Below are 836,763 nucleotides of genomic sequence, written 5' to 3'. Positions count from 1 at the left end.
GCTTCAAAGTTCTCGTGTCGGTCTGGGAAAAAAAATTTAGAACTCTCGAAACGTTTATACATTTTAATGATACTGGCAAAAGTTGTTGCCATCTTTGGCACCAAACGTGCAGTGATAATAGAAGGCCTGAATCTTTCGCACGTTCAAAGGCAGCAAGTTCGATACAGCACTCGATGATACGTGAATATTACGATCGTCAAAATGTATACACTCCTTCCAAGAAAAAACACATCGATCGAGGATCTCTATCTCTATATTGGCAGTAACGTTAGTCGTATATATTGCAACGGAAGTTAATTTCCTTCTTTCTGTTCGCGCCTCTCCTCGATTTTTGAAATGGCCATTCTATTTACTGAATAGGTTTCGAGAATTATATATTTGCGATATATAGTTCCAACATTTTTCAAATTTATTAAAAAAAAAATTATTTATTAAGAAATAAATGTCATTTATTAATTCAATTAATTCACTTTATTATAAAAATTAATATGTCTAATGAGAAAAAAAGAGAAATATATAAATAAAAAGAGTAAAAGCATTTTTTAGTGGATATTTAAAAATTTAATATTTATATTTAAAAAGATATTTAAAAATTTTAATTTATAACATTTATAACAAAATGTGCATCGAGTCTCGAGAAGCGCAAATACATTTCTACATTTTTTTGGTCATCTTTAATTACGATTATGAGCAAGAAGTGCAATAGAATAAAGACAATTATAGTTCAACAATTACTTTTTTTTTTTTATCAAGTTTCTCCGCTCTCATTCGCGAGGTTTCCCGTTATACTGGTGCATTTTGATATGTCAACGATGGGACAAACGCGGGAAGGGTAAAAAACTTTCCAAAAGACAAAAATTGGCGTATCGAAAACGGGGAAGGAAGAGGAGGCGGGGAATGGGTAGACGGGAGAGGATATGTATGCAAAGATTGCGAGCGATTAATATTCGCGTTGCTCACGGATATGGTTCTCTCTGAGACTGCGATCGCAATCGATCGATATGTCGTAGAAATATCGCGTTTCGCAATTTTAATTAAGTCGTGAAATATCGTGACGCGTAAAATGGACAAGATTTTCAGCATCTTTACGATAATATGTCCTATTATACGATATAACCTTGCGTTGTTTTGTTTTGAAGATTTCTTTAATACATCTTATATCAATGCATTTTACACCAATTATCGGTTTTTCACGAAGTAGCTAGAACCACTACGACATATGCACATAAAGCATGTTCGAATACAAGTCAAAAAAATTCGACGATGTTCGCCGCAATTTCAGGTAAGCGTATTTTCCAAGCCGCGCATTGACATTTCACACTTGGCGTCGAATGTGGCTATTTTATTTCGAATTGTATTTTTCTATCATAAAGACAATCTTTGGAGAGATGAAAATCAAATGGATCCATTTAGCGCAAAATGCAGGATGTCAATACGGACGAGATTAATGAGGCTTGATTCACACTATCAGGGACGGATTAGTTTGGATTGACATATTGAAAAGTTTCAGAAAAGCTACTTGTCTGTTAACACACTCATAAGAAAATAATTTTATCCTCTAACTTATAATGTTATTATTAATTATATATTATTAATTAATTCTATTATTATATATTATTTATATTTAATTATATAATTAATTCTATAATACTTTTAAATCAAGCAACGAATTAGCTAATTATTTTAGAATACTCGATATATGAAAGAATTTATAATTTTACAACATAATTTTAATTTTATTGTTTTATGTCTGCCTCTAAAATTCAATATAAATATAAGTTTAATTAAATAATTATTTTAAGGAATAGAAAGAAATCTTAGAAAAGAATTCTACGTAAATCTTATGTTATAAAGCACAGAAATCTCGTTACGTATATTACATATATATACAATTTAAAATTATCTATATAAACTTATAATAATATATGAGTAAAATATTTTTATATCTAAATCATATTTGTTAATTTAAAAAACAAAATTTTTTTTTTTTTTTTTAAATTAATTAGGTTTGCGAGATTGAAATGGGATATATTATGACACATTATGAAGCTTTTTTGAAACATAGAGCCCATAGTTTGAATCAAGCCTTTTATACATTGTTTCCGGAGATGTTTATAACGAACAATCTATGGTGACGATCGACACGTTGCGATAATGGACGTTGCGTAACTTTATCGATCGTTTTATGCTCCCTTTTCCAGAAGCGCAAAATCGTTGTTTCCTTGGGTGTAACTATTATAGCATTCGCCAAATGTTTGACTATATTCTGATCACTATGGTGCTAGCGTTTCTTAGACCAAGTTACATTAAGTTTGATTGCCAACAGCGTGATTTTGTCCCGAAGACTTTCTGGTTTAGCAATCATCTCGTATATATATATATATTTACTTTTGGCTTTATTAAATCATCTTTTCAACGTTTTGAAGTATCGCAATATTATACGATAATAATATTCGACGTATTGATCTCATCAATATAATCTCGTGTCTGACTATATGCTGCATTTTCTTAAGTTTCCACGCTTAATACCTCATTCTTTTTAACGCATTCTCGCTTCTTTACCAATCAATTTTATTTTTCTTCAGGATTCGGCGCAATGTTGGTAATCGTAACAATATAACGCTTGTCGAGCGGTTGCAACCGCAGACAGCGACTAAAATGGATTATAGTCTCACAGGTGGTAGAAAACAACGAAATATTTGACACGGTGTCTCTCAACGTTACGCGTTACCGAGGATTTTTGTAGAAACGCGCGTCGTCGAACACACGTGCCTGATGTACACATCTCGGTATTTGTCGAAGGGCCCCTCGCGCGCCGATCTTATTTCCGACATTTACGTGACCGGAAGGAAGCGCTTCTCGCGCTCACATTGCGCCGACATTGGTAATCACGTAAACATCCGTAAACCGCCGAACGTTCCCAGACCTGTACTGTCTCGCTATTTCGAATTATTATCCGCCTGCTCGCGTGTTGCTGCTTGCGAGAATTACGTTATCGAGAGTAGAAGATTTTCTCGTGTCGTATATTTTTACGAATTTTTCAAGAGACATGAAAAGAAAGATTAATACTGCAAGATATATTCCGTATTGATTTTTTAGAAATTTTTTTGTCCGTCGTATTTTTATGATTTCATTTGCGAAACGGATTTTGTGTACATTCTTTACATTTTGTTCGCGGAAATAGACAAGGATGGAAACTTTTGACGGTTTTTAAATTATTACCAACAACGGGGTTGCGTATGATAATAAATTTACAATTAACTTAGGCATTTAACTGTAATCCGTCCAGAGGGAAGAACACGGTCGCATCATTAGTTCGACGTGCGTGTGTGTGTCCACTTTGTATGCATGTGTGTATACACACACACACACACACACACACACACACACACACACACACACATACATACATACATATATATATATATATATATATATGCGTGCATATGTAACATATTTCTCGAGATCACGCGAAAAATAAATGATGCACATTGCGAGCATCGTTCGAAGGCTAATCCGTGAATTAATTATGATAATTAGGTCGTGTTACAATGATTTTTAGGTCCGGTTATAAGTATATGGTACACTCTCTAGAACGAATATGTAATTCGTTATTTAGCAGTACGTGGAAATTATTTACAGGCCACTCACGCAGAACCGTCTCGCGCATCTGCTTTTCTCCTTCGTCGCTCATGCACGTCCTGGATTATGCGGACTCAAGCTAACTAAATTGCGATCGGTTACACCGATCGCGAGCTTCCGCTGCTACGCGAAAAACTTTGCTTGTTGCCTTTTGTCATAATGCAAGCGTGCATAGGAGTAAATTTCGGAGAAAGTCCATTTGCGTTCAAATCCGACATCTGATGATAAGATGAATTTATTCCTTTTAAAATAATTTATTTCCTTCTATAAAATGCTGATCTTCGTTAGAATTAAGCTTGGGGGAATTACTCGATTTATTAGCTTGATTGGTCGAATTATGATATTCAAATAATTATAATAATGTAATTAAAATTCAAAATACATAAATTATAATATTAATATAAATTTTTGGTAATGTATTAAAATGTATTATAAAATACGCAAATAATATAAATAATATATTTATATATATAAATAATATATTTGTTCAATACGCTTATGTAAATGTAAATGTCAAATTTTTAATTAAAACCTAAATCAAAATGTATTCAATCCTTGAAGAATTAAGCGAAAAAAAGATATCTATCCTTTGTAAATTTAAATAATTTACAATTTTATAATAATTATTTTAATTTGAATTAATTTAATTTGATTTTATTACTTATTTATATTAAGTTTAAATAATTATTGCTCTCCTTTTTACAGAATGAGTTAAATAAGCTTATTGCGCGAATATGATTACTTTTAGTTATATAATATAATTCGTGGGATGTGAACGTCCACGGACTGCGCTGCCGGTCATTAACGTCTACCTAAAAATTTTAACCCCGGTTTCCGTTCATCAAATGGAATGTAGACTTCTTTTATATGTATATAAGTTTGTATATATATATATATATATATATATATATATATATATATATATATATATATATTTATATTATATATATATATATATATATATATATATATATATATATATAATATATTTTTTATTCTCCTGCGCATTTTGTAAAAAGCCTCCTCTACCTAAAAACAACGTATCGTGTGAATTCGTCTCTACTACTGGCAATAAATCAACAAGTCCATTAAAATACATCTTTCTTCTATTCTGGAAAATTCACGGTCATTTAAATCTCTCTACCGAACATTCAAACATAACACCGATTTAGCATTTTTCTTCTTTCTCTTCTTCTCGTCGTTTCTCTTTGTTTTTGTTTTTGTTTTTTTTTTGTTTTTTTTTTATTTCGTCGTCCGTTCGCGTCTGCTTTAATCAGTCTTGGCATGGTTGTAAAACGTTTAGATGTGCTTCGGTACAACTTATAAGTATAGATTCTATAACACGACGGCCACTTCAGAAGCGACCTCGCTTCTCTCCTCTCTAAATTCGCTAAATGTGCGCGCACACACACGTCCGCCACATACGCGTATACAGAGATAGATTTGTACATATATATATATATATATATATATATATATATATATATATATATGTAAATATATATATACGTATTCATATGTATATTAATCTCATTACCTTAAAAATATATTATTGTCTTTCGATGAGAATGTAGCACTTAGTTCACCGTTTGTTCCTTTTTTCTTCTTCATTCTCGTGCGACTGCGATTGCGATGATTAATCTTCGATATCCGGATGATAACGTGAAATAATCGCGAGTCGATCGATCTTGCAGCTTTCCTCTACACTTAAGCCTCGATACTTGTGGTCGGCTCGAAGAATAGCGAGTGATTGAATACTGCATCACTAGATTGAGAGTACTTCTTCTAATTCCTTATTTCTTATTTATTGGATGGCCCTATGAGAGAAGGTAGTACTCGACAAGTTCCTAAGATACGCCGGTAAAAATTCTAATAGTCTCCGCATATTTCACACGACAGGGTCACTGAAACTCTTCGGTAGCGTAGTATCTTCTTAAGCAGACACGCAGTATCTTAAAATGGAAGGTTTTTGGTTCTCATTCCGGTTTCTGGTTTCAGACTTTTAAACGAATAATGCCATTACTGGTCAGAATTCTAGACTCTCGATCCTTGTTATATCAACGAGACATAACACTATATTAAAGACTGGAGATTCTCCGGTCTTAATCCGGTTTCTTTTTCGCATTCGAGCTCTTGTTTTTCTAAAAATATCTCGAAAATCATTCTTGAGAGATGCAGTCAGATTTTTAGTTCGAATCTCTGTAACTCTGATTCTATTGTCATAATCATCGCACAGAAAATGCATATCAGACTTCTGAGCAAAGTTTTCTGATTTCCATTCTTGTGTGAGAATTTTCATTCCTCCAAAGATATAATGTCAGGAATGAGGCTTTAATTTTTTTTTTAAGACGCACTATATCGAGGACCATTCGCACGGACGTGGTCCAAATCTTCGTACTCTGGCAGGAATCAACACGTCACAATCGGATTGGATTGAACATGATTCTTTTACACTTTGCGTCGGTCATCGCTTCTCCTTATAGTTTACATTCAGTTTATTAATTCGCTACGGGAAAAGCAGGGACGCTCACTGAGTCTTCAATGGGGGTTGATTATCGTCGAAATTCGTTATCATGTTTATCGTTGTCGGCGTTTAGGCGATTGTCGATCTTAGCCCGACGCGATGCGTTATTACTTTTACGAAGATTCGCGTTCAAATCGCGCGATTAATTCGCTCGTCGTCGTCAGGTCGACGGGGTTCTTTAATGTCGACGTCGCGTTGACGATCGTCGAACTCGGGGTTCGTTATCATACATCGTTATCGTGGCAGAAATCGATCTTTCGTCTGGCCAATGGCAATCGCCGTTTATCGACAATGAAATCCGTCACGCAGCCCTTGATGCCGGGATGACCGGGTTTGCCGCCGACGAAGAGCTTGCCGTTGGTTGTCAAAAATGTCGTTTCCATCGAGATCTTGACGGGCGCGTGCTCGTCGATTTGGAGCGTACAAGCTTTCCGTCGACGAGATGCCCGGATGTGGTGAAAAACTCCGTCGTCCACTCTTTCCTGCAATTATATTCATGCCGAAATTCGTGTAAAAATTTGTGAGAAAAGCAAGCGCACACACACACATACACACCATATATATATATTTATAAAATAAAATAAATTTATTTCTAAAACAGTTAACTTTATTATATCCTAGAAAAAAAAATGTGTCACTAATCATAAAAATATCAAGTTTTATTTGTTTACGCAGAACATTTTCTATCTGCATTTTAATAGAAACAACTTATATCGGATAAATATTTTATTATTATTTTATTAATATTATTTTATTAATTTTATTAATATTATTATTTTACATACATTATTTATTGATATATTTGAAATATAATTGTAAGTATAAAACATGAATTTCTTCTAAAAAGATGTATGATATAATTATTTATGAATTTAAGAATTATTAAAAGGGAAAAAAAAATTTAATTAAAATACTGTCAAAGAGATGCTTGAGATAGTAATGTTACCTGTAATCTGTAATCTTACCTTGCTCTTTACGGATACATTTTCAATCTTGCTCTTGTAAGTGAGCATTACGTGACCGCCATGCAAAGACAAAAAGAAATGTTCCAATTTTCCTCTTCCTACCCACGCGATGAGACCCTCGGGATGTACCGTTCTCAACCGCAATTCGAACTTGTTCGATTGCTGTCCCCTGCGTCTGAACAAACATGCCCATAATAATAGCTATTCATTAAAAACACACAGACACACTCATGCTAATATATATATATATATATATATATATATATATATATATATATATATATAATTCACATTACGAATCTATACAATTTTCTACGATCAAGATACAATTAGATGAGATTATTCAAAATAATAGAAATAAAAATCTTAATTTTAATTTATTATTTATTATTTTTATATTTCTATTTATTTTAATAAATCTTTTATCCTAACCAGATAAATTTTTTAAAGTTCTAATTATTTAATTTTGTCGATTCTTTTCATTTTTTAACTTTACTCGATACAAAAACGAAATAGAATTTAAATATTATTAAAATAATGTTTTTCATCGATTATTGTAAGCAATAATTATAATTTATTTTGATAATTATTAATTATTATAAAAAAAATAGTATGAGTAACAAATTCCTGCGCGTCTAATTGTATCTTTAATTGCGATGCTACGTAATCTACGTCAGTTACGTTCGCTGTTACACAATCAAACAATCTGTTCTATCTAAGATGGTTGCTAGGGATGTAATTGGGGATTGCGCCACGATTACTACGATGCGCGAGCAGGAGAATAATAATCTATCCCTCAAACGAGTACACCATAGTCATTTTTCCATTAGAAAACTTACTCCGTGTAATCGTAACTGTCGTACTCGTAGTCGATATCCTCCTCCAAGTCGTAGTCGGAGTAGGACTCCTCAAAGTACTCGCCGAGGGTAGTGTTAGTCGAGTTAGTACTAGTTAGTGGTTACATAATCAGAAGGTTAGTGACATTAATCGTTAATAAGGAGAGCTAATTAATCTAGTCTCACTAGTTGTCTCAATCGTTGCTAATTTCAAGTGCACCTAATCACAGAGGATGTGCGTCGTTGCAATCTAGAGTTCCGGTTATTGATTCCGCGGAATTCTAACTTCAAAAAATAAGGGTCACTCACCTTCTTCCGTAGCGATGCTTGAATTGCAGGAAATTATCACCTTCGAAACGCACAGGTCGCTCCGATATCTCGGTGCCAGACACATCGTAACCCATAACTGAAAGAAATATTTTTATCAGTTGCTTAATCATTTTTTATATAATTATAACATAATTGTAGTTAATTATTAGCAAGGTAAAATGTATTCTCGCTTTTATAAAAACTAAAAAAAATATCCAAATATATGTATATATGGCTGATATAAATTTTACGATTGTTATCATATATAAATAAATTATTAAATAAATTATAAAAAAGAATCTCTAAAATAGAAAAGTAAAAAGATATGTAGGTCCTGAAAAAGATAAGAGTGTGCCTAATGAAATTGGGGGAAAAACTTACAGTATTCGCAATGCAGACCGTTATAACCATTGGCGCACTTGCAGAGGTAACTGTTGAGAAGTGGAAGGCAGACTCCGCCGTTGTGGCAAGGATTCTCATTGCTGGGACACGGTAGACCGTCGTAAATCTCCGTGTTGTGTTGAGTAATATTCACCGCGAGATTCTGATATGTTTTGCCGTTTACCATTAGTCTCTGCACGGCGCCTACCAATCCGGTCCAGGCTCCGGACAGGCGATGAACTTCCCGCCAGTGTCTAAAATACCAAGCAATTCCGAATATCTCAGCTTTGGGATTATTTTTTTAACAATCAAGAGACGATATAAATTATATGTGTGTGCGTTATAAAATATAATTTAAAGCTGATGGAGATATAAAAAATTCTCGAAAAAGTAGAAACTATCAATCGGAAAAAAATAAAATAATATAATTAAAGTAATAGAAATAAATATATCATTCAAAAATATAAAACACTCACTTGACTCCACCGACGTAAAGCGGCATTTCCAGATTCAATTCCGTGAGAGGACTTCCAGATAATCCTCTAGCGACGATTCCATCGTCGAGCTGAAGTACTCCCTCTCTACCGAGTCTGCTGATTCTCACGCAATGCCAGATATCGCGACTGACCGGATCAGGCGACGTAATATTCGCGATACCGCTTCCGAGATTGAATCTGAACTCGAGCCTGCCATGGACCAGGTTCAGACTTATGAAATCGCCCCTGCCGTTGTTTAATTGGCCGTTGTAAAGCAGAAGACCGTCGTTCGCGCGACTGAGAAACCATAGTTCGATGGAGAACGCTTTCGCGATGCCTTCCAGGCAAGGCAGCTCCAGATATCCGTTACCGTTCATCTCGGGAATCAGTAATTCCGTCAATTCAGCGTCCACTAAAATAGATATAAAATTTAAAGTAATTTAAAACATTGTATAAAAAATGGCATATCATGGTTTTTAAAATAAAATTATATATATATATATATATATATATATATATATATTAAAAAAATCAATATTTTCATATCTGAATAAAAAGATAAATGTGTGCTTTTTGGCAAGCGAAGGATTTAGCTATTCTTGATTTAATGTCCTAAGATTTTCCGAACAACGCAACACTTACGGATCTCGCAATGTACGCCAGTTCTACCAGGAGGACACTTGCACACGTATCCTCCCTGCGGCAGGATGTCGCAGGTGGCACCGTGCTGGCAAGGCTCGCCGATGCAGGGGTCGAGCGATTCCTCGCAGTTTCGGCCGGTGAATTGCGGCGGACAAATGCATCTGTAGTCCGGCGGATCGTACTTCTCCACCGCGTAATTGCCATGGTCGTAATCGTTCTCGTACTTCGGCTCGTAATCGTAATCGCACTTGCCGGAGACGCAGCGCTTCCTCGCGTTCTTCTTGGTCCTCGTCTTCTCGATCGACGTGCAATGAGAACCACGGCATCTGACTATGTTCACCCCGCCCTTCCCGCCCCGATTGTTCCTGCTTCTGCCTCTTTTTTGGATCCTCCTGCACTCCCGACCATTACACAGATCCTCCTCGAAGATCGGCTGGCACGTCGCGCCGTTTTGACAGGGCAAATTGGCGCAGGCATTGTCACCGCACTCCTTCACGCGGTAACTCTCGAGGACGTCCTTGTCGCGACCCACGTGGAGATCCACGTTGATCCGATTAATCTTCAGCTTGCGGATGCAGCCGAGAAATCCGTGACTGGTACCGATGTTATCGTACACTCTGTTCGAAAGAATTTAAATCTTGCATCTTACCTTATCTTTAAAAATCTCTAATCAAAAGCGTTAATTAATTTCCTTCTCAATTTAATGATACAACAATATTACGCGAATATTACTTGGTGTAATTAGTCGGCATGTTTCCGATGAAAGTGTCTTGATTCAGATCCAGTGACTTCAGCATTCCTTGACTTTGCCCGGCTACATCCTCGCCGTCGTTAAAGATCAGCACTCCGTCCTTATGGTATCTCTTAGCCGCCGCTCTATGGAAGGTCTTCATGGTCACTCTTTCCGATGACGTAAGAACTACAGGTCCGTTTCCCAAATTATATCTGAATTGCACATATCTGGGGCACATTGAGAGTCACACAGGTCAGATACATGAAATTTAATCAATAATTTTTCTAGAGTTTCTGTTTAATATATTTCATGTTAATAGCGCAAGAGTAATTAAATAATATTCCTCATATTTTTATACAGCAAAAACCGCTTTAATTTAAAAAAAGTGTATCGTATAATTAATCAAACTTACAAAAGGAGGATTTTTAAAGAAAATTATGCAAGAGATGAAAGAGATTAGTTCGTGTTGCGCACTACATTTGTTAATCAATCTTCAAAGAGCATATTTTCGGGAATGAGAATTACCGCGACAAAAGATACCGACCCGTCGACAATAGCCAGCGAAACAAAGTCGCCGGTGCCGTCGCTCTTCTGCTGATTGTACAGTATGATTCCGTTGTCCGCGTATGTTTTGAACTCGACCTCGATGCTGAATTTGTGATACGCTTTCAGCCGACTCATCCTGACGTAGCTTTTACCGTCAAAGGACGGTATCTCGTAATCCCGCTTGTTGATCTCCTCGTCGCACAGCAGTCCGGTATAATTTGGCCGGCAGATACAGACGAAAGTTGCGCTGGGTAAGTCGATGCACGTCGAGGTCATGTGACAGGGATACGAGAGGCAGGCGCGAAATTCCTCGGTCGGCGTCACCGGCACGTAATTGGCTGACGACGGAGATTAAGCGTAAGTTAATTTTCTTCCAATTTACAGCAACGTCAATAATTTATCGCGTGGGAGACTCGATCAAACATTGGCATAAGTTCGGGTGGAAATTATTATGATTTAAGACTCCGCGAACTTTCTCAATTAACTCTTTCTCTCTCTCTTTCTTCCTTAATATTAATACCTTAATTGTGATTATTACGATTAATTAATACTCGTTCAAATAATTTGAAATGAATATTGCTTTAATGAGAAACAGTGATATAAGATTTGGGATTGATTATTTTATACAGTGAAGATTCACGAGGGAATAATGAACCGACGTGCATAATCGAGGCTTTGACTCACCAAAGCATTCCTGCCGATCACTAGTTTCCGCATAGCCCTCGGAACAGATGCAGCCGCCGTTTGAGCATTCGCTATTAGGTATTGTGCAATCCTTGTCATCGTTACAAATATCACCCAGAAGAGCGGTGATCACTCGAATCGTCGCTGGGGTCGGTCGATACGCCGCGGCTACTCCTATAAGATTTTATCTCATTATTCACACACACCACTAAAATAAGTTTAAATCAAACGCGCGTGTTTCATAGTTCTTAAACGAAAAAAATAAAAAATTTGGAATTATATATCAACAAATTCCTGATGGAGATAAAATTATTTTTGAAATCATCGCGAAATAATAGACATCGTAATTTTATCGAATCGATATCGAGTAGATGAGATAGGATTATTTAATATTGAAATTTAGAATAAAATAAATTTTTATAGAATTTTTATTTTTCGTCAAGTATTATCGTGCCACGTTTCAAGCGTTATAAGCAATTTTAAAATATTAATATTTTGATCGTGTTAATTCACAGTTAACAGTAAATTAATAAAGTATATCTTTATACATTATATAAATATGTACTTAATTATTAATCGTTTCAAAATTCACTAATTTAGTATCTAATCTATTTGAAATCTGCTTAAAATCTTCAATGGAGGAGAATTATAAGCTTAGGAAATTAGAGCGATATTTTTCTAAAAACGGATTAAAATTTCTGATCGATCATTTTCGTCTCTTTTCATTTCTTTGAATAAAAAAAAATACATTGCCGAATTTAATTTAAGAATATTTAAGAATAAAAAAACTGACTTGGAAAAGAACGTTTTTTACCATGTTTTAAATTATCTCTGTCGATGGTCTCTTGAACTCGATGAGTGTAATAATATCGTGGATCCGGCTCCGGTACCAAGAGATGCCGCGTGGACTTGGACAACGGAGAAATAGCGGCCGCAGGTTGGGTATATTGTACAGCTGTGTATCTCTTAACAGGGAAGTCCGTGTTAACCATAGGGTCGTCTGAAAATATTCGTGAATTCCGGTTTTGCCATTATCTTTCTTTAATCCTGCCTTGCATTCTCCGACGACTTTTATTTATATCAGGACTTATAATCGAGAAAATTTATTGCAAAAACGATTATTTATTAATAAATGATTTCTTTATTATCAACTGTGGAATTGATGAAAGATTGATAAAATCATCATTCAACGATTCGCATTTAGAGATACATGCTATTGTATTTATTTATATTTATTATTGCTTTAAAATTAAATTGAGCAGTCTTTGATTTCTGCAAATGTAAAATATTACATTTATGATCAAATAAAAAAAAATATACACTTAGTTAAAAAATCGATTACTAGCTCTGATTTCAATTACGTCTAATCAGTAACGTTTGTACAGAAAAATAGATTTTCATCACATATAAAGCAATACGTATGGCAACATTGTCAGTCGACCGAATTCATTCAAAACATTTTGTCGCTACACGTGTATGTGTGTGTGTGTGTGTGTACAAAATTCCATTATAAAATTATTAATTTTCACTCATTAAAAGTTGCAACGACGAGGTTTTTGTGAGAGAGATATATATGATCGTAAAATCGCAACGGACAAACGTTTCTCTCTGTGAGTTTCTGTTAATTAATTTTGAAATAAAATTCTCGTTCAGAGGGAGATTCTACAAAAATAATTTACTCATTTATTTTTCATTTTTAAAGATGAATCAAAGAGTACATGGATATTTTGGGACTATAGAATGAAAAAAACTACATTTTATGTACAAAATAATTTTTAAATATACGATTGATGGAAGATGAATCTCGCGTGTCAAATTAAATATTCTTGTTCATCCAAATAAGAGTTTCGAGAATTCATTTGTTCATGTCTATGAAAAAATCTCAGAGAAAATATCATAGAAATCGCCCATTCAGCTTCTTGTAGTGATTTAAGCGATCCTGAAGCTACATCCGGAGGATTTAAGAAAAACTTGACAATCTTCCTAGGAGCTTTTTCTTAATCTCCACTCCCACTATTTCTTATCTTCAATCCTTCTTATTTCTCCTCTTCTTATATCTCTGAATAAATAATTTATCTCAAAAAATATAATTCTTCATAGTATGATGAGTATTATTGTACGATGGAATTTTTCGCAAGAGCTTCATTCTAAAAAGATCTTTACTTTTTTTTTAGGTAAAAAAAAATCTTTGACTAAATTTTGTGAAAATTATAAATTAAAATAATTGACGCCAGAAATCGATGAAGAAGAATGTCTCATTTTAATTAATGCAAGAGTTACTAAAATACAGACAATAATACTGTTTACATCTTAATAAACAAATACCTTCATTTTACTTTATTTCAGATCGATTTTATCATTCGATTAAAGAGGCTCCAAAATGCTTCAGATTAAAATTACATTATATAACCATAATAGAACTTCAGTACTACATCAATGTCCACAGGGCATACAATCTTTATTCTAAATTATCTTTGTCTCTCTTTCTCTTATTTCGTTTCCATTATTTCATTTCCATTTGTGCGTGGAAAAGATTTGCGTCCTCTCGAGCAGTGCTCGAAGAAAGACGCGACGCGACACGATAGGGAGTCGGAGTTGCTCTAAATGAAAATCGAAAAGCTAATTCTATCGGCTCGGAGTAACGCGAAACTGTTAACAGGATTCGCAGCGGCCTCTTGATGGGATTTTAATTACTTTCCAATTGCCGGATTGCTTCCTATTATTGCCTGTCGAGGATTTCCGCTATTTTTTTCTCGACAATCGGTCCTCTTCTTCCGCCCTCCCCTATCTCTTTTGCTCTTTCTCTTTAGATCCTGAACCCTTTTCCGTCCTTTCGAGTCCATCCTCTCGCGTTCGACAACCCCGCTTATTTGTCTCCGTATAATCGATTCATTTATTTATTTCCGCATTGCGAAAACGAGCTTTCCCCGTTGTCGCCGCTGCGAATATCCCCGGCCTCTTCTCTCATCGGAATGACTTCGGTTCATTTAAGGGATGAAGATTCCGAGAGAAACTATGCGAGAAACCAGTGCTTCGCGAAAATACGATCCGACATTTTACAATTGACAAATTTATTTTGTTCTCTTCCTGTGTCGCCCGTCGATTGGCAGGATTTTTATCAAACTTAGGATGCATTTACGCAGCTTGTGTGATACGTAATTTATGGATATGTTTCGTTGTTTAAAAAGATGCGCTTTGCCAGATACAATGACGTAATAAAAGAATTACACGTGCTGAAAGTTTCAAACTTCATCAATTTTCTTTCCTTTATTATTTATCTTGAACACGTGCTACAGCGAATTAATGTCTTTCAATTTGCAATTTTTTCGTGAATGATTGAGATTTTTTGGATTTAAAAGTAAGACTTTTTTAAAATAAGCGTGATTTAATCGTGAAGCTTTTAATTAAACTCATTTAATAATTAAATTGAAGGATACACTCGATATCGCAAGGACTGTTTGGCAAATTTTATCAGACCTTTGACATTTCGAGTTGCCATGAGATATATTATATGAGATATATCGATGCTAACTCGACGTTGTATATTGATTCATCGCTTTCCTCTCTCGCTGATGATTTATTTCAGAATATTCTATTGGCGAGTATTTTCACATGAAAAAGTAAACATCGATCGCTCGTGTCTCTGCGATCAGCTGTCTGTCATCTCGTTCCCGTTTATTTACGCACGGTACGTGACCTCGATGTTCCCGTTTTACATGATCCTAATCCAGTCATTATGTATATAACTCGCGTTCGCGTCGAGGACGACGCACTCACAGCACATATGGTGACCGATCGTTTGGCCGAATTCTCTGTTTTACAGGATCTCTCAAGGAGATATTTCCGAGAACTTCTTTCCCACAGGAAGCCGAGGAGCTTGACCGTCGCGAGAAATTACGGCATGCATTATTTACAGGATCCAAAGTGCCGGCGCCCATATCGTCCTAACGTCTCTCCCTTTTCTTCGTCTCATCGCCGTTATCGTCCTCTACTTCGATCTCGTGCGTCGACATGAGTGAAAGGGATAAAAAAAGAGACACCAGAAGAGAGAAGGAGAAAGAGAGAGAAGGACTCCCGCGATCTTCCGGCTAAGTCTCTCAGCGAATACTCTCGATGCTAAAGCGAAAGAGGTGGAGGAGTAACGGCGACAGGGAGGGCGAAGAAAGTAGGAGTCCGCGAGGACGGCGTAATCTGATTTATGTTTGACTCCGGAGGACGAGCTCCGAGGAACTTTTTAAGAGATTGACTTCCAACGCGAGAGCCAGATCGGGAAGTAGAAAGAGAGGAGGGGGGGGGGAGGAAGGGAGCAGACAGAGAGGAGGCTGAGCAATCGAAAATAAGGGGTCGGGGTTCACGGGAGAGTGAGGCGGGAGACTTTAATAGATTCCGACGTTTCGCTCGAACTTCGTCAGGGGCTCGGAATATCTTGAGGAGTGTGAGGAAGGGGGAAGGGAAAAAGAGGACGGAGAAGAGGACTCTGGGAAGGATCTTTCTCTCTCTCTCTCTCTCTCTCTCTCTTTCTACTTCTTGCAACGCGCGGTTTATCATACTCGCGCAGAAGCTAGATTCGCCGATCCGATTGAGACTCGGGGATGGAATTTAACGCCGGCATAATCAACGGTTCGCGAAATTAGATCGCGATCGCGCGACCATCCCGGAGTTGTTTGTAATTAGTTGAGAAACTCTCGCTAATGACGCGTGCGCAGTTATTATATCCATCGTCGGATTCTCTCGGGAGGAGACGAACGATCGATTAAGTGAAGAGCTGAAACAACCGATATCTCATCCTACGATCCTTAATAAATAAAAATCTTAATAAGTAAAAATAAATGCACATTTTTTTGTTACACATTTTATTGCAATGTCAGGATGAATCTTCAGTCGCCATTGATTCTTTTAATATGATCAAAAAAAAAACTTTTCTATGAGAGAAGACGCGTCTCATATCGAGACTTTTCTAAAAACAAAATAAATAAATAATCGCGAAATTTGATCTACACCGGTAAAACTGTCGCGACCGATAATATTCGCGAGGTAACTTTGCCGCTCTCGCATCTCCTCGCGGGATAACAGAGTTATGCGCGAGTCACGCGGGTTTAATGCTTACGGCTGGACCGCCAGTTACCGTTTCTCTGGATGTCGGCTCTTCTCTGGACACGTCCCACGGGCGCCACTTAAGACGAGATCATGCTGGAAGTCCGCGGTGATTTAGTTAAAACCACCTTCGGCGCTCGCTCAGTTTCGCGAGTTAACGTTTGCCAACTTTCTTCACGCGCGAACGCGATGGCTGCTTCACCTCCGGGGATACTTTAATGCGCCCCCGACTAAGAGAATTTATAGAGTAGAGATATACTATTCTCACTAAACCTACGTATTTTTTTTTTCACGAAAATAATTGCGTGACAAATCATCGAGAAGGCTACAAGAGTGGCATAAATCCTATATAAGTACGTACAAAAAAATGTGATAATTTAAAAATTAAACAAAAATAATTGAATATAACTTACTCACATTTATATGCTATTGAATTAAACATTTACTTTGTTTAATTTATTGATTTTAGATTTTTATCCGTAATTTTTAATTGCGATGGTTATAATTATGTGATGTTTTCAGTAATAATGCTTTTATTATCTCGTGAATTCCTGTGGAAGAATTTACCTTGCAATTTCGTATCGATTTTTCAATGCAAATTCGTTTACTCACTTTGCTTCCTTTCTTCCTTATTTTTTATTCGTAAGTGGATTAAACTTTTTGCGATTCGTATTAATCACAGGTATTATTTACAAGAACAAAACGAAAACGGAATGCGATAAATTATAAGAAAGCAAGCAAAGTAGTAGCTCCGGGTTGCGGGGGTTACACACAAACATATATATACATGTCAGTAGAAACTTGATGAGTTTATTATAACGTTTGGATATACAAAGTGGGTTACTGGTTAGTTTGTTTAGGGCAAAAGCTGGGCATTTCTATTTTTTTATAATAAGACCTCTCCGTAAAATTTATCGAAGCTTTTATCTCATCTTGGTTCCAGTATTCCTGCTCTATAATTAACAATGTCCTATTCAAACAAATCTAAATTATTATAAACCGATGTCACAGAGTGCGTCTGCTATATTAGTATTATTAGGCCGCGATCCTTTCGAGTCGTTTAAAGAATTACCATCAATTACCGTATTTAATAGCATTTTCAAATACTCTTTTCCCTATCGTACAAATTTTACATTTTCCGTTGATATTTCTCGAGCGTTAATTGCATCAACGTTCGTTATATTAACTTGGTTATATAAATTCTCTCGATTAATTTCGATGAAACAATGAATGTAAGTCGCAGCTACAATTTACTCGAGCTCTTGAAGCAACTCAGCTTATATAACGTACTGCAATTTCGTGTCTTCGAGAAGACTAGTTATATAATTTATACATAGGCATATTATATCCTTCTCTTCTTACGTGTGCGTTTGTCGTTTCAGGCCCTGATTTTATTCTTAGATCCTACCACCGACGCGCGTCTCTTCTCTGTTAACATCGCTACACTAGATATATTTCTCGATTATCTAACGCGCGCCTCGCGTTTTTCGTTTCTACGGGGGTGTGTGTATAATTTGTTCGAGCTACTCGTTTACAAGCGCCGCGATCTCTCTCTCCCGATAGCGTTTTTCTCTCAGTAGAGCAGAACGTAAAGCGACCTGTTCGGCGGTGTACGTTCAGTGAACCCACCTCTGCAGTGGCCGAAGGCCTGCGTGACCACGTCGGCCTGGTGGCGGCACGCGTACAGCCTTAGCTCGCACTCGTTGTCGTAAGTTTGACCGTCGCTGCCGCAAACCGGCAAGGACGGCATGTCCGCCGGGCACGAGGACGGACAGTCGCAGTGCGCGCCGCCGAGCTCGGTGCAGTGGCCGCCCGAGTAGCATTCCAGCTCGTTGCAGGACGTAGGTATGGGCGGTATCGTGTCCGCTGCGGATGCAAAACGGATTAGGGGACGCGATAATTAATAGAATTACGCCGCGCATCACCGAGACGGATCTACGATCCGGTCGGAATCTACGACACGCGCGTCGCGGTGGATCGGGATGTCGTCCGTCCGAGAGCGTTAAAATTCGTTATCTCGGCGATGTAACATCGTTACGTCGAGAAACAAACGGCGCTTGACGCTGAGTAAGTTAAGGTGATGGTAATTTTCGGGGGAATTTAATTTTAGAATAGTCAGGTGTTAGAGGTTTAAATATCGAAAGAAATTAAACGAATGGATGTTTCCTAATCTTTTTTTTTTACACTTATAAAGAGAAGATAAAAAAATTGTAATTAAATTTTAGATAATTGGGATTTAGACATCTTAGTAACACATTCAGACGCGTGATACCTGAGTAACATCCGGTGGGGGTGAGTATCTTATTGTGGTCGTTGCAGATTGTGCATTTTTGACCCTGGATGTCAGGCTTGCAGACGCAACGTCCTGTCATCTGCTCGCAATCCTCTCTAACGGAACCGAATAGCGAGCAGCCGCACGCTACATTCAGAGAAAGAAAAATAATTCGCATTAATTTTAGTACAAATAATAAAGATTGTTCACGCTGTCAAACATAATTATAAATATCTTCCCGATATATGTTTAAAATAAATAAACGATTTATTCGATACGGCGATTGATCATATAAGTAATCGAAATCGATCGATTAAAGCGAGAAAAATATGATAGGCTCTGTACATCGTTCCCTATATCTGTATCTGTTTGAAATAATTATATTAGACAAATATATCAGAATCACATAGGAGAGAGAGAGAGCGCAGATTCGAAAGTCTTACGTATGCATCCCTGATGGCCCTCGCTTATTTTCGGCAGTCCCCAGTAACCCGGCATGCATCTGTCACACTTGAGGCCGCCCACGCCTGGCCTGCATTCGCATTGACCAGTTTCCGGGTTGCAGGTATCTGACACACTGCCGAGCCTGTTGCAATTGCATAAGCTCGGGCAACCGGCGCCGTCCGGCCCGAGAGCGGCGGTCTTCCCGTCCGGGCAACAGCCGTGCCACGAGTCCGCGCATTTTTGCACCTGGTGGCCTAGGACTGGAAAAGCACGTCACCTAATTGTCACCTGACTCAAACTTGCGATACAAGTAAAATTGTGCGTTGATTTTTTAACGCAACTTCCTTGAGATCGAACGAATAGCTGTGCGTGAAACGTTTGAGATTTTTATTCTTTGAGAAATTTTAATCCACATATATATCAAATTTGACATATTTATAAAAATTAATATTTTAAGAAAATCATATATATATATATTTTTTTATATGTGATCGATGTATAAAACATTAATGTCACGTAAACATATTGATCAATTTTTAAAATTACTAAAATAAATTTTCGCAGTCTCTCTTGCAGCAACAAGCAAAAAAAATTTTCAAATTTTTATTCTCTTAGAGATTTCAATCCAACACATATATTTAATCTAATATATTCAAAAATTAATATTTTTTAAGAAAATTATATATGTATATATTATTTTTGATATATGATTGATATATAAAATATTGTTAAATAAGTATATTAATTAATTTTTAAAATCACTAAACAAGTTTTCTCGTTAACCTTTCTTGCAGCAACGAGCGAATCGTGTCGTCTGATGACAGTAACTATTGCTAGGGCAGTCTTTGCGTTCTGGTCCACTACCGCAGTCGTATTCTTTCCCCTCGGAGTCTACCAATGGAGGATCGCCGTTGCAAGGCTTGACTTCCATGCCTGCACAAGTATCGCAACAAAAAGTTTTATTTATCGCATCAATTTTTTTAAAGCAACAGATGAAAGCGAGAATTTGCTCCGCTCGATTTAATTTATTGTTTGTTAGCAAAGAGGAAAATGCAAAGAGGGGATGAATCGTTTTAAGATATCGCGAAAGCAAGAGAGAGAAGCAAAATCCATCCTCGTCAATCGATATTCTCGATATTCGCTTCCCAACCTTCGCAGAGATCGAGGGGCCTCAGTCGGAGCTCCTGCTGCCTCTGACAAGCCTCCATCTTCATGGCGCAGAGGGAGGAGTAGATCCTGAGGTCACTACCGCAAACGGGCCGCATATTCTCCGGCGAGATGGAGGCGCAGTCGAATCTGCAGCTGCATCTGGGGAACCTGTCCGGGCCGAGCTCGCAGGTCGCCTCGAAGTCGCAGTGAATGTCCTTGCAGGCCTCGCGCTCCTGCGTGCTCGTCATGTCGGCGATGGTGGTGGCCACGCGTGTCACCGCGAGTGTCGACTTGGTCGCTGTTAGAAGCAATTAGAGAGAGAGAGAAACAGAGAGAGAGAGAGAGAGAGAGCGACGGTTAGAGCGGCTTATTGTGCGCTTATTGTTAGAACGTTAAAGGCAGCCTCAAAATCGTTAATGACATGCGGTTAACGCACTTCGGGATATAAGCGTTAAAGGTAATCCCGGCGTTGTAATAAGCGTTCTCGTTGCTGCGACCGATTTTATAAAAACTATTTTCAATTACGCGCCCTGTTACACGGCAGCAGTAACTTTGCCAAGATTACAGAGAGAAGGCACGTGTGAAACGTGTGAACGTCTTTGAAACTTCACGAGTGCGTCCCGCGCCTCGAGCGTTAATTCCTCAAAGGGGTTGTGAATCGCGTCGAACGCCCGAACTCTCAAGTCGACAAGCCGCAATGGCTTTCCATTATATTGTCTGAGATACTCGGCGCGTTAAACATTTTCAAACGTGTCAAACGCTCTACAATTCAGCTCAATCTTTTCTGAAAACTTTCGGATGACAAAGTTAAAATTAAATTGCAAAAGATTTATATACTCGATTTCTCTTTCTCTGTTCTTCTACATGTATATCGCGAATCTCTTGAGACCGTGTTCGCTATCAAAAATGTATACTTTAATCATCGTAACTAGTCGCGAATTAACCGCAAGGAGATTTTCGCGATAAGAGAGACGGGGGCGACACTATATAATTTCTAGACTATATATAATTTCAGCAACATACTCAACGCCGCCACGGCCAATCTGTCGCCGCAGTCCCCGTAAAACGTGACGTGCAACGCCGGCAACTTGGGGTCCCTGTCGCAGGCTGCTCGCTGCAGCTCGCACTCAGACTGATAAGTTTTCACGTCGCTACCGCAAACAAGCTCGCCGTTGCTCTCCGGGCAGACCTTCGGGCACACGCACACACCCGCCACGCAATGCGCCCCGTGATCGCACTTCACCCTCGTACACATTTCTGGAAAACATTTGGTTCTCTCTCCTTAGCCACTTTTTATAGCATATAGAGCATCGGTATAAGTTTTTAAATTATCCGAAATCATGCGTTAAAAAAAAAAAAAATTTACAAAAATTCAAATTCTTTCTGGTAAAAACATTGATGGAAATAATATTTAAGTGTGTGCGAGTTAATAAAAAAAACTACCTCTTCTTTTTCATCAGAATATAAAAATTGTGCTTTTGTAGAATGGGAGGAAATAGAAAGGACTTGTTGTTATCTGGTCGCAGTATCAGAGCATCTCTGAGTTCATCGCATTAGCTCGCATTTATAAATGCACATGAAATAAATGGCTGCTTACCACAGTCACCCACGTAGCTAATGGTGATGAGGGTCTGGCTCGTGCACGACGCTCTTTTCAAGGCGCATTCATTATCGTAGGTCACTCCATTGGATCCGCAAACCTTCCCCGCGCCCGCCGGCTCTGCCACCTGTACATACACAATAACGAATATAATCAGTTATGAATATAATTACAAAAATGAGAAAAGTGCGCGAAATATGATGAAAAAAAGTTTTTATCTCGAGATAAAATCTCTGCCTTATATCAGTATCCGCGTATAAAAGAGGATTTTTGTTCTGAAACGATGAAATGAAACATGTACACAGCTGCAGCAAAGGGGAATATGAAAAGATGAATTTAAAAGAGCAAAAAAAGATTTAGAAGTAAAAGTTAAAAGTAGAAAAGAGAGAGAAAGAAGGAAAGAGTAAGAGACGAGGTCTCTCTCTGCGTGTCTCACTTGTTGCGCAGAGAATACATGGTGCATTTGATGGACAGCAAGGCGAGGCCGGGGAATAGACGGAGGGGATGCGGGGAGGATGAGGAGGTCGCGCGATGCAATATAACACGGGAAAGAGCAAAACTTAATTAGCTCGGCTGTCATATTCGCGACTCCTCCTGTTTGCTTATTGCACTCTCTCGTGTTCCGTGCATCCTTTGTCACAGTCATATCGGCCAGCTGTGCGTGTGTTTCGGTAAAAGCCGATTGAACGAACGAGAATTTATTCTTCGACGAATTTGAGAATAATTTTTTTTTTATCGAGAGTGTCTAACTTTGATTGACGCTTAATCAATTTTAATTAATTCCGATTAATTTAAAATAAAACAAATATAATTATTGTTTATTAATTGACAATGAATTGTATTGAAAACATAATTAATGATCAATTAATTGGCGATGAATTATTCGGTGGAAACGACCACAAATGTAATTGATAATTTATGTAAGTAATTTGCATCTCTCTCTCTCTTTCTCTCCCTTCCCATCTCTGAAACATTCATTGTAATATAATTATGCAAATGGACATATGCGCGTAGGAAAAGCCCTCATTTGATCTAATTGGAATTCGAGATGGAAGGTATCTGCATGGATGGCTTTGGCCGTTTTGAGAGAAAGACGGTAGTTATTATTACTCCCGTTCAAAATAGATCCGCACATCCGGTATGCGGGCCATGGTAAAGTGCGAGAGGGAAGAAGAGGGAGGAGCGAGTCCGTACGATTTAGTTGGTTCCCTGTTAAGTTTAATTGACGTCAGTCAGCTCATTTTCTGAGGTTAATCCGCATACATGCGCGGACCCATGGTTCGTGTTTCATTAAGAGGATTATTGTACGCAAATGCGTCCATCGCGTTATGTTCTTCCCGGTACAATATTCTGCCTTTTGAATAAAATCATCTGCTTAAATCGACGTTGCAAATAATAAGATCATCAAATTAATTTCGAATGCAATTTAGGCATTATTTTTGCGATTTTTGCTACGCAGATTAATCTGCGCGAGAAATATGAAAAATCAATTATCAGGGGGTTTAATTACATCGTATCTACAATTTTTCGATACAGCGAAAATACTGGGCTCTGAATAATTTTTAACAATTTCCAATCTGCAACGTAACTGATCCCGCATTATCCCATCCGGAATTCCCATTGCGAGCTAGAGAGTGTCGCTGATACTTCCGGATAAGCATCCGTGACCGACTGACGAAAGCGAACTTTTCTCTCGTCGTCGTCGTCCTGGAAGAAAGCAGCGAGAGAGTCGTTCGCAAAAGACCTCGGTCCACGGCTTGGAAAAACCCCTGCCAATCTAATCCCTTTCTCAACTCTTTTTCCTCGACGTTGAATCCATCCCTTATTCCTGTCCGCGTCTCCTCTCACGGACGACCACGAAAAGACCACGTTGAAGGAATTCGGAATTGTTCGCCGTCTCGTCAGCAGGACGTTTCACGAATCCGTGAAATCCGTACCACCTCGTCTATCTACCTGAATCGAAGAGATCGGCTGAATTTTCCGCGGGATCGCTATCTTGATGAACCGACATGCCTCCCATTCTGAATGTGTGCGATCGCCGCGACATGTCGGGAAAAAGTAAGAGAAAGAGAGAGAGAGAGAGAGAGAGAGAAGAAGAGAGATTGCAATATCCGCGTGCAACCGGATACGAAAAATTATTTATCGGAAATCGATCCGAGAGATAGGCGAATAAATCCACAGAAATTGAAGCCTCCGTGCATGCAAATCGGATTTCATGTATCGGCGCGCATCAAATTGTTACTATTAAACAGTTATTAAAGAAAATAATGTGAGAATGAGTATTAATTTGAAAATTGCGAGTTTATAAATCCCGATTTATTGAAAGCTTATGTAATCTTGGAAATCTTTTTATTATCGCATCTTGTGGTTTCAGTTGCGAGGAGTGTCTTTTTATATCAATTGTATCAAGCTTTGTAAGAACAGGACTTTGTTCTGCACACATTGTGCATGGACAAATGACCGTGACTTGTCACAATCTACGTGGGATTTTACTGCTGACGACGTAGCATGCATCGAGAGATAAAACGCATCAGGCCACACCCGGCAAAGTCACAAACATGAGAACGAAATGTTAATTAAAAAACCAATTCTTTTATTTCTCTAACTGAGAAAGTGAATCATCGCATCCCGTTTTCGCCGTGAAAATTTTGACATTTCGAAGAATCATCGACTATTGTCGACTATCTGAAACTAGAGTGAAACACGAAAACAGCATTCATTCTTCGCGGAAGAGGGATAGAATAAACCGACTTTCTCCGCACAAATGCATGCGAAACGTAACGTGGAAAGTCCTGAAAATGATGCATGCAAATGTGTCAATCCCCCTTCCCCCTGCTCTCTCAGCGCAGTCTGCCTCATCCCTCATGGCGTGTTTTTAACGAAGCGCAACTTCCGCGGCGCGTAGCATCGAATGGTCTTGGGAAAAACGCAAAACACCGCTGCTGGCCGAGAAATGCATATACGCGGATGCATAGACGCGCATCGAGCGGAGCATTCATCATCGTATGAATATTTCACATCGGTTACGCTAACGAGCGAGCCCTAGCTCGACGAATCGCCGCGAGCATCTCGGAACGACGAAGAGATTGCGACGTGCGATAGTGATCGATCTATTTCTTTTCGACAAAAAAATCGACATGATCTCTCGGCCAATTGTACCTATATTTACACAAAATTGATTTAAATATATTAAAATATTGTTTAAGTAAAAAATGGTCCCAATATTATTTGTATAATATTGGCCTAGCGCGTATCTCTGCTTGATGCATTTATAAATGTACATAATATAATCATGTATATTATTTTTTTATTAATAAATATTAGGATATTTGTTAATAAAATGGAGTGTAAAATATTCGTAAGAATCTTGAGAATCGTATTTATTAATTTTGATATAAAGTATAAGAACATTTACGTCTACGAAGCAATTTTTTCACTTACAATGAGAATTAATCTGACATTTATTTGAAAGAATTATTACGTGACAAAGACACGTGTGATATATACACTTATAGCGATTTATTGAATTTGGAATTCCCGCACGCTACTGCGCGGCTGTCAGCCTTGGATTGAAAACCATTTTTCTCGCGCACATTGACATTGTATTTTTGTAGAAATACAAACAAGACCGGACGCGACATTTATAAAATTTCGACGATTGAAACGGCGCGAATGCAAATGACAATTTTGAATAATCCAACAACCTGAAGAGTCGATATAATATTCTATAATGCACGCTCCTTTGGTATATTTATAATCGCATTATTCATTGGAATATTTATAACAATTACGTTATTAATATGTAACATATAAAAATGTTAGAAAAATAGAAACACATATATTTTTTTTCGTCTTTAACGTGTGTCAAATAATTCCAAAAAATATCTAGAACATTTAAAGAAATTAAAATTCATCATTGTCATTAAAAATTCAGATTTTCTTTCAATTATCATTTAAGATTATTTATGAAGATTACTTACCGCACTCTCACATTTCGAAGGACAGACGCATTTGGCTTCTCCGGCGCTGTCACTTTCGCATTCACCGTAAAATTCGCACTTCTTGTTCTCGCAGCCATCTGTGAACAGATTGATGACAATTAAGAATCTATATGGCATCAGCACAGCTGAATCTAAGATTCAGCACAGATTCGACCAACAAATTCCTTCGGTTTCGTGACATCACTCGGGCTATTAATCACCATCCCTTGACCGTGCGGCGAACCGCCCTCTGACCGCCTCAGGATAACATTAATAAAGATTCTCGCGGGTATTTGCATAACGGCGTCCGTTTCGAGTGGAATTTTCACTGCCGCGGGCGAAAAGGGGCGACCGGGAGGAGTTGAGAGAGGAGGCGGACGAGACAGAGGGTGGTACCTGAAATGCGAGTAACAGAAATCAAGGGAGAATGAAAGAGTAGAAAGAACGATGGCGATGGCTTGACAGTCTCTGGAAAGTTATCTTTAGAATTCATTGAAATCCACGACGGATGTGAGGGTGAGACAGGGAGGGAAGACAGGAGAAGGAGAGAGAAAGAGAGAGAATGGATACGGAAAAGATTCATCTCCCAACGTGTCGATGATGCTTGCGGGGAAAGGGGAAGGGAGAGTGACTCTCCCCGGGTTTTTTCCGACGAAGTTTGAAAACGAGAATCATCACGCGCGAAGAGCGTGACTACGAACAAGGGTGGGACGGTATACGGGGTGGCCGAGAAGGGTAGCAAGGAAGCGCATGCATATGCAGCGTGCATGTCGCGGAGTAACAACTCATATGATTTCAACCGACGTGGAGCGACCGACCGTCGCACGAAACCGAATTCTACGACACGTTCCGCTCGATTTCTGACGCGAGAATACGAGAGCGATAATGAAAATCGTCCTCCTCCCCCTCCCCTCCCCCGCTTGAAATCGCGTGCTCCTCGAAATGCTTTCGCTGTGACTGGAATAAAACGCAAATTCCCAACGCAAATCTATTATTATCGCGAACTCTCAAAGTATTATTGAATATTATATAAAAAATGATTTTTTTTTCAACTTAATATATGTAAAATACTAAAAAAAAAAAAAAAAATTGAAAAAATGTAGAATATGATTATAAGATGCCAAGAGTTCAGTAGCGATATTCGCCAAAGTCTCTGCGAAGAAAGCCCGAGTTCTAGAATTTCGGATTCGTGGGTCGCCGCGCTCGCCCGATATTAAAAGCAATCCAATCTTTTCGGGGCGCGTTCGCCGGGTATGTGTGTTATGAGGAAAGTTCGGTAAACCTCGGCATCGGTACCATCGCGTCGTCATAGGTAGCTACTCGGGCGCGGATCACCCTCCTCTCATCGTCCCAGGCATCCCATTTCATCAGATTTTTGTGATGGAAATTACTGTTTGTGTTTAGACTAACTTTCTCGAGTACGTGATTTTATATTCTCGGGGCCTTACAACGTCAGTCGAGGGAAGTCTGACGCAACTGGAAGAGGAGGAGGAGGAGGATGGCTGGTTTGATGGGATCGCTGTTTGAACGCATCCTCGCCGGCGGGCTTTTTGATAAATCTGCGCGTCTGAATGCGGACCCGCTTGTCCGCACTATGTTGACAAATGGAACTTTAATAAAGATGCAAATAGGGAATGTTGCGATTTATTTCCGTACAAGCACTCGAGCGAGCGCGTCTAAAAAGTTGACAGATTCATCTCCTCAAGTGCGCTGACTCGCGTATATAAATATGTTTGATAATTATTTACGTTATCTCGTTTAATTTTTTTATTGCATTTATATACGTGTATTTATTATAATTGTGTATGTATATATAATTAAATTATGTTAAAATCAATGAGTTAAAATAATATTGTATTACTGAATTTTATAGTTTTTATTCAATATTCGTTCTTTGCACACACACATCTGTTTTTAAAATACACACTGTGGTGATTTAGGACACTTTCTACATAGTTCGTTCGTTGCGTACGACTAACAAGGAATGTTTGCGAGTGAATTTGTGTTGGAAATGAACAGTGCCAGGTGTCATCGTGCAATCGTTTCTCGAGGCCAACGTCACGAGTTGTGCGTTTGTCTGGCGTTGAAAAGCGCCTCATTCGCGAGTGATTTCCATAAAAACGAGCGGAAGGATGAGATCGGGGAGAGAGGCGGTAGAAGGATTTCCAAGCCCTTGTTTAATTGCTGTGATACCCTCGTTTTTACAAGGGAGCCATTATCATAAGCTCGAGGACAAAGAAACTCCGTCTCATAATATTTAACGATATAATATTTTACATTCAACTGATGCGCACCGATTATAATTAGATTACTTTCCTCTGTTTACTGTAGAAAAGTAGAAGTAATATTTTATACGTCTCAAGTGTTTGTCTCGCACAAATAATGTCGAATTTTACTTAAAAAACTGTATGTACTTAAAATTTTACTTCTTGTTTGTAGAAAAATAATGTATTTAATTTATATCCAACATAAGCTAAAAGGCCAACTCATCTTATGATTCGTCGGAATCGTATGTCCTATTAGAAAATTTACCGAATTAAGACGTGGAACGAAAGGCGATTGGAGCGTGATATTCATCGAGTGCTAAGAAAAGACGCACAGGACGGAAAATCGCCCAGGAATTCACGTCCTTTTGAAACCACCGCTCCTGATAGCGGCTCATTCTAGATTATCGTGGGCGGGATGGAAGGGAAGAAGGGAGGAGGAGGTGGATTAATAAGAATGAAATTGCAGGGTAGGGGCCAACGTCGTAAAGTACACGGTCGATGAAATCTCTCTCCCTTTTCTCCCACCGCCCTTCCTAGGATCGGACATAGGGCGCGCGGCGTCGTTATTAAAGGCATCGTAGAAAATAATAAAATGAAGATTAATAGCGCGAGTTCGCGTGCAGCCACGGTGATGCATCGTCGAGTGCAGTATGCATGAAGTTGTTTACGATATCGCCCGGAATTCCTATCGCGAGCGAAGCAACCGAGTGATATCGCTGAAAGTATAATCTGACGTGATCGAAGCATAACTTTATCAAGCACGGCATTTGTGTCGCGTATGTATAAAAAAATTTATTATTTATAACAGTAAATCGTTTCAATATGTTTGCGAAATAATCGAGGAACTTTGAATTGAATAACGAGAGAAAAGGGTGGATTTTTATTTAAAAGGGTGGATTATGAAAGCTTTGTATCAAGATGATACTCTTTGATAAAGAGCTTGAAAATTATACATTTCTTTCTTTCGTACAATGCAAATGATTTTTACGATCGCGGCGCTTTATCGCGTGTTATCGAACGCGAGGAAGCGCGGGCGTATACGGTCGATCGATGCCTAATTCTAGGGAAACACGCGAGGTCATCGACGTTAATCAAGTTTCATGCCGCCGTGCTACTTAAGATCGTTCAGAAATCCGTTATAAATTCAATTTACCCGGGCCGGATATTCAAATTAGTCGTAGCAAGTTTTAAGTTACCGCCGCTGCCGGCGACCGTATATTAACCCCCGTTGTCCGACCACTCCGGCATATTAAAATTACAGATTTGTTCTCTTAACGTCCCCGCGTCGCGAGTTGCAAATTATTTTCCGTGCTCAATATTAGTCCCGATAAGAGAGAGCGCTTCATTCGCGGAGACAATCCGTCGAATTGGGAATCCAGAATTTCATGTGATTAATTGAAGTGCTTTGCGGGGAACCTATTTAAGAGATTAACTCAGCCGACAATATTTTCTCTTCGCGACGATGGAACGGAGCGATTGAACGGCGTATAAAATTATGCTAAGCGAAGCACAAAAAAAAAGCAATTAGAAAATGAAAATTGCAATTTAAATACATTCAAATTTCGAAACGCCCGAGGAATTTGATTGCTCGAAAGTTAATATTACTAATTGCATTAGACTTCTCCAACGAGCTACGGTTGGAATCTAATTCTTTTATGCGCTTTCTTTTTCTGCTAAAAGATACGTTAAGGAAACTTTAAAGAAATAAAACAAATTTTATTTTGATAAAAATAATTCATTTACATTCTCTCATCCGAGTATAGAGTTTAAAATATATATCTGTATTTTTTTATATGCATTTTTATTATTATTAAAATCTCTTTTCACGCAAATACTACACATATATTTGAAATCCGAGATTATAAATAGCGTGCAGCTAAGTACACTCTTAGTTTTAAAAACGCAGGGACAGAGAGAACGCGCGCTCTCGTGTAAAATCCATTTTCGGTACTCACTGCACAATCCTTGATACAAAACGCGTATCTCCCGTCGATGCTGACATGCCTCCAAGCGAAGCTTACACTCGTTGCTGTAGCTGATGCCATCATCGCCGCACACAGGCTGAAATTCTGCCGGACAAGTCGGACATTCGCACATAGCATTGCCGCCGTTCTCCGCGCAAATTGCGCCCCACTGGCACACCTGCGAACCGAATAATCGAACATACGCGTTTATGCGACATATCGTTGCATTACACAATGCGAGAAATTATCACCATTCCACGTCTCAGATTTTTTTTTTTTTTTTTAATGAAGCGTTATATTTTTTTATTAAACATTTATATTATAATTATATACACATATGTAATATATAATTTATTATCTGTATAATATTTAAATATTTTTTTAATTAAACAAAGGCAAAATATAAGGGAATTAATTAATTAATGGAAAGTTTCTCGATTCTGTATCGAGAATATATCGAGGTTCATAAAGCCATTCGTGAGAAATACGCGGGACGAGGAACTCCAATGCTCGAGTGTTTTTCGGCAAATTCATCGAGCTCGATTACTCCCCCGTTCCTTTTCGTGTCGGTATCTGTTAGTTTTCCCACGGAGATACCCGGCACGGTGTCATCCAATTAGCGACAATTGCTTTTTGGCGAAGGAGCTCGTCGAAATGGTAAAGATCTCACCTCGGGCTTTCGAATTTTGCGGGGAAATTGAGAAAGTATCGAGACGGAGAAATAGCGAATGGTAGAAAATTCCCTCCGCACTCCATCGGACTCTTGATCCCTTCCAATTTCCGCGGTGAATACATCTAGCAATTTCCATTTCATGAGCTTACTCGACGTCGATTACAAACCTTGTTTTGTAGACCGAATAGTGTTCGTAGCTCGAATCGAACTAAATTGGGCCGTTTCAAGATGTATCTATCATATTTCTTACAAGAATAAAAATAATTCGTAACTTTAAAACTCTAATATACAGATAAATTATATTGATCTAAATTGTTTATTGCAAAAATATTTTCATTTTATTGCAAACTGTCATCGAACAAAATCAACAAAATCAAAAAATATTTCCCCTACATCCTGTGTTTGTTTAGTCGATTTATCGAATTTAGTGAACGACAAGAGCAATAATCCTCGATTTTTGAGAAACTCTATTGATACTTGGATATCAACGAGCGCGGAAACGGATGTCGCGACTGCGTGCGAACGTGACCTCCCGACGTGTCGCGCATGCAAATAACTGAGACTGACCTTCTCAGAACAGGGTCCTCTGGAGCCGCACGTGCCGACGTAAGCGACCTCGATGTTGCTCCTTGTCAGGCACGCCTGCCTCTTCAGCTCGCACATGGACGTGTAGGTGGTGCCGCCACGGGCGCACACGGGTCTCATCACCGGCTCACATTCGGGGCCGCATTCGCAGTTGGCGATCCCTTGACGATTGATCGCGCATTGTTCGTAGAAGCTGCACTTTGCCGCTTCGCAAGGATTTTGTCCTGTGAAATGTCCAAACAATCGTACGGTATTCATATACTGTAATTTCCTCAACAAATTATTTTTGGCCAATTAAAGATATAAACAGTGAAAAACATGAATCGAAAACATTAATTAATTTCTTGATTAATTAATTCAATTCCATCATATTGTTTATTGATAAGGTCAGTACTTCATAATTATTAATTTTACCGAATAAATGAATTCTTATTAATTTTATCAGTATTTTATCAGTGTAAAATGTATATTTAATTTCAGCACAATTATATTTATTGTTGTTTAACAATCGTATAATCGTAAAATGTCTTGCATGACATATTGTAATATACGATTTTCCCAATATTCCAACGTCAATTTACATCGGTTTCTCGTTTTCGATCAAATGCGGATCTCGTATTACCGGAGCTGCAGGCGCCGTTGTAGATTTTCTTGAGCGGTAATCTCGATCGACAGGCTTCTTGCCGAAGGCCGCACTCGTTCGAATACGTTTTCCCATCACTTCCGCATACCGGTGAAAATTCGAGGCCGCATTGTTCCCCGCAGCGACAGGCCGGTTGCCTCGAACCGTCCAGCTGACAGATTTCCGGTTCTACGCACTCGACGCTTCCGCAGGGATCTGTAAATTAAGTCGCATTCAATAATATAATTAATAGCTTCGAGAGAGACATTGTTGATGTAATTTGTAATAATAATTTATGACGAATAATGTATTCTTTTTACTTTCTGCGATGTGTATGTAAGGAGTTTATTTAAAAGTAATCATTTTCTTTTGAAATTATTAACCACGTTTATTTATTATAAAAAAATCTCATAATCCTTTTATCATTATTATTATGTTTTAGTTATAAAAGTCTCTTTATAAATACGATTATAAGAATTTTTATAGCAAAATGATTGACGTGCTAAAAATTTTATTTGCGTACCATTGGTTCTTACGTCGCGCATTAACGAAATCACTGCTAATCCTGCAAAGTTGATTAAATTTAAATGATTTTCTTACGACTCCTTTTTATGGATTATATCATTTGCATATGGGAGCTGCGAGGGAATCTGCGCGACGCGACGCGGATAAGAGAACAGAGATGGAAGGGATGTCGAGTGGAGGAGATATGGCTGCAGGTGGAGGAGATACGTCTGCATCGAGATTAATCTTCGCCCTCGACCAAAGGAAGGAAGTTGAATTCCGTTTCCTGTCTACGGGCTAGGTTTCGACCTTATACCGGGCGGCTGACGAGGCAACTTCTCCACCGACAGCGGCGGTGATGGTGTTTCTCGGGGTTAGCTCAAGTTACAGTCCAGTGGAGCGACTAAACTCGACCCTTCCGCAACCCAATCCCTCCCCTTCCCCTCACCCCTGTTCGTCGGTGCTTGTGCACCAGCTAGTTTGAACTTAACACTAATCGATCTCGGTAAAGAATCGTTGCACACTGCCGTTTCGAGATGAAAAACCTGGTCATTTCATAATCGCATCGTCATCATTCCGTAATCGCCTCTTTCCAGGAATGATTTTCTCGCGATTAAGATAGATTTTTCTTTCCTTCTCTTCGCTCGTATCATATATATATATTATTTTATTTTTTTTTATTTAAAAGTTTCACGAGACGATTAACGATTAATCGATGACAGAAATATTTTTTTTCCACTGTAATTTTATGATCAAGACTAATACTTGTCGCTTTCATCACTTGCATTGAATGAGAGAGAAAGGGAACGATGTCATCGTGCCTTTCGAGGTCTCCGCCTTAATGGGATTTTTTATCACGTTTCTTCTTTTCTGTTATCCGTTTCGGATCGTCCGCAGCCTTCATCGAAATACCGACCACGCGATCCGAACACTATGAGGGTGAGAGCGCGGCAAGGGGCGGTTACCCGGTCGCGTTAACTTCACGCGACATTACCCTGATGTGGATTTCTTTGTATTATCGGGTCGTAGCACGACGTGAAAGCCGCTGGGAGACCTTTTCAGTATGGACGACGGACCTGGTGTTCGACGGTGAGAATCTCCCGTGGAACGTGTGCAAAGACGGGCGATGCAGTCGCGATGTATCGCGACGCGAGTGACTGATGAGGTCCTCGTACATTCCTTGTATTATACGCGAATTATCGTCTAATTTAACGGAGAAGAAGTGACAGCCGTGGAATATCAATTTGTTTGCCGATAATAATTTTAGTAAAATATATTAATTGAGAAATGACGTTTAATATCGCGAATTAATTGGAAACAAAAATTATACTCAGGGGAGGTTTTAAAAAGATCCTCGATTTATCGACGAGTCGAGTATCAACTTGAGATGATTTTCACCGATATGAAAGACGCTCGTGTACCAACTTGTGTACACTCGCGGCGAGAGTGTCTGCATTCTAGTCACTTCCGCTAAAGCAACTGCAAATATCGATCTTTTTTAGTCGCCTTTCTTCCTTTCATATGCAGATACCGGTGCGCGCATACCTCTCCTGCATTCCACGAGCACTGTAAACGGGAATATCTCAAAATTGCTCGGTAAAAGCCTTGAAAATTGTCTGTCACTTTCATCCAAGAACAGAGCGAATCGACATCATCTCCATCTTCTTTGCAACTTTACGAATTTACCGGTTTAGATTTGTATCTTTTCCGTGATAGACGTATCGTGATAAGAAATAAATTCTTTTTCTCTCTTTTTTTCTTTCTTTGATGTTGCAGAATTCTTGCATATTGTTAGTTACACATATTTTATCGCATATTTCCATAAAAAAGACTATTAAAAAAAGGACACATGTATTAAATTGTTATAATACAATAATAAAAAAATTCAATTATAAATAAAAGGCGCGCGTCGAGTAAGCTAGAAGATATAATATCAAGCAATAACATTTAATAAAGCCATGGGAGACTAAAATCTCATCAAGATTTTCTTCTTTTTCCGCTCGCGCGTATCCTTTAATCGCGTCGCAAGAAATATATCTTGATGTTTTTCCTTTCGCCCGTGACTCTAACAAACTGAGAAAAACACGACAAAGGAGGCACGCGGTGAGACACGGTTCGATATTGCGCGCGAGTATAACAGTGTTATCATGTCTAGGGAGCAATGACTGCGGGGTTTATGTTAACAGCACCTCTGCGGTACTTCCGGTTTGATGTATGCTTCGTCTTCGCTCCCGTTCGATCTACCTACATCCATGTCATGCTTTTCCTCATGAATCTCTTTCTATCTTTCTCCTCTCGTGTCACTTAGGCCCGGAACGCATAAATATGAATGCGTAAGAGCCGTATGTCAGTCTGAAAGGTCTCATTTTAGGGAATAGCAAATGACATGAAATTTCGGCTGAGTTTGAGTCACGATGCAAGCAGAACAAATTGTCATCTGCTTCTGTAAAGATAAGTTTCTCACAAATCACCGCAAGAAAACGGTGGCTGTCTTGACACTTGTTCTACGAGATATCGTTGCGGTTGACAACTGACGTTGTCAAAATATGATAACGTCTTGGAATGTAAAAATGGAAGGTTTTTATTATAAGTTGATTTTTCCATCTTCTCACGTTAAAATTTTTTATTACTATTATTTTGTTTCAAACTAGGATTATCTCGATCTTCGTTCTTTTCGTCTTTTTTAATTTGCAACTTTGCTATTGACACGTGATCGTCAATAATTTATTCTTGCATTAAAAATTAAAATTTTATCCTCCTGACAATTTTCATCCCCTGCATTTGCGCCATCGCTATTTTCAGCCACTTTCAGGCGACTTCGTCAGATCAATAATAATGTGATATAATAACATGATTAATATATCTACTTTACAGTGATATATTTCAGGTAGCCATCGAGCATGATAACAGGAACTCGTTAATGTGTTCAGATAATGAGCAATACACTCAGTTTTCTTCTTCTCATTCTTATAATCGAATCCGCGAGCACCGAACAAGTATCAGCGTTTGTCACCGCCAGTTTTTAACGATGACAACGTTCGTTCTTGTCATCACTAATCGGCGCGGCGCAATCCTCGCCGCTATCGACACTTACACGATCATCGATAACCGATTGCAGCCGTTACTTACATTCGCTCGTTTCTTGCCAACTAACGTACCTTCGCGCGCGAGATTGTTTCCGGCGAGACAGAGACACGTTCTTCTTTTTTCTCTCGTCGTCTACGCACACATATATATACATACACACATACATACACAACTCTCAACTATCGACGCGTCCCGTGGCTTCCTCATCTGGTACGTGGAAATCGTTTCCTCAAACTGACACCGCGCCGAGATTTCCGGCTCGTTGAGTTCCGTTTGCAAAAGGGATCGTGGATAAACGCTAAATTTGGTTTGTCTCGGGGTCTGCACTCTCCGCCGAGTTTCTTCGTCTCCCCCCCCTCCCTTCCCCCTCCCCCATTCTCGTCGTCTTCGTGGGGCCAACGTTCTTCTCGGCGCCGTTCAGCTTGGCTCGACGAGTGTGAGAATTTAGTTGAATCCATTTCTCCGAGACGCCACGCCCCGAGAATCCAACGTTCCTTCATGGCCGGGCACTACCTTTTCCCGATCCAACCCTTATTTCGGCACGTTCGAGCGTGAAGAAAATAGGCGCGCGCGCGCGCGCTTTCCTTTTCCTCGTGGCTCTGGATGTGCGTGTGACTTGCGGGTGGCGTTTCACGAAAGCAGAGAGGAAAAACGCATCAAGCTTGATAGAGATACGCCTCTTTTTCTTTACGGAATGTTGAAAAAAATTCGTCCCGAAAGGAACGTAAGAGCGAAATGTTGGAAAAGAAAATATCTTTCGGAGAAAGAAAATCGAATTGTCATTATCAAGTGTCGTAACGTGATATATATATCATATTGATAAATTTAAATCAGAATAAAAAATGAGTTATTAAAATGAACTCTGAACAAGAAAATTAATTTAAATTTTTCGTTGAAATAAAAATGAAAGATAATCCTTAACTTTTTCTCAATCGTTCATCCGATATGATTTTCTCTTTTACAAAATATTAGCATTTTTTTTATTTCTTTTAAATTACTTTAAAAATATTTTTCATTATCTATTCTTTTGTCCTTATATTTACAATTTACTAAAAGTAGTATAAATCAAAAATTGATAATTATGACAAGTTCAACGATCGAGAAACAGGTTTCCTGCACAGATTTCAAACCGTGCAGACGTTTGACCCCGTCTGTTCTTTTTCTTCACTCCGTTTCCGTCCAATCACGACCGCGAAATAGTAGCTGCGCCGAGAGGGAGGGTTCAAAAAGTCTCGAAACTTTTGAGAGTTAATTTGATTTATCGTCGTACCGTCACTTCTCTTAAATTCATGCCTCGCGAGCCACCACCTCTCATCCCCTTCCCTACTCATTTTATCGTGAGAAATTCGCGAATGGGAGATTCTGCTAGGTAAGGAGAGAGGGAACATTACGAGAGAATTTATTATTGATTCCGGCGTGTTTAAAAGGATCGCAACTGGCGCCGATTGATAAAAGGGCAACTCCCATTGTTGTACTAGGCTTTCCGCCCGACGAGAACTGACTGAAGGAACTCCGACTCCTCTCGTCTCCTCCTCCCTTCCTCCCCCTCTCGCTCTCCATCGCTTTCCTTTCGAAGACCATCCCCGGTCGGATATTGCGTTTCATTGTTCCTGATATAATACGAAGGCAGAAACAGTGAAACGAAAAGGAAGGGAAGACGTTCGTCTTTGTAAACTTCCGGCGCCCGTTCTCCGCCTGCCTCCTTTCGACTTCTCTCCTGCCGCTCTTTGCCCTCCTACATCTCTATTACACTTCCTTTTCCCGTTGTACATCGTTGGCCGTTATTAAGCCCCACGAAGATAGATCGTATCGGCGATGAACGCCGCGGATTTATATCATACTAGGCTAAAAGGATTATTATTTTCAAATATCGCTTTTACACGCTCGCAGGATTTATCGTGCGCGATCCCTCGTGAGATATCTGCAATTCAGCTTCAACGTTCTCACCATGAAACCTCATACTTTTTGCTCACAAAAAATGTTCTCTTAAATTTCTCCATATTCGTGTAATTTTTACGCGTTAAAGTCGCCGTGCGATTTACAGTGCGACTATAAACCGACCCGTTATTTCGGAATCGTTAGTCATCTGGATCTATTTATCAGATTGTTAACGTGAAAATTGAATCATTTCTACCAATTGCACACAAACACTTATGTAGCGCGAGAGTGAAAAAAAATGTCATGTTAAAATAAATAACATTTAAGATAAAACAAATAATATTTATATAAGTGATATTTCTTTTAAATATATGAATTATATATGTTTACTTAGGTCACTTTCCTTCTACATTTCCTTGTTGGCACATCAAATCGCTTAAAATTCGCCATTTGCACATCCTATGGGCACCGTTTGCGTGCACATGTCCCTAATGGTTATTGGAATTGTTTGACGACATATTTAACTAGCTCGTTAACCGCCGGCTGCGATTACCGTAACCGTTACCGTCTACCTACCGTATCAACGTTACGAAGAAGCTCCGGTGAGTAACCGGGTGAAGGAACGAAAAGGGATGGGAAGGACAGAGGGAGGGATGCAGGACGGACTTATACCTAATCCTAAGCAAACACGGCCTACTCCCCCGGTACCTGTCTGATCAAACATTTGTCTTTACTACTCGGTTGATTAAACGCCTGCCAAGTTTATACTGTTTCCGTGGTAGGGGAGCAAGGGGTAAGGGGATCTCTCTCGTTCGTGAATGTGCCTACGACTACCTGTGGACACGAACGATGACAGCTGTACGGAATATGGCGTATTAAGCGGCAGATATATAGGATGTCTAAGACTACACGTAGCTGCTCCGAGGGGAAATAGCGGTCGTTTCACCGACGATGCATTTCGTCAATATTTAAGGAGCCAGTTAACATTTCGTAATAGAAAATAAATTTCAAAAGACTTAAATTAATAGTAAAATCTTTCTTTTTAATGTCTAGGATACTTTAGTTTAATCAAAGTTAAGTTTAATTAAGTTTAATTAAGATATAAGCACATTAAATATTAAAACGATAAATGATCTTTTCTTCAATTTTAAATAAAGCTGAATTTTGAAAAGTAAGTTTGAAAAGAAGTAAAAAAATTGTGTGTGTGAGCCATTCTGATTCTGCGCAAAGAGAAAATAACATAAACATAAATAGAAATTATTAGTTAAATCTATCTTTATCATATGATAGATGATTGCTTTAGCCGAAATACAAATTGTAACAAAACATGAAAGAAAGTAATAACCAAAAAACAGTTAAGTAGAATTGTTCACAATTAAGTAATTTAGACACATATTAGATAATGACATTTGGAACGGAGAGTAAAAAGTAATGAAATGAAATAAAAGTGGCATAATTTCTAGTGACAAAAAAATATTTCAGATTATTTAATATGTGTCGAAAAGTAAATCACGAGTTTTCAAGTTTTAATTATTAGAATTTAATTATTAGAATATTATACGCGTGTATGTGTGTATTATATAAAATATTATACAATTTAGTTTTTATAAATAATAATAAACAAAAATAATAAAAAAATCGCGATATCTTTTGCAATATTAATTTGAGCATAAAAATGTTAAAAGTTTCTTTTATATCGTGGTGTGTTACCCAGATCATTAAACGCGATCGCGACAAGGAAAATAATTTGATATAATTAATAATTAATTCTCTTTCTCTCTCTTTTTATTTATCTATCTATCTATCTATCTCCTCTCCCCTTCTCTCTTTCCCTCTTTCTCTGTCTCCTTTTCTTTAAATAACAGTTATTTCTTTAAAAATATATAAAATTAAATACATTTTGTCCAATGCGTTATCGTTCGACTTTTCGATGATTTAAACATAATTCGAATTGAGAACACGCAATAAAATAGTCGAAACGCAGATCCGAATAATTAATTATATGCTTCCTGATATATTAATCGTTAATTTAATAATTGATTTGATCTTGATTTGATAATTTAAAATTCTTCTATAATTTAATATTTCGTTTGTATATATGTCATAGTACGGAAAATATTTCGACAAATTATCAAAACATAACATGGTATACGGCCTTGACGATGTAAACATTAGCGCGCTCTTGTTAACGTGTTATGGCTTACGGCTTTATTATTCTCACGGCGACACTCGAACAGTAAGGAAGTAGAACGTGAGACATTCCATCAAATTTCTCTTAACGCGATCGCGACAAGTATCGGGAAATAATTTAATATGATAAATAATTAATTATCTTTCACACTTTAAATTTTGAATAATACGTAATTATATCATAACGAATAAATTTCGAAGCGCGTGTTTTGCGTGACGTTTTAATCAAGAATCGAAATGATTAGAATCAAAATTGTAAATTATTGTTTTATCGCGATCTCTCTCTCTCTCTCTCTCTATCTCTCTTTATAAACAATAATTATTTCTTTAAAAATACTTAATGTTTAATTATATTTCATCCGATATTTTATCGTTTGATTTTTCGATAATTTAAATATGATTTGGCTTGAGAACACGTAATAAAATAATCAAGTCGCAGGTTCGAATAATGATTAACATAATAATAAGTTCCGTGATATATTAATCCTTTAGTAAATAATTAATCTATAATTTAAAATTCTTGTATTATTTAATATTCCACTTGTATTATTTAATATTCCACACCGTATATACGTCATAATACGCAAAATATTTTCGGCTGCAAATTATCAATAACATTGTATTCGGCCTTGGCGATGTAAACATTAGCGCGCTGTTGTTAACGACTTATAGCCTTTGTTATCATTCATACAGTAACGCTCGAGCAATAAAGTAGTGGTGCGACGTTCGGTCGAATTCTTTTTCTAACGCTCTTGCTCTTAGATTGAAATCGTCGTTCTCTTCTCTTGTACCAACAATGTTGTATTACATTGAGAACAGTTGGTTGTGCTTTATTAGGTTTGATCTTTGCTCGTTAATCTCTCATTTTCCAAGTGAGCTAAATTGTGAGCACCTAGGACATGGGTATCTTATCTTTATTCTCTCAGCTTTATGATAAGTCGGTTTCAGTTTATATGAACGTCGATCCCATCAATCGATTTCGTCTTCTTCCGTTTCCGCTTAACTCTCGCTCGCAGTAATCGGTAAATTCCCGACTTGTCAACTCGAAGTGTGATTCTCACGTAAAATGCGATTCGATCGTATCGAAATTCAAAAATGCGGGAGTGCCGTTTAAAGTATCGCGCGTGTGAATCAATCCGAGAGGAGGAGGAGGCCTAGGAAAGGCATCCTGCATCAGCGGAGCAACCCAAGGGTGAGTATTATTATTTTTATATTAATTATTAAAAATCCCGTACATGCATTAATTTGATTCAATCATTATTTGAATAGTTTAAACAAGAGAGACTCATACTATAAAAATTATTTAAAAAAAATAGATTTTTTTTTAGAATTTATAAAATTATTCCATATTTATATACCTTCTCATTATTATATGCATCGGATATAAAATTCGATGCGTACAATAATAATTTTTTGAAATATTAATTATTTTAAGCGTTGCTATAATTTGGATTTTATAATTGTGTGTTGCAGACAACGGAGCCTCAAGATCAAATCTCCGCTGTTGCGCATCAGTGCCGGTGAGTGATAAATTTTATTTTATTTGGAGGTGTCGGATCCGATAGATATTGTAGATGCAAATGTAGATTGTAGATTGTAAATAGATCCGTTGCCTCAAAATGGATGGGTTGGAATAGATTAAATCAAACAACTTTCAATAGACTTTTTAAATATACATTAAAAGATATTAGAAATATAATTTAAAATATAAATTAAAAATTGAAAAAAATATAAAATATTTTACTCAATTAAAATTTTATTTAATTTATTTAATGAAGAAAATGCCAATAATTTTATTTCTTGAAATATTGATAATTATTTTTATGTTGCGTCAATTTTGTCATAATTTTTCATAGCCCATCCATCTCTAATTAATCTAATGCCAAGTTATCAATCAAATTTAATAATTAATAATATTTAATCTCAATAAAATGAAATTAAATATATATTTGACGGTAATAATATTCGCTTATCTTTTATTATTATTATTATAAATATTACCGTCAAATTATTTATATATGACACATAAATGTTTTATTAATTTTATTTTATATAATTTTATAATTTTATTTTATTAAGAATAAATATTACTTTAATGAATTATTATTTGATTTTGTCAACTATCCATATATTATATTATATGACACATAAATATTTTATTAATTCTATTTTAATATAAATTACATATTATTATAAATATTATATATTATTATAAGATTAAAAATTATTACTTTAATCAGTTATTAAATTTGATTGATAACTTGGCATTAGATTGATTAAAATAAAGTTGTATTAAAACGATGCATGACACGATGCAAAACATGCCATTAACGAGCATAAAATTACGCTCATGTATCGGCGACAATAATTAGACGACAACGGAAGGAATTTTTTTCCTTCATCGACCTCTGACAGGGGTCGAAGCTACATCTCTGGCTACATGTAGCCAGAATGAATATGGCCAGGATCAACGAAAGGTAAGTCCAACTGGCCCAACGGAAGCAATCTACGGTGCATTTTATTAGGGTAGTAAGACATCGCGAGTAGGGCACGCGAGTAGGGCACGCGGTTAGGGCACGCACCTATTATAAAATACATATAACTATTATAAAATTAGTTATAAGCTCAAGAATTTTGTTTGCGATACGGTACAAAGAAACACTTACCGCATTTACCGCGAAATGCCACGGTGATGTTAGCACCTTTCGTACAGGCGACTCGATTTAGATCGCACAACGTCGGATAGTCGATCCCATCCGTGCCGCACACAGGTCCCGAGCCCTCGTGATCCCCTAAATTTGGGCAAGATTCCAAGCATTCGCAAGTCGCCTCCTTGCCGTCCCTGCTTCGCACACATTGCGAGCCCTGCGAGCAATTCAGCTTCGTGCAGGGATCCTTGATCTCTGCAAAAAAAAAAAAAAAAATTTATAAAAATCTGATATTAATTAGCGCCACAATATAATTGAATTAATATCTAACAATGTAATATAAAGGTATTTAATTTTCTTCTTTGAACGATTTAATTAATAATTCGACAAAAAAACATTAAAATATGATATTATTAAGTATACAGATTTACATACACAATTGATGTATTTTTGCATAAATGACTCCATCGCACATTATGTGCAACGGTATAAAATATTAACTTTTAACAAATTAATTGTTATATAAAGTAATTTATGAAAAAACATCGCTTTTTCTTTCAATTTCCGACAAATAAATCCGTGCCTTAAATTAATTTAATTATAGTCGATGACTATCACAATTTTATCAAAGTAAAAATACGCCAAACTTGCACTGGGCAAGACGCACGTCTCCCCTATTTCGTGCGGTAATGCGCGTTCACCGGAAACGGATTGGTAATGGCGCGATAATCCGTTGACGAGAGCGGCATGATGTTACGGTGAATCCCGTTGATGGAAGCCGCCGACAGCTTCGATTTCGAAGTAACGAGACGAAAGCCAATGACGAATAGGATGGGTAGCGCCTCGCCGCGAGTACAATCACGGACGATACGTGCAATTTAATGCTCTCGTATTCGCGGAATTGGAATCGTCGAACCCAGTTTACGACGGAAATGTCAAGCGTAAATGTAGTAGAGACCTCTGTCCCGAGGAGCGCAGTACGCAAAGTGTGTCCACCCGTCAATTTTATGTATATATTTCTCTTCGGGATTTAATCTCAAAATAAGTCGCACAATTTTTTCAATATTTCTATACGTCTCGAAATGTTCATCTATATCTGCAATCTCTAAAAATCTAATAACTCATTATTTTTATTATTTTATACAAGTTTATTTTTATAAAATAACAAAGGTACGCGATATTATATCTTGTTTCGCAGATTATTTTATATCGTTTATTCAACCAATTTTCATGCTTCCCTTATAATAATTGAGTATCGCGATGTGATATCGGCTCTCTCGTCTGAACGACAAAAATGCGAAAGTCTGTTTTTTAGCGGCGGCGTGTACATTGGAAAAATACGGCGCGCTTAATCAACGATATTTTTTTCTGTAACGCGAATCCACACTGCTGAAATGTAATTGCGAACACGATGCGCGACGTAACCTACCTACCTAACGCTGTAACGCGCCGTGAAATTAAATCGGTGCGATTCGCGATGAATAAACTATCGTCCCCCGGGATTCATTCGCGACGAAATTCACACGCGGCGTCGCATTTTTTTTGCGACGCAACGAAAAAAGAGAGAGAACGGATCACTCGATGGCGCGGTCTCGGTTCAGCGTCCCGAATCATTAACCCTGTCGGATCCCTAAGGACCGACCCAAAAGAGTTCGCATGCGGTTTCGTGCTCTGTTAAAATTTTATCGCGCGTGCATGAGCAAAATTTGCGATCCCCGACTGAACTATTTTTCGTCGGGAGTGACGTCGTAACCAACAAGATATATCTCTCGACGAAGGTGGACATGATGGTTTTTATACGCTCGGTTACTGCATAAATTATTTATCTGCGACACGCGCGCGAGGGGTTGCCGTGTGGAGCTTTCCGGATATCTTTTTTATCCTTTTATTTAAAAAAGATAGAATTACATGTACTTGAGAAAATTAATTATTCTTTCGAAGCATGGTGAAAATGATAATTGATTCTTCTCTGATTTTGTTCATCGTTTTACTTGTAATTTATGTGAAGCTGATTTTAAACGATTTATGATTCAAAATAGAAATATATTTATAATTTTATTTGCATATATTCTCATATATATTTTATATATATTTTATTTATTAAAAAAAATTTTCTGTCTCGAGTCTGTTTTGCCGCAAATTATGCAGCATGACTATAAAATATTTAAATAACGTAAAATATATAAATCTTGCAGAGATACATTAGATACATGCTCGCATGACCTCACGCAAAGTTTGTCGATCGATGGTTCTAGGCCGCGCTATATACACGCTCTTCCACTTAGTGCTGCAATCGCAGGAGGAAAATTAGGAAGAGCGCTAACACTCGTCGGAAATATTCGCGCGCGGACTCGCAACTTGCATTTCAGTTTCGAAACATGCTAAAATGATTCACAACAGTTTCGCCTCCCACTCGTTAATTCGCCAGGCGCGTAAACGCTCTCGCGTACCAAAGTTGCACGGAAGTTTCGATACTTTTGCGCGGAGTAGTCTGGCGCTTGGTTGCGCCATCCCATCGCCGGTCGTCGCCACCGACGTCGTCATCGTCGACGACGACGACGACGACGACGATGACGACAATGAGAATGGAAAATGAAGAGGTTTGTTATACGCCTGCTATGCGGAATACCTTTCGGGAAGACGTAGCAGCAGTGGGATATCGTTAACGTGGCGCATACTATCAGCAGCAGCAGCAGGGCGTGCGTTATCATTGTACGCGAGTGTCGTCGGCTGCCGCCGCCCTTTCCTCTGCAAATCAAATCCGCCATCCGACAGCCCGCCGTCGCCGTTCGCGACGCGCAATTATTCATTCCGCTCCTTCGAGAGTGTCTCTCCTGCTCTCTCTCTCTCTCGCTCTCTCTTTCTCTCTGTCTGTTCCCTCGTCTCGTCGGAAAAGCGAAACGACCACCGCGCGATATCTGCGCGAGTTTGAATGGCACGGGAATTATTCCGCAGTCTCGTGGCACACGCACATGCATATGGCGAAGCAGAGATATGGAAATAGAAAGTGGATCTACGCTGTATGTGTATGCGTGTATGTGGGGATAGTAGCAGTGTCAATTAGGAACGGTAATTGGAAATTCAAATCGCGCAAGGATGTAAATTGTAAACGCTCGATAAAAGCGCCATTCGGATTATTAACGAGAAACTAATGATTCCTATGCTTATACAATATACATTTTATTATCACCATCATTATCGTTGATGAACGGCGCTTACCGTCTGATCCAAATAGATTGAATCGATATTGTTGAAATTTCAATGGTTTCGATATAATTAATATTTTACAGAAGGTGTCAAGATGGATAATTCGCAGCTTGAATGTGTGCTGCATTACATTGTGACTGATCGCCGATCAATTTTGTACGCGCCGCGATGTTAAAAACGGATCTCTCTCTCTCGGATCTCTAAATGATATAAATTGAACAGTAGTTAAGTTTCGCCGTCTATTTAATCCTCCTCGCTTTTACCGGCAAGAACGCGTTTTGTTTTCTCGCCTAATCAGTGATAACGATGCAAAGCGCCGGAACGGCGTCATTACGAGCGTCGAAAGCCAGTAGCTGAGTCGGATGATTGATCGCGGCCTCGTTTGCATTCAATAACTCCCCGCCGGTGTATTTTCGATTTGGCATTCACCACAACCTGATTATCGTCGTTAATGCATTTAATTCGCCGATCAGTCGTCGCGCCGCTTCGAGCGATGCATTATTAATTGTCGGTATGACAAATGCAATTAGGGACCGCGTGTTCGTTTCGCGCATGTTCGTACAGCGTCTGTTCGAATCGCGAGTCGATTTGTTTTCTGATATTCCGTTTTTATAATAAATTTTCTCGCGTGTATACGTCGCGAACCGAGTAAAACACGAGAGGAGAGGCGAAATTTTATGTTACATCAGATGTAAAATAATGGAGTTGTATTATAAGTAGAAGCATTCATTTATAAGGCAAGTCTTCTAAGAACATGCAGAGTATAAAATATGAGGAGAGCAAACAGTTATAAAGAGCCTATGCAAACTCTAAGCACAGCATTTTTAAATCGTTACGTAACAAACATTAAAAATAGAATCAGAAAGTATCTAGCGTAAATTTGACACTATCCTTCCGAGACTACGACGCAAAATGGTTGAGGTGATTGACAAGAAAAGTATAAAATCAATATTTCATCATGACAATATCTAAAATACGATTTTATTTTTGCAAACTTTTTATTTAAATGGAATTCAGAATAGAAATCTCGTAAAATATACCGAGAGAACTTCCGATATTCTAACAGAAGAAGAGGATTTAAAGGAGACTTTTCCAACGACATATCCATTCCACGCGCAAAAAATTAAATATAAATAAAAAATATAAAAATGATAAAAACAGAAACTTTAAAATATTTTAATAATCCTTTTTAAACGGATATTGGGAGTCCTTTTTTTTTAAACGGATATCGGGAGGGGAGAGGGGGGGGAGAGAGCAAGATTAGATCCGAATTTAAATTGCAAGATGAAGTTAATGAGGTGACTCAACTGAGAAATGGACGTTGAAGTTACTAGAGTTTGAAAACTGGGAAAAGGTTCGTGGAAGTTTGCTTGAAAGTTGAAGTTTTTACAAACCATAGAGAGAAGTTCCGAATGAGATTCTTAACAACGGTATGTACGGTATGATGTAAATATTCATCAAATCCGTCGGACGTTAATAAATGAAATGTATTTTCATCGAGAGACGTATATCGATCTTTGCTTAGTTAATAGCGGCAATCATATGATTAAATTCGGATTTTTTTTTTTTCTGTACATGTAACTATCGTGTTTCGCTTTCGGATAATTGATAACGTCATATTCCCGGCAATATCGAAATAACTTGGATGATAATTGTTACGAGAGAATCGCTCTCGATTAAAATATACCAGTTATTGAACGTACAAACGCATGTACGTTGGATTAATTGAACGTGAAGCATTTTATTCTGAGTCTGTACCGATTGTATTTTTTTAATTTTTTTTTTTTTTTTGTTTAAAGTGTTGATCTCGTAAAAAGAGCAGCTCGCGGACATTGTTTAAATGAAGCGCCTAGACAAAATCGTTTCGATTTTTAACGTTACAGCTTCTCGGACATCGCTTAAATGAAATGTTTAAATGGAATTTGTTTTAATTTATAATGTTAATCTATCGTGATATTTTGCGTATACCTTTTATCATAAACCTCCGTACCTTATGCAAGGGAATTTCTACAAACGACGCGTTAATTGTTCATTCTCGTTATTTGACTGTCTGATTATTGAGAAGATAATAATATTTTACATTGGCGTTATAAATTCATCGACGATTTTTGCTTAAAAGATATACGGCTTTCTCCCAATTTGATAAAATCGTTATAAAAGTATTATTATTAATTTTGGCTTTTCATGTAATCTGAATAATTATATTCGCCGCAAACTATTCTATAATTGTAAATGTAGTTTAGCAGAATTCGGGGATTCTGCAATTGCTGCCGATTAACGACGAAAATTAATATACCCGACAGGAATGTGCTATTAATGATCTCTTTTTCGTTCCCGGTGATAAAATAATTATTCGATTGTGTCCGTGTGCGAAACCGTCCGAAAATCAGAGCTCAATCGAAACCTGCTGATCTTGCGCCGATCGACCATTGTTTCGCGCACGTTGCACAACGAGATTGAATGGTCCGTTCGACGAGGGAAAAGTACATTTCGTCGTGACCAACAATTGCCTAATTCAAGCGAGAATCTCATTGTTGGCGTACGCATATCGTGGAGAAGAACTCCGGTCCCCCTCACCTAGTTTCCCGCCCCCGAGCTCTTGGGTCCCTTCGGGCGGCTCGTCGACGTAATATCGTAATTAATAATCCATTCTGGTTGGTTTTTGCCGGTGCACCTGACCGTCGCAGTTCTCGCCGTTACCGGATAATTTATTATCGCAGACCACCTGCGTGGCACTAGTCCTGCACGAAGCTTGGCTTTTCTCGTTGATAATAACTTCAATTCTCAGGCCACAATTCTTATTCAATAGATTGTAATAATTTAATCTCTTTCAACTGATTTTATTTGTGATAAAAATCTATTTACCACAAGACAAATAATCAAGAGCAGATGACAATGATTTAGATTGCCTCGCGAACCTTTAAAGATGAAAAAAGATGCATATATGCATTTTTTCTGATGTCTCTCATTAAACAAGTATGAAAATACAAGGAAAAATATTACGCCAGTCGCAAATAATCTCTCCTTTAAGCATGAAATATAAAACGTCAAAAAACATTATATATTTAAGTATATATTTTTTCAAGATTAGCGTTTCAAAGTTGCATTTTCAAAGCACCGGGAGAAACCCTTTACAATTTCGAATAGTACACGGTACGATAAATGTCACGTTCAGCTATCACGGTCATTCGATGCCACGACTCGTTTCACGCAAGAGCGCTCATGCCGTCTAAAAAGGGGAGCACGAGCGTGTAACGGGGCACAGGATAGGATTCTGCCGCTCGTGTCTAGGGTGCAATTCGACGCAATTGCCAATTAGTGGCTCATTACGTACGGGGGAAACGTACGGGGACCGTACAACGGCAACGGCAGGATAGAATGGATCAGGCAGAGGAATTGTAAGCGGCGGTTTCGAGGAGGAGGAGAAGGAGGAGGAGGAGGAGGAGGAGGGCAGGGAGGGACCAGGTCCAGGGCCTGATAATGGGATCGGTGCTTCGACGCTGCGTGTACCGGGCATGGCTCTCGGCCGTGTCGAATGAGCCTCATTAGGCAAACTTTGAAGATCTACCGGCTATTGACGGGCCGGCAAATGGAGAAATGGACGTCGAGATTGGCGTGAATGACGAGAACACATAAGGATCGGTTTGGAACAGGATTATTGATCGAACTATCGGGATGAAACCGGGATCTATTAATCTCTACTGGTGCGCACACTCGTGGATGCCGTTTGTATCTCGCTCAGAATGCAGGGTATCACGTAATACACAAGACTTTTAAATATCCGAGCTGTGATTTTAATGGAAAAAGTCTGCGGCGGATTCGACATTGACAGAAGACGTGTTTTTAATGCTTGGAAAACTTATACCCTCGTCGCTCGATAGCGATCGCATTCAATTGGAAAGCTTCTTACACGCGCGCGCGACTTATAGATAGATCCCAACTGGTTAATTCCGACTTTCGTCATTAGCGAAGTTTCAGTAAAATCTAGGAATTGTCGCGGCAGTATGCGTACTTAATGTAATTCCACTGATGCACCGGGTGAGTTCTATTCAAGGAAAGGAATCAGATTGAAATCCAGGATTATGCCTGCCGGGCCTGCGTGCAAGATCAAAGAGATGTCATACAACGAAATCTTTGATAAGATACACAGCGGCTAAAATTATGTGGGCGCGTCGCTATTATTGCTTATATACTGAATCTTGCGATGCATCTTCGTAGGAACGCGCGCGCTCGTAAGAGGAGAGAGAGAGAGAGAGAGAGAGAGAAATTCCTTCCTTGTGATAACGGGAGTGATTATTTTCGCTTCAGTTTTTCATGATGCTTGAAATAACATTCGATGTTTGCGGAAATCGAAACGAGACACGATGCTGGAATGCTATCTTGTGAAACAAGATACATTTTTAAAAAAAGAAAAAAATATATAAAGTTATAAATTGTAAATAAAACGAAATATCTCTCCTCTCTCTCTCTCTCTCTTCATTTTCAAAAGCTTAAAATATATCAATATTTGTAGAAATAAACCTATAAACAACGAATTATTTCACATATAAAATTGATCTCGCTATTATGTTTTAACATGTTTTAATTATTTTGATATACATATATATATATATATATATATATATATATATACGTTTACGAACTTTATATTTTGTTCGCAAATAATTGTTCTCTTAATTGTTTCATTTTATTTTATTATATTTATTTTTTTATATAAAATATAGCAATCATTTATCATATATATATATATATATATATATATATATATATATATATATGTATATTTACTTGTCTCAATTAGCAAAAACAATGGACTTTATTCAGCTAAAGAGACCTTCTTTTGGTGTTCGATCTCAACTTTTTAGGTCAGTCAAATATCAAAAAAAAAACGAAGGGCAGGAACTTTGTGTGCGGATTCGAGAGACCTTAAAAGCGCAATTATCACGAACTTAATTACGAGACGCTTGTTACATCAGCTGCTTTTCCCTGAACTTGCCTTTGCTATTCATTCTTTTGACGCAAAATTCTCTTTCACGAACTACCTGGCGCGCTATAATCTCCTCTTCGGCTAAGTCAATTTATCTATAAAATAAAATCTAAAAGGATTCATTTTACAACTCGCACACGGAGATTAAAAACGTTTTCTTTCAATCATCTTAAATCGAAATCAGCGTCGTATACCGTGACTGCGCCGCCAGCCAGATTAATTTCTCTGAGAGATTTAGCTCCCGCTTTGCATAAGTAAATAATGGTTTAGTAAATTAATTATAATAGTAAAAATATAAAGTAAATTAATACAATATATTTCAAAAAATTAAGATTAAATGATACCTTATAATAATACTTTTCGAATGTAAAAAAAAATTAAAGAAAGATATGTTTTGAGTTTGAAAAGTAAATCAGAGATGTTGATTAAATTTATGAAAGCTCAATTGTGCGTAATAAAAGTACGAGCAGTTAGATCGATACAGTAAGAGACTAAATCGTCACACGTTCCCCTGATATAAATCGATTTTTGAGCGCGTTTGTTTAACATTTGTATCCGCCGCTGTTAATCCACCACCAGCTCTCGAGCCGCTTATCCGCCGCGGTCTGACCACACGTGACTGTTTCCACTTATCTCATTCTGCCCATCGCTCCTATTCTACGAGACAGAGGCGTACCTCCTCTCGTCCGTTATCTATGTACATCTAATCAACGTAAAGACGACCTTCCCGAGAACGGGACACGCATGTTATCCTGACCAGGATAAGCGCCGAGTGGGGTTAAATAGGGTAAACTCGAAAGCGGGCCGGGTGTCTGCTCGCACTGACGTACATTTCCGGATAAACCGCGATTAATGCGTTATCTGATTCTCGCACGAGCGTTACACTCGGCGTCTTTGTGATTTTTAGATTGCGATCGCTTCAACGAACCGTGCCGCCGTCCATTTTATTCTACTCCGTGCAAGCCTTCTTCGAAAAACTGATCTCGCACAGTCGTAAGATAATTTTAACCTTGGGGAAAGTTTCGGAAGCTAAGGAATTAAATTTCTTTTCCGATATCAATTTGAATTGTCATTTATTGCCGTTGTCATGAATTTACGTAAATATTTTCTGCTGTTTTAATGATTCGTAAAAGTAACTTTTAATTTTACTATTACTCTATTAATTTGTATTTAATATTTTTATTTTATATTTATACGCGCAACGATAAGGTAATAATTCGTAAAATTAATATTTGTAGAATATAGCGCGATATGTTTACATATTGCAAATGTATATTATAAATTATAGGACAGCTTACTCTTTTAATACGTTTTGATTAATATCCCCGAGCGATTTTATTTACTTGTGCAAAATTCATGGCACGTTTATTTACACGATGTTTAATTGCAGAAAACTCGACGCACAGAGAATCAGCCATTGACCTGGACGCGCGATATCGCACGATTTTTTAAATTAAAGAATATTCGTAACAACGCGCGTTATATTTATCCGCGATATTTTACGTCATGTAGCTGTTTTGAATGTACAAGCTTGCAGCATTTTACACGAGATATCGATTCCAGCTGCTCTTTCTCTCGAACAGAGACGGAACTCTTCTATACAGAAATTAAAGTCACGTACACGTCTTAAACGGAATGAAAGTGCAACGGTATAAACGTTAGAGAACATTTTACAGAAGTAAAGTCTTACGACTACGTCGTGCGAATAGCTAGAGAAAGAGTACTAAAATTCATAATAAAGTACTCTACAATCTTTTGCAATTTTAAGTATCAGTTCAAACCCTGAAAATCCGCGTTAAAGTATGATAAAAAAAAAAAAAATACATATCCTATTTCGAGGTGCTTTGCAGCGTCGAGTTGGAATCGAAGAGGATCGATTTCCTAGAGGTTCCTAGCGCGAGTGCAATTTCGTGTCTGCGACGCTGGTTTCCATTCGACTGCCAGCTCTGATTGAATTACGGTTCGCCGCGAGTCGGAAGTCGAAGTGTTTTGCTTATGCTGCCGTTAGGTCAGAGTATCGGATACCGGGATATAAGGGTACTCTCTCTCTCTCTCTCTCTCTCTCTCTCTCTCTCTCTCTCTCTCTCTCTCTCTCGTTGCTCGTACAACGAGCGAGAGAGACAAGAGATAGATACGCTGGTAAACGTATCCGTATATACCCCCTCGCGGGGGTATTCGATTGTTAATGGAACACGCACCGCGCAAACATCGTTTTGTTGCTCTCACCGTGGATCTCCGTTTCTCTTCCCGCGGAAGAGGAATTTCGCCCTCTGACGAAACGAGCGCATTCTTCCGGAAGTGTATTTCGTGGTCGTTAACTCCCTCGACTTGCGCGACTCCTTGGAAAAGCGGTGCATCGTAACGCGCTCGTAACGCGTCTCGTTGTTAAAAGGAAACTCGTTCGTCCCATTACCGTCGCGATCGTTTTAAATCGTATCACTTAAGACCCGCCGGGTTAACTTCCGACCAAGCTTTATCGCTACTTCCTCGATTTATCGCGCGTACGCTCGTCTTTCCCTCTCATCTCTCCTCCATCTTCCTCGCTTAATGCGTCCAAAGAGTTGCTCGTGTTACTGTCGTGGTCCAGTTTTACGCTCGGCTACATTACCCGTCCGGAGCGTGCTTCCAATTACGTAATTAACTCTTTCGCCCCTGGCTTGGTAATGTAGCCGTATGGTTACGCGCTAACAATAGCCGGACTTTGTAGTTGCGAAACTCGTCAGACGCAAAAATTTAAATGAATATATTAGGGACGGTTACATACCCTCGAATTAATATCTTCGAATATAACTATAAAAATCTTGAAAGAAAAAAATTGAAAAAAGTTAAAAGCATTTTCGTAATCCGTTTAATTTATAATCAAATTTATAAACAGTTTTATATTATAAAAATCGTATTTCTCTTTTCAATTTTTCTAAAATATCTTTTAAATAGACAAATTTATTTTCCACATTTATTTTCACATTAACGATTTTGAATGATCATTTTGCCTTCGTACTCCATCCATGATAAAACGAAGGATCGCCGCCGGGGAAAGGAAGGGATGGAGGATGAAAGGACGGGTAAGATAGAAGATAGGGAAAAAAACGCGGCTAACGGGTCCTCCGACACCTCCGGGGAAATACGGGAGCTCTCGTAAAAATAATGCTCGGCTCGTTTGTTGCGTCGGACAGTGATTCGTCTGGGCGAGGCCGGCGACCCGAGAAAATGGCGCGCGGGCCGCCAGGGGAGCGAAACATTTTTCACCCGCGTACTTAGTATTCGTTACACCGGAGGAGGTCCCGTCGAGGTCTCGTGACGCGAGTTTGCGCAGCGAGAAACGAAAGCGGGTGGATAAAAGGAAGGATGTCTCGCAAGGCGATGTCTGACCATATACCGGACGTATTTACCCGAGAGATCCGCGTCACGTTCCTCAATCTCTTTCATATTTACGTTTATTAAATTTATATTTATTTCGCGAAATTGCGCGAGAAAATTATACTTATAAGCTCCCTTCAATCTCACGTGTTATTTAAATTTTATCTTTTATCTACACACGCATAAGTTCTCCCGATTTTATAATATCACTATGGTTTTATAAGTTGGTGAAGATACATAGATAGCATTCTGCGTTTCGTGCATATATTTCGAGCGGTAGTAAACAAAATCATCGTAGTTATCCCGTAGAACAAAACGCATTAAGAGTTATACGAGTTCCGGGTAACAACAAAGAGAGAGAGAGAGAGAGAGAGAGAGCACATCTTTGCTGTTATTTTACGAGTCGTCCTTTGAACGTGGAGAAATATTAGAAGTTAAGGGGCGCGGTGTATTTACGTACGGTGATTAAAATGCAGAGAGAGAAAAACGTGGCGAGAGGGAAATTCGACGGCTAATTAAAGCGGTATTAAACGCAGCGGGTAATAAGGAGAGAGCGATGCGCAGGGATTACAAAGGAGTCCCAACAAATTTTCAATTTCTATTTAGCCTTTGCGAGTAAAGTAAATGAATGTAAAGGCAAGTTTGCGAAGGCGCGCCGAAGGCACTTACCTATCCCGCGCGATAATGAGTTTCAAGGAAGCGGGAGTCCGGGATCGCGTCGGCGAATGCAGTAGTTTTACAATGCACCTTCATAGGACTTTATTAAGGAATAGAGAAAACGTCTCACCGCAGATGAAAATTGTTGCGAACAATATCCATAAATCGACGAATTGCGATACCCAACGCACAAGACGATCCATCCGATTTCGTTTCGCGTCACGTGTGGTTTCCGCGGTTTGAGTAAATGAACGAAAACTTTATCCGACACTGACAGGACAGTTTCTATTTGGATAGACATGGGTAGACTTATTCTGACGCAGATCGAATTGGCAACCTTAACTACACTTAAGAACGCGTTCGAACAGTGAATTGAAGGAGAGAGAGAGAGAGAGTCGTAAGAAAGTTTTTTAACAGATTGGAGCGCGAGTAGAAACTTTGGAAACAAAGTAGACTGATTGCACACGAGATGTAACTACTCTCTTTGATTGCTAGGTAAGCTTTCGAACATGATGGAAAGAAGAGGAAAACCCAGATGATAAGAGAGAGAAAAAGGAAAGAAGGAGAAAAGCGTTAAAGTAGAGTGTTAGATATAGCGAGAAAAGAATAAAATAAATAAGTTTTTTTTTTATGTTAGCTATAAGAATACTAAACATAAAAAAAAAACGTACAGGAATTTTCAATTATTACTCATTCGCATTTTATTTATAATGTTCTTTAATAATAATTAATTTTTAATTAATGTTCTTTCAATAATAATTAATTTTTATTCCATACATTTTTATAATTATAAAAATTATAAAATCCAAAGTCTACTTTTTTTTTGTATCTACAAATTTTTTTAACAGTATAGTTAAAATAATAATAATAAATAACAATAAATTAATTTAACGCAAGCTGTTTTCTTTTAATAAAGGAAATTATATGCGGTAAAAAAAGTATGACATTTTTATGATTAAAGAAATTAAATTATTGTAAAAAGAGGTTATACAAGAGAACCGAGGTATAAATTCGAAGAGAAAGATAGAAGAGAGAAGTCGTCTGCGTACATTGCATTCTTTTATATAAACGGCAAATGCAACGTAAGCAACATTTATATGGTAACGTTTATCATAGAAATTGGCTTTTGCAGGTCCTTTTGATAGTCGAATATTTTCGATGAATGCAAAACTGAGCGAAGAGAGGAAATGATTATGCAAGGGCTTGGGCGGATCGAAGGGTACGGTAGAGGGTCTAATCAGATGAATGCAGTCTTTTCGATTGTGAGCGTAGGTCATAACTATTTCGATTTCAAAGACACTCGTAAGGAAATTGATGAAAGAAAGAGAAAATGAAAGAAGAGAAAATGAAAAACGCTTTGCCAGAAATTTTAAATGCATTGTCTCTCAGCGAACGAATGGAAGATGTCTTATATATAGTGTTTGATCAAATGTATCTTCTTTCAACATTAAAAATCATACAAGATCTGTCGTCTTCATGTAATCGTACAAATAAATAGCTCGATAATCGTTTGTCGCTTAACAATAAAATTTTAATACGCGTGTTAACCCTTTATCATAAAATCGATATGTCACACGAAGAGAGCACGCGGAAACACACTCGGATCGGCTTGCGCCGGTATGTAATGGTGGAAATTACGCAAAATTGTTAAACCAGGCGGCAAATGTGTATAATTTATGAAAGCACGCGCGGACGCCGGCTGGCGTGTCGTTAAAAAGTCGAGTCGATACGTTTCCAGGAAGAAGAAAAAAAAAAACACAAGCCGCGCGGCTTGTAGAGGGTCAGGATAGAAAGCGTGATTATATAGATGCGGGGCTGTGTACCCTCGGGCTGGAAAAGCTGAGACGTTAGACGCCATGAATATTCAAAAGACTCTTTTCTTTTTTAAATACAAGCAATGAACTAAATGCATCCTCCATATGCTCGAAGATATTCGAGAATTTTAATGAAAACACGACAATAGAATCGCACTTTCAGTATTGTATTGATAATAACTGTCTCTCTCTCTCTCTCTCTTTTTTTCTTTCTCTCTCTCTCTCTCTCTTGAAAAGCAAAAATGAATGGCCATGCAACATGACTTTCTCACGAAGTGGATAAGCGGAGAAACTTTTAAATTTATCGCGAGCAATTTATAATTTTATAAACGAGCCGCGCGCAAACCGTTGGAAAAACGGGCGAAGACCCTTTAATGCGGCGATATTCGTGGGGCGCGGTTATAAATTCAACGAAATCCAGCCGCATATTTTTTTTCCAGCCGCTATCGCGGTGACGTACGTACGCATGCACCGATCGCATCAAAATTTATCTCCTGCGTGTCGTGATTAATAACGCAGCGTCCCGGTCGCGATATATCACGCGTAATGATGTAATAATCGATAGACTTTTGCGAGAGCTACTCCTTATTTTATCAGATCTACGGAATCACAGATCTAATAAATAATAAAAGAATAGACGACCAATCCGGTTGACGAATGAAAATCCCGGACGGTGCATCGACCCTGCAATCGTATTAAATAAACGTCGCTATTACGGGACACGATTTTAAAAATTAACGCCCCGATTAGCTCGCGTATCGCAAATTCTTGCTGCTTTTCCCTCTCTCCGCGAGAGATTTGCATGCTCGATGAAGATGATTGATGCAACAAGCTTATCGATGACGCCGGAACGTGAGGTTCTCGAGAGAGAAAAAAAGGATGAATAGTTTTATTAATCATCCGAAGATGCTAATGGTCATCGATCGAGCGTGAAGTTATTTAATTGACGATTAATTCAACATACCAATTTAAATTTGCCTCGTTCGAGTTTTTCTTCGTAGCATATTCTAGACTAATTGCATGGCGAAAAAGATCTATTGCCGTTTTTACGGAGTGACGTAGAAAAACTTTTAAAAAAGCTCTTCAATTCCGATTAAAAAATAGAAATAAAAATGAGAAACAAAAACGCAGATCAAGAGAGAATAAACAATGATTTACAATGTAAATATTTAAAATGCTATTAAAAAAGATTGCTCATCGCGATATTTTCGAAAGCAGACGCTATCAACGAATCAATTGCAGCGATGTACTCGACATTCGCGAAAAAAATCCAACTGCGCGTCAATAAATAAAAACTGGCATATAGAAATAGAATAGAAATATTTAGAGACGGTTGTGAAATTAAACGCGGAGATTTCATCGATGACAACGCCGTGCGATGTTGCGGAGTCGGTCCGGAAAAAGGGATTGAAAACACTGCATGTTCGCGGTAGATAAAAATTGAAGTTGGTGCGGAGGATATATACGAGGGCGCGTAACAAATACATCCGACGATTAAGCATACAAATCCTTTCGCCGACCGCTGCTCCGATTCATTTTGTTCCGTTTAAGCGCGCCGTTTGACAAGTTTCTAATTAAATTTGCATTTAACGGCGAAACGAACATCGCGCCCAACAAAGGAGGAATTTCTCGCTCGACGGTCGCTCGAGCGGAATAGTATCATCTGAATAAAAATGCTGATTCTGTTATAGAGAGGATCTCTCGCAATGGCTTCTTTCTCTTCTCGCAACGGAGATATTGATACTACGCGATAAAGAGTATGTACCTTGCAAACAAGCGCGTTTTATTACTATTCGAGCGTTAAATCCTCTTTCATATTAAATACCAACGTTGTACTTGATACGATCTTTCAATATGCCTTTAATACTAGTTTTTCTTCTTGAATGACGATGTATATTTTTGTGTCAAACGATAACTGAATAATAATTTAAGTTCGTTATCGAAATGAGATCATCGATGAATTTAATTATCTTTAAGTTAAAAAAAAATAAATATAAATTAAGTCTATTTAATATTGAAAAATTTATATTATATACATATTTTTAGATAAATCTAAATTTAATATTAAATATACACACACATTTAATATTGAAAAATGTAATTTCAATATAGAGTCTCTTAGAATAAAAGTTTCCACAAATTTTTAAAATTTATTAAATCATTTATATATTTATTATATTCATTTTGTGTCTTATTTGTATGTTTAATAGACTGTTTCAATTAATATAAAAATTGGTAATACAAAATAATAAATTTTGATTCTTCCTCTCTTTCTCTCTTTGTCACCCTTTCACTTTTCTTGTACCATCGTTCGGCCATATTAAATAAAAGAATGTAATCGATTTTTTCTCGGTCAACACATAATCTGTGCTCACCGAGCACAAACGACAAACTTGCACGTACATTGTGTTTACATCACGTTTTCGGTTTTCGTGTATATATGCACACACATATACACATTCCCAATATTGTATTAGCTCTTTTCATCTCAAACAATCAAACAATGTTTGCTCGCCATTTCGATAATTCGTTACATACTTTCAGAAAAGAATTTATTTCATTCGAAAGTGCGACATTACTCAATATGTCATGTTCTATGTTTTTCTCTCTTTGCTTGAATGGAAGCTCTCCTCACGTCAGATGTGTGTTACTCTCTTTTCATCAGTAATAGTATTATAATGATGTATCGCACATATGCGTATATAGGAAGATAAATGAAAAACCTATGTATATAGGGCGAAACATTTTAAACGCGCCGTTGATGCGCGTTAAAGGAGTCTCAGAAAGTCTCTCCGCGAGCACTTTGCACTTTTCAGCGGCGCGTTTCTGTGGCACTAGATGTAAAAATATACAGAAAGAGAAACGAGAGCTCGAATACAGTTGATGCAGCTACAAATTCCATGTGGCATCGTTCAAAATACGAACCGCACAAAAAACAACCACTCCAACACTTTGAAAACTGTCCTCGAACATTTGCAAACTTTTCTAGCACTTTCTAGTAGTCCCGTGAGTCATGTAAAAAATCTTCGAACAAAATTACTTAATTACGTTAAAGCAAGAAATTTTTTGCAAAATAAAAATTCTAAAATATTATATACATATATTCTTCGATATATCTCTGGACAGAAAATTCAATGTAAAAATATTAAAAATCATAATAAAAAAAAAATTGTTAAAAAAATAATTTTTTATCGAAGAGAAAAAGAAAGAGATAGCTTACATTTAATTCAAATTAAAGATAACATTCAACAACTGTTCGAATTCATTTAATGTTAAGTGAGTTATTCATTGTTTTATGTAATAATGTGAATGAATCATTATGTACAATATTTATCAGTAACTCGATTTATTCTTTTGTTACGTCAATCATTAGCTTGTCTTATCAGTGATATCATTGATACATTAATCAGCCACTGAACTGACAACAAAATATCTTTTATTTATTTCAACCAAAATTATATATCATCAGAAATTTGTTCGCAAAAATAATCCCGAGAAATATTAAATCTGCGTGACATAATTATATTACTTTCTCACGGATGGATATTATCACGGCATATTAAACCGTCTTGTGTGTGTCATACGACGCTTCTATGCAGCACTCTCATCGTCTCCATGCAACATAAACATTAGCATTGTGTATACTTATTATTATGCCCGAGATTATGCCACGTATTTATGAAAGGGCGAGTAATTAATAATGCATCGTCAGCTGTTATTGTGACTCCATGATTCGGAATTATTTATATATATATATATATATATATATATATATATATATATATATATGCGTCTCTATATCTTATAATAATCATAACGGGCGATATAAAAGCTCGCTCGATCGTTATTACATCTTGGCGAGATACGAGAGACGGCGCGTCAACTTCGCGCCCCGGATTGATATTGGTATTAATTGCTCTCCGCGCGTTGCCGACCATTATATACCGAGCGATCGACGTGACACGGTACCACGCTTTGCCCTCTTACGTGCGTTTAAACGCGGCTCGATTGCGATTTGTCGCTCGATTCTCGTGGTTCGCACGCGATTTCCACCGCCATGAGGCGGTATCGGGGTTGGTGCGGGGGTGAAACGGGACGGATTTAATTCAATAATATGTACCTGTGAAACTCGAGCACCCCACAATAGTCGTCTCACTCGCGTGCGTTGCTTTAATTTTTACCGCTATTTGTTGCGCGTGTCTCGTTGATAATCATTATAGGATCAAGAGGTTTAATTTTAAAAAAAGATCACAGTTTTGTTATTCTTCGTTTAGAGTATGGATTCAAATTTATTCGAGAGATAGAGAATAATATAATCTTAAATTCTAAATCTAAATCGACCGTCGCGAAGATGTTTTCTCGCAATGAAAACAATATCACGCAGAGACTTAATCGACAAAATGTAAACGCAACACACGGAACATTAGACCGGCTAATATGATCCTTCCTACACTATTGATTGATTTACTTCTATCGTTAATTTAATATATTAAAGAGTTTATAAAGCTTAACTGCAGCATCTATCATATTCGCTTTATAATACTAGAGCAAACGAGAATTTTTTTTTTCGATATATCTGAATAATAATTGAATAAAAATATATGCAAAATTTTCGATTAAATAAATTTATTAAATCAATATCAAGGAAACATCTATTCTTTAACTATCATCAAACAGACGGTATTTTTAATGCAGAGTATTTAAAATTATTAAAATATATTAAAGTTCGGACGTTTAATCAAATTTTTAATTAGCGCACTCTTTAAAATTCATGATTAAGGATGCATATATGAAAGAAATATTTTTAGAACACATATACGCTAAGAATCATTTTAATCATTTTATGTCTTATAATAAAAATGTAACACAATCTTAAAAGCGCATAAATTCACAAATTAAAGATACTAGATAATTAATAATCAAATGCACAGAAATATAAGTGAGCGCGTTCTAATTTCCAGATAAGACAATTATTTGCTAGCCGAGAAATAATTAAATGCAAAACTAAAAAGCAAGCGAAATACACGCGATATCGATTTCGTGGCCCAATTTGGCCAGCAATTAAGAATAGCGCACGCGATTGATCGCAATTTCACCCCTTTCCTCTCTCCCTCCCTCCCTCCCTCCCTCTCTCCCTCTCTTTCTCTCGCGACGCTGTGCTCTGGTAGAGTTCAATTTAATTCGATAATATTACCTCGAAGGTGCCCTAATATTGTGCCCTACGCGCGATCGCGTGAGTTTCTTTAATTTTAACTCGTCGCATAGCAAGATCGAAGGGATACCCGGGCGATAATTTCTTTCGCGTTTTTTCTTAACCGCACTGGCGTATTCTCTCATTTTTTCTACTTTTCTATTTTTTTACCTTCTCCTTCGATTCGTACCCTCATTTCTTCTCACAGTTCTTAGGATCGATAAAATCACCTTGTGTTTAGTCTCTGGTAGAGCCAGAAAAGAACAAAATAAAATGAATTTTAATTACATTAAATATTGAATTAGAAGTTCAATTTAAGTTATTTCAATTTAAGTTATATATGTATATAGCGTGAAAAATAAGGAAAAGCACATTTCCTATTTATTTTGTAATTATGTCATTGAATCAAAAGTATGTTACAAATTCACAATTCCAATTAGTTGGAAAACAATGCTTTCGTCTCTATTTACTCGCAAATTGTCTACATTGGAACAATCTCTAATTTAGTCTCCAATATCCCTGTAACTGAAGCCGCGGTGCACAGTGTACGATCGTGTTTACAATTCATAAATATCTAAGCTTCACTAAATAATTTATACAATACTATTTAGCGGACCATGTAATGTGCAAAATGAATATTACTCCGATGTTAATATATTGGGATGCGGATAATATATGTATAAATGTGGCAGAAGGTATTAATAATTTATATATACATATATGTATCTCCGAGCGCGCGTGCATAGGTTTCCCCGAAATCAGTCAAACGAAGAAAACAATAGCGCGAGAGCACAAAGCCTTTATCGAAGGTCGAGCGAATTAAATCCTAAATTATTCGCGGGTAAGGCGAATACCGGGATTCCGCCGTAAAGCACCGTTTGTTTCCGTGCGGTGGAATTCGTTTCGCGTTTGCGCTCGTTCGCGTGAAATGTCGGCAAAGAAAAGCAGCTTCCGAATCTCGATTATATGCGATGTAAATGTTGCGTACTTCTACCAGCGACTTTGTAATTTTCGTATTCGTCGCATCGCAATATATCATCTTCTCTCTCTCTCGAATTACATAAATTATTACACATCTCTTTCTTCTTTATAATTTTGTAAGGAACATATTCGTCTCATTTATACTTTAATTTCTCATTATATTTATATAAATATTTATGTAATAATATATAATATTTAAATAATATTTATATAATATTAAAATGATATTGAAATAATATTAAAATTATTTTATATGGAGCATATTCGTCATCTTAATATTTCTCGTCATATTTAGATAAGTTTGTATATAATATATTAAATATATTCAAAATATTTTTAGTACACATCAAGTTTCAATAAAAAAAAGAGAGAGAGAGAAAGTTGTATAAATAATATTTTATAATTAGATTGAAAATTAAGACTGTCAAAGATATGTTATTGGAAAGAAATATCTCGATGCTGTTTGAAATACTCGACATCAATGTTTGTCGGCATAATCATAAAATGAAACGAGAGAAAACTGTAGCTACGACGAAGCCGTCGAGTGCTGTTTCGAAAATACGAAGTAAAATGAAGAATTGCGAAGTGGGACGTTTTACTTTCACATGTTGCGTTTATTGAAAATTCGTGCAACGTGCATCCCATAAAATTTTTATGGAATCTATTCCGTCTTCTTTCTTCTTTTCTTTCGCTTTTTATTTTTTTTTGTAGTTTATATTGCCGGATTTGAGATGCTATTGCGAGACACCGCGAAATCGTTTTAAGTTGAAATCTTTTTTATGATATGAAAGAGCGCGTGTAAATGTTCCGTTCGCGTTTGTTAATTCTTTTTGATTCAGTTCAATTATTTATTCGTTGTAGCCTTTCTAAGAAGTCAAACTTTATGTTAAAAATGCTATCGTCCGATTTATTATGATATACGAGTGAAATCGGAACTGTTTCTGTAACGAGTGGCCACAATAATTGCATTATTAATGCAGCTTTATATGAGCAATAATATAATGCGATCCACGTTAACGTATTGTTCCGCGAAACTGCGTTTAATTAACGATACATACCTAATTACTGCGTAATTTTATCTAATTCACTCTGACATTGCTTAAATGTTCAATATTATTGAATATTCATGATATAATTGTCCGCTTGATTTTCAAAAATATTATCTCAAATATAAAAAACAGCTTGGTATATAATTTATTTCTATATAAAATATTTTTTTATTATTTATTTTATTATTTTATTTTATTATTTATATCGTTTCTGTTACAGTTTCTTTCTTAATCTCTACTATCTCGCGATATTCATTACACTTTTTAATTATTTTTAAAAGTATTATCCCAGAACACCTTACCCTCCTCTCTCTCCCTCTCTCTCATCTTCTTCTACAACTGCTCTTTATCTGCTTTTCCATCTCGAGCCGCAATGGCACGAGATATAATACCGGGAGAAATCGGCGAGGAGGAGGTGCAGCTCGTACTCTTAGATCTCGGCTCGTGCAACTTTAAAGTAGTTTGTGTCTACCGAGCCACGGTGCATAAAGGTTCCATACGCGCTGTGTATGCGGGCGCCATAAATGTTCCCATTTATATCGGTCGTGTGTGTTCGTTTATTTACGTTTTATGTATATATTATATATATATATATATATATATATATATATATCGGAAGAAGAGAGAAAAAAAGGGGAAGAAAAGAGGTTGCGCGAGTCCCAGTTTCTTGCTTTTCAACTGCACTGCAATACGAAGACCCATGAGCGAATTGCGCGAACTTCCCGATCAGAAAAAAAAAGAGGACTACATGCGATGCATATCACTATCGATCGATGCTTTTTTCGTCTATTTTGACGATGACACAGATTCAGTTGAATCTCTATGTGATAACGCGCGACATGCTTTTGTAGACAAGTTTTATCATTTTATCTATTTTTAATTAATAATGTGACTTAAAAGGATAAATGTTTCTGATGTTAATTTTGCCCAAATTAAATTGCATTAGAATATTCATAAATAATTAGTATTTGTTGAAATAATATAGTAATGCTAATGCACACTATCAGTGAGCAAAATGTTATTTCAACAACTGAGGACTATTTTATGATAACAAAATAACAGTTCAATGTATATAAACCGATTAATAGTTTCATTATATTAAATTATAATTAAGTTTATATCCAAGATACATTTATCATATTCTAAATACTTGGAAACTTTTTGTTAATATATATAAAATAAAATACTCGGCCTCTTTCATGTCAATTTTTGAGTTCAGTACGCTAAAACAATTTGGTTTTGAAAAAAATTTACGAATAAATCGTCTCTTAATATCGCGCAACTCGTGTCTGGATTTTCGCGCGATTATGTCAGACGTGAAAACGCGAAAATTATTTCGCAAACGATAAAGGTCGCTTCTTTCTCAGCTTTCCCGGCTTTCAACTCGCGCTTGGTCGGCTCATTAGGAACACCGCGTATTTAGATAAGAGCATTCCCGCGCTTTCAAACAGACCTCAAAGCTTTGACCACTCGCACGTATTAGCGAGAGTCGACTGCCTGCTCATCGAGGACCAAACGACGGAAGTTGGTTTTGCGATTGGAATCTGTTCGCACGCTGGTTTGAAAGCGTGTAATCGCTAACGAAATTTTTCTCGATCGAGGATCGGCACATCGATTTTACATCGCGGATGTTAATCTAGGCAAATGAGTGTCCTCTAAGGTGAAACACCTTTGAAAATATAAACGTTGCTTTTGAGCAAAGTACTTCAATTAATGCGCCATGCAATATTAAAAATTAAATTATAATATAATACATTTTTTCTTATATAAAGTTGATAAAATAGCAATTACAGGAGAAAAATATGGAGAGAGTGGGTACGCAAATTTACACGTTATTTTATTTTCTTTTGCGGTTTTTTTTAAAAAACCTTGATTTTATATAAGTTCTTTTATATTCGCGCGCGTTTCTTATTTTCACGTAATATAGAATATACTACATAATTGAATTATTCTGCGCAAATTTAATGAACCTATAATCTAATATAAAAAATTGTGCAATTATTTAATTAAGGATAACGCGCGCCTCGATGTTCGACGGTTCGATTAAAAGCAATTTTCTTTCGCACCAACCGAACGGCCTAGTTTTATTTCGTCGATATTTCATTATCATCAGGTAATTAATATTTGCTTTGTTTCACCCATCGATACGAAATTTTTATTTGTCTTAGCCGTTCGCGATCGGAAAATGCGCATTTTCATTTATTTCGAATATTTCGTTCACTTGCAAAATGACGTGGATTAAATTCTGTAGAGATCCATTAATGAAATTTATGTCAAATTACTTATTAATACTCAAGAAATGTGTGTATACCTGCAGATGACAAATTAATATATAACAAAATTTTAAATTTAGCAGCTATTACAACAATTAATTATAATTTTTATTTAATAGTAATACTTAGCATTTATATAAAAAACCAATAAGATAATTTACCGTAGTATATGAATATAGTCTCGCTTGTATTTTTAATATGCTATTAATTCCTATTTTTTTCCCCAGTCAACAAATAAAAATAGTGGCTAAAACATTTTGTGTTAATCGTGAATTAAATTATAATAGCGAAAAGTCTAGAGTTATCAATTTTCTCTTTGGAAACTGATATATGTATCAGTTTGCGAAGAGAAAATATATATATATATATAATGTGGATTATATTTAAAAATAGTATTAAGTATTTAAACGAAAAGAGATAGTGCGCAATACTATGGATTGCGACGGGATAACTGATATTCTATTTATGAGCGAGTAAAATCGGTCAAAGAGATAAAACTCTGAAAATGCTTGAAATTTCTATCTAATTATTCATGAAACATCGGTTATTAAAAATGTGGCCCGTTTTTATATTCTGACAAATTTCAAAAATATCATTTTTATGAGAAAAAACTCTCCATTACGACGTATATTATCACATATTAGCCAAGACATTAATGAGATAAAATAAGTGATTTATTTTGTGATACTTGATCAAGGTCTGGTTCGCGCAAAAACTATCTCTAATAAATTTGTAGAATTTATTGGCATTTATTGACAATGTTAATTGTATGTATTATTTATTTGTTAAAAAAATGATATTAATCATAACAATAAATCGATAATGTACGAGTCAGAAATAGCGTAAAAAAATAATTCATTATAATACTTTTAAAATTGTTATATAAAAATATATAAATATGATGGTTGAGACATTTTGTATAAACGATAAATATACGAATACATAATAAACGATTTATAAACACGACTTGCAACTTCCTTCAATGCGTGCATTATTTATCGCGATGCTAATTGTCATAATTATTTCTCCAATTAAACAATGCTGAATAAATCAAAATTGGATATCTGTATCGTTAATAATTCATATCGTTCTGCTTTCATATTTTATGAAACGTCAGCGCGCGATTATTGCCACCGCTAAAATATTGTATTTAGCTCCACTTTCGTTCATAAATTTTCAAAGAACAATTAAAAAATATACGAGATACGTAGTAACAAATATATATTTCAAGTTGTAGTAATATGTTTCGTTAAATTTATCAGAAATAAATGGTGACCATTTTGTAGTTTCCTCGACAATGTGCGAAATGGATTTCGGTTAATGCATTTCCGAGAGAGCATTCGACGTGGGATAAAGACGACGTCTTTTGTCTCGCGAAACGCGCATGAAAGAGACCGCATGGGAGAGTAATTTGAATTCAAGTACGTATACACAGAGACGCGCGGATATAAGCAAAGAAACCTAGGTAGTCGGAGCCCCAAAGAGGAAACTCTGTATCTAATCATGTGTGCTGTGATGTGGGATACACGAAAATTTCTCGAGCAGGTCACGTGTTGCTTAAAGTCAACAGAAACATAATTTAAAGTTAATATTTCCTGTATGGTACGCGAGCCGTGATGGAGAAAGAGTCACGAACGTCTAATGTGGATCGTGTTGTCTCGTCATGCAAAAACGAGCTTCGCAGCGGGCACGTGATGTGAATTATATTTTGTAGCCACGGTGTATTAGCTAGCACGTGATACGACAGATACAACGTACAATGAGCGGAATCTCTATAAGCCAAATATCAAAAGCGTGGACGCGCAAATATCGGTACTTGCGCTCGATTGTCAGCATGTCTGACCGCATGATTGATTTTTTCACTGCGAGCGACAGTCTTCACGAAGAGCATGAGGAGCAACTGACATTTTTCATATTCTTCGATTCGCAAGCACGGATATTTGCGCTGCCGAACATTGCGATTGTTCATACACATTCATCTAACTATAGGGTGTCTCTAAATTTTCTACCGGATGCAAGAGTAGGGAAAAGGGAGCAGCGAAAATTTGAAAGTGCGAGTCGAAAGTGGCGCGCGTCTGGATTTACGATCGTGGCGCCTCAGCTTCCCTCAATATGGCGAGCAGGCGCAGGGCGAGATACAGGGTGCATACACATACATACATACATACACACGTGCACACACTTAAAACGTGCCCCCAAATTCTCGCACGAGGTTGTCAAGGAGGTTAGCTCCCCTTCTCAACTCTACCGACTTTCACCCGTAATAGTCGCGGCACCCACGACCGATCCACGATCGGTCCTCCAGTAGTAGGTCACTTGCGCGAGGCCGGGATCCTTTCGCGAAAGGCGACGGAAAAGGCACGCTGTTCGTTCGGCGAAACGCGCAATTTTACGGGGGTCGCTCTGCAGCCAGTCGGCGGGGATTTTCCGGACACTGAGATTTGTCTCCGGTGAGAGCCACCTCACCCCCGAGAGGCGCTGCCGACCTCCGATATTGATTTTCCGGAGGAAAACAGAATAGAGGTGTATCTATGATATCCTACCGACCGAGAGGCGACTCTATCCCCTTCCCCCCTCCGCCCTCCTCCTCTATCCCGTCTCCCTCTGCCGCCCTTGTACGCTCATTATTTTATTTTCTCCGCGTTACGCGGAGAAAAGATTCAATTTTATCTTTTAAAATAAAAAAAAAAGAAATTACATATAAATTTGTTGAATTTTGTATTCAATTTTGTATTCCGTTTAAAAGTGTGCATTATATGCGTTACACATATTGCGGATTATATTATAACGTTTTATGTTTCTGTTAATTCTCGCGAGCTACTGAATTACGTCAAGCAATTGTCACAAAAATGGCATACATAACGAACGATATATGGTACGGTCAGTTATAGAACGATAAAAAATTTATTCTCGCGTACCGCCCCGGGGGACCTTTTTCATACATTTGTTGCGAATACGTCGCCAAATTATTACCAGACATTTGTCCGTTAATATTACGAAAATAGAATATTCAACGAAATATCTGCGTCACTGTTTTTCTCATAAATATTCATCCCGGCATAATTATACCGGCCAACAATGAAGCGTTTTTTTTCATTCAAGCTTGATTACGCGATTTAATGTAATGCATTTTTGTCATCCATATATTTCACGAAAAATGAGGATAAAATCAATGCGCTTGAAAACTGTTGTTCGGATTAAGCGTTAGCGATGATCGCAATTCATTCGTCCCCGAGATTAAAAGAATAGAGACGATTAAAAACTCGTGTTTTGCAAAGCGCGTAGAAAATGTTGGGAAAAACGAAAAAAAAAAAAAATAGTCTAGAAGAATTTTTCGTCTACAATCGCTCTTGCATTGGAATAACAAAGAGAGAGAGAGAGAGAGAGAGAGAGAGAGAGAGAGAGAGAGAGAGAGAGGAATAGTCACGCGTCGAACCACATTCTCTCTTCACATTCGCGCGAAGTTGGAGAACCCTTCCGGATTTATGGGCTGCCAAACTTTTCTGCCACAGATCTTCACTGTGAACGATACTTAAGCCGTTCCTGTCTCTCTCGGAAATGGTTTCCGCGCGGCGTCTTCCACGCCGGATGGAAATTTTTCAAAAGCGTCGACCGGGAAGAGTAACGGGATGCATCCGTGCAACATTCCCCATCCAGATCTCCTCTCCTCTCCACGCCTCTCTCGGCTCTGTTTTCCATCTTTTCTCTCGGCGAGCTCGAAAACGCTCTTTCTCTCGACGCATCAGAGTAGAGTATTCGCGCGTTACTGTGACCCGGTTTCCTTTCATTCGTCTCGATTCACGAGGCGAGGACGACGAAGGACCTCGTCGCATATATACTCACGTCCGCGTGACGAATCGCAGGGCCGGCTCGCTGACACGTGGAATATCACATTGTCGTCCCCTTGGTGTGAGCATGCACGAGGGCAACGTATCAATCTCTAGCTGCCAAAGTGGAACCCGACGTGCTCGTATTAAAACATGTTTGATCATATGATAGATTTCTTTCACTGTAATCTTCACAAATGCGTCATGAGGACTATCTATAGACTACAAGTTTTTTTTTTATCTCGATCTGTGCAAGCACGGATTTATGCTTCTGAATGTCGATTTTGTCACGGATTACAGATAAAAATAGTAAATCATCTCGAAATACAAGTAGGTCAGGTCGACGGATAGAATTTTACGACTTGGACAAAAAAAAAGCGAGGATCGATAATATTTTTCGATGGACTCCGATATCGGGAGACCTCTTTTCTTAATAAAAATAATTTCTTAATAAAGAAACTTACTTGAAGATTTATTTAACATTAAATAAAAAGGTGTCTATTCTATAATGTACTATTTTATATTAATTATGTAGCATATTTTTATTATATTGTTACAATTTTTTCCATTTTAGATTTTCAAAGACTTTGAGTCCTATTATCAATACATTAAATGTGGAATATCTAGTTTACGATCCTTGAATAAGAAATAAATTTTAAAATCCTTCTGTATCGAAGATTGTATATACTTGGTTTCAGTTGTATCTTCATTAAAACTGCCTGTCGTAGCGAGGGACGCGACTACTTGACCTTTCGTTGCTCCAGGCAAGAAGTAATTCTATTAGGTTCTTCTTAACGAGCCATACGTTCTCTTATTTATGAGAGTCTTGCACGAGCTTGACTGCGAGTGACCGAAATAAAAGTGCTTGTTTGAAATAATGATGGCTATAGAAACCGAATGCTACGCTCCTCTTGTCTCTTTCTCGTATTTATAACAATTCACATGACATTTTTATCTCGTTAAGATCTTTTATATTTTTAAGTAATGTTAGGTAAAATTACAATACACAATGTAAAATCAAGTTACAAAATTATTAAAGATCTAAGACGCGTAAATATATTCTATTTGATTATTTCTTACGACAAAGGTATCACAAAGTGTCATTTAGACTTTCTCGGTGAATACAATAGCCACGGGAAAAAGGAGAGATAAGAAGCGAGAGAGGAAGGCAGGAACGATTTAAGGAGCGTAGAGTGGACTCACGCTGGAACTCCGCGAGGGAAAGTTCCCAGCGTGTCTAAATCACAGTCCTCGAGGGGGATTACAAGTTTGGCGGGTTGTTGCCGGGTGTACGGACCATCCTTGAATTCGCGCCGTGACAAATTAACGCGGGGGGAGGGAGGGGGGGGCGGAGGAGAGGGGAGGAAGGCGGCTACCCTCCCGACTACCCTCGTGAAACTTCCGCCTTCGCGCGGGCGAGACTCTAACCCGCTTGCGAAAGAATTTAAATGGTAATCCCGGAATAGTGCGGTACTTGAGACGCGGTAGCAATTTTAGCATCCCCGCCACGTCACTCCCGCGCTCCTGAAGAAGTTATAACTCGCGTCGCTTTAAGCACACTTTACACGCGCGGTTACATCGCGCCTGATAGAATTACCAGAACCACGAGTAAACACGAGGAGGAAGGGCAAGCTAAAACGGATTCGCTGTTTAAATGTTCGTATCCGCGTTAAATTGATGCGGTTTACGCAGTTGTGTGATTTATGTATAAAACGCGATTTCGCGGAAACGCGCGGAAATCCGTTTCCGGCGCATATCGCACATATCAGTCAGCAAAGTGCGGGCGTATCGATCAGCGCGAGTTTGACGCCGCGCTCGTAGAAATGCAATAAGTAACGCGGGTGAATTGAAACAAATTTAATAAGAGCGGTCCGCAGTGGTTAAGGGAGGGGGAGGGGGGAGGAAGAGGAGAAAGGAGTGGTGAGCAGGGGAGGGAGGGAAACGGGGCCGCGGATAGTTCGAAACTCTCGATATTAGCTCGCCGCGTTCCAACTTTTGAACGTGCCGAACCGCACCTATTTGAATTATACATTACAATTCTGCGTGAGCAAGAAGTCCGAAACGAAATTCGCAGCTCGTGTACGCTTTAATGGGGATCAATATTTCAGCCACTTTGGGGAATATAAAAATGTTACGTATTGATTTAGAAAGAATTGAGTTAGAAAGTAATAAGACGCATTATTTTTTTTTTTTTTTTAATATAAAAATTTATAAAAATAATAAATATATTACTAATAAATAATATAAACATGAGGAAGCTTCTGATCGGCTATTAGCTATTAATGTATTCAAAATATTTATGATGTGCACAATGTATTTTATAATAATATTGCAATATTCAATATTCATTGAATTTAATATTTTCATAATAATTTCAAATCCATGGGCAAAATGAATATTTAAATGAAAAATAATATTCCAACATTTGTTGGTAAGCCAGACGACATGCGCTGACAACAATTGTACAGAAAAAGGCCGAGTAGTTTTTTCCGACTTTTGCTATCTCAAATTAGAACTTACGAACCAAAAAAATCCGCCAGGAAGCTTACAGTATCTGGAAATGTGTTTCCGCCATAAATAAAATCCGCGTAAACAATCTCGCGGATTAATCTCACTAAAGTTTGCACATGTGGCTTGCAGGACCAACACTTGAGAGCTAATTACGCCCCGCTACATTCCCCGGCGCCATTATTGTTGATTACGTTTTACACGCAGCACTCGTCCCGTAAATAAGGGTGACTGGACGATCATTATTAACGGCTGAATTTTGAGCGTAATGCCAATGTGTAACGTGTCAATCTACATAACATTGACGATCCGATGCCACGATATTGTCAAAACAAAAAGGGATCGATTCGCGTCTCGATTTATAATTGTTTATTCTCATACATGGCAACGTGTCAATAAATTTGTTATCGAATTATTAAACAAAAAAAAAAAAAACATCGTGATTTTCTACGCGTTCCAGAAATGAATCCTACATACTTTTTTTAATTGTTTCAAAATATAAAAGCGCACGCATTAGGGTATTAATTGAATTAATTATCAACAAAAGTATATATTTATATAAAGGATACAATAATCGTAACATAACTGACGAAACGTAACGCGCCCACAATTGTTTTTAACGCGATACATAACGCGCACACAAGCTGCGGGAAAACGTGCAGCATGCGTGATCACGTACGCGGATGAATAACGCATTAGCAATAACAGGGTTTCGCAGATAAAAGTGCGTGGGTGGTCCAGGACAAAAAGAGGCGGACGGTCCGATTCTCTTTCCGGAACAGACGTCCATCCTCATTTTCATGTCACTCTTAGTCATCCCGAGCTGAACAAGGGACCAAGGGTCCCTTTTGCGTCGGGTCGCTCCCTCTCCCCCCGTATCCCTCTTCCCCATTACTTTCTCATACATACAATTAGCGTGGGACTGTCCGCGAATTAGCGGCGTGACATTTTACGACCCGAAGAGACGACAGTCGTCGCGCAAATGGCTGGCCGTCCGGAAGACGTTTCGTCTCACAATCGGTTTGCGTGTCGTCTTCAATTATATGTACGTGTCTCTCCTTCCACGCAAAAAAGTCAGCCGGGCGTGTCACCTTCGAAACGAGCGAATTTCGCATCGATACTCTCATTCACACGCAGATTCTTATTATACGGAGATAAATTTAATCATCTTATTATTACATCATTTATGCCATCTATTAATTTTAATAAACTCTCGTCTCGTGAAATTTGAATCTTATAAAACTAATTGTCATTCCTATTTTTTTATTTCTAACATATATTGCAATGATATTTCTCGCGCTTTCGAGAATATTTACAACAAAATTTTTAATAAACGGTTACATTGTGGTCACGCGTGAAAATGATTTCCAATTATAGCTTCATGGTACGCGTGCATCGGCGCGATCGCTCTCCCATTAGTGTTTATAGCATTCGGTTGTGCGATGAATTAGTGTTATTAGACATCGCCTAATATAGCTATTTGAAGCTTTGTCATCCCGCAACAGGTGGTTATATCGAAACGCCGCTATCACGCATACGAGACGCAATTTACGCCGAAGAAGATGGTTACAGTTTTGCCCGGTTCGAATCAAATTTTTTTTCTTTATTAGCCCCGCATTTATTTTCATAGTCGTTAATAAAGTTGTTACAACTAGTAGAACTCGGCATTTGACAGCGAAATTATGAAAAATTCAATTAAAAAGAGACCGCCTTTTCTTTAGATCGTCCTCCCGCGATCCTAAACACAATACTTGATTCGCGAATTGCATATTGAAATGTTACCATTTCCATTGTTCCGCGATCGAGATGTTCCCATACGTATATCATCATGATTGGTCCGTTTTACACTATAAGCCCATAATCATCGATCATTGATACCTGCCAATTATTACATTAATGGTCCCCGTAATCACTGGGGATGTACTCAGCGATATTGTTCGCTCGGCCATCTAATATATCACATATAGTCGAAGGACCGAGATTATCTCCTAAATTAAAGGAGATTCAGCTAAGGGGTCACGCTCTCACACCCACATATAGATAATCATCAATCAATATAAATTACGGTCGTTTATTTGATATCGTTATATTTATTTCATTTGAAAAAATAGCTCTCCGAGCATTAAAAGAGCATTTTGAGATATCTCTTCCTTTTATAACGAGTTTACGACTTACTTCATAAAGTGAAATTACAATTTGGTCTCGCCACGGTCGTAATTTTCTTCTCTCTTACCTTTGTCGACAAACGAAGCGTCTTCACGGTTGCTATCAAAGCGATCGAGAAGCAGAACGTCCTGAAATGGCATCTAATTATGTCGCAGAGTTTGCGAGTGAAAGCCGATATTACGTAAGCGGTAATCCGATAGGCGTAGTTAAACTTGCTAAGATCTGTATCATCAACGTATTCTCCTGGTTGCTACTTTAACTGTAACATTGTCTCTCTCTCTCTCTCTCTCTCTCTCTCTCTCTCTCTCTGTCCCTTTCTCTTGTAATCGGATGAATGGCATATCGAGTGAATCGCGGTTGTGGTTTCGCATCTATTTTGTTTACCGGAAACGTTCGCTATCAATTTCACATATTGTCCTTTGGGGCTGCAATTTATCCTTTCCCAGATCCCCCTCAAATGCAGTTAATGTGTGTCGGAAGTTTCCAAACAAATATTTATTATTAGTTTATTACTAATTTAATTATATATGTGTATTGTATAGTATAAATTGCATAGAAGCCATCATAAAAATTCATGTACCTCGTATTATATTTAAAGAGAAAGAGGGGAAGATAACAAATGTATATTCCTAAAATAATGTTTTCCAGAATCAATTTCCGATTAAATAATAATCATTTAATTTTCAGTCCATCTTGACGGCGCGGTTTAAAGGATTGCATCGCAAAGGCTTTGATTCTCATTGTACAATTTCTCTAGTAGATTCGCGCATTCATTTCTGCGTTAACGGCAATTTTACATAAAACGCGTACCGATCATCGTAGCCGCTTATCGATTCGCGTCCGTGATACTCGATGCGTTAACACGCGAGTAACTTCTCTTCTCACGCGCGCATCGCATAATACGTATTTATGCTAACGGTCGCCGCCGTTGGCGATATCAGTTCCGTTGCCCATGTAACGGGTTGTATGTAAATGCGACACATCGTGCACCGGAGCGGTGGATGCGCTCGATCATTCGTATGCGTCGGGCGATTCGCCGTTTCGCCATATCATGCGAGGACGCAACTCTGTGTTTAAGCCGTTTATGCATGTGTAACGATTCGATTTTCCCCGCAAATCGTCAGATGGTGTGCTTTTTTTCAATGTGTCCCTTTTGTTTTTATTTACAACAACAAACGTCGCGAAAACGATCGCGAATACCGAAAATTGTGGCGGATCATTTATCCGCGAAAAACGCGATAGGTACAATAATGCGTGTGTTGAAAATATTTACGCAGTGTGACGTTCAACCAAATTACACGCCACACGAATACATGTCACGCGAATGGACGACGATCTCTATTTACAGTTAAAGAACGATTCGCTTTCAAAAATTCGATAAAGCATCGATACAGAAAGTGTATCGCAAAGCTCGCTTTTTTTTTCTTTATGATATTTTGGTTGAAAAACACATGGCAGTTTTTAAACAAGTTGTGCGCAAATAGTCAGTTGAGTTTTGACACAAGTTCAATTTATGGAATTGTAAAACGCGAAAACAATTTTCAAGTAAAATATAACGCATGTACAAGTAAGATCGTTTTGTCGAACTTATGGTGCTTTTTTCATCGAAATATATCAAAATAAAACGTAAAAAATTGTCGTTTTCCCGTGCGTCGTTTCGTGCTTTGACAGACATATATATATACATATACCGAGTGACTCACACTCGATGCGAGTATGCGTGTGCACATTTTCGCTGCATCTGTGTGCGAGTATAGACTCTAGAACGACAGGTACCACGCAAATCGTGTACAGGCAAATTGAATGGGAAAATTTGGCGGCCTCGGTTTTGCGAATCTCGGGTGTCTCTATCGAACAGGATGCTGCCCTCCCCCTCCCTTTCCCTCTCCCCGCCCCGTTTCCGACCGTCCTTTCGATCGTGGAAAACCGAAACCCCGTTTCCGTACCACTCGAAAATCGCGCAAAATGCCGCTCGCTGCCGAGTGCCAATCAAGTGGGGAACTCGAACTGTCTGCGAACTTTGTGCAAAATCAATCTGAGTGTCGAAACGTGCAGCCGTTACCTTTTCGTGTGACGTGTCGCTTCAACGACCATCGGCGACTCTTGTCACTCTTTCCGGCAACATGCCGACTCGTCACGTTCTCCTCTCTGTGATACCGTCGATTTTTTTCCCTTCTTTTCACTGTCGACCGATCATGGATTATTCTTTCATATCGTGTCGTTTTATCCATTGATGTTTATTCATCTGGTTGTCATTCGTTGCAACCACGCGGTTAGAGAACGAGTATAGGAGAACATGTTAAGTTAGATATACGATAGATTAATGTTGTGTAGCTTTTTGCGTACAAAATTGAATTATTAATTAATGCAAAACTCTTCGCCCCCAAATAAGAGAAATAAAAATTTTAAATGCATTATAGCACGAATATACTTTTCGAAATCCCATCAGTGTCTCGATATATTCTCGGTGGTCACGAGGACACACACGCATGAATATGTATAATTGTCTTCATTTAAATCCCTCCTCTGGGACGGCGTGCTTTTATTATGTGAGATATAATAGGGATGGACAAAACGCGCGACGTCCACGTAATTGCAGTTAACGCGCGGCGCCGGGACGCGAGATGAAACCAGCGCGCGCTCTAATCAACTCAGGCAAGTTAATCAGCTTGTAACGGCTTCGTGATATACGGTTTACTTTAAATAAGGTCCGCGCGGTCCAAACTAAACGCGTTTAGCTGACGGATAGCTTACGCCGCGACCTCTTTGCAATTGCTGTCCGTATATATGGTGCGCTTCGCCACTCCGCGGAAATTTTCGCGAGACAAAGTGAATGCTGGAGGGAAACGAGTTAATTGCGAATAGTTAATAATGCACAAACTGCCCGGCCGAGCGTTCATAATGGAACGTTCACGCAATGGTCACCGTTGCGTACCTTTCGGTCAATTGTCGTTCGGCCGTGTAATTAGTAACAATGTTATTGTAGCCTTTGCTTGTATCCTATCATAATATAGCGCATCGAGCACAAAGAGAAAGAAGGAGAGAAAGGGAGAGAGGAAAAAGGGGATTTATTTATATGTGATTATGATTTTTTAAACCAAGACTGTACCTTCGAATTTCTTTCGATATTTAAAAGACTAACGACAAATTATATAAGCGTCATGATAAAAAATATTTTAAAAAATAAAAAAAAAATGATTAACTTGTTATTGTTATTAATTGATTAACTATATATTATTATATAACTATTGTAAAAAATTATTTTACGTTATAACAAATTTTATTTCAGTTTTGTTGATGATTATTTGAGTAAAGCAACTTTTGTCGTGCAAAGACAAAAGACGAGACGGGACGTCGTCGACGCTTCGTAGATAATCAACAATCGTAAAAGAATCGGCGAACGTCGAGTTTGTTAAAAAGATCTGGCGAGGTATCTTTTGCAAGCTTCGCAGCGTTTTAAACGCCGCGAGGCAAACGAACGAGGGTGAAATATAAAGCGCGTACGCTGGAGTAACAAAGTTTGCTGTAACGTCGTTTCGCCGGTCGATCAAATGTCATCGAATAGTTGATCGATATCTGACTGGAAGAGAGCTGATCTTGAGCGGGATTAACCGGAAGCGCGATGCCCGGAAGAGAAGTACGGACTCGAGAGAAGTGACGGGGGAAGGGAAGGGAGTGGGTAAAAGGGTTTGCGAGCGCCCACGCGGTCGCTCTAAACCCTGTATAACCGTTACCTTGCGTCCACCTCATCACAAAATCCCCTCCTAATCTGCCCCGTGAACGTTTACACCGGTGGTTAAAGCCTCGAACTTATAAAATCTCGGGAGAGGACAAGCGGAATGTGCCCCGTTGTAGACGGCAAATCCCAGAGTGTTGCCTTATATCTCGTTTTATAAATGGTGGAAGGTGAGCGCGGACATAATGCAAATGTAGAAAATATCTCATGTGTCAGTGGTCTCTCATAAAATTCTTTTAATGTACGTGGCTAAAATCGTTATCGTTAATGCAGTACGCGAGCACTTTTCTGATCGAAGAAGATAAAATTTAGAGGGAGAGGATAAAAAAAATACATCAGTGATTCAGTAAAGTCAGATTCATAAGACTAATATAGAAGAGATTATTTTTTTATTCATTTTTATATACATGTACATTTATCACCTTATATCTAAAAAATATTATTGACCTATACGTATACTAAAAATAATTCTTTCCAATCTAGACTAGAATAAATTACATCATCTTTTTTTTATACTTTCCATTTATACGATCGATATAAAATGGTTTTACCGGCTCAAGAAAGTCGACAAATTTTCGTAGGAATTATTCTCCTCTTGGTACGGAGGTATCGCCACAATAAGGCTTGTCTGATTAATCGAAATAGATTGAGAAATTTGCAATAGCACGCCGCCAGAAGCAAAACGGAAGTACCCAATCCAGATATCCTGCGTGACCGGGCCTTCGCAGATTTATTCGCGTATATTTCGTCGCATGCTCGATTCGATACGACCGATTGCTCGCGCACATGTCCGAGAACTTATTGCATTCGACGAATGTACGGACACAATGGCGAAATGAAATTTGCTTCTTTGCGAGATATGTCAGGAAATTTCTACGATATAACATAACGTACGATATTGTATTTTCTGGTATTTTTGAACTTGCACAACAAAGATAAATAAGGATTGAATAAAGTAGAATAAAATATTAAAAAATATTAAAATTATTTTAGTCATTTCTGATTTTTAATCATTTTAAGCGTTAAAAAAGCCCATCCCATCTCGAGTCAAAAATACAAGCCGACTTATCCAGCATAATTGGGATCATTTGCGCGATGCACAAATAATCTTAACCGCAGATGTGTATACATACGTCGGATGCGGAGATCACGGAGAAAAGCAGAGACGGAGAATTGCAAGAGAGAGATTGGAGGGAGGCTTCCGGAGTATATCGAGACAACATTTGATCACGAGTTCCGTTCCTGCGTAGCGAGCGCGCGGCTTGCCTGCTTGCATTGCAGGTCGGAGATCGGGGATCGGTTTGCTGGCGGAATCAGTGCCGCCGGAAGTGCATCCTGGAATCGCATCCTGCCCCGCTGCGTTCGCTTTTCCGCGAATGTTACGAGGGGAGGTAGGTAGACCGTTTCAGGTCCTTGCTCAGCGAATGGACAGGGGGCTGGAAGGTAGTACGATCGTGATGTGAAAACATTTCAACGAGTTCTACCCGCGCGGATTAGCGAATGGGTGAGTGAAAAAAATCCTGCGGGCAAAAGCGATGTGATCGTTGTGAAAATAAAACAGTTGATTATGCTGGCGGAAGTAAATTTTTCTGGCTTCAATTTTCGTAGCGACAACTGTTCGGAAGAGCTTTTAAAAATTTTTTTTCTTTTGGCAGTTCGATAAAAAAAATGATCGTTTTTTTTTATATGACAAAAATACTTGGATCTTTATCAGATTTTTATTGATTGATTTATTTAGAAATAATAGTTATAAATATTCTGTATGGAGAATATTTTTTATGCGTATACCAGAGAGATATATATTCTATCTATCGCCTTCAATGTGACGCAGGACACTACTCTCAAGTTGTAGTTGATTACTCTAACGCAATTAACAGCATGATACACATGCTCCTTCACTTCTGCACTCACCCTGTTATATCACTTAATGTCACTTCACGTGATAGCTCTAAGCTTGATATTAATGCAGTAGAGTCAGCTATTTATCATCGTAATAAATTGTGCGTTAATCAAATAGAAGCTTCAATTCAGTTTCGTGCTGTTGCATTATATTATTTAGCGACATGAAAAATTTTGCCATCAATTTGTACTACAAATACAGAATTTTTATACACAGTAAAAATTAACAAATCAGTTAATTACAATAAATAAAAGATATATATTCATACATAATTCATGGTGTGCCTTCTCATCTTGAGCAAATTTCGAAAATTCCGTGGAAAAGCCAACGCGAAAATTAAACTAAAATTTCTCGGATAGAGAAGAAAGATACAAACGCGAGTTTAACGGGATAATAATGCATCTCGGATCCGTAAGCGGAGGACGGAAACAGCGAAACAATACGGGGGAGAACCGGTCGCCGGGGAAAGAAATGTCCGGTCGGAGCGCGCGGACGGGAGATAACTGGCGAGATAACAACGGGACGCGTTATCGCGCGACTGAATGGCACCATTACCGGTTTAATATGGCCTCTCATCGCCGCCACTGCATTACGCAGCGATGCGCTTTGCGCGCGCGTGCACGCCAAGGTACGTATGTATATCGAGACAGATAGCCTTTCGGGACATTGAACGCGTCCTGTTCGATTGAACATCCTGCTGCAGCAGCGTGCACAAGTTCTATTTGCCGGACATATGCGGCCCGTATCTATTCAACGCTATCTGCTGCTATTCGTAAGAGAACCTCTCCCCCTCCCTCCCCTCCACCCTCTCCACAACCCCTTCTCTACCGAATGGATTTAATTACCCGCTCTACGCGCTCGTCCCATCAATATGTCCGCGAATTAAGTACTCGGCGTCTGCTGTTCATCGAAGTTTAATCGCTATCCTCTATACAGGAGGAATATAAAAAAGATATATATGTTTTATTTTAATCAGTACCGGACGCAGAGATTGGCGCAATATTTTAATCTATTATTTATGCAAATTATTCATCAGCTGATTAAGTTTTGAAATGCGCGTCTTCTAGTGAGCAGTTGATTAAAAAATTCGCCTTTATTACTATATATGCATATGTGTCTTTTAAATTTTTACAAGACATATTGATATTTAAATTTTCTCTGAAATTTTTATTATGATAAATTTTAATCAAAATTTAATTTTATCAATGTGTAGATGATATATGTAATTTAAGTTATCTAGATATAGTGTAAAAACAGAGCATGCAAATATTGTATGCAAATGTTTCTACTCGTACACATTTGTTACACGAAATATCGCAAGAAACGTCATTTGATTATTAATTATTTGAAATAATGTAGAAAATTTGTGACTTTTTTGATAATGAGATTCGTAATTAAAATGCATCCTTGAGTGTCTCCTCCCTCTCTCAATCGCGATCTTTTGCCGCGGTTGACAATACAAAAATGCACACGAGTCGACGCGAACGCTAATGGCTCGTGTTGGAGCCGTTTTTCTTTTCTCTTTCCTGATTTGAGTGACCGGTTACACGGAGTCGACATCGGCCGCGCGATCTAACACAGGGTTTAATATCGTATTTATTCAAATTGACCATTAAACCCCCGTACACAGCCGCGGGTACGACGAAATAAATGGATTCCTCATGTAAATCAAATTTTCCTTCTCGGACGTATCAATATTTACGATGTCACAAAATTGCGCGTCGCTACACCAGATATCTGATAAGCGAGGGATATTCGTTCGTCAATCGATATATTTGCGTATAAATCGTCTATCTATCTCTACTTAAGTAATACTCGATATTTCAGAGTTTCCAAAGCAACTATTGTCAGCACAGACATCTTTTTGAACAAAAGAAAATTTCCCTTTCTATCTTTGCCTTATCTTTAAGGAAAAATAGATTGATTCGCGTATTATTGTAAAAAAAAATTGAGGAAAAAAATTTTTTTTTACCAACTCGAATCGATTCAACATTATTGAGAATATGCAAAATATATTATTTGCGCGCAAATAGACGAGGTGCGCTTTGAAAAGCGCAAAATATGATCGAAAATATATTTATGGGGATTTATGAGAGTTCAAGCAGAACGTTACCGAACACGAAATTATTTGTGATATTTGATATTTAACGATGCATATTATGAAAACGTGTATGTTGGCTATGACTTTTTTTTCCCATATTCATTAAAAGTTATTTCCCACTGAAATGTGATACATATATGTATATATATATATATATATATATATATATATAATTTTTTTTTCAAACTTTGACGATCGAACGAATAATAGTCTGGCGTGGTGCAATACACGTGATTTGATATCGAAGTTTCGTCTCATGCGGATGTATGTGCGCGTGTGTGTGTGTGTATCTATTAAAATCGGCGCGATTGTCATTCGTAATATTCACCGACGTTTTGCGCCAGACGAAATTTATATCCGTTTACTCGATTGTTGCTATACACTAATTTTGTCACGTTCAACGGGCAATGTGCGTTGTAAATAGGGTTTGACACGTGCAAATGCGTTGGGACGATTTCTGGCGAAATGTTTGGACGTTTGCCAGTCGATTCGTATATCCATGCCGACGTACAGACGTACGGCAATCGATTTTTCCAGCTTTTTCATTGGTTTCACATTTCGCTTGTATTTGATAAAAACCGTGGTCTTTATTATTGTGTCTGTGCGCTCTCCCTTGGCTAGAAATATAAATATATTATTTCCAGAATAAATATATACGTTTTTCAAGCCCACTATCCTATTGGAAATTTTATTATTATTAAATTTAATTAAAAACTTTAACGGATTCTTTCTAATGGAAATTTTTCAATTAAATATACATATATAAGAAGAGATATTTATAAAAGCTGACAAGCGAACCAAAAATGATATCAATGTTATAATATGATGTCGATGTAATATTTTAATTGTAAATATTGTTATTGAAGAATTGACCAGAAGCGACCAGCGACAATGCCCTTGTCGTACGATTATAAATTCGTGAATATATAACGCAGCAAGGATACGCGGGGTTTCCCTTATGTACATTCATACCATGACATACATATTCATGCGGGTAACGTGATACGGTAGTTCGTTTCGCGCAGCGTCCTTTAAATTCCAAAACCGGACTCGTAAAAGTCCCCGACGTACAGAGGACGAGAAAGAGGAAAAGAGAGAGAGAGAGAGAGAGAGAGAGAGACTGGCTCTCCGATCGGTACGTAAATCGAGTATCGCGTGAGCACAATAATAGTGCCTTAACGTCACGATGACGATAATGATGATGATAACGCCGGCGATGCTGTAACGTTAGCATATCGGATCGGACGAAGCACGTGACATATTTTGTTCGAAAAGAAAAAGAGAAAGAAACTGGTCATTTTAGATATTTATACGTAACTTTTCTTCTCACAACTAACATATCGATGCGATTCTATTGCGTTACACGCAATTCGGATAATAATGCCACGTGTTGCTGAAACGCCTAATGTCGATAATGATCTCGATAATAGGAACGAGAGACACTGCTGATCGACGTGTCTAACGTTGATACTCGCGAGAAAAGTCTCAAGATATCTTTTTTTCACATCGTAAATTAATGTTTTCCAGAAGAAACGCGTTCATTTGTTAAGTTTCCTTGGATTACAAATTAAAAATCGAGAATAATTAAAAAATCATGAATTTATCCAGTGATTTTTGTTTTTGTTTTCTCTTTTTTTTTATATTGATACCTTCTCACGAGTCAGATATTGATGCTTAATCTTGTTAGTTGTCTGGTAATACTAAGTGAATGAACTCGATGTAATTAAATCGCACGTCGCGTGTCTAGTCTGAAAATCAAGTGCGATGAGAATCATTTTTAATATCTGACAACGTCAGCTGCAATGTCGGTTCAAACTTTGGCCTTTTGTTCCCTTCGAGATCTTCCTTACGTTCGGTGAATTGCAAATTCTCCGCAACGAGTTTGTTTCCGCGATCTCTTCTCGTTCCATCCCTTTCCCCGTGATTCCCGGCAAGTTACGATTCAGGGATACCTTATTCGATATTAAACTCCCGTAACAGACGGTTACGAAAGTACGATGTATTCATCCGCTTTGCATAATATCCGCGGTTCGTGATATTATTATGATGCTTAAGCCCGTCGTTGATCAACAATTATGTCTCATTTTTCGATATTACGATGAAAATCTTTGAGAAAGAATTTTATCGTAATTTATCCTTTCGAGCGTTCTAAAATAAATTGTTGCAAATATGCGCTTTCGTAAATAATACAAAATCGTAAAAACAATGTTACACCTGCGAGAGCGCGGATTGAGTAGTTAAGAAAGAGAAAAAGGGAGACAGAGATTTACAGTGCGGCCGCAAATACGGCGGTTGTCCTTCGATTTTCCGACGAACAACGACCGACAATTGCCCTCCAGAGAGGCACGGATGCTTCGTAAAACCGGAAGTAAAGAGCCACGGCTCGAAATGTCACGGGGCTCATTGTTCATGAACACGGGGACGGCCAATGGCCCACGGCGTGCCATCGAACCAGAAACTGGTGATCCCGACCAACTTTGGCCGTGAAACTTTTGGATTAACGTCCATCCCGCTCGACGGTAATGTTGAAAATTCGCTGGACGAGAGTGGTTCGGTTTTAGGACTCGCGCACTAAATACGGATCCGTAAAAGCTAAATGGGAGGCAGCATGTAAAAACCTCTGAAAATGGTATAATTTGCAAAATGTGCATTAATTATTTTCCGTAGAAAATTAAAAAAAAATGATTAAATTAAATTAATTTACTTGATTTTATCCGTCGCATGACTCTCGACAATAATCTCTCTTAAAATGAGAAATAAAAATGGGATTTGGTCGACACACGACATCATGCGATTTAAGTTTTTAGGAGTTTAATTAGCTGCATTGAGGAAACATTCGGGTTGTAGCAGGGTTAAATGGCATAGAATGCTAAATACGGTGCAGGAGTGCAGCGCGATTTACGGGAATGTCCATTCTCAGGCCTGCAATATGTTTATAGTCGACAAGAATATAAATTTATGATTTATGAGGACACAAAGAAACATACGCGAGCGTTCGCGAATTTACGGAGCGACGCATGTTTATGATTCGTGAAACACCTGCTCATAGTCTATTGTATAAGGAGAACGTGCTTATAGAGTCTAGTCGTGTCGGTATAAATCTGCTGTTGTAAGTGGCCCTACGCGAAGGTTAAATTAAGGTAAAGAGTAATCGAGTCGAACTTCTCCACTTGAATAATAAATTTAGACTTCATTAAGACGTATATGTATAATTAAGATCTGATTAAATAATATAAAATAATATAAAATAATATAAATAACATAAATATAAATCAAAGCATCCAGAATATCTTGATAATAAAAGTAATAACAAAAAAACAATTTCTAATTGTGTCACGTTAATTAAAATATACTGACCCGAATGTGAAAGGATATATGTATCAGAAACATTCAAAAAATAAGTTTAAATTGCTTTTTCTCGGAAATTAAATTCGTACACCTGTACGTAATTTTCAAAGTTGAGATTCTACAAATTTACTAATTTAATCAATTAAAAGTTGCTTTGGAATAAATAATAACACTCTCATATCCTTTCGCATATAGACTCTTTAAATTAAATTCTCATCCAAAATATATCATTATTTGTTTCTAATAAAGAAAAAATTATCTATTTAATTATATGTAGCTAATAAATATGATTACACGATAATTTCCACTCAATCTGTAATTTCTCAGATGCCAAAGCTCTCGGTATTTTGCGGAGGCAGCGCAGTGTGCTGCTTCGCGAATATGTATAAGTGTGTTTGCAATGTACACGCGATGTATTTGTCGCTGTCTATCGAAATAGCTTCACAGACGAGTCGCGGTGAGTTTATGATTTAGGGTAGACTAACGTATAGGTTTACGGCTCGCGAAGAAATATGTGTGTAATTTCTGTCTATGATCCTGCGGTATGCTGAAAGACTTACGACATAATGCCGAAGCGCTCGTGCATGTGACGTAGTGATGCACCTCGATGCTGTTTTTATCGTAGATAAATGTCCGCCGTGACGCAGCGGCGCAACAAATTTCGTATTTATTTCGCATTTATGTTGGCGATACAAATAACTGGCGAGGCAGCAAAAGCCGCGTATATCTCGTTTAACAGCAGCCCATCGATTTATCGCATGTTATCTTTCTCAAAATCGTATTAAGCGAAATTTATTGTTTGTGATGTTTTACAAAAATGTTGGAATTTATGTGAGCACGATAGCACGACATGTGTCCATTTTCTATGAATAATAGACAGAATGAGAGAATTTTCCACGAGTTCCTTATATATATGCTTTTTCATTTCCCAAGTGATTCATTTACACGCGCGGTACATAAATTTTACATTTATTCGCCGAATGTACTTACACGCAGACGTAGATTACGGTTATTTACGCAGGCACGTCCAACACCGATCTAAATTCAGGGACCATTACGGACGGTAATCGCAAGAATTGCCCCGAGCGGTTTCAATATTCCGCGTCACCCGTCGTTTCCAGGACCTTTCTCGGTCTCTGCCCTTCTTTTCCGAGACTCCGCTGTTTCGTGCTCGTAAATTACGCCTTCTACACCGGCGCGGCGGGACGACTAATCACGTTCGCCGAACATTCGCCAAGTCTCCGCGCGCGGCGCGAAAATTTCGCGAAGGATGTCCGCGGCGGAGTTGCCGGCGAGTAAATTCCCTTCACGCCCCCAACAACTTTCCGCAAACGGTAGCCGCGGCGCGGCTCGCCGCGCTGTTTTGACGTTTATAAATAATTTTCCCTCGGCACGATCGTCGCTGGTTGCTGGAGTAGCCGGCCACCTTGTTCTCGTGGATAGATTTTCGCGAAAGGGAGAAAGAAGTGGGATTGGCTCGAGGAGGGGCGAGAAGGGTTACCTCGAAAACTTCGCGCCCGCGGGATCGGATTTGCGGTGGGAAAAGTGCGGCAAGGTGGGTGCGAGAGGCATCACCAACTTGTTGGAACTTTTCTCGGCTGGCGCGAGATCGACACGGGAGGGTGTGGGAGGATGGTCGCTCGAAGGGGAAAGAAGGGAAGCTGAGTACCCGGAGGATGCGGACCATGCAATTTTCTTGTTTCGCGAAGTTACACGCCCGACACGTGGACGGACTCCGGCGTCCGAAATGAAATGTAAAATGGAAAATCGTTCATGCGAGAACGATCCCTCCCGAGTGCTCGGAGATATTGCGTTTGGAGATCGTTCCAAATGGTCTCGATATTTCTGTATGCTTTCCCTGGAAGGAATGTACGATTAACGGAAGGATCCGATAAGATTTGTACGCTGAATGAATTATTAGCAACTATTTCTACTTCGATTGAAATTAAACGCGCTATAATGTAAAAGACTTGGCGATGACAGATTCGCAAGAGGAAGGCAGGTTTCAATTCCAACTTGAATTAAGGCAAACTACCTTTCTCTCGTTGCATTTCTGCATTCTTGCGATCAATTTCCAAATGAAGTTGTCCGTCTTGCGGACGATAACGTAGAACGCGCTCTGCTGCTCAATTCCCGAGAGAACATTCGGCTTGTTTGATGAACGCTACATTCAAATCATCCGATCGATTGCACCGCAAATAGAAACGTTCCATTCAAGTTAGATAGACACAGTTAGGAAATTCTGTTGACTCTCAGCGGAGAATCGATAAGTTGTAATTTAATTACTGGCGCCTACCGATACTAAGGCTATCCTTGTTTAATAATTTGTATGACGCTTGCATACTTGTTAAATTATCAATTGGGCAAACTTCGTTAACTTTGCGCGAAACTGTATAGATTTATTTACACTGCACGATTTCTATGACAATATCTCGGTATTAATGTCATTACAATATTGATTTTATCGTCTCTTCATTCATGCTAAAATGCCAATTGAAACGTAAGGAATCGACGATGGCTGCGCGTAATAAATCCAATAATTTTGCATTTATCGAATTTTGCATTCAAACTTGACGTACATTGATAAATCTAATCTACTGGTTTCAATCGAGTTACACAAATACAGTGTTATAAAATTCATCCTATTATATTTCCTCTTTTTTTTTCCGAGAATTAAATAGATTTCTGTTTAATTTTTTCAAACGTAAGAAAAAAAAAGCACTCCAATAGCACAAATGTATTATTTGAAAATCGCGTGGTTTAAACACGCTTTAATACTTTGCGTAAGTGGTTTATCATCAAATCGAAAACGCCAAAGTATAGGGAGACAACGTAAATAGCGACAACGCGAAGCGTCGTAATTAATGGCCCGACAGATTGGCTCAGGCAATTGAGAATTATTTTGCCTCTCGATTAGGCGAGAGGACCGCCAATTTCTAGACATCGCTAAACGAAATCGAGAACGCTTTCATTGCCGATACCCATGCGAAATGTTTACATTACGTTTCTCTCTAATTTAGGAAAATCGATACCCATTGCTTTGCGCAATTGACCGTACGCATTTGCGTGCGTAACGTTTTCATTGTAGCGATGACCGATACTCTTCGGCTTTAGACTCCTCGATTAAATTAACCGTCCACACGTGTGGTCCCTTTGACGCAAACGCGCGCACGCAAGTTAACTGAAAATCCACAGGTTGCTTTTTAATTAGAACGTGTAATTAATCGGCAAATGCTGGAGCATTAATCGTCTGTAAAATCGTTTACTAATTTCGCAATTTGTCTTACTTTTCTTTCTGTTCAATAAAATCAACTTTTTTCTAAAGCAAATATATAATATTAATATTTATATTTAATTGCTATACTTGATAATATTCCCCCTCTCTTATTATTTTATAATTTGATTTACGTGTAAAAAGAGAGAAATTGTACTCTGATTTATTTAGATGTTTTCATAAAATATTTTACCATACAAAACACATGACAAATAAATGTTTGACGTAAAATAAGCTTTTTCACGAGACACAATTTTCTTCAATTTTAGGAAGAATCTAAAAAAATTAAACATCTCACACTCAGCTGTAAGATTAATTGCTATTTTCGCGCCTTTTTACCTTCCCCTTTCTGCCCGTCTATCAATCTGTTCCTTTCGCACATTTCACTTCCGAACTTTCTACCATTCCCAGAGCGCAATCACCGGATCCTCGGGGGATTCCGGGAAAGGCGGTGACGGGTTAATAGCGATTCCTAGTCGGTCGGTTCGCTTTTTTCACTCTCTCTTTCTCTCTCTCTCTCTCTCTCTCTCTTATCGTCCCGCCATTATAATCCGTCGGCTTATAACTTTTCTGCGAGACCAAAGCGACGGTTACGGCGGCGGGCTTTTTTCCCGAACGTCGTCGTCCACGAGAGAGCGGCGGTGCCTTCTCGAGAATGAGGAATGAATCTTTAGACGAATGCAAGATCCGAATCCTTACGGAGGGATTTTAACGGGGAATCCAGCCGGAGGGATTTTAACGAGTTTGCGATAACGCCCGTCGACGAGAATTTCGGGATGCCGGATTCGCATCCCGGCCCCTCCGTCCCCCTTTTACTGGGGGATAAAAAGCGCGCACTTCCCTCATTCTGACTCCGAGGATTATCCCAAGAATTTTCGTGGTCGTCCTTTTCGGATAACCCGCATGAGCTTTGCACGTTACATACATTCGGGATAACGATCGATAAATTCGCGTGACCTGTATAAGCGCTCCTAAGTAACGTCTAAATTCATTTCGAGAGCTCTTCGACAGGTTTCCAATTTTAATCTATATCAAGAATTATGTTTTTCTTCATGTCAATCGGTCTATAAATATTACATTTGTTATCAGCTATTAAATTAATTATTATTAGAGGTTAAAAACACAATTTTTTTTATTTATTTTTCAAAATTATATATATCAAGCAAGTTATCTTGTAATATTGTATATAAGGTTATACTCGTGTATGAAACAAAATTTAATGTAGATTTTATAACAGAAATATAAAGTTACTGATTGTTATTTTATTGCGTGGCAGAAAAAGCACAATGTAAACATGTGGCTACGCGTAAAGAATGTACGATAAATTATTCGACTTCCTATTGTAAAGTTTTATTGCAGCAGTTTTCATTGCAAAAGTTTCGTTAATGGAGATCTCAACGCTGTGCTCAAGTGTCGTCTGGCGAGAGCAATGATTTGAAATTAAATTATATTCCGCGAGTCTCGGTATCGCGAGCCATTTATAGCTAGAATCGAGAGAAAAAGGTCTGTGCCCGATTTTGCGAGATGACAAAATAAAATTAAAATAGGATAGAACGTTTTTGCGGTGCCGTGTTCGCGTTTTCTCATTCATGAATCCGCGAATGAAAGGAAGGATGAGACGGGGCGAATCGACGGCCCTCTATTTCACTCTTTCTACGAGTAAGCCTCTTCTTACTTCTGTCTTTATGGTGAATAAACGGCTCGTAACTCCAATAGTGTAATGATCGCTCGGGGAAAACGGTTCTCCGAGTTGAAAAAGCGAACGAACGAACGAACGTAGGGTGGGTCGGAGAAACGTTGTAAAAGAGAAATGGAGTTTTATGTGTTTCTTGTATCTGTAAAGCTTTATTAATCAGATACAGAACTGTGTAAACAGGATGGATAGAGAAAAGAGATACATTAGATTTGTTCGGACGGTGAGTTATTTTCGTGAATGTAAAAAAAATGTAAAGTACTTACATTTGAAAGGATGACTTTTTTCGCATAAAAGCTCACGAATTAAGATATATTTAATAATAAAAATTTTAAACATTAAAAAAAATGTGAAACATATATAAGAAAATTATTAGATTTTGATCTTATAAGAAAAATTAATTAAATTATAATAGTAAGAATAAAACTTTAAAATATTAGGTGTATATACATTTGATGATAATATGAGAATATTAAATTAACAGATTACTCATTACACGCAAGCACGCGGACGTTATATCGAGCGTTATATCATAAAGCAAAATAGAATTTTTTTATAGATTTGTAATACTTTCGCATCAACGGAAATAGTTCTAAAATTGGACCAGACACCTAGTTTCCTCGATTATAAATCCAGATATAAGCATAACTTCCCCTTCCTTTTAGCATTGCGATGTATAATCTCAGAGAGATAATCGAATCACGTGTTATAATTTAATGAAATTTAATGCATTAAAAAAAATAATAATTTACGAAAAACTGACGCTGAATATAGTTGTTGTACAGTATTTTTTTACTTTATTATTTATTATTTAATAAAATCAATTTAACGTTATAAAATTCAAAATTATTATTATACTATTCAAAAATAAATATTAATCGCATCTAGTGCATGCAAATTGTTTGTCTTACACAACTATCGTATCTCGAAACATAAAAATTACGAAAACATGAAGACAAGCGGCGTTGACGATAACAGATCGATTCCAGCGCGATTACAAAGGAGTTTTGACTTCGCGATAGCGGGAGAGAAATCGTTTTCGAGTCAGGAATTGAAAATGGGAGGGCTAAAGCGAGACGTCCCCCTTTTCCGGAGGGTCGCGGCGTGCCGAGTCGGCGAGTGCTCACAGTTTATTTCAATTATTTAAATCCGCACAACCTTCCCCGCCCCCATCCCAAGCGAGATTGGTTTAATTCAGTTCGACGCGTGGTAAGGGAAGCGCCACGGAATTCCGTCTACGTGATCGGCCTTCCGTTTCACCGATCACCCACACCCATTCTATCGTCGTCGTTCCCCCTTCTCCCTCCGCCTTTCCACCCTCTCTTTGCGCGGACCGATTTTCCGCGCAGGATAGTGCGGATATTCCGTGGGTACGATCGACATACACCGAGCACCCACCAACTCACTTCCACTCGCTCCCTTTTCACCCATCTTGTCCGATCGCCCATACATGGTTAACGTGGGAGAGGAAGAGAAGGGGATACCTTCTACCTCTTCCTCTTCCTCTCGCTTATGTCTCCCATAATCTCTTTTCCCCTTACATGCCCTGTGTCATTCTTCGAATTCATGTCCCACTGCACTGCATTTTCTTCTCTCTCTCTCTCTCTCTCTCTCTCTCCTTTTCTTTCTCTTCCTTTCTCTCCCTCAATTTTCGTGCTAGCCTTGCTGCTGCAACGACGACGGGGGCTTTTCCGGTGCTACGTTCACGAATTCGCACGCTCAGCCGCGGCTCACCGCCGCGAAATCGAAATTCTTGTCCTTTCGAGGATGCAGTCGATTATCTCTGTGTGTGCGTGATCAAGCGGGAATTAGATAAACCGAGCTCCGAAACGTTGAGATTGACCGACCGAACCGGACATTATCCGCAATGCGCGATGCCGGGTGCGGATTTTCGCCACCGACGACGTGAAGGTTTTCCCAATCGGAATTGCGGTACGCGATTTCCGTAATTCCTCGTAATCGATTCGCGTCACCTTTGAATATGAAATTAACTTGTAATGTCGCTTCGAACAGCGAAATGATCAGAGATATCGCTTAGTCTAAAAACAACTTTTGAATATTTTAATAAAAACATTTTACAGGAAACACAAAAATATCATTTTATTAGCTGAAAAATAGAGGCAACAATACTTTTATTTGAAGTGATAAAAAATTGCAAAAAGAAGAATAGTCAAATTCTATCAAATATGGAAGCACAAAAGCTCAGAAAATCCTAAAATCAATATCTTGAAAGAAGATGCATCGGACAAATTGGAAATTTAACTCAAACATCCCATCAAAATCGATCTTGTTTAATTAAATCCGAGCTGAATTTAAAGTATTATATCCATGCGCCTTCTATCTTTTATCTCTGGCTCAATTTGCGGCGATACGAAACAAGCCTGCAATTTTAAATGATCAACAATTTTACGCCCGGACGTTACATTTTAAAAGATATCATATAGAATCGAGAGTGCGGTGAATGCTAAATTTCCGCCTTAAAAGGGTTTTTCGTTGTCGCCCTACGCTATCGCGTGATTAAAAGGGGGTAGCTTTTCGCACTCTCGGCGAACACTCTCTCGGATCGATGTAACCACGGCGTGTTCGAAGCGGCACCAATTATTGTGCTTCTCTCGCTCCCGCGCCTCCGATAGACGACCCGCGTTGTGCATTCGGAGCGTACGTGAGCAACATACCTATTAAACTGGTCCAAGAAGTCGTTGGCGGACCGAAGTCACGCGATTTACGGCGGGAACAACGTTGAATTAGTTCGCGAATATCGTAGCATGCCGCTCACGCCGTTTACGGATCCCTTGATCGACCGCGAGGTAACATGTGCGATGATGTGTGTGTGTGTGTGTGTATATATATGTTTGTTGCGCGATTGGCTGCCCAACGTGCGGATTTTGAATGGTTCAAGAACACGATCAAAGCGTGTTCTATTACACACAAACTATCTCTCGGGATTTTTTTCCAAAAGAGAAAAAAAGAAACAGAAAGTTATAAATAATTAATTAATTAATTTTATTATTCGTATCATTTATATTAATCTTTAGTGTAATAAAATATTATTTTTCATTTTTTACATGATATCCTCTAAGGTTATTTAATTATAAATCATCGAATCGAACAACGTCAAATTAATTTATTCTCAGAATAATTAAGACAAAGGAGGAAAAGAAAATACGATAAATGTAATAAGTTTAGTAAATTTGTTTCGAGAGCTAACACATCGCTATCTTTTTCCCCGGAAAGTGTGAACGCGGGGTTAATAAGATAAGGAACGTGATACCGAGCGCAGAGATGAGAGTACAAGGGGTTAATTCACCACTAACTAAGGCTGCGGAAAGTATGCGCCGTCTGCGGTGACTGCCAAGCTGTCGCTGAAACGCGAACGTGTCCGTCGCATATCCCGATCACGTGTACACCATTCTCGACTTCCCAGCCAGCATCTCGACAAGTTCTGAACTCGGCTTTAACAGCGAGAGTCTTATACCCCGAAACGTAAAACGTATTACGGGGGAGGGGGTGGGGAGGGGTTGTCTCTTCCGAACTTGCATTCGTAGTACAAAGTTCCGGTCTTGTTAGCTCTTGTCCTCGTCGTCTTTAAGCTGAAAGTAGCGTAAGCCTTTTTAATGACGGCGAACCAGCAGGATATTCATGCAAGAGACGTGGCGCGTTTTCGCAAGAGAGGGTCTTCTTCATTATTTCGCGAGCCGGCGCGCCTGTATGGAAATACTACGGCTTGTGAAACTACGATCGTGCTTCAACGCTTTCCGAAAACGTGATCGGCAGATGGCGAAATTGCACCCAAGAAGCACTATTAACAATGTTACACGCGGATGTTCTTCAGATTTATCGTCCAACTTTCTTAGCAACTATACTCATATATATTGTATATATATATATATATATATATATATATATATATATATATATATATATACTTTGACATGTCTAAAAAAATATATTGATTTTTTCCATACGTTTATATAGATAATATCCAGATTGAATGCTTTTTCAACTGTTCTTTTCATTAAAAATTTTTTTTTTATAGAGCTCCGATCCGTGCTCTTTTTACCATAACAATAAACCGTTAAATCCGATTTAATGAAATCCCGTGTCGAGTCAAGAATGAAAAGCATGCGATTTTCGATGTGTAGCATGCGGATCTTCAGCTCGATGAATAAACGTGCCAAATATTCTCGTACGAATTGATGCTCACGACGGCGGATCGATAAATAATCAATCGGCGACTATCATGCCGGGCGAATCGGCCAAATCGTCGCGTCAAAAACACCGGGACAAAAATAACCGGAATGGTTGGCCGATGGCGACAGCTGCCAACAACGCGTGCAATTTTACGTATCGCGGACGTATCGGGGCGCGCCGCCTATGTATTGCAATGTTTTTCGTCGTATAAAAAAAATATATATATATACACACACACACAGACATCGTCCGGCGCGATACGGCAATCTGCGAGAGCGTCAAATCCATCATCGGCCGTCTAGCGGATATTACGTGTGACGTACTAACGAATATCAAAGGAATGGTTTCATGACATTGTGCCTTCGACAAATGTTATCAGACGCGTGCGTGACGTTGATTAATGCGAGGAAAGTCCGCAGGGATATCGAAATCTCTTCGTCTATGTGCGTGTAAACGGTATTTAACAAAAATACGTCTATGAATATAATTTTTTTGTTCAAACATGTGATCGATACTCTTCAAATCTACGAATCGAGATCGTTTCTCCGTAAATTTTTTACAACAAATATGATTAGTATTTTATGAGAATAATTATATATATATAATATAAATAAGAATACATATAATTATAATATAAATATAAATTATAATATAATTATATATAATATTTTATTTAATTATATATTATATTATAAATTATAATATAAATATAAATTATTAATATAATAAAATTAATATAATTAATAATATAAATTTATGATCGCGAAAAAATGAAAAGATTTACTCTTATCTCAACTTATAACTTTATCATGTTCTATAATGTTGAGGAGAACAGTATTTAAGATTAACAAGTCGAAACTTAGACTTTTCTCTTTCGTTTGCGAGTCACCTGAAAAGTGCGAGGATCAACCGAAAGAAGGGGAGAGTGTCCTCGTGTGCCGCCGTAAAATTCAAATCCCAAGAGTCATCGAGAGTGAAGAGGGTGAGGTAAGGTCGAAGCGACGTCGTCTACTTCGCAAGGCCGACCTTTCCCAGCTTCCGCCACTGCGGAGGTGATTGTACGTCGCGGCACGTCCGACTGCAGGAAGTCCGCTGCCACTACCCACCCGACCCGGCTTGTATTCCCGGAACGTGCGTCGATTTCTTCCTCCGGTTTAATTCTAGATTTATAGTCGACGCTACGATCCATTTTCCGTGTATTATTTTCTAATCTTTTTATCAATCTTTCAGTTGTGTCTTTCCCAATTTTACGACCATGTTTTGGTTTCCAATTCGCATATACAAACGATTATGTTGTTTTCACCTTCAGTCTCTTCGAAATATTCCAGCAAGGATGTCATCCTCTCGTTTTTTTCTCTCTTCTTAGAAACCATCGCCGAGAACGACTGGCTTTGGGCTACGTGTTGTTTTAAAACGAGACACTCAGCTAGTTAACTAGTAAATACGTGAACGCAATATGATTTTAAGAATTTTCTATGTCATTCGTTCTTTATGAAAATGACGATCATACACGGACACATAATAGAACGACCAGCAGTAACGGAAACGCGTTTCATTGTGGAGTTTTGTGCACCAAGTTTTATTGTAAAACTTGTTAACGAAGTATAAGAGAACAGGATTCTTGAACAAACTAAGAGAGCATGGAATATAAGTTTTATAATGATGTTGAAAATAGATCGTGTAAATAAAGCGTTCTAACTCTTATGACTGCATGAAGAAATAAGAAAAATACATTTAAAACAGAATATTTAAAGTGGTCGCATGATTATTACACTATTTTTTATACACAATTTTTTTCTCTCTCTCCCTTTCTCTCTGTCTTTTGAATGCATCGATATTTTCATGAATGTTGATAGAGGATTATGACGGAGTTGACTGAGAGAAAATTTTTTTTAGTTTATTTTTAGAAATTTTTTATTTTTATTTTTAAATAAGAGGAAAAATGTAATTTTCCTCTTTTTTTCTTATCTTTCAACGTGAGTCATTAAATGTTAAGTCATTGCACTTATGGACGAGCACGTACAATAACTAAAAAAATTTTTTTTTGTTTCAAAAAATAGATATAAATATAAATAAATAAATATGGACAAACATATTAATGATTATATGCTTACTTTGAAATAAGAAAAACAAAACAAATATATAAGAAGCGTTAAAATATGCTTCAAAATGCGTTTATTGTTTCCTGTCACAATACGTTTGTCTTGCAGATACGTGTCTTGCCATTTGTTAAAATTCTGTACTTGTCCATTAGAAGCAATAAGCGTAAAAGTAATATATTATTTCTAATAGCTCTTATTTTCCACTCACGTAAGTGGCATCGATAAGTGTGGATATATAAAAGATCTCGCTCATAACATAAATTATTTGTAAAATCTACTTCTAAGGTGTACAATATTTTAAAAACATTTTAGTGTTTATGTGTATTTAGCGAAAATTTAGTGCGTTTAGCGAGAGCTTCAGATTCGGTTTCAAGCAAAGTGCAGTAAGTCAATTCTTTTCTTTATATTTTACCTGCTAATAATTTACATATTTGTTGTACAAAATACAATCTAAGCTAATTAATAAACTTTAAAATATATTCAATATACAATAAACTCATATTATACACACACATTCATTTTTATTTTTGACATCAGAGTTTATTAAAAAATTCGATAACTATATTTATATAACCACGTTATTTAATAAAAATACATAACATGTTTACACAAACAGTTGTTTATATGTTTTATTCAATTTTATAAAAATATATAACATGTAAACATGTCAAATTAAATAATTAATTATTTAAAATCTTTTAGAAAGAACATCGTGTATTCAATATTTCATTGAAGTATTACATTATTTTGTATATATTTCAACATGGCAACTACTTTTAATGAAATAAAAATCTTTGCCGATACGATGGATGATATGGATATTATAAGGACTATGACTAGTACTACGATAGATCACGGAAAAGCCTTCTATATTGTGGATATCGGTAACGTCATTCAAAAGCATCAAGAATGGATTACCAAGATGCCTAGAGTCATTCCACACTTTGGTAACATATTTTTTATTTTTACATTTTTAGTAATATGTTTACACACAATGTTAAGACTTTCAATCTATTCCAAATTTTAGCAATTAAATGCAATCCGGATCCAATGATAATAAAAGTTCTCGCGGCTTTGAATGCCGGTTTTGATTGTGCATCCAAGGTAAGAATTCTTGAGTCATTCTTCAATTATCTAATATAGTTTAGATTATCTCGAAATAAAAATAATATTATATTTACGGCAGCAAGAAATAGAGCAAGTGATGCGACACGGAGTGCACGGTGATCGAATTATTTTTGCGCATCCTGCCAAATATCCGTCTCACATAAAGTACGCCAAAAAGATGGGAGTCGAGCAGATGACAGTCGACAGTGAAAGCGAGTTGTTTAAAATTAAGGATTTCTTTCCCGAAGCTAAGTGAGTCACCGGATATATCTTTAATTGATTTTTTTATGATGTGTATTTTCTATCTGTTTCGATCGAGGCTTTCTCTTTCTGCAATAGGATCGTTATACGTATACGCTGCGATGCGAAGAATACGCCGGTAGTATTGGGATTGAAATTTGGCTCCGAATCCGAGGAAACTATGAGTTTGATACAGCTCGCGAAACATCTCGATTTGAATCTATACGGCTTCAGTTTCCATGTCGGTAGCCCGTGCGGAGAGATGGAGGCTTACGCAAGAGGGATCGAATTGTGCAAACAATTAATTAACACCTCCAAAGCAATTGGACACGAGAATGTGCAGATGATCGACATCGGCGGTGGATTTCCCGGAGAGAGTGGAACAAATGTCGATATGGTATATTTGGATTTTCTCAGATTTTCTTTCAAAATCTTCCTTATCTTTCCTTTACATTAGAGAACTTTATTAAATTAGAACATTGATGGTTAAATTAAAAAAAAAAATATTAAGTAAAACAGGATCTAAATTAATATTAAAAAACAAATAATAAAAAATAAATCCTAAAAAAAGATTGTACATAATTTCCAAATTTTTAATGTAAAACATCGACTGTAGAAGATTTTCATTGTTGTCGATGACATTTTTCGTAAATCTTTTAGTTCGCCACTATTATCAACGATGCGATACAGGATCTTGATCCTAGTATAAGAGTCATCGCGGAACCAGGAAGTTACTACGTAACTTCCAGCTTCACTTTGACTGCATTTGTGCATTCCAAGAGAATTATTCCAAAGAACGGCGAAACGATGAGAATGTATTACATAAATTGCGGTGTGTTCAGTTCTTTTATAGATGAACTGTTAGGTATACAAGCTAGAGTCCCGCTATTGCTTTCCGAGGTAATTCTAAATTTGATTTTACAAAATCATTCTTTAATAGAAAATAATTGTCGATTCATCCACCGTAGCCAGTAAACCACGAAAAATTCCTTTCAAGTATATGGGGACCGACTGCCGACTCGTACGATTTAATTGTTAAGGAAGTGATGTTGCCCGAGCTTCAAATAGGCGATTGGTTGATTTGGAAGGATATGGGTGCTTACTCTATAGCAGTTGCTACTACATTCAATGGATTCCCAATCCCCATTGTGATACCAATTATTAGGAAGAGTCAATGGTTAGTCTCGAAAAAACGAGAAATATATAGTTGAATAATAATATTATTCGTTCGTGCGATAATGCCCACATAGCTTTCAATTAAATTATTGTATAATTTATGTTTACAGGGAAAATTTTAAAGCGCAAATTGATTCTATGTAAGAATTCCTTTCTGCAAAAATCCATCGAGCAATACAATTTAATGAGAATAATAGAATAAATTCTTATAATGAAAGATAAAGCTTCGTTAAAAATAAAATTAATTGTATTATGAATTTAGTTTTTTATAGTCCATAAAAAATATTAAATTAGACTTTGCGACGTGTGTACTTGATATCTAATGAATTTAACCAGGTGATAGCAAAACTAATTATGCATTAATTAAAACATATTATCAAACACTACTTTTCTAATTTAATATGATATATTGATTTACATCAAAAGTATAAGTAATATATACATAGTATCATGATATTTTAAAAGAAAAAATGATAGAGATAAGAAGAGAGGTGGTACAAAGCAAAAAAATGTATGCCAACACTGTGTTCAACACATATACAACATACACATGTATAACATACGCTATAGTCAAAAAATTTAGGAAGTCATCAAATTGCTTCGCGTTAAACAAGGCTAATGATGTTTTGGATTTTAGACAATTTAATTATTTATTATTAAAAATTACGTAATAATAATGTAGTTAACTATGTAATAATTTAGCTAACTACGTAAATTACACAAATGATGTTCTCTGCTTTATCTCTCTCGAGTCTATATTTCAAAATAGATTTTAATAATTTAATAGAGTTTAATAATTAAAATAAAAATTTTTTAAAATATTATTTTAGCACTATATTCTTCTACATATGAGAGATTTGATCTAATTATATTTAAAAATATATAATTGTATCATGTATTTATATATATTGCCATTTATATATGATTAAATTAGGTAAAAAAAATTAATATATAATTATATCTGCAAAATTACATATAATTAGATTTAAATTTTTTTTCCCGGGTTAATCGAATGAAATAACTTAGTTTCCGTAATAAATAATTAAATAAGTTATGAGATTTCGATAGCGATAGAAATAAACTCGAAATTGGTTGATAAGATATTCGTTGTGTTATAATATTTAATCAGATAACAGCGCAACTAATTATGGATTAATTGAGAAATATTCTTATCTATTCAAACAATGTTGAACTTTTCTAATTTAATATGATACATTGATTTACATTGATTTACACAAAAAAGATAGAGATAAGAAGAAAGACGGTGATACGAAGCAAAAGAATGTATGCCGACACTGTAATCAACACATATTCAGTCGCCTCAAACATGACATATACAATAAAATGACAGATGATTAATGTCATTAAATTCATGTCTTAATAAATAAAAAATAGCGTTTTTGAAAACCAGAATCTTTTGAAACGACCAATCCATACAAATCATAATTATTTTTTTACAAAAAATTTCAATAAAATAAAGAACATTAGCCTACTTTTTAAAAATGTGTGGATAATAAATATAATCTTATCACAGTATTTGGAAAAATGAAGATAAGACGGAGAGAAAGAGGAAGATAGAGAACAGAAGAATGTATATATATAATGCCGATACTGTGGCTAATTATTTGAGTGTGCCATGTAGTGAATTGACAGACAGTGAATTTACACATTTTAAAAAAGTTAATGCTTTTATAAATTAAAATCTATCAAAAAGACCAGAAAAGTTCAAACAAATGTAATTATTCCTCATAAGAAACTTTGATTAAATTGACTCTCTTTTTTAAATCTTCTCTTCTCTAATCCGCGAATATCAATATTTATTGTAACATATGTATGACGACAACTGGAAATTAACATATTGAAATCTGTAAGTATTATCCAAATTATTTTCTTTTAAATCAGTTTAAAGAAATATATATTACACAGAATAAAATAATTGTCATAATTGATATTTATTCATTAAGCTGAATTTACGTAATATAATTATGTTATATATAACAATTAATACGATATTAACTAAAATTTAAAATATTTATTTATTTTTCCCACAGAAAAGAGTTTGGTGGATAATTTTTCTGCATGTTTATATAGTTTTATCATGTCACATTTTAATTTTAAAGAAATAAAAGTCATCGACGATGGTGTAGATGACATGGATATCATTAGAGATATAATAAAGATTGAAAAGCCAGAAGATGCCTTTTATATAGCAGATATCGGTGATGTTATTAAACGACATCACGAATGGATAACTAAAATGCCTAAAGTTATTCCACACTATGGTATGTTTATGAAATTTATTACATTCTTTGTTCTTTTTCTTTTGAAATATTTTTATGAAAAGAGCAATATCGCATTCACACACGCATTTTCAAATTTTAGCGATCAAATGCAATTCAAACCCGACGGTAATTAAAGTCCTGGCGGCTTTAAACGGTTGTTTCGATTGTGCGTCTAAGGTAAACAAATTTTATTTCCGTTACAAAAATTTTAACTTGATATAAAACGTCTAAATCTTTGATGTTTACACAAGTTTTATAAAACTAAGCCTTATTTATACAAGTTTTATTCTATTTCATCAACATATTCTATTAATTTAAACTAAGAAAGATGAAAAAATTGAATATTAAAATATTTTAGACACATAATATTTCTCTTTATATCTCGTATTCATATCATATAAGGTCTGCGTAAATTAACAAACTGTCTAATAATTTGCAAAGTTAATTAAGAATAATGACGTTTTAACAGCAAGAGATAGCGCACGTAATGCAGTACGGCGTGCAAGGCGAACGGATCATTTTTGCGCATCCAACAAAATTGCCGTCTCATCTAAAATATTCAAGAAAAGTAGGTGTCCAACAAATGACGATCGATAGTGAACTTGAGTTGGTAAAAATTAAAGATTATTTCCCCGAAGCTAAGTAAGTTTAAGAGCAAAATCTATTCATGATTATTATTCATTCTATTTATGATTATATATAATTATTTGAATGGTTTTCTGTGTCGTTTTATTTTTCATTAATATATGTATATTTGATTGATATGACTTGAATAGAATCGTGATACGCATACGCTGTGACGCAAAAAATACGCTGATATCATTAGGAACAAAATTCGGTTGCGATCCCCGAGAGGAAGCTAGGTGCTTGATAAAATATACGAAGAATCTCGGCTTGAATTTACACGGCTTCAGTTTTCACGTCGGTACCCCGTGCTTAGAACTAGATGCCTATCGTAGAGGGATTAAAATATGTAAAAAATTAATCGCTTACGCCAAATCGATCGGCTGCGAAGATACACAGCTGATCGATATCGGCGGTGGATTCATGAGCGTGTGCGGCGAAGATCTCGATGTGGTATGTACAATAAATATTTCTATATTTAACAAAAATGTTTATACTGTTTTTGACACTTGCGTTTCGTTTATTTTTTTTTTTTTTCTTTAGTTGGCCAATATTATTAACAGCGCGATCAAGGATCTCGATCCCACTATAAGAGTCATCAGTGAGCCTGGACGCTATTACGTAGGTTCGAATTTTACTTTAGCCTCTTACTTACATTCGAAAAAGCTTACTGTTTCCGAAAATGGCGAATTGATGAGAATGTATTACATGAATTGCGGCGTGTACAATTCGTTTTTAGACGAATTGTTGGGTCTGCAGGCCAGAATCCCAGAATTACCTTTCAATGTAACTATATAATTTACTATTTAATTTATTATATAAGCAACTATTTAATATGACGAAGAATGATAATTGCGGAAAGTACATAATTATCGAATTAATATAATATTGCAGCTGATGAGCGATGAAAAATTCCTTTCGAATTTATGGGGACCGACCGCCGATTCGCATGATCTCATTTTTAAAAATGTGTTATTGCCGGAACTTTATATAGGTGACTGGTTAGTATGGAGAGAGATGGGTGCTTACACGTTAGCTCTTTCCAATACATTCAATGGATTCCCGATCCCAGATGTAAAACCATTTATTAGAAAGACTCAATGGTCAGTATTCGTAAAAAGATATCTACTTGAAAATGATATTTTGCATGCTTGAAAGAGTACATTATATATTTATTTATTTAAATTATAAAACAAATATATATATATATATATATATTTGCATTTCTTCTCTCTATAATAATATATTAATATTTTCAGGGAAAGTTTTTTGAAGGAAATTAATCAAAAGTAAAGTGCATTTTATTTTGAGAAACAACATATTAAATAATTTTATGTAGTAATAATATAGTACAATATACTACTATTGTCAAAGAAATTCGACATCTATTTTACGGTAAAGTTTACCGAAAAACGTTATGATTATGATTTCTGGTTGAAGCAGGAAAAAGAGAGAATAAAAAAACAGAGCAGAGAACAAACGTGGAGGGAGAAACAGAAGAAAGAAAAATAGGCATATTTACTGGAGGTTTCGCAAAGTTTTTTGTGCGTAGGCAGACGTATGTACACTATATCGACTGTACAATTTTATCAGCAATTGCGGTGACATTTTTGTACGAGTCTGGAATACGCGTTTATTATGATAATTTATCAATGTGTGTCTTTTTTATCTTTATCTTGTTATGACGTCTGTAAGCACGCGCTAAATAAAGCAAGTTTATATAAACAAGTTTTATATAATTAATGTTTTTTTATAATACACGTGAAATAAGAATGCTGTAATAATTAAATACATGAGTACAGCACAATAAGCTTTCAGCGAATGTGCACAAAAGTGCAGGTGATTTATGTGAATGACATAAATAATCTCGTATTTACATACACATGACTGGGTTACATTACATTATAACAGTATCCCGCTAAACTTTATTTCCAACAATAAACCGAGCAGCAATAAAAATAAGAAGTGACAAGAGTGGATAAATCATAAAAAGTTCAACTTCATCCCGAGTTGCATTTCTTTTAATGAGACCCAAAACACGACCGAAAAATCGTTCCATAATTCATCGAGATCTACGAAAGACCCACTCGATTCATTGACATTGATTAGCGTTTCTTTTTCTTTCACTTTTATCATAAATTCGTGTAAAAATCGCTCGAGAATTAAATAGCACAAAGAATTGTTTATTATTTACAAAAATCGTTCCTTGAGGTTATTGTATTTGATTTTACGTAAAGTAAACAACTGTAATCTCTTTTAATTTTACAGCAACTTTCAAATATACAGAGATAATTCCTTTAATATTTTCTAAATTATTTAATTCTTTTAATCAATTATTTAACTTTTAATTAATTGTTTAATCTTTAAATCGATTTTTCGTTTCAGGATACCGTTATTAGGGTATCGATTTCGCGAGGCACATTTTTCCCTTCTCCCTCGCTTTTGACCCGAGGAAACTGGCTCGCTGTCGACATGAACGGGGCACTAAGTATGCATAGACGGGTTTCCGGGTTCGGGTACGCGTTCGGACTTCACCTTTACGACCCGTTGGGTCGGTCCGGTAACTAGTTGGCACGCCGCCATGCATAGAAGCGCGCCGCTAATAAGTATATACCCGCTTTGGTAGCTACACCCGCTAATACTCGAGTGGCTGACAAATGCTCCAATATCCGCCGCCATCGTCAGTACCCCGCTCGCATCCAGCCGATACCAAGATGAGTTTCCTTTAGTGTTCGACAAACTTTTTACTCATTCGGGCATGCTCTACTTCGCGTCGGGTCACACGACGCAGAGCGCCGTATATGTCTAGTCGAGAAATCGCTACATTGACATACTTAAAGTTGAGAATAAATTTGTTTCAATCTTTTATCGTGGAAGAGTGGAAAGATCTGATGAAAATTCCAAAGTATTGCATAAAATTGTATGATTTTATATAGAAATTTTTTGCTGTTCTACAAAGACTTCACGTATATCTCATTCATCCTGTTATTAATATCGATTCTATATCCGGAGCGACCTTCCGCTATATAAATGCACGTAGTGCAAAAATCGCTTACTGGATTACGTGGCAGAACTTCAGCGGGAAAATATGGTCACCGGCGATATGAGGGGAATATGAGAGATAAGGGTGGATTACAGTCGGCGGAGATCTATCGCAAGCTGAGTTCTCCGGATTAACCCTTTGCATTCGTGGATCCAACAGAGTTAACCGCAGTTCGCGTTCTATTTTCCCTCTCTGTCTCTCTCATTCTCTCTTTTCGGCATGCGGCTTGATTGGCTTCACCGCAGTTTTCACGGAGAAATGGCGAATTGGCTGTCAACCCACTGCAAATACACGTGGGTGGCGACGGATTAAGAATCGGGGTTACGAAGGCTCGCGCCGATTCCATCGACCGCCCCTTTCACGTTTTTTTCGACCAGAGTTGTATTTTCGGAGGACCAATTTCATGCGCGTCACACTGTGAATGACGCTGCTTTATAACCCTGAATTGTGGTCACGTTGAATCAATAGTCGGCCGCCGTGCGCGGACACACTCTCCGCTCCGAGATTTGTATTTGTTCCATTCCGATAGCCCGTTGTGTAATACATGCACGCTTCCCCGCGAGATTCACAAGGATTCGAGCACAGAATTCACATAAAAAAAATGATTGTTAAATAAGATTCATTGAATTTATTCTACGCATTTCACATTAAAACTGCATAAGCAAAATATCCACGTCATCAACAAACATTCATAGTTTTACGTTGCTCAAGTTTTATTAAAAGAAAAAATAAACGAATGAAAAAACACTTATAAATTATAATATTAAAAATAAATGCAAAATTGAATCTAATACAATATAAAGTATTTATTAATTTATTTACTAAGTAAGGCATGTGTCATCGATAATGTTTTTCTTGAAAGAAAATACTGCAATTGCTAATAATGTATAAAACATATAATTTATTTTTACATGATAGAATTATTCCAAATCGCATAATGTCACAGTCACTAGGCCTGCCAATTAGATAGTCTTTGTAATTGATCTTTCGGCAAAAAAATTATACAACATATTTATTTTAACATTAAGCATATTTCTATATTTTTTATTTTACGATTTTCATATCGTTTGGCATTATGCTATAATGTTGCAAGCTTTGTTAATACTGATTTTCCATTACTTTCATTTCTACATAATTATTTCTGCTTGTTTCATATTTCAGCAAGTATTATTTATATAATTAATTGTTAAATATTCTAACTTCTCTCTGTGAATATTTTTACCTATAAAACGCGGACGACTTTATGATATTGTAGAGTATACTGTTCGCCCGTATTACAAAGTTTGACAAATAAAACAATGGCTCTGGCTATTTATTTGTAATTTCAACTGACAGGCCGAGACCTGGTATATTATGTGGGTAACTTGGTGTGCGAGTCGTTTGAAATATTATTATAATACTTCAATACAAGAAATACATATTATTATATATCAAAAAATATTGTAACACAATTTCATTTAATTAATTCACGACAAACGCGGGGCTTTAATAAAATGCGCAGCATTTCAGCTTGTTATTTATGCTTAAAAATATCGTTGTGGATTTTGTGAATCAACGGGCACGCGCGTCAACATCTTTTATGAAAATGCAATCAGCTTAATTTAGCCATATTACATATGATTACGTGTGTTATTAACGCGGTTCTTATTTTAGATGTAAAACGTAGAACATAAAATTCAATTGCAATTATTAATATTTATAATAATTCATTGATAACTTATTGCATAATTTTTTAAACATTATATATATATACTACAAATAATCTAACAATAAAAAATGCGCATTGCTGGAAATCATATGACTGACGTTAAATTAAGCGAGCTGTTTTTGATGATAAATCAATAAATCTCAAGCGCCAACTGTTCGCAGTCTGCGTATTGAATCAAAAGCGTCGAAATCAGTGTTTTCCCTCTATCACGCGACGCCAGTGAATTTCGAGAAAGATCCTCGCGATAGAAAAACCACGTACATTCGCGCTTTTCATCCCGAGAGTCTCTAGAGAGGGATTGACGCTGCGCAGAATGGCGGATCAAAGGAATCGACGTACCTAATTGCTATTTACCCCGAGCAACGCTTCCGTGGCTGACGCGTCATCCCTTCCGATCGCTTCGTCCCTGCTCGTCGGCTGGCGCGTTTCCACGGTTCTCAAGAGAATTGTCGGCCGACCGTTGTTCATAAGGCGAGCTCGCCTCGGAGACTCGTTACAAGGGACTACGACTCTCTCTTTCCCCCCCCGCCGGAATTTTCATATCCAAATAGTGCTCGACATCGAGCGATGTTTCAACCAAACGCAAGAGAAAGGAGGAGGAGGAGGAGGAGGAGGGCCACTTTGGCGCGAGCAAACGTTTGAGGAAAATAAAGTAACGTCTCGGAATCGAACATCTTATTCGCCGCCAGAAGGTAAACGGCCCCTTCGCTGTAAAAATTTTCGCTATTTTTCTAACATGAATTTGAGCTCTCCATAGCTCTCTATCTCCTTTCTTCTCGGTCTTACTTACACCATCTCGCGTGCCAAAGTATACATTCTGTGAGTAGAACACTTGCATTAGCTGTCTAAGCGGCTTGAACGTGTCTTCTCGCTTGCCGATAATATATCTGGATGTAAATATAAAGAGACCGACTGAAAAATAGCGAGTGCTACACGAGGGAATATGTATACGAATTGATCTCGTGTAACAATTCTAACAAGATTTTCCAAGATGTTATACGAGATCATATCGTCTGTCTTATCATCTTTTATTGTCTTATTTTTCTTGAGGCAAATGGTTAATGTCGGGATGATTTTGTATCTTTGTTATTAATCTTTAGATATCAAGCGATTAAAAGTCTCTCAATGCAAAATATTTTATATATTTTGTTCGGTAAATGTTGTTTAGAAGATAAAGAAACATCGTGTACACAAGATGCCACTAAAATCCGATAGATATGTGAAAACGGAATGTTATCTGTGGAAACAATTTTACACATTTTTTTTTCCGTGTCAAATGCTTTCGAAACATCTGTCTAAACGGAAGTAATTTACTTATCTGAACTGTATCTTATCCAAGCAAAATTAATCACAGAATAAATTATTGCGAAATTAATTTGACAAAACTGCCGTAAACTTGCCGTCAAATTACAACTCAAAAACATATTCAATATTTATAACTCGAAAAAAATTATACTAACTTTTGTATAATATATAATGTGTGTATGTGTATATGTGCGAAATTAAATCGCTAAGCTTTTTTATAAATTCGTACAAGAGCTACGATTATTGCTAACGAATATATCTTGCACATAAACTCGGTTGAGTCCTTGGATCACGTGAAAAATGCTTTTTTCAGAATTAAGAAGGGTCAAAGGAGCAGGTACAGGAGAGAAGAATGAATGTACGAGCAAAGTGAAAAACAGAAAGACGACGAAGAACGTTTATAAAAGAAAGAAATGCTTACAATGGAAAGGAAAACGTAAAGAGGACAAGTCTTTATGGGAGCAAATAATTCAGGCTCTCTTATGGAAACTTACACCCGAAAATGGATTAAGACGGCTGGTATAAAATTTGTCGAAATTTCCGGGACGCGTAATTTATTCTTGCTTCGACCGTACCTTTCCATTTTAGAAAATCACATCACCTGGATATTCTCTGTGGAATATCCCACTTTATGCCGCGTCCCCGAGGAGTCGGCCTCCGTATAGGAATGTCGACGACGAATGTTGTCTACATTATATTTAATGCGTTGTCATATGTAAAAATGTACGTATAGTGCAAATTTATAAAATATAATCAAGATTACCATCATGCGAAAGCGCGTAAATATACTTTAATATTTATAAATCATTCACAAATATTTTTGGCAGGTGAACGCATTTGACGTTGATTCTTAAAGTACAAGGTTACTGCATATCTTTATTGAATATGAGAAAGAAAAAGGAAGAAACATTGTGCGATATTCTTGAACTGCAACTTATCGATTGGCAGTAAACTTGTCTACTAAAGATATTTCTTTAGTACATATACGTAGAGGATATATGTATACGTAGAATATACGGCTCACACATACACACATAGGTGAGTACACATTTTCTTCTTTTTACTTCAAATTATTAATAAAGTTTTTATGTCAGATGACGTATAAAGAGATAAATGCATCAGCAAGAAAATAAAGAATAAAAAGAGTTTAATTAGGCAATTCATGAGAGTATATGTGTGTTAAATTATTTCATGAATACTTTTATAAAATAAGTAAAAGAATTTTAACATCATAAGAAATATTTGGTAAAAATCGCTTTAATTATTAATATCTGTCTGCATTATATATTCATTACACATGCTTTATAAATATCTGCTCCTATTCATAGAATATTTATATTCTTTTTTATTTTATTCTCATTATATTATATTTGACTTAGTTTGGTAACGAGATATCAGCGAAAGACTACAAATCGATCAGTAAATGCATGTCAGTTTTACTGAACGATTAATAATTTGTACACACTAAGCATCAATCATAAATAGAAACTTCTTGATGATTGATAGATTAATAAGATTGACAATACGTATTCTTGTGACAATGACAATTATCCTTAAACATTGATATCATTTAACTGAATTATTAATATCTTTTAATTAAATCTTTGAATTGAATCAAAGAACATAATTTCCATTGAAAATCGATTATGCTTATATCTTCAGATATCAATCTATCTTTCATTTTTGTGTACTTTTTTTATAAAACCAGAGTAAAGGATAAGTCTGTTGGTGAAGGATAAAACTGGTAGAGGATAAAACTAGGGCAAACAAGAGCAGGATAAGAATAAGGGTACGAGATCCGCAGCATTTTGGGCAGATATGAAATTGGGTGACACTATCACGACGTGAATGAAATACTCGTGACACTCATACTCCGCGGCTTTGACAGGCAGCCTCGAAGATCATAAACGAATCTTTTTTAAAAAGCAACTTTCTGCTTGCTCAATCGTCTCAATGTTTACATATGCGCAAATCATGTACCGTGTTCGTAAATAACCAAATTTTGCTTATTTTCATAGATCTATTTATTTGTGATATATCAAGAGACGAAACCGTAAACAGAAATTATGGATTTAAAATTTAGAGAATATACGATGAGCTAATATTGATTTTTCGGGAATGAAATATAAATATCATTTCTTTTTATTTATTTTTTTTTTACTGCAATTTTTAGTGATTATGGCAAAAAATTCGCGTATATATTTCTAAAATATATACGCGAATTTTTGGCCGTAATCATGCGGAAATATTTCAAAAAGATTTTCTATCAAAGTATATCGCGCGCATCCTACTACGTTTCATATTCATAATTAAGTAATCAGACTAGTTACTTAGTCCTAGATCATCCATTCATTCATATGCAGTTTCTCGCTCGCTCGTTCACAGAACACGTTCATATATAATTGGTCTAATCTAATCTCAGTTTTCCCCGTACTGTAGCAAACAAACTGCAATAATACCGCGTCTAGCCATTCGGAAGTATCCCGTCGTAATTGCCGTGGAAGGTAATATTATAGAGGTGCCCCGTGGATCACAGGCGATATATCACGGTGATATTACACGCGCTGTGTATAGCCGCAACAATACCGAAACTTACTATGCACGAATACGCGACTACTGTACTGGTTCAGTGTCGTTATAAATCGTGGAGAAGCTAAGGGGGCCCGGAACCAGAGTGCCGGAATTAAATTTCGCACAAACGCGTTTCCGCTACGAACAGGCATAGAAGGATAAAGGAAAATGAGCGAATGAGAACGGAATACGAAAAAACGGTAAAACTCGAAGACACGAATAGCGAAGAGAAAACGATGTTCTCGTTTTCTTCTGTATAAATATCTCAAATACATTGTAAATTAATGATACGGTGCAACATGATTACGTAGACAGAAAGAAAAAGCGAAATGGATCTAAGACGAAATCTGTCTCGCCTCTTTACGATTTTAGGTATTACATATTAAAGATAAGATACATAAATATTAGCTCATATAAATTAAAAAATTATCAAACTCAATATTTGATAAAGAATAATGCATATATTTTCATATAAATTATGTTTTTTTTTCCTTTGCCCAAACGAAATCTTTAATTATAAATAGTAATACATAAAACATTCTGAAATGTAGATTAACATCAATAAATAATAAATACATTAATTGAAGAAAATCGTGATAAATAGAGTAACAGCTTATCTGGGCGAATAAATACGAGAAATAGAACTAGATGCGTTTCGTTCATCGTAGATATTAAAAGCATAAAAAAGCTCTCGTATAAACATCCTCCTAACGTTCGAATTAAATTTCGCAAAGAACAGCGCGATTCCGTCCACGACAAAACCAGGTAAAAGGAGAAGGGAAAAATGTTAACAGGCACGTAAGAAAATATAAAGCTATCTTTTCAACGTACGCACGCATTCTTGTAGAATCACAAGGAGAACTGCTGGTCATGGCGGAATTGCATTGCTCGCCAAACAGTCGGATGATCATTGCTACAATGCGCATCGTATAAATAACCCCTTAACGAGGTAAAAAAAAAAAAAAAAATAAAAGTAAGATTCTTTTCTCGAATAGAGAGAGAAACAGAAAATTTTTGAAACCGAGATCCGTAGATTTATTTTGTTCATCTAATCTGATTAATTATGATTAAGAAATTATAATTCTTGATAACGAAATATAAGTGTTAAAATTTCGATTGTTAGTTTCTAAAGATTCGGAAATCTTATCATAGATATGAGAATTATTTTTTTAAGTCTCTTTCTTATTCAAAAGACACGCTGTATTGTAAGGTTTCTCTCGGGAGTAGCAATAATACCGGAGAATGCAGTAGTTCCCTCGTTTATCACGCGTATAATTGCGCTCACTTTACGCCCGCTATACGAATACCGGAATATACGCGTCGGCTCAATGTCGTTATAAATCGTACCGCGCGTGGCATCGTCGGGGGTTGGGATCGCGGTGCCCGGAATTAAATTTCGCAAGGAGCAACGTTCCGGCCGCGACGGGCTGGAGCGAAGAAGACGAAAATGCTGTCGCGCCCGAGAACGGAAAACAACGTTCCTGGCACGCGTAACGGAAACGGTATCCTATAAGATAAATTTTCGAGCATGGCGGAATAATTGCAAGCGTGGGGATGGAAAACGAGAGAGCGAAAGTCAGAGAAAGATATAATTCGTTCATTTTAAAATTAGCCTAATTGTAAGAGTAATATTACAGAATGGAGATCAATCATAAAGAAGGACTGATGCTTTGCGAAACACACCGGTATGTATTAGAAAAATATCGCGCAAAATAAGATTGCAAATTTATAATATGATATAAATGTATTTTTCTCTCCTTAAAAAATAAATATATTCTATATCCATCTATCGCTAATATTATAGTTTTATATAGATATTTCCTTATTATAGACAAACGAAAACCGAGATATACCGAGATACCGCTGATATAATTATCGGCGGACGCGTTAAAATGACGAATCGTTAATTTCGTGAATATTTTTGAATATTTTCATTCCAAGATTTTCGTCGCATTTCTCGCGCGCGGTTGTAAATCGCGATAGCATGTAGGAAAAGGAATGGCAGCGGTATTAAATTTCGTTGCCATTGCGCCTGAACAGAGAGACAGAGCAAAGAAGAGAACGGGAAGGACGAGGGTGGCGATGGTGACGGTGGTACGAGGGAACGGGGAAAACAATGTTGCTGCGGCATGTCGGTGTGCAGCAACCCCTCGCAAACGTCTCTGCGACGGCTCGTGTGCAAGCCGCCTGTCCCATCATTTATCGTCAAAACACTCTGAAAATGCCTCGAGCTTCGCGGGCTGTAATAATTGAAGAGACTCGCGCGCGTACGCGTGAGAGAGAGAGAGAGAGAGAGAGAGAGAGAGAGAGAGAGAGAGAGAGAGAGAGAGAGAGAGAGGGAGAGAGGGAGAGGGAGAGAGGAGAGAGAGAGAGAGAGACAAGGCGAAATTGCGGCGAGGTAAATTGAGAGCCGTCTTTGGATTAAGGGAGGAGGATGAAGACGCTTGCTGCCACATGCGTCCGCGGCGATACAGCTATGCTCTTAGTAAATTATTGCGAACGGATACGTGCAACATTGCCGCATTGCATTACATCGCTTGGCTCCACGCAATTCCATGAGGAATATATACGTTGCGATAGTTTACGTATTTCCTTTAGCTCTTAGATCTTATGTTATAACGATCTATAATTTGTCACAGAATTTTATTCATGTATCGTATACAAAATAATAAATAATAAAATACAAAAAACACACGTGAATAAATATACAAAACATGAGTAGATTAGGATTATAAACAAAAGTTTATTTTGTTACAAATTAAGATGATAGAATTTTTTGAAAAGTACAATAATTTTAATTTTTAAATAAAATTGAGAATTGAATATAAAAATGGATATAAAATTTAGAATTTTATATTATTTTTAAAATCCTTCTATTAAGTTAATATATATAATACCAAATATATTTATCAACAAGACATATTTAATATCAAATATTTATTGACAAGATAAAGTAAGTGTCTCATACATGTCGATAAAGCCCCATTAAATTTTGATGTATCAAATTTCATTAATTATCACGATTAGGCGCATCTGTTTACGTCAATGCTTGAGATACACCTTTCGAGAACGAAGCCGCTAATGAAGCGTAAAACAAATTAATTATCGCACGGTATCATTATTACAGTGACGAATCTTTCCGGTATTAATTATAGTCTTAATTGCGCAATCTGTTAGCCGATTATAAACGAGATGATCTAACAATCGGGTCAAATAAACAAAAACATTTATGGTAATTATTGATAGTAATGATTAATATTGACAATAATAACATAATAACTGTTATAAAATAGTATTAATAGATTTAATTATTACTATTATATATATATATATATATATATAATTACCAATAAATCTATTTTAAAAATGAGATTGGGGTTAATAATATATTCCAGTAATTGATCTATAATATAATATGTAATTACAATAAAATATATATTCTATTATACTATCAAATTTAATTATCTCTCAAAATAATATTATCCCTTGCATATATATTAAATAAAAAAAAAAAAAAAATGATTAACGGCACTTTATCCCAGTCAATAATACCGTGCATTTGCGACACGGAAGACAAATTGAAATGTGTTAGCCATACAGTATCCTATTAAAGTAATAATCATTAGAATTAATCATCATAATCGGCGAACGACGTTGGTCATGTTTAACGGCTAGCGGTAATTATTATACGGTTAGTCGAGTTAGATGGCGTCGTCGAAGTAACAAATTATTGCCGATGTAATTTCATTATCTTAAGTGCTCACGCCGACGAATGTATCGAGCTATTTTTCCGGCATTAACGCCGACTATAATTTTTCTGCATGCGGGCCGCGATGCGTGGGCGTTTCTCCGAGCGAATGAATCAATTGAACAGCGCCGTTATATCGGAATAGCAATTATACTTTATTACAAGCGATCGGTACTGTCTCTATGCACGATATTCGCGTTTGTGAATTTCGTGCATTAAATTCCGCCTTGTAAATGGCCCGCTATTTTCCACGCAGCCCGAAATATTTATAACCGCACATCGCATGCATATCGAATCGAGCACAATTGCTCGATATTAACGCTCTTCTTATATTTGCGCGAGATTTTACAACCGTTTATCAAACTTACATATTATAACCGGAAACAATTGGTTTTATTTTTTTTTTCTCATTGTTTCTCATAGATAGAAAATGCGATGAGTTTTTAGCCCGTAAAAAAGATCACGGTATATCGTAATTTTTTTCGTTTGTTATTAAAAATACTTTTAGTCATCAAAAATTATAACTAAAATTTACTTTTAAAAATCTTAAAAATAAATAAGAAACAAAGCTAATTTATTTATGTTTTCGCGATTGAAAATTTGATTGAAAATTCGAGTCCTTTAATATTTAATATGTATATTACTAAAATGTTACTTATATTAATATTTAATATTGCTAAATTAAATACTAAAATATTTAAACTTCATTTGGCTGTGTGTGGTAAGTTAGATTCTGGTATAAGCAGATTTAAAAATTATAACTAGTTCTCTTGAAAGGATTCTGCGAACGGTAGTTTGTCGAATCGTACGCGTCTCGGGAGAGTCGAGGAATAGCGAGACTGTATCAACAGTAGATTCGCCGGTGGGACGGGGATGGAAAGGAGCCATTTCATGGAATGAAGATGTATGCGAAGAATCAAGAAGTCGCTGCTTGCTTTCCTGCAGCAGGGGAAGCTGAAGCACTTTCGTCTCCGGGACGGGCAACGTAAGAGAACATTAGACACGTCGGAGGAACCGAAGCTGCGTCAACGGCGACGACGGAATTGCACGTGAATTTATTTATTTCGTACGCTGTGTTTCTCGCTCTTTTTTTTTCTACTAGGAAATCGCGGGAAAATCGCGCCGGCTGCGAGCTGGAATGCACTAAAGGAAAATGAAAAATACACCAACGGCTCTCTTTGTATGTATATTTAAAAAAAAACAACCGCTAACAAGAACAGAAATAAAAAATGTACCCTTTCAAAATATTCTAATGATATTTATAATGTTTTAATTGCGTTAAAAGAGGAGAAAAAGACTTGGAAAAAAAATTTCAATCATAAATTTTAGAAAAAGTTTCGATTATATTCCATCGTGACATAATTCTTTCTTTAATTTAATCTGATGATGAATTTAATCCATTATCCCCGTGGTATTATAAATTATTTGTGTTTTTGATCGATAAATTCACGTTAAGATATTCTCGAGCACATCTATACTAAAGGATTAAAAGCGCGATTTATTCGACGATAATGATCGATCTGACGGCAGAATTGATTTTCTCGTTTCGATTTTGACGTGGTTATCGCAAAACGTTCACCATGTGGATTTCGCGAGAATCGTTTAACACCGACGCGGCCGGGGCTTCGGCAAAAACTGCATTTCGGTGACCCAAATGCGCGTCCAGCGCAGCGGACAGAGCTTCATTTTAAAGGTCGTAAAAAGCGCTCTTTTTGCAGGATCACTCGATCCTGCTGTGTCCGCGACGCGACGGAAAAACGCGCGGTATTGCCGCGCATTCGACTTTGATCGCTTGACACCATCGGCGGATCGACCCGGACGAGTACATCGATCATTCATCATCGGCTAAAGTTTGATAAAACTTTGTCGTTGAAGTTGAGCAACTTGGAGAGTCGAGGAACGTAATGAAGTGTGCCGCGATGAGACATAATGATTAATTTAATTACTCTCTCTCTTTCTCTCTCTCTCTCTCTCTCTATCTTTCTCTTTTGAATACGGATTTCGATTTTCCGTTGTCCTCGATAGTGAAATTATCGTAAAAATTTGCCGATTTACATCGTCGATGACCTCTTCAGCATCCCTCGGATTACTTTCTTTCATCGATATCAAGTGCCAGTGGAGAGTTAGGCGGCGGTGAGATTAAGATCTAATTTAAATAACTGCGCTTGAGGTAACTTTTATGAGAGAGAGTTCCGAGATAGAAAGTAATTACGCGTATATTGGAATGAGAGCGCGTATTAATTAAAGAAGTTCTATTCCCACATAAGCGAATTAGCTTACAATTTTGCAATGGCAGTAATAGGAAATGTAAGACTTAAAACCCAGCAAGAAAAAAATTTGCTCCTTTTAAATTTTCTACTTTTTAAGTTTGATAGATATACATATATATATATTGAGAAATAAAGTATACATAAATTATGGAGAATTAAATCTTTGAGAATAAAATCTAGATGATCTTGAAAAAATCTCTGCAAGCAAAAAAATGTGTAATATTTAAACATTCTTTACATAATTTCATTTCTTCTTTTATATGATTATCGTCGTATAAATGTGTATCAAAAATTTTATCGAAGAGGAATATCTCAACTATGTCGAACAACTCATTTTGGTATCTCTTAAATAAACCTCGGAAAAAAGACAAGCAACTGGAGCGAAAAATAGCGGAAATATTTCCGATGGTATGATGCAAGTCGGAAGAGCAGAGATGGGTGGCATTAAAGGGTGGCATTCGGATAGGAAAAGGCCTATGCCGATAAAATTAATTTAATTTCTTGCCATTTTCACTGGACTGTTCATACACTGTCGAGGAAAGAAAAGGCAAGTTTACGATAATTAGTCCTCATAGTTTTTTGCGCTCTCTTCTAATATACCTTTTATCACCTCTGTCAAGTAGCGTGAAGCATTCACGTTTTATGCCCCTAAAGACAAAAGGTACAATCGTGCTAAATTGATAAAATTGTGATAAAGTTCAAAATTTTTAAAAATTACTTTCATAATTGTGGTTATGTTTAAACAATAGCGTATATATTTTTTATTTAGTTAATTCAATTTTATATCTTTTAACTTATTATATTTTTGCTTGTCTTGGTTTTCTTGTAATATATTACAAAATAGTGAACATGTTTTGAACTATCCAATTAATTGCGATGTAGTGAAATTCGTTGATAGGCTTTTTAAAAAAAATTCTGTTAATTTTACGAATACGAAAATCCTAGGAAATCTTCAAAATTCGTTTACTCTTATCTCTTTTTTTTAAAACGCTTTTCAAAACTACGGTTTCATAAAGCCGTGCCTCGTACTTTTTATCCCTAACACTAAGCGATGAGTATCGAGCCTCTGTAATTCTCTGTACTTTCGATCTCAAAACGTCGCGTATCTCGCGTACGTCGTGTTTGATTGAATTATAGTGGACAGCTTTCCGATCTCTTCGTTTCCTCGCAGCATGAGCAGCTTCCCAGCGATTGAATTACAGCCACTGTCTTTTACACCGACTAGATAAAACCTTGGACTTCATAAATACCACGATTTTTATTCTTCAATATAAAACGTCAAACGAAAAATTTTATAATAAGTTTTTGACACCTATTGAACATGGATGTGATCGCTGAATAATAGAATGAGACAATTTTTTAAAATATATATGACGTATCAACTCTCGCGGATACATAAAAAAGCACTTTTAAAATGCGATAGCCATAACATCCCCAACATCGAGGATGCATAATTTATTTGTAGATTTTATAGCGAGCTCGCGCTATCTCTGTTTCCGTGCGGATTGAATTATATAAGGCATCGTCTTGATCCTTTTGGAGGTCGGATCTTGCACCAACTAAATTATAGACTTTGCCATCGTGAATATAGACTAAGCAATGAGAGGCACGTCGTACAGCGTCTGAAGTAAACAGATAAAGCTCTTTGCACGCGTGCGTACAAGAGACAGAGAGAGAGAGAGAGAGAGAGAGAGAGAGAGAGAGAGAGAGAGAGAGAGAGAGAGAGAGAGAGAGAGAGAGAGAGAGAGAGAGAGAGAGAGAGAGAGAGAAGAGAGAGCTTTCTGTTTCTTCAGTCGGCAAAAGTACGAGGGAACGGAAGCTCGCTTAAGACGACGCTTATCATTCATTCTGCCTTTGCGCTCCTTCATCTATACGATTCATCTACCTTTGTCGTTCGCTTTCTTGAAGAGTCTGTGATAGGATAAGTTGATTAATGGCGGGTATATAGTACTGGAGTTTTACAGTTTCAGAGTGAGAACGATGAAATATTAACGAAAATGTAAGCAAAATAGAAGAAAAAAAGTCTGATGTATGATTTTCAAATCACGGTGCTAGCATTTTTCATTTTTCAACGATAACACGATATCGGCAGACTTTGATATAATGTATTGATAGTTTGGATAAATTTTAGAAAAGAGCTAACAATTAACTCAAATTAATTAATTTAATTATTTTCCGAAAAAAGAAAAAGAGAAAGAACAAAACTTTAATTTTCCTCATTATAATAACTATATGTTAATAATTTTATATATAATTATATATAATTATATATAATTTATATATAATATTATGTAATTTTATTTTTTAATTAGTTATTTTTATAAATTTAAACTGCAATTGTGCTCTGCAAAGCTAACAAATGATTCTATCTAGATTTAAGGGTAATAAATATTTTGTGATGTCATCAAAGGATTGATTCGGGTTTGCGGTATATATATATATATATATATATATATATATATATATATATATAATTTTAGAGAATTTAGGAATATCCACAAAGAATTCTAAACGAACGAAGAAGGGAAGAAGACGGTGGTCGTTCGGGAGAGATGCCGAGCTGCGAAAATCGCTTGGGATTCATATTGTTTTATGAGACGTTGGAACGCTCGTTTCGCATTGTTTCTTCGCATAATAATTTACGTACCGAGTTGCTTGTAGAACGACTGCCGGCTTCAAGGCTGGATAGGCGAATAAGAAATGTTTCTATATATGTCGCATATGTGCGTGTATGTGAAATAGGAGCGGAGGAGATCGGACGTGGGGAGGAGAGAAAGACGGGAGGAAAATGCAGAGAGCGAAATAATACGAGGAGAGGAAAGGCAAGAGAGCAGAAGAGAGAACGTGCGTTCGCGTGGATATCTATACGAGCGACATCAAGTTCTGCCTCGCGATTTTATTTTCGTCTCATTTCTGAGCGATATCTCTGTCCTTTTGTGCGGCTGCTTCCTTTATCATTACGTCCACTCCTCTTCTCCCTCATTTGTCTCTAGATTGCCTACGCCTATTGTATTGTGTATGCGGCATGATTATGAGTGTATCCTGCAGAACGACAGTCGACTGATGCGAGACTCGCCCATTTATAAAAGCGAAAATCCGTACTCGCATGCTATATTAAGCGCTGAACACGATTTTTATTTCACGTGAATAAAAACCAGAATATTGTATAGGAATTAAAAGGTCAATCGAGATTCAAAATATCGTTAATAAATATTAAAAGAGCTTGATCTGTATATAATTCGATACTGTGTCGTTATTAAGCTAAATTTTTAAACGTTTCATAATGGACTATTTTAGATATCGATAAATTGTGGCCATTTTAAGACCACGACGAAAATGTTTCAAAGTGAAAATATACAAATATCGTAATGGAAAAATTCAATGCAACAGCAATTTAACCTGTTTTCCTCTTTTATTTTAATTAAAAAAAAAAATTAAATTTATTTCATAATTAATATAAATTTAATTTTCTCAAAAATTATTTGTAAAAATGGCTAAATTATTGTGGCATTAAATTTTCCGATTTCACGATGCGTACACAACTGCATATTTCAGAGAAACTTGGAAGTAATAATAACAAAGTAGAATCTCGAGACACTCGAAATGTACGATAAGGAGCGCTCAGCATTGTGCGTCAGTCGGACGGAAGGTTTCACGACCTTGCAGTTTCTCGCACGTCCTTTAAATGCTAAGATGGGTACTTGAGCTTTCATGACCTTGCGCATCCGCATTGTCCGGTCTTTCAAGGCGCACCGTCTTTGGAGCGGCGATTAATTGGAAAACGGGCCGTGTGGGTGAGAGAGCGTTAAGTAGAGCTCACGAAACGGCTGAATCACCTCCCGCGAGAAACTTCAAGCGTCGTCCGACACGACCGACAAGACAATGACGCGGAAAATGGGCGCCTTTGTGTGACGTTTTTCAAAAGGGGATTCACGTCGCCAGCTTCGTCGGAAAGCGACGTGAGACATTAATCAAAAGAGATCATAAAGTCTGAGAAATTGTAACTATCAAGAAATTCGCAGCTCACATCGGGATCATCTCTCTCCACGTTATTCTCCGTTCTTTCAGGCTCGCCTTCGCGACACGAATTTTACTCCGGAATCGATATGGTAATCGAAGGGGGGAGGGGGAGGGAGGGGTTAACACTTATCGCGAACGGTGACCGACCAGTTCCACTGAAATTCGCAGATCAAAGCGAGATTCAATCCGCGTAATACACGTTTCTCGCCCTTCAAATCGCATCCGTGCGAATCCCACATTTGCGAGGCGTCAGGAAGAATTTGCGTCGGCCGGGACTCTATCTCTCGCGCGTGTTATCGCCATAATTTCCATGAATGGAACACGCCGGATACAGCAGGAAAAGGGAGGATAGTGGTAACGCATTCCATTTGCGTAATACTCCGCGCGATTCGCCCAAGTATTTCTCTCCATCGTTGATGTTCCAAAGGAACACTTCCTACTGTGTGTATATACCGGGACGAACAACAAGCGCGCGCGCGTGCGCTCGCGTGTAGTCTCGTCTTGAATAAAAGATCGTTTTAAGAATCAGCGCGCAGCGGGATCGAGACGAGACCGGGAGTAAAAATCGCGTATCAGATGCTGGTTAATTCATGGCAGACCGGGAATCCCGCGGGATAGAAAGGATAGCGGGTAAAAAGAGAGCGGAGAGTGATAAAGTACGTTTCATAGTATACGAAGTCCTGTTTCCCTGCGGCTTCCGCATACATGTTTCCCTTCCTCTCTTTCTTCCTCTTTTCTGTGTATCCAGTCGATTTTTTGCCGCGCGTTTAGTTCTCAGATATTCTGCTGAATCCTGGAGAAAGATCTCGAGGATCGGAAAGCACTTGGGCGAGCATGTTGGACGAATTAAAGTTTAAAAGACTGCCAACACACCGCGACCTACGACAGATCCGAGACTCGGGCTTGAAAGTTTTAGCTTGGCTTTGTCGCCGCTTAACCCTGGATGAGTAATGCGAGGCATAATGGGTCTCGCGATAAGTAACTCATCTTAAAACCCTCCACCCTGACGTTAAATCGACAACATTAATCTTCCATCAGTATTCTTCTACTTTACTTTGTAAAAGATTTCTCACTGCTTAGTATATTAAGAAAATTCGTCGATAATATTAAGTTCATTATTTAACTAGATTTATGTCTGAACGAAAAACTTGGTGCCTTTCAGAAAAGCAGTGATTTTACATATGTTTAAAATAATATATGAATAATATAGTTCCTTTCTTAAAAGGATAATTAATCGACAAAATTGAATTTTTATATCGACATATGTTAAATTTTAAATAATTTTATTTATATTTTTGGGAATTTTTATTTCGATTGACTATGCCTATTTGATTAACAACCACGCGTTTGAGAGCAGCTTATGTTCTCATGGCGAGTAATATCCAAACAAATAATGTCATTTAAAAAAACTCAGAAAAACATTATCATTATAGTAATATCGTAAATAATTTTGCAATCTATATTTTTATTACGAGTAGCAATATCGATAAAATAATAAAATATATTTATATTCATAACGACGTAATTGAATCGAACAGATATTATGAGATTAAAGCTGATCATGTCTTCAATTATTATTATAATTCTTGCTTAAATATATTCAAGCTAAAATTAAATTATATTATCTATTTATATTTTTAAGTTTCCGACTCGATATCATTGTTATAAAAAATTTTAATCAGAATTGAAGAGAGGAATTAGAAAAATGTTTATAGCTAATGTAAATGGTATATTCTTTATATTCTTAAAAAAATCTTAGTTTTATTATTTCTTTTCTGAACGATATCATTTTTCTGGGCGAACGTGTATTGTAAAAAACAACAGTTGAGTACTCACCGCATGCGCCCTGATATTTCACCCTAGTTTTTTTCCTCTTGTGGCAGCTCGCCTGTTGTAAGTGACAGTAGTTCGTGTAGGTCACGTCGTCGGAGCCGCAGACAGGATCGGAAGTCAAAGGACAATTCTCGGGACATTGACACTGAGGCTTGCCGTTTTCGGACACGACGCACGTCGCGCCCCAAGCACAGTAAGTCTTCTCGCAAGGTTCTGAAACGAGAAAGAAGCAAACCTTCTTTATTTTTAATCGCCGGACGCATTCAATGTCTTCAAGAGGTTCAACCCTCTCATAAATTCTAGTGTGCTTGAGAGATTGACGGAAATTTAGTTTGAAATTTAGTTGTTAAAACATTCAAATTGAAAATTAATGTGTGATAATAAATGATTAGTGCCAGATGTTTGTTAAAGAAATATCATTTGCATTGCCATTCTTTTTACATTTTCTGACGAATATTTTCAATACATCGTTATGTTGTTATAAGTATTATTTTCAAGGTGCATAATGTGTGTCAGAATCTCTAAAATAAATTTTTGTTTTTACAAATTACAATGCTACGTGTTAGAAAAAAGCTAGCTTTGTATTTTTAATTCTTCAAATTCCTGAAATAACTCATTCTATCGACTTCGACGCGTTTCACAGAAAGAAAGTTGACAATAGAAAAACTTTTTAATCTTTCAATTAAATCCTAAAGAGTGATTATAATATAACTGGAAAGCGTTACGTCCCGCATCACTAATTATTAATTCTAATTAAGTACCAACTCTTCTTTGTACCCATTCAAAACGCGAAGGCAGAAAGTCAGCATTAAGATCGGTTCGTAAAAGATCGTTGCGAGCGAAAGAATAAAATTCACGCCAATGCAGAGAATTTTATGGTCAGACGGTTTCTACTTGGGCGAATAAAGATCGATTTGCACGCACACAGAATCGCGTGCTGACTATTCCTACGCAACGAGTTTCGAAAGCGCTTTGTGTCGATAACACGCAACATCGTACAAAAGTTTGCATTTTTTTTTTCTCCCAGCAGAGCCGTCACGAACCAAGTGCGTCCAATGGAAGAATGCCAATTACAGCGAAAATAATTAATAACCGCAAACCGCGCGGGAATGAATTAATTCCTCGGTGAGTCTCGCTTTGTCGTTTGAATCTCTCAGGGATTCCTCTTATTTTCCCTTCTGCATTTTTTTTTTTACTTCGCCCTCTGTCGACAAAATATAATGTATCGATTTATAATGATATTTTTAATCGTTTTGTTGAAAAGAGGAAAAATCGCGTTTAAATTCAGTTTAATTCATCATTCAATGCGGACTCCTATCTTCCTTCTTCAGTCTTTTTCCGGCGGACCCTCGCACTCCTCGCGTAAGCGCAATCAATTTTACGAAAAGGTTCGTTCCGCGTGAAAGACGAACTCGCACAGAGAGAGAGAGAGAGAGAAATCCCAACGGATAATTCCGTGCTGCGCAGTCATTAATACAACGGACGAGTTAATCCCCGGCGAAAAAATTGCCGAACTCGCGCGCCAACCATTCGGTATAATGATTCCCTTCGCGATAGCCGCTCGAAGTGGAAAGAGAAGACGCTTTCGCGCATTTCTTCGACGTACTTCTCCATTTTTCGGTCATCCCATCGTGAACCGGTCGCCGAACGACGTCGTCTGTCGACCGGTAGCGACGTCGAAAGAAAGCGATAAAGAGCCGGTTTTTTGCGGTTAGCCTCGATCCTTCTTATCTGCGTTTTAGAAGGGGCGCGGCTCTGCAAACCACATTTCCGGTTCTGCGAACCACCGATGAATTTCTTCGTCCAGAATCGCCTCTCATTAAGGAACCTTTTTCTGTTTACAAGTTTCAGGCTTGAGCTTCCTTTCGAAACGTTCTTCGGAAGAGCTAACATTTGAGCAGCAACGTATCTTTCCTGTTTCCATTTCAACCGAAGAAATTTTCAAACTTTTTCCAAATACTCTACTTGCCTTAATAAGGATTTGAAATTTGTTGTATGAAAAAAAAAAGTCACAATTAATATTCTTATTAAAGCAAAATTATTAATGCTGAAAATTAACAAGATCAACAAAACAAAATTTTAAATAACATCGTTAAAAATATATAAGAAATGTTGCAAGAGAGACGTTGAATACGTAATGTTAATAAATAAAAATGTTAACAAATTACAAAATGTAGAAAATATAATCCAATAAAACTCTCAAGAGTTCGAAAAAAAAAAATCTAGTTTCAGGAAAATATGTATAGAATATTTTACCATCACACATATATTTTGCATATTTCCATAAATATAATTTAAATCCTATGTCATAGCGAATTGCAGTAACAGCGAATCTCTGCTTCTTTTTTCTCTCCCGTTTCACTGGTATAACGAACAGTCGTTTTTCATAGACGCCGCAGGGAGTACGTTTATTATTACAAAATTTTTGATTTTTTACAGATGTCGATTTTACAATTCCTTGTTTCGGACAGACTGATGCGCGATGTAACGCGCCTGGTACTCGATGCCTGGTTTCGAACCAAATTATATCCGGCTCGATGATGTCGCTGTCGACTATTGTTTATAGCGATTCACGCCGCTCGCCGCAGAGTGTCGGTGTAATTTTTGACGGACTGGAGCGACAATGCCATTTGTACGATCTCTTCCCTTCCCCCATTCGAGAGGATTTACACTGTATGTACATAAAAGCGGAAGGGACGCGGAATCCGGATGTGACGGGGGACACGATTATTTTCCCGCAATGTGGAAAATGCAACGAGGCACTATTACGAGGACTTGATCGGTACAGCACGTGCAAATAATATTCAATAAAAATATATTCTATTCTGTTTGTCGCAAGTTTCGAATTTTGCGAAATTTTTGACGCAGTATAAACTGAATTAGTTTATTTATAATATATTATGAAAATCTTTTTTTATTATCTACCGATAAGAAAAAAAAAATTCATTCAGAACAATACAATCTAAAGGACCTATTTCTACAGACTCTCTAAATATTAAAATTTATTTATGATTATTATTCGGATTATTTAAATCATTATTTGATTAAGATAATAATAATTAATATACATATAATGCAGAAGAGCACTTGTGACTTATATTTCTCGGTTCTTAATATTTTATTTAAGTACACAGTATGCTAGTAATTTGTTAAATGTAAATGTTAAAATTCAATGACAAATGTAAAAATTCAAGTATCTTCAAGTATGACCGACATCGATATTTCTTAAAAGCGGAATATTATTCAAACTCGAGTATTCATGAGCAACATTCATAAATTAAGTTTATTCACGTGTTACACGTTTTGACATATAAAACCGTCATATATATCTTCATTTTTTCTTTCTTTACAAAATATAATAAAATATAATAATAAAGTATAATAAAATATAATAAAAGTTTATCGTACCGATCATCAGGCAGCTGTATTTATCTATCATCGATAAAAGGCACAAATGCATTTGCAATCAGCTGTCAATACTTGCTTCACTACAATTCGACTAATTACAGTTTTCAGAGGACGACATTTTTATGGCATTTTTAAAATAAATATAAACATAAAACTAAATATAATTAAGCTCTAGAAATTTAAACTCAATTTCTGTTATCTTTTAAAGCAATAATTTAATTTAATGTTAAGTATAAAATATTGAAATATTATAGTTCGTTAAAATTCTCTTGCACATACAGGAATACAGAAATACAGGAATACAAAAATACAAAAAAAAAAATAATATTTTTTTAAAAAGCAAAAAAGATTTAAAAAAATATATATTATTTTTATTAAAGAAAAAAATGAATCACATCTGTTTTTGCAAAATCGTTTCGTTTAACCAGCATCGCCAGGTGTTGCGTAAATCTGAATGTATGATTTATCGAGAGAAAATTTGTCGTTAGTTGTAGCGTAAAAAAAGTTACACGTGTCCGTCATGATTAATTTAATCATATCGTTCCGTTGGAAATTCAATCATTTAAAAGATAAAAAACGATATATATAAATCCCGCAAATAAAAACCACAGCCCCGCTTATAAGCCTTGAAATCTATAACATGCATCAGTTTCAGTCAAACATGTTTCTAAACGTGAATTTTACACCTACATTGCTTCGAGAAGAATTCTGACATAAAATGATTAAAAATTTATGCATCTCAATTTGAAACGTGATATGACGTTTCCAGCTGTCAGTATAAAACTGACAAATAAAATCGTAATTTTTAAAATAGTTTCTATTTTTGAGACAATTTTTATTATTTCGAGATGCACATTTGTAAAGATATATTTGTTATATAAAAGCATTTATAATTGCGGAAATTATATGCATACTGAAAAAAGACAGAGGATAAAACAGACGCTTTTTAGTATGTGTATTCTTAATTTAATAATTTCTACAAATTATTCAAACTTTATTTAACAATAAGTTAGAGAAACGAGCAAATTTGAATGATTAATTTTCTAATCTTACTGCCACATTAATAATATCCTTAATCCTAAATTATTCCGCAAATAATTCCGAGCATGTTATTCGTCCCGCATGACAACGCAAACGAGATATATTTAAATAATGCGAGATAGAAGGTGGGGAAAAGGCCGTGAGAAGAAAGTCGATGCGCGCGCATCGCGCGTCCCGTCGCTTCCGGAATGAAATGCCGGTTGCCGATAATTAATCCCGGTTGCCAGTTCCGCGGGACGACGAAGACGGATCGCGGGCTTAATTGCGGCGGGAATGGAACTCTTTTCTGCAAGCGAGCGGCGAGAAAGCCGGCATATCTCGCGATATGAACACGTTGCAAACGTCGCGACGTCCGGCCGCGACCCGTGATTAATGCCTCGCCTCGTTTACCGTGCGATCGGATCGTTGGTATAATTAATTAACCGCTCTCCTGTTCTCATCGCGTCCTCAACGCCAGGACAATATGAACTGCGTATAAGGAAGAGGTCCTTATCATCGGGAGCCAAGCGATATTAGGTTGTCTTATCGGAGCCGTGAATACATCGTATTATCGGCGCCACGATTAATTTCATCGACCGAGAGTATCTGCGAATCTGATTGTTCGGCACGATTAATTAATCGCGCTCGCTAGCGTCGCTGGTGAATTTGCTCGTCACGCTGAGATGCGAGATCTTAAATACACGCACGCAAGAATAAACTCTATATGTAAGAGGCATAATAGTGAATGCGTTTATGGAAATAACACAATCGAGAGCGGTAGAACATCCGCCACGCCGTTTGCATCGCGGTAAAAATATTGTATATCAAATTTTTCGACATCTTTTCAGTTTATTTCTTATTATATGACGCATGAGGTCATAATAGGAAAAAAGTTAAAAAAGAAACTTACATGACAATCTTCTTTCACTATTCAAGTTTTAATTATCTAATCTAATTTGTGATAATTAAATGTTATGTGATTAAATCAAAAATAAAAATTCTATTAATATAAAATTTATTTTTTATATAAAATAAGAAACACAACACAAGTGATGTGTACATATAAAATATCCGTTCTCTCTTTCCTTTCCTGCATATTAAATTTTATTAAAATTTTCCTCTCTCATAATCTCTCCGGAATTTTTTCCCGATATCCTTTTTGCGTAGCGCTTTTTCACGCGTCGCGCATATTTTTCGCGTACCGACGCAACCCCTCGGTTTGTTCGCCGCCGGCTTTCGCAAGCTCTGAGCCGCGTGCGTTTATCGCCGCCGCAAAATCTGACTTCTTCTGACCATAGATATCCCAGATATAGACGTTAGTCCCTTTCTTGCCTTTCTTACCTACCCGCAAGTTGCTGATGCAATCGCGAGTGCGTCGTATTTCACGTAGTTTATAACGGTGCGCGAAATAACGCTTTGCGGCGTTACAGTAAACAGGTCTACGTGCGTTAAGTAGTAACCCGTCGTATGTAGCCAGCCGCGCGCGTTGCTTCCGTCAGTTAATAGCGGTTCGCACACAGTAGGGTCAACAGCCCGTGCCGTTCGATACTCGCACGCTCAACACTTTGTGTTGCCTTTCTCGCGTCGAGATTCCGCGTCGCGTCGAATGCCTCGTTTCTCCCTAATCGACGGGAGAAATCGCGGCATTTATTGTTACGTGTTATTTACTAACCGTCCGGCCAAACGTCATAGACTTTTCTTAGCGAAAGGCAAAAGAGATTCGCATCTCGCTTCTTCTCTGCACGAATGATTTATTTTGGCCAGCTATACATCATAATAAATATCATTATCGTATTCTCCATCACACATACGGATTTGGAATCTATTTATATGTTGTAATATTTCAAGAACCATGTGTAATTATTATACGTTTTAATCTATTGTGTGCATAGTAATATATATTTTTTTTTTTCACTTTACATCAACGAACAATCGCTTGAGTAGTTTATGACTATGCTATATGTAATTGTGATATTTATTACGATATATTATTTACGGCGATGTTATTGGATCGAATGTAACGTTATGTTGCCCATGTCCACGGCAAGCGGTATCAAAATCGAATTTCGCTAGCGATAGTGATGCATTCGTTCGGAATTCGTCGTTAAATTGCCAGTTTCATCATAAGCGCGAGAACGCTGTTGAAACGCGGATAAAAGCGTAGCGAGTATTAAAGGGCCAATAATTATTTGCTCATTATTCGACGCTTCTGTATGTGAGCTAATATGAGGATGCGTGGCGCACGATGGTTTATGCAAGTCAAAGAGAAAGTTATGTCACATGCTCGTGTGTCGAAAATTTGGCATTGAAACAAAATATTCGTGTAATATTCAATCTTTGACGCAAAATAATATTCCTATATTCTAAACATAATCAATGCATACAATTTGATAATATCCTTTTTTTTTGAATAACTCAGTATATGTAATATGAAAAAAAATATATTATTATCTAGTGATAATATTATTATCTATTATTATCTATTAATATCTAGTGATAATATATTATTATAATTATTGAGATGATTAAAGAGATATGTTACAGTTTTAATTAAATGTGATATTTGCTATAAAAGCAGAAACATTTTGATGTTCAAGTATTTAAATGCTTTGTCGTAGAAAGAATTGTCTATATTTTTTTTTTTTTTGCAAAAAAAGAAAATTATCCAAGAATAAAAAAAAGAGAAGAGACTTTATATAAACTTTATTGATGTTGAAAAGTTTTGTTTCATAAAATATATTTATGCAATAATATATGTGTTATATTTCTTTTAATTAATGCTGAAATGACGTATAAAATTACGTTCGACAATCAACGCCATTATCTATATGATAAAATTACTTTATCTGCAGCTGAGTTACAATCGTTTTAACAGCATACTCATACTTATAATCGTAAGCTGCCCGGAAGCAGATGATGGCAACGCGATAAAAGAAATAGAAATATAATATGCGATCGAGAAATACTTCCAAAATATCTTTAAAATAGAAATTTCGAGGCTCGTTTGCACCTTAATCAACCCGTAACATGAGTTTATATTTTGCAGTATATTGGCTGTTGCTAAATATTACGAGTCAATAATTGAATTATTGATTATTATCGTCAATTTTTTTTCTATTCTTATTTCCTAATAACTCAGAAAGCAAGAATCAATACTTTGACATCAAACAGGAAGCTGTCATTCTATCCTTTTCAGATATTTGTGCCTGAATAGGAAACGCGCAAGACTTTCGAGACGTTCTGTACCAGACGACGCATTTAATATATCCACAAATACCCGGCGTCGTCGATGCGCAATGAAATATCCGCCGTCGCAAAATATTGAAAGGTGTGCCGCATGTAAAGCGGGACAAGGGAATATATCGAATAAGGTGAATTTTTCCCTCGGAACGGTTTCATTTTAAGCGATGACTCGCCGCCACCCGTCCGGATTCCGAATCTCAGATTTCAGAACCGACACCGACGGGAAAGCGACGAGGAGGCCGAAGCGGGGGCGAAAAGTGGCGCGGACGATCGTCGACGGTGTGGCGTCGTAGGTCGACGTTTTCGAGGAAGAAAAGCGGACTTCCTTCTCTTCGCGACTTTCGTATGCGAAACGTATTCGGGACGGAATGCAGAGGGTGGGGTCGAGGGAGGGTCGGCGAACACGTTATTAATACTTTTCGCATGTAATCCGTCAACAAGTCACCCACGGTGTCGGGTAACAAAAAGCTCGTGGGAGGGGGTTTTTGTGAAAACCCCCGGCGGTCAGTCATGCTGGCGCGGGTTATCGAGGGGGATATAAATGCGCGAGTCTATCGATTTCGTGTCCGACTTCTCACCGCCACGTTGCTACGGGCGCACGTTGTCAAACGCGCGGCCGAGTGAACGTAAAACGCGAGGAAGATCGGGTTTGGGCTTCTCCGCACGGCCTGTAAAAGGCTACTGCAAATTACATTTTGACATCGTGACACGGGTACATCGAGATGCGTCAGATGAACCGGATGGCGTCTGTGTTGCGAAATTGGAAGCTACTGGAGAGACCTGGTACTTTACTCTAACAAAGAGAAAGCAACGTGCTTCATTTAATTACTCCTTTAATTGGAGGCTACTTTCTCCCGTGATGTAACCTGAGTATTTTATCTAAGCTTTTTAAATGAACAAAATGTTATTTATTTATTTGTGACATATATTTAACAGATTAATCTTAAATAAATTTTAATATTATTATTTTTAAATGAAAATCAAAAGATTAATCAAACGCGAATACACACAAGTGTCATTTGAACCTCAATAGATAATAACTTTTTTATTTTCTGTTCATTTACTGATTATTTGAGCTAGTCAAAAAAAGCTAACTCGATCAAAGCATGAATTCCATAGACCGGCTGAAATTTAATCATAAATTCTTTTGCCAAAACTGCGTTTTCAGCTTATATTGCGATAATCATGATAAAATTTATTTTTTAACGTTTTCAAAATTCTCTTTCATTTTTTCAAAGATCACAAGAATAGAACAAAAGAAAATTATTTTGATATTAATGAAAGATTATATTATTAAAGTCTCGTGAGCGGTGTAAAATAATGGCTTTATTTCATTTTTAATTTTTTTGCCAAGAATTTATCTAAAACTGCTTAATCGATAAAAAGTAAAATAATAAAATAAACAAGTATACAAGTTAATAAATGCCCTAGGTAATGTTTAATTACTACAAAATTAGTCATCTGCTATAGTTAATAATTAATTAATTGTCATCATTATATGCAAACAATTAATTGATAATTGCCAGAATAATTCATATACATGTCACTAATTAGTCCACTCTGCTATTTATTTCAAATGTCGATAACGCAACAATTGTTATTATTATAAAATAATGTCAAAGATAAGTCAATTATATATTTGCCTTACTTATCTTGTTTAATTTAACACAAAATTTTTGCAAAATTAATTTTTTCTTTCACTTTTCTCCACTTAAAATAGAAGCAAATAATAATCTACAAATTTTTAATTTTTCACAACATAAATTATTACATTTTTAATCTGTTTATCTACCTTGGCTATTTTTTCCGTGATTCAAAATAAAAAAATATGTAGCTACTGTCAGTCAAAACAAATTGACCATGAGCTGGCAGTGGATAGGTGCTACTAATACCGTTGAAAGAGAAAGAACGAGCGATGAAAGAAGAGTAATCTAATTAACGGCAGTCGAACGTTCAAGTTGGCTGAATACATAGTCGCGAAGAGTCCGCAGAGAAGCACAGTGTAAATAAGCGATCGCAAACTGCACGAGGTTGGGCACGTGCCCTTTTATTTCCTTCGCAGAGAGTCCGCAGAAGAAGCTTACCAACTAATTATCCCTTCCGATTTCTCGTCCCTTGCTAGCAGCATTTATAGTCTCTCGACAGATCCTAATTTTAACCTCTCTTCTCGACTTTTGCTATCCTTTTTTCTACTTCAAAAGTTTGATTTCATTGATCAAATAATGCTCAATGAAAAAATTCGCGCCTTGTAGAGAAAATTTTAAATTTTTATATTGACGTATTCGTAGTGTTTTATTTTCTAATTTAAGTATGGTTATTTTTGTTTTAAAAATAACAATAAATTCAGTAATAAAATTAAAAGAGCAGATTCAAAATTTTAAAAATTCATGATTCAACTTGTGGCTTATAATTCAGAGACTTATAAACTGACTGTCAATTATTTCTCTTGCCAAATAACAAAAAAAATGACAATGTTAAAACAAAAGCAACGGTTAATGGCGCCATATATTTACTTAGCTCATTAAAAACATATAAAAAAATAGATGTATAAATTGGATACTTTGTAAGGACATAATTTTATGTATACTACGTATATTACTCTTGTCCACGCTATCATAAAGTTATATCAGCGCACTACCGAGTGGAGCTTAATGCGAGTATTATGAGTAGCAATACAAATCTTCTGTTTTATGGTCGACATGGCTGACGGGAATAAACGAGGATTTCAAACGTAGATTTAACAATAGCGTAGCAGAGTTATATTAAGAAATTTCAACGTCAGCGTTTTTTTTTCAATATTTACAATGTGTGCTAAAGCTTATGAACAAATTATTAAATGAATTGTAAAAAAATATGAATATGTTATCCATACATATTTTAATTAGTAAACATAAAACTTCTCTTGTAATTCTACAAATTTTTTGACAAATGTAAAATCAATTTGATATACAAAGTGCAAGTAGACGGAAAAGAATTTAATATCTAGTAATTTCTACCATTTGATCCACTTTTTCTTCTTCAAGTATATGTAAGCCTCTTAGCTAACATATACGACAGCGGAGTGATGTTGCTAATCTACGTGCACCGAGTTGTCTGGTTCGACCTGGCTGTCATTACTCATATGATACATCGTGATGCGACGATGTCTCCGTTTAATCCGGTATTACTCGTTATGGAAGGATCGTTAGAGGGACTTGGCAACGCGACTAATTACCAATTCGATCGATTCTGAGATCGGGTTGTATTATTAAGAGAAACCTTACGCGCGGTTAGGTGTTGCTGCTGCCACCAATGAGATCATGTTATAGAACAATGTTATAAGCAACATATGTAGATCAAACGATGCATCAATTAAATGCACGTTTTCATTCACTATCTTGATTTGGCGTGTCACGATATAATACATACATTACCAAATCCCAGTCGTAATATTACCATATTATCATATTAAAATCTGCCTAATGTTGTTACACAAGAGCATATAAAAATTACTATATATATTAAATTTATATATATAATATAATATAATATAATAGTTTATTTTAGAATAATAAAATTAATTACAATAAAAATTAAAATTACATGTCCGGCATTTTAAAATTAATATTAGATTGAACGAGTTAAATATCATGGCCATAATAATATAATAATATAATATACTCGCTGATAAGAGAGAAGAGCGAGTTTAAAGCGTTAACGGGCTTTCAAAGAAAATAGAAAAGCTAAACATGGCCTCGGGTTTTAAACGAACGAAACATGCAAAAATCATGAGCCCGCGAGAATTGACATATGGGAGCTCTCAAGCATTGATGATCCGTTCGGTCATCGAGCTTCTCTCCCTCGACGAGGCGGTGGTTAGGTCAAGCCTCTATGGGTTAGGATAGGGTAGGTCAACTCAGGTCGATCGGTTGTCGCGTACGTCAGCCTGCGTTTTACGATGGCAGCGCAACATAGTGGCAACCTCGGTGGCGCGAGAGGGTGCGAGCGATTTAACCGCAACCTCACCCCCTGCAATTACAATGCTAATTCCACGTACGCGGCTTTGCAGTTAATCGTCGCTCGGCTTTCTTCGTCCTCAAATCGCTCAGTCATTTTGCTGTTCTGAGCCGCATGTCACGAGTTCCGCGCAATAATTACTTTTGTACCTTATAAATGGTCTTTTCGTAGTTATAAAAGAAAAACAAAACTAACTTACTTATAAGCGTTTATGAAGGAAAAATATTTATTAAAATTTTTACGATATTTTCTTAAACTTTATACATTATTATATCGTAGCATTAATAAATAAAAAATTATAAATTAAGAATTATAAATATGTGTGAAAATATACATAATTCATGAGAATACGATAGCCTAAAGCAGAAGACGATATATTGCTTAAGTGGATATTATTAAAAAATTTAAATTTCATAAAAGAAGTTTCTAAAAAAAGATAGAGACTATCTCTTAGAAAATAATATGTTCCTTCTCATCTTGATAGTTGTATTCGAAATGTACGCGAAGGTATAATAAGAGTAAATAAAAAATAGGTAAGAAAACGAAACCGATGAAAGCTTTCCAATCACGGCTAAGAAGCCCGGGGAAACAAGAAACGTCACAACACCATGAACTTTCGGCTCGTTTTATTTCCGACGAGAAAAATGTTTCCGCAGGGCGATGCACGCTCCTCAGGAAGAAAAGGAGCAATTTATTTCGATATTTCAAGCTTCTCTTGCTTTGATCTATCCTAAGGAAATGGAATCCCTACGAAAGTAAAATTGCACTTAAAAAGCACTTAATTTAACTGCGCTGTTTGCGAATGAAAGCGTGGTTCTTCCGAAATATGAATGCCATTATTTTGTGTCATTCATATTTTGCTACCATTAGAATGATTGTAATGTTCTCATCCTTTTTTTTTTTTTTCTTTAATGTTTCGTACAAAAATTTTGTGGCGTTTTTTTTTTTTTTTAATTTTAACATTTTATTAATATAAATTTTATCTAAGTATAGATATTTTTTGTTTATCCAAAATTAAATTTAGAAAAATTTCAATTGAAAAAAAAGATAATTTCAAGACAGTTTATCTATTGAACATTGACAGTTTGTCATTACATCTTCGGTATTAACGAATAGTACATGTTTGACCGTCACGTGGCAAGAAAAGTAGTCAATGTCAACGCGTGGTCGGGCCAGCCGCCCGCTGAGAATTATAATTCGAACGCGGAACGCCTAATTAATTAGCCTGTCTAGGGTGCCCATCCGCGGATTACATAACGGCTGACAGCCGACAGGATACTGTAATTATATCCACTCTGGAATATTCAATTGGATATCCTAACTCGCTAATAATCGACACGATAGCATTAACGGAGCATGGAATATTGATGATGTATTAATCTCGAATGACGACGTCGATCTGTGAAGATTTTCTAGCTGCTGTATTGCAAATTAAAACAATCGTACAATTATTTGTTGATTATATGAGATTATATAAAATTATAATTTAAGATTGAAAAGATGTATACATATGCACGACAATATTTCTTTTTGTCTGAGATATTATATATATATCGAGAGAACACGAGTTATTAGATATAGAACGCGATCTTTAATCGCAATGACTGTTAATAGGCGCGTGGTAATTATCGCGAAACATCAAGCGATCAAACAAAACGCATGAGTGCGCATACGCGCGTTCGCATAGAAGATTCGAGCCGAAATCGAGTCGAGGCACCGAGCCGGAATTCATATCGCGATATATGTACATGAGAGAAGTGCATCAGCCACGAAATTGCACGGCCATAGTTGCACCTCACCCTCTATTACTCTCTCTCTCTCTCTCTCTCTCTCTCTCTCTCTTGATCCACTTACCCCTCTCTCGCAGCCATCGAGTTTATAAAGGGTCGTGCATATAGAAGGATGGGAAACGCGGCCACTTGCGCGAATCTAGAAATACCGTCAGCAGCCAGACAGGTACCACTAATCAGGCTGTTTCCACTTAATTTGCCGAGGTAATTAAGCGTCTCATTCACCTTCGCTCACCCTAAAACCACGCTCGAACTGAAACCCAAGTGCTTTATTATGCACAAACCCTATTGTGTCCCAGGATACTATCAAGAAGCCCACTGCATGTGCGCTGTACGATTTCTGCCTTTCCATTGTTTTCCTTCTTTCTCTTCATTCCTTTTTCTCCGTTTCTTTTAATCGCACTTTCATATTTTTTTTGCTTACAATTAATTTTTCTTGAACGAATACTTATAAATTGATATTAAAATGTTTTATCTTTGTTTTTTCAGTAAAAATTTAGATTTAGTTTTGATGTTACAAAGTTATATAACAATACTAACATTTTTGTTTGCTTCATTAATATTTATGAATTTAATATTTATAAATATATTACGCAATACTAATCACTGTAATAACTATTATATTTAAATATTATATAGTTATTATATTTTACTTTGCTATAATATTATATGTTATTATTATATTATATCATTTAATTTTTTTTCTCTCTCTTCAATAATATAATTTTTGTACTATTTTATTTTTTTTTTTACATTTCATAAATTCTATACAAGTCCTGCATTTAAAATAATAAATTGATATTTAAAATTCTAAGATCTAAATATAAGCATTATCATTTATTTTTCAAGACGCTAGTATATAAAATTGTTAATAAATGTAAATTAGAAAAACATTTACATGAGGCTTCTAAACAAAAGCAAAAAAGACATTTCTCTTCAATTTGAAAATTCCATTAGAGGGACAGTTCGATCGAAGCTGCAGAGACTTGGGCGTGAATCGAGAGCGCGGGTACGTGCCCTCGAGAGGAAGAGGACTTTCGCGAGAAGCGACGATGGTCCGTGACCTGTTTTGAATCCCATCTATTTTTCAAGGGAGACTTGTGTGTACGCGCGCCTGTTTTCCCTTCCCCGCTTATCGTCCCCCCTCGTTCCGGTTGTATTATAGGCAGGGGCCGCCACCGAGAGTCTGCCACTGACATACCGTGAAATTTTAACGAAGTCTAACTTGTAATTCGTATATCCTGCCAGCGGTATTCCACGAGAATGGATAGGATAACTGCCGACGAGCGCGCGCGCGCGCGCGCGTGCTCGCTCGCGAGATGGAGATTTCTATTTTAATCCCGCACGACATATGCGCCTCATTCAGACAATGATATATTTATTCGTTCGCCATCGCGTGACCGTCACATTTCTAATTGCGTCCGATTTCCTTTCCCCATCCCCTTCCCCCTCTCCCCCTTCCACGCAACCTTATACCGGTAGATATTTTGAACGTATATTGAACGTCATGCAAAGTGACATTTTGAAATTGTAACATCGCGCTCAAGATAGTTACGATATAATCAGAGATTATTTAAAGATTATTCGTGTCGATGATGTGTACGGGTCAAAGTTAATATTTAACACATTCAAACTGTTTCCATTTGTTCATCTGCATGTTTTATATTAGTATATTATATAAAAGCTTTGAGTTATAAATACGTTATACATGCTATCTAAAGATATATTTTTTATTTTCTTTATAAGAGCAGATTTTGATCATTTAATTCTTTAAATAATGCCACAATCTAAAAAATAAAGTAAATAAATAGTATATATTTAGAGCATAAAATAAATATAATGGAACTGTATAAAAATACATATGTATATGAGCAATAAAAAATTCAAGATATGTCAAATATATTTTCAAAAATATTTTCTCTCAAAAATAGCTTGATCTCGATCAGTATTTTATTTCTCACCGATTAAAATAAGCGAAAGTAATTGAGAAGAAAAGTTTTATAAAGGTAAGTTCTATAAAAAGCTGTAAAGTCATTTTTATTCATGCTCATGTATTCTACGATAGATAAAAAAGGCAACGTACACTAGATTATCTCATTAAAATCGACATAACAAATACATATATACATATGACCACACGTAATTGCTAATTAAAATGTTTGTTTGACAAAAGCTAGAGAACAAACTCAACTTTCCATGCTACACATTTATAATCTTGTTGATCAAAGAAGATGAAATTTACCGTATCACGTGTGATTATTTTAATGCAAGGTAACACAGGAGTATTTACCATGCACGCGTGAATGAAAAATGTTTGATCCCCTCTTCTGTAATTACTCTCATCGTCACGACGTCACGAAGTCGATCCTCGACTCTCGTTGCAATAGAATCGGGAGAAAGGGTGCGACGGTGGATAATTGCAAGTACCTCCTAGCATCCGGATACGGTTGGCAAGCTCGAAACAAGCCAAGAAGGGGGCTCGGCTGGATGCGTAATAGGATGCTTAAGTATCCATTATCCATTCTGTTAGGTCGCGACCACGAACAAAAAGTTCACGTCTCGGCTAATGGTCGGCTTGACTCCCGCATTGCTCTCTACGGTCGAATAAAAGCGACGACTATGTATACATAAAAATGACGTCAAGATAGGCACGTTCTTTTTCTCTCCCCGATGTTAATGAAATATTCCTATGATGCCATGATAGTGCGACGCGCACATTCGTTGACGGGCGTCGATATTATTCCAAAGGCTCGGCAGCATTCGAGAATATCTAACGAGAAAATTCGCGCGGCTCTCCAATAATGTTAAAAGCTCACATTCAGTCGGTCGGCTGGGAGCCAACGAGACACCCGTGCTGTTTTATTGAATATCTTTACATGAAGTCCTGGGGAAATTACATGAGTTCTGGGGAATGCGACTGTCGCGGTATACTTTTGTAAAAAGTTTAATCGATGTGACCTCTCTCGCAATGCGCCTGCCATTTTGTAATGCAAAAATAAACAGGAATTTTTTTCGTTTGTCTTATGTATATGTTACAGCTGCTATTTAACGAAAAATTTCTGTAAAATTAATATACGAAACTATTTCTAAAATTACATTTACAATGCTATTTATTGCATTACATTTAATTTCTGAGGACAAAGGAAAGAAGAAAAAATGTATCATTATTTATCTTGAAATTTTTTTTACATAAAACATTGTGATATAACAAGAAATCCTTTATTTAATTTATCGATTATTCTAATTTATAAACTTTCCTTCTTTATTTCTGTTCTTGTTTTATGACAATTCTACATTTTTTCCTACTCTTTCTTTTTTTTTAATGTTCTTTTTCTTCCTGTTTTGCAAATTAATCATTACTCTTTCAAAATATATGTCTCCGTCTACTTCTATTATATTATAATTTTCTTTTATCTCATTTTTTTCGTTAAAGTCGCAGCAAAACATCGTGATGCACGTAAGACATAACCAGAGATCTTTCTTATACTTATTATTAGTACCGCAATAAGCTTTTTTATCCGAATCCGATTTGCGACTCAACAGGATTATTCAATGATAGAGTCGTCGAGACGCGAATCAATTTTATGTTTCATAAAGATTAATTGTGCTCTACTTTATAGCTCACGATAAATTAATTAAAATTACTGAAATCTTTTTCGATTTAGATATATCTTCACTTATATTTGCGTAAAGATAAATGAGAATATTTATCTTATTGTTAGCTCAAATGTGTGTCTGGAATGTCATTTGAAATTTAAAATTCGCTAACTTGCAGAAATAGTTTCATATATATTTAAATAAAAATATAATGTGCGTGTGTGTGCACAAATAGTTATATATATATATATATATATATATATATATATATATATATATATATAATCGAAAAGTAACATACTTTTCCAATATTGTAATGTTAAATTTGTTTAATGCCTTTTATTCAAAAATAAATTTTTTAATAATAAAATCAAATTAAAAAATTGCAAATACAAATTTGAAAATTTAAATACATTCAAATTCAATCTCTAAAATATTTTTTACATATTTTATATTACTGAATGATGCATCGTTACCGCGGAAATAAACGAGGAAGCAATTCATTTTACATAAATAATAAATAATAAACTGAATAAATTATATAAATTACTCACGGTATTACTCCATCGAAGATCGATACTTTGTTAAGCCTTTTTTCCCCTTGTCTGTCCTTTATTGCGCCTTCGTGATACTTATATGATAATCATTCGCCAAAACATGATTAATCACAATCGAGTCCGCACTAATCAGCACTAATACGACAATCCTAACGCACGCAATGCGTATCATGTTTTATTACCCCGAAAAAATGATGAAAAAAAATTATATAATGCTATATAGTTACAAAAGTTCTCGATACTCGAAAATTGCGCTGCCAAGTTTTAAGTTATACCAAATTATAGTTAATGTGAGTATAAATATATTTATTATTAAAGATATTTCGATAATCGCGTAGCAAAATTTCGACATTCTCTTTCTACGGCGGACGTCGCTATTATTTATATTTATACAATATACTGACCTACAGTTTCACCTTCTAATCATTCGCGCCACAATTCTCGACCGAGCAGGCAGTGGCTTGAGTCGATCCGATTTATCTCGTCATATTATTCTTCGTAACATTCGTGACAGATACTAGAACTTCCTCAATATAATTAATCGTGTAATAAAAGTTCGGCACTCTTTTACGATGTATAAAACGCGTTGTTCTTTTCATATCACGTGACGTCACTACCATTCGCACGGCGACACTCGAATGAAGACAGCAGCGTGTCTCACTTCGTGTATATCTCGTTGTACTAGACGTTGTACTAACCTAACAAGAATTAGAAAGGTTTATCCATAGACTTCTATATTATACCTAGATATGATACAGGCAGTGATTGGTCAGAATATTAGGCTTATATTTAATATACTTTTATATTTAATATTGCAGTTTTTCCTTCAAAAATAATTGACTATTAATTCAATATATCAATATACAATATATATAGAAGTCTGTGAGTTTATTTCGTCTATATTAAATCGTAATATCGGAACAAAGTTATTATTTTAAAACTTATTCTCGATCGTCGTCGATTAAACCTAGCGTGTATGGAATAGAACGTTACGAGTCGAGCAGCGCGATTATTAATATATACTTTCATCGCGGGTCAACTTTAATCGCGCATTTTAACAACTTTCAATCGCATATTTACAAAAACTTGGCGCTCTTTTTTTCCCTCATACGCTGCTATTATTACTAGTACTAGTAACCTACGTAGCGCGCGTCGATATTATACTACCCTACACCTTCACCTTGTCAACATTCGCGCGGCAACATCCGACTGAGCAGGTAGTGGCGTGAATCGCTCCGTATATTTCGTCGTATTATCCTTCCTAACACTATTGCGACAAGCATTATTATAAAATGTGTCTTTTTAAAATTAAATCTCAATAGAACTGTCTATCGCGTAATAATAATTCGGCATTCTTTTACGGCAACGCGCTAGTTTTTTACATCCCGTGACGTCATTGCTTCTGGCGCAGCAACACTCGAATGAAGGCAGCTGCGCGAAATCACTTCGTGTTATATTTCATACTATCCATTGTAACATAATCACGCCAAATATTAGAAAAGTATATCTCATTTTTCTATAATTAAATCGTAATATTTAAATATCGAAATAAATTGTTTTGAAACTTCTTGATCAACATCAATTAAACGTAACGTGTATGGAATAAAAAGATTATAAGTCGAGCGGTGTGATTATTAATTGCTATGTATGGTCAGATTTAATCGCGTGTCTTAATAACTTTCAATCGCGTATAACAAAAATTTGGTGCTTTTTTCTCGCGGCGTTCGCAGCGCGCGCGCGCTATTGTTTACATTCCAGGCATTCCGGACATTGTTGTTATTCGTGCGTCGACACTCGGGTGAAGGTTGCGGCGCAAGTCGCTCCGTATTATCTTTCGTGACGCGTCGCGACAAGTACTAGTGCGGCATATCGCATTGTTAAATCGTAGTATTGCGCGTTATCAGAGCGAAGATGTCGTCTTCCAACTTCTCGATTGTTCATCGATTACGAGTCGGACGGCTCTACAACGCGGTTACCAAATACAGTCGTATTTAATAGTATATGATTTATAATACGATTTATAATAATTTTATATAATTATTATTTATATCAATTTACATATTCCTTCTATTACTTTGATATTGTTTGCGCGACGACACTTAAGTACGCAGATAAGTCACTTTTATTCGTAATATTTCTCGATATCGCGACAAGTATTCGAACGATATCTCTTAGCTATTAATTATTGATCATATTAATTAATAATATTGCACGTTATTAGAGCAAAGTTGATGTAGCATCGTGTAATATAGAATTTTCCGGTCATTAAAACATACTGAACGAAACAAATATAGTCGTATTTAACGCGCATTTTGATAACTGTCAATCGCGAAGTAAATTTTCGACATTAATGATTTCTTAAATTGTATATATATAATTTCTTAAATTGAAATTTATTGCACAACTCATTGACAAAGTCACATTTTTCGAATATTGCACATTTGACAGATATTTGTATTTACATACTCATATTTGCGCGTTATAATATTATCGCACATTAATTATTAATAACAGAGAAATAATATTGTTTTAAATTATTCTGAATTGTCGAGTGTCTAGCATTTGTAACTGTATGCGACTATAATTTCGCGTTGTTTCCCCGTCGCGATATAAAAAGTTCAATCACGCGCGTCACGTGTGATTAGAAGTCAGAATTGCCGCGCGATCGTATTTAACTGATTAGTACGTGCGTGATCGTAATTAATCGTGTTTTGCGAGTGAATGTGAGTGCCATCAAAAAGAAGAGAACAAGCAAGAGAGGAGGAGGTGGCCCGGGGAGGCATCGGGCAACGGCGGAGCAACCGTGGGGTGAGTAATTTATAACTTATTTAATTTCTTATTTATAAAATATTTTGATTATTTCTCTTTTCATCGCAATAGAATCCATTTTTTCTACATTATTGCGCGAATAATTAATACAATTAATTATTGTTAATTATTTTTTCCACTTTGGAATTTATAACTTAATTTATATATAACTTGCTCGGAATCTTCGGCAAAAATTGCTCATATATATAATCATGTATAAAATATTGTGTAATCTATAATAATTGCAAATTTTTCTTTTTTTCAAAATAATGTGGAAATAATGTTTATTCTTATTATTTTTTTACGATTTATATGAACGATAATAACGCGTACGTATTATTTACTTTCATAATTGTGAGAGTAAATTTCATATATAATAATATTTATATATTTATATATAGTTATATATTAACAATTTTTTTTGTGGATAAGTATTTTAAAGTATTTTAAATATTTTATATTATTATATAATGTTTTATATAGTTTGGATATATTTGTGTTTTACAGATTTCAACATGTGTACTACAACTCCGCTGTTGCGCATTGTACCGGTGAGTTGTATTTTAATTTCAAGGTAATGAAATTGTACTAACTATAAATATATGTAAAAACAAGAAATGTAAAAAAAAGAAAGAAAGAATTAAAAAAAGTATAATTTGGATAAATTATCAATTAATATTTAATATATAAATGTAATATAATATTTAATGTTAAAATATAAAGGAAAATGGAAATATATTATATAAGATAATTGACATACTAAGATATCTTGATCCTCAAGTAAAGGATTTGCATAAGTACAAATTCATTACCATATTTTAATATCAAAAATTTTATATTTAATATGAACGAAAAATATACGATCTTCCAATATTAGCAAATTTTAAATTTTTGCTATAAAATACAAAATAATTATTTTCAATAATTATATTGCACTGCAAATTTTGGGGCTTACTGCTATCTGCGCAAAGATTTCAATTAATTCGCTTATTAGTAAATTTATTAGTAAATCTGATAATTATATTTAAACATCCTACATATCTTATATCGTCGAGAGCATTATGTGAAACTACGAGAACATTCAATGTCGTGGAGTAAAAATTGAAAAACATTGCGAGCGGAGTACAAAGATCGAGGGGTGCGAAGACAATACCTTGTGGAAAAACGGATAAGAAGGAACACAGCAGGGAGAAGGAATGATAGAACGGGTAAGGGACGCGAATGCGCATCCCAGCCGCGGAGTCACGTACTTTATAAAATGCAGTCGTTACACCGATGTCGGAGGCATCGTCGAAATGGGGAGAACGTGTACGTGTGTACGTTGGCGCAAAGAAGGGGGGCAGACTGGCCGGAACATATGCTTCCCTTCGCAATATAGGGTAGAAGAACGTCTCTAGCCGATAAACTCCCGCGGAAATGAGCTTTTTTCGCCCATTTCTCTCACCGGTATGCTCGCGCGACCGCTTCCTCGCAATTTTCGATCTGTTTCTCTTCTCCCTCCATCCTTTGTCTCTTACTCGCAAAAGTCGATTTTTCTATTCTAGTCTGTGATTCAGTGGCAAACGATCTTTCCATAGATAGACAGAATAAAATCATGAAATACGCGAGGAGTGAGAGATAGAGTCTGTTCTATTTATTTGCAAAATTATATTTTTCGTTCATATTTCATATATTTTTTGCGTGTCACCATAAATGGAGACAACTAAACATTTCACTTGCAATGCGTGCATATGATCGTCCCTTTTCATCTAACGATGCACGACAAATATTCCTTCAAATATTGTATTTTATTTAATCTTGCATATACTTTAACGTTCAACAATGCTATGGTAAACCCAGACATGTCTGTCTGTCTGCATATGTTCCGTTGCGGTTTTCTGCAACTTTCTTTTGTGCTCGCCGTTTCTACCTTGTTTTCCTGTCACGATGCAGTTTAGTCATTTACTCCTTACATTAGATTCTTCGATACTCACAAAACGTTTAATTCTTGAATTTCATAATTGTTTGGGCTATTACTAAATTTATATAGAATGCATCACAAAATTATTTGCATTTAATCGTAGACTCTTGCATAAGTACCAAGTCAATTTTATCTTGGTTATTAAATTAAATGAGATTTACACTTGTCATAATTTTTTACTTTTAAACATTAAAAAAAAAACAACTATTTTAAATGTAAAGTGTAAGCTAGAAATGTTTTTGTTATAGCTAATTGCAAAACAGATTTTGTCGTCTATTTAGAATCTGAAATTTATAATTTGTTCAATCTCTAATTTTCACTGTTGTAATATTAACTATTTAAAGTGCCAAACATATTTTTCTCGAATTTTACCGCGCCTATTTTTTATTTTAAACATAATTTCTCTTGCAAACATAAAAAATGTTGACGAAAGATTTAATCTAACGAGATTGGCCGTAAATTTTTAAATAGCGATCTAATTGCCTCGATTATTTGGAGACCGATTCGAATCGTCTTCGATTGGCGTTACGCATTAAACGGTCTCAGCATCACGGTCTCCGAACGGAGACCGTCCGTAAGTTGAACCGTAAGACTCGAAACGCTGCGGATTTCATTCCGCTTCGAATCGGTCTCTCGCGCGACATGGAGTCGGCGCGATCCGTAGAATACCTTGTGTGTAGACACGGCGTGCGCTGGCGGTTATACTTTAACGAGAATGTCACGTTCTTGACTGAAACACGAGAAGACGCGCGCGTTCCGGCCAGAATTTCTCCTCTATCCGCTTTTCTCTCGGCTGCCAGTCACGCGAAATCTTCGTTCTCCGCGTGTATCTTCCGGCGAGAATATCACTGCCGCTTTTATATTCAACGTTACTTGTACGTCGGCTTTCTTCGAAAATAGAGAGAAGCTTTCTCTCTCTCTCTCTCTCTGTTTTTCTCTCATGTTCCTCTGACAACGTTTCGATCGATCTCTTAAATCAGAAATCTCTTAACGCTCGACAACCATCGTGTAAACGAAGGGATGCCTGATGCAGTCGAGTCTCGATAGTTTTCGCCTCATTTTTCTGTATATACACATATTGACTGAACTCGTTTAGAACGCTTGTCTTTTTTTTTAGAAATATTTATAGCATTAAAGTAAAATTAAATAAAAAAAGAATTGAGAATATTGTAGTAATATGGTCTTATCGAAAGAAAGATGATAACGAAATGAAAAGTTGATAGCAGAATTTATTATATGGTGCAGTTGTGAATCATTTTATTTCATTTAGCGAAACATGTCTTTCTATTTCTTTACTCGTGCAGGCAAAAGCTACAACTTTTATATGCGGTGTTATTTTTCTGTTATATGAGCGTACACGAAGAGTGACACGCTGCGATGTTTACGAGCCCCCGTTTGGAAGTACAAAATATACATAGAATCCTCAAAATTTGCGAGTGACGTTCTTATACAAACTCAGGAATAGTATTCGGTTAGCGAGAACGCGAAGATGTGTGTTTGTGTGTGACAAATCCTAAATAGAAGATTTATCACGCTCTTAAAAATCTTACGACAAGAGAGAATTTACACGTAATGGAAATGTAAAATAGTTGACAAGCACAGAATTACATGGACGCAGAGACAAGATTAGTTTTTATTGCTCGGAAAAATAATTTACATTTTTTCCAAATTATCTCATTAAATCCGGAAAATGGATCAAAATTTTGTTTCGATGTTATGTCTATTCAAATTGACTCGAATTATTTCAACTTGAATAATTCCGGAGGCTACAATTTTCTACGTGTCTGTTTGAAATAATCATTCGATTAGCATGCGGGATCTCCCAAGTTTAATCATGACGATCGTTCGCGCGTTCGCGAATATATAATTCATGAAATCGACCCTCTTGCGGAACAGAATGTCGGAGAGGATACAGAAATATGCCACGTTCCTTCTCATCTCTTCCGACCCTCGGGCTCTTTGTTATGTGAAACCGCGACAGATGTATCGAACGGAATATTGTCGTCCCATCACGAGGGTGTTTGTTCGAGCATCGCTTTCCGTTATAGTAATTTTCTTTCGTGATGCGAAGATGCACACGGACGACGTTTTGCGGCTGAACGATGAAAATAAAGAGGAATATTGCGTCGAGCACACAATTCGCGAAGTGAAACGGTAATCGGGAATGACGGGCCGTGAACTAACTTTTTCGATATTTTTCTGTCATATTCTATATATCTGCGTTTCATAATCTTTCATGATATAATTTTATGAGAAAAATATTAGTTTTATTTTTTCCAAACAATATAAAAAAAATATTAATTATATTTAAAAAAAAATATTTCTTGTATATAAAAGATCGGTGAAACAATGCTTTTAAGAATTAGAGCGTTAAAAGCCGCAAAATACAATTATTTAATTATTGATTATTTAATCAGTATGCACGGATTAGCAGAAACTTTGTAAATTTCATTTGCAATTCATAATGAGAGATACATATACAATGCTAATATTAAATAACATTATTAAATTTGGAAACTCCCATATCATTCTTTGAAATACACAATGAACAGAATATATTTTGCAATTATAATTTTAAATAGTTATATAAAGTGCATATAACAAAGATTTAGTTAGTATATAGTAATTAAAATAATTAATGAGTTTACTTTTATAAAATTTCAATGTTTAAATTTATTATTAAAAATTATTTGCTTTATGTGCAGAATTAATTTTTACTATTATCATTTTTCATGCTCCGCATATATATATATATATATATATATATATATATATATATATATATATATAAAGATTATTAAAAAATATTTTTTGTACACACTTTTTAATTTGAAATATCTGCATGCGAATATTCGTGGATTAAAATACGGACTCTAAAAAGAGATACAAATTTTTTGTATAATATTTACGCATAACGTAAAATTTTCTCTCTTTACGTTTCGGTGAAAAAAAGTTTTAAATAACATTTAATTTTTCCCTATTAAACAACAGAATATAATTCTAAATATCCTTCTCTTGATATATCTGTATATTGCATCATAGTTCTACAAAAAAATGCAGCACATTGTAGAAGGCAATCGACGGATATACAATACATTTTATCTGTGCCTGTATTTATTGAACCTAATAAAACAAAAATGAAAGAAAAGAGAGAAAAAGAGGAAGACATCGCGCTCGCTGTAGATGGTACGAAGCGACTCGTGCCGCATCTCGATCAGGCCACCAATTATTTTCAAGAGGAAAAACGAGATAAAAGGCGCGAGACGAGACCGCCGTCGTGGAAGAAACGTGCGGCGGGTCTGCCGTTGGCCAATTATTCTTTGCGATGGATCAGACGATATTTTAAAACGGTCCAAATATGATAATTAACAACTCGCGGTAGATAGGCAAAAGAGGAAAACACTCTTTTAAATTCATAATCTATAATTTTATTTTATTTTTTTTCGGAAAACCCCGTTTTTAATTTATAATTTAATTCTATGCTTTTTTCTATTTTCAGTTTTCTATATTATGTCGCTTTTTTTTACGTACAAAAATTTATCATTTAGTATCACTTTCTCTTAAATTAAGGAGCTGAACGCGTTATCTTTGCGTATACGTTCATTAATTAAATAAAGCTCAATTAACGTCTGACGTTAATCTCTTATCTTACCAGGTCATATTCTCTCTCTGATATATTCTTCCCTCATGTGAGATAATTTGAAATATATTGCAGAACTACTCGTAATAAGAGAGATGTTTGTTACATACATATGCATGAATGAGATGTCATATGTGTTAATAAAACTTGATATACATCCCATTTGCACTGAATATTCTATAAAATATGAAATATAGGAGTCAAGGAATATAATATGAATATAAAAGAGATCTTTACGATATTATATAAATATTGATAAATATTATCAAGATATTCAAAAACAAATGTCTTATTTCTAATTACATAAAGATATATCTAATTACATAAAGATTAACATTTTTACTTGGAATATTTTTTATCACAGTAAACAACTTATAAAAATTGCAGTTTGCATATTTGAAAAAAGAAAGATCTTTTTTTCTTTCTCTCTGGAAAGAATAGTCTCTCTCTCTCTCTCTCTCTCTCTCTCTATCTCTCTTTCTCGCTTTCTCTCTTGCTCTTTCTCTCTCGTCTGCTCTTTCTCTTTTTTCATCGTGTAGCAAAATACATATTTACGAGATATGATTGATCCGCGTAGTGTGAGTGTTGATGATAGGGCGAGGATATCAGGGCGAATGAATTTCATTATAGCTGGCGGACGCGTTTAATGCAGAGCAGCTCCGCCAGTCTAAAGGTTGGATGGGCCAACTCAGCACTCTGATATTTCTTTGAATAGAGATCTGTGTCGTACGATAGGCTCGTATAAAAGACGGGAGAGGAGACGGAAGGAATTCCATCTCTATCTTACCCTTTTACTCGCCCTCTCGTCAGCGTAGCTAACATCACTTAGCATATTACCGCTCTCTATTCCTTTAGATTCGAATTTTCACGCTCTGCATCTTGTAGATAAGTCCTCGTAGTCCTAAACTCTCGTTGGCAGCCCAAACTAATCCTCGTTACAAATTACGCCGAGTGTGAAATGGATTATTAGCGAAATGAATTATGAATATTTAAGATGAGATATTGAAGCGGATTTCATTAGACATTATCTGATTTAATAATTTGATAAGAAAATCGAATTATTAAATCCGTTAAGACAATTACACCGTTTTATTTATATATTTATCATAATTTATTATAATTAATTGACACTTATCTTGCCAATGTTATTATAATATTATATAAGTTATTATTTTATCTTCTCAAGTATTTTATTATTCGCTTCTATTATCTCCGTATATATTCATCTCCATTATTGTTTAGTTAATCTGTTATTCCTACGGTTTGCTCAAAAGGGATTAATCTCTTGAGGCGTAATAAACGTTTTATGTTCATGTTTACGTTTGATTGGGTGCGAGCGCATCAAAACCGCGGAGTAGCCTCAAATACTCGACACGAGTAACCCGGGAATAATCCGTCACCCTGTAAAAAGGACAGGTCCGTTTACAGGTCCCAAATGGCGGAAAGGGGACGGGGATATTAAATCCCAACAATACGAGCGTTAATCCGAACGGACAACGGGGAAAGTGAGGTGCGCGAAGGTATACCGAATTAGGTAACGAAAAGAAAACCCACGACAAACTCAATTTCCCGCGTTAACTTGATCGACAAAAAGTTTGTAACGAAAATCTGGTTTTCGATCGCTTAATATTTATGGAGATGTGGCAACGAGTTTTAATGTTTTTCTCCGATACTGCGTCGGGGCCGATCAAGCGAGCAATTTCTATTTGGAAATGATTTGCCGTGGATTAAACCGAATCGTAAGACTCGCGAGAATTTGCATCCCTGTAATCACTGAGTAATCACTCTTTAAACCGTGCTGAAACTAGCAAGGTTGCAATAATGTAAGATACTCGGAGAACCGTTAAGCAAAGAAAAGTTTTCTCGATATTTACTTTTTGCTACTTTTTACAATTTTTCTTGTGAAAATATATAGTCACCACCGATTAAAAATGAACAATTATAGCAAGAAAAAAAATTCTTTATTTTATTTGTCATCGTTAAATGCAAGAAATATAGATGTAATAATAATTTTTATAATAATTCCATTGAATAATATTGCTAGATAATACGAGATGATGAAATTAGCACACATTTCGTCGGTAATAATCAATACTGTCCAAACTGTCTCAGCTGTCCAAATAGCATTTGTGTTATAATTACTAACTGAAAGTTAATCTAATTATATTTAATCGATTACATACTTGAAATTTGAAAATAATATATAACAAAATTGTTTAGAGTGTTTTATGAATACGATTTAATTATACAGATTTAATCTCTTTTCTTCTTAAATATTTTTTAATCGCTTATTTATCAGTACTCGATATAATATAGATGTTATGATGTTTTTTTCATTCAAAAATAATTTTCATATATTTTTATAAATTTTTAAATATATATGACGTCGCGCGCGCCCGCGGCGCGTTTTATCGTACTGTAATACTACTGGAAAAAAAATCCTGTGTACAGGGTTCTGTAGCGCGACGTTAGTATGCGCAATACGTGACACGAATCGCCGCTTCGAGGAAGGCAATTATTACGAGTCGTATAATTAAGATGTGTGCTGGCTCGTGCGCCAGTATAATAAGCGCACTACGTTCGAGCCACTAAAATCAGGTATTCATAAGTGCTTTTTTTAAGTCGGGTTGGCTCCAGGAAACGCTGGTTCGCGCGAGTTTTATGCGCGGGAATGTTAAGCGACGGGAATGTAAAGCGGATATTTTTATGGCATTTCCCGGGTGTAAAACGGGAACGCGAGTTTGACCGCGCATCACAGACGCCACGATCTTTTGTGCGCTTTGAAAAGTGTCGACGAATCGACATTCTCACGCGACGAGAGGCGACACTGTTATTAAACGTAAGATAAAGACCAAGGGGAGCGGGACGATAATAGTCAGACAATGATGAGCGCGAATATTATCGTGTGTGCATTTTTATTTCGACGAGTGATTTCTAAAAATAATTGAATATTTTTAATTAGACTGTCGTAAGTTACAATTTTTCAATATTTATAAGCACGCTCAATTTAGGGAAAAAAACTTTATTTTGTTATTTTGTAATGTAGATCCAATCAATTATTTTACATTTTTATTATTAAAAACTTAAAAAATTGATTTTATCTTAATAAAAATTAAATTAAATTATTATTTAATATTGAGTTATTTATTATTAATATTGATTATAATATTTATTATTAATATAGAGAGTTTATTATTTTAATATTGTTAAATTATTATACGAAATATTAAATATAGAAAAAAATAATGTCAATAACATTGATAGTTATTTCTAATATTAAAACTTTGTAATTGATTTAATTAGAGCAGAGTAAAATATTTGTAGATGCTAACTTTCACATTTATTTTGTTGACTATAATTCAAGTTTCACTTTTACCAATTTTCATTGTCTTAGTCGTTTGAATTCTATATGAAACAATATCTTGAATGAAATATAAATAAAGTTTGATATATTAATTACCATATTACATTACAAAATAACATTTATACATGCAAAAATTTATGCTATGCTCGCGATATAACGTCAGACTCGAACGATTTGTTTCCTGGTTACCTACGGGGTCAACGAGAGTCATAAATCAAAGAGCGAACGAGTATGGAGGCTTCCAATCAATTAGGCGCATTCGCGAGAAAAATGGCTTTGTCGATCGAATTGTTCTCGTTATTCTCCGCATAACGAATGAAATGGTCTTTTGAAATCTCGATGCAATTCACGCATGCCTTGCGACACTACTACTGGAAAAATGTCGTGTAAAAGCGCGCCGTCGTAATTTCGTATCCGTATTTTCTTCGTGCAAAAGGAGCACAAAAGGAGAGTTGACGTGAAATATCCACAGTGCAAATGCAAATTTTGTGTACTACTGTTTTAAAACGGAGAAAAGTTTACGATAAGAGAGAATAGCATATCTCAATATCTTATAAAAGAAATTGAGATTTTTCCGTCTCGTATAATCTTGTCATCTATCTGATTGTTATCTTGAAGGTGTCAGAATGCATTATATGCTAATGAAAAGTCCATCGCAAAAAAGGGATTTTCAGAGAAACTTTATATAAACTCAATCTACAAAGTTATGTTTCTTAAATGTCTCGGAGATGTTTAATCGATATCCATTTTTCTCATAAGAAATAACTTACTTTCTAAAGTATGTCGCTGAAATTAAATAGATCATGTTATTAAAAAGAAAAGAATTAAGTAAAAAAAAGGATACATAAATTTTTCTATCGTTGGAAGATATCGGGATAAAATCGTAGAGGTTGCTTCGTAACCGCAGCAGAAATAAAATTGCGAAGAAGATTTATCGGCTGTTTTATTCTATACAAATTGATGGTTGGTATTCTTAACGCATTTATATGATGCAGTTAGGAAAATAGCAGGCATGCTAGAAGGATTGCATAATGTGCATAAATAAATCACTATTACCTCGAATAGAAATAACGAATAATAAATATATATAACCATCGTAATATATATAATGCGTAATACGTAATATATATAACCGTAACATCGTATAACATCGTAATATATAATTAAACAAAAGTGCATATTTAATTTGATAAAATTCTAATTGTCATTTTAAACTAAATGTGTCTTTATCTATTCTTTTATTTCTACAGGGGTTATAATTTTAATATAAATCTTGTTAATGTATTACTGTTTGTAAATATATTTCAAAGATGTCGAAAATGTTTATAAATTTAAAATATCTGATTTTATATTTTATTCTAAATTATTTATTCTAAATTATTATTCTAAATAATGATTATCTTAAAGATAATCATTATTTAGAATAAAATATAAAATTCTATAATGATATTTTATGGAATGTAAGCAAAATAATATAATAATATAATAATAATTATTGAAATATAATAATATTTCAATAATTTTATGTCATATAAAAATATAATTCTAAAATTGAGACATGCAATCGTTAGCTCTTGATTACTTTATAGCGTTATGCCTTTATCGGGTCAAGCCATTATTGATCCTTAATACACAGTTTGACGTAATCGAACCGTCTCGTGATTAGCGAGACTCCTAAAGTTGGTGCAAGCCGTTAGATACGTCATTCGATTAGCGTTCATCGGGTGAAAGCATAGTTTCTGGAAAGCCTAACGGGCCAATAACGAGCGATCAACAGCGTCATGAAAATTGGGACGCCCTCAGATCAATTGGCAATTAACCGTTGCGTCCTGAGCGGACTTTATGAAATTTCGATTCGATTACATCGAAGTGTGTACTTTGGCTGGTTTGCAGAGATTGGGCGTCATCGTTGCCAATGGCGGAAAATTGGAAATTTACCTAAGCAATTTGCTAGGCACGCTCCACCGCGAACGCCGTCGTTTTCCTCGCAATTCCCCATTATTTTTAAGTAGGTCACTCGTGCGACCTGGTAAAATTGTCAGCATTGCGACATAATTCTTATTATAATATTTTAGTATGTTTTAAAATTTGATTTTGTGTCAATGAATTCTCTATAGATATCTCAAATGTATATTTAAGCTTTAGTTATATACATATATATTATTAATATTAGGAGAACAACTTAAAAAGTCGCATGTTTTTTTTTTTTTGATATAATGTCATAAAAAATAAATCATGCTACGCATTTTTGAAAATTATCATAAACACATGACACGTGATTTAATACAATAGCAAAATAAAAATTTTATTTCGTTTTATTTTAATTATTGTTAATAAATTAAAGTATTAATAATGAAGTAAATTAATAATGATGAATGAGAGAATAGATCGTGATGAATATTTGAGCATTTAAATATTATATATTGGTCTAATAATAAGTCTATATATTCATCTCTTTAAACAATCTAACGGATAAAATGCTTCATTTCTCATAATCCTACATTGAAACAGTATGGGAGGTTTTGAAAGAACCATGCGCCTTTATATCCTTATACAAGGAAACTTTTTTCATTTTCACCACTATTACTCGTTTGTACAGCTCAATCCGCCTCTTGCCCACGAAGCACACAGAGCACACGAAAGTATACACGAAGGACGATATTAATAAAGTAGGAAGAAAGTAGTTGGCGAAAGATGTAGAGAGTTTCCGGTATCCGCGAGAGAAAAGGAGGATGAAAGAGAGCTGTAAAGTCCGAGAGCGAGATAAAAATTGAAAAAGATGGAAGTTTTGCGAGAGAAAAACGAGAACACGTGCAGAAGAAAGCACAGAAAGGGGAAGAGGGGAAAAGAGAGGACGCGCTGCAAAATGGTCGGCCATCCGTCAAGCATTGAAAGGCGAGCGAGATAGAGACGTATTGAGAAAACCGGGACAAAAACCTATTGTTAGGCATGCTGCAGGAATAGTACCTGCTACTTGTCACCTGCCGACCCCTTTTTAGTCTCGTTCGAAGTATGTAAGTGCCAATCGTCAATGCGAATACGAGAGAGAGAATATCATTGACGCAAAATTGCACGCGACGTTTGAAATCGCTGACAATTATTGTCAGCTGTTTGATCCAGCTTCAAATTAATTTTTTCATTTTTCGATGATTTATAATTTTCAAGAAATGTACAGAAAAATTTTTAATGGTATCCTAAAAAAATAAAATATAAAAGATATTTATTTCGCGAAATAAATCATATGCCAAAGACTTCAATGATTAATAAAAGTGTTGTAACGCTTTTCTTTCAATACAAACAATTATTCTCTCTCCGAAAAAAACAAATAAGAAATAATAAAAAAAAAAGAATAGAAAAATAGAAAAATAATACGTTTTCATATATTTTTTTATCATTGTTGCCAATAATTGAATAAGAAAGTTTTAAAATTTTTTGTCTATTATATTATCACTTAAAAGCAAGCCACTTTCTGTCCGGATTTGAAAAGATTGTACAGATAAGGTTAAAGCACGCAATATTTTGTAGAGGCATATGCCCTGTAAACTTATTTAGACCGCTAATTATGAAACTTCACAGGTAAGACCGATGAGCGTCATTATGTATAGTTCATAACAAATTTAAACTCGGGATCTAATTAAAAATTCTTACCGTCGCGTCGTAGGTATACAACTTTAACAAACGTGTAGCTTTATCAATTTTGAAGCCTCGTATAACTTTATTGCTTCACATTTAATCGATAACATGAGAGAAAGAGAGAGAGAGAGAGAGAGAGAGCGACATATACTAATAGAAATTAGAATGTATATATTGGAATATTTTTACACGCGTAGAATATTACCGGTGCAAAACTAGTGTATTATCTCGTTACTTAGTTTTCAGGAAGCGTAGAAGTAATTACACAAGTGGAGGAAAAGTAACAAATCGTTTTGCCAGACAGCGGCAATAAACGGCGGCAAGTGTTTTAAGTAGTCTAGTCATTTTACTGTCGGACACACGCTAGTCCTTCAGTGAGAGCTATTTTCTCGCGAAAGCGTAACAGCCGCTGCATTTCATCTAGAATGATGTTTATGCCATTATAATAGGGTAATGGTTCAAAAATACTTAGACATCATGTCAGAATAATATTATTACAAATTGATAAAATTAATTTGCTACTTATTTTTCTCTCACAAATTTTGAATATTTTTAATTCTTATATGATTATTTTAGGGTATAAAAACACGCGTACAGATGTTTTTTATAATTTTTAAAATAATTTTAATTAATATAATAAAATGCACTTTTAAATTAATTTAAATAAGAATTATATGCGCATGATAAAGAAATCGTTATACTGTTAGATTGAAATTATGCAATTTTATCTAAAAGACATAACAATTATTTTATAAAGATAGTTTCTACAAGGCAATTTATTATGGATTAATTGGCGTTTTTATCAGCCTCTTTCCCGTCTTCCGATCCATAAAAAAAAAGAAGAGAAATATGAAATTTAATTCTTTACTTCGCGAGGATGTACGGAAACGTTAATTCGACACGACGGCTCAGCTCGTTCGCACTGTCAATAACGCATTTTTCCTCGTATCGATAAAGTCTCTTGTATCGAGAGAACTGTATAGCTGCGAGCACCGCAGGTACACGTGTTATTTCCGGGAAGCTTGGTTATTAACATGGCGCCGATCGCTCAAAAGCCCTCAAAAAGCCCCATCCACCGAGTGGCTACCTGCGAACGAAGTGCCGGACAGGTGTCAATCGTCAATCGATACCGAAAAACAGAGAAGGGGAGAGAGAGAGAGAGAGAGAGAGAGTGAGAGAGAGAGAGAGAGAAGGGTCCTCCTGAATATCCGCTGGGGTTAATTGCGAGATATCACGGCGATGCGTGTGTCGCCGACAGTGGAAAACGCGCTCTGATGGACACTCTCGATTAACTCGAGAGAACCAAGCGACAACAATGGGGCGGCTGGGTGTTCACCCGATCCGCTTGTTTTCTCTTCGGGTACTTTTTCAGCTTTTGACAACGATCGATGGTGCTGATGGGGCTAATGCGATGGTCGCGACGTTTACTGATGACACTTATAATAGTGAATACGGTCCAGGCGTGGATGCTTTGACCAAAGCTCCTCGATCAGCTTTCCCGATAACTAGAGTGTGTGTATATGACATAGATATCTCAATTGTTTAATTAATACCTTAATTTTAATTAAATATCGTATGCACGATTGTATTTATTAATGATGGTTCTAACAGATAAAATAATATTAAATAAATTTACAGATGATAGTTGTAATCGCGAGTACTTTGAAAGTTGTATTAATTCCATAAACAGATATCTTTTATTGATATAAATATTAATTATATATTTGATAAACTAAATATTTGTCAATATTATCTCTATAAATATCGTCAATATCAAATTGATACATGTATGTATTTAAAACGCTTTATTAATGCAAATAATTCAAGTTATTAAATATTTTACGAGAGGAAAAGTGAAACACGTAAATCACAATTCGATAATATCAATGTATAATACTCGAAAAACACGACTGTGTATATTCTTGTGCACAAAATTCTTCTCGTTGTTTAAATAAAATTATTTGTTCAAACTATATCAAACAAATAAATATTCATTAAGCTCTACCACAGATCGATATCAAAAATATACTTTTTAGTGAACAATATGTAGCGGTTATAAAATTGATCAATATATAAACAATATATATAAAATAATGCATAAATATTGAATAGCCTATTAAAAAATTTAACGGAAAGCTGTTAAATATTTTTTTACTTTAATAAATTATATATTTTTTTGCCTTTGATAGAGAAAAGAAATTACTATAATGTAAGAGTTGTAAGTGAAAATGCTAATAGAAACGTTTATTTTTATTGGCATCGCTTTTTTACATTGAAGATAAGTGCAATTTCAGAAATTAGTCTCAAGAGAATCCTTTCGCGAATTAAATTAACGGACAATTAACGGAGAAAGAAAGCTTTATTCATCAACACGATGTCAATCTAGTCGATAGGATCAATTAGTCGGAGACGACGGAGTGCATGTCGTGAGTATCCGGAACAATCGATTTTCCGTGTCTCTGTTCTTCTCTCTCTCTCTCTCCTCTTAGAAGAGAAAAGCATCGATGTTAAAACAATTGGGCGTATGCGTGCAACCGCCTCTGCAACGCGTTACGGATCTGCGAGGACGCATATTCGTCCCTCCCTCACTCTCGATGTCATTCGGACGATGACGCGTCTTGACAGCCGGAATCGTGGGGAAAGCGATTCCTGGGCGTGACATCCGGTCACGTGGCTCGCATGTGAGAGCTCTGCGATGCGAACTCGATCGCCTCTCACATCGGCGAGAATGGAATTCGACAGGCCGCACTCCACACAGTCCGTCCGTCCTCTCTGTCACCCTCACTCTCTAATGTTGGACGCATACTCCACTTACTTGCGATCCGGAGACACACACACACACACACATACACACACATACACACACACACACACACATAAAATCCTTGTCTCCTTTAGACTCTTGATCTTCTTTCTTTTTTATTTCCTTGCCTGCTATTTTTTTTACATTTTTATAATTATATTTAATTTGTTAATTTCGCGTTGTTATAAAATTTACCAAGGGTTTAGATTGGATAGTCTTTTTTTAAATTAGATATAATTAAAATAAACATTTACATAAATTTTTCATAAATTTCTTCTAATTCAATATGAAAAAAATGTTGATATAAAGACAAGTTTAATTTCAAGTCTATTTTAGATGCCCTATATAATTAGCAATTTATGAAAATTTAAAATAAAAATCTAATTATAATTTTAAATGCATATCCTAAAATATATTTATCGTGATATTTTATTTTATATAAGTGTGTATGTTACTTGCTCAAATGTTTTCTGGTAAACGACATATAATTACAATTTATATATTAAATAATTATACAAATGACATAAATTGCTTATTATTCTGCAATTTCACATTTGTTTCTATTTAAAAAAAATCTATTTTTTTTCTATACTTTTATAATAGTATTTATTGGTAATTATCTTTAGATAAGATTTATTTTAAAATGATAAATAAGTTTTTTTTTTACTCTTTCTCTACCCCTATCCTCTTCCTTTTTTTTTCCCCTCCTATAGCCTCTTACACAAACTTCACCCTTTGCCACTTACTCTTTTCGTCTTTCTTTTGCACATTTCTCACACATACGATCTCTTTCTCTCTCTTCCACTCATAATGTCTCCCTTTTACCTCAAGCGGCCATTAAATGTCAGCGGCAGGTCGCCGATGACGGAGTGCTGGCGCCGTCGCACAATGCTCGAGTGCAATTGCATCGAGACGAATACGCGAGCTGGAAGATTGACGGAACGTGTGATATAGGCTTATTACTTTTGTGCATCTACACCATTGACGAGATTGATAATAGTCGCGTGCGCGAAGAAGGTCAAGAGAAATAATTCAAATACAATTTCGAGCTGTTTATATAGAAAAAGAGACCGATGAATAAACTTAAATTTTTCTTGAAAGCAACGATACATAAGATCGTTAGTATTGAAAGTAATCTCTTCGATAATCTTCTCGATATTAAGAAGATTGATATCGCTATTACGATCGTTTGGCAATGATTTGCTAATCCCGATATATCACTGACGAATGCCTCGACGGCTATTACGCCCCATTGTAATACAACAATAGCGCGTTCGCTATTCCTGATGCACTTTACCGGAGTGCACTCGGTGGTTTACGTCGCCGACTGACAGATACGCAGTTCCTGCTTTATTATTTCGCGACGTGCGCGTCCGTGACGTCCATTCGACGAGCGTCATAGTCGATTGAGCGGCCATCTAATTAGCGTCAAGCCGCACGCGATCCTGTCCGGGCATTAGGCGTCAAGAGATTCGGACACGCGCGTCCTTCCTCCCTTCCGCGACCTCTCTCCTTTCCATTCTGTTTAAGCAGAATCCTCCTACTCTATTCTGTCGGTTAATATCAGTACTGTCAGTTGTATGTAGTGCGTTGCCTTGTATATTTCGTGCTAACAAGTTTCGACCCCAATTGCGAAGCTTATTTGCATTCGTGAAATTAAACTAGGCAAACTTACAAAGTTAAATTTTAATTGTTGCTAATTCAGTAATTATTAGATACTGCAGTAGATAGACGCACTAATAATATAATTAATCTTATTTATTATTCTCAATTATTATTTTCAATATTTTAAGAACGTAGAACTAATTATCAGAATCGTTAAAATACGATTATTAACTTATATGAATCGTACAAATATTTGTCAGATTTCAGTTAAAATTTGGAAAGATTTTAGAATTTCTTAATATATAATTTCGACAAATTCGCTATTAGATCAATAATAATTCAATATTCGATAACAAGATCTTGTGTTTGAGATTTGTGTCAATAATTACTCACTAATTAAATAAATTACATAATTCAATTATATAGTTGAAACAAGATTTCATCGATATGTCGATGGCGGCTGAAAATACCGCGCGTTATGCTTGCAGTATTTGGCAATCTGGCCGCTTCATTTTGAGATTCCATTCGAATGACTCACGTCGATCGGTCGCACTCGACGAGAGGATAAAGCTAGAAATTAAATTTCATCGGATCCGACTCCGAATACCAAGCGCCTTGTACGGGAGCCAAACTAACTCGTCCGCCGTCTCCGTTCTCCCCAATTTTAGCCTTGTAGTTTTCGGCAGTTTCAACATCTTCGTTGCGCGGAAAAGAAGGCGACGATTGAGATAAAAGCAGCAGAGCCTTAAAAAAATATATCTCCCCTTCCCTGCATCTATCGGAAGGCACTACCGGACGTTCTGTCACGACGAGATATAAGGGGTTGCTTCTTTTTTCTCCCCGGAGACTTGGCACCTTCTCTCCTTGAAAGACATTCGTTTCCATCTCTCCTCTCCTCCCGTACTTTCTATCTATCGGTCTATTCCAGGGAAACACTTTTGTTTTTCCTTTGGCGAGGAATCGTCGTTGAAGATCGCGAGGCTACGCGATGGGGCGCGGGGGAGGAGAAGGAATAGAGAGAGAAGGACAGTAGAAACCTGATTTTCCTCCGGGAACCTTGGTCCTTTACTCTCGAGTGGATGATACGTGCCATTTCGTTTCGTACGGGATCGCCAGTATCCCGACGGATTATACGTGGATCCCGAACTCGTTCCTCGAAGCTGGACCAAACGTAGAGATTGGTCGAATTGGTGGTCGGTTATTGAGGTCGACCGTGGTATTGTTCGCCAAGTGTCGAGGTTGCTCGATGGTGACAGCTTTTATTTCGCGTTTGCTCTTACCTATATCTTGACGTGGATTAAATTATTGCGATGAGTATCAGGCGCCGAAAGGATAGAGAAAGATTCGATCATTGTCTCTCAGATATATTTCTTTATCTCGCACACAACGAGCTATCATTGATCAGATTACAATATTGGCTTTCTAAAATTAAAAAAAAATTTTGTTATTAAATAATAATAAAATACGTTTTTTTATGCAGTTTGTTAAAGATATATATATATATAATAAATTTCGCGATTAGATCAGCATCTTTTTTAACGATGTAATAATTTTAAAGGATGAAGCAAGTTTTGCTTCAAACACTGGTAGTTTTAAAATATTTTTAAACATTATTCAACCGTTTCAAATAAAGTTTTTACGAGAAATATGAGTTAATCTCATATCGTGAATATCAGTTGGTGCAGTCTTTAAAACCGTTTGACGTGGCCTTTTTCCACTTTGACACGCTCGAATGGATGAGCCCTGTAATTTCGCGGTGAAATGCAAGTGACTAACGTTAACGCGCGATTAACAGCCCGACAGGGGCTGAAACAAACGCTATGCCAGAACGGGTCTAGAGTGTACGAACGTACGTATATATACTCGACACACCGGTAATTCGCTTAACTGATAATAGCTCTCGCCTTTGTAAATGCAGCGAGCGCTTTGTAGAGTCGATTTGCGTTATATATATCGATTCGCGGGGCGAAAAGCTACGCTCCGCGTTCGCCGCGGCGCTCATTAGATTTGGTCTTTGCTTTTACCTGCTCGACTGTCCCTCCCGAAGGCCAGTTAGCTGTCTCTGACTTGCGAACGCGAGATTGCTCCAATTAAGACCACAGAGCACGTCAACACAAAGTGACCAAGCCACACAAGCGACATATTATACGAATAATCTATCAAATTATCTCCGCAGTGGGAATTGTTCGTAAAAAGAGAGTCACAGTTCAAAGAGGAAAGAGTTAACGAATAAGTGGAGAATATTAGTGAGAAAAATAGAAAAAAAATATATAACGTTTATAAGCGAATAGATTAAATTTAACATGCCTTAGAAAATATGTTTCGGAATCTATACTAATGTAAATGATACTGACCAAGTTTGTGGATGAAAATTCCTCTTTCTCTGATGCAATATTTAAGCAGGCGCTTTGGATTATGACCGATAATAGCTCCTCAGCTTGTGCATTATTGACGAACGATATTAGACAGCGAATCTTATTAAGTCTTGATGGCAGTCATTAAGTTACACCTAGTTCCTACGCTGCTAATAACCCGGCACAAAGCCGTGAGAGCGCCCATTGACACGGTAACAAAATTACAACGAAAACGCTGATGGCATTTAGCCGGGCAGAGGCGAGGCTTTCAGAGGCGCCGTTCGCAGTAATTAATGGCGTGCGAGGTATCAAATTGCTGACTAGCGTACGAATATCATAAACGATATTTAATGATATTTCAACGAGGTTAGCTGTTGATGCAATATATATACATATATATATCGGCAGCTAATCTCGTTGAAATATCATTGAATATTCTCTAATATATATGTACCTTAGTCAGCAATATACATATATCTAAATTTTCGTAAATATCGCTTTGCAGTCAAACTTAACTCAGATAAAATAATCTTTCCTTTGCCGCTTCGTTATTTATTACTATTTATACCTGGTTAAATCTTCAAGAGCTGCCACGTGGACTTGCTTATTCAGCCAAATCATTATCTTCCTGCCTATCTCTTCCGTAATGTTCTGTTCGTCTTTCAATAACCCTCTCCGTTTTTCGTTTCAAATGCGCGTAATCGAAACTATAAAGTAAGTAGCACGGCAATCAGCTATGTGAAATATGGAGGATGACATAAAGTGGAGTCCGTTCCGAGAAACGTTCCTGGGATAAGTTATGACCTAGAATCTTTGATGCTCTAATTGACATTGAAGTGGAAATGTAATTAGAGGCTCCTTTCTCAAGCGATTCCCCGATAGGTCAAATAATTCGCGCGCCTCCTTTCATAATCTCTCAATCGATTAAAAGTAAACGACGAGGCTATTTCCATTTGAGTGGCGTGTTAATTGAAAGGTAATAACGATTCAACGAAATACAAATTAGCGATTACCGATTGCGGAATCTCTAGTCTGAGAAAGATTATACAGAAGGACCAAAAATAATCAACTTGAAAATCTTGTTTTAATGATAAACATTAACAATGCCAAGTGTGAGAAAATACAAAACGCTTGTAATAAATAATACTGTTCTAATTTAATTTCGTATATTTCAATCGAACGTTTTAACTGATCTGATAAAATATATCGTGTTGAGAATAATTGAGAAAGATTACTTTGTATTCGATAATCAATTCTTCAAGAGGACAGAATTTATTATTCACTAGCAATCTATTATTTTAGGGACATTATTTTCATGCTCCTCGACATGTAGTTATTGAAACGAATCGATAACGAATGTGATTTATAAACGTCTCTACAACGAAATGTCACCCATAATACATTTTTACTACCTGCCATTTTGAAGTATTATTGGACGCAGATCAATTTTTCAATATTAAACTTCGTCAAAGGACGTACGCGAACACTCTATATGTAGCTCCTTAGTACAGAAATAATTAAGTTGAAATGATGAGGACGGCTAATGAAGACGCCAGGCACTATATTTGGCAATTAGTATCGCGACAGGAAAGATGCACTCCGTATGCATCAGGACAAAGACAAAGAGGTTCCATTTGAGAGAGCGCTTCTCGCTTCGTGCATAGATCGGACCGTAATGGATGGCAATTACTGCTGAGTGCAGACCGTAACACTTCTCAATAATCGCGCCGCCATTTTCATCGAACGGCAGAAACAAGCAAAAAATAGTAGATCAGTAGACGCGATTCACTAATCTAGATTTTAGAGAATTCTATTAAAAGTTTATGGAAGAATCATTTAATTGCGAGATTATCACGCTCGCGATCGTCGAGTTTGTATTAAAAAAACCACGCTAAATATACGCGCGCAATTTATTTTCACAATTTCTTATACATACACTCATAAATTGAAAAGTAATTTTGCCGCGATAATAATCGCCAATTTCTGGCCGTAGATAAATGGAAGTGTGGCGACATATTTAAATCAAAATCATTTTACGCAGATTTATTTGCAGCGAGTTGCTTATTTGTAGCGACGCGCCGTTCGTAGATTAATATCGTTATTGACTGGGTTACTCGTGAGAAATGTCGACAGATTAAATTTTGAAAGTATAATAAATTACTTTGCGGCAGTCACGTGGGTCACCGATTCAATGTCGACGGTTATTTACGTCATAAAATATTGCGCGTAGTCAAGCAGATATTAATTTATCTCCGAAAGTAGTTTCCATTAATTTAAAGCAGCAGGCGCGGTCGTGTTGGCATTAACTGTACACTTGTATACGCGATTCCTCTCGATTTTCTATCCCTCTTCTTTTATTTCGCGCATAAATTATAACATATATTTTACGAATTCTTAAGAAAAAAAATATAAAAATTCAATATCGCATACTTTGTAGAGAAAATGCAAAAGTCTGAATCATATTTTAATTAAAAATTTATTTTGTATTGAATTTCAAAATTTGATGAATTTAGTTGTAACATTTAAATAGAAATATTATTTTGTAATAGCAATGAGAATAGGTCAAGAAACTAAAGCAGAATGCAGAATGAATTTCTACTTTATTACAACTTTGTTAATTGGGCAACTAATTACTATTAACTTCGTAGCACAACTTGAGTATAAATACTTATTGTGTTTTGTTTGTTTTATAAAATTGCTCTCTCCTCTAACGTCAATTAAAATATTTAGTTTATTTTGCCGGAAAATTTTTACGTTTTTGCACCATAATAAAACGTTTTGCGTAAACAATAAAGAATAAATGAAATATCCGTATTAATTTATTGGTTAAATAATGCAGAATTTTTTTCCCTATCTATGATATTAATCAACGGCATCTTCGACGCAAAAAGTTTCGAGTAGTAATTAAATATAGAATGTAAAAATTTATATCGCACAAATATGAAATATGTTTGTAAAGAGTTTCATGAACTGTCAGTTTTACAATTAGTCTTTTTCATCAGAATTCTTTTAAAGATAAAATAGGCACGTAAATTTTTTTGTTTTTGCAAAAATTAAAAAACATGTATATATATTTATATAATCTTGTTATACCTCGATTAAATATATATATTTCGTTTAAATATATATATATATATATATATATATATATATATATATAATTTTTTTTTCTTCTTTTGCCACTCGCCAAACATCCGCTTAATTCGCGTGGATCCTTAACCGAGAACAAAGATAGGTCACGCGCCCACGTCATAAGTCGCGAATTTCTCTCCTCTCCGCTTGGTTCGTCCATCATCCAAATTGAGTAATAAACCCTGACCTGTCGGAGCTTGTTCTTTAAGACACTTTAAAAGTTAATCTTGCTGGGCGTAACGCGGGGTCCAAGGATGCACGGGTCCTTGCTCAATCTCTCTTCCCCTAGTTGCTCGCTTCCCTTACCGAGCTTCCATCCTCGCCCTTTTCCGGGACGGCGCATATCTTCGCCCAAGCAGTTTTCGCATGGTGTGGGAAAACTACCGCCAGTCTTCCACCAAATATATCAATTCTCCCTAACCAGTAAACGAGTTACGATATTTTCGCGGAATTACATCATCGCGTCGTATTGTCGGACTAAATGAAGACGGCAGGTTTTAATTAAAAAGCATCAATCACCGTTGGAATATCTCGATAATTTGTCGCATAAATTTTGACGTCTATATCGAGAAATTAATTCTTATCACATGTCAAATTTCTCCCTTAATCTGAAATATTATTGTGCATGGTCTTGAAGTAACCACGGAGACGGTGCTCTGTGCATGATGCACATCAAGCTACCACTTTGACGCGTGCCCCACGGTTCAAAGCCTAGCTATATTGTGTTATAACTACCTGTCGTCCTTGACGTGTAATTATCGAGGTACTCCAAAGACTTGCAATCTTTTAGACCAGACGATTATCGATCGACTTTACGGTTGAAAATCTTTTAAAATATTTAAATTTAAAGATGATAATCGAAGCGCAAATTTAAATAATTTGAATCTTATCAAAAATTATTAATCTTTGGCAAATTATTGATTTATCAAATGTTTATATCAGATAAATAAGATAAATTAAAGATAGTAAAAGAATTGTTGGTAGAAATAGACACATTTTGTAAATTCGAAAGCGTAAAAATAAAAAAAAAATTTAACAAACAATCTTTCCGAAATTTTAGAAATGAATCTAAATATAGCCAGTATTCTTCTCATTAACATTCGCGCCAGTGTTTCAATCTAACGCGCCTAACGCGCGCTGATAAAGTCGCACGTCGGTTCTGGCCACCGCCAAATTAATCATCGAGGCGAATTGGGAAACCGCAAATCTAAATTTCACAGTCGGTTCGCAACGCAAGCAAGAGGTGGTCCAGGAGCGATTACGCGTCCGGAGGATACGTTCCCAAGCGGAAAGACACGACATAACGATCCGCCTAACTGCTGTCGCCGACAGACGACGTATCCTTTCCTGATTCTGAAAGCATAGGAACTTCACCCTCGTATCTGGGTCGGTTAGGATTAAGTCGCGGCATCTGCTAAGCAGTCGCGCGACGATCTCAGCCCACGGAAGCAGAAAGATGATGAGTTGGAATAGTCTCATAGAATTGGGGAGGACGGAGAGCGGGCGAGATAGGACGGGGGTGAATGAGTGTAATTCCTAATGGATGGAGCGTTAGGCGACGTTCCGCGCGACGATGAATGTTAATATCTCAGCCCGAGGACGGAGTGGCAAAGTTTTCAATTAACGTGAGAGAACCGGGGATTAGCGGGATGGAACGGATACAGAGACAGAGAGAGAGAGAGAGAGAGAGCGAGAGGGAATCGGTCCGGACGAATCGTCCTTTGTGGAATTACAAACTGTGGATCGGCGAGCGCCTGGCGTATTATTCGGTGATAATACTTTCGAATTCGTGCTCGCTCCATGTCCAGATGGTCCCCATTCATCTTCCGGTGCGATAAGAAATTGGATCGCGCCATCGCCGTTGCTACAGCGAATCATCTTGTCCATCGCGTATTCCGTGCGTTTACAGATTTAATCATTGAATGAATGAGTGACAAGAAAAATTATTAATATAAATTTAATATATTTAAATATTTTTAACATTAAGTATGATTAAACGCGACTAATTAATTGTCAGTTTCCGAAAATGTAATATGTTCAATGTTCAATAATCTTTCAGGTAGATTAAAGTTTTGAAATTGCAATTAAATAAAGATATTTGATCCCGAATGAATTACATGGGAACGCGAGAGGTGCGGTTTTTGCATCTCGCTTCACGGTATATCATTTAATTAATGTATTTATTCCTAAAAGGGCACGATTTAAACGTCAACTACGATCACGAAGGGTTCGACAATTTTGGAAACAATGCCGGGACCGCGGAGTGTGCGATGCGAACGCGGTGCGCGAGTTACGTTCCAGAACGCTGGAATCCGAGAGTCCAATAGTGAGTTACCTTCGAGTGGCCGAGTATCACGAGAACCTTGCGGAGGAACATACCACGACGTAGCAGTGGCGCTCAATCGTGTATTATATAGAAACGGGATGCGCGCGAAACGTTTTCCTAACAATTTTCGAAACTTGAACTAAGCTATCCTCGGTATCTGATATTACTGAAATGCCGGGGAACGAGTTGTCGGGGAAAAATAATTTTGCGGGCGAGCGAGCGACGAAATTTTCGCAACAATATTCGCGACGAACAACTCTTCGACAAGTCAGACTTCGGTCGATTTCGCATAAGCGCAGTAAGGATGTAATAAACTTCGGGATTACTTGGGAACTTCTCGCTTGGGTGCACGATACTCGCTACAAAATTTGCAGCTTGGGCATTAATTTGCGTTGATCGGGATATAATTACGAAAGCTACGTGGAGCGTCGCAAACGTCGTTGAACGAAGTATCTTATATTTCCGTAACGGTTGTCGTTGCTAAAGTCGTTGCTCGACATATATTTTCATACAGTAAACTTCGAGATCCATCAATTTGAAATATTATCCATCGAAGAAGGGACTGACGTTAACTCACTTGTTGATGCATTATTTTAGTTAATTATTGAAGATTTATAGACGCAGTCGAAAAAGATATGCAATATAATTCGCCATGTTTGTAGAATATTATCCAGAAATGCGTCAGAGAAATTCCGCGCCGCGCATATTTCGGAGATTAATGTACTAGGAACTAGTGAGGACTCTTGAAAGATGAAACGTCGGGTATTGTGGGCCGCTTCAGAACTCCGACAAGAGTTCCTGGCGTGCATGTAGCAATCGGATTGGATTACGCGTCCGGACGCGCTTCGGATATACATCCGGGAATGGTACGAGGATACTGTGACGGAGTTTGAAGGACTTCGAGGGCGATGGATGATATTTAGTACAGGACTCGATGTGAACGGGGATGCACGCTGGTTCGCATATATCCTGACGGAATGCACGTAATGATATTACGTCAAGGCGAACCTCGTGGAGGCCGTAGCACCGGCATTTAGAGTACTAATTAGAACAGTGGCGAGCGTTTGCGAGAAACTGTAAACTAGACAACAAAAATGTCTAATTGCTTTTTAAACAAACACATTACCGCACAATTGTAATCAGTTTCTAATTATATATAAAAATTTCCGCGATATTCTTGTTTGACCTTCTAAGAAATTTAAAATTAATTTTTACATATACATATATATTTTTCACTAAAAATCTTATGCTCTTTATTAAACATTTGCCAATGAAATATTATGTATTTTCTTATCCGGTTTTTCATATTTATTATTAATATCAGCTTATCGGCAGGGCGTATTTGTCCGCGTATTTCTGCATCTATAAACGTTTAAAGATAAGAGTTGGTAAAGAGAAACGTTGACGTTTATTAAGACGAAGAATTTTGTCCGCCGCTGCACGCGAGGATTTGTTCCTCAGCCGGGAAAATAACGCCACTCCAGGCACCACCTTCCTCATTCTCGTCGACCCGAACAGATTAACGGCGCGAAGATATTCCACGCCCGGAATGTTCATATCGCCATTTCGAGTTCGCGGTGTCCTATCTTCTCGATGGGAGAGAAAATTCTGAATATCAACTGACAGGGAATAAACTGCGGAGGGCGCAAAAGAGAGCTGAAAGGCGGATGGAAGGCGGCTGCCTTGAAGTTTATTAAGATTAAGGACTTCATTCGTAGTAATTCCGGCGCAGCGCACTGCGTCGTATCCTCCCGGTACTTTCGTATCCGGTAATAAGAAGGTCCGCCGAGGCAAAGGTCGTTGGAGAATGAGGGAGAGGAAAAGATTATACATTTCTCTCCCGTGGTTTTATAATTATTGCACGAAAACCGAGATTATATATTAAAACGAAAATGGGTCGATCTATGGCAGCAAAAGCATGATGTGCTATCAAGCAAGAAATCTCTTATTCGAATAAATAAGTATTTATAAAAAAATAAAAATTAGTATGCATTAATGCGGTGAATTTAACGCTTGCATAATTCGTTGTCATCTTTCATATAACGAGATGATTTCCGCAGTTTTTCTTTTCTTTAACGAACATGGCGAACATGATATTAATGATGGGAACGATCTGCTTTTCTTTTCGAAGTAATAAGTTTCAAAATCGAAGACGTTTCGCTTCCGAGTTTTGCGACGATTAATAACACTTGGAAGTTTCGCGAAGGAGCTCTATGCTTTCCGTTATAAAGCCGTTGATATTTATTAGAATTTAGTGGGTGGTCGATGTTGCTACCACTTCCTGGCCCGACTAGTGCAGTTAACTGCAAGGAGAGTTCCTACGGTCTTGCTCCTGGCCATTTTCGGATAATTGTAATCTACGACGATCGTGGTTCTTGCGAGAGTCGCAGAAAAAGCAAGATAGAGATATGTTTAAGCGCGAAAGCTTGAAGGATAACGAAATGTTTTTTTTTTTCAAGCTGCTCCAAATAATTAATAATTGCAATATTGCGCGATCGATATATTTTTAAAATTTTATTTTCATAATTGTTTGTAAGTATTGTAACAATTGTCCAATTCTTATTTAAATTTCTTACAAAGAAAAAATTTGATGAAGCGAAAAGGTGGATCTCATATTAAACCGTTTGCGATAAAAGCTTAAATGATTTGCATTAAAAATGATGTACGTTATTTTAAAAGCGAGACTATATTTCACAGACCAGACTACATTTCATATGCTAACGGGACAGAAAAATGAGATTCTTTTTTTATCGTATTGTAAGTAAGATATTCGATTGAATATCAGAACGTTGGCGGACTCGATTGTTAAATGAATAAGAGACTATTAATCGGTAGAGTTTCAACGTCATCGAAGGAACCGCTGTATATATGAGTGGATTATATAACGGATTATATAGGACGTATATTTAAAGCGCTTTATCGAGATATTAATCGTTTTACGGGCGGAATTTTTAATTGGTTGAGTACTCAAGTCAGCGTACTTTTTCATAAAATGTAACATCAAACTTGAAAAATCAAAAACGATTTGTACATCATACACACACACACACACACATGTACACATATTTCTATTATTTATAAATCAAATTTCTATTGGCATTAGTGTAATGTTATATTATATAAAAATTTTATTTAAGGCAAATTCTTATTAGATGAAATTACTTGATCAAAATTGACAAATGCTTCAATTTTCTTCCCTAAACTTTAGATGAGTTTTCCTTCCAAAAAGAGTTCGAGTAACTTCTCTTATAAAACAACCACGACTTTGTCCACGAGCCTTTTGGTCCCTTTTCTTGCATAAAAAAAAATTATTTAATGTTGCACGTTGCATTTGCACTTTTTTATTAAAAATTAGATTAAGATTAAAAAAAAATTATATTAAGATTCATAAAATCATTATTTTTAATCGTAGATAAAATTAAGTTTAAATTACATAATTCATGTTATTCACCTCATCCCTCAGAATGAGTACAAGAACTAATCGATTAAGATTGAGCAATTGATATTTAAGCATTGACAATGGCAGAGTCCATGCTAAAGACTAGTAAAAGTACATTTATGATATTATGACGTTATTAAGTGTCCCAGGTTCAAAGCTGGGGCGATAATGCTCGGCGAGCCATCGTCGTGGATGCGCATCCCGGGCTAAGACCAAAGTTCGAACGGTCTTTAATTAACTCACTCCCCCAGCCTTACCTCCTCGCAGCCGCTAACCTAACCGGTAATCCACTTTCCCGAGTCTCGGGTCTCGCGCGACGGGACGCTCTAATGCGTTTTTTATTGCTCGACGGCGCGAAATTTCGTGGCGAAATTATAAATTAAATTCTCGGGGTTCTCTCGGGCCCCTCGGAACTTGCCACTTAGACTCTTCCGGGACGGCGTCATGCACATGCACCCGCAGTGGTCGTTTGAATTAGGCGCTATAATCATCCTCGCAGTTCTCTTAACAGAGATACGTGCGTATATATATATAAATACATATGTACATGTACTAATAACGTGTCATGGTTGTGCACCACGCAAAATACCTACACCGTCTGCAATTATCGCTAATTGCTTAATGTATATTTAGCTTTTGTTAAAGTAACTTTATATCACTCTGTGTCTCCCGTTATAATAGATATCAAAAGATTGCAAACGCGGAAAAACAATATCACTGATAATCAAAGAACAGATCGCATTAATATGTCCATTCATCGTGCATGATATAGCGAATGTGTTAATTCCAAGTAGAATTTATTTTAATAGATAATTGGATTTAAACGTTGTTAAAAAACTCTTACAAAAAATATATATACTATATATAAAATATTAAGTATAATTAAGTATAATTAATCATAATTGCATGTATATAAAATATTAAATATAATTAAATGTTATATATAAAATATAAATTATATATTTTAGGTATCTTTATATGTTATATAGATAAATATTATATAGATAGCATCATTTTAAAATAATTGAGTAGCCCTTTGTCTGAAAGTGTCGTAAATTCCGTCAGATGTAATAATACATATTACATCTTCCACAACACTTTTCAGTATTTCCTCGACGACTTGAGAGATATCTTTTTGAAGTTGGAGAAAATACTTTCGTGCGCGGAGCGAATTTCCTGTAAACCCGCGAACTACCCACGACTGGAAAAGTTAGCGCTCTAGATCCAAACTTGTATCTGTGACATAAAACGTCAAAGAACCGACTTGCTTCTCGGTTACAATTTAAAATTGTAAATTAAGAATTACGTTTCTCTCATTCAGACATATTTGTTCAAATCTATTAAAGGCCGTACAAAGGCCTTATTATTTTATTTTCTTCATATTGCGTATAATAACTTCAAAGTACAAACCATTCCCATCGCAAAGAGCCTTGTTTCTATTAATATTATTCCACATTATTCTCGCATCTAATGGAATGATTTAAAATGTTACGTCTATTTTATATGCGATTAATTTCCCTCCTTTTGTTCTATCTTAGACTGATTTCTTAATATTCTCTATGTTTTTTAAGAAATATATTTTATGTGACAGAAGAGAGAGAAAGTACATAAAAAAGTAAATAAACATGCCCATCTCTCTATTGGATAGACATCGGCGGCATCCTTCCTTATCGTTAGACGTCTAAGTGCTCGCCATTCTCGAGAGCTGCAAGTGTTTCGTTTCCTCTCGAAACTTCCTTCGCGCAAACCCGGCCGAAGTTCGAGATCCGAAGATGAAAGTTCAGGCGCGGCGAAATTGGGTCGCTGACGTAATGAAGGGAGCACGCGGAGTCCCGTAGGCGGCTCGCGCGCTACTGTAGAGTGGTTTGGCGAAGTAGCGACTAAAGTTTGACCCTTTTCGAATACATTAAAGTTGCCATTTCCGGCGACGACACGGACCGCCCTGGAGCGTTACAACGCCCGCGCTCTCACGGAGTAACCGAGCAGATTAAGAGGTGAGATAACAGCCCCCGCACTCGGGGCGAAGATTGTTGCGGAAGGTGAATTCTGCTATGTACTTTCGCACAGGCGATACTTCCGCGTTTGTGGAAATGGCAGATCTTAACGCACGGTCGAAACTTACATGATGACACGACCTTCGCAAATTTATGCGAGCATTACGCTTTACGCTCGATTCCTATGTAGAGCTTGATTAAATCTGTTTGCGGTCCAGCTGGGCTACCTTTAATAAGGAAACGCGAAGGGAAGCCATACAGAAATTAATCGACGTGGATAACATCATGCCTTATCTATCGGTGTAATGAGAAAAGTTTGTACATAGATCCAAAAATTAAGGCCGAGCGTCGTTAAAGTATACGCGGTTAACGTATATATATAATTTTCTATAAAATTTCTTACGACAGTTAATTAATTACATTTGTGGGACACATTAATCGAACTCATATTTATCTCAAATAAAAGTTAAGAATTTAATTTCTTGATTACTCGAGGATATTAGTCTTGTCAACGCGAAGAATAAACAATTCGAGCGTTTTCCCTCTTTCACGTCGCAGTCAGTCGCCGTCGATCGTTAAACGGCTGTTCCACTTCAAAGATCCGCCAAGTTTCACGCCATAACGCCCGGATGTATAATAATGCGGTAAGAAAAGGGTCACCCACGTCGCCGAGATACCGCGACGCGCATGAGCCTATTTTTACGGCGCATCCGAGCGAATCTTTGCTTCAGCGCAAACCGTTCGCCGTTCTACATCGATATCGTCTTTCCTTCGCGCGCGAGCTTTTCGTCTCTCAGCAAAGCACGCGTGGATTTGCCGACAGATTGGATACGCTGGTTTATACGTTATTTTCCTTGTGTCGCCGCAAAGGCTGTCAGAGTCTGTACGCGAGAAACGAGCAAGAATATAGGCGATAACAACGTTCCCTTCCAAGTGATGGATTTCTCCTCTTTCTCCTTTCTCTGTCCATCATCCCCCGTTGTTCGATCTCTCTCTCTCTCTCTCTCTCTCTCTCTCTCTCTCTCTCTCCATCCGATTTTCTCCTCGTTACGCGGCTCCTCTATCTTCTTTATCCTCTATTGTGCGCTCGCAGGACCTTCTATTTATTTCTTGACACACGCCTTGGTCCCTTCGATGTCTCGCACAAAGGGTAATGTCACGGCGAATTCGAGAAGCATCGAGAGATGGCTTTACACGAGTAGGTGGGTTGTCCTCGTGTGCGCGACACGTTGGCGTATAGGGACGGATCAGGTGGATGCTGGTGAGATCGCCCTCAGTGGATCGACGATGTAAATTCCTTCCCGCAGCGTCGAGTGCATTTGCCGGGAACGCTGAAAGGTCTCCGAGAAGCTTGATCCTTGAAATACGTTTCATTGTGATGAAATTGTAGCGATACACACAGTCCCTCTAATATCGTAAAACTCCATTTATATTTACTCTACAAAGACGAGAATACTTTTCTTCTTGCTTAAATCTTCTGAGTTTCTTCTAGAAAGTAATAGACCGTTTGAAAATAATGGAAGGGCATATAGTTAATTGTAATCGAGAATGCAATGATCTAACAAAAAAATAAGAATCAAGTAAAAATCTTTAACAATGTACAATTTTCAGAAATCTAGAAAAATGTAATCAATAATTTTATTTAAAAATGAAGGTTAATCATCTGTTAATCTTTAACGATATTCGTCATTTATGCAACGTTTTGTGTAAACAAAAGCATCGGGGATAGTTCGCGACGTAATATCCGTGACGACAAGGGACACAAACTTTTATCTTTCAAAGTAGGACAAATCTCCTTCATGTTGTAATATTCTGAATTTAATATCACGAAGATGTTGCGGGAGCAATAAAAGTTTAAAATCTCTGCAAAAAGGGTTGAGCGTTTGAAGCAATTTATTTCATAAATACGCGCCGTGAGGGTAGGAGGGAAGTAACGGAAATATTGCGTTACATAAAGTCTCTAAATACCGTCGTCCGGTATGTGAAAATGATAATTTTTCACACGAGACCAGCATAGCCGTGTGTTACATTTCTGAAACGTAATTTAGACTGTGAATTTTCCTCTTCGGAGTCGCGTTGTCGCTAGTGAAGAGAGAGTACCGGCGAAAATAAAAAGGCAGAAAAAAACAAGCTGTCGACAAGACTGGGAAAAGGGTCCAACCGGCTAGGAGGCAAGGGGAAGGGCGGCAGTCAATATTTGCATGCCGCGGGGCGGCCGGAAGTGCACTTGAGCGACGAAGAGACAAGAAGCTTGTCGGCCCGACCGACCGCACTCTCTTCGCCTCGGACACCCCCGCGCCGCGCCATTGCGAGAGTGCAGAGTCGAGAGTCCGGGCCTTTGAGGACCCTTCTCGCCGAAGCCGCAGAGTTGCATCTCGCAAGATTCCGCGCGAGCCGACAACCCATCCACTTTCCCGCACCGCGTCTTCCTGAGAATGATTTTCTGATGACGGCGTACCATGCGGATCATTAGTCCCGCTCGAGATTTTAAAAGAGCCAACTATCCGTATAATTAATCCGTGGCCATTTTTCTCGTCGCTTTTATCTCAGAATTCTCCCGCTTCGAGATAACGCGTGTTATTGAAAACATCGTAACATTCTTGCATTTAATTATTGATCGCGTTTTAAACGACGCGATTTAATAAAAAATAATATTAAATATCAATATTATTAAATATAAATTAATATAAATTAAATAATATTATTAAATATCAATTATGTATTATGTATTAAGATTAAAAATAAGCGATTCGCGTGTGCAGTTTGAACTAAATTTTTGGCAAAAATTTGTCCATTATGGTATTTTGTTTTGTCGCGTTCTTGGTGTTCTTGATTGTGTGATATAGTTGAACAGAAGCCTAGATGAGAAGTAAAAGTTTTCCCGATATCTCGTGAACGCATGCTGCACTTTTTATCAGCATTTCGAGACGAGGATAATCACTCGCTCGCACGAAATTTTTAAGGCTCTTTATCAGGAATCGTTTCCTCACGAATCGAAAGTACAAACTCGTCGTCGCCAGGCTAATGGAAATGGAGGGAAGGCGTGCGCTTCTTACTCCTTGTTACCACGCAAATTCGTAAATTTGTTGCGGCTGTAAAATTATGCGCGTTTCTTTCGGGAAGGATATTTTTTCGCACCCGCGCTCTCTCGTTGACTCGAGCTCGGTGTATACGGGTGAAATAATGAATTTTTAACGCCGCCCTTTTGCACGAGACGTGACGGGACCGTGTGTACCGAATGGGGATAAAATTGGTTCTAAACTTTCGGCTAAGAACTCGCGCCCTCCCCGAAGATAAGCATTTATCATTCATACCGCGCGCGTTATCGATCCGATAAAAATATGCTCTTTGTATCTTTATTCAAGGGATCGTTTTTCTTTGCAAATGAGCGCTGTGTCATTCTCAAATTAGCATTTGAGAAAAAAAAAATGACAAGTGGAAAGAGATGATAAAAGTTTTTCTTATTTTATTCTTTTGTAAACTATTTTATAATTATTTTATAATTCATCATTTCGAATGTAGATGCACGATATAATATTTAAAACTATTATATAAAAATAAAAAAAAAATAGATTGCACTCTTTCGTCAAATTGTGCGCCTTAAATATACTTTTACAAGATATGTATAAGTCACCGATGAGAAATTATTGCATCAAGAATAAGACGGATCCTTAATTAGAGAATACGAGAGAGATTCGTCGTCGTTTGGACCGTAATTTCGTGCGGAACCGGAAAGTTTCTCGTTGACGAGTCTGAGCGTGTTCGTCATCCGCGAGCTACACATGTTGTTTGGCGCATAATCACGGTATTTCTCTAACGGCTACGACGGGACAATTCTAAAAGTACAATCGCGGCAATTGCCTGCGTATGTATGTACGCGTATGCATCGCCGATAGCGAACTTTCCGCAATCCCGCCGCCGCGCCGGTCCCAGCGGAGAAACGCGAAACGCTCGCGAGACGAACGAGAGAAACGGAAACGTACCGGCGGAGTCGTCGGGAATTGTAACTACTTGTTCCATGCAAATTCGAGTTGCAAGTTCGATTCGCGAGAGCGGAGACCGCTTGGCGACGACCGGCTTGGAGACGACCGTACCTTCGGAACGAGTTTATGCGAATAATATCGCGGAGAGTTATACACAATACAAATGGACATACACACACACACACACACACACACAGATATATATACACAATGATCGGTCGACGGTGTATTGTCACAATCAACGCCAAGTAGACCGGAACTGTGATTAAGAGAAATCATTTCTGCATTATCCGTACCTCCGTGAAATCTCGTTTCCAACTGAATAGTCATCTCAACTGAAATTCAGTACGCGTCGTCTCGCCGGTGCGGACATCGCTCTCCGTCCTATTTATACAATTAATTATTGAAAGATTGAATTACGTTTTGAAAATACGATAAACGTGCTCACGTTTCTAATGTCACAATAATAACTGCATTAAAATCGAAATTTTACCATCGTTCCAATAACGTTACATTAATTTGTTTTTCCAATTGCTTTTTCAAATCTTCACATATAAAATTCTATCATTAGCATAATATATCTAGAAATGTCAAATGACAGCAGAAATATCACATATTTTATATATATTATATATTAGATTTAATTCTTTAAAGAACTCAGAGACACAAAATTCTAATAATCAAAAAAGCTTGATATTTCTAAGATTCTAATAGATCTGTATTTTGTACGTACAGTATAAACATCTTCACAATGGTGGAGCAGGAAGGCGGAGAAAGAGAGGGCGATATCAGTTATTTGTTCTATGCAAATGCGTTTCGCAGGTTCGATTTAATCGAATGTCGGATCCAGACGGATGCACCTTTTCGATACACATGGATAATGTCCCCGGGGTACAGATTATCATGCAAGGGAATAGCAATTTCAGCGATTCAATTCGTTCTCGAATCAATGACGAGCTCTTACATAACTAATCATCTGGGAAATCGAAAAATTAATGAAATAGAAAAAATGTAAAAATAAAGTAAATGTAAAAATTAGTGTACGTGTAAAATAACATAGGAAGAAAAATATGCTTTTCATTGCGATTTACATGCGTGATACATACTTGGAATTTTTAAATTCCGCTATATTCGAGATAGATCCTTGATCATGTCGTTACCAGGCAACCGCGCAAGCGTAAGAATCGCACGCAGACTCCCGGTCGTTGCGGATGAGTCGTTTGAAATTCACCGTGCGAGTCGGCGAGCTCGCGTGATCCGCGGATAAAAATGGAAAAAACCCGATTTGGCGCCGGGGCTTAGATTTCGCGGGTACGTAAAGACGCGGGCTAAATCATTCAGACGAGAGTCCCGGGACGTCGCTGAATCTTACCCCGACGCGCGGGATCGTGCGCGTGTTTCAGAAAGAGCCGTGTTTGCGCCGCTCCGACTGTGCAGCGGGCAAAACGGAAACGTCTGCCAGCCATTGTAGTAAATTCTATGGCGGTGTCGTGAGGTCACGTTTCCTCGACGGAGATGCATTCCTCGAAGGTCCCCGAGATTTTCGCGACTTTGGAATTCTTCCGGGAATTTCGTGGTGTTAACCTCCCCTCACCCTCCCCTCGTCCTCGTCGCCTATCCCTGATTCTCGTCGACAGTCGACGACGAGGCTGCGCAGATGGGGATCAACCTATGAAAAGATTACTATCCGCTTTTCGTTGTTGATAGAGAAATACGCGACATGCATGTTTTCCTATTGATCAAACGACCAAAATCCTTGGCGTAAATATTTTTTTTTAATATAAAAATCAGGATGAGAATATAAATCTGATATAGCTTGTTAAGTGATTGCATGATATACGTATATAATAAATTGACACATGCGACAACGTGAATACGTAGTTGTCTCGTGCGTCTCACGTCTAAGGATCTTACGTTGGCTCGCACGTTTACGAGAGTTGTGCGCTTATCGCAAATGTAGCCGCGACAAATTTCGAACAAACTGCATCCAAGCACGCTGAACCCGTTCGTGCCTCTCTCTTAACTCTCTTTCCTTCCTCGCTTATTCTCATCATCCCAGTCGGCGCTCGCTCGAGCTGTTTTATACGCGCTTACGCGGAGTGCGCGAACGGAGAGCATCGCGACGACGGCTCTATAGACGCAGAGGTCGAGAGGAGAGGCGTCTCGTCGTAAATCCCGGCATCTAAAGTCGACGCGTCATTTCCATATAGATTCCGTCGTCGTGTGCGCGGGTCGTCGACCAGATCGCGACGACGAGATTCCCGGGCAGACGAAGTCGCTCTGGGTTTCTTCCCCGCCATCGATCCCGCGATCGTTTGATCGCGAGAGTGCATCCCGCAGCTGCGCGTAAAAGCGCGATGAATATTCTTTTCCTCGCGATCGCCCCGCTGAAATCCTTTCTGTCGCGACGCGACAGGTCAGAAAAAAATGTACACGTCGCTATTGCGTTCAGTCGAGTGGGAAGCGATGTTTGTCGAAGACCCGCAAAACAAATATTGAGACGAGATCTTTTTCAATCCCTTACATAAAACTATTCTTCCCGAAAACAAGACGCTTGTTTTATTTTTATCCAGATTGTTTGAATCATCAATTCTTTTATTGCATAATCAATTACGAAGGAACGATGACGCGATAACGTAAGAATGTGTTCGGTAAGATGCGGGGACAAAAATACACTTGAACGAGTAAACTTGGCTATCGAGTTTGCATCGCAGTCTGTCGGTCAGTGTGCCTGTAATTCAAAGAACATCCGCGACATTGTGCGACTATTGAAGCAAACTGTCCGCGCGTTTACACGACGGACTCGCGATAGCATTGAACGTAAACGATCGGTCAACGATCTGTACCGGAGCGTGGCAATTCACCGCAGGAGGAAGAATATCGGGTCGCGCCAGGGAAAACAAAAAGTCGCCGTCCGATATCTCGGCGACAAGAACGTAATAAACGACGGCCGTCCCGCCGGAGGAGATATTACGAATTATGACGGTGGGGCGGTGTTCTTCGACTGGATTCGGGCCGCGGTCGAATTTTCGCGACGCAAACCGCAAATTCGGGGAGCGCGAATACACGCGGAATAACGGCGCTTTTCCGCGCGGCTGTAAATCCGCGGGAATTTATCGCGCCGCCGCGCAACGACACGATAAATGGGCGGCCGTTCATCCGGGCGAGGTTTTTGACGAGCGGCTTGAACGTCCCCTTCTCCTCCTCCTCCTCCTCCTCAACCCCCGTTGATGCCCACTTTGCTTTTTGTGTCGGTTCGAGAGCGACACACAGATAGAGACAGGATAAATGTCTCCGAGTGAGTACGATGGGGATTGTAACGGGACGCGGTCGAGTGGCTCGACGACAGTGTTCTATAGGCGCGGTATAAATCCCCGGATATGTTCCAGGTAACGATTTAATGGCGTCTCGGGGATATAAAGAGATATTGAGCGGGGGACAGGATCGAATGCGCGGGTGGAGGAGCGATGATGCTCATCAACGTTATTCCCGGCTGTTACCGAAGCGACATTCACGTTTTACGTCCATTAATTCTTCATTAATTCGCATTCTACTTTCGCAAAGTCTTTTGAAGTTTCCATTAATTTACGCTCCGTTTCCGATAATCTTCTTCACATTCCAGCTTTCTATTGAATATAATTTTACTTTAACGATGATGAGTGAAGTAATAGTGAAATTCTTTTTCATCGTTGACGTTATTGATTGCCTGATTGTGTCAAATTACAATCGTTATAAAGTAGATTTTTTACACGATGTGCGATATATTACTTTGACGATATAATATTCAATTCTTTGAATTCGAAATCATTTATCAGCCGACTACTTGCGATCCCTTAGAAAGATGCACGTTACAGCATATAGATTCATTCCTGCATATAGATTATCCCTCTCACGTTTCTGCACGAAATATGTGCATTTATTACAAAATATCTGAGCGTTGCAGCGCGCGTGCATTCGTATCCACATTAGAAAGCATAAAACCTTCGCTGCGCGTCTGCACGAAATATGTACATTTATTTCCTTATCCACTAGCAATGGTAATAGCAATATTTCGGATAAGAGAGTAGTAGAAAAATCCGACAATCAATTTCTCCTTGTCACTTATCGCCGATTTATATGATTATATACTTAAAAAATTATTACTAGTTATTACATGATATAAATCATGCATAGATTATGTATTATCGATGAAAATATCGCAGAATGCTCGCTTATTTCGCGAATAGCACAAAAATATCTCTTGCGTCGTCGAAATACCAGTCCAATTTTGCGCTGAAATTCGGTCACGAGATCGTCGAGAAGGAAGAATAATATCAATCAGCTGTGCATAACGGGCAATGGCGAATGCCGAGATCAATCCGTTCATCGAGTAAATTCAGAGTCGAGTATCATCGTCAACGATGTGTCTGTCACGGATAGAGCGCTTTGTGTAGGTAGTGGGCCTCCCTAATTAAGGCGCGCTCACATAATTGCCTATCCACGCATACACATACACCGACATAACCGACCGTGCCGGTCGGTTGTGCACTTGTCAGTTGAAAGCGTCGCCTAAGCGCACTCGAACAATACGCAATCATATGCCACGAGCGTGCGAGGCCCCGTCCGGAATATGTTGCGATTACGGCGGAGACTAGCGTGATAGCACGCCTTAGTGATAGCGCGTTCCTGGGACGTTACTTGTCCTTCGGCGCCAAAGTGGAATCGCGTTGAAAGGTTTTAATCAGAGGAGTGATAATTTCACGCGAATACTATTTTTTAGTCATTCTTTTATACGATTTTTTTACACCTATTTAAATTATTTTTTCGTTAAATCCTTATTCTCGATTTAGCTAGAGTAATACAACGGTACAATTTGATAAAAAAAAAATTAGATTGAGGAATTATCATGCAGCTTCGTGACAGCATTATTGATTATTCGTAGCTCGTTGTCTTTTTTTTTTATTCGGCATACATCTACATATCGTCGCGGACAAATAACGCCTTAATTAAAAAAGGCACTGTTTCAAATTGTTAATACGGCCAAGTGGACTCACGAGAACGCAACGGGTATTCACAACAGGGGATACACAAGCACGTGAGGGCGAGGGAGCGCGATAATGTAAAAACTGTATAATCATAAATCACAGCCACCGTAGCCGCGGCGTATTGAAAGAGCGATATTTTGCCCGCTCAAGTAAATGGCTCGGCGATAACATAAGCTCGTCCGTCTTAATTAAGGCCCGCGGTCTGTGTTTTGCCCGCGATAGATACGGAAAACAAATCGACATCCAAAGCCCTGCATGGCAGACCTGCTATGTGATCGTTTAGATTAACGTTGAGCTACCTACTATTCGCCGCTACGTACACGGTGTGCTCAAAAAATAGCACATTTTTAGTGAATATATTATAGAATGACGGATGTTTCAATATATTTTTATTTTACGAAAAGATTCAATAAATTAAGACGCATTAAGAAAATTAATCTGCAAATTTTATTATTTTACATTCGAGAGAAGGCTTTATATGGGTAAAACACGCGTTATATATCTAACCTTGATGGATACGAGATATCATCGTTTTTATTTATTCAACTTTTTCAATCTTGAAACGACATTGCAACATTTTATTCTTAACGACGATTCAATTCGGAGAAGCTTGAAATTTTTTTTATATATTTTGAAACGTGCTTTATAGTTTTTCCATTAAATACATGGTAACTGAATTTCATTATAACCGCGAATACCTTAATTAAGCCCGGTCCGCAATTGGCTATCCGCGAGTGTACGATATATATCGACGGTCCCGGCGTTCCTGTGGTTGCATCCGAACAATACATCCATGGATGTGCAGGCCATTCCTCCAGGGTCAGTAGGTGCAACCAGCAGCTCGAAAACCCTATTCAATTACTCCGCTTGAGTACACCGGGTGTTCCGACAGCGGTGGGTGACGATACCCACTTGAACGCGCAGCACGAGATTTGTGGAGACTTAATTATATGCATCGTATGTCGCGTGTAGTAGTCGCAGTACATAGTAATTGACTCGAATAGCAGCTGACTAGCAGGAAAACGATATCGAGTTTCTAATAACAGAGCTAATTTAATGATTAATCGCAAATATGATTCTATATAACGCTCGCAAACAGGAAATTCTTTATTGATACAATGTTATTAATTTTACCGTTCTCTTATTATTGGTCATTTTAACAATTTGACAATCATTGCAAAATATGTGCCAAAGAAAATATAGTTAGATCCGTAATAATAGTAAAAATATATTCGATTGCGTTCACATGTCTGACTATAACGAGGACTATCTACTTAATCACAGAGAATACGATTTTTCTTTTTACTCGTTCATTATGATAATATAAAATCGAGTTACACTACGCCTAATTATTAAATTAAGAATATTTCTTTTCTCACATTGCTTCCTATCTCTTTTTATTACTATAGATATAATGTAGATGGAGAGCAAAAAGATTGAAACTGGGATAATGCCTGCGAATGAAAATTTTTTTGGCACCTAGAAAGTGTATACATGTAGTTGCTTTTTACGACTGCGCGTTCAAGATGCTTTTCACGTGCGTTTAAATAAAGCATGAATGCGACACCAACCTCACGGGGTCGAGGTTAATCGTTTTAGTGCCTCTCGTCGAGGTTTCCTATAATTATTTCCCTTTGTAGAATCACAAGTCTAATTATGAGCGTCTGGCGAGCAGAAACGTACAGAATCCGGGTTCTTTCGAGTATTCGAGGCACTGCGAGCTCACGGCAATGCCATCACGACGTCTGCTTAATGTCTGACGAATAAAGCGAGTGTGCAAGCGTGTGGTTTTAGGGCCGACTAAGTTGGAGCACGTCGAGGTTCGCGCAGCCTCCGAGATGTGTCTCCGGCTTAGCGAAACTAAGCAAACTATCGCTACCGCTTACCGTTCCTGACATACCGCCTAAATGCGCCGCATAGAGACAAAACAACGATGAGACAACTGGGGAGGGAAGGATTAAGGGTGTCGAGCACTTTCCCGCGAGATTCGCACCCGCGCGAAAGCGATTATCGGGCCACGCGAAGCGACAGGAATTTCGATCATATCTGTATCATTCCATTAATCGTGCTAAGATATCTTCCATAATTTTGAAATATATATCTATATCTATATTATAGTACAGAATTAGATAAATATCTATGAAGAAAATAAAACAGATCAGATAATATTTAAGGAAGAGATTAAGAAACAAGAAATATTTTCGAAATAATTTACTTTGATAAGCTTTATTCTAGACATTGCACGACGTATAAATAATTATTATTTAAATATAACTTTATTCGTTATAATACTCGTAAAGTATGCTATCTGTGTATTGTGTCATATAATTGAAATTATCTGTAATCACGAAACGTGATACTGAGTTTCTGGCATCCTCGCGTAGTTATTACGTTTCCGCATATATGTAATCTAAAGTATGCGAGTTATTATGCGTCCCCTTGTTATACTCGGTAATATATATAATTGAATTTCACCTTCAATAGCCAGAGGCTGTCTGATTATAGAGCATATGTACGTAGATACAAGAATATAAATATATAACGATCCGATATTTTCGTAATAACTTGAGGCTGATTCTAATTGGACTCAATGTACGAGTACGTCCACTTGTAGACGAACTGACATATCGCCGCATCTTATTGTACATAATTCAAAAATAGATATCCAAATCACAAACGCGTGAGAAATAAAGATGAAATTAAATTCATCTACATTTACATATGACTAAACTTAAAATTTGGTGTCATTATACGGATGAGAGACTATTTATCACATGTGTGATACAAAGATTTCGCGCACATTATCAATCATTTATAGAATTTAAAAAATTATTGATTGATAATTTTTAATTATGCGTTATGAATTATGGCTGATTGTGAGATATCAAACAATTGCTAAAAATACGCCACCGACGGCAATAAAGTTCCTTCAACGAACACTAACTAGCTTGGGCTCTTATTATATCAAGCCTGGTTCCGTGTTCGATAACTCGTAAAAAAGTTGAAGAACTCCCACAGAATACGCGCGTTCTGAAATGACGGCAACTTTTCATAATCGTGGACTTTTGCCCTCTCCCTTCGAGTCCCTCTGCCATTCCGTTCTCTGGTCGCTCTCATCCAGCTCGTTTTGCCGGCCATTCTCATCTAGCTCCTTCACTTGAAATTCAACGATAAAATTCCCCGGGGCGAGCTTATGTCACAGATAATCGCGTGACCGCTGTCCTTGGAAAAAGTATCATTGCATTTCTAGGAAAAAGTTCAAATTAGATGCAAATTAAGGCTATTATTATGGAATAAAATCTATTCGAAATTGATTGAATTATAATATGAATATAAAGATTGTAGAATAAAATCTATTTGAAATTGATTGAATTATACAAATAAAAAGCTAATCCAGCGATAAACAGTATAAAAATTTATTGCACAAAATTGTAAATATTGTTGAAAAAAAAAAAGAAACAAAAAGAGCATCCTTGCTGAAACAAAGAATATGATAACATTGCGTACAATGGCTAATCTCACGAATCGCGATGATCGTTTTCCTGGATGATTGCGGATAATCCAACGTAAGCCCCCGCATGCAACGTTCGGAAAATGATTCGCCGTATATGGGAACCGATTTTACCGGTTAAGTTTTAACGACGATTTTATGACATCACTACCAGTGTGCTCGTGCAAGTAATATAAGTCGCAGTTTCGATCAGCGAGATTTATGCATCACCAAGAAAATCCGATGTTCCGATAATGGCGAGAGACACGCGCTCATAATCGAACTCCGACACTCGTTGAGAGACGTGAAATAAGAAAAGAAAATGGAAGAAAAGTTTTTATTATAATAGTTAATTGTTATAATGTATGTAGATATTTCGATTAATAATATATTGATAAAGAAGTTTAATACAGTAATTTCTTATTTTTTATATTGTCACCGAGGAATAATTGCTTGTACAAAAATAAAAATGATAGAGTATATTGTGGCAGTTCCCGTTTAAATCTAGAGAAAGACGTAACTTTATCTATATACAGAGTGACACGTAAACATCATCCCCTAAAAACAGCGTTATTCTTGATAAAAAACTCATTTTTTAAGGAATAACGCTGTATATTTAGTGGACGGTTTTTATGTGTATATAATTAAAAAGGATAAAATAATAATTATACGTGTGATTAATAAGATGCAGCTAAAAATTCCAATCGGAGAATGGTAGATTTCTATCTCACACTGGCTAATGTATTCAACTTTTAAAGCAACAACTCATTAAAAAAGTGTCGTCTACGTTTAAGCTGTCGCGCAGATAATTTCCGGGCGAAACTTTCCGGAGCGCCGATCTTTCTTCTGTTCCACTTAAAGCGCGGTATCATCAATCATTGAACAATAGCGGCCGGAGGCGAGACGGCAAAAAGTGAAGCTTCTCGGCTGATTGTCGGGTAGGCGTGCATGTACGGGGCGCGACACAATGGAAACTTTCGCGCTATTGTGGCAGATGGCTTGTCGGACAAGGTTCGTTGAAAATAAAAGCTATATTCCACACGCCCGATCCCACACCACCAACCCTCCCCGCGCGTTAAGGAAAAGTCGAGAGCAAGTAGAGAAAGGGTTAACGCGGCCCAGATAACCCCGCTAACTCGCCGCGGTAGCCAACTTTTTCTTTGTTCCCGAGATGGGATACTCTCTGTAGGGGCCCCCTTTCTTTCTCCCTTTCTCGAGTCTTCGGGGCTCTCAACAGACGGTGCCGCGAGACAACGTCGCAGCCGCGAGTTGAAAGCTCTCTTTTCGACCGAGAGAACAATAACGATCAGACGAGCCGTTTGTTTTCAAAGTGGCTCGAGTCAAAATTTGCAAACTTGCCGAGAATACGATCGGATATACGAGCGCGTGTTATTTTATCTCTTATATAAACTAGCTTTACATCGATACACGTTCAAGATCTGTTGTTTGCAATGTTTCTCACAAGATATATCTTTGTTTTTCTTGCACCAGACCAGATCGTATCGTGAAGACTTTGCAACTCGCACGATATAAAACTATGAAGATGGCGGTTCATAAATCCACAATTTACAGTTGTAATCTGGGATATATCTAAATTATTTCGGCAGTTAAACACATTCCGGCTTACACCCGTCAAGGATTAATATTCTTATCAGCGCTCAAACACAGCTGGATGCTGTGTCGCGAAATTAACGAGGATACGTATGTGATTTAGCGAAATACGAGTTCATCATTTCAAGAGATAATTCCTCTCGGTACGCATCAGCGTGTGGTGCAGCATATATTTGATGGTTGCGCAAGAGCCTTACTCAAGTGTCGACTCGGAAGATCGAAATGTGTTCACCTAGCGGTGCACTAGAATCTCGAGAGGCAAGCACGAAGATGGAGTGTACACATAAATCGCGCGACTTAAGCCCGAATAATAGACTATCGATTTTGTTCTCGGGTCGCTCTACCTCTGTGTGCGTTTACTTAGCGGAAAATTAACCCTTGCGACCGAGTCGCGAGGACTGGATTAGAAAACGGCGTTTTCGCGGAAACGTGAAAACGTCTATACAAGACCTTACTCCTGATTTACTCTCGCGATAAATAAATCGCCGACGTAGGCGAAGATTCGCGTATGTCGCCGAAGAAGAATTATCGGACGAAGAAAATTCTTTGGAAGCAATCTTCTTTTTTTACCAAATAACTTTTATTCAGATATGCAAATTTATTTAATAATCGCGGATAAATAATAAAAAAAAAATGGATTTCTTAAATAAATTTTCTTAAATAATTTCTTAAATAATTTTTTAAATAATTTTTTTTCTCAAGTCGGACTGTACATGATCTGTCTCGGTTACGTCAAAACCGGCAATTACACGTATACGTGTATACCATTTGTTTGAACGTTCGTACCTTCGTACGTTCGTACGAGCGTAATAAGGAAAGTGGGACTGAAATTTCAAGCTCCTTTCACAAGTGAATATGCGGCCTCCGGCAACCCCGGATCTTAGGCTCTTGCTGAACAAACGCGCGGCAAAGCGCGGCCTTAGTTACGACTAAAGTTTGTAATATACGATCAGGTGTATCGCACCGTCGGTCGGCGCAATAAGACCGCAGGTCTGACGAGGAAACTTGTATATACAAGTTTGAAAGCAAGCTCCCCGCGTTACTCCTTAAAGTATATAATGTGTTTTGGAAATATTACGGTAATAAGTAACTCTGTAAATATTCGATGGAGAGAGTAGATTGCCTCGGATGTGCCATTGTGTTAATGCGTGACGATTCAATTTTCTCGTACGATTTGGCGATGAAAATTTTTTAGACTTTTTAGAGGAAAGATCTTTATTAATATAATCTTGATTGCACAAAAAATATATTTTATTTGTCATATTTTACATTAATTGATATTTTTCAGAACATCATTAAATTACAGAACATAAAGTTGCCCCGCGTTGTTATAATTTAAATTATACTTCGCTCTCTACATCGTTTGCACGATTTTAAGCTTTATTATAATTTACGTAAGGACCTATTATAGAATAAATACGCGTAATTACAAATTGTTTCGTGATTGCGGTTTCTGAATGAATATGCCAGGGAACTGTATGAAATAAAGCGGCATGATAGACACGCGCTTAAATTCCGCGAGAGTTACGTAATCGCGTCGTTATATGTGCGTATTACAAGGAATGAGATGTTACTCACTCTCTCGCGCGAGCGGTGGTAGTTTAATTCAAACCGTGCGTTACAAGGTACGGTACACATGTAGCTACCACATCGAGCATCGTCGATCTTGCCTGAGGCAAGCAGATAAAGCGGGGGCGACACGTCATAGGTGCGCGTGTTCCGGCAGCTCGTTAAAGCGTGGTCGATATTCGGTTATCAAGCTCAGGCTAATGTTACAAACCCTTATTTAGATCGCCCGATGAGGAACAAATGACAGCGAGGGTGCAATAAAGAAAGGCCCGACAAGCGCAATTAATTGGCTTTGGTATAATTGACCTTTCATGATATCGTAAAGGGAAGTAGGGCTAGCCTTCGGGGAAGGGGAAAGATTGAAAGTTTTAAAATGCTTTTTTCCTTCACTTAAGCACAACCTCTCGCTGCGCTATCGATGCCCCAGTTCAGAAGCACAACAATCTCAAATTTCATTTATCGCGGAAAGTTCAATCTTAAATCGTTGCAATTCAAGTGAAATTTTTCTTTTATCTTACTTGATTTTTCTTATATCGAACGGAAACGATTTTGATGTTATCTCGATAATTAATTGGAGAATTTACATTGTTATTTTGCGTTGAAATAAACATCCATAATCATACCGAATAGAAACATCACAAAAATATATTATGAAATATTTTTATAAATTAAAAGAATTTTAATAATTTTTTTCAATATTAGCAATAATTAAATTGAACGCTCTTAAGAATAGCTTTCTGCTATTTTAATGCGTTTAATAGTTACTCAAATCGAATATACACGCGTGGAATTTTTAAAAATTTGTCGATGATCGTCTAAATCCGACATTGTCAGTGGCAAAGCCGATTGAAATTGTTACACAGTTTCAATACACGAAATAATATCGACTACGCTCGATATTCTATTTATTTAATGCTATAGCAGAACATCGTTCGATTGTATCATCGAATTGTAAATTCAAAAAGTGTATGAATACTTTACGCAAACTGTCACAATGCGAATTCGTTATAAGTATAAATAAATAAATTGTGTACGAAAAATCATTTATTTGCAATCTTCTTGCGTTTAATTTTTAATAAGAAAGAAATAAAAGTTGAATCTAATTTTATCGAGAAAAAAATAGATTAGTTAATAGATCAGTCAATTTTCAAATATACTAAACAGAGAAATAAGATCTAAAAAAAAAAAAGGGATCGTTATATATTTCTCTCCATTTTATGGAATGTTATCGATAATTTTTTTAATGTTCTCGAATATCATCTAATTTCTTCGCTATAAGAATTAAATTACATATTTCGTCTTCGACGAAATTCGCGTAGAATTGTCTCAGATCGTAGATTAAGCTCAGCGGTGGATATAAGGAACCGGAACTAGCCGGACACCCAGCTTCCGGGATACACACATAGAGATCTCTCCGTCTTATGGAGTTCTAAATCTAGTCGATATCCCGATAACTTTCCGCGGCTCATCGAACACGGGCATACGGTTTCTTTCTTGCCCGTTTGAAGAATTGCCGCGCTAAAAACGCTCCGGTTCCCCGGGTAATCTTCGCCTTAAATAAAAACGCGCAAAACCATCGGACCGGATTTCCGACCGTCAGCGAAAATCGTCACTAACGATCCGTTTCATCGCCCGTTCCAATAGCCGCTCCGATGGCCATCGAAAGAAACGAAGACGTCTCTCTTACGACGTGTACTTCATATTAAAGTGAGTTTTCACAGATTTCAGTCATTCAAGCCACTGTCTTTCCGCAATGCAATTTTTTTTTTCCACGATGAATTGGAACTTTTTACAGCTTGTATCTTTTTTTTTCACGCCTACATTTGCACAAAAATACTTTATTAATTCTTGTTGTTTATTATTTCAATAACAACGTTCATGCAACGTTTATATGATCCATCACAACTGCGAGAGCATTAAATGATAAAAGCTCATGATGTAACACTCGGCGTATCAATTTTTCAAAATAATTATAAGCCGGGACAAAAAACATTTGTCATCAGCTTGCAAATAAAAGATGCGACTGCGATTTTTATTCCATTACACTCATATATACGCGAATATTATGATTTATCGTATCCCGCGCATACACGTACTTTGACAGTGATGATTTGTAGCGTTCGCACACACACACACACACACACACACACGCACAAAAACAACGAACTTTTATAAATAGCGCAAGACTGAAAAATATATCAAGCGCGAGCCTTCGACTCTCATCGGCACAACTGGCATTCATCTGGATGAAAAATAGCATGGCAACAGTTTGCCACAAGGATGTTTTTCTATATAAATGTTGCACTATCAAGGGACTCTGAGTGGAATGGAGGTATATATATGTGGGGGAGGGGACAGGAGGAGGAGAAGAAGGGGGAGAGATTTTTTTTACCCGGGATGGAGGAATAGTTATCGGTCGGTTGCATGCACGGACATATAAATCTATGATTGTCGATAACCCGCTTTTCAGAATAAATATCGTTGCGTTTTTCAGTTCTACCAGCGAGGCGGGTCGCGCGGCCCGCTTTAAATAAACATATTGCAACGCGTAATCCTTTAATACTCGCCGTTTGTCGAGAAAAATGAAACTGTCAGCGACCATATTCTCGTCAATGTCGATCCGCAGTATTTTTCCTAGGAACAAGAACGATTAATTCCACGGTATGATATTGGAGAGGGAAGATCGTTGTACAGATCTGATAGTTATTATATCAGTTTCTTGCAAATTGTTGTTTAAACTGTCGTTGATTTTCTTTACAAGATGTGAAATCGCGCGCGATAAATTTTAAATAAATATATTTACCAACGGGACAATCTCTCGATCACGCTACATCGATGAGAAAATTGATATCGAAATGAATGTCGAGGGTGAAGCCAACGATCCCGTATAAACGGCCTGGCATTACACGCTCGCGTGAAGGCTTATTGAAAGCGGCACGCGTTACTCACGAGTGGCGATGCGACCGATTTGGTTGTGCCACCGGAATACGCTGGTCGTTTCATGACAGCGCGAGCAGTGACACGATCGTCACGGTCACGCCGCGTCAAAGGTTTCATTTAAGGTTTTCATCGCGTGCAGAGAGCGACCGCAGAGATGCGTGACCGGGTTTGGAGGACCGTCAACGGGGCAGTGATCAATCACGCCACCGATCGATTAATTGATGTCAATGTCAAAAGTATTGAATGCTTCCGCGAATCCACCGATTTCACAGCTTTAAAAAGGATAAAGGAAAAAAACACTTTGTAAAAAAAAAAAAGTATCTAAACTGTCGAGCCGATTTTGAAAATAGAACAGATTTTTATCGAAAGCATGCATTATTCATTTATGATGATTTATGACGATTAGATTCTTTATGAATATCGATATTAAAAACAAAAACATGGTATACAGCGCAGGCCATACAATGAAATAGAACAGTTGCGAAAACAATTGTGAGATTCTCTTACCTTATAATTTGGCAAGGAACGTGTTAAATCTGTAAGGTATTTGCTGGGAAAGTCTTAGACTCGCTGTGACGGTAATTCCGGACACGGTTTAACCGCACTACCACTATCGCTACCCTTAACAGCCGCAAGGTCTGTTCTTCTCCTGATCTTCCTTCTCGTCCGAAACTCAAAGTTACGTGAACAGGAAAAGTAGAGAATGGGATGAAGTGATGCGAAGGAGAGTAGAAACGGAGAGTGAGAAATAGGACAAAGACACGGAGGAGAGGAAGACTAGAATAGAAATAGATAGAGAGGAGAGAGAAAGAGAGAGAATGGCTAAGATAGTCGGAGGAAGGAACGCGGAAACTTCCGGTATAGAACACTCAAGCTTGATTGCCGGCGACGAATTGAATTAAACGCTAGTAGTAGGAAGAGCTTGTGGAGGAAAGGGGTGGAAGGACGAGGAGGAAACCAAAATTAATTCGAGCTCGAGCGATTAGCGCGAATTAAGTTCCGTCCCAACGAGCCGTCTCGATTAATCGTGCGAGCGCGCATTATAAATTGTCGAAGCATTCGATTAACCACGATTGACAAACACGCACGTGCCCATATATATACACGATACGTCAGTTATATTGCTAACAATGTCGAAAATTAAATATAATTCAGCTAATAAGAAACAAAAGTTTTAATTTAACATCAAACAGCTTTAATTATTAATTAATGTTAATACTTAAAAATATTTTTTTGTCGGATTTTACAATATGTTACACACAACGTTTCCAATGACGTCTCAAAAGATATGAAAAAATTGGTCACGGAAAAGAATGCAGTGGCAGTTGCATCACATATATTATCGGCGTTATTATCCATTATCAATATCTATTCATGTACATAGGATGCGCCAATTTCCCATGTGGTTATTTTCTTTGGTGGGGTTTACGCAGGAATATCCACATGCGTAATATATTACTGGTAATGCTCATACATAAGCGATTTTTGACGCTATTGGACGCCACCGTATATCCTATAATACGTGTGATCCACTAGTGCAGTTTCGGGATAAAAGGGATCGGAAATTAATTTAAGTGATCCGATCGTTGGAAGCGAATGATGTTATCTAGCGATGAAATTCGTTCACCATATTGATCCGCATATTGTTTTCATATTTCTGTTTGGAGCATATGTCATATATATGTACTATTTTGGAACGAAACAGTCTCGTTGTAATTTAACATTGAATTTTTAATATAGTTTGTTCATTTTGAAAAAAAAAATATTGTTTGTGGTTCATCAAAATTTTTTGTTTTATTATTTTTTAAGCTTATTGCAATAAATTTATCACAAGCTTTCTAAAATCCTTATGATACTTATAAAAATATGTTTATTTATAGTAGACAGAGATTATTATATATTTTACGTCATTTTTTCTTTGTATGAAGTAATTATCGGTTATTAAGAGAGCTCAAAATTAGATGAACGATCAATCGAGCTCTTGATATATCGTCGCTCGAAATTTTCGAAGCATCGCGTGTCCCCTGCTGCGTTCGAGTTTCAAGCTCCCCACTTTGGGGAGCTTGAGGTAAAAACGGACATATTCTGGGGCATTATACTGGCATTTGTAACCGAGTGTGTAGCGCAGCGACCGCGCATGTAATGTATACATTACCCAAAGCCGATTCCGCCGTTGGCGGATGTACGTGTACCATGTCGCGATGTTCGCGATGTTCACATATGCGGCACACCTGCATAAGGGGATGCACGGGGATGTGTGTACGTATAGCTCCTCGTAATGCACACATACATATATGAGCACATACACGCGTGTAAGGCAGGCGCGCGTTATGTTGCGCCCGGGGGCACGATAATTTAGCAGAAAAACCGCGAAACATTTGTCTGGCCGCCATTAATTCCGAAACTGCCCGGACGTTTCTGGCGAATCTGCATAAAACCGTAACGTACCACTCGATAATTCGACCGATACGGCCGCGCGCGAGACCCTTGTGGTCCCCTCGACATCCCCTCGCGTTCGCCATCCTTCCCTCCCACACAATTCTTTTCTCAGTTCTCTCTCATTTTCTCTCCCCGCACCGCCAGGTGCTTCGGATCGTGTTTTATCTGGCGTTTTTTTTTTTCCGCGCTTTGCACTTTCCGCAATTCCCTGCAAATCCGCTCGATGTCACCGACATGTGCGAGGGAGGAAGCGCACCCTTTGCGATCGCGTTACGGCGCAGCCAATAGCATTCTCGTCCGCTTCCGGCCAAACTATAATACACTCTATCTGCACACGCTCAACTTTCATTTCTCTCTTTCCCTGTATTTTCATTTCCGCAAGTGCCGTAAAACATTCCTTCGTTTCAAACGTTTCAGTACAATTTATCGTAACTCTGTTCATTTGCATATATGCAGATGTGCAATATGTAGATACTAATACATCAGAAGGTGCACATATCGCGACAATCCTCGTTCGATTAATATCTTCCAAAAAAAAGTTGACAATTGGTTCAAGTGGTCAAGTACAGTCTAGATGTTATCAAAGTCTAGAAACGCCGGATGCAGCGACTCTCGCGTCGAGTGCAGCGAATATTTCACAGCGGCTGACTTATATAGCGACCGCCATTACTTAAGCTATTAACACAGCTAAAATCGTCAAGTCAGTCCGTTGTAAAAGTAAATAAAATTTAGATTCAAGTACCGTAAATTTAAATAGGAATCACAGAGATTGAAAATATTTCGCCGATCACGCATATATTTGTAATTAATTTTTCAAGGACATTACAATAAAATCGCGAATGCGCCGGGACAATGTTTGCGCGACAGGCAAAAGGAAAAGACCGCACAATGGCCGCGTATTCGTTTGCTTTAACGCCCGTTGCCTTCTAATTAAACCGACCACCGAAAACGAGAAATTGCAAGCCAGCGGTTTTTTTTATGGGGTCAATGCGCACGGCCGCTCGGCTGCCACGAGTTAACAGGAGAAAAAAATAGGAGATTGAGCCGCGACTAATTGACTCCGATTGCATTAATTGAAGAGTCATGCAGCGATCGTTTGGTTCAATTTTAGCGATTTTTCAACAAATTAAATGAAATTTTCAAAAAAATAATACCACTTTAAATTTTATAAAATAAATTTATAAAGATCTCTATTAAGCGCATTTTCTGAATATTTTTTATTTTGAATTCTGTGAATCGGAAATTAAATATGTATATTATAAAATCGAAAATTTATTGGAAAATATTATTCATTATATATATCTAAGTAAATGTATGATCAAAAATTACTAATATAAGTATTTTTCTCTATTGTTATGTAACATATTTAATCTTTTTCAATGCAGAATTATTGAAAAAAAAAAAAACTGAAAATATATTTTTTTGTTATATATGTTAATCATTAAACCAATATACTAATTATAAAAATTTTTTAAGGGCATGCTTTCATCAATAATTGACACAATCTACTTTTTATAGAATACAAGATATAAGAGAAACCATTGTACCATTGATTTTGCAAGTAATAATTATAGTAGAAACACAAAAGCTTTTCTTAAGAGTTTTGCAACGTACCTTTTACGATCTGTCATCCCCTTAAATCCCTTAATCAACCTCGATAATCCCACATTGAACATGGCGGATGTGGTATATATCCGCTTTCTTTTTTTCCAAATTCTATTATTATCTTTGCGGCCGCACGTAAAATTATATTACAAATATAAAAATATGTAATATGAATGTTAAAAGCATTTATATTATATTGTTTTATAGAATCTAATATATTTTACAATTATCTTAATTAATCTTATTTTAATTAATTAAGAAGACGTTTAATCAGTAAGAAAAAAAGATGAAATATAGATATGTTCGTTTTAAAAATGCAATTTATTGATAATCAATTAAAATTTAATTACTAAAAATATTCAATTAGAAATTTGTGTGTATATATCACTTAGTCATGATAGCATGACAGTCATGACAACCTAAATGATATAAATAATAGTAAAATATATTAAAATTAATTTAAATATATATATATAGAATTGTAAAATATATATATATATATATATATATATATATATATATATATATATATATATAAACGATCGAATAATTAATGTAACGATAAGCTTCGCAACCATTAATCATTTAATAAATAATTGATTCATGATTTTAAATCTTTATATAATTCAATATTTTACATATATGTATATTTTGTAGAATGTAAAATATTTCGGTAGCAAATTAGCCTAACATGGTATTCGGCCTTGACGATGTAAACATTGGCGCGCTATCGTTTATGTATTATGGCTTTGTTGTGATTCATACGGTGATATTGAAAAGAATTGTAGTGGGGTAAGACGCTCAAATTCCTTTCCTACGTGTTATCATTCGCGCGACACACTCAAACAGTAAAGTAGCAGTGCGAGACGCTCCGTTAAATTCATTTCCCAAACGCGATCGCGACAAGTATCGTGACGTAATTTGACATAAGATTAATAATTAATTATCTTTTGCTTATCTTAAATAATAATTATAATTTAATATTATAACTAAACGTAATTATATCGCTATGATAGATCTTGAAACGCATATTTCGAGTAAATATATACACATTTAATCAAGAATCAAAGTGACACGAATCAAAATTATGAATTATATTATTTTGTTGCGATTCTTATAAGTAATAATTATTTCTTCAAAAAATATTGAAAGTTAAATATATTTCGCCCGATGCTTTTATCCTTCGATTTTCGATGGCATGGTTCGGGTTAAGATTATCGCGCAATTAAACAATCGAATCGTAAAATTGAGTAATTAACATAACAAAAGGTGATACATCAATCGTTCAATAATTAATAATTAATAATTACTCAATTAATAATTAATCATAATTTTAAATATAGTTTATATATTTTAATTTTTCGCGTATACATATAATATGATAGTACGTAAAATATTTCGGCAACAACTTTTCAATAACATAATGTTGGGCCTTGGCGACCTTATTGTTTACGTTTACATGTATGTCTTATCATTCGTACGGCAACACTCGATTAGTAACCTAGTGGTACGAAACGCTGCGCATATTTTTAAATACTTCCTAAACGATCGCAATCGCGACTAGTATTAGAATAAAGATCATTATGATTATTAAAATTAACGATTAATTTACTTTTAATAAAAGACACGAAACTGTATTGCGGATATAAGTATTAAAGATAATTGCAAGTATAAATCTTTTTCAAATTCTAAATCGCGATCATCCATTATTGTGAATAAAAATCGAATTAACAAGGATAACAATTGTAAATTTCGTTACGATCTTTTGATCATCGATCCTTACGGATAATAATTCTTTATTTAATTAAATCTTATAATCAAATATATTTCGTCCGATAATTTTTTCTAAAATGCGAGCATAAAATAATTATTAATTAAAAGATTACTAAATCATTTTTGTAACGATGTAAATGATTTTGGTCTTGTGTAAATGTCGAGCGCAAGTCGTACCTTCCGTATTACTCTCTTGTGATAATAAAATGTATATCTCGTGTAATTGTTCTTCGATCGGAAGTGCAGTGAAGTGAAAGTATTCTGCGATCGTTGTATATATAATTAATCATAAATAATTGTGTTTTCGCGAGTGATTGTGAGTGTTGTGATTAAATAGCAAGGGCTGAACAAGAGAAGAAAAAAAGGCCAAGAAAAGTATCGATGTACGTAAGTGATGTACAGAGTAACAGTGAGTAATTTATTGTATATTTTTTTTATTTACTTTATTTATATTATTTTTAAAATGTACATATTGTTCGTTCTTTTTTTATTTCTTCGATAATGTGTGTTTTCCAATCTAAATTATCGCTGACGATAACAAATTGGTTAGTACACGATCTTAATGTTTGATTAGGCTGATTGAGACGCTCTGTGTGATCTCTTGCAATCATTCATTGATTTCCGATAGAGATCGAAGCTACATCTCTGGCTAAATGTAGCCAAAATGAATATATGGCCAGGAGCAACAAAGGTAGGTCCAACTGGCCCAACGAAAGCGGCATACAGTGCATTCTACTTAGGGCACATGAGTAGGGCATGCGATTAAGATACACTCCTCGAAATTTCTGGGATCCCTGATTCCCGCTGGTTTAATCAGCAAAAGTAAGATTGTTAGGACTATTAAAACTATCTGAACTTAAGATAATAATTTTTAATTCCTCTTTAGATCGATTTTAGACCGATTTTAGATCATAAAAAAATTATTTTTATACATATATATATATATATATCTTAAGATAAAATTTTAATTAAATTTTAAATTTATTATATTTTTGAACTTTTGTTAAAAGAGATACTATTTGCATATAAAGTATAAAGGATAAAGAAAAAATATGTTCAAAATAGAAATATATGATATTTATTTCATTAATTTTATGCATAAAATATTAATTTTGATTATATATTTATAAGCTTTATAAGACTATTTTGGAGATATGGATCTTTAATAATAGCTAGAGCTATTAAGACATTAAAAAGGCTCAAAATAAAATGAAATTTAGTTTTAGAATTAAATTGATTTTGTCAAACAAAAAATTATATATAAAAATATAAATTAATTAAATATAAATTATATGTAAAAAATTAAAATTAATTTTGAAAAAGATTATAGAAAAAATTATAAACTATATATAAATTGTTTATAATATTTATATAATCACGATCAATTATAATCACAGAGCATCTTTTTGAATAAAAGTTGAAAAACTAGAAATATATCTTGCAGTGCATTTACTTATCAAACAATTATCTTACTCTATATTCTATATTCTTGATATATATATATATATATATATATATATTTTTTTTTCTGCCATTGCTCTTTCATTCACGACCGTTGATGTAGATTGAAAAAGCAGTCCCATTATAAATAATTTAAATGCATTGCTTAAGAGTAAAAAGCGCGGATGGCAAACTCGGCGCCAGCAAAATTAATACGACGCATTTTTCACTTTTCTTGCGACAGGAATGTCAGTCGCTGTGATCAATACATTTTCGGTTATACATGTGTGAGTGTGTATATAGGTGTATGCAATTGCGGATTTTGTATATTTATTTATTTATTTATTTGCCGGTTTGCGCGCATCTTTTCTCATTTCGTTTCTTCGCTTCACTATGTAAATTCATCTCAGTGACAAAAGCTCCCACGAATTTCGATTTCTCTTATAGAAATAAATCAAAAAAGATTACCGTGAATCAATATGAAAACTGATAAAGATATGTATATGTTTTGCGTTCCTTTTTTCTCTTTTTAAGTATGTTTGCATGGAAGCGAACGGCCAGTGAACGGAATATGACAAGGGTCCGCTATAAGTTTTGTAGCAATCGGACAAATCGTGTCGTGATTTCGTAGCATATTTCATAGGAGATGTCGCAAAAAGTTTACGATTCTATCGAAGGGACACGCAACATGGAAACGAATAAAAGGATGAAAAACGAGACGAAACAGGAGAAACGGGGTTTGGGTGGCGGGGAAGGAGGGGAGGGGAGGGGGGATGGAGAGCGTGGAGAAAAACGACAAGAAGAAGCGGAGAAGATACGACGAGAGTAACATGCGAGTACACATATCGTCGATCTGGTGTATGAAAGGAAACCTCCTTTCCTCTCAATTCTACCGAGCTTTTCCCGAAGAATCCTAATCTCCCCGGCATGGCACCGATATAACGGACGTCGCTTTTCCCGCTCGACAGTCTTGGTCCCCTTTTCTTCGCCTGGTACACGATGAAGGCAGTCGGATAAACGATTCCGCGGCATCGTCGGGGATGTACGGGATTACTATCCCCGAGCCTAATCAGCCAGATTGCCTGCAACCTCGCGTCCTTATCTCGGTACGCTTTCTCGATCTCTCTTCTTCTTCTTCTTTCGAACGATGGACCCCCATGAAAGACCAGCCCCTTTAACATCACCGACAGTGGGAATCGCTTCGCGAAAGAATACTTTTTCCTTTAGCGGATACGATCTGTACGCGCGCGTACGGGAATTACATGGAATTGGCTCTCTTTGCTCTCAGAGACGCAGTCAAAAGAAAATGAGTTGCTTTTTTATGCAGTGTAGGAAATTGCGTCAACATGAAATTAAAAGTTAGGATATAGATATAATTTCTCAGGCAGACAAATCAATAATTTTATTCTATATAACAGTACTGTTAGAAATATATATTGTTTGAAATATTATTATAATAACTGCAACAGAAAGTATAGATAAATAGATTACGTACATAGAAATTATCTTGAAAAAATAATCAATTAAATTAGCACCACAGCATATTTTCTTAAATTATTATTAATTATAAATTATTAATAGAAATTTGTAATATAATATATATAATTTTAGTCGAATTTGCGTAACAATCAATTATAAATTTTTTAATCGTGCATCGAAAATTGTTAATAACGTAATAATTTAAAAAAACAAAACAAAAGAAAGCATCAATATCTGTTATGATGTATGAGGTTGCGTGAAAACTCTATTGCATTTTCTTTTCAGCATGATCATGACAATCAGATGAAAATTGAAAAGTGGCACATGCAATAATAATAGTATAGATATGGATTGTTAGATGATAACACTCACCCGCGTTACTACTGGCGAAATTTAGATCCTTACCTAAAACAAAAAAAAAACCAACATTATTAGCATGCAATGACAGATAATTGGATATCAAAATCGGAATATGTCAAGCTGTGAGATACAATTTCCTGATTAAATTAAAATGATGAATCGAAATATCGATATAAATTTAGATCAATTTTCGATTAATAGTATCAAGACTAATTTTATAAAATTACCTTATAATTTTTGTAAGAAATAACCAATCAGCTGATAATATTAACTATTCTAATTTTAAGATTAATAAGACTCTAATTTTAAGGCTCTATCCGAGATAATTTATTTCAGTGGAATTAGATTATACGTATAACGTATAAATATCTGAAGATGTTGGCAATCGATATTTTGTTTTATGTTTACATTATTATCGAGATTGATTTTATTAATCTGATAAAACATCCAACTGTGTATTCCGCGAATAGGTTCATTTATTTTCTGTCAACGCGAATAATCCAATTTAACGTCTCTTTCCGTTATACTTATCGGGTTAAGTCGCAGTTTCAGCGACTTCAGCTGCATTCCCAAATGTTCGAATTTAGTTAGACACGCGATCCTTCTTGTGTTGGGCATATATTATTTCACGTAAACTAACGTATAATCCGCGCGCAAATAATCTACTCAGGCGCATGCATGCAAATACAGGAAGTATTCGCAGTTTGCGTACAGTTGCATATGATCCTCTAGAAACATAGGCTCAAAGACAGTATAAATAAGATATTCTATAAGGAAATCAGCAATAAGAATGAGAAATCTTTCGCGCGCCTGTCTTTCTCTCTCTTAAAATGTAAAATACATGCGATTAATTTTGTTAAAATTGATATAAAATGTCAAAGTAGATAGAAATGAAACGCTGTACTTTTATAGCGGAAAAGATTTAATTAATATTTTGATATTTTTGTATTAAAGAAAGATCTCGCAAGTTCGGATGAATATAAAATACAATTTTATATATATCATTGTCGTGGAGATATTATTGTAAAAATGCGACAGCGTAATGTCACGAATTAAAATACGATTGGCATAATGCATGTGACTGGCCATAAAATTCCGAGAGAGAGGCAACTCGATGCAATATTTACATGGTAATGGATGTTGGGAATACACGACGTTTTTCCCTCTTGCGATAAGGAATGCACCGTCGTCTGCAGCAACCCGTACGGTTTGAGATTCGTAGATTTTCGCAGTGAATCTCAACTTGCTCCTTTTCAGTTTTCTCGACTCGGTCGGAACGCACCGGAAGTCGTTTCTTGAGCATTCTAAGCTTCGTAGCATCCGACCACAAAATATATATATATATATATATATATATATATATATATATATCCGGTTGTTTTATTCATGCGAGAAGGAGGGATTTCCGCGGTAGTCGCATTTTTGAGAGCGACCCTCTTTATGGACATTAGCAAAAGAGACACGTTGAGGGATGTTTGGAAAATTCGCTAAACGAAAAGTATCTCAACACTAAATGTGAAAAAAGCTATAGTAAATTCCTACGATACTGTTATCCTATCTCAATTACGCGTAAAAACAGATTGTGACAAACATATGTTTTAACACAGAGAAACACTGAATCGTGACATATAAATATAATAATAATAAAATTAACAATCTTACGTGTAAGAATCTTTCGATTAATTTGACAAAGAAATTTCTATTCTTTCTCTCCTCTTATTTTTAATTTAATTAAAATCTAAATTACTTAGTTTACAATCGTTTAATGCACTTCCCGTTCGCTCCTTTTGGCGATTTTACGACCGTCCTCAAAATAGATCAGTCCCGATCCGCGTATCGATCGACTTTCATCAAGAATAGACGAGTAATGCGGGGCGACCACTTCAGCGTGATCGATAGCACCGGCGAGAAAAATAAAGGAGAACCCGCAATGCTTCTGTCTTCGGTCGGAACGATCCTTCGAGGACATCGACAAAGAGCGCTTTGGCCATCACGAAGATTACCGCGATGAGGCTGATTTATTTGTTGTCTAACGTTCCCGACGAGTCCCTCTACATTATTTACCTCCCCGTAGCAGGCGGAGCGTGCAGGATACAAAAGGTGGATTTCACATTCGATCGTGGGATCAATGGATCTCGTTTGTCGATGAAAGATTTACTGCCGTCCTTTCGCCGCCATGAGAAGGGGGTCACCGTGAAGACATCTTTATCCACGCGACAATCCACCCATCAGCCTTCTCTTTGTCATCCAGATCAAGCACCCCGTGTACGAAACAGACAGAAAAAAATGCAAATTGAGGGAAAGATACAGTCGTATCTTGCGGTCCGAAGAGGAAAAATCGCCTCCAATATTTTTTACACTATTGGATCCGGTGAGAGAATGAAGTAGAAGATATCTTTTAATATTTAAAAAACCACAGGCTGAAGAAAAGAGACAAGAACTGTGTTAATCGTTATCAAAGGTATTTGATGAAATAATATTATATATATTTTTATCGAAGCATCTTATAAGTCTGCTTAAAAATAAATAATTGTATAAAAATGAAACGTGCGAAAGAGCACCTGTTCGATCGCAAAAATTCTCATATCGCTCAAATAATAAGATATTTCGTAACGCTTAATTATGCGTCAGAAGAAAAACGATTCGAAGATGCAAGGAAAAATATATAATATAAGAAACGACGCGAAAATAACACGAACAAGAGGCGCGGAATTAGGTAAAAGGACAGTGGTTGAAAGCGGAAGGATGGGAGAATGACATAAACAGCACTTTGTATCGACGCGTACTTTTCTTTTCACCTCTAGCTGTGTAACCCTCTCGACGGGCTTAAGTCCACTCTCCGACTTTCCTCTCTGCTGGCAACTTCTTTTTTTTTCTTCATCTCGACTGCTTTCGATCAGCCTGAATCTGCCACTTAGCGCGATCGTCCCTCTGACGGGAGGAAAGCGCCAACCCTTCGGGGACGAATGGATGGATTTTCCGTTGAACTAACAAGTAAAAGCAACCCGGGTTTTTAACGGCAAAAGAGAAAACCGAGGGATAGGAAAAAGGGACGGTCCCAGCGGAGTAAGCTCGACTAGCGGCGACAATATGAAAAAAGAGTCAATTTCAAAAGTGGTTGCCACTGAAGGTAGCGGAGAGAAGCCTAACGAGAATTACAATCGCGCGTGGTGTTGTTACCTTGCATTTGCGATAAAATAACGAACTAAATGAGAAAGTGACTTTATAAAAAAAAAATTGAAATTAAAATATACAATTATCTCAAGAATTAATGAAGCTAATATAATTAATCTGTATCCTAGATTTGCTTTTATAATGCAACGTAAAATTAAATTTAATGATGAAAAACGACATAAATAGACATATTTTAATAAAAATTGCAAAACCACGCTGCTATGAGTCTCTTATTTTATTTCTAAAAAGTAGCTGTATTAATAAAAATAATATTAACACATTATTACAATGTTTTTCTGTGTTTCTAATATTTTTTTACTTTTCTCACGTTCTAATCACGCGAATTTCAATATTATATAAGTTTCCTTCCGTCTCGTCTCGTCCCACATGGCGCAGTAAAATGCCAAGTCGAAATAAAGGGAAATAGCAACTATATCATTCCTTAGCTCTGGAGATATATTTATCAGGTTCGTGCTTTCCGCGGATGTTTGCACAACACCTGGTGTCCCTCGATCGTCCGTGACCGAATCTATACATTTTTACGATGCGCGTGAATGTACTATATGCATAAAGGAATCCGTGTAATACTGATAGGAGTGTCATGAAAAATTAAATATCTTTCGACGTCCATTGTTCTCGGGTTCGATTGGGTAAACTCTGGATTCTACTTCTCAGCCAATTGAATTTTAATCTCCTCGCAGAAACAGAGAAGGCACGTAATCCGCAAAGACGGAATACAAAATTTCATCCAAAATATTTCTCGTCGAATTTTCAATGTTTAATGCATTTCCGTTGACAATTTAAGCTCGATCTGACAAACAACCTCGCAGAATCATTCGTCATATCGCGATATACGTACAAAATAAACTTGTGAATGAGATAATATTTTAAAAGAAAAGAAATTAATATTTTTGTGTATATTGAATCTCATTTTTTTTTTTTTTTTACGAAGCTCGCGTTCCATTGTGCGTTATCGTAGCAATTTCTCACGCGACTCGCGTCTCCATACATTAAATAAATCAACGTCTGCAATTCACCATTTTAATGGATGTTGGCGACTACAGCCGTCTTCGAGGGTAAGATAGTAATATCTAAATTGCAATTTTCCCCCACCGTTAAAACTCATTTAACCCTCGATGAAGGTTTATGGCCGTGCAATTCGCGGGGAGGAGTCGGCACGTATATTCAACAGATCTTTATCGGTCGGTGGGATCATATTTGACTATCGAGATAAATCACAGCTTGTAGTCAGCCGGTCTCTTAGATGCACGCGATTGGTCGGCGTTGCCAAAGTGGAATAAATAGCATCGCCGCACCGTGTGCGAGTAAGATGAATATTAAGTCACGAGCGTTTGTCTTCCATCTCTGAATAATATTAAAGTTTGTAAACTTGACGACGGAATATTCTCAGATATGGATTTTAAAATTTGAATCGCTCAATCGTGCTGACGTTTTATGTATCGTAAGTTTCGTATGAATCTTAAAAATGTTTGCTCATGTGATTTACTTAAAAGGAGAATTAATAATATATACTGTAATATATAAGAGAATTACAAAATTATAATCTGAAAAAAAAAACAATTAATACGAAATATGTAGACAAACATAATATTATTAAATTAATGGAAAAAATTTCGTATTTATGTCATGACTAAAAGAACTCACGTGAATGATACGAATAGAAAAAACATTTAGCAGCCCATTCCGATCGAACACAACAAGATCAAGCACCTTCAAAAGATGAAACGTTCTTCGAAAGTTTGACACTCCGAAGTTACAGTAGAATTCTCAGCGTCCCTTTAGATCCTTGATGCAAACACTTTGATTCTTCGATCTTCTTTCTCGTTTTTGCTACTCCAGCGACGCGGAAAAGCGATACACGACTTCTTCATGCGCATGCCATTGTCGCTCTCGAATGTCGTCAAGGGAACGACAGCGTTTTTTTTAAAAAAACGGTGACGAAAAAAAAGAAGAGTAAAAGAAAGAAAAGGAGCTTCATCCTTCTTCGGGGCGACCGTCGTTCGTGGGATATGGGCCGTAGAACAGATGGGTGTCTCGATGTGGGAGGATAGGAAAAATGTATTTTCTCAAAAATTATTCTCCGGCTCACACTCTCTTCTCTATCCCATTCATCCTTTCCCTTCGACTCTGCGCAACGCCGGGACCATCCCTTCCGCCTCACTCAGGCGATCCCGCGCCTAAAGGACGTCCACGCGCGAATCTTCCTTTTATCCGCTCCGATAAATCCTCCGACCGCCGACGCCGGAAAGAAAATTTTCGCAGCCATCGGATCAGCGGGGCAGGGCGCTGTGTACGTTGGATGGAATGATATTTCATCTCAATCCCACGTGAGGTTCACTTCGCGAGGAAAATCCCGGAAGTTTCGTAATATAACTGATGATCCATATTAACCGGAATATCCGAATCTTCGAGGCGATAAAATATAACGCGGCGGCTTTTTTAAGGAGATTCAGACAAATGTGACAGACAGATGTACGATTGGTGGAAATTCGTCGAAATAAATTAAAATTTTTTGCAACAAAGCGATTTGTTATGTAAGCTCGGCAATCTAAATCATAAATATTGTTATTTGTATTTTTTTTTATGTGGATAAAATGAGGATTAATATTCTTGTCTACATCTGTATATCATAATATGTAAAATGTCGATGTAATTAACAAATTTTGAATATTTTTGATAAAAATCACATTAGAAATTATTTTTATTTTTAACTTTATTAGACATTAATTTAACTAATTAGTAAACTCAATTTTTAACTAATTAATTAGACAAAGTATATTAGAGATTATCGTACTTGAGTGCGAGAGAGAGTTTTCCATTAGTGCGGAAAATAGAGTTTTGCGAAAATATCTATTATCTTGCACTCATATATAAGAATGGCGTGGTATTAAAAATTCACTTCTATTTCGAGCTAGACGTTTCCATAATTCTCCGCAGTGGAAATGACTGATCATTGTTCGGATAGCGCGCTTCCATCATATCCCGCACATTATTTTTCATATATATAATTTTTCAATGATTATATAAATTAGACATACATATATTTAATTATATTTTATATTTAAAAAATTTTACGCGCGATATTGTGTGTTGATAAAAGCAGATACTGCTTGCATAGTAATTACGATTTTGGAAGGAGCGCGGGTTTGTTTAATTCTACCCGTACGTGTGCGCGTTAGGCGACTTGATTATTGTCTCTCTTGTGTGCGGTGTCTTCCTCTTCCTACGGGCTTACCAACACAGTGCAGTCCGACATTTCCGTTGATTTAAAGCCCCTAATCTCGGGGTAGAAACAACCCCTGCAGCCGGTCGCGGACACCCGTAGAGGCACGCGGTACAACATCGTACGGTGAAACGGATCTGTACAGGCGCAAGAGGGTAGAGAGAGTTGGGGGAACTCGACGGGGGTGGTAACGGAGGGTTCGAGCCAAATGGCTGACCGTCGTCTGAGCGTTTCGAATCAATTCTCGCCAGCGGTGAGAATTCCCGGTTAAATAAATACCGTCAAATTTTGTCTGATTTGTAGTAAAGTAATTTATAAATTTATAAAAAATAATATTTATAAATTGCATATATATATATAGATATATAATCTTTTACCTTCATAGTATTTCTTACCTATTATAGATTTCACTACACATCGATATGAATTAAAGTAAATGATATATAATTTTTGTTATAAAAATTATATATTTTGGCACCGTTATTTAATTAATTAATTTCTATAAAAATAAGAGCTGGCTAAATAAAATGCATCTTAATTTTTACTAAATTCTCTGAATAAAATTTTTGAAAAAGAGTTGTTTTCGGCGCTCATATATTCTTAAGAGAAATTTCAACTATTGACTATAGTTCGCGATAATTTGACTCTTTCGATCGACTTTAATCTTATCAGTTTTGAACGATGACCTGGTACCACGTGGTGGTGCATGAAACCACAAAGAGATAGGGGAAAAGAAAAGAACAGCCTCTTTCTTTCTCACCAATTTGAAAATGGCCGTTAGGTAGAGGAAAACTGAAAATTATTGAAGTGATATTGGAAACCGATAAGGACGCGGATGAGAATTGCCCGAAATGGACGTTATTAGATATGTGTTACGTGGCCGTACGTGGTAAAGATGAGTGGGACGAGACGCAGTTAGCGAGCGAGATTTTCGTTAGCGCGATTTCGCGCGAGATCCAATAAAACTGTCTGCGATTTAGAACCGGCTTCATAAAGGAATATTTACGGGAGGAGATATAGCATATGTGCTATTATCGATTTTTAATATCAAAGTTAGCCGTGGCTATTACAGTGATTTCGATGAAATTATTTTGGATTTATTTTTGCAGAAAATCGTAAAAACATTAATATGTCAATATTGCATCGATTAAATGCGTCAAACTTGATTAACGTTGCTTCAAGCTACTTTCTTTGCATACGTATTATGATCCAGAAATAAACTTTAAACTCTAACTCTAACTCTCGGGAAAATGCGATGAGATAACATGATATCGTGAGATGATAAGCACACAGATTAACCGCGAAATCTGCTACGTCAAACAAAAGCGCAATAAAGACCGGTTTGCAAGAACATCACTGAGAGTAGAGTATGACCGTCGTTAGGTGGATTTAGTAGCCTCGGCAAATCGTGGAATTGCTTGCGCTCAATAAATGTAATTAACCCCAGTTGCTCATTCGCAGCGCCGTCGGCCATGCATCTGGTCGTGATGGGGAATATTCATAAAGGCTGGGCGTATAACGTCGAGAATCCGAATTAAGATTACGGGTGAGCCGTATTTGCGTTGGCCAAATATAATAAGGCACGCGGTTCTCATTCTTCTCGGGTGGCCGGCTCGCATCGTTTCGCGATGATCATAAAGCAGATTGGCGGCTGTTGACAGATGGAGTCGAGCGCGTTTGAAATCGGCAAGAATGGATGCGCAGTAAGTAGTTTGCTCGTTCGCAGTCGCGACTACATCGCAATCTTGGCGAACACGAAAGGCACTTTATTAAATCGCTTGACTTTATGCGCACGGTAAGATATTAAATTGGCGGGATATTAAAACGTGTCTCGCGCGTGATAACTCGTTGTCGCGGAGTGTATCGTCTTGTCTCTGCTCTCTGCACGCGCATGAGCATTTATTATTGCGAACGCAAGGAAATCTTTGACATAATTATTTCACATGACTAAATCGGTATACTTATCGAAATGCATTCCCGATGTGATAAATACACGGCAGTAACAATTATTAGCAATCGTATATAAAAATTAAAATTAACGTACCGTGCAGTAATAGTTAATAACTTGATTTCGTGACACTTTCTAAAAGCGATTCAATAAATACGATCTAAATAAGATAACTCGTCTCGCATCAAATTAACATCAGAAACTCACAGACGTGAGATCATCCAAAATGGACAAATCCAAAATATCCTATCTAAAATCTGGGAGGTTTTTTTAGCCAAGCCGTTCAAATCTATTAAAAATATCAATGAAAATATATAAAAATAAATTTAGACTTTTGCGAATAAACGTTATTTTTTACTGGGGTGACGTTCGAACGGCAACATTTTATTTCCTTTCCAAATCGCTTCATCATAATTAATTGTTTCTAAATATATATATACGATATATTTGACGGAAGGATTCTGGAAGCTTTGTTGCGAAGCGACGCATGAAGAATGCTGCACATCACGGTTTTCCCGTCGTACTCCTCAATTAGTCTTAAAGTCTAATTAGCTACTGATAGATCCGTCGTTTTCCAAGCGAAATCGACGAGAACACCAGAACATTTCCACCGGTGAGATCAGACGTATCCCGAGTTTCACGGAATGCTTTGTTCTCGTTGCTACTAAGCTTCACAGTTAACGCGGCAAAAAGTCGAGAAAAAATATACAAGAGAAGAGAAATTAAAAAAAAAAAAACCAAAGAGAGAGACAGAAGAGAGGAAGAAGAAGGCGCTAAATTCACGAAAGAATCCGCGGCAAAATTTTCAAGTAGTAACGCTCAGATTATGGTCAGACGCAGCTGCAAACGCGGGCGAGGAGGAAGGAAAGCAGGCGAAAAACCGCATTGTTCGTCGAGAAACAAAAGAATCGGCCATGGTCCGACGATTATTCGCCCTTTACTAGACCGACCGGCATAAAGGGGCGGTAAGGGACATTTGAAACGAAGCGTGAGAGGGAGAGAAAGAGAGAGAGAGAGAAAGAGAAAAAGCAGATATCCGGGAAAATAAAGCAAACATGGCCTGGCCGATTGCCAGGACAAAAGAGCGTTAAACGGAAAAGCGGCAAAGGGTATAGGTAAAGTGAGAAGCGGGGGGGGGGGAACGAGAAAAAAGAGAGTTGATGTAACGGAGAGAGAAGAAAGGATCGAGTGAAAAGCAGGTGCGAGATGGGAAAGCTAATTAATTGATGAAAAGTTTGACGGAGAATGGTAGGAAAAGAACTGAGGCAAAGAGAACATAAATGACGGGAATATAACGGATACAAAATGAAGCTACTTAGTCAAGTTCTACCAGAGTTATAATACCTTTTAATTCCATACTCTAATGCAATGTGGTGACCTAAGATCGCATAAACTAATTTGCAGTTCTTATTAAAGTTATCTTTTTAAAATAAAAAGGAACTGACAGTTGCTACTCGAAATTTATATCACATCTACAAACATATTTATACAAGAAATTATACAAGAAACGAACTAAATATAAAAAAAAAATATTTTGTTTCTCTATAAAATACGTTATTGCTGTAGAATTAATGCAAATAATAGGCTCGCAAGAAAAATTAAATCTCGTTTGATTTTAGATTTAGATTTATTATTATTTTTTTTAGAAAAATATAATTGTAAGCAAAATTATGCATTAAGTAAGGACACTTGACAGATCTTGTCCGTTGACAGGAACGTTATACGTTTGCATCATAAAATACGCGAATGGCGAGAGGAGCGCTTTCATAACTTGCTGCAGGGCGTATGCGTCAATAGATAACAACAAGAATGAAGTTTTTCCGTGAAAAAGATGGAGCGCCAATGTATAGCTTGGCACAACGCCATTGTGTCCTCTTCAAGTATCTTTATACGGCGGAAAGGTTGGCGGAATAATGCGCTTCCTTCGGGTGAACGTCCGGTTTCGCTTTACTACGTGTTGAAAAAGTCGCAGGAAGCGAACCGTGTCGTACTTGCGGAATTACTCCACGAAAGTTTCGCGGAGAAGCATAGACGAAAGAAGAAACTTGTATTGTGGATTCAAGTACCCATATCGTAAATCCTCAGCCTGCGTTCTCTAGTTGCGTATGTAAAAATATATTATAAAACAAAATTTGTGCAAAGAAGCATGTATACTAATATTGTGATGAAAAAATAAATTTTGAAAATTTACGATACTGTTAAAAATAAATATTATTTAAAAACGTCTTATAATTTAAAATACAAGTGCTTAGCATGGTTTAAATGTAAATTTATATACATGTATATATATATATATATATATATATATATATATATATATATATTTTTTTTTTTTTTTTTTGAAGGAATAACTATTTTATACGTTATATATCTTCCCATAATATATATGAATATAATTAATTAATTTCTTGCAAGATAATACTATTTACGTGATTATCGAAATCACTCAGAAAGATGTGAGATGATTAAGCCAGGAAATAATTGCCTAACGATTGCATCTGTGAAAATCAAGACAAAGTGAAAGAAACTTTATCTTCGGAGAGTGTCAATGTGCAGTTACGTAAAATAAAAGTACGGTAACGCGAGTCACTTTCGGTCCCAACGATACAAGGTCAACAGACCACCTCGTGCTAGTCGGGCCTGAGAAACCTCTGGCTTTATTATATTTAGCGTGCGCAAACAGCCGTTCCTGCAATCTACGAAGCTGGCGCGAGCAGCTAATGCTACTTCCAAAGTGACTCCATTATTGCAGTCGAATATATTATACAAACATGGCCGCAGTCCTGGTTAAGACCCATACCCAGACACCTTCACCCGCCCTCGTTTTCTGCCACCCCGGACTCAAACTCACCCCCCGACGCCTTTATGCATTAGTGATGAAGTGCTTCCTCACCTGAAATTGTCTTTCTCGAGACAGGCGCCGGCACGCCCGACTATCCACGGAACAACCTTTGTTCCCAACTGCGAGCACGGATGTCGCCTTCATTCCTCGCTATTTTCAGTCACTTGGGACAGACGGAGAGAAATAATTCAGCACGATGTATCAGCGGTAGGTATATATGTGCCTTCGACCGTATATTCTTTTCTTTATTTAATCTTGCATCTCTTTCTTCAGTTGAATCAAAGAAATGCGATAAATGATGTATGAGCTTTTAGAATTATTGCCAAGAATATAAATAAGTTTTAAAAAATAAATAAAACTAGAGATTAATAAATTCAATAATTGCAACAATTTTTAACGCATCGAACCGATGTCAAGCAAAATAATTAATAGAAAGCGTGTATTAATTATCAGTTCGATTATTCAAACAATTAAAATTTAGAAAGAGTAACATCTTATAATCTTTCGTCGTAAGAAAATATTTTCTATTATCAAAATTATCTTGCAAGAGAGAATAGGGAAAAAAAGAAAAATCATTCCTCCAATTGCACTTTAAAAGTGAATATCGTGACTCACGCCGACCTAGTTCTCGATCGAGCTCAACTAAGCGAATGTTCGCGAGAAGAATCGAGTCGAGGTAGACTTCATCAGAAAGGCAGGGATAAGATTATTTTTTTAATATCCGAGATATCTGGACGAACAGATACGCGGTGGGAGAGAAACGACATTATGGAGAACGGCGGCCGACATAGGGAGGCGAGGAAGCGAGATTAATTTTAAATAAAGGAAAACAGACGATATTGGTTCATTTGAATATTGCGCGAACTCGCGCTCGCCCCTAAGAGAAAGGGAGAAAGAGACCGGTTTTATTATGCCTGCTGCCGCGGAATATCGATAATATTCTTCCGGACGAATAATTTTATTTCTGTCTAGCCGCGCGTACATGTGTACATGGAATGTATTAGTTCTTTTGGATCTCCGCGGTTCGGCAACTTATATCCTCCGTCGCGTTTGAACTTTGCATACGTGCCGTCCGACCGCACACACGCCCTTTCTCCTTCTTTCGGTATCCATGTACTGTATACGCGCCTTTTGCGCTCTCTTATCGTAAAGGAACTTTTACGAGCCACTCGCTGTAAGAATTTTTTTGCTAACTTTTATACGAACATATGTGAAATTTTACGTATGGATTGTAGCATACGTTCTCTCTTTCTCTCTCTCTCTGTCTCTCTTTTTTTGCCTATACATCTTCTAGAATCATGCTCATGTACGCGAGCCGTCATATATTATCCGAATGCGATTTATAAGAGAAAGCTTGACGTATTATTATGATAGCATCTCTACCGCGTAGCATAATGTGTCTATTTCGCGAATTGCTCCGTAATGTAACAGGGGAAAAACATGTTTTCCCACATACCAACGTTATCACGATGAAAAATAAATGTGTAGAAATGCGCGTTGACAAATATTGAAAGCTCTACGAGATCTTCCGCATGTATACACAACTGTATTGCAACACTTTTTATTGTGTAAATATTTTAACAAAACATTTGTTGTTTTGTTTAATGTTTAAAATGACCATCGAACGGTATGCGCTCCTAAAAAATGTCACCATTTTGTTATAGATAGTCTCAGACTGTTTACTCAGACGGTACTATAATCTGATATAATTATAAAATAAATACGCAACTGTTAAAATGTAAAAATATATTTAATTCAAAATGTATAGAAATATAATTATTATTCTCACTAGTGGAGAATAATAGCTGTCTCTTATCTTTTAGATTTAGATAAAAGAAGTGCACACTAAGAGAGTTCGAAAGTAATTAACTTTGTAGGATTCTTCCCGATTTTATCTACACGATGTCCGAAATCCCGATTTACGTCCTCATTATCCAGAACGATACTCGTGTTATCAGTGGCACAATCAGAGAAAATTTTAGAGAACACGCTCTAAAAGGGAAACAATTATCTGCATCGAATCACTGAATGGAATATCGCGACATTTTCGTGTACACAATCGTAACATACAAAAATAACGATTTAATAAATAAATGGAAATATAGTGTTTTTTCTTATAAATCTTTATAATTAGATATATAATTAGATATATTTTATTCCATTTTAGGCGCTTAATATATTATCTCAGTTCCTATATACATACATCATTTCTAAATTAATCAGAAATAATTTCAAATTTTTAAATCTTTTTATATAATTCCGCTTTCATTGCTTTTATTATTTATTAATTGCATTTACTTTATTTCCATACTTGTATCGAATAAATGCTTATTCATTAAAAAAAAAAAAAATGAAAATAATGGGGTTTAATACTTGATTCTTGCGCTCGATTTTTCTTTCCGGTTGAGTTCATATACTTGTGTTAACTTTAAATTTCTTTTGCGCGCCGTACCAGGTACGGTAAAAATCGCGTATAGTCAAAGGCGAAAACCTGTACATACGTATACGAAAGCGCGTATGCGTCAATGTGGAAAGTAAACGTACAACTTTAATACCGTCCGACAATTTAATGGTCCTCTTTCTTTACTTTTGTCCGTCGTGGGAGGATATTACTGGCGCGGCAAGCAGGAGCTGCTACGAAAAAGCAATTCGAAATGAAAGGAAACGGCGGCGGCGGCGGCGGCGTCGGCGAAACTACGAGAAGAAACGGCTTTATCCGCCGCCGCCACAAAGAATAATTATTGCGAATGTTGAAAAGCGGTTCGCAACGCGGCGAATACACAAAAGCCGGGTGGGCTAGCAAGTCGAGTAGCAAGTCACTCGCTTATCTTTCCCGTTGAAAAATGTAGCCGCTTGACTTGCCTCGAAAGTACCGGGTTTCGTGTAAAACCTGGGGCGTAAGCCCCCTTCCCCCCCCTCCCCTCCCTGTTATATCGCTCCGCCGACCTTCCGCTCGACCGGTATCGACGTATAAAATGCATACGCGACGAAAATGGGAAAATACTGAATGTGCCGCTCGTAAGTCGTCTCATACAGAAAACATTACGAATATATCGCCAGTAAAATAGAAACCTGTATATCATTCACGAGCTTTTCCCGCCCATTCTCTTTATGTCTCTTTATGTTCTCTTTATGCGATATGCACGAGGGAGACAAAGAGAGACGGTTTTCCCAAAAATATGTATCTTAATTATAAACATTTATTTTGTTCACGCAATGCCGGTGAATTTCCGAAAAATGTTTAAAAAAAAATTCGTACAGATAAAAAAAAACTCGTATGCGCGCGGATATATTAAGAATACTGGAACAATATATATTTGGTACATTTAGCACGGAAAAAAAAAGGGAAAATAGTATGAGGGAAGATGGATATACGTTTGTCGGATGATATAAAATCATCATTTTCCTGATACCTTACCGGACCTTTTCCTGCAGGAAAACGCAAAATTTCCCTTTCAAATAACCGCGCGCTACCGGTATTATTCGGCCGCATGAAAGGATGGAAATTGCCAAAAATAGCCGGAAACGGATGTGCGGAGGCGGCGATGCCGGGCGAGGTTGAATTTGGCGTGCGGGGAAAGGAGGTATCGGACAGTGCCATTACGGCAGTCGCAAGAACCGACTACGGTTGCCTTTATTATTGTACCGATGTGTGTACGATCAATGAATGCGAGCGTGATGGACGGATGTATGGAACAGTGATTCTTCGTAATGTTCCATCAGCGCAATACGCAGTTGACATATCTCATTACAGTGATTATTAATAATCACGCATATTTCATATTGTATCGAATCCGTGTAGCCGTGAATGTTTTGACAAAAAGTAAAAAAATAATGTTGACAGACTTTACTCGTGTAACGTTAAGTAATATTCTTGTTACTCGATACTTTATAATTAAATTATAATGTAGATAATTTGTTTATCTAATTCGTGCCTTTTACGTATTTATATCTATAAACAATATTCAATGTCAATATTCGATATAAAATCTAGAAATATAAGAGATGTTAATTTGTCTCCAAATCTCTCCGAACACAATGATTCTCTATGTTCAAATTCGCGAGAGAGGAAGAGAGAGAGAGAGAGAGAGAGAGAGAGAGAGATTCAAAGCTAGCTTTGTACATTATGTAACGAAATTCTGCAACGCGCGCCGTAACCACAATTATCTAAAATTCCGGCCGGGCGACACGGAGCATTAAATAATAATCGCGCCCATCTTGCATAGCTCCCGGCGGAGAGGAGGGAGGAAATGCGCGTACGACATGAAAACCGGCGCGTCGGACTATTCCCGGGGCACAGAGGGTCGCATTACAAACGCGGAAGTTGCGAAATAATTCGTCACGCTCGGTTGTGTATGTACAATGATACCTGATCCCGGGTGCGGTGGAAGAAGTCCCGCGGTGGGGTCGGGTCGGGCTAAAAAGTTTTTAAATAATTACAGAGAGAGCCGCGAGGGGGGTTGGGGAGGATGCGACGCGACGCGACACGACGCGGTGGTGATAGTAGTAGCGGTAATGATAGTCGTAATAGTGTGAAGTAGGGCAACGAGAAACGTCGGGGCAGAAAGGGGGTAAGGTGGGATGGGGGAGGGGGGCGAGGGGAGAGAGGCATGGAGCAACGGTGAAGGGTTGCAATTGAGTCGGATAGCGGTCGGTCGTCCCTTTTCCCCAACCCTTTTCCCCTTTCTCGCACCGCGTACTCCAACCCTCTATCTTCTCCCCCTTCCCCACCCTTGCCGCTCTCTGCTCGCGTCTCCGCGCATTCGCCCCCCTCTCGTTCCTCCCTGCGGGCATTAATGGGAAAAGTTTGCTTTTATCTTTTAAACGCCCGGCAACACTACTAATTTCTAACTTCGGGCGTTACTTGTACCTACTCCAAGGGCCTCGAGCGTTACCGGCACGACCGGTAACGCAGTCACTACTTTTCTGACCGATAGAAAATCACCGCCATTCGTTCTATCCGCGCGCGGGATCTAATGGGACAGCTCGGTTTGCAAAAAAAAAAAAAAAGAAACGGAGAATGAAAGAGAGAGAGAAAGGAAAGAGAAGGAAGGGAAAAAAGCTATCGACGCATTTCTCGATGCACTCCCCTTCAATCGGTCGCCACCACCGCCTCGTTTCAGATCGGCGAATCGAGACGTATTTTATTTAGGAGTTGGAGAGCGAAGTGCCGTAAGAAGTTTGCCAATTTAACATTATCGAATGTTTCTCTCATTTTTTTTTTTTTTAATCAGAATCTACCACATCATCCACATTTGAATAAAAATGCACTATCCTATTCTTGAACAATAAAATATAAATTTAATTCAGCTTTGGCAGAATATCTATCTCATTTTCGTTTAACGTGGAATTGAAAAAACTTTTACTCTTTTTTACAAAAATAATATGTCTTTTACATTATTTTCTTTTTTCTAAATATACATTTTTTTAAATATGAAAACTCGTAAAATGTATTACGAGGCAAGTTTCGAGGTCCGTTTAATTCATTATCTCTTTCGGATTAATACATAATGCCAGCGGCATTAAAAAAGTTTGCAGTGCATAAAATATTTTTAATGAATAATGTGGTGCTTTTTAAAGTCGCTCTAGAATCGACAGTACTATTAAAATCAACGAATGTTGTTTGTAATCGCTTTAAACGTGTATAGAAATAGTCTCTTTCTCTCTTCGTGATTTAATTAGACGATCTTTGGAGACTGTTGTAACGTCGAGGACAATAGCGGGGAGAAACGCGAAGTCGCTATTAAGATGCTAAATCTCGTTTAGCTGGATCAAAACCGTCACGCTCGAATGTCGGAAAGGGCTCCCGGGAAAATGAAAGAAACTATATACCGGCCACACCCCTACTTCCACGGCGATAAAACGGATTTTATGTCGCGTTTAAAATAAGTTGTAGGTCCAGTCGCGAAGGAGCAACGCCACTTGAGATAATTATACCACCGGTGTCTCTCAGACGTAGGATGTAATTTAAATAGATTGAATAAGAAAGATAGTAGAGAAAGAACTCCTCAGTTAATTAAAAAATACATTATCCATATAGTTATATATAGTTATACGTATATATTTTTGCCACTGCTATGCAATTCGCGATCTGCGAAATTGCACCCTACAATACCAACGCGTTTTAATTTCGAGTTGATTTTACTTTGCGCTCCGCATTTAGTTCTTTGCGGCGTCGTGTAATTTTCTCGATGAAGATATTACCTCGTCCTTTTCCTTTTCTTCACGAGACATATTTATAAAACATAATTATGTGGCGAAATGAGACATAAGGCTAAGTCCCGTTTTGGATTTCTATTTCGACTTTGTACCTTGACTGCACGTAATTCCTTTGCGATGCTAACAATATTACTCTCTCTCTCTCTCTCTCTCTCTCTCTCTCTTTATGCGTTAATTACGAAATATAATTCCAAAATACCTCATAGTGAACAAATTGTATAGTACACAAAATAACTTAAAATCCATTAATTTTGCGACCATTTTAATTTTTTTTTTTTTTCTTTTTTCGAGACATAAATATGTTATCGATTTCTTTCCACGATTTATTTATCGGAGATCCAAGAATTACTAAAAAATACCAAGAAACATCATCAATCGAGAGAATTCCCATTCGAAGGGATTCAACGTCCAATGGAAGGATAAGAGAAGCTCGCGCCGTTTTAATTTCTTACAAAACAATTAAATGGATTTCATGTCGCACTTAAAATAAACCATCAGGTCGACCACGAAAAAGCGCAACGTCTCTCGTGTGGCAATTACAACGCATATTACCGCCGTCCCCATTTAATTAATCCTTCCTCATTCTCTCATGGGACCTTCTTACAAGATATAGAGAGCACAAAGAGAATTGGGAGATATACGAGATGATCCTTCTCCGACGAGCTCGGATTCCACGCGATTATTGGTCTTTTCAGTCATGATGATTAATTAATTCGATGATATGTCTACCTTACCTTATCGACCTCGCTTTTCCAATATGTGTACACATATATTATATAACATACATAATATACTGTATACATACTTAATTTCTGAGATATCGTGACGCGGAGAATTTTCAGATCGAGAGCACCTGATATGAAAATTAATCGTTCAATATGCATTAATAAGTAGTATTTAGTGTAATATTTTTAAATACGTAAAATTGTACAACGGAAAAACTCTACCGTGCTGCTTGTATAATAAATTCATGTCTGCCGTATCACATTACGGCGAGCGTAATTGGGGTTAACCACTGCCGGCTAAGGCTGGCTTATTAAAAGGAGTTAATGAGCAATAATTAACTTAAGATTCTCCGAGCGGAGAAAAACGCGGTCAATTGAACACAGATTTTGTCGAAATATTTCACGCTTAATAACTTTTCCATACGCGCGAGATATGTAAGTGAAGTTAATATATTACTTGTAAAATATATTAATAATTAACATAACGCTTCGAGAGATTATTTTGTAAAAAAAAAAAAAACAACAAATTTATATTGTCCATAACAGATTATGCGGAGTGTAATTAGGGTTAACCCCGCCCGTCCCGTCGTACAACATTGTTAATCCTAGTGGAAGGAATCGCGATTGGCCGGCCGTTTCGTGTCGCGGCGAGCCGGCAGATAAAGCTGTCCGGAAGTAGTTTAAGCCAGCCACGGACGTAACTACATCTGGACCCATTAGGACCGGAGATACAGCTCGTTACAAGACAACGAGCTTTTCCCCGATCCTTCCGGCTCCAGATGCTAATAGTAATCAGGGACCGACGAAGGGTGAGTCTGGAATCAGGATACGAAGTTTGATCCCGTCTATAAGATAAGATACGGTTTCCTTTTACGATAATGCGAATAAACGGGGTTACTTAATGTACAAAATTATTTCCACACGATCATATACATAAAAGTATATAAGGCTTATATACAAGGCTATAAAAATTTACTAACGCGAGAACAAGCGGTGGAGAAAATCGATAACGATGAATTCTGATAATATTCCGTCGCGCAGGACTGTTTCTAAGCGTCTCTCGCAAAGGAGATTAAGGGAGCCAATTACATTGATAGAATAGCGTATGCACTCGCATCGCGTGTCTATGCACCTCGCTACAGCACTTCGCGTTGATTAATTCAACTTCTATACTCCAGAGCGCTGTGTGTTGCGTGAACCGGCAATATCCTCGACAAATGCAACACGTATAATGTAATGCGGTGTAAACTGACACGTTTAATCGTTTGCTTAATATTTGTCGAAAGTATATACTCTGTGTCTGTGAAGAACATGGATCGAGCGCGATATGTATTATATATGGTTCTAGGGATCCCGTGCGTTCAGCGGGACGCTTGTATCAGACGAGAAACGCTACACGAAGGAACGTTCGTTGGTCTATGCAAATTACTGCCGGTGAATGCAGCCGACTTGCGGTTATACCGTATCAGGCTTAACGTGCATTAACATACGTAAGACCCCACCAGGCATTATAAAGTCTAATATATGTAAGAGGCGGCCCGGCCTGGCGCGTGCCGCGAGCCGCGAGCAACTTTGTGCCGACTTGCTTAACTTTGGAATTGGTATAGTTCGGCCAAATGACACAGCCGCGTATATACCGCGATATATTCTGCCGCTAAATAATAATTAATTATGCAAACGTAAAAGAGCCGTAGAGAGTGTAAATCTTTTCCGGCACAAAAATGTACAAATAAAGATACTCTCTCCATTTTTCATTATTCAGATATACATGTGATAAAAATTTATATATTCTTATTGATAACATTAGAAACAATTCCTTAAGATCTGATCGTATCTTTTCTTTTTATAAGTCTCTAGGGCTTATTAAAAATTCTAAAACGAATTTATATAAGTAACGATGTTTCTCTTTCTCTCTTTTTGCTCTCTTTTTGCTTGAAGCGCCTGAGTTTGCATCAGGTACAAGTACAGAGTCATGGTTCCAGGTTGCCGAGAACGAGCTAATCGTATTCACACGCGCTATCTGATTACGCTACACTATGTCGCCGTCATAAGCGAAGCGACGTCTACTTTAAAATCTAGTATGCATAATGCATCGTATGCACGGAGCAAATAAGAAGGGTCGGGGATAAACGCGAACAAAAACACGTTATTCTCTTGCCGGACTCGCGCGCGTGCGTCCAGTTAATCATCGGGCAGCGAAGAAACCTCGTTTGGAAATGTCTCTCTATGGCCTACGCTCAAAAGAGATCCCACACGTGAAAATAAAAGGAAAAGCTCGAGCGTGACATCGGCTACTCCACAGGCGCGCATTCCACGATACTTTTTTAATATCACCTCTCTGCTATTCCCCTACCTTTTGACAGATTCCTCTGAATTCTGCAGCTGCACATTTTTATCTCATAAAGCTGACAGTTCTTCGGCGATATTTAGATCTCGGTGTACATTAAAATTATCTATCTGCGCTCTCTCTAATGATGAACAGATGATTGCTACTTTAAAAGAATCCGCCTCTTTGAAAATTTTCACTCTCTAAATATTTTTTTTTTTTTTAATAAAAAATAATGGTATAAGATGATTATTTTATTGTTAGTTATATAAAATTATTTATAAAGTTTAGTAAAATAAAAGTTTTATCGAGAATATATCGCGATGATTCTTAGTGTAATAAATAAAATTTAAATGCGGATGTGCAAAATATTGATTTTCTTATCTCAATAAAAGATGATGACGTAAAATATCCATTTCAAAGTAAAATGCTATTTTAGAGCAATACGAATTGTGCATGACGCGAATAGTAATACAAAATTTTTTGATTTTCAAAGAGTACAGAGAAACAAAGAAAATGCGCACAAAATTTTGGGGACAGACGTTGAGATTTTTCTTTCAACTCAACTTTTCTAGAATACAAATAATGCAGGCATATGACGGATGTTAAAATGATGAAGAAGTTACAAGAATTCTTAAAAAAGTCATTAAAACATGGATTATACAGTGATATTAATATTCAACTATCATTTGCAATATAATATTTCTCATTCTTAAGACACAATTTACGTCAGCAAATAGTCTTAACAATAAGATTTTTGAATTAACCAATTTTCCGTTCACATAATGCAACAAAATATAGACATAGAAAACACAAAACGTAATGTTTGATTTTTCTTTTCTCACGCGATAAATACTTCTCTGATATCTTTCTGTAAAATCTTTCTTTAAACATGAATCGCGATTTATAAATCTCCACTTTAACCACTCACACGAAAGTAATGCGTTAAAAGGAAACAATGTTTTACAATGGCGCAAACCTAACGCCCGACTTGATATAAATCCAACGTTGTTCGCTTCCACGAATAGCCTTCATGGTAGGGCAGTAAGAGACAGAGCTACGGTCGGGGGCGAGAGGATGGGAATGGAAGTAGCGCTAAATTCTGCAAAAAAACGAAGATTAACCTTTTGTCTTCAGGTCTGGCCACGGTGTTCCTTTGTCCGAGTTGAGCACTCTGTCGCGACACTCTGTTTTTGTTCAATGGCGCGCGCGATCCACTCCCTTTCAAACTTTAGCCCGTACCTCTGCTCCCCCTCCATCTTCCCCCACAGACTGGCCACCGGTGGTCCGATCCTTTCGTTTCAACCCCCATTCCGAATGCCTCGGCAGCAACCCTTTTACACGACCAAGCTTGCGTCCAGACATTCAACTCGCCCCCTGGCCACATCTACCTCTCTTTCCCTCACGGCAAAGTTAAATCCTATGGCTCTGTAAAAGCCATCCTCTCCCTGCTCGCTGCTCCATGTTACCCCGGCCATCGTGTTTCTCCGGCTTTTCCCGGCGGCAGGCGCATGCAAAGGCTTGAAATATTTTAACCAATCCTCGTGAAACATGGCCGTAAGTACGGTCTAGTCACTGATCCCTATCGCATTCCCTCTCCGTCCTTGACTCTCCGCCATCCGCAAACTCTCGCCTTTTTGCGGTGCGAGGATCGCTCTAGAAATGAGCTAACTGACGTAATACCTACCGTTTATTTTCCATCAGAAGTCGGAAAGCACTTTCCGAATCGGTAAAAAATTGGCGGAATAAAATGATGAATGTATAGTATAAAAGACATAAAATAGCGACTACTTTTTTAAATTACTAGATAATTAATTATTCATTTTGAAGAAGAAATTTTATTAATTTTATGTGTTCAACTAAATATATAATGTACAGATAATTTTATGATAGCAACTTAAAGAAAAACACAGATAACTTAGAGCATTATTCAAACAGTCGTTTATGTTTTCGAATATATATATTATGTTGAAATATTTTTTAATAATTCCACTGAAAATAGTAAATTTTATTGTATCGTTACATAAGATTTATCATTATATAAAATTTAAGAATAAATAATTTAAGAATAAATTTTTTTTAAATGATGGAAAGTTAACAACTGTCATTTATTATGTGCTAATTCATTCTTGTGTCACTCTTGGCATGGTAAAGTAGAGTGCACTGAAGAACAATTTACGCTAAGTAAGTTATAGCTCAAAGTAAGAGACCGTGGAAAGAGAATAGGTCGGTCACTATGCGGTTGGACTGACCCCACCGCGAGGCATTCCACTACTACTTAACGCTCAATACGTTCCACTTAAGGCTGACCAGCTTTCTACTCTCACTACTAATGTCGCCCCGAGCGTCGACGTTTCTGCATTACTTAATTTTACATGCTGCATAATTAAACAATAAATAATTAAGATTTATATTGAATCTAAAAATAAAATAAATGCTTAATAATAATATAATATTAATTATATAATAATATAATAATAAATATATTAGATATCTAAAAAAAATCTTAGATAATTCAATATTAATTCTTGATATTATTTTATTACGTCAATCATGAATAAAGCGAAAAATTGATAGAAAAAGAGACAGAGAGAGAGAGAGAGAGAAAAGAAAAAGAGAGAAACATTTATATCCTTTTACTACAAATCAAAACTATTTTTTGTAGTTTTAATAGCGTTATCCCCTCTCTTTTTTCTCGCAGGAAATAACACAATGGGGAGAAACAATAGACCGTTAGGTATTTTCACACGAATTGAAATTCGGGGTGACTTGCTGAGCCGACGTTTTTCGCTAATCATTCGCCGATGTACGATGCGGAACGCTTCGGCGAAGCGACACTATCAGGACAATAGAAAATTTGCAGTCCGCTATCCACTTTATCCAATCGCATTTGCTTTTTAGTGATTTTTTCCGAATGAGAAAGCGGCTATCGCGCACTGTGCAAATCCACCCCCGCTTGAATTATGCGATTATCAGACATAACGGCCGGTGTACGTGCGGCCGCACCGCGCATTGTTACAATCGTGCCGCGATGCATCGATCGGCAAAATGTCGTTACGGGCTGCGCGATCAAAAAATAGGGAAACAAAGGAAGAATGGACGGAGAGGAGAAGGAGAATGAGAGCGAAATGGATTGGTTTTGGAACACGTTTCTAGAGAGACATAGAAAAAAGCTACGACGATAATGCGAGAAATAATGCCGAAAAATGCAGCAGCAAACGAAAAAGATAGACAGCGCAAAACAGTTACTTTATTTTCTCGCTAATTGAATTCCTATCTACATTTATAATTATTTTTGATAAAAAATTCTTTTTTGTTGCATGCAAAATTGCAAAACGTCGGAAAATAAAATGTAAAATTATATAAGAATGTCAAAAAATCGCAATCGAAATTTAATTAAATTATGCGAATGTCAAACGGAACAGCTGATGCGACAGAGATGCGATATAATTATTACAATGCATCGATCGTGATTTTTCAGGGTGGTTATATCGGCGTTGGATCGCAAAGAGAAGGAGAGAGAAAAAAAGATTGAAGGTTCCACGCGTTAAAAAAAAAGAAAGATCCGGCATCGGTGAAATAGTGCCCAGAAAACCAAACGGTCTTCATAAATCCAACGCGTAAATCAGTCTTTATGGAGTTTCTCTCTGGAGGGAGGCTATTTGGAACACTGCGTGTATACACAGGGTGTCCTGGAGAGATTGAGATCTGCCGTGAAAATGAGCTTTTTAACGAAGAAGCGCTCGATCTTTTTTCCACGCGAAAATTTGTTCGAACGTCTATTTGTTACATTGCTGCTCGTTTATCATATATTCGCTATCAAAACTCTTAATTCGAGAAACCAATTATTAAATCGATCGTTTGCGCACGCAAATTGATGAAACATATAAACTGTAGATAACTATGCGTATATCATAAAGCGTCAGGGATTAAATTGATGAGATATGCAATTGTGATGCGATGAAAAACATTCGGTTCTTAAAAAGATCGCGCGCGATGTCGATGCGGGAACTGTCGGCTATATGATTATCGGTATTATGAGATCGAAAATTAATAACAAAACGCGCACCATTGACGCGAATGTGCAGGAATAGAATAAATCATTTCGCGAGCGATAAATATTTCCACCGACGTTGACCTCGAAAGACAGGGGCGCGGCTATCGGTCACGGATATCGGCCAGTGATTTATCATTGATTAAACGGACGTAATGCACCATTGTTGCTGGAATGCGCAGTCAGATAGGCAGGTATATGAGGTCGTATCAGGATTTCGCTCATCCTGGTATTGGGTCGCAATCGGCCGTGTATCTGGGACTCGACGAGCGTGCAGGATTTAGCGAAAGGGAATGCACCAGAACGAGCCACAATGCGCGCATTATTGCCGCAATCGGTTATCCGAGACTCATCTTCTAAGGATGTTTCTAGAACTGTATACAATACGAATACATCCCGCCGAGGAATACTTTCGCAACGATATTACCATGCGATTCGAAGAACACGCTATTGAAAACTAGACCATCTTCCCCGTCCGATTTTCGATAAAATTCCAAGCATTACAACTTGTCGCGGAATATCGCGCAATAGATAAGATAGAAGAATAAAGAAAAGTTTTAATATTTTGATTATTTCAATTATTTGAACCTCATTATTTTTGGGTAGAAAATTATTTATTCATTATTTTTCACATTATTTTTTCTCGGTAAACATTTAAGGGAAATTCATTATGTCTCACTGTATCTTCTTTTTTTTTTTGATGAAATGAAGTATCCTGATAATCGAGATGCATATTGCATTTGTATTAATATATCGCTTCCTCTCTTTTTCAGCGAGCATTTTTAAATGATTAAATTGCCAAATTTTGAATGTTTGCTTTATGCGTATTTTATAATAATTTTGTGAGACCCTTCATATAGAATAGCGACAGAATAGAATATTATGTGGGAATTCTGTAAACAACTCTCATAAACAACTTACAACTCTCTCTCTCTCTCTCTCTCTCTCGCTTTCGACCTCCGAAAGCCACGGAAATGTCTAGACGAATACTTGTTGTCATAGTATTACCCTTTGCTCTCGCAAGCACGTTGTGTTTAAACTCGATATCACGCGGACACAAAGAGGCTTGTCGATGCGAACTATAGTACCGGTATTATGAGCACGATAGAGGGGTTCAATGTGACAATCCAAGGGATATATTCAGCGCGCGTATCAGCCTTAACATCATCTTGGCACCTTTATATTTTTGCATGAATTGAAACGGTAACATGAATTCTTAATAGATTATCATGTGTTTAAGAGCTTTGACATAACGAAAATTTGTAGAAAATTATCTTTGGATAAATTAGATTGTATAAATGTAAATTATCAGTTTTTTGATTGATTCTATCGAAATATGAAGTATAGCAACATTACAAAAAATTATCAATATTTATTGTTTCAATAGCACGATCTTTAATTAAAATTCTATTTGTCGATCAGAAAATATTAAAGCTATATTTATATGCTCCATTGATGGTAGATTCAATCTCTAATTTGCAATCTCTAATATTTCAAATATACTCTTTATTAAAAAAAATATCATGCAGTTTGAAAAAGTCAAAGCGTTAAAGAATCATACAGAGTGCATATATAGCGTTTTGCAGCGCGACGGCCGGTTTTACTTCAATCGCCGTTTCTCCTTCGGGCGGAAAAGCGTTTCTAAACGGCGGGTTTAAAGGTCGCTAAGCTTCCTCTCTCGTTTTCAAAGGAACGACTCGTCGTACAAAGCGTCCGGAAGGAGAGAGCACAGCGCCGCATGAGTGTACCAAGCGCACACGTGTATAAATCGACGGTAGCGATATAGAGGGGGAGGGTTTGGGGGGATTCGTAAATCTCGACCAGCGATCCCGGGGGAACCATGTCTCAGTCACAGCACGGTTGCTGCAGAAGTTACGGGGTCCTCGGCAGGAGCAGCACATACACATGTACCTCGCGATACACGGCACAAACCAACACCGCACAGGTATAAGTACACACGCACACCGAGAAGCCGGTGAAACCGCGTCAATCTCGCATTTAGTTAATGCGACTTTAATCCGTTAATTTAAGGTCGCACCGTTACTCTCAGATTTATCGACGGATTCGACCCGCGACGATTTTAACGAACGACCGCGGTAAAAGCCACCGTCGATGGTGCCTTGTACGCGATTACCGTTGTGATAAAACGTTGTGTTTCAAAGTCTTGGGTAAATCTTTGCGAGTTTAATGTTCGCAGTGTAAGTTATATCTGTATAATAATACATAGAAAAATAATGTAGAATTTAAATTACAAATTTTCTATTATAAATTTTATTTAGATAGATATCTCAATATATCTTTTTAATAAATATATTTATTTAATACATAGTTTAATAAATAAGAAATATATGTAAGATGTAAAAGAACTAATTACATACAGAGTCAAAAAACCAAATTACTTGTTTCTCAAATATGGATAAAAAATATAAAAATAGAAATTAATTTTTGATAAGAACATAAAAAAAATGTGCATGGAATAATTAATTGGTAGTATCAGTTTAAAATTACACGATTAGAAAATAAAATAAATTAAAGATACATCTTTCATACATAGTAAACTTTAACGAAGAGATAAAAAACGTACAGAATAAATTACTTTGCAATTTATATTTTCACAATAGTGTGAGCCTTCTACATCTACAAAATCTATTTTTTTCGAAAAGCTAAAAAAGAACGAGGAGAAACGTCGATAAACGTGGCTGTCGGTTCGCAGGGTTCGTCCAGTTGATTAATTTATGCCCTCGATTTTCGGTGGCGCGCGAATGCCAGGCGCGGATATGGGCATGTTTCTGTCTCCCTCTTTTTTTAGTTACCGTGCCGATGCCGTAACATTTTCGCGCCGACTGATATCCGATGCAACGGGCCGGGAACATCGGGTCGTCGATTATCGCGCTTTCAGAGAATCTCGACAGCCGCCGTTGCCCTTCATTGTGGATTTAGACCCCAAAACACTCGACGACACGTCACTTGCGACGATTCCATCGAAAATCGTAATTAAACTCTCTATTTTCTTACTTTTCTTGCATTTATTTCATTAATATTATCAGAAAATTGACATGAGTTATCTTCGCGCGCATTAAAAATCAAACTGACCAGAAGAATAAAATTTATTTTCATGTCGAAATCAATAATTTTTGAATTACAATAATCAAAATTTTTGGAGACTTTTATAAATTAAAGTTTGGATGTAAAATAGATAAAAATAAATATTTTTCGTTTAATTTGAAGATATTTTGTAAACTAAATAATGTATATATGTTACGTAATACACGAAATATAGATATAAATTAATAAAATAAAAAATTAATAAAATTATTATAAATCTTGACAAAGGAGTCTTAAGTTTCATCATCAACTCGTTAGCATTTTAATTTGTGGAGATTATAAGACTTCCTCCGTTCCGGTAATGCTGCTAAAACCGACGACAAAACGTTGCTTTCCCTTGATGCTTTTTAGTTTTATATTTGGGTTGCGCAACCAAAGCGTTTCTACGCTTGCAAGAGTGATGAACCGAAAGACCGATATCGGAAAAAACGGGAACTATTTTCAGGTTATCCGTCTCGTAAAATATTATCATTCGATGTATGTATTAATATTCAGCTCTACATAAATACATATTATATATAATATATATAGAATATATAAGATAATATAGAATATATAAATATATTCTCTCATTATGAATTTAAATTATAGGATTATTATATTTAATGGATGTCAATTAATGACTATTTTTAAATTTGCCATAAAAATGAATATATATACAACTATGATAATATAATAATATCACCACTGAACTTTTACAATTTAAATTAAATTTAATCTATCATTAAATCTTTGTCCACTATTTTGTATCTAAAGCGGTAATAAAAAAATTGTACTTATATATTAATTGTCGATGCATATAAATATATATGATAAAATTAATTTCTTTTTATACCTGATCAATTCCTTTAAAATTGTTATAGACGATCTTTGTTATTGTATGTACGAGGGGGGCAACTCGGACCGGGATCCTTTAAATAAATATCGATCAATTAACAAAATCTCTTCGAATCCCGCGAATGTTCCCGTTGCAGCTCTCGGTATTGGGAAACTATTGCGGGAAACTGTTATCGGCGAAAGTCAATTAGCTCCGTGCTCGCTCGCCTGAGCACACAGTAGCACAATAATGTAATAAAATGTTTATGTTACTGCGCACCTGCCGCTTATCGCAGAATAAACCGTAGAGAAGAAGATTGATCAGCGCGTAGAACTCACTATCGGTGAAGCAGAACTCGATTCAAGCAAATGTATTAGTTGTATTAATTAAGTTTTGATTAACCGCTTTCAATCACACTTGAATGTAATACAATAATAATAGGAAAAGGTTATTCATTATTGTAAAAATTGTTAAATATTTTTTCTTTTTCTATAATATTGTATCCATACAATTATAAGAAAATATATTAAAGCTTAATAAATATCATAATTTATTGAGAGTCGTGTAATTAATTGAATACCGTATAATAATCGAGAAAGAGAATGTAGTTAAAAGATTAACGCTAATTAATATTAATATTAATATTAATTTAATTCTTTAATATATGTTGAATTTTACATAAACTTTTATTAAATTTATAAATTTAATTAATAAGCAATCAATGAATTATTTTATAAATTATTATGTCATATTGAAGCAAATGTTTCAACATATTTTACAAAGTATAAAGTAAATGTTCATAAATAAAGATATTATCGACTTTCAGAAACTTTCTCGCTCCGTATATAGCTATAATTCGTTGCACAACCCGTCAAAGTTCTTGACATCAAATCTTGACATTAAGTATTAACTTGGCATATAAAATATTAACTTGACATCGAAGAATCAACGAAGCGTAATATTTTTTTCATCTCACATTTTATCTTACTTGATTTGCATGCATAAATAGCATGTAAATCTCGTCTGACGTCTCGTTAAAATAATGCTAATTTTAATCTTGCAACAACTCGCCTCCTCTCCATTAATTCACAAATAGAACGAAGTGTTATTACGGGCAATAATTACGCACGTTACGTTACGTAATTACATTACGCATTGCGGGGCTGTTGCGCATATCAAACCCGATATCGAGTACATAGAAATGGCACTCCTGCAAACTGAGATGCTTTAACGAGTTTATTCATTGCACACGGATTAATTCTGATCAAGGCTATGCTGTTGAAAAATGTTGAAAGTTTATTGGAAATTTCAACGCGACGTATATTTTCGCACTTGTACGAGTCTATTTCACAGTCTCTTTCTATCCGTCGATGATTGCCAATAGTGATCATCATTTATATAAATTTTATTTTTTCTTCTGCTTGCCTAACATATAAAATTTGAAAAGACAAACTAAAATCTAGAAAGACGTGAGAGTGACGCAATAATCCCGGTAAAAGAGTGCGTATCGCGCCGTACTTTTCTCGTGACAAGATAACGACTGTATAAGATCCTTTCTCACTCGACTTCGCGTAAACCTTCGACTCTTTTCTTTTCTCTCTGATCGACGTCTCGCGAAGTAACACCGGGCGGGCTTGAAGTGCAACAAGAAGAAGAAATCGTCAAGTAGTAGTTCCGGGACGAAGTAAGACCGAGTTGGATTTAGTAGACGGAAGGAAGGAAGGAAGGAAGGATAAGGCGGAGAAAGGGAGAGAAAGGGAGAAAGTTTGCCCTGCGGTCCTGCCATCCTCTCTCCGCGCGAGAGCCAATTTCTTAGCGTAACCTTATCACACCGCTCTCGTAAGATGGTGCGACGCCTCTGCGTAGATTGATAGAGATCCTCGGCTGCTGCACGAGCACACAGCACGTACCGAGAGCGTACACGCCGGCATGGAGAAAAGATGCGCCAACTGCGTTTCAAGTTTCCGCGGAAAACAACGTGATGCTAAGAGCGGTAACGGCAATAAAAGCAGCATCGGAAAAACTCTCGTTGCCATTGACCTTCAACCAACTTTCGTCTACGTTCTGTCGCATTCTCCGCGACCCCCTTTTGCATACTTCTCTATGCAACCCTCAATCCTTAGATTATAATCTTACATTGCAATCGTCTAGTATATACACGAGAGTTATTAGAGATATAATGAAATAATCGATAATCTGACAAAAAAATATTTTAAAACATTGTATCCTAAATAATTTGTATGTTTGTAATATCGTATAATTATTAGCTAAATTGCTAAATGGACAAATCATTCCTCTTTACGAAAAAAGTATATACAGCTAAAAAGTAAGACGATGAAATCGATGAGACGAATTAATGAGATTGCGAGTGCAAGCTAGATACATACGATAAACAACTCCATCAATAACCGATACGCGACCGATTAAAAGACCTATACTTTTTCAACAATATATACATGCATGTAGCGCTCGTTTTTTTCGCCCCGGAAAGGCCGTTATGTAATCGATTGGCGGTGTACTCTTCGACGGGCCGTACAACGTCGAGATCCGTCATCACTTGAGTTTACAGAGAGGCGTCATTCCGTTACTACGGCAAATCGCAGAGTGGCCAACCACGCAGTTGTCGCGTATCGTTTCACCGGTTTATATTCTCGAGAGATAGCACAATGGCGTTTTGGTGGCCTTTTAGCGAATGAAAGCTAACACGGTCCTCACCTCCATCCCTCTAGACCGCGAAGGTTTCAGTTTCGAATCGCATCGACCCACCGCGATAGGCCGGGTTTACAGGACAGTGGTTCTCAAACGCGCGCGATATATCTGAGAATATATTATAAAGGTGAACGTATTTTTCTGCCGCGGCACATGTAAAATGTTTCAAAAATAATTTTTTTTTTTTTAATTTATACGTATTTTATTGTGTATTCTATCATATATTATTAATTTTGATTAATCTACCAAAAAGCTAAATTCTAGAGAATGATATTTATTTTAATATCTAGTTAATAATAATTCTTTCGAAAAATCACGCAATAATTTTGTAAATAATTTTGCAAATAATTTTTTAGACGATGCAATGAAGAGTCATAAAAAACAGACCAGCTATTCCTACGTTATCATATATACATATGTATGTGTGTATATATACATATACAAATAACTGTGTAGCTTGTACGTAATACACGTAACTACTAATGCGGCTGCCTGTTTGCGCAGAACTTTGCATTACATGTAATATGTAATGTATTTCCCCTGCAGACGTGCAGTCTGTTGCACGTACGTGTATGCGTTTTCGATATACTAACGAATATATAGAGTCCGCGATATAGCTATTAAATACATTTGAGCAAATTAATCGCTCTAACGATCATTATCGAGTAAGTATGATGAAAATTTGGTATTAATTTAGTATTAATTCTTGAGCTAATATGCAGCGCGTTTCGCATAAGGACGTGTTTCAAAAAAGAAAATTATTTTAAAATGATTCTCTTTTTGAGAATATAATTAAATACAAATATATTAGCACGTAGACAAATCAGGATACTTGATAAATAGAAAAATAGATTTTTTAATGAATTGTTTTTTAGTTTCTATAAAATTTTTTTACAAACTTTCAATGGATTTTATTTTGATTAAATTTTTATTATTAATTGTAAATGCAATAATAAACATGATTATTGAACAGGAGCTGCAACAGGATGCAATTTCGATATTAATATTGACTGAGTATACAAACATGTATATAGTAAACATGTAGCACATTATAAATTGTACAATCAATCATCATGTAGTAGGCAGCCAATTTCGAGTTTTATATCGCTACATGGAGCTATCTTGCAGACATCAGCAAAGGTTTGTGCATGTACGACTTTATGCGAGTATGGGAGAAACGTGAATAATACACATACAAGAGCTAATATAGAGTACACATATATCAATCCAATTTTATCGAGGTCGAGTTTCGGATATAATATTATAGAATTATACTGATATACAAGTTTCCATCAGACACAGAAAAATATTGTTCTTATTTTATTAACACATTTTTTCTATCGTTTTTCTATAAATTTCTCTTTCAAGATATTAATAAATATTTTATATATCAAAAACGTTGAAAAATAACCGTCTAATGAATGAAGCTGCAAGAATGTAATTAGAGATCGGAAATTGACCTTTCGTAACGACAAGCTTTGCTTTATATAATTGCTGCTTTTACAATTGAAATTTAATTTGAGAATTAATTATATGGAGAAGAGTCAGAAAATTAAGAAGCCCACTAAAAGAGAAATCAATTAAAATCAATATAATTTGAGCGATCAATTAGATACTTTTTTATTGTGTCTGCACATACATTCCATGTTGTAACAAAAATTTCTAATTATACGCAATATACGAACATTCAAAAACTATGAATTGATCAAAGAGTATGAGATAGCGAAAAAGATGACGTATTGTGTAAGCGGCGCAACCGGATCTCGCTAATGAGAGTAGCTAACGATAACGAGAGCAGAAACGGTAACGAGAATAGGCGCACGGTAACAAGAGTAACTGCGATAATGAGTCTGAATCGAGAACAAGCCCCGGAGAGTAAGTTAAAGAGGGAGAGACGAATAGATGTATTGGAATGTAAATAATCGCGAAGCGTGCGATCGGATATCTCCGAGTTTGATAGGCGATTTGGCGTTTGGAGAACGATGCTTAGAAGAGATTGCGATGTTCGAAATTATTTCGCCAATAACTAAAAATAAGACGAGGTGCTTGAAAATGTCAGATAGACAGTGTCAATATGTGCGTACATCACTTCGGGAAATTTTCCAGTGTGTTATGAATTTATTTTAAGGATTGTTTGTGTATCGTCTAAATAATACACGTGTACGCTTATGGAAAGGTAAAAAGATAGAAGGAGAAACGAATTGAGAGTCATTTTTTTGATATTTTGTTGCCCGAACTTTGTGATATTATCCTCATTTGGCGAATGATATTCATAATGCTCCGCATGCGAATAAAACACGGTGAAAATTTCAAACGAATTACCTTTTAAAAATCTGAATATACATAATCGCGAGAGATTTTAATTAACGTTACAAATCTCATCACAAAATATTTTACAACTTTATTTTTTCGATACATTGTACAGCCTAGAATATTATACGGCACGAAATAAAACTAATATCCAAAAATTTTCATTGTATTCAGTTACTGAAATGTCGTTGTCTTCATATTTCGAGATTTACGACCGGTCTCTCACAATCGAATCTCGCGAACAATGACGAGATTACAATTATTCGCGCCGCGAATAACGAGATGACTTAAACGTCGTTAAGAGGCGCAAAAAAAATATATCTTTGAAAACCGTTTACGTGACGCGACGCAACGCGAAACACGCGTGTTATCGCGATCGTTTTGGCGGCGATAACGCGATTTCACGGTATGCGAGGCCACCGTGCGCGTTTCATGTTGAAATTGAGCCGTGCCGCCGGTCGTTTTAAAAGGCACCACTCCACACCACCCGCATTCCCGTCGGGTTATTCTTCGGAATAACACGTCTCTAAACGTCGCGTGTCGAGCTATCTAAAATCTACGATTTCACCAGGAAATCCATCTCTTCATACAAAGAGAATGTGAGAATACATTAGCGAGATTTGTACGAAATGCGCGCCATTTTTTTTTCTTTTTACCGATTAAATAAAAGAGTGTGTTTATCTCTTACATACTTTTGATGCAAATCGAATTTCAAATTACATTTTATTAGGTATATATAAAATGTAATAATATATTAGTTTTGAAAAAAAAAAAAAAAAAAACAAATAATTTATAGCGACGAATTCGCGCAGATATTTCGCGATTCAAAATGTGACATATCATAATTGTGTTTAATACTGGTATTAAACAAAAAGCGCTATGAATTTTGTCAGAAATACCATGAGAAATTGACGTGGATCTTGCTGTCTATTTGGAAAATCAATATTACCGTAGTAGCGCACGTTTGTACAATGAGCCATATGCCGCTGTGTTCCAAACGAATGAGAGGCTTTCCCCGATTTAAATTGGCGTACCATTAACGCTACATACGCTGTATATTATGTCAGAAAATACTTACCCTCGATAATGGGCGGACGCGGGTTGTAGGACAAGTCTGAAAAGAAAGAAAAGGGGGTTAATATTAGTAAGATTAGTTACAATAAATATGTACACGCAGTTAATTACTTATAAAGCTTTCTTTTTGTACCATCACCGTAATTATGAAAATTTCATGTTGCGATTTTAGTATTGTAACATTTAGACCGCATCCCGCATTAATTACCGCATTATTTTTAAATCAATTTTATAATTCTAATCTCTACAAAATCTACTTGTAAATTAATCTAAAATAAAGGCAAGGTTTCGTTACCTTCTTGATCGATCAAAATTCTTAATTGCATTTGTTATATCTTTAGTTAAACGCCCTACTTTTTGCACAATTGTAACTTTGGTAACTTATTATTAAAAAAATAATGCGATAGTCGTAAGGCACATTCTGAAGTAATTCAAAGGTAAAAACGATATATACATATATACATACATGTATATTGTTGGTAGAATAATTTTATAATATTCGCGCAACGCTATTCTCATCACAAAGCTGGCATAAAGCTTCTACCTTGGCCATTTAAAATGCAAACTAATTACAATGACACAATTAGCATTACGCACAAGCTGCGAAAGAGACTGCCATCCTACGTGGAATTAAGTAATTTATATTAGCGCTTACGTCGTGATAAGATTTATTGTGTTTAACTGATGCAACTTAATTAAGAATTTTAATTTAATTAAAGTTCACCTTAATTAGTGCCCATTCTTACTGGTCATCCGGAATGTGGCTCTTGTCGCATAACGAGTCTCGCGAGACGAAATATAAATGTACAAAATATCTGCACAGCTTAAAGAAAGCACAAACGATACCAATTTATTAAAAAATATAAGCGTTTGAAAGTAAAATATTCCCATTATTGTTGTTTGTATATTCTATGCATGTGTCTTATTGACAAATAGATAAATAGAGTTTGGGCGCTGTCTAAATTGCATTTTTTCTATTTTATTTCGTTTTTTAAATACAATTAAATTACTTTTCATTTTTCACATTTTATTTTATCAAATCAAATAATCTTTTTTTACACAATCTTTTTTATACAATAAATAAAAAGAGAACGGCATAATTAAAACGAATGACAGAGAATTTCAGATACCCTATTGCCTTTCATCCGCTCCAAAGCTCCTCGTGAAACTTTTAATTATCTTTTTCAAAGAATCCTTAAAAAAATTCCCTTTTAAAGAAGTTCTATGCGATTCTGATATAACGTCGAAAATAATTACAAATTTTTATATGACTTTTGATGAAATGCGTGGAAAATAGAGACTGTCAAACGATGAACTATCTATCATTGCGAGATCAGTGAGGTATTGCGTACGTGTCGTCGGGAAATGAAAGAAAGTAACTGACAATGAGAAAAATTTCTTGAAGCGAAATATGAATATTCTCTATTTTTATCACTGTCCTTCTAAACAAAATTCTCCACGATAACATGGAGGCAATATTAGATAAATTAAAATAAAATTTAAATCAATAATTAATAAATTTTAATAGAATAAATCGGTAAAAAAGTAACCGAGACACATCGAACCGTCTATAAAGAATGTTGTAAACAGTAAAAAAAAATATTCTCTTTCAAACCAATTAATACATGCAATATATTAAAATGCGCGACGCGAATAGTGTGTTAAGGGCACGAATAGGGGCGTTTCATAAATTTCCAAATTAAACTTTCGGGAGAAAGTGAATGCATCGTCCATCGCATCGTCCAGGATGTCGCTCAAGAGATTGCATACGTTCCTACATATATGTATATGTGTGTGGTGTTGGAGCCACGCTGGAATTGGTGCTGCCAAACCATCGATATGTATGCAGGTCGAGTCTATGAGAATTTGTGTACGTCGATATCTCGCCGATATTCTCCCGTTCCGAGATCCGACGCCGCAGAGTTTGACGCACAGGGAAACACATGTCGCCGTTCGCATAGGATAACGTACAAGGCGATTGAGACCCTTGAGATGCAAATATCCGTATGTGAGTGCGTGCGCGCATACATATGTAAGAACTGTCACGTGCAATTTGCATAAGAGCTTGGCGCATAAGAGCCTTGACTCTCCGATAGAACATCTAAGATATCTATTTCGCAAACTGAGATTTTCATTCTACTAAATAATTGATGGTATTTTTACCTTTATTATGTCGTAAAATATAATACATTGCTGTTTCAATATTAATTATATAAACACCGGGCTTATTCGAGATAAATAATAGAATTACAACATTTACATGTTTTGTCTCGAATAAGATTTACTTAACTATGAGCCACAAAATAATTACGTATATTATCGTTATAATTACAATTACATTCATATTATATATATTTTTCGAATTTATATATCGCACATGCATTTTTTGCATTTTAATGGCTTTAGTACGTCCAGTCGCGTGACATTCGAGAGTTTCTCCATGCAAGATAGATATATCAATGGGACACCGAAGTCCTGCCGGATATCGACTCGGTGGCGGATAACCATCGAGACAAGAGGAAACAAATATGGTTGAATAAACCTGTTAAATGGCCAAGTTACGCGGATTTGCGCGCTCAGGAACTTTGTACAAACGGAAGGCACATCGTGTCCGGAAGATTGCATAGGTCGATTTTATGCGCGCTCTCGTCGGAATGCGCATTGTTCTCGGGAAAACGGTGCAAAATCGGATAATGATGAGAGAGCTAAAGAGAGAATATAGTAGAACGCAGTAGAATCTATTATGAAAAAAAAAAAAAATATCACATAATACGCACATGATGCACGAGCGAATTAATAAAGAATCGTGCTTTTATCAAATATATGCATTTAAAAGGCATACTTTCTTTTAATCGTGCATTTAAATTTGCAGCGATAACTTGGCTTTAGAGTACAGCGGCTATTATAGAATAGAAGGCGAAACACAGAAAAGGAAATATTTACAACGCAAAAACGACGAAAACGGTGTACTTAACGTGCGCGATAAATTCACGATAAATAGCGGCGTTGTACGCGGTTAAATTTAAACGTGCATAAATACTCGATGTGCACGTATAACTTCATGAATTTTAGAACGATCGAACGGGTTTTTGCAAGGTGCTGCCTTTGCCCGTAATTCGTGCGCTTACATTCGCGCACTTTATCGCCATTCATAAGCATAATACGTCTCGTATTACGTCGGGGCTATTTTACGCGCACGTAGACGTTAGTCTTCATTCGCCCTTTTTGACAGCGGGGCGCGCGCGCGCGAAAGAGGAGAGGGTGGTGAGTTCTCACCGGAAATGGCGGTGAAGTACCCTCGACCTTCTGTTTCCTCATCCGGCAACGAAACGCGCGCACATGGAACACTGTATATCCAAGTGGATGAAGTCTCGCTACTGTAGCGCGTACCAGAGAGAATATTACATGGAATAAGAACTCTAATAAACTAGAAACGAAGCGTGAAATTGTATCCACTTGTTTTACCATTTTTTCAAGGCACCTTTTTGTGAGAAAAAGACGAAAATATATAATAATTTTGATAATGGCGGCATGCAGTTAGATGAGTAAATTAAATCCACAAAATACAATTGTATCATCGAGATTAATTAAGCGTTATTAATCGAGGAACTACTTGCACTTATTAAAACATTTAAGCCATATATATTGCAATATATATTATACGATGGTTGTTATCTTTCTCATAAGGCATTTGCATGTGTGTGTATATTGCTATATCCCGGGAAAATCGATAAGCGTCTGCTACGAAAAGATGTATCAGACACACACATCCGTCTTATCTACGATATACGACGATAAACAATATACGGGGATGTTTACCTCTCTACCTTTTTATCTCTCTCTCTCTCTCTCTCTCTCTCTCTCTCTCTTTCTTTCTTTTTTTTCTCTTTAGGAACACTTTTGTGATAAGGACACATCGTATTTTTTGTAAGTGCACTTTATTTTGCGTAAACAAGAGTATCTCTTTATATCGCGCGTACCAGTAAAATGCATGCCGCTCCATAAAAATTGTAGAGCGTCGCGCGACGTAAATGTAAATTGCATTCCACGTATACGGGCAAAAATATTTTCGTTTATTCACATGACATTTACGCGTATCGCGATGTGGATTTTCGTATTTAAATTTGCTTTGGTGTGTTTGGTTTATTAATATTTTTTTTTTTTTCTTTTTACCAACATTTATCAAATTTTTGTACCCTTTTTGACAGGATTGCCAAACGTGTGTGCTGTAGGACTGTAGGTATTTAATCGCAAATATTTGTAGAACCAGTTCCCAGAAATTTGAGCAAGAGAAAGCAAATTTGTGTCCGGGCCGGGAGAGATCATTTATGTCTATGCGGAATCGATTCGATCAATAGACGCGTGTCAGTAACGTTTCTGCATTTCAGTTACGAGGATGATAGATAGATCGACATCCGCTATGCATCCCCAATCGATTGGATCACAGTTGGTTGATCAATCTGGTAAGCATGTTGCCGCTTTGATCAGCTCGATCAGAATCGTCATCGAGGATATTTGATACTGTCGATATAACCAATGTGCATTTACAGAGTGTCGAGGGGAAAGCGAGTTTATATTATTATACAATTTCGAGATCTTAAATTGTGACAGGTTACTAGAAATGTCGTGTAACATACATGTAATTCGAAATCAATATCTTAGAAAAGATCTCTCCGCGAGTCAACAGATATTCTATATATGAGATCGATGAAGAGATAAGTCTCGGTTGATCGACTTTGATAGCATCTACTGCCAAGGATCTATCGCGTGTATTTGTATATTCTACGAATCTATCGAACTGTTTGCACTCAATATTGCGCGGATGAGGGGATTGCGAGTCTGCTTCGTAAAACGGATAAAATGCCATTCCAATATAAAAAAAAAAACAGATACTTTTAATTAGATATAGTATAATATTGGATCTCATAGTGTTAAGAAAAATTTCTTATATATCAGATTAATTGTAAAAACGTTTATTATACACGATACATTTTTTTACTTGTACGTAAAAATAGCGTATTTCAAAATAAAAATGAAAAATGTCTCCAACCGCAATCTTATTTGATTCGATTGTTGGATTATTAAAGGTGAATTAAATTATATTTAATATATATATATATATATATATATATATATATATATATATAACGCGAGAAAAAGAGGCAAAAAGAATTAAAACGAGAAACGTCTCGCCCGACAAGATCAAAAGCCATTTCCCGCGTTGCTGCAACGAGTTGACGCGACTCGACTAAACTGACCCATTACCTCGTTGCCGGGGTGTCGGTAAAAGTGCGGAAAATAGCACTGCGATCGCGGCCACTCGCGCTGGCGATTGATTTCCGCGATATTTCAGAGAGAAAAACTTCTGCCGGGGTGTCCCCGGGCGAGATCGAGCCCGGGCGAAAAATGAAGAAAGTTTCCCCTCGGCGCTCACACGTCTCTCGTAACTGCGCCCACGTGCGCGATATACTTACCCCGTTACGTGTCGATTCTTTGTCTTCGGCGAGAACATTTACACGCGCGAAACGTTACGTGGAGCCGGAGGGGGAGGGGGAGGGAAGGTGGGGGACGCGTGCGTTAAGTGATATAAAGCGCAACAAACTGGGCCAAAGTGCGGAAACGATGCCCGACAATGGTCGACACGTGATAGTGCTGCCGACACGGGGCCGGATTACACGCCGGATTACGCGATACCTTTTGATGAATGGTGGGGAAGAGTCGTGACTAAACTACCTTTAGAAATAAGAGTAATGAGGATATATATATATATATATATATATATATATATATATATATATTGTATATATACCTACAGCGAATCAATCATGATAATGAGACAAATGAAATAACCTACCGTGAAATGAATAGCTGTATTTTCTTATCATTTTTTTTGCACCTTATTTCCATTGTCAAGCAGCTTCTCTGTTTGACGAGATTAAAACTTTCCTTTATTCGTCTAAAATTTCAAGAAAATTAACTCCATTATCAGACAATCTTGTATATAAAGCGGCTAATGAACCTTTACGTGACCCTTCAATGTTAGATGCGATTATTCTTTTTTCCTTGGTTCAACATTCTAATATCAATATTTTAATCAAAAATTTCTTTTTTTTTTCAAGTCATGTAAAAATGACTTTTCGTTGCTTCGGATAATCTCGTAACAAATTAGCGAAATAATGATGTAGCAATAATGCAAGACTCGCCGTAAAAGGGGGGGGCAAAGGACGCGAATTTGGTCCCGTGATTGCGGTCTACTCGGAAATTCCATTAAGCCGTCAACAGTTGGTCTTGTCGGATATGATGATAATTGACGATGACGTTATTAGCCGCATGTTAGCCCTTAATAATTGAAACGCTAGTTGACTGAGAGTCAATCTTACAATCAGAGGAAAGAGCACCGATGTACAAATTATTCGTCAAAATTATTGAATATTTGTAACACAGTAAAATAGATTTAAATGTATAAATAACATATGTTTTACAAGTTGTTATTATTATTGGTAAGCCATTAATTCTTTTGAATTAATCGTCAATTTGCAATCATATCACCAAATGAATTGAATATTGAATATTAAATATTATTCAAGTGAGATCGAAAAAATTTAAGGTTATTAATAAATAAGTAAAGTTCGATATTTTGACAACCAATTATAATAAAATAAAAACTGTCGCGACAATTTCCTAACTCGATAATTTTCTGTTCGATAAATCTCTTCATTGACGAATTATCATGCCTTCGTTTTACAAAACTTAATGCGCGAGATAAAATTGAATGAATCTCTCAACGCATTTGCAATAATTTTTTGTTAGAAAAAATTTTACATTAAAAACGATGACTTAAATTCTCTTTTATTGGACGAAAAATACGACGAGCATTGTTCTTAGATTGGTGACGACAAAGTGGGATTTAAGTCACCGTGAAATAGGTTAACGGATAATTACACAACGAGAAAAATCGAGCGATAAAACGAGCGACGATATATCAAGCTGTAAGAATCCGGCGTTAAGTAGAAAACATTTTTGCACCACTTGCAGGCAGAATATTAATGTAAGAATGTAATTTACGGTGCGAGAGAAAAAATGTAGACCGGCTTATACAACATTAATTTCTTTCGACGTTATTCGATAGCACCGTGTCTTCATTCGCGAGCGTTCGTGAATTTCTGTTGTAATAATGAATTAATGTCACGCGACCAAGTGATCAATCTACTTTTATCGGGGACAGGCGGCAGGTATCTGAAACTTAATGGTCGCATAATCGTACGTCAGTATTAAGAATAAATTCTTTGGGCCACGCCTGATTTTCGTTGCAAAATTATAATCATTAGAAACTAGGCGGAGATCAGGGACAGCTAGCTGAAATGTATTCAGCACAAACAATATTAACAATAATTAATGGCAGACTTAACTGTGTAGTGTGATTTAACTTATAACGATTATTAACACGACTTTAGACGACTTTAGACTTTAGACATGACGGTAGACGAGAAAATAAACTTATTCAATACGTGTATACAAAAATATGAGTTTAATTCTATTATCTAAATAATATAGTATCTTATATATTTTTGACAATGCATTTGAAAAATTAATAAAAAAAAGTTTATGAAATAATTGAATATGGATCTAATATATATAATTAATGTTACATATACATTTTACAGAAAGAAAAGGGAAGAAAAAAAGAGATTATTATTTGTTTGCTTTAATATACTATCTTAAAATTCACGACTTAGAAATGATTTTTATGGATAATAAGAATAATCACAATCCATGTCAGCTGTCTAAAATTAACACGCGCTTAAAAAAAATTTCCCAATTTAACCAAGACGTTTTAATAGGAGTAATTCAGTAGAAATTATAAGCAATTAATTGACATTCGATACGTCTACATAGTACACTGAGAATGAACCGACAGATAGCATCATTTCAAAGCAAAGATCGAGCAGTCCTTCATATCGATCAACGACAACCGAAGAGACGTGAAAAACGCGCGAGAGAGCGAACGTCAATCAGCGTGCTGGAAATTACAAAGTTCCGGCGAACTCTCGACCGTAAGTTTGACGTTATTAACAAGGTGCACCCCGGCCGGGTGGTGCGCGCAGTTTTTCCGAAGGAATTTTACACGGGGCAGCGCCCCGGGATGTCGACGACCGGTTCGTTCCCGGGAAATGGCGCGGAAACTGCCCTTCCCCATCTCCCTCTGTGAAATCTCGCGCGAGAAAGAGAGAGAAAAGCAAAGAAAGGCCGCGACGGTTTTATTAAATTAAACGTCAGCTCTCTCGACAAGGCTTTCCCAAGGAGCGGCCGCGTTCTTAGCGACCGGTTTCCGCGCTCTTTCCGCCCGTCGGAATCGTAAAAGCTGACCGTGCCGGATCGCGTTATTCCGCACGCGGCTTCCGTCCGCGGCCGGACTCTCGCGACAAAATTAAATTTCCTATTTTCTTGTCGCGCATTTGATTTATAAGACTTGCCCTGTTTTATGTAAAAGTATTCATGTACGAAATACAGATTCGTTTTCAAGGAATGTACGTCACCCGAGTGTGCTTTCTTCGTGATAAGAAAAAAATTTATAAATTTCTCTCGAGTCTCTTTCAATAGAATAGAGATTTCTCATCTCAAGTTTAATAAATTCATTTATTTATGAATTTCTGTTGAAAAAGATAAGAAATAAATCTATAAATTTTTTTTAATAGTAGATCTTTATAATATTACATAATTTTTTTTGAGTAAATGTTCTGAATTGCAAAATCAGATTGCAAAAGTGAAATAATTCGTATTAGCTATTTTGTGATATCCCTTCAGTCCTTTTGACGCGAATAAAACACAACACAGCGGGTAAATGCCGACGCGAGAAGACCATAATAGGAAAACTATTTGACGTAAGTAATCGCGACAAAAAGCGCGCGGATTCCTGCAGAGAACGATTCTGGAAAGGACGCTCGGAACGACGGGGGCTTCTTGCTGAGGGCCGCTGATACGTGGAGCTTTTTCTCACCACGAAAGTTTTCGAGTTTCAGGAAGCTTGAGGAAGGTTCAGGGCGGCGTGAAAGCGTGGGGAGAGGAAATGTCCGTAATGGAGTGCCGGGGTAGCAAGGACCAGGGATGAAAGGAGGAAAAGATAGATAGAAAGAGAGAAAGAGAGACACACATACAAAAGGAACCGTTGTGGAAAGAGAGGCAGGGAAAAAGAGAGAAAGAGAAACGATGGCGCTGGTGGGATTTATAGGTGCCGGACTTATTAACTCGACGGCAAAGTTAACATTAATCTTGACTCCGGCTCTCGGTAACTCGCGAACAATCCCAATCGCGAGCGATTGGCACGACCTTCCCGTCTTCGACATCGGTCGACGCGCGTTGAACTGTTCATCTTCGTCCTCGGAAATCTCGGAAAATCGCCGCGAGCGAAAGAGGAGAACGAATAGGGAAGGAGACTTTCCCTACCCGCGTGGAAATGAACCGCCGGAAATGCGGAAGCGCGCCATTGTGCCGGTGCCCGGATTTCCGGGAGTGACTCGCAAAGTTGCTCGTTCGACAATCTCTCGTTGGAGAGTTAATTCGAGGCGAACTCAAAAGGATTGGACGAATTTACGGCGGAAGGTAGGAGAGAGAGAGAGAGAAAGAGAAGAGAGATCGAACTTGCCATGAAGCCGAGCTCTTCGGGACTCGGAGTGCCCCGTGCTTAAATCAACTTGATACTTCGATTAGTTTCTTTGCTGTGAAAGTTTTCGGGTTCAGATTTGAATGCGCATCACCGGTGGAAGCCAAAGATTCACCAGGGACCTCCGAGTACTCGATACAACGTCAACCGTTATCGCGATAACCGTTTGGGAAATCGTTTGTTTATAATTTAACGATCATCTTGCTTTATGTAGTAAAACTAGATTGAGATGGAGAGCATTTTTCTTATTACGATCTTAAGTTAATTTTGCTGATATATTAAATTATCTACGAAAGAAAAAGAAAAAAAATTATAAAATAAATAAATTATTATTTATTAATAATAAATAAAATTATTTATTATATCTATTATATATCCTTAGCAGAATCCATAAATAACTCATACGAAATTTATGCCTTAGAAGTTCCTTTAATATAGTGGACTACACGAAGCAATATGTTTCATCGTGACGAACACAATGCTTATAGTACTTTCTATTTCCCTACGTTTTCTCGTGGACGACATTTCCTCGTCTCTCTCTCTCTCTCTCTCTCTCTCTCTCTCTCTCTCTCATTCTCGTAATAATGTAATTTGAAATCGCATGAAACAAACGCACTGTCTCTTTACAGAATGGTAAATGCTCCGGCATACGAACTCCCGTTGTGCAGCGCTTTTACAGCCTGAGAATTTATCTCGCCGGTGAATTTGGTTTGTATCAGTTAAAAGGGTGCAAGTTTCGCCTCGTAATTTCCAACGGTTATCACGCGCAAGCTAACAAATTTTACAGCCGCAACGCGCAATTTCGCCAATTTTACAAGCGCATTTCAAAAGGCGCGGTGCAAAACATGCATCGCGACGCAAAGAATACAATTTTTTTTTTCGATAATCCGTTATGTATTATCGCGATACATTAATTATTAATATCGTCCAGTATCGCTCTCTCTCGGATTTTTAAATTTAATATTTTCTGTTTATATCATTTTAATTGCTAGAATTTTCGTTAAAATGCTGATATTTGCGAATTTATTATTAAACTTCGTAAATAAATATATCCGATACTTTCTTTTCCAATATCAAGCGTACCGCGTGCGGCAGCCGCAATATTCTTTCTTTTTTTTTTATATTTGCATGCCAAATATTCATATAGAATATCGAGAATCTTAGTCGAATTCCTGTTGGAAAAAAGCGGCTTGTTCGGGATGCTACAAAGTAACTCCGCTCGCCATTTAATTATTACCCGTATATCCAATTGTCTCTCTTCCAATTCTCTTCGCCATCTCGTCGCAAACGCAATGGCAATCGATATCATTTTACCTCTCGCGAGATTCGATTATGTCGAGAACGAAAATTGATGGGGATGCGCAAGAGCGTTTAAGCATTTGATGGATCATCGTCCTCTGCGAGTGAGAAGGTACAGGTCGACAGATTCGCGATCTGACTATCTTTCGCGTAGCAATCAAACAGCTACGGAACCCCCCCTGCACCGCAAGGGTAGAATCTCGAAACTTTACATTCGTGCGCAGTTGCATGCAGAATGTGTCATGTAATGCGATTATCTCGAATAGAGAAACGTGGTAGAGAGGGAGGGGGTGGTTTATACGGCGCGGCCGAGACGTAGAAGTAGTATGTATCGAGTTTAACAATGTTGAGCAGTGAGTTGCAAGTACTACAATATTATCTGATTCCCGCGCCCTGAAGCGCACGCGATAAGAAACGAGAGCGCGCCGCTTAACTCCGAGTTAAACATTTCCCTCGTAAGGATACCGGATTTAATCCCGCCGCGTCGAATTATGCAGTTGCTTGTCCGAGATATTAGCGTTTGCGAATGTTACAACTCTCACGACTCCGTTTCGTGCAATTTAAATTTGCGGATGCGACTTGTTACTTGGTGGGAGAAATGGCCGCAATCGGGACAAGAAGACGATAAAAAAGGCAAAGGAGAATCCCTTCGCACACGATCTAGAGATTTGATTCGAGATCGACTCAGGATCATGAGCGACACTACGAATTCGGGAAATATCTTAACGGAATATCCTGCTTTATCCTATTCCGAGGAGAATCTCAAACAGGTTGACGACCCTGCGATATTTACATCAACGTAGACGCGCGCCGGTATATCCAGAAGCCGACAGTGCCTGTAATTTATGTGGAACAAACTCCGGGCTGGGTTTATATGGGAATCGTACGACGGCGGATAAGGAGCGGGCGAGATATCTCCGGCCTTAATATGATCGGCGACGCCCTTAATCCTGAAATCCCGAGCACAGCCCGTCTTCCGCAACCGCGTGCGGCAAGCTTGCTGCAGAATGAGGACGAAATGGCAGAATCGCGGAAAGCTCTCATAAAGGCAGATGCGGACACGTGCCTTACATACTGAAGCCTGATTCTGCGCCAAAGCCGTCGCATTGCATGCTCACTGTATAGGGTGTCCCATCACAAAACCATCATATGCAGACTCCTCGGCGTAAGTTCGATAAAAAATTAACGGCACTCGTCCTCTATTCGCGAAGTTACTTAATTCCATCTAGCCCTTTCGCCACAATTTGCCTCACGGTTCGCCGCTCATTGTCGGCACAATGGAAGCACAATGAAACCGGAGCCGTTACGGACGGAGCATTACAAACGGCGAACAGCTGCGCGGGCATCCAAATCGAATTTCCGAAAATTCCGGCGAAAACATGACGGTCGACAAACCGGGCGCGGGAGGACGATAGCATCCGGGATTCCTACGCGAGTCGGGATTCCGTCGCGGTGAATGTATTGTCCGCGGGACAATGCGGCGGCTGATTGCGAAACGGCCGGGTGAAAACTTGACCCGAAAATAAACCGAATCGCTCGAACGCCTCGGTCCACCACTGCCAAACGCAGTCGTTCGGAATATATCGAGAAAAGAAACTGACGTGAGATCCTATATAGGATGTTTCGGCTCGCTACCGGGTTTTCGATTCGCGAATAAAATTGATATGTATGTAATAATAGTATCTAGATTTTTTTAATTACTTTTTCGATGAATTTTTAAGCGACAAAAATTAAATTCAAGGTTGCACAAGACTCAATACAAGATAACAGTTGCATAAAGTGATGTCAGAATGCAGATACAGTGCATATCAATCAGAGAACCGCGTACATATGCTGTATGCAAAGTTATGTGTAGCTAAATAATTGTGGAAAATTTTATATTGATTATCTTTATTGTATTAATTATTTTTAAATTTGTTAATATAAATGTTTTTATTTATTAAAAAAAAATTTAGTTCATTTAATATAGTAATTTTTTTTTCTCATTTAATTTACATACACAAATATATGTATTTTAACTTTATTAAAAACCATATAATTTTGACTATATTAATCTTGATATTATCTTGATAATTAATTAAAAATCTTGTCTTGATATCTCGTGGCCTAATTAAATTTGACGACATTTAATCGCAGAAAGAATATTTATTAACTTCAAATATAAAGTTTCAAAATTATTCTGCGACTCAAATGTAAACGTTTTCAAGTTTAATTGTCTTTAGATTTCGTTTCAATGCTCGATGCGAGAATGTTGCGACATGTCGTGTATCGTCTGTTGAATTTTTCATCAAATAACGGAAAGCGCGACTTCAAACCGTCCAAAGAATTTGATGGCAGGAATTTTCGGTAGCGGTATTCGGGCGATGGACGGACATCCTCTATGCAACCGTGCATCCCGACGATTCTTCGATCCGAGCACCGACCGAGGCTATTGTCGTGCCATCGCAGGTGAAACGTCGATTCTAAACTGTCGCTGTCGCTCAGCAAAGCAGACATTGGCAGGAAAAAGTGGCTTGCGCGGTGGTGAGTCACGATGATTTGCAAAAGAGAATTCATTCATACTCACATCGCTTGAGCCGGCTTTATCACGCTCGTCAACTCCTCATCGAATTTAAGCGTTCCATATATTTAATAAATTTTTTATTGTCTCATCTCATATATACCATTTCATTATCTAAAATATTATAAATAATAATAAGATACAATGCCATATAAAATATAAATAATAATAAAATGATGTTGCGCGCGCGAGAAGCTGTCCATCAAAGAGATGTTCCAAAAATTGGCTAATGGATCCTTGGAAAAGCGTGGAGAACGAAAAGGCGCCACGAGCGTAAAACTCTACTCACGCAAAATACAAGAGCGGCAATATTCCATAAACCGAGCAAAAATGGAATATATATATATATATATCGAATATCATGCCCGGAACGGAGCGCGGCGAGAGACGGCAGTTTAGTTTTACTTTCTCGGTAATAATGCACGGACTGCTTTTCCGCCCGATTGTAAATATGGTCAGGCCGCGCTCTCCGGCACGATTGTAAATACGATCGGAGCGTGCACGAAAACCCGTTTTTCCCAGACAACTGAATCCGCTCGATCGCAATGAGACGGTTTATATTCTTCGCAGGCGCACTGGAAGCTTCTAAACACGTTACGGTGTGTCATAAACGCCACGAGAAAGCAGCGGCGAATATAGAAAAATGTTTAAAGAGGTGGATGCGAAGAGATTATCAGTGTAATTCATGGGGAAAACTTGTAAATGTGGAATCTATACGAATATTACGTAAGTTCCTGAAGAATAAGACTTGAATTTTTAAAATCTGTACATTTTATATGAAAAAAGAAATTATATATATTATTATTCATATAAAGAAAATATTGTCCTCCTTAATTTGATCTATGATATAATTTAAAGAAAATTGTATTATTAAATTATTTAATTAAATATATAAAAAAAAATATAAGAATTAATCAAATTAGGGGAAAAAATTATTATTATTCGTTTTGTTGGATTCGCTATTGGAAATAAATTTCAGTAAGTAAACTCTTTACCCTCGCTTTCATTTTGCTATATAATTGTTTTTTCTATGTTTCTCTTTTTGTTTTTAATAAACATATATGTATACGCATGAGAAAAAAAATATTTTAATTGCGAACGGAAAAGTAAAATATGCTTCTTTAGAAGCATCGTTGAAGTGGATCTTGTCTCATATATCTAACTCGTGATCCTAGATTGTATAGAAAGCGTGCAAATAAACGGTGAACTTATTTTTCGAAGCTTATTAACAAGAAATAAGGATAGCATGCAATTCTCTCACGTTCAATACAGAAACTTTTTTTACAATAGACTTATATATTTAAAAAAGATATGACCAATTAACGTGCATCAAGTTTACGTAAAGATACTTTTGCAATATTTTTTTCATCAAATACCAACCAATGACTTTTATATCATAGGAAAAAAAAATTTTTTTTACTTTTACTAGCATTTTCCTCATATAAATCAAACGCAATATATAAATGCATAATTATTTAATCATTGATAATCTTATTTTTTCGTGTTTTACATCGCCAAAGGTAGATATAAATATATTGTTCTCTCTCTCTTTTTTTTCTATAAAATTTTAACTTATCAAATTTTTACTTTATGACTCATTGAAGTTTATAACTCACGAGAATAATTGGAAATAAACCATCTATGCATACTACGAGACAGTCGACTGCCATAGCAGAGATTTCATACGTTATTCTGTAACAAACTTATCTGTGAGGAAAGGTTTTGATATAGGGCTTAACCATGTTTATAACCGCGTAAGCAGAAAAGTACTTCTGCACACGTTTTCACGGCGGTATTTATCGCAATATTTCATACAGCGCGGAATATCCTATTTTTGTTTCGCTTCGCGGACGTTTTCACCTAAAAATGTCTGTTGTTCAATGTTACGCTAACATCCGCGCGCTCGCTGCGTTCTATGCATTTTCCTTTGAAAATTATTTAACAAGAACAATCCATTAGCGACTTTTGAAAATAATCTTCCGCGCGCAAATCAACAAAGTTATTCAATTAGTCTCACGTTTTATATGAGAAACAAAATAGAATATATTTTTGATTTTGTTTCTTTTTTATCTACGCAATAATGCATTATTACTTAATTATTGGAATCTTCCTGGCGATATAAATAGATTAATATCTAATAAAATTCGTTATGCAAAGATTTTTAAAGTCACCAACATTCACCGGTTGAATAGTTATTATTATAAACATCACAGAACTTATAGGATGAATCTGCGAGACTCTATTCTTTCTTTATATTAGATCAGAGACAAGATTGCTAGCCTTCTCGGTAAGATGATTTTGCATTGCTTTCTGTTGCCATTCGTCCTCAACAAACACGATCGTGCATGAAGCGAAAACAGATTGGCCCGTCCGGCGTAGGGTCCGTCATTCTTTTCCACCTATTTTCCTTAAACCCACTGGCCCGCCTTCCATCCACCGGTCGCATTGTAATTCCGACTGAACAGTTTCGCTAGTGGCAAGTTCCTACGTGCTCGGCATGTCAAATTCGACACATAAAACTGCCGCAGAGACAGTAACCGCTCCGGCTTAACGTATCGTCGGCACGTGTCACCGTCCTCGTCCTCGTCGTCGTCGTCGTCGGCGGTGTCGTTGTGTAGTCGTCGTCTATCCTTGCATTACTATGCCATTACTATGGCAAACGCGCGGACGCCCGTAAATAATTGGTATCGGATGCTCATTAACTAAAACGCCCGCCGTTATCGGCGAGTCGGCTCACGAGCGCCGTAATGCGACAATAAAATGCGCAGAGTGCAATATAGGATGTCCCGAAAGAGATAAATCAATCTTTCGCGAGAGTGGATGGGGTAGTACTTTTAGTTGCGTACTCTCTTTCAATAATTAATTGAAAGCCCAAAAAAATTAAATGAAGAGAATATTAAAATATTTATACAATGTAAAAAAGAAAAAGTTTTGAAAAAATAAGATTCGAGAAAATGACACACGTCACAATTTTTTAATTGTGAGTAAACTTTAATAAAAACTTAGGATATTTATAGAAATGGTGATACACACACACACACATATATATATATTGTTTTCAATTAATTCTTGAAGAAGAAAAATCGTTTACGTGTTTGTCCAATTATAATTGGGAAGAAACGCATGGTATTTAGGGCGTTCTACATAAGAACGAATAGCACATCTTATTAACAAGCGGTGAACAAAGAAAGAAATAATGCAAGACGTTTATTAGCAGTGACTCTGCGTCTTAGATGTTCAACATTCGTATCTCATCACGGTTCGTTATCGAGCGCCGTTGCCTTTAATTAATTCTCGTTAAAGAATTAACTTTGATTAAATTGATGAACACGACTATATCCGTTCGACACTATAGATTGGACAAGAAAATTTACTGCTATTAATATTTATTTAAAATAATTTTTAAAATAAATATTTACATTGAAATTAATACACAAGAGACACAAATTCTGTAAATTGCCTATAATATAAAATTACATCCTTAAACAAAACAATTATTTTTGATCTTACTTTAGCACAGAAATCTCGATAAATTTTTTGCATGCAACATTCAGAATACAAAAACAAACTTATAAAAAATTACTGTTATGAAAAAAATCTATAGAAAATTTTTACGCTAGAGTACATTTCCGTGAAAAATGTTTATAAATTATTTTTCAGAACAAAAAACTAAAAAAAAATTTAGTTTTGCGAAAATCAAGCGTGAAAAATAAAACCTAAAACTTTTCAAAAACACAGAAATTCGTTATAAAGTAACGATAAAAACTTACAATTGAAATACAATAATATTCCAGCGACGAAGACAAAGATGACGACCAGCAGCACCAGCAGGAGCAGTAGTATAGTCGGCCTGCACCAAGGACTTCTGATTACCTCAGTTTGTCTACTATCCTTGGACCGTTTCTGGTCGACTACGGCGGACTCACCGCTAACATTTACCACGACGCCTTTATAAGTGTACTGAGGCGCCTTCTTGTCCGCCAAGAAACCGTGATCGTCTTCAGGATCCGAATAGACTCCATAGGCTTCGAAATTACTCTTCCTGTATCCATTCATCTTTTCCGCGCTAGTCTCTTCCTGATCCTGATGCTTCCTGGCATACGCACCGGACGAGGACGAGCCCAGCTCGCCAATCTTCAGGGTCTGATCGTAAGACTTGTCCTGGTACCTGGATGACGTCGTGCCTTCGTACTTGGATCTTTCATAGCTCTTGGAGCTCGTTAACCCGTACTTAGGCTCGTAACTACCCTTGCTACCGCCCTCGTACGTCTGCTCGTCGTACTTGGGCTCGTAGGTAGGCCTGGGCTCATATGTCGGCTCGTAGGACTTGCTGCTCTCGTACCTGGGCAAAGTGCCGTACATCTTGCTAACCGAGTGATACTTGCTCTCATATTGTCTGGCTGGTGGTTCTTGCTGTCCGGAGCAGGCAAGATCGTAAGCAGAATCATGAGTCTTCACGCCTGACTCGTAACCCTTGGAGGCGGCTGACTCGTAGATCTTGCCCGGATGATGATGGAGATGATCCTTCTTTGGCTCCAGCTTCAATGTCTCCTCGGCATAACGCGACGCGTACTCGTAGTCGGTCAAATCCCGCGAGTATCGTCTGCTCGAGTCCGGTAGCTCCGGATAAGCCCTGCTAAGCTTCTGCGCGTCGTTACGATCGTAAGGCGCATCCAGGTCTGATTCCTGGTAAGTTCGCTGATCCGCGCGACGATCGGCGTATCTCAGTCCGTCTTCCGGATAGATCCTATTATCGAACCTTTCGAGGTTCTCTCGATCGAAGCCGACGCCCGCCTTTCGATCGTAATTCCGGTATCCCCTCGACTGATCGTGGTAGGCACCCTCGTGATAGGCCGGCGCCGCTGAGGCGGACGATTGAGGATCTTGATAGGACTTGATCTCTTGGTACTCCAGGTAACGGGAGGACCTACGCTCGCTACCATAGTCCATCGAGCCTTCAACCACGTTAGGCAATTTGCTGCTCAAATTCTCACCAGTTCCGGCGGACAGTGCCTGGCAAGTCTCCGCATGCTCGACCAGATTTGGCAGCCGCGACAACGAGCTACCTGGCGTGTTCTCCGTCAGGTCGAGCTTGAGGCCATTGCTGCTGGTCCTGCGCATTTTCGAGGATTTGCATGATCGTTCCGGAACGATCGCGCTACGATCGGTGAATGATGACGTTGGCGATGACCAGTCAACGGCTAAAGTTTTTGTAGCGCGATTTAATTAAAGATGCATTTTTGTGTTAGTAACGGATTCTTCGCGGGATTAGCGGGTGAGCTAAGTCTGAAAGCAAAGAGAGAAAAGAAGGAGATTGTTAGTGCGGTTAGTAAATAGATAGTTTTAACAGTCTTAATATTACAAACTTATTTAGTTAGTAAGAGATAGATTAATAAGAGGAGCTTCCTTTATCGTTATATTTTTTTCCAGAATTTTAATAAGCGGTTTAAGACAAGATTATCTCATCTTAATGCGATAATTACTAATTTAATATATTAATAAAACGCTCAATTTTAATTAATTTATAACTTTCCTAGCATAGAAAATAATACTAAAATTATAAAGACGAAAGGAAAAATTTTAATTAGTATTTGATGGTTCAATTCACTTCTTGATCTTTTACAATAGCGAATCAGAATTACGAAGGCGTATCTATGGTTCGTTATCGATATGTATCTCTCTCTCTCTCTTGATACGGCATTCAGGGTAGCAATATTCTGTAAGCGCTTCTCCAGACTGCGATTACCCTCCGCATGCTCGGTAGCTCACGAATGGCCGCTACAGCCAATGATGACGATAATACTCGATCGTGCGTGACCAAAATGCGGCTGCATCGCAGTCAATGATAATGCGCCCGTCGAATGCATCGGTCGCGGAGTTCCCGGAAAATTGAAGTTGCTTGAACACAATGAATAGACGATGGCAGCGTTGCAAGGCAAACAATTTCTTTATCGTATAAAGATTCGATTAAGCGCGATCTACTTTTCCATTGCGATTTCATCTTTCCCTCCCTCGTTTCGAGAAACTCCCGTTTCTCGTAATAAATTCTATGTTCACATCACTCCTATGTCTCCAATGTTTTCTCGAGGATATTTAATATTAATGCCAAAATAATAACATGCCAATCGCGTACACGCGGTCGCATAGGGGAGTCACGCAACTTTTATTACATTATTATGCGTGTTTCAGATGACTTCGTTCAAGTAAATTGCATCTATGCTAATGCTTCCATTATAATCCCATAAATCTCTCTGCTTTATTTTTCAAATAACACACTCTATTCCACTTTTCATAATTTCAGACAAAAAAAAACAAAAAGAAAAATACATATATACATATAAATTTATATAAATTTTTGATATACATTTTTTATATAAATTTATGTCATTCTTTAGAACAATTGACATAAATTCAGTCGCTATTGTTATATTTCAAAAATCAACTACATTCCTCAGGATGATATCTTAGATCTAAGATCATCGAGTTTAACAAAGCCTATGGTTAATAGAATTCCAATTTTAATTTATTGAATAGATTAGTATACAGCGCTGTCAAATCGACGCTGGATCGATAAATCACATTATTGAGCCACGTCTCTTTCGATTACAATCAGTATATAGTCCGGTTCGATTCCCTTCTCATTGTCAGTCGACGATACGGGGCGTATTCACGATTGAACGCCCACGGCGGATCGATCGATAATTAATTAAACGCGATTGCGGAGGAACGACAAACGTCGCGCTTCCGGAAGTTTCCACCGGATATATACCGACAAGAATACCACGTCACCTGTCTCCCATAGTTGCGGACTTCTTCGAGGGGTGTTTCGCAAACCTATCTCGTTTCGCGAGACGACGTTTGCCTTACATTATGTCATATCATATCCGGGACGGTTGATTTTCTTAATCCTTAATGAATAAGACGACATAACTTTAATCAAGTAAAGTTTTAATCGTCCGCGGACGCTGATTTACGGAGAACTCTCTCTATGAAATTTACAAGAATGATGAGATTATATAATAGTTGATATAAGATCCGACAAGTTCCGAGACACAATTTATACTTCTATAGTGACGTTCACAAATTGTCATTTATTCAATCTTCTTTGAGATATTACAATACATTTTGGCAAAATCTTTTACCCTAGTTTGCATTAAACCAAATAAAAACAATATATGTTATAATCAGCTGATAGAACGTCTCCTTCCGGCGTTCAAACGTTGATGATTCTCGCGCCACAAGCCAATGCTGTTGGTCATAAAATTTTTTCTAGCGACTAAACTGAAGTAATAAGTATGACAAGGGCTCAAAGGAGATTGCTGTTCCGCATGCAAATATGATTAGTTCCGGCGCGTAACTTCATTTGCGTATATTAAAAGCGCGGATAGCTCACTTTATGCAAACGACGACGGGATGGGCGTCGAGAATGAAGGGAGCGGGCAGCGAACTGTTGAGGGGACGAAAAGAGTGGAAAAAAAATGTTTCGCGAAGAGTTATAAAGAGCGACGAGCGAGAGGAGAAGCCCGTTGGAAAAATAGGCGACTGGTGGTGCAGAACGGAGAAGCGATGATGGCATCCTTCTCTAGGAATCCTGATTGCCGATCCTTAAATATCTCCGGTCGCACGGTGGCGTCTCGCACTTAAAAGTAACGTAACTTTCTAAAAGAATGGTAATTGCGTGCCGCGTGCCTAGCTCTACAAAAATGCATCGGGCCATAAGCTTCTTCACTCGAAGAAGAAAAAAAAACAGATATTAAATCGAGAAACGTATCTCTAATAGATTATCTCTGTTATATCGGATGTTTATTTATCAAGTATTCGTGGCCTGCCAACGCCGGGCGTGACAGAAATAAAATATGCTAGACACTGGATATGCTTAAAAAAAAAAATCGATGCTACAAATCTTTCCAGCATCCTATTTATGCCCATCTTTCTTCAGTAATTCGAAATCCGACAGAATGTGTCACTTGGTTCGTGTTATTTGTCACAATTAAGGCAATTAAGGCTTTAATTAAGAAAAAATATGATATAATTGAGACAACATATCTATTGTATAATACTTTCAATACTTGTAGTTTTTCTTATTTCGTTACGCATACAATAATCTCTTAGAATTTCTTTTTTAACAGGAATGTTTAAAATCTGTGAAAACTGCGTTTCTTTCCATCCTATTCTCCCTCTGTCTCTCTCTTTCGCGTCACTTGGATGAAACTCGATTTTCGTAACCGCGAATAGTCGCGTTCGCATTTGACTCGCCGATAGCGACAACGTAATATCCAGGGGAGAGAGCGGAATTAATCCGCCTCTCGCTTTTTGCCCTCTGCAGTTGCTGTCGTGCGAGGAACGTTTCCTCTGGCGTTTCGCATCGAATGGCGGCGATTATTGTCGCGGGCAAAAGCCTAGCTACGGCCGGAAACAATTCGAGGCTGCGAGCTGCCGGATTAGTAAACGCAAGTCCGTGTTCTCAGTCTCTCTCTTTCTCTCTTCGATCTCACCATTTCGTTCTATATATCGCTCCGTATTCAAACTACCCGAAATACCGACGCACGCCCGATCGCCGTATGAAACTATTTTGCTTAATGAAGCGCCGTTAAAACTTTCCCCGATAATACCCGGGACTCGACTTGCCTTCCCGTGATTCCGTCGACTTCGTCGTACGACCATTCGGACGCCGCCGGAAGATATTCCGAAATTGCACACGGCATATCCCGCCGACTAATAATTCCATCTCGGTATGCACGGCCATTCGATGGCAGGGAGCCCATGACTATAGAGTAACCCTCTATATAAGACTAATATGGGATATCATTCTCGATTGGTTGGAATCGTTAAATGTAACGATTGTTTGACCAAGATTTCAAGCCAGGGACTAACGTTAAGTAGAATATAATATAATAAATATCTGTGCCACGAACATTTCTCGGATATGGTAGATCCATAGAAAACGATGGCTCTGTAGATCAAAATTAAGAAGCTCATGAGACTCGTTATACCTGACAACCATCTGTCATAAAATTGCAAATAAAGAATATCGGCAATTGAAGAAATGGAGAAAATGTCGTCGCGCAAAATATACATATATACGTCGAACTCGTTATTTTTCAAAAACTCACTATCTCCTGTTACCGAATGTCACTATAGATAGACATCAAATGGAGATAGCGAGTTTTACAACGAAAAATCACACGTTATGCTCAAAACGATATTGTCGCGCGAGGACTTTACGCTCGGGAAATTTTCGATCTACAATAAACATTTCGATCGCGTTCTCCCGCCGATTCACGCGCGAGAAAAGATCTCACGATTTTCATGCCGCCATCCTCCGCGAAGAAATTATGCTCTTCGATCAACCTCGCGCGTAAATCTTCACATAATTAAATAGCTTTGACTTGACCGGTTATTACGAGAAAGTATGTAACAAGATTAATCTCAAGACGCGGTTAACGAGTTTTCTGCTTGAGAGATACTTCGACGCTTTTGCGAAGAACGAAGAGAAGAAGAAGGAGGAGAGAAAGAGACGGAGAAAGTATCGAGAAATATTTGAAAGAAACAAATTAAATTATCTAGGACTGCTTAACTTTACTGCCTTGTATATAGAGATATACACACACACACACACACACACACACACACACACACACACACACACACACACACACACACACACACACACACACACACACACACACACGCACACGCACACGCACACGCACACGCACACGCGCACGCACACACACACGCACACGCACACGCACACGCACACACACACACACACACACACACATATATATATATATATATATATATATATATATATATATATATATAGAGAGAGAGAGATAGAGTAGAGAGAGAGAGAGAGAGAGAGAGAGAGAGATTGCAGAATTTTAGAGTCACAGGCGATAAATGATTTCGCATGCAAAGTTTTGCAACTTTCAAACTTTCAACTTTAAGCGTCTTGATAATCAATATACGCATTAAGTTTATTATGTTATAGTAAATTTTCTTTGAAATTCCCGCAGATATAATAAATTAGTCTTACTATCTCTATAACATATTAATATAACAATAATATTACACTATATAAATAATAATTGTTTTTAATAATATAGAAGAGAGAGAAAATAATTTTTTTTTTCAAACCGTAACAATTGCAATCAGGAGAACATATGCAACTTTAAAGATTTTCTACCGTATTTTTCCGAAAATTTCCATTAAAAATTATTCTTTTCGCGATAAATTTTAAAAATTATTCTCTGATGTTTAATAGAGTACATTCAGTGGTGACAATCTAGTCTGTCTGCAAGCATAGATAATCGAGAACGAAATTGCGTTTTGTAGCCTCTCGATGAAAAAATAAATAAATAAAGTGTGTCCTGTGAAAATATTTGTATAGTCGCGGGGCAGCGAATATTTGATTCCCTCTCAACCGAATAATCCGCCTCGAATAATTCCGATGACTCCGGCGGCAGTTTTTACGTGCGTGCTGAGACCGAAACTGGATTCGTACGTACGTAACGATTTGCTCGCGAAAAGGCTAATTTGCACGGCTAAGAGTTCATCCATAAGCTATCCGGTGGGATCGATATTCCTGGCAACGACATTGCGAATAGTCGTGCTCGTCGTCGAATGATAGTTTCGATTTTCTTCAGGCAAATGACGATGAAGGAGAATAAGTATATCGCTACGATCGCGTACAATTCTGTCAGTAAGTTCATCGATTGAAATTTCGTGCGATTTTTTAACGCTTTTCACGAATTTAAATCCAGAAATGATATTTGCGCGCGAGAATATTAATTATTTGACAGAAAGGGATAAACTGCATAGAGGCCATCGATAAAAACTAAAAAGAGAAATTAATTGTGCAATCAGACGATCAAACGAGCGTTATTTTTTCGTTAGGACATATACAAGCATCGTGACAATTATATCATAGCACAAACATCGAAATGTCAACACAAGATTTGATGTGAAAATCACAACGCAGCTGCGTGGACACACATCTATCGGAAGTTGAATTATTCCACAAACAATTTTTAGCGATATTTCGCCGTCACAAAAATCTGTCCTACATCGAAAAACGTTATCGGCTTTACGAAGTTTCAACGGCGGGACGCGGCATCATTTTTCGGCCGTTTATTCGGCCGTTTGACGCATCATGACTGATCCACTGACGGCATCCTATCGTTTCGAATCATCCGCTGTTGTCGCAAATTTCGCACCTCTTTCTCTTCGCGCATCCCTGACGACCATCCCTCTCGACAATCCCGTAAAAACTGTTGAATTATTTATGTTTTTTTTTTCCCGGAATCCGCAGTTGCAGCGCAGGATGCAAATGCATCTTCTTTTTGCCGTCCTTTTGAATGTTTAATGCCGGACCCGCAGAACTCGCCTCTCTTTTCCATTCACCCTGTGAATCCTATCCTTCTCACCTATCCTGGTTGACCAGCGAGCCGTGGAGAAACAAGACCGGACGTGCAAGAGTAAACGAGGTGAAGAGTCGTCGTGCAAGAATACGAAAAAGCTAGAGACTATAATGACAGAAGGGAATTTATGTGTAACAAAGAAATTAACGCGACCGAAATACATGAGGAATTGAGAGAAATTTTTAAACCAAGAGATATTAACGAGCAAAATATAATCATTATAAATGGTATAAAATAGCCATAAAAAATTAATGAGTGAATATAAATATTACATTTTTACAATGAATTAAAAAATCTAGAAAAAAAATTAAAATTATTAATAATTCTTGGAGTTTTAGCGTTTAAAAGAGGAAAACAACTTTTCATCTGTTTTTCTGAGCAATATTTATGTGATGTTACATTTATATCACGTAAAAATTTACATGGGATATTTCATTAAAGTTATTAGATAAGATTAGAATACACATTGCATATAGAAATAAATATCTGCAAATTTTTTTTTTTTTTCCTTGCGTTACGAAAAATATGATGAACGTGGGAGGCAGGGCGGGTAAAAGAGACAGATAGGGAAGAGGGTGAGACAAAAGAACGTCGAGAAGAGAACAAACACAGGTGAAATCGATTTTAGCCGACTAGTGCGGCGTCGACCTATCGCACGGGTCTCGAAAGGTACATATTAGGTGCTTCAGTCGTAATGGGCGCAATCAAACGTTAGGATTACGAGTCGAGGAAGGAAGGATTGGGAAGAGGAGGATAGCAAGGAGGAAGGTTAAAAAGGAAGGTTGCCTTGCAGTTTCAGATGCATAAACAAGTTGCGCAAGAACGTGTATGTACGCCTGGAATGGCACAAACACACGTTGAAGCGTATGAGAATCATAAGACGACGTTTAAACTAGTAAAAGGAAAGCTATGATTGAGCTTAAATTCAACGCAATCGTCGTCTTATCGTCTCTTGCACGCTCCTCTTTCTAGCTTTCGCTTAACTGATATCTTCGGGAAATTGACGCTAGCTATCGTCGCTATGCATTTTTCAAAGCTTTTTTATTATCACTAGTTTAGCCAGTTTGCGATGATAACTAAATTTCAATATTTTATTATAAAGTAAAATTCTTTTAGTTTGTTCAATAAATTGATCACAAAGAGAAAAGAAATAAATTTTTGTATTTTTCCATTCATTCATGCGTTGATAAAAGCGATACGTGGGTATTCCTGTCAAAACAACAAATTCGCTCCGAATTTTTCAAAACATTTTATCAAAAAAATTATATAATTTTATGATGTGTCGTGTAAATATAAAAGAAATACATCTCGTACAATTAAAATTTTTTCTTTCGTGTTTGACGGACCGTACGGCCACGTGATAAAGCACGTGCACAAAATTACGAGTGTCTTTGTTCTCATTTCTAATTTTATTATTAATTCGGCTGTATCCACATGAATACACGCTAGGATTTTCGCTGAATTATATAATATCAGAAAATATTTTGCCCGCAATCTCTTTTCCCTTCTTTCGCTATGGAAAACAATAACAAAATATTATGCATATGTGCTCCGCCACGTTACCCTCGGATCTAATTTTAAGGAAAAACGCCCGATAGCCCGCTATAGCTCGCCACATCTTATTGTTTCGGCGCAAAGTATACAAAGGCTTCGATCAATATCGATATTTTTGCGTGTCCGCGAAAGAGAAAAGTCGCTGCAAAATGTTTATTTTTTATAAGTTGTACATTTTATTATTTATTATAAGTTATACAGAGACGTTGTAAATGTGTCGTTTCAATATAACATCTCTATCTAGTAACAATGCTCCTCTAGGAATAATCGCCTTGGAATTGCTTGGATTGCGTCGTTGCTATTCATAAATGTTAACGCGAGTGCGCCGAGGAACACGGACAATCACCATCTTATTCTTATCAGGGTAATGCGCTTTAGAAGCGTTCCGCGTTCAGCGACGTTCCGCTTTCAGCTACTCGAAGTAGAGAAACCCTTCGATAGTCAGCCGTGAACACGTGCGCACCTCTATTGCGGATGAAACATACAATGTGTCCTCTCACCTAACAGACAACATTTTTACTATACAGATTCTTGCCAAGAATTGATTTCTTTCTCGCAAAGATTTCACCATCGTTGTTTATTTTCTTCTTCGAGACATCAAACATCGGAGCGTTTAAGTGTCAAATTAAAGTCACGCTTTTAAAATCGATTAAACTTGATCGAGAAGAAAAATGCTTCGTCGCTCATTTGCATAGCGACTTTATAGCGATAACATAACATTGAAACGACCGTCGTTTCTCTTCTCAGCTTCGCTTGAGATACCTGCGTTCGCGGTAATTCCGCAACACCTTGTACATGTAACATAAGGCAGTTCGCGCATCTCGAACGAGGCTGGTTGCGCGTATTGTGTATATGGCTGTTAGACCAACCCCAGTATGGCCCTTTTGTGTCCGGCAGGAGTCAGCAGTACGCCCCTGAGGGCACTTCGGTGCTCGTGCAACGTCTCGACCGGAAGGACTTTCGTGTCGGGCGACAACGCCACCCACTTTCATCCCGTTCCTTCACGACCTCTTCTTATTTTTCCCTTCGCGTTCTTCTTGTCTTTTCTCTCTTTCTCTCTCTCTCTCTCTTTTGTTTCCTTTCTCTCTCGGTGCCGTTAAATAAATACTTAAATAAAAAGAGCAAGAGAGATAACGCCCGACTCTGTTCTTCCTCGGAAGACCATTTCGCTGGAAAGCATATCATTACCCCTCAGCCCGATCCCCGTCACTCACTTTGCATGTACCACCTGACTTATGAGAGACTCTCCTTCTGCCACTAAGTGGTTTACCTCATTTGGCATTACTGAAGATACAATGAAAATTAGATATAAATCCTATGATAGAAACAAATCTTATTATAATTTTATTGAAAAATATTTTTATTTACAGAAATATAACGGTATATTATCTTGATATAGATGAAAATGATTTCAAAAAAACGATATATAACTATATGCAATCAGTTTCCGTTTAAGTATCACATACTGTAGATTAATTTGATTTACTCAAAAGTATGATAATAATTATAATATAATAATAATAAAATAATAGTAATATTAATATAAAATATAATAATATTATAAGATATATTTGTATTTATTGATTAGAAAATATATCAACAAATAAATTATATTTATCAAAAATATCAATTATTTAAATACGTAGAAAAATATAAATACAAAAACTTGACGTATATAACATATATATGACATCTAAACATTTATATCTACAATATGGACACTTAATAATGGATTCTTAATAATGCTGATCTCGTGCTAGAAGAGAAATCTCCTTCGTGCTACAATTAAGTGCAATTTGGCCAACTAAAAGCCGTTCGAGAGGCGTCGATTTTTCTTCTCGCACCTCTTTTTACGTTCTACTAGGTGAAGCGAATGTTGTTTCTCCATCAACTTCCTTTTGCGCTTCGTAATTCGATTTTGCGCGGTCCGGTTAATAAAGATCGAACGTCAACAGTACAGAACAAACACAATTACTCCCTCGGACCTTCAAAAGCGATCACAAGATTTTCCGAGTCACGTGTACGCCTTCGCGAGAAACTCTGACTATACACATCATTAACTCCCTTATTAAACGAAATCGGGAAATGTCAAAATAAAAACGCCTGCTTTTTTTACGAAGAAATAATATTATAATCCCAATGTTATCAAAAATTTTAAAAATTATATTAAAAAAGACGTCTAATTATTAAAATATTTAAAATTATGTCAGTTTTCACAAAATGAATATATTGCTGAATGCTAAATAGAGATAAAAATATTTAGAGGGAGATATAACGTTATAAAATTTTTAAAATACTTTCAAGATTACAGGATTAATGGTATTACTTTTTGATGCAATTTTCTCTGGAATGACGCTATGCGGAATTAACTTGACGGCATCATTAATCGAGAATCCATCAAGTCGCACCGCCAGTATAAACATTCAGTTAATCGCGCATAACATTATCGTGGGAAAAAATACAGTCCGAGGAAAGTGCGCTTTAGTCGGAGAAGTTTTATCGAGAGCCCGCGAGAAGGGAGTCTCGCGCATAATGCCAATTTATCGATCATCGCGGCCTTTCAGCGCGAAAGTTCGTTTCCCGCGAAAGGATAGAAAAAAAAAGGGGGGAACTGAATTACGAAATTTCAGAGCAGAAAGGGAGAAGGATCGCGTAAGCGAGGCGACGAGAGAAAAACGGAATTGGTTACGCCGAAGCCCGCTCGACGAAAAGACTGCGGAGGTAGTAGATAGAGAGATAAAAAAAAAAAAAAAAGAAAGAGAGGCAAAGAGAGAAAGAAAAGAGCGACTGTTCAGAACCACGTAGGGCATTCAGACATCTCTATCCCCGGGATTTTTTCTCTATGCGCACTTGTGTGCAACGTCGATTCCTCTCATCGCGATTTATCCGCGTCTCTGCGAAAACGCCAAATTACAAAAATATTGGAGACGGCTTGAGTCGCTCAAACGCCACTTTTCACTTTAGAAAAAAAGTCACATTTACATTACGATAAATAAAACTATTGGGAATGATAGGATATTATCTACTAGATATAATGAATATATAGCTTAAGGGGAAAAATATTGATTTATCGATAATAAAATTGTATTTTGATTCGAGAAGAAACTTGAAAAAAATCTTTTAAATTTCAAAGTACGTAAACGTAAAGTACGTAAGCTAACAATGCCTATAATCATCGTAAGCATATCGATCGGGGCGGGGTAATTCGTTTCGTACCGAGGAGAAGAGACAATCGAACAATTTTCGAACGTATCTGGAGGGAGGATGCGAATAAAACAGATCGAGAGGAGAGAAAATAGAGCACTACCGGTTTTCAACGAAGAGATGCTAGAAGGGGCTTAAAAAACAAACAGGATAAAAACGCTAGCGATCTAAAAAAGCTCGCTTGCTCTCGCTCTCTCTCTCTCGCTCTCTCTCTCTCTCTTTCTCTCTTTTCGCGGGCGCGCTCGATCCATCCTCGCATAATTAATCAGTTTCGTGAGGCAGTAATTACGGTGCGTTTCCGCGCGATCGCTCGAATGGTTTCTGTCGGAAAAGAAAGAACGAGGGAGAGAGAAAAGTCGGAAAGGGAGGGAGGGGAGGGAAAAAATAGATACAACAACCCGCGACTCATCTCCACCGCGCGACAAAGCAGTTAGTTACGCCGCGCGGAGAGACAGGAGGATGGAGAATGGAGTGGCTGGTAAAAATGCAAGGAGATGCAGTTTTTTCAATTCGCCGCAAACAACGTGCCGTCGATGAAATCTGCATTATTCCGCGCGGTATCAGCTCACCGGCTGCGCGGAGAAATTACCGCGTCGCCTCGCCGCGCCCCGGTTCGTTATGTAGAACCGGCATTGTTCCCGAGATTATGCTCCCGGAGGATGGTAGATTTATGGACTTATTTAGAAGTGATTATAATGAACCGGATGAGACGTCTAGTCTAATCCTTTATCCGCTAATAAACACAGCCGCTATTAACATAATACCGGGAATTCTCCCAACTTTTCTTGATTGCGCGCGCTGCAGATTTTAAAGCGGAGTTTAAAATTTAAAATTTATAATTTGTGAACGTGATTAAATTAAACTTTACTCAGCGAAAATGGTACGATGGAAGATTATGAAATATATAATGAAAGTATCTGTAAAAGGTATATAAATTTATGACTTTGTTTATCGATTCATTTATATTCACACGATCTCTCACACGTCAATCGTGACGTAAAATATAATTGCAGATTTATAAGTATAATAAATTTGTAAAATTGGAGAATTGATTTTTAAATTTATTTCTTATTTTACATTTTATGCGAATTGCATTATTAGTTAAGATTGCGATTAAATCGCAATCGTTGATATAGTTAAAGCATTACCTCTTAATTCTGTTGCTAGTAATGCCTTTGTTAAGAGTTTAACCCCAGATCTCGTTTATGTATAATTGTAGATTAACGTTGCACCTGTGAGTACACTAGGTGTCTTGAAAATAATTCTTCGAAAACTGGATATATAAAATGTTAATAGCGTTGTTATGTAAAATTACAGATAATAATTATAAATCAAATAATACAATAGCAACATTATTGCTGCGTCAGCTTAATATATAGATAATTAATATTATTAATATATGTTACAAAGTTCCTTTTTAAGAAACTGATATTGATCGAGTGAGTGAAAAAATCGCAGATAGAAGAGCGATAGCATTATTCCCGCGACACCGGCACATACGAGATAAATCGCGGGCACGTAATTAATCGGATTGTCGATAAACGCGTCCGCGAGCACGAATAACATTTTTTTCTAGATTCCCGGCATCGACTTTCGACAAAATTGCACGTTGGCTCGTTCAATTTGCAGATTCCTCCCCCGCGGTGCGTATACACGTCTCGAAGTTTTATTGGAAACGACACGGCCGGTCGGTGGATCGACATGGCCTGGCGGCCGTGCTGTAAAATTTTTCCCTCTCGCATTAAAACCGTAAAACCGAAACGCGTCGAGATTGCGGCGCGAATCGCCGTAAAGCGTCACTGACGTCCCCGAATTACGAGCGATTTCGCCCTTTTACGCCGATCCCAGTCGATTCCCTTTTCCAGGATTCTGACCCAGCGATTTCTGCCACTTCGAATTCGCCTTCGAATTCCTCGTAAATGGCGACGCAAGATATCTCTTTCGGAGACATCGACGCTCTCCTTCTCTGTCGGAATAAAAATTTTTTATTGCCATGTGTGCGAAATTAGTGATTTCTCACGGAAGGTTTTTATCGCGTTAACGTTTCATTAAAGGAATTAGGGATAACTTATATATATATGGCAACTTGGCTCTTTAACTACGGCCGATAGACTTTAGAAGTTAAATATATGTAATTTACATTATATTTCAAAGCCATAAAGACACGTAACTGGCGCCGTATCTACTTGCAAATTAATTCCGTTTCGTTGAATCCTCTCCTCGCGCGTGTTCAATCTCAATATTGTACCAGTCGGATTACACGCGCATATACATCCAATTTCCGAATATATATCTCGTTCCCCTTTTTGCAATGTAAACGCGGTAGGGTAGGATTCGCCTAGTCCACCGCGTAGATACACGAGAAGGCTGCGGCGCGACCCGGTATATTAGCTTATACGTGTGTAATATGAAGCATTTAGCTCCAATAATACCGGCGGAACAATACGGTTTTACCTACACCGCGTTTTAACGTTATATGCGTTAACCTTGCATTGTTCGCACACGCGCATTGCCCGCGCACACGCGAATATTCGCGTTAGAGGGTGAGGAGGAGACGATATCGCCCATAAAATTACGAGAGCGACCGCCCAGAATCCGTTTAAATATTAATTCCCTCAATTTTCGCCAGTAATTCCGCGTCACGGTAAATGTGCCACCGGGCTGTAATAAGGCACGAGCTTCTCGGTTTGCTACGATGCAGATCACGATATACACTTGATGATTTATGAATTCGACGGCAATTTTAATGTATTGATTGTAAATATAATCCGATCGATTGATATAATCCGATCGAAATTAATATGATCAAGCATGCTACTGCTCTTAATATATTTCCAATAAATCGAAGAATTATAGTCATTTTAAGTTTGAAAAAAATAGACCGTGTAAAAGAGTTTCGAATAAAGATATTGAGAGCACAAACCAAATTCTGTATACTTGAAAATAATCCGCATAATCTGATAAGATTAATTTATCTTTAGAGAACCGATATTCTGTACGTACGTGTTGATACTTAAAGAGCGAAGTAGATGTACTGAAAGAGTGTGCTGCTGTATATATATATGTAGAACAACATGGCTAAAGTTAAACACGCGTTTCTTTCCCTTCTCTTTAAATCATCAACGAGTTTTGAAGTGCAAAGAACAAAATTTCCGCAAAGGAAACTCTCTTCTACGCGCGTGTACAGTAAAGAGTTGCGAAGTCTGACGAGATGGAAAGAGAAATACGAGCGCGTTTGCGAAAAGCCGACAAAAAAAGCGACAGGCTAATCTAGACTTTCCTCGAAGAAGGTGGAAAAGTGTAAGGGCCGAAAAGTCGAAACAGATTCGCTCTTGGAATCGTCGGACGTAAGGATGAAGGACATTAGTCGCGCCCAAAAAGCTACGCGAAAGTTATTCCTTAGTGGAACATAATGAGAAATCACGTACCATGAAGTGAAGTTGAATGAGTCATTGAAAGAAAGAGCGCACGTAAAACATGAACTCTGAGAAAATGAGAGAATCAAATAAAAAAAAATTTTTTTTTAAATTTAAATATAATTTATTATTATTTGAATCTTTTATTTTACATACATTAGTATATAAAAATAAAATAATTATTATTAATATTAAAAAAATATAATCAAGATGTTTTCTTTCTTGATAATTACATGTATTCTCGGTAATACAATACATTCTTTAAAGAAAAATCTGATATTTCTGACTAAATTCTTTTCCATTTTTGCTTCTACCTTATCAGCGGACACGATCGTCGTATATTTAAAAGAAAAGAATACAGGTGTACCGTTGAATAGCCTCGCGTCAGGGAATGGGAGAATCGTTACGAGGTAGAAAGGATGCTAAGGATCCGCGTTTCATCTCCGTTCGGCCGGAAAATTACGGGGTACTTTCTACCGGCATGCTTCTCTCAAGTCGTTCCCTAATTATCGATGGTTAAGAAGCCGAGAGCGGAGACGCGCGCCATCGATTATCGAAGGGACAATAGTCTGAGACCTCGTCCGACGACTTAACAGCGTGATCTCCGGACCCGCAAAAGTCGATCAATTAAAATAAGTGGAGAAGAAAATGACTCGTGCTTCTCTCCCCGCGTTGCTAAGAAATTGTTGTACTAGCGACTCATTTAACATCAGCTTTAAAAACGCCATTTTAAAAGCGTCGAGGATGCGTATATATTAGGAATGAATTTAATTTATATACAATATGCATATTATAAACGTATAACAAATTTTTTTTTACAAAGTTTAGATATATTTATTCAAGTTATAGGAACGCGATCAACCGAATTGGCCTTGAAAAACTCCACAATCCTTGCCTCCTTAACTTTTACGAGCGTTCGGCCGGTTTACTTTTTACGGCGGCAAAAGTTCGTTTGTGGCGAAGTAGTGCAACGCTGGCAAAACGATTTCGCTGCTCCTCTACAATTGTAGTTCCTAATAGGATCGTGCAGAGAACAAAGAGGGCAAAAAACTCCTAATCTACTATTGCCGATTCGGCCGCAAAATAATGTCGGCTAAAGAACGGAAAATAAATATAAGAAAGGGAACAGAAAAGCATTATATTCTCAATACACCCTTCGCTGTTAATCTCTATTCATTAAAGCAGAACGGAGAGAATGGCATTGTCTCTTCAAAATTTTTATGATTTCCGATAAACGATAAGAAAGCCATCAAATATTTAAATTGAAAAGAGTAATGTAGGGGATGTATCCCCCCCCCCCTCCCCCCTATAGATCATATTTTTATTTAACGTTCATTTTTATTACCTGTATATAATTTATTCAAATATATTTATAACATCCTTAAGAGAGAGAGAGAGAGAGAGAGAGAGAGAGAGAGAGAGAGAGAGAGAGAGAGAATACAACAAATAGACACGAACTCAGATAAAGAAATAAATTAAAGCATTGCATACGATGTTTCTCGATCTACAATCTCTTTGTAGGAACTATGTTCATTTAATGCAAACAAAAATTCTTTTTTTACGCCTTTCATTCCGGAATAATCTTCTTATAATGGCTAACTTTGTTTTGCGATAATAAAAAATTCTCCTCGCATTTTTTGTTTGGGAATTAAAAACCTTCTGCAATTTATAAAAATTAATTTTCTCTTTTAAATCTTGCATTTATTTCATCTCGCATATTGAGCGCTCTATTTATTATTCTACCTTATATGTACAAGGAATGAAAAAAATATTACGTTGAAGAAAACTTCCTCGACATCATCATCAATTAGAAAATTAAATATCCTTAAATATTTTGTATGTGTGTCTTGATTCATATTGCCTTTAATTAAAGCTCTTGATTCATGAATAAATATTACTTTCCATCTTTCTTTACACAAATACATACTCATTGAAGGAACATATTTGAAACGATTCGCAATCAGTAACGAGCTGCCAACGAGCAGCAGCGGAATGAGAGAACGTAAAAAGAAAATGGCGAAAGGAACGCGACCGGTATAAGAGTTTCATCTTGTCGAAGAAAAGGACCATTACGATAAATTATGCTCGAGGTTACAATGTCAGATATAAAAAAAGCTGAGTTGTAAGTCGGCGAGACGTTTAAAAAGAATTCTACGGTGAACGTTTCGCGAGATAACCGTAATATATTCGCAGGATAATGCATACTCTCTCTGCCCTCCTCGCAAGAGTGCTTATCTGTACATAAATTTGAGCGCGCGGTTGACAAACACGTATCCGAAAGATTTTCTCACTGTATGTGAGCTATTTGCGAACAGTGGGCCGACAGACGGATAAGCAAACAGCTGATATATTCAGCTCTCTCGATATAGAAATCGGAATGTGACGCAAATCTGGACGTGTTCGGAAACGCGATGTCGAAATCTTCAGTCTTCTCTACATCAACGATGCAACACGTGGTCACGAGAATAAGAAATATTCATTGTTTTCTTCTCATCAAATGTATTTCTTTTAATTGCACATATTTAAAATGAAATACTATGTATATATAATTATATGTATATACATTTCGATACAATTACCTCGTTTATCAAACAATACGTTTTACATTTGTATCTTGGAATAAGAAAGATGTGCAAAGGAGATTGCACATTCGAATTTACGTATCAACATAAAACTGTCCTTATCTATTCTGAACGCGCGTGACGATACAGGAGCGTTACTGGAAATCTGCACGAGTGGATCGCACCTCCGAGAGTTCTCTGGCATAAATTTCGACATTTCTCCTCGGTGTAAATCACTGAATGACGTAGTCGTTCCTCCCTCCGAAAGGGGTTCTTCTCTACGTCAAATGAATCAATCCTTGACGCTGGCATTTTCTTTTCCGAGAGGCGGAAAATAAGGTCATTAATAAATCAGTCTCTCTGAATCTCCTCGCTGTCAAATGCAAACAGACACGTTCAAAGATAGCAAGTAAATATCAAAATTAAAATCTGTCATTATAATGTTCAAATGTTAAAAGCTGTCAGTGTAATATTCAAGTTGCAGAGCGCATTGTTAAAATTATTTTGCATATTAATTTCCAATGACATGCTATTTCAAAATTGACACGTCAAAAGTGATTATAATGAAATTATCTTTAGTGCTTCACCGAATTACATTTGACATTTAGATTTCTAGTAATTTATAATGAAAATAAAAGATATTTCACAATATATAATGTATTCATTGAAATAACCGAGAATTTAGTATTTTCAGTTATTTCAAAAAATTTTAATGAGGAGAATTATATTTTTTTACCGCGAATAACGTCAAAGTTAAATCATATGACATGATCAAGTCATGAAGATTACAGCTGATATATTACGCTATTAATTACATCATGATATATCATATGTATAATATAATATTGTGTTTTTCTCTTCAATATTCTTGGAAGAAAAAATGATAATAATAACAGCCAAGAGGTAATAAAAAGTTTTCTTCGCGGAAATGAAATTCTCATCTCATGGCGAATAGAAGGGTTTCCTCTAGTTTTTCGATATTCCACTTGTCGCTAATCGGAAAAACGCAAAGCGCTCTCAGGTCGTTTTATTCCGCCAGAGATATGGCTCATAATGTGACAGAGCGTATTTCGTTCGCCGGATGCTGGCGCGGATTGTCGGGAACGCTCGACCGATTTACATCATCTCGCAAAACGATTTTAATTTCTACACATCCCTCCCTTCGCACAACAATGCGTTCCCGCTCGCGCAACAGGCGATTCAGGCTCATTCGATTTGTATTTCCACGCCTCGATATCCCTTAATCCTCTTGCCGCATTTAAACCACTATACATTTAGCTAGGTGTATGCTCGGCGTGCATCTTCCTTCCGTCCATCGTACAGATGCGCCGCGTTCGTTTCGTCGCATTTGCATTCGCGAATTGTCAAACAGTCGTTCCGCTCGAATTCGATTACATTAAATTAATTCGCTCGCGTCAAAAGACGCTCGCGGCGCTCTCCGCGGGCTCGAATCTTTACCGGAGATAAATCCGCGCGTTATCGGCCAATTCCGGCTGCTGCAAATACATTTTTCCAATAAACGTATTCAGTAAACGGCAAACGGCGCGTTCTTCTGCGTGTCGATTTTTTTTTTATAATCGCATCGGAAGATACTGTCGATATCCGAATCATTTATTTTGAAACTGGTAAATTTTGAATTGTGTGTGCAATAAATTTGAATACTAGATCGATCAACAATTCTATTTTGTTCAGGCAATAATTTTAAAAAGCGAAAATTGTTTCTCAAATATTTCCGTAATTAGGTTCATCTAAGAACTATCACTCCGGAAAGAATAGACTTCAAACATCTCGAAGAATTTTTATCTATATATAAAATATATATTGATTAAAATGTATATATATAATAAAATATATATTAAAATATAAAATATATATTATTATATTATATAAAATAAATTACTATTCATCGAACATATATGTATATTTCTTTAAAATGTTCTAAACAGGCAAATGTAAACACAAGTTATATGTAAACATTTAGCTATGCTTGGTTTATAGAACTATATAAATAAATGCAATGTATTTGTAAATTTGTGTGTAAATGAAAGAATCTTAGGAGAAAGGTTTTAGTACACGGGAAGATTTTCTTCACACACGGCCCAGAATAATATCGAGGCCACTTTGCGGCCGCGCTTCTGGGATTCCGTTCCAGGCAGTAAAAAAAAAAAACTCGGTCTCTCGTCGAACGCCGACTTTATAGATTGTAAAAGGCCTTATACGAGGTGCTTCTTACGCGCTACGCGACTTGCTTCGAGCTGATATCTTTACGCGAATCTCGGATCTCTCAGGTGCTCCTCTATGCTTTTTCTCCTCAGCTTCGGAGATTTAAATCGCGCCAAACTTTCTGACGACCCAATAAGAATCCCTCCCATGAGAGCAGTTTCTCTCGAGAGCAGGCCTCTCGATTTGCTCTACCGTTCTCCCCGATCCAACTCGTACATTTACGCATCCCCGTGGATCGTAATGCAAGACGCAGATTTACCATCATTTTTATATCTGCTTTAAAGTCTAAAAAGTACAATTTTTTAAATTAAAAAAGTAAAAAAATGCATTTATCTTATTCTCATACACTTTATTCTTAATTAATTCTTATTTAACACTTTTTACTTGAAAAATTAAGAGAAAAAGATTGATAACTACATATTTTATTTTATTTTATTTTATTTTTTTTTTTCATACATGTATATAGATATAGTAAAAGTATATTGTCCAAAATTTCAAATATGCCAACAGTAAAAACGTAGCAATAATATTGAATAGTCCAATATTAGAATTTTATAACAAGAGATTAATCACGGTACGGTGTAAGATTAAACATATAAAATATATATTTATAAAGATACATGACGAAAATAGAGAAGGCTGATATTAGAAGAGAAATTCTCTCGCAGAAAAAGAGTTTGTATATTAAGGATTAACAGAATTACAACAGAGCTTTTAGTAGACTTTTAGTAGATTTTGTAAGTAAATTTCATATTCTAAAAACTTGAAATAAAAATATGACTAAATTTTACGAATAACATATTGAAAAGAGAAATAGAAAGAAATTAAAATATTTTTAAAATTAATTAATGATAAATATTAAATGCGAGAAGTATCTTACGCATGTTTCTTAATATTTTTTTTATCACACACAAGCCTTTACTCTTATTTTTAATATTTTCTTTCTATTAAAAAACTATAACTTCGACACTTTCCAAACAAATTTAATTAATTTTGTCTCAAAATGCGGAGTATGTGTTCAAAAAAATTACAATCAGTAAGGTTGTAATGTACGTCAAGCATGCGTATTACGCGAACGAAAAGGGATGGATTTTAGCGAATGTGGAGAAACTTTGTACGCTCATTCTTGCTGTAAATTAAATAACGCGCGGATACACGTAGATCGAACGAGCCGTGGTTCCGAGATCAAAATTACGATGGAAAGTTTCTAACCAAATGATTCTAGCTAATGTTTTTTTATCTTGTATATTTTTCCATTTATAGAGAGTAGACGCCGCTTTTTTTTCTTAACAAAATTTATAATTCGATGCCAAAAACAATAGAAATAAACAAAAATAAAAATTCTGTGCAATGTAAAGAATTAATTATGACAAATCGATTGACGTTATATTAATTTATTAAATAAATTAATTTTTTAATCAACTTAATTTCATATATAGATATAATTACGATACAATCAGTCAAAGGATGAATGATTAGAATTGATCTTATTAATGAGATTACACAAATTAAATAAAATTTTGATAGCATTAAATGAGAAAGAAATGTCTGCAAGATTTTTGATTTGAGGCATTTTTCATTTTCGGAAATCTCGATATTCCGCGTTACGCATTCATGATACAAAATAATCGGGAATACCGTGTGACGGTGAATCACATTTGTAATTGACTGACGGCTGATGAAAACAATCGCGCATTGGCTTCATCGTCCCTATTAATCGAGAATCGGCAGCGACAATTTGTTGCAAACAACGTTATGTCGCTTCCAAGCGATATCCAGCCGGTAGTATAATATCGACAAGCTAATGGCTGCAGGAGACTTTCAGTTTCCTCCCTCACCTCTCCCCGATCCATCTCGTCGACCCTCCGGCTTCCTCGCCTCGTTCGCAGAAAGTCTTCGATATTCCCGGTCGTCTTGCACGGTATAGATCCTCTGATATTCACTATTGTTACCGGAAAGCCATTTGCCCCGTGAAATATGCACGTGACGCAAATGTTGCGCGTGCTCTGTTGGACGGACCAGAAATCTCGCAGAAATAAAAATATCGAGGAATGCCGGAAGGCTTCCGGGTAATATCAACCATTCGTTTCACGATTTCCGTCCGGAAGTTCTTTATTTATTGTTCCGCGAATCATTTCCGCGACGACGGTTTGTCAGGAATACGAAAGGAAAGCAAAAATTTCGCGATGACTCCGCGAATTCAATAAAATTGTGTTGAGAAATTTTGAGAATTCTATGTGGATGCATTTGCGCAAGAATAATATAAGTGCCTCGAGAAAGTCAACAGTAAAAATAAAGTCTTTAGATTAAAAAAATGCACACAATAAAATATCTATTCTTTAAGATTAATTGTGATCATATCTCTCAATCCATCATCTTAATATTAATAATATTAAAAGACTCTAAATTGAGATGTCAAAACTCTTGTTTCACATCAAAAAGCTAAAAAAATTATATGTACGCTTCTATGTTAAATAACCCGCAAACTCGGATAAAAAGAAAGTCACTGTTTTATGCTGCCGGCGAGGGAAGATAGGACACAAACGAATCTCCCGGTATCGGGAAACGATGAGAGCGAGCATTTCTCGATAATGTTGCAGACGAAAAGTCCGTGTCGTTGTTGCTCGATCAATCGACATCGACGTTCTTGTCTCTCGATATTTCTCGCGCGAGTGCCGAAATGAAAAATGATGCATAGGAGTGCAAAATCTTGTTGAGCGCTTTTTCGAAGAGCCTCTCGGCTGGCTTTGACCCTTTGACGAGTCGCGTCACGGAGTTAATTGGGAATCGCTCGACCGGCGTACCAAAAAAAAAAATCGGAAAAGGCCGATGGATGAAGCATCCACAGAAAAGAATGATAAGTGGTTGCACATGAAACAAAATCTTTCACATACTGAATAGAAAGTTTCGAACAATCGCGCTTGACGATGCAACTTCTCAAAAAGAGTTAAAGGTACAATGGATGGTTTAAATATCCAATATTTTACAATTTCAATTGACTATTTTAAATAAAGCATAGAAGTCATATATCATAAGTTATTAGAATATTATAAAAAAAAAACTCCATTAATTTGCTTTTTTTTTTTAATTCTGAATTCTTCATCAATATAATAATTCATAAAACCAATATGTCGGTATTATTTCTCGAATAAATATATTTATTATCGATGAATTTTTTTAAATAATATTTTAATAACTTATGATACATGGACTTTTATCCTTTATTTAAAATATTTAATTAAAATTGTGAAATATTGAATCCATTTAAACCATCCATTGTGTGCCATTAGCTCTTTATATATATATATATATATATACCGGTAATCATAAATATATCTCTATATATAACACATCCAATTTATATTTTCAGCACTATAATTACCGTTTTTCTAACCGAAAAAACGTCATAATTCCGGAGAATCTAAAAAGACACGAAGATCGAGCGGGATGAACGCGCCAAAGTTTTACGAAGCGAGTTGGGACAGTGGTGGAAAAACGCATTTCTCGGAGCAATATATCAAAGAGATACGCGCATGTCCTTCCCCTTTCCTTCGCCACCCTTCCTTGCCAGACAGATCGCGAGCCCGACAGTGCACCCGGCGTCGTTCATCCCCTCCGTCACCCACGAACAGCATAAACTACCGTCGCTACTCCCTGTCCCGTTGGTAAGCCCCGAAGAGATAACCTAATGCTTGGCCCTATTAACGCGGAAGTTGACCCTCCGCGACCCCCTCGTACCTCGAGCTACCCACGCGCGTGCATCCGACGTCGCACGTGTAACAGGCCCACCGTTGATTCGCCGTGTGGCGGCCCTTACCCCGATTATCTCCGGCCGCTTTTAATTGCCAGCTTAATGTACTTGGCCGCCGCACTTTGCTCGCCATCTCGCCACGATCTTGGCCGTCGTAGCCGTGCGAAAACGAGAATTTCATAGGCATTGTCTCCATTTCGCAGAAAGTTACACCGACAGGCGAGATTAATCGCGATGCGACCGAGAGATGGCAAAGTAATCTGGTAGTAGCAAAAGTATTTCCGCCGCGGAAAGATATTATCAGAATTCGTCAAAGGATATACGTTGCTAATTAAGTTAAGCAATCAAAGTATTTTATCATCTAAGATAATCGATCTATGTGTTTTATCTTTATTATTTTATATAAATTTATATATATATATACTCTCTTTTAAGGTTTGATATAAAACACAATCAATCTAGAAATAGATATAATATTTTGTATAGAATTTTTAAACTCTTGTTCGCGTAAGATAAATAGTGATCATTGTTAATCACTTGTTCCATTCTTTAACGTGACACATATACATAAGTATATAATGTTTGATTCGTACGAAATCATTTTGATAAGAGCGGGTTGAAAGTCACGAGGAATGATAAATGACAATTATGAACGCATAGTCAAAGAGAAAGTATAAAACCCACGTAAAGTTTCATGGATGCCGCGCCCAAGGATGCAAAATTCGCCTGACAGCACGAAGTAAATCATTCCAAGTTTGATCAATGAAATGGATTCCCTTTGAAACATTACCTCAATACACTATGAAATCATCGGCGTTATAATCACGTGCATCTCACTTATATCGCTCCTAATCAAATTAGATACCTTATAAATCACACTTACAGTCGGAGCTAAATGAATGAATGGTCGAAAAGGTGGAGACGAGTTGATAGATGATATGTTGAAAGCATCTCTATTAATTTGTATAGAGCTTTCATTTTACCTCGACTAAAAAGTAAATTTTGCTTAAAATCGATTTGTGCATAAATTCTCTTATAAAACAACTGATTAAAAAAAATAAACTATTATTATTATATAAACAAACTATTATTATTAATTTGCAAATTTAAATTTTAAATGTGTCTCTCTTAAAATCGCGTAGTTAAAAATTAATTGCAATATGATAAACAATTATCATGTGACCAGAAGTAATTCGTAAAAGTACGATGAACTCTTTCGACGAACAATCCTTCTGCGATTATATCGGCGACTGCACCACGAAAGCCTCGTCGTCGGCTAAATTTAGGAAAGTGCTCTTCATCCCTCGCGCATTGGTTGGTAATCGATTATGCACGGTGAGACTACCTATCCGAACCTAATCTACCATTTACATGCTCCTCTGATTGCGTGTTCAAGCACGAGGAGGGACGAAACGGGCGCTGTTCCTCGTGGGATAACGGTTGACAACCACTGCTTCCTTCCTTCGTAACTTCGGATTAGCGTCACTATCGAGGGTACTAAATGTCCGATCGCTATCGTACGGCCGAAGCAGATAAGGGTATAGGGGAGGCACGCACGCCTAACACGCCCGATTCTCGTGCTAATCACTGTTTTAATCCAATCCGCGATAACGCCCGAGGGTTACTCGTGACGATAAATTGCGCGATAAAGCCTGCGTCTCTGTATATTTTTTCTCCTCTCTCTCTCTCTCTCTCTCTCTCCTCTCTTTCTCTTTCCTTCGCCCCTTCCTTTTTCGTTAACCCGACGAGACACTTTCAACGGGGAACCGACCGCGTAAGCGACGCGGTCTCGTGTAATCTGTAGTTCCACATTACACGAGCACCGATGATTATCCTAATCTCTCTTTACGAGAGTTGAAAATCACGTTTACACAAAAAATTCCGCTCGCAACTCCGTTGCGATACGCTATTAGGTTAATGAAACGTAGTAAGCGTATGAGAAAATCTCCCCACTGCTGTTAATCTGTCAACTATACTGGAACTCTGATATATCTTGAAAATATTATATTTACATAAATGCATAATATTTTTTTAGAGAAATAAGTATTTCAAATAAATTCTTATGCAAAATTTTGCGAGAAAATATCTTTATTGAACCGAACTGACTGAATCTCTATAGTACATATCGTGATTCGTCTCGATTGAAACAGTCCCGGGAAAAGACCGTGTGTTCTAGATATGTGAAACGGGCCAGCTTACAAATCAGAGCTCCAGCGGTCTGCCCGACCTCATCAAGACCCTCACCACCACTTGCAGCCACAAACGACGGCGCAACCCCTATTCCTTTAAATTGTTACTACCCATAGCGATCTCTACATTCACTGTCCGTATACTCATAACATCGCCATCCCCGCGCATCCACGTTTTGCGTCCGACCTGATTTCAACAAATATTAGACAATCTTACGCCAAATCAGTTAGGTAAACTCAAAGATAAAATCTTTTACTCCGCTATAAAAATAAAAATAAAAAGAATTGATATACTTGACCTCTTATAAATTTCAATTTTATACCAACGCGAAATAGATTTTTACGTTGAATCCTTTTCTCGATATATTTCTTTAATTCCACACTGAGAAAAGGTAGAGAAAGTACGACAATAATCATGTATAATCGATAATCGATCGCCTAACATTGTAAAAAAAAATCCTCCCAACAGGACAGAATTCTTAAATTGATGTCCTTTATGTCATTTTTTGTACGATTCATTCTTGATTTTGCTCAACACGTTATTCTATACATCGGCAATTTTAATGTCGAATAAAATCGCAATAACACATGTGTAATTATATGTAACATCAATAAAAAAATATTAAAATTATTAAGTTAGAATATTAATAAAAATTTAGAAGCTTCATTATCAATATTTACGAAATTTCTCTCTTGTCTGTTGTAAATGTTGTATAAAAATACATCAATCTTTTATTCTTTTGGGAGAAATTATGTTTATGCAATTTCAGTGTATTTCGCGCAATTTGTTTCTCGCGTCCAGCGAGACCTCGAAATACGGCTGACCCAATGAAACATTTTCCACTCGGATCGAAGTCATCCAACCGTCGTTTATTATAATTTATCATAATTTATCGGTCAACCACGCATTTCCATATTGCAAGCATCACCGTACTGTGTTTGCGTCGGACAAATCAGTCATCATTATGCGCGTTGGCAGGAATGTAATTATAATTAACAGTTCATCCCCTTTCCCGTTCTCGCGCTACGTGCGCCAAAAAGGATATATCCGCGATCGGATTTTATGACAACGATACCGCGCGCCGGAAAACAAATATTTGCTGTAATGAGCCCATCGATCCTTCATCTCGTTGACAGTGACGCGAAATCGTATTGTATTCGTAATTTAGGATATAAATTTATACAGACTTTCATCGCGTATCTTTTTTTCGGTATTAAAGCCTAAAAAGATATAAGCTAAATTATGGAAAATATATATAAATTTATATCTCTCTCGATGTGTTCGGGACTTATTCTTTTCCTTCAACAATTCTCTCACAATGTTATTCCAATTTTGTAGATCGTGAAAAATATTCTAAAAGAATTTTTCAGATATATAAAATCGCGCACAAAAGTGGCTCGTATATCGCGTCATGTAAAGTGCGTCGCTTGAACATCGACACGCAGCAGAAAGTTAGGAAGCACTGTCGGGATGCAGGAATAAAAAAATACGCGATACCAGGCACCGCGCACGCGGAGGATAATATTTTATTGTCACGGATTGTTGGAAAGAGAAAATGTTGCGTAGACAAAAATGTGCTGAACGTTGCGCGACGCTAATAAAAATCAGCCTTGTTCTCTCGCGAGAAACACACACACACACACACACACACACACACACACACACACACACACACACACACACACACACACACACACACACACACACACACACACACACACACACAATGTGAGATAACGAATGCGTGCGCGTCGAAATTTCGAGGAGAGGGCGACGACCTATAGTTCTCCAACATCCTGTCATCCTGCTCGTTTTTGCGCAACCGCGCTGTACCTGGTTCTAATACCCGAATTCCCCTTCGTTTGGGACAAGGAAATACCGGATCGTAAACTACTGAATCGCGAGGATATATTCTGACACGAATCGTGTATACAACGCATTGTTGTTATCGGCCATTCCCCTCCTCTCCTCTCCCTGTTTGCGGCTTCCACCGCGACTCCGTAATAATCCTACACACGGCGTCGGATCCTGATAACATATAGGCTTCCGATTTGACACAGTCCGACGTAAGCTTCTTATTAGATCCGTGACTGACCAATGTTGGTTCTCGTATTCCTAGATAATATCTAGAGTTAAATAAAGCTTCATCGACTTTTTGCCGCCAGCAATCGATTAATTCGCATATTTGAAGGTAAGACCGTAATTAACTTCAAATAAGCTTTTCTGAAAGTAGCTATCTGGCACTCGTTTCACGTTTAATTTGTACGAATTTCGCACAGCCAGCGAACGAGTATTATATCAAGTGATAAAGGCGCAAGGGTCGTTTAGAGAGATTGAACGTTTATCGACGAGAGGCTGGACGAGAAATTAGATAAAATTGCATATATTGCACAATGCGGAAAGTTATTTCCTTCGGTGAAACGCCATTTCAAGCTCGAGCGCGCTTTGTCGCGCGATACGAAGCGTAATTTTCCCTTTTATCGAGTGCGCGGACTGAAATTACTAACCCCATATCGAATCAGATTTTGGGGTTAAGCGTCCCTCTCGTACAACGCTGGGATATAAATTTCAATGGTTTGGCAGCGGTCACTTAATTTTCAACAGCGTTGGGTCAAAGCACTTTCTATTACCTTGCATTACCGTTAACAATGCGCCTGCAGAGATCGGCTTCACAATGAACTCTATTCCGGTTTAATATGGCAATGACGGGCTGAAACTATCGTGGCAAAATTGCATTTTCGATATTAATTCAACTTTTATGGGATCAAACGCGATTTTACAGCACGAGATCTGCGAGCGCGATGAGCGCATTGCTATTCATTCGCGATAGACGAATATAATGCCATTCGCCTACTAAACTGATTTTGTTAAAAATGAATAATTAATATGTAATAAATTATGCGATAAATATAAAAATTTATAATCGAAATAAACTTGACATTTGAAATTTTTGGAGTAATTTAAAGTATATAAATCATAAAACTATATTTAATTGAAAAAAAAAAGAAAAAAGACTAATTTTTAAAAATTAGTAGTATAGTCAATCATTTTCAATAATGTCTATTTTTTTTCTCACACAAAAACATATAATAATAAGACATATATAATAATCTATATATTTTTAATCTTGCCAGAAAATAAGATCTAATATCTTCTTGCACTCTTCAAACTGAAACGCAATTAGCATGACGTAATATTTTTTAATCAAAATTTTGTCTCGTTTCACAAAAAAAAAAAAAAAACAAGCGGAAAATATAAAAATAATAAAACAAAAAATCTTGCTATTTTAAAGCAATTTATCCATTTTTTCGTCTCCTAAAAGTATTTATTTTTCGAAATTACTGATCAAAATGGTTGGTACAATTTACTATTTCGATGTTATGGGTTATTACTCGCACTATAGATAACCTGGGGCAACTTTTCGAAAGCGTATTTTTTCGCGACAAAGCATTTGTGATGATGCTGATAGTGTCCACAGAGCAAGGACCGACGATGTCTCTCTGATATAATTGTGTGCTTACGCGGCAAGTTTTGCATACAAATTGACGTTGAAGTTGAAATAAGACTTGTTTACGGTGACGAATGCACGTCCAATTCTCGCGGAAAAGATGTCGGGCTTTTCCGTGGCAGAAACCACTGCAAAAACGCGGCGCGAGAGAAGTTTAAAGAATTTTAATTAAAATTACTTAATTAACGCCGTGGCTCCACGGCAAGACGCGTACATACACGTGTTGTATACAAATGTAAACACACCAGCGGTTGTTGACATAATCGCGTTGCAAAGCTGACGGAACGACGTTACACGCGTGGAATATTTTTTTCGGTCTGTTTCACGCTAAACTCTTTTATCGTTAAATTCTCGTTATATTTCAGTATTTCTTAATTTGTATTGCATTATTTTTATCTTGCCGCTTTGTTTCAATATTAGAAAAAAATTTCACATGTCGACACACTTATCATTTTACATATATTGCTCACATATAAATACGATACTTTTAGAATTTGAAATACGAAAGAGAGCCGCGTGACTTTTCGCTCCAACGATCTCATTTCTTATCTGAATTTTCATCGTCTGACTCGGATACCGAATGGAAACGAACACGCGATATGAAACGACGCGAATTAAACGAGCGAGGAGCGATGCGACGTGGCGGACATTATTGGAGAACTTTCGTCGGCCTTGAAACTCATCCGGAACTCGGCGCTCGTCCCGGACAGGATTACGGAAGGGACGCTAAGTTTCCGGTCTTCTCCCGAACAATTGACACGTCGTGGTAATACGTGTTCCCGCCGGTACACCGAGTAGCGTGTAGCCAGCCAGCCAGCGAACGAGCCAACTCCCACGTGTGTGGGGTAAGAAAGGGGAGGAGAAGCATCCGCTCTCCGAAGAGACGACACATCCCGGGCACGAGCTTCGAAACTGTCGTGCCAAGTCCTGACTTTGTCGCGAGGCGCACTATCTGGAACCCGGCGTAGTCTGTCTACATTGCTCTCGGCAGCTTCGAGCTGTTGCACCCAACAACGTCGGACTAGTTCGCCACCGAGAATGAAGTGAACTTGTGTGACAACCCTCGCACACCTTCCGCGGCACATTGGTGTCCCATTTTCCAGCCGATTGCATACGAAAAACGAATCGCTTCCTACCTCGTGATCGGATTATACATCGAGCGTTACAAAAATCTCGTAATATTTTAGGAAAGAAATGCAGATATTGAAAACTGTATTAAGAAATTTCAACGTGCATATCAATGTCGAGATTTAAACGATAATACAATTGAAAATGTCGGAATTCCCTTGCGAGATAAGCTTTAGAAGTAAAAAAAATAGATCGAAAGATTATAATCCTTACTTAACACGTCAAATGAAATATCTTTTAATAAAAAAAATTAATTCTTTAATTAATAAGTTATTAAAAAATATTTTCAAAATTAATATAATTATAATATATATTGCAATATTCTCATACTTGTCAGAATAATAAATCTAGTTAGAAATGTCTTCCGAAGGATTTATAAGAACATACTTTTCCGCTTCATGCATCTAAGCTGCTGAAAGAAACTTGACATATTTCCGATGTTGCGTTTCGAAGAAACTCGCGTCGCCTGCCGATAACAAGGATAACAAGAGACATGTTTCCCTCCCACTTGCTAGATCACGGCGTATTTGTACCTTTCTATCCGCCCACAATTCAATGACTGGCTTAATTGCATGGGGTATATCTATACGTACGATTCTATACAATGGCTATAAGTCGTACGATTTCCGATTGTTATGTAGTAATCGTGTGATTGATTGTAGTTTCGAATAGAGCGTGATGTTAACTTCCGGTGGGCGCGATTCTTAAAAGCAGCCGATAATCTAATGTGTCATGAAATAAAGCGTTGGTTGAGAGAAGCGAGATGAATCATATATCTATTACGCTATATCCGATATATTAATCAATAGATCGGATTGTTCTGCAAGTTGCCCTCGCCTTTTAATCGCGTTTTCCGCGAGAAATCATGCAATTCACTTTACATTGTTGTTATACGAACGGCTAATCCCCTATCTAATCCTCTCCGACATTAAAATTTCAAGTACACATTTACACATGTGAATAGTTTGAAGCTATTCATATGCATATCGCGTTATTGAAACATAACGCAGTTTCAGCTACCACTTACAGAATTCTAATGGCAGTCGGGAGGGTGCGCCCACCACATGTGGCCAAATGCTACCGTCCAAAGCGAACCCACACAAATGAGCGGCACTTTTACTTTCGACCGAACTATGCCCGACTCCAGGAAAACTCTTAGGCTTGCGTGGCTCAGCCGACCTTAGCCCTTCGGCGTGAGCGATTCATCAATGTGATGGATAGCGCCTAGAGAGGTCCAGGATAAATGTGCCCTTAGACTATATTCGCGGACTAGGGCTGAATACCATTATTTATCTCGAAAAACTCGCCGGCTTAACTCTGGAAGCTATTGGGTGACTATCCAGCGAAAAGTTACGTGCAACTCGGATTCGGTCAGTAGGTTACGAGTCCTGGATACAGCATATTTTTTGTCTTTTTTTCTTTAGATAGAAAGCACAATATTATATATATATATATATATATATATATATATATATATATATATATATATATATAATTTTTATTAAGATAAGTGTGTGTCTTATCTAACATTTTTCTCTTCCAAATTATATCATATATATATATATATATATGATATAATTTGGAAGAGAAAAATGTTAAGACACACACTTATCTTAATAAAAATTTTTCAAATATGTTGACACAATTCTTGCATACAAACATTTGTATGTAAATTATTAATTTCGCCCTTGGCAATAAACGATAGTGTGTTAACTGTGCATATCACGATTCGTGACTGGTTGGTCGAATTGTTAGTCTGACCTTCGTCCGAATGCACTTTCAACGAACGCCACTCGACCGTTCCATACGATCTGTCGATAAGAATAAACCATCGTGAACGTAACGACGCGCACTCGCCAAATATCGATCTTTATATTTATTTTAGGTGTAAACCGACTGCCACGGTTGATTCTACGAAGTAAGTTTGTCAAAGATTCGGCTCTAGTACTCTAAATTTAGAATGATAATGTAATAATATTATTATACATGTAACACATGGCGGAAAGCTATAATGTCAACAACAAAAATTGCATTAAGAATATTAATTAATATTTAAAATAAAAATAATATTTATAATAAAAACAAAAGAAAAATAAGATATTAAAGAATAAAATATTAATATCTTAAATTTTGTTAGTATTATATACACATATATATACAAATACATATATGTATATATAATACTAAAATATATAACATACGCAATAACATATAGAAGTTATAAATTGACTGAGTATTGGCTGAGAAAACATACTTCCTTGGAATTCCAATGCTGTAGCTTTGAAATGTCCAAGCTTGAACCAGCTCCAGACATACATTTATTCATGAAATACTCAACTAATACATGTTCGTCGCTATTTGTATGACAAATTGTACTATCATTAAAGTAGGTTCAAACACATTCTACACAAGTCAAAATATATAAAACATCAGACAAAATAATAATATATGATAATGAATTTTATAATAAAAATATATTGTATATATATTATATATATATATATATATATCGCGTTTTCGTTTTAAAATTTGACACCACATTATTATCAATTTACCATTAGTATAATACCCGCTCAAATATTTTTCTCATCCATTATGAAAATATATTATTAATATCAGCTCAAAGGATAAATATCCGGCAACTTTTCCATCAACGAAATCTTTCAAGTGATTTGTGTATTTCAGCGAGCGCGAAACCACCATTGATGAGAACAATTTGTATAATCGCTTTAACCGCTATCGAAGTAAATAATGATCGTGAATTAATGACGCATAATAATTTCGTTTAGTGTTTATACCGTTGTATCATTGACAAAAGAAAAAAACAAAAAATGCAAAAAGGAAAAGAGAGAGAGAGAGAGAGAGAGAAAGAGAGATGGGGGAGAATTATGACTGTTCATCCGCGTGCGTAAGAATGGCGGCGACAGCGTGTTTGTGAGCCGTACGATTTGAATAATTAATCGAATTATGGCTCGGGCCCGGTTCGACGCTGCTCGCAGACCGCCGCGCTTGAAAACTTGATAATTTAATTTCGCGCGGCAAAAGAAGTTAATCCCACCCCTCGACGACGGGGATGACGAAAGGGAGTTCGCCACGAGCGAAAGGGAACGGAAGAGTTGAGTCCACCACTTCCGGCGCGACCGACCAGTCCGAGAGGTAAATTCTGTTTGTTTGCCGCCGCAGTTGATAGGAATTATGTCTAACTCGCCTTACACGAATATCAGTCCTGATGAGCAGCAGCAGAGGGAGGAGGAGAAAGAGGAAGCGATGGATAAACATCGAGTATGTGAAACCTAAAAGAGGGATATTATACTTGCGAATAACATATCTATTTTTGCCTCGAGAATTTTTAGAAGCCATTTGGAGTTAATAATTAATTGCTTACTCGATCACATCGTGGTAATTAGCATAATTACGTAGATATAAAAATGACAAACTTATAATAAAACCCGTTCCATCGTGACATACATGCGAGTATAGTTGGCTCAGTTATCGATTGGCGAGATTGGTATTCAACGTATAGTCAAATGCCAGCACGTCTACGAGGAAGATGGAAAGCAAAATGTGAAAGGAGTGGGACGTGATGCAGAGAACGGAAGAGGAAGCCGGAAAGAATAGCCAGCTGTCCTCCGTCTGTGTATTACTCCTGTAAACGATGATGAAGATGATACTTGCAAAGCGGAGATGGAAACGTAGCCGTGAATCGGGATTAGGTATTAAGATCATTACAGTCCAATTCCAATCCCCATCGTTTCTGCAATCCTTGAAAGTTTGCGACGCACAAGTGAAGGAAGGCTTAAGCCGGAAATTTTGAATCAATGAATGCAAAGGTGAACATAATGCATAATAAATCCAGCGTAATAACCGTAATAAATCCATTTAACCCTTTCGCTACTACGGGTGACTATAGTCACCCGCCACGAAACGACACGCATACCCGACGGGTGACTTTAGTCACCCGCTCGAAAAATGGAACCAAATGTTAACACATCTTGCGCGGGTACTTTGCCACCGAACTCTCATCGGGTAGCGGGCGATTTTTACAATTCGTACGCAAAATGACTTCACAAAATAGTTGTAGTTTTTGAAACTTTAGGTTTTTCGCAATAGACATTGTGGCAGCTTTATGCACCCGTTACTATGCTCCCGATCTATGTATTTCGTCTACATTTGGACAGTGTATGTCCGGGATCCATCGAAGCATGCACAAAAGCCATAAATTATCCCGAGAAGACGTCGCTTATCTTAATCTCTTCCCTCCTTACCCCAATCTTCCCGCTAGCACCTGCGAGCTTGCTCGACGCAATGTACGTTGACCTAATACTCATATGTATCCGATCTTATTGTAAAAACACTACAAAAGCCCATCAATACCAAGAATCCACCAATAAAACGTGCAAAACGACTTTAGTCGCTTCCCCGCAAGATGTCAAATCCGCGCAGAACGACTTTAGTCGCTTTTGCAAGCGCTATTGCAACGTTCGACCCGTGGGCCTCAAATGTATAATTATACTTAGTTAGTCGTAAGTCGAATGTATCAGAGGATAGAAACCAGACGTATCTGTGACAAAATTGCAGTAAATTTATATAAATATAGTGAATTGTGATACAATTATATTAAAATTATAAAAATAATATATCAGACGTACAGCAAGACAAAGGTATAACTGATTATTTTTCTAACTTCTATATTTTTCTGCAACTGCAATAAATTTTAAATATTTGACCCGTTCCAGAAAATGATTAGAAACAATAAAAATCAAAATAATAAAAGAAAGCGGCATAATGAATCGCAATCGGAAGATGAGAGTGTTATTTCGCACAAAAGAACTCGAAAGAGTATATTGAGCACTTCAGAATCCGAAGATCAAAATTCGAAAAAATCGGGAAAAAATATATTGGATATTACATGGACTACCGAACCGGCGCGACCCAAACTTCATCATTTTTCGAAACGAAATTCCGGAATAAGAGTACCAATTAGCCACTCCGCATCAATTCTTGACTACTTCCAGCTATTTTTCTCCGAGAGCTTTGTGGAATTTATTGTCAAAACAACAAACGATTATGAGGAATGCATAAATAATAATAACGCTCCGAGTCCTTCACGAGGGACTTCTCTTGATGAAATGTATCGTTTCCTCTGTATAAAGATGTTGATGTCGCGGAATAAAAAACTATCTCACTCTGAGTATTGGGCAAACGATGAGCTTTTGAGAAGCAAAATTTTTGGTGAAATAATGTCAAGGGACCGATTTTTACATTTACTAAAAATTTTACATTTTAATACCAATGATATGCAAGCAAATGTTGATAGATTATATAAAATTCGGGAAATTTGTGATATGCTTAGAGAAAGCTTCAAGAATGCGTTGTATCCCTTCCAAGATTTATGCATTGACGAAAGTTTGTTGTTATATAAGGGCAGATTGTCCTTCAAACAATATATTCCATCAAAGAGGAACAGATTTGGTATTAAGTCCTTTGTGTTATGTGATAAGGAATCTGGATTTGTTCAAGACTTTATAATTTACGACGGATCCCTCTCCAATATTACCAACACAGATGCAAATCTTGGAAAATCTGGGAACATTGTTGTCCAGTTACTCAAACCATATTTAGAAAAAGGGCATACTCTATTTGTTGATAACTGGTACACAAGTCCAGCACTGTTTATTTTTTGCACAAGAATGGTACTAACGTCTGTGGCACCGTGAAAAAGACGCAAAGGTATGCCAAGAATGGATAAAAAATTGAAAAAAGGCGAGGCGAGTTTCTGGTCGTCAGAATGTTTGCTAGCCATGAAATGGCATGACAAAAGGGAGGTGTACATGTTATCGACCTTTCACACCGAAGAATTTGTCGATACAAAAATCCATTATCGTACAAAGGAAATGATCATAAAACCAAAATGTGTCGTTGATTATAATCGTTCTATGGGAGCCGTGGATAAAACTGACATGATAATAAGTACAATTCATTCCCAAAGAAAAAATTTAAAGTGGTATAAGAAGTATTTTTTCCACTTATTGGATATATGCATATGGAACGCCTATTGTCTATATAAGTTGAAAAGTGGGAAATATATATCGATGGCTAAATTCCATCTTGAATTAATTCGACAAATTTTAAGGCGCTACCATTCATCAAAAGCCACGAAGGATGTTAATAAATCTGGTCATATCAACACAACGCGTCTTACTGCAAGACATTTTCCATCACTTTATGAGAATAACAAGACGAAGAGAAAAAGTCCACTAAGAAAATGTGTAGTATGCAAAAGAACGATAAAACCAGTCAAACACGATATCAATGTAAGAACTGTGATGTTGGTTTATGCGTCTACCCGTGTTTTGAAAAATTTCATACAGAATATTATTATTAAAAATTACTGTTTAATATTATATTATAATTATAGTTCCTATATTGTTGTATAATATAAAAATATTAATTATATTGTTGAATTAAAAATACCTCCATGGAAAAATTATGAACACGAATCATTTTGTTTCTAAAAGTAATGTCACAAAGTCGTTTTTGAGAAAAAAGTCTTGGCCCCGAATGCTAAAGACTGCGCGCGCTTAATGTTCCCACTTTCGGCACGGCGCTCCGTTCTAGACGAGGCACTCCGCGGCAAGGCCCGCCGTAGCGAAAGGGTTAATAAATTAAAGGGGATAAGTAGATTAGTAGATGTGCGAAATGTGCACGTTTATTTATTCTCTTAATTACAGCAAAAAGCTCAGAAAAAACCTTAGAAATATCCTACGGTAGAAAGATGGTTTTGAAGACGTCTCGCACAGAGAAGGTAAGCTGCAAAATGCAGCAAAAATCCTAAAGTCAAAACTTATCATTCACTTTGAATAGCGCACTTTTTATCTTAGAACTTTCTTTTCGTTCTAACACAAAGTTAATTTTGCAATCGTTCCAATTATTTGATCTCTCAATATACTGAATTCACTCAAAACTCGATTTTATCTAAAAATAAGACATTATTAGTCAAAAAATTTTTTAATCATACCTTTGTCTATTTCTTAGACAGAGATTAAATTATCAGTCGAAATGGTAAGATTCTTACCACGCGGAATTAATCATCGGGTCTTGCTCGAGTCTGATCGATAGTTTTAATTGCGGATCCGTCGTCAACTTAATAGCGGCAGATAATCCCAGCGCGGTGATGTCGCGTCAAAATCATTACACCGATGATCCAGGCATGTTTTCCTCGTGGAGACGACAGGGAAAGAGCCCGGGGCCTCGAGCATCGATGATCATCGATAATGCAATGAGGAAGGAAGCAGGCAGCTGTCACTCGCATGCGTCCCTCGTGCAACATTGAGCTAGCGGTCTCAGCCTTCATTGAGGCGCACGGAAAGTAATTAACCCCCATGTTCATCGGATATTCCTCTGCCTCATTCGCCTTCCTCGCCGAACATAGAAATTCCTCCTCGCTCTCGTAAGCCGCCTAATCGACATGCATCCGCATTCGTCGAAACAAAGATACGCGATGCTTTGCGCGCATACGTCATCGAGCGGATCGTTCGATCATGCAATATGCTTTGATTTTGACCCGCCATAAGTAGCGCGTATTACCGTATCGTCACTTTGATATTAGCGATTCCCCTTTCAAAACGACGCGCCGTCGTATGTGGAGCCGGATTTGTGTAATCGTCCCGTTAGACGATTGGATTAGTCGTTTCACAGGATTACCATGCGCAACCGAATGCGCCGTTACAGTTCCATGAATAATCGAAAACGACGCGACGAGACAGTTAGACTTCTGTATATGCAGATATTCCAAGATTATCGTGTTCAGGATCCCAGTTATAGGAATTGAAACATTCGGGGAGAAGATTCATCGCACAAGACAGATTTGTTCGTTTACAAGCGCTTTCCAAAACAAATGTTTTGATTGAACAGCTGATGATACAATTCATTTTGATATGGCAAAAAATATTAATTATTAAAGAATTTTTAATTTTTTGTTTACCGCTATCTCACTAAACATATTCGCTTTTATTATTTGAAGATAGACAAAATCAAATATTGACAAATAACTCGGAAAATATCGATCTTTAAATATATATCAAGGTCAAATGTCCGAGGGAATAGATAATTGAACTCACGCTAAAAGTAAAAAAAAAAATCTAAAACTATCTCTTGATAAAGATCAGCGAAGAACGAGATCGAAGAACAAGAGAGAGAGAGAGAGAGAGAGAAGCACGATACAAAATAATAGTAATCAAACCCGGCCGAGAGACCGGTGTCGTCCAGAATTTCGTTCCGCGCAACGCTCGTTAAGAGAAACAAGAGAAATAAAAAAAAGCAAAAAAAAATTCGCAACCGAGCAAACATGACCGACAAAATAGGGCACGTGGATCCGATAACCGCCCGATACGGACTTGCAAATCCGAAATGGACGTGCAGACGCTCACGCTCGCGAGCGTTGTACGTCCTCCTGGGTTAAACCTCGTTTCCGATTGTTCCCGGCGTTTCTGGTCTAGCGAAACGGTGCACAAAAGTCACGTTTCCCCGATCCGCGTCGGACCGCATTTTCATTTGCATTTATACAGGACGACGGGACGGACGGCGGAATTGAATCCACCGCGAAAGCCGTGGACCGTTTCACAGCAGTAGTCCGGGAGTATGTATCAAGCGCCAAATAGTGAAACGCGAGCATATTGTTGAGCCGCGCGCGCGCGCGCTCCAGTTTGCCGATGGAAATTAGGGACTTGGCACTACCGTTTACGAGTTACACGAGAAACCCTCGTGGAATGCTTTAATGTCTCAGGATTGAATCTAAAGTGTCCCCGGACCGCAATATACACGTTGATTACTACATAACGAGTGAAAATGCTTCTGTATCGCATAAATATTGCAGCGAGATATAAAGTACTACAAGTCATGAAAATATGAAAAAAATAACGGCAAATTAATTAAAGGAGAAAAACATGGAAAGCCATAATTGTTTTTTAAACAAGAAACATGATTTAAAATTCATTTCTAGCGAGATCTACCGTCATTTCTTTTATACTGCAAGAAGAAATCAACGATGTTTTGAATAACTTTATACCGGCTGAACGTATAACTCGGCTCTTGTTATTCTTCCGCGGGTCTCAGCGGCAAACGTAACGCCCCGAGAAAAGTGAATGTCACATTTTGTTAAGCCCATTCTCTTCTCGTTTCGCGCCCCGCTTCATCGTTCCGTCTCATCACGGCTTTTCTTCCAGTTTCCCCCGATTCAATTTGAGCACTCTCGAAATTCTATCCTTTCAAGCTCTGACTTCGATCGTCTTTCCCCTCCTCCGCCCCTCGTTTGTAGTACTGTTGCCTTTCGCGTTAAGCGCATACCTATCTACCCTTTTCTTCTCCCTTATCTTCCATCTACGCCGTCTCTTGCCCAATTTTGTCTCGCCAAATACACGGGAACCAAACTCTATCGAGGAAACAATGTTCGAATCTAACCAAATTCTATCGGTGTTCCAAATCCCAGATTCATCGGCATGTATTCTCTTAGCACACGTTAAATGTGCCCGTCCGATTCTCATCTCGCGCGTTTCCCTCGAACATGCTCTCCATGTTACACATACAAAGAATCAAATGTAAAACTAAACTATAATTTCTTCATCTGTGAATTTGTAATTAAAAAATCTGAATGAAACAAACGAGAATAGAACAGCGAGCAGACCATTATTGCTAATGTTTATGTCGGCATTTAAACCTGAAGAATTTCAAGAGAGAGAGAGAGAGAGAGAGAGAATTGTTTCAATCCTCCGCGATTATTCCCTAAAGATCGCACCGGGCGGAAGGAGGAGGAGGCGAAACATTACAATGAATCGTCGCTTCTTTCAATTTTCTTGGAAATAAAAGTTTATGACACGCTCTTCCGAAGGCTACCTAAAAGTTTTTCCCCTCCGCCTTTTTCCCCAGCGCGATCCTCTCGAGGAAGCTCTCCTGCGGGACATCGGCAAGGCCCCGCCATCCTTCTTCGCTCCGACTCCGTAGGATACCCTTTCGTTTGTGTTCATTTCGAGAAAGTGCGTCTCTCAATCCTACGTCTCTATTCCCGCGATTCGTTCGTCGAACTCGAACGTGCCGTTCGGACCAACACCCTTCGTTCCCGTTCAAAACCCCTGAGGAGAGCAACCCTTCGGAAGGGCGGCGGCAAATGTACGAGGGGCTCGGTTACATATATATATAGCTAACTGTGTGTAAAGGAGTAATGAAGTCGGCGAATCAAGAGAGAAATTGAATCCGTTCGATTTTACGCCTCGATTGCCCGTACCGGCCCCCCGAGATAGACGTTCGCGTGTGTTCTCGTCGAGAAATAAAGTTTCTCCGCGCGTCAAAAAATAAAATCTCGCCAACATACCCCACGTTCCTTATATATACATTAGTAATAACAAGATGTTTGAATATATAGTTCATAAAATGTGTGAAATTTTAATTTAAAAAATAATTTAAGTATCTCAAGCACTCTCTTTTCATATAATTACTAAAAATTTTTATTATTATTATTTTATTTAATTAATATTAAAAATACTTCTACTTTCTCTTACATTTTCTCATCTTTTCTTCTAGAATTAATTTATACAATTTAATTTATTATATTAGCAAAATTAGAATTTTTGTTCTCTACTACAAGATAAATCAAATCTCTCTTTCTCTCTCTATTCCCTTCGCTTTATCTTTCAAGTCAAAGCGAGAAAGAAATTCGTTGATTACCCGGGACACGAATACAGCTTGTCCAAACTACTTCTTATTCCCTTTCTCGACGACGAGTATAATTTCCCTCCCTATTGCCGTTGCAACGGCACGAGCTGGCACTCTTGTAGACACAGTACTCGAGACCGCGCGGATCTCTTCTCGCCTCGCGAAAAACAAACATGGGGGAGCCGCGGATTGTTCTTACTTCAAATGCGAATAAACAACAGGCCAGCATGCGACCAACAAAACCAACACGACGGCGGTAGGATTGCCGAATCTTGGCACGATTTCTGGTTGTAGTTTGGCTCCGGCTTAGATTGCCCTTACCTCGTCTAAGTGTACCGTAAAGAAAGGCGTACGCGACACAAAAGCGGAATACTCTATCCTCTGTAAAAAGACGCGACAGCGTCGTACAGGAAACGCCGTGGAAAGAATATCGAGCTCAGACGACGAAGAAGGAATGGGCAATAACTATATTCACACCTTTTCTCGCAAAGAATAGCTATAGAAATTTATTTTTATATTATCTATAAATATAGAGAAAGAAAAGAGATGTGTACATATATATATATAAACATAATTTAAATAAATTAGTATTTGATATAAAAATAAAATCATGTAAGTTTCTTTTACTAGAATATTTGAATATCGTTTAGATACATTTCAAGATTAAATAAATGTACAATTTCAAATAACAGTATTGCAATGAGAAAAGTCTTTAATATTTTTGGCCTTATTTAAAAGCTTAAATTTCAAATTTTTGTCTTACACATTCTTAAAATTCTTTTATTAAGGATTATTGGACAATTTATTCCCAACTTCTTATTGCGCTAAAGTGCACAATATATTGAGTTTTTAACATCGATTATATGTCGCTTTTGAATGAAAAACAACATGGGCGAATATGCGAAACAGGATAATATAGCAGCTAAGCTAACGCGCGGCGGGGATTATTAGTTGGAATAGTCCGAGCGTGGCTTAAGTGCTTCCTGAAGAAGTGAGTGTAAAGTTTCGCCGTGGTAACGAGTGGATGATCGATCCTGCCTCATGGGACGTCGACCTAAAGCTCTCGCCAGATATTTTGCGACGTTCGTGTAAACTCGATCGCGAATGTAATACGTCATGTTTGTTTTCGCTGTCCGAGATATTATCGCATCCCCGCGGATTTTCCACTCCACAAATCATTTTTGAAAGGTTGATAATCTAACATTTCTAATCCTTCCTTCGCTAGATAATTTTCTTAAGGTGAGAAAATTATTTCTCTCAATTCGCGAGTCGAATCTCAAATTAATACCAGAATTAATTATTTATTTGATGATAGATTAAGTTTCCTGACATACATACAGACACACACATATATATATATATATATATATATATATATATATATATATATATATATATATTATATGCTATACTCGGCAAACTATTGCTTGATTTTAACTGTCGCAAATGGTTCAAAAAGACCATAGATTTCTCTATTTTAAGAAAATGAGTTCATTTCGCGTGCTTACTATCTACTATAATAAAACATGCACGCCTCGCAGAAAGATTACTGCGATATGACATATTGATCGCATTAAGACATCTGACATTTCGTATAACATTTTTAAAGAAAAACGTACTTATAAAATGGGGACATTAAACAACTACCAAGAAATTCTCTTTGCTTAAAATGTCAGCGCCATTAAAAAATTTTATAAACATTTACAAACAATATTAAAAAACTTCTGAAATATAAAATGAATTAAATAAAACATAAATGTCAGAAAGGGGAGGAAGCATACTTCATAGAAATAGATCACCTGGGCAACAGTCCATTTCCGTAACCATGTCGATAAATCGATAAAAGAAAAAAGAGCGGGACGGCGGTTTTATCAATACCTACGGTTTCCGATTTCCATTCGTCGCGAGACGCCCCCCTTAATCCACGTTCTTCCATCAGCCGAACCATCGACCATGACCTCGAACCCATTTCAATTCTCGATGCGAGCAAGCAAATAAATTATTTCGATCTCTCCTCTTTCATCCTAACTTCGGTGGCGTACCTAACCGAGAAAAAGAAAGAAAGACGTAATCCTCGCCGATTGCTAATCAAAGAGAAACTCTTGTGATAAGTAAATATATCAGGCAATTTTAGCCAAGCAATCCAGCCATGTATCATCCCACTCAAAGGAAAGACGTCAAACGTTATTTTTATCAATACTCGAAGATATTTCTCATAAAATATAATGACGATGATTTCTCTCAATTCATTTCTTTCGATTTTTCCCCTTTTATAAAAAATGTTTATTTATTAAATTATATTATTAAATATATAATTATATTATACTATATATTTATAGACACTTACATTTATATGTCTAAAAATAAAACCGTTTTAAAAAGCAATATATCAAAGAATATATAAAGCCTTTTTTGCTCACTCATGCAAGTAACATTCTGATATAACGTTTCTTTGTATTAACGGAGCAACGACTCTTCCAAGGCAGTCAGACAGGGAAATCTTGGTCAAACATCTCCACGCGCTGGAGAAATAATTTCAAAGCACACACACCTATAGTCTCGCGTACATAAGAGGCTTATGCTAAGCCGAGGCTTACGCGCCGCCCCACCGAGAGCGACGGATTTAATTAGCCAGGCAACGTTACTTGAAAAATTGCAAGATCGATGGATCATCAGAGAGTACGTCCCTGTCGGAGAGATCGCCGACAAAACACACTCTGCAGAGACTGCCGGAAACTTGCCAAGACACCAAGAGCGCATCGCTCTTTGGAAAGGCTTTTGCCCTGCAGGTGGCTTTAATGAGGCGGGCGAGAATGACCTCGTATGTAGCAATCGAGATCTAAACTTGCCTAAAGGAGAGAGTGCAGAGTGTCTGTCGGGCAGATCCGAGGGTGGAGTGCGCGACTGCTGTTTACAGTAGGGATAGATGTCCCTGATATGCCCGGGCATCACATCGCGGCGATGTTGTGCGGCAGCTATCATCCACCTCCATCAAAGCGACGACACCTCGTTCATGCCGGCAGACAGGGATAAATTTAGCAAGCGAATAACAATACATCTGACGGATAAACGATGGAAAAACCAATGTTAGAAAGAAGATGATAGAGGTTTCTCTCTTGAAAGAATCGTCATTCTTTTTGAATAAAAGCGCGATGATAAGAAAAATTATCAAGCGATGATAAAATGCTAAATTTTTGAAATAATAACATTAATGTATATAAAAAGCATATATATTGATATCTCTCTGATAAATATCTATATAAATAAAATTATTTTGTTTTAACAAAAAGATATCTTCTCTTAAAAATTAAAAAAAAAATTATATATTGCAATTATAAATTTTTATATTAAAAATATGAGCTGAAATAATTAGTTTGAATTTTTTTTAAGTTAATCTGTTATAATCATCCTTATTAATTTAATTCATAAAGAGACCAATTAATTTTTTTCATCTTTATATATGTTTAATAAATGAAGTTGACTCAAGACTCACAATCACAGGTATGATGGATATAATGATACTTGAATACTGAATACTTTAAATAATACGTCATTATATATCGCAATGATAAATATCGAGGCGCATATTTCGCGCGTGATGTATGTAATCAAGGTGACAGAAATCAAAATTCTAAATTATTAATTTATCGCGATCTTCTTCTTTATAAACAATTATAATTTCTTTTAAATACTTAAAGTTTAATTATATTTTGTCTGATGTTTTTTCATTTTAAATATGATTCAGATTGAGAACGCATAATAAAATAGTCGAATCGCAGATCAGAGTAATTAACATAAATTTCGTGATGTATTAATCATTTATTAAATAATTGATTTATAATTTAAAATATTTTTATAATTTATTATTCCGCTTGTATATACGTCATAGTATCTTTTCGTCAATAACATGGTGTCTGGCGGCCTTGGCAATGTAAACAATTGCGCGCTGTTGTTAAGATGTTACGACTTATAGTCTTGTTGTCATTCTTACAGCGACGCTCGAGCAATAAAGTCGTGGTGCTTCGAATTCCTTTTCTAAACGCGATCGCGACAGATATTAAAATATAATTTGCTATGACTATTATAACTAACACTTAATTAACTTTTAAAAATAAGAAACAAAATAATAAATAATAGAGATAGCATACTCTTACGAATGACGCATAATTTTGGCATCGCATAAATATCAAAAATCTTTTTCGTCTTCTCTTTTACGATATAATAAAGGATATAGTTCGTATAATTGTTCCGCGATTGCGAGTGCCAGTGTAAAGTATGCGATTGTCGCATATTCGACTAATTGTAATTAACTGTGTTTTTGCGAGTGAATGTGAAAACAACAAGAATTGAGCCATCAATCGATTTCGTCTTCTTTCTTTGCTCGCTTAACCTTTGCTCGGAGTAATCGGTGAATTCCTGATTTGTCGACTCGCAGTATGATTCTTATGTGAAACGGGATTCGATCGTATCGAAATTCGAAAGTGCGGGAGTGTCGTTGAAAGTATCGCGCGTATAAGTGTGGAAGTAATATTTTTTAATAAAAGTGCGGGAGTGTTATTTAAAGTATCGCGCGTGTGAATCAACCTGAGAGGAGGAGGAGGAGGCCTAGGAGAGGCATCCTGCATCGGCGGAGCAACCCAAGGGTGAGTATTATTTTTATATTAATTATTATAAATCCCGTACATGCATTAATTTGATTCGATCATTATTTGAAGTTAGTTTAAACAAGAAAGGCTCATACTATAAAAGTTTTTATTTAAAAAAAAAATAGTTTTCTTTTTTTAGAATTTATAAAATTATTCCATGTTTATATACCTTCTTATTATTATACGCATCGGATATAAAATTCGATGCGTACAATAATAATTATTTGAAATATTAATTATTTTAAGCGTTGCTATAATTTGGATTTTATTGTTTGTGTGTTGCAGACGACGTAGCCTCAAGACCAAATCTCCGCTGTTGCGCAACAGTGCCGGTGAGTGAGAAATTTTATTTTATTTTGAGGTGACAGATTCATAAATATTGTAGATGCAAATGTAGATTGTAAATGGATCCGTTGCCTCAAAATGGATGGACTAGAATAGATTAAATCAAATAACATTCAATAGACTTTTTAAATATACATTAAAACATATTAGAAATATAATTTAAAATATAAATTAAAACAAAAAATTGAAAAAAATATAAAATATTTTTCATAGTCCATCCATCTTAATTATCATATTAATGAAAGTTCGTCATGCATCGTTTTACTATCATAATATTTATAATAATATTGAAACTTAATAAAATAAAATTAAATAAAATTATAAAATTATATAAAATAAAATAATACGCTACGCGTATCCTATATTATTATTATGTAAATATTATTATTATAAATATTATTGTCCAATTATCCATATGACACATAAATGTTTTATTAATTTTGTTTTATATAATTTTAGAATTTTATATTATTTTATTTTATTGAGATTAAATATTATTACTTCAATCAATTATTAAATTTGATTCATAACTTTAATCAATTACATTGATATATATTAAAACGATGCATGACAACTGTCATGTCATAAACAATAATTAATCGGCAACGGAAGGAATTTTTTTCCTTCATCGATTTCTGGGATCGAAACTACATCTCTGGCTAGATGTAGCCAGAATAAATATGGCCAGGATCAACGAAAGGTAAGTTCAACTGGCCCAACGGAAGCAGCCGGTGCATTCCATTAAGGCACTTGATTAGGGCACGCGATTAAAGCTATCAACGTTCGAAATTTAGAAATTGCGAATAAATTAATTTATCGTTAGAAAAAAATCAAGTTATTTATCTATCTAAGCTATTTATTTAAAAAGAGTAACTAGCAATAGTTTTTGAGTAACCCTGTATATGAGAATCTCCGCAGCTTGGTTTTAATGAGGCAGACGATGACGTTGCATGTAACAGCTAAGCCCTAAGTGCCCTGGAGAAGATGATGTTTGCATCTCTCTGTGGGCCATATACCTTCAAGTCGGAGTGGCGTACAGAAACGTGGCTACATATACAATATGTAACAGATATATTAGATACGCATAATAGTTATAGAATCCTACGTGCTTGACAGGAGTGACTATCATCTAACTAAAGTAGCTTTCATCGATTTGATAAGCAATCCATCTCCTAATAACATACGCTGAGTAATTTTAACTACTAATTAATCACTAATATATATTTTATAACTGTTCAGAAAATCAAATTATATTATAAAAAATAATGTACAACGAAACAATTAATATATTGCTAAAAGATTACAATATCCGAAAGGTCATTTAATATATAAAATGATGCTATTTTATTGATGTTATTTTTTTTTTTTTTTTATTAATACAAATCGCACTAATTTAAGAAATTTATAATGAATGTCATTATTATTTGCTTCAAAATGTCAATTATCTTTAATTAAAGCGAATAAATATTAATTTGTGTAGCTGCTCGAGAAAAAATACTTTAAAATAATTCGTTGCAAAAATTGTTTATTTGCTCGTATTTCGTTTTCGTTTATGTCTGAAATGTCACGACAAAGAGATTTCCCCGAAAGATCTCAATGTCTTCGACCGTCATACTTCGAAGTTGAGGAAGAAAACGGAGCTCGCAGATGCTAGTCTGCTATTTCTGATATGCACGAGACGTACAGCCGGCTTAATGAGGCGGTCACAGCTCGTTGGGGGAAGAGCCTTAAGGGGGTGCGCTAGTGTCTAAGTGCTACGGGAGGGTTGACCGAGAAGGTGAGATACGGAGATAAACAGGGCTGCTTGTTTCGACGAGGACGAAACACCGGGGAGGTCGAAGGGGAAGGTCGTGCTTAAGGGAATCCGAGCTCCAACATCGTTCCCATTTCGAGTTTGCGCAAAGCTCACAAATGAGCTGCTATTAATATTACGCGAAGATTCATAACTCCGCGTTGACATACGAATGGTACGCGAGCGCGTTTATTTCTTTCTTTAATCTTTTATTTAAAATGTAATACGCGCACATCGTATACAGCGTCGAAATGAGATTCTTTTTAATTACGAGCGATTAAATATAGAAAGCTCTTTACAGGTAAAATGAATTTGTACGTGACGCAATATTAAATAAAATAATTTTAATTAAAAGCGTAGTTATTAAAATGTTTAAGATATGTATATGTAATAATAGTTTAATATATTAATAAAGATAATCAAGTTACGTGAAAAAAGCAATCCCATAAAATCTCTGCTAAAGTGAAAATCAATTTCACATTGGGGTAATATAATTCGCCTTGCTTCCATGCTAATTCCATTGCGACAAACGTCGAACGATCTGCGTAAAAAAAGTATTTAAACCGCGATGAAAATGGAGCAATTTGCAATTCCGATGTAACACTACAAACTAAATGAAACTAGATTCAATCGATATTGTACCGACTCTCGTAGCCTCGTTTTAATACATGCATTCCGATGCAAAAATATTTCCCTACGAAGTGGAAGAAAGGCACACGTGTATATACCTGATAGAAAATAAATAGCCATGTCTCTCTTTCTCTCTCTCTATCTCTCTCCACTCCACTATCTCTCTTTCTTTGATGGAACGCGTCTCCGGATCGATGTACAAGGTGCATCGACACCGCATCGATATAGCCTAGTAATCAGTCAGTGGGCTGTTACCGGTCTTTGCTACTCGTCGATTAATCGATAGGCCAGACTAGGCGGAAGCGAGTATAACAATCGCTCGAAAATAACAGTTTGCTCGCGGATTACATTGATATACACATACACTCAGATACGCGTGTATGGGAGGGAAGTAGATATAACTCGGGGTAAGTCGACGAAGAACTTTGCGCGCCTCGACGATACACCGCGTGCATATTTCAAGAAGAGCCACTCGTATAGATGCCGCCGATTATTTTTATCGGCTCGTTTCTCCACCACGATAGTGTTGATAGTGACAGCCGGCTGGAGAACACACGTTGGCTCCTCGAAGGTGACACTTTCGGTAAAGAAAAATACGCGACTGACATTCTATCGATGTGTCTCGAATTGAAGATTGATGTGATTTGAAAATAATTATGGATCATTTAACTGATCGGTCTCTTATTTATTTCCAGATATATTTATGGAAATAAAGGCAAAAGAGATAATAATGTCTGTTAGACTTTGTTCCGTAAAGGACAACAAGTGGTCAATTATTATACGTCTCCATTTTTTCGCTCTTCTTTCTACTTTGTAATACAAATGAGTTATTAATGTCTTATATTTCATTTTATAGTTTGTTATTAGGCGCCCTCTTTTATTTTTAATATAAAAAAAATTTGCACATGGCCTATTTTTTCCACTTTATCAGTTTTACTCTAAAAGTATATACGATACAATTAAATAAAAGTTAAAAAATATATCTAAATTAATTTAGGACTTTAAAGTCCTTTAGTTCAATTTCAATTGCAGTGCCCGACTTTGCTCGCGACATTACAATTTTGGGACGTTACTCACGCAGAATTAAGCCTTCTCCCTTTCGCATCTCGGTCTTTTCATCGATCTTTCCGATCTCGAGATAACATGTACGATCCTCAAGTACTTTAATCGAAGTACCAGTAAAGGCTATCAGTCGGAGCAGCATCGAAGGTCGACAAGATGAGAAAGCGGATCTTGGAGCCTTACTGTTTTCGACACCTGGGGACTTTCCCGCGGGAGGACATTTCCGGTACATCAGCGCATTGGTTGTAGTTTGTCGTCATCATCCGCGCGAGAATTGTCGTCGAGATGAAACGCGGAAAATCAAGGTGTGACGAGGAACGCGATCGCGTGAGCGGAATACATTCGGGAACAGATAAGAATCGTCGCAGGTGTCTTTTTGTTCGCAGCATAAGTCGGAGATGGGAAGAATAGGCAGCGGATAAAACGGTACATACTCGGGAAAGATGAGAATGGGGATGGGGGCGCGAGAGAAGGAGTTATAGGGAAGAGAAATATCCCTTATATTTTGAGACAGATTTCGATGGAATATAAACATATAAAACATATAACCATAACAAAAAACGTGATTGAAAATATTAGAATTCAGTCTATCATGCTCAGAAATTATGAATATTAAAATACTGAAGTATATATCGTTAGAATAGAATATTGAAGGAAAGATATATATTAAACGGAAAACATGACTACATTTAAAAAAAAAAAAAAAAGATAAAAAAGAGAACGAGAGGAAAAATCGGTTTATTCTACAAAGTTCCACGTAGAGCTGAATCTTCTGATAGATTTCCCTTTTAACAACTTTTGTCTCTTAGTCTTGGAAGCGGACGCAGCTTTCGAGTTGCTATCGTTCTGACGGCGCGGCTCTACATACAAGACATCTCCATTTAGATACCGTCTCTCTCGCCAACCCCTCTCATCGCGGGGCCCTCGTTCTCCCTCGCACTCGGCATCCTTCGTGGAACGTGCAGCCGGCAAACGTTTTTCTCCTTTTTATTCCATCCCGTCCCCCTACCCCCCCGCTTCGTCATCCGACTCTCCCTCATTTTCTTTTTCCCTTTTTCAAAGAGACGCCGTCACGACGAATGTCACATCTGCCGTTTCATATCGTCTATAGCTGAGGTATTCAGCTTGTAGTAGTAGAGATGTATCCGTGCGAGAATACACCGTGCTTTTCAACGGATGCGCGAACATTATTTGGATAGATAAAAAGCGTATCACGCTGTCTTAAAGTATTCGCGGAAGGAAATTTCCAACTTCTACACAATGGACAAGAAGAGTATAACGCTTGACACTTAATTCTAGCGAAAAGTTTTTAATCACGCATAATGAAAAACTATTTTTACGTCTCGAAATGACAGCCGCTTTTCCTACCTCGGTTTCTCGCCATAACGAGAACTTTCCATTAAAAAAGGAAATGACAAACGTAATACGCGCTATGTATATAGTCATTGTAAGAATTATTAACGCGCTTTAAACGCAAACAATTTTGTGCAATATAGAATTTTACGAGAGACGAAGATGTAGCAATTACGAAGTGACGTTGCTCTATGCAATTTCGAATCTTTTTTCAATAAAAATGGGAGACGGCATCGCGCGTTTTGCGGTTGCAAATGGAAAAACGAGATCGCGACGACGACGACGACGACGACGACGTGTGAAACGTCATAGATTACCCGGCCGACGCTTCTCCGATAATGACGGAGTTATCTCGTATCTGTGCGCGCACGATTTTCGGAATAATATCGGTCCGCGATACCGTAACATGACATCGGCTCGACGGAATCCCGAAGTTTGCGCGTCGAATGCAGCGCGGCATGCCGAATATTCGACTCTCTGCGAGGAACAGTGATATATATCAGCGAAGAACACCGGGTGTCGAATGCTACGTGATGCTAAGTTCGAGCTCTTCTTCGTGCGAAACGATAATATATCGAAGTCCGCTAAAAATCAGATAACTGCACGCAAGAGGAGAGTACGAATTAGATGCGATATCCTGTTATTCGTTAATACATTATCAGTAATATTTAACAACAAATAAAGGATAATATAATAAAGACAATAATGATGTGAATTGTATAACAAACTGTTATTTCATATAAAATTACGATAATTATACGAAGAGCTTTATTAATGTCAGCGTCCCTCAATTTTATTAATGACGCGAATACCGAATCCTAATTAAGTCGTTTAATAAAAGCATTGTATATGTATAATTCATATTTCATACAATTTACGTTATTCACAATCAACGTATATACGAACAGAGAATGCATGTACTTTATACGTAAATACTGCCGGAAATGAGGGAGGAAGGCTCTACTGATTATTTTCCGCCGAAATCTGATAAAATTGTCCCGCAACAAAACTGTGACAATGTGACTATACACTCGCAAAAGAGTTCGATATCCTCGGGCGTAGCGTTATCGATTTCCATAAGATGGGTCATGGCACGCGACGGTATCGTCTGATAGAGACAGCGAGTGAAAGAAAAATGTACGATGATCCAACGTGGTTCGTGAGATCTAAGCTGGAGAAAAAAAAAAGAAGAACCATCAGAGAAGAAGAGAGAGAGAGAGAGAGAGAGAGAGAGAGAGAGAGAGAGAGAATCGTGGATAGTCAATCTTAAGTACAGGAATATACTTATGCGAGAATGTATACAATAAATATATAGAGCAAAATAAAGACACGATTGAAATACTATACACGGTGATGTAAGTTGGTTAGGTATGAGAAAAGTTGGATAGCGTAAAAAAACAATGCGACTTTATAGAGATACGAATAAAAACTGCCCAACGAGTTATATGTCAATACATGCATGTTGCTAATTAATGTACATCGATAATTGGCTACTCTATATTTTTAAAATATATTTACAACAATATAAATAAATAATAAATTTTTTAATTGTTATACATTTAATTAATAAATAATTTATATTAGATAATTATTACTATAATCGGGGTGTAAAAGAATTTATGTTGTTAATAATAGACGGATATTTATGCGACCTGATATTATTAAGCAATACCGGCGGGTTCTACCGTTATTAGGATTAGCTGCTGCTTTGATTTCAGCAATATAGAACAAGATAAGCAACGTGGCAATATAGAGGCGAGATGAACGACAAGGCAACATCCTACTAACACATGCGGTTAAGTTAGGTTGATCAACATTCAGGTATCAAGCGCCTCACGCATAGTCAAACCTTAATTTAACAATATCATTTATTCAATAATGCATAAAATTGCATTTAATTCTTCGCGTATATATATTTACAAAAAAAAATCTTTATTTATTTAAATTTATGTATTATTATTTAAATTTTTTAATTAGTTTAGTCTAATAATAAAATAAAAGTTCATTAAAATAAATATCCAAAATCTTAATAAACTGCATGTTTGTATAAGATTTTCATGCTAGTAGTTATCGCTCACTATGGTCAGACATTGCACAATTAAATACGGCACTGGATATGGATCTCCCGTCTCTTTGACGAAATTTTTCGTCTAGATATTATTTTATCGATCGAAAGTGGCAAGTCATAAAGAACTTTGGTTTAGCTCGTTCAGCTAATGTGCGCCTGAAGAAAACTTCGCTTACCTAAGGGCTCGCGTGCAGGTTATCGGAGAAGTCTAGGGAGAGACTAGGCCAAAAATAATAAATTATACAAATAAAAAACTACTTTGAATCTCTTGCGCTGTGTAGGGCGAATGAGCTGGCATCGAGAACACAATGCTCATTTTTTGAAATAAAGAAAGCTGATTAATCAGATGCACTGTATCATCCATAGTACACTTTAGGTAACTTGGCTTGTTCTTCTAAATACTTATACTGCAACTTTCTGGACGATATGGCCAAAAAACGATAATTTGTAAATTTTCTTTAATTTTAATTTAATTTTGCAATTCTGCAAAAAATTAACATAATATACTTCTTAATTTTAATGAATTTTGTCCAATTTGTTCTTTGAAATCTATTCGACCTCAAATTTCCTCCAGGAAAGTTGCACATTTTAGATCGAGCTTTAAGCACTTTTGCCGCAGACTATTCGTTCTGTGGACGTCCAAAAGCTCCAAACAGCGAGGCGAAAGCTAGATCGAAATAAATGGCAGGGCATACAATAAAACCAAGTAAAATCGTCGGTGCATACCGGTGCCTTTTACACTGAAAGATACGCGAGCTCGTTCGTAAATTTTTACTTCTCGCAATTTCCGATTAAAATTGATTTTTCCAAGAAAGTGATAAAAAAAGAACGGTATATTGGGCATGCATACTATTTTTAGAATATTATACTGTTAATAGAATAACCTATATTTTTTTCAAAAAGTTTATAATAAATAAAATTTTGTGTCGAACATATACAATTATTTAAATAATACATATTAAGATACTTACTTATTATATATATATATATATATATATATATATATATATATATATATATATATATATTATTATATATATATATATATATATATATATATATATATATTTCTACATATTTATATAACGAATGCCCACAAATAGGTCTTACAATTATATATGTATTTAAATAATAATAATAATAATACTGTCTCTCATGTTTTATATAATATGAGAATGCTCTCCACAATTTTATGTCATTTGCACATAGAATAAAATGTAGCGAATAAAAAACGGATCTCAAAAACACAATTATTTCAAATTCTACGTGAGGTATTTCGTTTCTGCAAAGCGGAAAAAAAATAGCTAGAACTAAAATGAAATATATCGTGTTTTAAATTATTACTTCTCTTACCACATGGAAAATACTGTGTCATTACTGACCCTTCATTAATTAATTATTTATCTAACATCACGATGTTTTCCCATCTTAAGCGTTTTATCTTAACGCGCATTATTCCATTAATTTGCATTGCTCATAATAAAAAGATTAACTATTTTTGAAGAAAGTTTATGTTCCACAATACAAAATATTTCGAGATTTTTTGAATCATTGATTTTCTCCAATCGGGCCGCCGACTGTCATTGTGTGAATATAACAATATCTTATTTAGGATGGTTAAAGAGCAATACTTCATTCATAGAATGTACTCTTCACATAATGCATTTTTCAGACAACTACCGTGAACAAAATATTCGATTCTGCTCCCAAGCGGTCTTTTCCCAAGCGGTCCGCAATACTACCAGTAGAGATATAAAAAAAAACCATGTTTTTATTTTTAATAGAAAATAAACGTTGAACAAATGTTCTTTTTATTAAAAAAATAAAACAAATCTAATTTTTCTTTATTATTCTTTTTAATATAATATTATTTTTCTTCGTATTTTTTTGTTAATATATAAAAAAAAAAAAAGAAACTAAAATTTTTATATTTTTAATTTATTTTTTTTTTAAAGTAATTAAGAATATATTATTGTACAGTCACCTTTTTGCTTTTTCAATTATGTCATATAGATCGCAAATTATGGTCGTTTTTCTTATATATAAAAAAAGCATTGAAATTTTATTAAAACAATTCAGTAACTGAAGTCAATTATCGCTATTTCGTACATAGTGCTTGCTGGCAACGTTTAATCAGAAAAAAACTCGATAACACATGACTACTTTATGATTGTGTCACAGCGAAAAAAAAATAAACAAGCGTGCAATAAAGTTCGTTGTACGTGTTTCCAAGAGGAATGTGGAAAATCACGTTTGAGAGTTTCAGGCACGAATTGTGAAATATTTCTATGGAATAACACACAAATAGCGACATAAACGCTGTGCAAATGACACGAATCGATTAGAAAGTGATCTCTAATTAACCATTTGTCAAACAGCATTCGCAATATGATAAGTTATATATAGACATTAATTTATTACTATTAGTTTATAACGTAATTTGTCCTTTTTACATATAAATTGAGTGACCAATAGCAAACACACATTCCATATTTCAACGATAAATTGATAAATGCTCCAATATCTCTAGAACCAATTTTAAATAGAAATAATCATAATTTCAATACATTAATTAAAATTAATCCAAACAGATTATCGTAAAAATATCACAAAATTTATCTAGCTTCTTACATTATACGCATATTATAAAAAATAAAAATTAATCTTTAAACGAAATAATAATTGTTGTGGGAGGCCGTGCATCATTTTCCGGAGTTGAATATAATGCGGATCGAAAAGAATTAAAGCGTGACGCCTTGATTTCTCATTACCAAATCCCATAACCGTCGACGTGTTAGTCGAAGGACGATTCACGGGAACTCAATTTTGTTCTGATGGACAGACACGCATCCCGTAAAGTTGAAGACTTAATAAAGGCTTCTCCTCGGTGATAGCCGCCTCGAGGAACAGGGGAATATCACGAACAATAATAAAATAAACAGGATAAAAATATATGCGTATCGTCGCGTTTAATGATCATCTCTCCGCTAAAAATTATCGATTCAAAAAGCGAAACTCTGATGGAAATTTGGACAAGAAAAGACAATCAAGACAAAATTTGCAAGTCTGATATGATAATATTAATTTATTACCTTTGATTGTTGCAAACTATTAAAAAATTGTTTAAAAAATTAAAAGAGAAAGACAGAAAGAGAAAAGAAAAATGGTATTATTCCGTTATCAATTAATTGAATGCACTTTTGGATTTGCCATCTTATCAATTGTATCACGAATAAATAGCTAAATATCTATATTTTTTTGAATATTAAAAAAGTTTTATATAACAACAAAAAATATACATGAAAAACATTTGAAAAATAATTAACGTTTTGTATAAAATTGTTGGGGGTTTGTTGCAACATATACATTTTTTAACAATAACATATGTTTACAATGAAAATTTATACCTGTTTAAAAACTCCGTATACTCGGGTTTAATATAAAAATAAATGTAACGATGATACGGAGATTAAAAATAAAGAATTTCACGGTCGAAAACTGCGAAAAGTTCGCGTATCCATCCAAACGCTCCGCAGGGACAACCTTCATGAATTTTGATGCGGAAAAGATTTACGGAAATTCGTCGAGCGAACCAAATCTCGGCTAAAATCGAGCGCGAATTTACATGAACGAACGATTTGCGCAAGCGACATATATATATATTTATATATATATATATATATATATATATATATATATATATATATATATATATATATACATACACACACACACACACACATACAGACAAGGATCAATGTAAGAGACGTCGAATCTTCGCGCCCGCAATGCGAAATTTTTGTGGCTGCTTGCGATATGCTCGTCATCGCCAATCAACGTGTACATGCCGCAATAATTTCTATAATTACACCACTTTCCCTCGCCCCCTTCTTCGCACCAACAGTTTAAAAGTCGATTCGCGAAGCAGCAACAGACGTGATAGACGGGCATGTGTTTCACGAGACTGAAGACTTAATAAAGGCTTTCCTACAATAGCGATCAAAAGACTGAAAGCGAGGCTCAAAGTATTATGGAAGAGAAAAAAATAAGATCTATATAATCCTTCGTACCGTAAAGTAGTTTCGATTAATTAAATATATCTTCAATATAAAATAATAAATAACAAAATATATCAAAGATATTAAATATTTTTTTCTATTCTTGTTTTAATATTTTTACAGCCTTAAACTTAATATAATAATGTTTGTCACTATCGTGTATATCATCTTATGAAAATTTGATAAAGGCCATTTATACACGAATTACAATTGTTTGCTTCAGAGAAAAATAATTCTCGCAAATCACTCGGGGGTTTACCTTGTAAGAACCAGGTCTAATTTATGTGATTTTTTTTTTTTATATAATTACAGAATACGGCAGAAATATATCGACCCACGTCGCAAAGTTGCGCTTTACGATTGCGTGAACGTACAAAAGGTAGTATGAAGGCGGATGATAAAAGGGCACGTTATATTCTCGCACGGAGGAAGGCGCGAGGCGATACGCGTCGCGTGTGTAACTGATCGAATTAGCGAAGGTGAGTGTTCCTTAGCTTGTGCCGCGTTGTAGGCGGATACTTAATGCCACGCGCGTTAAACCCGCACACGAGGAGAGACTCGCCTCGCGTGGAATCGTTGGCGAAACAAGTTTGAAAGTCTTTACGAGCTTTCGGTGCATCAGCGTCGAGCAGCACTAGACATAAGATCGTGTAACGAGTCGTAATCGAAAGATCTCGATCGTATTCAGGATAGCGCTGAGAATCAATTCTCTACATTTGGAAGCAACATTTTTCTCCCGGAGCAATTAATATTTTGGCGAAACGATATCTACCATAATATACGTGTACGGTAATATACGTTTTCTAAAGAATATCCAATATCTATGTAATTTCCATGACAGATAGAAAATAAAAAAAAATAATAACAATCTATCTGAGAAAAATATGTATTTTTAAATAATTTAGGAAAAATGCGGTTTGAATTTTTTTTTTTTTTTTTATTTGATGAAATTAGACTTGAGAATTTTAATACATGAAAAAGTCAGCGCGTTTTGAGAAAGCATAATATTCGAAATTTTGACATTATCGCGATTAGATCTTGTTCGAAGATTTAGATAGGCCCGACGAGACAGTGTGTGCGTTTATGGACTCCGACCGGAAGGTTACAACTTCTAGTTTTCTCTCTTGATCATAGATGAAAATGAATGTATTCATGGTTCGCGTACCCTGCTACTAATTAAACTCTAAACATCGTGAGAGAGCTAGTTAATGCAGACCATGATTGCATCGCACCTCGGCAAGGAGAGTATCGTATAACGCACTGTAAAATAGTCCTCAGGTAGTTTGTGCTACGAAACACAGTCAGTTAAACGAAGTGATTAAAGCCGGCTATAATTTGTCTGACAACTACATTCCGAATCTCTTTCGAGAGTAATTGCATGAGAGTGGAAAACTCCGGTCTACACTAATATAGAGACTTTCTTGAACATTGCGGACGTAAACACCACGTGATCTTGCAAATTGTAGTTTCAGAAATTTCCCAAAACGCACGTTTCAACAGTAAACGTCATTTGCATAATACGTCATTTTCGAAACGTTCGGTTGCAGCGCGAATGGAAAAATTAATATTAGTTAAAACGTCAATTGTGACGAGATGTGACAGCGGCGGCAACGCGTCAATTATATTCGCATCGCCCACGATATTGTCCACGACAAACAATATGCATTTACGTATCGCGCGATTTTATAATTAATATCGCGCACTGCGATCTACTCAAGCATGCATTCGATATAATGTAAATTTCGTACAATTTCCATACCGTGATAATTCATATTCGCGCGCGACGAACGTTTTTAACTAGCTTGCCGTTCGCTCTCTATCTCGCGCTCAGATAATATTCGATGAAATACCAGTGGAAAAGGCACGACAGAAAGGGTATTACCACGCCTCGACCGCGTCTCTCGTTGCGATTTATCGTTACACCGCGCTGCTTCTGATTGCACTTTATATTATTGCATTCCGCAACGCATTTCGCAGCCGGCGTTTCCAACGAGAAATGACGATAAAGGCTGACTTTTGCGTTGGCGGTTACCTTTAACAAAGAACGACCGTATAAAGTAATAATATCGCATTGGAATTATATGTGAGGTATATCCTAGAATTCTTATTATGACATATTTTCAGCAGTAAATTATTCGATACATTTTCAATTAAAACTAATTTAAAAATTTTTTTTTTAATTTTAAAAGAATTTTTTAATCAATTCTGAATTTTAATTTAATTATATTTTTTTTTTAATAAAAAAGTTAATAAATCAAATTTTATTAAACGTTTAATTTTTGCGTTTCTATTATTTTTGGTATAATAATTTTAATAATTCTTTTACAAAAATTACGATATGTATTATTTCATATCTTTTACACTAAATATAGGAAAATAAATATTAAAAAATCAAAGAGAACATGTTGGCAAATTACTTTTTAAAAAGAAGTTTACAAATACAAAAAATAGCAATTTTCTTAAAAATGTACAAGATGTGGATCGTAATTTTAACCAATATTCTATAAATTAATATAGCAATATTATATAATTCTTGTGATACAATAAAATGATCGAGTTGTGTTTGCTTTTCTTTTTCTTTTCTTTTTCTTTATTTTTTTCTGAGATAAGAAAAGAAAAGGGATTTGACTAAACCATTAAGAGAAATCCATTCGGTAGCAAAATGCAAAAACGTGCATGGACGCAAAGCGAGGATTTCGCTGTGGCCGCTCGCGGGAAATAGATCCTGTATCCTACTCGGATCTCTGTCTGGCTTCGTCTCTCACCATTACTCTCTCGTCCGCTATTCGCGCACGGTGACGTGGAAGCGCGCCTCACGAAGAGTACGGGGCTACGAAATTGCTTTACCGCCCTCGCGCGGGGTCTTTAATTTGGTTTACTATCGGCCTCGTTTCTCTCTCTGTCTCTCCCTCCTTCTCTCTCTCTCCCCTTCTCACGCGCGCGTGCACGTGGGACAAACTATTATCATAACTATTTATCGTCACTTTTTTGCCAGAGGTCCGTCGTCGGGGCACGTGAAGTTCTCGTCTACGCCGCAGACGAGTCATTATTCTCATTTGATGCGAATTATTTGAAGAAACGAGGAAAATATTTCGCAGATTTGCGAAAATGAAGAAGAACGTTTAGATTATGATAAAGTCTACATAATTCTCTCTGTAATCTTTATTGCAATATTTCCGAACTTTGAGAGATCATGGAGCAATTTAAATTCCTTTAAAGAAATTTTTAAAATAACAAATGTCATTTTTATTAAAGTATAAATAATAAATTGTAATCGTAACTCTATCCTTTTTATTTTGTTAATAAAAATAGTTTGATAATTACTAATATTATGAGTTGTATTTTAATAAACTGCAAACTTGCTCACGATCAATATCTTTGATGTCCACATTAGTATCTACGTAGGAATGTTCTACACATAGTCGAAAAATCAAAGAATCGCTCTTCCAGTTCTTCTGCGCGGCTCGAATCGGATAAGCCGCGTGTCCTATTAGGGGACGGACGTGTTGCCCTTCCACGGTCGAAAATCCACCATCGAAGGCTTCTTTGTTCGACGGGAGCGTGTACAGCGGAGAGTTTCGTCGCACGGAATTATTGACGATGAAAAGAAAAGGAAGGAACTCTTGTCGACTTGTTCACGGATATTTCGCGAATGACGAAAAGTTGCCGCCACAATTTTATATGAAGTAATATCTCCTTCCTTCCAAAGCCTCTTCCATCCTCCTTTTCCTTCCTCTGTCTTTCGCTACCTCCTCCATTACTCCGTTACTCAGAGAAAGGATGAAGATTGGCGCTACTGTGAGTCAGAAGACCGCAACAGCCTCGATCAGCCCCTGCTCTTCCGGTTCGATAGTTGGCTATTCAATGGGGATATAAAAAGGCTCCTCGAGTGACCAGCTTGGTCGTTTCGCCGACAATACTGTTCCGACCGACAGCCACTCTCTTCGGGTTTGACGATGGCCTATGAAGCCGACGGTAAAGTCAGGAATCTCGTAAAATATTCACACGTGCGTAGTACGGGAGGCATGAAATTTTTCTGATAGCCGTCGTATTCGTGAGAAGGGACGTACAAAGTCCCCGGCCGAAAGATTACAATCCCGACATTAAAAGTGTCACGAGTGCACTGAAAATCCTTTGTCCGAAATGTCACTGGCTGGGAAAATCGCGCTCTCGCGAAACATCGGAGGCTGACGCGCAGGATGAATGCGCAAAAGTCAGAAAAATCGCGATACCTGACGTTGACAAAAGTGCGTCAGCGAGTGTCCCGAAAATTCATTAGCCCAAAAATCTGCCTTCATTTCGCACGATATCATCTGGATTTCACATCATTTCCCGGATTTTAGCGTTATCTTCAAATTTTTTGCGCACACCCCTCGAGATATTTACGAGAAATAATTTTTTCCACGCAATTTTGCATGCGCTTTCCCGATTTCGCCCAATCACTCCTTTCACGGCACTTCAACGCGCCGTAAAAAATTCGCGCATCGCCGTTCATCGATGCGGCAGTTTTGAAATCACGCTCCAGTCGTAATAAACTGCCGGGGGTACGCGGCTCGTTTCGTCCGCTGAAAAATTGCCGTCCGGCCGCCCTACGAAGTTAGTGCACTCGCGGGAACGCTCAACGCGGAAAAAAATCCGAAATTGCGTCCGGCAAAAAAAAAATAGTAATTTATTTCATACCACTGCGATGCAGCGAGGACTTATGCACGAAAATTGCGATTCGATTATAATTGGTGATATTTTATTGTGGACACGAGACCAAAAAACGACGCTTCGTCTTTATCCTTTAATTTAAGGTGTGCCAATAACGTGTAATTAACAATTGTAAAATTATTTCGCTTAAATTATTTTTTATTCAAAATCATATTAATCATCTTTATTGGCGAGAAGCCAATTTTTATCCAGGATATCATGTTATCGAATAAATATATATATATACTTCGTGTTAAAATAATATTATTACAGTTTCTAAAACTAAAATGGAAAATTACACGAGAATTGATATCAGCACGAATTAAGTCTTAATAAATTAGGTTTGTGAAGAACTAAATTTACCCGGCTGCGTTACCGAAATTATATTTTCCAATTTTAATGAAGTTGAAATAATCCTCAAGTGTACACGGCGTTGCAAAGCGGGACACGCCTGTCTGCTTGCCTGCCTTGCCCGCGGCATGGAGATGGGCAGATTAGCGAAACAAGAAAAGCGTCGATGTTATTACCCTTTAATGCCGGGTTGGATACGTCAACGACAGAGAGCTGAACCTGAGCCTGGCTCCATTCCGTGGTTGGCCGAGATAATGAATGCAAATGCAGTTCTGCTCGCGTAACCGCGAGATAATAAAGCGATCGCAACGCTACGGCAAGTATACTTCGTAAATTACGTGGTACGCTGTAGTAAATCAAGACGAATTTTGCCACGGCAAAAATATGAAGTAAAAAGAATTCACCAGCGCATAAGATGGGAGATATTTTTACACAACCGTTCAGAGGAGAATGCTTTTATCGAATTCTTTCGTCCCTTTTCCCTCCTCTTTATTCAAAATCAGGCTAAAGTAAAAGGAAAGAAAGAATAGAAACGCGCGATATTGTTTTAAACAATAAAAAATTGCTTTCGTAGATATATTTTTAGAATGCAATTGAGAGAGGGAAAGAAAGAGAGAGAGAGAGAGAGAGAGAGAGAGAGAAATTCCAATTAACTTTTTCTTGCAATTTTTTAGATTTTATCAACTAAATTTGTACAACGAATTTTTTAATAGTTTAAAAATGATACTTTTAGTCGTAGGTTTGCGAGACGACGGGTGCATTGTTCTCTAAAATATTTGCGTAACCGAGAGACGAAAAGGGAAATGCAGTCCACAAATATTCGATTTTACCATATGCACCCGCAAAATATCGATGCGAGCCGGGCCGGGATGTCGGGTCAAAATGCCGGAGTCTTGACCCCGAAAGGTTAATGGCGCGACGACACGAGAGACACGTGCATGTGCCCATACAAATCTCGTGTGCATTGGGATTTTCACGAGCCATAATTGCGCCTTAATAAAGGGCAGACGCTAAAATTAAAGATGAGCCAAATAGATGCAAAATAATCGCAAAGATCAAATTTAACAACGTTCCAATATAAAATAGTTATTTTTACGCTTAAGTGTTTATTATAATTATAATTATAATTATATAGGTTTTAAGATAAAAAAAATAAGATAAACTAAACCCAAACAAATTCTTATAACGTTTTTCAATTTGAAGATAAATAGACAAAATAGAATACGGTATGCATTAAATCTTGGAACGTAGGGAAAAATGAAATATTGCGTATTTTTTTAATAGCCGCGCATGATCAACGCTCATATAAACGTTCTTCCAACTTAACATTTGAATAAATTTATATTAAAGTCACTGCAGGAAGGATTAGAATCATTAAGGAAATTTTTACGAGCCAAGAGCAACAGACTGGTTTATGATAATAGCGGAGGAAACAAAACACAGATACTAAGTCGAAGATGAACGAGCTGGGCTCTAAGAAAGTCGCGTCGATTCTTTCCTTGTCGGTTTCTCCTTAAATCATCTACGACGCGTTCTGTGTAGGTATTTGAATAGATAGATAGGTTGCATTCACACACATGAGGCTGAGTAGGGACTATAAATGGGACGCGCTATTCGCGCCAGACACGCGCGTCTATTTGATCAGACAGAACAAACACAACATTTTCCCACGTACGGATACATATTCCTGAAATTCCTCTGAATCCTACTATATTTATGGATGCGCATCATAATTAATTTGATTAACACGCATAGACGTATTTTACATCGCATGTTCATATTCAGTACGTGTTTCGATGATACGTATCCTGAATATTACATTAATTCAGGAAAGCAAAATCTCTCAAATATTAACGTTCCGATTTTGTCGCATTCGCCCAAGTATCAATTTTTTAATATACGATTAAAAAAATAAATAATTGCGATAAGATAATGTGAAAATTATTTTTTTATACGAAATTTGTCCCTTTTTTTAAAATACACATGAGGCAAAAACTGTCCTTATAGTTATACATAATTTCCCGAAAAAATTCTTGCTATTATCCTTTTATCTATGACCGTTTACAAGGTTAACTTGTGAAAAATCATCGGCTTGCGGCGTAAAAATTGCTGCTCTAGAGGCATTACCTTGCCGGGCTCATAATCGCAACCAGAGCGCTCCTAAATCGGCTGCATGTTCATGCTCACGTACAGACCTACACCGCCGTGTATCTAGGAAGCCGGACATTAATCAGTACGATCAGAGCGGCGTCGCCTTATCTAAGACAATTTGTATTTCTTACGAGTCGTAATCCGTGCATTTTCTCATAAAAAGTACGGACCATCGCGACTGAAATCCATCCTCTTTTCCCTTAATACCCCATCCCTCCTCGAGATGCTCGTTGCATCCTCGTCAACCGCATTTTCTGTGCAAAAATGACGACGAGTTGTAAGTGTTGCGTTTTGTTTTACTGAGTAAAACAAAATCAAATCCCTCGGATTTTCCCACGGAGAAAAGAAGAAAAGGATAAATTTGCCGAGAATCGAAGAAACTTATTCCGAAAAAAAAAAAATCGAAAAAATGTAATAAATTACTATCGACAATGTTTAGCGTTTATTAATAGCTCACAAAAGTGAGCAAGTATTCGTTACTTCGCTCGCGATTAATAAACTTTTACGCTGGAGCTCTCCTCCCCGTGAACTGCCCGACTCCCGCTCTTTATCTCGCCAGATACTTGAAAAAGAATGGTCGACGGAATTCTTGAATAAAATTACTCGCCGGCGCTTACAAGGTAGTTACAAGACGGGCAAAGAGAAAGTAGTCCTAATTAAATTCTGCAAGGATTACTTGGGTTTATGATTGAGCGTGATTGCTGAGGATACTCGCTGTGACTCCAGGAGCTAAATTAAACACACCTCTCTCTCTCTCTCTCTCTCTCTCTCTCTCTCTCTCTCTCTCTCTCCCCGTCTCTCTCTCTCTCTCTCTCTCTCTCTCTCTTTTCGAGGGAGAAATCGCGCTCGTTCTGCCGGACAGTTGCTAAATTAATAGCGAGCCAGTGACAACGGAACGTTATACGATAACAAAACGAATCGCGAAGATGTGCAAACTTCGTCGACAGTGACGAGCGTAAAGAGATAAAGCGGCAGAGCGAACAAGGAATAATGAACTGAGAGCTACGTTTATCGAAAACTCCGAATCCTTTCGGAGGAGCAATTTATTTAAACGACTGTTAATTATAAATTGAATCTGGATATGACGCGCCAATGTTTTTTAACAGCCGTAAAACGCTTTCGCGCACACATAAAGTTGCTTTAGGCGATGAAGGAAGATGATATTGGCAAAAAAGAAAAAATTCCCCTATGTTCGCGTTGCATGCGTTCCGTATGCTTTGTAGATATATCTATTTAACTTTTATATATATATATATATATATATATATATATATATATATTGAAAAAATGTATTATTAAATGACATTGCAGATATTTATCTCAATATATTTATACCTATTACATAAAATCATTAAATTTGAAGAAAACGAAATTTGCAATAATTTAATTGTCAGATTGATATTCATTGAACTTTTAATTTTAATAATAAAATCAAATGACGTGTAAAAATGTATTAAATATATTTTAATACATCGTTATATGTCATGTTTGATATTCTCCAGGTGTCGCAAACCCACTAAAACTACGTTATGAGTAGGAAAACAAAATGTCTGAATGTATTCATTTATCGTAGGAATACTAATCAAGCAGAGATTGATAGTCAAATTTTCTCGCAAATTGTCGGCAATTTGATATTTACATCATCTCGCTTTCGAGATACGTGGCAATCACATTTGCGCCCCGACGATCGTAATAGAGTACCACTCAATAGACAAACCTTGATTAATGGAGATGACAATTTTCATTTACAACTGGTTATACTCGATTCGAAAGGCCGATTTCGAAACGGACTAATTAACGGATGTTAACAAATCCAACACATCAATCTGTCACTCGCATCAAAATGCGTCATGACAGTGCACGAATTCAAGCATCAAATTCTAACATCTTGTCGACATTTCTCTGAAATTTTCATTATAATATTTTTTATTAAAGAAGCAATAAAGTATAAAATAAATTTATTAATAAATCGATGATAGCGTCATAGAAATTTTATATTTTAAAATGAGAAATTTTTATATACATATATAAAACATTAAACTTTTTTTCTTCTAACATATTAAAATCAATAAATAAACTTTTATTTTAATCATATTCTTTCAAAAATTCCTCTCAAAAACGCAAAAATTAAATTAAAAATGTATTATTAAACAGCTTTGTGAGGAAGACTAATTATAAATGCAGCTGACATGAACCAGTAGAAAGGTCAAAAACAATCTAGCCCAGAGCTATTTCTTACTTATGCAAGAGTTGCGCGGTCCGAGTATCACGGACCAATTATACCACTGAATAATTGTCCGAAGTTACGAGTTGCCGTTAACAAGTAACGTTGGAGTACTAACACGGTTCCGGTTTCTTGGCCCGAATAATTCTACCGGACTATGCCGGGAACTTTATAGTCGTAAACAGAACTCGAAGAACATTAGCTTTTGTCGCGTTTCCAAAGCTTAACAAGCAGTGAAAAAATAGACGTACCATAAAATGAGATAAGATCGCCGCAATTCTCTTCATAGAATAATTTATCTAACAAAAACAGAACGGAATAGTCAATTTATATATATGATTATACGTTATATCATGAAAATCACATCATTAAACATAAAAAGTTTTTAGATGTTATCCCTTTTAAAATTAATTTTATGAGAGAAAAAAAAAGAAAAAGTGTTTCTTGGATAGATCTATTATTCAAAATATTTATAATAATTAGAGATTAAAAATAAATCGGAAAATAACAGCATACAAACGAGAAGAAAAGAAAAAGTAAAGAGCATCGCTAATAAAATATTAAATATTTAATTGAAAGAATCTTTTGATCAATCGAAGGTTTAATTATTCACGGAACAAATTAAGAGAGTTCTTCCAAGACTAATGAAAACAAATAAAAAAAGAAATAATTACGTGAGCGTTTAATAGTAACATTTAATATTGACGAGATTAATAAAACCCATCCTTATATACCCATCCTTATATAATACATCATAATATCACATTATTTTGATATATTGCTTCAACCAAAAAAATGTAGCTACAAGTATCGTTGTATATTTCAAAAGATAAACGGCAAAAGTGGACATTTTCTATTATAATTTAAGCATTAAATATCTTTTATCATCAGTGTTTCACAATATCGATTTCACAGTCATAGCGCATGCCAAATATGTTTTTCCCGATTCTTAAATTATGCAAAAATTATACAAAATTTTATTGCATGCTCTTCTACTATTGAAACTTAATTTTCAAAAATTCCCAGATTTTCACAATTGTTTATGAGTCAATGTTTATTATAATTATTATAATTTATTAAACTTATTATAATTTATAAATTTATAATTTATTAATAAATTTAATATAATTTATTAATACTTTTCATAGAAAATTAATATTTATATATGTTAACTCGCGAGATGTAATCTTTCACAAAGACAAATCTCCACTCTACTTAAAAAATCCATCTCTGATTGATTAAATTAATCTATGCAGTGCTTTTATACTTAGGATATAAGCGCTTTCTGTCAGAATGAAAACACAAAGCGCTTTATTATCTCTTATTAGTCTTAATGGCATACAATGTCGGAATCATAGAAAGAGATCTCCGATCGCAACATCGTAACAAATGATGACTCGGGCAGGGGGAGGTCAAAGGACCGATCGTGCGATTGAGATAATGATTTGCCGAGTAATTCCCGACGCGATCCTCATTACAGTTTGCCTTAGAGTTACCGTGGGCCAATCGGGACTTTATCTCGCAGGCGTCATCGTTACAACAACGTAGCGTGCCAATCGATCCGGCCGATATCGCGCGAACTTAAGCTGCAACGTGGAAGCTTCCGGGTAAACTTTCCTGCGATTAAGACCGGTAATGTACGAAATTGCGGCAAGATAGCTGCTGCTCGTCCCCCTCCCTTTTCCCCGCCGTACCTTTCGTCGAGATTTCGTCGCGGTGCTCTCGCGTTTATCATCGATCGCGTTACTTCCACGTCAACGCTAACCAAGTGACGTCGCGTCGAATTAACACCGGCGTTTCGCCTTTTGCTAAATTACGCGTTAAATTTTCAATTATCGATATCTCATTAAAACGCACAGTTTTGTTTAGCCGAAGCGGGAAGCTGAAGCTGACATCGTGCGTAACACGAATAACGGATAATAAATGCAACTCAAAATAGTAAATATGAAGCGAAGGACATAATTACAGTTTTGCGCTAAATTGTTTGCCAAGTCTGATGAGAAATATAATGTGCATCTTATTTTACTATAATGTTAAAATGGCCGATATATCGATTACGCGCAGCGAAATATGCTACAGAAGTTAATTGCACTCTACCACTCGTTTTTTATTATTCAACGGTATCAAAACCCGCGCGAGTTACATGTATTCGGGAAATAAAATTTTGAAATGAAAAATTGGAAGCAAATCATGCTTTGCGATAAATCATATACCGCGTACTGAAATTTCGCTATTCCAGCACATTTAGTAATTAATGGCGACGCATGGTGGAAAAAAAAAAATTCCGAGAGGCACCAACTCTCCGCATAAATTCTCATGTATTGATCGATATTCTCCGAGTGTTGTGGCGAACTGATACATGCAACATCCAGTATCTATCATTAATAGAATCGTTTTAACAAATAGGTTGTATTAATAACTCGATATTAAAAAATTCCCAGGATGAAACTCTCAGTGATAAAATGAAACTTTAGATCCTACGCTCGACCCTGACCCCTGAGTGCTTTATAGACCATCGCATGGTGCGGCACGGAAAGAAAGACTCACTGGTTATCACTACTGGCCGTAAAATCCTGATCACGTTTATTATCGTTCGTGATCCGCAATCGAATGTCGCTCTGTCAGTCAATTGTATCAATATAAAAAAAAAAAGTGAGAAAAGTGAAAACGAACGATATCACTAGGAGCGTATCAACAAAGCATCGAATCGAATTCGCCGATTTCCGGCTAATAAAATCGACCGAACTGTCAATTTCATACGCTCTTTAACGAACAAGCAACACAAAAACATTTCGTGCGAGCTTATAAATTCAACACAGTAGCCGGGCCCCCCCCCCAAAATCGCAGCGATTTGTATTCCATTTTTCCAATGGTAGCGACGGTATTATTTGTGTCAGTATTATTGGCGGGGGTCACGTTTTCGAGAGAAAGCGCAATCAACGAAATGCTATTTATTGCACATTCGCGAAAAATACAAGGCAAATACAAAGCAAGTATCACAATTACTTTACCAGGCAAGTATTGTTTTTTGCGGAAATTTTTCGCATCGCGTTTGGCGGAAATCGTACAATAAGTTAATTAATTGGAAATCATAATGCGATAACCGCCCATGAAATCGTATTATAATAAAAGTTACAATAAAAGTACTTATTTGTTTCGTTTGAATAATAAATGAAAATTATCATACATGTGCAAAAGAAATTGGGAAAGGCTTACAAGAAAAATAGCCTATTTTTTCGAAAAAAAAATAAGATTACTAAATCGAAGATATGTTTGACAAAGAAAACCCTATTGCCTATTTTTGCCACGGAATACGATTCTTTCGCGCTACATTTCGCGAACTTGGTGGAAAGCATAATTGGAAGCAGGACGATCCTGAGCACGTGTCCTTGTCCTACGTCGAGATGTTGGAGGACTATTACAGCAGGTCGATAATCCAATTTCGCGTGAAGCGAAACGATCGCGGAAGCCATAAACGTACGTCGCCGGAAATTCGTACGCGGAAGCGAACGAAAGGGGATTTCCCATTCCCCCCATCCCACCCACGATTCTCTTTTCGCCCTTACGAACAGTCTTGCCTAGAGTATCTTCCGCGTAAAATTCCACGAAAGAACTTTTTTTTTTACGCGTCCGCATGCATGACAAAGACGCACGGATATGACACACGGTAAACGAGAGCGACTCTGCTTTTCACCGCAAGAAATGAAACCTCCCACCCCCTTGGACTAAAACGGTTCTTAGCAAAAATTTCCGCTTTCTACTATCGTAACGAAGATGGAGAAAAAAGATATAGCGTAAAATTGCGCTACTGCACCACGCGGCTTCGGGAAATATTTACCTGGTAGCTCGTTTCCTCGTCTCGGTCAGCCTTTAATTAACGTGCTTCGATATCTTCGCAATCTCGTTCTCGAGTGTTTCTTCCACTCCAGAACAAAGATTGGATTCCGATCGATAGCACCTTCATACAGGAACACTCACACCGTGTATCGTTATCGAAGATCTTGTTCGAGCCTCGCCGCGTCTCATCGCGTCGCACGTCCAGACGGGCGGACTAATGTCCGCTACTACTACTTGTCGTCGCGCGAATTGCGTCGCGCCGCCGCGAGCCGGCTGGCAAATGCATTTTTCCAGCCGGTGAAACAATGCAGGTCGCTGGAAAACGATGGCTATCACGGGCAACTATCGATCCTCCCCCGCTCGTAAAAAACTCGCGAGAGACTCGTACGTGGCGTTATTATTATTATATTTCTCACGATGACGGAGATGATATGCTGCTCGCTTGTAAAGAGAGCGATTGGCGGATATGTTACGGATATGTGTTGCCGAAGAATTCGTTTCACGCGCAAATGTCCTCGGGCGAAGGAAATTTCGCGAACGTATCCTCTTGGATTCCTCCTGGATTCTCCCAGCGTTCCTCAAGTCATTGATATGTTTCTAAATGATTCATCGCACACGGAGATTGCCGAGGATTTTGCCAATGTGATACGTGACGAGTGATCTCGATGGATCGTGAGATGCACCGTTTCATTAATATCTCTTCGGTCAGTTTGATAGATTTTCACGAACGATTCATCACGTACGACGTTCGGAGCTTGCTGACCAGAGATATTGCTAATCTTGTACGTGATGAAGTTTAGTGGATCGTGATGAGCAATTTTTTCTCTTCCCGCATCATCGATATCTTTTCAAACAGTATCTTCGCAAGGATTTTACCGATCTGATAAATTGCGACAATCAATCTTCTATAATACTTTTTCTATACCATCGATATTTTATTTTTCAACAATCAGATGCACAGGAAGTATCGTGCAAAAAAATCGAGAAAGATCTTATTAATACGATACCTGGCGAGTTTCGACGACGTGCCTGGTGCATGATCCTGATACTTTTCATATGTAGAGAATAATTTAACGGAGCCTCGCAAAAAAAGATTTACGTTCGATATCGATACTCAATCGATTATGTCCATAGGTCGGGTTCTTGAAAGTGCTTTCGAGTATCATTCGACAAGCCGAACATCACGCACTGCACAATCACTTCCTCAAAAATCCCACTTTGAACACTATTCATCCAACGAGTCTCCAAGTCGTGTCATTCCGGTCGTGAGAATCCTCGTCGAACATTCGCATCGCGCGAGGAACATTCTTATCTCTCGAAAACTCGCTCTCTATTCACGATCCACCTCAGGACGGACCATCTCGGGGTTTCATCCCTCAAAATTCCTGATTCGCGATCGCGACAGAACGAAGAAACGGGGCGACGTCCCCGCGACGATGGGACGTTATACGCGTATTCGTGTCGCGTATATGAACCGGATGCACCAAGGGCGGACGAGAAAGAGAGAAAGAGAGAGGAACGTTAGCGGACGCGAAGGCTCGGCACGCGAGTTCGCCGGCCGACTGAAGCACGGTTCGGCTGTCAGTCGACCCCACACCCGAAACTCGACTCGTCTTCGTCGAACGAGTCCGCCGTCTCCGTCGGCTCCCCCTCGGGGATCGGGGGTGGTTTGGGGGCGCAGAAGGTGGGACGGCGAGTGCGGCGCGCTTGCGCCAGGTGAATCGGCACGACGGGGGCATTCGTTGCACTCGCTACTCTCTCTCTCTCTCTCTCTCGTTCTGCAGGCTATGAGAAGAAATTAATAGAGAGACATCGATGAATAAACCTATGAGTGGATAATATCCTTTAAATCGAAGAATTTTATCACGATCGATGATATATTTGTTTCTTGTTCGAGTTGCAACAATGCTTAAACGAAATGCAATACAAATTGAAAAGATTTATATTGAAGAAAACGGTGTCGATAAATTTAATTAATTAATTATAAATAAATAACATACAAAAGATTATAGAGAGATATATTCTTATATTTTCTCTTTTTAATTGAAAAAATACAGCTTCTATAGATATTTATTGCTCTCTCTTAATCAATATTTTTTCAAACCCCTTCTCATTTATTTATGCATTTCTTTTATTTAATTGCATTTAATTATATATTGGACTAATAGATGGATAACTATCTTCTTTAATTTAGGACTTTAAAAGTTTTAAATTTCTTTCTCTGTTAGTGCATATTTGTGCTGTTTCTGGCATGCTAATCCCACAGAAAGTATCAAATATTAAATAATCGTATTAAATAATCAAATTAAGGAGCTTAATAGAATAAGTAATTTCCAATAAAATAAAAATGTCTAATTAATACTAATGATACCGTTTATTGATGTCTAATAATATCGGCTGTAGATTTAGAAAGAGAGAGAGAGAGAAAGAAAAAGAGAGTAACTAGATTGAGCAGAATTATAGCTATACATTTAGGCGATAAAACTATTATTATATATATAATTGAATATATTTTAATCTGCATTTTTTTTCACGTCACTTTAATGATAATCTATGGAATAGTAAAATCTTATCCATTATATTCACGAAATATTTATATGCACTTAATAAATTAAATAATGACTTTTTATATCTTACAATAATTAAAGTAAAAAACTAGCATTTTTTTAAATACGAGTATCACATTAGATCGATGACTATTTAAAAAAAAGTATTGAAAAAAATATTGATACTCAAATTGTTGAGTCATTATCGCAACTGTACATATATAACAATTATAAATTCCATTACAACTAATATATGGATAATGAAATAAAACTTTTCATTTTCTCCATGTACAATCATATGGAAACAATGGGACTTAACATATGCAACTCGATTTCTATGCACAAATCAATTTCAGAACAATAGCTTTATGCTTTTGAATAGCGGACAGACTTCATTCTAATGAAATTTTATTGTGCATAGAGAAATATGTGTAACTTATATTTCTCAAATACACATACTCCATGAGATAACTGCAGATTACGCACACTATTGTATATGTATATTGATTGATAGTTCAAATACACTCCACTTTTTCCACTTCCGAGAATAAAGTAAAAAATTGTATAATAAAAATTATCACCATCCGTCTTAGATTTAACGATTAGTCATCATCGAATAACGAACCGTCAGCCGCGCTTAATCAATCGGATCGATGTTCTCGAACATACTGAACGATTTTCCGCGAGCAACCCGCAGAATCTCGGGTCCCAAACCGCCTCCCCTTAAATCCTCCAGCTATCCCGCTCGGCGATGCGCGTCGACGATTCGATGTGGGAAATCAATCACCCCCGAAACCACTTCCGGCGAACTTTGGAAGCACGTCTCGCCGCGCGTCGGAGTCGAGATTCCTCGAGATGATCGCGCGCTTCGTGGTTCGTTCCCCTCCGTGATGGACAGATGTTCGACGAAGACGATGTCGAGGATATTTCGGAATGCGAGATTCCATCCTTTCCCATATAAAAACAGATTTTTCTACCCTCATCCGCTGAGCGATCAATTTCGTTAATTTTTCCAATTGACTCTATCGAATTGACAGTTCATATTTGTATTACGTAGATTTTACATTTAAGAGTCGAATCAAATCAAATCCGCGCGATCCATTTCTCGAGTTTTATGGTTTTTTTTTTTTAATCGTTTAAATATCAGTGCACGATTTTTAATTAATCTATATATATTGCTCATTTTATATCTATTTTTTTCAGTTTTTTTTTTACGATTGCTTTATTGTATTGTAATTTAATCTTCTTCGAGTCTATGGAAAGAGAAAATTGCGACATGTAACCACAACCGTAATAATTTATTTGCATATCTAATGCTTTCGGTAAATTATCGACTAAATATATCGGGCAACACGATTATCGCCATACCAATTCAATTCCCAGCCAAAGCAACTCTCATTATTGCTGATTCAGCAATTTCATTAGTTTTCGTAGTTCGCTCATCATGCTTCGAGTAAATAAAATCGATTTAGATTATCGAGTTTTACGATGCTCGGCTAACGTACGCAAATAAAAAAAAAAAATCAATACCAAAGTGCAAGATACGTATGTTTAAAAATATCATGACCCATGTCGTTCGCTAAACGTACACCGCGAGCTTGTCGATTTGAATCAAATACAATTTTCGCAAAATATTACAAAAAACTTTTTCCGCCTATTCATACAGACAATAAAACGCTCGCGATAAGAGGCTTATTTACGGCCAAAGGGATCTCTTCCATCCCCCTCCCCCCTCCCTCCTCCCCGTCTAACGATCACGAACAATAATAATAATCGAGATAACGCACGCAGCGGCACTCCGCGAGATCCGTTTAGTCCCCAGCCAAATTGCCAATATTATCAGTTATCGGATTATTATGGCAAATTGTTCGCGTTTGCCTTTACCAACTAGCCTACATACTGTAACCCCTGCGGCGACCCGATGTCCTCGATCTCTCTGTCTCCCTCCCATCCGTGCTCTATCAGAATCCACTCTATCCGTCTCCTTCCTTCGTATCGATGGAATCGACGTGCTGGATGCCGCGACCAGGTGCGCCAGGTGTCGTTCGCGTAAGCATCATGAATAGTTTCATCGCTAAATAATCGGGACAAAACATCATGGACGTAACGGTGGGTGTAATAAAGTAAAATATATATTTTGCTATTTCCTATTGGTGTTTGTATAATGCTATACTTTATCTACTACTATCATTCCTACTGTTTCAACATAATATCATTATAAATGTGTATAATTACTCCAAATCGCGCTAATAAAGCTAATGATTTCCATAGAGATTTGCGATAAATGATAACCATATAAAGCTTTTCAATTTTGTTCAATAATTTTCATAATTCCTGAAGACTATATGCTCTTCTCGACAAAAGAAATCATTACTTTATTTTCCTTTGTTGTCAATAACTTATCACAACACAGTCTGTACGCCTAAATATGTGCGCGTAACGGGAGTAAACAGCTGCAAACATATCTATGTATCGGTAACACGATGTATGCGTCGTACACTGTACTGTAGGATCATAATACGTTAAGTCTGATATATAGCAGTAGCTCAGGTTCCGTAAGGTCCCTCCACGGAAATATTATATGTCACCTGCTCCTTACGTGTTCGATAAACAATCCCTTTCTTCAAATACTCTTCGCATCATCAATTTTACCTATTAATTGTTTGCAATCTTGTCTCTACGCCGAGTACCAACCAGATCATGTGAAACTTCCGCAAAAATCTGTTTGATAAAAAATTATAAATAAATGAGCATATAAGACATAATAAAGGAAAACAGACGAGAAAATTTTATAAGAAAATAATATGAATTAATATTTTAAAATTGATTCCGACATCGCTTATTTCGATTAAATTTTAATTTAAAAGAACAAGCTGATAATTATTATAATGTTATTCGTTATTATTATTTATTATATAATTCATATTATTTATTTATTATTTATTATAATTTATTAATTATTATAATATTATTCGTAACGTGTTATGGTTTTATATTATGCCATTATCCATTTTAACGACAAATAATGTTCGGATTCAGAAACGTTGCTAAATTTCGTTGGAAATCTGCTTTTGGTATCTTTTAATAATGAAACATGCCAAATTGCCATTAAATTTAAGCATTTATCGCAACGTGTATAATTATGCGCTATCTGCGTCAAACGGAATTAAAACTGAGTAGAATGAGATATTAAAACGGAACGACACGATATGCTATCGCCATCGTCGCTCAACAATATACATATCACACCAAGTTCACTAGCCGACAAACTTTTCGACTACATAATTATGTTGCTTTGTGAAAATGTCGTGAATCAAATATTGAAACGACAATTTTCAGCGAATATAACAAACTGAGAGAAACGAGGTACTTTAATAGACTTTTCGAAATATTATTAAATGAAGCAATTTTCATAATGATATTAAAATTCAAATTTTTGTTATTTTATTAAACACTAAAAATTGTATTAAATATATTTTAATATTAAATATATTATCATAATTCATTAATCTCTCAATTTTATTATTATATTTATATTATATACATAATAATTTATATTATTATAATAGATTTTTCTTGAAATTATTCATTGTAAGACTTTAAATTTATTTTTTCTAAAAGAATATTCCGTGCAAATAAAGAAAATTATTTTGCCAACTTTTCCATTACAAATAATTTCTGCAATACACCTGATATATGCAGCACTTAATACCATTACGTTACCATTATTTTTAATGCGACGTCGCGCATATCCGCGAAATGAAACAGTGACATTAAAACGAACGAACTGTATTGTCTACCATTACGTAGTGTTCGTAATAAATCACATAGCCCCTCGCCTAGCCGGAGGCGCGGAATTTCCTGACGAATCTCCGTTGCAATTCGTCAGAAAACGCGGCACCGGCAATAACGCGACGACGACGACGTCGACGATTTTGTTTTAATCATACCAACACTGTCGCTTTTCCGTCAACATAAAAGGAAGAAAGTTAAAGAGAAACGAGTCCGCGATTCTTCCGCGAGAAAAGCATAGACGCATAATGTTAAATTATTTTAACTAATTAAATTTAATTTTTAATTAAGACATGATTGCAATGTTCTGTTTTTCTTCAACAACCTTAATTTACACAACATATATAATTGCGTCGCTTTTAAAGTAAAAAAAAAAAAAATAATTAAGGTGATAAAATATTAATATAAATAAAACTCACAAGCATAAATAATATTGAGAGAAAAAGAGAGAAGAGAAAGAATTGTTAATTAAATTATTAAAAATAATAAAAATTGTTAATTAAATAATTTTAAAATACCTATTATACTGTATCACTCAAATAAATCTCAAGTAATTTATAATATAACATTATACATATATATAATATATATGTAGCATACATATATATAACATATATATATAGTATGTTAAAGATAAAAATAAACCATAAATATAAAATGTGCATAATTTTTTTATTAATGTAATTTTAAAGCTATTGTCTATTGCTATTTTAAATGCTATTACCTCAAATCTTTTAAGTAAAATAAGACTAATGCAAAATATATATATATATATATATATATATATATATATATATATATATATATATATATACTAAAAGATTATCCGAAAATAATTATCTCATTAGAAGCAATTAAATATTTCTTAAAGCGATTGTATTATAAACATGTATTGTTGGAATAAAAAAATGTACCAAAGTAATAGAGAGCTGCCAAAACACGTCTTATCGCAGATATTATCGTGAATCTAGAGTAAAAGGCGGCAATGGCGAGGCGACGATTTCGCTTTAATCATGCCGTCTCCGTCTGCGATTCTTCGCAGGATGAGAGGGAGGACAGTAACATACATCGAAACAGATGGAATAGGTGAATACGCCAAGTGGTTTGAGGAGCGCCGTCTGTCTCCGACTCGAGGGTTGAATTCGCCCTTGTTACGGAGACATCGCGCCCTAGAAGTCTCGTTTAAATCGTCCTAGGGGCTGCGAGTGGAGACGGTGGTCTCAGTCACCGAAGCCTTCACTAATCTCGACTGGGTTAATAGTCGAACGTGTCTGGAGAGACTACCCCCTTTCCATCCCCGGCTTTTCTCTCTTTCTCTGTCTCTACCTTTGTCTATTTCTGCTATCCAGCCAATCCTGCGTTTCGAACTCTTCTCACCATCTAGCTTCATTGTTCATTTCAGCAAGCCTGAGATCTCATCATTCCGTTCCCTTTCTTCTCTCTACGCGAAATTTCGAGAACCATACAATCTCCATGCGCAGTCTCTCTCTCTCTCTCTCTCCCTCCCTCCCACCTTAACCTTCTTCCCCCTTTCTCACCCTCTCTCTGTCTCTCGAGCCTGTAACATTGTCTGTCTTACGCCGATAATATGTTAATCAGCTACTCGCGATGTTAATTAATTGCCAGCAGCTCCGGCGAAGTGTCGAATCCCGCATGAACTTCAAACCGTCTGCGCTCGTTGCTGATAAATAGACAGTTATTCCATTACAATGGAAACTCCGCTCGTGCATCAAACTCCTTAGCATTCTGGCGCCACATACAATTTCAATTTTATTCGTGATTATATACGGGACGCTCGCTTATATTGACGCGCTTGTGTATATGTGGCTCATAGAATGATTAAAATATAAAAATAATTTTTATGAAAATTAAGTTTTGTTTATCATATGGGAATATGAAAATTAACAGTTTTAGCCAAGTAATAATCTCATTCGAATAAACACATTGGATTTTTTTTTAAATCAAAAGTATTTTTGCCTAGTTCTTACTTCTCATTTAAATTTATTAATTAATACTTTAATAATAAAATAGAATTTTATATATTCGGCAAAAAAACAAAGATTGTACAGAAGTGTATTGAAAGATTATAAAACAAGAGCAGAGAAATTCAAAAGAATCCAAATGTACAATGACATTTGTGAAGTAAGCGCGTCTCTTTCATGATTAATAAGGTAACCCAAGATTAATTATTCGACTTCAATTAATCAAGCTGTCGAGACTCTTACGCGGAAGAATATTTAAGCCCGCTAACAACCCAATTCAAATCAGCGCGGTGTATTTGCATGAGCGGAACTGTCATCGAGATGGTTACAATGCAAAATTTCAGACAGCGCTTAGAATTGTTGCGCGTGTAACAACGCACGTTCGTTCGCTATTAAAAAGTCACGTGTGCGTGCAGAGTAAAAATTATAATATAAAAAAAGTACTAAAGAGATTCATAATTGGAGAGCGCAACCAGCAGATCGGGATCGGGTTGCTGCTGATTGCACATTGGAAATGTGTCTCCTTTCATTCGCCTTCCAGTGATCATTATCATTACTTCTAAACCACCCGTAGAGATATCGCCGCGCTTCCTCGACCTAAAACTTGTCGACAGTAAGACAATTCCGCTCGTTATCATACCGATAATGAATGCAACGGACGGGCTTCATCATCTCTCTTGGATATTCGTGGAAATTCTTGATACATCCAACTAAAGCAGAAAGTGTGTATCACTTGTTAAAATATCGTAAAGCTATCGGCTACTGAAATCTTTTCAATTTTAAAAGAGATTACACAAAAAAATATCGAAAAAGTAGCAAGAAGAAGAGAGAGAGAAAAGTCATTGATTTAAATATATATTTCTACATTTTCAATTGTTCTTTCAAATATAATAATTATATTTATGAATGTACAATTGTATTTATTATTGGTAGAATGTATGTCTCGGGGTGTTTCATATACAAACGCACACTCGGGCGCACATTTTCATTGCATTTCAATTGTTTCGCTTAATAGATTCATAATTTTCCGACATGCAAATTTACGGGTGACGCGCGACGCGATTAAAAGTTTATTAATTTAAATTCAGCGTACGTCTGTTCGACGAAGATACAATGCGAACCAAGGTACAATTAGAACTTGCAAAGTTCGCGATTTCGAGGCATCGGCTCGTCGCAGCGCGATCCGCAGTTAAAAGCTGCAAAAGTAGCGTCGCGACGTCTATGTCGCCGTCGAGAACAACAATCCCAGGAAGAGAAACCGAGAGAATAAGAGAGAGACTTCGCGGGTCGTCAGATTTCATCAGCATCTCAATGGGAAACAGTGAGAAAAGTAACTCGTGGCTCAAACAAAATGCGTCTTCGCGCGCGCATCCTCGTCTTGTCATCGACTTTGCGGTCTTCAAAAAAGCGAGAAGGAGAAAGAGAAAGAGATAGAAATAGATAGATAGAGGGTTCGACTCGGGAAAGTCGAATGTCAGGCCTGCGCCGAAACCACCCCCGGGATGTGAAGGCGCAAGATAAACAGGCAAGTGCACGAGTCAGCATGTACGAAATATGCTCCCTTCGGCAAAACCGATGCGTTTCAAAGCAACGCGCCAAAGAGAATGTATATACGCGTATATGGCTGTGTCTATACTGGCTTGTGTACGTATATATATACTACGCTTTTACCCTTCGCTCCGATCTTTCGTTCATCTATTTTGCGGTTCGCAGCGCGGCACAAAATGGGGGGATAGATTCGAGGTACAACACGAGAGTAAACAGAAAATGTTTTTTTGCGCTCTCGTAAGAGTAGAAATGTCGATGTCGCAGTATATATACATTGCTATTCAGTGGAACGAGAATACCGTAAAAAGATCTAAATTGAAGTTTCACATATGAAAGGTAAGGCGCATGCGGGAGATAAAAGCAAAATATTATATAGCCGTCACAGAAATTAAGATTTATTTCGCATTATAATGCGTTCCTTCTATTATTCGCGTGCAATTTTTGGGGCTCTTAGAGATCTGTTTTCTTTAGCGAAACATCAATCTCCGAAACCGCTTTGATATATACATCTCTATTTTATTTTTTATATATAAATCTGATTATTTTCTATTATAAAAAATAATTGAAAGTAGATATAAATTATTTTTGCTAGTAAATTGCAGATTAAATATTTGCAAAAGAAGAAAAACAATTTTAGCTACTATAATAAATATTGTGCATGATATTATTTTACATGCACATAATTATAAAGTTTTTGTCATATATTAAAAAATTGCGACAATATTCATGATGCAAAATGGTTACCGTAATTCAATTCGGATTTATGCGGCACCGTATATTTTATGATGTTTATTAATATTATTTACGCGTGGTTGCAATAGGATAATGTGTAAAATGAGACGCGAACATTTAATGGTTCATTCAATGCTTCGCAGCTCTTCAATATCACATCCAATAAATCACGATGTCTATGCGCTAATCGCTATTCATATAAACCGTGTAGCAGTTTTAATCTGAGCAGTCAATTTTATAAAATAAATGATATATGAAATTCGATTAAAGACACAATCCATAGTATAAACAGACCCTCTCTCCAAAGTATTTAAAAAACTATTATAAAAATTATTGGATTTTACAAGAGACCAGGAATTTGTAAAATAAAGAACTCTCGTTATAATTTTTTTTTTTTATTTTCTCTTTCTATCATTAACTTAAATATATTATCAATAATGAGAAATATATAAGGCAGAATTATAGTTGCAAAATGTTTTTAAAACAAGTTAAAATATACTATATATAAAGAAAAAACAAAAATAAAATGTTAAGTAAAAAACTTACTTATTACATTATTTTTATCTTAAAAAAGTTATTATTATACAAAATGTGTAAAATAAAAATTCTTAAAAAATATAAAAATATTAATCTTGTATATTTAATGTAAGATAGATCTTTTACTCTTCTGTATAGAGACGTGTGTTTATATCTATACCCTTTCAAGTTGATTTGCATAGAAGGGTTCCTCAAAATAATTCTCATGCTTCGGGCCTGCGTCACCATAAATACAGCGTTGCGCATAAACCAAATTGTATGCCGGGGACGCGACACAACCCTATTCACCTGGGGAAACGTAAAGCTCGCGCTTGGTAGTTTTATTCCGCGAGGCATAAAAGTGCAAATTTTTAAGCACCAACGCGAAAGACAATTTCTTTATTCCTTCTCGCCTGTTACATCCGCAAAATTGCGTTGTCACCTCGCTGCTGTCGCTTCTTTCGAGAGTCGCGCTCTCCGACGGAGGGATTGGACGCACAATCGCGTGAGGAAAAAAGGGGATCCAAGGGAGAAAAAGGGGGCGCGGACGGGAACCTCTGGAAGAAGAACTTGACGAAGCTTAACCGCGTCGCGACGCCCGAAAGTGCCGGTTTCAGCCAGACGGCGTTTATCTTTTTGCGCAGCTACGAGAGACAGCGGGATCGTAATTTTATGCGGATAATATTATTTCTGAATGGCAGAGGAGTCCGCGATATTTTCTGCACACGTTTATTTTCAAATAACTGTTTTTCATCTCATGTTATCAGGGGTAATCATTAACTGTTTTCTGTGTAAATAAAACTTGTTGTTTGTCTGCACATCGTCAGCGAAGCAAAGCAAAAAATTTGCTTACTTATTTATTTAAAGCGTTTTTACCCGAAATTGTGGAAGTGCACAATTTTATAATATAATTCTTAATTAATATAAAATATTGTGACATCTTTTTTAATTAAACACAAAAGTAAATAAATTTTTCTAAAAATTAAACTTTAATTGCATTTTTCAAATGCTTGGCCAATCTCTTAACAAAAACTGTATAAATATATCATAAATACCAAAAATAAATATCTTAATCTCTGTTTCTTTGTATCATAAAGTATAGTAGAAAGGAATTTATTCCAACCGACGTTGATGAATTATTTTGTTTGTTTTATGGCAATTTCTCTCGCGAACGGATTACGAAGCTGAATTATTACCGCTGAGTACCGGAGCGCTAAGATAGACCAGAAGAAATGGTAGCGAAGGAAAATTAAAGATAACAACCAAGGCACGTACCGAGGTGTTTGCAATAATTATCGCGAAAGCGGCAAAAAAAGAATGAAGAGTGGCAAAAAGAAATCGCCCGCGTAACGTAAGCTTCGTAATATTCATTTCTCATAGATATAGCGCGATAAAAGTTAAATTGAAGGAAACGAATTTACATCAGTCACAATTTAAATTTTAGTTACGATCTGATATTTCTCGTGGAACGACATTTCTTGAAACCGATATATATCAAAGTTTTACGTTGGGAATTTTTTTTTTTTTTTTTTTCGCTCAAATAATCTTGCGGGCATTCTGCGGAAAAACTATGATTTATAGCATTTATTTTCTCAAAGTTTTTTACAATATAATAATTTAGAAAACTGTATAAAAAAAGCAATTAATCTTGTAATAAAAACAAAATAATAATAAATTATATTAATTTATTAATTAATATTATTAATTATTTCATAAATGAAAAATTACTTGAATGTGGGACAATATAATTATCATTATACATATAGATAAATGTTATAACTGATTATCCGTTTTTCTATACTTGGCTCCTTTTAAGAAATTATCAAATACAAAAAGCTTCATCAAATGCAATATACTCCCCGGCAATTTACATGTCTACTTCTCAAACTGTCTCCTCTTCGAGGACACCTCGTGAACGTCTCGGCGCGATCTTACGCATGCGGGGTCACTTAATCCATACGGAATTCCAGTGGCGCACTTATACTCGCCTTGCATGCCAAGTGACTCGTTTACATTACGCCTTTTCGTAAGTTCCGTCAGCGCGGACAGTCTGAAAGACGGCGAGTGCGGCGAGGATTGCAAGAAAAGTCAGACGGTTTCGGCAAAATGACCGTCCGGTACGAAAGTTTAACAATGGGGAGGAAATTATACGGCCGGAGATTCGCGGAGACGTTGTCGCATCGCTCGCGCGCGCGAGAGGACCGGTCGACGTGTGCCCCAAGAAATTTACAGCCCGCGCTCGCCGCCGCTGCCGCTGCAATGAGGAGGCGAAATCGAAAATCAATATTCGAAAGGTATAGAATGCTCGACGGGACTGACAAATGGCCCTCGCGCGCGTCGAATGGCTAAAATACTGTTGTTATATACAGGGGAATAATTGGCGACTTAAAATTTGGCAAAAATTTTGTCTCTCATTATTATAGTTGGCATATTTCTATATTATTAATGTATTGACATTCTTCACATCCTTTTATTCTTTTTAAATATATATAAGATGACTTTTAATAAAATAAGAAATATGCTGTATAAAAATTTACAAAGATCAATATATCCCCCAAAAAAAATTATTGCCACAGCTAATCTTCTAATCCATTAATTATTTTGTCGCGCTACTTTTTGTTTAAATTTACTTAAAAAATATATTATTTTTAAATCGTTAAATAACCTGCTAAATTTGTTCGTTAAATTTCTCATATGTTTTAAATGAGCAAAAATATAAACGCGACATTTCACGCTCATTCGTACTGAGTCATGTCGATTCACAATTCAGCTCGTCATGTTAACGGGATATTGCTACACTATGAAATCATGGAATTCAAAGATGGCCGATGCGGACACGCGAGCAAGCCGGGAGTAAGAGGAATTCAATTTCGAGGAGGGTGCCTCTTGTGCGCGATAGCTTATGTAGGTATTTATATATTGGTGCTTTCCTGCATGTCGATATTTCTATTTGGCTTTAGAACGAAGAAGAGATCGCGATGCCATACAAAACCTAGATGCTGCTAAAGCGTATAAACATGATATATAACGTGTTAATTGATTTAATTATACAGACAATACGAAATTGTGATTGCGTATATAAAATTTGCGCTTTATTGTACAAAATAAAATAAAAGCTGCCGTGATTAATTTTACAACTAATTGTTTCTCGACACAACATTGTTTATCCTTAGTGATAATTGATCAAAATTTATCATGAGCAGTTATATTATTTCATGAAATTTATAGCTTACTGATCACAATATAATTTTTTCTTCTGCAAATATAGATATAAGAGAGAGAAGGAAAGAGAATTATTAATATTTAGTGCATAAAAATTATAACAAGAGAAATATGAAGAAACGTTTACGCGATATTTATTGTACAAATATTATTTATTGTACAAATTGAATTTTACAACTGCGGAAGCTGCTTAGCCGAGAACGACATCAAAGCCACTGTGTGGCAAAAAAAAAGTGGAGATCTTTTAATCAATATTTAAATGATTAAAATTGCTGGTTAGCTCGCCGCATTGGAAAGAACGCTCTTAGCACGTCCAAACAGGTGGAGGAGAGGCACCGGGAAGGAAGGAGCCGTAGTTGAACGAGTTTGCGTTTGCCGTGACCGTGCTCCATAAGAGCCGCGTGGCCTTGATAAGGATCGTTTCAATTATCCATTCAATTACCGGAGGGCAATCCGTAATCGTCGCGAAACTCGAAAGCCCGGCGGAGATTTCCTCAAAGCGTTTCCTCAACGTCCGGAGAGATAAATAGTTGCGGTAATCAGGGAGCGGAAAAATTTACACTAAGTACCACCCTAAACCAAGGCAAGGACGATTGCGAACAAGAATTCTCATTTATAAATGTATAACTCTGCTCCTCATTGTTTTGCGAAGTAATACCTCTACGATTAGAGATGTAACAACAGAATAACATTTTTCGATATACATATAAATGCTACTAAAGTAATTTTTATTCAAATGATTTTTTTTTTTTATGAATGTTAAAATAAAATCTTATAAATATTCTTTCATAGATGAGTAAATTAGAGTAAGCTAAATGTTAAGATAATACATCACATTACGATAAAAAATTTCAAAAATTTAAAGAGAAAGTATGCATTATATCAATTATATTTTACCTAAATTTTAAAATATTCTCCTGATAATATTTATTACTATATCTTTAATAATATATACAACTGTAAACTATTTTAAAAAAATTGAAACATTTATTTTACATTTCGACTTATAACTCATATGCCTTGTTTTTAATTAAATCGAATTTTCTCGAAGCTTTATACGCGAAGATAGAACGCGATAAACAGCCGCAATCAAAATCTCGTTGATAAAATTTCTCATTTACATTTCTCATTTAGATCATCTCCGCTTACTCTGTCAATTAGATTAAATTTTGTTGCGAAATGCACTTTGTCTTGTCTTCTGCAATCTTAGTCAGCAATTGTACAGAGGACGAGGCTTCGGTTCATCGGTGATCGCTAATTGAGAGAGAGAGAGCGATTATCCAGGGAACATGCATACGCAGCAGAGGGTAACCAGACTGATGGGAGATTAAGGGTTGTCGCGATTAAAGTCGCGCTAAAGAAAATCGCACAAATACCGAACGTCGAAGGTATTGTGTACGTTGAGGTCCGCCAATCTCGGAGGTTTACTCATTGTCAGTAGAGGATCGTTGAGTTGATACTCATAGGTATAGCATACGAGAAGACCCCATGAAGGCTAACCAGAGGCCGATGGACGGCGGTGAACCATCACCGCCCCACCGACCTCAACGACGCACCCTCGCAATCCGATGTCGTCGTCCCGGTCGTTTCGCGGGAGGGTAAGCCGACGGAGCGAGGCGAGAACCGGAAAGAGCGAGGGCGGAGACGGCGGGTGGCTGTGTGTGTTCCGACGTAATATGGGCTTGTTCCCGTTTGCGACGTGGTTCGCCCGCGCGTCGCAATTAGCCTTTGTCGCGAGTCCACCGCCCAACACACAAATTCAATCCCTCGTTCCCTTGCGAGAGGACCTCGCCCTTGGCTCAGCGCGTGCATATCCGCCTTTTTCTTCCGGTGTTCGTACCGTCATTAGGACGGTTTTCACGCGTATGTATATCGCGCGTAATACATGGCGCAAATAATTAGCGAAAACGCACCGCAAAAATTTTACGTCGTGTCCTTCTCCGATCAAATAACTTTTCTCGTTAAATTTTTCTGTATGACGTTTTATGTGAAATAATAATTATAATTTTGCTTTTGGCGTTCATGATCGGGACAGAAGCGCCAATGATTCATGGAAAGATAATCTTTCACTAATGACGTATTATGAACAAAGAGATTAATATTACAATTCTCGACGATTAATAATTGCCAAATCCGGGGTAAATTATAATTATAGAGATCGCTGGTGTAATAATGATGTTTATAATAAGTACTTATCAATTAATATATCGGCAATGGTCCCATGGAGATATTTCGATTTGAAGGATGTAATTGCGGATGTCAAATTATGCTGATTTCTGGAATTAATTGAAATACCCGTGATCCTCTAAACTACACGCGGTAGATTATGAAGGGGACAATGAAAATGAGTCATTGATCATATTAATAATGCTCGTTTCTCCCATCAAAAAAGAATGTATTCTTTCAAACATTTCGTCTGTAAAAAAACGGAAAATTGCAATTTTTGATCGAAAAAATATATTCGATATCTATGTTAAAATTTATGAAATTCGAATATTCTCTCTTTATATAACCGCGTTTCCTCCCGTTATATCCCGTCGCGTTAAACTTTACAACGCGATATTCAAATGTTGCCCCGCATCAAAATTATACGCAGTATATTTTATAGTTGAATGCCAACTTTCTCTCTCTCTCTCTCTCTCTCTCTCTCTCTTTTTCAACTAACTTGTAGAGCAGCTTTGCTCTGAGCTAAGAAAAAAAAGGAAAAGCTCATCGTTACAAGCTCAACTTTCAAATAGAGAATTATACAGAAAGTCAATATAAATTATCAACGATATAAGTGGCAGGTCAAAGTAAAAATACGCTCTTTCATTAGTATGTCAGATAGCGCGTGCACGAGAGACTTTAACACGATACGGGACATGATAGCATTCGAACGAATGCAGATCGTTGATATTCTACCAGAAATTCGCGCGCTGTTAGCGAAAGCATTAGTTGCTCTTCAGTATATCGTATTGTTCCAAAAGTTAGCTCATAATGGCCGTCTACAACCGCCGCGAAGCGATCGACCGACTGCCGTCCGTAGTAAAATGCAAGAATGCGCCTGTAGATGCCCATTGAATGCCATGGAGAGAGAGAGAAAAAAAAAAGAGAGGCGGTATGTGTGCGTTATCGAATGTAGAACTATGCAACGTCGAGTCTTTGCACGTGGCGGGCGGCCTCTGATCGATTCCGCGGAACTGCAGTTTCGAGTAGGCAGGTGCACTGACCTGCGCGCGCGCGCGCGCGCACGCTCGCTCGCTCTCGTTTGCCATTCCTTATGTACGAGCGGCGTCGGTGTCTTTGTAGAAAGTTACCACGGGTTACCCGGGCGCGCACAAAGTGCATTATCAATTATTACGGCCGGTCTGATAGTGTTATTGGTCGACGCTTGATAACAGCGCGGCCGCATACTGGCAGTGCGCCTATTACTATTGATCGCGACGCGATCGTTGGGGCGAGATGAGGAGGTGAGACGACCCGCTTTAATTTTGTGCTCCTCCTTCCAACGGATGATGAATCCCCGTCGACAATAATACGAGAATACTTTCTATGTACATGCGCGACACGTCGACCGATTCGCTATTCTTCCCCGATGGCTCTCGAATTCTTGTGAAAATAGAAACCTCTCCAGAATCTTATCTGTATCCTATCGTGCGTGGGGAGAATAAATTTTTTGCTATTCTTTATATAAATGGATTTCTTTTTAAAAACTCAGAATGCTTTTTATACGACTTGCTGATACCTAAAATCGATTTTGTTTCCCGACAAATCGTTCAGCTTATACGAACAAGTCTGGTTCTTTTAAATATTCGATGCTCGTTCTATTCATCAATTCACTACCGTTATTTCCATCGAGACCCGACGAGCTCTACCCTTATCATTACGAAACGCGAGAAAATATGCTAAAAGCGGACTAAGTAAGACGATTATTGTATAAATTTAAAGCATGGATACCCCTCTCCCTTTCGGAAATCGCGTTTTCCTATCCTATAGTATCGCGCCCACCCAACTTTTCCCGACGTGGTACTCGACCGCGGGTTGAACCAGAAAGTTGAATTCAAATTGTTATTTTAATATTTATCACCCGTCTCGCAAATCCCTCGGAAGCCCGTCAGTCCGCCAGTAGTCTGAAATCCACCTGGGCGGCATAGTCCTCCCGGAAAAATGCTAAACGCCCGGCTTAACGCCTCAATATTTCAGCAGGGTTTCAACCGCTGCATAACCGACGAAGGCTCGTCGGTCGTTCATCACCCAGAGCGCGAAAAAAAAAGGGAAATATCAAGAAACAGTTCACCAACTAGACACTCGACTTTCAATCCTTGTTATATGACGCTGTCGTATCGCTCTCTAAATTCTTATAAAAAAAAAATTCCTAAAATTATTAAATTAGGCGAGCAGACATTGCGTGTGGAAATAATTAAAGAAATAAATTGCAAGATATTGTTTTTAAAATAAAATATATTTTAAAAAATACTATGATATCGATAATTAAAGAACATTACATTAAATTTCGATTCGAGAGTGTTAGAACGAGGTAGTTGATTTAAGTAAAACTTATTTAAGAGCGTCAAATAAATCTGTTGCGATAATAATCGATATTTGGATACGATCGACGCAATAAAAACGAAAATGTATAATTTTCACGAGACACGTATATACACATACATATACCGGAAAGAATATAATTGGATGATTGGTCAAGGACAATTGAACTCGATAATTGCCGTAGTGACGATAAACCCCGCTAAACAAACAAAATCGCCGGCGATTTTATGCAAGCGCCTTTTCAACTCGCGTAATCGCGCGCCTCGATAACCACAATGGATCGATGGCATTTCATTACGTCATAAATTGCACGTCGCGCATTCTGATGCGTGTAAACAAATATATCAATACATTTTAAAAGAAAATCTCCTTTAAAATTGTATTCAGTTAAATTTATCTCCAACCTCACAGATAAATAGCCTAATTAATGCAATCGTAAAAATAACCAGACGAATGTTTGCCGTTAAATTCTAAATAAATTAATTGTGTAATTATAATAATAATAATTAGTAAATCGAACAATGTACAGAGTGATCAATTAAGAAAATTTACGTATTTTTTAAAAAAATAATTTGAAAAGATAATTAAGAATATTACAGAAATTAATATATTACTTTGCTTCGAGAGTGTTATTAAGATGTGAAAAACATACATCTACTTTCAAGACTTTCCGAGAAAATTTATAAAGGAATGAAAATCGCATCGCATCGTCTTTCTCATTATCGGCGCTTAATCAACATCTAGGCGCGGAGCTCGTGGTCGAACCGCAAGTCGTTGGCCTTGGAAAAGTGAGTCTAGCCCTCTCCTTGATTGGACAATCTAACAAGACCGTTAAACAGGCCGAGGGGTTGATTTTAATCGAAGGTTATACCGCCGGCAATAATCGGCAGTTAGCCGTGCACCAGTCCGCGATGAGGCTGGGATTCGCTGATAACAGACTTAGAAGGGGTGAGGATCCGCAAGTGAAGAGAGGGGAAAGGGCAATAAAGGGGGGGAATACACCACCTTCGATCTCACGCGACCGTGTACCGTTACGGGTTAGCGGCGGATTATAGAGGATGTCGGTGGGGTTAGCGTGCATCGATACCAAGCTGTATAATCGATCGGTATCGCTTTCTTAATTAGCGGTCGGAGCATTTAGAGTGGCCATTCAATTACACAGTCGCGTAATCTACTTACGGCCCCTACCGCCTTTCCGTCAATCCTCCCCTCCAAGAGTGCGATGAGTAAACTATCCCTCTAATCTAGACTAAGGACTTCGAGGGGACTCGTAATAAATGTTAATGAGTATTCTTTGATATAGCTATGATAATTACGTTACAAATCCATTGCTATTAATTAAAATTTGTGCGATATATATACTTAGTATAGTATTTGAGTGATACGGTAAAACTTTTGTTTTTCTCTTTGTGTTTTCTGAAAAATTTTAATTTCTAATTCTCTTCACAATAATTTAATTCTGTTATCCGAGAACGCAATTGTCGAGTACTGATATAGCATGACGAGTATACAGCTTTGTACCGATAAGTTGAAAATCCACGATGACGTACTAACTCGCGCAATATTCCGTCGCAAAAGCGTAGCGGAACGAGAAACATCGCGAATTAATTTCCGCGAGTCATCCCAGCCTCCTCGCTCTCTCTTCATCTTGACGGAGCTTTCTTTTTGTTCTCGTGGACGGCACGGGCCGCCCGTACATCCCAGACACGGACATGAGAGGTTCCACTCATCCCAGAGTGCCAGTCTCTTTCTGCTTTAGCGAGCTTTTTACTCAGTTTCCCGGTCCTCGGTTCTGCAAACTCCTCCTCTCCCCCTTCCCCCCCCCGCGAAATATGTTTCGGCTTATGAGAGGTTCGTCCACGGTTTCGTATTTCTTTCACGGAAGTAAATGTTTTTAATTTCGCTCCGAGGAAAAGCGGTGAGCGACGAGAGAAGAGAGAAAGAGAGAGGTAGAAAGGAAAACGACGAAAACGCGACGAGATGAGAACGACGACAACGACCACTATGACGACGACGCCGACGACGACCTGACTCGTCTGCTGTCTGGACCGAGCCATGCCTGCCTCGTCGTTTAGCGCTTTTTACTATCACAAAACTCCACCGCCTCCTGAGACACGAGAGCATAACCCCGCGCGAAGGATGAGAAGGCAATATAAAAAGGTAGCATAGATCGGGCGAGCTTCAAAAACCGCGTCATCGGTGTCGAAAGCGTACGAAACGTATGACCTTTGTGTGAAAACGCTATAATTAATCTCTATAATATCGAGTATTGCTGAAAAACAATTATCCATGATGCAAACAAATATGGAATGTGTTTTTCTTTTAAGAAATAAATGAAAACTTATCAAAACAGAGTTGGTTGTAGCATAAGCATCTTGACAATTAAATCTATAAAATAATTAAATTTATAAAATATCCTTTATGTTTTTCAACATAATATATCATATATATGTGTGTGTGTGTGTGTGTGTGTGTCTGTCTATATGTACTTATTGTAAAATTCATAAATTTTAAAGTTTTAAAATAATATTTTCAACGACGAGGCGACGCGCGATTCTTGCAAGCTCGCCTGATCCGCGTTGCTTTTTTCCACATCCTCTGCGCAATGTCATGCTCTCGTGTTCCAGAAGTCGTCTCTTTAACATTCTCTGTTTTTGCACTTTGTTTAATCTTTTTACAGTTTTATAATGAAAATCAAAATTGCTCTTCTTTTCTCCATCCGTTCGGCTATTCGAAACACTCGATTCGAGTCTGGTCGTAGGGCGTCATACATCACTTGCATTCGCTGTAAATCGTCCCTTTCATATTCGCGTGCGAATCAAGACGGTGTATTGGATGTACCGATTCTGAGTCACCTTTCCCTTTATATACCTCGTCCTTTTCTCTTCTCTCCTCTCCTCTTCCCTTCCACTTCGTCATTCCCTGTTTCGCTCTTCCAGCCAACGAACTCGATGCGTCTGACCAGATGGAATTTTTCCACTTTATTTTCCCGACCCTGTGCACGGATATCAAATTCCATCGTTCTCGCTTTTGCCCCTGCGCGCTGTATTTTACGTGCACACTCGTACCTTCTCGTCTTTCCTCGAACTGTCCGTTAAGCCGAATTTACACGGTTTACTCTAAATCATCATTCCGAGTGAGTTATCCAAAGTGAGAGAAAATCATGTAAATTATTTTGCCATAAAAAATAATTTGTTACAATTTATCATTTGCGATAAATCAATCAAAATTAAATTAAAATTAAGATTGATTGAAATATTTAAATAAATTCTAGCTATTTCAGCTATTATTTCAAATTTTTTTAAACAACATCATATGCTGACGGAAATCACATCAAATTGCGTTTGGGATCAGCACACTTCCGTTGATGGCATATTTAAGTAAATTCTCGTTCATATCAATACATTCGTTTGGTACGATTTATATTCCTCCTCGTCAGGAGAGAACCGTATAAATTCGGCTTTAACGGAGATATTCAGTTCCTTCCTTTTCGCCTGAAATGCTCCCTTTCGCAAGCGGAGGCCGGGCGAGAGACAAGACAAATAAGAAGAACGGCAGGCACGCGACGTGGCGGCTTCCGAAGTAACGCGATTATATCGAGACCGAAGTCTGCCTGCCGCCGCCACCCTCGGGAATCGATATTTATCAGGAAACAGGCATAAAGTGAGAATAAATTTGTCGGAAGTTGGAGGGAACGACGAGTCGGCCGGCGCGTTAGCGTTCGAGACGAAGATGGCGGATACGTGCGTCGATTAAAAAATAGCGGAATAATGATGAGATTGAGGGACCAACGTGACGTATCGAGTATACGTGATCCGTGATCCAATACGTATATGTATATTCTAATATCTTTTCTCCGAATTCAAATTAAACACTGTAACATGTTAAATATTTATATGCGTGTATTATCTGTAAATACAGATCTTGCAAATTCAGATCTCCTAAGAGTCGGGTAGCCTAATACGACATATAATGCGATATAAGATAAAACCTAGCTAACCTGATACATATTCAATGCTCCTCTGATTTATTCTGGAAATTTCAAAAACCTATTCTTCGTGCAAGTTTCTTTATCGTCTCACATATACATGACATTCACATGCGCATGATCTGTCAAAAGTTCAAGTGTGTGTAAAATGAGAATTGTGAAAATTTACCGACGAATATGCGAAAAAATGTGATCGTGACGTACACAATTTTACGCACAATAATTTCCATGACATCATTCAACGATAATACTACGGATACTTGTTATCTTTACGCCATTTCAATTAACGAAATCACTGATAAAAAACACAGTATCGCAAAGAGGATTTGTTCGAATCCATCGTCGAAACTCATTGTCTAATGAGGATGTTTCATTTTATTTTATCAGTTTATCCGCGAAAAAGTCTTCGCGTGAACAAAATGCGACAAGGCGAGCGAGAGAACAATAGAGTATCAAACCCAATTTAACAGACGAGACTAGAAACCGATATACACGTTCGGAGAGTGACAGTGAAATAGGAATAAATTTGTCAGGATTTCCTTCTATTCGATGTGAATCAGACACATAGAGATGAATGATGCCTTCTTCACTTCCTAATCAACGATTGCTTTATCAGGCATCCTCGACCTGCATGATTACGTTGAATGAACGGAGATAACGTCGTTATTTCTTGAGCGTGATATCGGATCACTGCTTTAATAAAGTTGTTATAGAGCTTCATACGCGGCATCAATTTTACAACTGAAATGTGACGTAAAAAGTATCGGTCGCAGATATCACAAAATTGGAGATTTTATTTTTCTTTTTTCTGAATGGAATCAGTTGCAATAGTTATTATGGCTAGAAATAACGAGATCGAATTTTTTTTTAACAAAAAATCTTTTTCTGGGAAAAATTAATTTTATTAATAAAAAGAAAATTAATATCAACAAACTTTTCATCTTATGTGCCTGTATATAACATGCCCTCTTACTTTATTTTAAAAATATGGCAATATATGTGTTAAGTTAAATTTTGATCATTTGATTATTGTGAAATTGCAGAAACTCTAATATAAAAATATAAACTATACACTAACAATAAGATCGTCTATATAACCGCTTGCATATTTTTTTTTTCAATTAATTTCCAATTTAAATCAAACATATTATTATTGTGAAACAATTAAATAAAAAAATTATGTGCTTGATAAATTTTGTAATACTATAAAACGCAATTAAATTCGTAAATAAACAACCAATCGCTCAATTAAAATGAAGAAACCGAAATCATGAATATGTAACAGATAGTAAATCCATAATGTAGAATATAATATAATAAAAAGAATAATATACAATCAAGAGAAATATTAGAACATAATAAAATATTATACAAAATAATATTGTTGAATAAATTAAAGTGTCTTCTGATTAAACACGTTATTACGTATACATACATCACTAAATATTGAAGTCGAATGATTTTCGGGAAAAAAAAAATATAATCTCGTAATTTAAACCGCAGACATGCTTCCACTCGGAGTTAAATATACGAAGCATTTTGCACGTCTTACCAGAAACCTCCTTCAAGTTCGCGTATGTTCGATTGGGATTCCGGACCACCCGTTAGTGCTAAACACGCCCGAGAAGTCCGTAGACACATCGCTCCACGCAGCGGAAGTTTAAGTTTGGGGAATCCTCTGCGATTATTAGTTGGACAAGTAGTTCGCAACGTCTCTCGGGAACGACGGTGGTCCTGGCGGGGTTAAAGCGAGGCTTGATTAGGCGCGGCAACTTGTTTCCGTCGCCAAGGCCCCCCTTTGCGCGAACTTAAACCACATTAAATTGCGCTTAAGTCAAGCACGTGCTGAAAATACCGTCGTGAAGGCGAGGGGAGACGCGGGGAGACGCGGAGAAAGAGAGAGAGAAAGGGGGGAGACAAGGAGATTGTTAGGTGCGGGGGGTTGGAAAATGTCGGAGGCGGAAACGCACCGGCAAGTATGTACGACTGGAATAATGGCGTCTGGTGGGAATATCTTCTGCAAATTTCTAAGCGCCTCTTTGCTTTAACGCGTAACACACGCCCCGCGACAATCAAAATCTGATTATAATTAGGCATTCGTAGATTATTTCAATTTTGGAAACTTGACCTCGCGCCACACAAATAATTCTATACATTCAGACAATTGTATTTTATTCCCGAAACGCGTGTGCGCGCACAAATTCTAGATTTATCTGTAATTTATAATTACCGAGAGCATGTACAGGCAGCTCTAATATAGATTAATTGCATTGTGATAAGAGCTCGTGACCTGGAGAACGAGCTAATAAATTTACATTTCTCGCGCAATTCTTCAAGCGAAAAGGTAAAAAAAATACTCTTTTCTACCTCTTCTAAAACCTTTATTTTCTGAATTATGAGTTTTTTTAAATTAAAATAATGATTCTTCCCCTTCTCATTCTTCTGAGTTTCGATAAAAGATAAAGCACAGTCTAGGAAAGTCGGCAAAGAATGATTATGGCATTCTTATCAAACGTCATTCCTTCGTTCATATAATACCGAAAATGCATGAAGTTTTATGGAGATAAAAAAAAACCTGAAAAACTTTAATAAGCTTGTGTAGAGATACATGAAGAGATGCTGCGTAAATTTTGGAGGTCGAGCAAGCGAGAGCGAGTGGAAAGTTACTGCGAGCTACAGTAACTTTCTTCGAGGGGAAAGTTATCTTCTGCGAAACGCATAATGTTTCTCTCTTTCTCTCTCTCTCTCTCTCTCTCAGCCAAGATGCAACTATGCTGTTAATTATTAATCGTTGGAAAACCAGACCACTATGATTCTGCGCACTACGTTATGTGTGATTAAACAGAATGCAAGATTACCTTGTAGCTTTAATTTTGATATTTTATGGCATATAATAGTTGATAATATTTAATTATATCATAAAATAATTTAGGAGATTTCATAGCAATAATGTATCTGTCACAGAGATAACATTATTATTTACATTAATAGAATGTAAAAAAAAATCACGTTTTTCTTTTGTCTATTGCTACGATTGCTTTTTATATTGCTTACAATATAATATAATAATCATTTATAATTTATTGAAATCACGAATTGTTACGCTATTGTTTTGAACTGCAAATATGAGCAATGAACAACGGTCCAATTTAGATCGGATATGTTGCCCGATGCTGCAGGCAGATGTTTGAGGGTGATCGGAGGGAGCGGTAGCGATGTGTTTGACTGTATTAGCTGGGGGAAGGGGGGGGGGTGTTTACCTAAAGCAAACGGACGAAACCGGTAATTATATTTGGCGTCGATTCCTTAAGTACACATCAGTAGCTCACGGCGGGATGCGCTACAGATACTGCGCCCATCAAAGGGGCGTTATGTATGTATCTACCGAAGGGCGAGACGGACCTCGGAAATCGGTAAATACTAACACGTGCATGATTAGAAGTTAATGACGCCAAGAATTAGAATCAGGTACACTCGTCATGTATCATTGAATCCCGAACACGAAGGATTAGTACTCCAACTTCTGTCAATCAATCGACTACGTTTTTATAAAACGATAAATCTGTGATATAGGCAGAGAAAGAAAATGAATCTTTTATATCTGCATATGTATTTCTTTTTTGCTTATCTTTTTTTAAATGTCAATACAAATGGAAAATGTATTTATATTATAACAGAAAAAGCGTCGTGATCCAAATGTCACTAAATAAGTGTAAAAGTAAAAACCAAGTCCTTTCGACATATTTGTTGAAAAATTACGCATGACAGTTTGAAGCGTATACACATTGTTTCGAGAGGGATCGACCAGTTTTACGAACAGCTATTTGTAGACACGTCTTGTATAGGACGCGAGTACCAGAGCTACATGATTATAGATAGCATTTAGTAGCGAGCTAGTAGAGGTGGGCTGGTGAACAAGTATACGGACCGTTGAACTAATCTAAGGGATAAGTTAGGCTGGGTTAAACTACACGAAACCACGCTGCTATTAACTGAACCAGGTTAGAGTCCTACAGTTTCGCCAAAAGTTTCCCGGAGTCTGCTAGATACGCTTTGCATCCTTCTCGTTCTTGTCGACCTCTAACTAATAGCTACTAGCGATCGTTTTATTACTAGTAAACTGCATCACTAGCGAATGTGTTTATTTAGAATAACGTGACAAATAAAAAAATATTATTATCAGTAACATCGCGTTTAAAAAAAAAAAAAAATTGATAGTCACATTTCACTTGCAAAAGAATCACAATGATATTTCTCACAAAACATTTTTTTTGCAGCAAAAATTTTTTCAGCAAGCATTTTTTACTGCAAAAAGCCTGCTTAGCGAAACAGTAATAATCTTAAACAATCTTGATATAATTCCTTATTAATCTCTGTTTGCAAAACTTCCTTGCCGATGAAACAAAACTTGTCTGAGGGACACGCACTTCTTTCCGCAGTCGCGGGAAGTCTAAGATAAAAAGAGCAGGAAATTTTTGCGATTTAATTTCGAGATGAAAAGATAACTTTTCTTTATCCGTTCTCATTACCGGCGTCCGCGCGCTCATCCTTCAAAGCATTTTAATTTAATTCCGTTATAATTACGTTCGAGGTTCGAGGTTAATTGCAATTAAGAGGCAAAGATCAATTAGACGGTAAGAAGGTACGCGACGAGTAATCCCTTTCCATTTCTCTTTGGGAATATGTGCTTTCGAATAAGTGGAATGTAGACACAAATATCTATTCTTAAGAGAGAATTCATGGAAAATGAGATATATCTGGCTGCTTTCGAAAGGAGAGCGTTCTTATTAAAAAAAAAAAAAATATGTTACTTTACTATATGTTACTTTATCATAATCATCATCATATACAGGGAAATGCGTTAAAATAGAGTTAACGTTTAATCATAATCGCTAATTTTCTTAACCTGTAATAAAATGTAAATCGCATTTAAGTAAACATAAAAGAATACGTTACAAATAGAGATATAACTTTTACCATCATGTGATATACGTACACAGGTGGAGGTGAAATCGTGGAGGTAATTTTGATTTCCGTCCGAATATCGATCAAAGAAATTCAGAAATTCTCGAAGACGTCGAAGCCGCACTTAAAAATCGCCCGTAATGCCAGTATAAATCATGCCTTTGGGGCGCAATTCGTAACGTTGAAAACTTGGGCTCTTTGTCAATTTAATCCGAAGTTTTCGCGAAAACATATTTTTCAGATAATAACTCAGTCCCGACACCTTTACCGAATCTCCACCTGCACATTCATATCCCGGGCTCGTAAATCAAGGAGCGGTCTTACCGCAAAGGTTTCCATTAGTACCGGATAAAAATTCGCGGATGACAAATACGATTGTTTCAGCGACTCACCTGCAACACACAAAAAAAAAGGAACAGATTTAGCGTAATGTTCTCTCACATTATATATAGCATATATACTATATACGTATGTACTACGCTTGTATAATTATATCGCATGCAATTCAGATAACTCTCATTATGCCGTACATTAATTACGCCATGATTTAATCGCACATATACTGGCATTTATTTTCAAATTTGGTACAAAATTTTCTTGCATCATTTATTTTCATGTTATTTTATGCAAATATTGTACATTCGTGAAAATATAACTCGCGTATCATTTCATATTAATTGCAAGTTTATTTAAAGGATAGATGTAATATAATATCTTCGTATATCGCATTATATCATGTGTTCTTTATAATTATTAATGTTGTCTATAATATCCTCCAGTATTAAATATTTTCTTATTTGTATAATCATCTTCGTTTATATATAGCAATCAATATATCGTTTGTCTTTTTCTACATTAATATTAGCCGCAAATTTACATATTTTTGCATTTTTTGATTTTATTTTATATAATTCACTGTCAACTACAAGAGAAAGAGAGAGAGAGAGAGAGAGAGAGAGAGAGAGAGAGAGAGAGAGAAAGAAAGAGACTTCGGATAACAATTTAAACAATATAAAACTTCCAGCGTTTTGCAAAGTAAACAGATACTCGGCGGAGTTTTTTTGCGTTCTTCAATCTCTGTCTAAAACATTTTTAACGAGAAGCAAATAAAAGTAATATCGCCTCGTTTGCGTCGTGATTAAAACGTAATTTCTGACTGAGAAAGATACTCGAAAGTTACAATCCAAGGAGACATAAAAGATTCGAGCTTATCACGCAATCGTTACAATCTGTTGCAAAACATTTGTTTTTGAAGTTAAAATTTCGTTCAATATTCATGGTTTCTCTCATACATACCATCTTTCTTCTTCTTTATTAATATTTACTTTTTGACTTATATATCTTTTAAACAGCTGATAATTTAGCTGATCAATAGGTCTTCCCGACGATTATATATAACTTTGTGATAAATATAAAGAATGCTCAACAATCTTTCGAAAGAACCAGGAATGAACAAACACATAACGTGCGTAACGTCAGTAAATCCGCTGAAGTCTGTACATATCAATCATATATAAAGCGGCGACGGCATCGATAAATCTTGGCGGACCAATAAAATCGTATCAATCAATTGGGGCGAGTGTAGATGGTACTTTTTCGGCTGACGTTTCCCCAAAGTTCCTCCGCAGATGTGCTTGTCCCCGGCTTGACAACGGGGAAGATGAAGGGGGCGAGACGTCGAGAGATCTCGAGAAATCGGCGCGAGGAAAAAAGGTCGACGAAACTTCGCCTCGGATCCTCGAGATCCGACAAGGAAAATGACGAAGGAGGGGACGGAGCCAGGGGACGCGAGGGGATGAAAGTTGCACTGAAGAAAGAGCGAAGAGACGCGAAAAGTTTCGTTGCTCGGCCTGCAGCCATTCTCCCTGCCTGCAGAATCCTGTGTCGTCCGCGCCATCCCGGTGTGAGATACGTGCCGACTAACTTGCTGTATCGTTTGGGAAACGCTAAAGTATATTCGGGGAAAGAAACAGAAGGAGCACGACGCGCGAATCTGAGAGGTGATCACGTCGATTTCTCTCTCAAATGCGAAAGATTTCACAACATGTCGCGCGAGCGCCGTTTCGATTCTTAAAAAAAAAGGTTGCAACTGATCTATCTAATAATTATCTTGAGATTGCGTGAATATATATGAAACATAGATCGTTATAATTTATTTTAAAATTTCGTTATATATTTCTGCTTTTATTTCGATAAACTATTCTTACACAAAGAAAACGTTGATCGAATTTCCAAAGATATTCTGACTCTATCTCAATATCTGTCGGGAATCTCAAATATATTTAAACAGATTCTTAATAATTTGAAGATTAGTTACTAAAATCAATTTTAAATTATTCAAAGAATCCACGTCACATTATATAACGTGATAGATATGGAACATCCTCTATACACGAGGGAATAATGTATTTCGAGGAAGATAGCGCGGTGGATGTAATCGATGCGGCGAATCTGACAAGCTGCGGAGTCTCGAATATAGCAAGGATGTTATGAACTCGCGTGGAAACACTCGTTAGACTTCTCGGCCCATCCCCGTAACTACATGGGACGTGCGTAGGGTTTACCAACCCTCGGCGTCACCACCGTCTTTTGGTGGTGTCTCACCGCCCGTAACTCAGACCGCGCGGCAGTAACTTTTAATTCGCGTGCCCGACGTCGACCAATCTGTGTCGTGCGCACTCCTATTACTCCTGATAAGACCGGGATAATTTATTTACCGAGCACGAAAGATGCCAGCACGCGACCCCTTCTCGGCGTCCTTCCTTCGCGCCGGCAGAGAGGAGATGCGTAAGGAAAAAAAAAAAAACACGGGATGTTCCTTCACTAATGGATATCTTTTCGATTCTATAGCCTCTTTGACGAATTAAAAATCTTTGTTTAATAAAAATTTATTTAAGATGAAAGATCGCACAATCTTTTTAGCAATTTTATTTGTATGAAAATTATATAAGCACAGACAAGTTATAATCTTACAATTCAATACAAATTTCTATTCCTGCTAAGATATGCTTATATTAATACGTGACAGCTTTAAAAAGAAACCTTCTCTTTTCGCTTTGATGAAATCAGACGGGACGGATTAAAATTGGAAGAAAGCATGGTTCAGCTGTTAAGGGAATCCAAATGACTCGTCACTGTCTAACCATCCATTTCAATGTGCCTTTCTGTGGCCGCCGCGAGACCCGAGAAATTGTCTGACAATGAGCGAGAGAGTGGTAGATGAAACCAGAAGGGGTTCTCTGTAGTTCCCTTTGTGACGTGATCGATGATCCTGCGCAGGACATCGTATCCTTCCTTCCTTCCTTCCTACTTGCTATGAACTTCATGCCCACCTCGTTCCCTCACTGTCGTAGAATTTAATTATTTCTCGCGAGGATTTCTATTTTCTCAGATAAACTTAATATAATTATAAATTTATGACAAGTACGCCGGGTTAAAGATAAGAAGACGCGAAGAATATAAAATAGGCAAATTTAAAAATAACTAATTGCACAAAATTTTTCAATGTTTGATTTTCCGACAAGTATCTGTCCCTCATGAAAAAATTATAAAAATAACAGCTCTTACAAAATACAATCTCTTTCTACGATTTAATACTCGATTTTTTACAAATAGAATTATACTAGAGAAAGAATGCTAAAAGAATTATAAAGAAAATGTATAAAGTGATGTCAAAATTAAGACAAAAAGTCATAATTAAAATTTGCAAGAATTCTTTTCAAATCTTTTAACAGGAAAATGCTGTTTGTCGGAATATAAGTACGAGACTAGCGAAAAAAGATTGCGGACGTATGCAGAGGAAGTTGTGGGTAAGGGGATAGAAGGAAGGTGTTACAGCGAGGAAGAAAAATTGTATGAAGCGTAATCGCTGCCTGAGCGTAAGCGGCTGTACCTCAAGGCTGCCGGAATCGTTTTCATCTTCTAACGCAGTTAGGATTTCATTACGCAATATTACGATTGCTGCCGCTATCGTCACGGGCCATAAAATCGTGCTGCGCTTGACGTTCTCTCATCATTTATATGGATGGTTGAATCGGGTTAGTGGAAAATGAACGTTTATATCGCATAAGTGTGATTTGATAACTCTCCGGATATTCGTGAGTGCAATAGTTGATAAGCACTTTGTAGAACATTTTATTAAAATCGGAAATCGAATAATGCATTAGAATATTAAATATATATATATATATATATATATATATATATGTATATGTGTGTGTGTGTGTGTGTGTGTGTGTGTGTGTAAATTAATGTGCATCATAAAATATTGATTATAGTTTATCTAGAGGCGATTAATAATCGATAAAGTGAAATTTATTATTGTTTATATTTGCTTTGTGTTATCTTCTTCACCGTTTTATTATTTCTTCTCATTATTTCTCCTCAAATAAAAATCACAATTTAATAAAATATATAATAAATGAGAAGTATGAAAAATAAATTGATTATTTATTAAATGTAAAAACAAATTTCAAATATATATATATATATATATATATGTAAATATTATTATTATTATTATCAGCGATCAGTAATTTAATTAAAACTTTTTTCTGAGAAACATAAATACACAGATATAAAGAATACAATCTGTGTGTTCAAATGTTTCCATAAAATTTTACACAAATGTTTTGCAGTATATTTTTTATACATTTTATTTCATCGGTAACGTTGTTATTGTCGATGAATTTATTTATATTCTAAATAAACAAATTCTACGATATGTTTATAAATATTTCTTTTAAGTTCCCTGATACACAACTGGAGGCAAAGCGGCCAGCTGCATTACCGCCTGCAGAAGACTGCATTGCGAACAGTGGGTAGAACTGACGTTTACTGGCAGCCCGATGTTAATCGAGTTCAACGCGCCCTCATACCACGATAACCTGTTTTTCTGCATCTGCATGCGTATATGCATTTATTGCCGCATTGCTGAAAGAAATAATCCTCGATCGATAAACATATCTAATAGAAAATATATTAACAACACAATAAACAATATTAAAAAAATAAGATAGAAGACTTGTCGCTCTATAATTCTAAATTCAATGTTGTAGCAATTATATTATATCATTATAGTTATATTAAATCAATTTAACAAAAATGTTTTTATAGTTTTATCACAAATTTAATTGTAATAAAATTATTTACGTAGATGCATTGTAAATATATACGAAACATAATTTACTTTATAACATTTTATTTAGAATCTGCAAGATTTTAATTTGATTCGCACGATATGAAACATCGCGCATAAAAAGTCCAGCAAAAAAAGACAAAGAGAAACGAAATTTTATTGCCGTGTCGTTGATACGTAATTTATTTCTTCGACCAAATATCCGAACCTTAGAATTAAACAATCGTGTTTCGCGCATTGAATCTTTATCGGCAATAAAATTGAATGTTCCCGCGCCTCCCGTGCATTATTTTGTATTATTTTTTTATGACGAGGGTGAATACTCTTGCAATCGAAGCGGCGTTACATCAATTCAAGATTTTTGGCTAAACTGGTTCTTCTTTATTAATATGTATTACCTGTTTTTTTCAAAATTAATTAAATCAAAATTATACACATATACTTAATATTTGAATTGTCAAAAACGCAGCCATGACTAGCTTTTATTGACAGTACTTGCGAGTATCGATTTAACATGTCTTTTTTAAGAGTGGATCACAATCATCCAATCGAGCTGCACGAACGAATCCGCTACACAGAATAACCGCGATAAAATCGCGCTGATGCGCTTATTTACGGCGAATAGAATAATAAATTATCGAATCAGTGGCTGTTCGAATTGACGATTACCTCCGACCGCCTTTCCGCGGCAAAACGTTTATTAGGCGCGAAATGACGGTGCGACTCGGAAATTAATGGCGTATCCGACGGCCACAGACCCCTCGGATATAAAATATTTCGGATCGAGAGGGGCCTTGTCGTTGCCTAGAACTGGCCTATCTCGTTAGCGAGTCGATCGTTAAGATCTCCGGGACGTCGTCGCGCGATCCCGCTCGGCTTTTATCCAATTGGATAATCAATATTTCTCTATCTTATATTCCCGCGTGAGTTTTCGATATTGATCTCTCGGTTCGACCGAGGTCGAGGGATCGATAGTAATCACCAATCTAATTCTCAGAGTTTTAAATAGAAGGATTGCGAAATCGAACGATGCAAATTTTCAGTCGCAATTTTCTTTCAATATTTTGCTAAAGAAAAACTACAATTTTTTTTTTTTACGATCAACACGTTTTTAAAATAATGCTGTTTCGTTACATCTTAAAAAAACAACGCTTTAAAAATCCGTGAAAATTACTTTTTCTCGCGTTAGAAGTTAAGAAAGTATTTAACTTACATAATTAATTAACCAGCGTGACACAAATGTTCTATTACGTAAACGCGTTACGAAAGATTTGAAAGTTCGTAAACTGAAACTTTGAAAATATACCTCTCATTGGTGGGACTATGAATTTTCACAGCGTAGAGAAAAACATGATGACGGAAAAGAATTTTAAGTTATTGACGTAAGAAAAAACTTAAACAACGAATTCAAAATTTAAAAAACAATTTTCTCACTTTACTGTGTTAACGAGCTGGTGAGCAGGGGCTATTATAAAGAATATTATAAAGAAGCAAACCGTCTTATAGTTTTATCACACAATTGGCTCATTAAAGCAGCTTTCTAAACTCATCTCGCGACACAAGAGCATTCGCATCGGTGAAACGTCGGCGGGCTTCTCTCTTCAAGATCCAACGCACAATTTCCATGCAACGTAATGCTCGCTATTCGAGCTCGCTATAATCCCGGGATTGACGCGAGATCGCGGCGCCGCTCGGATCGTCGTCGATATATCGCGCCTGTTCGGCAACTACATTGCAGAATGCAGGTCGGCTTATTTATAGGGCAGTAAAAATTTAAATAAATTTCTCCCGCCGCGGGCGAGGAGAAGCTCGCCTGTCCTATCCAAAGGGTTGATTATTTATTCACTTAATACACGCGCTACGCTGCGCTGCGGCTCTATCCCACTCGCGTGTCCATCCGGCTGTCATTATTCGATTTTCGGCGGAATTTTACCGCCTTGCCCGATACACCGCGAGGACCATCGAGACGACGATCGACCCACGTCGGGGGACGCAAGCAGTAAATTTTCACCCTTCCCACCCGAGCTGTAAATTCACCTACGTTCCTTCAATAGGGCCAACGGAAGGAGCGCTCGCCAAGTCACGAGCGTTCTTCATCCTGTTCCCCCTCTCCCCGCCTCTCGCAGAATCCTTTTTCTCTCGTTGCATTCGTTGTGAACCGTTCTTTCCACTCGTTTTATTAGTTTTCGCCGCGATGGCGATCAACGCGATGGTGGCGATGACGATCGCTCCCGGTTAATAGTGGTGGTGGTGATGGTCGGCTCTCGGATGAAGGTGATACGAGGATCTCAGTGACACGGTTGTTGGTAGTGGTGGTTGGTTGATGGTAGAGGTGGACGAGTCTTCTCGCTTGAGAAAAGAGGACCACGCGATGGTAGGAGACGCGTTCTCCTGGGCAAGGCTGCGGGATCATGGGTTTGGGCGTGGACAATATTTATGTTGAATTCTTTCGGCTGTCTCCTTCTCCCTCTACCTTTCGAACAATATTCTTTCTGCACTCCGATGCACGCAGTTGCCCGCAGTCTGATTTCACTCGCATCTCTCTTTGCTCTCTTATTTATAGCCAGTCAGCAAGTAGACACATTTATGCTTTTTTTATCTAATCTCGTCCGGCTTATTCTACTGTAGAAAGTCGACATTGCCGTTCAAAACGATCATTAGCAATTGACGAAGATGGAATATATCTTTCTGTTATTAATTCTTGTAGTTGTTATATTATTGCATATTTTAAAGAATGCTATAACGTATTTTATATTTTTCTTAAATATAATCTCAAAATTTATATGTATTTTACAATAATTCACACAACTTTCACTGAAATCATTTAGGAATGATTCATTGTCAGTTATATGTCCGCGGTCACAGAATAACTTCGCAGAAAGATAACATAACGAGATCAGCGACGATGGCGAGGGATAGAATCTTTTTATGAAAAAAAGGAGAAAGAAAGAGTGAAAGAGTCGTGTCCGCGGGCAAGGCTGCAAACTCGAGATCTGGGCGTGGACAATATTTATGTCACAAATTCTTGAGATATCCCTAGGTTTTCTTTTTTAAAAAAACTTCTGCCGGTTTCTTTTTGCAGAGAGAATAGGAAAGAATTATCTAAAATCAGAGTTGTCAACAGTTTGATTCCTGCGCTGACTTTCTAATTAGGTGTTGGGACGACATCTAATTATTAAAACCTCTCAATATATTTGTAAACTTTTACGATTTATAAAATGTAAAAAATTATAAACTTTAATATTTAACTAATTTATACCTCTCGCTGTCTCAATTATTTATTGATAAATTTTATAATTTTATATTTATTATTACAATATTCATCAAAAGCAATAATTATAATGATATTTGATTTGTTCCTAACTATGTTAATTGTATTAAAATTTGTTTTATTCATTAGTACTAATGATTATACATATATTTCTATATATAGTAGAATCAGCACAATAAATAGTTAGATCCAATAATTATAGTAATTAATAATGCCGAAACCTCGGAAAATAAATATACATGATCTTTAATCAAATATTCAAAGCGCAAACAATTTATATGAATCGACAAATTATTCCTACTTCTCAGCCTGACAATAAAAAACTTAAAATTAAATCATTATTAATATTAACCTATCAAAAATTGTATTAAAAATTTCATATCTTACCGGAAAATGTAAAAACGATTTTATTTAAATTATCAATTTTTTCTTATAACATAAAAAAAAATGTTAATGATCTTTAAAAGGTGTGTAAGTGAAAATATTACTGACAATTTTTTTTTATAACTTTCAACTTATATGATCACAATTTGGCATCATTATCATCAAAATAATGGATGGATCCTATGTGAAATAACCGCAATCAAATCTTTCTCTACGCGTATCGGCGGGCAATCGTGCCATAAATTTTTCCGTTCCTATCTCGATAGCGGGCGGCGAGACGGGGAATTACCCTTTTCTAGGAAACTAGGGACGAACCTTTTCCTGCGGTTCCGCGAGAGTGCCGGGGGAGGGGAGGGACAAGGCGATAAATTTGTAAAACCAATTTAAGGCCCGCGCTGTACATGAACCGCGCCCCGCCGCCGTGTCCCGGCTCCTTTTATCTGTAACTCGCCGGCGACATATCAACTTTTTATCTCGGACGAGACAATTCGACAACGGCCACGCCGTTCTCATAAGCCGGTCCCGAGATCGCACCGAGGGAGAACGGCTCATGTATTCGAAGTCGAGAGGAACGCTACGCCGGAAGAGCATGCCATGGGACTCTTATCCCCACGTTCAGAACTCTCTATCTTTCTCCGCGTCGTTCCTCGGACTTGCGATAGTAAGCAGACGTATAAAATCAATTCGTAATATTCTGATAAACAGTATCGAGCAACGAAACTTAGGGCGGTTCTGATAAAAAGTAATTTATAATATAAAAAGAACAATTTGTTGTTAACACGAGTAAAAGTCGTATTTAATGCGAAACGCAAATGAAATAAGCCGGCTGATATCGAAAGTCACGCTATCCAAGATAATTCAATACATTAAAGCGAGAATAACTAAAGTTGTGTCTCCTCACGCAGGTAGGAGAAGGGGAGACGTGCGATATGTTGAGATATACAGAAGATTTATCCTTTCACCTTCGAGCGACAGGACGATATTGGTTATTCCAAAGTGTCGATATGGTACGTGTCGCGCGTCTGTAATTTATTGCAACGGACGAGATAGTTTATTGTTAATACGTGTAACTCGTGAAAGAAAAGCTATCAAGATATATATGTTCGGCTAAAAATAATCCAGTACTTTCAAAGCAGAAAAACAAAAATGACAAGTATAATATCTTTGTGCCTTCCAAATGACATATCGCTCATGATTTCAGCAAACTCGGATATCGGCGTGCAATGTTAAAAAAAATCAAAATTATATGAATCTATTAAATAACAGAAGAATAATTACATTAGTCACATTTTTCACTGAACTGCACAAACTGATTAAATATGTACATAAAATAAAAGTAGAAATAAAATATTTGACACTGATTTACATACTATGTAATTTTCTGTCGCCTCTGTCAGTACATATCACTTTAAACCGTAATCGATAAATTAATCACGGAGTTCTGATATATCTGGAAATAAAATAAAATTTTGCACGAACGATTTTATGGCGAGAGATCGACGCGTCTAGATTCGAGTACAAAATTATTCGATATTTTTGGATCCCTTCCTTTCCCCGATAATCATTGCGGTAGATGAACGAACCACCGAGAGACTTCCCTTTTAGTGCTGCATGAAATATCTCACCGCAGGCCGCAAACGAAAAGCAATTACAAAACATTAAAAGCGGCAAGGCGGGCGGCCGCGCGTACGAGCCGCAACGAAGGATGAGGCCGCGCGGGAGGCCCCATAAGGCTTCTTAAAAAATGTCCAAAAATCCTCCCGCCCTCCTCCTCTCAACTGACTATTCCTCGCAAAATTAGTCACTTATCGTCGCTCCAGCTCGAGTATCGTCTCATGAAAATGAAAATACGAACAACGGCACTCCTATTGTAATTTGCATGAATAAGTGGCTGATCTTTGCCAATTCCCTCACATTCCCTCTTTTCCCAAGAATTGTATTTTAATTATAAAATTAAAGAGGCTCTTGTTCTCTTACAATAATTCCTATAATTTACATTTATTTCTAAAATCTTGCTGATTGCTTAATTAAACAAATGTTTGACTATTTAAATCTTGTTTCTACTATTTTCTTTAATTTAGTTTACACATTCGTTAATACGTTAAATGAAGATCGCGCCGTGACCGGACGAGAATGACCACGCTACATTCTATTTGACGAGTATTAAGGAAAACGGATGACTTTACGACCGGTTAATAATAACGCTCGTACACAGTGGTCTTAAATAACTCGACGGTAAATCGTTATGTTGGCCGAGCGTTTAATAAACAATTAAACGCTCGCCTTTTCGAGTTACAAATAATTAGCGCTCGCGTATCCGTGCCAACCATCTCCGACGATCGTGTTACACACGTGTAAAGAGAGCAGGCCTTCAGCCGTCGTAAAATATGCGCCGATACGGGACGCAACATACGTCGCATGCATACATTACGTTGCCGAAGCCGCGTCTTAACTAATCGGAGTTATGGTAGCCGGGCGGGCCGCCTCTCATTCCAATGCATACAACACTGTGATTTGCGAGGGCGCGCCATGTAATCGGCAAATTTTCTGTCTCCCCCAGCAATTCCCCCTCCCCATGACGATCCCTTTGCAACAACATCGCATCGATCCTGCGTTTATTCTCTTTCTAACTTCGAGACGAGATCTTTGACTCGCGAATGGTAAAAATTGTACGGATAAATCTGTCGAGGAATTATAATTATCTTCGCGATTCAATTATGCCAATTTCAACCGTAAAAGCAATAAAATTGACAAAAGTAATATTTGCCAATAATTGCTTCATTTAAGTTTAGTTTTAATCTACCTTGTACACAGGCGTCATAAAATTAATTAACAGTGCACTAATAATGGTTATAGAGTTTCTATCTATCCAACTAGACACTTAGACGTTTACCATTAAATCCTACGCAGTTAATTTGAGATTAGATAATGTCTCACACGTGTACCATCGTAAACAGCTTATCAGATCTTAATGTCACTTTTTAACGAAGTCGAGAGATATGGTGGGAGTTTTCCGAGGCGAGAAAAAATCGATGCCGATCATTATCGGTGAAAAAAGTCTCGCCAAATGCAATAAACGCGGCTGGTGAATCATCTACGGGCACAAGCAGAACGCGGGGCCAATAAAGCACCGCGGTTCTAAAGATTCCACCGATTATTACTTGGCGCGTTTTATGGGTCGCCGTATATAGCCACTTATGGCCTGAAACACACGGCCTGAAACCGCGTGCACGCGCGAGGGTGTCCCGATGTGTAGCTACTGTGATAAAGTGCGCCTCCCGGCGCCTGCAGCGAGCTAAAAACGGACAGTGATCGAATTTCTTGAATCTAAAATAAATACTTTTTAGCATTCTTGGGGGCAAAAGGTGTTAACGAGAATAATTTTTGTTTGCCCCTTTGTATATTCTAGACACATACTTGTATATTTATTATATACTATCATGTACTATTTCAATAATTAATTTAATACTGACAATATTATTCTCTTATCAATCATTCGAAATTATCAAAATAAAAATAAAAAAATATTTGATAAAAATTAATTAAAGACTAAAAATAGAATTTTTTTTTTTTGACATTCTAAAATGACGCAAGTAATATTTCCAGTAAATGAGAACGAAACTTCTTGTCTGTTGGAAAGAGTAAGTTTTATCAGTTTCCATTTAGATTAGACTCTGCGACCGAGAACGAGTAACGACTCTGAAAAAGCTAGAGAGAAACTCGAACAAGAAGCAACTGAAAAAGAGAAGAGGCTAGCTGAGTTAGTCCGGAAGTGACGAGCGTGAAAAGTTAAGGCACTCGGCATGACTTCGGGGTTTCTTATAACGCACCCTTTCATCGACGTCATCCGTCAGATTGATCTATCGCCGAAGTTTCGCGAATATTTAAACAGTGTGCACTGAGAAAATGTCATATAGCCGTCAAGCTGAGATTCTTTTTTCTTTTCGTGAAAGTTCCGACATAATCAATGAACTCCCCGTGACGTTAATAAAGAAAATAATATCCTCGAGACGCGATACAATCGTGTCAACTTTATTATGAACTCCTCGACAGATTCAAATAAATTTTACATATGTATTCGTAATAAATAAAATATTAAGTTTTATATAAAAAATAACCTTTTTTTTAAATTAATGTACCTTAATTTGAGAAAAAAAATTGTAATTTAAAAAATAAATTTCTCTTTGTTATAAAAGTTTAAATATCTTGTTTTTAGGAGCATATTTCGATTTATATCGAGAGGACCAAAGTATGATGTCAGAACGAGGTTTATATTTCTTTGTCGATCGTAGTTCACGAGAACAACCATCGATGCTTCCATGTATCTGATCGCGCTCTGTGTGGCTTTCCGAGCGCCTTCTGTAATTGATTCTTATACTGTTTCGCAGATTTACGTTAATCGACGGTAGTACCGCGCGCAACTTGTACGGGGAACGTAATTATACGTTTCTCATTATGCTAAATCACCGCGACGCGCGCTTCTAATTACCTACCGCGACGATCGCAAGATCTCAAAGCGGCGACGAGGGAAGTTCACGGAAAGAAACACGTTTCCTTTACATTGAGCGGCGTGTGGGCGAAATTTACACGCGTGTACGCGCACGCGATACACGCACAATGTTTGTGATAAAATTTGCAAAGAAAGCCTCGAGTATCGCGAGAACAAGTAATCTCTCGTTAATACATCGTTTTCAAAGTTTACGATAATTACATATTATTATTGTTCAGCTGTTATAAATAATATGCAATAAAATAAAAAAATAATCTCATTATAATTATCTATATATATATATATATATATATATATATATATATATATATATATTTTTTAGCTATAAAGATATCTTTCTCTGGAATAATTTAATAATGTAAAATTTAATTACTGGTTAAAATTTGATGATTATTTTAATCGGTAATCAATTTCAAATGAGAATTATATCATCTATTGTTGATGAAGTGTTTAATATTTGATACATATCTATATATCGGATATAAAATTTTAATGCCTAATGTCAAGTCAAGATTTTAAATTTATAAAATCATTAAAATTTATTTTTGTGAAAAAGCTTCTTGTACATAAACTAATTTTAAATTTAAAAAAATATATAAGTTATTAATTAATGGCAGGGTTTAACGATTATTTGCTTGGCAGGGTTTAACGATTATTTGCTTAGAAGATAACTTGCCCGTTTTATTCTTCGGAGACATGTAATAGAAATATGACTCACCGGTGACGGAAAAGTGAGAATGTTAAAGCAATGGGACAATTGCGAAAGAATATGACCATATTGTACAGCGTCGTGACAATGCCAATACGCGCTAATAGTGCGAAGGAAGAAAGAAAGAAAAAGATATTTATTTTTACAGAGTCACACGTGGGAGAACACAACGTAGCTTCATATCATATATCGTTTTGTTTTACGAAAAGGATAATCCTGCTAATGACCAGACGAGAATCTGACCGCCAAATCTCGATGATCCGGCTCTTGTTAGCCCCAATAAATACGGATCTCTATTAAGGAAACGTTTCTCGTTGTAAGAAGGAAATACTGACTTTGACGGGGGCGCACCACCCGCAACGCACGGATAAGGACAAATTATTACGACGGTGCGTTAGCGCCAAGTGTCATGGCTTAATTAAAATCTCGTCTCGCCGGATCGTGAAAGGGGATAATCCCGTTTGAGTAACCCGCTCGCGTATACGCAGCTCGTGAAATATATTCGCAGATTACGGGCCCCGTTCGTGCCCGCGCGCACGATCGAGTCGTCGAAAGGGATTTAAATCGGCGGCGGCGGCGGCGCGCACTCGAAAAGCATGCGAGATACGAGATAATATGAACGCGGGGCCGTTAAATTGCTCCCTCGACGAGCTGCTCGCAGATAGCGACCGCACGAAATAATTAAGGAAAGACGAGGTTTAATTCGATCGAAACTGACATGACTGCCGATATCAAGGCCGCGGAGTTTTAACCGCAGATACATATCGTTAACGCGAACTCGTATGATCGTCGATCAGGTCCGGCGGCTCCAGATCAAACCGTGCGTATCCTCAGCATCGCGACGAAAGAGTATTAATTCTGTTCGACGTATCTTTCCATTCTTACGTTAGCCTTTTGAGATCATTTTTTATATTTTATCATTTTTAATTAAATTGAAACAAACCACATCAAAATAAAATAAATATTCTAATTGAAAATTATATTATTTTTGTTTTATTTTTGATAATATGGCTTGCTCTCTTTCTTTCTTTTCTACATTTTTGTAATCCGGCAAATATAGAAAAAAAAAATATAAAAAGCGAGAATTCTTCTATATGGCAGGAAATCTAGAGCCAGGCCTGGATATCATAAACTCTATGAGCCTGTATGATACACAAGACCCGCCGATCCTACGAATAAGGATATTTTGCATATATTAACGACTAATGGAGGCAATAATAATGTATGAGCGCACCACGCTATTCCCGCTTTTGTCGGCTGAATAATATTGTCGGGAAACGCGTCATCATATCGCCGATGGAGCGACGCACCTGCACGAATGCCGGTGCAAATTTCATAGGCGGAGGAAATCTAAAGAGATGCAGGAAGCGATCCTTTAACGTACTTGACAAGCGTGACGGGATATGTTCGCGCAAACTGTGAGGTAATATCAGTTATAGCAAAGTTATGCGATTTTTTAGATATATAAAGGCAAGAAGAATATATAAGCGGAACTATGAGAGAAACAGCGGTATTTCAGATACACGTAATCGCGCGTATATACTACCTTCGTATTATATTCTCTGAGATTTTCTAGCTCTTTATCTCAAATATTAAAATCAAAATTAATAAATATGAATTAGAATTAATTGCAGAACAGAAACTCTATCTCCTTTCTTTAAATACACTAGGAGATTCTCGCTTTTCATTCTGTGTAACTCTAAAAAATTTAAAATCAAATCAAATCATTTTTCTCAACTACTTTCGAAAGCGCATCGCTCTTCTAAGAAATTCTACATACAAGAGAAGTGAAAGGATCGCTGTATTAAAAATGTTTCGACGACTAACAGATCGTAAAGAGCCGTCCAGCAAAATCACGGAATCGCGGTTGGTGAAGAAAACGGTTGCTTTTATCGCCAAGCTCTCTTAAATTCAACGCACTTAACGCACGATTACGCCTACCGGATCGCTAATGTGTGCCGAAAAATCGTGCGGCGCCTCCGCCTAAGCCACTTCGCGCCGACTCTCGAGATTATTGAGAAGCACTTTCGAAGGTAGGCGAGACCTGATGCTACGCGTGATGATGAGTCAACTTGGCACACATGTGACCGACTGTTTCTGGAATTCTCATTTAATGAAGGTATCGGAGGCAGTGACGGATTAAGATTTGGTGCACTTTAATATCATCTCATGAATAAACACATAATCTCTGCAATATATTTTTTAATAAATTATTTCAAAAAAGAAATATAATTTCAACTAAAATAATTGATTAATAAAAATTTATAACAAAGAATTTCAACATAAGAAACTTGGGGAATATTTAAAAAAATTTTGAAAACAATATCTAGACGGCTATCCCGACAAAATTTGCAATTGCAAAATTAATAAAAAATAAATATATTCAGAAAACGAACATTTTATTAAAGAATCTCGTTTATTAAAAGCGCTTAGGGCATCGATATAAGGAAATCCGCCACTGATCGGAGACTGCTAATGAATGCGTGGATTTCGTGCTCACCGACCGTTACGCAGAAACGCCCGTTGAAAGTCGATATTATCGCTACTTAGACAAAATCTCACGTTCAGTTGCCCTTCCGATTTCTCTCACACCTTTTTAGTAGACTTATTCTCGGAGAGTGCTGTCTTGTTTTAATGTTTTGTTTCATAATATCGTCCGCGCCGCCGCTTGCGGATGAGATTGTGGGTAGAAACCCGACAAGGTTTTCGGCTTTAGGCGTTAATATTTTAAATCAAACATCTACAGTACTTTCGACCGCAATGCCACAAAGCACTTAATCTTCTCGCTGCGCGATTCAATTTAAAATGCAATTCACAGAATCCTATTACCGTTATATTTAAAAAAGGAAATCTAGAAAATATTTGTTGTAATAATTGGCAAAATTATAAATTAATCTTTGATCAATTTTCTATCCTTAAACTAAGATCATTTTGATTTTATGCTCCAAAGCGCACCGCGACGTTGATTAAACGCGGTTTACCTTGGTAATGGTTTCGAATGCATTTCCTGCTGCAATTGGCCGCCATCCAGACTGCCGGGACAATATAGTTAATAGCATTTGGCGGACTAACGTCAAGGGTGAACGATTAAGAGATGAAGTTACCAAAGACGACAGGTGAATTTGGGATTAGCCGCAGATTCCTCGGCACGCCCGAAAAGCCTTAATCACGATCATTACGTCGATCATTATACGTAATAATGCGATCTTTTTTTTCCCCTTTCGATTCCTAATTTTATACGTATACCGCGGTAAAAGCAACCATCCAACGCCGCAGGACACGACTTCGCACGAGTTGTCGTGTTACGTTACGCCGCATAAAGATGTCGAAAGTAAAAATCGTCCCCGCTCGTCGTCGGTGGGGCCTTTCAATTAAGGACTATTAGGGCACGTAAGGACTTTTAATCCCCGTCAGCTACACGATTTTTTACTCCGGCTTTCCGCCGTAAAAGGATGAAAGTGACCCGCGCACCGCCATTAGTCACGACTTGGCCCTATGCGAGGGTCGATTCTGCACCCCGGGTATATTTTTTATGACACACGTGTGGAAACCTGTTTCATTGGTCGTGCGCGACGGTGTTATATTTTTCTCACCGTAAATCAATCCTCTTCAAATTTTTAGAGCATTCGTGTAAAAGCAATCTAAAATATATTACATCGATAAATATAATGTTATGCACTAATATTAATAATAACACTATATTTTCATCTATTTGACGGGATGTATTGATTCTGCCGAAATTGTAATCACGCATCTACTTCCTTTTTTTTTAGAAATAAAGATGTAATCATCGTGTGGAATTTTTTTAAATAATAAGCAGATAAAAATAAAAATTTTAGTTTTATTTTTAGAAGTACATAAATAATAATATAAATAATAATTACGCGTCTGATTTAAGGAGGAGCGGGATAAACACAATAGCAAAATTAGGAGATTTGCAAACATGATTATGACAAATCGTAGAGTCACCAAAACAGCAAGTTTGCAAAATGGATGTTAATGGAAGCTTGTGACATGCGTACTCCGACGCTCTCTTTCTTATTGTTGATCTTGAAGCTCTTTTTGCTCCTGACCACTACCGAGAATCTCGTTCATGGCGGGAGTGCTCTCCTCGACCGGGAAGTCGTAAGTTGCAAAGTCACTGTCGCAGGTTGAAGATTGAAACGCCAAGTCCTTCGCCTAATCCCGCCGCGCGATAATTGCGACGCACCGCATTCAATTATACAAGAATCAGAGTTATCATTGTAAATAATTTCCAGCTGGTCTAGTGCATACGCAAAACTATCGCTCCCACGCGCGATTATGCATGCAAAAGATTATGACGAGAAGGTTCTAACAATTCTAATTATACTTCATCTTCTATACTGGACACGAATCTTTATTCTAATAATACGGCGAATTATATTTCTAAGGATTAGAATGCGATTGTGCCTTGAAAAAAAAATGGTGCGATAAAATCCAAGCTTGTGGCTTTTTCATTCGGTTGCCTATTCTTGCTTGCGATACTAATGATCGTATCGATTATCGGTGACATAATTCAAAGCCTATCCGCATTATTCGTGAGCGCTTGTCAACATTTGCGATGAGCTGTCAATCGCGAATGTTATTTCGAGTTGGAACGATCGGTCAGCTGTGGTTTGTGTGTTGTTCGAGGGAAACCACGTGGCCGATGACGCGTAGTACGTAGGAAGAAATTTATGGAAGTGGAATTCCACTCTGTTTCTCCAACATCGCGACGCGTTGCGAGCGAACCGAGCGCGCGTTAGCATTGTGAGGCATCGGACACGGCGCGTCTTGTCGTCTCCATCTGACAATACAGCCTGCATTAATGCCCGGCCGTTGCTCGAGTGTTTAACCACGCGGACGTGCCTCTCGAGTAACTGAGTAAACAAGCACTCGGTCACGAAATGATAGTCTACTTCAGGAAAGTCCGAGGCGTAGGAATAGGATAGGATCTCCTTCGGGTTTTCCTCTCTCGATGCCTCTCCCTAACATGTATTTAAGAAGGAATTCCATAAACTCCGTTAGTCTTATATTATGCATCTATCGTCAATATGGAAAAAGGTTAAAATCCGCAATGTATGAAACCGGCTAATGTAATTCTTAGCAGTACAGGGTTATTCAAACACATTGTATCAGCAATGAGCTTAAACTGGGTTAAACGTATTCCAATGTAGAGCGAGAGAAGCGGATGCGGATCATTCGCGCCGTGCTAGAAACGCTCGTAGCGCGTGTTCAAACTATTAGATGCGGAGAACTCGTTGGAATTCCGGATATGTCGTTCGACGAAACGTCGTGGGTCGATTAGAATGGCTCGTGGCCGAAGCGGGAATGCTTCGCGCGCGCATTCAGGTATTCGTTCATAAATATCTGATACAGAGATGGAAATCGGGAGAGCGGCGTTATAAGTGAACTGCGCTAAAAAATGATAATCGCTACCGTATGATAGGCCACCGAGCAACGCGATGAGGAAAGGCCAGGTGGTAGGAGATATATATGCGGAAGAATCGAACGAAATCGCGATGCCTATCCGAAGGATAGGGCTGACGATGGATATCCGCGGCAGAGATTAAAGGTGGAGGTGAACGTTACATTGCAGAAGTCTAAGATTGCATTCATTTAATGATAATGAAGGTTTCGATTGCTATTCAAGGGATAGGCTCGATTAATGCAGGCTGTTTATAAAGTTCAGATTCAGATCGCGGATTTAATATCGAAGGTTTATGATCTGTCATATTGATATGATAAATATGATGTTTATATGACGGGGGCAAATAAGTCATTAAATTGAAATTAAGTCAATATATATTATAGATATATTATATTATTGATGATTTGAGTTTTTATGTGAAGAAAGATTTTATTTGAAATTTTTTTTAATTATATTGAAATGTTAAAGAAGATAATATAATAGAACATATATATAGATAATTATAATATAATAAAAATAATGTAATAAAATAATATAAGCTTATTTTTTATTTTGAGAGTGCAGTTTTATCATCTTTAAATCGTTGACGTAACAAGTTAAAGTTAAGACTACAGCTTCAGATAAATGACATTCCCGTGTCGTCGTGTCATTTATCCGAATTTGTATATATAATGACTTCAACCAAAGAGATAAGGACTTCGTAAATATCCTGCATAACGTCAAGCCGCGTTTGTCTACATAACGGGCGAGACAACATGCAATGACACGACATGACTTGACATAGAGCAATCTGCATTGCGTATACGTGAAACGAGGAGACAGCAGCTCGTATTCATTAAGAACGACCAAGAGAAAAGAAAAGAGCGTTTAAATTATAATTTTATACAACTGATATCATATATTTATTTCTTGTGTAAAAATAGAAGAAACAATTTTCAAAAATAGATCAAACAACTAACCTTTTTTTTTTTTTTTTAACGAGCGATGAAATTACGAATTTAATTTGCACTTCGTAAATAGTATTGTTGAAAAACTATAACTGACTGAAATTTATAGAAAACAAAATTGAACCATGTATTAATTTGTATAATATTAAGATTTATAATAAAAATAAAAATAATATTTACACAAGTAATAAATACCCGAAGAAAATATCTCGAGTATCGAGGATTCAAAAAATGTAAACTTCCGTGAAATCTTAGAGTGCGAGTGTAAGAGTAACGCGTCCCTCTCGCGACGCCCGCGTTCAAGAATGATTAAACAACGTCGTACAACGTAATGGCGGTTAAAGAGCGTGGTGCATCGCGGACGCAGCCGAGAGAGGCACGCGTGGAACGTGAAAGGATGGCGCGTAGTTGCGTGCCAGCCCATGCGTGGAGCGGAGGGTCGGGCAAGAAAGAGCCGCGGGTCTCTGACAAGTCAGATCTTAATTACACGCGACCATCCGCGCATTCTCGTCCATGTAACTCGGCCGTGCGCTCGCAGGATAGATACACGCGTGAGAACAAGCATCGTTTACACCCGGATTTACACTATGAAAATCGCATTACGACGAGAACTCTATGTATCTCAGAAAATTGGAAGGAGTGAAAGAAGGGACCGATACAAGAATTTTTTTTATTTTTAGAATATTTTTTATTTTCCAAATAATGCCATAGTAGAATCTGTTCAAAATTCATTGTAAGAAAAAAAAGAATTTTTTATATAGCATCTACCACAAAATAATACGATAGCTTATCGAGATAATATCTCACAATTGTTTTATGTAGCTAAGTTTTAACCGTCCATTTCGAAAATCGTCAAGCTATTTTACCGACAAGTTTAATTTCTGGTAACCCCTGGCGCACCCCCTTTCCTTTAGTGAAACACAGAATATTTATGTTTATTTGCATATGCTAATTTTAACGGAATTTAGCAGATACTTTTAACGAATTTAACTTTTAACGAATTCAGAAAGTCCTCGTTTGTCGCGTCTTTTTCTTGCTTGCGCCGCGCATTTCTTACCACAAGTAACGAGGAGTAGAGTGGCATTAATGCAAAAATGAAACGCCACCCTGTAGGCCTTCGAAGCGCATTAACCGCGCGCATCGTTCGACGACAGGCCGAAAAATCTGGAGCGCTCTTCGTTCATCGACGGGGAACGTTCTCCGGAGCAGGAACCGGCCCCCCCCCCCTTTCCCGGCATCTTTCTCTCGCCCGTCACCTCGGTTAATTACAATTTCTCATTTACATAGAGGCCATCGCAGTATTACCATCCAGCCTATCGCAACACTTGCACCGCTTAAGATTACTATGGACAAGCTTCGCGGAATTCATTGATATTGACTTGAACTAACGAACAAAGTTGCGCATGTGATCGCCTCAAATATAATGCTCTTAAATTTTGTATTCTTTTATTTTCATTTTGCAAATTCTCGCAATACATATTTCAAATTCCTCTACATTTTTAAAATTATAAAATGCATTCTAAGAGATACAAATTTAAATATATATATATTATGTGCCTCATAAGAAAATTTTATAATTTTGTGTATAATTTCTTCAATGCATTATCGCGTCAAGAGTATTTTTTCTCAAAGAAAAAAAATCGAATATTTCTCATCATTATAATTATTATACATATTTCGTAGTGTCTTACTGTGAATCGAGCTAAAATGCTGGAACGTACGTTTAATAATTACAAAATGATTGCGTTCACAGCCGAATTTCATGCTTATCTGAGCGATTACAACGTCGCCGATCTGACTTGCGGAATGCGGATCGATCGCGCGCGATAAGAGCGCCGTAATCACCGATGGGAATTTTTAAGAGCGATTCTCAGCAGGCCCCGGACTGATTGCCGTTGACGATTCAACGAATTAAGAAATACCTGGGCGTTATCCTGTTCGCGATTTGCTCTCCCTTTTTTTACACGCGATTCGTTTTATCGCCCGCTATATCGCACCACGTTACGCAGAATTTTCCTGTAAATCAGCGATTAAGTCGTTATGGCATCTCGCGAGAACTTTATTAACCCACCTGAATAGCACGGTATCTCCGCGAACTTTATAGGGGTATAACAAGCTAGCTTTTAATTGCCTCAATTATTCGCAGATAGCCTATGAATATTCCTGCAATATGCGGTATTCATTATATGTCTTACTATGATTTATATGACATAAGAATGTTAGTAGAAAATGTTTGTCATTCTCAGTTTTTCAATCTATTATTTTTTTGTATTAATGATCTTTCGTTACATGAAATGTTAGAAATTTTAATATGAAGGATAAAATAACATGTTTGTCTTAACAAATTATTAAAATTTTACTGACAAAATATTTTTGCAATTGCATATAAATCTTATTTAACAATTTCACAAATGTAAACATTTTACATTCCTATATTTTATTTGACAAATTAACGTAACAAATTTTTTTATAAAAATATTAATGGCGCTACCAAAAACTATTAAAAACAAAAAACTAAAGCAAACTGAAAACCCTTTTAATAACCCAAATTTATAAAAAAAAAAATAGATATAATAAATAAATTTTGCAATTGAAAATTTAAATTATAAAAAAAATTTATACAGCCGAACGTTCATAGAAATAATTTCCACTACCTATATCAATCGCTTGATCGCGGCGTGGCTGTCTCAAAAAAAATGACCGCGTCTACGTTTTTAACTATGTTTCGTTCAGGTAGATAGGTAGGTGATAGAAGCGACAGACCTGTGGGACGAAGATAAGCCGGTAATTAATTAGCTAGATGACCGTATCGACGGACTTTTCCCGCGGCGGCCACGGCGACCATCTCAGAGGTAAATGCATCCGCGACGCTAATTGTGAACCGGTGCGAAGCAATGGAGGAGTAACGAGCTGTCCAATATCGAAATGAACTAATCCCAAGAGCCGTTTCGCGCAATTCACTCGGGAGCAATTCGCGCCGACAACTGACAACTCTTTATACCGGCCAGGCTATCGCGAGTAAGCGTTTGTCGAGGCCATTGTTTTTTTTTTTAATATGTTTCACGCTGTTTTTTATAATTTGTCGATGCTGGACAATCAATAATAAAATTCAATAAACTCAGACAAGTAATCTAATATATAATACTCTCAAAAAAAAAAAAAATTGTTAAAAATAGAGTTAATTGAAAAAAAAGCTATTTTTCAAATTAATATCTTTTGTGACAAATTATATTCTTATTTTCCAGTTGTCACTTTATCCTCGAGCAGGGTTGTAATTCACATGACACTGAATACATTGATCGCGCTTAATGAGTAGAATTATCGCGTGCGCGTACGTCACTTCATTCTCCATCTAATTCTTCCCGATAAAGGTCTGAAAATAAGACGCGAAACACGGCGTAGGAATCCCCACCAATCGCGATTATTGCACTTGGTCGTACAAGGCTCACTATCGCCGGAAGCCGTCGTCCGTTCCAGGAGAGACCTTCGCGGATAAAGAGCAACCGGTAATTAGCAAACAGTCGTGTTAGCGCACTTTTTCGACGAGTATCTCCCTCTGCTTCGCCTAATTGCCGGCATTACACGCTGACAATCATCGCAAGGATGGGATCTCGCGAGTCGATATACGCGGTTTATGCGCGCGCGCGATGTGGCTTTCATCCTCACAAGAAGTGTTTATGAGATATGCAACCAGTACTAGATATCTTTTGCAAATTAACGTTCGTCTCTGTTAGCAATGGCGAAGCGGATTGGTTTAATTGACGACTCGCGCAACTTTAATCAAGAGAGATTTTATTTTTACTCTGGATATTCATCCTATTTCAAGTCGATTTACGGATAATAATATCACGATCTTGTTATATAAATTTATAAGATAAAGAATATATCGATAAATGTGACGAAAATTTTAATTAAAAAAAAAAGTTAAATTAAATATATATATTAAAATCACGAGAGCGGAAAAAATCTTGAATTTCTTGACATTTTAGACAAGGATGAATGTTCCGGAGTAATCAAACGCATGCTGTGAACGTCACTCGTAAATTTTCGCAGAAATTGGTAGCAATTAAACGAATCTCACGGTAGTTTAACGCAAGCAATATAATTGTACTTTCTTGCGGGCATTTCACACAGAGATTTCACGGTGATTACACACGATGTAAAGTACCACCCTTTATCTCGCGTATAAATAATACTTTTTAATTCACCAACTGAATCAAAGAACTTAAATCTCGTAAAAATAATATAAATTATGTAACTCGCGAATTTATTTATTATCTTTTTTACAATATTTTCGTTTCATATTATTAAACTGAAAAATATTAAAGAGATATAAGAGAACTAATATATAATTTACGAAACTAAAATTCTCTTCAATAAAGCCAATTTATAATCCCAACAGAATATATTATACAAGGTATTAAAAAAATCGAGATAACATCGTTCGTTTTAACGCAATATCGCTTTCCATTTTTTCGGCTACTTAGGCAAACGCAACGCATATTTAAAGGCGCAGTTACGCGCGCTGCTCGCGCGCTTTTATGCGAACCTGAAAGCGTGTAATAACGCACCGCGGGCGAATATGTAATCAAGGGGCTCCGCGTAAAAGTCTCCATGCTCGGCAACACGTTGCGCCACACGCGGCACACACGATGATGGTTGTAACAACCTGTAACGGCCGCCTGGCGCCATCGGTTTTTCATCCAACGGGCCTTCGCCGGAGGCATTTTATGGCCTCGGCGCGATATCGCGCGGCGATAGGATTCGAGCGGGACGAATTTATCGTGACGTTCGCGAACTAAGGGCGAGGTTTACACGGATAAGACACTACACGAAGTGTGTGATGTACCGAGATACGCGCTTTCCTTTATCTAGAGATTCCTTGATTAATTCGAAATCGATTTTTCTCTTGCAAGCGTTTCATCTTTTCCCACAGCTTTCCAAGATTTGAATCTTTGTTTTATAATCGATCTCTTTGAATATATTTACGATTTAATTACATAAAGCGAAATTTAGCCTCAAGCTGGAAATTGTCAATTATGCATAAACTACCTGCATCGAGCTTAGCATCGATTGCATGCGATTCGATTTCCGCGGGAGACCAGTCAACGACGATGAGGTCAAGCCACTTAACCAACGTCGTAACGTAAACGTCATTCGGCGAGCGACGGTTCGTATTTGTGCTGTAATTTAACTAGAAGTCAATCCTCTCAATCCTGCATTTAGGATTCTTGTAACTGTAAAATAAATAATGAAATTTCACGTGAATACTTTCGCGAATATTTCGAATTCACACATATTCATAAATTTTAACACAATGGATATCTTTTAATGTTATAAAGGATAACATGATTATAAATATGAAGAGCAAAAAAAAATGTTATACGCACAAAGCAATAATTGAGATTCATCGAATCTCAATTGTTGCTTTGCGATGCAACGATATGTACCGATACATGCTCACTCGCTCCACGCGGAATCTTTAATTTCCGATGCATTTGCATTCTCGCGGGGCGCAAGGGGACTGATCAACCGCGGAGACGTATTTTTCGGTCAGCTCGAGCGGTGGATGGGGAGGCGATGGGGACGCGGTTATGTAGATGAGATAAGTTAACTACAGGTCCGCGGCGGTGAGGCACGACATGAGTAATATGGCCATCGACCCATAATTGTGTTGCGCTTTCTGGTCGGGCAGGATCGTTCGAGTTCTGGTACCCCCGACGTGCCAGATTCCGTCATAATCGTGTCGAAATAAGAAGAAAAAAAAACGGCTGTCTGTCGCCGTAGCTATTCTGCGCGTAGATAAAACGTGCTGGATTGTGCCTATAATAAATGTGATATTATCCGATTAGTGCTGCTTTACTGCGCCAATTAATCTCTCATAGTTTGTACACACATTTCGTAAGATGCTTTTTTCTTTCCTTGCTCCAATTGCTCCTTACAGGAGATTAAGAAGTCCTGTTAGAAATAATTAAACTTATGATTATGCAAGAAGACAGCACATAGTAACTGAGACATTCTATTAATTTTATTTCATTCTTTTAGTTATGAATATAATTTTTAGCGTATTTTATTCAGTACCATAATTTTCTAAATGAATAATGATTTTTAATTAAATAATTCCATATAATTATTCTTGCTTAAAATTATTTTTAGTTGTTTAAAAAATATATATATATAGGTGTATATTCGGTTTACACCCTCCAGTAGATAATAATCGCGAAATCTCGACGTTTTTTTTTGGAGGCTAAATGTAATCAGAAATCTTATAAATCCTGCGATAACGCGTCCATGCCGGCAGCGAGAAGCAACAGCGGCTTCTTTATAACGGGGCGGCTTCTACCATACGACGGACAAACGCGATGTCGAGGAGAATCCCGGTTTCTTACCTCCGCACATAAATCAAGTCGCATACCCCCGTATAGAGCATTGTTTCGCGGCTTACGAAGTATTATTGATGGCGATTCTACGCGCGGCTGTTAATCTGCGCGATGGAGAAGAGAGGAGGGAGAGAGAGAGAATCGCGGCTGATTTACGGCTAATTAAGGTTAACAAGCCATTTAAGTCTATTATTAAGCTGGCGTTTAAAGGCCGAAATCCACGGGTGCATAAATTACCTCCTCGCCGGCAAAGATCGCAGGGGGAGTCGAGGGTGGAAGGGGGAGGCGTTGAATGGCGCACAGCCACCCCCCTCTGGGCGCCATAATCGGTCGACATATTTCCAAATTAAAGCTCGGGCCCTGGGTCAACGGGTCGTTCACGCTGTGATTTTAAATGGCGAATCTGCCATAGCGTCTGTTTGTTTCGAGATTTGTTACGGCCTACCACGAGATACTTCATCCTCGTCGAGCCTTGTCTCGCACAAGAGACTCACCGGAGAGATCTCGTCTCCTGCCAAGCGCGTTGATGTCGAACGTTCCGATCCTTTCGACGCCTGCTAAAGATCCGAACTTAATGATAGGCCTAACAAATGATCGGCAATGCCATCAACGAGAAGCATTAAACATAAAAAAAACTATACTTTGTTAGTATAAAGATATTTTTTTAGCTAGATGTTTAATGTAGAATCTCTAAATTGTTTTTCCTTCTCTCTATTTTTTCAGTTGAATAATAAAAGTATTAATTTTCCCTAAAAAAAAAATGACAATTTTTGTAATGGATCATAATAAAAAATAGCTGATATCATAATCATATGTGAAACGGCAAGGCAGCTGGCAATTTCGTCTCCCTCTGACAGATCGCAAAACATTACTTTCTATATTTTTATAAAAAAAAAAATAAATTGCTAAATCCATGAAGTTTTCTTTTTTAAATTCATAGACTAATAAGATAAATATATAAGAGCAATTGTGTATGTATTAAAATATTTCGCAGAGCTATAGTCCTGACAAATCCGTTAAGTTCAATTGTCGATTGCAATGCGACAGCGGATTGATAGTCATGTCCACTCGTTAGGATCTCGCCGATTCACGTCGAGGATATTTATTCCGACGCTTAATCCGCCCGGCTTTTCCACGTCTCAATTATCATCGTATACGCAGGGATTTATGACGCGAGTGCAAAGTAGCGCGAAACGCGCGCCATATCCGCCGGACATTGCGATAGTCCGATATCATTCATCGATAATAATCGAGACGGGTGCCACGATACGAAGAGCACGCATGCATCGTAGTATCGGCGGAATACCATTAGCATGATCTACGCTCCTGCTTCCGCGGCTACCGATCCCCTCGAGATGCTATCTCGCTCGCAGAGGAACCCCTCTCGTCCTACTCTTCCCACCCCTCTCGGGTCCCGACACCTTTTCCTCCGGGCAGAAAGACCGACCGGCCTCGCGCGAGAGGGATACGTGTCCGTCCGAGAGGCCTTACTTACATATAGATTGCCTCCCATTTCTTATACCCGAAATATTGCTGATCATAACGGACGCGCGCGAGAGCGAAATTGCATTTGTATACGGGGCGAATTGTCCCGTTCCGCCGTGTAAAGGACCTCGCTCGTCCTTGACAGTGTCCCACTCCACGGTCTCTAAAGGGCCTCGAAAAGCGGTTCGTTATCACGCGAGGAGCCGTAGCGAGAAATTCTTGATCGCGTCTCATCACATCGGATAAGGTTGCATCGCGCATCGGTGGCAGTGTTGGAGTTAATTAAATCTCTGTCCACTTTGCGATTACGTTTCCGTCCGCGATATATAGATTTTACAACCTAGTTGTCGGCCGCGCGATCAAATTAATTTGGGGATTATCGACTCGCCAGCATTTAGATTTAAGCTCCCACTAATTAGAGTAGGAGAGATTGCGCTAATCGGTATTGACGTTAACCAATGTTGGTCCGAAGCGATTCTGGAATCTCGGATTTTCCGCAAACCACGATCGAACGATCCAGCAAACATATCCCTAAATAAGCCTGTATAAAGTAATGAAGCGTAAATATCTCTCTCTTCAATTTTATGAACGTGATAATGTTAAATAATGTTTATGTTAATGTCCATACGCTACACACATATATGGAACGGATATCTAGATTCATCCATCAAGCACCTCTCGGAGTGCGTATTACACGTTTCCAGTTACGCGATTGCGTCTCGTCGCATGATAATTATTCAAACTTTCGTGTTCAGCACGAACCTCGTTTCCCGTCCGTTTATCTGGCTTATCTCTTAAGTTTCGGGCGTTGAAGCGGTAAACGCTCATCTCTCGCGTCCTATTAGGACTGTCGGAACGATAAGGCTAAAAGCGATCGTGTTTTCCCCTCGAGCATCTCCCCTCCAATCTCGGAACATATCTTTGCGATTTTTATGCCAGTCGTTTATCGATGATTTTTCTTCCCCCTTACGACACGAATTACTTCTCTCTCCCTTTTCTGATATAATAAAGCCAATAAAACACGAATATGTCCACGATAATTCATTATATGTATACCAGAGATGAGATGAGATAAGATTAGAATAGTAAACATGACTTTAGGCTAAAAACATATTTTTCAAATAAAATAACTAATAATTAATAAATTAATTCAATTAAAAATTTAAATAAAATTAATGCAAATTAAATTTTGTTTACATTTTTTTTAATATAAAATAATATTAATTTTATATCTATTCTATAATATAATCGTATATAATGTTCTTTTAAAGACATGTATTTAATCATCTATTAAAATTAATACTTAAAAACCCGAGAATGCAAACCGATTTAACTTGTTCATCCAAAAAGATAAAATTTAATCACAGTCAAAATAAATAATAAAATAAATCAAAATTGAATGTGATAACATCATTGATTTGTATTGACAATTCTTATGTCATTCTCAAATTAATCGCGATTTAATGTAGCGATGGCAGCTACTGAGTTGCCATTATAAATAAATCATTCACTGTCAAACCCGAATCGGCTAAAAGAGATTAAAAAGCATCAGTGGGAAAAGTGAACCGCTCATAATTCGCTTCGACCAACTGGTTCCGTTTGATCTCTTTATAAAAGAGAAGAGAACTCTCTCCCCCTCTCCTCTGCTCATCTCCATTGATGGTCCTCAATGATACCGGCCATCGTGGACGTCAGATCAGTTCGATAATTTCGTACGAGACTATATTTGTAGTCTCTCTGTATATTCACCTGTCGATCCGTCAATTTGTCGGCCAATTGAGATACCGGACGTTCCACTTCTCGCCAGCTCTGCCAACACTCTATCTAAACTCACGATAGGGAACGACCGCGATATATGCATTCCGGCTGCAACGATAGCCCGATTGATTCTGCGTTATCATTATCGGATATTCTCCAAAGCGCATGCTTTCTCATCGCGTAATTTCTCGTCGGAAAATTCCACGGCGACGCAAAATTCTATACTCTATCGATCCGGCTTATAAATAAATCCAATTAATTATTTGCGCGTTTTGACCAGCCAATTGCACATTTCACAATTGATAAGATAAAATATATTTACATTTTTCTCTCTAAAATATTTGTTACAAAATTTCTTAAAACGTCCAACAATAGAAATATTTCTTCAGTAGTTACAAGATTTTATATTTTTCTCTACATCACAGTACTCGAAAGCAGTTTAGACAAGTGATCTCAAAATAAATCAACTCCGCTCCAAAACGAAGGGTTCCATGCAGTATCATATTACACCAGAGAAAAGAGGAATATCCATCGAATAATCAAAGCGGAACGCACAAAGTTTTTTCACGGTGGCCATCGATAAAATCGGTCGATTTATGTCGCGGAGCGAGATAAAGAGACCACCACCGTGTGGTCGAGGTTCTAACGTTCGATTATATCGCGACCCATGTGATGTCGAAGGGAAAAAAGGCCTTAATACAAAATTTACGGTAAATTCACGTAATAGTCCATGACATCCTGAGGTCTGAGAGAAGAGAAAGGGAGACCCTCCCACGCAGACCTGAAGAAACCTCCATCTCCGTGTCGATGAGTACACAGACCGGGTAGACCGCCATTAGACGTAACGATAGAGACGCGATTGAATTTGATTATGGTCGCGGACCATGTAATTTTGTCTGTCAAAATAGTGGCCTCTGGCTCGCGCGTCATTTAAGACAGGATCCATTGTGGACATGTTTATTCGGAGGGTTCACGCAGCCACAAAAGGGGCGGGCTAAAATGATATGGCTCAAGTGAGCGCAGTAATATGGTTACATCAAATAAACGCGCAAGGTAAACATGGTACAATGCGGGCGTTATAAAAAATTATGTCGATCTGTCTTAATAACGTGCTTACAAAAAAAAAAAATAAAACGCATTTTGTACGATCTCTGAGAGCAGAAACTTATTTTACGAAAAGCTTAAAAGGAAAACGAGTGAAGAATATATACATATGCATATGTGATCTCATCATTCCTAGATGCGCGGATGATATCATCGGTGAAATCATGCGAAAGAGCAGGAAAACATTGTGCGACACTTCTTTCGGACGGAAAAAAAAATTATTACCTTACGTTAATAATGTAAAGCGTAATTAAACTTAAACAGAGATATATATTTTCCGCGCGCGTTTAAATTCCTTTTTGCCATTAGATTTTATCGATTAAAATTAGATTCCTCAGCGTATATATCTCGAATATTTTTTTAGAATTGCAAAATCATGGTGCAAAATGAGCCGAATATTTGTTCTCGCCTAATTCCGAGTAGGACTGTTAGTCCGCGCATTCGTTTTACATTGCTATTTGTTTTCCCTCGACCTTCCTGCACGTCCTCCTCGCCCACTTTGACTCCCGCGTCATCTCTCCCCTCCTGTCGGTCATAATAATTAATGACCATTCGTACGAAGAAGGCATCGCCACCCAGAGTCGGTCCTTGCCAACCGCAAAAAATGATTATGAATTTGAAATCGTCAGTATTAATACTAAAATTAGATAGCGACCGATTTTAGATTTTTATTATCAAAACTTACACGTTTGTAGATGATAAAACTCATAAATCTAAGTGTGTTCAATCAAATTGTCATCAAAATATTTTATCATTAAATTTTATTTTCAAGTAGTAACAATATAAGAAAAAAAATTATTAAGAATGCAATTCCAAATTTTTACACACACATATATATATATATATATCCTCGACAATTGCTTTTAATAAGTAGTTTTTCATAGATATATATTTAATTTTATAAAGATAAAAAATAAAATGAATCGATCATCTAGTATGTGTAAAAAATTTTAAAAAGTCAGCAATTAATCGTAAAATTATTTAAATGGAAAATTTTTGCATCTAAAATATAGATGAAATAACAGATGAATATGCGATTAGGACTACGCAGCAACGAATGAACACTTGGATGAGCCTGACGCCCGCGAGATTCGAAAGTCGATTCAAACTGACCAAACAAATGAGTCAGTTATCCTCTTCGTCGCCCTCTTTCCGACATCATTCGTCTCCTGGCCTTCCTCATGGTCGCTTTGGCTCGCTCTACCGTTTTAATGGCTCTTCTGGCATACAAACCCGCAAAGGAACACCAAGACGAAAGACAGACAGACAAACGGAGACGGAGAGACAAAGGACTCGGAGCGAAAGAAACCGTGGCAAAAAGAAAAAAAAAACGGGACGGAGGCGCATTATTTTACCGACACGAACGCGGGGAATTACGAGGAGCAAAGGGAAAAGGGATGGAGGGTGAAAAGGACCGAAGGCACCACGCGAGGGGGCGTGGTGGGGTGTGGTCAAATTTGTTGCGAGGGTTGGTTTCTTCTGGATTTATATTTCATAAATTATTTACGGAGCCGCGCTCACACACCCAGGACAAGGTTCCAAGCGCGAGTCACTCTTTCGTGTCCATCGGTCCTCACCCCATCGAAGCCAGGTGATTTTTAACGACCTACCGCAGATCGTAAGTTATAATTGCGTGTCTTACTGTTAGTATACAATGGATCTATTGTGATCAAACATTAATGATATACGCGGAACACCCAGATTCAATTGTGCTGAAATTTGTTGATCGAATTATGTTTCATTGAATATTAAAGTATTCTCTTATTTGACATTAAAAAGAATGAAAATCATGTATCTTTTAATCACCGATACCGATTTAATTGTGAACTAAAAATTCCAATGCAAATAAATATATTGTAAGTCTTAAATTATATATCATTTTGATGAACATGTAATAATTTTTTATTTAACAATCAAATTTAGATAAAATTAATATAATCAAATTATTTTAATTTAATAATTTTTATTACATAAAATTTTTATAATAACTAAATTAATAATTAATCTTGTATTTTTAATAATTTTTAAGAATTTAATAATAATTAGAAATTTATCATATATTAAAATATTTATTTTTTACATGCAATATTTAGCCTAAAAGGCACTCAATCATATATAATAATCCGTCAACAATGTTTGTACAATAAACATGTACAGTAGTGTACTACAAACGTCTTTACATTGATTCTTATTGATTGATTGAATGATTATACATTTCCAACATTATCAAGATCTTCTTTCGTCTTAAACCCGCGTGTGTATGTATGCACCAAACGTGCACGCAACACACTTACTCGTCGTGAAGAAGCCTCTTCTGCGAGAAAAAAGTGAGAGGGTAAGAACGTTTGAGGACTAACGGCTCTGTGGCGCAAATGTTACATGTAAGAACGTTGTCCCGTCGGCCTGTATGCTCGGCATACATTTTTGAATAATGTCTGACACAATAAGAATTGAAAGGCACATGTTAACGAGCACGGCTAGTTTAACTTGAAAAAACAATGACGTTATGTAAAATGTTTCAAATTGCAAATAAAGAAATATTATAATTAGCATATGTTATATATGCATACGTATGGATTTCTTCTCTTCAAAAACATATTCTTTTCATTTAAAGGAGATAAAAAAATTTATCTTATCATTTTTTTTTTTAATAAAACATTTAAATATATTAAACATTTTATATTGAAAATGTATTGAATAAACTTTTTGAATAAACTTTAATTTTAAAGATATTTAAAAAATTTTTTTTCGAGTAGTCCTGTTTTTATATAGACCTAATAAAGGAAATAAACAAATTTAATCTATCTTCTTATTTATGATTTTTTGGAAATCTATCTCTGAAGAAATAAAGGAGCTTTTACCGTGCACGATATCGCTCGTCGTTTCTGACGGTTAAAGCGCCTCCGTAAAGAAATCGTCGATTAGCTTATCAGGCCATATAGCTAAAACCAATTCGTGACAGAATCCCTTATCAACTGGCTATTTAATCGACCAGCCATTTAATCGCCGATTGATCGCACTCATTTGCGAATACGATTAGACACACATTTTATATCACATTTTGAATGCAAGGAAAACAAATGATATATCGATCGAGCTCGTGTTACTTTTGAGAAACACGCTTTTAGTTTAGAATCCGTAACACTCACGACACAATTTATAACTTAATGGTGGATGACGATTATTTTAAGGAAAAAATAACATTATGTCAACCACTACAAATAATAATAAATAAAAAAGATGCGCATGTTTTTTTTTATAAAAATGTGTATAACTATAAGTTATATGGTAATTCAATTTTTATGAGTGCAAGAGAGAGTTAAAGTTTCTCATTAAATATTTAACTAATTTATTAATAAAAACAATATCAAGAAATAAATAATTTCACAATTATAAACAATTAAACTAGACGAGATTGTAGCAATTTAATAAAATTTTATTTCTTTATTATATTATATTTTTTTATTATATTTATATTATTATCATTATTTGCTTTTTATAAGAAAAATTGATAAAATCTTAATCAGAATTTATAAAATTAGAGATCATAAGAAGATTACGTTATTGCCTTTTTCATATGACAAATCTCAAGCAACAAAAGAGGAAAAAAAAGAGAATATATGATATTATATATTGATTATACAAGATGAAAACTGCTGCTTTTAAATACGTCAATGCGGAAAGAGAAGATAAGGAGAAAAAAAGAGACAGGAATTTTAATTTTCTCCGAAAAACAAAAACTGGTTCTACTGGCGGCGCGGTGTTAGATGCCGAAAAGAAGAGAGTTGGATGCATTCGAGACATTCCACCCACTCGATGCGCGTTCTCTCTCAGTCTCTACAGGAAGAACAGGCACGCATGTAACGACATTCCACCCACTATTCCGTTCTCTGCGTAGAAGAGAAGAGCGACACGTGTCGAGGACAAATGTGGGAATAGAACGAATCGGTGCGCGTTTTTGTCGAAGAACTTTTTACGGCTCGATTGATCGATCACACGTTGACGATGAATCGTTGATCGCCCAAAAAATCATTTACATAACTACATGCATGATTTAGATTTTTTTCTCTTTACGGATTCGAAATAGCAATCACGTTGAATGGAGAGATAATCGAATTTTATTGATCTTTCAAAGATGTCTCGATGTAAAGTTAAAAAAAGAAAATAAAAATTAAACGGACTGTGGATCACTCAGTTTATATATTCTTGTTTTTCTATATTCTTTCTTCTTCTATACCGCGGAATTTGAAACCACGCCCATTGTCACCGGGAGAGCCGGATAATTGAGAAATTGCCAGATAATTTTTACGGAAGCACGTACGTTATAATTTCATATGCGCGTAATCGCATATCCCATCCTCAAATAACGAACGGAGGCGCAATTATGGCATAATTATGACGTTCCGAAAGAGAAGACGAATCAGGTTTCGCGTTGCACACACATCGCGCAAAAACACACGCGGTCTCCCCTCTCTTTCCTCCTTGTCCTCTTTTCTTTTTTACATCCTTCTCTCGTTTCGTCCTCATCGAACGTTTCTTCATCATCGAAGTGCTCCAAAGATTCCCGGCAAATTTGTGTCGTGTCTCGGCCAAGTGGTTAACACGGTGAGCAATTCTGAAGCTTGTCCACGGCTTGACAAATCACCAATTACCATGTCATTATGGAATGACACAATCATATGGGGTGTTTCATAAAATTTATATTGATACTCGATAAAATTTTGTCGGAGACAAAATGAGAGAATGTGAAAAACACTCATATATACCCTCCTCCCCTTCTTTCCAGTTTTTAAAATAAATCATAAATCTAACTCGTAAAAAAAATCAAACGTGTGTAAATAGTCTCATATGCATTTCATTATAATTTCAATTTAAATATAATACTAATTATAAAATTGTTACATTTAAATTAAAAAGTGTAATATTTATTTTTTTAAATTTTATATATCTTTGTTCATAAAAAGAAATAATATATTTTTATTTTAACAAAATCTGTATCTATATTAAGAATATATATTTTAGTAAATCTGTTTTAAAATATTTTATTTCCAAAATTTCGGACGGTGCTAAAGTTGTTTAAGTCCAAATTCAACTTAGAGCATCCGGATTATTGATTTCCATCTATTCAGAATTTAATTGAATTTACAATTAGTCAAATTTAAATTTGGTCGCGTATTATTATTGATTATTTGCTAAATTTAAATGGCAGTCAATAAAATCGTCTGAGAAATCCAATTTAAAAAAAAAAAATTATACGAGATCAAGTTTCATGCAAAGCTTTACGAAACACCTACATTGAACACCTTCGCGATTTGACATAACGGTTATCCACGCGACTCGTCACTCACGTTCCTTTATCACCCACTTCCGACGTTTTTACGGCAATTCTCCGTGACGCCAATCACGCATGAACCTAATAAACGACGTCGAGCATTCGTGCAAAAATCTCTGATTGCGACTCGGAGCATGAAATGCCACCGTGACGCAACAATGGTCTTTCCGAGCCGCAAGAGATCGGAATGGCGACATTATGACCGTTACCTGTCAGAGACACAAAGCGAAATTATATTTGATCGGCGGTACAAAATTTTCTTATCGCAATGTAAAATAAATCTGTTTTTGGATGTGGGAGAATATTTCGACATCTTGGAAGAAAAATAGTTCATTAATGCTTGAAATGCAGAATGTAAAATATATTCTCATTTTTACAACTAGATCACATTTTCTTCAAAAATTATTAATTTACTTTTATGTCAGCTAAATAGTCAGCTTTTGTTAGTAATAAAAGAATGTCCTATCTTCTAATCAATATCTTAATATTTTGCATCTTGCACATGTCAAAGATATTTTTTTTCTTTCACAGTTAATGACGTACAATTCTATCTTAAATCTCAGACAACACTTCAACATCCCTCACATCAACCCGAATGCATTCGGGCGCATTTTCAGTCCTTTATAACAAGGTCCAAATAATACACGAGAAACAATTTCAAGGGCGACCACGAGGGAATTCCACGATTAGTGTTCGTTTTTTTCCCCCTTAACGGTGGCGGGCGAGACTACGTTCATGTGCGCGCATACGGGGACCCATAATTGAAAGCTGTTACGCTCGGTATTTTATGGCTTTGTCCCGCGGCCATGCAAAACTCGATTCTTAACGTCTCCGGACGCGGACGCGAAGCCACCTTGAGTAACGGGCCACGAAAACATGCGCGCGAGCGTGCGCGCCTCCTAATTAAATCCGACTAAATTCATCAAAAATCATCTTTAAAGCCATCCCGATCTCCGTCCAACCTCCGGCGACGGCGGCATCCTTAACGATGCGCGCGGCGAAAACGAAATTCCGATCTGTCTAATTGCCGCGGTGTCCATAAGCCGCAAGCCGGAAATTCCGATCGGCAGATAGGAAGGTCAGTCTACTCGTTCAATATGGAGATGATTTAATCGGTTCGACCAGCGAGGATTAAGGGCCCTTGAGGAAGCTCGTACGATTATTAATGCGATTAACGATTCTTCTTCATCCTCTTCCTCTTTTGAAAGAATATTGATTCTTGCAGATAAATAAAAAATATAGTACGCACTCTTAAAAATAAAAAATAAAAATACGTTTTGTATGATCAGTTTTCTGATTTGTATTTTTCTCTTTCTCGGATGCGGATGCCTTCGGATAATTCTCAATTTCTCTCTTTTACTATGTTAATTTAATTCTCTGTTTGAATCAATCAAATTAATCATAGTCTGCGAGATTCTAAATCGCTCCTACCGGATTGAAGAATAAGTTAGCATTATCTGAAATAACGGATGCTCCAATTTACGATGGACATACTAATCTCGAGACATATTATTCCAACGTGTATCGCGCGCTCGATCACGATATTCAAACCTACCGAGAAATAAATTGGATCTCATGGCTAGCTACACTTAAAAGGGATCACATGAAACTAGATAGACACACGATAATATTATACAAGGTATCTCAAAAGTTATATATGTACTTGCTTCGAAATATTTTTATAGTCAAATCAGAAACATAGTTAATTAAATAACAAAACAAGTAGAAATAGAGATCAAATTTAGAATAAACGTAGAATTTAAAAAATAGAGATAAATATTAAGACATTTTCTGATCTCAAGACTGTGTCATTTCAAAAATAAATACAAAATTTAAAATTATCAGAATATGAAAGATTTAAAGTTAGCGAAAATAACAATAACTATTCAAATTAAAATTTCCTGTAATAGCAACAAAAAAATTCATAACGTAAGAAACAAGTATACCATTTCTGATATACCCAGTATACATTGAGATGTACAGATCGGAAATGCCACCGATCGCTCTCTAGCACGACTTTTCGTGCGGCACGCGTTCGAAGCGAGACAATAACAGCGATAACGACGGCAGTAATAGTAATAATAGCAATAACGTCTTTATGAGCATCCCGAGAGAATGGACGAGATTGTGGCTCCTTGACCTCGCAAGAACGCGAGAAGGAGAAAGGGTCGAAGGTACGTGCAGACCTGGCCCTATTACCGGCGTCAGGATCGGTAGCTCGAAGTCCTAGAAGCGACTGAAAAAATCACGAAGAGAGAAGAAGAAAGAGAAAGAGAGAGAGAGAGAGGTCTTTCGTGTCATGGTGAGCCAGCAGGCCAGATAAAAGCGCTCGCTCGAAATAAAACGCACGCCGCTCGAAATGAAAGCGGATGCTGGGCAAGGTGGGAATAGTGACGGCTGTCAAAGCATGTAACACCTACACTACACCTTCACTTATCTGTGACGGAATCTTTACCGAAATCTTTTTTATCTAAATATCACATAAAATTTTATTTATTTATTTATAAATATCTTAAGGAGAAAATAGATGGATCAGCTACGTTGAAAATTAATAAAAATCTAATTAGTTTGATATTCATGAATTTGATATTGAGAAAGCATTTTTAGCCTTTTAAAATACAGAAGTAATAATTAATTTGTGAGCTAAAATAAATATTTTCCTTAAAAAGTAGAAATTAAATTTTTACTTTCATGAATTTATGTATTGTGCAATTCAAATTGTGTCAAAAATACAATCACAAAAAAGTTAAAAAGTTAAAGTTAGTTTATATAAAAAAGTTAATTTGATATAAGATAATATTTACGACTTTGAGATTTAATTATATTCTACAGAGAAAATCTTTACTTTAGCTCATAAATTAATTATTAATTTATTTCAAAAGGCTAAAAGTACTTTGCGCAATGTCAAATTCATCTCAAATTAAATTTAAATTTCAACACAGCTGATTAAATTTCTTCTAAAGATAAAATTAATGAAAATTAATCTCTGATTCTGAGAAATGATCCACTCATTCAAATCAAATGCATAGACATATAGATATTAATAGTAACTACTTAGATATCATAAAATTATTAAGAAATTAATATAACTAAATATTTATATTACTATTTACATAATTTAAAAAATTGCGATATTAATTGCGAATTTTACATTAACCGATTTATTCCTAAAATATTCAATAGTTCCTCCATAATTTTATTTTTAAAATCGCTTCCTGTTATTCGATAGTTCAGACATAAAAGCGTCGAAGCTGTCGCTAGAACAAGCAGTGACCGTCGTTGAGCGAAGAAAACGGAAAAAAGAAAAAGGAAGAGGAAGATCCCGTGCTCTCGCGCGAGTTGAGCCACGTTGAAAGACTAATTGACGAGGAGGAGGTCGGTAAAGGATGAGGACGAGAGAGGCCTGACGAGGCGGCGCGCACCCCCGTAAATATCGTGACACGCGCTCAAATTAATGGCCCGGACTTACACACATCGGAGAAAGCGAACGAACTGGTATCCTCTCGATGCCACGCCACGTCGAGATCGAATCAAAACATAGTCGGCCGAATCGCCCTTCTATTTCAAGCGATACACGAGCAATCGAAACCTGCGAGTCGGTATCGTTTGCCTTCTCTTAAGAAAAAACTTGAAAAAAGCTCTTTAAATTACTGGAGATTCAAAAACTTTTGAATATCGTCTAAAAATCATCATAATACCTTAACACAAAAATACTACTACACATGCAGTATATAATTACATAAATTTACATGAGATAATTATTTCTTGTATAAATAGCTGTATAATATATTAATTTTTTTATACTCTTCTTTTATATAGCGCTAGATTCTCACACTCACTTGTGCTCAAAAATAAATCTTGTCGCGAGCTGACACGATCAAGGACGATACTAAAGGTTCGTTTTTCGGATAGAGTTGCCCCGAAGAGCGGGGGAGCACACGTCCGTGGGAAAATCCTATAGAGCGAAATCTTTTAATTAAAGTCGATTTGAGGGCGGAGGCATCGCCACGTGTGTTTCAGTCGCCCGAAGAAATTAACTCTGGTCCGCGTTCTCCACAGGCCCAAACAAATTGAAGAAGATTGGGTCTGTGGTCCCTCGGGCTATTCGGTAAATTTTGAATAACATTTTCCGCATATAATGTAAGACGTAGTTATGATTTAATAATAAAGCTGTCCGTTTATGTGGAAGTATTATATACTTCTCAAATATACGTCGCAAAAGCTGTCACAATCTCCAACATTTATTATGGAAGTCAAATGTGTTTCTAAGACATTCTAAGCATAATTTATTCCAGTATTATATATGATCGGATTATTGTATTCATCGAACAAACGCCTATAATATATATATCAACGTTTTTTATTGTAGATATTTAAAAAGAAGATATCTAAATGCTGTGTCCAGTTTTTCACATAATTTGATATTTTCTAGTAACTGTATCTAAATTGTAATTCAATTTTTTACAAATGTACAAGATATCTGTGTATCATAAGATTTATTCGAAAAGATCAGAATTTAAAAAATATATAAATCACGAAAAAAAGATTTTCCGCTGTCTCTCGCATATTATTAATCTTTTAGCTAAATACAATAAAAAATTATATATATATATATTGAAAAAAATTCAACGCAATTTAAATTAGATTTTCTTGAGAGAAGATATTTTTCACGGTTATTTTTCTTTCAAACTAGATATTTTTCTACATAAGTAACTGCAGCCAGATATTCAACATTGCACTTATAACAACTATCTAGAACAATATTGACGTAAACGCGGAATTTTCAGAGACATTTTTCCTATTCCGTCTCCGAGCCTCGAATTATGGCCAGGGCGTTAAAAGCTTTTATTTACTGAGAAGATGGAACGATCGTGATTTCAACATGCGGAAGCGCGTCTTCTTTCATTTTTTTTTTTTTATTCCAACAAGTCAAAAACAGAAAACGAGAATATCGTGGAGCAAAGTATTTGTGAAAATAACCAAACGTGAGGTGGATCGGAAATAGAGTGACCGAATTACGCAAGAGCGACGCGATATGATAGCGGATTAAAATCTAAGACGAGAATTAATTTTTAGATAATTATAAACTGGCTCATTCTCTCTCGTTAGTTTTCGCAGAAGAAACAAGGAACGATTTACGATCCGTATGACGATTAAATAATATTTCTCTCGCTAACAACGAAGTTATAGTACTCGTAAATTCCACACTGACTTTACATCTATTCATACCATTCGCTAATGAGGAAAAGACTACACACGAGTTGTAATAAAGTACTGCACGCAATTTTTTCGTAACCGACAAATCGATTTTTATTCGGCTAGAAATTACATTTGGCTAGTCCTCTAACTTCCACCTTCCTCATTATTATAAATTAATATAAAAATCTTTATATATACAATTTTAATCCTATAATGTAGCTCTAAATTAAAATTAATTAAAATATATTTTTTTTAATATTTAAATTTCTAACAAAATTTCTAATCCTCTAACATCCGCCTTTTTCATTATTATAAATTAACATAAAAATCTTCATATACAATTTTAATCCTATAATGTAGCAGTAAATTAAAATTAATTAAATTATATTTTTTTTTAATATTTAAATTTCTAACGAAATTTCTTTCTATCTATTAAACTCTATGAACTTTCCAATATTTTCGTTCAAGAAAAATCAATTATAAACTGTCCAAATAATAGATTGGTAAAAGCAAATGTGGACATTGTACGTGTGTCGGCTTTAGGCTGTTTTGTTCCTTCTGTATTGAGTTACCCGGCGCACTTTGCGCGCGACTAATTTTTCAGCGGCTCGGTTTACAAAGCGTGCATAATACAGGCTGCTCTCATGGCCGCGCAATCAGCCGCCTACCACCAACCAAGCAAGAGCAACACGAGAGCCGGGGAAGCCGCTGATGGTAGAGCTTCGCTGCAACAAGCGTGAGCGCAACAAGCCAGCTAATCCCCTCGGAATCGGCCTCAGCGGCATATAAACCGCCCGATCTCCACTCACCCGCCTTGTACCCCGGTGACAGATGACGCGAATGCACGTATAAAATATATACATTGTAAATCCTAATCGGCGACCTCCGAGACGGAACGCGATTCGGAATTAAGAGTCGACCGACAAATTTATATCGCCGAGATAAAGGAAGGAATTTAATCCCACCCACGCGGAGAGATATTATAGGTGTATTATATACGTGATGCTCGATGCTTGGATTCATATGCACTTGAAGAAAGCATTAGATGTAGGGATTATCGTCGATGAGTAATAATTCGCGATGCGATTCGCGCTGCGCTATAGGTAAAGGTGAACTACTAGATTACTAGTAGAAAGATTATGATCAGACAAGCGGATTAACCGAGGAGATTAAAGTTAAGTATTGCCATTTAATGTATTTACCTGAAATGGTGCAACTAATTTCAAGCCGAGTTACAAAACAAAAGAAGTTGATGAAAAATTTAGAAGTTTAAAACAATTTTAAATCTTAATTATTTTAAGATTTAATATCGTATGCTTTGACGAATATGTTTTTTTAAGAAATAAAAAATATATTCGCATTTATATAATCATCGTGTGTGTAACGATATTTTCGAGATCGCGTTCACTAATCGTTGCCGATGTCGCACACTTCGACTCGTGAATCCGGATCACAATATTTATGCTTTCCGATTCGCCGAGGTGCGCACGAACGAAATATACGTTTTGCTTTCACCGTGAGGATATTACTCGATTATTAGATTAGCAACGCGCCTTTGATGTCGCGCGAAACTCACGCATCGCCGTACCGGATTCGCAAATCGAGAGGCGACAAATGACGCATACACCAAGGGCTGCCGTTATAAATCGCAATTATCGATAAATGCGGATACCGTGACAGTGGCAAGACCGGTCCTAGATACTTTGCCCTGTCGCAAATGACATATGTTTCACGCAACCACCACAAGTATATGAAAGAAAAGACAGAAAACGAGTTATATTAAAAACGAGATGGTAAATCAGAAAATTTTTCCAAATTTTATACATGTTACTTGAATCTATCGTGTATCGTTGAGCTCACATTTATTGATTTAAAATTGATTTTTTTTTACTTTCGCAAAATTTTAAAAGAATTACAAATTTGATGGATTTTGACAAATACAATAGAAAAATAGCCCGTATATAATATACTACTTTTGTCTATCAAAAAAGCGTACAAAATTGCATGGTTTCCATAACAGTTTATCGTCAGATTTTCTTACGGTGGTCAGTCTATATAAAGTATACAGACTAAATCTGTTAAAGTAATTCAGAAAAGCTCGCAAGGATAAATGACACGTATGGCACGCGTAGTATATTCTCGTGTCACGATCAAATCGGAGATAGTAACGCCTTATGTTCTAGAACGTCTGCGATTTGTGTGTGAAGAAAACCGCGCGAAATGAAACGTAGAAACTGATAGTTATACGTAGGCGAACATGAATGCATGATATTCAACGGCCTGATTGGATAACGCACTTGTATCAATCGTAAAGATTACACAAGCAAGTAAAAATCACAATTTCAGACATTCTCTCCACGGAATTTACTATACATGTGTTTAGTATTTTTCTAGATAAAAATTACCGTTATACCAGTCTTATTCAAAGAAATGTTATTACATGTGTAAGAGTTCGATAGAAATAATCAATAAATATCTTACGAATAAATCAAAGGCAATTCATTTATATAATCACCAGTGGCTGTTCACGTTTTATAGCGCACACAAATCACTATCTCATTATTTGCGTTAGATTAGAATGTCAATCCACACGCTGATTTTCATTCGTCTCGATTCCGTTTAGAAGAGAATCATCTCGTTTTTACCCAATTCCATCATGCGTGCTGAGCTGTAAACGTTGAGCTTCTCGCGTTATTGGCTATCGAATGGCGTCGCCGAATGAATTATTAATGACTGAAATTATAGAGAGTCGATACCGGGCTTTGACACGCGACTAATTATAACCGTTGGTATTGTTGACTCGACGATAAATTAGCTCACGAAACTCCGGAGTCTGTCTGCGCAGGCCACTGTCTAATAATTCGCGCTAAATTAGAACGTCGCCATATATCGATTTTTTTTTTTCGTAGCGGCGCTAATGAAAACGTCGGCCGGTTTTCCACTTAATCTGATCTACGCGCTCCGCTACTCTTTTTTTAATTTCAACCGTAATCGGAGTACGCTGATGAATTATTAATGGCTAAAACGTGCTAAAATTATGATCGGTAACTGCTTCGTACCTGTCGCGATACGTGTTTCAGTTATAATCTTAAAAACGCGCTCGCCATTGACTACAAATTATAACGCGAGGAAAATTAATGAAGCGTGACTTATCGATCTCTTTCATGTCCCTTTCTGCTTTTCATTTACTGTTTCCCCAGAGACACCGATATTCTCCGCGGAGGACACGATAAACACGATATGCTCGCTACATGCATTGTACATTAAAAAATTTATTAATAAATAAGTTCTTTCTTTCTCTCTTTCACATGATAATGATGATGATTATTATTATTAATTTCGCTGGGAAACGGATAACGAGAATTCGAGATCCGTGAAATAGTAAGGAAACTATAATCGTGCGGATGATATACAGCGCTATCCTACCGCGAGGCATCTTAAGAACGCGTGATCGACCATGAATTATGCGGAGACGCTAATTAATGAAGCGTAAGTATCGTTAATTTCACGCTGCACCTACCGATGTATTAGCGATTCGAGAGAGCGCACGACCCTGACCAACGATATTCGCAGCCACCGTACTTTATGTTATACTTCCGACCGTCTCTCCTCCTCGATCTATTACGAGTCACCACGGACCGAGATATCATTGATCGCGAGGATCGTGACGATCGTGATCGCGAGGCACGCGGCTCATTTCATACTCTCGTCGGCGCGTGGGCGCGGATAATTACTGTTTTGAAATCGGTGCCGACCCGCGCCGCATCGGATCGTAACAATGATCGCGCAATAAGCTCAATCGGAGATCCATTATCGACTTTTTTCGGACACGTGGTATGTACAATGAAAAATTAATGGGGTTTCTCCGCCATCTCCCCCGTCCCCCCATCACCCCTCTTCAAGCCCATAAGATTATATGCATTTCGTTAACACATTTTCTCGTGTTTTAATACTATTCATTTACCGCATCATCTATTTGGTGCATTGATGATATTCTTTAGAGCTCGATATAGAATTTTACATATGTAAACTCTATGTAAAAAAATTTATATGTAATTTCTCACAATGCAGTATGATTACGGTGATTAATACCGAGTGTCAACGCGTCTCGACTGGAAAACTTTTAATTAGCATTCATGTCAATGAAACGAATAATGAGAAATTCAAAAGACCAATCGTTTTGCAAGGCAACATCTCGTCAATAGCTTTTAATTCGTCTATCTTTGGCAGGATGAAGGAGGGAGAGAGAGAGAGAGAGAGAGAGAGAGAGAGAAGTCCTCGAAATCGGGCACACCTGGGCAGTTATGTGACTGGGCGTGCCTGTGTTGGCTGCGCAGACTGGCAGGACGCGTGGGCCGGCACCGTATTATGCTTATCCCCCTGAGAGAGGCGACTTGCGCCTGAATCGGGTCTCAGGACTCGCGGCGCGGAGAAAACGCCGCGTCCTGGCAGCCGCGACGGGAACGAGCGTCAAGTGAGACGCGAGACGGTATATAACGCGAACGTGGGCGACCAGGTGCAGCTTCGCCAGTCGTGCTATAATTACGGCATTTGGTATCGCGGTGGTGTGGATGCGCGCGACGTCTGCTTTTCATAGATTTCTGCTTTATATTAAAAATACTTTTGTGCGAAAAGTTAAAAAGTTGACAAATATATATATATATATATATATATATATATATATATATATGATTTTATTTTCTCACTCAAGGTTCAGAAAAAAAAAAAGGTTTTTTACATTCAAAATTAATAATATATTTGATATCAATATCTACAACTACTTGTATATCTATGAAAATTTATAGTTTATAGTATATCTACAGAATACGAGTTTCGCCATTCGCGATGTTGCAATCTGTAAGTGGCAAAGCGCAATGACAGCAGCAACTTCGAGCTATCGCCAGAAGTACGCTATCTCGCTGATAAAAGGAGGACTGCAACCTAATCGAGAACAACGTTATCTCCCTCGGTACGTAACCCGCGGAACTTCTGCGAAAATTACGTACCGGGAAAAGATTGATAGCGTCGTTGAAGAAGCGTGCACGTGTGCTCGAGGGTATCATAATTCCTCCCACAGATGAAATTTGCGTGCGAATTGCACGGCGCATAAATCCTCATCGCCATTCCCGCGTCGCGGTAAAACGATTCGGGCAGGTAACGGCGAGTCGTCAATCTCCGAAAATCGACGTCCAATGAACGAACGGCGTTGTGATTAACGCGGCACCGCGTAGTCGCGATCGAATCGAGCGAACGATAAGATTGACGGAGAAAGAAGGGAAGTGTGGGCAGCAATCTCCCGCAAGATTCGAGTCAACAGTACAACCATCTTTTTATAACGACTTTTATACACGAGATTTTCTTGCGATGAAATCCCAATTTTTTTTTTTTTATTAAAGTATTTAATAAAAATTGCCAAGAAAAATCGGTTCAATTTCAGAGAAAAATCTCGTTTTCTCGTTCTACACATTTCCTGTAAAAATATCTCGAATAGTTTTTGTTGCATCATATCGCGGAAAGCGTAATCAATCTTGCATCTTGCGCGAACGAGAGTGGCGATTTTCTCAGCGGCTTCCGACTCTTTCATTACGTATTGCAAAACACGGGCGCTTCCGTGTCCTCTGATTGACGCTTGGCGCTCGAGATAGCGAGCTAAACTCCTCGTTAACTCGAGTCGTGCCTCGCGGGTATCGCCGGAAAAACTTCTAATTATATACGACGGCTTCCGTCAAAGATCGACGACACTTTACGGTGCCGATCAACTTGCAAATGACCGGGGAAAAGGAGCAGGGATGTCTCGAGGAAAGCGACGCGATAGCCTTGTCGGCTCAGGCGGCATTGTGAGTTATTGAGATTAAACGATTAGCCGCGGGGGCCCCGGCACGGGACTTTTATTCATCAGCGTCGTCATATCGCTCGTCGTTGACATCGTCGTGCGACGTTCGACCGTAAACCAATCTCGGGACAAAAAGACGAGGGGATCCGAGCAACAGGAGATAAAAAGAAAGAAAGAAGAAGGATCGCACTTAATCTCCTCTTATTAAATAAATCACGAGCTCCCTGTTACTTTGGGCAACGCGATATTGCCTCGAGAGAAGTCAGCCTCTTATAATTCCTACATTAATTTCTTTAATAGTCCACGAAACAATCCCGGCGACCGACGGAGTACATCATGCCGGAACGGTATCATTGGCCCCGGAGGAGGAATTAAACGCTCTCCTGGATTGTAAAGGAATTAAATTATAGTCGTAATTTATTTATAATGCGCATCGCTTTATTTAGCGCGATTAACATGATGAAAAGGGGCATGGCCTGCGTGCGCGGCTGCGAAACGACGGTGATTTAATTATTCTCGGAGCGTAATGGATCAAATTTTCTCGCGAGCCGCGCTTTTTCATCGAGGTCTTAACCTTCGATATGTAAAATCGCGCGATTCATGAAACTTCAAAGCAATTTTTTAACTAATTTTTTAAATAATTTCTAAATTAAAGAAATATTTTAGAGAAATATACAAAGACATAATTTTTTATTTGTGATATTATTATGAGATATATTATTATTTATTATGAATTTAAGTGATGTGGATCAAACAAATATCGCACGTTAATTTTAACTTATTTTATAGGCCTCTGGACATTAATTCGCACTTATAAAAGGATATTTCGACTGTTTCTAGATGTCTCGCGCTTTTGTCGAGGCGATTGTCCAGTAGACCTTGAATGCTAACCGTCTGACGTGTTTTATCCACCCACGTGTCGACAATGCGTTGCGTGTCAACACGCTCACGCATGATTCTTGTAAGAGAATACTGCATAATATGCAAAAAGGAGATGAGAATCATCGTGGATATAAATTCCCCTTCTTTACTCCTAAATTATACAAAGAATAAAAAAATCGAAATTTTCTCAATTTTTCTATAAATTCATATATGCTCGAAACAAAGCAAGAAATTCTCAAGATATAGTCCTGCGAATTTAATATTTTACGAAACCGTGCAAAGATGAGATCGTTCAAGAATAAATTCTTCTAAATTATACAAGATTAGAATTATACATATATTTATCTTACGATATATTTGTCCTATGAAAAACTTTCGCATGCACGCACCTCTAACGGCGGCGTTCAGCCTGTCGAGATTGGCGAGGGTGAGCGGAACTGGACCAAAGTGCATGACGATTTTGCCGATGTGTCGCGCGTCGCCGGCGCCGCGACGCGCCATGAAGATGCCGGTGTAGCCGCGTCTGACGTAGTTGCCGCAGGTATCGTTCACGACGAGATCGACGGTGGCGTTTAACGCGCCCTTGATCGCCCGCTTGACGCGCGCATGAATTAGCTGTCCCTCGTGCCGCAGCTCCTTGATCTTCCCCGTGAAGATGTAGTCCGACTGGCGCACCTTGCCCAGGAACATCGAGTCGTTCTTGATCGTCGCCGTCAAGTTCGCCCGACACTCCAGCAGCTCCCTCGTCGAGAGGCTCGCCAACGACAAGCTGGTCCAGAGGACCATAAAACTAATTACCGAGTAACTAGGCATCTTGAGATATTTACTTCACGTCGTCGTCACATCGGTCTTGATCTTCGATATGAATCGCGCGTCTTGCGGATTTTGCTCGTCTTTTTGTAGGCGTCCACTCGGTGATGAAATTTTTCGCGGAAAGTTACGCTACATATTATTTCAACGCGATCGTTTTTCTCCTTTGTATAGGTTCGACATTAATCAAAGATTCAAATGCGAGCTTGTTTTTTTTCATTAACCCCAAGTCTCGAGAATTTATTTCGAGAATTTTTCGCCGATCCTATAATCTTAATAAGAGTTCTTATTTGACAAGAGTCTGTAATCACGAGTTGATTAATTCTTAGTTTCGAGACGAGGACATATCTTGAAGAGCTGCTATCGTCAACAAGCTCTTCGAGAAGAACGCGCCTTTAATCAGAAGTAGCCGGGATCAATCGCTGGCTCCCCGAGCGCCTTCGATAAAGACACGCTTCTCGGGCGTTAATCAGAAGTCGGGCACTCGAATGTCCGCCGGTTCGGTTGATTAATCCCTGGCTCTCCGAATCGAGGACGGGTCCCCCAGGCTGGACACCCGGAGTCCTCTAAATGGAAACGAGTCCGATCTCGAGCAACAGGTTGGCGCCGTGTGTCGACCCACGCTCGCCGATTTCCAATCCGCGTGCCAGCGTTGGTCTCTCGTGAAAAACAAGCGCGACGTTTCCCGGTCGATCGACGAATCGATAAACAACTGTCGTCCTTCTCTCGCAACGTTTTATCGTCGCCTTGATGAGACCAGATGCCAAATACGATCGTCAACGAAACCGCGCGCTCTAGCCACTCTTCGATCATCAACGGCTCCGATCGAACCTCTGAACGATCGAACGTGAATTCTCTCTACTCAGCCTATTTGTTTTGATAAAATCAGAAGTCTGATCGCTCGTTCGTGCCTCTGTACGCCATCGAGAACATACGACTTAAATTTCTAAATAAGCAAACGTATTTTTACTGAAATTTATTTTATGTAAAATATTTTTACGCGCTAAACATGTGTTACATTTTCGAAATAAATATCCATTCATTGGAAAATCGTGAGATTATCATGAAACTTGATCGAATCACTTTGACGTAACGCGCATGAATTTTGCGAACACCAACTCAATCACCCATTTTAACGATGGCTCGTCTAATTAATGAATTAAATTTTGCCGGCATTCATTAGCTCTTATGCAATCACGATACATTTACACTCGAAAAAGTAAAAAAATTTTAAAGAGACAGCCGTTGTGAATATTATTATTAAATTATTCCGCACTATCAGAGAACATTAATAGCGTTCGTGTCCTTTTTAAGTAAAATTTAATCATGCAAAATTGATATACTGTCACTCCGATATCAGACACATATTTATTTTAATTCTCGTTTGGCAAAGAAAAACAAGAAGTTGAAGAATGCTCAGCTGTCAACAAATTTAAATCACCTAATCCAATATATGCCGTCACCGATGTACATTTTGCATATGAATGTTATAAAAAAAAGTATCGAGGCTTTCTTATTCAGTTTCACTAATCCAATTATACTGTAGAAAGCATCGATATTATTCGTCATAAAAGCCATTCAACACATTTCATTTAATTTTCTCTACACGCAAGGCACGTACGCACAAAACACTGGAGTGGAGCATTTAATTATTCACACGATCTAACAGATGCTGCCAAAAGCACTGTCAGCGCAAACTTGTCAGACGTGTTGAGGTTTGCCACCGCGCGAGAGTGAGAGAGCAGTGGTCGAGCAGTGGTGGTTGGTCGCGTGGAGGCACGCGCTGGACTGAGGAGGGCTAAGTGTGGATGCTGCAACTACAACGTGTAGGCGTAAGTCGCCTTAGAGAACGCGGTGGACCGAGAGGGAGAGAGAGATGAGGAGGGCGTGAGGACGTGTGAGTGGCCGCGTGTCCGTGACGACGGTACACGCGCCCGTGCACGCGTGTGAGAGCGGGAGACGGAGGGGAGAGAAATCTTAAACTGCCGGGAATGGCAGTGAGTGAGCGAAAAGGTGCACGCGCGCAGGCACGCAGGTACGCGCGCACGCACCTTGAGAATACCCGCGACACGTTCGCGTCGTTGCTGAATCTGCTTGCACGCGCCACACGCACGCGGAATTATCGCGCGAAAAGAAAAAGGTGAGAAGGAAATTGGCACGGCTGATTGGCACTTGCAAAAAATCCCGTGAAACAATTGTATTGTAATACTTTCAATTTTTAATTTTACGAATAATATTGATAAGATTTTTTAAATATAATACATATTAATTAAGGATAACAATTTTTCCAAAATACATACACCCAAAAATTATATAAAATTTTGTGAATATATAGAGTTTTGATAAATAATTTGCTATTTTTGTTTCTTATACTCGAAATCATTCTAAAAAATAAATTTTAAACAATTGATAACTATATACAAAAAACACTATAAGTCTCGATAAAAGAAAATAATTCTTTTTACATTCTTTACATTTTTTGATATCAATTTTTTTTAATCACTTGGATTTACAAGTCGAATATATAAATTAATAATTTTCGCGGAATTTGTTTTAATTCGTGGCTTAACTACCAAAAGGTGCTGCAAAAAAAAACTAATGTCCAATTTATCGTCTGCGATATTTTTAACACTATCAATTTAAGAACTTGAAGATCGACATCGTCGCGCGAGAAAGCGGTGAGGGTTAAACGATCTAATCGACACTGGCTTAACGATCTCAGGCGATCTTGGATGGTTTGTAATTGATGGCGATCGATAATGCCGGGCGTTACAACGACTGCTCTCCTCGAAGTATCACCCACGAAACGGTGAGAATCCGGGCCTAACGAGCCCGTGAAAAAAGTTAATGGCTCGACTTCGACAACGGCTTCGTAGGTGGAAGACAACGCGCGCTTTCGCCCTCTCTTATTTTACGATGATAGTTTCGACGCGACGCGGCATGACTATTGGCCGGAGCGTGATGTATGGTGTCGTCAGTTATGGTACATCATAATTTTCGCGTATATTCGCGTTGTTATGCACCTTCGCGAACTGGGTGTGGATTTAGCAAGATTCTTGTCTTTTGCAACACATCAACACAGACGCGGTTTCGAGTTTCGAACGTTCGCAGAAAGAGATCCTCGTCATAGAAATCCTAGAGATTTGCCTACGCCTTTCAAGATAAAGAGAAACAGAAATACAGTCTGTCTCAAAAAAGAATTTGCTAGACGTTTAAATGTGTTATTTAAAATTGAAACTCAGAGGGTTATATTTCGAATAATATATTCTCTCTAAGTACGATTCCTATTAGCTTATCGTGTATGCAAATCTAAAATTGCTCGTCCAACGATTAACTTTCTTGCTCAAATAACAGAGAAAACTATCAGCTGTAATGCTGAGAAGCTCAGCAGAATTTTATGCTCGCTCGAATAACGTTACGTCATTCTGTCATTTTTCTTCAAGTCAGAATTAGTATTGGAAAGATTTGTTGCATATTGAAGTCTACGAGGATTGCTTCTTTCGAATAATATGCATATATATTAATATCTTGTACTGTATAATATACTGTATAACATGTAGCGTTAAATGGGATTGTGCGATTCTCAGTCTACGATAACATTGAACGTGATCTTCATAAAAGCCAGAATCGCAACACCCACGCTTAGCGCTAAATGCGAGATATGAATACAGAGTAATATCTCAATCCATAGAGTAATATATCACAATCTTGTAAAGTTTCAAGATACTAGCCTGCAATATTCATTATGTCGTCAAATAATTATACCGTTGGCATCCCACACGAGCTTTCATAAAATTGTACTCGCCTCGATCTAATGGACCCGGTAATAAGAAATTACGCGGTTAAGTCAACAATTTATGCCGCAGTCGGGGGGTTAATTAGTATTGTATGATAACGAAACAAGAAAATCTCATTGCTCGTTAATCACGATACAAATCGGCGCCCAATATCTAAGTGTAAATGCAAACAGATTTAAACATTTATAATCAAATTTCATATAAAATATAAAATTTTGCGATATCCCTTTTTTTTATTAATGCTAATTAAAAAGTGAAAGAAACATTAAATGTGAAAGAAACTTTCTCTATTTACATTAAATATAAAAGAAACTTTCTCTATTCACATAATATATATATATATATATATATATATATATATATATATATATATATATTTCTCAAAAAACATATTGAAAAAATTATAATTTATATATAAATTTTTTTTTTTAATTTCTTGATATATTTAAGATAGTATATGTCCCCTAAACTATCATATCGAATTTATCTCGCTTCAAGATCGCACAAGATTAATATCTCTGTGCATCTTTTATGAGAGCGCACAATATTAGCCAAGACATCGTCGTAGGCAAAATTAGCACACCACGTGTCGCCGAGGTGCGACACGTTTAGCAAGGGGAATTCCTCCAGCCATACGTTTCGCCGCGGCGTATTGTCAGCGATGGCGCGTACATAATACACCCGGCCAACGATAATGAATGCGCCGTGGCTGAGACTCGTGCCGAGACACGACTAAACGAGATCTCATTCTCTCTCTTCTCCGACTGGATGCTCCGAATCCATCTACTGGCACGCGATCGTTTTCGCCGACATGGCGGACGCTTCCATGGGGACATTAAGTCCCCGTAGCATGCCGAACGACGAGCGAAGCGAATCGGTCGTCCCGAGATGCCCACGCTTTCGCTCGATATATATATATATATATCGCCGGGAATTGCGTGTCCTTGCATCGTCCTCACCGCGTTCGCAGATCGTATCCCGAACGGGAGAAGGCGCGATGTCCGAGTTTATACGATCCCTCGTATCTTACATACGCACCGATTCTCGATACGCGTAAGACTCTGCGAAATATCGCGTGTAACACCGAAACGAGGCGCGTACATTCTAGTTTTATCGCAGTTTTATCGCAAGATCGCATTGTGCTTGGAGAATACATGTCTAGAAATTTTATGTACCTTCTAAAAATAATGAATAAATATCTCTAAAAAATTCTACGAACAGTATAGATACATTTTTATAATTTAATACGATAAAAAGTTGGCGAAATTAATATAAAATTGCAAACAAAGAGACCTGTTCAATCTCGCAATATCACGCGTTTATTAATCGAAGAAGAAGAAAGAGAAGAGAGAGAAAGAGTTGACCATTTTCATCATACGGTTATTACCAAATTATCAATTAATATTCTGCATCTTATTGTTTACAAATTCGTGAAAATATAATATAATTCTTCTGATTATTTCTACCAGCAAAATTCTTGTTATTTTTATTTCAGTGTCCTTACCCTGGAAACTTCTGAGTAAATACAATATATGACATATGACAATATTTTCTCGACGTTCGCGAAAATGATCGATGCTGTCCGAATGTCGCAATTAAGTATTGCCAAGAAGATTGCGCAGTCATTCACGATGATACGACACCGCTGACTAGAGTGTCATTAAACAAATCGTCTTCACCCGGCGCGCGATGTTTGTATACGCAACTAGACAAATCGCGCCGGTCGAAGGGAACGGAAACATGGCGACGGAAAGACGAGACGAGAGCTACCGACTGATATCCCTAACTAACGAATGGATCGATTTGCATGGCTCGTTAACAATACACGCATAAGGAACGCTAATGCGCTATTTTGTTTCGGACGGCCTCGTCGCGGCAAACTTGTATCCGAATAAAAAGAAACACGTCCTACCACGAGAGACCTGCTCCTTCTTTCGTGCACATCTATAGTCGAACACGTAACGACAAGGACGATCGTTCTGATTGCGAGTCAAACGGCTCGCAAGATTAAATGATTAAACTGGTCCAGAGAGAGAGTAATGTCATCGCTTCTTTTAATTAATTAATCCTTAACATTAATCCTAGTCAACCATTTTTGCAATGCTATTATTAGATGTTTTCTTTAAAGTACAATTTTAAAAGTTTATTATATTTTAGTCTCGGTAATGATATCTGTTTTTTTTATGTTTTGTTTTTTTTTTGACAAAAATTTGGTAAAATTTTTTTTTTTTTAATAGACACGTTTCTGTCTACGATATTTTCAAAATCGCTTGAGTGATAAGTTATGAGCACGAAAAGTCACCCAAGATCCTGCAGAATACACACGGATCGTAAGGGAAACCGACCTGTTGACGGCTCGATGAAGATGAGTTATGGTGACCGTCGCCTCTGGGTCTCGCGGGGCCCCTACCCGAAGACCTCTCCTCCCCCGTCATTCCACGAGATCTTACAAATGCTCGCGTGCACATACGCCGTAATGCCGGCGTCGTTAACTCTTTATACGTCTGTCAGGTCCGTTTGAGTAATGTCATTGTCGACCGATACCAGGCAGCCGCCGCCGCCGTCATTTCCCTCCGAAATGGACCATGTTGATCGAATTGGTCATACGTTTTTGAAGAAATAAAAAAAATTGCAAATCGTGCAAAATATATAGCATCTTGTGTTAATGATCGCATGCAGTATCGCAACTTTTCTCGAGACCAATTTTTTTTTTTTTTTCTTTGCTCGAATGCCATTTCTCATCATATTCTTTTTTTTTTGGGCAGAAACATCGCAAACAATTTTTAATCAAATAATAAAAAAAGAATATGAAAACTTATCAAAATATATATATGACGAGGTGAAATTCTCTCGACAGCTTCTCCTCGCTGCTGACGATGAATGATGAAAATAATCTCGTCATTTTAACTTCTAAAACACATAATCTGACAGCGCGGTTCGCCGTTAATCGGCGCGTACGATGTACGATAAATCTATGCGTGGCGAGAAGAAAGACGGCCAAACATTCCTAACCGATGCGGCGACATCGGCAACGTGTCGTCGCGGATGCCCCCAGGTACTACCGGGGGCCCGTCGCAGGCCCATATAAAGAATGCGCGCGCGCGTGCAGGCAGGTAGAAGACGGGAGCCGGCGTTCACGAAGATGAAGAAACGGAGAGACGGAGGACCGGACGGACGCGAACATAAAATGCACGCCACGACGAGACATGTGTGTGTGTGTGTGTGTATGCGTGTACTTAGCATAAGTCTCGCACCCGAGGCACTCTCTCATCGTATTTCATGCCGGCTATGCTTATACGCTCGCGTCGCTCGCCGCGTATAACCGCCTCTTTCCTCTTCTTCTTTCTCTTCGTCGTCGTCGTCGTCGTCATCGTCGTCATCTTCGTCCACTTCGAGCTTCGTGTCTCGGGTGCGAGGATAGAAATCGCCTCCGGTAACTGAACGCGATCCTGCAAGAACACCTAACGATGTTACTCTTACTCGCGGAGGATCAAATTCTGTTCGCCGAACTGACGGTATTGCAAGTCACAAAGCTTTGTCGTCTACAGTAATGCGTACTGTTTCTGAGTAAAAAATAATCCGAGAAAACGTAATATCCTCAAAGTAGGACGGTGCAATTATGAGAAGAGAGGCAAATAAATGTTAGATAATATGATGATAAGATGTTAGATAAGATACATAATCGAAAATTAAATTCAAAATGTAGGTATATTTGACGCGTAATAATTTCTTCTTTGAAACTGCAATATGCATCAAATCTAGAGCTTTGTTGAATCTTCAGCTCTCTATTTAACCGTTCTCGACAGATACGAGAACACGTAGATAGGGGCTTATCAGCGACATAAAGTAAAAACGTTACGAGCGTTATAATGATACCTGCATTGGCGATTTAACGAGCCGCTTACGGTTGTACCGGACGTTCGCGAATTATCAGATGTCGCAAAAACGATATCCTCTCGCTTATCCTGCGCCAACAGAATCCGTACGAAGCGTAACGCGCGATTACATTTGCAACACCGATCTCCGCGATTGTCGGAATTTATCCAAATGCTCGATAGACGTCAACCGAAACGATCGTCCGTCTTACGTTATGAACTTAGCGATACCGAAATAGCGTGATATGCCGAGTGCTCGACGTAAAATCACGACAACCCGATACTTTCTATCACGAAATGCATGTCTACGAATATTTCATACGGCTATTTGGGCGAGATAAATCTATTCACGTGCGTGGATCAAGATTTAACTTGGTTCCGTGGAATCTCCAATGTAGCAAAGACGTTTATAAAGATTATTTCAAGATTACATAGACAAATAAGAACACAACTTGGCGAAACTCCGCGTGGTATTTCGAACATATATAGAAAGCAATTGTACACTCAAGCTTGGATTAAAACCTCGTGTAAAAAAGTTATTATTTACAGCGAGAGACCGGAGAGTGGCCCGGCTTAACGAGCCCTTTAAAAAATTTATGCGCACCTTAAAACTTTCTTAACCAGGATTAATGCGGAAGAAGCGAGAGAGAGAGAGAGAGAGAGAGGAAGAGAGAGAGAAAGGAGGCCGCGCGCGAATACTTACGCCAGGCCTATCGTCGGAAATGACTTATAGCGCCCGATTCGAGGTTTCGTACGTCGTAATAACCTAAATTAAGTCTGCGAACTCTCTATAGCGTTGCTTTCCCCCCATTCTTACGAGTGTTCACCGTTATCGAGAGGATAATAATGCTTCTCCCGCGGCGCGAGATGAGAGAGAGAGACAGAGACAGAACATGAAAAGAACTCCAAGCACACACGTGTGGATCCTCTCGATGTCTTCTTCGAACAAGCACAACGTGTGTGCGGTCCTTGAGACTTTACGCACGGCCGTTTCACGAAGGATGTGACGCAAACGCGACATGTGAGGTAAAACCGCATGGTCTGCGAAGATTTCGGGAGATGTGCATTGACTTTGATGCGTACGCGGGCGCCAAAGCGCGAGGCTAACGCTATCGTTGATAAGCGTTATCTTACGCGCAGCATGTATTCTGTTTATTACAAAGTGATTCCGAAACTTTTTTTCTAACAAGAAAAAAATAATATAGAATAGATTATCGGTCACATTGATCCTTATACATTTATATATTTTTGAATTTACAGATTCATCAATCTTATGTTTATAGATCTATGAATTCATAGATCTACGGATTGATGAGTCGTAAAGTAAATCCATAAATTTATACGTTCATGGATCCCCGGCAGCGCAGAGATTGCGAGATCCATCAAAGAAAAGAAGTTTACGTATCCATAAATTCATAGATTCGTAGATCCATCGATTGCTTCATCTACTCAGAGCTTATATGTAGAACTCTGGTTTTATAGATCCATGAATTTTACTTTGGCAAGCCTACAGTTTTCTATAGTATGTTCACATATCGATAGATCGTTAATTTTTTTACACACAATTTTTTTACATCCGCGATTATCAGAAATGACGTTATTAAGAGATTTCACTATTTTGAATCAAGATATTCTTATTCTACTTATTGCAATATGTAATAAAACATTTAATTGTATCGATATGATATCATTGTGATACCTACAAAATAGAGATTCGTACGAATCGTGTATCAGGAAACAAGATCGATAGAAAAGCATTCGCTACGCCATTCGCCGTTGTCCATTCTTCGGGGCATGAATCATTTATCAGTCTCGATCTCCGATCCAAAACAAAATTGTCCGCTTGACGATTCAATCTACATCCATTTAGCCGCTGAAGGTCTATGGCATCCTTATCGGGCGGCGCGGAACGGGATTGTCGTACGGCGTGTCTTATCGCAGCTGGATCCCCGTTTTATGAGTCGCGACAATCGTAAATACGACGAAGAAACACGCGCTCAATCGGCAGAGAGACATGCGACGCTTATTGTGAGAACCGTTCAATCAGCGCGTGCACCTTTAATTCGCGAAAACGAGGCGCGATAAAAGCCGTCACAAAAAAAAGACGATTTAATCTCGACTCAGATATACTTGATGTTTACGCAGCACGGATTATTAATACGGCGAGTTTGAATTGCCGTGAAAGATAGGCTTGAATGATAATAATTGCAAGTAAATGCAAAACTGTCTTTATATTATAACGTCTAAATATTAGGCTATCAAGATAATAATTCTACTACACGCGTGCTTTTATAAATTCAACCGACCAATTTCAAGTATTATAAGACAATTTTGTAAAATTCTCATAATTTGATAATTAATTTCGCAAAAAATGAATGTGTATATAATTTTTTTAAATATAAATTGTTAAATCAAATTTCCTATCAAAATATTCTGTTGTTTTCTTTACTATATGATTATAGATATAAATGTCTGCAACAATTGGATAGGAATAACAACTGAATTCCTGGATCGAGAGGAAATCAGATCCCTGATTAATTAAAGAAATTTGATTAATTAATTTGTATAAAACACGACTGTTACAGCTGTCAATCCTACAATCGCGATATTTTGTACGTCGATTGCCTCTCGAGTGTAAATCGCGATAAGCGACGACGAAAGACGGCGATCTCTTTCGCTCGCGATCAGAGCGTCAGCGCCGATTACAGATCTCGACGTTCGCGTCGGCTTCGTATGAGGCTCGTTTCTTTGCCGCATGAGAGGTGCGGTAATCTTAAACCCGAGAAAACGAGCGTCCTCGGGCACGAACGCCGCCGCTGCTGCTGCCGGACGACGGAAATGAAATACGGGTGAGAGACGAAGGCACGAACTTAATTTAGGTTGTTACGGGCGCGGGGTCCCACCGTTCTTACTCACGCTCGCCAAAAATGCGCTGGCTGGTCCCGGACGATAAGTCATTCCGACGATAAGCCGTCCGCGGGACGCAAAACGGCCAAGGTCCGCGGACGCAAGTCCGAATTAAGGTTTCACGAAGAAAAATGCGCGACCGTTATCGCCGGAAGAAAAAAAGATCTTCCCGGCGAAGAGCATGGAATTTCATTTTTATAATGTAGACCGCCGTGTTATAAAGTACTTTGTCTCGGAGATATCATTGCCGCAAAGTGGTTGAGAAATTGCAGGCAATTACGTTCGGACGTTTTTAAGCGACGCGCACGATATATTAATTTGAAGAAACAATCCGTGGGATCGTGTAAAATATTCTTCGCGATGCACTTAAATTATCTCAATCTTACAATAAAGCTTAATTCTTTATCTATGAAAGAATTTAAAAAATGGTCTAAACTCAATTTTACCACGAAAAGATAGAAACTAATCTATATGTTCATATATTATATTTATATATATAAAAATATATATAAATATATAAAAATATTTTATGTATATTTTTGTACAAAATAAAAATTAGCTTTTTTAAGTAGATAAAGTGATTCTTCGCTATACCAGGCTATAAATATCGTCGCGAAAGCAGTTTGACGTTCAGCGTATCTCCCCCTTGCGTACTTCAATCTTAGCGAAAATAATGAAACTTCGGCGAGATACTTTATATGGAACCAAGGGGCCGGTCAGAAGGTGTGGTCCCTGACAGACAGCCCAGACGTTGGTCTTAAATCCAAGCCAGGCGGCGAACAGAGACCAGATCCTTCACATCCACCGCGAACCACTTAGTCAACGAAAGAACGTGCTGCCGCGGGAAGATTCTTATCTGGTGTTTGCCGGGACGCGTCGCTCGTTAAACCTCCGATGCACTTTGGGGGTCAATATGTACATAACGTACCTATAATTTTCTTATCGCTCGTGTCAATTTGAGGGAATATTGACATACCGAGGTCTTTATTTTATCCTTTGTTACGCGCACGTTGCGGATGAGCGACGTGAAAATTTAGTTATCGATCTACACTTCATTACTTTATAGGATGTTTGGATAAACTAAAGAGTAATCAATTTGTTGAAGGATTAAAGAGACAGAGAGGCGTGCACTATAATAAGGAACATAGATTACTCCGAAAATTTCGCCGATTATTTCTATTCAAATTTAATCAATAATCGAAAATGATGATCAATTATTTCTTCTGTTGTCATCATATTTATATTAATAATTAATAATTAAAATTAATTCTGTTGTAATCATATTTATATTAATTTCAACGATTATATCATCATTAATTTTTTTACAAATAATCGCGATATAGCTATTTCAAAAAAAAAAAAAATCTTATATATCAAATTTGCTCTTGCATCTCTTTAACAACACAGCAGAATTTTTAACTGGATAAACCTCTAATTAACTCATACGATACGAAATTGCGCTCATATCATTTGTGTAAGAAACCTTCAATTAATGCCCGAAGCCTGCTCTTTCTTCTTCACTCAAATGCGCATTTAGATATTATAATAGTTAAGAATATTCCGTAAGCAACGCGTTGAAACTACAACAACAAAGTGATTGATCAGACGAGTGCGGCATTTATGCCTCGCGGTTTCCGCCGACAATTATGGGTTTCAAGGATGCCTCGTGCCGATAGGTAGGCAAAGAATTCGTCCTTCCTCGAAGGAAGATACGAGAGGATGACGAGAGAAACGGCAGTGTGCCGGGCTATTGTCCAGTGAGAGAATCGAAGAAGCGTCGGTGGAGTGAAAGGAAGAAAGACGGAGGGCCGAAGGAGGAATCACCCCCGGGGGCACGGCATAAATCGCTATGGACAGACAGCATGTTCGACTAATTACAGATCCCTGATTACCGACGGGCGCGACCGCGGCCGCCTAATAAAGAGAAAATAAATTAATAAACCTCTAATATCGTGACCGGCCCATCTCGCCTTGTGGCCCGGGATAAAAAAGAAGTGTTTATTAATTTATTGTGATCGAGCCGCGATAAAAAAGCCACGCCGGATCAAAGGATTCGAAAATGTTCCTCGGATTGCAACGACTGGAACCGGATCCGCCTTCGATCTTCTGTCTATGTTAATGTGACTTCATCGCACAGTCACTAAAAATTTATTCCTCCTTCTTATCGTTAAATTAATGTCAAAAATCGTATCCCTGTATGAATTATTATAATTTATATATAAACTACATCTCTCTTCAGCATTATTTTCTTTACTTATTTAGCAATATTTTTTCTAAAATGTGGAATAATATAGTTTATTCATTTTCTATTAATTTCTTATTAACACGCTAGAAAAAATTAAAATAAATATTTTTATCCTTCAAGAATATATTCTAAAATATAATGAAATCAAAACGTACAAAGATGAATTTTATTTTACATTCTATAAAGACAGTATATATATCTGATAGAGTATATAAATTATCTTATTTGACCGAAAGATCAATTAAGCATAAAAGATTTATCTCCAATTTTCTCTACTAGCACGTCTCAATTTACCTAGATTTTTTTCGAATCGACAAATAAGCTAATCTTTCTCTATGATTCCACGCCGAAGATTGAAGCATCAAAGAAACCGTCGGCGAGAATCGATCTATTGCCTGTATCGAATGGGCGGCGATAATGCGATGGAAAGGAGACGAGATCGAAGGAGGAGAAGGGCAGATAGCGGAACACGTTGAACTTCCGCGTGGGCCTTTCTTGGGCCTACAAGATGACAGCGGCAAAGGCGTTTGTCCGCTGCTGTGCCGAGACCTCGAAAGGATTTATTTTCACGGCAGCGAAGATGCAACTGGAGTTGTCCGACGAGGGGCAACCGGGAACTGTAATGAACTGTAGCGAAACCTGGTCCCGGGTGTGTTCGCGGGGGCGTTTTCACGAGCAATTAATGTGGCCTTAAAGGGACCGTGCGAAACGCCTCTGTGAGAAAGGGATCCGACTCAGAAAGTAACGCCGTCTCGATTTAAGCGAATCCATCATTTCTACATATTCAATTGTTGCAAATTTATCTCATCTATACAGTCATCTATTTTTTAAAAAGATGATGACAAATCCAAACTCTTAATTTTTACTCGTAATTCTTACTCTTAATTTTTACGCTCTAGCTAATATCGCGATATCGCGATTTTTCGTATATTTTACGAAAATCTGACAATATATGCATTACGTGAAAGAATTAATTATTGCTGCTAATGATTAAAATTCAGTAAAAAATAAAAGATTACAAAAACTATAGAACAAAACTTAGAAAAATTATAATAGAATAGATTTTCATTTCTCAGAAATCAATTTTTCATATATCGTATCACGTATCAAGATATTCCTAAGTTCCAAAAAACATATGAAAATATTTTAGAGTAAACGTGTAACACACATATGTGTATTACATCTTATTTTGTACATAATGAATAACATGCAATTTTTGATTTACAAAAAAAAAAGTGTATATAGCATATGTTATTTTATGTTATTTTAAAAAAGAATTTTCATGGAATTGAAAATGATGATGTTATATTCGGATCTAGTTACAGGTTTCGAAAAAGATCGAACGTAATTCATTATGCGTACCATAATGATATTATTAGGACAAGATCGTTAACGCTTAATTACATTATAAGAAAAATATTATTAGACGGTCGTTCGAGCGGGATGTGACTCGGTTTCTTAATAAGCAAATATAATTTGCGTGTTGGTGGCATGGCATCTTTCAAAGGCACCGATGTCGGATCGTTAGCGGATTGGAAAACGCGCTTGCTCTTAATGATTGAACGAATATCAAAGTCGTCGCGGAGATGAAAAAAGCGCGGCACTCTTTCTCTCTCTTCGCATCCTCCTTCTCGCGCGAGAGATCGAGAGCATGTCATCCCTTAAAGAAACGCAGCGGCGATTTTCTATTAAAGCGATAGCCGACCGCCGTGACGGGGCAACAAATTTCTTATGGTCGATGTAAATCGATCCATAAGTCGGTATACTTACACTATTTAGCCAATTAGCGGAATGCAACCGGTTTTATGTACGAAGAAAGACGCCGATCTTCTTCCATTATAGCCGAGTATCCTGATATTGAATTGTGGTTTTACAGCCGGTTGTATCAGCAAGTTAAGCGTAATGAACGGATTACATAGATAGTTTACAGTCGGTTAGATTAAAAAATCATTGCGCGTTTAGCCTTATTAAATAAATTTGCATTTGCCATAGTAATATAATAATAAAAATTTTAGTGAAACTATATATTTGATAGATTGAATTTAAAATTAAATTGTGTTAAACTTTCAAAAAAATAAATAATATACATATAATATATAAAAATCCTTTCTAAAAATAGGGAAAAACATACGCTAAGTACATCATATAAAAAAATATCCATATTTCTATTCAACTCAAGTAGAAGTTAAAAAAAAATAAAAAGATGTATATTAAAATATATTATTTATATTTATTTGGCATTTTTATCATATAATAAAAATTTGTCACTCACCAATTGATGACAACATCCAGCAATGTCTCAATAAAATCTTATTCCATCGGTCCGATCGTCGATGATAATGCAAAAGAGGATATCAATAAAAATTTAATGTTAATATGATGTCTTTGCACGGCATTCCCGAAATAAAGATGAATCATTTACGGCACAATAAAAATGATCGCCCCACACTATCACTCTCCATGTAATTAATACGCGAAGGCGCGAATATCGAACGGAAACGTTAAAAATTTGGGTACTTTCCCTTCAGGTTAAATCTTCCCTCTCAACATCAAGGTGTATCCAATGGGAGGGTTTTATCGCAGGTGAAAATTTCGATACAATCAATATGCTCCAAAAAAGACTGTCGCCAATACACTTTGTCACTACATAATACTTTCTTGATTAAAATAAATTATAAAAATATATAAGTTATATTATTATAAAGTTGGAATTAATTAATCGCATAAGCTGATAATTATTTGTAAAAAATGTCGCATTTAAAAAAAAAAAAATAGAACGGATCGTATCACTATACCTCAAGCAAGCTTCTAACCAATGCAAATAGAGACGTTTAAAACACACAATAGGTAGCTGGAAAAATTACGAGCTTCGCGCGATCCAGTCGAAGACCAGAGGAGGGCTATTTTCGTTCAATATTATTATTATCCCAAGAAAGAGAGACAGAATGCATCTCGAAAGGTGTGTTTGCCGGAAAATGCTCCCAGTAATAGCGCCAACCTTGCCAATCCCGAGTTTACAGTTTTAGCCTACGACGATTAAATAAAGATGTCATAACGTGAAGCGATGCCGGAGACGCTGACGTTTCGTCCCGGGCGAATTTATCGAGGCCATTTCCTGTAGAGCTGCCTCGTTCGCTCGCAAATTATGACAGTCGTGCGCGGAACCAGCGAGAGTGTCGCGAAAAATCCGGCCGCTCTTGCTGCTGTCGCGGGAAAATGGAATTCAGAGATACACGGATGTAAGTCTGCTACCATAGGACGAAATCGCGTATCAGGTCGATACCAGACAGAAGCACGAGATCGTAAAGTCCATTGGAGATTTCTCACATGAATTCTTTATTACACGTAAGTGGGACGCAAGGAGAATTTTAACAAGCTTGTTGAAATATTTTATATTAATACTCTGCGCATTTGCATCTTTCCTAAATTCATATGCAACATTTACAAGGAATAATACAGAATGTCCGTCTCAAGTTTTCTTCTTCGTTACTAAAAGGGGAATCAAACCTTTCTGCAAAATTTATATTTTTCTTTATATAAGAACGAGCCTATAAAATATATATATTAAAAATGTTCGATAAGAATCGCTTTGGCAGAACTTTTCAATCGCAAATAAGACTCTCGACTCTACATGAAGTCTTATGATATACATAAAGGAACATACTAAGGGAACAAAAACGGTGAGCCGAGTGCATCACGAGATTAAATAAGGCTGCGGACTTGCGCTCGCGTGATCTGCCATTCATATGCTAAAACGACATTCGGGATCGGTATGCTCAGACGATGACGAATCCGGGCGTGTCCGCGGATCCGATCGAGGACCGTGACCGCGACCGATCCATCGATCATGACTCTATTTTCCAATGCGCTCTGCTGATCGGCGCACTCGTCAGCAACAATGAGCCGCCTTCATAAGAAGCTAAATTCCTGAAGTGGAGACACGCGGACACTCTCGGGACCACTTCTGAACGATTCGGGCGACACAACGTCGCCGACGTTAACAGACGCGTCGGTTATCAACGTGAATGCACTGTAGCCGGCACCGGTAGTTGCAGTTGCCAAGCTCCATTATAATTGAAGTATCGAAATTTTATTTCTCGTTTAATCTCAAGTGGAGCTTACGGTCGAAGAATTTTAATTTCCGATCATATTTAATACCGAAAATTTTGTAAACGTTTTTTTTCTACTCTCTTCAATATTAACATAATAATATAATATCTGATTAAATCTTTTTTTAATTAAATTCAACATGAACTTAGTAGAAATATTCTACTTATATTTCTCTGAATTAATCAAAACTCTTCAATTTTTTATCAATTTTAATTGTAAAAGATTGTCATTTGCTTTACTTTCAACATCATAGCATTTTTTTTAGCATAGTCTCGAAATGTGGCCATTTCTGTGTTATGGAAATCAATCGACTCACGCGAGAATCATCGTAAATCGACTCCGATTGATGATCGACGTAGCCAAACATCGTAGAATATGTTTGCTGACAGTCGACTGGTCGCGCATAAAAATGTCAGCCGCGAGGGCAGTCGTATAACAATCGGAACTCGGAAACAAATCTTATCCCACACATTCTGTGACCAAAGAAGGAGAGAGAGAGAGAGAGAGAGAGAGAAAAACAAAGAGAGGGAGAGAGAAAGTATACAAGAGAAGCAATCTACCGAGAACGACTTGCGTACGCCTCTTACATTAACCCACGACTAGTGCGGTTAAATTTGGGTAACATTTATTGCTTCAGATCTTATCGTTCGGATTGAAAGCAAACGCCATTCAAAGAAAAATATTGCGCAATATACTATACATATATATTATATTGGATACATATATGTATATATATAATACATCAAAATATTTTATAATAGAATATATACAGTATACAAATATTTTTATTTCAGTATATCACGCAAATTAAAGAAAATTCAAAGTTTCTTATTCCCATGTAGAGTGAAAAGCATGCAAATCGTCGAGATAAAGTTCTTTCCTCTCATTAGGTGCACCGGAGACAAGGCGATTTGGCGCAGCGTTTAAGAGAGAGTAGCGGTGAGTAATGAAGGAGAATGAAGGAGAATAAAGGCGCTAGCGTATTTGCCACACAGCACGCGACGCTTCCGTAACAATGGGACCCTTGGCGCGCGATGCACGCGTGGGTGCATCACCCGTGCGTTTATTTCCCGGAGACAGCGCAAAATCCCATGTTTACAGCAATGTGACGTGGGACAAGTGTGCCTCGCATCGCGATTCTCGGCTTTTGTCTCCGGCGATTACTTTCTTATCCGTATATCGTCGAAGCTCGAATAAAGCGCGATATCGAGAAGTGTAAAGAAAGAATGTTTCAAAGAATATGATTTTCAACATTAAATATACGGATGCATGAGTGCTAAATCAAAATAAAAGAACAGAATTGATAATCTACATACATGGAAAGAGATTATTCGACAAATTATGATCCGTAGAGATTAAAAGTAATTACTACTTTATAATTTACTTCGAGGAGGAAGAAGTTTGAACATAAAATTTATCAGCAAATTTATATCCCAAAATACCGGTAAAGTTATTGTCAATTCTCATAATCTCGATAATACAGGGTGGATATATATCGCCAATAATAACAATATATAATAAGGTTTAATGCTTCCACGGAATGTTTTGGAAGTACGCATCTGCCGCAGATGTCTGTGAACGCATATGAGCAGTTATAGAACAATGGTAATTTTATGTCCCTTCTGCTTGTCACTGGCTGACAGTTTGTCTTTCGAAATCATGAATGGAGACGTAAGAACAATATCGACATTAAAACTGAGCGTCATTCTCAGCGGGTTCACGGTAAGCGGGATCATCATAATTTTCCTCCACGATAATGTCGATCCAAACCGGAAACGTCGTAATCTCGTGTGAATGTGAGCACGCGAGCATTCATGAATACTTGAAAAAGACACTCACGTCTCACGAGATGCTCAATAATTTAGAAAGTTTGACGTTTAATAATAGTAATCAACATCCAAAGATTCATAGCTACGATAATGCTGGATAATATAATGTTTCTAAAAGTCAGTGAATGCCTCTCGAGATCTTTCTCTTATAACCCGATTATTTCAAATTTTATTTGGTAAAAATCGCTCAAATGCCGTGTAACATCAGCCATATACGCGCCATTTTCTACCGTGAATAATAATGCGATTATTTCTGTATCAGAAAAAAATGATATCTTGGAAAAGTGTGGATGTAATTGGACTAAGTAACTTTAAATAATTTTCTTGTCTTATAATAAAAATAAAGAGAAGAGTCCTTTTTATATAAAAACAATATCCAAGATATCTGGAAAATATTCAAGAACGCTCTCAAATGATATTTGTTATTATTTTATTACAAGACACGAGAAATGAAAATAATAATTATGCTCAAGTAATAAAAATTATAAAATATAATCGGTGGAAAGTTCGGTAGCCTGCTCCTGAAATTTATCCTACGACCGTACCTTTTCGATTCACCTACCGCAGATAAGACACCGAGGCGGCGAAAGTCGACGGTCCGAAAACCGAAAACCACCCTTCCGCTCTCGGCACTCGCGTAAATCACTCGGGGCGACTTCGGCTTAGCGCGAAATTTACTGCCGCGTCGTACACGTTCGAAATGCAAACGTTTACGTACGGCGGGCGTAGCCTGCAGCGGCAGCTCGCCGACGAACATTTGCGTGACTCCCATGTGACATTCCACGGCCGATCTTAAATTGCCGTTCATCGTGCGGATTCAGGGTCTCATCTCGGTCGAAACACGGTTTATAATCTCGCATAATGGTAGATCCTCTCGTAGATCGTGAAAATCGAGATCAAGTTCACATAATTTTTTTTAAATTTTTTAAACTATCACGATGTCTAATTCTTGTCAAAAGATAACTAATTATGCTAGAATATTATTTCAACATTGATTTTAATCTCGATAAACAACTTCCATCGTTTCCTATTATTTTCGCGTATTAATAAACAAGATATTTAAATATCAATAAATGAGAAAGCAATAAAAAATTATCTCTATTACAAAACTGTTCACGGGACACTATAAATTTCTATTTACGAGAAATAACGAGGCATTAGTTGCTTTAGCTTTATAATAATATCGATATTATCGCGAGTATTCGTTTTATAATATTGATATTAATAATAGACACTATTTCTTTGAGAGAATAATGCAGGAATTTATTATATAAGGCAAGTAACATCGGCATACACAATCGGCGAAGTACCGCCCGGCACTTTAACCGCTCGGAATAAAATATGTGATTTCTATGCAACGCGAATTTGCATTTATCGCGGACGTAAATGTTAAACAAGAGAGTTTCTATATGAGCAATAACACGCCGTACGGTGTGGGGCAGATTTGACAGGCGTACAACTGAGAGAAAGACTATAAATCATTAATGAGGTTTAATATATTCTTTTCTCTTTACAACTAATTTCTTAATACATCTCCAACCTAAAACTCTATCAATCTTTCCCCTACGTCGAAAATAACTATTAATCTCGAATAGAGAAAAAACACTATTATATGCTCTTACTATTATCCTTGGCAACAATTAAGATACATACAAGCTTGTTAACTTTGTTTCCGATGATTAAAGTATTTTAAGAAAGATTTTATCTTCTAGTTATATAAGGTAGAACGAACTCTCCTCGTGTAATAAAGAGATAAAGCTTTTTCCATTTAATTCCTTCTGGCATAAAGTCGTTCAATAAGTCCCATGAGAAAGATCGTCTCGTACAAGCTTAATAATCCGATATCTGAAAAGACACGATACGTCGATTTCCCCTTCGACTCTCGACGGCGTATCATTGCGGCGGATATTTATAGCGAATAGAGAGAATTACGAGAGCATTAATTTGACAGGGTACGATCGACGACAGAGAGTGGTCGGATATAAAGTAAGTTATTATTATCGGTGTATCTCCGCCCCGAACACAGAGATTAAAACCGAAAAATCCAAATAAATCCCGTCCTCGATGCTGACGGGACCGCGATGAAATCGATTCGGATCTGCCCCGTTTGCTCGTAGGCAGGCTTAACGCGGCTTAATATGTTTATCGAAGCCCGTGATCGCCGCCATCCATTCGTCACGTCCGGTGCGATGAGCACGTGTGTACTCACCAGGAATCCGTAGAACTAATACCGCCGAGAATACTGCAGAATATATTTGAATAAAAATATATTTCAAGTAAATTGAAAGAAAAGACGCAAGATGTAAAATCGTTAAGAACGTATATCATTTTTATGAATTTCTCCTCAGCGGAAAGTAACATTATCCAAAAATAATAAGGAAAAGAATTACATGAAATGTAAAAAAAAATGTTAAATTTTTATTACTTAATAATTTTTAATAATTTTAACGCGCATATACACATTTTAATGTAATTTTCAGATAAATTAAACGATAACTTGAAATTGACGTCGAAGTAAGAATCGACTCCGAATTTGTGTCCAAGGACACTCGCGTTCAAAGATCCTCCCTTTATCCGAGATTCTCACACACATATTATTCTCCTTCACTCTGTATACACGACCTGTTCGCATACGTGCATTCCTGACGCTTAGTCTCTGACGCGGTGCAAGAAGCGCGGAGGAGAGAGAGACCGGGACTGAAAAAGACGAATGGTAGACAAATATGGGCAGGACGGTTTCTATGTGCACTTCCCATTACCGGGCACCCACGCACGGCGCGGGGTAACGCCGGGACCCGCAGGGGAAAGGGGAGGAAAGGGGAGGAAATGGGGGGAGAGGAGGGGGGAGGGGGAGGGAAAGGTGCGTTGCACCTAATGGATTCCCGAGATTGAATTTATCCCGAACGCTACACGCTCAGAATATGTCTGGGACGCACGCCTAATCCCGCGTTAACGAGTACGAATATATCGGGCCTTGGTATCGTCGATATATTAATAACGTACGATTCGATCGAAGGAGCGATCGTTGCAATAATGGAGTTGGCGACGACGGCGGTTCGTTAGATGTAATGAAGATCGATCGCGTTGCCGATGATAACACGGCACGCGGCCGAGCGTCTCAGCGGTTAATTGAACATAAAGCGGGATACGCGCGACATGCGTATTCATATTCGCGATTGTCGGAGCGCTTTTTCAGTAGGTGCCGCATGACTAGTCACTCTTAAAATACACTCTGGTAATAATCAAGTTGCTTTTATGTATGCAATTTACATTTGTATGATAAAAAGAATCCTAATTGATTTATTGATTGTTGAAACATCTAAAACATCTAAAGTATCATATTCATTGTTGCATGGATATATTCTTTATAAAAAATTTATAGATTTATAATAAAAATATGCAATTATCGATATCTGCCCAAAGCATCTGTGCTACCAATTTAATTATCTCGAATGAATATAAAACATTCTTTAAAAGTCTAGATATAAATGGATGGAAAACAGAAGCAAATTTATTGACAGTTGGAGTTGATAGAAAATAAAATGGAAAATTTATCAAAGATAATAAAATAATAGCAAGAATCTTATATCATACATGGACCACAATCAAATTTTGAGAACGCGACAAAATTCAAGAGAAAAAGATACATTGCCTACTATACTTATCTATTGAGATAACGTTTTTCTCTTAATACGCAAATACTTTTCTCGATAAAACATTCATTGTGAATCTATTGCGGCCCATAGCTTTTGAAAGCAGATTCGACTATTCGCACAGACCCATCTTGGCGGACGACGATCGAACCGGTAATATCCTGTCTCATCATAACCGGCGTGTGAATTACGATAATGCGAATGTACACAAGTCGTTCTTTTTACCGCCTCGTATATCCGCCGCGTGGAGAAAGCCGGGACACACAATAGCGCGTGCGAATCGAGCGTATCTCAACCCGACGTCCCACGTGTCGAACGTTACGCAGAATCTCCTTTGCCGAGAATCAAGAATCAGTCGCGAATATAGGAAAAACAAGACCCCCCACACGGAATCTCTAAAAATTATTTTAAAAATTCTGGTGATTAGATTCAAAACACTCTCCTCATACAGAATATATAATTGACATTTCACCTATATAATATTAAAACGAACGATATAAATATATAATACGATATATTTATCGCAGTAACGATATAAGTAATAAAGATGTAGAGACTAAATAAAAAAATAGAAATGTGAAATTTACGTATATAGGAAGTAAATAAAATATTTTATTTACGTGTGCGTGATATGATTGTCTTTTATAATATTTATATCCGATCTTTTCACGTCAACCAGAGAATCATTTAAAGTATCGGAATTCCATCGAAAAATCCATTGGCGTCAGCTGCGCGTCAAACGATCGCTGCTTTTCCAAATACAACCTAATCCAGTCGTCGTACAGTAATTTATAGCACGTTTCTTTCAATGACCACTCTTTTCAATATGCAAATCTCGGTACTTATAATCTGTCGTTGCGCGCGATCGCGACATCAAATACGTGGAAAAAGGACGTGTCTACTCCGGCGATCTCGTGAGAGACTTTCGCTTTCTTACATTAGGAACGGAAACATATGTACATGTCGCATGTCATTACAATCGCCAAGATCGTACGCTGAGTGAAAGGACTTTTAATGCCTGTGTATGTTTACGTGCGCGATACGTATTTACAAATTTTCCTTCACCCAACAGTCGATAAAAAAACAATTCTCAACTGATGACTATAGTACAACGCTCTATATCAGATGTCCTAAAAATATTGCACACTTTCATCGGCCGGACATTTCTGAATTACCTTTTACCTTGAAGCATTTTTTCTTATCAAAGGTCTAATGAAAAACTTATTTAAGGAGACGTTTAAGTCTTTATAACTTTTTTTTTTTTTCATTTGTATTTCGAAAACTAATCATTTATGGATAAAAATAAATATTATCTGTGATATATTTTATCGTAGAATATATGATGGATAAAATATTGCCACTGAATATTAAAACATATGAAAATATCAAATTATGTAAAATGTTGAATCATTAATGATACTCAAGGCCGGGAATAAATATGAAAAATATCAATATATCTGGATTTAAATTTCATATACACATTAGTATTCAAATAGTCTTGATGTCGAGACGCAGTTCATTTGCGAAAGCTGCATGAAACGGCATTGATCGTCTTAAAGATAGCGCGCGACTTAAGGGACTAAGTGCGAATCACCGACTGAGTTACAGATCTCATTTCATATCGATATTCTAATTTTACTGCACGATCGTCGCTCGTAAATGGCGAGGATTAAGAAGTGGCGAGGTACTACGTTCTTCGTTGCTCGATACGCCGTGCGCGATTATGTAGCCGTAGGTGTCGGAAAAATCGAGAACGGCGCTAATTGATCGTCACCTTGACAGTGCGATGATCGAGTCGAAACTAGCTCTGATTAAAACATGGTACGCACTCGCAAAACATCGTCGATAAACTGTTCTCGGAATATGTTGATATCTTTGTTTTTGTAGCTTATACGACAATGTTTACACGCCGCGCGACGCTCTTTAGCTTCGCAGAATAAAAACTTCAACATAAAAACAAAATATGTATAAGGAGCCTCTTTAATAAAGAATTCAATGTTACAAAAATAAGTATATATATATAAGTGTGTGTGTGTGTATTAATTATAATATATTACATATTATATATCGTATTTTTTAGGTATAGTATTTCTGATCTAAAATCACGAATGCTCAAACTTGCAATTAAGTTGTAGCTTAATCAAAATCTATAAGACTTGCTGTTGGGTATAGCGGCACTTTTCCTATTTTCGCTCGACACTCGTTTGTTGACATGGAGATTCTAAAGTTATTTATACCCAATAATTCTACGTCTCGTTATACCGTGTAACAAATTTTGCACGACATCGATCGAGGATCGCGCGTTCTCGGTTTACGAGCATCGAAGGAACATCGGCAAGATTGCGACGGAAGAAAAACGTTAATGCGAAAGCGCTGTCTAATCGCGAGATAAATTATCTTAAGGAGATATAATAGAAAACGCGCGAGAAATGATTATATCGGCGCTCGCCGATTGCAAAACACAAGTCGCCGGTATATACCGGAAGACGTTAAGTGACTCGACACACGGCTTCCATCATCTTAACGTGGCGATTGATCCAATCGTATTACGCGAGCTTCGCTTCTCTCTAAAAATATCCGCTTAAATGTTACGTACGTGAGTCGATCGCGCTGATCGCGGATGCAAATTTTTCCGTCCGCCGAGTAACGAGCTAATTCTTTGGAAAACTGCGCAGACACGCGTGGAACTCGGATTCCAAAAAGAGAAAAGAAAAGAATGAACAGAAGAGTGAAGGATAGAGAGAAACATGATTCGTTCGTTCTGTTATAAGAACGTAATTTCCTTGGCGAAATGGCGATTGAAAAATGTAATAAAAATAAAATATGTACTGTAAGAGAAAATTATCACAGATTATTACAGATGAAGAGAGACTTATTTATTATTCCGGAGAACAAGTCTCGATAGAGTATAGAATAAATGCACGTAGCTGCATAGGAAGATGAAAATATACGTACATAAGAAAAAGAGGAAACTATACATATAATAAATACGTAAAATATAATAAGTATGATATAATAAATATACAGGAAATGATCTATGTAAATCTATATACATATATATATATAAATCTTTTCTTAGATTACAATTTCTTTTCGACGGAATAGCGAGTCGTTTCTTAACAAAGATTTCAAAGTACATTAAAAATTTTTACACGAGCAATATCGTAAAACGTAAAATTAATTGTCGAAAAGGAAGATACTGCAATTACGAAAAAAAAATACAAAAAAGAAATGAGAAGAGAATTCCTGAGGAGAGAGACAAGGCGGGCGAAGGAGACCAGCCTTCAGAGCGTCCGAGCCCGTAACGTAACTCAGTGCCGGAGCGTTTCTTCCCGGACGTTGTAGCCACGTATCAAATATGCAAATACGAGTGCATAATTTGTCGTTTGCGCGCGCCGAGACCGCGAGTGGAAAGACAAGTACAATGCGGCGAGCGAATCTTAGGAGGGGCTGCATCGAACCTGCCGAGCTGGGACAAGCGGAATCGGCATGATAAGTATTTATAACGGATAATTGAGGGGAAGGAGAAGTGAAGAGGAGAAGACCGCAAACCTCATCAGATAATGTATCCGCTCTCAGAGTATATGGCTCTATTACCTCGGGACTATCTTCGGCGGGTACCGATGTGGCCTGATTTTTCGCGCGCCCCGATGAAATTTTTTCTTCCCCTCCCCCTCCCCTTCTCGTCCCGGTTCCTTCCTCGTTCTGTTTCTGTTCACCTTGGTCTCTCACTCCGCGCTACATCGTACGATAACGTAATTGGTCCGCGAAATTATCTGATTTGCGGCTGACGGCGCCGGGAAAACGGAGAGGCTCGTTCCTCGGAGAGAGATCCGGGCTGCGAGAGATTGTACGAGGCCGCTTGTGCAGTTGTACGAGTAATTTGTAATCGCGAAATGTATTAAGGAAATGCTGATATCGATACGTATGCGGTTAACTTCTCATTCAATTCGGGATAAAGTGCACATGCGATAAAGATATTAAAAAGTACATTTTGATGAGATAAGAGAGATTAGAAGCAATTGGAAGCTACGTCGTTTCCTCTGGCAGTTATTGAGGATTGGATCGAAAATGTTACGGGAATAATTTCAGAGCGAATAATCTTAAAATCCACAAAATCTGCGTATAACTTTCTTATCGCGCTGTTTCTTGTAGCATCCCATGTACAAAATCTTTTTTTCCCCGATTATTTTTCACTGTTTTGCACTTTCACATATGAAAGTATATAAAAAACTTTCATGCGTATATACTTTCATTCGCGCGTCACTTTTACAAGTTGTATCTTGGTACGCTTAACACAGAGCGGTTGCGTTGAGGAAGAATTATCTTAAGGCAAATTAATATTAAATGTTTGACCGAGAATCTCTCTTGTGTTTTTTTCTTTTAATTCACGGTCTCTGCCGCGCAACTTTCAGAACGCAACGTGTATTTACGCGATGCACATATGCAAATGCCTCCCCTGCGTATGATACAAGTGTTCATGGCATCATAAATACAAGGTGTGGGAGAATGGTATTGTGGGCATTGCCATTGTACGGGAGAATTTAAATCAAGACCCGAAACGCGCGCGCTCGAAACGGACGCTTCTTACCCGTTTCAAACCAGTATCGAAGCAATATTCGACAACCACCTACGCGTACCCCCGTGGAGAAAGTCGCCCTTCTGCGTCGGAATTTATTGCAATCGCAAAAGTATCCAAGAGGGAGCCCTTAATTCCTCCCGCTCTCTACGAGAGCATAAAATTAAACGCTCGAGAACGTAAACAGCTTCTCGCAACTTAGAGAGCTTGTTCCCACGCTCGGACATAAAGAGACGCTGTCTTTATTGAGAATAAATTTTCTTTATACTTTTAAGGATGAAAATAATGAACGATTAATTATATATAAGATTACATTCGCTTGAATTCTACTTACACTTGAGATCAATTACTTAATAATCAAATTTTTAATATGTAACTTTAATAATATGTATCATTAATATATCAAAATATTGAACTTTGTTGAAATCTTGAATTATAATGTGTTTTAATTACATATATATTTAAGTTACACATTATCAATGTAATAATATTAAATAAATCCGTAAAACTTTGTTTTAGATTTCAAGCAAATGTCAAAGTAAACACGTAACAGGAATAATAGCACCATCGAAGATCAAGTGCAGCGAATCAGTGAATCAGCTTCCCATGCGATGAAGACATTCAAGCTCGAGCGCGCTCCTGATCGCCGTAAATTTTGGCAAGAAATGGCAGATACGATCGCGTCCGCGAATAATTTCTGGATCGGTCATGAATCCTCGGAATTCAGTCTATTCTAATGAAATTTATGAAGATGAATCGTACGCGATGGAAACGCATGATAGTAGACGAGAAGAAAAGAGGGATTACTTTATGTCGACTTAATAAATTAATTAACTCTTCTTTCTTTAAGAAACGAGATATATTCTTGTGATTAAAATTTTCTGTAAGCATTAAAAATGTGCTTTAATAGTTTTATCGATCCATAAAGCAACAGGTTATTAATTCGATCAATGTATCTATAAATTCATAAATCTATAGACTCATAGAGACTGCCTGATCTACGGATACATAAATCTGTAAATTGCTAACTCTATGAATGATTTACAAGTTCATAGATTGCTATGCCAATACACACAGATACATAGGTTGTTAAATCTATAAATCTATAAATCCATAAATTCAGATTCTTACAGGATACATTTAAGCACGAAAACTTGACGTTTGAGGAATGACACGCACTTTATCATTCCTTTTCCCCGTTTCCACGCTACGCCTTCTGTTCTGTTAGTGATTTAGATTAATAGATTAACGTGATAAATAACTTTGTTAGATTGAGCTTTAAGAAAATACAAATGGAAAATATAAATGCTTATTTCTCAACAAATGCTAAGTAACTGGATTTTAATAAAATGCTAATTTTGATTTTTACCTCTTATCGAAATATTATAATTAATAGGCAATTATACAAAAATAAAATCTCGTTAATAAAAAGTATGTTTGAAAAATATAAGTAAATTAGTGAAATAATCCGTGTATGAAAGTAAACACCTTGTATATATGACAGAATATTCTGTCCCCAGAGATACCTTGTCGTATTTCATACAAAAACTAATCTTTTTTTTGTCCATAATATCATAGTATCATAAGTATTCTTGATCTTCTCGGTGGATCTGAATGGAACCACGACGATCGAAAAATTTCGTGTGTAAAACGATGTTTATGCCTACTCGACCAGCCGCTGTATGAAACGGGCGGACACGTGTCTTTCACTTGGCTCGTAAATCGCTCGTGGGTGGAGAGGTTTTCAAAGAGAAAATAAAAAAGCATGCCGCACGATGAGCACAAGATAGAAGGGAGAAAGAATGCGCGAAGAAAAAGCAGAAAAGAAAATTTCTCAATGAGAGAACCTCGCTGCTGGATGTACGCACATAGATAAACGCCGTAATTCCCGCAATCTTTTACGACACGGATCGAGATAGCGTAGACTGCGTAGAGTAAGAGTTTTCCTTTCTTCGCGAAGTATCTGAGGAACCGTTGCCATTCGGATACTTTGCTTCCGGAAATCATAATTGAATGTGCACGCGCTTGACGAAAGCGCGTCTCATCTCAGATAATAACGTAAAATCAACGCTCTCGGGTGACGCATCAATCTTATCTTAAGAGCATGGCAATTTTCAATAAAATCTTGTGTACAAAAGCAGCATCAAATTTCTTCCATTAAAATGGAAATATATTATAGATACGAAAGAAAACATATTTATTATCATATACCGTAATTTATTTCCTGCAATAATAGTATTTCTAAAAATGCCTTGAAAAAGGGTCGGATGCCCCATCGACCACGATAGGATCTAAGGGTTGAAGATTCCCTTGATTCGGTTCGGACGGCTGTGGGAAAATCGGTGCTTTTAAGTGACATGTTCGAGAGATTGGGTTCCGGTAGGTAAGCTTTGAAGGCGTCATTACGTGCAAACGACATCCCGCTTAAGTGCCCCATTTATATCCCGTGGTACATAGTGACGGGCACGCAGGAATTTATAAGCTATAATATCGCTACCACGGTAGTAAAGCATACTGGTATATATCAGCACCGCGAAGATGATCGTCCCGGTAAACCGTATGCCATGCATATCGTCCGGTTTTATTGCCGTTCCGATGATCGCAGCCTGTCGCTTTCCTATATAGAGCGCGCTTTCCTATAAAGATCCCCAAGTTATCGGATAACAAACCTACCATTGCCATTGTTATGCATCTTTGCTCGCATACTCCGAAAAATTTACCCGCAAAACTCGAAATGTATTCGGAGAAATATATCATTTTTTAAATCTATACTAGCACTTAAATAATACTATAATACTAATTATTTGTAAATTAATTGTTAAATAATTAATTATTATTCTTTGTATATATAATTTTAATATTCACTGTACTTATAATATATGCTTTTGTAAAATTACTTTTACAATATCTCGCGATATCTAGTTTGCATTTTTGTATTACTATATACTCGTCATTCCTACATCCTCATCTAATCGAACTGCATTGAAGAATTAAATGAAGATGTCCACGCAAAGCGCGTAGAATCGCGAGAGATTGTCGCCCACATATCGTCACGCCTCGATTACGAATAAGCGTTTGTGAAACGCAGGCGTCAATCAATATGTTAAATGAACCGAATCTCATAATAATAAGGAAAGAATAAATAAGGTCGATCACCGAGGCGAGATAAAGTGATGTTACAACAAGTACACGAGGAATAAACGATCGGTGCAACGTCTCTCAATAAATCTCTTTTATAGCACGTGCATGTTTGTTACATAAAAGAATTCTAGAATTCTTTTCTCATTTTTATGAATCGTATTTTTCCAAGAATCTATAACAGTTTCAGAAATATTTAGATTATTTGGATAGAGAAGAAAAGAAAGAGAAAGAGAAAGATTTAATTTTTTAAGAGAAAGTTACTTGAAAAAAAAAAAAAAAATCTTTTTTAGCGTATGTCTTAGATTCTTTCGAGAAATATAATAGATCAGCTAGAGCCACAAGAAGAATGCTAGAACTATTCATGAGAGAGAAGCGATATAAGGCGACGTACACGCGCAATGCGTGGGCGTGCGCCACGCGACCGAACGGGTTTCCTCATCTACTCTCCTCTTAGGATCTTTCGTCTCTTCGAGGAGGCTTCCACGCATAGCGATGCCTCCACGATGGCATCGATGTGCGTCGTACTTATTTATCTACACGGTGTCTGAAGCAACACGCTTAGCTCTTCGATACGTGACGTTTACATAACATAATATTTAAAAAAAATTTTCTTAAATATATAGTTTAAGCGAGTGTGCGTTTTGAAGATTCTCAAATTTCATGTCGTTAAATAATAATTAAATAGAGAGATTCTTGTAAAAAATGTTCTTGAATCGGAAAATTTTAACGTATAATTACAAATTATTAAATATATTTTATAAAATTATTTTACACGCATTAATAAGAGAATACAATACTGTGTTGCGGCTAGATAGTAATAATGTATTACAGTAATACTGACGAAATAAATTTTTTTTTATAGTGATTAACGGATCGCGCAGATCAAATTTAAAAACACGATCTATTAAAACTGTTACTATATACATACGTATACATATATTTCCTGTCGATTTGCCTCATAATGCCCGAACATTTTCGTACACTTGACTATCATATATTCATCATAGATACATAATCGCAGATAACGATCTCCATCACAGTTGTCAAAACAGATCCATAAGATATGAGTATTACATGAAGAAAAGAAAACACGATTACAGGCGTCCGGTTAAAACTTTATGGTTACGCACATTTGTGGTATATGCCAGTTGCCGGAGAGATATAGTCGCATAAACCGCGCGTTTGTGATGACCGTAAATGAGTCATCCAGCGCCTTACGGTCGTCCATGCTCAAAAATTTACGACTATGTATGGGCCAAACGCAAGTCAGAATAGTTCATGGTGTCGTACAGGGTGTCGTAGACCTACCGCGCGGAGACAAAAGTGAAACACAGGGCGATTATTCGGGTGACTTTTTTTATATAAAGATAGTTAATCAAGCCTCTCTTTTTGTCTAAGCTGAAATGTAGATTTCCAAAATTGTCACTGGAGAAAATAATTTTACACGTTCGTTTCCATAGTATGGCCAAAGTTAATTGAGTTTAGTTCAAATTAATTCAAATATATTAACAATTATCCTCAAATTAATTTTTTGCTGAAGTTTAAATTTTTACTTTATAAAGTTTTATTTAATAAATTGTTTGAGAAAAGAATAAATTTTGCTATCTCTTTACTCTTTTAAAACATAATTTGCTGAAATCCTCTAATCTTTAATTGATTATATAATTTATATCGTAACTTTAAAAAACATAACTTTCACATATAATATTTTATAAAATCTGCTAGATAAGAATAAGCTTAGAACACAGTGTATAGCATATCTTCTCTTTTCGTATAAGAAAACTTGTCCGTGAATAAGATCACACATGCCATCATTACTAACGGAATACAACCGCTTCGTGATTATCGATCTTATCATACCGGATTACGACACCTAAGGCAAGGAAGCGCGAATGAGCCAATCCAAGATTGAATATCAGGTGACACTATTCGCGTTTCTACACCGTGTTGATCTTTAATCGCGGACGTTTGTTACGATCGGTGAGATAGTCGTCCTTTCCTCAGGATAGCTCCGGGGATTATCGGGAGGTGGCGGAACGACAGCGAAGATCTGTTTCTCGAAAAAGAAAGGCAAAGACGCGAAGATGCGCGGTATGGATTATCCCAAGACTCTACGATCGTGTATTGCTCGGGGCGGACTCACGACTTTATAGATATCTCGCCGCAGGTGTTCCAGTCGCGGAGAATCCCATGCGCGGAATTTATCCAGCGATGCGCAATTAAGTACAATTACTCGCGGCTGCTCGTGATTTTAACGCCACCGTAAAACCAAACGCGATATTTCAATCGCGCCGTGTGCAACAAGTGCGAACGCGTAACGATATTCCATGGAGCGCGATCGCGAAATGCCATAATACAACAATAAATAAAGAGTGTGCATATATATACACATGTAATCGCGATATAATTCCAAAAAATAATTTTTCGTAAAAAGAGAGAGACGGTCTATACAAGTCATCAAAAGATTGCAAATAATATCTATAAAATATTGTTTAAAAAAAAAAAAAATTTTTTCTGAAATAACATTATTTAGATAAGTATTATTCAGCAACATTTTCCACGCGTATCAGCAATCTCAGAAATTTCTATTAAAATATGACATAACTCAAACCGATAAATTTTGTCGACAGTATAAGAGTCAGAGATCGTAAATAAGAAATACAAACAATGCGAGGAGAAACTTTGCATACGATCGCTGAGATTAGCATATGCGCTATTTCAACTCTTTTAGTACCAAGTCTCTATTTATTAAGAAAATATCTGAATTTTTCATGGCTCATTTCTTTCTCGAGGACAAATACTTCAGGAACTTTTATTGGAACTTTTGCGTGGGCCAGTTTTATGTTCTGGATTATCCAGTGTACGAACAAAGTAACAGAGAGAAATGATTTCCATTGGTTATCTTAAGTTATATAACGTCTTTCTTTGCTTCTAACATTTGTATTATAAATTGTACACTTACGTATAGCTTTCTATAAATTAACAGGACAAATATGTATAGCTCTACAACTATAATTCTAATTTTATCATTAAAGAATAATTCAAAATTATACAACACCACTTACAAAACACATAACGCGAAAAATCAATGATTGTAATTAGAGATGATGAAAATAAAAGCGATAATGACTTTAAATTTTCTGACAAATTTTTTACTGATGATCGTTAAGCATCTCGTTTGCACGAACGACACTGGTTTACATTTCTTTTTCTTTCTTTTCTTTCCCTGCAGGTTATCGGCTTCGCGATACTTTGCTTGAAGTACGTTACCGCTTTCGCGTGCAAATATTTGCCAATACACTCTTAAACGTTCAAAGACGAAGCGGAGGCGGAACACCCTCGCAAAATTTAGGATCTCCTCAAATTTGTCCTCGACAAATATTCGCTTATTGGTATTCCAGGAGCGCTTTTATCCTACGTTTCTCTCCTTTCCTACGCTTCTTTCGCGTTTTATCGATGATTTTTACGACTTCTTCATGTCGGTGTTTGATATCGACGTTTTACTATCATACTACTATCGTCTATCTTGTCAAGCTACTTCTCACATGGAAGGGGGCTCAAGTATCGACCTTCTTTACAGAAACTGAATACATAAAATATGCATAAAAAGGAAAATTGATTATATGTATTATATAACAAACACCTTGTAAAAATCCCATGCTTTTTTCTTCTTACATCATCGTGTATAGCTATTTTTAATTTATCGACTCGTAAAAAAAAAATTTAAGAAATTATGATCATGATTGATATTTAATCATTCGGACGATAAAGCAAATTCAGAATAGATGTCTGCTCGACGATATTCAACCGCGACAGATGCTCACGGATTAATTAAGCACGCGATGACTATTCTGGCTTCGACGACCTCATCATGTTTCGCTTCAAAAAAAAAAAGGGACTCTCCTATTTTTCCCGACGATCGAAACTCGTTTCGCGCGCGCGAACGGACGTTTTACAGGGCGACGAGGATGGGACGAGAGAGCGAGAAGAGCCCTCCCGTTATCACTGCGATGCCCGATGCTGATTTATTATGCGGGCCCGTCAAACATCTCTATCAGCCCATTCGCGGCGAATTAACCGCCTGTCCGATCGCGGTCCGAGTCGCGAATCGAAAACTCGCGGATCCGAGAACGGCGTAATACGAACGTTAATGCGAAGTGACAGGTGTGCTGAGTGCAGCGTTTCACGCGAACCCATCCCTCGTCGAATCTCTCGTATGCTAAAGTGCCGCATTTGAATAAGCCTTATGACACTTTATTCCCGTCGATAAACAGGACAACATGCTGATTGATAATAACGTGACATTTTGACGCGTCGCGCCCAAGACAGAACTCGCGTGAAATGCGAAATTCGCCACGCTTGTCGTTTTACATTACGTTTAATTATCGCGTCCGTGAACAGATCGCAATTTTTCCAAGTTTAATTAAATCGTGGAAAATTATTCCATGTTACGCAACAGAGTATTAGCGAGTTGCTAAAAAATATAATGTTGGTCAATCGCAATTAATAGTAAAAAATATAAATGTAGATTGACGTGTAGAAATATCTCGTTTCAAAGTCATATGTGGCATATAAAAGCGACTAGTTATTCCCTACACTTTCGATACATTTTTCCAGCATCGCGTTACACAATGACTGAACTTTCATTTCAATTACCTTCTCTAATTCTTGAACAATCAAAACTTGCACGTTCATAAAATCATGAGTGTTTATGCGAATGGTACTTAAATGAAATTGTGACATAAATCAAATCAATTTAATCTGCAACATGCACAATTTCTTACATAATTATAGACAAGTTAAAACAAAATAAAGTTCCTTAAATATTTTTAATTTTTTTCTTGTCATATTTTTAACAAAATTAAATTGATAAATAAAAATCTTGTTTTTATTATATTTTATAAAATAAACTGCAAAGCAACTTGACAATTAAAATCTTTCACAATGATTAAATGTGACACGTTATTTTTGATAAAAATAATCTAATAAAGCGATCCCTCTGTATTTTATGCACGTATAAACGATAAGAGAACAACATATACTTTACACAAGTACACAAATTTTACATTGGCGGATATCAGATCAGACACGGGTCAAATTATTTCGCGAGACGATGAAGGACACGAACAAGACGAGTTTAAAGTGGCATACGTGCTCTCTCTTTTAAATACTGATAAGAAAGAGCATCATATGTGTTCTCTTTTTTTTTTGTCCGAGATCCACCGCAGTCCGAGGTGCGAATTCTTGTATCTGGGCGTGGCAAATTGCCGCACGCAAGTGTCTAATGACGCGAACAAACGATCTGGTTTTCAAGAATGATCAGGACCAGGAGAAAAGAGAATGAGAGATGGAAACATTGAGAAAAAATAAAGACAGGCCAGCTGGCAACGAACGTGTCGAATAGTGAGATATGGGAGCCTCGAAGAAGTTGACTCTCTCTTCGATGAAAACGATATGAAAAAGAAACCGGTTCATGTAGTATGTATTATATGTTATGAATCGAGGCGAAGATGGGACAAAATGAAATAAGTTGTTTAATAGGCAGAAATACAAGTTAGAACCGTTCATGCGAGAGTACTTTGATATTTTTATCAAATTTCAAATCATATACAAAAAATTGATGTTTATAATACATTATTCATCAAATTAATTTTAGAAAAAATACATAATTGCTAATTACTTTATATACGTTTATGACGTGACAAGATTGCTTATTGAATACATATAGAATTTTCTTCAAAATATAAACATTATAAAAAAAAATTACTTATAAAGATGTCTTTTGCATAAAAATAAATTCTTAAGTATGTATCAATAATATCAAATATATTAATTTTTATATTATAATCAATTAAATATTTCTTAGAATACTTTTTAAACTTTATTTCACTAAATATTACCTTTTTATTCCATCAGAGATGGAAATCAGTCTATCTGACTTTCATGCCGATCCACGCTTGACGGCGTGTCTTTATCGAAAAAGCTTATTAGTGCCGTAAGATATGTATCGAGATATGCGCAGGATACGCTTCTCACGAGCAGAATCGAGAAGCTGACTGGATGGCGCCCGATCGATGGATTCCTCCGTCTCCTACCATGGGGAAGTGGAACCACCGATCCTTGGAGAGTTAACCCGAAGGCGGCTTTCGTTCCGGACCGACTGGTTCTGTTCCTCTCTCGATCGGCCACATTAATCATATCGCGAACGACGTCATGCCCCCTCTTTATTTATTCGCTTCCCTTCCCCCTCTTTCTCTCGCCTTCTCGGTCCAGCGGCATCTCTCGCTGTTGCGAGAGTTGTTCGATATTCGTCGCACGAGCACCATTTATTCGCTCCGACGCGCTAACAAAGTAACGCTTATCTTTCTCCAGCGCGGCGTAAAGCGATAAACAACGTGTATAAGAGCCTCGACATCAGCAATTGCATTAATTGCAAATAGATGGATTTATTTCATCTATTTATTTATCCACGAGTATATCAGAGTTTCTCATAAATAAAAAAAGGTTTTTTGGTGTTCCATAAAAAATTAAAATTTGATTTTCAGATCGAGCTATTCTGACTGATAAATTATAATCATTCTACACGTATATTCGAAAGATTTCTTGATATAGTTCCATTACTTGTAGTCAACATAAAGCAAAATAATGTATTTTTTTCGAATATCTATTTAATGTTAAATATGACTTTTTAATCACGAGAATATTTTATTGTATATAATGTTATAATTATATTGAATAGTAAATACGATCCTTTAGTTATGAGGATATTTTATTACATGTAGTGTTATAATTATCCACGTACTAAAATATCAGCGAGATATAATTAACTCAAAAATAATTTCACGGTAATAGCCACAACTTACATCCTGTTTGCGTTCGAGGAGCAACATGTTGCAGAATTCCAGTATTTTCTGGTACCACTCCGTAGCTTTCGCGATTCGTGGCGTTAAGACGGCAAACGTGGTAATCTCGCTTCGGGACGAAGAAGTCGAGGGAATGGTGAATCGCGCTAATAAGAAGAGTGGGCGCGATATTTATTGGCCATCGCGCGAGAAACCTACCCATCTTTGAGCGCGCAGATTACAGGCTGTTCGTGCTAACAGGGTAAAAATCGAAACCAAAAAGCGAGCCACTCACTTCGTTTTACCATCCCGAAAAAGAAGTCAGACGCATAAACGATCGCATTGCCCAGAAGCGACTGTGAAATTGATTTTCAGAAATACGTTGTGCCTTAGGACACATCGGGAACGACGGTAAACGTTTAAGTATCGAATGAAATCCTTCGAAGGCCACCGATAAATCGCGAGGTAAGGTAACGGAAGAAGAAAATCGAGGAAGATGGTAGCCTAAGGCTGTTTTGAACGCATCGAAGAAGTAGCTATCTCGGGAAGTAACAAAAATAATCCGAAATAAACCGATGGAAGTTAAATAACCAAAGTAGAAAGATAGGGAAAAAAAAATTAATATCATCCGAAATATCGTCGAAATATGATCGATTACTTTTGGCGACTATTTTTCATTACGATGACTATATTTCGCATTCCGTCAAAAGCTTAGATCTCACAATAAAGATCGCATCTCTACCTGAGACTCTGCGCGAAAGAAAAAAAAAGAACGGTAGACAAATTCTACCGCCTCCTCTTTGTAAGTCGCAGTGCTTCACAAATCCGCAAGCATAGATTTCCGATCCATAGTTTTGCAGCTTATAAAAATTGAAAGAATAGTTTTACATACTTTACATTAAAATAACTGATTGTTCATACTTTGTTTCAATTTTTAAATCAAAACTAAATATTATAAACGCTGTTGCATATTTTTTAAATCATTAATTATTTATTCTGTATTTATATAAAAATCCATAGATATGAAAGTTAATACTCTTCCATAGGATTTGCCAATCTGAAGAAGGAGCATGTGATTGAATAATTATATTATATTTCAAACAGTGTCTTGAGGAAATACGTAATATTAAGATATTGATTATTATCTTCTTTTCCATATAAACAGCTTATTTTTCTTTAATTCTGTAAGATCTCATAAACTAAAAAAGCATCACAAACTCTCAAAGTATGGAACAAGATTTATGTACAAAGGAAATGTATATGGTAGAAAATGAGATTATACTTCAAAGAGCAATGCAGAGAGAAACAAGATCTCAAGCGCTATTAAGAATAAAAAATTTCACTAACAATAAGATAAAACTTGAGAGAATAGCATGTATCTATAAAATTTTTTATTATATTATTCATATTAGTATTATCTTTTCGAAAATATACACAGAGAGAGAATTCTTTAAAATAGACATACAATTTTAATAAATTTTAATAATTTAATTATAATTATATTTTTTTCTTTCACGTAAAGTCATTGCATTTCAAGATTCGACTGGCATCAATTTTGAAATAAAAGAGTGACATAACGATGAAGCGATCCCAAAAAAACACCCACCGATTGCTTGCGATGCACTTTGGGAAACACTGTCCTAGGACCAAAGTAAACGAACGCGCGGCGGTACGCCCACGCTCGGAGGAACAACTTGATACAAGAGAACCGTCTCGCTTACAATCTAGCCTTTATAGAATCTTTCGTTCGAAAGTGAGAGAAGACAGCGGGGAGGCGAAGGGGAAGGATAAAGACAAAGGCAAAAGTGAGATGGGCGTGCGAATCGTGCACAATGGAGAAATTCGAGCCGATACGAGGCGCATCTTTGGCAACGAAACGCAGCGAAATCTTGCCCAGTCGACAGATACCACAAAAGGAGAAGACGAGCAAAAAGGCATAAAGGAAGAGGATAAAAGAGATAATCGATAGCATTAGAAGATTTCGCGGAATTTCATTGGCAGCGAACCGAATAAAATTCTTTGATTGATACTAATTTTTATTTTGAAATCAGACAATTTGTCACTTGGAGTAGCTGTACGGAAAATGTTTGGTAGCAAAAATAAATAATTGGAAAAGTAAGTTTAAGAAAAAGAAAATTTTATAATCAAAGATGATAATGTGGAATAACTGTATCTAATTTCACATTTCTACAAGATCTGAGAATATATCGAAAATATTTCCAAACACATGCATTAGGGAATTAATATTTCAAAAGTCCACACACACACAATATCCATTCATAATCTCATAAAATATTAATGGAATGATTTAAGTAGATAAGATTCGTACTTAGTAAGACAATCGGGAAAAAATTAATTGCCTGTCACAGGATAAGCTGATTTGCAAGAATGATTTTTCTCGACAATACGGTAAGATTTATGTGTTCCGGTACGATAAAATGCGTGTTCTGACATATAATAGTGTGAAAGGACCCTTACTAGCAGAGCCGCAAGGGCCGCACCCCTTGTATTAGGCAGATTTACTAACGTGTAGTATCGAGATGCTTCTTCGGGTTGAAGAGAACTGCATGAATAATCTAGCCGCGAGATCTACTGACGTGAATCAGACCCCTCGGTCCTGACAGAGCAACACAATTGTTGAGGCTGTGTAACTGGCCTTAAGAAATATCAGTTGTACATTTATTGCAGCAAATTAAAGGAGTATATTTTAAAAAATTTTTTAAATAATATATGTTCGAAATAAATAAGTTGTTAGGATTTTTCCGCGAATTGGTTTTTAACGTCTATATCAAATAATCTTGTTTTATATATTATAAGTCAAAAATTTAATGAAAGTTTTCCAAATTAACTCGAGAGATATTGTTAATAAAATTAAGTATTATATTTTAATTGTAAGATGTAGCAATGATTGATCCAAATATTATATTATTCATAATACTTAACATAATATTTTATGAGTTTCTTTAGATAATATAATATTTCAGCATCATTTTTCACGTGTTTACTAATTCGAAGGTCAATATTGTCTGCGCACACACACACACAATGTATTTATCAAATACTACATATTCTATTCAAACTATAGATATGCACACGTCACGAATCATGAAAAATAAAATCAAAATAGCTGATCGCGAATCGAGAAAGTGAGGCGTTTAAATGCCGTGGTTGTGATTTAGAGGCAGCCTTAGAATAGTAATGAAGTATAAACATGACTGCGGGGGAGTGGCGAACAGGTCGACCGCTTTTCGGAGTCACCCAGACGAGTTATAGGCTCTGGCCACAGGACACTTCCTTGACATTTAATTATGATTTATAGTCGGTTCGACGACAGAACTTTCTTGCTTTCTTTTGCTGTGAAGTGTTGATTCGATACGCTATCCAGGCTTCCGGCTTACACTCACGCGACAGTCGAAATGTTTTCGCTTTGAAGCTGGAAGCGCTTTCACAACGATAATCCTAATCTTTTCATAGTCGCATTATAAAGTTAAAAAAGAATGTTATTTTACAGCTTGAATGTAAAACGAAGAGACGTTCTATGAAAATGTCTTGGGGTGATGGCATACTTTCTCGCGACAATTTTAATAAAACTTTTTATAACAACTCTTGTATACATGATTTAATTAATTAGCATTAGCTTAATTTGATTTACTAAGAAAGATTCTCAAATTCAAATTTTCACAAATTAAAATTATGTTAAAATATTTATTGGAAATTAAATTAAATAAAAAATTCTATTATATATTTGTACTATTATAAAAATGTAAATTGATCAAATTAAGCAAAATTATCCGCGATAATTTATCGCTCAGCTTAAAATCAAGTTTGATTGTCCTCGTATGTCTCAGAATAATTGCATATACATTCTGATACGAAAAATATTCATACAATATATTTTACAAATATATATTTATAATTGCATCGATATATGAAGAAAATAAATTCCGGCGCGGACAGATGATAAAACTTAACCCTACAAGGATTTAGTTGTTCAGATGATTACGAGACACTCCTTATGTTTCAAAGATACTCTGGTCTCGATAAGAACCAAACGGCAGAGAATGGGATTAAGATCAATCGCTTTGATGCGTTTAGGAACAAATCCTACACTGAGTACTTTACAGCCGCATGCGTGGAACACGCGATGATTAATGTTGTATTTTTATCGACACGTTCATCGAATGGGATAATTGTGTTTTGTGGCGAACTACATAATATTTTGTCCACATACGACGCGACATCATTATGAAGACATTCTTAAGGAAACGTTATATTGATAAAAAAATTTTCGAAATATGCCATAATTTGCATGTATATATGTATAATAATACAAGGATAATAAAATTATATATAATTATTAATCTTGAAATTATTTTACAATATATAGTTTTTGTATAAATAAGATGTCCTATTATACTCAATTTATCTAGATTTTATTATCACATTGTTATAATGAGATAATAGTATTTGAAATTTAAAGATGGATTTTTTTTTTAAATATCATTATACTCGAAATTAAATACACTTAATTATCATTTAGTTAATTGTTTAACAGATTCGATCAATTTTCCCCCAAAAATTATATTATATTTACTCTTCAAAATATTTTTTTAATGAATTTGTAATAAATCCATTAGAAAAATCAATATCATATTTTTTTAAATACTTTTTTAGTTTCTTGAAAAATTATTTTTGACACGCTTGATGAGATACCAAAAACAGCTTATGCTTCTTGATAATATAACACGCCCACGTGGTCAAAGTGCATAATGAGCTATTTCCAAAATTAAACGATACGTCTTTCAAACGCGATTATTCATTGCATCTCTCGCAGAAGGGACGTTATTTTGCGCACTTATTACTTCTCGCGAGAATGCAACATCGCTCACCTCCTACTCGCTTTCCTACGGATTCACGTCCAATTCCAACCAGACGATCTGTCTTCCCTATCAGAAAACTCGCTGAGGCAACAAGCAACACGTGTAGAACACTGGAGATCAGCTTTCGATGGAATAATAAATCGACCATGAATCAAAAATAATCTCATCGTGGATAGACCACTCCACGATGGAGAACAATTAGTTCTCCGGTGTCCAATATATGTCGTGTTACTGTAACACGCAGCGCGATACAGAATTTATTTAATCTTGTAAGAGAGAACGAGAGAAACTTCTGAATAAAATACTGTTTCCAAAAAAATATTACGATAATTCTCAATCTTATTCATTCGTCTATCAAAAGGTTTTTACAACATATATTTTTTACAAAATAGAGAATAAATAAAATCTATATTAAACAACAGAATGTACCATCTTCTTTAAATATCATATTACTTATCGAGCAAACTTGTCAAGCATTGTTGCAAAGTATTTTTATTATCTTTTTAATAGAAGAATTAATATAAATTCTTATATAGGCAAAACTTTTATTTGTACACGTTTAGTTGCACTTATAAAAAAGTTTTCACGTACTTAAATCAAGTATTTAGCCAAATATAAAGTTACTAAAATATAGCATTTTCATATTTATAGATTCTATGAATCTAAGAGTTTTCAAACTGCCATCTCTTATTTTCTACTCGTCTCTTACAAAGTACTTATGATTCTTGCAAATGCGATCATTCTTCAACTGTAAAAATCGGGTCTCTAAATCATATGATCCATCGGCAAGATCAGAGGAGAAACAGTAACGTCCACGAGCGATCTCAGCTCAGAGAGAGAGATGGACCCTCGAACGCAAGTGGTTGGTCGGTGCGCGTGGCCAGGGCCCCTCTTATTACTTCGCCAGGCTGTCTCCCCCGTCGTAAAAGCCGACTGTATGTATGTAAGTGCCGCGTATACGCGATGAGAGTCGGTACGTTGATGCTGGGGTATCGTGGGTGTCGGTCCCACGCGTCTAGGTGGGGCCCGTACCCCCGGATCCACTCGCGCCTCTCTTTTCCTCCTCTCTATTTCTCTCGCTTAGCACTCTTCCCACCGTCTTCTCCCACCCCTTCGTTTCCGTATCTCTCCGTCTCACATTTTTTCCTTCCTTTTCTACCTGTCTCTCTTTCTCCCCCTGTCTCCCTCCTTCTCTCTCGTCTTTCTCATCTCTCGCGGACCTCGGTCATTACATATATGGAAGGTGGAGGTACAGTCTACCAAACGCGACCCAAACGAGCCTCCGTGATGCCCGTTCTCGTGAGCTCATGAGAAAAACATTCTACGTGACTCGCTTTGTCGGAGATACGATCCCCTGCTAGAAACTCGAAATGCGCGCGATGCCAGAAATAATGCACCATCTGTGTCGTCGATTTCAGATGCCCTACTTTCCGCTCGTGCATTATTTGTGAGAGAATGATGTAATTTTATCCTTGGCAAACTAACTCACAGACTCATGAAAATTTCAAATTTATTTCTATTTTTACGAGAGTTGTTTTTAAAAATGTACTCAACTTTTTATACACAAAACAGAAAAAGATATTTTAAAACATAATTATTCTTTTAAAAATCAAATTAAACTTTTTCTTTTTCCTAAACAATACATTACTCAAAAAAAAAAAAAAAAATCAAATTAAAATCCTGAGTCACCGATATTTCTCCTTTCGTTTCCCAAAAGATTTTTCAGTTTCATTATAATTTAAAACTCAAGTGATTCACGATACGCGCAAAACAGCGAATTCTCCGCATAATATAAGAGCGTACGAAGCAATCGCGGTACATGATATTCGTGAGAGAAGCGCGAGATCTCGCAAAACTAGGCATGGCATGTTACAGGATCGGATAGTCATCTCAACGATCACGAATCTGTCGGGCGAGATCGAATCGCGAGACACCAGACACGATCATTAGTTGCGGCGCAATCGATGCTAAGGTAAGAAGCGTACCTAATAATCTACGCCATGGTAAAAAAAGATCTTTGCAAAAAGGATCATATTGTGCAGGCTTAACTTATCGCGCGAAAAGACACAGTGATGCGTCTTTACTAAGCACCGTCCCGCCGTTATTGATCCTCAAAGTCTACTTAGTTGTTTGTATACACAACATCGAACAAAAAAATATCTGTACTTCAAGTAAAATTAAACTGATCGTAACTCTCGATGTTTCAGATATTTAGAGATAAATTCAATCTACATGTTAAACTTTAATTTAAAAGATATGATAGAGTACATCAGAATTAATTTCTGAATTTCAAAAGATGATTCAATGCTTTACTTTAAGAATGTAATAATAAATTAAATATATATATATATATATATATATATATATATATATGTGTGTGTGTGTGTGTGTGTGTGTGTGTGTGTGTGTGTGTGTGTGTGTGTGTTTCGGATTCCATACACACATTTATTTAAATGATACAGAATTTTCTCGTGTCATGCTAAAAACAACTCACGAGAAATTTATATTTTTTTTTCTGAACATATAAATCGGTATTTAGAGGTTTAAAAAAATATATAAGCGTTCGACGACAGCTCGCGTTATGCGAAGGCTCCCTTCCACGTGAAGTGGTAAATTTTTTTCTTTTTTAAGCGAAACTCGACTTTGTCCATCGGGGTGTACGAGCGTAAACGTATGCAGATTGCCGGCTGGCGTCGTGTCCCCAAACTTCGCGCGCGAGATTATACACTTCGGGACGAGATTCCAGAGTAAAAAAAGGAGAAAGAAGAGAGGGAGGGAGGGGGGGGGGAAGGAGAAGGAGAGCACAGGATCTCGTGGAACGAAGCGGCACAGCCGATATTAATAACGCGACATGTGTATCGGAGATCCTTGGAAGCTGGATGCTTCCGCGCGCAGCGCCCGCCATCACCTTTCTCTTCCTACCTGAACGCATTTTATTATGTTCGCCGCGAGCGCGAAGGAGAAAGGCGGTTCCACGAGATTACGCGGGAGAGGAGGGAGGCGAGGGGGAATAACGCGACGAGTCACTTAAAAATTTAATTAACGGTTCACCTGTAATTTAGCACGCGGACTCACGGGAGCCGTGTCGATAACTAGGTTGACGTAACTCATATTGATTAGTCGCGGTGTATGTCACAATTAATGGCGGCCACAAGATTTAATAGTTGCAATACTAGAGACATGCTCTCTCATTTCGAAAACGACCATAAAAGTCTACGTTTCTGAAAGTAATATTAAATATTATTAAAACCCATTGGCACATATTTAATCTAAAAAAAAAATAACAGTCATTAGATAGTTTTGCACAATATCTATTTTTTTTATCGAGAATATTAAAAATAGTAAATGATGTAAAAGCATATAATTCCAGTACAGCTTCATTAATAACACAGGAAGCATTGCCGATTAGCGATTTTGCATTATACGCGTTTGATTAAATTCATTTGCTAACTTCTATTGAATTCTATTGTAATAATTTATACTTTACACACAATAATCTCCTGTATATAATTACACTGATCGATCCTGCAGCGTTTTACAGGTTTCTCTACTCATTTCTTTCTCCTGCTTACGAACTTAATAAATATCGAATGGGAGAGATGGATAAGATGGATAACCACCTATTAGCCGATTAAACCGAGCGCGCGTGGATGGGAAAAATGCAACAGAAGAAGGTGAATACAATGAGGGAAGAGGGATAAGGCAAATGGCGGTGAGAAAGGATGTGTAAAAGATTGGAAAGGCAGAGGGTCTGCATAGAGACGCGACGAGTAAGGCCCACCTTTTATTATTGATAGTTACACGACCGCGAGGCCAACGGGCATGTACGAAATTAATTTCATACACAGCGAGAGTCCGAATATATTCGACGCGAATAGTACATAAATCAGCGATCGAATGCATTAGCTTCCAAAGGGCCACGCGATTATAACGTTTAAAGACACGCGTGCATTTTGGCGCGCGTGCAGCGTAAAGTGAGAGAGAAAAGGAAAGAGGGAGAAAGAAGGAGAGGAGAAAAGCAAGAACGATATGCGCGAAGTTAACGAGATAAAGAAAGACGGAACGGAACGTGCGCCCACGCGTGCGAATTAAAGGACCTCGGATAAGGCGAAGAGCGACGACGAAGTAAAAGGAGGACGGGAGGATAGGAGGATCCGAGGGAAGAATTCATATAAGAGAGTTTGGGGGGAAAAAAGGACGCAGCAGGATCGCCACACATATGCAAACTGAAAACCGTGGAAACGCGTGGGTTGAACGCCGGGCGACCGTACGAAATTGACGATCGCGGAATGTCGTGGCGCCACTTCGACGTATATCTCGACCCTTTCTTCTCCTCGCGAGAAATTAATGCGAATTTGCATGTAACGTTCCGATGGCACGTAAATTACATCGGCAAAGTTGGAATGACACAAAAGAAGATGCGAGAGAAAATATAAACATATATAAATAAATATTTTTAGCTAAACGTTTAGCTAACACAAGTACAACTTCATATAGAAAATACAATGTGAATTATATTTCTAATATTATTTCTTTTTCTCTACGCAATGTGCATTTTCAATTGAGCAAAATATTGAGTAAATTGAAAGAATTAGATTGTGAGATTTCAGAAAATTATTTTGTCCGCTGTAAATATTCTCGTGTAATTACACGGGAGGAGAGACGGGGAGAGGGGGGGGGGAGGGAGGGAGGCAGTAACGTATGCACATTATCGTACTCCGCATTATCCTCATATGCGGATCGAATAATCCGCGATAATCATACGACGTGATTTACAGGACAGATTATTGCCTCCGGGAATCGTATTTCTGCCAGGATCCTACCTTTACACGGGACATCTATACCTTCGACATTTGATAATTATATGCTAATTAAATCACGCACGCATCACACTCGCGTCGCGTCGCGCACCATAACAGTAAGTTATACTTCAGCTCGCGGAATAACGTCTTTTTCCCTCTCAACGTATTCAAATTTCATAGCGTATCGCGATATAATATAAGTCAACTAAATTAGAGCTTAGTATATCATATAGCTAGCTTTCTGTCTGTATATTCTATTTTATCGCCGATTTTATATTTATTTTATTTATAAACGTATATATACATTATGCCTGTCCGTGCATGTTTGATACAATGTTATGCCATATTATTCGCACACACAAGAGAATGTTACTCTTCTTAGAATTCAACCCGTCATTTAGAACGATGAAATTTATTGACGCGTTGCACTCTCGCAATTACGAGCAGAAACGACACGACGAGACTGAAAACCATTCGGCATTCGCTGAAATCGCGGCAACGGTTAAAACGGGATCTGGATCTTTATCGGTATAGTTTTTACGAGAATACACGCCCCAAGATTCTGGCAAGTATTGTCGACGTTCTCTCTCCGAGTATCACGTTACAAATCATCCGCCTAAAAACTTCTTTTTGCGAACTTCAAAAAGCGTCGCCGAAATTATCATAATTGGTTCGCGTAAATTACATTATGAACTGTATTCGCTATATATATAGCTTGAATAATAAAATACAAATAGAAAATAACAAAGAAAAAAATAAAAAAATAAAAATAAATTCAAAAGTTTAAATAAAAATAAGTTAACTGAATAAGTTCACAATGCAAAATTGAAATAAAGTGAAACGATTATAAAATTCACAAGTTTATATGATGCGATTAAACGCATGATCGATTTATGAATTAATTACGAGGAACGTGATACATAACGTCTCATTGGGTGGAATTCCCGCACGAGGAATTCTTTGACGGCAGGTTGGCGTGCACATCGCCCTCCCACCGCCAATTATACCGTGACTAATGCCCCATGGCCGCGGGCACCCCTCTCTCGAAATTCATCAAAATAAAATCAGTAGACCACCGAGGAGATAATTCATCGGCCGCGCGAATCTCTTCTCCAAGCCGGCTAGCTAGACTGGAATTTTTACGGTACCGAATACGCGGGATAAGGGTGGTACGAAAATTAGGACTCGCACTTATCCACATAAAATGCATGACTTATGCGCATACGAAATGCGTGACATGGGTCTGGACAATTTGCGAAATTAATTATGTATCTCTGCTTATTCTTCGCTTATTGTTTTCATTTTATTTATTGTTTTTCTATGATATGAAAAAAATAAAAAATAATTTAGATCTTTACAAGATGTTCACACAATTTTATTTAAGATATTTAAGATATATAAATATATAAATCTTCAAAAATATTTTAATTTAAATTTTGATTTTTTCAAGATTTTAATTTTATAAATTATAATAATATATTCGATGTGATAACAAGCAAACAAACGTCTCGAAGCGTGCCCAAAGTTCTCACATTCACAATTTTTTGTCCCTTTGTTTTGTGAAAAAATATACCTTGTTAAATTCAAGTCGACCATTATTCGAATTTATTAAATTAATTGCCAATTAGAGGTATCCTCGGATCTCTTTGATACATGAACCAAGTTACATAGCTAGACTCGATGTCGACGATAAAAGAAAGATTTGATGTCAAAGGTGTTTATGATTTATGAAATTATAATAGACGGAAATAACATAACCGAAATGAAACATAAGAGGAATATTACTTATGGCTGAAACAATCACCAAGAACAATAACCACGCATTGACTTTAATATCGATTAATTTTTTAATTTTCTCAATTTTTCCTCTTAATTCTTCTATTCTCGATTCTCGACTATCGATCTTATACTTTTGAATTTCGACTCTTATAATTTTCAATTTCCAACATACGAGTGTTATATTCGATTAATCTAGGCGACAATCACAAAACATAAAACAATCAAAAAATTGTAATGTTTTGAAACAACCGTTGCATTTAGTGAAATAATAATGACGCGGTGTCGCTCGTTTTTTACGGACGGTCACGGGCATACGAAATACATACAATAATTTTCTTGCTAATTATGAAATAGTGATATGACTTTACAGCGTGCATACAAACATTATAACAGTCCGAAAAACACGAAGCCAATTATGCGCAGTCCGGCGAGAAAGGACGCACGCCCTCTCGTAAAGCATTCTCACCTTACGATGTGTGTGTGTGTGTGTGTGTGTGTGTGTGTATATGTGTGTATATATGTCGGGAAACAATGAGCAAAAGTCGACAGACACAAGTCTCGGACTTTTATGCGAAATTATGCAACATGCGCAATCGCGTAAATTTAATTACAAAGTGAAGTGACAGTAACGCGTACTTGCCAATGACAATAACCATCATGAACACGATGCAAAAATACAAATAAAAATATGAAAAATATATATTTGGGAAACAAACGATGCGTTTATGTAAACATCAAAGTGCGATATCTTTTTATCAGCAAGCTTTTTACGAGTAAGGTACATTTTAAGCAGGTCCAATTTAAGCCTTCTTTTAATTCTTGCAATAATTCGTAATTTTCCAATAAGTTCACATAATATTTAATAAATAGAAAGTCGCATAAAATTGATATTCTCTCTTTCTTTATGAAAAATTAATTTTTATATCGAGTCGAGAGAAGCATTTACTTTTCAATAATTATAAAATTATATTATTAATATATTACCGCAATAATATAATTTATATTTGAAGAAAAAATGGATATGCATAAAGATATTTTTGACAAATTGTAAGCATTAGATAGCAATATAAAATTTCTGTCCTGAAATGATCTTTATGAATTATATAAAAATTAAGAGTATCTGTTGCAGCCTTTGATATGCAACGCGACTGCTGAAAAATAAAATCAATCTCAATGTACAGGATATCCCACTTCAGCATCGCACTTTCTCTTTTTATACAAATCTCTTCTCGCGGGTGATAACATATTTGAAATTAAAACAATGTGTTGATAAAAAGCTCGCGGTGACATAATACGATACGTCCGCGCTTCTGCGGCTCCGCAGGATACTCCGAGAAACATATGCCGCTTATAGGGAGGACAAGGATTCGGAATTGCGAAGGACGCAATTTCGACGACGCGAGGCCATTAACATTGTTACGCGGGTGGCGGCGATGTCGAGCACATGGACCATAAGAACGCTTGACTTTAATTTTAATTTAAAATCGTTGCGTCCGACGGCGAGGACCACCTACGATCAGTACGGAGGTCTGTCTCACTTCCAGAGTAGAGGCTCAACTGTCGGGTTGGCGCGCGGTTCAGTGAGATTTCGTTCGGATTCGACGAAAAGGCCCGAGCCAATATCGAAGTGAACAATCAAAATTTCATCTAATTATCTCAATTTAATATTTAATTATCGACGTGATTTTTTCGAAAGGCTTATACCTGGCTATCGACATAAGAGGATTAACTTGATATAAAAAGCAATTCTCTCGATTAACATAAATGTAATTAATACGAAATGCAAAACTGATTGCGTTAATTAATATGTTTTTTGTCAATGTTATTGTTATTTAGTAAAACAAATTTTATAAATAATAAAATAAGTTAATTAGGCATGAAAAAATATATATATTTAATAATTTATAGAGACTTCTTATATCATCTAAAAAATTTCAAGTCCTTGCCAATAAAATTCTACGCAAACTCAGAAAGATTTCATGAAGATCTAGATAAATTTTATAATAAGCTATTAACTAGCGACATAATTAGAAATTGTTAAAACAACATTTTTTCTCATAATTAATCCATTTTTTAAGGAAACATTGTTTAGAATTTTACGATTTAAAAAATTTTAAGAAGTTCTGACACAAATGAACAAGTTTTAACGGCGTTCGCAAGCCACCACTAGCTTTGCCACGAGCCGAGAATCTCCAGGTAGCGGCGCACTCGACTCGGAGGCGGATGACCATTGTTGAGACCTCCCACTGGGTCCCGCGACTCCTTGTCATCGCTCACATCGTCTGCGGTGAAGAAACAGTCACAACACGACCGCAAGGGAGTGACGGGGAAACTCGTAATTACTTTGTCGTAAATGCACATCCGCGGCTAGCAAAGTGGCTTACTGCCTCTTCTATATCGAGCCTTCCCTCAAATATTTATTAGATAACAATCAAATGGCATATCGCGTCGCAGAAATTTAAATTATAATGCTAGTCCATATCAAATTAATCGGAAAATTCCTTGAAAAGTTAAAAATAAAAATTATCGAAAAAAACTGTTAATCGTTTTTACAATTAGTAATTCGTGAGAAGTTAATATTCTAAAGTTTTAGCTGGGCATAATTCGCATTAATATTTAGATAACTTTTTTTTATTTTATTTCAATTTTTATAAAATTGTCTTTATTATTAATTATTATTATTGCTTATTTATGTTTAGATGTCTGTAAAGCGAGAGCTTTTAATAACAAATTTCTGAAATAATATTTTTATTATATTAAAGACTACCTTATAAAAAAGAATGCTAATGTTGGATGCTACACTTTGTATCTTGTGATACTTGAAGAATTGATTGAATTAACGACCTTGCGTAATGGGTAATGAGAAAAGTAGGTATCGAGTCGGCGGCCTCTGATTCCTCGATCCCTTTAACTTCTCACCGTCATTAACAAATGTCGGTTAGAACTCCGATACAAAGATTGATGATGATTGATTATAAATTCGTAAGAAAATGATCGTCAAAATAAAATTCAGCAAGTAATAAACTCATCTCTCTCTTCTTTTTATATTTAATAACGTATTATTAAATGTTATTTTTATATCAGAAAACTTATCCTGATTGTGGATATACATTTAAAAAAAGGAAGTAACGGAAATTATTTTATATCACACTCTTAATAATTAATATTACCATTAATCTTTCCAGGAAGGTGAAATCTCTAAAGAAGGATCGATCTCAAATTTCTCAAAAAAATCGTCATTAATAACAAGGGCGATGCCGATGAACATTCTAGGTGAAATAACGGTATGACTGAAAAATTAAATGTAATATTTATTCCGTGAGCAGTTTCTTTCTCCACGCCGATCTTCGTACACTAATATATTATCGCTTATTAATATACTATAAAAGGCCGGAGACAAATACGGAGTAGCCGAGCTATAGCGAGATTTATCGTCTTACATGGTCGCGATTTATCACGAAGTACGAGAAGGTAGGTAGGTACTTTCGGCCGCGTGCGCGTCCCTCGGTCGCATGAGGGAAGAAATACGATCGGCCCGGCGAAGCCACATATGTTTCGTAAATCCTGTCGATTCGTTAACGTTAGCCTCTTGTATTAACCCGTGGAGCGATAAACGTCTCGCAATGACCGCCGACGCTATATATGCCCTACTTGCCCGAGAAGAAGTAGCCGGAATATTTTTAGCCCGGCTGCTTCCGACATTTATTCCGCCGTAAAATCTATTCATAATTATTTTTACCGTTAGTATTAAGTCGTTGAATCTCTATAATCATCAGTGCTTCCTCCTATAAATAATCCCAAGATCATCGAGGTTCTAAAAATCTATATCTGTATTTATCTGTGTAAGAGAACGAAAAAGTTGAAAAAATAATTAAAATTGTCCAGTTTATTAAAAATATCTTTTAATTACATAATATTTTAATAAATTGTTTTTTTAATAAATTTATTATATATTCATTCATACATTTCAATAAATGTAATAAATATAAAATTGATAAATTAATATAAAATAATGAATATTAAAATAATCAAATATAATAAAATAATCATCCTCCTATATTTCATCTACGTATACGTATACAAGAAGATAAAGTGATCGTGGGATATTCGTGAATGGTACATATACAAATCGATCCGTCGGAATGCAATATACAATGTGTAATGACAAGACTTAAAGATTTCACGGTGGTTAGAGTGTTATTTACTGTCATTTATCTCAAGTATATCTTGATAAATAATAAATAACGCGGATAATCCCCTAGAATCGTTTCTTCGGCAGATTACCTCCCCTTATTCGTAGCCGCGCCGCGATTTATCGATGAATATAAATCGGCATCTTCCCGGTACATCGTATACCCGGCAAACCGCCTACTGCAAACCGCAAATGTCGCTCCTCAACAGAACTTCTTGCACCCGCGAGTGCAATATACAACAAATCGATCGGATTTACAGATTTTATTTTTTTCATTTAATTCATTTTGTGTACAAAATAATTTTTTTAATAGCTCGAAAAATAATATCTAGGAAATTTAAATAATATGTGTACAAATATAGATGAAGAGATATGTTGCGACATCGATAAAAAATTAGATAATAAAATATTTTTACAGTCTATACGATAAAATTATAAAATAATTAAGAAATAGATTTCATTAGAGAATAAAGGATAATACTACTTCATGTTGCGATAATTTTTCAAAATAGGAATAATTCTTAAAATAACTTTATTTTTATGTTCTTCTAAAATTTCAAGAATAACGCGAATGAAAAGCTCTACTTTACATATGTAACATATGTGCTTCTCTTTACTCTTTCAAATGAAAAGCGAGAATTTAGTAGTGCAAAACGCACCTGCTGATATCTCTCTCTCTCTCTCTCTCTCTCTCTCTCTCTTTGACTCCAATTTTACAGTCTTCCTACGCCAATTCTTGGAGTCAATCGCGGTTTAAAACGTAGGCGCCATTTATTACAACACGAAAGTCGCGCATAAAATCGGGCTAAAGGCGAGCATGGACTCACATTCCCAGATTAGCGAATGGAATTTACTAAATCGGTCGTACGTGCGCGCGTCTTATTCCATTGCAACTTTCGTCAGCAAGTTGACCACGTGGGACGAGATGAGTATCTCCCACAAATCTGCAATGTTATATCCTCAATTATCGCAAACCTGTGTGTCACGCATTGAATTGCCAAACTATAATTTTCTACAATGTAAACCGATGTAGAGATGACAATACAGGTCATTTACAGTATACTGAAACGTCCGATGATTTACAAAATCTCTTATATTTTTTGGTGAAATAAGGATAGGATAAATAGGATATTTTTTGTTTTATATAAATGTAATCTAATATTCAAATTGATAAATATCGTCACATCATTTTTCCGAAATTTAGAACGCTAGGAAGTATAAAATATATCTCAAACATGCAAAATAAAAATAAGGTAAATAAAAAATGTAGTAAATTTAGAAAATTTATTATTACAAATTTCGAGTTGATCTTTTTTCAATAAAAATTTTATTTTACAGTCTAAATCTCATAAATTTGATCAAACAGTTACTCTATTGCATGTCACTGATCCATCTGTATTTCACCGATTAGACAGTGCAGTGATTACAGCAATCTGAGGATACTACTGCCGCATTAGATAAACATACACACTCCTCTTTTCTTCCGCGTCCCTTCCACCCGCGTAAGCGATCGCGCGCCACTTTTGCGACGACTGTGAGGGGAACGGATTTTGCCCACGTGCACAGTGTCGTCCACCCACGGGGGCCGATACAATGAGCACGCGGGATTTATGTCGCGGCTCGCGATAATATAAAGGCCAATTTATTTCGCGTCCGAAGGAGGGGCGGACGAAGGAGAACGGGCAAGGGGGTAACCGCTCGTCCCCTTCGCCCCACTTGTTTCGAATCGGACACCAGAATGCAATTTATGCAGGATAACTTCGTACACACTGACAAAATTTATCGCGAAAACAATGCTGAGCATCGTATGATTCATATTCAACCACCGTGACACCCTCCCTTGGGATGTAGGAGAGGCGTGAGTACAAACGGGCAGATGATATTCGAATCACTATCCATATGAGAGTCTAGAGTTCCCGTTACAATTGTTTGACTCGAATTGGATTGTATGCATTATCGCATTGCAATAATGCTTATTTCATAATAACGTTCTAATTAATAAAATACTATTAATAAATTTTTGACAATTTTACATCCTTTATTAATACATTTAATTCATCCCTTTTTAATTAAGTTGCTAAAAATTATTTTAAGTTTAATTACCTTTCAAATTAATATTGCCAAATTTTTCCAAAAGTGATTAAGTTACATTGAACTCTTTCCTCTCCTTTTCGAAAAATTCGAAAAGGAGAAAGGAAAATGTGCAAGTGCATTCTCTTGTAGTCCCTTGGAGAATGCCCATGCACAATTATATATACATATATAAGGACCGAGAGAGGAATTCTCGAGTCAAAAAGGGGCGATAAAGAGATTGAATAGGAATCATAAAGAATTCCGAGATGCGGTGGGTCCCAGCGAACAACAAACGCGAGGGAGGAGAATCGTTTCCTCCCTTTCCACGTTCCATTGAGCGGATCCCCCGAGGGGGTCCCGAAGTAATATATTTCCTGCGCGCATAACGACCGCAGTATTTGGTTAATATCATTTCCCAAAGTAGTGGTTAAACTCGAAACGTGGCGCTTACGAGTGTTATGTAAATAGTGGCATCGGCGGAAAGCGCACGACGGAAATCCTAGAAATATGAGTCCTGGTCAACAGTAAGACTAACTTCGAACGGATAGTTCACACGACTTATTGTTAGAATCGTCTCTACGAAAGAGTAGCTCAAATAGTATTATAACTCGTAATATATATATATTTTAGTAGATCGTTTTTTAACACGCGTCATGTGTAACTGATTCTAAATGTCTTCTCACAATTTTTAATATCTCGTTATTATCATATAATTTTATTTTATAATTTTGTGAAAAACGATCACGAATTAAGATTTTCAATTGTGAATGCGCAAACGATTTCACTTTCTAACTCTAAGCTATTCGGCAACTTACTCAATAAAATTGATCACATAAAATATTAAATAATAATTAGACCTGTTAAGCTATCAGCGATCAGCAAAACTGATTTATGATTCTTTAAGAAAGCAAAAATTAAAGATGCGGGTAGTCGTAACAAGCGCGTTATTAAAGTGCCTTAAATAAGATCTATAAAACAGAATCGGGAATTATGTCGAGAATTATGAGCGCATCAATCATGAATTGATGTGAAATTAGAAACAGTCTTGCAAGCATATATATTTAATGTTACACCATATGCAGTCATAGACTATTAAATATTCATTGAATTTTCCAAGTTATAACGATTATAAATCGCTCCATAAATTTATGTGACAAATGAATATAATTTTCTAGAAATAATAAATCTTCAAATTATTGAATATTTAAAATAAAATTAATGAAAATTCTCTTTATTCACATAATATAAGAACACTACATGATATTAATTCTATTTTTTCAAAACTGTTCTGAGATATAGTTTTAAATTTCTGAAATTAGAACTAATTCCAGACTCTCTTTTAATTGCAGCTATATCAAACATCGAGAATTGGAAAAATAAAAACGAAAGCTTTATCAAATTTTTATAGAACACGTACGCTTTAACGAGGCGAACCGATCGTCTAGATTACTCTAGATAACAAAGCGAGTGATCTAAAGTGTAACTCGTTCTGAATGTCACGCGCCGTATGTGGGCACTGAAACAATGCGCCTGATGGACAATACTTATTAGTTTCGGAGGTGGGCGAGATTCGCTCTCTTCCTCTATCTCCGTGTCGCTGATGCCATGTAACCCATTGTATAAGTTGAAGACACGAAGGAAGACAGGCGTACGCCTACAAAACCAAAGATGCCTCACGGTGCATCACTCTTCCGAAGTACACGGGATTCTCCTCACCCAGCCGAAGCTTACCCGAATTTAAATCTCCTACAAGCTTGAACGTCAAAGTTATAACGTAACACATCCGCGTAATATTTTGTGAGATAAAAGAAGATTTGCTTCATAAAATTATAGCATGGATTTTCATATTTTACGCGCTATAAATCATATCATAATTTTCCTAAAAGTTATTGATAAGGCCGATTTGATTACTCGCGTCTTTAATATGCAAAATATCCCATGTATGTCGGCGGGCCAATGAAAGAGCGCTGAGATAACGGCTCGAAAAGAAACATGGAGGAATTAGTCGGAGCTGGACAAAGTCGATACCGCCGATCAATAAATCAGACCCCGCGACCGGTTCAAAAGTAGTATTAAGTCCCTATCGCGTTACGCGGAAAATAGTCCGGGGCCCGTCGAATATTTGGACCGCGACCAGTCGAACCAGTCTTCCGGGAGAAGTAAGGGTGCCTCACTGCGCTGCCGAATCATGAATAAATTTTAACGAGACCGCGAGCGAAGGAGAGAGGAAAAAAGAGAGGACACCCGGTGCTGTGAGCGTCAGATATATATTATAAAGAAGTGATAAATCAAGCCTCCTAATCAGACCGCTTCATCAGGCCCACTTTTCCATAAGTTATAAGAGAGGAGAAGGTAGAAATTCGAGCGGGGGCAAACCTCGAATTCTTCTCTGCCAAAAGTTAGCCGAGATCGAGATCAATTGACCGAAATATTTTCTTAATAAGTATAAACACACACACATATATCAACATTCTTTATTATATGTTTATTATAAATAAATATAGAAATATTTTATTTATTTATTATAAAAAAAGAGAGAAAAAGTTTTGCATAAGTATTTCTTTATTAACTTCTTTATTAATTTATTATAATATTTTGCAAAAGACCAAATATATTTGAAAATATTTCTATATTTATTTATTATAATTTCTTTATAATAAATAAATATAGAAATATTTTCAAATATATTCGGTCTTTTGCAAAATATTATAATAAATTAATAAAGAAATACTTATGCGAAACTTTTTCTCTTTTTTCTTTCTTAAAAAAATAATAAAAATTCTAATTTTAGATAGATTTTAAACAATATTTCAGATAGCTTGAAAAGAAATAAAAAAATTTGACGATACAATCCCAAAACAGTTTTATGACTGCAAAATTATAGATATATGATCGCGATTCGTACAAGACGGGCTATCACAGTAACCGAAGTCTAAATAGATTCTCACGGGACACTTTTGCGTCCCTTGGCGTGTGGGCAACATATTTCAGTATAGCAAGACGCGAGTGTGTGTCCGTCCTGTGTGGTCTATCAGACCAACGCGTACTATAGCATCCTAATCGGCGGTCTTCGGCAGTTCGAATTCGGCTACCGAAGCGCGCGACCAGAATCCTAATGAATAACATTAATTAACGCCTATAAATTCTCGCTCTGTATTCTGTTTCGTACCGCGAGACGCGCACAAGTAAAACAACCGCGTGATCGAAAAGCTGTCGGACGCCGACGACATGCTTGCGTACCGAACGATGAAATCTCTGGAATGCGTCCCGACTTCATTCAAACGATCGTGTAAAATCGAGATCGTTCAATCTGTTCTTAAAAAAAAAAAGAAGAAGAAGAAAGGAACGAGTGTTACGGCAATTAACTTTGGAAACCGACATGTTCAGTCAAAATAAGCCGGAATATGTAGAAGCCGGTTTCTTTCTTAATTATTATAGCTTTACGCTAAACAACTTTGATTTATAAGAACGATATAGCGGTATGTGTAGCTTGTAATCTAAAAATATTGCTAGAAATATGAATTTTTTTTCCGAGAATTTATTAAAAGTATTGATACAAAAAAAAACAGACATTCGTGCACGCGAGAGGGTGTTAAGTTTCTATTTGCTCTTCCTACCAACATTAAATCCGTTTCTATCAGCGTAACGATACGCCTCCGTTAATTAATCTTGATGTCTCGGTAATAATTTATCGGATAATGTCTTGCGAGAACGCGCGCACTTAATAAGCCGGGGTGATTAATACTTTTTTACGCGAGACAAACCGGATAGTACACGAGAGACTTTAGAACACTTCTGCGACCACATAAAATCCTACACAAAGTTCTGCACGCGATGATGCAATCCCCTCTATCTTCGTCGGAAAGGAAAACGGGGAAAGAAGCACAAAGAGAAAAGAGAGAGAGAGAGAGAGAGAGTAACTAAACGCAACGGTTAAATTGTCGGGAAAGCCGCTGCACGGATGTAACTAATGTTACGGTTTGCCGGGATATAAGAACGAAAAATATTTATGCAAATTCATAGTAAACGTTTTATTATCATTGTGCCGAGGAAATTATCGGATAATTGGTATTATACGCGAATGTGATATATAGATATATCATGCCGATAATGTAAACACGTCTACCAAATGAATTTAGCGTAACTATAATTTCACAAATATTATTAAAGTAAATATTAATAATATTACTAAGAAATTAAATTATATTGACTGTGAAAATAGTATCACATTCTTATGAGTAAGAAGTCTGATTATATGCAGCTCTTTCAAATTTTAATTCTTAAAGAATATCACAATCCATAATGTACTCATATTTTAAAATAAAAATGATTTTGCACTCACCAATGCGCAGCAGCGGAGTTATAAAAAACACGAGATTGATCTGTAAAATATATATAAATTATAAAATCAAATATATTTTTTAAAATTATTTTATGTATATAATTAAAGCGAAAGAAAATCGATAATGAATGTTCTATCATATGCATATTTCGAATAAACGTTTCCTTGAAAAATGATTTTCTTTTTCTATTCTGAATCTTAAAAAGCCAAAACTTCCATTTTAATATTAATATTATTTAATAAAATAATAATAAATTAATAATTTATCAATTTATTATTTAATAAAATAATATATATGATCAAAAAATATTATTTAAAAAAAATTGTTTAAAAGCATAGCAAATATATTTCTCGACTCGAACTAATTTTTGCTTTAAGGTGAAAATTAGGAGCATACTAATGTGCATAACGTCTCCTAACGTGTCGTATGAATGCATTACGCGACGTAATTAAAACTCGGGTAGCACGAATGTGCAAGAAAGATCTTTTCAACATGTATGTACGTATATATGGTGCGCCGGGAGAAATCTTCCATACTTTCGAAATATATTATGTAAACAACTTTGGTATGTGACAAAAATCATAAAATTTTTTGCTTATGAGAACATCAATATAAACATTGGAAATAAGAAAAATAATAAAATGGAATAATATTAATAAAGATAAAATAAAATTGTGAATTAATTAATATAAAATTGTAAATTAATACAAAAATAAATTGATTTAATTAAATATATAATTATCAGAACGTTTAATGTTGATGACTAGAAGTTTATCATACCTAACTAGCCGATATGACTTAATTAATGAATACATTCTCATCGTCGTTTTCTGAATCTCCCTATAGACGGACTTTCAATTAATAATGTGTGCACGTCTTCATAATATGTCGTGCAGACGCATTACGCGGCACTAATTAAAACTCGAGAAACAGCCCGTGGGATTTTTCGCGCGCCAACAACCCGTTCGCGCGAACATCTAGAAGATCTTTATTCACCCACGCGCAAGTAATTATATCCTGAAAAGCGGATAAGCTGAGAAAATAAACAAGAGTTAGGAACTATTCAAGGAAGTTATAACAGTTGGAATGATTTTTCGTTTACAAATGCGTACTCTTTAGATACGCTCTAATAAGCATTTATATGGTAACTATAAAACCATGGGCTATATACAGAGTGTCTCCGAACTGTCGTACTTTTCTTCAATTATGAATCTGTTAATGAGATCGATGCAAAGCAAAATCGTCCAAAGCAAAAGATTGATGAATATTCATAAATTAATGGAATTTTTAAATTTTATTTTTTAACACAAAATATAGATCTAATTATTATCAATTATCAATTTTATTTTTCAAATTTCTTTAATATATTATTTTTATATATAATATAAAAATATAATATATACAATAATATATTTTTTATTAAAAATTTCTGCTTTACATATTTTTTCGTTTATCAATTGTATATATAATTAAATTTTATAAATATATATAATAATATTTCAAATATTATTAATGCCTTTGAAGCTATTCTTCTCAATTTGTACTCCGGAATTGGATTAAAATATGATTGTTCCGAGACACTCTGTAGATGCCTATGTAAAAGTAATAATGTCGCGACGCAAATAGAAACTCTTCCTGGTGTAACTATTTTCGTGAGCGTCGGCATCGACAAAAGTCGTAATTCAACGAGTCACATCAACGGGTTGTGACTGAATGGAAACGAGCAAGAAATAGTAACGGGAAGGGAGAGTTCCGCGGAAGGAAGAGAAAGAGAGAAAAAAATGTTTGCATTCCCGATGAATGAGATCCAAAACAGAATCGCCCCAGCGACTGCAAATAGAGAGGCAACTGAAACAGGCCAATATTTTTGTAACCTAGTGCCAAGAATACGAGTGACAAGACAATTTGCTTTGTAAAGATATATATAAGATTGTTTCAATAATTATTAAATTTAATTGTAAGAGAAAAAGCTCGACTATATATTTATTTTTATATAAAAAAATAAAATACTTTAGACATTGCCGAGAATTTAAATTAATTTTCTCTTTTTTATTTTCAGGATTTAGGAAATAGAGTTATACTGAAAACTTTTTTCCGGATAAAAAATCAATATTTTGGAATAAGCAATGAAATAATTGAGAAAATTTTTTAAAGTTATATCATATATCAGTATATGTTTATAATATTATAATTATTAAATTCGTACATTATTAAAAATTTTTTAAAATTTCTGTATATATTTAAATAGATATTTTAAATTTATTTCCAAAATATCATCAAAACTTTATTATCCTAATCCAGATAGCAGATAAAAAAATTTGTAAACCATAGCTAAAATAACATTATTTTATTTTTTATTAACGTTAATTAATTAATAAAGAATACAAAAAAAAATTGTTTTTGCGCAAATTTTAAATTTATATTTACATATCGAAGAATCTTATTTTCCATAAATAATTTGAATAACGAAAATTATATTATTTCATAAACTGCTTGAAAAAGAGATGTTCTAAAGATCATTAAAATGCATATTTCTCGAAATTCAAAAAAGTCGCGCAATAAAACAAGATGCATTTCTGTCTCGCCTACGCGGATTCGCGAATAAGCAGGATAACGCACGGCAGTTTACGAAGTGCCATTCGCAGAACAACTTGTAAACGAGTCGGGGAGAATCGATTCGACACGTTCTCGCGCGGAGGGTTGTTGGCAGGTCGAGAAGGAGAAGGAAGAGAAAAATCCCGAGGCTCCGTCCTTTCCACCGCCTAAAGACATGTTCTTCTTTTTTCGTTTTCGAGAGCCACTGTGGATAATTGGGCCCGCACCCACGAAGAGCTCTTTGTTTTTCATCGTTCTCTCTTTCTTCCGCTTTTATGCTCCCACGAAATCTTTCGATCCGACATGCACAAGAGGTGCACAAGAATGCGGCACGGTTGTCTTGCATATAAAATAATATACGCGAGGATGTACAGCGCGATCGTGCAACATAAATACAGTTAAGACAATTGAATAATTCTCTGATACACAATCATATACAATATGCAAAAAAAACATTTGTATAAATTATGCTAAATTTATGAATTAAATAAAATAATATTCAAATTCATCTTTTGCTGGTCACAAAATATTAAATCTAACTATTATTCAACATTTATTTCATAAAATATAATATAGAAATATTTGAAATATATTTTATTTTATGAATACTGACTAGATTGATTTTTCTCAATTTTTTTATGGCAGCCAATCTTTTTTCAATTCACAACAATCGGTGTGCGAAGCTACATCTCGCTATTCGAAAATATTTAAAAAATATTGAAGCATTTTTTGCGACACGTAAGCCTATCGTCATAATTGCTTAATTATTCTTTTATTCGGAATATCCGTATCGATTTTTTTATGAATAATTTTGCGCACGCATTTATTATATTGTGCTCCTATTAAAAGCAAACGTGAATCATATATTGACTATTTCCGGCTATTTATATTGGATAATAATAAAACTTGCTAAGTTTATGGACTAAAATAAATCATGTGCTTTCTTCATAATATAATTATATTGTTTTTAATCCATCCACTTGTAAGCATTTTTACAAACTCTATACAGATTAGACTCTCGTCCTCCCCTCCCCCACCCTCCACCCTTAAAAACTTAACACACACACACACACACATATAAATATCTTTAATACAATGATCATAAATATATTTCTTGTTGCAACAACATGACTATTCAATTATCTTAATTATCTTTTATTATAATTTATGCCGTTTTACCTCAATCTTATGACGACTCCTGTATGATACTCCCATCTGCAGAATCCGTAGACAAGGTTACTTTTCGCACAAATAATCGATGATATTTCGGAAAATACTGATGCGTTTCCACTCGATATATAATACATCGTAGTCTCCTGTAATAATTATTTTATTAGTTGCTTGTGATAATTATTCTATCAGTTCGAATTACCATTTAAATTTTTTAACACGCGACACTATCATATCGCTCGTCAATTATCAACGTAAAGTCGTGATATATCAAATGCGAGAAAAAAAATTGATTGCTAATCATGTTTTCTAACGAATACCAATATCAATAACTTCATGAAGTAAAGCGGGGAATTGTATATCTATTTCAAGTGTAATTATGTTAGGTTATAATTACATATATAATATAACAAAAATAAATCTACTTCGTATCGCAATAATATGATTATATTCAGTTAATTGTTTTGCTCTTATTACATGTGCCTTACCTCTTAACGAAGTGCGCCCGCTCATAAAATATAATGTAAAATTTCTTTCCTCACGTAAACTATCGATGATACTCGACGCCGAGAAATGAACGCGCGAAAAGCTACGCGTTGAAATTTTCAAAATAAATCGCGACGCTCTCTTCAGGCAAGAGATTGCATCACGTCGAAGTCTGCGCGAGATAAAATAGTAGCAGATATGAAATGTTCGTTGATAATATATATGATAAATTTTGAATAAATTATATATATATATATATATATATATATATATATATATATATAAAATTGAAGAATAAAATTTATCTTTATTTCACATTTGTAAGGTGAAAATTTCATAATTTATTATTATTACGTTTTTCTTTTGAACTTTTATGTCCCGAGAGGTATTTAATAAATCAAAATTTTAATAAATTAAGAAAAACGAATACATATTATTATATTTTTTGGAAGTAGATTTCATTATGTTGTTCAATTAAAAAGTCTTAGAATTATCAATAAATGTATGTAAAATTATAAATGAAATGGAATTAATGAAAATAACATCCTTCTTTTCACATATACAAGAATTTTCTATATTAATATATAAATAGTCTTTTTTAAAATCAATATTAGAGTTTCTAAATCTTTTTTAATCCTATCGTCGCTCTAATAAGAATGTCTGATATCTCCCTTCGTCACTAAATGAATATTGGTCGGCAATTTTTATCGCCATTCGTTTTCGATTTAATTTTTTTTAAATGTTGAGAGCACACACGCATACACACACATTATCAATTCTAACAATATATTTAATATAACATACATTTTCTCTAAATACTACAAGATTATTTCTATCGCAAAAATAACACGAAATTTGATATAAATCGATTATCCGAATGAACTCTCAGTGAGTTTAACCACTCCTCAATAGATGGTGTTCTCTTCCTGTGTATATATGAAAAAAATTATTTATTATTTTAATTAAAATGATTTTACTACGATTTCATAAATTCCATCACATATCGGCATACTAGAAAACGAATGAATGCAAGCGTATAATTAAACGAAAGTGTCAATAACATTTAGTATATATTATTTTATTCTATCGGTATCGGTATATAATTTAGATTACCATATGTGTGACAAACATAAAATTAATTAATTAAAAGCAATGATCGATTGTATCAAATATCTTTTTATAGCATCTTTAATGAATAAACATTTTATAATAAAAATAATATAATATAAAACAAATAATAATTTCTTGTAAATTGAATAAAAAAAGTTATTAAACTATGGTAGATTATATAATAGAAAAAAGGTCTCATCAAATGAATAGAATTGAAAGATTTTATCGAAAAACGACGCGAATAATTGGAAATTCGTAAAATATATTATAATACAGAATATCTCGCTTATTATTAAATTTAAAAAAAAAGAATTAGCAGAGTATAAGTTTACTTATCAAGAAACTGTCAACGAAATAGGCATAGGATTCAACTTCACATGTTAATGATTTATTAACTTAGTTTCACATACAATAGTATTATGCGTGAACGATCAAACATTGTATAAACAAAATTTACAAAATAAAGTATAAGTCTTTACATCTAAAAGCTACTAGTAGTAGTGGATCACATAGCTTCATACTTTTTCTCGGATCCGGCAAATATTGCTCTTTCCGAGACTATCTTTTTCTTTACTTTATGTTCTATCTCTCATGTATATATATATATATATATATATATATATATATATATATATATATATATATATTTATATATATTTTTATTTATATTTATATATTTATATATATTCATATTTATATATTTATATTTATATATATAAATATTATGCCAAATATTAAATAAGATAGTTTTTGCTAATTTGTCCTAGCACGGAATTCGTGTGGGGGGAGGAATCGGGGAAGGAATCGTGTACATATGTATATTACACTCATTTAGAGAGATTAAAGATCTCTCTATCTTGTAAATATAAAATTATCATCTCTTATTGTAATACCACTGACAATTGATATAATATATACGTTTATATATATATATATATATATATATATATATATATATATATATATAAAACTATGTTATCTGCAATATTTATAATGTACATCGAAAGTGCATTCGTCGCGTTTCTCCTAAATTTGTTAACCGATAATTTCAATCACGATAAGTCGTTTGTCGTTACTAGTAAGACCGTTTCATTTCCTTTTTTCTTTCTTTTTGGTGCCACTTACAATCGCGTTCGTTCGCTAAAAGGATTCCGTTTCCTTCTTTGTCTCGACTTTTTCACACACGCACGCTGTTTCGTCATATACATTTTTGCGCGCACACGCACACTGTACATTCCGTTACAGGGGACAAAAATGCCTGTTTACTCTCTCGCTTCTTCGTTATATCTCTCTCAAAACACAACAAGCGAACGAAACCGCTCCGTAAATACTCTACTTTTGATATAAATAATAATAGCAATAAATATATCTGCCGAAAAATCTCGTGAGTTTTATTTCACGCTCTAATAACTATCGGTATATAATTCTCCAAAAGATTCGCCGCGCGCGCGCACTAATGTCGTCCGTTCGATTAAACTGCCAACTATCTTCTTACACTATTTCACAATCCTTCGTTTAGTCGATCCTACGCAACGATTTTCGACGATGTAGGCCTTTCGTTAAAACTTGCAATATCCGAGCTGACTGAGCCATCGAGGAAGAAGTTTGCCCGTGACAGATTTATTTTTGATCGAAATAATTTCATGTTGAAGATGAAAAAGTGAATAATAAACATATTTTAAAGACATGTTTTTTTTTTTTTAGTTATACGCGTAAAACATCAATTTAAGAGCTACTTCTTCCCTTTTACTTTCACATACGGCGTTGTATAAAAAATGTGGCATATATTAAATGTACTCTATTTACATCATGTAACGACCCGTAAAGAATGTTCTTATAAAATAGCCCTACAAGTATTTTTTTTTTCTCCTTTCCCAGTCATCCTTCGCGACAATTTAAATAATTAGAAGCCACAATGTTCGCTGTTGATGGAGATGCATCATTAACGCCTAAAATCGTTTGCTCGACAGCTCGTGTAATAATTAATACCTTCATTCGCCAACATTTGCATTTAGCATTAAACAATCATACTCATCGACTGCTCATCTCGCACGGCGTGATTATTAATAAGGCGCGTAAATGTATATATGTATATATCTATTTACAATATCATGGAAAATATACAAAGAGCATCGGCACTACAGTATATATTCTCGATTCTTTTTAAGACGTTTGATTCTTGCGTATATGTCACTGAGGTAAGTTTTCACTGGTTTCTTTTTAAACTACGGTCACTCTCTCGCATTGCATGCTCGAGAGAGCGAAGGGACAAGTACTCTCGGCAAACTAGTTTACATCGATCCCAGAGAAAAAAAATTAACAAAGTCTCAATGTCGAATTGAGGACCGTTTTTTTCAAAGAAATCAACATTTTTATCAATTATCCTCCATAAATATTTTTATTGAAAGATATGTGATCATAGATAACTTTACTTATCAAAATCTGTTATAATATTTTATACGTATTGTAAATGTGTTGCTAAAAAATAAAATATTGCATATTATAAACAATAATTAAATGCTATAAATATTATAAAACAATTAATTAATAAAATTCATTTTAAAAATATTTAAAAATATTTAAAATTCATTTTAAAAAATATTGAAAATTTTGTAAATTTGTTGAGTTATATAAAAGCGGCCCTCAACTATTAAACTATTAAACTACAAATTATTTAAAACGCCAGTTGAGGCGAGAGAAATTAAATAAAAAATTAAAAATGTCTTAATTCTTAACGGTCCCGTTGTGTTTGTGTGTGTGTGTGTATTGTGTGTGTATTGTGTGTGTATGTATGTGTATATACAGCAATGCCAGCCATTTACGTATTCTTTAAATTCTATCACTTTTTTTATTTTCATACAGTATGTTTTGCTGAAACCGTGCGGATTTCGAAGAATTGTCGTTCGCGGCCGGTGATATGTTTTTCGCCATTCATCAAATGAAACGTTGCGTTGCAACGCGTTTGGTCAAGATGAAACGTCACGAACCGTATCGCAGAAACGAAAATACGATTCTCCGCTGTCAATTTCTTTGTGAAACTTAGTGAGTAATATGTGATATCGCAAACTCTTTTGATTTATTTTGATATAATTGTCCTTAAGTAGAGATGCGCACCTGGAAAACTGCTCGTAAAATCCCCACGAATTTTATACGTTACATGATATTTGTGATTATGAAAGTGGCCCAAGTCACAAACACGAGAAAATTCAATAATGTTCCTTGTTTTATTCATATTGTATAAGTTACACACGAAGTGTTTTTATGTATTTTAAATTTACTTTAAATTTATTTAAAATTACGAGAAACAAAAAATTAAAAAATTAATTTAAATTTTATATTTAAGTATGATAAAACTATTTACAAATTTTTTTTTAATACATAAAAGTTATTATCTCCTAATAAAAGATATGACTCAGACTACTTTCTGCTTTAAGAAAAGACAGAAAACATATCATTTTTAGATTTTGTTCGAACCGAAAAATAATCTTCGTGAAAAATTTTTGGTTCCTCGTGGATATATATATATATATAGTGACATCAAGCAGTTATCTTTTGATATAAAGTAACTCCGATTTAATCTCAGAGGCAAATCTAAGCTTACAGACTCGTCGCATTCGCGTTCTTGTTAACGATAATTTATTTGTAAACTCGTTACACTGTTGGCCTTTTTTACATGTATCTCTGCATTATTCATTATTAAGATGTTTATCGTCATATTTGACATATTTACAGACTAAATATAATATAACGCTAAATCTGTACGGACCCGTTTTATAGCTAGCAAGTCATGCAGCCAGTGCAGTTATAGCAAAGTTTCTCAAGATCATGATTTATGTATGCGCATGCATTTCTCGAAGAAATCAAAATCACAAATCGCAGAAAACACAAATTAAGAATCACGCGATATTTTTTGATACTTGCATTTTCTTTATTGTCTATTGTACGTTTCCGAATGCGTCAAAATTATTTCAATGAAAAATAAACTTGTGATTTTTACTTCATCTTCAATAATTCAGCGTTTAGGATTCATCGTAAAGGATTCTTGAAATAAAAATCGAATTTTGCATTTTTAAATATTGATATAGCATATTTTAAGTCTTACTTCAAAATTTCGTTTTATTTTATTTTACCGTTAGCTATGTAATCTCTTTTTGTTTAAATAATCTAAATATCTATAAATTTGTTATATATGCTCTGAAAATCTGAATATTTAAAACGTTAAAAGTCAATTGCTCACGTGTGCACTTGTTAAAAAATACCTGGAAACCACATTTTGCAGCGGATTGCTTCGCTATTATGTACTATACAAAATCGACCCGTAAAATTATTTAATTGCAGCTTGTGCCAGGTTTATATCGTTCGAGGAACATTTTGTTAAAAAGATGATCGCACAGATCAAGAACGTCTCTGCAGACGTATGTAGATTAAAAATGGTTCAACGAGCCTGTAGCCGATGTCGTCACGGTTTAAAACAATTATTCACACTCTGTATACAGCTTTCTAAAAAAATGCATTACTCTCTATGGATAGTGTAATGAAGGTTTGTTCGCAAAAATATCTTTTTAAACCTATACACGTTTGCTTACACGATCGTCCAAATATATGGGCAAATACATATTTTCAGGAAACATCCATGCCTTCAAATGGCACGTGTAAATTGTAAAAACCACGCGTAGTAATCAGGAGAGAGATTATTGTATAATCATAGAAAGTTTGCGTCTGAAACATCGTCTTTTCTATTACTTCATTAATGGAATCTATCTATAGACGAATGTTCGATTAAAATAATTGTGTGACAAATTATTCGCTTATGATAAATATCATCTCCTTCTACCAATCCAAAGACATCTGTGAAAAACTATCGCTCCCAACATTTTACTTTCTGTACGTAGTTACATAGAGTAGATTTAGTATTAGAGTAAATAATCTAAGAGAGAATGCATGCTGTAGGCCTATTTTGTATGAATTGGCCGTAATATTTCTCGCATATATGTATATATATATATATATATATATATATATATATATATATATATAATATTTCATTATTTTAATTACATAAAACTGCAATTTTATATGCCTGACTATTTTTTTTATTAAACAGACGTTTGTCATAAAACAGAATGCGCTGAAAGATGTTACAACAGATATTACTTAGGCTTTGTCGATAAATTTATACAAAAAAAAAAAAAAATGCTTGTCACTGTTATATGAGATTGTTAAAATACAATTCTATGTTTAACGTTGCATTCTCATGGCCATCGTTTCTGCATCTATCAAAAACATTTTTTTTTTCAATTTAATCAGACACAAAATTTTTGATTATATTATCGAAGACGCTTCTCGCATAATCATACGATGCTGTGAGCGTCCTGAAGCGTAATACGTATATATAGGAATGGGAAATAGTTTTAAAATGTTTTAGAGATAGGATTGTACAATCTTCTTTTTGCTCCAAGATGAAATTCTTATAATGATTTTAAAAAGAATTTCGACTGTTCGAATGTAGCAAATCACAGAGAACAATCACCGAGATGTATATTCATACTTTCAAGGTGATTCCTTTAAATAATATTTTTGCGTCATTTATATCACGTATCAACATAGCATCACGTACTTTTGCACCATCTTACTTAATTTGTCACATTAGAATGATTATGTGTGTAATAAAACTTATCGCAATTAAATTAAGCCGCACTGGATTGAACCTACTTCAAAATTATTATATAATTGTGTCACTTGTGTGTTATTTCTAATTAATTAATCGTCAATTATGAAGCAAACGAAAGTATATCGGTAATTTATAGGGCGTGTACAATTTGTGTGAATTTATTAATAATTTATTAAACGAAAGATTGACTAAAAATTACATTTCCGCGCAAAGATCTTCGATACTTTGCGATTTACGACAAATGTATTGTCGATCGCGCGGATATTTGCACTGACACGTTAAACAACCATGATCAACACGGATCACCGGCATTGTTTCTGTTCGGCTTTGGCATGGTCCATGATGGCTCTCTTCGACGATCTCTTGGTTTCCGATTTGCCAGCGCCATTGATACCCTTCGAACTGCTTGCCGGCAACGATGTCACTTTGGGCGACTTTTTCATGTCTTTTTGGTCGCTGGAAGCCTCCGTCATCTTGTCCAATTCCGCCATCGCCTCTTGTATCGCATTTTCCAATTGCATATTCAATTTACGACTTCTAGAAAAATAGGGGAGGAACGAGAAAATTGTACAGTTAGACAAATGATTACCAGCGACCGCATGTGCGGATTAAACCGATGAGAATAACAGAGATAACTGAGCGCGTGGTATAAAAACTAAACACAATCGCGACTAATAGACTCTGTCAAGCATAAATAGTGATAATTAACTACATTATAATTAACATATATGACTTCTTATCAAAGAAAAAACAACTCATAGTAAAATACATATATTCTTTCTTAAAGATAATTTGCAGATTGTGTTCATATAGATTTTTCAAAATATTTTTCTATACAATCGTCTATCACGTCGTATGTGTGTTATGGAAATTAGAATTATATATTTAATAATACAGAATAAAAAGAAAGGGGAATGAGAAGAAAGATGGCTGAGAAATTGAAGTAGAACCACTTAACATATTAATGTCCAGCACATAAAAGTATCAATATTCTTTGACTAAGTTAACAAGAAGAATATTGAACCGCAGCTACGCAATAAGCTATGCGGGATAGATTTAATTGGCTGTTGGCTTGCTAATAAATGCTATACGATTACGATCATCATAAAAGTTCTTCAAAAAGAAGAGAAAGAGAAGATTTATTACTGTTAGATATGAATTTATTACGAGATAAGTTCTTATACCTTACTTTTACCGCAATATATCCTAATAATGCGATAAAAATAAAATATCTCGTGTACTAAGTTTGTAGATATCTATCTCGTGTAGCACGCGATCACGCTTTGTTTATTCTTCCTCTCTTTAAAAAATATACACAATTATATTTAATTAAATGTAATACAATTTAAATAACATTACGTGCATATTTTATGCAATCTTAAAAAGGCGACACAATGCAACTTCTCTATCCGACATTTATGCTCAAAATAAAAGCGTAAATTAACATGTAATTTCTATATCATAATTCTAGGATCGACAATGCCGGACGTGAAAGAAAGAATTTAAAAATACTCAAGCATCTCTCCTGTTTCTTTTTTTTCCCCTGAATTTAGATTAACGCGACTATTAAGCAACAAGGTAATTCTAAGAGGCTCTCATCTTTCGATAGTTCATCCCTGACGGGGTGGCTGACTCACTTCCTAAACTTTTTACGGGCGCGATGATGCGCTTCGAGGCCTTCGGAGAGGGACTTGAGAGCCTTGACATCAACTTGGGTGCGACTGCCCCCGCCCCCGTACCATCGGACCCAAACCGTCATAGTACCCGGAGGGCCCAAAGATTCGACTTTTCCCGGCCAGGCCGGACTTCCTCTTGCTGCACCCCACACTAGGTCACCGACCATCAGTTTCCATTGGTTTCCATCGTCTAAGTCCTTTGTCTCGGCTACTGGGGGTTCCAAAGAAGGTACGGTATCTTTCAAAGATTTGTAATCTCGATTGTTTGCGCGTGATTATGAAAAAATTGCAAAAAAGCCCATCTCCGAAAAAAGACTTTTGTACAGACATATTGGATAGAAAACTATGACAGAGTCGTATAAATAAGAAAAATAATTTTTTTTTAATATGATATTAATATTATATACTCTAATTACAATATATTAATAATATTAAATTGTTGCTTTTTATCTATCAAAAATTTATAATAATGTTTTTCTTTTATTATGTCGCGATTTTATTTACTTTATAAAATATCTATAATTGTTTTTATTAATTTTATATGAATTGTTTGATACACATAAAAGACATATTAATATATTGTATTAACATTTGCTATGATTAGCTATAAATTTATAATTATTGAAACGATCATAGAATTATTATATAATATATATGTATATATACACACAAATAATTTATCTTCATGTACATAAATGTATATGTGCATATACGATATCGCATCATTTCTATCTGATACATCTGTATTGATCTCGATTGCGAGATGTGCAACGCATAACAGCGAAACGTTATGCTTATAGTGCGTGTCGCAGAGGAATGTTCGAAACTGATGGTTCAACTACTCGTCCAATAGTATTGTAATAATGTGCTTCTTGCTCGCGTATGTGCTCGTTAAAAATGATTAGTAGCTTCATTCAATGGTGACAGGCGAGTTCAAAGGCAGAATGAAATATCAGACGATTCGAATACATGCAATGATTTTGTCGATATGAATATTATTCGTTCTATATTCTCCTTTTTCTATTATTTATTTGTTAAGACGAAATCTCTTCATATGTATATGGGCTCAAGCGAATAAGCACTTATAGAAATTTATAATACTTAAAGAAAAGATTTTTAAGATTTTTTTAAGCTTTAACAAATTATAAGAATCTTTTCCCCCTCCCAACTTCTTTATTATTTTTAATTTTTTTTTTTTATATCAAGAAATTTTACATTTTGATCATTTATTTACTGTTGAGTATAATTATAGTTATAAATATATATATATATATATATATATATATATATATATATATATATATAACAATTGTATTTTCCGATTCTTCCTAAATGTATTAATCCAATTTTATACTTTAATATCTGATTTTATTTCACATTTATGTGCACCTTGTCGAGTAAATGTTCCTCAATCGTTCAAAATTATTCGGAAAATATCTCCATATCCTCGGCAATATGCACATGCTGTACGCAAAACATGAAGGTGTACATGTACAAGGTTGAAATAACACACGGTAGTGAGCCACACCCCTTCCGAAATGAACATATGATTCAAGATCCTTGACCACTCGGATGAGAATGTAATTGCATGGATGATGGTATTAACAAACCTGACAGCCAATTAGTAAACGCAAAAAAGGGGATCTTCACGGGCATTATTTACAAATGTCAAAAGTTATTCTGTCTCACTTCCCCAAGCGATCTCGAAGACTCATACGTGATGAATGAAGGGTATTTTAGTACTGACGCCACTTACCTGCTCTCTTCGACTTCTCGCGTTTAATTTGATTAATAATGCGACGTTATGACGAATAAGTCGCTATCATAGACTGATTCAGAGAACTTAGTTCTGATTTGTACAAAATATTTTTCCGGCGTAAAGCCTCGAAGAGGGAAATGATTTTTTTCGATCTACCATCTAGTTCTTGCATGCGCAAAATCTCGAATATTGTGAAAGAAAAGCTGCTACTAAAGCAATTTCAATGCGGCAAGCATACGTTTTATCATGCAACAAACATGCACAATTAAAATAAAAATAAACTAATAAATAAATACTATTAACATACAGGCAACATAGTGACATACGTGATATTTGGATATACGTGAAATAGCAAAAAGAGTTAAACAATGCCAATGAAATTAAATAGTGTACGCAAGCATGTACTTTTTTAAGTTGCAAATAATTCAATTAAAAATAAAGTTATAGTTTAGGAAACACTCTAATAATATTCATACAATAATAATATTCATACAATGATTATTTGATGACAAAAAACAACGAGGAACGCATTGTTTTTCTCTTGTGTAGACCAGCATCTACTAAATAAATTGGCAAAACAATGAGCTTTACGTTCCTCATTTTCATAAAAAAAGCAACTAACAAAAAACATCCTGAAGAAGAAACTTTCTTACAATACGCTAATCGAAACAAAATGTTCATCTGATCAATGAACTTTAATATTTGTCATTAAATTATAAAATAATTTATATAAGTGAGAATGTATTCTCGCATAAAATCTATATGGAAATATTAATTCCGATATATAATATATTACTCTATTGGAAGCTTGTACATGTTGAATGTAAATTTATATTATCTCTTTTTTTCGTTTATATCAATTATATCATTAAAGTTTCTTCGTAGAATGCTTTTATTGCTACTAAGCGAAAGTATATTTTAACTACTCGTATACGATTAACGTCTAAGAATACCATACAATACTGACCATCTTGGTCTTCATGCAGAGTAGAATGCATGGAATGGATGGAGTCCAGCTTTCGCTTGATTCCGCGGCCGAGGGCATGTTCCCTGCCCTCGCACCTCACCGTGCTCACCACACCTTCGGCTTGCTTCAACGTCTCTGACGTATAGATCTGTCAAATACAACTCGATCAACTCAGGCACAAGCCTACCAATCGCATGCTAATATCATTTTACAGTGTATCATTCAGTGCCGATGTATTATTTTTCGTTACTTGAGAATTCCGATTCATAATTCACAAGGATTTTATGATTTTCCTCGATTAAACATAGAAGACAAAAGCGCAAAATTCCAATTAAAATATACAATAATTAGATAATAAAAAAGAAAAAAATGAAACTAAAAGAAAAAATTAGTAGAAAGATTATAAAATCTTTTGATCGATATTTCCGATGCTTTTAATGCAGAAATCACGCGATTCATCGACGCATGCAAACGATAATGATAGCAAAAGAGACAAACTCAAACTCTGTTTACACATGCTTACATTGCAAGGTATATATATGTTCAAAATTATATATAATTTTCATCAGAGAGAGAAAAGGATAATGTTCAGTAAAAATTTATTTTTTTGTTATTATATATAAAAAGGAGTGATTTTTTGCTAATTAATCCGATCAACACACGATTAGTAATACAATTACATTATTGCAATATACGATTTAAATAATAAACGCTACGAATAAACGAGCGCTCTCCGCCATAGTGCGGATGTAAAAATTATTAACGTTAAATACAAACTAATTACAAACTTAATATTATCGAATGTAAACCGATCGCAACCTAATAATGCCACTGATATATCTATCTCATTTCAATTTACAAAATTAATTAATTTTGTAGCCCGAGCGAAAAAAAAAGCTGTGATTACTCGTCTGATGATGAATCACTCTCCTCAGCGTCGTCGCCTTCTTGCGCATATACGAATTGATTATAAACGTATGGATTAATGTAGGCTTGCTTATTAGGTGTGTAATTAACAACAGCAATGCCATTAGGGTCAGACCTATAATTATATAAATGTGGATACAGTTCGGACGGCGCGATGTCAACATTGACAAATTTTTGCGGATACCCGATATTTTGTTGATAGTAAGATACTCCGGTGTTATGTCGTTCCAATAATTTCTCTGCGGAATTTTGCTCCACCTCTTCTTGTTCCATAACACGCTGCTCGATTTCAGAGACGCGATTACTATCTACGCACGATTTGTCATTGAACTTGTTATTAACCTGTGGCATCATAGTATAATGAGCATGATCTGGCACTAAGGCTTGCTGTCGATAAACGTTCGCATTAGGGACATAATGTTGGCCATGATAAAGGATTGGTTGATAATGACCGTGACCTATGATTGGCAACGGATTGACCTCAATCTCCGAATAGGAAACATCCGTCATTTCTTTACTGACACTTAGTTGATCTTCCACGGTAGAGTGATCCATTGTGTCTGAATTAATGGAATGATTTGATGATGAAGTGTCCATATACTCCTGTGAGTCAGCGTATGTGTTTTCTGGGTGTGTCGTATCGGCTGGCTGGTGCATGTCTATTATAGTTAGATGACGGTTGACCTGCTCTACGTGGGTACCAACCTGGATCCCAGTGGTCACTGTGGACTCCACGTAAGTCTTTCCGTGCAAGCTGGGTTGATTCAACGTGATTTCCTTGGTGGCGATACTCTGCATTCTCCAATCTTCTGATGCTACCTGTGCGTCGCCTGAATCCGGTTCGCTGCTTGAGACGCAATGAACCATAGGCTGAAAATAAATCGCGCATCACGTAATAATTCAAAATAAATGCATTTATTCTTTATAGGAGAAAAATTCTATACGTTTTTTATTTTAAGAATTTAAATAAAAATTATTAAATCCAATTTTTCTCCAATATTAAAAAATTAAAATTTATGTTGCAAAAAAGAATTAAATAAACTATTCTACTTGTAAATTATTTTTTACCGTTGATGATGAATGATGCCTGGCGGTAATTGGAGGCGCTGGCGAAGCTGCACCATGTGTAGTAGTGTCCACGGCCGGACTATTGGACCTCTGACTATTTCCTGGACTATGAGTAGTTGTATCTGGTGGCGATCCTTGCCGCATCATCGCCGATTGTACCACATTAGTTTGATTTCCGGCGGTTTGCGTCGATACCGAATGCCTTGCCATAAGCGGACTATGTTGCTCATTCTGCTGAGCCGTTTTTTCTACAACAGTTGTGCTACTACTAGCAAGCACATATTGTTGCTGCTCAATATTTTGGTCGGACGACGGTGAATTTACTCCGCTCTTAGGAGAGGTCGATGCCGCTTTTCCTTGAATCATACCGGAACTCAGGATATATGATTGATTGTGATCGAGATTTAAAGAAGGTTCGACCGCTTGTCCACCGTTAGGAGTTGCGCTTTGAAAATTTGGTATCTGATTATTTGACACCATAGTCGTTTGCTGCTGCACGATCGTCGTATTCTGCTGGACAAAAGTCGTGTTTTGTTGATTCGATGCTGAGGAAACAGCTATGTTCTGCGCAGTAGCACAAGGTACCATAAGAGTTTGACCATTCATTTGTATGAATTCCTGTTGACCCTGCATATTCGGCGGTCTCACTTGCGAAGTATTGAATGTCACTTGTTGATTCGGACTGACATTTGCTACTATCGGACTCAGTTGATTCCCAAAAGACGTTGTTCCGTTCACCAGGAATTGGCCGCTGTTCGGTGAAAGAAATTGTGCTCCTGGACTGTGCTGCTGAATTATTTTTCCACCGGTTGCTTGCGGCGCTCGTATTACCATACCGGCTGGACCGGCAGCCAATATACTTTGACTGGGATTAAATATACTACCATGACTCTGTACAGGTGTTAACACATTCTGGCCATTGACATTCTGTATCTGAAGCTGCATCCCGATGTTACCCGTATCCTGCAATAATGTGGCCGTTCCATCAGCAGACATAACCATGCTACCTAAACCAGGTACAATAAACTGCTGAATAGTGGGGAAATTTTGAACCATTCCAGTCGCTCCGTTTAATAAATTCACCGGTTGAAGAAGATTTATTTGTTGAGCTGGTTGAGGATTCGTAATTATTTGCTGAGTGTTAAATTGCGCAGATGCTGCACCAGTCTGACCGTTCATGACTAATTGTGCCGGTGCTCCGCCTTTGCCAGGTACGATAGTCAACGCCTGAAGCATAGGTCCGCCTATACTTTGAGCCTGAAAGTTCTGCTGTGCAAAGTTCGACTGTGACTGCATCAGCATACCAGCATTCTGCTGGGACGAGGCGATGTGTAGCATTGACGCCACGGTTTGTGGATTTGCTTTCCGTTTTTTGTACGCTTTCTTCTTGGTCATTGCTGATTCCGGCGATAGTAATGCTGGCTGTCGATTCACTGTCATACCTTGATTGGCATTGACGGCCCTAGATACATCTTGATTCGCGTCGAGGATTGACTGAGTGTTTTGTATAACGTTGCCGGTAGCGACTGTAAGATGTGGTATTTGTACGTTCTGACTTATGCCATCCATCGTCATCACACCAGGCTGAATCAGCACCGGTGTTTGAATGGTATTCACGAGAACCGTCGGTTGCCCTATCACTTGTTGGGCTACACCTACAGCAGGAATCACTTGGCTAACAGCTCCAGTTACGCTGGTGACCATTGGCGATACCGACAACGGTGGCATAGAATTGGCATTGGAAATGATTTTCGGTGGAGGAGGTGCCATTACGCCATTGATGGCCGATCCAGTACTTGCCATAATGAGTTGACCGCCGCTAGACACGAGTATATGGCCAGGCGGTAGCGTCGATCCAGCAGAATGTTTCAATATACCACCAGAAGTGAGGACATTATGAACTTGAACGTTGGCCTGAGGATGCTGCTGTTGTGGCTGCTGATGTTGTTGTTGTTGTTGTTGTTGATGCTGCTGCTGCTGCTGCTGCTGAGTTTGCAACGACGAATTCGTACTTGTCTGAGGTACTTGTATGCTACTGACAACGCTTTGGACCATTTCAAGTGGAGACTTAGACACTATCGTCGAAGATTGATTGTGAGAAACAGCGGAATGAGTCGTAACTGAAGCACCTGGTGCATTCGTCAATGTCGTTGACTGGGCTTGATGCTGCGACTTATTCGGCAAAAGGTTGGGTATAGCGGGATTCGGTATCGCAGATGGTGTGTTTATGGAGACAGTGGCGGTATTCGCTCTTCCAGCTAACACAGACGTAATTGTATTACTGCTGACTGTATGACCGCTAGCCATAGTTGTTATCACGGACGATGTTCCGCCAAAAGGATTCATAGATATCCTAGAAACTGCGTTTACAGTATGCGGATGAGGTTGATAGCCGTCCAAGGAATTTTGCCTAGCTGTTATTTGTCGTTTTATTTGAGATGTTAAATTGTCCGACGCGGAAGAAGACATCTGAGACGGTGATGTGCTAGGTGGAATACAGCTGGAATTCATCGTGCCAGAACTAGGAGTTTCAGATCTTTGTTCTTGAATGTTGTTACCAATCAATGACTGCGACGGCTGCTGCGCTTGCGGAGTTAGTGCTTGCGATGGCATTTGACCTGACACGTGTGAATGAGGCGTCGGCGGTTGCGAGTAACTGTGCGGTGTTGCTGGTTGCGATGAAATAAGGCTCTGCGGGGTTGCCGGTTGCGAGATCCCGGGTGTTGAAGCGGCTGGTGTATCTGAATTAGCTGGACTATTCGTACCAATAGGAGATCCGTGACTGGTGCTCACAGTACCGCCTTGTATTGGTCTGGAGTCAATTTGCTGTTGATTGTTCGTTTGATATCGTTCACCGAACGTTGACGACGTGACAGGATCCTCGCGCTGATCCGTATTCATCAGGTACTGTCGTTGCATCTGTTGTTTATATTGATCCTGAATATAAGATTGTGTGTCAGCGCTGGTAACGCAGCCTTGACACGGACTGTTTTCGGAATCTGTACTATTGTTACTCGAAGTCGGCGTCATACTGCTATGTACAACAACCGGCGAAGTCGCATGATTTTTTACGGAAGCAAATGACGACGAGGTACTTGTAGGACTGGCAATAGAGGAAGGCTTTGGTTGAGAATTATAGGAGTTAGACACATGCATGCCATGACTGGTCTGAGGTGACGCTTTCGGATTATTGTTCAATATGCCCACTTGAGAGCTACTGACACCGGTTTGCCTCGATATTGTGCTGTTAAGCAACGCCGTCTGTTGAGCGAGGTACCCGCTGGGATCCTCTAGGAACGAAGGACCGCTGTTATTGAACGTTGAACCTATCTGACTATTACTCTGCTGATTCTTCTCGCTAAACTCATCTACTGGACTTGATGCTGAATGTTCAAGCCCGTTATTTGTTCTTGACGATTCTGCAACACCGTGTTGCCGCTGTTTCTTCACTATTATTTTATTCGATTTCGCTTTCTTCCGTGCGGCCTCATCCGTCCAGTTAGAGGGCTGTGGAATGTGATGATGTAGTGGCGGCACGCGATCAAATGAGTTACAGGTGATATTCTGTACTGTGACAAGGGACGGTTGATGGGATATGGTTGCCGCACGATTCTGTTGCCACGGCGGCGTTCTGTTGTTAAAATGCAAGTTGCCGGATTGCCCGTTTGGTCCCATACCAGACTGCTGCGTCTCGACATGAGTGGCGTTCGAACTTCTTCCCGTGTGATTTGATAGAACGAACTGCTGTTGATGTCCCATCTTTGCATCTGCGTTTGTTCCTTTCGTAGGATCAAAATTTCTCATCGGATATTGTATTTGATTCTGCGTATACATCCGCTGAACGTTCTCGTGAGGATTGTTTGGCAAGCCATTTTGAACTGCATGGTGTCGTTGCATTGAATGATTATGTAACAGAAGTTGCTGCTGCTGTTGTTGTTGTAATTGTTTTGCGTTTAAATCTTCATCATTAATTGATGATGCTCGATTGTGCCTATTTTGAATGTCGGTAGTATTGATATTAGTCATGATAGCGGAACCAGTTTGCTGTTGCATAACGTCCGCAGAGTGATGGTTTATTTGCTGATTTGGATATTGCGGCTGAATGCACACTTGCTGCGACAACTGCTGCTGATGTTGTTGTTGTTGTTGTAACTGCTGCTGAATCTGCATCTGAAAATGATCCGTTGATTGTGGCTGCACAGCGTGCTGACTTCGTTGAGGCTGTTGTGGCTGCATCTGCTGATGCTGGTGAATTTGATGCAATTGCGGATGGAGGACAGCTTGATTCGACACTTGCGGTGACTGCATATGATGTACATAATTTTCGACAGAATGCTGAGAATAATTTGTCGATTGTGACTGATCTATTTCCTGTGTCAAATGCTGCTGCTGCTGCTGTTGCATATTGTGTTTTTGAATCTGCTGCAAATGCAGTTGCTGCTGCTGCTGCTGCTGTTGCGAATTCAAGTGCTGCTGCTGCTGTTGCATTACGTGCATCGACTGTTGATTCAGCTGATTGATATAATGGGGAGCTTGCGTTAATTGATTTACCATTGTGTTCTGATGCTGTTGTTGTTCCTGTTGTTGTTGTAAAATCTGCATGTGTTGCAGCTGTTGCTGATGTGGTAATAACTGTTGCGATTGTTGTTGTTGCGATATATGCTGCTGAATGATTTGCTGCTGTTGATGCTGTTGCTGCTGCTGTAGAATAAGTTGTTGTTGTTGTTGTTGTTGTTGTAAAAGCTGCTGCTGCTGTTGAGTCATATTATTGTAATTTGAACCCTGCTGATTCATTAACAGCGGATTGTTCATTAGCATGCCCGACATATTGTGTTGGTTTAATCTCTGCTGAGGATTTCTTGCACAATTGTTCACATCATGATTTTGGGAAGGCGAATTTAAAGATTGATGACAGATTTGTTGATCATTTTGCTGGACTTGCAGATTCGGGATCGCAATTGGCCATACCTAAAAATTAAATAATTATAAAATAAATATTTTGACAAAAATCTCTAGTAAGACATAAGTAAAATAAGATATATATAGAATATGCATCTTACACATTAGTCGTAGATATGATCGGCTGAGTAATTTTTTGTAAAAAATAAAATATAAATTTGTTTTAGGTTTTGTAATTTATCTACAAAATAATAAGAACAAAGCGCTGTTTAACATTATACAAAACATACGACAAAAATCTGATTTTCGGCTCAGAAAAAAACCCGATAATTTGCAATTCTATTATAATTATGACTCAATTACCTGCGATCCATTAGGCACCGGTGAACCTTGAACTCCAGAAGCCGCGACCGCGGCAATAGCTCTTTCCCGTTGTGCCAGAAGTTGTGAAACCGAGACGCCGGAATAAATGCCGCCTATGCCTCCCAGTTTCCTTTTCTTCTTCTTGCTGTGACCATCTGCGCACGCCAATAAAGTGTCTCTTAATAAACCAGAACCGGAATTCAATTATATTTTCAATTCGCCAATATCTAAAAATAAATCGACAAAAGCATTTCCCGAGAGTGCAATTGTGAAAGACAATAAGTCTCCGGTGCTAGAGAAATTAAAATACGACTTATTCGCCCTAATCCCGCGCCGTCGGCGTTTTCGCTTATTATTCAGGCGATGTTCCAAGCTCCTTAATGAAGCAAATGTTCCATTTGAAATCCTGCCACAAGATTAAATTGTATTTAGCCCGACATTTCCGTGCTTTAACTCTCCACTTTTTTAAAACGTCGACCTTTCTCTCGATTTGCATTCTTATTCCGAAGAATATCGCTCATGAAAAAAATCATCGGTAATAAACTAAAATTTAATATGTCACACTATTAAAAAGTTAATATAATTATATTATTATATAATTGATTGTCATATACAAGATTTTTTAAATAAGTTTTCATAAGTGCTTCATAAAATTAAAAACTACAGAATTAAATTTAATATATCTCCTTCCATATATCTTTAAAATTTATCAAGAATAAAATATAAATTATAATATAAAAGGGAAATTTATATAATACGTGCAATAAAAATATTATTAATATATTGCAGTAACATATACATATGTAAAATAAAAATATAATATAAATTTTATATAATTAATAATATATATATATATATATATATATAATAATAAATTTTAACAAATATTTTAAAAGTCATATATATATATATATATATATATATATATATATATATAAAATTATAAAAATCTAGGATCTTATAAAAGATTACAAAATTGTAATTCGGCAAACAATAAATGGCATATAAATCGAAAGAGAGGGTGTGTGTATATGTAAATAAATATATGCAAGTATACGTAATATTAACAATTAAGAGAATATTTCAATAAAATAAACGGTATACTCGGAAAGAGATGAAAGGATTAAATAAATTTATCATACTTTGGAAACATTATCATTTGCATGTCTTAGAATAGTTGCAAGGGCCATCGACGCTTTCGAATTACCATGATTTACGAGAACGTGTTAGAAAAGAGGAGGAATAAGATTTTCAACGCGGGGCGACAGGCAAGGGGATCTTTTATCTGTAAGCCTACAGAAGATAATTATTTCTTGTGCGCGTCGATTGGCGCGAAGAGAGAGATAATCCTCGGCGAAGGGGAAGAGCATGAAAACGACGAGGAGAGAAAGCGAAAGGGGACGATGATCGTAGTAATGAATCTAAGGCAACTTGTTCGTCTTGACGGCAGTTTAACCCGATTTTCTAAAGGAGACGGAAGATTTGCGTAAAATCTTTGGATCCATTTTGCGGCTTCCGGAGTTTTCGCGCGAGCGCGTAAAGTCTCCCCGCACCCATCTACTTGGAATGCCTGCAGTCAATGGCTTGAGCAATAAACGTTCTCGTCGTTAAACTCGATGAAAGAAGGCGAGTAGTAATTGGAAGATGTAGTTCGTCGTTTGCGGCTGTTTTTAACTGTCTCAGGTACTCGGTTAAAAAACGGAATGTTCGTTGTTTACTTATAACTCGTAACAAATAATTGATTTTACGGAATAAATGTTTCTTAAATATTAAAAAATTGAAAGTTATTGAATTAATTTAAATATTCAGAATTGCAATTACCAAAACATGTTTTAAAGCATTAAAAATATAAAGTTGTATTAAAGAAAAAGTTTTCGAATTTTATGAAATTTTAGGAATTTCAATAACTTGAAGAATTTCTAGCAAGTTTCAGTGATATGGACATCAATTCGCTCATCAAAAAGTTAGAGACACAAACGCACTTATAAAGATGATACTCGTAATCTCGCGAGATAAATCCAATCTTCATCGGTCTCACTGACGCAGGAAGAGCGAACGTTGGTGGCATCGTCGGCGCTTTAACTACACCTACAACGAGAGTCAGGCACGAGCGTCGCGAATTTACTTTCAAGCCTCAGCAATCTCGACGGCAAATAACTCTCTTTAGTGCGAGCATGAAAATCCGTCAGGATCGCGTCGTTACGCCGTTACGTCGAAGCGTTGATGCGGACTGAACGGAATGAGATTGAAATGCGCTTGCGCGACCAACCGACGGGGGTGGACATGAGGATGTCTCGGGAGAGAGAGAAATAGAGAGAAGAGTAAGAACCCTCCGTCGAGGGAACAAACGTCACTCTCGGGGCAGGCGCAAGAATCACAACCGGACACAGTCGTTGGACCGCAAGACTGCTCTCTCTTTCTCCCTTATGCGCACGATCGTGGCTCCTCGAACGAAATTAACTCTTATCAACTTTGTGTCTACCACCACCTTCCTCCATGATCCCCACCACGGGTTTATAACCTGGCTTCTTTCACCCCTTCCTCTTGTATCCACCACCTATACGCCATCGGTCGCGGTACGTCGTCGTCGTCGTCGTCGTCGTCGTCGTCGTCGTCGCTGGCACCGAAGGGAAAACGGATTCTTTTCTCCTCCCGAGACTTTATTGATCGACGCCGCGATAAGAAGGCTGCAAGCCGGCCGAATGGTCTAAGGATATGGCCGCTGCACTGCGATCTCATCACATTGTAATAGATAGAAAATATCCCGACAAATATATTCTTTCTTAATAAAATCGGGCTAATTCGAATTAATATGTTTTATATGTCAATTATCAATGATAAGCACGATAATATTTTACAAAGATCAATTTCTCTATTTGATTATACAATGTATTAAATATCTCATTAACTGAGATCTTCCTGCTCACTTCATATATTTCGCTTCATCCTCCTATACTTCTTAAGAAGATTATTTTTTTCTCGCAGCAATATCCTATGTAAACACACCTTTCGAAAAGAATAAGAGACCTAATAGACTCGTGTAAGCGGTAGAACTAATCTATTTACACAACACGATATCCTCGATAAAACAAAAACAAACACACTCGAATGTAAGACAAATCCACCAAAGAATTTTTCATGCTTCGTCACTATAGCGAGAAATCCGGTAGTTTGTGCGAGGGTGAATCGTCAGGGTTCGTCGCTCGTAAAATCTCTACTCGTTTCTCTCTGGATGTCGCTATAACTGCCACGAGGACAAAAGTGATCGATCGAGCTCTAGGGAAAACTGTTTGCCGCGGAAAATTGCTTGGAACGGCAAAAGATCACGCAAAACGTGTATGTAAGCATTATTAATTATTTAATAATTGTATGATATGTCGCGAGTCTCGTTAAACTTTTTTTTTTATTTTTTTTCAATGATGAGATTAAACTATTATAATTAAGCTAATTGAATTCTGTAAATTTAAACACATAGCAAAAATATATTATTTAATGTTTTACTTTTCATCATTTAAATATATAGAAATAGTTTTCAATTTAATAAAAAAAAAAAAAATTATTATTTATTGTAAATTGTATAAATAATTAATTTGAAATTTTGTTCAATATTTCTACGCAATAAAAAATAAAATATTTTGCATAATCGATAAGTTAAAGCGGCAATTAACACATTACTTAATGTTTACAGCGGATTGCCTCAGATAATTGTGAATTCCATTTTGCTCTCGTGACCGACAAAATCGAAACGGGCGTTCAATCATTTCTACTCCCAACGCGGTATATAATCCATCGTACGTAAGCAAAGACCCTTGCCTTTTTAGCTCTTTTAGCAAAGTCAAACTGAAAATCAGAAAAAAGGGGGAATTAAATCGGGCTCCCAACGGGGGTGAGCGCGTTATGAAAACTCGGAGCTCGATGGTTTCACGATAAAGATTCATTCTCTACTTATCCCCTTTGCCGTTCTTCCCCCTGCCGTAGGATGTGCGTGTATGTGTACGTGTGTTTGCGCAGAGACCGATGGCGCGGTAAAGAGAAGAAAGTTGAGGGAAAAAAGCTACCAACCCTCCCGTATCCAGCGTGTCGTTTTATATCACCGGAGAATTGGAATCGAAACGGCGCGAGCGTGCGTCGATGTTAAAACGACCCTATAAAGTCCCATAAAAACATTGCCAACGACAAGCATGTATATCCGCCCGCGCATACACGCACTACTCGTAAACTCGAGTTAAACTTTAGCCCTTGATTTCCAAACGAAACTATTCGCTCTCTGCTCGATGCTACGCACGAGTGCATCTATGCACCAAAATGCATCGCGTTAATCTTTTTACGAGCGGACACGGTGAATCGATCTGTGTTTTGTTGTTGATAATTGCAGCGCAGATTTTTCACAAGGACCGCATATAAAAAAGAGAGATGTGTTATATAAATAAATATAAATATATATCCATCAAATAAAGACACATAATTCTAATCTTCAATTTTATAATATGTGTATAAAAAATCGTTATATTTTCCAGAATATACATTTATTTCATGTAGATACATCATTTTCGCGATATTCGAGTAATTCGATGTTCGAGAAATGAGAAGCGTCCTCCCAACCCCCTCTGCGAATAATATTAAAACGTGCAGTTGCGAGAAGCCCAGGGTGAAAGTTTAATAACCGTTGGTAGCCGACACGGTCGCGTCCGGCATTCAATCTACACAAGCGGATTATAATTTCTAGCCGACGCAATTTGGAGTACAGGTAGAGGTACGCCGGGAGAACGCGTTTGTCGCGCGTTCTACAACAGCCGCTTAATTAACGGCGTGGAAGTAAGGAAAAAAGAAAAAGGGGAGGAGAGGAGGTGGGAAAGGAGCAACGCGACGGGATGGGTCGGTTATGGGATTTGGTAATGAAATTCGGTGGAGAGTTTGGCGGCTACGGTGATACATCATTCCACCCTGTCTCCCTTTCGTCCTCCACCGCGCTTCTCTCGAGCTTTAATGTGCCAACGTGGCGGGCGAAGAAAAGACGATTCTGAAACAGGAAAGAGCGAAAGGGGGAGGGGAGGGGAGGATGTGATGGGCGAACCGACTAATGCCGCAATTTCGTCGTTCTTCTTCCACCGACTCGACTTTTTTTTCCCTAATGATCACGGCTCACTTGACGGGAGGGATGGAAAAACTTTTGGTCTTCCTCCAATAAAAGTTGGCACGTGTTCCCACGCGACGGTGAATAAACGTCTCGGCGATTATGGCGCCGATTCGACGTTCGATTTGACAGAAAACTTTGTTAATACATCGGATCGATAGAGAAACTTTTGCGGGTATGTATGTGAGTTTGACTATCGAAGTCGTCGAGATTACGAAAACAGATGTTGAGGAAATCTTAATTTTGATCCATCGCCGAAATCGGCATAAATATCTAAATAAAATATACAAATCTACTATTATATATAGTAAATATTATATTTGTTTTCAATTCATCTAAATTTTCATCAAAATTCATATTTTTGTTAAAATTTCTAGCTCATACACAGATTTGAAATTATATTCTGTTAAAAATAATTTTTGAGTTGTATTCTTTTATTATACTTGATTCTACAATTATTGTATTTTTTCGAGAGTGAATTTTTTTTTATTCAAATAATAATACTCTTTCATATTTGCAATCACACATTCTTACCTTTTCTGGCTTTATCCGGCGATGTGGGCGAATCGGCGTTCGCGTGAATCGAGGTCGTTGTCGGGCCAGAAGATAAAGTCGACGATGAGACCGCCGGTGTACAGGACGCAACAGGACTGGCGGCCGCGGACGGCAGCAAAAGTTTCCTTTTATGGTTGCAGAGCTTGGTCATCTCGCGCGTCTTGCCCTGATCTGGGCTCCAAGGTCGTGTCGCAACCTGAAACAAGAACGTCGCTCGTTATTCACATGATCGTATCGCGCAGCCGGTGTGTGCCAGATCGGTTAACGAGTTAACTTTGAATCATTACAAATTCACGATAAAATATCGGAATATCATTTGAAAATTTAAAAATGCTTGGAGCTTTTTTAGAGAATCTAAATCTTGAATAATTATTTTTTAATATTGTCGACACAAAAATTTCGATAATATTTTCATCGATCTCTATCGCGTTGACCGATCGATATGTAAAACATGACACTGATGATTTACATTTACAGTTTTATTTCATTTTGCCACGTAAAATGATAACCTTCTTTACCTTCGCCTGATTTCGTCGAGAGGATTGCCATAATCGGCGAATATCCACCCCCGCAAAATAAAAGTGAGCGAAAGATGGTCGAGCAAAGCGAGTAAAAAAGAGAGACTAAGGGAGTCGGTGGCCTCAGCTGACGAGGCTCATGAATCTCATGATCGATGCGCGATGTTGCGAGCGAAGTTAAAATGCCCCCGAGTTGAAAGGCCGATGCCCATAATGGCCGTACGCCGGACTTCGCCGTGTTACGTGTCAGCTCGGGAGACTTTCCGCAGCAATTTGCGGCCGCCAACACGGTGCCATTACAACGTATCGTAAGTAAGATAATGCCACGCTTGATATATAAGAGCTATCCGTAAAGCGCCTCGCGCGAAAAGTTAATCGTCGTTTCCTCGATAATCTCCGTTGATAAAATACGATGAGCATTATCACTGATCGCTAATTATGAAAACAATAAACAAAGAATTATACCGCTATATATTTACTAATTAAAAGATCTGCATGCAAAATATATTTTGCGAAAAAAAATGTTCGCAAATAATGTTATAATATTTCGATTAAATACGCGGATCGTCAAGTTTTACAAAGCTGGCGGAAAATATGAGATTCCGCACAACAGATTGTCACGCATCACCTGAGCTAGTACCCAGCAGCTTAATTAAGAACGACCTGAATACGGCGCCGAGATTAAATGTACTCCCGGCGCCGCTTGACCTTGGCATCGAAAGTCAACAAGTGTAATGATGTATACAGGCAGTTAACTCAATCAGTCCTTTTCTCTAACTGGTCTATTATTCATTCCGCTTCTGACGAGATGCTCATCAGCGGTGATCATCTTACCGGTTAATCGCGCCCATCACGATACCAAAGAGACAAATAGAAACATAATTTGCGTCGCAGCGTGCTCCATTTTAAAAATATTCACGGCTCAAAGATCGAATAACGATAAAAGGATTATAATTTATAAATCAATTGCGTCTGGATTGATCTTTCAATTAAGAAAGTAATCTTATACTAATGGTAAACTTTATAAAAAAGTTGCATTTTTTGTGACGAAAAAAGGAAAAAAAATATAATATATTACCAGTAGTAAATAAAATATATAAAGTAATGCTGTTTTATATATAAGCATATTTCAAAAAATTAAACTTTTTTTAAAAAGACATCTGCATTTTTTGCGGAGAACAAAGCTCCAAGGACAAAATATTGTATGTGTGAAAAGTCAATTTTTTTTTTTTTGCATTCGTGTTTGCTAGGCAAATTGCGTCGTAGCGCGCAATCGCGGTTACGTTGTACAGTCATATATTAGGAAAGCGTATGCGCGAGGTGTTTGCATCACTATCTAAATAATCCTCGGCCGCTGAGAGTATGCGCGGGTTACACCGTCGCCGCTTTCCACGGCATTATTTCCCGTCACACGCCGCCCATTGCACGCGAGGTAATCACACGGCGACCGGCAGCGGAAACCGCGATTTAATCCTTTTTCTCGGACGCGAAATGAGACGCCGTACTGCGACAGAAACGACTTAAATATGATAGCTTTTACCCATCCCTCTATCCGTGCCCCCGTGTTCCCGTGCCCGGATGAACGTGGCTGAATATCTCTCCCTCTTGATTTCGAAAGGGAAAATAAACTATGCACTACACATGCATTGCTTGTAATTATCACGAACCGAACGAACCAACTAGCATACGTTAATGATTTTATATGAACTATTTTACATAATAAGTTACTGTATCGCTGTATATATAATTGCAATGAATTATTACGTAGAAAAAAATAAGATCATAAAATCTTATATAAAAAATCTATAATTAAATATGCCTACAACGAAAACTTTAGCGTGTGCTAAATAAAAGAAGATAAAATATATATAAAGAAATATCATCAGATATAAGAACACTTTTATTTTCATCTCTTAGCAATTATACGGATAGCTACTATTTAATTATAAAAGTGCTACAATAAAATTTAATGATAATGAAAAAGAAAAACTCGTTAAGAAAATAATAAAATTATCAGTATATATAATTTACTTGAAGATATCTATAATATTTATTAAATTGTTATGCAGTAATAAACTAACAAACTAGATATTCGTAAATAATATACGTTAATTATATAAAGTGAATCATAATCTATGTAATGTGTCGATACTTAAATCGATACTAATATCACTCAAAACACACACGAGCATAAAATTTAATATCTAAACTTGTGAGAGTTTCGTTTCTCAATTGCAGATATTTTCATGGCAAAATTTCTACATCGCGCAGCAAATGACGGGTACGCGAGTGAAGGCGATGATCCGCGAGTTTTATTTTGAGGAAGGTAAATCATCGTGCCACCACGTTCTTCGTCGACTCTGGATCTCGGGACCCAATCAACTTCACATACACAGAGCCGTATTGCTCACGGCGCGACGCGAAGCGAAGCGACGCGCTGACCTCGACGTCGTTAAATTAAATTTATGTCATTCCCGCGACGTCCTTCTCCGCCGCGCACATATACCATATGCGTTTATCGTTACCGCGCGACATTACGTTGAATTAACGTAACAAGGCTATTAGTCTGCGATTTTACGACTTTAATCGTGACAGCGGGACCAAACTGCTCTCTTTCTCTCTGTCTCGGTCCCAAGCCTCACAAATTGGTTCTCGAGACAATCACGCGAGAATACGTCGTACGTATCTGTCAACCATGGATAATTAAATGTGGGTACATATGTGCGCATACGATTGTTCGCAGGTAACATTCCCAGAGAATGTCGGCTCGCTGATTGCGCGGGAAACTGTGCGTCTCTTTCTCGTAACGAGCGGTAGCTTATTTGTTACGGCAAGTATAAGCAAATATTAACTAAATACTGCACCAAATATAATCGAAATAGCGAACGTCGTTGTGTAGAAGAAGATTAAATCTATTATCAGAATTTTTTGAAATTTTATTACAAGTTACTACAAATTTTTTTAGGATATATATAAATAACAATGTGTTTCGCTATGTAATTAATAATATTAAGTAATTATTTATGTATGCTTAATGTGCACCTTATTATTTACTTGTTGCAGTAAGTTGTAATGCATTGCAAAAATCAACAAAATTTTCTCATATGTGCAATCATAGTCAATTTAACAATATAATTCCAACTTTAATAATTTTTTCTTTTGACTCCATTTTTCTGCGTTTCGATTTATTACGACGTGATGCATACGTTTTTCATTTTGTGCATTTTCACGTTGATAATATAAAATTTTATAGACTCGCGTTATTAAACTTGGCCACTATTAAGCGTCTCGCATCAAAGCCCGGAATATATGGATCGACAATGAATATTCGTCGACGTCAATGCGAATATCTAATTTACGATCGACGCTGCTGTTCCCGTATTAATATCGCCATTATTAAACTCAAGCAACTATCGGACATGTAATGAAATACCTCCATGTATACTCATCTACAAAGAACTTTCGATACTCGCTGTTGAAGCCACCGTTGCGAAATGAGATGCAGCGATAACGTGCAATTAATTTAACCGTATACTTAAATTATACTAAAGATTAACGATGACACAAGATGAGAGAACGTTAAATGCGCGCTGCCTATTCATCAAATAATTGTCATCTGACAGTAAAAAAGGAATCTTATATTTAATCTAAGATTTAAATATTTTGTGTATAAAATATTAATATGGAAAAATGATTTGTCCGAGTATTTTTCACGATATTAAAAAATTTACAATCATGATATAAAGAATCTAGGACGCGTATTTACATAACTGCTAGATAATTAATTAATCCGTTAATTGGCAACTCTTCACCTCGATAATTGTGCACTCGGCCTCATTTCTCACAAAAGCTTCTTGTCTAGATTATGACACGTGCAGCAGCCTTCATTTTCAAATAATTAGTTATTCGTTTAATGAAGGAAAATTAAAATTTCTATCATGTCAATTGATGTATGTCAAACGCGTCTTTCAATGTAGATTGCAGAGGCAACGGATGATAAAATTAAAGATATATTATCGTACATCATAGTAAGCTCAATGAGCTGTCAATTTCAAAAGTCAATCATCGATGCGTGGGCGTTACCATATATATATCGCATCGAGGATCAAAAATAGAAAAGCAAAAAAAGCCCGCTCTACGATTTACGATCTGGTTTTCAATCAATAGATGATAATTATCTGGTTACCTAATTGATATTAACTCATTTTACGCGATTAGTCACTTTCGTAGGATATACATAATTCCTCATAGGAAGAAACGCTTTATGTTAATGATGTTCATAGTAGAAATGAAAGGAAGCGCGTGTTATATTTTCTTAATTACCACTCGTTCATGACCGAGTGATCTAAATATTCATGCTTCTGCTACGATTTTACTTATTGTACGAGATAGAAATAAAGTTGCTGATGTAATAAAATAATCAATTGGTGGATAAAGCTAATTTGAACAGAAATTAATAAAAGATAATAAACATTGCCTTCCATCGTAATTTTCGCGAGTAATTAAATTATTAAGTTAATCGATCGCTTAATTGCCGAATAATCATCGACAATTATACTTGCTCTCATTTTGTTTTCGATAACACTTTTTTTTTTTTCATCATCCCTTGTGCTTGTAATATCGGCGCAATTAATATTTCCCCGAGATCTCTCTTTATAGTTTAATCAATTAATAATTATTACCGCTCGCGCACGATAAGAGCATTCGCGTTTAATTTGCCGTCCGTTTAACCCGCTTTACAGAAACATAATAAAAGCAAGAACATTACGAACCGAGTCGAATTGAATTGAAACTTTAACACAGCGAAATTCAACAAATAGATATATAATTGTTTAATATTAATTTAGTAGGGACAAATATTGAAATATAGCATTTCGAACAGTGGAGATAATCCTCATAAATCACCGAGTAGATATTCGATAATTAACATCCGCTCGACCTCCGTTTTCCGTGGAAACGGGAGGATGCTGCTCGTTTCCATGGAGGGAACAAAGGGTCGAGGATATGTCGCTGTCATCGTCGTCGTCGTTGTGAAAAGCGCAAACGAGGGACGATAATTCAGAAGTCGATGGTCAACGCGTCGGTCATTGTAATTTTATCTCGAGCGGCGGCGAGAGAAAGAGAGAACGCCCCGCTGTATAGGATGGTAAAAGAGAAAGAGGTCCGGGAACACCGAGGAACAGAAGGAGGAAAAAAAAAACGGAGATAGTGGATGTGCCATAATGTTTTACGATTCTCATTTATAATGTCGGGTAATGTTTCGCTCAGTATGCAGTGCGTATTCGCGGCGAACTGCATCGCCGTCGTCGTGCAGCACAACGGAGTATCGTTCCGTGCGGCATTAATTTTCGTATCTGGAATTTATCGCGTCCTTCTCCCTCCTCCTTCCCCATCCTCTCGTCGACCGCGGATATTTCGCGAGTTGGAGATTTAACCGGCGGTTTTGCGAACGATGCAATGCGCCGCTTTTTTTTTTACAACGATTTTCCTATTCGGAATGAGAGAGAGAGAGAGAGAGAGACAGGGAAAGAGAAAGAAAGACGGGGCAAAACGAAATTTGCTGAATTATTTTCGTTCCTAACGGTTTATTCATCTTGCTTTCCGTCGGAGCGATATGTATTTATAGAACGTAATTTGAAGTTTAAAAGCTACGCGCAGGATGGAAAAATAAATTCTAGATCTGACGTATTTAATTATTAAAATTCTTAATAATAATATCGCCGCATAATATCGTAGAATATGTTCCAGGTTTTGAATAGTTTGGCAAAAGAATCGACCGCAAAATTGATAAAAGAAGAAGGGGGGATTCGACTTACCGTGAAAATATATGTGACTTATTTTTGAATATTTTATCCTGTATAATAAGTATTTCTAGTGTAATATATAACTCTCGGGTAAAGCAACGTTTTCAGTGCATCAGGAAAAATTACTAACGTGACTCCGCCCGGTAGAAATACGAGGTCTCCGACCTTTCCGCGATATTACGGTAATCTATCGTAAGTGCCAGGCGCGCGCGGTCCGTTATAAAAGTTAAAGCGTATAAAAAACGGGAAATAAATTATAATTGCATCCATCACGGTCGCCGTAACTCGATTAAAAAGAACGCAAGTCCGTATAATTCAGCGTAATACGCCCCAGATAAGCGTATAGCACTTAGCTGAAATTAACATTAATAAAATTTGCCCGTTCCCGCGAAATTCCCAGAAGACTGCGCCGGAACCTTCATAATGGCCGCGTTTTACGAACTTCGCGGCTCCGGGGCTCATTTATAAAGCTTGAATGAGGAAGACGAGCGGCGGTTCCGCGAATTCAATAAAAGATGCTCGAGTGGGCGGGAGAGCTCACTTTTTCACGATGTTATCGAACGGGAGAGACCGCGCGCCATTCTCCCTCTATCTCATCACGAAAAAAAAAAAAAGTTTTAAGAATAATATGAATCGCAAATCATAAATGCACGAGTGTGGATTTTCTTTTCCATTTTCTATACGCATCTTCTCTAGATACCTAAAATATCTTTATAAATTTCAAACTAATAAATTTTGTTCAGGCTTTACATGAGCATTATGTAAAATCTATAAAAGTATATACGTTACATTTTTTTTAAAGGCTTCTTATCGAATAACAATGACATAATACGCCATTATATCAACGTGAATATTGAGGACACAATTTAAGACTGTTTAATTAATATTGTTATATCTATTATTCTCTATCATTAACCGATCGAATAGACTACCGATTGTAAAAATATTTTTATTCTGATTTATAAATTCCGTAAAAAGATGCCTGATCGTTTTTAAGAGTCGACGACCATGCATATATCCGCGACGCTCAATAGGCAACTGCATAGGCAAATTGCAATTCCTACGACCGAACGCTGTTGGGCAGGCGTATTAATATCCGCAAATGACAGGCAAAACACATGTCTCGATCGACACGTAATGCCACGTTGTTGGAACGATAATCGCGTCGACGAGGGGCCGCTGCGTCTTAGCAAACAACGACGACGACGACGACGATGACGATGATAACGACGGTCATGCTCGATTCACTCGTTTTATCATCCGCATTATGATGTCAGAATACACCACGCACGTTGTTCGTCGCGCCTTGAAACACCGACGGGTAATCGCCGTGTATCGATTTTCTGCGTGTATCGACTTCTGCGGACCCGCGTGTGCTAAACCCGCTCTTTATCGCCGCAGGGCTGTGTTACCTATTAGGATCTTTATATCTTTGCAGGGGAGTAGTTTCCTGCTTCGCTTGTCCACAATCTGCGAACTCGATCTGTGTTGAAAATACTTCAATGTGATTACTCGTGCAACTACTTTGATAATAAAATGTCAATATCACACAATCTAGTAATCATTTTAATTTAATTTGATCGAAAATTGATAATAAAAAGCTTCAGTTAATTTAAATGTTTACAGGCTGTAGAATCGGTGTCATTCGTTTATAATAAGTTTATTTAATCAATATTTATTTTCCTATAGTATGAGCCGAAAAAATGATTCATTCACGATGTCATCCGAGGAATACGAAAATAAAATTCCAGTCCCCGTACCAATCGGCGCAAAAAATAAACAGAGAAAACGACTTACATCTCAAATAGATATCTGTCCCTTAACAGGATCGTGACGATATTACGCTACGCAAAACGCGACATCAACAAATGATTTACAGCAAATGTAAAGAGCGCAATTTTACAACTCATGCGTTTAATCATCCTCGGGACCATTGTGTAACAATATTTATAAGCGAAAAATGCCGGAGACTCGCGTTCTCCGATAGCGCGCGTTAAGCTACGAGAGCAGTGTCCGCTGAAAACCCGGCGCTACAATCGGCCGTTTAATTAAATTAAAATGTAAAATCAATTATCACACCCGTTAGTTGCCGCGAGCGCCACGAGTAGCGTAGCGAGATACACGCTTAGCAAGCTGCCATAAAGAGAGAACCTTGGCAAAAAGATAAATCTTCGATGAATCGACGTGCGTGTGTCTATTCGCAAAGGATGTTAGTAATTATATAACTATTCGTCGATGCTTGATGATTAAATCTTGCTGCAACTGTGCAAGCGCAATATTTAATGTTTTACTCATATTAAACTTTTAAATTATTTTTATACAAGTTTTATAATATGTATTATATTTTTTTACCTGTTTACGTCGCATCCTCGTTATTGATTCGCATGTATTATATATGACATTGGTCCAAAGATACCGACAACACAAGTCAAACATTCGCAATTTCGAGTCTAACTAGAAACCGGGAGAATTTCGCCTCTCTTGGCGACCGAAACGTAATGTGAAGAATAAATAAACTGCCGTCTGCATGGTTTATTTATCTGCGCTTTTAATCGATTCCGAATAAAAGGTCCACCCTTGCCGGGACACGCTGATTGGCAAGAAATCGCGCGCCACCCTGCTCGCCACCCGGTATCGAAAAACCGGTATGAGTTACGGCGCCGAGATAAAATCGTCTTTCGCTCCGCCGTCCTCCTCCTTGCCGCCATCCGTTTGCCTCCTTCTCCTGCTCCTCATCGAGGATATTACGCCGATGTTCCGAGAGACGACAGCTTTTTCTCGCGGCTTATAGCGAACACGGGGCGAATACGTGCGCGCTTGGAGAAATCCTGCGAACCGATACGATCGAGTTGTCATACTGCAAAATCGCTTTTTCAGCTGTCGCAGCTCGCCGCATCTGGAAGAGAAAGAGAACGCGCGCGTCCAGCATGGATGATATTAATCTCGGACGAAAGTTAATTTAGAATTGATTTACAGATACATGGGTACCGATCAATACATTGCATGTAGCTCACTGCAGATTATCTTATTAACCAAATAAATTACGCGGAATATCCCCGATCAAATATACGTACTCATATATTTCTTTCACGAAAATTTTATCATCTTTTTTCACAATTTTTCCGAGTTTAATATATGTATGTATATTTAATGCTTCTATACGTTAAGAATTAATTTTGATACTTTTACAAAAAAAAAAAATAAAAATAAATAAATAAAATCGAAAATAATTAAAAAAACATTATATTAAATATATATAATATTAAAAAAATATATAAAGTATCCCAAATTCACGATAAGCAAATCGAAATAGAAACATGAAATGTCAAACGTAGTGAATAAGTATTTGCGTCATATGTTGTCGTAAACTGTGATTTATAAATTCCGCAACTAGAGTAACTAATTGTATGTACATACGACATTTAAATGTCGAAAGGATAAGCACGAATATATATCGCGCTGCTAAATATAATGAACCGCATATGACGGTCGCAACTAAACTTTGTACCGTAAAACGCGTAAAATCGACACATAAACGGAAAAATACTCCGTCTATCACGAATTATATAACCATCCTGAAATATCAAAGACTAATAAATTGTAACCACAATTGCGGTCACGAGCTTCATTTTTACGTATATGTTATAGAATCGCCCGCTATAAATGTCTAACTGAGTGAAGCATTTTGCAATTGAATTTAATTTCAATCCTCGGATCGCTTGCTGATTTTTGCGTCATCGATCGATAATTGCGTTCCAAGACTTTCTGTGAAACTGGACAAGGCAATTGACTTCGCGTGTAGCTTGCGCTCAATAATTGCATCCCGAGTGATGAGGTCGTGAAAGAAATCGTCGAGCTCGTTTCGTGTTTCTCCTTTTTCGATGATCTACTATCTTGATCTACCAGTTATAGAATACTTGAAGAAATACGTGGCGTATATGATCTATATATAACGATCGGAAGAATTTATACAGAACACTTTTAACGTTAATGTTACAATGGCTAAAGCAGAAAAAAAATCTCAATTTCGTGGCCTTCTCGTAAAAATTGCTTTAAATGTGACTTTAGTAATTGTTCTGCCGAGTGCGCGAAAAATCTTAACATTTTTATTTGCCGCCGACAGCGTGAGATGAAATGAGGCAAGCCCTCGTAAAAGCTAAATGTCGAATCGTTATTTTCGTGGCGATGATGACTCGCCAGTTTTTGGTGGGACATTTATTTATAATGAGACAAACTCGCACGTGATCTTTTCATATATATAATATTTTTCATTTTATATAAAATTTATAAAATTTCATAAACAATAGAACACATCGAAAACATCCGCTTCATTTTGCATAAATAATTCAATGATAATTCGAATAAAAATCATCTTCGATGTTTGGTGCGCGCACGATGATTATGCTGCTCTTGAGTGTCGATTCCCATCCAAGACGCCGAGCTCAATCGATCCACATATTCTCTCAAGGTCTCAAAAATAATAAGACTACACGAATGTATAATGCAATAACTTTGCCGGTGGAAAAATGTCGCTCGCGTGTCGGAGTAATTACTGGAAGAAAGCCGACTTGGCATCTCTTGTGCGTAAATAATGATTATCGGTGCGTAATTTCAGACCCGCACGCCCTTTTAAAACCCGAGGAAACGATAAACGGAAAAATAATCGATTATACCTTCGCCTCTTTGACATCTATATGGTTGTACCGGTAATAATCAGTCGAATCTTAGGGATCGATGGGATCATTTATATCGGACAAAACCAGAAATATTGGAGGGACGGTGAACGACACCTCAAGGCGAAATACTAATAGCAGTACCTGCGCGCAGAAAATGAATCGATCTCAATTATCGCGAGACATACAAAGAGAAACTTGAATTACACGCTTTGCCGCTAGTAAATATATTTACCACTTGCCCAATATAGATCTGAATTATACGCTTTTAATTCCAATCTACTTTTAATCCCTTGTTTTGTAATGCCCTGTAAAAGGATTAATCTTCTTAATCATCTCAATCTCATCCAAGTAATAATTGGACTGATAATTCTTTTGACCGCAAAAAAGATATTTACTCTGAATTTATTACACGCACATAAACATTCATGATCTCCTAGCAATCGAGAGATCTCTCGATCCCTCGCTCCTATATAATAATTCATCTCGGTAGCCGTACGACTTTTCTCGTGCAATAAAATCCGCAACAATGGCCTCCGGCGTTTTTATCGTTCCACATATAATAACGACGACACAAAGTTTCAACTGGCGCTAAACGTACATGTACACATCCAGGGATATATTCATAAAACCGATAATTGTCTCAACCTTAGAATCGTACGATCGCACTTTAATGTCTGATAAAATTTATCGAATCGATTCGCGATTATGATTCGTGTTATTTATGAATAATTGACAAACCGGGCTACAAACCGCAGTATACAGATTGAAAATAAATAATTCGTTCGTACACATCAGCTTAATAATTGCGGTGGCCTCAACATAGCTCGTGGACATTTTCGTTCGATTGCTTTCGAGATCTTCAACATATATAACTGATAAAATTAAGCAATAAACAAATAAAAAGGCATGGAAAGACGACAAAAATCGTTGAAATTATTTTGTTTGCATTTTTTTCATTCTTTGTAATAAAAACCGCATATATAACTGAGGAAAATCCTATTTTTCGATACATTAAACCTTTCCACAATATTAAATTTTATCACATATCGAGGCATGAGCACAAAATCCTATGAATAAAGTATGAGATGAGAGATTTTCAGATATTTTTGCTCAAATATGTAGAAATAAAACGGCTCCATCGTGAAACATTTATTTAGTGCGAATAATCACGCGATGATATTCGCTATACGAACGCACAAAAAGATGATGATATTCGAACAGCTTAAGACTTTTTGAAGGATTTTATTAATGTCCATGTACAACAGACGAGGAATACTTTACGAGGAAACCTTTTGTTGTTATGGAAGCAACGAAGCGCCGAGAACGACGCGACCGAATAAAGTACGATGGCATAAATATTGACGATGCACGTCCCGGGGAAGTGTAATTAGAGACATGAGGGAAGATCCCGCTAAAGAAGCAAAAAAAAAAGAGAAAAACAATATTCTTCCCATACAAGCGAGCGATGGGAAGAAGAGAGCGAAACGAAGCCGCGAAGAGAATATCTCGAAGTCGTGATCCACGACGTTGCAATGGAGTTATCGGCTATGAACTGACAGGTTCGAGAAGAACCATCGTGCCCCGTTGCGGATCTGGAAGGCGTAAATTGGTCGAGGGGAATCGTTTTATTACGAGAGAGAGAAAGAAGCGGGAGAGAACCGGACGCGAAGGGCACCATGAAGAGAAGAGAGCGGTTTCGCGCGCGGGATACGAACAACACTCCGTGTCCCCCTCTTTCCTTCTGTTTTTTTGTATTTATTATATACATATACACACGCGTCTTTGCTCTCTTCGTTCCTTCTTGTCCCGCGTCTTCGAGTCTTCGCTGCGGCCGTTTTATTTCGCCAATGTACGGAGCACGTGGACGAGAAGAGAAGTCGAGACATATCCCCGTACCTTTCTTCGTTTCTCCAGCATACCGCGGCAGATCGTACCCAACCATACAACTGTCTCTCTCTCTCTCTCTCTCTCTCTCTCTCTCTCTCTCTCTCTCTCTTTCTTTCTTCCGTTTTCACCTTGCATCTCTTCTACATCGCATCTTCTACACAGGAATTTCATGCGCTCGAAAGTTCTCCGTAAGTCTGTATTTGACAGTCGCGATAAGCGATCGATACGGATGACATAAACACAGCTGTTAAAGAATTATACAATAAATTTTAAAGTTTTAATTTTAATATATTTTTATACAAATTTTATGTCAATTACGACTGTTGTCAAAATTTTATATTTTACAGGAGAATTGCTATTAGAAAGCTGAGTTTATTATTAAATCGAGATTTATATATACTTTAAAAATAAGAAGCATCGATCAGCGTACTCATATATTTGCGCGTCACAAGAAGATCCACACAGCTACCTCGTTGTTGGCGCTATAAATATTCGCGACGGCAGGTCCCCCCCCTTCCGGGCATCCACCTACTGCTCTGCCGCACGCATCGCTGAATCCGAGTTATGTTAGAACGTGCTAATAACAAGCCGATTCTCTATTCCGCTGTAAATTCCGTCATTCTATTACACCGGCGCATGCTCGCCTCCCCGGGGATTTATAGACCCAGCGAGCATTCCGATGCTGCCGTCACGCGTCGCAGGGCCCTCCGTATCCCTCTCACTCTTCCCTTCTCGGCTTCCCCGTGTCCTCCTACTCGTCGTACCGGAAGCCGATAAAGGAAGTTTACGAAATTGAAACCCGCAGATTAATTTTCCAGGACGCAAATCACGAAATTGTTCTCTGTACCATAGTATCGAAAAGCTCTTGATCGATATATCGGAATAATGATAGTAGACGTTTAATAGATACAAAAAGCGCATTTAGAAAAAATTAAATTTAAATCTTTTATTTCGCACACAACTCCATAAACTGCGAATGGAGAGGGATATATCCTTGCAAAATATTAAAAATCAAAGCCATAAGCTATAAACAGAACACGAGCGTCGAAAAATCCGTGAAGCAATAAACATTTATCTCGTACGGATCTTAAACGCGTATACGGATCTCAAGATTCGAAGGACCCACTATACGTTGAACATTTCATTATCTCGTATTACACGGTAATAAGAGATAAACGCGCGACATGCGGCGTGTCGCGGGAAATAAAGAAACGTCTAAATGCATTACAAATCAAATGGGAACGGAAACGTTTTGAGCAAGCAAATCGACGCGGCGCATCGTGTGGAATTTACGATGCAAACGAGCGCGTACAAATAATGTAGCTGTCAAGCGGGCAACACCATTCGATGGTATTGGGCCGAGTAACACAGACGCCCGGATAAATTTGCATAATCGGAAACGATATGCATCGATAAACCGCGATCGTCAATGATGCGGTAATCGGCCAGACAAGCTAGAAATTTTCTACGCTTAACTATGATGTCTCGTTCAAATGCGCTAAAAAATGTATAATGTTCGCGAGGGTGCAAAAAAATATTGCGCGCTAGATTTTATTAAAATTCGTTAATAACATTAAGAAAATTATCTATTCTTTTTTTTATTGATAAAATAATTATTGATAAAATAAAAATCTATGAAAAATAGTATAAAAAATAGCTTTATCGTTTTAATTTTTATCTGTCATCTCATTTTTGAGAAAGAAAAAAGAATCAAGTTAGTAATGCAAAAATACAGGTGACAAGTGTTCGGGAACTTCTGGCTGTGTGTATTTTACAAGCAGAGCTATTATAATGACAATTAAACACTGCGCCACGGATTGTACCGCCACTGGCGTAAGCTTTCCTAACAGGATGATTTATTTGGTACGGCGTTGAGTCGGCGGCATCACGAAGAATTATGAGGGCGTGATGAATCTAATAAAATGCGCGTGCACTCTGCCCTCTAATTCGCGGAACGCTTGCTTGAATATCTCCCGCAATGAAAAATTACTGTGTAATGTCGAAGGTGCAAAATCTCTGTGCTATGTAATACATTTTAAATAGCGCATATTAATATATCTTATCTCATATCGCGTTTGAAGAGATGAATCTTAAAAGCCTTGATTGTAATAAATCAGTAAAATTATGTCGCTGTCTCTCAGAAATTAAAGATAGAAAGAAACTTTTATGCAAAAAAAAAAAAAAAAAAAAATCTACGAATTTTCATATATACATGCAAAAGTTTATCACGCGTTTCGTATTGTAATAGATTTGAATACGTTTATATACGCAATCACAATCATCCGCAATTCACGAGCTACGAGATGACGAACATCGAGAGATGAGCTTTTGCAGAGATCTATCTTGGCATGATGGAACAATACGCTCCTTTCATGCGAGCGCGTTCGTCTCTATCCGCGTCGCGATTCTCGCTCAGCCTCCGCTAAAAGGTACAGCGCGATGCAATGCGGCGCCTCTTCGCGCCGACCCACTAGCAACGATCGCTGGCGCGTACATACTGCATAAGCGCTGCATAAACGCTATACGAGTCGGCGACCTTGAGTCACGCACGGGAACAGAACAGCTTCGTCCGAGTGGCGGACGAAGGTAGCGAGGAACGAAGAGAGAAAGAAAAAAGTGGTTGCACGACGAAGAGAAGAACGTGATGGCGAGAAAGGGATGAAGATGAGAAAGCGACAAGGGCTCCTTCGGCGAGGATTTTATGGCGAAACGAGCCTAACTAACCCGGGCGTGAGTATATACTCGCGCTCGTTTTGTTCTCTCTCTCTCTCTCTCCCTTTTAGTTCTGTTAATAAAAGCCTGAGAGAAAGAGAGAGAGAAAGAGAGAGAGAGAGAGAGTATGCAAAGTACATAGAGTACATTGCAGATACTTAAGCCGCGCTGCGTGAATCCCTTGACGTTTCGTTGCACCGTATGCGACGTGCAACCGTATCCTTTCTTTATCGCGATTCGACATTTATTCGTTACGTGAAGAAACGGAGCTCCTATTACTTGCAACTTTACGAGAGTACGCTTGTTTCCGCTTACCAGACGTTATTTGCGACTTTACGAGAATTGCGAATGTGATTGATACCATCTGTGACTCTATGTACACAATTCGCGTCACATAAATACCTTTATTCTCGGAGAGAACTTTTAGGAAACATTTTTAAAATAAAAATACGTTTTTATATATTTTATGCATAAAAATAAGATAAATCTCGCTCTCCTCTACTTTAAATAATAAGTGAGTCGTTGGAAATGAGCAACGTCGGCCTTTGACATTCTTCCGTTTGTGGCACAAGATCGTATTTATGCGTCTGCACGTGACAGCGCGCTCTCGTAACGAGACAAGTGTCGGTCAACCGGCTGGTTCTTCTGGTTCTTTGGTATCCCTTTCGAAATCGAGAGTCCATTGGCTCGCGCGCAAAACCAGTTGCGTGGAGAAGAAAAAGATAAAAGTGAGAGAAAGAGAAAGAGAGAAAGAGAGAAACGGGGGAAGATCGGGGAAGTTATCTCGTAGCTCTTGAGGGAATTCACAGCGAATCGTGTTTTCCCGCGGTAATTCTCTCCATGCAATAGCTTAACGCTCGCGTTAAGCGCGTGATTCCTAATCTGGGATAATGCCTATTGTTTACCTCGTATTTTCAGTCGTCTGCAGTGGCTGAGATCGATTTGAAAAGTAAATTGAAAGCGATTGAATTAAACAATAATGCTTTGCGCTCGTTATCGTTTCATTGAATCCTATCCATTCGCTTTGATTAGTTTTGATCAATTATACAGACGGTTCTTGTCTCTTATAATTACCTTCTTCGATCTCTTATCTAATATAGTAACTTTTTAAATCTTTAACAAAAATCCATTAATAATAAAATACAATAATTCACATTAACATTATAACATTTCTTTATAGCATTCTTTATTATTCATTTCAAAAATGCAGTGATGCTTATTAATATTATTCCAACAAATTAAATTAATTTCAAAGAGAATAGCTTATGATAAAAAAAGTTATTTTATAATATTATCAACATAAAATGATTAATAAAATTGTACTGTGTAATACACACCGTATTTCGTAGATATCATTTAACAATAAATATTATTCGCGTTAACTTGTGAATAAGAGGGGAAACTGAAATAATGTAGACGAGTTAAGGCTCGTCTATCTCTTGTCTACGCTTTTATACGCGTATAGAGAGGACCGTGCTCTTTCCCGCGGCAATGTGCTTTCAAGAGCACTTAACAGCATCCACGTTGAGTGCTCGAGTTCTAATCCGAGAGATTGCTGAATACCTTCTGCTAATTGAATGCGCAGCTCATCACGATTAAACTTACCAAGATGGCACACGCTCGACAATTCAAGCGGATTCACGGCTTTTGCTAGAAATCAAGAGGCCGCTCGATGAATAGTCTTAACGAACTACTTCCACCGCGGCGATATAAATTTATGCAAATCACGAAAATGTCACGTAGAGATTTTTCACTTTCTAATTATACGCGTAACACGACCGAAAATTTTGTGAATATAATAAATTTTTCGAAATATGTATCTAGAGTCAAGAGAGAAAATTACTTCAGACCTCACGCGTGGAGAATAAATTATTCGGATCTTGGCCGATTCAACGGCGAGAACGAATTTCGAAGACCTTTTTTTGAGGGAGGTCCAAGCGTAGAGGAACGTATCAAATCGTATTCGAAGTGGGTTGACGTTTGGAAAAGGTCGGCTGAAAAATTAAACTCGCTTCCACATAAATTTATCATTTCGGCACGATTTATCGAGACCGTACATAATAAATGTTAATCGAAGGTAAGCAATCGGGTTCGAACGAAGAAATCAGAGATACCAAACTTTTTCCAGACAATTTGTGTGAATATAACCTTTCTATCAAAATTAAATATAAAAATATTCAATCTACATTTTTCTGAGAGATTCATTGCTTAAAATGTAATTTAAATAAATATCTCAAATATGCAAAATAAATTAAAGTCACTTTCGGTCTTACAATTTTTGAGAATTTATCAGCAACGATGAACGAATCGCCTAAAGATGTTTACTGCGATTCAATAGCGTCATGAATCATTCGGCACGAGTGAGTCTCGATGCTTGACTGCTCACGGAAATTCGCGACGAGCAGCTCGTTCGATGATCGCCGCGAGGTAATAATTTTTTCTTCCTACTCAATCGGTTTCCGGGTGTTTTATGAGCGAAGCGGCGCGAGCGAGCCGCGCGATTTCACAGTAATTCGATCGATTGATCACGCAGATTGGATCCGATCCTTCGTGTGCGGTAACATCTGATTGCATTAACAGTGTGAATTAATATACGCAAAGTACAAATTTTATATTTACAAAAAAAGAATTTTCTCTCCCTTTGACAGATCGACCGACATATATTTTATATAATGTGTGGTATAAATTAATCTACTAGCAATTGGATCAAATTGCCAAGCGCACGTTTAAAAAAAAATTGCGCGTTTTTCTTGCACCAACTAACCTGAAAAAAAAAAAATTAATTAAGCATGACTGCGAGTCATATCGCTATGATTAGAATCTTGTAATATAGGCAGCGAGAGAAAACTTATTTGATAAGTGATGTCGATCCGCAACCGGTTCAATCTATCGGATCGACGGTGAGCGCACGTGCGAATTAAAGAGACGAGTTGAGCGCCACTACGACGGCATTCCACGATGTGCTGTTAGCCCGTTGCACATCCATGGTGTGTGTCCACGAACCTCCTCGTGATGTGCGCTTCGAACGTCGCGCACGTAATATACATGTGCGCGTCGCATTCATCATATTATTACGTGTTAATAAAATCAATGCTTTTCAATGCTGATGTTCACACATTGCGCATACGGGGTATAAGCTCGATGTAACGAGAAATCATCGATCGGATAGCGTTGAAAACCGCACATTGTTGACATGTCGCATGGTCAAAAATAATATCGCGTATATATAATATTGCAAGTTAATTAACCAATTATTAGCTAATTATTAATGCTGCGCAATTAGACGAGCAAGGATATTATATGCTTTACTCTCTATGTACAATAGGAGAATCTAATTTAATTCTTTTCCGAGTCATTCTTTTTTCTATAAAATGTTCTCCGTATACTTTGGCAACAGCCCCGAGCTTTTCAATTCGAGATAGATCTCACGTATACAAGTGATGCGTGAATGCATATATGTACTCTCGGGCACTCTCGTCGTTCCATGAGATAGAAGCTTCGAATCCGATAGTCACTACGACGACAGTGAATTGCCGCTGAATAAGATTCCTCGCATGGATATGGACGAGCGGAAACGATTTGCCTGGCGGGCAAAGAACCCTCTTTGCTAGGCAGGAAAATCGATTACCGCGTCTTTCTTCTTCCCGGGGCTGTTTCAGCGTTTCCCTACGGCAGATTGGCATCGAGTTCTGTCGCACATAAATAGATAAGGAACCGATACGTTATTCCCGAGCAACGCGCTTCGACCGCCGGAGCAGCGACAACGGGGAGAAAAGATGGGAGAGAACACGGATCCCCGTGCTCCTTCCTGCATACTGAAAGCCGCGAGGCAAGCATCCAGATATTCACGCTGACTCAAGTGCATTCGATACGCTTCTTAAGCGCCGATACGTCGATCAAAGTTTTTCGATAAAAATATCGAACATCGATATTTCTTCCGGACAATACATCGCAATTGTATAATTATTTTATATTTAAAGATTATTACATAATATTTAAAGATAATTAGAATATAATTTAATTGTAACAAATAATGCACGAAAATCTGGGAAAAATAGATATCTTTAAAAATAAGACGGAACAAATTTTTTTTAATAATAATAAAAGAATCCTCTCTTTTTTACTAACAACCTCTCGAGGGATTACCGATATAATAACACAATTTTATTGTCACAGAGACAAGATCTAAAAATACCCGTCACTGCAGATAACGACAAGTTGAGCGTGTAGCACTGTAACCGTGGGCAATGCGCGCGCTTCGTATACAATAAACAAACAAATCTAATTTAACCGAAATAGAATTCATGCAGGGATTCCAAACTCCCGGCTAACCAGTGGCACATTGTTATACGGGGTATGAGCAGAGATTGTATCCCCACGGACACAGAGAAACACACGCCGGTTTCTGTCGCTGCGCGAGATTAATTTCGCACGCTGGTGCAGCCTGACACCGTGCTAATATCACGTAAATGGGATCACAATGGCGGACCGCAGTTTCCAATCATGTCGCTCGCGCCAGTCTCTATATATCCGAGTGATCGTTACCTCGACGCTAACATATATCCGCCAGATTGCGTCGATATAATTAAGACGCGACTGCGCGGCGCGTCTCTCACGCACTTTGCATGAAATTAGTCTTCCAAAGTGGCTGCAGCGTTCATGTCAATCGTTCGAGGAAACAATATCGCATTAAGAGTATTGCTTAATAAAGCTGCCTGTAAATAACTAATGTGCTTAAAAAAAATTGGAAAAAATCATAGACAATCGATTAAGATAATCATGTCATTCTTTCTGCGATATATTTTCCAATAATTTATAAATAATATATAAATTGATAGTCGGTGTTTTAATGATTTAATGATTGAAAAATGTTGCAATATCATATCTATACGTATTTCTCACCGCGTAACAATTACTAGTCAGTTACTAGGATTCGGCTCATCGGTGTTGTTGGGTAAACGAAAAGTATCTTGATAATATGCAGTTTATTCCGCGGGAGAGAAACGATCGGGGATCCCGAGATGCATTGGTGCAGCTATCGAATGATAATACCTAAGTAGCAAATTGCACGGCGGCAAAAGGGCCAATTTCACTTCTTCGCGGGAACCTTCAAAGTACGAGGAACAGCAGGTTAATTGCGAGGTCGTCGAGGAAGGGAGAACGAGAAGCTTTTGTACCATCCGTACATCCTCCTCGACCCGCTAGCACTTCGTTTCCACTTACGGCTCCACGATGCCAAACTGCGCGAATATGATTCTCCGCGTAGTATCCCGTGAATCTTCTTGATCGTTACCGATCAGAGGGCGATCGTGCAAATTGCCAAGGCAACTGCCTCCTATATATTCTCGATATCTCGTCCGTCTCCTCCTCTTCGCGTGTAACGTTTGATGCAGTGACGAAACTTTAAAGGTTTAAATGTAAAAATATATATTTTCATTCTTCAAAGAAAATTATGTAATTTTCTGCACATTGAGTCTATGATTCAAGAGATATTAAAAATAAAATTATAAAAAATTTAACAAAAGTTTAATTATCGTTTTATTCTCAGACTTTATATATTCTATTTAAATCTTGTAATAATTGTAAAAAATATGATAAATAATTTTATACATTTTTTCTTACAACGCATTTAATTACGCAATAAATCTAGCGGCGATAAGAATCGATTGGATAACGAGAGGCTTTGCGAAAAGATAATAAAGAAAGTGATCTCGACGCTTTAATATAAAAATCGTCTTTCTACGAGATGCCGAGATGCTGATCCGAAATTATGCAGATTCGATCAAGTCGCTCCGATGCTAGGCGAGAGGAGGCCGCGCTTTAAAGTCGGCGGAGAATGCTTTTATTATTCATCACTCCCCCGGAATCGTCGAGTAAAGCCCGAGGCGATTCGGGGACAAAGCGAATATCCGCGACATTTCTCTACGCTCCGACTGTCAAGCTGCAAAATAGAAAGAGGATGCTGTTTCATACAAAACACTCTTATTGAACTTTAAATTTTTCTCCAGGAAATGTTGACTGAGGTCGGAAAAAAATGATACATCGTGCGAGCGTTAAACAGGTTCTTATTACAGTCTAATATCCTAATCAAGAAAGATGGATAAAACTTTTATTGAACTTTGCGTTGTTTAAGAATACTGGAAGAGAACTTATGCGGAAAAAGAAATTTGATATCGGTCATACAATAATATCTAAATAATGTTGTAATTTTTTTTTATGATTCAATCAAATAATTTTTTTGTTTCAAAAAATCATGTTTTTGTAGTATATTCTATTTTTTTAAACTAATATTTTTATATTTTTATAAAAAACACAATAAAAAAGTAATTATTCCATTTATATCTACAATGTTCATAAATGTCGGATCTTTATTAAATGACAATCATATTTTTCTTCTTCTTCTTCGTCTCTCTCTTGAGAAAGAAAAAGAGACACGATGACGTTAATGAGATGACACAACTAAGGCGACCAACAAGCAAAGGCAAAGCAAACTGAGTAATAGATGCTTGTATAAGAAATGAGAAAGCTTGGACTCTTTTTCATTGACCTGGGAATCGACTGACGTCAAGAGCAAGAAGTCAGAAAAAAAGAGGAAGAGATTGTCTGATATATGTAACAAAAAAAATACGAATAATATAACATTCATTCAATCCTTAAGTGCGGAATAATTCTCTATCAGTTCTTAATCTAGGTTACGTAAAAGATCAAAAGTTCATCGATCTTTAACTCGTACACATTCCAAACATCTAATCTCCAAATAAAATATACTTTTTACAAATATTTTTTTGAATAAAACGATTAGAATAATTTTTTTTTTTTTTTATAAAAAAGAAAATGATAATATTAATTCAATAAAAAGATTTATCGAAAAAGTGCAGATTAAAGTAATCTCAATTAATATTTAAACTAATTGGAGCACAATAATGTATATATTTGACAAAGTATTTACAGTCAAAAGTTAATCGAAAAATACTATGTGATTTGTTCAATGGATTAAATGTTCATCGCGCTAAGACAACAGTAATCAGTAGATCACCGACATGAAACGTAATTAATAGTCGGGCATGGAATATGATCACGAGTTGATCCGATGAGCTTCCTAGAAAAAGAAGAAAAAAAGATCGGGAAGAGTGTATGCGCGGTAGGAAATTACGGAGCAGCGTGCGATTGACAGGATTGAATTTTGCAGCTGGTCCATAGCGGAGGAGTCGGACGAATTCTCATTAGCAAGATGCATCGTGGTACGGGCGGCAATAGGGATCCGGTAAATCAATCGAATAGTAATTAACTGGCGCGGGTAACTCTCTGACTCTGGCGAGTTTGAGTTTGGGAGCGGTGTGATACGGTATAAACGATCCATACAGCCGCACCGGACGATTTCAGCGAAATATTTGCGTAGCTACAGTTCCGGATTACCGGATCACCCGACCGGTATAATTACCCGCCATTAACGAGACATTAATTACATTAGCTGACGCAATGGATCGATGTATATTGTGTAAAAACGCAATTTAAACCTAGGATACACCAAAAGTAAAATATATATGTGCAACGAATTGAAATGTCATTAAAATATATTAAATTAGAAATATATATTTTCAGTAATATTGAATTCCGCAATATTTTATCAAATATTATTTTTTGCAAAATTTCAAACATAAATATATGTATGTGTAAATTAAATTATTTAAAAATAAATTTATATGTTTTATATTGTGTAATATATATATATATATATATATATATATATATATATATATATATATAAATATCTTTTATAAAAAAAATCTTTTATAAAAAAAAAAAAATTATAAATCTTACAAAAAATATATTACGAATTAAAAGAGATAAAAATCTTATGTCAAAATAGAGGTGTGTGCAAAATACTCGCAATTATTCTTTAACGTTTTAAAACGAGTTCACGTTTAATCTCACTGAAGCCATAGCGACGAAGCGTTACTAACAGCCAATAATTGCCCCCATGACGATGTGAATTGACGCATATCCGCCTAGAACTTGTGCTCTGACGATGAAAACAGGAGAAGCGAGATTTGGTTCTAGATAATATTTCGCGCGTAACCAAGTAATTTCATTATCTAAATGTTGATTGCCGGCGAAAGTTTAATGCGGCGTAACTGCTAACATTACCGCGTTTGCCAATAGAATTTAATCTTTTCCTCGACGTAGGTATGTTGTTATCCTGTTACAGCGGAGCGCATTTTCTACAACTTTTACAAGCGTTTGCATTTCGTTCATCTAATCATTTCCTTCAAGTAGCACTTATAAAAAATTCAATATTCTTAATTTTCTCTCGGTAGTTGTAAACAAATATTTTACGAAAAACTTCCATTCTGATTTAATGAGTGACAATAAGCAAAATACGATGATAATCAAAATGAATGTTGATTTAAATGAAATCTATAAAAATCAATATTTACATGATTTTTACATGGGATATTAAAAGAATTTTTTAAATATTGCGGAATGACAGAGAGAAATTTTTGTTCGAAAAAATTAGGTTCATGAGATTTTATATGTGATAATGTATTCTCAATATGTTTTTTATATGTTTCAATGTCTCAAATTTTACAAAGTCTATTAACAAAATTTAATTGAAAATTGAAATCTCATCAACAATTGGGCCTTTTGCCAATGCCTTGCCTCGCGTGCTGTATAGTTGAACTTTGTATCAATATCAATCGCTCCTTACATTCACGTACAAATTAATGATATAAACGAAGTGGAATGCCAAGTTCATACTGAAATTCGAGACCTGTAAGACAGATATCGCTTTGTAATAGAGTATAGCCGTAAAAGAGCGTGACCCGATCTTAAGACGTGAGATCACGAATAGGGAAGCAAGCCAGCTTCTGTAAGCGATTCTGAAGCGCCTCTCTAATACCGTATTCAGTTCTGTTCTCTGACGCTCAGTAAATCGTTCTAATATGTATTCAGAATGGTTTTGAATGGAGAATCTATTTCGGCGCGGATATAACCAGACCGTGCTTCCAATATACGTCGTACGGAACTGGCATCAAGGATTTCACCGGATCCACGAACTCCGAGAATTTCGCCGCGCTTAATAAGGATGAGAGAAGATGAGAGAAGATGCCTGGATTAAATGTCAATCGTTGCTGTATCGCGATAATTTCGGTTATCGTGTCCTTTATGCACAATAATTGGCAAGACGATATATTTCAAAGCAGAATTAATACAAGCATGCTTTTGTCTCTTTATAAGTCTGATATTATCTGCATATATGGCAATATTATTAAATATATTATTAAATAGAGCTGAAATAAACAATGTATTCTAAAGTTTTATAGATTAATTATAAAAGGCAAAAGAGAAAGAAAGAAAAAATTATGAATATGCAGTGACAAACAAAGGAATGTAAGTTCCTATCAAATATTAATCGCATTTTACTCCGTTATAAAAAAAAACGTACAAAAATAAAAAAAAAAGACAAGATTCGGGTGAAAATGATGTTGGCGGATTGTGCAGGCAATCCTCTGATCCTATTCTCTTGGGATTTCATTGTCTTACTCTGCTACATTACCTTCAAAATTTCTCCGGCGCACGTGTGTGCGTCTGTGTGCCACCCGTTACGCCCCATATCTCTCCCAGTGTAAAAAAAAAAAAAAAAGATTGCTCTTACCTGTAACAGAAAGAAAAAATTTTTCTCGTAAATTTAAGATTCTGGATTAAGCTATAAAATTTTACTCACAGAATTCCGTATATCTAGATTATCTCTTTCATAGATTTAGTATACTTTAGATAAAAAAATAATATATTTAACAAAATTGAAAGATATTATTATGATTGGAAGAAGATATAATGTAGATTAAAAAAAAAATATATATATATAAAATATTTCAATATAAAAAAACAGCAAAATTTCATTATTAAACTCTTTAGATAGATAAGTTTAATTATGATTGAAGTAAGTTGAATCTTTTAATCATCAATTACACGATTAACTTTCAACGAAACGTTCTCAAAGATAAATAGTTTCCTCCGTATCTCTCCAGGGTCGCGTAATGAGGACAGCAAAGTATAATTATCGGAATAGCTAAGCGCTAAATTGATACGCGTTCAAATTATCATCAAACGAAGGTCGAGCATCCCACAGAGTGATCTTATTGTTTAGTGTACCCTCTTCATTTACAGACCCCCGCCTACTCCTCGCCTTCCTCTTTCTGGCAATTAATCTTCGCTCAATTGCTACAGTTAATTAATGACGTCGTGCACGAACGCGAAACCCTCCACCGCGCCACTTAGCTTATTGTCTTTCCGGTGAAATTATTCGGCAGCCATGAATCACTTCCTCCACACCCGTGTTACCCCCACCGCCGTTATTAAGGCGGCATAATGACAGGATGATTAAACTGATTAAGTTGGGTACTTTATCGCAAGCATTTGTACACTTGAATCTCAAATACAATTAACAAAGTATCATTCACGTAATACTAACATGTCGTGTCATACACCACGTATAGTTACATTTTATATAAATTAATAAAAAATATAAAAAGCACATCAAAAAGTACATAAAAATTTTATTCCATAAAGTGTAAGAAACATTCTGTGCATTATAAAAAAAATTAACGTTTTCTTTCAATTTCAATAAAGATTCAATAATTTTGTTGTGATAATCTGCAATTGTTGGACAAGGAAAGATAAAGATTTTGACGCGAGAGGAAGGTAGATATGATACTAACCGGTGCAACTTGTTACTTCGTAAATATGTAAATGATTAAGTCGCGAAACTCGCCACGGTTTATACTTGCATTTTTTCTAATTAAGCTCCCCCTTTCAGCAGCGGCGCGTAAAAGGCGGCCCGCTTACATCGCGTCTCACGCGAAATTAACCGCGCTCCAGGGACTAAACTAATTTGTCCATAATCGAATATTCCGCGGTATATCGTGCAAGTTTAATTAAATGTGGACTGACCGGATGAGCCGACGCGCAGCCCGCCCGACCGCCCGCCCACCTATTTGCCCTTCTTGTGTGCGCGTATCGGCGAGCGAAATGCAACACGGCTCACAAACGGTGATAATTAATACGAAAATTTTTACGTCATGCGGCCAATTATGCGTCATGATAATAAACATACGCGTGTTTGATATCACATTATCCGCGCGGGCTGTCGACGAAAATTACAGTATGTGGTATTTTCAGTAATAGTCCAGCGAAACGCTCTTAAACAATAGGAGAATATAAATATACGAGATAAACAAAAACTACAAAACTATCTTTAAAATAATAATATTTGACATTATATTGCGCAATGTAGCATCCGGAAAGAAAAAACTGAAAAGAAAAAGGAAACATGTTAGGATACATGTTATCTGTCTGAATCATCTGCTTAATTATCGAACGGCGATTAGCGCGCGGCGATTAATCGGCGTTATATCTTAACGCTAATTTACGCAACGCTGACGTATAAACAGCGAAGAGACGACTGTTAACACGCGCCGACAGAAATTACGGAGACAGACGCGTACACGGCAATGCGCAGATACGTTCCGATAAAGTCAACTACGGAGTAGTCCAATCGACGATAAGCACACCGACGTGCAAATTGCGCGCGTGTGTGCTTAACTCATACGCGTGATCATCGCCGAGCGAATTGGTCGCCGGAAGAACGGTAGGGTTGCTTCTCTGTCGATCCGTCCATTCGTCCATCCATCCAGTCATCCCGTCCGTCCATCCATCCATCCATCCATCTATCCATCCATCCGTTCGGTCGTCTATCAGTCTATCCGGCCTTCACCATGGCGATTCTACCCCACCTACACCACCATAGAGAGGCGGCGCACTCCCAGCACAATTTCCACCGATAATTAGATCACTACCATCGTGTTTCGCCGCGATGTACGCAGTGAAATTTATCGTTCAAGCGGGTAATGATCGTCGACAAAGCTGGCCGCTTGTCAGGAATTAAATTTGCTTGAAATCGAAACAATACGCGCGGCTCGCGCAATTTAAAGTAATTGGAAGTGTTATCAAAAATCGATCGTTTAAATAAATCGAATTAGTTTTCGATAACGTACTAATTATATCTACAGCTCAAAGTCTTAAATAAAAAATTAGAAATGTATTCTCTGTAAAATTAAATTATAATAAAAACACGATTTAATTTATATAATTTGATTTAAAATAAGAAGGACACTGCAAAAATGTCACGAAATATTTCTTTTTTGCAATTTAACTCCCAAAATAAATTCTTAATCATCATAAATAGAATTCAAAGTGATTTTAAAGTGAATTACAAATTTAAATTGCCATAATACATATATAAATGTGTAAAGAAAACGGAGATAACATGTATAAAAAAATATTATTTAGATAGAAAAGTCTGTATTACGGTATACATAAGCACTATTAATTTAAATTACAGTGCTTAAAAATTAAGCTTACAATCTGTTGCGTGAAAACGCATCTCGACGAAATATATATACACAGGCGAACAAGAGGATAGGAGGAGACGAATATGTACACCACAGAGTTGTTAAATCGATTTATCGGAGATAGGGTCTCGAATGTGGCAATTTCGCCCGCCTGACCATGAGCCAGGAAATTAAATGATCGGTCGATAAATTCATTAATCCTCGCCGTTCGCACTCCTCCCCCATCACCCCCGTCACCGTCACCGTCACCGTGTTTCTTACGACTGTTTTCTCGTCGATTTTACGTTATATGTTCGTATCGCCGCGCTTGTCAGACAACCGCATCGGAAACAATCGCTCGAAGAGCTACCACGATGGAGAAACATTCGCTCGAGGTCAATCCGGACGGGTTACGGGAAGTAAAAGTTGGAATTAATACCCGCCATAAAAAGCCGATGGATATTTTCATTAGCGGAGTTGGCCTCGACCGCGTCGGTTTCTCATGTCTTGAGAGAAACTGCGATAACACGAGGGTATATTATTAAGTGTTTACTCCGAGCGATGAGAATTTTCCTCTCGGCATAAAAATTCGCGCGCTCGAATCTCGATTTTCACGCGGGCTTCGGCAAAAATTTACGAGACGAGGCCGCTGGGAGCATCGCCAAAACGGGAACGGGACAATTCGCAGTGGCTGCGAAAGTATCATCGGAAAATTCGCCGGCGATAAAATACCTACATATTTCGCACAGCACGTAATGCCGCAGTTATAAAAACGATGAATTGTACTATCGTTATATGCATTCGTTAATCATCATTTTCTGTTTCTATTCGCGCGTAATCATTGTACATGATAATTTGCTACAAGAAGAATAAAGGTTTGTCAGAAAAATGATAATTTTTCTAAATGATGTATTATGAATTTTATTTCTGTTAAGATGGAAGATTATCGAGTTGCGCCAATTTTCCAAGACGTAAACACCGTACGCTTACATGATTGTAAAAATACAAAATCAATTTCTTCGAGTCGTTACCCGTTCTTCCTCTCAAGGGTGCGATATATTTGCGCGACCGCATGAAATCTGCGCGCAGCCCCGGGGCGGCGCGAAAGAGTTAAGCGGGCGAGTCCCTCTGTGCTTCCCCCCCCCTCCCCTCCCTTTGGGCTCCCTCTTCTCACCTGCGACGGCAAAAAGGCGAGGCTGCATTGCATCGTTAAATTGGCGCATCGAAAACAATCGAGCCATTCCTCGAGGAGAGGAAAGAAGAAAGGAGAGAAGCAAAAAAGAAGAACAGGACGAAGAGGTGAGCGAGGCGAGCACAGCGAGCGCAAGACTTACCGAGGCCGTCTCGTTGCGCTTTATAGCCAGGCTTGACCACGAGAAGAGAAAAACGTCTCAGGGCCGACCGGTCCTTCGCTCTTTCCCCTTTCTCCCCTTCCCCGCCCGCTCGACCCTCCGCCATGGCCGCTTTACCTACCTCCTCTTCTTGAATGAGCATTTATTATCGGGCAAGACCGTGTGGCAGCTTGCCAGAGCGCGCACTTGATCTTACACCGCGCCTTGTAAAACACCACTTCCATACGACTGAAAAGCAATTTAATTCCCTCGTTTCTCTATTCTCGCGAGTCCCATCACAATCCCTCCTCACTCTCTCTCCCTCTCTCGTGATCAGTTTCCTCATCTTCGTTGTTTCGTAGCTGAACCCTTCCAACCCGCCCCCTCCCCCATTCTCCTCGCTCGCGGATGGGTATTATTAATCTCGGCCGTACAATGTAACATTGTGCGCGGGTATCGTTCAATTAATTCGAAATGTGTGTATGCAAACGCCAGATTGGAAACCAAGAGCCGGCGAGAATGCTCAGGGACAATGGCATACTAAGAGGACTGTAAGAGAATCGATTCGTCTCGGAAGAGGCGAATCGAAATACCAATATAAACTATCAAATTCAAATATGATAAAAATTCATTAAATTAATAAAGAAAAGAAATTTTTTATTTGCAAACACAATACAGTTTCATGCGCTTGTAACTTTGATAACTATTGATGCCGGGGATGCGTGAAAGAGTGTTAGATGTCTTCGATATGCTCGTTGAGATTATCGAGATTGACAACGAATAGGATACGATGCAGTTTGAATGCGAAAAAAAAAAAAAAAAATAAACGAAAAAGTCGCGCGAATCCGAGAAGAGTTCACGGCCCGAAAGAGTTCCATTCTAATATTTGTATTGAGCGCGTTGAATTGGAAATTTGTGTAAATCGCTGCTACCAAGTGCTAGCAAACGGTGCATTTAGATACGGCAGGGATTTTGTAGAGTGAGAGCAATTTATATTCAAAATTACTTTGCATGCGTTACGATTGAATACAAAATATCAAAAGCTCTCTATCGAAAATCGATGTAAACGGTGATTATAATTAATGTGTTACGAAAAAAACGCACGCGCGTGCATATATACGTAAGAAATAATTCAACAGAATTGAGTATCAAAGCGAGTGAAGAACTCAAGAGATACAGAATTATAAAATATGATGTTATAAAAATCAGATATTGAAATATATTATTTTTCATCGTCGAGTCAAAAAGATTTGCAATTTGTGCGTATCGCTGTCATTTTTCTCAAAAGAAATATTAAAAATTATATTATTCTTAATCTGCTCGGTTAATTACCGATCGTTCGATTGCTTCTCGAGCACAGATAGATCACAATAACACATGACGAAGGAAGGCTCAGCGCTTCCACAAAGCAGCCATACACATGTACCGTCGAGGCATTTAAAGTGCCATTAGCTGCACATTGCTGGGAATCATGAGAAGGGTGACGAAGGTGATCCGGGGAAAGGGGGGAAGGCGACCCCGAGCGCCGAATTCAAGATACGTCTCGTTTGCGCAACGGGGTGGAAATCTCCCGGGGGACGCTACGAGAGCGCGGTGCAGTATTTCCGATACAACGAACTAGTCAAATATACAAACATATTGAAATATTCCGCCGCGTCTCATAGTCCGCGAATAATGCCAGGCGCACCGGCGGCTTCGTTCCGTTACGCATACAGGGTGTAGAAAATTCAACGATATATTCCGACGACACTGTAGTCTGGAGATCCGGAGCACAGAGCGGAGGAAACGAGAATATTTGCGATGCGTACAGTTCGATAGATATTTATTGATAGTAGATTTATCTGTAAAAACGTGAAAGGAAGAATGAATATGTTTCGATGACAAGTCGGTATCGCGAAAAATTTATTCAATGATCTGTGAAAAATATCGATAAGAAAGATATCATGAGAAAATTGATGTATATGACTAGACGGCTAAAAAGATTTAGTATAAACACACGCAATATACATGTGCTTTGTGTTGGTAATGGAAATATCAGAACTTGTATGCTTTTATTTTATTTAAGAAAATTTAAATGTATAATTTCTTTTTAGAAATGAATCCTTTGAAATTCTTAGAATGATAAATCCACATATGCGAGATTCTCTGCTCTGTAAAAAGAATTCAGAAATATTGCATTCGGAGCTTTATTGATAAAAGAAAAATCTTGAATATACATGTGGAAGACGTATTTTAAAATATTGATTGTATGCATAATATTTTTTATAACATTTTTTATTGATATATGTATATATCAATAAAATCGTCTGAAAAGTTCAATTGCGAGAAATCAGCAAGATCAATCAGATATATCAAAAGAATTTCAAGAATAAAATTTTAAAATTTCTTGTGCAACCTTCTCACAATATTAAAGATTACAATATTAAAAAATTACAATAATTTGAACAAACAAAATAGATTGTCAAAACGATATTTTATATCTTAAAAAAATCATACGGAAGATAAAAAAGAACAATGTAGCTCTGCTCAACTTTATCACGATATAAAATCCAATGTATAATATATCTTGCAAAGTGTCTCTTTTTAAATCCAACGAAGATTCTCACATCTATTACAAGAGGAAATATATATTCAGTAGATCGTTCGTCTACGAGGAGCATGTACGTGATACCGCGACACCACATTTTTCCTCCTTTCTGCAGAAATATTGCAACGCGAAACGAAAAAAAGAAAACGGAAAAACGTCGAGACCGACATTATGCGAAGTTTTTACGTGTACACGTGGATATGTCTCCCACATGTGTCCGCGAAAAGGAGACATTCAAGAGCCGACGTATGTACGCCACTTGACAATACGAAGTCGCAGCGAACAAAAAAGACCAATGCAAGCGAGCGAATGAACGAGCGAACGAGCGAACGAACGAACGAACGAATGGAGAATGTACGATCCGCTCCGTCCCTTGTCCATTCCTTCTCTCGCTTTTTATCCGGCGCGATCTTCTCGCGGCTCCGCTCTGCAGCTCACAATGCTCTGCACTTCTCCCTGAGGTACGACAACTTGTTGTGTGTGTGTGTGTGCGAGCCAGTTCCGGATTACGGCTCTTGCAATATCCACTCGCGACTCGGAAAACTTGGATTGTCTATCTGGAAACTGCGATAAAACATCGCCGATCGGAGCTTCTTATCTCAGAATACTCCAGTCCGATTATTTAAAATCAATCACGACATTAATTGTCATTATTTAATAATACCGATAAATAAAGGTTGCTACTATGAATATAAAATGATATCGCTATTAATAGTCATATGTAATGTGTGATTTAAAAATGTTAAATTTGTCATCGAAACATATTTGAATATTTAGAGAACGTTCTCTCTAATCGTCCTTGCTGACGCAAAAATAAATTTTTTAATCAAATCAAAATTAAATTTTTTAATTCCGCGAGAGAAATTCGTCGTGAAGCGAGATATATATATCGATCAAAACCCGTTTGTTCGTTATATGTCATCCTAGGACTGCTTCAGATTAGACGGGGTATCTCTTTCCCTACCTACTCCGAATGAGTAAGCACCGTTGACAGGATGTCCCAATGTGCGCGACATCTACGACCCGAAAGAGAGAAAGAGGAAGAGAGAGAAAATAGCCCCAGCGTGAAATCATTTGTCCAGGACGAACCGGCGCAAAACGCCCGCAAATTGAATAGCTGGCGGAAATACCGATGGAACGAAGCAACGCGAATAACCTGTCGCATACACTCCCGTGCATCATCGCTATCCGTGCGCCCTCGTCCACATTCGCCCCGGTATCTGCCTGATTTATTAGAAGCCAACCGTCAAAGAAAATGACACCATCTCTAGTTAGAGATTACCGCGCCATTGCTACCAGAAAATTTGCGTGCCATCGCTAACAAATAAGAGAAGGTGTCGTATCAGAAAAATTCAGAAATTATGTGTAAAAGAAAATTCCAAATAAAAAATGTGACAAATAACTAAATTTTCCTAATATAATCAAATTAGCATGATTAAGAGATCCATAACATAAATTACAAGGAATAAAATAGGATATAATTTAATTATACAATTAAAAAAGATGTTAATGAGAAAGAAAGTCCTATATATCGATGCTACTAAAATAATATTTATCGCTTTCTTCGTAAATTAATAATTGCGCCGCCGTTTACCTACTTAATTTAATAGAGCGAGTTCTTTTACGCCATGAACGCTGAAATTAATGCAAGCATCGCGCGACACCCGAGCCAATACGGCGATATTAATGAAATGTCAGTCACGTCACGCATCCCATCGTGTCCGATATCACGAAGGACAAGCCGGGAAGAGAGAGAGGGGAGGAAGAAAAGGGACAGAGGTCGCGGTTGCTGGTCACGCGTAAAATAATTAAAACGACCTTTCTTCCTTCCATTCTTCGACCTCGCGTCGGCGGTGAAAAGGTAATTATTATTCCCGCGGTGAATGCGCCGACGGCGAAAGGGTGCCACAGGAAACGACGAGGCGAGAAGAAAAGCCGGGAAGGGGAAGAAAATTGAATACAAGTACGGCTAGTCGGGGCCGAAAGTAAAGAGCGGAAAAGCGACGTCGATCGGACAACAAGCGGCGTGCAAAGAAAGAAAATTGAATATAACGCGATACGCGGTCGTATCTACGATCGCTTTATTAATGACATCGAGTTGACTATGAGATGACAAAGTAAAGAAAGGAGCAAGTACATGTATATCATGAATAAGAGAACAAAAATCCAAATGAAATAAATAAAAATATGCGGACAAGGAAGATTTTGAGGAAGAGCACGCCGAAAATATTTGCGCGATAATTCGGGCGGTAATTATTTCATGACAGATGATAAAAATCCGAAGAGCACGAGAAGAACCGTGAAAAAAATACAAGGTAAAAGAGGGAGAGAGATATGAGGAAAGAACGGTGAAATGGCGAAAAAGGAAATGAAAATGAAGCGAGCACGGTGGCCAGCGAGGTATAAAAAAGACGACGAAAGAAGGGGCTTAATACCGCGTAACGTAATTTAAAAGTGTAATTGCTCTTGTCAGACTCGACGCTGAAGAGGACAGCCACGAGAGAACAGAGAACTGCGTGAAATGGAAAAACGGGTATAAATGAAAGAAAGGAAAATTAGAATAGGGAAATGAAGGGGATACAGGATGAATATAGTTTGAGCGCAACAGTTTTAGCGAGACAGCAAGAATCCGCACGTAACGGCGAAAATGAGAAAATGGATACCGGATATATTGAAGGTAGCGGCAAGAAACGAGGATGGGACTGACGGAAACTAAGAAGAGAGGAATAATGAAAATTATAAAGCAAGAATTTAATATCGTATAATACAATTAACCAGCGTAATTATTTCTGTTTGAGGCAAAGTAAGAGTTAACAATGAACACAGAAGGGCGAATTCTTTTAAAGAAACGAAAAATGTCAGTAACTGACGAATAATTATAAATTTACAACAATAAAGTAAAGAAATGGTCTTTCCTCTTTATGTAAAATTACAAGATTTATAACATTGACGTGAAATATCAATTTATATCTTTCGCGTCTCCAGTCATCGCAAGTCTTTTATGAAACGATATTCAAGATCCAAAACCCTCCGAGGAAAATTGCGACAAGAAATCTAGATAAAGATAATAGAAAGGAGTAACAGAGTCGAGTCAGCAAAGTATTCGGAAAATTCAGGAAAGCAGGAGGGGAGAAGAATGGACAGGACGGGCACAGGAAGAAACGCGGAAAAACGAACGAACAAACGAACGAGAAAAAGAAGGGAAAGAGCTTAATATCGTGTAACGTAATTTAAAAGTGTAATTGCTCTTGTCATGCCGGACGCTGAAGAGAGAGAGAGAGAGAGAGAGAGAGAGAGAGAGAGAGAGAAGAGAGAGCGACCGAGCGACAATGAGTCTCGGGACCGGCTCGCTCACGAGTGGCGGGCGCGAGCGAGTGCTTATGTTACCGGGAGCGTAATAAGTTTTCATGCAAAGCGAACGTGGATTATCCGACCGTGAATGTGCGCGGGAATTATATTTCACGGGAGGAAGCAGACTGTTACTGTTCCTATCTGTGTCCCACCACGACGAACTCTACGTTCCTCTCTCGCACTCACTCGTCATAAATTACACGGACAAGCCAGGGCCACGGCCAGGATTTAGCAGTCTCCTCTATAGTCGGAGCTAGTATCTTTCCACCCTATCTCGTTCCATCTCTCGTTCCGTCCCGTACCGCCCTCTCTCTATACTCTCATACCATACTGTTCTCCGCTAGTCTGTTGGCTGCAGGTGAGCTAACGTACCTGTCGACCGTAAGGGACGGTTCTATACGGACCAGAGATTACGGACAATCCGACCGAATCGTGATTCTCACGCGAGGCTACCGAGCGGGAGAAAACCACCGTCCGACCGAAATTGAATCGCGTCCTAACGAAGTTGCTTTTGCAGTGAGATAGAGAGAGAAAGGGGGAAAAGAAAGGGGGAGAGAGAGAGAGAGAGATAACGCGAAGCAACTTAAGTAACCCGCATGCTCAGCCGCGACGTAATAATCTCGGACGCGTTACTTCTGCTCTCGTTACTTTTAATTAGTCGAGATCCTCCTGCTTTCTGCAGAGAATAACGACAAGGCGCCGCGCGAGGCGTTCATTAAGAAAATTGACGTGGTCAGTCGACGTTTAATCATCGAAGACAGGATATTCGACAAACTATTTTTGTGCAAAAATAATATCTATACAATGCATAAAGAAAAATTTTTATATAATTCGTTTCCATCAATTCTAGAAAATATGTCAAAGAATTACAAAAATTGGAATAAGAAAAATATAATTTCGAGATTTTTAATTCATCAGATTGCAGAAAAGTAATATAAGATTATGACGGCAATGCAAAGATAATGTGATAGAAAAAAAATATTTAAAAATACATATATAAAAAAAAAACAATAAAAAAATATATAAAAAATATATATTATATATGTATGTAATCTCTTGAATAAACGCGTAGACTCGAATGCTAATTTGGCATCGATTTTATCATCGTGATATAAGTCGAAGGAGGGCGAGGAAGTAATCTGTTCGCAACTGGATGTAAGGGCGACGCGTTAAATTTTCACTAATCAACGCGGAAGACAATGGGAACAATCACCGTTGCTTTCAGTCGATCTACCCTAAAAGCTTGACCCGTCCCACATCTCACCCCCGCGAGTGTTGCGAGGATTCGTCGAGAGATATGTGCGAGTTATGTCCGCTGAGCGACGCGCGTCGCGATGCGATGCAGTGCGGTGCGGCGTCGTAGAGGCTCTTTGCCACCCCACTCACTGGAAACTCTCTCGGTGTGGAACTCGTATCGTCGGAACGGACGGGCGAGTGGATTGAACGGCAGAGCCGTTGCCGAAACCCAGGGATGAGAGGCGTAGAAGCGGCGAATCGAGGTAGGTAGGGTGAACGATCTTCCGCCGCTAGAGACGAATTTGGAGGAGAAAAGCAGCGGAAACACGCGACGAAGACGAAGCGCGAGAGACGAAGAAGGGTAGCAGCACGTTCTCGCTGGGAAAAGGGTGAGGAGGCTGAGTCCCGGGACTTGGCGAGGGGGAGAAGCTCGTGGGATAGACAGGGCCAAACAAAACGAAGCGCCAAGGATCGACGAGTGAAGGGAGAGAAAGAGAGAGAGAGAGAGAGAGAGAGACGCGAAAGTGGGAAAGTGCACGGGTTGGGTGACGACCGAGAGACGCGGAAGGAGAAGGCAAAGAGCGGGTCGCCCGAGGCTCGCTCCCGCGGGAGCGAGACGAGAAGCTGGAATCCATGATGGGACGAGGTGAGACATATGAAACGGACGTGAACTTTGAGCGGCGCGCGAGAGTATGTATCCGCTGCTGGTGGTGGAAACGAGCCGTTCTGATGGCGATAGCGCCGGTGGTGGTGCCGTCGTTGAAGGTAGTAGTGGTTGGTGGTGGTGGTAGTAGTGGCGGAGAACCGGGAGAAGGGGTCGAAGGCGGCGGCTCCAGACTCGAGACCCAGGTCGATATCGGCCTCGAGCAAACCAGACATCTACCGACCATTCGCAAAACATTCACCTCAAGTGTCCCCGGCGGTGCCCTCCTCCACCGCTCGCTGCAATGCGGGCCCTTCTTCGAATCAGGGGTGTAGTCATCCCTCTCTCGCTTTCCTCGCGCCGAACGGTGGCGGGGATCAGAGATATCAACGATACCGCGATTTTCGATCCGCGGGATCGAAGGACTCAATCATCGGGAGAAACCTACCAGCACTTTGGCGCGATGAGCCGTGAAAATATCTCCACAATGTCCGGCTACTCCCAGTATTTCACGATAAACGCCAACGACAAATCAAATTGATTTGCGTTGAATTTCGGCTGTTTAATGATCCAGAAACGCTGCGTCGCAAGGATGAGTTCTACTTCGGGCATATAAATTGAAGAATTGATATGAAGTGCAATATCTCATTTCTTTAAAAGCATAATGTTATGATCTGCATATAATTTTCTCAATTTTAAAATCAAATTATTGAAATTTAAAAAAACAAACAAAACAGAAACACATTGTGTCTGTATACACTATTGTTGTATCAACAAACTCTTGAATCGTAAAAATATAGGTAAACATAATCGATAATCGTAACGAAAATAAATAATATAATAAAAATTAATAAATTTCGATATTAAACAACAAAGTTCTTCCGATGCGACATTATCCTATAATTCTTAATACAAATATAAATACTGAGAAGACTTGCCATAGACAAAGAGCAATTGATCGTGCAACGACTTGAAATCTCGATGGTAATCGATAAAAACAGATTTGTACACGGCGATCATCTTAAGCGATATCCTTTGAATCGACGCGAATCGTGCTGTCAAGCCGATTTTCTTTCGAATGGAGCCGCGACGTTTTCTACGTCGCATGAGCAACAAGCCGCGCGCGGTCTTATTCACCGCAGTCGCATTAACGTTCATAAACTTTGAACGTACCCGATGCCATATTTCAACTTAATGAGCGCGATAAATTTATACGTCGCAGTAGACTGGCAGGGAGACAAGGAGATTGAACGAGCGAGAAGCGAAGAGAGGGAGGGGAAGAGGGTGGAGATGACTAGAGGGAGAGCTGGGGAAGGAGAGAAATCCGGAATTGCGACAGACGGAAAGGAAAGAAGAGAAGAGTGATATAAGTGGAGAAGAAGAGAAAGAGAATACACAAGCGCGACCGATACCCCGTTTTTATTAATAGAAATTCAATTTGAGCGAAGCAAGCCCGGCAATTCTGAGGAAATCGAATTACCCGGTATTATCGGGAGCGCGCATGGTATATCCGCGTGCCTGACTTATATACCTATATACGGCATACATTCTCTCTCTCTCTCTCTCTCTCACATCAAGCCACGATTTGCAACAAATGCGCGAGAGATCGCGATATCTCGCGAGTAATCAAAACAGCGGAGAGTTACATTCGGCGCATTTATACGTTCGATAAAAACTGCTCTGTTTTCAAAATTCATTATCTTTCGCGTCCGTTATATCGCATGGCACTCGTTATCTTTTTGACGTGTAATTAGGAATAGCTCTTGCAAAACACACAATTCATTAAAACATGATCAATGACATAATTTAATGTAATTTTCAATATAAAATAGAACATCAAACGATACGTCAAATTGCTTACGATCACGCTTCACGTATTCTATTTCCTATCGACGGCCGAAAAGAGGTCAAAGATAAAAAAAAAATGAATCGATCGAGGATGCAGACGCGTAAAACGAGAAGCAAAACGGCAACTTCCGAAAGGCTCTTTGATACATTACATCGCGTGTCGAAGTTTCTCCGGACGATCGCAGCTCCGACGATCTTGCCCTCCCTCTCGGAACGTTTGGCAATTACAAAAGGGAGACCGAAATTCTCCCATCTCCTCTTCTACTAGCCACGATCCTGGAGATTCGCTTCTTTTTCTTGGCGAAACTTTGAGGTTCGCCGAGACGTCGTGCAAGATTACTTTCTTTGTAAGACGAAAGTTTGTTTCCCCGCCGATGGCCCGAGCCGATTACAAAGAGTATCTTTTAAGGTGTACAATCTTTGATGGTCCTTCTCCATCACCTTATTCGCAAAATTCATGCTTTATCGCTCGAGTAGTTTTCATTCATGCCATAAAATCGGTATGTTTGCAAGCGTATCGGAAATCAAGAAATTAATTGAAAATATGAGGAATTAATATCCATTGAGACTAAAACATACGCGCTCACGTAGCTTTGTATCATTTATGGAACATGTTAAATCTCATCGAAAAATAATTGTTACTATTTCTATATTAATAACAAAAATTTGTCATACGGAAGCCGATAAATATGAGATGTTTAATCCTTTCATACGTATGTGTGCATATTATTATATTTAAAAAAGGAAAATTAAATTTTGTTGTAAAAATATATTTCCAAGGCAATATTGGTTGCATAACATTTATTATTATTATTGTGTGCAATAATGATTGCCAAGCAAAAAAGTACTGTAATATTAAAAAAACTGAAAAAGCATTATAATTAATGCAAAGAATTAAGCGCATTCTTTCGTAAAAGCTAAGCGGTTGAGTGGCCAGCAAACCGAGAAGCGTGAAAAACATTTTCATTGAGATTTTTCCCGGATGGAGTTAACTGGCGCTTAATTGCGAATCAAAAATGCAAGCCGGAGAAACGCGAGACGGGAGGTGCGCGATAGAAGGAGAAGATGCAAATTCATTAAGGCAAATTACTTTACGCACGGGCTTAAGCGAAACGGGCTTGGTGTAATAAAAGGGTACTCGCTTTACCCCTTTTGTTGCACGATGCAACTCGTGCGCGAGCTCAAGCGCGCGCCTAATACATTCGTCGAGACACACCCGAGACACATCCTGCCGTTCCTGAAAGCGATAATGGATAGCAACAACTTCATAAACTAACGCCTCGGAACACAGACACGGGATAGACTCACGACAAACAGGAACTTCATACTGACTTCTAAGTGCCGAAATGCCATTACGCCCCGATGGTAATAAGGGGAGCGTAATTTATTTCGCGTGTTAATTATACCACTCGCGGAGAATTATATCGCTACACGCAGCCCTTCTTCATCTATTTCACGCCCATTATGTCTATTTGATTAGATCAAATAAAACTTTGTGTGTGTTAGCATTAAATACTCTTTCGAAAGTCTTGCAATCTCCAAAAAAATGTATCCACAGAGAAGTACTGTACCTCGCGACGAGTTCACGGACACGATGCCCGTTTATGCGATAGCATTTCGAAGGATACGGCGGCGGGAAACCGGAGGAATCATTCCCCGCATCGACGATTTCTCGCGCCGTTGTATGCGCAACAATAGGCGGAAACGTCGGCAGTTACAAAAGGAGCATCGGGAGAAAAGGCAGAAAGAAGGGAACCGGGCTGGCTGGCCGCGCCGGTAGCGCGGGGGCGATAAAGAATCGAGCCAAATCAAAGGTCCGTAGAGAGACGTTAAGGCTGCTGTCTCCGGCAGATGGTATAGACCGTGAGAGATCGAGCCGATAGTTACGGTGCCTGATTAATGCAGGTGGAGATACTCACGGACACGCGCGTAAACGTGTGCGTTGCTCGTAAATGCGCCTCAGGAGCGAGTCGCCTGAGAAAGACGTTATATCAAGCCACGTATATCGCGAAGCCGATCCATTATCGCGGCGTGTTCTGATATTACCTGGCCTGCGTCAGGTCCGTATTAAAACGTTTTGTATCTGCCCATTATTTACGAAATTTTAGTATTGTACAGTATTGTACATAAACAATTAAAAAACTATATATTTATTATGTACATATGTGTGAGAGATGATGAAACCGATTTATATATTATTATTTATTTATTTAACTGATTTATATTATATTGTTTATATATTACTCTGACAATAAGAAAATTAATAAGTAGAAAATTTAGACATCAATATAAAATCATATTCAATGATCGAAAATTAGTATCTTAAAAATAAAAAGATGTAAAATAATAAAATATAATTTCTTACGTGAGAAAAATATAATCGTAACTTGTATTTTCCCGAATATATAATCTTTATTTGCTCTATAAGAGTTACTTAATACACGTCCGAGCATTTCAACTGTCCGATTTGCATTGAGATGTTAGCAAAAAACACACGGCGTGGGTGATGGGGTCATGAGTAACGCTGCTCGATTACCATAATAATCTCGTGTCGCTGTGTTCGCCGCGTGTCGCGATTCGAGAGGCTGACTGTCGCGAATGAACGCGAGATGCATTTCGAGATGCGGCGCAAAGTGCCCGGGCACCGTGCCGATTTCACTCGACAAACCGCATACTTCTTCACCAGAGACGTCTCTTCTTGTTCGAGATGGGGTACTCTCGAGTGCTATTGTCCAGACGAGTTTGCATTGTAGATGCCACGATATCTTCTATTCCTCGAAGAATGCCAAAAGATAATCTGTTTTGCTCGCGTGAGAGGTATTCGTAGAAATATGTCTAACATATCTCAGTATAATCGTGCCATGTTATTTTAAACTTTTTAAACAATTGAGATATGTACATTCTAAGAATAAAAATTTTATTTAAATTTAAATAAATCTCATTATTTATATATTTTTGTATTCTCTCTTATATATATATATATTTTTTTTTTGTTCATTAATCAGGACATAATGACAATGATTATCGGTTATATCTAACGATTAGCGAAATTATCGCTCTCACATTCCTCACTTTTCGAAGAATTCACGTGATTCACGTACATAATAGCAACGAGAAATGTCAACGATAATTATAAATTATATCCATAAGATAAAGCTAATGCGTATTCATATTGCAAAAGAATTAGAGATATGTAAATGATTATTAATTAGCATGTTGATCGTTATGTCGTCGACACGGTGGACCGGATCGCGGTGGAGTCTCTCTCTCTCCTCAGATCAGTGAAACACGATAAACTTTAATTAGGAAACGTATTAACGCACGACGATGCACCGGGTGCATATAGAGCGGCAAGCAGCAGCGACTGAGTGAGTGGTTAGCAAGCAGGTGCACGGATAATTATACGTTTTCCTCGTACATCGTCGCATGCTACCGGAATAATTAAGCAAAACTGATGAGTGTCTTCTATCTCTCTTCAGAAATGTCGTCTCCTCCTGCTATCTACCGAGCGAGTGCGACGTGTCCAGTATTTTCCTGAATCTTTAATTTATGTGTGCGGAAACCCGGCACGAAATTAACCTTATTATTATATCCTTCCCTCTCCTCTTCCCCATCTTCCCAACATCAGTACTCGTAAATTAATCTCGCGGAATTGGAGGCGCGACTATAATTAACCGATCGCCGCGATTCGATTATCGTTCCGTTGATAAAGTTTAGATATCAGGAAACTATCGGTTTATCGTCGTAAACAAATATACACGACACTGCCTCTTTCTTTTAACAACGACGCGTACTTTTTCGTTTCGAAAGAACGATGTGCCCGGTGCGCGATATTTCTTAATAAGCCGCGATCGTTGCCACGCACAATCGCGATATTTCTTCGAGATCGTTGGCGCGGGTCGAGATACGTGCCGCCTAGCTCTCGTGAATGTACCATAAATATCTAAATAGCGGAAGTGAGAAAAATTACGTATTTTCGCGCAGCCGTGCGACAGAAATAGCGCCCGATCAACGCTTTGTTCGCGGCGATGTTTCGTGAGAAGTACGATTTTCCGAAACGGTTTTCACGGTGACATGATTCATCGTCGTTTCTGTGAATTTGAAACGAAAGTGAGAGAGAAAGAGAAAGCAGTCTTTAATCGAATCGAGAGAACTTTAGATCGCCAGGAAATGATAGCGCTTAATAAGATACCGTTGTTGGACATGATAAATTTCTAAGGCATCGTGTTATTTTTAGGCAGTAAACAAGGATTATATAAAGCTTGCCTTATTATTAATGTCCGTAATTAATTTTAAACCTCGCATATATATATATATATATATATATATATATATATATATATATATATATATAATATAATTATTAAAACTATTTTCAGAAAAGTAGCACAGTCAATGTCCCATCAGTTTTGTTGCTTCTATTTTTCGCTTTTAATGCAACATTAAACGCTCACTTTTTACAAGCAAGCTTTTGTGAAAAAGATAGCAAAAACTACGTGATAATATTTTATAGCTAATGTAAGTTAGTCCTTTTTTCAGTTTTTCAGCCGAACGTCGATTATATAATATATATATAAACCTTAACAATGGTGTGGGTATTTCTAGGGAATCGATCCCCCACGTGATGCAGGCAAAGATACCGATACCGATTAATATATTATCTAGATTATATTAATATTCATTTGCTCATTAAATCAATTGCAAATTTATTTCAGAAATAAGATTTCTTCTCAGATTTGCATCGGCACACTTCGGTTATAACAATACTTAATTAGCCCTTTCGTTTGATCATGGGAAATAATCTTTTTAATTGTCGCGAGAAAGAGTAACACTTGCCAATTTCGAAAAAAAGATTCGAAAAAAAGATAAAATTGACAGCGACGCGATACATGTCGGGAAGAGATCATTGTCTGCACGCACAATGGCGATATTTTATTCCCGGTAAGTCCTCCACGGGATTGTATATACGAAAAGCGCGCGCCAATTACGAGCACATAAAAGATAAATAAATAAACGGCGTCTAATCGCCACCGCGATTAAGCGTGATTAACGCTCACGCTTTCACAGATGCGTAACTATATACAGGTTGTATGTACTCTGTAAACTTTTGCCATGGTGAGACACGTCAGAATAACTCTCCCCATGATACAAACGATAAAAGTATAAAGTATAATGAGCGTTTCACCGATTAAATGTGCCACCGTCTGTCTATGCAATAATCTGGCCACAGCGTGCGTTTGCATATCGGTTTCTTCATGTAACAGATTGATTATGTGTATATTGACTGACTGTCAATATACAATTGTGAAGATTTCTCTCGATGCCGATTGCGATAGGAGCATCGCGCGTCAACCGCAGAATGAAAATGTAATTGAGATGTGAAATTGAGTAAAATTTTAACCGCTTGATTGTCACGCATTTCATGTATCTTGGAAGTAAAAAAATATAAGGAAGCACTCATTTCCTCTTCAATTGTATGATATTCGTTTTAAGATTTAATAAATATGTAAAATGAATTTTTTTCATCAGGATTAGAAAGCTTTTGCATTTATATATGATTCTAGTTAAGAAATATAAATATTTTAACAATTTAATAATATACATATATAATATTATATTTAAATAGAAAATAATCTCTTATTTTATTACATTTCTTTAAAAACATATTTTTCCTTCGGAGAAATAAAACAAAACTTGAAAAAGAAAAAAGATTGTCCAATTTTCCACTTACCTTGGGATCAAAGTTGAAGACCTGTTCAGGTCTGAGCGGGCACTCGAGACCGCATTTGCAGGTTCCCACTGTTGTTAGATACTCCTTCAATTGATCCAGCGAACCCAGCGCCGTACTGCTTGGACTAAAATGGAGAAATAAACAGAATTATTCTCTCTACCTCTCTCCCGCCGCGATTTAATAACGCGCAAAGAAAAATATGATGCGACGTAAAATTACGCAATATTTGCCGAGATTAGCGAACGCATCTTGGTCGTTCCTTTTTCTTGTAATACCAACGCGACTACATTTCCATTTATTATCAACTTATTAGTTGCGTAAGCGCGTGATTAAAGATTACAAGATTATCAAGAATATATATACAAAGCATAATAAAATTAAAAGGTTTAAAACAGCAGCAGACGTAGAGATATAATTTGTAAGATTTTATATAATTGAGAGATTTAGACCTCACAAATTACGCACATATACGCACTCTCGCTCTGAACTCCTCAATCGGAAATCCAATGCACCGCCAGATAATTCTACATTTCAATTTAAAGCGTAAATTGCGAGCATCCGACCATTGCCGATGGAATAAATTATAGGTTAAACTGCTTAATCGAGGCAGATGTTCACCAGACATATGCAAAAATTACCGGAAAGTTCGAAACGCATCAGATGTTACGCTACGATAAACATGCTTATTAAATTCCGCAAAAAAACAATTCAAGAAAAATCACACGTTTACCCTATACCGTGTGTTTTAGGTCAGGTTAGAGAAACTTTAGGATCTTGTAGGAATTTGGTACAAAAAAAGTTCCTGTAAATTGGTCTAGAAACGCTTCGTTAAAAAGTTATAACTCGCATTACTTAACAGGGACATTATTTTGAACAATTCCGATTCTGAATATTCATGTTAGAAAACAAAACATGTAAACAAAAGTGCCTATGTGATCTACGAAGGCTATAAATGTATGTGTGTAGTGTTTATATAAAGACATTCGAAAGTTTGTTTTCACAGTTTCTCTTTTTGTCGTTGTTTTGAGCTTATTTTCTTTTAAACGCTTTATCAGAATTACGTAAATTAAAATAATGTAATTTAGTTTGTTATTTAATTAACTATCAGATTTATTTCATTACTTTTTTCAAATAAAGGAATATTTTTAAAAATCATCAAATAAACATGATTTTTTGATGTTTATTAGTTGTAACTTTTTAACGAAACCTTTCTGGACCTATGTTTACAGGAACTTTTTATTCCAAATTCAATTTCCTATAAGATCCTAAAGTTTCTCTAACTTGACTAGCAACACCCTGCATATTTTATTTCAAGAATCTATAACGCAAATAGTAATTATTTCTCCCTATTTATAAAAGACTGATGCATTTTTTATCGCTTCCTTCTCTAGTGTGTGTGACGCTTCTTTCTCTCAATATATCAAATAAATAAATTTTTAAAAATTGTCTCCAATATCATCAACCATTTCTTCATAAGCGGTACTTTCTTGCTAATTACAGACGATTCAATTGTAACTATATTAAATGAGAGGGATCCACAGAAAAAAAATATTCGAGGTTATTGTCAGCAAAAAATATCCGAGGATGCTATTCGCGTAATCGGCTTCGTGATGAAAAGCGATCAAGCTTAAGAGCGTTTCAGGGAAGAAACACGAGGTAGGCGAATTATAATTTGGTGAACCGTCCCTCTGTAAGAAGAAGAAGAACGGGAAGAAAGCGGAAAGGGATGGTTTATTAGCTAAAGATACTGCTTGTCTTCCCTTTCTCTCGCTCTCTCTGCCGGCTATTCCAAACGCCTGGAACGAACAAAACAAGTAAGCGAGGATTCTCGCCGATGGCTCGGGCTAAACTGACAAGGTAAAACAAGGCAGGGATCGTCGTCTGTATATTGATTACCCGGTGGAGAGACGAAGAGAAAAGACTTTGTTTCGGGGTACTTTGCAGCTTCCTAAACTAATAACCGCGGGCGCCTCGTCTCCGGTATTATAACCCCGCGGGAAAAGACGAAACTCTCCCTTTCGTCCTCGGGAATGCTCCACGGCAATTATTTCTCGTGACAACAAGACGGATTCTCGTAAACCTACTCTACCGCTAATTTGCGCCGGATTCGATTTGTTCACGCGAGACCGCCTTCCCTGTCTGTCCTATGTATGTATAAGACAAAAGAGTTTGCGAATAATAAAGTTTATATTTTCACTTGACTCAAGTTATCTAAGAATTAACATCTTTCTCCAAACCAATATTTCAATTGTTGTCAATATTGCAAATTGCTTCTTCGCTATAGCAAACTTTCTGGAAAACAAAAAAAAAACTGTAGTAAAAAAAGTGAGAAAAATCAGTGTAAAACTAATAATTCAATTTTTGATTAATAACAAAAGGCGTTGTAAAGTTTATAAATACTTTAGAAATTTGAATTCGTATTGCGAAAAGATTTTCTTAGAGATTGGTTACGCCTAGAAATTCGAAATATATATAAGTAAGATTGAGCATTTTTATCGTGAGACTCGCTTTTAAACGCGTCGTTTACACACAAGTATCGTAGACGTGTAAAGCGCGCCGCAATCCAAAACTAAGTTCGCACGACCATTAAGAAAATAAACTCCGAACGAACACGGTTGCGCAGATTTCGGTGTTACCCGCTAAACGTGGTCTCTATCTCGTAAATAATGCGGTAACGCTTCTACGCTTTGGCAAAGGCCATTTTCCGTATTTCGCGGTGAGACGACCGAATCTGAATGTACAGTCGCTGGCGCGGGCGACTGTACCATAAATAAGGGCAGGCAGACTTCCTCTCCTGATTCCACGCAAAGTGCGTTGGAACGCCGGTAACGGAGTAGAGAGACACCATGTTACGCCGGATGAATTATGTCCGCAGGCTGGGTCGGTTAAGCCGCTTGTCCTCGTAAAGCACGTAACCACCGCGCCCCGTTCGAAACTCGGTGTCAGCTTTTCCTCCCCCGTCTCTTCGCGCCCCGTCCCTTTTTCCGCCACTTTCCGCCGACCGTTACTGCAAAATCGCGTAATTATTCTTGTTTTCGAGAACGATCTAAACATCTGGTGCGGTACTTTTCGGAAACGCGATAAGTGTCCGTCATCCCGCTCTAATTGTCTCTCGTAGCAGCAGGTGCACATGAGGTGAGTTTGGAACCGCGACAAAAATTATATAACAAAGTACACTGGGATTATTTTAATTTACGACACGCTCGAGGATAACGACCCATCCTCCATTACGGAAATATTACGGAGATAAGAGGTGCGCGGGAATAGTGGCAGAACGAAAATAATATCTGACAATTTAATTGAGTTAATTAACAAGCTGTTCCCGTCCGTTTCGAGCCATTGCTCATCCTGCCAACAAAAAGCAGTGTTGCGGCGACGTGCTGCGAGGGAGGTAAATCAGCCCCGAGATAAGTAGACTCGTTTACGGGGACGCGCCAATTGCCAGCAGCTAAAGAGGCGCGTGCTTACGCGTTATAACTGAAATATCATTAGCGTGGACTAACATCACTTCCAAAGACAACAAACGCGCAATTATGAGGGGAGCTTTCTCGGGATTGTCCTGCGATGTCGCAAACGACCGCCATTTTTACGGTAAATTAATAATTTTGTTGCGCAACAAAATAAATTTCTTAATTAACAAACAACATTTCTGGACATTCGCAATCAATCTTGAAAAAAATCCAATGGTAAAATTATGGGATTAAAAAAATTTATAAAATAAATAAAATTATCGTTTGAGCAAACAAACCTAGTTTAACCAAATATTAATTTGATTAATCAAATTACAAAATTAGTCAAATTTCTATCCCGGTTTTTCTTTCGTTTTTTTATATTCTCTGATTATTTATTTAATCACTAAAATAATTTCCGTTCTTGTTTATAATGTTTTATTAATAATTTTTAATTCTTAGATGCATAAACAAATAGTAATAATAATATAGCTAATAAAGCATAGCTACAATGGTCAGATTCTCTCATCTGACTGATTATGCTTTTCAAAGCTGAAAATGATGTTGGCGCCTGAACTGTACTTATCTATAATCTATGAGCATGCATTTTACCTTTCGCGTGAGCGAAATGCAAACGCTCGCAGTAAGCTGCACGCACGCTTAATTGTGTCCACCCGTTAGACACGCGCAGATACATATCAATTTCGACATTGATCGTGAAAAACAGCAAATGCAATCCTTATTTACCGTTTATCGTGTCTATCCTTTATCCATCATTCTGCAAATGGCATCAAATTCTTAGAGGAATATAATAAATGTATACGTGTGTAAAGTAGGAAATATATTTTTTTATACTAATATACAGAAATTGCACGAATAATAAATAAACATAGTCATTGCTGTTATTTGATAAATTAACAAAAATCAGCAAACGACACATTTCGAGAGCATTTATAAAACAAACTTATAACGTATCGCGTTAATCTCGCATAATTATGTTGCATTCAAAACATTTGCTCGCAAACATGAATTATTATCGAGATTTTAACGCGCTTCTCGTAGCCCGCATTTGCGCTATTAAATGCACAAGAGGATGCATCACGGCGGAGAGAGAAAGAGAATATTGAAAATGCAGCGAGACTCGCTGCAATTATAATTCGCGTTAACAATGCAGCCGTGCGATTCAATCCGCCGCGCAGCTATTATCGCCGAACTCGCAGTTACCGCAATTGCGTATGATCCGCGCGCGGCGGATAAGCGTGACGGCAATAGGAACGGCAATAGGAACGGTAATAGGAAATTCACGAAACGCCCAAAATTGTTAATCGTCGCGTGCTCTACGCGTGTGGCTCGAACGAAGGTCACCGTGCACAGTAAATCGTCGAGAGAAGTCGCCTCCCGGTAACAATAATCCGTCGCACGATAGAGATATAGACCGAAACGCCAATTGTTGGAATTGGCTCGTAATTCCAAACCCGTTCCGACGGATGGCTCGGCGGTCCGATAATTACCGATTGGGGATCGAAATTTATGACAGCGATAATTTATGACAGCGGAAACTGCGGCCGACTGGCTCGATAAAGAGCGATTAACTATATAAAGCGAAACTACCCTGTAACGTTCGTCGACGGTATCTACGTACTTCGTTAACGCGCGGGGTTGCGCGAGTGCGTGATTGCGTATCTACACGCGTCGTCGAATGTGAGATGAAAATTTAAATCGTCCCGATAAGCGTCGTGCGATGTTTCGGGCTCGTCGCGATAACGATGTATGCGAAGAAAATTACATCGTTTGGCTGGAATATCTGAATATATTTTGGAGGGAAAAAGAGACATTATATATTAAATTCTATTGATCTCCAATAATAATAACATAAGAATTATTGCACAATGTAAGAATATAGTTTTATTTGATCGCACATGTTTCAACGCACAATCAATGGAATGTTTGTTTTTAATAATCGCATCGAGAAAAATGGATATTAATTATTGCGAATAATGGACCGTGCACAAAGCGGTCACAAATATAATGTGCGCAAAAGCACAATATTAATATTAATCGCGGCGAAACGAGAGAAACGATTTCAAATTAATTCGGTTCCATCATCCGCACTTACAACACGTTAAGCTGAGTAATTATATTTCGCGTCGCTTTATCAGCGGCCTTGTGTGCGCGTGTGTGTGTGTGTGTATGTATGCGAGACAGAGAGAGAAGCAATTAATCGGCGTGCTCGCGTTTTAGACCAAATCATGCGACTACGATCAAAATCAATAACCGATCCGTAACGCTGTTCGTGCCGCGCTACCCGAGTATGATGTTCTGCTACGCCATCGAAATCAATAATCAATTCACAAGATCGTCGGTGTTGAGTGGTGTTCTGCGTTACTGCCGTAGCCAAAATCGATAATCGATTCGCAACATCATTCATGCATGCTCGGCAGCAGCGTTTTGCTCTCCGAAATCGCGACTACGATCGCGCAACAACGTTGGTACTCTCGATCGATCGTAACGTTCATTAAATTCCGCTGAAATGCGATATCCTATATATGACGCATGTGTGATACGTTATGCAGCCTAAATAATTATAGGATATTAAACGATGTGCCTTAATGACATTGCTAACGCTGGCATCGAGATTTAAATGTCCCATTCAATAATAAAAGCAGCCAAGAATTTAATGCGCCAAATGTGGTAACGTGATAAATACTTTGATTAATCTTGTTTCGTTAGCATTTCAATTTTTCGCAGTTTCTTCGGTTATAAAAATGCTCAATGCCATATAAATCTTTACCTATCAAAATATCGAAAAAATTAATTTATGAAATTATTTCTAAACAAACCAATTATATGCATAATCATGAAACTGTCATTTGTAGAAAAAAAAATATAAATTTTTATGAAAAAATTTATTATTTTTAAAATATACTAATTTCTTTTTAAAGCATATAAATTCTTGGAAACAATTTCTATTTCTCAAAAATTAATATCGAAACTCGTCGAGATTATATTGTTTTAACGTAATTCTTTTTTCGCATAATTCAATGCCGTCCTATGTCAGGGCTGTATTATCGCATCCTCGAACTGTTTATCAATGATCTATTTGTGACGGTGTTCTTCACGGTTCAAAAAACAATTTCTATCCGCGGGCAAATCAGCGATATGATATTATCGAAAGAACGTACAGGCCTTATAGTACATAGCTGGGGGAGCAAATAATTTTCGACCACGAAAAGTGAAACGTTAACGGCGTCCGATCACGAATCGCTCGTTTCCTCCGGGTGTTTTGCACTTTTCTGCATGCGAGTGAACCGAACGAAGCGGAGAGGGTGGGAAGGGGAACGAGGGGGATAAGAGATTCGAAAGTCGAGGTCGAAGAGGAGAGAAGGAGAGAATTGTTTCACAAGTTGAATCGAGCGCAGATTGCAGTCATTTGCCGGCATAAATTGCACGACCGGATAATCGTCTTGTGCGCAGAATACGAAAGCGGTCTCGCGGGCGCGTCGAAATCGCCGCGGATCGGCCGAAATTCCGCGATTCCCGGAGCGAGCGATTCCCCTCGCTCAAAATTATTGCTTTCACCGAGTCGCAACGTATAAATAAGCATGGCTTTCATTACACGTGACCGCGTATATATTTCAACGATGCATTTACAATCATTCGCGCCTAATATGTCGATATGCTAAGATGATTATCTCAAATCATTATTTATTCAAACGAATGGCTGCGCGCGACCTATTGCTCTTTTTGCGGTAAAAAGTTTACTTTACATATGCAGTTACGCGGCATACAGATGCATCAATCTTACAAAAAAAATACTATTAAATAATTATTAAATAATTATTAGAAATACTATTAAAAAATAGTATTAAATAATTGATAAATAATTCAGCTGGATGTATTCAACGATTTATTGAAATATAAAGCAACAAATATTTATACAAGTCCCTCTTCCTCCCTCTTTCCTTCCTCCCTCTTCTTTCTTTCTCTTTCTCATTCTCTATGTATATCCAGTTAAGTGATAACACATGTAAGCATACATTATGCTGAAAATCATTATTAAAATATTCGTTGCACGTAACGAGTAAAAATGCCGTATACTTTCTTTGCTCGGTATAGTAGCTTCGCATTTGCAATGAGTTTTGTCAATGTACATATGGTAACCGTGATAATATACATACAGATAAGGTTATCATGACAACGCAGCAAATTTCAAAACGACAAAACGACTTTTACGATGATTATCGTAAATGTACTTAAATAAGTTTGCACAGTCATATGCATTCGTTACTACGGCCATTGAACCTGGAAAAAAAAAATAATCTTGTATCTACTATCAATCTTTCATATACATTAAATACGAAAGAGTGTAGACAATTCGTGAAATGCAATCGAAATGCGATCAGAAATTATTTGAAAATGTATCTTTCTTTTTTATTTGATTTTACTGATTTATTACAGAAACGGTACATTATTATGTAAATAAATTAAAAGCTCATGTCGATAACACTTTAATTTCTAAATAAATATTTGAGAAATATTTTATTCGTTCAAATAAATCAATTCGATTAACCGAGAACGTTCGCAATTGTGTATTGAAAATGTAATTTTATAAATGATCAGAGCGCGAACGAGGACATAGATGTACGAACGATCGATCGCGCAAACCAATCGACTATACCCGCAAATTGCAGCTCGGCAATTGCGCGATTGCGACTCTTCAGGTGAACCGGCGACTCCGTCTAACAGTTCACGACGATTTATAGATAGTTGCGCGAACTTTATGTTTGTCTTTTCAGACTTGTACGTCACCGCCGAGCGATTGCAACGAATTACAAAATTCATGCGCGCCGATAATTTTAGCGTTCACGACGGCGACGAACCTACCTTTTCAGCTATAGACAGATGTCGTAGACGATCTCTGTCGCGAAGCTACGCCGCAAAGTTACTTCTCGCACCAGTTCCGTATGTCTGATCACTATACCGAAGACGTACGGGCAAAGTTATCGCGGCAGTAGAGTACGCGCCCCGTAAAATTGTCCCATTGCAGTAAACTTATTTATCACGACGCGGCGGAGCGTTTTATTCCGCGGAAAAATTATTTAAGACGCCTGTCCCGCGAACTCCGATAGGGATTCGCGCCGCACGCGCGCTCGTTATTTATTCACGAGTAAATGGAATTTCCCTTACTTTCTCAAAACTCATTCCTCAAATAAAAGAGATCTTTTCCCGACCCCCCGTAGACAATAAACAAGGCTTACTGCCAACTTTACGACCATGGTCCCAGGTGGTCTCCGGCACACCGCGGTCTCTAGACCGCGAGGGACTCTGTTGTTCCGCAAGGAGCTTATCAATCGCTCGAGATATAAAAACACCGTACGCTTGCTTGCAACGCCGACAAATGACTATGGAATCGCTTTCTAAGTAAAGAGACGTACCGATGCGAGAATATCCAACGAGCGAGATATCGCGTTCAGTTTGTGAAATTCTATCTCGCTAAAACAGTGAAGTTATATCAACGCTACGGTCTCATTATTCGTCCTCTCTTCCCTTTATATATACACGCGTAAATTAACTGTTGATAAATCGACTCGTATATACGTTGACCGCAGCATGCCAAAATACGCCAATATGCATCAGAGTACACCGCAACAAGATGCAATATGCATCCATTTGCGACATAATTTGATGTATTCTAGTCTTTGTATTCTACGCCAATATTCTATCAAGAAGAAATATACTTATATGTGGCTGTTTTTAAGTATTTATTATCTCCAAGGGAAATTGTTTCTCTGAAAAATGTTTCTGAAAGAGTTGTTGTGTTTTAAACTACTTCGTATACTTTGCTACCATTCACAGAACCTGCCGATTGTTCTCACGTTGAAAGGCGAAAGGCTCAAAAAGATAAAGGATATTTATAAGATTTGAACATAATATTATACCAGTTAATTAACTAGCTATTGAGTTTTCAAAAATGATGCAAATTAAACTCTCCTTGCGCATGTATGACGGATAAAAATCTGTAACTAATACATAAAAGATTTGTATGAAGAAACGAGAAAAATGTTTGATTATTTCTGGGTGTTGACAAAAAAAAAAAAAACAGCAACAAAGCCGTAAAGAAAAAAAATATCAACGTTACATATTTTCAATTACATACTTGCTATACTCAAACTATATTTGCGATCGTCAATGAACAACGAATGGAACAACGAGAGCAAAGTGGATAATCGCGAGGCATCACACTTCACTAATTCACGTAACGACCGATGAGCTTTTGTCTGTAAAATACCGCTCTCCAGGGATACTGTAGCAATGCAGCATCATTAAACACATGAGAGGATGAGCAGCTGACAAACGTAAACGAGCGAATATAATTATACATATAACTGAGATAAAAAAATTACGTTCCTCTCACTTTACTTAGTAATCATACGAAATAATTGCATCAAATCATTGTATTTTTTTTTCGTCATTAAAGCGCATTTAAATGAGAAATAAAACTCACTGACTAAAAATGTTTCATATATTAATGTAGATAATAAAACTATACTTTATAATAAAGAGAGCCTTAAAAAGTATTGAATTGTTACTATAAAAAATAAATCGAAATTATAATAAAAAAGATATATGTCTTTTTTTCGTCATCTTTACGACTTGGATGATCTGGTTTTGGAAGTTTACGCGTCTCGCTTTGATAAGGATGCTTTGGAATCATCTCGTAATTTACTTCCCAAAGCTGGCAACGGAACTGAAATGGCACAGAATCGCACAACATCGCTAATTTCGCGTAATGATCAGCGGAGCTTATTCGCGAAGCGGCTGTCTCCCGAGACGCTTCGCCAGCGCAACATAATTTACGTCTGTAGTCGTGAGGGGTGGATGGCGGCTTATAGGGGTTACGAGAAGCGGGGGTATAATTATTATCGAAGGCAGGTAGCAGCAGCGGCAACAGCAGCATATGGCGAATGCGAGGAGTCGACGTACCTCTCCTCTAGTTTGCCTCCCTCCCTCCCTCCCTCTCTCTCTCTCTCTCTCTCTCTTTCGGTCCCGAGTCGGAGGATCACCATCTGTACGTCCCGGTAAATCCCATGACTCCGCGTATTATTAGCTTGCATTATTGATTTATTATTTAGCGCTAGGCAGCCGCGCAAGCGCTCGCTAAATCGGGGTTAACCGCTCATTTGCCGACGGTGCATTATGGTTTCTGCGTTATGACGCCGTAATGAGGCAATATACGGAGGAAGGAGATGAAGACCCTCCGGACTTTTTATCGCCGTCCTACTTTTCTCGGATATCTTGCTTCGATTATGTCCTCGATTGTGAGAATTATTTTAACGTAAAACTCGACGAGATTCAGAACTCTCATAAAACATATACTTTCATCGTAGATAGTTATTTAGAATTTTGTAAAACTGTAGAAAAAGATTAATAAGACGAATACAGTTTTTTTAATGAATTAGCAAAAGCATAATCAATTTGTCCCATTTTTAAATGTATAAGCTCACAAATAATACAATCTTTTCTTTTTTTTTTTTTTTTTTTTTCCTTTCTCAAACTTAACTTTTAAAAATATTTTTCGATTATAAATTTTTAATCTTCTCGATATGAGATGCGACGTTTAATCCAGCATTTTAATAACCGAACAGTGTTATTACAGTATAATTACTCGAGTAGCATCATATATTTGTTTCAGTGTAATCGCGATCCTACAAACACCACACGTGTACAAAAATAATTCTAATTACTGCGTGGGCGCAAGAGGTACGTTAATGAAACATCCCGCAATTTCAGCGTGGGACGGCACCTACCCGTCCTCCTCGTCAAGTTTCGCGTCTCTCGATTATTGTTGTCCACGATTACATTTCGATTAACAGCAGAACGACGCGCCGGCAAATTGTTGCTCACGGTGCCCGATAACGCGCTCACCGATAAATTAAACGCCGTGATAAACTAGTAGCGCCCTTATGGATATACACACATATATATATACTCGGCACGCATGCGTTCTGTACACATGCACGAGTTCGTACAGGCGCGTAATCGCGCACAAACGTCGAATGGAAACCCGTTCCGGAGTGAGTCGCTTATCGAAATCGGCCATATCATAACTAGTACTGGCGTAACATAAAACGAATTTTCCATTAAGCGCGAACAAACTGCAATTCACAATCTATGCACATCACGCCAATTTAACCCATTTAATAAACTACATTCAGGATTGAATTGCTCGGATGAAACATATTATACGTAGGATCTACAAAGCATTTTAGAGTAAAAAAGAAAAATATTAAATTCCTTAAAAAAAATAAACAATTTATTAAACAAGAGAAAATTAATGTCCCTAAAACTTTAAAATGATGATGTAATCCAGAGATTATATGCATTCTATTATATCTGACATTCCCGAATCAAAATATTCTATAATTATCAAATATCAATATTTTTTTTTTACCATATTTTTTATTATATTTCTGAACGACTTTGCAAAATGTTGCAACGTGAGCTACCTGTCCCGATATACCTGCAATCATACTTAATTGTGGGATCCATGTCCGAGACTAATTCTGTGAATCGATGGCGAGAAGCATCGGCGGCGCGAATGTGTGGCTGAGATGATTAGTAAGAAGGGGATAAATTGCACGATAGTCGCTGTCAATATATCTTCCATACTGCATCACTCTAATTAATTCACGAGCGCGCGATTAACAGACGCAACATCTCTTGAATATGGCGCACCGGCGGCTATCCGTTATACTCTGTAACGCGCCGTCGGTATAAAGCATTTTGCGATCTGCATATTTTAGCGTGCGCGCTTCTAACTTGTTTTAGCGATTATAACTCTGCGCTCGCATTCACTTCGAGTGTACATTCCTCAAGAGAGGTAATCAACGGAATGTTCAATTTCACTTCGCGTTTTTATCAGTCGGCATGCATATATTTCTAACTGAAATGTAATTTACGAAGGTTTTACGAGCTACAAGTAGCATCGCGAGCGGTTTTTCAAATACATAGTATCACGTCATATTATTTTTCCCGACTTTTCTTTGAAGAGAAATTAATTTCCGCGGTGCGTGACTAAGAGTGTGTTTGTGTGTATTACTTTAATTACAAATTTGTTTCGTATGAGATAATGAATGTGCATCATGAGTCGTAATATTCCTCAAATATAAAACGAAGAACAATGACGGATTAGAACAGGTGGCGTATAATGATAATTTGTCAAGCATGATTCTCTTAAAAATCACACAGAAATAACAGTCAAGTTAGCCTTGAATGCCTAGTAATTATGTGTCTACCGCAAATAAGCAAAGCCGATACATGACATCATGTCTACATACGAGTGTGCTATTGTAAATTTATATGCTTCAGATTACAAGCATCATTCTGATACATTTATACGATTAAGACACTCATCATCCATATAAGAAAAAAGTGACAAATTTGCATAATTATTGAAATTTCATGTGCATGCCAATTATTATTTTAATATTTTTTTTTTTTATTATCACATATTTCCATTCATGATTTATGTGTGCATGCATGAGGATAATAAATCAATAATTGTGCAAAACATAACTTCCCATTACATCCGTACAAATTGCTATTATTCTCTCAATTATCACCATACAGTTTCATATAAGATGATTAGAAAGAAAAATTATTACACTATATGTGTGGAAGAAATTATATATTTCAATATTCTCAAGCAGCGAAAATACCAAGACAACTCGCAATTATTCAAATCGAGCAATTATTACATAACGAGAAGAGACGGCGAGAAACACAATAATAATAGAAAACTATAATCGCTTTGTTTCCGTGCAAGCACGAAGGATGCGTAAATAGATAATTCGCATAAGTATTGCGTAAGAATATTGAAATTAAGCATTTAAAGGTAATCATCGCGAGAATTACGAGAATATCACGGCAAGACATACGATCATGCGAGGCGGGGCTAATTGTTAGCGAGTTAACGATGATCGATGATAACGGGTCGTGCTCCCTTATCGAGCGACCCGTGTTGCACGTAACAGGCGCTTGCATGCAACGCCAAGCCGCTTTTACATCGTTACGTGTTTGCAAATTTCGAGAGGGCTCGCATGTGCGAACTATTATGCGTGAGAGATTACTTTTTCAGTTTCACGAAGCCCGTCGGGGCAATCTTGAAGGTAATCGTGCGCCGAATAGGGGAATATTTTGTTTAACAAGCGCGCGATATCATCTACGAGTATAAAGTTCATTTTAGCTGATCTATAAGCTCGAGTTTAGATAGCTTACCTTAGATAGGTTTTAATACGGTTCTAAATATAATATATATATATATAAATTCGATTTTTATATTTTATAAACATATTTAAAAATAAATACATATTTAAAAATAAATACATATTTAAAGATAAATACATATTTAAAAATAAAAAATTTCAAGGAAAAAAATAAAGTTTAAAAAGTTTAGTAAAACATCTATAAAGCTGTATTTTTAATATAAAAATGAATCGAAATGTATCGAAACGGAATAATACGATGGGAAACGTTACATAAGTTTCCACAGATTCCCTGTTATGTAGTTTGCATTGATGTACATCCAAGGATAATACTCCGAGCGAACACTCGACAGCGTTTGCTCCGCAAGCATCCATAACGATAAAACGTTTTAACGAGTGCGTCGAGTGCCTCGTAAGTTCTTTTTTCCCTACGTCGATCATTAATTAACTCCGACGAATGAAAAACAGCCTCTCTCGCCCATCCAGCTGTACCCGGCAATAATAAAGCAGGGCAATTAGCCACTTTTAATAACGTCGTTTCACCGGATGACTTGTTTGTACTTTCCTCTCCTTCTCTCTCTCCCTCCCTCCCTTTCTAACTCCTTTTTTTATACCGTTTTCTCTGACGTCCATGCATCGTAATGATTCCGCGCGCACGTGTTGTTGTGTGCCGGTAAATCCACGAGTAAGCGCATTTTAATTGACCTAAATTTCGCGAGACTCGACTGGTGAAATAAATGAAAAAAAAAAAAGTGAAAGAGAAGAAGAGATCTTCCCGGAAGAGAGAATCACGGCAATTTTTATACCGACACGTTTAATCGTATATCCAAGTGCGATAACGAGAAATTTTATTTTTGATCCTTTAATGTTGCTACGCTATGATTCTTTGTCTTCATGTAATTATCAAATACCGTATCGTTTCACATTATCTACGCTATCTTTCCTAATTCGTGCCAATTTTCAAAGTTAATAATTACAATTTTAATATGGCAAATTAATTTATAATATAATAAATTGTAAGCATTAATAATTGTAATTTTGTATAATAGTAAAAACTAATAATACACTAATTATATTACAATCAATACAGAAATTTATATGATTCCTCATACAAAATAAACATATATGTATATAGATCTTATTAAGTGTCAAAAAAGCCGAAAAATAATTACTACTTGGTTCATGGCACGTCAAATAATATCCTTTTATAAAAAAAAATATAAATCTTATAAAAAAATTTTCTTTTTCATACAAAAAAAGGTTTAAAAAAAAGAATATAAAATAGAATGTGCTTCGTCTCTCAATTTTGACAAGCAATTATATCAGTGCGATATCTTCGGTTTTTTTTCGCACGATGATAATTGTACCTTCCCACTCTTTCCCGAAAGCGTTGTAAAGTTGTACCCGTGAATCCCACAGAACAGCCGCTCGTAAATATGCACGTCGTTTCATGGAATATGCATCGTTCGCGGTGCATACGCGGCTATGCAACGCGCTATGCAGCACGCTTATCCATGTGCCCCTTAAGACTTCGGTTAAACGCCGGTGCGCGAGTTTCCAGTCGAATGACGTGCCAGTTGCACGAAATATGACAACTACCACCGTTGTCGTCATAGTGACAGGAAGCAAAAACAAAAATCCACCATCGATTCGTTCGTTCTTCCAATAACGCATTTTGCGACAATTATCATTATTTCCATTATACTTTTTTTCATAATTTCTTATAAATAAAAAGAAATAATCTTGAACAGATTATTAAATCGACCTCCGCACGTAGCCCAATATTTATCTCATCGTTATGCCAAAAACCCAAATCGCCCTTAGCCAAATCCATTGTAATATAATGACAATTGATTGATATGTTAATACAATCAATACACGCCTCATGGAAGTTAATTGAAATTATGTATGTTGAGATGCGCAATGTGTTAATTATGTACGGCGTATCTGCAAACAGTATGAATTAATCCCTTCCTATCGTCCCATTAACATTCGACAGCGTATTAAGCGTATTAATGCTGTACTAATACGATATCGCGGCTACTCACTCAATAATGAGCACCGTTACACGAAGTATGGATTACCGATGCAATGGCGGTTAATAAATTTTGCAAAAGCTGTCGCCCATCGACAGCTCGTCGCTCTCCAAATTCTCTCTCTCTCTCTCTCTCTCTCTCTCTCTCTTTATTCCCTGAGAATACACCCGACGATTTCCCTTTTCTCTTCTATCAGAGATAACTTTTTTTTCGACGCAATTTTAAGTAGCACGATGCATATTTATATCCTCACCAGCGCGAGGAACGAAAGACAAACGGAACAGATTGGTTTCCGGCAGTGGCACGGGCGGCGTTGACGAGGTGGCAGCTGCAAAAGAGGGCCCCGTGTTTGTCACAGGAAACACTCGCACCCGTTAATAACCCAATTAAAATGGACAGGAAACGTACCCCTGGTACATACCCCGTCGACACGTTCAATGCCACCACCGCCACTATCGCCATCGCCATCGTTATTACAACTACTACTACTATTACCATCGTAGCCACGATATTACATTACTGTCGCAATTGCACGACTGTATCAGGTGATGTAACTCGCAGCCGATCCGGCTTGCTCAAACCGCGGCTGTTCATCGATATCTCGTGTACGCAACATTGATTGATATTAGTTGCTCGAAATTGATATTAATAGATGCTTTACCGCGATATATATCTAATGGAATAAATTTTAAATAAACATCTCGGCACAAAAAGCTCTTTCTCTACCTTATCGATTATAAAATTTTAAATATACATCTTGAAAGATTGAATTGATCGGAAATGTACTTGCGAGATCACCGCACCACGCTACACAACGTAGACACGAGGTAAATAATTTTGCAGAACCGCCAGCGGGCATCGGAGAGCGTCTAAGCTTCACTGTTTGTGATTGAAATCGGATTAGATTCAATCCAAAGTTGTGTCGAGTCGCAAGGCAGCTCTATATATAACGCAAGGTAGCTGTAACCGATCCATCATTTTTTTTTTCTTTTCCGCCATCAAACCTATACAATTATACGCGATTACCTTTTCCCATCAAACGACAATCGCATCAGGTCGTCCTGCAAGCGTTTCACTTTGCTATACGTTCGAGCGCACATATTAACTTCTTACCTGGAACACAGGAAAACGAAGAAACAATTTAATAGGGCAATCAATCGTCCGAAACGGGGGGAAAAATTAAAGAGAGGCACGCTACTAATAACATTGCATATATACTGTAAAACGCAACTTGTATGATCAATTGATTCAATTAACTATGAAGAATATTATTTCACAAGAATGTTGCGATAATTTGTAAATAGTTTTCTCTCGTAAATTAATATTTTTTAAATTATCCAAATGTATTAAGTTATACTATCATATAAAAAATATAATTTTAAAAATTTTATTTTGTGAGATATTTCTTTGATCTTGTTAATTTCTATTAAAAATTCTCTATAACAATTTTATTAAAATGTTTTATAAAAAATTTAATATAGTTAATAAAAAAAATATCATCCGCAAAGTAGTAAGCTCCAATTTCTCTTTCGCGTTACATATTACAATCTTTAGCGAGGCCAATAATTTCTGCTATCGCTCGAACAATCTACGACCGTGAAATCGAGCGCGATCCAAGAAACAGGTCGACGCAGAGAGCGGCTAGGGATATCGACGATTCACCTGGATCGTCGTCTGCTAGCGCGAGGGTGGTGGCTCGGCGAAGGGATAGTTTCGCAAAAAAAAGCATGGTAAAAGACATTAATTACGTAACTTCCGTTCGGCATTTCGTACCAAGGGATAGGTATCTCCGGCGTACGGATAGACCTGAGTACACGCACACCGATCGCCGGTGCGTAAAGAGAGCCCGGAATGAAACGATATTGCCTGATCGTAAACAAAGTTACAAACAGGATCGGGGAAACTCCTAGACTATTTATTCCACGTTCGGAATGCATCTAATAAAGTATGATTCGGTTCATTCACAGATAATTTATCGGATATAAGCATATCAAAATAATGCTTCTTAATACCTGCATAAATAATGTTTCGAGAAAATAAATTGGAAATAATAAAATTTCGATTTTTAGTTTCTTTCTGAAATTCTTGCATTCAATATTGAAAGATAATAAATGATAAAAAATAGTCATTTTCATATATATTCATGATTTGATTATTATATGAATGTGACAAATAATCAAATCATCATTTTTTTTGAGAATTAATAAATTGTCATTATCACGTATTAAAGTTAAATCATATTCCGCTTTAACCACAGACAAAGGCGTTCAAGAAAAAAGAATTTGATAACAAATCCGATAGTGAAAAAACCGCTACCAGGCAGAAATGCATCCCGCATTGTTGTTCGCCAAGTCAGTCCACACGCGAAAACGCAGGGTGACACGTTCGGGATAAATGAGGCGCGCTATCGAGGTCAGGAAGAGATCGGCGGCGACGATAGCCAACAAATAAAAACACAATATTGGGAAAGAAAAATGTAAAGCAGCGTCATTTAAATGCGTGTAACGAAAGGGGGGGCCGCCGTCTGATGGGAAGTCTTCGTGGAAGGAGAGGAGGGAGGGCGGAGGCGACCAAGGCGACCGGGGGTCACCGGACACGACGCGATCGCGTGAGATTAGACCCTTTCAAGTGTGACTCATGCCGGCAGGGAAAGTAAATGAATGCAACTGCGCCGGTACTTCCCCTTTTTTGTTCTTCCGCCTTCTTTTTCATTTCTCTCTTTTTCTCTCATTTTCTCCCTTTCTTCCCCTCTCGCCACTCTGTCACTCTTTGCTTTCTCATTGCCGGATCCTCGCCATTCCCGCGTCGCAGCAATCGCTGTTAACTTATCGGTACACGCACGGATACGACGCGTGGTCAGATCGAATCAGGAAAGTTCGAGTCAGTCACGAGCAAACTTCTTCGTCTGAAGGGATATAACTTGCGATCGGGAAGTTAACGTCAATGTCTCGTTTCACTAGAATTATTTCCAATTATTTCCAGATATATTCGCAAGTAAACATACGTAGCATTTATTCTGATATAAAAGTATATAATTCTAAAGAAAATCAAAATAATACATAATAAAATTGCTTCAATATTATCGCAAAAATAAGTTGCATTTCAAAAGTGAAAAAAAAAAATTGAGAAAATTAAATTTCAAATTAAAAAATTCATGTTTACTATGATTTAATTGACTTTACAAAGCTTAAAATTAAATATTAAAGTTTAAAGTATTAATTAATTTTTTATGAGTGTATTATTTGTTCAATAGACATCTATATCTTTCTTCATGATATCTTCTTCAAAGAAAACACGAACAGTCTACTCACAGCACGCATTAATCGCTTTATTGATGGGTATCGAGCCGTGATGCATAACGGAAAGAGTCCGAGTCGAGGAATGTCATATTCTGGGGGCTCATTAAGGCCCCCTCGACAAGACAAAGCCGAGTCGCTTTCTCTCTTCCTCGGTTCTCTCTTTCGATCCAGTCGCCTGTCGAATTAAGGGTCTAACTCTTCGTGCTCCGGTCTGTTCGATGTCGAACGACGATCCGCGCCAGGTAAGACATACTGTCATCATCGTCCGCTACCAATGTCTCCTCTTTTCCTCTCACTTGTCTCTCTCTCTCTCTCTCCTTTTATTTTTGGCTCAATGAGAGACGACCTTCTACGGCGTTCATACGAAAATAGCAACGCCTTTGTTCGACGACCGTCCGTTGTCCGTCCGATCTCTTTCTCCTCCGTTCCTCGTCACCGACGAGACATTCTGCTTGTTCTGGTCTCAACTTCTCTCCCTCTTTATTCTCCGGCTTCCTCGCAAATGTCTAACCGCCGAGACGTGTATCACTGATTCCTCGAAATTACTGCCACTGATCGTTCTTCTCAGAGACATATAGTGGAATCCCGTGTTACTGTTTTTACGAGCAGTCGCCGTAGTGGATGCTTGCGGTTATTTAAATAGTTTTATTGCGCGATATATATATATATATATATATATATATATATATATATATATATTCACGGTGTGTCATTGATTTAAGAGGAGGTCATCGTGATTTAAAAATTATCTCTTTTCAGTTTTGATTAATGCATTCATTAGAGAAAATGTTGAGAGTTGAGAGCTCGCTTTAAATTATCATGACAGGGATGGATTTGTATAGAGTTTGCTAATTTAATGCATTCCACAGATTCGCGAGCTTTTCCCAATATTTCATATAACTCTTTTAAAAAAGCCAGAGGGAGTCCTTTCCTCTCGTTCGTGGATTATCTTTTTTTTTTACAAATTGACAAGGTGACGTAATTAATCCTAAATACAAATGCGGCGTATTCGGCATTTTGTTTAATACAGTTCGGTCCGAATATTCTGCGTTCGCCGCGCTCATGCATTGAAATCAACTGGCGTCGCAATGTGATTGAATTTCACGGCGCACCAGACGTCGACGAACATGAGTTTATTAGCCGACATATACGTGTCACTGTCGCATTACCATTAGTGGCCGGTTAAATCCGTTTCGAGCCTGAAGCAGCTTAACGTCTGCGGCACTGCAAGCTGGTAAGGTTTATCCGGTCTGCTTTGACGCACGAGGAAGGACGGACGTTTTTCTCTATGATAATCCATCCCTCGATGTCCGAACACGAAGGACGCGTTGTGATTTCTTCATTCGTGATGCTACCAACATAAAATTAGATCGTATCTCCCTATTTAATGCCAGACATAATAGCTACCGAATAATCCGCATAGACGGATTTAGACAGGAAAATTTCTATCTTCTTTTTTTTCTAAATATATATGTATCATAACAACTTGAATTTCAATTTAATGTATTTAATTGTTTAAAAAAATTATTCTCGTGAAATAACACTCGAAATATTTTTTAAGATAAATACGTTACATAAATGAGTTAATTAAAAATATACAAATGTAAGCATATTTCACTGATGCGTGTGAATTAATTTTTGTCATGACTATAGGCAATGTATTTGGAATATGATTACCTTATTTAATTTTTTCAAATTTAAAGCAAGAATAAAGGACAGCAAATATCAAATTATTCTATCGCTAATGAATATTTTAATAAATACATCGCATACATTTAACTCATCGATCATAAAATAATTATGGAAATATAATCTCATTCTTTCTAATTTTTGTTTAATTCTTCCTCTCAAAATAAAATATTAAGACTCGATAATTTATCTATAATCGTGAAAATTTAATATGTATCTGATGTATCATAAATGCTTCTTTCTCTTGCAATTCGCAGTAAAACGCGTACGACATTTACGGGACGAGCTGTGCACGCTAATCGACACAGAGGCGGATCTCTGTCCTCTCTAATTTATTAGCTCTTTTGGACGGCGCAAGTCGCTGAAGCTACGGACCGTCGAAGAACAGCTAAGAGCGTTAGTCACTCGTCTCATAATTTGTTCATTCCTATATTTAGGCACTATATCCGATCCCCGGGCTCTCCACATCGACCGCGAGGAAGCTCGCCTCGGCGTCAGTGCCACTGTATGTAACAGTGACAACGCCAAGAGCGGCTGCGGCTTCGACGTACGAAAATAAATCCGTCGATGAGCCGCGAAGACTCGCATCACGGAATCTCGAAGCACGTGTACAAACAACGCGTTAAATCCTTATTGTACGTCGACGATATATTTCTCAACACGCGCGCATACAAGATCGCACCTCTTTTTTCACTTTAAAACCCGGTTTTATAAAAACGATAATTTTCATACGTAGAAATTTAATTTTTAATTTTGTTTTATTTTTCTTTGGATTAGCCTTTTTATATTTAAATTTATTTATATTGTTTTTTTAGAAAAAAAAATATATATATATATTATCAAGCTATTGCATTATATTATAAATGATGTAACGAAACAGAAAAATGGACGGAGAGATTAGAAATTACACGAATTGTGATACACAAGAGAGGCAAAGAAAAAGACACTTTCGGTAAAAAGAGACGCTAACGCCGTATAAGCCACAAAGAAATAACGCGTTGCCGAGGAGGAAAGAAGGGAAGAAAAAGAGGCACAGCAGTTTCTTTGAAGACAGATCGTTCGGGGACACTTGTCGAGTGGCGGCGGCGTCTTTTCTCCCGTGGGATTAAAGCTTGTGTCCTTCCCTTCCCATCGACACCTCATCTTGGGACGACCTCGGGGAGAAAACGGGCCTACGGAAGAAGAAAACTCGATCCAACCGTGATAATGGTCCGTCGCGTCTCACCGATAAATCTCATTGCGTTAAGGTCTCCTTCGTACTTTTTCGGAGCCTCTTCAGGACGAAATCGTCTCCATATCATCCTCTTTATCCCTTGTCCTTTCTCACTGCACAGGGGAGAATCTAATTTAGCAATGTCCAAACAATGACAAAGTAGCATTCCACATGTTTGTATTTGACACTAAAAATTGTTTTATTATCTCGAAAATAACTCATGCGCTTCTAATTTCTCAACGCTGCTGTGCCGAGATTGCATTTCTGGCATTGCCAGCGAAAAGTTGAAGAGAAATTCAATAAAGGGATTTCTAACGCTGACAGCTGATAAATGAGCGCCAGAGATTGAATATGGAAGATAAATACGCTCGGAGTGACCGCGAACTCTTTTGTGTGCGGTTGTTTTTGCGTGATTGAAAATAAATCAAGAACGATATTATTCCACTTCAATATGTCTGGACGAAAATTGTCCCAGGCGGCCGCCACCTTTTTTTCTCGACGAGTCGCGACGACTTCGACAGTGGCCACGATAAAAGTTTCGAAGCGTTAGGGGCACATCTCGGGGGATCGGTAAACACGAAAACTTCTCCCGTCTTAAAACAATTGATACTCCCGGGTGATATCAAACGCCTAAACTTTTTTTCGATATACTAGGCTAGTCGCAGAGATGACAAGCGCAGATAACTGATAACTTGAATACAACTGAATATACTGATAGCTTGATAACAATAGAATATCTTCGCATTAATTTCGTTCAACAAAATAACCATTAAAAATCTGCAGCTTTCAATTTTAAAAATTTCTTTTGTCCTATCACCGAGTGTGACAGACAACACTTTTTGAGCCATAACTCTCTCTTTCCGAAGAAAAAAAGAATTTTATGTTTCATCTTCTAAAGTACACCTCGTTACTTTTAAATGCATTTCGTGTGAAACATCGTGACATAAATGGAAAATAAAAATAAAAAGGGCTGAAATCTCCCGCTTCGTATCGCATTTACGTCGCCGTTTTATGGTCATTCGCATTCGTCAAGCACTTTATTATATTCGTATCTGTGGAAACGCTCTCGTTGCAACGGACTTGTAATAGAATCTTTATTACACGCAGAACACGTATAACTAGCAAAATAATCTTTGCACATGTATTAATAACGAGTAGTCGTCGAATAAAATGTGTAAATATATAGATGCTTATGTATCTTTTATTTTAAGATAATTAAACTTTTAATATTCTTTAATTGATATAACCAAATAAATTTCCAAAATATTTTCTTCAAATTATGTTAATCTTTCCAATGACATTAAAATTTCATAAAGAGAGAGAGAGAGAGAGAAAACTTTGCACATATATACGATGTCAAAGAAAATACTGTTAATTCGATATTTGTGATCTAGGGCCACTTTCATATAATCATCGGTCGAAATTATTCTCGACGCGTAGCGCGAACGAGCCGCGCAAACATGCTAATGCCCTTTGGATTCCAATTAACGCAAATTGTTTAATTTAAAACGGCGCGGCGGCGTATCCCCTTCGCTAGCGATATCGCACTCGAATCGCCACGAATGGAACGAAATGGATTTACGCGCCCCGAACGGCCACAGCATTGTACAACCGGCGAGACACGGGAGAAGGGGAGGGGTTAAAGGGGGGGGTGCGAGAGTTGAGTTATCGTGATGCATTATCGTCGCTGCACGCGTCCGCGTTGCACTTATCAATGTGCGCTATCCGGGGACCGTCTGCGTTCGCACCGACGAAACGTCCGGGCTTATCGCGGGCGTCGATCGGATGTCGATCAACGGCACGTTATAAATGATTTCTGTCGACGTTTACGGCGAGATACGCACCGCAATTACACGTCTGCGAAGAGCCCGCGATGGAGCGAATAAAAAAAACTGCGTATATAGCATCGAAAATGTTTTATTACTCCAATATATAACTATAAATATATCAGAATTTATTTCTATTAAATAACAAATTATAAATATATGCTATCTCGTGGAGAAAATTTCTTTAATTCTTGTTGCAAAATGCACTTGTCCTGTATATGTAATCCTTGTTAAGAGACTGATGTTACACGCATATACTTAATTACTGACGTTCTTAATGCTGATCGCGTAGAAACTATCGTGTCGCTGTCATCACGTGAAAACGAGGGGCTGAGTGTGCACGAGACGAAAGGCAGCTGACGAAATATGTCGCGTGCGTCCGTCGTACCCTAGCGACAATGTTTCGCATCGCTTGGGTAAGCACATTACTCCCGACTGCTATAATTAAATGTGTTACGTGACAACGACTCTGCTGCTAGGTATTACACGCGAGTTTTGCATCGCTCGACAATAACCATTCTTTTTCGCCCCGATGTCGACCGAACCACTAGATAGATTTATGATGACGAATGTATCGAGGGTGCTGTCGAAATTTTTTTTCATCGTTTCGTGATCGGAATATGTAACTCACTTTTGCACGTTTGAAATTTTCTATCATTTTTCTCATATATTCTTCTAATAATTTTTTCTACAAATATGTCATACTCATAAACAATAATTAAATTTATGCTATCAATTATCAGAGACAATCGGTGAGAGGGGCAAGAGATTTAACTAACCTATTAATTCCTAGAAAACTTTTGTTAGTCGAGAACAATTTGAGATATAACTCTTCAGTAATGTATACCCTACGATATTTTTAGTCTGAGAAACAATTATGTGGACACGGGGAAAAACAAGTTGGTGAAATATAGTCGAAAACAAATAATCGTTATGTCTGGTAACGCAAAGAGAAACGGGAATCGCTCGATAAATCTATCAGAGCGTGTGCTCGCTATTCTTTTTGTCGATAAAACTGTCTTCAGTCGCGAGCAAAAGAGGCGCAAGTCGTCCACATATTTATATCCATTGAACGCATCAAGGACGCCCGACGCACTGATTCACAATTCTTGGGCTCTGCACCCTTTGCGTTTGCGAGTGTTAATGGCACATTAAAGGCATACTTTTTCCCGAGTTAATGCACCAGCAAATTTGCATTTAAACTACTCATTCGCTGTCGCGGCCAGTTTATGTCCAACTGTTTTACGTAAAATTGAAGTTGAAATTTATTTGGGTATAAAAAATACTTGTTATACATATAAAAAATAAACATATCGCAATAGTAAATTATTCTATGCATTAAATATAGTAAATCAAATATGTGTTATTAATTATGTAAAAAAAAAAATATTAATTTTTTAAACCAAGTACAAAAGTTTCTTTATTAAGTATTTATGTGCAATGTATATCACGATATACAAGAATGAATGATATATGAATCAAAGTCGACTAGACCATATTTAACTGGTGTAACGTCAAAATAACATGATGTCCGCTTAGCTATCATATATGATATAACATGTGTCACCTGGAACGCAACAACGACAGAAATGATGAATCCTCGTTGACTCGTTAACGACACGCCATGGTTAAATCTTAACGATTCTCGTTACGAGTCTCGTGATCCGAGGGGCGCCACGTAGCCATTATCAAAGGCTGTCGAAGACGTTGCCGTGCGAGCAAATAATAACGATTCGACATGGCGATTAATGCCCTCGTCGTGGTGCACGGAGAGGATGATTATATGCGAGAGCGGAAAAAGAGGAGAGCGCGCAAACGAGAGCGAAGGTTAAATCGGTTCGATGGTCCATACGTAAACGAGATATATCGCAAACGCGGCAAGCAATAATTTATCACGTAAAAGGCATCGCCTTTGGCGTACGGTAAATTCCCGCCGATAGGTCATGCCTGTCCCAATGAACGGCAAAATTGCACGCCAAGGCTTACATGCGCCCATAATAGGAGGTTTAGCCGCTAAACGCCGCCAGAGATTGTCAAACGGTCGTCTACGCGTGGGAGAACAAATGCGATATATATCGCGCGGAAATATATTTCACGTCCTTTATTTTATCGCGATATTTCCACGTCAATAATATCTACATATGATGAATTTCAACGAAATAAAAATCGTCCTTTGTAAGCGAGAGCTTCTTTTTTTTAAATCAGCATGCTTGAGCTAAATATAACGCACTGCAACTATTGATAATTTTTAATCTTAATACTTAATGTGAAAATAATAATATAATGCTGACTCACACGCGCGCGAGAATACCGGGTTGATATAAGTATAGGGAGGTAATTTCAAGTGGATGAGCATTATATTACTCATATGTCATCATTAATAAAAAAAAGTAATTTGTTGCGAGGCACGGATTTGCTCTGCTATCGTTTCAGAATCGTGCGCGCGAGAAAGAGAACATTTAGTCTAATTACGCTCCATCAATTATACGAATGTAAATCGAGTTTTAATAACACACGCTATTCACACACTAATTATACAGACCCATACAGCGAGTCCACCCAGTAGTGAAGAAAAATGAATTGAGCGACTTACGCTAACTTATAACGTTAAATATGAAGCAAAAATAGTTCATTCACCGGAGAAAGTATCGCGCACAATCCATTTCCTTACTTCGGCAACGAGGATAATAAACGTAAACATTAATATATGTGTATATACGTACACATCGCGCACGTAAACATTAATATATGTATGTATACAAATATGTTTTTTTCTTAAATAAATATTTTCAATATATATAAATTCTATTCTATATTTTCTGTTTATAGAAATATTAAATTTAAAACATCGTATCTTTGATTTTAGCCACAAAATATAGCAGCGACAAAAAAGTTCAATAATATAAATGTATTAAATATTAAAAAATATTTATATATTCAATTAAAACTTGGCAAAGTGAATAAATATAATCGGATATAATTAAAACGCGAACGATCTGATTAAGCGGTTCCGGGAATAAAGACGATTATCTTTCGATTAATTCAATCAATCGTTATAAGAATCGATGCCCGTATATCTCGTGACGTGTCATTTCGCCGCTCCAAAGAATGTTGCCGCTGCAACATCCCGGTGCGTTCACCTCACTTTTGCGGTGCAAAGGAGCGTACACGAGCGTGAGAGGGGCAGATTACAAAAGTGATGAAAAAAGTAGTAAGGAGGAGGCGCTGCAAGGGCGAATTGCACCACGCTCCCTCTCTCCCCCTTTCTTTTTCCTCCCCTCCTCTCTTTCTGCCCCACGTGTATAATGACGGTGCACACACCGCGTCGTTCCCGAAGAGGAATGCCGTACAATTACAGCCGGTGGTCCACCGTGGCGGTATTTCGCCGCTGCCGCTTGTACGTCCAATGACTTAAGCGGCATTTAGTGGTTTTCGGTGTCACGGCAATCTTACAATGTTGTTGTTCGGCCGACGACCGGCACACAAGCCCGGGCGAAGTGGAAAGAGAGCCGGGCGAAGGGCTGCTGCGCACGCTGAGAGATAGTCGTCCTCGGAGCGACGAACAAATTGCACCCTCCCTTCGTCAAGTGTATGGAGCGTAATTGCCCGATTCAGTCCCGAGTAACATGTCCCGAAGAAAAATTGCATGTGAAAAAATAGGGGCTCGTTCGTCTTCGTATAAACGCGTATCGACCGCCACCGAGTCACGCGAACGTTCGGGCAAATATTAAGAATCGAACCACCCATGACGAATAAAGACACTGATGACATTCTGATTTAAAATTAAAAAATTAAAATTTAAAGAAATCGTCACTTTTTCATTATTAAAATTATCTTTATTTAAGAAATGTAAAATATGTATCTTAAATGATACTCGGATCTGTTTCTCGCTAATAAATTTCGTAATCACTGTAAACTTCAAGTTCGATCTACAATAGATATCACCGTAATTACCAATAACAATTCTCTATCCCTCATTCACTCCGATTTGAATTGGCGCGATTGCCGCAATTCCCAAGACGGCAGATTGCATTTGTCGCATTGATTGCGAATACCATTCGCCGATCGTTCGATCTAGTTCGCCAATGATTAAAACGAGTGAATCTTTTTCGCTATGATCAATTAGCCGCTTCTCCTGCGATCACGTATGAAAATGATCCATGTAGTTTTGCTCGCGTTAAATTCTGCGCATAAATTACTCGCGGTTTACACATTTTACAGCCCCGCTCGGGCACTTTACAACGCCGACGAGACGTGACTTCGAAATAGCCATTCGAACGAGCTCATACGTACGTAATTAATGCCGAGAGAGAAAGAGATAGAGGGAATGAGCAAACCCAGCACGTCGATAATTTTCTACACGAAGTCGTCGCCAGTGAGAAAAAGAGAAGGAGACAGAGAGAGAGAGAGAGAGCACGGAGAGTCAGTCAAAGTCAACGACCCACGTGCCATGAAGTTGCTTGGTGTGGGCAGAGACTAATGGGAAGATATACTTGCGACCGAACGTGGATGGATAGACGTAGGTATTACCGGCGTCAGTATCATCTGGCACATCATGCGCAGGCTCGCTCGCTCGTTCCTTGGAATCGCGCGCGTGGGAGTCGCTCGCTTCAGTTTCATAAAACAGTCTTCGAATATCTCCAAGAGCTTCCCGATCCGACCGCCGTGTGGGCATCGAGAAAACTATGTTATTGACAATGGATATCCTTTAGTATGATGACAATGAACTACTCCGGAATGTTATCGGGACTTGAGAACAGACACGAGTCCTAATATGCCAAACACGTGTAACGATGATTTCTTCGATTTATGAGCTTAAAGCACGTGTGATATGCGACAAAAAGAACGTGAGATAATCTGAAAAATTTTTTTTGTAAGATATTATATAGCTATTTTATGGCATCGCCATATAAAAATGCTGCATACCGGGTGCGTATGTAACGAAATGCGTTACACCCACAACAATACCGCTACGTTGGACAAACCAATTTCAAACGGGAAACGTCGTATAAGTCGATCGTAAAACCGACCGTAACACGTGTTATCTGAAACTGCCACTGCATCGGAATAATAATTAGAACACGCTTGAGGTAACACAGAAAAGATTCTTTAAACGGCTAGGTACTCTATAAGAGTGCGCACTCTTATAACGCGTGCGGCGAATGAGTTTTACGATGTATAGGCGGCACGTCATTAAAGCATGAAATATCGCGACTGATAAGCGGCATTATGCATGAAATATAAAAGCGTGTCAATCGCGATCTGAAAGATGGTTATATAATTTTGAATAAAAAAAATATTTAAAATTTTAAAATTTTCTGTCTAAAGTTTTATTTCATCGAGTTCTATCAATGGAATTGATAGACTCAACTGCGTGGGAAGAAAGGTTTACAACATATATCTGTCGATTGTTAGTTTAGCACATATTTCTGAAGAGCAATAGCGTAGGCAACATTAATGGAATTGCATTATTTAAGCTTACAATGTGGACATTGTCTTAACATCGACGATGAAGAACACGTATTGCAGAAAAGAAGGTGACATTCGTTATCAAAACTTTATCATGTTCAATACATCTTTAATTCTAATACATCATCGGTGGTATTCGTGTGTCTTATTGCAAATTTTCAAAATTATAAACATTATTATTAAATATCTTTCTCTATCAAAATATTTTCTAGTATTAGACGCAATAAAACGTTGTAAAGCTCTTTTTTTTGTTTCTTTTTTTTGTTATTTTGTTTTATTGTACTCATTTAGTCGTCCTTGAGTTGAACAAAAAACTTCGCCTACGCAGCATAGAAAGGCAAAGAAGTGCTAACTAAACGTAGACTTATCTGCAACCGCAGATCGGCCACTTAGCGGCACAACCTTCCGCCAAAAAACGGCTCTAACTAGTCGGCCACAGGTATCGACTAGAAAGAGATTCGCAGCGAAACGCCACTGTCGTTAGCGTAGACAGGTAGCGGCAATCCCGACTTTACAATTTCCGGCGATGCATAACCAATTAGCGACCACGATCATGCCACTCGGGTCCAAGTCCTCGTCTGTCGCCGTCCATACGGAGGAGCGCTCGTTAATGGCGCTAATGCGAACTAGCGCCGTTGACAGCAGATGTCTCCTGAAACTGTCAACGCGCGCTGGATACTAACAGCATACCGAACTAAATCAAAGACGGCACAGTCTTTTGAAATTTCGTCTAATTCCGTGCACGAGAGAATCAAGAGTAAAACGAGTGTCTGAGACGCTGAAATTTCGTCAAGTGCTAAATTCAACAAAAAAAAAAATATTTTTTAAAATAAACAATTAAATAACAAATATTTATAAAAATATATTTTCTTAATTTTTCACAATATAATATTTTGTTTATATAAAAAAATGAATAAAAAATATTTGTTCTTCGAGATTGCCTCTCGTTATTAATGACTGTTGAAAGAATATATCAGACCGCGATAATTGCTACAGTTCAGATAAAACGAAAAATTAACCGACGCAACTTCGCTTTCGAAGCCAAACCGAAAATGGAGAGCTAGGAAATTATGAACCGGTACGCGCGCGTCCAAGGTAATTGAAAATAATTGGCTGGCTGGTTATACGCCAGCCGGGACACGAAGCGGGCATAAATCTCCAGTAATTCGTTGTATAAAGGAGAGGCCGCGCGTAATGACGCGAGAGCGAGAGACAAAGAACCAGTGTAGAACGCAGGGTTGAATCAAAAACGAGTTAACAGGCAGGGAAATCAATTCTCTTTTTGACTTTACTCAATGATGGCTAACGCATTAGCATTTAACCTTTTACAAGGGGTAATATATTTCGAAGAAAGAAAATTACAAAAAAAAAATTTAATAATAAAAGATAATTGTGATTGAATTATATATTATATAAAAATCTAACAAATTTGCTTGAGAAATTATCCTCGTATTGCTGAGAGTTGCAATCGTAAGCGATTAAATGAACGAATTTCCTCGTCTATTAAATCATGAATAATTGAGAGAGAGAGAGAGAGAGAGAGAGACAAGTCGTAAGTAGCTTACGAAGAGTTAAATGTAACGGTGATAAAACGGAGGAAATAGCGTACGGAGGAAATGGCACGTGTATTTAATTCGAGAATATAAAGGCGGAAGCCGGTGAGATTGGTAAACTTATCCGCGACGGTAGACTAAGGAAGTACACTATCTGCAGATATGAAATTACGTTAAAAGTTGGTAATTAATTGTTGGACGAAGATAAATGAAAGAGAAAGAGCGAAGAGATATTTATTAAATATCCAAAGAATGTAAAGCAAATTTGCCCGTGCATATATTGCGCATACTTGAAAATAAATTTATTCATTTTAATAAAAGAACTTATATTACGATTCCCCATCGTATAATGCTTCCATTGATTTAACATGCTGTGCACGATGTTTGAGATGGAGGAGGATGGAAATAATATGTATACAAAGGATCGTATAAAGTGTGGCTTCAAGCATGTTGTCTTAACTTCAAAGCACATTGAAAATTCGCAGCTATATTACTGTACTTTAAATATTAAGCAGCTACCAAAATGACAAGCTGCGCAACAAACATATGCTTCCATTGTATTCAAATATTCACTTTTTCATTATAATTACATTTTCGTTTTTCTCTCGTTGGAAAATAATAAAGCTGTCTTTTACGTCGGGGAATTCCACGGATGAGTGAAGTTTACGTTAAGGAAAACCAAGATGAAGTATAAATCGCGCACGAATCGCATATAAACGCGTGCGTGCATACATCCGCTCTCGGAACTGCGTTCTTGGATCGCGGCCCACATCGCCTCGGCTTGTTATTCATATTCTCTCTGATTGAGATGGAATGCTGTCGTGGCCAGGGCTTGCCTCATCCCCGTTGCTGCCTTTCCCCCTCAGCCACGGGGCATCACCGGTCTCAACCAGTTTTGCCCTCGGTTTCGAAAGCGAAATCAAGTCCAAATCAATCTAAACCGATGTCTAAATGATGCCTCATCGTTTATATCTTCTTCGAAATGCTGCCTTTCGATTTACCACGCGATAATCTCACAATAATTAATTAGCGTTTATATTAGTGTTTATGATATTACACGTATCTATCTCGAGAAATATAATTATAAAAATATAATATATATAATACAATATGTGTAATAAAAAAAAAAATAAAGCAATTATAGTAATAATAACTTCACTTTGATATGATAAAAAGCGCTTCCCTTGTTACTCGCACAACTGGTTCTGTCGCGTTTTTTATTCAATCGCGCACGTACGAGGTCCGAATAGATTAAGGGCGATAATTGCGCAGATAAGGACTTAATTAACGCGTGATATATCCCGCGCGAACCGGTGTACGACGCACACGATCAACGGGCTCGGAAAAGATACTGCCAAGATTCTGCGCTTGTAATCTGACACGCGTGTCCCGTAGAGCGCGTTCTACGCTTTTATTATGATGCGATCGTACGCTCTCTTTCTCTCTTTTCGTCGTCTTATCACGAGTTCGATTACCGTATTATCGTGGGTTCATGCCTGATGTTGCATAAACGCCGGTAGCCGACGACTGATACCGATCGTTTCGGCTGGTATCTATAATCGTAAACGGTACTAAACCCATCTCTTTTATCTCGATGAGATCAAATATTCATAATTTTCTCTCTCTCTCTCTCTCTCTCTTGCTCTCGCTCGAAAAATTCCTTAAAATTGAGGAAGCCGAGAATGCAGAGTACCGCTCGAGGAAAACAGCTCTCGTTCCTTTCGTTTACCGATAGCTCGTTTCGCGACGCTTTTCCTATTTGCGTGGATAAAACGGCAATTGCGACGAAAATACGATATGGTACTATAAAGTGAAAAAAATGGTTCATAACTTGGAGGTTATTCGGGAGGCAACTATATCACACTACCGTAAACTGAAAGGAAGTATACAAACGATAGCACGAGCGCAAACGTTAGCCAATTATACGTAAGCAGCTGTGGTTATGCTCTGACAGCCGTTGCGGGCGGTAATAATGAGTCGTCCTGACTGGACGTAATCTCGATGGGATCGCAAACGTAGTGCGACAAAAATATTATTCAACGATTATACTATACATGTATCGCGACATCGCGTGCAACCGTGGTTTCCGTAAAATGAAGATCAAGCGGTTTTTTTTTTTCAGCCCGCCGTGCGATATTAATCGATATTAAATATTAAAAATAATCTTTTTTTACGAACTTTCTTCGTGTGTTTATATATTCATATATACATTAATTCTAGAGTGTTATTTAGCTATTTGATTACTAATCAAAAAGTCTTTTGTATTTATAATATTTGTATTTATAATTTTATAATATAATCTTTTACAATAAAATAGAAAAAATGTGAATCGAATAATGTCGGAAATTAGCACGGATCTTAAAAAAAAAAGATGATAAATGAATTTTCAACCAGAGTAACATCAACGTTAAAAAAAAAAGTGATTAACATTCCGGAATGAAAAACGTTACCGTGGCTACCGTGACGCATTGCAGCGCAGAGCGACGGACAGCGGGTTTATATTACACCGTCGGGACAGCTATAAGTATTTCAATCAACGGCATACACGCGATAATTAATCACGGCTCGCGCGGGGATGCAATCTCGGCGCGACGGTCGACGACGAAAATAACGTTCGCGGGTAAATCCGACGACGACGATGATGATGACGACGACGATGTCGTGTGTTGGCAGAATTCGCCTTCGAGACTGTGCAAAAGATCATTTCTCGATCGCGCGTAAAGGAGAGAGGAGAATGTGCTGCTTCAATTAATACCGTCCCGCCAAAAAGAGGACGACGCACGCGAAATGATTTCTCGCCGGATATATTTTGCCGAACTGGTTGAAGGGTCTCTCGCGTCATTACGATGACAGTTCTTATTACCTTCATAACTGATTGGTGTGCTTGACAACGAAACGCATACCAACGCGACGCCCCATCTGTTTTCTCGATCGCTCCGATCCGCGGCCGGTTTAATCGCTCTCCCCGCTACGCAACAGATTTGCGTCGCCTTATCGGTAAACGATCTCCACTAATTTCACCTCACGAGCAAGAAACGACGGAGCATAACAGGCACAAGCGTGGGAACTGTCTCGTATCCATCTCGATTATCTCGCGGCGATCATTATTTAAGAGAGTACGCTCGCGCGAGCGTTCTTTTCGCCTTGTACCGTGCCCGCGCAATTCCGTTCAATTTATATTTAGATCAAGGCGTAGTCGTTAAAGCGAAATGACTAATTTAATTTCAAATCTAAGAAATGTTTGCACTGTACGTGAACGCAGCGATATATCATTAATAATTCATCTTACATTCTTGAAGATACGCGGTATAATAAAAAATATCAAATTTTACACATTTTTGCAGGCAAACAAAGATATCAGAGAGTAATGAAAATAAATTGAACGTGTGTAAAGAGTAAATCTCTTTTCGAATAATAATTTTATTCAAATAGAGCGTGTAAAGATTTCCTTTAAATCTAGAAATATATTATATAATCATAATTTTTAATTGTTAACAAAACTAACATTTAAAAACGCGTTATTATGTACAAAAAATATTTTCAACAAATTTTCCTACATCATAGAAAACTTTTTTGTATAATTTAATATTTTTCAAAAAAAAAAAAATTTTTAAATTTATATATATATATATGCTTGTGTATGTTTTTAATATAAATAATGTAATGACATTAATATAATTAATTTAATGACATTATTATATTGTATGTATATATTTTACTCATTCGTATCAGAAACTTTTCCACTTCATTTTAAAACTTAGTCACCCAACATTCTTCAATCGCAAAAAGTCTGTATCTTTGGTCAACGTATTTAGTCATCGACAAATACACGTGTAAATGTGTGCTCGGGCATATTATTCAGGAAATGTTATTTTTATATCGGACTAAGAACGACGAAGCAAAAAGCCGTTTAGCCTTGACTCTGTCGAGTTACGAGCTTCCCCGATTATTAATGTGAAGCATTATTGCGCCATTACGTAACGCGTGGTTATCTTCGACAGGCAACAAAGGAAACAGCACCTATCTTAACGGGCTATTGTTGTTCGAGTAATGGCATATGAAACAAATAGTATAATCCAAAGATAGGCGCGTATAACGACGAAAAACTTATTGCGGCTGTCGTAACTCATTGCCGATTCTCGCTGTATATTTATATGCCGGAAATTCGTACAAACGCTCAGGTTTGGTGAATCAACTTTTCGATCTTTTAGAAAGATTATGTAAAATATTTTCATATTGATTCCATTTTTGCACATCTGGCGCGAAAAAATCTCTATTTTTTTCATCCATTAAAAATTGTTTTTTCTAATAATAGAAGTAATATATATATATATATATTTTTTTTTTTTTTTAAGAGACATTTCCTGCTTTATTTTCGCTTCTATAGAAAAAATTCATCATTTGAGATCTATGGCGTAATTCAATTAAAATTTCGGTCGCGCGAAGGATTCCACAGAAATCACTTCCATTTACAAGGAAATCATTTGTCAAGCTTACACCCTAGCTTTCAACGGAGACCATTCGTCGACCATTTTTCGGATGGTCTTTTTTATTCAGTCTCGACACATGTGTCACTGCCACGTGACAGACCCCGTTGACCTTGAATAGTCAGCGAGACACGCGGGTCGATGGAGATGTCCGTAGGATGTACGCGTGTATAGCGGCTCGAAATGCAAATGAGACACTTCTACGAATTCATCGATGCTAATAGTATGATAATGTATGATGAGATTCACGAATTATTCCGTCGAATAAAAGCCGATTATTGCAAATATTATACATGTTGCAAATATACAGCGCAATATAATGTGTCTAGTGATCTTATCTAAAGATAAATTGATTTGCTCCATATGATTTCTGTCCATATAAAATCTGGCCAAATCAATCTTGTCAATCATTTATAATTGATATTGTATAATAAAACTCTCATTAGAATATTTTCATAAAACGATATAACATACCATTGTTCTCGTTGATAACATCATGTGCGGCATGTGCAACATTTTACAATTGCAACATTTTAAAATGCGATAGTGGAGAGACTGCGTGGTGGGAATCAGACCGTGAAGGAACAAACACCGATGTGTTCGCATCTATAGATATACCGAGCCCAACGGAGCACTGCAACGAGGTAGTCATCTGATATACACGAGACACACCGATGGGCCGTCTGGAGGTTAAATCGTGCGTCGTCAACCGGGAACATGATGCAACCGCCGACGAGCACAAAATGCAGCCTGATGGTGGTGTTAGGTCAAGGGTTTACTGAATTTTCATGAGAGTCACGCCGACATGGGGAATAAAAATGTCTCGCGCGTCGCGCCAAGTGCGTAATCTGCATTACACGAAGAATAACAACTCTATACAAAAGAATCTAACAAAATGTCAAATTTTTAAAAGCCATAAATCAAAGTTTCTCAAGCTTTTTAATACATCATCCTTCGCTAAATATTTTTTATATTTTATTATATTAAATTATACATGAATAGCTAATGCAAAGAAGAAAATAATTTAATTACATGTTGTGTACAAAAAAAAAGAATCTTTCAATTCTGAAAAATTTATTTGAATTTTATCTATTAATATGTGCAAAAAATACATTTAATTTTTTAATAAATATTAATGTGGTTATTATTTTTGCCAAATGCCAAAGTATGACTTATTAATTCGAGTACACAAGAAGAAAAATAATTTTGAGAAAAATAAATCATCAACTTCATCAATATTGAGAGTTAAGAGTGAATTAAAAATTTCTACTGAATTAATGACACATAAATTCTAATACTTAAGAGAATCGCAGGCGATTAAAATCCTTCTCGAAACGAGCGCGCGAGTAGAGATAAATTTATTAGCTTCGGTGAAACAAGAGAAACATATTCTGCCACAGTAAACATCGAATACGTGACGTTTGCAACTTAAGCGACGTATTCTACGAACGATAAACTTGTGCCGGTTGCCGCGGACATAAAATGCGGGTTCATCGTGTGACAGCACGAGCGTAAGAATAAATTGCGAATAAGAGTCGAGCGTGGAGAATACAAAAATATTCTATTCCCAACAATGCCATACAGTACCAAGCGATACAAAGTGACGTGAATAAAAATTATTCCCAAGGACTAAGATTCCAGATTCATTGTTTGAAGGAATAATTGAGCGCTACTGTTTTAAAACAGAACAATGAAGAATTGGTAATTATACTTCAAAAAAATTACTTTTCATCAAAGAAATCTCCTGGATGGTCTCTGTCGCGTAATTTGCGTTATTGCCATGTTAATTAGAATTTATAAGAATTCCGATTGTGACTCGTTAAAAAGTACCTAGCGAACAAACTAACTGCTTCGATCGCATACTACAATTATTTAATTAATTAATTAGATTTTCACAAGATGACGTTTCTTGCGAATTACGAGTTACCTACAAAAGCCATTGCGCGCAAACGACACATATGTCCCCCCGCACAACACGACATTATTTTATCCTCCGTACGACGGGGTCGTCTGGAGGTTGGCTGAGAGTGGTGTATCGGGGCCGATAAACTTCCACGAGCTGCTGCCCCCTCCCACCCTCTCGCTGGAATAAAATGCGGGTCCGCGATGTCGAGTCAAGGATACGAGAATGATGCACGACTTCCAGCGTGATGTGTCTCACCTTGAACGACTGGCGCAGTTATGGTTTCGAGCCACGCGTCGGCGGTACGAGCGCGTGGGAGTGAGTCTCCGATCGACGTGGAATCTCTCAAGGTTCTGGGAAATAATTTTTGAAAACTCTGTAGACCTTCACGGAACGCGAGCAAGGAGCATTACGATGTAGCGCGAAGAGATTTATATGCTACAGCGGCAATTGCAGAGACAAGTAATCTCGCGAAATTTATCTCAATTTTCTCGAGATAAAACTTAACTCTTTTCTAAGAGATAATGCGTTTAAAACAATTGAGATAATATGACAGAATCACATATGTTATCCAATTTTTATCTTAATGGCAATATATATTTTAAATTGAAATAAAATCTCATTATACAATTAAAATGAGCAAAATATTTTTGATGTTACAATTAACTATATAACAATGTGTAAATATTACAAATTGCAATGTGCACTATGTCTAAAAAAAAAAAAATCCGATATGCCTGGTCAAGCGTCATTGGTTTGTTCTCGGTAAAGATATTACATACGCCTATACAATAGCCCGTATTAACCGTTCAACACTGTTTGCGGTGAACGATGACCGCAAGGTTTCCGTCCGCGCGTCGCCGGCTGAAACGGATCGTTCGTTTTTCTGCAGCCGTAACCGCACCGCGAAAATCATGAGTCAAAGATGGGGGCGAAAGGGTAAAGGAACCCGCGCGACCGCACCACGGTACGCAACGAAAAGGGTGAACGACGCCGGACTCTCGTCGATGAACTCGTGGTCTGAATTATGACCGTGGGAACCTATAATCGTTAATTAAAGGCACGTGCGCCTTTAGTTGACCCTTGAGTCAAACCGCAGCGTAGCTTTTCGCGCGGAAAACGCGGCGCGTTTCTAGCGTTGCGATGAAAAACGCGAACAGAAACGAGAATCAACGCTCGATTCCTCTTAGGCAGAATTTTTAATTCGTGCTCCAACGAACCGAATTCTGGAAACGAAATTAAATCTGCGAGCTCAACGTACTCACAGATGAGAATGACAGAGTCCGCCGCTCCTCGTAGTTACCATCGCCGTCATCCATCATCGTAATTTAAAAGCGCAATTTGTATCCGACTATACGAATACCGCGGATGGAATAAAATCCAACATCTTGTTCCAGCCGCGTTCGGAGCATTCGTACGTTCGTTATGCGGTTGTACAAGCGCGCCCTCCGAGATACGATCGTCCTAAGTGCCAGGAGATATACGACCTACGATTGGCATGCACGAAACATTGCCACTTACGTGTACACCGGTACCTTCTACCTTCTCCTCTTCTCTTCGCCTTCCTTTTCTATCCATCGCCTATCCTTGTCGAGAGTGTTCCCCTGCCGAATATGTTTTGCGGGAGAATTGATCAAGAGATAAACTTTTGCCGTGATTCGTAAATCAAAAATGAAAATCTCGAATGTTTCAAATTTCGAGATTACAATGAGAAGAAACACTGAAATTCAATTACTAGAATTTTGAATTAAAAATGTGAGCTGGACTTGTGTATTCAGTTCTAACATTCGCATAGGGAATCGTAATATATAAAATTTTATTGTTAAATATTGTTAAAAATTGCAAATTAGAAAGAAACACATTTGAATATGAGCTAAAAAACATTAGCTGTATAATAATTGCATATTTTAAAGTAAAATACACGTAGCATTTTATTATCGTATACCTGTTACTCATCTTGCAACGTGTTTTCTTTGAACACTTTATTTTATCGGAATTCGAGGGGCCAAAATATCCAATCTACGCCATTGCGGTTGCATCGTGTTCGAAGCAGCCGTGCGGTTACTGAACTCGCCACGAAATTAACGTCGCACCTGGCCGAATTAAATTAACGCCGAACGATAAAAGGAAGTAAGAGGACGATCAAAGGAAATGGTACGAGAAAAGAAAAAGAGAGAGAGAGAGAGAGAGAAAGAGGAAAAGGGGCAAAGTTGTTAACGATAGATCAGTCGACACGAACGACCTGTGTATCTTTGAGAAATGTCGCGCGATACACGGATACGTTATTTTAATCTGACTTTAGGTAGCACACACAAGCTTATTTAATCTCAAGTGGTTAAATTAGAGTAACTTTCACTATTTATCCAGACATTTGTCGGATTTAACAAGGTTTCCCTTTATAATTAGATCAGAAATTCGTATTTGGCTTCCATACTTTTGACATTATCTTTCGACGAAGTTATCACAGGGATGACACTAATGAGACGTTAATAATAATCAATAAATTATAAAAGTAGTTATATTAATATTGACATCGCTTTAATATGCTTCAACAATCAATTATAAATTATAGACTATATGATATAATTAAATATATTTAAAAAATTCAAAGTACATAAGCAAGCCCACTGACTCGCATAGCGTGGTTATTAAATTCAAGGTAATCCTTTACAAATTCAAACAAACTTCACTCACGCTTTCTTGTGTTCTAAACCCTTCCATCTAATCACTCATATCAACCTGAATTATTACTCGCGTGTTCAAACTACCCTCCGACCCTTCCATTTTCCCTACGCATGAAACACGCACATGGACAACATGAACTCACTGCGAAATTAACGTCGCACCTGGCCGAATTAAATTAACGCCAGACGATAAAAGAAAGCGAGAGAGCGGTAGAGAGGAGTGCGGAATACTAAAGGGAAAAACTGTGGCGCCGTACCGACGATACGCCACGGTCGATTCGTCGTCGGTGTCGTACCCAAGCCGACCGGGTTGGGGTAGTGGCTTTATACCGACGTTAACGCCGGCATCGTTTACTCGGGGTCTCATGGCGGCGACTCACGAAACAAGGGAGAAACGTCGCATAATGTGACTAACGTAATTAAGGTAGCGACAAGGCCTATCCCGTCCGCCACACGCCCTTCCGACTCCTTCATCGCTGCTTCATTCGTGTGCGTTCCCGTTCTATCTCGAGGGTTATAAACGTGAACTTGAAAGTTACTCATCCAACGGGCATTGATTTCGCCGCAATTCAACGCGAGATAAAGCACTCGTAGCAGTCATGCTCCCTTCGCGCTATCATCAACGTAACCTTGATAATATTAAAATTACCCACGCCGTCAGATCTCTCGCGAGTATATATTAGATTGTTCATAAACATATTTTGATTCTAAACATTTCGACGTTTCAGGTCGCGAGATATATTTGTCATAAAAAATAAGTCACTTGTAAATGAGATGCGCATTATGTATAATTTTTAAGTATAAATTTTCTTTAACAATCTCTCTACAAAATAAAATTAATTGGGTCTATTTCAATTTTTATATTTTTTTCTTTTTTTTATTAGTTTTTGTTTTCAATTTTTTTAAGTGTCAATGTTTTATTCGCCGCTATCAGCAAGATGCGATATTCGAGAGACGAACCTTGAATCGAATTTTTTCCAATACAATGACACGACGGATATCGGTTTAAAACTCCATCGGAGTCGAATTTGAAAATTCGATCGTCGGCAGAGACTACATAGCAGAGAAATTTTGATCGTATCGATTCGATCGATATATATCATCGAGAAAAATCTTCGCGAAAGTGATTCCGAGCACGCGTCATCAAATCAATTATAATTTTTTTTTCTTTTTTTCTTAATCAGACCAATTAATTTTTCATAAATTTTTCTCGATAACAAGCGAGCTATATTTTAATTTACGATGCATAAGCGGCTGGATAAGAATGGCGTAACAGGTCCTATCGTTTTATCGCGGTATTTATGTTCTATTATTCTCGATGCTAACTCATATATCGTCGGTCCGTTAAATTCCAAGACTGAAGAGAATAAGAGAGATGCGTGAGAAAACGTGGAGGAGGAGAGAGACGTCGTACCAGAGACATCGTGGTAGAGGTACCCTCACGACCAAGTAATGGGCCATTTATTTTCACTCGTTGACCCTCGCCGGGACTCTAATGTGTCTCAGCAAGCTTTTTCGCATCCCTCAGCAGTGCGCCTTCACGTTCCGCCACTCAAGTGGTTTTTACAAGACGCTCTATACCAAAGTGACTGTCCTCCGGACTACAAAGCAAGCTTCGAAACACAAGCGAGTTTGTAGCTCAAAATAAAACGGAGGCTTTATCATCACCGGAGCAAAAGCCAATTTACACTCGGGATAGACGCAAGCAAGAAGAAGTAAAGACCCTAGTGTCATTACAGCGAATTTGTGATTCGCTGAAATCTATTCTACACGTTGTTCATTTAATACGCGATAAAGAGTCTTTTTAAATCCTTCTTTCAGCGAAAATATATTTATAAATATAAAAACAAGCTATCTGTGTGATACGCATATATTTGAATCATTTTCTTCTATATTTAAACATTCAACTGTAAAAAAAAAATTAACGTCGATTTATGAGTCGTAGAATTCAGGCGAATATTGTGTTTTAAATCACATCACCAAATATCGCGAAGCAGCTTCAAGAATTCTATCAGATTCCTTTATGGCAAACGTTTATACGAAAACTCTGATACGATCCCCAGAAACTTTTACCAACACAGACAGACAAGCTTGAACCTTAGCTTAAGGGGTGACAGTGGAGACCGGAGAGAAAACTTTGAGGGGATTGAACGCTAGGAAGACTATGACGATGTCTCGGGACAGTGGCTTTCAATCTTCTTCTCCACGAGTTTATCTCAAACATACACATTTTGTATCAAACGTTATTATGTTATCGCTACTATATACTCTCGCTTCTTAAGATAAAAATATATTCGAAAAAGATTAACGACATCTCCGCCGGTAACGAGATATCAAATCCAGTTTTTTAAATAAGTTTTCGAATCATAATTTAGAAGGAAATAATTTGTGAAATTAAATTTCTCACAAATATACTGAACAATATTATTAATTTAAAGATTTCTATGAATATAAAAAATTTTATTATTTTTATATATTCAAGATTTAAAAATCCTGCTTTTAAAATGCCTCACGTCTCTTGTGCTTTTCTTATATAAGGTTGAATTTTTCGAAATTTTTTTAACACGATATAATGTGACGTACAAAGTTAAATATATTATTTTCGGTAATTTCCAAATGAGTACCGCTGTATTCGATACGATGGACAAGAGGAGATGAAACCGACGAGACGCAAGGAAGAAGAAAGAAGACAGGTGACAAGGATACCAAGACGCGAGATGAGGCGAAACGAGGCGAGAGAGAGGTTGCTACGGTGATTTCCCGCTCAGAAAAGCCGCGTGTACGGTTCGTCGTTCGGCTGGAAGCTGGCCAAATGCACTTAGCCTTCTATCAGAAACCCTCTTCTCCGCCTCCCCGCCCCCTTTCTGTAAGCGCCCACCCGCCTGCACCGAACAGGCTAGAGATAATCTTCGTATTTACTGCCGTAGAGATACGACCAGCATATCTATGGGTATCCTCGCGGCCAGTCGGCTGGCTTTTCCGCGCGCGTTTGCCTCTCTTCGCGCGTAAACACAAAAACAGGAAAAGTTTCGTAAAAGCCCTCGCGACCGTCGACTTTTATCTACAAAAGACTCGTCCTTCGGTGTCTGCTTCCCTTTCCCCGTTTTCTCCCCGACAAAAGATCCGCGCAAACACGAGACACGCTCACTGAATTGTAAAGAGAATACACACAATAAAAGCATTCTTTAAAACGAAAAACACGGAACGCGTATTAAATATTTTTCTTGTCTTGTTCTCAAAGTAGGAAAAAAAAACGAAGAAGTGAAAGCTACATACGGAAAAGATTCGGTCTTTAAATCGATAAAAGATATCAGGATAAGCACGTCTCGATTACAGTTTTACTAAAAACGCGCAACGTTATCCAATTAAGAATTAAATTGGAATCAGAAAAATAATGATTTTAACGTTTTCACAATACTCAATAAAAAATATACAGTCAATTACATTTATCGAGAATATATATTTCTGTGTACTTACCAAAAAAAAGACGAACGGAAACGAGAACGTGGAATAATGCCACACACACACCAGATTGGAGCGACAAGAGAAAATTCAGATAAAAGCAATATCTAAAAAGTAACCGGAGAAGACGATCACACGCCGAGTACGTTTCTGTTGACGTTTATTTGACCGATTTAGGTTGTTTACCAAACGAGTGGTGTCGTATACGGCGAGGACGTATAAATATTTTCGGTACTCCGACGATGATTTATTTTTCAACGCGAGAGAAGCGAAACAACACGCAAGAAAAAAACCATATTTTCCCACACGCGTTGAATCGTGCGATACAGTATCTCACACGATACAGACGCATTTTACGTAACACTTTCTTTCCAAACGAATAAATAAATGACGTAATAGATGATATAATAAATGACAGTAGCGGTAATATCGTCTCGTATCAATTGACGGAAAAATTTGATTTTATAAAATTATGAATCCGCTGCAACTTTTTTCTTTTCTTTCTAAGCGGTGTATATGCATGCCAAAATATTTGTTTAACAACAATATATGTATATTTCTTACGTTAAAATATGCGTCGCGTATAATTCCCAAATACATTGCACAATTAAAGGAAGCCAAAAGACAAATTGTATGATAAGTTTCACTCTTATCACTGTTCTCGCACGAGGGTTCATCGCGATTATCGCGAGAAGCAAAAGTCTCGAATAACAATAACGACGAACGAGTTTCGTCTCGCGGTTTATGCGCGTTTTATCTTAATTTTTGCCGACTCCAATTTAAGCGGAATCGTCCTCTTTTACAGTCGATCTATTTAACGACGGACGCTGCAGTGGAGCACAAGTCCCAAGGAAAAGACTCTGTTACGGATATTACCGTAAGAACCGGGACTCGAGAATAAAAAGCTCGCTCTTCTGCACGGACAAAAAGAGGAAAGAATGGCAAATGAAACGCTCGACACTTATAATCTTTTCTATCTCGCTTCTTAACCTCCATCCAGGCCATCCACCTCGCGATGTCTTTCTATTATGCGCATTCCACCTGCTTATTTCCCGTCGACTTTAATTTCGCTCGACGCAATGTCAAGAAAAAGCGTAGCATTCAAAAAAAGACAAAAAAATATAAGAATACGCTAAGATACGCAATTTTAATTCGGGCGAATAAAATATGATGAATAATTAAATAGCTAATAAAGACATGACAAATGTGTAAATTTTCAACGAACAGGACAAAGCGTATATACAAATATATATATGCAAGGACTTCAGTCATTATTAATAGCGACTTAAAGCAAAGATACATACGTGATTGAAGTAAAAATAGAGCAATCGCTAAATAGGCGATGTATCTCTGAGAGAGAAATGTAGTAAACGTACCTGTAACAAAAAAAAAATCAACAATCAAATAATGTTTATTTATGGTGCATCTCTTTGTACAATACATTTTATCTGTCTTAAATTTATTACAATGTAATGGAAAAATATAGTTTGCATATCAAAAAAATATGAAATAAAATTTTCACTGCTTAACAATTAAAGATATTTTTCTAGAAATGTCATAATTATAACAATAATAATACAATTAATAATTCAAAAATAAAAATTAAGATTTTTCTTTCTGCCTTTAGTTTCCTGTCTCCTTTTTTTTGTTTTGCATAGAATATTTTTTTTGCCTCGTAATCATTATAGAATTTTATTTTGATATTATAAAAATGCGTGCAATGCAAAGTTAACGAGATCAAAGGCTACATATCCTAAAAATTGCAATTCAGGATATACGATACATTGTACGATCGCAGCAACTACGTCGCGATCAGATTTCAATAGCTCTCTTCACATGAACCTCCTATCATATCTTTATCCTTCACTACAAGACTAAAGATTTCGATCAGCGTAGTCAGGATGTATCGGTACCTTCCTGCGTCTATATATCTTGTAAATATATATATAGGTAAATATATCTTGTATAGGAAACGAAAAGAAGACGAAAACTTCCCTCGCTCGGATGGAGAGAAGGAGTGAACAAGCATCTCCGGCATATTCCGGCATCCCTTTTCATCCAAGTTTCAGCGGGTTTGCCCTACCTAAGGCAAAATGGAAAATCTCTTTTGTAAGCCCGCGCGTGTTTCCACTTCTCGCTCTTTCTCTCGCTCGCTTATTTTAATATTTGAGCAGGCGAGCTTCTGTGGAAAAAGCGTGGAAAGCACCACTAAAAGGGACTTTGAACGCGCCTCCAACTGACTGCTGGATCTATGCATGCGTTTGCGTGTCTGTATTTGCGCGTCTACCATACACCATGTGCGGTATGAACGCTCGTGACATCGCCGCGTGTAATTTCAAATTCATGGAAATGAGGCCGTAGATCGTAGGACGAAAAGCCAAGACCACCTTTTTTACCCCCTACAGGATTTTCGGATTCTGTCGAGTTCTGTTTACATTGATATTTCCGAACGAAAAGGCGTGTGCGCGCGCGCGCACGTTTATCGCGCACGGATAAGGAATCGATTCTATCACAGCAGGTAAAATGTCACGGATTTTCGGCGATATTGGTTTTCCGATCGTGTGCGATGCGCGCGTTTTCTATCGAACTGTAAAAAGTGACTGAGCGTATAATGAGCCCGTTCGAGCGTATTACTCCGATAAATGTATCCCCTAAAGTTCTAAACGCCAAGAGAATAGCGAGAACGCTAAATTTAGTCGATCACGTAAAAAAAAAAGTAAAGGTACATAAAAATGTGAAAAATGTCGAGCGAATCATGAGGCTCGCAGTTTCCTTATTTTAACTTGATAATATAAATATAGATATAAATAATATTAATATAAAAAATAATTATCTGACGCACTCTAGAGAAAGAAATGCAATGGTAGATTTAGATGCAAATACATACAATTTAAATTCGCGTATACTTGTATTCATTTTTATCTCCGTTTATAAATTCATTATTGAATATGTCCTGTTATTTATTTCACAGTAGTATCGGATAATTCCCTGAGGGAAAAGGTGAAGCGGAAAAATATGATAACCAAGGCGAACGAGTTATCGAAAAAATGCGCGATTCTCGGGACGCGCTGACACAATTTGCAAACGCGCGTCGCGCGTTATCATTCCATATTTTCTTCATTTTATTCGCCATCGCATTTGCATATACATATTTATGCCGGCGTGCGAGCACGAGCGGCGCGGGCGCCTTCAACGCGAGCATAAAACGGCGTGTAACTCCGACGAATAATTCCATTAAATTACGAGCAGAAGCGGGTTGGTTGGCTGGTTGGTTGCTTGGTTGCTTGGTCGGTCGGTCGGTTGGTTGGTTAGTTGGAGACTTGCGCGTGAATGCAATAACGTTTATATGTCGTAGCGCCCAAGCGAGGTAAATAGGTAGAGCCCGCGGAAGTAAGGGCAACGTCGTGACTCAGTTTCTTCCTGCGGATCCGCGACCGCGGCAGGAACATCGGATCCGAAATACAAGATGCTAATTGCTAAACCGGAGGATGTATACCAGATTCAGCCCGGCTTATCCTCCTCGTCCCGGTATGCGGAGGCCCGCTTTCTACCGGAATCACCCTCACTTTCTCACTCTCTCTCTCTCTCTCTCTCTCTCTCTCTCTCTCTCTCTCTCTCTCTTTCTCTCATTCGCAATTCCCCCTTCGCGCTGAAACCGCTGAATATTCAAACTTTGTCGTGGAAAGAGCGATAAATGCGAACTCGAACGGCCGCGATGGCGCGTCTCTCCTTTCCGCTTCCCATAGAAAATAAAAGATTGACTCTTGATTCATTCGTTCGTTCGTTCGCTCGAATGCCACGTAGTTGTAAAAGTTTTGGGCAATTTGCTCGATTCGCTCTTCGAATAACCAATGTCAAGTAATCGAAATCAATACACGATTCGACTTAATCTATCTGAATAATCCACGCACGGAATTTACCTTACACGTTATATCGGCTTACCGCCTAGTAAAGCACATGCTACCTATTGAAAACTCGCTTTATCCGACGAAACAATATTATCGCGATAATTGGCTGACATTTAATGGGAATATTCGATTGTATTTTCGGTTGCTAACAATAATCGTACCCTATATATGTCCGCGATGGCGCGTGATACGATGCCGCGCGTGTGTAATTAAGATCGTTATAACCATACACCGATAACAATGCTAATAATACAATAATAAAAATAATAGTAGCAGCATTTGTAATAAAAAAAAAACATATGAATAGCCTGTAAAATAAAAAATGTAACAATAATACTACGTCTAAAAAAATAATGTCACTTTTTTCAAAATAAAAAATAATATTTTCATAAAATTAAATTCTCAAAACTCGCACCGTATAATCCTCTTTTGCGTAATTAATGCATTATATTTAATGTTTTTTTTATATTATTTTATGTACACACATATTTATATATTGAAAATATCAAGTTGCTTATTCTCTGTGTTTCGACTGATCTTACAATATTTTCTTCCGTAACGAACGACACGAACAAAAATGGTCACAGTATACTTAATGGCCGACTGGCTTCGAGCATCGTGCGTTTTATTGTCGAACATTTTTCGGTGCTGGAACTCGCGTGACCTTGCGAGTCGCAAAACAACGTTCGCCGATCGTAAGAAAAAACCACGGCCGGTTATATCCCCAGCGCGAGAAACACGCATCTCGTTAAGTAAGAACAAGCGCCGCAAAAGGTACGTACGATTCCTCTTACGGCCTTTAGGGGGGAATGAAGCCCTAAGAACTTTAAGGACTCGCGCGCTTCGTGGAAGGCGTTGCAAGAAAATTATTTCTTGCCGGCTGCGCGACGGCACAGAAAGATTCCCGCCATAATTTTCACCTTAACAAAGTCATTACTCATACGAAGTACAATACGAACATATACTCATTGTGGTGTGATAAAAATATGTCACGTGAGAAACTGCATATTTTTATCGCAACAGCTGTTTCATCTAGATGAGAAACAATATTTAATTAGTATAAAATGTTAAAGAGAAAAAAAAGAAATAAAATTTTTTCAAATGTCATCAGAGATAATTACAAAAGGTATGATTATCTCCTGTTGGATTGTGACAACTTAAACGGAGCTAAAAAATATTATTTTAAACATCAAATTTCAAGAATATATCACACGTTATTTTTAGGAATCATAAAATTAAAAGATAATTCGTTTATCACAAAATGGCAAAATTTTCCAACGGTTTTGCACGTTCCTGTGAAACTATTACACATTTGTACGCGTAATCATATTTGATTGTGCACCATTGTCGATCCAACAAATTATCACTAATAACTAGTATAAAGTGCACGAGGGTTCTCAACCCGCGGCCAATGCGTGGGCGTTGCGTAGGCATTGCATTATGCAAGCAAATTACTCGATCGTAGAAACTACCGCTCCTAACGGATACAAGACGACGTCGACGTCGTTTAGAATCAGATAAACGACACAGCAAACTTAATGCCTCGTCCGTCCGAGGATCATGCTTACGTCAGAAAAATTTATCGATTCGGACGCACCTCAAATGGATACGTAAGACGCTTATGTGCCCCGAGGAAAATACTTATACTTCATATAAAAGGAAAATACATATACTTCAATTATATTCTTTTCATCCATGAAATTGCGAGTCATCAGTTTCTACATTTCTACGCATCTCTACATTTTAGTACACATTATTTTTGAAACATTTTTCTTGAAAATGAATTAACTCAAACTATGAACTATCAACTGTGCTAGGGCAATCTCGAGATCTCTATGGCGTCGCTGATTGAAAATAACGTTACACGATTGAAACCGCTAATCTAGGCGAAAATTGCTTCCGAGACCGCAGATAGAGTAACGCGCGGGCGCGCGAGCGGAGCGAGAGGAACTACTGTCAACGGCAGACCGACTGGTCTCACACGCGAAGAGAGATTAGTCGCAAACGCGTTTGTAATGCCGTGTAAATCCCTGCGATTCGTCGTAAGTCCATTAACAGTGCCGGTGGAACACGACCGCCGGCGATGCATCGGCCGGAATACCATTATCAGCGCGGTAAACAAGTTTCTCCACGGCGTTTCTCTCTCTCGACGAAATCGAGTTGTCCGACAGATTTCCAGTTATCGCTTCCTGGCCGCCTTCCAAATCCACGCCGCGATATTCTCGAGTCCTCGCGCGGCAGGAAGATACCATTACCGGCGATCTTTGCCGATCGATCGCGGCGAAAAAATCAGTATGTGTATGTACGTTCTTCTGATCGATTACAATTTTTCAGCGCCGACTATCCGTAGATTGACGACTTCTCTACCTTCCCTGCCTTTTTTTATTCACCGAGATTCGATCAGGGATTCATTAATTTTTTGTTGAATCGGATATTGAACAAAAATCGCTTCGATTATTCTGCGCGCGAAAAAATAATAGCTTAAATAAAAACTATGACATGTAACGGCGAATAAAAAAGAAGAAAAATAAAGAGAAAATTTAAGAGACATTAAAAATATTGACAAGGATAAATTATTTGCAATACCTTTTTCTTGACAAATAAACGTGGCATGTCTGTCGAGATAATAGCTTTCATTCATGGCAACTGCAAGATCTCATTTTGCGCTATACATTTCTTAAGGAATGATACGATTCAATTTTTACTTCAGAAGATTACACGAAAGTTTTTGCTATTTTCCACTGCGTTCGCGTATGATAGATTATCAAAAACAATTTTCCATTTCGTAGTAACATGTTCGAAATTAAAAACATTTTATTCTCCAGATTGGCCATCCGTTCTATATCGGAAAAGTTATAAAATGAAACTCCTATTCTCCGCCACGTACGAAATAAAAATCAAACGCAGCCGGAGATAAAATAATAAACTGTTGAGAGAAGCAAGAATCTCCAATATCCCAAAAATAAAAAGATTCGATTTTCACGAAATCGAGTTTCGCGAATTTTTAGTTATTGTTCCTTAGCTTATTTCCAAATAATCGCCTTGCATCTCTTATGTCTATCATTACAAAGTTTTGATGGTCATCACGAATAAACTGCAAAAAGAGCCCCATTCTTTTATATAAAATTTACAACTACAGTGAAAATTACGCCGACTTGTTAAAATTCCCAATTTCATCCGTGGAAAAAATTCGGCGATCATCGTTTTTATTGAAGAAAATGGAAATTCCTAGAAATGCTTTCGCAAGTAATTAAATTATTATTTTAATGAGTCATGTTAAAAATTTATATTCTTGCACCGCGTGAAAGAACGAGCCATAATTGCGTTTGGTGAATAAGAGATAAAAATAGTCTGGCTAATTGCATTTAGTGAGCAACAAGACGACATGTGCCGAGCTGCCGTGCTGAGCGAAACACGCATATCCGACAGGTTAGCCGCGATTTTCCTACATTACAGTAAATACGGAAAGTAAATTGCAGCGTAATTGCATGCGTTATTAAACGTTGACTCGAGACATTGCGATGCGACAGGCAGCTCGTTTAAAGTTTCTCTTTCATTCCGTACAACAATGACGTCTTTGCGACGAAGGAACCACACCACGTTGTCTCAACCTCAAGGTGTACACACGACTTTAATCCAGAACGACGCAATTACACAGCTAATGAAGGAACTTTCCTCGAGAAGGTTATCTTTCACGTCCGCGACGCGAAGACGCCATTGACGAAAATCACCCTAAACTCCTTGCCGCCTTATCGTAACGAGGCATCGCCAGCTATGCAGTCATCCCTTATTTTTTACGATCTCACTGTCGGCCATGCTTTCTATAGCTATCATCAAATCTCAGTTGAGAACAATTATTCTTCATAAGAACAAGAATTAATTTCAGAATCAAATATTTCAAAGATTATCATCGATCGATATTGATTAATGTGAATTGTTTATATCAAAATATCAAACGAGCTATTTTTCAAGGCTGCGCATCGTCATTATTTCATCGTGTATTTTGTATTATCACTATATCTATTTTAAAGAGTTATTTCTACATACATCATTAAAAACATACAATTAATATATATACATATATATATATATATATATGTTTCAAAATTTTATTTTTAATTTATGTAACCATAATCGTATTTTAGTCATATTTCGACAAGATTAATGGAGATCCATAAAACTGCAATATTATGATTTGTAGAGTTTTATGCATTCAAACATTTTAATGCCATAGTTATCACGCGATGGGAACCACTGTTTGAAACTGGCAGACTTAAATGGATATGAGAGCGACAGTACGAAATGAGACCGACCTTGTGGGTGAGGAGCCAACCTGAATTTAATCCTTCGGGGCCGTGTTATCCCGAGATTATACCGGACAGACAAATAACAGTAATAAAAACGCGATGCGGTAGCCTTCGCGTTTTCTGACATGCACACGTGTGCACACGTACGTTAATCCGTGGAATGGCAATTAAGTCTCTTGCATCAGATTTTTTTCCATTTGGACGCTTTTTACGATGCAAATTCATTTACATTAAATTATTATTTTCTGCTTTTCATTGCAAAGCAAATGACGTAAATTTGCAATGTAAAAAGTATATGTAATCGATATGAAAATTGCCATTCTATATGTTTTAAAAAAAAAAAAGAAATCATGTACATTAATTTACATAAATTTATGATCATTAATATTCGATTCGATCCATGACTCTAGAAAATTTTTATATATTGCGTATCGAGACACTGCGCTAAAAGTAAAGTTCATTTAACGATAATCTTGACAATTAAAAAGTCGAGTAACATCTTAGCTAATTAATATAAACAAACATTCTTTTGACTCATGAAGATAAACATTATAAAATATTATATTCTATTTTTGTCTAAGATCATATAGTGTTAATCACCATTTCTATCGTGTATATTTTCTTATATTCTCTTCTTATTCATAAAATAGAGACTATGGGAATTAATGGTATTATGATTATTAAATAAAAAAATTATAAAAAATGAAAAATTACTTTGTAAATAATTTAAAGTATAAAAAAATGCACAAACTGAACAAAAAATATTATATACAGATTATACAGATTTTTATGCTATTTGTACATTATTTGCAAGATATAAAATAACCTTGCTCATTTTACAAGCATATTGTAAGCTGTTATCGATATTGCTCTATACTAAGCGAGATTGCTCGTTGATAACAGAAACGAGCGAAAACCATTTCTCTTATCGATTACAAATTTCCGTACAAATTATCGTAAAACAGAATTTTAATATTTGCTGTGGACACAATATAGTTAATGCGATAAACAGCATAAACGTGACAACCAATGATATAGTACCCGCTGGCCATGAATATTTAATTAATTACCGCAAAGCAAAGTGAAAATTTGCATAAAGCTGGCAAGTAAAAAATATCCGATGCGTAAAATATATTGCGAATATTCTTGAATCGTGTTTCGTATCGCTTTTAGATTTTTATTTTTCTAATTTCATTCAACTCTCTCCCTTTCCCGAAGCAGTACGCTGACTACATAAATGTCTCTTTATATCATTATTACGAAATATTATACGAAATATTATACAGTAGAAATTCTATGTGCAGACATTTGATATTTGATTGTAAAGTATTAAAACAAAATTATTTATTAGGATCAGTTTGACGCACTATTTCGAGTGACAAACGAATGTAAAAAGATAAAAATCGAGAATTTAATCGCCATGGGTCGTTTCATGTCAAATGTCGTAACGGAGATTTCAATTGCGAAAACTATTGCCTGCAATAGAACAATTTAAATTCTTTACATAGCGGATACAAAGATTCACGTGTACTCTGTAATTTATTCCGCGTGTTAACCCCTTTTTATTCTCGCACCGGACGAACGTGTAGCTTTAATAACAAGGTGTCCGCAATGTCTAAACGAAAGACCACTTTCGAAATATTCAAATCAGGTTTCGTGGAAGCGACACGCACGGTCGACGTATAAATAATTATAACAGTGACGAATAATTTATACGTAAACGCGCGGACCCGCGGCTAATCGGTACGTTCGTTCGCCCCTCGATTGGTATAATAATCTGACGTTATCCGCGTCAATCGGCAGCTTTCTCTCTATCCTGCTAGAAAAAGAAAATCCACGCTCCCATCGCGAACCTATATAATTATCGATTAAAACCAATGTAACTAAAAGATTAAGAATATATTATATATGTAGACGGAAATTATAATCACTTCATTCAGCTTTTGCATGTATCCGTAGCAAATTGAGAAGTAGATTAAACTATCATCGCGAATAATATACATTACTCGCACTAATTAGTATAATTATTTTCTTCAATAGAATTTTTTTTTTTTTATTATTATTATATAAATTAATTTCTTTCATCTCTCTGTGAAACAGAAAAGAATATAATCAATAAAAGATTAAATTAATAACTTTAAATTTCAAACAACTTAAAAAAAAGATTAAATTAACAACTTTTTAAATATTTTTAACAGCTTTATGAATATATCTTTGAAAGAAGTTATTTTAATTTCCATATAAAAAATGGTTGTTTGAAATAACACGGAAATTAGGGGAGCATGATACAGGCATCACAATAAATCGTAAATGTGGTCACGCGAGATTAAGCGAATCGGACACGGTATAAGGAAACAGCTTAAACTATCTTTATAGCGTATAGAGCTGAATGCTAGTTTAGGGTTAAGGATCCTCATTAGATAATTCCTCGCTGTTTATTATGGTGGACCTGAACATCATGGGCGGTCTTCGGAGATGCTCAAATATGGGAAGAAACGAGCTGGTATCAAAAGTAATTAAATTAAGGAATTTTCACGTCAAGGCCGTAATCGTAAAATGTAGAACATCCGTTATGGACGTTCAAATGAATGAATAAACGTTTCCATCTAATTATTAGGCAAAATAATCCAAATTTAAAAGAACGGATTTTTTTTTCATCAATTTTGTTAGAATGCTATTAGTTAAGCAGTGCGCTGCATTTCCTCATTAGCATTAAATCAAAGTAATATAATTAGTATTATTAATAGTATAAAATCATTATCTGTTCTCTGCTAATTAGCTAAAATAAAATTAAATCGGTCACAAGTAATATGGCTAATAACATAGCAAAGGTGAAAATTTAATGAAAGGTTAATAAAAAAAAAAAAAATAAAAGATAAATTATCAATATAAAATAACAGTAAATAATAATATTAAATAGCCAATTAACTGATAAAAAATAATGATAGAAATTAATTAAAGAAATTCCTAGAATATTGTAGAATAGATTCTCTTAATAAAAATCTTTATTTATTTTGTCAAATAAATCAAAAATGTCAAATAAATGAGAATGTTACGAAATACAACGAAAATAAAATTACCTAAAGAATGACACAAGATGTGTTCGAGAAGACAGTTTACTTGAACGGATAGAATTGATTTTTCAGCAAGATGCCCGCTTTTCGCGCGCGGCCTTTTACGCACAGTCGAAAGGTCGTATAACGAAGTTACGAGGGACGAGAGGCGGATTAGACAAAGGGCTAAGTAGTTCTGGCGAAAGACGAGTTGGCACTGGACTAGATTGTTCCGCGCATGGGGTTACAAGGGGATAGGAATGAAGTGGACAGGGGTGGACGGATCCAATTATACCCCTTACAATAGGATTAGCCCACCACCGTTCTCGTTCTAGCCTCAACGGGCAAAAAGGTGAGGCGAGGAGTCTATATACCGTGTGCACGAAACCTTGCCGCGAGGCAGCAATGTCTTATCGAGCTTGTCCGTTGGGTGCCATTATGTCCTTGATCTCTCCTATCACGACATTAGCCGGTGATCGATCGTCGAAAGGAAAGCAAATCTGATCCTCTATCTGATAGACTTGACACTACATCTACCCTTTGACGCGTTATCCGCTTAAACATATGATTCTTCTGATTTAAAGTAAATAATATTTTTTTTAAATTTGATATTAACTTTTAGTCGATTAAAAAAAAATAAAACAAAAATTAAAATTAAATTTTTCAATCTGTAACATTCAAACCTTCAATGATATCAAAAAGAAATAAGATAAATATAAATCATAATCTGTTGCAAATTTGCATCCTAAGATTAAAAATATAAAGATAAGAATAATTTCAACAAATTCGCGACGCTCGGATGTGAATTTCTTCGGGACAAACATATAAATGCATAGATAAAAAAAGGGAAAACATTCTAATCTTTCTTTCAGGAAAGAAAGCTTGTCGCGCCACCGCATCATTCCGAGTGTTGTAAGGGCAAAGAAGCTACTCCGACAGATGTTCGACTGCTTGAGAGACGCTCTAGAAGAACTGGTAGTCTTTTACCGCCGATGTTCTCGAGACTCTCAGAAAAGGTCTGAGAAAGAGACTCTAGAGGATAAATGCGAAAATAATTATGACTCCCTCTCGATCGTTCAATATCGCGAATCTGTCTTGAAACCGGTTACTACGTTTTATTAAAAAGATAATGTGACAGTGTATAAATACTAACGTACAGGTTCGATTTTTGTAAAGATCGAACTTACAGAGTTATTTTATATTTACAAATATTTTGATAAATTCGTCATCGATTATTTTCTTAATAAAACTATCGATATATTAATCGAATAATTAATAAAATCGAATAATTAACGTACAAATTTTAATTATGTTCAAATTAAATCAAAAGTTTTCAGAGAATCACTTTTAACAATGCAAGATAATAAAATTAAGCAAAATATTATTTAAAAAGATAATTATTAAAATAATATAAAAGATTGGGGATTCGATTCGACAAAAAAAGATAACGCCGCATCAAATTTTCAGAAATAAAAGAAATATTAAGCAAAAGTCGCCGCAATTATTTTTAATCACACTCGGATCTCGCGCCATAAATATGAAAGTATTCTGTGACTTCCAGTTAAAATAGCCATTAAGTCTATAATTATCGCGAAATTCTCAATGGGTGAAACATGAGACGATGATATTCTTCGAATTCAAGCGGTGGCTATATTCGGCCAAGTTTAATCTTTACCCATAAATATGAATCATGGACCCGATGACAGTTCTAGAAATGAATTCCGTCGAGACAAAATTTCTCTTCGCAAGCAAAATGCGAGACAGATTTGGCCGGAAATTGCGCAAACGGTGCAGACGTTACAAGTTTCGTGCTTTTTGCGACTTAAAGAAAAAATTGAAAAAGAAAAAGACAGAAAAGATGAAAAGAAGAATGAAAAGAGCAAAGATGATGCCTCTCACTATAGAACGTGCCGATTGAATGGTAGCCGTGGCAGCGGCAGCAAAGATCTGTTATTAAGATCAATGAGCTTAAAATGTTTTAATCGTCATGGTTTTTATGACATGGCTACTTTGCCTTGTGCCAAATATTCACCTTTCGACCGATTTCTTGTTTCTTTTTCGCGCTAACTCATCCATTCTTCCGTCAAACACGGCATTCCTCGCGATGGCGATGTCTGTGAAAATACTCGCCCGGTAATTGCGCGTAATCACAGCCGTTTTAAACTCAAGTTGCGGCAGATGCGTACTTTTTTCCCCTCTTCGAGAGATGCTCTTCACTCGTCTCCGCAGCATCTGCCACATCTCTTCTCGTTTTTTCCTTGTCCAGGGGCGACTTCAGATGTATTTACAAGGAAGAGACATTTGTATGCAATAAATCTGCATTAATGTATAAAAACGTAAAACGATTCTGTTGCTAATGCAAAAATTTGCAAATTAGAAAAAAAATTGATATCTTATAGAAATAATAAAAAAGATCCCAAGTCGTAATATATATATGTGTGTGTGTGTGTCATTTGCAGAATGTGATTAATTTGCATTAATTTACATAAAAAGTTATCTTTTTTACTATTATTTTGCAAAAATCGAAAAAAAAATTATATCTTCAAATGATCAATCTTAATTAACCTTCAACTCTCTTTATGAAACTGCTATCTCAATCTTTGCGAAGCCTGTTCGCAAAAACTGAAGAATACAACTCGATCGAATAAAGACGACGTAGCGATATAAGAAAAAAATATAACAAGATAACCGTTTGCAAATTCTTCTTCCCCCTCATTGTTAATAAACAAGCGGCTTCGTTTTTGCAAATTGGCTTCTTTCATCATTTTAATTACGAGAGATTGTCACTTGAGGCCATCACTGTACATCGCGACAAAGTACGATAATTAAAACTTAACAGATGTCCGGCGCTCAATATTTACGACAATTGACAGTAATTGGTCGCTTGTCAACTTTGACCGACTATCAATGTCCATCTCAATAATTACGATGTAATCTAGCATGATTCGATATCTTCTACGTCATTTTCAATAAACAATTTTATACAGGTTCTTAAAATCATTCTTAAAATTTCATTTCTTCTAGTGTAATTCATTATATATAATAAGTTGAGTAAAATATACGAGTTTAATTCGCACGACTTTACTTCGCGAAATACTTTTGTTTTCAGAAATACGTTTGCGATTTCCGTTGACAATCGCTGACGTTGACACTATGATACAGCGATAGATAGAAATTATACGTCGGCGGGACGACATTTAATACCTAGATGATTATTAGGTCCTAGATCAATCGCTGTCAACCTCGCACCCGGTACCCGCCACGTCGGCTGTCTCGTCGGCAGATTAATTATTATCGGCGTGGATTATTACAGTCCACCGACAGGTATTTGGCGTGTTCCGCAAACATTGTTCACACGTACCTCGATGATGTACGCTGCGGGGGTATCAAACTATTACGATAACATTGCTGAGCGTAAATCAAAAATAAATGCTCGCAGCAATAAACTTGAGCGGAGATCAATTAAGTGTCGTAATTAACGTAACCAATTTCAACGATATCGAAGAACGATATATATCGCGATTTCTGTTAAAAAATGATGATTTATATGTGTATGGATTTTTGTTCGTAAAACTGAGCTTTCTAGAGTTTAATAATTCATAAATAATAGGGTAAATTCGAAAGTAGCGTCATTGAAATAATCACGGAATAATCACTGCTATGAATCTTACAGTTCTGAGGCAAGATCATGGTATGTGTGAAAATTACTAGTAAATATTCATATCCTCCAAGTTGCTCCGAAAGATACGTGCATGATAAAGCTCGGCGACGCGCGTCGCGCGAAGCGAGTGATTACGAACCGCGCGATATTACGACTCGTCCGTCATCTCTCGACGCGCGCAATTAAAGTAACGCTATCCTCGCGTTATACGACGCGCAGGATTGCATTTGCATACGCGAGCGTCAAAGGGTCAAATCAAGTTACGAAGCCCAGCAGCGTTTTTACGCGCGCGCGCGACCAGACAACGAAACTCCACGTCAAATTTACAGATACAGAGAAAAAGTAGAGAGAGAGAGAGAGAGAGAGAGAGAGAGAGAGAGAGAGTGCACCAAGAAACTCTTCGGGGCCGTCGTAATTTCTGACTATGGTGAGCTCTCCTCTGTATCCCAGCACATCCTCGCGGTACCCGCTATTACCACACCCACGAAGTCCACTTTGCGCGTTTCTCCGCACACCCTCGTCGCCATTCCCGCGTATAATTGCCCCATTTAGCGCCCGCTTTATCCTATTTTCCTTTCGGTTACATGCGGAACGATCCGCAACGCGCTCGACAATTTTGTTCATTAGCAAGGATTCGTTAATTGTTTCGGGGATGCAAGTCTGTCTGCGAGATCCTAAACGAAAAGCGAAAAAAATGCGATATTAACCATTAAACAATGTTCGCATTTAAAGAAGCGGTTTCTTAATTGGACAATGTTAAAATTTAATATGCAAAATTTTAGAAGATGATTTAGACAATCGATTCACGGTCATACGTAAAGCGTTATATTTTAAACTTAATATATTTAAAACCAGTAATTGTGCATTAACTAAGCTTTGCATAAAATTTTTCCAATAATGAGGATTTGCGAATGATTTAATGTATACTCATCGACATAACTAAATAAATAAATTAATTAAATCTAATTGTTAATGAAAAAGAAATTACTATTAATGAATATCTAATCGAGATTTCACATTGAATTAAGCTCTCGTCTTCATTACAAAGAGCATTGTATTCCGAGACGCTGAAATTGCGACACGAGAGATCCTAAATTACCGATTAAATCTAGAGCGAGATCGGTCTTGATGCTCGTAATAGCTTCATTTATACCGCGCGATCATTGCTCGCGCTCCGTTTAATTATACTTTCGCTTCGAGATATCGCGAGAGCCCCTCCCGCCCCCAACCCTCTCGAAATCCCGAGGGGTCGCGGCTGTTATTTCTTACTCCGACTCGGTCGAAGCGCATTATCGACGGTATAAAGCGGCGATCCGTGTGAGTTTCGTTTAAGCAGCGGCCCCTGTCGGTGTGCTCGCGCGCGCACAATCGTGAGGCATCGTGACAAGCCTTGGGCGTTGATCGTCGTCGAGCAAAACCAGTTCCCGCCGACTCGCTCGTCTTCTCGTGATCTCGACGCTGGCGTGCCCGTAAACGTGCACGGCTTTCGCACGCACGTGTGTGCGTACGCACCGGGGTGGCTCGCTGGCCGATGAGGTACCCCGCAGCTTTATTGGGCTACCAGTTATTATGATAATGGTGCACGATGTGCGCGCGGACCTCCGAAAAGCAGAAAAGGGAGACGCGTTCTTCTCTCCCGTATTTTACGCCGCGCCGGCCAATTTTCTGCTTGCAAGGGACAAAAACATTCTCTCAAGATCGAACGACGGTTGATAGTCTCGCTGAATACTTGTGTGTATTCAGTCCGAGAGAGAATCGTTGATCAGAAGGAAAGACACATTGTCACACTGAGAAAAAAAAGTTGTTGATTTGACTAAATGTGTTCAACTGATTATTATTTTTTTTAATCTTTAAGTATTTAAGTCAAATACGTCATGTTAAATTTAATATGTCGTAGTTAACTTAAATATTTCAATTTAAAAAATAATAATCAGTCAAGTCAACAACTTTTTTTTCTCAATGAAGAAAAAAACGCAGACGTGAGACAACGTGTGATCAGACATCTTGTCGAAAAATAAAAAGGGAACATTGGATTATATTCAATCATTTTATTGGATGTTCGAATCCAATGTTATGACAGAAGATTTTTTACTTCATCTACTTGCATGAGCAATAAGCTTGCAATTAAGCGAGCTGCAATTTCGAGTCGGAGCGCAAAACGACAGCGGCAGCAATTCATCAGGTCGCATACGACGAAAGCGTACCGGATTTAATGCTCCAGCTGTTTTGAAATGTTACCGAGTCGGGCAAATGAAAAATTATTCACCAACAACGTGTCGGTGCAACGACACGAAGGACACTCGATCGCTACGGCAAAAGATTCGCGACGACGAAGGGGACACCAGAGTTTGCCGCATAAGGATGCTCTGAGGCGACTGATTTATTACCGAAATGACTGCACAGACTCGTGCAAATTACGAGTCGTAAGTCATAATTTAGTATGCGATCTCTCTCCCTCGACATCAAGATCGGCAATCGTGGGGCGTCAGTCGCTCCGATTTGTACGAATGCCGATTATTTATAAAGCATCGTGCGTGTATGTGTGTGTGCGCGCGCGTATGTATGCAACAAAGTCGAAAAGTCGCGAAAAAATTGCAATCTTAAATAAATACTCGAGCAATTTCGTCCGCTCGAGAATATAAATCTCGTTGCCTATCGATATTTCGATAATGTGCAAACTTTCTCCTTCTTTTTAATTATTATTATTATTCCAAGATTTACACAAATTTGTACCGAAGAAAAATTGAATCCATAGTTATTATTTTAAATATATTTATCGCTGTACATAATCAAGAAATAATAAGTTATAAATCCATAAATTATACAATATTGTAAAATATGTTATAATGTCATATAACATAATTACATTTTTTCAATAAAGATTGCTCGAGTGTATTATGTGTACATACCTATAAGAATCTACATTATTTTATGACTAAATTTTATCCCCTGATTTGGATATTCTTAGACTTGATATTATGTTCATACGATATTATGTGATATTATGTTTGATACGAATGATACTATCAAACAGGAAAAGGGCGCATTGTAAATTTCACGAGATTTTACGTAGATTAATTTTCGATACTAGGAATAAAAAATACTTAGGCGCTCTTATACAAAGAAACACATACTGGTTGACGAAGAAGCTCGAGCTCGTGTAATCGAGTTTTCCGCGACATTACGGCCTCGTCGATGGCACTCGGTACCAATTATCCGATTTCAATTACTCGTAAAATTCAATTTGCCGATTAAACGAAGTACGTTCTCTAAATCGAGTTTATCCGGAAAGTAGCCGGGTTTCCATTATAGTTAGAAATTCGAAACTTCGTAATTCAATTCCAACAGAAATAAACCTCATTTGAGTAGAATGCGATATCTAATATCATCGATATTAACGTTTATATAATATTTTATTTTAATACAGTTCTACTACTGATATTGTTTAACAATAAATTCTCCAACTCGTACGTACGAATATTTGCTAGAAAAACACTCATAAATAATAATAAACTAAGCAAATTTACGTTCATACAAGCGTTTCTTACAAAAAAGAAAATCATAAAAATTTCAAATTATTTCCGATTATATTATTTGATTCAAATGAAAACAATACTATATCAAGAACGCGTGTCTAACTCAATATCAAGAAAATCGACAAACATGAATCTCGTTTCTCTAGACTTTTCGTGTTGACATAAAATACCCTATCCCTACTTACGATCCTTGAATCTGTAACACGGGTCACACGTGACAGTTGCGAAAGGTGAAAAGGCCTCCTCGTCATCGTGTAGTTCTATCAGAAGCATGCGATTACGAGAGCTCTCTTTCTCTCCGCGCGCGCGCGAGAGAGACGACGACGTAGAATTAGGCCGAGAAGAGAGAGATCGTTGGGTATGCTGTCGGACGGGTTATCTTACAAATGTTCGGGTACCGAAACCTGCCCGGGTAGGTTACAAACGTGTTTCTGTAACGCCGAGCCCCGAATTCTCGCCTCACAAGGCGCCCATCTCTTTTCCTCTTCATTTCTTCTTCTTTTTTTTTTTTCCTTCTTTTCTACCTCGTGTTGCTCAACGTGGTTGCCCTTGCACGATCGAAAGTTTCAGGTTTTATGAAGCGGCTATTGTCGGCGTGATACATGTAAAAATACGTTACGGGCATTATGCAGTAGAATCCAGAAAAGTTTTCGACAATTGAAGAACTCGGAGCAAGAAACAGACTATTTTGTAAGCGCTTTAAATATAAAGAGGTGTCTAAAGAAGATTTTATAACTTATGGATATTTGCTCCATTCTTACGCAAAACTTATTTCAATTGATGTTACGACAGCTATGCTATACTATCATGAAAGAAATGAATTATATAAATAAAATTTTATATTCTAACAATAATGTTTAGTTTCGTCGTAACACACGTTGTGTAAATATTGTCTAGCCAGAAAGATATAGCGGTTGGATTGGTTTCCTGGTTTCTCCGTTCGCGATCGCAATTTGTGGCAACTTATTCTCGTCTCTAAGACAAAGACCAGGACGAACAAAACAATTAGTTGTTGCGGCTACGCTAAGCTCGTCCATTGACTTTCTCGGTTGGTATCACGCGAGTAAATGTGCCTATACGGCTGCGCAATGCATTTCATCTGTGTGCATGCGTGCAGACAAACGTACGCTTGGATATACCGTGGTTGTTATTGAGACACAAAGGCTGGTCGCGAGAAAAACCACGATGGCAAGTGGCTGGCGAGGAAAGCGTGGAATCCGAGAATAATATGTGTATCGCGCTGCGCCATGACCTAAATCCGAAACGTCGCTACCAAACGAATCTAGAATAAAAACCTTCACTCCAATGTCATCGCGATTAATGGCGCGTGTTCCGATTTTACTGTCTACCGCGCGAAATTATTGTTACTCTCGCGTCTGAATAGAATTAACTATCGATTTCTCGACGAATTTAAATTTACGATCTCGTTTAATATCCGTAGAGGAAATGTTGAAAATATTTAATCAGTAGGAAGAACTTCAGTTATTAAGATACTGTTTCCAAAAAATAATATATCATATGTTTTTATGAGAGCACGCTTGCAAAATAATGACGTTATAAAGAGATCTTTAACCCGAGGATCTTCTTTACTTGAAAGCTATATGGCGGAAGAGATGAGTAAAATTTATGCGTATACTGAAAGCAAGTTTCCAAAGGTCAGAAACGACTTCCTTCTCCGGCACGTGGGATCCGTTTAACGATCGGATCGTTAATGACCCGTCCGCGAAACGTCGCGGATCGCGCATCCTGAGAGAAAGAGCGATGAGAGTTCAGGAACAATGTTGAAGCGAGGAGTTTAATCTACGGCCGCGGCCGACGTCAGTGTTGCCCCGCGGCCGTAAATTTCTTTTCGAGTGCGCTGACCGGCAGCGTGAGCGATAAACACGAGAATGCGGAAGTGCACCGTTGCGCTTCGTCGAATGCCAGAGTGAAATCGGCGTGAAAACCGCAAAAAAATTTTATTCAACGCCGCGAAAGAAACCGGTGTCTGTCTTTCAGCAGAGATCGTGCGGAATAAAATTGACATAATTGTGTACGCACGAGTGAATATCCGCCGCTTGACTATTACAATAGTTAGTCATGTAAATCGTATAATCAAAGGAAGCTCATTAAAAACGACTTAATTGTAATAATTAAATATGAGATCGAGCATATAATTCCAGTAATAAAAAAAAAAAAAATTATTTTTGCATTATTTTTCATTAGCTATTATTTTTTATTATCAAAAGACTATAATTGCAGAATTCTGGAATTCTGATTGCTTCGACTGATCCTGCAGAAAGTAATTAAAGCTTTTTATAGACGACCTGCAGTTCCTTAATGCGATGAATTGCGGAGTAATATCGGCGGAACAAAGCGCGTGCTACGTAAGCACGCGCTCCCATCAAGTAAATTGGAGTCAGTTGATGGGAGACTTACAACGATAACAGACGAAAACAAAAGCCCCTCCTGACTTCCGTGGAAGTCGACGAAACCGCCGAGTACTTCTCGACGCTTGTACGTGCACATGCAACGCCCGGAAAGCTGCCTGAAAATGGGCCAACGGGTTGTCGGTAGTAAACCCAGATTGCAAACGTTGCATTTATTATACCAGTGCGACGCGGAGTGGAACGAAGCGCACAATGAGAGCAGGAGACGCCTCGTTGCCGATCCAAGTTTTAGTACCAAGATGACAATATCGATTCTCTTTATATTCCATGCATCTACATAAAGCGGGATTTATCCTCGCCTATAATTACGAGCATTCTTCGCATCTAGCGATCAATACAGTTCTCTGCTCGTAGCGACGAGGCACGTGTTATTTGAGTCTATAATTGTCGCGTTATATCTTTTTTTATAATAAATTATTTATAATAAACTAATTAATATATTATTAACTAAGCGTATATTTTTTCGCAAAAATAAATTACAAATATGATTCTCGAATTCCAGAATAATAGTATGTAAAATAAAATCGAATAAGACAGATTTCGACGAGACAATAAAAATAAATGATAGAAGAGAAAAATAACACGCTGTAAGAGATGAAATAGTTTGAAACATGCTAGCCAACTTGTAAATAGATATATAATAGCCGTTAAGTCGGATAAGTCTACATCTTGGTGTTTATCTCGCAGCTTAGAGGGTGGCTACGTCTGTTTGCGCCGCAAATTAGTGTTTGCCTCCGCGCACCTTTGCTTTGTCGCATAATTGTGTTTGCTATCGGGTCGGCGTTAATTTCCTGGCATTACCGACCGCGCTTCGACGATGCTGCGGTCCTCCTTGCGGTCGATCGAGGTGGTGGTCGGGGAATGTAGTTCGTAGTCTACCTGCAGCATCCTCGAGACCGCCGAAGCAACATTTCCCAGTCGAATAATTTTATTGTAATATCGAGAATGTCGATAGCCGACGCGCGAGATATTCTTTAGATCAACAGTACGCTGGATCATTCCGGAAACGATTTCTCGAATTCGACTGACGCTACTATTCCGATGAATAAAATGCTATGCCGACGTCGGAATAAATATCTCTTCTATCTACGAAGTTTCAATCGAAAGGCATATCACGTAAAGCCAACGCTGTAACAATGTTATGTCAGATGGAGAAATTCCTCCATTTGTAATATAAGTGGCATATTATTTTTCTACAATTTATATTTTACGAGAGAATAAGAAAAACTTGAAGCTTTTAAAATAATTTAATCTAAAGATTGCGTTGTTCGCTATGTAATAAAATAAATATTTTATAATGTCATGTAATTTTTTTCAAGTCTTTAATAGTACTAATATCTTTTCGAGATCTTTCATATAAGTATATACCACGTGTTAGAAAATTGTTTTAAATCAAAAAAGTCGTCGAGTTGTTGTTACGGCACTGCTGCGCGAGCCTGATGATCTTTCACACGTCGGCGCGAGTTTGCGCTCGTGGTCGGACACATATATTTCCATCGGGATTTCTATGCATACCGTGTTTTACCGTTATCGCGGACCGCGGCCTCGTTCCAGCGTGCTTCTCGCCGCGATACCGAGAGCACACATTGCATACGTTGTATTTCACGGAATCGGGAAACATCGTGCGAAAGAACCGTAATGCATAACGTCGCGCGCCTCTTCGTAGAAGACCGCGAAGTGACGCGCGTCAACCGCACTCGATGCACTTCTCGTATCCCGTCGCCGGCACCGACGACAATCACAATGTCACAAACGCCGTATGCCGGCTGGCACTTGCCGTTAGGTTCACCGCAGGCCAATAACCCAGGCAGAGCTAAACTTATTTAGAATAGAGCGCGTGGCCCGCCCACCTTCGTGCGATCCAACAACCTTCGCGATGGTGCAATACGCGATATTATATCGACACGTTCTCCCTCCCTCCCTTACATCCGCACCGATTCTGACAGCGATCTTTTCGCCGTCGTCGAAAATACGTAGTTGATCTCTACGACGATCCGTCACGCGATAACGAACGGCTCCTGCCTGCCGACAAAGTTGTTCGCTTCGATCGTTCGTTTGGCCGCAATTAACGATCGTTTTATCGATGAGTAAAGAGAATAGAGAAAAAAAAAAAAAAACAAGAAAAAGATAAGAACCAAAGTCTGTTAATGAAAAGTTTCACGGAATAAATGCAATTTAGCATTTGATAAAATTAGTTGAAAGTAAGTAATTAAAAAGTAATTAATGCTGTGCAGAAACGAATTACAATTTACAATTTACAAAATCGTATATATAATTTTTTAATAAAAGATATTTTTTAAATGTAGAATTTTTTGAAAATTATAGACAATTATATGTAATTTCTTTTTTAAACTTGTATATTCATATGTAGATTCACATGTAATTTATTTTTGCTTATGTTATTTTTCCGCCCAATTAACAAAATGCAATACCTAATTATACTGGAATTACACAATAACATATTTATTCCCATGCATATAAACGCAGCATTAATAAATTATATGTGTGCAAATAACTGCGATTATGATCAGCATCACATTTAACGGAATACTCTCTCCATATATTTATTCCAATGACCGACTTCCGGAAAATATTTCTATCCGCGTAATGCACTTTCCTAGCCTCGCGTCAATCCCACGCGCGTTCACAATTTCTTTTTTCCTTTTCCATCGACTTCGCGTCAATCATCTCTTGCATATCGCCACTTCCGGCTGGAGACTAACGCTAGATTGATCGTGCACTTCCTGCACGGACGACATTCCGTACTCACTCCTTTCGCCGGCTGAATGCGCTCCCGCGAAGTTATTAACGACGGAGGAGGGCGAGTCAGCGAAGAGAACGATAGGAACAGAGATTGCAGTCGCGTTTCTAGGCTGCTAAACGAGGTCTAGATTTTCATGCGCTCGGCACAACTGTCACGTAGGAATGCCATTTTACAATGAGAACGGTGAAAAAGTCTTTTATCAGCTACCGCAAGCTTATGAATTTGCGGTTAACGCGATTTTAATTGGTTGTAAAGAAAAAATTTACGACTACTCTTCTTTGGTTTTCTCAACTTATCTCATATCACCCACACTCGCGACTGAAAAACACACAAGTCTTATATAAGACTTTACGCAGTTATATTAATATGCAAATTGATGTATGTGGAGCGCGAAGGATTTTTTTCGTAATCTTCGTCATTCTTTCACGAGACAAGCTACATATGCAATAATACAAAAAAAAAAAAATGATTTACGATCACGATTAGTGCTAATCGTGTAATTATCAAGATAAACAATTTATAATCACGTGTTTTTAAAATATGAAAAAATACGATTGATCTCTAAAGAAAAATGTGTTATGTTTTTATTATAAGATTTAATAGACTTAATAAAAATAATTTTAAATTTTTTACTTGACGAATCGTTTAAAAATCACATATCAATTCAAATCAAAACAAATTAATTTCACACGATGACATATATGTAGAGAGAAATTTATGAGAAGAGAAACATTTTCTCGATATTGAAATGCTGTGAATGATAGATTTCACCAAGCAACAAAAGATTATCCGATACTCTCATATTTCCATCGACTTTGCTAATTGGCACATTTGTTCGATTTTCTAATGTAATCATTCGTCGTCAATCATGTGCTCGAGTCACGAATCGATCAGAGCTTTCATTAGGAGTTTCATACCGCTTCGCTCATATGTTCACCAGGTTGACAGGCGATCGAGGAAGGCGAGACGTTGCGGCGCGAGAGGAAAACGATAGAAGAGGAGCTAGGAGGAAGGAAAGCGAGCGGTGAGCAGTATATGCCGGACAATATTATCGCGCGATACCATCTGAGATGCCTCGGCTAGGCCTCTTAGGCATGTCACATTGCAAACAGTGGACAATGAGGCTATTGTTGCTGCATAATGGCCACTCGCTCGCTCGTTCGCTCACTCGCGACCTTACGTGGCCTCTTCCTCCTTCTTACTTCCATCTTCGCCGATCTCACGAGCAGCACCACCACCTCCGGCGCGGCTATAAATCCATTCCTTCTTCGCTTCGCGAAATATCAAACCGCCTCAAGATCAACGACGAATATATCTCCGATAAACGACGAGAATCGATCAGCTTCGCTCGCCAACGATCGGGATTAATTCGATCGTTAATAATTCTCACATCAATGTTCTTGTGTAATGTAAATAATAAAAAAGGTAATTAATTAATTAAAGGTTAATGATGAATTTTAGACGTGACAGGTGACGAGAAATTAGAAAACCGATCGATCAAAGCCAAAGACGTGTTGTTGTAACTCATAATGAATAGTCCCGATTTCTTCGTGCTATCCTAAGAAGGACAGTTTGAGGTTTATTACGGTGCGCGTCGCGGTTTATCCGGATAATAGCACCGTAATTACCATCATAATAATGGACAGTAAGTGAGCGAGGTACAAGAGGGTCTCTTGCACAGCACAAAACAACTGTTGGCTGTGAGAATCCCCCTTAGAATTCCTCGCTGATGTCTGTCAGTCATTCATAATTTACGACGATAGCGGAACGCTCGAGTGTGCTGCAGGATATCTGGATGTACTCCAGGTGACCCTTCTCGTCAAGGTGCGGATATGTCATACAGACGCTTCCAACACGAGAACAAAGAATTGGAAAGACAAAAGGAAAGAAATGGAGCCGGCATACTGTATACCCGCATATACCCTTTGCTCTTCTACACAACAACTTTTAATAACATATGAAGTGTGTTCAAGAACTATGAATAAATACAGAGATATATTATAAGAACGCATCACAATTCTTGACAGACAGAAATAATGATAAGCCTCTTATATTTTATTTTCCGCAAGGTAATGTATATTTTACCGCTTCATTAATCAATTTTGAATATCGACATTATATATGTATTTTTTCTCCATGAATTATAAGTTAAAAAAAAATTTCGAAAGCTCTTTTCTTAATACAACATATTAAAAATCTTTTATTGTATCTGATATATACGGTTTGAAAATTCCTCCATTTAATTATAGCTGATTAAAGATTCGATTATTACTTTAGAAGAATGACAGCAATCTTAGTAATATATTTCTCTGGGAAATCCGTACGTCTCGTAGCGTATACGATGTAGCGGACGTTCGAAGGAGGTCGATGCCGACGACTTGGGGGACGAAGGTCACGCCCGACTGCGTAGCTCGTTAATAATTTGCAATCACTAATTCGCGATCATTGTCCGCACGCGATATCCGTTGCCTTGCCTGCCTTGTATGTGGGAGTAGATAAATCGGATAGCCGGCTATCTGCTTTCAGTTGCACGGTCGATAATTGCGCGCGTGCACTTATGCACCGCATCGGGACGCTCTTAGGCCCAAGTACAACGTCTAATTTTCCAGTTAACTAACCAATACAAACTTCAGCCGTACTATTAGTGCTGCTACTCTCTCCTTCAGCACTCCGCGAGAAGATCACTAGGGCACATGATTGTGTACGTAATATTCGCGTAGCGATTATATCGAGTGAAAGTGCTCGATTATCCGGCCGATTTCTCGAAACGTGAATCGCGAGCGCTTAGAATTAAAATTATTTTTTCCGCACAATACTACGGATATTAATGACGCTGATATTTTTAGCAATTCCTACTTTCGTATAACCGAAAATATATAAATGTATCGAAGAAGAAAGGAGGGGTCAGTTGCGCTGAGTAATTCTCAAGTAATTTCCGAGCGGATATCCAGAGTTCGTGGGCATTATTATTACGGTGTTATCGTTCAAAAGGGGAATTAATCGAGATATCGCATTCTTGCGCCGCATTTATGTTATCCGTATTTACTCGACACTAATCGAATTCTCGACAGGCACACGATAGAGCGATACAACAATGAGTATCGAGCGTATCGCGCATTGTCGTGCGTTTCTTGCTTGGTTTTACAGAGAGGAGCCCCCTCTGACGTAGGGCTTCGTAGGGCATTACCTCTGGTAAGCCTGACTCTGGCAAGCGGATCCCGCGGGTTACAGTTAATTGGCTTCACCGCCCTCGGAGTCAGGCCCGCATATGCACCGAGATGCGCTTGTGTCGCACTTCTTCCTCTCACCTTTGCGTCGTGCATCCACTACAACGAAACACGGTGTCGTCGTGATACTTCCTCTCACGAAAAGAGCGTCCACAAATTGTGGGATCAAAAGCGCGACGAGAGCGTGCAGCACGCCAAGCGATACAGCATCAAAGGCAATCATAACATCGTTAATCCACCCCGATCTTTTCCGCGCTGCTTTTTCATCCGTGAAATTAATCTGCGATTTAATGCACTGCAATATTGCGAAGCAGATCCAATTTCGTCGGCAGTATCGCGCGTTTATGATCCGTTAAACCTTTAATTTAGTATTTTTGTACAATGTATATAAGATACACACCTCGTGAAAAGAGATTTCACTCATCCGCGACTTAACGCGGATTATGAGTATTATATTAAGTTATACGTATCATAGATCACCTGCACAAATCCACAATTCGCGACATTAAGATTTTTAAGGACACGCGTACAAATTGGTTAACTTAAAACTAATTTTTTCCTAACGTAAATATTTAATTATATGAAAATAATTATATTATTTATATTATATAATAATTATATTATAATTATATTATATAATAAGAAAATAATTATATTACATAATAATTAAATTATACGAATAATTTTCAAGTTATTATAAATATATATAAATGATTGAATATGAAAAGTCGTCTTCTCGCGAGACAAGCTATGAGTAAAAAAAAAATCGATTGATATCTTTACTTTCTCGTTATGCGTTTCTAATATACAGCGAGCAGATAAAAAAAAATACAACAATTGCATTGTTAGCTACTAGCGTTAATAGGTTTACCGACTCGAGGCCATAATGTACGAATAAACGACCGTTACGTACGTAGAAAGCGATACTCACGGCGGGGACGAGCGGGATCATGAGAAAATGATTACCCCCTTTCATACGCCGCCAATATTGCGCCATATGAGCATGTTAGAAACTCACCAAGTCGTCGTGACCCGTCGTCATCGGTACGTCGCGTCGCGATGGAAAGGAGCAAGAAGATCACGAGAGGAGAGATGTCGTTCGACTTGTATGGCTTGTTTTACAGAAATGATAACTCCGTGTCACGCCAACATGAGTAGTCTCTTGGGCTTTTATCGTTGTCGTTGCGATAAAGCCGATTCATTGGGCTTATTTGAGGATTGTATGCGTCTTTGATCGCGCAACAATAACGACTGAATTGAAAAAAAAAAACTTGATAGCAATATAGTCTTCAAATAAGTAAACGATTATCGAAATCACATTTGTCAAAAATTAACACGTTATTTCAATAATTATATAACTGATTGTTTTAGCCATCTCATTTTTATGATTTAATATTTTAACACAATACTATACAGAAAAATACAATTTTGTTTCATTTTTGACTTTTGCAATATAACGAGAGATAGCAGAAATGGGTCGAGTGGTAAGTACAGTATTAATTTGAAGACTTTTCCGGTTGAAATATTTTACGAACAGATAAATTGTGAGAGTCTCTAATAAATACAAAAACTCCAGTCTGATAAAAGCCCGGATATTTGATGGGCAAACGTCAGCACAGTCCATATCAAATGTAAGATAAACACAAAGTGAAATTATAACGCGGCGCTTTAAACGTCGAATTACATGCGAGAGAAACGGCCAAATTTCCGGCGCGGTAGCGACCAGATAAAAATCGTCCGGGCCCGGAACGGCCTCGATGAACAAATAAAGAACGATAACGGCGAGATGGGCGCCAGGTGTGCTGCCTTGCCGATAAAATATCCGATGCGGAAAAGCGGTGCCGCCGCTGGGGAGGGGGTGTGATTTTACCGCGGACGGTTATATATATGACGATCCTCCGCGGACGTGCATTCTGAACGGATACGCTGCTCGCGCAGGAATATTGCCGTTTTATTGTTATTGCAATGGCGCGTCGTGGTGCTGCTAAAACGCACAATGCCGACTGCTTTTCTCTCGTGCGCGTTTACATTCGCCGTCATGTGAATGCCGTCACCTTCCTCGGATAGATATTTTCGGAACGACAGCACGTAAATGTTTCTGCATTATGATTGCTTGCAATTTGAAAAAAATGGTGAAGTCATCTCAGTCGACGTATTTGACGGTTGTAAGTTATTAATAATTAGTTGATATCGTGTAATTGTCAAAATATACATATATATTTTCTATTTAATTGATTAAAAAATAAAAATTCGGTGTATATGTAATTCTTGTTAAATATTAAAATTATCGCGTGTTTTATTATCTTATTGAATAAAACAATTTCCTTTGTCTATTCTAAGCTGTGGACGCGATGTATTTTTTTCGAAATAAAAAAATAAGAAATTACGCGATGCGAATATCTCGATCCATCGTGTAATTCGCCATTTATGGGGATCTCTCGCCGTGTGCTTCTTCCCATCTTCTAACGTTACAGTCGAATGTTCGATCGTCTTCGCCGCGATGATTTTCAATAGAACCTTCGGTCCGATATCACTTGGCCATTGTCTCCGATCGCCACGCTTGGAAAGCGCGTCCGAAGAAGAACGGAGGCGGATAATAGCGGCGCGCGAGGCTAGATAAGAGTACGATCGATAATATTGTCTCCGCGAGAGCGCAAGAGTATCCCGACAGACGATTACACCACGTGAAACGTGATCGTGATATAGTTATTCGAAACGGCATCCGTATCCTCTTTTCGACTTTATCTCTCATACATGAGAGAAACGTTCAACTTCTGGCAGATATTTACACGATTTATGATTCGATATCACACTTTTATACGACATGTTATCATAAATATGTTATTCTTTCAATATTTTTTAGCGCCTTGCGTTGTGCGTCTAAAATATATTATTTGTTATTTAACGGTTTCGTTAAATCGAGAATATATCTAGGTAAAATATATTTGATAAAATACATAAAAAAATGTAGCGTATATATGTCACGCTCAGTCTAGTTCAATATTAGTTTTGAATATTGTTTACGTAAAGCGTATTACTCTATCGCGATTTATTCACGTAAAAGAAATAAGTGAAGCGTAAAACGCTTTGGATGAATAAGGTTGCGGCGCACGAACGTTGTTGTATTGATCACTGGACAGAAACTAGGTTAACATGGCCCGTCCACCCTCTCTTCTACCCTCTTACCACTCCATTTATTATCAATCCGTCCTTCTCGCGGTACAAATCCGAGTAACCAATTCGTCGGCTGGATATCAAAAGTTATCCGCTAAGCGCATTTATAGAACCTAATGTTTCAATGCTACAGTGCGCTCACCGTGCAATCAATTATCATCGTCATCTTTTCATTTACACGCTTTTACAACAAATTTGCATCGCTATCGAGATACGTAAAATAAAGCGCCATTATTTCGATAAATATTTTAGCATCTCAACATATATTATATAAATAACGTTCTTCGTCAGCGCAAAATTTATATAAGAATCGTAAAATATACTCCGGATCAATATGGAGAGAAAAAGAATGAAAAAAATCATATATTTATCAATCACGTGGCCTGTACTTGGCCGCCATTCGTAATGATAGCAAGGTCCACTTCGATAACGATAATTTCGTAATCGTCAAACTCGCTTCCGCGAGACATGCGCAAAAAAATACGCATTATCGCGACAAACACGTTTTCGGTCGGAAAGGCGCCCGTACATATCGCCCGTGCTCGTTCAACTTGAGGAAGTGATTATTTCGTCCGCGCGTGTCTCGCATGCAAATCCGACGGAATTAATCGTGCCGCGAAGACGCCGTTTGTCTTCCCGCTAAGGGAAAACAGCCGGATGATAAATTCGGCCGTCGTAATCTGATCGGTCACGGTCCATGAGAATGGGCTCTGGCGGTACTTTATGGCCCTGGCGGAAAATACTTATGAATTCGCCGGATGGAGATTCCGGCGCTCTCAGCCTGCCCCTCTTAAAAGTATCATTACGTACCGACAGTTTGCCAGGATCATAATAAAGAGAGAAGAGCGGGGTAACGGGAGCAAAACGGAATTACGTTGAGCGGTGTAAGCGCGCGCGGTCGCGTAAATTCGCATTACCGGGATCCTATCGCGCAAAATTGCCCCACCATAAAAGCGTAGCGAGCTGTGTCAACCGTCGGGATATAGAATCCCGGAGCGAGCGCCGCCAATATCACCGGAGATCAGAATGATAAAGCCGACCGGCGTCTTTCGGAGAAATAAAACGCGGCGAAATTGAAAGACTTTGGTCGGGGCATTATTTATGTGGATCAAATATCGATAGATTTTATTTCGACAGAGGAGTAATTTATGAAAAAAATATTGTAAACATAAAAAAGAAGATTGTCTTTTTAATAAAAAAGCATTTTTGGCATTTTTATAAATATTTATAGTTTAAAAATATATGTAAGAAAAGATATTTCTCACATCTCAATATTTTTATTTCAAATGTCTTTTTCACTTTAAATTTATTTTGAAAAATACGAAAACTCTCTCGAAGGGAATAAATATCTCGGTGATGTCTGCAACATTTCATTGAACATGCTATTTAAATTCAGAGAAGCATCTCTGACGACGAGACGACGCTTTATCCAATTTGCAATCCAGTCTAGCATAGCTCACGATGAACGCGGCATTAATGCTGTCAGCTGATCCGATTTAAAATTCATTATCCGTCGATAAAGCCTGAAACCATTATTTCATTTGCGCGAGATTAACGGGCGCACTCAGTTGGGCAAACAGCGATCGATGAGATTACGCGAATGCGCATTCCGGAATCTAATAAATTAACAACGCCACTCACACTTGTCCATTGTAATTTCATTTTTTAACTCCGTAAACTATTGCGGCGAACAGTTGCGCTACAAATTGCAATTTCTAGCATAACCAACACATGTTCGCAATTTTCAGAGCGCTCTGTAATTTGAGAAACGGAATTGTCGTAAAAACTACCATAACTAAAATTATTTCATGATGCGGCTTTTAAACATTAAACTACTCTATTGTGATGTAACTGTAATTTTCAGCCAACTATAAATAATGCTGATTCAGAATATCGTTCGCAAGTGAGAGAAGAAAGAAATATTTACGATAGAAATATCACAACTAATATTTATCATTTATGAATTTATATGACATAATATCGTTCCGATTCAGACCTTTAAGTAATCACAAGACATCTCAATAATATTTATTCTTAGAATCGCCATCAATTACCGCATTCACCCCTGAAATTCATGAGCAAAAAGCTACGCAGTGAAAGTATTGCGAGTCATCTCCGCGGACGTTTATATGGGGTTATATAGGTAGAGGCTCTCTTTGGTTAGGGGCGGAAGAACGAGAGGGTGACTCCGTCGCGAGGAAGTTATTGATTCCCTTGGCTTGGGCCGAGTGCGAGAAGAAGAGATGAGAACGAAGGCGTGGACGAGGCGGTATGAGTTCATTGCAGTTTCAGTCAAAGTCTCTCTCGCATTCCGCTTGTCTACCCTCCTTTCTTTAGTTTTTTTTCGTTCGTAATTATGCACGATGAAATCGTGGAAAGCTAAATACACAGTGAGTGTAATCTCGTATAATCAAGTGCTAAATCTAAAAAATGCGAATAAAACGATCGATGTACGAAATTCATTATCAAAAATTTCACCAATAGACGTTTATCCAATAGATGTTTTATCAATCTCTAATATTCGTGATTGAAATAAGTACTCGTCAATCAAATCAATCAGATCGAGAAAGTATCGTACAAATTGTCTGCGAATCATCGATGAAATCATATACACATACATCACATGTATCGTTGTCTTTCGCGCGCGCGCAAAGCGCATCGAAAACGTAGAATTAAAGAACGAAAACCTCTCCTCCTTTAATCTTGCTATCCCTTTATGAATGCTGAGAGCGGGATGGCGCGATCACAGTTTGCGGTTATGCAAAAGCTGAGTCAAGCGCGATCGAAATTACGCTCGGGCGGCGAATGGCGATAAAGCGGTGATACAGGAATTGCATTTTCTGAAACTGCAGCAGCCAGTATATTCCCTTCCCCTCCCCCCTTCACTCCTTCTCGCTTGCTCGCTCGACGGCGCAGTCGATTCAACCATCGCCGGTAAAGGAGCCCGGTTATATATGCGACCGCGGCGGCGTGGGCGAATGATGGTAAGAAGGGGTCGGGAGGTAGGAGAATCGAGAGGATGAGCCTTCGCTGTTTTCGTATTCCGGCATCGATCCCATGCCACCGCACCATCACGAGCTTTCGTCTACCCCCGGTGGGATGTGACAAGAGCGCTCTTGTCGCATTTGCCGCTGAATACCCAGAGATAAAGGATTACGTACGCGCGACGATCTTTTCGATTCGAGAGCGCTTACACGTCGAGTTTTACAGAATTCACAAAATTACGATATCTCGTTATCAAGTACAATCAGTACTAATCCCACGTGGGTTGGTAGTAAAATAACTCATCCGATAATGAATAATAAATCATATATTCTCAATTTAGGATACTCTTATCATAATTTTATAATTTTGCAATTATTTTTTTATTTTACTAATACTTTACACGGAAACTTTTAATTTTATACAATAGGAAAAAAAAAACGAACTCTTTTCCTTGTATATTTTTTTCTTTATATTACAGTCTAATATTTTGATATAATATATAAGATTAGAGTGATATCGATTTTTTTTATGATCAAAGCTGATTTTCCTAAAATATTATGATCGCGGTAGCATATAGACACAAAGAGAGAGAGAGAGAGAGAGAGAGAGAGAGAGAGATACAGGCATTTTCCTTCCTGCTCTCGTTTCACCTCGTCTGAGCGAACATATCCGCGTCCCCGGAACTTAAGGTTTATCGACGAGGTTGCTTGGTTTCGGTTAGAGGGTGCACCTTCGAACCCAAAGGGAAAAGAAGATAAGCTCGCCCTGTTTACAACCACCCTTCACAAAGGAACGATCACGAACCGAGATTCCCGTCACGATATTTCTATCGATAGGGCCGACGTAATGCCATGAACGTCCCGACGACGACAACGACAACGCTCCGGATCGCCAGTAAAAGTTTTTTTTCTCCGTCGTCGTTACATCGTTCTCGCCGCGCTACGTCGGAAGATTCTATTTTAAGAGCGTCGCCCGTTGCTTAGACGGGCGATGCTGAATTTATAAAGAGGGGCGATGGCAAGTTTTTCGCGCAAACTTGTTTGCCGAAGTAAACTATATATAAACGACGACGGATTCCCATAAAGCGAGTAACGCTTGGTCGCTTGAGTAACACACCGATTATTACAATGGACAAAAAAAAAACGCGAATATTTTCCCACACTGAAAGCTAGAAATTATAATTTAAGATTATCACAAATTATTGTCGCCCGAGATAGAACCGGAGAATTAAAAAAAAAATTGGATTGCAAACGGAAAACGGTGAAAAATAATAATGCTGAGCATTCATAAGAGATTCCATTTAATTGGAGCATTAAGAGATCGCATCTACGATAGTTTTGTCGGATGAAAAAGGAAAGAAGAAGCAACTCTCGAGTATTATTTCATAATTGAAAACGTAGATCGTTATCGTCCTATTTTCATCGGCGTCGCTTAAACGATGCGCGAAGCTCTCGAGGAGCCGTCTTTTAAATTTAAAAGAGATTTAAATCCCTCGCGCAAGCTCCGGCATTGAATTTAAGATGAAGATTTACATCTCCGCCGTACACTTTACAGGTACTATCATAATCTAAGAGCTGCAAACGATGAAATTATAAAGTGAATTATGTCGAATCATGTATACGAAAGAATCGATACGATAAACATTAGAATTTTTTCTTACCTATGCAAATATGTGTATTAAACGCTTTTATAGATTAATAATGGAGTAATCAATAAATGCCGACCGTTCATTATTGGCATTATATTCAATTAAAAACCGTCGCCATTATATCTTGGAATACTTCTCGGGAAGCTACCCGTTCTACGGTCGATATACAACGAGACGAGCCGCCTTTCGTTGCCGGAACAAGCCACTTACTCAAGATAAAATTGAATTTACGAAGAAAAAGCTCGGCTTGCCCGCGACTTTCAGGAGGATGGGACGGAAGGGTAATTGAGGGTATAAATATTACCATTTTTAATGAACCACCTTTCACGGGCTCTTCCTCAGCGCGAAATTAATTCTCAATCAATTAAGCTCGGACGAGATTTTCATCGCGATATTTCCATCGAGCCCGACATAATTACGCGAAAGACTCGACAATATCCTACCCGACGAGTTCCATCCCATAAAAAAATATAAAATAATACTGAAACATGATTTACGAGACGGAAGTGGAGCCCGCAATTTGCGAACGAGGTTAATGAGATGCGCTAACGTCATTTTCCACGCCTAGGCGCCAGCGCCGCTTCGATTGAGATTCAATAGCGTCAGATTCACATCTCCCAAGCCGAGAACGATCTCTATTCTAAGATCGATTTCATTTTCCTGACAGATTTCAGAAGCTTCGACTGAGCTCTCACGCCATAATTTAACTCTAGCATGCATAATCTTCCACATATAAAATTATTAAAAATCATATTCTTCTATATCTTATTTTTTCCACATTTAAATATAATTAATTATATTATACTCTTTATTTAAACTATTTTATTTCTTATTTTTAAATAACGTACAATTAGAAAATAAATTTAAGATTTATCGCGAGATTAATATATGAGAAAAAAAGTAAATTCGCTATTAACAAAAAAATAATAACCGGCTTTTAATTCAAATATTAACATATTTAACCAAGATTTTTTCTCCCCTCTATGCGATATAAATTTAAATCCAAAATGAATCTTCAAGCAATTCGAGCCAATAAAAGCGGCTTCGTTGAAACGGATTTCACATCTCCCGGGGCCATCCAATTTCATTGTTGATTTTACCTTTTCACCTCTGCCTAGAGTCAAGACTGCTTCTTCTTCTTCTTCTTCTTCTTCGCATTTGCCCTCGCCATCTTCTCCAGTCACCGTGTGGAGGCCAAACCACTCGAGATACGCTACTAACCCTAATACTATTACCGCCATCCCCTGTCGAGAGAGAATCTGCGACTGAGTGTCCTCGATTCCAGCAACAACCATTTGCAGGTTTCCCTTATCCCAGAAGATCGCGAGGGAATACCTCAGCGCAGTCTTTTCTCTCGCCGGAAACTTTAAAATGTTCCCATTTCACTGAATAACGCAGAAATCTTACAGACGAATCCGTTTCACCTCCACCAAAGAATCGAGGTTCGCTTAGAATGTAATTACTCTATTTCAAACAATTCGTCCATTTTAGAATATTTAATCACGATCCAAAAAAAAAGCAACCGCGACCATATATTTTAAATAGTATAATTTTTAAAATATGATTATATACATATTTTAATTTTGAATTTAATCATAATTTAATTATCTAGCTCAAATGTATATACTACAATTATTTAAAATATCTCTCATAAAGTAATATAATATATATGTATAATATAAAATAATTATACATATATTCGCGATAAAACATATTGCATTTATTTTACAAATATCTGTTTTTATAATTGAGTCTATACGAGTTGGAAAGTGCATTATGTGATACGAGGCATTACACGTAATAAAGATTAGGTGAGTTGCTCAACGGGTTATCGACCCGAGTGTCAAGTAATATGACTTACTGACATGCAGCACAAAAGAGTGCCGGCACACAGAGATAACGCTTCTCTCATTGACGATTTTATTCTTTTCAAAACGTAAGAATACTTTGTTTTTACAATAGAGAAGTGAAAACGCGACGAGCGCGATACGAGTTATCTCGCTAATCGTCCGACGCGGTCGACCATAAATTCTATCGAGAAAAATCGGTTATCCTTCCTATCGAGAGCGTCCGGCGCTCGACTTGCTTTTCACCCTGAGAACGGACAGAAACCAGAGTCGAACCAGTATCTCGAATCGATACGACCGAGAAGAAACAATAGGAGAGCCTCAGAGAACCACAACGAGGGGAAGATGAAAGCTCCGTCGCAGGAACGAAGAATAATTGCGTTAAATAATCGACCGATATTGTTGAGAGAAAGAGAGATACACGCGGATAAACGGCACCAACCCTTATATATACTCAGGGAGCCTACGTAAAACAGATCTAACATGGAGACAATGAGGGTGCCAACAGGCTACGGTTTCCACCATTGTGCTCTGTTAATTAAAGGCCCCAGCAATTACTGCGACGCAACTGTTTCTTTCACCGCTCGTAAGATGCTTACCGTTTCCGCATCCCTCTATCCTTTCTCATCCCCTCCCCCTGGATTTCCTTTTATTCTTCTTGGAATTTCGCGAAAAGCCGTTTCTTCGCGATTGCACAAAATGCATGATGTGTCGTTACATCTCGCACCGCTCTTTATTCGCATAAAAATGTTATTTTAAAAGATGTGTAAATATAAATAAACCTGCAAAATTGATTTCTTCTTAGGTATTTTGAAAGTTAAAAGAAATAATAAGATTTAAGTAAAATGTTATTCTGTTACAACGGAAAAAGTTATTAATTGCAAAAGAAAATGTTTTAACAAAAATGCTATTTTTGAAACTTATATTTTTAAAAGAGAACCCAAGTTCTCTAAAAATTGTATATTAGAGGAAAATAATAAATAGCTAACTAATGTAAACATTATTACGTGTTTATGATAAAACAAACGCCAATAATCATTGAGGAACCCGGGCAATATAATTTCTCCGGGAGCTATAAAATCATATTTCGCAAAAGCAATAAATCGTCATATTCTAAAAATCAACAGAATGATAATTCTGCGCTTGTATAAGCACGTTCTTTAATTACAACGCTACAATGTCAAATCTGTTGTAATTATCAAACCGGATAATTGTTAAATATGTGATGATGTATTAATAGCATAATGCCAGAAACATTACAACTAGTATAATGCAATAATATTAATTAACAAGTAATGATCATTCTATAATGTTAATTTACGAGCATAATGCAAAACATTAAATTTCAGCAAAATTCTACTTAAATCCATGGCATTATTTAACTTAGTCATTTAACAAATGTAGCTTTGATCCAATCGTGGTCAATCAAACAATTAATAGCTGACAAATAAACGCTGTTGTTAGTTCTCGCGTACGTCGCTCATCCCAATTTTAGTAAGAAATTTAATTTGCCGTTCTGGATACTGAATAATCAATGCGTTCAATTCTCCGAATAAAACCTCCTTTTGCACAGACTAAAGGAATACGACTCTCATCGTGCGTCATAATTTTTCCAGACATTTATCTCGACTCGCAAAGAACCCTGTCATATATTTCACCACCCTCTGAAGATGCTCGAGGAGGAGAAGTATGGACCGTTATCGGTCGAGGGTGCGCGTCAAAAATACATCGAGCCGACCATATTGAGAGAGAAGAAGGCGAAGAGGAGGAGGAGGAGAGGAAAGGAATGGATGGACGTTTCTCGGAGGAATTTGGCAAGGATGAAAGGGCGAAGCCGAAGGCGAAACAGGTGAATCAGGAATGATGTTGCACGCAATCTTATTCCCGGGGGGAATCTTTCGTGAGAATAGAGATAAGACACGAAGCGCCACGTAGATAGATAGGTAGGTAGGTAGATAGGTAGGTGTCGAATGATTTGCATACAAAAGAACGAAACAAGGTAAAGAGACTAGAGGAAGCTCGAGTCTATGCAGGCTGCACTACGACGGTCGATATAAAAGTAAAATCTTCATTCCGGGAAAGATCACTGCGTTTTATTGTCTATGCGTACTATAAAACAAGTGTGGACCAAATTGCATCATAATGAAAGAGAAAGTATAATTAAATATAGTCATTCTTAACGCAAGGATTCATGAAATTAAAAAGGAAGGAAATAATTTTGGAAAATATCTTACTCAAACTCTGCATCAAGATAATTTAAAGATTTTCAATCTGATATATCTGATATAAAAAAAAGTGGATCGTTTGAAGTGAATTTTATTTTAGACAGTTTGTGAGGTGAAGTTTGATAAAAACGCGTGAAAATTTCGACGATGAATAAACAATAACAAAACGCAGGTGTAAGTAACTTGAAAATTGGTCTACAATTGGTGAAATGATTACATCGTGCAGCGCTGCAAGTGACCCGGTTTCGCTAATCACGCTGCGGGCACAATGAGATTGCGTAAAACCAAGCGTGACCACACGCTCGATCTTCCTGTATATATATATATATATATATATATATGTACCTGCACGCACAAGCGCGTAATATGTGTCAATTGAAACGGCTTTATTGTTATTGAACACGTTGACTCGCTCTCGAAGAAGCATACGTTGCGAGATAACGTAACGAAAGCCCGATAAGGGGAACAATTGTTCATCGAAAACTCATAAATATTAAAATAAATTTGTAATCACTGTGGAAATCACAGTTAGATTTAAAATAAAGACTTACTTTGAAGCTGCTGCAAAAACTCGTGCCCGATCACGCCGGTAATCTTAACTAACGATTTGGATTTTTTCCTGCTAGATTATCTTACCTGTAACAAATAGAGAAAAACTATTAATTGAAAAAAAAATTCATGAATTTATATAAATTTTCGTTCTTTTTATTTATCAAAATACTGAAAATCTAGACATCAAATATGCTTTGTATCGAAATTAAATTATTTATAACGGCAGCAATTATTTATTTCGTTATTAATATATAATCACATTATCACATAAATTATTTCAGTAAGATCTATTTGTTTCTTCTCCGTCAAAGGCAACACGATTTGAATAAAGAGGATTAAGTAAACGTTATATCTTCAGACGAAAGAGACAGAGGTAAAAAACGGGAGAGCCGACACACGTCTGGTTCATGATATCTGTCTCTTTCCTAGTGAGAGGAGCGCTTTTTCCCACGGGATCGTTTGTCTGGCAGACATGTACCAGAGACATTTTGAAAAGCGCGTTCGACGGCACACAATGGGTGAAGCGCGCTCGCCAAAGCAGAAGCCGTGCTTTTGCCGGTTTATTCACCTCTCGCCCTTTCTACTTCCTCCCCTTCTGATTCGCCAGGTAAACAGTCGCACGAGAGATACGACGCACGATCGCTCACACTCGGCTCGCTTTTCACGCACGCCCACGCTGAAAAAAACTCTCCGCATACAACGTTTACACTCATGTGAGATCAGTAACAATGAAGCCGCGCTGCATCATGAATCTCGTTTAAAAATTTATATATAAAAAAGTCATTAAGAGAAAGAGAGAGAGAGAGAGAGAAAAAGAGCTTTAATTTATATTAAAGCTCTTCCTTAATTTGTATTAGTTTCTTAATTTATATTAATTTATATATAAATTATATAAACACCCAGAATATTATATATCTTCTTTGAAATATCATGCAAAAAATCTATGCACGACATAAAATGCATAGATTTCTCATGTTGTAATATTTTTCATATATCAAAATACGAAAATATCAAACATGCAATTCTCGATGATGATGTAAAATACGACCCTCACATAGCGGGGATACATCCCTGCGCGCACGAAAGGAAGGTCGCTCACCGTGTAAGTGTACGTTTGTGTACGCGAATATGTGTATATGTGTGTGTATGCGTGTATATGTACATGAGGAAAAGAGTGAAAAAAGCATGTAACACACGACACATACGTGCGTCAGTGCATGCTGGCATTGTTGCGCCCTTCTTGGCGCCACCCGCGCACCTTTCGCACCCTCGTGCAACGCGACTTTCTGTGTATGTATATACGTATAATGGAAGCACGGCACGCGAGCTGACGAAGGGTGATATACCCTTTGCTCTTTGCCTTTGCCGGTCGTCAACGGGGACAGAGAAAAAAGTCCACGATAGTCTTGCACGGACTTGCACGAGAAACGCGAGGGTACTGCTTTCAATTTACAACTGCCATTAGAATCGCGTGCGTCGACCTTCGTTTACGCACAATCGGCAGTTTACTTTTCGCATTTAAAATGTACATCGCAGCACAAACGAAAATGTTTTTAATTCCACCAAACTCTATCATTAATCGAAAAAATAATCATTCTTTAGATACATTAAACATTTTTTATTAAACTCAATTTGCTTTCTTAATCTTTTAAATATTTAACATATATTATACGTAAGATTTCTTTGAAAGAACTACAAGTCATAATATATTCCTCTTTCTCAGAATTATGTATCTAAAAAAATTGAATAATATATTGCCAAGAGAGTTCATAATTGTGTAATTTTCTAAGATAAAACATGTCTGCCTTTTTTTGCAATCTTTTACAAAGAATGCCTATAAATCTGAAATCCTCGTAAATTTTACGGTATCAACTTAGGGACCAACCGGAATACTCATCGCTTTCTTTTATGTTGTCTCGCTTTCCCGGTGCGCTGATTTTTTTTTCTTTTTTTTTTTTAGTGCTTTAAGACCGGAAGGGATCAGAGAACTCTACAACAGGCTTCCTCAAACTCACACGTGGCTCGTAAGAGCAACCAACTGAGCGTTTCGCCAGAAACGGGAAACCGAAGACAGATGAGTATTACGTGAAGTTTTAGAGAGGTCGTCGATCGTTTTCATGAACGTGCCCTGAGGTACTACAGAGCAATAAGATCAGTGATCGTCAATGTTCACGATGCAATAACGCGATTGTAAAATCGTAAGTAATATATTTCATAGTATGTATAGAGAGAGAGAGAGAGAGAGAGAGAGAGAGAAAGAGAGAGAGAGGAGAAGAGAGGAAAGAGGGAGCAATAAAGCAATGCGCCTTCACATCTGGTCGCGCCAGCGGTCTCGTCGGGATGCACAATCAGCAGCGATACAGCGACAAGGAACTCGATTCTTTATCCCAGACCTCCCCCCGTTTCATTCATCTTCTTTCCCGCTCTTCTCGCGTTTTCTTCTTTTTTTTTTTACGAACTTCGCGACAAGATTCTACCGCGACGCTTTCATTCCCACGTTCGTTCATTCGCGAGACCACTGAGAGAAAGAGAGAAAGAGAGAGAGAGAGAGAGAGAGAGAGAGAGAGAGTGGGGGAGATAGGGGGAGATGGAAGGGAGAGAGATGTCGGTATATCAAGATTAGTATAGAAAATTGAAAAAACACATTTCTGTCAATTTCCTTTCAACTCAGAGCTACATCACTTATTGCAATGGAAAAACAATGCATAATATTTTCAGAAGAGAAAAAACATTTTTATAAGTTACTTAGAATAAATAATATTTGTTTCGAAAAGGTAATCGATATTAATCAAGAAAAATAAACAAAAAGAATTTCGATAAAAAAAATATTCTACAGTTGCATAATCAACGACTGGCCAAAAAAATACAAATAGATCAAACACGATAGAAAAAAAACAAATATTGCATGAATCCATAATAATTTATATATAATGCATTTAAATTTTTATACTATCTTCTCTTTTTCTCACACAAACACACACATACCTACACAGATAATCGGTAATAAATATACGCACAAAAATGCGCATAAATTTCTACGATTGTAAAACAGGATCTAAAAATATACTGCCAACATGATCGTAAAGCAAAGTCCAACTTTACCTATTATCAACATATTTTATCACGCGATCTCTTCGTTGCACATGGTACTGATTACGAATTGTCAACTATCGACTCAGAGCTCTTTATAGTCGAGAAATATGGGAAAAGATGCGTATGTGATAATAAAGTCGATCCGAGTTCCGTCATTATATGCGTCTTCGCTGTGGCAGACGCGGTTTTATGAGATTTGCTTGCGCAATTGTTAACCGACAACGACGACTCTCCGTCGCACAGATATGCAACAAAATCAAAGAGAGATCAACATTACAGCGTGTTCGCGTCAGCCATGCTTGTCACTGAATTGTGCATGAAAGATAAATGAAGTTAAAGTCGTAATTTAGCCGCAACGAGAGACGGTTTCGTTTAACTAGAGAAGCTTGGATATGTGAAACGTTGTTTGAATTTATTGTTTGTGATATATCTTAAATTACACACGGATTTATATTCTCAATTTATATTCTCAAAGGCGCGGATGAATCACACGTTGATTCATCATAAACTTAATAATAGAAAAAAAAAGTCGTTTCAATAAAAATTTGCTTATTTATAACACGAACATGTTTCGTGTTTCGAGTTCAATATTTTTCTTTTATTACCCATTGACATTTCCGCGAAAACTGCGTTCGTCCGATTGATCAACATCCTGCGTCATTGCTCGAACGTATCGCGTGTTTTGACGATTGAATAAATTCGTCTTCGTTCGGATTGCGAAATGCTAAAATAAGCTGGCTCCCACTCGTGTCTAAATAAGAATTTCTAGCACTGAAGTTTGTGAAACTTTTGCTAGTCGTGCACTCGCGTACTCCATATAAATGTTAAACATAGATATTCGCGTCGCTTTCACATCAAAGGCAAACCGTCGCTTAAATGCGGTTTTAAATTAATGCGGCTGTCATTACATAAAATTTCACATAATAATTCCGATAATTTTATTATTGAATTAATTTAATAAATTACTAATAGTAATTAATTTTATTATTATTAATTAATTATTAAAATATTTGTAATTAATTAGCATTATTTATTTATATCGATACTATTGCTCGTGATTTTATTAAAAGATTTAATTATAAGATACATCTTTTCAGATTTATATATAACATTTCAGATTATCTCAAACTCATGTTTGTAAATTATACAAAAAGATTTATGATAAAAAATTTCACCCCCCATAACATCCCACAATCCCGCTAAGTTGTTTATTATCTTTATACACCATATCATGATGATATCACCTTTGAGCGATCCGCGCATGTCAGAAAGTGATGTAAAAATAATATCCAAGGTTACTCTGTCCGAGCATGTTCCCGCGGTTAACAGACGTTCCCGATAAAGCTCGTTTTACTAGCATCGTATATATCGAGTTAATCGTTTCAACGATTCGAGGAACTTCAAAGTGCAAGGTAAAGTTTCTGGCCCACTTTTTCCATCAAGCTCGCACTACGCCCACGAGCCACACATCGCATTACCAATAGCTTATAAAGTGTGTTATCATGTACATTTTTTTAAAACTCAGTATACATATCGAATATGTATACACATTTGTATATATTTATATGTGTGTATTGAAAGAGAAGAGTAAACAAAAAGATTATAGTCGATTGACTTGATTAGAGCAATTGTAACATGAAGAGGTAAACTGGAAATATTTTTCGATGATGATCGCTATGTATGAAGTCGTTGAAAATGATAATTATATTCTCTTTATTTAATAGAGATCCTAATGAATTTATTAAGAAATGAAAAATAGTAATTATATCATTAATGGCGATAAAAATATTGCTTTATTATATTAACCCTAGTTATCCTCAATTTCTCGAACGCGCGTGATATAATTTCTTCCGATGAAAGTTAAAGCATGTCGAAATAAAACCATTCGAATCATTAGGTTTCCAATAGATTCAGAATTAATAACTGGTAAAAGTGCATCTATGCCTCTGTATGCCATTTGGCATTTCGATCGCCGTGAAACCACGCAATCGCGATTTCCAATACGCGTTGCATTCTGATAAATTGGATTCCAATACATTAAAGGATGCGCGTATATCATCGCTCGATTTGTTATTGTAATCCACGTTTAATGTTACAACCAACAATTTGCAATTATTTATGAATGCAATTTCGGCAGAATATCAATATGCACAAAGATGCTATTACGAAAGCATTTCAACACACGAATCTCGTAGATTCGATTATATTAATCAAAAAGGTTAACGATACTTATCGAAATGTTACAAGAGAATAATAATTACAGTAATTTTAAAATATCTTATCGATATATGTACAGACACATGCGCGAATAACGATATAATGTCTTCGCGAAAGCGTCAAAATAAATTTATTGCCATGGATCTCCGTTACTTCTGTCAGCGACATGAAATATACGATCACTGTGTTTTTATCGTATGATCACGGTGAAATCATGACAGCACAACGGCGCGGAGAAAGCTACAGTCTTGCTCGGTCGTCATTTATGGCCGATCGCAGACATCTGGTTACGCCGCGTCGTCTCCCAAACTTTTGCGACGCGTCGTGCCACTTCTCATTGTCCTTTTTACGATCCCTAAATTTGTCAATCCACGTCGCCAATTCGATTATCGTGTCTGAAATCCGCCGTATGCTATTTAAAACTTAAGCTCGAGACGTGTGTCCAAAAAATAACTCGCTGCATATCTTGGCAAAAGTAACGCAATACGAAATTACGTAATAAAAATATTATGTGCGCAATAAATCTTTTTTCATATAAAGCATTCAATGAAATGATAAATCTTACTTAACAGTGATGAGTAAATTTTACACAATTTTAAATTGAAAATAATATCATTTAACCCAATTCTTTAAAATTATAATTAAAAAAAAAGATTAAATTTACGACGACTTAATATAAAGTATTCAAATCAAATTATAACTTTATTCTTTTTCTTGAAATCTTTTTATGAAATCTTTTATTTACAATGCAGAAGTAAAATTTATCTGCATTTATCTTTCGACATTTATCTCTTAATTTTTATTTAAAAAAAAAGTCATCTTTATTGCGCAATCATAAGATCAAAGCGAAAATTAAAAAAAGTAAACTCGTCAAGCTCTTCTATCTCATATAAAAAGTCTCGAGACCGTTGCCTCAATACCGCGCGTGAGACGTTACATAAATGATTTTTGTTGGAGCGAGCCTCTTAATTTCGGTGAAAGTAGGCTATGGGTGAAGGGACCAAGAGGTCACGCTTCGCGAGGAAAAAGTAAGCGACGAGAAAGAGAGAACCGAGCGACCGAGAGAGCCCTTGATGAAGTTCCGCCCTTCAAGGACAAAATTATCGGGGGCCTCGAAGAAACGAGGCCTGGGAAACGCTCCAGTTCCGGAGCGTTTCGCTGAAAAAGCAAATTATTTACGCCCCCTCGTTAAAAAATCATTTCTGCCAGAAAGAGCATGCTCCGTGATATTTGCATAGCCGCGTGGTGTTTTAATAAGTGCACGATCCCTTTCGAGCGCGCTCTCTCTCTCTACGTGAAGATTAACGCGCCGCAAGAATATTCCATCGTAATTACAGATTCCAACCGAATCGCGTTACGATCCGTTAATTCGAATCCTTGAATGAATGAGAATGGTTGATTATGTTTCTATGGAGTCATAAATGTTTCCGGCTCGACGATAAAGCGATCAGCAATCTGTTCGCAATGTCATATTCAGCGTCTCTATATTCTCGAACGCTATTATGCCCGCGGCCTTTATATACTCGTACTCGATCAGATATTACGTATACCCGCTCTTCATTGTTACAACACGTACGTAGACAACGTACGTCTTGTTCTCGCATTTCGTAATTAACGCAGTAAAGTCTGCGGAATATTTTCGAATACTTTGTCGCATTCATTATCGCATATTATTTCGACGAGTCCGACACAACATATTTATAATATCGCCATGTTAGCAGCGCGATACATTTCGACGGGGAGAAATATCGCGTAGCATCGTGAGCCGCGCGATATATAATTAAGATAGCGCCTCGTCAGGGCCAAGATAAAGTGCGCACAGCGGTATTCCGCATTGTCTAAGAGAGAAATCGCCCAGGTGCGCCACGTTCGAGTTTGAATGCGGAGTCGAATAACTTTCCTGAGTCGTCGTCGTCAGGAGCGACGACTGGACTGGCTTTCCCATACTTCTATGCCCTAATTACTATCGTCGGAACGTTCTTACTGCTTTAATTACTATAATTACTGCGCGTGTTCTCGCTGTGACGCGTTTATTCGTTTCGTGTTAGTCCACGGCATCATATCTTGCTTCCATTGCTCGGTCGGCGTATACAATATCTACCATTAATTTATCGCTGTTATTTCCTTTATTATCACTGCTTTGTCGTGTTAAACAGACAAATATGTATGTAGATAATTTATTTAGATTATGAGATATAAATCCTCTTTATATACACATACATACATGTCATTTTAATAATAGATTGTAAAAAATTGTAACCTTTGTAAGATAAAAGTATATTTAAAAAGTATATCAGAAATTAAAATTTTTAAATCAAGATTTTTTTTTTTTTAATTATTTTAATCGAAATTTAAAACATCCTATTAAAAAAAAAAAAAAGAAAAAAGAAAAAGAAAAAAAAACAATAAAATTGTGATAAAAATACAAAAGAGATATTTTTTATCAATCTATTTTTCTTTATATCTAACCAATATTTATAGAATCGATGTTTTTTCACGGAAGATTTCACTGATTTCTTATTAAAACACAACCTCTGGCAGCTGTAAATATGACGGGAATCTGCTCGTCGCGCCCTAATGCCTTCGCCAGGAGCTCTCAGATCCGATTAATTTCCGCTTGATACCGAATAATATTTAATATTTAAAAAGCTTTAGTGTGAGGTGGGTGGCGCGCAAGGAGCGAGGGGGAGGCATCGGTAAGGGGCCTGTCTCTCGTCACCAGAGTGGTATAGACGGTCCGCAGCCCCGGTCGGCAGTCAGAGATATTCCCGCAAATCGAATGAACGTGAGCCAAATGAAGCGATATTGAAAGGCGATATCGTCGGTTCGCTCGCTCGACGCACAAATTCAATAACGAGCTCTGGAATAGAACGACGAGAAAGAGAGAGGAAGAGCAGCACCGTATACTCCGGACACCGGCACGAAGTGGACTCTACCGCAGGAACGGATTCACTTCAAATATCTATCGCTTTTCCTCCCGCCGAGTTTCACCGATCTATCTCCCAAACATTCTTTTCTCACCGCGTAAAACTCGACGAATGATCCGTCAATAAAGCGAATGTAATGATATTAAATTACGTATTACCATCATTTAATCTTAACATCCACGAGATCTCGGATATTAATACTTTTCTCGTTAAACTATATAACTTAAAAATATTATACGTTATTTCCCTTTAACGGGCAAAGGGAGATATAATAAAAGCCGATGATGCCATTAAACTAAAATTGCGGATATTCGAAATTTAACATGATTTTACCCACGCGTATTATTTGACGCTAAATTACGAAAATGCAAAACGACTAAATTGATGACCATATGGGTTGTTAAAATGTGCAAACATGCGTGTTGTTAATACTTTAATTACCATGCAGATACACCTATATTTCCTCAAAAATTATACGTTTTGTAAATAGTGATGACTTTATTTATGATTGTATAATTTGCATTTGTATAATTCGCATTTATCGTTCGCGTGAATCGAGCAAAAAAGACCATTAATCTGACGCGATTCTGTTTTCCCGAGAAAATGCAGGTGTGATTTGTACACGTGATTGTCATGTCACCAAAGTGTTAAAACAGGAAAAGCAAAACTCGCGATCCGCCCCTGCAGCTCCGGATCAGTATGGTATCCAGCATTTGTTCATCGTTTTGTTTGCCCGGAGAAGGTATTGGTGAATGTGAGTGTGCTGCGCTCTCACATGCCACTGCATCGTACTACTACCCACAATGCTTTGTGTCTATCGGCTGGGTTTATCCAACGATCGATCCGCGGGTGTCCGGCGACTCTCGCTTAAAACCTTGCAGAGAAAATATAGCAAGCGATCTCGTGTCGCCACCGACAACAAAGTCTCCCCCGCTATTTAGCGCGATAATATCGCGTTAGCCACTAAAGAAAAAAAATCCACGAAAAACAATAGTGCAGTATTTATCGAATAATTATATTTTCATTGCGACAAATAGAGAAGTCACGAAAATCGCGGTGATTTAAAATTCGTGAAATGTTTGTTAATAAAATAAAAAAATGAATTTAAAAAAAATTGCATATTATAATTTATAATCTTTTAATTTAATTTAGATTGTGAAACATAGAGATAATGAATTTTTTTTTTTTATAATGTCTACATTTTAAATTATTCATAATAATATGATATAATGTTTCATAATAATAAACCACGGCGCCAAATGGTTCTGTTTAAGTTTGCAGCGACAGAGCGCGCGAAATTATTGCTAAAATAAATGCTGTATGCATAAATTAAAACGGCCTCGCGTCGGGAATATTAACGATAATTTCGTGTTTGACATCGAAAAAGAATTAATCGAGGGCGGAGCGGAGAGCGCGCGAATATTGGATCGGCTACATGCCCGCTTCCATTAATCGAACTGAAAATCGCGGAAATTACGTTATGCTCGCGACCAAAAGCGCTGTCACGTTCATACGCCAAAATCACCGGATTTGATTACTAAGCGAAACATAATAACGCTCGGCTCATTGAAAGCAAATAACGACGCCCGCGCGCGCTCGCCAAGTTTGTATAGTTGGGTTTTCCGATCAGACGTAAATAAATTTCACGAATGGCGAATCATTTGTACAACGCGCATCCAAAAATGATATATGTCGCAAAGCGTACGGCGAGCATTAAAATCAACATCGCGCCGCGAGAATATCGGTAAACCGCGAAATTAACGTATAAATTTGGCGCGGCAGCGAATCGGATTCTTTGCATATATGTATATCTAACACTCTGCCGATCGTGATTGTTTCCTCGGTATTAATAATTTTAACTTTAATTCGATATCGTGTGATCGCTCTAAATTGCAGTTGAGAGACAACTTTTCAAAGCCGTAATTCCGCGCGAATAATTTTCTCGCCCGACGCCCGTGACTCACGTGACACAATTCGTTCTTTATAACGTCGACCCGAACGAGTCGAAGCTGACGAGAGTTCGTACCGTGTGTCTCACTCCTGGCTGTTCGCTCCTTCATTCGTTCGAGAGTTCCGGACTTTCTCCTTCGGAACGAATCATTAGCTTTCACTCGCGCGAGTCACCCCGGTTTCCAGCTCGTAGAACGCTTGTTAGAGAGGAGAGTACCAAGCATACATGCACGCTTGCTCACAGGATCATGAATCTATCGCCAGCTGTCACGTCGAGGTTTAACGATCTTAAATATTTATCGGACATCGTTTTTTATGATATACAGAGTTATTCGAAATTGGCGAAAACATGCAGCATTATTTTTTGTAAAATGTAGAGTCCCCATTCGTTCGAAGCGAAAACGTCGAAAGACTAATGGTTTTTTCAGCTCTACAAGCGATTGGAAAAAGGCTTTTAGCGAATTACCTCGAAAACGAAAATAAATGGAAATTGCTCTCCTCGTTCAATTTAAACTTAATTTTACTTTAAGTATTTTTTTTAATAACGAAAAACTTTGGTATTAAGACATTGAATGTTGGAATTTAATAAACTATGACAAACAACATTCTCTTCGCTCCATGTATTCATTTTTTCTCAATTCTAAACGTCTAACGCAAATGTTTACACTATAGCATGAATAAAACATGCCTTCTTACTATGGAATCAATGTTCGCCGAGGCGAGCTTACTTTCCACCGCAACCGAGTCGCGCAAATATCCCCCATATGTTTCATAATACCATCGTAAGCTAGTTATTCCCATATATATTATTCTGCGATCGATATCATCGCATCTATAGCTCGACAAATATTGAAAGAATGCTAAAATATAAATACTAAAATCTTTCGCCTAATGAGAGAAATGATCTCGTAGAAAGCGCTTGCATGTTTTCAAATGTTTTGTACAACTCTAATGAATATATTAAAACTTTCTAAAATTGTTAACATTGTGTATGCGTGTAAGAAGAGAGAGTTTAAAATCGTTGATTATAATCAACTTAACATCCCTACTGCAATTACAATTATTCTCTTCATCCCTCGTGCTTCTCTCTTTATCGTCTGTTTTAAATTTGAATTTAAATAAGCCTTGGATTCCTCCTCTCGTGATATGCAATTCAGCGATAACCGCAGGTTAAAGCGAGATCGCGATTTGCACGCTTTGCGATGCACGCGCGCTTCGAGAAGGTCTCTCGCGCACGCCGAGACCGGCGTAAAGTGAGAGCACCATAACTGTCACGTATCATACATCATCGTGCGTGTTTTCAGAGTTGCGCCTCCGGGGACCGTAAAACGCGTCTTCCTACCCCTGACCTCCCCTCGGCTTGTTTGACTTCCATTTTCGATTGTGAACATCCGCGCTCGCGGGCACTAGCAGCAGTGCCCTGTCGCCTCGCGCGCTAAGTTTATCGTTCCTTTTATTGCCGATCGTAAGACGTCAACAATTCACGGTAAAAGCGTCGGTAAATAACATATCGTCGGCGTATAAATGTTACGTTAAAGCCAGCACATGTATCTATGTCGCGGATGCATTTCGCGCGCTCGACCCGCGCGAAAGCGGGAAATTGCGCGCCGCGCGGCAAATCGATCATTGCGCGATAAAGAGCGCCGTGATAAAACGGACAAAGGGCGATTATCGTAGCTCGTGAATTGCCTTCGGTGATTTAGTACGAGGCGCTTTATTTCCGCCGGCTCTATTCAGGTTTCATCGTACAATCTACTCTCCTTTTCGGGGGGGAGAGGGGAGGGGGAATTTCACCCGATCACAAACGTGCTCGCGTAAAATGTTAAAGAAATGTTAACTTCTTAAGTGGTTGATACAAATGTACGTGTTATATATCGTTCCTTCGCGCATATATTATATGAAATAAATTTTTCTATATCGAATCTAATTTATATTGTAACTATTTTATATTATATATTTTATATTATTTTATTATAACTAGATATGTTTAGATTTTATTATGTAATTTTTAGTTATAAGAATGTTTGCAAAAAAATGTATACACATATCATCACTTAAGAAAATAATGAAAGAAATAATTCTCACTCTGAACGTATCGAAAGCATGATTATTATATCAATTATTTTTTAAAAGCATGCAATCAAAGGTAATAAAATACATACGAGTATATCGAGTATGCTGACACGTGTTTCTTACCTGAAACAAAAAAAGAAGAACATTAAAATCATCAGATAAACAATAAATCATCCTGAATGATTTATGATGAGGAATGATTTAACGTTTCGAAAATTTTCGGGAAATTCACGGTAAGCGCTTAGCGCGATATCAAGTAAAAAATGCACATATGTAATTTGGAGGAGAATCGCATTTTCAACATTATCGTACTCCTCGCCAATTACTCCGCTTTCAAAATGATGGAATCGCGCGCGCGCGCGTGGGGTAAAGCTACGTTTCCTCGTAGCTGTCCCGATTCATCAGCCCGCTGCTGCTTGTGTGCCAGTCGAGAATATAGCGAGGCCTGTTTGCAACTTGCCAAGACCACTGCGCCAGTCGCGGCCAAGCACCAATAACACCGAGCTAATGATGTTTGGTTGACGGATTTATGAGGCCAGTGCATGAGCGGTGCATGCGCTAGAGCAGAAGGAGTCATTGCACGCGCTATAAAGATACGACACACCGCGGGCGATCCTTCGATCGTATCGCGGAAACCATTAGCCAGCCAGCCGTATATACGGCAAAAACGTCCGAGCAAAATCGTATTCTCGCTAATGCGTACATACCGAGAGACGGCGAAGAATAAGAAGATTGATGCACCCGCGCGATTGATAACGATAAAAATATTATGCCGCGCGAAAGGAGATTGCATGCGCCCGTAAACACGCTCCGCACAATCGAGTGTCGATCGCGATTATCCTCGCGTCAATCAACGCGTATCCATAAATGAAATGCGGGAAGAGCGATACGAACGCGACACGTCGAAATGAGGATGCAAGAATCGTTTATGTATCCGTCCCGCCGCTCGCGATTTCCTTTTCTCCGCAGATGAACGTAGCATCCAATCATAGCATCCGTGATGACGCACGAGTTACCTTACAATCGCGCATCTGGCGTATCGGAGGAATGATGTTTCGAATATTAATAGCCCGCGCTCTCTCCGATGTCTTTCCTCGATTCGATATAGTTATCGGAAAAAGCTGAGTCATATAGATTGCTTTTTTCCGCAAAATATTCAATTCATTACGCAAATTAATAGCTCACGGAGCGGATACATAAAGCAAACTAGCACAAAGTAAATTATAATAAACATATGCTATAATCACGAGAAAGAACATTATTATCGTCCAGAGAGATATCAGCCGTCTGCCAGCTATTAACTTTGTGTAACAACAGCTCTGCGAAAAGACCGTTCGCGTTTTTTCCACGCGAGATAACGAGGTCGTGCATTGTTAAACGGATATAACAAAAACAAAGAAAAAAAAAAAATTCGCCCGCTCTCGCTTTTTCAAAAACACGCACCGAAAATCGATCGCGCGCGCACTCTTTTATACGGTTTTTTGTTAAAAGCCGAACAGGCCGAACAATGGGCTTATCGTGCCGCGCTTGGCACTGAACGGCCTAATCTCGTTCTGTCAATCGAGACAATCGGTTCTGCGAGCAAGAGCACGACGATAAACAGACTGGAACGCAAATTGCCGGGCTCATTAGCATAACTCCCGATCGTCCTCGGCTTCGGGCGAGTACTTTCCGCGTGTATATCATTGCGAACACGAGCCCGTTATCGGGTTACTCGAGTCACACGGATTATCGTGCGAAAAACGATTCGCAAACGACTCTTGAATCACGATTACCCCGCGGCAATTTATTCAACGATTTTAATCGAGAAAATGAAAAACAGGCGGTCAGCTTCTTAGTCTCTCTCCAAGAATTGATATTTATTATTATTATTTTTTTATATACAAAGAACTCGAGACAAAGTCGATTTATACCATCCTATTATAAAACTAAGCGATAAAAGATTAACATTATGATACTCATTAGTTGGAATCATTACGAGCGCTTAAGCGAAAATTGATCTTTTTATCATAAAAACGTGTTGGGAAATTGCAACAGGTAATGTATAAATCTGATAAAGCCACGGTTACGCGCGCATGAATAAATTAATTATAGAATGTATATATACAAATGCGCATATCCTCTATGTAGACGCGATCGCGCGTCCGTAATGTCACACCGCATAATATATTACGTAATAAAAGAGCCGAGATGCGGTGCGAGCGATTGTAATTGAATTCTGATAGTATAATATCGAGTATAGCCGACGATATAAAAAAATGTCATATTTCTTAACGTTCTCGAGGAGCGGCAGGAAAAAAAAAAAAACATGACATATACATTATCGCTTTATATGGTACATTCACCCTGAAGCCGAAACTGCCGAGGCAGCACGTTAAAAAACAGCACCAACGACCAAATAACATTCGCGATTTCGCGCGAGTCTCGAGGGCTTTATCCTCGGCAGTCACGACGTAACGTGTCTTGCCTGTCTGGCGGTAATGGTGGCCCATACGCGAGATCGTCGTCACGGGTAATTGACACTTTGTAGGATAATGCCGGCGCGAATACGCCGCGTTCTCATATGCCGTGTCTTCCGAAGATGACTATCGGCATCCCTTTAATACGTGTGTACGCACGAATGTGTATGCGTCATGCCTTTATTGCCATCTTATACTCATGTCGACGATCGGCCCGCTTTGTGTAAAATGCCCCTGTTGACCACTGACGATTCGATCATTACGTTGCGCAAAAGTTATTACCTGAGACGAGCAATCTGCCGCGCCACGCCGCGCCATAATGTCGTTGCCGTGTGTGTGCGCGCGCATATAATAATAATAATGATGCTTTTAGCAATAATGAAAGACTCCGGAATCTGGCGGATACATCGTCTCGCCCGCAAGCGAGTAATACACAATCGCAAAGAGTCTCATGTATTTATATGTGACTACGTCAAGGTCGAAGTTACGCGCACGCGTGTCCGAGATAATTACGTATGTAGACTCGACGCTATACGCTATTACGCATAATCAGGTTGAAAGAGCAAATTGTGATTCGCGCGATACCATAGGATAAGCGTGAAGAGCCGTGGCGGATCTAACTCGTCATTTTGTCGGCCAAAGATAGCGAGGGAGACTAGCTCATCTTAAAATGAGTCGTTCGCAATATGTTGCTCTTTATGTTCCAAAAAAAAAAAAAATACTGGTAGGTAAATACAAACTCTTAAGAAATAATTGAATAATCGTTCAACTAATATTCTGCTTCATTTGGTAATCCATTTTGAGCAAAATATGTAGAGTAAAAAATTTTATTATTATTTTCCTGATTCTTTAAATTTAATTAAAAAATCGATTAAGAATTCGTAAAAAAAAATATTCAATACAAATTGTTACAATTTTTCACGAAATTTTTCGTATTTTAAATGATACACACAAAAGATATGCGCTCGTTATATATTTTGCGATTCCGAATACACGAATCATTCCATTCAATTCCGCTGAAAAACACATACGAAAGACGAAGTAATAGTAGCAAGAATAAGTTACTATTACGAGCTGTGATGAGAATTTTTTTTTTTTTTATTTATTTATCTTATAAAAACTTGTAGGCCTTGGCAATGATGTCGATCTAATCTCTAATCTCGTTAACTTGCGCGAAAGCTTATTTGCATATGGCGCGAGTGGATCGAGCGGCATGTAAATAATTTCTCTATTCGTCTTTATTATTCGTCATTATCCGCGATAAATTGTGCCTTTTGTAAGATATTTACTTTCGGAAAAACGGGGAGCCAGTCGACAGAATGCGACCTCGCGGTAGAACTGCGATAGAGAGTGCATTCAATGCATAATGCAGCGTGGATAATAAGTAAACACTTTGTCTTGCGTACCGATCCCGCGACTCTCGTTAATCATTTTCGTATTCGCGATACTCGGAGAAATACGAGGGATAGATCTGTTTACGACGCGCTTTTTAATTTGCATGCGATGATTAATAGCAGCGTTTAAAGCGCGAAGATCTAAAGGGGTCGCCGGCGGCGATGCAACGCTCGCTCGCTCGCTCGCTTTGCACACCAGCGCTTAATGCAACCTTCGTGCCAGGCAAATCATTATGACCACTGCTAGATTATCCGCGTAATCAACATGTGCGTCGCTTCGTTTTTTTCAAGAGAGTAACGCTTTGGATTCTTATATTAGCGTTGATATGCCTATTTCTACAAAACTTTTGCTTCTTTTAAAATATCGTTTTGAGACAGACAAAAGATGTATACGTCATCTCTTTAGAGAAAAAAAATACACGATTATACATGTAATAAGATATAATATTATAAATGATAAGATGTAATATTGAGTAACCTAAGCTACAAATTTCCGATGTGAAAATTAAAAATCTGCCATTTGCATTTGCAATCTACATTTTGTGAGAATAAGTAAACTGATTACAACAATCCGTATCCCACGAGAGCAGTATGCATACGTAACGATTCGCACCTACATGCGCCTAATGTACCGCTCGGTTAGAAGCTGGACATATTACGATTAGAACCGGGCAACGTGCCGGGCAACGCGCCGAGCAACGACGACGGGTCGTGAGTGCACGTGCTATGAATAGTTAGATCCGAGTTAGCGTTGATTATCGTCGCCGCAACACGCGTTCGCGTGTAGCGGCGACGACCAGCATCGGGACACGGCGCTGAAATTTTCTGATCCGGACCGGTATCCACAGCCAGATCCCGCTAATATTAGAATTGAGCGACCGCATACCGATGTTTCTACCAGAGATGCTTTGTTAGCGCGCGCCGCACGGATCGGCAAACGCGAAAATTAAATTTGTATCAAGAAACGGACTCGCTCTCTGATAATCTTCAAGCTACGCGCGAAACTACGAAAAAATAACTAGCAAATAAAATAATAGTTGATTCGAAAAGAGACAATTCAACAATTTATTGGTTTTAAAACTAAGAGACGCATGTAATTAGATTATAAATAAGTGAAAAAAAAATATCTCTCTTTCACATGCAAGAGACGTGTACAGTTACATTTATATTAATGATTGTCTAAAATTGATGCAATGTTATAATTTTTCAGTCTTAAAAGCATCCCGCTGATTAATGCAGCGAGAAAGCATTTTGCATCTGATAAAGTGAGTTCCGGAATTGCAGCTCTGTTTATTCGATTTAAGCATCGTTTGCGTTAAACACCATGACATGATTAAATGCGGGTCGAATAAACGCGACCGCCCGATGCGCTTATAATGATTTATCAGCACGGAGGCGACTCGCGCGTTGCAGCAGTGCAAAGCGATACGATGAACGATATATCGATTGGATCTGGGTCAAGGAGAAATCGGATCGTGTTGCCCGAGTCGACCTCGTGCTGCCAAAGATTTGGCATCGTTCGCATTGATCACGCGATCAATGCAACGAGACAATGCAATCGATAACAGAGTGGTCTACTCAATGTCGACTCAACATATATAACTCTTCCGATATTATTGAAAAGATCAGGTAAATAAAATTTCATCACAAAAAAAATCCGTTCTCTTTATAAATTAAATAATACATTTACTTTTTTTTATGTTCTCGATTTAGGTCACAAATAAATGGCTCGCGATATTAAATCATATCGCTTAATCATCGTAACCACAGTTGAATATTAATGTCGAAAAGATAAAATATCATGGACCATATTTCTTTCATTGACTCGATTCTCCGCTTATAAAATGCTTATAGCGTTATAAAAAATGCGCTGAAGTTTCCGCACATCCGGATGTATCGTCGTAAAATCTCGGCGCGATGAAATCCGTTATCTCGCACTCGCGCCTCTCCTCTCGATGCTCTCTCGATTTCCCTATAAACCCTGGAGGAAAACCATTCTGAATCTCGTATATAGGATCGCGCGGCGGAAACAGAAAGGTGGCTCAGAGCGAAGCCGGAGAAGCGTAAAGCGAACACCGGAACAAAGGCGAGGCACAAAATCCAGAAATGTGCCTGTCTATTCGTATACATGCCCGGAGGGGTGATTCTAATTACAAACGGGGAAATTGGCACTGTAATGCGATCGTTTGCGCATTCTCATTAACAATTACTGCGAAAGGAGATTTAATGTGCGGCTTGATCACGGTTATAATTAGCCTCATCCGCAATACGGTAGAAGCGAGAATGAAAGCTAGACAAGATGCTAGTAATTTATTGAGAGATAGTTGAATTGTTATAGTTAAAATTTTTTTTTATCAATAAAGTGAAAAAAAAACGTAAAACAAAATCATATATTTAATGCGTAAAAAATATCCTAACACAATCAAAAGGGAAATATGTTAAAAGTAGTTTAAGATGATGTAAAGCTGACACAGGAAAAACGTTCGTCGAAACGTTTAGTCGAAAACTATTAGTAAACAAAAAAAAAACCGCAAATTTTGACCTGCTGTATAAGCTTGAGTTTCTTTTATATGTGACTGAAAGAAGATTATATTCATGTCGACCTTTCGAGCCTATTCCAACGGACGACTACCTTCAATTTCGACTGTTTCGCTTGGAGTGTCAATAATTAGTCATCGGACGGTTTACACGGAGGTACAATCTCGCGCTAATTCGTCGAAAGCACCTGCGGCAGGACACCTTTTATTGCCGATCCTCACGGACCGGCATCAATCGAAGTAATGATCTTTGCGGCGCCGTAGGAATTATCGATATGCTTTCGCCAACATACTCACTTTGTGGTAGCCACACGCCCTTGTAGTAAAACTTTATGGGCACGGTGAAAAACGGTCCAAAAGGACCTACTAACAATGAACCTTGGAAAGTCATAAATCAAAAAGCCAATTTTCGATAAACAAAGTTGCAGAGTTCAAACAACTTATACATACAGTTAAAAAAACAGAAGAAAATGTGTTAAACGATGTATGTACATGATGTTTTTACCACCGTAACAAAAAACTAAATAAAGGCCTATAATTTCAGTTTTCAAGAATCATTTTCTGTTTTATAGAAATCTTTTTTTACTACCTCGTCCTTCGCAAGGTGCGATATAACATCGAGCTATCAGCCGAGAAATCTGACGGCCAATTATTTCCGCGAAAAAAACCTTCGTGCGAGAAGCGGCTCACCTGCGGACACGTCATTACGCTTAATGGTGGTTAATTCCGATTTAATCGAATCCGACGTATATTCGTTACTACTTTAATTATCAAGCGCCAGCAAACGGCAGACACGCAATAGCCGCGGTCCGTCGCTACATCAGAATAATTAGAGCGATAATACATAATGGCTTGTAATGGAATCGATATACAATCACCGATATATATCGTGCGTGTTTGCGGATGCTGCGGCCAGATGCGGATCAGTATTCGCGGAACAAACGTTCTCTTTGACTTCCGGATCGTCTCAGTCTGGATCTCATTATATGTCCCCTTCTCCCCTTCTCCCCTCCCCTCCCCTCCCACCACTCCGTGTTCCTTTTAGAGTACAGTCGCAAGGCATCGACGAGGAGAGAACGACGATACGTCGTCCCAGAGCAGACACGGCAAAGTATGGGAGCAGGGCAAGCGGAAGATAGGGGAGGAGCGGGTATTATTGTTCTTCAAAACAATTTAAACTTTAATTACTTCGGTGAACTGCAGAAACGGCGTTGCGACAGTCTCACTGTTTGCCATCGTAAAATTAATTGGCTTCTCCTTCTACTTTCCTCTTCGACCACGTTTCGAGTGTATGAACCTTTCTCTCTTTCTCTGTTACACACATATACACACACACACACACACACACACACATATATACACGCTGCACTTTCTTATATAAGGTGATTCTAAATTAAGTCAAGATTTTACAGACATATCACACCAGATTTGAAAACAAACGTTCCTTTCAATCAAAATATTATCGAATTTATTTTCATAACTCCTTAATTTTTGATATAATATTAAATTTCAAGTTAAAATTCTATTAAAATAAAGATTCCTCGAGCTTAAATAAAAAATAATAAAAATTTGCTGTTTTCATAAAGTTTATTTAGTTATTTTTTTTTTGTTTTTTTGTTACGAAGAAAAGTGATTAAATGAAAAATACATTTGCTCTTGGAGACATATTTTAGAATCACCCTATACGCTTTCCTCTGCCTCCTCCTCCTCGTTCTTCCGACTTCCTTTCCCTCCGCATTTCTCCGCAGCTCTAGCATTGTGGACCAATTGATACGCGGAGGTGCAGATCGAACCACTTTCCACGCTGGCTCATGCGTTATATCCCCGATGCAATTACCGGGAGTGCCATCTGTCACGCCGCTACACCCGCGGATATATCCGAATATCCGCCGGTTATAATGCGGCTCTTCGTGAAATTTACTCGCGAAAGACCAATCGCTCGAAATCGAATCGCGTTATCCGACAGCCGATAAAAAAAATCGGAAATATTTTCAGAGAAAGCGTGTCGAGCAAATACCCTCCGGCACTTTTGAGTCATTTTTTAAACAAACTTTTCCATAAAAATTTCGTGAGCATAAATGAATGAAAACTGAACTTGGAGAGTTCAATAAAATTGTTCAAAATTGCGTCATCACACAATTGTTCGTTATAGCTACATCAAAATAAAAATTTTCTTTTCGCTATCATAATAATATGCGTTTTTTAATTTTCATATTTCTTATAAAACGTTAAATATAATTTAAAATTATTGACACATATATATAGTAATTGAATGTACAAAAAAAAAAAAAATATGGATTTGACAATTGTAATTCTAGACCACTGAAATATTTAATTATATTGTGAATTAGACACATCATACAAAAATAATTGATGTAAATAGTTCTGAATTCGTTGTAAGTTCACGAGATTGCAAACGTTCCTATATCACATTGTTTTTTCGACCTTTGGCATCGTCCGTCCTTTACGTATATACGATTCGTAGATCCATTTATACGACTGCCGATGAAAAAGTCGGCGGGAGAGCGGTCGAGGAGAGAAGAAGAACTGGTAAAAAAACAGCCAAAGAAATAGAACCAGAGACGAACGGAAGAAGACAGACGAAGAAAAATCCTCCGCGCCACGCCCGCGGAAATAAAATCCGATACTCGTACGAGAAAGAGAAGTTTGTCGATATTCATTCGAATCAGTCTACTTTATTTGCCTCCGCGATTACTGTTTCGGATTTGACATGTTAATAAAATTGTTTTTCACGCTGCACATTTTCCTAGTGATCCAATAACTATACATTATTTTTCGCTTCACGCGATAATATTTGTATTTCATCTATCTTTATTTCTATTTTATTTTATTCGCTTCGTACCTTCGAATAATATTCAAACTGTATTTTGTAATAATTTTTTTAAAATAAAAAATTTTTTCTTCAGTTTTTATGTGCAACGCGTGCGCGGATGTGTTATTTCTGAAACGAGCGATTCAATCCTCGTCGTTTGTAAAACTTTGATGATGCGTTTTATTACAAAAAAATTCAATCATAGACACATATCAAACATGTATTATGCATTGAGTTATAATAGCTAGCGGTTTGATTGGAATGAATCGCTTCATCTGAAAGGAGATGGTGCGTCACGATGAGAAAATTCTCGACGACGTCTTCTCCCCGGGCCACTTCGATCGGCCATAGCCGGGGTTCGGAAAAGCAGCTGGCGGTGCGGCGGGCAGGAAAAACGGAATCCGAGCAGTCGTTCGTGTCCGCGCGCGCGCCACGCCCGCGGAAATAAAATTCGTTTCCCCACGAACGTACCGTGAGAACGAGAGAGAAAGGGAGAGAGAAGAACGCGGAAGAGGAGGAAGTGGCGGAGGCTGCGCTTGTTGATATTCATTTGGTACGTCACTTCTACCCGCTACAGCCTGCCGCCGGTATACTCGTCGCGCGCGCGGGGGCTGCCGGAAACGATTCCATGTTCCTCCCCCTTTCAGCCCCAAACCTCCATCGCCCTCTTCTCCACCGCCCTTCTCTATTCTGCACAACGAGCGCAGCCGTAATGCCGGCGGCCAATGCTCGCGAAAAGCTGACTCAGGCATCGCCGTATGGCCGGGCACGGTGCATCGATCGCCTTCTCCGCTGCACCACCACCACCTCCTCCTCCTCCTCCTCCACCCTCGCGAGAGAGAACCCACCCTCCTCTCCACATCCTCCCTTCAAACCCTGCCGCATCCCTCTTCCTCCTACCGCTTCTCCTCCTGCCTCTGTACCGCCCGCAACCCTCTTTTACTTGCACCTTGTGCCAGAGCGCGGCCGGGCTTTAGCCCCGTGAGCTGCGCCAGTATACCCGATTTAACGTTATTACGCCGACGATTTGCGCGACGCGACGCGATGCGATGCGATGCGATGCGATGGTTACGCGACCCGTACCGTGCCTCTGTCGCTGATTGGAATGCGCGAACGCGAACGATTCATTGGCTGCCGGGAATTATATCTCTCGCGCGCGCGTCGCGAATTTTATCCAAGATCGATCGCTAAGCATCTAATGCGTAGTCAATAACGCACCTGCGCTTCAGAAAAATGCACCGATAAAAAAAATATGCTTTGGTATTTTATTGCGACATAAATTGTAAAAAATGCGGTATATTATCTCAACTGTGGCATCTCGATATTACGCAGTTTTGCAATTCTATTTTCATATGCACACATAATATTTTATAACTTTGGATATTGTAACACTGTAGGGATCTACATTAAGTGCTGTGAATTGTCGCAACAATGGTTCATAATTAGGGCTCCTACAAAGCATGGGAAAGATTATATGTAATCATTCACATAACGATAAACAATCTCATTCCTTTTCTCGGCTGCAAGATTGGCGAAACGAAGCGAATATAATTATAATACACTTAAATACTTAACTATGAAGTATAACGAGGAGAGAAAGAGAACTAAACAAAGAGAGACTCAAATAGCATAAAGTAAGTAAATAAGTACACAGTCGTCGAAGTTTCAGCCGGATTATTGGCTTCGAGTTACCTCGAGCCCGCGATTATCGCGAGCTAAAAAGACGCAAGAAACCGGCGAAAACCATGGTCGTCGTGGCCGCCGAGACTTCGAAAGAGAAAAATGAGATAATGATGGTTGTAGATGACGTCGCGTACTCCGCTGCATGGTTATTTCATGCAAGTAGCGATAACATTTTCCTAGCATTTAGTTAATGGATTGACGTTTTCTCCGTCTCTCTTTCTCTCTTTTTCTTCTCTCTCATTTGCATCGCGTCGATGTACACGTGCACGAATTACACTGTTATAGGAATTTTAAAATGTCAATGCGAAAAAAACACGCGATGAGTGTTATTGCGCGAGCAAAAGTGCATCATTTGCCGCTTTTTTATCAGAAACAACCGAATCTTATATACAACTTATTTCCATTAAACTAATGATTTTTATTACTAAAAAGTAAACGTCAATCAAAATAATTAAAATAAAATAATATCGACGCAAAAAAAAAAATCAATTCAACATTCTCGATAAAGTTCGACAGATTTGCAGCATTTTGCATACATGACAGCATTAACTGCATTCGATATAATAGATATGTTCGAGCGACGTGCATCATGAGTCAGCCCGTGTACAGGTGGCATTTTCTAACGAGGAAAGACCAGCGCGCGTCGTATCGATCTGTGACATGACACATGTCTATCGTGCTAAACTGCGCCATTCCACGGCAATAAAGCGTCATTTATCGTAATTATCGCGACGAGACTGCGGAGATTGTTCTCGGAATGACAATATGTCATAAATTTCGACCAACTTTTCCGTCGCAATTTCCGTGATATTTATACGCACAAACGATGTTGTAACATTGCCATCCCCGTTTAAGTGCTTGCAATCGCTTTTGTATAGCGCGCACTAACGATCCGAGTATATGTCTACGACCGGCGTGTCTTCTATATAAAGAGCAGTTGTAATATAGTTGATAATACAAAATTGCAAGTTAGAGGCTATCACTGCAAACTAGAGCCACTTCATAAGATTTCGCGGTGCAAAGCGCGCTGCACACTATAATCTAACAGTTGCGTCACTCTTGCGTGTGGGCGCGAGCGCGGACGCGAATGTAAATCGCAAATCACGGCGCAAAGTGAACGCTGTCGCTGAGATGGAACGCAAAATCATAGCCAATTAATGCTGTAAACTCGGATATTCCATCTCTGATGGTGCAGAAAATTACTTTTCGGTCAGGAGCTAAGGTTAAATTAATTCGATAACCGGTTGCGCGCCGCGAAAGAAATCGAGCTAAAGTAAACCGATATAGATATCGTCGAACAATTAAAGTTGCGTGTGACGAAAGTCTCACAGGTAATGTCGAGGTCAATTATATATACTTTTTCTGCGATACGCACACGTGAAGATAGAGATGCGTGGACACCTAGACGTTAACCTTTCTTAATTAATCACGAGTCAACTGTATAGACACGTAGATAGGTTCCGGATATATAGTTCGTCCCGATGATACGAGCGTACAAGTTTGTTGAAATCGATACGCGCTCTCAGCGGCGGAGCGGAAAGATATGAATAAATGAAGACGCATATTATCCCGACGCGCACTCACGGATATAAACCCTCTCCGCAATGTCCAAATCCACGTACGCTTTTGCTCATAATCAATAGCATGTTGTTTCTCACTCAGCTATTACAGCTTTTTTTCTCTCACGACTGATACAAACAGATTCTCTCTCTCTCTCTCTCTCTTGTACGATATTTATTATCGCGCGATTAACTGCGCAATTTTAAACAAGAGAGAGAATTACTATATTAAAATAAATATTGTCGAAATAAATCTGTGTCTCGCGTTAAAATCTTGTTAGATAAATTCTATTAACAATTTTATAACAAAATAGATTCGTACTTATAATAATTATCGCGTAGTATAATGATCGATTTAAAACAAATTATGTTCTTATATCAGCGCCATGTTATCGAATTAAAGTCTAATTAATTAGAACTACTTCAAGATAATATAAGAAATAAAATAAAAACGACTGATCGTTCTATTTGCACATCTAACTGAGTAAAGAGAACATAAGAACGTAAAAAATTAATAGATGCTATAAATCACGATGTACAAGCTAACGATTCCGAAACGTTGAAACTTTTATGGATAGATAGGCACAATTAAATCGATAACATTAATACTCGTTATATAGAAACTCAACCTAGAAATGTGATATAGAACGTTATAAATATTTCAACCTGTTCCGAATGTGCAACGATGTATCACCTTGCATCCATCGATCGTTGGCGTTTATATCGTTTCCTATTAAATAAATAACATTATTGACGAGTAACCACACATAACGGCTAGAATGCGATTAAATTTAACGCGTAACAAATTGAAATTCAAAAAATTAAATAATATATATTTTTATAATTTATATTATACGGGGGCGCACGGGCGCCCACGTGAGGACATAAATAAATTTTTAATATAAATAGATAAAATATCTATTTTGAATATAAATAAAAACGTACGTATTATTTTGTAAGATATATGTAAACAGCATTATAAAAGTTGGCAAAAATACAATTCGCCATCGGCGAGTAAACAACGTTTCAAAACTTCGCTGTAATCGACACGAGAATGACAGAATTAACTCGCGCAAAAATCGACGGGTCACTCTGAAACTCGTGTTTTTTCAAATATTCCATTTGACGAACTCATCCATTTTTGTGTCCATTCCCGAGCGAACGTTCTCTCGCGCCGACTAATATAACGCATGTCGCCCGTGCCACGTCACGTTGCCAACATCGACGGGCTGCGATTTCACCGCCGATGAGTATTCGGATCACTGAACTTACAGGCAGCATTCAGCGCGAATGTATGGATGCGTGGATAAATGTGGATTCACGCGGTGGATGAGTGAAATAGAGAGAAAGAGAAAGAGAGAACGGATAGTTCACCTCTCGATCGTTGAAGGGAGAACCATCGTCGCATTTTAAACCGTCATTTAGAACGTTCTCTCGTTTGCATCGCCTCTACCTGCCTTCGAATAAAATCGCGTCTATTGTGCGAACACTGTGCGAGAAAGGAAGGAGAGCGAGCGCGAGAGGGCGAGAGCGCCCTTCTTCTTCGTGGCTGCCCCCGTTGCAACCCCCTCGTGAGACGCCTCGAAACACGGCGCCGAGACTCCGAGTCGCGCTTTTTTCGCTGCCTGCCTGCCAATCGATATTTCCGGTTCGCATAATTGCGACGCTTATTCAAGCTGCCGTTCAACCAGATCAATACTCGTACAACATGGATGAGTCATATATATATTACTTTGCTGATCTCAAGTAAAGACTCGAATTCTCTTTACATATAAATATTGCAGTCGCGTAAATTATAAAGCTTATCAAAATACCTCAATCATCAATAACATATAAATAGCTTTCCGATAATGATTTAATAAATATTCCGCGTTCGCAGTCAAAAGAATTACTCTAAAATTATTCTACTGTGTACACGAGATATTCGGATATATGTATATAGTAAAACAACTCTAGGCGGCTTTATCATTGTTTCCAGCAGAATTCGTTCTCAGAATCCGCGGCCACATTATTTCAAAAGCGAGGTCCTCGTGGGTAAGATACATAGTTGAAAGGATTAATGTCATAGTGAAATCTCGAGCGGCACTCTGGCTTCGGCGGAGAGTGGATGCCAGAGGCGAACACGAAAAACACTCGTATATTCTCGGTACGTTCTGTGTTTACGGGCTGTTAACTGCGTGCGACTGTCTCGAGTTACATCAATAAACACGTATATAGATGCGCGCGCACATGCAAGGGCGGAGAGAGAGAGAGAGAGAGAGAAGGAGAATTGGGGGAGAGGAACAGGAGAACGAGTGCCGGACGAGAAGCGGAATAGAGACCATTTATTATTATTCAACCGGCTTGTCTTACATTACATCGATAAATATTTATCGACGGCTTACGCATGCGTGCCCTCATGCGAAGCGAGATGCGCAACTAGGCGCATTAACATAATCGTCAATGCAGACACTAGGCGGGCAACTAAAGTCTGTTCCCTTCCCTTTCCCAACGAGAAATGGATTCGTACAGATTTATGAAACTCAAATTTCAGATTTATTATATTAAACCATCGTATCGATGTCTCGCGAAATAATGTCGTTCAAAAATAGTTGTCTGTTTTTTTAGTTATACATTCTTTTTACAATACACATCACTCGTCGCTCCATAATACTCCATAATAAAAAATAAAATGTATAAGTTATACGAGTTTAAGAAGTTATCATCCGCCTCTGTCCCTTTTAGCTCTTCTCGTTTCTCGATTTCATTTCGCGAAAGAGAAAGAGAGAGAGAAGGCACCTTCCCTTATTTCGAGATACCCGTACGAAGCCTCGGCGCAAGAGACTAATTGGATTTCGCTCCCTCGACACGCTAATGACCGTATTCCATTTCCGCGGCTCGAGGTAGTAGTCGGGCACGATGCATCTCCTCGCACGATCTTCCGGTGGTCGGTCGCGGCGGCATTCGAGCGAAAATCGCATTATCGTTGCGGTCAAAAGAATTCCGTTCCCAGCGCGAATGCTTAGTGCGAATATCAGAAAAAAAAGGGAAGAGAGAAAAAAATAGTCGCGTGCGTTCCACATATAAGAAAAACAAATGGATTCAAAGAATTTCGTCTTGCTTCCGTAATCTCGTCATCTTGATACGATTGAATCTACCGCCTATGTATAAATGTACGATACGACATACGATAAGTCATAATGAATAAATGGCTAAGTAGTATGTTGAAGATGATGCAACATGCATTGATAATTACCTCACGACCGAAACATGGGTCTATTTTTATAATTCAACGATAATTTATAATTCGGAATTTATTACAAATACAGATTAATTCATCTTCTAAAAAAATTAGTCAATAAAAATTATTTTCATACCTCTCATATATTTCAAATAATTAAAAAGACAATCATAAAAAATTATATGCATCTAATTATATATATATATATATATATATATATATATATATATATATATATTGACAAGACATAAATGTCATATTGTTGCATAGATTTATATTCAGCGTCTTGATCTTTCTCTTGTAATTTTATATACATTTTAGGCATATAAACAGGGATATAAACAAGTATACACTTATAAAACGATGCGCGTTTAGTCTTTCTTTTTCCAAATCGATACTATTCCTTGATCGCCCGTACATTCAATCGTGCAGATGCACATCAATTGCATCGTACGTGCATATTGTTCTTTCGGCAACATCGATCTCAGGAAACCAATAGTTACCGACATCGTGCATGAATCCGTTACCGTCCGTCAATCCTCGAGGTACAGTTGCAGAGATACAGATGCACTCAATTCGCACAATATGTAATATTTGTGCACAACCCAGAGGAATAAAAATATTTTGTACATAAAAATATTTATTTCTTTAAAGCATATAAAACCTATAAAGTCTAAAAACAAGTATCGAATATAATCATGAAATTAATGTATGAAATTAACCATGTATCTCTATATATTTTATATGCAATTGCTCGTAAAATATTCTAGTCCTTCTGCATTGAATTAATTTCGCAGGTCGCATCTCGGTCGCCGTGTAAAGCCGACTTTTAGAACGCCTCGCGCCTCGCTTTTAATTAACAAACACGCTCGATTGCGAATCCACGACCTCGCGACGGCGAGAATTTAATGACGACATTATTCCAAGTCCCGGCTCGCTCGCACTCGACGAAAAACATCGTGCCAAACAAGGTGCAAGAAGATGACAGACAGAGACGTGCGTTGCGTGTGACCTACATCGCCTGAATCACCGCGCTTTATCTATTTTTAAACGCGAATCTATATTGTATCTCTCGAGCGAGATATATACTCGGTGTGCGCAAATCGCGATGAATGACGTTATGAGCATGGTGAGGAAACGAGCGGTTCCGCTCGGCGGAAAACAAGGTATTTAAAGAGCGCTATTTCATAGAGATCCTCGTAACTTGTTGCAGGCGTGCAATCAGCCGATCTTATTAAAGACTGAGCGCGATACAATCGTAAAGCTTAAAGCGCGAAAAGGATGTAGCGCGTAAAATTCCAAGATAGTATTCTGTAATGCAGCACGTGTGTATATAAATTTCAAGTATCATCTGTATTATATGAAACATAGAAATAATATATTATAATAATTAATATATATTAATTATAATAATAATTGTTAGCGCGTAAGATAAGCAATTGATCAAACAAATATAACATCATTTAACGCGAAAGAGAAATCAACGGATAAAATTGTGAAATTATATTAAAAAGTTCACTTGAAACTAGCTAATAAATGTCTTTTTATGTTAAGTACTTGCTTCTTTTTTACAGCTTGACTTACGAGCCTAAAATGACTCGATATTTTCATCGAAAAATAATCAATCTGAAATTAATCGCGGAATGCGCAGTTATAAAAAAAAAAAAATAGTGAATAGTTTAGAGGAATGGGAACAGTGTATTTCGACACCGATCGATAAGATACCTCGATATTTATTACACAGTCGCAAAAATGTAATCCTCTATTGGTGTGGGCTGCCAGTTTCCAACGCGAGCAATGCGCACTTGGTCGACGAATGCAACGCGCGTCGAAGCGACGCATTTATTTTGTGGGATTGTGCGCGATTGTGTCCGCGCGCGGCACCGGAAAACGGACACGCGAAACAACACATACACATGCGCACATGTAAACGAAAACACGCGAACGAGAAACACCGCGAGTTTAAAAGCGCGGAAAAAAATCACAAACGCGATTGAACGTCGACGCCGGCCGACAAATTTTTCTCATCCGCGATAGGAACGATCGATTGTATGCGGCGGTTGCGATACGCGAGATTCGACGGCGGAAAACACAAAGCGGAAATCGGATTGTCTCGGTGTAGCATGCAGCGCGTAACGGCGAATGAATATGCCGATGCACATGGCATCGAAAACCTACTCTGGGAGAGCCGTGGGAAATGTACGCGATTCCCAACTTCACGTATTATTGAATACTTGGCACAGATTGCGGTGGAGAAATGCTGCTTTTCCGCTCTATGCGTGATCTTTATGTGCTCGCACTGCAGCCTGCGGTGACATTTAGTTTTAGGAATGCACGAGACAGCGCAACATCACATAATATATACGGCCGGGATGATATACCGTAAACAATGACGTGCGTTGAAATTCATCCTGATCCGGATTATCTTCTGTCTCTTCTGTCTCTTCGATCCATTGCTTATGAATCTTATGATTATATCGTGTTTATTATATCTGCGTTCTACTCCAAGTATTTATCAATGTCAAGAATATTAAAAAGATGAATATTGATTTCCCGGTATGAAAGTCAAATTGAATATATTGATGATTTTGTCACAAAATTCACTATCAATTTATATAAAAGTAAATTCACGTAAAAAATAATAATATTTATTAAAATACGCGTTATACAATAGTATTAAATCTATTTTCCCCGAATCTAGATTTTATTATACTCTCAATTTTTATACAAGAATTAATTCTCTCTATAACAATGAACGCGCAACATTGGCCGCGCGAGCGTGCGGGTTCCTATCGGGACGACCTTGCGCGCTCACCCCCGTATAAAAGCGATCCGCCTATTGATTACGCGCGGGAGGCGCGCACTTGCCAATTTATCCGTAGACAGAAAACGCGCCAGCGCGGTCTCTCGCCGCGTGTGTGACAATAGGAAAGCAGGAAACCCCATCCACCATCCTCCTCCTCCTCCTCCTCCTCCTCCTCCTTCTCTCCCCCTCCCCGATTCCATGCAATCAATGAGCTCTGGCGGCGGCGACGGCGCGACCAGCGCACGGATTAATCCGGCTTTACGACGTATTTTTTTCATCCCGGTTCTATCCCGCCCCCGTCTCGTCTCCCCTTTCGTTTCGAGCAAGCCGATACCCTACCTCGCCGTCTCTCTTTCTCTTTTCTCCTGATCTTTTTTTTCTCTTTCACCCCTGAGGCCTCCCCCGCATCAAAATACTGCGGAGAACGCATTAAGAGGCAAAGTCGGTCCGTTGCACCAATTACATTCGAGGTGATTGTCGTTTTCCCTTCTGGATTCCGAACGGCGCCGAACGAATGAATTCCACGGGATTTAAGCGACTTGTGGGATTCGGTAATACCTTCACTTGCGCTCTTTACATATCATTCAATAAGAATAAGAAATTATCATTTTATTTAAAAAAAGTTAGATCGAAGAGATAATTATCAAAAAAATGTGAAACCTTTACACACACATCTCTTTTTCTTGTACACACATATATTAAAAAAAAAAAAAAAAAAAAGCCAAATATTTTATGTTAATGTTGCTGCATGAATTAAATGATTGTTCGTGTTAGAAAGATATACTAATTATAACCATCACAGCGTTTATTCGACTTGTAGATATGTATGTACACGTTCGCGCCTTTAGAAACACAAAATTTTATGACGGAGAAGTGTTTCCAAGATATAACGTCGATGACATAATTATTCAAAATAATCGACAGTTCCAGATTAGTTTCGCTTTGAAAGTGTTCTTCTTAGTCAACTTTTGCGTGGCGGCAATAAACTTCTTATTGCTAAAAAATGTCGCGCGCGTCGAAAGTTTGAGAAAACTGTCGGAAAAAAAAAGCACGGCGGCCACCGACGAAGGCGAGAAGCCTCAAAGTTTTTAGCGAGGAACCAATAAGAACGGGGGGGTGGCGAAGTTTCACATAGTTATTCCGGGTTATTAAATAACGTTACTCGCCGTATACCTTCTTTGCCGATGCTTTCCCTCTAGTAAATAGCGACCACAAATAGACCAGAGAGAGAGAGAGAGAGAGAGAGAGAGAGAGAGAGAGAGGCAATAAAAAAGTAGCTACGACCAACATATCAACAACTCGCAATATATTTCTCTTTTTTATGGAGAACTTTCAACATGTTTTAGCATTACACCGTTAATATCGGTAGAATAAACTAAACGGAAGAAATGCCGACTTAATAGTAGAAACATTTCTCGCGAGAGCGATGATACGAATTTAAAGCAATATGCGCATAAAACTTTTTATCGCACGATAAATAACGATCGGAATCTTTGAATTAATTAGGCAACCGGTATTTTAGAATTTTTGCGGAAATTAGAGCGAGAACGCGAGTTCCGCTAAAAATAAAATTAATGCGATGCGATATAAGTATACAATCGTTTCTCGTGTTTGCCGTACTGCGGATGGCCGAAATATTAAAGGAGAAAGGCGGAGATATATTTTATGCGGCAATTGAGATCAAATTGAACTCTACCTGGGAGTAAAAGAAATCGAGGTACAGTTGCCTCTCGTTCGACTTTCACATTGGGCAATTCGATTACGAGTTATGAAAGCGATTTGTATGGTGAGCACTATATGTGTACATATATTCGGCACCGATGTGTAAAATAATTTCGCGCTGTGCCGTGAGGTTTTAATTTCGAGCAAATAAATTGACGCGCGCAATCGCATTGTTGTTGTTGTGGAAAACATATTCGAAAACTCAATTATATCTACATCTTACCGTAACAAAATAAATATGTATTTTATTCAGTGGTCTTTATCAAGGCTCATAGACCATTGAAAAAAGTAGCAAGAACTTTGTCTTATATAAAGTGCCTTATCGCGTCATTATATAAATATTTTTTTGAAATAATCTCAATTTATTTTCATAAATATTTAATTACTTTCATAAGTGTGAAACTAATCTTTGAATGTCTACAACGTAAAATCGATATACGATGTAGTATCTCTATATATTTAATAAAATGAAAAGAATTTTTATTTAAAGATGAAAACGGTAATTTGTTATCTATAAGCAGGCAATGATATATAAAAAAATATAATATGTCAAATCATTCTATTAACAGAAATGCCTTCTACGTCGTATTATCATAACTCATTATATCGTGACTCATAGTGTCAGGTGAGATAACTCGTTATAAATATAGAACTTAACATGCAAAGCACGCAAAACGTTATTTAGCATTTTGAAAAAACGTAGAATTTTAATCCAACTTATCATGCGACATATTACATCATTACAAAAAGTTTTGCTTTTATATATTTAATTTATTTAAGATTTTATCTTAAATAAATTAAATACATAAAAGCAAAACTTTTTTTAAGCAAAAGCGTTTAAAGTAAATTCTATGCTACTTATTGTTGTTAAATCTCCTTTTAAATATTCGACCATTGCACTCGTGAATATTTAATGCAGATTTGCGTCAGTAGCACATTTTCGACGGCGCGATAATTACGTTTCTCATTTCGTGCCACTATTAGCTCCACTTTTCACGCTGCGCTGACGCAAAGTGCTTCTTTTCTGAGAAAACAAATTAAAAAGATTGGCATCAGGGCAGCACTGTTGCCCAAGTTAATCGTAGGAGTAGGAAGCAAAATACGTCGTGCCTTATCGTGCGATAAGCGCACTCCAGACACACGCGGGGAGCTTTTATATATTGTGTGAGTTACATAAATTAAACGAAGCCCGTTAACATCGAAGAAACAAGGACAAGGTGCGGCTGCCACGTTGGCATAGCAATCGAGGAGTAGAGGAATAAATTTAAACGCATCTGTCTGGCACCTAAATGTGTCTCGCGAATTATTGCTCGGTTTGCGGAATACTCTCGACGTTAAAGAAGTGCCTGCATATGAATAAATAGGAAAGAAGATGGATCAAGATTTCTTGCTGCGACTCAAAATATTCTTCTTTCACAGCGCGATGTAGAAACACGCAATATACAAGCGAAATAACGGTAAATTTTTTATCGGGAGTGTGTTAAAAAAGTTTAATGCGTGTTTCATCGTCGTACCAAGAAAGAGAAGTGCGCCTTAAAATTAAACGTGCCTTCATTCCGGCTTCGCCTCTCGAGTGAGCCGTGAAAGTTTTATGAATCCGGCGAAATAGCCGGATTCTGCAAATGGTTCGAATGTAAAGAACCGTGCACAGGTGTGTATCTATATAAATAATCAAACAATATACATATATCATTGTTTAAAATTAATTCCGCGAAAACGCAGTTAAGAGCGATGATAATCTGCGATACGTATTATTCGCGGTCGGAGAATATTAATTTCCGGGATCGTGACGGGATCGAAATAATCCCTGTTGCACATCTGAGAATGAGAGTGAGAGAGAACAAGAGTTAAATCGATACGACATCACGGTGGCTATAAAGGGGTTTCTATCTTTCTTATGCCAGAATTAATACGCGCAAGGAACGTTCGGCGGCGATCCGCACAACGGAGCTACTTGCTCGCTCATTCAATGCGCTTACGTGGGTGGCTCGTTATCAGCACAAATTACCTTTGCTCCTACGCGCTTAATTTAGTTCCGACCGTGCAATAATAATGTTCGCATGACCCGCGAAATTGCCGTGGATCGATGATAGCGACAATTTAAGATCAAAATCGAGTTATGCCGACAGCGCGATCGCGATAAGACGTTTAATACGCCATTGTCTCCCTCTTCTTGTATACTATATAGCTCACAATAATATAACAGAGACCCATTGTAAAACATGGAGACATGCAATAATGTTATATTGCCTTCATTCGTGTCCTTCGTTTTAATTATTTTTAAAGATTAATTAATATGTAATATATTACATAAAGTATTTGACTTTATAATCCAAAACAACTTTTATAATTTGTATCGTTAATGAAAATTATTAAATACATGTTGCATAAAATTAAATACACTATGAATAATATTATTAATATATAAGCGCTTCAATATGCAATGTTCATGAACATTAAACATTAGAAAATTTATTCCAAAGAATTACCTATATATTTTTTTTTCCTTATTATTATTATAAAAAAGTCAGTTTTTTTTTAATCAATATTTTATAATAATATGCCTAAAAGCGCACAGTTATATTTATATTCCACCATAATAACATACATAATTAAAACATATAGTGATACATAAAAATTTAACAGAATAATAATACCGCATGGAAAATATTTTACGAGTAATCACAAACAAACATAGATTTTTCAAATGTTTAACGGAGGCTTATCAGAACAGTGCTTATATAGTGTGTCTTTGTTTAATCGCTACGAGACGCTATATATGGTACATATACTTCGAACACAACCAGGTGCGTATTCCCGATGCTATCGGCTCGGAAACACGCCACGCGGCGCCGTACTGCGTACAATCAGCACCGCAATAAATTATGTTCCGCGTGTGTTCTTCGCATAGATCTTCAACGACGGGAAACCAAAAAGAGATATAAGACGAGTCTGAAAAAGATGTCCGTCGACACATACGTGGGAAATCTCTGTCGAGATACCTCTGTCCAGAGGTAGAAAAAAAAACCCGAGAGAATAAAATATGTCATGTATGAAATAAATATACATGATGGAATCTAGCACCGGTATTTTGCAATATATTAACATTTAACTTTTAATTTGCCTTTTAAAACGCCAAAATCACAATTAAAAGAGTTATAAATTTATATAGGTTTTTATGTTTAAGATAAAAGAATCACAATCATCGCTGTTTTGATGAGTTATTAATTAAAATAACGATTAATCTTGATAGAATAATATTGATTTGATTATAGCAAAAAAAAAAAATCGGTTTTAACATTTGTGCAATAAGAATAATTTACGATTGAATTTAATTACAGCTCTGCAGCTGTTCGTCGACTGTTAATTTCTACCAGAATTTCGGAACAAGTGAAAACTATAATTAGCCCCCATTACTCAATACCGAATATGTTGAAAGTGATCCAAGGCCTCGACAAAAATACCGTGTCGGTCGGCAACTAAACGTTATTTCGCGACCGACAAATTGTAATTGACGCTGAATTAAAAGCACGCTGAATTTAAATCGCGAGAAATCTTCAACTATATATACTTGCACGCTGCGACGGCGTCAAAAATGATTACTCTACTTAATTTTATTAATATCTCAATTAAAAGCGGTTATTCCCGGACGAGTAGAAACTAATTTATCGCAACAAAAAAATCCAGCACTCTTCAAGCAACGGAAGCTGAGTGATTAAATGCCATAGGTGCTGATAAATAACAATTTCTTATTTGAATTTCTGTATATACCGTGCTAGTCACACATTTAGTTTATTTTAACAAAATATCAGAAATCATATCATTTAACAATTATGACCTTTCAATCACATTTATAAATGATTTACTACCTAGAATCAGTTTTTCTCTCTTTTCCCTTTATTGTATGTAGATTACTTCTTTTTAAAGATATCCTAAAAATCATATCCATATGTAACCTCTTCTCAAAATAATTTAAACCGGCTAATTTTTTTAATACGATTACTTATATATGATATAATAGAAAGAAACGTTAAAAAAAAATAATTTCTGCTCACAATCTCATACTCTTCAAAAAATTCTCAATATCATATAATCAGGCCAAAATCAGAGTAATCTGAATTAAGATTCCTCGCAGTGAGGCAATTTGTAGATTGTGTTGAAATTATGAGTCGCGGAAATTTCCATCGGCATGACCGGACGACCTCCACCATAGCTTCCCTACTCTGACACATCCGCGAAGTCGTAGAGCCAAGTCAAAAAGAATCAAAGAGAACGAATATAAGAGGGAAAAGAAGAGACAAGAAAGACGAAAGATATAAAAATAGAGGGAGAGAGAATGATTGGGATAAAATGGAAAGATGTTAACTTGGCATCCATGATAAAGAAAAGCCCTGCTAATGGCTGCTGTTTCTGATTTTTCCGATTGACAAGACCGCTCTTCTATAAAGACCATATTCTTTGAAGAATATATGATTCTTTTGCTACATTGATCCTGGTTCAATTTTCGTTAATTATCAGATGAAATCATAATTTCGAAAAATTGGTTGCACGATATTGATTGCACGATGAACATTAAAAAAAATGTTAGGGAAAATGTTGTTATCGATCAATCACAGAAAATGCTGCATTTTACACTAGAACTTGGACAGTGTCAGTTCTGTAAATCATCTGTAACATTATCGTTACGTTAACTGGCAACATACATTAATCAAACATGTTTGAAAAATAGTACAATTCTTGGCTGTGAATGCAGGTTTCATAAGATTTATATCTAAATCCGAGAGCAAATTCTTGGCTATCAATTTTATCGTAAAGAAAATTTAAATAGAAAAAAAATTCTAAGACATTGTCTAATCTTAATAAATCTCTTTTCTAATTAATTATTAATATGAGATAAATTTCCGAGATTTTTAAAACTTAAAAACAACATTAAAACACCATACTACTATATTTATTAGAACTTTTCGCACAAATAAAATGCATTGTTTGATAAGATTATTTTAATTTGATATGTTAATAAAAAAAGAATGATATATATATATATAATTAATATATATATATACACAAAAAAAATTGTTCTAAATCCTCATATGAGATAAACTCTTAAATGTTTTCAAGATAAATCTATACTATTTTTAAACACTAAGAAGCTATTATACGGCTTCAATTACTCCGCCAAGGCCATCTATTATACAAGGTATTATTGTGCCGAGATCCAATCTTTTATTGTTCTTAATCGTGGCAACCAGAACGTCGAAAGAGAGTAAATGATGTTACAAGATGGCGCAAGAAAAAATAATAGCCCGATCTGTGTCGGCATTAGTAAGAATTTTATTAGTTATATTCTTTAATAATGATAAAATAAAATAATTGTCCAAATGTAATCTGTTATTCTATTATTATATTAATAATAAATTCTCATTGATAGTATTGTAAAATCAGACTTCTTTTTCGCCTTCCAATTATATATCATTCTCTCAAAGCATCGCTCGAGGGCAACCGAGAAAATGTCGCGGTGACGATGATAAAAAGATCTTCACGGTTACGCAAAGCCGCGACATCGGATTAACAGTTTCGACACGCAACGATGCACCTGTATAGCGATTTTCGTGACGTCGCGGCAATTTGGCGTGTTTAGCGAACGACTTGACGAGTCATTAAACAGAGAACACTGGCAATTAATTATCACGTTTGCGTAATCGCCGCTCGGCGGCGGTAGAGGTGTGGTTGCGAAACTATCGCTCATTCTGCTCTGCTCTCATCCTCCCGCAACCCCCACCGATTCCTCCTCTCGCCTCTCTCATCCCATCTATCCGGTACCAATCATCCCGCGGCTCCAATCATGCGTGTCAATAATTTTAATTCTTCTCTGCTAATGCGATTTAATCTTCCGCTATATCTGTTCTTCTCTTTCCTTACCTTCATTAATTCAAAGTGTGTAAATAAAGTACAATTTATTATACATTATATTATTCATTTTATAAAAAAAATTATGTGCTGCACTTTATATCTTATCAATTATCCAGTCTCAACTGAATGTGAATTTGTTTTGAAAATCGATTAATAAAACAATATTTTTAAAAATATGTAGTATATATGTATATGTATGCATTGTTTAAGTGTTAATTCAATTTAAGGCTTGCTTTGACAATACACTCATTCGATTTAAGAAAATGCTTGCACATCCATACAAAAGTTAAAAAATTTATCTCTATTTCTATTGAATCTTATCGTAACGCGGATCATGATGGTACTAGAATAGGATTACGGAGCGCGCGTGTATCGGATCAACTGTCATTACGCAAGCCGACAACGAGTTACGCCAGAATCGTGTGGAAATTCGTAAAAGGAATTGGCCGAGTGGTAACCGCTGTTAGGAGTCAGCTACCGACCGTAATGGTTCAATTGCCATTCGTTCGAAATGTCCGGCGACAACGGATCCGATCACGAGCTTTAATCTTCCGTTCGTTTGCACGTGCTCCGTCGAGTAACGACGTTACGCAACACATTGATATCGTTTAGCGGCACGTCTGGCATACAAGCGCTCACGTCTATAAAAAAATATTATATAATAATGATATCGTTATTTTTAATACCGTTAATATTGTTATTTTTAATGTTAATGTCACACAAAATTTTAGCTTACTTCAAGATACATTTAGCAACAACAGTACTTAACAAATATATCCTAATGAATATTCAAAACAATTCGGCGAAAAAAAAAATAGCAATTCTAAATACTTTGATTACATCTCTAGGTTAATCTCACGTTCTTCTTCGTATTCTTAAAAGTCTTTTACCTTGATCAAACGTAACAGGTTAAAGGATTCAATAAGAATATCGATTACTATTTCGTTCCAGATGACCAGACTATATATTTAAGAAACCCATACAATGAACAAACAGATCAAGACCCTGTGGTAAAAAAGAAAAGAAGCGAAAAAGGAGGACAGTGAGACAAAAAGGAAAAAAAATTCGTCGCAGTCGGCAGAGTCAAGGGGCGAGCGGCATGATAGGAGGGCGCCTGGACATGGTCAGCGAGGTAAAAGTCTCAGAGATTCTCTAGGAGGCTTGTATACGCAGAGAAAGAGAGAGAATCAAGGGATACATATTATAAATCAAGAAACCCGTGCGTTCCATAAAGGAAATGTCGATGGCAAAGAAAGAGAGAAGACGCGCCTGGCAGGAGGGAGAAGAGAGGAATAGGACTCGTGTGTGCGGTCACGATCGTACATCACCGACGGTATTTACGAGGTACCACCGTAAATCAATGATCGCACGAGCAGCGCGCGCGATTCAACGAAATTCCTCGTCCCTTCCTGCTTATACACTCCCCTTCCATCGCTTCCTGTACACGAGAAAACCCGTTGGACCCTTCCCATCTATTCCTCTCTCACCATCCTACGATACATAGTACACTCTTCGACGAAATCGATGACGCTGAAGAATCTCGAAAAAAGCTGCTCTCCGTGAATACAATAAAATCAGCCGAAATCAATCGCAGATTCCTATTTTCTCCATAGATATTATAATATGCAAAGTATTTAGGCAACGTTTAATCGTAAGAGTTTCAATTAAACAAAATATACATTTTTATTATTTATGATACTGTTCATGATTCTGTATAATTTTTTTGTGGATCTTTTTTTTTTAATTATTTTCGTATTATATACAATATAATCAAAGATAAATTAAAATTAAAGTATACGCGTAAATAACTTAACACAAGAATTTGATTTTAATTTTAATTTATCTTCGATTATATTGTATGATACGAAAATAATTAACAAAAAAAAACGCAAAAAAAATCACGTGCTATCCCGAACGAAACTAAAAGATTGACCGCGCGATTCGCTAATTCAGTCCAAAGAGATACGATGGACCGAGAAAAAAGGTCGGAGCCACACGCACACACAATCGGATTCGTTTAAGGCTAAGCATTGTTTGTTCGGGCCCTTTAAACGTTTTTTAAAAGCGTGACTCCTGCCAACCCGGAAAGGATCGTTTTAACGAGGAGGTTTTAGGACAGACAGAACAGGTCAGATCTCCTACGCTGCAGTTCTACGACGGTTACGCCACAAGGCGTTGCCCTTTACGCTTCTCGCGCTGACTCCCAAGAATCAAGCCGCCTTTCCGCCACACAAAAGCGAAGGTTGCTGCTTCTCGCAGCTGATCCTCTAAATCATATTACGCGATCGTCGAGGATAAACCTGTCTACCAATCATGCCTGCCCCTCGAGGAAAATCTCCCCAATCTTTGTACATAACACGAAACGCGACATGTTAAAACGAGATTTGAAAGATCAGAAAGATTTAACTTAAATGGATAAATATTTTAACGTCTAAATCGTCGAGTTTCATATACATTCAGCACTTTTGTTATTTGATTCTGCAATTGATTTCAATTTATAATTATGTTAAAATATCGTTTAAAAAAATATCTTTTAATTAATTAACTTATATTATTACAGTAATTTTATGGGTTCTTTTATTAAATTATTTCTCTTCTACTTTTACAAAACTCTTTTACAAAAAATTCATCCAGTGAACTCATTTATACGCGATATTAACCTTGCATATATTGCAAAATGATTGGCGACGAAATATTACATGCTGTGTTTGAGGCAAAAATTCTAAAAGCTACATTACAGTGTCTCTTGTCTACAAATAACATTAACGTCATACAAATTTGTCTTCTATTGTGTTTTTTTGGAGTAAACATGTCTTTGCATCTTCGCGACGCAAACTGAAACGTTGCAGAGTATCGCATTTCGGTAAAGGTAGTCGGAAAAGAAAAAGAGTCAGAACAGTGACGGAAGATGAAAGTGACCCTTGAACAGATTTTTCAAAGGAACCATAAAAGCACAATGAGTTAGGTAGGAAGGCGACTTCTACGCTTTCCACGCGATGAGAGGAAAGAAGGAGGAAGAGAGACAAAATGTAAAGCCGAAACCTCTAGCTCTGAGAAAAGTCGTGTTTTTTTTTTTGCACGGTCGGATTACAAAAAGATTTCGAAAAAAGAACCTTGTGGCCTTTTTAAGATCTCCCCGAACAGCTGACTGATCTAAATTTAGATAATTGTGCGCGCGCGCGCGCGCGACTTGCCGCTCTCTGGAAGAGCTAGGCGCTATTTTAGAGACGTCTCGTGTAAGTGTAAAATGAAATAAATATGTCGCTTCCGTTCGGAGTCACTCACGTTTCGATCGATCGCCGGTAGCGAATATATAGAAAAAACTGTCCATGTTTGAGATCGTCTTAATTCCATTTGCAAAAATTCGATTTTCCACATATTGTAAATACGGTATAATTTATATCAATCGTTATTATAAATTAATAAATAATAATCGACTATGATATCGAAAACATAAAAATTTGATAAGATTAAATAATTTCACGCAAAAATGGTTAACTCACGAAACACCGAATCGAGTTTTAATAAATTGACATTAAAGTGCAACACGTTTCATATTACCGAATCAAATTGCATGTATAATTGATTATTTCAAATTTTGTAAATCAATCAATCTTTACACATATACACCAATTCCACCGGTTTCGATAGGAATATAACACACGTGCTAGTACATTTAAACTAAACGAAATTTAATTCCATTAGCGAAATTAAAGCTACACGTGCCGTACGCGCTTTAATTTCGGATCGATACTTCGAATCGGTCTGGAGTCACTCTTAAGTCGAGACAAATTAAAAGCACCCGCTAATACGGCCCATTTAACTTTATACGTTCGAATCATTTTCGTGAAACGGAAAGATAGGGACGAGAATGTTTCTCGTTCCAAGAAATCGACGCCAAGTTTCGAACGTATGTGTATTACGCAAGCATTAGGCCAGTGGTTATCAACTTGCTCCGTCAAAATTATAACGTGATAAGATAATTCAAAAAGTGAGAAAAGAAAATATGTTGCAAAAAAAAAAAAATAAATGTAATAATTAATAATTTTATATAAATATATATTCGCAAGTAAATTCTATTATTGTTTCTTCCAATTTATTTCACGCAATGGTATAGCACGCGAATTAGGTTGAGAATCACTGGTTATGAATAATAGCGGTAAGCATTGATGAAAACTCACCTGATGTAAATGATGACCCCATTGGTGCATATCCTTTTCCATCCACGTGGCACGGTGATCGCGGGTGACTGTTGTTGTTGCTGCTGTTGCTGCTGCGTAATCACCGCACTACCGTTCATTGTCAACACCACTGCGCTATGCTGCACACCGTTATTACCGTTATTGTTATTGCCATTGACACGCAACGGCGGCTGCTGGCGCGCAGCCTGCTGCGCGCACGCACTACCACCTCCGGAATGATTGTTATTCGCCGGCACAACACCGTCGTGCTGTCCCACCGGCTGCTGATGACTCTGACTCTCATCAGGGCTGCTGAGGCTGCTGTACGTCGTTGACGATTCGTCGGATCGTATCGAGTCGCAACCACCGATTACCGCACCACTACCGATATCACCAACACCGATAACCGTCGCGCTCGACGCTGACGAGGAAGCGGTCTGCTGATTATCGAAATTGTCCTGCTGCCGGCCCTTGTCATCTACGGCCTGCTGCTCACCGTTTTGAAGCACGATACCGTTGCTACCGGACGTCGATGTACCGTACGCGACGCAACCGTCATCGCCGAGAAGTCCTACGTCACCGGGATTCGATTGCGCGACGATTCTATTAGCTGTCGTAACGTTATACGTCTCGCTACTTATCCTCGCAGAGTACACATCGCCGTGCTGGAGCCGCGTCTGGTACGTCTTGGCGCTGGATACCATCGGATGATCGTTACCGAGACCGTCCGCCGAGGCGGTGCAATCTCCATTCTCCGACGCTCGCTTGTTCTCGCGCGACGTCGTCATCATCGTCGTCATCGATGCCGCCGTGATCGGTTGCCCCAGATTGGCCTGTCGATACAGCATCGTGTAATCTTCCTCGTCCTCCTCGTTATTAACCAGAGAAGAAGCTCGCTTGGACTCGCTGCCATCCGCGTTGGTATTCGCGGTAGCTACCGCCGTTGTTGCCGCCACCGTCGTCGTCGTCGTCATCGTCGTCTCGAGTGACGATTTCAGACGGCAACAGCCGCCGATCGCAGAGGTGACGACGTTGTTCCCTACGTTGACTCCGCCGTCACTGCCGTCGGCGCAGTATACGGCAGTTTTGGCGGGAAAAGTCGTCGCAGCCGCCTGCGCCGTCGCCACCTGCGGCGCCTGCAGAATGCCAGCGTATTGCGTCGTCTGCTGCTGATGCGGTTGTGACTGATAACCGACCGCGATAGCGGCAGCAGCGGTCGCGGCGACATTCTGACCCACCGCCGTGGCGTACGCAAAGTTCTCCCCCGATACGTACACTAGAACGCTGTTCTGCTGTAAAGCTTGTTGCTGGTGCTGCTGCGAATGATGCGATTGTTGTTGCTGATGCCGCTGTTGCACTTGCTGCGGATGCTGATGTTGTTGTGGATGGTGAAGCTGATGGCCGTGACTCGGGGGAGCAGGGAGCGTGGACGGCTGCTCAGGCTTGCCGGCCATGGTCCAGGTCCAGCAGCGCTGCGGATGACTCCGACGACACCCACGACATCACTGGCACAACGTGGCACGTAGCTCGCCTACGTGGAGACACAGGCGACGGGTACTCGATCCACGGGTGCCGCATCCTCCGCAGGCACGAACCTCACGCGCTCGACGATGATCTTTCCGATAGTCTTCGGATCGTCGCGCGTTTGCCGTTGTTCCACGTCCCGTTGTGTTTTTCCGCGCGGCACTCGTAGCACGACATAATATACGAATATCGCGGCGCACGGATGGCCTCCAATGGCGCGATACTCGTCGTACGTAACTCAAAACCGGCGCGTGTTTGCCGCGCGTAGTAGTATACACTGCCGGTGCTCGCCGGTCAATGGCCGTCTAACCTCCTTCACGTGGCGGGGATCGCCGTGCATGGCGCGAGACGCGCCGACGACTTGTTTCTCCCGCGAAAGTCCGGCGGTTATTCCTCGATTTGCTCCTTCTTCCTTCTCTTTCCCACGAAGATATCTGCACGCTCGTCAAAATATCGCCACTGGTGATACGTCGACACACGTGAACGCGAACGCGATCGAAATTCGAGATGCTGCCATCGGAGTCAGCCGGCTGACTTCGCTTTATCGTCGACTTCTTTTCTCAAAATTGCCCGTCTCGCGGCACTTCGGACGTCGAATCCTTTTGCCGCGTCGCGGATGAGCGTCGCGAGTCGTTACGCAGCATGTTCGTAACGGCGGTCGAGCAAGGTCACGACTACCGCTGCCAAGTTCACTCGAAACTCTCGTAGCCGGCGCGGCCTGACGCGCGTAGGCGAGCCGCTTGTCTATCGGAGGGAATTACGTCTCCCGAGAACGAGAGAGAACGCCAAGGTCTCGATTCAAGGTGACGGTCCGCGCCACCCACCCGACTCCCCGATCCTCCCCCCGCGACTCGAAATCGGCGAGCGATGATTCCACGTCGCGATGATCGCACACACGCGCACTCGATGTTGCTTTGCGCGCGCAACTACGTCGCCGTTAAATTCGGCGCGAACAATCCGAGATTGATATCGCGAAGGATCGCGATATTATCGGGATGCACCGCACGTTCGCTTACCGAAAATTATTTCACCTCACTTTACCTTACGATAGTCAACACACACACTGATAGGTCGTGTCAATGACGCCACGGTTCGAATCGCGTTTTTTCACTCACATACGCCACACTTGGTCCCGTATCGCGTTACATTTCCAAGACGCGCACTCGATTACGTCATCGATCGATGTAAGGAGTATTATCGGTGGCCGAAAGTGAAGAAACAACCGTCGCGTTACGATCACGATCTCGCGAGCCTCACGGTATCGCGGCCGGGCGGCGAGCCATCTCCCTCGACACTGACTGCGTATATACGCGCTTTAATCGCGCCGAACGACTCGGCTCGAGTCGTCTCAAGTCGGCGCTCGATCGGTAATATGGCGCGAACGCGCTCGACGTACGAAAGAAGAAAAAAAAAAAAACACCGCCGGCGTAACGATTCGAGTTAAATCGCGCACGGACGGACGAACGTCGTGTTGTGACGCTGTGTCATCGTCACAGCAGCAGCAGCATCACGACCACCACCACCACCACCACTCTTTTACCACCACCACCATTACCACTGCCTCGTGCCGCGACCACCACTACCAACGACCACTGTTACGCTTCTACCGCTACTACTACTACTACTACTACCACCACCATCTCACCATTACTACTAGCGCGGTTACGAACTCGGGTTAAGTTAACTAACCCTCTTGCCAAGCCGAACACCTGCGCGGCCCGCGCTACTCCGTTTCTCTCGCGTCTCGCTCGCGCGCTTGTATACAGCGGTCGATTATTATTATATATTTTGTGACGAGCAACGGTCGCGCGCGACGCTCCGACAACTCGCGCGTCGGATTGCGTTCGTTGTCCTTGCGATTAACGCGCGAGCGATCACTCACCACCGACCGATACAGACACCGCGCGGCACCGCCGATCGAAATGCCATGCCTGCCAGATGATCTGCCGTACGCTACGCTGTTTTTCGCGTAACTGATATTGGAAAAATATGGCTCCCACCGCATACCCAGAAACCTCTGCGACGACAGGCCTCTCTCGAGGCCACTCGCACGTCACTAAGTACATCGCTAAAAACATTGGCCCTCGACACGCGCAATGGCGATGGTGCCGCTATCTCTCGGACAATGCGCTCGTTAATTCCGCGGTCACATTACGAGCTTATAAATCTCACTTCGTGCTTCACTCTCACTCTCTCTCTCTCTCTCTCTCTCTCTTTCGTTGGAATCATCCAAATTTTCATCTTTTAAATAAGCAATTCTTGAATTTATCACATTCTTCAATTTAAAATCAGCGATGTAATAATAAATGAATGTTTGACGAGTCAGAGATGTGTAAAGATATATCTATAAATACTTGCAATAATTAAAAATACGGATTAACGAATAATCACATAATCGGAGATTTATAAAACTATGAGTATTAATTAAGTAGTAATAATTATAAATACTAAAAATATTAAAATGTTGCTCCACATTCTTATTTCATTATTTTTTTACGAATATTTAAAAAAAAAAAAACAAAACATTGATATCCAAAAAATTTTCATTTTTGTCATACAACTTAATTTGGAGCTTGCGTTTTAATAATTTAATTATTTTTTTCTAAAACTAGAAAAAGTTATACACATATTTTAGCGCATTGATAAAACTAATAAAGAATTAAATAATATAACATTGCAACAATTAACTTATGTTAGTTCACAATGAATTAATACAGGAAATTAAGGCAAATTCACGGGACAAAAGTACATTTGGAGTTACAGATCTCGCAAAGGTGTAAAATCATGATAATTTCGTACACACATTTCACAGTTTCGAATTTATTTAAGATGTTCAAAAAAAAAAATACTATCGATCACCAATTTTTCCTATAATAAATAAGATTACGAGAGACATATGTAGCTATTTAATAAAATTCACTATAGTAATTGCGAGTACAAGACCATGTATACAAGTAAATTATGTGAATGCGGGAGGATATGTGTTTCAAAATATTAATTTATAATATTGTACAACAGGGTTTCAAAATTGTCTAGAATCTAGAACATTTGTTCATGCGCGTTGATGGAGTTATAGTAAAAAAAACAAAATAAATTTTTATAGAAATGAATATAGCTTATTGTATAAAAAATCATTACTTGAATTTTCAAAATTTTCTAATTTTACAACCATCGATTTTATTATAGGGATATGCAATAAAATCTTAAAATGGGCTAATGTATAAGAAATGAATTATTAGATCCAATAGTGTATAATTGCACAGAGCTGTTTATAAATACGCGCAATCGTCCATACACACACACACACAGGAACCTGATTCTCCTTTTTATTTGCATTATTCGCAAACAAAACTGTATTTTCGTTATTATCGTCACATGCCAGTATACAAAAGCGATTGAAGAAAAAATTAAATATACTATGAATATGGAATAATGTTTCATTTCTTTCTCGAAGACCACCGATAGGGCTCGATGTTATATTATCCCACGCTTTAGCTAGATATTTAAAACATTGTCGTTTGCACATCGATTGACACATTTCAATATTACTTTTATAAGCTCTAAAAAAACTGTAAAAAATAAAAATTTTTAAACTGTTCAAAACTTGTGGAGTAATCAAATGCTGCTATTATTTGGAGGACCAAAAGTAATAGTATACACGGATAATTCACGAATTTGAACTAAATATATGTATATGAATTTTAATTCTAGTTTTATATATAGCAATCACTGCTGAACTGATAATTATTGGGCAATATAACTGGTCAAATAGTGAACAATAATGATGCTTGAAGACACATATAATTAGCTTGTAATTCAGGATTGATATCATAAAACGTTACGTTAATATATTAAATAAATTTCCTTATCACTTTGTAATGATAAGTACATACTTTTTTTCTTCTACTTAAGTGAAACTGATAGATCTCATTGAGATATTTCGCAAGAATTTAATATGTACTTTCAATCTACTTCCAGCATAATAGAGATTTCTCTCATCACCAGATAATAATCCATCTATTCAGTTGCAACGCCTAATTATCGCGTAAAGATCTCATTGAAGAATCCACAACTGTAGTATATTCACAGTTCTGCGCATATCCAGATATGAATTGTTTCAAATTCATTTTTATGTATTTCTTATATATCCAACTCTATGTTATTTCTTTCTTTAACGTGATACGCGAAATCGAATGGGACAGAAAGTTCGAAATGAAAGAAATGGCTATGTTTATTACAACGTTAATGTAATCAAATTAATGTGTGGCACATTGGACTCGCGATGGACCTCCTTCGTCTTCTTCGTACACCTGTCTCGTGTCTCTCCGCCTTTGCTCCTGTTCAGGATCTAAGTCGGTGAGCAAGCACTCCTCGGCGTTGTCCGGAATTATAACTTCTTCTCTCGGTGGTAGACATTGCTCCAATGTCGGGATAACCGACGGTTCTATGCTCTTCGGGAAATTGACTATGAATTGTATTATGAGCCTACCGTGTGTAAATGGATCCTTGTAAATCGGCATGCCCTCATTCAAGATGCATTTCAAGTCTCCGTGTTTTGTTACAGTGCCAGGATAAGAAGTTATCACTAAATCTCTACCATCCAAAGTACGAATAACTTTCTGGAATCCACACAATGCTTCTACTAATTCTAATTGCATCCGCATAATCAAATCATTTCTTGATCGTCTAAAAAATGATTTATCACAATGTTAGTACAATGATTAATTACATCGATGAGTAAATTGCATTAAAATTTTTAATTATAACTAACTTGAATACTTCATGTTCCTTTTCTTCAAGAAGAATAACTATGTCACCGGGCTCTAAATCTGGTTCTTGATCACCTTCACCAGTGAAAACGATCTTTTGACCATCTACCATGCCTGGATCAACATGAACTTCGAGGATTTTTCTATCTCTAATGGTCTTTCTTCCATTGCAATGTTTACAACGATCACGAGGATTGATACGTTCACCCTGACCTTTACAGTCTGAACACATAGTTTGTAAGTGTTGCAACATTCCTGGACCTAATTGCTGGATTTGTACTTGCAGACCAGAGCCATGACACGTCGTACATTGCTCAACAGAACCTTTCTTTCCTCCAATACCTAATCAGAAAATGATGAAAATCATCTTATCTAAATAGATTTTTGTACAATTACTATTTCTGTAAAATACTTACCTTCACATTTCTCGCAAATAACATTTTTTTGCAGAGCAAGTTTACGAACAGTTCCCTTGTAAAGTTCCTCCAAGGAAACTGATAATTGATGCATAACATCTTGACCTTTGCGCTCTCTACCTCTTCCCCTACCTCGTCCACCAAATCCTCCACCAAAGAACATGTCAAAGATATCCATAGGAGATGAGAAACCACTGTTGCCCATACCACCTTCTTTTAAAGCTTGCTCTCCGCCTTGATCATAGATACGCTTCTTCTCAGGATTTGACAATACCTCATATGCTTGAGAAATTTGCTTAAACTATAATGTAACATATACAATATTTTATAAATCTTAAATTTTATTACATATAACATTTATAATTAGTAAATATTTTAAAAATGAACCTTTTCACCCTCATTAGGATTTTTATCAGGATGATATTTCAAAGCAAGTTTTCTATAGGCCTTCTTCAAATCTTCTTGCGTGCATCCAGGTTTCACACCCAACACATCGTAAAATGTAGTTTCCTTAACCATTTTCACAGTATGCTAAACAATGTGTATTACGAAACTCGTAAACTCGTTCCTGTTGAGAGAAGAAATAACCAAATATTATAAATATTAGTTTTATATATATATATATATATATATATTAATAAAATGCATATGATGAATTGTTTGTCAAAATGTCAGTGTTCCATAACCAACTGATAAAATAACATCATGGTAGACTATTATATATGGCAACTACATATACTCAATTCATTATATTGATGAAAAAATAAAATAAGTATTGTAGTAGCACAATGTAATTTATATATATGACTAAAAACAGCACAAATATGTAGCCAAGTTAGATCATATAATTAACTCATATATTCATATATTCCTCCTTCCAACTCTCTTAATTGAACACATTGCTTTTTTTGTAATGTTATATAATTATGTGTCAAAGCTTGTATGACACGTACAAATTCAAATATAGTCAAATCATGACAAACACATAATATAATCATGAATCAATTATAATAATTATGAATATTTATAATCTATATAAGTAAATACTTAAGTTTATTTAAGATAAAATAGAAGCCACAATTTTTCCAAATTAAGTGCATATGGGACATATTTAAATTTATTTTCAAACGTGTAAAAATTTATAGATGAAAAATATTTATAGATAAAAAAAACTCTGACAAAACGGAATTTCTGATTCAATGACTTTGAATTCTGTTTCTGTTATACTGAAAATACAAAAATCGAAGTGTTGAAATCGTTTATTTTTTTCTAATCTCAATCATATTTTTTTTAGAAGATTTATTATTAAGATTGTGTAAAAATTTGTTTGCACCATTCATGGAAAATATACCAAAGCTAAAACTAAATTTGCCTGTAAATTCTAAGAGTATAATGTCCACGCGGAGTGAGTCCAGTTCGTGAGTTTCAAAATGGCGTCTAAATGCTGAGAATATACGATTAAATAGATTAGCGAAGAAATTAAAAGGCGAATTTGTGGTGTGGCGCTCGTCGCTTGCCGAACAAAGAGCCGTCTTTACACTTTCTAGATCCTTCTGCTATTGTATAAGTATATCGAGCGCACAAACCGAGCAGCGGAAACTGCATACGTTATAACAAAGCGTGCTGCGATTGCCAAATAGCTCACGAAAAATTATACCTGATCGAATGAACGCGTTTATGCTATCATGAGGAAAAACCTCGTATGCTTTCGCACGCGGAAATGATAAACGAGTTTCTCTTCCTCTCTCACGGCGGATGCCTTCGTCGCCTCGTTAATTGATACGATCCCTGGGACGAGCAAACTAACATTCAAATTACTAACACTATCTACCATTTTATTTTTTTTCCCTATATAGCCGTTATTATAATACAGGAACTACTTGCCTAGCGATCAACTCTCGACGATCCGTAATATTTCGTAATGTTGAACGTTCACGCTTATATGTACGCGCAAATATATCGTCGCAACCTTCGGCCGTCCGCTAAGCTGTTGATTTCGGAATATCTATCGTTACGCGGCTAAATCGAAAGAAATCACGAGACTGTGTATACGATGGCAACGGCTGTCGCGACTCTGAGAAGTTCTAGACGAGTCTACGCTTCGTGAAACGCCAGTCGGGACTGCGCCTCGAAAAATCAGGAAAGGCCACTGATCGATCGCGCGATTCCGGCAGTCTGTTCGTTCTCGTCCGCAACGCTCTCGGATCTTGCGATGAAAAATTGCGAGATCCACGTAGCTACGCGAGGACTTACCTGCGTAAACGATGAGACGAGAGTCGATGAAGGATGATCGCGCACGTTTCACACAACGTTCGTCTCTCTCCCGTAGCTATGCAATAATGTTTCACGAACTGAACTGCGCTAAGTGACGTCTCCTACCAATATTACTTATTATTCGTTCTCGAAACTTCCTAGAGAAGCAGTGGCTCGATGTTAAGCGAGCGCCAATCAGCTGCCGACATGCCGTCGATGATAACATAACATGCACGGTATTGGTCTCCTTGAGAAACTCTCTCGTTGATTCGAACACACTACCGATAATGCAGTTTCATATATTATCTGCTGATTATTTTTTTATTGTCTCTATAACAAAAATCGTTTATTTTTCGAGATCTCTCCGAAATTTATAAATAATATGTCAGATGTAAATATCTATGCATAGTAAAGTTGTTTTTAATTAGTATAAAATTAAGTTATTTAAAATAGGCGGATGTGTGTCGACGTCATGTTGTTACAGATGGCGGTATGCGTTTCCGTGTGTATCCTTTTTCTCAAGTATTCTCAAACGTACGATAGTCGAGTACGATGGTATGTAGTTTGTATCAATAAATTCTGTAGTAATCGTTTAATGAAACGTATAGTGTTTAATTAAAAATTTAATAATGGCATCCAATAAAGTACGTGTCATATATATCATGTTTGAAAAATACCAATTTTCAAAATCAATATTAATAGTGAATGTGGCTCAAGACATAACCTTATTGATATGTGACTACATTTGCTTATAATTTTTCTTTTTTGAGCCACTTTATATAAAAATAATATAATTGTTGCATTAAGTCCGAATGTTTCGCATCGTTTGTCGATTAAATTTGCGATATTTTTATATAGCTATGGATATATTGATTTTTAACAATGAATAACTAAACTTACAATTGCCATGTTTTGATTCTTGATTACAGACGGAAGGTACAGCTACCATCAGAACAAGAAAGTTCATGACCAATCGGCTTTTATGCCGAAAACAAATGGTGAGTGCACGAACAATATTTGTAATGTAAATTTTTATCATTCATTTGAGATATATCACATGTAAATGTTACACATTCAAATTTCTATGTACATGATATATACTTTTTGTATTACAGGTCGTAGATGTAATCCATCCTGGTCAACCATCGGTTCGTAAAACCGAAATACGCGAGAAATTAGCCAAAATGTACAAAGTAACACCAGACGTTGTCTTTGTATTTGGCTTTCAAACTAATTTTGGAGGTGGCAAATCTACTGGATTTGCACTTATTTACGACACTTTGGACTTTGCAAAGAAATTTGAACCTAAATATAGGTTAGCAAGGCATGGACTGTTTGAAAAACAGAAGCAAACCAGAAAGCAACGTAAAGAACGCAAAAATAGAATGAAAAAGGTTAGGGGTACTAAGAAGAGTAAAGTTGGAGCGGCGTCTAAGAAGGTAGGGTAATTAATGTAAAATGTATTTGTTATGTAAAAACATATGTGTCTTGCTCTATTACTTGAATATTTTAACACTATAATTTTTTTAAAAACTTTTTCTCTTATCTTTAAATCTTGATATAAAAACTTATTTTATGCATGGGAACAATGATTCTTTCAAATGCCAGGAGCTTTTGCTTAATTGTTGTCAAAATTATAATCTGTCTTAATTGTATTTCTTATCTGATATGGGAATCTTTTATATGTTTTATTCAAATAATTGTAATAGGTAAATTATCATGTTTAGTGAGACTTGGAATATATATTTATAAATCTTTTTTTAACAAATTTTATATAACTAATATAATTAAATTGCTAATATATTATATTGAATAATCAACTTTATTGATACATATATTTTTTAAAACTTAAATTCAAGATTTCTAAAGTTAATTAGTTTAGATCACTTTTGTTGACATTTCTTATAGTGTTTAGATCTTGCAAAACAGTTTTTATACATAATATGTGATTTATGAGGAAATATAAATGGAAAAATAAAACATTTTTTATTGGTGATTTAATAATAGTTTAATAATAGTTAATCATGAGCAAATTCTTAGAAATAAAATTTCCTTTGATTTTTCTTATGCATGATTTGAAATGTTCCACTTGATGTTTGCAATGCTCATGATTTCATCCCTATTGTTTATCGAAAGTTAAACAAAGATGGATGATGATTATAAATGTGCAATCATCAAATGGAACATAGCCTTAGTAGTATACACTATTATTCACATTCTAGGGAAGGAAGTAGACAAATGATCATCATTTGCATTACATAGTTCTGCAGAGGGAATATCTTTTTGCTTGATCAGGGTCAGCATGCAAAACCTTAAGTTTCAAAATACTTTAGTTTTTGGTTACTTGCACATTATTTGTATGAGCATGTTGATAATTCTTTTGGTATTTATATTATTTACAGAACATATATAATTTTATCTTTGTGATTTATTTGTTAAACTACTAATCATTATAAAATTCTAATAATTTATTTATGGGTAGTGTTACATATAATTACATTTTCATACAAAAATTCATATTTTTGCTTAGGCTTTAAATACCTAAACAATTTTCCTTATGTTTTTTTTTTTATGTAGATTTAAAGAAATTTATAGCGAGTATAGAATTTAATAATTTATCTTATATTTTGCTTTTAATTATTTAATTTATAACTTAAGTTTAATATGCTATTTATAATATCAAAAATTAAATAAACACTAAACTTGTATTATAAATTACAAATTTTTTTCAAAATAATAAATAGAGATTGTAGATTAGATACGCCATTACAATTATCCTAACAAAAAAAAAACTAATAATTAGAAACTTATTAAATATTTAGTTTACCAAACTTTTAAGTTTAATAAAAAGAGTTAATTCTAGTTTTTTTTCCCGAAATATTTTGATATAAATTAGTTACAATTGTAACATAATTGTATATAATTCCAAAATAACAACTTTTTTTTACTTCAAAATAAATCTGTTTCACATATGCATGCAATGTGAAATAAAAATACACAAAATCATTAATATTTAAATATAATATAATAATATATGTATGATATAATAATATATATATTTGAATATGGAATTATGTCTAAGTGCATGCTGGTGAGTGTTATATATTTCTTATTTAATCAATATTTCATATTTAATCAATATGTGTATATTTTGGAATTTAATGCTTTATGCTTAACATGTTTATTTTGGAATTTAATGCTTTATGTGCTTTATGTGTTGAAGCTGTACGTTATTTCATATTTCTACAGCAATTTGTGTATTAAAAATATTTATTATATATATATTGTGTGTGCATGTATTAAATAATTTAAATAAGAGATAAAATATTCTATTGATTTGGACACAATTTTTTTTTTATATTACAGTAAAACAACAAGCTATTATGAAGACGGCAAAACATTCATCGACGTAAAAGTTATTATAATATTGTACTATGGAAAATAGCTGTAATTATAATAAATTTTACGGAGTAAAACGTGTGTATTCTTTTTGATAAAAATTGATTGTCGCATTTTAATATTATTAGAAGAATAATGCAAAATTATTGCTATTTTGTATATTTAATTAACGCGCCATTATCTCTACCAAAATAATACTCCAAATAACATCATTGTCATATTAAATGATTAAGTCTGTTGTGAGATTCTATAATTATTTTTTCTTGTTTTTTTTCTATCTCTTTTTATAAATATACTAAAATTTAATTCTGAGATAAATTTCTTTTAGTGTAGAAAATTATTTTTTCTATAATTTTTTCCTAATATATGTTAATATTGTCAAAATAAATTAATTATATTAAAGTATATTCACAATAGACTTATTTTAGTTGTAATGTTTGTTAAGTGAACAAAGTTGAACCTAGTCGTATATGAATCTCGTTTGATCTGTTTTTAAAACATTATAACTTCAGCAGATGCTGGACGAGGCTTTTTTGTAGTACGTGTATTGACAGTCTCGTTCTCTTCTATTTTCTTATTCAAAACAGGTAAAATTAGGTCAGTGGACGTTCGATCAGACAATTCAGTACTAGTTATAATTTCTTCATTTGATGTCGCAATTGATTCAGTAATAATTACAGTAGATTCGACAGATGTTACGATTGATTCGGTGGAATTTAACATTGTCTCGATGGACGGTATAATTAGTTCGGTGTAAGTCACTGCAGACTCAGTGGACGGAACAATTGATTCTGTAGAAAATGTAATTGTTTCCGTAGATGTTAAGATTGATTCAGTAGATATCGTAACTGATTCATCATTTGTAACAATCGGTTCAGTAGAAGTTAGAATTTCTTCGGTCGATGCTGCAGTCGGCTCTGTGGAAGTTGCAGTTAACTGAGTAGTAAGTGGAATCGGTTCGGTAAGAGTTACAGTAGATTCAGTTAAGACTGATTCAGTCTGAGTAACAGTTTGAGATATCTGTTGTCGCGACGTGGTCAGTTTAATCTTCGGCGTAGTCGGAAGTTGCGTGGTTTTTGGAATCTCGAATTCGTATATATTAGGTGTCCAATCAATCCCAAACATGGTAGGTGATGGCAGATTTGGCATCAGAGGTCTCATGTCCCATTCATCTGAGTCGCTATCTGGACTATAGTGATTTCCTGTAACTTTCCGGATGATGTACCAGTTACCAACTCGAATACCCCAATCTTGTTTTGGGTCGAAGGATATGCTAGCTAATACCATGAAAAAATTGATAATAGGAATGTTAAATCAAGATTGTGTAGAAATTGCTTGGGACTGTAAAGATCTCGGAAAGAATTGATACTATACGCAATGTTAATTACATTTCCTGTACGACTATCGAAATCACGATACTTTCAATTATGTTCTATAGCGAAGCATAAACATATGATTTAACATTCAGCACAACATGAATTTCAACATCATGATGTAACAACGAGTTAAAAGGAAACATGTATTTTATCTTAAAAGGAAATATGTATTTTAACTCTAAAATCTCACATGATTGAAATTGCTTACACAAATCCAAGAATAAACCTGGATAACCCGATACTCGATTTCCTATAGTTTTATCGATGTTGATAATATCCTGCGGTGAAAAACTTGGAGTTGGATCATCGTTGCCAAACCATTCTTGCCATTTTCCCACGATTCGATTTTTGAGTATTCTGAACCAATCTCGTATAGTTTCTCCGAATCCAGCTGATCGATATCCACTATGTAAACCTACACCATCTGCGATAAACGTTTGCATTGAATAGAATGTCAAAAGTTTACAGTAGCACATGCTTGGTTGTTATATATTATGTGCAATCAAAAACAGAATAATTTCAATTCAATACATTACACCATTAAACTCTTTCAATTTGTATAATTTTAATATAAAATGATAATATTTACAAAACTGAAAAATTACTTCATATTAATCATAAATATTATCAATATTGATTAATACTTGAAAATTTCATATGTTGATTAAAGATGTGGAATTTTAGTGGAATAACTTGAATACAATCAATTTAATGATACAATTTCATTATTAGAAATTATCAGTATGTTCTTTTTATTATAATTAAAAGATTTAGGAGAGAAGAGATTTGATCTATCAACTTTAAAGACTTGAAAGACTTAATGTACGTTTAATTTATTCAACTTTGACACTGATTATCTCAATGTAGCACTAGCTTTTCAATTTTCTCCCATATACACGATCAATTTAATGTAAATAATTGTTTGCACTGTACACAACCTCTATCGAAAATTGGTATGGGTGCAGCGAGTTGCCAGGTGAGAAGCAACAGCAATACACCGAATGGTTGCATTTCGGACAAACAACATCACTCTGCGTGCAGATAGAACGTGTGTGGCTTTATATGTTCTCCGGCGGAAGTGCATAGCATGACCATCTCGTTAGTCACAATTTTATCGGGAATCAAATTGTATTCTCGCAATAATATCATTAAATAGCATCGACCTTGTTCATCCTGATCCTGATCTCCCTTACAGGTTGACTCCCTCCCCCTCTTCCTCCACCGCGTCATTTTCATAATATATAACTTATATCGAGCAATCCAAAGTTCGTACATAGCGCGCGATGTATAGTAAGGCGGACAATCATTTATTCCGCGAACTTAAAGCTGCAGTATTATGCTATTGTATTGTGTTACGTATGAATACAAATTACATACGTGCGCTTATGTGTGCGATTACTCATGTGGGTTGGGATCGACCAGCCTTTCAAACTGGCTATCAAAATGAATTGCATTGTGTGCACTGTTAAAAAATTGCATTTTATACAATTTTTTACGTTAGAAAAACTTTTTTATTTTAATGTATCATAATGTAGTAGATTTTTTATAAACTTTTTATAAAATTTCTAAATATATAAATGCAAATCAGAGAAAAACAATAATTTAGGTTACTCTAACAGGAACAACTCTAGAAAAAGATTTACAGTTGTTATGTAGCGTATAAAGAATACACACAGGTCTTTTATTTATAATTATTGCGCTATGTTCGGACAAATGACTTTAATTTTAGATCAGCTTTGAATCATATGAATACGAGATAGATTAACAGAATTTTTATATCAAGTAGTCTACACGAATGTGTTTGGGATACATTATTCGTGTACGATCTCAGCGCAAACATCTTATACAATGAAAACGTGATGAAAACGTGACAGAATATTAGTTAGTATAAAATGTAATGAGAATTACTTATAATACTTTGCATGTCTAGGATTAATGAACTATTACATCTTTGCGATTGATCGCATAATCATTCATCGAGTATAAAAGTGTTACAAGCCATTTATTGCCCATCATAGACCTTGTTAACATTTGTACACTTATTCACACAATGTGCCAAGAGGGACCGAGTAGAGCTTGAAGAGTTTTTCTCGTTGCTTATACATTGATATCGACAGAATTCAATTAATTGCTAGTTTAATAAACTTTTTAGATAGTGAAGTATCTTGCGCTCTAGAGAATCGCCCAATTTGCTAGTTTTTCAGCTACTAATTCTACAAGAGCTAAATCGTAGCTGGCCGAAACAAAGCTTGACCTGCTACATGCCAGATGTGATAGTGGATTCGTCCAGAACGATTGAAAATACTATACGTTCGCAATTCTCTCGTCATCCTCCACTCTTACACTCCTCGAATATTAATATTTCAAGCTATTTCTACTTGAGCACATATTGTCTTTGTCTTCCAAGAATTTGTCTATAATGCGCATGAGTCTGCTGTGAAGATAACGAATACCGATGCTACATGACAGTTCATTCAGAATCTGATAGTTGTCTAAAGCGGTGTACTGGATCAGTTGTGGTTCATCAAAGTATCAGGTAAACAATTTTGCAATAAATCATGTAGATACAAACTACAAACTATCAGAATCGAGTACATGATAGGACGCATTTTGTATACATATTGTACGAATCCCAAGTTCTGTAGACTACAATATCGTGGATATGTGTATGGTTGGGTTATGTTAGGTAGAACAACTGACTGTGTTCTTAGAAATAAATTATATATAATAATTATATTGCAGGAGAAAAGACTGGTTACAAATATGTATATGGATAGCGCATATATAGAAAATAAGATAAAATATATATAAAATATACGAAAATTTTATCATATCTCCAAACATGGACTCGCCCAAAATTCTCGAATCTGTATATCATCCAATCATGTAATAGCATACAGTGGCGGAACAATAACTGAAAATGCCCATTACTTTTTAAAAATTTGTCATAAATTTGTCATAAATTGAAATTTATTAATGTCTATATTTTTAATGACAAAAATAGAAAACGATTTAAGTGAAGACATTTGTAATGTTTACATAATTTTTTTTGTAATGTTCACATAATTTGCTTGTGTCTTTGATAAAATATATATTCAAAACTATTTACAAAATATATTATATTCTCGCAAATCCATCAATATCTTAGTTTATTCCGTGCCAATTTTGATATAGCATTGTGGTGAACAAACAAGGTGATTACATCTTTAATAATCCTATTTGGATGGTATTTAATAACATTTTGTGATAAAACAATAAATTTTTAGAAACTTTTACATATTTGCAATACATAACTATTTAATTAATAAAGTATTGCCTAGTTTAAACATGGAACCATATTGCCTGTGCAGCCTAAGCAAATTTTTGATAAATAACTTTTACTTACTCGTTAAACATTGTTAAACAAATTATGAAAAGTTTCCTGATGACACAATTTATATGACAATTAAGTAATTGTTGTTTAAATATGAAAAAGTTACACTTAATGAAGAATTAAGTCAATTAGGTCGAAATTGTATTCTCAACACAGTTTCTCTTTGGAAATCTTACTAAAATATATCCACGATATTAGATTAAATGCATTTTTATTAAACTCCTTATTGATTTTCTATGCTATCTCTTTTCTGCATGAAATGTCTTCTCTTAAATCAATGTTCGGAAATGACGTCAGCATGTAACTATAGCGTACTCATCAGCTGATGAAAATCCAAGATTCGCCAGATATATTGATTATAATCATATGATTTTAATAAATAACGATAATCTTAATTTTCTTGTCCGATGTTTCGTTAATATTTTAGAAGTCTGGAAAAATCACATTATATCCTTATTTATAAAATCATATTTATAAAATCGTTTATGTGACAACTTGATATCTGGCTTTTAGGACATATACACTATTATGTACGCGTCGATTAAAATATATGGTAAAATTACAAAAATTATTATTCTTTTAAATAAACTTCATTCTGCTCATTCCGATGATAGTTTTATAACATCTTTGTAAATAATTGATTGACATTATGGATGCCAATTAATTAATTAAACTTGTTAATTTATACCATTAGGTCTGTATTACAACATTTTACTGTTTCATGCTGCTTTTATCTTTCTTTCTCTATAAAAGTTTAAGTATATTTAATACTATAAGCATAAGTTGAACGAAAGTGTGTAGTCCCAAGCAAGTAGGCCCAATTACTATGTAATGCTATGCGGCGTCGGTGCCCTTTGGGTCATTTCCGCATCCAGCACTGCTCAGCATTACCACCAGTTCATCAGTGACCACCAGTGATCGAAGGTCGAGGTTGGGCGTTGGGTAGGGTTAAAACGTTCAGCACAAATGTGTCCCTCTTTGTCCAGTGCGGATGAGTAAACATTACGTATACGATATATAGGGTCATAACAGAAAGAGAAAGGTATGTCGCAAAATATCGTAGCGACCGTAAAAAGCTACGAAAAGACAAAGGTACAGAGAAAGCGACATTCAGAATTTTTCGTAGATGAGAAAACACTCAGGCAGGAGCAAGAGACTCGCGAATAAACAGCATTGCCAACGCGTTTGTTGGAGTACTGAAACCCAAAACCTCTCCACAGATTGTACCCTATCTCGAGATGGCCGACAACATTACCACCGTCTACGGAGATAAGAATGACGATAGTGATTATTACACAGCCTCACTAGTATCACCACCTCTTCTCACCGATTTCGAAATTCAATGTAAACCAGAACCATGTTCCAATCTACATAACTCGATCGACGAGGACCTATCGGCGTTTGTAAGTTGAAGAATTTTGTATGATATTACATTATGTAAATTAACTTTATCACTTGTATACGCCACATATATTTGCATAAAAATCGGAATATTATTCAATTTTTAACAAACATTTATTATATCTTTAGAAAAGAATAATTGTGTGAAAATGCTATTTTTGCCGAAATTGGTAGTGATATTTACCGCACGTTTTGTATTGTGTTGATTGATCATTTTGGTTAGATATACTGGTTCTTTGTATTGTTTGAATGTTATCATTTATGTAGCTGATCATTTTTCACTAAATGAAAAATTAATTGTGATTACTAAAAATTCAAATCATAGTTTTAGGTTATATGTAATTTTGCTGTAGAATCTCACGTTATATAATTATAATTATAATTTTATATGCTAAAAGATTTTTTTTTGTTTAGTTTTATATTAAAATGTTATAAAAATTATTTAAAAGTAATATATTTTATTTTTTATTATAGGCTGGATCCTCAACATTTCACATTCCTATATCTGTACCTACGATAAAAAATCCAATTGTTTTATTAGAAAGATGTGATAAAATTTGGCAAACATTACAACTGATAAAGGTTATACAAACTGAGAAGCCAGTCAATGATAACAATGAAGAAAGCAAAAAGGAAGAAATACAATATTTAGATAAGACCAAACAATCTGTATCACCTATTATGGCTCAACCTGCATTGAGAAATCATAATACAGTGCCATTACCTTTTAAGTTTTCTGTCCAAAAAACAAAAAAATTATATCCTTGCACTATATGTGGTAAGCAATACTTGGAAAGACGATCCTTAAGAAAGCATTCAGAAAGAGTACATGGGATTACCATGCCATTACTCAAGAAACGTAAACGTACCAAAAATACTTTACTATTACCTAACAAAAAGGATTTTGACAAATTCAATTTAGATACACTTAATAAAAAAGGTAGTGATTTTGAAAATCTTAATAATGACAAAGGTTCACATCCAAAGACAAAATTTGTAAATGCTAAAACTGTTGCTTTACGATCTACAGTGTTAAGGAAGTTTGTCAAATGCACATTATGTCAACAGAAAGTGACATCTATAAGAAAACATTTAATTCATTACCATAAAATTGGTGATTCTTCAAATATGGTGGAAGAACTAGAATCTTCATTATTAATTGAGAATGGAGCATCATCTGAAGATAAGAAAACTACATTAGAAAATATATCCTTCAAGAAATTACCACAATCTGCTAAAACTGATGTGCAAGATGGTTTTCGCATAATGGATAATGAAGCTGATACCCATAAAACATCTCAAATTAAGAGAAAACGAAAGTATACATTATCTTATGTAAATGCTAAGAAAAGATTAAAGTTGAACAACGAGCGTTATGTACTTCGAGATGGGCCTGCAGTAACACAGAAACAAGCATCTTTTATTCATACCAATCACAACAATCATGCATCATATCAATGTGACATTTGTTTGGGAATATATGCATCTAATCGTAGTTTATACAAACATAGACGCAATCACATTTTTCGTGGAGAAACTAAAGAAAATATTCACAATGTCAAATGTAGATATCATAATTCACCATTTAATAAGAAATACAAATTATTGCTATCTTCTACAATGTCAACTCATACAACTGCAGAAAATATCAGTAATGGAATAAATGATGTACAATTACGTATTTCCAAACATAAAACATTATTTAAAAAAAATGGCAAAATTTCCAAGATAAATCAGACAGTTCAATACAATAAAGAAATAGACAAGAGCAATGAAACTACTTGTATGTGTGGAAGATCATTTAGAAATCCTCATACCTTGTTCATTCATAAAAAAAGCTGTGAGTTATATAAACAGGAAGATACAATGTCGCAACATACAAGTATCAGTAGTGATTCTGGAATTGGTATTAACATAACGATAAAAAAACTAAATAATTCCTATGAGATTGTTGGAAAAGATAATAATGAAGGTAAATTCCAAAAATCTAAAATCTATTTGAAAGAAAATAATTTATCTATATCTAACACATCTGATCATACTACCAAAGAGTCTATTAATTTATGCACTAAACAAAAGGAATCAAATGAATCTGAATTATCTAATTATAGTAAAGATCATAGCTTTTTGAAGTTACATGTTGCAGATGAAGATGTAATTATTGATATCGAAGATGATATACAAATTGAATTTGATAAAAATAATACAATTAAGAAAATGGATACACAGCAAGATAAAAGTTATATGTCAAAGGAACAGAATGATTTAAAAAATTTGAAAAATGAACAAGTTTCTGATAAAATCAGTATATCAAAACAAATATGTCAAAATGTTCTAGATGTTTTTGCACATAAATCTGAGAGTGCAGTAGAAAGTAAAAATCAAGAAAACAGCCAGATTGAAGATCAGGAAATACATCAGGCTAGCCCGATTAAAAATCAGAAAATACATCAGAAAAAGAAAAGAAAGTTACGATCTTCAAATAAACGAGGTCGAAATAATGAAAAGAAGTTTGATAATTTGAACGATGGAATGGAGGTTTATATGACAAAATTTGATCCATTATCGGCATGTGGATATTGTAACGAACAGTTTGAAACAATTAGTTCATACCATAATCATCAGTGTACTATTGAACAGGGGAGACCATTTGATAAATTTTCACTACAATTATTATGTTTCCATTGTAAAGATGTTTTAAATAATTTCAATGAATATGATAAGCATATGAGAGACAAACATTCTGATAAGGCATATCATTGTTACTTATGTATCAAACGATTTCTAAGCGATAAAGAGCGATTACAACATATTAGTTTAAAGCATAACAAAATATCTTGCAGATTTTGTGATGAAAAAATGTCTATTAAAGTTAAAATTTTACACGAAGGTTATCATTTAGGTTTTGGTTACCCCTGTCATAAATGTAAAAAAGCTTATACAAATGAAAAGAATCTTTCTTATCATAACTATAAGTCTAAATTACATCCAATGACTGTTAATCTAGTAACTTGTACCATATGCTTAAAATCTGTAAAAGTACGAGGTTTTCGCACTCATATGTCTACACATAAACATAATACTTGTTATTTTTGCGGTAAAATATTTTCTGATAAAACAGGCACAGAGTTCCACACCATGCTACATCATAGTACACAATCTAAATTAAAGTGTAATGTCTGTGGTACGCGTTTCTTCAGTAAGAAACAACTCGAGAAACATGCAAAGGTGGATGGATGTAATAATGGCTTACAAGGAGTGAAAAATAGAAGTACAACAGCGCATCATTAATACATTTGTTTAAGAATAGTAGTATATATAAACACAAAACGGATTAATGTGAGAATTAATATCAGATATAACTAAAAATATTTTACATTATAAAGTATTTATAATTTAATACAGATATGCAGATAGTTTTTATGCATTATAATTAGGTTTGCTATATATATATATATATAGAGCAAACTTTTATATAATTCGATTTTGTTATATATAGCTAATATGCTCGCGTACCGATTATCGCGCATAAATACATGTCAAATAAAAATGAGTCTAATTGCATTATTTTTATATGTAAGACATGGGTGACGCTTTGTAAAACCACCTGTAATTCTCTCTTGTCATACGTTCCATAATGTTCTGTATATATAAACTTCTTATGAACAAATATTTTTGCATTCTACTACATTCTCACATGTGTCTATTGTATCATCTGTGTACTATTAATATTTTATGCAAACTAAATTTTTTTCTTTAAATAAAGTTTTTCATAGATATATCTGTTTTATATCAATGATTAAAATTATTTTTTATTAAACATTTTTTAGTATTCCTTCTACATTGTCTGTTAATTACAGTTATTGTTTTACAAGGTATTAATTTACACAAATGATATTTTAACTACATTTATATATATTAATATCTTACATCCAATTGTACAGAATTTAAGGATACAGAATCTGTATAAATAATGAATATCCTATCCTTATTAAAAAACAATAGAGCGTTGGATATATGTGATATTTGCATTGAATGCATATTAATATTGTATTTTCATTATTAATATAGAGATGAGTAAGCCACAATAAAAAACATTATTACTAATCCATGTTTAATAACACCTTAGGGACAAATGTTTTGAAAACGTGTTATTTGTATCAATATCGTTTATTTTTAAACTTGTTATTTACATGAAAATCATAATAAACTAAAAGAATATAATGTTGGTACACAAAAGGTATACGTTATTATATACTTATATGTGTATTCTTTTTTAAGATCTGTGCATCGAATTTATATTGTTCCATACGTAATAATATCAATAGTGAAGTTAATTTTACAATACTTGTAAATTGAACGATATAGATTTTTCACTTTGAACATATGTATATATTTTTATGGTGTGTATGTATTTAAATTTTAATTCATTTTTGTGGTGAAACTAATTAATATGAAAGATATAGATCATATTTTATTAAGTTGCTAACATTTACGTTTTTTATTGGCGGCGATTCTATACATTATATGATAAATATGGTATTTTATTTAGAATTATAATAATGTTAAAATCAATTATCAATGTAAAAAAATTCATTTGCGAATTTGTTTTACAATGCTTTACAACAAACATGTAATTGTAAACAATCGAATTTGACAATCTACTACAATCTAATTTTATATTTTATTTTATTTTTTATTTTAATTTAATTTTTTTATTTTATTGTTAGTTGAAACATTTAAGAATTATATATTCGGTAATTATTTGTCTAGCAGAACTGCTTTATATATATTTGACGAAAGAAAGAGAAAAAGAGAGAATTTACTATCTCGCTTTTATTAAAATTTTAAATTATTAGATGTTTGAATTATATTTGTAAAATTATCAACACATCTAACACAACAATACTCTTAGTAGATAGTGTTTTGAAAAATATTATTTGTATTACTAATACTATTTATTTTTAAATTTGTTATTTACAAAAAAATCATAATTAACCAAAGAAATATAATCTTGATACATAAAAATCACATGTTATATACATATGTTTATTTTAAAACGAAATTACAACACCTTTTATCAGATGGGGTAGTAGATATTTTCGTCACCCTATATATTGGCTGCGAGAATGCGGCAGTTTGAAAAATTGTAAATAGTAGTATGTAGAGCGGTTGATAGATGTCGCGGTCTAATGCGGCGCGGCAGTAGATATTACGTGTTTCGCGTCTCGCGGCGAACGCGGTATTCGCGTATCCGCCATTGACTGCGGCGCAGACGTGCGCAGTGATCAAAGCCGTGCAGAGTGTCGGAGAGGGCGGTCGTATTACGTTCAGTATCTTCTTCGTCGCGCGATTCGCGGAGACGCGAGTTATATACGTATGTGCGCGCGCGGTCCGCGGCGACCGGTCGATGTGAGGAAGCAAAGCGCGACAACGAGAACAGCGACAGCACAACCAGAAATGATGGCGCGCCGCCGTGTGATTTGACAAGTGGGGAAAGAAGCGCTCGATGGGAAAAGTGTTTCGTTAAATAGTACCGAGGTGGTTCTCATACAAGCTTGAGGGTATCCGCTGTGCGCAACCCTGCGTGTAATTCTGGTTAGTGCCTTCTTTCTCTCTCTCTCTCTCTCTCTCTCTCTCTCTCTCTCTTTCTGTATTCTTTCTATACTCGCTCTCGCGTAGGGTAGCGTTCGAATGTACGTAATCGTTCGATAATCGTGCGGATTCGAGGCGCCGCGCGTCATCGAACCGCGGCAAACTCGGCTCTGAAGTGCCGGGAAAAAAGTTCGAGAGATCGATCGCACGCGAAGAACCGGATCAGGTACCGTTGATACGCTATACGTATATGTATAGTATAGTATATATATATATATATATATATATATATATATATATATATGCTTATATATGTGTGCATGCGCGTATACGCAACGAAATTCTGGTTTAATAATTGCGAACGTTTGCGGGATGTATACTATCGTTTTTTGCGCGTTTAGCAGTTTTCCCGTTTCCTACTGGACGACCGATTGCAATCCGGTTCGGATAATTCGATAATTCGCAGCATCTATAAACGACTGTCATTGAAGAATTTATTCCGTGATAACAATTGCATAGTAGAATATATAATAATAATGGTTACAACGAGCATCAATTTTTCCAACATTTTGTGAAATTTTCAACTGTAATTAAAAATTTAATTCTTTTATATTTAAATAAGTTATTTTGAATTTTTCAAAATCATTCCAAAATAGTTTTAAATTAATCTTACTCTTAAATTATGAATTATATTTTATATATACAGAGATGCTTCTAGTTATATATGTTATCGTCATTTCTTTAATGTGGCTTTTTCTTTATTTTTACAATGCGACAACCATTGTATCGTCTCTAATATTCTAAAGTAATATTTCAATATCCATAACTACATAATTGTTTTATTTTTAAATATCTGTATTTAATACAAAGTAGACATAATTAAATCAGATTAAAACATATGGGTGATCATTTAAAATAAAAACGTAAATATGTGCGAAGCGAATGGAATAACGGGATTAAATCAATCCGCGAACATAAGAAGGAATCGTTTTCTAAATTTACGAGATTTAATTTTGCATTTTTCGATCTCGAGATTCGATTTTTGAATATTCAGTTGTAAAACCGGAAGGTCGCGCGCGCGGCGGCTTTTATCGCTGCGGCTCCGAGAAGCGCGCAGTGCTCGAACGGACACGCTCGAATCGATTTTTCCCGTGCTTCTACCGTTCGTCCGTGTACTGTGTGTGTGTGTGCGGACTTAGACTCGCTCGTACATTTTCTCGGGTTCCCGTAGATCGCCAGCTGTGTGATCATTCGTTATTTTGCTCCGGTGAATATTCGCACACGACAACGGTCATCATCGTCCCTTCGATATGAAGTTGGCTTCTCGTTCGTTCTTCAGTCCTTGTCGAAGCGTTCGCGTTCGCGATTCTGGATAAAGGTATCTCACGTTCCCGCCCAAAAGCTCGGAAAGATCGGCCTTCGCTATATTATCGTTATCAAAATGATAATTACTAGAACGCGACTAGCTTTTTAAAAAAAGACCTTTGAAAGAAAAAAAGAATTGTGACATATACAGTATTTTAGAAAAAGATATATCTCTCCTATACAACATATGAATGTTTGAAGCACGTTATCGATGCGTCTAAAAGACGTTACATCTTTGAAACATATTTTCGAATTTTGGTGTTGTTTGATAGTGTTAAGGATAAAATTACATTTTGAACAAAATTCGCTGATCGATCTTTTTCCTCCGCGAATAGCGAATGGTAGAACGATGATCGCAATGTGCTTGGATCGTTTTGTCATGTACGGTTATACCACCCGTATCGTTTCGTGGAGACTAAAAATAGTTCTTCTCGAGAAACAACCAAACTAATTCGGTCATGGTTGCCTGATGAAACGCATTCTTATATTTTATCGTTCATTTTTAAAGAAATTTTTATTTTTTAATATTTTAGTCATATATTCAGAATTAAAAAGATTCAACTCTATAATTTTACGTCTACTTTAAATATTAAATTATATTTAAACTTTATAAATTATATTGCAAGAAAAGATAGAGAAATAGAGAGAGAGAGAGAGAGAGAGGGAGAGATCCATTGTAGTAAGATTCCAAACGAGATATCTATATTTCCCGTATTGTTTTTGTTAATAAATCGAGATTGCTCTACCAATACGTTTCGGTTTTGTGTCTCGCGAAACGAAACCCTGCGGAAATTGAGGGACTGAAATAAATTACGTGTTACCGAGATTAATCATTCGTTGCGGTCACATTTTGATCCACGTTTCTCTTTGATCGATTCGATCGGTCGTACAGATATTGGGATATCGCACCGTGGACCGACGTTGAAAATTAACGAGAGAAAGCGGAAGTATCAACAGGGTGGGGGAAACAAGAACGGCGACGACGGAGGTGGTGACGGTGGCGGCGGCAGCGGCGGCTGCGACGAGGGCGTGAGACGACGAGAGGGTGAATCGACAGTACGGCCAAAGGATGACGGGCGAGGACGGAAAGCGCGGTAGCGGCGCCGGCGATGTTACAACTGGAGCAAACATGAACGCAAACGTCACCGACAACGCCAATAATGTTAACGCCAATGTTAACGCTAACATAAACGTCAGTCAGCAGAACGGCGGACCGGAGAAGGCACCCGTTGTCGGCGGTACTAATGTGGAAACATTACCACGCGCCGGAAAACAGGTGAGTTTGCGATGAATTTTTCGTTAGTCTAAACACTGAGAGTGGTATAAATCTTAGCGTATTAAGGGAGGAAGGTGGGGCGGGGAGGGGGCGATCGATTCTGACAATTAAACAAGCCTGATTTGATGACTTCCCGTCTTTTCTTTGCCTTCACTTAAAATGACATTAGCAGAACAATAAAGTTTATTTAATCAACGTTAGTTTTTAATAAATGCAATGTTTGATTCGTTCTCCTATAAATTTCTCTGTAATTTTTAATATTCGGATACATTTGTCTCATCCTAATGCACAGACAGTAAATATAATAGAAAAAAGAATAAAGAGTATATATAATGTATATTATGTAAAAGCTTTTTTTTTCTTTTGATAAAAAAACGTTTTTAAAAATTTGGTGAAATAGATAAGAAAGTTACTTGGACTTATGTCATCCTCAGTGCTTGAATTTTATCCGTAATACATTAGGTAACTTACCGTTATTTTATGGTGCATACTTATCTTTTCATTTCTCTAATTTATACATTGCGAAAGATATCCTTCATAATATGATATTGTTTCATCGTAATTTTCCGTGTTAAATGAATGTTAATATAATATAATATAAATATAATAAAAATATTTTTTTATTGCGCGCGGTTTTTTATATTATTAAAATTGTAGGAATATTTGTATATATGATTACATTTTTTTTTTTTTTTACAAATTGCTGTGTCACGTAATATCGAAAGTTTTTAAGTTTTTACTGCATTGTGTGCGCATTGGTTCGTCACGAACATATGTATTTTTGACGACGAGACAAGGGAAATCGGTAGTATTATCGTAAATAATAGGCTTCGTATGTATACATGGTATAATAGTATATACGGGCTCATATTTGACTGTTTTGCTGCATGTCAGCTCGCAATTTCGATTGCGTGGGTAAAGTACGAAAAGAGGGTTTAGAGTACAATTGTACTCGCGCATTTAATACTTTTCACAAGTTAGTTTCGTTTAAAATATTTGTTGCTAACAATTTCAAAGAGAAACACGATAGTAATTGCTATTGCTGCATCTAGCATTATTTAATAGATTATCCAGTTTATTTCGGATATTATTTAAATATCTGAATATCCCGAGAAAAATAATATCGATAAAAATCAAACGCTCCATTGATTTATTTACGCTAGTAAGAAAAATATCTCAACAGCGTTGCACAATGATTTTAAACAATATATTAAATGAAGCTTATGGGTATTCACTTAAATAAAATTGCAAAGTTTCGAAAATTTTTCCCTTCTTTTTGCCTATATATGTATATATAACATTTTATTTTTCTACAAATCTTTTGGACATAATATAAACTATAAATTTAAATTATAAATACAGTTGAATATTTCTTAATTTTATTTTACAACAAACGAGATAACACTTAAAATAACTGGATATTTGAAATGTATTTTATTGAATATTTTATAATCGGAATAGCGCAGTATCATGTGCTTACGAATCACGCAATTTTTATGGGGTCCTATTTGCGATGCACCTGAGGAGGCGTCAAGAGTGCAAAAAAATGCCTTTGTTGCAAATTGTTACGTCGAGCGTATTAGCATGCAAAGCGATCATTAAGACGAGCTGACCGACCGATTGTTGCGACTCAAAGGTCACGGTTACTATAGGACGTAGGTTGCTGCGAAAGCAACAGCACAAGTAGATATCGGATATATACACATATTCGTGTTTATGTCACTGAAAATCTCGCGTTTTTTTTCGGCAGAGAGGCAAAAAATTTCTAAATCGGGCGAGCGCGTAATCTCACAGGAAAAAAAAGCTTGCCGGATAGAATATTTCAAACTTCGTTAATTGCAACTTCTTCCGTTCGCGTGAATTATTACGTCGTTAAAATCAATCGTGCTCAATGTGAAAAATATTAGTAAAGTAAAGCTATTAACTATCTCAATAGCTTCAAGGTAGTATAAGTTTAAATATTTTATTTTACTTAAGCGAGAAAGATGAGAGCAAATTGGTACAGTGACAGAATTTGGGGGGATAAGGTAAGTATCTCTTACCTAAGGATGGCATAGGAAACCGGTTGTGACAGATTTAGAGAAGGAGACTGCGAATCAACAAACGATTCAATTCTATGCTATAATTAATTTCTTATAATATTTCGAAGAATACAATTTTCTTTGACTTCATTTTTTTATTAATATTATAATATAATATATTATAATATTATAAGTTTATAATAAATTTTTTTATAATTCTATCTTCCCAGCTTTAGATATTATGCATGTATTTAGATATCTTTTTCAACAAGTACATTTGTACTTAAATATATATATTGGTAGAGTTATATTCGAAGAGTTACGTGTATTTTATGATTGTGGCGTGTCATATATGTATATGTTATATATATATATATATATATATATATATATATATATTTGCATCGAATTACATATATTTTGTAAGCGTAAGTAAAATTAACCGGCAGAAAATTATCTATCGATAAAAAAGAATTAAAATTAACGAATACGTGTAAAATCTTACATACTATAATTTTGTAATATTTTTACAATGTATGATATTTTTTTAGGCATTGTATATATGTATATATATATATGTCATTATATTATGACCGAAATCAAGTCGAGGATCTTACGTTAATTAATGAATACTCTCGTGCGGAAATGTCGTTCCTTTATTCTCTAAAAATATGTCGTGACAAGAGCGGTACATGTTATGTTCGCCGAATGTAATTCGGGGACGAATTATTTCATTTCTCTTGATCTCGTGATGTCATGTGCTATGAATGTTGCTGATGTTTCAGTTCCAAAAACGTATCATCATTTCTCGCCTTGCCGATTCTCAAAAATATCTATAAATTAGATAAATACACATAAAAATATAGATTATATTTATTTTGTAATACAGCTAAAAAGTGATAATTTTTTTTTTTAATATTTCCGATGACGATTTTTTTTTCAAAAAATGCAAGCTTAAGATTCACATTAAAATTAAAGTTTATATATAACTTTTATCATGGCGATTGAAACGCGAAAGTAAAATGTTGGCGTACAATATTGAAGATGATAAACAACATAACCGGTCGCTGCAGCATCGCTTAAATTCCTTGAAGTCTGAAACAGCAGTTTGTCGCACATCGCTAAGACTTCATTGACTCGACTTACAATGCGTTCATCGTCCGGTTTTATATGCTAACATTTAATCGCTCTTCGTATACTATATGTTCTCGCGGAGGATTACGTCATAATATTTCACCATAAACCCTCGCCAACAAACCTTGAACAATGTCTCGAGGCCACACTTAACCAATCCTGGGGAGAGAAAGAAAGATTCGAGCGTTTCTCTGATATAAATAAAAGTATGTTTCCGTCGCATTACTACGTTTTGTAGTTGAGTCATGCTAGATAGCGAATTGATTAATTGACTCCAATGGCCGGTACTGCTAAAAGATTGGTGGTTGCGTGTTTTCCTCGTGTAAATCAAGGTCGTCATGTTTTATCGCGAATATCTTTGACCGAATATTAGATATATAGGAAATTCCAAAACATTCGTGATTCTAAATTTATCTATCTAATTTGTGCTACGAAAAAACGATAGAAGAGAAAAATCTGTTTTGTTAATTAAAATTTAGACAGCCAGATTAGATAATAGGACACTAATTTCTAAACTAAAAATTCTCTTCAAAAATTCTCATTGAAGGATTCGTCGTCGAAATTAAAATCGCGAATTGCGAGACATTCGTCATAAAAATTTCGATCGAGCTAATTGCATTAAAAAATTATACTGCTGGATTTAAAGCTGCAGAATCGTTGTTTAGGACGTCGATGATAAAGGACACGAAGGTGATGTTGCAGCGATCACGAATCTAGGTCACCCGCGACGCATTACAGGACTTAAACTACTACATTTGGCAATTCCTTTCGCATTCAACGCCGTTGTTCTCGCGATGTGCTTTTGGGGAACGATGTCACGTGAGGTTTAAGAAGGCAAGGATGTAATTCTGACATGAGTGCGATATGCATGAGTTACATTTCACACTGCTCGCAATAAGACAGTGCGCGCTATGATGGATGCATGCACGTTTTTTATAGCGATGCGTCATCCCTCTGCAATGAAATACTTTAGCCACGAATGGCTTAAAGCCCTAAATCCTCAAATATAATTGAAAAAAATATCCAAGTGTGATCATACCGTTAATGTAGCAAGTCATTAAAATTGGATAAACGGCTTTATTCTGAAATAAGTCTTCCAAGAAAGTAAGAATGTCGTTTAAACAAAAATAATCGTTATGCGTTTTAGGAGAAGATATGCTAAATTAAGTGTGCGCCAAGATAGTTATAGAATATTTCACGTTCGATAAAAGCATTTAAATAATATTTTGCGCATTTAAATTACAATTCACGCGGCGATCAGATAAATGCAGCAACTAAAATGACTTCATCTCCGGTATATCGATTAGCGAATTAATGTATTGTGCCGTTTTTACGATTGAAACTATATGCTGTATGCACATAAACATGTTATTTTCCATTCGTCGATTCCTCGCCGGATGAAACCGCGCGTTGCGAAACCGTCGACTAACATACATATGTATATCGTGTATGTATATGTGCGTCCCTTCCGCCTGCTATAAAGGTAGACTGAAAATAAATGTTTTCGCGCCGGTACACTGCCGCAATGGCGTTTAAGCTTGAATGCGAGGTGGCTTCACGCTTTACGCTAGATGAACGGTCCTCGAATGCACGCGTGTATGCGCACCGTGAAATTTTACTTCGACGCGTCTCGATTCAAAATCGTTACAAATCATCAAATTTATAGCAACAGCTGGCATGCACGAATCGATTTATTATAATAGGATAACAGCTATGTAAATAAGCCAAATTATTTTCAACGTATCTTTTATAATAAGGATAATCTTTTATAATTATTATAAAGTTTTTTTTCTTATATAAAAATACATATTTTTATGTAAACAAATTTTAGAAAAATATATAGAAGATAATATACAAATTTGTGGAATATATTATCAATTCTAGAGAGAATTGATGCTTTAATAATAATTGAAAAATATTATTTTTTGTGCTTAAAATATATAAAACACAAATTTTGCCAATTATAGAGAATTCAAAAACTAATATTTTTAAATATTATTATATTTGCTATGTTTTTTATTGAACTTATAATTTAAAAAAAATGTTTATTTATAAAATGTCAGCTTAAAAAGCAGTTTAAATTAATTGTTATTATATCTTGCAACGAGTATTTATTTTAAGTTGACAATAATTTCCTTAGAAATTTGGCATTCTGCCCTTGACAAGTACTTGAGCATTAAATGCAATGTCGGAAACTGCCGTGATTGATGAATCCACTTTAATAATATCTCATAAAATGCCATTGTGTCGTTAAAAGTAACGAAGGTGGACAGAATTATTCGTCGCTAACAACGGACAGCAATACGACTCTCACTATGTAGACTTGATTTAATTATTAAATCGTGTCAGCTTGGAAGAAGCAGCTGGGCTCTTAACCCTTTAAGAGCGCTAAATTTGACTCATGTCACATAAATCTTTTCGAAAGTAGCCGGAATGAATATTTGGCGAGCTTGCTTCAGAAAATGCTGCAAATAATCTTAATAATTTAAGTTACTTTGTTTTAAGAATACATATGACATATAGTATTCAAGGCACATTAGATCTGTATACAGAGATCAGAAATGGATTTTTCATTAGCAATATAATAAATATATAAATTCTAGAATCTATGAAAGTTTAAGACTACAAAAAAACAAAATAAACTAAAAGTATAAAATAATATATAACTTGTTATATTTTTTCTTAGCAGTTTTCAGAATAAAGACTTCTAATATTTATGAATATCAAAATTAGATAGAATATAATTAGATTTTACTCTTATTGTTAATGTAAGATTAATATTTATTGTTAGCAAAAAATGTTTACCTTTTATACATGCGTATTATATACGATTTTATCGATGCACTTGAGAGCATTGCTTTAGTTATAAATGTCTAATCGGGTTAAATATCTTCAATTAACAGACTTCAAAGTATTGCCTAACGAAGCAGTCGACAAAGCGTGATAGCTCGAATGTGCATTTCGGCTGGTTCACTTCTTTAAACACATACACGATACGTAGCGAGCTGTGTAAACTCGACAGGGGTTATAGCCCTTCTCGCATCGTCGATACTTTCTCCCTCTTTGCCTTTTCCGCCCTTTAATGCTGTGGACCAAAGTGTCTCACCACACTTTCGTGATCGAAAAGGGTTCGCCTCAGCCCTTTAATTCATCTAAGAGGGGAAGAGATATGGCGGTTAACTTGTTATGTTAAGTTTCTTACCGATTCTGGAGAAAGAAAACCTTATCCCTTTTTTCTCTCTCCCTATTATCTGCGCGTAAGAAATTCGAGAATGATTGAGCGAAAGATAATTTAATGCAACTCACGTTTATGTCTCCGTAGATGTTAATAATATACAGAATAATTTTCGTGAAAACGCGTTAAAAGTTGCAAGTTTATTTATAATGATTCAATTATTCTCGAAAATTTATTCTTACATATTTATTTTAATTTTGATCCATTCTATTTTATTAATAAAAGTTTATTTTTCGAATTTCTTTGTTAGCGAATTTGAATATTATTACATCATCATGTATTGAAAAATAGAGCACGCAGGATCAGTCGCATTTACATATAGTTCCGATTAGATTTGTTCTCGATTACTAGAGTGCACGTATCAACTTCGGTTCGAACAAAAGAATTATCCGGATAAAAGAAGCATCTAGCGTATAGAATAGGCTACGTTGCGTTTTTGTTGTTGCCCTAATTCTCGCATGACATTTTATAACACGCGCTTTTACGCTGGCTTTCCATATAATCGATACTGACCTACTTTGAAAATATTACATGGTGCATGATGGAAATTGTTCTTGCAATCGTAATATTTTTTATTTACTGAGAAATTCCATTGATATCAATTATTATGACATTCCAAACTTTTTTAATAGAATAGTAAAAATAGTATTGTATATAAAATAGATTATATGTGCATATGTATACAATTGATATGCAATCAAATAAGACTCGTTATTGGTACGCACTTTTGGTACGATGGAATGATTGAATGCCAAAATATGTATCGATATCGTGGGCGAAAGTACGACTATTCACAACTTGGTGCAATAATCTTGCATCGATTAGATTCAAGAAGGGTTAGATCAATCGCTAGTGCATTTATAACCGGCTAAAATTATCACGATGTCGTAGACTAATTATTTTCTATAATAACATAAATAAATAGGACGTTGAAGGAAATAGAAAAAAAGAGAGAGAGATGTGTGTGTAAGAAAAACCTATTCTTTCACGTAGTTTTAATTTGTTTTGTTCACAAATTTCTTTTCAATGACCAAATAATGATGTTATTTTTGTCTTGCTGCATTCCGCTAATGCATTTTGTAGCATCATGGGAAAAGATCATAAAGAGATTGATTTAGAATTCCTAAAAATAATAAAAGATAATTTTTTTTGTGTTAATTACGTTTTTAAAGAGAGTTAAATAAAATTTTCCACATATTTAAATACTTTGATTTGCATTTACATATTTTTTGAAGAAATATTTTTTCTTATGGATTGATTAGATTAATTATTTTTAAAAATATTAATTTAATATTTTTTACACTTGTTATTATGCCTTTTTATTTAAATAAAGTATAAAATCAAAATAACTGATAAAGAATATAAAATAAAAACTTATGATTCTGAGCATATGTAAAATTGAAGTTATATAAAAAATGTTTTTTTAATAACGAATATTAAATATATTATCAAATTTTACTTTTTCTTAACATATCGAGTACGAAGAGTTTAACGCGTATACGCGAAGATATCAAGGAAATATAAGCAATTGAAACATTAAGTGATAACACGTGTTTCGCGCTGACGAACAATCAATTAACCGAAATCAAATTTAATTACGATTAAAGAAAGATACTTCTCAAAAATAGGTAACATATTATGTTGATACTATTCTTTACATTGGATTAATTGATGTCAATTGAGACGCCAGTAAAAACCATTACTCAGAGAAAATAGGTAATTGCAGAGACGGCTGATGTGAGACGGAATGGAAGTATTTGATTGTATAACATCTAGCATTTTTACTGCCGTATCATATATATGAATAACACTTGTCTTTATAATAGCATGTTTATATACAATAGATGACATACCTATTTCTCTTGTATTTACATTTGTAGATAAGACAAATTAAGCGAAAAATAAGATCCTTAATAAATACTAATATTACCCAATGTTTCTAGTGCAGATGTAAATGCATATGTAATTTATACGATATTCGTTATGAGAAACAGTCAGTATCAATATTAATTAATCGATACCGACGAGTTTTTTTTTATGCACATTTAATGCAAATTTTATTCCACGCATCATATATCCGTCATGATCACATCATAATTATTTTCGTTTACATGCATACGCGCACGTGGCGAGATTACATCATCTCTAGAGAAATTGAAAGGTCAGAGAAAAATATTCGTACACGAAATATCACGAACGAATCCATTTCGGCAATACATTGATTTCTTGCGACATATCTTTTAACCGTTGTTATCGGACATAGTGAGAAAATCCGACATTTTTATTACAATATTGCCGAGTCAGTTAATGTAAATCGAATTTTATGTTGTCAAGATGAGTTTTGATAATGAAGCTGTGAACATGCGCAAAGAATTCATCAAGCAACGTGGCAGTGTCGCGACGTCAAGTATATTAGATACATTTGTCTGTTTTTTTTGCTCGAATCAAAATTATTGACGCTATTTCTTATAGATATTATCGCAACGGATTAAAAAAATTTAACAATCAATAATTTAATATATTTATAAGATATTAAAATGTTTTAAAAATATTTAAAAATAGAAAGTATTTTTATCAGCGAAAATATGTGTGATTATCAAATAATTAAAAATCTTTTCATCGTTGCACTGCAGTCACAATATAATTTTCTTCCGAGCTTGTAATCAATCTTGCTTTCAATCATTTGTAAGCAAAAGTGCGTTTAAAACAAAAAATTGGACATGTATTGATTAACAAACGATGTCGATAGCGATATCAATGACAGAAGCAAAGGGATAGAAGGAGATTGATAGTGTGCATGCGAAAAAGAGGCAAGCAAAGAAAGTAAGAAGAGCGAACGGAGACTACGGAGAAACGAATAGGGGGCGGTTTGCTGCAATAGCGTTGCCGCGTTCATATCGACCCATGCTTCCGAGACTCCATCTTGCCTGTCCCATATATATCTATACATCTCTATATGTACCTATTATACTTATCTATCCACCTGTAATGCCGTGCCCTGCCCTCCTATGCGATTAGTTTTAAATAATTTCTTCTGCTTATTGTTTTCTTTTTCTTCCTCTCTCTTGACACTAGTTGACTAAACGTTAGGAAATGTTTAATTATTTTAATTTTTTCTGTGATCTTTAATTTCGATCTTTCCTCCTCGTATTTATGTGGTTTAATTTAATAGAGCAGACCATCTCTATGTACAGATTATCTGGCTGTAATTTATTATACATAATAAAAATATAAAAAAAACTCGTGTTATATATTGCACGAAAAAATATATTTTATATTATTAAATTATATATTATTGTATTAGAAATTGTTTGAATGTGTTTATCTGTATAATTTTATTGATTCTATTTTAATGTATTTTGTTCAAAACTTTATCTCTGCAGCAAATAGATTATTCTATTTTTATTATTATTTAATACATCTATAATATTCATTTAAATGACAATAGGAAAAGTAAAAACAAAGAAATTTAGAATTTATTTGCCATATATCTATAATTTACCTATATTACCTATATTGTTGTATCTTATGAAGTATACAACAGTAGCAAATCCGTTAAGACTAAAAGAAATTCGCAATAAACAATTTTTTTACGGTAAAGAATTGTGTAAAAGAAAGGATATATTATAATTTCTATTTCCGCTGGATAAAAGTATCCATGACGGAGTCCTGAAATTTATGTCATTGCTGCTATGCATATGGCATTTAATACCAACGACCTCGACCCTTTCAATCGTGCTCTCCACTTGCCCCCCCATTCAGTCGGAGAAGTCAGGGGCCCTCTCGCCCTCATTTCCTTCACCGGCATACCGAGAGTACATTTAATTAAGCCTCAATGAAAAGGACGTAGCGATAAAGAGATTACGTTACTGGATAACATTGGCTGACATATATACCAAGAACGACTGAATATGCAAACGGAAGGGGAGTTCTGCCGCTTGAAATAATACAAGTCCAATAATATAATTTTCTTTATCTTTCGTAGTATGCGTGTTAGCTCTAATGACTTCTTATAAACGTTTATTAATAGTGATTTTTCCCATTGTTATTATATCAATCTTGTTAAAAAATTTATACATTGAAAAAAATGTTATTGATTTAACTAAATCCGTCCAACTAAATATCATTTTGTTAATTCAAATATTTAAGTATTTAAATCAAATATATATCATGTTAGATTTAATATATTGTATTTGATTTAAATACTTAAATATTTGAATTAACAAAATGGTATTTAATTGGATGGATTTAGTTAAATCAACATTTTTTTTTCAGTGTATTATTATCATTATACACGACATATATGAAGATAAGCATAGGCAGTGGAAAAAATTGTGATTATCATTAATTAAGAGTGTTACATTATAAAATTACTTCGCACATTTTCATCATTTTAAAATTTATTTCTGCAACGCTTAATTTATCGTAATGAATGGCGCGTTAAAATGTAACGCTCGTAAGATACAATTAGAGATTGCCTTAGAACTTGATATAACAGTTTCAGGGTTCAATTGTTTGACACTTGCATATACGGTAATAGGTAATATATTGCACATATGATTTGTTAATAGCTCGAAGAGCTGTTAATAACGACGCAGATATAAATTTCATTCTTGGTAATTAAGCGCAATATCAAATCTCGCTCTATGAATAGTTAGAAAAAAATAGACTAATATCTGTTACACTAATGCAATATAAATGATTAAAAAATTATTATTATATATTAATGTGAATTAGATTTGTGCATTTATAGAATTTTATTCGAAAAATGTAATATTGGAATTTTATATATACAAGGCTGGTCCAAACGTTTCGGCCAGACTTTGAGATTTTATAGGAAATTTAATTCTGAACAAAATGTTTCCGATAAACATGGGTCGAAAAATGCTTTCTTAAAAAGTTAGCGCTCAAAAACCTCTGAAACTATGATTGTTTTATACATTTTTACAAATATTAAGAATAGTATAATATTTTTAACAAAAAATATCGAAACAAAAGTTGTAGAGATGTAGAGAATTAAATTATTTTTTAAATGAGATCAAAATGATCAAATAATACATTCTATATTTTGAGATAACCAGTTTCAAATGTACAAAAAACTGTTTTTGTTCAAAATTAAATTTCTTATATTAATTAAAATCTCGAAGTCTGGCCGGAACGTTTGGGTGGGCTCATCCTGCAAAATGTCATCAAATTACAAATATATTATGCATTAGATTACGTTTATTGAATAATAATGAGATTATTGCGTTGCCAATTATGATGATGTTCTTGAAATAATGTTATAATTTTCAAAAGTCCTACATACTTTTTTAGATATGATTTCGAAGATCTCGACAGATCGTTATAGAGACGTACGACTAATAGCAGAAAATATTTTCGCATACCTAGATAGAGCGTTCACGGCGAAGAAGTGTATCTCTCGCGCTCATGAGATGTTTGTCGCTTTATCGCGCTTGGATGTTTTGGATATTATACAATAACATTCGCTCCGTATACTTTTCATGATGACGATATGGATGAGTCAGAACTGCATTCGCCTTGCTTGCAGCGAAATTAGGACATGGCGACATATCGTTCGGACAACCGGTTAATTCTTGCCATAAAGTCAATCATTGTGAATGTATTATGTGCAATAGATTTATACAGACATATACATTCTAATATTCTAACTTAAACACACGCACATATATAATCGATATTTTTATATTTATGTTTAAAGATATAAGGATACACTTATATAAAAAAAATTATTTATATATATTTGAAGTTAATGTTTTCTTCTATAAGTAAATAGCCCATAAAACAGATTGTGTGTGTGTGTCAAACAGAAATATATAAAGCGTATATTGTCTGTTATAAGTCTATACATATATATATTTTATATGATCGATTTTAGTGATACTTATGACAGCACATTAATGTTTACGAGCAAATATTACAAAATTCGCAAATTAAATGTTTTACAGTCAAATAAAGAGCTTATTTATATATAAAATACATGACATTTTTGTTTTACTTTTATTACAGGATAAATTTTATTTTAGGAATTCTTAAATTTTTAAAAGCATTTTTGTTACTTTTATTTATAATTGGAGTATAAATATCCGAAGAAACGTCACGGAATTTTTTGACGATTAAATATTTATATGATACTGAAAAGTCACTTCTGCGATTAATTGATAGTTATTATACTACAGTACGTGCTCTCTTCTATATCAATCAATGTTTTTCTTACAGTCTTGATCGGTTAACGCATTCTTTTTATATTTAGCTCACGGCCAAAACTGCTTAAAGGAATAAACAGGATTTTGATATTTGAGCTATACGTAAAGCCAGTTATTTTAGCACACAATTGTTTTCTGTTCTTTTTTTTTAATTTATTTTTTAAAATGTTCTAAATATCTTAAGTCTATCGAACTTTAATCTTCATTTTATAATAAAAATTTAATTATCTATTATTACGAGACTTTATTTATATTACTTTTTTAATATTATTTTATTGCAAGAAATATTACACAATTATCAAAACATATGAATATATATATATAAATATTTTTGAAAATATATAAAAAATCCTCAGAGAAAATAAATCGTGGAATAATCATCGCTTTATATTCTGACAATGAATTTAAATCCTAGACGTAATCACGTTAGCTTTGCTAAGAAATTTAATCTACCTGCATGTACACGCCATCATGCTGAACATACAAACTGAACGTGACAAAATGGCCATAAAAAAAATCTCCAGTATTGGTCAGAGTTGGCACCTGATGACTTCAGCTTGTAACGCTGGACATGATGTCATTTACCAGTCTGTAATACGCAGTGATTACATAAGACCCATGAATAAAAATGGAATTTTGATATATTGGAGGAAGAGAGAGAGAGAGAAAGATAAAGCAAGACTCTTTTAAAATTGTTGGTTGTTATATATATATATATATATATATATATATATATATATATATATATATATTTTACATCTTATAAATCACATTTCTAATTTTTTCTTTTTTGTTACATGTGATTTATTTTTTTTACAACTTTTTTTATAATTTATGTATAAAGCATTCTGAAAGGATGCTTTATACATATGCTCTAACACTTTAACTTAAAAAAATTTCTAATAACTGACAGATCGTGCTCATAAAGCGGTCGTTAACATAGTAACGAGTGTCGCGAAATTCTATCGGCAACGCGATCACGAGGTCGCGATATTAAATTTTGCCCGTGGGAAATTCGTCTCCTTGCAGGATTCGCGGGAACCGCGTTGCAGAAGGATTCCCAGCAAAACAGATAGATTTAATTGCAATTACTGAGGATATATGTGGAAGAGTTCCTACATATTTACCCCTTCAAGGGAACCGATGGAAAAGAGATGCATATGCACTGTCGTATGATGCATAATTTTACGGAAAAATTTTACCGTTTTTGACCGTTTCTTCACTTGTTTTAAAGAAATAACACGATGTACAGATTATATTGACACAAATTATTATATATTTTATTATTGCAAAACATTTTTATTGGTAATTATTTTTGAGCATTTCTAACATAAAGTATCTTAAAAAGCTTTTAATTATTTGTAAAAATTGGTATTTTTTTTTGCTGTTTACGTTTATATACAATTTCACTGCTTTTAGCGATATAATTATATATATAATCGAAGAAATTGAGTATAACAAAAATATCTGTATAATTGTGCTTTAAAAGTTTTTTTCTTGTAAATTATAGATCAGTTTCTTATTTTTAATAGATACAAGTGTGATAATTTATATGATTGAATTTAATTTTAAGATTTAATTTTTAAATTTAAAAATGTTTTTGACGCTATGAAATATGACATTTTTTTATGTGGGAAGTCGTAATTTGATAATAACTTTAATGTGAACATGCTGAGCATCTTTTTTATACAGACTGTCAAGAAAATTTAAATTTTATCTATACAAGCCGGAACCTCGGCATCGTACGTTTTGCACCTTGACGTTATTTTTAACTGTTATGTCCAGCATGCGGCGTGCATGCTGCGGGTTGACGTCTCGGCTAAACGTAGATTGCCACTTCCTCGCCGACATGGCCGCGAGAGTGTTATTACATTCTTAGTGGGAAACGATAACTTATAACATTGATTATGTACTTTTTGCCGATGTATACACATAAATGCTTTTTCATCATCATACACTTTTTCAATATAAATCGATTTTATGCTGCAAGAACGCGATCGCGTCTATCGAACATTTTCTTAACGAAGGTAAAATCTCCAACACTTAAAGCACGCTAATGGAGAATGTTTTTATGAAAAACTAATGACACCAGTTAATGATATCTTCGTAAAGATAATCTTTCTTAATACTTGTTTTGTAACGTCGTAAACTTGAATTCATTGCCGGGATACGGATAGAAGATGAGACTTCACGAAGATCATGTTTCTTCTGGTCACGATCTTTTAATTTTCTCTTTTAGTCAGTGACCGATGCAAATTGTCATTAATCATTGGTTGATAAGTCAAGACATTAATATCCAGAGCATTGCTCGGGGGGATATCCCTATTATATCTCGAGTCTTTGGAGAGAAGGCGTACTCATTATACTCTTATGATTATAACTAATTATCAGCAACTGCTAACACATCTATATAATAAATGTTTCTGTTATGTACGGTATTAAACTTTTAACGCAGTAAATATTTAAATTATTACGTTAAAAAACTTTTTTTTTTTAATATAATCTGTGTTTTAATTAATTGCAATTGCGAATTCTAGATTTATATATCTAGATTTATATCTTTGGATTTTGTAAAATAATTACAAAATTTAATAAAATTAATATAAAAAGCTAATCATTGATGTGGTGTAAATAGCTAATCATTTTTGATATTTTGCTTTAATAGAGCTAATGGTTAAATTAGAGTGTCTAATGCATTTGAAACAACATAATATGACTATCAATCACCAATTTTGCACGTCGATTTATAAAGTATAATAACTGATTTGATGAAATCGCTACTTTTAATACAGAATGCGCAGCCAGTTAAGTCTACATAGCCGAGATTATTATAACGTTCTACTCCGTCATTATTATCGCAACCACTAATTGCCTGACCACTCAATCATAGCAATTACTTGCACCAGTTCCATGTTTGACGTCTAGATTTCTGAAGTATGTCCGCGAGCGATGATATAAGATAGAGCAAGATCATTAATATCATGAAATTTATTTCCCATTTGTTTATTACCGCGTGATTAATAGTATTATTGAATAGATTCCTACCACCATTGATATAGTGAGCGAACATAATGAGCGAAATGTATTATATTATCTGATATTTAACATGCACATATATGTTGAATTCCTTTTTTATTGTATATTGCTAAATTTACTGAAAATTTTTTTGCGCTATTAATTTTAACTTTTTACAGAAGTTGAGAAACAACTTTCATCGCGTCATTATTAAGCTCGAACACCCTCGATAACTAAAGTTTTCTTGATTATTAAACGCGGTTATTACAAACGAAATATATATGTATTTTTTTAGAAAACTGCAAGAAATATGCAAATAAAGATTTACAGTAAATTAATAGGGATTTTTACATGATGTTCTATGATATAATTTTTTTTTTTTTTAATTCAAAATTAGGTTTTTTAGGACTAATCCATAGTTCTAAAAAATCTTACACTTATTTCACTTTATGCATTAAAACGTCATGATAGGAATTTCAATTACGCGAACAAGAGCATTCTGAAAGTAGACAGCATAACGTCAGGTATAAATTTACTCCGGCCTACGTAATCTAAGAAGGACATAATATTCTTATTCTTTATGTGAATATTGTCTGGCGTTTTCTATTACGGTTTTATTAACCGAGCTAACGTTTCTCTGACGTATTACTTCATTGATCGGAAAATGCAAACACGTAGTTCGCTCGGCTACACTTCGAGAAAACTTGACTTCTTGTTCTATCTCTTCTCTTTTTCCTCTGCTCTCCTCCATGGACCACTTCCTTTCTTCTGCTTTTTATTATCCTGCCTCCATCAAGCTCGAGCCAGCATCTTTAGTCAGTCAATGAACTCGGCCTCATTTTATCATTGTCATGACTTTAATTGCTGTCCTTTGCACAAGTAATATCGTCGTTATTGCTTACATACCTTTTCCCATTGGCTATGTTTTGATGAGAACAGACCTTTAACAACTAACGTTAATAACGTAAGCAATTGGTTTTTTACAAGACGGGACTTTGTCGTTATTAAAATAGAAATTATTGTTAAAAGGTTACTATCTAAAGGCAACAAAATATTTGTTTCGATAAATAAATGTAATTTACATTTATTTATCGAATATTTGTACATGAATTTTATTGTGCTTAAATATATTCATGAATCTTAATATTAGTAATTTTTATTAAGCCCGAATTTATCAAAAAGTTTATACGAGCAATAATTTTTTGTAAAGCATCTTATTTTTTTCTATGAAATTGCTATAACCATAAATTTTTTCTTTTTTTAGAAATTTCTCGTTAAGAATTAAATTTCTCGAAATCAATATTTTTTATTATCTTTTTTTGCAATTCTTCATTGAAAGGCTATCTTTTAAAGTTAATGATCTACTATTATTTATATACTAATAGCTCAAATGTATAGTCACGGTTTTTTAACTGCACGCTTTTGTGGCACTCGTCGGGCCCGTTGCAAGGATGCTTTGTGAAAGGGAAAAAGTGTGATACCTGCACGAGGTCCGTTGATCCCCATGCAGTAGGTCGTTGCACTCGCCGCTGTACTATCATCTGGTTATGATCCGTGACAGATTCGCGATTTTGAAATTATTATTGGAAGATTGAATTTATTGGAATACGCTATTATCTTACATATAGATTTTAATTAATCCGTACTCTTTATCTTTATCTCTAATTTATTTAGATTAGTCATCTAATTTACTTAAAAACGCATTAATGACAATTGTCAACGCTCATTCTTTCGCGCATTTCTCTCGAATAGATCAGTTGAACCATTATCATTGACAAGCGTACAATCTCTTTTATCACGTAGATGATTACGAGTGCCAATTTCTCCTTTTCTTTTGCGAGAATTAAACTATTGCGACTGCGTTCGAACGTATTCTATGACTGTTTGTTAGTTTGGCGCATGGTGCGGCTATAGTTAGCTTGATGCACCGCCAGAAATTGCAAGCGGGCGCATAGCCATTACGATCATTACAACCGATGTAGTAGTATTCGCATCTCAAAGTTGCATCTGATAAAGGACAAGTACAGAAGAGAATGCTTTTATCGTAACTCTGGCGAATAAAGGACGAACATTCGAGTTCATGGAGCTATTGTTGCGAGCCAGAAGTACATACTCTGTTTTTTTTTTGCGTCAAGGATATGACGTCAACAAAAGAAAAATAAAAGAGCGGATTTTTGGATCGACAACGATCGAGAATATAACGTTAACAGCCACTAAATTCTAAACTTTGTCATGGCCTGCGTGTGCACGATCGCGCTATTATTCGGTTAATGACCCAGGTCTCGAGTTATCTGTTAAATTATTCCCCGCCCTTTCTCATTGCAGTTGATTTGTGTGAAGGATCATTGTGACATTCGCTTTACTTAGAATATCGCTTCGATTTTGGTAATTCGGATTCTTTCTTATGTGAAAATCCGACTTTAATGATCTTCCCGCCATGGAAAGGAAGATCTGTTATAAATGCGATGTTATAAATGCGTTATAAATAATTCGCACCGATATATCGTGATGCAGCGTGCTTTTTTAAGCGTTTGGGATAAATTTATGCGTTATAAATTGCCGCAGGAGTTGATAGCGCGGTTTCTCTCTTGGTGACGTCGTAGTCTACGTTCTATGTTTAGCGACTTCTTTCACGCTCCCTAAGGGGTCCCGGAAGCCCTTAAAGCATCCCTACCTAGACAGCAAGTGAAGTGAGTACACTTGCGTGTAGTTACTGGGAACGAGTTCCTCAGTTTGAATCACTGAGAAAACTGCAGAGATCGAAACGTTTATGCTAAAATCTATCCGTGGAAAATTGCAATTTTAGACGTACTATTCGCGGTAAAAAAATAAAATGTTTGCTGTATTTAAAAATTTTATTATTTAATTATATCGCTAATAAAATAGAGAGAATATTAAAGTTGCTTCTAATTTTGAATTTTATACTCTACGATTGTTTTATTATCTTTTAAAATTTATCATAATTATATAATAACTAAATAATTTTAAATGTTTTTTATATAATATTTGTAATTAATTGTACAGAAAAATCAAACACATTTTAGTGAGTTAATGCACACATTTTAGGTTTACAAATAAAAATTATATTATAAAATAATATATTATTTTTTTATTATATGTTTCAATATAGATTATCATAGTAAAGTTATCAATTATGTTACATAATTGACGTACAATTGACCTTCTTAAAACACTTTAGGTATGCACGCAACAACTTTTTAAGTGGCATTTACGCATCTGGAAGAAACCTTCCGCAATAGCGAAGAAATATCTATAGTACATTTGTCGCATACATGAGAAAAGTTTTGAACCATAAATTTTGCTAGATATTTATTTGCAGTTGTTTATTGAGTTAATTGTCAATTTATTGAATAAAGATGCTCACGAGACATTTTATTCGCGTACACTTTATCGACTACTTTCAATTTCTGAGAGTGACGTGCGCTGTTTTTGTACGAATGCAGGTTTTCACTTAATTTATACTTTTTAAGGAAAAGTATGTCGAGTCGCATTACATACTCTGTAAATGGAATACACTTTTATTTAAGTAGAAAGAAAGCAGTTGAAAAATTTTTTTATTGACAGACTGAGATCTTTTTGACTACATATGTTACGCGATTTATTTTTGTAATATATATTTTCATTGCGTGTAATATTATTTCACTGACATTTTGAAAATATTTTAAAAAAATTATAAAAAATGCCATAATTTTTTTATTACAAACATACACAATAGCTACAGATTTTTTTTTTTTGCTTATTTTTTTCGCTGGCTTGTTTTTCTACGTGAGAATTCTTAAAAGAAAGTGAGAGACTGCTGAGAAAAAGAGAGTAGGAGAAGCGGACGCGGAAAGGGATATCTCAACATGAGGAACTAACGGTCTACTGAATTATTTAAGACTTGCCGGAGTAGTCCACGTGAAACAGAAGATTCCTGCATTCGCAATACATATACTAGCATGCATCCGTGTGAACACGTTCGTCAGTCTCTGCATACTAATGAATGAATTAAATACAATACGTATTTTTTCTCTATTGTATATGAGGTTCGCAAGTTTGCGGTCTTGCATAGCTCGCGAAATTTTATGAATTATTCCATATAATAATTTTTATAATTCCATAAAATAATATATTTTATCTTATGCAGATAATATACGGAATAATAAAGTATAATGAAATAATAATTAATATTGCTGATAAGATACATTCAATATCTAAATATCACGAATAATGATTTCGATATATCTTATATTCTTTTATTTTTTTTAGCTTTAAACAGTCATGTTATTTATTAGATTATTCAATGCGAAAATCAAATCATAAAACTTAAGAAAACTATTTTTTTATTCATTATCCTCGTTTCGTAATAATTTTGAGAAAACTTTCCAATGCGTTAAAACGCACGGAGCGGTAAAGCATGTATTATACATTTTGTTTGGCTGTGTTTTCTCCAGCGTGGATCAAGTATACATCGTAGTATGAATACTGCGGAAGTTTATTTATACGGTATCTGTTGACCATTCAGAAAAATATTACACTGACAAGCCGATGCAACACGTCAGTTTTCACATAGTTGATTTGCACCTGTATCTGTGTATCAGCAAAAATAAAACTGACACTAATGATTTTTCGTTTTGGTAACTAGAGAACACGATCATATAAAAGTTGTATGCGATATGATTGGACGCGATAATGATGACTGCAACACAAACTCTATTCATGTCTCTAATTTCTGCCTGATTGTGGAAATTAAGATACATTTTTAAAACGGAGGTCTATTATAAATAATATCGATATATTTAACGAAATAATCATCTCGCTATTTTGAACATGTATTTATGACAGAAAAATTATGATGATTGTTTTATTTATATATAAATTACACTCGATATTAACAAAAAACAATGGAAAATGTCGCATGTAAGCGCAAGAGCAGCAAGGAACTGACTATCGATTTATCACCAGGTTGTACTTTGAGCGCATGACGATAAAATGTTGCTTCTCGACAAAACCACCCACAATTGAAGTACGCTATAGTAGTTTCACCTTCCATCATCTTACAATTAGCTATACAATTTGCATCGTTTCTGCACGCAATATTTTATATAACGATCGCAAACCATCTAGCACAACAAAACATTTTTATACTTTATAAATTATAATATCGTAAAAAACGGCATAAATCTATCTTTCTGAATTGTTTAATAAATCTTATACTTTTACTGAGAAATATTTAAATAACTAAGAATTATCTTGGTAATATTAATATAATTAAATTTAAAGAAATAGAAAGCGGAATTGTTTCTTAAAACTTTAGTTAGTGGATTATTCTCTTGTTCTGCATTTTATAACTTTAACTATGAAATTTTAGTAATTATATTTGTGTTTGTCATATTGATGCACAGTTTCTGCCACGGAGTATATTTCTTGGATATTTCATATATATGTATAAGTTACAGATTAATTGGAAATTGTCAATCTCGATATTTATTGTTTTCTGCGTGAGGAGAGAAAATGTGCAATTGCTTTAATTAAATCCATTGACTCGGTACTCGAGCTTGACTTGGCTTTCATCCAATGCAGATTAGTCAGATTAGTATCTCAACTTATATAGGATAATCTCAAAACCATCAGTTGTTCTTTTTACTTAGATTTTTTGCTTAAATCTTTTCTTCATTGAAAATGTTTAGCTACATAATTTTCGAGCAATTAACAATTAAAAGCAAAGATCTTTAGCGAATTAAACTTTAAAAGCGAGAAGATAAATGACAAAATCATATTCTTTAATGAATTTTCAGTTTGATTTTTGATCCTTCAATAAAGTCCTTCAATTTTAATTTAAAAAATATAGTTCTGAAAATATATAGTATATATATATAGAATTTTGGAAGAGTGGGTGATAAATGATGACTACCAACATTAGTAAAAAAAATTATGTTAAAAGGCACATCCGGAGGTTGAGCGACACCCTATAGAACCAATTGCAACTATACAGGATATATACCCGCTCAGTGATCCCGAATAAAGGATCGAATGCGGGATCGGAAGAGAGAGAAGGGGTCGAATTGAGGGAGAGAGATCGGGTAATTGACAGAGAGAACTGAGTTTCCGTCATCTCTTGTTACAGACAGCACGGCGCCCCATGTTCTAGATCTATAGCTAATTACCAACCCACTATGTGATTTGAAATGAGCCGGTCAACATGACCTACTCTCCGGAATTAATGTCGATTTTATTAAACATGATTGAGCGATCAGGCTAAAAATAGACATAGCTGAGAACAATATTGGACGTTTTATTTATATCAATTACAATAATTATTTAAAATTTTTGTTTTTCGAAATCATAAATACCTATTTGCTTGCCAAATTAATTGGCTATTAGATCCTTTTTAAGTTTTCTTCTACAAACAATTTTGAAAAGAATGGAATTTTCAAACAGGTTTCTCGCTAGAATATTGTTCCACCTGGGATGTTAGTTTACAAAGAGAAACGAGATGGCCGATTAGCAATAGCACGTATCGAACGTGACTTGAGAGAAAAAAAGAATCGAACTAGTTGCACAAGAGTATCTTGAACGGATATTAATTCGACCGATATTTGCCTCATATACGCGGTTCTGATGTCAAGCGCGTTTAAATTTAGCCAATTTAGCACAGAAAAAAGTACAAATATATAAAGAACGAAGATACAAGTCTGGAAGGAAAGAATGATGAAAGCATGTTAAATTTTATCTGATGCTATTTTGTTCTCAAATATATAATGAAATATTTTATTGTTATTTTCAGAGCGATCCCAGTACTGCATTTTTGCGGGCAGCTCGTGCTGGGCAACTCGAAAAGGTTTTGGAATATTTGGAATCCGGAGTAGATATCAATGCTTCTAACGCTGTAAGTTTTATCAATCTATCATCTCTTTATATAAAATATATCGCTTAAATCTCGAAAAATATGTGTTTATATACATATATATATATATATGTACATAATGTTTATATTTATTTATATATTATAGAATGGCTTAAACGCTTTGCATCTGGCAGCTAAAGACGGCCACTTGGAAATCGTGAGAGAACTCCTAAATCGCGGCGCAGTTGTGGATGCCGCTACCAAAAAGGGAAACACGGCATTGCACATAGCTTCTCTCGGTGAGCGAGCACATTATTCTCATTCTCTTCTCATCTTGTCCCTTTTCGCGCGGGCCTCATGTCTCGTCGCTCATTAAATGCATACAGGACAAGGACGCGAGTGATTTTAAATAAACATTTATTTCACGAGTCTTACAAGCTCTCGCGTCGCAAAATTATATTGTGAGATGAATATTATTCGCGTGACATCAATACCCTCTTTCAGCTGGGCAAGAAGAGGTTGTACAATTGTTGGTGCAACGAAATGCTTCAGTTAATGCACAATCGCAAAATGGGTTCACGCCGCTATACATGGCTGCCCAGGAAAACCACGATTCTGTGGTCAAGTACCTTCTCAACAAGGGTGCGAATCAAACATTGGCCACCGAGGTTTGTGTCAAACGCTACTCTATTATTTTTAATATTTTTTATTGTTATTAAATTCTTTAATATTTTATCACTTATTAAATCTAATGTCTCTTTATATAATTAAAATCAAATTATTAATAATCTGTTAATAATAATCTGTTAATATTTATTTCTCTTTTATTGATACTTGAATATGTGCATGTGTTTCTCTTTTTATAGGATGGTTTTACACCATTAGCGGTAGCTATGCAACAGGGTCATGACAAGGTAGTGGCTGTACTATTAGAAAACGATACTCGTGGTAAAGTTCGACTGCCTGCTCTACACATCGCCGCTAAGAAAGACGACTGCAAGGCGGCTGCCCTACTTTTGCAAGTGAGTTATTGTTATGTCCTGTGTCAGTCGCGACTAGTATTTGTTACAATAATAAGTAAAAATCACGTATATAGTTTTCAAGGCATAGTTTCTCCAATTTTTCTCTTGTTATAGAACGACCATAATCCCGATGTAACATCGAAAAGCGGTTTTACCCCGCTTCACATAGCCGCACATTATGGCAACGACCGAATCGCTTCCTTGCTATACGATAGAGGTGCGGATGTTAATTTCGCAGCAAAGGTATACATTTTGTAGAACAAGAGTATTTAGAATGGAATTATTTGCAGATATTTTTTTTAACACGATATATTGTCTTTTTTATTGTAGCATAATATCACACCGATGCATGTAGCAGCGAAATGGGGCAAAATTAAGATGGTTAATCTTCTCATGAGCAAGGGAGCAAACATCGAAGCAAAAACGAGAGATGGTCTAACTCCTCTGCACTGTGCGGCCAGATCTGGCCATCACGAAGTAGTCGACATTCTCATCGAAAAAGGGGCCCCTATAGGTTCAAAAACAAAGGTAACAATAATCAAATGCATGTGCTTCGCGAATGAGAAATTTCTCAACATTTGTCGAGATACTACGTGGTTTCTGTTGACAGAACGGTCTTGCACCGTTACACATGGCTTCTCAAGGGGATCACGTTGACGCCGCGAGAATTTTATTGTACCACCGTGCACCCGTGGACGAAGTGACGGTGGACTATTTGACCGCTCTGCATGTAGCTGCACACTGCGGTCACGTACGCGTAGCTAAATTACTTCTCGATAGAAACGCCGATCCCAATGCGCGAGCGCTCAACGGATTTACTCCTCTTCATATTGCATGTAAGAAAAATCGTATAAAAGTAGTCGAACTCCTCTTGAAGCACAAAGCGAGCATCGAAGCTACGACTGAGGTGGGAAATTTTCAAGTTTTTTTTCATATTATATAACACATTCATAAGGTAACAATATCATATATGTATATATTTTTTTACAGTCTGGATTAACCCCATTACACGTAGCGAGTTTTATGGGGTGTATGAATATTGTGATTTACTTATTACAACACGAAGCTAGCCCCGACATACCGACAGTAAGAGGTGAAACGCCATTACATTTAGCTGCCAGAGCGAACCAAACTGATATTATTAGGATACTTCTTAGGAATGGCGCCCAAGTCGATGCCAGAGCAAGAGTAAATAATTTTATTACAATAATAATTAATATGAATAATTTTAAGTTATTGGGAGGATGAATTTATTATTTAATAATATAGATATAAAGAAGTGCGATTTATTTGTAGGAGGAACAGACACCTCTTCACGTCGCTTCTCGCTTGGGTAACGTCGATATTGTGATGTTACTATTGCAGCATGGCGCGGGCGTAGATGCAACAACGAAGGATTTATATACTCCGCTTCATATCGCTGCTAAAGAAGGCCAAGAGGAGGTAAAATTATAAATATTATATATATAATGATATATATTTTATAACATTTTTCTATGATCACATAGGTTGCATCCGTTTTATTAGAAAATAGTGCATCGCTTACTGCAACGACCAAGAAAGGATTTACTCCTTTGCATTTAGCGGCCAAATACGGCAATATGAATGTAGCTCGATTGTTATTACAAAAGAACGCACCTGTCGACGCTCAGGGAAAAGTATGTATTCTTTTCTCTTTTTAAATTTAGCATACAAAATAAAATTTGATTAATATAAAAATATACCAAAATATATTATATCACGCTGTACATTATTTTATATGTTTAATAGTATTTTATAATTAATAAATATATTTTTAATTGCAGAATGGAGTAACGCCTCTTCATGTAGCGTCTCATTACGATCATCAGAACGTAGCTTTACTTTTACTCGATAAAGGAGCTTCTCCCCATGCTATGGCTAAAAATGGTCACACACCTTTGCATATCGCTGCACGCAAAAATCAGGTATAATTACACATTTATAATTTGGATTATTAATTAGTAATTGTGTAATAGCATATAAAATTGTTTGTTTATTATAGATGGATATTGCAACTACTTTGCTAGAGTATGGTGCAAAAGCTAATGCAGAATCAAAGGCGGGTTTTACGCCGCTACATTTAAGTGCACAAGAAGGCCATACTGATATGTCAACCCTTCTTATTGAACATAAAGCAGATACAAATCACAAAGCAAAGGTGGGTAAAAAAGAAGCCTGATATAATTTTAACTGCTGTTTATTTATAAAAAACCTTGTATATTATTTATATATTTTATAGAATGGCCTTACACCTCTACATTTATGCGCACAAGAAGATAAAGTGAACGTCGCTTCTATTCTCGTAAAGAATGGCGCTCAGATTGATGCTAAAACTAAGGTAATACAATTGATAAGCTTTTCTTCAATTTATGCCTGTTACAAACAAATATGCATTACGAGTGTGGTAATATTAACGACTATGATTATGTCTTTAGTTACATTATTAGCACTTTATATATAATTAAATTCTCACAGATGATATAATTCTTTCAATAGTGACTGTATATTCTATTGCTCTATATATTCATTGATAATACAACTTTGAAATACTACTTATTTACATGCTTTAATGCAGTAGTATGACCGCTGTTGCTCTTAATGCATTGATAAAAAAGTAAGCTGCATTAAATTATATAAGTAAAAGAATTCATAAAGTTTTTTTCATTAAATTAAATTATATGATAAACTTTTTTTCATTGATGTATTACAAAACGAAATTTTATATATTTACTGATTAATTATATATATATATATATATTTTTTTTTAGGCTGGATATACACCATTGCATGTGGCATCTCATTTTGGTCAAGCAGCCATGGTACGATTTCTTCTAAGATCTGGTGCTGCTGTTGACAGTAGCACCAATGCTGGCTATACACCTCTCCATCAAGCAGCACAACAAGGACATACACTTGTCATTAATCTGCTACTGGAAAGTAAAGCTAAACCGAATGCTGTAACTAATGTAAGTTTTTTCCTATCGAGTTTTAAAATTCTACATTGAATACTATCAGAATATTAATCATACACTCAATATGAAAAATTTTTTACACAGAATGGACAGACTGCTCTGGATATTGCACAAAAGCTTGGTTATATTAGCGTCATTGAAACATTAAAAGTTGTAACAGAGACTATCATTACAACAACTCATACCGTTACCATTGAAGAGAAATACAGAGTTCAAGCACCCGAATCCATGCAGGAGACATTTATGAGTGACAGCGAAGACGAAGGGGGTGAGTACTCATGTTTGATATTGTAGAAATATTAATTATTTTTTTATTATTGCTACTTATTATGTCTATTTGCTGCTAATTTATTGACAAATAGATTTGCGATTTTAGAACAAGCTGTCATTAAAAAATGCAACAAATAATCTTGATTACATATTACTACTGCTGTTTAAAAAAAAAACTTTTCTAATATCGCAATAACATTTGTTAACATATATTTTTACAGCTTATTGCTTTAAATAATTATTTTGCCTTGCGTTAAAATAATGCAGGAATAATACATATGAGAGAAATTGAAAGTTGAATATTATAACAATGCTTTTATTTTAGCTAATATAATGAGCAATAGACAAAAATATTTGATAAATTCTTTTAATTTTTAAGGCAAAATCTTTCCTAAATGCTTTTTGCACATAGATTGTTATCGCAGCGAATTATCGCGACAAATAGATGAAATAGGATAGATTTCAAAATGAAGACATAGGCTTTTGTAATTACAACAATTGCACGTTAGGATTAAAAAAAATCGATGATAAATTATTGCATGGAGAAAAAATGAGAACATTAAAAAAATGACACAAATATTAATATATATTAATAGGTAGATAGAATATACAATTTTTGTCCTCGAAATTTGTCTTTAGAAATATTAAATTAGTAGTAGAAACCATTTTTGTTGCGCGTTGCATGACACGATTATTATTAGCATGTGAAACTGATCAGTTTCTTGATAGGAATTCGTATCCTTTTCCAATCCCGATATCACAGCTATATTAAACTACACAAAATAACAGAAATAAATGAAGACAAACGCAAATCTTAAATTAGTTTTATTTCTCAAAAGTCTAGGTTCTTAGTTCTCTATTTTTGTTAAAACTACAAAATGAATATCAAAATGCCAAATGAAACTATTATTTGCTTGATTGTTGCATTATCTTCTTTTTGCAAAAGCATGCATTTAGCAGATACTCACTGGGTTGTTGTATATTAGATCTTTTCCGAAATTAAAGTAGATAATCATAAAATATATTAATAATACAAAAATTTAAACAATATAAAATTCCAACAAGAGCAGAGAATTTGGCATTATTTAACATTATTTTAATAAAACAAGATTTTATATCTCCAAATGTTAAATATGTAAATATTAAATTAAAAATGTTAAATATGAAATTAAAAGATTTGTACTAATTTTTATAATACAAGTATATCTAAGTAACTCGTGGATTTCTTTAGAAATTTACTAAAAATTATTTATTTTAGTACAGCAGTTCATTTCCAACTATAGAGGTATTTAAATAAGCTCCCACTTTTATCTCAGAGTTCTCTATATTTAAATTGATGCATAGAAAGGCATAGTTGTAGTACGCTACCTATCAACAGAGAAGTAGTTGATGCCAGTTTGTAATTTAGCGATATTCCCAGTTTACTTAAAAAGCTAAAGTCACACGCGCATCTCGTTCTCGATTCGCACGTTTTAGCATTAGTATCGCGATTAAGTATTTTTAAACATTAACAACCCAGTGATAGACAGAGCGAAATTTAGAAAAACAGTGTATATGGTGCGAAATTAGCGTTCTGATGAAACCATGACCTTACCTCGACGGCGTGTGTACGATGTATGTAGGTGGTGATGAAATCGGCACGGCAGCCATGAATGTGTACGGGCAGCCTCCGCACGCGCAACACGTGTACCTTCCCTCTTACTACCAGGGCCAAATGACCTATACCCGTAAGTTGTCTGTACTCTGTTTCTCACTTTTTCTCTCTTTTTTTCTTTCTCTTTCACGCGTTTTCAACGCGGAAGATCACTGCGGCTAATATACATATATACTCTAGCACTATTCCGAACAACATTAATTCCGTAATACATTAGATAATACATTTGTCATTGTCTCTTCTGGAGATGCAGTAGCTGCTTCGTTATTTTTAACGATTAAAGCATCGTTACAGAGTTATATAAGTAGTGTCATTATCATTATTATTTCACTGGCAAAATTTACATATCCGTATCTCTTGTAAAAGCAAAAATCATGCTCCACTCGTTCATATATGTTTCATGTACATTTCGATCTATTCGAATTTTCATACATCAAATTTGCATACAGAGACACGCACAGACACAACCATCCCTCGCCTGTTATTTCTATCATATTTATTAATTCATTCGTCTTCCTCTATTGTCCTTCCCAAATCCTATGAAATATTTATTTTTGATCATAGCAGTGCATCATAGTATACACACTGAATTATATCAATCGACGTAGCAAGTTGTATTCTAAATATAAATCATACAACAATTATTAATTGTATATCCATAAAATTGAAAAGTTTCTAATAATAGGAAAAGGCGTCGTTTAAATTGATATAATAATCGCATTTTATTATTCTAAGTAAAGCTTTTGAAAAAAAATTTTTTTAGAACTTTATACAAGAATGAGCATATAGTGCACTATATTTATTGCATTTGTTTAAGATTTTTTTTTTAAACAAATTTAAGTTTAAACATAATTGATTTCTTATCTCTGCAACAAACAAGATATTTTAATCTTATTATGCAATCGTTAGAATACTTCATGATTACATATATAATTATTATGTAGTCGCATTCTCAGCGAAATCAACACGATCTTATTTATAAAAAGCAAGGTGCGTATTACTTATATAATCATTATCATTATCCTGCAACATTCTTTCGTTACTTATAGCTCTATTCAGCAAAAAGTAGAATCTACAAAGGGAATGAAGCAATTGCTTTAAAAATAGCGATTAACAGAGAGCATTTGCTACTATAAAATGAGATATTATAGAAAGTGAAATGATCTTAATAATAAAAATGTGAGAATTTTATACAAAGATGACATTTACAAGCAAACACTTTAGATTTACACATTACACAAAACAAATTTGTTTTAAAAGTAAGAGATAATTTGTCTTCAATTTCAACAAACAAATTTTTCTGTTTCTTCGCACACGATCTGATAAACTGAGTTTTTTTACGCGAAAACACACATTTGCAAAATATGAATGCACCGAGTCGCTGTGCCGATGTGATCTTCATTCGTGACGATTTCAAAAATAGGAGGCCCACAAATTCAATACTACGGGGAAGATTCCCGTAGTATTGCATCGATGCAACTTTATATACGTTATAACAGCGTTGAAATAGGGCGTGCTTCTTCTACCGCTGTAAATGCAATTTACATAATAATGAACTGCGCGATCATTATACCAACCGACCAACGCACTTCGTCGTCGTCGTCGTCGTCGTCGTCGTTGTCGTCATAGTTTTGTATCTATTACATACTGCCCTCCACTTGGGCTACCTGTTATGCAACAGTCAGTATGCGTATCGTGCCACGTTATTAGTGCAGTTAGTTCAACCCTTGGCATACCGCCAAATACACGATACCGGACCGAAATAATCTCAAATTTATATAACACTATACGCGCGCAACGGCCATCGATTAAGAGGAACAAAAAGAAGATCAAATGTGCAACTTAGGAACGCATACGCATTTCATATAAACAAATATAAACAAACTCGTGTAAACTAGCGCATTCGAATGCACTTTAAACAGAATCGATCATAATTATTGATACTCGCGAAATAACACTGTGGTACAAATTTGACAAATTATAAAGGAAGGATTCTTTTCGTAGAATAAATAAATTATTTAAACTTTTTGTCGAATAATTGCTTAAGTTATTAAATTTATTTTATTATCTGCAGTTATATATATTATAATTTAAATAAAAAATTTATTATATTATTGAATGACAAAAAGACATCTATACGAATAAGAAATAATTCGATGGATTTCGATTATTTCGTGCTCGCGGTAGATCTATTGCAAAGTGAACTTTGACCTAAGCGAAACATCTTCGTGACATCTACACTATAAGTTGATTTTATCTGTGTTACTGTGTTACTGCGATTTCATCACGCAAATCGTCTAATAAATTATCCTTGCGTGCTTTCGTTGCTCTTTCGTTGGTGCGACAAAAAACTCCAGTGGATAGTCGCACGATAAATAAAGTAGTAGGAAAAGCTCAAAAGCAGTTACTATTATAAAATTGGTGATTCACAGAATGAGGTCACGTTCCTAGCGAGCTAGTTCTCCTAGTGCCGGTCGAACTTGTATTAATCTTCTCGAGCAGTCGCTGTTCCTGACCCCACATCGATCGCCGCTGCCGAGCGCGCGAGCGAAAATAAAGGAAGTATTCAGCATATTCAGCGCGCGTGCTTAACGCAATTAAACGAATTGAATCTAATAGGGTGAATGCTTAGTCGCCGCTTACTCTATCAACCGGGAGCCACAGTGCGATATTCAAAGTAAGGGATCACGGCCTATTCGATAAGCCATTTACACGTGGGATGAAAAATGAAGGAATGAGTTGAAAGACGCATTCAACGTTTCCCGAAGAAAATATAGTCCACGTAATTGCTCTCTAAATCGTCCTATAATCGATCGAAACTACGACTGCTAATAATTCCATTCGGTTTATGCCACCTGCATATCGAGTGCACGCATTGCATACGAAGTTCCGGACGGCCTATCGGACGCTGCATCGCGATAGTGCATCAGTGCGTGAACGACGCTCGAGGATACGGAACGCTTCCTCCAGAGGAAAGAGAGCACCAAGCGAATTTTGCGCTGCTGCACGTTGTTTCACCTATTTTCGAAAGAGGAAAACGTATCATACGAAACATGGCTAAGGGAAAAACGAAGAAAAAAGGATTCATGCGCAGCTGTTCGTGCGGGTGTGGCAACAGGAACAGCGACATATTATGTAAATATCGTGCATCTGTTGTGTTATACACCATCGCTTATGACATTGCAGCCGTTGGTTTGCGCGGATGCGACCCTCTCCATCTAATCACTCGCGCGAGCAAACAGAAATTGCTGCCGCAAATTTTATTTTATTTTTATTTCTTTACCTCTAACCGCTTATAATATAATAAACGCCTTTATTTCCTCAGATTTATAAAATTGGAGATCATCGTGGATAATTCCTTTTGCAGCGAATATTCAAGTAAACTTAAAGTTTAGTTTTGCAGAACAAAATTTTTCTGTTATAAGAAAATGTGAAAGAATTTATTTTTATTTTTTTTTATCGATTTGTCATAAGCGCAGGCGATGTAAATTAACTTGCCGTCATTCGTAAATAACTATTGGAAGGACCTTTTAGTGTTTACATTGCTTTTATTTGATATATTAAATCATGAATTAACTCACTGACATTTATGTAAATTTCAAATTAGCGCAATCACGATGAACAAGAATGATATAAAGAACTTTTTTGCGATGTGATGGCTCTGATTAAGCTTTTCTCGATAAGCAATATTTACAAAGCGATAACAAGTCATACCACACGCGATTTTGTTTTTATAATCCCCTAAGTACATTAACAAACATTAAATTCTTATTTCTTATGAATTTTTATTCATATGAATAACACATTCTTATACTCTAAAACAGTTAAACATTATCAAGTTTTTATTAACTTTAAAATGTTGTTTTATATTATCAATTTAAAGAATATTATGATCAATCTTCTGATGCACTTTTTTGATACAAATTTTTCTTTTATTAAAATCTACACACACACACACACATATATATATGTTATATTGAATATATATTTTTTGTATCTTATTTTTACATTGGAATATATTTTTAACTGCCAATTACATCAAGGATCATTTTGAAGATATAATAAATATAATTATCGATATAAATTATAAATTTTGATGAAAAAAAAATTGTTCCTATACTATTATTATTATTACATAATCTCATAACATGTATTGAGGAAATTATCAGTGAATTATCATTAAAAATAAACAAATAGATTCTCAAAGAATTTTGCTTCTTTAAATAATAAAAAATTTTTATTTTTATTTAAATAATAATAAACAGTTATTTTTCTAACAATGTTTACATTTACTTTACAATACAAAAATATACAGATAAATATGTATACAAATGCACAAACATAATACTTTTATGTAAATTTTGATATGAAAAATATGAACAGTAAATTGATAATCGAAAGAATGCTAAAAAACATATTGATATTTCCCGAAATATCTCAAAACATTCTCGCCTTTCTCGAATCAACATATGTTCAAGTAAACTATCACGTGTTATTCTCCATTGTATATTTACTAACGCCGTCGGGTACTACTACGTGATAATCGGTGCTTACAAAGAGATAACAGACGCGCCACGCGACCGTGTTTTCTTAAGCTCGTAAGTGTTAATGAAAGCTGAATACTCGTGGCTCTATGGCTCATTGTCTAGATCGAGGGCGCATCGTGGTCGTAGTAAATGACGGATATCCTTGGGCGTGGTGCGTACGCAAATATCGGAGCGAAATCGAGATGGTGTCTTACGCGAGAATGAGGTGCTTGTTCCGAAGAATTTGAAGAATCGATCTCATTCATAGAATGTTGCGTCGCATTAAAAATTAAGGATTGTGTTTCGAATTAATCCAGGAAAATTAATAAATTATTTTCTTTAACTTTTTAGAATCCACGTTCCCGTAATAAAGACCCGTAAAAATTAAAAAGAACGAATATACCAGAAAATCACAGAAAAATTATTTTTAACATAATCTGTTAATTTATATCAATTTTTTTTGCAGCAGCGATTTTTTTTCTAAACACTGAAAAACGTTAGAAATGTATTTAAATATTATCGGCTGAAATTTATGTAAGTTTATATAATAATTTTAGATTTAGGGCACACACTGCAAATCTTAGAATCAGTTCTGATTTCGAGAAATGCTCTTAGCGCGCATTTAGTACTGAATGGCACCATTGTTTGGATTCGTGTGTATTTCTGTACGATGCCTGTCTGAAACAATTCTACGTGCTTGCTAATGAAAAACAGAAACGTAGCGACGTAAAACTTGTAATTACTTGTGACGTTAATTACAACTCGACGCGCTTTATTATATTAATTGCCGCATCATCTGCGTATAACGTCTATATTTTCTTAAAGTTGCAGCACGTTTGTGTGCGTGGATAACAACGTAGTTTTTTATTTGTACTCATATATATGCGAATTTGATAATGCGAATTCAAGAGACCTTCGATCATCATTGAATATTTCAAATGGAAGCATAATTTGTGTACGATTACGCGTCGCGAGTAAACAACGAACGCGCCAAGGCAGCCACGAAGATTCGATTTTATATCGCAAGATATCGCCAGCCGCAAGAAAGAGAAAGAGAGAGAGAGAGAGAGAGAGACTCTCGCATAAAAACATTATTACGCGTATAGCATGCGTTTCGTCGCGCCGCGTTGCGCGTTCAGTGCAGCACGTTGCATCCACGGAAAACGCATCGTCCGGCACAACGTCGTCCGCCCAAAGTTGGCGAATCGCGGACGCGCATTTTTATCGTGCAACGGGATCAGGTATACTTCAACTTTCATTGTCTTTCTCAGCGAATCCAGAGCGATGCCAGGATGATACGGTTCCGGGGATTACGTATTCCAATCGCGAAAGACGCGCGCGATTAATCGAGAGCGGCCTCAGAAATATGACCTGGTGATACATTACTACTACTACTATTACTACACTACTACTATTACCGTTTTACACGGATGCGACAATGAAGCGGATGAAGCCATTAATGACATAAGGGAGTAAACAATGATGTTGCGTTGGCGTACCGATCAAGGGCGTCTGATCTTACGTTGGGAGAGGAGCATCCGTGACTCGATAGTCTTCTGCCTTTCGACTCTCTTCCGGTGTATTTTTAGCGCCTACGTATGCAACCGAAGTATATAGCCGCGATAAAGTCGCCGAGTATCGTAGTCGGATTAATTGCTGTTGCTCTTGCGAGTAACAACTGGGTCGGTTGTCTGGTAAACGAACTTCGGCAATAATAAACATTACGCCATTGCGCGAGAAAATATTCCGTTAATCTGTTTTAATAGTCTTAGGGCGTTAATAAACGCTTCGTTAATTCTAATAAAACTGTAAACATGTTATACTTGATGATTGCATAAGATTTCTTTCTCTCTCTGTACTTTCCTATCGCTTTTTTCTCTTATGTTAGATCAGACGAATGACATACAAAACATTTAACTCGTAAAACGGCAGTCTTGATTCAAGATTAATTAAATTAAATCTTGTATGAATTTAAAATGAATCTAGGATAGCATGCGGCTGATGGATGTAATTTATTTCGTAAGTTTATTTATTCTTTCATGTCTGTGATATGAGCAGAATACAGATATGATACACTGATAATTACTTAATTAAAAAGGGGTTATTGCGAACAAATTTTCGACATTTTTATCATCATAAATAGATTAATAAGACGTACGATTGAGATGTCGCGTGCACGATATAATGATGTAATTATGCCGCGTGTATAAAAAGGTCGCATTACGCGATCAAAGAAAAGATTCTTCCGGCGCGCCGGTTTCGTCCCCGAACTTGTTATTGAATCTCTTATTGACGTTATAAACGTGCCGATTCGATTAGTCGTCATGTTTAAAAGAAACATAGTCTTTCTCTCTCTCTCTCTCTCTCTCTCTCTCTCTCTGTTTCTCTCTGATTACGATTAGCACTATTCTGGTACATGACGCCACTCGCGTCAACGTTTTAACTGCACTTAAATGAGATTCGACTTGATTATTGTACAGCTTGCCTTTTCGCTAATTGGTAATTTGCAACGGAAGATATATAGGTCACTGTCTATGAGGTCGTGTAGATAGGAGGCGGCGTGTTTTAGAGAACAAGAAGAGGAAGAAATACGAGTAGAGCGCAAAATCGCCCGTCACTCTTCGACTCAAGGTGTCCTTGAACATCGTTAAAATTAGCATTTCTACATTACAATTTCCTGCAGAAGTATCGTATAGCCAGTCCGCGTTTGCAAATGTTTACATTAATTTTAGATATTAACGGGCAACACACCGCGAGTTCCGCGGATAGCGCGTGACGTCAGTATGGGTGAACCATAAGAGAATGGGGTAACGGCACTCGATCTTCCTAGAATTGCGCCGAAACCATCGTGAAATGTAGATCAAGAGTATCCTCGAGAACGCAGACGTCGACGTGCCAAAGATATTCGCATTATACATACACACATGTACACATACCAATCTGTTAAATTCCATCGAGAAACAGATATCGAATGAAATTTGAAACGCTTCATAATAATTTATTGAAATAATTACATTGATTAAAAATAATTATATTAATTAAGGAATTTATGTTTTTAATATTAATATTATTTAGGGCACATTTTATATTGTTAGAGTATTATTGGGAAAAAAATCTGTTTTTCCTGTAATATATTATTATATATAATTTATTTACGAAAAATATTTATACATATTTATATTATTTATTGAGATAAAAAATCTTATAGATATCAGAATAATTTTTGTCACGACAATGCAATAATCAATGGAAGATATTTTTTTTATTTCAACTAAACAATAAAAACAATCTTGATCAGTATTCAGTATGGAGTTAATTTATGATTATGCTAACGGTACGATAGAGAGACGTGGGAGGCAAATTTGTAGGCTGACCATTTATTAGATAATTGTAGCCTGCATTCTTGAAATATTTGATAACGCGAGATCGCAAAGCAAGTTGCTCTCAGTCGTATGAAAAAAGTGATACGGTTCGTACACGTCGGCATTCCGCCAAATTGCGCTCGTTTATGTATATCTCTTGGGTGTAGGATGTATCCAACCATGACCCCAATTGACATAAGGTATGACGTGATTTAACGACGTTTATCCTGTCGTTGATAAACGATGCTGTAATATTTAAAATTTTCTTAAATAAAATTGGTAAAAAATGGCAGTCTTTTGGGCATTTTATATTAGATGTGTTAAATTATATTTAAAAAATGTTATTAAAACATAATATTTTCTTTAAAATATAATAGAATTTGAAAAAAAAATATTTGACATATAGAAAGTGAATTAAATCGATAAGAAAAAAAATTTAATTTACTTTAGATGTAATTACATATTTAAAGTTATAAGTTAGAGAAAGAAAAGAGAAGGATTATTATTATTAAATTTGACACATACAATAAATAATTTTTATTGTATATGGAAACGACTAAACATTAATAGAGTTAAATCTCTCAAAAAGTAACATTATATGTGTCTTAGAGAATCTCTCATAAGATTAGGAATAACTACAATTGCGTTGCAGCTCTGTTTTTGCTCTCGGATTAATGAGTGATGTCTGCAATTTAAAACACTCGAAGGGATTATTGAAATAATTTAGACCATATGGCTCAGAATATATTTAATCTGCCACTCGGCAACATTTCTAATATTTCATACACTTTGCCTTAACTCGCAAATGTTAAGACATGAAGGCAATAGAACCAATTTTTTTCAGCGATAATTATATATAATTTTGTTTAGCGGAAACTTTAAATCGTTCATTATTAGATAATGGACAAGTTGCGTGCCTTACAGAATATCGATATGAATTTTGCTTCTTCAGCTTGACTGCAATGGTTGACTTGGCAATGATTTCTTCTTTATTTGCAGGCTCACATATTTATTCTTACTTGTTTGTTACGCATACTTTTGTAGTAAATATTTTGCGACATTTATACATATATTATATCGCATATTCATCTGAACTCGATGATATTCTAGAGAATACAACTTCTCTCAATTTTCGCGCATACCCGTTGTTATCTTTGCTTACTTTATTCATCTAATATTTATTATATTATAATCATAGGTGAAGATCCAATGCTCAGCGACCAACAGCAGTACCGCTACATGACTGTTGACGATATGAAATCCATGGGGGATGACTCGATGCGCGTGAACGTGACGGACGATGAAAGAGATAACCGACATTCCGGAGGTACGTAAATAGCGATAGCATTTTCATGCATTATATTTTTATTGAAAAAAAGATATTTTTATATCATGTTCTTTTGCTTTCAAGATTATCGCATTCATTTACAGACAATTTTATTAAAGAAATTAAACACAGACGAAATTTTTTCATATTTAGTTACACGATAGAATTTTTTTATATAAAACCTATTTAATCTCTGTTACTTAGACAATTTTAGTCATAATTATATAATAATTATTTTGTTAGATTACACAAAAAAGTAAAATAATAGATATATGAATTTGATAGTTTAAGACACGCTATGACGCGATTTGAAAAACAAATGTTTAGTTATTTTGTACCGTGTTTATCGGATTAGTATAGATTGTTCTCGGAAAATAAATTTAACATTATAATATATGTATTCTTTAGCGCCAACCATAACAGAAATGATTACGAAAGAGAATTATCAACGTACGAACGCGGCCAGTCTTAAGCCAGACAATGTAGACATCAATAGGCACCCTGTGCATGTCGGGTATGTAGTATTTTATATCTATTTTTATCTATTATTGCAAATTTGAAATTTAAATAAGATTGTTTGTTGTTAAATGAAATTTTATTCTCAATGGAATGTAAGGTTTCCTTGAAAATTTCACTTAAATATCGCGATATAAATCTAAAAGATATATTACACAAATTTTAATATTGGATTAAAGAGTTATGTTGCTACGAGTTTTACTACAAATTTTACTTTAAATGTTAAGTTTTAATATTTTTGATATAACTTATATGAATTAAAAAATAATAGTAATGTAACATATGTACATATAAAAAATTTGAAATTTTTTTTTATTAATTGTAAATTTTATTTAATATTAAAGAAAATATCTATTAATCGAGATCTATTATTATCAAAAAAAGTATTAATTAATATAACTGAGACCAAATGATAATTGCATGGTTTGACGTGATTATAGTTTATAAATGTACAATATTAAGATTACAAATTTACGACATGCTGAAAATTTGATGCATGTTTTTTTCTGATTTAATAGCTATGAGAGAGAGAATGAAGAAAATTTTAACTATATAAAACTGAAAGTTGTCAATACGAGAAATAATTTTGAGAAATTATCATAGCTTTCCAGAAACTGTGCAATCATCGATTTTGCCTTAATTATAAAAATTAAATTTTTATAAATTTTAGAAGAGAACCGCGTGCGCCCACGCGTTTTCTCTTATCAATTTTAAAGATCAGGTTTCAATATATTAAACAAAGATATATAATTTATTTTTTCAATTTTGAATATATCGTGATATATGATGCAATATGTAATATGTCGCGAAAAAAAGAATTTCTCAAATATATCGATGTTAAAATTTTTCAATTTTGCACGCAGCAACTTTTATCTATTGTAAACCTAGAATGGAACAGTATAAAAATAACGTTATTCAATAGTATGAGAAATATGATCCGTAATACTACGCTACCTTGTATTCCGGCGTATATATCGCTATTGACACTGTATTGATACTACGAAACAATAATGATGTGTATTATAGTGTGATACAATATATGTGTGTTGGTGAAAGTTTTCTGCTCTGATTAATCTAACAGATGATTGGCTGCTCGATAAATTACCCGTTTAATTCTATTATCCTAATTCTGAATTGATAATGTGATATAGGTATAAACAATATATGTACATGTATACATGATAATACTTTTATTCAAATCAAGTTTTCAAAATCAAAATTATTTATTGTTGCTCATAACATTACGATAAATTAATTATTTTCTAATTGTCATATTATCAAGATTAAATGACGTCAATCATAGCAGGTATTAAATTGAAAAGAATATAAAAGTGTTCACGTGAATTCAGATAAAAATTTTATATATATGATTGCATATTTTACATTTATTTTTATATGAGACGTAAAAAACTATAAAGATATACATCACTGCTGTGAGCGTACGATCGTTGATATATCGCTCATCTTCATATCTACTTTATATCATAATGATTACGTTTTATTAAAATTACACGCAGTATGTACATAATCCTTTACGTATATGCTAATTTACAAGACATGTTATAAATCAACATACTTAAATTATGCTATTTATTAAACTTTTTCTATATAAATATGTCTAGTTATGACACAAGAAAAGAAAATAGTATAGCATGTATATAAAATTTTAGCTAAAATATTGTAATATACACACGAAGAGTTCTTATTTCAATAATTTTTTTTAAATAAATAATTATTTTAAAATACAATAATCACATAAGATCACAACACTATATAGTATGTATATTGTCTGTTATTTTACTTAACATTCGCTATAAGACGCGAATTTTATATTTTATATTTTACAGTCATTCAGCCAGCTCGATAAGAACGCTTGATGTTCTCATTACAGCCTGCTTACTCGTAGCGAAGTTCGATTACTTAGTGTTGAGCATGTTGTTTTTCACGTTTTATTTGGATGAACGATTCTTTGACATTGTGAATGATTTCATTTGTTATTGCGATTTATACTAATCATTTAGCTAATTTGAACAAATGAATTTGAAGAATATTCGCAACAGATCGAATAAAGGGATTTGCGAACCTGTTTCTCTTTCACGTGGAAAATCTTAACCATTGTAAATCAGTTTCTGTCATACTATCTAATACCACATATAAGGAGCTAGTATTTTGTCATTTCTGCACGTGGCATCATTTGAAAAAGCACAGGTCACTTCTCTCCAGTGACTTAAAACGGATATAATGACTGCAAATAAAAAAAAAATGCAATTTGTACAAACGAGACAGCATGAGCATGAGACGAAATCATTATAATCGGATAATGTAAATCGGTTCTGTTCTGAGAATAGCGAGTCCCTAGAGTTCTTATGCACCTCGCTGGCAACCTTCAATACAGCGCTGAAAGGACAAGGAATGTGGAGGGACAGGTACACCAGCAAATCTTACTTTATTCCATTACAAATGCGAAACATAATTATTAATGATAATATTAATGATAATAAAAATATTAATAATATTTATTAAAATGAAAAGATATATATATATATATATATATATATATATATATATATATATATATATATAATTTAAACATAACGATATAATAAGTGCAATTTTCTTTTAAAAGAAGAGGTAAAAATGAAAAAAACATTGAACATGCTATATTATAGCCGCATATTTATGAAAGAAAGAATCGTTCGTCCAAAAAATTGTGTAGAAAGTAGAGGAGAGTTCAACGTTGCAACAGCTGCTGAATGTTTTCTTTCTATATAAGCAATTAAAATTATATTATTTTTTTTATAGGAATATGACGGAATCTGTTGCATTAATCATAATTAATAAAAGTACATAGTAATTTTTTTCTTTATACAACTTTGTCTCTTTCAATCAAAAAGGAATAAAAAATTAATTTACATTTATGTACACAAATTAAGATTTTATTAATTTATGCAATTGTCAAGATTGTAATTTCAGCGAACAGATTTCGATTTGCGTCATTATTTTAAGTTGTATCCGCGAGATATATCTTGTTTTCGCAAGGTGTGAATGGTGTGCTGCGTGGCGTCTTTCTATACTATAATACATAATTATTATTGTTATTGCTCGTTTCATAGTCGTGTACAATAGAAAAGTGTTTGCGTGTGATGAGTGCAGATCGAAGTGTTCGAATCATCATCGTCGCAACCTAGGAGCACTTTTTACGAAAAATAAATGAAAAAATGTAAAAAATTTAGTATATCGTTTGATATACAGTTATCAAGAATCAATGTAAATTATAAATTGTGCTAATTATAAATCCAATAATTGAATATGCTCAAAAATCTATGTAAAAATGTGCTAGTGTTAGCGATATATCACGATCTCATCTTTTTTTCTCTCTTTTTCTATGTCATCTCATCATCATGTTTATGAACGAATGAATACTAACGCGTTTTTTATTTTGTTCCCGATCTTCTCTGTTATTTTATTTGCGCTACTCTCGCAGAATTCCACAGTGGAGAAAGTAAGTGATCTTCTCTTCAATTTTAGCTTCTGCAATTTGTCGTATTCATTATTCCCTCGATTTTTTTCAGTTCTTCTTTTTATCATATTCACAGCCTATTTGTCGCTGCACTACACAATCTCTTGTAGCTGCTGATTCTTATTATCCTCAGAAACGTCGTATTGCTCAGTGAATTGCTTTGTTCGATGATTACTAAAAGATGATTCATGAATCAAATATGATTGAATCTTCAAGAATCAGCAAAGTTTATCTTGAAAAAGATGGATATAATAAATAAAACGACAGATACGTGTCTCTCTTAATTATCTTGAATTTTTTTACACTGCTCAAGCTCTTCGATGACGATAAAAGATGTAGTAATCGCATAATTTATACAAATGCGTTACTGAATCTTAATTTAAAATTAGAAGAAAAACAAATTTACTCCTATGGAGATAATCGTTATTGGCTTCATATTCAGTTGTAATAATAATCGTGTTGTCAATACTGCGTCAAACGTCTTGAAGACCTTGTCAAACTAATGCATTCACTGTGCAATGCGTATTGCACAATTTTCTTGTGAATAATTTATAGGTTCATCAGAGTGGAATTCTCAGCGCTAACATTGCTACACTATGTAGTAGTTGAGAGCGATTGAGAATGGACCCAATTCTCGTTTGAATCGAATTAGATTAGACACTTTCAATGTCGTTAATTTGACGCTTACGGCTATATTACACCCCATCCAACACAAACGCCTCGTATAAACACCCATATAGATTTGACGTAGGTAGCTGTTTTATTTACCACTTATTTTGCGACACATATATTTCATACAGCTCATATTTGTCGTCTTACACAAATATCCACAGATTAAACTTAAATATAGATAGCTGTTTTATTTATCTCTTTTTATTTTGCCGTATATTTTTTATATACAGCTCATTATTATAATTTTGTCTATTTTACATACTTGCATTATATCAGAGTAATTACATTTACGCATAATAATTAAATCATAATACAACATAGTATGTGAATTACTTTATTCACTTTTAAAAAGATAATATCATAACTAATGATATTGCGTCATTATCGTGACTGATGCGCATTGTCTCAAAATTTTTACAAAATCTCATCTTTTACAAAATCTCTGAAATCTATATAGCTATATAACTATCAATGTCATGCTTTATAGTATATCGTACAATTTTTCGAGAATTATGCTTTCTGGCTTTGCGCATACTTTTGATATTAATTAATTCGCGTCGGCAATTGTACAATGCATTGTGACTGACATTAATATTATTAATATATAATTGTATTAAATATAATATTTTGCATTTTCTAACGTAATATTTACTTATTACGATTTTTGTGAATTTTTAATACAACTGTCTTTACAAAAATTATAGATATTTATTATATTGTTTCTTCTTTTACATCTTACAATGCGAAATTTTTTTTAAAAAAAAGCTACAATGTATAATATATATTCTATTTTCCTATTGCATAGGATAAAATTAATGTAAATCATTATAAAAGTTCCAAAGAAACAAGATTACACCTATGCGTTTTTGCCGAAGATATATATATTTTGAATATACAAAAGGACATATTTTGACTTTTGGTATGCAGTCTATTTATAATAACGCAACTATTTTTTCACGATATATTTTTGACAGTTTTTGATAGCATATCGTTAATCCAAGTAACGCGCTCTCTAAATCTCTACAGCTTTCTGGTTTCCTTCTTGGTGGACGCAAGAGGCGGCGCAATGCGCGGATGCAGGCACAGCGGCGTCCGCGTGATTGTTCCGCCACGCAAAGCCGCAATGCCTATGCGTGTCACATGCAGATATTTAAGAAGGGACAAACTGACCAATCCACCACCCCTGATGGAGGGAGAAGCATTGGCCAGCCGCATCCTCGAGTTGGGTCCCGTGGGTGCAAAATTTTTAGGGTACGTTATATACATCATCTCTCGCGATTCATTTCTTAATGTTGTTCATATCAGATATGCGAGATCGTACATTTATAATGAAACAATTGTAACTTTTTTAGAACATAAAATAATAATTAAATGATAATACAATATAATTAAATAAATTTGTGCGTGTGTACATATACATTATGTATAACGGGAAATAATATACTTTATTACAGTTATTCTCAGTGATAACTTATCAAACATTAAGACTTTTTTCATGCGTAGCCCTGTTATCATAGAGGTACCGCACTTCGCGTCGCTGCGCGGAAAAGAACGGGAGATAGTAATTCTACGATCGGACAATGGGGAGACCTGGCGCGAGCACACTTTGGAAGCCAGCGAGGAGGCTGTTCAAGATGTGCTTAATGAGAGCTTTGAAGGAGAAGGTATCATTTTTAAAACAATTTGTATATATATTTTTTTTCGTGTGTATATATATATATATATATATATATATATATATATATATATAATATAATTTTTAAATGTATAACCTTGACTTATATTTTTTTAGAGCTAAGCCAATTAGAGGATCTCCAAACGTCTCGTATCGTGAGGATACTCACTGTAGACTTTCCGCATTACTTCGCGGTAGTATCTCGCATCAGGCAAGAGGTCCATGCGGTCGGTCCCGAGGGTGGTACTGTATCGTCATCTGCTGTACCACAAGTACAAGCTGTCTTCCCGCAAGCAGCCCTTACCAAGAAGATTAGAGTCGGTTTACAGGTATTTTTCCGTTTCTCTTTATTGATGTAATTAAATTTATTTTATTAATTCTTATTAATTTTTTACATCTTTGATATTTAAATATATAATTAATTATTCCATAAACAAAGGTTTTTCTTAAATCTTTTAAATTGCTTGCTTATCTATTCTGCAAAAAAGTAAAATAATTTAGAAATATTTTTAATAAGTATATTTATTTTTTTCATAATTTATTTGTCGCGTTCAATATAAGAGCTGTTATTATCATTCGTACAGGCACATCCTATACCGGCGGATCTGGTGGCTAAGTTACTCGGAAATAGAGTAGCTGTGTCGCCGATCGTTACTGTGGAACCCAGACGAAGAAAGTTCCACAAACCGATAACTTTAACTATCCCAGTGCCACAGGCTGCCAATAAAGGCATGATCAACCAGTACTCTGGGGATGCGCCGACTTTGAGACTCCTGTGTAGCATAACTGGTAATATATGCTTGCACGTAACATTGTAGAGCAGCGTACCGTCTTACTGGAGAATCTCTTACCGATAAACGGCTGAAACTATAATATTATACGCCGCATACACCTTTGGTGTACATATACGCTCTTGAACTTACGTTGTTGCGCAAATATCTCGACTTACTGTAGTTTAGCAGGCATGAATACAATCAGTAGACTATCTCGTCTGTTCTCAGGTCATCGGGACTACGAGCCAAAATATCGTGTTTTACGAGAAAGTTGTTTGAATATTAGCAGCACTTTTTAACTTATTTGTATTCAATATGATTAATGGTCTCTATAATTTGTGATTTGCACAAAAATGTTCCAACGTCAAGTGTTCATTCTAAGAGAATTAATTTGTGTATGTAAAACATTAAGTGTTCATTCAAAAAAATTAATTTATTTATGTTGTCATAACATGTATTACGTGAATGTTTAAATAATTTTTTGTCATTTACATCCATATTGTCGGAAGATGTCCCGAGGACCTTCGGATAGAGATTTAAAAGGGAGATGGTAGCTGCATGTCTCATAGAAAAATTTCGTTGAGTATCATTATTGTATACATATCTTGTTGTAATTCATTGTTAATGCTTGCATATTGTTAGGATTGAGTCATTTAGGTATGGATTATCAATTAAAGTAGATAACATTTTATTATATATACCTAGCCCATTGTAAGCGTTAACTTTAAAGATTTTGTTTCAGCACATTCGTTTGACTGGTAATCGCTTTGATATTAGTAATTTTCATGAACTTATGCTAATGATACATACACACACACACACATATATATATATATATATATATATATATATATATATATATATATTTTTTTTTTTAAGTTGTGACAATATTTTTTACATAATACCCATTCTTATAAACAAAAGAGAAAAGAATTAATGTTATTATTATAACAATATTACACATACACTGAATATTACCAATATTCAAGCTATCTTAAATCACAATCTGTTGAAAACCTGTTTTAAGTATCAATATTTTCATAATATTCATCAAAAATAATCTTTATTTTTTAAACAAATATATATATCTAATTGTGCTTTTGGTTTATTTAGTTTTTATTTCAACTTTATTAAAAGTCGTTTTTTATCAAAAACATATTAATGACAAATATTGATATATATATATATATATATATATATATATATATATATATATATATATATATATAAACTCCTTAATTATATTGAACCCGTACATAGAATATCTTTATAATTGCTTTTTACACAATTCACATAGATAGTGCTTCTTCTTCATTTTGCAAGCATTATCATTCGATCAGTCACATACTTATTTTTATATTTTCACACATTGATAGCACTTACCAATAACGCACTTATAGCGACCGTTTTAAATACGAAACTTTTTCTCGGGTTGATATATAGTTGACATTATTTTTAGACTTATTTGTATCTGATTATTAATTGTCTGTATTTAATCTTGGTCGCGCAAAAATATACTACACTATATTTCACCTATGCCATTTGCGTATTTGCAACACGGACATATTTTAATAATGTTATTGGACTTGGCATGTATGTCGTTCAGGGGGTCAGACTCGGGCAGTCTGGGAGGACGTCACAGGCTCGACACCGTTAACCTTTGTGAAAGACTGTGTTTCCTTCACTACTACAGTTTCCGCTCGCTTTTGGTTAATGGATTGCCGTAACATCTCCGAGGCTACGAAAATGGCTACGGAACTTTACACGCATGCGACACATGTACCCTTTATGGCTAAGTACGTTAATATAAATTACGTAAAACGTAAATTTTAGGTAACGATATAAGTGTGCAAATTATATAGAAAACAATTATACTATTTAACGCATTTCTAGGTTTGTAGTGTTTGCAAAACGGATAGATCCATTGGAAGCGAGATTACGTGTATTCTGTATGACAGATGATAAAGAAGACAAAACTTTAGAGCATCAGGAACATTTTACGGAAGTCGCAAAAAGTAGAGACGTCGAGGTAAATATTGACGATAAAAATGCAAATTAATTATTAAAACGCATAATGCAGAACAATTCAATTGTTTAAGTCATTATTAAATATTATTTCATACTATAGGTTTTGGAGGGAAAAACTCAATATATGGAATTCTCGGGAAATCTCGTGCCTGTACTGAAAACTGGCGAACAACTTCAGCTACCATTTAGAGCTTTCAAAGAAAATAGAGTTCCGTTTACCGCGAGGATAAAAGATCCAGATGCCGCGGATATGATGGGGCGAATTATGTTTATGAGTGAGCCCAAAGTTCCGAGAGGTGAATTGCCGCAAACGCCGATCTGCACGCTAAATATTTTGCTGCCAGAAAAGATTTCTCCGGATACTGCAGTCTCCGAGCTCGATTTATTGGAGTTATCCAAGAACTATAGTTTTTTGCGCGATGGCGGAATAAGTACGTAAACAATGCAGAAAAAGAAGTAATAATTAATAATAATATTTTTTTTATCAAAACCTATTGAATATTATGTATTATTCTTAGGTAGACCAGATGCCATACATAGAGCGACTATTCGTTTAACAGACATTGCCAATCTATTGGATAAAGATTGGGAACCGCTAGCGGAAGAATTAAACATCCCGCCGAATGATGTAGCCTTAATAAAGCAAGAGTATCCCGATAAACCCGCACAACAAGCCGCTGCCATGTTCAAAATTTGGCAAAACAATGGAAACAAAGCTACAGGTGAGTTTATCTATAGATATTATATTATATCGTACAATTTATTCACCTTCAACACACGAGCGCAGCATATGATATTTCGATGAATGAGAGCTGCTGTCTTAGTGATCTTTAAAAAAAAACCTGTTTCTTCGAGCAAGGTCAATTAATTAGACACGCGCGTTATAGTTGAGTCAGGCGCGAAGAATCTCTCCTAGGAACGTCGTAGATGATGATCTCATTGTGCATTATTATGCCTGACATAAGTTCACATACACGCTTCGTTCCCTCTCTTCTTCCTACTAATGGCATTGACTCGCACATAACTCTTGTGGCGTTTCTGCAATCAGCAAAAATAACACGCAGTCGTGATTCTGTAGTATACGATTCTCGATCGCACAGTAAAAGTGATTAAAAACTGAGCGTCCTTAACGTTTTTTTTTGTTATTTGTGTATCTTAGTTTTATTTGCTGAAAATTTTCAATCTGAATCTGAATTACTCGAGATATTTTTCAATATTTTTTGATGAAGTAACATATTTTTTAAAAGTGCTGCGTGAATATTTTTAAACTAAATCGATTCCAATAAAAAAAATTTTCAAAAATTTTAAAATATGTTTATAACCTTGTATCAAGAATATGAAAATCAAAATCATTATACGAGTGAACTTCTGGTAATATTTCGGAGATGTTCTTATTTTCATCCACAGTGTGCAATATATTCAGGTTTGTGCAAAATTAATGAAAAGCGAACGAGGGTATAATTGGCTATAAATTTTGATTTGATGTACTTGTGTGTGCGCGCGCGTGTGTGTGTGTATGTATATTGATAATATATATCCTTATATAAAATCTATTATACACATAATATATATAGTACTTCCAATATTACATATTTCAAAAATTAATAAAATATGCCTTTTTTCAAATTTGTCGTGATTAAAACATAATGTTTTCTTCTTCATTCACATATAGGAAATACATTAGAAAAGGCTCTCAATAAGATTGGACGAGAGGATATAGTGAACAAATGTATTTTTAATGTTGAGCTAGTAACCGACGATGTTGAAAAAGCTGTAGCAAGGGTAAGATTGGATCAGCCGGGATTTGATTCGCTAAAAGAGGAATTGGGGCCGTCGAGAAATACATCGCTTCGCCGTGATGCGACTATGGATCTCAAGATGGATCCTGATTATGAAGAACCGGATAGAATGAAGGTGCGCATTTTATGTAAATCTTTAAGAATCTACAAGAAATCAAATCTATATGCCACATTAAAACGTCATTGAAAAAGAATGTTATTTTATTCTTTATAATGCTACTGAGTACAATTAAGAACGATTCGATCTATCAACTTTACATCTTATTATAGTTGGTTTATATATAACAGTTATATCTAAGTTATATCGCTTATATCTAAGAATAATTTACTCAAATAATTGCATTCTCATAAACGTGAAAGTCTTAAAATTGCCAAAATAAAATGCAATTCTCTTATTCTAGGAATCTGAATCGGTCGAGGATCTCAGTACCACTGGAAGCATGCACGATAAATGTAGGTACATTAATAAGGTTTATAAAATTAATTTTATTATTTATTATACTCGCTCTTGCATTGCGTTTTTTATATTATACATACAATTCAGAATTCGTCAGAGATAATTGAATATATTACACATTTTTTTATTATACGCAATAAAAGTATGACGTCACGGCTCACAATCCTTGAATGAATAATGCACGTCAAATCGCAACATGTGCTTATTAATTGTGTCAGTATATGGAAATAGCAAGCACACTTTTACTCGTGCTTACCTAGAAAATGTGTTAGTCAATGCTTGCCGGACAATTTTATTATGGTCACATTACGTTTCGTCATGCAACGTTTCACATCAGCTCATGTTATCTCTTCATATCTTCTTGTTTACGCATTTTCTGCACTTCACAGCTAAAGAGCACATCACAATCACAAACGGCACTGTATTCAACGGAACCTCGACCCCCATCAAAGACAAATATGCGAGCGATGAGAAAGAGCTCGGCGACATGATGGCTGATTACCTTGAGCAGAAATGTCACATGGCCGACACGATGAGCAAAAAATCGCGCGACGAGCTGGATGATTTGGATAAAAAACGCCAAAAGGTGATTGCCGACGCCAACAAAATAGTCTCTGGTAAGTGAGCGACTTAAAGCGCGATTGGAATGAATGGTGGGTTGAGGGGCCGTGCTTATTACTACCATTATTACTTCTGACAGAACCGGTAGCTAATTAATCGATTTTAGCGAAACTATATCGCCAAATGCGGGATTTAATTAAAGCTCAGCAGCATGATTGAATTAATGCTGCGGGCGCACGCTTGATCCTAGGAAATCAATTTACTCGATTATTAACCGTCTATCGACCGAAATTGCGTTTTGCTGCCGGACTCGCTATAAGAACCCGCTAGATCGGAGATATTTATAGCCTTTCCTTTATGATATCGTGTTCATAGTTCTGAAATGCATGTTTACAAGAATATCAAACGATATAAGAAATATATGGTGAATTATTCTTCTCAAATGTTTTTATACATTTGTTTATGTTCGACATTATTGTCTCTTCTCTTAATAATTAATATCAGTGGATTTTTCGTTGTATTTTTATAGGTAATTATCTTAATACTTAATAAATAATATAATTGCCATTATATAATTATGTGACAATATACGCATAATTAATTTTATATATGATCATATGAATTTACATATACAGATTATACATTTCAATATATAATTTTTAATTAGGTATATTTTAATGCTGATAATATTATTTTTAATATTAAATTTTATTCATAATTTATCATCACTTATATAAAATAATTTAGTTTTTATGTAAATATTAAATCGATATATGCACAAGATATTATTTCAGCGAAACGTTGCAATAAATATTAATACAAATGAAATATTCTTACTATAGAATCCAATGATTCTGGACACGATTCCTGTCAATACATAAAATGACGTTTTAGCTTATAAAGAACATTGTACATTCTGCAGAGTGCCAATAATGTACATGAGCACTAAACACTTATATCTCTATACCATCTGTTACTTTCACTCACAGGTTCTGGAAGCCAATGCGGATTCTCTCTTCGGAATTTTATTAGAGAAAAGCTTGCTTTTATTTTAATATATAACAAATTTTATTGCGCCTATATATATCACATAAGCAGCTCTTGTCTATATTATACAATATAATTTTTATATCATTTAATCACACATCCCCACTAATATCCTTCTATTCCGCGACATTTTCGGATTAATTTGTTTCAGCAAAGTTTCGCTGCAATTATTTGGCGTTGCATGAATGGTCAATATGTTGTGTGGCCCAATTGTGTGCGCGCACGGAGCAGCTATCATTTGAAAAGATCACTAGACACATTGTTGTATAGCCATCAAAATATTATTTTTATTTGTATCTTTAATTGATAGATTAAAAATTACTAAGTCATTATACTAATAGCAATCGAATGTTGTATTATTTAAAATAATAATTAAGAGTTTTTGCGAAGCTGAATATACTTACTACCGTTTATATTCTAACAGCTTCATTTTCGAACCGTCAGCATTGTTTTATAATTAATATATATAGCACTAATCAAGAGTGATGCACATTTTCATATTTCGAAATTGCAAGCTACTGAAATATTTTGAAAATAATATATTAAAAAATATTTAAATGAAAAATTTATTTCATATATTGATTATTGATAATAATTAATGTTACTTCTCCTTCTTAAATCGCATTTGCCTTGTGTTTATAATGATGATAGTGAGAAGATGGCTGCTCCACGGCACATACACTCCACGCACAAACCACACTACATTACTCTAACCGCAATTCAATGAAAAAAGCAATCAAAGAGCGAGCCAGCTTACACTAATGATGACGAAATTGACAATAAAATTGTGTTCTTTTATTTTTTATCACATATACAGATGCCTAAAATATATGATACTTAATTAACAGGTGTAATAGCAGACGCAGAGAAAGAGAAGGGGAAGTTAGCGAAGGAAGGGTGGTCGGTGGTTTATGATGATGATGCGCGGGACAGTAAAGAGGCACGGGGTGCGATAGGGCAGACTTTAACTAACATACAGTTAGATAAAACGGCCACAGAGCCGAAAGGTATAGTTTCCAAACCGGTCGTCGAACAAGTTCCTAGTATCGAGCCACCGATGGTTAGGCAATATCACAGTGAAAAACCGGATCCTAGGGTTAGCATTTTAAAAACAGCAATTTCCGTTAGTGATGATTCAAAAGTAAGTCCATCAGTAATTACTAAGACTACGATAATAAAACAGTTTGATCAAACGCCGGCTAAGACTACGACCACTACAGAAACAGTAATTGTTTTACCGGATAAGAAAGATGTTGTTAGCGAAAAAGAAAAACTATCTAAGGAAGGTAAGGAAATTGATGAAAAATTGGTTCAAGGTGCAATTCCTACGAGCGTTATGCAAAAAACTGTACAGGTAGAAAGTGTAACTCGAACTGATCAGAAAATGTCGGAAGTAAAGGCAGATATGAGTAAGGAAAAAGATAAAGATAAAGCAAAGGATAAGGATAAAGAAAAGAATAAAGATACTATTGTGAAGTCAACGAAACCATCAGCTTATGAAGATATTTACAATGTACAGCATCCGACAGATAATACGGACGAAAAATCAGACGAAGAAACGAAGAAAACGAAAGATAAAAGCAGCGGAATTTTTTCGAACATTTTTAAAGGTTCTAAATTAAAGAAAGGTAAGAAAGGTTCGAAAGACGTATCCTTTGACAGTGGTGATGAAGAATTGCCGAAGGCTATCGTAACGAAAGTTTCGGAACAGCAGCCAGAACATCCGCCAGAACATCCTTCTAGCGAAATAATAGATTCGTCTTTTGACAGTAGACTTCCAGAAATCATTGTCGCGCCTGATGTAAAATTGGCTACCGTTGAATTCTTAAATGACTCCAGACGTATTGCCGCGGACGTGCCTTATGAAAGTTTCGCTAAACCAACAGAAAAAGAAGATAAGAAAGTAGAATCCACAGAGAGTGACGATGATAGTAAAGATAAAACTGGCTTCTTCTCGAATTTGTTTAAAAGCAAATCTAAAAAAGATGACGATGGAACGGTTATACCAGTCATTCATGTTGAAAAACCAAAAGAAAGTGCAGAGCAAATTGCGAAGAAAGAGAAAAAGAGACTGGCAGCGCTTGCAAAGGAAAAAGAAGAACTGCTGGAATTACAAATGAAAGAAAAGGCGGAGGAAGCCGAAATACCTAGTACAATTGAGAAAGAAGTAGAAAAAGCTACAACGAAAGACGTGAAAGCCAAAGATATCGAGAGCAAAGAGGTCGAAAAAACAATTGTTACAACAGATGAGCAGTCGCATAGTAAAGATGATAAAAAGGAAGAAGAACAGGTAAAGGAGAAGGGTAGCTTTTTTGGCATTTTTAAGAGTCCAAAGTCTAAGGAGAAGAAATTGAAAGAAACGTCCTTTGACAACGGTGACGAGGAGATCCGAATCGCAACAGAGAAACTTTTAGACGACACGCGAAAGATTACTGATTTCAATGAGTCACCGGTTGCATATAAAAGCGATGATTCGAAAAGCATTCCTAAAGAAGAGATACATACTTTTGTGTCGACTACTCATTATGACATTGATATTCCCGCTGATAAAATCGGCAAATCTTATGATGTTGTACAAACCATGACGAAAACTGAGAAAACTATTATTCACGAGGAAATAAATGGAAAAGCGGATATTGACGAAAATAAAGATCAAAAAGGAGAAAAAAAAGATGCTGAGAAACCCGCTTCAGAGATTAAATCTGAAATATCTGAAATGGAAAAAGTAAGCGACGACACCAAGGAAAAAAGCGGCGGCTTCTTCGGTATTTTTAAGAGCCCAAAGTTGAAAAGTAAGAAAAGAAGCAGATCCCGAGAACAAAGCTCTTCGAAGGATACCTCCTTCGATAGTGGAGACGAGGAAGTTCGACTAGCAACGGCAAAACTTCTGGAAGATACGAAACAGATGGCAGAAAACCTACAACATCCAACTGGAGAAATATCAGAAACAGTTACAAAAACTCCACCCATCGATCATGTAGAGATCAAAAAATCTATTATCCACGAGGATGAAGTCACTGAAAAAGATAAGGGAAGCGGTATTTTTAGTATATTTAGAAGTCCCAAACAAGCAAGGAGTTCCAGAAGTAGATCCAAAGAAAAGACTCCGTCGCTCGAATTGCCGGATAGTGGTCAAGAGGATCTACGAAACGTAACAGCGAAATTCTTAGAGGATTCTCGAAATGCGGCGATTATCACAGACGAGTTGATAAAACCGGAGCATTTGGGACATAAAATTACAACTGAAACGAAAGATACAGACGATAAATTGATAGCAGATGTGAAAAAAATTGAACATGACATTGTGAATGTAGTAGAAGATGTTTGTAAAATTACCAAGGATGATCAAGATACGATTGGCAAAAAAGTAGAAGAGAAAATACATGATATCGTCGATAGCGCTGAAGCTAAAGATAAAACAATCAAGGAAGCTAAGAAAGCAAAAGAGAAAGGATCAGGATTTCTCTCAGGAATATTCAAAGGCGCGAAACACGCCGTGGAAGAAGTATCCGATGATATCAAAGAATTCTTAGATGATACGAAGAAAGAAGCTACCTTAGAAGAAGCGCGAGACAGAGAAACGACAACCGCTGGTTTAAAAGATTTGGAAGAAAAGAAGGACAGTGTGGTTGCTAGCGCAAAAGATACTACTGACAAAGTTGCGACTGATATGAAAGATGACAAAGATAAAATAATATCTGCTATGAAGGGAAAGAAAAACGAAATCACAGAGAAAATTTCAAAAGATATAGAAAAGGCTGCGGATAACACGAAAGTCGTTACTGACATAGTACCAGATACAAAGAAAATTGGAGCAAAAATAGAGATCACTGCAAAAGACGTCGCACATGCTGACGAAAAAATTAAAGAAACAACGGAAATAAAGGAAGACGCGACAGCTGCGAAAGAAAAGTTATCTTCCGATGCTGACTTGGCTATTGATGCTGTAGTGTCTGCCAAGGACAAAGCAGCCAAGGAAGCAAAGAAAATTAAAGAGAAAGGAACCGGTTTCTTCTCTGGAATATTTAAAGGTGCAAAACACACCGTAGATGATGCGGCTAACGGTGTTAAAGAATTGTTAGATGAGACAAAGAAAGAAGCTGTATTAGAAGAAAATTCCAGCAGCAAAGAAAAAGCAGCAGCGAGTCTCAAAGATTTAAAAAATCAAAAAGATATTATTGTGACTGAAGTTCAAGAAACTACAGACAAAGCTGTCACTGATGCTAAAGATGCGAAGGACAAAACAATCTCTATAGCAAAAGAGAAAAAAGATAAAATTGTAGAAAAAATTTCTGAAGAGACACAACAAATTGCTACGACTACGAAAATAGCCGGTGACAAAATTGGAAAGGAAACGAAAAAAATCGCTGAAAAAATAGGAGCAGCTGCGGCAGATATAGCGCAAGATGTTAAGGATACTAAGAATGAAGCAGTAAAGGAAGTAAAAGAAGATACAACATTACTGAAACAAAAACTATCAGCAGGCACTGATCTTGCTGTAGAAAAGGCAGATAGAGCTAAGGATAAAACGACGAAAGAAGCGAAGAAAGCCAAAGACAAAACTGGTGGCTTTTTATCCAGTATATTTAAAAGCGCCAAACATGCTGTAGAAGATGCAACTGACGATGTCAAAGAATTTCTGGATGAAACAAAAAAGGAAGCTGCATTGGAAGAGGAGCATGCTAAAGAAGAAATAGCAATATCCTTGAAAGAGGTAAAAGATAAAAAGGATGCTGTTGTTTCAGGAGTTCAAGAGACCGCAGAAAAAGTTGCGGCCGACACGAAAGACGCAAAAGATACAGCGATTTCCGCTGTTAAAGATAAAAAAGATAAGATTGTAGAAGAAATCTCCAAAGATACTCAGAAAGTCGCCGATACTACGAAAGATGTTGGTGAAAAAATAACATTGGAAACGAAAAAGATAGATGAGAAAATAGAATCAACTGTGTTAGATGTTGTTCAAAATATTAAAGATACTAAAGATACAGCGATTAAAGAAGCGGGAGAAGATATAAAATTAGTCAAAGACAAAGTAACTGCGGGTGTTGATGCGGTCACAAAAAGTGCAGAGGATATCAAGGATAAAGCAGCGAAAGAAGCAAAGAAAGGGAAGGAAAAAACAAGTGGATTTTTCTCAGGCATATTTAAAGGTGCAAAACATACTGCAGAACACGCGACTGAGGATGCTAAAGAATTCGTAGATGAAACAAGAAGAGAAGCTTCATTGGAAAAAGAACATGCTAAGGAAGAAATTGCCATGGGTCTCAAAGATTTAAAAGATAAAAAGGATGCTGTAGTTACCAAAATACAAGAAGCTGCAGAAAGAACTGCTGCTGATGCGAAAGATGCAAAGGATAAAGCAATTTCTGATGTTAAAGATAAAAAAGATAAAATCGTAGAAGATATTTCCAAAGAAGCTCATAAAATTGCCGATACAACGAAAGCAGTTAGTGAGAAAATAACAGCAGAAACGAAGAAGATAAATGAAAAAATAGAAACAACTGCGGCTGATATTACGCAGGATGTTAAAGATACTGTAGTAAAGGAGGTGAAAAAGATACAACATCAGTGGAAAAAATTATCAGCAAGCGCTGATGTTGTTGCAGAAACTGCAAACAAAACTAAGGATAAAATAACAAAAGAAGCGAAGAAAGCCAAAGATAAAACTAGTGGATTTTTTCCGGTATATTTAAAGGTGCAAAACATGCTGTAGAAGACGCAACTGACGACGTCAAAGAATTTATGGATGAGACGAAAAAGGAAGCTGCATTGGAAGAGGAGAATGCTAAAGAAGAAATAGCAATATCCTTGAAAGATGTAAAAGATAAAAGGATGCTGTTGTTTCTGGAGTTCAAGAGAACACAGAAAAAGTTGCGGCCGATATGAAAGACGCAAAGGATAAAGCGATTTCTCTGTTAAAGATAAAAAGACAAAATTATAGAAGAAGTCTCCAAAGATACTCAGAAAGTTGTCGATTCTACGAAAGCAGTTGGTGAGAAAATAACATCGGAAACGAAAAAGATGGGTGAGAAAGTAGAATTAACTGTAGTAGATGTTGTTCAGGATACTAAAGACACTAAAGATACAACAATTAAAGAAATGGCAAAAGACATTAAATTAGTGGAGAATAAAATAACAGCCGATGCTGATATAGTCGCAAAAGCGCAGAGGATATCAAAGATAAAGCAGCAAAAGAAGCAAAGAAAGGGAAAGAAAAAGCAAGTGGATTCTTCTCAGGCATATTTAAAGGCGCAAAACACACTGCAGAACAGGCAACTGAAGATATTAAAGAATTCTTAGATGAAACGAGAAGAGAAGTTTCATTGGAAAAGAATATGCAACGGAAGAAGTTGCCTCGAGTCTCAAAGATTTAAAAGATAAAAAGGATGCTGTAGTTACCAAAATACAAGAAGCTGCAGAAAGAACTGCTGCTGATGCGAAAGATGCAAAGGATAAAGCAATTTCTGATGTTAAAGATAAAAAAGATAAAATTGCCGATACAACGAAAGCAGCTGGCGAAAAAATAACAACGGAAACAAAGGAGATAAGTGAAAAAATAAAAGTAACTGCGGCAGACATTACGCAAGATGTTAAAGATATTAAAGATGCAGCAATAAAGGAAGTGGAAGAGGATACAACATTAGTGAAAGAAAAATTAGCTACAGGCACTGATGTTGTAGAAAAAGCAGACAGAGCTAAGGATAAAATGTCGAAAGAAGCGAAAAAAGCCAAAGACAAAACTAGTGGCTTTTTCTCTGGCATATTTAAAGGCGTCAAACATGGCATAGAAGATGCAACTGATGACATCAAAGAATTTGTGGATGAGACGAAGAAGGAAGTTGCGTTGGAAGAAGAACATGCAAAAGATAAAGTTACCGCGGATCTCAAAGATTTGAAAGTTAAAAGAGACATTATGGTTACAGAAATTCAAGAAACGACAGATAAAACTGCTGCTGATGCAAAAGATGCAAAGGATAAAGCAATTTCTGATGTTAAAGATAAAAAAGATAAAATTGTAGAAGACATATCCAAAAAATCTGATAAAATTGCCGATACAACGAAAGTAGCTGGCGAAAAAATAACAGCGGAAACGAAGAAGATAAGTGAGAAAATAAAAGTAACTGCAGCAGATATTACGCAGAATGTTAAGGATACTAAAGATGCAGCAATAAAGGAAATGAAAGAGGATGCAACATTAGTGAAAGAAAAATTATCAGCAGGTACTGATGTTGTTGCAGAGACTGCAGACAAAACTAAGGACAAAATGACGAAAGAGGCGAAGAAAGCCAAAGACAAAACTGGTGGCTTCTTATCCGGTATATTTAAAGGCGCCAAACATGCTGTAGAAGATGCAACTGACGATGTCAAAGAATTTCTGGATGAGACAAAAAAGGAAGCTGCATTGGAAGAAAAGCGTGCTAAAGAAAAAATACCAATATTCTTGAAAGATGTAAAAGGTAAAAAGGATGCTGTTGTTTCTGGAGTTCAAGAGACCGCAGAAAAAGTTGCTGCCGATACAAAAGACGCAAAAGATAAAGCAATTTCCGCCGTTAGAGACAAAAAAGATGAAATTGTAAAAGAAGTCTCCAAAGATACTCAGAAAGTCGCCGATACTACGAAAGCAGCTAGTGACAAAATTACATCGGAAACGAAAGAGATAAGTGAGAAAGTAGAATCAACTGTGGTAGATGTTGTTCAAGATATTAAAGATACTAAAGATACAGCGATTAAAGAAGCGGGAGAAGATATAAAATTAGTCAAAGACAAAGTAACTGCGGGTGTTGATGCGGTCATAAAAAGTGCAGAGGATATCAAGGATAAAGCAGCGAAAGAAGCAAAGAAAGGGAAGGAAAAAACAAGTGGATTTTTCTCAGGCATATTTAAAGGTGCAAAACATACTGCAGAACACGCGACTGAGGATGTTAAAGAATTCTTAGATGAAACGAGAAGAGAAGCTTCATTAGATAAAGAATATGCTAAGGAAGAAATTTCCGTGGGTCTCAAAGATTTAAAAGATAAAAAGGATGCTGTAGTTACCAAAATACAAGAAACTGCAGAAAGAACTGCTGCTGATGCGAAAGATGTAAAGGATAAAACAATTTCTGATGTTAAAGATAAAAAAGATAAAATCGTAGAAGAGATTTCCAAAGAAGCTCATAAAGTTGCCGATACAACGAAAGCAGCTAGTGATAAAATAACAGCAGAAACGAAGAAGATAAGTGAGAAAATAGAAAAAACTGCGGCTGATATTACGCAGGATGTTAAAGATACAGTAGTAAAAGAGTTGAAAGAAGATACAACGTCAGTGAAAGAAAAATTATCAGCAAACGCTGATGTTGTTGCAGAGACTGCAGACAAAGCTAAAGATAAAATGACAAAAGAAGCGAAGAAAGCCAAAGACAAAACTGGTGGCTTTTTATCCGGTATATTTAAAGGCGCCAAACATGCTGTAGAAGATGCAACTGACGATGTCAAAGAATTTATGGATGAGACAAAAAAGGAAGCTGTACTGGAAGAAGAGCGTGCTAAAGAAAAAATTGCAGTATCCTTGAAAGATGTAAAAGATAAAAGGGATGCTGTTGTTTCTGGAGTTCAAGAGACCGCAGAAAAAGTTGCGGCTGATACAAGAGATGCAAAAGATAAAACGATTTCCGTTATTAAAGATAAAAAAGATAAGATTGTTGAACAAATTTCCAAAGATACTCAGAAAGTCGCCGATACTACGAAAGCAGCTAGTGACAAAATAACATCGGAAACGAAAGAGATAAGTGAGAAAGTAGAATCAACTGTGGTAGATGTTGTTCAAAATATTAAAGATACTAAAGATACAGCGATTAAAGAAGCGGGAGAAGATATAAAATTAGTCAAAGACAATGTAACTGCGGGTGTTGATGCGGTCACAAAAAGTGCAGAGGATATCAAGGATAAAGCAGCGAAAGAAGCAAAGAAAGGGAAGGAAAAAACAAGTGGATTTTTCTCAGGCATATTTAAAGGTGCAAAACATACTGCAGAACACGCGACTGAGGATGTTAAAGAATTCTTAGATGAAACGAGAAGAGAAGCTTCATTAGAAAAAGAATATGCTAAGAAAGAAATTTCCGTGGGTCTCAAAGATTTAAAACATAAAAAGGATGTTGTAGTTACCAAAATACAAGAAACTGCAGAAAGAACAGCTGCTGATGCGAAAGATGTAAAGGATAAAACAATTTCTGATGTTAAAGATAAAAAGATAAAATCGTAGAAGATATTTCCAAAGAAGCTCATAAAGTTGCCGATACAACGAAAACAGTTAGTGAAAAATAACAGCAGAAACGAAGAAGATAAGTGAGAAAATAGAAACAACTGCGGCTAATATTACGCAGGATGTTAAAGATACAGTAGTAAAAGAGTTGAAAGAAGATACAACGTCAGTGAAAGAAAAATTATCAGCAAGCGCTGATGTTGTTGCAGAGACTGCAGACAAAGCTAAGGATAAAATGACAAAAGAAGCGAAGAAAGCCAAAGACAAAACTGGTGGCTTTTTATCCGGTATATTTAAAGGCGCCAAACATGCTGTAGAAGATGCAACTGACGATGTCAAAGAATTTATGGATGAGACAAAAAAGGAAGCTGTACTGGAAGAAGAGCGTGCTAAAGAAAAAATTGCAGTATCCTTGAAAGATGTAAAAGATAAAAGGGATGCTGTTGTTTCTGGAGTTCAAGAGACCGCAGAAAAAGTTGCGGCTGATACAAGAGATGCAAAAGATAAAACGATTTCCGTTATTAAAGATAAAAAAGATAAGATTGTTGAACAAATTTCCAAAGATACTCAGAAAGTCGCCGATACTACGAAAGCAGCTAGTGACAAAATAACATCGGAAACGAAAGAGATAAGTGAGAAAGTAGAATCAACTGTGGTAGATGTTGTTCAAAATATTAAAGATACTAAAGATACAGCGATTAAAGAAGCGGGAGAAGATATAAAATTAGTCAAAGACAATGTAACTGCGGGTGTTGATGCGGTCACAAAAAGTGCAGAGGATATCAAGGATAAAGCAGCGAAAGAAGCAAAGAAAGGGAAGGAAAAAACAAGTGGATTTTTCTCAGGCATATTTAAAGGTGCAAAACATACTGCAGAACACGCGACTGAGGATGTTAAAGAATTCTTAGATGAAACGAGAAGAGAAGCTTCATTAGAAAAAGAATATGCTAAGAAAGAAATTTCCGTGGGTCTCAAAGATTTAAAACATAAAAAGGATGTTGTAGTTACCAAAATACAAGAAACTGCAGAAAGAACAGCTGCTGATGCGAAAGATGTAAAGGATAAAACAATTTCTGATGTTAAAGATAAAAAAGATAAAATCGTAGAAGATATTTCCAAAGAAGCTCATAAAGTTGCCGATACAACGAAAACAGTTAGTGAGAAAATAACAGCAGAAACGAAGAAGATAAGTGAGAAAATAGAAACAACTGCGGCTAATATTACGCAGGATGTTAAAGATACAGTAGTAAAAGAGTTGAAAGAAGATACAACGTCAGTGAAAGAAAAATTATCAGCAAGCGCTGATGTTGTTGCAGAGACTGCAGACAAAGCTAAGGATAAAATGACAAAAGAAGCGAAGAAAGCCAAAGACAAAACTGGTGGCTTTTTATCCGGTATATTTAAAGGCGCCAAACATGCTGTAGAAGATGCAACTGACGATGTCAAAGAATTTCTGGATGAGACAAAAAAGGAAGCTGTACTGGACGAAGAGCGTGCTAAAGAAAAAATTGCAGTATCCTTGAAAGATGTAAAAGATAAAAGGGATGCTGTTGTTTCTGGAGTTCAAGAGACCGCAGAAAAAGTTGCGGCCGATACAAGAGATGCAAAAGATAAAACGATTTCCGGTATTAAAGATAAAAAAGATAAGATTGTTGAACAAATTTCCAAAGATACTCAGAAAGTCGCCGATACTACGAAAGCAGCTAGTGACAAAATAACATCGGAAACGAAAGAGATAAGTGAGAAAGTAGAATCAACTGTGGTAGATGTTGTTCAAAATATTAAAGATACTAAAGATACAGCGATTAAAGAAGCGGGAGAAGATATAAAATTAGTCAAAGACAAAGTAACTGCGGGTGTTGATGCGATCACAAAAAGTGCAGAGGATATCAAGGATAAAGCAGCGAAAGAAGCAAAGAAAGGGAAGGAAAAAACAAGTGGATTTTTTTCAGGCATATTTAAAGGTGCAAAACATACTGCAGAACACGCGACTGAGGATGTTAAAGAATTCTTAGATGAAACGAGAAGAGAAGCTTCATTAGAAAAAGAATATGCTAAGGAAGAAATTTCCGTGGGTCTCAAAGATTTAAAAGATAAAAAGGATGCTGTAGTTACCAAAATACAAGAAACTGCAGAAAGAACTGCTGCTGATGCGAAAGATGTAAAGGATAAAACAATTTCTGACGTTAAAGATAAAAAAGATAAAATGGTAGAAGAGATTTCCAAAGAAGCTCATAAAGTTGCCGATACAACGAAAGCAGCTAGTGATAAAATAACAGCAGAAACGAAGAAGATAAGTGAGAAAATAGAAACAACTGCGACTGATATTACGCAGGATGTTAAAGATACAGTAGTAAAAGAATTGAAAGAAGATACAACGTCAGTGAAAGAAAAATTATCAGCAAGCGCTGATGTTGTTGCAGAGACTGCAGACAAAGCTAAGGATAAAATGACAAAAGAAGCGGAGAAAGCCAAAGACAAAACTGGTGGCTTTTTATCCGGTATATTTAAAGGCGCCAAATATGCTGTAGAAGATGCAACTGACGATGTCAAAGAATTTCTGGATGAGACAAAAAAGGAAGCTATACTGGAAGAAGAGCGTGCTAAAGAAAAAATTGCAGTATCCTTGAAAGATGTAAAAGATAAAAGGGATGCTGTTGTTTCTGGAGTTCAAGAGACCGCAGAAAAAGTTGCGGCCGATACAAGAGATGCAAAAGATAAAACGATTTCCGTTATTAAAGATAAAAAAGATAAGATTGTTGAACAAATTTCCAAAGATACTCAGAAAGTCGCCGATACTACGAAAGCAGCTAGTGACAAAATAACATCGGAAACGAAAGAGATAAGTGAGAAAGTAGAATCAACTGTGGTAGATGTTGTTCAAGATATTAAAGATACTAAAGATACAGCGATTAAAGAAGCGGGAGAAGATATAAAATTAGTCAAAGACAAAGTAACTGCGGGTGTTGATGCGGTCACAAAAAGTGCAGAGGATATCAAGGATAAAACAGCGAAAGAAGCAAAGAAAGGGAAGGAAAAAACAAGTGGATTTTTCTCAGGCATATTTAAAGGTGCAAAACATACTGCAGAACACGCGACTGAGGATGCTAAAGAATTCTTAGATGAAACGAGAAGAGAAGCTTCATTAGAAAAAGAATATGCTAAAGAAGAAATTTCCGTGGGTCTCAAAGATTTAAAAGATAAAAAGGATGCTGTAGTTACCAAAATACAAGAAACTGCAGAAAAAACTGCTGCTGATGCGAAAGATGTAAAGGATAAAACAATTTCTGATGTTAAAGATAAAAAAGATAAAATCGTAGAAGATATTTCCAAAGAAGCTCATAAAATTGCCGATACAACGAAAACAGTTAGTGAGAAAATAACAGCAGAAACGAAGAAGATAAGTGAGAAAATAGAAACAACTGCGGCTAATATTACGCAGGATGTTAAAGATACTGTAGTAAAGGAGGTGAAAGAAGTTACGACGCCAGTGAGAGAAAAATTATCAGCAAGCGCGGATGTTGCAGAGACTGCAGACAAAGCTAAGGATAAAATGACAAAAGAAGCAAAGAAAGCTAAAGACAAAAGTAGTGGATTTTTATCCGGTATATTTAAAGGTGCAAAACATGCTGTAGAAGATGCAACTGACGACGTCAAACAATTTCTGGATGAGACAAAAAAGGAAGCTGCATTGGAGAAGGAGCATGCTAAAAAAGAAATAGCAATATCTTTGAAAGATGTAAAAGATAAAAAGGATGATGTTATTTCTGGAGTTCAAGAGACCGCAGAAAAAGTTGCGGTCGATACGAAAAACGCAAAGGATAAAGCGATTTCCGATGTTAAAGATAAAAAAGATAAGATTGTTGAAGAAATATCCAAAGATTCTCAGAAAATCGCCGATACTACGAAAGCAGTTGGTGACAAAATAACATCGGAAACGAAAGAGATAAGTGAGAAAGTAGAATCAACTGTGGTAGATGTTGTTCAAGATATTAAAGATACTAAAGATACAGCGATTAAAGAAACGGCAGAAGATATAAAATTAGTTAAAGACAAAGTAACTGCGGGTGTTGATGCGGTCGCAAAAGGTGCAGAGGATATCAAGGATAAAGCAGCAAAAGAAGCAAAGAAAGGGAAAGAAAAAGCAAGTGGATTCTTCTCAGGCATATTTAAAGGCGCAAAACACACTGCAGAACAGGCAACTGAAGATATTAAAGAATTCTTAGATGAAACGAGAAGAGAAGTTTCATTAGAAAAAGAATATGCAACGGAAGAAGTTGCCGCAAGTCTCAAAGATGTAAAAGATAAAAGAGATGGTGTTGTTACCAAAATACAAGAGACTGCAGAGAAAACTGCTGCAGATGCGAAAGATGCAAAGAATAAAGCAATTTCTGATGTTAAAGATAAAAAAGATAAAATTACCGATACAACGAAAGCAGCTGGCGAAAAAATAACAACGGAAACAAAGGAGATAAGTGAAAAAATAAAAGTAACTGCGGCAGACATTACGCAAGATGTTAAAGATATTAAAGATGCAGCAATAAAGGAAGTGGAAGAGGATACAACATTAGTGAAAGAAAAATTAGCAACAGGCACTGATGTTGTTGTAGAACAAGCAGACAGAGCTAAGGATAAAATGTCGAAAGAAGCGAAAAAAGCCAAAGATAAAACTAGTGGCTTTTTCTCTGGCATATTTAAAGGCGTCAAACATGGTATAGAAGACGCAACTGATGACATCAAAGAATTTCTGGATGAAACGAAAAAGGAAACTGCATTGGAAGAAACGCATGTTAAAGAAGTTACTGCTGCAAAACTTAAAGATATAGAAGATAAAAAAGACATTGCAGTTGCCGAGGACAAAACTATAACAACCGTAAAAGATATGCAAGATAAAATCACAGAAAAAATATCTGAAGACTTTGATAAATTTACCGATGCGGCCCAAAATGCTAAGAATAAAGTAACATCAGAAGTGAAGGAAGTTGGCGAAAAAGTAGATTCAACAGTACGAGACATCACGCAAGGAGTTTCGGATACAAAAGATGCAACTGTTATAGAAATTAAGGATGGTGTAAAAATGGTTAAAGAAAAATTATCAGCTGAAATTGAAACTGTTGCTGACGATGTTAAAGGCATGGCAACTAAAGAAGCAAAAAAAGCTAAAGATAAGGGATCTGGTTTTTTATCTGGAATAGTTAAAGGTGCGAAACACGCTGTCGAAAACGCGAGGGACGATGTGAAAGAATTTTTGGACGAAACAAAATACGAAGCGGAATTGGAAGAAGCTCGTGCTAAAGAAGCAGCTGGATTGAAAGAACTGGAATATAAAAAAGATAGTAAAGCCGACAGCGCTAAGAGTGTTACAAAAGACGTAACGACTGATGTCAAAGATAAACTTTCGGAGGACACAATCCAAGTAGTCGGGACGACTGTTGTTGATAAACTAGTAATTGAAACAAAAAAAATCGGTAATGAAATAGAATTTAAAGTCGCAGATGTTTCACATGATATAAAAGATGTCAAGGGAAGTGTTAGTAAGGAAATGAAGAAAGATACGAAGGCCGTGAAAAATAAATTAGTAACAAGTGCTGATGCTGTTGCGGAAAGTACCAAAGTAACTAAGGAGAAGCTGGAAAAAGATACCAAAAAGGCAAAAGACAAAGGTTCAGATTTTCTCTCTGGAGTTATTCAAGGTGCAAAACATACAGGAAAGGAGATTTCCGATGATGTGAAAGATTTTCTGGAATCAACCAAGCAAGAAGCAGCCGCTGATGAAGCGCTTGCTAAAGTGAAATTTAAAAAGCTCGAACAAGACAAAGCTACTGACGAGGTTAAGATTGTTACAGAAAAACCTGTGAAGGGCGCGAGAGATATCAAGGAGAAGGGTTTTTCTGGCATGAAAGGTGCGAAGGAAAAAACGATTTCTACTGTAAGAATGGCAGGAGATAAGGTCAGACAAAATGTATCGCAAGCCGGCGAGAAAATTAAATCTACTAGTCACGACGCGACGCAGAAAGCTAAACTTGCCAAAGGTGCAATCGTGAAAGAAACGAAAGAAGACACACAAGTAATCAAAGAAAAGTTAACAACCGATGCAGACATTATCGCGGACTCCATGGAAATCGCCAAGGACGAGACCACGAAAGAAGCTAAAAAAACTAAGCAAAAGGCAGGCGGTTTTCTATCGGGCATGGTAAAGAGTGCTAAACACGCAGTGGAAGACGTAACAGATGACATGAAAGAATTTTTGGAAGAAACTAAACAGGAAGCAGTTGCTGAAGAAGCGCGTGCTAAAAGCGACGCTCAAGCGAAAGATAAATCCGCCAAATTGTTAACTGATGCAAAGGATAAATCTGTCGGTGCCGTTAAAGATGCATCAAAGAAGAGGATTGTTCAGAAAGGATCTAAATCGCCACGTGATGCGAAAGGCACGTCGGCGGATGTAATCTCGTCTATTCCCAAAGAGATGGGCAAAGTAAAAAAAACGCTAACGACTGAAACGAGAAAAGCCGGTGATAAACTAGAATCTAAGCTTATAAACGAGCGTGTTCAGGAGGTAGGTGTACGAGATAGTATCGAGATAATTGGCAGACCGGAAGTGTCAGGCGATGTTGAGCATTTAATTGAGACAGTTAGGGATAAAAGAATATCTCGCATTCCACAAAAGATTAGTCCAAGCAAGGAAATAACTGACGACGTCGTCACGATATCGGACGATTCAGGTTTACGTAGAATAGTAGAGACAGTAACTACGATAGGGCACCCCGAGCCTCGCACACGGCACTCCGTCACCACAGTCGTGACAAAGTCTGTGCGAACGACTCCACCACCACCCGATTCACTCGCCGAGTTCACTGACAGTAGAACCGAAGGTATCTTGCAATAATCTTGCGTTATATATCCATATATCTCTATATATATTATATATATTACATATACCAGCTGTGTGTAACATGATTAATGATTAAGTTGACGCTTCTCTGTAACTTCAGTTTTACTAGTTATATTCTCGTGACATCAGAGAGAAAAAAAAGAAAGAGATATATATTCATGCACCTTCGTCATTCATTAATGAAACCTAACACTCTAATCTCAATCATTTTCAGTCCACTAATTCTGTTCTACAACTTGTAGAGCTGATCGACAGTATTCGAAACACTCATACTATGCTTGTTCCTGTTATAATTTTCTGCGCATTGTTTTGAATTTGTTTATGTTTTTATATATGTAGAATGGGTATATTGTTAATCGGAATCAATTTTATACAAATATATATTTAATTATGAGGTTATATTTGAAATGTGAAGTTTAAATCAGGAACAGCGCTTGTATAATAAGAGAATTCAAAGATATCCGTTCAAATATCAAGAAAAAGAAACGATATACCTATATATTACGTTTAATTATTTGCTGTATTTATTTTCAGTTATTTTTGACATCTTAACATTAATTTTAATAACATTCGTTGAAATGCATGTTTTCAGGTTTTATGCCATATTTTATAACGTCTCTTATCATGATAATGGATAATTTCCTAAGTATTATTTACTGAATCGAAAATCTTATTTTGTCATCAATCAATGTCTTTTTTTTCATTTATAGCATATAACATATAGAGATCACGTATTTACGATTATACAGTAATATATTGATTCATTGAAATTAACAGGAGTACTACAACTAGTGAAGCATGAACCGAGGTATGCCATACAGGGAAAACATCATCCATCATCTAATCTTTGTTGAATCACTGCTTTCAATGTCATATTTGTCGATTCTCGATGCGAACTCAATTTGTGCTCTGTGTGACCTTTTCAGATGTAACCGAAGAGGCTGCGAGACAGGCTCAACATTTGGCAGAACAGGCGTCGTACACCTCGACGAAAGCAGGTAACGTAAAATAATTCGAGTAAAATATAAAAGACTTCACACGTATACGGATCATCATCTTCAATCGAAGATCAATAACGGTAGCAGACTTTGTTTTTGGTACCCTCATTTATATTTAGCTTTATCTTCCATAGTTAGCACCTGCCGACGCTTTCACACTAACCGGTATGCGCATGTCTCTTACTAAATAGTTACCGCGATCTCTTCTTGCTAATATATTTACATGCAAGAAAAAAAAATAGCTCTCGTCTGCAAGATTGCAATACATTCTCGTTTATTATCGAAATTAATTTGTATATACTACACTCGTCGAGTAGTCTAGATATATCAGTAGTCTAAAATATTCTTTAAATCATGATATACAATTTCCGCAGAGAAGTAATTCTTCTTAAAAAGAATTGATAAAAAATATAGATTAGATAGCTTTTTTTTATTAATTGTATAGTTTTGAGGAAAATTATTATGAATATCAAAGCAGTATATTCTTTATTTTCTTAAATATAATACTCAAAAGCGTGTTGTTCCTGCTTCGATGGTACATTTTAGTAAGATTCAAGCGCTACGACTAAACATCGTTTTTAATGAGTGTACTCTTTTTGTTTCCGATAAACAGACTAATCCTTGTTGCAATATTGATACTAACTAAAATTAAATATACGCGAATAGAATAACGGTGCACGCGCACACGCATCACACACGCGAAGCGCATTTTATGATTTATTATTTTCCCTTTCACCCATCGCACGTGCGTGCGTGCATGCGTGCGTGTGGGTGCACCTGCGCGAGTCTCTTCTTTTTTATTAGTGTTTATGCGCGTATACATACGTACTGTGAAGCAGACACGCTCCGAATCTCTTTCTGAGTCCAACTTTGGCAGCTGGGCTAGAGTTGAAATTCTTAGTGTGTATCAATGTGCTTTATGTCCTTGTTCCTGTTCTTGTCCATGTCCTTTTGGATGGGTCAGGGCATGATTCGGCTGAGATTGATGGGACTGTAGAGAGGCATGCTACTTCTGCTCCATCAAAGCAACCTGTTCCCGCCCCGCGTCACTCCACCAAGCCGTCTATCAAATCCGAGTTCCATCTGGAACTTGGTGATGCCTCACGAATACGTAAAACGGTCGAGCAACCGCTCAAACTGCAGGAAGCGCAATCGTCAAGCAAGAACAATAATCTAAAGAGCAAGATACCTCTTAAAATCGATTCTCGTACACCCCAAACAAGCGATAAACTTGAATCCGTTCCATTAGAATCCTCTAAAGATCGTATCACAGCTCCACAAGCGGTTTCGCGAACCGTTAAATACGTTACCAGGGAACACATGGATGGAGAACTGATCAAGGAAACAGCAAAAGAAAAGAGCGTATCGCTCGAGGATACACTTTCAATGATTAAACCGGACAACATGATCGAAACTGTGATAAACGACAGAGTGGAAATGACTCTTCCAATAGAAGAAATACGACGAACAACAACTACAATTGTAACTAGCGATCCATCGGTTGATCCTGAAAAATTGGAGGAGCTTCTAAAGACAGGTGGAGTCGTTGAAACAGTAAGGACCGTAACTTTGACTTCGGAAGATGATGTTTTGCAACCCATGACACGCGAGGAGGTTGTCAAGAGAATAAATCAAGTTGCTAGCGCCTTACCGAGCGAGATCTTTGATTTTGGTGATAAGAAGTTTCCAGATTTTTCCACCACGATAATAAAAACCGACAAGTCTGAATCCGATGATGTGCAAACGATTACGACCGTGCAACGGATAACGATGGAAGAGACGATGCCAGAAACTGAGAAAATCGAGAAGGTGGTGAGAACAGTGATCTCCAGCAGTAGTGATGGTGGCGATAACTTCAGTGACGCGGAAGCCCTAAAGAATCTTCGGGAGCGATTAACGAAATCTGAGATTGGAGAGACAACTTCCTGGGTTTCGACGATGGGTGAACAATGGGAAACCATGGCGCAATACTCCCAAGACACATCGCCCAGCTCTGGCAACGGCGGCGCCATTGATATGTTTGTTGCCAGCAACAACAAGAATGGTGGTAGCTCGAGACATGATATGCACAGCGACACCGATAGTGATAGTTCACCACAACCTAGAAGACGATCCCCGAGCAAGAGGCGTACGTTGGGCAGTTCCAGCGGGTCGGATGTAGCACTGCACGAAGGTGCGGAGCTGTCCCCGTTGGAGGACGACCAAGGTACCACACTCTAACAGCTAGTCTTCTAAGTAAGCAATGTACATATTACCCTGAATCTCCTCGCTAACCGGTTATACCTCTCGGATACTTGTGAACGAACCCGAATAGACGAGAGAAATATATGTATATATACAGGCTGTCCGACAAGTAAGTGATGAAAGATGAAGAAACTGAAGATTGAATGAAACTGAAAAGAAAAGTTGTGTATAATTTTTTTCTGTAACGTATAATAAAGGAGTTATTATTGAGTAAAGTCTGACCAAATAGCGCCGACCTCTTTAGCCAGACGCACGTCGATGAGCCTGGTAGTGGCCAAACTTTATTCAATAATAACTCTTTTATTAATATAAAAAAAATTCAGGACTTTTTGATTCATTGTCAGTTTGATCCAATCTACCTTCACCTTTCAATACTTCACTTAAGTTAATCATTCACTTGTTGGACACCTTGTATACATATATCTATTGTATATAGATTGTAGTGGTATGTCGAGCTTTAGTTGTTTGCATGCATTCTTTACACACCTTTCTGTACTTTTTGCTAATTGTATGGTAACTTGAAAGCACATGTTGATGTTCGTGATTGTTTGACGGAGAAAATTAATTATATGAATTAATTACATTGGTGATGGAACTTGAATGATTAGAATTATCATCGCTGAAACAGAATTAAGAAAAGATTGAGTTCGAATTCTAGATTTTATAGATATTTTGAGTATAAATTTCAGAGATGAAAATTTGAGATTGAAACAGGAGACAATTAAAAATCCTCTGTTGATTCATTTATATTTTGAAATTTTTCTTTTATATACAATATGTCTTTTTTGTTTACTATATTTTTCCCATTAAAAAAAAAAAAATGCAAAAATAATAATTATTAGGTATTTATAAAAGATGAAAATATTTTTTTCTAAATGATGAAATAATTAACGTTCTTGAAAACTCGAAATATTATTAGATTATATTAATTTTCAATTGGGTAGAGACTTTGATTATCCAAAATATTATTATTTAAATATGTTTTCAAGCAATAAAACGGAATCTATTTGCTTGGGAAATGCATGATCTGTGTTTGCTATATTATACCTTCTATATCATATAGAAGGATAAACGATCTCAGCACAAGGAAAAATAAAGCTTGTGAAGTGCAGTCATATAAATCTGCATAAAGTACGTAAATACTCCTCTTTGTAGGTGCATAATAGGTGAGGAATTATAACGTGTGCGATTAATGGTGGACAATTAAATGTTGCTTCGTTCGGGAAATGTTTGACGATAACGTCGTTTTCTTCCTTTTTTTCGTTGGTATTGGCTACAGGATGGATGGAATCTTATGATCAAGGGCTTTCTGGGACTTAGCATACTTTCATTCGAGGCTCATTTACAATCAGCTAGGTATGATTAAATGCATTATCACACGCCGATGTGTTAAAGCAATATAAAGAAAACAATCTAACATATATTTATTGCAAAACTTCTTCGTGTAAATTGGCCAAAATAGCGCTAATTAAACCGAGAATTTGCAATTATAGAGGAATAGAATGATGTGACATATGTTACACACAATAAACAGTTCGAAAATTTTCATAAAATATGAAAATATAGCGCATATACTAAATATTATTTAATATTAAATAATATGAACCAAAAAAGCAGAAAAGCTTTTCAAAAAATTGCATGACATTTTCATTATTCGGAAAATTTAAGTGGAATTAAATTTTCATGTATCTTTTGGAAGTTTCCAATTTGGCGATAAATTAAAATTGATAATATAATACTTTAGAAACTGATAAATTTAATTTATCAGTTCTATCAAATATATACATATATATATATATATATATATATATATATATATATATATATATAAAATTAAAATGATAAAATTAATTTTTTAATAATAATAAATAACATTGATCTTCAATAAGATCATTATAATAAACATGATTCAAATCGAATATGCGGCTGTTTCGGTATTACTTTTGGCTTACTCATTTATACTAATCACGGCGGTGGAACGTCTCTCATCCAGATCAATCAATCAATTCATCAAAATTTAACGTTCCCGATGATAATTCATGGCAATTGATAATCTTTAACTGACAGAAACACACGGTATGGTACCGTCGGTTTGTTCGAGCAATACGATAGAAGCGAAGACTAGGACGAAGACACCTGGTAGAGCCAACTGCGCGTGTTGGATGAGCATAGCTGTCGCTGTGCTGGTGCTTCTAATAGCGCTTATACTTGCTCTGGAGCCACACATGTTTCGACGTGTCATCTACATCTTGTCTAACAATGTCCCGAAGCAAGCCGGGTACGACCATCCTTCACATTTACTAAAGTATTTATATCGCTTTTAATAATGTTTTTTTAATAAAGTTTTTTTAAAGATATATATCAGGCCAACACACAACTTTTATGATATCAGAATAGAGATTCAAACTGTCGATTTATATTGTGTTAATATTGTATCTTATTTTCAAATTTATGATACAATCCAAAATTAAAAATTTTCTGATTAATGTATATCTCTCTCAAGGCTTTAATTTTCATTAAATAATATAATTAAAATTATAATAATTCTTCTTGCAAATAAATTTATAACACTTTTATAAATGAAGACTCAAAGATTCTTAAAGTTAATATATATTAATCAGAAAAACGTAATTATTTGAAACATATCTACTTTTGAAAAGAGATACATGATTAATTAATGTTTTTGCAATTTTATGTGTTTAATTTTTTGATAGTCGAGTCCCCCCGCAAGGCGGAACATACTATCTCTACGCATATACTTTTTAATACGAAGTAAAAATGGAAACGATACGTGAGATGTAATGTAAATATTTATCTTTTATAATATTAAGTCTTATAGTATTATATAATATTAATAATATTATATAATATTAATTAATATTAATAATATTATAGAATATCACTAATAAAAAAATATAAACATTTACAAATTATGCAATGTCCCAGAAATATGCGATTGATAGAAAATTTTATTAAATGTGAGGTTTGCATATTTGTAATATTGGAGTCTATCTCCACATAAATACAATCGCAATATTTTCAAAACCATTCGTATAATACTTTCGTGAAAAATGAAACGTCAACTAAATAACGTATATAATACAATGATTTCAATAATCCTAGCGATGATTGTAACGTGCAACGAATGATACTTTTATAAAACTGTCTTTTGTCATACATATATAGATTTAATCTCCTGAACGAATGTACATCACGTACGTGTGTTAAATTGATTTATCACACAAGAACAGGTAAATTCGTATAAATAAGAAGAAACAAGCTTTCTTTTTTCTATAATGCAATATCTATGCATGAATTTTGATCCCGCATGATTGTATCTTTTGGCATCTTATCGACTTTAGTTTGCATAGCAGCGGTCCTATTATCGGGACACAACTTCTTCATCGTAGATAAGATATGTTTTATATCTAGTGTTGTGCACGAAACGAGCTCCTCTTCTTTCCTTTTTTAGATTTTTCCATTTCTTTGTTTTCTTTTTTTTTTATTTTGAGCATCCTATAGTTTACTTTTACCCTTCTAGCTCTCTTCTGACAATAAGCAACTCAAGATAAAGCTAAAGTGTAGAGGGACCAACAGTCGTGTTTTTAGTCACGTTAGGATTGTTAGGCGAATCGTCATGTAAGTAATTTAAGTGTATGTACATATATATATCGTATTTTACACGTATAAGCACAAGTGTGCGCGAGAATGGCTTTCTCTGGATCTTGTCGATATACAAATGAATATACGACAAACTTCTCAAAAATGGCACTAAGATCTCTCGTTTTCTTTTTTCCGAAACGAGAGCGAATTATGTTGCACCGACTGATGTACTACAGTTTCTTAATATTTTACCGAATTTTCCCTTTCGATCCAGTAAAAAAAAATATAACATATGTCGCAAAAGGGATTAAAATCGATATATTTCCGCGGCGAATTTAGATTTTAATTTAGAATTTAGATTTAGATTTTAATTTTATCCGCATCGAAAATTAGACTTACAATTAACAAAATTATATCAATTTCAATCCCTGGGAACGAGAAGAATCGGAATGGAAGATGTTTTTATGTCATCTTTTCATTCCTCGAGCTTATAATCCCTCTTCTTATCAGCGCTAATTTAAAACGTAGACACGAAGAATATTTCGATGGCTAAGACATGTTTATATGCGTTAATTATCGCGTGACACATGCTTTACTAATTGAACATCCTTGAACACACGAGTTTCCCTGTGTATAATCCTTACGATATATCTTCTGTCAATGTGTCAGACGCGTGTAAAAATCGGCTCAAGTAGAATGATTTTATATCATCGTCCTAAAAAAGTTTAAATCCGCAAGATTGTTGTCCTTTCCGCTCTAGAAATTAATATTATTAAATTCGCAATAATCTAGCACTCTATCTGACCGTTCGTCTAACAATACTAACTAATGTAGTTAGTACGGACTCCTATATATAAAATTTCATGGAGCGTTTCATTTACGATTGCAAAACTACGGTCAAAACCAACGGACCGTAGGCTAAAAATCATCATACGTATCTAATAATCGTAAAAATACTTCTTTTCGAATTTAAATTTGACGATGCTTTATTCAAAAAAATTATATTTTATTGTGCGCGATATAATGTGTACCAAAATATTTGTAAGATTAAGAATATTATTTCCATAAAAAAAAAGTCATTGCTTCATACTTTGAAACAATATTGTACCATGTATCGAAATTCTATTCTCTATTATGTAGAGAATATCATATTTTATACGTATCAAAAGCATCGGAATATATTTTTTCAATTTTTTTAATTTTTATCGAAAAGAGTCCACTTTCAGTTTTTACCGTAGTATCTTTTGTTGTATCGAATACGTTGAATACCTACATCTCTTACGACTAACTGCTAAATGCTTTGTTCGGCGGCTTTTATCAGCGCTTTACACGAGCTCGCTGCGCTCAAGCACAACCGTACTGACAAAAGTATTTAGAATATGCTCAGTAATATAATGTCGTCGTGTATTTAATTAACTACAGATCAACGAGCGTTTATTTTTAAGCAGTGCTGTCTTCCTATGAAAAACACAGTTAATTCTTCGATCCTAAATAGCAAAATAATTATAAATATATATATTTGCAAAAAATTATGTAAAGCCCTAAATACACATGAGAGGGATATAAAATTTAATTTAATTTATTAAAATTCAGTATAATTAATTTTAGTATTTTAATTTTTACGCCTGTAAAAAATATATATTAATCCTGTTATTATTAGAATTGAAAAGATTTCGACAAACTGTTATTTAGAATTCAAAGTCTCTGAGTACATATTTTTTATCTTTTCGCATATATGAGAATTAGATTGGGATAAATTTATAGAATACAAATATGATAGATTCAAGAAAAATCGTTGTATAATCGATGACATACTTTCTTGTAGAAAAATATGCAAAAATATAGCGAAGAATTATCTTCTCGTCGATTGTAACATGATTTACTAAACATTCTATATATATGGAATGTTATTATTATATGTACATATGATACGTTTGAATTACAATTAAGACATAGGAATTCGGCTGAGTTTAATGATATACAGCTTGTAGCATACACATATAAAAGTAATTAGCATCACAATATAAGAAAATGTATAGTAGATAAAGTAAAAGTTGTATAAGGATGTACTATATATAAATTACGCGGAGGTATACATCTGCTGCGATATGCATCCACGTGAGGGAAAAAAAAGATAAAACGCGTGATAAAACGGTTGCATATAGTTTGGCTGATTGAGTGAAAATGCGTATATATATATATATATTATGTATCGTCAAATGTTTAGCGATGTTGTAACTTTTTTTATATGTGTCTAGTCTTATCCCCTTGTTTTGGGCATGATGTAAAATTTGAGAGATATATACGATTCGTACTCTTGTTCTCTATATAAAACACGCAGCAACGAAATAGCGAAATTTGTCGCGAATGTCATACAAAATGTTTGATTTATTCTCCTTTGTTGTCGCAGAATCTGACTTTTTGCAACATAGCGAGCCATCCTTCATGGAAACGACAACGATCGAGGTGGATCCTGTCACACAGGAAAGGTATATATAAAGAATGTTTTTTTTTTCAAGAATGTTTTTTTTATGGCGAGTATTATATCTCCCCTAATAATGATAAAATTGTTTTTATTCTATTATATATATATGTATATTTCACTTGCGTCGAATATTAAGTTAAAAACGTTCATTTATCTTTTTTTTATATGCATGTAGATGTACATAATCTTGAGAGAATCATCTTTTGCAGTATAACGACTACGCGAACGGAATCGAGAACAGTATCGTCCGTGGGAGCTGGTGGCACGGATGATTTACGCGAATCTATGCAGAAGATCATGGACACGTTCATGTCAGAAGAAAGAAAGGACCATTAGGAATAGAATGCGCTGCTGCCTTTCCAGCCTTCATGATGAATAAAAAAGAGAATTCGTCGAGGAGTTTTCGATGTCGATTCTCTCGCAATTAATTTTCGACGAAGCATCTCGACTCCATCGATTTGACGTGTCCTCGAGTGTCAAGCGATGAGTTTTTGATTATATAAGGCCAAAGGCACATCAAGACGCGTGCTCCTTCGAGATGCTGCCTCTTTCTGAAGCCACATAAAAGCATGCACGATGATTTACTACCACGTTGCTCATGGCCTATGCTTCAGATTTGCTTGCCTTTCCGTTCCGCTCGGTTGCCTTACTTCTTTACGTTCGTAATCTCGCGATCGATGATGTGTCTATGTATGTTGTTGCTAGTCCGACTAGCCGATCCGCGCTAGTCTTCACTATGCCAACCCGTCCATGTACAACGCCTTTCTCGTGTTGTTCAAAGCTATAATGCGAAATGGAAGGGAAGGAAAGATAGGCGAAAAAAATGTGAATGGTGGAAGTGCAGCAGCAGAGGATAAGATCGTCTCGATCGTGTGGCGAGCGATTGTCTAGATTAGTATCATTTTCGCAAGAATAGTCCATTTAAACTGTAGGATGGTTGTATATCTATCGCGCAATATGTCGCTTAATAGATCGGCAATAAATTAATGAATATATATATATGTGTGTGTATGTGTATATATATATATATATATATATATATATATATATATATATATATATATATATATATTCTTCATTAATACTTTTGACGAATGGACATAAATCGTGAATTTTGAAACGGAAATAATGAAATTTCTTGTTGTTACTCGATTCAAGTCGCGAATTCAAGCATAATAAAAAAAAAATGAATTAGGAAAGAGGTGCCGAATATTTCGCGCACCGACTGTGTTGATTTGATTAACAGTGAGAAATATAAATGTTTTTATGCATCGGAATATAATGTATAAATTTAACTTGTTTAAAGAATATTTCCTAACAATTTTTAATTGTATATATGATAATTTCTTAGCATAACTTATATATATATATAAATGTACTATGGATACGATTGTAATAATTATAAGATGCTAACAGGAATATTTTATTTATATAGCGAGCCTCTGGACACAAATGTTATGTGTTAATTTGTAAGCTTGGAAGGGTTACATTATTAGCATTTTGTCATGTCACATGAAACAGCGTAAAAGTAAATAGCAAAAGTTAACAACATAACAATGTGCAGAGATTTGTTTGAGACCTTGCGGATCTGGATTCATTTTTAATATTCTAAGCCAGTGTTAGCTTTTGGTGTATGACAGTTTGAGAAACACAGAAAAGAGAGGAGGAAAAGAAAAAAAATCATATAATATATAAATATATTAAAACGAAAATTAAATAAGCTATTCTATTAATGTATGATATATTGAAAGATATAATATGATTATGCTATCTGAAGTTTATAAATTATTGTCTATAATGACTGTTATACTACGTTTAATAGAATTTGCCTAGAGCCCATCTGACCTAAGGACCAAAGGCACAATCACATGCGCATCAAAATAAAATATATGATATGCTCCTATATATTGTCGTAACATTTAGTATATATAATTCATTACAAATGCCATGACAATGCTGGTACTTTAATGTTGTCGATGATGTTTATCTCATGATTGAAGAAAAATTTTTATACCTGCAATGTACATATTATTATATGTTATTGCAAAGTACAAGACTACACAACAAACAGACGATATATTCTATGTGCAATAGCAATACATTTTGAATTATCTAGTGCTGTCACTTTATATATATATTGCAAATATATTGCATTTATTATCAATGTCATTTATTATCATCAAAACATTGATGTACCAATGTTGAATTAATGCTTTATATTTCGCACATACTTTTTGTATAAGTTAATTTTCAACTTAACACGTAAAGCAACCACGCATACTTTCTCCTACTAATTACGTATCCCTCTTTAATATTATAATGGTATTATCATTACAATGGCATTGCATGATGTCAAGATATCAAAGAAGAGACTATAATTTATTATATAATATTATGTGATAGAACTATCAGCGGCATAATAAATAAAATGTTGCATCAGATTTACAACATCCTTTATAGTAGAAACATAAAAAAACAAAGAGTAAGACATCCTTTCATTTGTTTTTAAATATATACTAAATAACCAATCAATTGTTTTCTAATGTACTTTTTTTTAAGCATTTCTAAGCATTGCATTAGCATTATCTTAAAAAAACATGCAAATGTTTCAAATATGAAGAACAGAAAAAATTAATTTTACGTAAGTATATATTCTTTACATTATAAATTTTATAGAATTATAATCTATTATTACATCTTATTTATTTTATTTTTAATTGACAAGTTATAAGGAAAAAATAGGTTCTGAAAAGAGAGAAAAATATTTCTCCAATTTTTAGAATTTGTTAAACATAAGCAATTTTATTTAACATATGAAAAGAATTCGAGGTTACAATTGTATCTTATTGTTTCACTTAATTGTACATAAATAAACAATAATATTATTTTCCAGGTTTTTTCATTACATAAAAATGATTAATTGTACATTTTCATCGCTAATAGCTGATGTTAATTGTCGAAATGTAGCACACACTATAGTCCTCTTTTGATGTAACAAAGAATAACATGTATTGAACAATTGCACTGAGATACATAATAAAACGTATATTCCGAGAATTACATCTGGCATACGTTATTTGTCGTAATAAACGACTGTATCATTATTACCAATGTGTTTAATCAATCAAACTATAATAATAATCATTCTAAGACAAAAAGTTTTTCTGCTCACTAGGAACCATCCCAAGTTGTCTTTTAATTTATCAATTTACTAATTGTACTGGCTCTAAAATCTCGTCGAAATCTGACAGAGGACGAGATCTCTAATTGTGTTATTTCGTTTCTCAATGGATATTTTAGAATGAAACACTTCAACATATAAAAGAGTGTACTTGCTGTGATGTACATTACTATTTTCTGCTCAAATGATGATATACATGTTCATACTGGCAGATAATATACGAAATGCAGAAAAATATAGAGAGATGATCACGAAACTGTCATACATATTGATATTGGTACACAAACATAAATCTAGTAAATCTGACATGTAGTGTACTTAAAATAATGGAAAATTTAGATTTAATATATGTTAAATATCAACTATAAATTTTCCTATTAGAAAAGAATTCATGTTCCTATAAAACTTACAAATACAGAATATGACTACTGAAATTGGAACATGTTATCCATGAACTGACAATTTATTTGTAAATACATACAGAGAGATGAGCTATTTGATAGAAGAAAACTTTGACATATAATATTTTATGAAATGAATAGATGTCCCCATGCATTTTCATGACATACCTTTTTTTTATTATTACATCGCAGGTCATCAGATCTGTAAACACCCAATAGCATAATTTATTATTAAACATGATATATAAATAAAGAGAATCAAACTTTTTAATTGGATATTGCAGGGAAAAAGACTAAAATAGATGAGAGAAATTAGAAAATACAAATATGTTATAGCAATAATGTAACTTGTGTAGATGAAATAGTTTCATATATGAAAGAGCTTACGTTGTCAACATCATCTTCATCATTGTCGCTAATTTCATCACCAAACTCAATGTCTTCATCAAATCCATCTTCCACAAAGGTAACTGTATCATTGATACGTACTAAAAAACAATTTCACATTAGTAAGAAAAGACTATTATATCAAATAAATATACAATTAGTATACAAAATATCACTCACCAGTTTCTGGGAATTCACCATAAGTTTTCAAGTTACGTGCTTCGTCAGCCGTATATTTCAATATAACGTCCGCTTTAGCATCTTGGTAATCTCGTAAACCAATTAATATAATATCTCCCTGATTTATCCATACTTTCTTTCGAAGCTTTCCTCGAATGTGACACAGTCGCTTGACTCCATCGAAGCACATGGCTTCTAGTCTACCATTGCCCAGCATTTTTGTCACTTGGGCGTATTCTGCGCAGAATAAACACTGTGAGTCCACCAAAATAAAACGCGAATCATTTTCAATCGTAACATTATTTATATTCCCCACATTGCACTCTCACCTTGTCCATCCTCCTTGAATACCAATTCTCTCTTTTCAGTCTCGTTCTCATTCTTTCCTCTTCTTCTATTTTTACCTCCCTTTCCTGTGGACAAAACGTCAATATAATAATGGTCAATGAAATTTGCGAGCAAATTATAATATCCGTCTTTGAAATAATCTTGACATTAATAGGTTAAGTTAAACTTAACCACATTGCAAGATAGAAATTGCGATAATCAATATTTGCGATCAAAATTTAGATAAAAAAGATGAATATAAAACGCAACGCAATCTTACTGACCTTTATTCTTTGGCATGATGTTTTAATACGGTCAGCGTCAGAGATATTATAATTGTGAACACTCGTTGTCGATACCTTTAATCTTTAGTGACGAGGAATTTGAATGGCCTTGAGTACTGGCTGTCTATATCTATACTTCTATAGCTAAAGGGAATGCCAGTCTAGATTAGTCTAGAATCTAGAATGATGTAGAAAAAGTGTTTATCTATTTCCTCGAGCTTGGCTTTTAAATAATAAATATTCTCGCTATTTATAATTGTTGAATTAACATGCATGCGATAGAAAAACTTACAAAAAATTTTGATTTAATCATGTAGTCGACTCAAAAGTAGCAGACTTCCGTTGGTTGCGATAGAAAGTTCTACACAGTTCTACAAACTGATGGCGTTTTCGAATATAGCAGGTTTAATCGCTTTGAGAGCGTTGAGCGTTGAGAGAGTTAATGACGTCATTAGATCGTCTCCGCCAATAAAAGACTTGAATTCATAGTAAAATAGTGATTAATTGATCCAGGTTGGATTAACTCGTTTATTCGAAAACTAGGATCTGCTAAGATACGTTTAAAAATCCTGCTCGCGGAATAAAATAGAGTGTAATTGATCAATCAGGATAAAAAGAACAAAGATTTCTTTGTCTTCATTGGTCAATTCAATGTTACTTTACCGTACAAGTAGAATTTTTGAACACATCCTTAGAAATAATAAATATGGGACGTGGAACTGATTGACTACTGACTACTGATTAACCTCAATGAGAAGTTATGTAATCAATGAAGAAAATTTTGATTATTAAAGAATTATAAACTATATATTATGTTGTCCAGAGCAACAATTAATATTATTAGGAGAACAATATGCAACAATGCACGTACATTTTGCTACGTACGAAACTCTTTGGAATCAAATCTCTTGACACATAATTGCAATATAAAGGAATACAATATACAAAATTACTATAATTTATACATAGCAAAAAGATTTAAATCTAATAGAAGAAAAGCCATTGACAATGTAATTAATAATAACAATTTATTTACAATATATTTATTTATATTTTCTTTTCTAATTGTTTAACTAAAGACTTTTTTAATATAAATATATTTTTGAAATTTTAGAAAAGAAGTAAAGATGAGGATTCCGATGAAGAAAAAGAGGAAAACGAAGAAGCACCTGCTGGTTCAAAAGTGCTCACAGTAAATATTCCATCTCTTCGATTAGATACCATTTCCAAAGCTGGATTTGGAATATCACGCAAGTATGTTTAATTTTATATGTTTATTATATTAATTTTATATATATAATATCTGCATCTCAATTATTTTATCATAATATTTTCTTTTGTTCTTAGTAAAATAGAAGAAGCATTTTATGCAAGTAAATTTCGTGTAAATGGTAACAAAGTATTCAAAAAATCCATGGAGGTAATTTTATATATTTATGCATGACAAATAGAATAATCCATCAGACAACTTAATAAAATATTATTTTTGTATTTTATACAACTAACATATAAAAAATGTGATACAACAGGTGGAAATAGGAGATGAAATTGATATGGTTTTACATCGAAATTTGGATAATCCTAAATTTTTAATTGTAAATAGAATTGTGATACTATCAATGACTCCTACATCTAATTCTGTACGAATTAAATTATCCAGTGATAAAAATTTACTGATTGAAGATTATGAGGAACCATGGTCAGGTACATAATTTTTGTAACATATTAACAATAAAACTGTACTTATTACAAAACTAATAAAAATATAGACAAAATATAATTTAATAATATAAATATAATATACAAATAATATAAAAATTATAATGCCTAAATAATTCAATCAATTACTGATTTTTTAATACATTATAATATGTTTTATATATATATATATATATATATATATATATTTTTTTTTTTTTTTTTTTCTATTGATTTATAAAAGGAAAGAATTAATTCAATAATAAGAAAATGAAATAATGCACAAATGTTTATATTATACTTTATTCTTTAATCTCTTTTGTTTTATCAGGAAATGATTTCTGAATTGCTCCTAGCTCTTGCAATAAATCTTGCTTTGATTCAAAGAAATCTTTATACCACATAATATGGTTAATTTTCTCTTGAACTGTTAAATATGGATTTTTGGAAAGTCCAGTGCATACTAATTCCATAAAATGACGTATTGGTCCTGATTTAGGACACCATTCTTTCAAGTGACGTTCCATAAAAACATGCTCTGAAAAATGAATATTCTGTTCTTCTTCCATTCCTGAAATTATATAATATAAATGAATTATTGATATATATAAATATATTGAATTAAGTTTTAAATATCAGAAAAAAAAATATCTAGTGTATATGAAACCTTGTTCATTGTTGATAGGAAATTTCCATAATTTTCCTTGTTCTGTCCAAAGAATCAATTCTTGAAATATATTGGCAGGTGGGTAAGTCATTAATGCTTTCAACTCTCTTTGTTCTAATGCTGCCCAAGTTGTCAATTCTGGTATATTTGATGGAGTGATGTTCATATTTTCAAAAATGCGACTAGGCTCCCCATTCCATAAATCGATGTCTTGTCTATCATATGACAACCAATTGAAAGAATGCTTTATTAATTATATTGTGAGAATGTGGATAATTTAATTTTACATGATTGTTCATGTAAAATAATACTTAATATTATTTCTGCACAACAAACCTGATACGTGACCTTTTTAGAGCATTATTTTGTAATTGTTCAGCAGATATTTTAATATTATTTAACAATTGTTTTCCTATACTATTTTCAACTACTGATTGCTTTATATTCTTATCCTGATTATATTCTTTGAGCAGAGTGTGTATTATAGATTTCTTTTCTGTATATTTGTTATTTCTTTGTTGTTCTTCGTGTTTTGGTGAACTAATATCCTCCTTTGACTTTCTATTAAATATCGAAAAAGTTCAAGAATGTCATTAAGAAGCTTAAGCTACTTAGAAATATACTTTTATATGTACATGACAGTAGAGTATACATGATTTATTATATTCTGCAACAATTTACATACGTATCTGCCAATTGCTCTTTCCTCAGTATTTCTACTCTAGATGCAAGAACTTTCTGAAGTAAATCTGATGTAGTTTTTATTTTATCTCCACCAAGTGTGCTGGCCACATTTTCTGCTGCACTTATTAATTTTTTTTCTATAACAAATATGATTTATTTATTATACACATTCACCAAAGTCTGAATTTCTATGATTTTTAAATTATTATTACATGAAATTACCATATGACATATGTTTGGTTTTATTCAATGAATTTTTGGATTTCTTTTTAGATTGCATAGCAACATCAATAGTTTTCTTCAATTTCCTCTCCTAAATGGAATAACAAATGCTTTCGTTAAAATTTATTATCTTATTTTCTCTCAGTAATATATGTTATTGCACCACTTTTGAATGCATACATTTTTTACTTCAAAATGATACAACTTACCTTCATCATGTTATTTACATAGTCTATTAAATCAGTTGCATTTGCCGTTTTTGTAGTTTCTTGTCTCTAAATATAATAAGATTTCAGAGAATTTATTTCAAAAAATAAAATTTTCATAATTTTGGAAAATTAAAATATTTTTACACACCACATTTTCTGAGCGAGTATCTTTAACCATCCCGGTATCTTTGGCCATCTTTGTAGATACAGTTTTCTAAAAATATAAAACCGTAATAGTGGCTATTGTAATTAAAATAATATTCTAAATTAATAAATATTAAAACAATTGAAAATCATAATTTACTTGTATCATATTGTTTAAGAAACTTCCCAAATTATCCCTATTATCTGATGTTACAGAGTTTTTGACAGTTTTCTTTGATTTTGATTTTTCAGTGTCAGAATCAGAATCAGATGATGAATCTGATGATGACGAATATAATCTAACAGTATTATTTCGCCATTGAAATAATGCTCCATTTAAGGGCCTTATATTGTATCTACAAAAAGTAATTCTTCAATATAAAAATAAAATTATATAGCATAACAAAAACTATTTTATATATTATTTTATATGTAGCATAATAAATTATTTTACATAATATAATCAATACATGAAAAACATATTTTAAATACAGAAAATAGATAAAATTGTATTATTCTTAATGTACAATGTTTTTATTATTTTCGTGTACTTACTTCGATAATATATATACTGGTAACATATTTGCAAAATGTCAATTATATCAATTATACATTAATGAACATGAATAGAAGTATAATAATAAAAACGTTCTGCTAACGTCCGAGATTGCTTTTCAGACTGCTTTTCTACAACAATGTCATCTTGGTAGAAGTCTCTGCAAACTCGTTAACAATTGTACATATCGATAATTGATATTGCGTATGCGAAATGTCGGTACATTTCCGACGAAATCACATAACCTAGTGAAGGTAAAAGATATATTCTGCTTGACGCTATTTTCGTTTCTAAACATAAGATTCTTCGCTCTGATTGATCCATTAAACGCTTCGAAGGCAAATGTCAAATGGAGTGGGATTTAAAATGATTCAAAATTGACATATGTGAAATGTGTGGCAACAGTTTACAAAATGGACATTTTTGTTAAAAAAAGATATATCAGATAGAAGAATGTATAAATAATTTATTTATACGGTTACAATCTTTTTTATTGTACGAATATATCACCGAGGAGTGATAGGTAAGATAAATTAAAGACTTTGTATTATATCAGAACATTACAATAATAAACATTATATATATTATATAATATAGTATATATAGTATTGAATCAATATATAATATAACGAGGCAAGTTCAATATTCTTCTTCTTCTTCAGTGTTTACAGCGTCTTCTTGCACTTCACGATAATCGAGTTCTAAGGCAGCTAGATCTTCTCTGGCTTCCGAAAATTCACCTTCCTCCATACCTTCCCCAACGAACCTGTGAATAGTTTATTACATATTATATATTTGTTTCTCGTAAATATTGTAAGATTGGGTATAAAAGAGCTTCATAACGAGCTTTTTGTGTTATATTAAAAATGATTACTTTTCTAACATTTACAATAAGAATAAATATTTGATATATAAAAATTATTTGATTATAAAAATATAAAAATTTGATATATTAAGAAAATTTAAAATATAAAAACTAAAATGTTAAAAGTATTATGAACACGTCAAAAAAAAATATTAAAAAGTGCTGAATAATTCGTTTTAAGCAAAATAACACATGCGCGATATTAATGTAAAATTTAGTTATAATTAGCTTTTTCCACTTACCAGTGAACAAAAGCTCGTTTGGCATACATAAGATCGAATTTATGATCGAGTCGAGCCCATGCATCCACGATCGCCGTTGTATTACTAAGGCAACATACTGCTCTATCCACTCGTGCAAGATCGCCACCCGGTACAACAGTAGGCGGTTGATAATTTATTCCCACCTGTTATTATTAATTTTTCTATTTTTTTTTCTATTCTTAAACATTTTCGTTCTCATTTACATTTAATCTCACCTTGAATCCTGTCGGGCACCACTCAACGAATTGCACATGTTTCTGCCGTTTTATCGTTGCGATCGCCGCGTTAACGTCCTTGGGCACCACATCGCCCCTGTATAACAAACACACCGCCATGTATTTTCCCATACGCGGATCGCAATTCACCATTTGATGATTCGGTTCAAAACAAGAATTCGTTATCTCTGCGACGGTCACTCTCTCGTGTATGGCCTTATCCACTGACAGAACGGGAGCATAAGTGGCCTAAAACATAAGTGCGATAAAACTCAGTAATTAGAATATTCTAATTATATATTATATGTATAATTAAAAAACTTCATGGACCAAAAAGCTATTTGAGCTTTATGTTATAAACATGTATATGTGTGAAAGTTAGAATTTTTGATCTTACAAGTGGAAAATGTATACGTGGATAAGGCACTAGATTTGTCTGGAATTCGGTGAGATCGACATTCAATGCTCCATCAAATCGTAAACTAGCAGTGATAGATGAGACTATCTGTCCAATCAGTCGATTTAGATTCGTATAAGTTGGCCGATCGATATTCAAATTCCTTCTGCATAATTCGTAAATGGCCTATGGAGAACACGCGATTATAGAGAGAGAGAGAGACAAGTTTACCAAGATATTTAATGTCGATTTTGAATTTCAATGATACAGACCTGATTATCTACAATAAAAGCCACCTCGCTATGCTCTAATGTTGGATGAGTGTATAGAATCGCGTTATAAGGTTCCACTACTGCAGTCGACACCTGCAAAATAGAAAGATGAATTTCTCTATTTAAATAATTAAACAAATAATTTTGTAGTATAAATAAAAAACAAAATTATCTGTTATATAATCCAATCTGATATTAATCTAATAGACACATTATAAATAAAAGAAAATACGTGAATATCCCTTAAAAGGATCCGAATTTTCGGATTTTAAAAATTGAAATATCTTCTAATGAAAATAATATATTACCTGTGGCGCTGGATAAATGCTAAAAGTTAGTTTACTTTTCTTTGAATAATCGGCAGACAATTCTTCCATAAGCAGACTCGAGAATCCGGATCCTGTACCACCCCCAAACGAATGAAAGATCAAGAAGCCTTGCAAACCTTTACATTGCTCTGTCAATCTGCGTATTCTATCTAAAGTAATGTCTATGATTTCTTTTCCTGAAAATTGTGAAAATAATTAATAATAATGCTGTTTTTTATCTATGTGAAAAATATATAATATATAATATATAATATATAATATATATACATATATATATATATATATATATATATATATATATATAATATTAATCAAAAGTCATCTGATAGATTATGCAGCAATACTATTTATCGAAATATGAAAGTTTTTTTATTTACTTTCTAGCAACAGCAATTAGTTGCATGCATCGTTGTAATTAATTTTTGCATTATTATAGGTAGATATATATAATTATAACAGGAGATATATATTCAAATACCTATCGTATAGTGACCCCTGGCATAATTATTAGCCGCATCCTCCTTGCCGGTGATCATCTGTTCCGGATGGAACAATTGCTTGTAAGTGCCCGAACGAACTTCGTCTGAAGTATTAAAGAGATAACTTATATCATAATTTTAAATCTCTATCAATCTATTAATTTGTTTATGGCATTAAAAAAAATTATAAAAATTGAACGACCAAGAAAGGGAAACACTTACCTACTACCGTTGGCTCGAGGTCGACCAAAACCGCTCGCGGAACATGTTTTCCAGAACTTGTTTCAGAAAAGAATGCGTTAAAAGAATCATCTCCGTGACCTACAGTGGTGTCACTGGGCATATGTCCATCCGGATGGATACCGTGCTCCAGACAATAAAGCTCCCAACAGGCATTTCCCATTTGCACACCTGCCTGCCCTATATGAATAGATATGCATTCCCGCTGCCAACAAATAAATTAATATATTTATAGAGTATCCCCTGCGTGAAATTATAAATACGCAATAAAATTCACGCTCCAATCATTTTTATTGGCTTGCCTTCTTTTTGTTCAGTTTTTTGTTTTTTTTTTTTTTTATGTAAAATGTTTATTTTTTGAAAATATAAGTAAGTATTAGTAAAAAATACATTTTGTTACTTTTTTCTTGTAATAAAAAATGAAAGATGATAAATAATGAAAATAATTCATAATCAAATAATTGGAAAACTGTTGTAATTAGCTTCTGTTTTCAGAAAAAAACATTATTTATTGAATATTTACTGATATCTGTAACGATCTTATAGATACATTACAAATTAAAGATAAAATTGTTCCATTACGTCGTACAAATTATGTTACTTGTTTTATCACGCTACATTAGATATGATTACCATCTCAAGTAGCATTAAAAAATTCACGATAGGCTATAAGTTTGTAACCTCGTAGAGAAAGACACAGTGTAATGTGCATATACACTTGATTATTAAACGAAAAAAATACTAGCATTTATAAAATCTGTTGTATTAATTACCTTTTTTGCCATGTTTTACAAAATTTTGTTTCATATATATTAGCTAAAACAATCACCGACGTAGATTCACGGAAAATTGTATATCTCATACAATGATATCAAGTTATGCGAAAGTGTTTCGTTTATTTTGATTGATTCATTAATTGTTTTCTTGTTCCAGATAGTCTCTTAACATAATTCTGATCCATGATCTTTTAAAAAAATTATATGCTACTTTGTATAAATATTTTAAATTCACGCATTTTCTGGCAAAATGTCACATCACATCACATCTGTCACACATAAATATTCTAGATAATTATTCTACAAAAGATAGATAGATAATTTAGAAAGAGTTATAAGTATTCACTTTGTCTGTAAACAATGTTACAGTATAAATTTATGGAAAAATCAACTTTACTTTTTTTGCAATTGATCGATTCCATGCTTGATTACAGTTCTTGTATCTAATTCTATTTTCATTTTATTTTTTATAAAATAAGAAATTAAAATAACAAAAGTCTTACTCATAAAACAATAAATATTCGAATTGTATTATTTTCAAAAGTCATCTCACAGTAAGATATTGATTACGAATAGTCTTTGAGTAACTAAATATTTTGATTAAGCGAAATCTCGACCGAATTTAATGAGACTGACTGAATTTAACGAGACCGCAAGGAACTACGTTTGACAAGGGATGATTATCGGTGGTCAAGACATCGTCGACTAAAGTAGACACATTATCTGTCAACAACGTTTGGAAGAATGTCCACCTTGGCATGACGTTTCTCCCATTATTAATTCAAACGTGTCCTAAAAGTGAGCATCTATTGGCATGCCTATAGCCGGCCTACTTCCTGACTTACAGCACATAGATAGTGTATTGTCTTTTGCGATATTATACATTCTATATGTGCATGGTAAAAATCGATTTTTTACAGGTTGACATACTGTAACCATAGCAGCTTAATCGATCATCAAACTGCCCGATGTGATATCTGATTGCGCGATTCATCCAGAAGATGATTTCACATGTGTGTGAGTACCATCAGATTTATCATTGATTTATAAAATGTCGATCAAATATGGCCTAAGGTTTTGGAGAATATTGACCCGCAAAAAAATATTATATTTTCATATTTTTTAAAAATATGACATTAAAACTTAAAAAAAAAATTTAAATAGATAAGTGGGTATGGTTGTATTTGGTCTTGTGCCTCTTGTATATATACTTATTTTGTTATTGAATGACAGGATCAAATAATCTAGAAAAGCGTTTGCGGGAATAGAGAGAAAAAAAGAATAATTTTACTAATATAAAATAACGCTGCCAACATTTGTATTGCGAATCGATACTTCATACATAATTTAAGTTTCGCGTGTAACTTTGAAAATATATGGTGTGTATATACATGTGTATATATACATTTCAAGCGTATTATTTAAACTACAGATAATAAAAACATAAAAATAATAAAAAAATTTATTTATAATATAAAGGTTAAAAACTATTAAAAAATAAGATCGATTTCTACTTTTTTTGATATCCAAAAGTTTTTTTATTATGAGCGTATTCTTGAAAATGTTATGTATCACATCACATTTTTAGCTTTCTATAGACTTCAATATAAATTATAAGAAAATAAAAAAACATATTGTATTAAAAAATTATCTTTAATATTTGTTAACTTAATAAGGGAACATTTTATCGGGTGTTCTTTTCTCATGAGAATGTTTCTATTCATCTTCTAATTACTTTTCTTCAAATTTCTTCCGCATTTATTTAAATTACTTGAGAAAGCTTTTAATTGATTTTATAAGCTGATTTTATAACTAAAGTATGTACTGTATATACTGAATATTTAAAATTATATCATGCACATACGACATATTTTCTGAGCTATATACTTTGTGAAAACATAGACTATGTATTTTATCAAAAACAATGTCGTACAAACATATACAATTTCTATTATTAGAATATTTACAAATACACAAAAAAATGCGTAATAAATCGATAAAAAAGTTATGTTGCAATATTGAAGCAATTTGTAATTAACAACATAAACTGAGATGTAGAAAATAATTAAAAATCACAGAAATTTTGAAAATATAATTTCTCATCACGCGAGATTTTTATTCGTTTTTATGTAGATATACATTTTTGTATACAAAAGACTTCATTTCAGGGAAATATAGATATAGAAACTATAATAGAATAAAGAAAGAAGAATGAACTATGTATAAATTGTTTTAATGCAATTGTATTAATCCTATGTTTTTCATAAAAAAATAAAATATATTTTTATGATAAATATTGTAATTAAAAAATATCGATATTCGATAATAATGTAAACGAAAAAACAAGTACTCACCATTTTTTTTATTGCATATAATCTGCAGCGTGTCGGAGCGTGTGACGACTCGATCACTGTCTGACTTCACGGATAGTACGATCACTCTGCTTTGCCATTTAATAGTGCTATATACGATATTCGCATCGGAGTTCATAGGCAACGCGGATCAACTTGTATTACTATAGTATTCGCGATAATTATATATATGCATGCACATCTGCAGAGTGCGTTACTATATTATAGTATAGACTTTCTCGAAAATGGTATGATATACATATAAGAATACTTTTCTTTAAACTTTGTCCAAATTTAAAGATGTCTTGAATAAAAAAAAATTTCTTTCACATATTATTTGTAATATAAAATTTATATTTCTTACAATATATTCATTTTGAAGAAATATATACAATCTCATAGTCAGTATGCACTAGTAATACAGTATAAGAAAATAATTACATAATTAGGCTATATAATAAGTTTCAGAAGAAAATCTATTTTTGTATACACAAATTATTTTTTAAGTTCTTTTGGACTCGACAAAGTTATTAATTTTACTCTTCTAGGAGTTTTATGACATTTTACAGGAACAACATCAGGTTTTGGTGGAGTATTCCTGATTTTAGTTTTGTCCATATTACTATTACTTTCCTCATTGTACACTAACTTGATATCTTCTGTTTCTTCTGCATCCTCATTTGATTTCTTATCTGTTTGTAAAGCAATGATCTCTGATTTAATACTTTGATCATCTTCTACTTCATTCAATTTCTGTTTATTAAGTTCTTCAGGTTGATGTATTATTGTATCAGATTTTACAATATCAATATCCATTGCACAATCATCAACATCAAACGTTGAAATATTGCTTTTGATTATGCTATCTTTATCTATGTTTCTTGAGTTTTTGCCAGAACTTTTACATTTATTTGTTAAAACTGTATCTACAGGATTTTTCATTTTATAAATTTTACCTAATTCACCTTCTTGAAACTGTATTATGGAACAATAGCCATCGCTCGAAGACACAATTAAAATTTGGCCATCACTGGACCTATAAGAGAAAAAAAAAGGTTAAATTAGAAGTAACTTAAGCAGAAATATGTAATAACTAGATAATAATAGTATAATAATTACCATGAGAGATCATTCAATCGACCATAATGAATAAGTGATATTACACCAATTGGACAAGTTTGTTGTGTATCGTAAATTAATACAGAACTTTGTGTTGCAACTGCAAATATCATCCTATAAGGTAATGTTATCAGTGTATTTGGACCATTCTCCCGCAATTCAAAATATACCGGACAACATTTTACTGCTATAGTGCACTCATTCATAGTAGGCAAAATCATTATTGGTCTAAAAAACACATTGTTAAAATTGATTAGATTTTTTCTAAATGAAATTCAGAGAAACAGAAATTTTAATACTGACTCTTTCATATTTCTCCTGGAAAACACAATCGTCGCATTTGATATAGCTTCTGTAGTCTCATGAGATTCAATTATTCCAGAGGGAACAAAAATCAATGATCCATCTATCGAAAAGGTCAGTCTACGAAAAAACGATTTAAATGTGTCATCGTAAAATAAACGTACAATCTTCCCTTCCAACGGGCTACCAAATGGTGTTGGAATTGTGGACTTATAAATGCGTTGAATAACTTTTTTTGTAGAAATGTTTATTAAACGAAAATGTCTAAAAAACAAAAGATATGTCTTTTAATACAATATTGAAATTTATAAAATGTTTTATCATAATTGACATTATATATAATATAGATTACATACCTATCTGTGCTTATAGTGCATACATATTGATTGAGGGGATCCCAGGACACTCCTTGGACAAAACCTTTATGATCTGATAATATCGCAGTTTTACGTCCTTTCTGAACATCCCATAATATAGCAGTATTATCAACAGATCCAGAAATTAAAGAATTAGAGTCTGGTGACCAGCTAATATCATAAATATCTTCAATATGACCTCTCAATACTTTCCAAGAAGTCCATTGTTCTTTATCTTCAATATCATTTAAAGGAAAATCACATCCCTCTTTCTCCTTGACTTTCCACAAGATAATAACTGATTCTGTGTATTAAAGTCAATATTAATATTATGTCAAAATCAAAATAATATAAAAACAATGTAAGAACATCAAGTAGATATAACAAAAACTAACCATCATCTCCTGATGCTAGAATTTCTTTTGATGGGGAAAATCTCACAATATTTACTGCCTTTTGATGACGATCCAAGTCTGTTGCAAAATTCACAGTAGCTCCGCCATATTCAGTAGTTGTTAAATGCCAAATCTGTAAACACAATTATTTAAAATATATTTTGCACATACACAACACAACACACACACACACACACACATATATATATATATATATATATATATATATATATATATATATATACAAACTCAATTTTGTCATACTTTTGACTATATTATAAAGTAGAATTAATTTTATATTTAGAAAGCTATTATCAGAAAATTTTTGTCTTTCAAAAAATATTTCAATAAATATTTGATAGTTTTGATAGGATTGTATAAATCTATCCTGTTATCAGTATGTTTATTTTGTTATACTAATTAAAACGATGCTTTTCCTATATATAAATGCAATTATATATATATATATATATATATATATATATATATATATATATATATAATTATATATATAATGTCTTTACATATAATATTTCTATATTACCAAAACGTGACAGTCCGCTCCTCCAGTCGCTACTCTCCAAAACTGTTCTCCTTTCAAATTTTTGCATATATCTCTCTGTATATCAACGCTCAATACCGGGTCACGATTGTGCCACGAAATTTCAGGAGTAGTAAATTTCATTATCTCAATTAAAATTAACAGATTCGATTCTCGCACGTGTCACGATATAATAAATAAAAAAAGTAGAAGAGAAAAAGATGGCTCATCGAATGCCACTTAACCTTTAAGCTGTCAGAGTATTCGCGCCAAAAATTTTTGGCATTGACTGCGTTCTATGTTGTGGGAATAGATTGCATGCGATTCGAATATTCTACAAATGCGTCCAACTTCATAAGATATATGGCGAACATGATACAGCTAATCAGATTCGTTGTCTTGGCATATCTTGAACAAGATTTTACCAATGGTCCTAGTGATATAAAATAACTCGAGCTAGATAGCTAGAGATTTTTAGCGACGTGTCTTAGCGCGATCGTTCCCGCGCAAACGAGCGCCTGCCCGACACAATCGCCGTCAAAATATCTGAAAGTGCATGCGCGTAACCGTTGAGTTGCGCGGGCCGTTGCTTCATTCGGCTTTCAGCGCTTGGTGTTGACGTATCGGCATATCCAGTCCGTAGGCTCTCTCTCTCTCGCACACGGAAAAGCAATCGCACTCGATTCAGTGAGACATGTCCGGACGCGGCAAAGGCGGTGAGTAAAGGAAAAAGAAAAAATAGAATCTCTCGTTTCGCTGCGTGCCGGCAAATGGAGATGACACTGTTTGATTTGACTCTTTCCAGGCAAGACCAAGGGAAAGGCGAAGACCCGCAGCAGCAGGGCAGGGCTGCAGTTCCCTGTGGGGAGGATCCATCGTCTCCTCAGAAAAGGCAACTATGCGGAACGTGTTGGCGCCGGTGCGCCGGTTTATCTCGCTGCCGTGATGGAGTATTTGGCGGCTGAAGTGCTCGAGTTGGCTGGAAATGCCGCCAGGGACAATAAAAAGACTAGGCAAGCCCTTCCTTCATTTTCTCCTTTCTCTTTCTCTCTCTCTCTTTCTCTCTCGTTATCTCTTATGCGTTAGCTTTCTTTGTCTCTCTGTTTATCTCTCTTCTTTTCTCTCTCGCGTTTCGTGCTACGACTTCCTGTTTCTATCTCGCATTCGCGTTGCTCTCGATTTCTTTTGTATCCTTATCTTTATAGAGATCACATTGTTAACCGATCTGAAAATTATTTCTCGATCATTCGCGACTTTATCCCTTGAAATATACATACGCGTTATACGAGTTATACCCGAATATATATAACGCGTATAACGCTATGTTTTTTTAATTTACTTCAAGGAAATATCAATTACATTTTATATATATACATATTTTGATATATACTAATCTTTGTTTTTGATCAAAAAGTTTTGCAAAATGTGTATAAGTATATGTATATTTAAGTGTTTGATACGAATTTATTGTGTAAATAGTATATTTGTATATTTGTACACACATAATAACATAAAAGGAGAGTTTTCTATATGATTATATGGTTTCTAATGATGATTTCTAAATCAGCTAGTAAGAGAGAGTATTTCTCTTTTTAACTCACAATCTTTTGTAATACTTTGTAATACTACCATGTAGTGTTTCTGCATTCTCTATTTCTGTATTTATTTATCATTATTCATGTACTTATTTGTCATTATTTATTTTATTTAATTTGTGCAAACATTTATCCTTTGCAGGATAATCCCACGTCACTTGCAATTGGCTATTCGTAATGACGAGGAGCTGAATAAATTATTGTCCGGTGTGACCATTGCTCAAGGTGGAGTTCTGCCTAATATTCAAGCAGTTCTGTTGCCGAAGAAAACTGGTACTGGTGGTTCTGGAAAGGGCGACAAAGCGTCACAGGAATATTAGATTATTATACATTTATAACTCTTTATCATACACTTTAGAAACATGTCTCTGTTTCGTGAAACAAGAGAAAAAAAAAACTATCCCTATAAATTTTAGCAGCAGATTTTACATTTGGATCTATGACATTTTTTCTCACATGCTTAATTGACAATCTGCATGCAAATAATATTATATGGAGATTCTGGAGTAGATATTCTATTATATATACTATTTTCATTCATGTTTTTACATCGCGCTGTCCTATCTTGGATACTGTTGATAATATAATTGCTGTCTCAATAAAATGCATTTAATTGAAGATGTTCCAGTGCTAAATAATAAATTTTCAATTCTATTATGTTAATTCAAGACTATATATTCTTTAACTATTAATGAACATTTCCTGACTTATTTAAGTATAATGTTTTATTTAAGTGATGTGTATTATATATATTTTCTTTTGCCATAATTTCTTCATTACTTTTTTTTTTAATTCATTATCTTTCTATGTCCCCTATTCGCTTTTATTGTCTTACATTTAGAACTGTAATTTTTATTGTATTATCAATAAACATTTGAACATGTATAACGAAAGCATTTGAATATTTTTGTTGAATGTAAAACGATATTTAATGTGAAAATAAATAACGTTGCTATACGCAAATTTTCACTTGAAATTTGGTTTACAATTATGCGACACTTGACATATATACAAACAAATAAAATTTGACTCAAATTATGATTTAATATTTTCAACATTTTGTGTTATATTTTAATATTTATTTTTATAATTTTATGTGTTTATATATATATATATATATATATATATATAAAATTGACAACTACATCATACAATCTATTATAATCTATCTGTGAAAGCTATTAATCAACTCGAAACTGATTCCAAATTTGAAATTGGCGCTAACGAATCTGTCGCCATGCTACAAGCTACAAGTAATTTTCAGTCTGGACGGCATATAAGTAGCGCGTCGATTCGACGTGACATTTAATTTTCGGATAACGGAGTGCATAGCGCAGCTTAATCTGAAAGACATTTCAAAGTGATATATTGACGTTGAACTTATCAACGAACAGCGCGAAATGTCGTCGGGCGTGATAGATATTCTTGTGGACATGGGTTTTAGTATATCCAAAGCGTAAGTTCGGAAATAAACGTTACATCGTTTTAATCTAACCTGTGATGATATTTGATTATTTTGTTACACAGTGAAAAGGCTTTGGAGATTACCGGTAATAAAGGCGTGGAGCCAGCGATGGAATGGTATGCGTATTCATTCTGTAGTATAAATTTTGTCACATTATTAATCGCCTTATTGATTTTTTTATTTTAGGCTGCTAGCCCATTCAGATGAAGCTGAACCAGCACCCGAACCTTCGATAGGCGAGAGTGCCCCAGCGCTAGCTGCTGACACACCAATACAGGACAATGTTGCTAGTGCTAGCAATCAACTGGTATCCACCACTGATACAGCTAAATCCATGAAATGTGATGTGTATGTTGAAATGCAAAGATAAGCTTTTAAACGTAGGAATATTTAATTATGTATTAGGATTGATACGTTATATCTTTTGTAATTTTATATAAATATTACTTTATCAGAAAGAATATATGGATATTATTATATTTTTAAACTATTTTTGTAGATGTGGAAAGCTGTTTAAATCTAACTTAGAAGTTGAGTTTCATGCTACAAAGTCTGGGCATGATAGATTTTCTGAAAGCACAGAAGAAAAGAAACCGCTTACCGAAGAAGAGAAAAGGGAGCAATTGAAAATGTTGGAAGAAAAATTAAGACAGAAAAGAAAGGAGAGAGAGGAACAAGAAAAGAAAGATGCACTTGAAAGAGAAAAAAATAGGATACGATCAGGAAAGGAAATGTCTGAAGCCAGGAAAAAGTAAGATAATATTATTAATGAATAATTAATTTTAGATAGAATATATGTAAGTCTATATTTTGCTTACATGATAGATTGGAAGAGTTAGAAATGAAGAAACTCTTAGAACAAAGAAAACGAGAGAAAGCAGAAGAGAAAGAAGCAAGAGAAAGAGTTAGAGCACAAATTGAAGCTGATAAAGCAGCAAGACGAGCTAAAGCAAATGCTGCTGAAAATGATCAATCAGTTAATACTTCAGTTAATGCTTCAGCTTCCTTGTCTGCAATTACTTCATCCACATCTATGCATCATAGAAAGGATTACACTGAAACTAGGCTTCAGGTACTAAAATAAAATATATACATATATTATATATACATGCAATATATTTTAAACAATGATATTTTTTAGCTTAGGCTTACTAATGGACAAACTTTGACACAAAGTTTTGGAAGCAAAGAACAATTATCTGCAGTGAGGCTGTTTATTGAAATGAATAGGACGGATGGTAATGGTCCTTTTCAACTAATGACTACGTTTCCCAAGAAAGTATTCACAGATGAAGATTATGATACACCATTGGATGTGTTAGGTATGTTGTATTGATAATTTATTGTAGTATAGCATATACATATAGTAGGAAGCACGCGCGCGCGCGTTTGCTAATAATTGGACAATTGAAAATTGATTACTAACATATATATACATAATACTCATAAAATATATTATTTATTGATACAATTAGTGCATTTTTATTCATTTATATTTTTCATTATATTATGCAATATATTATGCAATATTCTGTCAGTTGTAATGATGACATTACTGCAAATGCGAATATGAATTCTTTTTTTTATTTTATTGAAAATAACATATTTTTATTTAACTTGCAGGTCTGGTACCTTCAGCAGTCGTAATCGTCCAAAAGAAGGTGGAATGATGTAGTCAGTGATGCCCTAATTTGTAAGCAAAAAATGTATATTATCATACAGATTAATTATAAGACATTCATGCTAATACAATGATATTCTTTATTATAAACAATCGATAATCTTATCTGTAATATGTTAACTTCTTTCTGATTTTTTTGTAATCTCTTTCTTTATGAATAACATAATGATTAAAAATTTAGATGATAATAGAAAAACAGGTTTGGGAATCTCACATTAATTATAATTAAAACCAATTGTGCTTTTTTTTTATCTACATATCCATAATTTAATTTAGAAATTGTGTTGTAAATGTTTTAATCTAAAACTTATTTTTAATATTTCTTTAGTGATGAAAAGAAAGCTAAATTATATTATTTTTCTATCTTATATACTAAGATTTATTATTAAATTCTTACCTATGACAAATTATTTTGAGTGCATATATCATATATGTATGATATATGTAATATTATTTAATAATTTTTTATCTAGTTTGTGCACACACACACACACACACACAATGATTTTAATATTATTATTATTATCGTTATATCTGTTCTACACGACGATCGTGCGGTACGGAACTAGGATATGTTATCTGTTTGAATCTATCACAATTTGTAGGGAACTCATAAATGTCATCACAGTCTACCAATTGCAATGTTTTGTTGAAACAGATTCTTATCTCGTTCACATATGATTCACCCGTTTTCTAAAAGAAAGTAAAATACTATAAACTTTTAAGAAAATTTAATATATTAAATATATATATATATATATATATATATATATATATATATATATGTATAAATGATTTACACAAGTATCGCGTTCGTTTATATTGAAATAATTTTAGATTTACCTTATCCTTCGCGCACATTATTTGGCCTCTCTTGTTCAACACCTTTTCAATTCCTATCAACATATTTTCTACCATATACTTTTGCCCTGGTACAATATTTGCTTTTGCAAGTACGTCCATCATATTATAGATATTGAGAAGTTTTAATCCTTCTTGAAAATAGTTATATTCATTGTTCAAAGCTTTTATTGCAACTGCACAAGTGCCGTGTTTATTCCATTCGTGCTTCCAAAATGAATAGGGGTCAGATCCATTTTGAACATCTATCCAGTTTTCTTCTAATTGATTTTTCAAAGGTGTTAGAACGCTTGGATTAAACGGCAGCGATGTGTTACAAAACTGTGGTCCTTTCGTATGATATCTCGTTGGCCAAATACCATGAATAGTCCATTCCTCTTGTTTAGGCAACGAACAACTGTGTTTCTCGGAACTTTCTTTCCATAAAAAGCAAGCCGTCAACGGCCATCGTTGAGTAAATATCAGGACATCAAATTCATTGGACTTTCGTTTTTTAGATTTTTCATTTTCGAGTTGTCTATTAAAAATACATGAAATTGAAATATCCTTTTTTTTTAAATTACAATTTGCATCAGAATGTGACGCAAATTTTTTTGAATATATTATTTTTTAATATTATTTTTTATATATTGAATATTATTTTTTAATTAATATATATATGCATAGAGAGAAAAAAAAAGTCATCTACATAAATTTATTTATATTTTGTGTCTCAAAAAATACTTTATTTTAATTAGGCGATCATCTAATATTATGTTATTCTAATGTTCAATAAAGCTGTGTAGTTTTCGATTAGAATTATTTGACCAATTGAGTTTAGAAAGATCGAATTATAGAACGGCTTATTTTGTACGTGTTAATTAATGCGTCATTAGATAATTTCTTGGAAGCTGTATGTGCGTTTTAACATTGGTATTTCTCGCTAAACTTTTTTTTTAAATGACTTAAGCATTTTGGTATAATATTCGTTAACATCTGTACGCGCACGTGCTCAGGTGTGCTAATGCTAACGCACATTATCTTCATTTATCAGAATATTGATATAGCGAATTATATAATAGTTTGAACAATATTTTTTTTAATATCATTGAATATTAATATTAATTTACTTACCCATGTGTGATGTACAGTAAAGACAGCAAAAAAATACACAATGCAATATTATATTTGGCCATCCTAATAGGAAAAGAGAAAAAAATTGTTCCACGTGGAGAGAGTAGATATGGACTCCGAGAGAGCAGTGTCGAAGCTAAATGCGCTCAACTCTCCCACTACCTTTTTCTGCAATTGCCACCACTACCTTTTCCTATTGTTCCTCTTTCATTCTATTATGTGTAGGTAACAGATGGTCTTCTTTGCTCGATTTCATTGTGAAGAGATAAAATATTATGAATTTGACATTATTAAATATTCTAGCAGATGTATCGTGAAAATACTACATGAATATTGAAATACGTCACGAACATTTAATTGACATAATTATACACATTATACATGTAATTGCATAAAGTAATTTATGATATAATGTTATCTTATAATTACTTAATTATACTTAATTATACTTTGTAATTAAATTTATTTTAGGAATTTTTTTTTTATAATTATGACATTTTTCTCAATAATTGGTGGCATTAAATATCAAAATAATCATTATTTTTGATATTTAATATGATCAAAAAACACAATTTTTGATTATTCAAGTTTGATTATTCAATTCGATTTTCAATTTTTAAAAGATAATATTAAATTGTGTTTGCTGTTAATACAAAAAGAGAGAGTTTAATTAATATTATCATAATTACATAATATTATTATATTACATGTAATTATGCGTGCTAAAATTGCAGTAGTAAATAATGCTGACGAATGAGTAGAAAAATGCTGAAACCAATGTATCGTCACGAACCAACATATCGAATTTTCTAACATCTTTATCTACTAACTTATCGCTTGATATTTTCTTTATTGTTCTGGCATGACGTATATGTCAAATAAAAAAATCACGTTTATGTTGTGTTATATTAACTTCTAAGAGAAAAATTCCTGCAAGCATGCAACCAAACATACTTGTGAACAATAAAAATAGCAATAACATTAGATGGTATCATTTTCTTTCATAATTCATTTTACGATACTTGATTACAATTCATTTTTTATACAAATACAATCCTATAATACAACTATATGTACCCTTATTGCATGATTTAAATTATTGCTTTTATAAATAAAGTTCTATATACAAGATTTTCTTATTTTATCTTGAAGACATTATAGATATGAATTTGACAATAGAATGACAAAAATAGGAGAAAATAAATTTTGCAATATACGTTTTACTTTCTTTTATTTAACGAAAATTATAACAGATTATTAACTTTTTATATTATTAGTGTAAATCATTTTTTTTAACAACAATAAATATTACGTTGAAGATATTATTGTATAAACAATTTTTTTTTTTAATGAATTTTTATTTTTTTTTATATTTTTTTCAATTACGTTTTAAATTAAAAATTTGTTTTAGAGGGTATAAAGCTAAAAACATTAACACTCACATATTGAAATGGCTCTGGATGGACTTCCCGATTATATGAAGCATCTGAAAAGTTTTGTTTGGTTGCACTCTTTGCTTTAATAAATAATATAATATTCCTTTACAAATAATAAATATTATAATAAGAGCTAGCATATCCAGCCAATAATTTGGAGCATTCTCTAGACCTGCAAAAACACACAGATAAGATGTTACTTTAATATCTCGAATATTTTTTTATATATTATTAATAAATAAAATAGAGAAAATCATTAATATATATAAAATATAAATGCGATACGCATATATAACAGCTCTTAAAATGAATTGAATCATTCAAAACAATTGGCTTGAGTATTATTATGAAGTTTCTACCTATTATTCGAAAGATTTCTTTGGGCGAACTGAAATGACAATACACTTCTTCTACTGGGCAAGGTAATCTCGGTCTATTAAAACCGTACATAGCTACTATGAGAGCCTCCAATCCATATCGAATATGACTGACATACATAAATAACGTTCGATAAATTGGTAGAGGAGTGGAATCTCCAAAATCTTGCATCGCGGTTAAAATCATGGTACAAGTTATCGCCGGTCCGAAGAATACTGCATTCTAAATAAAAAAGAGACATCCGCTGTTATATCTATTAATTTTAAAGAATGTTCTATATTCGTAATTATCATCTCAAACATACTACGGAGTTGAATATGCTAGCAACATTATATCCTATACTCTCCCCGATGAAGGCGCAGATGAAGCAAGTACTAAAGAACATGATGCATCTATGCCATTCCAGGGGTTGTCCCGTAATAAAGTAGACCATCGAAAGATATATAAATCCTAACAGTATCTGAGAAAAGAGAATTTTTTAAATAATTAGCTAGACTTGATAGAGGTCTAACGTAATAAATAATAAAGATATCTAATAAGTGATTTGTTAAATGAAATATCTATATTATACAATAAAGAATTTACCAGAGGAACCAACCTGTAAAGGTATATTAATTACATTTATGGCCCAGTAGTATGCGCTAAGATTGTACCATCTGTTGAAGTATTCTCGTTTCATTACCTTAATTTCAAAGGGAACTATAACGAAAGAATATTGAAATAAAATACAATCATAAGTTTATTTCTGTTATAGTTAATAGAGTATAATTTAGTTATTTTTCTTATTTAGTTATTTTGCCTTTTTATTTTTAGATAAGATTTTACGAAGTTTAAACATAATAACAATTAATGGATATTATAAAACACAATTGTATATTATATATTTTGATTTCTTTTAATGAATATTTTATCTCGCAGAGAAACAGAGAGATATTAAATATAATATCGACAAATACTGAATTTTTTAAGCAGAAAATTAATTTAATTAATTTTTTATACATCAATTCTAATTACGTATACACAAAAAAGATATTCTTACAATGCATTAATACTGGTAGCATGGGTATATACAGAAATAATATTATGCATGCGAAGCAAAAGCCAAAATTGTACAAAGCCTTGGAACCATCATTGCCCATATTCAAAAACAGTGAGCCAATTATTAATCCCAAAAAAATGTGTAGCGATATCTTCAGATAGATGTAATTCTGTGAATATATAGAAAAAAAATATGCTTATTTAACAATATAATTTTTTAGAATCAAGCTTTCTCAAATTTTTTTTTTTTGAATTATGATATAAATTCATTCGGCACTTAGTAATATAATATATAATATATATATTTGATTCTTACTCTATTTCGATAAAGCTGCACTATCATTCTCTTGATTAACGTTTTGAACTGATCAATCCAAAAGACTTTCGAATTCTGTGTATCAAGCTCGAGTTCATATTTTGCTCGAGAAATCGGAGGAATCGGTAACTTCTTGACGCAAGTAATCATTTGTTCGATCAGATCGGAACCATAATCGCCCGAGCAGATTTCTATTACTGAATAATTATTCGAAAAATTAATAATTTTTGATATATCAAGCATCATTATTATATCATTATGATTGTGAAATTAAATTAAATATGAATTTGTAAAATCTTAAGAGCTAATATATCTAGGCATCATTATCATATCATTATGATTGTGTGTGAAATTAAACTAATTGTAAGTGTGAATTCTTAAAGCTCTGAGATCTTCTACGAAAAATGTTAAACGTTTTTTATAAAGAATGCAACATATATTATAGTTTATAAATTTGAGGAAAAAATTGAAAATAATATTGAAAAAAATTATAAAAATCGAAAAATATGATTACACAAAGAACATATGTGCATATAACTTACTGAAATCCGCCGGATTGTAATGCTTCGGGCATTCTAGATTTATGCTTTGTAGGAATGGCAACACGTTATTCGAGGTGCCTCTATAAGCACATTGTCCGGCAGTCACAATGTAGACATGATCAAACCTATTAAATATACTTGCGCTGGGAGTATGTATCGCGCATATAACATTTCGTCCGAAACGTGCCAGCTTTTGAAGACTATCGATGCAATAAAAAGAGGACAACTCGTCTAATCCGCTGAAAAAATTTTAAATTTTTTCTGTAATGCTTCTACAATATTAAAATATTTTGAAAGAAAAGTTTTGTGCGCACGCTACAGTCATCTCATCACGAAAACATAACACATGAGACGAGATGCTATTTTCTATTTCCTAATAAAATTCAAAGATATTATGAGTAAATGTTTTATTTATGCAATGCAATGGATAATTTAACAGGTTTATGATTTTAAGACAGATAATTGAAAATTGCTTTTTATGCATCTTATAGCTGCAACAGGTGATAATTTTATGTTATTATTTTAATAAATCCATTTTATTTTGCTAATGACTACTTATATACAGAAAAAATTATATAATTATAATGAGATGAAAAAATAATATGATTCACACAAATTTTTCTATTTTTTACTATCTACACATACATTTGAAAGACACATATGATTACTTTTTCTATTATAATTATAATATGATCAGTCATATATATAATTATTTAAGAGAATAAAAGCTGAGATATATATTATAAATAAGAAGATAAGATAATTTTATATAAATCTTGTACAATACTCACGTGGTCGGTTCATCTAGAAAAATTACAGGTGGATTGTTCACTAATTCGAGGGCGATTATTAGCCTCTTTCTTTCGCCACCGGAGAGTTGTTCCATAAGCGTGTCTTGTGTTTCGGACAACCTAAGTGTAGCCAGAATCTCATTTATCTATAAAAATCAATCGTTGTATAATATTAACTTTCTGAAAATGTGAATATCTTTACGACTTATATAAATATTATAAATTTATTAGACAATTAGTGATATTAACAATAAGTTAGATATCAATTTTTATAGTTATTTTTTTGCTATTCTATGTCTGATTTAAATTGCATTTAATCTAATCTCTGCTGAAATGCGCATATTATATCTTTTCTTTTTTGATATGTGGCAGGAATGTTATGTTAATTGGAAATTAGATTTGACGAGATTAATAATGGTATTATCTTTAGGGAACTAATATTTTAAATGAGGTATTTAGATAAATTATGTAATTTTTGTTATTATTGATAATTGCATAAAAGTATTGATAAAAAAGTTTGACAATGAATCAGTGAAGGTAAACGTATATATATATAAAATTTGATTTGTATAAGAAACAACTGATACTTGAATAATTTTACAACTAAATGTCAAAAAATGTTTTAACAATAAGTGTGTTTAAACAAGAAGCATAATTATATTAATTAATTTGCTTTTTTGCTTCAATTTTTTATTCATTTGTTCGAAATAATCGTTTTGTCCTTGATTTTGTTTTCTAGTATAAGCCGTTAAAATATTCTCTCGTAATATTAAGCTACGAAAGATCATACTTACAGCAATATGTTTTTCGAATTGCGATTTTTTTTTGCCCAGTTTTAAGTCTGCGGCGAAGGACATTGCTTCTATAACCGTGAGTTTCGGTTGTACGAGATCATTTTGCATGATGTAACATGACATCTTTTTGAATTCCTGCATGTTCCGCGGCTGACCATTGATATTTATTGAGCCACTTATCTCCGTATATCTATATATTGAATGTCTTTAATGTTATATAATAAATTGCAATGCAATGAATTTTTTTCGTTGTTTTCAACTTTATACAAAATATACAATTATTTATCGAACTATCATATAATCTTTTTGATTATTAAGTTAATTTTTTTGTTCTTAATTATTCATAATTATAACCAAAGCGCACATCCTTTTGATTTTAATAATTAAAGGTTACCACAAAGTTATTAAGCGTTGTGCAATATACTGTTTACTAAATACAATCTTATATAAGTCAAATGTAATGAAGCTTGAAGTTTCTAAATAATTGTGTATAAAATTGTTGGAAAACTGGAAATATATACAGAATGAAAATTAAATATATATCTTTGATAATACGTATGTATAATAATGTTTGTAGATAATTTAATTTTAATCGTGTAAATCATAACAAGAAGTAGATAATAAGAAAAAATAAAATGATAGATAATGGACTTTTATATATAATGGATGCCGATAGTTTCTCTGCGAGAATAATTGGATTTATGACAAAAAAGATTATAAGAGCCAATATGATTTGTTGAACGATCTTAACTTTTTATTTGAATTTATGATTATTTAATTACATACTTATATCCGGCAAGAACATTGAGTAACGTCGATTTTCCAGCACCAGAAGGACCCATAATCGCTGTTAGCTCACCCGATTTGAATTGTCCGCTAATTCCTTTTAAAAGCATCTTTGACTCTGCAAATTTTTGACAAAACATTGAATAATATATTATATTTAAAAAAAAAATATTTTTTTTCGTTTATGATTAAAATAATTAAAAATATTTGACGTACAAGTTTCTTCATAGAAAATGGAGATTACTTTTAAAATATTGAAATTACTGTTTATACAGCAATTGCATCAATTATATACGTTCATAAACTTTGATAAAATTTCTTAGAAAGATTTTATTACGCTGCGGGTTTGCTAACTATTTATGTAAGACGCAAAATTGTGTGTGAGAAAAGCATTATGTATTATACATCTCCTTGAACTCATTTAAGATATAAACTACGATGCTATGTCATTCGATCGTAAAAGTAGCGTTTTCTTTTTCATTTTCTTTTGTTCAGTATAGTTCTTAAGTTGCACTATTAGAATTTTCTGAGGAACAAAATCAGCATATTCTTTATAACTCACATGTACAAATTGAAAATTTAAATAGAGTTAAAACGTAAGGAATAAATTGCGCCACGATAGTGAGTGGAGATATTCCAATGAAAATATAACCATCATAATCCGTAGAATTTGCAAAGTATATATATACATATATCTACATTTGATTATATTTACGTGTTGTGTATTTAATCATATAAGCAAGTTACATCGCCATGTTTATAACATTGGCTTTGTCAGATTACGAGGCTACGCAAGAAGAATACGCTATTAACATATATTTCCCAAATGCCATTGCTCTGTTTTTGGCTCTTCTCTTCATACTTATATTCGTATACTCTTCATATTCATATACTTGCGTTCTAATTTATATTGTAAAATAGAGTTTACAAATTTTAACAAATGAAACCATAGAAGTATAAAACGGGGAGCACACACTTTTGCATAAGCGCATAACTATAAGCATAAGGAAATTGATTGGTTCATTTCCTTATGCATATATTTGTGGACCAATCAATTTCTTTATGTTTATGATTATTCGCTTATGCAAAAGTGTGTGCTCCTCGCTTAACTCTTTTACAGGCTGAAGGCATTAGCACAGAAGAATATATGAATATAAAATATAAAATATAAATTAAACTGAATATATTTCAAAGAATTTTGAGGGTCGCTGATTTTATCTATTAATTTAATTTATTGCTAGTCTTATATAATTTTTAAATAGATTTATTGTTTAATATAAAAACCTTCTTTTGCATATTTTTTATATGCTTTACATAGTGCATTATGCAACATTTGATCGTGAATTGCGTGAATCATGCATGATTTTTGCGGTTGAAAACGGCTTTTCCTCTTTACTTGTGAATTGTAACACTTAAATGACATTATAATAGCGTCTGTCAGCTTCTAGCCGCATTCTTTGAGAAAAGAGTAAACACAACTCGTGCTGTTCCTATTATTTTTATTCGTATAACGCGTTTGTTGACTTGACTGTTGCTATCCTATATATATATATATATATGAAGTTATATACAATATTTCTATTTTTAATTTTTTTAAATTTTTGTTTTAAATTTACATAGTATACATTGTTTGTATGGAGAAAAGCAGTAGCGAAAGTTTACGTTTTGTATGCGCCACAAATAATGCACAGCTGTAAAATAAATTTTCAAAATTGTTATACAATCATAGAAGAATAATTTCACTGCACTTTATATTTGTTAGTACTAAATTAATGACTCCTAATAATTCCGCTAATAATTCTTTGTGCGTCATAAGCAGGAATATTTTACATTATTCTGTCGATTATAGGAATTATCAGTTAATTTTTTTTTTTGTACAAGATAAATTGATCTCTCAGCTATGATCATATAATAATTATTATCAATCGCTTATTATTCATGAAGCTTACTTAATTATCCGTAATTTAATATTTCTAATAAATTAAAATTATTAATTATAATTAATTGTAGAAGTAATTATTCGATTGTATTAATGACTTTAATCAAAGTTTTGTTAACGAGAATAATTTAATTTCCGTATATTTAACTATGAAGTAATGACGTAATTTCGCAATTAGATTTTAATCGGTCAATTGTGTATGCATGTTAAAACATACATTTATCGAAATTATGTGTTTGAGATTGCTTAAATTGATGAGTTCGAAGTATTCTTTATAAAAAAATGGTATGAACAAAATTAACTGTATTATGAAATTGAGTAGTTATTTTTGTTGCTAGTTTTAAGATACACAATTTTATATATTAGTGCATAATTAAAAGAATTTAAAATATTATTGCTTTTATATCGATGTTTCAACAATTATATGAAAGTATATTAGCAATTAACATAATACAGTTTACAAACTTATATTTGATATTATGAAATAAAATGACGGTTTTGTTCCTTATTGTTCACTATTATCTCGTTAATGATGAGTGTTAAAATAACGTATCTGATTATATTATATGTATGAATATATGCACACACAACTTTTACTACAGATAAAAGAATTATGATTTGCTATAAATTTATTTGAATAATACCGATACAAGTTCAATTATACAAATATAATTTCGTCGTTAAAATAGGAAATTAAATTTTCTATTATGGATTGGCAAATTATTTCTTTCTAGACAAAATTATAATTAATTGATTTTAAAAGATTTCTTGTTTATTATTTACGTGAAAAAATACCAAGATTTCAAATTTTAGATTATATTTCGTTTTTTTTCGGAGAAAATTCTCGAAGTATATGAACAGCAGCAATTCATTGTTATTAAAATGCACAACTATATCATGATTTCACATATATATGCTTTATCATTAGGTATATAATTTATAAGTATATTAAATACTTTATTGTGTACACATGCGCGTGTGTGTGCGCATACGTGTTAAACTTTTCAAAATATTATCACACAATTTGAATATTTTTATCTTATTAATGCAACTTTAATTTTATGCGGCATTATTTTAATGTTTAATTTCTCTCGTTTTTTGCAATTTGCAATAATAGTGAGAACAAGAATTGAGCGAAAAATGATGAAATAAAAAAACGAGATACATATGAATCTCTATTCTTTGTACGAGTCACAAATGGGCAATAATGGCTATGGTCGACAAAGCTACGAGAAAGTACATATTTCGATTTTGACCGTGACCTTTATGCAACTTTAATGATCTTTAATCAATAATTTATCTGTTTTTTTATTGGGCGCACATCGGTGAGCTGCGCGGATGATGATGTGCTTCAGTTCTCTCCAGCACGGTTCACCGATGTGCGCTCGGCTAAAAATCGGTGATGATCCGGCCTTTACTCAATATTATTTATTTTATTAAGCATTATACAAAAAAATGATATAGAATTTTTCTGCTTGGTTTTAATCCGCTCTATCGAAACATTACGGATGGAGCAATTATTGTCAGCTACCCTGTATATAATATATTATATATATATTTTTACTCGTAATATTTTACGGTTTTTTTATACTGTTAATTTAACTTATTAATTTAAAAATATATATGAGATTGCCTTTACCTTTTCGAGAGCTCGGCACTGCATATGTCAAATCGTTGAATTCGATGTCCACCGCGGCCATTTTTGACGCATATGACACAGTACGTATAAAACGTTTGTCATTAGCGGAGATCTTTTCTACAGTTTTGTTGTTATCGTTTTCCTTCATGTTGTTTCTTGCAGTAAGTTCCATAATTATGATTTTCCACCTGAGTTTCGAGAACGATTTATTTTTAACTTGCAGTTGTCATTATCTGGTATATCTTCTTTTTTATAAAGCAAGAAATTGTTCGGTATCGACCAGGAAGAGTAATGATAGCTGAAAACGGATATGTATATGTTACTGATGCTAAATATAGCGTGAGGTGCAAAGAAAAATGACAATATCAAAAGAATTTCTTAATAGTAATAATACAAATCACATAAATACAATACGAGATGGATAAGCGAAACTGCAAACAGATAGGATATGTTTGAGATTTTTACATGTACACACACACACACACACACACACATATATATATATATATATATATATATATATATATATATATATATATTTCCGAGTTATTGATAAGCATTACTTTATTCAGGATACTCCAAAAAGATCTTCCAAAGAGAGAAAACATTTTCTTCTTTCTTTTTATATCCTTCTATAGTTTACATGTGAATGACGTGTGGGGGAATCGGACAAAAATCCAAGGTAAATGATATTAATGCAGTTTTGACTTTATACTCGCATATTACATAAATCTTATACAGTGCTGAACTTCAGCTGGCAATAAGTGTGTTTGATTGAGCGTTTGACATTGGGGAATTATGATTAACAAACTATATACACATAAATATATGTCACAGATAACTACACATAAACATATATCACAGCTAAATACACATAAACATATGTCACAAATAATAATTAGAGTGAATTCCAGATAGATATAAAAATGATGACCAAGACTAAGATCAAATGATTAAATATTAAGGAACCTTTGAACTATAAATCAAATTAATGAAATAATATATTCCTCACTGGATTTATTCATACAATAATATAACATTTACAATAAATAACATATCATATAAGTATATATGCAGTTTCTTTATATTTGTTTGTTTAATTGCACGATGAAATGCATTCTGAGTGTGGGAATCTTCCGCTTTTTTTTGCTTTAAATTCTATGTGGAATTAGATCGACCAAAGATATAATTTACTACTGATCAACTAATAGTATTAGCTGATTTATCATCTGCTACTATTTACTGATTAATTTTTATTAATTATAACGAATAAAAAACTTAACTTATTTACGATTTTTACTGCAATAAGCAAATACATTGAATTTTCACGTTGCTTCTACAATTTTTTCAACTATGATAACTTTCGTGTGTTTTTTTGCTTTTTTCTACTACCTTGTGTTCTAGTAAAGCCATATATGTATCTACATAAACATTTATCTAAATGGACAACTATTTATAGTGTTGCTCGGAAGTGTTATATTTAATAAACTCACTTCCGGCATTTAATATATTATATAATGTATCTACGTTATGAAAAAATAGTATATAACTTCGTTATTATTTAAGAAACATTTTTATTTTGGTTATTTTTTCATCTGTACAATTAACGATAAGAATATAGATAAAAAAGATAAGATACAAAAAAATGGCTCAGTCTCTCATCTGCATATTCTTTTTAAATATATTTTTCTATATTATATGATGAATCGTATATTGTATCTAACATAATTTCATTTATATTTATCTTTTGATTATTTTATCAATTTCGTTTTTGTGTAGAGTATTCCAAGTTCTCTGTTTTTTTTTTTTTTTTTTCATTTGTTAGTTCTCTTTTTGATTCTTTTGTTCTTGATTTTTTCATGCATTCAATTTTGTCTTGATTACTAATCTTGATATTAAATTTTATGTAAATTAAAGTTAAATACAAAATGAATTACATTAGTTAAACACAAAAAAATGCAATTATCATCACCTTTAATGTTTCTAAAGAGTAATTCTTCAAAATTTTTGAATTTTTGGATTACTGGCTTAATAATTATTGTACATCTAGTATTTTTAATAAAACAAATTTATATCTGAGTTGATCAAAATAAATCTATATAAAGAGACATATAAAGAGACATGCCAGAAAAAAACTTTGTACATGCGAATTGTCGAAACTTACGAATGGTTCTAAAATACTTGAATTTTACTTTTCGCGCGTTTCAATGTAATCATTAAACGGAAATATGGCAGCATCGGTTGCAAACAATGCACATCGATGGGACGTGATCTATCTGATTAACACAACTACTTCACCAGATAAACGAACCATAAACCTTAGTCGGCTAACACTCAGCACGCTACCAGTAGCAGCAACAGACTGACTTGGAAATAACATTTGATGCTTCTGCACAGCTGTAGCTGTCGGTATATGTACAGCATGACTCTTAAAATGAGTACTCATTACGCCTAGTGACACATAACGTGACTGCCATCACAGTTTGTATGAATACAGAATACAGAATAAATTTTAAAGGTGACAGCGTGTAATTCTCGAGTGAAAAGAAGCTGATCTTTATATAGAATCTATTATTTTGACGCCATTGTACACATATTGATCGTGTCTAGCAGCTATTGTAAATTTCTTCGTATGCAATTTAAATGATTGATTATTTAATTAATTGCCTAGTTTAAGATCACTTTTTATACTATAGTATGAATTGTTTTTATGACTTTAATTACTGTATTAACTTTGAAATAATATAAAAGATTGAAAAGGGACGTTATACTCAATATCAATTAATTGCATGTGTATATGATTTGCTAATTATTATGAATGTGTCATAGCAATAAAGATAAGAAAGAATAAGTGCGACAGAATTTATTTCATTTACTCGTTCAATATATAATGTATATAAGCTCAGATCATTCACACATAACAGAACTTTATCATAAAATATTCATAAACAAGTATCTTGTTCACTTTGTTTATATTTATATTTGCGTAACGTTTCATGTTAATAACTTTTTCATGAGATTATAACTCTGTAAAATTGAAATTTATTTTCATTTTATAAAAAAAACATTTTTATATGCATATAAATTCAGAATAATTATTTTGATTGCAAAAAAAATTAATTTATCAAAGATTAATCATTAGTTATATTTTATAATAATAATTGATTTATTGTTAATTGTAATCGAGGTGTATAGTCGATTGTATTTTTAGGAAAATTTACACAAATTTCGATTATCGTTAATGATAGGGCGGATATTTATATCTTGCGTACATCTTCCAAGTTTTTCACTATTGATTGTTTGATACTAATATTATGAAACTTGGTATCAAGATTGCACAAAGATCTTAATGAATCACATATAGCATGAACCGAAAAATTGATGATAAATTTTTATAACGTAAATCGTTGCAAACTAGCAATTGGCGCATTAAAAATATAACACATCGATAAGAGTTTAGAATAAAAATAACTGTAGCAAAAAATATGTTTTTATGCTTTGACATACGTGCGTGTCCCTAATATATTTAATATTTTCCAATACTTTTATCGATCCCCGATTAAAAAATACGCGGCATTAACAAAAACAATTATTTGTATTATATTGTTCTTGATTAATATTTTTTGTTAAAGTATAATTAGAAAAATATATCTATATTGTTTGCCATTTCACATTGATTATTAAAATTATGGGCAACAAATGATATAATTATCATGCATAGAAGTTTTGAACTAAGTAAGAGAAGAAATAAAAAAATGTTGGAAACATGCAATTTCAAAATTAATATCTCGAACAATAATGTATGTTAAAATTAACTTTTGTGGCATATATATATGTGTCTATGTATAATTATTTACGATCTTGACAAAGATAATGATTAATTGTAGAGTTCATTATAATATTGAATAAAGATTAATATATTCATAAAAGAAACTTGTACACATTCCTGAAAAAACTAATAAAAAAAGAAAGAACGGGAGAGACACAGAAAGAGAGAGAGAGGGGGGGGAGGGGGGAAAGAGAGAAGTGTTAATAAATGTTTTTTATGAGTTTTCTACTTCATTATTTATATACGAACTTATGATAGTTATATATTGAAAATTATAAATCTATCTGCTTACATATAAAAAATAATATTGAATAATTTTATTTTTAAAACATTATATATGCATATATATATTGTTATATATGACTTATGCGATTAAATATTAATATTCTTTAAATATAAATGGTATAATAAGGTATAATAAAAAGGTATAATAAATAAGTATTTAGCACGATGAGATAAAAGGATACAAGGGATAAAAAAACAAAAAAATTGAACAGTATTATGAAAAGCATATCTTTTTTGTATTTTATAGATGTGCAATATAAACTATAGCAACGATTATGTCAAACCAATACAGACACACATATCTCAATGTATCTTATTTTATAAAAGTGTATTTCGTTAATAATCGATTATATATTTTCAATTATTTATTTATTTTGATCATTTATTTGTTTTATCTACATAAATATATATTTTATCGTAATAATTACTTCATTTGTCTGAGCGCCATAATCCCGTTAATCGATTTTTAATTTAATAACTGATTTTTATGAAAGATATTTAAATAAGCGACATGTTTTATAATTTCCATCGAAAATTTTTAACTTTGATTTTTGAGAACAAATTTATATTACAATTTTATAGATATATAGAATTGTGATGAAGTATACTTTTCTTCTCACGTCTTTAAAAATTTAATTCTTTTTGTTTTTTTCATAATTTTTAACATTATAAAATAATCAAGGTTTATGCTTATTTAGAAGAATAGCGACACATATATTCTCTCTTTCTGTGTTTGGAAGATAATAATAATTTAATAAACATATATAATAACGAATTAATTTAATAAATTTGTTTTTAACAGTTCCAGAAAAACAAATGGTTATCAAAATGATCATTTTGTCTCTTTTAGTTTTGTTAAGAAAGTTTGATTTGCACATTTCAATTTTTGAGTATCAACCAATACAGAATAACGCAGAAAGAATTTGTTCATTATATTTACAAGAATCATGGATTTTTACAGGAGCACATAAACGCTTAATTTGACACAATCTATCAGGGCTGCTCTTTTCTATAAAGCGTTGATAACACTTGGTCTTCAAACAACTTGGTATAAAATTAATATCTGGCAAGATAAACTCGTGCGCTTATAAATTATCTGTCTTTCGGACGCATTATTTCGTCCCAGCTAATTTTAAGAACATGAGCATTTGCATTTGAGTTTCTCTAACACTTTTTTTCTTTTTGCATTATTAAGCTCACAGCCATTAGTGGATAAAATAGAGCGGTCGCTCATGAAATACATCGATTAAGGCCTCATATTCGTTCATGGAAGGATAAACACGATCTAGGGCAACTGAAAACCCCCCTCCTACTTTTTCCACAAAAATTCTTAAAAATTATATGCGAATTAATTCTTTTCGCTTCACATTTCTTTCTCATCGTGCGGCGAACATTTAAATTTAGTATAATAACTCTAAGTTCGACGTACGTACACGATTGCATTCTAACGAAAATGTTGCTGTATAATATAAAAAGGAAGATATATATGATATATATTATATATACATACATACATATATATACATATATATATATATATATATATATATATATATATATATACACATCCTAAGCAAATATGTTACAATCGTGATTACTCGTCGTTGTGTGTTAAACTTAATTAAAAATATAAACTTAATTAAAAATATAAATAAGTTATATTAGTATTATATTCTTACAATTAAATTTAGCAACAATAAAACATGAAAGAATAAATCATATTTTGTGATATTTTTGAAATGTATTAATGCCTTTTCTCGATAGAGAACAATTATTGCCGCGAGAATTCTCGCTGAGAAATGCCACAAAAATTTTTGCATAAATTTTTTTATCTTTTGATTGTATTATGAGACATCGAAGCCCAAATCTTCATTATTGTAAAATATCTTACAATTATTCGCGCGTATTGATAATTTACCGAGCATTCTTTATCTTCCAGCAGAGGAAGAAATACGCGGCGATTCGGAGCACCACGAATATGAGAAGAAGAGCGAGGATATCTAGAGTAAAATCAGCATCGAGCATGTCCAGTTCCTCCAGTGTCACTTCCGGATTTTTAAAGTGGCAATATACCTAGAAAAAAACAAGCATTATTGCCTTCTGCAATTGATTCCGTATTTATGATTGATGCCAACATTCCATGCTGTATCTAATCCTACCTGGAAACACTTCAGTTTCTCTCGACCGTAGCCGTAAACAGTCAAAGCTGTTCCCTCGAAACCATATCTAATGTAGCTGAGATACGTAATCCATCGTAGATAGACCGGAATCGCGTCGAAACTGACAAAGAAGCCTGAGAAAAGGAGGAACGGCACCGACATCACCGGCGCCAGGAACACGCCGTTCTGCACGTTCATCGCAGCGCCGACCACGAGGCCCACCGATTGCGCGACGAAAGAAATTAGCAGACAAATACTCACGAACATCCAATATCGCGTCATATCCGCCGGTTGGCTCGTCATGAAGTACACGATAGAGACGTATATTACACAAAATATAGTCTGAGAAAAATAAAAAATATGAGAATAATTATTTATTCGTTATGAAAAAAAATATGTACGCATGTTGTTACTTGATAAAGCCTAGCGATCTTACCTGAAACGGTAAATCAGAAAGAGTAATTGCAAAATAATATGCTTTGAGAGAGTACCATCTGTTAAAGTTCTCTTTTAAAAGTACAGGCAGTTCTAGTGGGACTAAAAATAAAAATCAATGGTTTAAATGGTTTTTTAGAAATAATGTGAAAATTGCTATTTTTTTGTCAAAGTAGATAAGCATAAATTTGATAACTTACAGGACAGAATGGTGATAGTCATGGAAGTGTACATAAGAAATAGCATATTGAAGAACAGAAATCCGAGATTACTAAGTACTTTAGCGCCATCGTTTCCGATATCATAATATAACGCGGTGATTAACGACGCTACCAGAAGGTGAGCGAAGAGTCGGAGGTACATAAGAGTCTACGAATGTAAAGGAATTAAAAATTAGAATTTTAAAAAATTAAAAAATATATTATTTAAAAAAATATCTTCAATCGCGTAATATTGCATATTAAAATAACAAATACACATATAGAATTTACGATTGCAAATATAAGCGAAAAATCTCATTCTTTCGAAGTACTTACCCAATCTCTACGACTGAAGAGTAAAGCACGCTTCAGAACGATGTAGAATTGTAACAATTCGGATATAGGATATCTTTCCGGCGTTACTGCAATGGATTCATCGAGCAAAGCCATGCTGGCATTGTCTTTCTTATCCGTGTCCATAGGGATTACCATATCTATTGCTAAAATATTAATATTCCACGTGTTACTTATTATATTATGTTTTATATATGATCTTATTACGATATATCAATTTACACGATTAATTCTAATTCTTCGACATAAAATTCGAAAATATAATGAATGAAATAATTAGTTGAAATGTAAGTAAAATTAAAACATGATATATAGGCTCTTTACAATTATGCTGATATATATAATTGCAATAAATTATATAAGTTGAAAAATCTTCATACAATCGAATTGTAAATTATCACTATGTCATATTACAGTTTATTATAGAGACGTAAAAAAGTATTTTATACCTTGTTTAGCAATGTCATTCATAGCATAGCCCGATATGAGTTTCTCATTGCTAATCTCCTTCGGTCTCTGTTCCGCGAACTTCTCCTCAAGATTATTGACATCATTTTTGTCTCTGATTTTAATTTTTTCTATGCTATCGCCATTCTTCAAAATTCCTGTTGAGGCAGCGCAATTGTTCATCTCTTCCTTCGTCTCGGCAAACGTATATCCCTCGCGTATATCGTATTTGCCATTGTTTATCGCGTTTACTAAATTCTTGATATTATCGCCATATTCACCGCATGATACCTCAATGACTGCAAGATAGATCGTGATAAATATTATGCTATAACTTTCACACAAAATTTACAAAGAAGATGTCGAATTTACAACAAATAAAAAAATCTCAAATTTGACAACTTATGTATGAATTATTTTCTTCAATTTATTTTACTTTTCAACATGATGGTTATCATAAAATACTGGCATTGAAAAATCAATTTTTTATTTAATAAAACTTACGAAACGATGCTGGGTTATGATAATTCGGACAATTAAGGCCAATTGTTCTTAGAAAAGGCACCAATTGTGAAGTGGAGCCCTGATAAACGCATTGACCTTCGGCTAACGTATAGAGAGCATCGAACATCTCGAAAAGCCTTGCGCTGGGCTGATGAATAGTACAGATTATCGTTCTACCGCCTCGTGCCAATGTCTTCAACAACGAAATGCACTGGAAACAAGATGAGGAATCCAAGCCGCTGTAAACAATCGGATAAAATTAATCAGTATTGCTAAATCACCATACTTAAATCTTTTCGTGTCTCTTTTTTTTTATTCGCCTGTGTACATTTGTATAATGATAGCATAAAGAAAATTATAAAATGGGTCTTCTGGGAAAATAAAAGAGTTGACAATCTGCCTAAAAAAACTTTGACGAAATATCAAAAAAAAAAAAAAATATCCGTTAATTGCATAAAATATTAACTGATACGTTTAATAGAATATTGATACTTCAACATTCGCAATGATTAACAAAAGTAAATGGCGATGCTAAGTGACTGTAACTTTTTTTTAAAGACTGTAACTTTTTTTTCAAGTTCTTGATCCAGCATAGACCTTGTAAAAACCAGTCATACCAATCTCATATAATATTTAATTTTATCAATATAAAAAGAAATTGATGACTCTTATAAAATTGATCAAGTATAAAAAAATATTCCGAGAAGATTTAATGTGATTTTAGATTAGAAAATTAATTTTAAATTTTAAATGATAGGAGAATGGAAATTTCATGCGTTTAGTACATAAATAGTTTGGTTTTTCTTGATAGATAAGATCATCATTTATCAAAATAATCGTGTTTGATAATCTGTAGAATATGCTATAACGTCATACTGTTTGGATACAAAAATTCTGTCGACTGTTTCAGTGAAAGTTATCGACGAAAAAACAATTCAAAAAAACCAAGCATTTACTTTCTCCGGCTACTGTATAATCTTTTGTATCTTAACTGAGATATTCATATATTCAAGAGATTTAAAATATACATCAACTGTAATCCAGCCGTGGTAAAAGATAAAAGATAAATTAGCCAAAATTTATTAAATTTTATAATTTATGTACATTGTATTTTTAAGACAAAAAGTATAATTATTTATTATTTAATAAGTTCCGCAAGATTTCATGCAGCTTTAAATCTAGAGCAAGGTAGATATTTGAAAGTTTCAAAGAGGAGAAACTTAAACGCATGACGCATGACATTTATCAAAACCTGAAAAATTCATAGTCTTGGTACAAAAAGACATCCCGCTTGACATTGGCCATGCCAAGAACCGAAGATCAAGGAAGTTATTTAAAGGCGAAATAGTTTTCTCTCTTTCTCTCAAATTTTTTCTCTCGCGTGCTTTTTAGAGAAAGTAAAAGAGATTATTGCTGAGATTTTCTCCGAATTATCTAATTAACTGGGAATTTTTTAAAATTTAAATCGTCAAATATATTTCTAATATTGTAAATATCTTGTTAAATTTTTGTCTTTATTTTTATTAACAGCAAATCAGTTTATTCGTAAAATTTATTTTCAGAGAATCAAAAGTCTTATATGCGACAAGTTAAAATTATCATAAAAAATGATATTATATATTTAGAAATAATATAATTTATTAATCGTATAATAAAAATCATATAAGAGATTATATCGCAATTTTTAACGATTTCGTGATACCACACGTATATTTCTTTTATTTAAAATGTCAGATACATGAAATTAACAATCAAATTATTTATATATAACTGCAAACGTAATCATAATTATTTTGCATACTCACCTAGTTGGCTCGTCGAAAAACATTATAGGAGGGTTATTGACCAGTTCTAGAGCGATAGAAAGTCTTTTCTTCTGACCACCACTCAGATTCGAGGTCATGGTTCGACGGTGCTCAGACAAACCGAGAGTTTCAAGGATTTCTTGAATCTACAGAGGAAACAATTTTAATGCATCGATAATTATATATAACAGAAAATTATATATATATATACAGATTTTAATCTGTGAGAAGAATGAAAAACGGGATATGTGAAGAGAAGACTGTATAAATCGATTTAGAGAGAATCTGTATGTTAAATTTTTGCTTTATAATTAAATACAATGTTGAGAGAACCGATAATTAAACATAATTAAAAAGTTGAATAAGGTAATAATAATATATAGTGAGAGGGGGGAGAGAGAGAGAGAGAGAGAGAGAGGGGGAGAGAATGGACAAAATAGCAATAAATTCACAATTATAACTATCGCTATAATATTTAATATCAATTAATGAAATAATTACATTTGATTGTTATATGTTTGAAAGTGTCAGATCGTCTAGATCTGTTTAGGCCAACTAATTCGATAAGAGAATCAGCTTACCACTTCTTCTTTCTCTGCTTTGTCGACGTGTGAACTAAGCTTAAGATTCGCTGCAACCTTCATAGCTTCCGCTACCGTTAGATTCCCGTACAATTGATTGTCCTGCATGATGTAGCAGGAGAGTTTCCTGAAGGCACTGAGATTTCTTTCGTGGCCATTTATTGTGATGCTACCCTCTGTACTTGTCGTCCTGCGGTAAAAATTTCCTAATAAATAACTCGCAACATATCAAACTCAATACGTTCGCTTGCATTAATATGTTTTCTTGCATTTTCACACATTGCATTATAAAAATAAATTGTGAGAGAGGAGAATTTATATACATGTATTTTAAGTTTTATCCAATTATCAGAATAACGAGAGAGATGTCTCTTTTTTTATAACAAGTAATAAAAAATTTGTTAAAAAAATTTAAGTCAATGATAAGTATTCCATCAACGCACTCTCGACTATACTTATATTTTAACTCATTAATAATTCATCAATTTTTTAATCTACCGCATAAGGAAAGAGTCAATGTCAAATCGTTCTACGTGTCACCAGCATCTTCGATCGTAAATGCGTGAAACTCGATAGTGCACAAACATTGCAGCTGCCTATGAAACCGGTTTGGAAAATGCGATGAAAAAGAGGCAAATAAATAGCGAAACAACTTTTACAAAGTAAGTACATCATGGATTATGTTTCTTGTAGGTGTTAAAATCCACAGGCTGCTAATGTCGCAAAGAAATCAAAAATCGACCTTGAGCTATGATTTATAGATTTAGAGAAAACGGTAAGCGACTCGTATTACCGCATATTTATATTCTGCTAACATTATAATTGTTTTCCCGTATTGTGCATATCATTTTTTAAATAGTTAAATAATACATAGAGTATTCATACATAGATATTCATACATTATTCATTTTCAACAGGCTGTGACATGAAAACTTGACTGCTGCAAAAAAAAATTTAGAAGATGATGGATGTATTGTAGAAGTTGATCTTTTTTACATCATAACTGAGTCAACAAAAATAATAATCAAGCAATGTCGTTATGGACAATTAATGATCGAATATTTGTGTGTGTTTTTGTGTGTGTTAGCTTATATAAAATGCAACTATGTTCAAAACCGGTTTAAATCGTATGATCTGAATACATTTTTTCGTAAGTAGTATTCATTGCAACGTTTACACGCTATTATACGTTCAATTTAAAGGTAAAAGTATAGAGCAAGAAGAAATCGTTGATTTCTTGTTGACAGTCGACCTTACAATCGCCATACAAAATGGAACGCAGGCAAGAACGCGCCTTGACACAGCAAATGGTCTCTTCGATTTATACGTAAATGAGAAGGCAATTTTAACAATGCAAAGAATATAAAATAGGAAATTTCTAATTAAGCAACATCTGCTAAACTGATTACTAGCTTTGAAAAATGACTGTTGGACGAGCAAGTTAATGCTTTATTCTTTATTAAACGTATATACTGAGAATTATTTATACACTATACGATTATAATATATAAAAATGATATAAACTGTACTATTTTATTCAAAAATATTGATAATAAATTAAATAAATCTGTAAATTTTTGTTGGACAATTCTCAGGATTCTCGAAGAAATCTGAATAGATTGTTTTGTCAAGCAAAACGTTTTAGTAGACAGCCAATCAAAAGACAATACATCGAAGTAGAAAGTGTACATTCAGTGCTTTGTCAGCTTATTCAATAAAATATTCTTGCGAGGCGATTTTAATACCATATAACTAAATTACGATAACAATTAAAATGTGAAACACACATATATTTCGATTGTATAGCAGAAAAATATAATTTTTTAATTATTTCATTAATTTTGCAATCACCAGCAAAAAATATTCTTGTTTGGCAGCAGTTTCGTAATGATACACGAAAACACGAAGAAAGTGAGACTCGTATTTCGTCGAAGAAAGTGAGATCGCCCAGTATAGCGAAGAAAGCGAAATCATTGGGATAAAAAAACTGAAAGTACAGTATGGGGTCATGCCGAGATTATGTATACATACGATGAAATCTTCCCGCAGCGCGGTCGGCTTATGGTAATGCACACATACAAATTTGCACGAATACCTTAGGTATTCTAGTAACGTGTCGCAAACTTTGAAGTCAAAGTACCAATTTTCGCAGAAAGGGAAAAAAAACGCATGCCCGGACGTGCCGTTATTGCCGTTTTTCCTTATGTATGTCACATTTGTTCGTTGATGTACGAACGACAGGCATGGAAATTTCACACAGGACATATCTATCATACTTGGCGTTTTGGTTAATCATCTGACGTAAATCTTAAGAAAGCGCGAATTCCGACGAAATTCTTTGCAAATGCTATACTAGTTGAAGCGATTGAGTATTCTGATGATTGGGTAAATTACGCAAAGTATCTCTGGTTGAATTCTATTTAAATATTTGAATATTTAAATATTTTTCTTTCAGCAATAAGCTTTTGAAAAATGAGAATTCTTAATATATATTTATACTATTACTTAATACATATTGAATATATTTAGATACATTTTATAACATTAATTTGCAATAAATTGCATTAAATGATAATCGAAAATTCAATAGATATTATGATGACAATTAAATACAATTAGAATAAACAATTAAATTGTAATTTTATGAAAGTAGCTTTGATATTTTCGTAAAAAATGAGAAATAAATTGGGTAAATAGTTTATGATTCATTATTCTCGAGCAAATAATTCTCATGTCTTTTTTTTAAATAGAATTTATGACAATATGAAAAAGTAATTAAAACAATGTTGTATGCATTGTAAAAATATATGTGTGAGTCATGAAATAAGCAGTAGCTTATTCACTGAATGAATAAGAGTGGACTTTTATCTGTTATTTTTTATCAGCTTATTCGTATTCACATCAATATAGGAATACATACGTCAGTTGCAAAATACATATTGCAAGTTAATGATATAGATGTCAGATAATGCACAATATTAATTCACAAATTTATATTTTATTGAAACTGAGTGTATTTCTTTATGCGCATTATTCTTTTTTGTATATTCTCGATATCGTTAATAATAAAACTATATTAGTCTATTAGATACGCTAAGGTAATTTTATTAATAATAATTGTATCGTAAAAGTTTCATCAGCACTTTTGACTCACTTGTATCCGGTAAGGATGTTTAGGAGCGTCGACTTTCCTGCACCAGAAGGACCCATAATAGCCGTCAACTCTCCGGATCGCAGTCTGCCACTGACGGATTTGAGAATCGTTTTCACATCTAAAAATAGAACAAAATTGTTAAATCCGTATGAAAAAACTTACTATTTGCTATACAACAATCTGATATAATCAAAAATAACAATAAATTTAATCTTATTTTGCAAAAAAACATTTTTGATGGAATGTATAATATTTAAAAAAAACATATAATGAGAATGCTCTTTAATAAATATTTATTAAGAAATAATATGCCACTGTGTAAAAAACATAATAAAAAATAAAAACCGGAAATATGCTTAATGAATCTTTATTGATTGATAAACGTAATTTTTTAAATTAAAATATTTACATATATTTTGTGAACAACAAGCTTATAGATCGTAAGCTTATTTTTAAACAAGCATATATGTATATTGGTGATATTCTTGCGATTAAGCACTTACTAATTAATTAGAATTAAATACTTTTCTAAATGACCATCATGAATCACATTTGTTAAAGTTGACCGTCGTACCGAGATGGCATAAGCGTAATCTCTGTTTTTTGTGACATCGACTATGAACATAATGTGTGCTTGGGATATCGGACAAAGAGAACAGGACAAAGTCCAGAATAAGCTCTCATACTATATATTTGCGTATATAACATTACTTGTGTGATTCATATGTAACTGCAAGGTCAGAAGATCGACTTTAATTGATGAGCTCGTTGATTACAATAAAAAGTCAAATTGTTTCAAACTCGATTTTTAATTATTTTTATTGTTAAATAATTTTTATAATAATAAAAAAAATAAAGCAATTAAGATTCTTTTGATAATAATTAGCAGATATATGTATTTGTAATTTCTATATATCTTTTATTTTTTTATATTAATTAGAAAAATTGATTTAACACAATTTCTATTTTACAATTTTATTTTCAAAATTAATTAAAAAGTGGGGAATGTAATTTATTATGCATATTATTTAATTAGAAAATATAAGAGCTTTTTGTTTAAATAATATTTAATATTTATTTTATACATGTTTTATATAGTATGTACTTTAATAAATATTTTAAATTTAAATTAAAATATATACGCAGAAAAAATATCTTCATTAAAATATTATTAATTTGAAGATACATTAGAAAAAAATATGTAGCATATTATCAAACATAAAATATAAGATATTTTATCAGTATTATATATAGAAATATTTTAATATATGCGAAATAACTGTTTTAAATTATGATATTTCATAAAATTTTCTCTAAACTGGTATATTTATTATTAAGTTAATTATTCTATCTATCATCAAAAATTATATTTTGCTTCTTGCAAATTACAATCGAATAAACAAACTGTTTTTCAAAAATACATTATTCAGCAAGTATGTCTTCAATTTTAAAGTAGAAGTTTTTTATTTCTATGAATATTAATATGCAACAAAATAATTTATATAAAATAAAACATTTTTAGTAAAACGTTTTTATTAAAACACTTTCAAAAAGATATTTATTAATATTTAACTGACGCAATATGCGTCAGCCGCGATAAGTATATGCGAATCCATCGATTCTATAGATCGCACGTGTGTCGTATAACTTGACCTCCCGGTTTTATAAAGTATCTTAATTTCAGACTAGTGTTCCTGTTTCAAAATATATTGATGATGGTTGAACGGCGCTTTTGCAAATGCAGTCTACTAATCAGAAACATTTAGTTTAAATAAAAGATCTAAAATACTATTGCAGCATTGCCTCAAGAAAAAAACTACGAATGCGTCAGTATATTGTTACAGCAACCGCATGACTTTTGAATATCATTTCCCATGTCACAAACATATAATCAGTGAAACAATGAATTCTATTCTAGTTCTTATAAAAGTAGACTGGATTATTCTTTGAGTTTAAAATCTTACTATCAAAACTACAATAAAAATCGATGTTATAAATTTTCAATTATAATAAATAAATGTCACTTGAAGAGTTTTTAAAAAGCTCAAAGTATTGCACAAATTCTATTATTTTTTATTGTTTGTATTTACAAGCTAACAAAAGATGCCATTTGTTTTCATTAATTTCAAGCTTGTACAAAATATGTTCTACAAAAGCAACAGCAGAAAAAATCGCTTAGGGAAACGTTCCGCATTACACTTATATATGTTTTGTATTAATGTCACGTTTTGTTATAAGAATGTACGCATGTAAAATGCATACATTCGAATTAATATTTCCTGACGAAGATAAATACTTCCATTGTTATGTCACCTATAAGAATGCCCTCATATAATCACTTCATTGCTTGCTATGTACGCAAATATTTGCGATCCGAACATGAAGAAGCATAAAATCGTAATAACATATTAAATTTTTTTTTTGTTTCAAGGTGAATCGATTCCAATCTTTATATAAAAATATATTAATTCTGTGCACAGGAATTTTAAGATAGATCAATTGATAAAAATAATTGGTCATATATATTCCTGAATATTAAACATATTTCTAGAATTTACACAGTGAATAATTAATATAATAATAATTAACATAATAATTAATTAAAAACTTAAATTTCTTATAAGATCGTCAACATCTTTATTTTAAAAAATTCTCATATATATTTAATATTTATATCTTTTTTATTATGAAAGATACATAATATGTTATTTTTTAGATTATATGACAAACTTTATATTTGTTAATCACAGCATTAATTATTGTATAACCATTTAAAATACTATACCAGTCTTTATATTTGCCAGATACAAACATTATTGCTATTTCGAGTGATTCCGATAACATTTTTTTGCTTTTGGCTTTTAAACAACAGGAAGTGCGTGATTTCTAGAATATCCTGTATGTTCATGCCTGAAGTAATGCAAACTTATTATTACTTATTATTGCTTTTGTAAGATAGTTTTCAGCTACAATAATTTATCACCTAAGTAAATGTTTATTGCGTATAATATTATGATCGTAATTATTACATGTAATTATTATATGTAACACATTGATTTTATATACATATAAAATTACTTTTCCATTAATTATATTTTTTATTAATTAAATTTTGCCGGATATTCCGTAATTCTGTCATAATTTTATTCTATAAAATTTTAGAATGATTGTGTTGCGCTTTCTTATGACTTGAAAAACGTAAATATCTTTTTCCCACATATATATCAAAGCTCACGTGCCACTAATTGCACCATTGTGCGCCGTTGATTGTACACAGTAATATTGCAGATTATAGAGGAGCAATCCTTTAACTTGGATCTACGCGAAGAGAGAGAGGATCAAGACAGAGATGAATCAAGTTTGCCAATTTCGAGCGTAGAGGAGGCTGCGCGCCGAATTACGCAAACTATGGATTGCAAAAATCTTTCTATGACATACATCGTAGCTTACAGCGTTTAAATTACTCCGATTGCTCACGCCGTATATGCGGGATATATACTTATGTACATGTGTATATGTGTTTGTATGTGGGTGTGTCTTTATGCGCATGTATCTGTGGGTGTAAATAAAATAGCAAGAGCCTAAAAGATAGAGAAAGTCAGATAGACGAAGAGACCTCAAAATCTTATGCCCGCTTATTTGTCTTCAGTAGGCTATACTGGACTTTCTTCATTTAATTTTGCAATCTTCTGAACAGCGCAATAAGGCTTCATGTCATATCAAAACGCTGTATCATAATCTCGTAAAAATATACCGTAATATTTACCATATAGGTAAGAATCTGTCGTATGTAATTCTTTTAAATATTGCAATGGGAGAACAAAAACTTTCAAAAATCGAGATAGAGTCGAAATTATCAGTTTGAAGTTATCAAACGCGTGCATTCACGGTTTTTAACTTGTGTTACTATTTTTATTATATTGTTGATAAATATTTTAATTCTGAAAGGAAAATGATGATTGCGAACAAAGATACTCGATAAGAATGTCGTCTTGACAATTTATGATTCACCGATTTATATTTTATTACATGGATATCACGTTGGTGAAACAATAAGATATAAAGTTTTATGGGATGGAAAAATGATGCTTCAATAATAATATAGATAATCAGTAATAGAATATAAAAAAGAAGAATAATAGAATATACAATTATTGTTTGATATTTCATTGTTGCACACATTGCAATCGTTCGCAGGCACGGAAAGATGATATAGGTCATATTATTACCCTAAATAGATAATGTATTTCACTCTTTAAGCCGATGAGAAAAATACGTTCAATGGTTATTGCATTCCTTTCGCATTGCAACATGTAAGCTGACAAATGTAAAATACACCGAAATGCAGCACATGTTTTTCACGTGTATCGTGATATCTGTCCAAACTGGTATCAATTTATCAGCGATACATCATTGTGTTTTCCTTAAAAAAATTCTTAAAGCTTCTCAAGTACTATACGCATGTGTGAGTAAGTTAATCAAATATTTTTTTTACCAAGAGAGATACACAATTATATATACATATATCTTACACAAATTTTTATAGATAAGTCATACCAAATTATTCAACTACTAGACATATCATTTTATATATGAAACAATGATATTCGTCAATGATTTTCGAGATACGACATCCTAAAAGAAATGGAAATATTGAAACATTCATGTGCACATCCATGAATGCATAATGCATATCTACTGCGTGTTTTATGATAACAATTATCTAATACATTGAAGAATCATTCAATATCTTTATTCGGACACGGAAAATATTTACCATTTGTGATTAGCATTTACGCCAGCAAAATCTTCTGGTAATGTGTTGCATTATATTATATTACATTTTTTCTTTGATTTATTGCCAGTTGTGGAAACAACTAAACAATTAATCTTGATGTAAAAACCGTAACAAATAGTATTAATATTACGTTTGCACTGAAGAAATGAAAAGAAAAACACTGTCATTTTGTATTTAATTCTATCTGCCTGACAGCAAAATGAGTTTATTACGGAAACCATCTGCAAGGTAGCATTACTAGAATATATATATATAGAATGTAATAATCCTGGATTACGTAGCCAACTGTATCGCAACTTTTAAACGGTTCATGAAGGCCATCAGATTAATTTCCTACTTCTTCAACAAAGATTGCAAGATAGCAAAATGCAATATTTTAATCTTGATATTTAAAATATTAGACGATTGAAATGTAATTTATCATTATCTCATATATTTACCATTTGTTATACATAATGTTTAGATAGCGACATTGTCTTTCTAGATCATAAAATAATCAATTCGATCCTCTTGATTGATATGAAATTATTTATCAAAGTGATGACTAATTCTCAAACCAGAATCTAATTTGCGAGGAATATCGATACCGTTGAGACAGAGATTTATCCTACTATAACTATTGCAAGTGTAACAATCCACTTGGCAGCTACGATAAGAAGAACAAAGACTTCGAATAATATTTACATTGCTTGAGATATTATTATATCTCGTCATATTTTCTGTTGACTACATGTCAAGAGTCAAGTATACCTATTTTGTAATGTTTACAAAGAGAAATATAATCGTGATATTTTTTCTTTAAACCAATGTGTTCTTTAAAATGTTTTAAATAATTTGAGTATACACGTATTAGGCATTTACGCAGCCATTAAGTCAAATTAATCTGTTTTTTTTTTTTTGTGTGAGCTCAGACAAATCAATGTAATTAATGTACCCTGTTTGACATAGATATTACGTCATAATAGACCATCTTGCAAAATTGTTATTGATGTGATTATTATCTGTGATGTGCAATTAAACCGGATCTTTATTCAGATTTTTCTGAATGTCATCGCGGATAATATCAATAATCACAATTTGAGTGACGTATATACATAATTATTCACTTGCAAGTTAAAATATCAAATTTGAATCATTGACTCATAAAAAAAGCAAGGAAGCAAAGCACTTATAGCGTTACACAATGATCTAATTTTGTAATAAAATTTCAATAACTTCAACAAATATACAATTTAATTCTATAATACAATTTTCTTACACATGATTGCAATTTAAGAATATCATTTGCAAAAGATGATTTATATTGCGAAAGTACCTTTATGCGAACTATAAAAAGAAAAAAAGGGCAATAGATGTACGCGTCATATGTCTATAAATAATCGAAATATAGTTTATAGCGTATATCCACATCATAAGGCAAAATGTCATATATCGCAAAAATAGAAAGAATCTGACCACGATACAAAGGCTGCAATGGAAAATCGATTACCCAGTATATAGTTGATACAAAAGACTTTTTATTGTTAGTATTATTATTACATTATTGATCTGATGTAGAGAAAGAAAGAGAGAGAGCGAGAAAGAGAGAAAGAGAGAAAGCAATGCGTTGACACAAAGTACAACAGGTGGTAACATTAATATTTACGTTTGAATTATATTCATGAAAATATATGCGTTGAATAAATTTCTTAAATATGTTCCATGTTTAAAAAAACATGGACAAATCATTCACATGTGTCATACTTTTCAGCGGCCTTTAAACTATCGTTATCACATGTAACGTCTACATTATATTCTAGTAAGAATGCCCCCAGAAATGCACTCGCGGAGTGTCCGTTGCATGCCGTTGCGCCGCATTACAGAGCTGCGGAAACGCATTTCTTTCATTCAATTGACACGCGTGCGTGCACTTTCACTCGGTGGTCAATGTCATCGGAAACCAGTTTGCAATCATTTATCGCGCGTGACAAAGACCGATACGTCCGGAGCAGTTAATGACAGGTTTTCGCATATGAAGGCTATAAAAAAGAAGGAAAAAAGTCTAGTACAAGATTCATTGGCAATTCTTGGGCATGCAAAAAATCCATAAGATTCACAACGTAAATTGTAAATTGTAGATTTATCTGTTATTAGCGCGTATCAAAAAAATATATTTTACATACATAAAAAATGTATTTTTGTCTTGTAGAAATATAAATGAAAAAAACATACCGCAATATAAAGAAAACTATTAAATTTGACATCAAATACTTGTTAAAATTTTTCTGTTTTTCAAAATAACCGAAATATAATTCATACTATTGTTTTATCTATATATACAATCTACATGCAATTTTTCATGTGTATTTTATATTAATATCACAAGATTTTGAATGTTTCGTCGAAAACATTGCAACATGTTAACCAAATTAGTACGCGAAAGTATATAATATATAATGTATTCACACGGGAAAAACATCTTTTTAAGTACATATATATTTAAAAGATGCATGTGTAAACAAAACACAGCTTCGTGTGTTTTTGTAAACGTTTTATAGGACATAATTAGAGAGAGACCTCCATATATATTTATTAAAGAACCATTATAAGAACAAGTATAAGAATTCAAGCAAATAAACAACTTTTTAACATAACTTGAATGCGAATAATATTCACATGTGGAATGCAGTTCAAGGGCGGTATGTGAGTAAACCGTGTGATTTACGATGCAATTTCTATAATTACTGCGACTTTTTCTCATAAGACTACTACTTTTTTTACTACATCACATATTACTATCTGAATGTGCCAATACTTAATTAGAGTTTAAATATTATGTTAGTTCTAGTCGTTAACTTCTTTTTTCATTTCTTATCAACACATATAGCATATTTTTATTAAAATTTTATTAAAATTTTATAATTTAGCCTTGGTCTAACCATATAAAATCTAATTACCGCAAACTTGAAGTATGTTAACCGCATGTATGTCAATAGTATGAAAATTTCTAATCAAAATATAGAGATAAAGAACCTTCATTAAATTGCAACAGTTTCAATGTAGTAATAAACATTTTTAACGATATCTATAATAAATATTGAAAAATGTATCCTGATGTTTTATGCGCATATAAAATATAATTAAAAGTTATAAATAAATTGATGAATCTTATATTTCATTAATCTTCCATATCATAGAGCAAACAATTATCTTTCTTTCTTCGAATATCAGCTATCAATTTTTCTTCGAATATCATTCTATGCACAACGATATAACCAGCGTTGAGAATAAAGAATAGAGTACATATACGTATATCATCTTTATTTAAAAATATATATGATATAACTCTTTAGAAGTAAAGTTCAAATTTCAAAATTCAAGATTTTATCAAAAATGATATCATAATATCATGTAACATTTCTTGCTGTACATTGAGTTGTGAAACATGAAAGTTATTTTAGTGTATATATGTATATATGGTGTACACTATAATAATAGGGATGTTTGATGGAAAAAATATGATACAGATTATTTTCTCATACCTATTTTAATTGCAAACATATTGAAAAGCGTATATGTTTCCCATCATAATTTTCTGTGGATTAAAATATTTATATTAAATGGAAAATGTGTACTTACTATTTTTGCGGCCTTCTCGGACCTTATACGTGAGATCGGTAAAGGCCAAATCAACTGGTGGTCTCTTCGGTAAGTGCGTGATACTTTTTGGCTGCGCCGGCATAATCTGCAGCCGCACCATCGAGCTTTTCCTGGATTGGAACAAAACTCGATTGGTGTCGTCTTCCGTCGAGCAATTTCCCTCAAGCGTCATTTTTCAATGAGTTTTCCTTTCACGTTTTCTTTCTCGAATGCAAATCTGAGTTTGTCCCGGTCTTACTATCTGCTACTTTGTTGCGAGATCAATGTTATTGTGTTCACGAAAGTAAAAAAACGAAAGATTCCCCACTGATATTTATCACTACCTGCAATATCATTCGTATAATGCAATGCACTTCGCTTTCCATGCCACAGTTTTCATACATTTCAAATACATTACTTGGGAGAGGGAAGAAATTAATCTTACAATTAATGTATATATTGTCGGAGCAAGTTTGATTTAATAATGATTGACAAAATGTTAATTTAAAAAAAAAAAAAATAATCTTGTTTTATAATGATCTTATAATGATCTTATATCATTCGTGAAAAATTACAAAAAATATTTAATAATATTTTTGAGAGAGCAACGTATAAGTGACAAGAGAAGAAAACAGAGAAATTGCTTATATTTCTACTGCACTGTCAGTTCGTCATTTGTCAGATATAAACATGTTTGCGATATTTTTTACAGCACTAATTTTTTTGATCATGATGTAAATGGTACAATATGTAAAACAGTCAATCACGATAATTATATATGATTTACGTAGCTCATGAATCTTTTTTAAAGATGATAGAGATTTTTTTCCGCACAATGTAAATACTTATATTGTTAGAATATTATGTAAAAAGCGTAATTTCATACATTTTTGCATATAATATTGAATATTGCGTCTCATAAAAAGATTATACGTCATATGAATCTAATTTTATGCAAAATTAGCATTAAGGAAAAAAGAGACAACATTATAATATATTATAATATATAAATATACACCAATTTGCCAATCAGCATTTTATAAAACAGTGCAAATAGTCTCCAATCTTCTGTTGATCGTTTTATTATTATTTTATTATTTTATTATTTTATTATATATTTGTTATATAAAATTTGTATATAAACATTTTTTACATTTATAATTTATTCGCGGTCATACAAATCTGTTAAGCAAAAAATTTTAATAAAGATTTTAATATTAAATTCTTTTTATCAAAATTTATACTACGCAATAAAAAGCTCCGACAAAGTGTAAATGCAATAAAAAAAAAGAAGAATTGATGTAGAGAATTCTTTTTCATCAGTTTTTACATAAGAATATCTATATAAAAATTCTATTTTTAAAATATAACAAAAACTCTGAAATATTTCCTTGTAATAAACAGAAGAAATATGAGCAATTTTTTTTAACGTACGCTGATTCTTACACGGTTGGACGCGTACGTAATTTTATGCAATACTTCTTTGTTTGTCTGGAGAAGCTTTCCCGGACACTGAAACTAGCCTTGAGATGCAACAGAGCTCATCCTAATCTGTGCTCCGAAACGCACAATGAGGTGATCGATGATGATAATAGCACTACGTTCGATCTGTACGGCTGCATGTGTCGCGGCGCACTCCCGAATAGCGCGCAAAGTGTTACGATTTTCAGATGCACTGGATTGTGCTCCGATAATAAAGCAGGCCTGCAGTAGGAATAATTGGTGGGGAGACAAAAGAGCCGCTTGACACCTCCCCCTCAAGCTATGCTGTACTCGCTATGACGGTTCGAGACCAACTGACTTTAAAGCCGCGATAGCGTCGCGACCACCGCCATTGACCGCTGACGTCGTATCCCTTTTTGTCTCGCTCCCTCTTCTCTGTATTTCGTTCTTACTTCCCTTTTTCTACTGTGCACTATGCGATCAAGAAAGAAGGCATTCACGATGCATGAGAACAACATTATCGATAGATCAAAGTCCCCATTGAGAAGAACAAGGACATGATCATTGATTAATGATATTTTTCAAAAAAATTTAGTCATCTTTTTCAATTTGTTATGGTTTTCATTCTATAATTTATTCATTTTTTTTATAAAAGATTGTACGTGGGGATTTTTATTGATACCTTTCGATTTTTATTATTGTCAATTTTGTTATTGGTCAGCCGACTATCTGAAATATTTGGAATTTACGAGCAACCGTATATCACGTGGCTTATCGCCGTAGAATGAGATTATCTACATTAATATATCGATTTGTATCGAAAACTAATTAATATTGTCAGATGATAGATAACGATTTGCGGAATCAAAGTGTGTAGTAATAATATAAAAAAAAAAAGAAAATAAAAACATAATCTTGGTCAAAAATTTTTTTTAGAATTCGAACAAAGTACACACTGTCATTTGAATTTTAAACTATTATCAGAATGAACCGAGTTATTAGATTAACAGATTATCATTATGTAGTTATTGCCATGATAGAAGTAAGAAAATGCCATTTTAATTTGTAATTTCGATGAGATGACATCCCGGAAGAGCATTTTCATCACATTCTCAAAATCAATCTACAAATGTTTTTTGTTTGTGATTATTAAGTAAAATTATTGCGTTTCGTGCTCACAAATTACAATCACTGATAAAAAAATATGCGCCGTAGCATTATTTTTGAGAACTTTCCTCAGCTATATATGATGTGAGTTAATTCGTACGTCATACACTCATTCATAATGCAATAGAGATGTGGACTAACACCATTAAAGGATCGTCTTTAATATATTGACGTAAATGGATAATGATTTAAGAGGAATATGAAATTGACAATCGATTAACAGTTGCAACAGTTTATTAGTATGTTTAATGATTAAAAAATTTAATAATTAAAAAGAAATTTCTAAAGATATATTCCCTACTCTCTATTACATCTAAAGAAATGATTTTGTTCGTTATATTTAAATAATCTATATTTGAAATTACAAATATTAAAATGATTAAATGCTCAAACAATAATTACATTATTTTAAGATTAAGTACATTTATTTAATGTGTTAATTGAAATCTGAATACTCCGAATGATCACCGGAAGACGAGTGATTAAGTATTAGTTATAAATCGATCAACAGCGAAATTATACGTATTTTACGTCACAGGTACGTTTACGTGTTCATTAAATGCAATTTATATTTTCTGTGCGTTTGATAAAATACAATAAATTATATTATGATCCGCTACAAGATTGAAAGTTCGGCATATTTATGACCGCATCCTGTCACGTTTTGTAACTGCACTTATATAGAATGCAGAATATAAAAGTACTAATGAGATTTTCCTATTATTAATATTTAAAATTTTTTTGTTGATATCATTAAATTTTTTTTTCTTATATTTTCCCCGATATTAAAAGAATAAAAATGTTAATATATTATACTAAGTACAGATTATAAATATTTAAACGATAAACAGTTTATTAAAACATTATTCATGTTACGCTCCAAAAAAATAATTATTGTGATAAAGATAAAAGTTAAATTTTTACGTTATGTATTTTAACGATACAATCGATAAAACACAAAATAAAGCGTAATAATTAATAGTAAAAGATATCTGATTAGTCGATCAGACGCTAAAAAAATCTGATCGAGCATAATATGCATTTATGTATAATCGGAGACTAGATATTTTATCAAAATAATATAACGCTTATTGCGTATAATTAGTTTATAATTTAATTGTTCATGTTTATATAACTAGTAGTAACTAAACGCAATAAGAATTATGAAATAATTTTTTTCTTTTCTTTCTAAGTGTTATTGCAGTCATACAAAATGCAATCAAATTTTTATTTCAGTTTATAAAAATGAAATAGATTATTTAATAAGATGAAGAATCATAAAATAAATTTAAAAGAAAAAATATAAAGAGAGATAATAAATTTTTGTTTTGTTATTCCTCGATAGATTTGATATGTCATAATTCGAGAATTTTAGACATGCTATTGCGAACGTGATTTTTCAATAGCTATCTTTTTTATTGAAAATTATACGATAAAATTATATGCGAAAAAGTATGAGAGATTGCAAGATACGCGAAGAAAATGGAATAATCACAAAATTGCATAGGCAAAGTATTATTTCCGAGAGCAGCAGTGTAGAACTGTAGGTTGCACAACAATTTTAAAAAGGGAAGAGAAAACGAGCAATTTTATGGGATATAAATGCTAACGGAACGATACCTATTGCAGCATTTATGCAATTAATTTTCATTACAATTAATATATAATTAAATATGCTGGTGCATCGTTAGAAATTTATTTTAATTGATTAAAAATTCAGAGATATCTTCTTAATAATTATTTAACGTAATCTTATAAATAATGTTGACATCAAATATTTTTCTTACTAGAGAGAGGAAAAAATAGATAATCACTGCATTAATAGTAATTAAGGCTATTTATCATAAATTATATACATTTACTAGGACACTATAAATGCGCACTATATGCGCGCCATTTATCTTATTATCTGTGTATGTGTATATATAATTATTTAATTATTAATTCTAGTTTTCCATTTTTGCAAAATAAATTAAATAAAAATTACACACACTTAATATTAAATTATTAAATGTGTCAGTTATGACAAGTTTTTATTGATATAAAATAATGTTCAGTACAGCGATAAGCTGCATCGAGATAATCAGCATTGCGGGAAAAAGATAACACTGTCAGTATCAATTTAACATGTGAATTAAATTTTGTATAAAATCTCAAAGTCTGGCTGGAACGTTCGGTCCCACACTGTATATATACATATACACATTCGGCCTTGACAACATAAACATTGGCGCGCTGTTGTTAACGTATTACTTATTGCTTATCATTCGCACGGCGATGCTCGAACAGTGAAGTAGTAGAGCGCGAGACACTCCGTCAAATTACTTTTCTAAACGCGATCACAACATAATATCGGGAAAGAATTTGATATAAATAATTAATTATCTTTTACCTTAAATAATATTGCAACTATATCGTAATTATATCGCAACAATATTTCACACGTGATATATATATACATACATATAATTAAGAATTAAAATGACAGAAATCAAAATTATTAGTTTGTCGCGATCTTTTTCTCCCTTTATAAGAAATAATTGCTTCTTTAAAAATACTTAAAGTTCAATTATATTTCGTCTAATGCTTTATTGTTTCTTTGGATGATTTAAATATGAATTAAATTGAAAACGCGTAATAAAATAATCAAATCGCAGGTCCGAGTAATTAACATAATAATAAATTTCGTAATATATTAATCGTTTATTAAATAAGTGATTTATAATTTAAAATATTTATATAATTTAATATTTAGTTTGTATATACATCATAATACGCAATATAATTTCGGCTATAAATTATCAAGAACACGGTATGCGGGTCTTGGCAGCGTAAACATTAGCGCGCTATTGTTTACGTTTCACGTATTACAGCTTTGTTAACATTCGCACTGCGATTTGAATAATATTATAATAGTAAGAGACGCATCAGCAAATTCCTTTCTTACAATACTTATAGTTATTATCGTTCACGCGACGACACTCAAATAGAAAAGTGATGAGATATTCTGTTAAATTCCTTTTTCAAACGTGATCGCGATCAATTATTGGAGAATAATTTGATATGATTAATATAATTAATTAATTAAATAAATAATTAAATAATTATCTTTTATACAATTCCGATATACATAAGTTAATTATATCGCGACGATTAATTTCGAAGCACGTATTTCACGTAATTCATTTTTTAAATTTTAATTAAATTTTATTTATTTAAATAAGAGAAACATATAATGATAGAAATCCAAAATATTAAATTATCGTTTTGTTGCTATCTTTCTTTGTGAGTAATAATTATTTTTAATAATATTTATTTAAATATAATTTAAATTTAAATTAGAATTAAATTAAATATTATAAAGTTAAAATATTATTTCTTCTGATTCTTTACTGTTTTCGATTCTTCGACGATCTTAATATAATTCACATTGGGAATGCGTAATTAAATAATCGAATCTCAGAATCGAATAATTAACTTAATGAAAGGCTTCGTAATACATATCTATCGATTAATAAATAATTAATTTATAATTTAAAATACTTATATAATTTAATATTTCGCGTATATATATATAATATATCTCATAGCATGTAAAATATTTTAGTAACATAGTTTTAATAACAAAGTGTTTTCATTCTTGACGACGTGTAGCGCGCTATTGTTTACATGCTATGGCCTTGTTATCATTCGCATACCGACACTCGAACATTGAAGCAGTGATGCGACACGCTTCGTACAGTATTGAATTCTTTCTCTAAACGCAATAGTGATTAAAATTGATGCATAATTCGCTATAAATATTATAAAATCAATGATCAATTAACTTTAATAACTTAACTTTTGATAAATGACTCAAAATTGTATCGTGATAATAAATCTTTATCGAAAAGTTGTGTTCGGAAGAGGGCTTAGTACCTGGACAGTGCCTTAAGGGCCTTAAAGTCTCTAAAGGTTTACTGAGAAGGGGAAAACCAAGCACCCAACGCCGTCGTTGCTGTCATCGCGCCGCGGACGGCTCGTCGTATCGTTAGTGCTGTCATCGTGCCGCGGACGGCTTATCGCCGCGATAGGTCCCATCATTGTGCCGCGGACGGTTTTCACGTCATTGTCAATAGCGTGTCAATAGCATTCATTCAAGGTATCGTGCGTATAAGTGCGGAAGTATTTTTTAATAAAAGTGCGGAAGTGCCGTCTAAAGTATTGCGCGTGTGAATTAACCTGAGAGGAAGAAGCCTAGGAGAGGTATCGGGTATCGATGAAGCAACCCTGTCGTAAGTAATTTTTTATTTGTATATTAATTATCTATTAATTGCAAGCGTGCAATTTAAATTAAGCAATTAATCGTAATTTAGTTTTCAATTTATATGATTTAAACAAGAGAGGATTAGAGAAAAAGGTTTTTATATAAAAACTATAATTTTGTAAAAGCTTCTACTTTTACATTATAACTTTTATATGGAATTATTAGATTATTATTTTTATATGGAAATATTAGAGTTATTAATAGTGTTTTTTTTTCAAAATTGGTATTATTTTTATTAATCTGTTTATTATTATATGTATCAAATATAAAATTTGATGCGTACAGTAAGTTTTTTTAAATATTAATTATTTTGAGCGTTGCTACAATTTGGATCTTCTATTTGTATGTTACAGATCAACGTAGCGACCCTCACATTCAGAGAGGAGGAGGAGGCCTAGGAGAGGCATCCTGCATCGGCGGAGCAACCCAAGGGTGAATATTTATTATTTATATATTAATTATTATAAATCGCGTATCCACATTGATTTAGTCTCATTATTCAAATAAATTAGACAAGAGAAAATTAGAGAGAAAAAACTTTTATATAAATCCTATAAACATTTATATTATAAAAAAATAATCTTTTTAGAATTAATAAAAGTTTCATATTTATGTATCGCTTATTATCGTACATATTGGATATAAAATATTCCGCACAAAATTAATTTTATTTTAGACGCTGCTAATTTGGATTTTATATTCGTATGTTACAGACAACGTAGCCTCAAGTCCAACAACTCCGCTGTTGCGCGTCAGTGCCGGTGAGTGATGAAATTTATTTTACTTTGAGGTAACAGATTTGTAGATGTTGTATATATAAATATAGATTGTATGTAGGTAGATCCGTTACCTCAAAATGAATGGGCTAGAATAGATCAATATATATCAATAATTTTCAATTTTTTTCAATAGATTTTTTTCGATATTAGCATAAAATATATTACAAGTTTAATTTAAAATATAATTTAAAATATAAATTTGAAAAGCATATAAATTATTATTTTTTAATTTATAAATTCTATTTAATTTGTTTAATGAAAAAGGCGCAAATAAATTTATTATATGATATAGTAGTAGCTTATTCTTATGCGCCGATTTTATACTAATTCTTGTAGCTCATTCATCTATATTATATTATGTTAATATAAAGCTTTGCTTTAATTGATGTAAAGCCAAATTATTAATCTATTAAATTATATAAAACGTAAACAATTATTAATTTTATTTAATTATAATGAAATATAAGATAAAATCAGCAATATGATTACTTTATTATTTAATCCTGAAGTAATTACATTACTATTTGGAAGCATTGTATTTGTAGAAGACAAACAGGAAAAAACAGAATGTTTTTGATATAAACAATAATTTTTATTTCTTGATCGCAACAGACAAATGATTGTAATATTATATATTGTTATAAGAATTTTAATCAATTAATTTTGATTGATAACTTGGCATTACATTAATTAAAGAAAAGTTATAATTATACGATGCATAAAAAAACGGTCGTAATGTCTCACGACCATAAAGGAGTGTAAAATTACGCTCATGCACCGGCAATAATAATTAGCTGGCTGCGAAAGGAATTTCTTCCCTTTATTGATCTCTGATAGAGGTCAAAGCTACATCTCTGACTAGGTGTAGTCAGAATCAAAATGGCCAGGATCAACGAAAGGTAGGTCCAACTGGCCCAACGGATGTAACAATATCGTGATCAAAAGGCGTAAAAATACACATGTTGGATACATGTGTTTGCACATTTCTATGTGCAATGGCACGTAATTAAGAATGTTACCGGTGCATTCTATTATAGTACGTGAATAAGACACGGGAGTAGGGCATGCGATTAGGGTACGCGATTAGAACACGCGATTAGGGCACGCGATTAAGACACAGTCCCCAAAATATTGATATTGATGATGTCGGATTTCCACTGGCTTAACAAGCCAACAAAAGTAGGCTTGTTAGGACTATTTTAACTTAATCATTTAATCCTTAAATTTAATTCCTCAAAATTCTTAGGAAAACTAAAAAGTAGGATTCTTTTTACGAAAACTAAAAACTAAAAAATAAAAATTTATTATAAAAAAATTGTAGAAAAATTAAAATTATTAATTTACTCTATTAATTTTAACTAACACAAGGTATAAAATTATAGAAAAATAAAATAATTATAATAGAATAGATTTCCGCGTTCATAATTTTTCGTACCTGTGTCATAAAGATATATCCACGTGTTTTTTCTAATCCATGGAATTTTAATCATTAATAACTTTAATTAATTTTTTTACATACACACACATATTTATAAAATTAATTCTATGTAATATAATAATATGTATAATTCTAATTACCTGTTTTTTTTCAAAATCAATTAAATCAAAATTATACACATATACTTAATATTTGAATAATTAAATACACAGCCACGACAAGTTTTTATTAATATGAAATGTATCGCGCACACACAGCATCAAAATAATCAATAAACATCGAGAAAAGAAAAACAACAATCCTTGCGAGTATCGATTTTGTTGACATGTCTTTTAAATATGAATAATGCTTTTTTATGAAATGCTATTTATATGTGTGTACTTGTCTATTTTTTATTAACTATTTATCATTTATGTATTTACATAATTATAATAAATCTACATAAAATATTTCAAAAGGTAGCAAATAATGTAAATAAAAATAAAAATAAATAATTACTATTTTAGCGATATAAAAACTACTACAAAATGTTTATTAAGGAACGACTCAAAGAAAAATAAAAAATTTATTTTATGAATAAAAGAATTATTTGTCAACTGATTCATTGATAAATAAAAAAAAAAACAGTTATAATCAGCCAGTTGTATCTTTATCTCTCTATCTTGCTTTATCAAATTTAGAGAAGCGTTCATTCTAAAAGATCGTAAAATCTTGTAATATTGACGAAATGATCAACTATAAAGAATCTTAGCAAAAAATAACTGGCATGAGATAAATTTTCGCAGAGCCACAGCTGGTTACTATCAATAAAATCATTCCGTGAATAATTTACGATGTACAGTAGCCGAAGTCAACGTCGCTTACACAATAAGAAGCGCAAAGTCCGCTTAAACAAATCTTCAATAAGCATGATAACAGTGTGACGCAGAAACGCATGTAGAAATTTTACTAGAAACCTATTTGACTGTGTATCGGCACTTTACGCCCATCTGATATCACACAGCACAGTTAATTAAAAGTAATTTTTTAAAGGACAGTTAATTAAAAATTATAATAGCATTATCCGCAATATATTGTCCATTATCTAAACGCGTGTGGAATTTATATATGTATCTCGGCAAATAATTAAAGATAAATTTCTCGTGACATGAGAAAATATGAGTAATATATGAGTAATAACATGAGTAAAACTAAAACATTTGTAAAAAATAAAAATAAAAAAGTGTTCGTTTTATATTCAATAATATTTTACTCACAGTTGTTTAAGTAACTTACCGAAACTGAAGATTGTAATAAATGTACAATAAATAATTAATAACTTGGATAACTTGCATAGAGAGAAAAATGCGAATCTGAAACAAGGTATTTTAAGATGAATTATTACATACTGACGGACGTATTTTCTCTCTAGGCCATAGCAATTATACAGATGTAAATTGCTTATTATGCAGCACACATACACAGGTGAACGTTATAAAAAGTGCTTCTTAACGTTTGCTAGCCAAGTTATAATCGTTGGAATCGCGGTAAGAAAATTCCATTTATGTTCATGGTTAATCTCGCCACAAACCGGTTTGCATAATATAAAAAAAAGAGTAGTCTTTCTATTTATTTTTTGTCGCAAAGAGAAAAGCTAATCGGATGAGATCGTCAAAAAAAATTTCTTTAGACTGGAGTAAAATAAATACAAATAGTTATAATTTTGCAATTGTGTAATATATAATATTTCATATAAATTAACCGAGTGGTGGAAACGATAAAAAAAATTGTTGCGTCTTAGTCCTGAAAGACCTGATATAAATTTCTTATCGTTCTAAACACATAGCAAGAGAAATAACTATCCTGGAAGAGCCAAGGAAAACTGTAACTAATGCAATACTATATTTGTTATGCAAGCGTAATATTAATTCATACGATAAACATCCGTTTTTTTATTTTCCTATTAAGATTTTTTACGCGTGAATAATAAATCGTTTTCGCTTAATGATCACATAGAAATCTTCAAATGATACCTCTTGAAACCTGTTCGAAGATCAATATGCTGTGTACAAATGAGATAATGCGGAACGAAGTCAAGTATCGAGTAGGTGCAAAGTCCTCCAGTATTGACAATGTTTAATCGTTCTATCTTTTTGCGTTTGTGATACATGCAATAAAGTTCTCTAAATGGTAGTATAGTATATTCCTATTAAATTTTTTCTTATAGCGATTAGTACGATTTTACGATGATTTTCACATTGCGTTTCAAGAGAAACGCTTAAGCCCAAGATAAAAAATTGATTCCAAGGAAATTGTTTTGATTGAATTGATTTCTTACATTCATTATTTTATATCGTGAAAACTGTGTGAATCTATTTTTTATAGAATGTCTGCAAAATGACATTGTGCTGCTGTTTGTTATGCTCTGGTTTGAACAACTTGTTGCGGAACATAATAAAGTAACTATCGAAATTATCGACATGATAAAAACTTTATTGCTTTGATAATTAATAGAATATGCAATATAATTGCTGGAAATCGAAGATCTAAGGTTTAAAGCCTGATTATCGCCGGAAATGTTGCAGAGACAAAGTTCAAATTCCGAGGCACATACATGTTTATCTTGAGATTCTGTCATTCTATGTTCGTGGTGACTATCAGACGGAATAAATTATCGGCGATTATCGGTTTTACGTTGACCCTATCGTGGAAAAATTATGATTCTTTGGCCAAAGTTATTAATTTGCGCAAATCGCGAAAATTTCCAACAAGCTACTCGATGCAAAATTTTAGAGTATATCAATATTAATTATTTTTTATTTTAGATATTAAGTATTTTTTATTTTAGAAATAAATATATTTAGTTAATTTTGTTTGAGTCTAAACTATATATGTATCTACATATGTATCGATTTAATATCTACTTTTTAGAAATGTGATGTTATATTACTCTAAATTAACTTATATTATTATTTTTTATGATAAAAAATATTTTATATATAAATAATTAATAAATATATTTTGAAAATGCAACCAATTTTTTTTTTAATTGTCTTAGTATTCTTTTTTTGATTAACTTTGCAATTAGTTTTTATTATAAAGAAAGAGATAATTTTAAAATAATGAAAGAGCATTGAGTGTTTGTTGAGAAACGCCCTATATATGTATTAGCATTTACGTGATTAAACTATCAAACGTTATAAATGCAAAGATAAAATTCAATAAAAAGTAAATGAAAACATCATCAACCATATTGAGGAGGATATTTTGATAACACAGATTGAACTGCCACATATGATAATAATGATGATCAACCTTACAGTGTTGTGTATTCTAAATGTATCAAACGAGTACATTGCATTATTTTCGCAGGCTAAAAAATTGAACATTATAGATTTCTCCGTAAGAGAAGCCATTTTCTGTCAATTTCTCTTTTTTCCGATATATTATTATTGACACAATTTGAAAACTCATTTGTCTAAATGAAGCTTGAGGAATGCTTATTTATGTGTTCTTTCTTTTTATTCAAACTTATTATAAACTATACATTTAGAAAATCACTACAGAATATAAGACAATAATCTATAATTTTGTTAGAAACTCACCCGTTAATTCCATTACTGAGCAGTCCATTCTGCATGTTACTTTTTCCTCCTTCCACCATGGTTATAGTTACGTTGCTCTACAGATGATCGACTTATGATGACGCACGTCTGAAATTCACAAGTATGTTATTAGAAAAAGATGTTGATCGCGATGTGACTAATATATTACTTGTGAATAATAAGAATATATGTTATAATTGCAATAATGTAAAAAATTTTTGTTCTATTACATTGCTATTCATACGGTAGAAAAATGATATCATATAAAAAACAAATCACTCAAGAATTATAATTTCAGATAATTACACATGATATGTGTTGAACTTGCGTAAATATGTAAAAAAAAAAAACACACAGAACGACTTTATCTGAGATTAAACTTGAATTATTTGATAATTAATATTATGTAAATAAAATACAAGAGAGATATATTTCTGCATATTATAGACAAATTAATTTATAATTCATATTCTTGGGAGAGGACAAAGTTATTGAGGTTTTTCATTTCTCTTTACTGCTCTCTATATCCTAGTTAAATAAAAGTTATTTCATTAAGATTGATGATGTAACTGATAGAAGATCATGTTTAGCAATCATGAATATATCAGCCATGATTCGTGTACAATTATGAGATCATGTGTCTAAATATATATATATATATATATATATATATATATATATATATATATAGAGAGAGAGAGAGAGAGAGAGAGAGAGAGAGAGAGAGAGAGATTACGGTTCATTATCCCTAACATTATTCTTTCATGGTACACATGTGTGTATTTCATAATTTCCTTCTTTTCATTAATTTTTGCTGTTTTCCTATAAACGACGGAATTAATTAATATGTTAATCAATTTTGCCAAAACCCATTTTGGATTCTTTAATTTTGTAGCATAAAATTTGCTGCTCTCTTTAAAAACGAAGAATATATATTACAAATTTTTATTTACATAACATGTATATATATAGTATACATTATTCATAGAGAGCTTTGAGAATTATTTTCACATAGCGTAAATCGCTATCACAATAAAAATTTTAATTGCTTACATTACTGATTCCTAAAACCTTTTTCTCGCCGAGAATACGTAATTTTATACGAATGGGCAGAATGTATGAACGAACATAATTCTGTTCTCTCTTTCTCTCTTTTTGTTGAGATACTCTTCAAGTTATAAATAGTTCAGTATCTTATTAAAATTTTCTTAATCGCTATATTGCTGAAATCACACACACATAAAATACGTAAAATTATTGAGAAAATATATTGAATATATATATATATATATATATATATATATATATATATATATATATTTCAAGGAACAAACGAGATATGAAACATAACAACATTTTTATCATAAAATGAAGAAAAAAATTTCCAGTCAGGAAAGCCTTCGTTGTACATGCGTGCAATGCACTCCGTCGAATAATGATAGAGCCATATAGAGATACCGTTGCAGTTGACCTGATATAAAAGCTGAAGCGGAGTGATGCATTTTAGCTTTCGCACACGTTCGAAACATGAAGATACATACTCTTAACTAATATACATATACCAAAAAACGTATACATATAATAAACGTATATATATATAATAAACAAATGCACTTATATCAAACATATTTGAAATAAATGCTATCAGCATTTACTATTTTCATAAAAATTTATATTAAAAATTCCAATTGTACACCAACTATGGACATTTATATGCATGATTATATATTAAATTTAACAAAATATATTCTAAACACGTTAAAAAATACGCATGTTATACCTAAATATATATATCTATTATGTATGTTTTGTATATATGTATATATGTATAAACTTTATAACACATTATATATGTATTATATTATATTATATTTCGTTATACATCTCGTATTTTGTATAGAAATGCATACAAACGCATGACTTTAAACGCGGCATATAAATAGCAGGCATTTAATATTTACCCAAGTCGCACCCACACTTCTGCTAATCTTGGCGCTGCTCTCCGGATGCTCCGGTTTGTGTCAAGTATTGTTCCTATAGTCTGTGCGAGTGAATAAGTATTGTAAGAACGGAGATATTTACGCGCGGCGCGACGACGGTGACGATCACGCGCGTACCAATTCGCGTCGCAGCATTACACTAAGCTGACCGATCGATTGTACACGACTCTGTAGCCTTCTAATCGGCTCGACATCCCCGTTCTCTTGCACGGATCTCGCGCAGCGGATTGGTCGCCGATAAAACCTCAGCATCTCGCAAACTTTGACACTCGTGCCTCTCCCGACCCCACCAGCTTTGCGAAAGGCGAAGAGAATGCGCGCCGCTGCTCACGTACTTTTTTCGACCTGTACTTCATTACTCGCACATGGATGCTATGTGTGCGCATGACAAATGTTTAATTGACAGTGAGTCAGCTGACCCCAGTTTGATAACATGATGGATGTGCAATAAGTATGATGGACTTCAGAATGTTTTCTTTCAATTAGATTAAACTTTGTTATCAAAGTTGTCAAGGTTTTCAAAGGAATGTGTTACATAATATAATATTATCATATATATCTATATACGTATAATGTATATAATTTTGATTATTATTTGGGATAAAAATTTAAATAAAATCTATATTATGCGCGGAGAGTATACATGCGACACAATTAATGTTGTTAAAATTGATAAAATTTATCATTATTGAGATTATTTTTAAATCGACAGAAAAGAAATCATGATTAATGTTGTGTAACTGACGGTTTTTACCCATTATCGGTGTAATCACTAACTGCTGATCATTAAGCAACTGATGAATCTTGCAAGTACCAGCTGTTGACAAATTAAATTGTTGTGAAATTCTTCTAAAATAATTATGATAAATAGTTACAAAATTTTTATATCATTATGAACAGATTTGTTTGAAAATATTAAATATTGACTTTTCATATTTAATAAAACTTAAGTGACGATTCATAAATATTTTCATTTATTATTTTGCAGACAAAATAAGGCGCACGATGAAATTGATTAAATGTAATTAAAAAAAAAAAGAGATTATTAATGTATAATGTATGATTATCAATATATTGGCCTAACTGTGATTATTTTTAATTCCTTCTATGAAAAATTTCTCTACAAAAAATATGTTTAATTAAAGATATCTAAAATTATAATGTATATGTGTAAAATAAAACATATATGTCATTAACTTATTTATTAGCATGATAAAATTGATGCAAGAAAACATAATTCACTTTTCATAAACATAAGCGTAAGGAAATGTTTGATACATTATTCCAAAATAAAAAATAATAAAACAATTAATTCTGTTTTATTATTTTAATGATAGTCTTTGACATCGGTATATTCGTTGCTACAACATCAAGATTTTAGGTACAGCTCTTTCGAAATTCCACCAGTTCTTTATGTAAGGCACGTGATAATTATTCCTTTCAGTTTAACGAAGCCTTCTTGCTTCTCGTTCGGATTCCAGAAGCGTCAGAATATCTCCTTCACGCACTGGACCTTTGACGTTTCTGATCAGCTGTCTATTTTGTTCGTTTAAGAATTCCACTTTGACCTGTGTACATTGTCCTTGAGACCCTGTCCTGCCAAGGACCTTTACCACTCTCGCTCGAACTATAGGTTTCTCCATGCTCTATCTTATATCTCACTGTGTAATCACACGTGATAGAACAGCTCTTGTACAACGTGTTGCAATACTAGCAATGCTGCACTAAACGCGGTTGCTGCCAACTTGGATCACATGCGGATCAAATAACATCTTGATAATGTTCCAAGAGAGAGTGGAATATGCCAACTAAGGATATCTAGTAAATTCTGCAAAGAACGTCTGTAGACGATTTTAGAAAATTTTATTAATTATTTAAAGAATCATAAAAAATCTTTTTTTTCTATTTAAAAAAAAAGTTAATTATTCTATTTAAAAAAAGAAAAACAAAATTAAATTCAAAGTTATTTAAATTTATTCAAATTTATTCAAGGTTGGTAGTCTAGTAGTTACGCGTTGAAGACATGCTTAAAATAAGACTGGCCTGTATCTCCATTAGTCGCGCAGCCACGTGATATCGATACGCCATTAAGACATCGATTCAAACTTTACACCTCAATAAATTATATTAAAAATATATTCTGTATTATAATTTGAATGCTATTGTGTAGATTGTTATGTATTATATTACCGAAAAGTTCGTATCTAGATACATCGGTCAAATCGGAGTCAATTTTTCTTTAGTAAAAAAATTTTTAACGCCGATATATCTATTGTTAAATATTTTAATAGCTTAGACAAAAAAGATGATTCGTCCATTAATACAATTGTTTATTTATTTGTGCTTTAGTATAAACGTGATGTCTCTTGCTAAAATCGCAAGAGTATACGAAGTACATTAGCATCAGTTCGTCGGCGATGTTTTCTTTTTTTTATCACGCGAAACATCTTCGTACAATTTTTGTCGTTTCAAAAAGAAAATTTCCTTTACAGGCCTAATCTCTTATCTCTCTGTACATTCGCACGCTCAGTCACACGTTCTTTCACATTATTTTCGTCATATAAAATTACAGTACTTGAAAAAGATTGCGATATTTGGTATCCGATGTGTTATAGTCTGATTTTATGCATTATACATTGACATGTGCATGTATGTGTGTATGTAAGTATCGGTGCGTCCGTACGTGTATACATGTAGATAATATGTATAATCCTAGAACAGACAAATTATGAATGGATTCTTCTATGCTACGCGCACACAATCGTATCTTATATTTTGCGCTTCATAACGAGCGAGATCGCTACAATAAAAAGTTCACACCGATAACGCTCGAACGAAGCTTGAACACAATGCACACGTATTCGGGATGCGATTCGAATAATCGATTCGATGATTATTCCAATCTTCCCTCTCACTTAGCGATTTCTTGCGCAGCATTGTATGATATTTAGACTTAAACAAATCAATATTATAGCACGACGAGTACAATGGAGTTAGTCACTAAAAAATAATCTGTACGTCAGAGAATACTGCACATCAGATTTCGATGTGAGTGAAATTTTGTGAAAAAAAAATTTACAAGTATTATTATTATAATATATATATATATATATATATATATATATATATATATATATATATATATATATGAAGATAGAATGCGTATCTTTTCTGGAATAACTTTTGCAAACAACATATTATAATCTGTAAAAACAATTAAAACAGAAAGTTTTAAAGTTAATTAAAAAATACATTTTTGGTATAGTATATATATAAGTATATATATATAATTTGGTATAGTATATATATAAGTATATATATATATATATATATATATATATATATATATATATAACTCGTTGACTTGTCTATTTAATAAATAATTAGAAAATTTGTGAAATTTAAGTTGGTAATATAATAATGCATACGAAAGACATATGTAATAATTTGAAATATGTTATATCACATTCTGAAATTATCCTCTCTCTAAATGATAATTATATCATTGCTTTTGAACGCATGCAACAAGTACAACAAAACAATAAATAACTATACGATATTTAATTTTAAAAATATAGAAATTTATTTACTGTCCTATGGATTAATACATATATCTTTTTTCCTTATTATTAGAATTATATGACATGAGAAACACGCGTAAGGTTCTTTAAAAAAAATGTTCGATCTTATTTTATACATATATATATATATATATATATATATATATATATATATATATATACATGTGTATATATTTTTTTATATTGCAAGAGAGATTGATAAGTAAACTGATATAATGATGATAAAAGTATAGCTACCGTAAAATATATTTTACAAGTGTTAAAAAAAATATATTTTTTTTTCTAACGCTTCTAAAATATATTTTACAATAGCTATACTTTTTTATGAAAACCTAGAGAGAATACTTCCAGAGAAATATACATATATTTAGCAAGGTTAACAAGTTTTGAATCAAATAAAATAACACAATAAGAGAAATAAAAGTTATTAAAGTATATATATTGCAACTATTTAGATCCCTTAAAAAAATTAATAATTATTACTTAAAATTGTTCTAAATTCATCGAACTGTTTTATATGGCATGAAAAAAG

At 36.0% G+C, this 836,763-nt stretch overlaps 22 protein-coding genes across 71 annotated transcripts; 9 read left to right on the top strand and 13 right to left on the bottom strand.

Annotated features, from left to right (window-relative positions):
* Positions 1-4,837: 4,837 nt before the first annotated feature.
* Positions 4,838-464,242, bottom strand: LOC126851120 (agrin-like). Its single transcript, XM_050594751.1, has 29 exons — positions 464,122-464,242; positions 460,347-460,386; positions 253,204-254,719; positions 235,918-235,953; positions 201,379-201,411; positions 122,988-123,197; positions 42,714-42,950; positions 32,389-32,604; positions 31,749-31,990; positions 30,500-30,686; positions 26,278-26,375; positions 22,295-22,424; positions 21,721-21,954; positions 20,699-20,995; positions 20,332-20,481; positions 19,548-19,808; positions 19,105-19,251; positions 18,462-18,698; positions 12,553-12,738; positions 11,739-11,912; positions 11,053-11,392; positions 10,508-10,735; positions 9,776-10,392; positions 9,134-9,545; positions 8,658-8,911; positions 8,277-8,373; positions 7,971-8,078; positions 7,132-7,306; positions 4,838-6,648 (listed from the first exon to the last, which is right to left on the bottom strand). Exons 3-29 carry the CDS (start codon positions 254,552-254,554, stop codon positions 6,391-6,393), a joined length of 6,915 nt encoding a protein of 2,304 aa, XP_050450708.1. The 5' UTR covers positions 254,555-254,719; positions 460,347-460,386; positions 464,122-464,242; the 3' UTR covers positions 4,838-6,390.
* Positions 97,293-100,448, top strand: LOC126851146 (ornithine decarboxylase 1-like). Its single transcript, XM_050594804.1, has 8 exons — positions 97,293-97,440; positions 97,760-98,004; positions 98,085-98,161; positions 98,244-98,416; positions 98,504-98,801; positions 99,065-99,304; positions 99,373-99,581; positions 99,691-100,448. Exons 2-8 carry the CDS (start codon positions 97,821-97,823, stop codon positions 99,722-99,724), a joined length of 1,215 nt encoding a protein of 404 aa, XP_050450761.1. The 5' UTR covers positions 97,293-97,440; positions 97,760-97,820; the 3' UTR covers positions 99,725-100,448.
* Positions 101,679-104,195, top strand: LOC126851145 (ornithine decarboxylase 2-like). Its single transcript, XM_050594803.1, has 7 exons — positions 101,679-101,862; positions 101,963-102,039; positions 102,332-102,504; positions 102,639-102,939; positions 103,030-103,272; positions 103,381-103,589; positions 103,746-104,195. The coding sequence occupies exons 1-7, from the start codon at positions 101,679-101,681 to the stop codon at positions 103,777-103,779; spliced, it is 1,221 nt and encodes a 406-aa protein (XP_050450760.1). The 3' UTR covers positions 103,780-104,195.
* LOC126851163 (uncharacterized) lies at positions 138,912-402,945 on the bottom strand. The gene is made up of 2 exons (XM_050594835.1): positions 400,880-402,945; positions 138,912-139,035 (listed from the first exon to the last, which is right to left on the bottom strand). Exons 1-2 carry the CDS (start codon positions 401,301-401,303, stop codon positions 138,968-138,970), a joined length of 492 nt encoding a protein of 163 aa, XP_050450792.1. The 5' UTR covers positions 401,304-402,945; the 3' UTR covers positions 138,912-138,967.
* A 6,462-nt stretch (positions 464,243-470,704) lies between the features above and the next one.
* Positions 470,705-662,240, bottom strand: LOC126851118 (mucin-17-like). Of its 5 annotated transcripts, none has more exons than XM_050594747.1 (9): positions 658,659-662,236; positions 533,444-533,567; positions 488,707-488,923; positions 483,039-483,193; positions 477,777-482,744; positions 477,414-477,578; positions 475,782-475,929; positions 473,017-473,266; positions 470,705-471,916 (listed from the first exon to the last, which is right to left on the bottom strand). In XM_050594747.1, the coding sequence occupies exons 1-9, from the start codon at positions 660,110-660,112 to the stop codon at positions 471,682-471,684; spliced, it is 7,716 nt and encodes a 2,571-aa protein (XP_050450704.1). In that variant the 5' UTR covers positions 660,113-662,236; the 3' UTR covers positions 470,705-471,681. The 5 variants fall into 5 exon arrangements, with proteins under 5 accessions (XP_050450704.1, XP_050450705.1, XP_050450706.1 ...); XM_050594748.1 differs by having other exon boundaries at positions 473,017-473,263; XM_050594749.1 differs by lacking the exon at positions 473,017-473,266 and having other exon boundaries at positions 471,843-471,916; positions 658,659-662,238.
* Positions 662,241-662,982: 742 nt separating this feature from the next.
* LOC126851147 (dnaJ homolog subfamily A member 1) lies at positions 662,983-667,774 on the bottom strand. 4 transcript variants are annotated; one of them, XM_050594805.1, is made up of 5 exons: positions 667,621-667,774; positions 665,755-665,935; positions 665,368-665,668; positions 664,954-665,293; positions 662,983-664,868 (listed from the first exon to the last, which is right to left on the bottom strand). In XM_050594805.1, the coding sequence occupies exons 2-5, from the start codon at positions 665,884-665,886 to the stop codon at positions 664,439-664,441; spliced, it is 1,203 nt and encodes a 400-aa protein (XP_050450762.1). In that variant the 5' UTR covers positions 665,887-665,935; positions 667,621-667,774; the 3' UTR covers positions 662,983-664,438. The 4 variants fall into 4 exon arrangements, with proteins under 4 accessions (XP_050450762.1, XP_050450763.1, XP_050450765.1 ...); XM_050594806.1 differs by lacking the exon at positions 667,621-667,774 and adding an exon at positions 667,252-667,598; XM_050594808.1 differs by lacking the exon at positions 667,621-667,774 and adding an exon at positions 667,316-667,598.
* A 259-nt stretch (positions 667,775-668,033) lies between these two features.
* LOC126851165 (40S ribosomal protein S24) lies at positions 668,034-671,096 on the top strand. Of its 3 annotated transcripts, none has more exons than XR_007687648.1 (5): positions 668,034-668,175; positions 668,550-668,618; positions 668,736-669,059; positions 669,843-669,916; positions 670,987-671,096. XR_007687648.1 is itself a non-coding variant. In XM_050594838.1 (4 exons), exons 1-4 carry the CDS (start codon positions 668,250-668,252, stop codon positions 670,987-670,989), a joined length of 411 nt encoding a protein of 136 aa, XP_050450795.1. In that variant the 5' UTR covers positions 668,143-668,249; the 3' UTR covers positions 670,990-671,096. The 3 variants fall into 3 exon arrangements, 1 of the variants encoding a protein (XP_050450795.1); XR_007687647.1 differs by having other exon boundaries at positions 668,141-668,264; XM_050594838.1 differs by lacking the exon at positions 669,843-669,916 and having other exon boundaries at positions 668,143-668,264.
* Positions 671,097-671,227: 131 nt separating this feature from the next.
* Positions 671,228-673,848, bottom strand: LOC126851148 (uncharacterized). 3 transcript variants are annotated; one of them, XM_050594809.1, is made up of 3 exons: positions 673,559-673,848; positions 672,604-672,819; positions 671,228-672,296 (listed from the first exon to the last, which is right to left on the bottom strand). In XM_050594809.1, the coding sequence occupies exons 1-3, from the start codon at positions 673,668-673,670 to the stop codon at positions 671,512-671,514; spliced, it is 1,113 nt and encodes a 370-aa protein (XP_050450766.1). In that variant the 5' UTR covers positions 673,671-673,848; the 3' UTR covers positions 671,228-671,511. The 3 variants fall into 3 exon arrangements, with proteins under 3 accessions (XP_050450766.1, XP_050450768.1, XP_050450767.1); XM_050594811.1 differs by having other exon boundaries at positions 671,228-672,227; XM_050594810.1 differs by lacking the exon at positions 673,559-673,848 and adding an exon at positions 673,334-673,533.
* A 210-nt stretch (positions 673,849-674,058) lies between these two features.
* LOC126851122 (zinc finger protein 423-like) lies at positions 674,059-680,948 on the top strand. 4 transcript variants are annotated; one of them, XM_050594755.1, is made up of 4 exons: positions 674,059-674,931; positions 675,138-676,860; positions 676,989-677,171; positions 677,644-680,948. In XM_050594755.1, the coding sequence occupies exons 2-4, from the start codon at positions 676,813-676,815 to the stop codon at positions 680,458-680,460; spliced, it is 3,048 nt and encodes a 1,015-aa protein (XP_050450712.1). In that variant the 5' UTR covers positions 674,059-674,931; positions 675,138-676,812; the 3' UTR covers positions 680,461-680,948. The 4 variants fall into 4 exon arrangements, with proteins under 4 accessions (XP_050450712.1, XP_050450715.1, XP_050450714.1 ...); XM_050594758.1 differs by having other exon boundaries at positions 674,060-674,931; positions 675,138-676,810; XM_050594756.1 differs by having other exon boundaries at positions 674,062-674,931; positions 675,138-676,810; positions 676,895-677,171.
* A 1,488-nt stretch (positions 680,949-682,436) lies between these two features.
* Positions 682,437-763,452, top strand: LOC126851115 (ankyrin-2-like). Of its 27 annotated transcripts, none has more exons than XM_050594722.1 (40): positions 682,440-682,767; positions 685,022-685,405; positions 707,825-707,926; positions 708,051-708,183; positions 708,389-708,552; positions 708,751-708,906; positions 709,021-709,149; positions 709,237-709,434; positions 709,517-709,813; positions 709,897-710,094; positions 710,203-710,349; positions 710,415-710,564; positions 710,712-710,852; positions 710,930-711,085; positions 711,167-711,265; positions 711,696-711,893; positions 711,984-712,167; positions 713,792-713,896; positions 722,910-723,038; positions 723,447-723,552; positions 727,039-727,056; positions 728,773-728,997; positions 729,250-729,410; positions 729,539-729,750; positions 730,006-730,210; positions 731,801-731,990; positions 732,088-732,223; positions 732,323-732,653; positions 732,741-732,944; positions 733,895-734,136; positions 734,423-734,474; positions 734,868-735,095; positions 736,935-741,236; positions 743,973-745,079; positions 747,292-748,311; positions 749,416-752,199; positions 753,146-753,217; positions 754,182-755,423; positions 757,529-757,766; positions 758,176-758,281. In XM_050594722.1, exons 2-40 carry the CDS (start codon positions 685,199-685,201, stop codon positions 758,225-758,227), a joined length of 16,020 nt encoding a protein of 5,339 aa, XP_050450679.1. In that variant the 5' UTR covers positions 682,440-682,767; positions 685,022-685,198; the 3' UTR covers positions 758,228-758,281. The 27 variants fall into 27 exon arrangements, 24 of the variants coding, with proteins under 24 accessions (XP_050450699.1, XP_050450693.1, XP_050450681.1 ...); XR_007687640.1 differs by lacking the exons at positions 743,973-745,079; positions 758,176-758,281 and adding exons at positions 759,003-759,100; positions 761,475-761,535 and having other exon boundaries at positions 682,442-682,767; positions 746,185-748,311; XM_050594736.1 differs by lacking the exon at positions 747,292-748,311 and having other exon boundaries at positions 682,438-682,767; positions 749,503-752,199; positions 758,176-758,996.
* On the top strand, positions 742,468-745,509 carry LOC126851136 (reticulocyte-binding protein 2-like). Its single transcript, XM_050594786.1, has 2 exons — positions 742,468-743,972; positions 745,080-745,509. Exons 1-2 carry the CDS (start codon positions 742,793-742,795, stop codon positions 745,325-745,327), a joined length of 1,428 nt encoding a protein of 475 aa, XP_050450743.1. The 5' UTR covers positions 742,468-742,792; the 3' UTR covers positions 745,328-745,509.
* Positions 763,453-764,322: 870 nt separating the features above from the next.
* On the bottom strand, positions 764,323-766,714 carry LOC126851164 (eukaryotic translation initiation factor 1A, X-chromosomal). Of its 2 annotated transcripts, none has more exons than XM_050594836.1 (6): positions 766,602-766,714; positions 766,310-766,487; positions 766,028-766,111; positions 765,699-765,935; positions 765,519-765,619; positions 764,323-765,333 (listed from the first exon to the last, which is right to left on the bottom strand). In XM_050594836.1, exons 2-6 carry the CDS (start codon positions 766,323-766,325, stop codon positions 765,328-765,330), a joined length of 444 nt encoding a protein of 147 aa, XP_050450793.1. In that variant the 5' UTR covers positions 766,326-766,487; positions 766,602-766,714; the 3' UTR covers positions 764,323-765,327. The 2 variants fall into 2 exon arrangements, with proteins under 2 accessions (XP_050450793.1, XP_050450794.1); XM_050594837.1 differs by having other exon boundaries at positions 766,310-766,453; positions 766,602-766,689.
* A 124-nt stretch (positions 766,715-766,838) lies between these two features.
* LOC126851158 (mitochondrial transcription rescue factor 1) lies at positions 766,839-768,477 on the top strand. The gene is made up of 5 exons (XM_050594826.1): positions 766,839-767,319; positions 767,424-767,563; positions 767,657-767,729; positions 767,839-768,013; positions 768,339-768,477. Exons 1-5 carry the CDS (start codon positions 767,122-767,124, stop codon positions 768,350-768,352), a joined length of 600 nt encoding a protein of 199 aa, XP_050450783.1. The 5' UTR covers positions 766,839-767,121; the 3' UTR covers positions 768,353-768,477.
* On the bottom strand, positions 768,295-794,789 carry LOC126851141 (28S ribosomal protein S31, mitochondrial). 2 transcript variants are annotated; one of them, XM_050594795.1, is made up of 10 exons: positions 794,780-794,789; positions 770,489-770,544; positions 770,094-770,289; positions 769,938-770,003; positions 769,790-769,855; positions 769,581-769,671; positions 769,360-769,495; positions 769,011-769,235; positions 768,675-768,889; positions 768,295-768,578 (listed from the first exon to the last, which is right to left on the bottom strand). In XM_050594795.1, exons 2-10 carry the CDS (start codon positions 770,512-770,514, stop codon positions 768,310-768,312), a joined length of 1,290 nt encoding a protein of 429 aa, XP_050450752.1. In that variant the 5' UTR covers positions 770,515-770,544; positions 794,780-794,789; the 3' UTR covers positions 768,295-768,309. The 2 variants fall into 2 exon arrangements, with proteins under 2 accessions (XP_050450752.1, XP_050450753.1); XM_050594796.1 differs by lacking the exon at positions 794,780-794,789 and having other exon boundaries at positions 769,023-769,235; positions 770,489-770,641.
* Positions 770,764-776,755, bottom strand: LOC126851138 (tubulin alpha-1 chain-like). Of its 2 annotated transcripts, none has more exons than XM_050594792.1 (9): positions 776,680-776,755; positions 773,532-773,754; positions 773,309-773,413; positions 772,810-773,006; positions 772,502-772,594; positions 772,230-772,415; positions 771,833-772,081; positions 771,597-771,760; positions 770,764-771,255 (listed from the first exon to the last, which is right to left on the bottom strand). In XM_050594792.1, the coding sequence occupies exons 1-9, from the start codon at positions 776,680-776,682 to the stop codon at positions 771,129-771,131; spliced, it is 1,347 nt and encodes a 448-aa protein (XP_050450749.1). In that variant the 5' UTR covers positions 776,683-776,755; the 3' UTR covers positions 770,764-771,128. The 2 variants fall into 2 exon arrangements, with proteins under 2 accessions (XP_050450749.1, XP_050450748.1); XM_050594791.1 differs by lacking the exon at positions 776,680-776,755 and adding an exon at positions 774,323-774,578.
* LOC126851133 (chromatin assembly factor 1 subunit B) lies at positions 777,063-779,654 on the bottom strand. The gene is made up of 6 exons (XM_050594784.1): positions 779,394-779,654; positions 778,850-778,982; positions 778,455-778,758; positions 778,099-778,362; positions 777,796-778,023; positions 777,063-777,712 (listed from the first exon to the last, which is right to left on the bottom strand). The coding sequence occupies exons 1-6, from the start codon at positions 779,532-779,534 to the stop codon at positions 777,172-777,174; spliced, it is 1,611 nt and encodes a 536-aa protein (XP_050450741.1). The 5' UTR covers positions 779,535-779,654; the 3' UTR covers positions 777,063-777,171.
* On the top strand, positions 779,889-781,658 carry LOC126851167 (histone H2A-like). The gene is made up of 3 exons (XM_050594841.1): positions 779,889-780,106; positions 780,196-780,403; positions 781,128-781,658. Exons 1-3 carry the CDS (start codon positions 780,085-780,087, stop codon positions 781,303-781,305), a joined length of 408 nt encoding a protein of 135 aa, XP_050450798.1. The 5' UTR covers positions 779,889-780,084; the 3' UTR covers positions 781,306-781,658.
* On the top strand, positions 782,259-784,220 carry LOC126851152 (UBX domain-containing protein 1-A). The gene is made up of 7 exons (XM_050594816.1): positions 782,259-782,441; positions 782,513-782,566; positions 782,637-782,798; positions 782,950-783,201; positions 783,276-783,522; positions 783,592-783,772; positions 784,074-784,220. The coding sequence occupies exons 1-7, from the start codon at positions 782,386-782,388 to the stop codon at positions 784,118-784,120; spliced, it is 999 nt and encodes a 332-aa protein (XP_050450773.1). The 5' UTR covers positions 782,259-782,385; the 3' UTR covers positions 784,121-784,220.
* On the bottom strand, positions 783,765-786,308 carry LOC126851156 (ribonuclease Oy). The gene is made up of 4 exons (XM_050594824.1): positions 786,106-786,308; positions 784,975-785,509; positions 784,529-784,824; positions 783,765-784,136 (listed from the first exon to the last, which is right to left on the bottom strand). The coding sequence occupies exons 1-3, from the start codon at positions 786,165-786,167 to the stop codon at positions 784,660-784,662; spliced, it is 762 nt and encodes a 253-aa protein (XP_050450781.1). The 5' UTR covers positions 786,168-786,308; the 3' UTR covers positions 783,765-784,136; positions 784,529-784,659.
* On the bottom strand, positions 786,226-798,748 carry LOC126851128 (ATP-binding cassette sub-family G member 1-like). 3 transcript variants are annotated; one of them, XM_050594770.1, is made up of 13 exons: positions 798,076-798,748; positions 795,765-796,062; positions 792,187-792,304; positions 791,401-791,590; positions 790,607-790,752; positions 789,816-790,054; positions 789,274-789,470; positions 788,959-789,127; positions 788,518-788,618; positions 788,224-788,379; positions 787,901-788,141; positions 787,548-787,713; positions 786,226-786,345 (listed from the first exon to the last, which is right to left on the bottom strand). In XM_050594770.1, the coding sequence occupies exons 2-13, from the start codon at positions 795,934-795,936 to the stop codon at positions 786,321-786,323; spliced, it is 1,920 nt and encodes a 639-aa protein (XP_050450727.1). In that variant the 5' UTR covers positions 795,937-796,062; positions 798,076-798,748; the 3' UTR covers positions 786,226-786,320. The 3 variants fall into 3 exon arrangements, with proteins under 3 accessions (XP_050450727.1, XP_050450726.1, XP_050450728.1); XM_050594769.1 differs by having other exon boundaries at positions 797,929-798,747; XM_050594771.1 differs by lacking the exon at positions 786,226-786,345 and having other exon boundaries at positions 787,320-787,713; positions 797,929-798,744.
* A 1,344-nt stretch (positions 798,749-800,092) lies between these two features.
* On the bottom strand, positions 800,093-833,078 carry LOC126851124 (ATP-binding cassette subfamily G member 4). Of its 5 annotated transcripts, XM_050594765.1 has the most exons (13): positions 832,612-833,078; positions 830,651-830,758; positions 817,934-818,064; positions 809,518-809,635; positions 806,364-806,553; positions 805,783-805,928; positions 803,978-804,216; positions 803,476-803,772; positions 803,009-803,172; positions 802,673-802,841; positions 802,474-802,574; positions 802,038-802,379; positions 800,093-801,951 (listed from the first exon to the last, which is right to left on the bottom strand). In XM_050594765.1, exons 2-13 carry the CDS (start codon positions 830,707-830,709, stop codon positions 801,793-801,795), a joined length of 2,115 nt encoding a protein of 704 aa, XP_050450722.1. In that variant the 5' UTR covers positions 830,710-830,758; positions 832,612-833,078; the 3' UTR covers positions 800,093-801,792. The 5 variants fall into 5 exon arrangements, with proteins under 5 accessions (XP_050450722.1, XP_050450718.1, XP_050450719.1 ...); XM_050594761.1 differs by lacking the exons at positions 830,651-830,758; positions 832,612-833,078 and adding an exon at positions 819,368-819,733 and having other exon boundaries at positions 817,934-818,277; XM_050594762.1 differs by lacking the exons at positions 830,651-830,758; positions 832,612-833,078 and adding an exon at positions 819,380-819,733 and having other exon boundaries at positions 817,934-818,277.
* Positions 833,079-833,962: 884 nt separating this feature from the next.
* LOC126851171 (40S ribosomal protein S28-like) lies at positions 833,963-834,405 on the bottom strand. Its single transcript, XM_050594846.1, has one exon. The coding sequence runs from the start codon at positions 834,291-834,293 to the stop codon at positions 834,096-834,098; it is 198 nt and encodes a 65-aa protein (XP_050450803.1). The 5' UTR covers positions 834,294-834,405; the 3' UTR covers positions 833,963-834,095.
* Between the last annotated feature and the right edge of the window lie 2,358 nt (positions 834,406-836,763).

Source organism: Cataglyphis hispanica, chromosome 7 (genome assembly GCF_021464435.1).
Source record: "Cataglyphis hispanica isolate Lineage 1 chromosome 7, ULB_Chis1_1.0, whole genome shotgun sequence".
Lineage (NCBI taxonomy): Eukaryota > Metazoa > Arthropoda > Insecta > Hymenoptera > Formicidae > Cataglyphis > Cataglyphis hispanica.
Note: the sequence above shows the minus strand (reverse complement) of the source record. Positions and strands in the feature narration are given on the sequence as shown.

What these genes read in the sequence shown, in the direction of transcription:
- LOC126851115 (XM_050594722.1), top strand. Translation starts at nt 685,199, where the DNA reads ATGACGGGCGAGGACGGAAAGCGCGGTAGCGGCGCCGGCGATGTTACA. An exon ending in TTTCTCAGGCATATTTAAAG is followed by an intron (nt 741,237 to 743,972) that starts GTGCAAAACATA and finishes GCATATTTAAAG; the next exon opens with GTGCAAAACATACTGCAGAA. An exon ending in CACTGACAGTAGAACCGAAG is followed by an intron (nt 752,200 to 753,145) that starts GTATCTTGCAAT and finishes TGACCTTTTCAG; the next exon opens with ATGTAACCGAAGAGGCTGCG.
- LOC126851128 (XM_050594770.1), bottom strand. Translation starts at nt 795,936, where the DNA reads ATGGAACTTACTGCAAGAAACAACATGAAGGAAAACGATAACAACAAA. An exon ending in AGTGCCGAGCTCTCGAAAAG is followed by an intron (nt 792,305 to 795,764) that starts GTAAAGGCAATC and finishes AAAAATTTGCAG; the next exon opens with AGTCAAAGATGCTTTTAAAA. An exon ending in CTAGCATATTCAACTCCGTA is followed by an intron (nt 788,142 to 788,223) that starts GTATGTTTGAGA and finishes TTTTTTATTTAG; the next exon opens with AATGCAGTATTCTTCGGACC.
- LOC126851120 (XM_050594751.1), bottom strand. Translation starts at nt 254,554, where the DNA reads ATGCGCAGGACCAGCAGCAATGGCCTCAAGCTCGACCTGACGGAGAAC. An exon ending in GCCCCTCGATCTCTGCGAAG is followed by an intron (nt 20,482 to 20,698) that starts GTTGGGAAGCGA and finishes ATACTTGTGCAG; the next exon opens with GCATGGAAGTCAAGCCTTGC. An exon ending in CAGAGATAATTTAAAACATG is followed by an intron (nt 11,913 to 12,552) that starts GTAAAAAACGTT and finishes AAAATCTTATAG; the next exon opens with GAGTAGCCGCGGCGTATCGA.
- LOC126851164 (XM_050594836.1), bottom strand. An exon ending in ATTCAAGGAGGATGGACAAG is followed by an intron (nt 765,936 to 766,027) that starts GTGAGAGTGCAA and finishes TATTCTGCGCAG; the next exon opens with AATACGCCCAAGTGACAAAA. An exon ending in TGGTGAATTCCCAGAAACTG is followed by an intron (nt 765,620 to 765,698) that starts GTGAGTGATATT and finishes ATTGTTTTTTAG; the next exon opens with TACGTATCAATGATACAGTT.
- LOC126851141 (XM_050594795.1), bottom strand. Translation starts at nt 770,514, where the DNA reads ATGTTACCAGTATATATATTATCGAA. An exon ending in TCTTAAACAATATGATACAA is followed by an intron (nt 770,004 to 770,093) that starts GTAAATTATGAT and finishes TTATATTTTTAG; the next exon opens with AAAACTGTATCTACAAAGAT. An exon ending in AAAGAGCAATTGGCAGATAC is followed by an intron (nt 769,236 to 769,359) that starts GTATGTAAATTG and finishes GATATTTAATAG; the next exon opens with AAAGTCAAAGGAGGATATTA.
- LOC126851165 (XM_050594838.1), top strand. An exon ending in TTTTATGCCGAAAACAAATG is followed by an intron (nt 668,619 to 668,735) that starts GTGAGTGCACGA and finishes TTTGTATTACAG; the next exon opens with GTCGTAGATGTAATCCATCC.
- LOC126851146 (XM_050594804.1), top strand. Translation starts at nt 97,821, where the DNA reads ATGGCAACTACTTTTAATGAAATAAAAATCTTTGCCGATACGATGGAT. An exon ending in TAGAGTCATTCCACACTTTG is followed by an intron (nt 98,005 to 98,084) that starts GTAACATATTTT and finishes TCCAAATTTTAG; the next exon opens with CAATTAAATGCAATCCGGAT. An exon ending in GTTTTGATTGTGCATCCAAG is followed by an intron (nt 98,162 to 98,243) that starts GTAAGAATTCTT and finishes TATTTACGGCAG; the next exon opens with CAAGAAATAGAGCAAGTGAT.
- LOC126851152 (XM_050594816.1), top strand. Translation starts at nt 782,386, where the DNA reads ATGTCGTCGGGCGTGATAGATATTCTTGTGGACATGGGTTTTAGTATA. An exon ending in GTGGAGCCAGCGATGGAATG is followed by an intron (nt 782,567 to 782,636) that starts GTATGCGTATTC and finishes TTTTTATTTTAG; the next exon opens with GCTGCTAGCCCATTCAGATG. An exon ending in ACACTGAAACTAGGCTTCAG is followed by an intron (nt 783,523 to 783,591) that starts GTACTAAAATAA and finishes GATATTTTTTAG; the next exon opens with CTTAGGCTTACTAATGGACA.
- LOC126851145 (XM_050594803.1), top strand. Translation starts at nt 101,679, where the DNA reads ATGTCACATTTTAATTTTAAAGAAATAAAAGTCATCGACGATGGTGTA. An exon ending in GCGGCGAAGATCTCGATGTG is followed by an intron (nt 102,940 to 103,029) that starts GTATGTACAATA and finishes TTTTTTCTTTAG; the next exon opens with TTGGCCAATATTATTAACAG. An exon ending in TTTATTAGAAAGACTCAATG is followed by an intron (nt 103,590 to 103,745) that starts GTCAGTATTCGT and finishes TAATATTTTCAG; the next exon opens with GGAAAGTTTTTTGAAGGAAA.
- LOC126851133 (XM_050594784.1), bottom strand. Translation starts at nt 779,534, where the DNA reads ATGAAATTTACTACTCCTGAAATTTCGTGGCACAATCGTGACCCGGTA. An exon ending in TGCACTATAAGCACAGATAG is followed by an intron (nt 778,363 to 778,454) that starts GTATGTAATCTA and finishes TTTGTTTTTTAG; the next exon opens with ACATTTTCGTTTAATAAACA. An exon ending in TCCAGGAGAAATATGAAAGA is followed by an intron (nt 778,024 to 778,098) that starts GTCAGTATTAAA and finishes TGTGTTTTTTAG; the next exon opens with ACCAATAATGATTTTGCCTA.
- LOC126851148 (XM_050594809.1), bottom strand. Translation starts at nt 673,670, where the DNA reads ATGTACGAACTTTGGATTGCTCGATATAAGTTATATATTATGAAAATG. An exon ending in TCAGGATCAGGATGAACAAG is followed by an intron (nt 672,820 to 673,558) that starts GTCGATGCTATT and finishes CGTTTATCGCAG; the next exon opens with ATGGTGTAGGTTTACATAGT. An exon ending in AGGTTTATTCTTGGATTTGT is followed by an intron (nt 672,297 to 672,603) that starts GTAAGCAATTTC and finishes TCATGGTATTAG; the next exon opens with CTAGCATATCCTTCGACCCA.
- LOC126851147 (XM_050594805.1), bottom strand. Translation starts at nt 665,886, where the DNA reads ATGGTTAAGGAAACTACATTTTACGATGTGTTGGGTGTGAAACCTGGA. An exon ending in ATCCTAATGAGGGTGAAAAG is followed by an intron (nt 665,669 to 665,754) that starts GTTCATTTTTAA and finishes GTTACATTATAG; the next exon opens with TTTAAGCAAATTTCTCAAGC. An exon ending in TATTTGCGAGAAATGTGAAG is followed by an intron (nt 665,294 to 665,367) that starts GTAAGTATTTTA and finishes TTTTCTGATTAG; the next exon opens with GTATTGGAGGAAAGAAAGGT.
- LOC126851124 (XM_050594761.1), bottom strand. Translation starts at nt 818,126, where the DNA reads ATGACGCTTGAGGGAAATTGCTCGACGGAAGACGACACCAATCGAGTT. An exon ending in TTTTTCGACGAGCCAACTAG is followed by an intron (nt 804,217 to 805,782) that starts GTGAGTATGCAA and finishes GATTGTTTACAG; the next exon opens with CGGCTTGGATTCCTCATCTT. An exon ending in TCTTCAGTCGTAGAGATTGG is followed by an intron (nt 802,842 to 803,008) that starts GTAAGTACTTCG and finishes TTACATTCGTAG; the next exon opens with ACTCTTATGTACCTCCGACT.
- LOC126851136 (XM_050594786.1), top strand. Translation starts at nt 742,793, where the DNA reads ATGTCGAAAGAAGCGAAAAAAGCCAAAGACAAAACTAGTGGCTTTTTC. An exon ending in TTTCTCAGGCATATTTAAAG is followed by an intron (nt 743,973 to 745,079) that starts GTGCAAAACATA and finishes GCATATTTAAAG; the next exon opens with GTGCAAAACATACTGCAGAA.
- LOC126851156 (XM_050594824.1), bottom strand. Translation starts at nt 786,167, where the DNA reads ATGGCCAAATATAATATTGCATTGTGTATTTTTTTGCTGTCTTTACTG. An exon ending in TTACTGTACATCACACATGG is followed by an intron (nt 785,510 to 786,105) that starts GTAAGTAAATTA and finishes TATTTTTAATAG; the next exon opens with ACAACTCGAAAATGAAAAAT. An exon ending in TAATGTGCGCGAAGGATAAG is followed by an intron (nt 784,825 to 784,974) that starts GTAAATCTAAAA and finishes ACTTTCTTTTAG; the next exon opens with AAAACGGGTGAATCATATGT.
- LOC126851122 (XM_050594755.1), top strand. Translation starts at nt 676,813, where the DNA reads ATGTCGCAAAATATCGTAGCGACCGTAAAAAGCTACGAAAAGACAAAG. An exon ending in AAAGCTACGAAAAGACAAAG is followed by an intron (nt 676,861 to 676,988) that starts GTACAGAGAAAG and finishes ACCTCTCCACAG; the next exon opens with ATTGTACCCTATCTCGAGAT. An exon ending in ACGAGGACCTATCGGCGTTT is followed by an intron (nt 677,172 to 677,643) that starts GTAAGTTGAAGA and finishes TTTTTATTATAG; the next exon opens with GCTGGATCCTCAACATTTCA.
- LOC126851158 (XM_050594826.1), top strand. Translation starts at nt 767,122, where the DNA reads ATGTTGTCCAGAGCAACAATTAATATTATTAGGAGAACAATATGCAAC. An exon ending in GAAGAAAAGCCATTGACAAT is followed by an intron (nt 767,320 to 767,423) that starts GTAATTAATAAT and finishes TTGAAATTTTAG; the next exon opens with AAAAGAAGTAAAGATGAGGA. An exon ending in GGATTTGGAATATCACGCAA is followed by an intron (nt 767,564 to 767,656) that starts GTATGTTTAATT and finishes TTTTGTTCTTAG; the next exon opens with TAAAATAGAAGAAGCATTTT.
- LOC126851138 (XM_050594791.1), bottom strand. An exon ending in GCATTTATCCAGCGCCACAG is followed by an intron (nt 772,595 to 772,809) that starts GTAATATATTAT and finishes TCTATTTTGCAG; the next exon opens with GTGTCGACTGCAGTAGTGGA. An exon ending in CACGTATACATTTTCCACTT is followed by an intron (nt 772,082 to 772,229) that starts GTAAGATCAAAA and finishes CTTATGTTTTAG; the next exon opens with GCCACTTATGCTCCCGTTCT.
- LOC126851163 (XM_050594835.1), bottom strand. Translation starts at nt 401,303, where the DNA reads ATGCCTAGTTACTCGGTAATTAGTTTTATGGTCCTCTGGACCAGCTTG. An exon ending in GCTGAACGCCGCCGTTAGAG is followed by an intron (nt 139,036 to 400,879) that starts GTGCGTGCATGC and finishes ATTCGACCGTAG; the next exon opens with AGAGCAATGCGGGAGTCAAG.
- LOC126851167 (XM_050594841.1), top strand. Translation starts at nt 780,085, where the DNA reads ATGTCCGGACGCGGCAAAGGCG. An exon ending in GTCCGGACGCGGCAAAGGCG is followed by an intron (nt 780,107 to 780,195) that starts GTGAGTAAAGGA and finishes GACTCTTTCCAG; the next exon opens with GCAAGACCAAGGGAAAGGCG. An exon ending in AGGGACAATAAAAAGACTAG is followed by an intron (nt 780,404 to 781,127) that starts GCAAGCCCTTCC and finishes TATCCTTTGCAG; the next exon opens with GATAATCCCACGTCACTTGC.
- LOC126851118 (XM_050594746.1), bottom strand. Translation starts at nt 660,112, where the DNA reads ATGGCCGGCAAGCCTGAGCAGCCGTCCACGCTCCCTGCTCCCCCGAGT. An exon ending in TCTTCAACTTTGATCCCAAG is followed by an intron (nt 488,924 to 533,443) that starts GTAAGTGGAAAA and finishes TTCTTGTTTCAG; the next exon opens with GTTGCGACACGACCTTGGAG. An exon ending in CGGTGCCTAATGGATCGCAG is followed by an intron (nt 482,745 to 483,038) that starts GTAATTGAGTCA and finishes TTTAATTTTTAG; the next exon opens with GTATGGCCAATTGCGATCCC.
- LOC126851171 (XM_050594846.1), bottom strand. Translation starts at nt 834,293, where the DNA reads ATGGAGAAACCTATAGTTCGAGCGAGAGTGGTAAAGGTCCTTGGCAGG.